Below are 1,116,863 nucleotides of genomic sequence, written 5' to 3' on the forward strand. Positions count from 1 at the left end.
GAATCTTTATTCTCCAGTTTCGCTTAGCTTAGCATAATGACTGGAAACAAGCTTCGGTCGTTTAATGGACAGATATGATGGCAAAATATGGAACTTCCAATTTACAAATCTGTAATGTGTGCAATGAATTTGCAATGCCCTTCAAATCTTCAAGAGCCTTATTCTCGGTTTGCTCCTTTTGCCTTTTTCTATTCACCTTTCTCTGCCTTGCACAGGCACATGCATTCCCCTACGCACAAATAAACATACATACACACACATACTCTTACAGCGGGCAGGGGGTGGATACAGGGTCCTTTGGCTTATTGGCTCGACATGCTGCAGCACTGTCCCATTGTTGTTGCTGTGTCCCTCAGGGACTGAACGTCTCAAGAGGTCCGCCCTCAGAGCCTGCTATCCTGATAAAAGACAGAAGAGCAAGAATTCGAAAGGGAGAATCCTGTGCTGCCGAGGCTAAGACTCAGACTAAAACTCAGGCTAAGACTACCATGAGCAAAAGACCAAGTCTATATGTTGACGGAATGATGGCATTTAGGGAGGAAAAGGTGAGAGCTCACAGATTGACGCCCAGGTTTTACTGCAGTAATCCAACCCCGCCCGTAACTCTCTAATGTAACCCCCCCCTACTCACACACACAATCTGTAGCCAGTGCTGGAGGCTGGACGGAACCCCAGAGTTGCAGACACAGAAATGCTGACCTGGTTGCAGCCTCATTCTTGTAACCCAACCGTTTCTCCCCCCTGCCTCACCTTGCTTTGGCTTCACACTTCTTTGTAGCTCTCTCCACCACCACCACCACCACCTCTCTCTTCGGGCCAACACAGCACAGCACAGCCCTGGGGGGTCAAATAATGAGTCAGGAGAAGTTCACAAAAAAAATGCAACACTTCAAATTTGTAGGTACAGAGGGAATAAATCACTGAACACAAGGTCATCATCACCAGGGAAAAACAGTACCTGTCATCAGATTCAGGTGACAAGACACCCACAGCATGATAAATCCTACATAATAATGTGTTCTATTGTAACTTATACAGATTAGCTTTTCAATTGTATCTTCCTTATTTCCCCATGGAACTCGCTTATCAATGTCTACAAGATCCTCCCTGGACTACCAGTTAATACTTTGTAAAGATTAGTCTATTCCTATTTGAAGGTCAAACTGAGTCAATATTTGAGCAGGGCTGAGGAAGTGCATGTCGGGGAGGATGTGGATGAACTAACTGTCTAAGGTCCAGCTCTGTGTACACTTAAAGATTTGACAGTGACAGCAGAGATAGGCAAGTTGTTATTCAAAGCACAGGTCTGTGTTGACAGCTGTCCCTCGCTCAGCACATGATTACACAACCTTTACAGTGGAGGGATCACTAAATGTGCGTCCACACATACACACACACACACACACACACAATCAAAGTCTGTTTCTGTATCCAGCCTTCTGGGACATTTTAGTCATAACTGCCCTCCCCTGACAGTTATAATAACTACTACTGATATTAGGGGTCTTCTTTTAGTGGCCGCTATTGTGCGTTGAAAGTTGCACATGTCTATAGTAATCATAGAGAAGTCATCTTGGTTGTCAGGGTGTAGCTGATGTAACGTCCTGTTGTGCCACAGTCTGTCCAAAGTGTTTATTTCAAAACCTCTTGAGATTGTTGCTCGAGATCGCCCCAGATGTGGTTCTTTGTTTGTACATGAAGATAAAGTGATGACTTCCAAATGTGCACGGCGTTAAGGAACACTTTTGTTTAGTGCAGCACTAATCATGCATCATTTGATGTCACCACTTCAAAGCTCTACCTCAGCTGATAGGTGGCTGACTGGGAATGGGATTCGCAGAGTTTCTTTAAATAGCATTACGGCGACTGCTTGAATCACAACCTAACTGCCTTGTATTGGAGATGATTGCATTAATTCTGCAATGCAGACTCAGTTTACACAGGAGAGCTGGGGGGGTGTCAGGTTGCCAATAAAACAGGAGTCTTAAGTTTCATCCCACTTTATTGGATTGTGCAGTAGCCTTTGCCAATCACAGGGGATAAATTTGTGGCTTAATTTAAAATCAGAGGCTACAGAACGAGAAGCGTCCTCGGTAAGACGGCTCACCATCACTCCCGTGTGGTCCTCGGGGGAAAAGGAATTTAACTTTCTTCAGAATCCGCTTTAAGTGTTCATGAGCTGGATTTCACTGTACCCTCCTGTTTGGCGTCAGATTTTCTTTTTATTTTAACACATCAGGTCACTGATTCTTTTCCTTTCATCCACCTCTGTGTAGATAGAGAGGAGTTTCAATGTGTTGCCACCCACCAGTTCAAAGACACAGACATGGTCATGGTGAAGTGCTGATTTGATAAAGTGTGAATTGATTAGAGCTGAAACCAACAGGGGATGGCTGTACAGGGGAGTCGTCGATAACCTGTCCTGTGCTCAGCATTGATTATTGCTATCTTAGCTAACAGGACAAGAGACCTCTCTCTCTCGTGCACACAACCACGCACACACATCCATTTGTGCCTCATTATCCTTGTAATTATACTCCTCTGTGTGTGGATTAGGGAAGAGGAAAGCGATGCTTTAAGGTCCCTGCCCAACCTAATACCTGTAAAAATCATGGTAGCCTTTCACTGACTGTATTGGATTTTCCCCTCTTCTCCTTCAGAGGACTGGGACTGACAGTAGTAGTGGTCTCGACTCACTGAGTCAGTGACATTGAACTGAGGACAAAGTGCTGTTCACCTCTCATGAGTCTCTCTTCAATCTCCGGTTGAGCGGTTTAAGTAAACTTAATTTTGGCTGCACGCCGACTGCAGCTTCTTTCTAAGAATCTGTCCTCCCAGAGGTCTTGTGTCTCTATGATGGTAACATTGGCAATGCCCTTTCCTTTAATAGTGGCATGCATCTGTTCCACTGTGTGTCTACGCATGTGTGTATGTGTGTGTGCTGATGGTCAGCTTATCGCCCTGGCTGATTATTGGAATTGATACCAGCTGTGCTGCCCCGAGTGGAGACAAGCTGACGCTGTCGCGTCCATCCCCTGAGCTGTTTACACAAACATGTCTGTACACCCACACACACACACCACAAGCCACAAACTGCAATTTCAGTCATTTCTGTCTTGTTAGGGACGTATGACCTCATGACCTTGAAAGCTGGATCAAACATGTGGTGGAGACGGATCTTGTGTTACAGTTTTCTCAAAAATGAAGTGTGATGCCAGAATCATAAACTCGTGCTTGTATTGGACTCAAGCTTTTTGATTAGGAGCACTATGGATGTGATGAAGGCTTTATGGTGTTTTCAATTTCTCCACCCCCATCTTCTCATCTCTTTTATCCTCTCATCAATATTTATAAGCCCCTCTGTAACCATAAGAGTTGGTGGTGGGAGGGTGGGGCCTGTGTGGAAGGACATTTACAGATGTACCTCAAAGGTTTGTTACCTTCCACATGTGTGTTTGCATGGGGAGTATTTGACATTGAAAACATCCTCCTATTTAACCAGGCAGAGACAATCAAGTGTTCCCTCATGGGTATTGGCTCATTAACTTGCATTCCCTCTGAGATGTGTGTGTGTGTGTGTGTGTGTATGGTATTGGTATATTTCCTATTGTATATAGTGTGAAGTTCTTATGAGTTGCTTGAGTGTCTTCTGCTTGTTCCTTTTAATCACACGCCCCCAGCATTGTGTGTTGTGTGTTTCTCTAATATGTGTGACATTACTGTATGTCCTGTCACTTGTCAGCTAGAGCTATCCTGCATATACTTGTTGTATAAGGACACAGTGGTTGAATGCTGCGGGCCGGCTTGGGGTCATGAGCTCTAAACTCAGGTGTGCTATGATTCGCTTGATTAACTACAGCTGTCAGTGAGGGTGGAAGGTCTTTGTCCTTCCAGTCTTTCTACGTGACAGGCAGACGCCCTGGCTCTCTGTGACCTGCCGTTGTCCCCTGTGTCCTCCTGGGTTTCTCACTTTCTCCAGACAGCACAGGGACTTTGCTGCTGTAGGGGTCAAACAGGGCTGACTGTGATGCTGAGCTCTGGGGCTGCGCGGTGCATTGCTGGGGAAGGATCGGTCTTGAGTGAGTAAGAGTGTGAAAAGGTCTATCTCTGTTAGGTCATCTGTAAGATTTTAAGTGGCTAAAATCCACCACAGTTGAATAGTCCATGTGCAAGGACACTTACTTTTACTGCAAATGTGCATTGTTGGATCATTGCCTGTTTATGTAACTGCATATTAGTAATTTTAGAACAAGTGAAAAAATATATAAGCATAATTACGTAAAAATGTGAATATAATGCAGCTCATTCACAATCCTGCATAATCAAAGAACATGTGCTGTTAGATCAGAGAATAAAATGCATGTAGATGTATGTATATGATGTATGGAGATGCATATTCATAATCTATATGCAAACAGCTGTGTAATATATGTAAATTTGCTTGTGTAGGTAGGCGTTTTTCACTTCACTCTGCAATCTGCTGTCCAACAATACCCTTCACCCTTTGCTGTGCCAGTATGTCTTTATAAACTGGGGGAAAAAAATACATGTAAAATGAACATTGATTTAGATGGACTGTATTTCGATTCTGTGTTTAACTGATTAGCTCAACATTGCCAGTAACAGACTTGTGCCGCCGCTGACATATACTCAAGTCATTTGAGCAAAGCCAGCGGTCACAGCACCAGTGCACTAGCTGCTTGATACAGTCAGTTACGGTTGTCATGTTGTAGATGCTCCTGGCTCATCCATCCTCACCTCTGACCTGAGGTTAGCACTGAATTAGCGCTCCGCTCATGTGCAATGACAGCTGATAGATCTGTATGTGCTCCATTTGCATACCTCCCTGGGTTGTTGCGCTGAATGTTAATGCATAGATAATGGAGGACCTGCAGAGGCAGGATGTTTTTCACTGATGTTATTAGTCCACACGGCTGATCCTAAATAATGAAGTTAACCATGCTAAGGTTCATCCCACAAGACGTTCAGTGTCTTTGTACGCTTAAAAGACCTGCAGAAGCTGGGCTGGGTCTCTGGAGAAGGTTGTGCAGAAACATGTCACGGTTCACCACAACTCCGCAGCAAAAATGATTTTAAAAAAAAACACACTTGGCTGCACGGTCACATCAACCCAGCAAGAGACAATGATTGTACTAACAGTAACAGTACAGTGACCAGCAGGCTGCCATTTCGAAACATTACAGTCGTGCTGGTAGGTGGAAACAGATTATATACAGTGAAGTATGTGCGACTTAAGTTTGTTTTTTCTCTGCTTGCACCAAGAGTTTAATTTTCATGTGAAAAAAAGATTATGTACATTATGACAGGAAATATTAGGACCGAATATTGTTTACTATGACCATGTCACCTTGATTTTAGGTGGGATTTACACCTCTGATTGTCCCCTCCCCCTCTCGCTTTTCTTTCTGTCCTGCTCTCTTTGCACTTTGGCCTTTTACTAAAAAAAAAAAAAAAAAAAAAAAAAAAGAATACAGCGTTGCCTCAGTGGAAAGCCTTATCAAAGAACACAAACACAGCAGTCAGACTCTAAATACAACACACACATATACACAATGCAGCCAGATGAATGGCCTGGCCCCAACACAATGGTGCTAAATTAAATCACTGATGTCAGAGTCACCAGAAGCCCTCCCCTACCACATCACTCACTCACTCACACACATGCAAGGATTGACTAATAAGGACTTCTTTGTTTGCCTGTGTAATGTATTCTGGATCAGGCGATTTCAGTTGGGGTTGGAAGGTGCGTATGGTCAATTTCAGTTCATTATGTAAATCAGTATTGCGACAATTGTTCTCAAGCCTCCCTGGTATGATTACTGAATTAATAATTTGCTCCCTGGTCCTCTACATATCTTTTTTTGTGCCCTTTTATTCAAGAGCATCTTCATTTCCTTGATGCATTCTTTACATCAGCTGCGTCTCAACAAAGGACAGCTTAACCACAAACACATACAGACAGGCTCATATAATCAGCATAGATTATTACAACATGCAGACATGGTGGACACAGAAATGCCCTTTTTTGGACTTTCTCCAGTTTAGGTTGGATCAGGTGTTCTTAGCAAGAGCGCAAACGCAGCTATTACTTCCACTGCGGTGCCCCTGTCCCTGCTGCCGGCGGGCACCTGTTAGCAAACAGCCCAAACAGGTGGCACCACCAGTGTCACTCAAGCATGAGCAGCCTCAGCTGAGCTTGTCAAGGCTGGTACTTTGATCTGTGACCTTACCACCATTTACACCTGTACTGAGGTTCGGAACTCAACTCAGCTCATAGGGGGGACGCATAACCGGTGATAAAGTTGCCTAAGTGGTATGTCTTTACAGCAGTTGGTCCAGGTGGACCACAGCCTGTCAGAAAAACTAATAGGGTATCATGAGGGGGGGCATTGAGTTGATGGCATTTGTTTGGAGACACACGTTTGTTTTACTCTTAAAGAGCCCAATTGTGAGGTCTTGTCCTCAGCCCAGTGCCATGGCTGGCGGGGATGTAAGGTGATCATAAATTTAGAGGTCTGCAACTGGACAGAAACAACAGACATTCTAGTACATTAATGACATATTTGAGGTACAGGGAAGTTACCTTGATCATTTGATGATGGTTTATTTATGTGATGGCTCCAATGTGGTCATCCAGCCATCATGTATACTTATGGGTTGAAAAGGGTTGGGAGGAAACCAGAGAAGCCAGAAGGGAAAAAATTAAACTCTGGATTCATACGCACCATGCCGACCTCAAATATTAATTTAAATGTTGGATGAAGAGAATCTACAGACCTTCTTTGACATGTGATGTATTCAGGTTGTGGAACATGCAGTGTCAGCTGGCTGGCTGGTTGGCAGACAGTAGCACCTCATTATGAAGTGTGACTCCCGCATGAAGTCACACTTGCAGCTGTGGAGGGTTCTCCACAATAAGAGGGAGGGTATAAATAACAGGTAAACTGTGGGACTCCACCATGAGCAGGAAAGAGTCGTCACCATGGATACTAACAGATGCATCGCTTGCTCAGTTGTAGGGTTATTTTTTGTGCTGTTTCCCTGCATCTTTAAACAATGAATTGAATCAGCATGTGTGCCGTTGTTGACCTTTTTAAAAACTGAGGCCTGGACATATAGGTCAAACATCAAACGAGTAAATGGATGAAATGGTGCCTTTCTTTCTCCCTTTTTATCTTACATTTGCCTCGTTTCTTTTAATTTCATCTAAACTCACCACGAAAAATACTGTGCAAAGAAAATATACTCCAGTTCTCTTATGTTTGCCTTTATTCCAAACCGTGGGGGGTAGTCTATTTCCACTATTTACTAATGGTTTGCTGTGGCCTTTAATATGGCGAAATTTCCACGCACACAAGCAGAAGCGGAGTGGATAGGGCGAGGGTGTAGTGGAAAGAATGGGACTGAGCCCCGTCTGTCTGCTTGTCTGTCTCCACACAGGCACTCAACACGCTGCAGCATCCCAACATCACCAGCAGCACCAGGTGCAGTGGAGCAAAAACTATGATGTGTGCGTGAGAGAGAGTGGGAGGGGGGGTGTTGTCGCTGGGAGGGGGGCAGATGAAAGGAAAAGAGAGAGAGAAAGAGAGCTGGCAAGGTGGCGGGATTTGTGTCGAAGCCTCTGCTCTGTCAGACATGCGCAAGAGCGTCAGCAGCAGCAGCAGCACCACCACTACCACCGCTGCTTTGCGTTTCCGCCTTGGCTGAGCGGCGCACACAGCCAAGAGGGGAGGGGAGGGACGCAGAGAGGAAGAGCGGAGCCACCAAGACGCAGTGGGGCACAGCACGGACTCCGAGCAAAATTACACCGACTCACGAACATCCCAGCAGCCCGTCTCCAGGTTTTCACGTCAAGTAGCGACCTGAGCAGTGTGCGCCAGAGCCTTCCAGCATGGAGACTGCGCTAAAAAACAAGCACTAAAATGTGAGATTTACAGAGGAAATCAGAAGACAGAGCGAGCGCGTGTGTGTATGTCTGCATGTGTGTGTGTGTGTGAGAGAGAAAGTGGCTATCCCCTGTATCTTTTGCGGGTGATCTCCATTCTGTGCTCTGCAGCCTGAAAATGAAGAAGTTCAACATCAGGAAGGTGCTGGACGGCTTGAAAGAGGTGTCCTCCTCCACCCCGTCTGTCCAAGTGGGGCCACAGGAGAACCATCTGATCCAGGAGACCCTCCAGTCCGAGCATTTCCAGCTCTGCAAGGTGGGTGAGACGGATGATTTTGTTACAAAGCTGAATTCATCACAGACAGCCCCTCCGCGTGTTTGGTTGGTTTGGTTTTATTTATTTATTTATTTTAATTTTTATTGTTCCCAGTTTGTGCTGCACTTATCCCATCTCAGGATACAGCAGGTGCCAGTGAGCTCTCCACATGAAACGAAATTAATGGGCAAAGCGTTTTGCTCTGTAGTCAGCTTCTGAACTACAACCGTTACCGGCTGGTTGAAGGTTTATTTCGCGTTTGGCAAAATTCCCTTTTAGGGAGAGGATCAGTGAAGCGTTCTGTGCTTGTCCAAGGCATGGTACTTAGAATAACATAGCTTCTTACAATGCGCATACAGTATGGCCAGAGCGCTCTGGCGACAGGACAATAAACATCACTAAGTTCCTATTTGGTTGCATGTGCTTTTACTCGGATTTTCTTTCTTTTAAACAGCTCGTTATATTGTGTATGGTAACAGAGGGTATCCTCTGTGCAAATACCATCGTTTGGTGTATGTGTTTTTGGCATGAACTGTCTTATGGAGGGGTTGGGCCAATCTGATCCTCTCTTGCATAATGTGCTGTGTTTGGATTAGCAAAACCGTGGTTTCTGGTTGATGTGTGTGTAAGTGAGTGCGTGTATTCCCCTTTCACATTATCTTTTCCTCACAGCGTCACTCCATCCCTTTCTTCCACCACCTTATTGCTCTCTCCATCCACTCCTTTTTCCCACACACCTTGCATACTCTTTTCTCTCTTGCTCTGTCTCCCTCACACATATACACACTCTACTTTGCCCCCAGATCATTGATCCATTGGGAACTGATGGCGCCTGAAGAGAGTGGGAGCCTGTTTGGGAAAAAAAAAAAAAAAGGCTTGCCCTCCTCCATCTGAATTGGCTACACGGATGGGGTTAATAAACACTCATGCAATTTACATGCTGTGCATTCGACATCTTAACCCATTATAATGTTAAATCAGGATTTCCCTAAGTGTGCCCTAATGGCTTGGTGTGGCCTTTTTTTATTGACACTGCTGTGTGCTTGCTGTTGATTTTTCCACATATTTAGGATTGTAAATATATATTCTTTTGTTTTTTTTTTCAGTTGTAAAATTGCTTATAGCTGTGCCAGATAATTGTAGGTTTTTGAAATACAAGCTTGAGCAGTTGTCTTTCATATGGGTGCTGAAAACACACTTTAGGTCTGGTAGCTGCCACAGTCCATTGCCACTGGTAAGCTTTGTCTTGTGTTACATGAGCCCTTGTGTGCCTCTGGAGGAGTCATATTATTGTTGCTGTTGGCTGTTTTTGACACCACAAACCAAAACTTTTTAAAACTGTAATCATCTTAACAGTGGTCAGAAGTAATAAGTTAGAGTACCTGAAGTAATAACTTGAAACCTAGATAAGATAATCGAGAGTCAAATCAACACACCTTAGGGCTTAGGGGATATTGCAGTTTTAGTGGCTTGGAGGCCCAGCAGAGAGATTACAGGTTTGATTGCCACAGCAGCCTAAATATGTCCGTCAACAGCCAGGCATCTGATTGAAGTCTCTTTGAAGAAGACTCCAGCCTCCCTCCTGCACCTTCACAGTCTGTCTGGACACAAACTCGCTGCAATGTTTCTCTGTGAGAAAGGCAGGTGTCTCTGCTGCACTGAGTGCTTCTTATGTAACGTGCTTTAGCCTTCTGCTGCTAAACAAACAAATCCAACAGCCCACCACCGGCTGACTGAGGCCATAAAACTACAGTCACACTCATATACAGAGGGTGGACATAAAAACAGGAACACCTTGCAATGTAATGCGCTCCTGCAGAAGGCCCCCTGCAACAGATCACAACCAAATGCTCCTCATTGGTATGTTTTCTGTATATTTTATTTCCACACTTCAGTGTAATCACGACTTCATGTGGGAGGCGGTGAGAGAAGCAAAACGAGATAAAAAGAGAGAAATGAGGAAGAAGAAATCTCAAAATAGGTCCATGATTATAAAAGGATCCTAAATAGCAAAGCCAAGTATCAACCTATCACGAAGAACAGAGTACCTATGCATGGAAAGAGCGTTTGTTCCTTTCTTACATTGTCTCTTCTCTGCGCAGCTTCAGGCTTTACATTTTTGTATCTTAACACTTTACACATCCATCTGGATCATTTGTTTATCAAAATCAGGTGTGTGACATCCTCTGACAAAACAACACCCCTGCTGTGAAATGCAAATTGATATTCTCTCTAACACATTTTCTGTTTTTCAATTTTCTCCATATCTCCCAGACTGTCCGTCATGGCTTTCCCTATCAGCCGTCATCTATGGCGTTTGACCCTGTGCAGAAGATACTGGCCATCGGCACCCAGAGTGGAGCTCTCAGATTGTATCCTTTGTGTTGCCATTGAGCTGATATAGGTTAGTGTGGCCTGTGGCAACTCCTTTGGGTAGCTGCGTCCCTGGGAGGCAGCAGCAGCAGCAGGTAAGTGAACAGATGTCTAAGCTGCCATAGTCGGATGCTGATTTAAGTTTGGGTTGGGTTTCAGTGTATTTTTAGAGTGTGCTGAAGAGTTTTCGGTAGCATCCAAGGGTTGACAGTCCCCTGGAGCTGTGTATGTGCCTGTGAGCTTCAGTATCAAGACTAAAATCTTTTGCTCGTCTTAACCTTAAAGTCCAAGATCCAGATGTTGTCACATGATAAGATCATACTTAAACCATAAAGCAGGCACATGCTTACCCCAGTATCCCTTGAATTCCACATTTTAACTGCTTTTACTGATGTTACCACACTGTTGCACACTCGCTCGCACATTTAAAATCGCAGGAAAGGTCATTGAAAAGTCCACATTTAGCCACATAATGAAGTATGCGGCTGAGGTAGCTTGTGTCAGCTTTCTTGCAATAAGAGGACGTTTACACAAACAGGGACAACAGCTTGCGATGAAATGGCACCGCAGGGAGTCGTATAGCTTCAGAGAACGCCGGCGAGCTTGCCTGTGTCAGGCTGCTTTTACAGGTCCTCCATGTGTTCTCCTGCCTGTCCGACAACCTTTGCCAGCTCATTACAGTGTGATGAAGAGCTGTCCGCCTGGCTGTCCCTCGTTCCCACCTGCTGGCATCTATGGCTGTGACTCAGTCTTGTTCACCTGTGCTGGAAAGGTGAGGATACAAATAGAGACTCTCACAGGCAGAGGGGGTTGAGCATTAAATCTACAGAGCCGTGTTTTCCAGACTTATGAAAAGACTTTAGTATGTGTTCTTGTTCTTCTTAAAGGGAGGCTGAGAGGGACAGAGGATATAATGATGTACCGCATTTTCTAGCGATGACTAAATGTTCCTAAAGCTTTACAGATTCAACAGAAACCATGAGTTTCTTCAGCCAAAGCAGAGGAGATTCTGTCAGTGATACACATGTATTAGTAAATATGAGATGAAATCCCTCCTTTGGTAGAAGTACTATGTCAGGGCTGATGCAGGAACTGGTGAATAAGCTTAATGGGGCTTATGTCTTGCTTGCTACTCCTTTGAGCGCAATACTGGGTAAACCCAGTATAGGGAAAAGCTGTACTCATTGAATGAAAGAAGCCCATAACCAAAAACCTTACAGATCAAAATGTATTCTCCCCCTGACTATCCCGAGCATGGGTAAAATGATCTTGTCAGATGGTTCCTATTGGCTGAAGCTGGTCACTTTGAAATTGAATGAACAGAGGAATCTCTCTTGTGTTTGAGTGATGTGGATCAGATAGAGTCTTATCGGAGTCAGGGGACGGTGAGTCGGGAGTCATCCATCTATTCTTTGGTGCTGGTTCTCTTCCCCTGTCATTTGCTGTTCAGTCAGCCCTGTCTTTTTATCTGATGACAACGATACAAGCGTGGCACAGATGAAGGGGGCATAATGGAGAGTTCATGATTCATAGTTTTTGCGTTGCTGTGCTGCAGCTCGTGGGTTTTTATGTGATGTGATTTTGGTAAAGTTTTGGCAGGTTGCATGTTTTGTGAAAGACATCCCGGGGGACTCCTGCACTGATACACATCTATGTCCCGGAGGTCATTATTTCTGCAGTTAGTGGCAACTCACGGCTATCAGTGTCTGTGCGTGTTTGTGGGTATGTGTGCTTGTTTGCCTGGCTGGCCTGCCAGGACATTTGGCTGCACCCCTCTCCCATGGAGGATTACAGGAAGTGGCAGATCAAGGGCCTCAGCCTGGCAGCGTGGCAGAGGACTGAGAATTACAGCAGGAGCAGGAGGTGTGTGTGGATGTGTACATGTGTGCGCGAGTGAATGTGTGCGTACATGTCTGTGTGTGCGTGCGTGAATCCTCTGTGGAAACGGCTGATCCCTCTAGCCGTAAAGCCAATCATTTCTGTGATCCCCCCAAAAACTGTCCCGTGTTTGATGCTCGCCACTGACTCTGCTGCTGCCTCCACTGTCCAGCTGGGAAGATGACAATGTCCCTTTGGTGTTGTCTGGAGGAGGGAAAGAGGGGAATAGAGAAAGAGGTTGGCGGGAGAGCCGGCGGAGAGGACAGGCCGATAGACGAGGGAGAGCAGAGAGAGAGGGGGGGATAGATAGGAAAGAGTGAGGGAGGCCCTGCTTCAAGATCTAATGGCCAAGAATAGAATCCTTATTGATTTGTGTGTGGTAATGCACTGAGACAGATATGCCCAAGTGCGCACACACACACACACACACACACACTGACTCTCAGTTGTTTTCTACACAAAATCTCAGCAGCAAAAAGACGTCGTGAGCATTTAGAAAACAGGTTTTGCTGTGCAAGCAGTCCATGCATATTAGCTACCCACTGGATTAGCAGTGTAATTTCAGAAATAAGCAGAAATGCTGTGTTCTAAAATGTGGAATGAACAAAGCTGTTTTGGTTTTCAGTGTTAAGACAAAGTGTTTGTGATAAGAGGTAGGGAGCAGGAAAGAAGTCGAAGATCTATATTCTGTATGTCCTTTATTTCTTGACCAGACAGAACAAACCTCTTTGTACTGACGCCACTTATCACCCAACACATGACTCTTTGGCCTTAAGTTTAGCCATGGCACAACATACGATGTTAAACATCAACTGCAGGTTGTTGACACAGAGTGGTAGTTTCATAAAGCCAGTGACAACAGACACAAGAACATAACACAATTAGCCACGTCCATGTATCAGTCATATAATGTGATGATATTATGAGCCTTCATCAGATGGTGATGTTAACTGAGATCCGCCAGTCTGAAAATGAAAAAACTTAATTAACCAAAGCGTGTAGCCTAATCTGAGGGGAAACACTCTCGCCAATATTTTTGTAAGATTAAAATAAGTCTAAGCTACACCTTTAGATTTAAATATTATACATCCTGTCTAATATTTGAGTCTGAATTACATTGTAGATTATTATACTTCTGTATGTAGGCGGCAAGAAATGCATTTTTTATACAGCAGGTTAAAGTGTTCAGTAACCTGTGGGGAGGGTTATGGAACGTCATTAGTTTTTGGTCAGATACTTGCTGTTCTTAGTCAGTTAATTTTGGCCCATATTATATTTAGACAAAGTTGTTTGCGGCTTGTGTTAAACGACACACACTGTGTGACATATGTTGTTAAATAACAAACATGTTTACATTTCTCAAACAACAGCAAGATATCTATATTGACTCTGGTTTTGAAACAACCAGCAATGACCCGTAACCTACTGGTTCATTATGTGTGTTCAAGTTGAGCGTAATACGGGTGGAAATGAGCTGTTTTTCCAGAGCACCATGGAACGTACAGCGCAGTGCTAACAGCAGAGTTTGTCTCTGCCTGGGAGAAAACATGGCGCTGCAGTTGTTATCAGCCGAATTTGGCAGCAAATCTTTATTAAACCATAGGCATTTGTACGTGCATGCATTTGTGTGTGTGTATGTGTGTGTCTATTTCCTGGGTGTTCTGCTGCTGTGTGTGTAACAATGTGGCGGCTCACCTCTCCGGAGAGACGGCTCTTTACTGGTGGTGGCCACGAGAGATGGCAGCACTATAACTCAGAGACTCCCTGTGAGCCAGCAAGACGCAGATCAATAGATCAAATTGTCACTCCATGCTCTGCCAGATTATCTCATCGGCAGGCGCAGGACATCATTGGACTCACACATACCAATGTGGGCGTGCACGCACACACACACACACACACACACACACACACACACACACACACACACACACACACACACACACACACACACACACACACACACACACACACACACACACACACACACACACACACAGACAGAGTTATTATTTCAGGATAGACAGTTGGATATGGCAGAGGTAACACACACATTTCTGCATTCACACTTATGCATACACACACTCATGCACCTGATGGTAGACGACTTATATACCAGTGTAAGTGGATGTTCACACACAGACATACGCAGAATGGCAAACGTTTGCACATGTAGGTGGACACGGGTGCACACATGTTTGCAGAGACAACTTTGACCACACACATTTACACACACACACACACACAGGCTCTGCAGTAAGTGCTGTGACTGGCAGTAGCCTTGTGCAGCTTTTCATAGCACAGACTGACTATGACATATCTTCACCATTAATCTTCCTTCTGATTCACTCAGTGACTGTGCTACCCTTCAAGCTTTGTCTACAGTCACAGGAGAACCTTACTGAGCCATGACTGCTTGGACTGGACTACTGAATGAGAAAGATATTGAAAGTACTGAAATAGCAGTTTTAGCTCAGCATTAGATGTTGAGGGTTTCGTTGGTACAGTGCATACAAATGAAATGAAAGTGTTAAATTGTAGCTTATTAGCACCAGAGAGCTTCACAGATTATTTGTATGCATATTTCTCTTTGTGAGCAAACTTTGTTGGGAATTTCAGTGTATTTCAATGTTTGTGAGAAATTCCTGGGGGATTCTAATGTGAAATAAGCTTTTTGTTTCATAGAATAGTTCACAGACGGATCAAACAGCAGACTGACTGTATATAATTTATATGTCTGTGATGATGGTAATCGATTTTGATTGTCATTAGGGATAACAGCGATTTTCTGGTTTCGTTTTATTGGCATGTCTTCTGTATCGTCAGAGACAATAACGTCAGAGACTTCTTTGCTCTCTCCTCAGTGGGGTTGCTAGTTGCAAGCTAACTCTTCTAGATGGCACTCTACAGTGCAGACCAGGCCTGGGGTTGTGTGTTTGTGTCTGTGTTCAGTTATGCAATGTGCCAAGACGAGGCTGACTGAGACAGCAACGGCCTCATCAAAGCCGTTAAGCTGCAGCTGTCGTCACTGTGTTGTGCACCGTACGCTGTATGTGTGGATGATTTAAATTTGCACATGTGTGATCGATACATGCACCTCTCCTCGTTTACCATATACAACAACAATGTTGTGTCTGCACTCCTGTAATGATATCTAGGAAAATTCTGTGTCAGTGGTTAGCGGGTTAGCTAGCAGTAGCATATGGGGGATGAAGGATTGGGAAAGAATAGAGGTATCACACAAAATCAAGAGAGATGAGTATCTCATCCCGGTTGACCTCATTTTACTTCTCACACAAGTGGGACAAGGATTGGGGAAGAGAAAGAAGAGAGAATAGCTTGAAATTAAGTCATCTTATTGCATCTGATGTGAGAGTTTAATGGTGTGTGCGTATGTGTAAAGAGCTGCTGATGGAGTTGGAGGAGTCGGATTGTGTCTGCCGGATGATATTTAAAAAAAAAAAAAAAAAACGGTTAAAAGTAGAGTCCATGGTGAGGTCACCGGAGAGCTGCCGAGATGTGGCTTTCACGTCAGTTCAGTGCACATCAACTTTACACCATTACTGGAACAAAGGATGTGTGCGTGACTGTGAATGTTTGTGTGCATGTACCTGTGCACTGTAGTGAAGTACACTTAATCAAAGACCCCTTGTGTACCAGGTTTCATCTTTCATTCTTTTTAAAAAGCATTCAGCATCCTCTGTTCTATCGGTTCTTAGAAATGGAAAATGTTGCTGCATCAGTTACCACAACAATGTAGTTGCTGCTTCACTCTGTCCAATGCCCTGATAGTGTGTCCTGCTTAAGTCCTTCAGCCTTGACAAGCACCAAACAGGATCAGGGTTTAGGATGATTAAAGTTGTCCTGCCATGTTGCTTCTCTTCAATAATTCAGTGTACATTTAACTCCAGCTTTTACTCCCCTTGCTCCCTGTCTCCTATCTCTGCTGGCTCCTGACTTGCCAGAAGTGATAGTCCCACGTGTGTGTGTGTGTGTGTGTCCGCATGTTCAAGTGAAGAGACATGACTGTGAAGGAAAGTTGTGTTTTACCGGTTCACTAATGGCACAGTGCACACGCACAAAAAAAGTTCATCCAAGCACAAACACATAACAGCCTCTCTTCCTCCAGTGAGTCATCCCAATTTAGGAAGCAGTGTGATATTTCTGTTCGCTAGAAAGCAATGTTATTGGAGGACAAGAAATCTCGAGGACCTGGGGAAAGGTTAACAGCTAGGGCTGCTGTTGGGGAGGAATGCTAAGTAAGTGTTGTTTGAAACCGTGCGTGTTTTTGTCATGAAGGCCTTTTTTTTTAAAATCAGGATCTTCTAACCAGAGATAAACACATCATTCACTGAAGCAGGAAATACCTCATGTTTAAAAATCCCTCTGTTGTTTGATTTTCCCACATATCTCATCAGCTTATACACAAAAATAATAAGAAAGCAAACTGTAGAGTAGTGCGTGTGTGTGTGTGAGACGGAGCAGCAGCGCCTGAGAGGTCACCAACCGGTGCACTAATTATTCCCAACAGACGGCAGGCAACGCTTGAGTGGCTCATCGTAAATACACGGTGTCATGTGGGTTGGAGAGAATAAACGGGCTCAGATTTGTGCACGTACACTCAGAGGGCGTACCTACTGCACTGGTTGATGGTTGGCTCTATTCTGACTGCTCGTGGACGGTTGAAGCCACCGTGTTTTGATCAGACAAATTATATAGTGTTTGCTGCTGTGGGATTGCTTGTCATAATGTTTTGAAGTGCTAATTAGATAGCATTAATTGAGAGTAAACACAAAATAACGAAAAGTACTTTCAGACTTGACATGAGACTTGAAGATGGATTCTGCAGATCTGTAGGCAGCGTTTTACAGACATGCTATCTTTGCAGTTAGAAAATCATTGAAAGCTGTGAGACTTTGAATAGTGGTAATTAACTTGGCGGCGGAAGTGAGGGAGCGTGCATATCGGAGCTGCTTGTGACAGCTGATGGTGAACATAAGAAGCTGTGAGCGATGGACGAACTTAGCCGAGTTTCCATGGTCACACCATGGGAAATGTCTCAGGAGTGACGTTCACATTCAGTTTTGAGATATTTGAGCTCCATCATAACCATAGTGGGTGCAGCATTCTCGGAACCGGACTCGCTGCGCCCCTCGGCCTTGCAGAGAGTGACAACCAGGGACACACAATGCTGTCAGCCTGTTGTGATTTATGACAGGATTTACTTCAAACAACTGCTTTTTCAGCATAGCTGGGGCCACTTGTGAGGGCCGTGTTCCCACTGTATTGATTTGTGCTCATATTAGTCCTGGTCAATATGCTCCTCTACTGTAACAGTGCTCTCATGACCAGGGGGTTTAACCACTGTCCAGTCCCCATACCACAGAGATCCCTCATCATCAGGAGTCAAGTTTCCAATGTAAATGAGCCTGTGAACTCTATTGGATTTGTTTGGTGTCATTGTGCACAGTGTGTGAATCAGAAGTTGTGGTTTGTGTACACAGCATGTGGTAACACTATGCCTCCTATTGATTACAAATTGTGGTTCATTTGTAAGTCTGGGGCTTTGGTTATCGTGATGCTTCCTTAAATTCCCTGAAGGTTAAATGTTAGTACTTCTCGTTGCATATACCCGGCAATTTCTTTAACAACTGTCAAAGCTAAAACATTTGATCCAAGTTGCCCTTTGTCTATAAATAAGGCCGAGTTGAGCAGATCGCTACGTACAAGTTGTTGCTACTTGCCCTGAGCAGATTATGGCGTGCACTGATAGCTCTTGCCTGTCCAGTGATATAAATATCACCTCATCATACGTGCTCTAAATCTCAGTGGAATGTCACTGTCATGTATCAAATCTTACATGACAGCGACAGAGACCTACCCGTATGAGATCAATTTAAATGTGTTTTTGAGGTTGAATAAGAACGTGATGTCTTTCAATTACCTTCAGTACACACAGCGTGTGCTTGGGGGTTGTTGAGAAGTGACATCTGGTCTGTAAGCATGAGCTCGTCCACAGGTCTACGTCTGAAGCTTTCTATGCACCCTGCTGTCCAGGGAAAGAACTGAAACACAAAGTGTGTCATACCTGAGTTACTGTTTCTGTTTATTCTCAAGGTGACCTGACTGAATGAAAAGGCTTTTCCTTGACTGAAAGAAAATACTGCATTTCATGAGATAAAAATAAGACAAATATGAAAGAAAGTCTTTTCAGGTGTTTGTTTGAATAAAACATTTGTGTCAATGGCTGACACTCGGTGGTTTTGCTCGACATTGTCGTCGAGGTGTGGAAGTGTGGCACGGCTGAGTCTAACTTATGCTGTCAGGTTGGCACTGTCCCTGTGGTGCTTGTAAGGGGGACTGGCTTACTGAATGCTGTGAAGCACAAAGATTTTGTCATCTCGCTTTTTCTCCCTGCCCTTCATGTGACCTCTAGGTCTCCACAGGGCTGCACCGCTGAAATAACTGTGAAGTCTTTTCTCTCTCTTTTATTCTTTCTCTTATTTCATCTCCTGTTGTACCGCATGCTGCTTTTTTTTTCTATAATTCACGTTCGCAGGGATATAATTGTTTAGTTCTTGTAGGATTGTAGGATTTTTCTAATGGGATTTACTGATTTTCTGTGCTCCTGGTCCCCCTGCTGATTCTCTGCAGCTCATTATTTTTGTCTGGCTACTGTAGGTAATCTTCCACTCTCTCTCGGGGGTCTCTGCTCCTTTCCGATTTTGATGTTTCATATGTTTTCTTATCATTTCTCATTGTAAGCCTTCCTCTGCCAAGTGCCATATCCAAGGATACTGAGACTTATGTGACAAGAGATTATGTGTATTTAATGTTCACTGCTTGCACTTACTTATATTTATGCAGTGAGGTATGCCAATATCTAATCAGATCATCTACCCTACACATAAAGGGATACTTGTAATGTAACTTTTAATATAACTTTTAATGTTTTATCATGATGATGTGATGTCCGGCAAACTTTGTACCAAACATGGTCAGGTGTAAAAAGGTTAAAATACTGAAAAATGAGCATAACGATTTCTTCAGTTGCATCTTTTAACTCACACATATGAGATGTAAGGAAATCAGCAAATCCTCACAAACTGACACCAGTAAATGTCTGGCCTTTTTCCTTGATAAATGACTTGAAATATTAATCAGTTGAATTGTTGTTGCTTCATTGTCAGTTTATTGACTAATAGATTAATTAACTAATTGTTTCTGCACTCATTTTAACTAATTAGTGAAAGATCTGCTTAGTCTGCCAGTCTGTGTCATTGCCTTAGGACTGTGATATCTGGCACTGCAATTCTTTTCTGCTTGTCATTTTCACTGTTGTTTGATGTGATACTTCATGCTGCTTGATATTGAGTCAGTGAGGTATACACTTGCTTACTTGGACAGGATTGTACTGCTGCAACAGCCCTTTCCTGAGCTGCTGTGTGTCTGTAGTAGAACAGGTGTGTTAAGAGACAGAGACGGTTCTGGTTTGAAGGTGTGCAGGCGACAAGCCGTGAGCACCTAATGGCCATGGGCTGTGTAAATGGTTGGTTATGACCTTACTAAAATCTAGACACTCTGTCTCTGTCTGCAAGGTCCTCTACACACACACACACACGCACACGCATACATACATACACACAGCTCAGGACACACAGGCACACACAAAGAAGAGGTTCCCAAGGTACCAGACCTTGAGGAATTGCCTGTCACTGCGTTTGTGTGTGCTGAGATGTGGGTGTATGTGTGTGCCAAGGCTCCTGCAGACAGAGACAGAGCTGTATGTGACTCCAGCTGCATACATACAGTGGCCGTGTGTCCTTTCCCATGATTCTGTATTTATGTGTAGTTAGCCTCAGCAAGGCCTTAACATCCAGCAGAACCAGCATCCAGGTGAACCATCTGTTACAGCAGCAGACACACGCGCACACACTATTACCATAGTTTTACTGCTATAAAGCTTAGGTCCCAGACGTAGTGTTACACAATTTGAGTCCGACTGTTCTATTTCATGCTTTTTTACCTTCTTTGCTAAAGGCTAATTTCCACATACTCAACTAAACCAACTCCAGCTGGAGAATATTAGTGTCTCTGTCTGCTGTAGCTAACAAGCCTAGACTGCCAGTGAGGCCATGTGGGTAATGTTGCTTTTAGGCATATTATGGAATACATATTATAACTACATATTTCACTTGCTACTGTTTTAACTGCACTAAATCCCCTCAAGCAGAGAGAAAGACTGCCCTGCTTTCAGCACGCACTCCTTGTTGCACAATAAATGTTAACTGGTGTTTACATTTGTATGCCTGCCCAACAAAGTGCTTATGACATTTACCTTAAGATAATATTTGGCACAGTCATTTGTTCAACTCATGACTATGTTCTCCCAACAAAAATATTTCTCACCGAGGTGGAAGGACTAATTTAAGAGTAGTCAAACACTGCCCTTCAACTGGTCCCTGCCCTCTACACTTATTTGAAAATTAACCAAAGTGAGGTTGGGGAGAGGCACGTTTTCCCCTTTAGGTCAAACTACCTAGAAACCTTTGGTATGATGCCATCAAACTGGTTGGAGTTAAACCAGGTGAGGGCCTTTAGAGTTTTAATTTGACATTTATACTTTTGGTACAGGTCTCTATTTATGGCTTTTATGAATGTGTTAACTACTCTTATAAAGCTATTATAAAGGATATATTAGGGCTGTTTTTATGATTTGTTTCTGCTGCCCCCCTAATGGCCAAAAAATCTGTTAGTGCAGGTTTAAACAATGTACATTTCAAATTCTCCAAATTCATCCAGTTGCACTTGTGGAGGAAACAGTGATTCATTGTGTGAGGTTGTTACATAATTTAATTTATCTGAGAAATCTTTGATGTGTCGGAAAACAAACTGGCACTGGCACATCACGATCCTTGAAGCAGCTTCACCCACAGTGCTTGTTGAGGACGAAGTGATGTGTGTGCTGAGTTGAACCAAAAAATGATCATTTTTGGTGCGAATACAGCTGAACTCAGTTTGATCACAGCTTTGGGATCTGCCATTTATTTTGTCTTCCTTGACTGACAGCCCATCACAGGCCCGCAGTGTTTCTCTACTTCCCTCTCTTGCTGACAGTAGCATCGCAAACAAATGTTGGAAATTTTCTGCAGCTCAAGAGAGAGGGCTCTGAATATCCGCTCAGCGACTTAAGCCTCACTGCTGCTAGCCTAAATAGATGGCATTTTAGTAATGGACTTTGCTGGAGTAAAGCCGTTGTCCTAGACCAACTTTAGCTGACAGAGGCTGTGATTCTGCCCAGGACTTGGCTCAGCCTTTGCCTGTCAATAAGAGCTACGCAAATCTTGACGTTTGTCTTCCTCCGCCCTGCTGGTAGCAGCGATGATATTTACCCCCCTGTTGCTCCTCTGTAGGCCGCCCTTCAGTATGCCGTCATGCTGAGTGCCAGTGGGGAAAACACACACACATGTGTTGCATGACGTGATGACTCAGGCTTTAATGCCCTGCCACATGGCTGTCATGCACGCAGCCCCCCCCCCCTCAGCTCTCAGCCTGCTGTGTGTGTGATATAGGCTTATATTTAAGCGTGGATGAGGCTGTTTATGTCCAGCGTGTGTTTGTGTGTGGAATGTGACTGGCCGAGGGGCTGTTTGTGCTTTTCCGTATGATTGAATCAGAATGTGGATTATGTTGTGATGTGAAATGTGGGAACGGCGGGGGAGGGGCAAAAGGGTTGAGACAGACATCTCAAGACTCGAGGGGACGTATGGAGGGGACGAAGGGAGGGTGGGGGAGAATAAGACTGTAGTTCCACTTATGTTTGTCCAGAGACAAAGCACTGTAGTACACTGTGTCTGTTTGCTTCAGCATCATCCAGAGAGAGAGGGAGTTGGCGGGCTCGATGAGCAGGGATGTATTCTGTGATTTATTTTATTTTTTTTTACAACACCTCAGATTCCTGAAGTAGCATCAACATGGTGCAAAGCTGTAAAAATACAGATACCTAAAAGTGCTGCAGATGTGTCCTTGGTTTGTCATTCAGTGCAGCACAAACTAGGCCTGAACCCCTGCAGCAAGAGGAGACTGGAGCAAAAGCAACAGGAAGAGTGGAGGGATGAAATCACTGCAGACTGACGAAGTTGCATCTAAGTTTAGAAAAGTGAAGAGGAGGAAGAGAAATTAGAAGGAGATAAAGTGCACTGTGGGAGTGTCTGCATATGGAGTGGAGCCAGAATGGTCGCAGCCATTCAGCTCTGTGACTCAGAGCCCTGGTGTTGTGTGGGTGGGGTTTGCAGAGATTGGAAGGGCAACAATTGGCTCCTGACCCAACTGTAATCAGACCGCTGTCCAAGCAGAAGCCACCACACGTTGTTTTTTTTTTTTGCCCACTGTATGAGCAGAAAGAAGTGTCAGACCCCGAGGAGGTGGGAGACGCCCACAGTTTCTCACCCAGCACACAGAGCACTGCAGATCCCCCTGTCTCCACCAAGCCGTCTGCAGAGCATCCTTTCTTTATGCATTTTGCTTCTTTGATTCATAACAAGCACAGCCTGTGAAGGAAAGGACAACCTTGCAGCTTGTGCATCACTGCTTTCATTTCAGTGATGAAGCAGCTAATTTGTTTGATAAGCCAGAAGCCCTTGCCATCTCCCAGACACCAGCGGGAGTGAATGATGAACAGGCTGTGCAAGAGGTCTCAGCTAGCTGCACCACTAGGCCCCCATTAAGCCTCGATTGGGGTCTATTGGCCTGATTTCTCTTCCTGTCCGGTGCTTGGCAACGCTTTTGCTTTCACATTAGATGCGGGTGTCGATGATTGCTGATAACACGATGAAGGAGGACAACGGTGAGCGTATTAACCCTCGCTGCCACTGCCGCAGACCTGACAATATTAGCATTCAGCCAGATAACACGTGTTGTTAACCCTTTTTCTGACCGTTAAGTCACAGACAATGAAGCTTCAGTGTTATTGGCTAAACTGTATATTTTACAGTAAGTAAAGTAAGTTTTTATTGTCTGATACTGAGATGACATTGTGGGAGTGATTTCACATTCCATCCTGCTCTCTGTAGGCAGTTCTCAGCGTACCGATCAGCAGCTGGCCCTGGTGCTCAATTTTAGAAACTGTTGCTGCAGTGCCATGCATTTTTAATGGCTAAGGCCATTGTAGCAGGCAGTGTTCTGCCTGTGTGTGTGCATTTACTGTGTGTTTGTGTGCGTGCACATGAATGTGCGTTCTATATGTATGAGGTCGCTTGAGCGTCAGAATATAGAGAAGAGCCAGGTAAGAAGCAGCTATGTTCTGTCGTCCATGTACGTTTGTGTTTATGCGTTAGCGAGCGTCTGTCAGTATATGTGTACATTTGTACGTGAGCGTCTGTTTCCATTTGCGCTTGTAAATCGTTTTGTTTGCTAACAGTGATTTGGACGCTAATGTAATGTGACAGTTTTGGGCCTCAGACACACTCCCCGAATAATTTTGAATAAAACCTGTGGGGCTGAGATTCCCAGAGGTCTTTCTATTAATGCTTCCACAGCTCCTGTGAATCTCTGCAAAATTAATTTGACGCTTTACCAAAGCTGAAAAAACTGGGAACTGTCCAAATGAGAATGGAAAACAAAGCATGTGCAACCAAACATTTTACAAGATTATAGACATTTTGTGGTGTTTGTTGTGACAAATATCTTCCACCTTGGTCCTGTGAGACATATATTGATTCTGCAGCTGAAATCCTTCGTTTTCGAATAAATATCATCACTGTGCACCAAAAACAATAGGCTGAAAGAACTTCAGAAATGTGAATGCTTCTTCATCTCTACTGTAAAGAACAAGCAGAAAATTATGTTTTTGCAGCTTTAATTATTCCAGGCTAACAAAATGTTAGCCAGTACATCGTATGATCTTTTAATCCTTTATAACTTTGTTCTTTGACTACAGAGGTCAAATAGATTAGTCGAACTCGTAAGTAGTAATCTTGGATAACTGTGTGTATGACTAGAGACTTGAAACCATGATCAGCATTCATATGACTCTTTTTTTTTCTTCCACATATGATTGGCTGTCACGGCATCACAGCTTAAAGCCATTGCATGTTTGGCTGCAGCTTGGAAAGAAGTAATAATTTAAGACCACAAACAAAATGTGTAATCTAAAAACATATTAACTCTGTGATGCAACTCATGATGAAACATAGCAGAAAAATGTGCATAAATTACATTCATCCTTAAACTCTACAAAGCGGCTCCAGTATTTCATTTTGGTATTATTGTATTTGCCTCAGGTTGAGGTGTGTTTCAGTTGAATGCTAAAATGACTTTAATCAAAAAGACTAATATGGACTAAACCTTTTGACAGTGAGAAGAAATTCTCAAAATACATTTGAGCATAGGCACTTTGTGAATGATGCCAGTACGTTTGAAACACATGACTTCAGTAGTAACTGTGTGGATTGCAATACAACAGCTCTGCAATAGATACGTTTGTTGGATGTCTGTATTTTGTTGTGGTTTTATATTATATTAAATGGTTTTCAGTATTTTGCTCTCCTCATTTAATGTGCATATATGCACATAAATGCAATCTAATACAGCCTATACCTGGTGAAGTTTTGTAAATGCTGTAGAATGACAACAGAAAAACTGGCTGGCTTGTAATTTAATAGCTTTGCGTAGCACTTTTATTAAGTCCATTTACTTTGAAATTCACCTTATATGTACATTTGACGTGACTCCTCTTTCCTGCTCAGTCAGGGCAGACATGGAGAAATAAAACTACTGCCTTGAAAATGTCTTCAGTCCCACTGGGGAATTCTGGGATTGATAACGTCTGGGAAGAGAAGAGAAAACTGATAGATGCTGCAAATAAATCTGTATAGACACAGATGCAAACTCAGACACACACACACAGAGCCATGATCTCTTTTCCTGTTTCAAAGAAAAGTACCAGTGAGGTTGCCAACACATAAGAATACCTTTATTGCAAGTCATGTATTTCCTGTGTCTGAGGCAAACAGCTCAGAAACTGCGGTGTAGTTACATGTGTGTAGTTACGTGTGTGTGTGTGTGTTTGTTGAAAATCAGCCGTCATGGTCGGGTTACCTAGCAGACGTCCTGAAAGAGCGATGGCCAAAAAGGGAGGTGGAAATAAGAAGAGAGAGATCAGAGGGAGAGGCGATGGAGATAAAGACGACAGAGATGGTATGAGCGAGAGAGGCGGGGAGGCGACAGCGGGGATTAGCAGCAGAGCGAGGAAGACTCTCTTTCTTTTTCGTGCTCTCACTCCTTTGCACTTTTTCTCGTCTTCCACGCACTAAAGGCACTTTGCCTGACGCACAGTGATGAAACAGAATACATCCCGGCCTGTGCGCCCTCTGCACTGCACGACACATGTCTATAAACACACACACACACACACACTCACAAACAGGGACAATCCTCTTGACTTATGTAACTGCCTTTGTTGCACTATGCACTCACTCTCTAGACCCCTCCCCCTGAAGGCCTGTATATGGTGTGTGTGATGTGATTATGTGCGTGCCTGTCTCTTCTCCATCCTCTCTCTTCTTTCTTAACCTCTCTGTTATAATCCCTGGCACTACAGAAAGAAGGTAACGCATAAACATGTACTGTGGTATTTGAGCGCGTGTCATGGCCACAGTTTTTTTTTTTTATTATGCACAGATGGACGTGTGAGTCATCAAAGTGCTGTTGTTTAATTAAGTGCATGGTGTGTTTGTCTGTGTGAATGTGTGCTCTTTTTATTAATCCCGTCATTCAGGAAGAATATCTTCCTTTTCCTGCAGCGCCAAATTACTTAATCCAATCTAATGCATCACCTACATTAATCCACAGTAAGTCTGTTTTTCCAGCCAGGTCTTTCTATCCTTTAAAAGTGCTGTAATTTCTCTCATGTACTCTCATATTCGTCTGTTCACCCATTCATTTTTAAGTCACTTGTCTTGGTCAGGGTCAGGATTTTAATACATTTACTGGAGGTATTTTTGATCAGCTGTTGTGCCCTAAAGCTGGATTTTTATTTTTATTTATTTATTTTGGTTCAGCAGGTTGAGGGCAAAAATATTAGACTGCCATTAAAACTAATATAGATATTCATGATCCCCAGACAGTGTTTGTAATGATTTCCATGAAACTTTTGACCTTTGGTCTAGTGGCATAGTCATTCATAGTTGTACATTTAAGTAAGTAACATGAAAATGTAAAGGCTACTCATCAGGTTCCACTGAGCAGAATAGAGGCCTGATATACTCCAAAATGGACATGGACACAGCAGACATTCTCACGGTTCACTTTAAATGTTACACTGCATGCTGACTTTTTGCAAAGTGCTGTATAGACCCATGTTTGTGAGAGGCTTGTTAACTCACAGCTATGTAGACATGTGTGTCTACATAGTGTCCACTCTGTATTTTCATTAGGTTTGCTTAACACCAATATATTTTATTTACTTGTGTATTTTTTCTTGCACATCTTGTCTAAAGTTTGTCTTTCTGAAAACCTATAGATGCATAGGATTCTGCATTTTGCAGAATAGTGGCACAGAGCAGTTAATGATTCAGCTTCTTTCCCAGGAACATTTCAGCAGAAAAGATGGTTACGAACCCAGGGCATCTTGAAGGACATCGTCCCGACTGTCTGTCCCACCCTGCTGCCCTCAGTGTGCGTTTGTGTGTCAAAGATAAGGGTGGAGAGAAAATGCAGATGCTTCACAAAGTGCAGCACAGCAGTGCTTGTATTTCTGTGTGTGTTTATGTGTGTGTGCGTGCGGTAGTTCACTGGCAGCCTCCAGTTCAGTTCTGGGGATACTTGGCCTTCTGTCTCGCATTAATCAAAGAGCAAAGGACAGCTCTCCGATTAATATTTTATATGCTGCATGACACTTTTGGCAAGATGCCCTTCTCCAGCGTGCTATTGGCAAAATGACAGCCATACAATGTACCAACAGTGTGTCTAATTAATCCTAAAGCAGACACAACAGAATGGATGCCAGCAGAGAGAGTGCTGTATAGATAACTCAGTCCATCAGTCATAATACATCTATAGATGCCAGTGTTATAGGTCTTTAAATTCATCGCAGTGCCAGTGTGATGATGTAATTTCTTCTGTTACGCGTACAGAAATCTGCAGTCCCGTATGCTCTTTGTGATTGTAGCGTCTGCTTTCCTCTCCTAGGTGCGTCTGTCTCAAGCTTGCCTTTCATTTGACCTCTCTAACTATGCTGTCATTGCGTCTGACTGTGTGTGTGTGTTTGTGTTTGAGTAACACATGAGGCACAAAATCAGATTAATTCTGTCCTGACCAGTTCTAGAGAGGCACACTCTACCCCACTTCCTCCCTCTTATGCCATCTCTGAGCAATGATTTTAAGTTTAACTGTCGATCTCTAACACACACACACACACACACTAAATACCAGTTTCTGAGATGTGAGTATACAGCCAGTCAAGTGTTACTGCACGGCTGGCAATGCACTGACTCTTGCTGGGTTGGCAGCTTACAGGTACCTGTCCTTGAAAGCAGGGCCTGGCTCTGCGCTGGTTGGCACATTGAAACATATTAGAGGCCAGCAGTGGCTAATCTCCCGCGGTCCTACCTTTGAAAAGATTTGTTTGATATCAGTGCCAGAGGGTGCATGTGTGCGTTTGTGTGGCGGGAGGAGGGAATAAGAGAGAGCAGTGCAGTACAGTACACTTTGATTGCTTTGGGATAGTGTTGGGAATTTGGCGAGGATAGCTCCACGAACAGGGTTAATGGCTGTGTTGGTTTGAACAGTGTTTCCAGCTTTGTAAATGATGTATCATTCATTTTAATGCTCCAGTTATTTAACCATCTACACCTGCTGATGTACAGTACAGTAGAGTCCAGTACCTGGCACTGTTCTAATTTGATTAACGGAAGGCTCCTCAGTTTGGATGCAATTCATTGCATTTGGAGCTTGTATTAGAACAAAGACACATGATCCTAGTGTGAATGTGTTAAAGGTTAATTTGGCATTAACTTACGTTCTTATAAAACATTTTCCTCCCTACCACTTTGAGAGGGTAATACATAAAGCCATCTAAATGCATATGCTGGCTCCCAATCGCCACATCCATTATTCATAGAGACGAGGAAACCCAGTCACAGACTTTTAGTCCCACAGTAGCTGGTGTCTTCCTCACTGTCTCTCTTTCCTTCTTTTTTCTCCCTCTTTTCTCTCTGTGTAAAGCCAAACCATGTTTCTCCTGAAATGATTCTCTCCCTTGTCATTTTAAATGTCCACTTGGGTTTTGTCTTTAAAACTGTTTTATGTGTCTCTCCCTTTTTTTTTTCTCCCTCTCTGGCTTGTGGTGTCTTTTCTCTCAGTCCTTAATTTCTCAGTTGTGTAAAGCAGACAGTGATTGTAACTGGGTGGAGAATGAAAGTCTGTCGAGAAGGAGAGTTTTGTACTCGCTCCTCTCAGTGGCCCTGCTGGCCACAGATACCCTATTCTGTGGACTATCTGATAGCCTCTTTATGAATTGAACACTTTTGTGTTTCTGTTTTCATAGTGAGCATGTCCACTATGTACAGTTCAATGACAACATGGGTGTGAGCTGAGAACTGTATGTGTGCAAAGAAATTACAAGTATCCCTTTGGAGAGCTGGCAGTGATGTGGTTCATATTTCATTTATATCATAGATTTCACTAGTTACATAAGAAATCAGAGCTATATGCACAGATGAAAAGCCATGCCAATCTAAAGCTTTTCATCTTAAGATAAAATATATATTTTATCTTCACCGTGTAGTGTTGAGAGTCACACAGTTGTGAATTATTTTATTAATGAGGTACAGTTTTTGTTGCTTATAAGGAGGCATTTGAAACCATCATGCAGTACAGTGAATAGCATGGTTCATTTTTCCACCTCTGTTTCTACACTGTTCAGACAGTAAAACAGTTGAGCTGATGCTGAAAATCTGAGTAGGCCTACTTTTTTTCCACACAGGGGATTGATCAGGAATCGTTAAGGGATCAATAAAGAATCAGGCCCATAAGCAGAATCGATAATGGCACTGGTATGAAAATCAGTTCCCATCTGTACAGAGGTGATGCCTGATTGACAGTACTATGGTAGTTACAGTAGTTTGGGCTTTACATTTAGACTGATCATTTAATCGTTACTCTTTCTTTGACTTCTCAGTGCTTTTCATGACATATATTACGGATGATGAACATTGGAGAGCAGAGAAAGACAGAAAGCAGGGGAAATAGTTCAGGTGGGATTTAATCAGAGGCCAGCAGGTGAACATGTGGCTGCAGAGGCGACACTGACTCTCCTTCGCGACATGATTGATGATATCTGCTATGCTTCCCAGCACAGTACCAATATGTTTGGGTTGTATTGCCAGCTTGTGAAGCTCTTTCCTCTCCGGCCTGAATGTTACTCACACACTCAGACACATACTCATACCTCATGGAGGTCAGAGTGCTAGTGTGTTACCAACAGATGAAGCTGGTGTCTTTGCACTTGTCCACTGGCCAGGACTCTTAATGCACAATCACATTGCACTCTGCTGATTATCTGCGCTGTGTCAGATATGCACATGGCAAAACCAGTGTAAACTGTACTCGCCCAAATCCCCGCAGATCATTTACTTCAGTTTGGCATTAAATTGTCCACTAGACTAGACATACATTGCAACTTCTAAATGAATAAAATCTTAATCCAGTTCAGGACGGGCCTCAATTACATTAAAGTTGCTTTTTAAGCAGAAACTGCAGCCACTTGTCACTCGCAGAGACATTCTTGTGCCTCTCTGTTGTGTTTAGCAGCATCGCCTGTTGGAACATAATCCTTTAACTGGCTTTGCATTACTATCACAACAGCAGAATTTATGATTTCTGTTAAGCTGCTGTCTGTCACATAAAAGCTTTGACAGCTGCAGTAACATAGGTCAAAATCTTGTCTTTTCTTTCCAAGATTTTCAGGGCATAGAAACATCCAGGTTCGCCATGCAGACTGAGTATTCTTGTATTTCCTTCCCTTTCCATTCATATGGTATCTCTCCCTGTATAGTGAGTTCATTCAGTTCCCTCTATTTCTTCTGCCGCACTCCTTCCCCCTCCTGTCTCTTTCGATTTCACCTCTTCCTCCCATTTTTTTTTCCACATCTCTCATTTTCGCCTCTATGCTATGCATGCGTCTGCAGGAGGGTTTGGCCACAAGCTGTTCTGCTGACTCCACATTTGTTCCCTCATAGTTTACCCCTTTACTCTCCCCCGCTTCCCTTCTATCTCATCTTCGCTCCTTCTCTGCTCAGACCCCTCCCTTTCTCTTTCCTGCCTTCAATCCTTACAGCCAGTGAATTTCCAAACCTCTTTCCTTGCTTTTATTCTGTTCCTTCTCCCTCCTCCCTCCTCCCTTCGCTCTCCCTCTGTCTCATCTCTTTCCAGATATTTGCCGTGGAGTGGCCGTACAGTAGCTCAGTGCTGAGTTGTCCTGCTAAAATTAGATGATGTCCCGGGTTATTAACACCCTACTACTGGGCAGGGCTGGCCATGCTCCAGGAGGCGACAATCCACATTATCCCTACAACATGGGGAGGTTACAATTTTTACTGCGCATCACCACTGTGCCCGCCTCGCCTGTGCTGGCTCTGACCCAGACTAATTCATAAACAATATTTCTTAATGGAGTTGTGACTGTAGTGCAGCTGGCCACATAGTTAGCTAGTTAAGTTCTGTCAAATATTTTTACACTAGTCTAAGAAAGTATTCAAGTTGAAAATGAGCTCAGATTCTAATATTCGTATCTTACACTGTACGGTGTCATTAAAATCACCCATCTCACATTTTATAGGGGAATGGAAACCAGCAGAGGAGATGTCATTTCGCAGAATGCTTCAGCCCCTAATCAGCCCTGAGCCTGCAAACTCTCCGAGCACGCCTCATTTTTTACGTGAATGTGGATTATCACAATGTTGAACTGTGCACCTCAGCAAATGGCCATTGTCAAGAATGTCATCTAGATGAATCTTAGGAGACAGGGGCCTATAACAGATTTATATGTGTGTGTGTATCGCAGTGCTTTCCAAAGTGAGCGCGTGTGGAAGCTGAGGCAGCGACAAATACTCAGCGGCCCCATCGCAGTTTAATTGTTTGCCTGCATAATAAATCAAATGTGTCAAGGGAGATTATTTATACAAGGACTGTGTTAACCAAATGAATCACCAGTTTGCTCAACTCTAGGTTTCTCGCTTTGTTGTGTGTACTATGGATATGTGTTGGTGCCTGCAGGTTGCGCTTGTGTGTTATTTGATTGCTTTTCTGTATGATTGCACGACAGTACTCCTGTGCCTTTTTTTCATGTATGACTCTGATATTCATGAGGGCGCGTGCATCTCATAGCTTCCTTGTGCTCTCGCTGTCAGTGATGTATCTGGTGCTACCTGAAGGCTCTTGCAGAGGGAGGGGAAAGGAAAACAAATTAACACAAACAAGTCACAGGGCCCCTTTAGAGCTACAATGTGAAAATTTCTGAAGCTCAGAGGGTGAAGACCTGTGTCCAGAGAGCTGTTTTAGCTTGCAGCGTGCACCGGCACCTTGGTGGGATGCTAGTCATTGTTCCTGCTGTTGCTAAGCGACAGCTGAAAACCTGTTTAAAGCACATTTTTTTTTGTTCCAAGTTGAGACGTTTTCAAATTTCACTGACCGGTGTGCTGCTTCAGCGGAAAAAATGCCTTGCCCTCTTTGTCCAGAGCATGTTTTTTTTTTTTCCTCATATAAACCAAGAAATCCATGTCAGCATTGTAAAGAGAGGTCCCTGGTGGACACACACGATATGCTTTCATCCCTACACTGCTGTAAAGACAAAAAAAAAACAGTGTTGATCTGATGCAGTAATGCTCCTAGAAATGTGTTGTGATGTAGGTTTTGTGGCGGAACCTGTAAGGAGGAATGGAGGCTGGAAGCACTGATTAATTGACACATTAAAAAGCATTTAGAGCATTATTTTCACATTAAATGATGCACTTCACAAAGCTATTATAAAAATAAATAAATAAATAAATAAATAAATAAATAAACTCCCCATCAAACGTGCCAAGTCAGGGTGGGTGACAACATGCTGACTTAAGAAAGGTAGAGCAAAGCGCCTGGTAATAGCTCAGTGCCGGCCACGGTGCAGGGCTGGATTGTGGCCTGGAGGGATGGGGATGCAGCTCCCTCAGCAGCCTTTAAATGTGATGTAAACAGCTGCAGGCAGCCGGAGGGAGGACGAGAGATGGGTGACATGGGAGCGTTCAGGCAGGTTGAGGTCAAGGTGAGCTGCAGAATTATAGATGATTTGCAGGATATCACCTCCAAATGGGAGCTGAGTTATGTGTGCTGTGATAGGGGGCTTTGCGAGATTGTTGTTTCTCCAGGCTTATTACTGTGTTGCCTCCTCGGTTTATTGTTGTCAAGGCGTTCTTATTTTTCCCCTGTCTTACTTCTATCCTCTTTTTCTTTTTTTGCTCTGCCTTCCCTCTGTTCTCTCTGTTCTTCCTTCCAAATTCCATCGCCTCATTCCTGTCTCTGGGTCCAGTGCAGAGCAGGCTGTGCCCTGAGGCCCCGCCTCACTCTCTGGCAGGGTGATGTATGAGTGGCTAGCTTTGACGTCACTTCAGGCCGAACGTCATAGCAACCCAATGCTCCCAGGCTTGCTCTTTCTGGTGCTTTCTCTCGGTGCCTCTCCCTTCTTCCCTCTCCTCTTTCTCTTCCATTAATCTCCTCTTTCTCTTTTACTATCTCCTCCTCTGTGATATTTCCACATTCATTTCTTCATCTTGTCATTTCTCATCGCTCTGCCTCACATTAAAACGTACTCTTGCCTCTCTTCTTTGTCCACCCTCCGTCTTGTTCTCAACCCCTCTGGAGTTTTCTATTTTTGTCTAAAGCTGCATCCTCTCCTTCGTTTTTCTATTTATTCCACTCACAGACATACAAATACGCAGAGGCATGACATGTTTGAGGTAAGCTGACAAGCAGCAAACCAACCCCTTTTCCCGTGTGAAACACAGGCCCTTTCCTATTCAATTACACTTATCAAGATCAACTCTATTCCTGGACTTCATGGTTTCATAAAACCTGCAGTCTGTCTCCCACTGTACCCAGCCAAATCTCTCTATGACAATTCTGCTTTCACAGACGTCCAGTGACTCACCTTTATTTGACAGGAAAGCTGCCTGTGGCTTTGACTGAAATAAATATATATATATATATAAAAAGCAGCATAAAAGTGAATTATCGGTCAACTCTGACTTCCAGAATAGCTTGGGAAAATTTCATCGGACTCGACAAGACGTGAAGCTGACCCACTTTCTGCTTTCGCCCTCTGTCTTGCTCTGTCTTCCTCTGTCTTCCTGTCTTCTTGTCTCGGTCTTGTCACTACCTGCAGTGAGTCTGTCCACTTTTAGCTCTGGTGCAGTTGTGGTAAGAGGCGCACAGACTGAGATGGAGACCTCGCTTGGTTAAAATGGAATGAGGATCGCTCTTGTCAGCAACTGTGACACATCTCTTGCAGAGCTTGTCCCAAGTGGATCGAGCTGAGGCACTTTGGAGTAACTTTGGGTCATGTTTGTTAAAATACTGGAAAAAATGTGACAATGGCAACTGAGATATCGAGGAACTTGTAATTATAAGATTCACGAAAGGTCATGTACACATTTTATTTTTCTGGCATTTGTAGTGGTGAGAAGACATTGCTTCATCACCTTGATGTGACATGTTAGTCATAGTACAAACAGTAATGTGACTCTTCTGAATCTTTCTGTTCCCATCTTCTTATTTTTGTTCCAAACAGCTGCATAACAGCATTAAATTCATCACTTCTCCTGAATCAAAGGATCATTCCAGGTGTACCAAAATGGTTTCCCCTAAGGAAATATATAACATCCAGTTAATTATATGTAAGTAAAAACAACATGGTGATATTCCTTATAGGCACTCCATGTCCTCCACTGTCTTTCTTTATCTAATCCTGTGAAATATTTTGCTTATGTTCTTTTACCATGTCAAAAGCCAATGATGTGAAAACAACCCACAGAAACTGAAATTATGTTATTTCCCACTCTGGCGTGAAATCGAGTCAAGACACACTGCCAGAGGAAACATGTATTTTATAGGAAACACACTTTGACACAACAGTGGTAAACAGCTAACCAATGCCGGAGGTTTACAAAAACAAATGTAAAAGCTTTCATGCACTGGGTAAAGACTGAATTACCATCAGATATTGAGAGCAGCAGAAGGGGCATTCAAATAAATAACACAGGCACTGTGCTGCGTCTAAGATGGAGTGGTCCTTTTTCTGGAAACACTTTATAATAATGATCATTTTTAAACTTCTCATTAATGATTAATAAAGAGTTTGCTGGTACAACCCAAATCAGTATTATTAATGAATCGTTCGTAAACCTTTAAATAATTGGTTATGTAAATAAAACATTTGCCAGTGACTTGTGCCGTATTTTCTAATAATTAAATTGTAAATCACTTGAATAAATAAAGTTGAATAGTCAGGCTAACTCAGTCATCAGTGTGAAAAGATAAAGGGCCAATAAATGTAATGTACATTTTAACAGAATTTCCAGAAAATCAGCAAAAGAAAATGCAAATTATTGCAAAAATATTGTGTTTCCAGTAGATGCCATTGATCCTGTGCTGTTATCCATTAAAAATGAATAGAGTGTAAAGTGATAATGTGATTACTTTTATTATTATCATTATTATTGACACACCAACTTCAATAAAACAGGTGGATGGTAATGCACTCACAATCGATGGTCTTTAAAGCATTTAGAAATGTTTTAGCAGGATACACATGAGCTTAACAGCCTCCTTATGTGAAGTGTAAACTGGTCTGTCTGTACTAGTGTCTTTTAATTTAGCGCATATAAATAGAAAGACGAAATCAGAGTAGGGCTTTATACAACTGGCCAATTTTTTTGCACACTACCTAATGCACTGAAGCTTAGTCTTCTCACATTGGATTCAGTGTCTTGTTGTGGCCTGCTGCTTTTTTCTGGTAATTATTATGGCAACGTTCACTTGAAACACACGAACAAATCCCAGTGTTTCCGTCTTTGATGGTGTGAATTTATTTTGCCGGATTGTTTTTTTTTTTTTTTTTTTATGATCACGTCTGTGTCAATGTGCATGTGCTCTTCATGATAATATGCTTGTGGGATGGCTGCCTCTCCTCAGAGAGAAGGCAATATGAGCAGTTTAAAAAGCACAACCTTAAATCCTTTCCACTCTCTGTCTGAGGCCCTGCAAGATTTGGTTGCCAGGCAACATTAGGAAAGAGTTTTCAATTAAGTCACTTTGAGTTAGATGGACTGCGCTGTCGCTATTCCCAAACCATCCTGACAAACCCCACACACTGCTGCACGTATGAAGGTTATATATAAAAAGGATGCTTAACAACTTTCTGTGCAGAGATGAAGCTGTGTACACAGGGTGTGTACTCCTCTAAACGCTCTGCCATAGACACACACAGATTTATTTATTGACTGTAACAAGTAACAGTAACACTGCGTTTTTGTTGTCCAAGTTTCTTTCACTCTTTCCTCGATTTAGGGAGCAATGATTAACTTACTGCAGATCAATTTCTCCACCAATAGCCAGCTCTGCTGATTAATGGACAATCAGGGATTCAGTTGACACCTAAAGGTGGTGGACTATTCCTTGTGTTTTGGCAAGCAGCACTGACACAGGTACCACTTCCTCTCTCATTATTTTTTACCTTCTGAGCTCGGGAAAAATTAGGAAAAAAAAAATCACACAATTAAATCTTTTAAACGTACCATACATTATGATCCTCATTAAATGAGCTGATCTAAGCTTGTTCTAACTTACTTGCACAATTTGACCTACATGGACATCCGTGTCCCTGTACAAGTCTGTGGCAGTTTTGCCAGCGGCAGTATCCTGGAGGATGGCGGCCATACTAGGTCAAGTGTAGAGAGAATCGGGGTCCTCTGTCCTCATCCGCTGGCTGTGACAGTGATTTTCTGTGCGCTGATGAGCTTTTCTGCCTCGCTCTTAAAGTCAGAGTAGTTTTTGTTTTTTAATTTCTTCCAGTTTATGAAGCTGTAAACTTTGACTGTTCAGTGACATTCTGTTACTCTTTTCACTTGGAGATACCACTGCTGAGACCTCCAAACATTATCACCTCTAAACTTCTTCTGTAAGGATGTTTATATTTGTGACCTTTACAAAAGACGTGTCCTATGTCTGCAGCTTCAGCTTCATGCTGTTATTTATTATGAGAAACTCGTGTCCTCTGTGTGGTATTTGACAAGTCTGAGGACAAGCTTATGAATGGAGAAAAATACAAATACGAGCTTCGAGCTTTTGCTTTCTCTCTCTCTCTCGGGTCCTAAGTGATATTGAATTTATTTTTGCTTTCTAGGAATTTTCCTAGAAAGTTTCTTTCTTTTTCATCTTTCCTGTTTCTCAAATCCAGCAATGATGACTGTCTATTGACACTGTTATTTTCAAGTGGTCAGCTTGGGTTCATTTGTTCAGGCTTCATTGACCTGTCTGCTTTGGTTACTGTGGTAACACTGAAGGCATACATACACTAGCTGCTGGAGTGCTTTTGAAGTATGGAAGCAAAACAGCAAGCTGCAGGCTAGAGGAGGACTGTGCATCCTTTCAGTGTTCACACTGTAGAAATTTCTAGTTCAGGTTCACAATTCCTCAGTCGAACTTAACAGCATCAGATATGGCCGATGTTGATATATGTACATTTAAGGAGAAACTGAATTGTCCTCTGCTGGTGTCCAGGATACAGCTGTATGTGGAATCAACCATACATGAAATTAAAACCATGTAGAATTTGAGATTTAGTTGTGAGAGGCTGACTGAAGCCTTATGACGCTGCATAGTTGAACATTTGGTACAGAGTTGCTTCCCTTTCCATACAGATTTTGCAACCAGTAAAGGAGCTTTGTTCCAGTAATTCAAAGGTGAAGACACAGGGCTGCCAACTTTCAGGCCAACCGTTTGTTTAAGAGGAGGTTTCATCCCTATCATTTCCAGGGGGTCTGAGGTGGAGTGAGACAGATCTTAAGCTCTTGGGGGTTGGTTGGTGAACATAAGAAGTTTTATGATTTTGAGGCTAAAGCATCCACATGACCATGGCTACTGACGATGTCATATAGAGGAAGATAGTTTGGGTCTTGTGTTAATCCCCCTGGCAGCTTACTGGCTGAAATCCAGTGGTGCTGGTGGATTCTTTCTGGTCAGGGCATCAACGGCTCAGAGCTGTAGTCCTTTAATGGCTCGATCACGAGGGGGAGAGGGGGGAGGGGCGAAGCTTAATCCACCTGAAGAGTTGAGGGGCAGCTTTTCAGGCAGCACAGAGACTACTGTATCATTTTGATCTGATGGAGGAGAACTAGTTTATGTGCTCTGTGAAAGATGGTGGTTTAAGAATGACCCCCCCCCCCCCCCCCCCCCCCCCAGCTCTTTCTGATAAAGCTGATTGGATTGAGGACCATGAGGGACTTGGACTTCTTGGAATTCATCTCTACATATGACCCCTGTTATTTACTCATAGTCGTTTGATCCATTGGTTATATAAAAATATTGATTATATGAGCTTAAAGCACAGCCCTGACCATGCCTTCACACAACACCTTGTTGTCAAGTTGTAGCTATAAATGAAATACAAGCAAAGAAATGAGATTTGACCACATGATTAAACTGTTACAAAAAAATGGATAAAAACACAAGTACAGTGTGTGTTTACTTATAAACATCATTGTGTATTCAGTCTGAGGATAAAATGAATGTACAGAACGAGATGCCCATTTGGCTGCAAAGAAAACATGGTGTGTGGTGCTGGCTCTGTTGATGCGGCGGCTTTATTCATTGGGATGGTCACAACACACCTCAGGAATGATTACATGCATTACAGTTTAATAAATTACACCGCTGCCTGTCTGGGGGCTGAAGGTGCAGTTTGCACTGTGTGAGAGGAGGACTTGATTGTCGGTGTCTGAATTAGATTCTTAGGTGAGCTCTGCTTGTTCTGTTGTTACTGTTGCTGCCATTGTCATTATCAACATGTTAGGGGGTTTCTTCTGCTTAATGGTTAATTAAGGAACATCTCTCTCCCTCCATCTTTCTCCACCATTCTCCCTATAGTTCTCTCTGTATGCAAATGCATGAATGATCCTCTTACGTTGCTTGATCAATCTATATTCATAAGTAGCTGCATGTCTCAAACTGTGTTTTAGTTGGATTGCTCTGCAGGCAATTTACAGTACCTGGTCACATGCAGAAATGTACCACTCCCCCCCCCCCCCCCCCCACACACACACTAATGATGAGCAATAGTGTCATCTCTAGGGTGGTATACCTCTGTGTGCCACCTGTATGAAAAACTGCTACCCCCCACCTTAGTCCTTAGAGTCACGGGAAGAATGAATGGATATAATCAGTAAGCTCACCCATTCACTCTCCCCAGGAAGAGAAACTCGTTATTCTCTGTCAGTCCTTTTCTCCCTTCCCTCTCTCTCTCTTGTTTTCCTGCCTCCATCCTTCCGCCCCTCTCTGCCTGTTTTTTCTCTCTTCTGCATCTTTTATCAGAGTTATCGATCTCTGTTTAACTGTTTCCTCTCTCACTCTCTCCCTCTCTCACTCTCTCCCTCTCTCACTCTCCTCTGTCTAACATGCTACTATTTCTGTATAACAGCAATCATCTACATGGTTTAGTATTTCCAAGTCATTATGAACGCCTGAATTGCATACAGTGTTTGGTAATTGGCCCCTGTGTGCCTTTATTCCAAGAACATATTCTCAAAATGCTTTCTGGTAAAAACCAAGCTCAGTGGTATAAAACTGTAGGGCACATAATGAGGTGTTGCGTAATTACAAGAAAGGAAAGTGATTCACACGTGTGTGGGGAGTCTGAAAAGTTCCAGCCCTGCAATGTGAAGATCTTTCATTGTTGTGGGTGATGAATATGTTCGAGCTCTGTTGGTGGACCATAAAAATGTCACTGTGGATAGTCCATTTTCATGACCTTTGAATGAGGTGTAGCGAGGAGAAAATGACCTTCAAATGCTGAGCTGCTATTGCCTGGCGCCATATTTGAAAATAAATTCACCTCATGCAGCTGCAGCACATAATGTGCTGTATACACAAACAGAAACACACACTGTACTGTACGTTCCTTGACAGAGGACCTCTCAGGTTTGGTCGTCCAGGTGTGGAGTGTTACTGTCAGCACGAGAGCGGATCTGCCGTCATCCAGCTACAGTTCCTCATCAACGAGGTAAGATAAAAACTACTCACACTGCTCAGTAATTCCACTCATGTGTCTGTAGTCACCACTAAAGTTAGTGCTGTCTTACAAAGACAGGTAACTCCATGGGTAATAGTGTTTTTTCAGTCATTTGACCAAAAATGATGTTATTATCCTGCCCCAGTATTCCACTTAAGTCTGTACAAAAAGACTTATTTTACCCCTAAAATGTGCACAAAATGGTTTCTGCCTTGTGCCATTGGAAGTAAAGGTGGATGAATAATTTTACTGATTGTGTGAAATGGCTCACCTCCCTTATCTGCTCATCTCCGAGGCGAGCTGTCCTCTTCCTTGTATTCTGCCAAGAGCAGAATCAGTCATTTGACCAATTTTCCCCAGAATCAGTAGGGCTGGTTAATTATTCTCAATACTTTTTCAGTACTGAATACTACTGAGTTCATAGCATTGAGTATTTAAAACTGTAAAATATTGAATGTTGGCACCAAAAGCCTAGTGTTTGCTAATTTTAGACAATAGATCATTGCTGCTTGTGTTAAAATTTGCTCATTAAATATGGATTCATTTAATTAAATGAAAAAAAACCCCCACAATCAGTATTCCTTAAACCAAGAAACTGAAAAAATGGTACCCAAAACTCCAGGCAAAATTCATATGAATTTGTTTTATACAATCATATACAGTGTGTGGGATTTCTGGGTCCCACACACTGCAACAGAGCTTTTCATTCAATGCATTTGTCAGTAAGATTTGCAAGTACTTAGTTGAATTGTTACATATTGGCAGCAGAATTGAAAATGTCACTTGATTCCGACCAGAGATTTTTAAACAGCGTATCATCAGTCTTTGTCAAAAAAGGACATTGCATAGGGACTACGTTGTACAACTGCTGTAATGGTTGTTTGCATCCATCCTTTTAAAATCACAGAAAATCAGATATGAGTCAACCCACAACTCACCCAGCCCGGGTTAAAAAAAATTGCTCAGCTAAAACAAGCACTTCTGTCCATTTGTCACATTAAGCCACAGGCCACAATAAAAATTTGAAAGCATTCTGCAGAGTGTCGATTGACAAGCTGGAAACAAGTTTTGAATACCTAACGCACTTTCTGATTCATATTGAAAAAAGCACGAGTTTGATTGACTTTGTTTTTATGAGAAATGCAGTCGTTCATGCTCGGTTGTGTGTGTTTCTCTGTGTGTGTCAGCGTCTGTGTGACTGTGACTCAGCAGCTCAAACAAACCCTGAGGGAGATGGAGAAGATTTTTAGTGCCTCCTACACACACACATAGACTCATATACATCTTATGAATCATCATCGTTACCTGGGAGAAAGCTGCCTGATTTAAAATCAGCTTGAGTTCCCAGGGAATGAAGTCTGACTCATGCTTTTCATACTTAAAGACAAAAATGTGCAGTCTATGGACATGTTTATGAAAATCTCTGTAGTTATAAACGACATGGATTTCAATAACGATATCTGTGTTTTGTTTGAAGCCCTTTTAATCTTTGAATATAAGAGGAAATGTCTCCGTCTCCGTTATGACAGGGAGCGCTGGTGAGCGCTCTGGCTGATGACAGTGTCCACCTGTGGAACCTGAGGCAGAAGAGACCCGCCATCCTACACTCCCTCAAGTTCAACAGAGAGAGGTAAGAGGTTCACGTATAAAATTGCAAATGATGTCAAAGTCTGCGAAGCCGACCTTCAAACGCCGTTTGAAGACGTGTCCGTCTTGCTGCCACTCTCTTTTCTCCTTTTGTCTCAGTTTGTCCTCTCCCTCGTCAGCTAGGTCCTCACACTCGCCCTGGTGCAACATGCACAGTGGCTTTTCAAGCAGGGGCAGTGTCACAGTTTGCTGCCCGTGTGAACTGTTAGATTTCGCCGACTGTCATACTGTATGCAAACAGACGGCATTTCGTTTAGCGAATGTGTCCATGCGCCTGCAAAACTCTGCACAGGGCAAAGGAGGTGAGAGAGAGGCTGATGCTGTCTCTCTCTCTCTCTTGCTTTGTTTCTCTCTCTGTTGGCCTCTAACTAAACACTCAGTATTTGGGTCACTTACTCTGCCTTCCTGGCTTTCCCATCACTGGGGCACAGGTGTGAATATACCCAGAATACCTGAGGGTTTACACCAACAGGTTGTTACACACGAACACAAAGAGAGCATAAACATAAATTCACACAAGCAATTAATATACACAGCGGCCCACACTTTTACATAAACATAAATAAACGTACCCACTTTAGGATGGTTATCAAATAATTAGGCTTAATTCCAGAGGAGTCTACACACTTTTTCTTTTTGTTTCGTTTTGCTTTTTACAAGTAATTTTACAAGTAATTTTACGTATTTTCGTTTATTAAGTACAAAACTATATTATTACTAATCCTATTTTAAGGCATATCCTGGTCTTTTTAGATGAATTTCCTTCCTTCCTTTGAAGCGATCAGTGGCTTCTTTTCACTTCAACATGCAGAGACTTCAAAGAAGCAGAAGCAATGATAAATTTCTCATCAGACTGAACTTTGTTACCTTGAATTTTTGTTAGAATTGTGTTATTATCTCATCCTAATATACACTGCACCAGGGACTATTTTCCTCTTGGTGGTATATCAAAGATAGCCCAACATCCAAGAACTGATATTTGGCTCACAAACCAAGATCAAGCAATTCAGGCATTCCAAGTTATTTCACAAACAAATATACATCATTAACAGGAATGAGGATTCTGTCTAAATTCAGTAGACAATTCTCAAATTGTAAAGGTCAAACCGTCCTTGAATGCACCTACTGATAATTTTGCAATAGGTAAATAAAAAATCAAAGGTTCCAAAAGGTTAATCATGATGTGGTTAAATGGAAAAAATAGCTGACTGCTGAAAAAAATAGCTGAAGAAATTTGCAAAACAGCCATTCCTTCCCATAACAGAATAAGATGAGTGAAATGCAGAAGCACCTCACCCCAAGGAAGTGTCCACTGTCTCCTCCAATCACAAATGCAGTGATTACCCATCAGAGCCAATCATATCACCGGCCAGTGACCTGTCACTATGAAAAGTGGTGAACGGGTTAAACATCAGAGCCAATGATCTGAGACAACAGTGATGTGATGGACAGGTGGCCAGCAGCGGCTTTTAGGGCGGGTTGTGTTCTTGTGGAGGCGCTTGACCGCCTTTGACATTTAGAATGCACCGCTGTCCAATGCGACGACCCCGAGACACAGCATCGGAGAGTTACTGCATCTCAAAAGACGTCGAGATGGGAAGGAGAAGCTGCAAAGTCACTTGAGACATTTGGAAGAGGAGGAGGAGACGAAAAAAGTAGACCTGAAGCAGTGGAAGGAGCAGAAAATGAGGCTCATGAGGAGGGATAGATAGAGAATGCAAGAACGAGACAGTAAAGGAAATGATTGAGAAGAGAAAAATGGAGAGTAAAAAAATGAAGAGTAAGAGGAAGGAGAGGGATGAGCAGGAGTAGGGCCACTCTTCATTCCCTGGTTAAAAATTCAAAAGGACAAATTCTGCCTTTCACTCCTCATCCATACATAATATGTAAGGACTGGACGATTAGGGGAGAAAATGCAAATACTTGTGCCTCATGAGTGAGACAGTCTTACTAGTTGAGCGATTTTACCTGAGGGCTTTGCTGTCTCACAGAGTAACTGTGACATAGTTGCTCCTCTCTGCATACAGTATTCACCTAACTGCGTGGAACCCCTCAACACAGTAATGACAATGTTTGCATCTTTTCTATTAGGTTTTCAGTTTCCTCCCACATCCCATAGACATACAGCTCAGGGTAACTGGAACTTAATTTCCTATAATTGTAAATGTATTAAGTGCAATACATACCAGCAGCATTACAAAGTGTTGCATCCTTTGATGGACACAGGACACACTCTGGACAGAAGAAGGTCAAAATACAGTAGCTGGGATTATACAGTGTGATAACATGGCTGTTTGAATGTAGATGCACATTATTGCTGGGAAATAATTTCTCCTGACATGTTGATGGGCTTCAGCCCTTGTTGATGTGCATCTAGACTTGGCTACTTTATGGGCTTATATACAAAACGACTGGTACGGGTGCATTGCTGCATGTCATTCATTATGTTTGTGTTGCCCTTGAGGCTTGTGTTAATGGCAACCTGTCAGCAGTGTTCTTCTGTCTTTTGGCACCACATGCTGGGCTGCTGGGCTTCTCAGGACCATAAAGAGTAATAAGCAGCTATAGATAAATGCATGGAAGACAATGCATTTAGATAGTAACATATATTAACATATATTAACTTTATTATATTTATTATATATACACATTATATTAACTTTATGTGTAACCAATTCACACCTCATGCCATTGCATCTAACAGGTATAGAATTTCTACTACTATCACATCTATCACCTGGCTTGAAACAAGTCACGTGTTTTGCTGTTAATGCAGTTATTTGTGCAGTGACAAATGCTATGGCTTTGCTGATTTACAACAAACCTCAAAGTTTTTACCTCTTTATTTAAGCATAACAGATGAAATTCTTAGTATGAAAGGTAAATGTGTCTTAAATTGGTATGGAATAATGTTCAAGTGTTTCCGGACCAGCACTCCATTTTCCCTGTTTGTGTACTATTGTTATAATTACTGCCATAAAGGAGCTGCATCCAAAGTTAATGGGACCATCAGGGTTTTGTTGGGCCCTCCTGATTTCAACTTTTCTATCACACAGTTTAGCCAAATGTCTTGCCCTCTGATAAGCTTTTAAGATCTCCTCTGGCTAAGAAGACTGCAGAAATCTCTTATCTCTGTTTTGTTTATTTTCATAAAAGGTGCTGGCACCTTTGTTGTTTGGATCAAGGCTTTTTAATATACAGTTGTCAAAGGAACTAACATGAGGTTACATTTCCAAACGGCTTTTAGAAGATCACAGGTAAGAGTGTCATCTGAAGTTAAGAATGGTTGTTGAAGAGAAGCCGAGAAATGGTTCACATGGTTTTTAGACTGACGTGTTGCAGGATCTAATCTGACAGATCTGTAAAACCTGCAAAATTCTTGGTCACCCACTGCCACTCCCAACCCATCTCCAACTTTTTTTTGTTATCTTTGCTCCTTTGTTTTTCCCCTCTCTGACTGTTTGTTCAAAGCTTGACTTTAGCTTGTCAGGATGTAGAGGACAAGGCAGCCATTTCCGCCATCAACAAAAAGGACAGTCACCCAACCAGAACTGCCAAGACAGCCTCCTAACAGGGTGCGCCAGAATACAAAGAAACAACAGCCTGTTACAAACTAAACAAATCATGATGTATTTGTATTCATCTGTACATAAAGGAATAGTTATAGTTTTGGGAAATTTACCTAATCACTGTGTTGCTGTGAGTTGGATGAGAATATAAATTCTACGTTCATGTCTGCGAGTTAAATATGGACCTAGATTCTTGAGGTGATTAGTGTTTAGCATGAAGACTGGAACCGGGGGGGAACAGCTATCATGGTATATCTCCAGTGTTAAAAAAAAAAAAAAAAACAGCTACCAACGCCTCTAAAATGCTAATTAACACGTTACATCTTGATAGTTTAATCTGTACACAAACAAAAATATAAACATGACAATTTGTTATTTTAGAGAGAGTTATGTAGTGCAACAAACAACAATTTATCTGTCCACCATGCACCTCTGTACATCGTCTCTTCACATGGTGACAACAAGAAAGGAGAATTCCATCATACACCTGCATAAAACTAGAAGCAGGAAAGAACATGTGCATTTGTGACCTATACGTTTTCTCCTAAGTTTCCTCCTGTTAAGCAAGGCTAATCACCTCCTAGCTCCAGCTCCATACTTGTGTGCACAGAAATGAGAGTGGTATCGATTTTTCTCATCTAACTTTAGGCAAGAAAGGGATTAAGCGTATTTATTGAAAAATGTTGAACTTTTCCCTTAATGGATAGGTTGGTGTTGGGTGGCATTCACCTGATAGCTCTTTTGCTAACAGCATCTTTCTTTATGACTGCTAGCATCAGAAGATTGGATTAGAAATTAAATTAGAAAATCCCTTTCACTGTTGACAAGGTTATGCACAGAAACTAAAAAATAGGTATGGCTAATGTCAGTGCAGACAAAGAAAAATAAGAAGATTATGTTTGGTTCATTGCCAAAAATCAAAATTGAATGTGTCTTCTCTACTAAGTTTTTTTTTCACACATTTATTTTCTATGTATTATTCACCTCTTGAAATCTATAGGCTACCTATCATCTGAGGGCCCATTCCCATACTCCAAACAGATCCCTCTTTCCCACCTTCCTTCCTTCTTCTTTCCCTCCTTCCCCTGATCAGAATTTGAGTTGATGGGTGAAAGCAGTGTGGCGGAAAGCCCCTCCAGCGTTAGCATCCATTCACATCAGATCACAGGCACTAGGAGAGAGGAGAGAAGGGAGGAGAGGAGGAGTTGAGACAGACTGGGCCTCAGCCAGAGAGCAGTGAGTCAGTCTGTGGGTAGGAGTGTGGGGATGCAGGGAGCGCAAAAGAAATCCTGTCGAGTCATTCTGGCGTAGGATGCTCTCGTCACCTCCTGGCCTCACAGGAATGCACTGCAGATGTGGAAGCTATCGTCAATGCAGGGTGATATGATGGGACATAATAAGAATGAGGGCTTGGGGTCACCACATGTACATGCACACATGCACACACCAGTACACATACAACACAAATGAGACCTGAACTCTGCACTTTGGTGAGATATTTTTTTTTATTTTAAGGAAATTTTGTTATCAGAACCATGACCATTGTATGTTTGATATATTTGGGTTTAGCTGCTCAAATTTTTGCCCCTGGAAACTGATCAGTCACTTCATATTGGTATTTATAAAGCATAAATCTCAGATTTGATCTCAGCAGGAGTCGCAGTTAGTCTGAAACCCTAAAATGTCTAGTAGTTTGTCAGCATTGGCAGTACATCAATTAAATGATTTAAAACGGTTGAAAAAAAATTAAAATTATTCAAATTTAAAAATGTAATTATTCAATCAAACAGAGTTTACGCTCAGATATTTTGCTGGTTAAGTTTATTTCAGGACTGTTGATCTAGATTTATATCCCTCCAGCGAACTTCTGCATTGTTTTAATTATGATAAAGGCTACATACTTGGATTAATTTTTGCAGGTGTCTGTATAGCAGAGAGAGTAAAAGTGCTCGAGAGATGTGTTGTAGAGACAGTTTGTGTTTGTTTGTGTGTGTGTGTGTGTGTGTGTGTGTGTGTGTGTGTGTGTGTGTACTGTCATCACATTAGACCCCTCTCAACTGAGGCCCTGTGGGCAGATTGGGGATAGACTTCTCCATCCAGTCTGGAGCTTTGCCAAATGGATAGTGTTTGCCATCAGCTTTTACATGATTTGTATTTTGTTATTTCACCAGTGATGGGCATTTTTTCTGATGTTTAAAGGGTATTCAACAGTTAATCAATTTTTTTTATTGCCGTTGTTGCTTGATAATCACTGAGTGATCTGCATTGTCTTTGTCTGAATCACCATTTCCAAACAACGCTGGAAGGAATAACTGTACTGTAATTACTGTAAAACTTCTTTGCGTTCTGATCATTTTAGAAGAGAATATTGGCCAGATAAAACAGGATTCCATATGCAGCTTTGATTCTTTTAAAGTATATGGCAAGTATTGAATTTTGAAACATGATCAACCTTCATACTGTCTCTGTCAGCGTCTTCCCCTGGCATTGTTGTGCACACAAGCATAGTTATCTAATTATTATTTTTATACAATTACATTTTTACTGTCAGTGTTATATTATGTCTCTTATTAATATTTTTCTGCAGCAATGACACACTTTCGTTATAGGAACCAAATCATATCCTTTTCTCACCACATTTTTTGTCTCGTCAGCCATTCAGCTGTAAGTGGTCAGTGCTTTGCTGAAGGGCAGTTTAATAAAAGTTGTTCAACAAAAGGAACCTGTAACTAAACCAAACTGATGAATTTCTAGTGACAGGCAGGCTCAGATTACTTTATTTGTAGCAATGATAGTAACAATACAGAAAACCCTGTGTTACAAATGATGATTTTCTGAAGTCTCCCCTCTCCCCAATTCATTTGCAGCGAACCATGCTCTCATTCGTCTAGCCCACAGTGCAGTTAGCCTCAGAGTTGTGTGTGGCAGGCATCTGTCATTTCTGAGGCAGCGTGTTTGGCCCTGAGCCTGCAAGCTGGCAGCTGCCTTTGTGTGTCGTGACCACTTGAAGCTGGAGATTTCACCAAGAGACACGTGCATACACGACAAGTGTGAACACAGTGACACACACATAAGTACACTTGCGCTTGCACAAACACTTGTATTTGCATGCGCACAAACACACGGAAAAACAGGCACACACAAACTGCGAGCAAATTTGTATAATTATGCTCCTGACACTGCCTCTCAGTTGGCCCTCTCGCGCTGGCTCTCTGAACACTTAATCAGTTAGCTTGTATGTGCACACATACACAGATCAAACATATTTATATACAACATACATTTACATACAGTACATATGTAATTACACAAATTTATGCCAGTTGATGAGAAGCATGTACACATGCAAATGTACAGACACAGACACAAACATGTATAGGCACATAAATATGGAGACAAATGGCCATTTTTGTGCACACTGTTTGTAATTTATAAAATCATCTCCACAATAACTAGCACATGTACACATTCCAGCCACCATACACACAGACGAGGCACATCTGTTTGTGCAGATGGAAACGGACATTGAACCCAGTACAGTCTGCCTACTGGATATAAGGGAACCACAAGTTGTCATGGAAAGCCATGTTGCTTTTAGTCATCTTTCCTGGTTAAATGAGTCTTTATGAGTGTGTGTATCTTAGTGGTCAACTGCCCATGCTTCAGTAAGTCATCTCATACTCTAGCAACCCGGTCTGAAAATCATGTTCAAATGTGACTAATTAGCTTGAGCAAAAACATTTTCTTTCTCGATTAAGATTTGGAAAAGACTTTGGCAACTGGGAAAATCCGGGCAGCTTATTTACCAGAGCAAATTAATTGTGTATGATGTATAAACATATTTTGTAGGAAAAAGGATTGCAAGAAAAGCCATGTTGCTCTCGGATGAGATATAAATGGGTGTGTGTATTTGATCCTGCTCTGTGTGAATGTAGGTTAGTGTGTATATGTTTAAATTTTGTTGTGTCTGTTTTTTTTTTTTTGTGTGTCTCTTTGTACACATTTTGGACTGTGGATGAGATTTATGTCAAGTAGCCCAGCTCCCCTGCTCAGAAATATGAATATATTCATGTGTTAGTGCAGAGCACTGGGCCAGAGAGGAAAGGTGTGTGTGTGTGTGTGTGTATGTGTGTGTGTGTGTGTGTGTGTGTGTGTGTGTGTGTGTGTGTGTTAAAGCGGGAGCTTCTACTCTCAGTGCAGCCCTGGAGCAATAGTGTGAGATAGACTCAGAGAAAGAGAGAGAGGGAGAGATACAAGCTCTCTGAGTATTAAACCACTCAGGAAGGGAACTAAAAGTCACTGCAAGGACATGTTTACACCAGTTTGTGTTTTGATGTGTGTTAAGTGTACTATATGTATGTCTATGTAATGTAATATGTTTTACCCTATCGCCTACAAAATACATTTACACCTATGTTCTTTGCCGAACATAAGGGGGGTTATGATCATCTTCATGGGATACTGCATATGGCCTGGTCTTAAATTCATTGCCTGTTTTATTAATTCAACTCTGTCAAGATACCGTTTAATCTGATTGTGGATTGAGGGAAACTCAATGTAATATATTTTGACGCAATATATCTGTTTAATCCGTCTCTGACAGCAGATATTACACTGAAATATTAAAATCATTGTGCTGAGTGATTCCACTGCTAAATATGAGTTTAATCTGCAGAGAAAATACTCCAGTCTGTCGTTCCTGCAACTAATGGACAGAGAAGACAGATAAGGTTTGCAGATTTATTTCCCTTCCCACTCAGGTGGGTTTCCCAGCCGATGACACTTGAGCGGGGTCACTGACAGCCACAGGTGTAGCTCAGGTGTAGCTCAAACGACCATGCTGAATCAAAAGGATCACCGAGGGAGCTGGATGACCTTGAGATATTAGCAAGCTGGATTACCAAGGTTGTACATTAATATTCCACAGACGGATTGGAGGTTGAATCGGAAGATGGATGAAAGAACAGAATGATGAAAAAGGGATGAGGAGATGAATGGATAGCCACAGTTAAGGAGGGAAGGGTTTATAACCTCTCATTAAACTTAAGTCTGATGGATGGATGAAAGGAGGAGGTTAGTGGGGTGATGATGAAAACAGGAGAATTATGGGTCCCTCTTTGCCCTCATGTATCCTGTAGGTCTGGAGAGAAGGGGCTGATTGAATGACTCAAAAATCTCTCTGGTTTGCCACTCTCCTCTCGACTGCTTCGACCTGATGGAGTGGTAAATAATCCTCTCAAAGTTTTGCATAATTTGTCTCTCTTTATAATAGGACGTCAAGTGATTTTTCAAGAAGCTTCTGTCTCTCGGCTGTCTGTGTCTTTCTTCCTGGGTTGTCCATCTTTTCTCTTCCTCCCTCTTCTCATTTCCCACTCCTTCTTTCCTTCTCCTCTAACATGTGTCTCCTTTCCTTCTCTTTGCAGAATAACTTTCTGCCACCTGCCCTTCCAGAGTAAATGGTTGTACATCGGCACGGAACGAGGGAACATCCACATCGTCAACGTGGAGTCCTTTATGCTCTCAGGCTACGTCATCATGTGGAACAAAGCCATTGAACTGTAAGTGTGACTGCCCACGTGTCACCCTCTGATGCTGCTTCCCACACTTTGCCCTCAAAGTTCTTTGCATTTTGCTCTCTTCTTCTTCTTCAAATGCTGCATGATTTAGTGTGCTGTTGTGTAGGTTTTGTGCCACATGAAGGAGGTTCATATCCAAAGTGAGCCGCTGAAACGTAGATCAATATTTGAACTCAGGAATCAAACTCAGATTGCCAGCGCTGCAACACTGATCTCAGGGTCTATTGACTCACCTTGCAGCACTTAAGGGAGGTGAGGGATGCTGTGTAATCAGTATTTTACCTTTTAAAATGTTATTGTAGTTTAAATGTAATGAGATAAGAAAGAATCATTAGTCAGTCTATCATTTCCAGGCACAGTATCGGACTTCAGGTAGTGAGCGACCTGTCTCTTCACTGTTTCAATGGATCTGTCAGTTTGACAGGCTCCATTTTGGTTCCCTGCTGTAGAGACTTAAATTATTCACTGGAGCGTTTTGCTTCGCGCTTTCCCCTCATCCCCTTCTGTGCATTTGTGTGTGTGTGTGTTAAGAGAGGAAAAAGAGGAGGAGGCATGGAGGGGGTGGAACAGGTGTCTGCTGAGATCAGTGTATGGTACACACAGACGTCTCGTCTCGTCGACAGGGCTGCAGGGAAGAAAAGGCGAGAGTGAGTGGTGGGAGAGGGAAGGAGGAGGGAGAATGTATGACAGGGAGGAGACGGGAGTGGAATGGATGAGACAGGGCTTTTGCCTGAGGGAAAGGACACGCACAGAGGAAGAGTGATGGAGGAGAGGAATGGAGTGGTGACAGAGGTATAACTGCAGGTAACAGAGGGCAGAGCAGAAGACGGTCCAGAAGGAAGGAGACGTGCAGATAAGTGAGGGTAGAGAGGTGGTTGGAAAAGGTTTCCAATTAAAGAAAAAAAGGGCAGAAGAGGAAGGTAAGGAGTGATAATGATGAGATAGAGGCTAGATAAGATAGAGAGGTAGATACTGCGGTTCTTCTTGACAAGGACAAGCAATAACTAACTCTTTTACAGTACTTTCCACTCCTTTTCACCTTCATCTAGACGTCAATGTGTTTTTGCCACGGCCAACCACACATTATTCCAGCATATCACTTATGTTCCAAAGCTGTTCACGATAAAATTGCCCTCTAGGAAAAGTTCATGTGTCTCTGAAGTGCTGGAAGTAGTTACTTGATTGAAAAAAGAACTTTAATCATCAGTTTATAAGAACATTGGCTGCATGTACAGCAAGTGGGTTTAATAATTCAATCAACATACATTTGTTTAAATAACGGACCGCATTTTCTCACACGCACACACACACATTTTTATTAATATTTTTCATATTTAAACTTGGCTGTTGTCTTGGCCAGGATGTTGCTAAAAGGTATATTAGTCTTGTTTAAAGCACTGGAGTCTGTGTTAGAATTAGAGATTGAACCTTATGCCTCTTTCACATCAAATGAAAGGTCACACAGCCTGTAAGTGGAACTTCAATATCCCCATCTCGATGCTGCGAATTGCAGAAGCAGTAAACATTCACCATGTTGCTTGTCCAAGATAATAAAAATCTAAACTGCCATTTATATTTGCAATAATACAATTACATGCACTTTCAAATAAGTGATATCACTTGTTGTTTGAAAGTGTAATTTGTCATTTGAAAGTGCATGTCATTGTACTCTTACAGTTTTATGGCTAATTTCAAATTCATAAAACTCATTGACCTGCATATCCTCTCTTCCCCTTTTTCACCCTCTATTTCTGCTGTCTCACAGACACAGTGTACATCACTGCATCTTTGCTCTCATCTGTTTCTGCAGTCCACCCAAACAATAATTACTCTTTTTAGAAACCCTCCCATCATCTTTCTTAATGTTAATGTGCCCTGCCACCTCTAACAGCCTTGTTAAGCCACCAAACTTTCTTTGACATGTTGTGTTGTATCCGTCCAGACTGTAGCTCTGCACAATTACTTTGAGGAAATGAGGTTTCCATATCTTTTAGATCTCAGTTCAGTCTTCAATCACTCACACGGCCATCCTGTGGGACATTATGTCCTGAAGATGGCAACAATGCCAGGAATTGATTCTCGGATTTTCAGTTTGCATATCTGTTTATGAGTGGGTCTCTGTTGCTGTGTGTTTGCTTTGATGAAGATCAGAGAGGTGTGAGGTGATTGTCTTGTTCTCTTGTGTCTCTCTGCCAGCTGTGGGGTTAGGAGGGTTGCCGGGCAGATACAAAAGCTTCTGTACCTCTCTCATTGTTCTCTTCTGACACTGTCATCAGGCAAAGGTAGCACTTGCTCTAAATTAATCGCAGTAAGATCTGTAACGATTAGTGGAGTGGCAGAAAATTAATCAACGAAAAATGTTTATGATTGATGAATTGTTTAAGTCATTTATCAGGCAACGGCCTCTAGTTGCAGTTTCTCAAATGAGAGAATTCTATAGATTAGTCTTATTGTCATCTCTTTCTTTTCACCGCAAGTGAAAGCTTTATTTAAAGACTCTACCTAAAGCCGTGCCTGCTACACCTCTGTTGTGTTGTGATTGTTGTAATGAGGTTAGGATGTGGTGTGCACTGAGGTCATCTTCCCTTGGGCCCTGCTATTTGGAGACAAGCTGCAGTAGCTGTGGCAGTGGCCCCGGGCCTGCCCTGACCCAGTGCTCTGTGTGTTTGTATGACTCACACCTCTGTTCCCAGGCTACTGTACTGAAAAGACTAATAGACAAACACATATCCTACAGGACATAACCAACTACATGGCACCGTAGTTCAGTCAGTGCTACAGGCATTAAGGACATTGCAGTAAGACCACATGTAAATCTGTGTTTGTTCGCATGATGCATAATTTCTCTGCTTGTATGCACTGTACTGTATATGCAAGAATGTTTGTATATGTGTAGCTGGCAGCATTTGTGCGTGTGTGTGTGTTTGATTTGATTCAGTGAGATGGTCACTGGGTCCAGGGAGCTGGGGAGAAGTGGGACAGGAGTGGTAAATTGTTAACAGCTTACTATGACACATAGTTCACGTGAACATGTTAGCCTGAGGCCTCTCCTGTTCCTTCCTCTTTCATTTTGTCCCACTTTCTCACTCAGGACCTTGAAGCTATTGTAAATACATGTTTGAATTTTTCATGGTTCTGCATATGTGTCTCTATGTACTGTGGTTTTAAGCATAAGTGAGGTCCTCAGCTGGTATTGCAGTACATTTGGGAAGAGCCCGAGTATCCCTTCTATGCAGGTATAGACCCGGTATAGTCATCTTCCAAGGGGGACACAGCCTTAATCCAACACCCCATGTATGTAGAGGTGGAAATCACTTTGCTTTTTTTTTCAGTACAAAGATTTGTATCACAGTCTTCAGTTCAGTCTTGGATTTTAAATAAGTTCTCTCTATTGCTTGTTCCATCTGTTTTGTTCAGCACAAAACTAAACCTATTATACTGTGTATTTACCAAAATCGCCAAACTATTGCTTGAATTGCAGATGAGTTATCACATTATGGTTATTTCTATTGCCTTTGCTGTCTTTCAGTAAGGTTTTAACCTGAAAGCGACAGACTGTGTATCATGGTTTAGCTAACAATGGCACTGTCATTCAACGGTAAGATCGGATCTAATGCAAAATGCTGTGACTTGTTCGGTTTGAGGATCTGGTACAAACGTTTTGTTCGTTCATGTAATGAAAATGTCTACATGTGCTCACTGAGGTCAGAGGGATCAGTGCAGCTGGGCCAGCACCATCATCTGGTACATGCTTCTTATGCTGGAATAATCATACATAGCAATCATGTAAAACATGAAAAAATCATATCTAATCATAACAAATTAGGTTCAGCTATGAGCTTTATATAGGTTCCTATGCATTAACGCACACGCAGTCACAGTCTATGGAGGTGACATGAGGCCACATACGACATGGGTGTGCTGCAAACATGGCTTTTCAAGCCATGTTGCCACGGAGACACTGTCATGGTGACTGCGCCTCTGTGGCTTCAGAGAGTGTCACCCATGGTGAGACCAGATGTTCAGGACTTTGCTGTGCATCTGTGTTTCAGTATGCATGTGTGTCTGTGTATGGAGTCAGGCCCTTGAATCGGCATGCTGAATAAATACCTGTGCTTTTATTCACACACACATAAAATCAGAATTTTTTTTTTAGTTCACATACTGAGGGATATTCACTGTGTGTACACTATGTGTGTAAGAAGACATGTGGGTGTGCTTACACTGAAGAGATGTCAGTGAAGTGTTACTCTTCCTATTGCTTAAACATCCCCCGTGTGTCATTGACACACCCAGAAACAATTGCTTTATGTTGCGTATGTGTGTTCACTCAGGTCTTTGTGTGTGTGCTTGCAACGCATACGTACAGTAATGGTCCATTTTCTTTAATGTAGTGAAGGCATCATCGGATGGGGGGATATTTGATATACATTCGGTGCAATAAAGGTTTATAACAGATGACTGTTTGGACTGAAGGAGCCAAAGGCGGAAGAGTTTTAAGATTTGATGACGTACCGAATGAGCGTTATATCTGCCATGGGGCGTTTAGTTTAAAGGTAGCAGTCATATGAGCATGTGCGAGTATGACACACCTTGAATCGGTAGGTGAAGACAAGAATGAAACTGCAAATATTTCAATGAGAATAACAAGCATGCATAGAGAACATGCACTTATAAACAAACACACGTACTCAAATGTTCCTGTCCCTGAAGCCCTTTTTACTCTGTATGCGAAATGCAGAGAGTTATTAGCAGAACACAAGCAGAAATGTGTGGTTACAGGAGCGTGCCGAAGTAGTTAAGCAGGGTTTTTGTGCGTGCGTGTATGTGTGTTTGTGTGGGCGGGTTTGTCTGTTTGTGGCGGAGTATAGATGATTTTTGGGAGCCTGTCTGCGCTCTGCCCATCCTGCCTCTGTTGCCATGGTGATTGCTTTATCTCCAAACCTGAACGTGTATTTGTGGACTTTGTGAATATGTTCATGTCAGATTTATTTACTGTATAATAACAGGTTTTAAGAAAATGGATTTGTTATGGAGTCTCTCAGGGGGAAACACAGAGAACGTTGCGCATTAAATTCTGAAACAAGAGAAAATAAACCATGTGGGACAGGAGAGCAAAGCTTTTATGCGTACAAGTTGCATTTTGTTATTCAGCAAGAGGGTAATTGTTATGGGTGTATGTTTTACAAATGGGATGGTGTGTCTTAATTTTGCCGTCATGCAAATGTGTGTGTGTGTATGTGTGTGTGCAGCTGTGGAGGGCTGTTCGCTGAGAGACAGCCAGTGAAGGGGGATTAGATAAATCAACAGCTCCAGCTGCAGCAGAGCTTAGGTAATAAGGCTCCAGCACTAACAGGCTAAATATAGAGACAACTGACTGACTGCCTGCCTGCCCACTAACTGCTACCTTCTAATACACACACATAGGCACACATACACACACATTGCTGTAGATTCTCCCCACCTTTGGCCCTTTGCTTATACTCATAGATTCATGCAGATATGCGGAGCTAAACTGAACAAACAGGATTAACATGCATCCCCTGCTAATTAATTTCTATCCAAAACATGTTTTTAATGAAATATGGACATGTTTTTTTATAGTTTCATACTCTGATCTGATGTCCTGTCCTTCACTGACAGACTATAAGATGAATAAAAAATTTCTACACTGATAAAGCATGGGCTAAAACAAGGACTTTGCCTTGCCTCCGTTTGCATTACTTAACATTTGGTTGCAGCTCCTTCCTCTCCTTCTCCTTTTCTGGCATCCCTGCCCTTGCTCCCTGGTATTGGGGTTATGTTTCAGGCTCTAACAGTCACTCTTTTTCAGCTGTGACCTTCTCTGGCGCTCCTCAGCCCACATCATATCTTTAAGGCAGGGCAGGTTAGGTGAATTCTGCTGCCACGTGGCACAGAGAGAGGAGATTTGACATAAGGCTGTCTGGAGGGCAAAGCACGGAGAGGAGGGGGGGGGGGGGGGAGGAGGGGGCAGCCCAGCATTTTGTGCTGTCTTCTTCTCTAACATGCAAATGGGCACACACGCCGACACGCACGCACATACACATAGCCATTGGGGACTGCCTGGCCTGACAGAGCCATCCATCACAACCTTCAGTGAGCTTATGTCTTTGAACAGCCTTTTAGAGCCTTGCAGTGATTGGCAGCAGTGTCCTCCCTTGTGGACCTCTTCCTCAGGTTCAAAGACGCTTGCTTCCCACCTTAATCCACTCCATATCACTATGTGATGTGAGTGAACTATATGTATGTCGCCAAGTTTTGACATGCGTTGTGGCTTAAAGAGAAAAACACACTCTATTTGTATCTCCCCTTGTCTTTCTCTGTGCAGGTCCTCCAAGGCTCACCCAGGACCCGTTGTCCATATAAGTGACAACCCAATGGACGAGGGAAAGGTAAACAGTAACTTTAATTCTGCCCACATACTCACATAAAACTTTGCAAATATATATTTGTAAATTGGAGTTAGCACTTGTCAACCTCTCTCCTATATCACTCTCACTTCAAATTCATATGCAGTCTTACATTGTGCACCCTCACAGTGGTTTCAAAAGCATTTTGTCCCATATAAGACACTACAAAGGGTGAGGTATTGTTACTTGGGTGAAGGGCTTTTTGTTGTTGCACCGAGAGCAGAAAACCAAGGATCAACTTTGTTTTTTAGCATAATTTTACTTGATGGTTCAGTGATTTCATCAGCAACCATAAATTTTCAGCGATTATAGGACAATTCTTAGGTCCCCTGTGAGTTTTCTTGAAGTAATGTTGACATTCAGTACTCCACACCAAAACACAATTTCTGTATCTTTGAGGTCATAAACATTTAAGCTTTTGTTTTCTAGAATATTTTAAACCATACCTCAGTTACATCAGTGTTTGTTAGCTTGCAGTCTTCTTTTTCACTGCCTTTGTAGGTGCATTGTCGTGTGTAACTGGCACCAACTGTCGGACAGCAATGTGCATCTGTGTCCTCGTGTGTGTACGCAATACAAACAAACCTGGGGCCCACTCCAAATTGCTCCATAGTGCTACTGATTGTCTGAAACTCCACAGGATACCTTTAATAAAGGAATGAAAAATTTATAAATTCTCTGACCAATAGACATTCGGATCAACTTAAAACACAAAATATTTCGATAATAATGAATAACATATAATAATACTCATAATACTATTAGCATTATCAGTTACCCACGACTGCTCATTGTCTCAGCACATATCGTGTAGAGTTTTAAGTGTGTTATTCCCATCATTGCACAGTTAAAACAGGGCCCATTATGTCCAGCTGATCTGCTTTAGTGACACATTTGAATTTTAAAGTGTTGAGACTAGGTGTTGTTTCTATAAATAAATCTTCAGAATCAAAAAAGCCTTACACTTGTTCTAAAAAGAGATCTCTCTGCATTTTCTGTTACCATCTCCTGTGAACCAGGGTGGGCAGGTTTCTCCCTAAGCCACTGTGGTCTACTTACACCTGACTTCCTTTCATGCTGTGCGTGAATGTCAAATGTATTACTTCTTTTTCTGCCCATCATGGGGTCTATTCTATCTCCTCTCTGTCATCTCTCCTACCTATCTCACTGACTGCCTGTCGCTCTTCCTCTCCAGCTTATAATTGGATTTGAGTCTGGGATCGTGGTCCTGTGGGATCTGAAATCAAAGAAGGCCGACTATCGCTACACTTACGATGAGGTAGGCAAATCTCCCCCTATTTCCTTTCTTCCCTAACAGCTTTCAGACATTCCTCCCGCTTCTTGATCTTCAGAGTATCTTTTCATACAGAAACTGGGAATTAAATCACATATTCATGAGCTGAGCTGTATACTGTTGTGCGTGTGTGTGCATTTTAGAGACTTTATTTCTAGAACAAACCTAGAGTTTCAGATAGTTTACTACAGCTGATAAGGCTTGTGAGGTGAGCGTGTTTATGTAGATCACTTATATGTATATACACACACCTCTGTGGGAGTGAAACTGCTCTCTTATCTGTGTTTTAAAGCTGATGATGGCACAAAAAGAGCCTGCTGACTTGGAAGGAATAGAACTTTCTGCTTCCTGTAAGGTAGAGAGCTGTATTCATAGGAAATCGCAGCTCTAATGTGTTGTTTAATGAAGACAGAGCTAATGTTTTGGTTCGCCAGAGGAGAGTTTCACAGCCAATTTTCAGCGAACTGCCAAACTGAATCAGAGCTATCCAGCTATGAGAGAATGCACAAGCTCATCAAAGTAATTCTTCAACATTAGCTGTGTCTTCAGAAAGTTGCAATTATGAAATATGTGAGTCACTTTGCAAAGTAAAATCTTGAAATCAGTACATTTTGTTTCAGTTCTAAGGAAAAGGCCTTTTTCAAGGTAGCATTGGTTACAAAGAAGAACAGTTTGTGAAATGCATTTTTAAAAATGCTATGATTTATACAGTAGAGTACCATGTGTTCATGTCTCTAGGGTGAGGTTGTAAGGTTGCACAGTGATTTTTCTTGCATATTACGGTTGTAAAAAGGGCAACTTCATTTTGTAAAAGGTCCACCTTTTTAAAGCACTGAGTCATGTGGCTTTATTGGCTTCCCCAGAGGCAATAGTGTGTGTCTATAAATAAAAGAAGACACAACAATAAAACATAGACACAGCGTCAGAGATGCTCAGATTCCCTCTGGACCTGGCATGTCTCAAATCTAGACTGTGTCCTGGTAATTTAGCCAGACTGGGGTATACAGATAAAATCTGTGTTCCATCCATTACAGTTAACATCACCATCCACATACAGTACATCACTGTCCAAGCTGTCTGTTATCTGTCACTTGATGGGTTTGCATTCAACACCTTATTTCCACATATAGTCTTTGGTCTGTTTTAAGATCTATTATAGATGTGATTAGATGTGTGACAGAGCCTGGTTTCTCCATGGTTTTGGAATTGGAATATTCAGAAAATATTGGTCCCAAATTTAGCTGATGTATGTTACTGCTCCTTCTGAGCACAGCCTGACCTTTCACAACCCATGGTTTGGAGTCTTAGTAGGAACTGAATATGACTATGAATAGGAGATCTCATTCATAAACCTGTCATTGAGGCTTAAGCCGATTGAATGCCTGTGGGTACACATGTGCACACTCCAACACGCACACAGTCATCATGTACATGGTCATGCAGTGGTGTCCGTAGTGCTTAGACACAGAGCCAAACCACCTGTATAAGATAATTAGATTATTGTAATGCTCATGCTGGTGCTCACCACATTGGCAGAGCTGTGGTGCTGTAAGCATGCAGAGATAACAAGAGTCACTGAGGACTACACAGACACAAAATTAGAGTATTTTGTATGTTCAGTATGCAAGAAAGACTCTTCCCCCCCCCTCTCTCTCTCTCTTTGCTCTGTCTTCCTCTCTCAGATAAGCTAATATCCTCCCACTGCTCCTAGGGCATTACAGTCTCTAGGATTGAATCTCCCAAGGGAGCTCATCTCTTCTCTCCAAACCCCTACAGTTACACCTCTCCAGAGACTGGGGGTTGAGTGGGTGGGAATTTGGTGGTGGTGATGGGGGTGGGGTTATTCCCCTGGCTAATATATCCAAATGGTTTTCAGATTCAAATATCTTTAAAGTTTAATTTGGCTTCAGACCAGCCTTCAAGGGCATTGAAGACAGTTCTTGTGTTCTGCTGCACTGCATCACATCAGTGGAATGTGGTTATGGTTGCTCCATGACTTTTCTGATAGTACTGGTGTGGACAGTGGAGCAGCCAACACTAATGAAATGGACTAAAGAGTGAGTTCTGTGGGAAATTAACACAGTGGCTTTGTGGGGGTAGGGGTGGGAGGTTAGAAAAAATTTATACAAGTTTATGCTGATTAACTTCATCCTATCGTTCACTTGATTTTTTTTCAGAGGTACGATGCTATGTACCTACTAAATTTATCCTCTTTTACATGCTAATGTCAGCACTAGGAACAAGGAACCACAGGCAAAAGCATACTTCAAGGGCTAGGTGTTGAGTTCTACTGTCTTAGTTGGGAATGAGGATAGAGGCAGTGAAGGCTGAACTAAATGTCCAACATCAAGGTGGTTGCTATGGAAACATTGGTCTAATCAGTGGATTATTTGGTACAATAGATAGTTTGCTGTCATTCACTGACATCATGATCGAGTGCAAACTCCATCTCTGTAAAGCCTCTGCAAACAATACCGTTGGGTGAAATAACTTTTTACAGATATCAAATCCATTGCAAGATGTATTCTTCCTGCTGTGCGCTCTTTTTCCTGCTGTGTGCTTTCATTCAAACACTATTTGCCTAGAAGCTTGCTGCCAAGTATCAAAGTTGTCAACTGAAATGAACAAGGAAGCTTTTCCTCTTCGTCTTTTCAGCAGCAGAATGAGCAGCAGACCATGCAGTGATTCAGGGATTCAGACTTTGGAATAAGTATTTCTTAAAGCATTTTTTAGTTTTGATGAAAATTTGTGGATGTTTAAACAAGTGAAAGGCGGTCTGTGGTCTAGGATTTCAAAGGATAGACATAAATGGTCTTTGTGAGTAATGCTGGCTCCTGTACTCTTGGCTCGTTTGTGACAATTTTTGCAAACTTTCTCACAGAACGTCAGCAAGTAGGGGGCACATAAGGGAAATAAAAAAATTGTTATGACTCAAATGAAGGCAGCTTTTGTTAGTTAGGCGCTGTCAGACTGTAGAAATGTCATCAAATCACGGAACTTAAAGAGGGGCGTATTATGTTCATTTCCAGCTCTTCATTTTTATTTTGGGACTCCAGTAGAGTGGCTTTGCATGAGTTTGTTTTTGTTTTTCGTTTTTTTTTAAAAAAAAGAACCTTATTTATTTCAGACTGCCTGTTATGCAACTCCTCAGCTGAACCTCATACTGAAACAGGCTCTGGGCTCCTTAAGGCCCCCCTCCCTAAAAGTCCACTTTCTTCTGATTGGCCAACTTCCAGAAGCTTGCCAAGGGGCAGCACTCAGTGCCATTGTGTTTGTCAACACCACTTCCTTCTCTTACCAGTTTGGAGGTCCTGAAAGCAAACTGTAAAACTACTAAGTAACATAAGTGATTGGAAATTGCCACTTCTCAAATCCATCTGTACGTGTTTGAGTCTGAATCCAATCCAGAATGAAAGATTACAGCAGGACATCTCTTTTTGGCAATATTACACCCATCACCTGCTTATCATGTGACATAATGGTGAATTTAGTTTTTCAGTCACAGTCCGTATATAAAAATCTTTCTATATATGCTGCTGTTAAATGTGGTGTATGTGTGGGAAATGCGCTAAAATGTTGACAGTTGTGGAAAATATCTGTTTTTACCAAAGGTAACGTTGCAAGTAAAATGTTATTCTGCTTTTGCCAAATGACTGTAGAGTAAACCTGCGCCGTTGGTTATTTGTATGCTGGAGTGCATTAAATGCCTATAATACAACTCAAGTAGATTTGGGAGAACGTGTACATACATTTGCCGAGTATTCTGTCCGCAGTATATGACAGCCAATAAGGAAAAGCATAAGAGGTCCCCTTTAATCTGGTTCCCAGACAACAACAAAGTTTTTGGCAGAGTTCAGACAGTGCAGAGCAAAAAAAAACTTGTGTTTTTAACAAGCTTTCAAAGAGCTGAGAGAGCACACATTCCACTCTGTGTCTTGCAGTGGATTGTCTATTGTTAGCTGTGGATCAGCAGTATGGGTTTCCAGTGAGAGCTACCCAGAGAGCATCCGTCACCCTGACCCTGCTCCACTCTGCTTCATCTGACTCAACACCTTGGTCTGAGTCCGTCCATGATGAATGGCTGATAGCGCAGCCGGAGTGGAGCTTCGACTTCCCTCTTTCCCCTCCTGCTTATCTCCTGGTGGCTATTGCTCACTCAACGAATGCATGGAAGATCTCTTTCATTTTAGTGTCAAAGGCCCATAATTCAAACTAACCAGTTTATTCTACAGTCTGCTCATACAAGTTGCCAAACTTCCCACCCCATCTACTGTCACAGCTCAATCTTGTCCATTTTTTTCTACATTTCATTTCTTCAAAAAAATGTAGTAGCTTGTTGTTTGTCCCTGGAAAAAATGTAGTAGAACAAAAATGTAGTAGGACAAAAACTGTGGTGTAAGATATTGGCTGTTGTTTGTCCCTGGAAAAAGCCACAATTCTCAGAGCTATCACTGAAGGCCAACAGTAACACAGCAAAAAGTGTAAACTAATTCCCACAACCACTAAGCATTAATTACTTAATTTCCAAGCAATTAATTCAAACAGATTTAACAACTTTGCCTGTGGAGGAATTTGTCTTATCAACATACGTTAACATGAAAATTTATAGTAAACAACATCATTTTGAATGCTGGAAGCAGGTTCAGTCCAATTTAAAACAAGCTGTTGTGAACCAATTAGTAGCGCTTTATAAATCTAGTTCCAAATGACTGACGTCGGTATAGGACAGTACATCACCAGAAATGACTGGTCAGTTGACTCTATTTAATAAGTCCTTGTGCCACGAATCACTCCCATCTGTTTGTCTAAGAAGATTAAAAGCACATGCAACAAATTATTTGAGAACTCTTTATGACATGAGTCTGGGTTCACTAGGAAGTGTTTTCTTTCCCCCTAAGACCTGTTAAGAATACAGACATTTATTCTGATGGATCATTTGGCAAGTCTGGCGCAATATCCATTAGTGGAAAGAATATCACTCTTTATATAATGGTTAGTCTCTGTCGGGCTCTATCCATCAGGGTGAACTAGATGTTACTCTAAAAATAAATAAATAAATAAATTCCCACTCTATTCTTGCATTCAAGACATTTGTTGATTATTTCATTATTTTCATAATTCCTCGCAAAAATAAATTGTTCATTTTGTTATATTTGATCTGTAAAGCTGGCAGTTACAGTTTTTAACGATGTCAGTTGATGTCAGTGTTGGTTCAACACTTTGGGTCAGAGTGAACAATCTCAACAACTATTGATGGGCTTGCCATCAAATTTGGCATTAATGGTTTCCATAGGTAGAATTTTAACTTTTTTTAACACTTATTTTTTTTGGCCATGAGACACCAGCTACTCCTAGTAGCTAGATTGTAAAAACGATCAGTAATTACATGCACACCAGTAACTTCAAGCTAAATGCTAATATCAGCACGCAAACATGGTCACAATGACAACATTAACAAGCTGATGTTAAGCAGGTGTGATTTTGATGCAACTTTATTTCACTGTATCATGTCTGCTAATGACTGTAGCACAGGAGTACTTTGGGCTAAATGCAAACATGCTCACAGTGAAAATGTTAACATGTTGATGTTTAACAGGTGCGATGTTCAGTGTTCGCCATTAGTGTGCTTGCAAACTAACATTTGCTCTAAACACAAATTACGGCTGAGGATGATGGGAATATTATTTTGCAGGTATTTAGTCATAAATCAAAGCATAGGGCAAATTAAAATTTTAAGCTCATTATGGTGATAGATAAAAACACAGGGGATTATAAAAGTTAATACAATTCAGTCTGACACTGCCATACCTGGAGCCATGCTGCTAGCTGCTGGATAAAAATTCTTGAAATCTTTAGGTTCATCTTCATTGCGCAGGTCTAAGATTTGTTTTAATTTAAGTAGATTAAAGTGTTAATGACTGAAGGCTTTTCATCAAAAACAACCAATGTGTCAAATGTCCACTTTATGGCAATATATCTCCAAACTAAACAGCAAGAAGTCTGCAGTTGTTCTAAATTAATAACATTGCATTTCTAGCTCCAATCAATCCAATGATGGTACATCATCTTTTTTAATATAGCAAAAGTCTTAATTGGTACATTGAATCTCACAGGGGCTTGTTTCTTTCAGGGCTTATATAATAACCACAACACAAAAATGGAAACAGAATGGATTTCATGTTCCAAAACAAAAAGGGATTGCTCTATGGAAATCACTGCTGACATTCGTGCCCTCAAATGCTTGTTTTTTAGATTAAGCCTTTTTAGGTTGAATATGTTTCTACTTGAACTGAGTTACCATTGTTGTGTGTGTGTGTGTGTGTGTGTGTCACTTCAGGGCTAAGCTGTATTTGTGTCCCAGTGTGACACAATGCTGGCAGAAGCAATTCTAATTAGGGCTGTGATATGCATGTTTACGTTTATGTCTGTTTTCCTTCACCAATCTCAGTTTGTGTGTTTATTTTGTCTTTGCTGTGAATGTGTGTGTGTGTGTGTGTGTGTGTGTGTGTGTGTGACTCTAATAAGTGATGACTGAATTCTCTCCCCCAAAGACCAATCTGTGAAAACTGACCTAATGTAATAAATCATGAAATTAGTCTTTTTAATTGGTATTGTTTGATATGATGAGTACCATGTGTTTCAATTACCCTACTCATTTTCCAATTAAGCACAGTGCATTGTTCCCTCTTGGGAGTGTCACAGTGAACAATGCGCTGATAGATTTCTAGAATGCAGTCTGTCCCTGTCAAGCCATCCCTGAAGGGGTGAATAAGGGCTCATAAAAGTGTGAGAAGTTTTAGCATTTAGCATCTTTAATATCTACATCTTCAACAAAGGAAAACATTAGACCCTTCTCTACTAGTATCCAGACTCATTAAGATCTAATTTTTATTTAAACGTTGATCTGTCTATAAATAAGATTGGAACAAACCTACAGCGTCAAACGCACAATGCCAGTGGGTGGACACAGATCCCCAAGAATACACTCTGTATGTGCCTAATAATAAATATAGCTTACACAGTCTAGGATAATTCACTTCTGGAGTGTGGGATGCTAAAATTTTTACAGTCGGAAATTTATTCACAAAGCATTCAGGACACCTGCGGTAACTATGTCCGCACCACCTGGCACGGCATACTGGTGAATTACCTATGGCTATCTCTCCTTCTTGGCCACTGCATCCCACAGTCCCTGTCACTTTGCTTACAAGGACACACATCCGCCACCAGGCTAAATAAGACACCTCAGCCATTACTCATCATGCCTCTAATTATTTACAAGAAAACAATCATCGTGAACAGGAAAACAGGAATCTCCATAGATAAAGAACACCGGGAAAAGGGATTGATTTAGAACTTTAGTCACGTTTGATTTGTGCGTCTTTGAGGGAGTGGGAGGGAATGAGTCATTAACTGTGTAATGAGCTAACTTGAGTCTGTGTGTCTGTGCACCGTGATGTCACATAACCTTAGCTATGCCTCATCAAGCTCACGGTGACCTGGGGGATATCCCATTGAGAAAACGAGGATAATGAGATCTCTGAAAATCCTCGAAGCTGTGCTTCCAAAAAACATGCACCTCAGGAACCTCTGATTGGTTATTGGTTGGATACAAACTGTTCTCCACAGTATCACTCTATTACTTTCTTGTCTTTGTGAGTTTAAGATGTGGCCAAGCAAGGCTATGTAAAGAATGACATACTTTACCAGCAAGCAATAGATGGGGTTCATTACCCTCTAAAATGTATAAGCATGATACAATTTACTCTGGGACAGATAAAATTAGATTTTTTTTTTGTGGTGAGCGAATCACTGGTGTCTCATGAGCACAAGCCGGCACTGGTTGTCCATTTAGCTGTTTTCTATAAAACTCGGCACATTCAGCGAGGCTGACACGCAGCACCAGTTATGATTAATGGCGCACTGAAGGCGAAATTGATATACACCTAAATAAATAGCAACTGCAATTGGGATAGATTGACTTAACCTGACCGTGTGCTCACATTGGCATTGACAGCGAGGTAATCATTCATTTCAGATGAGCAATGTGAGAGGAGCAGCATTTGGGAGACAAGGTGACAAGGAAAACCAGTGGCTAGTTAACACTTAAGCAATAAGCGGAGCTTTAGCCAGGGGTGCAAAAATATTGACCAGCAACAACTGACTGTCAAAACAGGGGGCTTATACAGGGAGAACATTATATAAGAAAATATGCCCAGTCACTGTCTCTGAAAGAAAGAATACTTTCCCTGACAAAGCACTGGACTTGTGATGGGATACATTACTGATGCCGCAGATGTTCGGGTAAGAGCATGTCCCTGGGTGAAAATTCATGTGACAAGCCCTGTAAAAACTGCTTTGGAAGCGGTTGCGAGCTTCACACAGATTGGGTGCACATCATCATATTTACTTAATGTCAAATCGTTGGCTGGGTTTAATTATGAGCTATGAAAAGGGCATCAATAAGCAAGGTTGCCCTTTACTGGCATACTTTGGTCATGATGTGTTTGTGTTTTCAGTGATTGCTTGTCAGGAGATAAATCATCGTGAGCCGGGCTTACAACAGCAACAGGACTGTTCAGATGACGGGGAGGATGAAAGGGCAGAGAGGGCACCGTCTCTCCAGCTCTCGTCTGTCTTTCCTTGTTTTTCTCTTTGTCTATTAGCTTGTCTATGCATCAGTTTCTCCATTTGGTTCTTAATGTTTTTTCACCTGCGCCTTTGTCTCGGTTTTGTAGACATGACTCAAGGCCCTGTGAGCATTAGTGGCTTTTCCAGTAAATACTGTAGATATTGGACTAATGATTATTTTATATTTCTTCTTTTATATTTGAAATTGATTTTGAACTGCTTTGCGTACTTCTTAAATGCATGTTGCTCAGAAACTCTCAACCTCAAACTCTGATTTGTGATAATCTCTTTTGCTCTTTCTGCCACTTCTCTTCTTTTTGAATATCGAGTGTGTTTCAGTTATACTGAATGTTGAAGATATTTTTTTTTTCTTGAGTGAATAGGTATCTTTATGAAATAGTATTCTTAGATGTGTAACCATGCTAATTAAACCTTCCTCTTGGCATCCCAGAATACAATGACCAGTCCATTACCGCTTATTCCACATCGAGCAAATAGGTCGTGTAAAAGCTTCTTCTAATATATGCATTTACGCCACAGGAAATACCCTGAGGTCATCGGTCAGATTCTTTTTTTTCTCAGTTTCACCATCTGCTCAAGAGTATTTAATCCAGAGTCACAGGCGTTTAGCCCACATATGAACATTATGTACCGTATGGCTGTGGCAGTGCAACAAACCTGTAGCGTGAGGGAGATGGTGGCACATGATGTTTCATCCTGCTGAACCACTGACCCTATCACCCCCACCCCCCAACCCCCACCTTGCTTCCTGTCTGTCGTTTCCTAGGCGATCCACTCAGTTGCCTGGCATCACGAGGGCAAGCAGTTCATTTGCAGTCACTCAGATGGAACTCTGACCATATGGAACATCAGAGGACAGGGCAAGCCCATACAGACAATCACCCCACACGGTAAGGAGGTGGACACACACACACATTAATAATGTGTGTGTGTGTAATACATAATTTCCAACTTCCTCGACCAGATAAACCAGATACTCTGTGCTGTTCAGGTAGAGTCTTCCATGGTGGAACTTTTTCTCTGATTTTTGCTTTTTCTTGGGGATGTATTGAATATTTTTTTTTAGCACTTTAGGTTGATTCTGCCTGGTCTGGTGACCTGGGCAGCCAATAGTGCAGCACAAATTTTACAATACACAATACCAGTGCTTTCAGTCACATAATCCACTCTGTATTCATTGTAGCCATCCCTCAAAAGTGTCCTTACACATGTCTCTCTCATTGTTTCCTCATTTCAGTCAGAGGATTATTGTCAGTTCAATTATGTCCTGCCTCTGTTTGCTCTACTTTGTGTCTTCACACACATACACATTAGTGCTGGTGCTCTGTTTATTTCCTGCAGAAAGCAAGTCTGCTCTTTTGAAGATGTATTTTAATCCACACTCTTCTGCCCCCCCCCCCCGACACACACACACACACACACACAACTACTCATCCCACAGAGCACTTTGACAGTTCACCCAGATGAAGGACCTGGAAGAAATAAACAGAGTGTGTGAGAGCGACAAATGGACAAAGAGAGTCAGAGAGAGGAACAAAGAAGAGAAAAACTTCTAACCAGTTTCTCAAGCTGGTTTTGTGTGTAGGGGACTGCAGAAAGGATTTCACCACACAGGCTTTTTAATTAGTTGTTTCTCCCACTGCTGCATGCATAATTAGTTTGGTATTTAATGGGCAATTATGCAAATTCCTTTGACAGGTTTAAGTAAGGCTTATAAGTCCTCCTTTAATTGTCTTTTTAGATATCTGTTATTTAGATGTAGTTATTAAAAGTAGTTCTTTATTATACAGACCTGCCTTGTATAACCTGCCTTAGGGCTCAGTTGGGCTCTCCGCTAGTAGTTCCGATATATTCAGCCTCGTATTGTGCATTCTGATGCAAAAGTATGCGTAGGTAGGCACACATATGATGGATGTGCAAATTTCCTTCACATGGACCTCCCTTGAGGTTTGAATAGATGGATTCTGTAAATCATCCATGATTGTCAAACCTTCTTTGCATGTCCCTGCACCTGCATTTGTCTTTCACCTCTCTGATGAATAGGGCTTTTATTGTTGTCTTGCTGATCTTCAGAGCTGCATTTTAAGAGGAGCTTCTGGGGGTAAAAAATGAGATCACAGGAGAAACAAGAAGAGAGGAGGTGAAGAGGGAGTGAACGGGCAAACTAAAGTAACTTCTGTTTGTGCTATTTTAGGAAAACAGCCCAAGGACGGGAAGAAGCCAGAGCCTTGTAAACCCATTCTCAAAGTGGAGTACAAAACCACTAGAAATGGGTAGGGTCCCTCATCCTCTCTCACACACATACACTGACATACACTCACACACATGTGCGCATGCTGGGACAAGAATATGCTTAATTATACACACTTGTGGCAAAAGACAAAACTGGGGTATTTGCAGGGATTAAACGCTGCTGCTGAGGCAACGTGAGTTACAAATGTGCATGTGCCTTAGACAAGGACCTACCCACAACTCAGTCTTATGTCAGTCCAGCAGAACCGACAATTTCTTAGCAGCAGGCTTTCTTTATTCTTAGCCATTAGGCTGTTATTTGCGTTGTAAGTGATAATGTACTGTGAGGTGTTCTGATTGAAGGAAGGAAACTCCACTCCCCTTTGCCTGCTTCTTCAGCTCCACCCCTGTTGTTATTTTTGTGAATCAGGACACCTCAGTGTGTACTCTACAATCACTACAGAAGTTAAATCTATTACAGTCATCAGTATTTTTTAAAGTTTACATGTAGTCAGATGAACTCATTGTTTCTGGTAACTGGTAATACAGCTCGAGGCAAATCCATAATGTCACTATGGTTACCTGCTGTTTAATGTATCTTCTTAAGTAAAAAGCCAGTGTATGAAAAGTCCTCAGTATAAAAAATCTGTAATTTGTTATTTCAGTGTTTGTGTGTGTGTGTGTGTGTTCCAGGGAACCCTTCATAATCCTGTCTGGTGGCCTGTCCTACGACACGGTGGGCCGGCGGCCTTGTCTGACGGTAATGCATGGGAAGAGTACCGCTGTGCTGGAGATGGACTATCCCATAGTAGATTTCCTCACACTCTGTGAGACACCATACCCTAATGGTAGGTGTGTGCATGTTTGAGAATGATATTTGTATGGGAATTGTTATCATATCCTCTTTTCTGTGAATGCATTAGGCTCACACACACACGCACACACCTTTCTGTTTTTTAATTATGTTGGATTGCTTGCCCTTGTGTTTGTGTGTTCCTGTAATAAATATGAAATTTCCCAAGGGGAAGGCTCCTATTTCAGTTTCATTATCCGACACACAGAGTATTACATTTTCATTTCATCTTTTTGTACACAGTAGCCTTCCATCTAAATTAAATTATTATCTTATTTCCTGTATTGAGGAGTCAACAGCTAAAACAAGTCAGAATGGAGATGAATGGTATAGAATCCTGTGCGTATGTAAACTCTGGTGCAGCGTTATCCGGCACAAGCACAGCTACAGGAAGGATTAGTGAGTTATGTAACAATGGTGACTTCATTATGTCACTGGCAACCTGATGTCACCACCCACTGATTTCATCTGGTAATGGACATTACTGGGTCTTTGGATTACACAATATATGTCTGGCTGATTGTGTGTGTGTGTGTGCGTGCGTGCGTGCGTGCGTGCGTGTGTGTGTGTGCTCATGCTTAAACTGGTGTTAGTGTGTAGAGGAGACTGATAATCCATGATAATGTGGCTGCCACTACCAGTATGTTTCATGTGTGAAAACAAACAGTATGGTAAAGTGGTACAGTATTCAGACAAAGACTAAAATGTTAGGTGCAACTCATAAAAAAAATGGTTTCTCACAGGAAACTAAATTTAACTCACAGTATATGCAGAGCTGTCAGACCAAATACTAGATTATGCTAGATTTCCTGCCTTGTTAGAAATAAAGATTAGTTGCTTTCATTCTGTATGTTTAATCCTTAAAGTTGCTATAATCAGTGTTTTGTTTGTTTGCAATGGATCACATAACTACTTTTATATGAACGTTGTCACTCGTAGAAACAAATCCACAGGGAATTATCAGTCAACTCTGCAGTTTCCCTCAGTGCTACAAAGCTTTATGTCGTCTTTTAACTCATTGTTTTGGTTTTCCAGCCGTCAGCTTTACAGTTTTTGTTCAGTCTCACTGCTCTCGTTAGTGTAATTTTTAGCCACAGCAGACAGAGTTTTTTTTAACTGCAGCAGCTCTGCCGTTTTTTCATTTTTCTCATCACAGAAGAAAAAACTTTGATTAGCTGATTTGCAGCTTGCTTGTATCTTTATCTAAATCAGCAGTGAAAGGGGCCATAACCATAGTTGCTATTCCCAGTTCCCTATTCCCAAAACCTGACAGACATGGCCACAGTGATCTGAGGTTGCATAATGAATCCCAATAGAATGTGAATCACTTGTAGACCAGCTCCAGGGAGGAAAAAGGAGCAAGACAGTGCGATGTGTAGTGACAACAGTTGTCAGAGTGTTTTAACCTTGGTGTACTCTGACAGTCTGAGACCTGCTGCTCTAAACAACAGATTGTTCTCTAAAAACCCTCTTACCCCCACACACACTCTCAAATAGTACATATCTGAATAGTAGGGTGTGTGATGCTATTTCCAAATCAAATACCCAAAAGGGGAATAGTAACTACCGTCTATACATAATGCAAAGAGCTGTGCTTTATTACTGCAGTGAACCCAGACGAAGCTTGAGGGCGGCAGGTGATTTGAGGTTAGAAAGGCAGTCTTCAGTTTCTCCCCTTTCCCATAAATTTTCTCAGGGTGCCCTTCAGCAAGGTGTTTAACCCTCAGCTGCTCCACTAAAGCGGCTGTCAGCTGAAAACAGTTCTTCAACTTTCTACTTGGCATGTGATCAGTATAAATCTGTGAAAGTGGAGCAATCTTTGCATACATTCAATAAAACATGTTCTGAAGATGTCTGTTAGATCCGTATTGCTGAATGTATTGCCTTTGTTAGTATTTACCTCCAAGACAACCATACCCTGAGTCTTAACATTTTTATAATGCTGGAGTCGAAAGGAGATATATGCATGTAGTTTATTGAGCAGCATGGCTCAATCTGTACTGGCTCCACTGTGGTGCACTGTTGTGTAGTTGATTCTGTCATAAGTTATATATTATTAATCCATTCATTATAACAATTTAAAGTCTATTATGAGGGAGGCTCATCATAAGGTGACACATAACGTATAAATCACACAGATCATAAAATATGATAATATTTGCCATGTAAAGTAGGAGAAATTCTTCCCTTGTGGTTTGCAGTTTTCAAGGGAGTTCTCTCAAGGAATTGCAAGACTATTAAAAGTGTTACATGATGAACGACGTGTGTTTCTCTGTGCAGATTTTCAGGAACCTTACGCTGTGGTGGTCCTTCTGGAGAAGGATTTAGTGGTGATCGACCTTGCACAAAATGGGTGAGCCTGACTCTTTATTAAATAACTGCTCATCTTCAAATATCACAGTCAACTATGAGTGCTTGTTATCTTTATTATATATCACCTCTGCTTTATATCATGGTATAACTTACTCTAGTAAATCTTATTCCTTAGTTTGCATGGGATACTACATAAGACTAATGCACTGATCCTTAGTAGACAAGTTAATTAAGAGCGACTTTGTCTGATCTCTCTTGTTAACAGTTACCCCATATTTGAGAACCCCTATCCTCTGACTATCCACGAGTCTCCCGTGACCTGCTGCGAGTACTTTGCCGACTGCCCTGTGGACCTCATACCTGCACTTTACTCTGTTGGCTCGCGGCAGAAACGACAGGGCTACAGCAAAAAGGTATTCTATAGGAAACCCCTACTACCTCCATGAGTGTCATGGACATAAAAACATCCATATAATCAGTAAAACCACAAAAGGCTTTGTCCTTATTTGCCTTGGATCAAGGATCAAGGATCAAGGAACTTTATTGTCATACCAGGACATTTACATGTTATGGTACGAAATTAGTACTCAGGTCCCAGTTTGGACAAATAAAATATGTTTTTTTACAGACCTGTAAAAGAAAAAGTGAAACTATGCTGCCACAGAAATCGCTAACTGCTCCTTGTCATCACTGAATGCAACTATTTAAGCAACGTTCCCAAGCAGAAGCAGACAGGACAGGTTTTTATTTTCAAAATAAAATAAATTACAACTCCTTCATCACAAAATAACTCTTTGAACACACCTCTCATCACAGATTAATGATGTATAAAATGTAATTGTATCCCGAGGGTGGAATATTCTTTCGTGTCGCTCTGGATAGCAGTGCCATAAAAGAGCTAAATGCATAAATTAGATATGTAAATGCCCCACGTTACACCCTCTAACCATCCTGCCATACACCAAGAACAACAAGGTTACAGGATAAAGGACATCATTAATATATCACTTCACATTCTATATTAATTTGTATTAGTGGTACTAAAGTATATTTCTCAATGTTTCCGTGAAGCTAAATGGATTATATAATGGTGTCATATTACCTAACGATCCTCCATTCCCTCTGTACACCTCTTCTCTCCTCTCATTCTCTTCTCTTATCCCTGTATCATCTAAGACAGACCCCCTGCTCTTTCAGCCATTATGTATGCCTATGTTCTTTTCCCTGTCGCCTTGTTCTAGCGTGCTGTCGGAAATGTCAGCATGTACTGACCCAAACTGGCTGCCTAACTGCTGCTTTTCCTTTATTTTTTGTTAAGCGAAGGCCTGGCTGAGCTGCAGGAGGGCATTCTCACATAAAGATCACCATGAGTCATCCTGGTGACCTTTTGTATGTGTCAATGTGTTCAAAGCCAAACCCCCCACTAACATGCACACACACAGACACACACACAGGCACGCACACACTCTCAGATGGCGACACACATTGTGCACTCATTGAGGTGCATAATCTATAATTGCAAGACACGCTGAGAAACATACACGAAGGATTCTTGCCTCTTTTTCACCCTGTGCACTCACACATTTGCAGTTTTATCATGTCATCTATTTCTAAAATCAATGTTTCTATTGACACTGTTTATTGACAAAGCTGAACTCCTTCCTGTACTCTGTCATTTTCTCTAATGCAAAGCATGTGTCTGTTGTCTATCCAGGAATGGCCTATTAGTGGTGGAAACTGGGGTCAAGGCACACAAAGCTACCCAGAGATCATCATCACTGGGTAAGGCAATACTGATTTCATTAGCATTATCATTATCATCTTGCTGCAACTCGATTATTTTCACCTCTACTGCACTGTCAGGTCAACACAGCAGAGGAGCCTGTCTTAAATTATTTTCTGTAGGCTTTCATATACTCCAATCATGTGCACTTTGCTCCATTTTGATGTTTATTATCGCACACTAAGCTGTCAACAAGGGGAGATGGGGCGTTTTTAACTGAGCACACACACCGAAGAAGTGACATTGAGGTATGGGCTTGGCAGTAGGAGGCTCTCGCTCCTCTCCTTCCTCGCTCTCTCCCCACTCTTACATGTTGTATTACTATTCTGTCCAGGTTTCTCTCTCCCTCTCTCAGAGAGTGCCACAGCCTGCAAAATATTTCACTCTCAGTTCACTCAGCTGAATTGGCAATAACAACATTGAGGAGCAAAGAAAAAAAGTGACAACCAAAATACATGTTATTTTCTTTTCTGCAACACTAAATGGAGAAGCTGTCATGCTTCACCTGCTGATGAGCGTAATCCTGTGTACGCTCATTACACTTGTGTTCAGTTCATTTTTAGGTGATTATCAATATGTGGATAACAAAGTGAATTTACACTAAATGGCCAAAAAAAAAAAAGTGTTGACGTATGAAAATTTTGCTCACTTGTGATTGTCAAACACGTCAAGCTAAAACCATGGGTGCTAATGTGTTACCATAACAGCTTCCATTCTTCTGGGAAGAATGATTTTGGAACCTGTTCTGCAGGGATTTGCTCCCATTCAGTCACAAGAGCTTTAGTGAGGTCAGGCACTGATGTCGGGCGATAAGGCCTGGGTCAGGTGTCAGGTTGGGTTCAAGTCATGGCTCTTTGCAGGCCGGTCAAATTCTTCTACACCAAACATGGGAAACCTTTTTTTACGGACCTCATTTGTGTGCATTGAGGCACTGTCATACTGAAACAAGAGGAGCTTACTTAAAATGCTTACTTACTGGGAAGCACACTATCTAAAATATCAAGATTTCCTGTAATTGAAACTAAGGGATCTAAACCATTAAAAATATCCCCAGCAAAGTAATACAAAATGTTTTTGTAACAGCGAAGTGTCTGTAATTGATATTCTAGAGATGTTTTAAAGCTCCAAGTCATACAAACTGTATTTTTAACTTTTAGCTCTGAAATTGTTAGACAGCAGGCCACAGATTTAAATTCATCTCACCCTGTGTCTCTCTTCTTCTTCCCTCTCCTCTCTCTCTTCCCAGGCATGCTGATGGAACTGTGAAGTTCTGGGATGCCTCTGCAAGTGAGTTCTCTCAAGGGCTAAGCTTTATTTATGCTTTACAAAATTATAATTATTGTCTGGAATTTTTTTAGACAAAACAGCAGACAACAGAGGACATTTTGAGCTTCAGTTAAAATGTGAAAGATAAAGGGTAGATAAGGGAAAGGAAACAACTTCAAAAACTGAAATTTAAAATGATAATATTTTTTTAAACTGATCTAAATATAAACACATGGAAAAATAAAAACCAAACTAGTGTTGTTTATATTGAGCCTTATACTAATTATATATGATAATTAATTATTTCAAGTTCAAAGCTGCGCATAGCAGGAGCCAGATTCTGTATTTATGTCTGATTACTGTGGATTGTATCTGATACTTTCTCTACTCTACTTTTTTTCTAGTAATGCTCCAGGTGCTCTATAAGCTCAAAACAGCCAAGGTATTTGACAGAAACCGGTCCAAGGAAGACAAGGGCAGCACGGACGTGTCAGATGAAGACCCCTTTGCCATTCAGATTATGGCTTGGTGCCCTGAGAGCCGGATGCTGTGTGTGGCTGGGGTGTCAGCCAACGTTATCATCTACCGCTTCAGCAAGCTGGAAGTAACTACTGAGGTGGTACAGGTGGGTTTTTTTTTTTACTGAAAAAAATTACAAATACAGGACATAATTCCGTAGTTCCCCATCAAGAATACGTTTTCCTCGTTATTATCTGCCCTCAGTGCTGTTTTAAGATGTTGTGAGACATACGCACAAACACACACACACTCAAAGATCTGCCGAGTCAAAGGCAGTATGGTTTCCATGCCAACAGACGGAGCAGTGAACAAACCAGGCTAGACCGTCATTATAATCTGCCTTGATTGCGACATAAGTGCTTATGGGGGTGTGATGGGAGCTAGTGTTTAATGACATAAAGAGAAATGCTGTTTAATCTGTGAGTGCAGGCTCATGGCTCCTATATTATAAGTGAGACGGATGTGAGCGTATATATGCTTAGTTTCTACTGTGGAAGCAGTGGAGTGTTAAATTGGTAACCAGCAAGATACTTTATTTATTTATAATTTTGGCAAGATTTTTCTTGCTAGGCAGTCATTTCTGTGTTGCCGTTGCTCTAGACTTCACAGAGATCACTTGTCAATCAAAGTGATGTCCGTGGGCTGTGCTGTGATGTGTTTTTCTGTGCAGGTCTGTTAATGACTTTTGTTTTTTTTTTATATATTTATTTTTTTTAGCTGGTGCCCTTTGTGTTCAGCACAGATTGTCCTAAATATCCAAATCTATATTCCAAACAAAGCGAGCTTACAGCCAGAGGTTTTCATGAATCCGTAGACTTCTGTGTTTTGCTTAAGAGCACCTTGGCAGAAGTTGTTGAAGGAGATGTATTTGAATATCAGCCACGTTCCTGTTAGAAGCCTAGCAGTTTTTTCTGTGGGTGACTGCCAGTGCTGATGCATGTGTCAGAAAAATATCAGCCACTTTTTCCTACGCTCCGAGAGTGTGACTGGGATGTGCATCAGAAGTAGATACGCAGTGGTAGCGAGCTGTAATTAGGAGAACAGCCTCCCTTTGCACAAGGTCAAACACCTCTCTATAACCTTGCAGAAATGAAGGTAGAGGAGGACGGAGACAGGCGGGAGTGAGAATCTGAAGAAGGGTAACTGATCGCTCTTCACTCCCACATGTCGGTGGAGCTAATGAGACACATAGAATGCAAAAAGAGAGGAGCTTATGATTATTGTGTATGTGTGTGTGTATATGCGTGAGTTCAGATGATGTGTGAGTCTGTGCGAAGGTGGAGGTTGCAGGGAAGTAGCCTGAAGGAGGACGTGCAAGGAATGGAATATTTCAGTATTGAAGGACCTTTTTGACTCTCACCCCCATCGCACACACACTCACATGCACACACACACACACTCACACGCACACACATCAAAAAAATCTCTATCATCAAAGTAACTCTTTGAATGTATGTGGATGTCATTCACGGCCGAATGGCTATTTCCCCCCAGGGATCGTTGTTTAAGAGTTTTGTTAAAGTAATCTCTTCTGCCTATGTTTTTGTGTGCACCTATGTGTGTGTGTGTTGTCTTATACAGCTACTAGAGGTGCGAATGCAGTACGAGCTGAACGACATAGAGTCTCCAGATGGCGGGGGTGGAGGGGGGGAACAGACATCGGCGCATCCAACACCCGGTGCCTCCCCTCAGACAAGCGGCCCACCTTCACACCCCTCCACCAGCAGCAACAACTCTGACGGAGGCAACATTCCCTGCCTCAAGTATGAAACACACACACACACACACACACACACACACACACAGAAGCACTTACATAAACTCCCATAAGCACCAGGAACGCTTACACACAGATACTCATACACATGAATCTTGCCTTTTGCCTCAAGCACACTTGCACAGACTTAGACAGCGCCTGAAGCATTCTCAGGCTCAGCCTCCCCATCATCCCCTTGCAACCACTCATGCCAGACCCTCAACACACAACTGCTTCAGAACTGCAGCTGCACCACTTGTCATTCTCTTTGTGAAATCTTTTTTTCTGTTGTTGTCTCTCTCCCTTTCATTGGGCTTTCTTTTTTCCTCGCCTTTCTGTTTTTCTTGCTGTCCCTGTTCCCCTCCACTCGACTCTGTCTTCTTCTCTCCAGAGTGCGCAGTACTCCTCTGAAGCAGTCTGCAGGATACCAGGTAGATTTGGTGGTCCAGTTAGTGTGGGTGAGTGGAGAGCCTCCACAGCAGATCACAAGTCTGGCGCTCAATTCCTCCTACGGCTTGTAAGTACATACACAGTAACATCCTTGTCAAAACTAGAATCAAATGGATGTTTTCTGGATAAGATATCAAGTTTTTTTTATCCCCACCATCCTGAAGTTAACAAATAAAATTACTGAAATCTATAAAGTGTCTTATAAGGACAAAATATGCTCCTCCTGTTAATTCCACTTCCTCCCCAACTCTTTCACCCCTCCCCAGAGTGGTGTTTGGCAACAGTAATGGTCTGGCAGTGGTGGACTACATCCAGAAGACAGTAGTACTTAACTTGGGGACGGTCGAGCTTTACGGCTCCAATGACCCCTACCAGAGACAGCCCCGGTCGCCAAGAAAGACACGACAGCCGTCTGGAGGTAATAAGGGACAAGAAGGAGAAAAGAAAGAAAAGAAAAAAACCTTCTAAACTTTTCTGAGCACACACAGCAGTAGACGTTTTTTTTTTTCCTTTCTGTTACAGAAAAACACAAGATATAACTCACTATTGTTTCATGTCCACAGCTCACTAATCACATATCAATCCATTTTTCTTTATCCCAAATTCAAAAGCTAACTGGCTGCACACCAGAATTTCAAGTAACTCTGAGATAAACAACAGATTCTTTATTCCTTTACTCTCAGCATCCAGGCTCATTAACTCAAGTCCTTATATTTGTGCACACACACACAGATATAGGACCAAATGGCTCTTGAATTTATTGTGCCGTCATTAAGTTTGCAGAAGCACAATACTTTCTCTGTATGTAAACTGAATCGGAATAAGCAAGATGCTCATTGCCAGTGAACACAGTGGTGGCCATTTTATAAAATATTTAAATTTTTTTATTCTGGACTTTCCACTTTTTATTGTATTAATGCTTCCTATTTGTTTATGTCCAGCTACTTAAGCCATTCGTCTTATGTGACCCTGCTTATCTGTTCTGTCAGTATGAACAAGCTCAGATTTATGAAGTTTGCAATTGGGGGACTGGGACTGATTCTTTATCTTATTTCCCTGTAGATTTCTTTGAATGTTGTCATCTGCATCTCACTAAATTTAACCATGATTTTCAAACTCCTGTCATCTTAAAGGCAAAGGAAACAATCTGGGAAAATTGCACACAACATCAAATACCACTTGTCAGCTGTCCAACACACAGCACAGTGAAGCTCATAGGAACTACATTCAACTTTGGTTTTTGCTTCCTGTCCTCTCTCCCGGTTATTTCCTGATTTTGGTTACACCTGAATAAACAGGTTTAGTATTCAAATATTCACTGTGTATTTTCATGGCAGGTTTGGGTAAGAATGATAATCAGTTTCATTGAACATTATGTCTTGTTTTTGCCACTGGAGCTTACTAATAATGATTACTTAGACTCCAGTAACCCCACAGGTTATATATATATAATATCCCTGAGCTTATCTGTAAACGAATCTTGTTATCCTGACCTCGTAAGGTTGACACACGATGGATCACTTTGACAACACAAATGCGAACTCTTTCTCTGGGCTTTGGTTGACTTTCTCATTTTTGTCCATCTGCCTCTCCCTGTCTCTGTCCCTCTCCTTCTTCATTCTCACACACACAGGCACACAAACACACTCTCTCACAGCCCATCCCTTTTACACACATCGCCACTGCAGCTTCATAGTACCACTGATAGATAAGAGGATGCTTTCAGTATGGACACACTGCCACCATGTGTGAGACAATGGCAGTGCAGCTCTGTAGGTGATGCTGCAGTGTCATGATGATGCACTGCCCATGCTTAAGCAAGAGTTGATGCCTGAATTAGTAAGCTGTGTGTGTGTGTGTGTGTGTGTGTGTGTGTGTGTGTGTGTGTGTGTGTGTGCTGAGGGATTTCTTTTTCATTTTTATGATAGTTTATGCACAAATATGCAACGCAAATATATGCATACACACACACACACACACACACACACAGGCACACACACAAATGCTCACATCTCAAGGAAGCGTGCATGTAAGTACACACAGAGCATCTGGTGTCACTGACTGGTGAGCAGTGTCCTGGCACCTGTCAGAGCTTGGCGAGTGTGAGCAGTAATCAGGCATCCAGCTGTGTTTCTCTGCCAGCAGGGACTGCTTTCTGCTTGGCTTTCTGCCTCACAGGACAATGACACACACACACACACACGTGCACACTCACACACAAACATGCAAGCGGCAAAGGGAGGAATTAGACATACAAAAGGACGAGGAAACAAAGTTTCACTAAATCTTTCTGACATATAATGTATAAATGAAATATGGTTGTTGATGAGTTGATTAGTTTGTTGATCAGTTTACTTGTTAAATGAAGAGAACATGATACATGGAAATCATCCATTTGTACATACGGTCTCCCAGTCTCCCAAAAACATAATCTGAAGTTCCCTCTGGATTGACTGTGTGTGACACGGTAAAAAAGGGGTAGCATTGCAGCATATGCAGACAGAATATAAACTTCAGTGGTTCTTTTTTGCTTTGCTCTATTTTGTATTTAATGGGTTAAATTGTATGATCTCTGCTGCAGGTCTATGCGACATCAACGAGGGTTCAGCCACATCAGAGGACCGCTGCAAGTCCCCTACTTCAGGTAACATGTCCTTCAGGGTCTTATTGAGAGAGAAATGGGGAAAATAGAACAGAGATTTTGTGCTTTCTAGATGCAAAACCCAAACAGTGAACCAGTCAAACATATATCTCTAATACCATGTATTTAAATGCAAGAGGAGCATTGGTTAGGGAAGAAGATTAATGTTTCAAAAGAGCCTCGACTTTTAATACAGTTTTATTGAAATTGTAGCTCATCAAACTGGAGCTGTACTGAAGGGTTTTTTGTTGAACCATAAAATTGTCTGGCTGTCAATTTCATTCTACCTCAGTCTTTAGAAATGCACTGTTTGAGTTTAATACCATACGTTTATGGGTTTTTGAGAATATCTTCCCATTTGTGCATGCATTCTTACCACTTTGCAGAGTTCAATAGACAGGAATAAATTTGTTTTAATCTCTGGTTGTATCCTGGAAAACTGGGTTATAGGCTGTAAATGGATCCGATCTCTCTGATCCTAATTCAGTGTGACAGCTAAGAATTATAAATTGAATGAAACTGTTAAACAAAACTCTGCATTCTGGTAGAGAAACCCATTAATTTACATTAATCAGAGTATTAGTTTAAAAGAAAATGTTCAAACTAAAGGGCCTTGGGTATTTTCACATTCAGTAACTGCATAATTGCAGATCTGTGAAAAAAAAAATTAACAGTTAAACATATCACTTGCAAAGATGATGTGAATTAACTTCTGACTTGGATTTTGAGCAGGGATCATCTTTCAGTTAAACATTTAAATGTGTCTGGGTGTGCGGTTTTGAAGCTGATTCTTCCTAATCCATTATCATAATAAGCAATTTTCATATCAGTGAATATGACCAGATGAAAGCAAACAAAATAGATTGTACTATAGAAAAAAAAATACCAATTTTCAATGTCAACCTTATGTCACTTACCACATTATGCACCACCTCCAAGTGCAAATAGTTATCCCTTTGATGATCGTGTTGAGGTGCATTGTGTTTTGCAGCAGTAAGATGCTCTGCTGCTCTTTTACTTGCCTTCTTCTAAATCTGCATTATTAGCATTTCAGCAGAAGGTGCTTGAAGAGAAAACAGCCCAGATCCATCTCATTAGGTGTAACTTGGCATTAGCACGCTGAAAATAAGGAGCTTTTTAAAAAGGTCAGACAGAAAACAAATCTCAAAGTCTGGAGTCCTGCCACTTTTTCCAGGTATGATGGCTGTCCCAGCCCCCATGTCTGGTGCCACTAGACTGTGGTCTGATACATCTGTCTGCTCTGCATTATTCATAGGACGGAGAGAGATAAGGTGCCTTCCTGCAAAAAAAGTCTGCCTTAAAAAGTCATTTACTCTAGGGCTGAGTGTTTTTTTTTTTTTTTTTTTAGTAAGTGATAGAATCTGCTGCCAATCGAGAAAAAATAATTTGAACTTCTGTGCATGCAGTTTCACCAGTTTTGCCTTGAAATAGGCTGCGGTATGATGAATTAAGATTCCTTTAGTGCCAGGATAGTGTAACTTTAGCCAAGAAAATTCTTGGAATAGTTTGATTTGGTTTTAAAACAACTGAAAATATGACAGTACCTCTTACGAGTGTCAATGCTGAGCTGCTTACAGTGTTAAGACGGACGGAAGAAGTTTTTCTCCCCCACAGACCTCTTTTTCTTTTATTTTGTTTTTTGCACACTGAGATGTTAGGTTGTTGTTTTTTTTTTTAAAGATAAAATATTAAAAACCACAGTTGTTATGATGTCCAGGTGATTTTATTTATAAAAAAGTAGGTAGTTGTAATATTTTACCATATTCTCTCGGTGGTGAATCAGAAAACTTTTTTTTGTTTCTAACTGCACATTTACTGTACTTTACTTTCCCCCTTACACCCCTAAAGTGTTGACGTCAAACAGCAATCTACAGCAATTCTACAATGGAGGTGGTAGAGGAGGTAAGATTGGCCAAAGATTTTCATAAGAGGCTTTGTAGGCAGGACAAACATGCTCCAAATTTGTCCCCCCCTGTTTTTTTATTTTTCTTTGTCGTAGAGAAAGTGTCTCTGTCGTTCATGTCATAGTCACCACAGAGGGAAGAAATAGACTAGAGCCAAAGTCTGAATCCACTTCCGGGGTTTGCTTCTGTTCCACTATCTTTTGGTTCTCACTGTATTTGAGCATAAACAACTGTAGTCCTTTGGGATAAAATGACATGGTGCTCATATTTTACTGTCAATCACAGCAGTATATGGACAGAAAACTATACATGGACAACAGAAAGCTCTTGGAGCAGAGGTTAACCTGGAAGCAGGGTGGGACTACAGCTGTCTACAGACACCATAGTTGCCTTATATACATATTGCATGCTACATGTATGTAGCACGAGTGTCGAATTGTAAATGTGCCTGCGTTTGATATCTGTCCATAGTACAGTACAGTATGATGACACGTCAGAGCGGAGAGCAACTCATCTGTCCTACTGTGTCTTTGTGTATCTCCAGTGTGTGTTGATGAAACAGATAATTACATGTCCACTGTTTAAGTAAAAGAAACATTTTTTTCCTGTTCAACTAAGGTACTCGGAGTACCTCCCTCTTTCAGATCCAAGTGATATTGAGTAGGTATCTAAAATGGCTGTTACATAAGAGACTGGAATTGCCAAGACCTGACCATACTGACCATACTGTGGATTCTTATTAACTTGCTCAAGCATTAACCCTGTTAAGACCTGCTAATTCACAAGATGTACAAAATCCTCACTTGAAAAGTCCAGCTCACTTTAGAGGCCCTATACTCTCTTGGTACACTCATGCAAGTGTTTTCACTAATTTTGCCACATAAGACTAACCTTCTAACCTCAGACTTAAATCACATTTCCCCATCCCCCTTTTAGCTTTGTTGTTGTACCTGTGAGGATGGAGACATTATGACTTTTTATTGGTTCATGGAGCTCAGTGACCTCATGTCATTTCCAGCATAGCTCCACCCAGCTCAAGAATAAGTGAAAACACCTATGTGGGTGTCCGAAGCCTTTATATTCTAAGGTTTTATATTCTAATTAAGGATAGGGGCTATAAAACAGTAAGCTTTGAATAAAGAATATATTCAAAGGGTGGGAATCAAAATGAAAACAAAAATGTATTCAGGCTGCTTTATGGGTATTCTTATGGATTTTTTTTTTTCATTTGCTAAGGTTGGTTTTTATCACATAATGATAATGGAAATTCTTTTTCTTCTTTTTCCTATAGACAGAGAAATAAATGTATGAAAAAATGAGTGATTCAGATCTAAATATCCAATGCAGTTTGCTTTATATGAAATAATATGGATTTAGATGGGGGTGGAGAAGTGGTGTGAGGTGATCCCGGTGGGAGTTATTAGCAGACAGCAAGTTTATTTAGTGGTTGATGAGATATTTTTGGGTGATTACAAATGAGAGAAGCAAGTTGTGAAGCTGTAAACCAAGTTCACTTAGCCTACAATAACTAGTAGACTTCCATAGTAACTTTTGACCATCTTTTCCACTGTCTTCTTCCATCTCCAGTTTTCTGTTTCCTGTTACCTTCTTGTTCTTGGTGCATGCTCCTGTGGCATGAGGGTCCTGAATGGCTGTGCAGTTTTGATGTATCTTTACCAGTCCTCTCTTCCAGGGCATTGTGCAAGCAGAGGTCACCTCCTTTGTTTTGTCTGTCACAGCATGCCTCTGTGAATTACAGGTCCTTACGCAGTGTCTTGCTCTTGCAGTTGCTCTTGCAGTCAGTGAGACAATCCACAGGCACTTGTTCCACAGCCTTTTGTCGTTTTTGTGTATTTAAGCTTTATGCACAGTCCTACCCCAATGCTAGTTATCTAGCTTTGCATGGCATCGTGTGTTAGCTTAGACGTGTGTTTGTAAAGAGGGATGTTCTCTTTTTTCCAGCAAAGATGTCACGGAAATTAAGCTTGCCTACTGAGCTAAAGCCAGACTTGGGTAAGCCCTGACTTCGTGTCTCCAAACAATTTGTATGATATGCAATATAGCTCTCTCACTCCAACTGGACTCCATCACATTTCATTAGTCCAGTATTATCTGGTTATTAGCTTCAAATTTGGCAAGCTATGCAGATGTTCTTCTAAGTTTGCATGAGACGAAAGTAGCACTGATCTGATCTGAATTGAAACTAATTGAACCAAATATTTTTGGAATAAATTCACGGTGAAATTCTCTGCAGTACTCCCTCCTTTTGACCATGGTGGGGGTCTTATTAGAGGTCAGTGGTGCTAAGCTAAACTTTGCACACTCCATCTCACTGTAAAGCTTTCTGTAACTCTTGCAGCTTTCTCTTTCTCCTCTATGTTCTTCATGTCTTTTCTTTCTCTGTCTGATTGGTTCCTTTAAAATGTCTCCAATGGAAATATAGTCACTTAAAAAAAAAAAGAAAAAGACATTTTCTTCTTCAGGGTGTACAACTTTCTTCCATGGATGGAACATTTGGTTTGTAAGGGGTCAAATTAAAATGTGCAAGTACCAAGACGTTTACCTGTATGCTTGTTTAGGAGTCCGAGTGTACACCTGTAACCAAAGTGCCTGACTGGTTATTTTACACTAATAAAACCACTGATTGGGGATGAAACATTTTTAAAATGTGGATTGGTTTGAGAAAATGTGCAAATGCATATTTGCGTTGGACTTATTTATATTGTACAGTAGACTGTATGACAGCTGTAATATTGTAAATCGCCGTCAGTTAGGTTTTAGGTGTTGCTTCTCTACTGACCAGATAATAGTTAGAGTCATATGATCTGTCTGTCCTAAAGATATATGAACACCAGTCTTTGATGCATTTATCAGCTGTTAAGAGTGTAAACCTCTGCCCTCTCTCCCAGTTTCTCAAATCAACATCGTCATTTCCAGTAAAATTTCAATCCAAACACATTTGTCTTCTAAAGTGTTTAATTAACTGTGAACTGTGAAATCTGATCACTTATTATTTATCATTTTTATTTGTTATATACAGCACAGTGTCCACATTTGTCTTGTCTGTGTGGTGCAGTCATTGCTTTGCGGGTGCTTTACCTCTCTGTTTTCTCCTTACTGTCCTCCTGTCTGTATGCCCGCCGCGGGGTGCCAACCCATTAGACCACCGGGACAATTCTTTCAGCCGCTCTCGCTCCTCCAGCGTCACCAGCATCGACAAGGAAGCCAGAGAGGCCATCAGTTCCTTTCATTTCTGTGAGACCTATGCCCGGAAGGGGGACAGCACTTTGACACCCTGCTTGTATGTGGGCACCTCCCTGGGAACTGTGCTCGTTCTGGCTCTCACATTGCCTCCTGCTGGGGAGCAACGGCAGCTGCAGCCGGTTATCATTTCACCTACGGGTGGGTATTGGGAACAGCTTTTAACAGTATAATGGCCATAGAAAACTGTCCGTTTAAAATTATGGTTAAAGTGTTTTCACAAAGCAGCAGCCCCAGTGACAAGTCGTTTCCTTCCTTTCACCAGGCATGTTGGTACGGCTGAAGGGCAGTATCTTGCGGATGGCGGTCCTGGACTCCACAGGGTCCCAGCTTCCCCCTGCGTATGAGCCTTGGTATGAACCTAACGTGACAGCAGATGGTGAAGAAAGAGAGAAGGTCCGTAAGCGCCGGCCCGTCTCCGTATCCCCTTCCACCTCCCAGGACCTCAACGAGAACCAGTACGCCGTGGTGTGTTCAGAGAAACAGGCCAAAGTCATTTCCCTCCCCTCCCAGACCTGCATCTATAAACACAGCATCACAGAGACCTCCTTCATCTTACGGGCAGATGTGGTGCAGATGAGCCAAGGCGTGTGTGTGGCTTGTTTCTGTGCCAACGGCCACATCATGACCCTCAGGTGAGAAACGTCAGTCTGCATCAAAGATCAGGCAGAAATAGTGGATTATTAATAAAATGTATCAGTCAAAGTCAGTTGGAATAAATCACGTTCATATTGTTTGATGTAATTAGATGTGACCCACCTTCAGTTTTGCATGGTATGCTTTATCCTTTTCACAGAGAGCAGTATCACACTGGAGTTTGTGTTTTTAAAAACAAAAGATGCTGGAGGGGGAGTACTTTTCCTAGTATTGGTTAGTCAAAAAAGGAAGTCAAGTCAGCCAATGAGAGAGGATAGATCGGTCCTGACCAATAGAGGAGCAGGAGGCGGGCACATGTGCCTTCTTATGTATCAGTTTCATACATGAGGATGAAATTAGAAGTTGTGTATTAAGCCATATTCTGGCAACAAAATAAATAATTGGATCATTCTGAGCATGCAGATGGATGGAGAAGAAGTGAATTAGGCTACAGAAGTAGTTTGAGAAATTTATTTGGAAACTTTTATCAGTGTGAAACGCGCCATCATTGGAATCTGAGTTGACCAGAGCCTTAACTCTCTGTCATGGTCTGCTTTAATACGATGATGGAATCATTCTTGATACAGGGTTCTCAGTACTAGCCTTGTTTTGTGTCATTTATTCAAACGTTTAACAGCTGATGTTTGTTGAAGTTCCTGTTAGGTATAACAATATTATCAGGGCAACAGACTGTCTGAACTTTTAAATGGCAGAAATAAATGCTGTCGCCACAGAAGCAGACAGAATCAGCATATTATGTCCTCAATTAAACTTTTCCTTTTGCTTAAGTTGTCATTCAAAGTCAGACACAGACTTTTGTCCTGATGCACACCCATAACATACACACCCACATACATCCTCAGACTTCTGGCCTTATGAGGACCTACCATGGATTATATTCTTTCTTTAATTCCAGTGTAAACTGAACCCTCAGTGTTTCCTTAGCTTAAATTTAACATTACAATTAAAACCAACGTCACAAGGTTAGGAACAGCTGACAGGCATGCACATACACACAAACACACACACACACATGCAGGAATATACCAGGTTGATTTTCATGCAGTGTGTGGAAGGGTGTAAGTGAAGTCTGTCGCTAATCCTCATTAATCTTCACTTCCCTAGAGGAGACAGACAGAGACAGAGCAGCCTTCCATATGGGTGTCTGACAGAGCAAGGATGCCCAGCTGTCTGCCTGTCTCTTTGTGTGTGCTGTGTTAGTGTGTTTGCCTCTGAAGAGTGCATGAACAAGGTCATTAGTGTCTCAGTGGTCTGAAATATTCTAAATACGGTGTTGAAAGGTGTTATTAGTTAAAAAGTTAAAAGTGTTATTATATTCCTTAGATCTGAAATCACTTGAAAGATTTCTGTGTCCCCTGTCTAGTTTGCCGGGACTGAGACCTCTCATGGATGTAAACTACCTGCCTTTGACAGACATGCGGATAGCCAGGACATTTTGTTTCACCAACCTAGGTCAGGCAATGTACCTTTGCTCCCCCACTGAGGTCCAGAGGATCACTTACAGCCAGGACACCTGTGAAAACCTGCAAGTCAGTAAACACTTTATATATGTATGTGGGCTGAATGGGAAGATTTGAAAATGTTTAAAAATGTATGTAGCAGTGTAATGCGTTGGTGTGTTGACGTTTCAGGAGATGCTGGGTGAACTTTTTACACCAGTGGAGACCCCAGAGGCACCCAACAGAGGGTTCTTCAAAGGTCTCTTTGGGGGAGGAGCACAGTCACTGGACAGAGAGGAGCTATGTATGGCAAACCTACACATACCCAGATATACTGCGGTTCATTCCCTTGTTGATTCAAAATTTCATTCACACACGTCTTCCTGTTTTTCTCTCCTTTCCTCCTTCCCTCAGTTGGCGAGTTAGCAGCTGGAAAGGCATCTCGAAGCCTGGCCCAGCACATCCCAGGCCCGGGTGGCATCGAGGGCATGAAGGGGGCAGCCTCTGGTGTGGTTGGAGATCTGGCACGTGCCCGAATAGCACTGGATGAAAGAGGCCAGAAACTGGGCGAGCTGGAGGAGAGGACAGCTGCCATGATGGCCAGCGCAGATTCCTTTTCCAAACACGCGCATGAGGTAAATGAAAATGCTTACGAGTTCAAAATCTAGAGAGAGCACTTTCTGTTTACACAGGAAACCCCATGTGTCACAGCAAGGACGCCATAGCTGCTCATGCAGACCTACTGCCTAACTGAGTGGAAAAAGCTGATGAAATTTTTGGAAATAGTTCACTGAGGAATAGTCTTGTATTGGCAGGAGACATTAGAAATGCAATGTAATAGTAATTTGGTTTACTGGAAACAATTTTAGTTCTGATTTGACCATTAAAATAGTTGAGAAATCTTTTGCAAACATGTAGATCTATTGAGCACATATGGGGGAAAACCCTGAATGACTGCAAAATGTGTTTTTATTACAGAATAATAAAATAATATTTGCAATGGGTGCCCTGTCTTGTGAGAAGTATTTCTGAAACACTTCTCACTTATACTATTTACCCACTAGAGGGCAGTATATACCCGTGGAAGGTTCACAGTGCTGTGGATTGGGAATGTAGATATGAGATCTCCATTTTTGTGCAATATTTATAATCTGACCGACCATATGAGTCAAAAGCTCAAAAAATGTCATCATTGTATGACATAAATCGAACTTCAGGATTAGACATTAACAACTCACCAGCTTGGTAAATCTTCCTCATATTTGCTCTCACTCCAACATTTCCTCTGTTTTCAGATGATGCTGAAGTGCAAAGACAAAAAATGGTACCAGTTCTGATCAGTGCCGGGGGAGGAGCAGAGCTCCATGGACAAGGCTTTCACGTTCCATTGGCTCATTTTGGACTCACCGTGACCGACCCCCAACTTATCCACCTGTCCATTCATCCATTCCTCCAAGCCTTCTTCACTGAGACACTTGGGATTTTCTTCCCTAGCACAATGTTGAATACTGTACTTACCTCAGTCTTAAGGTGGAACTGAGGGGTAGACAGGGGAGAAGGACAACCTCAGAGGGAGCAAATAAATGGTGTCTTTTTTTTATGTTCTTGTCTTTGTTTGTTTATCTCTGTTCGGCCTCTCCTCCGAGGTAGCCAACTGGCCCACGCACCTGGAGATTCTTCATTCTCATTTGCCAAAAAGGTCCTTTACTGTTTTCTCCACTCGGAGCCCATTGTGGGCAGTATTCAAATCGATGAACACAGCTGAAAAAAGACAAATACCCGATGAAGAAACACAGACTAGAAAAAATTCTTAAAATGTAAAAAGAAGGAAAAAGAATCTAAATACATCATTATATATACATAAATCTAATAAATGTGCAACGCTGTATCCACTTCCAAGTGACAAGTACAAAAGAAAGGGATAACTCATTGAGGAGACAGAAGCAGGGTGGGAGGCCGAAGGAGGCAGCGTTGGAGATCCACAGGAAGTGCTGCGACGCCTCCTCTATGCAGAGAGTCACAGGGATAAAAACAGCTTATTCTGATGTACACTGGATATCTTGTCATCTCACTCAACCTCTAGACTCTCCTCGGTATCTTACAGACTTTCATATCGTTACCAACAGTGTGTGTGTGTGTGTGCGTGTGTTAATTTCTATTTTCTTGCCATCCCTCTATTTGTTATTTGTTGGGTTTTTTGCTCCGTCTGTATTATTGGAAAATCTCTTATTTTTCTATTGTTGTGAAAGTGGATGATATTTGATTTGTTGAAAAAATATGTTTTGTGGCTTTTGTCTAACAACTCAAATTAATTTCTCCTTATGAAAAGGGCTGGAATCTAAAAGGAGGGCAAGGATATAAAAGGCATATATTGTTTAGTACTCACTCACAAGGCAAACACGTATGACCTGCTCACATTTATTGTGTACCTGAGGATTTCAAATTATTTACTCATCTGATGTCATGTTAACGGCCTCCCTCGCCCTCTAATGTCATAAGCTTCCGCAGTTTGGCTTAGTCTGTGAGTGCGAGTGTACAAATGCTGGTGAGATCAGTATTAAATACACTAATAGTCTAGCCAGATTTGTTGGATTCCAAATTCTGGACTACACCGCAGTATGGAGATTACATACACATGAGTAGAAACCCTACTTATGTGTATTCATATATGCAGGATAACAGAAACACGGATGTGTAATCCTTTAAAAGTATACGTTTTGAAACATATTTCAGATGTCTTTTGCTGACAGTTGTCTATATGAGAAAGTTGTCTGTGTGATTCCTTTGTTAATATTTATTTATTGAGGTGCAAGAGACAGTTGTGTTTGGTGTCAGAAACTTTCACCCTCATTAATATCTTGTTTCTATTTCCATGTTTGCAGTAAAGCTCAAATGTGGTGTATCTCTCTGTCTACCAGGCTTTTAACCTTTATTTGTATATAAGTAAATAGTTTGACAATCTAAGACCAACAGGAAAGTAAATGTCAAGGTTGCTCAAGCAACATAAGAGGAGAGAGGCCATATTTTTTCTGACGCCAAAGAGTTGCTTTAGCTTTTCCATTGCATTATCATTTGGCTCGGCACCCCATGAGTCTTGACACCGGATGTTATACATTAATATGTGTAATTCTGCATGGCTTCACTCATGGAGTGCAGACCCTATTTAGGAATATTATCATCCTCATCACCTTTCAGGGTTCAAGAAATGGAGCAAGTTGCAATGGAACTCAGCCATTTATAATAATATTATATCATAATATGTCATAAAATGTAACATTTGGACAAATGTTTAATGTTTAAAGTGGCCTAACTGTTGGTTGATAAGGCTATTTCCCTAAAACAAAAACCTGAACCATTCCACTACAGCTCAGACACAACAATATTTATGGTATTCATCTGTGTGTGTGTGTGTGTGTGTGTGTGTGTGTGTGTGTGTGTGTGTGTGAATGGTGTGTTTGTACTTATTTCTGTCTGTCTGTCTGTGTGTTAGGATGTGTTCATGTAAATTAAGTGATATAATTTAAGAGATTATGTTTTGGTTGTTTAATAATTGATGGTGATGTCCTAGTCTCTCATCAGTCAGCAGTCTGTGTCCAGTTGAGTGTCTGTTACACTAACTAAAGCCAACAATGATGATAAAAAAGATAATAGCATAGTCAGCATTAGAGGATGACCTCTGAATTCTGGTTTAATTTAACTGCGGCATGTTCAGTCTCATGCGCTCATGCTTCAACTCTCCTTCATTTTTCAGTTTTAGCCTTTGTCCTCTGACGTCTCTCTTCCTCCAGGCTGACTCCATTGGCTCCACAGCTACAGATCTGGCCTTCTGTGTTTAGTAAGCGTTGTAGTGTGGATGTTGGTAGGTAGCTCTGTCTTTTACCCCATGGCGAAGAAGAGTTAAAAAAAAAAGTAATTCAGGAAAAATAGCTAGGCTTATCTAGAGGTCATCCCTGAAAACCTGTTCAGTGTCTTTCCCTCCAAGCCAACTCTTATGTGTGTTTTCTTATTTTATCTGTTTTTTTTTTCAATGTTAAATTTGTTTTTTCATCTTTGAGTGATTTGTTTGTCCATACACTACAGTATACAGTATTCTATTCTACCCAACACAATCCCCACACTTAAACAACGAAAAGAGGGAGTCCTGTCGATCTGCCATATGCCATCTTCTGTCCTGGATTCAACAGTTATCAGTGGGTTGCAGTATTTTTCTCATTGTAGCCAATTTTCTTGTACAGTTTTATGCAACTTTCACATGGATGTTTATGACTTTATCTGCTGCCACAAAAATTTAGAAATTCTGTAGATAGAGATTACTGTGCAATGGAAAATAAAAAGTGGAAAATGTATTTCTGTCTTAAAGCATCTTTTAAAAAATCTTACTTCAAGTACAAGTTCAAATATAAAGATAAAGATTTTACTGTTTACATGAAAAAAGCCCATATGTTTATGCTTTGTAATATTAGGGATGATTACAAGGGATATAGAATATTGACAAGTGTAATGGTGTGCATAGTGTAGATATTTATGTCCAATACTCTACATGAAAATGAGGCTGAGTGGGAAAAGTGCCATATTTGTATCTGTACACTAGATGGCAGCAGACACATTCTACATGCATCTAGACTGAGCAGACAACACGTACCATGGTCAACAAAAAACAATGCAATCTTATAGGCCTACGAGTTGTCCTCAGGTGGTCTGGTCAGGAAATATTTTACTTGTCTAAATTTATGGATAAAACAGAAATCGGTCACAGAATTTGACAATAAAGTGAGAAGCAGATTTGTTCAATTTTTCAGTTAGAGGTGTAATATAATGTATTTTCAAATAGCCACTGTAATAGATTGCTTTGTGAGCTTATGGTCTGCTGTTTGCTTATACTGTATCAGCCCCCTTTCTTAGAGCAACACAATCCTGTATTGATCACACTAAGTGACTTCCAAATGTGCTCTCTGGTTTCTCTGGAATTCATCACACAGGTGACTAAGTGTTCGGTGCAGCACTTGAAGGTCACCTTTTCTTAGAAATAAGAGTTTTGCTTTGCTCTTGGTTGGTTTTCCAGGCTGTTTATACTTAAATGGTTGACAACTGCAAAGTACCATTAAGTGACTTTGATCATGACTCTGGGAAAATGTTGTGTCTGCCACTATAAACATAGTAATTATCTTACAATGAGAGGCTTCCTCTAGTATTTTTGCACTTATCTGCCTTACAATAGACGACTAATATAAGGAATAGACCCCTTGAATCAGAGATAGAATTGTCCTAATCTCAGTGAAGCTGCTCACTGGGGTCAGTAACCAGGGGCCTTCTGGTGTGGATCAATTACTACTAAAACCAGAGAGGCTTCCAGCTTGGTTGACGATTTCCTGTAGAAAGAAAGATTTACAGACTGTAACCGTACGTTGTCTTAGTGCTTTGTGCTTCCCGACTTCATGTGTGACTCATGCTTGGTGACTTGTAGGTAGAATTCAGTGTGAGCTCACCAGTTAAGGCATGAAGCCAGACAAAGCAATTTATTTGAAGAATAAAATGCAGTAATAGATTTTTTAAGTAAGCTTTTTGGTTTATAAGCTAACACACAAATAAAACTGCTGGTTTGAGGAGTGAAGTAGAGCATGACTGAATGTCTTTTCTGTATCTGTTTAATGATCAGTGTAACTAAAAGAGGATATACTATAGGCCCATAGATTGATCGTCACTGTAAGGCCGCTTTGTTTTCTAACCGAGTCTGTAAAATTGGTCTGCTAATCTTTCAGGAGAGATTGGGCAAACCAGAGTTGTTCTGTCTTATAATACCAACAAATTAAGAAGCAACAGTGTTCTTCCTCTTTTTCTAAACATGAGTATGTTAAATTATTTTAACTTTCTATTTGCATAGAAGATTTATATGCAAAATCCATATGTAAAATCCTCTATACAGGAAATTGTTATGACTCCCCTCCTCCTTCCCTTGTACTCTCTCTTTCCATATAATGAATAGGGGTTATGGCCCTGTGGCTTATCACCAACCATTCTTTACATAAACAAAACTATCAGACAAAGTGGTCTCATAATTTTATTAGGAGGAGTGCATGTGTTTTTCATCAAAGATAAGCTTCTGTGGCTATTAAAGGCTGAAGGGTACGTTAAGGGGAAAGTGGGAGATGGAGACAGCGGAAGGGAGATTGGAGATTGGGTAGGTGAGGAAAAAAACATCATGTTGATTTGTTCGATTTGACTGAAGCCATGAAGAGAAGGTCACTGGGGAGAAATGTTTGTTGATGTATACTGTTTGAAACACTGACCTCGTTAGAGCACGCACAAACACACACAGACATAAGGTTAGGGAGTCCAGAGCTGCACACGCTGCTCAGCAAATGACACGTCAGTGTGACTGTTGCTGTGGTGACTGGAAACATGAATGACCTGAGCCATGTCTGCACAGCAGGAATCAGTGTGACACCTGGGAGAGACAGGAGGAGAATGAGCTGTCCATGTCTATTTTAGCTTGATTTAAACCATCCCTATGGTCATAAATATAAAACGTGTTATGTTTTTTTCCCTCCTCACAGTATAATATTCAAGAAGATAAGCCATGAAGTGAATTATAACAAGCAATGACAGGTTTTGTTTATAATATGTCTAGAAATTTTAAGAAACAAACCTGATGTTTATTATTAAAGACAGCTGTATCTGCCGTCTACAATGATGTGGTTTACTGGGCAAAAGACCAAAAACGATCCAGTTTTATGGCATCAGTCATTTTGTTAAGGAAGCATTACATTTTCCAGTTGATAGATATTCAGGGGCATAAGCTGTTTAATTTTAAGCTTAAAGATCCAGTGGTATTTTTAATACCGGATCCTCCCTACAGTATTCCCAGGGATATGTTGAGTGAAGATAAACAGAAAAAGTAGTTGTTTAGATTTGCTTTTATTTAGCAGATCAATTGTATGGGTGTATTTGTATTTGTTCTGTTAAACCTCCTGATCAGATCCTTTTGAACTTATTCCACACACCAAATTTTGTATTTAAGCACAAAAAGTATTTGTATTTAAGTACAAAAGACTTTCAGTGGTGACTTATTTGTTTCATAGCACATTCAAGCACCGGTTTTATGTCTCACAAATGGAGGCTCAGGCGGACAGCTTCACACATGACAGACTCCACTGCTACATAAATCCAACGCACCTTTGACTCTGTTGGCCTGCTGTTCAAAATGGCTGCTCGCCCTCCCTCTTAACATGTAGCATCTTAAATGCAAGCTACCTGCCAACAGTCCCATCATGTGGCTGTAAGAGAGCTTTAATTATTCAAGAATGATTTGCTAGACCTTGTTTTCATGGCAGACATTTTGACATGTTAGCAGGAAAGGCTCAGGTGTAATTAATAACATTTATTATGGCTGCATTCTCTCAAGCTGAGCCCAGGCTTGGTGCTCTGCTGTTATGGCGGCTAACAGGAGCTGCTTTCAGGGACAAGTATTGGCACCATCATTAAGTAAATTAGTTACACCTGTGCTTTTCCTGCTGCTGCAATTAAGTAAAAAATGTCTGCTGTGAGAAAGGTCGATTAGCTACTCTGGTAGTCTGTTGTCTGTTGTTGTTTCTTGCTGTAACTTAGCAAGACTTAATTCAAGCCGGAAGTTGGAGTTGGCTGTTAAAGGACGTCGAATTCCCTCTGTACTTACAGGCCTGAGATGTTGTCTCCACAGCTCCAAGGTAAGCATTAGCTAGCTGCTTGTGCTAACGTGTGTGTATGGAAAGGTGTGTCATGGCTGTAGAGTTGGTGATTCTGTACTTTGCAATACTAGTAGTCTGTTGCAGCTGCCTTATTTTTAACTGAACTACTGCGTGTGAGGTTTGTGTTAAGATGAGACAAGATAAACCTTTATTAGTCCTGCAATGGGGAAATTATATCCGTTACAGCAGCAGAGGAAGATACAGTAAGGAAATTTTACAAGGAAATTTGTTTGTTGGCTGCTTGTTTTGTTCTGTTGTTACTTAAGTGGTTTTGGTGGCAAACTGGCATAAACCATATGGCGCCCCACTGGTGCCTACTCACTAGTGATGGGAATTCCTGCTCTTTTAAGAGAGCCGGTTCTTATGGCTCGGCTCACTGAAAAGAGACGGCTCTGTGTTCTGTGATGTGTAAAATGAATTACTAATGTACAAAAAATACATCATATCAAATGTTTATTATTTATATGGCTTATTGTGTATACTGTGTATACTGTGCAGGTTATTTATAGAGCCTGCTTGATATGAGATTTTAACCTTAAATACTCGACACTCTGCCTTTGTATTATCGATGTAGTTGAAATGCACCCAAATTTTACTGTTTCTTGCGTCACTCATTTTCTCACCTTTCCAGCCTGTTGTCTCTGTAGGCTGCTCTCTCTCTCGCTCGCTCGCTCCTCCCCCTCCTGCTCAGTGCGGACACACCTCACATCAGGACCAATCATGTGAACAGAAAAAAAAACACAAAACGGCTCCGGCTTCCAGACAGGAGTCGGCACCCATCGTTCACTTCAAAGAGCCGGCTCTAAGAGCCATTTCGTTCGCGACCGACACATCACTACGACTCACATAGTGGTGCGATGGGAATACTAGCTATAGTGTTATCGGCTGAATTGGTTTTGCACATATTTCCTCCTAGGTGTTCTGCTGTTTTGTTGAGAACCTTGTTGGTTGGTGCTTTTGTCACGCATTCACATTTTCCACAAGCATTTCTGATTTAGTTAAGCTTCAGAACATATTTCATTCAAAAGCAAAGGTTTTTCTTGTGTCAACTTGCTTTGCTCTTTATATCCTAAGTGCATTTGACTGCCACGCTCCTCCTTCAGCTTTTCATGAAAAAACATATTGTGTGCTCTAACAATTTTTTTTGGGGTGTGTGTGTGTGTGCGTGTTTGAGAGAGTGTGTAATTACTGGCTGCACGAAGTGTGTTAGCCTGCTGCACTTCAAGTGCATGTCTGGTTTTAGTCTCTACGTCAGTTGCTTGTTCTTTGTTGGGAACTGTCCTCACAGCAGTTGGTGCCTGACCCACAAGCAGAAGGTGCTAACTACAGTAGACAATCTCATTGTAGTCTAAGGTGGACTCATGTTGGCCTATACAAAGTAGAGGAAACTAGAAGTTTATTTGCTGCTGTCTGTGCGGCTTGAATGATTTTGTTTTTGTATTGGGGTTCATTGTTTAGTGGATGAGTTCACTTTAAACTGATTCAGTTGAAATTAGAATTGTAAATAATGATTGAACAAATATGTAAATTTGCATGATAATGACTTCACAAGTCTCTTAATGAAAATGGTATATAAATGGAAATCTCATGACTTATATTTATGTCATCAGATTTCTATGTATATTTTAAACTAAGAAAAAATTACACCCTGACGTAGTTTTGAAATTTGGACATAAATCAATCAATATGAAGAGTCCCTGATCTAACCCTGATCTGTGTGATCATATCAAGTGTGATCAAGGGCACACCTCACACTTACAGTATTAACATGTGGAATTATTAGAGTTTGGGTTTGGTTAAAACTGGATTATCTGTAATACAGTGAATGTTTCTGTCTCCACAGCAGTTGCTCCATTCAGTTATAAAATACTGTAGGGATGATCAAGTTTGGAAACATAATGAGTATTTTGACTTACTGCGACCATGCTTCTATAGGCTGAGGCCAAAAGGATGACTTCATGTTCACTGTGTCTCTACAAGCTAATGGGCAACACTACTCAATGTTGCCTCTGGATACTGTTTCATCTCTAGTTCTGTCAGAAAAATGTGCATCATATTTCTTTATCTATCTTTATCTGTTGAACCATTTTTAAGTTTCAGCTGCAGAAGTGTGTCTTGCTCTCATAATAAAGAGGCAGAACTTGAGCTTTCAGTCAAGGTTAATTTAAATACATATGTTTCTGTTTGGTTTAACTGTACCCTGTTAACATACAACCCGCACATAACAGGGAAACGTGTTAGAAGGATCATTTGCTCCAATCTGTCATGCTGAGAAACATCTGTTTTGGAAATGAGAGGATGATCATCATCTTTTATGCTGGTTTTATCCTTCTTCCCATATTTGTGTGTGTGTGTGGATAGGGAGAGAAGGGGTGTCTAAAACAGACATGGGTGTGGTTGAAAGTCTGACCTTGTAATTTTAAAATGGCTTCAACTTGTTTCCTCGCTCCCTGGTGGAGTCTAAAGCCCCGGTGATGGAGCTGTGACCTGCTGGCCTCTGGTCAGTCACATGCTCTACCATGTGCCTTTTGAGAAAAGATATTGTTGTGATTGGGCTATGAGACATTTCTGCTATGCAAAGAAAGTAAAATAAAATACAAACTTTATACCGCTTTTAGTGCTTCTGCAGAGAGGGAATGGGCATGCATGCAAAAGACGTCATGGAATGCATACGAAAACAAAATGGCCGCCATCCAAACCCTCAGCCTGTGCTACCAATTTCAATTTGCTGTAATATGTGGTTTTGAAATACCACAGCACTAATAAACACAAATTGAGGTCTTGTGTGTGTGTGTGTATAATTACAACAGGCACTGAAGTGGAGTTTAATCACTTTGGTTCTGTGAGCCATGACTAAGGGGTAGAAGACTTGCTCCTAGAGAGAGGAGATGGTGGAAAACCGGTCAAGTCTTGCCTTCTCTGAATGTTGCTGTCATGTCATAGCCGGCTTGTTTTAACACTGTATAATCTCTTCTTTATCAAATTACAATCTCCTTACGATCATTATATCACATTTGTTTGAGGCTTCATTTTTCACAATAATTGAGAGCTGTATTATTCCAAGTACTATTTGCTGGTTCTACACTGGCCGTTTATATCAAAATAAATCCAGTGTGGAATTTTAACGTTCCATGAAGATGAGTGGTTTTGATGCATTTGAGCTGTCGGGCCCTACTGCTTCTGTGATGACAAAATGAACTATATTTTTAAAGGAGAGAGGGCACTTTAAAAAACAAACAAACAAACAAAAAAAAACAAACAAACAAACAAACAAACAAACAAACAAAAAAAACCAGATGGGCCATCTTGGCCCATCTGTGCAAGGATTTGATTTGTTGTGTCTGTAAAATCCTCGGAACATTTCACTTGTCAAAATATTTAATGCTGTTAGGAAAGAGTGGCTTATCCTCTCCTGGAGAGGGACCATTTCAAGAGTTGGCAAAGTTTCTTAATCATGCATGTGTAGTTAATTTTTTACTGCTTCCTTTTTAATGACTGCTTTGATGTTATCTTACAATTTAATGTGTATTAATATGAAAAGGAACGCATTTTCCAAAGAGCGCACTGCTTTTTAAAAAGTCTTTCTTTCCCCTGAAAAACTGATGGGCACACAGGTGCAATCCCTTCCACACTGGAACATCTGGCAACCACTTTCATGTGTCCTGGTTACCATAACAAATTTATCTAGGATGTACTGTCTGCCATAATGTGTATTTGATCATACCAGGAGATCTAATGTAGTTGTTGGACCTCATCAATAATTAACAATCTCAGCAAGGTATTTGTTTATATTTCCTGTGTGGCAACAAGAGACTTTCCGTAATACTGAGATTAGCATGTAGATGACATTGTTTGTTGCTGCACAGAAGTGCTTACTGTGCCATTGAGCACCATTTTGTGTGAAAAATAGTATGTCTTATCTACAGAGGTGTGTAGAGTAACAAATACCCAGGCCTCTTCTCAAATATTTGTTCAATATACCCAGGAGACACATAAACCAAAGGTTCAGTCCAAGAGCTCTTGTGGGACTAATAAATACCCATGATCCTTATCTAGGCCACACAGATCCCCCTGTCTTAGGAAGAGAGAGGTTATCATTTCTTTTAGATTAGACACAGCACTCATCTGTCCAGACTGTAAATGCCTATTATTTCCCAACTGGGAACAATGGGGAGTTTAAGAGCCTTCGCCTTGTGCGGGCTGCTGCAGCATGCACCATTTATGACAATTGCATCCCGGAACATGCATATAGCTATTTATCCTCAGTTTTTCATTGACTAAGGACCATTTGCAGAACCTCTGTAAAAGAGACCAATTTCTGTAAAGTGGGAGACATGATTTAATTAACAATAGGTGTCCAGGTATGTCGGAAATGTTCTTGGATAATTATGGCATAATGGGGAACTGTTAAAAATAGACCATAACCTGCTCTGTCTGAGGTGCCCTTTTATCAAAATTCCATGAAGCCAGTCACCAACTGGGAGGGAACCCATTCATTGTCCTAATTTGTCTGCCCAAGGACAGGCTGTTCCAAATCTGGATGGTAACTTGCTGTTTGGGCAACCTGTGGTCTTTGAGGTCAGGAAGAGCTGCAGTTGGTGCAGCCTTTGCTTTTCTTTGGTAGCATAGTGTAAGCAATAATTTGGAGGAGTATGACTTGTTCCTTCACTGTGTTGTGGTGACACGCTTGTCTTTCCAGAGGTGTGGTCTTGAGACAACCAGGCAGCTGTCTGTGTAATTTACTTGACAAATTGTTTGACATGGAATTGTGAAAGATAACTTGTTCATTTTGTTTTCTTTCCTAGTTAAGTCACAGAGATAACGCAGCTGTTTGGGGGGGAAAAAAAAGCAGCTGGTGACTTTCAAAGAGACAGCAGATCGAAAAGCAGCATTTGTCCCATTTTACCACAAATCTTGCATTCTACAAATGGTTTTGCACCAGTGTAAAGCGATTCTAGCATTACACTAACTTTTTTTTTTTTAAACCTTCAAGTATTCTCTTGCAGTTCCTTGGTTATATTCTCTCGGACAGTAATGAAAGTTGGTTGGGGACACTAACCAACCCTGGTGTAACCCTGAGTGATGGACTGGCTAGGGCATTTAATTAAATGGACTTTTAGGCTTTACAGGATAAAATTTTGAAAGAGGCAAACTGTGATTCAGGAGTGACCTTCTGCGTTTATAGCGCACAATACAGGGGAGTTAACTGAAGAGATTTGCTGGCCTTCAGGACATGTAGCAGTCTGAGTAATACAAGGTTACAGAAGGGCAAAACTGTAGGTGTGAATAGCCAAAGCTGGTCAGTGTGTTTCCTACGCCAAACCTTGATAATGAACCAAGCGAGCTGAAACACAGGCTTGGAGAGGATGGAAAAATTATAGTCAGAGGTGGAAGAGCTGGTATGTTAATGGAGGTTTACTCTGGCTTTACAGAATATAGTAACATCTTCTAAATGTATTACTGTAAAGTAACTTTTGTTATGATACATTATTATTTATTTTTTTTTTATTTTTATTTTTTTGAAGGATGAATGAAGGAATGATTTGTTTACGGTGATTTGCTGGTGGTTGGTGTCAATTGGAAGTACGCACCCTGAGTCCTGTCTGTGGTTAGGTTTAGACTACAACAGCACTCTGAGATCACCTGACTTTTTTTTTCTTTAATCCTTGATATTATATTGACTATCAGTGAACATTAGCACCTGATAGATTATGTGAGCATAGTATACCTAAGTTTTTGTGGAGTGATGTTTTAAAAGTCTACTCCATTAACAATACAGTAGTTGTTAATTTCAGTTTAGTCCTCTAATGTGAGTGTAAAACAAATAGAAATTTGAACATTTGCAGTTCTGTGATAAACGAACACCTGCTGATGAAGATCATGTAATCAAAAGCTCAAGAACAGCTACTAAATAGACCTTGTGGTGCGAGTTTTCTCAACAGTGTATTAATTTCATCTTTAACAGACACAGACTGTTGCCTCTTAATGTAGGATCATAAGTATTTGTACACAGTGGGACTTTATTCTTCTCCTATCTGCTTGAATAGCACACAGGGTTTAATTAACATGTCTGGCCAGTAAATTGCCCTGGTCTCCTGCAACAGCCGTTTGGGTGCTGTGTTCATAAAAAAAAAACAAAAAAAAACAAACAAAAAACCCCTAGAATGAACAAAGTCAGCTGCTTAGCATAGTGCCTGCACAAACAGAGAAGATGGCCTGCAGTATATAAGCACGCCATAAAACATGAACCACTAAGTACACAGCTTAGCTGTGCTTCCTCATTCAATTTTCCTTTGTGTCATTTCAGATCACGCAAGATAATTGCTTAATGCACCGTTTCACAACATGAGGTGCTGCAGAAAACAAATTAACAGTATGTGGCGATGTGTGTTATCCTACTACTTTGGCCCCATGTGTCTTTGGCAGAGGATATTCCACCACTGGAATTCCAGAGATCCAGGCGCTTCATTTTGGAATTTTTAAATGACTGCCTGGCAGCTGCTGGTGTTTCCACGGCAACTGTGTGATTGGGGAAAGGGGATTTGAATGGTAGCTGTCAGCGAGGAAAATTGAGCGCTGCCACAGGGATACATTTTGCCCTGTGAGAGTTTGCATTAAATGTGGGTCAATCATAAGCTTCTATTAAGTCTTCACCCTGGTGAGGCATATTAATTTGCATTTTGCTTGACTTGTATTCCATTAAGAGTGGTAGGCTGCTCACTGGTTTTTGGTGCTGCAGTATAATGTGTGATGAATGTTTGACAGTATGAAGCGGGGGGTAAATAAAGAGAACTTCCAGTGCTTGCAGCCTAATGGAGGCAGATGTCATCCTGCACTTTGCTTGCCTTTTGATCACTTTTTTTTTTTTTTTTTTGATCAGGCAGCTCATTTAATGGACAATTTGATATGTGCAGGAAATGAACAGCAGTAAGTAGGTTTGCATTAACTGGCACTTTCTTAACATGCGAAAAAAGAATTTTATTGCAATTTGTTGATTAATGCTGCCATTATCGCTCCATTGTATTTAGTCTGCCCTGACAATCCAGTCACAATCAGTGTGATCATGTTTCGGCTGCAAGTAAATATCATAGGTTCCAAAATTAAGCCATAATAAGTCACCATTACACTGCCAGGGTGTCTGTATAATGTAAAAAAGATTGCAGTACAGACTCATTAACAGTAAAAATAACATTTCTGTAACTAAAAGCTTTCTGTTTAATGTAATTTACTTGTGCTCGGTCAGAGCTACTGATTTAACGTATGCAATCATGAAAGAACTGACATCACATCATAAAAGACTAGTATAGAATCTCCCAGAATTTAAACTGAGTCAAGTGCAGACAGGTTCTCAGTCTTAATGACACTGATCTGTTAAAATGTCACTTATGACAGTGTGCCTGTGAAGTTGTGAATATTTTATGTATGTGCCATATGTAAAGGCTTCTTTCAAACCAGCACCTAATGGATGCTTTGCGAGGGCATTACCAAGGAGGCAAAGAAGAACATCTGCATATCAGGTTATAAATCATATGATTGCAGATGTTTTATAGTTGTGCTATTATTAGCCAGTTTGTGTCAAGCAATACCATCTGAATACCACAGCAGATATAATTCATCCCATCTACTTTAAGAAATGTAAACATCAAGTTGTTGGAAATAGAATGATTGCAAAAGGGATGTAGTTATAGTGCAGCATTGTCGCTGTTTTTCAGAGGTGACTCTCACAAGACAGAGAGGTGGACAGATATGATACTTGTTCATGTTTAGTTGGAAAAGAATTGAGGTTGTCATGTCACTTGATTGTCATGGCAATCTTTTGGAGCAGTTCTCTTCTTGTTCTTCTATTTTTGGCCAATCTGCTGTGATGCTGACCACACTCGAGTGCCACAGGGGAGCCCCCACCCCCCACCGATCAAGGCAGAGCACTTCGCTATCCCACTGCCAGGCAGAGATTTGCCTGTATATATATACACAGACAAGCTGTAGATACACACCCGAAAACACAAACACATACACACACAAATCCCAAAAGCATCAATGCTTTTGGTAATGAATAGCTATGTTACTCTAAACGGCGTCTCCAGAGAAGTGGTTGTTATGAATGATGGGGTTGTGTGCATGTGTGTGTCCCAGCATGAGCTCTTCACACAGACTAAAAACTTCTCCCCAGTGGATATGGAGCAGTGAAGAGCCTGTCTGCTTACCTCAGCACTAACCCAGAAAGAAAGCAGGGACGAGCCATAGTGAGCTACCGATCCTCTGCTGCTATTCAGGGAAAGGGCAGGATCAGATTTCCGGTACTAAAGGGCCTCTAATCCTTTCTACAGCAGAGTTTTTCATCTCTTTCACCATCAGGAGCCCATGAATTGACCTAAGAAACAAAAATACACAATCGAAATTTGACTTGCATTTGAATTTGAAAGTTGTAGTTGTGTCAGCTTTATAAAAAGCAAGTCCAAATGTTTCACTACACAGACCAGTGAAAGACTTTAAAAGCAGAATATAAATGTGACCTAGTGACTGCAGAGACGTTTGTTCAACCAGACGATGCAGGTACAATCCTGCATGTCAACGCAGGTGCTTTTTCAAGGGTGATTCAACAGGCAAATTAACCGAAAAGATGCTTGTACTGTGGCTTGCAGTGTTATAGTGAACAAAGAATTCCTTTCACGTTTGCCAAACCCCTATCTCACCACTAAATTACTGTCACAGATTTTTAAACACTACAAACACATCTTTCACCCGAGGCAAACCAACACTCAGTGAAGCTGAAGCCATTAGTGAAGTAGAAAGGAGGCTTGAACACAAGTGTAAACGTGCAAACATCATCAGTGGTTAAAGGCTACAGAGAAACTTAAATGTTTGCTATACAAATTTTTTTTCACTCTTTCATAATTCAAATTGCTTCTGCTGATCCCTGCTCTCTCTCTCTCTCTCTCTCTCTCTCTCTCTCTCTCTCCCTCTCCCCCTCTCCCCCTCTCCCTCTCCCTTTCTCCCTTTCACACTCCGAACACGTTCAGCTAGAGATGGACAGGCACATTTTGTTCAAGTCATGTTAAGAATACATTCCAGATAAAGCAAATGGTGGCAACCAAAACCTAGAAGCAGCCATTTACTAAGTAAAAGTAAAACTAAGTAAAACTTGTGACATGTTGTTTTAGAATTTAGGCTTTTCATTTTGCATTTACACATTGTTCGACCAGTGTGGTATGGTCTGAGGGTTGATGTCAAATCTTATGTGTGTATCTTTGTTTTTGTTTTTTTCCAAACAATAAAACATGAGCTTTAAATCAACATTTGAAAGTGCATTAAAATGCCACTAGAAAAAATGGTTTTGGAATTCTTGAAATTTGTAAGAATTACTGTAAAAATGTATTTTACAACTGGGCAATTGCGGACATACTTTGTAAAACAGCAGTTGGATTTCTTGAAACCCTCATAGCCTTGGAGCGGCTGACAGCTTTATACCCAATGCATGATTCACAACCAAGGTAATTATAAGTCTATGTGTGGTAGCTGCTGTTCTTCTACATATCTAATTAAATCATGCAAATTAGACATTTGTGTGCTGCTGTAGTGTGCAAACACTTTGCCCAACAGACGCATGCAGTTTTATGAAATATGACCTTGTGCCACACAACGGAGATGGCTTCAGTTTCACAATGAATTGAAGCACAGCAATGCAAAATTTGTAAGGGTAATGATGAGGACTGCTGTTATTGTGTGGTAATTGGTTGAGAATGTGGAAAGGGAAGAAATGAAGGAGAAACTACACGGAGAGTCACTATCAAGGCTTTCATTTGTGTCCTCTTCTACCAAGTAAGAACGTGTCATTGTCATAATTTAGAATCCAGCCTAATACGTATTATAATAGTCCTCTTGCTTTACTGATACTGAACGCATTTTATCTCGGGGGAGATTGCTATTCGCTGTTGTCTGGTAAAATTAAAGCAATTAAAACGTCACAGGCTTTCTAAGACTTGAATTAAAAACTAAGATTATTCAGAAGATTGGCACTGTCACAAATAAATCCAATTTTGTATTAACTACCCCTGATTGACATAATTAAAATTAGTTTTTGTGAATATGGGAATGCTTTTCTTTGTAGGGATGAAGAGCTCTTTAGGTGAAAAAGCTACTGGAATTTGAAAAATGAAGTACGATTTCACTGGTGAATAATCTGTAAGTGAAATGTCTGTAGTCTGTAGTTAGTCTAAATGAAGCATGGTGGTATGGATCCTCCAGATGGTTTATAGGAAGAATGGTGTGACCGAGGTTACGAGCCGAGGAGGATTTCATCTGTGTAATTGGCCACAATGGCTTTTAAAACCACTGCTACCTTTGAGAACCACTTTAGGAAATTTGATGTTTGTATTTTGAAGTGTGTGTATTGTGTGTGCATTTGTGTGTTCAGTATGCCAGTGATATTTACTGATTACTCGTAAACATTTTACTGGCACAGATGTCTGTCATACACATCATACACATGTACAGATACATGCATGCAGACCCCTGTGCAGCATGAGCAGGAACATCAAATCCTTGTTCAACACATGCTAACATGACGGTCTCTACAGGGAGTGAGTGTCAGACGTGGAAGAGCATGTCTCACTTTGTGATTGCAGCTGTGTTCAATTTGGGCCGGAAATGGGACATTGTCTCCTCCACACTCTTTTCCCATTTTAATTAAATGGCCTTCTATTCCAGAAAACGGGTTGGATACTAGAACTGCCTGTTAAACGATAGGAGGACAAATTAATAAGATTTCTCCTATGTTTGAAGTTCTATTTAGAGATAGAATAGGAAATATTTTCACACCACTCAAAATGGCATTGTGTTCTGGCACATGAGCTATTCACTGTTGATCTGTTTGAACAGAAGAAGCTCCGTGGGATGTTGGGAATCCAGTGGGCTGGTTGATGTGGCAACAATTATTAAAAGTGTCTCATCTGGTCTTTTTTTTAATGGTGAGAAATGGTCACACAGATTCGAGCTGACAGAAATTGATCGTGCTAATACCTCAAAATGTAATCCCTCGACCTCAGGGGATATGACCTCATGATAAAGTCAAATACTGTCCTGTTTAAAAAGTGTGTCATGACAAAACTTGTGCCCTTGTGAGTTGTGTAGCTGTCTGCATCAGGCCTGCAGTGATTATAATTTGTAATAAATTGCACATTCATGCGTTCAGGAGCTATAGCCGCTTACCCTTTGCAGGGTTACAGGGCTAGCCAATAATTTCTCCATACATTTTTGATAAATGTTCACTGAAAAGTATTGACAAAAGGGCAGTTCACATCCATTTTATCATGAGAGGAGAGAAGTGATAAAAGTGTTTGTATGTTTTGTGATTAAGAACAAGTGAGGTCAGGTGAAATGTTAGTAGTAGGTGCCAGGTGAGGAAGGAGAATGTGGCTTAGATTGATTAAAGATTAGATTGAGGTGTAGAAATTGTAGTAGGTAGTAGTGGTGGTAGTTTTAGGCACTATGAAGTTTATTGAATTATCAAAACCATTTTTTATCAGTCATCGCAAAGAGGCAATAACTGAGAAGGGCAATCACTGTAATGTACTGTAATGCCCACCCCTTTCTACCTGTGACACTGAATAAGTGAATAAGTTAGGTAATTAAAAAGGCTAAAATCTACATTGTACTAAATCTAAACATTAGTGAGTCCAAACTGTTTATGTATCATAAAACCTGTGACAACTCCTGTTGTAATCATGTAATTCTGTCTTAAAATGTTTAACAAAAACATGAACATGATTCATGGGTTTTGACAGGTGTGTCTAAACCCATGGTGGTGGTGAAATTTTTTAGGGTGTGTTTTTTTTTTTTTTTTCCCCCGTCAAAGCCTGTCAAACAACTGAAGTTCTTTGGCAGCCTTTGCTGCAAATCGATCTGAATCTGATGAAAATGTTTGGTAAAGAAAAGTGTCTGGCATAAAAATACTAAAACAGAACACACCCTGAAAAACAGTAGTGGGCAACCACTCACTTGCAGACGCACACAGTGTATACTCAACAGCTCCAAGGTACATTGTGCATTGTCATGTCTGTATTGAAAGTTTGACAGTCTGCATGTCAGGCTTCTCTCTGGGGTATAGAGCAGCAGCGGATCAGTCAGTTACAGAAAGTCCTTTAAAAGAAAATCACTCTCACTTGGAACAATATTCACTGTTAGTCTGAAATGAGCACACTGACACATGTCATATCTGTAAACCCTCCTAGAAAAAGGCACTTGGATATTTGAATGCACAAAGGAGATTAGAAGCTAAATTCATCTTCAGAAATGTGGCTTTGCTAAATATTATTGGAACTGTAAAATCTGATTAAAGGATAAATCATTTTTATAATTGTGTTGGGTTTTTTTTTTGGCACTATAGCCTACTGATTTTTGGCTAAATGGATTCTTTTTGTCATATGTTCTTTGCAGATAATAAAATCCTTTTACAATTAATTTTCCAGGTTTGCTTTCCTTTTGTCTCTCATTTACATATGTCTTATCTGTCTTTCATTATGATGTTTTTTTTTTTTTTTTCTTTTTGAGCATTGATGTGATTTGAGGGCCTGTCCTGTCATTCCTGCAACTCCATCCAACCCCTTCTGAAAACATTGAGCCACTTTGGCAGGATTGGTGCACGTCACATGACCTCTTCTCAAAGTCACCCTGCTTCCCTGTAAAGACATCATGCACGATGCACTTGGTACAAAACAAATTCTCTATTTGTGAAGTGTTTCTGAGAGACAGGTGCCATCTGCCATCTCTCTATCTTTCAGTTGCCTTATCACTATGGGTCTTGGCGTGTGTTTTCTGTATATAAATAGAGTGGTGGCCCTTTGTCAGCTCTTTCCTGCTGTCAGCACAATGTGCTGTTTGGCCCCACTGTTGATGTTTGCAGCCGCTGGATTCTGCCTGTTCTGTCATTGCTCTGGGTGAATTTAATAGAGTGAATAACATACACTCGCGCGCACACACACATCTCTGGACTGGCATCACACAATGGGTTAGGGTGCTGATCGGTGTCTGTCTTCAACTAAGCACAAAAGCTGGTTTTGTGTCTGGCTGTGATAGAGGGAAGCCGGAGCATGTTCCTCATTGATAACACTGTATGGTGTAATGGAATCATTCGTGGTGGATTTGATGCCCAAATGTTTCACCAGCTGTTATTATTGTCACATTGCAATGTATCGTAATGATTCCATTATGATCAAATCAGATAAATGTTATCCGGAATGGTGATATTGTCCTTGACATGTGTTTGCTGTTATCCAAAGGACTGGCCAAAGCCTTATTTAGCCCTGGCAGTCACATTATTGACATGCTGCAGTGGTTTGTTACCACAGTAACAAATAGATGTGGGTCTTTACAGATTTGGTCATGCTTGTATTACATGTAGAGTAGTCTGATTGCTTGATTACCTGCCTGTTGATGATTCGTGGTATCCTCCAGGTACCATATTTCCAATGTAAAATTTTAGGTTTGATGGCCATTTATCAGACATGTAATTATTATTGAGTGGGTTTGGGCTATCCCTTAGTTCAGCTATTACGGCTTGATTTTTGGCATAAAATCACTTTTTTACTACATATCATGGGTAATCTGTTAAACCCAAACCATAAAGTAAGGCTTAGGATTAGTTTGCATTAACCTCTGTAGATGTCCTGCTGTGTGGAGTTGACCTGCTATTGGGTGCAACTGCCGGATAACAACTGTGCTGTTGAGTGTAATTCTTTGTGCTGATTTCTTGTTGGCGTTTTCTCTTATTGCAGGTTTTACTTGATTTAACATCTGACTTGACTGACTTTGCACCTGCCTGACTGGATTAACGCCTGACCTGTTGTGGTGGTTTTGACTTGCCTGGCAGTGAACAGTGAATTCTTCAGCCTCCCATGTTGCCACCATAAGCACTTTCACAATCCCCCGTCATTTAATCTCCTTTCTGCACTTCATTAGCCTGCTATGCTAGCTCAACTGCTCCAACCCCCTGTCCGCCTAAGTGGTTAAAAGTGGTTAAAAGTGGTTAAACTGGCAATCTGTCAATCTGTGGCTTTAAGTATGGAGATGCCTTTCCTTTCCCTTGCGTACCACTCTCACCCGGATTCACATGGCTGCCTGTTTTAGTGTCTTATCAGCACTTCCTGATGTCTGTATTCTGCACCAAAGGAGAGACATTGAATCAATTACTGAAGATATGCGTGAATTCACACCATCCATAAGACAAATGGCTCAGATAGAGACAGAGCCATGTAGACTACTCACGATATTGCTATGTCTGCTTTTCCCATGACCAATTATTCCCTGTTAGTAAGCTTCCAGACTGCACTGGACATAGATTTGTGCTGTATATCTCTGTTACAGATCCTAATTTAATGCGGAATAAAAGTAATTCATGAATCTTGTCAGGTCACTCTATCACTGTGTAGAAATTAATTTTTGTGTTCTCTCATCAAGTCAAAGCATTGTTTATATTCAGTTTTCACTTTTATAGACCAAACAATTTATTGGCTAATGGAAAATGAAAATAATTTAATTGTGCTATTCCCATTTAGACACAATAAACATATTTTAGATTAGCATTTATTTTATATGTCTAATGCCCTTACATATATTTCATTAACTCTCTAGTCTTCTGCTGGCCCCTTATCCTTGCTGTTTTCTAATCCCTTTTTCTTCTCCCTCTCTCCCTGTTGCCCAGTATTCCTCAAGAGTTTAAGTGTAGCTCCACCAGTCGCATAATTTCAACTCTTCACTTTTCTCTTTTCACTTGTACTGACACAGCACATCACTCATCTGTCTCAGCATCTCTGACGGGTATCAGAATGAGCAGCTTTGAGGTATAGGATTAGAGAGAACCACTATGCACCGGCATGACTTCATGCTAATTGTGGTTGTCTCTTAGGATGATGGGTGTGACCGTGTTAGCAATGGATTTATCAGGGGTTGTGGTGATTTAAAGCCTGTGTAAATACCTTGCCATCAGCATGGTGACATCTGCTTAGTCTGTCCGATTAGTGTGACTTTTACTCTCTCAGCCTGGCCTGAGGCCCTTTGGACCAACAGGCCCCTGTAGGTGACAAGTATAAGACAGTGGGAGGGTCATATTACTTTTTTTGTGGGGGGCTGTTCCCAGCTGAAGGTGGCAAATCGTGGATATTATTTAAATGGATACTAGACTGATTTATCTGTAAGGGGTTAAATCTACATGCATGCAAACACATTTGCAAACACAATTTTGGCAAAAAAAAAAAAGTACAGTTAATTTCCCACTATGTGATATTTAACCACTGACACTCATCTCAGAGTCCAGTCAGTACAGATTTGCTGCTGTGATTAGCATCACTGCTTTGCCACAGAGCTCATGCTAATCAGAGCAATTAGGTAACAGCACGCATCTTAATTTATGCGGCTGGGACCAGCACTGAACCCCATTTAGAAATGCAGTACAATGACAGTGATCGTCAATTAGAGATGTGGTATCAGGGATGTGCACTGCCACAGATGGATAACACATCATCATGATCCCTCCTGCTAATTCACAGCCTGATTTGCATGATCCATTTAGGAAGCATTTATGAGAATGGGAAATGGCTGTTGTCAGTGATGAGGAGGCAAGTGGGATAGATAGTTAGAGGTGGATTTTTCTTCTTACAGCTTGTTTATACCTGCTATAATTTGTGCAGATGAATTCTCAGAGTGAACCAGAAAGGATTTAAATAATTAAGTAAAATAAGGGAAAATGCAATTTAGATCATGCCGTTTTGTAACAGGGGGCATGTGGTTTCGCAAGTGTTATCCTCAGTCTTGCATCAGTATTACAGTTAATTATAAGTTATATAATTAGTTTGTGTGGCTGCCTTTTTTAGCTAATGAGGAACCATGAACAGAAAGTAGGGCAGTTCTAATGCCTGAAAACACCAGATTGCATCAGTAACTGTCGGGTCATCCAAAGGTTAACATGAGATACCTTGTAGTACCTGTAGTACTGTAGGTGCACAGAGATAAGATGCAATGAAATATTGTCAACAAAAGGAGGATTAGGCTGTCAGCTCTGATAACTGATGTAGCAGAATGACCTACAGAATGGTAATGATGGGAAGAGCAATGATTTACACCCTAGTTTAAATATACTCACACTGCATAGCCTTTGCAATTGTTGTAATATTTGCCTTAGAAATATGAGTCAAAATAAATCAGTTTAACTTAATTAGTGGACCAGGAAAAAAAAATTGAGTATAGGTTTCTCTCTGCTTTGTGTAAACAAGACAGCTGCCAGGTAGCTGGAGGGTAGCTGTTAACACACTGATGTATATTTAACTTTCTTCCTACTCAGGTGGACCACGCATTGGCAGTCTCAAGTAGTTTCTTCCTCTTCGTCTAAACTCAGCTGCGTTCCTTGTTTGAATAAAGTTGTGCACAGCTAACTGTGCCAAATATGCATCTCCCTTTAAAGCTTGCTTTTTTTTTTTTTTTTTTTTTTTTTTTTTTAAAAAGAGGTCAAAGCTGATACCGTGTGCAAGGAAAAACATGCTGCAATTGCGAAGGAAAATTGAATGTAAGAATGCTGGCATTTCCCTCATGTCAGTCCTTGCCATTTTTTCCCCAAACCACTCAGTTGATCTAATTTGCTCTTTTAAAACACTTATCTCTCGTCTTGATCCAGCATTATTTTCTCTGTGTTCTTGTTATATCCCACTGCCATTATGTTTTTAGACTCTTCCTCTTCATTTTGGCTCCATTCAGTTACAATAATAGTTGAACTGAGCTAGAGTTCACTGATTGTCACATGTCCTCAGGCTATTTCAGGTCTCTCCATGTTAGCAGCAGTGATTGAGATGTAGACTGTGAGTCTCAGTACAACTTTATGGGCAAGGATGCAACCACAAAATCAGCATTTCTGTTGTCAGCAGATCTTGCTTGTGCCACAATGCCAAACCCGCCGTTTGTTTTCGATAGTACTTGAAACTGGCCAAGATGCCGGGCTTGTGTCTGATAACTAAACACTCAAATTGCACCCCTCAAAAATGGATGAGGATTGGTGGAGATTTTGTTGTTCCTGGTTTGGCATCTCTCTGTCTCCACTGTGAACTGAAGGGAGTTAAGTTTTCAAGACCCCATGTGGACTAGGAAGTTGACATTGACATTGATGTGTCCTGAAATAAACTCTGAGCCTGAAGATCTAGTTGAAATCTGGTTGTGATTGGGTATTGGCTGCAGGGAGAGATACTGAGCTTGTGACCTATTTGGTTTGTACTGTTCTGTTATAGACCCGAGCTAAAGTTTAGCTGGTATGTTTGACAGTGACGTTTTTATTTCTTTGCGAATATTTGACAGATTAAATACACTGTTACACAACCTGATTGTCCAGGTGGACTGAAATGAAAATGATTACACACCATGAAATAATTCTTAACCCAGCTGGTAAATTCAACTGGAAGCCAACATTGGAGTCATATAGAGCTAAACCTTAATTATGTTGCTCTGTTTGCTGTTGTTTTATGCTTTGCCATACTGTCTGGAGCAACATATTGTGATAATCCTTCCTGGACAATGGGGATAAGGAAAAAGATCCCTTTAAAGATATGCCTACAGTCTAATCCCTCAATTTGCTTTTCTTGGTATTGTGATTCTTTTTAGCTTTTGTCTGTGGCTTAAGATGCATACAATATACAATTATGCTTTCTGGATGGATGGTCAACATTTTACATGGGTCAAATTATGCATTGTATTGTTGAGAATGTCATATACATACCAGCATGTATCAAAACTGCACATATTCATGTGCAAATTTACGTTGACAATAGGTATCCTATCCAAAACCTGGTGCCTACACCAAATCCAATTTACAATAGATGGCATATGCTCGATTTGGTGAGAAATCTTGATATGATAGCTTACAGCCATCTGTTTTTTACACTTGGTTTTAGCAGCCTATGCAAGTAGAGTCTGGTATGTTTTAGAATACTTCTAAGTCAAATACTATAAATACTGTAAAGATCTACTGTATACAGTATGTCCAATATTCTTTATGTCAGCTTAAACAGGAATGGCAAGTTAAATTGTAAGAATGTAAAAGTAAATACTTGCTGATTTAAAATAAAAAATAAATGTTTTGTAGATCATCACAAAAAATTATTTGATACTTGGAGCACTGTGATAGAAAGTTAGAATGCAGAATAAAAGTTAACATTGCTGACTTCACATTCACATTACTTTGATACAATGATTAAAATCTGTTAAAAATTGTGATTTAAATCTTGGTTGCGTTTTCAGAAACGTAAAGACACATGAACACACACAAACACACATACACACACATTTAGTTACATCAGAGCTGATGTGTGAAGAGGAGCACCTCCTAATGCGATGATTTTTGCACATCTGATGCTATAATAGACCTGTAACAGCACATTCTGTACAGTTACATAACGAGTGTTAATGCAGGTTTTTCTCATGCCGTTTTCACTGTAGGTGTTTATTAATTTTACCCATGGTGCCTGTCATATTAAAGAAGCCTTTGAGCTGAGAGACAACGTCATTCAGTGTAAAGAAAAGCATATATTATAAAACCTGTCCATTTCAGGATTTATTATTTGAATTTGCAGGTTTGTCAGATTAATGTGCTGAAAGTAAATCATACCTGGCCTGCAGACATTATGGGTGTCTTTGAAATTTCTCCTCAGTTGCTGAAGGAGTTTTTGTGTTACGGAGGCTGAACTTTTACTCCATCTTTTCAAAAGTTTATCCAAATACCACAGCCGTTAGAAACCTATGGATGAGGTTTTGACATGTGAGCAGGGGAAACAAACATACAAGGCAAAAATGAGATCCAAGATAAGGATAGACTTTTCTTGCAAGTGTGGTAAAATGCTAACACGCAGAAAACCATACTGCACTGTGGCTGTCCTTTAGCAAGCATCAGTGACAAATTTTGTCTTTTCAGATATGAATGAGAGATAAAATAAAGATGAATGCTGTGCGTTGACAACTCTCTGTCGGTCACCACTGATTAAAAACAACCTTGGCACTACACACAGTGTTTGTCCAAACTTGATGTCTGTGTATGTTTTTCTAAAGTGCTGAGCTTAGACACACCTCTACATCTCTGTCACCCTTACACCTTAGTGCACCTTATGTACCAGTTGGCACCAGTTCTGTTGTCATCAGGATCCCATCCAGTCAGCACTTTTGCTTCTAAGATTAATATTTCCCTGACTTGGGAATTTCAAGGACACAAGGAAGAATAATGACTTGTAAGATGAGAGGGATAAAGAGCTCAAGTTTGAGAATACAAGGAGATGCTGAAAAGAGCAAGAGAAAAGAGACTGGGAGACAAATGAGATAACAGAGGAATGGCCAGAGAAAGGGCATTTTGTTGGATGAGTGCTGGGAAGAGTGAGAGCAAATAGTGTAGGTGTGACTCATAGGGCACATAAAGCTTTTTGCAAGCATTTTGTCATGTGTGGTGTCCGGGGAAAGGAGATCCAGAAAGCTCTTAGGGACCAGAGTGACAAGATGAGCTGTGATCTGACAGCTGTCACATGTCACCTTGAGAGGACAGACGGTGGCAAAAAAAAAAAAAAAAAAAAAGTGACACCTTGCTGATGTTCCTGTGAAGTGGCCCAAAAAGACCACCCTGGACTTGTGAAAAATATGCTGTAATTCCAGCCCTAAAGCAAAACAGTGAAATAGCTTCTGGGGACATGAAGTGAACAATGAACAAAGGGAAAACTGAACTTAAAAAAAGAGCATAAAAAAATCTGGTGCTGTAAAACAAAGTTGGGTAAGTTTACTCAATATTCTACATCCTGATCTGTTCAGTGGTCCATGTCAGTGGAGAGCTTTTAAATAAGACAGTATCCACTCTTAAACAGAGAACCCACTACATTGCCTTTTAGAAGACTCCTCATTATACCAGCTTTGCTTGTTTACGCTGAACCAAACAAAGCAGGCATAATGCTGCCCCAGCGTGTGATTTTTAGATAGCATGCAGGCATTCAGGATCAGAGGCGCGACGCGTAACGCAACAGCGTTGGCATCTTGTCCCATCATGCCAGCTCTCCCTTTTGCAAAGACGTTGATCCAGTGGGTGAAGACAATGTTCAAATAAATCATTTTTAAATAAATCATTTTTAAAACAACTTCTGTTTCAGAGTTCAAACTAGTATATTTACCAGAAAACAGTATGGTTTGAACAAACCCACGCTGAAAAAAATAATTATGCAAAGAATGAACAAGCATTACTGGACAAAGCCTGATATAAAACATCACACAGATAGGGATTCAGTGACCCTCGCTCCTTCTGTTACATAGCCATTCCTCAGCTGCATTAAATGGTGCAAAGAACACATGTCTCCAGACAGCAACAGAAATACATTCTGACCTTCTAAAATAATGACGCTTGCACACACACTGCTTAACTGTGGTTTTGGTAGCACATTTTTTTTTAGTCCACAAATGTGCTGTTAGATGTTATAAAACAATTACAGCGTATCCACATGCATGGATCATATGTTGAATTTGCATTCCAATCCACTCAGTTAAAACCAGCCACATATTCCCCACCAGTCTCTGTTATATACTTACACATGCAGGCAGCCCTGTCCACCTGGGACAGTATCAGTTGGCGCTTAGAGGCTCTTGAGCCGGAATGCTCAGCCATCCATACAATGCTTCAGAGACAAAGAGACAGCTGTAAACACCTGATCTCTTTTCCTCTCTCTTTCTTGTCTGTGCCTCACTGCTTCCACACCAAAGCAACTTGTCACCCATCAGACAGAAATATTGGAGATACCTGACACGGAAAAAGCAAAATGTGTCTAAAACAGCTCAGATCACATTTTCACACTTTCTTTTTATCTCGGGCTGGTAGCAAACCATTCATTGTCTGTGTTTGTTGTTTGAAGAGGCTGCTTTTGGTATTATTTGGACAGGTTGATTATGAGACACTACTCATGACCTTTTGGACTAAGTAAAAATCATGTTGCTTTGACTTAGAGTACATTGTACTGTAATAAATGAGGCCCCAGGCCTGGGGTTGAGTCACCCTCTCCCAGAGGTGTATCTGAACATTGGGAAGTGAGACATTTTGGTATGACGGTGAGTGAGATAAGTCCAACAGACATAGCAAATACAAAGTCATAACCCAAATAAATGAGCTAGTACATCATCCTGGTTCTCATTTCTTCAGGTGTAGCTGGACAGTAGAAGTAATATTTTAGAATTTTATGTTGAGATGGATATGTTAACATCCCCAGTTTTTAGCCTGGTGGTTTTGATAATGGGACACCCAGAGACACACTTGTCCAAATGAGCGTATTGCGTACATACAATGTGTTATGTGCACCTGTAAAGAAAATATGCTCATAGAATTAATAGACTTTTACAGAACAAGGCATGTTCTGTGCAGTGACTGACCTGCAGTAGACCTGATTTGAAAATTGTTGTTTTTCTTATGGACTTGTACATAGGCCATAAATGTCCTTGGCTTTTAAATCATTACAGTACATTTGCACTGTATTACTGTATATATTTATGAGTATCAGAGCACAGCAACTACACACTGGTATAACAAATCTAGTGAATGTGTACATTAATTGGTAATGTGTGTAAAATGCTCTAAACAGCCTTAAATATCTGTATACATTTAACTCATGAAATGTATGTGGTTCGCATTCAGTTATTGCTGCTTCAACCGCCACAGTTCCCCCATTGGATTGTTAAATTTAATCTGATCTTATGATGTGTGTTGCTCCTACATTTTTCAGTGTTGCTTCTACATTTTTCATCTTGAGTTTGTCTGTTTGCTAATCTATCATTAGTCTCACACCAGCAAGGCTAGTGTATTTATATTATACAATCATGGCCTAGATATTCTTTATGGCTTTACCACTACTCATATCAAGTGCACATACACACACCCATATGCACATTCATACACACAGAGCACCAGTCATTGTATCCTTAGGGCATTGCAGTTGCCAGCGACTGTTAAGGTCAAATAATAAGAACCGACTCTGATGCAACTTCTTCAACCGCTCTCATCTAATAACAGAGAATGAGCAAGTAACAACAATTACCCCCACCAATCCAGTTCACTCCAACAATTGCTAACAAGGCATGCTTGCATTATACTGACCCACTGTACTGTAATCGCATTGACTTTCACTACTTCCTCGCTCTGAATACGAGGCGTACGATTCAGGATGTGCTTTCATCTGAGAAGGCTGTTTATGTTGGTCATGTCACTTTCAATTGAGCTGCTTTTTCCTCTGCAATTATCTATGGCTGTGGCCTTTGTTTCTGTGTTTAATTCCTCCATTCATTTGAATCAGGTCCCCGTCTGTTGCTTTCCGTGGAGTCCTTATGGGAGCAAATGAATGGATTGCAGGTTTTAATTAGAATAGAACAGAGCTTGGATTAGGTCAGCCACCATTAGTCTCCTCCTCCCTCTGTCTCTCTCTTACTTTTTATAGCCACTGTAAAGCACAGACACTAACCGGCAGACCATTTTTCATACTGGTTTGTATAACTGGATCATCTGGAAGAGAGGAGCAATTTGCCATATTAAGACTTCCTGAGGTCTGGAGTTTATTAAGCAGATAATTTCTAATCACTGTTCACTTTTTCTGATGTCAGAAGATTTTCTTGGATGAAATGCTTAAAGAACTGAAGAAGACCACCTGTAAATTCTTATTTATAACTATGCATTTTTCCAATTTTAACATTTTGAATGGGTCTCATGGGTCTCCACTGTCATGAAACACCATTTTTACTGAAGGCAACATAAGTCTCCAAGACCACACACAATGAAAGTTATGGGATTTTCCAAAGCAGATGTGACTTAAATGATTGAACTCTATTACTGGATGCCAAAAGGAGCTCACTTTAGTCAATAAAAGTTGCTTGCCGTAACCAGACGGGCAGTGTTTTGATTCATTATGACAACATGATGGTGATTAAGTAACTTCTGTTGACAGCATGAGCACGGTTGTGGTTCTTTAAATACTTATCCTCAGCTGAACCGAGGTTGGTGGTTATGTGATATGGCATTTACGATATCAGTGAAACTGTTGTTGATTTCGAATCAATTGGCTTTTATATACTGAGAGCATGAAACATTGTGTCCAGTGAGTATGCATATGAGTTAAGAGGCTGTTTATCTCTTATTGATTTTCGTTTTTAAAATCACTAATAAGGCGAATTAAACATTTGCACACTTTCTGTCATCCCATCCCTTCCCCCTCCGTTTCTGTGTGCTGTCACTTTAATGACTACACTTCCTTGAGGACTGTCTCTTAGGGTTTCTTTTCATTAGGTATTTGAGTTTATGTATTTTTTTCCATTTTGCTTTCATTTTGCGTCTCTGCTGAGACTCAGGGCGACATGTTGATGACATTTGCTTGTTTTGCAGGGTGGTGGAGATGTTTGGGGTCAGGGTGGTGGGCCAGCCCCTCCTCTCACATCCTACAAACATTATCCAGATAACCCCTGACCTCTTGTCCAAAGCTTTTAGTGTCACTTCCCAACAATATATCTGTTGCAAGTTACTGATACGCACAAACTACCAGGATCATAGGTTTATTTGAGCACCAGACAGATGCTGAGGTTGAAAAGTTCAGCTGAAATAAATCTAAAGACACAGCTGTCAACAACACTATTTTTTTTTTAAAAAGGATCTACAGCAGAGCATGACTTTATATTGGAGTCTGGAAAGGAGCCAAACAATAACCAGAGAAAATGTCTATAGCTCCTCTACATGTAACTGTGGTGTATAACATCACCAAAAATGGACTGATAACACTGTCCTAACATAAGACAGTCTGTTAGCATTGATGGCTAATATACAGCATGGGTTCTGTGTTTATAAAATACTATTTTCAGTAAACTTTTCATGTGTAGTGCTGCGGATGGAGTAAGTAAAACTTGACCACAAGCCAGAAGGTATTTCATTGTTGTTACTGTGGGTCTTTTCTGTATTTTTTTGCCTACTCTGTGTTTAGAAGGGAGCTAGACAGCAGATTTACATTCCAGCTTGATTCACTGAAGGCAGTTTAGGTCAAAATCTGTTATGTGGAGTACAGAATTTGTTAAGTCATCTCAGCTGGGTTTTTACATGGAATATTTGACACATTCATTCTGAAATTAATGTAAATGTATTTTTTTTCTCCTCAATTTTCTTTAAAAATCAAACTATTCAATTGCCAGCCTCTTTATTCAAGAAAAAATAAAACAAGAAATAGCTGTTCCAGTGTGTTTGTGAGGACTGAAGTGCGAGTGAACATCTCTGCCCTTAATTAAACCCCAGTTTATGGGAGTGAGCTGCTGTTCTGTTGCTTCATGTTTCTGATTGTAGCCTTTTAAGCCATGAATGGTTCATTTGTCCATTTAGAATTAAAACGGTGTGTGGCCCTGAAGAGAGCTCTCAACATTCTTATCTGGCAGCTAAGTAAACACAGCAAGATCACTTAGAAAGTTTGTGTGGGTGTGGGGGAAAAAAGTGGGGGGGGGGGGGGGGGGGGGCTTGTTTTCAGTGGTTACAGTTCAGATAGAATTTTAGGACAGGGTTTGTTGGGACGTAGTCTGTCAGTCCTCCAGGCCTCTAACAGAAGCCTAGGCGTCATCTGCCAGCTCATTACGCAGCCTTTAGTGTTCCCTGGAGGGGTTGTTCCCTCTCTTTCCCCTTTGGTGTGTGCTGTTCATGTTTATTTCTTTGTTTGTGTGTCGGGACATTCGCTGACATGGACACGTCTACAGCAGAGTAAAAAGTGATATCTATTCATGAGTACATGGTGAAACCTCTGTCTCACATTTTCAGTTTCTTTTTGAAAAAGGAATTGTTCCTCTTGTTCCTCTCATACTCTGCAGTGCACCATAAGGCTCAGTTCTTGAGCCCTTGTTATTTTTGATACATATCAATAACCTTCCCAATGTCTCAGACAAGCTTTCAAGAAGTTTATATGCAGATTGCACAAGTTTCTTCTGTTCACATAGAGATCCTGACATCATCATTAAAGGGTTAAATGGAGAACTTGGTTTATGTCCAACAAATTATGGCTTGGCATTGGTAATAACAATAACATTCCCATGACTTACGTGTGTTCTATATGATTCCTTTCTGTTCTGCTAGGCGATTCCTTATCCTGGAAACTTCACATCATGTGGAGAGGTCACATGTGTAAACTCTGTTATTTCTCTTAGTCTGTTAATGATTATGGTTTTGTATACTGTCATGTAAAATGTTTATGAGATGTCAAGTGCTATCCCAAACTATGTCTCTGTTTTTTACTGTCTAAACATATATATATATATATATATATATATATATATATATATATATATATATATATATATATATATATATATATATATATATATATATTATATTTATATTTATATTTATATTTATATTCAAATTGTGTATTCTACATTGCTGTAATTATTTCCTGTAATGTGTTGCCTGGAGAATGCCACTCCTTAAGCCCCTGGATGGTTTTTAGGCACTTATCCTTCACATTCACATGCAAATGGTATATTGTATAATTTTAATTTTTAATGTTTAAAGAAACTAAGCAAACATGCAAACCATCCTTATGACACCTCTGCATATTGAAAAGGACAGAGCTGTGTCATAATGACTAATTCAAGTGGATAATTTTTTCTAGTATGCCTAAAGTTCTAAAAGACACAGGACTCTGAATGGTTTTGATAACAGGCTGAACAATGGAGCCGGTCAAGAGAGAGAAGTTAATTATGGCTAAAATAAATGGACAGACAAGCTCAATTACATACTTTAGTAAATGGGCTCATAGAATATCAAGGAAAAGGAGGGGTCATGTTATGTCAGTGATGTTATCAGTTAAATGTTCAGCAGAGCGTGATTGATTGGTCTGGAGGCAGGAAATATTGCTTTAAGGTTCAGTCAGCATCTGGGCCATTGGTCATTTGGCTTCTAACTGTAAGAACTTTGTTGGATGAAAAAACACTTAATAATTATCATCCACAGGCTCAAACATTTAGGAGGGCAATCTGCTGCAGCCCAGAGTTGTTAAGTTTTCCCTGCAATGCTGAAATAAGTGGTCTTAAATGTGTTGAAAATTTCACATTCTGTACTAATTAATAAAAGCTAAGAGACTCGTTTCAGTACTTCTGCAAGTAGATCTACTGAAAGGCAGGGCTGTTAGATGCAATAAAATGATTACATGCAGCATTAAACACTTGCTATGCAGCAACCTGAAAGCCAAACTAAGTCTAGAGGCCTGAGCAGAATGGGTTGGCAGTGAAAATAAGTGAAGTTATGTTTGCTGATTGCACTAGAAGGGAGATACACTAAGTATGTGGCCTGTTATGAACTATAGAGAATAGAGGACACGGATTGGGGCCAAATATACAAGGTCACACAGTCAGTGTTTGACTGTTTGTTGGAGATGACACAGGCTGTCAGGGCGATTTACTTTCCCTACTGGGATGGAGATTGTTGTTCCTAAAGGTTTGTCCTAGCCAAGAATGCATCAAAATGACTAGAATAAAGCTGGTAGGAGTTCTACTTGTTGTCTTCTCAGTACTGTAGCAAATATTATGCAATATACAACCATGCTTGAGTGGTTGAATTTGATATGATAAATCATTCATACTGTAGGTTTGTTTATGCACGTGAATGTGCATGTTTAGATGTCAGCCATTTGTCCTCCCCTGGGTGCTGGCTTATTTACTTCAAGGCCCAAATGTAACATGGCTGCCATAACAGGCATTCTATTAAGTGTGCCTAGATGGGTCTCCCACACATCACTGAGCAGTCATCAGGTCTGTGCTGCTCCTGACTCGAAGTATTAAATCATGCTTACAAAGGCAGTGGCCAACTGAAGCAAGATTTTATATGTAGACCATGATCTTCATGACTGATTTTATTTTTATGCTTTTATTTCTTGGCAAACAGAGGAGTATATCCATTTTACGCAGTGTTACATGAAGATATCATAGTGACCTCAGGCAAACACTTGTCCATATGCATACACAGTGTATGCTTGATTACTTTAGTGCAGGTTGGAGATGAAATGCACTATAATGGACTCCATCCACAAGCACAAATGCTCATATATCTTAGCATTGTCCAGGTGTCACGTCACTTGGCTGGGGCACTTCATGGATCACTCTCCCATCCCCACTGTTTATAACCAGTGTCTACCACACACACAGCAGTGCTTATGCTGACATCCAGGAATCAGGGGCTGCAGACGTCAGACAGGCATCTCTGAGACAGACTGCAAGTTTCCCCTCTGCCACCTGGGTCCTGCAGTACTGAGACATGCTATACTCTGTCTCACTTTTACAAAAAAATTAGAACAATAACAACAGAGGTAAAGAATAAATGTGAAAAACAGATATACCTCATTTATCGTATAACCATTTATTTATATATTTCAGCATATTTTCCATTTTTGTGGTGGTAACCATGCAGGTAATTCCAGGATTAACATATGAATATTATAATATATGATTAGCATAAAACTTATACAAAAAATCTATATGAAAAAAAAGCAAATGAGTGTTACATGGTAGCCACTGAGTTTTAGAAAAATTCTTTGTCTTTTCCATCCCTCTGCCTACATTTGTCTCACCTCATTCTCCCTTTCTGTCTGTTGTGCTCAGTGAAACGCTTTTCTCCACCACGCACGCACACACGCACACACAGAGGAAGGCAGCTGAGCCTCTTTGAGCACCAACAGCTGTAATGGTGTGATAAGGTAGCAAAAACCCAAGGCTGGGGTTTAGTTTTTAGGCACGGTCAGAATCCCAGTGCGGCAGAGGTTTTTGCAGCACAATGGTACATGGGTACTGAGAACCCATGTTTATCTTTCCTTGAACCAAATGAAGACCAGTGACACAAGCTGAAATCTCCTGTACAGCTGCTTTATCAAAGGACATCTGGATAAGAGTGAGGAAGACAGAGAGGGAATGGCAGAGATGGAGAGAAAGAGGGAGGGAGAATATTTCCTGGCAAAACGTCCCCATTGCAAGGCCACCTTCCATTTCCACCATGGTGACAGTGATCTATGTCTCTTAGTGGGCAATATAGTTTGTTTTTCTCCCTCTGTCCTTTAATCTCAGATAGACTATATAGATAGAGAACACATCAGCTCGGGGAATGATGAGGAGACCCCCCAGTAGTGCTTTATCAAGGACATTCCACTGGGAATTTCGGTTTATCATCTCTCACTGAGTCAGTCTGTTTTAGTGGATTCAAAAGAGAAAATGAAGACTAGAGCTCTAGGACAGTTTTATAACACATCTGGTATGTATAACTAAGATGAAAACATACTGTACCAATTTTATGCAGGATTGTGACCCAGCTATCCCACCCATGCATTGGCCAAGAATCATGTGACCACAGTCCCCTGAATGTCACAGCAAACAAGCATGTTCATTGCTAGAGTAAGACAGTTTTTAGAGGTGAAAGCTTAATGTCTCATGCTGACTTCAATCAGAGTAAAGATGTACAGTAAATTATATGTACTGCAGCCTTGTATGGAACAGTTTGATTATTGTGTTGTTCGTTCCTAATCATAAAATGTGCCTTTATTAAAGCCAGGTGGACGTGAATAGTTAACTGAACTGAATGTGAATTTTACTCAAGAAATAGCAGAGCTCTGCCTGTTTTTTTTCCTCTGTAGCACAATAAAGCAAACTGACTGGACATGAAACGGACTGAATCAATAAGAATCAGTGGGATTTTTATGTTTTATTTCTGCAGCCTTTCAGGGCTGTTACTTTCTATTATTAAAAGGCTGACTTTGATGTCCCTTTGAAGATATCACTCAGATGCAGATGAAACACCAGGTGTGTGGGATGATCAAAAGTGTCAGTCTTTTCTAAAACATAAAAATGGGGTGTATTACTTTGTTGTGATGTTCTGAGTGCTGTTTCGACAGCAGCACTTTGTCACAGGTGACATTCTGCAAACTTTCATTTGCTATTTTTATCTCTATTAATTCAATGGCATTAAAAAACAGTTAATTCCAGTCATCTCTTTACAGCGAATCAAATATACTATTCAGGGTAAATCTTAATCACTTAATGTTTCTGAATGTACCGCTATATCCTGAATAGTTGATAAGCTCAAGAGTGTGTTGTTATTTTGTCGGCTTGCCTTTTGAAGTAAGTGTTTTGGAGGTCAGATGCTCTTTTGCAATGCAACGTCAGTCGCCTTTAATATAGCTTATGCTAAACTAGTGCAATAAATGCCCCTTTCCACAATATGTAATTTCCCAGTCTACCTGAGATTACAGGTGTTACCATGTCACCCACACATCAGAAAACGGAGCCTTATGTTAATGATTGAGCATCAGTGCCCTTCAGCATCAGTCTCCCACCCTTTGTTTTTTCATATGTCTGGGCTCTTATTGTGTGTCAGGATACAGTGTCTGTAATTATAAAAAATATTTCACCAGACACATACATATATTCCCACCCACTGACTCAAACACGCACACACATAGATGCACACAAAACCCTGTGCATCCTGACATATTTCAACCCTTCCTGTCTTTATCTCAGGCCTTAATGTTACTCCAATTACCGCCAATTACCGCTCTCTGCACTGGTGGATAGCAAAAAGATTAAGGGTGAAATACCAAAGTCATTGGGCTGCTTATTGAACGTAACACTCCTCTGTCCCAGCGTGCTGTTTCAGTATTGATTTTCAAAAGGCGACGCTGCTGATCCATGAAGGCAACATGGTGGCATATATTAGAGCCATTTGAGCCAATTAGAGTGATGTATGTCTAGGCAGCCGGTGGTAGCGTAGTGTCTGCGACACACTCGGATGGAGACGCGCTTCGTCATTTTTCAGAGTAATTAGAAAAACATCACATGCCATGACAGGCGGGGGTGGGATGAGTGTGCAACCCTTGGCAGAGTGATACTGGCACAGAAGTACAAACAGCAAGAGGGAGAGACAACTAACGGCAAACACTCTTTAACTTTGATTTATGGTGCAGATTTTGCCTTGATACCTCACATCATTTATCTTCATTTAAAAGGGATAGATGTCTTATTTACAAGTCAAATTACAGATTATTTACCTGGCAATATGTAGGGCTGGGTGCACCTCTGCAGCCTCCTGAGTTAGAACACCAAGCTTTACATCTCATCTGTGGGGGATGCTCTGGGGCAACTGGGTCACTTGCAGGTGCGTTGGCGTTAGAGCACAGACTAAAAAGGAGCTTAACTCAGGCAGCCAAGCTTTGTTGGCCTATTTCAAAAAGGATTGGGATGGGTGAGAGTTGTGAGTGTGTGTATGTATGTGTGTGTATGTGTGTTGTGCACACATCCTATTTTTCTCTCCAATGCTCCCATGAACATGATCATTCGTGGCCAGTTAAATCCCTCCCTGCAGAGCCACACACACACAGACAAACAGCAAGCTGGTGCTACATCTCTGTGTTTGTATGCTTGCATGTGGCTGTGTGTGTAGGCACATGTGTATAATGTACAACACTGAGGACCATGTGTGCCACCTGACAACCTGTCTTCTCCCCAGACTTCAAAGCTTGACTGAGGAGGAAAATGAAACATGGCAAACCACCACCCTTCTACTAGACAGCACCTACTGTATGGATGCTTTCCTGAGGGAGACCAAAGCATACACACACATATTCTACAGGGATGATATGAAAGGTACTGTGTGCGTGTGTGTGTCTGTGTGTGAGAGAGTCTGAGAGTGTGACAACAGAGAGATGAGGAAACGTCAGAGAGGGCCCACTCCCTTAAAACTAGGTCTCTTTCAAACTGTCGCCTCATTTTTTTTTGTTTATTTCACAGTTGTACATGAACTGATGGAAGGAGCAGGGGAAGAGGTGGGGGAGGACAGACGCTGTCCACAGTGCACTGCACTGTCTGCCTGCTCCTGCATGACGCACAGCAGACCAAGACAGATGAGACAAGTGGGGTCGAGGGAGAGACAGTTGAATTATAAATGGCTTATTTCCTAAATTTTATGGATCCATTTTGGATCAAAAAACATGAAAATGGAGATGAGCGCCTCTATCAGAACTCAGTTCCTTTATTTACTTGTCTGTAATTCATTCTGTGCTTGTGCACTAGGTCCTTTGTGAGATAACAAACAAGAGCAATCTAACTGGCTGGTGCGTTGTTCATCCACTGTAGAGATTTTTATCAGCAATGCTCTTCCCCTCTTTCCTCCCAATTTGGAGTGACACTGCCTTGTAGTTCTTGCTCACCCTGTTTGCCTGGAGAGGGATACATACAGACATGTTCTACCTTTTTATGACATCTTGCAACACCACTGTGCAGGTGCCCTGACCAACAAGTAGGAGTTGGTTGTGTAACAAGAACAATAGCCGTTGCCAGTTTCCCGCCCACAGCTAGAGCCAAATATGTTTTTCAGAATGCGTGACCTAACTAGAAGTAAGTACTGCAGAAATAATTGTACAGGAGTAAGTCTAAAAAGTTTTGAGTAATTCAAGCATGGCAGAGAGGCTCGTTTTTCATCAGTCACCAGTTCCTACACAGCTTTGTCAACATGAGGTTTTAATGGCGTGATGGTGCTGCTGTGTGCTGTGCTCCATGAATGCAGTGAACGGAATGATAGAATTGTAGAATTTGTGTTTATGTGTGTGTGTGTGTGTATCTTTAAGTAATGGAGATGGTGCAGAGTGAGAATGGCACACACATAAACAGAAGCAGGCTCTTGGGATGATGGGTGTCTCTGTGTTTTCTCTGGATGACATATTAAATCAGAACCGTGTCCCCTGCTCTAATAGAGTAGCTGTGTCCTGTTTTATCTATTTACCACTGAACTATCTGCCTCTGGCTATCTGCAGAGATTAGGGCTACTAAGTAGCAAGGTCCTCAGCTGGTTTAGATCATACCGCTTGATATTAAAAGTCCCATGTAAAGGGATATGGCAAGTATTGTCTGTGTGGCCAAAGCCTGACGTGACCATAGAACCCCACTGTAATCGGAAAGTTAGTAAATACACATGAAACTGAGCCGTAACATTGGACGTTTAGTGACATCTGCCTGACTCTTTTTAAATTCAAAATGAAATAAACTGCTCTGAGTAAAACCCTAACCTTGAACTAAACCACTCAAGCAAAGTTTCTGTGAGGAAGGAGTCACAGGGGATGAAATGAGAACCATGTAATTTGAGCTGTCAAAAAAAAAAAAAAAAAAAGGGCAGTAATGTACTTGAGAAGAATGAGAATTGAAGAAGGCCGTCTCTGGGAGGTCAGTTTTTGACAACACCCCCCCCCCCCCCCCCCCCCCTTCACATCTTTGTTACCTTTTTCACCTCTCATGTTTGTATCCCTGAACATCTCTTTCTTGAAAGTAAGTAAACTGAAACATCCACCTGGGTCCTTACAGCCGTGCTCTTTCTTTCTCTGGGCTCTTCTTAATCTAGACAGATCCCGTTTCTCTTAAAACAGAACACCAAAGGGGGTTTTAATCATTGGTAATTGAAGACCCCGCTGGGAGTAAATGAGCCTTAATCTGACAGCTCAGTGCGTACCATTAGCATGGGGGGCTTAGGCATTTGGATGGCACATTTAGCGCGATGCAGATAGAAGCAGGATTTATAGAGCTAGTAGCTTTGCTACTGGGTTGGAGAGAGTCGTCCCACATCTAAGTTGTGTATATCCTCTGTGGGATCTTCAGCTCATGCTAAAACTATTGAATAAGCTTGTGGGTTAATGCTTTGGAGTTGTTTTTATGCATGCCTGTCCTCAAATACATGCCTGAAACATTTAGCGGTCCAGACTTTAAAACTGACTTTATTCTGTTGTTCTCTTTGGGAGTATTTTCATCATTTCTGATGAAACATGATTTAATTCATTGCTGATAATATCTCATAATTTAGATCCCCTGGTTACTTTACTCTTTCACTCTCACCAGAGAATTTTTTCTTTTATTCAGATAATACATTTTCAATTCAGGGTTTGTGCCTTATCAGCCTTTTTGTATGCGCTGTCTGAGGTGAAACCCTTCTGACTTACTTCCTATTTGACTGATAAGCCCAGAATTTATATTTCTCTTCTCACACGAGTTCTGTGCTGCAGTCAGCTGGCGAAGGAACGGGACTGAAAAAATAAATCTAAAGATAGAGGCCAAGCGCGAATTAAAAGATAAGAGACAAAGTTTTCCAATGTTTACTTCATTTTCATTACATTTTGAAAAGGTTATAATAAAGATAAGCCTGTCATGTCTGGAAATATGGCTGTGGGAACAGATTCAAAAATAATGTCCTTTACAAATACAAAATCCTACAAAAAGCTTTGACTAATGGAAAGACCTCTGGAAATATGGAAAGCCTTGCCAAATATGTAACCAGTAATAATAGTAGGCAACCAATATTCAGTATACACACGTCATAATTAATTAATGTAAACACCTTCCTATATGTCTAAAGTGGGAATGAGAGTGGCAACATCAGGTTCAGTATGTGCTAGTGTGTGCCTGTGTGTGTGTGCATACATGCATGCAAGGCAAAATGTGTGTGTCCTCCAATAGCAGGAGGTGTTTGAGTGTCTGTGCACCTTCCACATGACTGGCTGTGTTGGGCTAAAAGCCTTGCAACCAAAAATGGTCATCTTCACTGTTTCCTAACAACACTTCCACTTGAAAAGCTAAAAACAGCACCTGGAACTAAAAGGTTAACAGGCTCTGCTGGGAAATATAGACTGAAAAGAGAAGACAAGCTGTAGACGATACCACAATAAATTTTGGTGATATTTTCTTACATTTCAGGATAAAGAACGTTTTAATTAGAACAAAAATGTTTGTGAGGCTGTGACTAAGATGCTTTTTACTGTTTGATCTTCTGAAGTAAAAAAATTAATCAGAATAAACACACTAATCTTCTTCATCTGTTCAATCACATCATTGCAGTACATAAGTTCAAATGGATGTGCGTTTCTGAGATACTGTAGCTCAGATGTTCAATATCTGCAGTCGGGGGGTGGAATCAGCCAGTGAACTGATCAGATAAAAGTGGATTTCCTGAACCTGGAGGTGACATTGTCAGGGTCTCCATGGAGATTATGCCTTTTCCCAATATGAGAGGGAGGAAAAAAACAAAAAAGTCTGTTCACACTTGCAGGCAAGAATAACCAAAACGATCTTTTCCACAGATGAGTCAAGCTTAAATAGATAGAGGAAGCTTATTTATTCTAGACAGAATGAACTCAAGCAGCCATCACATTACTTTTCCATCCTACTATTAAAATCCTATCTGCCTGGTTGACATTTTCTCAAAATTAAACCTAAAGCAAGCATTGACACACTACGGTTGTTTTGCTAATATACAGAAAACAAGCTGTGCGTTTCCTCATCAAAGCCGTACAGTGGCAGTAAACCATAATGAGCTACAACATATTGCAATTTACCAGACATTGTGTGTAACTGTGCTAGCAGCATTTGTTGTTAAGGAAAAAGAAAGCAAATAGGAGATGCAAGGAGACTGTGACATGGCTTTCACTAATCCCTGTTGTGATTAACAACACCAGTGCTTTTGTCTGCGTACGTGGCATTTGTTGTGTGTGGGGGTGTGTGTGTTTTCATCTAGGCGCTTCTTCACTGTACCATGTGATGATGCATGTGCACGAACCCTATGGTCATAAATGCTTTGTTTTTGAAGTGTGATAACGACTCAGTTGCCGGTACAGAGAATGTGGAGGAAAAAAACAAATGTTGATAGCTTTGTTTTTTTTTTGTAAGCATTCATCTGTTGTGTTACATTTCTCAGGACTTTTTCATTTGTTCTGTGCATAAAGTCCTCTACCACAAAAGGAGACAGAACATTGAGATGAAAAATGAAATGAAATGTGATCTATGAAAGTAATGAATCTGATGTATTCTTAGCTTTGCTTAGAAAAATTCCATTCTATGAAATATGGTTAAGTAAAGAAAAACAAGGGCTGTTATTCATTTGTATGGTTCTTCTCCTTTTCTTTCTGCTTGCTGTTTGTCTATTGCAGTATACAGTTAACATGCAAACCTAATCTCTCTCATTGGTGGCTTTGTTTTTTGTATATAACGTGACATTGAAACTAATAACTAATATTTTATAATCAAAAACATGCCAAAACAAAGCTTTTGATTGACCCCTCTGCCTTTGGTGTCTCTCTGTGACCTCTGTGGCCCCTTGTAGTGTTGGTGGTTGTGACCTGGTGGTGGATTAGCAGCTTCTCAGACGGCTCGGCTACAGATTGGGATTGACTCAGTACCCTGACCCATCCTCTTACTGCTAATTGGTTAACCCTCAAATCCAGCTGGCGGTCAGCAGTAACACTCTCCAAAGGCAGCTTGGGTATTTGGCTGAAGCTCAGCCTGCTGCGCCAGGAAGCTGCTGCCAAACTGAGTGTCAGTTCATTAACAACAAGTGGTGAGAATACACAGATACTTGGTTGACACATTTGTGTGGGAGGACTGTTGTAAACAGTAAACTTATACTGCAGCACTTGTCAGACTGGCTGAGAGGTGGAGGCATGGAGCCTTTGTAATTACTTTGATGTTTTGCAGTCAGATCAACTATCCAAGCCCTGTGAACATTGTTCACAACAATCATCTCATTTTGCTTTTTGTCACCAGATGTAACACAATAGTGACTGTTATTCTACCCACAGTATTCATAATTCATCTGTCAACAACACTGTTGCTCTTACATGAAATTGATTTTGTTAGGACTCGAATACAAACATCTACACCTGAGCAACCAGAGATCATCACTTTGAGAAATTTCATGGGAAAGTTTCTTTGTGAAGAAGAGAGATGTAGCATGAGGTCTCTGTTTTAAGTCCAGTAACGAATCAATCAGTGAATCCGGGTGTAAGAGGTTTACCATCAGCTGCATGAAACTGCAGAAACTGCTACAGTCCAAACTTTGACAGTCACATTAGAACTGAAACAGAGTTGAAATTGGTTTACACAGAGACCACTGATGCTGAATTGATTAGCTTGATTAGATAATAGAGGTGAAGCAGTGGCCATCTTTGAGCCAAACCTCCCACTGTGAGAAATCACGCAGGACAGGTAATCTGAATGAAGATAAACCCGTACCTCTGGGATCTTAATTGCTTCATACATAATCTCATTGTATTGCCATGTACAGTCTGCCAGTGTTTCAGTTTAAACTAACAGCATTATGCTCAAAGAGAACAAGATGCCATATGTTCAAGTAGGAGCTGTCAACTCCCATTGAGAAGATTTCAGCCACCCTGCATCGTCTTTTCTCTCCATTTGTGTCAGGTATTTCTCCCCAGTGGCAAACTAGAACAAATGTCTAAGCTAATTGATCCAGCTAATGAAATGGCTGTGCCCAAGACTGAGGTCACACACACACACACATCACAGGAATTACAGATGTGCTTATGGTACAAGGCAGGAAATGATGGCTGAATAAGACAGGGATAAATGAGTGGTCAAAGACTAATTAATTGATCTGATGAAGTTTCGTTTGCACTGCTGTGTGTGTATGTGTGTGCTTGCACGCACTTTTGAATGTCGGCCACTAGCCTAAATGTACGTATGATGGGTGATGGGATGGATTAGTCAGAGGGGAAGTTACAGTAAGTGACTCCTTAATGGGCAGCTGTGGCCTCATCTGTCAACTCTGGACCGAATCTTTAACCAAGGCATCAGGCAGTATACACAGATACGCTCACAACCAAGAGCTCACATATACAGAAAGTATTATTTTATATGTAAAACGTCATCTGATAATTGATTGATTTGCTGCTTTTGTTCGATTTGAAAATTATTGTAAGTTGAATAGTTTTGCGTTTTGATCTTTTTGTTACTCACAAAACATCACCTTGGGCTCTGGGAATTTGTTGTACTCATCTGACAAATTTAGAATGGATGAGACCTTATGTACTGTTGATTGCCCCTCTATGTAAAACGTGTGTGAATCAATAATGGAATCTCTAGCGGAGGTGTGGAATTCCTCTGGGATTTGTCTTCTCAAATCCAACGGGCTTTGCATTCCAGAGCTTGTTCCATTACAGTATTGATAATACTTATCCTTTTTTTTTGTGTGTATTTTCTTTCTACACATTCTTTTTTTTCCATCCTTGATGCACTTATGCTCCATCACTCCATCATCTAAAAAGCAGTGCATGGAGTTGCTGTCATCGTTTTCTTGCACTCTTCATAAACATACTAATTTAAGTTAGTACACATAGCAACATCATTCTTGCTGCCATTCTCCATTTAGCTTCAGCTGTGGTGAGTTTATCTCCCTGTGTACCTTTTGGGCACGCTGCTTGAAAACTGTGCAGTTTGACCTATCTTATAATGAAATATTCCATTAAGATGTCAAAGTGTTGTTTTTTTGCCTGTGTCTCTCTTTGTATGTGCATGTGTGTACATTGGGAAGTAGCAGTGAATTGAAATAAAACTGTGCTGATAAATGTGCTTCCTTCAGAGACCCCCCAAGGCTCATTAAAGTGCTACAGTGCCAGGAGACCATTTGTCTCTGAGTGGTAAATACACAGTGGAGGTAGAGGAGTGATGGCACAGCGAGCTGTGTGGTCTCTGCTGGGGATGCAGTGCAGGAGGTGGGAGGGGTGTTTCTTTTATTTTTTTTTTTTTACATGGTGTGTGTCTTTGGCTGGCTGTGTTCATGCTCTCTCTCACACACACACATTCATTCTTTCTAATTTTCTCTGCTGAATAATGTGGTTCATTTGAATCCAAGGTCACACTGCTTCTATTAAAATAGATTCAAATACCTGGAGCCCAGTCAATATTAGCTAGAATTAGAGAAATGCAGATTCCAGGGGGGTGAAATTGATTTCTGACTGTAGCCTATTCTGCATGGACATGGTTTAATGTGGTAAACATGAGTCCTGTGTCAAGTGAGCACATGCTCGCTGTCATACTCTCTCTGGAAGAGTCAGTAAAGCCTCATAACTCCAAATTTAGTGCTTTTTATCTTTATATTTCATGTCAAGTGTCCTATAGTCCTTAATAAATGGAGCAAAAATGGTTCAGAGAAAATTAGATGAAAAGATTAATACCACTCATTCACTCGTGCATTATATAAAGCTCCAGCCAGCAGCCAGTTAACTTTATATAAAGACTGGAAGCAGGCAGTCTGGCAAGAAAAATTAACCTGCCATCATTTTTACAGTTCGTTTTTTTGTACAGATTAAAGAAACAAGAATATGAAGTATTAATTAGTAAACTTTAGTGGCATTGGTAGGCCGGCTTATTTATTTATTTATTTATTTATCTATTTATCTATTTATTTTTGGTTTTGGACAGAACAGACAGATGAGAGTGACATTCCTTTAATGAAAAAGAATATTCTGAGGTTAGGTTTTTTTTGGATGTAATATTAGATGCAGTGTTTTCTGGGACTTATATTTAACATCAATAATGTTACAAAAGCTTGAATGAAATAGAATGACAAAGTAAAGCGAATGAGCAAATGAAAACATCAATCAAAAATCAGATCACTAAACAGATTTGATTAAATAGTCATTTACTCTGATTAAATAATTTATTTGTCAGACCAATAATTTAATATTTATTCACTTTGATTCCCCAAATCCCTTTATAAATAATATTTATACACAGAATCAACACATAGAGGCCCTGCACTGATAGCTGTAAAACCCAGCAAGTAACCTTTAATAATTCATGTCCATCATCTGAGAGGTTTTCTTCTGGTAGCAATTCATCTTTGTTCCTCTGGAAAAGTCTTCTCAAGGCAGGAGTTTGGACAGCCAAGTTCTAATCATTTTCCAATTTTGTGGAGTTACTGCTCTTCTCAAAATCATCACCACATGTCCAGTGATGTATTTTCTAATATACCAAGTCGAGCATGACAGCTGAAGGACACAACATAAGTACAGTGGGTTATCATGGCAAAGAGACGCTGTTCCTCAACATTCTCTGCATGCCTCGTACCACACACACACACACACACACACACACACACACACACACACACACACACACACACACACACACACACACACACACACACACACACATATACACACGCTTCTAATAATAATAGGGTGGGACGCCTGAGGAATGTGTCCAGGCAAGCAAAAACATTCTGCCGCCGGTTTGGCAGAAACTGACTGCCAAGTCTTTTAATTTGCCCTCCTATTTTCTCCCTCTTGTGCAGTCAGGGGTTTGTGTATTTCCATATTTAGCAGGGGGAGACAAGACAACGAGCTGTGCCTATTTATTTACCAGTCGTTTCAGTCAGGGGTTGTTGGTGCGTGACTGGGAGATGTGCTCTGGAGGCAATGCTGACTAAAGCAGACATGGTGTGTGGATTCAGCTCAGCTGCAGCCAGGATTCTGTCAATGGCCAAACCACAATACAGAATGAACCCTTGTTTTCTAATAGCAGTAGAAAAAAAAAAACAGGGAAAAGATTAGATACTCTCCATGCTGCTGCAAAATCACAACAGATCTCAAATACAAGAGTCTGCATGATAGTGCGCTGACACTATCAAAAGTATTTTAAGTATAATACTAAGATTAAATTCATAATGGAATATTTCTGTTTCCCAAAACCAACTCTGAATCTGTATTTAGGAAGTGTTCACAACATGTCATTGTTCCAAGGTCATCTGGTCACCCCTCCCCTAGCCACTACTCTATTGTTAACCCAGCCACACCTTTCCATACCGTACCGTAGAAATGGGTGGAAATGCTTGCGTGCTATGGAAGAATTCAGGTTTGTGTGTAATTCACGTAATTGAATCATTATTTTCCTTTCCTGTCCGAATGAAAGAGGAAATACTTGTGTTTCAGTTGTGTTACACTCCCACATGAAAACATTTCTCGCTTTTCATTTTCCAGCTTGGGTTTGCAAAATTCATTGTCAGTTCAATTCAATGCTTGTGTTATCAAGAGCAGTGCAATTCATGGGGACAAGGCATGCTGCCACAAAATGACAAATTGCCCAAAATATGCTCCAAAATATATTATTACACTGTCAATTTCCTATCCAGTCATTGTGTTTTTGAACCAAGGTGAAAATAGGCCAGGACAGTTTAATTTTTCTGGCCTATTCCTCATCAAACAACAGGCTGCTTTTATGTTGTTGTTGTTGGGTTTGTTTTTTTTTTCTTTTTGATATTTCATAGATGTTTTCAGCACACATCCTTTCTTTGAGATGCACTTTGCTGCACATTTTGATACTTTAAAGCTGCCCTGTATAAAAACAGTTTGTATTGAGCATAGAGGGGCATTGTAAGTGTACCTTGATGACAGCTGTTGAGAGGAGAGACCATTACCTCTCCACTATCACCACCCAGGTTCTTTCCAAAATAGTCTTGGGGATTGAGACCTCTCAACCCTGGAAAGTGTCGCACTGTGGCATGAATCTGTAGACTGTGTTTGTTGTGTTGCTGCTATGCTATAACACATTGTAAGTTTTGCTTTTTGCCCCATAAATATTAAACCAGTGTCTGCTTGTGACCCATCGCATGTCTGTGATTTCTGTGCAGTTCAATCTGATTTTTTTTTTCTCATAATTTCCATTTGAGTTAATTTAGTGGGCTGAAGAGGTAGAACTATACAATATGTCTAATGAAAAATAAACCAACATTTAAAAAAAAAGCCCTTTTATCTTGTAACCCCTTCCTGATCCCCTCTTTGTCTGTTCTGCTTTTTTTTTTTGTTATTGGATAAACAACATGGCTTTCTTTTGACCTGCTATATATTGGATATATGATGTTTGTCCTTGTCTCTTCCTCACAGTAACCTCTGAACTTTTCCTAGAGGGTCAGCAGACGGAAAGTATGTCTTACCTGGTAATCATCTCCACCTGGCTCATTCAGCTTAGTGGGACTTTCTGGCTGGGGACACAAATATCTGCTTAACCTCACATGGCTCACTTTAATCTCAGCCTAGGAAGCATGGTGGCCTTTGCCTGCAAGTCAGTGCTCTCAGCTGAACCACAGAGGTTCCCAGTATTTTCGCTTTGCCAGCCATTTATCATTCAGACACAAACTAATGCTCTGGGCCCTTCCTGTATCTGCTGCACAGAGGAATTATGGGGACTTTTTCCAGCCAACCCTCATGCTCAGCAGGACATGTGCTGACGTTGGCGTGAAGGTAGTTGATTCATTATGATCAATAATCCACTATTAACGTTAATGTACTTATTATAGGCCTCAGGGTAAGACCATGTAACAGAAGAGGAGGGGTGCACAATGGAGCTAGAAAGCATGGGGAGGGCAAATGGTGCTGAGTAGTGGGAGATACAAATATGTGTCCCCAGGTCAGCTATACTGATGATAGTGCAGCTGAAGGTCCACTTAGTATTAAAGAAATACTCCACTGAAAATCTGCCTTTTGAAAATCAAATGGTAGGAAGGAAGGGGTTTTTAGAAATCCATCCTGTAGCATAATCTGCTGTACTTCTCCTCCACTGATTTCTGTCATCATCATGTCCCATACAATTACAATTCTCTACAACATAGCCAAACACACTACTTCCATGTTGCTTGCTCAAAGCTCCAGAGCTCAGCAGTAGCCTGTTGTATGTCACAGTTTATTGGTGAAGGAGGGATTTGATTAATGGTGGTGAAATGTATTTTGCTCCAGGAATGATTTGAGAAGTTTATGTGAATGTTTTGATATGTCTTGGCAGCATTTTTTTGGCATGGCTCTGGGTTAGCATTGGAATCCATTGAAATGGCTGAATCCAGCTGCTAATCTTCATTAAAGAGCAAGCTTACTAGCTGTTCAGTGCTGGTTTTCAGTCCTACAGGCAACGGGCAGAGTATCTGATTTGAGGAAAATTTTTTTTTACCCATGTTCAGTTAATTGTCGCATGGAGTGATAGTCTGTAAAAAGTTATGAGAAGTTGTATATCATATTCTGTAGCTCTAAAGAGAACCGTCTAAAGTCTGATGAGCCTGCTGGTGTCCTCAGGGTTATCTCTTATCTCTCTTTAACAAAGCCAGTGATACAAGCTTGAGACCTGGAGTTTGAAAGATGTGGGCATTTACCAAGCAGACCTCCAAAGTGCAATGCTAAATAAATCGAGTGCTGCTTTTTAAAAAGAGATTAACAGTATTTTTTTTATGAAGCAAAACAGTACATTCAACCGGACCTGTTCTATTTTTGAGCCTTAAAGCCTGTGACCTCAGTTCCTCTGGGATGCTGATGGTACCTTGGAGGATTATAGTTTTTGGTGTTTGGGTGTGTGCCAAGATTTGACCACAGACCAAGGACAGTCATTATCATGTGATCAGCTCTGTGCCCTTGAGAATCATGAGAGGGGCATAAAGCTCATGATGTCTGCTGCCGTTGGCCGTACCCTGTGGTAAACCGCAACTAGGAGGTCCCTGTGTTCTTGGCGTTTTTGTGATCCTCCTTGTGTCTTCCTGACGTCATGCCCAGGCAGAGTAAAGTGCCATCTGTCGTTGTTGCAGAGATGGGAACAACCCCTGGGGTCCCTGGGCTCCACTTTTAGGCAGCATAGGTAAAGAAACAGACGACAGGTCAAGTATCAACAGGTATTCATAGTGCCATCTGGCTGATGTGAGATGATGAATTATTATGATGATTGTTATTATTATGTTAAATGTTAAAGGTGTGTTATAATACAGTGTCTTTTAGTTTCATTTTTCTCATTTCCCTTTTTACTTGGCCATACGCCCTCTCCTCTGTCAGTGAATCAAAAAGGAGACAAAAGAAATCAGAACACTGTCCCTCATTTCTACGCAAGGCCACGTGTAGCTAGTCTCTGTCTCCCCTCCTTCCCCTCTCCCACCTCTGTGCTCTGGAGGAATATTTAATGCTGTTGCCCTTGCTGTCTGTATAGATTGTGAATTCCAGTTATGGCGCGTTAGAATCATTGGTATTCAGAGCGCAGGGCACAAGTAGCGGATGTGCCGGGCGGAATCGACATGTACAGGTTTATTGAAATACTCTCCTCATTCTCTCAGTAATTGCTCTCGCTCTTGCCTCCGCTCTTCTGCTTCCTTCTTTCTCTCCGTCTCCCGACAGTACGTCTCTCAATTTCTCTCATCTCATTGCTTGTTCCTTGTCCTTTTCCTTGTCTGTCTCCCACTATTTAGTACATCACTTGTTTCTCCCTCCACTACCTCTATTTGCCCATCTTTCGTTATCCACTATGTCGAAGCTACCTTCCTCTGCTGCTTCCTTTCTCCATTTTCATCTTCATTATCATTCTCCCCACCCTCACCACAGCGTACCTCTTTTGTCACCTGTAAGATTGGTGTGGAGGATAACTGAGATTCCATCATGGCTCTCATGAATAGGTTATGCAGATGTCACTGACACCACTGCACCTCATAAATACACGGCTTATTACCTGCCTCATCTGCAGCGCACGTATAAGGCCTCACGTTCTTCTCGCCTAACTAGCTGTCTCTTAAAATATATGGAATTCATGCCGCAACACCACAGCGAATATATGCAAAGCACATCTTCGGTTCACCTGTGCTGAATGTCATCTTTGCTCAACTGTTTGTCTTTGAGAGCAGACGGTACGCAACTGCTGCTTCTATCTCCAGTGTGCTGCTTTCAGCTCTGCCTCTCTCACAGCCTCAGCTAAAACAAACATGAGCAGTGTGCTCCATTCACAGCTGGCACTGTGTGAATCGCTTCTCTCATTGCTGTTGTGCTTTTACACGTTTTCCTTGTTCGACTGTGCCTTTTCTATTTGTAATACAGTGTTTGTATAAGGTTCTCTCGGATTCTGACTGACTCTGATTCTGATTGTATTTTCTCAGGCTGTGTGTACCGTATCTCTCTCGCTTTCTGTCTCAACTCTTCAGGCATGTCCCAAAGAGACTAGTACTTGTGTGTAAGTGTAGTTTCAACACAAAATATTTGTACGTAGGTATGCTAATGCACCTGATACCCAGTGTAGTTAGCCTCGCTCTTCTCACTGCTTTATAACAGCAGCAGGGGTGATGCAGAGTTCATTGTAGGATTACATCTCTGCCTGGGATGAGTGTGGGATTGGAGGCAGACCTGGATTGTTAACAAAGACAGAATTATGAACAGGGTTTCCTTGTGCATTCAGGAAGAGGCTGAATATCACCCTCACTAGTTTAACCTCAAAATCAGCTGAAGACTGTGGAGAATCATTCTCTTTATGTCACTATTTTATATGCCATGCTTGAGCCAGAGATAAAGAAAAAACAAGGAGTCGGGGCGAGAGTGAATTTGCTCGCGGGCGACAGTGATTCGTTAACAGTATGTGGCTTTCAGCGGGACAGAAATAAATCTCAGTACATGTTACATTCAATTTGATGCCCGGCAGCAGTGCTGTAGGATAAGAAACCTTGCATCTTATGCAGCAGAGGTCTGACACTATATGCTAGTGGTCATCTCCAGATGGCTGAACGCCGATACACAGTTTGACTTGGCTTTGCTCAATGATGCATGTAAGCCACATTGACCACCAGTGTGATCATCTGACCTTGCATCCCACTGCCCTGTCTGTGTCATTGCCCATATTTAGGGCTTTTCCTGACAGCAGTGTGTGCTTTGTTACTATTTATTTACCTTTATTAATATTCCATATGCTGTTCTTGATGTAAGAACTTTGTTGTTGCTTGCAAAACGTGAATATCACTTCCTTAATTTTCATGTGTCCCGTTAACAAAAAGCTTCAGCACATCTAGTGCTTACAGACATTAAGACCCTGTCTGGAGTCCAATAAAAAAAAAAGATGTTCTTGTTGGAAAGTATTCACAATGTAAATGGGAAGTAATGAGGTGGGAAACAAAGGCTGTGGATGGGTGAACCGAGTGTCATGAGGGTTGGTATCAGTACAAAGGAACGGGGCGAAGTTAAAGGAAGGATGCGAGTGAGTACGATGGTTGATGGGTTGATGAAGAAAGTGTGTAGAGAGGCGTGCAGGGAGAGCAGAGAGGCTCTGTCTGCCTGCTGCCTCTCCCCATAGGAACAGCTGTCTCTCAGACTGCAACAGATGTAGAATCACAGAGGGGGGAAAAGATGGTCTCACAACTCCCTTGGTTTTTCTTCTACTCCACTTTTCTTGCAGAGTAAAGCCTATACATCCCTATCACTTTGCTTTAATTTCAAGTTGTGAAAAAGCTTTAAGATCGGAGTACTTATTTACACTTATTTACTGTTTTCATACTGCCTACCAGCTGTAATTTCTGATATTTACAGAGTTTCTCTCTTTCACACTTCAGTGGGCAATGTTGTAGGCGATATGTTCTCTCTTCTCTGCCGTAGCTTAGCAAATCACTACTGTGTGCTGTCTAAACTGGAAGCTCCTGTAATGAGCAGTTTAAATTTGATCAGTCCAAGGCCTGTCTACTGGAAAGAGATGTTTTCAATTACCGTGTTTCTATTTAACTCCCCAAGGCTTCTAATGGATAATAGATTGAAGTTGGCTGGTAAGAAATCGTCTGGCTGCCTGATTTGTTTTGTTTAAACAGTGGCTACAGAGGAAACAGAATGTAATCAATTGTCTGGGTCTAGAGAATACTACTCTTAAAAGTTGTGTAGTGACTAGTAACATAATAATGCTCTAATGTAATAAACGTGTCCTTTTTAAATGGAATGAAAATGCAACAGAGCTTCAGAGGTGAGACAGATGTTTCAAAAAATGTATTATTATAAAACTGAATGATTATTCTTTTACCACATCTTTTATTTCATTATTATATCATCTAAAATGGGATGCTCCAAAGTAGTGCTAATCAATAGTTTGTTTATAATGGATGTTACATTTCTCAACACAGATATTTCATTATTCAGGAATGTATTACATTAAGATGATTCACTGAAAAGGACAGGTTTGAAAGATGTGAGCATTTACCAGGCGGGGAGGGTCTGTCAAAAGAGGCAGAAGAGGAAAGTTGCATTATGGGAACTGTAGCATGTATGATTTTTCATGGCTTGACCCATATTAGGGACAGGATATCTCACCCACGGCTGATTTCACCACTTTTACTGAAATGCAGTACTAGACCACTGGAGAAATGTTGCTACATGTTGCCATCAGTGCAGAGTAAGTAATTAATTACATTACAACTTTCATTGGTTGTATATTAACCTTCAACCCTACCATACCCTCATGCTGTGCAGAAAAGTTCCAATCCACTGAATCTAGTTTCAAATTTGAGTGACAGTCCCAAGAATTACAAAGAAACCGAATATGTCGGGATGAACTACAGGGAAATCTGGATGAAATGATTCACAATGTGCTCACTGTTTTCTGTTTTCTGTCCCATTTCCCTCAGCATAAGTGTGATGGAGCTTCAGTTAAACATTGTCATGTTATGAGACGGTGTGTTTCATCTTTCTTTGAAGCTACTTAAAGGAAAATCTGACAAATATTAGGAACATTAGGCTTCAAGTGGTTAAATGAAATGCTAAGCTGTCATTTGCTGAAATTCTCATGAACTTATTATCGTCTCTTTCTGCATGCTGAGATCCAAGACCTTTTGTGTTTGAGTGTCAAATCCCACATGTTTCACTGCTGATGTATCTAACCTAGTTTTGGTTTCAACTGCAGAAAGCTCGCTTCACTTTCTGGCCCCATTTTGGGTTCATTTAAAGGATAGTGTGAGTATTTCTGTGTGTGTTATTGTGTGTGTGTGTGTGTGTGTGTGTGTGTGTGTGTGTGTGTGTGTGTGTGTGTGTGTGTGTGTGTGTGTGTCTCGCAAGCGTAGGTGCGTGCTTTCTCCCATTGTAGCAAATTATCTTCTTCATTAATTTTGACACACAAGGAAATTAGCCTGTTCTCTGCTTGAGGCTACATCTAAATTAGAACCATTGGGGTAATCCAGAGATTTCAAGGGCTTGTGAGACTTAAGCCTATTCTAGGCTCAAATAGTCAAATAAAAGACGACTTGACATTTCTAAGTGATTAATCTCGTAGGAGGTTATCACAAGCCTTTCACGGTTGTTCAGCCGACCGGGCACTCACAGTGGGATGTTTCTATTGCCGCTTTTATTTTCATTATCTCGGTATCTCTGTGTCTTATTGATTAGTGTGAGATTCAGGTTGAAAATAGATGAACATAGCACAGTTCATCTTTACATAAATTTGACTCACGTGGGCCAAGCAGTTTGTTCCTGTGTTCAGCCCTGGTCCATCCTTCCTCTCCCTGTCTCCTCCTAAAAAAAAAAAAAAAAAAAAAAAAAAAAAAATCAGTGCGTCTTCTTCATTTCCCCCTCTGTCATCCCGTCCCTTGCTCAGCTTGGCTGCGTTTGCCCGGGGGTCTGTCGTGTGGGATGTGGGTAAGGCAGGCTGACTCTCCAGAGAGCTGGAGGCAGATTCCAAACACAAGACATTTGACTTTGATGTCAGAGGATGTGCGCTCAGGTGCTTGACTGTTTAACTGCCCACCCAGAGGCCCATCTGAGCAGAAGTCAGTCCAGACACAATGGAGCATGGAGAGGAGGAGGAGAGAGGGGGAGAGAGGGAGGAAGAAGAGGAGGAGGCTAACAGCTGAGACAACCATGTACTGTGCTCTATACTGCCCAATGGGAGGTCTATTGAGTGAAAGCTCACCATGCTTCAGTGGTTTGCAGTACAGCTTGGTATTCTGCTGAACACAAGCACTCTGTTGGATGAAGATTAGATTCTCTTTTATTTTATGTAGTTACTTCGTGTGAGGCTCTTGTTCTCTGGCTTCAGAAATACCTCAGTGTTTCTTTTTTTTTTCTTAAAAAGTAATGCAGTCTGTACATGCAAAATTCATACACTCTAATCATCTCAGTTCAGTCCTCACAGCTCGAAGGTCGACAACAGAGCAAATTTCACTGCAGTTTGTCCCGGTTACAAAAACAGGTCTGTTTCCTGGGGTGTCTCTCCACTTCCCTGAGTTATGCCAAATTATGTTTGTTTTGACAGACCAGCTCTCACATGTCATGGGAGTTTGCCATCAAAGCTACTGGGCCAAAAAAAAAAAAAAAAAAGAAAATTACACATGATCATATGCTGGTGACTAGAAGCTTATTTTTAGTTGTGACAAGGAACCCTGCCCCTTGCAATCTGCTGCTTTTAGTCAAAGGTTAATTCATCTGATAATATGTTCCTAATGCACATAGATTCTTCCAAATCCAGTCCAGCACCCCTTATCAGATTTAATTTTAGGCTTTGGACTATCAAATGTCCAAAAAAAGCTAAAAACATGATCCTTTAATGGTGCAACAGATGACATTTAAATAGACGGAGCTCTTTCTACGTGAGACATGGTTGATTTGCTTTAATGGTCAAATTACATGGACATCAACCTGAAGCCCTCATTGAGATGGCATGTGGACAGCCACACCAGCATGAAGCCAATCTTCCTACTCTTACTGACTTATCTCTGCAAAGTTAATCAATAATTAACTATAAGACATGCTGTGATGAGGGCGGTAATGCCCCCCTTAGCAAGATAACACCTCGCACTATCACTCAATTTACCCTTCTAATGGTCGAGATTGCATAGGCACAGCTGGCATGCTTGAACATTTGTATGGCTTTGAGTTTTCTTTTTTTCATTTTATTTTAATGCCTTGACAACCTTCCCAAACCAACCCTGGAAAGTCATAGATCTTCACAACATTAACTTTTCAAGAACTGAGATCAGCCTTGTTTTCCACTTGACTGCAATGTACCATTGATCTTATCTTAGTGGGGTTCTTAGAAATGTTCTCTACCTGTGGGGGAGCGTGTAATTCCTCAAGTGAAGCCAAAGCACGAAAATAACCAGAACTGCAGGTCTTTTTTTTTTTTTTTTTACATAGGAGTCATGTGTATATGTCCCTGCTGTCAGCCCGGTGTAAGTGTGTGCATCTACTGTATGTGTTGGAAAATATTTCACAATATGGATCTTTCTTACTTAGAGAAATGAATCAGCGCTACAGCTGTGGTGCAGCTGACCTTCTGCAGGGAGGCCACAGACATCACACTAAAGTCAAAACTGTGAGAACTTAAAATGTGTGATTCTCACACAAGGCATGTTACTGCTCTGTCTCTTCATTTTTTCATATTGTGCTCACTTCGGTATATCACATACATTAATTTCTTAATAAGTCTTTAGACCCCTCTTTCAATCTCTGATAGAAACAGATTCCTGTGTGTATTTGTGCTGAAGTAAAGGTCAGATCACATGTATCTCTCTCATGATCTGATTCTGTCAGACTCCTGATTTAGATCGCATGAACACAAATAGATTCTCTGTTAGTGGTTGATATAGCTGCACTGTTTCTTCCAGGTACCTCTGAAGTTTAAATCAGTCATAACTAATAGACTTCTGTTGCTAAGTCAGTATAAATTTCAGTTTCAGGAGCCATTCCGATTCTGAACCTGCAGTAGACTGAGCCTTTCAGCTTGAGCTGTAGCAGAGGAGGACAGCTGGATAAAAAGACTGCATCTTGCTGTCATCATCTATCAATAACAAATAGATGTATCTGAGGCTGGTTCTTTGAAATGCTGAGGCAAACTAGCGTGTAAAGAAGTTATGGAAAACAGTCGATGACACAAATCAGCTTATCTTTCCATAACTGATGAACAGTATTTCCCAATGGAGGTCCCTTTTTCTTCTTTGTGTCACTCTCATCTTCTCTCCTGTCTCGTCCCATATCCATAGCGAAATCTAGGTTACATCACTTCACCGAGCATATATTTGCTCTCCGTCTTCACTTTCTTTCCTTTAGTTTATATTATTTAATATTTGGATATTAACTATTAGCGCAACAACACAAAGTCAAGTTAATTTTCTTGAATAAATTCAGGTTTGATTTCTCCTCAGAGAGACTGATGTTAAAGAGGGAATTTGGCAGCCGTCTTTGTTGCCTCTGAAACAGTTCGAGCTAAAAACCATATCTTTGTCACTGACAAACCTTACAGAGCAAAAATCCAAACTAAGCTAAGAAAGTGGTCTAAACAGATACATTATTCATAAAGCTCATAAGACATTCCGCCTTTGCCAAACTCCTTCTCTCCAAAAGAAATCGCTGAGGGATCTGAGTGGGAATCAAAAGATGTAAAGAAACATAGAGCATCTCTTTCATGCGGTCAGTTGTTCTGCAATGCCTTTGGAGTCTAAACTTTGTTATGGTAACGTATGGTAAAGGTACTGCTCACATTCAGAGTTGATGAATTCTTTTAGTTTACCCACACTGTTTTGTCTTGCATGTTTCCAGTAAATGAAATGTTACAACATAAATATTAAATCCAAAGGAAAGAGAAAAAAACAACCAAAGAATTCATGAGTCCTGTCTCTGCTTTCATGGTGAATATTTGTGTCCCTTTCTCTCTCTTTTTCTCTTGCTCTCTCTATCTCTTTTTTTTTTTTTTTTTTTTTTTTTGAGTTTGTCTATGCTGCAAGATATTCCCTGAGCTGCTCATTAGAAATGCCCTTTCGTTCCACTGGTCTTCCAGCGCTCCTAACCCACTGCTGCCATGTTGTTCAAGAACCTCGGCTAACCTCGGCTAACCATCCCACAGGGGGACAAGTGAGGGCCACTCACAGCAGTACCAGTCACACCACCAGCAGCAGGCACATGAAATAATGAGAAAGTTGGACAATGTCTCAGCTAAATCAATTGAGGAATCAATAGCACACAGCTGTATTTGGAGGCTTTTGTAGCAGCACAGGTAATCGTATTAAAAAGCGAACATACCTTGATGGTTTGCTCACATGTATTCAGTTTCTCTTCTAAAGAGAATTGTAAGAAATTATTTCGTAAATTACTGACCATATGAAAGTGTGAGTTCATGAGCTCTTTTTTTTTCTTTTTGCACGTCTGTGTCTGCTTGCGCTGTACGTGTGTGTGTATTTATGGTATCTCTGCTTTTACATCTCAGATGAAGATGAAAGAAAACACTCGCTTGCTGCTTCCCGAAAACACACCCAAAACCTTTCATCTTGCTGGAATTCTGATGCATCCATTGAGTATAAGTATGTTATTTTTAGCGTGTTTTCGGACTAGCCTGTGATCAGAATGATTGGGATTCAAATGAGTTTGGCTCTGCTAACACAAGTCTTTTCGCAGTCTTTTCAATCAGTGCAGCTGCAACTTGAAGTGTGCCCTGAAAATAGCTCAAATAATAGGACAGTATTCATTCCGTGTGTGACTGATTCTTGAACAGATCCCGAAGATAAACAAGTTTAATGTGGTAATTTAGAAACCACGAAACTGTCAGACAGAGTAACAGGATTTGACGAGGCAATGTATTGAATACTCAAGATCTTAAAAATTTGAGGCCATTGTGGGTTTTTTCCCCTCCCTCTTCATCCCTGCGGTTTAAAGGTGCTGCCATCGTATCATTTCAGATGAGCAGCACAAATGGCAATTACAGCAAATGCCAACAGTATCATTTGCATGTAAATTGCCTTTTTTATTTATCCAAGGTCAGTTTTTGACCCAGCCCCAACCCTGAATTTTGTGTTTGGTTTGTTGCTTTTTACGCATGTGCCTTTGTGCGACCAAGAGATATGCTACTTATTTTAAGTTTTAAGTTATTAAACAGTAGTAAAGTGGCAATGTATTTCTTATTTTGGGGTTTTTGGGATAGACAGGGGAGAGAGATGGGACGACATGCATCAAAGGGCCTGGGCCGGATTCAAACCTGGGCCACTATTTGAAGTAAAATTTTATATCCACGTTGACATGGAAAGAACGAGTAATTCTCAGTGATCTTATTTTTGTAAATACTGTATGAATAGTTCCTTGCTGGTACAGGGTACTGTCTTTTCAAATTAACTGCTTCTAATCTTTCATACCCACTGGCACGGCATTACTAAAACAATGAAGTGTGAAAACAGCAATGTGAGTCGGGGGGGGGGGGTGTGTGGAGGTTGCCCTTGTTATTATTTTAGGCTGAGCTGTTTGTTAATTTTTTCGGTAATGTGTGTGTCTTGTGTTTGTTATTCCATTGTTAGATATTAGTTTAATTTTGTCAGTGTTGCTGTTTTTATTTTGGCAGTGACCAAAGAACCAAAATTACCAAAAGAGCCAGAAATAACTGGCAGCAATTGATCCTGGACTAAACCTACAATAAACATATAAAGCGTAAATGTTAACAGATTTCCTTTGCCTTGGACAGTTTTAGTATTCCAGGAATACCAACATGTATTTGTGCTCGGCATTAAGCACATTCCCCCAAATCTGAAGAATACATCTATTTTCTTTCTTTAATCTGCCCTCAAGAGACAAGGATTTTCTCCTGTGTGACTCTGCATATCTTAGCCACCTCCACATAAAGCCAGTTATTTGCTGTAAATAGCCAGCCCTCTCCAGGGACTGGTTTATGGAATGTGACAGTGGGGATGGCTGTTGTACTTTACAGTCTGCTAGTTGTCTTTGCTCCTTTCTATCCGTGTTCCTACAAAATGTTTGTTTGCTCTTCTATGTTCTGCTTTTCAAAATATTAGGTTAAAAGATATTATTTGGGAAATCATGTGGGGGAAAAAAAACACAGTTAAGTATACTTCCTGTTTATCTTTTCTTAACTGTGAGGAAATGCTTTGGGGCTATGGCAATTAATTATGTAAAGCAGAGTAACTGCCCGATGTTAAATGATAAAAATTAATTAAAATATCAAAAAAAAAAACCCTCAATGTAATTTAGAAATGGTGGATACTTTAATTGTATTTTTTGTAACCACTACAACATGTGATGATCTTCCAATAGTAATTAGTACATAATATATAACATCAGTGCTGTGTTATCCAGTTACATCTGTGCTGATTTTCCCTATTTAGAGGAATATTTCATTTTCCCAAGCAATGCTTTATATGGTAAACAATTTATCAGTTGCTACAAAGCGTTTAAATGCTACAGTGATTAAAAGACTGCAAACACAGTCTTGTATCTCCATTTATAGACACTGTGAAGACAATATATGGTAAGGCCAAACAATAAACCATGACACAGAAACAAAGTGCTGTGCACTGTCTTTGGTGACGAAGAGCCGTCACATGACCATAAAGCAGATGTGACATATAACCCCCACCCTGATGCAAGTAAATGACTCACCTGTTTTACTCATGAAAGTATGTAGAAGTACACGCTTTTCGTGACTAAAATTTTATCCTGCTCTGCCCACGTCCACACAGGAATTGACCGTTAAAGCGTTTGCAGCACTTAGCTGTAATTGTACCAAAGATCACAGCTTCACATCGGTGCATAACAAGCCACCAACGCTTGTACTCAGTGTGCTGCTCTCACAAATTTCTGAGGTTTAAACAACCCCTCGCAAAACACAGCCAGCTGTTTCACACAAACACAGCTGCAGGAGCAATAGAAGCAATCCCAGCAGGTAGACAGCTTAGACATGAAACAGGCTTTGGGGATGTGCAGTGCTCCAGGCAATGTTACAGCAACTTTAATGGGACCAATGCTTTGACTTTTTTTTAATGCAAAGGGAAAAACACAACAATGGAGAAAGGCAGAGGAGTATGAAATTGTTTGTGTGAAAACATTTCCTAATACTCTTGACAAGAAAATGAGTTTTCTTATCTGGCATGTGGAAATATGTTGCCCTCAGCAAGTGACCTTGTTTGTGCTTACGACGTTCAGCGTACTGTGTGGACTTGAAGCAAATTAATTTGGAGCTCTTCAACTTTGTGTCCTCTTTCAGACGGGAAAATCTGCTTTTAGTCGAAGCCCTTTTTAAGCTGAAGATCCCTTAAAATATTAACAGCCTTGCCTCTCTACAAAGCACCACACAATAGCTAGTGTTCAAATGTAACCATGAAGAATATCTGCACAGCAATCGGAACACAAACTCCAGGCTCTTATATAAATTTGTGACACCCCTGCAGCAAAGCATTTGTTCATGCATTTAAATAGGAATATTATTATAATGATAGATACATTCTGCTTATAAATTCTGCTGTTCTGCCAGTCTGTTAACTCTTCCACATGCCATTGATCATTAGTCTGTAATTGGTTTGAGGGTGTTGAGGGCTGCATGGAGAAAATGAGCTCAAACATCTGACCCCTTGCTGCTCGCTCTCTGCTGTAGTTCCAGGTGATTCCACAGCTCTGAAGCAGAACAAGGAGCGATACCTTGGAATACCTCTGTGCTGTTTCTCATGGCGCTGAATTTTAGGATGAGAAATCTTGTTGAGAAAAGGCCACTTTTTGGGACCTTTGTCATTTGGTATTGAACAATAGATCTTCTTTAGGGATGGCAATGTCAGTCAGTCCAGTATCTTGATTCTGTCAACTTCTCATTCATCCCTCAGCCATATTGTGATGTTCACTGTGCCATGATTTCACCCACAAGCCACCTCTGACCTGGTCCTTTAGTAATCACTTCACTGGGATTGGTATCTTCTTTCAAATCTCTGTGATCTGTCAGTATCTGTTTAGTTTTGCTCCGATGCCCTCGGGGGATTTAATGTTGCTCCCCACAGAGTATTCAGTGTTCTGTGAGCGTGTATTGGCAATCACAACTGTATAGCCATTGCTAAAATAGTGCAGCGTGGGCTGGAGTAAATGACTTCGGTGTCTACAGAATGTTCTCATCTAACAGGCAAGGTGACAGACAAGCCCAAAATGTGCTTCATTAAATAAAATGAAGTACCTCAGATGCAGCTTCTGATCTGTTCAAACAAGCTTCTGAGAACCAATCGAGAGCAACGTCTTACTGAGATCAAACAGCATCTGTCAGACTATACACAGAAGCCAGACCTCAGTGGATTCGTATAAAAATCTGCCCTTGGAAGTTATGATTGTGTATTTGTGTGTGTGTACAGGCTTGTGTTGGAGTACATGATGCTTTCACTCTTACATGCTCTAAGGTGAGACTTTTGGATCCCGGGGGGTTCTGTGCAGTACGTTAAATGTAGCGGAGCCATTTCTTTGCTTAATTGTGCTGCATGTTTGAAGGAGCTCACTTGAGCAGAAAATTGAATAGAAAACACTTAAGTCATCAGACTCGTACATTATCTTTTAAGAGCAGAGGGGGGTTGGCAACAGGGTGGCTTCTGCAGAGATGAGAGATTACAGAAGAGATTCTTTGAAGGATGTTATAGTATCCTGAACCAGACAAAAGCCATTTTATACTTGGTTATTCTAAATCATTCTAATGTGCACCCTCTAAAAATAGTCCACCACTTTCCTCCCTACTGCGTCTCTAATAAATATGATTACCAGAATATTCACTGTTTAAAAATTTCCTTGCACCTAACCTGTTATGGGCAATAATAACACCACATTGACTGCATGCTGTGAACTTATATATTGTATATTTAGCTTTATCTCAATTCAGTGGTCTTTTTCTTGGATGCAGTTTCCTGTCAATTCAATATTTTTTTTCCCTACCTCGGGAGCTTAAAGGAAAATCTCCTTCAACATTGCCAGAGCTTTTCTTTAAAACAAATATCCTGTGCAAGAGAAGCCAAATATCATCACATACGAAGTCCAGTCTCTGTAGTGTCTGATTTATATAGGAAAATATTCTTTTGTTACGTGGGGGAGACATTGACATTGGAGGGTGGACTCTTCATTCTCAGCGCATGTCTGGTAATCTCATAGTTGATTGTTTTTCACTGAAATGACCCAATATTTTTTTTTTGGTCATTTCTTTTCTTCTTTTAATAGGAAGTAAAATGCTAAGAGTGTACCATAACTGATGAGGTACTCTTCAGGCCAAGCTCATAGTCATAGACATCGAATCTGATTGATTTGTCATTTCCTTGTTGGGAAATCATTGTGAGTTATGATGGAACCCTCATCCACAGCCATCATTGTCACCCATAATGTCCCATAATGAAAAATGGACGTGTATTCTTTCCATCTGTCTTCCTTGTCGCATTGCAGAGATTAATACAGCCATTGAACCATGTGTTCGATAACCCATTTACTTTACCTTTCACTTGTGCAGTGAAGTAAGATGGAAATACACTCAGATGTCTGTGATTTTGGGTAATTATTTTAATTATGCGCATTTTCAGTTCTTTTTATTCAACAATCACCTTTTGTCCACAACTCTGTGGCTTGTTTTTTTTTCTTTCTACCAGTACACCATAGACCATCCCTGTGGATCTGGAGGATAGGTCAAATGCTCAGAGCCCTATTCATTAATATAACATGTTAAACCTGGGCTTGCAGCCATCATCTTCCCATCCATTTGAGTCCAGATTTATTGCAGTGAGACTCTGTGGCCGCTGTGTCTAATTGCTCTTTTGTCTTCAGTCCTCCCGAGGTAAAGACACTGGGGTGGACCCACGGCTTAGTTACAAATCCTTTGACTTTATGCTTAGTGTCTTCTCTAGACTCAACGCACCAATAAATGCTATAATAATAATAATAATAATAATCTAAGTGGAAATTATACATTTACATTTCTGCATTTTATTTAAATTGTAATTGTAAAAAAATGTAAATTTCCAGCAGTCAGTCTGTTATTTTTTCATCCATTTTTTTCTGAGTTTAAAATCCTCTTTACAGAAGTTCATTATTCAATATCTATAGTATGGAGAGCACAATGGAGGTGAGTCTGCTCTGTGAGCTGAGAAATGAAGCTACCTGTAATCATTTATAAAGGAACACAAGTTGTTTTCCTTCTGTGCCATCAGTCGTTTTAAGGAAGTTTCTCAGTTATTTCATTTATCTCATTTTCTCCTTTAGAAAAAAAAACACAGCTTCATATATCTGCATGATGATTCATTCATTTTCATTCACCTTGTTTTAATTAAGAGGGAAAATGAGGTCTGCATAAAAAAAAGAGCTAATCTTTATTAATTTGGCTTTCTGCACTGCTGCTTTGCTGAGGGGATTTGTTATAAAACATTCTCATGATCATTTATCATCAGCTTGAAACCTTCCCTTTAGCGCTTAGAGCGCCACACACACAAATACACACAAGAGACTGTCAAACTGAAATCAGTTCACAAATCCTTTTCTAGTTGGGATGCGACTTCCCATCTCTCCCTTGTCTTTTATTGTCTCTCAGGATTTGATTACAAGTCTGGTGCAGTTCATCCATCCTCTGCACTGAAACGGTCTTCGAGAGATTTCCTGAATGGTCAAATCAACAGTCATGTCCCAGCCAGCTGCCTGGTTTGGCAGTTAAACCTTATACCTCTGGGTGCCATTGTGCTCCTAGGATAGTCGTAGATCACGAGGTGAAGTTTGCTGGCTTGGATTGCCTTCAGTCAATATCTCCTGTCAGAGATCCTCAAGCCTTTCTCTAGCCAGACCCTGACCCCTCTAGATTATCCTTATATCTGTAATTAACGGCAGCACAGGAGAACTGAGGAGAACAAAGGGGATGGTAGGAGGCATCCATATTTCATCAGAGGGCAGACTGACAGACAGACTAATTTACAGCTCTTTTTATCTCCAGCCTTAGATCAACAGGTGTGTTAGGTGTTTTTGAAAGTTGCTGTTAATATGTCTTTGTAAGTGTGTGTGAGAGAGAGAGAGAGAGGGAGAGAAAGGTGTTGTGTGGGAGGGGTTGGTATCAAGCCTAATATATTTGTGCATTTTTAATTAGCCTTAACAAAAACAAGTTAATTTGACTGTCTCTGTCCAAATCCTTGCCAAGGTTTCATAGTACCCAGTTGTGAAAGAAAAATCTGCCACGCATTTATGCATTATATCACCTCTTACAGTTGCATGTCTCAAATTGCCAGTGGCCATGTGTCAAAAATTAGCATATATACATAATCCACTTATGCTGCTGTGCTTGGTTGGTGCATGGCCATCCATACTAATTACATGGACCCTGGTTCACTGTGGTGGCACATCAGCGCAGTTGACTGGGGATTAAATGGCGGCTCCTGTGGGCATGCCGATGCCCTTTGAGCCACCAAATCTCTCCTACAACTACCTCTGCTGCTGCAAACTCAGGTCACAGGTTAGCTGGGTCTTATTAAAGTACTGCCAAAGGCAATAACAGGAGTCATATTGCCCGATAATTCTCTCTTTGGTAAAGCCTGGGTTTCCATGATAACAGCTTAAGACTACAAAGCAGAGCTTGGTTTCTTAGGTTACTTGGTTTATGGGAATTCTGGGATTTGGGCGTTTTTGGGTTTTTTTTTTTTCCCATTTTGCTGTTTTTGACACAGTTCAAAACAAAGAATCTCTGTGTGAGCTCAATATGTGAAGACAGTCTGACCCATTTAAAGAAAATTAATTTGTTACCTGTTATGAAGGCAGTTTCTCTGTAATGACTTCAGCTCATTAGCCTGCTATGTGAGTTTTTAATTCTCGGCACAATAAATACAATTAATTTTAACTGCTGGTTTGTACCACCAGTGATTTTAATTAGCAATGTCTTTATTGTACTGGGTCCCTGCACTTGCAATGCACAAACTTCGTCTCTTTTATGTACCTCGTGTTTTGTTCCTTGGGAAAGGCTTTCAGCTATTAATGTATACTGCTAGCTTATAATCAGGTTACGAGGGGATAAAACAGGATGCCAAAGACTCTCTGTTCTGTGCAGAGTCAATAAACAAAGACGAGATCTGTATCACTATTCCGCAGGAATTTTTTTTTTGTTTCAAATATTCATTGCTACGAGGCTCCTTCCAGTCTTGTTCTGGAGCTGAAAATTTAGTGTGATCCACGTTGCAGGAGCTGGGTTTGATTTGAAAGAAGTCTGCACTCCATCAGCCTGTGTGCTCCACTGAGGTAATCACCTCAGCTGCCTGATCAGAGATCAGAGATCCGTCCATCATCACCCTCTGCTCTTATTGAACCAGACCCTAGGAGAAGTTGAGAAGTTAGCTCCAGAGTAGTGGTTTGATTGATGGCATCACTTCCATTGCTCCAGTGGGAATGCTAACATAGATAACTGACCTGTTGCCTTTACTGACACATTCTGTCTGGTGATTGGCAGGTGTCTGTGGCTGATATGCTTAGACATGCAACCCTTGCATTAACCTCGAGCTGCCACCCTCCTTCTCCCTTGGGGATGTTTAGGCTGATGTTGAGCTGCCGATGGAGTGGCAGCTGGTCCTGACTTGCCTGCTTCACCTCTGGTCTCCGGAGCTTGCAGCCCAGCCAGCCGTTTGTAATTAAAAGTGCATAAAGACAGATCAAGCTCTTTCTTTCTCTCTCCATTGAAGATGCCAGAAGGCTGAAAAGGAATCCACTAGATGCCCTGGACCGCTGACCTCTAGGGAGAGCTCTTTCATTTTTAAGCCTGCAAATATCTTTCAGTTTTTGCCCTTAATTGCATCTCAAGAAAATAAACACTGTGGATTTAGCACTGATTTTTATTCAGGTTCACCACAGAACTACTTGTTGTAATCATTGTCCCCCCACAGTTTTAGTTTTTCTCCTACTCCCCAGTTGGTGCTTGTATGTTTTCTTGTACAATTCTGAGAATTCATTTTCAGGGTAAATTTTTCCCATCAAGACAAACTCATTTTATCCAGGAACACAGGAAAACTCCTCGTGATGAAGCCAGATGTGATATGCAGTAATCACAGGCAATCATTAGCTCACTCCAGGATTGTTTCCTCTAGTTTTGGCTGTTCCTGAAGAATCATCTCCAGCAAACCCCCAAATCTGAAACGGAAAGAGAGGCAGAAAAAAGGTTTAAAGATTTTGAAAAGGCAAAACCACTGTGACCTCTGTCCTCTTTGCAGTTTAAAAACTTAAATGTTTTATTGTTGTTTTATCATATGTTAGCATTAAATAGTGCTTTGTCAACACGAAGAATTGACAGTAAATCTCAGGTTATCTCAGGTGATAAAGTGAAGTGAATTGCAGGGATGGTGGTCAAAAACTGCTGACATGTTTAACCCCATCTTCAACAAGACATTCAATTCAAAGCATGAACCGTTATTTGTTGTTTTCTATATCCACCTTGACTGTGTTGCCAGCAGAAGAGCCTACATATCTATCAGGTGCTGAAAGATAGCCACCCGCAAAAGCCTCGACCTAGAAACCACCACCCATGACCTTCATGGTGCCTCTGCATCTAGGTGGACAGAAGCCATTCTCTGCTTCAAAGGATTTTAAAATTGAGGTCTTGAAAGGTGCAACCTAGACGGCAGAGCCCAAAGAGATCCTAAAATTTCATCCAACAAAAATCCCCACCTTCCAATACCCAAGTCTTCCTTTTCAGAGAGAAACAGAAGCACACAGCGCAGAGTATTAGCATAGAGAAAGGCTGGCTGTCAGCAGTGATGCTATTGTCTGTCTGGCTGTGTCTGTCTTCTCTCACCTTCCAGCTGTGTCTGCTGGAGCTTTCCTTCCCGCAACCTGCCGCAGTCACACTCTTTCAATCAACACAGTCAAAGCAGCCTATACATATTTACTAGCACCAATGCTAATGTGCTTTCTCGCTGCCACATGTTCATATTTACCTGCTCAAAGGCTCTGGGCTCCCTATTTCAGGTTTTATTAAGGGATGGTTATTGAGGCGTTATTGATGTGGCAGCGGTTCTGTGGCTTCAGGGCAGGACTGCTACGTTCTGTGGAAGAGCAATGGGTCTGTCGCCTGAAACGGCCATAGACTCTTTTTTTTAAGTCTACAAAGCAAGGGTACTGTACTAATTCTTATGCAATAATATACTATATCAACACATATGGTGATGCATTTAAGTTATTTCACTGAATCAAAAATCCATCATATGTATAAAAGCTATGTAATACAGAATTTTAGCAATGAAAAATTAGATTGATTAATCATTTATATCATTTGTTTGCAGCTAAATACCAAATATGTTTTGGTTCAAGCCTCTTAAATTTGATATTTTACTGCTCTTCCACCTTTTATTTTATGTTCATATGTTTTATCTTATAGAACTAGGATGTTTTCATAAGGAGTCACAGTTATCAAAGGCAACACCTGCAGTGTGCATTAATTACAAAAACCACAAGCATGTCCAGTTGCTTTCGTATAGAGAGATACGAGAGATAAGAGATATCATGACCTCGATGACTGAGAATCTTCACAGACGTGTCTCAGATGATTTCCTTACAAACAGACTGTCTTGTGTATTTCCATACAGCTTGCGAGACACTTCTGCAAGGTTGCCACCCTTGCCTCCCTCGGCACCCGCTGGTCGCTCACCATGGCCTGGGGCAGCAAAGTGGAAACACAGCAATCCTGGCACTGCCAGTACACAATCTGAGTCCAGCCACCGTAGAGCGCACCAGTCTCCCTGTTCCATCTGTCACTCTCCTCCCATAATCCCTTGCTCCTGTAACCGATCTAATGACATGTTTTTGCCTAGAACAATGGGGAAGGCAGAGCCATGTAAATTTTAGTCCCAGTAATGGTTAATATACAAGACGTTATATAAAAACTGAAATAAGTTGGTGTTCAGAGTAAATGTTAAAGGTTAAGGTCATTTTTAAACGTTTCTGCTAATCGTCGAGGCTGTCCTTCACCTTTACACTGTTTCTGGTTAGTTTGCAGACAGTCATGATGACAATGGACACATTAAAGCTGATTTTCGTGTCTGCATATTCTGATATTGCCAAAATTTCTTTTTTCTTTTTTTGTTGTTTTATTATGGCAGAGCTGCACACAATACCAGCATATGGAAACATTGCTATGCAGATCACACTGTCTATCAACCATACCAACAAACATGATACTTTGGGTTTATTGCCTTATAAAGTCGCTGAATATTCATGATAGATTCTCATGTCAATACAAGTACAAGCTCTGCTGTATCACATCACACTTTGCTCAGGTTAAACCCCTCTCGCTCCTGACAGTCAGACCACTCTATATGAGTGTTTACAGAGGACGAGGGACATTAGAGCATTTCTGAATAATTGCATTGACAGCAGCAGACAGGTAAATCACAGGAAATGTCAGCTAACTCATGTCTGATTGGACTGGGAACATGATGAAGGATGCACACTGGCATGCACCACTTCCACTGACATTCTGACATACATTTTTGGCATGTTTCTGCTGCCCCCCCCCCCCCCACCCCCAAAAGGAGACTGTTTGAAATGCTTCCCCACTCCTCTCTCCGACTGGTGTGTTTGTTCTCCAGCCCTGCCGCATGTCATAATGGGCCGAGGCAAATCACTTCCAGCTTCGAGCCGAGATAGTGATTGTATCAAACTGACCCCTAACAAGCTGTCAGCTCACATTTGATAAAGCATGCATCAGCACCAGGCAGCTTGGCATCCACTTGGACAGAGCGGACAGGTCTTATTCATGCAGTATTAGTCCCCCAGTTCTCACTCTCTCTCTTTTTCTCCTAGACAGTTTGACTTGTCTCATATTAGTGACGATGGCCTCCAGCGGTGCTGCAGTTGATACAAACAGTTGGGCTCCACTTGTTTCCAGTGTTTCCAGGAAAAGAAGAAACAGCATGAAATGTCCGTTCATATAGATAGTGCTTAGACAGATGAAAGATGGATGAGTGGCACATACGTTTCTCCTATTACATCAGCTCCAATGCTGCGAAATCTTCAGTTCCTCAGTTACCACATAGAGGGAGCTCATGCGTGTTGAGAAACCAAACCGTGGAAATGCTGAATGAGTGAGTGAGTGTATGTGTGTGTGTAAGAGCGAGAGAGAGAGAGTGAGAAAGAGCGAGAGAGAGGTGCGGTGGACGAAATCACATCGTAGGGGAGTAATAATGTGACACAAACCAGCGGCAAGAATCTTCATTTGGACTGTGCGGCGGGTTTAACATGCGCTTTCGTTTGGGACCAACTTTGGCCAAGTCGGTGGGAACCTGGTGACCCACTGTAAGCACCGAAGCTGCGTGACAAGTTGGGAGAAGGAAAAAAAAGGGACTTGCATCACTATATTTAAATGGGTACAGTGAGATTTTTTTTGGGGGGGGGCGTGGACGGCAGAGGAGCAGCAGTGAGCATGTTGGATTTTGGCTGCAGTTCCAGCGTAAGTGATGTGCCGGCTGGAAGAACTGGACGACGCGTAGACTGAGAGGTTGGACGCGGAACAGTGCGGTCGCCGTCAATCGTCGGCAGCCGACTTTCTGTCATTTTCGAGCCGCTTTGGTGTTATTTGGATTTATTTCTTCAAACGCGCTGCCGTTTGGCGACACCGAGGACTTAGAGGAAGGAGCACGAGCTGTTGGTTTTTAACACGCAGCAGCTGCCGTGCGTAACAGACAGAAATCCAGTCGAGCAGCTATTTGAATGACAATAGTTTGAGGCAATTGCTTTCATATTTGTTTAAGGAAGCCTAATTACTGGAACTGACTGCGCGTGGTAAGCCGCTGTGGGCGAGTGAAATTGATGTCCAAGTGACATTTGGGATTTGAAAGCTGTCGCAAGTGAAACTGAAGTGATCTTCATTTGTAAATATTGACAGGTGTTACAGTCACAGGGACTGTCAGGCTGAGCCTTTAATTCACTTACGGCTCTTTTGTTATATCTTAAAACATTGCGGACTCATAAGGTTGGAATGGTAACCGAACCTGTAGGATGGATAATCCAGAAATTGCTTAAGAGAAAAAGAGAAGACACACACTGTTATTAACAACCTTTATGATGCGTTTGAAATGGGAAAGTAACCCATCACTTTAGTGTCCTCTTCCCTCCGAGTTGTAGCCGATCTGGCAACAGCCAAAATGACAAGCAACGGACCTGTCATCGTCTACGAGTGGCTGAAGACCCTCCAGCTGGCCCAGTATGTCGAGGCTTTTGTGGATAATGGATATGACGATCTGGAGGTTTGCAAACAGATCGGAGACCCCGACCTGGATGCCATCGGCGTCTACATCCCTCACCACAGGCAAAGGATTCACGACGCGGTGAGAAGGCTAAAGGAGGAAGCCAAAGAGACGGCCAGTGGACTGTACTTCACCTTGGAGCCGATGCCACCCGCGGCCGAGATTTATACCAGTCACATGGTGGACCAGTATGAGTCCAAACTGCGGGGATCCAAGTCTTGGACTGAGCCCAACAGTGACCGGGTTGGGCGCAACGGTGGGTACATGGGCGCGCAGAGGAACCTGACGCTGGGCAACAGGAGGGAGCTGGTGATATACCCCAAGCTGAAGCTGAAGATCATGATCAGGGATAAGCTCATCAGAGATGGCATCAACCTCGCCAAGCCGCCCTATTCTAATAAGGTAAGAGGAACCTGGACAGAAGAGGATCATGACACCATCACCTGCCGAAAGCCATAGCTGACAAACACTGGATAAAAACACGCTATACACAGTGAATCCTGTTTAATATCCATAGACTGTAAAATTGATCCCACTTTCGAGGTTATATAGTCTGATAAAGTTTAAAAATATGCATAGGCCTAAAGCCTCTTTAAACTTTTTTTTTTTTTTAAATCACTTATTTTTAAGTGTTCCACTGTGAATGATTTCCAAAGGTGGTTGTTTTTGCAATGTGCCCGAGGTGTTTATGGCACACTAAAGGGGCTGTCACCTTCTCAGTATCATCCACCATTTGGTTGAAAGCATGCTTTCAGTTAGAGAGAGCGCATCTGGTGTGAAGGGCCTATTCGTTGACGTGTTCAAAATCAAAATAAGGTAAGAATCTGAGCTATAGGTAAATGCCAGTCTGAAGCCTAGACCTTTTCAGCCCCACTTCACTTCACAGAGACGTGAGTGGTTGCTGTCACTGTGAATGATGGGAATGAAGTTGCTGCAGATCAATAAGCAGAGAGGAGATCCTGAGGAGCTTTTACCCAGTCTGTGATTTCCTGTAAGGGAAAAAAGATTTACACTCTTGATTATTAATCTACTCTGACCTCACCTGTCCAGTGCCTTGCCTCAGCATTCAGTGTGGGTGGATCAACCAAGCCCATGAGCATATGAGCCCTGGCTCTTTGCTGTGATGAATGGGCAATGGGCTATCGATTGCAGGGGCAATAAATGAAGAGTGCTCAGCCGGGTAGGCTGTTGCTGTCCTGTGAGGAGCCAGAGTGAGAGGGCCTCTTGTTTTCACAGGACTGAAACTGGAATGACTTTCCTCAGAAGTGTCTGAATCATATGCCTCACCAGCTGAGAGAGCTCTGCTGAATCACTGCTGTTAACATAAAAGGAGGCGTTTGATTGGTGTGTCTGCAGGCCATGGAGGAGGCAGAGGTCATGTCCTATGTATTTTTTTTGCTGGGGATCTACAGCAATATGCTGTTTTGTTTACGGCTGAAAATCAAACCTGACATTTCATGTGCAACTTTCAGTAATAATAACAGTCTAGAGTAACTGCCTGTCAGATGGTCAGCAGAACAGACCCAACCAGTCCTTATCTATAATAGCAGTATGCGCAGGTGGTTTGGAAGCCTGTTTTGGATACTGGAACTTGTATTGCCTTAATTCACAGCTACTTACATTTTTGATAGGTATTATATCCAAGGGAATTATAGACTTGGAAATGAAGTTCTCTCCTTCAGGGCGTAGGGTTTCCTTTTTTGTGAGAGTCAGGTACTTGCACACTTGATTCAACCGATCAAGAGCCTGTTGATTAGTTCAGTAGTTGAGCAAGCCTGAGGAATGAAGGCAGAACTGTACTCTGAAAATGTAAGGTTTGATAACAGAAATCTTCCACTAAATATTTCCACTGAATGGATGATGTAGGATCACGCACACATCTGAATTTCTGAAATCCCAATAATGATCCTGCGTGTCAGTTGGACTGTGTTTGCATATCCATGTTGCGGGCATGTTTGTAACAGCTTTTTAGTTTCACTTTCTGTTCCAACTGACAAAGATCCTGACAATGTTGTGTACATGCAATGATGAAAACATTTAGGATGACTGAATGTGTCTGTATGTATGCATATGTGTTTAACATGACCCAAACATTTTTATATATATATATATATATATATAAATAAATAAAGAGAGAGAGAGAGAGAGAGAGAGAGAGAGAGAGAAAGTTTTGCATGTTTTGCAACCTCTTTTTGTCTGTCTGTGTATTTCTGCCACTTTGGCTGACTCTGAATCCCACAGAGATTTAGGATTTGTGAGGGATTATCTGTCAAACCAGGGCTGAAACAAAGTGTTGGTTCCAGAGGGTTAAACTCTTTCCCTTTGAAGGCTGTGTTTATTTAGAGCCAAAGCTTTGGCATTGAGGCTGTGGAGGGGAATGAGCAGGTCAAGGTCTTTCTCTGTTTCTGTCTCTTGCTCTCTCTCTCTCTTTGTGTGTGTGTGTGTCTGTCTAACCCTGTAGTTTTGAATTGGCAACAGCCCAGTGCTTTTCTCCCCAGGAGGAGTGAGAGGAGTTAAGAGATGGAGCTGTGACCAGCTGATGGAGGTTTGACTAACAGGGCTGTGATTGGTCTGTAGATATCTCCCGTCTCTCTGCCCTTGAGATGAGATGTCACCCCCAGCGGAGGCCGAGACCAGAGAGGCAGACTCAGGGCAATTACAGGACACACAATGTTAGTCTCGAGGGATGTTCATTGTATAGCATAACCAAGATCTCCATCCACATTTAAACTGTCCTCTGTGCTCTCTATAAATGGGGTTTCTCATGGACTGAAACCTGACAGCCCTCTGTTCATCTTTGTGTCACTGGCTTTGTCTCCACTGTTTGTCATTATACCAGACACATAGGCAAATATAAGCACAAAGATTCAGAACGCCTCTGTAGCGGGTGCTGCGTGTCTTTTGAGACAGCCCATTATCAAACAATTCACTGGAAGAGCTCTGATGGGTGTAATAAATACCAATGATCCTTATCAAGGCCGTGGAGACCCCTTGTCTGAGAGAGAGTATTATTTCTTATGATGTAAACAAACACTTGTGCTACGGGTTGCACATTTCTGAACAACTCAAAAGGGGACAGTATAAGCAGAGAAGATGGTGCTGCCTGTCTGCCTGCTGTTGAATGCACTGTAGAGTTAACATTACCTTTGTTCTCAGAAACTGTTGATATATTAAGAGTGAAAATGTTATTGAGGAGACTCTATCAACTCTTGATGATCTGCTTTTTTTTCTTTTTAAGTATTTGTCAAGGTACAGTTAGTCTACCTTTTTTTTCAGAGTCACTGTGTTGTAAATGGCTGATAGAAAGCAGGCTGTATCTCTAAACAACATTGTCATATACATTATACATCACATTGTCATAGCTGGTCGACACCCATCCTTTTTTTGACAAATGAGTATCTGATGTCATTTGAAGGGTTAGGGTTAGGGACTTAATTTCAGAATTGGTCGGTGGTAGAGGTTCTTGTCATACAGTGTTCTTTGTAAGTTGTGTTTTATACGTTTTATCTTATTCATTTTGTTTTATGTTCACATTTCTTGCCTTTTCGGTCTTTCTCCCGGCAACAAGACAACATTTCTCTTGGGTATAGTACAGTTCAAGTTGAAGTTGAAATTGAAGGGTTTTGTAGTTGTCAAAAAAGTGCAGTGAGCCAGCGCGGTTATTCTATTTTTATGTCCAATTCTATTTTCCTCGCTGTTTCCTATTACTTTCTGTGCTCCAGTGATCTCTAGGGATTTTTAACCTTTTTTTTTATTATCTTATCAGAGAAATACCTCTTTTACGTTAAATAACTCTTTAATACTGCTCAGCACCAAATTATGTGAAGATGGTGTTCTCATCCTAGTCTCATCCAGAGCTGGAAACAGCAGACAGTCAGTCATAATAGCGCCTCATTGTTAGTGCTGTGTCGGGAGGAAGTAGAAGCTAAACACTGGGAGATTCTCCATTGTTTGTATGGAAGCTGATGGAGCCACATGTCCTTTCACTACTGGTCTGTTTTGCAATCCCAATTTCCGTCCATTGAAACGGGCTGCGGAGGCAAGTGTCCAGCATTGTGCCGATGGGTGGGTGATAAAAACCTGGGTGTCATGCAGAAAGGGAAAGGGTTGTAAATAGGTGGGCACATTGTTTTTGCTGGCCGGAGAAGGCTTGGTGGGTGTTTGGGTAGAGGACAGTCTGTCAGGTGGTGGAGGAAAGTTAGACGTCCTTTCTCTGACCTCCACAGAGCAGCTGATCAAATGTAGAGGGTGGGAATCATGCGAGGCCTGCAGCTTAACCGGCCTTAAGAATGTAAGCAATGCAATGGACATCCAGAAGTGTTGTGTCTGTCAGGGAGGTAAGCAGAGCGAAAGACAGCTTTTAACTGACTGTATTATTAGCTTCCTACAGCTAAAAAAGAGGAAGTTCACCACCTTACATGCCAAACACTCATCTCACTTCCTCTTTCACTCCTCTTATCTTGATTAATATCCCAGCACTTTGGCCTAACAGGAAATTAGGTTTTTGTTTAAGATGACCCTGTGTTGGCCCGCTGTCGTTGTTGAAGGCCCTGAGGCTTGACTGGACAACTGCCAAGGCTTGGCATGAAAAAAAAAAAAGAGAGCAGATTTATGTTTTAAAATCTTCCTGATCCAAAAAATATGTGTCGTCAAATCTCTTCCCACTGCATCGCCCGCCAAAATCTGTGCATTCACAGGCCAACTGCCAAGTGCATTGAAGCTCACGTAAAGCAACACAGTGACACAGATTTCCAGTCAAGCTGCAGTATTATGTATTTATTACATTCCATTTTCCACTACATGTTATTGGGATTTAGGGGTTATTGGTGTAAATTCAAAAATATGTTCACTGAAAGCCATTATTTCTATTTATTATATGGCTGTTTTTCCTAAACAAAGAGCTTTTTCATTGTGTTAGTAGAATCCAGCAGTGAGCCTTTTTCATGACCTTTTCATTTAACTTATGTTTTTTTTCTTTTTTTTTGTGTGAATATTTTCTTCATTTTGTCCCATGGTATGGGGCTGGCATTTTGCCACGAGGAGCCTTTCACAACAGCCTCAGAGTTTTCCGTCCGTTCTGCTGAAAGCTCTGTTTGCTTAGTCTTTATTAAGGGCTCTTTAAAGGCATAATCAACCAAGGACTCATAAAGGGAAGTCATAAAGAAGTCAAGGACCAGCCCTATTGTCCTGAGAGGACGGAGAAAGTCAATTAACAAAGTGAGCTGCTGTTTAGGTTATAAAAAAGCAGGGTTGTAAGGTGGACTAAAAAGGGATAGATCACATTCCCATCAGATGGAAAAAGGCACATATCCACTCACTTAGTGGCTCTTTTAGTAAACAACCTGTGTTAAAGACCTTTTGAAACCATCTTTGTGGAGCATAAACTACAAGTACTAGAATTACTTCTTCGGAGAGCAGCTGGGAGTGGTGAGGACTGATGGCTATCACAGTGACCTTTGACCCCACAACTTTTGACCCGCTGTGCTAAAACACAGAGCTTTGCTGGTGATCTCACCCCAGACAATGAAATGGAGGTCCTCAGTGGATGCTGGATGTCTAACATTTATACCCAGCTCGTTGTCTCAAGTGCATCTCTTTCCCATCTGTTGAAATTACATCTTTGCTCCTATTATATTAGTCCAAAAACAATAAGTTCAGAAGGAGCCACATCATGTATAAGTGCTATCACTGCAAAGAAATATCCATTCACTGGATGGTTTTCCACTTTTTGAGCTGTGAGTCAGGGAGTTTTTGTCTGTCCCTACGTCAGAAAGACCTGACCACCCATCTCCTGGGAGCATGTGCAAATGTGGGAAAGCGGCATTTACGCCGTATTTGCAGCTGGCCTTCTCATTTCAGCAGGAAGGAGTGAGAGGGGCTCGCTCCTACTGTGCTGTTTCTCACATGATCAACTGGCTTTTGAGCTGCTTTTATTCCCCGGACATGTGAACTTTGTTGGAAAGATGACATTTCACAGAGCTCAAATTTACAATTTAACAAAAACTCTGAGCTTACTCTCCATTCATTAACTGGAGTTGTCAAGCCATGATAATCTCAACATTTAGACGTTTAGCTCATGTTGAAAAATTGAATTTATGCTTGCGGTAGTATAAATGTCACTTCCTCTAGCCTTTGGAGATATATTGTATTTAAATAACATATGCGAGTTACAGTATATGTGTGTCACTTAAAGTTATGCAGTCATGGTAACAGCTTTAAATAAAGCAGGCCAGGGAGGCAGCAGAGCCATTTCATTTTCCACAGCGTGCTGGGGAACAGGTCCTGATGACACACATTCATGACAGATACATTATCAGTGCTATTCTGGTTCAAGGTTTCAGCAGCTTCCAGACAGCCTGTCTGCGTGACCACATAGAATCTGCCTCGGGAATGATTACAGGCTACATTATCAAAACTAAAGTATATCTACCCCCTTCTTTTTTTTTAAAATGTGTTTTCTCATGGGCAAGTCTTTGCTATATATATTCTTCTGCAATCTTGTCAATACTCAGTGTATTTAGTTTGTGTTTTCGGCATCATTACATTTTTGGATGTCCTCACAGAAAAGCCATCCATAGGGATTGTCCAAGTTGAATGGCAGAGGTGAATGTTATTTTCATTTTAAGTTATGTTTAATGTGTAAAAATCTGCTGTAGTATTTTTGAATTCAAGCCTTTAAACTCGGGGCCGTATTTTATGGTTCAGTGCGCAGAAGGCAGATTCCTTGTCAGCAACAGCCAACAGAGAAACTAGATACTCAATTGCTGCTGTAAACATGTTTGTTTTTTACACATTTCCTCACCCACCTCTCACACAGGGCTGGCTAATGCAAACCACACAAACTGCAGCTTGCTTTCACCCAGAGACTGTGCGTAGACACCTAAAGAAATACCGTTATAGTCACAGTACATGTGCACTATGATGACCCAGTGGTCCTCTTTGAACAGCAGAGATGGAGGAGAATGAAGATATCAAGTGCCCCAACAGGATGGAGAGTGACAAGAGAGCAGGCCTGAGCATCTGTCTGTGTCAGGATCCAGATTGCAAACACACTTGCAAATCAACACATCCGCACATGTTTTCTCACTCTCTACGGCTCTGTCTTGCACACAGTTGTTACTACACTTACAGTGATTAATCTGGAGAGGATCATTACACTGTGTCATAAAAAAAAAAAAAAAAAACACAATTTGTTAGAAATATATATTGTATTATACAGCATTGCATACTGTGCAGGCGCTGTATGCAAACTGTCACTCATCTCATGGATTGGTTTTGCTGCATTGCCTTAGGTGGTCATGTGTGACCTACAGTCCAAGAAAGCTAATTACTTTAGACTCCCACGCATCCACAAGCCAAGAGGTCACACACACTAAAGGGGCTTTGTTAGATGTTGCCATGGAGACAAACATAAAGATCTTTAAACATAAAACCATATGTTTTTCCCACAATCTTGCGCTTACAGTGTTTGCTGGTTAAAATGGCAGATGCAAGGTTGGGGTTATTGCATAATGCTGCGTAATGGTCCATATAGTTTAAATATTGTTCAAGCTATTTAGTTCAGCACTTCTCTCATACAGTGCTATTTCTGCAAACTATAATTCATTGTGCAGAGAGGGTCAGCTCAGTCATGAGCAAGAATAATCTGTGAAAGTCAAGCCATATTTTATCAGCTGCTTCTTAAAGGTTAAATGTAATTGTGCATCATCTGCAAGGCTGCAAGTAATGCTCGTTTTCATAATCGATTAATCTCCTATTTTTTTCTCAAGGTATCATCTTAATTTCTTGTTTTGTCAGACCAGCAGTCCCAAAGTTTACAATCACACAAAACAGAGAAAAGCAGAGAATTCTCACATTCGAGAGGCTGAAACCAGCAAATTTCAGTGTTGAATGACAAATGTAAAAGAAAAACTAGACAGTTGTAACCGCCTTTTCATGAGCCCAACTCTGCTGCTCTAAAAACGTGACAAAGCACATTCTAGTCATTTTTCTTGAGCCCTGCTTCCACTTTCTACGCCAGCTGGATGGAATAATCCTCTTTCCTATGAACATTCTGTTAAAAATGAACAATGACGGTGTTCCCTGCAACAACGCATGGGGCTCAGACAAGCACTATAAATCAGAATGATGAGGGAGGAGACGTTATGCTGGTTGCAACTTAGTGGACAATTTCTTTAGGCATCAAGCAGTTTGGGGAGGGCTCAAGCTCTACAGCCTACAACAGAGCTGAACTGTCCTACATGTAGCTACAGTTTGGCTCATGTCAGCCCATATTATCTTGGGCTGTGTTTAAGGGATATAATGTAGGGGTGTAGAGAGATGAGTGAGGCATGATAGCAGTGAGTATGAGTGTTAGAGAGACAGACAGGGAGAGTGTGTATAATTACCTTGTCTGAAGCCGCTGCCAGCTAGGTGTATGGAACGCAGCACAACCAACTCTCCACCCCCCACCCCCACCCCCCTTATACCTAATTGGTCCATTTCCAAGGCATGAGGGCAGGGCTGCGCTGAAAGCTTTGATCACGGAGACCACACCGGTGTCGATATGTCCCTACCTGAGTGCTTTTGTAGTGGCTGCGCCTGGCAGGGGATTAAGCCATACTAAACCCACTGAGTGTCTGTCTGTCTGTCTCTTGCTCTGGCCTCCCCGCGGCTCTACATACCTGAATCTGAGCCCTAATTACCTGGCAGTTACTACATTCCTCAAACACGCCCATGCAAACGCACTCACACAAGAACTGTGGTGTTGTGCATCTTCTTTTATAAAAGCACCGCCGGCGTTTTGTAGGCATGTTTTTGTTTTGTGTGGTTTGCCGCCTTTAATATTCCAAGCACTTACAAAACATTTATGGGTTCCAGCACATTCCAACACAAATTTTAATCTGTGTGGGAAGCTGTGTGTGTGTGTGTGTGTGTATGAGACTGTGAGTGAGTGTGTGTGTGTGTGTTGTGTGCATATATCTCTCTGAAAGCAAAAGTACTATAGCAGTCTAGTCTCCTGAACTAATACTAATTGAGTTTTTAATTGTTGGTAATATGTGCGTACTGTAAGCTGAAAAAGCACTTCACTACAGTGTATACCAACAGACAAGTGAGAGTTGATCGAAGTTAATGGATCATGTATATTTATGCCTGGGATTTGCACATTTACATTTTTTATTCTAGTGCCAACGCATTACATGGCTACAGAAGACAAATATGCCCAATAACAAAGCATACATTTTATTTAAAAGAATGAAAAGGGTTTTATTTACATTAAGTTTTCATCTTCTTCACTGGGTTTTCTGTCCAAGTGGGCTGCTGTCAGTCAAACTCATCATTAGTGGATCATTCTAGACACTCTCAGTATGGAAGTCTAGAGTTCATCACTTTAATTGCTGCTTTTTGACCTCTGTACATGTTAGAGTTAATTGTTCTATTCATTAAATGTAAATTGCTTGCCACACTGCTTCATGCAGGGGTGGATAGTGACTGCTAAGGCTGTCCCAAAACCCTGTTTTGGGCTTTAAATCTGAACCACACATCATTAAAGCTTCAGTAGGGGTTTGGAGTCCTGCGGCTACTGCAAGAAGAAGTCTGGTCAGGTTTGTTTTTGTGTGGGTTAGCCTTGCAACACATTATTCAATTCACCCATTCTAAGCTTACCTAAAATACACAGAGTGAGCGAGCACAAGAAACCGTGATTTATTCTGTGTAAACCTAGTGTTTGTGTGAATAGGTGCACCATTCTGCTTTAAGTTCACCTTAGTATAAGCAAATTTGGAGCCACAAAATAACGGGCAATTTCAAGAAAATGGATGTGTACCTGATAAACACTGTGCTGTGAGTGTGTGCGTATAGCTATACATTTTTATGAATATTCTTGCATTTTGGGACGCTCATGTAGCCATCTAAGGTCACCCTTTGTAAATGTCTGAGATGTGCGCTCTTGGTGCAGCTTCATCTGCTGTGGGTGAACCGCAAAACCACAATTTTCATGTCAGCAGATCTTTCAGCCACTGCTGTGCCAAACCAACCCCTGTTTACTTTAATAGCCCCTGAGAATTCATTCAAAAGGAAAGTCTCTCAGACAAATCTGGAAATGCATAGCGTTTTCTCTGGTCTCACTGTGCTGTTTTTTATTTTTTACACGATGGGGTTTGCCTTCAGGGCCTGGCGCCTGATCGTCCAGTGATCTCAGATCATTCCAACCTCAGTTTAGTCTTCTGGTTCATTTTACACAGTCAACTAAAGTCTTGGCTTGAGTAGAGTGTGTGAACAAAGTCATCAGAAAGCTTGCCTTAATTAAATTTGGTCTCATTCGTACACACGACCATGTCAGTGCTTGTCTTAATTGCAACTGGCCTGGTGTGACTTTTGCTGAAAGGCACCAGTTTATGTAACCAGTCAAGTGACAGATTTCTAATACTCAGCTTTGTTTAAAGAGGATTAGGCTAAGTCCATATTTATTTCGACATAGGGGGCTTCAAGGAAATATTACAATAGAAGCTCATTATGAGCATTTGAATATTCTAGTTCATGTCATGGAGAAATTGTGAACTAACAAGAAGGAGAGCTGTAGGAGAGCACAGGCAGTAGCTCAGGACAGTTCCACATGCTGTGGCTCAACACTTGTCCTTTTGAATTTTTCTGGTTGGCTCTCAGGCCAGAGTCCCCCTGCATAGGAACAGCACACTGATAATCTGCCCCTAACATGCAGTGGTCATGGCCTTTGGTGGCAGGGGAAGTGTCGTTAATCCGGTAAATCACCTCTTCGCTATGAATCCATGCCGTACAGAGCTGATGTCACACACAAAAGCCAAACAATGAACCGTCCGACTGACAGCTCGCAGTCCGAGCCTGAGCAGAGGGGTCACGCATCAGGAATTTTCTCCGCTCCGCCAAACATCCTCACCTCATTCTCACTTACTTACAGACAAGGGAGACAGGCTGAAGTACGGATAGATAGACTGGCAGACCTGTCAAGCCAATAGACGGAAAGAGATAAAGACAGACAGGTAGACAAACAGGCAGTTTTAGACAGGCAGAGAAACTAAAAGAAAGAAAGATGCATCGCCTGATTAAAACCCTTTTTCCCAGGAGGGTAAATGTTGCAGTTTAGGATTATTTTCAGCTCTTGTTTGGCCTTTATTCGACTTGCTCTAAATCTCCGTATGACAGTGTGTGTGATCACTAAGGAAATGTATGCCATGAACATGAGAACAGCATGGGAACGCTTGGCATTGAGCGTCTCTCAGGCCGACTGTATTGTAATATGAGTCTTTGTTATGCCCACTTAGCCTCTTCCGTGGCCTGAAGAAGAAACTGCTTTTTTTTTTTTATGCCCCTCAGATAAGAATACACTGTCAGTCCAGAACAATGGGCTGCAGGACTGGGCTTCTTCTCCCAGCAGCCCCTGCACCTCTCATCCCTGTCCACTCCCATTTATGGAACAGTTGATTGCTAATACCCCCATGTACCCCTCCTCGACTGCTCCCCACCCATCCCCGTAGCAAGCAGTGCCCCCACTTCACCCAGACTTTAGGTCAAAGGCAAATTCCTGAATAGTAGTAGGACATGAGGAGATTCCCTGAAACATGCGCCAGCTTGAACTTTCATCCTCAAGATCCTAAAGTGGAACAGGGAGCTAGATTACCTTGCTAATACTTCCCTGATGATGACACAAGGTCTTAACTGACTCCACTGGCGTCCATACTTAGGTTTGTTTGGGAAGTAGACTACAATGCTGGAGTGGAAGTTGAGGGTAGCGATTATGTGTGGAGACAGTCTTCATTGTCATGCAGGAATCCCACAGCCAGGCTTATGTCAATTGTTATGTAAAGTGGCCATTCATATTGTACAATCTGCTTAGAATGGAGGTTTCTGGTTTGGGCTTTGTGTGGAAATGATATAGAGAAGAGGAGAGGAAGATATGTCTGTAAATATGTTGTGACTGTGTTGCTCATGTCTTTTTTTTTTTTATCTGTCATTGAATACAATACTCTGACACACACACACCAACCATCACTTCCTCTCTTTTCCCGCCATTAGCTGTATATTTTTATAGAACAAAGGAGTCTAGTCCCTCCTTTTAAGCATGTAAATGTAGGGCAGACGCGCCATCTTATTTCTTAAATATGTTTGTCTTGAAATCAAAGCCTCTCGCCGGTTCCGTGATCATCACCCTGCCAAAATCACAACAGAGTACACGAAGCTCAAGTGTTCTCATTGTTGATTAGCACAAGGCTTCTCCTTTAATCCTAATCAGGATATTGATGATGAACCCTCTTCACTTGGGAAGTGGCTGAGGAGGCTTTTGTTATGAAATGGCATTATGTCCTCAGAGGCTTGATGTGACTTTTTATTCCAGTCACACAAGTGATGCTGTTTATACAAACGGAGGGAACAGATTTAGAGAATTTCCCATACTGCCTCACTCTCTGTAATAGTAGCTGTAGTTGTTTTTTAAGTGGTAGCTTGCAAGATGTGCGCCTTGCTGCTTAAACTCAATTAAAGTTCCATCAGGACATTTTTTTCTCTGGCTGCTGCTCTTTTCTTTGTGTCCTGTGTTAAGCCGTGACAGCTACTGCTGCTCATGTTAACTACGGTCAGAAGCAGCAACAGATTGTGTTTGTGGAAGCAAGAGGTACTAAAGTGTGGTAGAAAGAGCAAGGACATTTTTTTCTTAGTAAAATACAGAAACAAGTAAATACAGTAACGTATTCATATAAAGCAGTGTTTGTAATATAGATAATACTGCGTATGCCGTTATAAAAATTCAGTGTGGCAAATATCCAACCCCACATTATATGCATATTTTAGCTGAAAAATTACTGTGTATTCATAAATAGCGTTCAGACCGTACCACATCAAGTCCTGTTAAGACACAGCACTAAGGAGCCATACTCCATAGTGGCAAATAAGTTGTTTATACCATCAGAGGTTCTGCAAAGCATTTTTAAAAGAGCTTTAAAATGCAACACAATGCATTAGGCCCTACAGTAATATGGTTTTCCTTTCAGGTAATGGCACTGCAGGAATAGGCCCATTCATCTGCCCTGTATGCTATAAAAATATAGATAGAGGAGGAAATGGCACCGCAGCCCCACCGTTTAAGTAGCTGCACTTGGCTTATTATTACCACTGGTCAAAAAGCAAGCAGTGGTCACTTAAAATCAATTTAAAGAAATATCACTTCTCCAGTTTAGTGGTTCACAGTGAAGCCTCCAGCAGTAAAATGTCACTTTCTCATGACATCACAGTATCTGCTCACCCTGCAAATGTTTTTTTTTTTTTCATTTAATAATCAACATGGTTACTTGTGAGATTTTCTACAATGTACTGACTTCTGTTTTGAAACCAGCCACTGTTGTTTCAAAATTTCAGAAATGCAAAATGCAGAAGATAGAGATCAGTCAAGCAGAAGATAGATAAAACACACCCACATCTACTTATGAAAAGGTACAAGTTACATCACTTTGTTAGAATAAGGGAGGATCAAAACAGACACTTATGTTCTATCAAAAATTCAGTTAACATTTATACCAAGTTTAAGCGTGTACAAGGCCTTCCCTCATGAATACTATGCTGCTTGTGTGCTCCTCCCCATGGAGGAGGTGGCAAGTTTTTGTTCTAGCTGCTTTGTAATGGCTGTCTCATCACTTCCGTGTCGTGCCTGCTGTGAAACAGGCCTTTAGACTGGATGCGCATCACTGCGACTGCTGCGTGAGAAAGCAAACATGCACCTCAGTACCAGTTAGAATCCCACTCGGCCACAGGGGTCTCTGAAATCAGCTTACATAATCTACGCGATATCTGCAAGGCTCAGGGGTTGTCAGAAAGAGTCTGATGAGACAATGTGGCATGATGTGCATTTTCTCTTTGGGAGTTTGCTGCTCTATTGCAGACTGAAATGGGAGATGAATAGAAAATGAGACGGCATTATTGCCTCGTTTACTTGTCTCTGCCAGTCCCTTAAGTGGTGAAGAAGCATCTTTTCAATAGAGAAAAAAAGATTGGTGAAGGTTGCCTGACCAAAATGCAGCGTATTTAATAAATGGACCCTACTTGGCAACAAAGTGCAGGAGTTCACTTTTTTCTGTATCCCGTTCCGTGTTAAAATACTGGTATTGCTCAGCATCTCAACCTCTCCTCGCCTCTGTATGCCAGTGGCTGATTAAAGGCTGTGCGGACTCTTGCCAAGGACACTTCCTATCGAGTCAGCAATCTGGCCCCCCAGGAGATGAAAACAGCCTTTGGATGTAAAACACAAGCAAGAAGTGTCACAAAGGGTTTTCATTCAGGCCGTGAACTGAGGCTGTGTGTGTGTGTGTGTGTGTGTGTGTGTGTGTGTGTGTGTGTGTGTGCGTGTGCATGTGTGTGTGTGTGTGTGTGAGGGCTCAGTTTGATTTCTTCTACCCCAGAACCGCCCTGAGCCCATATCAGACACCCACACTGCACTTTACCACATTAACACTGCACCTACACTTAACCTCCACTGTAAACAAGTACAATATTTTGATGCTGATAAGCCTCTTCATATTTGGCTGTCCCCTGTGACAACTTCTCTATTGGGTATTCTCTTCCTGTTGAAAGGGAGCATGAAGCCTGGGTATTTCTGTTGACAGTCCCCTCAGCCCTGAGTGAAGCCCCCCACTGAACCCCATTCACAGCCAGTTCATTATGGGATGTCAAGTCTGGCATCCTTCCTCTTGTCCAAGCCATGGAAGTGTGTTTTTTTTTTTGACTGTAATAGGGTTACCAAGGCAACATGTAGGCACACCGCTGAGGGTTTTTGGTGGCGTGCTCTCCTGTGATCCTGTGGACAATACACCCAGTGACAGGCATCACTGACATGACTGCTGCAGAAATCATAATGATGGAGTTTAGGTCTCGTTGCTCGGTTAGGGCTTTCTGGGTGCCATTTATTGACAGGCAGTAGGTGACTTCAACCCAGTGCTATAATTCCCCCAACTGCTTCATTTGCTTTCCATCTTGCATGTCACACCTCAGGACTGGAAAGCCGAGGTGCAAGCCAAAGCTAAAGAAGTAGGTCACTATGCACTGAAAGAGTTAGTGTGTGCGAGCAAAGTGGTAGTATGTTCTATAAGCCCCTGCCCTCAAACGCTTTTCTGCTAAATATCAAGCCCTTGGAGGAATGCATGACTATAGATGAAGACCCACGGTCATTCAATCCTGAAGGGTTGGAGTCAGGCATGTTCTGTAAGAATATCCTGACTCAGCCAAACCCTGGCATGCCCTCAGGCGCTCAGCTGCTAATGTGCTCCTAACTGTGTGTCACGTATCCCCCTACTGAAGGTCAGAGGTCGAGAGGAGTCGTTCATCTGCTCTCCACAGAGGTGGAAACGGCTGCTGCGTAAAGGGAAGCGCGGCTTGCGCTGGGTGACGAGAGCCGCTCAAGCCCGGAGCACGCCAAGCCCCCATTTCCACACACGCAGGAAGTTATCATTAATATGCTGCTTATCCAGAGCGAAGGGAACGGGTGGGAGTGTAGAGGGAATGTTTTTCATACTGTTGCATTTCCTGTCCAGGGAAGTTGGGAGATCCCTGTGAAAGTGTGATTTCATTATTTGTTTGCATTTGAGAGTTGGACAGTCACGTCATGGAAGCTCAAAGCACTTAACACGCACACACACTGCAAAAACATTTTGAGATTTTGAGACTCTAAATCAACAGAAGTACTAGTCTAAATATTTACGACACTTTTGTTCGTGTTATAAAAATTGCATCAAGCCCCAACTTCTGTCCTTATGAATATCCATACTTTATGCTTTTTGATGTTTTCTGCTTTGTCACTTGCTTGTATTTAATGCCACAATGGAAATGACTTAGTAATCTTGGTCTTCTCTTTCTTTTTGTGTGCATACTATGATGGGAATGACATTTACACATAAAGGTAAGCGACTATATTTTATGTTTTCACAGACCTTTCAGTGTTCAAACATCAGCTTTAGGACCAGTATTCTTCTTTGTTTCCTGTTCTGGCTGAGTCAGGGCCAGTACTCCATCAAAACCTCAGATGGCCTCAGTATTGCGGGTGGGTGCCAGCTTTAAGTCTGAAATGATCCTTCCTCTTCTTTTTTTTATCTCCTCTTTTTCAATAAGAACACCACCCGTATGATGAGTTTGACTGGAGCTGCCAAAGACAATGTGCGTCACAAGGAGAGAGCTACACACTCTACAGCAGAGTTTAATACAATGACAGCATTTTAAATCCAATCAAGTGACTTCATAACCGAGTCACTTAGCAGTATTTAACACCCTGGTAAATCCTAAATGTCTAAACCCACTGTAAATGTTGGTTTAAGAAGTATAGTCCCATCTCCAGAGCTGTTGCATCAGATATATAAGTCTGAGCTTTTTGTTTTTGTGTTTAATTGATCTGTTTGTTGATTTTGAAAGAATTGCATCTTCTTCAGTGCAACTAAGAAGGAGCAGAAAAAGCAAGGCTTATTTATTTATCTCTGTTTCCTGGCAAAGCAGCTTCATCTGTTGTGTGTCTGTGTATGTGCTCTGTCTCTGTCTGCTCTCTCTGTTCTCTCTTCCTCTCAACAGAGGAAAACTCGCTGACAGAGGCTCTTTGTTAATGGGGGGAGAGAGAGAGATGAGACTAAGTCATACAGACAGATTAGTGCTCATTGAAATCCTATAGGAAAGGTCATTTACATAGTGGTGCTTAAATCCACTCGTGACCTCAATCTTGAACCCATTCACAGTCCTGACACCCTCTACTCAGGTCCAGCACTGTTTTGTAAACAAATGGGGAGTGTGCTTCTCATATGCTTCTGCTGTGGGGGTCTGGACTGCAGTGTAATGGGCAGATCTGCTTGTGAAGTGGTCGTTTTTCAGCTGACCTGAAGTATCTGAGTGACAGAGTTTCACTTTACTGCGATGTTTGTTTAAAGGAGCTTTGGCTGATCCCAGCACATTTTTTTGAATGAATGCTCAGTTTGTGTTGGGTTCCTCGGACTGCTCAGACTGACAATAGGAGTTTGTCTGTAGATGTTATTTGCCTGAAATGAGGATGAGGATGTGGAAATGACTAATTCCACTGTGATGAGCCTTTGAGAAAGCTTCCTGCTTTTTTTTTTTTTAATCTTTAGTCTTTTAGACAGTAAACAAAAGTACTTAAACTACTTAAATTGCTCTAATACTGTTGGCTGGCACATCTTATTGGAATAATGCAATCAACCTGAACTGCCTACATTTACATACATGTAAGAGTGCAGTCCTAGCTAGATTATATGGAATGAAGCTCCTTAACCATAACAAACATGAGACAGTAGTCTCATGGCTGTACTTTATTTGCTCTGGATTCCACAGTATACACTTCTAGACATTATGTATAGACTCATCCCTAAATTGTCTGTTAAAAGTCTTTTTGTTTAAAAAAAAAAAATAAATAAAAAATAAAACTTAACAAAGCAATGACAGGAAGGCAGTCATTTCCAGCGTTGGTAGAAATGTAACACCAAGGTTTCACTGTGTCCCGTCAGGAGCAAAAGAGGGAAAAAAGGAACCAAAATCCATGATTTGAGAGCCTCAGCTTTACCATGGCAACAATTGTCATTGAAGTGGTTACAGATGTGTCTTTCACACGACACTTCAAAATTCTTCATGTGTTGCTAAATATTGGCCTTCACACTGCTTTCGTTGTCTAGACTGTTTCAATGTTCTGTTGATGTACAAGTGTTAATTGTGCATTATTCCTATATTGTTTCCTTCTGAATGGATAAGTGGGACCAGACTAGATCCTTGATAGGCAGACACTGTTGGCACCTTTGTCAAGGCAAGTAAAGCTCAAGATCAGCTTTCTTTCTCGTGGTTGGGAGGCACCACCAAATAGAGAGAGAGTAAAAGTGAGAAAACAGAAGCAAGTTCACATTTTCTCTTTGTTTCCCTTTGCCCCGATTGCCTTCTGTTTCGCAAATTTAACACCCGTGTGCCTCATCCTTGAAAATCAAACTAAACCACTGCTAAAATGAAGAGCACCTAGCCTTACAGAATATACAAATACAACGGTGTGTTTAAATCTCTGGATTGTCAGACTCATATTATTGGGGAGGCTTTATTCACAGCAGCAGTTTGCTTTGCTGAGGTTCACCATTATCTTCCTCTGGCTTTTCCAGCTTCTGATACATAATGACAACCGTAATCTGATTGGATTTGGAGGAATCTCTCCCTCACAGCTGTAGAGAGTCATTGTAAACAAGACAGCACTGCATGGCATGTCCCTATCACACTGTGACAGATTTTCTCTGTTTGATATCAGTCACATTTGATTTTTCGACAGGAGGAGTGTCTCTGGTTTTGTTGGTCTGGTCTAATTTTGTTTGCTTGCACCGTGATGAATTGGAAATTGTATTAGTTCATGTAGAGGTAACATTCCCTGCTTGCAAAACAGCAGGGTGCAATGTGTCCTGTGGAATTACAGCTACAGTTCTTGCTGTGTAGCATTGCACACCTCAGTATTGATTTACTAAAGCTTGCATCAGGTGCATTAATGCAAATGCATGCATGGAGCACCTGTACAGGATGTCTGTGCTGGAGGAGGTGACAACAGAAGTGTCAAACACTCCCAGAAATCGAGAGGCCAGAGCAGCTTGTACGCTTGTCTTACTCAACCTGTGTCTGTATCACCAACATATAAGAGAGAAGAGATGTGTCATCAGCTTGAGCTACTTTGCAAAGTAACAGCAAAAGAAAAAAAAAACAAAACTGGATGTTTTCATAGGTGTTGTCATGTGACATCAATGATCTAACTATCAGCAAGTTTTTGTGATCAGGCAAGTCAGTAAATGGAACCAGATCTTTCTTCTTCTCAAAATGTAAATGAATGATCAAAGATATAAGTGAATTCTTTGGATTTCTTTTAAGCCATTAAGGTCTATTAAACATAAAAATCGTAGATTATCCTCGCTTTGCACTAGAGATGAATCTAAAGGTGCCTTTAAGGTAATTGTTTATTTTCTTTAATCCACATCTCTTCACATGTGCATTGGTGTACTTGTGTATGTTTTCCCCTGGATGGTGATTCATAAACGCAGCTACGCGGTCTAATGTACAGTTGTAACTGCATTTCCCCACTGTACGCCTGTCTCTATTCATCAAGGTTGCTGAGAGCAGCACCAAGTCAGGCTCTGTTTTGCATGAATGCCCCTTTAATGGGCTGCCTTTTATAATGCCATAATAATTCTTCACTTTGAACAATGCACAGTGTCAGGCTAACTACATTTCTAACTTTGTACAGACAAAGAACTTCACAAACCATTTTGGGCAACATTCAGCAGCTCCTGGTGATTATGACGCAAATGTAGGAAAAGACTGTAAGCTTGCTTCGATTTGCCAAAAATGGTTTGGGAGTATAACAATGTCAGTAAAGAGATACAGCTCTTTTCAAGGATTCTATTAGCCTCACAATGGGCATTATTATTGGACATTTCTATGTACTGTGTAGGCTGTTGGAGTTCCTTCTTATTTTTAAGGCAGCTCCTGCGTGTCCTGAAAAGGAATACCAAAGGGGGTTTTAATCATCAGTAATTGAAAACCCCGCAGAGAGTAAATGAGTCACAATGTGACAACAGAGCTGTGCAAATGCCCTGTAGTATTTCAGCTCTGTGCTTTGTGTCTGCTCCCCTTTTCGCTTCCTGATTGCAAAACACAGACATCCCTAATCCTAAATTCAGATGACAGCATCTCTACATTTACAACACCACTGAGTGACATGATGCACATCAGGCTGCACCAGCAGGGATCAGTCTTGCTGAATATCAAAGTAATTGCAGCTGTTTAAACTTTTGCAGGATGACAGAATAATAAATGTATATTAAATTTTACTGAAAATTCAGTTTATTGCCCTAGGTTGAAGTGAATCACTTAATTTGCATAGTATGCAAGAATAATAGGCACTTAAGCTTCTTTCTTTCTTGTAAAGCATATAATTTTCATTTTCCCTTTACTTATACTAAAACTTTAATTGTTAAAATTTTGATAAAAGCAAAATATTCACAGAAGGCTCAGTGACATGCTAAAATGAAAGCGTGATTATTCTTGAACTGTTTAGTGAAAGAGCCATAGATTGGTCCTGGACTTATAAAGTCAAAAGTCTAAGTCTAAGTTCATCACCGTGCAACCGTTTTAGAACACTTGGCAAAGTGGAGTTGAAGTTGTTAAGCTAAACTTCGGTAAGTTAAGAAAAACTAGAAAATAGTTAGCCAGGTTGATGGTAAATATTCCATACATCCCTTATTTATCTGTAATACCCAATAATTAGCAACACTGAGACTGCAACTGGAACAAACAACTGCAACTGGTGGTATACCATATGTTATACCTTATATATGGTATTATTAAAGAATACTCTATATAACATTGTCTACTGCAAAATGTTAAATCGCTAAAATCTCTGTGTTTACTCACAGCCTCTCCTGTTGCTTCTGCCCTATCTGGCTCTCCCTCAGCAGCATGTTGGCTGCTGTCCTCCTCCTCTCCTACATCGCTCTCTCTTCATTAGCTACAGCTATCCCTTCCTGACCCTCTCTTACTGCTTCAGCTGCCACAGCAGCACTGGAGAGCCTGGAAATATTTGAGACAAATTAATTGGATAGCTAATCACCCTGGCTGGACTGTTCAGCTTTCCCACATGTTTTCTGAAGTTTCTAGGTACTCGGCTATCTCAATACCTCTGGTCCAGACTGTCTTTGCACCTCTGCAGTATGAGCCCTTTTCAGTCTTTGAATATATTTTTCACTGTTCATCTGGATTGTGGGAGCAAACATTCAGCGTCACAGTTAGAGAATTAACATTAAGGTTATCCACTTGCACGAGCAGCCAGTATTGACTAGCAGCTATGTTAGCTGTCTTCTCTGCAGGGAAAAGCCGACAACAAGCCTTCCTCTGGCGCATGATCATGTTTTGATTGAGAGTGTGCACAGAGAGGAGGGGCTGTTCACAGAAGGGTCTGCTGTCAATGTGTTTGTGAGGGAGAGACAGAGTCAGAGGCAAGGAGGGGCTCAGCAAATCAATGTGCTGCGAGCAGCTCTACTGTTAAATAAGATTTTACTCATTTAAAATAGTAAAAAGAATAGAGAATCAATATGTGATGGTCAGTGTTGACACTGGGGTGGCTGGGCTCAACCTTATAGGGTAAGATAGATATATAGGGTAGTAGATAGAGTAAGAAGCTCTGACATCCAGAGGGAGCTTAAGATAAGAATATAAGAAGAATATAGCTTGCCTCCAAAGGAGCCAGTTATTATGATGCCTCCTGGGTGCCTTCCATTGGAGGTCTCCCAGACACGTCCAACTGGTAGGAGCCCCCGGGGTACACCCCAGAACATGCTGGAGAGACTACATATCTCATCTGGCCTGGGAACACCTCGGGGATCCCCCAGGAGGAGCCAGACATCGTTGCTGGGTAGAGGTACATCTGAGCTGCCTTGCCTAATCTGTCGCCACCTCGACATGACCCAGGATAAAGGGCAGAAGATGGATGGATGGGTGTTGATATTGTGATGGGCCACCATAAATAAATCGTTTGGGAAACACTGATAAATAAGCATTCAGTTCATGGATCAATGGGAAATGAATCAGCTCCAACACTGGCAATTGATTAGTTGTTCAATCAATTTATTAGGCAAAAACAAATCAAACATTCACAGTATAATACCATTCACCTATTCACCCATTTAATATAAGTAAACAAATGTCTGGTTTGAATTTGAAGACCTTTTAAAAAATGTAAAATGTTAAAAAAATAGTTTTCACCATTTTCTATAGACAAAACAACTGAATAATAAAGTGTGACCAGGACATTAATCAGTAGTGGAACCAAACATTTGCTGCAGCCCCATTCCAGTTATTTACATTTGATAGTAACATTTTTCATTTGCTCTGTTCATGTGAGTCTTGTACAGGTCAGTCCTGTGTTGGGGGGGTCATGAGCCTGTGTTATAAAAAGGTTAATATATTCCCCTCCTGGGTCACACAAAGGCCATGACATGTTAAAATGGTTTTCTTTAGCCAATAATTGAGCATTGATTGTGATCAATCACCTAGGGACAGACTTGGTTTTTTGGGTTGTCTGTTTAGGCTTTGGGAAGCCTCTGTTGTGTGTGTAATTCTTTCTAGATAAACTCAGAAGCAGCTGCATCAATCTCCTGCCTTGGTAATGGATGGTTTATGATGTGAGTCTCAGCTGATTGGACCAATGGAGTCTTTACTTTGTAGGCCTGTGTGATGAACTCACTGAAGAGTAGAAAGCTGGGATTTCTTGCCTACTCCAGATCATCATAGGTTAAGTAACCATCTGCCAGCATTGCCATGTCTTATTACCACAGAGGAGAGAGGGTTCACTTAATAGAGATGAGCCCAGTCAAGGAAATTAGCCCATAGCTTTCTTGGGGTTGGTCATTTAGTTACTGCGTGTTTGCACAGATGTGGTCATTAACTCGGCAGGGTTGAGTCGCAGGGGCAGCTGAGGTGGTGCTGCTGCTCCAGTGTGAGGCTTGTTAGTCAGATACAGTAAATAACACTCATTGTGAGACAAGGAGCAACGGGAGGCTGATTCCAGAAAACATGATGATTCAGTTACACTGGACTGCTGAGAAGGATTCAAACCAGAGCTGCTGATGCACCGCCTTGCCAGACAAGTTGGCAGAGGTTAAATAACCACAACTGTTGATCTCACCAAACCTGGCCGAGTCACACAGAAGTTTTAATAGGATATTTATGGTAAATACGGTGTAATTATGGACACCGAGAGTTTCAGTGTAGATGTGGGGGTTTTGTGTGGAGAACTGGAACCCAAAATCCTTCAGTGCTCAGGGAGAATGAAAGCAACGTTTTTATTATGTTAACTAAGACCCAGTGTTTTAGTCTTATGGTGGTTTTGAAAGCAAATTTATTCAATAATCGAGCAAAATTAAATCACTTACAAAGGCACTCTAGCTAAAGTAGAAGAATAGTCAACCATCAAACCACCACAAAAGAATTTGCATAGCTCATGAAATTGATTCTCTCTGTCCTTGCTGAGCTGTGAGTCACTGTTTAATATTTGGTCATGGTGTTGAGTTCAGAGAGACTTGTAAATTTCGTGTGGAAAATTTTGACTATGATGTTTTTTACTTATCGTAGGCTCTGGTTTCTTGTACTGAGGGCAAAAGAAGAATGTCCTGCTGATCAGAAACATTTCTGCTAGTCTAGACACATTCCTTGGCCCCTCCACAGTGATTATTAGAAGCGTGTGTGGCAAATACGACATGCAGAGCATCTGGTGGAAGAGCTCTCTCTAATTTTACAAACATTCAGAATAATTTCCGTGTTTAAGCAACCAACAGGACTTGGAGTCAGAAGGTCCATAAGATTGCATGTTATGTTGGATAGCATTTCCTTGAATTGTTTTTATATATATATCTTGATGCTGCATTTAAAAAGAAAAGAAGAAGAAGAATCCCTGACTGGTTGAAGGTGCTATGTTTAAGCTTTTCTGCTGTTTTCCTGCCGGCAGTGAGTGGTGGTGGTGGTGATAATGTTCACTAGCCAAGAACTTCAACCACAACCCCTCGCTATCACAAAAGGGAGACAGGTCGAGCCGGGGCTCACTGGTTAGCATGCTAACCTCAGTAGATGAAAAGAAGTGAGAGAAATAGAAGCTATGGCTATGCAGCAATAGCAAAAACTTACATATAGCACCTTTAGGTAATCAGTTTCTGTACTTTTGGATATAACTGTGCTCATTGTGTCGTTATGCTTGTAAGTTTAATCAGATGGAAAATTTAATATACAATTTGATTTTGCATTCAATGTAAAAATCTGTCAAGTAAAACATCATTATTAAAATTAAAGACCACTGGTGGGTTTAAGTGGAATTATGAGCCCATTTGTATGATAATGTGTCAGATTTAGTCAGCAGGCAAAAAAAAAAAAGAAAGAAAAATGAGCACCCATTATTCTGTCCATTACATTCTGTCCTGTTAGGTGCTGTAGGTGTTATGTGAGTGGCACATGGTTTCTGTTAAAATCAGAGAAGAACCTTTCAGGCAGCCAGACACAAATCTGTAATCCATCCTTCCCTGTCCAGTGAGATGTTTGAAGGGGATTACAGTGTGCTTCATCTCTAATTTAGGCACTAACACAGCAGAAAGCGTGAGAAATGGATTGGGAGACTGCAACAGAGGGAGAATGTGCTCAGCTGCTGTCTTCTGTATTGCACAGAGCCATAATTAGTCTATTACAGTGGGGCAGCAGCAATGGGTTATATGATCTAGTGCTATTAGAGCACTTAAAGTCAGCATGTCTCCCAATCTTTTAGCCCCTGCTGAGCAGTTATGCCGGATGGACTGCATGGACTCTTCACCAGATTCTCTCAGCAGAGCAGATGTGCCAAAAACCACACAAACCACAGTGGTCGAAATACATTGTACATGTTTTTCCCTGTCGTGCTGCACATGCTTCATTTTCCAGTTATGACATAGATATTTATGCTGCTGTTCTGTCACAGAGCTGTTCTTACAGATGGCGCCACCTTTGAAACATCCTCACTTAGTGTCATAAAACTGTTACAGCACAGTAAACTCAGAAATTATTTACATCATGGGCCTTTATATCCTTCTGTCAAGTGCATGGTAAAGCTGATGGAGCTTATTTGTGACCTAGGCAACACCGAATTCCTTCCTCCCAACTGAAAGTTATTTCAGGTGAATTTTGGAGGTGGAAAAACATGACAGACAATCACTTATCAGTGAGCTTGATAGTGTATTTAGATCATAATGATAATTTGTATCTCTGGTAATTCAATCAGCAGTGAGGGCTTATTGCTGTCAGTCAAATGTATGCTAACCCACTAGCTTAGATGATAAATTCTTACTAGCGTCTCTGTTGGCCTTCACTGCAGGAGGGGCCGACAGCTCCAGCTGTATTTCTAAACAGACAGCTCTCTCACAGATTATGTTTGTTACATCTAATCAGAGGAAAAATAAGGGCTGGTTTGCTGCAGTGGCATTCAGGAAGGAGGCAGGATACAGGCGAACACGTGAGGAATCTCTAAGCAGTCTGGGTAATTATTTCTAAATCAATATTGTGACAAGCAAAGCTCTGGAGTGCCAAATCCCAGCCCGTCAGATTTGAGCTGACTTATCCCTGCGGAACGTCCGCAGCTTGAATGCTGCTGCCATGATTGATTCCCACATGATACCTTTCACATGATGGCCATCTGCAATGCTAACATGGTGATCCCAATCGATCAGATTCTTCAGACGTATGCATGTGGGGTTTGGTGTGTGTGTGTGTGTGTGTGTGTGTGTGTGTGTGTGTGTGTGTGTGTGTGTGTGTGTGTGTGTGTGTGTGTGTGTGTGTGTGTGTGTGTGTGTGCGCGTGCCGTTAAAGCTTTATTTTGAATCCTGCTCCGTTTTAATAGCTGTTTGTGTTTAAATAATGTTGTTAATGTTCTAATTATTGGTTAATTGATACTACTACAGGGGCTGGAATAGGTGCACATAGATCATGCATAACCACACACACACATTCACATAAATTGCAAAAATAGAAGCCAGACTTGACAGATGAGGCCATAGGTATTCGTTAATGATCCACTTAACGGCTGTCTTTGCTTTGAACCCTCCTCCACTGTCTGTGCACACAAACTGTACTAGATCAACCTAGTCAAATTGTTGCACACTCATTTATTTCAGCCTTGTTCTGCATATCCCCCCTCAAAGGATGAGTGTTTGGCTGTAACCTGGTCCTCTGAATTTTCAGTGTCCCATGCTGTTCAATATGCAATGTGCAGAAATACAGTATAGGCAACTGGTTTGTTCTCTGGTTGGAACAGGTACAGATTGTAAGTATCTGTTGACTGACTGGATTTGACACCTATGTTTTCATACGTTTTTTTTTTTCCCATAGAAATACGAAAACACATTTTTAACAATTTTAACATCATTTCATAGTTAACATATGAATTCACTTTCATAAACGTTTAAGAGATTGCATTGCTGAAGAGGTCAAATTTAACCACTCAGACAGAAAAAGAGAAGTTTTATTTTTTACTTTTCATGCACTCTTTTACCCAAGGGGGTAATTTCACAGGCTAGTTGCACACAGAGAATCAATCTCTTCCAAGCAGACAATTTTGGCTCCTCTTTTTATTTACGTTTTGTAACCAGCCCTATCTGACAGTTGGCAGATATATATATATATGCTTCTGCTTTCCTAATTGGTCTGCCTCCCCACATCACTTTTTCTTTCCCTCATTTCTTTTCCCTCTACTGCAGTTTCTCTCTTCTCTCTTCTCTCTCTCTCTCTCTTTATATATATATATGTTTATATATTTATATATTTTTATATAACGAGCCAAGGCAAATTTCCTCACACCCATCAGTTCAACCTCACACCTCCTGACAAACTCCAACCCAACCCCCTCCGCACACAGACACTCATCGCAGTGGCTTTCAGAAAATGGACCGGCACTTGACAGCAGGGAAGCCCTTAGTCGGGGATGATGAAATGGCCTGAAAACAAAACCACCTCTGAAACAGTCATGCCTCATGACCAGGAGTGTTATTCAAAAATGAAATTTCCTGTCACAATTTCACCGGGATGTCCTCATGCTTATGATTCATAAAACGAGCCTGCAGCTAGAACATGTTGGCCCATGTAAAGGAAACCTCAAATGTGGATTGTTTTGGTAAAAACTAAAACTTCTACAAATGAACAAAAGCATACATTCTAATTTACAGCATTAGAGAGACATGTCATAATGCCACTGAACAAACGTTCTGGAGACGACAATGATATAAAAACCCAATTTGCTTCTCCCTGCTTTCTCCAGATGCAGGTTTGATTGCGGCAGTGTAAGAACAGCTGCTACCAAGCCGACCGTAAAGAATAAATTGAGCCTTGGGTTTGTATCTAAAATGCACATGGCTGCCTGTTAAGACCTGAGTGTGCCTTCATCAAATCAAACAAGGCCAGCAGAAGGAAAATAGCAGTACGTGACCATGCTTCCTTTAAATCACTCCTTTAACAGGGTCTTAGATTCTTCCTGATAGGAGTATATTTGTGTTTAATTGAGTGTATTTGGGCAAAATGCATTTCGTGACTGCGGTGTGGGAACACCTTGGTGATTTCAGGCCGAGACCAACAACAAAATGGGTTGAGTCTCATTCGAGACAAAAGCATCTAAATGGCAGGACTGTTAATGATATGTGGTTGTGTTTTAAACCTCAAAATAGCCTTGAGATCAAGATGAGCGTGCGAGTGGTGAAGATCATAGAAGTCTGCTCTGGAGACCAAACCTCCTCCCATATGGTGGAGCTGGCATGGTTGGCCAAACTGCTCTAGCTTTGTTTACAATAGAGTGGATGTGCCAAAGGTCTGTGCTGGAGTTAATGTGGCTATTTGTTAATGGAGCCAATTCCACAGGAAAGGCTGTGGCCAGATTTTATACCACCAGATGGACAAGGAGAGGAGACAGAGGAAGTAGGGTGTGATTGAGAAAAGACTAAAGTGGGACTAAGTCGCAATCATATTTCAAATTAACGAATCAAGCTGCAGCTCAGTTCTCATGTCTGCTTCCCCATTTGTCCTCCCCCCATGCTCTCCAATGCTTTAGGGATAACTGATGCCCCAGTGCCTGCTGTTTTCATAGATTGTGTATTCTAGTTGTGTGTCTGCTTAGTTAACATGCAGAACGCATTGAACCAGGTGGTTCTGGGGCACAGCGCTGTAATTTCTCTCACTGGGAGTCAGGTTTAAGAAGAGCCTGAATATGAACAAGTGCCTTGAACGAAGAAGGATGTTTTTAACACAAAGCCGCTTTTCATCATGCAGCTGTATTCAACTTAAATGTGCAGTGTCTTTCTTCCTGTTGGTACTTAAAGTTGAGTTGAGGCTACCTTGAATGCCAACTCACCCTCTGCTTTACAAGACAGCTGAGATGTCTGCTGCCTGAGATTCATAACATTATGCAATTTATAGTTCATAACAGTGCTGCAGTCATGTAAAAACCACTGAACTTTATGATCAGCTCTTTGTAGCATTTGAAATTCCGTAAAATTGGCATCGATAAAGCTCATTACATTGCTTTCACCTCTGTAGAAGAACTCATAGTCATCAAACTGAAAATAAGGCTATAAAGTGTCCTTTTTTTTGGATATAAATTTAAGCCAACCCAGCAGTAATCCCCTGCTGTAGTTTGCAATGCATTATCAATGCTCCAGCACATATTGTTGGCATCTTGGAAGCCGATAGCATATCTTGAACAGGGTTACCATTCCCCCATGGGCTCTTCTTCCAATCCCACAAGATGTCCTTCTCCACAGAAATCCTACGCGTGATTGGCTGAGTGGGCAGTTGGCATACTTTCTTTGACTTCCCTCTAGCGGTACTTTGTTCCCTTTTGGCGGTGTTGGGGGTGATGTAGAGTTCATTTTAGTATTACATCTTAGCTAAAGGGTCTGTAGCACAGCTCAGGTATTAAAAAGGGAATTATGAATCTTTTGAAATCTAGACAGAACGGATGGTGAGGAAACGTATGAACGAATTACCCTGTAGATTGGCAACCCAAACCAGAACAGCACCAAAGCTGCTCCTGTTGTCCTTGCGTTGATTGTTAAGCACTGGGGTGTGTGTGTGTGTGTGTGTATTCAAGCGTATGTGTTTGTCTGTATCGGTTTCTGTGTGGGTGTGCATTCTGACATATGCCTGCAGGTTTGCACCAGACAAAGAGAGAAATGAAAGCTTTTCACAGTGACACCCAATACACGACACGTCCAACTGTGATTTCAGCATCAATACTGAAGCACATATTCAGCTTTAGCAGGGAGGTGCATTCTTTTTTTTTTTTTCTCACCTCAGTCCCCTCGCTGTGGTCAATACAAAATTGACAAACTCAAGTCAGGTTGTCACATCTTTGCTTTGGAGTTTTTACAGGCTTAGCATCAGCCAGCTAGCTCAGATTGCTGGCACACACTTCAGCAAATGTAGCCATGTTTTGTTTTTTCTTTTTTTTTCCAGCACGAGTCAAGTCTAGCCAAAGCCAAGATCTCAATTAACAGTGGCAGATCAGGAGCGTTGCAGGCTGTCCATGACCTCTTGCTGTGTGCGAGCACAGAAACTACAGAGCACAGACACTCTTTAAACCTATTGGTCATTTTGCCAGACGCTATCATTTCTGATGTCTTTGCAGTTTCTGTTTTGAACTGTAAGCAATTTTTTTTGTTTGATAACCTGTTACCTGCATTTAATCTACTGTAAAAATAAGTGAAGCGAGGACATATGATGCTAAAATATGATACATGGTCTTTTAGATTGAAACCACTAATAGTTTTACGTGATTGCATGCATGTGTGTCCTATTGTCGCTCTGTCGTTGATGAGGGGCCCATGATGCTCTTTGACCTTCCCTCCTGACCTTGTGCTGTCTGGTCACCACCTGGTTCCAGGGGGAATGTGGCATGAAAGAGGACACACACAGCCTGCCTCACACATACCTGACCAAGATTAATGGCGCCTCGGATATTCATCATTATTCTCTCTAACAGCAGTCAGATATGGCCCTGGGCCAGTGCTCTGGCACCAAAATCCACTGAGATAAAATATGTGATGTTCACTCCTTAGCAGCAACCTGGCAAGAGTCCCATGGTACTTTAGAGCTCATCCAGCCTTTATTATAAATGGCTAACGGTGCAGCATTACAATTCAAATTGATATTCATCAGGGTAGTTTTCTAGAAGATTTTATGGTTACAAATGTAAACAACTGACCCCCAGTCCACACATTAATGCTCCATCAACCCTGCTTGACAGGCAAGTGGCCTTTATGTGTTTGCTGTCAGTGGGTCCTACGAGCAAGCAGTGGGCCCCCAACCTCTTGTTATCCATCCTAATTGTCTAGAGATGAGGGTCAATGAAGCTCATACAAAGGGCTGCTGCAGGGAGAGGTGGTGGCGAGACAGGGTGTGGGGGATTGTTGCTAGTCGGATAGAGAGGTAATCATATGGGGACTGGGGAGGGGGGAGGTCTATCTGCCTGCTGCCTCTCCTCATAGGAACATCTGCCTCTGAGACTGCAACAGATGCAGAGGCACAGAAGGAAAGATGGAGGGCGATGGTGGTGGTGGGAGTTGATGGGTCCTGCCAGGTTGTTGCAGAGAGATTCACCAGCAGTCAGCTGACCACCGTGGTTTTCAAATATTAGTCGACTCCTCTGCTTTGTTGCTGATATCTATAGTCAGGAAGCAGAGGAGGACACAACCCTAACCATTATTCTTATTTTTTCAAATTGCATCTACACTTTATTAAAATACATAATAGATTAAATCACTAGGTGAAGATAAACATTCACTCCCTAAGAATAAAGGCATGAATAAAAAGGCGAACCACAGAGCAGGTAAGAATGCAGAAAATCACACCTAGTAATTAGAGAGCACTGGGTATGTACTTTTGGCACCTTCTCATGCATCGCAAACCAGATTTCTGTAAATTGTCTATAATAGGCTGGGAATTGTTATTTGTCAAGAGGGCCTATCATTACACACGATACATTTGAATAGAATTCCAATTATTTGATGCCATGTTACCTCAGATTAGCTTCTGAATGGCTCCACACACCATCTGCTGCATAGCCTGCCTAGCATCATTCACACCCTATGGTCCTAATATTTACACTTACAATACACACAAATGCGCGCCTATTCGTCCAATCACTCGGACTGGTGTTTATCTGCGATGCAGTCGCACACCTCAACTGATAGCCTGCTGTTAAATCTCAATGAGCCAATTTTCCTCTACCAATGAGATTCACCTGATTATTGTTCTGTGTATTGGTTTACCGCTGGACAGCTGCTACTGCTGCTGCTGCTGGGAATTAGGTTGTGGTTTGGTAAAGACTGGATCCAGTTCCTACTAGATTTGCTTTAACAACACAGATTTAATTAAATAACCATGAACAGGCTATATATAACGAGTGTCAATATTGTGTACATTAGATATATACTGGTCAAGACCATCGCTGAGATTTTTTGATAGTTTAACAATGTGGAAGAGGCCTTAATGGATTTTTTCTCTGCTGAATCTCTTGCTCTCTTTCTGTTTATGTAGTCCTCTATAGTCTGTGGTTTAGGGACATGTTGGATCTCAGGAGGAGGGCTCATAGGTTCAAACAGAAAATATCTGACTTTGGTGTCAGAGGTTCCTCAGATGCCTGTTATAAGAGAGTCTCACGAAGTTTCAGGAAGCAGCTCCCCGAAGACTTTGCTATAAATACACACAGCACAGGTATCTAAGCCACGCTTGTTCAGTGCGGTGCTGCACAGACAACTCTGTGACATCCATTCAGCAGAGATCAGGTTACAGCACAGAGCGCTGACTTACAGATGTAACTCACGCGATCTTGTCATGTCTCCCTCTGTCACTGCTTTGTATTTGGTCAAAAGAGCAGTTTTTCAGTGACCCTGAGCTCAGCTGATGTCAAGAACATATAGAGTGGATGAGTCAGCTGCTGTTTTAAAACCTAAACACAAGGATTCATCCTGTGATAAATCAGGCTGATAGGATCTGAAAAAAGTCAGTCCATGACTTTGCTTTTTTACATTACTTTTTACTCCTCTGTGTTTTATCATTACTCCCATCTGTTTCACACAAAGGTCTCATAAGGATGTGAGGTCTTATCTGTTGCTGAAGTCTGGTGTGAACAGTGATCTGCCAGCAGACCAATGGGCCTGAAGCAGTGCTTATCAGCCTGCACCGGTGGCACCGACCTGGACTGCTCTTTAGCTCTTATCTGTAATGCCGGATGTACAGCAACACAGACGCTGGCTCAACAGCAGCTAAGCAGGATATCAGGAGCACTGCTTACTAGCCAGCTTACTGTGGAAAAGATATCAGAGAGCATATTAATTGTGTTACACTGGCCGATCGTGTTGGCGCGTGTGTTTTGTTTGTTTGAAAGAGAATTCTGTGCAGGTGTGTATGAAAGATGATTCTGGTTATTTTCGTTCTAGGACTCACAGGTTTTTGGCATCATGTCAGTTGATAGTCAGTCTCAAAAATTCTAAGGTGTTAATCTTACAATAAGCTGCTCAGCTTACAACATGAAGCAGTTTGTGAGTCAAGACTGCAAACAACACCCTAAAAAGAACCAGTACCTGTCTCTCACACATTCTCAACAGAGATGTAATGTAAAAATAATATGAGCCTTATAAAATCCGTATTTGCTGCAGGGTGGTTGGATTGTATTGGATTGCACAGGTGTTCATGATATTTGTGTCCAAAACACTGTCGAGGTTTACCCTTCTCCAGGTGGCAGAGAGCGCTGCAGTCTAATACACGCTCAGCTGGCAGATGACATCTCCACCTGTCAAATCCACAAAGTGATTTAAACATACATTTGACCTGCACTACACTACCTGTATTTTGAAATCTCAGAAAACTTATTTTCAGTGCAGTAAAGTAAATGGCACTTACACAGTTATACTGCTCTGATTTCAGTTTTTCCCTTCTATTTGTGGTGAACACATAATAGATCTGCTCCCAGTGACCTCTAGATATATAAAGCTGTACAGTAAAATAGCTCCACAACAAAATGAATGACACGTTCAAGAGAATCAGCAAGATACGTTTAAACTGGAAAATAAAGGGGAAGTGCGCCTACTTTACACATGAAAGTCTATTATCAGGTCTTGAGGACAGCTCCAGTGTGAGCTGCAGAAAATATGATGGATGTCATAACTTAAGGGAACGTTGGTTGGGGCTGCAGATTACAAGTGTGAAAATGGAAAAACTCTTTGTGTGAAGAGTTTGAAAGAAGCAAGCTTACCATACCTCTGCAGCCCACTCCTCAACTCGCAAGCTTGAGGATAGCAGCTCAAGGTTGCATTAGCGAAGACTGGTAAAACACACCCGAATCTCTGAATGAACTCTTATTATAGTAGCTGTTTTAGTAGCTTTGTGGGTAATGTAGATGTCAGGTTTTGACAAGGAAGAAGAATGCATATATATCTCTGGTTTTTTTGATTGTGATGCTTTTTAAAAACCGTTCATGGTCCAGCTATGTTGCAGAAGTGGAACAAAATAGATCTCTTTTTAAGGCCTATGTTGAAGATAACCAGAACTACTTTCTCATCTAAGGTAGCTAGTAAAGACATGTCCTGAAACAGGATCATAACACTCACCCGGCTCTGCTCTGTGTATTGAGTTCCATTTTTAAAGTACTCCCGATCGCAGCAGCTATACAAGATGTCCCTGTCAACCCCCCATGGGCTTTGCAAAATGTTGACCGCTAAATGTGTTTGTTTTGACAAGCATGATTAACACGTGTCAGTGAGTGAAGGCCATGCCAGGGATTTAAACTAATTCAGGGGAAAATCGGGATGCCAGGGGGAAGAAGGAAGCCCTTGCACACGTCTCACTGAACTAGGTTACATGTTTGAACACACATCTTGCCTCTTCTTGCCTTTGGCATGTAAAAACTCATACCAAATTGCTGTGACTGTGGCATTATTCTCACTAATAGCACGGCGATCCATCTATTTGTGAGGAATGGAAAAAAAAGAAGGTGCATATACTTGAACTGTGTGATAGCATGTAGTCGGACATTTGCAAGCAACCACCAACTGGGTGTGCTTAAACACCCCTGCATAACTCCGTCATTTAATTTATTGACGGGTGACTGGCAACAGGGAGCCTGGGGGCCAGTATGCCCTGTCATTTGACCTTTCTGGTATTGGTGCGAACTTTGATCCATTCTGCACATGACTCATTACAGAACCTGCTACAATTCATGACCTTTTGCAAGATAAATGGGAGGTGCCAAATGTCAGTACCAACCTGCGGCAATGTTGTGTACGGGCTGTGAGATTTCTATGTGCAAAAAGGGCAAAGGCCTTATTTACCCTATTTAACAAGGCAAATAATGACTCGCCACTGTATTACACCTCAGGGAATACACTCTATAACCTTCGTGTACACAGTCCATTCTGCACAGTAACAGTGACTCAGATTGAATCAGAGGTCATGTCACATGCCACAGCTCTGATTTACAAGGGTTGGTATAGAACTTCAGCATTCAGACTCTTTGTAGTGAATCTGTACTCCACCATGAGTTTGCAAAATATTTCTGAGAGTGAGTCCCAACCTCTTCTTTTGGAAAATGCAAGCATAGGTCTTTCAAGGTCCGGTCATCATTAACTGGACGACTTCAGACCTTGAGTCTGTTGTTATTCGGTTATTAATGGGTTTACTGCCCAGAAATGCTGTTGTTTTATTGCCTTTCAGTATGTTTATAGGAAGCTCCATAGGCTAATAGCTGTCCTGCTTTAACCCAGGGCTTATGTTAAGAGCTGGGCTGCTGAATCAGATGCCTGCAAAAAGAAAGTATGCTTTTCCTTTCAGTCAAACCTGGCCAGCCAGCTTCAGAGATTAGCCAAGAATAACATGACCCATCAGTCTGCAACTGAGAATGTTTTCAAGTTCAACTCGTTCTTTCATTCTTCCAAACAGGGTTTGTATTACAAATCCGAGTGTGTTCTCAAAGCCTAACAGAATGGTCATGGATTTAAATGATCAAATCCATCCAGGATCGTCCATTGCACAGTTTCCGATACAGGATTAAATTTAGTGCAGCCTTTCGGGCACAAACGTCTCTGTAAGCCCTTCCGAGTCCCACAAAAACAATATTGCTGATCCTCCAGACCTCACACACCCACACAATGCACCACTGAGCCACAGAGGAAGAGTGCTAGATATAACCGCAGCACTTTTTGCTGTGGGATAGCTTAGTGTACGCACAATTAAAATGGGTCATTCCACCAAGCGCTGCCAGTAAGGTATTTTTATTGTTGGGAGTATCCCATTGGATTAGCCCCCTGTTATACCCTCCCTGCTACATTCTTTTCCTACAGAATGAAAGGCCAGACTGGGTAGGGAATAAAACTCTCACTTTGATGGTGCAGCATTTTAATGGCCTATTAACTTGGCTAATCATGGAAAAATAAAAGCACTTTTGACAGGAACGTGTAGTAGCAGGAGGGTGCTGAGTAAGGCTACTTACTGGTGGTGTGTGGGATTCAGCGTCAAGGATAGACACAGTTTTGCATGTACTCTACGCTGCACTGTGTAGACATGCCCACCTGCACTTATCCACATCTGCCATCATATGTGTGTTAATCAGGGTATAGAGGAGGGAGTCATTACAGCTAATACCTGTAAAAGTCCTACTTATGCCTCCCCTCTGCTCAGAGTGCCCCAATGTGATAAACCCGTGGCTTATCGTCACCTCGAAAACATAAAGCTCTCAGCGCTCTGACAAGGGCTTTTAAAAAGAAACTGAGGGGAGCAGAGGCCTGAATCAAGTCGCTGCACAAATCATCTGTCGCTGGAGGGCTGCTGCTGTCAGTGGCACTCTGTCAGACGGCTGAAGCGAGGGAATGAGTAAGTGAAAGATGGAGAGGAGAGTGGAGGTCTGTGGCTGCCCGTTCCTTAATTCTGCCATTTGAATGCAAAGCTGTCCTTGATCTGATTGCCGGTGTGCAGGTACAGCGCCAAAGTGAGATTCGCTGCCCTCTTGGCTTGGCAAGGAGCGGTGAAGAGAACATAGGGGTTGTTGAGTTCGCGAGTCGACATGCACACACACACTTACCTCCTGAGATAGTTACTGATGTTGTACCATGTGGCTGTGTAGGCCAACCCTGAATCTTTAATGATAAAAACTGAAATGTACAAATGTAGTTCATATTACACCACTGTTTCACAATACAGCATAGTCTCCAGTGGCACCTCCACAGTGCACTCTACTGGTTTGATCCTTTGTCACAGCTACACTACAGAGCTTCAGAGATTATAATCTTTTTATGAATACAAATAGCATCAGTAGTTCTGTGTATTTGACAGTTGCCTGTCAAATAAACAGGAAAACATGTGGAAACAGTAACCAAATCAATACCACTGATTTGGGTTTAACCCTAGCATTTCTATGAAACGGGGGCCGGAATCTCTCTAAAGTTATTCAGGATGGTATAAATAGTTAAAGCACTTGAAAACTGAAAAACATATAGTGTTAAAAAGCAGCTAAGGACTGCTGACATCACTGTGGGTACAGGTGGAAAAGATTTTAAACTTTCAAGGGAGGTCAGTGAAACACAGCTTTTCAACCTGGCCTTGAGTTAGACAAAACATGCCAAATGTAAAATATCAGTATCGTTCCAGCTTTGGCTCATGTGGTGTGTTCCCATACAGAAAGACCAGGGAAAATAAAACAAAATAATTATAATTATAATGGGGCAAGGGGCTGACCTGCCCCAGCTGTCTCCCGCTGGGGCTTCCAGCTGTGTTGCTGGGGGGAGTGCAGACTGGGAGGCCTGTTGCTCATTTTTGCAGTGGCTTGGTCTGCCCTCACTCCACTCTGCTGTACAAGTGCAATATTAATTATTATTATATTATGGTTGCTACTATATTGTATAATATATAATGATTATTATAATATTATTATATTACAATTATATTATTATTATTATTGTAATGCTGCTGTTGTTACATCAAATATATTTATTATAACTATAATATCAACACTGGTTTTTTCCTTCACTCCCCCACACATGCATATTCCTTACTCCACACACTTACCTGACTAAGACCACTGAACACCGATACATATCACTGCCTCTCAGACAATCACCCAACACACACACACGCACATATTACCCATGGATACCCTACTTAATCCAATCTAATCGTAATCCTGGACTCTTATCATCTCATGCATCCTTGTAGCTTCTGTATGTCCTTGTCTGTATGTTTGTCCATTCTGTCTGTTTTATTTATCTTCTATGTCACTCTTTTTTTAGCTGTCAAACCAATCCCCCCCCAAAAAAGACCAGTTCCTTAAAATATGAAGCTGAGTGAGAAAACTGGTTTTTGAGGCATTAAAAATCTGTCTAGGCTAGTTCAAATCAAAATCCTATTATGGAGTAATATTTTGCTTTTCTGGTCTGGACCTGATGTGGTCCTCTTTCACAGTGAGTAAGCCTTTCTCTACTTCACAGACTACATAAAGGTTATCCGTCATGACATCCTGGTCAGAATAGCTGTCTCTCACTGTCAGCGTCTGTCAAGTAGACAGGAGCGCTGTGTTGAGCTTGAAGCTCCTCTGACGGCAAATGCATGTGCGTGTCTACTTCCCTCCTCTGCCTCCTAGCCTAACCAGCCTTTAACTCTTCACATTGAACCAAAGGGTGTGTGTGTGTGTGTGTGTGCGTGTGCGTGTGTGTGTGTGTGTGTGTGAGAGTGTGTGAGAGTATGTACGTGGGCATGTGAGATGGGATACAGACCCCGTTAGACCCCTAATCAGTGGAGGCTGCTGAGTTGGCAAACTGCAGTTATTCGGTAAGCAGACGTGTTGTTGATGCCCCCCCCCCCACTCAAAACAACCTCTGGTCTCTTGCACAAGTCTAGTACCCTTGGGATGGCCAATCCTCTGAGCTCTCACTCTCTCCACTGGTTCTACTGGTTCACAGAACTCCCAATCTGTAGCCTCCGTACTAACTGTCCTGCAGGGAGACAAACATTAGCAGAAAACATTGAAGTAAGCAATACTGCTGTAGCTTATGTACGTGCTGTAATCTGTTCTGTTATCTGTCTTGGTATCATTTCTTATTCAAACTAAATTGAACATCAGGGTATTGTAAAGTTAAACCCTGCCCCTGATGGCATTCAGTTTAATTAAAAACAGCAACACAGCAAATTCTGTTTTGCAGTTTTTCAAATTAAGAAACGCATGATTACAAGCTCCCAAGCTGAATACAAGAACTCTGTCAAGAGGCCAACTACTGTCTGGATGTGGAACTGACCTGTACTCATTTTTTACTGCTTACTAGAACCATGGGAATGCTAGTTATTGCCATCCTTATATTTCAAAGCTCTTTGGCGATAAAATGAGTGTAGCAATGCACTGAGAGTTAAATCTGTGGAGTGCTGAGACTTGGCGTGGAATGTACCGAGGCAGGCAGAGGTGTATTGGTCTGGCGGGCTGCTGACAGACGGATTGATGCAGTGCTCGCTCCTCTGAGAGATGATGAATGACTTTCTGTGTTGTTTAGAGAGCTGCCAGCGCCCCTCCAGCGGGAGAGACTTTGGCCTCAGAGAGTGGAATACGAATACGACGTCTGGTGGCAAAAGCGGAAGAACGGCGGTAGTGAACAAGCTAGCTTTGGAAGTGGTTCAGGTTGCACTTACAGGATGATGAGATTATGAAACCCTCAGCTTAACATAACACTGGAAAATCATCTCATAGAATTTGAGGCACGGAATGGAAACTTTCCTTGTCTTGTGGTCTTGTGTGTCATGCAATCACTGTGTCATGATTCCCAAAAGAGTTCAGTAAATCTGTCCTGTCTCATCTGTTGTTCCAAGTTACGCGAGTTGGCTGAAATGCAACGTCTCCATCATGCAATACACCAACTTACTCATATGCATTGATGATAGACACACCCACATGCAGACTGTGAGCAATTCAGCATCTGTAGTTTAAAACTGGCTACAGTCAAAGTGCCTGAAGAAATGTGTGCTCTGTTCTTTTCTTTATTTTCCTGTTAAATCTGTATAACCTTCTGTATTACCATTATCTTTCTCTTAAACTTGGCAAAGCTCAATTAGCCTGACCAGTCTTTCATATTACACACAGTACTTGTATCCTTCAACTGCTCACAGCATGTCGTCTCTTCACATCACTAATACTGCCATGCAGCATTCTGTTTGGCTTTCTGTGCAACTCAACATTTATCTCTTCACCCATTCCCTGTATGTTTTGATAACCCCGGACCCAAACTCAATGGGTGGTTTTTGATTATCCATGCAGCACTTTTAATATGCAAACATCACATGAAAGCAACTGGAGAGCAGATTATAATTCAAGGGACCTCGCCTCAGACAGATGCCGTGGAACCCTGTGATGTTAGGTTGATTAACGGCTTGGATTGGCGCGCTCCTGCTGTTGGCTATGTAGGTCAGACAAATTAAATCTGGAGTTTTTCACTTAGACATAGTAGCACCTGCACACAGCTTTAACAGCATGTAGCATGTCATCAGTAAAGTGCGTGTCAAGAAGTCATGACATAACTCCATTATGTGACTATGACTGTTTCGTACAGAGTTACAAATGACCATATAAGGAATGTAAGTGCTAACTACTGTCAGCCTGGCTATTTAGAGTCACTTCTGATCTTTCTGGAAGATGAAGTGCCTTTGATGAGGTTCGTAATAGCTGTCAGAGCAATTTGTGCATTTTGCCAGTGGCAATAATCTCATTTTTTTCTTGTCTGAGAGTTTGTTGTGTTCTCTCCGAACATCTTCGGTCTCTTCTTTAGTCGTTGTTGCCTGAGGCCTGTCTGTGCGGCTGGTGTAGAACCAGCACATTAGGACCCTGTGTCATCGAGGAGATGGATGGACAGTGGCTGTTCGGTTGGCTCCGCGATAGCGCTGCAATTTCACAGGCGGCTCTTTCAACAGGGGAGACACGCCAACAGCAGGGAGGATGGATGGAAGGGTTGGATGAAGGGGGAGAGTCTGGATTAATGAGGGGCGTCTGGTGACTGATGGGACGACATCAGTAGATGAATGTTTCAATTTCAGCCTCCCACTCTACATCCTGTCTATGTTATTCATCAGGCATAAGTGCAGAAACTCTTCTGCTCCTCCTCTCAGAGTGCTCATTACTTTTTTTTTCATTGCTTTACTCTTCTCTTGTTTCTTCTCAGTTGTCAGTGAGTGAGTCTTTCTCCCCATGTGGCCTCTTGACCTGTCAGTGGTTAAATTCTTACCTTAACAACCTACAAAGCTCTCTTCATATGTAAAACTACCTTTGTGTTGGTCTTTTCTATTAACCTGTAAGCATGACAGCTGTCTGTTTTTCATCATTGTCAGGCTGAAGTGTAAGTAGACACAAGTGCCTCCCACTCCAGCTAACCAGTCCCGTGATGCCTGCTCGTAAATTGTGGCCTCTGCTTTCTTAGGGTCCCCCCTCATTGTCCTCTCTCTCCTCCGTCATCCTATATAACCTCCTCAGTGGGACCATTATAATCAGTATGATGGTGTGTGTCTGCGTCAGAGCCTGCTACCTCCACACTGTTCTCTGAAGTGGGGGGAGGCTTGGAGAGGAGAAACCTTGAGGAGCAGAAGAGGGGGAGAAGAAGGCTGTAGATGAAAGATGAGAGGGAGAGAGGATCCATGAGGAGAGAGGGAACAAGAGGAGATGTGAGGAGAGGGGGGAGGGACACAAGGAGCACATTAACTATTTATGGTCCTACTCCCATGGCTAATGGGAATTACATCTGTTTTAATTATTGATGGCCTAACCGGCTGTCTTTATAAGCATCTCCTCTGGGGACTGAACTGCCTGACAGATATATTCCATTGTTGTTGTTGTTGTTTATGTATGATATGGAAGCACACGTAGATTGGTCTATGGCATTCCACTAATAGCATTTAGTTGGAAGTGATTGTCTCAAATTTATTTATTTATTTATTTTTAAATTTCTTCCTGATTCATTACCATAATTTTATTTAATTCTGAATTTTATGTGAGAAATTATGGAGAGAGACATAGTAAAAAGAAATATAGCAACAAACTCAGCTTATCTACCATTGGTGCCTTTGTGTGTCTTGCCTGAAGCTTGTATGGAAGGAGAAGTCTTTAAGGTAATCTAACTGTACTGATATTCACAGGCAAAATATGACCATTGACAGATGTTAGAAACTGAAAATAGCGCACCGTCTAAAAGGATAAATCTTTGGAAAGCAAACCAGTGCACCTGCGTCGATATAGAAGAATGTCTAAGTTAGATTTCCCTTAAACAGAAAATCTTTATCTTTCAGGGGAACAGATTTTATGTTAGCTGAAACTTGGCCGGCTTGAGTTTCTGCGTTTTTCTCTTGCCAGTCATCTCTCGAGTCTTGCTGTACTCAGATTTGTTGCCAACTGGCCCTCAGTCAGCTCCATTGTGAGAAGGTATTGGTGTAGCAGATGGCACTGGAAAAGCCTGAGGTATCTTCAGAAAACAGAGGTCCTGGCTTCATTGCAAGTCAGAGTAAGATTATTTTCACTCAAGATGAACTCTGGTGTGTGTATGTATGTGTGTGTGTTTCTCTGTGTAGGGTCTGGATGTGTACATGTGACGCATTCTCGTTTCTGCTACAAATATTGCTCCATATAATCCCTGTATTTATAGATAGAGTGGCTCTGAATGCATTCTTCTAATAGGCCCTCAGAGAGGTGCTACTGAAAGACAGAAGAAGACAGAGACAGACAAACCAGTCTCCGGCAGTTATCAGTCCCTGCCTTCTGCTAGCCATCATTAACATGACTACAACTGCAGTCATTTATCACCTGCCATTGCTGGACTTATATGATCAATGTCTGACTTGGGCAGCCTAATCAGAGACACAAAATTACATTTACAATTTACTCTCTAATCCTGTATGTTGGGATTCCTTCAGCTGTCCAGCTGTGTCCATGTTCAAATGTGCTGATGCATGCGGGCTATGCTAAGGTAGTGCTATAGTCTTAATGCCAAAATGTAGACGTCCTTAAGGATCAGACTCTCCTTGCTGAATTACAGTCTGGCCTTTTCTAGACGAGCCCACTGATTAATGGGCCCTATTAAACCCTGTCTGCTGGACGTGGATTGTGGGAGGAGGTGGAGGAGACAAGTAGCGGGGATGGGGATGGGCAAGGGCTTGTCCTCCCTCTGATGGATGGTCTCAGAAATGGTCCTTACCGCATGTGTCATACAGCATCTGGAAATGTATTGATGTGCTACGGGGGAGGGTTGCCAGCACTGTTACAGCAGGTTGCATCAAGTGAGAGAGGGGCAAGTAGGAACAGGACTGGCAGCCTGTCAAAGTCAAGAAAGGAAAGGAAATTCTGAAATTTAGGTGCACACAAAGGCAGGAGAATAATGGAAGACACAGAGCGACAGTCGGTAAACTCAGCCAGGCAGTGAACAAGTATGTTAATCATCCGGGTGACAAATACTAATAGGATGATGAGTGGATCTAAATGAAGAGAACTGGTCCAGTACCTCTCACTGAGGTGTTATCTTACTAACAGTGTATTATCGTCCTCATTAGAGCATGTCCCATGGTTAATTATTGATCAGCTATGCAGAGATAAGTCACTCACCAAAGGCCTCATGCTGGGCTTTGAGGCTCAGTACTTCTCCCTGCTGGTCACTGACACACACACATACGCCGCATACACAAAATAAAAAAACTGTTAATCACTGTTTACACTCACACCAGAATGTGTTAGTCCCTGTGTTAATGTATATTTCACATGCTTCCTCACTACTGTTTAGTTTAATCAAATGCTAAACTCCAGAGACCATGTGGTTTATTAGCACACTAATGGCTGTTAATGTCAAAATTGTGTTAGAAGTGTTATAATGGAATGATGCTTCCCTTATTAAAAGGGCTAGTTTATGTTTTTGCTAACACTGCTTCATGGCCAATGGTGGAGATGGGAAAATGCATCAGAAGGGAAAAGGAAATTTCCCAGTTCTCTTTGATATGTTTTTTTTAACATCTCACCCTATTGTGTACCTTCTGGGCCCATTAACCATATATCAGCAGACAATAGTTGCTGTTTTCCGATGGCTGTGACTTGTTTTCAGTTCCTTACTTGTGTTTGGTGAATTATCACTGGGATTGTCTACGTCCTGGAATTGTCAGTGTGAAACTCTCCCATGAGCCAATGCATTTTACATCCCAGTGTTGTGAGCTGGTGTGATATCAAAAAGTCTGTCTAGGGGCACTAAGCTCAGAGCATGGGAGTGCTGTTTTTATGCTGAAAACTATGGGATGCACCCATTCCACTTTTTGAACCACAGAATTTTGTAATGGCTCTGACAGGGTGATTCTATTTAATGTGGATTGGTCATGTTTGGCTGAAACAAAATCTGTTTCATAATGTCAGTTTCTGGACTGATACCCTTTCAAAACATGATCCAGCATTGATTGTCTCACAGTCTCAGACCTTGGTAGTACTGGTGTCTGGACATGTGCACATTCAGTAGGTGCTAACAGTCTGACCAGGGCAGCGTCTCTCAGCCCATTAGCTCTTCCCTTTTAGTGGGAGAGACAGCTCACAAACATAATGAATCCAGCTATTCCTGAATTCATTTTATTCTGGCTTTGTTCTCTGTGCTTACATGGGATTGCTGTCATCCTATATTTGACAAATAGACATTCATATCTGGTTATATTGCGTCTTGATTGAAGGAGCAGACTCAAGGTTATATGTGCCTTTCAATGGATCCTTGTCCTTTGTAGTATGTCACGGGCAGAGCCTTTTTATTAGTGCTTGATAAATGCACATAGGTCTCATAAATAAAAAGAATGAGGCTCATTCTTAGCCTTTTGGTTTGGTTTGCATTGTTTTTGTAATAAAGCAGCTTAATAAGTCTCAAAGTGTAAATCTCAATAAGCTTCCGCATACACTGTGAAGATATAAAGTGGTGTTCCATCTCCTGCAGAGGAAACAAAGGGGGAGCACTTGCTTGGTAAGTTGTGATATAATTGAGTGTGCAGTCATTGATTTTCTTGTCTCTCCTCTCTTGCAGGTAAGTGGATGTGTTTTGCCGCGAGGGGTCCAAGGGGCTGTGGGGTGGTAAGTGCAGAATCATTTTGAACATCGAGTCATTTTTCAACCCAGGACACAGTCCCGCTCCTCTTTATACCCAGACATGCTGAATGGACCACTGCCTGCCTACACTCCATAGTTTGGATTTGCTTTACTCTCTCCACTGGCTAACTTCACTCTCCTTTTCCAGCATAACATAAAGAGATAAATATATGTGTAGGTGAAAAAGTGACATATGTAGAATTGATCAAGGGGTGATCACTGATGTCAATCGAAATATGAGCAGCTAATGGATTTAGCGTCTTTTGTCAATATCTCCTATCAGTGCTCCTATCCTTGTTGTTTTCAAATGTTTCACCACTAACAAAGGGGCAGTGGATGGAGTTACTCTGTCAGAGTTTGTGTTGTTGATTGTATTACCAGAGTAAAAGGCAATACGGACGTCTTTTCAGTTTATGATCAATAGCAACGCACCTGTGTCATTTTAAAGACTCCCCTTGGCACGTTAAGGAAGCATCTACTTTATAGAACAATATATAAAGACTTGTGCATATTAAAAATTGACATTTTATATTCAATAAAGTGGCTTCACTGCTCCCCTTCACAATACTTAAAAGACTTCAATTACACTTTCTCTGCTCTGACACTTTCTCTCTTGGGATTAACCTCTGTCCACTAAAAAACACTATTAAAGCCCCAAACCGGAAAGCTGAACAAAGCAAATGACTGTGCAGCCAGCGTCTCTCATTCTGGGAGTGACACGGAGATAAAGCATACCGCAAAGTGAAAGTGAAATAATTGTCTAACAGACAACCTGACAAGCAATACAAAGACAGAAGTGGGCCAAAATAAGACCTCCTCCCTTTGATTATGCAAAGCAGCTCGTCCTCCATCCATTTCACAGTGCATTGTGGGTAAAAGTGTATTACCCCGGCTCCCCGGCTGCCCAAAAGATAGTCGGCTGCCCTCTCCCCACACTGGAAGAACTACACAGTTCTCGCTGTCTGAAAAAAGCGCAGAACATTATAAAGGACACCCACCATTCTGGTCACTTCCTGTTTGAACTATTGCCTTCAGGCAGACGGTACAGGTCAATAAATGCAAGGACAAACAGACTCAAACACAGTTTTTATCCAACTGCAATAACAACCCTCAATACTGCAAAAAAATAATATGCAATACGCTGTTTTTAGGCAATGACTTGGTGTGTATGACTGCGTGTGTATGTCTGTTATGTATGCTGCTAATGTTATTATACGTTTTATTTATTTATTTATTTATTTTTATGCACTGACTGGAGAGCACTTTAAATTTCGTTGTATCTGTGACAATGACAATAAAGATCTATTCTATTCTAGTCATTAGATCAGTCTCAGTGACTGGCCGGAGACATAAGATTTGTCACATTAGATTTGTCCATTCAGCAACCAGCATGTGGGTATCTGTGCCAGGAAAGGTAACAGGAGCATGTTTGTACAGTATATAGCTGACAGCTTCTACTGTACAGCTCCATTTACTCTATGCACAACAATGATTATTGTGCTTTGACCTTATGTCTTAATATAGACTTTGTGAGCCATTGCCTAAACAAGGTGCTCTGTACCACTATGCTGCTTATGAGCTGCAGTTATTTATCTATATTAGTATGTGCAGGCATCATTAGCGGGTGACCAAGGATGTCTGTGCAGCTGTTGTGCAGATCAAAGATCATCTAGAAACAGTAAAATGCAAAGGATGCATGGATAATATGTGTTAATGATCATAAATTGAGCTGAGACTGAGCAGATTTTCTTTGATTACAGCATCAGTCTTTGGGTGAACGCACACAGATTGAACAAAAGTCCGAGAAGTCGTGCCAAACAGGTTGTTTCTTCAGTAGAAACCCACTGCAGTCCTCTCCAGAGACGTAACGGCACAAAATAGACAAAAGGCAAACCACACTGCAGGTGGAAGCAGCGCGGAATGAAAAACACACGTCCTGCAAATTTGAAAAGGTCACGGTGTGGACACATCTCCGCATGTGCGTGGCCCTGCATCTGCTAGGCCCAGCTTGGCTCCACACTGCTCAAGTCCACCATGCAGCAAACACATGAAGACAAAAACAGTACACCTAAATTTTTTAACATTTTAGTACATATTTGATCAAAGACAGCAGGAGACTGCAGAGCCATGGAATTGATTATGTGGCGCAGAATGCTAAGAGAGGAGATTTCCGGGACTTTATTTGAGCCTCTTAGTTCAATATACTTGATTCCTGTGGCTTACCATGACTGCAACTAGGATTGTTTTTCCACATGGGATGGGTGTTACTCCGTGTGCACGAATTGATTCCTGGTCTTCAGCCAAGTCACATGCATGCAAAGGTGATAGGCCATACCAGAGGGGTCACATAATACAGAATTTAAAGAAAGACATAGGTCTTGTGAAAGTCCAGTGGTCAAAATTGCTACAATAACATTCAGAATAGATATTTTTTAAATATATATTTTATTATATTTGAACTAAGCTTCTCTGGTGGAAACAGCAGTCATCAATTATCCAATCATCCAATAAGTTTTGATGTTTGATGTTTAAAAAAAACAAAGCAATCATCTTGGTGTTGTTTTGAACCAGTAATCTGCAGCATATCAAATGTTTTCTAATAAAGGTCAGGATCTCAACTACAAGGAAGTAATGTGGTTTTCCGAAATGAGAATGCAGCTAATTTCAGCAGCACATTAGTATTTCAGTTTGAGCACACAGGGAGCAGCTTCTCATGTTAGTGATTGACCTTTATCAATTGATTTCTTCTCCCGGTTGCACAGGTGTCGTAAATAAGATGTTCAGGGAAACAATTAACCTTCATGCAAAATGATTTACATATTTTAATCTGCTTCATTGATTGAGAAGCACCTTATTTATCATGAGCTGCAAATGCACAGCTAATTTTTCGATCTAATTTTAATTTCTTGTTGAAACAGAAATAAAAAATTTATTTGTTTTCTTATTAATCTTTCGGGTGAGCATATCCGAGTATTGGATTTAATTGTTGTTGCTGTCAAAAATGTCCCATAAATTAATCAACAAAAATTTTGGATGTGAAAGTTATTCCAGAGAAGCGGCACAGATCACCCAAAGTTAAAGTTAGATGTGGGACAGTCAATAAACAGTTTGTGTTCTCCAGAGCCTTAGCCCAGAAATATCCTCACAACAAGTGTGTCTGTGTTTCCTTCTCAAAACATTTGCTCCCAGCCAATCCAGATTTTTAATCACTTGTCAGTGATCCCCTTTCAGTAATCTTGTTAGGTGTAAACACACACACTTTCCCACATGATACGTACACGGTGAGTGGATTGGGAGCCAGTTAGTTCAGTGAGAGCCCCATGTGTCCCAAATTAGACTGCTCAGAGTCAGTGACATTTCAGCTGAAAACTCTCCCTCGAACATCTCGAGCATGTACGCAACATATCAGATGTCTCTGTAAAACCTTTGCAGCGCAAACCTTAACCCTATTAGAGATTATATTCCCACAAACACTGTTTCAAAACAGGTAGATGCTTTTTCCCTTTATCCACATTACGTCAAGGGATCCACTGTGTTGTCTTATTTCTCAGGAAACAATTGCAGTATAAATTAGTGTGTGGTGTGCAAAAGCTGTCGTGAAGAAAAACCTAATCAGGATTCAAAGAGGAGACAAAGCCCCGTGTTTGACAGTAAATCCCTGGAATCTCAAAGCGTGGCAGTGAGGAATGTGTGCCGGAGTGCGCGTGTATCATGTTCAGATGGCCTGTAGCTGACATGACAGTTCGCTAAGCCTCTTAAGCCGACCGTCCACCACAACTGTGTTGTGTTGACATTATCTATTGCAAGAAGCTGCACTGTGACACTATCGGTGTCTGTGCACTAGATTGTTCAGTCACAGTAACACACTTCTCATCCAGTAGCAGTAATGTTGTATTTGTTGCATATGTGGGGTTTTTTTTTTCATTTTTTTGTCTTAAGATCTGTCACCTTTGCGCTTCAGATGGTGTTCAAGGAGAATGCCATGATAACCCTCATGCTCCATCTCTCCTCCAGCTGTAGTACTTTGTCAAGCTCCCACAGGTTCATCCATTTTCTAATACAGTTTTATATTAGTGTAAGGGAAGGGAATGAAAGATGGTAGATGTCTTTGTTTACCTGTGTGAAAGAGATATTAAAGCGTGCCTTGATATCCGTAGAAAGACAGCGATAAAAGAAGTCGGGGGCTGGGAAAGACAAAACATTCATGAGACATACAAACGAGCGTGCACTTGAGGAAAGGATGAAGGGTTGTATTGTGTATTCTCTCATGTTTTAGAGATGACAACGACTCAGATTCGTGTGAGACATGACTTCAGTAGTGATGGTGTGAGACTGTGGGGGGGGCATTGAGGTGTGGTAGATGCAGTGTTTGTCTGGATGCTCTCAGAGCTTTTGTGGTACTGAACACCCCACTTCCAAGTAACTCCCACTTTGCTAATATTTTAGGATGATAACATTTTTTATCTCCATAATATTTCATTTCATCTGGTCATAATGCAAAACAACCAAACAGTGGCTACTTTTATGCTTCTGGGAAGGTTCAGCTGAATAAATGCAGCACTTGATGAAACACAGTAGTGTTTCATCAGATATAGTTTTATAATGCTACATTATGGACTGAAGCTTTTTCTGTAACTGTGCCGTATTTTCATTAGCAGTCACTTCTCATTGTGGCTCTCATTCAGAGAACATCATCAGTGATTCAAGGTGTGCCGTTTTCCTGATAAATCATCCATCTGCTCTGCATTCTCTCTCTCAGTTTCCACATAATTGCAAAGGCACAGGTGTGTGTCTGTGTGCATCTATTTGCATGTGATGCACGTGCACACATCCACTGGCCCATGTCAACACCAAAACCATTGACTCTGGTCACAGATGGCTTGGATTTGCCCTGGCACACAGGGCTGTCTCCCCAGTTTTGCCTTATACTGTGGAATTCAGTTAAACCTCACACAGGGAGACCACAAACAGCAGAAAACCACGGTAGCTGTTGACTGGATGATAATGCAGTGTTTTCCCCATCATGGTTTGGCATATTTGTCAAATCTTTGCAGTGGTGGTGAGCATGGGTTGGCACAGCCTTTTCCCCCACAGACCTGTGGTTAATTGATTCAGTTTTCCTTACTGTGTTAAATATCAACAGTCTGCTTGCTAAAACTTTTCGAATGTAACTAATAAACTCTTTTCTTCTCCCTTTCACACTGCTCAAACACTTAGCCGTAACACAGACTGAGGGCTGACCATTCATGTACAAGCGACAATGTAATGTGGGATACTTGTCATGCAGCGCTGAAAATAGTCATCCCCAGTGGAGGAACATGTTAAGAAGAAAAACATTTGATGTGACTAAAGTGAAACCACCACAGCAACAACAGTATCATTTGCATATCTTACACCTGTCCAAACTGACAAAACTGTCAAGATCAAACGAGGGACAGTGGCGTCGGAATGTAAATATTAAATTAGGGAGGACCTTGAGGCCTTCTTTAGGTGAAGAGGATGACAGAGAAAGAGGTATTTGTGCTGTGATGACAATCTTGCAGATAAACATCCTTTGTTATGGTAATTAGATGACGCGGTGGATGACAGCCATTGGCTGTGGCATTGAAGAGTGCTCTTCAGGAGCCAATAGCTTTTGTTATCACTGGCTGGCAGCTGGAAAACCCATAAAGAAATGGAAGCCTACAAGAGGCACTGGGCCCTGAAACAGATTTTATGTGGGACTCATTTTGCCAGCCAGAGTGAAAGAAGAGAGAGATGCAGTTGTTTGCAAAATGGCCTCAAGAGCACCACTAAATTTCCTGAGGAGAAATTGGAGACATTATTAGTACCTCATTCAGAGTGGGATCATCAGTTTGTGAATGTTATTTTTGGCTTGATCCTGGATTTCTCTGTGTTTAATGCTGCATTTAATGTATTTTATATTAAAGTGGACAAAGTAATGAGGTTTTGCTATATTTAGTGCCTCTTTTCATTGAATGTCAACTGATAAATCTCTGGGGGGATTTGGTGGGCTTATCACTGTGTGTATTCATTTGTCAAATGTAAGTAAGCACTGTGTCACTCCACTGCTGTTTGTATTTACTTAATTATCTCTGTCTGCAAAATGCATTAACTATCACCTTTGCGCAGCTGCTCCACACAGCCTTCAGAGCTTGTCGTACTCTTTACCCAAGTGACCTGTGGAAACCATTTCATGTTTCCAGTTGGGTCTTTTTAACAAATGTGATTTGGTGTAGTGTGTTTGTTACAGATCCTCCAACCTGAACGAACACACAGGTTGTTTGTACCTACCCTCAGGTACAACCCAAAGGAGCATCTTCTTAAATAGCGGCACTACAGCAGCAGGCATACCAGACCTTCGTCGTCATGGTTACAATAATAAACATCCATTGAGCGCAACCTCCTTCTAATACGGACTTTGTCACTTTTTATATTACATCGCCCGACTCCATACCTTTGCTCTCGTCAAAATTACTTAGCTGGCTAGAGGTCACATAACAATAAAATGTAACCGTGGGTCGTAATGGGCAGTCTTGTGTATTAATGTGTGTATATAATTTTTTATATATATATGTATATAAAATCGTAGGTAGCCTATAAATTTAAACTGCAATCACTTTTGTGAAGAACTGTTTTGTTTTGTTTTTTTTTCAGTAATGCTGCCCTGCTATTCACACAGAATGCAAACTGAACACCATCACCACAATATTATATTCATGTGCTGCATTTACAGAGGCCCTTTTCCATTATTATCTGCCTTTAAGTCCATGTAATTCTTTCTCTTTTGTCCTCTTCACCAGAGACAGGGTTCAGGGGGTGGGTGGGGTGTTTCCATCCTGATTCAGTGGGAGGCCAGCATTACTAATAACTTCTGGAATCAACTGCTATTCCTGGCAATCATAGACCCCAAGTCTGATCAATAGGAGAGACAGAGGCAGCAGGCTGCCATCCAGCCCAGTCCTGATAGCTGCTATTAAGAGTCCCCTTAGCCGCTAACACCAGAGCCACATACTATCCCTCTGTGGTCTCTTCCTCCCATATACCACGGACAGATGACTAATAGAGCCCTGATTATGAGCCTCAAATTGAAGTTGTTTATCTCTCAAGAGGGGTTCCAGATTCGGAAGGTTGTTTGTAATCAATCACTCGGGATCACAGAAGTTTTCCCATGAATTTTATGTTTTCCGGCCTGCTTGTTTTTGTGCCAACTTACTCAAATACTCAGATTATGAACAAAATATCCAAACTGCATGCTGCTGCTGCCCACAGCGTTGAGGCAGCTGCCGTTTCCATTGTAATCTATAACATATGCCTCATCTCTGAGGCTAGTACAGTTCAGTCATTTCCACAGGAAGCTCTGCTTACTGAAACCCACTGGCGAACAGATGGAGTGCCAACTGGAAGTGCTTCCTAGTGAAAAAAACGAAGAGATAACTCAATAAAGTTTTACCACATATAACAAAAGTAGCTTGCATTTGACAGCTGAGGCATTTCTTTTAACCTCCCTTACATAATACATGTATGGTTCAGCTGGAATGCCATAAAAGATATCTGTGGGAGAAGGGGTCAGCAATTAGTTAGTATCCATTTTTATACCCCAAGAGCAGTCAAAGAATGGCAGAGGGTGGATTTTTTATGCTCGAGGCGGAGAATAAAATAGGATGCCGGGTAACCTCACATGTGACCTTTTAATGGCTTGAGTGTCCAGCCCATCACTAAGAGATGCAGTGCCCTCTTTGTACACCTTAGAAATGGAATTAAAGCAATACAAATGCTCTGCTGCTTAAACATGCCGGGGGAGGAGAGGCAGTGGATAAATTTATTATCAAGTATAGGCAGAGGTTTTGTTTTTTTTTTCCTTGAGACATATTTTTGCTGCCTTTCTTGATCAGTCTTGGCTTGAATTTTGTATATTGCTTCTTAGGGCTTTGTTAGGCTGTATGTTCTGAACCCTGAAGGCTGGATCAGCAGAGATGATTTGTATCATTGCTGTCCTTCACACAGTCCACCTTCTTTCTCCTCTTAATTCAAGGCTGAACTGCACATCTTAAGAATATAGATTAGATTTAAATTTTTATCCTACTTTTGATTCAGTTACCTAAACACGCAGATTTTATTTGATCAAGCAGACTACAGTAATCCTTTGTTTTATTTCCTCTTTGGAAAAACAACACTGCATTTCACACATAGGCAATGCAGGAATTCCTTCTAACACCTAAATGAATGCTATACATCTCATTACAAAGGGGATTTAGCTCAAGTTTAGTAAAGAGACTTAGATTAAAGCTGAGTGCCTAATCCCTCTCCAGCCCATAGCTGAGCCCTATTGATGGATTGTTCTCTCTCGTGAGGTAGAGGGGATCAATAGGCAAACAGCATCATTGATCCTGACTGCTTTGAAGTCATGTCTCTCCCAGCCAGAGATCCCCATCTCTCAGATCCCCACTGTCACACAAAAACCCCCTCTGTCCTCTGCTGCCTCGTCTGGTTAATGGCTGTCATAAAACAGCAACCCTGTTTGCAGAATACTGTATGTGGCTGTGTAGGGAGTTGGCAATTAATTTTACAGTTTTAATCCATTTTCTATTTTGGTTTATGCTTGTATCAATGCAGCCACAGTAAAGCAAGATGTGCATTTATATCTCTTTCACAAAGGAAATGATAACCTCATTGATGCCAGAATGATGTTTATTGAGCAGAGTATTATGTACATGATTAGTGAAAGGATTGAGGGGAAAGATGAGGCTCAATGGTGAAGTATGAAGTCCTAATATCCTGCATTTTCACCACAGTAACATGTCCCAGATGTGCAGCACAGGGGTTTTGGGAAGGTTTCACAAGTGACATCATCACAGTGGTCCAGACAGACATGGGCATCACTCTGACGAGCAGACCACCATATTATTATGTGGTTCTCTGCAGGGCTTCTATGTCTCTCTTAAAACCATTTGTAACAGAAGAGAGATTCAATTTACCCGAGGTGTGGAAATCCAACTTTTCCAGTCCAGAATACAGATAGTGATCGTTTGACATAGAGAAATGCAACAAAGTGAAGCAAGGCTCTTTTTTTTTTTGTTTGTTTTCCTAAAACCTCTGCCTTCAATTTTCTCAGAGACAAGTTTTTCTTCTTTTTTTTTCTGGAAAACCCTATTCCTCCCTCTGCCACAATGTGCTGACAGAAGCAGTTATCACAGCTCCCAATAATGTGAGCGTTTCCACTGGTGAGCACAATGAAAGGCTTTGGGAAGTCTTGTCAAATCCATTTATTTTACAACAATAGCGTATAATAGAGAAGACGCACTGGGGTTTTTCATTCCCTGGTTCAATTGTAGAATTAATTATTTCTTTGAATTTGGCCCAGTTTTTACAAAAATGTAGTAAATGACAGTCAAGGTTATATCAGCATTTCATATTATGACTATTTGAGAATTTAGTGCATTCACAGGCAGTTTGAACTTCACTAGTATAAAAGTGAAGAAGGTTTTGTGGAGTGGATCTATTCTTAGTTGAGGCTTTCTGTTTGATTTGATTATATGGAGAAATAGGTATAGTGATATATTCTGTCTGTTGGACCACTTCCAGTCGGAGTCAGGTTTCAGCATCATAAAAAAATATTTGGTTTCTTTGCAGTGAAAATCTTACTCTAAAGTTCAGCATTAAATTCAAGAGGCTCATGAATTTCCTGTCAAACCTAAGAAAATAGACCGTAAATTGTGGAAGTTAAATGTCATACTCTAATAAATATGACTTGTTTTATCACCCACCTTAGGAATTAATCCAGTAGTTAATAAAGATAGCTGTAGCTACACCTTGAATTTTTATTAGCATGTATACTGTGTGCCATACATGTAGTTTAACTTTAAATTTTGCTATAACTTAATGTTTACTGTGCCAAACACTAAAACAAAAGCCTGTAAGTTATCCATATCCATGTTGGACTCATACTCCTCAACTCTGGGCATTTTACCAAAGACTTAAATAGGGTCATACTGTAGGCTAGAAGTTTACTGCAGTGACTGTAACAAACATATCGAATGCATCTTTGTGCTGTCATGTGTATTATCTCCAACTGTACATGCTGACACAGAGAGAGAAGCCAAACAGCCCTGAGCTCAGCTCATTAGGGTAGCTGTGTGGTGTGCCCTGTCAGGCTCACTCTGCCAAGGTAAGATGTTCATCTTGTCAGAGACAGGAAGAGACCGCACAGAAGTTTGAGGGTAGTATTTTGATCTGTTTCTGAACGAAGCTTTCAGAAATGGAGCAAGTAACAGATCTGCTATAAAAAGATGAGTTTACATTTCAAAGATCACATTTAATGGGATGTGATCCACGGCACCATTATTCAGTTGGAGGACTAAACTCATGTAACCTCGAGAAAAGCATTTAGCCTTTACAATGGAACTATAAATGTGACTGTAGCTCTGCAGCTCACATTGACCACTGACCTGTAAGAGAGTTTCCATATAGGCAATCAATAAACAATCAAATTACAATACAGCGAATGCTTTAATGCGTAAAATAGGATCCATTATATGAACAACATTGTTGTCTAACATTTTGTAGAATTCCAACATTCTTCATGTAACTTGTTTGATTTCAGCCTGCTCAGTCCTGCAGCACACAGGTCACACTTCTCCACAGCAAAACAGTAAAAGTAATGATCTGCACCATACCTGCCTCTTACAGAGGTATGTCCATGTGACTTTACATTCATATCCATGCATTAGGCTGTGTGACAGCAGGAGGAAAAAACCCAGCAGGAGCATTAATCGTTGCAGACCCCCTTGGCGCCTATTAAAGCACGCACTGTAGTTATAAGCTGACCTTATGACATTTTACATGTAGATGTATTCTGCTTCTGTCTGCTGCTCTGCTCAGCCCTACATAGTATATTGACTGAACCAAAGATCAATGGAGGCCACATCAAGCCAGAGGTAACAGAAAATGATTTTTTTCCTTTTTAAATTCAAGATGAATTGAACTGGGGAAAATAAATTGTTTGGATGTACATTTATGTTTACTGTTTATATAGTAGACATTACACCTTCCTAAACCTTCTACACAAGCATAAAAACCCTTTGTCGCTGCTGTGTCCCTGCTGTAATCCTGCAGCCCATATCCTCTGTTGGTCCCATTAGTTACCCCCAAACTGTGGTCTTTTTCCCACTGACTCCTTCCTAATGAGAATATTCTGAAATTGGGAAAGGTGCCATCTCTGTGACAAAGGGAGGCTGGCCTTCGTGTCCCTGATGTGTCATTACTGTGGTGAAGTCAAATTGTCTTAGATGTGCTGTGTATAATTTTTGATGCATTAGGCCAGTGGCACTGACTTTCATGAAGGCTCATTTGCAGACATTATCTGCTACCCAAAAGGCTTGTACAGTGCTTTCAGCTGTATGTATTGGATTTAAAAATAAATTAGACAGTACACAGAAGTTTTCAAACAAATGAATTATAGATGATAAAACTCCACTGAATGCACCATATTTTAAGGTGAACATGGAAATGCTCTTTTTTTCCCTTCATGTACATTGTGGATATGATATATTGAGTCAACTACCATGTCTTACTCCAGATAAGTATTATGTAATACAGTATGAACAAAACAAACAATAGCATCTCAGTGACAGACTTTTTCATGCGTGCTTTGCATGTTGTTCAATGTGCCTCTTTAATTTAATGTCAGTATAATATTCCCACATCCGTAACTTTTCTGTGGATGCTTATATTTATGTGCAGTAATAAATTGGTTCGGTTTGACACTCTTGCTGTAAAGGCCACTGAAAACCTCACAACAGTAGTGTTAAAATATGGTGGGGAATGCCTTGTTTGCCCGTGATGCTGAGGGCTTGTGTATGCGTGTTCTTCCACTACTGACTGAGCCATGCTTAACCCACAACGATGACCTGTAAACTGAGGCTCTGTACTTAACAAAGCAAACTATAAATGCCCGAACCTTTATGGCCCCAAAAATCAAATTCTCGCATGCAGCAAATCTTGCACAAGTTTATTTCCTCTCTTGTTTGGAATGGAGGTGTGCACATGAATCTGTTTGTTTGTGCAGAGACAGGTGTCTTTGTCTATAACCTTTCACAGTCTGAGCCTGTTTCATGACCCTACCATTCTGCTTGTGGCAGCCAACAGCAGCAATCCCAGCCTGGAGGGAGTTGTTTGTTTGAAGGAGGCGGTCGATGGTACAGATTGCCCAGTGAGGCTGTAATTACACAGAAATCTAAAATGGCAGCACTTGGAAATGGATGAACTGGTCAATAAGTCACATTGCAGCCTTCCAGTGTGAACCCCGTGTTCACACGTGGTAATTTTCACCCCTCAGTGCAATTAATACTCACAGAGAGCAGACAGCAACAATTGATTGTTGTGGTGTTAACTGAAATATAAAGTTGTCTTAGAAATCAATGTAAGGGTTTGTCAGTTTCATGGCAATTACTTCTTATTATTTCCTTGGCTGTTTATTTGAGGAGGGAGTTAATTGTGGATTGAGATTTGAGAAGAACCACATCTCCAGTACCTACGACACCTATGGAACCTGCAGTATTATAAAAAAACAAGAGAGTTGTAATTACAGAGTTGTACTTACTATATTTTATGACAAATAAATAATTTAAACTATCAGTCTATTTCCTTTTACTTTTAATTTTTAGAGGTAGACAGACGTGCTGGATTGTTTGGCCTTGGCGGAGGAATGTGCTCTACTGCTGATTCTAGTTAAATTATTTGTTTTGAGCGACTAATGGTCTAAAAATATGTTCCATTTCAAAAGATATGAAACAGAAAAAGTTGAAAATTCTCACATTTGACAAACTGAGCGGTAGAAATGTTCCTTATGAGTATCCTTAGTATTTTTCCTTGATAAATGACTTAAGTGATTCGAATTGTTGATTTTTGTTGTTGTTGTTTTAGCGCTACACCAATGCACACATAAAATACCTACATAATAAAATTACATAATTTTATTATTAGTTTCATTATTATTATTGTTAGAGGAATCTTGGTTCTTAAGATAAAAAGTCCTCATTGGATTTCCCCTGCAAGTGTAATTCTTCAGAGGGATGCAGGGACACAGACACGCTCTCACAAGTACACAAACATGCACTCAAACAGCCCCTTGATTGGCCTCACGTGGCTTCTCTGAAACACCAATTACTGCCACTCTGCATGACACTGCGTCTGTGTGCAGGACGGTGGAGGCCAGTGAAACCAGGGCACTGACGTCACCACCCAGCACTGGCCTTCCCATTCCCTTCATCTTCACTCCTTCTCCTCCTCCTTTATCTCATCACTAAAGACAACTGGGACAAAATCTGCCTCCCAGATACAAAAGTTGTCTGGAAAGATGAACCTTTCTTTTGCTCCAGTCTTTGGTCTCTCTCTGTCTGTCTTTCCAAATCGCTCTCTCTCTCTGTCTCTTTTGCCTTCCCTCGGTCTGCCCTGTATTCTGAAACACGCATTGTTCTAATTGATGATGAAATTTTATGGAAGCACAGCAGGAGATAGAAGTCTTAATGCCAAGGGGGGTACAAAAATCTAGGACAGAATTTAAGTCTTAACTTTATCTGGGAAAAAAAATCCTCTGAATTGTTTTAAGTTTTATAATCCTACAGCTTATGTGGATATTTTCTTATTAAACTCAGAAGTTTCTTATTTTTATTTTTAGGGGGCACATCAATGTGTCCTCCATCAGAACCCCTTCAAATCCAAATTCATTTTTCAGTATTGTACAGTGGGTCCCATGAGAGCGTGAATGCATGCATTATGATTTTAATGAGTTTAGCAGCCATCCGTGGCATATACAGAGAGTCTCTGTGGCTTGAACCTGTTCATTATTCATGAGGTCTTGGTAATTGTGATTATGCTTTGTTACTGCAGAAATTTGATACTGCAATCACTTAACTGTATGAAACAATGAATTCAGACCCATTGGGTATGTAAAACTGAACCTTTTAGTCACAGTTGTTTAATTAAAAGTTTTTCTGTGCCTCTGCCTAAGACAGCCTTGACTACACCTGGATCTTTACCAAGAGACCATTAAAACGGCCCCTTTTTAGATATCACTTTACTCTCCTCCAGCCTTGACAAAGCGCCTTTCACCCGGGTCGACCTTGTCCTTGTATTTCGGCTACTTAACTGCCACCGGCACATTGTTACAGGAGCACAGATGTCTGTCGAAATGGCTGGAGGGCGAAGCGAGAGAGCATCATAAAATTGAAAGAGTTATTTATTTATTTGCTTGTTTATTTATTTTCTCTGTCACTGCCATGTTGTCTAAGAGTGGGACATGGCAGCGTTTGGCCCCAGGGAGAGGACAAAGATTGGTGAGCAAGGATGCTTGAATGAACTCTGCAGAGTGGAGGCTGCCTCTTGTCTGACCTCTCTGGCACAGGATACAGTATATCTAAAAGAAGCAAAGACCTTTAAGAAAATGACAGTGTTGTCATTTTTACGATGTAACAAGTACAGCTTGCCATGTGAAGGGAATGTGGCAGATTGACAGTGTTAGAATTTAGCATAGCAAGAAGAATAGCAGCAAATCAGAATACATCACACAGGGTGCACTAAAGGAAAAATAAGTTGTAGTTTTTTTTTTTCATATCTTTCCTTTGTCAACTGCCCAATCCACTTCATCTACATATGTAAGGAAGGCTCTGGCAAGGAGGAAGGAGCAGCAGATGGTCCTGTCACCTGGAGTGCATGTGTAATGATAGATGGCCACCTGCGCTGGGTTTGTCTCACAAAACAACTTTGGGCTCTGTATTATGTGTTACATATTGGAACTGTGAGTGAAATTGGCTAAAGCCGCTCCAGTGTGCTCTTTCTAGTTGCTAAGGAGATTACTGAGCCAAATCTAGAAGAGCTGTTGATCAAACGTGCCTGTTGTGAAGAAATACACATACTTAAAAACTGCTTTAATCTGATCGCTAAGGGATAATCCCCATCAAGTGTTGCTACAAACACATGCCCGCATACAAACTTGTATATGGTATAGAAACTTCCAGGTCCGTATTTGTTGTTGTTAGTGCTTATCTTTTCCTTTTCTTGTGGGAGTATCACCATCAGCTTTTTTCTAGTAATCTACAGTGTACAAATAAGCCAGCTAGAGACTGCAAACATGAGAGAAAACATTCAGTAGTCTGCAACTCCAGTCCTGGCAAAACAACATCCTCTCTCAACCTGAAAACTTGCCCAGACATCATTAGAGATGTCAGAACAGGCATAGAACCTAAACATCTCATTACGCACACTTGTTTGAGCTTGATTTAGGATTAAAAAAAAATGGTGGCAGTGGGGGCGGAATGGAGAGGGGACTTGACAAATTATAGGGCAATAGCTTCTCTCATTAATTTAATATGAGAGGTCTTCTCCCTCTCACATATGCTTGGTAGCTCTGCGAGGCTGAAAGCGATGGCAGCTTTGGGAAGATACTGGCATCGTAAAGACTCCTTACAATTTGCTTTAAATGTTATTTCCCCTTTGAAGCTAAGAATCGGTTATCCTGACTGATAGGGATATATAAGCCTCTTCCCAGACAAAAGAGATGGACTAGCTCTGATATGTGGCCTTCAGTTCTCTGTCTTGACAGCTCAAATCAAAACTCTCAGCAAAAGGTGTTGATTGGAACATCTGTAGTGTATGTACATGTGCTGGTGCTTACAGATATTGTATTTCCTAAAAAAAAAAAAAAAAAAAATTAAAGTCCACACTCTCCTCTAAACTCAGCGTTTCCAACATAAGAACCTGCAGATCATATATCCTGCTCTCCCTCCAGCCTCCCTGCATTGTCTCTCGCCAGTAAAGAGGGAGGCTCCTTAGAGAGCTGTCATCTATTGCCATCCATTATCTCTCTGGCTAGATGTGGATGGCTGAGCACCGTCAGCCTGTGGAGCACAGTGGGACTCGGGGTTAGCAGGGCTCCCAGTCAAGACGGCTCACTCGCACACCACTGTAAGCCCCCCCGGGGCCTCCCTGTGGACGGCACCACGCTCGTGAAAAGACGACATCTAGCCCACCTCCTCTGCCACCAGCCACTACCCCACACAGAGCAGTTAACACACTGTGGAGTCGGTCCGTCTCCTCCGTTCATTAAACTGCAGACTTTTGTTAAATTATGGTCCCATTTTGAGTTCATTTCAGTTCACCTGGTTGCAAGATATAATTTTCTCAGAAGCCCTGTTTTATCCGCAGCCAGATTTACGGCACTCCACTGCTGTATGGCTGAACATTGCATTAGCTGGGTTTGTTTTAGCTGATAGGTTCTGAGTTGTATTCTTGTTTCCCAGAGATCACTACCAAATGAATGGAAGCAAGCGTTCTGTTCTCTGTGTACGGATCAGTTGAAATCTAGGTTAGAGGAGTTGTTTCATCATGTTGGATATTACTCGTGCTTAAATGGATTGGAAGACTGTACACAGAGTAGAACAAGAAACAGTCGTTGCTTGTTTGCCTGTTTAGCTTCATTGAGTTTTCATTATCTCGGGGCAATGTTAAGATAATGGCATAGTTTAGCAATCCATTTTTACAGGCACCTATCATTTCACTATTAAATAAACCACTTGTATCTCTATGGTTATTATGCCTCATTGTAATTACTGCACAGCCAAAATTATTTTCCATGGAAAGCCCCTTCAGGATTTTAATGAAGTGAGCGGCACTCCTGGGAGTGAAAGACTGGATGCGGCAAGGAATGCATGATTAATCCTTAAAATGCCTCTGGAATGCACCTCCTTGGTCTCGATCCAGTTTCAGATCAAAGAACCCAAGAAAAAAAGAAAAACAGTGTACTTGTCCCAGCTGTATTATTGCCTTTGATATGATTAATCATTTAATGGATGTGAAACTGCATGTCTCACTGTTCCTCATAAATCATCATGCTTTTGCTGCTCACTTTATATTAAACATAGTTCTTACACTGTTAAGAATCATGTAATCATAGCGTTTTGCTGGAATTTTCAAATTATGGTCATGCAAGGCAAATAAATCCTTAATGGCTGACAAATTGAGTATATCTTGCTTAATATGAAGGCATTGCTAACGGTTAAGAAATTATTCCTATATGTTAATAGTTCAGGACCAGGTTTGGCATCCAATGGAGGCCCTTCAGAGAATATAGTATAAAACATAACAATTTTAAAGCATAACACTATTTTTTTTGCTGCAAAATGCATCCTAGATTTATAGGGTTTAATTTGTCATTCCTCGTAACTTTGTAATCAGACATTCACTTTGTTCAGGGTTTTAATATATTTAACACATTGCCTTTCCTCTTTAGAGGGAACTCTTTAGTCATCAACATCTGCCCCAAAGATCAGAGCTTTGAACTGAGAGGAAAATGTTCTGTAAAAGGAATGGCAGTGAAATATTCATTTGGAGCGCCATGACTCGAGATTAGAAGTTTGGGAATTATGTCAAAAAGCTCTAATGTTAATGAGTCTTACAAGTTTTTCTATCTCACAAGACTCCACTTCTCCACTTCACAGTTTAAGTGGGTTAGCCAGAAAATGCTTGGTGCAGTACTTTAACATTCTATGTTTACACTGCGATCTGGTCATGGTGATTAATGCTTTTATAGCATAGGGAAAAACTGTAAGAAAGAGACAGAGCACATAAATAACCCTTCAGAGTTCTGCATGGTTTTAATTTCTTCCCCTTTCATATTCAGTCAGCTCACATTGTCCCAGGATGCACTTCTCTTCCTGCCATGCAGAGTTTTATAGAAGTCCAATCTAATAACCACCTTGTTTTATGTCAACAAACAGCAGCCGTTCACAAAAAGGGCAAGGTCTTTTGTTGCCCTCTGTAATAATGATATCCAAGCTTTATTGGTATGTCTGTTTGCTCACTCAATCACACAGAAATGCTTTAGTGAGTTGTCCTTTTTCACTCAGTCACAAGCGCTGTAAACCTGTGTTCATACCATAACCAACTTGGTTGATGGTTTACTGTGGATGGTTTGAGAGGCGTGTAGAAGACCAACAAGCGGTTGCATTTAATACTTCCTGTTATATTACATGCAAGCATTTATTAGGAAGTATTCAACAAAAATACAGGCACAAAATCTTAACCACAGTTAACCACTGGCCCCAACAATGGACATAGCTGCCGAATCAGCTTTGTTTATGTGACAGTTCCTCCTGTAGTCTTTCATATAAATGATGTAGAAACCTGGGAAGGTTGGGATTGCCGTTATTGTGTTCTATTTAACATTTATGATTCTGAGCTATTGTTCATGAAACAGCGTTGCATCTGCAGGGTCAAAAGGACACACCAAAGCACCCGTGCTGTACGTCAGCCTGGTTTTCTTGTTAACGTCATTGTACTGAAACTGATGTTAAATGGACTTCTAATCACTTGATCTTTGCACTGTTCACATTGCAAATATAATGTGAAACACATGGTTTATTTCCTATTATCCTGAACTCAGCTTTGAACTATTCTGAGTGTCTTCAGGCGGTTTTATGCTCTGAGTGTACTGTCTTTATAACTTAATATGTGAAACATAGTCGTGCACACATAGACCTCCAGTGTCCAGGTGAATCACAAACCAGGGTCATCTGCTCACCCCTGAAGACAAACACGCTTACACAAGCAGGCTCATAGATTCCAAACACATGCCAATTAATTACTCAACCGAGTCTGTCTAAACTGCTCCAAGATATTGATCCCCCCAGAGTACAGTCTCAGCGTGTTCGTCCACATGTAGCTTATGTGCTCGTGTACAAACATTAGGGGTGTCACATAAATCAAACATCTGTGTGTAATTGCCCTCCTAATGGAACGGGATCATATCAATTTATGAAACTAAGTGGACGTCTCATTTCAGACTGAGCTAAATAGAGTTTTAATGGCTCCCATCATCTGTGGTCCTATTGTGTGCTTCTGAATTGTAATCTTCAGGGCCGTGTAAGGCTACAACAAAGGAACACTGAGCCTGCTGGGACACACACATACATGCCATGGCCAGAGAAGTGTTGCTTTTGTCAACCTCCATGAATAAAACTAGGTTTTTGGGTTGTTGGTTTTTTTTTTTGGATAACAGGTAATATGGCTGTCAACATTTCTTTTTGCATTGCCAAATTCAAATTCAAGCTTGTCAAGCTTATAACATGCAGGAGAAATCCAAGCACAAAAGTTATCCAGAAAAGGCACAGTGCGAGCAAGAAATATTACCAAGTCATTTTAGTCTAAAATTGATTTCTGCAAAGCTTATTTCTTAAAAAAGTGAAAAGCCCAGCAGCCCAGGAAGAATTTTATTTTTTCCTGATTGCAAAAGAAATAACCTTTCTCTAGCATGTTTTTCTTCTGAAACATGAAAAAAATAAGGCAGTTTGCTGCACAAAAATCAAGAAAATGGTGCCCAGTTTTGGAAAATACTTGAAGACTTTCTTTGTAGGATAGAAAAGTTCTTTGTACAAAGGCAGAAAGTTCGGTCTCTGGAGGAAACTATCTATCCATTCTGAAAACCTTCTCATTCAAAATTTTTGGAGATTTTCTCTTGACCTCTTTGAGCTTGACAAGGAATTTGATTGGAGCAAAGTATTGTTTTTGTGCTGCTGAGAATGAGAATGATGAGCAGATAAGGCCATCAAGAGATTTTAGCTCAGAGGACTTGTGTTGACTCCCCCTGTAAACCGCAACCCCTCCTCACTGAGTCATCCACTGCCGTTAATATTTCACATCTCTGCTATCGACTGTAAAGTTGACCTGAAAGGGTTTCGGGGCTGTTGTGGAGGCCGACTCCACTTTCACAGTAGATGACAGGTCTCTGAGCTTGTTCCAGCGGGCACTGAAGAAAGCTAACGCCTCTGACCGCTGCGGTGCATGGAGTTCATCCATTACACTGTGACAGCTTGATGAATGTGTCAGGCAGTTTAATTACAGAGTGTATTTTTAATATTATCTCCTTGTTTGGCGATGGTATTACCTCAGGGTATGATCCTATGTGATTATTCACCGCTTTGATAAGGTGATGTGATGAAATGTTACTTCTCGCACTAGTGCGGTGGGTAACAAGCATTCCCACAAGACACATCATTGATCACGATGTTCACTTTATGACTGAACTCATTCCAGTCAGTTGCGATTCAGAAAAGGCTGCAGGCGCTCTGAGCTGCCAGCCTGTCTGTCACTTGTCCAACGTTCTTGGCCGGTAGAAAAGTGATAGACAGGCAGCTGGTCCCTGACTTGTCAGACATGTTATCATTAGCTTCTTTGTCTGTTTCTCACCAGTATGCTGATGTTACTGGGTTAGAAAAAGCACATTTCATTTCCACTGGTGCATGTGGGCTTGTGTGACAGCAAGGATGTTGTTGCAGTGTGGTGAAAAAAAAGTAGACAAACACCCACTTTATTTGTTTGTTTCTCCAAGACTGATGGCTTATGTTGTCATCCTGACATTTTTGGTTGATCTACACCGCGCTGTGGAGTTTTTTGAGTTTTTAATAAAGTCTTTCTGTTGAAAATGTTACACGCCATGCCCTTTTGTTTTGCTGTAATCAAATTGCACATCATGCTGAAGCTATTTTTAAGACATTTCAAGTGAGTCAGATGAAAACTCACAAATCTAAGGTTTGTTGACAATCGGTCCTGCTATCAAATGGGTATGCTGCCATGAAAATATGTGTGTGTGCGCGTACATGCTGAAGTAAGCTCTCTTTTATTCGCAGGCAGACCGTGTTTGCAGCAAAAATGCTGCCTCCTGGCTGGGGCCACAGATCAGCGCAAATACCGTCTGACAGTGTCTGAGTTTTTTTGGGCTGGCGCCTTTTCTTTGATGTGTCACTGTTACAGGGCTGAACATGATGGGCCTTGTCTTGCTGCACCTCATCTCAAACCACTCTTCATTATCACACAGCCCCATGCTGGGAATGACTGGAAAAAAACAATAACTAATTATCCAGCTACTGGTGTTGAAACAAAGAGGTGATGAGAGAAGCAGTGAGTCTGTGATGTTGTTTTTGTCAGGATGCAGATCCAGTGCAGTAATAAAGGAGATTACTGACTGGTTTTCAGGTCTTTTAGAAAGTGGTAGCACTTTTGAGAATGTGTTCTAGTGGTTATGATAGCGGAGATGTAACCTTGGGATAAATGTAATTGTTTGTTTACGTGGTTGGCATTTTAAACCTGAGCTGGGACACAGTTAAGACCTTGAAGGACAAAAAGCTGTGCTAAAGCCGTAATAGGATAAACCAGCATCCAGACAACATTCTCTTTCATAGACAGCCAACACACTCACATACACGCACACACATGCACACAAACAAGCAAACACGCACACCAAAGTTTCATTTACATTCACGCTAACACTTAGGAACATCCAGAAACACTCGCGTCACACCCTGTTGCCCCTGCAAAGTTCCACACACATCCATCACTTGTCATCACAGAGTGCGTGTGAGATGATGATGGATGGTTAGATGTTTCCGCAGAGCAAACCAGAGGAAGAGCATGTGTGTATGCACATGTATCCAGTGTTGCTGGAAGGGTTAGCTGCTTTTGCCTCAGGTGTTATCTCCGGCCCTAAGGTTAATTGTCAGAGTCAGTCAGCATGAAAAAAAATCATGTAAATGTCAGATGTGTAAACCTTCAGTTATATATGACACCTCAGCTATGTGAGGGAAGACAGTTTTCCCGTAAAATGACAACGTACTGACAGTGGGACTGTAACAAAAGACCATCTTACCTACACAAAAGTAAATGATCTGGATTTACCATGTTTGCAAATTTAGTTTTGATGTCAAGGATGTCTGTTCACATAAAAGGAGGCAAATTAAACTTTATGAGGGAAGGACAGAACTGTTACTGCTGTAAGTGAACTTTGCTTCAAGGGAATCTAGAGGTCACCAGCAATGACTGAACCTTTTTACCACCTCAGCTGCTGCCAAATGACAGGGTGCTGAGGCAGAGCCTTGAAGGGGTTAAGCAACAGCAACAGCCTGCTAGAGGGTGGAGCATGGAGTAGGAAATAAAAATAGAAGTTACTAGATGTAACTCCAGTTCTTTGAGTAGATGTGTAACCCTCTAACTGGAGACACAGCTCCCCTTTTTTGGTATATGTTGCTGAGCTCCAAAGGGAGACAAGTAGTGTATGCACTGGGGTTTTATAGGGAACTGCAGTGTGCAGTTGGGGGGTGCAAATATTAAACCACATACATAATTGCCAGGGTTTCTTGCAACAAGTTTAAGTGGAGGTGGACCTGAAAGACACTACACTCCCCTACAGGGAAAGGGGGTTCAGGCATAGCTTCATAGCTTCTTGTTCTTAATTTTTTCCACACTGTCTCATGAGGTGCAGCAATTGTCTCAGGGTGTTGAGGTGTGAAGGTCACTCTGATAGTGTACCCCCCTCCCTCTGTGCCAGGAACCACAGTAACTTTCCCTTGCCAGTGTAGCCCATAGCATTGCTCTGCAGGTGCCAGCCAGTAGCCACTGTGACCTCAGGTGAGACCATGGTTGGATGCTGCTTGGCACTGGCCTTTTCCCACCTAACACAGACACTGCTTCTGCCGGCGCCGCCATATGTTTTGCCGTCGACTGTCATACATAGAGGGCAAAGGTGAGAGATGCCCAGCGGTATCATCCTGGCAGAGTGCTCCACCCCATCAGGGAATCGCACACGCTGTGACACATTTCCTGGTGGGGTGTTATATTTTGACAGTAGGGTATGTTTAGGCATTTATCTGGGGAAATGCAGATTCACAGCATGAATATTATTTTCTTTTAGCTCCTTAAGCCATATCTTTCTTGTTAAATAGATAAAATAAATCCTTTAGTCATTTCTTATTTTGGCTTTTTTTGTCTGTTCTACATGAAAAAAGCATTTTTCCAGCAGATTTGGCTGAAAGCCTGTCAGTGACTGCTGTGACTGACTCAAGCTTTTTTTCTGTTGTTCTCCTCCCCTTACCCACACATTAATCCGGTGATTAAACAACCTCACACAGTTAGGAGTAACATAGTGCGGCCACAGATATGGAGGCAATATTTCCTGTTGAATTAGCTCTCCTTGGTGCTACAGCTTCCTATTTCCTGTCTGTAGGAGAAAATAGGACAGTACTGTGGTGTCCCACTGAGAGAAAACACAGAAACTAGGTTGAAACCTGGGGAGAAGAGGACTCTTGCCATTGTTCAACACAACACTAAATTATATCTCACTCTCAGCCACAAACACTAGTTTATGGTTCCATTATTTCAAACACTGTGAGGATAAATATACGTGCTGATGGGTGTCCATGACCTTTGACTTCAGTGCTTCTTCCCTGTGGTGTTTTGGGAATTTTAGCTGTTTTTAACATTGCCTTGATCTCCTGGCTTTATGTTGGCATATGCTGTTAAAATGAACAGCTTGTAACAAGAATGCCAGACTGCGTCATAGTGCATTAACAGTGGGTTTTAATCTAACACACATCCTGAAGCTAAGCTTTCCGTTTTGGTTTTTGTATATACTGATGAAAACTCAGTGTAGAAAGATAGGGATGGCAGTAGCAGCTCCGCAGCAGCAACACTCTGGCAGTGTGGACACACACATGCGAGCTGAAGCAGTTTAGTGAAATAGCCGTCACACACAGGTGAGGTAAGCGGTGTGCCGGAGGCGTAATTCTGAGCCTTAGCTGTGTTGTGTTCAAAGGACATAGTCTTACATGGTGTAGTGTACCACTGCAATTGAATAATTAGCCTCCCTCCACATCTGTGTTTTTAAATGACTGACTTTCAGTGTGTGTTGAAAAGCCTCCTAGACCATCACCACTGTGACCTATAAGGAGTCTATGGAGAAAAAAATGATATCTACACATCTGTCCACACTGAAGCCCCACTTCACACAAGGGCCTGTAGCAAAATAGCAGTCCATGCATTTAAATAGGAATATTATTATAATGACAAGCCGTCACATCAAGTGTGTGTATGTGTGTATGTCTGAGTGTGTCGTGCTGGTTTTGGAGAGGGGAGTGCTTTTAGGCCATAAAGCATAGCTACACTCTGACAGGTCTGAGAGTCCTGGTGGAGAGACAAGCCTGAACAGTTGACCTCATGGCTTGATCTTTATGTTAATGCCATAGAATGTATTATCAGCCAGTTTGGGCCTTGGGGCACCAGTACTGACGGAAATGTATAATGACAGAATGAAAGTGGTGATACATTTATTCTTCTCTATTCTGTTTCCGTCAGCAAAAAGGCAGCAGATGAACAGTGATTGAGTGGGACAGACTGTCTTTCAAAGAGGGTTTCTGGAGAAACTTGAGTAGGTGGTGTACTGTAGGTGTGTTTGGGGGGAAAAAAAGGACAGAGAAGTGAGTGTGGGCTCTTTGAGTGTTGCTAGTCAATCATTTCATCTGCTGAGCAGATCAGTGCCAGAGCTGGAAGCCACTGGTTTCCACATCTATGGATGTGGAAGAAACTGAGGAATTGATTTACTAAACATAAAAAGCAAATACTGCTTGGTATGTAACATGTTTTCAATTCAGTGGAGAATTTACTAACATTAATAGTGTATATTGGCTCAGCTGCAGTTGATTTAAATGTGCTATCTTCTGCCAAACTAAAATTAAAATTCCTTTTTGCTAAAAAAAAAAATCAGTATACCAGTAGTACATGTGTACTTTTTGGGTCAAGTTGTAATTACTCTCACATTCTCCCTGACACAGCTCCCAAAGCCTGATACATGATGGAAACAACCTCTAGGATTAAGACTGTAATAGTTTGTCAGTTTTTGGTATTGGCCAAAACGCCAAAAAGTCAAATTCTCTTTAAGCCCATTCAAGAACCCCCCCACAAAATCAATTGTGGTTTAAAAAGAAAAAAAAGAAAGTTGTCAAAATTTGTTTCCTCCTAGAAATAGTTTATAAAACCACGACTGCACGCTACCAGGGACTGAGCCAAGTCCAACTGTAATTCAGTGTAGACCTCCGTGCTCCAGCCAGCAGGCTGCAGAGAACATTTCAGTGGACAGGGAATAATAACTTAGTGTGTTATTGCAAACAGGAGGTCATATTTCTCCTGGTGATCAGTCTTGCTGAGGGCAGCTCCTATAAAGAGTGGCACAGAAAGACTGGGGCAATTAAATGAAAGGTTTTTCTTGAATATGGGCCTACCCACACTGACAGCATGAAATTGTTAGCTGTAACTGAGCAAACGCCTCCAGCAATTTACCTCCGCAGAGTGCATAAGAATGTAATTTATTTTCATTCACTTTGGTGAAGGGATCACAGTAGCTTGTGATGTGTCATTTGGCTGTCTGGGTAGATTCGGTGACATGTGCATGTCTGTAAAACTAAAAACAGCGATACTTCATTAAATATTTGATATTGGCCCACACTCTGTACTGTTTCCACCCTTCATCCGAATCTGTTCCCACCACTTATAAAAAAAAGTGGGGAGTATTTTGCTTGTCAGCTGTCCCAGGGCTGGAGATGGGACCAGAACCAGATGCACAGTAATAGGTTTTCAAAACAGTTATGTTACATTCTGAACTGCAGCTGAACTCCTGTTCAAAATGCAGTTCCTGGTCTGGACTATTGACACACCTGACTTCAGAGTAATTGCTGCAGTTAACTTAAATCAATTAGCAATCCCAAGCATCATTAGCTGCTTATACTTTGCAGCCTCCACCATCACTAATTCAAAACACAGTGTTAATTGTTAATGCTTTGGTAATGATTGTTTAATTGTCTTAATGATACAGTAGGATGTTGATCAAGTGACTTCAAGGATGGGGAATTTTAGAATTTGTACTGAAACATTAATGTTTTTTTTTCTCCTTCTGTTTCTTTCATGCTTTGTCTGCGGATCCTGTGATGTCTCCTGTTCTCCTTTGTGTCCAGGTAAGAATAAATTCCGAAAATCCTCATCACACACCTCTTTAGCTTTTGTCTTACATTCAGAGAGATGTGTAACAGCAGCTGCAGCCAAAATATGGTCATCACTGTTTTTATTATTCCTTTGTTATAACCGTACATGTGCTCTAACACTGAGTGATTGTGTCCTTGTCTGCTGATTCTGTCACAACTAACCTGATTCAGTGCCTTTGGGTGCACAGAGAAAGAAACACAAGGATGTTTCTGCTGAATATCACTGAACAGCTCTGTGACCATGAAACCAAATTGCTTCTTGAAACTTTTTTTTTTCAATTTCATTAGCCTTCCATTTCTCTAATTCAGCACACATTTAGGCAAATAAAGATGAAAGGGTAAATCGATAAAATATCACAGAGACACCAAGTAATGGGATAGACAAAGGCCTACGGAAAGAAGCTCCGCAAGACAATAAAAAAAAAACCAACAAGGTCACCTCATTCCTCCTCGTTCCTATGTTGAGCATCCGTTGAGCAGTTGAGAATGGGGACAGGGGGAGTGTGTGTGAGACAAGATAACACACAAGAATGGCTTAGCGTAATTGAGATATCAATCAAGGAGGTTATTTCAGGGGTAATTGCTGAGGTCTTTTGGTTTGTGTTTGTGAGAGAGAGAAAGAGACACAGAAAAGCAGAGAGAGAGAAGATTGAATGTTAAAAAAAAGTGCACAGTCTTGAGAATCTGTCTTTCATCTTTGTAGAATAGCCATCATATTCATTCCTTTTTTTCTGTGATTTTCTGTCTCTCTCCATGTGCCTCCAAGCCTGAGACACTGTTTTTTGTTTAATAAATAAATAAATAAATCTGATCCATTTCTGCTCCTTACAATAATGGCTTTATATTTAGTTATGGCTGCATCTTCATTTTTTTATTTTTATTTTTTTTTAGATTTTTTTGCTCAGGCACACACTGAGGGCAAAGCTTTTATTTTATTTATTCTTCCACCAGAACTCTATCTGAGGGGTTTCATTTTAAAATTGTATGCAGTTATTTTGGGGTTATATTTAATTTGGCTGTGGAAAAATAAATAAATGATATTCAGCATGGGGTTTTACTTTTCATGCCAGCGGTTGCTTTATAAGACACATACCTTGTTTTTTTTTTCAATCGGCAGATGCCTCATTTTGAAATGGAACTCTTCAGCGACATTCATGCAGTGCTTAATGTTTATGCATGTGGAATGTTTCATTTTATTAAATGCCAATCCGCCTTTATATGTGTATGGATGGCCGTTTGAGACTTTTTGAGAGGCAATGAGCTTTGTTTTAAGGGCAACACAGTACTCATGAATATTCCATTTCCTCATGAGATTACTTCCTGTAATAACGTGGCTCTGCTCCCCAAGGACATGCTGCTACAGACGCTACACACCCTGCCTCATTCACACACACTCGTACACACTTCATCTCACTTCACACATGCCTGCATTTTGGCTTGCACACATTCCCACATACACACACATTCATGTACAAGTCCAGGTAGACTATTTATATATATTAGCATAAGAATGTTCACTTCTAATTTGCCATTTTCTGCCCAAGTGCTCTCAGATACTATACTCCCTGCATGGTTAAGTCAGAGGATAAGCTTTTAATTGTGTGGTGGAAATGAGAATAATGGCCCTGGGTAAACTGGGTAGAGTTTCCTGGCTTTTCTGAACCCATAAGGTCCCATTTCATCCTTTTTTATCATTTACTTTTCCCTCTGCTCCCGTGCTGTCGCTCCACTTTCAGAATAATTCTGTGGAAAATCCTCCATCCGAAGTTTAGAATAGATAAAGTTTGTGACTGGAATTTAAAGGCGTTTGAAATATTTCCTTTCTAGCCAAGAGTTGACCTGAGATGCTTGATAACACTCTCATGTCTGTACAGTAAATATGAAGTTACTAGCAGCTGGTTAGCTCATTTTACCTCTTAGTAAGCAAGAGTTTACCTTTCTCTGTCCGAAGCAAATATTGTTTGCTTTATTGTGAAGACATGATCTTCTCATCTAACTCTTGGCAAGAAGCATTGAGCTGTTCCGCTGTAGCATCGAATCACCAAAATTACAGAAAAAATATACATTTTGTTCAGTGGTATCATGCTGTGGAGAGAGTTTTGGTTTTATTTGCCCAGTTGCCTCCACCACAGTGCAATGGTGGTGAACAGAAGTTTGTGGTGCTCATAGCAGTAAAGGGGTTGGCAGTGTCTTGGTTTTTTTGGATATTTCACAGACCTCACTGTCAATGGTTTTCATCTGAACTACTTTCTACAGAAGAAACTGTCTAGAATGAGCACCGCAAACAAAATTGCATTCTCTTCAGTTTAATTGGTGGTGGAAGAAGAAATCTCAGAGACAAATTTCTCAAAACTTTGACAAATAAATCCAAAACTATGTGTGGCTAGGTATCGCTACAGATAAATGGGGGGGCTAACCCTTTAACACTGGCTACCACAATACCATGTCAAATTTTTGTAAAATGGACAAGAATTGCTCTGTAAAAAAAAATAATGTGGAATGTGAGTGCACCATTTTTATGTTTATTGAATCCTGGATAGGGAAATGTAAGCCCTCAATATATCGGCGGGATATGGAAGTGTGGTTGTGTGTTTTGGACTGAAGACATTAGCAGTGCTGACTTACTACTGGACATCTGGATTGGTCATCATCGCTCACTCTCGTTTTTACAGTTTGAGTGGAGGACATTTTCGGAAAAAAGGAGTTTTTCGTTTTACCGACTTTTTACATCACCACACAGAAAAGACTAGCGAGCAACTCAGCCTCTGACCACTGCCTGTGCTTTTAGATGATGTGTTTATGAAATGGAACTGTGGAAAGAACCATAAAGGAGGAAATGAAGGAAGGAGATGTTATTTCAGGATGGAAGGAGCTGGTTTTGGGGTTTGCTATTCATCATCCTTTTCTTACCCCCTGTTGCGATCTTGCTACTCTTCTTCTTCTTCCTCGTTGCTTTGCAGATGACATCTCTTAACATCCACTTCTCTACCACTGATTTAAAAACCAGGGATGTGATTCTCGTAACACAAAATCAGCACTCCACCGGCCACATTCACCCTTTCAGCTATGATTAACTTGACTGACACATGAAACACCCAGTTGTTGGCTACCGGCAAACAATTATTCACATTATTCACCCAATCGTCATTCAGGCCCGGCGATTAATGATGGCTCCAGCCAACCATGAAGTGGACATGATGGGGACATTAGAACAGCAGTCAGGGGAGGCGATGTGGTGAAATAGGAGGAGGATGTTTGAGCATGTTGTCAACAGGCCTGTGATGTGGATGACAAATGACCAGCGCTGGTTTCTCATCAAGCTGATGTCTGTGTTATTCATGGAGCTGTGTCTGATTGAATAATGTAGTTTCAAAAGAGAGCGGCCGGACTGAAGGCACCTTTCATGTGGAATTAGGGGGCTTCTTTCATAGATTTAAAGCACCTTTGGATCCAGTATTGCTGAAGTTTTCACTCAGGCTGAATTGGCTTATTGATCAGTGGTTGATCAATCAATCTATGAATTGATTTGTCACCTTCAGCTGTCTTGAGCTGTGATTGCTTTCATCCTTGTGCATGGGTCAAGGCTTTATGTGTGCGGCCCAGTTTGTTTTTACTTAGTTTTTTGTCACGCTTTTTATCCTTACCTTTGCAGTGAAGTACCAAAGTTCAGTATTAGCGTCTTCACTGTGGTGATAAGGCTCATTAAAGAAACACTAATCAGTTGATAGAAGAAACATTAACTTTCCTGCACAGCTGGTTATGTTTTAAATAATCTGTCTGGGATTCGGTAGAATAGACTTTAAGATCAAATGTCTTTAATTTTTCTTTCTTCTTTGAACACTTCATTTGTTTTTAATTTAAAATAGTGTCTGTCTTTTCCTTGGTTTTATTAAACTGTGTTCCTGCTTTGAGTTAAAGGTGTTTATGAGCATAATACTTTCTTGTTCATGAATGTCTCTGAGAGGAAGGGGAAACATAAAAAAAAAAAAAATTGTGCTGCTTCAGAAATTGCCGGCTGCTCATGGGACATAAAAAGGACTTTCACTAGTCTGGCTGATGCTGACATAAAAGCTGTCTGGTGCTTTGAAGGCATGAACCTTTTGAGAACTGACATTATGCATCAGCACTTTGTCATTTTCAGAAAGACATAAGTATTTCTCAAAATCCCCATTATTGAATGTCTCCCAAACTGTATTTCAGGTTTCTCTGTAGACCAGTGCATGCTTACATGTAAAAACACAGTGACACATAACATCTGGTGTTGTGGGACTGAAAGAGATTGAGAATATAAGCGTCAGAAACTCAGAGTGTGCTAACTTTGCTCTGAAATGGGATTCTGATTTTTTTAACACAGAGGTAGACGGAGGGATAGGCGGCAGGCAGAAAACAGAGATGGAGACACAGAGGGCAAGAATGAAAGATCACAGGTAGTCATCATTATCTAGCTCCAGTCCTCCCAGTGGTGGAGCAGATCAATACGGTGTACCCAGCATGGCTCTGCAGTGGAACCAGCTCCACACAACCTCTCATTACTGCCTATACTCTCATTACTGCACACACGAGCCCACACACACACACACACACACACTGCTGCCAGCACATGCACTGTTCACACTTGCAGCCATGCCTGTGTGCACATTGTGCATCTTTGTTAGTTGTCAGTTCATGTTGCCCACACATTACACATCTGAACAAACATTTGCTCTGATTTTGTCCATTTGAAATGTTATTGGGTTTGGTTTTTAAAAGAGTAGCAGCCCTAACAGTGGGTTTAAAGCAGTTGAATGGATTCAGAGCAGTGATATTTTTTGTTTAAAGATGGTGCCTCTGGCACAGAGCTACAGCAGGCTGCACAGATTTAGGTAGTCTCCTTCAAATGGGATTTGCAAGGTAAACCTTAAATCTGTTTTTTGCTTTTAACATGTCAGACCTTTCAGCTTCACACACACACACACACACACACACACACACACACACACACACACACACACACACACACACACTTCCAATCATTCCAAATCCCAATCTCAAGGAAATTAGGTCATAATATTTACTGTGTTAACGAGTTTCTATTTTTGAATAATTAACAAGGAGTTGGTGGGATTTGAGGAGGGAATTGGGTCTCAATATAATCCTCCATGCCTCTGGTGAATGCAAATGTATAGTATGTGAGACTGGTTGATCTTGATTATGGACTGGTTGTATGGAAGTTGGATTAGCCTGGTGTTAGACTCCTCAGTTACAAAAAGCTTTTTAAGGAAAATGGAACAAAAGAGAAAAAAAAGAGCTACATTAGGTTTTGGGGTGGTGTTTTACCATTTTATCATTTCTGTTTAAAAAAAAAAAAAGAAAGAGAGGAAAAAAGATTTCATGCATGTCTGCCCTTTTTGGAGTTTTCCCAAAAGCTCTTCAGCTCTGGGGAGCAGCTCAGAGAGTCCTCCAGACCCTCTGATTTGCATTCACCGTAAAGTTCAACAAGCCAAAGGCTGTTGCCACTGAACAGCGACTCAAAGCTGTGGTTGTTTTCTCACTCTTGATCAAGTGAAGGGCAGGCTGTTCGCGTAGCAGTTTGTAGAGTTTCATCATCTTTATTCTCTCTGCGTGGCACTTTATGGTTTTAAAATGAAGTTAGTGATTCTCTCAGGGAGCTGGAGGGGACTTGACAGTCACTCTGGGAGAGTGGAAATCTGATCCAGAAAATACAGCTGTGTGTATCTGTGTGTTTTCTGTCATTTCCTCACATACACACCAACACCCGAAACACCAGATGTTCTTCCGTGTTTTATAGCTAGCTGCCCCAGGAGAGAGGAGGGCCACCTGCTGGAGGAGGTCCCCTGCTCTGCTGCTGGTGCACCATGACCTTGAATACCTACACAAGCTTCCATCTGCTTCCCTTACACACCATCCTGCTGTTACATTAAAGCTACATTACGTATACTAGATGGCACTGTGGCTCAGTGATTACAATTGTCACCTCAGAGATGATGGAAAGCAGAGAAGGATTTTTCTTTGGGAAGGGTTTCCTGCTGTATGTGAAGTGGACTGGAGAGTCTACATGGTGTCCTTAGGTATCAAGTCTTTGATAGTGACAATGCAAAACAATTTAAAATTTTGTAACTGGAATGAAAAGTAGTTTTAGTTTGTTAGACACCAGAAATTCAAGTGTAGATATTAAACTTAATTATACCAGGATTGAGAAAACAAGTTTGTTATCAGTGTTGTGGAGCACAGATTCTGTATTCAAGCCTGTTTCTGAATGTCAGAGTATTTATCTTTACATATACTTCCTAGGATAACAAGTGGCAAGATGTGCTCCCGTTCTCTCTGAATGCGCCACTCTTGAGTGTTAGGGCTCCTGTTGGTCATGCTCACACAGCTCCTCCTGCCCTCCAGTGATTTATATACTCCACTAGGAAAACAAAGTCACATTTGTCTAACCTTTGTCTCTGTAGATGGTGCCAGTCGCCATACTAGGAAAACAAAAAGCATACTGTCAGCTGTCAGTACATGCAACTGCCTCAACACAGTAGGGTCCTACATAGTTACATAAATGACTCATTACTCTGTGAGCCTAGGTGATGGTGTGGTAGTGCTGTGATATCCAGTGTACCTTCTGTCCAGTGAGTCCTGGAGTAGCTCCAGCCAACTTTACTATTATAAGTATTTATTGGATTGTGACATTGAATGAGGAACGTAGTCAAAATCAAGATGATTTAAGGTTAACGTATGAATGAAGACATACAAAAGTGTCAAAAGTGTTATCTCATGTTATCTGAATACTCATGAGTTAGTAATCAGTGCAATAGGCTGTGAAACTGTAGGTGTATTTATTCCATACCAAATGAAATGAATGTATTTAAGCTCCAGTCATCTTACCCTCTCACATACCCAGCCTTTATATTTTGCTGAAGATTGTCATACTCGGGTATCATAGCAACCTATCTGTAAGGATTCAGAGAGCGAGATATGAAGGGACGGAGAAATAGAAGATGGACTGGTTTAGAAAAGCAGAGGCTGAATAAAAAATCGGATGTGAAGAAGCAGAAAGATCAAGAGCACGGAAGAGGAGGGAGGGAATGAAAGAGGGAGATATATAAAGGTGCATGTTTTTCTTTCATTAGGCTTCATATTCTGCCACTAAATTGCCAAATGGCAGATAAAGCTGTAATGCATGAATAACTTCATTTGACTTGAAAATGATACTCAACCCCAGGGGTGTTGTCAGTTGGACATGACCACGTGTCATTATGAAATACTGCCTAAGGGCCAAGGACTGCTATGTGTGTGTGTTGCTTTTATATAGGCCAGAAGACTGAGGACCACTGATAGTGTTTCTGTATTCATATATGGTTGACAAATATTTAGTGAAATGTTGCTGCGGTAAATAAGGCTGCCCTGGTTCATGGAAGTAAATTTTGCATTTTACCTTTCAAATAGAAAAAGCTAACGTAGACCTGCACGAACTATCTGTACACTGTACCTGATTGTGAAATTAATGTACAATATATGTTCCTATAGAGGCTTTATCTCAGTTTTGTTACTAACAATCAGATTTTATTTCTGGGCTCTTCGGTATCCAGGTACCTTTGCCAACCAGAGACATTGCTGTTGACATGCAGTAGGAATTTTAAGTTATCCACTCCAGTGCAGGGTAGGCAGCCAGACCAAAGTAATACTAGCTGACTGGAAACACAGTGGGAAAACATTATAAATTAGTAATCACCCTTTTATTATCACATTGTTTTGTATTGTTGTGGTTTCCGTTAATCACTATATGGTATGGAAATTGAACAGTTGACAAAATAATTTCTCAAAGAGCAGCATGGTGAGCTGTGATGTCAGGTACATGTTATTTGTAGTAAATGGCCGCAAAACAGCTGGTAAGGCCCTTTAAGCTCTGTTACAGTTCTTTTCATTTCAGTGGGAAGGGTGTGTGTCGTTTTATGAGTAACTGACAGATGTGTTTTGCAGACAGTGTTGGTCCAACTCAGTGAATCTTAAGTGAATTCAACTGAACAAAGTAAGTGAATAAAATAACATTTATGTTAATTTCTGCTTTAGTTTAACAAAAGGGAAATTGGAATACCCCCTTGGGCTTTCATTGAATAAGTAGTTTAACTAACCAGAGTGTAGTCTTTCAATAACTGTGGTTGCACTATATCTCAGAAATCACTCTATGTTTTTCCTCTCTTGGATGAAGTAGAAGAAATCTATTACATGAAGCTGGGACAATGGTCCTCAGTGTTGCAATGTGTGTCTGTGTGTGTTTCCCTGCTGTGTAACTCCGCTTTACACAGGAACTAAGTCCTGCTGTGTGATCATGCTTAGTGAAGCCCACCCGACCCCCTGCAGACACACAAACTCACACTCACACATGCACACACACACCACACACACAAGTACATACGCACACGTGTATATGCCTACGCACACACAGTGTGCCGCACACATTCATACAGCCGAAGGAGTAGAGGGTTATAGTAACAGTATTTTCAGTTTTCAACAGTGGTCTCAGCAAAGGAACTGATCTAAGCTGTTTCCCATTGGCATTAAATATGCATTAGTCCCAGCCTTTCATGTGGGCACTGAGCTGTGTTTTGTGTAAGAAGTCCTGGGGATATTTTCTGATACTTGCAGCCCACCAATTTTTTATCTTCATCTTTTAATTAAGAAGGAGAATGAGGTCTGCGAGAAAGAGAGCTAATCTTTATTAAATGGAATTTCTGGGCCACTGGGTTGCTTCAGGCCTGGTTACGAAACATCCCGCCAATGAACGCCACAAAACCCCAGCTCCACGATCCAGTGTTTCTCATCAATTAACCTTGAGAAACCACAGGAAAAGACCACGCTGAAATAATACCAGGCAGAACACGAACATGGGGGTTACACTGTCTAATAATTATTTCAACCACTCACCTGCTATGTCTCATTCTCTTTGAATAATGTCGAGTGAGGGTCTCATCGCTGACAGTATCCCATTGTTCACCCTGTCGGTAAGCCATCTCCAGCTCAGGCGCTGTGCACAGCCCCTGGGCCTCCAGCCTGGTTCCATCTTGTGTAAGGACACGGCAATCAATCATTTTTTGCCGAGTGTCTGTAGGGGTGTGTGGATTGTGCCCACACTGCCCATACTGGTTCACCAAGAAAAGGTGATTCCTAATCCTAGCAATCTGCCGGCTCCTGTGACCAACGCTGGTCGCTGTTATTTCCCCTTTCCTGGCAGGTTGGCCCTCTCCTGTTCTACTATCCCGCGATCTGTAATTAAAGGCAGCCAAGGGGAACTGAGACGGAGCGAGAGAGTAGAAGAGCTCGGGATAGATGTCCATATTTCACACAGAGGATTGCTGACAGCAAAGATCCAAGCCTTTTCATGGCCTGAGGGGTGTGTGTAATTAGACTATTACAATGCAGTTTTGACCAACAAGTCCTCATACCTTAAAGACAAAGTAGGTCATTTGTCAGCGCCCTTCAAAAGAAGGCTTATGAAAATGTTCTGATCTTTTGGGTAACTAAAACCACTTGGTTAAAGGAAACCAACATGGAATGATAGTTAGTGACAGGACATAAACCGTGGTTTCTAGTGTAGAAATCATGCAATTTGTACACACAGCTAAAAACCCAGAATTCTCCCCTGCTTTTCTTTCCCTTCATTATAAGCTGTATCACACTGTTTCTTGCTTTGTCACTGAAAAACGTAGTGCATGTCTGTCTGAACAAACAATCAGTGCCGCCCTGTTTTTTTCTGGAGAATAGTCTCATTTTGTAGCAAGGGAAAATACGCTCTCCTCCAATGAGTGCAGAAACCTGCACCTTAGTCTTCCTGCGTGTAAATAAAGATGATACTCAATAATTCCATCCTGCCAGCACACGCTAGGACTGTAATATCGCACACTGTGAGCACACCCTGTTCACTCTCATAAATCTCTCCCCAGTTCCCTCTGCAAAAGTCCTGAAATGTTTAATGCCAGTGTTTTGTGAGTGTAACCCAATGCCAGGGCTTTGTCTATGGGCCCACGCTGGCTAGAATTGGACAAGATTGGAACCTGTCGCAGTAATGGGGTCTCTGACCCGGCGGGGCTATTACAGGCAGTGTGTGTGTGGGTGGCTAAGGGTGCATATACACAAGTTTGTGCATGTGCAGTGATATATGAGGACACAAACCTTCCAATAGAGCCTCCAGGGCATGGCTTAGCTGCCATAAACAAGCAGCCTTGGTTATCAGTAAGGCGGTAAATATTGATTATTTTAAATGGCTATCACATTACACTCATAAATATACATTGATTACACATCTGTGGGTTGATATCCTTCGATTTGCTTTTGAAAAATGCAAAACCATTATCAGCTCATGAAACAAACTATCATTTATAAAATCTTATTATATATATATCTGCTGAGGCTCCTTTGAGAACAAGCTGTTTCAGAAACAGCTATCCCTGCGTAATGTGTTTTACCCGAATTCATGCAAATTGCTGCCTTTGTTATAAGTGTATCTTTTTATATAACCCCAAACCATACAAAACGAGTAACCTCTAGTTTTCCAGGAACATTTGGAATAATTTCCTGGTAGTTTTATCCATCATTTGTGTTACAGTCCATTGACAGAAAACAAAATGTCAGTCACCCCAGAATAGACCCCAACAACCATCATCTCCACGTTCCACTGCAGCATAAACCACCATACCTTCCAGACCCAAGACTTTACCAATGTACAATCACAGTGTCTACAAAATATACAACACATCATTAACTGTGGTCTACCCCTGGTTATTTAATACACTATTTTTTCTCTCGGTCCATGAACTCCCCTCAGTGGGAAAGCCTTGAGGGTATAGATAGTTCATGTATACCACTGCCAACATTGCAGAAGAATTTTACAACCAAAAGTCAGCATTCGTTCTGTGATGAACTGCATTTTACCTCTTACCTCTTTCCTCTATGAATTCACTCCTCAGCAGTCTGGGCTTCTGCTTCTCCCTATATTTCCTCCAGCCGCTGCCTAGAAGTGTTGATCACTTTGACGTTAGTGTGCCTTGCTCACTGTGGGTGTAAATAATCAGATTTGTGACAAGAAAGCAGCCAGTCAGGGGAGGTGAGAATTGAATTTTTGAACTCATTTTATTGGTCTGATATAAATGCTGTTCAGCTGATGAAACAGCATGCCTCCGCTTATGAAGAGAAACTGAATTACTAATTTGAGACAGAGGCCAAAGATTAAAACAGATTCACTGACTGGTGCAGTCTGCCAAGATACATGGATTCCATCTTTGCCAGATTTGGTGCTCATACTGTATGCGGAGTGAAAGCATCTTCTATCCATCAGAATATATCACAGCCTTTAACAGTGAAAAAGCAATTTTTAAGTTGGCAACCCCAGGGAATAAAAAAAAGGAAATCAACCTGCAGCAACATTTGGATTGATTTTTGCAAGGCAGTTTTACACACCCACCACAAATTGGGAAAATTAAATTGTCACCATGTCAACTAAAACAGTGATTAAGATGTATCCCAAGGTCACAACTGACACAGATGCGTTTGAAAAAAAGTGTTCATGCACATGATAGTCCACAACCTTTCATTTTTGAGCCTTTTGGTTGTCCAGGAGACTGGAAACAACAAAAGGTGAAGGGAAATAGCTGGGTAAGGTGAGAAATTGAGTGATGATTTGTGGACTCGGTGTCCTGACAGGCTCGATTTTGTGCAGCCTACACAGGCACAGTAGTTCAACATGATGAAAAGCAGTGGAACTGAAACGGAAACTGTCAAAAAAAAAAAAAAAGCGAAGAAAAAAGTGAAAGTCTACTGACCAGACTGACTTCCACCCACAACTGCTCAGTGTACTTGTGGCAAGGGTTAGGGTTACCCACTTCCGTTTTTTTTTTTTTTTTAACATACAAACATACATAGAAAAAAAATGAGCTGTTTTTCAAAGATCGTTTGATAGTCCTGTAGATTTTTTTCCATTATCATTCTTATCAAGCTCACGGGTGAAGGTATCGAACATTTCAATAAATGAGATCCCCGGAGCTTGACAGAGCAGGACATGGAGTGGATTCAGCCTCGGGGCAATCTTTTCTAGAAAGAGCGGCAGAGAGCTTGATCTGTCTTTATGCGCTTTTAATTACACACGGCTGGCTGGATTCCAATCCCCAGAGAGCCGAGGTAAAGCACACGTCAGGACCAGCCGCCACTCTGCTGGCAGCTCAGTATTACCCTACCTAAACATCCTCGAGGGAAGAGAAGGAGAAGGAGAGTGAGGGGAGGAAGGATCACAGGCACTCCTGGGGGCAGTACAGGGTTAATTCAGAAGACAAATTTACAAGAGCCACAGGCAGCTGTCGATCATTCTGCAGTATTTTGATTGACACGCAGTGAAAACAACTGTCGAGACAAGGTGCAGGTTACTAGCAAATCACACCCGGGGTACTCACATTACTGGTATATTACACATACCTCACATACAAATGCTTGTATATTTTATTACATACAAGCGGATTTCTCCTAAAGGAAAACACCCTGTCTCAAATTTTTACTTTGTATGTTTAAGGAGCAGTTTGGCCATGTCATGTTGATTGGCTTTCCACGGAATATGATATTTGATGACTGTTATTGGCAGTTTGATCAGCTGACAGTCTGTGTCACTGGGTAATGTGAGAGGACAGACATGGTTCACAGCTACATCTGCTATGACTGATTGATCAGACAGACAACAGTCAGCTGTGTGAGATTAAGCTCAGGCTAGTCCGTGTTTTTGTGTTTGCTGCCAACACTCACTCCATGCTACACCTTTTCTGTAGACTGACCACGCTTATTCATGCGCACATATTGACAAACACACGTGAATCCACACAGATTTGCAGCCCCTCTCTCCGTCTCACACACACACACTCTGTTAGTCTCTCACGTCTTTCATCGACACACATTCCAACAGCTCAGAGCATGTTGAACAGCTAGAGCTAAGAGAATAAGACTCCCTCACACAGCGAGACCTTTTATGTATCAGAATCCCTTGATTCACATGACTCTCGCCTCCTAGAACCATACTTCACCACGAAATGAATGGTGTAACCTCCAGGCAATGTCAAGGTGAAGGAAACGTGTCAGTGCCTCCCTGGTGAGCTTTTCTTCGCTCCAGCTCTCTCCAGTTAATGACTTGAGTGTGGAGAGCGTTACCTGTGCCAGGCCTGGCCAGATGACCCAGAGGAGATGGTCGGTGGGAGGGGAGGATACAGACTGTAATCACAGGCAATCATCAGCTTTCTCAGTGGATTTCTGCTACTCAGGACTGGACTGCTTGGCCCCAAACCTGTGATTTCAGCTGCAAGGTGGAGTGAGACAAAAGAAAAAAGGGGGAGGATGAGGACGACAATGAAGATTTATTACACAGAGTACACAAAAAGGAAAGATTCTAGTCTTTCAGTGTAGGTGAGGATGCCTCAGAATGTCCCTGCTTCTGTTGGTTGAGAGCCGTTGACAGTATGTTTCTTGTACTGTTTAATAGTCAAACAGAGACCTGGCTTGGATGTTGGAAGAAGGAGAATTTGAATGGTCAAGGTTGAGAAGTGGATCCAAAGCCACTGGGTTCAAAGTAGAAGCTGTATCCAGGCACACAGTACGTCCAGCGCAGTTAGTGTGGAATTCGTGGTTTTAGTGTTCACATGTTAACAGTTAGGTTTGGGGGAAATTTGAAGATTTTATTGCATAGTTACCAGTTGAGTGACAAATGTGCCAGTGTTACTTTACTTTGGCTAAAACAACCTAATATTAGACAAGCAAATGTTTACTGCACTCTGTATAACAACATCTTCTAATTTGTATGTTCAAAGAGAAGCCAGTTTCACTTTTAACAACATGCATAAAGAATTCATTTTAGTACACGACTCTTTGTTTACACATGAATTCTAAACAACAATAGGATATTTTTAGGTTTAGTCTACAGACATGCTAGTGGCTATATGAGGCTGTACTTTGGCACAGCAGTGCTAGGGAGCTACTATACTAGCATACTGTTGTTTAGCAGGTACCATGTTTAACATGGTCACCATCTTAGTTTAGCATGTTGGCACTCTAATATTTGCTAATTAGCAGTAAATAGTAAAAAGTACGGCTGAGTTGCTGGAATGATTATATTCCACTCTGAGTAAGCAGGGAAATACAGTATAAAGTAACACTATTATAATGTATCTGCTCCAGTGGTGGTCTAGCATCTGATCCAATTCATATAAACAAGCATTAAGTGAAGTAAATTATATCAGTCTACGTTGAGCCCACAAGAGACTTGACCCTTCGGTAGAGAGGATGCTGCCAGTCTCCACTCTGCATGAAAGAAAAAGTTCCATGAAGTTTGACGTTGTGAGCCCAGGCTTCGTGGTTTCATGACCCTCCAGGCTAAATCTAATGTAGCTGTGCTTCCTCTTGCTTGTCTGCCTCTCTTCATCAACACACAAGCAGCCCCCTCATAGCCCGAAGCACTGATACTAATATGGAATACAGAATGGTTGTTAATTTCATTTTACGGCCAAGCTTGCTGGTGCCACTCAAAGACAACAAGAGCACTTCCTCATAACCACCAGTCCAAGCTACTGGCCTTGATAGGCAAAAAATAACCTCTGTTTTTATAGCCACATACATGTCGGCTCTGACTTTGGAGCTGTAAACTTTTACATTGTGGTGTGTAGTGATACTGTGTGAGAGAAAAGCCTTGGACTGTTTGTCTCTAACTTTCAGTCCTACGTGCTCTGTGGTTGAGTCTGGTTGTCTGCTTTCTACTGTGGTCTTTCATCACGTTCACTCCCCATTCTGGCATGCCTACCAGTATAGTATCTTTGTGTGCGTGTGTGTGTTTGTGTGTGTGTTTGTGTGTGGGTAAGACCAGATCTTTACTGCCATCTAGTGGCAGAATCATATCACTTTCAGTGGGGTTGAGGAGATTACCTCTGAGATCAAGAATAAAAAAAGGAAATACATTAAAAACAGTGCCATGAAGTGTTTTGCAAGCACTGTACATGTACAGGAGTTGTGTGTGTGTTTGTGTCTGTGTATGTTGGTAGCTCATTAATGGGAGTCTATATTAGTGGAGCAGGTCAGTGAAGTCAATGAGAGAGTGCTAATTCTCCCCCAGTCCCTCTGTGCACTGCCACTTTTGCATATAAATTACTTTAAATGTGATGTTGCTGCTAAATTCCTTAACCGCCGCTTGTTTAAAATTCATGAACGCTTTTGAATTTTGTCAGGCACGGTTGGGCTGTCAGAAAATCCTTTGATACATTTAAAAACTCTGGCAGGTGTGCATGTGCGTGTGCATAGGCACTTTGACTGAAATTTTGTGAATTTCTCCCCTGTTTTGTCTCAGAAGAGCTCTGGAGCTTCCCCGGTCCTCTGCCTCTTTCTCTCTCTTTCTTTCTGTGTGTAGACTCATTACCCAGCCTTGGCTAGCAGATGGTGAAGGGAGACCTGTCCCTGTGTGTAAGTGTGTATGAGCATGGCTGTGTGTATATACAGTATATCTAGTTAAAGCCAGTCACAGTGATCAGTACCCTGAAACAGTTTATGGTCACTCTCTAGGGTCTGTCATCCTGCAGTTGCAGGGCAGGGAGTATTTTCAACCTTTTCAACCTGCCTCATTATATAGAAATATACAGTAATAGAATCCATTTCATTACTTTTTCCCATGGTCTTCAGCTGTATTGTAGTTGGTAGCACAGTTAAGCAGCAGAACATATATCAGAGTTCTCATATGCACTCACACACACACACACACACACACACACACACACTCTCTCTCTCTCTCTCTCTCTCTCTCTCTCTCTCTCTCTCTCTCGCCTTGGTGCTACCATCTATTGCTTCTGTGTGATCAGACTTTAGACAAGTACTCTTGTTCAGTGTTAATTTGTGTCTGCTGGTTGATTGTTTGCCTCAGGAGAAACAAGGACAGCGCTTGGTGCTAAAAGTAACTGAATGGCCTTTTTACACTCTGCTAATTGATTCTGAGGGTTTGATTAGATTTTTTTCTTTGTGGCCGTGTGTGTGTGTGTGTCTGTGTCTGCGTAGGAGAGAGAAAAAGAGAACGAGCGATACAGCGCCAGATGCGAGCCAACAAATAGAAGATTTACTAACAATATAGCTTGAAGCATAAAACACTACATTTACAGCAATTATGTAATGGCAGAAGACAACATCCTGAAAAGCTGAAATATTCATCAGTGAATGCTCATGAATGCTTTGAATTACTTTCTGTGTTACTAGAGTGGAAAAAAGTATAATGCTCTTGCCATATTAACTGGAAAATCATAAGTTGTGAAATACAACAGACACACCAGCTTGCAGGTTTACCAAGTTGACTCTAAGCTAGGTTGACCTGCACATTCAGGCAGACACAGTCAGCTCAGCAATAGTGTAGTACCTCAGCCTCCAGCAGCAGTGGAATGTATGGGCCCTTTGATGTTCCTGTACCTGCAAGAACTAGCAACCTCCTTACTGCATAGATGGCTGTAATAAACATTTTATGTGTCTGCCTAAGTGTGTGTGTGTGCATGTGTGTGTGTGTGTGTGTGTGTGTGTTTACATAATTAGCCTTCTTTCGATAATGTGTTAATTTGCATTCTTGTACTCAGTGGCTTCAGCCTTTTAGTTTGTCTGGATGAAAAGGAAAATCCATTGCCTCTTGTTTATACACATTCACATGGAAATGCTTGGAGGGCTTCATTAACTGATCCATAGGCTGGTGTAATTCTAAAAGAGTAATTCAAACATGGTAATGCTGTGATTACAACTGACTGATCCGACCAGATGGTTTAATAGAAAGTATCCAAAATTATTGCCTCACCAGCGACACAGAAACAACTTCATATACAGGAAACATGCTGTAAAACCACTTGAGCAAAGAATCTTGACCGCAATTTTTCTGTGTTCCCTCAGCTCTGTGTGTATACATGCCTGCATACTGCTTGTTTATATATTTTGGCCACACTGCACATCCTCAAGAGTCTCTTTCAGCAATTTTTTGTAATTCCTTTGCTGTGTGTTTACATGAATTGTCGCTCTCTGTTTCCTTCTCTAAATGTTGTGACGGCAGGTCTAAACAGGATGCAGGTCGGCTGTAATATTAGTTTACACAAGAGATATACAGGTTACCCAGAGTGTCACTGGACGGGTGTCACTGTATTTATGCCATTTGTCTTTTATGAGAAGCATGTTGCTACACTGGATGTACAACTAGCCATAACAGTATCTTTCAGTCAAGCATTGTACAACTACAACATTCAAAATAATGAATAATGAATCAGAGTATATGCCTTTACATTAAGGTGTTCTTATAATGATTTTTTAATTTGAATAGGCTTTCCCATAGCACTGCTACAACCAGTGTAATCATGTGCATTCTTAAATTCATTTTGTGAAACAAAGGCATAAAGGTTTGCACTGGAAAGGGCTTTGCTGGTTTGCAAAGTACTGATAATTTAGTGTTTGTCTATTTACTAAAAACTCAAAGTGGTAAGGTTTTGTCTAAGCTCCAACACTTTGTGGGCAATAATTGCAGCAAGGAGAAGGTTTGCCCTGGAAAAGTCTTTGCTACTTTAGAAAATGTACTAAAATGAGGACATTACAGAGTATTTCTTCAGCATGCTTCCTGCTGTCCTGTCTGTCTGAAGTGTCCTGTGTTGGAAACACAGAGGAAAACACAAGCTGACCAGTTGGCGTTCTTGTGGTCTCTCCACTGTGTCTTTGTAGCCTTGACTTATATTTAATTTTTAGATGGTGCTCATCAGCTCCGGTTGTGGCTCCATAGTATTTTTGAGTTTGCACTGCTTTCATTTGTGGTTCTCTATGTCTATGATCTGTTTCCTATTTACCAGTGTGTCAGTGTCAGCTCACTGTCACCCCCGTGTTTGGAAGAGCGGTGTACCCTATGTTATTTGGTTCTGTCAGCAAGTCTGTCTCGGTGAGCCGTGTCCTGGAGGATGGTTTTAGGATGAGGAGGAGATGTTGCTCTGGTAGCTGTCCAAGCCCATGTCTGTCCTCTGCTGCCCCTCCATTCCCCTCTCTTGCTCTCTTTCCTTTTTTTCCACTGTTTCTCCTTCCTCCTCTCCCACGACCTCAGGGAGTCCTCGGGAGGTGCAGTGTTCCAAAATGGGATGATTTTTTTTCCCCCCTCCTTCTTCCCTGGTCGCTCTCTCCCTCTCCCGAATTAACATTGAAAAAAAAACCCCAAACCTCACTTCTGAGTGACTCATTCAAATAATTGTTACTTTTAGCTGTATCAGGTTACTCTTTTCTCTGACTCTCTCCTTGCTTTTCTTCCTTTCCTCCAGTACAGTGTGGTATCTGGGCCACTTGTGAATTAGGGCCTTTGAGTGAAAAGGCAGAAAAAACGAGTGACATCAGAGAGGGAGAGAAAGAGAGGGATCCAAAACCTGAGCAGCCCTGTAATTTTCTGCTCTGTTTCTATGATTGAATGTATGACCATGATGGACAATTGAGTCAATAGGAGATTGTCCTCCCACTTGCTGGGTCACTTTGTATGTGTGCATGTATGAGTAAACATGTCTGCAGTGTGTGTGTGTGTGTATTATTTTAGCATGTCTGCACAACTTAGGTGTGTCTAGGTGGGGCTCGGCATTCTTGACTTTTACAGGAAGACACCTTCAAAGGAGTACGGCAGCCTATTCAGAACCGAATAACAGAGACGACAAAGAGACGCTACATGTGTCCGTTAGTGCTTGTGGGAAAGACAGCAAGAACAAAAGAGACGAGAAGTGAGATAGCAAAGGGGAGTGGACCAAGAGAGGAAGGCCAGACCAAGTCGATTTTGAAACAGACAAGAAAGGCGATACTTGCTGAAACATTTTTGGAGAGAAGGGGGAAAAAGGGCGAGACGTGGAGAGATCCCTCCCCCTGCCAAATCCAAGTTACTGTAGTCTATCCTATAGCTAACCCTTCCTCCCTTCCCCTCCTTTTCCCGTCCCATGTGAGCAGCAGCCTGATGACTGGACCTCTCTGTGTCTCCGCTCTGCTTACGCTTTGCTGCGCCCCGGCAGACATGCATTGTTCTCCACTGTACACTACTTGTTGCCCCTATTCTCAAAGACTTAGTCTGTCTTAGCTCTGCAGCAAGATTGACTGGAAAAGACTTTGGCTGCCTCGCGGTGAGTACTGACATTTTAATTTTAGGCTTTTGTCAAGAGAGGAGAATTGCCTCATTCATTTGTTTGCTGTGACAGAGATTTTGCCCAGTGTTTCCGAGTTTGGTAAACGCCGAGGCGATAATGTGCAGTAGGAGATTTTTAAACAAGACAGTGAAGTTGGCACAGTGTGAAAAGAACGTAGGGAAACTTTTGTAGAGTGTGAGTTGGAGAGAGAAACGCTCCAGTAGTAAGAGCCTTTTTAGCTCCTGTTTCTGACTGACTAGCTCCCTTTTTGCTGACTCACTCTATTAACTTAATACACATGGCTCTGTGCTGTGTGGGTGTGTGTAGTGTACATGTGTTGCCATTGTATTCAGTGTTCTGGAGTAATTCTTTGTGACTATATGTCTGTCCTCTTCTGTCTCGGTGCGCATGTGTGTGTCAGTTAGATTTCATTATTTACTCCCGTGTGCCTGCACGACAATGTAAATGTGCGAATTTAACCGAGACAGGGAGAGAAAAACAGAGAGAAGAAGAAAGAGAGAAGCTGGCATACTGCCGCCTCACTGTTTGTCATCACTCTCTCAGGTCTTTATTGATTTCCTCGTCTCTGCTCGCTGAACGAGAACAATAGCCTCACGCCTGGCCAAGACCCCTAGTAAATAAGCCAGCTAAATATCAACACCAAATCTCCGGCAAGATGTTGTTCATTGATTGGCTTTGTCACCAGATGCACAAACACGGAGACACACACATAACAGCATAACACAATCGGGCCTAGTTGTCTAGAGGGACTCCATTGTTTGCTACGCATAATTGTTTATGTGTATGTGTCTAAAGGCTTGTCCAAAAGGTCTTGGACAATGAAGTCTGTCAGGAGGGGGATGTGGATTTCTATCTCCCTCTCCGTCGCTCTCTCTCCCTCTCCCTCTCCTTTTCCTGTCCAAGTCCCCCTTCACATCTGGATCCCCCCCACCAGCTGACAAGGAACAAGGGAGCGGATGGAGGGAGGAAGGGGGCGTGGATGCAGGGAAGAAAGAAGAGAAAGAGGGATAGAAATGGGAGGAAGGGGAGTTTGCTCAGGCCAGAGCTCCCCTGGTAGACTTCCCCCAATGCAGGAAGAGTGTACCTCACAATGTCATTGTGATTGCCCGACATACGAGAGGAAACACAAATACTTTACACACAGATGGGAAGCTCTCCTTCAAACACACATGCAAGGACACATTTAAACTCACATGTGCGCGTATAATACACACATATATGACTGAGTGTACATAAATACACTTATATTTAAATGTGTACATGTGCACTCACTCAAAACACACACACACTGATGCAGATGCCACTGACAGTTGAGCCATGATTAAGCCCATTGAACTGACTCTCGTGCTCCTGCAGTATTTAGCACAGAGAAGAGCGCACCGGTGCTTCTTTGGAAGGCTTTGGCCTTAGCGTGTGTCAAATTTTCAATAGGAGTTTTTGCTCGAAGGCTTTAGCTGTCAAAGTAAGTCCTGTTCTGTCAGTCTTTTTACCCTCCTACCTTTCAGCTCATCAGTGTGTGTCTGTCCATGGCTGCACTCTGATGAGACTCCCTGAAGCCGAAACCATAATGAAAAGCTCCTCTTTAAAGAGAATCGCTTGGCCTGGATTGGATTTACTTTGCTCTGCTTTTTCATTTTCTCTGCCAGATGAAATTGGACGTGCCAGCTGCTGTTTCAGTGCTCTTCCAGAGCTGGGCAACCACTCCTATGCCTGTTTATACACACAAGGGAAGGGCCAAGTGCCATGCCAACAGGTGTATGTTGACATCATTAGTGTTAAGCAATAGGCGAGGCAGCATGGATGCACCCTTTTTTTTTTTTTTTTTTAAAGGGGTGAAAGTCTCCCTCACATCTGTTTCTGCAGTTTTTTTTTTTTTGTGCAGCACACATGATCTGCACAGTTTGAGGGTGGCAGTGATTGGGACAGTGATAAAACACCAGCCTTCATTTCCTCCACAGCCTCCCAGGAATTGTTTGACTGTGCAGTTTCTGCCATATGTGCATGTGTAATGCAGTCATCTCCTTCTGTCAGTGCAGCTGGTGTGTGTCTGTCTGCACTTCTACTTTTCAGTTTATTTCTGGCTGTTACAGGCTAAGCCTGCGTCTTTGTGTGATTTATAGGTGAGCAGCGATGATGTTACAATGCAGGTGGCATGGGTATGACTGAGGCCACTCCCTGAATAGCCTCTCTGTAACTTGTGATCAGTGTTAATACTGTTACTTCTGTAAAAGTCTTGTACATAATTAGTTTTAGCTTTTCATAGCAGGTATGTCTTTCAGTATTAAATATTTCATAGAGTAATATGATAGGAATGTGTTGAGACAGTGGCCCTGTCATTTTACTGTCATTTTACTGGTCTGACGTCAGCCATGTTAGCGTGTCTTACATTACATCAGTACTGTATGTCACTAGGCAAGCAGAGAACCACAGCCAATGAGGTACTGTCATTTGGCACAAGAAGCACTGCGCTATACAGTGTGAGTGCCAGCAAACAAATCAGAGTGGAGAAGAGTGAAATGTGTTCAACTGGGTCACAAAGCTCGGGTTTGTTTTGGTGACAGTAATAGCATTCAGTCTGCAGTGATGTCCATACACTGTGTCCAACAATGAGATGGAGTGAGACAAAGACCACCACTGATGACAAAGAAACCACTTCAGTAGGACAAAATAGATGTATGAATGAATATAAATAAATTTGGGGAGGAAAACGAAGCATTGTGCACAAACCTGAAGGTCATTTAGACCCTTACAATAAGAAATGTATTCATGTTGGTAGTATGTAAATTATATTTGATAATATTCATACTAATCCAAAGCAAAATGAAAATCAGTAAATAGAAAACAGAAGGAAACAAAGGTTCATATCAATGAATTTTCCTGACATTCAGCCACACAGATGTGTCAAAGTACGCTACGTTGCAGCCATCTGGGGTATTTATTTTTTTTGTCTTTATACTTCTTAGGAGAACAGGTTTTCTCAGCTTTGTGAGATAGATTGAATACGAACTCCAGATGTTTTTTTTTTCTGATTCCCCTCTCTCTTCTTTCGCTTCTCACTTCTCTGATTCATTCAGCCCCTTTTATTTTCGGATGGATGAGTCTTAGAGCCGAACCCTGAGCTTATCTGTCTCTCGTTTTTGATCACCATTATGCCTTTTTATGTTTCTGCTCTTATCTCGGCACGCATGCGTGCTGTCAAAGTCAGTTCACACACTGCAAGACAGATTACAGCACCTGAGATGGGGGTCTGGTCAGTGCTGATGTAACATATACCATAGGCCTACACACAAAGAAGTGTAGGTATGTGATTCATCACATGTCACAAGGTGCACACATTCAATCACATTTAGTACGTTTTAAAGATTTTTGGTGTCTTTGGTGCAATGCTTCATGTCTGCAGGATCATTAATATTCTTGCCTATTCACCATGTGCCATTTCATGAGTTTTTTTGACATCGCCATTCATCGCTGCAGTTGGTTCCAATTACAGAGGCGTTCCCTTATGAAACATTGTAGAGACATGTTAAGATATTATTTATACATAGGGTCCAAGCATGTTTTTTTCCCCATTTTTTTAACATATGACAGTAACATCAGAGTCTAATTTGGGATCCAAGACATTCCATATGTCATGACAGACTGATAGATACGGAAACATGACGTCATTCATAGGCAAATGTTCAAAGAATCTGCTAGGCACAATGTTAGTTTTAAAATTCAAGTGGGGCAAGTTTACATAAAATGGATCTTGTGAGAAAGCTTAAAAATAAAGGCTGCTGCAAGCCGATTATTTGAGAAAAATCTCTTTTTGAGTGATGGTTTTTAGAGCAAAGAATGGTGTTAATTTTTGCAGTGCTGTGTGTGAATTGCGTGGGTGTGCCAGCAGCACCCAAAATATCATTGTCATTGCAAATGATCTGCAGTTTGCTCAAAACCTATTCAGTCTACAGCCTGATTGCTTTTGATGGGTTTGTAACTCGGCTACAATAGTTCATTCTGCACAGAGTCTGTGAAGTAGAGGATTTTCAACATTAAATCACTCTCATCCTGTCTACAGAAGTCACGACTCTCTCTCTATTTTTCCATTTTCGTCCCCTTATATTTCTAAAAAGGTGTGTGTGTTTAAATGAATGATTCCATTAATTTGATATTGATATCAGTAAGTATATGTGTGTATATGATGTGTATGTATTGATTCATGTAGTAGCTGCCTGGAGACATAAGTACACAGATACAGTGTCTTGACAGGTGCATTCTTCATCCTTTGTACATAGTGCTCAGATGCTAACGCATACACCCATTTTGTTCAGGAAGATTATCACTACCCCCCCTGGATGGTTAATATTTATTCTCCTTCTTATACGAGCTCAGACCACAGTGTAATTCTCATTGGTTCTACTGTCACTGTAAAAGCTGGCTTTAAAAGCTCATTAAATCTATTTTCAAACAAGTCAGAGGCCAGGTATGAATCTCCGGCAAAATCCGGAGTTTCGAGCCTGTCACAGGTTACACATCATATTGAGATGAGAGGATTACAGCTATTATTGGTGAAAAAAGAACATTTTCCTGATTATAGCCCGACTGTGTGTGTGGATACAAAGAGCTCTGATTACTGCTGGCACCGCCGCCCCACTTCCCAGGATACCAAGCATTGACTGGCACAGTAGGGGGGACAGGAAACGCTGTAGGCATACACACACATACGTGTATCAACATGCAGACACATATGCAGGCACACATCAAACACAGTGATTAGCATTTTGTGGGTTAATCTCATGCCTTACTGTCAGCCCACATTTTCAGTTTTTTTTTTTTTTTTTTACTTTATTTATTTATTTTTTTAGAATTGCACAATTCATTTATGGAGATCATCTGTATTGAATAAACTGAACACAGACAGCTTTGTGGTACAGAGCTAATATTTAAACAGAATACTTGTATATTTATGGATTATTGCCTTTTTGGATGATGGCGTATCGCATGTCACTCAATACTCAATAAAACCCCAATAAAGTTAATATCAGGCGTGCACTCACACATGCTTTTTCCTGTTTGCGTTGCCCATGGCAATGGCTTGGCGAGGATCAGCGGTGATGTCAGAAGTGATGTACGAGTGTTGGGAGTGTGAGGGGATGACCTCAGCAGAGGGGAAGTCCCAGAGGACTCGTATCAGCTGCAGCCAGCGCTCACCGTCAGGACTTTCTCACGTTCGGTGTCTCTACTAACAACTAAAGCTGCCCCGACCCCCATGAAACTCCACCTTCTGATTCTTCACAGGCATCACAAATCACCAGCACGCAGCAGGACAAAGACCTCTGACATGCAGGCACTCACAGTCTCACACCACACACTGTCTGATCTAACAAAACAAAGGACTGGGAATAATATAGAAGATGATTTTAGACTAAATTAAAGGTCCACAGTGGCGCTTCTGCCTAAGCCTACATCCATTTTTTTTTTCTTACACATTTGAGTGAGACATGCTACTAAAGCTAATTTAGCTCCTACATTTAATGTTCTATGACATTCTGCAAACATTCTGGCCATGTCTATTAAATGAAAGGGGTGAACAACTGATGCTCCTTGGTTTCACACATTTACACATATTGAAAGCTGCCATCAGTATTGTGGGGTAATTGGTGCTGACATGCCAAAAAAAGACTGAAAGAAGACTGAACCGCTAGCTGCTGTTAGTGATGTAGATTTAAAAACATTGAAAAACTGGCTTCACAAATGCTGTAGTAGGTCTGTGTTTGTTTGTCCTGACTTTATGATACACAGAGTGCACTTTGGTGACAAAAACTGAGGGTAAACAATGTTTACATTCATTCGGTGAGTGCACCCTTAAATCCAACAGCTCTGTTATGAAACAGCTTGAAATGGCCAGTTTTGTATGCTGTAATTTAAATAGGGTGCAGTTATAGTATTTCCTGTAAGTAAAGCCAGTGGTTATTCTCATCAGCCTCGGTTTGAGGGTTTTGGCTTCTGGCACATGTGTCCTGTGGCTTTTTTCAGTGGGCAGCATAGGCATCTCTGTTCATGTTATGGTCTGTTGTTGGCATCAGTGTATTTTCGCTGATATTTAAACCCATTAGGTCCAACTTTTTGACACTCTAGTCACGGTGCTGTGGTGACCTTATCTGGCATATGGGAGCACAGCTCATCCATTTTCACTCAGAGAGGTGGCCTCTGTCCAGGTTGGCAGAGTGTTGTCCAGTCCTTTCCTCTGATTCAAGCAACAGTCGATCCATAAATGAATGGTTGCCTCTTCCTAGAACAGCTGTGCTACCAGCCTTGAATGGAAAAATAACCATGAGGGCACCAACCACATCCATGGATACATATCAGGAATGTGTGTACTGTGTGTTCAAGGCACAGGCGAGTGCATGTGTGCGATTGCAAGCACATGTGTGCTCTCGTGTGCCTGAACCTGTTGGTGTGTGAATAAGTTGTGAACTCTTATGAGGTGTTAAGGGATCAAGAGCCAGTAATGAATCACGGAGTGAATTATTTTTCTTCTCTGGATTCGCCCTGCATTAACATCTCACTCCGAGGTGGGTGTTTAATGGATGTTGTAAAAGTAAAGGTTGGTAAACACATAAAAGTGCTGAAGTGAAAACAGAGTATGTTCTGAGCGTGGGAGAGGAGGAGGGGGAAAATGGGAGAGATTAATGTGCAGGTTTCTTCTATGGAAGGGCATAGTCTGTCTTTTACACTAAATTTAATTTCAAATGAATGCAGTTCTTCAAACCCAAATGTATCATAATCAAATTTTCATCCTTTGCTGCTATATTTTTTAGTAAATTAGGATGTTTCTTTGTGCATCTCAGATGGCAGAGCATGACACTGAAACTGCAGATTTCATCTTGCAGTTTGGTCATCCAAGACAAAACATGTATATCGTCTTGGTGCTTGGTGGCAAATGTGAGTCAGATCTAGTGAGGTCTTTTGTATTATCACTGCTTTGCCCCAGGGGGAGCTATTGCTCTAGCTGTGAACTGCAAATCCCTTGTCCTGTCCTGCCCTATCCTGCCCCCTGGACCCATCAAACACGCTCTTGTAACCTCCCTTTGCCTTCTCATACCCTTTTCTCACTTAGTATTCTCCTTCCTGCCTCTATTTCATAGTCTCATTATGTTGCAGTCTAGTCAATAAAATTCACAATATCCAGTCTTTTTCCTACTTTTGATTCACTGACAATCACCATAGTTTACCCAACTTTCATTTTGCCATTACATCATACCAAAAACTCAGACTGTACCACAGCTGTAAACAGGTTCCCACCACATGTCCTTCTGTCTGATGCCAGTCATTTGTGCACATAAACAGACTGAATCAGAAGTCTGGTCGAGGTTATGACTGAGCTAAACCCTGGAACTAGACAGTGTCTAAGCTGGGCTGACTTTATTCTAGCTACAGTAAAAAATTCAGTGTGACTCAGGGCAAAGCGAAGATTCATTGTTGTGCCTCAGCTCTCCCCTACTTTATCCCTGTAGATCTTGTGGAGCTTCGGTGTATGGTGAGTAAATCTTTTCCCTGGTGCACGTTTCACTTGATATTGATATTCATGTCAGGAACAGAGTCAGAGTAGAACATGGCAAGTGTGTGTGTGTGTGTGTGTGTGTGTGTATCTGTAGGGCAGTCATCTGAGGATCAGGGGTTTGACAGATCAGCTTGCCTATGTCTCTGTGCTTTATTTGTATAGTGTAGATTTGTTTTCGCACCAAAATATGTGACTACTTTGTTTTGTTTTTTTGATAATTAAATAACACTACACTGAATAAAAATGTGTTTATTGTAAAGGAAACTATGCGAACTCAAATGTGTGTTCAGAGACAGTAGGAGAGAAAAAAGGAAGTGAAATTGGGACGTTCTGTGACGTACAGGTCAAAGGCAGTGACCATGTTACTGCAACATTCTCAGTTTGAGTGCCATCTTGGTTCAGGGGGAGAGTAAATTTGTTTTTTTCATGTATTATGAAGGTTTTTGGGCAGAGGTGCTACTGAATGACAGCGGCAGTAGATTCATACATGCATTTATGTCATTCTGGTGTTGTAGATGGACAGGTAATGCAGCAGAATAAGAACAATAATCAAAGAGTAGAAAGGTAGATATTACACTGGTTCTGGGCTACATGCCAGCTCTGCACCACAGAATGTGGATATCTTTTCAGCCAGGATGGGCTCAGCACCAAGCCCTGCAGCACAAAACTAATGTACCAACACAGGCCTCCTGTGAGTGTGTATATATGTGTGTTTGTGTGTCCTCCAGGACCCCTGGCTTGTCTACATCCCTCCGACCATCCCTGCCTTTCCAGATCATTTTCTCTATCTGTATCACCATGTGTTGCAGCCTGCCAGATCAATGCAACACAGCTTCTAGTTGTCCTCAAGTTCTAGCCAAGTAGTGCACAGCAGCCCAGTGACACTGATACTTAAAGTAAGGAAAGGAAGTTTGATAAATGATAATCAAAGGAATTTATAGCTCCTTCTACTTACCAAATATCCTTTAACTGCAAAATATGTAATGCATTAAAGACAACTGAAGTGGTGACAGTTTACCCATAGAGACACATATTCATACAGTCTACTTGGTCAAACATGTAATCCACTATTTAGGACTGTGTCCTTGCCTCAGGCAGAGACATCTGTATCCCAAACTCAATTTTACTCAACCTGCTTTTAATCTTGGTGGGCCCGTTAACCTTTATACTGCTTCTGGTCCCGCTGAGTCGTCTTGGCTCCAGAGAAGCTCCACTCTTCCAGAAGGGTGAAGGGGCAGTGGAGCAGGTTCATTACTGGTGCATTGGCTGGCCTCTAACCTAGACTGGAAGGACAGTCATTAAACACACAAAGTTAATGACCGCCAACTGCTCCATTTGTTCCATCTATCAGCATGGATGTGGGGTTGTTTGTTTGTTGTTGTTGTGTGTGTTCTCATGTTGGCACGGGTTACACGCTGATAAAATCTGTGGGGACACGGGTAACAGAGAGCGACAGAGGGACTGAGTCAGAGAGCATGAGTCAGAAAGGTGTGTTAATTGGTTGTGAGTGACCGTCTGGACCAGAGATTTCAGACAGGACTCCCCACCAGCTCGTAATGAGGTCTCATCAGGCTGGAGCAACCATCACCATGGCTTATGCCAAGCATCGGGACGTTGCCATGGCAACCTCTAAGCCCTTTTACCACCTCACAGGCTCCGAGTCAGCCAATCACAACACAAAAACACAACAAGAGTCATCCCTGTGATCAGTGCTCAAGCAGCAGAGGTGACTGCTACTTCTTTTTGTCAAATGAAAAAGGGTGTTTGGAAAAATATATTGTTCTAGTATCTGAACTGAAACTTCTGTAATGTTTTAGCAGGAGTATAGAAAAACATGAATTGATACCCATCCCTAGTTTTTAACTTTATTTTGATGCAAATTAGTTGAATATGGTTGAAGACATCAGGAGCCAAGGCACACTGATTGTTATATCATCATATTTCTCTTTATTGTTTTCAAGGACCCAAATATTTTAATGGACCCTAGGCAATGAAAAAGAGGAAGGTTTCACTCATGGAAATGTCTCTTCTCCCTTCTCTTTGCATGAGCATCAATTTTGTTTGTTTCAGAACAAAATCCACAAGTTTGACCGAAGCCTTGTACATCGCCATGTGAACCTGTTTAAGTAATTAGGAAATTGTACAAGTTTTGTTTTGTTTTGTGTTTTTGTGGCTCAACGCTGCCACTGGGTTCATATTTTACCAATGTAAGCAGGATCCTCTGGGCTAAAATGGGGGGAAATTCCTGTGAAAGTGGAGGGCTACAGTGGTTGAGCTGAGCTAGCATTATGTTTGTGTGTTGTGTGGTTGAGTTTCGTGTAGACAGCCAGACAGACAGAGACAGATTGAGACTGTGCTACATACGCACACACACACAGCGTTCAGAGATTTTTATTTGGAGGATTGAGACACTGGGACAGTGGCTAGTTGGTTGTCTTGTCTCCCAGTTATCTCTTTACAAAGAAATTCCATTAATTGTGCTGCCCAAATATTTTCCAATGTGAACCATATAAATGCATAAAGCTGGTAGTTATGGAACATACTTTCTGTATGTATGTAATGTAATCTTTATGAATTACCACACCAAAATGAGATTTAAAATTGAAACTTAAATTTGCAAACAAGCAGCTGGGATACTCTCACCTAAATGTCAAAAGTCCTTTTTAGATGAGACATCGATCCTTAATATAACAAATGCACAAGGTGAAGCAGTGCAAATGGATGGAGAGAGAGGAAGCACATGTAGAAATAAGCAGAAATGATAAATTATTGGGAAGGAAATGTTAAAGGAGCTGAATGTGCTGTGGTCAAGGTTAAACTTTGGACCAAACTGGCTAATGATGTCAGTAGGGAGGTCTTATATAATGTGCGCTGCCAAAGCCACATACTGCACAGTACATGCTGTCAGACCACAGTTAAATCCGGAGTGTTGAGCCAGTTGTACAGAGCAAGTCAACAATTTATTCTGTGGTACCTGAGGAAGTGCATCAACACTGCCTTTTACAACTTATTCTTTTAAGCATCTGCTGACACTTGAGTTAACCCAGTGAACTCGTGATTTTTTTTTAGCTTCTTTTCATTGAGCAAAATGTAAATGTAATCCAGGGATTTTGTTCAGTTGTTTGGATTCTTAGGCTATGTTTGTATCAGCAGGATATCTGAAAATGGATTTCTAGGCAGCTCAGTGGACAGATAGGCCCTTTGCCAAGGAATTTGTGGCTCTAACAATCCAAACTGAGACTGTATTCCAAATGTTCAGGGAGTGTTTACAGTTGGAATTATTCAGTTTGACTGAAAATTTGTCAATTTCTTAGGTTGTGAGCAACTTAGGTTATGGGGTGGAGGTTTGTACTCTTCATTCTGCGTGGTTATGTTTGTGAAACAGGCAGAAAGTCAGATCAATTTTCCTTTGGCTCTTGAAATTGAATTATAGTATGGGGAAACTATTTAACTCTGGTGCTGGCCCAATACGCTCCAGTATCTTTAACAACAGACTGGTGCAACTCCTCAGAGCACAGAGCATTGGGACTCAGTTGAATAATATGTTAGTGCTGAAAATCCCTCTGCTTTGAGGTTTTGATATTCATCCACTGTTGTGAGTCAAAAGATGATTTTTGTGCATGTCAGCATGTATTTTAACATGACCATTTATTTGCATCTAATGTGCAAATGGCCAAGTATGTGTGACAGATCATGTGTTGCGGGTTGTGTGTGAGATATATGATGGCTGTGTGAATACTGACAGTAATTATAGAAGGCCGTACCACAGAGCAGCCTGGGGCTGGCCGAGGAATAAGTTATTATAACATCTAATACATAACCAAATGTCAGCCATGTCTGCAGCCCTTGCTGCTAGCAGGCTGATATAAATCTACAGGGAAAGTGAAGCTGTAAATGCTAATGATATATAGCTCACTGTGTGATTCTTTTTTTTTTTTTTTTTTTGAATGAAAAGATTACAAATGTGGGTTTGGGGTACTTTTAGATTTGATTTGCAGTTTACAGCTCATAATTCTGTGTCACTGAGTGCATGGCCCCTGAGTGTGAGCTGTATATCTGTGTCTGTTTATGTATGTGTGCCAGGGATAATGTGGCATCTCCAGAGCTGGATTCCCTCTCACACCACACTCTACAAGAGACTCCCTGTCTACCTCTACCTCTGTAGGAACTGAATGTTGGTTGTTCTCTAGTCTTCCCAAATCAAGGCAGCTCCCTAAAAGAGAAAAAGAAACATTCCTAGCTTTTAATTACAATTGTCCAGATTCCAAAGATTCAACTCTTGCACAACAGACATTGCCAGTTAAATACTTTCATGTTGGACCAACATTTTTTTTATCCTTCTTTCTGCAGCGTGTCACTTCTTGCTTGACATTAGCAGAAACAACAGGTGAGAGTGTTTAGAGAGAAGAGAGAAACAAAGCAGAGACAGGCCCATAAAATCTTTATCGAGCAACGAGCCCCACTGGCTACTGTCTTGTTAGCACTGGAACTGTACAGCAAATGCAAATCTACCCAATCTCTGCATGTGTGAGTGTGTAAGCTTGAGTTGGCATGCATGCATTTGTTCCTGAGTGTGTATTTGTGTCCTATAAACCTGAAGTGAGTACTATAAAACTGAGCTTGGGATGAAACTGCAGGGGATAATTATGCAGTATGTTCACAGCCCACATGGTCATTAATAACATCGAGGCCTAGCCTGTTTTTACTGTATCTAGCTCAGAGGCTAACATATGGCAAAGTGGCTGACTTGACATAACAGGATGTGCAAAAGGATTTAATAGACAGTCCTGTGTCCTGCATGGGCAAGGAGGGACTGTGCTCTGTGACTTGTAAGTATATTTGACATCAGCAGGGGGCACCACTATGTCCCATTTTACTGCCCCATTCTCAGACAGAGGGACTTGGAGGAAAAACAGGGGGGGCATGTTTTTTGGAAGAGTTTAGGAAAGTAGAAGAAAAAAGGGCAAAACACAAGCATGGGAAAGCTACTGATAAGCAAGAGGCCAATGACAAAACAATGTTTTTGTGGCAAAAATCGTAATCTAAAACAGCTTGACTACATGTAGTCAGGCTAAGCAGACAATATTTCTTAGTTGTTTTTGAGACTGACAGTGCATTTTAGTAGTTTTTTAAATCACTCACATAAGGACGTACCTTCCTTATTGCTACAGGTTGTATTAAAAATCTACCAGACTTAGCTCCTTACTTTGATTGGAGTAATAATACATAGACTCTAGACCTTGTTGTTTTCAAGGGAACAATGAATTGGGATCCAAACAAACACAAATAGTGTTCTTGGGTAGGACTTTGTACTTTTCTGTCCAGCAGTGAAAAATGGTTGATTGTGGACCACTCACATGCTCTTTCCATATTGTAGAACAGATCCGTCACAGTGCAGAGCTATAGTGCAGAGCTCCATTACACAGTGTGAGCTGACCAGTCGAATGTATGACACACTGGACATTAGCCTGGCACTGCCACCCTGACACCGCCACCCTGACACCAACACAGCTGCCAGCCGAGTCTCATGACGTCCATCCACAGTGAGACCAACACATCTCCATGGTCTGCACCTTTGGATTCACCCATAAAAACAAACATATGCACACTTTATATCCTGTTCTTGTTATTTTCTGGCACACCTGTGAACAGCATTTAATCAAAGGCACAATCTATTCTTCCTCTTTTGCCTGCAACTCAAAAAAAGGAAAACCCAGTTAAAGGACACTGGCTTTTCACACAACAGCTCATACCTTTGGAAGCTCGCTTACATCCAAAACAACATCTGTCCTTTCAGTCGCGCCTGATTAAAACACCCTGAATCTCAGTTCACACACTCACACACACACAATAGTGTAACATAATCACCTACCAAATGGCCACGGAGGCGTACACTGCATGGAGAATCTGGGAATCCAGGGCTTAGCAGAAATATGCTTTGTTTTTAGATTAGTGTTTTTTTCTTGACAAAGCACATGAAAGGGGCCTACAGTTAGCACTACACTAATGAAGGCATGGATTACTACTTGTAAATACTACTCAGAAATGTTTGTGTCTTTGGGAGGTATGATATAATTTACTGTGGGTGGTATGCATATAGAAACTCTGCAGATACATGCCATTGGGCTGGAGGATGCACAGTCAAATCAAAGCGAGCCAACACATACAAAAGTCTTAGAATTAAATGTCAAATTCACTTAAATTCCTAGTGAAGAATGTGAGAAATGAACAACAGAGAGAATTCCAGTGAAAATGTTTTGTCTGAGTTACAGTGATATCAGCAGGTCATGTTGCTACAAACTTTGAGAACCTCCCAAATCTTCCTTAATCCTCAATGAATCTCAATGACACTGATAAATATTATTATTTTCTTCTTTGCCCTGAGCTCACTGTATTACCCCGACCCACATTCGATATTGCACTGTATTCTGTAGATGCTGGCATGCTTTAATTGACATTGACCTCATTTATAGATTATTTTTGCAAACGTGCTGTACGCTGCACAGGCTGTTTGAGAAGTCTTGACAGACAGCGTGAGTTGTGCTACAAACAGTTGGTTGTGAAATGCGCCTCAAACCCTAGTCAAAACTTCATCTCCTTTTCTGTATCCATGTTTTGTTATTGGTCTCAGTTGTTGTTCTCAGTGTTCTCCCCGTTGTCCATTGTGCATATCACTTTTTGAGTTTATCTCACACTCAATTGTTTCCCTCTTTATTTCCCTTCCTCTCTCTCCCTCTAGCCCAGAAGTAATTCCTGCGTTGATATTTGAAGTTCAGATTTCCCCAGCTTTCAAAAGACTCCAGTGTTATGGTTGACCACCCCGTGAAAAGTAATACCTAATGTACACAAACAGCAAGGACCGGGCGTTCATTATTACTCCCTGAAAGCATTGTTTTTGGTGGAAAGACCAGTGTGTTGATTTAATTTAATGACTTGCTTTGCTGGGGGAGGGGGACTAAGGAAACAGTAATTAGTTGTCATGCTAATTGGGCTTGTGTGATAACTCCCACACAAGACTCAGCAGCGTGTGAAGCGCAGTGGGGCTGGCCTGGCCGCCTACTCATCTCACACACACACACACACATTTTCTTACGCATAAACACATACATACATGCACACACAGATAATAAGGGCAACAAATGCTCACATCCAGATTGGTTCAGAGAAAATGCCTGGGGGACTGTCAGGCCTTTGACCCATTGTCTAAGAGGAATTAACGGAATGAAAATCTTGATCCCAATTATTCACAAAGAGAAAGCACACTGAGAACTAAGAGATAAGGGGTTCAGGACATCAATCCAATTAAGGTTTGAGTATAAGCCTATATATGATAATTTGAAAAAAGGAGAAAGACGTATAGAAACGCAGTGTTAAAGAAAGGTGATAAATCAAGATTTGATAATGGAAGCAAAAACAGATCTGACAACACACTTTAGCTTTCAATGTTAGGAGATTATATTGTTGCCTATATGCTTACCTTTTACTTAGTATTCTCTTTAAACCATTACGTATATATATATAACAGTGTAACTGTAAAATCAATCACCTCAAGAAGAGTTCATTTTCAAAATGTTGCATGTCAGTTTTCGAGGGTATAAAAATTCCCACATTTTTACCCGTTGCGGCCTTTAAAACTATTGTATTGCTGTCTACTGCTGCGTGTATACAGGCATGTCAGTGGTGCATGGTCATGTATAGCATTCCTTAAGAGCGTTGGCGGAGCCCTTCATGTCTTTCCACCATGCTGTTAATCACCCCTGCCAGCATCATGTCTCCCCCAGAGGCTATTTTTGAGGCCTGGGGTCACTGACCTCCAGGAAGGGTCACTCTCACTATCAGGGGAGGTCCAGCTTTGCTTTGCTTTAGCACCATCTGCATTCTTTTTCTATCGCTATCTCCATTTTCTCCTCAGACCCATGGTGCCTCTCCACCTCATGCATCTTCTCTCCTAACCACTTAAGTCCTCACCACTCGTGCTTACCAGACCTAAAAGATTGGTGGACTTTGACCTGTAGTTTGTTATTCATTCCGAGGCAAAGAACCTCCAAGAGACACAAAAATCAATTTTTATATTAATTGATCTGAATTTATTTCCCTGTTAACACTATCTTTAAATAACTTTCATCATTTCGATACTAATTAATATGATGTGTAATTTGTAGTTATCTATTTGTAAAGAGTGACTGTTTGCACTCCACTGAGTCACCGATCCACTCCTGCTTTCTAACTCCAGCCAGACCTTTATCCTCCCTCTGCTCCACCTTTCTATTCTCTCATGTTGCATCATCAGTGTGTGTGTGTTTAGACACGCTGTCCTGTTTTGTGATGATCTTCCTGAGTCATCTACAGTAGGAAATTATACACTTTGATACATGTCTTTGCCATAATTTAACCTGTGGATCTGTTTGAGTGGTTAATGAAAAGGATCTCGGTGGGAGATTAGTTGATTCTTTGTATGTATGACTTTGTGTCTGTTCTGATGCCTGCAAGACACATCATGCTCTTCCCTGCTCCTCTTTCTGCTGCTGGGATTAGAAGATGACACTCAGTCTGTCCTGGCCTGTCCTAAGTTATTCTTCTTGTTCCAACCTGGTTATGTACATTTTGGTAATACCAATACTGTGCAGTTCTTCTCCCATCCCTTTAACCCCTGATCCTGATTTAATTCCATGTAAATTTTAGCTTTTGCAGTCCACCTAAACAATAGACAACAAATGGTCAAAATAGGATTTTTTAAACAGATTTATACTGATCAAATAGTCACACACATCATGACCTCAGGCCGATACATGTTGGAAGAATATATCAGTCTTCCTGATATAAATTCTTCCTGTCTCCTGTCCACTCCAGAGGTTTTCCTACTCCATCCCAAACCTGATGACGCAGTGTAATTTTTTCCCCATCCCGGAGGAATCCAGCAGGATCAGCACAGGAGAAGAAGAATGCATGATCAGAAAATGAAACTATTAATAATAGATAGAAAGATAGATAGGAGAAGAGATGAAAGTAAGATGAAAGACAGTGAAAGTGTCAAACCAACTACCAGGCCTGACATCAATCAGGACCTAGTCCATGTGATGAGGCTTTCAAGACAATGTTCAAAGTAACCTATGTGAGAAGTTTATATTCATGACATCATCCTTTTCATGAAAGAACCCCTTATATATTTTGAGAGCCATGAAATAAGTTTAGCTCTCTCATCCTACTTTCAAGGCAAATTTATAGATGCTGTGAATTGGTTGCAGGCGTATCCTCTGCATGTTCATGTTCCCCACATTTTGTCCTAATTTCTGGCCAAATGTTCCTGTGGAGTCTTTTCCAAAAAGCTGATCAAAGGAGACGACCCTCTAACATGTAATAATTTGGCAGTTAGCATCTGGTGAAATAACTACCAAGCGACTTTTGTTTCCTCTTGTCTGGCAACATGACACCTTGATTAGTGGTTAGTGTGAAAAGAGAAGGGGAAAGCTGGCGTCTACTCACACACACACACCAGCAGTGTTTGATGAGTGTGCACTGAGTCAACACGCTTCCTCCTCTCCTCATTAACAGTTTGACCCCTCTGTTTGAGGCGCTCCAGGTGGGGTCACACTGTCTTGTATTTGGGTAAGGGGGGTTTTGGCAGGAAGAGTGTTTGTGCATATAGAGCAGTGAGACTATGTGTGTTTGTATGAGTGCGAATGGGATGACTTTCAACGCCCCTTTTGAGGTGGGGTTAAAGAACACTGATGGACACAGCAGTGATGTCATGGCAGTACAGACACACACACACACACACACAGAGGTACACTAAGAGTCCTACCACTTGCTGCTCTTGTCACCCTGACGTTACAGATGCGAGGTCAGGAGTGCAGACCCCCGCTCTGTCAACTCGCCGGTCAACAAGGCTGCTCTTGTGCGAGCGTGTGTGTTCTGTGTGTTTAGACTGTAAGCAGGATACTGTTGAGCAGCTGCCACTCACCCAAGGCCTGTAAAAGTCATTCTGCACCTACGCACGCTTTGAAGCATGATATTGTGTATAATGTGATGAGCAGTGCCAACAAAGAGGAGTAACCTGCCTAGGAACTATGAATTTCAAAATCCATTTTTAGCCATGCTAGTGGTGCGGCTGCAAACAGTTATTCCACCACTTTGGTTTAGACTGAAATATTTCCATGGATTACCATGAAACTTTGTAGAAACCTTCATGGTCCGTAGAGGATGAATCTTGCTGACTCCCTTTGGTGATCCCCTGATTTTTTAATCTAGTGCCACCACAAAGTTGACCTTTGTGCTCTTTATCTTGAAAATCTTGAAATATCTTGACCTTTTTTTGTGCTGCCATCATTAGGTCAAAATTTCCTCTTGTCCAATACTTCAGTTTATGACCAAGTACCTAGAAAACTAATGACATTCCTATGAGCCTTAGATGTGTTTAGTGCTAATTAACAAATGCTAATTTATTTTCAAAATAAATATCTTTATAATGAACTAATAATGTAGATTTGTACACACATCAGTCATGTAGATTACAAGTAAAATAAAAACACGTCAGTGAAACACGTGTGGGAACCTTTTGCACCCTGCATAGTAATTCACAGGAGGCCTCCTATCACATATCTGCTTGCACTACAGGTGAAACTGTAGCTTTGGGGATTATTGTGTAACTGATCACCTTTTGCATGGTTACAGATTGGAATGTGGCTTTAACACTTTCTTTTTCCTGGTCTCTTCTTTTTTGTGCACTTATGTTACTTTCAGATGCCTTTTCTGATTGTGTGTGAACTGATCTGGCAAGCAGCAGGTGATGAAGCATTTCAGACTGGCTTGCAACCTCAGGGAAGAGAGCTGAATGAGGAGCTGTGATTTAACATGTTCAATTTTACTCTCTCTGTCTGTCTGTCTGTCTCTGGTCCTTCTGGCATCTGTCACAAGACCTGGCAGCTGTTGCCGCACTGAGAAAATGTGCTTCTCACAACAGCAGGGAGAGCTAGAGAAAGTCTCAGGACTTCTTCATTACAATAGAGTGGCTTGCTGGCGGAGCATGACAAATGGCTGATCAGACAAGATAGCTGTGCAATTTCATGCTTGTACATAACGCGTTCCACTTTATCCTACTTGTATTCAAATGAGAGCTGCAGCACAGAGAACATTGCTGTTACATTGTATACCAGCTGTTGTTTGTGTTTCGTGTCTGTGTGTGTGTGTTTTGCAATCCTAAACAAAAGTAACTCAGATTAAGTAGTTACAGCTTCATGGTTTTTTTTGTGTTACTGTCCAGCATTTTGTCCAGATTTATGACAGGCATAGAGCACAGTATGCGTCAGCCCTTTAAAAACATTTTCCCATGCGCTTTTTTGTTTTTCATACAATTGTGTGGAGAATGTGCTTTGTTCACAATCCCCATTCAGCGCTGGCTGGAGAGACCTATTGGTGGAAAGCCATGTCAGCATGAGATAAAAAGTTTTCTGGGCTGTTTTTAAAAAATCCCTTAAATGACCTTTATGTGCTCCTATGATGGCTTTTAGCAGATTTAAAGGTTTCAGCAAAAATATAAACTCATCATCAAATGTTCATAGAAGGCAATAAAGATATTTTTTAAAAAAAATCCCCATTAATTGGGATTTGGTTACAGCAAAGATTTGAAAATTCCCATAAGAATCATATTTAGGGTTAAAACAAACACTGTCCTAAAGTCAGATTATATTAGATTACTCAATTAAGTCTTATCAATAATTTCTTATTGAAATAATAATGATTCGTCTGTGGTGCGAGTTAATTCCTGAACATTGTGCTTCTCACACAGGACAAGTGTTTTTTTTTTCTGCTGTAATGTTTTGTTGGGAGGAGTGTATGAGGGAGAAAGAGAGGGAGAGGGAGAAAGACGGCGGGTGAAAAGAGGGGGGAGGCGCAGTGTTTGGAGGATTTGCTCTGTGCTCCAGGCGTTCTCTCACTCGAAATATTTAATGGAAATAAACTTCTGTGTGTTCGCTCTATTAGTTTAGACAGTTTTCTGTCACTCATCGAGGGATTGAGATAACTTTCCGGAAACTTTTCGCCCACTTCGACGACTTCTCCCCCCGGTGTGGGGGGTTTGGTTTGTGCCCGGGCACGGATTCGTGCAATGCGGACTGTAAAACAGGGAACACCCCGCTAGAAAGTTTTCGGACGAATGACCTGTTGTGGGTCTACACAACTCAAGGCCGCCGTTTTTTCTTTTGGAGTTTTTGTCTGAATTCAACGTACGACTTGTCTTGGAAGTTTCGTAAACATGTCAGGACGCAATTTACGCGCTAAACTTCGGATCGTGGCTAGCAATGCTGGAGCATTTCACCGGTACGTCAAGGGCAACTTTGTTTAGGATCAGCCTTGGCACCCACGACTCATTTACTGCCGGTGATCAGGCCCCTGCCTCTGGGCTTGGATTCAGACTTTTCACCAGACTGGTCTGACTGAACACAAATTATTCTCACATTATGGAAGGTGATCAGGGGGCCGCTGCGACTTCCGATGAGCCCCAGGCAGACAACGCTGCTGCGTCCGACAGTTTTTCCCAACTGTGGACAGACGTTATGGGGATGCTGGTAAGTTTTTTTTTTCGGGGGGGGGTGACACGATCGTAGACTGACATCACAGACTCACAAGTAACCGAGAGTTTTCACCCCCATCCTCAAAGTTGACACTGATTTGCCGATTGAGTAATTGTGTTGCCGACACGTTGGTGCATGTAAATCACGCAGCAGAACAATACTTGGGAGTCCGTCCCTGTAGTCCCACGTTTCAAATCCAGCAGCACTTTCCATGTGTTCTGGGATTTAGGTGGTTGGGTTGTATAGCGCTGGTGAGTCGGTCGGACCTCAATGCAAAATGGAACTGAGTGAGGATATGGTATGTAATGTAATGTACTGAAAGCTTAACCCTTCGTACTGTGTGCTTGTGTGTGTATGCGTCCTGTGCTGTCATGTTCTCTGTAGCGTCTGGAGCTGCTGTACATTTATTATACAACCATACAGCTTTGTTTCCTTTGGGGAGGAGATCACCTAAACTTTACTGGGGGACCAGAGGCCCCTAACCCTAACCCTTTCTCCAAGCCGCATATGATTTAGATGCTGAAGCCTCCATCTGAGGAGATATGTGTGGCGTCTGTGCGACAGACTGGATAGCAATAACAAAAATTAACAATAGAGGTTCTGATTTTTACAGATGTTTTGGACTTCCTGAAGTTCACACTAAGGGCTCTTACATCACTAGATCACAGACATTTGGTGTTTTTGGGGGAAAAATCTCAACATTTAGCTAATTTACACATTAATAATATAAATAATGTGTGATTCCTCATAGTATTTCGGCTTCTCTTGATCATAAAACATTTTGAGTGACACTTTTCTTTGTAAACTGCTGTTATTGCAGTTCAGAGTGAGTCAGATTTACCTTGCATTACATGTGTGATGTGTGATTTCAATGCCTGTGACTTTGGAGATCCTGTATATTGTAACGCCACACATTTCTGCAACATTGCTCTTTTGTTTGGCGACCAAAACAGTCTTGATTTTACAGGCCACTGGATCTGATTGATCTACTGACCAAATGTGTTGCATTCACTTCCAGTCTGCTTAAAGAGCAGAGGTGTTAATTTGGTTTGGTCTGGCACTGAAGATGTGAATGGTTTGTAAATGCGGGAGTGTGTGTGTGTGTGTGTGTGTGTGTGTGTGTGTGTGTGTGTGTGTGTGTGTGTGTGTGTGTGTGTAGGAGGGGGGCGCTGCCCTCTGACACAGGGTGGGAGACCCAGCCAGGCAATTCACCCGGATTTATTGCTCTGGAGGCAAATGTCTGAAAAGCTGTGCTCATCTTTGACGTTTTTCCCCTTGAGCTGAGACACATGCACACACAAGAGAAACAAGTTTTTTGAACTCTCTCAACAAATATGTCACACACACCCATTTCGACTATCTTATAATCAATCACAATCATCCTTAAAACGGTTCAAGATTCCACAGGTCGATAATATAAACAAGGGCATTCTCACATACACAGATACCAAAGTAAAAATTAATAAATGTCCATATAAAGTTTTTTGTTGTTGTTGTTGTTGATATCAGCATTCTTGGAGCTTTGACTAACTAACATTAAGTTGCTGATCATCCTGGCCGTAAAAATCCTGAAACGCTCTCTGAAGTTTTTTTCAAAATCATTAGTCATCCTGCCAGCAGACATGGCGCATTCACACACTATTTCAAAATCACTGACCTCAGCTTTCATTGGAATCGTGTTGCTGTATTGCTTTACAGGTTAATTTCTTTAGTCTTTGGGAAGGCTTGCATATCTGTGACCATCTTATTTTCCCACAAACCTATACAGAAAGATTAGAGGTGCGAAAGTATAGAACTTGATTGGTGTTCTTCAGTATCTTTCAAAAGTTCAACAGGTCAGTTTTTCATACTAGAACTAGCTAGAACTAACTGGTTGACAGCCATGATAATGCATGATTTTCTGTCGGCTGGTTTTCTCTGAAAGTGAATGGACTTCTGCTGATCGGTTGCATGCAGACATTATTTATGTAAATGTAATAGTTTCCCACAGCTTGTCAAATATCACTTCATTTCTTTGCAGTATTTATTTTCTTGTGATTCACACTCCTTTAGGAAGGTGCGTATTTTTGGGTTCTAGTATTGCCTTAAATCATGTAAAGTGACAATAAAAAGTTAAATTTTGCTTTATGATGTATCTAAATGGTGTGTTCAGGCTCCTATCTTCAAGCACCGTGTGAAGTGAATATTCTGAACACAATGAACACCATATCTCCTTTAAAGTAAAATGGATCTGATATATAAACCATTGGTCTTTGACTTTCAGTGGCTTTTGTTTTGCTTGGGAACCTGTATGTGACCTTTTAAATTTTATTTAGCTCCAAGCCTGTTGACCCAGCTTAACTCACTGTAGCAAATGTGTTTGGCCTTGGCTCCCTACACGTGAGAACAGGCCTACATACTTGTACAGATAGACATCTATCCTGATAAAGATCTGGTGAACACGCTTACTATACTCTTCTTCTTCTGTTTGCTACTGATTAGTACACGTTTCAGCAGAAATTCCAGACCCAAGAACTACTCTGAAACCTTAAGTGACAGCGCAGATAAGTGTCAACGCAGCCAACGGCAAGTAGTTGGTCCACATAATGTTATCTGCATTTGCACCTTCAAAATAAGTTTTCATCATGACTGTAAATCAAAGGGCACTTCAGTCTGCAGTATTTTTTCTGTGGGGCCCCTGTCTTTGAGGGAAACCATACACAGCAGCCTGTTGTGGAATGTGTTTAATAAGAATACCTAAGTAAGGCAGTCATTTATTTGTGGTTGAAGCCGAGTAAATAGCCCCTTAGCTAATTAAGAGTCAAAGGCAGTTTGGGACTCTGTGGCACAAGAGCCATAGCTTTTCTAAGTGGTTGGATTTACAGACGCCTGAATGGGGATTTGCTTCCAGTTCCACTCCCACTACTGGAAGCATGAGGGATTCCCCTCAAATTTAAACTTTCTTTATTGAAAGTTACATGAGCCACAGTAAGACAACCTCCTGACTGGAAACAGATAATTTGGTCTAGCGTACAATATTTCTTGAGACATGCATCTGTAAAGACTTTCAGATCTTTGATATAATCCATTCCAGTTCCTATCCATTTCACTTTCCTTGGCAAATGTTTTGTGAGTCTGTGGAGTCCATTTATATTTGGAATAACTCCTGTATTTCTCAGTGCAATATAGTGGAGAGATGCAGTGCAGATTTTCAGACATGCCTTCAACCAGGGCAAGGTTCTAATCGTGCCCCCTCCCAGTCTAGACGATCTGATCACAAACCTGGATAGCTGACAGTCATCCTTTATTCCCTCTGCGTTCCTCTGAAAGAAACCTCTCATCCCGTTTTTGCTTGAAAGGTCAACTTGAGCCAAGGCCTTGTGGAAATATTTTATTTGCCTGCGGGAAATCCTTCTCTGTTTGAAGAGTTTTGTGGTGTTTCTCACAGCGTGGGTGGGAGTTTGTCCATTTGGAAAACACTGATTATGTACTAGATAGTGCTTCATCTCTAAACCTAAGAATTGGATACTGCCTTTGAGACATGGTTATTGATTGTGTCTGGAAAACATATGGTTGGATGAGGTGATCCCTATGTGCTTCCTCCTACATAACACTTCATACAGAGTGGCAGCATATGCTTCAGTTGTTTTCTGCCAAGCCATGGCTAGCCAGGCCACTTTATATCTTTGCCAATAATGTTCTAACACAGTGTATCATAGCCTAATTTTGTCTATTGTTGCCCAGTCCAACTCAGCTCACTTCTCCTTTACTCCCCCCCCCCCCACCACTCTTATTATTGAGGTCACACAGAGATCTGGCAGGTTTCCTCTGCTGGGATGGCAGAGCTCTGTTCTGTTCAAGCCACGGATATCCTCAGGAAGCCCTCTAAAAGGGTTGGGCTGTGGCCCCTGGCCTCACCTTCCTCGACAGTCTTCCCCCGTTGGCTACCAAGGCCAACAGCACATCTTTTAGTCAGACTTTTACTGACTCTATGTTTTGTGGAATTCTCCACTATAGTACCCTTAGTATTTTTCACAATTACTGTAGCCAGATGATTCAACGTGGCACATCCATAGCACCCTCTCATTTTGTTCATCCACCTGTCTTCACTTATCTTTTTCCATATTTCTCAAATGTGAATTCTTTTATCTTTCTCCCTCTGGTCTGTTTTCAATGACTGGTTGGCCGAAAAGTGGCACTACTGTACCAGTCCATGTAAAAAAAAAAATGGGGTTGGTGAAATCTTTACAGCTGGAGGTGCTGGAACTGGGGGGCTGGGTGGGGTAGAGGATCATTTACCTGTAATTACTTTTATGAGTTGTGTGGAGACTATTGGACAGGTGATCTATGACTCAGGGTGAGATCTGGATAATTCAGTTGGTTCACTTCTTGACAAAACAGTAGTACAACACAACATAATACAAGCCAGTCGGTGGCAATTTCATCCTGCTGCTCCCGTCTTGAGGTTGCGTAGCAAGTGAAAGTGATCATACTACTGACATTCTAACATTACATCAGATGCATGGCTCTATTGTAAACTGTTGTCATTGTTCTTTCCCCTGGAGAATGGGTAGTCACAAGGCCAGACCTGTAACAATAGTTAATGCCGTGTACACTGCTATTCAACACGTACGTAACTGAGCCCCAGTATGATGAACAGCACTGTCAGGAATCTGAGTCCAAAGGATAGACCAGAACAAACATGTTAGGCCCAGGGCTAATGGCTTTCAGCCTTTTTGGAATGTCTTTCTGTACAGCTAGAACAAAGAAGCATGTTCTTTTAAAACACTTTGCAACACCTAACATGATGTGGAAAACATGAATTGTGTGTAACTAGATTGAGAGATTAGCTGTGCGCCTTGGCAGTGATTCCCAAGCATGCAAGGAGATCCAAGTTATCGGTGCCCTGCATGCTGGCTCTGGAATTTTTTAATAACTTTACCAGAGATTGTGGTAGTAGTGTGCCATTCAGATATTTTGTTGTATTCTAAATTTTTATTTCATGAAAAAAAAGTGGTCGAATCAAGAAGATGTCTAATATAAAAATGACAGAGCACTGACACAGTAGTTAACAGAACAGTAGATACTTTGGGTTACATTAACTATAATTAGAGATGTACTGTAAAATAAAGATGTAGAGATTTTAACACAGTACACATCCTTGCTTCTTTAATACTGATGGTACTTTATACTTATGTGTGTAGAGACAAACCACACTGCGGTAGTGAGAATGCCAGGAATGCCATGGCTAATTGATTGAGCAAAGGCTGCTGGGCCTTTTTTCATTCTCACGTGTGCAGCCGTACTGCCTCTGGTGAGCATATAGAGCACATACATATTTCATTACTAAAGATGATGGTGTTTGATTTGTGTTCATAAGAGATGAAGAATTAACTATGTTTTTTATGTTTGAATTCTGGCATGGGTGTTAATCATCTCCAGTCCTCTGAGGCAATCTTGGATGAATATTGTGTAAATCACTTGAATGGATTAGTAGCAATCCTATCACACATTACTGAAATAGTCATTCACTGTGGGGCAATACCAGTAATTTGTGTTTTGATGGTGGAACAACACAGCAGCCACTAACTTGCAGTGATGTTTTTTTTTTTTTTTTTTTTTTTTTTTACATGGACTAGCACTTCTCACGAGTGTCTTCCACAGCTTTATCCAATAACATTGTCTGTGGGCCTATTCCCTCTTTTGAGTTGCACAAAGTCTTGGAACAGAAGTAACATGGAACAGAGTTTTCTTCACTGAGGTCTGACACATTTCAGCAGCACATAGGGAGTAGCCATCTTCAGGGAACCGACAGCACCTTGGACTTGGACAGCAAGTGACACATGCACAGGCTTTACTGTAAATACACACTAACTCACTTGCACATTCTTGCCTGGGTGTTGTGTTTTTTGTATGACTATTGTTGCTATTGTTCAAGTCAAAATGGGGAGTTGGCCTCCCTCGTATCCAGGGCGGAGTGACTGTTACATCAGCTGCACCAGTATTAGTTTCTATTTCATACCTCCATGAAACAAGATGTTTATAATTCTGGTTAATCCGTTTGTAAAGTGGATTTAAATGGATATTTTTAGAGTAGGAATTTATTTAAAGGTTATTGATTAGCTTGATATGCTAACACACACCAGATCCATATGTTTGTTAGTGGCAGATTTAATACTCATGCATAGAATCTCTCCTATAGATGAAGGTTTTCTCTTCCCAGACTCCAGATGTTTTATCCTTCTCTCATCCCATAGCTGCCCTAGTCAGTAGCCCACAAATCATCCCTTATCCAGCTTCCACTCCCTCCGCCCTGCCCACATTTCTAAACTGAATGTGTGGACCACTGTCAGATGCTGCACGCTCTTCCACTTTCACTCCCACGTTGACAGATTCTCTCTAAAATGTGGACTAAACACCCACATACCTGTTCACAGTCACACGTTTACCTTTGTTAACCCTTGATTCATTCACTCTTTACGTGTGCTTTCACGTGTTGTCTTACAGTGGACATGCATAACTGAGCATGTGCAGTATCACTTTACATGGTGGTGGTGGAGGTGAGGTATGAGGGTCAGCTGTGGTGACCCCCCCGCCATGAGCTAATGCCGTTGGAGAATTGGAGGAGTCTCAGTTATCTACGCACACACGAATGTTTGCACACACGTAGATGCGTACAGTCACAGATACACATCCGTCTGAAAATAGCAAAGCACGTGTAGCTTTACCTGCCCACAGCTGAGGTTTACATTCAGTGTTCCTCCTGTGACCATGGCCAGGAAAATGTCAAAGCTTGATTGATCCATCCAGCTGCTATGATCCAACTAATCTATCACTGTGAACAGCAGCTGCAGCAGCAATCAAGAGTTGGTGCAACATCAGGACAGGCTTCATTCTTATCTTCTGAATGTTGCCTATATATCAGGACAATTGTGGCGTGTATGGTGATTAAAACATCTCAAGAGTTTTGTAATGAGAGCGTGCTTTCAGTCATGTGAGGAATGAGGGGCAAAGTATGTGTCTGCTCACGGAGTGTTCCCACCGGGAATCTCAGACGTCTCAAAACATATGTCTGGCCAGAGCAGGATTTCTCAAGTAATGAGAGCGGGAGGCTCGATCACGGCCAGCTGAACTGGACTTTTGAGACAGAACATGTGTGTTTGTCAGTGATGTTGTGTTCATCACACAATTGATAATCACCATTTCATAAGTTCGTCAACTGAGCTGGGTTGTGTAGGACTGGCTTGCCTCTGTTTGTTTTGGTCCGATGTTTTTGAAATCTCCTGCATGCATGTGCGTGCATGCTAATGTGTGTTCTCTCTGACTAGACACCCATCTCAGAAGAAGTCCCTATACCCCTGTGTGTATGTGTGTGTACGTGTGTGTGTGTGTGTGTGTGTGTGTGTGTGTGTGTGTGTGTGTGTGTGTGGCACTCGCTCACACTCACAGTGATCCATTCATTTGTGGCCTGGCACTCAGATAGGGAGTCCGGTTGAGAAAGACAGAGACTGAGAGAGACTGTTCGGACCCTGCTCAGTGACTCAATGCTAGCTGTCTGCCTGGCACAGATTAGATCAACACTGATGAATATTCAACAGTTGGCCATCACTGCCAGAATGGCCTACATTTCGACCAAGCCAAGAGATGGAAGTTGGCCCTCTCTCACTTTGCTTTACATCCTACTGAAAGTCTGAAGGGCTTAATTCAAAGACTAAATTAATTTTTCATAGTTTTTTTTTCTTGTCTCATGGCAGAACTGTAAAGTTAGTTGGACACCCACAGTGACTAAAATCTAGATCATTTGTTTACATGTCTGAACAGTCTGATGTAGAGGGTTCTGATCCCCAACCAGCTGAGCATAATCCTGTTTCTTGAGACAGGCGCCATGTGTTGATGGTTTTGTATTCGGTGACTGGTTTCCATAGAACCCAGGTCTGAAGTCATGACACTATTAATGTTTCCAAAAGTAACCTAGAGGCCAGTCTTCAGCATTATATTCAGAGAGAGTTCTGTTAGGTAAGCTCCCTACTGTTTGGAGCACAGCTTCCTCTCTCAATCCTAAACACATGTCTACCAGACAAAGACAGGAACTGTGCTGATCTAAACTACAGCTAGCCGGAAGAGTGTGCTTGGTTTAGAGTTCGGTGAATGTCTGAGGAGGTAAAGGGCATCCTTGATGTGAGTCTCGACAAGGACAAAACCGTGGAACAAACCATAGTTTGCCTAAGAAACTCACTGAATGGAACTGATAAGAATCAATAAATGTCCAGAATACACAGACCTTTTACTGAAGGATATTTTTAGCTTTTTCTGTTTGTGTGCAGTATGTGAGCAGATTGGTGAATACAAACATCACGTGCCTCCAGATATGGGTGTTTTGTTAGTTAGCACTTTAATTTATTGGTTTTTGTAGCAGTGGACACACATAAATTCACAATTATACCTACATTACAAATTTTGCTAAATTTAAAAAAAAAAAAGAATCAGTTTATTTGATCTGTGAGGCAGTGTAGGAAGTGGTGATGTGTGAGTGATTATGTTTGTGTTCCTGTGCCGCTCCAGAAATGCAGGTTTACCCAAATGCATGCCTGTCAGTTCAGTCGGTACCTTCTAAACACCACTAATTGTAAGTGTGTGTGACAGTGGTTTTGTAAAGCTGCGCTTAGGGTAAATGGAGAAAATAGAGTGGCATGTGCTTTTTACAAAGTCTGCTAACTTGATCGGGCTTCATTCTTCCTTGAGTCAGTGGTGGGATGTTCTGCCTTGAAGGAAATTCTAAATATCAGAATTTACTGTACGAGCATATGAAGTTTAGAAACTGAAAAAACATAATTTTTCTTTTGTTTTTAAGTGACGTTTTTAAGCAATTCACTGTTAGAATAACAAGCTGTCCAAATGGAGATTTTGCAAATGCCTTTTTTTTCCCTGTAAAATTAGATTATCAGCTGTCCTTTTTCTCAGGATGTTGTAGTTTCCTGACTAAACCATTCCCTCTCTTCCTCTGTCCAGGATGGTTCTTTGGGCAACATAGATGACCTTGCCCAGGAGTACTCTGAGTACTACAACACCTGCTTCAGTGACGTTAGCGACCGCATGGAGGAGCTACGCAAACGGCGAGTCTCCCAAGAGCTTGACATGGTAAATGCATGCACACACAAACACGAAGAAAAACTTTGCATAGCAACAGAATTTGAACAAAAAACAGCTGTCAGTCACAACATTTTTCACTCTCTACTCAGCTTGAATGCCTACAAATTACTTCAGACAATTGCTTTTTTTTTTTTAAATCCTTTAATAATGACCCTAAAAATCCCCCTCTCACAGTCATGTGGCTTTACAATGTGTAATTTCCACGATCTTAGCCAACAACCTGGCAAAGAAAAACAGAAACAGAAGGAATATCAGTGTGTGCTAAGGTCTTAGACTTTCTGGATGTCAATGCAATGGTGCATTGGAGGTTCATGGGGGAGTTTGGGGGTCCATTTCGCAAGGATGTAGGGTAGTGGGGCACCCCTTTCGTTGCCAAGCTGCAAGCAAATGTATGAAGGAATGTTGCTGGTGCAGCTACAGAGGGCTGAGCTCTGTATAGCACTTTACCCAGTGGGTCCACACTCAAACCAGAGCAAGCGTTGAGGGTTATGCTAACTTCATATGACTTATTCATGGTGAATTTAATTAATTTGAAGCCTTAGAAAATGCAATTTGGGCTCAATATCTAAAACAAAACCAAATAAATGCAACAAGTAGCCTCTTCATTGTGCTTTTTTGACCTAAGCTACAGCTTAGATCTGCTTGAAAGTTAAATGTCCAACTAAAATAGCTTAAGGAAGTTAGGTGTCTGAGTCAAAATAATGACTCAGTTCTTCCCCCACAGATTTTGCTTTCATTGATATCATGTTTCTGCAGCTTTTCTTATTTTAGCTCACTTTCAAATTGTCTCTGCTGCTATATATTTTTGTCTGTCATTACTGGTTTTCCAGTTTAATAGGGGGCCTCTTCTGCTTGAAAGCAGCCATGTGGTTTTGGTTGGGTTGACAGGTATAGCTGGGATGGATAGCTGATTTATTGTGCTCTTTCTTTTAATGACTCTAGGCAGATATCCTGTTCTCACAGCTTTCAGGATGGGGGTAGGAAAGCATAAAAAAAAATCATATCTGTAGATACGTAGATGCATTTCGCATCTGACCAAAGGTTAACTGTTCTCTTTGTGTGGCCACAGACTTAGACCTATCTTTTCCTATCATGTGACCTTCACAGTAATAAGGATTACCTCTGGATGTTTTATAGTTTGGGAAGGTCTCATCCTGAGAAGATAGAACAGGGGAAGAGGAAGCAACCAGGGCAGATTTTGCAGCCTGTGTAGAAGAAGAGAGAAAAAGAGCTGACTGGGCCCTGGGCCTGAAGCCCAGCACAGGAGGAGGAGGAGGATAAGGATGTGAACAGAGGAAGACGAAGGGAGGAGGATGAGGGGAATGAAGAGAAGGAGTGGGGAATGTGAGAGCCTGCAGCTGTCCCGCCACTCTGAAAAGTTTGGCACCAAAAAATAGGAGAAGAGGAGAAAAAAAACATGAAGGAAGGAATATGGGTCAGACAACACCTTATTGAGAGCTCTCAAAAGCGCAGTATCAACCCACGCTATATGGGATGAACTTTGCCTTGCATTTCGGTACAGTCCTGTTCTAAAATTAGGTTTGGGGAATATTCAAGTCTACAGCAGCCTTTTCTCTTCCAAGCTTCCAAGGGTAATAGTAGTTTAAGACAAGATTTTTCCTCTTAGGCAATATTGATGATTTTGTTTTCAGCTTCATTTTTCTGCCAGACTGGACACCTTCATAGTCTCAAAGGCTGTGGAGCAGTATTTGTAAAACTAGAGCAAAAAAAGTGAACTGCATTGTGAAAGTAATACAGAAGAGGAGACGGGGAGAGAGACAGGGAGGGCGCAAGAGACTCAAATGAACTGAGAAGAAGGGCAGACAGCAGAATGGACACCCAGTCAGAAAGAGTGTTGCGAATGGCTATTGTATCTTGTGAAATGTGTCCAGAAATCAGTGGCTGCAAGCCAACGTCATGCAGCCGTCTCCCTTAGGACCAATAGCAAATGGTTTGAGAAGGTCAAAATGTTCAAGAGCCACATTAATGGGGAGACATTTAGCAAGTGGCTCTCCTGAGGGACATGGCCTTTAGGGAAAGACCTGTCACTTGAAAATGTTAAAGGATTGTGGTAAAGCGACCAGGTCTCCACAAGACCTACTCCCTCTCCGGTCATTGTCTTTCTTTGTGTCTTTATAAAAGATTATAGGTCAGTTTTTCTTTTCTATTTTTAACAAGGTAACTTGTTAAAAATAATCCTTTCACATCTCTCATTATGTCTCATAGTGTAATTTTTTGAGACAAAGAAGGTTACTCAGTCAGTCCAGATCAGCTCTGGTCAGTAGGCTTGTGACTTGGAGAGCAAAGGTCACCTTAACTTTGACCTTGCCTTGTCTCGGCACTCAAGAAGGAGGCAAGCACGGTGCCATACAAGTGAACTGTGAGGTTAACTTTTGAAGACTGATTCAAGGAACTCCATATGTGAACTGTCTGCTGATGAGACATTTGGCAATTGGCTTTTGGAAAAGTCCCATGAGGAAGCTGCAGTGTCAATAGTTAAACTGTGGTTAGAATGGTAACACCAAAGAGAAAGAAGAAGGCCTCTTATTTAACTCTCTGTTCTCCAAATTTTCTCAAGTTGACTTTCAGGTTCACAAGTCTACCCATCCGATCTTTGCTTAATGGGGAACACTTTGGTTTCTGTTTGGGTTTGGGTTTTTTTTTTGTGGCTCTGTTATCTTGAGAAATGTTCTTGCGACACTAACACTTTTACAAAAATGTGACTTAACATTTGGTTTTGTTTTCACTTGCACAACATGTCTGCCAGCTCTTAAGGGGCCTCTCAATTAACAAAGTGATGGCTGTCTCTGTTGTGGTTAAATGTGAAGCTTTCCCTATGAGGAGCTGATGATAGAGGCTCTCTTAGAGATGACTATCGATATACCCGCTTCCTGCTTGGTCTCAGCTGCGTTATTTCTATGCATATTCATGTTAGTTTTATGAGTAGCAAAGGACACAAGGGGTTAAATAAACATCCTCCCCTTTGGGAATGTGACCTATGGATTAGTGCTACCACTCACAGTTTCCCAGGGCTTCTATAGACAAGAGTTAGGATGGCTCTCACTGGCATGCTGATTTGGTGATGCATAAGGCTTATTGTTGTAAGTGACAGGAAGTATTGAAATGCAGCAACAAGTTCAGCAACTTAAACAAAACGACTTGTTTCAAGTGACAGGTCAGTGAACGGTCAGGCCAAAGGGCAAGGATTACCTTTTATCCTGAATTTCATAAGATCTATCCTTTAAGGAGATCTGTGTTTTGGATAATTGCTGGTGTAATTGCCGTGAATATGATTTGTATAATTAACTGTATAATCTTTGTTGTGTCTGCCACCTCATTACAAAAAACATCAGGCATGATTCAGGCCATTAGAAGTAACATGGTGCTTATAGGCAAATTAATCTGTTTACTTGTATGTCATTTAATTTCCAAAAATTAATTAAGTTACTCTTATTGTCCTTTTCAGACACTTTCACAGGCTGGAAAGTGGACAGATTTGTTGACTTTTCACCCCCAAGTTCTTTTGTGCTGCCCATGCTCCATGTGGTATTATTAAAAAAAAAAAAAGAAAAATATGAATAGAAATAGATGTATCAGTTTCGGGGGGAGGGATTTTTAAGCTTTCAAATTTGATCTGTAAAGAAATATGAGAATTAAGGACATTAAGTTAACTCCTATGTTAACATGAACAGTACACTGATTTGAAGTTTCAGATCTGCATTTACTTAATATCTTTTTCTTCTTTTCCGTTCCTTTTCAACAGTAGCATTGCTCCATTTCTTTAACCATTGTTACCACAGCCACAGAGTCATGCTGTTTAATGTCTGTCTGAGTGACTGACTTTGCTACTGTAGGTGAAAATATGCCAAATGGACACAGAAGCTACAAAAGGGATCCTATAGACATGCAGAGACTGGTTGAGACTGGGGTGGCTAATTGTGTATAGCCGAGGGAGGAAAACATCATACTAGACGTTAGCATCTCTCTCCAACCACTGTCATTAAGGAGTTGAAATACATTAAATATAGATCAAGATGAATCATTTTGGAATTTGTGGTTGTAAGACGAACCTTTTAACACATTTCTACATGCTGTGAACCATAATGAGAAATTGCAAGAGTATCTTTGGTAATATTCTTCTGAGTAATTTTGAAGTTGTGGTAAACATAGAGGCCATGAAGATTAAATCCTTTGATGCTTTGGCCAAAATCCTTAAGTCATCGGTCTCGCTGTTGACTTCGTAATTGAAACACTTTTGACACAAAAACGCCTCAGCTGGTGTCAGATTGATTTGCTAGCCTCAGGAATGCTCTGTTATGGTTTTCTAGCTTGACAGAGTAGCTTGACAGTTGGGGGGGGGGGGTCAAGACTCAAGCACAGGCTTGTGTTTTGTTTTGCCATGAGGTGAGGAACAGTGCGGTTAATGTGCTAATGGCTGTGTGAAGTTCGTTCGTCAAAGTGGGTCAGTTCAGCTGGGTTAAAACTACAGTGTGGAAGAAAGACAAACTGTTGTGGATTCTGCTGCTTATTTGTCCTTCCTGCCTTCAGGGTTTTGCCTAGAAACGTCGCAAGTCAACATTCTCAAACAGCAGTCTTTGTTGCTATAAGATTACTTTCAAATGATGTTGGCATTGCTCTGTTATTGGCATAACCCTTGTGGAAAGCAAGTGGTATATTTGTAATTTTATTGTATGATTTATTAGTCAGTATTGGGATTGTGACTGTCATTGGAATTTGCAATAACTTAGCTATTTGTCTTGAAATACCAAAACAATGATGATCCACAAGGCTCAGGAATGCTCCGCACGCAGCTCTGTGCTGCAAGTGTGCACGTACACACACATGCACACTCTCTCCAGACTTCTGGAAAGGAAGTGGATGGAAGTGTTACTGAGTCTTGTTGGCCAATGGTTTTCTGTTTCTCATAAATGAAATTCAGCAACTCAGAGGTGGCATGGCAGACTAGCTTGTAGTAGCCCACTGAGAACATTAATTTCCTGCTTTTGTGTGTGAGATTTAAATGGCAGTGCATGCTTGTATGTATGTGTGTGTGTGTGTGCATGTGCTATCAAAAGTGAGTGTAGATCTTTCTGTGGGATGTTCCAAGTGAGCTGGTTCTGCAGGCTTGCACCATGCTATACTGGTCCCACCACTAACGTCTTTTTAGGCCTGCACCAGGCTTTCCAGTTGGTGCCTGTCCCTCCACATGCACAGTCCTACCTAGCAGCCTCATACTCGCCCACCCAGTTTTGTTCAACCATTCCAGTTGGCACACCTCCACTGAACCACCTGGCCTCTAGTTTTGCTTCTCATACGCCTACTTTTGCCTCTGAGGTTGGCATTAACGCCACTGTGGGAACTCATGTCTTTGGTGGGCTGTACAGTCATGTTTGGACTAAACTGCTGCTATTTAACACTCGTCTGTGTTTCTGTCCTTTCCCTCTCATTAACAGAGTCTGGTCCTGCAGCAGCAAAACAGAATTTAGTGGTAGTTTCTGGGTTAATGATGGAAAGCAATGCGGTGCTTGGAATTACAGTCACTTTACAGGATCTTTTGATGCCTGTGTGTGTGTGTCAGTGCTGAGTTGTTTCAGATGCTAGTTTCCCTGTCTGCCCACATCGTGATCCTCATTAGCTGGAGCTCTGTCTCATATGCTCCCTTACTGCCTTCTCTCTCCCTTATTTTAACTCAATTCAGTCACGCTTAAGCAATCAGAATCTTGCGTTTGCATCACACTTGCACATGCACACACACACACACAGAGTGGATTGTGCACAAATAACCTCTTGGACATCTGGAGGGAAAACACATGCACATTCACATGCATTCGTGCCAATTCGGGGTAAGTAGGGCAGTATCTCAAGCTCATGCTGGTAGGTTGATGTAAAGGATAGCATGCTCCCTCTGGGAGTGTGTTGCGAGATCTAAGGTTTGCACACATTCACACTCATGCGCATACACACACATATACAGAAATCCCCTCAAATGTGCATTGATCAGATATTTTCTTTCAGAAACTGTGTCAGTTCTGCTGGAGACTTCTTCACCATTTTGCTTCTCCATTAGTGATGCACAAGTCTGAGAGAAACCCAAGTTTACCTTAGGAAGCTTTTACACAAATTTTCTCTCCACATCCTGTGCTGTGACAAATTCATCTCATAGATCTGCAGTGAAAGGCAAACTGGGGATGTAGGTTTTGTTTGTTTTTCTCTGAGCTTCCCCTCGTCTTTTCGCCCTCTCACTCCATCTTTCCATGTCTGCGATGGCACGCACAGACAGTGAGAAAGGAGAAGCTGAGGAGGAGTAGGAGGAACAGAGAGCTGCTTTGTGTCTCTGTCTCTTAGGGGCTCTATCTGTGGAAGTGGAGGCGAGCTGTGTGTGTGTAGGTGTTCTTTGGTTTGGGTATCTGTCTAGGTTTATGTCTGTGGTAGCATGTATGTAACTATGGTAGGGTCTATGTCTGCCTGTGTGTGTGTCCATGTGTGATGTGCTTTACAAGGCAGTGAGTTAACAGTGCGGCAGTGCGTTTTTAATGATTTTTAGGACCAGTTGGCACAGTGCCCGTATTTATCCACCGGCAAGACTTGCATATCTCTCTTGTCACTGCAGTCCAGAAAAGCCATCAAAGAGGATCTGATAGCAGAGGCAATCTGCCACTACCTTTGTGAAAGTATCGGTGATTGTGCATGTGCATGCACAAATTCTGTTCATAGTGCCTCTCCTTCTTTATGTGTCTTTTTCTGAGTACACCCACATTATTCTGCACAATGCACTTGTTTAAACAGAGCTGTCTGCCAACGTTGTGCTTGTTTAAGGGATAGATGTGTTGTCTCTTTGTCTCACATAAGCTCTGCCTCTGCAAAAAAAAAAAAAAAAGGCATACAGCCCTGTCCCAGATTTTCCTTGTGCACAGCCTGGCAATGTAATGAGATCAAACCCTGTACCTCTGCAGGTCTGGTAGATGAAGGTTTATGACCCTAGACAGGTACCTGCTCTCTGACTTATGGGAATCCCTATATTCCCTGGGATGGACAAATTGTTTTTGGGCTCTTCCGACATTACTTGATTTACTTCCTGAAGAAACGTCCGGACCCGTGCCTCTGCCCACTTGATCACTGTAACAGACAAGTACATAAACAGGCAAATGATCTAGGAGGACTTATAGTGCTAAAGTTAATGTTAAAGATAAGGCAAAGCCAGACTGTCTCGCTAGCATCTTTACGCTCTGCCTTCACTTGATTACAGTTGTGATAAATGTAGGGTTTGGGCTAATTTTGAGGCTTTTAGCTACCTCAGCACTTTAGGTCATCTGCTCACATGACCCGAAGGATACATGTTCTTAAACAGCTATTAAAGAGCTCTTAAAGGAGGTTATGTCACTTCTGACTAAGTCCTTTAAGTATTGCTCATGCTTAGTGGGTGAGGGTGTGGAAGGATTGTACTCCCCTCCCCAAAGCCCAGTCAAAGAAGAAAAAAGGTTAAACTTAAGTTCACTCTGATTAGAAAGCATGAACACATCAAGCAAAGGAAGCATACTACATTCAGCTTCCTGTGACTTATCCTACAATCTAATATTTGGGTGTGGAGATAGAGGATGATGCCCATTTCTCATAAATTACTAATTTCCTATTCCTGCTCTCCTTTTGGGAAACTCCAGATTCATCAGTCTTTCCTTTGTGGCAGCAGCATTGAGTTCCATTTCGTGGCTTTAGGAAGGTAACCTGCTTCCTCAGGCAGTAGTATCCATCCTGCCTTCACTTCATGTCAACTCCTTTATCCAAGCATTGTGATCCTTTGGTAAGATAACTAGTTAAAAATCCCCTCAAGCTTCAGCTGTGACCTTAAGCTGATTTCACATTCGAATAGTATGTGAATAGATAAGACAAGCACATTTTACACGTTTGCCAAAATAGAAATGTAATATCAGCCAATGCATCATGAGACGTTTCCTGCAATTCTTCTGTAGGTGGTAAAATACCAAACAGAAAGTAGAAACAGGAACTTGTCTTTGGTTGTTTTCTATTCTCATTGGGACCCAGTGAACCTCAGCAATACCATGAAACTGGCACTTCCTCAAAATTGTTCCAAAATATATGAAACCAAATGGTCATCACAAAGAGCTGCCCTTAATATGACTAAATCATCTTGTTGACTAACTCATCTAAGCTCATTCCTATGTCCTGGAAATGGATCGTAAAGCCACATATCTCATTGTGTGGAGTGAGCAGAAATATCATCATTAGAAATGGCCAACGCTGACATGATGGTAACCTCAAGATTAGGGATCCAGGCCTGTGAAAATCTGGTCACTTCCCTCAAGTAAAATGCTGACCTCATCTGTTTATGTGGTGCGTAGGAGCCCACAGAATAAAACTGCACAAGCACACAGCGTTAGACAATCTCATCCATGAGAGTTCAAACTCGCACAAGAACACACCACCAAGAAACTATGCAGTCGGCCAATCCCTCAAGGCTGTCCGTTGGCTTTAAATAATCACATGCTGCAGGTTAAAATCGAAGTTGCAGACTTGTTGTGATTCTGTAGTCCCCGCATCTGTGTATAGAAGCATTTGGTTCAAGGCACAGCTGTAGTTGGATATTCCATGATGAGGACACCTGCTTTAGACATATTCAAGCACCAGCCCTGTGTAACAGTGAAAACAGCCCTGACGCAGACACTGAGAGAGAGGTTAAAAATTGTGCTTTTTTTCCACTGTTCATTTGAGTAGTTTGTTCCTTAAATTCACGTCCAAAGCTTTGTTCGCTCTGGATGTCTGTTTTCCATATGAGCCAGTTTGCCTTTGTGTGCTGCCATTTCATTTAGTTGCTGGTGGTATGTTGTATTCTAAAGAGGCGATGCAAACCCAGCAGCTTTCTAACCCTGTGTTTAGGGAGGTGCACAGTAACGTCATTGTAAGCACACCTTGGAATTTATGGAGCCAGTTACGTGGGTGCTTTTGTCATGTCTTGTTTTGCTTGGAAGGCCAAGACCCACTAAGACTGCACCACTGCCTGTTGGTGTTCTACAACAATTAAAACAAGTATTGCAGGTTCTGGTACCTGAAGCAGGACTTGACTTGTTGAGCTGTATATGGATGGGTTAACACACGTGCTCATGTTTGTTTTCCCTGATATGCAGGTGTGTCTACATGAACCTGACCAAAGGCGGTCTTTCCCGCATGAACACAGTTAAACACACCGTCCACTGTTTCTGTAGTCAACTGACCTTTCTGCTCCATATGCAGATCTTGTTTTACCCTTCTAGTCTTCTCTGTTTTGTCCTTGCAATTCATATGTCCCTGTGTAATTAAGTGATTGATCTCTGACACTGCCACCTCACCTTCTTTCTTCTCTTTTTTTTTTTTTTTTTTTTTTTTTTTTTTTAGGATAAACAGGACCCAAGCAGCACCTCTCTGCAGCTCCGTAATGAGATCCAGGTAGGCAGAGACATTATGTTCACAAAACACTTTAAAGCTAAAGTAACATCTGTAGCTTTACTGTGTCAGTTTTACACATTCTTTGGCTTAAAAGTCAATCTGACACCTGTCTCCTTCTCTCTGTCCTCAGGAGTCATTAGGCTTCAGCAGCGAGGTGTCGACTCCAGAAACAGACAGAAAGTATGTATTTTTCTTTTTTCCACTTTATCACTGTAACATGTGACCAGAGCCAGTGTGAAACCATGAAATATGCTTGGATTGAAATGTGTGTGTGTTGCTGTCAGAACAATGTGCAACGCAGCCTGTGTCTGGATCGCATCAAACCGTACATGCCTGCACACAAAATCATGGATCACACTTTGCCTTTCTGCATGTCCACAGCTGAAGATGAAGAAAGGCAAATACACACAACTCCAGATGGGGCTCATGTGATTGATAGATCTCTTATGTGACAGTTTGAACAAAAGGTCGCTCATGGGGTGCTGAGGTCACCTCGTCAGGTGGAAAACTTTAAGTTCATGGATGAGGGTGGTGATGTATGAGTAAGAAATTGACACAGATTCAGCTTTGACTGACCTTGGTCTTAGATATACTTGAACATAAATGAAAGTGCTGATTTCCTCATATACATATGCAGTGGCAAATATAGTTTTGTTTCAGTGTATTGTTACAGTTAATAGCTGAAACAATTAATATTTAAACTGAATAAGGAAGAATTTTCATTAAAAAATAGGCTGAAAAAGATGTTTGGTTTCATTAAGAATCATGTCAACAAGATGCCATTATAGTTAATTGATGAAATGGATCGAACATCACCTAATGAATATAAAGATGAAAGCTTTTCTGTGGCTCTAAAGGAAATCGACCCTCGACATTCATAGATATTGCACATATGACCTGCAGTTGGTCCCCTAAACTCCCTTGGTCACATCCCTGCTGTGGTTAAAGGAAAACCACTGACAGCTTCCTGCGACTGACCTGCTCGGTCCAGCAGCCATTCTCTGTTCTCTGGCCGTCCATACTTCCTTCCTGCCTTTGTGTCCAGCAGGGTTGAGGGGGAGACAGAGAGGGTGATGGCCAAATGATTACAGCAAAGAAGCATGAATGAAAGAGCAGGATGGAGCTGGGCATGGGTGGGGTTCCTTTTCTCTGGTTCCTGTAACACAAATTGTGTGCGTCCATTTTTCACACCGCGGTATGTCCTGTACATGAAATTTCTCCACCATGGCCCACCATGAGATCACTGTTACGCTTTGTTATGCACATTTAAAGCAATCCAAGTTGGTCAGCAAAAGAACTCTCCAAATACCCTGTTGTCAAACAGAATTAAATTTACTGCAGTAACACACATTTGGCCTGGTTTCTGTTAGGCAACACCGAAGGTCAAGCACATATTCAAATGTTTTTGTCTCATTTTTAAAAGAGATTTAGTGAAGACTAGTGGATTGACAGGTGAGTCCAGGAATTGGGAGCCCCAGTCAAACCTAAATGCCACTTTGCCAAGGCCAAATAAATCTCAGTGTGACTCTAAACTTAATCTCCATTTTTCCTAATTTTCTGTATTCGTTCCTGACCATCACCCCTGTTTGACCCCCAGTGGAATTGTCATGTTCACGTGACGACCATGTGCAGCAGAGGAAGTGCATACCACAGACATGATCTCTTCTCCTAAGGCTGTATATGTTGCACAGACAAATGCTGAAGATGATGGGAACCAGATGCCAGATTTCGAATGACGTCTCTCTGCTGTTCGAGAGAAGCCCAGAAAGAGCCTGTAACTCTACTATTCTCTCTGTTCCTCCTGTCAGTCTGTTCTTTCTCTGTCTTCCGTCCCCTTTCTCATAAGTATTCTCACTGTGAGTCTTCAGTTAATCTCTAATGTAACATCTATACATTTACCCCTCTCTTTACCTCTGTCTGTTCTATTTATTTCTCTTCAAAGTTCCAAGCTCTGTTTCTGGTGTGAAAGTTACATATGAGGTGCTTTGTATCACTTTTGTCTAATTAACCTTATTTTTAAATCTTTTATGTTTGAGGACAAAATCTCCCCCATCCCACACCTCAGAACCTTTCTCTTTTTGTAATCCATCCTTCACTGCCAGCCCCTCTCCTCTTCTTCACCCCAGCTCTGCTCTCTATTACATAGCCTATAGTCCACTTTCCACAGTGGTGAATGAGTTTCAGGTAGAGTGATTTATCACGTGCAGGCAGACTGATAGACAAGCCCCCTCCATTCCTCCGACACTTTCCTCACAGCCTCGCAGGGGTCACACATACATGTTCACACGCACAGCCACGGATACCCCCATCATCACCTCTCTGCAGGACAATAGCACCCAGAGGAGATTACCCAGACTTCATCCCGGGGCTGTGCCACCCCTACGTCTGTGTGTCTCCTTGTGGCTTTGTTGGCTGGTGGTGGGCGCAGCTCCCATAATTTCTGGTATGCAAGTGATGATGACAGAGCGTTTTCAGAAGGCAGGAGGGTTCAGACTGGGGGCTTCCTGTTTTGGAAGGTGATTGATTGGTGGGTATTGTTGCAAAGAGGGGACCACAAGCTTATCAGTAAGTTTAACAGCAGAGGTAAATGGATCTTGGTGAAAGCATACATGTGCACAGACACAAGATACAAATTGTCGATTAATGGCTCTGACGAGGTTTAGAAGAGCATATTTAGAGGCTTTTGTGCTACTGGATGTGGAATCCAAGCTTACGCAACTAATAATCAGATGGAAATGTAAGCCATGCCATGTGAAGAGCCTGTTTAGAACAACAGTAGGCTCCCATATTGGAAAACTAAAGTACCTTGTCAGCATTTTTATCACTTGTGGTGGAGTGTTGCTGCCCTCACGGAGCTGTTACTTGCTGCTAAGTGTGGACAGTGTGTGTATGGCAGGAAAATACTCACACACTTCAAATGCACCACAATCAGTTTTTCTCAACTGTGTGCATTTTATCTGTATTTTCTATTTTCCTGCCATATGACCTTCTGTCTTCCCCTACTGTCTTCCACTTCATGTGACCTCGGACCTCTTCCATGACCACTGAAGAGGTCATTCCTCTGCTCTTCCTGTGGACACTGCCACTGTCACACAGGGTCGCTGCCTTTCATTGTCTCTACTAGAACACCGGAGATCACCTAGCTCCAGGTGGCCAGCCTTGTAAATGCTCAGAAACACACAGTCACTATACACGTGTACATGTGTGCAATGCTGCGATTTATGCTGAGTGCAGTAAAAACTGCTGGTAAGAAGCAAAAATGGAGGCGCACAGCTGTGTGTCCAAATCTTGCTACGTGCTGGTTTGTCATCTTTCCTGGACAGCAGCTCAGTCACACAGGATAGGAGTTGTGCAGAACCTGTGATTCATGACAGTTTACGATAGTCTACGAAATCATCACTTATCCATTGACATTCAGCCTAAATTCACTAACACTTGTAGCATGTTAATTTTCACAATGCAGAGGTATCATGGAAAGCAACTTTCACCTATCCTGTATAAGGTCTGCCGAAGTTAAGATACTGTATTTTATAATAGGCCTTGTACAGTACGTTAGCTTCTTATGTTAATGAGATATAAAGCAGTTAGATGTTCCTTTCTCAATGCAAAGAGCAGAATTGAAATAGAAAGGCATGCCAAAGATTTAAGGTTAAACCAATTAAGTTGCCTAGCCACACAATGCCTGGACTGACACACGCTTTGAAAGACATTCATACTCTTCTATAGTGTGTGAGTGCACGGATGTGTGTGAGTGCATGCATGTGTGTGCTGCACGGGAGGTTAATTTATAGAGCATAGAGGAGGGGGGAGCAGCGCTGCCGCTGAAAAGCTTCTATTGAGTGAGTTCTATTAGCATTAGCTTTGGCCCTAGCCTATCTGAGAGGGGGATGAGCAGAGGGGCAAACCACACAGGCCTCCATTCAATTAGCATCTCATTATGTTGCCATGGCAGCCGGGCTTTAAGCCGCGCTGAGATTTCCCATTGCACCGAGAGAGGGCTGCCATGTCTGAACAAACATGTGAACACATATGCACACATATTCACACACACGTGCAGCCACTGGAGAGGGAAGTGACCTGTTCATCTTGTTTTGAACCTGCCGCACACTTTCACATTGCTTCACTGGCAGCCACCTGTCTCAGCTGTATGCCCATGTGCAATTGGCTTTCAAATCATAAAGGGTGTTTGAAAGTGTGCGAGTAAGAGACAGTAAACAGAGAGACGTTTATTCCTTTAGTGGCAAGATTTACTTAATAGATCTCTACGGGGTTCACCTGGACAAATTTGCTGTTCTTATCTCTCCATTCCCCCCCTATGATTAATTTCCTTTTAATTGAAAGGATGGAAAAGCTCACAGTGTACTGCAGCCACCGCCACCACTCACTACTCCCATGCTCACACACACAAAAACACACCTGTAGGGTGTTATACACAGACATAATCCATCCTGATGCTCACTTCCTCTTTACCCACTCACTCAGCCCACTTAGCCCAGTCTAAAAACAGTCTTTCTTTCTGTGAAATTTTCCGCAGCTACTTTGAACATGAACCACTGATCCCCACACCCCCGACCCCCCCTTTTTTTATATATCTATACAAGAAGACAGAAATAGAGGATGTGGTTTCTCATCTCCTGCAGAAGAACAAGGGAGAGTCAGCCACGGCCGAACATGCTGCTAAACTTGCTAGAAAATTGGGTGAGGCTGCTCACACATGACTTACTGATTAGAAGCTGAGTGCAGTTCATGTGTAATAAGGATCTTTCTAGTTGTTATTTTCTCCCCATTTGTCCTGGTTATATGGAAAGGTGTATAGACATGTCAGGGATTTCTTTTTTTCTACTCAGTTATTTTCCATCCCTTCCTCTCCTTTGCCCTCTCTCCCTCTTCTCTCTGTCTTCCTCGTGACTGTCTATCCTGTGGAGGGATGTGGAAACACAAACAGGCTGAGTCTGCCCTGTGGTTTCTCCTCCTCCTCCTTCCCTCTCTCTCTCCCTCTCTCCTTCTGTTCTTCTATTCCTCAGTACCATACTTTCCCCCCTCACTCTACCCTGTTCCCTTTCACGTGATTTCCCACTCTTTTTCTTCATTATGTTGACCATACTCCCCTTCTTTACAGCCTCTTAAACACTTTATATTATCACCGACTTCATCTTAGCCTCTGGTTTTCGCTGCAGGGATGTCATTCTCTCCTCTCCTCCACCTTCTCCCTCTCAAGCCTCTGGAGCCTGGTTTGCTGTCACTAAAGTACCACCACTGACCCCAAGTGGTGAACAGACAAACTCCACTCCACTGTGCTTCAGCACAGTTAATGTTTTCTGAAGGGTTGTGATTGACAGAGACTCTGATAAGGTGTGAGAACAGGAATGGAAATTTGCATTTTTCTAATGCTGATTCTTTCTTTCTTTACTCTTTTTTTTCTAGAATGCCCCTGCACAAGTCCAGCTCTGAAGATGGATCTGGAGGTAAATTGAGAATATTAGCAGAATATGTCACTTATTGCTTTCCTGTGGCTAGAAACAATATTGTATATCATGAATCTCGGTGTGTAGTTGTGTATCAGGTGTGTTTCCCCCCCCATCTGACTGATCCTTTCCTCCCTATAGGAAAATGGGACAACAAGAAGAAAAACAAATCTTTTTGGCAAAACTTCCGCAAGTCTCAGCATAAGCCTGTGGTGCGACAGACATCCAAAGGTTTGTGTGGCACTGTTTTTCACTTCTGCTTTACTGAATAGATGTCGCTTCATGTTTGACCGTCTGCTCTTTGCTCTTTAACACCCCATCAGGAGGAGAGGACATTGGCTACGTGGCCAGTGAGATCACCATGAGCGATGAAGAGCGGATCCAGCTGATGATGATGGTGAAAGAGAAGATGATCACCGTAGAAGAAGCTCTGGCTCGGGTAGGAAGCTCCACAGGCTTCACGTATCATCTGTTGTACCTTTCTTCCACACGCCCACCCCCACTCCTCCCCTTAGGACTGCCTCCCTTCAACCCTCCCAGATCCCCTCACCTCCTCCTGGATTAGTTTTCAGCCTTTCTCCCCTTCTGTTCCATTTTCTCACCATTTATCAGTGGCTTACTAAAATGACTAACTCTTACTAACTCCCTACAAGGCCCCGCATTTTAACCTGGAATATTCCTCTTTACACACACACACACAAACTCCAGATCAGAGGTTCAGGAGTCTGGGGATTTTAGGGTGTGAGCTCATGGAGTGTGTGTGGGTGTGTTGTTCAGTCCATTATTGCGGGGATTATTGACGGTCATAGTAACTCCATAGCCCCATCTGTTGGGGTGATGCACTGGTGCATTGTGGTTTTTCTCTCTAGGTTGACATGGTGGATAATTATTTGGCTTTCCTTTTTCAGTCTCTCTACACTTTCTTTTTGATTGAACTTTCAATCTACTTGCCTATTTCTTCCTTCTTCTCCTCCTTCCTTCTTCATCTTCCCTCCTTCCTTTCTGTTGGTCACCTTTTATAATGCCTTGCTCATGGGTAGCATGACTGTCCAGCAGCATTTCAGCACTGGATTGCTCTCCACAAGGCAGACGTTAATTATCCTTCTACAGTACCTTTGATTTTCTATCAGCCAATGGTTTGATCTCAGCTTCTCTCTCTAGTGAATGACACTCAGTCAAACCAATCAACGATTGGTGGATAGATTTTTTTTTCTTTTTAATTGTTGTTGTGCTTGTGTGTCCTTGTGTGTATCACTGATCAATATCATCATATTGGTTTTTTTTATTGCCAATATAGTGGTATGCAGTATGTGTTCAGGGATGTAGTGGACTATAAACCCAATAAAATTCAATCTGCCTTTCAGTCTTTTTTATGTATGGAGCAAAGATTGACCAAGTAAGAGTTATGTCTGCTCAGAAGGGCAGATGTAAATCTTTGTGGCAAAGATAATACCACACGAAGGCAGTTTACAGGAGTATAGAGACATTTTGAAATACTGAATACATTGCCTAAAATATAATGGACTCTATTTGGATAGTTACTTGCCTAACCAACACCAAACTCTACAGTGAACACTTTATATTTACCACTACATCACTGGCTGAGTCCCTGTCAGTGTGTGTGCCTGCCTGTCTGTGTACATGCGATAGTCTGTTAGTAAATGTAGAGATGCAGCATGCAGGGTGAGAGTGGGTGGCCCCGACCTGTTCCTCTGCCTCTCTAAACTCTTCTTCTCCACGTAGCTGAAGGAGTATGAGCGCAGCAGACAGTCCAGCAGTACTGACACTGCAGAGTGGACTGATGGATCTGCACCCAATCTAAACCAGTCCTCAAACTGCAACGTAAGTACACCCCCACCCCATTACCCCGACACCCCAAAACCCTGACCCTGTCCCCTTTACTCTACCTCTCGTAACACTCTCACCTCGACAGAGCTCACCTATCAGTTTAATTTTTCAGCTGAGGTGGTTGTGAAGCAGGACAGCCATTGTTGGTTCAAATTGTGTGTGTGTGCGCGTGGGTGTGTGTTTGTGTTTATCCAAATGTTAATAACTGTAACCTTAACTAGCTTTCCTAGCTTGATGTCTAGACTTTCAATACAATCCACCTCCAGACTTCCCTTTTAAATATATGTGAAATATTTAAAATTTCGAACAGATAAAGTTCTTTTGCATAAACTACTTTCACTCAGCTTCTATCTTGCCTCCCTTTCTTCCTCCTTCGCTTTATCTCCCCTTCTCTCTTTGCTCATTATTCATTGGCAAAACTACAACATATCTGCCTTTGCACATACATTCTCTCCACCATGTCATGTGCATCGTATTTCTATAGATGTTACCTCTGTGAATTTTGGCCCATGGCCTACCTCAGTTTTCTTAAGCTGCGTTCATGGATTGGCAGTCACACTGAGATATATGCAATTTGTTGTGAGTCCTCATCCATATTTTATTCATCAGGTCAATCCTGTCATGTACATTTCATTTGAAATTTGTCCCAACGGAGTCATAATTGGCTTCTATAGTGACAAGGAAATTGTCTTATGGAATTTTAGGTCAGGTCTGTTTCCATCTGTCCATTGTAGCTCTAACTTGTGGAAAACCAAGTGAAGAGTCAGACAAAACCCAGCCTAAACCTCTTGTGGTATAAATGCTTGTTAGCATTGATTTTGTCAGCTGTGATCCTTGGTGAGAAAGCCTGCAAATCTCCCCCCAGTCACCTTTAAATGAGTCAAGACCTTTGAGGTTACTTCGTGTTGTGAAGTTGATCCCGTAATGGATGCTATGAGTTTTGGAGCTGGAGCTCAGACAATCATGTCCTGTTGGATCTAGTTTAGCGTTTGTTGACAATCAGTCACTTCTTTCAGTTTCTTGTCTGTGTGTATTTGCATATGTTGGTATTTTTTTTCTTCTTTAAATGTAGGCCAGCTTTGATGCCGATTCAGGACTCACAGTGGTCACAGGGGCTTTTGACCATTTCTGTACTGTTTGGCATCAAATGGGAATAGCACACAGGCATACAGTGTCACATACTGACCCACTTCTTTTTTTTTTTTTTTACAGGAAATGGGTTTATCCAAACACAAAAATTCCAAGTACTCTGAAAATAACATCCTGCAGATGTGAATCATTGCTATTTTGAAATGTGCTTCTAATTCCCAGCTAAAAAGCACCGGCATTTTCTAAAAACAGTCTCTTGCATTTACTCTTATCCACTGTTTGCAACTGAATCCATGTGCATTTTGTGTTCTTCTTGTTAAAGTAAATGGGAGCTTGACCCTCCAGCCTTCAGACAGATGTGCTTCAGTCCCAGCCAGGGTTACATTTCCAGAATCAGAGTTTCTTTTAAGCGGATGAACATGCTTTCACAACAGATGTGCTGGACTTGTACACATTCATAGCTGCCCCTGTGCCTCTTCAACTTAATCAACATAATCTGTGGTTTGCATTCATAAAATGCATGAAAAATAGTTTTCTCACATCATCAAGGGTCCATATTCAGTTCTTCCTTTGATCGATTATTTCCTTCCAAATGAAAAATAGGTTAATTATGCCATACTTAACCTCCGCTGAGATTCTGCTGTTCGGCTCTTTGATGTTGGTGTTGTACAATTGTGCATGAGTTTTCTGATCATCTTATCAGTCTATTAACCCTCGCCTTACCCCTCTGCTGCCAGCTGCTCACTTCCTGTGGGAAGAAGATTGATCAATCGGGGAGTTTTACAAACAGGGGAGAGGATGAAAAGTTACTGAAGGAGTATTGTGTTGAGGAACACACAGATTGGCTCTGGAGGCTGTGAGCAAGTGCTGGAGGCAGAGAGGAAACAAGGGAGAGAGAGAGTGTGAAGATAAAGACTTTGCACTAACCCCCAGGGCCAGAAAAGAGGGGGGGTTCTGTATCTCCTCTTGCCCCGAGTTCCAAAATTGGCCACTACAGGAAATATTTCTACTCTACAGGGGCCTCGGTTGGTGTCACATACTGCCCCCTCTCCCCTCTAATGAATGGAATTAGGTCAATTCCAAATTCAAATAGTAACAGTTTTGTGTGCCTCTATTCCATATGCAGACATGTGAATATACAATACATATGTGTAGCCGACATGTTTGCAATATATAATTCTTTGTCTGCTCTGTGCCCTTCTCTGATGCTGTCTTTCTCCGGTCTGTCGTCCCCTGGCGATTGGAGCCCACATTCCTGGGCTGGCCATTAGCGATGTGGGGGCCAAGGAAGGGTCAGAGGGGCTCAAATGCTGGGATTGTTCTCCATGCACAACACGCCTTTTCTCTGCTAGCTGTGCGGCACGGCTCTTCCAAACAGTCCCTCATTCCTTTGAGCTGAATTCACTAACAGGCTGCATCTGTATCTGCCAGCATGTGCACAAAGGCACAGATATAATTTTGGATCATACATGCGTGAGACTGTAGTTGGCACACTTTGGATTTTCTGGACCCGCTCTTGCTAACCTGTTGTCTGTTAACACAGGAAGTGGTACCCTGCTGTTTAAACTGAGGTGGTAAGTTTGACTGCACACTGGTGCACTTAGCTCACTGTATTCGATTTTCTTTTGTGATTGTCCTGTTCAGTTTTTGTGGCACAGGACGAGCGGGAAGATTTTGGTGCGCACCACAAGGATGTTGGTTTATAGTTTTCTAAGTTTAAGTGCATCTCCCAAGTTGTGGGAACGATCCTCAAAGTAATTTGTGTAGTGAAATGGCAATTATGGTGGTGGAATTGTTGCTTTGACCTTGTTTTCAATGGCAGCCTTTCAGCCCTGCTTGATTCATGGCCTCATATGTTTGGGTTTCTTTCTGTGTTCCTCTTTCGTCCTGTTTATGTGACCATTTGCATGGATGGTGTTCCTCAGGCCTGGGTTAGGTCTTATAAGTCATTGTCACCTCTTTACCGTCTCCTGCCCCTTTTTTCCTTCTGTCATCTATTCAATAGAGTTTCAGAAATCATGAGGGTTAACTACCAAATTCCTAAGGCAGTTGTGTTATCCCCACGTATCCGAGTCATTTAACAGAGTGACTTCACGGTTGTTTAGGGGAAGCAAGATCCAGAAGTCGACTCCAATCCAACTTTTGGTGGGCTTACTCATCCTACGGTCTTTCTACTGTCTCTTTTATCTGTCCTCTAGGACTTGTTATTACACGACATTCTTTGAAGCTAATACACTGAAGCACCGTCCAGGGCAAATGGAAATTTAAAGGAATCACCACAGCAGCCAGAACTGTGCGGTTCACTTGAGGGATTGTCAGGGAGAATTGGGCTGAGGGATAGTGGAGTTATGGGTTTTCAGAGCCTATTTCTGTGGTTTGTCAGAGGCCAAATGAATAACTGTACCCCAGCTCTGGTCTGTTGGGCCAATATGACAGAAGACCTACAAGTTGATCACGCACTTCTGGATGTGGTTGAAGGATGGCAAAGTCGTGGGGGGGTCAGTTTCATAGAATGAACTTGCATGATGCTACACTGATTAATAAGTTGTTTTCCTTTCCAACTGGGCAATTATTAGTCATGTTTCATGTAACACTCACATGCCTGCAGGACTCAAAAGGTCATAATGTTGCTTTGGTGATGTGGTGCCATCAAGGATTTGCGGACAATGTCAGATTTGTTTGCTTCAACCAAGCCATAGTTGTTAACATCATCCCTACTATGTGTCAGCATCCTCTGGGCCAGGCCTGTGGTCTAAACAACAGCTAGAAAGTGGTTTCTTGCTTGCTTTAGAGCTGCAGGAGAAGACTGTGTTTTATCACACAGAAAGCTAAGCCCTGCAGGCCTGCTCTGCCCTAGTGTTGTGTACGTAAGCGTGCATCTATGCATGTCTGTCCCTCTGCAAGCGATGCAGTCAACCTCAACCATGGAACTGGCAGTGTGTGACCAGAGAGGTGGTGTTGCTGTGGAAACCAATAGCAAATAGGAACAAATTACGTTGTTCGAGCTCCATGATAATGACAGTGGTTTCTGCCAGACAATCTTGACGCCAAAGCTCAGGTCATCACCATCATCACACTGAGGCTATAGCAAGAATGTGCATACACACATACATCTTGTGGAGTTTCTGTGCATATGTCTGTAGAGTGTCAGTGGGAGTACGGTTTGCATTGTGTGTGTGTGTGTGTGTGTGTGTGTTTGCGTGCATCTATGCGTGAGTGATGAAACTGTTAGTGTCTTCTCTTTTCCACTCCACTACCACTGTGCAGAGAGTTGTGGCCATCAAGTGAAGGAAAAAAAACACCAAGATGCTGACACCCATAACATGCAACCAGTGTCCTTTCATTTCCTCTGGAGTAAACAGTCTCTGAAGGCAACATAACACCAAACAGACCAAGTATTATAATACTGATTCACTGTGCCATTCAGTTATGCCCATTTTTTCAGATTACTGTCATCTGGTTCATTATTTCAGTTTTTCTGTGTTTACTATGAATATAAACTTCACACAATGCAGTGTGCCACCATCCCTCCAATCCTCCATTTCTCACCTCACTAACTTTGGCTCCATTCTAAACAATGCTCCCATCTGTTGCATTATAATAGCGTCCTTGAAATCTCCAAGTGTATTTGTCAAAGTTTGTGTTCTATTTTCTCACTACTTTTATGTTAAATAAATTCTAAAGAAAAGCAAGCTTTTCTGTTATTACTGCTTTCATGAAATGTTACGCTGAACTGGACAGATTTTACCTGCTTTTACGTGATTTTTTTTTTCTTTTTTCGTAGTACAACATTTGACTGTCTGCCCCTTTTATTGTATCATCCCTCCCTCTTTCTTTCTCCCACCAGTCTCGTGAACAGTCAGACGATGAGCAATCGGAGGACTCTGTGAAGTTCAAAAGGCTTCACAAACTGGTTAACTCTACACGCCGGGTCAGGAAAAAACTCATTAAGGTGGAAGAAGGCAAGAAACATGGCTCTGAAGGTTTGTAACTCTTAAATGGTGAATTCCTTTGATTATCTTTCAGTTCAACATAGTTTATATTTGTCAGCATTTGTTTGTATCTGTTAATTAATGTTCATAAGTTGTAGTTTCCAGACATGTTATGTTTATGGTGCATCATACTTGTACTTCTTCTAAGTTAAAGTTCAGTCATAGTAAAAGTTGTTTCCATCTGAGGGTTATTGGAAATTAATAACTCCTGTGTTAGAAGGAAGGTTTTTTTTGCCAAAGTACATTCTTGTCTGTCAAGGGTTTTGCCTGAAACTCAGACATTAAGAATGTGTTTTGAAATGTTTGCTGGCTAGCTGTGGTTTTCCAAACCACAGCTAGGTCATGGGACTGCACAGAATCTGATGTTTAAATCCTCCTGAGTAACAAACCGGCTGATGTTTCTGTCTTGTTTAGACTTTCTGAATCTAGAGTCACCTCCCACATGTGAGGACAACACAGCCCTGTATACAGGGGTCCTGAAGAAGCCCCCTTTGCCCCTGGAGGCTTCTCTGCCTTCCCTCACCCAGGATCAACTCTCTCTCGATGGGGACACAGACAGTCTGACCACCTCCCCTTCCTCCAGCAGCTTGGACACCTGGTCTGGACACAAACTGGTCAAAACCTTCAGTAAGTCTTCCAGTACCCACGGTCTCATCCGGCCCCCCAGGAGAACCCCAGTTGGCTCTGGAGGCCTGGGAGGTTCCATCTCTGGCGTTGGTGGTAGTGGCTCTTCCTTCTCAGAGCTGGACGGCTGTGGATTGGACGACGAGGGGAAACTGTCACGCTCCACGACCGACGGCGAGATGCGGAAGGCGCTGAGCTCCATCTCTCATGGGGTAAGTAACAACGAGGCCCTCTACGCCTACTATGGCCTCACCAAACCTCGTCCCAAACCCCATGCCCAGTCTCGCCTCCTGATCTCCCTGGATGATGGTCCACAAGGCAGCCCCAAACACCAACCTGCCAACCGGCACCATGGCAGCTGGACACACCGGAAACCTGACCCCAACTACGCTTACTCCACCAAGCACCTACTGTACCAGCGCTCGCGCAATGCCAAGACCCCTGTCTCCCCCCTGTCTGTCACTCCCTCCTCCCCTGCTCGCTGTGATGTAGCCAAATCAAAGGGTTTTGGAAGTGGGGTAGGGGGATGGGTGTTCCCATCTCGCAGGCTGCGTGGTCGAACAGCAGTCAGTGAGCTGAACATCACCTATGTGGTAGAACGGAGCCTGTACGGTCACCTCAACTGGGCCCAGCTAGTCCGCCCAGTCACCCTCAGCCGCGCTGAGCGCCGCTGTCTTTTGGAGGAGGACCGCGAGGCGGACAGGAAGTGGGCGGCCAGCGTGGACCGCTGCACCAAGCGTGTGCTCTTGCGCATCCAACAGAAGTCTGTGAGTTTGGACCATGAGGTTTAAATCGACCGCCTCGTGTGAGCAGGACTCGTGTACTTCAAAGTTGCAGAATAGCTCAGGGGTTATACTAGAAGGTGCAGCAAACATACACGACAAAAGACACATATCATGTCAAATGACTTCGACTTATTCATTTCATAATGTCTGTTTAAAGAAAAATAATTCCACATCAAAGTGTTGCAGCTGTGCTCATGGATTGAAAACATCGAGAACCAGCTCATCTATCACAGACCTAACTGCCTTTAGAGGAATGTCATCTTCCTTGACCTTTAAGTGAATGCCTTTGGCTTCAAACCTTTTTATTCCAGCTGAAAATGAAATGATTATGGAATGTGCGGTGCCCTACTTGGGAGGTTAAGTTACAGCAGAGGTATAAAAGGCAGAGTGCCTTTTATAAATGTCAGATCCCTGCGGAACACATGCACTCGCACAGTCGCACTGATCCCTGTGGGCAGAGGAGATGTTGTACAAGCTTACAAGCTGGAAGCAGCTCATCCTTAGAACCACACAGCACATACCCTCAGAGACATATTCACTGAATGGCCTCATTAAATCAACTTCAGTGTTTGATGTGTCTTTACACTTACCAACTTTCAAATTGATCCTGTAAGGCTGAGCATAGGAAATAAAAAAAAGTGGAAACAACAGAACAGTTAAACTAAGTATACTAATACTTCTTACCACATTGAATATAAAAGGCCAACTTTGTTATATTAACAAGCATGAAAAGGTTGTGGTTGCATTTACAAGTACCTTACTTGTTCCCTGCATATAGCTTGTGTGTATCAATCAAAAAGTAGTGACAGCTACTCTAGGTGGTGATACAGAGGAGCTATCCTGCAGCTTTGAGAGTACCTGAATCCTATCGTGTACTAGTGAAATCACTGGAGGTCGTTCTCATCCAAAAACTCTCTAAATCCACTTTTTCTGTTGTTGCTTTTCGTCTTCTTTTTTGGCCCGTGCCTCTATAGTTGCAGATGTGATTTTTTTTTTTTCCTTTTATCTAATTATCTTCGAAAGGCATTTTTTTCTGGGTGCATGTCCATTCCATTGAACATCACCATTACATTCAGAGTTCTTTTTGGACGTCTCTTCAAACATGTTTGTTCTCCAAACTGTGCTTTTCCTGGGAAGTTGTGATGTGGACTGCAGCTGTGGACATCTAATATAGAAACTATGTTTTTTTAAATGTGCAAGTTACTCTCACTTGGAGATTCTTCATCCAGGGTTTGTTGGAGTTTAGTTGAGTAGTTTTTGAAGCAAAGGAGAAATGCCATCAAGTGCCCCACATGAACTGAGTGTGGTTTTTGGCGGATGCTTTATGTGCATGTCTGTGTCTACATGTTTGTGTGTGACCTACTGCAGACCTTGGGAAGGATTCAAAAAGCCAGTTTAGTGATAAGATCCTGGATCCTTTTTTTCCCTCTCATGTCATAGTTCCTCTTTGTGTCTACCCCTTCTTTAACTGTTGACTTCTAAAGTTGAGATAAAAATCTCCATATCTCCCTGTACTCTCAGCAAAAACAATTTGTTCTCTTCGAAAATGTTTTTGATGAGCGTAACATATTGTCGGCTCTAAGCAACCAGCATAAATGTTGTGCATGTTTGCATACTAAGCCCCAGCTTTGCATTTCTCATAATTAACCACAAAAGAAATTGCATCAGGCTGAACTGCCATGGATATACATTCACTTGTAAAAGAACAACTATATATTTTAGCTTGGCCACATCAAAAAAGGTTAATTTTGTCCAATATTTTCTCCAGGGATTCAAGTTTTAAAAGCACATGAGCAACTAATTGGAGCCAACTGTGAGCTCTCCATGGTCAATATAACAGCTCATTTGCTTAGGACCATGCAGTAACTTGCAATTTTAAAGAGGAGCTCATATAACAGTTTGTCTTACATCATGTCTGTTGGCTGTCCACAGTCCCATATGACATCATGCCCCCCATATGTACATATATGAACCATATACCCATTTTCATTTATCAATCTGCTGCCCGTGTCATGCTAAGCATGAATCATTGTGAGCTGACCCTCGGTGGGTGTGGATGGGGAGTTCCCTTAACGTCACCTTCTGAATGTGACTTATTTGATTGTGTTTTGGCTCCCCCACAGAGAACGTGCAGCTTCGGAGGCTTTGACTTGTCCAACCGTTCTCTTCATGTGGTCAACACAGGCTCTGAGGCCAATGTAAGTGCTGGCAGCTTGTAAAATTAGAAGAGGCTGTGAGGAGCCCGAGCTGAACTCTCCTGTCATGCTAAATCCTCTTTTCTCCCATGTTTTTTCCCTTGTTTTCGTGATCCCCCTGCCCTTTGTCCTCTCCTGCTTAATCTCCCCTTATTCATCCCCATCTCTCCTCATCTCTCGCTTTCACTTCTCCCTGTCATCTCCTTCATCTCTGTTCATCCTTTTCCCTCTTGCCTTTCCTTTTTTCAAATCACAGAATAAAGAACAGGAGGCTATATACAGAGAAGTGGTCAAATCCCCAACTACGTCTCGGATCTCACTGGGCAAGAAGGTCAAGTCCGTCAAGGAGACGATGAGGAAACGCATGTCAAAGAAGTACAGCAGCTCCTTGTCTGAGCAGGTTAGACATAAACACTTAGACACAGACAAACACACATAGATGTAGTTTTTGAATGTTTTATTTGAAGAAAGGTCAGGTAACTTGAACACTGCATAGTTTCCCTTGTTTTTGGGATGAATTGTGGTGCCACAATCTACACATTCTGTGTTTAATCCCGAAAGCATGTGAGCCAAGCATAGCTGTAAAGAAGTAAAAACTCCCCATGTTCTGCAAACATTTAGAGGAAGTTTTGCAGTGTAAGCCACATATTCTGTCCACAGGCTGTGAGTGGGAGGGAGTATTTGTGTTAGTTACAGAATAAACACAGAGCACTGAAACACATACATTTGGATTTCTGTCTCTGCTGCGCTCTCCCTGGGCTCAGTGTGTAGGGTGGAGTGTGTGCTTCATGTTGAGCTCATGCAGTGATGCAAGTGTCCCCCAGGCAAACTCTTAGGAAATGGAGACTTACAAGTGTGAGAGTGTATAATGGCTGTCTCATCTGCTCTGGCCTAATTTTTCTGGGCATCCAGTGGCTCAGCCAGTGGCCTCTCAAACCCTGTAGTTTGATGTCGCCAAACGAAATATGTCATTAATGTGTAGTTGAACATCTGTCCGTCATGGTGGTCTCAACGCTGTGACCCACATACCCTGGCATGAGTCATGGAGCCATTGGTTTGGAAAGAAAAATTAATTACCCTGTCACAACGTCTCGGCCATGGTCATTTTGTAGACCACAATGCCATCTAGTGGATCACTGAAACAAATTGAACATTTACAGTAGATGTTGATGTAACATGTTCATGTTGCTTCATTATTAGAGACCTTTATTTATGCAGGACAGTCCATTGGCCCTTGCCAAGTAATATACCACTTTAGAGGTCAGATTAATTGGTATCATTACCTCCATTATTTGATGTAATTCCTGCTGAAGTAAGTTGTTCCCGACAGGATATTATTACAATGGGGGATCTGGCCTGAGTGTAAGCCAATGGGCTTTCAGTTATGGCTGACAGGAATAACGACTTTATTCGTTGGACATTTTTGTTGTCTGTACTTGTGCAGCTTTACTTCACACTTTTTCAAGCGAGTCTTAATACAATACTGACATGTCCAAATGAACAGTGAAAGTGCTATTGTTCATTCTGGCTGTGAATGAATTCCTTCCTTAAGTTACTCCTGTGTAAATGATGGGGAACAAAACCTGCCATTGTCTTGTGTAAAAAATTAGCTTAGCTGAAGTTAATATTATAAGTTAATATGAAGCTTCAGTTTGACATGATAAATCAAGTAATTATCTTCCAACATTCAGTCTTTTTTTTTTTTAGTACAGATTTCCTCTTTTTGTTACTGACCTTGACTCAGTGTGTTTCCACTGTCAGTGGACTGTGGATTTTTTTTATCCATCACTTAAATTTTAATAATGACCCAGAACTGATTCTTTAAGACATACTGTTTCATTCAGGAGGTTTTATGAGGTCTTTAAATGAGAAAAATCAGTCAAGATCTTTGTTCAATAAAAATGTCAAAAAAAAAAAAAAATATCCAAAGTTTTAAGAAGAAAAATCCAAAATGTTTTTCATAATTAGTAACATTCTGATTAATAGCTTAATCACATTCATGCTGAAAACATTTATATATTAATGTATTCATATTTTTACGCATGCATCTTTTTCGGACATCAATAAGGATTAAAAAAAAAAACAAAAAGTACTGACAACCTCCATCACGCCCCCTACTACTTACCCTTTAATTTTTCCACCATCTCCACCTTCATCCTTCTTTGTTTCCCTCATTTGCTCCGTATGTCAACTTCTTAACCGCACTTTCCCATCTCTCACATCTTTTCATCTCTGAACTGCACAAAATTTCCTTTGTGTCTGTCTCCCCTGTGTCCCTTCATGGATACATCTGCATCTCTCCCTCTCTTTTTGTCTTTCAGTCCAGTCCGGATGGAGCCCCTGGTTCCCCTCAGTCCCCTCAGCCTGACACTGACTCTCTGGAGAAGCCGAAGCTTAAGGCTGGAGGCTCTGTGGAAAGTCTGCGTAGTTCACTCAGCGGACAGAGCTCAATGAGTAAGACAAGGACCACTGTTTTAGAGAAAGCACAAAAATTGTTTTTTTTGCTTTCACAAAACCATTATTTCTCTGTTAATTTTCATGTTATACTTTGACCGTTAAGCTCATAATTACGATGCATCGTCATATAGCTCATGTAAACATATTGTATGTAAGTAAAAAAGACAATCTCAGGCAGCCTGTTCTGAGCTATGGATAACACTAGATGGTGCTCGTAACATTTGCTGTTAGCTGTTGTATATTTAAAATGCAGACAGATTATAGAACCTTCTGCTTCTGGCATAACATGTATACCAATTATGATTTTTGTGGAGTGATGGCCATGAATAGCAATTCTCTCTCTTGACAACACCCAGTTCCACCAGCTACCTCATGTGTTGTGATCTCAGAGCGTTTCCAAGTGTGTTTTGATCTCTCAGGTCATCTTATCTAATTACATCTTCTGATTACTTCAGCCTGGTGTTTCCCTCACGTCTCTGTAGATAAATTGCCCTCCATTGTTTAAAGTTCAGAGTGAACTGAAGACTTGGCCGACTTACAGTGATTCAGAGCCATGAACCAACACGCACACAAACATGCAAGCAAACAGGCAAACATACGGTAATCATTAGGTAGGAAGGCTTGCATCTCCAATTCCCACACGTCAACATGATTTTAGCAGCCTTCCCTCAGACACTGAGAAAAATCGCAGCAAACATTCAGCTTCTCCCAGGATATGCAACACAAGTGTTTAAGACCCTGTTAAACTCTTCACTCTCACTGACACAGAAATTGAGAAAAAAAGGAGATAAAATCATTGTTGTCTCTGTAGTGTATCTAGCCTTGTAGAGCTCCTAGAGAAACCTTCAGTGAAAAGTTATTATAACAGCCTTTTTTGGAACATCATTATTTTTTACAGTCATTTCATAGCTTATATAAACATTCATTTGTGTGTCTATGTGTTCAGGTGGTCAGACAGTGAGCACCACCGACTCATCGGCCAGTAACCGAGAAAGCGTGAAGTCAGAGGACGGTGATGACGAGGAGCCACCTTACAGAGGACCATTCTGTGGTCGTGCCCGAGTCCACACCGACTTCACCCCCAGCCCCTACGACACAGACTCCCTCAAACTGAAGGTGAAGCACACTTTGTGACAAGGATGTGATTATTCACAGCTAGTTTATCCTTATTTGTGTGTAAAGTCAATAACTACACCCCTTTAACGCTGGGAGTCCTTACTAACAGCTGTTTTTGACAGGGTCAAAAAGTAAAAGCCAAAGTTGGGTCATTCTTTCTGAATTCTTTTCTTTGTGATCCTCCAGCGTGGTGATGTGATTGACATCATCAGTAAGCCACCTATGGGAACGTGGATGGGCCTGCTCAACAACAAAGTGGGCACCTTCAAGTTCATCTATGTGGATGTGCTGAGTGAAGAAGAGGAGAAACCCAAAAGACCCGTGAGGAGGAGGAGGAAGGGCCGACCACCCAAACCCACCTCTGTGGAGGAGCTGTTGGAACGCATCAACCTCAAGGTAAAATGTCAGACACGTTGGATTTGGTTTTGCCCTGTAATGAATACGAAATACAGTAGGCTGGTGTATTGTCCAAAAATCCCACCCATCTGGCACCTCAGTAGGAGAAATCAAATCTTAAGAAGTAAATGAAAACATTATTTCATCCAAATATGCTGAAAACACATTTGCAGAAAAGCAGAGATATATTTAGTGCAGATTATTACAGGCTTCACGGCTTAGGATGTTTGATCTGACACTGATGCATAAACATTAACACCCACATTCTCACAACCACACCCCAACAAATAACACACATCTTTCATCTAAACCTACACATAGGTGTCATGCCTCCCTAAATAGGGAAAGAGACTTTGTGGGTTGTCTGTTTTATCTCTGGCCAGCCTAATGGCCAAGTCACAGATTAAAGATTAATGTTACAGCACAGGTTTCCTTAGCTGTGAGTCTGGGTGTTACGAATGCATTAGAGCAGTCATGTCCCTTTAGTCACCACCAGAATCCTGGAGTGGGCGAGTTAGACTAAACACTCATAGAACATTGGAGAGTTTCCCGTTTGCAGCCAATGTGCATTCTCTTACCAGGTGTTTTAACTACTCTTTCTTAGCTTTGTGGCCTGCTCATGATGAAAAAGTTCAAATGAATTCCAGTCCCACAGTTTTCTTATCCAAGATAAATGATCCCGTCAAGCGTCATTTGTACTGGATTATTCAACTTGTTTGGACATAAGTGGTCTTTATTTTTCTTAGTTAGATATTCAGCCATTTTTTTTTGCCTTAGCTGACAAGAAACACGTAAAAAAAATGTATTGCATGGTTTATGACACATTGGTTGAGACGTCTACTTAGATAAAACTAAATGACGGCTTATTTCATGAACAAGACCAGTCATGAACTGTAAAATGAAACATAGATAATCGAGTGTTAAGAGTATTTAGCTTGATTTTTCTGAAGCGCTGTTGCTTGAATCAAGTCTGTTTTTTTGCTAGTTTTAAGGTCACATAGAGTTTCACAGTGGATGAAGGGATCTTTTTTTTTTTTTTTTTTTGACAGTGGCAGACTTCTCTAGATGACAGTATTTTAGAGAGGATTCCTTTTTTGCAGCGATGTGTAAATGCCAAGCAAAAGTTTTAGTCTCTCAATTATTTTCTGCAGTGTGTATTTCCTTTTCTCAGGTTTCTGTCTTTTGTCCATGTTCACAGAAAGTGATTGATCTCCATAGGCTATCTAAAAATGATATGAGTTATGATTGAACTGTCATAGATCAAAGGAGTAAGAACACTGTTGTTGTATACTTTTGGAAATTCTAAATAACATTCGTTTAAACTGGCAAGCCACATTTTGAAACACAGCATCAGCAGTTCCTGTCTTTAACCATGAAGTGTAAATCTCCACACCCCTGTAGCTTTTGGCTCGTTGGATTGTCTGCCAAATAATCTTTGGATTTGGAACACGTTTAATTTTTTCGACCGGCTGCAAAAGATGCTGTGACTGAGAGGACCCGGCTGCCTGTGTTTGTGTTAGTTGGTGGTCCTTTGTTTAGTCCTGCATCATCCAGCAGAAATAGAACAGAAACACACAGTTCTCTGCTGTGGACTCCACCATTGTAATTGATGGTCTTGCTGGTGACACACAGTCTACATATTCGTCCAACAAAGTGCGTGGGTCACACAAACGTAGAACCCAGTAATATTCAGAGTGGAAGCAGTTATGAGTGCTTTCAATGATAGTGTCAGCTGACTGTGCACTCACACAGGGCGTATCTAGATTTTAAACTCTTTCTTTGTCTCTCTGCCCTCGTAGATAGCACCGTGGTTTGACTGACTAGCTTTGGTGTGTGTTTGTGTTAGTGTGTAAAACTTTGTCATCTGTGGTAGAAGAGTACTTTGATGCAGTGGTCTCCACCTTCAGTTCCTCATGTTCCCACATTGCTTTGGCGGGTTTCCCTTTCAAGTCCCATCTGCCATTTTGGTCACAGCTAGAATAGCTTGGGATTGGAGCCACACACTCCTCGCTATTACTTGATTGGTACAGCAAACTCACTAATGTTGCTGCAACTCACTTTTATATGCCTGTCAGCTTGACAAAGTTTGTGCCATATTAAAGCTTGTTGACAGCTGAGGCAGCCATAACTGAATTAGTCATGGCTTGATATGATTACATGCCATCTAAAAATCAAAATAGAAGTTTCGATTTGGCTCACCAGTGGTTTAAAAATATTCAATGTGGATAGGAAATTATGAGCAGATGACACATGTCTACCATACAGTTTTTTTTCCCTCCTTACTCTACCTCTTTTTGCACTTTTCAGTGTTTTATGCTTTTTCCTCAAAGTTGCTGTCACTGGTCCCACAACTCAGATCCAAAGTGTATTTTTTCCTCAGTCTTAAAACATCCTCAATCTTAGCTCCACAGAAGAAACTTTAAACTCACTCTGTGTTTCTGTCATCCAGGAGCACATGCCTACTTTCCTCTTCAACGGCTACGAGGACCTAGACACATTCAAGCTGCTTGAAGAGGAGGACCTGGATGAGCTGAACATTAGAGATCCTCAGCACAGAGCTGTATTGCTCACCGCTGTTGAACTGCTACAAGAGTATGACAGTAAGTGTACTTACACACAAATGCACATTTTGGATAAATGCGTGAAAAAAAACACAGGTGATGATTCTAATATACTCAAAGTCCCTGGCTCTTTAAAAGATGCATCACATGTGTATTTTGATTACTGTACCCTGAATTCAGATCCTGGTATTTATTGGGAATTCTCACCAAAACTGGCAGAAATGTATGAGTATGTTTTACTGAGACAAAGACACATCGCGAAACCTCAGTACAGTGATGAATAAGAGTCATAAACAAACAGGATTTAATACTTTTAAAATCAAACCATTCAACCCTAATTTTGATGATTATGATGCTACGCTCTGTGATTCTTTGTATTTTCAGGCAGCAGTGATCCAGAACGCAGCGGCCTGTCTGGCTCCCAGGAGAAGCTGCTGTCTGAGGGTCGGGGCCTGGTGGGAGACTCCCCGCGGGACTCTGGGTGCTACGAGAGCAATGAGAACCTGGAGAACGGTAATGATAGCTTTGCTCAGTCTAGACCATCATTACCCAAGGATCACTGGGAATTAGCCTAGCTAAGGCCTAGCCTGGGATTAGCATAGTCCTAGTGCGACAGTGACTCCTTTGCCTTTTTCCTTGGGTTCCCACCTCTGCTCCATTTCTTTCCTGAGCTTCTGCATTCTAACACCCTGCCCATCTCACTCCTCTGGACCAGTATCTGCCAGTCAAACAGCTCCTCTTTCTGCCACATCTGCGCCAAAACCTCACCTGCACACACCTTTGGTCCTCTAGTTTGGGTGCTTTAGAGAAAGAGTCCCCTGTCACTGCAGACATTCTTATCTTTTACTTTTCTTTCACTCCACTTTCTTCACTACTCTTTCCATTCTGTAGGAATTCTGTTTCATCAGTTCCAAAGTCCACTTGTAACTGAAAGGGAGCCAGGCCCCAGACCACTAAGCCTAGTCCACCCCACATTGCTGGGAGCTCAGAGGGAGAGAACCTCCCCAATGCACAGAACTGTTCTGATGAGAACAAACTCACTGCCCAGTCATGGATTCCCAGCTCTCCCACCTCTGGGTTCAAGGCCGATAGATGGATACGAGGAAGACGATAATGGGCTCAGAGAGTATTTCTGTTAAGTGTTTTTGATATAGGAAAAAAAGAGTTTGCAGAGTAGCATGCCAAAAATGCCTGTTTATTTTGCAGTGGTGATTCTATTCGCTGATAAGAATTTTTAAAAATGTACAAGTCAGGTAAACAATCCACAGCTGCCATTTAAATCTCTTGTCGTCATACTATTTCAAGATGTCACTTTCCTTGTGTTTATAGCGATCATATTACACAGTCATAGAGTATGTGCCTAAAAAAAGATGTGGATGAAAATATTTTCAAATTGTAGTGCATAGATTGTAAGAGAGTTCTGATTATAGAAATTTATTGAGGTCTTATTTGTGAGATTTGTTTTTTGTTTGTTTTTTTAGATTGCTCTATCTCTCTGCATAAGACTGTATGCTTTCTTCTTCCACACAGAACATTCTTTTTAACAGCTCCATAACTCATAAATCACTGCTTTTTCAAAACTTGTCTTCTTTCTTTATCCGTTTGTCTCCAGTGTAACTACTGGATTTCCCCTCTCTCTGTGTGTGTTTATGTGTCATTCAGGTTCAACAGTAAAGTGTGCAGTCTTCCACAGTAGAGATTTAAGTTGTGGAATAAAAACCACTTCTTTAAAAAAAAACAAAAAGACTCTGGTGCTGGTTGCTTGATTTTTATGTTTCGCTTTTTTTTTTCCTTTTTTTTTTTTAAATGTCTGTTTTTCCTTCCATGCCACTAAACACTGTTCACAAACTAGCCGCGTAACATTGAGTAAACATTCTGCATTTCTTCTTGCTCTTTCAGGGTTCCACAGTGCTGCTATAAACACATAGAGGATTTATTAGTATGAGGCATTGGCAAAGGAAGACATTTAATTCTAATTTGAATCTTAGCTGGTAATTGAAAGTAATTACACAGATTTAGTCCTTAAAACATTCTCCTTTGGTAAACAAAATGGCACTGTAGAGCCCTGGATGTATTCTCTTTTAATCAATAGTCTTTGTACGTGTCTGATCGATTTTCCTGTGACTACATGTTGCAATTCTTCCTCATATCATCACACAACCTCTGTAATCTACTTTGACTCATCATGTTTATATGCCTACATAATGTGGTGATATAAGGTGGTTAATGATGATATTCACGAAAAAGTCAGTGATACACAGCTTTAGATTTAAGGTCTTGTTTTATTTATTTTTGTGTATCCTAAATCAGTCTACATAAGTTATTGTATAGTCATATAAACAGTGACTTTATTTTAGAAATTATGTCATCAGTTTGGCACGCTACACACACTACACTGTTCTTGTGATATGTGAGTCAATAACAGTGTAGACAGGATTTTAATGTGCAACTTGCCACTGATGATGTTGAGATACAATCCAATAGCACATCGTCACTGACAAATTGCCAAAAATCACTTTATACTAATAGTCACACTCTCAGCTCATCTTACAGTTTTAATTTTGAAGGAGGTTTCATTGGACAGTCAGCAGACCTCATTCTCCTCTGATTTCATGTCTGAAAACGAACGTTATAATTAAAGTAAATAACGTGTCTCTTGGAACTGTCAAGTAATTTAATTTATGATAATCCCTCATAAATGGCCATAGCAGAAGCACCAATATGCTTCACTTTTTTTTCTGGGAACTGTAGAGACATTTCATGACATTCCATCTATTGAACCTCTTTCTGTCATTCCACCATTTAAAGTCTTTGGCACGCCACTCTATGTGGCACCAACCCATTTCATCCATCCATTTTGCTCTGTAAGCCAAAGGATAGATGGTAAGTGGCTTCAGCCTTTTGTTCCAGTGTTTCTGAAATATCCCATCAAGATCTCTTTATTTGGGATTGCTGCTATGACAACAACAAATCAGCCAGTTTGGACACGAGTCGGAGAGCTTATCTTATCCCAGTGGTGCTCCACCCCTTCTTCATAAACATCTCTCTGCTTTTGACTGTGGCTTACAGATAAGCCTCACACAATTAGAATGTAATTCTTACGTAAGTAGATTTTTTATTTTCAATTCACTTGGCTTTGGCAGACTTGATAAAAATAACTGCTGCTGGGAACATGTTTTCTAATGAAGAAAACATACATTTATAGAGAGTGTTTGTGTCGAAGACATGATTTTCTGCTTTTCACCACATCATGTTTCTCTACTGTTGCCAAAACTGCTGCCAATACAAGAAACACAAAAAGTAAAACATGGGGGATGAAAGGAAGTAAAAAGAAAAATGCAGACTGTTAGTATGAATGAAAATTTTGTTTAAATGAATGATTCACTGTAGCAAGCTGAAGAATTAGGGTTAATTCCTGTATTTTTGTATCTAAGAGGGGGCAAAACCTTATATAAAGCTTTTTTAACCGTAAAGAAATTTGGTTGCACTAGGTTGAGGATGAATATTTTTTTTTTGCAGGTAAGAGCAGGAAAGCCTCCCGTTCCAGTCGTTCTTCAGCAGGCCTCCAGTCTCCAGACTACCCTACCCTGCCCATGACTCTTTCAACAGAGGCTCTGCAACAGAACAGCAAGAACCAGCGCACAAAGTTCCCGAAGAGCTTCTTCATCAAACCTTCCCTGAAGGGCTTCAACCTGCTGGGGCTGCACAAAGCCCAAAGACAGTCCCCTATCCCAGCCAGTCGCAGCTGTGAGGACCTGGATGGACCCCCCCAACCCACTGGACCTTGGAAACGCTCCCACTCTCTGGGCGATCTGCATTTGGAGCAGACCTACGAGCAGAAGAAGGATCTGGGTGTGGAGTTTAAATCCACCAAGGAAAGACCCAAATCAGGCAACAGTAGTCCCACCAAGGTCTGTAGAGATGGGAGTTCTCCAGCTCAGAATGGAACTCCAAGAGTGAGCCCTAAAGGAAGGGCTGAGAGGCCTCCCATACCCTCCCAGTTGCCTCTTCGCCTCCCTGGTTCCACACCCCACTCCCCTGCTCACCCAGAGCCCCTCTCCAGTCCCACTCCAAGTCCCCCTGAGTCTAGTGGGGAGAGGGTCATTCGGACTCATCCCAAAAAGCCTCCAGTCCCTCCTCCCGTTCCTGCCAAAAAGTCCAAGGAAAGACTAGCTAATGGCCTACGCCACCCCCCTCTCTCTCTGCCTTCCTCGCCATCTCCCACTCCTTCCCCTACCCACTCCCTCACCCGTTCTCACCCCAGTAGCCCCATAATCCGAAGCAGCAGCAGCAGCAGCCCCAGTGCCCCCGCTCTACCTGCCAAGACCCCGAGCACCCCCGCCAGCCCCTGTGCCACCTCATCTGCCTCATCCATGGGTGAGGAGTCAGGCACTCCCCCAGCAGTCCAGCCTCCGTGGCTCTCAGATCTCGGGGGAAAGGTTGCTGTTGCAAGAAAAGCTTCCCACGCCAAGATGAGTTGTGATCTGCTCATCCTGCTGGAACAACGGCTGGAAGCCGAGGGAATTGATCTAACAGAGGAACCCTACTCTGACAAGGTTACTAAAGTATCATTCATCTAATCACGAGAAAACAAAAGTACACAATAAGTACAATTTTTATTCAGTTAATACTTCCTTATAAACTTAAAACAGATGCTGGGAAAATCTCATGTTATTGACAGTACAAAAACTTATGAACTTGACTCCTCCAGTAACTTATCCCTCTTCACCTTTTTAACACTTGTGTATGTGTTTTTTTTAGTAGGGTCTAAAGTGTAGAGATGAGGTGAGGAATTCTATTAAAAGCCACATCTTACCTAACACATAACAAAAACATATGAAGTCGAATTTCCATGGTTAATGTGAAAATGGGGCTCCAAGACACCTCGCAGCTATACTTGTCTGGCGTCAGGCTCTTTTGGTTTAGCATCGTAACATGCCTAACTTAACTCAGTCATAATTTGACTGCAGCTTGGCTCCAAATTGCTCTGTGTTTAGGCCAACAACATCAGTGGCTTGCTTTGGAACTCATTTCGTTTAAAAATAGACACTAATAGAATCCAAAGTTTGTGTGTTTCTTTATGTGTGCAGATGCCTTTTTTTTTTGCAAGGGCACTTATTTGTGAGTGAGGGTGTGTGGGTGTGTGTGTATGCACAATAATAAATGCACTGCCTGGAGCTGCGGGGGAAAGACTGTGGGTTGAGTCTCACTATGATGCGGTTGAAACTGTTAAGTTTATGGGCTGGATCTTACTGAAGGCAGACGGGGTTATAAAATCCTCTGCCACTCGCCAGACCCCAGGCTGGGCCCCTTTAACATGGTGGAGGCCCCAACACTGGCAGGCATACAACATACAAACACATTTAGACATCAAGATATGAGGTGAGGAATAGTGTCTTAGACCACAGCATAACTCTGCTGGATTCCTATTAGTCAGAAGTGGATTGTCAATCACATTAGAGGCTCATTGATGCAGTAGTAGCTACATGAAGGAAGTTGATAGTGTCAAAGATCACACAGGTAAAACACACTGAAACTGTTTTGAAACTAATTTCTCCCATTTGCTAATTAAACTTTGCATTTCATTTAAAAATGGGTATTGAACATGAGAACTTTTTGAATATCAACTTAAATCTGTAGCACTGAATATTTAGAATAGTCAGTCATCAAAAATTGGTATTGGATGTCTGATTTAATTTATTTTTAATTATGTTTTCATAAGATATTTGCTGATTATTATTAAGACATTAAATACTGATGCACTGGCAAGTGTGGAACATTGTGGTCCACTGGGGAAAAAGGGGGTGTAAGAAAAACATGTTTATTTTCCTCAAACTAAGCCACATCAAAGAAAGGATTCTTGTGGTGAAGGTACCAAATGAGAGATATCTTATTGGTAAGGCACAGAAGTTATGAAATTTTAAAGAATATCTAGCCTTGGGCATAGAAATGGAGAATAAAATTATGTTATTGTAAACCTGTTCATTGTTGGCGGTCTAAAGATTCAGGCAGCGTGAAGGGTAGGTTTGTATGACCTGCTCTCCATCCCTCTCTTTGGGAGAGATCAGTTCCTCCCCACGCCCACCCTTTCATCCTTAAAAGACGTCCGGTCCAGTTTGGCCAACCAAAACCAGGCCTATCTGGAAACCTGCCATCGCCCCAGGTGTCCACACAAAGAGAATGAGAACAAGCAAACGGTTTTTTTTTTTTTTTTTTTAAAGTTCAGTACAGTCTCCTACTCTGCTTTGTCCGTCACTGTTTAACAAATTTTTACAATCTGTATCTTCCTCTCTTTCCCTGTAAATGAGAGAAATGAAATGTTAATAGCAGAAACATGCATAAAAAAACATAATTTAGCATGTACATTCATTGTCAGTGAAAACAGGGATTAGGTTGTGGGTGATTTTCTGCAGAGGTGGCAGAACAAAATGCGCTGACCTGAGTTTTTTACAAAGTTCAGCTATAGTGTCTACTCTCTAGTGTCTTTGTCTTTATACTTTCCTGAATCCCTTTAGAATTGAGCTCATTACCTTGCCAGAAGATGTTTTCTTCTTTGACCCGTAATTTGACACCATTAGGCTTCATTCATTCATGAACAACCAGATCTCAGGCAGCATAATGACCAGAGGAATCATATAAAGTCAAAATGCTTCTTTATCTCAGTCCAGTTAATATGGCCTATAAGCCTCTCACTGGTGCTTTAATGTCTTCCTTAAAACATAGATTTATGTGATTTAAATATATTTTCATTTCTAAATAGCCACCTTTACTGTCTCTTTCTACTCTTTCCTTCTCCAGCATGGCCGGTGTGGGATCCCCCAGCCGCTGGTGCAGCGTTACTCTGAGGACTTGGAGCAACCTGTGAAGGATGTGGCCTCCACCTTGGACCAGCTTAGAGTCAAAGAGCTCCGTAAACAACACCGTATGGCTGTAAGGCAACAACACTATTTTTTCATAGGTGCTTCATATCAGAGAAGACAATTTGGGAGCATTTTTCTTTAGTTATAGAGCTATAGATACATGCTTGGTGAAGGTTTTCTTAGAAAGTAACAATGCGGGCTTGAAAATAAGCCAGTTGTAACACTAATTTACCTGGACCCAAGGCTGGCACCATCACTGAGGAACAGTGCAAATTGTGCTTAAATATCTAACAGCCCCGCTAAATATGGCGATATACTTTTATACTTAAGTAGCCTAAATTTGACTCAAGACTTAAGAAAGTCTATCTTTACCCCATAACATTATACGATTTGGCAAGAAAGGTTAAGGAACACAGCTTGCACTGCCAAATGTGAAAAGCTCTGCTGTTTTGTCACCACGTCTCTATAAATTCAGTTATGTCTCATCATCAGAGGAGCTACTGTAACTAATGCCATATTATCCAACCCTGTCACTCAGATCCCCTCCGGAGGTTTGACAGAGATGTGCCGAAAGCCTCTGCCCTCAGGTAACATCAGCACAGTCTCAGATTGGCTCATCTCCATTGGGCTGCCCATGTATGCCACATCCTTGGCAGCAGCGGGAATCGACACGCTGAGCCGTGTGGCCTTGTTAACGGAGAGCAGTGTGTGGGAAGCTGGTGTGCGGGATCAAAGACATGCCCGCCGGCTGGTCAGTGAGGCACGATTGGTCAGCGCACACAGAGAGGTGCAGTCCTAACCACGTTGGCGGAATCAGATTGGATAACAGGTATCAACTCACTGGTCGGCACCGTCTCATTTAAACATGGTCAGTAGGTGGCCAAAGGCAAATTGGTCACAGGGCTGAACTACCACGTAGGTGACCGCAACACTGCGGTACTTCCTGTCTCGCACGTGTCAAAAGATGTGAAAGCGAGCCGCCCTGCTTTCTGATTTTGTCTCTATCATTCTGACTTTTCTCAAATGTTTACGGCATTGAGGAGTTTCTCCTAACAGCCAAGACAAGATATCAGATGCCTTTAAAAAAGAACAAAACAAAAGACTGTAGACTCACGCTGTGGGATGGCTTCCAATCTGAAGACACCCTCAAAGTCTTAAAACAAAGACTTGGATCTGCCTTTAAGGAAGATAGCACACTCTTTTATAGGATGGAATTTTTTTTAAATACAGAAAGACAGTTTATTTCCTGCATATCAGAAACTTATTTCATAAGTGCTTCATTTTCATCTCTTGTGGCAAAGCAACATTATCTGACGGTCTTTTTTAAGGAAGTAGTTTGGCCAAAGTGATTTCCTTCGCACTCAGCGTCTCATCCCCACTAATAGGTTCATCATGACTGACAGAATTCACTCAATGTCTGGACTTCTAATCCACTAAACACAGACAGCAAACAAGGAATAATCGGTGGATTTGAGATGGCTTATTTTGTATTATGTTTCTGTATTATAGCATAATGCATATCTTAATTTTAAAATGATTTATATGTTAAAATTTGTGTTTGCCTTTTGAATGTTATAGCCTTATTTTGAGGCCAGCTCGCATTAATTTCTGAGCTGAAACAGCTGACGTCACGCCCTTATATTTCATATTATACTCTATGTCCTGTTTTACTGCATATCTTGTATGCACACCCAGCTCCGATATGAAAGAGTCTTACAGAAAGCTATGTTTTACTCCAATTACCGCATCCAGCTTTCATAGCGACCATACATTCCCTGTGTACATTTTAAGTTGCCTTACCATGATGAATGAATAGCTGGAGGAAATAGAACATATAGCGCTGACTTTACCATGACTGAGACTGAAATGAAGGTGGACACCTTTTGTGCCGAGTGTGTCAACGTCTGAGGAATAATCGAGACAGAGATTTTATGAACACACACATAAATACACACCGGATCATACACATGGATGTGGACCACAGAACACGCTTCTGAGGTATTGTGGTTTTTATTCTTGTGAAGCTCCGATGATAAACCACAAAACCACAGGCACGACACAGACACTGAACATCCCTTCACCCTGTTCAACACATTCACTGTACATGTTCCATGCTGAGGACTGTGGGATAGGGAGAGAGGAGAAAATAAAAATGTTCCAAAGACACAGCTGACATCTGGGCTGTCATATCTGGAATTTATTGGACTGTCTACCCTTTGGTTAGAGCACTGAGAAATTTGATTTATAGCTGGATAATAAGCTGTTTGGGACTTTTTAAACACATTATACTGTAGCTATAATTAAGGCCAGTCTGAAATTCTCGATTGAACATTTGCCAAACACACTGAGGGACGGAGGTAAGAGCAGTTATATCAGGTGAAAAGCTGACATCCAAGGTCAGCATACACTATGACACTTAATATTCTTGAAAATCAGGGAAACATTGAGTCGGGTCAGCTTCTTACAAAAACTTCGGGCCAAAAACAAAACTGAAAACTCTTCGCTCGTTCATTTGCACACAAAATGGATATAACACATATTCCTCATTCGTATTTTTTATTCTTTTTTTCTAACAATAAAATTCTATCTTTCATAGCCAGAACTGAACTGAAGACTTACTCCATGGATTTCAAACTTAAATTTGACCAAGTGTTATTGTTAAATTGATGATTGCTAATTGGCTTTATTTTTTTTTTGCAGTGGGCACTTGATAGATAGAGTTTGATGCCTTTTTTCTCTTCAATCAAAGTGATGCTCTGGGAAAGTGAGGACAGGGGGTCATTGTTAAAAAAGTAAAAGACCCAACAAGTGTTTTGTAAAGAATGAAAATACTGACACTGTAAATGCACTTTAGAGGGTAAATCTAGCTGTTTTATAGGTGAAATTGGCTACATTTTGTTCACAGGTCCATAAATGGACATTTGTTGTCAGGTATTATAAAGGATTTCAGTGGGTAATGCTGGTATTTTAATTTAGTATTGAGTTCCCGATGCCAAGTTTAATAACAGTTCACAAGTTTAACCTGTTCCAATTACTTACTTCCAGTTTGTTTCTGCAGTCTTACAAAAATAAATTCTTAATTACATATATGAAATGCTTAGCAGAAGTTGCACATTCTGTATATGTAATTGATATTTAAATAACTTATTTTTGCTTTTTTCATATCAACTGTAATTAGCTGTACTATATGAATAGCAATACCTTCCTGCATAATGCATATTGCTTTAGCCAGTGAGGAACTACAGTATGTATTGTAAAATATGTGTACAAATTATTTTATTTGGTTTTCATCTACCTAATGATTGTCCATACAGATTTGCTTGTGTATTGAAACAACAAAAGTAATGTCCATAACTATTTGTCATTCTGAAATATAATAAAAAAAAAACAGTTTCTTGCCACACGCCTTTTGATTGTCACTATGCACATACACACAGACATACACAGTAATGGAAAGACGTGGGCATGGCCTCCTGGCTCTTTTCATCATTGTGGTTAACTGTGACACTGCATATTGGCCCGTTGATAACTTTCTTAATTATAGTTTATAGTTAAAAATGAAAAAGCATCTATACACAACAAAAATAATAATCACACCAGACTTGATTAAAACTGGTCTGTCAAACATGTTATTATTTTATTCTTAGCTGCTTTTCTTTTCTTTGTATTGCATCTAATATTAGTTTTCTAGGGTTTGGTCGAAAGGAGAAACATGGGACCATTCTGTGACCTTACTGGAAAGTGTACGCTACAGTATCTCTGCATAACAACTCCTCTCTTGCTGTCAAAGGTTGGTATAGAGCTCTGAAACCAAGGAGCTTAAGAACATTGAATTGTTGTGTCTAGCTTGTAATACCTCATTTAGAAAACTAAACACATGTGCTCTGAACCAAGACAGCGAGTTCCTCTGCTGCCTTATTCCTCAGGTCGACTGGCTGTCTGGCTCTCGTTGCAGTGCAGCTGTTGTCAATGAAAACATGTCGAGGTTTTCTAGACTTACTCATGCCAAGGAGCCCCAAATAGGTATGCACCAGACCATGAACCCCCAATTTGATAAAGATTTGTCCCACAGGCCAGCATCTGAGAAGATTTTACTTGCATATCTTCAATCCCAGCCTGTGTTTGGCAGTCTTCTGACTGGAAACAGACACAGACAAAACCGAACAAGTATTTTTTCCTTCTAGAAGAACCAGGACAATGCATGTTTACTACCTTGGCTTACTTGCTGTTATTCTGAGCCACTTTCCTTTGCTGACTTTTGCATGGTTGCAGTTGCACTTTGTTTCCGTGTTCAGCCTATGATGAGAATTCCCTACCATTCTGTGGGAGAATCGCAATATGTACATGATAGCCCTCCAGCACACCTTGATGTAACTTGGCCATTGCGTACTTCATCATTACAGAGTGTGAACAGTTAGCACATATGTAGTCACAGGAGACTGATAAGTGCACTAATAAACTGTAAAGAATGTGACACTTTTATTTATCCTTCTAGGGAAATACTTTTGCTTCTTGTTCCCCTCAGTGATGTAAGAACTATCTTAAGTAGTTCCTCTAAATGTTTGTGAAAGTGAAATTCCAAAAGTTCACTTTTGTGTAGCTGAATTTGCGGTGCCTCTTAAAACAAGCACAATGGGCCTTGTTCCTAATATAGTACTAATAAGATAATTTGCACTAATATGACTTTACTAGTGTACACGAAACCTAAAGGAAGGTGGACAGACACACTGTTGACTGAATCTGTGTGAAATTTTTAATAAAAAGAGCAAATTCAGAGGACTTTCAGTTGAATTCAGCCCCAGGATATTACTTACTAGCACACAGTCCTGACATCCTGAGGCACTGAGTTATTGATTTAACAGCTAAAGCACGTACCACATATCTGAACTTTTGTTGTGTGTGTTTCTTCCAGGTGCTCCAATTTTCTTCTACAGTCCAAAGATGTTCAACTGTGTTTCACTCTTCTCATCTGTTTTCCCCACAGGCTGGCAAACTCGATGGATTGATGGATGACATACATTAAAAATATATTATACCATCAGAAATGATTTGGTTTAAATCCCACAGCCTGATGTTATGATTAGACTAAACCTGATTTACTGCAGTGACCTTACTGACACCCATGCTGTAGTGCTGGGTAATAAACTCCTGTGCTGCATGGCAGATTGGACTGGCAGGGCTATAAACCTATAATGCATTCACCCTTATTGTGCCTAGCTTGCAATATGCAATATACTGTACTACTTACAATTCCTATACCTGTGAAAAAGCCAAGGCAATGGCCCTCAACAGAACGATTCTGTTCTTCTTTATTACGTTTGGTCTTTGAAGCCAAATTGTTTTTCACAACCACTGTTGCTCCCTCGACTACTGTGACCATCACCAGTGAAAGTACATCAGCCTTTTGGTGAGATACTGTGCTGAATGACTGTTTTCGCCTCCTAAGTGCAGGTGTAGTCTAATGGTGGGTTCTGCCCCTGCTGTGGAAAGATATATGGCTCAGTGTGAGGCCCTTACAGCTGGCCTGAGGGGAAAGAGAAAGTTTGAACCAGTAGATTCAATCCCACCAGCTTCTTTTAAACATGTATCAGACGCCCTGAACCCAAAGTGGTGATAACACTACTTGTTCCACTTTGTTCCACCTTAATAACCACTTTACTCTGAGAATACATCACTGTGATATTTCTATTAAGGATATATGTTTTGTCTGTTGGCATTTTAATGTCAAATGATTTCTCAAAATAATTAAAAAACTATAATTGACCAGTATTATCATCAAATTGTCAGAGATTTAGTAAAGGATAAGGCTTCACACTTGCTGAGATTAAAACTGTAAATTCACAGTAAACTTTAAAGTCTTTCCACAGACCTCCGGTCAGCCTCCGTCTGCGCTGTAACAAATCAAACTCGCTTCAATGAATGGCAACAGCCAGCCTGACAGTCCCTCTTCTCCTAAACGCTGGGTTGCGCTGTTTTACGCGCTGCAACCCATACCAAATCCTCCTGTGTGAGGTGGAAGTTTTTCCTCTTTCCACGTTCAGTAATCTGACACCCAAAGGACTCGGAGCAGAAGGATGGACCTTTAAGTCTGCTGGAAGGACGGAAGGAAGGAACAGTCATCCAACGAGCGCAAACGAGAGGGACCGAGTTAGAGCGAAACGCTGTGCGTTATAAACAACCCCGTGGCTGCGGCAGCGGAGGAGAGCTGGGTGCCTGCGCGTCTCCAAAATAACTGGCTGTCCGTCTCAAATGATCTCAAAGCGACAAGTTTCACTTTCCACAGGCGGATGGGTGACTTTCCACGGCGCTTTGTGAGGAGGAGATGATGAAGAATTTCAGCAGCAGTCCCCTTCACAGCAACAGCCAGACTCCCAACCACATAAGAGAGCGAAACAACAGAAAGTACAGCTTACTCTCTACTATACCGCTGCGATTTTCCCTGCGAGGTTATGGTTTCTGCATGGCTACGCTGTTCCTCTTCTGTTTCGGCTCCCTTTTTTACCAGCTGAACGGAGGACCCCCTAAAATCCTGCTGGACATCCGACAGTATCTCGGTAAGAACTTTTCATTTTCATCTGCTGGCTGTAGCGCGTCATCAAGGAGGTTCTTTTCAGTAAAAGTTGCACTGCATGTTTAGTCGACCCTCTTTGACGGGACGTGTAAAGGAAAGTTTATCTAAAATCAGTAACAGAATCAATGAGGCTCGCACCTCTCACTCACCGCCGCCTCTTTTGTGAAAGCCACCGGAGGCCACAGCTTCCTCATCGACCTCATTCGCCTCAGATGAGTTATCTTCCTGTCCTCACATCATTCATAATCTTTAAACCATCAAACTGGCTAAACGTCAAGTTGCTGTAGACGAATTTAAATCTTCGCGAGTGTGCCTAATTACATTTGTATATGCAAAACAATGCAATTTTAAATATTATATTCCCCCGATAGTTTTCCCCGAATTTAAAATTCAAAAATTTCAAACCAAAACCTGAGGAATGCGCCCTCATTTGCACCGTCTGAATGTGAGTTCTGACTTGTCGGAGCATGATTGAGATCTATTGTGGTAACAAGAACTTAGCAACTGTTAAGACTGATGCTGCATGTAGATGGTGACTGACACCTCCGCTTGTGCAGCTGGTGCGCTCCGGCAGCACAGCGCTCATTACGCACGACTGGCACCGGTGGAACAAGGCGCAGTAGTGTTCTATAGGCTGAGTCCGCGCTGGTGTTTTGAGATATCCACGCTTGTTTCTGTAAATGATATAGTGAAAAGTGTGAGCATTTCTTTTAGAAATGGCTTGGCACTGCGATAATACTGACATTACACTATATTGGATGATAATGAGGAAAGTGGAAAAGACCCATGTGTGGTTATATCTGCATGAGTTTGTCTGTGCTGACTGATCTATAGCCTAAAAAAAGTGTGTGTGTGTGTGTGTGTGTGTGTGTGTGTGTGTGTGTGTGTGTGTGTGTGTGCGCGCTCACGTGTGCTCACGTATGCTCCTGTCTTAAAACCAGCTGATTCTCTACACAGAATCCAATGACGAGTTGATTTCCTATCACTGTGTCTCTCGCTGCTGCGGCTTGAGGTGCAGCAGTGAGAGACAGAGTGTGAGAGATTGTGTTTGTGTGTTGAAAAGAGGTTGTGTTCCTACCTATTTCTTACAGAGGGCTTGAGGCCTTTATGACGTGATAAACATCTGGAACAGAATGAGAGTCACTCACCAAGTCAGCCACTAATCCCCAGGGTCAGATTGGTTTCCTGTAGACACACACATGCTAAAACACAAACACACACTTAAACACGTGCATGTGCACATGCCTGCACGCTTCACCTGCACAATATTGTTGAGAAATTGTTTTGATTTGTTTTAATCTTGTGTTACAAAACATAAACAGACATTGTCACATGTTTTTGCAGAATGTGAAATAATATTTTTTTAAAAACTGGAAGTCAGTTTTTATAGTTCAGTTTGGGAATCATGGAGAGCATTAATGCTTTGCTCTGAAACACAACTTGATTGCCTGAGCAGACTCAGATATACACTGCACACATTCACCCTAATGAAACTTTGCAGCCTAATGTGATTTAGAAATTGAAGCAGTCGATGCTTGTTCATTTTATTTTAGAAGTAATTGCACAAAGCTAATGCGCGCACAGTCAGATAGTCTGTAATGTCTCTTACTTTATCACTAGGCAGCACTCTGCTTCTGAGAAGTGCTCTATAACCGGAGCACACACACATTTAAATTATCAGTTCAATCTTGAATATTTTATCATGCAGGATGGAGCAGATCTGTGTGCTATTACCACAGGCAATGGAAACACACCAGCAAACAGAGCTACATTTTAAAACCCCAACAGGTTGAGACAGACATGTTCAAAAGCCAACCAGCAGTTGTCATGTGTGGACCATGAGTAGTCCCTCTATCAGAAGATGAATGAGTGTCTGGGCCCACCTGCATGACGTGATCTTCACTGCAGCTTTGCACAGAGACCCCGAGGGCCTGAGCCTTGTCAAACACTGACTCCTCTATACTCTGTCGACTTCATTGTGGGTGCGGGGGGGGTTCTTATGTAACAGTGACACAACTAAAGTGTTGCACCTCCATTGGGATCTGGATGAGTAATCTTCTCCGCTCATTACGATCCTGCAGCAAGGAGAAAAAGCTTTGTCTCCGACTGGAAGTAGAGACACTGTCAGAAAGGTAATGTGAAGTTACAAGCAGCAGTTAAATTTTATGTTTCGGATGGTGTTCTGATTCCTGAGCCGTCGTCAAGTAGCAGGATTGTGATAAAAAATGGAGAATTGCAGTGAATTCTGTAAAGGCTGGATGTTTGGAGACGAAAGGAGTAGACAAAGAGGCCTCAGATGTGGTCTGCTCATTGTCCTCATTCTGAATAAACCTGTGGTCTTGAAAACTTGAAGGAGAGACGAGAGAAATCTGGGAGGAAGGAGGGGAGGTGGAAAGCTTGCTGTGCTCAATCGTCTTGTGCTTTGGTGGAAAAGTGGCCTGTGCTGCTGCTTTGAAAGAAAGTTTGGAGGAAAGTAATTTCCGTAAAGAACTTAATTCTCCTTGGTTTCTTCCCTCTGTCACCTTCACCCTTGTCAATTACAGACACACTCTGTCTGTCTCCACCCCATCTCTCTCAGCGTGTGTGTCAGAGATCGATGGGTGAAACAGCTTACCAGGTGAATCAGAAACTGAGTGCGAACTCCAGTGAACGCTGTAGGAGATTTGCTTTCCCAAACAACTGGAATAAATAAGAAAATAAAGAGGAAAGTCAGCATTAATATTCCTCCTCCTTATGCATACTGTATGTGTGGGAGGCTCACAGCCTCTTATGAGCAACCAGTGATTAGTTGATTTATTTACCTTAAGCTGACTTGTGTTACTTTTGGCTGAACTGTGCCAAGATGAAGGTGAGGATTCCTGGTGGGGTAAGTGAATGCGGGTGTGTGTGTGTGGACGAGAATAGTGGGTTGATTTTGCGCAAGTGTGTCTTAAGTGTGTGTGCGCTTCTCTCAGTCACACACAGCGTAGAGGGAACAGACCCTGTTTTGTTTCGGCCAGCGGTGAGTTTGGTGTTTGAAGGTGTCACTCAACGTATAGCTGCAGCAACTAAAACGGCGTGCAGACCTTTAGACCTGGATTTACAGCCTGGCCACCACCGTGTGTGCTCCTTCACTGACTTGCTCTCACACTTTCTCAGTCTCTTTTTCCCTCTTGCACACATACGTACTGATTTTCCCTCAAAGAAGCCTCCATTTGAGTGATGTGTCTGTGTTGTGAAGATGTGTGTGTCTAGATGTCTGAATGCACAATCACACCTGACTGTGTAGCAGTGATTCCCCCAGACGTTTGACTTGGCTGGGCTGGAAGGTGTCTGACTGAAACATGATTCTCATTTTTTTTTTTTAAAGTAAAGTGGACAACTTGTTTCATTGCTGTTGGGCAGCCTGACTGTTCATAAGTCTGAGAAACACCAGTGTGGAGCTAAAACTGTGCTGAATGACAAATTAACTGCGATTAGCAGTCAGTCAGGAATCTTTTTATAGAAGTGACAGCCTCCTTTTGTGGTCAAAACATATAACATAAAACAGAAATATGAGATAAAATATGAAAGGATTCAGCAAAGACTTGATCTTGCCAGAGACTGAAGCCATGAATCCTGTGTTTGGCTCTCTACTCACACGCACTGCACGCCATATATCTCTGCCATGACATTTCAAATGCTAGTTGACTCTCAGTATTGTCATGATCTCAGGGATTTTGAATGCAATGATGGGAAAATGAGCATTGCTGTTCTTCGATATTGCATGCCATCCTCTTGCAGCTCCTTGGAGCCAAGAGAACAAAACAGAGAGGATCTAGAATTTTTTCTGTTCTCTTAAATCTTCCACGCACTGAGCTGGATCCCTCAGGATTAGTCAGCATTCGCAGCACACTGAATTCTCAGACATGGGCATGTCTGTAATAGATTTTTAAGGACACATAAGCACACAGGTGCTCCTCTGTGTTTGTGGATGTGTTGTTACAGCACCAAATCCCCTTACCAGAAATCTTAAACGCTGAATGAACTCAGTGCGACTGTCACTCTCTCACTAAACATTGCTCTGCTTCTCAAAAGAACTCTGTAACCTTAAAACACTCACACACATAAATTTAACTTACCAGAAACTGGCAGGTAAAGTTTGTGAGTTGTAGACTGCAGGGCGGTGTTAGGGATTACACAGGTATGTGTGGACACAGAGGAGGTTCAGGATCTCTCTCCTCCCTCCAGCTTCTGTCTTGTTTACAGCAATGCTGGCCAGGAAGTGGGTGAAAGCAAACTTTTTAAGTGAATTCAAATTAAGTTTAGTTTGGCTGGTGTGAGTCGTACTACCAATAAACTTTTACGTGTATATGAAGAAGAAGAGAGTGAGAATGGGAACAGAAGTGATGTTGAAAGGGAAAGGGAATCATTGCCTGCTGCGAGAAGGCCAGGAAGTGGCTTATGAATTTATAGCTCAATGTGTAGTTACTGCTGTACACGACAGACACAAACATACAGTGAGTGTTAAACTTAGGGTTGATTAACACTGATGTTTTTTAATTTCTCAACACTGCTGGACCCAAAAGTAGGATTGTTATCCCAAATGTGCTTATTGTGCAGGCAAACCTTGTTTGAATACACACTACTTTAAAATTCCTTTCATCACAATAGTAGTGACAAAGGGAGACTGGTATTTATTCACTTTCTCTGTATTTTGTGCAGCATTTTGAACTAGAAACACTTAACTCACAAACCTGTTCCACTAACCTCACGTCTGACCTGCTCCCCTCATTTGCTTCAGTGTCATTAAAACACATTAAAGCATATTTAGTCACGCAAGCATTTTAAATGTGCAAACACAGATCTGCATGCTGTGGTAAGGAAGCTGACAAACAAACTACACATATGCAGAAGAGCTTTTCTGAGCGAGCCAGACATGTAAGTGTGATTTCTGGAGCAAACTCACCGCTCCACTCACACCAGTACGCCCGCTTCCTGTTGAAGGATATTAAAAACAAGGTCTTTATTTCATCCAGTCATATTTTGTTCTTCAAACTGACAGATTTAGAGGCACGGAGTCTCTGACCAAAGTGACAGAGTCCATGCTTTAAAGTGTCAAATAAAATGGAAATCAGACCAGGGCTGGTAGAGCTGTCACTCAACATTTTAAAAAGGAATAACAGGGTTGCCAGGTGTGTACCAGTCTGACTCTGGGGTGAAGCTGGTCATGTGGAAAAATACTTAAACTGCCCATTTACTCCCTTACTCCTTTGCATGTTTTCTTTTTTACTTGTGCAAAGTTTGCACAGAGGTGGCAAACCAAAGCACAAACATACATTTCTATTTAATACTAAAGGCTGCTGCTTTGAGGTAATCTCTTGTTTAAGGGACGAAGATAGAATAATATTTTGCATCCATCCAACACCTCCAGCTGACAAGACTCATTAAGAGGTGAAGGCAGGACAACTTGGCCTACATATTCCTTCCACCTACAGTATGTTAGTCCTCATGGAAGTGTCAGGGAAAGCATTACCTCCGACAAAACCCAAAACAACTCCTAACTGGCGTCATATCCAGCCTAAATGCCAAAACAATCAGACGGCTTGTAAATCCCTCTGGGTTGGTAAAACGAGCAGTCACCCCTGCTGAGTACAGGCGAGCCATGCTCTGTTTATTTACCTGCTTTCTAATGTGCATGCCACCTTGTTAATTGGGTTTAGGGGTCAATAAGGGGAAATAGTTTTACTTCAATGGAAAAGAAAGAAAGAAGGATTCACACTGCTTTGATTTTGTGGGATCTAAAAGAAAACGAGCAGAAATTAGCTCAATATTTCATGATTGTTATAAGTACATGCAGTAAATGGATTAGCATATTTTCTTTTTCATTAGTTATGATAAATGATGATCTTTTGCGTTCCTTATTTTCTGGGTTATTACAATATGAAATCATTTGTGAAGTAGCTTCAAGTTGACCCCGTGATTACATAATAGAAGCAATTAGCATTACCAATTAGCATCTCCATGCCTGAGAGGCTGCCATTGTCCTCTCCAGAGAAACGGGCAAACACTAAAACAACACAGGGTAATTATCCTCCATTAGTGCATTTGTTTTCACCACACAAAAAGAGAGCAGATGTAAAAAAAATTTGCCAGTGCTGTTAAACTGCAACTGCTGTTCAAAGCTTTCCGAGCAATGATGGTATAACCCAAGAGAAATCCCAGATAAATTTTTATATAAAGACATATAAATAGTGTCTAAAAAGGAACCAGATCAATAGAGTTGGGCTAGTTGCTAAGCTAAGCATCTGCTGGCTGTAGCCTTATATATTTAATGGACAGATATGTGAGTGGTATCAGGCTCCTCATCTAACTATTTAGAAAGCAGATAAGTGTATTTCACAAGAACTCGACCTGTTTCTTTAATACGAAGACATGCACATGGTTTTATAGCCAAACTTCACATTGTAAAAGTGAGATGTTCCACACAGCCCTAAGCTTTAGTCTTTATTTCAGCCTTTTGTACTTCATGTAGACAAGAATCTATTACACACCAGCTCAGGAGGGGGTGGTTTTTAGGAACTGTGTGCTGTTTTTAGGGGTTGCCAAGACACTGATGACGGCTGGTTGCGGTGACTTTTATGTCAGCGCCTGTGGTGGTGCATGAATGGGTGGGTGGCTCAGGGCCCACGGCCACTGGGTGGTACCTTGGCTAATGCTTGTAAGAAGGCGACTACGTATATCCCATAATTTAAAAGATCAGTGCCAGGATAAATAGAGGTCCTGTGAGAAAATTAGGTATCCGCTTACAACATGTAAACTGAATGCCCTGCTTTAATCAGCCCCTCTCTGTTCATCCAGAATGACAAGACCTCTAATCCGAATCAGGGTCCTTTCATGCCTGAATTAGAAACAGAATAACTGCAGTCTGCTATGTGAGTGCCGTTGATTTTCGGGTCAGGTTTGCCCTTCCTTATATCTTTTTTGTACCCTGGTGTTGTTAGCATATTTGGGAAGTTTCTTTGTTTATTTTGGCATGTGTTGAAGTGCTCCACATTCCTCTGTTTATTGCCACAGAACACCCAACATGTTGAGTTGTTTCCATTCAACTGGCCACATATACACTTGTCATCAAACAGCAGGTTTGTGTGGTCACTGAAGTCAAGCAATTATTTTCCAATTGGGCTGAACAACTGGATTCTGACTTTCTCCTCTTAGCCAACTAATTGGTTGTTATGGGATTTGTTAAGAGGAAACATGTTGCCCGGTGGTCAGCAACATACCTTGTTCAAGGAACTCTGCCTATCTTTATTCCGAGTGACTTTACCACAACTGTGTCTGTTAGCCTCATTTCATGGCAATGAAAAAATATATAGTGGTTTAAAATAGCAGCGTTAAATATACAGCAAGGCAGATAGACCGGCAATGCCCAGCCCATGTTGTTAAAACCACTACGTGCTGGTTTGGGGAAATGTATTGCTTTGTGCTTTAAAGTTTTATGTGCCCTTTTTGGGTTCAGCTGAGTCGAATGAGAAATCCAGTTTTTCTGTTCTTCTCTACAAACGGAGGACATTGGCAAAAGTTATTTTGTGTGAGTAAATTAAATAGTCTGTAAAGCTGCCCTAATCAATGTTTTTATGTTGACTGTGAATGAAGCTGTAGCATGGTCCACTGATTGCAATAAGGTGTTCACAAAATCTTTTTAGGTGTTGTCCAGCATTTCTTTGGTCATACAACCTAGAAATGTGCCAATGGCTTTTTTTCTTGTTCTGCTATCTTTATTCAAGAAATAATGGCTCCTCCCTAGTTTTCAGAAATCACTTTGCACAGACAATCCCAACAGGTGTTAAATTTTATTTAGCCAGACACCACGACTGAGACCTAAGGGTAATGTCAAGTGTGTGGTTTTCAACGTTGTCAGAAGTTGCTGTTTTTTGTAAAATGATACCAAAGCACAGATTATCATTTTCTATAGCCTTCAGCCTTTACTGTTACAGGGGGTCTTTCATTTGCTTTGCACAGACTTGTTTGCTTCAAAAACTCGCAACATAAAAGTTGATCACATAACTTTGTGTGATTTTGTTTCCAGTTATTTGTGTGCAAGTTCACACATGTATATACAGTTAGGTGCCTTTAAAATATCCGAGTTGGTCCCTGATGAAACAGAACTGGACTCAGATTAAGGAAAGACCATTACATAGTGATAAAACAATATTTCCATGAAGTCAGGAGTACTAGAAGGCTGGGAAACACACACACTCACATACACACACACACAAACACTCACATTCATGCTCTTTCAGCTGCTGCTTAGCTTCCCTAAAAGATCCCAACAGTTTCACTGATAATACGTAACTGTTGCAAGAAATGACATTCATACATTCCATTTTTTATTTCATTGCACGGCAACTTTTTCCTCTGTTTAGTCTAAAAGGTGTTCTCCGCTTTATGCTCCAACTTTACAGCTTCATGCAACAAACACACTCACACTCACACAAGCAAGCAAAAGAATGCATTTATTTTTGTTTAGAGAATGATAATTTTTACAGAGCTCCTCCACATATCTGAAGGCCAAGCTAAATAAAGAAGAAAGATTTCTAGTAACTCCTCCCAGCTCCCATCCAAACAAAGTCTTATGTAATTTCTGCCTGTCACTCAGAAAGTCAAGACTCTGTAACTTAGTAAGTCGTAACTTAGACAAAACAGCCTGAAGTTGACTTGTATACTTGTATACTATACAAATGATGACCAAAGGCTTTGACACCCTTTAGGGGAGATACAGCTGACTTAAAGTTATTATTGCCATTTGACTGCTTGCTGACACCAGAGACAGCTCAGTACTTTAACGCTGACATTGTTGGATGTGAATCTGCAAAGAGCGTGTTCTCTGCTGCCAGTATTCCATAATGCGACACATAATCTCAGTTTTATAGAGCTTTTGTAGTTAAATGTCACATAAATTCGTGCCAAATTTTCCTTTTTCTTTCTTTCTTTTTTTTTAAACAAACTTTTTAGACTGAGGAAACTCCCAACTTTTATTTGATCCCTATAGCATCTTGCACAGCAGTCCACGTCACAATACACGTTCTAATTTAATGCTGTTATCAGCAGTGACTCTTCCTGTCCAAGCGTGCAGCAGTTGGAATACTACAGTAACTATCCTTAGAGACTAAAAATATTTCACTGCTTCAGAGCCTCTTGGCTGGGCCGAGGCAGATTAATGAATTGATGGTAAAAGGAGGGGGTGGACGCTCTGAGGACTGTCTGAAAAGCATTTTTGAAATGTTCAGATGGAATGTGGTCGTCCCCTGTGGAAAACAAACTTCACCTCAGCCAAATCTCACACCTCTGTCTCAAAATGTTCTCCCGTTCTCTGAAACCCACCTTTGTCTCCCACCACTTCTCCCTCTGTCTTTCTTGATCTCCCTCTTTTTTTACGCTTAGACACTTTACTCTCAATGCCTGCCTCTTATCCGAAGACAGGAGTGCAAACTGTGACAGACAGTACATAATACCTGCCAAAAAAGTGAGGGTTAGCGCTAAAATCCACATCCTGCCATTACCTGTCACACTTATGAACTCTTCAGTATCTAGATCTTTTTTTCCTTCATGTTTACCCTCTAAACAACACAAGCCTCAGCTGCTAAAGCCACAGCCGAGGCGTACTGTAGTGGTCAGCTGCAACCATAACCCTGTACAAATGTTCTGGTCTGCAGGAGAAACCACATTTTCCAGATGTTTTGAAGAGACATCTTGAGTGAAAGCAACACAGTCCAAAGTTAACAAGGTCTTTATCCAAAGACACACAAACACCCAGCTTCCAAGAAGTTGTTCTTTTTCCTGTCCGGTCGAGACTGAGGTTGAATCCTTCTTCTCAGGAGGGGTTTGGCTCAGCGGATAAGTCAGCGGGCGTGGTTATTGGTGTTACTTACATGATGTTTGTGTATTTTTGAAAAGGAGAGTGATGAACTGAAATGTACTGTAAACATTTTACCTTAGTTACTCTGCAGCCATCCAGAGAAGTCCAGGAATGTAACTCGCTACAATAAACTAGTATCTCTTGAGGCTTTAACAGGAGGTCAAAGGTCATGTTATAGGACCTTGGATAAACCCAGTTTGAGGTTAAATGGGTAACTTTATAGTTTAGATCTATTACTTACACGCACAGTGTTGTTGCGCCCCTTGAAAAGCCATCAGTTGTTTGGCCTGGTTCACTTGCCCAGATCCTTTTTGTGTAGTGTTTCCAGTGACCTGGTCCAGAACAACCTTTTTGCTGCACCAGTATGGTTTGGACCAGACTGAATTCATGCCAGTTGGACCTGCCTGTCTTGTAAAGCCATCCAATCCTTCTGCAAAAAGCTGTTGTAATTCTTTACATCAAATTCTAACCCCAAGGATTACCATAGTCTCCTCCACTGTTTATCCAGCCTCCCTTTTCTCTCTCTGTCTTTCTCCCTCTTTTTCCATTTCCACCTGGTCCTTTGCCACTTTCTCTCTCCACATCCTCATGCCATGCGTCTCTTCTCTCACCGCTCTGTATTCTTTTTTATCTCCCCCTCCTGTTTCCTCTCCTGGAAGCCTGTGCAAGAAACTTCCACGTAAATTCTTTCCTGGACAGCAAACTCTGGGCGAACAGATGCAGCCTCTGTGTTGTCCTGTGCACTGCAGTGGACGTGTATGACAGGAACACGCGCACACGCACACACACACACAAATGTGCCACTGGGTGCGTTGACTGTGTGGAACTGCCAGCTGGAACGTTTGTGTCTCTAATCACTACATGCAGTTCCATTACATACTCAGCCGCAGGATTTCAAAACCACTGTCTCTCTGAGCTCTTCTGTATCTTCTCCACCCATTTGCATGCCCGTTCATGTGTATGTGTTACTGTTTATCAATGTTTTATCTGAGAGTGTGTGTGCATTTGCATACTGTAAACATGTGTCACCATGTCCATGATTTCGCGATTTGACATTCTTATACTGTGCTGTGCTTGTAGAACTGTACTTGGCATGAAAAGTATGTGTACTGATTGCTGTTTCACTGTCTGAGAGTAAGAAAAGACAAGACACTTTTTTATGTCTTTTAATGAGATCTGCTTTAGGGAACACATAATTGAATGCAACCTACTGAGAAAAAGTTTATAAACAGTAGAGGAAGATATCAAAGGATTCAAAATACAGTAAAAGAAGAGATAAAAGTTGTTGTAATATTGAGATCACAGCCTTTGGGGATTATCGGCAAACATTACTATCCTCTTCCATCAACTGGCTGTTTATTTTCAATTTTCTTTGTCCTTTTTAACTTGTTTCTGCTCTTTATAGTCACTCCAGAAACAAAAAGACAAAGTCTCTTAAGGGAAGCAGGCCACAAAACTTGAGACTATCATCATCCATCCTCCTTATGAAAGTGTTTCAGCGTCTCTGACCCTGACAAATTTTCTTTCTCTTTCTTGCATGTTTCATAGCAGGTTGTTGTGCGTTGGGACTCTAACATGTAGCTCAGTGTCGTCTTGTCTGTAATAAGCCGTTCTGTTCTAATGAGGTGTTCCTGAAGGCTTGAAGCGAACCGCTGACCACTAGCTAGTGTAGCCTAGCCCACATTGCTAAATTAAAGAGAAGCTTGATCTTCAAGGCCTGCACTCACAGACGGCAGCCCAGTGCGCTTTAGTGAGTAGTAAACATACAAAACATTCAGGAAAAAAAATCAGGACAAGTACATTTTGTTTATTTCTGGTGTTATGATACACCATGTTGGAATTATATGGATGGTGTTTCCTGTTAGTGTAGTTAAACAAAGGAATCCAGCACTGAAAATATGCCAGTGAACTGCAGTGACCACAAGTCACTGCATGTGACTGCACGCTGCATATAGCAGCATGTGGACATGATAATGTGAATGTTGTTTTCATCTTAAGAGTCTGTGTATGTGTGTCATCATGGTGAAATGTGGTCCTGGAAACACCTACTGTAGTGGGAACTACCACAGAGACGATTTTGAGTGTTTTGGCAGGTGTTTATATTCCTGTCTGTCTGTGGGCAGATTTCGAGAATTCAGTAGCATCATAAATGTTCAACATTCACTCACAAAACTTCACAGTTAACTCTTTTTGTTATCTACAACAACTTATAATTGGCTCAAAGGATAATTGCATGTTTTGTGAGTAAAGTACTGCCCTCTGAAAGGTTGCAGAGAGTATAAAATAAATTAATACACAAATACTCAACTTGCTTACATGTAAAATTATACTGAAGTACTGTACACAGTACTGTACACAGTTACTCTGTACCACTGATTCTTCCCAGGCTGTTGTAAATCTTCACCCTGTGCCAAGCAGCAATACCCTCATTCATTAGTGCACAGGCACACATTGCTCAGTCACACTTGACAGTAACATATGTCAGTATAGACTGTGGTGTCGAAGTCGTTGCCGGTCTATTTATAAGAGTAAAGGATCCCTGTGGGTTGGACTAAATAAAGGGGTTGAAGGACCAGCAGAAACTGGGGCCTGTGTGGGTTGTTCGTCCCACAAAACAATTCCCAGCTTTCCCGGCTGCATTGCTCCACAGAGATGGAAAGCCACACGGCTTGAACCAGGCTCTCGAGGAGATTGTGTGTTCTGATTAACATCTGTTCTCTGAAATATTAAGTGCTTTTTATGGAAACAGGTGGAAATGTTGAACGTCCTATTCTGCACTCTCTTACCATTAGCCAGATATCCTTTACTTTGTGGCTTCCTTTATCTCTCCTCTCCCTCTTTATCTCTGTCTCTTCTTTTTCTTTAATCCTTTCCAACAATGTCATCTCTCAGACTAGAGTTTACAGAGTGGGGATAGATTCCCTGCTTTATATTTATAGGCAGAGCTAAAAGCATTTGCCCCCACAAAATCTCAAACATGACACATTGATTACAGGCCAGTGCAGACTGTCTGAGTCTGTGAACTGTGACCAGCAGCATATGGACAGAAATGACCATGAGTGACCACAAATGCTGTTGGAAAATGTACGAGCAGTGCTGCTGTGTGGTTTACAGCTGACGTCTCCAGAATGTCAATGGTTCAAATGTAACTTGGATCCAGGCCTTACTAAACCAATAAGTTTAAAACTGGGTGTGGATGCAGCATAGTTTTTATTCTGGCATGTGCTTTTGCCAGTCTTCTTTGGTTTTTACTGTTCAAACCATCTCAATATTTAGAACAGTGCTCATTTTTCACACCTTCTTTTAAAAAAAGAACCAGATTAATGCATGTCAGTCACAGACCATGAATGAATGCTCGCCATTCAAAACCAGACTGCCTGACCGCGATTGAGCGTTAATCATCATAGCTGCCCTCAAATGACAATGAGCTGACCATCAGATGGCGTTTATGAATGAAAGCTAGTTATTTCTTGCCGCAGCTCTCTCTGTGAGCTAGTGTTTGGCCTGAATTTGAAGCCGTGCCCGAGTTTCCAAGAGGCCAGTCAAGGGTGAGAGAGTTTCCCTCACCTTAACACCATGCTGCTCTACCAGCCCGTATTAGCATGAGTCAACAGCGTCGGCGTGTGGATGCTGTTTGTTTGCCTCTGCCTTGCATGAATGTGTACAATAGCTATATGTGTGTGTGAGAGCGAGATAGACCGACTGTGTATGTTGGGCTCAGCAGAGAGCCAGTTGGGAGGGTGAGCACAGCACAGGGTTTCAGTGTGCTGCCTCTGAACAAGATGTGATACACTATGTAACCCTGCCCTAGCACAGCCAGAGAGGCAGATTTAGCACCTTCAGCCCTTTCCAAATGCCTTCCCTCTGCCCTTGATGACAGAAACAGAGAAGGAATACACTTGGCACTCTGCTGGCACTGTAAGGAAACCAACGTTATGAAGAAAATTAGGTTCCTAATGACCCATAATAGGTGTATATTTCTTTATTGCTTCTCCTTTAGAGCTTGTGGTTTGGGTTTTGTTGCCAGAGACGAGACAAAAAAAAAAAAAATGGCAGAATGTAGTCATGCTCAGAAGCTTACTGTGCATGTGTCGACATAGAGGGATTTGCTCATTAACGTGCTTATTAGCTTAATGAATAGCCTCTTTATCGTAACCAGTTAGATTTAGTATATTATGACAGCTTAAGAGCCTGTTGTTTAAATCATCAGTGTTATCGTCTTTCTGCTCTAATTATAAAGTGGTTATTGAAAGAGGCAACAGGGTGAAAAAGACCCACTATTTCCCAGCAGCTGGTGGTGTGATGGCATCTGTGAGGAGATAAGAAACGGTGACTGGAAATGAAGCCTGAGAAGAGACAGGGGCCTGAAAGTTGAAGGATGCTGGTATTTCTTGCTTTCTTTCTTTTGCTGCATTGTCTGTTGACAGACACTCAGTTACATTACTGCCAATGAGGATGAAATGCTTATTTGACAGTGTTATGTGTTGTTGTGTGTCAGTGCCGACAAGTACAAGCCATATATTTGTAGTTACTTGAGGTTTTTGCAGGGGATTAGTCGATCGGCAGAAAATGAATTGGCTGAATGATTCTGATAATCTGTTCTTCATTTTTGTAAATTTCTGTGACATTTTAGTGAATCTAACCATTCCAGCTTCTCAAATGTCAGAATCTTCATCTTACATCATAGTCACTGAAGTGACCATGGGCTCTAGGATATTTTGATTTGGCAGTTTTGCTAATGTCTTATAGACAAAATAAGTTAGCAATTCATTGGTAGATTAGAGTAATTCATAATGAAAACAATTTTGAGTCTTAAAATGATCAAGATCTGAATTTGCTGACATTTATTAATGCCCTTCACAACCCACTGCATCAACCAGGATGTACGTTAAGACAAGAAACACTGTCGTGACAAAAATAGTTCAACTTCCTGTCTAACGGAAGCTGGATCATAGTTCATGCATACATCTCGATGCTGTTATATCACACAATCAGAATGTGGTACAGAATGTGTGAATCATTTGACTGAACGTCAGTTTATGTAGGAAGCTTATATGATGTGTCGGCTTTTATCTTGAACACTGTCTTTGGTAAGTTGCCTTGTTATATGCTGTGTGTCAACACCTACCTAGCTTGGTTCAGCGGGTGGCAGCTTTTAAGTGTCCAGGGTTTTTATAGCTCTAACTATGATACAGCTGCCTTTGATTGCTGTTCACCCTGCACGGGCATGAATCAGTTTAGTAGTTCTAATTTAACAAGACATTCTGTTCTACCTTTACTTCCTCAATCAAGTAACTTCAGATCTTTCATTACAACTAATTCTAACAGCAAGGTTGTTCCATTCCCACTTATCCTGTAGTTATTTTTTATATTTTTGGATGTGATTATTATTGTTGTTGACCGTGGTCAGCGGGACACTCAGACGATGCTTCGTTTTCATGATTAGGCTGAACTGATTTTAAAAGGCCCTGATTGTTACTGCAGTACACAGCCTGTTTCAGCGGCTTCATCTATAAATACTTCTTCGCTGTTCTTGGAAGTGTGAGCTGCCATCTGTTGTTTATTCCTCGGTTGTTGCTCTTTGCTCTCTTTTTTGGCCACTGGTGTCCAGTCAGACGCCAAAAGCCTGTCACTGCATTATCACCAAACTGTTCAGACATTGTCACTCCATTTACATTGTTCACTTCAGTTAAATTAAACATTTTTATCCCCGTATAAAAGATCGGTTCAGTCAGCATGCTTTGTAGAGCAGACAATAAACATGTTTTTGATTATGCAAGCATGACATGTGATACCTCAAGTGTTATTCAGGGGGTTTGTTAAAGTTCTCCTCTTCCTCACTGAGGCAGATCACCATCACGGACATGTGTGCAGCACATGGCAAATGCACTTTATTTGGCACCTGATGAGGGTAGGGAAAAAGTATCGTGTAGGGAAGTGTGTGTATGTGCATGTGTGTGTGTGTGTGCGTATGAGTTTCGGGGGCACTATGATGATGTCATAGGGTACAAGGTGGTCTGCTGCAGACGCACATCCTGTGGCTTCTGGTAACAGGCACTGTAAAATGTCCTTGCACACACACACACATACACACACACACACACACTTCTCTCTTTCATTCTGTTCCTCACATGCACACATGCCATCAAACACACTCAAATCCAAACATTTCTCTCCATTTTTTTCCTTATTTTTTTTCATCAGTAACACTACATGCAATCAAATGTGCACATATCGACACAGATACAAATCTTTCATGCATCACACACACACATGCACACATATCCTGAAAGAACTGAGCACAAAACAAGGGAGTGGCAGCTTCCTGGTCCAGCGGCAGTTTAACCTGGCACTGACCAGAGCTGCACTCCAAGATGGAGCCTGACAGCAGTTTCCGTCAAATGAGTATTTATGTAACAGATGATGCAGGCATGGAGGTCAGGGCTCTGCCACCATCCACTGTGTAATTAGTGAGAGGTTTGGGGTTTCATGGATACTACTTATATATATGAGAGCACACACAAGCACAAAGACTCACATCACATACATTTGATTTGTGCAAGTAATCCATTTTGTGCATGCACAGGTTGTTTTTAAATGCACCAGATTTCATTATGAATTACAGAGACTGTAGAAACACACGTACAGCTATGTACAAGCACCAGCACACTGGGAAATAAACTGCATTTGCACGACACTGCTGTGTATGGAAAACAGTTGAAGGTGGAGAGGGAGAGTCATGGTTTGGAGGAGTTTAATTCCTCCAAAGTAGTAATTAGGTAAGAAAAATATTTCCCAAATATGATTATAATGATGATGTATTAGTTGAATTAAGTAAAGCAATTACCTCATTAAATAAATCAGCTATTGAACATTTGTGGAAAACTCCCTGGCATTTGGGCTCGATGTATCTTTGACTAATGTTGGCCGTATTCCTGGTCTGATTTCCTGTCAGCAGTGGTTAGAAGCATTTTGTTTCTGACTCTGGCACCTGGCTATATTGACTGTTTCTGTCAGTTTATGGTGAATGTGTCTATTTATGAAATTTCCAGTGCTGCAGTTTGGGATTTATTGTGGAGGCAAATTTCCTACTTTATTTTATGTTTTTTTTTCTTCAGTTTTTGCACCGTTGCATATCTATTTTTGCTATCATAGGAGCTGAGTTATACTTAATTTAACCAACTAGTATTTACTATTTCCACAATGAATAGGACTTGGAAATTGTTACCCCCAATTCTGTTTTTGTTATTGGTTCTGGCTCAAATAATTTACTATTTCTGATTTCTTATTCTTAGTTTTTTATGCCACAGCAAATCAAAATATGGGTTCCTTTGATAGCTAGAGAGAGACTTTGGCTTTGACATAGAAAAATATGATTTACTGGAGTTATTTAGCATTTTAACATTCTGGAGCATTTTTATATTTTTTAATACCACTACACATTCTAAGATATAAATACCAGTAGAATTCATTGTTTGCTCTTACGGCTTTTTCACTGCCAGCCACTGATGCTGCCTGACCTTTATGTGTGGCAATAATATACCTTATGCCTAGAATGGATCATCTCTGTGCTGAAATCACAGCTCTCTGTGTCAAACACAACAGTGTAACAGTCCTATAAAGGTCTGTTGTTGGGGTCCATGAGAAAAGTAGTACGCTTCAGTGGCCCATAGTCGCACGTTGTGTGGGGCTCTCGCATTTTCCCCCTTCTGTGGAAATATTTTATGACATAGCCTCAGTTTTGACAAGGCTATCCAAAAAGCTATTACAACTATCTAACTTTTTTTTTCTGGACTGTAAGTCTCTCGTTCCATTCCATCATTTCACAGTGCATCGCTCCTCTGTCTGCCTCTGTCTTTTATTATCCCGCTTTCGCAAACCTTTATATTTCTGTCTGTCTCTTGCCATCTCTTTCTCCATCAGTCGTTCTCTCTCCTCTTTCTCTTCTCTGTCCCTCACACGAGTGTGAGACTTAGCACCACACAGGCTCTCTTTATGCAGTCCGTTTGTTCTGCAGGGCCAAGCTGCAGCGCCGTCCCTGCCGTGCTCACTGGTGAGCAGAGTCTGATGAGGACTGCTGCTGCTGCAGAGACAGACAGATTAGATGTTAGATTTGAGGCTCGGCGCATCAGAATCGATAGCTCTGCTGTGTCTTAATGTTTGACACATACATTTGACACGTAGACACAGAGACACACACATTGTTACAATTAAGATCCTGCCATTGCTTATAACAATTAACAGCTGTATGGATCTCCTGCCATCAGCCATAGGACAACGGTCTTTCTCACAGCTGAATGAGTCCCTGAGCCAACACTTCCTGTCAGGAAGCAATAAAATTCCATCACACTCCTGAATCATCATTTTATGTCAGGAGTTGGTTGGTAATTTTCATGACGTGAATATTTCCTTACATATCACGAGCCAGAGGAATAAGTATTTATTTCATTGCTGTCGTGTGTGTGTTTGTGTGCACCAGGGCATGTATTCCTTTTACAGTAAGCTGCTATGTCCGCGTCTGTGTGTGCATGAATCTGTGCTTCCTGGTGGAATCATTATGGTTCTCTGTGTTGAAGGGATTTCAGGCCATTGAGGAAACTCTGGCTGCCAGATAGTGCAATTCGTCTTCTTCTTCTGCTGAACTCCACAGAGGGCTCACAAACTGATTTGATAACAATTTGTTCCTGTTTTCCTCTCACTGTCTCTCACTCTTCCCCTCCCTGCCCCCCACCCTCCAATCTCTGACTTTATTTCTTTTCATTTCCTCACTGTGCTCTATGTTACAGCAGCTGCTTTTCCTGAATCTGATTCTTGTGTCACATGACGAACCCAGAGGAATTCTGGTTCTCTGTAGGAATTCCCTGGCTCTTTCTGATCCCTCTTTCATATGGTACTTTTTGTCTTCCCCCTGTTGCCACCACCCCCCCCCCCCCCCCCCCCCCCCCCCCCCCAAACTCTTTCCTCTTTTCCCTCCAGAACTTTATCCACGCCCCCACTGACTCCCACAGGGCGCAGGGCAGCAGGTGATTTACGTAGCACACCAGACATTCTGCCTGTGTGCACAGCCATTTTTCTGCAGGCATGCAGGTTGTTTTTCTTGTAATTTAGAGTATGAGAAACCACAAGAAGACAAAGTAGACAACTGATAAATGGAATAGTTTGACATGGTGGGAAATGTACATATTTGCTTTCTTGCCTACTGTTAGATGTGAAGATTTACACTATTCTCATGTTTATATGCTAAATATGATGCTTCAGTCCAGCAGCCGCTTAGCTCAGTAGAGTTTTGTTCATTTGGACAGAACCAGGCTAGCTGTTTACTCCTGTTTACAGTCTGTGCACTAAGCTAAACTTACTGTCTCCTGACTCCAGCTTAACATTTATTGCACAGACACTGACCTTCTCGTCTAACTCTCAACAAGAAAGCCAAGTGCATTTCCCAAAATGTCAAATTATTCCTTCGAGTTCTGATTCGCTAGTCAGTAGCCTCATTCAGGCTCTTCACAGATGTGAGGTTTTTTTTTTTTTTTTAATGACTGTGTGTTTCGTGTGTGTGTGTCTCGGCTGTTGGCTTAAAGCTTGCTGCTCTGTGCAGCAGTGATAGAGCAGAGTGCAGGACGTCCAGATTCCAGTCTTTCTCAGTGGCTACATGCACATTCAAGCATAAAACCTAAAAGCAAGCAGATAACTGACGCTCAGTGTGAAATCACACACAGTGGGAGAAATTCTGCCGGTTTAAGACTCATGAGCCATTTTTGCATTCATGTGGAACAGTTAAAGTTTCTTGGCGTGTAACAGCAGGAGTTTCTCACCCTCAGCGTACATAAAGGCTGCTTTTTTGGTCTGTTCACAGTGGAGGAGGAAAAAGAACCCCTCATGACCAACATCATGACAGGCCAGCAAAAATTCAAAATAGATGTTAAGATTTGGTTCGCCAGCAGCCTAACAATATCTGGCTTGGTGATGATTGTGCAGTTAGCCATGGGTACACACCCAGCTCTTTGTGTTTCTCAAGTTTATCTATAGCATGCCTCATTTGTGACTCAGCAGAATCTACACTTTCCACAACCAGCTGTCGTCTGTTTTCAGTCAACATTGTCATGATGAAAGGAATTGTAACAACACATTGTTTTGGGTTTTTTTTTGTTTGTTTCTTTTTTGTCTTTCCAATTCCTGTGGCCGTGTCTTGCTAATGGTTGCCAGTTAGATCTCAACACATGTAGGAGGTATTTCTTAGGAAATGTTCAGCTTCTGCTGCTGATGAAAAAGATGAAAGTTCATGTTGGATATTTGTGACATTTCACAAGAAAGGCATTTCCTGGTCTGCCCTGCTGCATACACCATGAGGATAACTATTATCAGAGAAGGGAGATATAATGGGAAAAAAAACAGGAACACAAAGATGAACTTGGTCAAAAACTGATTTAGCTTGGTGGAGACTTTGGGCCAAGGGAGCTGAATGGTAAACAAACAATTAAAGCAGGGTGTTTTTTCTCTAGCTTTCACTTTAGGCTGAGCCTTCTGTCCCAATTGCAGTCAAGCCAAGGTGCTGGTAAAAGCACCCTGTCTGGATGCTGGGAAGAAACACTGGTATAAACAACAAAAAAAGTACATGTCTTTAAAGGTAGTTATTTTAATTTATCTTTAATTCAGATGCCAAGAACACTGTAGAACACAAGAACTCTGTAGTAATTAATACATTTACATAAGTTTTCTTTTTTTCTCCATTATTCAGCTATTGTCAGATAATTTGACATTCATTCTTTCTTTCTTTTTTTTATTAAAAGACTTGTCTGAGGCAAAGTGACAGACACAACAATGTGTATTTATGGAACAACAACATCTTGCTGGTGCGAATTGTGCAACATCTCGCAGCAAGAATAATGCTTAATTTACTCTCTAAAACCATGAATTTTCCTTCCATTTCCAGTTGTGTAGGGCACAGATGTCACCAGTGGTGTTTGTGTGTAGCTGCCATTTATGCATGATGCAGTTCCACATCTGGCGGGTTTTGTGAGCTGGTTTAAAGCAACAGTGGCCGAGTAGTCACCCAGTTGTGGTTGCTTTTTAATGGGTTGGCTGCGGAAGTTTAACTGCTGCTGTTGTTGTTGTTGTTGTTGTACATGGGTCTACCATTATTTATATCTTGAAATATTGGGAAAAAACATGGATTTTGGTTCATTTTGGGCTTTGACTCAAAACATATTTTGTATGTTCCTTTGTGCTGCTGACAAGATAATGTACCGTTTTATCCAAAACATAGCAGATGTTGGTTCACCACAGCACCATATTTTGAATGAATGTTATATGCATATAAATAAATAGTTTTGAGGCTTATTTCCTTAGTTATTGTTAGCATCTTTAACTATTTTATGTGTGTGAAATTTCCCCTCCCCACCCCAATGGATATTGTTGTTTTTCATTCAATTTTCTATATCAGTCTAAGAATAAGACTTAAAAGGTCCCCTTCATTTGACTTCTTTTGTAGGGGTTTGTGGGAAAAATCTCTGGTCAATCAAAATGGCCACCGGCAGGCTCTTTATCCATAAGGACAGGCTAGCAAGACAGCTGGTGTCGTGCCCACATGTCCACAAGCAGAAACGAGGTACGTACAAACTGCACAAGCACTCCGGTGCTTTTTTAAGAAGGAAGTGCAGAATTAGCTGACAGAGCATGTAGTTCACCAGAAATCCCTGACAGCATCACATCCTGTGATTAACAATATTTTCTGCTCCTGACGTGTGATTTCTTCACGTTATTGAACCAACACTGACACGGTCGCCCACAGGATACAACATGGAATAGAAGAGCAGTGTTCATCGCATCACTTCCTCCCTAGTTGATGAGTGATTACTTCTTCTGCTTTGACTTTGTGGAGTCAGACATCTATTACGGTTTCAACTGATTGCCCAATTTTCTACTTCATGGCTCATTTCTTCATTTCAAAGCTACCTGATTTCCAGAAGCAGTCAGTGCTCGTGGACTTGCTGAATAGATTAGGGTCACACAAGGTCAAGATTCATGCCTGTTTTTGTGTCAAAATCAGTGCTTAGAAAAAGGTGACGTGATTGTGTACTTAAGAGCAGTGCTATATGTGCTTTATTCATCTAAATTAAATTAATTACACTGCATAAAATCCCTGTAGCATGCATCTGGAGATTACCCCCTCTACTCTGTGCTGTGAAAATTGAGTCTGAAAGTGACTGAATTCCTCCTTTACCATAAAACTTAAAATTCAGGAATCCTGCAGCAACGTGCCCTTGGTGCCTAAAGAAGGTGATGCTATACTGCTCCTCATGTGGTTGCTTTGCATGCTCCAACTGCCTCATTTCATTTGATTTTATCCACTTTGGTTGTCTTCATTCAGTCTCATTGACTCCTCAACTTTTGAGACATCAAATGGCTCAGCAGGAGTCCTGTATATTGATTTACTTCATGAAGTGTGAAATCTACTGATGGTAGTTGATGAAAGTGACTGTTCAAAGTGTGTTATTTGCCGCATCAATTTTGACATGCACTACTGGCTAAATACATAACTGATCAACCGTTATCTAACAAAACTCACTAGATTTGATTCAAATGTGTTCCTTACTTCAAAGTGTGTTGGTTATGAATGTCTATCATGGATGCTATGATTTGTCATTTGGCATCTTTGTCAACCACAGCACTAGATTACCCCTTGACTATTTTGAAAACATAGCAGTACAGGCATTCAAATGGATGATTTCCTCATAAATTAGACGAGTCACTCCTGTTTCCTCTTTTCTTCAGAGAAGCATTGGAAATGATTAAGCGTTTCTTTTTTTTCCGCTAAGTAAGCCTTTTATTTTTGACTTTCTGGGCGTTTGGCTGTGCAGCCACTTGAGTCAACACTGCTTTGCTGAGTCATCAGTTGAGTGGCACGTCCCAGTCGTACAGTATACACGGTGGCAACCACTGGTGTCCACAAATGACACGCTGACAGCCACCCTGATGTCTCCCAACCCTGATACATCTGTATGCATGTGTGTATGTTCTTACAGTCGTCCTGCATTTCAGTAACCAAAATTTTAGGGGAGCAATAAGTCCACAAATTAGTCTCCCTACCAGGTTTGAGTCTTTGGGCACCTGCAATAACACAGCAGAGGCATGACTGTTCTATTTATATCACAAAGCTGTCTGACCATTGTTAATTCTCAAGTGACTGAGGGGTGAGGTGGAGCAAGGCGTAGTGGGTGGAGACCCTGACCCTCAGCTTAACTCCCTTCTGTAATTAGGTAGGTGGGTCAAGCTACGAGTCTTAATGGAGGACCACTCCCACACTCCAAATCAAAGGGTTGGGTGACCACACACACACACATTTCATAGACAAACACACACAGAAAAGCATGTATGTGACCCATGCACACTGACTTTGTTTGCATATGCTCTCGATTATGGTTCAAATGTTTAGTAAGGACTGTAACCATAGACATGTGTCTAAGTTTTAACTGGGTGTGTTTTATACAGCGGGGTCAGGCAGGAGTTATGTAATGCAGACTGTCATGAGATACAGTATCTATCTGCCCAACTTGACATCTATCTATCTAACTTGACATATCTATCCCAACTTCCACACTTTTTCCTTTCACCACTTTGTTTATGTTTAATTTGAAAACTATGCTCTATATTCCTGTAGGAACATGAAGCGAGCACCCACCTTTTATACTCTCATTTTCATCTCTGGTATATACAGAAACTACACCGGGATGTGGTTAAAGATGAGAAAGTTTAGTCTTCACAGGCTGAGAAACCTGTAATCTACTTTCACATACTTGTAGAACATTCCAGGGCTGCAACTCTGTAACCTTCCATCTTTGCTTTGAGTTGTGTCCCACAGCAAAGCGAAAGGCCCCTTAACTTCAACCCTGCTCCTATCCTCTTGGCTTTCCTCTCAACAGCCATTCCTGTGTGGTTTTCCGCTCCCACCTCAGCCTATTCTGGGATGTGTTCTTTCCTAGGCTCTACTTAGCTAGGTCGCCAATTTCACAAAGCAAATGAAATGGTCTATGCTCTAAATACATGTTTATGAAATTCCCAAACTTACTGTAGCATTCCTGAAGCAGGCCAACACCAAGTGGAGAATTCCAGAAGGAGGAATTATTCTGGGCTGGTTTGGTCTGAGTCTGGTGGCTTTTCTCTGGGCACTTCTATTGAAAATGTAAATATTTCTGTACATTACTTACAGACCTATATGAAGAATACAGAATACAGAATATCTGTTCTTTTCAGTGTCACGTTTTTGTTAGCTTTTTCCTTTTCTAGCATGGTTCAAGACTCCTAAATCACTTCTCACATCACAGATTTTTTTCCACTGATTTGGTCTGTTGCTGTTCTCAGTGACGCCCATTTCATTGGTTGCCTTCCTTATCAGAGTGTTTGTGTTCAGTATTACCAGTGGCTCTGTCATCTTCTTGTGCCAGAGCCAGATATATAGCAACGAGCGTGGATGAGACTGACGTAGCTGTACTGGTTGTATTAAACTCTCTCAATCAACAACATCAAATGATTCCGTTTTTCACCTGAAAAAAAAAAAAAACTCGGCTAACGAGGTGACTAATTGATGTAAGTGGTAATTTGCTTTAACAAGTGTGGACAGGGGCAGCGGCCGGTGTGTGTGTGTGTGTTTGTGTGTGTGTGTGTGTGTGTGTGTATGATGGGTCCAACTATAAAGTTTAATTGAATGCTTCCACTTATGTAAATACAGGGTTCATAGTTAGCATCTACATATTAAGCATATGGATGTTTTCTAGTGGTTTGATGTGGTGTGAATTTTAGAGGTTGTTGTCCTAAAACTTGTGGGGGAAAATAGTGAGTTTGTGCCATTAGTTTCCTCACCGGATTTCCAGTAATGAGTTCCTGTTGGGTTTTTGAATCATGCAGAAAATAACAGTTGTGGCAATAATCATCTTCATACGGTTTCACATTTTGTTCTGCTATATAAATCACACTGCTGAAAATCTCAGCTTGAAGATGGACAGTATTATCTTTCAACTTGTATTACTTGCATGTGTTACTCAGAAAAGCATTAAAAGTTTGTTGATTTGTTTGATTTGTGGAGACCTCTTGGTGTGCAGATCATAAGCTTTTTTTTTTTTTTTTTTCTTAATTTAGTGAAGACGAATCTGTTGTGGAAATGATATCCACTTGCAAAAAGGTGTCATTAATACATGTCACAGATTGAACGTGGTTATTTTTTGGTTAATCTGTTTTTTGTTTTTTTCTTTAGACTTCTCTGGTTAATATATAGACTCATTACAACTTAAAAGCACTACTGATTTATGTTGTCCATGTTGCTGTATTGATTAGATAATTGTACTTAGGAATGGTTATGCAGCTGCTCTTAGCCAGAGGGGAGTTCATGGATCTTGTGACACAGTAATCCAATTAACCATTTAGTTACATGCCTATGCATACCCACACTGCAGTTAGTTTCTCCTTCAATCACTCACTGACACACACGTATACACAGACACACACAATACATACGATAAACTTGAGGATGTGTTCAAAGGTGCCGCTGACCTTGATTCAATTTGTGAATTCTTACTTTACCTCTTAAGTGAACCATTTGTCCACTTGACCATTCAAGAGTGTATTTTTAGGGTAAGGTGTTGAGCATCCACAAGCAGCCAGAAAAGCGTCAAAGCTTTATTGGCATTTCTCTAAACCTCTGAAATTCTACTGGCGGGAGAGACGGATTATATTCATTCATTTTGAGTTTTGATAATGGTGGTTGACAGCTCAAAGTTTAATATTTTCCTTCAACTGGTTAAGATCTGATGACTGCTGAGGCCGTAGTATTTGATTTCACAGATGCTGTGGAAGCATCGGCATTTGTTTTGTTTCAACACTCAGTTATTTAGGTTTTCCCTTCGGTTTGTGACTCATCTGTGTGTACATAGTTCAGTGTAAAGAAATGGTTAATGAGTTAAACACAGTGCTGGTTTTGACAGTTATTCATGTGAATTTTTACAGGCAGATGATTTTGAGATTTTGGGATGCAGAGTGAAGTCGGAGTTGCAGCCACAATGTACAGTATGAATTTAAGTGGGCTGTGGGCTTCTCAGTGTAGTTTTGGAATTCAAATATTTCTTAATGCAGCCAAAGAGTCCCATGAAAACCTCATCCTCCTCACTGACTTCTAACAGGGGATCAGAGGACAATGGGGTCGATGAGTACAGTGCACTGTACAGTGGCTCTTTAAGTTCATTTTTCTCTCTCTGTGGGTGGTGGGGGTGGAGGGCAGCTGTCAGCTTTTACGAGCCTCGTGCCCTGGAAAAAATGAGTTCCAATCCTCTATCCAAAACACTAATGAGAAGCACACACGGGAGGTGGGAGGGGGTTGTAGTTCGGCAGGGGACGGGGATTGTTGTCCGTGATGGATGACAGAGGAAGAAACAGAGATGTCTGCCTCTCTGCATCCTCACCCTGCCATGACCTCAAATGCCTCGGAGAAGAGCTGCAAACACGTGCCTCCCTCAGCATTCCTCAGGAAAACTGTGTAAAGTCATGAAAGAGAGACAAAGACAGATGCTAAGATAGAGAGAGTCTAAAAAAACTCCTGAGGTTGGGCACAGTGCAGCTGTGTCAGTATTTATACACCCAGCACCTGATGAATTAATGAGCATGCTCAGGAAGCCAAGCAGGTTCTATACAGCAACTATGGTGTTTGTGTGTGTATGTGTGTGATATACTGTAACAGAGCCAAACCAAGGCAGATTGGATCTTAGTGTAAGAATAATTATTCAGAGCTCACACACCACTATCTGAAGTATAAACAGTACTTACAGTCATACAATACACTGCCAGCACAAGCATAATAACATCTATAAGTGTGTGCCAAGTGGGAAACTTTGGCTGGTTATAAACCTATGTGTGTGTCCAAGCGTCATTTTTTAATATTCTCATCAGTGTGTCGGATCACATTTCAGAAACACAAGGAGAGACTGTTCTCTTATGTAATATTTCCTCTCTTTAAGAGCAGGACTAACGCTTTTCAGTTAGTCTTCCTCTCGTTCTCCTGGACGTACCACCTGAATGTTGTAAATGTGATGGGAAGTGATGTGTCTCTGTTCGTCTGGATGGACAGCCAAAGAAAAGGCTGCTGGCTGAAGCCCCAGGCCTGGATTTGGAGAATGGTCTGAGAGGTGGGCACAGACCCTCAATGTAGGGCAGTCTTGAATGACCTCCATTATTTCCGCAGCAAAGCTCATCACAGTGTTCAATATATATTGTGTAAATCGGCTGCGTCTCTCCTCATGACACCCTCACACTCAATGGAGAAGAGCCATGCTGTTTTCCTTGAGTGACTGTGGCAGAGGATGGGAGGGTGAGGGGGCAGTTGTTGTGTTGAGGTCTGGGTTTTGAAGTGAAGTGCCACCTGCTGTTTCATGCAGTTTCTCAAACCACAGGGTGAGGTGTGCCCCGGGAGGGCGTAGAAGCATTACAGAGGGTGGAGTGAAACTTGATTGAATGAATCTGATTCATGTGGCAACAAAAAACAAACAAAATTCAGGAAAGCAAGATTAATTCAGACAGAAAAGCCTGTAAAGTAGATGATTAGACTATTACTGACAAGAAAGAAAGAAAAATGGTAATACTTTTGTAAATTCCAGTTTATTTCCAAATAATTTTTTAAGTTTCTTAGAAAGAACTATATATTTAGCCAGTAAACAGAGTGTGATCAGTTGGTACACTTTTAGTCATTTCTAAATGATGCACAAATGTGAGACTTTTAGGAAAGCAGGCGAGCAATAATTGTTCTTTGATATACCTTAATGCAAGCTCAGACAGAAACACTCGCTCCCCCTCTTTAGTGTGTGAGGGAGTCAAAAGCAAGAACTCGCTCCACAATTGGGGAAGTAACTGGTCATATGTTGGGTGAAAGTGTGTGTACATGCTGCTTAAAAGAGAGAGTGAAATCAGGTCTCACTGTCCAATCAGCCTGAGACATTGTTGATGGTTGTTTCTGCTGATCTGCGGGTTTATGAATAAAATAAAAAAGGTGTTCTCTTCTCATCTTAGAGTCTTTATTACAGAAACTTCCACCGCATCATCCAGGATTTTCAAACACTCAGCTCGGTTACCTGCTTCTTTATGATAACATTAACTCGTTGGTTTTGAAGAAGCCCATTAATGTTATGACTGATTGTTCCAGTCCTTTTCTTTTTAAGTTGTTGCATAAAAGAGTATTTCGGAATGCTGATGCATGTACTCCTTTGCAGGTGAATCCACATATCTGGATGACCACGGACCCCCTCCTCCAAGAGTGAGTATTTCCCTCAATCTCTCCATGTCAATCTCCATGTCTCTCCATGTCTCTCAATCTCTCCCTCCCTCACCTTGTTTGTCCCGTTTCTCCCTTTTTGTCCTGACCTCTGTGTCTCTGATGTGCTGCCCCTGTGCTTGCAAGCCAGTTCAGTCCAGTCAGGATAAGAGTTAGGTCTGTGTGAAGGAGCTGCATGCAAACTCACTCTAAATACCAACTAGACCCGACTTCAGTGCTACAGTATTGCTCTGAACACAGTCTCTCTCTCTCTCTCTCACACACACACACACAGACACACACATACACAGAGCACTGACACAGGGGCCTTGTATTCATCCAGCTGCATGTCTGCATGACTGTCTTTCCTCAGTGCTCCCTCTTTCTCTCCCTGCCAACTGCTTTCTTCCTCCGTCTGCCCCTTGTTCATTACTTACTTCTTTAATCAATCACCACCTCATTTTCACCTCATTCTTCACCTATTTAATCCATTTCTTCATCATTTTTACTCATTTTCAATTTTGACTAAGTCAAAAAGAGTTATTGTATTTATTTTTTAACATTGGACATAGCATTTAGCCAACCTGAAACCTAATCTAGTGTGGCTACGAGTTTGTTTGTGGCTGACGTGAGCGGCTGTTTGGATTCAGTCAGGTCACATGTGCGCTTTGTTTGAGAGCTATGTGTTTACTTTGAAAAGCCTGTTGTGGCCACTAAGCCAAACCAGGGAACCACAGTGCTTGTTTCATTCAGATAACAGTGAAGTGTTATTTATATGAAACAAACTGTGGAGATGTTGCTGGAATTTGATAACACTTTTATTTTTCTGGGGAAATCATTATCTGAAACAAAACTTTATTTTTCACTCACAGCAGGCTCACAATGCTATTAAGTCTCTAAACTGTATTCTGTAGGTTGCCAAGCTTTTAATATTATAGTCCTTACTAAAATTTAATGGAAATTAAGTCGAATAAATCTAAATTGGTTTCCATTCCCCACTGAAGATAAAGTTGAGAATGCAGCAGCTTGACTGTGTCCTGAGGCAACTGATTCAGAATATTTACATTATTATACAAACACAGAAGCTCTGGAATTCATTTTGACACAGAAAAGTTGGATTTTAATGGATAGGAAAAGTCTCCAATAAGCAGAGCGGTGTGATAAAGATGAATTCTCTTTTTGAATAAAACATGTTCCTATCTAACTGTTCTTCCATAATTAAAGAATGGTACTGTATGTCAAAAGCAGGCGTTAACAAAGAGAGCGTGGATCGTATTAGCAGGGGCTTGCAACAATAAACTTTACGAACAGCAGCAAGTACTGTGTGTGACTCTTTTGCCCCAGATTTTGACTTTTAGGCCACATATAGTTCTGGCTGCTCTACCCTAAGCCCTGTTCAGGGTATTTCAGGTTGAAAAAACAACTTTCACTTCCTCTGCATGATTTAGTTAAAAAGAATGTTTGTTATTATTTACACTAGAAGTGAATATCAATTATAGATAAGAAACTAAGTGTGATTTTAAGATGGGTTAATGAATATATAATACGATAATTTACATACAGTTTCAGCTTTTTTTATTGGACTACCATTATTGTCAAAAGCATGATAACCAATTTCGTTTTGATTTATAAAAATGTGTGGGGAATAGCATTCACACAGTTTAAGATTTAGGTTTTGTTCATTTTTGTTTTTGTTGCTTCATTTTTCTGGTTTAAGACCCCCGATTTAATTTTCCCCAAAGATATAACTGAAACAAACGCTTATTTCTGAAACCGAAAAGTTTCCGAAACGTTTGAAATCGATAAACTATTCTGTCTTTCTCTCTTTTCACTCCGGCCCTATGACATAAAATTTGACAACAGCTGTCATTTGCAACCACAGTAGCTTTACAGGCTTTACTAACTACATACAGCCTCCATTTGCACAGACTAGGCTGACAGTCTGTGACAGTGATTATACATTAGCTGCTTACTCTGATTGATTCCATATCTTTTGTCATCTCATCCGCCAGACAGACGATGCTGATGCCATGTCAGTGGCAAGTGCTACATCAGCCACATCTCTCATTATCTTTTTGTTGACATCCCGCTGCAATGAGATTGATCTACAATTTCAGCAGAGGTTGGTCGCATTACATCATGTGCGTGCAGAAGGCTGGGGTTCTGGTAAATGTAGGGAAAGATTAGAAATTGAGCTAAAAGCTCAACGTAAATGAGAGCGCATGGAAAAACCACGCAGCTCCCAGAATAGAGTTATGATTCTATGCATATGGAAGCATGACAAGAATGTACATGTGTAAAATGTGTTTCTAAATATTATTTTATAGAGCACATTTTCCAACATGTTTTTCCTAATTCCTTGGTGCTTAATTGCAAAACAGAGCAGTTTTCAGCCATCATGGTTATTGTATCTAGTTGTGTTCACACACTAAGGTTCTTAAGGCAGTGCAAGATAATCTGTCAAACTTTGAAATGTATGTTAAAAAAAAACAGATTTTTCTCTGATCTAAAGGGGGGAAAGCAATAATGAAGCTGAATAGTCTTTGAAGAGTCAGTGGCATTAGATAAGTTCTGATGATGTTGTGAGCTAACATTTTCCATATTTTGTGAAATGAGAAGAAAAAAACAAAGACATTTGCACTCTGAAATATTCTGATGCACAAACTAATGTCCATAAAAGTATGACAGTTTATTGATCATTCGACAAAAGAATTTCGATCTCCATTTGGCACACACATTACGTTTCTGCATTTTAACAAGTATAAAACCTTAGTGGCAGTACTGAGGAACTTAAGTCAGTTTCCCATTTCCTCTCAGCCACTGAAAATCAATTCATCTTAATTCACAAGAACATACTTGGATGAAACCTCCATTGTCACAGCTACTTGAGAGCAGCGACTCCTGCCCTCCTTTTCCGGATAGAAGTGAAGATGAATGGCTAGATCATTAATAACAGGAAATGCGGAGAATCTCCACTTAACATGCTGTTCTTCGCTCAGTGTGGGATGAGCAGTTGACAGTAGAGAGCAATGAACCCAGAGCAGGGCTTGAATAAAGAGCAGGGTGCAGGTTAGCGGTGGCGCACTGGTGTGGGTTTCCAGGAACTGTAGCAGGAAGATGGATGAGTGTGTGCACGGTGGTCCTGAAATGTGGCAAACCAGGACATGTTCTCAAACTAGCTGTTGGGTAAAGGAAGGTGGCAGTTAGAAGAATTCAGTTCGCTCTCTGCAGAGATGGGTGGTCAGGCCACGAGACAGAGACGATAATTTATGTCTGTTTTTTGAATTAACGTTGCATCTGAAAATGTCTCAAAACAGCACGAAACCTTTGGAGGATTTTTTTGGTGCAAGTGCGTGTGTGTGCGGGCAGGGTGCTAGAAAAGAGTGTAAGAGGAGAAAAAGTGGAAAAGAGAGCGTGAGAGAGAAGAAAGGTGCAGGACTATTCATCTCCTCAAAGTCTGCTTGAAATTGGCTCGCTAGCATCAGAGCTTTTAATACCACTACAACAGCCTGACTCTTGGGAGTTGGAGCACCCAGATCAGACATGGTGGAAAACAGCAGTGTTATATAAGAATTTTGAGTGTTGATCGACTATTCAGAATCCCTTACTGCCAGACACTGCAAACATTTTTTACAGCGTACATCAGAAACCTAAGCTCTACAGAGTGGGAACGACAATAGCGCAAACTCAAAGGTTGCCTTTTCAGTGCTGTCAATGCCGGCGGGAGATTTGGACTTTTGATGGCATCTCTGATGTTTTTCTATTATACAACACCAGGCTGTTAGAGGTCTGACACAGTCATTTGTCGTCCTATCAGTGGGGAATGGTGTCCTGCAAAACACTGCATGCATTTCATCTGCCTCATTATTGTGATAAGCTGGGAAGTCTGTAGTTACTTGGCAAACATTGAGGAATGTTGGACTGTTGTCCAAGACAACCATCTCCTATCAGCTTCAAATCTTTTCCCAAAACTGAGTGAAATTGCAACAACTGACCATTATTTGTTTGCTTTTGGACACTGCCAAACTCAATTCTGACACATTACTTTGATGTATTAGAAGATGAAACCATAAAAAAAAACAATATGCAAGATAGGTTTAAGGGATGACGACGTTCCAGCAAGTGCCACAAGCTGAAGCATGTCTGTCAACAATACTTGCATAAGCTTGTATAAGCACAGATTTCACCTATGAATCGTTTTTCCAGTACACCCTCCTTCCTCCTGGGGCAAATGTACCCATGCATCTTGTTTTGACTTTGCTTCAGACCAGTTCAAACTCTAATGAAGTCCATTAAAACACTGTGATTCTGGGGGAAAGCAAACAGGAAGTGTGATCGAGCAAAAATGCTGACAGTGATGGCAGACTGATACTCATACCCTTCGCCCCTGCAGTTTGTCTTCCAAGTAGTTCCTCCTCCTCATCTCTCTCTCTCTCTCACACCCTTCTTTGCTCTCCATCCTGTTGTTTCTTTCTCCAGCTTTCCACTTAATGCTGGCAAACATTCAGAGAGGCCTGTTCTTGGGTGGGACTGCTGCTTTTGGAGGAGACAGGACAAAATCAGCCTGTGTGTGTGTGTGTGTGTGTGTGTGTGTGTGTGTGTGTGTGTGTGTGTGTGTGTGTGTGTGTGTGTGTGTGTGTGTGTGTGTGTGTGTGTGTGTGTGTGTGCTTGGCAGCAGCAGAGCTAAAGAGATTAACTAAAGATGAGTAATAATTTCATGTCACAGTCGGGAGAAAAACAAGCAGGTGAAGGCTCAGACTCATCCTGTAAATGTCAATGAGCCAGTCAGTCATCTAGTCACCTATAAAACTATCCAGATTGTTCATCAACTCGCCACCCAGCGAGCCAGTGAAGTTAATTCAGTCAGTCAGACTTGTTTCCAAACACACTGTCTCTCAGATATCCAGAAATCCCTCCTGGGAAAAATACAATCACAAGAATTTATCACTGCCACGTTTTCCCCCATCTGATTTACAGAAAGGCTTCATTTGAAGTGAAGAAGGAACATGTTTTCAAGGTAACAACATAAGTGATCTGTCTTTGTTTTTTTAGGTAGGTTTCTATCACTTTTTAGAGAAATTTTCCAGATGTCTTCTAAGCAATCTGTCTTCCTCACTCTTACTCTTCCTCTAATTCCTTTAGCTGCCCTTCATTTTCTGTCACTCTTGTTCTCACTGGCAAATTCGCTTGGATAGTCTTCATTCTTAAGGGGCCACTTGTGAAAACCTAGTGGGCCCTCAGGGATAATTGCCAAATTAGTGCATTCTTGCTGCCCTTGTGCTAAAATGAGTCTCATGTTGAATACACACATCAGCCTCAACTTCTTCCTTCCTACAAACAGACTTACGGTAATAAATCTGTTTTTACACACTCACTTCCACTTTATTTGAGGGCCTGAATCATGGATGAGCTACTTGTTTAATTGGTGACTCATGAGGTGTGCACACATCCTTAAGCTTGTGTGTGTGTGTGTGTGTGTGTGTGTGTGTGTGTGTGTGTGTGTGTGTGTGTGTGTGTGTGTGTGTGTGTGTGTGTGTGTGTGTGTGTATGACAAGACTAAGAAGTTACATCATTATCACTTTGCAGAGAAGTCAGCAGAGTCTCTGACTCATGGAGCTGAGAGGAGGAAAAAGCAGATGATCAGAGAAGATGAAAGCATGCATGCCTATGCACAGTCTGTGTGTGTGTGTGTGTTTCTTATCTGAAAGGAAATATGTTGCAAGGTCAATTGAGTCCAACCCCAGGGGGAGTAGATGTGAGAAACAAAGGTCAAAGGTCGGAGAAAAAGAGCTTTCTCTAGTTTTGTCCTTGTTTTCTCCTTCCCTGTATCACTTTTCACACTTTGTGTTTTTTTCTTTACCGCCACATTTTGTGTTCAGAAACATGTGATATAACTGCAAGACACATCAGTAAAATTCATATAAAAACATCCTATTATACTTGAAAAACAATGTTCCTTAACATCAGTGACATTAATTCACTGTTTAAAAAAACACTAATATATCAACAGTTTCTTTAATTTTCTCTCCCTTTTTCTTTCTTTTTCTCTTCATCTGTGTGTGTGTGTGTGTGTGTGTGTGCGTGTGTGCGTGCGTGCGTGCGTGTGTGTGTGTTTGTAGGTGCTCCCGTTCCCTAGCCAGGTGGTTTATAACCGTGTGGGCAAGTGCGGCAGCCGGACAGTGGTCATCTTACTGAGGTTACTGGCTGAGAAGCACCAGTTCAACCTGGTCTCCTCTGACATCCACAATAAAACACGCCTCACGAAACATGAACAGGTAAGATAGATGAGATGCTCGTGCAGTGGCTGGATTTAAAGGTTTAATGGAGGTGGGAGTAAGGCTGTTTTTATGATAATCTGTCATTAATCTGTGGTGTGATTGACATGTAAATGGGTAAATTTGCAGTACACTTATGGTTAGTTCCACAGAGAAGTTGACTGGCAAAAGTGCCTTAATTCCTCAGTGACAATGACAGTAACAGAAAAGAGATCTTGATTATTTCTTTGTTTTCATTGCCCACTGTTTCCCCTTTCAGTTTCAGGATAACAACCAGTAAAATCAGAAAATATATTCTTATAGTTGGCAAAACAGTGTCTGCCCAGGTTCATTTAGTAGCTGTTGTGGAGCTTTTGAATTTACGCTATTTTGTTCATCAGATCACAGAGTTTGCCCAGATCAGGGAAATGGAGATGTTCAAAACAGATTAATCTGTTCAAAAAATGTATTATTATCTTGGTCACTGTGATTGCTTCTAAGGACAACAGTTGCCATCATCATCTCTATATAAATATAATAATGTTCAGCCAGGCCTAAATAATTTAACTTCCATTTAAACACTTAGGTTCAAAGCAGCTGACTGTTGTCAAATCCTTAGACAAACAGTGTCCCAGCTGAAGGTAACACTTAGTGTATGTGGAAAAAAAAAACTTAATTGATTTGTATTGTGCACTTAACTATGTGGTCACAGTGAACACAACAGCAGCAGGCGCTCATTCGATGTTTGTCTTTCATTCAGTGTGAAAAAAGAAGCTGAAGGATGGGGAATAGCCTTTTATTATTTCCTGGAATATCTCGAGGACATGAATGTTGGCTTTACAGAGGGAAAACTGCTTTCGTTTAAAAAACCGCAGCCTTTTGAGACGCTAAGAAGCTAAAGCCTGTGCCAGTGGGGATGCCAATGCAAATTCTAATGTGCATAAAACATATCTAGATGGCACTCGTTTTAGCAATTGACACACATATAACCTTACTTTTCTGACTCTTTCCACTAACCCCAGAGATGTGCTTTTTTCATAAAATATACAAATAAATTATGCAAACAAACAGTTTTTCAGCTGCATTACGAAAGGACACATTGGGCATTGTGTAGTTCCAAAACAAGCCCAGTTTTGGCAGGATAGCTGACCATCTGATTTGGGTTCAGGCCCCTGTGAGGGCAACCAGAAACTGTAATGAAGTGTGAAAAATTATTGAAAAACAGTCCAGTAATGGAATGAGTATTCAGGCCTTTTTACTGTCATAAAAGTACAAACACTACAGTGTAAAATACTGTGCTACAAATAAATGTTGTACTTTCCAAATTGACTTGCCTCTAGGTAGATGTTCAAAGGTAATATCAGCAAAATCACTCAAATATTAAAAATACTCATAATGGCCGTTTATACAATAGTATATTGTGTGTGTATATAATACCGTGTGTACCGTGTTAGTCGGGAATTCAAACATTTCTTGAGGGGAGTAGAGGAAACGAGAAATCCCCAGAAATATTTTTGATTCCTCCGAACTAGTTTAAGGCCAGGCTTCCTCATATACACATCTGTCAATAATGTTTCTTTCCCATTTATGCAATGCCTTTTTTAGTCATCTGAGTGAGAAAGTGACTTAACTGTGTGTTTGTGTGGAGTTTTGCAGTGATGACTCAATTCCTCAAATGACGGTATTGACAGCACCCTCTTGGAATAAGCTGCTGCTAATCATTTGTGAATGGTCAGCAGATGCTAAATATGTAGAACCATTACTGACCGGTCTGATGTAAATGTTGAAAGTCAATATTGAAACAGCTACTTGTTTACCCATTCATCAAACCCTGAAATGCTGGCTGCACACACAGTGGCAGAACACCATTAGACTCATTAATTTTCTGGACATAAAACATCTCTGTGAATGGTCTCAAGCAATGCTCGTCAGAAAGAGTGTGTGCATTCCAGCATCCGTGCAAGGGGGGGGTGTCTGTGTAAGAGTGTAAGTCTGTGCATGTGTTTGTGTGTGATTTTTTATTTGCATGTGTAGTTTTGTATGTGTTGACTTATGCAGAGCTAGGCGCGCTTCGCCTAAGTTTAGAGATGCTGGTCTCATCAGTTGTGGTTCTGGCTCAGGAGTGCAGTTTTTGGACCATCTTCCTGCTGGCTCTCCCAGTAGTCCGCTAATGGGTTTGGCCAGGGTTAATGTCTTGCTCATGGGTTGCCAGAAAGTGAAGGTGTCGTATTTGTCTGCAACTTTGCAGAGCTTCTGCAGATTTGAGGCATATAGTATAGTGACCCATCTGTCCCTTTCTGTACCAGGGGAACAGGCTTAGTGGGGGAGAGAGGTTTAAGACATTTCCTGGAAAAAAAATAACTGGAAAAAGACTTTCTTATAAAACCCCCAGAAACAGAAAGACAGCATCTTTATTGTGTGTATGTCTGCGTTAATGTGGGTTCTTGTTTCCACCCTCTTACTGTACCAAAAAATGTTAACCAGCAGACAGATGCTCTACAGCCACGAACCTCGTGTATCTGCATCACTTAGCCACAGATACACAAACACCAAGAAGTGTCTGGCCCCAGTACAAGCAAAGACTGTAAATAGTTACTCCCTAGTAGCATCTCAGCAGCTACACTCAAAGGAACAGTTTGCTTTTGGTCAATTACTGAAAAAGAAGGTGAAAGAAGAAGCTGGAATTTGTTTTGATTTTTTTTTAAGATTGAGGATATTCATTTAGGTATAAAGCTCTCACTTCCTGTGTATAAGGGCTCTTTAGGCAGATACATAAATCATGTATGGGCAGTTGCTGGAATGATCCTCTTCCATGTCTCTCCCACAGGTGTTGATTATTCGGGCTCATTTTAATTTTTGAATGTGAGACGTAGAGACAAATTGAATTGAGTTTGAATGCAGGGCAGCAGTTTAAGCTTTCTTTGGTTTTGGCTCTTCCTCTTTTTCCCTTGATGAGCCCTCTGAGGACGCCACGGGGGCTCAGGAAGGAGGAGGGGGTGGAGGTCGGGGGTTTGCAGGTATGCCTGGAATCTCAGACTGTCCTCCACTTTCCCTCTGTCTCCCTGCAGCTCTCCCTGCTAAATGAGAGGGGTGTCTGGCCAGACAGACCGGAGGGGTGGTTCAGAAAACACACAGGCACTCACACACAAACTCACCAAATGTGCCAAATGGGTTCAGGGTCTGCACATCAACCTGGGGGTGGGGGAGGGGGACATCAGGGGTTAGCTCTGGGCTAATTGGTCTGGACTAATGGTCAAGGGGGGAACAGTTTGCTCAAGACAAACTTGTTTTCAATGCAGAATCGAAATGAATTGATAGAGACAGATTATGTAGAGTTGAGGGGGGACCCAGAGGGGTGAAATAAATTCTACAACGTTAATTGTAAGTTTTATGTAACTTTTTAAAATGTATATTTTATAGCAGGAGACATCCACAGAAAGTGGAAGCAGAGTGAGTGGAAATGTACAGAGTTCATAGAGAAGAGGGAGGGTGTGAAGCCCAAATCTGACTGGGGCCTCAGATTAACTGCCCCGTGTACATAAACAAGTATACATATTACTGTTGCTATCCAAATAGTCTTGCTATGACATAACAGGTGCCTATACATAGTTTGTAAGAGGAGCACATTCAAACAGTTCCTCAGCAGATCAATGCTGTTTGCCTGAGAGGTCTCTATATAAAGAGTGATTCAGTCTAAGACCTTTATAGCAGAATCATGTGTAGAGGAAATTGGTCCAATTTTTTATTTTTCTAGAGAGACTGAAAGTATTAAAGAGTTAAATGTACTTACAGTGGGAATCTTTGATTTGAGAAAATAATTGCACATTGCAGAACCCTGGTATTTTTAAAAATGCAGTCTGCAAATGACCCCCTGAACGTTCTCAAAAAGTCACCAAACTTTGCCCAAAATTGTCCCCCGATGAAAATTCTTGTTTGACACTGTCCGTGCAACTGGGCCGCAGCCAAACGGATTTGCAGCGCCCCCTAGAGTGTTAAGATATTCACCGTAAGACCTACGGACTTGACAATCTCATGCATCACGTTGAGATGAGAAAAAAGCTTCTTGGAGAAAAATTCCAAGATGTACAGGAAGTTGGCCATTTTGGAAATACTGCACCATTTTCACCATGCCTTTCGCATTCACCATACTTTGACGAACTCCTCCTAGGGGAATTGTCCGATTGCTGAATTTTGGTCAGATTGCTCAGAAGGCATTAGGGACAAAAAGTTATCAAATGTTTTGATGTGGGTTACACGATCTGCCCGTGGCGCAGCCACGAAAATGACCCTTCGCCAACACACAGGAAATGGATGTATATTTGCCTGTATCTCACACATACTTCATCCAATGTGGATGAAAAAAATCAGGCAATGATGAGCATGTGATTCTAAACAGATTGATATGCTACTATGATATCGTAACAAGGCCACCTAATGGCAGTGGTTCAATTTTTTTTTAAATTAACTCCTAGGGAAATCATCGGATGGAACTTTTTTTGGCCTATTTTGAAGCCTTACTATACTATGACGTTTTTTATGACATTTTGAGGTCAAAAAAAAATTTTGACTTTTTTTGGCCAATTTTGACGCCTTACTATACTATGACGTTTTTTATGTCATTTTGAGGTCAAAAAAATTTTTGACTTTTTTTGGCCGATTTTGACGCCTTACTATACTATGATGTTTTTTATGGCATGTTGAGGTCGAAAAATTTTTGGACTTTTTTTGCTCGAGAAAAACGCCATACTATACTATGACGTTTTTTATGACATTTTGAGGTCGAAAAAAATTTTGACTTATTTTGCTCGAAAAAAACGCCATACTATACTATGACGTTTTTTATGAAATTTTGAGGTGGAAAAAAATTTTGACTTTTTTTGGTCGATTTTGACGCCATACTATACTATGACGTTTTTTATGACTTTTTGAGGTGGAAAAAAATTTTGACTTTTTTTGGCCGATTTTGACGCCTTACTATACTATGACGTTTTTTATGACTTTTTGAGGTGGAAAAAAATTTTGACTTTTTTTGCTCGAAAAAATCGCCATACTATACTATGACGTTTTTTATGACATTTTGAGGTGGAAAAAATTTTTAACCTTTTTTGGCCGATTTTGACGCCTTACTATACTATGACGTTTTTTATGACATTTTGAGGTGGAAAAAAATTTTGACTTTTTTTGGCCGATTTTGACGCCTTACTATACTATGACGTTTTTTATGACTTTTTGAGGTTGAAAAAAATTTTGACTTTTTTTGCTCGAAAAAATCGCCATACTATACTATGACGTTTTTTATGACATTTTGAGGTCGAAAAAAATTTTAACTTTTTTTGGCCGATTTTGAAGCCTTACTATGCTATGACATTTTGAGGTCGAAAAAATTTTTGACTTTTTTTGCCCAAAAAAAACCAGCATACTATACTATGACGTTTTTTATGACTTTTTGAGGTGGAAAAAAATTTTGACTTTTTTTGCCCGAAAAAAACGCCATACTATACTATGACGTTTTTTATGACTTTTTGAGGTCGAAAAAATTTTTGACTTTTTTTGCCCGAAAAAAACGCCTTACTATACTATGACGTTTTTTATGACTTTTTGAGGTGGAAAAAAATTTTGACTTTTTTTGGCCGATTTTGACGCCTTACTATACTATGACGTTTTTTATGACTTTTTGAGGTGGAAAAAAATGTTGACTTTTTTTGCCCGAAAAAAACGCCTTACTATACTATGACGTTTTTTATGACTTTTTGAGGTGGAAAAAAATTTTGACTTTTTCTGCTCGAAAAAAACGCCTTACTATACTATGACGTTTTTTATGAAATTTTGAGGTCGAAAAAAATTTTGACTTTTTTTGCCCGAAAAAAACGCCATACTATACTATGACGTTTTTATGACATTTTGAGGTCGAAAAAAATGTTGACTTTTTTTGCCCGAAAAAAACGCCTTACTATACTATGATGTTTTTTATGAAATTTTGAGGTCGAAAAAAATTTTGACTTTTTTTGCCCGAAAAAAACGCCATACTATACTATGACGTTTTTTATGAATTTTTGAGGTTGAAAAAAATTTTGACTTTTTTTGCCCGAAAAAAACGCCTTACTATACTATGACGTTTTTTATGACTTTTTGAGGTCGAAAAAAATTTTGACTTTTTTTGCCCGAAAAAAACGCCTTACTATACTATGACGTTTTTTATGACTTTTTGAGGTCGAAAAAAATTTTGACTTTTTTTGCTCGAAAAAAACGCCTTACTATACTATGACGTTTTTTATGACTTTTTGAGGTCGAAAAATATTTTGACTTTTTTTGCCCGAAAAAAACGCCTTACTATACTATGACGTTTTTTATGACTTTTTGAGGTGGAAAAAATTTTTGACTTTTTCTGCCCGAAAAAAACGCCTTACTATACTATGATGTTTTTTATGAAATTTTGAGGTCGAAAAAAATTTTGACTTTTTTTGCCCGAAAAAAACGCCATACTATACTATGACGTTTTTTATGACTTTTTGAGGAGGAAAAAAATTTTGACTTTTTTTGGCCGATTTTGACGCCTTACTATACTATGACGTTTTTTATGACTTTTTGAGGTCGAAAAAAATTTTGACTTTTTTTGCCTGAAAAAAACGCCATACTATACTATGACGTTTTTTATGACTTTTTGAGGTCGAAAAAATTTTTGACTTTTTTTGCCCGAAAAAAACGCCTTACTATACTATGACGTTTTTTATGACTTTTTGAGGTCGAAAAAAATTTTGACTTTTTTTGGCCGATTTTGACGCCTTACTATACTATGACGTTTTTTATGACTTTTTGAGGTCGAAAAAAATTTTGACTTTTTTTGCTCGAAAAAAACGCCTTACTATACTATGACGTTTTTTATGACTTTTTGAGGTCGAAAAAAATTTTGACTTTTTTTGCCCGAAAAAAACGCCTTACTATACTATGACGTTTTTTATGACTTTTTGAGGTGGAAAAAATTTTTGACTTTTTTTGCTCGAAAAAAACGCCTTACTATACTATGACGTTTTTTATGACTTTTTGAGGTCGAAAAATATTTTGACTTTTTTTGCCCGAAAAAAAACGCCTTACTATACTATGACGTTTTTTATGACTTTTTGAGGTGGAACAAAATTTTGACTTTTTCTGCCCGAAAAAAACGCCTTACTATACTATGACGTTTTTTATGAAATTTTGAGGTCGAAAAAAATTTTGACTTTTTTTGCCCGAAAAAAACGCCATACTATACTATGATGTTTTTTATGAAATTTTGAGGTCGAAAAAAATTTTGACTTTTTTTGCCCGAAAAAAACGCCATACTATACTATGACGTTTTTTATGAATTTTTGAGGTCGAAAAAAATTTTGACTTTTTTTGCCCGAAAAAAACGCCTTACTATACTATGACGTTTTTTATGACTTTTTGAGGTCGAAAAAAATTTTGACTTTTTTTGCTCGAAAAAAACGCCATACTATACTATGACGTTTTTTATGACTTTTTGAGGTCGAAAAAAATTGACTTTTTTTGCCCGAAAAAAACGCCTTACTATACTATGACGTTTTTTATGAAATTTTGAGGTCGAAAAAAATTGTGACTTTTTTTGCTCGAAAAAAACGCCTTACTATACTATGCCGTTTTTTATGACTTTTTGAGGTCGAAAAAAATTTTGACTTTTTTTGCCCCAAAAAAACGCCTTACTATACTATGCCGTTTTTTATGAAATTTTGAGGTGGAAAAAAATTTTGACTTTTTTTGCCTGAAAAAAACGCCATACTATACTATGACGTTTTTTATGACTTTTTGAGGTGGAAAAAAATTTTGACTTTTTTTGCCCGAAAAAAACGCCTTACTATACTATGACGTTTTTTATGACTTTTTGAGGTGGAAAAAAATTTTGACTTTTTTTGCTCGAAAAAAACGCCTTACTATACTATGACGTTTTTTATGACTTTTTGAGGTCGAAAAATATTTTGACTTTTTTTGCCCGAAAAAAACGCCTTACTATACTATGACGTTTTTTATGACTTTTTGAGGTGGAAAAAAACTTTGACTTTTTTTGCTCGAAAAAAACGCCTTACTATACTATGACGTTTTTTATGACATTTTGAGGTCGAAAAAAATTTTGACTTTTTTTGCCCCAAAAAAACGCCTTACTATATTATGCCGTTTTTTATGAAATTTTGAGGTCGAAAAAATTTTTGACTTTTTTTGCCTGAAAAAAACGCCTTACTATACTATGACGTTTTTTATGACATTTTGAGGTTGAAAAAAATTTTGACTTTTTTTGGCCGATTTAAACGCCTTACTATACTATGACGTTTTTTATGACTTTTTGAGGTTGAAAAAAATTTTGACTTTTTTTGGCCGATTTTGACGCCTTACTATACTATGATGTTTTTTATGACTTTTTGAGGTCAAAAAAAAATTTGACTTTTTTTACTCTAAAAAAATGCCATACTATACTATGACGTTTTTTATGACATTTTGAGGTCGAAAAAAATTTTGACTTTTTTTGCCCGAAAAAAACGCCATACTATACTATGACGTTTTTTATGAAATTTTGAGGTCGAAAAAAATTTTGACTTTTTTTGCCCGAAAAAAACGCCATACTATACTATGACGTTTTTTATGACTTTTTGAGGTGGAAAAAAATTTTGACTTTTTTTGGCCGATTTTGACGCCTTACTATACTATGACGTTTTTTATGACTTTTTGAGGTCGAAAAATATTTTGACTTTTTTTGCCCGAAAAAAACGCCTTACTATACTATGACGTTTTTTATGAAATTTTGAGGTCGAAAAAAATGTTGACTTTTTTTGCCCGAAAAAAACGCCTTACTATACTATGATGTTTTTTATGAAATTTTGAGGTCGAAAAAAATTTTGACTTTTTTTGCCCGAAAAAAACGCCATACTATACTATGACGTTTTTTATGAATTTTTGAGGTCGAAAAAATTTTGACTTTTTTTGCCCGAAAAAAACGCCTTACTATACTATGACGTTTTTTATGACTTTTTGAGGTGGAAAAAAATTTTGACTTTTTTTGGCCGATTTTGACGCCTTACTATACTATGACGTTTTTTATGACTTTTTGAGGTGGAAAAAAATTTTGACTTTTTTTGCCCGAAAAAAACGCCTTACTATACTATGACGTTTTTTATGACTTTTTGAGGTGGAAAAAAATTTTGACTTTTTTTGCTCGAAAAAAACGCCTTACTATACTATGACGTTTTTTATGACTTTTTGAGGTGGAAAAAAATTTTGACTTTTTTTGCCCGAAAAAAACGCCTTACTATACTATGACGTTTTTTATGACTTTTTGAGGTGGAAAAAAATTTTGACTTTTTCTGCCCGAAAAAAACGCCTTACTATACTATGACGTTTTTTATGAAATTTTGAGGTCGAAAAAAATTTTGACTTTTTTTGCCCGAAAAAAACGCCATACTATACTATGATGTTTTTTATGAAATTTTGAGGTCGAAAAAAATTTTGACTTTTTTTGCCCGAAAAAAACGCCATACTATACTATGACGTTTTTTATGAATTTTTGAGGTCGAAAAAAATTTTGACTTTTTTTGCCCGAAAAAAACGCCTTACTATACTATGACGTTTTTTATGACTTTTTGAGATCGAAAAAAATTTTGACTTTTTTTGGCCGATTTTGACGCCTTACTATACTATGACGTTTTTTATGACTTTTTGAGGTGGAAAAAAATTTTGACTTTTTTTGCTCGAAAAAAACGCCTTACTATACTATGACGTTTTTTATGACTTTTTGAGGTGGAAAAAAATTTTGACTTTTTTTGCCCGAAAAAAACGCCTTACTATACTATGACGTTTTTTATGAAAATTTGAGGTCGAAAAAAATTTTGACTTTTTTTGCCCGAAAAAAACGCCATACTATACTATGACGTTTTTTATGAAATTTTGAGGTCGAAAAAAATTTTGACTTTTTTTGCCCGAAAAAAACGCCTTACTAGACTATGACGTTTTTTATGACTTTTTGAGGTGGAAAAAAACTTTGACTTTTTTTGCTCGAAAAAAACGCCTTACTATACTATGACGTTTTTTATGACATTTTGAGGTCGAAAAAAATTTTGACTTTTTTTGCCCCAAAAAAACGCCTTACTATATTATGCCGTTTTTTATGAAATTTTGAGGTGGAAAAAATTTTTGACTTTTTTTGCCTGAAAAAAACGCCTTACTATACTATGACGTTTTTTATGACATTTTGAGGTTGAAAAAAATTTTGACTTTTTTTGGCCGATTTAAACGCCTTACTATACTATGACGTTTTTTATGACTTTTTGAGGTCAAAAAAAAATTTGACTTTTTTTACTCTAAAAAAATGCCATACTATACTATGACGTTTTTTATGACATTTTGAGGTCGAAAAAAATTTTGACTTTTTTTGCCCGAAAAAAACGCCATACTATACTATGACGTTTTTTATGACTTTTTGAGGTGGAAAAAAATTTTGACTTTTTTTGGCCGATTTTGACGCCTTACTATACTATGACGTTTTTTATGACTTTTTGAGGTCGAAAAAAATTTTGACTTTTTTTGCCCGAAAAAAACGCCATACTATACTATGACGTTTTTTATGACTTTTTGAGGTCGAAAAAAATTTTGACTTTTTTTGGCCGATTTTGACGCCTTACTATACTATGACGTTTTTTATGACTTTTTGAGGTGGAAAAAATTTTTGACTTTTTTTGCCCGAAAAAAACGCCTTACTATACTATGACGTTTTTTATGACTTTTTGAGGTCGAAAAAAATTTTGACTTTTTTTGGCCGATTTTGACGCCTTACTATACTATGACGTTTTTTATGACTTTTTGAGGTGGAAAAAATTTTTGACTTTTTTTGCCCGAAAAAAACGCCTTACTATACTATGACGTTTTTTATGACTTTTTGAGGTCGAAAAATATTTTGACTTTTTTTGCCCGAAAAAAACGCCTTACTATACTATGACGTTTTTTATGACTTTTTGAGGTGGAAAAAAATTTTGACTTTTTCTGCCCGAAAAAAACTCCTTACTATACTATGACGTTTTTTATGAAATTTTGAGGTCGAAAAAAATTTTGACTTTTTTTGCCCGAAAAAAACGCCATACTATACTATGACGTTTTTTATGAAATTTTGAGGTCGAAAAAATTTTTGACTTTTTTTGCCCGAAAAAAACGCCATACTATACTATGACGTTTTTTATGAATTTTTGAGGTCGAAAAAAATTTTGACTTTTTTTGCCCGAAAAAAACGCCTTACTATACTATGACGTTTTTTATGACTTTTTGAGGTCGAAAAAAATTTTGACTTTTTTTGGCCGATTTTGACGCCTTACTATACTATGACGTTTTTTATGACTTTTTGAGGTCGAAAAATATTTTGACTTTTTTTGCTCGAAAAAAACGCCATACTATACTATGATGTTTTTTATGAAATTTTGAGGTCGAAAAAATTTTTGACTTTTTTTGCCCGAAAAAAACGCCTTACTATACTATGACGTTTTTTATGAATTTTTGAGGTCGAAAAAAATTTTGACTTTTTTTGCCCGAAAAAAACGCCTTACTATACTATGACGTTTTTTATGACTTTTTGAGGTCGAAAAAAATTTTGACTTTTTTTGGCCGATTTTGACGCCTTACTATACTATGACGTTTTTTATGACTTTTTGAGGTGGAAAAAAAATTTGACTTTTTTTGGCCGATTTTGACGCCTTACTATACTATGACGTTTTTTATGACTTTTTGAGGTCGAAAAAAATTTTGACTTTTTTTGCTCGAAAAAAACGCCATACTATACTATGACGTTTTTTATGACTTTTTGAGGTCGAAAAAAATTGACTTTTTTTGCCCGAAAAAAACGCCTTACTATACTATGACGTTTTTTATGAAATTTTGAGGTCGAAAAAAATTGTGACTTTTTTTGCTCGAAAAAAACGCCTTACTATACTATGCCGTTTTTTATGACTTTTTGAGGTCGAAAAAAATTTTGACTTTTTTTGCCCCAAAAAAACGCCTTACTATACTATGCCGTTTTTTATGAAATTTTGAGGTGGAAAAAAATTTTGACTTTTTTTGCCTGAAAAAAACGCCATACTATACTATGACGTTTTTTATGACTTTTTGAGGTGGAAAAAAATTTTGACTTTTTTTGCCCGAAAAAAACGCCTTACTATACTATGACGTTTTTTATGACTTTTTGAGGTGGAAAAAAATTTTGACTTTTTTTGCTCGAAAAAAACGCCTTACTATACTATGACGTTTTTTATGACTTTTTGAGGTCGAAAAATATTTTGACTTTTTTTGCCCGAAAAAAACGCCTTACTATACTATGACGTTTTTTATGACTTTTTGAGGTGGAAAAAAACTTTGACTTTTTTTGCTCGAAAAAAACGCCTTACTATACTATGACGTTTTTTATGACATTTTGAGGTCGAAAAAAATTTTGACTTTTTTTGCCCCAAAAAAACGCCTTACTATATTATGCCGTTTTTTATGAAATTTTGAGGTCGAAAAAATTTTTGACTTTTTTTGCCTGAAAAAAACGCCTTACTATACTATGACGTTTTTTATGACATTTTGAGGTTGAAAAAAATTTTGACTTTTTTTGGCCGATTTAAACGCCTTACTATACTATGACGTTTTTTATGACTTTTTGAGGTTGAAAAAAATTTTGACTTTTTTTGGCCGATTTTGACGCCTTACTATACTATGATGTTTTTTATGACTTTTTGAGGTCAAAAAAAAATTTGACTTTTTTTACTCTAAAAAAATGCCATACTATACTATGACGTTTTTTATGACATTTTGAGGTCGAAAAAAATTTTGACTTTTTTTGCCCGAAAAAAACGCCATACTATACTATGACGTTTTTTATGAAATTTTGAGGTCGAAAAAAATTTTGACTTTTTTTGCCCGAAAAAAACGCCATACTATACTATGACGTTTTTTATGACTTTTTGAGGTGGAAAAAAATTTTGACTTTTTTTGGCCGATTTTGACGCCTTACTATACTATGACGTTTTTTATGACTTTTTGAGGTCGAAAAATATTTTGACTTTTTTTGCCCGAAAAAAACGCCTTACTATACTATGACGTTTTTTATGAAATTTTGAGGTCGAAAAAAATGTTGACTTTTTTTGCCCGAAAAAAACGCCTTACTATACTATGATGTTTTTTATGAAATTTTGAGGTCGAAAAAAATTTTGACTTTTTTTGCCCGAAAAAAACGCCATACTATACTATGACGTTTTTTATGAATTTTTGAGGTCGAAAAAAATTTTGACTTTTTTTGCCCGAAAAAAACGCCTTACTATACTATGACGTTTTTTATGACTTTTTGAGGTGGAAAAAAATTTTGACTTTTTTTGGCCGATTTTGACGCCTTACTATACTATGACGTTTTTTATGACTTTTTGAGGTGGAAAAAAATTTTGACTTTTTTTGCCCGAAAAAAACGCCTTACTATACTATGACGTTTTTTATGACTTTTTGAGGTGGAAAAAAATTTTGACTTTTTTTGCTCGAAAAAAACGCCTTACTATACTATGACGTTTTTTATGACTTTTTGAGGTGGAAAAAAATTTTGACTTTTTTTGCCCGAAAAAAACGCCTTACTATACTATGACGTTTTTTATGACTTTTTGAGGTGGAAAAAAATTTTGACTTTTTCTGCCCGAAAAAAACGCCTTACTATACTATGACGTTTTTTATGAAATTTTGAGGTCGAAAAAAATTTTGACTTTTTTTGCCCGAAAAAAACGCCATACTATACTATGATGTTTTTTATGAAATTTTGAGGTCGAAAAAAATTTTGACTTTTTTTGCCCGAAAAAAACGCCATACTATACTATGACGTTTTTTATGAATTTTTGAGGTCGAAAAAAATTTTGACTTTTTTTGCCCGAAAAAAACGCCTTACTATACTATGACGTTTTTTATGACTTTTTGAGATCGAAAAAAATTTTGACTTTTTTTGGCCGATTTTGACGCCTTACTATACTATGACGTTTTTTATGACTTTTTGAGGTGGAAAAAAATTTTGACTTTTTTTGCTCGAAAAAAACGCCTTACTATACTATGACGTTTTTTATGACTTTTTGAGGTGGAAAAAAATTTTGACTTTTTTTGCCCGAAAAAAACGCCTTACTATACTATGACGTTTTTTATGAAAATTTGAGGTCGAAAAAAATTTTGACTTTTTTTGCCCGAAAAAAAACGCCATACTATACTATGACGTTTTTTATGAAATTTTGAGGTCGAAAAAAATTTTGACTTTTTTTGCCCGAAAAAAACGCCTTACTAGACTATGACGTTTTTTATGACTTTTTGAGGTGGAAAAAAACTTTGACTTTTTTTGCTCGAAAAAAACGCCTTACTATACTATGACGTTTTTTATGACATTTTGAGGTCGAAAAAAATTTTGACTTTTTTTGCCCCAAAAAAACGCCTTACTATATTATGCCGTTTTTTATGAAATTTTGAGGTGGAAAAAATTTTTGACTTTTTTTGCCTGAAAAAAACGCCTTACTATACTATGACGTTTTTTATGACATTTTGAGGTTGAAAAAAATTTTGACTTTTTTTGGCCGATTTAAACGCCTTACTATACTATGACGTTTTTTATGACTTTTTGAGGTCAAAAAAAAATTTGACTTTTTTTACTCTAAAAAAATGCCATACTATACTATGACGTTTTTTATGACATTTTGAGGTCGAAAAAAATTTTGACTTTTTTTGCCCGAAAAAAACGCCATACTATACTATGACGTTTTTTATGAAATTTTGAGGTCGAAAAAAATTTTGACTTTTTTTGCCCGAAAAAAACGCCATACTATACTATGACGTTTTTTATGACTTTTTGAGGTGGAAAAAAATTTTGACTTTTTTTGGCCGATTTTGACGCCTTACTATACTATGACGTTTTTTATGACTTTTTGAGGTCGAAAAAAATTTTGACTTTTTTTGCCCGAAAAAAACGCCATACTATACTATGACGTTTTTTATGACTTTTTGAGGTCGAAAAAAATTTTGACTTTTTTTGGCCGATTTTGACGCCTTACTATACTATGACGTTTTTTATGACTTTTTGAGGTGGAAAAAATTTTTGACTTTTTTTGCCCGAAAAAAACGCCTTACTATACTATGACGTTTTTTATGACTTTTTGAGGTCGAAAAAAATTTTGACTTTTTTTGGCCGATTTTGACGCCTTACTATACTATGACGTTTTTTATGACTTTTTGAGGTGGAAAAAATTTTTGACTTTTTTTGCCCGAAAAAAACGCCTTACTATACTATGACGTTTTTTATGACTTTTTGAGGTCGAAAAATATTTTGACTTTTTTTGCCCGAAAAAAACGCCTTACTATACTATGACGTTTTTTATGACTTTTTGAGGTGGAAAAAAATTTTGACTTTTTCTGCCCGAAAAAAACTCCTTACTATACTATGACGTTTTTTATGAAATTTTGAGGTCGAAAAAAATTTTGACTTTTTTTGCCCGAAAAAAACGCCATACTATACTATGACGTTTTTTATGAAATTTTGAGGTCGAAAAAATTTTTGACTTTTTTTGCCCGAAAAAAACGCCATACTATACTATGACGTTTTTTATGAATTTTTGAGGTCGAAAAAAATTTTGACTTTTTTTGCCCGAAAAAAACGCCTTACTATACTATGACGTTTTTTATGACTTTTTGAGGTCGAAAAAAATTTTGACTTTTTTTGGCCGATTTTGACGCCTTACTATACTATGACGTTTTTTATGACTTTTTGAGGTCGAAAAATATTTTGACTTTTTTTGCTCGAAAAAAACGCCATACTATACTATGATGTTTTTTATGAAATTTTGAGGTCGAAAAAATTTTTGACTTTTTTTGCCCGAAAAAAACGCCTTACTATACTATGACGTTTTTTATGAATTTTTGAGGTCGAAAAAAATTTTGACTTTTTTTGCCCGAAAAAAACGCCTTACTATACTATGACGTTTTTTATGACTTTTTGAGGTCGAAAAAAATTTTGACTTTTTTTGGCCGATTTTGACGCCTTACTATACTATGACGTTTTTTATGACTTTTTGAGGTGGAAAAAAAATTTGACTTTTTTTGGCCGATTTTGACGCCTTACTATACTATGACGTTTTTTATGACTTTTTGAGGTGGAAAAAAATTTTGACTTTTTTTGGCCGATTTTGACGCCTTACTATACTATGACGTTTTTTATGACTTTTTGAGGTGGAAAAAAATTTTGACTTTTTTTGCCCGAAAAAAACGCCTTACTATATATACTATGACGTTTTTTATGACTTTTTGTGGTGGAAAAATTTTTTGACTTTTTCTGCCCGAAAAAAACGCCTTACTATACTATGACGTTTTTTATGAAATTTTGAGGTCGAAAAAATTTTTGACTTTTTTTGCCCGAAAAAAACGCCATACTATACTATGACGTTTTTTATGAATTTTTGAGGTCGAAAAAAATTTTGACTTTTTTTGCCCGAAAAAAACGCCTTACTATACTATGACGTTTTTTATGACTTTTTGAGGTCGAAAAAAAATTTGACTTTTTTTGGCCGATTTTGACGCCTTACTATACTATGACGTTTTTTATGACTTTTTGAGGTGGAAAAAAATTTTGACTTTTTTTGGCCGATTTTGACGCCTTACTATACTATGACGTTTTTTATGACTTTTTGAGGTGGAAAAAATTTTTGACTTTTTTTGCCCGAAAAAAACGCCTTACTATACTATGACGTTTTTTATGACTTTTTGAGGTCGAAAAAAATTTTGACTTTTTTTGCCCGAAAAAAACGCCATACTATACTATGACGTTTTTTATGACTTTTTGAGGTCGAAAAAAATTTTGACTTTTTTTGGCCGATTTTGACGCCTTACTATACTATGACGTTTTTTATGACTTTTTGAGGTGGAAAAAATTTTTGACTTTTTTTGCCCGAAAAAAACGCCTTACTATACTATGACGTTTTTTATGACTTTTTGAGGTCGAAAAAAATTTTGACTTTTTTTGGCCGATTTTGACGCCTTACTATACTATGACGTTTTTTATGACTTTTTGAGGTGGAAAAAAATTTTGACTTTTTTTGCCCGAAAAAAACGCCTTACTATACTATGACGTTTTTTATGACTTTTTGAGGTGGAAAAAAATTTGACTTTTTTTGGCCGATTTTGACGCCTTACTATACTATGACGTTTTTTATGACTTTTTGAGGTGGAAAAAAATTTTGACTTTTTTTGCCCGAAAAAAACGCCTTACTAGACTATGACGTTTTTTATGACTTTTTGAGGTGGAAAAAAACTTTGACTTTTTTTGCTCGAAAAAAACGCCTTACTATACTATGACGTTTTTTATGACATTTTGAGGTCGAAAAAAATTTTGACTTTTTTTGCCCCAAAAAAACGCCTTACTATATTATGCCGTTTTTTATGAAATTTTGAGGTGGAAAAAATTTTTGACTTTTTTTGCCTGAAAAAAACGCCTTACTATACTATGACGTTTTTTATGACATTTTGAGGTCGAAAAAAATTTTGACTTTTTTTGGCCGATTTAAACGCCTTACTATACTATGACGTTTTTTATGACTTTTTGAGGTCGAAAAAAATTTTGACTTTTTTTGCCCGAAAAAAACGCCATACTATACTATGACGTTTTTTATGAAATTTTGAGGTCGAAAAAAATTTTGACTTTTTTTGCCCGAAAAAAACGCCATACTATACTATGACGTTTTTTATGAAATTTTGAGGTCGAAAAAAATTTTGACTTTTTTTGCCCGAAAAAAACGCCATACTATACTATGACGTTTTTTATGACTTTTTGAGGTGGAAAAAAATTTTGACTTTTTTTGGCCGATTTTGACGCCTTACTATACTATGACGTTTTTTATGACTTTTTGAGGTCGAAAAAAATTTTGACTTTTTTTGCTCGAAAAAAACGCCTTACTATACTATGACGTTTTTTATGACTTTTTGAGGTGGAAAAAAATTTTGACGCCTTACTATACTATGACGTTTTTTATGACTTTTTGAGGTGGAAAAAAACTTTGACTTTTTTTGCTCGAAAAAAACGCCTTACTATACTATGACGTTTTTTATGACATTTTGAGGTCGAAAAAAAATTTGACTTTTTTTACTCTAAAAAAATGCCATACTATACTATGACGTTTTTTATGACATTTTGAGGTCGAAAAAAATTTTGACTTTTTTTGCCCGAAAAAAACGCCATACTATACTATGACGTTTTTTATGAAATTTTGAGGTCGAAAAAAATTTTGACTTTTTTTGCCCGAAAAAAACGCCATACTATACTATGACGTTTTTTATGACTTTTTGAGGTGGAAAAAAATTTTGACTTTTTTTGGCCGATTTTGACGCCTTACTAAACTATGACGTTTTTTATGACTTTTTGAGGTCGAAAAAAATTTTGACTTTTTTTGCCCGAAAAAAACGCCATACTATACTATGACGTTTTTTATGACTTTTTGAGGTCGAAAAAATTTTTGACTTTTTTTGGCCGATTTTGACGCCTTACTATACTATGACGTTTTTTATGACTTTTTGAGGTGGAAAAAATTTTTGACTTTTTTTGCCCGAAAAAAACGCCTTACTATACTATGACGTTTTTTATGACTTTTTGAGGTCGAAAAAAATTTTGACTTTTTTTGCCCGAAAAAAACGCCATACTATACTATGACGTTTTTTATGACTTTTTGAGGTCGAAAAAAATTTTGACTTTTTTTGGCCGATTTTGACGCCTTACTATACTATGACGTTTTTTATGACTTTTTGAGGTGGAAAAAATTTTTGACTTTTTTTGCCCGAAAAAAACGCCTTACTATACTATGACGTTTTTTATGACTTTTTGAGGTCGAAAAAATTTTGACTTTTTTTGGCCGATTTTGACGCCTTACTATACTATGACGTTTTTTATGACTTTTTGAGGTGGAAAAAAATTTTGACTTTTTTTGCTCGAAAAAAACGCCTTACTATACTATGACGTTTTTTATGACTTTTTGAGGTGGAAAAAAATTTTGACTTTTTTTGCCCGAAAAAAACGCCTTACTATACTATGACGTTTTTTATGACTTTTTGAGGTGGAAAAAAATTTTGACTTTTTTTGCTCGAAAAAAACGCCTTACTATACTATGACGTTTTTTATGACTTTTTGAGGTGGAAAAATATTTTGACTTTTTTTGCCCGAAAAAAACGCCTTACTATACTATGACGTTTTTTATGACTTTTTGAGGTGGAAAAAAATTTTGACTTTTTCTGCCCGAAAAAAACTCCTTACTATACTATGACGTTTTTTATGAAATTTTGAGGTCGAAAAAAATTTTGACTTTTTTTGCCCGAAAAAAACGCCATACTATACTATGACGTTTTTTATGAAATTTTGAGGTCGAAAAAATTTTTGACTTTTTTTGCCCGAAAAAAACGCCATACTATACTATGACGTTTTTTATGAATTTTTGAGGTCGAAAAAAATTTTGACTTTTTTTGCCCGAAAAAAACGCCTTACTATACTATGACGTTTTTTATGACTTTTTGAGGTCGAAAAAAATTTTGACTTTTTTTGGCCGATTTTGACGCCTTACTATACTATGACGTTTTTTATGACTTTTTGAGGTCGAAAAATATTTTGACTTTTTTTGCTCGAAAAAAACGCCATACTATACTATGATGTTTTTTATGACATTTTGAGGTCGAAAAAAATTTTGACTTTTTTTGCCCCAAAAAAACGCCTTACTATATTATGCCGTTTTTTATGAAATTTTGAGGTGGAAAAAATTTTTGACTTTTTTTGCCTGAAAAAAACGCCTTACTATACTATGACGTTTTTTATGACATTTTGAGGTTGAAAAAAATTTTGACTTTTTTTGGCCGATTTAAACGCCTTACTATACTATGACGTTTTTTATGACTTTTTGAGGTCAAAAAAAAATTTGACTTTTTTTACTCTAAAAAAATGCCATACTATACTATGACGTTTTTTATGACATTTTGAGGTCGAAAAAAATTTTGACTTTTTTTGCCCGAAAAAAACGCCATACTATACTATGACGTTTTTTATGAAATTTTGAGGTCGAAAAAAATTTTGACTTTTTTTGCCCGAAAAAAACGCCATACTATACTATGACGTTTTTTATGACTTTTTGAGGTGGAAAAAAATTTTGACTTTTTTTGGCCGATTTTGACGCCTTACTATACTATGACGTTTTTTATGACTTTTTGAGGTCGAAAAAAATTTTGACTTTTTTTGCCCGAAAAAAACGCCATACTATACTATGACGTTTTTTATGACTTTTTGAGGTCGAAAAAAATTTTGACTTTTTTTGGCCGATTTTGACGCCTTACTATACTATGACGTTTTTTATGACTTTTTGAGGTGGAAAAAATTTTTGACTTTTTTTGCCCGAAAAAAACGCCTTACTATACTATGACGTTTTTTATGACTTTTTGAGGTCGAAAAAAATTTTGACTTTTTTTGCCCGAAAAAAACGCCATACTATACTATGACGTTTTTTATGACTTTTTGAGGTCGAAAAAAATTTTGACTTTTTTTGGCCGATTTTGACGCCTTACTATACTATGACGTTTTTTATGACTTTTTGAGGTGGAAAAAATTTTTGACTTTTTTTGCCCGAAAAAAACGCCTTACTATACTATGACGTTTTTTATGACTTTTTGAGGTCGAAAAAAATTTTGACTTTTTTTGGCCGATTTTGACGCCTTACTATACTATGACGTTTTTTATGACTTTTTGAGGTGGAAAAAAATTTTGACTTTTTTTGCTCGAAAAAAACGCCTTACTATACTATGACGTTTTTTATGACTTTTTGAGGTGGAAAAAAATTTTGACTTTTTTTGCCCGAAAAAAACGCCTTACTATACTATGACGTTTTTTATGACTTTTTGAGGTGGAAAAAAATTTTGACTTTTTTTGCTCGAAAAAAACGCCTTACTATACTATGACGTTTTTTATGACTTTTTGAGGTGGAAAAATATTTTGACTTTTTTTGCCCGAAAAAAACGCCTTACTATACTATGACGTTTTTTATGACTTTTTGAGGTGGAAAAAAATTTTGACTTTTTCTGCCCGAAAAAAACTCCTTACTATACTATGACGTTTTTTATGAAATTTTGAGGTCGAAAAAAATTTTGACTTTTTTTGCCCGAAAAAAACGCCATACTATACTATGACGTTTTTTATGAAATTTTGAGGTCGAAAAAATTTTTGACTTTTTTTGCCCGAAAAAAACGCCATACTATACTATGACGTTTTTTATGAATTTTTGAGGTCGAAAAAAATTTTGACTTTTTTTGCCCGAAAAAAACGCCTTACTATACTATGACGTTTTTTATGACTTTTTGAGGTCGAAAAAAATTTTGACTTTTTTTGGCCGATTTTGACGCCTTACTATACTATGACGTTTTTTATGACTTTTTGAGGTCGAAAAATATTTTGACTTTTTTTGCTCGAAAAAAACGCCATACTATACTATGAAGTTTTTTATGAAATTTTGAGGTCGAAAAAATTTTTGACTTTTTTTGCCCGAAAAAAACGCCTTACTATACTATGACGTTTTTTATGAATTTTTGAGGTCGAAAAAAATTTTGACTTTTTTTGCCCGAAAAAAACGCCTTACTATACTATGACGTTTTTTATGACTTTTTGAGGTCGAAAAAAATTTTGACTTTTTTTGGCCGATTTTGACGCCTTACTATACTATGACGTTTTTTATGACTTTTTGAGGTGGAAAAAAAATTTGACTTTTTTTGGCCGATTTTGACGCCTTACTATACTATGACGTTTTTTATGACTTTTTGAGGTGGAAAAAAATTTTGACTTTTTTTGGCCGATTTTGACGCCTTACTATACTATGACGTTTTTTATGACTTTTTGAGGTGGAAAAAAATTTTGACTTTTTTTGCTCGAAAAAAACGCCTTACTATACTATGACGTTTTTTATGACTTTTTGAGGTCGAAAAATATTTTGACTTTTTTTGCCCGAAAAAAACGCCTTACTATACTATGACGTTTTTTATGACTTTTTGAGGTGGAAAAAATTTTTGACTTTTTCTGCCCGAAAAAAACGCCTTACTATACTATGACGTTTTTTATGAAATTTTGAGGTCGAAAAAAATTTTGACTTTTTTTGCCCGAAAAAAACGCCATACTATACTATGATGTTTTTTATGAAATTTTGAGGTCGAAAAAAATTTTGACTTTTTTTGCCCGAAAAAAACGCCATACTATACTATGACGTTTTTTATGACTTTTTGAGGTGGAAAAAATTTTTGACTTTTTTTGCTCGAAAAAACGCCTTACTATACTATGACGTTTTTTATGACTTTTTGAGGTCGAAAAATATTTTGACTTTTTTTGCCCGAAAAAAACGCCTTACTATACTATGACGTTTTTTATGACTTTTTGTGGTGGAAAATTTTTTTGACTTTTTCTGCCCGAAAAAAACGCCTTACTATACTATGACGTTTTTTATGAAATTTTGAGGTGGAAAAAATTTTTGACTTTTTTTGCCCGAAAAAAACGCCATACTATACTATGATGTTTTTTATGAAATTTTGAGGTCGAAAAAAATTTTGACTTTTTTTGCCCGAAAAAAACGCCATACTATACTATGACGTTTTTTATGACTTTTTGAGGTGGAAAAAAATTTTGACTTTTTTTGCCCGAAAAAAACGCCTTACTATATATACTATGACGTTTTTTATGACTTTTTGTGGTGGAAAAATTTTTTGACTTTTTCTGCCCGAAAAAAACGCCTTACTATACTATGACGTTTTTTATGAAATTTTGAGGTCGAAAAAATTTTTGACTTTTTTTGCCCGAAAAAAACGCCATACTATACTATGACGTTTTTTATGAAATTTTGAGGTGGAAAAAAATTTTGACTTTTTTTGCCCGAAAAAAACGCCATACTATACTATGACGTTTTTTATGAATTTTTGAGGTCGAAAAAAATTTTGACTTTTTTTGCCCGAAAAAAACGCCATACTATACTATGACGTTTTTTATGAAATTTTGAGGTCGAAAAAAATGTTGACTTTTTTTGCCCGAAAAAAACGCCTTACTATACTATGATGTTTTTTATGAAATTTTGAGGTCGAAAAAAATTTTGACTTTTTTTGCCCGAAAAAAACGCCATACTATACTATGACGTTTTTTATGAATTTTTGAGGTTGAAAAAAATTTTGACTTTTTTTGCCCGAAAAAAACGCCATACTATACTATGACGTTTTTTATGAATTTTTGAGGTCGAAAAAAATTTTGACTTTTTTTGCCCGAAAAAAACGCCTTACTATACTATGACGTTTTTTATGACTTTTTGAGGTCGAAAAAAATTTTGACTTTTTTTGGCCGATTTTGACGCCTTACTATACTATGACGTTTTTTATGACTTTTTGAGGTGGAAAAAAAATTTGACTTTTTTTGGCCGATTTTGACGCCTTACTATACTATGACGTTTTTTATGACTTTTTGAGGTGGAAAAAAATTTTGACTTTTTTTGGCCGATTTTGACGCCTTACTATACTATGACGTTTTTTATGACTTTTTGAGGTGGAAAAAAATTTTGACTTTTTTTGCTCGAAAAAAACGCCTTACTATACTATGACGTTTTTTATGACTTTTTGAGGTCGAAAAATATTTTGACTTTTTTTGCCCGAAAAAAACGCCTTACTATACTATGACGTTTTTTATGACTTTTTGAGGTGGAAAAAATTTTTGACTTTTTCTGCCCGAAAAAAACGCCATACTATACTATGATGTTTTTTATGAAATTTTGAGGTCGAAAAAAATTTTGACTTTTTTTGCCCGAAAAAAACGCCTTACTATACTATGACGTTTTTTATGACTTTTTGAGGTGGAAAAAAATTTTGACTTTTTTTGGCCGATTTTGACGCCTTACTATACTATGACGTTTTTTATGACTTTTTGAGGTCGAAAAAAATTTTGACTTTTTTTGGCCGATTTTGACGCCTTACTATACTATGACGTTTTTTATGACTTTTTGAGGTGGAAAAAATTTTTGACTTTTTTTGCCCGAAAAAAACGCCTTACTATACTATGACGTTTTTTATGACTTTTTGAGGTCGAAAAAAATTTTGACTTTTTTTGGCCGATTTTGACGCCTTACTATACTATGACGTTTTTTATGACTTTTTGAGGTGGAAAAAAATTTTGACTTTTTTTGCCCGAAAAAAACGCCTTACTATACTATGACGTTTTTTATGAAAATTTGAGGTCGAAAAAAATTTTGACTTTTTTTGCCCGAAAAAAACGCCATACTATACTATGACGTTTTTTATGAAATTTTGAGGTCGAAAAAAATTTTGACTTTTTTTGCCCGAAAAAAACGCCTTACTAGACTATGACGTTTTTTATGACTTTTTGAGGTGGAAAAAAACTTTGACTTTTTTTGCTCGAAAAAAACGCCTTACTATACTATGACGTTTTTTATGACATTTTGAGGTCGAAAAAAATTTTGACTTTTTTTGCCCCAAAAAAACGCCTTACTATATTATGCCGTTTTTTATGAAATTTTGAGGTGGAAAAAATTTTTGACTTTTTTTGCCTGAAAAAAACGCCATACTATACTATGACGTTTTTTATGACATTTTGAGGTTGAAAAAAATTTTGACTTTTTTTGGCCGATTTAAACGCCTTACTATACTATGACGTTTTTTATGACTTTTTGAGGTTGAAAAAAATTTTGACTTTTTTTGGCCGATTTTGACGCCTTACTATACTATGACGTTTTTTATGACTTTTTGAGGTTGAAAAAAAATTTGACTTTTTTTACTCTAAAAAAATGCCATACTATACTATGACGTTTTTTATGACATTTTGAGGTCGAAAAAAATTTTGACTTTTTTTGCCCGAAAAAAACGCCATACTATACTATGACGTTTTTTATGACTTTTTGAGGTCGAAAAAAATTTTGACTTTTTTTGGCCGATTTTGACGCCTTACTATACTATGACGTTTTTTATGACTTTTTGAGGTGGAAAAAAATTTTGACTTTTTTTGCCCGAAAAAAACGCCATACTATACTATGACGTTTTTTATGACTTTTTGAGGTCGAAAAAAATTTTGACTTTTTTTGGCCGATTTTGACGCCTTACTATACTATGACGTTTTTTATGACTTTTTGAGGTGGAAAAAATTTTTGACTTTTTTTGCCCGAAAAAAACGCCTTACTATACTATGACGTTTTTTATGACTTTTTGAGGTGGAAAAAAATTTTGACTTTTTTTGGCCGATTTTGACGCCTTACTATACTATGACGTTTTTTATGACTTTTTGAGGTGGAAAAAAATTTTGACTTTTTTTGCTCAAAAAAACGCCTTACTATACTATGACGTTTTTTATGACTTTTTGAGGTCGAAAAATATTTTGACTTTTTTTGCCCGAAAAAAACGCCTTACTATACTATGATGTTTTTTATGAAATTTTGAGGTGGAAAAAAATTTTGACTTTTTTTGCCCGAAAAAAACGCCATACTATACTATGACGTTTTTTATGAATTTTTGAGGTCGAAAAAATTTTGACTTTTTTTGCCCGAAAAAAACGCCTTACTATACTATGACGTTTTTTATGACTTTTTGAGGTCAAAAAAAAATTTGACTTTTTTTACTCTAAAAAAATGCCATACTATACTATGACGTTTTTTATGACATTTTGAGGTCGAAAAAAATTTTGACTTTTTTTGCCCGAAAAAAAAACGCCATACTATACTATGACGTTTTTTATGAATTTTTGAGGTCGAAAAAATTTTGACTTTTTTTGCCCGAAAAAAACGCCTTACTATACTATGACGTTTTTATGACTTTTTGAGGTGGAAAAAAATTTTGACTTTTTTTGGCCGATTTTGACGCCTTACTATACTATGACGTTTTTTATGACTTTTTGAAGTCGAAAAAAATTTTGACTTTTTTTGCCCGAAAAAAACGCCATACTATACTATGACGCTTTTTATGACTTTTTGAGGTCGAAAAAAATTTTGACTTTTTTTGCCCGATTTTGACGCCTTACTATACTATGACGTTTTTTATGACTTTTTGAGGTGGAAAAAATTTTTGACTTTTTTTGCCCGAAAAAAACGCCTTACTATACTATGACGTTTTTTATGACTTTTTGAGGTCGAAAAAAATTTTGACTTTTTTTGGCCGATTTTGACGCCTTACTATACTATGACGTTTTTTATGACTTTTTGAGGTGGAAAAAATTTTTGACTTTTTTTGCTCGAAAAAAACGCCTTACTATACTATGACGTTTTTTATGACTTTTTGAGGTGGAAAAAAATTTTGACTTTTTTTGCCCGAAAAAAACGCCTTACTATACTATGACGTTTTTTATGACTTTTTGAGGTGGAAAAAAATTTTGACTTTTTTTGCTCGAAAAAAACGCCTTACTATACTATGACGTTTTTTATGACTTTTTGAGGTCGAAAAATATTTTGACTTTTTTTGCCCGAAAAAAACGCCTTACTATACTATGACGTTTTTTATGACTTTTTGAGGTGGAAAAAAATTTTGACTTTTTCTGCCCGAAAAAAACGCCTTACTATACTATGACGTTTTTTATGAAATTTTGAGGTCGAAAAAAATTTTGACTTTTTTTGCCCGAAAAAAACGCCATACTATACTATGACGTTTTTTATGAAATTTTGAGGTCGAAAAAAATTTTGACTTTTTTTGCCCGAAAAAAACGCCATACTATACTATGACGTTTTTTATGAATTTTTGAGGTCGAAAAAAATTTTGACTTTTTTTGCCCGAAAAAAACGCCTTACTATACTATGACGTTTTTTATGACTTTTTGAGGTCGAAAAAATTTTTGACTTTTTTTGGCCGATTTTGACGCCTTACTATACTATGACGTTTTTTATGACTTTTTGAGGTCGAAAAAAATTTTGACTTTTTTTGCCCGAAAAAAACGCCATACTATACTATGACGTTTTTTATGAAATTTTGAGGTCGAAAAAAATTTTGACTTTTTTTGCCCGAAAAAAACGCCATACTATACTATGACGTTTTTTATGACTTTTTGAGGTCGAAAAAAATTTTGACTTTTTTTGGCCGATTTTGACGCCTTACTATACTATGACGTTTTTTATGACTTTTTGAGGTCGAAAAAAATTTTGACTTTTTTTGCCCGAAAAAAACGCCATACTATACTATGACGTTTTTTATGACTTTTTGAGGTCGAAAAAAATTTTGACTTTTTTTGGCCGATTTTGACGCCTTACTATACTATGACGTTTTTTATGACTTTTTGAGGTGGAAAAAATTTTTGACTTTTTTTGCCCGAAAAAAACGCCTTACTATACTATGACGTTTTTTATGACTTTTTGAGGTGGAAAAATTTTTTGACTTTTTCTGCCCGAAAAAAACGCCTTACTATACTATGACGTTTTTTATGACTTTTTGAGGTGGAAAAAAATTTTGACTTTTTTTGCTCGAAAAAAACGCCTTACTATACTATGACGTTTTTTATGACTTTTTGAGGTGGAAAAAAATTTTGACTTTTTTTGCCCGAAAAAAACGCCTTACTATACTATGACGTTTTTTATGACTTTTTGAGGTGGAAAAAAATTTTGACTTTTTTTGCTCGAAAAAAACGCCTTACTATACTATGACGTTTTTTATGACTTTTTGAGGTCGAAAAATATTTTGACTTTTTTTGCCCGAAAAAAACGCCTTACTATACTATGACGTTTTTTATGACTTTTTGAGGTGGAAAAAAATTTTGACTTTTTTTGCCCGAAAAAAACGCCTTACTATACTATGACGTTTTTTATGACTTTTTGAGGTCGAAAAAATTTTTGACTTTTTTTGGCCGATTTTGACGCCTTACTATACTATGACGTTTTTTATGACTTTTTGAGGTCGAAAAATATTTTGACTTTTTTTGCTCGAAAAAAACGGCATACTATACTATGATGTTTTTTATGAAATTTTGAGGTCGAAAAAATTTTTGACTTTTTTTGCCCGAAAAAAACGCCTTACTATACTATGACGTTTTTTATGAATTTTTGAGGTCGAAAAAAATTTTGACTTTTTTTGCCTGAAAAAAACGCCTTACTATACTATGACGTTTTTTATGACTTTTTGAGGTCGAAAAAAATTTTGACTTTTTTTGGCCGATTTTGACGCCTTACTATACTATGACGTTTTTTATGACTTTTTGAGGTGGAAAAAAAATTTGACTTTTTTTGGCCGATTTTGACGCCTTACTATACTATGACGTTTTTTATGACTTTTTGAGGTGGAAAAAAATTTTGACTTTTTTTGGCCGATTTTGACGCCTTACTATACTATGACGTTTTTTATGACTTTTTGAGGTGGAAAAAAATTTTGACTTTTTTTGCTCGAAAAAAACGCCTTACTATACTATGACGTTTTTTATGACTTTTTGAGGTCGAAAAATATTTTGACTTTTTTTGCCCGAAAAAAACGCCTTACTATACTATGACGTTTTTTATGACTTTTTGAGGTGGAAAAATTTTTTGACTTTTTCTGCCCGAAAAAAACGCCTTACTATACTATGACGTTTTTTATGAAATTTTGAGGTCGAAAAAAATTTTGACTTTTTTTGCCCGAAAAAAACGCCATACTATACTATGATGTTTTTTATGAAATTTTGAGGTCGAAAAAAATTTTGACTTTTTTTGCCCGAAAAAAACGCCATACTATACTATGACGTTTTTTATGACTTTTTGAGGTGGAAAAAATTTTTGACTTTTTTTGCTCGAAAAAACGCCTTACTATACTATGACGTTTTTTATGACTTTTTGAGGTCGAAAAATATTTTGACTTTTTTTGCCCGAAAAAAACGCCTTACTATACTATGACGTTTTTTATGACTTTTTGTGGTGGAAAATTTTTTTGACTTTTTCTGCCCGAAAAAAACGCCTTACTATACTATGACGTTTTTTATGAAATTTTGAGGTCGAAAAAAATTTTGACTTTTTTTGCCCGAAAAAAACGCCATACTATACTATGACATTTTTTATGAAATTTTGAGGTCGAAAAAAATTTTGACTTTTTTTGCCCGAAAAAAACGCCATACTATACTATGACGTTTTTTATGACTTTTTGAGGTGGAAAAAAATTTTGACTTTTTTTGCTCGAAAAAACGCCTTACTATACTATGACGTTTTTTATGACTTTTTGAGGTCGAAAAATATTTTGACTTTTTTTGCCCGAAAAAAACGCCTTACTATATATACTATGACGTTTTTTATGACTTTTTGTGGTGGAAAAATTTTTTGACTTTTCTGCCCGAAAAAAACGCCTTACTATACTATGACGTTTTTTATGAATTTTTGAGGTTGAAAAAAATTTTGACTTTTTTTGCCCGAAAAAAACGCCTTACTATACTATGACGTTTTTTATGACTTTTTGAGGAGGAAAAAAATTTTGACTTTTTTTGGCCGATTTTGACGCCTTACTATACTATGACGTTTTTTATGACTTTTTGAGGTCGAAAAAAATTTTGACTTTTTTTGCCCGAAAAAAACGCCATACTATACTATGACGTTTTTTATGACTTTTTGAGGTCGAAAAAATTTTTGACTTTTTTTGCCCGAAAAAAACGCCTTACTATACTATGACGTTTTTCATGACTTTTTGAGGTCGAAAAAAATTTTGACTTTTTTTGCCCGAAAAAAACGCCATACTATACTATGACGTTTTTTATGAATTTTTGAGGTCGAAAAAATTTTGACTTTTTTTGCCCGAAAAAAACGCCTTACTATACTATGACGTTTTTTATGACTTTTTGAGGTGGAAAAAAATTTTGACTTTTTTTGGCCGATTTTGACGCCTTACTATACTATGACGTTTTTTATGAATTTTTGAGGTCGAAAAAAATTTTGACTTTTTTTGCCCGAAAAAAACGCCATACTATACTATGACGTTTTTTATGACTTTTTGAGGTCGAAAAAAATTTTGACTTTTTTTGGCCGATTTTGACGCCTTACTATACTATGACGTTTTTTATGACTTTTTGAGGTGGAAAAAATTTTTGACTTTTTTTGCCCGAAAAAAACGCCTTACTATACTATGACGTTTTTTATGACTTTTTGAGGTCGAAAAAAATTTTGACTTTTTTTGGCCGATTTTGACGCCTTACTATACTATGACGTTTTTTATGACTTTTTGAGGTGGAAAAAAATTTTGACTTTTTTTGCCCGAAAAAAACGCCTTACTATACTATGACGTTTTTTGTGAAAATTTGAGGTCGAAAAAAATTTTGACTTTTTTTGCCCGAAAAAAACGCCATACTATACTATGACGTTTTTTATGAAATTTTGAGGTCGAAAAAAATTTTGACTTTTTTTGCCCGAAAAAAACGCCTTACTAGACTATGACGTTTTTTATGACTTTTTGAGGTGGAAAAAAACTTTGACTTTTTTTGCCCGAAAAAAACGCCTTACTATATATACTATGACGTTTTTTATGACTTTTTGTGGTGGAAAAATTTTTTGACTTTTCTGCCCGAAAAAAACGCCTTACTATACTATGACGTTTTTTATGAATTTTTGAGGTTGAAAAAAATTTTGACTTTTTTTGCCCGAAAAAAACGCCTTACTATACTATGACGTTTTTTATGACTTTTTGAGGAGGAAAAAAATTTTGACTTTTTTTGGCCGATTTTGACGCCTTACTATACTATGACGTTTTTTATGACTTTTTGAGGTCGAAAAAAATTTTGACTTTTTTTGCCCGAAAAAAACGCCATACTATACTATGACGTTTTTTATGACTTTTTGAGGTCGAAAAAATTTTTGACTTTTTTTGCCCGAAAAAAACGCCTTACTATACTATGACGTTTTTCATGACTTTTTGAGGTCGAAAAAAATTTTGACTTTTTTTGCCCGAAAAAAACGCCATACTATACTATGACGTTTTTTATGAATTTTTGAGGTCGAAAAAATTTTGACTTTTTTTGCCCGAAAAAAACGCCTTACTATACTATGACGTTTTTTATGACTTTTTGAGGTGGAAAAAAATTTTGACTTTTTTTGGCCGATTTTGACGCCTTACTATACTATGACGTTTTTTATGAATTTTTGAGGTCGAAAAAAATTTTGACTTTTTTTGCCCGAAAAAAACGCCATACTATACTATGACGTTTTTTATGACTTTTTGAGGTCGAAAAAAATTTTGACTTTTTTTGGCCGATTTTGACGCCTTACTATACTATGACGTTTTTTATGACTTTTTGAGGTGGAAAAAATTTTTGACTTTTTTTGCCCGAAAAAAACGCCTTACTATACTATGACGTTTTTTATGACTTTTTGAGGTCGAAAAAAATTTTGACTTTTTTTGGCCGATTTTGACGCCTTACTATACTATGACGTTTTTTATGACTTTTTGAGGTGGAAAAAAATTTTGACTTTTTTTGCCCGAAAAAAACGCCTTACTATACTATGACGTTTTTTGTGAAAATTTGAGGTCGAAAAAAATTTTGACTTTTTTTGCCCGAAAAAAACGCCATACTATACTATGACGTTTTTTATGAAATTTTGAGGTCGAAAAAAATTTTGACTTTTTTTGCCCGAAAAAAACGCCTTACTAGACTATGACGTTTTTTATGACTTTTTGAGGTGGAAAAAAACTTTGACTTTTTTTGCTCGAAAAAAACGCCTTACTATACTATGACGTTTTTTATGACATTTTGAGGTCGAAAAAAATTTTGACTTTTTTTGCCCCAAAAAAACGCCTTACTATATTATGCGGTTTTTTGTGAAATTTTGAGGTGGAAAAAATTTTTGACTTTTTTTGCCTGAAAAAAACGCCTTACTATACTATGACGTTTTTTATGACATTTTGAGGTTGAAAAAAATTTTGACTTTTTTTGGCCGATTTAAACGCCTTACTATACTATGACGTTTTTTATGACTTTTTGAGGTTGAAAAAAATTTTGACTTTTTTTGGCCGATTTTGACGCCTTACTATACTATGACGTTTTTTATGACTTTTTGAGGTCAAAAAAAAATTTGACTTTTTTTACTCTAAAAAAATGCCATACTATACTATGACGTTTTTTATGACATTTTGAGGTGGAAAAAAATTTTGACTTTTTTTGCCCGAAAAAAACGCCTTACTATACTATGACGTTTTTTATGACTTTTTGAGGTCGAAAAAATTTTTGACTTTTTTTGGCCGATTTTGACGCCTTACTATACTATGACGTTTTTTATGACTTTTTGAGGTCGAAAAATATTTTGACTTTTTTTGCTCTAAAAAAACGCCATACTATACTATGATGTTTTTTATGAAATTTTGAGGTCGAAAAAATTTTTGACTTTTTTTGCCCGAAAAAAACGCCTTACTATACTATGACGTTTTTTATGAATTTTTGAGGTCGAAAAAAATTTTGACTTTTTTTGCCCGAAAAAAACGCCTTACTATACTATGACGTTTTTTATGACTTTTTGAGGTCGAAAAAAATTTTGACTTTTTTTGGCCGATTTTGACGCCTTACTATACTATGACGTTTTTTATGACTTTTTGAGGTGGAAAAAAAATTTGACTTTTTTTGGCCGATTTTGACGCCTTACTATATATACTATGACGTTTTTTATGACTTTTTGTGGTGGAAAAATTTTTTGACTTTTTCTGCCCGAAAAAAACGCCTTACTATACTATGACGTTTTTTATGAAATTTTGAGGTCGAAAAAAATTTTGACTTTTTTTGCCCGAAAAAAACGCCATACTATACTATGATGTTTTTTATGAAATTTTGAGGTGGAAAAAAATTTTGACTTTTTTTGCCCGAAAAAAACGCCATACTATACTATGACGTTTTTTATGAATTTTTGAGGTCGAAAAAAATTTTGACTTTTTTTGCCCGAAAAAAACGCCATACTATACTATGACGTTTTTTATGAAATTTTGAGGTGGAAAAAAATGTTGACTTTTTTTGCCCGAAAAAAACGCCTTACTATACTATGATGTTTTTTATGAAATTTTGAGGTCGAAAAAAATTTTGACTTTTTTTGCCCGAAAAAAACGCCATACTATACTATGACGTTTTTTATGAATTTTTGAGGTTGAAAAAAATTTTGACTTTTTTTGCCCGAAAAAAACGCCTTACTATACTATGACGTTTTTTATGACTTTTTGAGGAGGAAAAAAATTTTGACTTTTTTTGGCCGATTTTGACGCCTTACTATACTATGACGTTTTTTATGACTTTTTGAGGTCGAAAAAAATTTTGACTTTTTTTGCCCGAAAAAAACGCCATACTATACTATGACGTTTTTTATGACTTTTTGAGGTCGAAAAAATTTTTGACTTTTTTTGCCCGAAAAAAACGCCTTACTATACTATGACGTTTTTCATGACTTTTTGAGGTCGAAAAAAATTTTGACTTTTTTTGCCCGAAAAAAACGCCATACTATACTATGACGTTTTTTATGAATTTTTGAGGTCGAAAAAATTTTGACTTTTTTTGCCCGAAAAAAACGCCTTACTATACTATGACGTTTTTTATGACTTTTTGAGGTGGAAAAAAATTTTGACTTTTTTTGGCCGATTTTGACGCCTTACTATACTATGACGTTTTTTATGACTTTTTGAGGTCGAAAAAAATTTTGACTTTTTTTGCCCGAAAAAAACGCCATACTATACTATGACGTTTTTTATGACTTTTTGAGGTCGAAAAAAATTTTGACTTTTTTTGGCCGATTTTGACGCCTTACTATACTATGACGTTTTTTATGACTTTTTGAGGTGGAAAAAATTTTTGACTTTTTTTGCCCGAAAAAAACGCCTTACTATACTATGACGTTTTTTATGACTTTTTGAGGTCGAAAAAAATTTTGACTTTTTTTGGCCGATTTTGACGCCTTACTATACTATGACGTTTTTTATGACTTTTTGAGGTGGAAAAAAATTTTGACTTTTTTTGCCCGAAAAAAACGCCTTACTATACTATGACGTTTTTTGTGAAAATTTGAGGTCGAAAAAAATTTTGACTTTTTTTGCCCGAAAAAAACGCCATACTATACTATGACGTTTTTTATGAAATTTTGAGGTCGAAAAAAATTTTGACTTTTTTTGCCCGAAAAAAACGCCTTACTAGACTATGACGTTTTTTATGACTTTTTGAGGTGGAAAAAAACTTTGACTTTTTTTGCTCGAAAAAAACGCCTTACTATACTATGACGTTTTTTATGACATTTTGAGGTCGAAAAAAATTTTGACTTTTTTTGCCCCAAAAAAACGCCTTACTATATTATGCCGTTTTTTATGAAATTTTGAGGTGGAAAAAATTTTTGACTTTTTTTGCCTGAAAAAAACGCCTTACTATACTATGACGTTTTTTATGACATTTTGAGGTTGAAAAAAATTTTGACTTTTTTTGGCCGATTTAAACGCCTTACTATACTATGACGTTTTTTATGACTTTTTGAGGTTGAAAAAAATTTTGACTTTTTTTGGCCGATTTTGACGCCTTACTATACTATGACGTTTTTTATGACTTTTTGAGGTCAAAAAAAAATTTGACTTTTTTTACTCTAAAAAAATGCCATACTATACTATGACGTTTTTTATGACATTTTGAGGTGGAAAAAAATTTTGACTTTTTTTGCCCGAAAAAAACGCCATACTATACTATGACGTTTTTTATGAAATTTTGAGGTCGAAAAAAATTTTGACTTTTTTTGCCCGAAAAAAACGCCATACTATACTATGACGTTTTTTATGACTTTTTGAGGTCGAAAAAAATTTTGACTTTTTTTGGCCGATTTTGACGCCTTACTATACTATGACGTTTTTTATGACTTTTTGAGGTCGAAAAAAATTTTGACTTTTTTTGCCCGAAAAAAACGCCATACTATACTATGACGTTTTTTATGACTTTTTGAGGTCGAAAAAAATTTTTGACTTTTTTTGGCCGATTTTGACGCCTTACTATACTATGACGTTTTTTATGACTTTTTGAGGTGGAAAAAATTTTTGACTTTTTTTGCCCGAAAAAAACGCCATACTATACTATGACGTTTTTTATGAATTTTTGAGGTCGAAAAAATTTTGACTTTTTTTGCCCGAAAAAAACGCCTTACTATACTATGACGTTTTTTATGACTTTTTGAGGTGGAAAAAAATTTTGACTTTTTTTGGCCGATTTTGACGCCTTACTATACTATGACGTTTTTTATGACTTTCTGAGGTGGAAAAAAATTTTGACTTTTTTTGGCCGATTTTGACGCCTTACTATACTATGACGTTTTTTATGACTTTTTGAGGTGGAAAAAAATTTTGACTTTTTTTGCTCGAAAAAAACGCCTTACTATACTATGACGTTTTTTATGACTTTTTGAGGTGGAAAAAAATTTTGACTTTTTTTGCCCGAAAAAAACGCCTTACTATACTATGACGTTTTTTATGACTTTTTGAGGTGGAAAAAAATTTTGACTTTTTTTGCTCGAAAAAAACGCCTTACTATACTATGACGTTTTTTATGACTTTTTGAGGTCGAAAAATATTTTGACTTTTTTTGCCCGAAAAAAACGCCTTACTATACTATGACGTTTTTTATGACTTTTTGAGGTGGAAAAAAATTTTGACTTTTTTTGCTCGAAAAAAACGCCTTACTATACTATGCCGTTTTTTATGAAATTTTGAGGTCGAAAAAAATTTTGACTTTTTTTGCCTGAAAAAAACGCCATACTATACTATGACGTTTTTTATGACTTTTTGAGGTTGAAAAAAATTTTGACTTTTTTTGGCCGATTTTGACGCCTTACTATACTATGACGTTTTTTATGACTTTTTGAGGTTGAAAAAAATGTTGACTTTTTTTGCTCGAAAAAAACGCCTTACTATACTATGACGTTTTTTATGACTTTTTGAGGTCGAAAAATATTTTGACTTTTTTTGCCCCAAAAAAACGCCTTACTATACTATGAGGTTTTTTATGACTTTTTGAGGTGGAAAAAAATGTTGACTTTTTCTGCCCGAAAAAAACGCCTTACTATACTATGACGTTTTTTATGAAATTTTGAGGTCGAAAAAAATTTTGACTTTTTTTGCCCGAAAAAAACGCCTTACTATACTATGACGTTTTTTATGACTTTTTGAGGTGGAAAAAATTTTTGACTTTTTCTGCCCGAAAAAAACGCCTTACTATACTATGACGTTTTTTATGAAATTTTGAGGTCGAAAAAAATTTTGACTTTTTTTGCCCGAAAAAAACGCCATACTATACTATGATGTTTTTTATGAAATTTTGAGGTCGAAAAAAATGTTGACTTTTTTTGCCCGAAAAAAACGCCTTACTATACTATGATGTTTTTTATGAAATTTTGAGGTCGAAAAAAATTTTGACTTTTTTTGCCCGAAAAAAACACCATACTATACTATGACGTTTTTTATGAATTTTTGAGGTCGAAAAAATTTTGACTTTTTTTGCCCAAAAAAAACGCCTTACTATACTATGACGTTTTTTATGACTTTTTGAGGTCGAAAAAAATTTTGACTTTTTTTGGCCGATTTTGACGCCTTACTATACTATGACGTTTTTTATGACTTTTTGAGGTCAAAAAAAATTTTGACTTTTTTTGCCCGAAAAAAACGCCATACTATACTATGATGTTTTTTATGAAATTTTGAGGTCGAAAAAATTTTTGACTTTTTTTGCCCGAAAAAAACGCCTTACTATACTATGACGTTTTTTATGACTTTTTGAGGTCGAAAAAAAATTTGACTTTTTTTGGCCGATTTTGACGCCTTACTATACTATGACGTTTTTTATGACTTTTTGAGGTGGAAAAAAATTTTGACTTTTTTTGCTCGAAAAAAACGCCTTACTATACTATGACGTTTTTTATGACTTTTTGAGGTCGAAAAATATTTTTGACTTTTTTTGCCCGAAAAAAACGCCTTACTATACTATGACGTTTTTTATGACTTTTTGAGGTGGAAAAAATTTTTGACTTTTTCTGCCCGAAAAAAACGCCTTACTATACTATGACGTTTTTTATGAATTTTTGAGGTGGAAAAAAATTTTGACTTTTTTTGCCCGAAAAAAACGCCATACTATACTATGACGTTTTTTATGACATTTTGAGGTCGAAAAAAATGTTGACTTTTTTTGCCCGAAAAAAACGCCTTACTATACTATGATGTTTTTTATGAAATTTTGAGGTCGAAAAAATTTTTGACTTTTTTTGCCCGAAAAAAACGCCATACTATACTATGACGTTTTTTATGAATTTTTGAGGTTGAAAAAAATTTTGACTTTTTTTGCCCGAAAAAAACGCCTTACTATACTATGACGTTTTTTATGACTTTTTGAGGAGGAAAAAAATTTTGACTTTTTTTGGCCGATTTTGACGCCTTACTATACTATGACGTTTTTTATGACTTTTTGAGGTCGAAAAAAATTTTGACTTTTTTTGCCCGAAAAAAACGCCATACTATACTATGATGTTTTTTATGAAATTTTGAGGTCGAAAAAATTTTTGACTTTTTTTGCCCGAAAAAAACGCCTTACTATACTATGACGTTTTTTATGAATTTTTCAGGTCGAAAAAAATTTTGACTTTTTTTGCCCGAAAAAAACGCCATACTATACTATGACGTTTTTTATGAAATTTTGAAGTCGAAAAAAATGTTGACTTTTTTTGCCCGAAAAAAACGCCTTACTATACTATGATGTTTTTTATGAAATTTTGAGGTCGAAAAAAATTTTGACTTTTTTTGCCCGAAAAAAACGCCATACTATACTATGACGTTTTTTATGAATTTTTGAGGTCGAAAAAAATTTTGACTTTTTTTGCCCGAAAAAAACGCCATACTATACTATGATGTTTTTTATGAAATTTTGAGGTTGAAAAAAATTTTGACTTTTTTTGCCCGAAAAAAACGCCTTACTATACTATGACGTTTTTTATGACTTTTTGAGGAGGAAAAAAATTTTGACTTTTTTTGGCCGATTTTGACGCCTTACTATACTATGACGTTTTTTATGACTTTTTGAGGTCGAAAAAAATTTTGACTTTTTTTGCCCGAAAAAAACGCCATACTATACTATGATGTTTTTTATGAAATTTTGAGGTCGAAAAAATTTTTGACTTTTTTTGCCCGAAAAAAACGCCTTACTATACTATGACGTTTTTTATGAATTTTTCAGGTCGAAAAAAATTTTGACTTTTTTTGCCCGAAAAAAACGCCATACTATACTATGACGTTTTTTATGAAATTTTGAAGTCGAAAAAAATGTTGACTTTTTTTGCCCGAAAAAAACGCCTTACTATACTATGATGTTTTTTATGAAATTTTGAGGTCGAAAAAAATTTTGACTTTTTTTGCCCGAAAAAAACGCCATACTATACTATGACGTTTTTTATGAATTTTTGAGGTCGAAAAAAATTTTGACTTTTTTTGCCCGAAAAAAACGCCTTACTATACTATGACGTTTTTTATGACTTTTTGAGGTGGAAAAAAATTTTGACTTTTTTTGGCCGATTTTGACGCCTTACTATACTATGACGTTTTTTATGACTTTTTGAGGTCAAAAAAAATTTTGACTTTTTTTGCCCGAAAAAAACGCCATACTATACTATGATGTTTTTTATGAAATTTTGAGGTCGAAAAAATTTTTGACTTTTTTTGCCCGAAAAAAACGCCTTACTATACTATGACGTTTTTTATGAATTTTTGAGGTCGAAAAAAATTTTGACTTTTTTTGCCCGAAAAAAACGCCTTACTATACTATGACGTTTTTTATGACTTTTTGAGGTCGAAAAAAATTTTGACTTTTTTTGGCCGATTTTGACGCCTTACTATACTATGACGTTTTTTATGACTTTTTGAGGTGGAAAAAAATTTTGACTTTTTTTGCTCGAAAAAAACGCCTTACTATACTATGACGTTTTTTATGACTTTTTGAGGTCGAAAAATATTTTGACTTTTTTTGCCCGAAAAAAACGCCATACTATACTATGACGTTTTTTATGAAATTTTGAAGTCGAAAAAAATGTTGACTTTTTTTGCCCGAAAAAAACGCCTTACTATACTATGATGTTTTTTATGAAATTTTGAGGTGGAAAAAAATTTTGACTTTTTTTGCCCGAAAAAAACGCCATATTATACTATGACGTTTTTTATGAATTTTTGAGGTCGAAAAAATTTTTGACTTTTCTTGCCCGAAAAAAACGCCTTACTATACTATGACGTTTTTTATGACTTTTTGAGGTCCAAAAAAATTTTGACTTTTTTTGGCCGATTTTGACGCCTTACTATACTATGACGTTTTTTATGACTTTTTGAGGTCAAAAAAAATTTTGACTTTTTTTGCCCGAAAAAAACGGCATACTATACTATGATGTTTTTTATGAAATTTTGAGGTCGAAAAAATTTTTGACTTTTTTTGCCCGAAAAAAACGCCTTACTATACTATGACGTTTTTTATGAATTTTTGAGGTCGAAAAAAATTTTGACTTTTTTTGCCCAAAAAAAACGCCTTACTATACTATGACGTTTTTTATGACTTTTTGAGGTCGAAAAAAATTTTGACTTTTTTTGGCCGATTTTGACGCCTTACTATACTATGACGTTTTTTATGACTTTTTGAGGTGGAAAAAAATTTTGACTTTTTTTGCTCGAAAAAAACGCCTTACTATACTATGACGTTTTTTATGACTTTTTGAGGTCGAAAAATATTTTGACTTTTTTTGCCCGAAAAAAACGCCTTACTATACTATGACGTTTTTTATGACTTTTTGAGGTCGAAAAAATTTTTGACTTTTTCTGCCCGAAAAAAACGCCTTACTATACTATGACGTTTTTTATGAAATTTTGAGGTGGAAAAAAATTTTGACTTTTTTTGCCCGAAAAAAACGCCATACTATACTATGATGTTTTTTATGAAATTTTGAGGTCGAAAAAAAATTTTGACTTTTTTTGCCCGAAAAAAACGCCATACTATACTATGACGTTTTTTCTGAATTTTTGAGGTCGAAAAAAATTTTGACTTTTTTTTCCCGAAAAAAACGCCATACTATACTATGACGTTTTTTATGAAATTTTGAGGTCGAAAAAAATGTTGACTTTTTTTGCCCGAAAAAAACGCCTTACTATACTATGATGTTTTTTATGAAATTTTGAGGTCGAAAAAAATTTTGACTTTTTTTGCCCGAAAAAAACGCCATACTATACTATGACGTTTTTTATGAATTTTTGAGGTTGAAAAAAATTTTGACTTTTTTTGCCCGAAAAAAACGCCTTACTATACTATGACGTTTTTTATGACTTTTTGAGGAGGAAAAAAATTTTGACTTTTTTTGGCCGATTTTGACGCCTTACTATACTATGACGTTTTTTATGACTTTTTGAGGTCGAAAAAAATTTTGACTTTTTTTGCCCGAAAAAAACGCCATACTATACTATGACGTTTTTTATGACTTTTTGAGGTCGAAAAAAATTTTGACTTTTTTTGGCCGATTTTGACGCCTTCCTATACTATGACGTTTTTTATGAAATTTTGAGGTGGAAAAAAATTTTGACTTTTTTTGCCTGAAAAAAACGCCATACTATACTATGACGTTTTTTATGACATTTTGAGGTTGAAAAAAATTTTGACTTTTTTTGGCCGATTTTGACGCCTTACTATACTATGACGTTTTTTATGACTTTTTGAGGTTGAAAAAAATTTTGACTTTTTTTGGCCGATTTTGACGCCTTACTATACTATGACGTTTTTTATGACTTTTTGAGGTTGAAAAAAAATTTGACTTTTTTTACTCTAAAAAAACGCCATACTATACTATGACGTTTTTTATGACATTTTGAGGTGGAAAAAATTTTTGACTTTTTTTGGCCAATTTTGACGCCTTACTATACTATGACATTTTTTATGACTTTTTGAGGTCGAAAAAAATTTTGACTTTTTTTACTCTAAAAAAACCCCATACAATACTATGATGTTTTTTATGAAATTTTGAGGTGGAAAAAAATGTTGACTTTTTTTCTCGAAAAAAAACGCCATACTATACTATGACGTTTTTATGACTTTTTGAGGTCGAAAAATTTTTTGACTTTTTTTGCTCGAAAAAAACGCCTTACTATACTATGACGTTTTTTATGACATTTTGAGGTCGAAAAAAATTTTGACTTTTTTTGGCCGATTTTGACGCCTTACTATACTATGACGTTTTTTTATGACATTTTGAGGTCGAAAAAAATTTTGACTTTTTTTGCCCGAAAAAAACGCCTTACTATACTATGACGTTTTTTATGAAATTTTGATTTCAAAAACAATTTTGACTTTTTTTGCCCGAAAAAAACGCCTTACTATACTATGACGTTTATTATGAAATTTTGAGGTCGAAAAAAATTTTGACTTTTTTTGCCCGAAAAAAACGCCTTACTATACTATGATGTTTTTTATGACTTTTTGAGGTCGAAAAAAATTTTGACTTTTTTGGCCCGAAAAAAACGCCATACTATACTATGACGTTTTTTATGACATTTTGAGGTGGAAAAAAATTTTGACTTTTTTTGGCCGATTTTGACGCCTTACTATACTATGACGTTTTTTATGACATTTTGAGGTCGAAAAAAAATTTTGACTTTTTTTGCCCGAAAAAAACGCCTTACTATACTATGACGTTTTTTATGAAATTTTGATTTCAAAAACAATTTTGACTTTTTTTGCCCGAAAAAAACGCCTTACTATACTATGACGTTTATTATGAAATTTTGAGGTCGAAAAAATTTTTGACTTTTTTTGCCCGAAAAAAACGCCATACTATACTATGTTTTTTATGAAATTTTGAGGTCGAAAAAAATTTTGACTTTTTTTGCCCGAAAGAAACGCCATACTATACTATGACGTTTTTTATGACATTTTGAGGTCGAAAAAATTTTTGACTTTTTTTGGCCGATTTTGACGCCTTACTATACTATGACGCTTTTTATGACATTTTGAGGTCGAAAAAAATTTGACTTTTTTTGGCCGATTTTGACGCCTTACTATACTATGACGTTTTTTATGACTTTTTGAGGTCCAAAAAAATTTTGACTTTTTTTGGCCGAAAAAAACGCCTTACTATACTATGACGTTTTTTATGACATTTTGAGGTCGAAAAAAATTTTGACATTTTTTGGCCGATTTTGACACCTTACTATACTATGACGCTTTTTATGACATTTTGAGGTCGAAAAAAAATTTGACTTTTTTTGGCCGATTTTGACGCCTTACTATACTATGACGTTTTTTATGACATTTTGAGGTCAAAAACAATTTTGAAGTCTTCCTATGCTGCAAAGCGTGCAAGGCCCTGAACTTACTAATTTGACACCCTGAACTTGCTCAAAAACTCACCAAACTTTGCCCAAAATTTTCCTCCATCAAAAATTCTTTTTTCACACTTTCCGTGCAACCAAGTGCGGCCAAACAGCTCTTTAGCGCCCCACTAGAAACTTGAAATTCGGTACACAGATTCATCATGTCCATACGAGAAAAAAAGTCTCTTGGAGGAAAGTTCTACGATGTTCAGGAAGTCCGCCATTTTGGAAAAATACCGCCATTCTACGTTTCGCACAGCTTGTACTTTAACGAACTCGTCCTAGGAGAATGGTCTGATCATGCTGAAAATTGCTCTGTTTGCTCGTAAGGTCTTCTTGACTAAAAGTTTTGAAACGCTTTGGTCTATGTTACACGGTCTGGCCATGGCGCCGCCACGAAATTGACCCTTCGCCAACACACAGGAAATGGATGTATTTGTGCCTTTATCTCCCACATACTTCATCCAATGTGGATCAAACTTTACAGTCATGTTGATCATGTGATTCAGAACAGATTGATGTACTGATATCACGATACACAAATAGGGCCAACTACTGGGAATAGGAAATATGTGTATTTTTCATGTAGTTCACTGGAAAGCAGACCAGATGAAGAGGGAGAAACTGATCAGCATACAAAAGAGAACACAGTGACATACTTATATTATGCTACACACATACAGCACCTACTGGGGGAGAAGACGTCTTTTGTACATGTGTATGTCTCTGTATATCTGGAGAGCAGATGAGATTAGGGCTGTTGGAAAAAAGAGAAGAGAAGATAGTGGAGGCATTGGTGCAGTTGAGCTCCTTTTACTTGGAGCCATAAATGTCTATGTCAGTGTGCCATGTGAACTATATAATGGAAATACATACATTCTACATAGATGTGTTAACATGGAGTTGTTATGACAAGTTATGCAGATTTAGGATTTTGTGTGCATCTTACATCATCAGTCTATTAGCAGGGCACTGCAGGCAATTGAACCCCACCCTAGTGTACTAGGTGTACCATAACCAGTGCCTTTTGTTTTTTGAAGTGATGTAAAGGTAAAGCAAAACTTATATTTCAACAGCATTTCTTAAATATTGTGTTATCAACATATCTAGTTGTGATAATGAGATATGCCATTCATGGAAATGCTGTTGTAATGTAGCAAAGAAAACCTTACTTTACCTTTACTGTATATGACATATATGTACAGTAGGTATTACTGCTATAGAATCAAAGCATGGATTTATGACATATAATCTATAATGTGTTTTTGCGTTACATCTGTGGGTAAGTGGTGATGTACATGATTGTATATGATTTGAAATAGTTCTTGTTGAGAAAGTAGAGAAAGCAAAGGATTTGGACATGTAAAGAACAAACAGTAGAAATGTAGAAAATTCACCAGAGCTCTGTTGTGCTCCAGCAATAAAAACACAGTACATATAAAAATATAAGTTCAGAAAAACAGGTAAAAAAGACTGCAACATATCTCTGTTCTGCATCATATCTCAACTACACCAAAGCTAGAACTGTTTAAATGTGTTTTAATAACACCTGTGTACATGAACAAGCCACAACCATTGTAAAATTACTTTTAATCACTAAAACATTCTCAACCTCCATTCACAAACTCTAACCAACACTAAGGTGATTTACAAATAACACACTGTCCATCCAACCAAATTACATGTTTTATCTGCACAGATAATTCATCTTACAATGCAGATCAACATTTGTACTGCCAAAATAAACCCCATCTAACCAAAAACCAACACACTATACAAATTATACAAAGCTTTACCTTATTACCAAATCATCCACATGGCAAAAATGTCTACCTAAACTCACCTTGTTGTTTTATTCACACGTTGGCAGAATTCCCTAAACAAAAGGGGGTGTGGCCACAGACATCATCAATCTTCAAGACACCATTGAACCAAACAACTAGTCCCACTCAACTAAAGTCCCACCTCCCTACATTTAATCATGAAATGTATATGGTTAAAATACAAATTATATAATGCTTGGAAAAACAATGTCTAACTTTTAACAACAGGCTCCAGTAACCTTTACAAATAACACACTGTTCATTAAACCAAATTACATGTTTGCTCTGCACAGATAATCAGGATGACCTTCACACTCTCAACTCATTCATATGCTCATACGATGATACACTCATAGCGACCCCTGCTGGGAGGGGGCTATGTCATTTCTGTTGCTGTATACGGCTGTGCTTCTCTGGGGAGAAGAGCAGGAGAGAGGAGAGGACTCTTGTGCGTGGCTGCGCTGGCTCCGACTCCCGCGGCCCATCGCTGCTTGCAGCTTTAATTTACTTTGTTCTTTGTTTTACTCTTGACATCAATAAAATTGGTTTGAGAAAAGCACAGCCACTTTTACAAACTTTCCAAATGACAGATTAGTTCAGTCAATCCTTCTGTTTTGTCACATTCAGCTTGCTACTGCCTGTCTCCTCTGAAATAACCAGACTTGTTCTCTCTTGGTGCTTGTCAATTCTGTTTCCAAGGAATAATTTATTGATAGTCTTTGGCTAGATAGATCCAGCTGCTCCGTTGGATCTCCGCTAGAAGCCAAGATGGATAGCAGAACTTGTCAGGCACTCACCTAGAAAATGATCCAGTTGCATTTGTCCCTTGTGATGCATAATTCACGTGTAAGTTCATCTGTTATGTTTCCAGTTGTGGAGAATTTGAAAGTGTGCCAAGGTGGTGTCCTCTTCTGCTCTCACAGCTTTGGAGAAGTTTCTCAATTTGGTCAGTCTTCATTTTCAGTACACCAGTCTGAAAGATATTCAACAGAGGTTTTGTGACCACAATTCTTCCCCACACTCTATGGTTGTGCTGCTGATCTACTCACAGGCACTACACTTGATTCACTCAGGCTGTACTGATAAAGCTAGAAACTGAGGAATAGTGAATCTTCTGAATGTTGAAATCCCCTTGTGCAGTGTTCAGCTGTTGTTCATTATTCATTTGTTCTTGCCTATTTAAGTCTACACTTTTTAACTAATCATGTACAAGATTATTTTCATTTTGCGCTGCTTTTCTTCCTGCCTTTTATTTGGTGTGAGGCGTGCAGCAGGGACTAAGCACACACCCATCACTGTTGAGAGTTTTAGTTTGTATTAGCAGTACCTCTGGCTTGAACGTGCATTCTGATTTGCACAATGGGTGTTGCTTGTTGATGGGAAGCCAGTGAGGACTGATGCTTTTGTATTGGTTGGGGTGCTCGCAACGTGGAGCTTAGGATGCTGGGGAACAGGACTGGACCGTTGCATACTCCTACTGACAGTAGAAAAGATGCAGCTGGCAGCAACAGGAGTCATGGCGAAAGCAGCGGCATGTGGCTGTCCACACCCTCCCCAGTGGTTGAGTTAGCTTGGACAAGGCTTGCAGTAGAGTGGAATAAGTCATTCTAAATTTGGGGCGATAAAAATGAGAAAAAAAAATTAGCATAACACGAAAAAAGACAAATGAGTCTCACAAGATCTACAAACATAGGGAAAACTTGGTCTGCTAGTTAAACTGTTGATGAACTCATTCACGAAAGACCTGAGATGTCTGACACTTCTGACGCTTGGCCTATATCTTTCAAGTCTTAATTTGTATAGTCTGGCCGAAACACTTTTTCAGCTGAACAAGTCAGTTTTGTAAATTTCAAAATTAAGAGTAAATTGATCCAGTGCAGATTTTCTTTTTCATAATCAGTGACAGTATTTATATTATAGTAAATCCCAGTATACAACTTGAGAAGAGTTCTTCTACCATTACATAAACAAAACATAAAGTCATTATTCTGTGTTTTTGTTATTTTCAAATTGGGCACATTGTATGCTCTGCTGGTGCAGAGACAGGACTCGCATAGCAACTAATTTCTTACTGTGTCTCTCACATACAGAATTACTCCATTATGGAACTATCCATGTCAGGAATAACTATGAATTAGGTTTAATTTGCATGGCCTTCAGTCAAACAGCTCATGCGAAGGACCTGCACTGAGCTGTATATGGAACTACTGTGTCTGTGTATCACATGTTTGTTTTGGCTGCTGTTAGCCTGACTCTCCATGCAGCCCTGGAAAGCCTTTGGCAAGTTTTTTTTTTTCTGCAGAGGAAGAAGAAACTTAAGAAGAGCTTTAGAAATGTTGGCATTCCTGTCAATGACATGACTGAGGGGAAACTAGAGCTATGGTGATGAATACTGTCAGATGAACAAAACAACTTTATCAAGTTGTGCAGTCAAGGCAGAGTTTGAAACTGTGGTGCAGACAGTGTGCAATGGGGAATTATTCAAATTAAATTAAGGCAGACCTACAGCCAAATAAATCTAAAGCCAAAGAACATTTTATCCATGCTTATGTGCTCATTGCAAATATTCAACTACTTTCTTGTTTCAAGATGCTGTTTTAATTTTTCTTTGTATTTGATTCATTAGAAAGCCTTAATCAAGGGCTAGGTACACCTGGTTATATTTTAGCTTTTTGTTTATGGCAGACACTGTGTTTTACACACATTAATTCTGTGAGTTAAATTGACTGTGTGTGTGTGTGTTTGTTTTTAGGTGGATCTCATGAAGAACATCAGTAATATCCCTCAGCCATTCCTATACACACGGCATGTTCACTTCCTTAACTTTACCAGGTAAAGTAAAAACTTTAATCCTTAGTGCTTGCTTCATTCCACATGTTGGTTCAGCTGGGCAGAGAGCGTTTTAAGTTACATTTTTATTATATGTCTTTTTCAGGTTCAGGATAGAACAGCCTGTCTATATAAACATTATCCGGGATCCCATCAACCGGTTCCTCTCCAACTACTTCTTCCGTCGTTTTGGTGACTGGAGGGGCGAGCAGAACCACCTCATCCGCACACCAGGGATGAAAGATGATGAGAGATACCTGGTGAGATCTTTGTTTTCAGGCAACAGTTGAATGTTGTTTCTGTTTTTTGCAAAAAGAAGCAATTTGCTAAAGCATAAATTCAAGATTTATATGCTTCAAGTTTTGTGGAGTAAAACAGTAAGTCAGTGATTTTGCAGAGTAGATTCTTTTCTCATTTAAGAAAAATTATGCATAGATACAGATGAGATTTTGTGCCACACAAAAATATTTGATAGAAATATTTGATGGTGTGGCTTTGAGCTTGCTGTCTTGACATTTTTAGTGGTCTGGGAATTAACACTTGCTACAAGTTTCCATTGAAATGTGTCTGCATCATGCATATATAAAAATGTGAAGTGCACCACTTTTCATTAAGGCAAAGTATCTTTGCCAGAATCTCACGCAAAGCGTAGCCACACACTGTGCTTGTTGATTGATTAGCTGTAGTTCTGTGGCCAAAGCTTGGCATCTTCCTTGAAGTTTGGAAAGGGCTTAGATTTGGAGGAAATCATTATTAGTAGGTGTGGTTTGAGCTTCCATCAATCATAGCCAATCAAGTCACCTTTCTTCTTTCCATTTAAAGCTGTTCATCCTTCGCCATGAAATTGTCTTAATTTTGTGAAAAAGAGAACTGACAAGATCCCACCCCACCATGTTGTTGTGATCCCAAGAGAGCCTATGCAAGACACTTTATGACAATATTAAGTAAAGAGTCAAGCAAATACTGAATCTTTTAGCCTTCTTCCCCTTTATCTGTGTTTCATCTCAGCCCCAGTGCCCACAAGCGCATTTACTCTCATATGGGCATTAGCTAAATCAATGCCACAGATGTTTATGCTTTGAAATACTAATGCGTTTGCAGTATTTGACAGTGCTGCAGTTACTTTATGACTGAGTCAGTGACTTGCCAATAACAGCGCTTTATATTTGTATCTGTTTTGGCTCCCGGCCATCTGGTTTCATAACCTGAAGCTCAGTTGAGACTTGAATTGAAATGTTCTACACTAATTTCATATTCTGCTATCACCTTGCTATACATTATAATCATGGAGACACGTATGCTAAGGAGTAGTTGTAGTACAGAGAAACAGTCATATACTGGCTTCTGCACTATGATCCTCCACAAACGATTGTAACAAGAAAGTAATCTTGTGTTTTCCTCAACTATTTATTCACTGAGTAACTTATAAATAGCATATCCTGTCAGCCAGATCATCATGTTTCATATGTTTGAGATTTCTGTATCTGTTTGTTGTTATCCTGAGACAAACACTAACTTCCGAAACGCTAATATAGAAGTAACAGAACATTTCTTCAATACAGAAATATATTAAAACCACATTCTACTCTCTTTGAAGATGTTCTACACGTGGTGTTGCTGGAGGGAGAAAGGCAAATTGTAAGGCCACGGCAGCCTGATGCTAACCCAATATTTAAATCTGATTATGATTCCAATTAGAGACCTGATTTAGTATAACCACATCAGAAACTTGGTATCCTACATCTGCCTTGCAGAGTTGTTTACCCCTGTAGCACTATACTGAAGGCAATGTATCTCAAATTTAACAGTACATGCCATTTGGAGGCATACTTTAATTTCCGAGTTGCCATGTTTTGATCTCTGTGTGAGTTTTACACTGTGGAGGAGCTACTTAAATACAGCTTCAGTATAAGGTCATACAGTTAGCAGGGAAGTGATGTGTCTAGGGACTGGAATTCCCCTTAAGTAAGACAAACAGCTACATGTGGGACTAGGAGAAAGTAGACAGAATCATAAAATATTGTACCAATAAAACAAGGTCAAAACAATGATTCTATTAATACATGGCAAATCAATATCCAGACTCAAACACAGCCAGAGACCCTGAGAGCTCAGGAGGCTATATCTACATCCATACTCAGAGGCTAACAGAAGGAGTGAATGTCATTCTGGCTTGAGTCTGACTGGGTGTAATTAAGTATTGCACTGCTTTCCCTGGACCATGTGAGTTGAGTTATTAAAGTATGCAGACCACGGGGGCCCCTTGCTACAGTTAAAGGGGAGGGGGAGGCTATGTTGCTGTAGACTTGCTTACCTGTGTGTGTCTGACTGAAAGCTTCCAAAGTATTGACATTTTGTTGATACTCACATCTTTATTTGACGTTAGTTTAGGGAGTTATGAAACAGGATGTGATATTTTCAGACGTCATGTTACTGTACCATCATAGTGTCTCTCAGAAGGCACCATATTCGCGAAGACACATTTTCAGAAGTTCTTGATTTGCTTTCTTTTCTTACTGCTTTATATTGCTGTTGTTGGTATTATTTCTTTGCGCTGACTGTGCTCAATAGCAGTGACAACAACCTAGCTTACCTAATCAGCAAAAACAACTTGCAGTTATGTGTTAAATCATATCTAGAAACAGCGGCTGCAAGCATATGCCACACTAGCATTTGTGTAGTAGTGCAGCTGCTTGAAACTGCATACACCTAAAAATGGGCTGAACATCACTGAAAAACCAATTACTGGCTAAAGAATGAATTTTGGAATCAGCATATAGAGTCGCAAACAGACAGGCTAATGTGAAGAGTCAATATTCAGGAGTTTGAATATGTGCATATTATACATTTAAAATGGAAGCAAGCTTAGGTTTAAGGGTTAAAGATTAAGCTTTAAGTGTAAAGAGTGAACAGAGTCGAGCCCTCAGCTTCTGTGAACTTGTGTACTGGAAGCAGCTGTCTGCATAGATCCATAAGTTGGAGAGACTGCAGCACTGATTCTCAGCAACAGTTTCACATAATAGGGAATTACTTGGTTCACCATTTATATCCAGAATAAGGCTAAATATAGATTTAAATTTCAGTGTCTTCAATGTAGACTTTAGGTTCACATTTTAGGTCGGGAGATGAATGTCCTCACAAGTATAGCACTTCAGATACATGTGTGAGTATCAGCATGAGTGCCCTACTATGTCAACACTCAGAGTTCAGACTAGTCTTAGTTATATCCCCTGCCTGGTGTGCATTAGGCCTGCCTGCCCGGCGCTGGGTGGATATGAGAGGTGTCAATGAAAGAACACTGTCAGTTTGCTAGCCAGGGCCGAGGGAACCTGATGCACGTGTTACTGAGACATTCCTGTGGTCGGCTTGGATTTTCCGTCAGTCCCCACACCCCTTTTTACACATACACACATACACTACACTATACAAAGGCATGCACTGGACACTTGAACAGAGTACACTAAGTATACACACACAAGGGACTAAGCATGGGCTGTCGCTAAAGACTTAAATAATTTTTTGTGTTTGGATTGAAGTGGGTTTTAAATTTAAGCCAACTTACTTGTTTTGGTCAGATTATTTTAGCTACTGTATAGAATTACGTGTGTGTTTGTTTGCCTTACCACAAAGTACAATGTGTGTGTGTGTGTGTGTGTGTGTGTGTGTGCTTTCATACACATGTAAATATGCATGTAAACACATGCAGAAAATCTATGAAGTAATTCAGTGCCTCACCTGAACTCGGACTGAACACAGATTATTTCTCACGATTTGAAAGTAACAGGTACTGGTTCGTTCAGGTGAGAGTCCCACGGCAAGTGAAAATCATCTGCTCTCAGCTAATCTGACATTTACAAGGACACATAAATGCAATCAACAAATAAGTGCACACAAAATATGGGAGGCTTTACTGGCATCAGCCATGCCCTAGCATGCCTTAACATTAGAAACAGTAAGGTGGTGTATTTTTCACATAGTGGATTGCCTAAGGTGCAACTGACACAAGACTCACAAGACTCATGTGTTGGCATGGTAGTATCATGTTCAATTGAAACAAATGCTAAGAATTATTAGTTTAAAGGGGCTATGATTTGTGTTTTTATATTAACAGAGGATCATGTCACACCCTACTTTGCAGTTCCTCACAGCTCCACAAAGTTCTTTCAGCGTCTTTCAGCTCATTGTTTTGGTTATATGGCACCAAATAGCACGTGTAAAGGAGCATTTTAGCAGCTAAAGAGCCAGAAGGTCTGCACAGGAGTTGGTGGACACAAAAAACAGAGCTAAAAGGACAGGGAATGTTAGATTTGCTTTCAACATATGTTCACAAACACAACTCCAAATGAATGATCATTTTGCTCTGTTGCCACTGGATGTGTATCTGTTTGCTAACATGTTCAAAAGATCAACTTAAAAAGTGAAAATATGTCAGTGTTGTATTTATTTTCTTATTTATCATGTATGTTTTTGTTTTCCGCTGCCTTTAAGTAGCAAAGAACATTGCTATTGGAGGTTTAAATGTGATTTGACCCAGGTCTGCTACTCCCATGCTCCCTGATGGAAACTGAGGTAGAAGTGTCCCATGGGAAAAGTTTACATCATCAATTACTCCCGATTTAATTTATGCATACAATCCATTCAGTGAAACGGGAGGCCGTCGTAGAGATTAGGACCTATTGCTACAGTTTCTGTGACTGCTCAGTTGGCCTAATCCATAGTGAGAATAGGAACAATGAGCATGAGTGTGCACACAGGAGCTCTCTTCGAAATACTAATGGGCCTTTCTAAAGAGGGTGTGTATTGTTTGTCCGTGTGTGTGTGCGTATTTGATTGGGCGTAGTTGTATATGAATGAGTTGTGGCTGGATTCCCAGAGGTCCCCTAAATGTTGAGGCATGAGGGCCCTGCATCAAGTGTCGAAGCAAAGTGGAGGAGGGACTTCCTGGCAGTGGGCCATGTGTGCTGGAGAATAGCATCACACGTGTCACTTCCTGTCCGCCTTTCTCTGTTTCTTTGACTCTGGCTGTCACTTGTTTTTTCACACTTTTTCTGTTTCTAATTTGGCTCGTAATGATTTTCTTGGGAGCTTGTGGGCTTTGCTGCATTAGGTAGAAAAAGGCTTTTCTGAGTCCATTCTCGGTGTCTGTTAATTTGCATGGCGGGTGCAGTGAGTTTGCGTGTGTGATTTGTACTGTAACTGTTGTATTTGAGTTCAAGTATGAAATATAATTTGAGTTTCTTTTGAAATCTCTGCATGCGGTTTATAGTTTATAGCCTCACATCAAATTTTTTGCCAAAAATCTTTTTTATCGTATCTTCTGAGAAAATGTTACACTGATCACAGATGGGAGACTGTAAACTGCAGGACAAGGACATGATCTGATAATTGATAATTGGATGGACTGACACTGCCATTCTTTGAATAACGAAACACAGGAAGAACAGCAAATTGCTCTTGAAATTATGAATCAAAGAAAAGCAGGGCAAACTTATCACAAGTCCAGACACGACCCGTACACTAACAATAGGACAATGCTGAACTGTTTTCTAAAGGTTCCCCTGGGGTTTTGTTGTGGTTTCTTTGAAGAGCTTTCCAGTGGTTTGCTTCACTGATCACCAATAAGTCCTGTTCCCCTTGCATAGTGCAGCTCAGAGTATTCGGTCATAAAGTTCAAACAAACCCTGCAGCTCGGCTCGGTGAATCAGAGACACAATTGTACCACAGTGTTCAGCTGCAGGGAAAAAATAACTGACCAACTGCATAATTTATGTTATCCCAGCTTATGTATATAGACTTCTGTGCAGGCCCTCATGCTCATCCTGTCGTTGCTGCCTCAGTAGAAGCTTGAGAAAAATCAAGATGTACGGCCATCTAGTTTGTGCATCAATATTTGTCGCGAACTGTCTCATACAACAAAAATGGTGTCAAAATAATCATTATGCTATTGCTAACATGCAGCCAACAGAACAAACTGATCAAAGGCAAACTGTAACTTTTTTTTTTAAAATTCAAGCTAATACATGCTCATATACACGTGATTTCTTGTCTTTAATCCATGTCTACACCCCTGTCAGTGAGGTGTTTTTCACAGCTCAGTCAGCTGGTTCCCAGTGTTCACCCACAGGCCCCTCTCATCTCACCCTCAAATCCAGTCTGCGTCCTCTGGGAAGGTCTGCGCCTCTGGTCCTGTCTGACTCAACCTAATCTCTGTGATGGACCATGTTGCCCTTTGTTGGCTTTGACAAATCACTCTGTTTAAATCAGCCGTTGCCAGCTTATCAGGGCATAAATCTAAAGGGCAAGCTCTGATATAATCATTACACTGTCAATTTGCTTCTGCTTTTAGATCCTGGTAACTGTCATACAGAGGCCTGTCGACACCTTTTTCCTCATGCATGTAGCCTGGTGCTACCAAAAGTCTGTGTATATGAGCACAAGCATGTGGCGTATCTGTGTGAGTCATGCTTCGTGTTTTGTTGCTCAGGACTTGTTGCCGTCCATAAGGCTTACGTCACCTGACATGGATTTGACTGCTGGTTCCACAGCACTAAGATGGCTGGCCAACTTCACTCCTGCATGTGTGTTTTTAATCTTTCCTCTGTGTGTTTTTTCCCCCCTTTCATTATTTAATGGTTACCACATTCAGACTAAGTTCACAACTCTGATGTAATCACTGTAGTTTTCCCCTTAACAGTGTTATTTTCCATTTGAAAATGAATCCATACATTACTTTATGTTTTCTTATTTGGCATCTCAGCCTCTGAGAGCAGCTGAGATGAAGGGGCAGAGCTTATCTTTGTGCTCACCATGTTGTGAGGCAAAGCACTTTGGCTGCTTAGATGATACAGCTTGAGTTCACAGCAGTGCTAGTGAAGAGCTCCCTCTAGTGGCAGAGAAACATCATTACAGTTCTCTTTAAGATTTCTTTGTGATTTGAAAGGAAGCTCTAAAGAAAGGCATAATTTACAATTTAATGGATTTTTATGTTTATCTGCTTTCAGGACATCAATGTGTGCATTCTAGAGAATTACCCTGAATGCTCCAACCCCAGAGTTTTCTACATCATTCCCTACTTCTGTGGACAACATCCTCAATGCAGGTACCTACTGACAGATACATATCTACTACTACGCTGATGTCTGTTTATATTCCTGTCTTTATTTTTCTGTTTCTCATTCCCATTTTGTCTTCCAGGGAGCCAGGAGTGTGGGCTTTGGAGAGGGCCAAACAGAATGTGCTAGAGAACTACCTCCTTGTGGGTATCCTTGAGGAACTGGAGGATGTTCTGCTTCTGTTGGAGAGGCTCTTACCTCATTATTTTACTGGAGTACTTAACATTTACAAGAGCCCCGGTATGCTCATGTTCCAAAATGCCTTTTTGTTGAAGTTTTGGCAACTCTATTTTTCTTTAAAATGCTGTATTTTTTTGTCTGATTCTTTGACTGGATTCCTGTCAAGTTGCATGCAACTGACTTGGCCTTCTTTTCATCTTCTTCCTGCAGACTACAGGAAGATGGGAAACATGACAGGCACTGTGCGTAAACACACACCCACTCTGGAGGCCCTGCAGGTGCTGTACCATCGCATGCGCTACGAGTATGAGTTCTACAACTTCATCCGTGACCAGTTCCACCTCATGAAGAAAAAAATTGGCCTCAAGTCTGTCTCCCAACCGCCTGCCTACTCACCCGCTTTCCTGCGAGAGCTGGCCCTCAGAACACCAGAGCCTCTGGGTGAGGATGAGGAGCTAGACACAGACACAGACCTGGAGGATGCCAACAGCTGGCTGGTCCATCCCTAAAAAGGCTGTTCGATCAACAGTGGATGTAGCCAAAAAAAAGCAGATTGGCTAGAATTGGCTGGAGATAGCTGGAGGCAGCCTGAAGGCAAAGGGCAGCGTTCCCTGTCTTTCAGCAATCCCGAGAAAAGTGAGGTGTGTTTAGGGATGTGCAGATCCTGACACTCGTGTTTTTACGAGCCCTGTTCTCCATCTGCAGTAGACTCCCTATCTTGACAGACTCAGCACTGAGGACTATAGGGAGTTATTGGAAGTACAAAATACTCTATTTAAAAATTGACCAAGGACAATGGGAAATAATGTTAAACTCATTTTGCTCATTTTGACTCAGATATGTTTTAATTTGAGCTTGTTGTGGGGTTTGTTTATGTAATTAAAAAAAAAAAGTAATCGCTGTAATCTCCAGGAGAGATTAGCGCAAGATGTGGACAGCTAAATGTGTTGGGAAATATTCTAAATGTTGGTTGCTGGGATGTTTACTGTATGAGTAGACTTCAGAGACATTGCCCAAGAGAGAGGATCATACTTTATTAAGGGATTAACGTCCTAAAACCTGGAATGGAAATAGTATCTATGAATAAAAAAGTGCCAAAAGTCTTGTATGTATATTGGACTGTTGTAAGTGCCAAACCTCGCTAAGAGTTCCAGTAACTGTGACAGAGGACCCTCTGTGCACAGCTGATGCAGTTGTGTGACACAGTCAAGTCGGTTGGTACAGTATTGGTTTATAACATTTTGTTTAATTTGTAAAATATTATTAGGTAAAAATGAGGGTTAAACAGTATGCACTCAATTATGAATTCAAAGAATTCCAACTACGTGTGCATGAACAATTGAGTTTGACCAAACCAGCATTGTATTTTAGCATAGATTTATTACTTGGGACAGGTTATTAGTTGAGAATATAGACTAATATAACACTAAAAGGCATTTATGGAGCGTAATTAGTTAAATCCAAAGTTTAAAAGATTGAGCTTGCCAAATACCAGTGTTTCTACTGCGATGCATTACAAAGCTGTATGAATATACTGCACTTTTTCTGAGGTAATTTTTCATGAAATTCTGCAGCAAAAGGAGGGTAGGTCACAAAACTGGATACTAATTTGCCTTCAAATGGGATTATGTTACTGTTTAAGCATTCCTTTTGGTCTGTTTTCTTTCTCAAAATATTATCATGAAAGTGTATGAAGTGTTACGATCCAGCTAACACAAATTTCTAATTCTCTAGCAGCTATTCCGAGAGCATGTTTTTGATCACTCATGTAAAAAAAAAAAAAAAAAAATCATGCGGAGAACAGTAACCATAAGCTAATATGTGACTGTCGTCTACGTATTTCATTCTGCTATCCTAATCTCCATTCTCTGTATCTTTTCATTGTCCAGGTTTGTGTTCAGTGTTTCCTTTTTTGCCAGTTTAATTTATTATTTTGTATTCATTTTGCATTCCAGATAAGATTCTCAGGAAGGAAAAAAAAAGTTTAATAACACGACGATTTGTACCTTTGGTTTCTGGCGGCTATGAACCTATTCTTGGCATTTTAAGGGGGTCTAGGATGGGTTTATATCAACAGCTAAGAACTGGTTAACGACAACTAATTCAGTCCATCATTTTACAGTCTTCAAAATAAATGTCCTCTAACTATTGTGGCTAATGTCCCTGCTTTGCTTGGAGATGGTTTGTTTCTGAAAAATGTGTTAGGCTATTTGTGCCTGCAGCCTCATCTTCAACCTTCTGACAATCTCCCATGTTGCTACACAAATCAGAGTGATAGTCAACTGCTAACAGGACAGCCAGCAGACCATGATCTGGCACCCCTCTCTGCTTTTTCCACAGGTCTAGCTCTCTCGTCTGTGCAGCAGCAACCTCAACTTATCTTCCTTCTGGTTCCCCACTTGTTAAGTTACTTCCCCAAGTCCAGTCTGGACAACACTACCCGTCCTGATACAAAATACATAGTGTTATTTTCAGGAAACACATCATGTTACATCTTAGTGTAATTTTGGACATACCATAGTATTCGCCTCAGTCGCCTCAGTCTGGGAAAGCCTTGCTTTAGGTTTCTTGTATTCCTGGTAACATAAGAATTACCCGTCTGCTTCTTCTTCACCCTCCACATCTTACTCTGGATAAAAAACAAGGACAAGATGCCAGACATGTAAAAAATGTATCACCAACAAATTCTAACCACAGAAAATTGCTGTGAAAAAAAAGGTTACTTACCAATTGCAACAAAAAAAGCAGGAGTTGGACGTTGTATACGTGTGTTTATGTGTCTGTCCATTCATTGGTTGAGGTCACAGGGATTCATTTAAAAAAAAATACTGTATATAATGGTCCACAATTTACTGCCATTTGTTTTGTAACCCTTGTTCCAGCCTTTCCCGTGTGTTTTTATTACAGTGGAAGTACTGCTAGTACATTTGTAATCATATACTTGTCAGGACCCTGATTGGCAATTGTGTACTTCTCCTAGCCTTTAACCCTAAAAGCAAGTCGTAACCTTCAAACAGCTATCTGAGGAAGGGATCTCTCTTTGCAAAAACCAAATCCTCTTAATCGAAGTCTTAAGCTTAATTTGGTCCTCATAAGGATACAATTACAACACACACACTGAAAGGGGATTTCCAACACAGTTTTCACTCCATAGTGTCCAACAACAACCACACACTATTTGGGGTATCAGTATCATGACAAAACTGGAAGTTCACATTAGCAGGCTGGTTGCTAAGGTTCAAGTGAAGTGCATTACTCTGGCTTTTCCATCCACACAAACTAGTCATGCATCTGCAGAGTTTTCTACTCCAAAATTGAACACAGAGGGTTTGTTCATGTGCTGGGTGGTACAGAGGGAGCTGGCAGTGTGGCAGTGGGACCTCCTCTCCACTGACGAATAGGAACCTGTCAGTGTCAGTGGGCTGTTCCAAGACCTGCTCTGTATTCCTAGTATGATAAAAATAGATTCGCTACTTTTCCAGTATCAGGTTGAACCATCCAATTCCCCATGTGAATAGGCAGAGAGAGAGAGAGAAAGGGTAGTTTTAAAGAGGCCAACAACCTTGGTGTTAGCCATCTTTAATTATTTTTCCACAATGAAATAAAAATAATACTAACAAGACAACTTTATATACATTTAAAAAAAGATCTTACTGTTGATTGTAAAACTGTTCAGAACTTAATGCTGAACCTGAGTACTTTCATCGCCTGGTGATCAAATGTCATCACTGTTAGGAAACCAGTTGATTGTCATAACTTTTTTTGTTCTTCAGATAAAAACACAACACAATGATTTGATATAAAACAGAAACATGCTAGAAGTGTACTAACAAAAAAAGCAGGTTAATACAACTCCACAATGTTGTGCTTCATTCCTGTCTTTGGTCCAAACATCTGAAGATCACACCTTGACTTTTGAACCTGACGTAATGCAGTATTACTTTATATACTTCTCCTTCTGTAAGCCCAGCTTCTAGATTTCATACCTGGTATAAGAATGAAAAAATCTAGGACACCAACCTACACACATGCACAGACATACACTCACATTATATAACAAAGTTAAAGCTCAGCAACGGCACCTTAAATGAGATGGAATTGAGGATAATATCAAGCAGAGTGTAAAATTAAAATACCTTCAAAATGATAGTTTCACAGTGACAACAGAAAGTGGATGCCCTGAGAAAAAATAGAAAAAAATAGTTGAAAAAATTAAAAGGTGACTTAAAAAAAAAAAATCAAAGGCACTTCTTTGATGTTAGACTAACACATCGTGTTGTTTGGATGGTGGTAATATATGAGATGCATTTCAATGTGTGTGTAAAACAAAGACAACACAGCCATGATCTGCACCTATTAGGACCACTGGTTTAAACCAAATCAGACTGAGGCATTTGACGTAATCATGATGACTTCTTTGGTTTACATGAAGTCTTATTTTTGCAGTTTTGGTCCTATCAGTAATATTAACACTGTACTCCAGTAGGCTGAAATCGGGGAACACTGAAACATTGCTAAAAAGGAGTCCTATGATGAAAGAAACACGAGCAGCCACATGATCAGACAGTTTTTAAACAAAACAACACTTTAGCTATACTTAAAGCTTGACTCCCTGTTTCTTTCAAGATAAAGATGGTGTTGGTAGAGCAGAATTTTATCATAACTAATAGAAATATTGGGCAAAACTACAAAAATAAGACTTGTTATCATAAACTGAAATGATCCTTTACTTTCCTTCATGTTTCCAAGGACACAAAAGTTATGCATGCACACACACACTCCACACGCACAGCACGTGATTTTTTTGATCATTGAACTCACGGGCTATTCTGATTGCACTGTATCTGTGACGAATCGTTTCATTACTGATATCTGTGTGAGGGCAAAATGGTTTAAACTGGTGGTCACTTTGCTGGACAAAATGTCAACAAGAGCGTCATTTCAAGAGTTCTGATAAAATCTTGTTCTTCTTTTCCATTTTTTCCAGCAATCCAATAAAACAATGATGTTACTGTTTCAGTTTCTGCAGCCATCATCTCTTCTCTCTTTCTTCCATTCTGTTTTTCCATTCTGTCCAATTCTCTCCGTATGTCTGTCTCTCCGATTTTCCAGCAGTGCACAGCTTAGGCTTTGGCTTCGTGTTGATTCATCTCCAACCCATCTTTTTTTTTGCGTCCCAGAGCTTCTGCCTCCTCCAAGGTGGTTGTTAAAGGTTTGCCCAAGGTCTCAGGCAACAGCAATGTCAGCACTCCAATAATGAAGGCCAGGATTCCCACGATGAGCTGCTCAGAGGTCATGATGAAAGAAAAATAGTATTTATTATATATTTTTTCTTACCCTTGTAGATAAACTATGATAAATAGGACCAGGCCACTGAGGTGACAAAATGGACAAGGTGAAAACAGTTCTGAGAGAAACAGCCAAAAGAGAACATGTATACCTGAGGTAGGTAGATCCAGACATCAGCCAGGTACACACAGAAGGGGGCTACCACACTGCCAACACGGCACATCATACTGCCACTACCTACTGCCAGAGACCTGGAGAGAGATCATGCACGGGGTCAACAACATTAGACAGGACAAATTTAGTGACATCAGGTTACAGATATAAGACCTCCCACCACCAAAATAAAGAAAAATAATTACTGTTAACACTGTAAAAACACACATTTGTCTTTCCTTAAATGGTAAAACACTGTTAGTACTCAGCCATTTAAATGCTTAGAAACTGCAAAGGGCTGTGAAGAATGTAAACAAAAACACATTTTTAAAAAAGATCAAATAATGCTGTGGTCTGTCTTGGCATGAATTTTATGTTAAAGCTTTGGGAAACAAGTTAACTATTCTTCATGCTACTAAGTTATAGACCAAATAATGCACCCATCCACCCGATTTCTAAAATACTGCTCCAGTTTTAACAAACACACTACTACTACTAGTTTTTACCTGATGATGGTTGGATAAAGCTCACAAGTGTACAGATAGATGAGACCAAAGGCAATGGCGATGGCAAACTTCCCTATCATGCTAAGAGCGATGGCCAGTGCTTGGATATCCTGTGGAAAAGGGGTGGGAAGTAAAGAAGTGAGCTGGTCAGTCACGAACATAGTTCTGTTTTGAAGGGCAAAATGTAATTTTATGGCTGATGTCATCATAACCTTGACCTTTTCATTCAGACTTTTCATCAGGCCACCAACTCTAGTCAGGCTTTAAACAAGAGCAAAGTTCATGCTAACTCAAATCACATTTTCTAATACACTGATCTAATAAACCGATGTGATCCCTCAGTCACTCACTTTTCATTTGCTTCACTATTATGCTCTGTGGCATGGGAATCTCTTAAACAAAATTATTTCTAACCCTAACCCTAACCCTAGAAGGGTTTCATATGTGAATGTGAATTTTTCATGTGTGTCAACAGCAATACAGTTAGAGTGAAGTCCTTGCAAGGCCTGTTATACAACATATACGTATCTTTGAATGGGACAGCTTCACAGTGTGAGTGTATATGACAGGAAGGTTTTCATAGAAAAAGAAACGCTTTCCTGTCTCTTCTGAATCTGAACACTGGTAATCTTGTCCAGATTTTCACAGTGTGCAATGCTTCGTAAAACTTACTGTGGTTATATTTGGACAGAATACAGATAAGGAATAGGTAAAGCCAATGAAATAAGCATAAATGTTAGGCTTTAGAGAGCTATTAATGTAACTCCCTTACTAATACAGTGTAGTGTAGGTAGCCATGAGTCAGAGTAGCCATTATAAAAAAGGAGTTTCCATACCACCTAGGAAATCTGAGACAGAGTGGAGATTTCACTGCTAGAGTTAGAAACACTAGCATTACAAATCTTCAGAACTTAAAAGAAAACCTAAATAAAACCCAAGCCACAAGAGTTTGGTGACAACCTTGAGAAGAGACACGTAAGCTTGGTTTTGTTTTTCCAGACATAATATGCTCATAGAGGTGAAGGTAAGTGGATTCTGTTACCTTTGGACAGAGCCAAGCTGTTTCACAGTGTTTCTGGTCTTTATGCTAAGCTAAACGTGGTTGCTGGTTGTTTATATATTTACCATACAGACTTGAGATTGTATTGTACTGCTCTGTGACTAAGGAAACTGTCACTAAAACAAAATCATGTGCAGTCTTCTTCTTAGTCATTAAAGCGAATCTGAACAGTATGAAACTCTTCTCTCGTATTTAGTCATGTTAGAGACTGTGGCATGTTTACCAAGTTAAGATGTATTTGTCCATGTCGTTTACATGGACATACACTCTGGTATATGGAAATCTGCAGAGAAAGGTTCATTAGACTGTGTCTTCCTGTGGAGGCCTGCAGAAGTTCAATTCACTTCTGTGACACAAAGAAAGGAGAAGGAAAATAGAGATACCGCCTCGACTGTTTCCTTTCTGCATGCCGCTGTTTTTGACGTCATGCTTGTTGAACGTTCTCTGTTCAGAATGGCTTTCAAGGTCAAAGGCCATATTTACTTGGACATTAAGTACCAGCAGTTAGTCAATCCACCCCTAAGCAGTACTAATTGGGTCATAGCTGAAAACACATACATACACACACTGGGAACTGCATGTGTTATTTATCAGAGCTCAACAGTAAAAGTAGTCCTGTGGCCAAGGGGGCAATATTAGGACAATACACTCAAGAGCTAACGGTCCAGACAGATTGTGCCCGAGCAGAAAATACTTTAAAAATATTACAGTAATCCTGTTTCTGTTTCTGGCTTGGCCCTGACAGATGACTCCCCATAATTCATGGACACCTTCGGTTGACAGCAGAGTCACATGTGTAAGGCTCCAGATACAGTTAGACATCAGGATTTGACAAAAAATGCATGTGATAACATTTAAAGGATAATTTGCCTGCACCGATCGTGACGCAATGATTTGTGTGTCCAGCAGCACTGCTCGAAATTTGGGGTCAAATTAGTGCAAAAATAACACTGTTCATTATACATCTGAGGATGCAACAAAGGTGGACAACATGAACTATAATACTTTAAGATTTGAGAATACCAACATTTGACTTTCTTAAACATATACGCACACTGTCTCTCTCACACGCACACACGCTCTTTGTATACGTACACCAGGAACCACTATGATGAGCATACAAGCAACTCCAGCCAGGAGCAGAGCTGGGGCACAAGTCTTCTTCCTTCCAATCCGGTCCATTGCAAAACAGCCAACCAGATAAGAGGGGAACTCCACTGCACCTGGAAACAGCCATTCACAGCAGTTCTCAATCAGAGGTTATCACAGCACTGACACATTGACACTGCGATATTCTATCTAGGGGACCTAAATAACATGCATTTGAAATGCTGGCTTCATTAATGTGCTCTGTGGTATGTCTCCACAGGAAATAAGTGGGATCATAAATGCTCCCTCTGGATGTTAAAGGAAGCACATTAAATCAACATTTACAAAGAGGGAAAAAGAAAAGGAAACTTAATGCAAACACTGACATTAATAGTACCAAACATAGCATTTGTGATATATATTCATGGAATATAATGTTTGTTTAACAGAAGATGCTTCCAGTACAAATCCTACTTTATTTATTAGATAAAAAGCAACAGCAAAACTATTTAGCTGGCAGACAGCAAGCTTTAGTTGTGGTTTGTTGTTTGCAGCGTAATTTCACCCTCTGTGTTCCCAAAAACAGAGCAGTAAAACAAAGTCATAGCAGAGAACAGCAAACGTTCTTACTATCCTCTCAATGACAAAATATTCTCCACATAAGATACGACCCCAGAGATGAACATGATATTTGAGAGAATAAAGCACAAACATACACAGAGCGCAGATTTATGGCGGAGATTCTCCAGACATGTTTGAATACTATTCTGCCCATTTAGAAAAACAGGGCTGGATTAAGCTCAGAGCTAATGGCCCTATTTGTTTACATGGGAAAAGGCAGATCTGTTATGAGATTAAACAGGCTACCTGAAAGAATATCCTGCAAACACTGAAATGTGTGTAAAGAGGTACAGCGCTTGTCAACAGTTGCCTAACCCATTTACAAACACAAAAGTATCAACATTTGGATGACCCAAGCAGGATGTTGTTGTATAGTTTTGCAATAGTTTTACCACTATTTTCCTCCTCATTATCCACTCACTTACCAGCTAGGAAGAGGTTAATGTATTGGTTTCCTCCCAGGTTGACTGAGCCTAAAGAGAAGACGTAGTAGCCCAAGCTGCCGATGAACCAGATTGCCCACACTGTGCATGTACGACCCGCCATCCTCCAGCTTCCAAACAGATCCAGGATGGACAGCTTCTTTTCAGTCTGCGATGGACGCTCCTCTCCCTCCTGCTCCAGCAGAGCTCTGCCATTCTCTCTCTCCTCTGGCTCTAGGAGCTCCTCTGCTTTCAGCCTGCATTCAAGGCCGTTGAAGCGGGCTATCGCATCCAGCAGGGTCTGAGTTTCCTTGTAGCGGCCCTTGGCCATCAAGTAAAAGGGCGTCTCAGGGAACTTCCAGCAGAAGAGCAGGAAGGGCGAGGTGCATATGGAGAGGATGATCTGGTAGATCCACCAGACCCGCACCAAGTAACCAGTCAGAGCTACCACCATGATTCCGACCGCAAAAGCTGCGTGCACGTGCATGGAGGTCCATGTGCGTACCTTGATGCCAGTGAATTCTGTAACATAGACGAACACCACCACGAGGTAGCCACTGGACACCTGCAAAGATCAAAGATGAAAAAGAGGAAAGGACAATATGAATATAGATGCTTGTGATGTTAAGCTAACAGTGAGCTAGTAATCTAACTGTATTTATGGGCGCTTTGTGTCAGTATTGTTACCACAGAATGCACGGTGTCTGGTTGTGTTAAGTATTAAAGGATTTTAAACAGAGTTTCTCATTGTTTTTAGCCACATATTCAGCACTTGTAACTTTTACTGAACAGCAGCCACAGTGGCCACAAGAATGTAAGAGTGGCACAAGAAGAAAAGAAACATAAAATCAACAAACGGTTACACAGAGACTTTTATATATCTAAAGTTTGCTAACATGAGCCACCATAAGCTGCTGGTCATATCAAACCAAGTCAGACTGCAGCAGTGAAACTCCTGCGTGTACTGAAGTGAGCAAGGGTGAATTTTATCAACTTATATATTCTTTTGTTAAAGAAACAGTGTGGCCTTTTGTCTTTTCAAACATAGTCTGGCTTTAAAGTTGAAAAGGGGCATTATTGCTTTCTCCATTTGCTATTCACGTAACCAGCTCCCCGTCATTTCTATGTATACACACCACCATTAAAAAAAAAAATCACAGGAAGATTTATATGGACAATTACATGTTGATATATCTGCAACTTAAAGTTAAACATGTTTAATGCTGTTTATTTTACCAGATCTCCTTTAAAAGAGGAATCTTTACATGAGAGTGTAATAAATATGGTGGTACTCAGGCTTTAAATCCCTGCTTATAAGACAGAATATGCCCCATGTAAAGAGTGGCTCTGTAGTATGAGCCTACATGGTCTGAGAGTCTGACTCTATGTGAAAAACAACAGCTGTAGCTGAGGAGGACTGGAGGGGGATGGTAGAAGACGTAGAGCAGTGGAACAGTGGACATACTGTAGGGTCTCTTTCTGCACAACTTTACTGCCACGCGGGCTTGTAACTGTAGCGACTCTCTTCCTTCGCCTTGTAAACATGTTCTTTTATGCACATATCATGTATTACTCTGTACATAAAATCACCTACATTTAACTATACAAAGACACACAGAAGTCTCTATTGCTTTCTTTGCTCTACTGCTATGTATCCCTTAAATTCCTTATGATCGTTTATGTATAATTTGGTGGTCAAGTTTCTTTTTTATACGGTTGCACCGACTGACCTTTACCGGAAAAGAGGTTCTGGTAATGTAATGTGTTTTTGTGACTGTGAAAAATGTGAGCAATTCTGGTTTAATGTCTGTTTCTTGAATTTCTTGTTATGAATGAACGTAAATGATTTCTCAAATCTTTTACAATATCATAAAACTGTTGTTATTCTACCTTACTTGTTTTTCAGGTAAAAACTTTGAAACTAATGCAACCTAAATATAACAACTTAGGCCCCAGCCAGAAGAGGGCAGAAATACAGTACATATTCATTTGTAGTTACACATTTATAGTTAGTGACATACTTATTATAAACAGAGGGAGCAAACATCTTGCTTTGGCTTGCATCCATTTAGGAGGTGCCTCCTAATATATTCGTCGAGAAACTGGCTGGGAGATTGTTCTGTAGAGCAACATTCAGAAATTGGTCACACAGTGAACCTAAGGACACGTGTTTGTTTACAAGCAGAAAGAGGAAAATAAGGCACCTCCCTTATCCCATGTGAGCTTTTGCAACAGTTCAGAATGCATGCGTTCATAACGGAGACTTCTTTCAAAATTTATAGACTAATATTGGTGTTTTGAAAAATGTATGCAAAATGTACCTTCACACTGGATTGCCCTCATCGGCTAAAGTCCCTGTAACTGCATTGAATTTCATACTGCCATTCCCTCAGTGGCACCATCCGTGGCATACAAGTAAATACACACACAAAAATACACAACCATACACAGTGCAGAAGTACACATACACATATACACACGGTGAACTCACCATGGCAAGGAGGAAGCGGAGCACCACAAAAAAATAGTAGTTTCCAGAGAAGGCTACAGCCACTCCGAGCCCAAACTGACAGAGGCTGGTGAACATCAGAATCCTCACACGACCAACTCTGGAAAAGATAAAAACATGTACAGGTTGAGAGGAAGAAAGAGGAAAAACAGGGAAAGAAAGAGACAAATAGAAAAAAAGGGACATAGAAATGTAGTATATTACATGTTTGAATAAAGCTGCAGTTACAAAAAGGACTTAAGTTCTAAGACTTGAAAAGTTCTGCATCAAAATACATTAGCTGTGGGGCTGCAAGTGATGATTATTTTCATTATCAGTCAATCTACCAGTTATTTTCTCAATCAATGGATTCATTTTTTGACCTAAAACTCAGTAGACTGTGAAAATGTCCCATTACACCATGAAATGTCTTGTTTTGCTTGACCAACATGGTTAAAATATTCAATTTACAGCTATGTAAGACCAAAAAAAGCAGTGAGTTCACTCATTTAAAAACATGAAACAAATCAAATGTTTTTGCTTGAAAAAGACTTCAACAATTAACCAGTTCTGTATGAACCATAAGTGTGCGATTACACTTTGCTTTTAACATGGGAGGGATGCTCCACACCCCCTTTGGGTGCTCACTGTAACTCATTGGTAAGCAGTCTGTGAAGATTCTCAGTCATCCAAGAAAGGTTGAATGAAAGGTGACTGAACTTGGCTGTAGACCAACTTTTCTTGGATCGCTGACAAGCAAAACCTGACCTCACAATGTGAGCCATGGGGACCAAGGCTTTGTCAATGCCCACCCCAGTAAAATCAATTCATAGATAAAAATGCATAAAACATAAGGACAGATACAGTGAGGTGCAGTAATGATGAACTCATCCATAATAACTACTGCCATCAGCACTTAATCCTACCCTCCTCTATCTAAACTGTTAGTGGGATCTATGAGAAGAGATGGTTGGGCGGACATCAAAGCAAGTGTACCCTCAGCTCTGACTAGAGTCCTACTTCTAAATACCGACCACTTCAGTTTTGGCTGAGCAGCTGGCTGCTGATGGGCCAGGTCACCTGATCTGCCCCATTCTATTGTTCTATTGCACCACTTCTTCCTCACTTTCTTTCTCCGATGTATCATACTTCAGTTCCATCATCCACACCTAACATCCACTTTTCCTTTCACTCGTCACCTCCATGCTTACCATGGGTGTGCAATCAATGTCACATTTGATGCTGATGCAGAAGCGCAACATGTCTCCCAAAGTTATGACTACTTGTGTATAGGATTATAAAGGCAGTAGCAGCACATGTGAAAAGACATTCCTTATATGGTGAAACTCTGCTTCATGCATGATTTACCCCCCCCCCCCCCCCCCCCCCATGTGAGTTCCCTCTTCAGCCTCCATCATCCTGCAGCCCTTGCTTACCTGTCAGCAACGTCGCCAAACACCAGCGCTCCGATCAGCACCCCAAGCATGAAGGTGGGCTGGCACAGCTTGGCCAGCCACTCTTTTTCACATACCAAGTCCCAGTCCGTCACAATACTTTGGTGAACTTCGGTTTTGTCGTAAACAAAGTTCCCACCACAGGCTTTCACTGTTTTGTTGCCATCAAAGTCATAGGTAAAGTCTGTTGGGTTGATGCGCAGGGCGCAGCGACATCGACTGAGCTCCCACTGTTCTCCTTCAGCCGTCCTCACCACCAAGGGCCCAGTCGCTGATTTGAAGACCGGCAGGATTTCTTCCAGACTGGATCCCGTCAGATTACCGTACAGGACATCAGTGATGTTGCCGGGCACACTGCATACAAAATTTGGAGCCTCCACCAGGAAAACAGAGGCTAGGTAGTGGATCCCACAAGCTATGGCCTGGAAGACCGCTGCAAAATACAGACATGCCTGAAATCTGGAGAGAAAGAAAATACATTTAAAATACGTTGACACAAGAGCTGGAGATAACTCCAAAAACATAACATTAACTGCTCATCTTCTAACGAGTCTTAAAAGGCTTTCATAATACACATATTATAGCCTTGTAGTATGAATATTTATGAGAGACAGCCTTTGGACTGTAATGAATACAACAACCTATTCAAAAAACAAGATAAGATTAGATATCAGGTGATTCAAGTTGGACTGTTCTGTGATCATGTGAAATGATCTCATCCCTTCATATTTAAAATACATGTACTTGCACAGAAATGTAAATGTAAAATGGCACATAAAACATTAATTTAACATGTGCTTTCATGAGTCATTGTGAGGAAACATGATTAAGAGAGAAATTAAAAGAATCCAAAACTTTTTATTACTTTAAAGTGAAAAATTAAAATGTTTGGCAGGCAAGCCCAAAAGAACTTGACCTATATTCTGGCATTTTTAACTTTTCAGAAGACTTCAAATGTGAGAAAATTATATTTGTCAAAAAGATATATACTTCTACAGCAGTTATTTTTCAAAAATCTACAAAGATGACGCACTGAGCGTGGACTCACAAGTGATACAGCAAAAAAAATAAGTGTCCTAAAGTAAGTAACAAAAAATGTAAATGGTACGAGAACTCAAGTTGTTCGTGCTGACTGTTTTCGAAATCGCATTTGTAACGTGGAATAAAAATAACGCGGAATAAAAATAAAAAAACTCGTAGAGAGGTTCTTGTTCCAAAGTTACACCAACTGGTTCTTGGTGATACCACAAAAAATACCCCCAAACCCCTTCACAGAACAAAGGAAGTGTGCCAACATCGTGCGTCTGGAGAAGAGTAGAAATGCTCTCGATACCTGTTGAAATGCCCGAGCTCGTCGAATACTCTCTCTACGGTCATTTTCTGACGGTGGATTCGTGCGTCGAGGCTCCCGGTGCGTCTCTCTCCCCGGCGGCCAGCGGATTCTGAGCGCTTCAGCACCAACTACCAACAAACTGTGGCTTTCACGGAGAGGAGTGAGGGTAGGAGGGGCGCACACACACGCACACACACAAACACTTGTACAGACTCACATACTCACACACAAACACTTTCAACTGCAAAATGAGCGGGGAAAAAACTTTGATTATATTTTATAGCCTCTCAGATCTCTCTGGCCTGAGTGCTATCTGACAGGAACTGGCCCTGCCGATCATAATGAATGGGCCCTTGATTAGGCTTTATCACTATATTGATTATATCATTATATTTTTCTCATACAATGGAGTAATCATGTAAATTGGCTCCTCATGAATGTCAGGCTGGTATGACTAAGCACTTTTGAAAATACCTGATTGCTTTTCTTACACCTCACAGTTACGGACACATTTTTTGATAAACTCTCACCTCAGCTAATCACAGCCTGCAGATCTCCTAAGTGATGAAGACAGGAATAGTCTGGGAGCAGGGCTGTTTATTCTTTTGTAAATAGACTGTCTTTGCATAACATCCACCCCTGTAACACTAGGCCTCAGTCATCATGGCGCAATATTTCCTCTGAAGTGATACCCCTGTCAGGATCAATTTCTTCCAAAGCAAGGGAGACAAACGGCGACTGTAAATACGCCTGGCGTTTACAACTTAAGCGTAGTGGTAATGAGCTGCTGAGTTCATAACTGTCACAAGGTCATGGACAACCTCTGAACCAGCGACATGCTGCATCCTCACTTCCATCCGCTCACTCTCCAAACCAGGGCTGCAACTATTGATTATTTTCAGTATCAATTAATCAGAAGAGGAGGGGAAATGAAAAAAGCTCTTCTTCTTTATACTTTTAGCTGTCAAACCTCTGAACTATGAAGAATATGAAACATACTGTAAAGTAGTGGCTCAGTGTTATTATGCATTTGCTACACTTTTCATCAGTACTGGTTTCCAATAACCTTACACGGGGTGTGTGTACAATTACACCCCTCCAGTTATTAGTAATTCTGCTCTCTGCTTTCTTAATTAAGTGATTACTCATTTGACATTCAACTTTGTTTTAAATTTGGTTCTCAGAATTCCGAAGCTGCAGCCATGAAATATTTGGAAGTTTTAATTAATAGTTAAATGATTGATAGTTGTCGATTACTTTTCTGTTGATCAACTAATCAATGAATTGATTAATCATTTTCTTGATGAGCATGGACAAATTAATCTTCCAGGGTAAATCAGAACTTTTCTGAGCCTTAGGGCCACACAAGGTTAGCTGACATGTACAGTAAAGCCACTGACCTGTCAGACTGCATTTGAATCGATGTAAGAGTCATTTGCATTTAGTTTAAATGAGCCATGATACATTTTGGTGCCATTGTTATTTCCCATGCTAGTGCTATAATGACATTTTAGATTACGCTCTTGTTAATGCATCAAAGATCAGACAAAGTGTTTCCCAAAAACACTTGAGAATTCCTAATACGAAATCCAATGTGTCCATGTCTCTGTTTCAGCAAGAGCTTCTATTGGAGTCTTTGATTAATAATTGATAACGTGCAGCAGCTGTGGCTGTATTGACTTACTGCACCTTGCCTTGGTCGGATTCAGCAGGACTACTACTACAAACTATGACAATGTTTGCTTTTGCCATCACACTGACTTGCCATCTGCTCCACTTCCTCAGATGGGAAATAAAGAGCAGAAGTATAACTGAAATAGGTACTTCCTCCACACTGCCGCTTACATTTTGGGCCACAAGGCTGGATTTCACAAGAAATGCATTGGAATGCTTTATATGTAGAGACAGATATTGATATTGATATAGAAATAAATTAATATATACACAGTATATATATATATGCTGTATATATACACACCATACAGCAACAACATTAAAACCAGTAATGTTGTTGCTGATTGGTCCATAGTACAAGCTACTTCTGATGATATATAGGCTATAGCAGCAATTTTAGCTATAGCTAAATACAGTGTATGTTATTGACACTGGGTTCATGACCTCTGGCTGGAGTTTGATCCATTTCTTTGAAGAGCTGTGTTGCTGACTCTAACCTCTTTTTCCCTCCTCCTCCCACTGACCTGTCAGCTTTTATTTACTGTCCACCTCCTTACTTGGTTTTAAAGATATTGAGAGGGAGCTGATAAAACATGTGGTCATTGTGGTTGTGCTGTGAATGGTTGTTTTTACACATGTCCTGTTCTGTTCTGTTGTTTGTTGAAGGTTTGAAACAAAGACGTTAGAGCAGATTTGGTTTTTTTTGGACAGACACTCTTATTAAGTTTGGAGTTACAGAATTAGTCTGTGACCTGGTGTATTGATTTTTTTTTTTTTGATCTGACTACAGTGACAGTGAACAAAGGTTTGAATATGGATTATTCTGGGTCTGAGTGTGGCCCCAGCCAAAAGCAAACACATTCTAACCTTCACCTGCTCCTGTCACAACTGGCTGCTTCCCACCAAGCAAGACTTTGATAAGTTTGCCTGAGTTTCTGTGTTTTCTCCAGCCAAAAAAAGCCTTTATTTTACTTAGCAGGCTAACCTATTTCAGTCCAGCTTAGTCCAGTTTTACCTGCTCTGTTGTGAAACCTGCATACACCACAACATATATCAGAGGACCTGCTATTTGTTGATAGCATCAAGTTCATCCCACCTGAAAGTAACCTGCATCTTAAATTTCTAACGCTAATAAGGAATTTTCTAGTCTGTAAACCTCACCTCACACCTTTTTATAGCCTATAATCACACATGTACCTACTCTTCGTGTGAGCCAAAGCTGGGTTTACACTTTTCCTCTTGTAGTTGAGATGTTCATTGTTCCTCTGTCCTCCACTCCTTATTCCTAGGAGTCTCAGTTTACATTTTCTACTTAGCTTCTAACACCTTTACTTAGTGCTTAGTATTTGTTTAAACAAGTGATCGATCTATCTACTGGATATAAAAAAAATAATGTATCTAATCTGTTAGGGGTTTGAAAAAGTTTGAATTATGTAACTGAATTCTTTCAGACGTGTCACAGTAAAGATTTTACTATGAAAATTTTTTGCCATCAAAATTCAACAGTTAGCTTCCAGTGCCCTCAATGGTATTTATCTGCAGAGTAAACAGTGAGCCTCTGCGTGACCTCTGTTTGACCTTTGCACTGACTTCTTTGCGCTGCTAAATCAGGAGGATGCGGATCAAGTTCACTTGACCTCTGCCCTCTGGACCTTATTTTGGCAGGGAAGACAAGGAGAGGAGAAGAGAGGAGAGGAGAGGAGAGGAGACAGACTTGCACAAATGCATTACATGTGGCAGCAGCTTCTGGCCAGATCCCGACAAATCATTGCAACATGTTGTAATGCCATCTACAGAGAGAAAAAATGTCTCCTGTGTGCAGTCTGAAAAACCCACAACAAAGACTTTCTGAAACTTTGCTCCGAAACATGTGGAGCCCCTTAGCTGTTTTGCTCTTTGTCAGGATGTAATCAAAGGCACATAACAATCACAAGTAACTAGTCACATTAACCTCCAATCGCATATTGTCACACAACATACATGTGTATAAATACATAGCACCTGAGCTTTGCATTATTCTCAAATGTATCAGGCCTCACTTTATTCACTTTATGTAATAATTTCAACAGGAATCTACTCTCAGTTTAATAGCGGTGCATTCTTTCCTCATTCTCTCATTGCTTCCAGTGCGATTACCAGTAAAATTACCACTTGACCTACATCACTTCAGGCATTCACAGACTGAGAATCAGTTCTAATCCAATCCATATGGTAATTAGTGTTCATGACAGACCACTCGGTGGCAGTAGAGACTGTCAGTGGGATATCTCTTCACTGGCATCTGTTTCCCAAACCTGACTTTTTTCTGTTCTTTCTTCATTCATTCGTCATTTTCTTACTAAACTAGATTTATGGTCACTACATAGCCAACGCCAGAATTACCAGATGTTTACTTATCAGTGGCTGGAAATGTTGCAAGTTTAGCATCAAATTTTATTCCTTTACTCACTTAGAGCTGTCTCCAGCGATACCAAGAACATGTATATGACACCTGTAAATGATTTTCCACACTTACTGTTGTTTTAACTATTCCACTCCACAAATCCAGCTTCTGACAAGAGAATTAATATACTGATAATAATTACTAATATAAATAAATAATGATTGGTAGGTAGGCAACTTCTGATGCAAACTTCTCTCATAGTCTTTTCTCATTACCATAGAAACAAGCCTTCCAGTAATCTGGGACTTAGAAAAACTATTGAGCATATTGCTGTAATAAATCCATCTGAACCAATAACACTGCACTTATCAAGTTTTTATTCCAATTTCTGCTTTCATTTACCACCATATTGTTCTTTCGGTGTCTTTTGTGTGTATTTTAACACAGTACATGCAAACAAAACAAAACCAGCATGTGGCAGGTTGTGCTCTGCTGACCATAAAGTTCAGCTTGGCACTATATATCTCTCAAACTAACACTTACTTTCACAGATGTGTGTTTTGATGTGTGTTAATTGTCCTCAGAAACCAAACTCACTGTGAAACTGATCGGAAAATACAACACAAGCATAAGAAAGAAGCAATCAAAATCCAATGCATAAATCCCTGTGCTCTCATCAATAGTGTTTTTACTCCAAAGGGGGCAGTAGAGAGCTACTTATAAGCTGATATCCAAACACAAATATTTGTCATTGATTCCAAACAAATGAAAGAAGGCAGCATTATCCTTATCCTGTGTTTTCTTAAGATTTAGCTGTGAGAGAACCCTCTGTGAAGTCAGGCACATCCTAATTTCCATCCGAGTGAAACTGTTGTGAGCGGCGCTTCTCTCTGTCCGAAATTAATCTGCTTTGGCAGTCCTGATAAATGATGATAAAAATCAGTAACATATTTAATAAATGGTTGCACAAGAAGGGGCTCTAATTATTAATTTGTTCATAAACAACAGCAGATTTAATGGTCTTTGGAGGGAAATCAATGACAAAGCTAATGAAGTGACTTGAGAAGACAGTTAGGGCAGAGTTGGCTTACAAATACATTTGTTGAAAGTTACTGGCACGAAAAATTAACGCACAGAAGTTAGTTTCAGCAAGTTGCCTCAAGATTTCAAGGCCAGACTGAATAGTGCGGAGTGCCAAGCAAAAACTAATTTAGAGCCTTCTATAATACTGGAGGATACACGTAAGCACTAAGTATAGTGCCGCTTCTTAGGTATAGTAGAGTAGAACTGCTCCCAAATACAGTGTAACGTGATTAAAAACTGATCCAAAAGATCCTTGAAATAAAATGTAAGTGTGAAAAAAGCAGCAATTCAAACTGAGAGCTGCTGTCCATTGAAGTTTCCCCAGAAGTTCTCCTGTATGTCCGAGAAATGAAACAAATTTTTCACATCCCCTTTTATCTGTGCACATTTATGCACTTTTAATATCTAACTTTCATATATTTTGCAACAAAACAAAAATGTAATTTAAAAATGAATGTAAGTTAATATTATCCGCTCCACTATTTTAGGCTGAGCAGTCTATGAGAGAGACTCTGGGAGAGAGTTGACTGTACGCAGATGCTGACTGAGAACTGCACGGGCCCCTGGTGGAGCAGCAAGGCCCTGCCCATATCTAGAGTTACACAGTAACCCGAGAATCTGTGGGGCGGGAGAGGCAACTCGAGGGAGGGGGCAAAGCAACAGAGGGGTGTGTGTGTGTGGTGTGTGTGTGTGGTGTGTGTGTATGTGTGTGATGTGAGTCATCTAGAGAGAAAAAGAAAGCAAATTAAAGGGGCGTGTGTGTTTGGGGAAAAGGGGGGGACTTGAGAGCGTGAGGAGGGAGTTCCCAAAGGTTTCAAAGGGGGCGGCACACATCGTACTTCTAAATGTGTTTGCAGAGCTTCATGACACACACACTAACATGCGCACAATCGTTCAGGTTAAGATGCAGTAACGCACACGTGTGTTGGTTTATGAGCAGAGGTGTTTCTTGACATGTTCGTGTTAACTCTCTTGGTCTAATGGTGGACTTTGGACCTGGAGGGAACGAGAAGCTGGTTGAGAAGAGAAGAAAAAGACAACTCTTTGACAAGCATGTGTAGAATGGGATAGAAAAAGCAATGAGCAGACCAAAACTTGCAGTTGAGGAGATGGACTGAGGCGAGCCAGAGGGACAGAGAGGACAAAACAGTGAAAGGACATGGGCAGAGAGCGACTCACCTTGGGACTGCTGCTGCGTTTGGGTATTCTGCTCACTGCTGTGTGTTTGTGCATTCATGTTTACCTGGAGACAGGTCGGTGGGGAGCACCTGCTCCTCTGGCTTTGGGACATCCCATCCAGCCTATCCAGAACTTGGGCCAACAGAGCAGAACCAAAAGGGTCCCTGCAGAGGGAGGGGAGCAAGACAGGAGTATTAAAAGGAGAATCTCCTACGTTCGAACAATGAAGAAGGACAGTCCATCTAAGAAGAGGGATGTTGACAGAGAGGTCTCCTCACCTCCATGCTGCCCACCTTTCCGCCTGCACAGAAAGGTAAGTTTAATATCCCATCAACTTCTGAGTGCTTAATTGCTTCGATTAAGATTCTTCTAAGGTTATCTGATCCGAAATCAGTGTAGTAGAAGACAGGGCAGCTCAATAAGGAGCTTTCACTCCATCTCTGTGAGTCACTGGCTTAAATCTCAGTAATCCCAGGAGGGTGATGAAGGAAGAACAGGCAGCAGAATCAATGTATGTTGAATGAGTGCCTCTGAAACGCTTTGAAGTTGAAAAACAGTTTGTCACCAGCGTTTCCAGCTGTGCAAAGCTGCATTTATTTATATTTATTTTTTGGATAAATGTTTAAACTTTAAACAGGTGTAATTTGAATATAAACTTCAAATCAAACACACAAACACTCGTTGTTTTGTATCAGCTGCAAATCAATACAAAGTCAGCTTTAACAAAGAACCATTCAGAGACAATGTCGTTTGGAGCAAACTCAGCTATTCACATACATGCACTCCAGGGGCTTGACCCTTGACCTGTGAAGGGTGTGTTAAAGCACCAGTTTAACAAAACTCCCACTTCCCTCTCTGTTACTGTCTCTTTGTGCTCTTTCATTTTTTTCATCACTGCTCTTTTCCTTTATTTTGTTATTTGATCTCCGTGTCCATCCATCTCCCTTTTGTTCCCTTTCACTGCCAGTTTCCATAGACAACACCCCCCCCCACCACCACCATCAATATATACCCACAACAAATCTGCTTTTCCTTAATCTCGCCTTCTTATCTGTTGCGCCCCCCTCGTTACACTTCCTGCTCCTGTTACTTTGTGTTGAGAAATGCTTGTTCGCGTTTGCCTTTAAATCTTTAATGACTAAAACAAACTGAGTTTTAAATGCCATGGAAATCACTGCAGGGCTATTATGCCACATGGAGAGATGGGCACTTGTGCACCATCAATAATACATACCACCATATGCTCACTATCCCTGCTTCTTAACACAAAATTTGTCACATAAGATGCCCTGGAGGGGCCCTTAACAAAATTTCTGTGTCACGCGCTGCTGCCATTTAACTCTGTCTGTTTCTCTCTGCCTACACTTCTTCTCGCTTTTTCTCCCTTTAGGCTCTCATCTCCAAGATCAGTGTTGCTCTTTCGTTCTGTCATGTTACCTTGTTCCTGTTCTTCGTGCTCTCATCCTTACTCTTGCTTTTTCATCTCTCCTGTCTGTCTCAATTTAAAACTTCAGTCTCGCCTCCCACTTCTAACCCATATTTCTCTTAGTTTCTCTCCCTTCCTTCAACTTCTCTCTCTCTTTCTCTCTCTCTCTTCTTTCCCGCTCGCTGACTGGCTCCCTGCTCTCTCCTCTCGGCACATATTCATGCATAGCAGATAAAATAATGGGCTGGAAAGCAGGACCGCTGCTCTGTGAGGAAGATGACAAGGACGCCTCCAGTGACCTTGATGAATAGCAAAGAAGGGACTTCAGAGGACATTCCTATAGAATCTCAGTTACTGGTTGGCCAGAGGGAAAAGGCGAAAATTGGTTTTTAGAAGAAGAAAAATTGAGTTTTTATTTGAGGTGAAGCTTTATAAAATGCTTATGTTATTGAGTAATCACTAATTTTATAATTTCTGGATTTAATCATTCGGTTTGTTTAGAGAAGCCTGTGTTAGCATTTAGTGAGTTGCAGTGTACTACTATAAAAATAAGAGTCTGCCGGCCTTCCCTCAGTCCAGGTGTTTGGCATGCAATGAATTACATCAGTTTGGGCCAAAAGCGATCACACGATTTGGAACATAACATTTAGGGGTATTTTAAACTGCGAGATGCACCTCACAGTTATCTATTTATGAGCGGCTGTTTCTAACAGTCATAACTACACCTACAGTTCAATCAACTTCGAGAGACGTTGCATCCTCACTGTATTTAAAATATTATGTTTATTGATTTGAGTTCTACTGATTTTGCATATAAATCAACAGGTCATCAGCAGCGCGACTTTGAGGCTGTCTGAGCAGCAAAATGAAGCAAGAAATCATTCAGAGAGGCAAAGCTCTTTTCAAAACCCACAGAAGTGCAGAGAGGTGACAAGGCAGACTGTTGCTGACAGATTCTGTCTTCCTTTATAAACCGTGTTTATGTGTGAGTGTGGCCTAAGGGTCTGTTTTAGTAATAACCAGTATAAAGGAAATTTTATCTGTTAGCTGTCAAGCATCCACATAAATGTACTCACACACATCCTCTCCAGTCATTTACCTCTCTTTATTCCCCACTTGGAAAAGAGGAGAAGTATGAGCTGGTAAAGTACAGACAGACATAAAATGTGTTTGGCCAAACAACAGCAGCGGAGAAAGAGGGAGAGAGACACAGGCAGAAAGAGACAGAGAAGAGCGGACGTGGCATTCACCGATGACTCAGCCCGCTGACTTTAACACAGAAATAAACAGACTGCTGCCCTTACGTCACACTGACACACACACACACCCCAATACATTTATTTAGCTGAAAGCTATGGACAGGACTAGACTAGACACAGTCGACCCATGGTTACTCAGTACTCATGGGTCAGCCCACGCCCATTTTCCAACTCAGCCTTCATTTTGATACTACACACCTGTAAAGTCTCGTGACTGTATCTTGCATGGCTGTGATGCTATCACGGCAGCAAAATCTGTCCTGAATAATTTCTACAAATAACCATCCAAAATAAAAAAAAAACCTTATAACAAAGTCTACAGTGTACACATCCAGCTTTGTGAGGTGTATTAAGGCGCAGTGGTACTTAGAGCTTAAAGTGTAATGTGGATATGATGTTTACCATGTCCACCATCTCAATTTAGCACTAGTAAATGGCAACATTGCAGTTTTGTACAGCATGCCAGATGAAAAGTTAGAGGTTACAGTTTATTCTGAGGTGGGCATCACCGTACCAAATTTCATGGCAGTTGAGTCAGAAGTTGTCAAGAAGGACCAGACTTGCCATCCCTAAAGCCAGACTGCTAGCGTAACTAAAAATAAGACCATTAATATTCTAGGCAGTCTGTCACCCTATACTGTTTTTGCAGGTGCTCGTCTTTTACCCCATATCCTTCTGTATGCTCATGGTATTGTGGTCCTACTATTCCTGTGAAACAGGTACTTGAGTTTTATTTTTGCATCTTACAGCTCATCAGCACTGCCAATGAGATCTGTATTCACAATAATACAGTTTCAATCCACAATGGACAACACTTTATTTCTGTCTACTCTGTACATACTGTACGGCAACTAATACATGTCTGTCCAGCTGGGAAGAGAAAGCTTCCTCCTTCCTGAGGTTTCTCCCACTTTCCTCTTCCTGCCAAAGGGTGTTTTTGTGCTGATTTTGTCTTTATCTGAACAAAGTGTCCTAGAATAAAAGGTGTCATAGTTGTAGAGACGGGAATGGCCCCTGAGACTAACTGATGGAAGATTTGGGGTTATACAAAAAAAAAGACTTGACTTTTCCCCAGAATCTGTTATTTTAACGTTAGGCAACTTCCCACATCCCATCTCTAAGTATTTAATTAGCTGAGATGTGCAGCTGTAATAATAATGTTACACCAACAAATTGAGGTCTTCAGTCTTATCAGACATATTTACTTTTAACTATGTTTTATGTGTAGTTCTCAAAACAAGGTTTGCACTCAACAATTTAAGCAGCAGTTAACAGGAAGTATCTTGACCCAGCAGTGAACTGCAACAATTGCCTTATTGCTTTGTACAGTCAACTTTGAAGTGAACAATTTTCCTACAGTGTGGAGTGAAGATACAGTCCTGGAAGTAGTGCTAAAAGCGACAATTTAGACAGGACCTTTCTTAAGTTTGAGACTTATGTTCTCATAAGTCCCGTCAAAAAAGAGGTTATTGATAGTCACTGCTGCTTTTACTCCTCAGTATTTCTTTTCTCTTACTTCTCTGATGACAATATCTTCAGTTCGCAGCTTGGAAGTGATTTTATTCTTGCTTCCTCTTAAGCCACTCCTCACATTCCTACCAAGAAAGAAGCCAAACACAAACATCCCCTAGTTAATGTAGACATGAATTATTAATGTTGAACTGTTACACATATAGCCCTCTCACTGCAAATCCAGCTTATCAGTTGTCCTTACCCTCACTCCACATTGTCTCCATTTCACAGCAAAGGTATTGTGAGTGTGCGAGCACCACAGAGATTTTACAGGAACTCTTTCCCAGAGTCAGAGATTTCTCTCTGATAGGCCAGCTGTCATTCACATGTCAAGCACACTCAACCTCAAAGCCCATAGGCAGGCAGCAGAGAAGAAAAAGTGGTGGATCCCTTCACACAGGCCTTGCAGATTCAGAAGTTTTGTTTAAAAAAAACATGAAACACTGAGAGAGCCAGGCTGAAATGATCATCCAGTGATGTCGAGATGACAAAAAGGCAATCTGTGCAACTCCATGCAATAACTGATCTTTTTATCTTGTTTTTCACAGCCATACCAGGGGAGATGGCAACTATTAGTAGGGACTATCAGTTTTCTTTATTATCCTGTTGATGTTGGCAACAATGATAGACTGCCAGAAACACAAACTGGATGTTTCTACTTGCTCACTGACAGCCTAGACAAAGAAAAAGTGAGAGGAGTCCAGCAGAGAGGGGTTAAACAAACACTGTAATGACCCTCTGAGTTAAATTTAATTCACTCTGTTTCAGTGGAGCAGAATACTTTTGATTCCATTAATTGATTCCAACCAAAAAACAGTAATAACTCAGAGCAGCCTGCACTTTAATTTAAATGATTTCTTTTAATTAGATGGGACACGAGTTCATTTATCTGTGAGGCAAGTATTAATTACTTTTGTTCAAATAAGCATCAGTGTGATTCCAAATGAATGCTTTGCTCCTGAGCGTTGATTAGTTCAGAGCTGGGATAAAGAAAGAACAAAAAAGGCCAGTTTGTGTTGTCTGAGCCAACCACTACCAGCCAGTATTGGGCCCCCAATGGAATTTCTAATGCAGAAACCCAGTGACCTTGGTCATGTCTTGGAAAGCTGAAAGACCTTGGCTTGAGAGAGAGAGAGAGAGAGAGAGAGAGAGAGAGAGAGAGAGAGAGAGAGGCTGTTAGAAAAGAATGAGAGAGTTTGACTTCTGTAATCCCAAAGGTGTGACTGGAGTCAGTTCTCAGGAATCTCTAACCTCTAGCTGGGGAATCTGGGGAATCGGCGAGTCACAAGAAATCATCGGCTGGGAAACTGACATGTCACCTGGGTCGCACTCCACTCCTTGTTCTTGAGCTAAAAATTTCATCCGTTACAAACAGTGCCTAGTGCAGTTGCCCTCCCTAGCTTGGATTATTTATACGTTTATATTGACTGATTCTACAAAAGCGGCCCCCTAAACAAATAGAATTCATGGCATTTTGAAGTGACATTTGTTTAAGCAGAAATGTACGTGCCTGTTCACCACATAGTCAGCAGTGCTTATTTTGTCAGTGAAGCGTGTCTTGAGTCTTGAGACATTAAGCTAGAGTGTTAAGGGTAAAACTGAAATGCAAATACGGACAAAAAGGTTGCAGCAACATGTTACTTCTTGTTTTTCAATACGTACAAAAACAGAGAAACAGAAGAAATCAGAGCAGGGAAATAAACATGTTAAGACACATGAACCCTTTGATGTCCTGCACCTTCGGAACACATCACCACACTGACATCGTATCACTCCTCATGCACACACCTAGCCACCCTGGAGAAGCAAACAGTGGTACACAGGCACACAGCTCTGCTTGCACAAAGTGAGATTAGTATCCAAGTCAAACCAAAAGAAAACAGGCCGACCTGGAATCTCTGCCAAGTTAGGGGGGCAAGTAGCACAAAGAGACCTTTCAGATAATCAATCACCCGCTGTGCAAAGTCTTAAGAAATATGATTATTTAATTGCAAGGGTTTACACAATGTGCTGTACGTAGGAACATTAGAGATCCCAAAACAAACTCCAGTTTTCAAAACTGTGACTGTTAAAGCTGAGATTGAGCTGACACCCGAAAGCTTGTGATCCCAGCCTTTAGAATGCAGCTCTATACAAACCCTTCCTAAAACAAGATGATCAAAACCATATGTTGCAGATGTAGAAACAGAAGCCAGTCAATGCACTTAAAGTTTCTGACTGAATAAACAGTGGTGCTGTTGTGTGTGCTAACAGCTATCAGACAAAGACACCCACTGGAGGGGGGAAAAGTCAGTGTCAAACTGTCAAGTCCAGAGTCTCGATCGCACAATACTCCCCTCAGACAAGGACGCCTTGTCTGGAACATTCCAGAAAGTTCTCAGCCTCCCTCCCAGCTGATATGAATGAGTGCATTGACCTCTGAAATGGGAAGCCCTCACTCTCATCTTTGCCACTCACCTAAACTGTCCAATCCATGTACACATGCACTCACACAGACCATGAATACCTGCTTCTAGCAAATGGCACTTTGTGTGTCGCTGAAAAGCCTAAGGTTTGTTTGTGTAGCTGAAATCCATTTCAGTAGTATTTGACATGCACCTTAGCTACCTGTGTCTGGTTTACTGGTGTGCAAAGCAGTCTCTTTTCAGTGTCCTGAATCACTAGAATCAGTTTATTTAAAAAATTTTGTTCAAACGATTTGTTCACTGAGTCCTTCAGTGCTTGACTGGAGCTTGGACTGTGGAGTCTGACACACTGAACTGAAACATGGCCTAACAGTGGGTTTCCCTCATGATCCCTGGCTTCTGGAAGTGTTGTCTCTTGGACAAACATTTCTTGGCATTTTAATAGTTTCCTCTCTGAATTTCGGAGATGAACGCTGGTTTTTAAGACTTTTAAGTCTTTTTAACTGATCTACAGTTCGGCATTACTTGCGAACCTTGCAGGGACTGATTCTGGCAGTCTGAGCCATTGATGCTCTCATCACAGCTGCAGCAGCTCCAGTGAGTCTCTATATTCTCCTCTCATACAGGTGAACCTAATATTTTATGGCTGTGTTTATCGTGGAAGTCTGTTAAAACAACGGGGTGTGCATATACACTGCAAACAAATCAATGACTTGAATGAGCGCATCCCTGCACATTGGCTCACAACTGACTGAGAGCTCAACTGAACTGAGAAATGAACGGATTATTTCAGGAAGTGATTCAGTTCAGCTCATTCACCCAAAAGATTCATTCTTTTGAACGAATCGTTGGCAAACAACACAACACTAGTCTGGTTACAAAGACAACAGACACACAGCCGCCACCACTTAGCTCCAAAAGCAACAGAGAAGGCCAGTGAACTTCAAACAATCACTTAAAGAGCTTGTAGTTGCTCTAAGCCTTCTTTAAAACACTTTGCCACTTCATCTCTGGTAAGGATATTTCTGCCTCTGTGTCTCACTCTTGCTCTATATTTGTGGTATTTATTTGATAGCTGATGCTGAGTGATAATGAGAATGGAAAACATATGGAGAGGAAGACACAGAGTAGGGAGATGAAATTAGAAACATTCACAGAAGCTGAGTGCTGGTGGAGACAGTGCTGAGTGTTGGCAGTCCAGTGATCTCACAAAACAACCATGGACATTGTCATTCATGCGATGATGAGGCTAGATATATACATCCCCCCTGCCATTCTGTTCTGTTTTTATGTTCAGTAATCATTAATGTAAGACACAGACAAATTGGCAAAAAAGTAAAATAATGAGCTGAGAAAGAAAATTACCACCTCCCTTTGTTTATCTTGCTGTCACTCTCTCTGTTTTTCTCTCTAGATCTCAGGAAGTAAGCATCATATGGCACTCAGCATGCTCCCACTGCTCTTCCCAATTAGACATCAAACACAGATCTCATATCTGGGATATTGTCCAGGAAGACACTTGCGCAGATAAATTCATACACTCAGACACACACATACAGGTTTTAACTGCAAGCCTGCTAACAATAAGACCCCATCTGTCTTTTCAGAGCACTAGCCAAGAGGGCCAAATTCAAACGCAATATGATCAAATCAGGTGACAATATGTCTTTGGCAGTGTCAATCATTTTTTATATCCAAGCTGTATCTCCTACGCAACCATTTCAGTCCATGATGTGGCATATAGAAGCATCTGTTTATGCCTCCATGCATTTATGAATGCACGCATGAGTGAAGTTACCATGATATGACTGGAAGGGGAATGTGTTTCCACGGCAACGGGCAGTTCTACGTTCTACAGAGATTTAAGTTGATGGCATGTGCCAGGACATGTCAAAAGACTCCAGCGAACACACTCACTTTAACGTGCATGCGCGTTCGCAGACGTGCATGTGAGGGCGCATTTGTGCGTGTGTATGTGAAAGCGGGAGAAAGGTTATATATTTTCTGATAAGAGCAGCTGTTAGTTATGCTGCAAATTAACTGGAGACCACAAAATGACTATAGGAATCAATCAAACCAAGTCACACACAGCTGCTTTTTCTTTTTAAAAGCACATCAGTGTGTGTGAGCAGCGTTTGGTATATTTTATAAGGCCATTAACAACCATGGTTTCCCACTGTGGCTTTGTAACAGATCAGGTTAAATAGCAAAGCAATACAAATATATATGTCCATGTGGTTCTATCAGTTACTGAAGTATGCATTCCATGTACTTGTAAAATGACAAGTGCTATCTGCACAACCTGGTTATTTAATGTCTTCAGTCACACACTCTTGAGTCTCTACTCCCCGTGAAATTCAAGTTCTAGGTCATTTGTCCAACTCAAAAGGGCGTTTCCTCAGTTAACATCTCTATCAGCTGCAGGATAAGTTGCAGACATATTAGAGACATGTTAGAGATGGCACAAATTACTGAGTGAGAATGGGCATGCACTGGTCTTCGATCCTCTTTGATTTATGGCACATGGGCAGATAATGCTACTGCCAAGTAGTCTGCAGAATGGGAGTGTGTGTGCTGTAACACAATGAGTGGAGCAAGACTGCAAAGCCTCAGTGCCGAATAATATTCAGAGGTTAATACAACTCCACCATGGTACAATAAACAATTCTAGGATCGTTTTCCAACTTTCTTTCTGTCTCTCTCTCTCTCTCACTCACTCACTCACACACACACTCACACACACACACACACACACACACACACACACACACACACACACACACACACACACACACACATACAGTGCTTCTATTACAATAAATGCATACCACATGCGGGTTTGTTAGATTTCTCCTTTGATCGAGAAGCAGCACCAAGTGGAGAAAGAGAACAATCTCTTCATCCTCCATCCACACCATCTGTGCCTCAGCCTCCAATTTCTTTCTTTCTTTCTTTCTCTCACAAACACTTCACTCCCCAACCCCCCCCCTGCACATGAATCCCTCCACTCCTTCACAGACTTCTTCCACAGCATCACTCTGCCTTTGAGACTGAGGCTAAACTCTTCAGAGATTACTGCCTTTATTAAAAAAGATCAGCGTAATCCTCCACTTTAATTCTGTTATACCCTCTCTGTCTCTCACTGTACTCTGGTGGTGAGCTGGGATTGGCCGATGAGCCAGGCCTGCCAAGGGAATATAGATGACTGTAGAAAGTGGAGACAGCTGGGTCTGGTCCGACTGCAGTTCTCCCCATCTCCCAGATTAGTCAGAACGATAGAGATTAGCAAGGCTGATTCTTTGTGATTATCGTGTGTATCATACCATCATGCTACACTAGAAGCCTACATATCCTTTTATTTTACACTTTTTATTATGCTTTAAATATAATAATTCTCAATTTTTGGCTTTGTCCATTAGCAACTGATATAACACAACATGCAAGTCATGTACACCTATGAAAGCTTTTACTTTTGCAGTTCTAAACAGCCAGTATGCATAATTTGGATTAACAGGTCTGATCTGACCATTAAATCAAACCCATCTAATATTAATTTGGAGGTCTACACTGCTAATCTATTAAATCACTGTATGCAGCATCTCCAAAAAAAAAAGGCTGGTGATATTCTATATTTGTCCTTATTGCCAACAAATCCCATGAAAAGATCAAAACCTTCAGTGAACCGATCTGAAATAGATAGGTTATTCCTCTGTTGGCCATTGTTGTCCAAAAACATTTAAAAACATATCAGTGAGCCACACCAATACACTGGGTGACACATGTTCCTTCAAAATGATGGACATTGTCACTGTTGTTGATCTTAAGTCAACATACTCTATCCATGTGTGTATTAATCCGCCAATAAAAATAGTACCCAACAAACACACCTGTTATTCCTGCTTGAATAACACAAAAATATCCAAAACTACAGGGCCCAGCTGTTTGATTGATGTAAAGTTTTCCTTACAAAACTTTACAGTAACCTTTGTCCCCTGGCAGTAGACAACAACGAGTGTCCATTCACACAAAAACCTAATTGTCTGTCTTTTTTGTACAATCATCTGTCACTTGAATAATCCACAGTAAACATCACCACCACCTGCCAAAGCTGTGATCAGCTACAATGACAACGACAATCAAATGGACATCAGATTTAGAACCTAATAATCCTCTCAAATGACAATAATTGGGAGACAGAGGGAGGTAAAAAGAACTGAAAGCAAGATTAATTATTTCTGGCAGGCAAAGCAATTACTATAGCTTAATCAACACGAGTGTTACATACCGGTGTGTGTGATCCTGGCCCCATGGTTACACCAATCAACCCCATGCTCCTGTCATTATAATGATACACACAATCCAGCTATTTCATATTCCATTGCAAAAACATTATGATGTAGCATTTAAAAATAATGTCCTTTACGTGAGCACATTTAGCTGCAACTACATTTTCCAAGTGAAATATCTCATGATTGTACACCTGTCTGCCACTTCAGGTATGTGAGAATAAAAAAAAAATACTGGAAATTTGCTTTTATATTTAATGTAATGATGATGTAATCATGCTGCATTGCACCAAAGTTTCCAGTATTGTTGATAAAATATAGCATAGCAGCTTTTTGTTTTTTTTCTCTAAATCACATTAGCACAGGCCACTGGTCCATAAGTCCCTGATATGGTTTCTCTCACCTGGCTTCTCCACCTACTTCAAATCAGGGGGAGGTTAATGTGAATCAGTCACCTGCTGTTTCATTAAGCCACAACTTCTCTTTCTGCCCACTTGTCCATTTCATGTTTTGACCTTCACTTGGCGCACAGCTACCTTTTTACCTAATCTGTCAGAAATATATAGCCTGCCAAAGTACATATCCTGACGTCAAGACACTCCATAGAGTTAAAAACAAAACAAAACAAAACAAAAAAAAAAAAAAAAAATATATATATATATATATATATATATATATATATTCCACTCACTGTTTAACTGAAAGCTTTGACCTCTTGACTGCACAGCTTGGTGGTATTTTTCTGAAGCGTCTGGACTCTGGTGAGAGCAATCGCAAAAAATGAGCAGCAGGTTTGACACTCAGGTGCCCTGTTACTTTACCAACAGATGGGGCTGACTTGGCAGCTCTCCTTCTGTCGCCTTATGGTTTCCAAATGGGCAGACACAGCTCACCTGTGGCTGGCTCCTCCATGACATTTGATACATTGGTGACAATTTGTTTACTGGAGCACTGATTGTGCTGTTTCCTCTCGGATGCTCTGACCACGCTGTCATCGATTTTTATGTATCGACTTCGTTTATTCTTGGTGTAAATCCATATACAGGTGCTGAACTCGTCTTCCTTCACAGTGAGGTGCAAGTCCTCCTCTGTCTGCGTGTTTGTCCTTTTTTTAACTCCACCTCCCCCTCCACCACCATCTTCCTCTCACCCGCCTTCATTGCTCTGGCAGACAGTCTTCTCTTGTTTTATCCAGTCATCCCTTGTTCACCCATCCATCTTCTTTTCCCTGAGGGATTACTCATGCTTGGCCTGGCAGCTCACACCTCTCTCACACCCAGGCTGAGAGGCACAGATTCACTAACACACCCAGCTCCATCAGGACATGCAGACCATGTAGAAAGGTCCCATAACAAAGCGATCAAACGGGGGAACAGGAAAAAATAAACATCCTTTTTATATCCCTGCAAAATAAATTAAAATAAAGGCAGTAATGTGTCAGGACAAGAGAATAGTAAAATAAAATTCAATTAAATTACCCCTGGCGTAAAATTTGTTCAATCAACTTTCTCCTAAAATGAATTAAATTAATTATCTCCTATTCTTCTCCTGAGAGTTCTTCTGCTTTCACTGATCACACTTCAGCTGACATTTTTAACCATTTCAGGTCTCAGATCTTCACCTTTGAAAAAAAAAAAAACCTAAACACTTTTTCAACTCTTCTAACTTCCACTGTTAATACACTATGTGCTTCAACTGCTTTTGGTGCTAACACTTAAACTGAGGCATTCTGAGGTTTTTTTTAATTTCCAATTACTTGGACTTTACTTATTTCCAATGTCATTGTACTAACTTGAAGCAATGGCTAATATCATGACATTAAGGTCCAAATGGCTGAGGTTCGTCAGTTCTGACTTACGTTGAGTTTGTTTGTTACGAACGCTGCTTACCTCTGCTGTCCCTGAGGTGCTGATGTCCTATTGTTGCTTGACTGAACATGGGGCTTAACACTAATCTCATCACAGCTCAGTGATGATTCAGCAGTTAGTAACAGCTCATAGGCATGTATAGTATAATGCGTGCACGCACACACACACACACACGCACGCACGCACGCACGCACGCACGCACACACGCACACACACACACACACACACACACACACACACGCGTGCGCACATACACACACAATCTCGCGCATTAAGAGAGGAGTATTGCACAAAAGTTGTCTTAGATGTTGGGTTCTTGAATAATTTTGTTTTTTCACCAAATAAATTCACATGAAGAGAAAAATAATTACAGCCCACAAGGACAACAGATGGGTTGTAAAGCTTGAGTTGTACAGGTCAGTCTGACAACTCCACAGCAGTGTTTCTTTCCAGTCAAAATACAAACGCTTGAAACTAAAAACTTTGGATGCACACCTTCTCCCTTAGTAAAATCTACCAATAATTTAATGTCTCCTGTCCCATAAAGTTCAGGTAGTATATATGTGTTTGTGTGTGCCTTCGACCCTCACTCTATCCTTTGCTTCTCCACTTTTTCCTCCTCCGTTCCTATTCAGTTCCACTTAATGCACCGTAACCTCCCAGTGAGTCCATTGTCCCAGATATCTGCCCTCTGATCAGCAATCCTGTCCCAACCTGTACCAGGCTGATGTATGGGGTCTGACAGCTGAGCTTTGCAGGAAGGACTCGGTAAGGAGATGAAAAGGGCAGCGTGGAGACAGAGAGCTCTGGGAGCTTTCAGAGTCCCTGCCATGCAGAAACGTAGATGTTATTTGTCTACGTGTAAATAACAGACTCCCAGACTGACATGCAGTCTTTCTGTCTCTATGAAATTCTCCTGGTCTCACCAGTCTCCTGCTGCATTTTTAAAGCAATTTTGATTGGAATTGGTGTTTCTGTTATTTTTTTTTTCTCTTTGTCAGGGACTGTTGTGTCAGATTGTGGGGTTTGCCAAAAAGATTTCTGTTGTGTGGTCTGAATCAAAATTTTATGGAAGAATTGAAAAACAAACAGTCCTTGTGGAGGCTGAGAGAGAGGTAAAAATCTGAAGACATCGCTCTTAATATTGATCCAGTAACCACTGTTTTTGTTATTTAAAAAAAAAAGCACAGAATCTTCACTGGTCTGTCATACATTAATGATGAGGATATAAAATTAAATATCTATACCTTTATTTGACTGACCTCGTGGCCGTGTGGCTATGTAGTTTTTCAGCTAAATCACCACCACAGCTTGCAATGGACAAATGCAATGTTTATTGCTGGTTACTGCATTTTTGGTTTTGGAAATGAATTCTTTATAGCCTATAAAATGGAAATGCTAACTTGCAGCCTTTCCTGCTATTACTCCAAGGAACTGACCTCATTGTATAAACTGGTCCAACATGCTGAAAAATCCAAGCTACCCCTTTCTGAACACTGCACTGTAACCACTCTAACTGTATTATGTACAGTATTTATAGCGATGACTAACCATGTTAGTTGCGTGATGCAAGATGAAAAGGATAGATTTTCCAGTAATGAGGAGATTAGTACATCCAATGTAAAATACTTTTTCCCAGCTTCCCCACCATCCACTAGCCACTATGTCCTCTTAAAATTGATCACTTCATGTGTCTCTTTAAGCAGTCTTCATAGCCAAGGTGAAAGAAACAGCATGAATGAGTGGTGCCTGTGTGTGTGTGTGTATGCTGTTTATGTAACAGGCAAATCAAGAAAATCAAACTGCAGAAAATAAAAGCTATGGTCCCACACATATAACCTTCATCATCTTCTTTGTCCTGCATGGTAATTATGTTGATCATGCATCATGGGTGCAACCACTTTAAATTGAGACACTGAAGAGAAAGTGAAAGAGAGAGAGAGAGACAATGGCAATAGACAGAGGAGAGGAAAGGAAATAGAAACAGAGGGATGACACGAGGCAGAGAGAGAGAGGTGAGAGAGAGCTGAAGCACGACAAGCATTCAGATGTTTTGACACGCGGCAAATCGATTAAAGGCTGAATGCCAAACACTGAATAGTGTTACGTGGATCCAGATCTGCAGCCATTAAAGGGACAGCTGATTCTCTGTGTTGGAAGGTCCAGGATCAGCGTCACTGGAGGAGGAAAAGACACACATGGTGGTGTCTCAGATAATGTATTAGCAGAGTGCTGAAAGTGTGTATGTATGTCCATATATAGTAACATATATAATGTTTGCATACATATGTGTACTCTGTATGTTTTATATTCTCTAATGTTATGTGTATATATATGTTTTGAGTGTAAAAGTGTACACGTCTGTGTAGAAAAGATATTTTGGCAGCACTTTTTCTCAATTTTATCTGCATGAAAATTGAGAAAAAGTGCTGCCAAAATATCTTTTCTACACAGACGTGTACACTTTCACTGAATTGAATTATACTGTATGTAAATATGTGTCTGTGAGTATTTGTATGTGGTTGAGCTAACAAATACTATCCACTGGCTTGTTACACAAATGAAAATATGACAGATTTGCCCTATACACTATCTAGAAGACTATCAAAGACCCCAACCAGTTTCACAGCATATCACACTAAACCTCTTTTGTTGAACTCAACAATGAAAGCATCTAAACAATGAAGCAAAATTGTGTTGTGCCTGCAATCTCAAAGCTAAACTGGAGGGCATAACTGCGAGAAGAGACACAAAGAAAAAAACCATGGAAACATGAATGAATTCCAACACAAGGTTATTTTCCTAAACAGACCTGATGTCACCATAGCATCCTTTACAGATTATTCACCAGATGTGCCCACAGCATCAAACAAACCCAAACATGATCTTGTTAGCTAAGCCAAACATGATCTGTGCACAGCTATGGAAAATGTGAAAATAAACTACAGTCATCATAAAACACTGATGAAGGCAGGAGCGTCCTTGTGAAATTTATACCAGCGCTGCTGCTAATGAACACTTGGCCGTGGCGTTAGTGCAGAGAAATTATTGTGCAAGCAACAAATGCATCATCGCAGCTCTCTCCTGTTCGCTCTCCATCTCATGGCCTCTCCTATAATCATAAACAGACACATTCCTGCAGAAATGAAGCAGTCTGTAAGGCAGAGCTCCGCCAGGTTTCAGGAATGTGATCACACAGCGGTGCTTTGCAAGGCTCTGCTGCACTGAGCTGCTCCAGCCAGCCTGCTGATGGTGAAGTCTTACTTTTCCACTGTCAAACACAACTGGACTTTTTTTCTTTTTTTATCTGTACCTGGCAGTACAGGATGCCTGAGAATAAATAGCAGCCCCCGTTTTACTAAAATAAGAGTGGAAATGAACTTTAGCACTTTATTTGTCACCTGACACACAGGTGGGAAAAATCCTCCACTGAGCACATTGTGACCTAGTTCCATCAGTGGCTATGCACAAGTGGGTTATAATACCTGAAAGAATAAAGCTCCCTTTGTTGTTGTCCTTGCACTGGATTTCTTTTTGGTGGCCTAGTTTGATGTTAGTTAATTGTCAATTTTCATGTTCTTTTTATTGTTAATGATCACGTACATATGTGTGTGTGCGTGTGTGGTCCACTGCAGACTCCTCGGTGGCACATAGACCTGGAGCCCTGGGCCAGTGAGAGCCATTCTCTGGAGGAAGAAGCTAAAAGGTTCCTCACCTACATCACAACGCCACAAGTGAGTCGTAATCCTTTGAATTCTCACTGGCTTGTTGTTGTTTGTTCTATTGTAAGGGACCATGTATAACATTAAAATTAAATGTTGTATTTGGTAACAGCTTAGTGTATATACTCAAATACTAACAAGTCTGAGCTTCCTTTACTTTACCTGAGCATTTCCATTTCATGCTACTTTATTCTTCTACTACTCCACAGCTCAGAGGAAAATACTGAACTTCATACTCCTCTACATTTACTAACAGATGTGCTAGTTATGTTAAAATTAAGATTTTATATACAAAGCCAGATGGGAGTATAAAATATGATGTATTCTAATATATTAAATCACCCAACAGTATAACATAACATTAAGCAAACATAACATGACATTTAATGTTCTTCTATACTTTTTATTTGTGATTGTGGCTGTACATGATTCTCTGCTGCAACATAGGCCTATGCCCCAGCTCAAATTAACAAAATATTGCAAACAGATGCATAAATATACCATTGAGACAGTGGGTTAAAGAGAGTCAATTGGAGTGGTTGTTGCTGCTGAAGGCCAAAAAGTGTATTATTTTGACAGGTCTTTGTTATGTATATCAGAATGAGCCTGTATCTGTCAGCCTATGACTGAGATACACTGGCGCCTCTTTCACATTCAGCTCAGCCAACATTATTTGTCTTGCTCGACAGCACACACATAATTCATTACTCTATTGATTACCATACAGATGGAACTCACAGCCCCTCTATTCATGCTTAATCAATGAGACGTTGTGGTTTGTTTGTTGGTCTATGTCAGTATTAAATTACTGCAAATCGATTAAGATGTTAAGAATCATAATTTGAAAAATATCGAGGGATTTAGAAAGCCTGGAATTTCTTATCCCTATTGTGTAGGTAATGCAATGACACAGATTCGTCTTTACTGTCCAAAACATAGACGGACATATTTTGGATGACGTGTGCTGCGGTTTTTATTGTGATTAAATTGACTTGGGGATAAATCAGCAACTTATCTATTTCCCTCACACAGCAAAGCCAGAACACAGAGTATTCCTCTCCAAATTACTAAGCACTCGTTCTGTATCTTTCACAAAGCAGACATTCAGCTCATAATGAATTAGCCCCAGGATGTGTGTGTGCAGCCACTTGTATGTGTATTTGTGTTGGTGAAAGGAAGGGACAAGGACAAGAACAGAGAGAAAGAGATTGTCTAAGCGGGAGAGTGTGTGTCAGTGTGTGTTTGTGGGAATCTGTTGAAGGGAACTGTCCGTCATAGACAGTGACAGACGAGGGTGGAGGGAGCTGGTCATAGCAGCATCCTCAGCTGTAATGCTGACTGACACAGTGCCTGGTGGAGCTGTTACTCAGGGAGATGACTTGCGACACAAATGTCCAATCAATAGCAGTCAGTGTATCTTACAGCCATACACCAGGACACACACAGATAATAAGAAGTGTTTCTATAAAAGTATTTTTAACAACCTGAAATGTACTGTAGATAATTTTCTCTGATTAACTTAACAACAACAAGTAGTTACTGTTCATCCATTATAATGAAATGTTTTCTCAATGAAAACATTCTTTGGGGCCAATTTTTACAGCTGAGCCTTCGGTGTAACAGCGTTCAGCAGTCAGCAGTTCAACGCCAACAATAAGTCTGCAGATGTGAATTGGCAAAATAATCAAGAGTGATTTTGCATTTCATTGCACAGTGTGCATTGTGTGCTGATGAATGCTTTCAGCCGGAACTCATTAACAATGACGGGCATAATGGAGCGTGTTCCAAATTCATTTAAATACATTACAGCACCACCCACATGTACAATGCAGTTCTTGTGCTCTTTACAACAAAGACACACATCAGGTGACTTTTATTCCCTGTCAAACTGTGCCACTGCTTTTGACTCAGCTGCTCCCATCCTGCCTGACCTGTCACTGAAAGCTCTGATTAGAGGAAGACGGTCATTTGAAGGGCCACAGCAAAGGAACAAAGAGATTCTTCTGAAGCTGGAAAAATCTAACCCACTCTGGTGTTTTCCTGAGAATGTAAACAAACATAATGAACAGTTTCAAATGGAAAAATGTCAATTTTTAGTGAACAATAGATGGGTTTATAAGAGGCTGGGATACAGTGCTCATCGTTCCCTGACAACGGAATATTTTTGGAAAGCACTAATCATTTCTCTATTTCACATTTACAGAGCTATAACACACACATATTTATACATGCTATCTTGTTCACACTTGAATGGTGTACAGTAGTGCCACAGACAGATTTATGTTGCGTATAATCATGTCTAAGCCAATATTGTTCCTTTCTCAGCAAACTGAATCTCTGCAGCAGATGGAGCTTGAAGGGACCAGACAGCAAACATTTGAGCAGCAGTTCCACTGCTAAAGCTTAGTCACTTGTAAAACTGCAGATGTACAACACAAAACCAACACGCTGACATGTACACACATGTTTACTGCATGTATGTACGCAGTTTATGCAGGTACATGCTTCATACAAACATACGGAAACTCACATAATCACTACGCATGTTGGTCCATGAATTATAGTTAACTGAGAACCACCCTCCCAAAGACTGGTAGAGTTTTACATAAGGATACTGTATACAGGATACAGGTCCTCAAAAAGTTCAACTGAACTGAAAAAAAAACCTGCCAATCTACACTCACAGGATTTTTCAGCGTATAAAGTACCTAAAGAAGGAATACTTCCATTTTCTCCTTGTTTATCATCTGTCTTTCATTTTCCTGTTCCTTCACTCTGTTGTTAATAGGGAGACTTGGCAATACTGCTGATGCATCAGCCCCAGCTGCATATGATGATGAATAGTATGCACGTTGCAGATCATCCCTTAGGCCCAAACACACGCCAGTCCAGGGTCAAATTCAGTAGCAGTTTCCAGTGATTTATGGCATTTATGTTAAGATATCTGGAGAAAAAGATGTTCACAACATCAGGACAGTGTTGCAGCCAAGCTAACACTCTTGACTTTAAAATGTTGGGGTGATTGTTTAAACTACTTGGCACTCAAACAGTTTTTGGGGCCACAGAACAAAAGTTGTCTGAGGGATAAGAGCACAAATGCAAACCATGTCTGCTTCAGCTTCATATACACTTTGCACTGTGTGGAGTATAAAGTCATATATAAACACACTAAATTATTCACATATTCCACATCATTCACACAGGCCACGTTTATGGTCATATGAACTGTATATAGTTACACATGGTTGAGATACATTTCCTTAAGCTATATCTGTTTTCTGTGCGTCACTCAGCTCTATCCTTATAGTTTAAAGCAAGAGGTTAGATACTCTTTAGCTCTTTGAGAACACAAGTATCGTGTTAACACTGGAGGAACTCTAAAGTCAATAAAACTCATATAATATGTGCATGTTTTTCTGTGTCCAGGTGTTGTGTTCATCATTGGCTGGTAAAGAAGCTGCTCAGGAGGGGCCCAAGCGTTCCTGGGCTGTGTGCCTGGACCCTCAGTACAGCCTGACCCACAGGATACAAAGCAAACACTGCAGGATCTACTCTTTTGGGTGCGTATAGACACACACAAACACTCACATACATGCATGCTCATGTTTTACTAGATTTGTGTGGCACAGCTACAAAATCAGCCCTGGGTGTATAGAATATAAATCTAGTCCTAATCGTAATCACTCATACAACAAAATCTACAGTCTGTGCATTAGCTATGAGACAGGCTGCGACGTACAGCCTCCGAACAAGTAACAGGAATGTTCACAACATTAACTTTCACACAGTCAGTGAGTTATCTGCAGACGCCACAGTTATTCAGACCATCTGGTTCTGTGACAGGATGTGATATATCCAGTCATAATTGCTGCTTTTGTCACTTCACCTGTGACAATTTAGATTTTTTTTTTCTTTGTCCCTCACTGTTTCATGAAAAATGATTATTATCAAAAGTCCACACAATAGAGGGAGGAGGTGTATCTTTGTCTAAGCTCCCTGTTAGTCTTGTCTTTTCATGTTCATTGGTCACTGAGCCTGTATTCATTCTGTTTTTCTCTGACAGAGAGGAGATATTCAGCTGACTTTTTCAAGCCAGGTAGCAGTTAGGTTTCTTTGTTCCTTGTCTTAATATTTTGGACTAGGCTTTTTAAATTGTTGTGAAACACTGTAATGAGAGTAAAGATAATCCTCTCTAAGCATTAACTCTTACTCACCTGGAACATCACATCCACTCCACTTCTGCTTCCTCTCACTGAGTGGCAAGTAATCTTGAGTCAAATCAGCCAGGCCACCAAGGTATTTGACCTTCTTAAGATTGCAGAGTCAATCACTCCCAGTTGTGTCGTGGATCAGCTCAGCCGGGTCCTGCCCCGCTGGGTCTCCGCTGAGCTGAGGGGCTGCAAAGGTCTGAAGGGATTTGGCTGCAGGAGAGAGGGAGCTTATTAATTTGACTGTTGAGAGACAACACAGGTGTGCTGGCATCAATGCAGGCAAGGCTCAGATACTGATGCGGGAGGGGGTGCAGGGTTACTGCTGTTTCTGGCTTTTTGCCTTGCTATGGAGAAGGGGTCCGGGGTCAAAAGGAGAGATTGGCAGTCCTTTGGCTGACTGATGGAAAGTCACTCATGCAGACTCATGCAGACAAGCTACATGGACACGCACCAAAAATAAAAGGAATGTTATAATGAGTCCTCTCTGTGATTTATGCAAACATTTTAACATTTGACCTGAATATCCACTTGGGAAAATGTGACTCACAGCTCTGATTTTTCAAGTCAATGAAAGCCGCATTTTTCCACCTATCTAACTGATCCCTTAAGACCTCTGGAATGAATTCAATTTATGCTAAGTCGGCCCTCAACTCTCGCTAATGCAATAACAGTGAGCCGACCTAAAAAATGAAATCCTATGAAAAACAGAAACTTCACGAGTAACAAAAGAACTATCCGAAGACCCAAATGGAACAGTTAATCAAGTCAAACTGCCCTCCCAAGTTCCACTCTTCTAGATACGCAAAGTGATTCTCTCCTCCCCGTGTCCCCTATCTGACCTAGATTCATGGTGTACACACACACACACACACACACACACACACACACACACACACACACACACACACACACACACACACACACACACACACACACACACACACACACACACACACACACACACACACACACACACACACACACACACACACACACACACACACTTCTTGGTCATACTGTTGAATCTCTGCCAGGTATGCTGAACATCCTACTCTCAGGAGGGTTCTGCTTTGCTGTACAAGAGACTTAGAAAACCTTCAACTCCAGCCCACTGCTGCACATTAGACTGGATTTAAAAGAAATGTGAAATACTTCTACTTGTGTATGTGTGCAGTACATTACTGAATATATACACTTGAGCATGTACACTTGTGTGATTCTGTGCCTGTGTGTACAGCGGATACGTCTCATTTACATGCTGTTTAACGAGCCGTGGACGGATGTGCCTGGGCAGGATGAGCAGCTGTTCTCTGATTGGCCTGTCACATGGTGGGGGGTGGAGGGTGGAGGGGATGGAGTTGGGGGGGAGGTTGCAGGATGTTTTTCCACATGAAAGACCAATTATCCACCTTTCACCTCTCCTACTCAAACTTCCTTCTCTCATCCTCCTCCATCCTCCTCCTCTCATAGTTTCAGTCTGTCTTTGTGATCATAATTATTATTTTCCCCTCATTCGCTCAAGCATACGAACAATATGTGCATGTTGAGGATGAGTCATCCCTTGCTATAAAAACACAGCCCACATTCCGGCCAATCAAGGCGGGCATTGAAACTTGTGCTGTACTTTTACCATAAGCATGTGTGATGCTGTCACTACAACAACAATGGGAATATCCACAGTATAGCTGGTGGCAGAAGTGGCTCCTGCTACTGCCCTTTTCCCTTGTGTGGCTAAAGTGCCAATCTAAGTCAAATTAAGATATTATAATAATTATTACAGCATTGTTGTTCTTGCCACTGTGCCTGCTGTTTTTAATAACTGTATTGTCAGAAAGCTTGCCAATCCGAATCTTAACAGTTAAAGTAGGAGTCAGATGAGGAATACCTATTCTCTCCTAAACGAAGGCAGAAAACCTTATCATTGACTCCCTTCTTAAAACAAGGAGGGGAGATTGATTTCCATTCTCTTAAAATAACCTATATAATTATAAGGTAAAAGTAAAGTTTTAGCTGGGTCTCACAGCATTTGTTCCTTTCAGTGTAGTTGAGGTGATTTATTCAAGAATTAATGTGGCTGGGTTGTATGTTTGACATCTTTTTTTTATGTATGTCATCTCAAGAACCATTCAGGCTTATCTTGACCCAACAAGAGCTGAAAAGAGTTTTGTACCTTGGGTTTGAAAGAGATTCACTCATCACAACGTTCCTGTAGACTGCAGGTCATGTAGCAGTCGTTCAAATTTAGAGCACTTATATAGGCTAAAGCGCAGCATGAGAATTAAAAATACCTGCACTTCATCACTCATTGGTCATGCTATGCTAATGTGATCCATTGTGAGATAGAGGACGGGGAGAAGTAGAACAGTGGAGAAAGGCAGAGAGTGAGGACGGAGGTGGAGAGACAGAACTGTTTTGAGAACACCATGGTACTTGAAAAGAAAGGGAATGAAAATAAGAAAAGATGTAGCGGCAAATATATACGAGTATAAAGGAGAATCTGGAAGGAAAACAGACTGCCAGTCAGCAAACAGTTTCCTGGCCCACCCAACGTTTGTTAACCAGTCTCGCCTCCAAGACAGGCTGTTGACATAACAGTTCAGTGCACGGACAGGCGGATTCAAGGCTCTGTTTATCAGATTTACACACACAGGCATGCACGCACATTTCTACATCTGCTTGCCATGACATCTAGTCAACAGGGATCTCTTAACAACCCTTATAACCCACATGTTGGAAGTAGATGTTCCTCATGCATACACATCTACATATCCATTCATCCAGAGTGTTACCGGTCCTGCACTCTGTGGTCTCATGAGAGAGGATATTACAGCTAGTACAGACCCTACTTTATCAGCATTGTCATCCACAAGAGCTTCTGATGCACTGTGTCTGCCCCCCTTAGCCCCCGCAGTTCCATGAGTAATCCCCGATCCCTGTCATCGAAAGTGTCACTGTAGTGATTCCCGGCCAAAAACACCTCACCACAGAATGGGAAACTCTCAATGAAATATTTAGTGAGGTAAAAAGAGACGTCTAGTTGCATCTCAATCTCTCCGATACACTTATCTCTCATCTCCCTGCTAGTGGGATGCATTCTGGGACCCGATGCCTCATCTGTAAAAGATGTGTACTGTGAAATGTACTCCCTCTGCCGCAATTACAGAATACAGCCGCAGCACAAACAAGACACAGGGGAACACGGAGACAGCGACCGAGAAGGGAAGAAAAGGAGAAAATTGCAGAATTAGAGGAGGGAGGGGTGGGATCATGAGAGAACAGCAGTGAGAGACGGAGTGGAAAAGTGAGGCAGGAGCATGAAAGAGGCAGAAAAACAGAGGAATGTGTCCGTCTGTTTTCATGTACACACATATTTCAAAATGGGGAAAGAAAGGGTAGAGGAGGAGAACAAAAGCAAGAAACATTAAACAAAAGAGACATAAGAGAGAAACAGAAACAAGACGTATCTGCTGGCCAAAAGCGTCTGTTCTCTCTGTGTTTTTGGATTACTGATTTTTTTTTGGCTGTGGGAAGGTCGCGTCAGGGTCACACACTGACTGTAAGATGTTTGGTATGTAGCCTGTCAGTAACATTTTACTGAGAATTCACAATTGCATTTGACATTTGCGACAACTGGTGCTGATGTTGTTTCTTGTCACAAACAGGATCTTCTGGTCTTTAAAATGCATGCCACTTGTAAAGTTTTAGCTCAGGTCGCTCTGGAATAAAACAGGAAGCCTTCATCCTGTTTTGTGCTCATAAGCAATTGCCCTTGGTACTATCAAATGACAGCATGATGGGAAAGTGGATGGTTTTATTTTGAGCTGACACGCCATTCATTAGATTTCCCATGAAATCCAACCCACTCCCATTCAGTAAAATGCAGCAGATCTCATTTGAAGCTGTAGGAATGTCTCTCAGTGAATGTGGTAATGTGTTGAAATTATAAAGCTACATTCATGCATCCATCCCCCTCTGTCTAGGGCTCAGTACTGTCTGAGGTGATATGATACCCAATTTTCTGTACCAGTACCAAATCTTGATTTCCTGCAAACCATGCTTGTAGTCTATGGATAGCAAAGTCAGTCTGTAGGTCCTAAAACCCACCATGAGGTTGACATTTATGTTTTGGGTGAAATGTCTCATCAACTATTGGGTGTATTCCCATGAAATCTGCAAGAACTTTGTCTAAATATAATTTAGTAATAATCAAAACAGCTAAATTTGGATTTAAATCTTATATATATACCTGATTATGTTTCTCCTGTGTGGGCTGCAGGTTGGGGGTGGATGATCGGTCCCTGGAGCTTTTCCTCGCCCGGTCAGGATGTGAGGTCCACTGCTTCGATCCAAGCCTGAAGCAGCCTCACCTGCAGCAGGGTGAGATGTGGCTCCATCGGCTCTCTGTAGACTGGAGGGATCCAAACCCCGCCATCGTCGCTCAGCGTCAGTACGCCAACACAAAGAAACTGGCCACCATCCTTAATGACTTTGGACACAGACAGGTAAGAATTAATATGGTTGATCATACATGCAAACATAGGCCTGTGCATCCCAGCATAGCACAATCCATCATGATTCATTCCTCTTTTGTCTCGGGCATCAGGTGATTAAACTCCCATATATCATCTTGTTATTCCTTCTTTAAATATTATCATGCCGAATGCTCTTCAAAGACCCCCAGGGTTTGATAGGGATCTGCATATGAGATCAAACATGTAAACACACCAAGCCCACTGATAACATGCATACTAATAAACACAGTTATAGATCCAGTGAACACAGCTGTTTAAGAACAGGCTGAATGATAATTCAACATCAAAGAAGCCAAGATTCTCTTACACAGGTAGTCAAATCACAGCTGAAAGCTCTTGTCTCTTCTTATCTCTTCCTCATTACACGGAGACTTAGCATTAGTGGTTCCATATAGATTAATGGCAGAGCTTTCATAGTTTGATAAATGTTGTAGAGCATTAAAGCTTCCATATCTTGTTTTTTAAGTGATTAAGGAGTCCTGCTGATTATTCTTACGGTTTGTGGAAAAATTAGACGAATAAAAAAATGAAGTAGTGTTGTTTGGGAGATCGTTCTGCATCACTATCTCAAACAGTATCTTTTTTTTTTTTCATTTTTTTGTTTGTTGAGGGGCTGCTCCTTTGTCTTCGAGGGGCTGACCTCTGTCCCTCTGTTTTAAAAACTTATTCTGGTTGACAAATTAGCTGAACCTATTTATTCATTATTACCTATTATTTACCTATCTATTTATAGATAAGAAGATGTCAGTGTGTGACAAGATTTGAGCAAATAAATGTTGGCATGTGTATATGAACGTGGTGGTGGATTTATACACCATACTGTTTTAAATGCAGAGCCACACACGCATCCTTGTAATGAGGTTTTAATGTGAGTACATAGTGTGCCGGAGGAGCAAGCAGCAGCGGCAGCGGCAGAACAGTTTCTTCTCAAAGTCTCTTGCCCAGCCTCTGTGACAGGAAAAGCAGCAATCAAGAAACAGAGTAATCAGAAAGGTCGAAATATGCAGCATTTCTTATCTGTGTTGGTTTTAATAACCACACCGATGACTCATTCACTGAGCTCTGGTGACCAGCTGGGACAGCAGACCGTGTCACCATAGGGACAAATGTCAGCAGCAGGAAGTCACATGTCATTTACTGAAAGGGACTGCCTATTGAACCATTGATGATGTTGGTATCTGGACAGTACAACAGTATCAGCCCTGCTCAGCCATATTTCCATAGCAAATTAAATTAGGTGCTGCCATATTATAAGTGGGAGGAAAGCAGCACGACGTACAGCACAACAAGCTTTTCATTTCTTCAGAAAAGGGTCATATCCTGCACTTGCACATACAAGCTACAATAGTTATCCAACATAGGTTTATGAATAATTACATAGGAGAATGGATGAGTATGTTTTAATGGTACCTTTCCACACTAACTTGCCTGTGTGTGTCACAACAATAAAACAGTAAAGATAGATTTTTTTTTGTTTCTTAATCTATTTTGACTTAAGGTGGCCAAATATCTGCACTGGAAGTAAGCACAAATCCATCTTAAACAATTTGGAAAAATTACACTGAATACACAGGTGAATATCAAGATGGCTCGTATGTGTGTCTCTGTCAAGATGCCTTTGAGAGGCTCTGCCTCTCAAAGGCATCTTGACAGAGCAGTTGTTGAAGTGCGTCCAAAAGCACAGAATCAGCAAACCTCTCAGATGTGTAATTAAATATCTTTAATTGTGATCAGCTCTCTAGTGGCAGGCTCACTAATTAAAACACATAAAACATGCTAATAAAAAAGGTTAGGGTAAGCTGTGATGTTTGGATCTCTGGTGCACAAGAAAAAATAGCTTATTCTGACAAGACCAATCATGTGGAAAAAAGGAAGAAAATAAATAAAAGTCTTGTTCATAGCTAGGTTTTATCCACCACAAAATAAACACATATCAGGTCACTAAAAAGGACCAGTGTGAAGGATTTAGTGGCATCTAACTGACTGCAACCAACTGAATATAATGAGACGGCATAACATGGTGGACACTGGAAGAGGACCCACTCCCTATGTAGATATGAAAGGCTCATTCTAAGCTCACGAAAACACAACAGTTTAGTTTCAGTGTGACTACACACTAATGAAAACAAAATTTTTAACATTATATTCCATTTCTGCCAGTAGATCCCCCTAAATCCTACACACTGGTTCTTTATCAAAACAAAGTGTGAACTTCCAAGTTATTTTCTCAAATTAGCAGATTTGTTTGTTTACAACTCGTCATCAAAGAAATATCTATAAATTAAAATTCGGCCCAATGTGCTGCCTAATCCTGAGACTGCTTTACAGAAATAATTACCAAGTGTATTTTGATCACATTCTGCATGAGTCACTGGGAGGAGAGGAAATATTTGCCCATTGGATATAAAAAACCATTTGCAGCAATCTCACATTCATTTCCCAGCAGTGGAGGGCAGGGATTTCTGTGGAGTGCAGTCATTTTACATAAAATATTCTATAGAGGGTATGCAGAGAGGCTATTCAGCTCTGATTGTTTTTGAAGTTATCATGAGTTCTTACAGAACTTTAATAATTCAATTACAGTGACAGTCTTCTCTCCGCAGTTAAATGTTGCTGCACATGGAAGATGGTGGAAGTGAAAACTGTTCAGAATGGTTAAAAGGAGAAACTTGTATTTGTGTGTGGTGCCTGTGTGTCTTTATCAAAATAAGAATAAAACCCTCTGCTCTTTATTTTGTCCTTGAAAGCTGCAATTCACTTAAAGCAAAATGCAGTAGACAGAAAAAAAAAAAAAAACTAAATCTAATCAGCGTTTGTTGTGACCACCTTAAAAACAGAAATTCACCTCAGGACACTTACTCAGTTTTTGAAGGTATTTGGCAGGTAGGTTGTCTCAAGCATCTTGAAGAACTTGCCACAGTGATTTCTGTGGATTTAGGCTGTCTCAGTGTCTTCTGTGTCCTCATGTAATCCCGGACTGACTCCATGATGTTGAGATCACGGCTCTGTGGAGGCCGGACCATCTGTTGCAGTACTCCATGTTCTTCTTGTCAATAAAGTTAGTTCTTCATGACTGTGGCTGTACGTTTGGGATCGTTGTCATACTACAGAAAGAATCTGGGGAGTGATCAGCTGCCTCCCTGAGGATATTACATAATGGATGAAAATCATCAATCAAACATCTGAAGTATAACTTTTGTACAGGGATGCATTTCACCCAAATTACTTTAGTTATTGACATAAAATATCTTACTTTGGTCTCCAACCACAAGGAAAATGTTATTACATCTCAATTCCTTCCAGCATAGTTAAGGATCACTTAGCGTGGCTCAGTCTGCACAGCAGTGTAGCAAGTCATCTTTCCAAAGCTGGAGCACCATATGGACATTGCTGAGACCAGACAGGAGTCTTGCCAGAGATAGCAGCGTCTACTGCAGAGAGTTGATATTGGCAGCAATAGATCATGGAACACTGAGACAGACAGAAAGACAATTTATATCAAGAACACTGGAAAAAAAATAAGACTTTGCATCATTCGGACAGAATGAAGCTGTATAAGCTGAACACAAAGCCTCTAAATGACATCAAATCCCGACAAATGCACACAAACAGCATGATGCACACATTTTCACAGACAGAGACACGGTCTCCTTGGAGACCAAGGGAATACATCGCCTCCTGATGATGTCACATCATTTTCCATTACGAGGTTTCTGTCCAATTAAGGAACATATCTCTGCTTGTGGGAGTCCATGGGGAGGACAGAGGACAACATTTGGACTTGTTCTCCACACTCAGGAGTTTTCTTGGAGTTTCTGAGACTTGTTCAGTTCCACTAATGAGGCCTGGGAATTCTGTAGCACCACCAAGGGCATCAATTGGAGAGGAATTTCATGGGCACTTTAATATCTGTGCTGTCATGGCACCAGATGATGTTCTTAATTTAGTTCTAGAAATGTGAACATTTCCCACAAAAACACAAAACTATGAAATTCCTTTTGTTGGTATCTCAAAGGATTAATGAAATAATCCTTGATAATACAATACCCTGGGCCTGTTTCTGATAAATCCTGTAATCTAAATCTCTTCTCAGGTCTTATCACTACTAATTTAGGGGCTACATGGTGTACTAGCTGAGAAACAACTAACTGAGACATTGCTGAGAGTACATGGAATAAAAGCACTGTCGCCGATGAGCCCTTTAAACACATAAAGGTCAGACAGTGGGCATCATTAGCAATCCAGTAGACTTGAGATGAATCCCAAGGATGTGCATTAAACTTTGGGCATGCATGAGTCTCCTTACATGAATATGACCTAAGGGTGCTATTAACATTCATCTTATAAAGCATTTCCTCTCTGCTCCAACACAGCATGCCTTGTCAAGCTGCTCTCTTGCTCAATCCATCATCAGCATCGCTAAAGCATGAACAAAGGCCAAGCTTCACTTACTCCTTTTCATCTTTTAATGGCATTTGCGTTCAATAACTCCACACAGTTTAGTGTCATTCCTGTGCTATAACAGAGCTCATTTATTACCTGAGGAAGAAAAAACTTCTAAAGAGATTTTTTTTTTCTGTTATAGGTGGATGTACTAAAGGCGGATATGGAGAGCGCAGAGTGGAAGATTTTGGAGAATCTGATTCTGGAAGGAGTTCTGGATTCAGTGGGTCAGCTGCTGTTGGAGCTTCACCTGCACTGGGCGGGTTTTGAGGTGGGCGGTGACGACCCGTCTGTGGTGAGGTACTGGTTCAGCCTGCTCAAAGAGCTGGAATACGCCAATTTCCGCCTCTTCCATGTCCACAGCGACCCAGCCAAACCACACCTCTTCCTGCATAAGAATATCCTCAATGCCAGCAGTGCTTACACCTTGAGTTGGGTGAACACACAGTGGAAGCCTTGAGGGATGTCAGATTGATAGAAATCAAATAGGTGTAGCCAAAAAAAAAAAAAAAAGAACTTGGCTGGAACGGCATCTGGATTGAAATGCATAAGTTTGTCAAACATGGAATCTTCAGTGGGAGCACAAATTCTTGCTGGAGCAAGCCTGTTCTCCAACAGACCGTTCTTATCTGGCCTGACCTTTTTCGTAAAGCTAAAATCCCAGCTCCTACTTATCCTCCTGCTCTCCCTCTCCTGGCCTGGAATGACCTCAGTCGTGTAGGGGGGCAGAGCATTTCTCTCCAGAGGCTCTCTGTGTTCTACCTCATAGTGGCTGTGTTGTTGGCTGCGGGTCAGCCTCTGAGTCACACTCACCCATGTCATCATGGTCCTATCTGGACTTGGCCCACAGGCAGACAGTCCTGCCTGATATTAGACAACCTTTCCAGATTATGCTCGTCTACAGAGACCTAGAGACTGCTGCTCCCAAAGTAATACATGAATTAAAAGAAATAGATACATGATGTCAAAGGAGGTAGGCAGAAGTAGAGGTAAAGAGATGGGATCTGCTTGAGAGGCGGAGGAAGATTAACTGTCTGGACGAATAGACGCTTCCCTGCAGCTGAACCTTGTGTGACTGTCTAGAACACAAAACGCATCAATAATGTGAACAACTACAATGTATTGTCTCTAAACTTGTACACGGTGCATTTGTTGGATATTTGAATGACGATGTGTGGGCGAGAGTGAGAGAAAAAGACAAAAAGGAAGGATAAGAAAGAGAACTCCAGTTATTATTTTTTGCATACTGCAGTTTCCTGGGTTGTAATAGAAAACAACAATTCCGATCTACTCAAAGAAGCATTTTGCTTCTTTCAGTAGACCTGTCAGGTCTTTTTATCCTTGTTTTCTTCTTGTATTCAATCTGCCTTACTCCATTAATCTGTGCTGCGCCAGAAAATCGTCAAGTTTCATCTCAAATTGTAGCACTAGGCAAAAAACATTTAAAAATGATCCAACTAACGTAATTTACCAAATCGTTTGATGCAGTTTAATAAAGAAAGGAAACAAAGAATTACCTGGGTTTTCTCTTCATGATTTTGTGTTGAATTATCGATGATAGAAACATTTTTTCCAAGGACACAATGCTTCATTTTCTTAAAGAGGTAAAATTTACTGAATTTTTTATTTCCACAAAGAAATGGCCAGATAATTGAAAACAAAGGATTTTTTAAACCAAGAATTACAAAGGTACACTACACAGGACACTGCCAATGAAAATTAAAACATTTCTTTATAAAAAAAAAAAGCCAAAGTAGCCCTACAATATGCTTTTTGCAGTAGAAACTATGCTTGTGTTCATCTTTATACAGATATTACATGAGTTTATATTCTGAGCTCTCATGACTGGATACAAAAATACACTGCTGTAATAAGACTGGATACCAGCCCTATGGCTTTCACTCAAAAAATGTTCGCAAAATCCACAGAACAAACAAACTCTTCCTGTTTCTTTCGTGAACCAGTTCTGCCCATCCTTTCCCAGATTCTCCATCCCCAGAGACACGCCCCCGAGCAGTTTCTAGTCCCAGAGTTTGATTTGTCCATCCCAACCGCAGGTGATGACCTTGGAGGTTTCGTGTGGATGCCACAAGGCACTGATGCATACCTTATCATGAGCCTTGATCCTGTGGTAAAGCTTGGTGGTCTTCCAATCCCAAATGTTCAGCTTTCCATCAGCATCTCCTGACACCACATAGCTGGCAGAAAGGAAGAGAGAGCGAGGAGGTGAGGATGGAAAGATTAGTACTTTGCTAAAAATTACTTCTGTCTTCACTTCACCTGCCAGAAGGTGGGAGTCTCTGAATTTTTGGTATTTAGTCTAGCCAAGAGTTGCTGTGTTGCCATGGATACTGAAAGGAAGTGAGGGCACCTGTTCACAGACGTGGGTGGTGGTGGGTGAAAAGAAGGGAGAAAACTGGTCTTAATGGGTGTTTTGGCTAAAATTAGGGTGCTGGACTCTCCTAGTTAGCTGTCCTTGTGGAATTTATATAGTAGATAATATGAAGAGGCGGTTTTCCCCAGCTCTTCATCAAGTGAAGGCACTTTCGAGGACAGCATTAGACACAGAGGACAGGAGGTGAGCAGAGGCATCAGTATAATGCTGTCTTATGAGCCTGTTTTATCCCAGTTCTTTTTCATTTACTGGTATAAAATGCTTTCATTTGCCCCGTTCTGCTGTTTTCTTCTTGTTCCATTTATCATTCATTGTTTATCCTTTTGGCTCTCTCCACCGATTAACGCTACAACCAACTTTTCAAAATGAGCAAATTAATCTCCTCTGACCTGTTTTTATTTTTCTGGCATATTTTCATTCCTCAGTGCCAAACAATCCAACATTCGCTAATCAACTATTATAAACTATTAATGAGCTGTGAGAATCTCCCAGTCTGGCTTCTGTCACAGTAATACTGCTCTTCATAAAAAAATGAGTAACAGTAAAAGTTCACCTCATGTCTGGGGAGAAGTCCACTTGGCAAGCATAGCCAGCCACCATGTGGCCCTTGAAGACCTTCTTCTTGTTCAGTCTGAAGCGGTTTTGGGCTCCAAAGATAAGAATCTGGTTGTCCATGGACTGGCAAGCTAGCCATTTACCTGGGGTGAGAAAATGCAAAATGCTTACAAATCAGCAAGAAACAAGATTCTATTCAAGTATCTGAAGTTTTGTTCAAACCTATCTAAGTTTTAAAAAGATTGTCACAGCAAGTTTCAGAGTGTATGTTAGCTTTCTAGCTGGTCTCATTAGCATGGTTCTGTACAGTCAAATGTTTAACAAGCAGCCACTAGTATCTTTGATGTGGTATCATGATGCAGCCTGCTGTTGTTAGTATGCGCCAACCCTGGCAGTGTAACAACTCTGATCTAGCGGGCCATCAAATAGAATCAAGTAGTTTTAACGACAGGTGCATTGTAATAGGTGGAAATATGCCTGAATCTGTGCAAAATTTCGTTATGTTTGCATAATGACAATAAAGATTCTTGATTCAAGGACAAAAATCATACAAAAGCCAAAAATGTGGAAATTTGAGTTTTAGTGGACAGCGCTCTGAAAAGGGCATAAACTCGTCATTCTGCCATCATTAAACTGGAAAGATTGAGGCAATTTAGTGAAAAAGAAAGAGGCTTTTCATCAGTGACTGCTCACATGAGATCTGCTTTACAGAGCGTTTCAACTCCTGACAACGCTGTGGTCTCCAAGTCACTACGCAATGATAAGAGGCAGTGCTTCAGTGTCAGAGCATTACACGACTCAGTACACTTCTTGAAAGGAAACATGATGGAAATTATTAATGTAGTATGAGAAAGAGCTCTAGTGTTGGTGTGTGTGTGTGTCCTCTTCTTACAAAACATAAATGAAAGAGATACTATTGCCCACAAATGTCAGACGTGGCAGGTGCAGGAAAATGAAAACAACTTGACTGATTTCACCAGCAGACTCAGGCTCTGTCAGATTCGTAAAGACGGCAAGAGGAGAGAGGCTGCGTATGTGGTGGTGGGGGTGTGGTGGGAGAGGTTCTGGATGAATTGCCATTGACATGCTGGAACAAATAAGAACGCTGCCCAAAGGAAGGAGGAGAGTAAGGAGAGTACGTGAAAGAGAGAATCAACGTAGGTAGAGAGGGAAGAAACAGATGAGGGCAGAAGAGTTGGGTTTGTTGGTGGTGAACATGTTTTGGATCATCTCTTGGCTGGATGAGGTCTCCGTCTGGCAACTCCATGATGATGAAAGGACTCTTTTTTTTTTTTTTTTAACATTCAGACAGAGCCAGGCTCTTTCCCTCTGCTTCCAGTCTTCATATTAAGCTAAGTTATCCATCTCCTGGCTGTAGTTTTACATATTTACATATTTACCTCTCAGCAAGAATGCAAAAATGTGTCAAACTATTCCTTTACCAAATTACTGTCTTTATCACAGCTTCCTTTCTCATTTTTCCTATAATACTAAATATATTTCCCTACAATGGCTGATATCTGTGAACACAGGAGTGCCTCTCTTCATCTTTAGAATAAAGATTGATACTGACTCTCAGAAATACAGCGAACATCAACCCTTCTCAAAGCATCATGTGGCAGAGAAATATCACTGAAATGAAGAAAAACCAACTGTTTATTGTTTACCCGATGCGGTTCTTGTCATCCCTTGCTGATGCACACTGACATGTTGTTAATTGAAACTGCTGGCTGCTGTGTGCTCTGCAGTTCACTCCCTCGCACCACTGCATTAAGACATGTTATAGTGTTTTAACAGCGCTCAATGGGGTGTTAGTGGCAGCTGGCGGACTCAGAGCAAACAAACAAAGGGCTGCAAAGATTAGGTGATACCTATCTATCTACCTATATATCAGGATCAGGCCTCATCCTGATGACCAGCTCTGGACCTTGCTACTCATAACCTACATTAGCTGCACCGAGCCTTGTTCTTATTCTGCTGAGAAATAGCTAACAACATCAATCTGGAAATATAGGTTTATACTCCCCAGAGTCCTCTGTTCTGTTTGCATGACTGTGTGTTTGTGAGTGTTTTGCCATATTTTGACTACTCACCATTGGGAGAGAGTGTCACAGCTGGCATAGAGTGCATACTGGGCTCAGCGATGTACTTGAAGTCCACAGGGATGTCCCTGGAAAAGGCACAAAGCACTGTGAGTACACTTGAAGATGGGTTAAACACTGGATGAGAGAACAATCTCAGCAGCCCCCTGAAGCAAGAAGAACTCAAATGGAAAACCTTCACAAAGCTGTAGTTTGTTTACTATTGCACCTGCTTATGCCTCTTAGAAAATGCTTGTTACTGAAGAAAAAACAGTTACGGTGAAAAAGCAGGCAGTATCACCATTACAACTACACTATATAAATAATTTCATGCAGTATCAAAGAAGCTTTTGATGCTGCACAGCCGACCGTGCCGGCAACCAGTTATTTAATAATCCTTTGTTCGCCCTTTCAGCCTGCCTCTCATTCTTTAAGAGAAAGGAAACTTGGCTATTGGATGATCTGTGGAAGATCATTCAAATCTACAGTCTGCCAGGACGACAGCATGCCAATTTTCAATTTTCTCCTACTGACCCCTGGAAACTTTCTGCAAACTGAGTGCATGAGAGTGAAGGTATTTCTGCCTTATTCTATATGTGTTCGCATCAAGTAAGTGCTAAGGAGCATTAGCCCTTCTCTGTCTCTTTCCATGAAGAATAACAGCTGGAAGAAAGTGACAGCACCGCATTTGCGTGAACACAAGACCAAATATGGGTTTCGATGAACTAAAGACAAAGAGTAAAATGAAAAATGCAATCCCTTGTGCGCATAAAACAAACATGAATTCAAATGTACACACACACACACACACACTCAGACATTAAAGGGGCCCTTGGGTTTGTCAGAGCCAATGTCTGCAGACAAGCCAAGCTAAACTCTGAAGGGATAAAGCCATCAGATCTCTTCTTCTGAGCTCCAGAAATAACCAGTGCGAATGTTTTGTTGTCTGGAGAGCGATGGGAGAGGAAGAGAAGAAAAAAATGCGACAATCTATACACAAGAGACATTCATGAATAATAGATGATTTATTGTTGTTAGCTGTGTTTCACGTCGATCAAGTTCAGGGACAATGACGCAAACAAAAACATCTTGCATTTGAACTATAGTTCGCCAGGCATAATTTTGGCAATGAGGTTTATGTTAAGGTTTGCAATCAGACGGGAGGAAAAATGTCAGAGAGAAACATGAAAATTCCTGAGCTTCTCTCACTGAGAAGGAAATGAAACAGACCATTTTGTTTGTTATGCAGAACTGATGTGAGATTTCAAAAGAGGATTAAAAAAAAAACATAATTACCATTGACAGCACAGTAAGTTCACTTTCAAATATTTGCCACAATTCGTCTTTGGAACAATCATTACTATAGGTCAAACATGTATATAATGTTTCTCTCAATTTGGCTTTCAGGGTTTTTTGTTAAAAGGCTTGGGACAGTAATGAAAGGCTGTCTGGAATACTGTTCAATATGCGCCTTCTTACCACAGCGTAGTAGCAAGACGGCTACTATGAAAATAAATGAGGATGATCGAGTTCTTGGATGACACAGCGGTTTGCTTTCCATCCTGTGTGATTCCAACAATGTCCTTCACTCTGTGCCCAGCATTTTTTCATCTTTCCCATTACATCATCATCATCATCATCTCAAAAGACCCTGCAAGCCCACAGTTTCATCGCTCCCTCAACGATGTCTTTATGATCAAGAGCTAATTCCACTTGCTGGCACAGCGCAGCACATTTTATATTGATTGTAATCCTCCTCCAACGCGCACACTGACTCTGCGCTCCCTGATGACAAACCTGCTACAGATAAAGTACTCTCCCCGGAAAAATCATGAATATGTGTGTAAGGACGAGGAAAGAATTTTAATCATGTGTGGGTGTTTGCACAGTGATGTGAATGACTTGTAGATCTGCCACCTCACAATCTTTTCAAACCATCCGGCATTCCCTCTAACCCTGCCCCTCTGTGCCAGCCTCCGCTTCTATTCTGGCGATATGAGACTGTTCTGGTGAATTCAGCCTAATGCTGCTATGTAACAGCTCTCACAATGGGGGGGGTTAGTTTCAAGAGGCAAGAGCTGAGAGCCAGGTGGTATCCATGGGAGAGAGAGGGACAGTAAAGCCACTCTTCAGCCCAATATACCACTCGCTCCCACGCTGAATGAAAAAAGCCTGTGGGAGCCCCCCTCCCAAACAAGTGCAGAAAATAGACTCTTGGGATATGCTTCTTTTGCTCCATGTTGTTCTGTCACCATTTTATGGCCTTCAACTATGATTTCCGTGAGAAAAAAGAAACTTTTTTGTAGTCAATTCCCATCTCTCATACTTGTTTGTGGAGGAAAAAGACCTGGGAAGTTCTGACAAGTGAAAAAAAGGTCACCCTTGAATACCGCCCGCCCCGCCCCACCCCTCAAGAATCCACAGGAAGCCTCCTTAATCAGCTGGTCTTTAAATATTTATCATCTCTGAACAACAAATACCAGAATTTGTTTACCACCACAGGACCACTGGCCAATTTGCAAGTTGTTCTTGGTGGTCTCTCTTGTTTGGCCACTGAGACCTTAAGACTGCATTAGGATGTGCAATGACGATTTCTAAAAATAAATGAGCTCATGAAAAACACATATGGATGTGATTTTGTTGATAGCACATCTTGTTTCTGTAATTTCAGTGTCCAAAGAGAAGGACAGAAAGGGAGATTTAAAAAAAGGAAAATTAATTTTAAACTTTATCTGACCTGCCAGTCATCCAAGCACATCTGTCATTCCAATTACATATTTTGTGGAACCATTTCAAAATGCTTAGTAATTAAAATATACTACTGGCAACAGGGGCCAGGCTTACAGGGGTTATTGCTGGAGCCTTGTGAGTGTACAATGTTAACTCCAGGGGGGAAAAAAACAGAAACTCCCAGAATAACAGATGCATGTAAAGCAGGCAAACAGTGGCAGAGGCTATGACTCAGAGCGCATTAGCAGCACAGCTGGGTGAACTGTCCAAGACAGGGTCGTCTGGAGGTTTGTTGATGTCTACTCTTCTTATTAACAACTAATGAAAAGAGTCCAAGACTATGACTTCTTCAGGGAACAGTCCAGGACAGAATACACAATTTGTATTTTAAATGTTTGTCCTCAGTTCTCTTGTTACACAGAAAAGGCAAAATACAAAGACACTTGATGTCACCGAGATGCACCTCGATAATGAAGCTGTTAAATGGTCTCTGCCAGAAGCCTGGCAACCACATATAAAACTAAATGCCCTGCTGGCTGTTTTGGGAATTTGACTCATCATATTTCAACCTTTATTTATCAGGTGCTGGAACAATGAACACAAATTTTCCCTGCTACATACATAATGCTGAGGAATTTCTCCAAGCTCCTGCCAAGTGCAACCGCAGTCTTCCATTATTAACCACTCGGTATTGGGGAGTGGGATTATATACCTTGCTTGGAGGCATGGCAACAAACACTATGAAGCAACACAGTCAAATTTCAAATACTGCATCAGGATTTCAGGTAGGATTTAAGTTGTCTTCACTTACCACTCCCAAACTCGAAGACTCTTGTCGTCTGATGTGCTGACAAACCGACGATTCTCATCAACAAAGGTGATGGTGTTGACGGCTCCCAAGTGGCGGTCGTACTCCTGAACCACCTCACCTGTCCTGACGTCCCACTGTCAGAGGGGCAGAATGAGGAAAAGAGAAGGAAAGAGACAAAGGAGAGGTAAACATCTTTGTCTATATGTTGAAATGACTTTACTGCAGTGGTGTGGTAACAGCTAGACGCTATAAAACAGGCCTCAGTCTTGATCATTAACGTTTCTGGAAAACGGTATGCACACATTAAAATGTAAAGCTGAGACAACCACAAAGAACTGGCCTCCCGGCAACAAATGAATAGGATGCATTTCTGTCCAAACAGATTTTACATCTAATTCTATTTATGCTCTTTTTTTCCAAAATCTTACCCCTCGGCTGCTCACAAGAGCAACCATCTGTTCTCACAACCCAGAAGAGAGACGCACTGTTTCATACTAACCCTGTTATGAGAATGAATACGGTTCGGACATTCAGACAAATTTTCAATTAAAGCTGGCACGGAGAGTAAAATTAAACAAAAGTAAACAGTTCCATCCGTAGCCAGTCACAACTTTTATAATTACAAATTGTGGAAAATAAAAGCATTTTCCCATTTCAGTTAACCACTATTTGTTATCTCAAGCTGTGACTGCCACAGATCCAAACTTTTATTTGTGGAGGTTCAGGGTTACTTGTTCAGAAATCTGCGGAGTTGATAGTATGATATGTAGTTATGGATTTCCAACTTTTGTCATAGATTGTTCTCCTCCACCCTAATGCTGCCTGTGATTAATGACTTGCTCTAGTCCTGTCAGCCTGTGAACCACTTGCCACGCACATGCACATACACACGCACACACACACACAACTACACACTGCAGTGCTGGACGTTGAGATGGGAGTGTATTTCATGCTGCTGTGGGCACAGGGGGTATACACAGAAATTCATGTGTGCATCTGCTCAGTCAACTGGGAAATACATGAGGTGATGGCTAGAGCTGAACTGAATTGCTCGCAATGCAGCAAATGCCAACTTTACCTGAACAATCTTCTTATCTGACATGCCGGCCACAAAAAGGTTCTGTTTGTCCTCGTCTGGGTTGAACTTGACGCAGTACGGTACCTTCCTGTTGGTGAAGTGGGAGATACACTGGCCTGTGGAGGGAGGCAAATTGAAAGTCAGAGCTCCAGAATAATCTACTGTGGCTTTTCAGAAAGGTACACTCGTGTTGTTTAAAATTTTAGGACAGTCTGCAACTTTCAGTGTTCCATCCCTGCAGGCAGCAAAGCTCAGCCATAACACAGAAAATTCAGTGTTTCCTTGTGTTCATTCAGGGGAGGTGAATCACCACAGGACTGATGCTACCACTGTGGCTACAGCTGAGAGAACAGGAAATTAAAATGACTGCAACATCAAGAGGCTTTTTACTAACATAATTTCTGTATTATATCCGGTGCTTTAACTGCAACTGGGACAAATGTGGAACAGAATACTAAAATCACTGCGATGTACAGCTGCAGGAAAGAAACAACTGTTAAAATTTAAATGAAAAAATCTAGAACAACTGATAGGAAACTTAAGGAACCATTTTCATTTAACAGAGTGTAACTGTGTAGGGAATTGACTCTTAACACAAGTATTTTGATGTTATGGCTACAAAGGGGATCCTGTTATCAACAAGTTGGGGGATTTAACTCTTTTCTGCCCTCTGCTGGATTGGCACTCTTGATTTCAGAGGGGTGAATATAAAGATGGTGAAAGCCGGGACCCATACAGTTCACAAAGACACACATACAGGAGATCACTTGTAATCTGGTTTCATTTAAAAGTTCAAAAATTCAATACTATGATACAAACAGGAAAAACAAATAAATTCCTGATAAAAATCTGTCCCTAATACAGATACAGCATTTAAAAAAATTGATTCCACATACAGTGTTATAACATCCTCCTCTTGTATACACAATCTAAGAAAGCAGCTGAGATAGAATATCTCTCGTTCAAATATTTTTTCTTGAGTATTTCACATATACATACTGCACAAGTGAGATAATCACGTGGTGCATGTCTCACTTGAGTCAGTCTTTCTGAAGAACCACAATGAGTGTGTCTGTGAACAGCAAACGTGAGCCTGTTAATGTCAGAGGCACAGCCTACCTGTCTCAGAGTCCCACAGTTTAAGGTAGCGGTCATAGGCAGCGCTGAGGAACTGGGTCCCACTGTTGTTGAAGCAAATGTCTCGTACTGCTTTGCTGTGACCTAACACACAGGGAGGAAATTTACACACACATCACAAACAAAATGTGCTTGAAAAATTCACTTCATACGTTCCCCAGTCTTGTTGCCAAGTCTCACCCAGCTGCCTCCCTTTGATACCCAATTCATCTGAGGAATGTGAAATCTGGTTAAGGGAAATAAGGGGTGTTGGGGAAGAAAGATGAAGTGGGTTGTGAGAGACGAGGGAAATGGAATCTTTAAATGAGCTTGGAGAGAGAAAGAAGCGGAGAAAAAAAAAAATTACATGCTCCATCTGTCTTTTCTACTGTTCTCCACCTTCTCTTATTCTCTTCCTAATCCCAATCTATGCAACCCTTTGGCTTTTTCCTCATCTAACGTAGGTGATGCGAGGTCCCAGTGGGCTCGGTGCACACAGAAGCCTCCCTTGTTAAAGCTGGCTTTTATCAGGGTTACACTGTTTCCACGGCGATAACAGAGCCCACTGAGGCTAAGTGCCTGTCTCTTCTCTTGCTCTAACCCTGCTTGCTGGCAGACCAAAGGCAATGCCGCCGCTGCAGAAAGCCTTGATGGTGTGTGTATATGTGTATGTGTATATATGCAGGAACACAAACACACAAACTACTGAAAGCAGGGCACATGTCATCAAATATACTCTTTGACTCAGACTGCATCCAAACATGAAAATACACACATAATGATATGCATACTCATTCATGCACCCCCGCCCCCAGCCTAATATATTAACTGTTCCTGCTTGTTTGGTGATTCTGACAAGCTACATGCACTGAAAGTACAAAAGTAAAAAAATAAAGGAATATACCAGACAACAGATGATCAAACTGAGACCAGAGTGGTAACAACAAAGTGAGAACCTATTATGTTCTTTACAACACAGCCTTATACTTCTAACACTGCTCTGAAGAAGAAAATAATTAACCGCATCATCTGCATCTCTGCTGATTCTCCTACTCACAACCCCCTCAGCCAGTCACTCTGTCAGTTGATTCACTCCTAAACTGTGTTCTCTCTTCTTGTACACCGGCTCCTCCCTGTGTCTTGTGCTCTCCCTCGCCCCTCGTTCCCCTCAACCCCTGGGCTGCTGAATAATGCATATTCTGTGAAGGAGCTGACAAGTACACCATGGCTGCAAACAATCTCTATTCTGACAGTGTGCTGTCTCTGGGAAGAGTGTAAGAGGGACCTGAATACATTAGCCTAAACACCCCAGACCCCATCTAGTGTACAAAAAACAACCCCCCCCACTTTCTGTCAACGGTCAGCAGACATGTCATTAGTGTTGTTCAGTAATGCTGAGCTCACAGTCTGTCCCTGCTGTGTATTTCCCAAAAGGCATGTTGCACTTAAAACCGAGCATATTTCATATCAGCAAGTTTACTGATGATCCGTTGTTGTATATGAAAGGTTATACTATAAACTGGAGGTGAATTTCACAAAATTGCGTTACCATTTTATACAGCGGATTATCATCATAAAAAAAATGCAGGATATAATTTTGACTGGAGATGTTTAATATGGTCTGTGCTTACTTACCAATAAACGTCCGAAGACACCTCCTCTCACCGTACACTTCCCACAGCTGCGGACAGAAGGAGATAAAACATTACATTAAATTCAGCCAGCAGAAAAAAAAACTAAGCTTTGCATTTAGTCTTGATCACCACGACAAATGCAAGCAAGCCAACCAACACATTAAATAAAATTAAAGGTTAATGCATTAACCTTTCATTTTATTTCATGCGTTATAACAGAACACATCAGGATGACTGCAGAGATTAGTTTTAAACCTTCTCAAAAGCCATCTCACAATCATAAAATGATTTAACAGCATCTTAGAAAATAAAAGAACAAATGTGTTTATATTCATTCATAAACTTTGGTGACTTTTTTTAAAATTCACCTTCCTGTGATTATTTACCTTGATCTTACAGTCCATGGAGCAGGAGAGCAGTAGATGGCCAGAGCTAGGAAACAGTCGGATAGCGCTGACACCCTGAAAAATAAATTGATTCATTCAATCATATTAGTCTCCTTATCATGGCTATACTTGTCACCACTACGGGCCCTATCCCAACAACATTGTACTTTTTTGTACTACATTAAATTTACCACAAAATATTTTTGGCTTGAGTTGAACTAGAAAATGTGTGCTAGAAAACATTTAACTCATATTCAAACATTTGTGAATATATGACAAATATTTTGCTGTATAGGGTTATAATGTCACTGTTTTGAAAAATTTGACATCTAAGGTATCTATGGGTGTTGGACTGTACTAATTGTCTGCTGGCTATAGTTTATACCATCACTAAATTCCACTACTTTTAAAATACTCTATATGTTCAGGCTCTTGAAATTATTTGGACATGGTCAGGGCTACTGGTATTAAAGAAGTTTTGATAGGAGCCAATAATGCAGCATCATAATGCACCATGGCAGATAGAGTGTGTGTGAAGACCACACTGCCTCTATAATAGTCACAGAAATTACGATGACTCTCCTCAAGTTACCAAAGTTTCTCCAAAATATGCCACAAAACTTTGGTGACATCGTATGGTACCAACCCCATCTATTATCTCGACATCAGCACTTCCAGATGCTTATTATCTTTTCAAACCTCTTTGTATTTCAAATTAGACTCTGAAGGCTGTAACTTCCTGCACAAAGCGGATAGGAGCCAATTTAAAACTTGAGTGATTTCTCTCTCCCTGAAGCACACTGGCAGATCTGAAGCTTGAATCAGATCTTTCTTGGAATAACCCAGTGTTTGTCTTTATATTTGAATTATAAAGACTGTGTTTTCAATGAGAGAATAATCTTGGATATGTCAGGGACAAGTGGCTCGTATACGGCTGTGTTATCATATTATTCAGAAGTACCCCGGGGTTTTTTACTGACTGCCTCGGAAAGTCTTACAAGGACTGCATAATGGAATTTTCTCTCTGTGTACACAAAGACACCTATGTGACACAACTCTTCTTTTGCATCTCAGGATTATTTTTAAACATCATTGCAGTATGAGAACTTATCATCAGCAAAGCCTGTGTAGAAAATTCTCACAGCTGCAAGATTTCTAAACTAGTAGATAAGGGACATTCAGATACACAAAGACATACAAATAATCTATGTCCTTTCCCACTGACCTTGGTGTGCCCAGACCAGACATGAATCTGTTTCTTGGGCAAGTAACACTTGTCCGGAGCATCCGCAGAACGCAGGTTGATACCCACATCCTGTGGGACATGGAGGTAGGACCTGCCTTGGTAATCGTACATATCTTTAACTGTGGGAAGAACAAAAAGAGACAAAATGTATGGAAAAAAAATTCCTCACCATTTGGATACACGTTTTTAAAAGGAACATAGGCTGCCCTAAACCTTTTTCCCCACAGGTTTCTTATGTGATCAAACCTTTACCAGCAACGACCAACAGCTCTTAGGCTCCAGGGACAAGTCTTAAACACTGTATCATAACTACAGATATGGATGAGAATTCCTTTAAATGTTCAGAAAAATGACAACTACACAGCAATTCAGCAAACTTATACTGCAGAAGATCTTGTGATGTGATTAAAAGCTCCAGAGCAGCAACTAATGCACCTTGTGGAGTGATGGTTTTTTGCAACTGCAGTTTCCACGGTCTAGAATGAACTTTCAATCTGTTTACATTCTACTCACAATACAAAATATAATTCAAACTTAAAGTAAATAGGTTAGAAATTTCAACTTTTCAGCCATTTAAATGTTTAAATTAGAAAGGGCCACATTACCATGGAGAATGGTCTTCTCCTCTGCAGGAGCCTCTTCCTCGTTCCTTCCCTTCTTCTGCCTCTTGGCCATGATTTCATCCAGCTCTTTCTGCTCTTCCTATAAAGTAAATTTAATCACAACCAAAGTTACCAAACACTTGTCTTCCTGGATGCAGTTATAAGAACAGATAAAGTCCAAACAATATTTTATATTATATATTGAGCAAAAAAACTACCTCAGTTGGTTTAATCTTATCTTTCTCATCTACATATTTCGCCCATGGTCCAAGGAAGTTGTCAATCTCTCCTGCATCGCCACCTTTGACCTTTTTCCTTTTCTCTGACTTCTTATGTCCACTCTCAAACACAGTTAACCCTTGAGGAAGAGTCAAAAGAGATTACAATTCTGATTTTCCCTTAAACAATACTTCATTCTACATATAGTTAGATTTGTGCACTGTGTAAATACACACTTAAGAAATAAATTGTTGTTCATTTTTACCTTTATTTTTCTCAGCCTCATCCACTGCACCAATGTAGCTGTTAGAGTTTACGTGGTGTGTGTCAACAGACGGATCTAAAGCATAACCTATTAGCAGTGAAGACAGTTATAAAAAGGGAATTAAAACTCAAACAAGGTCCATGTACTGACCACATCAACAAAATCCATGACAGAGATCTGAGACAGTCTTACCATAGGTGGAGAAGGTCCTCCTTTGCTGTTCAAACATAAAGTCATTGACATGAGCAGGTTCTGCATAGCCAGACAACATGTTCCTGGGGGCAGCCATCTGCTGGGTTTTAAATGGGTTCACTGGCCCAAACTATGAGAGAGCAACACAAATTAATTAACAATACTAACCTTTTATGGACCCTCACAAGGGACAGCAACTTGCATGGCTCTTCTCTTTGAGTCATATTTAATGAAAGTGACGTCAAAATACATAGACAGATAGAGCTCCTTATTAAACCTAATGGAAAGGGTAGCACATCAGCAAAAACAATAAATCATAAAAAATGACACTCAAGGATGGAGGCAAAGATCAAATACTATAAATCCATAAATAATAAACACCTAATAAGCATGATTTCAATAATAAGAACCACTCTAACTCATGTAACAGAACTTACATTTGAGCTGGTTAATATGGACATTAAACATGTCATTAAATTTTTTTAGCAAATACCTCAGTAATAAAAATATGATGACATCTGGGGATGTTACATTATCAACAAACAAGAAATGTTTGAGTCTGAGATGTAAATTGGTTAATGTGGGTGGGTTGGTCAAGCAGCAAGAGGAATTCAGTATTTTATTTTATTCAGGCAACAGAATCATATAATCCTCCACAACCAAGAAAAGAACAAATTTAAGCTGTATAGACACATTACAACAAACAAAATGGCTTATGGAATCATGTATCGTATGGATATAACATTTATAGTACTAAATATATGAATGAGCTCAAAGTTACATTACCTCTGGTGCAAACATGGTTTCATATGTCGGGTTATAAGTGACTTCTTTCAGGGAAGGGTCCAGGTGTGTGCCAGTCTCAACAGCCTCCTAACAGGAAGATGTACGCATCAGTAAACGGACACTTACTGCTAGACAGGAAAACCCGAATTGGCTGTTTGGTGTAGCAGATGATAAATAGAAAAAATAACATAATAGGAATGCGATATCGATGATGTTATTCTTTCTCAATGATTAGCAAGTTATTCCTTGGCATAACTAAAAACACCCTTCTGCTCGACGCTCAGTTTCCCGCTACTGCTTATATTTGGTTATGGTTAAAACCAACTGTTTAAGCTACACATTTAATAAATACTTAACCAGAATTCGTTTCCCGTTGTTCAATGAAAAGACAGGTCTTATTACCACATTTAAGCCCAGCGCGTCTAAAAAAAATCCAATGTTAACTATCGACACATTAAGCTAACGCTAGCTAGCTCGATTAGCTTACCTTAACTGCGACCTCGGGAGCAGAATTGAGAAGAGCCAGAGACATAGTGTGTCCAGGCTGCAAAGGTTTGAGGTGAGCCGTGGCGTCCGGGTCCACCGGGTCCACTTTTTCGGCACCGGTATTAGATTCCGACTCATTTTCTGAATCTGAATCGCTGCCGTAGGAAACGAGGGAAGTTATGGCGGCAGACATGTTGAATGTTGTGAATTCGACGGAAGCAGAAGGGCGGGACTTCCGCTGTGACAAAAATATAGAAAAAACACAAGAAACGAAAAGAAAAAAGAAAAGAAAGAAAGAAAAGAAAAATGAACAGAAAAGAAAGTTAGGTTTTTATCATTTGGACTTCAGAATTGAACTTTATTAATCTAGGACATGATCATGAATGATAAAATGTTTTAATAACATTTTATTGATGAGTGAAAGCATTCTAGAGTTTTTAAGAATAACTAAAATTTAATATGATACGTAAGTAACGCCGTAGTGAAACAATTTCCCATGACGTTTAAACAAACACTTGTTTCAGATGTTTCTACCAGGAAATTTATCGTTTTAAAGCTCACACAAATTTTCAATACGTTCGTACATTTTATAAACATAATAACTGAACAATTCGCAGCCAAATAATGAAAGCAATCGTCGAACCGTAAACATACATAACAACATATTATAAACAACACCAGAGTCTCTTTGGTCTATGGTTGTCAGTATCTGTGGCCCTTGTAATAGCAAAAGTGTACAACTGTAACCAGTGAAACGATATAGAATTTAGAATGGGAACAAAATGTTAAAAAAGAAAAGAAAAGAAACGATTACAATAATTTGTAGTGTAATTAATATGCTACAATCAATCACTGTGCGCAGGAGATCGATTCCTTTTGTAATGATATGATTTTTATGTACAGTGAGGGATGGAATGAAAATCGACGTCCCTCCCTGTAATCGATTGGACAGCACAACGTGACGGTTTCAGATAACAAGCCAATACAGCAAGAGCGCACGTTATCCGCGAGCCTCCCACGAACACACATCAGTTGCATGGGATGCTTTCTCGCGCCCCAACAATAGAGTGGTACGTACCATTACCACTGATTTTAATGGGGACATTTTCCTGCGAATAAACACCATTTCACAGTCGTTACTTTAGAAAGAACACGTATGTCGCATAGGGGTAAAATTGACAGTTGATTTATTTTGCTACTAATCCCGCTGTTAGCTTGACTGGACCAGGTTTAATGCCAATTTCGCCAAAACCCTGCCAGAGAATCCCTTTGGAAAAAAAGTGCCTGGGTTCTTCTCCGCCGCCGCCTCATCCAGCAGGAGTACATTTGATATCAGAGACAGTACAATCATGGATCTGACCCGGGGATTTAAAGCCGCGGACACGGTGGCATGCTTTGCTGCTCAGTGAGGATGGAAAGAAAATAAAGAGGAATTTAAACAGACGTATCAGGTAATTTTTTTTTTAACACTGTGTACTGTAAGTCATAATTTTTTAACTTGTAAATGTGACTTTAGTAACGTTACCTCAACCTCATTGCATCTTACCACAGCAACAACTAACTGCCCTAAAACCGAGTCACCATGTTGTAACGTTGGACTTAAACCGGAGCTGCTTGACTAATAACGGTCTTCGTAATTCAACACTGCCTTGCCATCACTGTCTACCACATTAACCCAGTACACAGGTGACAAATGTGTCAGTGTTGACAGCGTTAGGACTCCAACGTGGCCAAAACCTTGAAAGTACCAGCAGCAGGTTTATTAATGTGTAAATAATGTACAAATTCGTAACGGGACTGCTTGAAGGGTGTTAAATTGCGAAGCTCCACATCTGCATGAGCTCCCGCAGCAGCGTCTTGACATATTCAGATTGAGGAATATCACGGTGGTGAGAAAGCGAGGAGCAAATATTTGCAATTATCTAACGTGATAGGAAAATGCCACAGATCTTATGTCTTTTGCATTTTATTCGTCCGGGAGTTGTGGAGTTTCAGTTCGGTACAGTATGGTTAGGCGAACCGCTGGCATCGGCAATACGTGATTTAATTTTCCCACTAAGAATGCATCGACTTGCCTCAGAGGGGAGGATAGGGGCTGGGGTCTATTCCAGCCAGCTTGGTTTGCAGTCATGGGGGATGGTAGCCTTCAGCCCAGTGAAAATCATGCTTTGTGAAATTCGAAACCTTCTTTGTACTACTTCAAGTGCAGCAAAGAAAAAAAAAGTGGGCATGAAGAACAGTGTCCTTTAGTCACAGTTGTGCACTGATCACCTTTTATAGTTGCTGGCAGCATGAAGATATTCGTTGCATTACATGATGCCAGCTCATGTGGTGCTGTGTGGTATAGGGCTTACATTAAACTGACCATATTTCCTGCAGCCTGTCCATTTAAACAAAACCAAGAGTGTTGGGGTTCTGCTCTACAGCAAAGCAAGCAAGGGTTTGGCCAAATTTCATGGTTCACCCCTCTAAATACAGTGGTAACATAGGAGCTGCCTGTAAAGGAAATTTACTTTCAGATCAGTGGTCAGTGATGAATGAATTACCTTTAGAAACATCAGCTGCAGAGCCATTGATAAAAGTCTATAGACGCTGCTGTGCCTGCCGCTTTTGACAGCAGATTAGTAGGATCAGCTTGTCGTATTAAAATTACATTAAAATGTAATGATAATACACAACAGAGATTAAAGAATTGCTTACCTTACACCAGTTCAGATCAGATCTTTACTGTCCCAGAAGAGGAATTTTTTAGTCTAGATACCGTGTCAATATAAACAAATACAAAGTGCTGATTCTTAAAACTAAAATTAGCCACACAGCTCTGTACACCTACACTATCTGGACCATATACAATGAAATATATAGAGAACACATTCCTATATTTCATCTGAATCTTAATTTAGAGTTGCAGAGTTTGTACTAAATATGCACACCTTCCAGCAAGTTGTTTGAAGAAATGATTCATGTACAAAATATATAGGGTACTTTATGTGACAGCAGCTCTGACTCCTTGGACAAAATAGAATGAGACCCCTTGCAGCTGTTAAAATTATCAGTCTGCAACAGTGGCATCCAAACTATCACATGACTGAGTGGAAGCTATAGGCTAGCTCAGAGGGATCACATATGTACCTAAAATGTCGGCCGTATTGGCTGAACTTAAATTTGGATTCAAGACGTAATCCAGCATCTCTTCCCAAAAATGACATTTGCAGAACCAGTGATCAAACTCACCCTCGGTCAGCTCTGACAGGATGTGTGCTGAAGTATGTCTATTGTGGCCCTGAGTCCTTGCTGTTGTTTTGTGTAAGGCAAGTTCTTTTCCAAGTGGGTTACCTCCTGTGCTGTTTTTTTTTTTGCGGTATGTGGTGTTTTTTGAGCTTGCAGGAAAACATAAAGTACAGGTGGAAAGGAGAAAAGTTGAAGGGTCTAGTCATAAAACCTGCTCTTTGAAACATAGATCTATATAATAGGTGCACAGTTTTACCCAGTGAATGGCCTTACCTACAGGTGTATTCCCAGAATAGAACAGAACATATTGCCATGGTTTTATCTGACACTGTTTGTGAACTCTTTGCTGCGAGGGATGACATTCCTGCACAGTTTGCAGTTCTCATGTTTTTCTCTGTTTCAGAGGCCCTCCTGATAAAAAAAGCTTTGGCATGCCTCCTGTGGAGGCTTTTGGACCTCTCTTATTTGTTGACATTGCTCTGATCCTCTGCCAGTCTCTGGCTTTCTCATGCTAGCAAGAAGAATATCTTTCTTTCTGTAGCTCTCTTTTGTCTCTCTCCACAGAGGTGGAAAGGGGTGATAGGAGGACACACAGAATGACATGAGGCCATAATGAAAGAGTGTGTAGCCAGTGAAAGAAAAAAAGAGAGTAAAATGAGTGATGGCTGCCTGGCATGAGGAGGAGGTGGGAAGAAGGTGGGCCAGGGATTCTGGGAAAGCAGGGAGAGAAAGTTTATGAGTGTGTGCAGTGTGCAACGCCCCTTTACGTGCCACTTAGTGGAGCCACAGACAGACCTCCTATCTCCCAGCTGTTGGGATGCTCCAGAGGCTCCTGCACACAGGAGCTATTGTTCTTCCTCTTGGCTAGACCCACTGCTCTATAATACTGCTTCTGTCTGTGGTCTGAACTGCCCTGACAGAGGGACACCAGGGCTCAGTTAGCCCATTTGACTAGTGCTCCTTGTGTCTTACTGCCACTGCCTCCACCACCTCCGTCCCCTCTTTGTCCATATATCTGTCCATCCTGGGTTGTGACTTTTTGCTCTCTTTGACAGAGTTTACAGTGACTGTCTTTCTGTATTTCTTTCTGCTTTGCTTTTTTTTTTTTTAACTCATTTTTCAATTCAGGACACTGTCCTCATTGTCACTTTTAATGTTCCAGTACTCTTCTCTACAACCCCAGGAATAGGAGGCTTTATAGTGTCCCTAACCTTATCATAGCACTTCATGTGTTGTGTTACAGCAGATATTAAAACCTGTCTCTTTTTTTTCCACTCTCTAGAGGACAGGTAGGGCAATATTTCTGAAATCAATAACATATAAAAGCTAATTATATTTTTTTAGAGCCCCAAGCACTTTTTAAGCACTATTTATTTTTTTCTGAAATAAACACATAACACCATAATATGAGCTTTAACTTTATAAGTAAATATTTGCCATCAAATCTATATATCTGTACAGTATCATACAGGAGTGTGTTGTATTATCCTTTTTTTTTTTCTCAGTCTTCTTGTAGTTGCCCATCACCTTTTTATCCACCTGATCTTTTTTTTCCTCATCTCTCGTAGTAGTAGTTGCCATTCTGGCTCTTTCAGCCTCTCTGTTTAATTCTCTCACTGTCACCAAAGGGAGGAGAGGGCGTTGACAGGGTCTCTCAATGAGTTGACAGGTTATCTCTGAAATAGACTTGTCTGACTGTGTCTCTGCCACCACAAACAGGGCAAAAAAAAAAAAAACACAGAAGTCCCATCTGAGCTTAGAGCTGCCCTTACTCAGCTGTAGGAACTGAGCCTCATCTCTGTCTCTGCCCTCTGCTACCAGTCTTGTCTCTATCTCAAGTTGAAAGTACCACCAGTAGTTTTTTTTTCAGTCTTCTTCTGCTTCTCTGTCATTTGCTTTGTAGTTTTTTCAGTCTGTTTGCCTGCATACAGCTATAGGCTACAGCAGGTCCTTACTCACTGTGATGTATCCCCTCTGCTGCCAATGTTTTAGACCACAGCTGTTGTGTTTGAGTATGTAAAAGTTCTATCGCTTTAGGATCTAATGAGCTTTACAAAAGATTTGTCTTGCTAGCTGTATTTCATATGTGCCAGTTGCAGCTTTTCAGTTTAAAAATAATTTTATTTGTTTAGACTGAGAGTTTCAGTGTCATAGCAGTCTAAATGTGGTACAGAGCTGATAACACACTGCCAAAACAAAACAGAACAAGAGAAAAAGGTAAAACCCTGTAAGATTGGCATATATATTGTTAAAAGCTTACTCTCCTTTCCTGGGCTCATGACTGTTTGCTGCAATCTGAATAAAGAAGCCCTCATGACTCATCAGTCAGTTAAATCCAAGTATTTGGTAAGTAGAGCACCACGGTGTCCTGTGATTGACCTGGCTTATATTCTCATCTGAAAAATGAGCTACACAACGGCGCAAACTATGGACCACTGAGGCCGCTCACCTGGTGTCATGTGTAAGTTTGTATGGTAAACGTAGTCTGATACCTTCCTTAGTACAATGCAGGCTTGGTCTGCTTCAGGAGTGAAATGGATATGGGGTTGTCCTCAATAAGTGTCAGCCCAAGTACTGCCGGTGGACGTGTGTTCCACGGCTTATGTGTGTAGACAGTGTCCATGGTTTGGGTGTTCTTAGCATTTATGTTAACAAAGCAATTACAATGTAATGTGGCTGCCCTTTTAGGTCACTGTGTATTTCTGTTCTGTGCATAATCTAGCGCTAAATGCTGCCAGTAGACTTCAAAATGATCTCTGCAGCTGCACTCAGAGCATTTGCGTATTTGAATAGATTTGAATATGCAGAGTTAAGCAAAGCTTCACCACGAAGGGTACCACAACATACAGTACAGTCTCTCTCTTTATTCCTGTCTCTCCCTCTCTTTGAATATCTCTGTGCTCTTTTCTTTTTCCTTCCCATTGCTCTGTCTTTCACTGTTCAGTCCCCTCTTTCCTCCCTTTCACTGATGGGTTCCTATTGAGTTGGAACGGCCGATGCCCTGGTCGTCGTGGTGATGTGTGATGATTGATGGAGGCTGGAGAAATGGGAGGCGAGGCACATTTATCCCGTCCGCAGCTTGAATCCCTCTTGTCAGGACTCAGACATCAGTATTCAATTACAGACACACTGAATTTTCATTAGGATTTTCATAGCCATCCATTTTTCTTCTCAGTTCTTCTTGTGCTGGGCAGAAGTACAAGGAATAGCAAGGAAGAGGTAAATGGGGAAAGACAGTGAAGGATTAGCGATAAGAGTGAAGCAGAAAATAAAAGATGCAGTAGGCTTTTGTTTCAAGCACATAATGTGCCACACATTTAATTTTTTAAATGTATATCTAGACTTGTTGGAGTTAACAGCCTAACTCCTATCTTCTTTGTCATGTTTGTCTGACATAAACTGTCTAAAAAATAGAAATGATTAAAAAAAAACATTTTTAAAAGAAGAAAAGAGCAAGGCCATGGCTTGGAAAGAGATGCTGAAGCGAACAGTAGAAAGTGCTGAGAAAAGAGAAGGAGAGCTAAAGGGGAAGTAACCTTTTAGCGTCCTAGTGTGTTTGTCCACAATTTCACAGCAGGGGTGCCTGTGGACACAGACAACTGCTGCCTTCAATTAGAAGCCAATATTTGGCTGTTCATTTAGGGCTCACAGCAAGGATCCACCTCCTCTTTGGATTTGCATGAGGCCTGAGCACAAGGCCCGTCTGATTTGTGCTGGATAGCAGCCCAGCAGAGACTGCGAGTGTACGCTACTCTTCCATCTCAGATGGGAAGATCGGAAGTGGAGGCAAGCTCGCCTTCCTTTTGTCTTTGATGGTGAGCAGGGAATGCCAAATTCATTTAAATCCTTGGCAAGAAAACCTACTCTAAACAGTCTTACTCAGCAATCATTTCATCTGTGTAATAAATGCTTATCTTACAGCAGTGCTGTCAGTTCATCAGGATAAATCATTGCCGCAGAGCAGGGGCCAGTCAGAGGTTAGGAAAGTCTTACTGGTGAAAGACACATCTTCTAAAGATAGGCAGTTTGTGAACGGAGGTGGTGGTTCAGTGCATGACTACATACTGTAGTCTTCCTCTGCCATTCAGTTGTATGCCAGAGGAAATGTAAAGACATGGGGGTGGTAGTTGTTTGTGCTTGTCCACTGTCAAGCTTATCTAAACTACACTATATCAAAATTTGAACTGCATGATATTGAAATCAGAGCCAGTCAAGCTATGGGAAATGGTCTGAGACAATAGCAGTCCCTTACATAACTCTCTTTCATTTATAGACACATGCCCACAGCTTGGTGTGTGTCAAGGCTACTATTATATAAGCGCGCGAATACACGTTGTGTTTTTGCACACATACGTCAGTGATGATAATTTATAGATAGCAATCATTTTCCTATTTTCTGGAGCAATGGTATACCAGTGTGTGCTCATGTGTGTATGCATGAGATTACATGTGCATGCCTCTGCATTTTTTTTTTTTGAGCTAGTGCTGTTGACTGGACCATAAGATGGCGGATGTGTGAGTGTGATTCATTGCCTCGGAGGTCCGAGTGTAGCCGTTCAGCCAGCCAGTGAGCTGTAACCGTGAACCATCATCCTCTTGACACAGCCACTCGCCACTGCACAGTTTTCATGAACCACAGCACTGCTGGCCGTTGACTGGCCCAACACAAAGTTAGCTTAGGCTGAAAAAAAAATTCAAGGAGGACTAAGGTAGGGCTTAGTGCTGTGGCAGAGAGCATGCAGTGCTCACGGTGAATTGACTAGGTACTTAAGGGGGAAAGCTGTCATGTTTCTCTCTGTGGGTGTGTTGCTTTATGGGTTTTTTTCTACATACCTTCAGTTATTGATCCCAAATCTGAAAATCCTGCAGAATTCACCAGCCCCTCCATCACTGCATAAGGACAGGGTGCACTTCACTGGCTAACATGCAGGGTGGGCTTCAGATGACAGGTGCTCTCGCTGATGCACTTATTTTACAAGTAACACAGACATCTCACAGGATCTGAAAGGAGGAGAAAAAGGGTCAGTAAATCGAGCCATGACTGCCTATGTACTACAGAAGTGCCTTGGTCACCCTGAAGCATGGGAAATGAAAAGACACTTTGTAGTGCATAATATTGTTTTTGTTGCAATCTGAAGATTTTCCTCCAAAATTTGGAAGTTTACCAGCCTTCTAACTGACCTATTAATATTCTAATTCAGTAAAAACACAGTGATCAATTATTTAGAAGCAATGACAGAAGTGTGTGTATAAAACACACACTGTCATGCACACACACACCATGGTGAGCTGTTAAAGTAGCGCTGCATGAATCCTGAACAGCAGCAGATGGACTGCAGCAATAACAAGACTGTCGTTTGGCAGGTAATGTTATTAGAGGCTTGTTTAGGTCCTACAGTAAACCAAGATATAAAGAGGAAAGAAGGGCAGGATGACGGGGCAGGGCTGTCTCTGATCTCTAAATTAGGTGAACATTTTCGATTGATCCCAACACTGTTCGTTTGTGAGCTTCATACTAAAGGCAAAATGTCACATGCACCAATGTACTCCATCTTGCAAATGTGTGGGTGTGCGTGTGTGTAAGTGTGTGTGTGTCCCTAGCTGGCTAAATGCCAGACCAGTGTTTGGAGTTAAACTAGCTTGGCGTGAGCTGCCTGGAGGGAAACCATCCTCCTCCAGCTAAACAGTAAAGCAGGAGCCCACATGGGTCCATCCTGTGGTGTAGGATAAGTTCAAAGGTCATTTCACGATTGTGTGTGGTTATATACTGTAAATGTTAGGGACGACTCAAGGCAAGAGCCTGGTTTGTGTTGTTAAGCCTCAGGAGGACAGATAGGTGCTGACAGACAGGCTTGGCCTCACCACTGGGACTACTTTCTCTGCGGCTGCAGAGGCCCTTCTTTTTCCATCTGTCTCATTCTCCGTTATTCTTTACTAGCTTCGTGTGTGTTTATTCTCTCCGTCTCTGTCTTTTCTTCTCTATTTCACTGCCTCCCGTCTCTCCCTCCGTTTCTTATGTGTCTATATGACATACAGTATTTTCCTCTCCTTCCAATGTCCTACTTTACATAAACTGGAGCTGCTTCCAGTGAGGCTAATGATGACTGCCAGTCTTGTGGTCACTATTCTGTCTTAGTTGGGCATCAACTGTGTCTGGGGTTTGACTAGATTTTTGAATGCAGATTTACAGTGAGTTCAAACAAAGGTAACATTACTGTGGAAGAGAGTAGGCAGAAGGAGTGGGGTAGTTGTTCACCAATCCAAATGTTGCCTAGAGCTTCAAATTAAAATTTCCAAATGCAGCATGGATCAAACACAAGAACAGAGAAAATCTTTGCAGGTTCATTTCAGTAAATCATCCCTTTTCATTTCATCCAGATTGCCCAACAGTCACACTGTAGGACACATTACAGATTTGTTTACACATTTCCATTGAATTACTATCAGTGTTCTTATTCTAGAAAAGTAACTGGCTGCCAAATGGTCAAGTCATATGCCACATAAGTGCAATCTCCCCAGTTTGATTCAGTTTGATTGATATATTTGATCAGGCTCTGGAGCTACGTCTGTAGTTATGGGGCGAAGGGCTCTCTTCTGTGGGAAACGTCTTCTGGGGGAAAGAGGTGGACCAGGAGCAGGACAAGGAGGTGTTTATCTAATTGCAACAGGACTCAGAGAACTTTTGGGTCTCGAGCGATGCTACTGCGACTGACTGGCAAGGGCACGATGACTCAGATGCACACACACTCAGGGGTGAGGTGATGAGGCGAATGACAGACAAGCCAAAGTCTGAATGACCAGGATAGATAACAAGGAATCATGTGGGAGCAGCGATAACAGCTGCTGTGGATTCTGTCTCTCTCTTATGCTGTTTCTTGTGCATTTGTACACAAACACACACACCAGGCTCACAAAATACCGAAGAGAATACTGGGGGCTTGAAATATGCCCACTGATAAGAGGAAAAAAATAGAGGCAACCGAGGGGAGAGAATAGGGGAGCGAGGGGCTTTGTACCTGCAGGAAGAATTTGATTTGCTTCCCTTTCAAGATGTGTCGATTGGAGACAAGCAGAGAGCCTCACAATGCCTGGTGATGGCCAAAAGCAAAAGGGAGAAAAGGGACTGAGAAGTGCCTTTGTCTCCACTCTCTCTGTCCCATTGTCACCCATATCACCTTCACCAGAGGCAAGACACAGCACCAGGCTTGATCTAATGATCAAATCTGTATGGACGAGAAGAATATGTCTGTGTGTGGATTGAAGACCCTATTGAGTCTCTTGTCTTGGTTGTGATCCTCTATACTCACATACACAGTACTCAGTCTCCATCTAAATATAGCGAACTGAATCATGCAGACACCTTAAGTAAGAGCCTGCCAAAAATCTAAAAACCCCATCTCGCTCCTTGGAAAAACTGCCTGGCAGGCACAGCGAATCAGTGTCTTTATCATTGTTCTATATAATGGCAGAGTAAGTGGATGGCCAAGGCCTTAATTGAGTCAGCCTTCTATGGTGCTGTTAATACAAGCTTGTTAGACCACATTTTGTCTTCTTTAGCTCCCTTTGCTCCATTGAGATTCATTCTTTCCTCCCACCACAGTTCTCTTTGCATTTGCATGCAGTGGATGTTCACCTACCATTTTGCCTCGCAGTGGCATTTTTAAGCATAGCTGTCAGGACTATGTGTGGGTGCATGGGGTGGAGGGTGGTGTGTGTGTGTGTGGGGGGGGGGGGGGTTGGGATGTCATGACACACAGGTCACATGATGCCTGCAGCTGACCTTTTGACCCCTAATGAGCATGCTCTTTCTATAGATGGAAAGAGGACCCGAGGACAGCTTTACTACACTGCTTTACTACACGTACTTGGATAGGCATACTTGATGCATAATACATAACAAGGAATTGTGGTGCAAAAATGCCAAATATATTTCTGAGGTTAATTTAGTTTCTCCATCACTTAGTTTATCCATCAGACAGTACTGAAAGTTTTATCTGTAAAATGTCCCTTTTTTTGCTCATCAGAAAAGGCTGTAGTTGACTAAGTGTAGCTGAATCAATTAAGACTTGATCAAACCAGAACTTGGTGTCATCCCAGTGGTCAGTCCTGCTGATCTACACCCACTGGCACCGCCTAAGGCCTCCTCACAGCAAGGGCACCTTCACTAACCATCACCACTTTGTTCCCCGAACGGTCTCTCATGCGCAGACACAGACTGTGACACTGCACACAAACTCAAGAGACAGCCTTTAAGAGGTTTGCACAGCTGCCCTGGGCATTGTCTGATTGGTCCAATTTATCCCACAAATCCTCCCTGCGTCCCAGCTTGTCTTTCTTTCTTGCATATCCACCCCTCAGCTGATGCCAAGTCCCTCTCTGTTGTGAATGGGTTGTTGGATCTGTTGTTGGGATATAATTGCCCCTGTTCAATCATGGTACCTAGATTTTGTTTAGATAGTTTCAGCATGTAAAAATGTGGAAAGTTTCAAAATAAGTTTCAAAATGAGATTTATAGCCAAAAAATGTGGCATTATGCTGCTTTAAAGCATTGTGTTGGTAATTAAACATTTTTACAGACTGGATCCTGTGAATTAGGCACCTGTGTAATTTTTTAAATTAAAGACCTCGTTAATTAAATTGAGAGTAAATTACACGTGACAGTGTAAATTTAAAAGAAAAGTTAATTGATAGCAGTCAGTTTCTATAAAGTGATCAGGCTATGGTCAGCACCTTTTCAAGTGAAAGATTTACCAGTTCTTTTTTGCTTGTGTTTACACATTTCCCTCTGTGCAAGAGGCAGTGGTGCATGAGCGACTGAAATACACTTTGCCTCCAAGCCATACCACCAGACTTTAAAACCACTCCTCTTTACATTCTCTCACCATGCTATATTCAGAGATGTAGATCAAAAGGAAATTGACAGAACAATAGGTAAGACAGAGAGAGGTGTGCTAAGGTGATGAAAATGAAAAGGTGAGCGCTTAAAGATGTGAAGAAGTAGAGTACCATATCCTGTGAGTAAGTGTAATTTCCTTTGACATGTTCCCCTTTGGGATATTTACTGCCGTCAGATGAATGTGAAACAGTACATCACAGTACACTGAACAGTATTTAATCACAATACCCACTGTATTGCGATATAGGGAAAAAATTGCAGTATCAATGAGGTATTGGCTGCTACTCCCCAACAGAAAGCCTCTCTCATTCGTTATCTTTCCTCTCTGCCCTGAAACACAGAGACCCTGGTGCGGGCATTGATCTCAATGAGAGAAGATGATCCCTCTCTCTCCCTCTCCCTGGATACCACCCACATTGCTTTTTTGTATATTTTTTTTTCTGTGCCTCAAGCTGTCTCCCTCTCTCTGCTGTACTTTCCCCTCCAAAGCTCTGGACAACCTCCATCTCTGCACAGGAGCTTGGAAACTTTTTTAACTAGCAACAGAAGCTAGAGTTCTTCTTGAGACTTATAACTCTCCTCATTTTCATGCAGAGAGAAAACAGATAAACTGGTGAACATGTATATACACACAGAGCCACCTTTGGTATGAAATAGCTGGAGAGACTGGGCCCGTCTTCTGTGACAAAGCGGTTGTGTGCTCATGAGGGACAACACCCTTCCAATATCTATTGACTACCAAATGAGGGGATGCAATGAATGGAACAGCTCAAGTTTCATTTGGCAGCCATGTCCACTTTATTTAAGTGTTTTAGTCTACTAACAGGCTTGTTGGCTGGCTCGAATAGCACTCGTGTGCCTGCTTTTTGGTGATTTATTTTTATTTTTTATTTTTTTAGCTGCTCCAGCTGACAGAGGTTGCTGCAGTGGTTAGTTTGTGTGTATGTCCTTCACGTCCGTATGAACAGCGAGGGAGTTGGTATAATGAAATTTCCCTCACAGGCCAAACAAGTGCAGCTGCACAGTGCGAGCATGCAGACATTTATTATTGAGCAGCAGGCTTTCATTATTCATACCAGTGGGTTTCTGTGCACTCAGCAGATAAACTTCTTTGAGTCTGTTTGTTCATCAGACACTCCACTCATTGATGTTGGCACACAGACATCCATGAATATTAAGTTGTGCACGTCTACTGTGGAATTAAGCATATTTGTTAATGAATGTCTAAAGCAATCTAATCTTTTGTAACAAATTCAGTGTGTCCAGCTACTCATTCAGTACAAGGTTCACCATCGATCATGCTCAGAATGTAAAGTATGATGAACACAAATCTGCTATTGAGTCACAGTAATTTCTGTTCATACACAGAAAATATTTGATGAATGGTTTGATGACATTTAGATTCCTTGATGTCTTTTTTCCAGAGCGCTGCAGGAAGGAAAAGAGACAACAGCAGCGTGTTTTGTGGCTGCGGAAATTTAGAGACAGATATTTCTAAAGCTGTTTAAGAGAATTGCAATGACAATATAAAATGTGAAACACATGAGCACAGTTTTACTACATAGTTAATTTGCATAAAATAAAGAAAATCTACACCCCAGTTGGTATGTTGCCTGAAGCAACTCCTGAAACTTGTTTACAGCTGCCAGGCAAGATTATAACAGCCAAGATAGTAAGCCAGTCAGTGGATCAGTGCCATCCGAGTACCTGAGTACCATCTCAGTGCCAGCATACCTGGATGCTTACTTTGATCAGCGCTGGCAGTATCAGGACAGGAGGCAGGACGCAGTGCTAAATGGCTTGCTTCACACCTCTGCCCAACTGGGACCACTTACTGCCTAACATGTGCATGACAACTTTGTTTTTGCACAAGTTAGAGAGTATGTCAAAAAGAATATCGAAAGAAATACGGTGCAGTCAAAAATTTAGAGTTGTTGAGGCGAGGAAATAAGTTTATTATATACACCCCTATCCCTTGCCACAAGCATTCTGTGAAGTTTCCCACTACCAGCAAACCTAGTTAGCATAGCTGTCTGAGCCCAACCTGACAGCACTGGTGCTGCAGGTGTATTTTTAGCCCACGAGAGGTCTGTGTGTGTATGTGTATGTTATAGCACCTCACTGGTGAAGGCCTGCAAGGTGTCATCTCACTGCTGAAGGGGTACCGGCTGGTACAGAATTTTAATTGGCAGGAAGACACACTGGCACATGCCATGATACGTTCTGCCAACGTGATATGCTGTGATGGGTTGGGGGAGCGGGGGGGTGAACGGGGATGTTGTAGTCTCAGAAGGTGGGGTTGACGTGTGTGTCAGGTTATTTTAGCGATATTGGCCCACTATTTGCATAGAGCTTTGATGGCTGCTGCCTGAGAACTGCAACATGATCAGCGTATTTGTGCACGGTATTTCGTTCTGCACGTGTGCACCAGGGACCTCTTACTGCCAACTCTACTCTTCTGTCAAATTTGACAGTCTGTTCCCACCAATAGCAGCATGCATTAAGACTAGGGTATGCTCGAAATTAACTAGGTCATACGACCAGGTCTGAAAGCAAAAGAGTTCATGGCTGTTCTGAATGGGCACTTCCAAATGTGGGCCAAAAAGCCACCCTGGAGCGAGGTGAGATATGATAATCAAGTGTCCACACATGTCTGTCCTTAAAGGAATCAGTGGTGTTGCACTGCTTTGCATGTACAAAAAAGTAACTGAAGTTGGTCTGTTAAAAAAATAAATAAAATTTTAAAAAAGTCCTACAGTGCCTACTTTCTAACTTTTTGCACACCTCTCCAATTCTGTTGTAAAGTGGCTGTACTTTTCAGATTGTTGGTTTCACAACCCAATTCTGATGTCAGAAGGGTATCGAGGGAGGGGTTTTGATGCTCTTTGATGCTGTGTTTCTGCACACCCCAGGTGAAGTGGAGGCACTGGAGTGAGGTGGGGCATCTGATAAATCTTGAGCGATCTTGAGTTCAGCATCAGGTCCTCTAACTTTATCTATTTTATCAGAGTAAAAAAAAAATCTCAGTAATTTTTTTTATAACTTCACAAGGACATCTGATTCAGTTATAGCTGCAGGGAGAGAGCAAATTAAAGATTTTATTATCTTGTGATAAAAAGTGTCTGGGCATTTGAGCTGTTTTAAAGGGAATACAGATGTAATTCTAGCCTTATGTGCTAATGAGAGAGAAAATGAAAGAACAAATAGCATTTAAAAATTTATGGCTGCCTCATTAGAAGAACAGAAAGATGATCTAGACATATTATTTTAGCTCTTGAGTCTCTGCATTTGCAAAGAAAAAGTATTTAAACCAGCAAAAGGAAACAGAACTCTGCGTGATCATTTTAGAGTTTGATAATGTACAGTTTTTTCTTCCCTCTTTGTTTTCTTTGGAAAATGAACTGTGGTGGTTGCCCTGCACTGCATATCTGCACCACTGATTTAAACCAGCTGCTGGTAAGCTTTGCCAGTTTGATCTCTTCTCTTTTTGCCATTGGCTTCTGTGGCTATGCCAACTTCCTGCGTTTTTGGGTTTGCAGCTGCTCAAAGTGTAGAAAGAAACCAAGTCCAGGGTTGTAATGTTCCCCAAATCTCTGGACAAAGGACAAAACGTTCAGGCTAATTTTACACAGAGAATGCAACCATCTTCAAGCTGAGTTGGTTCTAGTGAAGTGTTGTAGAGAGAGAACAGCACATTACTGTAAATTTATTTTGTTTTTAGGCTTTCACTGAGTGAGTGTGGTACTAAATAACTCATGGCTCTTGATGGATACATGGAGGTTTTCCAAGATATTGAATTGTTTAACCTTACAGGTTAAAGGATGTCAATAAGTAAAGGACAAACCTCCAGCTCCTGCAATTGCTTTTATGTACATTGTATTTTTGACAGCACTCACAGGGTTTCTGCAGGTCTCAAAAAGTCTAAATAAGTATTGAATTCCATTTCCTCAAAAAAGGCATTGGAAGGTAATAAAAAGTGTTTAAGTTTTTAATTTACAAGTCTTAAATATTTTTGCTTGCTAGCTGTAGGCAGTAATGTTAGTTATATGTTTACGCTTATATGTTTTTTAATCTAATCGTTGGCTGTTGGGAGACACTACACACCTATGAACTGTGTGGAGTTTCAGTCATTACCATCAGACTTAGAGGCTAGGGAGCTCATAATCAGCGAGTGTTGACTTTAAAAAAAACTTTAATGAACATTTTCTGCCATTTATGCAATTTAATTATAATTCATTATAAATATAATTAATTAGTTTTTACCATCTAATTATATCATTTGGAATTATTGCTAAACAGTTCTTAGAAGTACTGAAAAGATGTGAAACAATAACAAATAATTCTAGGCTGTATGATCCCTACTGGCTTTCATTCATACTTTTATTTAAAGTCTTAATTTTAACTTGGTGAATTCTGCAGAAGCTGCAGGGTTCACTCAGTGTGCAAGTCCTTATAGGACCCAGCTCCTAACTTGTGTCTTCTGTTGGATTCCGTTTCATGGTGATCCAGTGAGAAAATCAGCTTGACTAACTGTTCAGACCATGAATTTTACATCACACATTGATGAGATCTCCCTTGTTTGAAAAGGCAGAGGCCATTTCATTTCAATTCCAGCCAGCTCCTTTGTTGGTTTACAGCTAGTTGCTTCCTCTATTACCCCTCTGTTCTTGGGATTTTACAGTTTCACAGGACCAGCAACTGTGAGGGCAAACTGGGGCTACAAGAATTGCATCACTGCTGGATGTTAGTTGTGCTTTCTGGACACATATTGACTATTGGTGTCTGGTGGTTTGCTATTTTTTTTTCTTGCTGTCTGAGCAGAAATAATTCCTTACATAATTTGGAAGCTAAACCTACAGGGAACTCTGATTTCTTCTGTATGGTTATGTGCGTGTGTGTCTAATCTAATGTCTAATCCTAGCTGATGGCGTATCAAGGGTCTGGTGTCTCTTCCGAGCCCTCCAAATAAAAGGCCCTTGACCTCCTCCGTATTGAGGGGTCTGCAGCCATATTGTGTAGTAGTGCGAGTGAGTAAATGCTCCATTAGGATTCATTAGAGCCTCTATTGGACATATTGTCCCAAGTGCAATGAGCCGCACCAGTGGAGGCCCCCTGCTCTCCACCGGCACGTGCCGTCCCTCACCCTGCTTTGTGCTCGCACACAATGGATAAGCGGTCCCCCGATCTCTCTCTCATTCTCTCTTTCATATTGCATTCATCCTTCAGTTGCCACCACTGTTTTGACACATCACCCTGATCTTAGCTCATTCATTCCTCCTGTCACCTGTTCATCCCCCCCCCCCCCCCCCCCCCCAACCCTCTTTGCCTCTGCCTCTCTTGAGATATTATAAAGTGACCAATGACATCCCACTGCAGCCGTTGCCATGGTGATAGGTGACAGTGGGAAGCACCACCCAAGATGAATGAACCGTAAAAGTAGGAGGACAGTGGTATAGGGTGTGCAGAGAGGGAAGAGGCTGCCTAGCCTGGATGGGAAAATAAAAAAAGGGAAAAGAAGGGAAACAGCAGGTATGTGACATATTTCTTTGTGCAGTGACCATCCCTGATCATTTGATACTTGCATGGGCTTCAGTGATGGTCTTTCTCTATTTTACTGGCACAGCACAGTCCAAGGGACAAGAGAAGAAAGAAACCATAGTTCTCATTCAGTTGAACCAGAACAAAACTGAAAATGACAAAGTATAATTTTCTCAGGGTTAGCTCTGTCAGGTCTGTTATCCACGTTATTACTTTCATGGAGCAGCTATTGTGCTGAATAATCAGAATAATCACTAGGAAGTCATAAATGCCTCATACACTTTCAGCCCAATAAACCACTGTGGAGTAACAGCTGGGAACCATAGAGGTCACAGACCAGGACTGACCATTAGCTAAAACTAGCTGTATTTTTAACTCTATTATGGGCTTTAAAGTGAGCACGGTTTACATGGAGAGTTTTGGGAAGTGACGTGTGACCAGAAGTTTGGTAGATTAGCTGTTTAAGTCTAATCAGGCACAGTGAGTGATTACCTTGGCTGCGCAAAATCTGAATTTATTTCTGCTTGATTTAGGCTAATCATTCGGTCCGGACATTCATACTCAGATTCAGTTTGTGCAGTGTCATTTAGTGCATTCAAAGAGCTTCAAGAACGATCACTTTATATGCAAGCTCTGTCTGCAGCGCTCTTAATCCGGGATGATGTGAAAGGCCTCTGGTTTTACAGATATGCAAAAGATAATTCACGGAGCTTGAGTCAAAGGGTATCAGCTTGCCAAAGGGCAACTTTATTAGCTAGGCCGCTATGTGTAACCCGTATCAACATCTCAGTCATAGCAGTAGCTCTTATATGTAATTGGCTGTCAGTTTGATTACCTACGTATAATTAATTCTTCTGCAACACTTAATTTCGGCACTCTGAGAAAAGCCCTGACACGTCAAGAACATGTCTTTATCATTTCCTGTCTTGTGACACTACACCTGCCCACTACAAATCATCTGTTCTGTAGGACTTGCCAAAATGTTTTGGTTTTTTTTGTCTTCCACTTTAAAGTTAAATGTCTCTCCACAGCTCCATGTAGAAGCATTTTTCAGGCAGCTTTTTTAGTGGAACAGCTGAAATGTGCTGAATTCTTGTCTCAGATAGGTTAGTGAAAATTCTTTCATCTTCCACTGGGAAAAAAAGGCCTTGACATTAACTAGTCATGATGACTATCCTGTATTGTCTGGCGGTGGAGCTCTCTTTGTGGAGTAAACCTTTTGTATAGTGATTTCTCATTAAGTGCTTTGTGCTGCTAGAAAGGTGCAAGTGTTGCTTATTAAGCCCCTTCACCTATGCAAGAAGCTGCTAGTGATTCCACCTTGTTCTCTAGCTTGTCCCTCTCACTCTCTCTTTCTTTCTCCGTCTCTTCTGTTTTTTTTTCCTCTCTCTGTCAGAACTAAGGTCACGTGTAAGCGTTTTCTCATGGGAACCCATGAGAAATGCCTGCAATGTTCTCATGGGAACATCATATGTCATCATGTCATAGTATGGAACGGAAACGTCAGCGGACAAATGCAGCAGTGTGTCAGCGCTCGCGTGTGTGTCTGTGTGTAGAGGAAACCTTCCCTCCTGTGGATAGCAGTCTTGAGTTAACTTATGTCCAATCAGCGAAGCAGCAAATGTATGCTGCAGTCATTAATCACACACACATACCCGTATGCGCTGTGGCGAGACAGTCAAAGGAATTCTATGGAAAGCAAGGCGAGTTAACAGTGTTTACTCACTAATGATGTGCCTGCAAATATCAAGAAAATGTAAGTGAGCCTTTTATAATGTAAAGGAAAAAGTTAATGTTTTTCTGATATATTATGCAAAAAAAACAACCTTATAACCCTGTTTTCACAAACTACATCCACCACATGGATCAAAACAGAGATGAAAGTGGAACACAAACTAAAATTACCCCATAGCACAAGTGTAGAGGGAACGGTACTCACTTTGTAACAGAGTGGAAAATTTCTTCACTGACTTCATGATTTTGTGCATGACTCTGAAACACACAACCTCTTAACTGCTAAAGTCTGAGCATAACCTCCGAGCATGGCATTTTTAAATCATTTTTTAATCTATATTTGAGACCAACAGATGTCAACATCTCTGCTATTTGAAAAACCCACCCTGAGGAGCCCAGAATCAATATCATCACTTAACATAGAAATCTATGTGCTTTTATGTTCTGGGGCTTTGAGGGTTTGAGTTAATAACGGTTCTCTTTCATCTACTGCTGGTTTGTTATTGAATACATCATTTTGCCCCGTGTTTCTCTGACGTCCATGAAATATTTGTTTTCTAAAAGTATAAATAAAGGTATTATTCTTTTAGATGTGTAGTCTTTGTCTCCCAACACTGCCTAAAATGGTTGCTTCTCTGCCTGTGTCATCTTTTTTTTTTTCTCCTACTGCCCCCTAAAAGCTTAATTTTCCAACATTTGTTTTTATTTCCCCGTTAGGACAAATCTGTTCACCGTCATCCCCAGAAATAACTCATATGACCCACTAGGTAGGAGGAAAGTTGTTAAAAGGACAAAACATTCTTTTATGAGGAGATGAAGGAAGAGAGAAGCCTTGAAGAGGGAGGGATGAGCACAGGGTGGAGGGGTACAAAAACAGTGTGAGCTTGCCTGGCAGATACATTTGTCATCATCCGTGTGTGTGCATTTGTGTGTGTGTGTGTGTGTGTATCTGTGCATTTGCGTTAAATAAGCTAGCGTACATGCATGGCAGAGAAATAAACAGTTATGATTGACTGATTTAATTTTTGTTTGCCTCCCTATTTATCTTTCTCTAATTTTCTCTGTACACCTGTACCCCAGAGATATGCTGAATGTATAAAATATAGGAACATTTGCTGTTCTCATAAAGCAAACGGATGAGGTGAATAAAGGTAAATAAATGTCATATTGATTTCTGATATTAAATCCACGTTTATCCCAAAGGAGGGGATGTTTTAAAGGGGAACTGGTTTATACTCTGAGAGCTTGTGCAAGGAGAAACGCAACTTAACTTGAAGATTAGATTAATGCTAAAATTTGATTAATTTTTATTGTTTATGTTTTGTACATTAAAGGAAAAGTTTGATTTTGGGAAATACACTTATTTCCTTTGTTGCAGCTGGTAAACTTAGCACAAAGACTGGAAATAGGAAAATGGTTAGCACGGCTCTGTCTAAGGCACTAAAATCCACCTATGAGCTATAGTTACCAACTCCGCTAATGCTCAGTTAGTGAGCATTAGAGAAGTTGGTAACTATGCTGCTCACTAACTGTTGTGTTTTGTTGTTCTTTAAGACAAACACAACAAATTGCTTTTATTTTATGGGACTGTCGCTAGACTATTTCTTGGCTTACCATTTATTAAAGAGGACCTACTTGAACATAGAGTAGATATTACATTAAGCAGTGTTGGGCCTTGTATGTTAAAGGTCAGCACGGTAACAATAGCGTTTACAGCTCCACCTTGGCAAGGTGTTATCTCAGGGGTTAAACTTCTTTTACTAAGACCACCAGAGGCTGTGGAAAATGTCAGTGCACATTGGGTCAAGAAAGGGTCCCAATCAGGAAGAAAGAGAGAGAGTGTGTGCACGTGTGTGGGTGATGGAGAGGCTGTGGGAGAAAATAAAAAAATCTCAAACGAGTAGAGAGAGTGTCTTGTTATTTTAGAGGAGGGCAGGGGGATTTGGAGCTCTGTTTAGGTTTGTGTCACAGTAACATCACTCTCACACCTCAATCAAACCACTTTAACTACGGCTCAGAGAGAGGTGCATGTTCTCATTCTTTCCTTTTATGGCAATTGATGCCCCCATTTAAGTCACTTCCAAGATGAATCACCTCAACAAAGCCTTTTACTGGACTCCTCTCTCTCTCCCTCTAACCATCCATAGCTGGGCCACTTCCTAGAATAGCCTTACTTGCCCTACATTTTTATGGATACGGTCAATAATCATGTTTATTCCACAGTGACGGAAACACTGGTAAGAATACAGCTGGATATTAAAAGAACCAGATGTCAATTAAAGTTTAATCAGTGCTTTAACTAGGCATAATCATTGTCAAGTCCCATTCAATCACTCAGTCCATCTGAGCACCTGATCTCCACATCACTGCACACGTTTCCTCTAATTAAAACAAAGCTAACAGCAGAGAGACGTGGTGGGAGAGGTAGATGGTGTTTTACCCTCCTGATTTATCAATTGTCTTTCGTTTGATCACTGTAACATCTCTGTAACAATACATTGCTTTCATGCTTTTCACATATTCTCATATAAGTTATTACTGGCACATATGTGACATTTAAGGGTTGTGAGTGACATAACAGCTATTGAATGGACTGACATGAAATCTAGCACAGATATTTATGTCCATCTTGTCCACCATTTATTCTATTCACTTTGGTATTCTCTTAACTTCGAGATGGTGAACAGGGTAAACATTATACTTGCTATACACCATCATGTTAGCATCGCCATTGTGAGCAGGTTAGCACTCTGACATTCACAGCCTCACAGAGCAGATAGACTAGTTGTATGCTCTTTAACTGGTTAACAGTTTATTGTGACTTTTTGAGGTATTACGGTGTCGTCTTCTGCGGTTTTTGCGGCCCGTTGCTGTTTTTGCTGCTTGTGTGAATGGAGGAGAATTGGGTCTAAGAAGCCGGCACTGCAGCCTTAATGCCATTAGCATGGCTGAGTGGGCAGACAAAGTGCTGAGGTATGTTAGCCAGGCTATGCATGATGAAATGGAAAAGACAGTGCTAAGTCAGTAAAACAGATGAGGCAACATGGCTGTTAGCAATGTCAAAACATTTCTTCCCTGTTGCATTTTATATTTCTCCAGGACCCTGCTTAACCATCCTCCTCACACTATATTCCCTCTCTGCATGCCCTTTTTGCCCTTCAACCCACATCATTCTCTGTCATCTCTCTCTCCCCTATACTAATAGTTTTCTCAGCCTCCCTCTGTTGTGATAATTCTCTTGTTATTAGCAAACCAAACAGTTAAACAAGCACTTTCTCTATCTCATCTACTGGGTCTGGTGTTGTATTAAGCAGCAAAATCACAAGGTCTGTTACAAGTATTGGTGCACTAAGGAAGTTTTGTCTTCTGTTCCTTCTCCCTCTCTTTCCCCCCTCTGTCCTGTCCCCCTCCATCTGACTCCCGTAGTTAGCGGTGTTGCAGCAGAAGGATGCCGCTGGTGAAGCGCACCATCGAGCCCAGGCACCTGTGCCACACGGTGCTGCCAAGAAACATCAAGAACGAGCTGGAGTGTGTGACAAACATCTCCTTGGCCAACGTCATTCGCCAGCTCAGCAGCCTCAGTCAGTAGCACAAGGACACAGATACACACATATGCTCTCACTACTTAAATAGACACACACAGCACAAATACTGCACATAGACACCACTTCTCCCCATAAGTTGATTAGCTGACCATTCAGCTGTCAGGAAGTGAATCAGCTAATGCCTACTTGCCAGTTTTGATTTTTTTCTGCTTATTTCCTGGAAATATTAAGTACTAGGAAGGACTCTGTTCATTAGAATATTCAGAAAACTGTTCTCAGGATTAGTGTTCATGATTGTATATTTCTCCAAAGGGACATTAAAGCTTGTGAGGAAACTGTATTTTATTTTTATTTAGTAATGAACTGTTTAATAAGCCAGTAAAATTTGCAGTTTTTCTAAAATCCACTCCAGTGGAAAACATTTGTGTAGTATGTACAATTTTTGCTATTTACAGAGCAAATATATAAATATGCTTCCTTTGTTAATGACTTAATTTCTAGGATATTTGGTTGTCATCGTTCAGCTTTTTGCTGGGAAAGCTGAGAAACCACAGTGCGCCATATGGCCATGACTCATGTATTATGACATGACTTCTCTCACATTTATAGAGACTAAAAAGCCTAATTTAGTTCACGGAGGAAGTGGTGGCTGATAATGGAAATCATTTTGCAGGACATGAAAAAAAACCTGTCTGGAATGTTTTACTGTTACAGAAAATTAGAGCAAAACGTCATAGTTTTCCTCTTTAGTTTAATCTGTAACCTTCTTTTTCTTGTAACTCTGGTATCTTACAGCTGTCTTTGATAAAACATCTCCATCAGAGCAGTCAGCCTGGAACAATAGCTTCCCTAGAGAATTACAGTCACTACTGACAGAGTGTTTCTCCAACTCTCAATGTCAGTAATTGCACACTTTTTAAATTATGATGCTTGACACAGAAGAAGAGCAGCACTTCTAGTTTGCTCTTATTGTTTCCAACAAAGGATTTAAGTTTACATTTTCAAAATTTGTCTCACTATTGCTGCACATAGAATTGTTAATGACTGTGAAAAAACTTAACAATTAGTTATTATGGTTGAGTTCTACATAAGCATACAAGATATTTTTTAAAAAAGTATTTTAGTTTACCAGCTTTGTTGTATGTGTGCGCAGGTAAATATGCAGAAGATCTGTTTGGAGAGCTGTTCAACGAGGCCCACTCCTTCTCTTTCCGGGTCAACTCCCTGCAAGAGCGCGTGGACCGTCTCTCCATCAGCGTCACACAGCTGGACCCCAAAGAGGAGGAATGTGAGTATTGTAACCACACACACACACACACACACACATTCTTGTCTTACTATCTCTGTGATATAATGCATTCCTTAGCCCCTTACCCTAACATTAACCATCACAACTAAATCCCTAACCTTAACCCTTACCCTAACACTAACAGAAACCCAATTGTAACCCTAACCCTAAAACCCGGTCCTAACCCTCAAAGAACACTTAAAAGTTGTGTGGACTGACACAAATGTCCTCACAGCGTTACAGTGTCCACACAATAATGGTTTAAAAACTAAATTTGTCCACATAACAATACAAAGACACACACACACACACACACACACACACACACACACATATTCTCACTTAAGTTCACTCTTTCCCTCTTTCTTGTAAACTTTTTCCCTCACTCACACCTAACCTCTCCAATTTCATCCGTGTGCCTGTTACTCTACCAAATTGGATGTGCACTTGTGAATGTGACTCTGTGTGTGTGTGTTTGAGCTGTGTGATGGAGCTCACCTGTCTCCCCCCCCTCCTCCAGTGTTAATGGCTGTTATTAGAGGAACAGGCAGACAGATGGGTGACATTTTTTCACCCCTGAAAACTCCAGCTTCTATTAAAAACATTCAGAGTTTCACTTTGCCTCGATGCTCATTTACCCACTAAAGGCCTTTTCTGTATGAGGAGAAATTGGATCTTTGGGCAGGCTGTACCTGTGGGGAGCAATAAGTAAAAGCAATACGATAATCGGCGGGACTGTCAGGTACGTCAGGTTATCCTGAGAGAGGGAAGGCAGGATGACAGGATAGCGTAGCTAGAGGAGAGTGCAGTGGGTGTGAAGTAAAAAGAAGGAGAATCACAGCAGTGTAATACCATGCTCCAAGGCGCCGTATCGATTTTCTGTGGGCCAGCAATGTGTTTACGGCTTTGCACAATGCAACTCTAACTGCTTCCTTGTCACTGACACAGAGACAGTAAAATGCTCACTGGACTGTAGTTGCTGGTTATGGCTCATATGTGTATGCAAGCATAGGCTGTGGTACCTTTTTACAAGGCAATGAATTGTTGCGTAGTTTTTGCAGAATAATGGGATTTTGTTTTAAACACAGTCGAGAACAGATACTTGCAGGCCAAGATTACTCACAGATTGCTCATCCTAATCTTTCTTTTTGGTCTGTGCTCCATTTTTTTCACCTCAGCCTGTGATGAAATATCCTCTACATTCCTCCTCTGAATTGGTTTGCACCTTTTTTTTTTTCACGTTACCACTCATCTTCCTCCACCTGTCATTCTTCTACTATTTCCCACTTCTTCTTCCTCCTCTTCTCTCCACCACTTCCCCCTCCTCTCTCCACCCTTTCTACTCACCCCATCCAAATACCATAGCCGTTCTAATTGAATAATTGTGTGTGATCTAATTGTGGAAGTCTGTTGTGCAGGGTTTGTCAGCTGGTAAGGGAGTCCATGTTATCGTGCAGAGCTTGAAGGGCAAATACACAGTGACACACTCTCTTTTCCACGCACACAAAGTTCACAACCTACCCCGCAGAGGATGAGATATTAACATTTATCTCATTAGATACACATCTACGGATAAACTATGGGAAATACCCAAGTAACAACAAAGCCAATCTTTTTATCGTTTTGGCAAAAGGCTATTTGTTCATATTCATGTGACGTTTCTGTGTTTGGACAGAGATTGTGAGTGATTCTGTGTGTGTGTGGGAGTGCGTGTGTCTGCATCTGTGCATGTGGTCCCCGGCTTTATCTCCCCTCATAAATAAGCCTGACTTTCCCGCTTTAGCCTAAAGTATTGGCTTGAGAGACAGTGGATAAGGATCAGCTCAGTTGCAGTTTAAGTGTGTGTTGGATGGGGAGTCAGAGTGGAGGAGGAGAGTAAGAAAGATGGAAGGAAAGAGGGATGGGTGCATAATACAGGGCACTGCAGCAAAAGCAGTGGAGTGTAAAAGGATTGTACCGCAGAATTTTCTGGGCCAGGTCAAAATGGCTTCCTTTGCAGGTTACACAGATTTTCCACTCAGTTCCACTCCTCCTCGCACTCATTTATAACCAAATGAAATTGTCTTGTAAATGGAAAAACCCACACACTACTCCACTTTCCTTTCTCGGCCATTATTCATTAAAGATTTGAGAAATCAAGTGACTATATAAGTGAGATAGTCTATTAGTGTGTGTTGCCTACTAAAGAGAGACAAAAAGTCAGATGAATGTGACAGGACAGAAGGACAGCAGTGGGAGAGGTTTACAAACCTAAGGGTTTGTTTCCTGTAAATGCCCCCGTTACCCCCACCCACACCCTTCCTTTGCCCTCACACTCTCAAACACACACCACTGTACACAGCTGTACAAAATGTATGCTTTTAGCACAAGCATATGACTTGTCTTGTAATTGTATGAGTGCATCTGTGGTCGGCATGAGAGGAGGAGTGAAAGCGAGGGGAATGAGTGCAGGGAAGGATGGGACCATAAATCAGGCCTGTAGAAGGATGAAGATGGGAGGATGGGGGTCGGGTAGGATGGAGTGGGGAAAGGACGAGGACACAATAAGAATTTTACAGATACTGTCCTCAAAGCCTCTCACAAGCTCCTTTGAAGCCCTCTAAAACCTTTAATGACCTATTAAAATTTGGGGACCAGCAGACAGATAACACTCTATCCAACTTGCTGGAAAATGTGGATCAAAACATGACATCTTGGAAGCAAATTGCTGCGGAAATTGTTTCTGATCCACAGCCATGTTATGGTTTATATCTGATATTAACATTTTCAGAGCGATGGGGGATGCGTAAGATGAATATTGAAGTAATTATCACAGTCTTACTTTTTATATAATTGTTGACATTTATTAAAACAATCATGGTTGTGGCATCAATTTTAATTTTAGTTTGTGTTACACTGTAATTTATTGGACCGAATATTGAATTTATTTGACGAAGACATGACATGACAAACATAACAAACGTCCCTGAGATTTCCAGCACTATAGAGAATGAATAGTAGAGTTACAGAATTCAAACATGGTGCAGAAAGACACACTAAAGTGAATTATGTTTTGCATGTCTAAAGCATAAGGGCACAGACTGCGAGATGGTGGATGACGTGACAGATGTTTAGCTGAAGGTCAGAGGGATATAAGATGGAGAGATAGCCAGAGTGATGTATGCAGTGTCATTGGTGGAGCAGTGACTGAGGTCAAATGCGCTTCATCACATGAATTTACGCACGTTCAATCTCATACACACACTCGCCTTGCCTGCACCCTACTGACCCTTAGGCCTTTAAAGGGTATCGTTCCTTACTTTGCCCTTTAGACCTCCACTCCCCTTCTCCTCTTCCTCCTCTCCTCTTCTGACCACTAACTGCTCCCCCACACCTCCTCTGTCTTTGTTGTCCTCCCCGGCCCTCTCTCATCTTTCTGATTGATCTCTGTACCCCCTTCATCTTGTGTGGATTCTATTTGTGTGCTGTCAGGCTCTCTTTCCCCTATCACTCTGGCCAGCCAAACTAATGGCCTGTATCCCCTATTTAATGGCAGTGTTATATCACCATACTGGCTGCGGGCCATTATGGAAGGCCGCAAAGCCACCCCGAGTCCCTCTGGGTCTAACTGTTTCTTTATGTACTCCATAGTCTCTCTCTGCCTCTTTCTTTTTTCTATTAGTCCTTCTGGGTCTCCCTGGTGTCTTTCTATTCCATAAGAGATTTCTTTTTATACGTCTATTGCCAATTGCCAAAAAGTTTCTGTGTTCTTTAGCTTTTATCTTTTTATTGCTTGTTAACTCTGCTTGACTCTTATTTTCTCTAGCACTTGTTACATGCTTTGCCTCATCTCCCTCTTCATTGCTCTGTCTTTCTGTCTCCCTGTCTCTCTGTATCAAGGTCTCTTCAAATAAGCTCCACTTGCATAACTGCTAAAAACACTTAACAAACAAATGCATATGTATACAGTATGTATAAAGACATATTATAAAATTACAAAAGGTATAAAAATGTCTAAAGTTTCTTCTTCTCTGTGAAGCGCTTTGTTTGTTATTCAGTATCTGTTTTCCTCTGTGACTGGAAAAACTGGGATGGAATGATGAGTCAATTGCTTAAAGGAATTTAGAATTTCAAATGATCAGGTTTACAGATGTATACACATCCCAGAGATTCCCAGCAGAAATGTATGTTCAAATGAGATTCAGTGTTTCAATGAGCTTTCTTTTTTTCAGTACTTACTGTAGCCTAATTACATACCTTCCCCCTTTTACACACAGGGTTAGGTGAGGGAAGGCTAATTTCAATAAAATGCTCTGTCAGGGTAGAATTTATTGTCATTCTCTACATATACAATGCTCAGTATACAGGGGAACACATTTGTATTCCCTCAGTGCAGTAGTGTATATTATAAAAACAGATGTAATTAAAAAAAACTGAAAACAAGTATAGACACAGTAGCGTAGTATAAAGCTGAGCAATGTGCCATTAATGTAGTAAAATGCTCTAGCAGTTAAAAATGCATACGAAAACATGTTTAGTTATTTGTTTATTTAATAGGGCCCATACAGGGAACCATTGTTACAAACAGATAAGTATCTTCCAGCTGAAGCTAATTTGCAGCCTCTCTCTCTCTGGTCAGGCTATTAAATCAAGGATAAAACATTCATGTTAACATGACATCTCCTGTGAATCTGTGTACGACTTCAAGAAGGAATACAGCATGTAGCTATAAGCTGACAGGTGAATCTAACAATTCGATCAATCTGATCAAAGTTATAAGCCATAGCATGTAAAATTTTCTGAAACCCTATATACCCCAGAAGTTACCTCTTTAATATCTCTGGGCGAATTCACAGGCGGGATCTTTTTATGGCAATATTTGCTTTTATGCCAGTTTTGTGTGAATGTGATAAAATAACTAGACTTTTCAGGTATTTCATTTGTTGGATTACACCCAAAAAGGCATTTCTGTCTTAAAATCTATTTATAAACCATTTCTCAATTGACCTAGTGTAATACAAAATTTGCTTTGTCACAGTGTACAGTATATTGACATCACAATATAGAATTACAGATACCACTAAAGAGGATTTTATCCATATCCCCTGCTCCTGCTCCTGTTTATGCACACGATCAGATGTGTCTTTCTGGCCTGCATCACTATTTGGCAAACAAAGAGGATATGAGATAATGACTAAATTAATGCCGCACAGACTCCAGCAATTACGCGGATGTGGAAAGTATAATTTGTGGTTAGGAAAGTTCAAAAGCATCTACACACTTCTTAGTACACAAAAACTCATAACACATTGGTGGATACTAATACAATGTCCCAATACTAATTACAGATGGTTGGCATAGATGTTATGTATTTTTACTGAAGATGGACAATAAGAAAGCTTATAAGCAAAAGGTCTGGAAAGAGAAGGAGCAAAAACTGATCCAGAGAGAAATAAGAGTGATTCAGAGCTGCAGGAAGAAGTGTGCAGGAGGGGAAATATAGGGCAACATTTGCATTGAAGTACAACAGGAGAGAGAGCCGTGCCTGCATGCTAAAAGACAGCTCAGCCTATGCCTTTTCTTATCTTCAGTGGCCGTGCGTTTGACTGCATCTCTATGAGCAAGGGGATGAAAAGGGGGAAGACCGAAAACATTAATTTCCTGAAACTTCGAGGGAAGCTGTAGGAGTTGGGAGTGTGTGTGTGTGTGTGAGTGACAAGAACTTCTTCACCTCTCTTCGGTTGAGGGTGTTTTAGTGAGATGTTATCTGTCTAAGAGAAAGATATGAGAGGGAGAGATAAACTATCCACCATTCGCTTACTGATAAGGGGCTTCACAGGCTGAGATCAGAGGCTGCTGCTGCTGCACCTGGTGCTGCTCAACCTGACAGAAACACACACACACACACACACACACACACACACTTACAGCCTCTCACTAACTCATTCATTCTATCACAAACACATACACTCACATTTTTCTCATTAGCTAAATGTCTTTACTAAATGGGTGTAATTGGTAGTTCAGCTGAATAAATGACATTTTGTAATTAGGATGTAGAACATCATGTTAAGATATCCATCTGTGTGTGTTTGACCGATCCACTCTCTACATGTGCGTGTGTGTATGTGTGCTCTCGTCTGTTTCTGCCCGCATTGATTAGTGCAGTGTGCTTCTCTCAGCATTGAGTGTTGCTTGGCAGAGGTTTGTAGTCGCCTCACTCTGCATCAAACACATCCTGACACACACTTCTGCATTGCTTCTCTCTTGTTTGTCACTTTTGCACGTACTTGTCACACCATCTGACAGTCCTCTGCTCTCCCTAAATGCACTGAGACAGTGGGGCACTGTTCAACATACAGTACTCAGCATCACCAAATTGACATGCACATCTGTTCTGTGAATGTGCACGGAGTGAGTAGGAGAGCACTTCCCTGTATCTTATCCTGACCTGGACTCTGACCTTCCTTTAGAGAGAGGGCAAAGCAAACAGTAAAAAGCCCTAAAGGATCACTTAACAGTAATTTTAAAAAAAACCCATCATATCTCCTTTCCCATGTCTTTTTTGTCTCTTACCTTCTCTTGCTTGGGAAAAAAAATCTTTTTTTTTAGATCTCACCAGCACTCCTACTTATCCCTGACATTTCTCTCCTCACTGATCACTGTGGGCAGTGTAAGTTCCACTGTGGCTATGGCTTTGATTTTTCCCCTTCTGATCATAAGTCACCTCTTATGTCGCTGATCAAGGAACTTAGGTTTATTCTGTTGCACTCCCTGATATAAGCATAAGGTAGTTCTTAAAGGATAATTCCAGTTTATGACAACTTGGGTCTTATTTTTATAGTCTGGGCCATCATTTCTATTGGTAATAGAAGGATATACTCACAAGATAACTGCGGAGATCTGGGAATGGTGCAGCATTGCTGAAAAACAAGATGAGGCAAGAAACACAAGAAGTTAGACAATAATTTTTTTTTTTTAACCATAGTTGCGTTAATTTTGATAAAGCTGCTTTGAACTACCAGTATCACAGCTGTGGGATGAGGCTGCCAATCATTGTGACCCTCAGCTCAGTTGTTCTTAGAGTCACAGTCAAATGTAGCATTAATATTCAAAAACACTATGAATTGTGGAGGCAGGAGAACACAACAAAATGGAGAAACCATCCCATATTGTGGCTATCTCTGCTATTCTATATTCTATATACACATATGTGTTTGCCTGTGTGTTTTCTGTCTCAGTGGCTGCTTGAGTTTCCCCCTTGTGTTGTCTGTGAAGCCAAATCCGCCCTCTGGCTCTGCTCAGGTTACTGCATTTCTCTCATGGGATGCCTCACTCATGTCTGTCTGTTTTTCTCATAGAAGTAATACTGCATGCTTTTGTGCCGTTTAGCTGTCTCTCTGCACCACCCTGTCCTCTATTTGCATGTTTCTGTTAGTTTTTTTCTCTCCCTCTGCTCTTCAAATGCCCTTCCTTTTCTTGCAATTTCCTCATCTGTATTTCTTCTGAATGTTTCTTTCATGTCAGCTCCTACTCTTTGTTTTATTGTTAGAGCCTCTTCTCTCTGTCTGTTTGTCCCCTGTTTCCATTACCCGTCTTCTGTTGTGTCCATGCAGTTTTATTATCTCCCTCTTGCATTCTCTGGCCTTCTTTCTCTCTCCCAAAGTGTTAGTTACCAAACCATGCCTCTCTGATAGTGTTTGTTAATAATGATACTTCTGTGCCTCAGGTGGCTGGCCCCTACTGTAGTGAGAGTCTGTGGAAGTCATTATCCAGCTGTACTGCTGAAATGTAGAGGATCACATTGCTGGTAGCTGGTCCTTTCTGGGCCTTTTATACAGTAAAATAGCTTTTTTGTCTTATTTCATTAAGGCAAATGTTGTTTTCTTTGCTTGGTTTCAAACGAGATCTACACTGCTGTAGGTTAGAGGTTAGTATTGGATTCTGTGGTGTCGTATTGTATTTGTGTGTGGTAGAAAAGCTAATACAGAGTACTACAACAATACTTTTTCTGTGTGCCACATGACTTTTTTCAGTCTTCCCCTGGGCAGCAGTAAAGTGTATCCATTTGTCACTCCCTCATGTATAATTCAGATCTGGTTGCAACGCTCTGGATTTCTTTCCAAGACTTGCCGTTTTTAACTTGGCCCGACCAGATTGAGGGTTAGCATTAGTCTGGTCGTTTTTCCTCTTCCCCTCAGCAGTTTCTCCAACCTGTTTTTCTGAAAGCTTCAGCTGCTCAGCATTGATTTTCTTCTGTTATTCTTCTGCCCTCCGAAAATGTCAGCTGTTCCTGTATGAAAGAAGGGCAATTAGTCCCACAGCCTATGACAAAAAGGCCTTAGTCTCGCATAGCTTAGCTTAGCTTAGGTTAGCCCAGCTGTCATGTGTTGGTTTGCTTTGGGGTAAATTGAAATCGGCCAATTAGGATAATAATGCAGTGTTAGCCCAAAGGGCGATTAGTGGTTTCTAATAGGTTTAGTGCTCCGTAATGTTGATTGTGACTTGCATACACACTGCACGTCACATATTCCACAGGAAACAAAATAACAACAACTTTTCATCATATCCTCTATCGTCCCTTTCCTCTTCATCCTTCCATCCCTCCCCTCAGTGTCTCTTCAGGACATTACCATGAGGAAGGCTTTCAGGAGTTCCACTATTCAGGACCAGCAGCTGTTCGACCGCAAGTCGCTGCCCATCCCACTGCAGGAGACCTTCCAGACCTGCGAGCAGCCACCACCCCTCAATATCCTCACGCCCTACAGGTATGAATCCAGTCACTAACTTTTAGATACTGAAAAAAACTTTGAATCTGAGGCTGCACAGAACGATGCTCAGAGGTATAGTGGGTTTAAAAAAAAAAAAAGTTTATACTGTAATATGATGATGGCGTGCCATTGTTCTTTTGCTTTAAAGGAATGTCTCATGTCACTGACTCAGACTCACAATCTGAAGAATGGGTGAAAATTAATAATTAGTACTTTATTGATATGCACACAGAGAGAATGCTTGCTCCCCACTGTGTTATCTCAAAAGTACCTATATGACCTTGACTTCAGGCTGTTACTTGACCTGTGTTATATTTCTGTCTGCCACTTTAAAATTGAGAAGATACTGTGAGCTTGGAAACATGTAATATCAAATCAATAGGAAGTTTGATTTGATGTTGAGTTTAGAGTATATGGGCAAATGCCTAAAATTTTATGTGGTTTGTGCATCTCTGAGAGCACCCAGATATATTGGTGTATTATTACAGGCAGGCTTGTGCCTCTTTCACACCAGGCATCTCTCATGTCTCTTGAGGTTGAGCCGGGACAAGCAGAGCGATAGAGGGAGTCATCTGAAGATGAATAATCCATAAAAAGCTTTGCTGGCCAGCTCTCACTCCCCCCGCTTTTATTTCTCTGCTTTCTCACATCGATGCTTTCTCACTTCTTTTTTTTTTATACTCTCACTTCATTTTTTTCCCTCCTCCAGCATCTTACATGACCCTTCTCTGTCTAATACTGTCACCCTGACCAAGCCAGTTGAGGAAGGTTTCAGGCCAAACACAATCTCTTTATTTTCTGTGTGTTTAGACACATATACATACACTGTGAGGAGACAGGTGCAGGTGTAGGTTGTGGTATTTAAATCTGTTGTGGGCGTGTTTTTAACCTCTGGGCCTTGACATAGCCTCAACCAAGCAAAAGGCTAGTGTGGGTGTTTTGTTTTTTTGTTTTTTTTTTCTCGCTGAATTTATTTCCCAACCATACTCTAAATGCCCTGCTTTGTGCTGGCTACACATCAGTTTTTATTTAGACAAGGGGGTTTAAAGCTGCTAGTTGAATTAGACATAAAAAATGTACATTGTACACCTAAAGGTCAGTTCCCAGGCTGGCTGGAATTGCTCTCATCGCTCTTCCAATAACAACTGAGTATCCCTGAGCACACGGTCCAGTAGAGTGGATTAGGTACCTATTATAGACTGTTTCTCTTCTAGTGTCTTCCAAGAGAGAAAGAGGTGTACATAGGGGTATCCTATTAATACCAGGACTCTAACTTACAATTATTATCAGTTAACCTTGCAGCCTTTTCTTAATCAGTTGTTGATTAATCATAATCTGTGAACGCAAGGTCATGCCTTGTGAAAAAAATTAATTTATTACACAAAACCCAAAGATATTCACTTTCCTTCTCTTTAATTAAGAGAAGGAAAAGTGGGGAATCTTCACATTTCAGAAAGTGGAACCAGCACATTTGTGACAATTTTGAAACAATTAAAGAATCATCAAAATTGTTGCAGTTAATTTTCTGACTGTCCATTAATTGATTAAATTGTTCAGCTCTAATTAATGAAGACAGTTGAAGAAGAATATACAAGCACAGCAAATCATCACTGAATGAAGAAAAAGGTCATAATGGGACATATTCTGCTCATTTTGTGTTTCTTCAAGGAATGAATTCATTTTAGTTCCCCTCTCCATTTCAGTTCGGATCCCAGAGCTGACTTGTTCATCAGCACTGAATGGCTGATTGGGGTTATCATGGGTGATGATTTCATTCTTATGATTCATAATTTAAAATACTGTACTTTGATCTTTTCAGTTGCTTTGCTATTCACTTTCTCCCCCATCCCTACATCCTCACACCTTCTTTTGCTTTTACTCCCTATTCTCATTCCGTTCTCCCCATTCCTCTCTTTTCAACTGTATCTTCTCTCTTCTTCAGTTTTTTCTTCCTTTTCCCTCTCTCATAATTTTGTTCTCCTCTCCTCTCCTCTCCTCTCCTCTCCTCTCCTCACAACACACTGGGGTGCTCCCTGGGACACCTCCCCAGGCTCTTATTTCCACCCTGAGCACAGCTGCTGTGTTCCCTCTCTCTCTTTTTGTCTCTCTATCATACACACAAGCAAACACACACCTCAAATATACACAGAGCGACCACCATGCATAATCATTTACGCTTTGTGTGTACCAGCTCAGATGCTGTGGAGTATACACACACACACACACAAACACACACACACACACTACAATGGCTGTCTCTCCACCTTTGCCTTATCCCATTGTTTAATTCTGTTTTCTTCCCTTCACTGTGCTGCGTATCATTAAACTTTCCACTCTCGGCTTTTGAAGCTTTTCGGTTATTGGTGTCATCGTCAAATGATTGCCTCCCAAAGCGTGGCAGACACTGGGTGAAGGCAGTTACACATGAGTTCAGGCTGAGGTTCTGAGTCAAATATTGACCACTGAATGGTTGGTTGGTGGGATGCATCAAATATTCCTTTGTATTATTTTTAAGTTTGAAAGGAGACCTGAAATGCCCTTTTACATGACCTTCAGCAGAGACGGACTTGTGAATAACTGACTGTCTTCAGAGGAGATGCAGTTAAAAGTTATAATAGTTTGCAGAGAAGGAGAATTTAAGGAGAGAGGTCATTTAAATGGGGGAATTAGCATCACCAGCTGTATATCTCAGTGCTCTCAACTGATAATATTGGCTTAACAGTTGCTGGAAACCCATTAATTTGCGTTTTCTTTTGCCAGTTTTCTGGAAATCTTTATCAACTGTTGTGTTTTTTTAGACTCAGCATGTACACTAATCCTGACTTAAAGTGTTTCCACCTTAAGAACTTTCCCATAGGACCAAGAACCATTTGAGAAACATAGGAATTAACCTGCAATTTGAGTAGAGGAACATGAAACTAAATTTGTTTCATATCACAATAGTCCTGAATGCAGTAAATACAGATGCTCAGGACTTAACAGGGCAGAGTTTTTCGGGCTAAACACTGATTGGTCAAACATATCTGGCAGCTTCTGTACAGCTTTATTCACAAGAATAAAGAAATGAGCAAGAATTTAAATGTAATTGAAGATAAATTGCATGCATCGATCCATTGTAAATAATACACATTTGTATGCACAGAGAACAACATCTGAAAGCTGCCGAGAACGAGGAGAAAGCCATCAGCAGGGCTTATACCCATGTTGATATGAAATGACATTTCTGAACAGCATGTGTGGGCATTTGTGTAAGATTATTTCCTTGTCAAGAGGGACCTTCGATGTGATAATTACCTGCATCTTTTTTTAGTTCCCACCCTATCATCATAGCGCTGTTCCCTCCAGTGACCACCAACCATAAAGGCTTCTGTAATGAGAGTGAGGAAGACAGAGAGAGGAGCAGAGTTTAGACAGAGGGAATGATAAAGCAGGACATAGCTATTATTCATGACAAGTGGTAAACAGATATGATTTCTCGAAGGAAAGCAGACTAAGACAGACAAGGGCAGGAGTCAGGAAAAGAAACAAGATTATTATCAAACATGTCGCTTACTCTGCTTTTCAGCTGTCCAGGTTCTGCAACACCTGTCTCATGGAATTTAAGAGACAAAGAGAAAAATATGTATCACAAAGAGGAAAAAATTCCCTTTGCCCATCGATCCTTTATGTAGAGTTGAAAGGATTAGTTGATAAATTGATGAGTCAGTCATCATTTTAATCATTTTTCAAATGAGAATGGTCAAACATGCTCTGGTTGGAGCCTCTCAAATGTGAGAATTTACTGTTTCTTCTTGCGTTTTAATAAAACAAAATATTTTTAAGTTTGGGGCTGTCAGTCAGTCAAAACAAGACATTTGAATATGTCATGTTGGACTCTCTAACAAGCAGATGAATTGATAATGACAATTGTTACTTGCAGCCCTGCCATTTATTTACTGCAAGATATGCTGTATAGCTTTTTGAAATGGAAAAAAAAACCATATACTGTGCATGTTTTTCTAGGAAAAGGAATAAAACATTTAAAATTTGAAGAAAGAGCACTACTTCTGCAGTATTCCAACCTGAATATAATGAGTTTGCCTTTGTCAATCCACAGGGATGATGGGAAGGAGGGTCTGAAGTTCTACACCAATCCATCCTACTTCTTTGACCTGTGGAGAGAGAAGATGCTGCAGGACACAGAAGACAAGAGGAAGGAGAGGCGGAAACAGAAGGTAAGTCTTGAAAAATTACAAGCACAGGGCCTGGGCACCGTACATTTTACTTCTTGTTCTTGCATCAGCTGAAGACGGCGCAGCGATAGATTGAGGTGTTTGTGATGAGCAGCTTTGAGAGCACTGAGGTTAGCGAGTAGGAAGACAAGAAGTGAGAGCAAACAAGAGGCTTCCTGTATTCTCTGTGGATACAGACTGATGTGTCCTGCTTGAATAAACTGACAGGGTGATTCACTGAGATAGATTCACGCGCCTGGCTTCATACCATGTAGTCTAATGCATTAATTAGCCACCACTCATAGATTAATCAACTCTTTCTCTAGTCAGCCCTCTTAGTTATTACTTGTGATCATTACATCTAATTAATGGGAGCATCTGCTGTTCACTTGCCCCCGCACTGTGCGTCATCTCTCTGCCTCTGCACAAACTCTCACTCTCACTCTCACACACACACACACACACGCACACGCACACGCAGTCTGATGAGCATGCGTATAGTTAATTTTGATTAACACAGACACACACCAATTGAATGAAAGAGCTCGTTCACAACCATAAAACGTTCCTCTCCCTCATCAAACGCAGATCTCCGTCCCCCTACTCAAAATGAGAGGGGTTTCCCACCCTCAGCACCAGGAGCTCTAATGAGCACCAGCTTGCATTTTCCTGCGTGGGAAGCAGGGCGTGCTCCACATTTTGCTCCCTCGCAATCAATCAAAGCTTATTACAGTCATGTCAATGAGGAATAAGGAGAGTGATTTTCCGTCGAGGGTTTATGTGAATGAAGAGGATATAATTTGTTGGTTATGAGGTTTTTAATGATTGTGGGAATGATGCAGAGAGGACAGAGGGCGAGTTTAGCCAAGAATTAGTTGGAGGGATGGAGAGAAATTAATGATATTTATATGTTGTTGTGTTGTAGTTTAGTATTCATCGGCTCCATAATAGCATAAGAAACATAGATGGATTCTAGTTTCTAAATGTATAATGAAACACAAAGCTCATTTGCTACAGTAGACAGACCTTATTTACTTCAGCGGGTTAAGTTGATATGACCGCGTGTAGCCGAAGCTCATTTCAGTGATTTCATTCTAATTAAAGCCCCGGGTGGGCTCAGCTTGCAAAGCCTTGTTCATTTCCCTCTTGACCACACTGGCAGTTAGACAGACCCCATGGAAAGGCCTATAAGACATTCACAGGGAGAGCAGGATGGATTAGAGGAATTATGCACACATATTTGCTGGTTTGTGTAACCATCATGGCGGATAAATGGTCTGAATGAGGATCAGGGTAAATACAGTGTTGAGAAGTTATGTGTGTGTGTATGGAAAGCATGCAGAATCAGTCACTGAAAGGGTGTGGAGGGGTAAATAAGTTATACACACACATATACGCACAATCACATATATACATTCAGATGGGTGAAATTTAGTGTGTAAAGCATGGATAGATTTACATTGCATCAGTTAATTCACTGAGGGGCTCAGTCATGGTGCTCTTGAAGTGTGTGCGGGTGTGTGTGTGCCTGTGTGTGTGTTTGTTGCTGTAATTATGTATACCCTTTGTACTCTGTCTTATTATTTCTCCAGTAGATTACAGATATCGATTTCATTCTTTGCTTCTAAACGTCTAAATATTTTTCATAATGACAGTTTTATCGTTGTTAACTTGGACACACACACACACAGCCACTGACATGCACAGACAAATGCTTAAAAACATCCAAATCGACCATGATCTACCATGCAGCTGCAGTGTCAAGGACCTGACAGGCCATGCCACCTGTCAGTCAGTGTGAAGCTGTCTGAGATCGGCTGCCAACACATTTTGTGCCGTGACAGAAAATGTTCCAGCTCTTACTCACTTTCTCTTCTGCCTAATGTCTGTCCTTCAGTCTTCACTCTTACTCTTTCACTCCTGCTCATCTCACTTACTTTAGTTGTGGTTGAGAAATACAGTCAAATTTAATATTACTATCCTAATTCTAACATTTTTTAGATATCATTAAACAAAAACATGGGGAAATAAAGGAATCAAGGCTAAAATACAAATGGTAAACATGCACAGAAGCAGTAGCCTAAAAAATCGAAAGACACTTAATTTTAAGAGTTGCTGGCATGCAATAGAGATCAGCTCTTGTCTGTAGAGAACTGAAGCTGTGTGTAGCTGACTCTTTAAAAGTTTTTCTAAATACATCAGGCCTTGAATCCACTGAACTGGTAAAAGAGGTTTGGATGCCTTCCAGTGAGTATCAGAAGCAGCTGAATTCAGCTGATGCACAGGGAGACACAGTTCATGAGTTCAGGTCAAAGTTTCTTCTTACACCACAGAGGAACGACAACAAATCAAACACTTTAGCTCACGGTGTTGAAGGACCAGACTGAATGACTCACTGAGCAAAGTGGCAGCGAGTGCATTTATGAGAGAGGTATAATTTAGATGGTTTGAACAGCACAAGTAGTTAGATTTGCTGTACCTCTTTTCAACAGTTTTTCAGAGATGCATTCACCAAAAATTTCAGTTCTCAAGAAACTTTATCTCCTTTTGTGAGGTGTCAGAGCTCTGTTACAGAGAATAGAAAAAAAAAATTCAGCATTAGAATTCTGAATAGTCTATGATATGTATTCTGACTGAAGCTTAGGGAAACAAAGTCTTGAAGCAAAACGATATGAAATAGTAAAAATGTTCTTTACAGCATGAAACACCATTTAAAAGCCTGGTTTGAGGAGAAAAAAGGCCGACTCTCATCCAGAGCAGAGTCAAAAAAAAAAGTGGAATCGGAGTGTGGAAGTTGAAAGAAGTGGTTGAAAGTAACAGCAGGGAATCTGGTTGAATTTTGGCCAAAGTGAGACAGTATGGTAATTTAATTCTCCACTACTGAATTTGACATCTTGAAACTGGTACCTAACAAAATGAGGAACAAAGACTGGGACTAGTGAGATTACAATGTACAATATTTCCATTGTCAGTGAGTGTTTGTCAGAAGAAGAGGAATTTCTGCACTTTATCTTCAGCTTCACCCTATTACACCCCCAGACATTTTCTTACTGAGTCATATTGCTAGTAGCTCCTCTAAAACCACATTTACACACACTACATTACAAACAGACACACACAGATTAGCAGCCGGTGATAAATGAAGAGTAGCACAGGGTAGACAGAGGGGAAAAGAAACCCACAGTGTCCTAATCTCATTAGCTCCTGTGTTAGCCTCAGCCTCACTGGATTAGCAGTAGACTATGGACTGAGCCAGTCAGAGGGAGTGAGAGGAAAGTCCCAGGCGCACATGAGAAGAAGAAGTGAAAGAGAGAAAGTTGGCAAGAGAAAGGAAAGCAAGAAACAGAACATTACTTGCTCGCTTTGAGATCAGTGTTTGAGTCCACACTACATTGAGGTTTGTCTCTAGCGTTTGGGTCCCCTGTGGAGAATGCGCTTTGGCTCTTTCTCTCCTATTCCTGACTCTTTATAGCACTCATAGGCATCTTACAGAAAAATACTGACACTTAAATTTCAGCCTGTCTTTCTTATTTAAAGTACTAAAGCAGCAATAAATGTTTTTTTTTAATTTGTCCCAGCTCAGAAGTATCGCTGCCAATCTTCATTAAAATCCATGGACACTTGGACATTGTTGCAGCTTGATTAACTGACAAGGCTGTAATAAAACTTTTTCCTGCATTGTTGCAGGTAACAGGGGGAGAAATGTCCCTGACTTCATTCCAAATGTTAAAGTAGTCAAAAGACTACAAGGGCATACATTTGCTAAATCCGATGAGGAACAGGGAGCTGTAAAAGAACACACCAAGTTGTTTGCTTGGGTCAGTAAAACCAGAATTTTTGTTTACAAGGAGACAATTACGGTCCACACACCAACAAAGACTAAAAGAAAGATGTTAGCCTCCTGAGCATGAAAACAGAAAATAACAAAAGCACTTTGAAAGTTTTTTTTTTTTTCAGTTTTGAAGCCCTTTTTGAGCTCATAAGTGTGAAACAGTCTCTCTTGAGACTGTTTAATTTAGCTACACATGATGGTCATGAGTGTAGTTACAGTTTTAGAAGCATCAGGGAGTGAGGAGGATCTTTTCTTTACCCGCTAGAGCCAAAAGCTGCTGTAAATACCATGAAGTACCAAGAAGACATCTCCCTGCATCCGTACTCCAAACACACAGAGTAGGAGCAAGATGCAAAAAGCATCATGTCTCCATTATCACAGCTTTCTGATACAAATTTACATTTTCCCCTCCCCACGAAAGTCACCCAATCCTTCTACCCCCTTTGCTGCGGTTGCCCTGGCAACCACTCCAGTCCATTCATGAGACTGAGACAGCAGGCTTGGAGCAGTAAGAGGCAGAGATGGACCGAGACTGACACACTGAACGGTGCCCTGCTACGGGCCACAGCAGCTGCACACATCCAAGGCTGCCCTGCTGTCAACACAGACACACTGAGCTTTTTGTGTGTGGCTAGGAACAGTTCACCTCTGGGGAATATTCGGAGTGGGAGAAGATACAGTATTAGCAGAAGGATCTGTGAACTCCAGAAGAAAAAAAAAAAAAAAACTGACTTTTGTTATGGTGCCAGCCATGGCCGTCTGTCCATCTGTCCCATTCTTGTAATGTGATATTCAAATTTGGCACAACACATTCACTTGGACTCAAGGATGAACTAATTGGATTTTGGAAATCAAAGGTTAAGGTCACAATGACCTCACAAAACAGATTTTGATTCAAAAAATCATACGCTAATTATGGAGAAAAACTCTTAATAACTTATATTAAATTCCTTCAAAGTCTAGACAGACATAGATGTAAGCTGCAACTGACTGTGGTGGACACTCAGAGTATTGAAGCTGAATGTGAAGTCACTGTAGCAGATAAATAAATAGTGAAATAAATAGTGAAAAGGATTTCATGTTAAATGTTGATATTTCAACATGATGTTTTGGCAGCATATTGCACCGAGTACATCTTGTTTACAAAAATCATTATCATCCAGCAGCTGAATGTGCCTGTTAAGTATTTCAGCTCGCCTAGTCCACAGCACTGCTACAGCATGTACCAGGGAGCCTTAATGACTCTTTCTGACCAGAGAGGAGCTTTTTAATGACTGTGATTTGAACAGCTGATATTTTGCTTGAACAGCACCTTTTTACACACTTGAGGACTGCGAAATATCCTTAATGTGATTTAGAATATATGCAAACACCTCATTAAAGTAACAATTTGCATGTTAGCAAAGAAAGGTATTCACAAATGAACTTCTCCTGCTCATTACTCGTCTTGTAAAAACAAGACACAAGGTCAGCCAGCTGCACAACAAGGACAAAGATTTTGAGTGAGATAATCTGAATTGGATATGGACACAGTGGGAGGACATGCTCTGTCATGACTTACCAGTAATTTTTACATGTATGCCAAAGGGCCTGCATCATTAGGATGCTTCCCTCCAAGAGACAAGTACGAAGAAGTGATTCAAACCTGATTGCTGTCAAATCAGATTTAGATGGTGCAGCGTGTCGGTTAGTTTCTTATGAAACTAAGAAGGCAGATGAGATGCTACATCTGCACACTTTCGGTGAGGGGTTTTTCAGGCTGTGTGCTAAGATCACGTCCTCCTCGCAGCTTGTTGCAAGCGAGTATAACTCTTGGTTGTCACTGCAGATACAAGAGCAGCTAATCAAAGTGCGGGAGGACAGTATTTTGGAAATGGCTTTTCACAAAGTGATATCCAGGGAGTGCATTTGCAGTATTATTCCCTTTTTCCACCACCTGCATGTGTGAACTCAACTTGTCGATAGAAGAGAATTGATAAAGAAGGAGAGCTCTGTATGTGTTTTACCATTTAGAGCTCGGATTCAGTTTATATGTTAATTAAAGCAAAGAACGCGATGCTGTGACCTATTTTGAGCCCCACAAAGACAACTGAACGCGTGTAATATTTCATAATGTTTCAGTGGTAAATAGGTTAGTGTTAGTGCTGTACAATTGTGTTTCATGGTTGAAGAAATCTGTCAAAACACTGCTTTAGGATCTTTCTTCCTCTGACTTTTTTCCTCTCAACCTTTTCTTCTTTTTTCTGGATTCTGGTCTAACTCTGTCTAACTCTGTGCAGCTGGAAATGCCTTATCTTGTGTGTCCCAAGGGCCTTATAAGCATCCTTTCTGAAACCCCTCCTCCCTTTCTCAGTCCCTCAGAGGTAAGACCCCACCCCACCCCCCCCTTCCATCCAAGCATCTGCTCCTAATGCGGCAGCCTGCAGCCCTCCCTGTCCCCCGTCCATTCACTCCCCCCTTTGGTTTGCTCTGGACAAGTGATCTTCCCACCTCTAACCCGTTACTAACAGCCGTCCAGTATTTACCTGCCCTGGCTGCATCCCAGGTCCACTTTAGGGGTAGAAGCAAAGGAGTAAATTAAAGCTTTTGTCACCAATCTTTCACAAAAAGGGGGAAAAACATGTTACTCAATTTTACACCCCTCTAAATTTAGAAGTTTTTTTTTATCCTAGCCTTAGAACTAGATGTCTGGTTAGTTCTTCAATGCATTTTCACACTCAAAATCTTTTGATGTTCTCAGGTCAAACTGAGACAAGTCGATCATGGTGTGTTTCAGCCATACCTGTCTGCGTGTCTTATTTACAACTTCACATCTATGAGGAAGAATTGCATACAATGAAAATAAGAAATTTGGGACACAGCCACGGAGTAGACACTTCACTAACAAAGCAAAGAGCATTTATCTCAAAAACAGTTCTTTGCCTTGGCATGGGAGACCTCTTCACGAGTTTGAGCAGAACAGCCTTTTCCTCTTTGTCGATTGGATTGTTGTTACAAAACAAAGTTACAGATATGAAATTATAACATCTACACTTGCTCACGCAACATTTTCTAAATTCTTTTTTTTTTTTTTTTTTTTTTAATGTCCAATGATCACTTTATAACTCTCATCAGAAAAGTCAGTGGCTCCAGATAAATACAGTACAAGTATGTACAGAACAAATCCAATAGATCAGCAGCGGCAATAATACGTATATTGTCTGAGGGGTTTGTGTTATTGTCAGCAGCAGGGTGGTCCAGTGGCTGTGCGCCTCTGCGGGCCTCCCTGTGGGGGTTATTTACCCGGTAACATAGATACAGTTCTGCTGAGTCTGTCACACTCAAAATACACACACACACACAAAAACACACACCTACAGGTACACACAGAAACAAAAGCTGCACACACAGTTGCGTATGAATATGGGCACAGGCCGCCACATGAGAATGCATTCTGTATATAACATAAATCTGTAACTGCTGTATTACACACACTCACAGTGCTTACACTTCCTCTGCCAGTACCATGACCATTCAGATGAAGGATGACGACCTAGCAGAGGCACACAGAACCACTGAAATTAGCCACATTTACAACGGCTGTGACACACACACATGCACAAACTCACAAACACACAGTTTCTCATTTTCTCTCATATACAAACACAGTGTACCTCCCTCCCTTGTTTACTCTTGCTTTTTTCCATCAACAAAGACCTTCACACTGCAGTATTAAAACCTTCACTCTGTGACGCTCTGTTAGGCAGATGGTTTTCTGGCAGCCTTGCGAATTTGACTCTGGCTCTTTACCTGTGTTTCTTTGCCCTTTTCTCTGTCTACCACCTGTCCTTCTTGACACTTATTGTACTATCAATAAAGCCAAAATCCCATAATAACAGTTTATAAACCTCTGAGTCGTATTGCGGTATGCTTGCCTTTTTTTTTTTTTTTTTTTTGGGCAGATGGTGCTCATTAATTCTAGTTTAAATATTTCAACGACACGATGCCTGAAAACCTTTCAGGAAGTCAGAGGTTAGTCAGAGTAAAACTAATATTCTAAATTATATGGCAGACTTGTAGCTGAATTTTAGAGGCTCAGCACAGTTTGGAAAATGGCAGAGGACAATAAGTTAAAATATTTGACCTTCTGATGCAGCTCCTTCTGCCTCAGCAGATAGTGTTGTCAGGATGCAGCGCTGCTGCAAGTTTGACAGTTCAAATATATGAATGTGTTGGAGCCGAGAGCAGGAGACATTTAGTTGTCTGAGTGTGTGTGTGTGTGTGTGAGCGCAGAGGCTTCCCCTCAGCCAATGCCTCATCAGGGGTAATGGGCCATGATGAATCAGAACCTAATCAATGTGCATTAACATTAGGATTTATTCCCATGCTCGCTCTCAGCTGCCCGGCCACAGCAGTGGACGGACAAAATCAACATAATTTAGTCAAACCAAACGAGACGCTGTCCACAACCCACGTTGTGTTGAATCAGCCGCCTGTCAGCCAGCATGTTTCATTTGAAGACCAGCATACACACACATAAACACAGACACACACACATGGTGGGGAATAAGCAGGGAAGGCCACCGTGGATCTATGGGATATAAAAGAAATCGATTAGTATTGGTTTTAATGGAGAGTGCCCGTGTCGAAGGCTGGTAATTATGTTTCAGAGGCCTTTTCTTTACTTTACCTAGAAACATATGTGGGGGAATATGATACGCAACAAATCTACACTCGCACAAATAAACAATCTGTTGTTTCTGCTACTAGAAACAGAATTACAATAATTGCCAAAACCAACAGGAGGAAATGTTATGTGTTTGTTGTGTAAAGGCAGTTTGTAGAATAAGTTTTATTTCATCCATACTGTACTACAGCTTGCTTAAGGCCTGATTCTATAATGACCACAAATCTGCCTTTCTAAGCTAATACCCTACCGTTAGAGGGTACGTCTGGCAGTACCGTATATTTTTTTCATATCAACAAATTCCATCAAAAGACCAAATCCAGCCTGATGCAGCTTATTCCTCTCTGTGAAAGACTTCCATTGCTCTCAGTAACGCTTATAAAAACACATAAATTAGCCATGCTGTTACACCAGGTGACATGGTTCATTCATTAACATAAACGTAGAGACTACGTTATTTTAAATCAATCCACCATACACAGTTGTGCTGCAATAAAAGCTCACTAAAGCACACTGACATATGTACAATTTAGTTTTAGAAATCTACAATGCCCACATGGTCTAGAACATTTTAGAGCTTAAAAAAAAAAGAAACTATAAATTTGTGACCTGTTGAAGATTCACTTCTTCAGTATGAACCAGTGGGCCGAGTGCCACAGGCAGGCTGGGGAAGTCAGAAGGTATTTGTTGACATTAAGAAAAATACAGAATAACACCAGCCTTATATTTAAAATATGTACCAATACAGGTTAACAATGTGTTTTCAGTTGAATTGTTTATGTCAGGACTGCAAATTATTTTTTTATATGAATGCATGAGAACTAAACTGACTGATACGTTGTTTTCATGCATATCAGTGTTTAGCTGAACTGTTAAATGCCCCTTCTTAATTTTAGTGTCCTTCTTGTGCTGTGATCTGCTCTGTATTATTTTGAGTCGACTCACGCATGTGTGTGTTTGTTTTGCATGTCATTCTTCAGTACGTGCTGTTGTTGTAGGTCTGAAAGTCTTTTCCATATGTAGAAACACTCCTTTGTAGTTTGTCCTCCCATTCCAGTGAGATCCCTCTCTTTCTACCTGAGTCTTCTTTCTGTTTGCGTTGAAGTTCAGTGTGTGTGTGTGTTTGTGGTGGACTGTGTGTGCCGCTGCCCCCCCCCATCTGCATTGTGACATACCCGGAGCTGTGCACGTTGTCATTTTCTGTTTAACAGCACTTTTCTTTTCCCCTCTTTCCCTTTTGTCCCACATGCTCTCACCGCCCACTCTGCCTTTGTCCCTGTTGACTGTGTGCAGCGGTGTTGCGCTCAATCCTATGCCGTGTTGATTTTTTTTTGAAGCCCCCTCCCCTCACCCCTGGTGCTTCTCTTGTGGTTTTTGTTTTTGTTCTTGTAGTTGCAGGATCCCCGCATGTATGATCAGGTCTATAGGTACTTAGACCTTCCAGGGCAGGTATGTGAAAATACAGCGATTATTTTAAAACACTGTGTGATTTCTGCTACTGCAGTTTGCTGCTCAATTTCTTTACAACCCTGTAAAGCGTGTTAAAAGTCGGTCATGCTGAAGTCTGGGAGGCAGGGAAGTGCTGTTAGATGATGGAGATTATGATTGTTGAAGAAAAGAAAAAAAAATTAATTGTTCCTTTATTGTTTGTGGTACTTTTCTAAGTTCCATGCTTTGATAAATTTACACACATATACAATGATTTGATTTGGTCAGTCACTGAGCACTCCCCTGTTCCCAAGCTTGTATGACTTAATATTTTCTTGTCTGTGAAATGCTTCTCTTGAAAAAAATCTGTGTGATTTGTGTTTTCAGAGAACTACCTTAATACACATTGTAACTGAAAAGTTCACATCATCTAATTTAAGATAGATAGAAATCTCACAAAGACATTTTGACAACAGCTGTCATGTGAAATGAAAGTGAATTGTTTAAGAGGGAGGCTTTGGTATATGGATATTTATGTGGATGTAGCAGCATTTAGTATCAGTAAAGAGTGTAAATGGTCAGAGGGGGCTACTTAGATCCCTGTTTAAATTTGGGATTGTGTTTGGTGTTCTACCTGAACAGTCATAAAATGTTTCTTTTACTCATGTTTCTCCTTTTACTTTTAAATCTGACTCAAATTTCCCTGTTGTCATAGTGTAACAGGCAGTCACTATATGCTTTGTCACATAAAATGACAAATGAAATGTATTTAACAACAGCTAATCTGTTATCTTCTCTCTCCCTTCACTATGTTCTTTCTCTCCATCCCCCAAACTCTCTCTCATGGCTTCATCCTTCATTTGATTCTCACCATCCTCCGCATCTCCTGATCTGCGTCTTACCTCTAACCATCTTGTCCCACGCCATCATCACCGTCAAATTATTCTGTCCTCCCCGTCACCCTCCTCCCCCGAAGCTGAAGGCAATAGACCGTCCGCCGGAGCCGGAGAAGGTACCGCGGGCGCCTCACGATCGTAAAAAGGAGTGGCAGAAACTGGCACTGGGTGCAGAGCTGGCCCAGGACATACCTGAAGACAAACACAGAGAGGCCAACGGATCTGCAGGTTACCACAACAACAGGTATGTGAAGGTGGCTGTCCAGCATTAAAATTCTCACACACATTCAGGTCTATTTTTAGGCACACAATGAGTGTAACAGGTGCCAAATGATGGGGCTAACATGCACATACATCTTGGTAGCCATAGCCATAGAAATACACAATGTATAACTTCTAATTTAGAATATCGAGTTTCAGCAGTACCAATTGGATAAACACTGATTTGTCAGCAGGATGTAATCACTCCATCTATGAAAAAAAATAAAATTTGTGCCTACTCCACTGAGAATGGGTTCCTGCAATTTACACTTCACTGGCACCGAGGAAACACAGCTTCAACAGCAATGATTAGGGTCCCCTCGCAGTTGTGATTGCATTTATTGTGCCTCAAAGCTCCGGTGCCACTTCTATTCAATAATTTCCCAGCCAGTCAATGTGATTAATAAGAAAAGATTTCATGCAGATAGGTAGTTTTCTTGGACTTGCCAGTGCCATGAATAGCTGACATAAAATCTTTTCTCCAAGCATAGATGAGGATGGATTTCAAGCACACTGTCAGCCGATATAGATGGTAATGATTTCATGCTCTTTTATGTGATGACCAAATAGCCAAGGCGCGTATTATGAGAGCAGCCCAGCAGCCCTGCCAGAGCATCATCCAACTTATTTTTGTAGCAAACACACATTTGCATTTTTTCTTATAAATAAAAAATATGTAAAACTGGTGCAAGACACAGCACCAGATCAAACCCAGCTGGTGTAAGGCATTTAAAAAGAAGCAAATTAACTGTAAACTTCGTTTGAGTAACATAATTACTGTAGAGGAATATATTTTAGCCTCGACCTGTGCCAAATTTAGCATGTGATAGCCACAAATGATACTATATTATGTGTTTCATTTCATTTTTCCAGTGTTAAAATATCTAGATAAGATGTTGACTCCACTGACTTGCTAAGAAAAACATGATCTCATCCTTAATTTCTTGTGACAGTGTAAAGTGCTGTCATTCATTCTCAAAAAAACAACACTTCCACAAGCTTCTGTTTCAGTAGCCAAGAACAAATACACCCAGGACCTTGTTTACACATTTTAAGTATTGTTGCTTCCCAACCTGTGGATCTGGACCCCTCCAAGCCACAGTGAGATTAGTTCCAAGATAATGGCGTTGATATAAGAGGATAAAATATGTTTCACTATTATTATTATTCAAACAAAACAATCTGAGGAGGATATGAGAGGAAAAGTATTTCTAAACAATTATTAAGTGTTAAAGACAGGGTTGGATCAGAAACTGTGTCTGTGAAAGAACCAAAAAAAATACTTCTAACACTGAATAAATTTTATCTGAGGAGGAGGAGGACTGAAATACAGTGCATACAAGTGATCAGTGGTGTGCTCAAACTTTGGTTCTTTTACAAGCAGCAGTGAGGTGAAACAGCTGGTAACCATGGGTCTGTTCTTTACCAGACTATTATGATTATTCATTTTTTCTCATGTTTACATTATGACAGAAAAAAAGGATTTGTGCAGGTTACACTGTTGTGATAAGAACACGGCTGAATGTGATAACAAACGTTCAAATCAAAACCAAAATCAGAGGAACAGAACATGAGAAAATGAAAACGTACCTCTCTGCTCAGGGCTCCCTTGTACATGGAGCATTTGGACGGCCCCTTCTCACTGGCAGCGCTGCCCTACAGCCAGATGAACGAGCTGCTGAACCGTACCGGGGACAGAATGTATTCGCGGCCCCACGACCCTCCACCGCCACCTCCTCCCATGCACCCACTGGGAGAGATCAAGCCACCCTCTGTGATCAGGTGGGACAGGAGACCACACACAACACATAACTTCAGTTTCATGACCCCCCCTTGAGAAAACTTTAGTGAATACTTTTTTTATGGTTTTGCATAGCTGGTAAAAGTTTTAATGAAAGCAATAGGTGTTCACCCACGTCTGCATGCCAGAACCTTCCTGCAGCTCTGAGTTTCCAGCTTCCCTGAGGGATAAAATCCTGCTCATGTGGTGTTCCAAGCAGATTCAAGTGTGAACAATTAATTGTAGATATGATTTCACCTTGCCTCTGATTCACAAGCGCACACGCGCATTAAATTGCAATCCTATCCCCATCTCTTTGGTTTGTTTATTCCATTTTATCTCTCATGGATCAATTGGCCATAGTGAGTGACATTCCATTACGTTTCTTTTTGAGCGAGCATTTATTCTGTTTAAGAGGATGAGGATTTTTCGCTCCGTTAGAGCTTAACAGAAAAACACAGGGAAGGAGGGATGAAAGGAACGCTAGATGGATGGATGGAGGGAGGTTTTGCGGACCAAAGACAAAAGGCTCGGAGAAGGGCAGGATCAATAAAGTGTTAAGGCCACTGAGCGTATTACAGGTTGTTTTTCTGCTGCACACTTTTGCCGCATATGTCACTGTTTGAAGGGATGGAGAGATCAGAGGGAATGATTAAAGCTGCAGCACCAGAGAAATATCATTGATTTTTTTTTTTTGCAAAGTCCTTGGAGCTCTCTTCTCTTCTTACTCTCAAACTCTGTCCTTCCCTGTCTTTGTCTGTCCCCTGCTCTTATTTACTTTTACTTTCCAATCCTCTTCTGACCTTTAATTCTGGCGTCTCGCTGTCTCTTCCTTTTATAACTTACTCGCATCATGTTCCATATCTCATATTCTCACTTCAACCCCTCCCCCTTCTCAAATCTTCTCCACATTTAATGTAGCTCATTGTGTAGATATTGGCACAGATACAGCCTCAAGTGTGCTTGGAGGAAATGCTCAACGCATTATTTTCCTCCCTCTTTTCTCTCTCGCTGTGCTTTTTGTCTGCAGCAATTTTCTCCGTAGGAAGGAAATTGATTGTGAACATGTCGGTCTTTGTGTTGCAGTGTCCTGGTTAGTAGCTCGATCCACCCACGCAGCTTCAGCATCAGCAAACGGCCAATACAGATAACATTCTGTCTTTAATGCATGAGTTAGCTGCTCTGGGATTTCAATACTCCCCGCAGATATGCAGTGTCCTTTAACCTCTAATCTAGCCTACTGACGTCCAGGTAGACATTCTTTGGCATGTTAGGATTTCCTGTGTATCATTATTAAGGACAAGTGGCTGAGTTAAGGACCTCACACAGAGCTATCATCACTCATTCCCCACTTCTAAACCCCTCTGGCAACACTGCATTTTCAAACAGCCACTGTACGTATGATTACTTCCACCAGCCTCAGCCCATGTAAACATGGTTGGTGCGGCAGCTGACTCTGATGCACTGCTGCACATTTTTAATTGAAAATAAATAATTTGTCTTTTGAGCTAATGGAGCAGTTAATTTTTGATGTTGTTGAGCAAAACAGAACAAAATAATCTCGATCTTCATGTGCACTCCTTCAGCGACACTTGTGAATTGCCGGTTCACCTGCCCTTAGTCACTGGTCTGAAATATACACTAAATGTTGCTGATGTGCTGAGAGACTGAGGCTGAAGCTACAAAAAGACAGCATACTCACCGGTTGATGATTCGTGTAGAGGCCGTGGAAATAAAGAGGCAGCATTGTTCTGTATGATAAGGAAAAATGTAACATCACACTGTTATTTTAACATTGATTTGAACTTTCTGTCCGACTCTCTCTCCCTCATTATTTCCCATCATGATCTCTTTTTCTCTCTCTCTCTTTTCTTCCCTCCAGCTCCAGTTCAGGTTTTTCCGACAGCAGACCCCAGTCTCCGGCCCGGACAGCAGGCCTCAACTCCAACACTCCTCCTCCACCGCCTCCCCCTCTTCCCCCTCCGCCTCCCCCCTTACCCTCCTCAGGCCTGCGGGGCACCCCTCCTCCTCCCATCCCTCCCCTACCAATCCAGCAGCAGCCCCCGGCCATCCCACCTCCCCCTGCTCCCCTCCAGATCGCCCCAGGGGTGCTCCACCCGGCCCCTCCGCCCGTGGCGCCTCCACTCCACTCTTCCTCCCCGGCCCGTCTCCAGCAGGTCCTGGACAAGGGCCCACCCATGGGCTCTGGGACCCAGTCGGACGGCACCATCCTGCCTCCTCCCCCACCGCCTCCCCCTTTGCCCCTCCCTGGGGCACGGAGCTCCTCACCCTGTCCGTCAGGCCCGCCACCTGTGCCAGCCTTCCCCTCAGCAGGAGCCATGGCCTCCCCACCGCCCCATACTGTCCACGATGTGGGGACAAAGAGGCACCATCCAGCCAATCTGCCGCCCATCAGCGATGCACGCAGCGTCCTGTTGGAGGCTATCAGAAAAGGTGGGTCATGTTGAAATGGTTGAAAATGGTTTCACCAGCCAGCAGTGAAAAGCTGTGGACAGGCAGCACATGCTCACATTTCAGGAGGAAGTTTGATTCCTTATACACCTTTAAGATGCTAAAATTTAATTTATGAAATGCATTTACGAAATTTTTTGAAAATTGATTATTTGTTCATCATTTTTAAACAAAAATGCCAAAAATTCACTGGTTCCAGCGTCTCAGATTTGAGTCATGATATTAGATCATCAGACACAGTCTTTCTCTCCATTTCCCTGCTGCAGGCATACAGCTGCGAAAAGTGGAGGAGCAGCGAGAGCAAGAGGCTAAACACGAGCGAGTTGGCAACGACGTGGCCACCATCCTGTCACGCCGCATCGCTGTGGAGTACTCAGACTCCGAGGACGAGTCCGAGTTTGACGAAGGAGACTGGATGGAGTGATGGTGATCAGGGAGATGGAGAAAAAAAAAAAGCAGGGATGGCAGGAGAGGACAAATATGTTGTCAGGTGACACCCCCCCCCCAAAAAAACCCCCTGCACTCCACACCTCTCCATCAGAAAGTCCTTTCTACTCCGGAAAGAAGAGAAACATTGTTGTTGCCCACTTTTCCTCTGTCAAACTTTTTTTTTTTTTATCTCGTCATATCTCTGTCTCGTTGTGGTTTGTGTTCGGAGGAGAGTCTCCTCGTCTCCCTGGTTCGTCTTTCTAGTGTTTCCAAGAGAAGTTTTTCTGCATTCATTCTTTTCTGCACTACCACACGACCCTGTTTCAGCTGGATTTCTTGTGATGAAATCCCCCATGTTTACTATTGTTATACATGAAAATAACTTTTTTGAAGAACCACTTGTTTTTGTTTCTTATCTGTACATCAATATAAAAAAAAGGAAAAAATGAAGGCATGTTGAATCTATCTTTAGTTCTCCAATACAGTTTTGCCACCTGGTGGCTGAACATGGCATTGAATGAATGCTGTTTTATTTCATTGTCTTTTATTTACCTTATTCTGCTGAAACATCCGTGGTTTTAATAGGCCAGTAGCTGCCAATACGGACCACTACATGAATGGTCACTTGGTGTGAACACCAGCTGGTGTTTTTCTTTAATCTCATTATCAGGACTGACTTTACCACTAAGAACAAGCAAAAGATTGTGTTGGTGTGTCATGTGATGATTGTTGTATGGTTGAAAATGAAGAAGGGGAAGCATACGGCCGGCTTTGGCAACGTGTATGCATATCCATCCACTTACATCTAACCTTTACCCCAGGGAAATGTATGCCAAGAGATTGAGCTTCTGTTTTTTGTCTGTCTGGGCTCTGAGGAGCCACGTATGCTCACGTTGACATCAGATGTCAGAGACGAACACTGAGCCATCGGTTTATAAGTAAAATGAGCTCCCATCCTTTTCTTGTGTTATTTGCCACAGATATGGACACTGGAAGTGATTAGATGCTGTAGATGTACATCAGATTTCCTGCCTCTCTCATTGTCCCTCATGAATATTCAGTGTGCCGAGGAAAAACTTTCAACATTTTGAGAAGGTAACCGTGATGAGGTACAAACCACTCAGCACCACTGAAGGCAGCTTTTCTCTCAGATCCCCCTATACCGCGTACCTGCCCACTAACGAGACGCCTTACCTCGTTTGGTTCTGCAGCAGCAACTGTCGTTCAAAAGAATAAATTCTGCGTGATACTGCCTTTTCAGGCCTAAAACAGGAGGATACATCATGCCTTGTTTTGGCTCATTTCAGAGAAAATGTCTGCCATCCTTTTGTGTTCGTCTGTTCGTTCTTTCTTCTACTTGCCTTATTGTTCGTACAAAACGTATCGTTGAGTTGATGAATGTATTGTGCTGTTACTACTTACTTGCCTGCGCTTGTATGGATTTGCTGTTTCTATGTTTGGGGGGCCAAAGGGATGGGGGGACAGAAACCCTGGTTTAAAAAAAAGAAAAAGATTAGATCAATACTGTATACCATGTAACTTATGTAACTGTTGACTGTAACAGTTTGCTTGAATTAATAAAAATCTAATGTTATGTTTCAGCTCCACATGTTATGGATTGGTTGTTGTTGAGTTTGTCCGTGAAACAACCTGCAAAAGTGCAGGTTTTTTTTTTTACAGTTTTACAGTACAGGATCATGACCAAGACCTGTTCAGGTGAACTGCAGATACAAATGACTCCTCTTAGTCTTAATCACAGAGAACCCCTGGCAGAGAGCTTCACAGCTACAATAATTAGCATTTACATTAGTTAGAACCTCACAACGCTTCCAGTCTAACTGCATTCACTCACAATAACTGACTGTATAACAACCAAGTGTGAACACAGTGAAATCATTATAGAACACAGCCTACGTCCACAAGTCCATTGCCCCAGTGCATATTGGGAGGCTTCCCTACACAACCGTCTCCCAAGTGCAATCGATGATCATCCCCCCAAATGTGTGTGTGTGTGTGTGTGTGTGTGTGAATTGATCACGGTTTTTCTCTCTCTACTCATGGTGACTTTATTTCAAAATAGGAGCACATTTAAATTACATTTAGATTGATATTGTGTATTTTATTATGTACTTCATAGAGTACAGGCATTTAACTCATATTGTGAAAATTAAAATGTAATAATCCCACAAACTGATGATAATGCTTACTCTCCCCTTAAGTCTTGGTAATGAACCAAATGAAATATAAATAAGCCTGTACTTTTTCATGTTTGGGCCTTAGGACATGTTCGTATGAGAGCTGCTCCCAGTAAACATGCATCTTTGAGCCGGAACTGTAGAACTGAAAAAGCCAGATCATCAACAATCAACGGCTAACTCTCTAACTCCAGAAAGGAAGAACAAAGCCTTGGAGTTTATCTGAGGGGTATTCCCAAATAATCCACATCTTGACCTGCTAAGAAGAACCATCCTGTTAGAAATGGTCTCAGATTTTATTTGTCAGATGTAGATTAAAAGGAAAATCAAGGTTAAAATTGCAAGTTCACAATTTCATGTGCTGTCACACTTTCACTTCCTTCGATTCCCATTTTTCTCTCTCGACTTGTTCTCACTCATCTCTCTCCACTTTCTTTCCACCTCTCCTCTTCACCTTCCCTCTCCTCGCCTCTTTCTTCCCTCTCATCTCTCTCTAAACTCATGCTCCTGGAGTTTTCATGTTTATTATCTTGTCACTCTTGTAATAATCTTACTTTTTTGTCCTGTCACTCTTTATCCTCTTAAGCCGGCAGTTTCAAAGGCACTTCAGGCATTTCAGCTTTCAAGTCAGGGTTGGCACGTGACATCTGTGTCTCAAAAACATGTCAGCTTTGGGGACTGCGTGAATTAGAACTTGAACACATTGTGCAGAGCTCTCAACGCAGTTTGCAGTACGCTTGTAGGAGGAGGTTTATTAAAAAGTGAATGTGTGTGTTTGTCTAAGGGGAGCTGATGAAAAAGAGATTTAATTACCAGATACAGTGTGTTATTTTATTCACGCTGGGAAGGTGTCCAACAGTTTCACCTTGGAGGAAATTGCTTGATTTGTTTTCTTCCAAACATTAAACTGTAGTCAACAGACCTGAAATAGCTTTTGCAAATAGCCATCAGCTGGTGTACTGTGGTGTCAGGCTGATGGGTACCGCCACATTGGACAATTGGTTTTACAGCTTCGCACTTAAATTATGCTTCTCCAGAATATTCCACCTGTGTGCTGCTCCTAATAATTTACTGTAAAACAAAAGCTAAAAATAACACTGTGCTGCCCTAAGTGTTTGTATGTGCTCCTCTCTGCTGTAATCTACACAGAGTCAGGCAGCTCTTTGGAATAATTCCCAAAACCAGAAGTAGTTTGTGTAGAAAGCCTTCACTGAGCAATGAACTGTATACGAATTGTTTATTTTAAGGGGACAGCGTACACACAGAGGGACTGCACAATGTATTCAAACAGTTTTTAATTACTGCCGAAAAGTCCCCAGAGCTGGATTTATGGAATGGACTGATACATGAAGACATACATCTCTGCATATCAGCTGTTTATTTCAAAGTAATATTGACACCATTTTCTATTTAGACTACTCTATCAGGGCGTTTGAAAGATTTGTAATATGTAACAAAAGGTGATGGTCACAGATACAGAATACATGAAAATGTGTATAAATACTATGTAAACACCGCTGCACCAAAACACTAAAAAAGAGAAGGCATAGCATGAGCAGTGAGAATTTAAAAGATTTACAGCAAATATAAATAAATAGACTACCTTAGTCAAAAAACCTTTGCTTTACAATACAGCACTATTCACTACAGAATTCATCTGCATACTAATACTGATGTAGATAAAACTTAAAGGGAACTGTGGAAAACAAAGTACTAAATATAGTAATTTCATAGTCAATTAAGTTATTATGTTATTAAAATCCTACCTGTGTGTAATTGTATTGTCATTTAAAGCTATTCAGCCCTCTTACTAACTGCCAGGGTTAATTACACATTAAGAATGTGTATTACAGGGTATTTGCAGTTAGAGGAAGCCTATTATGACATTTAGTGCTACCAAGATCTATTTTAAAAACAGAAATATCGCAACAATGCTGACAAAACCAACATATTTTCTGATTAAAGTTACTACTAAAACCTTCTGTAGAATAAGGAAAATTATTATTATTATCATTGTTATTATTCTTCTTGCAGAGTTTAGGATTTCAGTACAAATGAGTATGCAGCACCAAGTAAACCAGTAATAAATTAAGTCTATTAACTGCAGTTGTTTAAGGCTGTGAACTTTGATTTGACAATCTTTCAGGGGCCCACAGATACAGTCATACAGCTGATCCTCCATAAAATAAAAATTACACATTTGCAGGTTTGCACATTAAACCCTCAAATCTGTTCTCTGCTGCCATGACTGTTAAAGGATAAACGCTGCCACAGCACTTGCAAAGGATGAAATCTTTCTCTGTCTTGTCACTTAACTTTGAGGGTGTTATTCTTCCTTCGAGGTAGCTCCTTCTGGACCTGGCGGGCCCGCGTGCCCAGTCCCAGAGACTGCAGAGACTCAGTGATGAAGCGCTGCGTGGGAGACACGCACAGCATCACCAACAACTTGGCATCGCCACCTGGTGGACAAGTTAAAGAAAGACAAGAGCAACGTTAACTATGAAAACATTGTGTATGATGTATTTAACTCACTTTGGACGTTCTTTTTTTTTCCTCACCCATTTGTGGGTATGGACATATACATTTTTCCACTGCATCTATACCTAGTGTTGGCTCAGGTGTTTTAGTGTGTGGATATGTTAATGTGTGTGTGTGTTTGAGAGTACTGATGTGATGGGAAGACACTGTAGGGTTTAAAAAGACATAAGAAGCATGCATCCTACGCCAAAAGAAGGAAAGTTAGAGAGTGAGTGAGTGAGTCAGTGTGTGTTTGTTCCTCACCTATGGCATCCTGCAGTAGATGAGTCAGTTTGCTGTTCCTGTAGGGGACATGTGGTCTCTGTTCGGCCAGAGCTCCCAGCACGTCAGACAGAGCAGAGAGGCTGCGGTTTATACAGGACACCTCCCACAGAGCGGCACCTGAAACTCCAGACATACCTGACACAAACACAAACACATATATTTTTATACCCTGCAGCAAAGTGATCTGCTCAGTGAACACGAATTGATTCTACTGGGTTCAGTCAACTTTTTTCCTGGAAAAATAAAAAGGTTGAAAAAATAGGCAAGTACAAAGACCTGCAACCACAGCTTTGTATGTACTATAGACCTGTCTGTGCATCATTTATTTTATATTTCCCGGTCCAGACACAAATAGAAAACAGAAACAAGCAGGATTTGAAGAGTTTTAAATCTGCACTAAGTAGCATACTCAGCTCAAAGTAACTCCAAGTAGTAACTGAAAAACTGTTCACGTTTAAATATCAAACCCTCACACAGCAAATTTGTCACATCAATTTGTAGTTTACCAGTATTACCTGTGAGATTTATGATGCTTTATACAAACTAATAAATGTCTATTTTTTGATCAGTCCAGCATGTTTTTAATGGGTCACACTTTAAAATTCAGTTTTTCACTTAAGAACGAACACATCACAGCAGAGACATTTGAGTTTCATTTTTAGCAGCAGCTTATCTACAGCATCTCAATTAGGTGAAATCCCCACTTTGTAATTTGGCATGATAAGGAATTTATTTTCCAGTTGTCTGGTGTATCTTCAAAACACTCAGGGACCAGTATTCCCATGATGTCTACTAATTCAAAGACCATCCACAAGCACTGAGCACCTCTTACCAACACACTCACTCCCTGCCAGGTCCACCAGCTGCAGCTTGGTCCTGAACGGAGTCTGTGAGATACTGTGTCTGGGGGAGGGACATGGGGAATGGGAAGGTGAGGGGCAGGGAGAGGAGGCGGGGCTTGCAAAGAGTTCGTCAGATGAGTAGCGGGCAGCAGGGTTGGCACGGCGACAGCGTGGACTCCACCACTCCTTCTGGGTGGAGCGCTGTATGTCCTTCTTGGCACACTGTAGCCTGCGGGCTGAACAGAAGAGCGGTAAAGTCGAAATGCAGGAATGTGCGGCCAACAGGTGTCATTTACGCTAATGTGAGTGGGTCTGTCAGTGTGTGTATGATTGTGTCTCACCCAGGGCCAGTGCATTGGGGCTCTTAGAGGAAATGGTGAGGGTTACAATGAGGTGAGAGCGTGACGAGTCAGTATGGACAAGGGTGGGACAGTGAGCCCTGAGTTTCAGAACGCTGCTGATGATCTGCATCACCTCAGAGGCGTTACACACAGGCCTGTAAAGACAGAGGCATCATGAGTGTCTCACGGAGACAACGATTAAAAAAAAAAAACGAAACACATAAACCACTACTTGGCATTTCATTTGTTAAATCTGTTGTAATCAGTATTTTTTTAAACATTGGATCAAATTACAAGGTGTATCTGAGACGTATTACTTGCAGTGACAACTACTGAGAAAAACATCAGACTCCTTATCTTGTTAAATGCTCAATAAACTCTGTCTAAGAGCCGTTTGGTGTTGGGCAGGTAGCATGCAGTGGCTTTTTCTGAGCTTTTTTAGCTCTGCCTGCAATGTGGGGTTATGGAGTAGAACCAAAAACAATGAACTAAAAAAAGTTATAAAGCTCCATAGATCTGAGAGTGAGCCCTTTCCCATTGCACATCATTTGATGCATTTTTTATAGAAAAACAGTACAGGCTAGTGGAGCTTTTAAAGAACTGCTTGACCAAAACATATAACTATTTAACGAGACTGGAAGAGTAGCTGCAAAATGTCATGTTTTAGACCCTTCATAATGAAGCCCAAATAAACACCTTCTGCACACAGTCGCCTCAGTTCTGGCACTACTCACTCGTATGTAAGGGAGGTGACCTGGCTGGTACCAGAGGAGGTGGTGATGACGTCCCTGCGTTGGCCGGCGGCATTCCCATGCTCATCCCTGGCCAGCAGGTCGAACACCTCATTGTTGTACACTTCCATCACTGACACCTCCACAGTGTGGCTCTCTTCAGGCTTCTCAGAGATCAGCCTGGGTCACACACACGGGAATAGATGCACATTGAACAGGTAAATAAAAGAAAGGGCCAAAGGTAAAGACAATTAAAGTCTATTTCAGCTCTCAGGGCATGTTACAAATTAATATTTGAGGTTTTTTTTTATGATTGATTAAATAACTATGGCTTTTATCTCTGACACTCAGGAAATTAAAGGCAGTTTTAAGCACACTTTCTTCTTGAATTTAGTCATTACATGCTGCAAATTTAACTAAAAACAAATACATAAACAGTCCATTATCTCTCACCGGAACAGCTCAGCAGCAGCCTTGGGGATAATACCCTGCTGTGCCTCCTGCTGCGTCCTTGAGTGCTCCTCCAGTGGCTGGGATCCAATCATGGTGTGAGTCTTCCCACTGCCTGTCTGTCCGTATGCCATGATACAAACATTATAGCTGCAGGGCAGGGAGAGAGATGACATTCAATTAATGCTGAAGCCCCGCAGTCATATTATGCTGTTTGACATTTATTTCATTCAGTTTGTTCTTCATTTGAAACCCCCCATTCACCCAGGGTGGTGTTAAATGAAAATAGTTGAATACACTTGAAAGACATAGTCTTATTTATATCATCTAATGCTGACCCGTCCAGCAGGGACGTAAGGAGTGGTCTGACTTCCTCAAACACAGCATCCTGGGAATCTTCTGGTCCATGCACCCTGGATAAAACAAAATTGCGACAGTGACTAATTGCAAAAAAAAGAAAAGAAAAATTATAAAGTTTCCAGCAATCATGTCACTATTTTACCTCTCGAACTCAAACATCTTGTTTTGCACTGGCATCCCTGTCTTCAGGCAATTCACCATCACTGTGTCCTGAAAACACAAATCAGGAATAATAAAAAAAAAAAAGTGAGAACACAGAGGCAGGTTAACAGCAAGCAAATCAAATCTAAGAGTCTGTGAAACTCACATCACTGATTGCATAGACCACCTCCTCTGATGAAGCAGGCCTAACAGAGAAAAGGACAAGGACAGCATTGAATTTTCTTTTCTTTCAAGCACAGAACACCTGCTCTCACACATCCTTCAACATACTATGGACACATGATGCACTGTGAGTTGACCCACCCTGATCCGAAGGTTGAGGACTGGACGTGGTCAAAGGGTAGAACTGGTCGCACCCTGCAGTGAACCCTGATGTTACCTCTCATCTCCTGGGACAAAACAAAGAATGACAAAACTGGAAGATTTGCTGCAGTTCTATATATGGTCTGACACCCTAGTGTGTAAGACCTTACTTTTGGCCAATATGGCAATAAAACCTCTGTCCTCACCACCAGTGTGTTGTGAAGTTCTTTCCTCCTCTGCCTCTCTGACCTGCACCTCACCTTCTCCTCTTCCAGAGCTCGCTCCAGAGCTGCAACACGATCCTGCAAGTCTGAAAGGGGAAGACAGAAAGTTAGTGGAAATTTATATATATATATAAATTTATTAAAAAATATGCATCAGACATTGGGTGCCGCCAGCTCAGATTTGGTGGGGAATCTGGTGCAGTGCAGTACAAGACTCAGACTGTCTTAAGGTGGAAAACAGTTCAGTGAATGAAAATCTGTGTCACAATCAATTGCAAAGTAAGGGGCATTTGTTCTCTGGTGTAAATCTTTGAATTCAGGCCAAGTCTTTAATCCTGCAGCGCACATGTACACACACCTGGCACCAAACACCTCCATTCACACAACAGGACAGGCGGAGAGATTTAAGAGTAGGCTGAGCTGAACATAAATAGAAATTTTGCATACAACAGAAATATTTTGTGTTTAATGCAGGTAAGTAGGTACATTTCTACATTCTTCCTCAACTTCATCAACGGACACCAACAATAACAGATCAAGAAAAGCCACTTTGTTTGGAGCAGCTTGCAGTATTCTGCATTGCACAGAATGTGCTCAGGCTATGTGTGCCAAAGCAGTTGACAAGTTGAGTTTCCACCTATCGTCAGAGCCGTGATATCCAGCTGACTTGCAAGGCTGTACAACAGAACAGTCAACCTTGGACAACCTCAAAGGGAGGGGTAAGAGAGAAGAGGGGAAGAACAGTGTGAGAGGATTACCAGTACACACTCCCTAATGGAGATACAGCCAGCACTTAACCTATAAGACACTTCAGAGTGGAGAGAGACACACAATGAGTGAATGACTAAGCAAAAAAGAAAAGTTAGAAGAAATAAGAGGTAGAAAATGTGAGACCAGGAGGAAGGGATAAAAAATGTTTATCCCTTTATCTTAATTCATTGCATTCCATTTGTTTTAATCTAGGTAGACCACCCTGTCTAGCCCAGCAGACACTGAGTAGTACTGTATGGTCAAAGCAAAACATCAAAATGACCTAACACAGAGTCCTATTAAAGCTCTGATCCAATATTTGGCTCCTTTAAATTTGAAAGTACCACATAATACCCAATTTTCTGACTCCAAACAGCTGCAAAGATGGTGCCAAACAGAAAATCTATATCCCAGCTTCACAGCATTCCTTCAGAAACCTAACCTACAGATGATGTGAAAGATGCTACATTTATTTTAACCCTTGGATCCACCCACTCGGATACTTACTCTGAACCTCATCTCCACGGTGACCATTTAGGGAGGAGCTGGCTTGCTTTACCTTCTTCAGTAGCTGTTTGCTCTGCTCCTCCAAATCAGTGGCAAAACTCATATACACTGCACACACCTCACTCAGGTCCTGCTTCACAGCCTGCCACAAACACACAACACAGAGGGAAAAAATGAGGTGTGCATGCTCTGTGCGAGTCTACTCTTGTTGTATATGCCTTTGTGTTTCCATGTTTATCTTGACTCTGGATGCTATTAAGTGACAACATCTCACCAAAACCTGCGATGCGCACAAAAACATTCATCTCAGTGCATTTGTACCTGGACCTCAGTCAGGAGGCTGGCAAGGGCTGTCCGGGTTATATTCTGTGCATCACTCTGGTGCTGATGATGGTTCAGAGCCTTGGTCTCCCCTTCATGGTCCCGACGTAGTTTCCCCAGACACTGAAAAGGATATGTCACCACTCATTCTTACTTTGTGCCATTTCATTCTTACTTTGTGCAAAGCTACACATTATACCCTTGTTGTATCATGCAATGCTTAATTGAAAAACTGAATTTTAACACAATACACAAATTTTTGGGAGGCTGGTTTGTTTGTCAATCATTGAGTAGTTAAGAACATAGAAACCAACACATTTCTCTAATAGATAGTCTGGACAGATGTGCCACACACCACACAAAATGTTGAGATAGTAGCCAGTCAGCCTTATCCCAAAAACTTGTATGGTAAGAGCTCTGATGTTAAATGATCAGTAATTATGTTATTCGGCATCACAGGATCCTGTTTTCAGGGACCAGTTACTTGTTCATCTAAAAATGCTGCACAGTATGTGAATGCATGGCTAGTCACCTAAACTGTTAAAAAAAGAAAAAAAAATCAACACAGATATGTTAATTTTTGTGTATCACAGGACATTACATTTTCCACACACAAAACCCAAAGTCTGCATGTATTTTGATACGTCATAGTACGAAAAGTACAGGTACAACTAATAACATTAATGATGGCTCTGTTCATTTTAATTGGTCCAACAAGTCATGCCAGTGAGACACAATGCACAACACTGGAGCTGGCATTGTTAATTACATACAGCTGTGCTTTTATTGCTGTGTCAAACCGTCCATAGTAAAACAAGCCTATAAAACCCAATGAGACATCTCATTATCTCAACATCCAAATTAGTCTGTGGACAGGTTAATGTCAATTGCATTATCATAACTTAACAGAGACACGCAAAACTTTCAGAGGTGAGGCTACTAAAAGCCTTGCACATGTCTTGGGGAAAACACAGTTAGCAAAGCATGTAGGTGAAATTAATCAACATCTGTTCTTTGCAGGCATCTTTGTCCGACAATGCACCAAGCATCTACCCAGTGCAAGTCTGTGGGTAAACTAAAGGTGGGAGCCAGTGACAAGAACGGAATGGCAGTGAAATGAAGAACACAAGAGCACGGAATATTCATTTGAACCTTTGAACCCATTTCTGTTCACCAAAAAAATTTATTCCCATCCAGCACCAGCGTCATCAAATTTTGTGCTGCCCCATTTCTAAACATATTCAAGTGACGTCAAATCACATCATCCAACTCCCAGAACAGGCAGCCAGGTGTAAAAAAAACCTGTTGAAATTAAGCCAAGTGTCTACAACAAACACACACATATACGCATTTGCCACAAAAAGCCATGCAGATAAAACCCAGTCATTCAAAGAAAGTCTTCTTGAACCATTCAGGAGGTCAAAGAAAAACTATAATAGACATGGCTCATGCATTATAGAACACAATAAGTCTGTAGGTTTAAGCCTGCGCACTAAGAGATGAATGGCAGAAATCTCCTTACCTCTGCAAGTCTTAAATGAAGAATAGCATTCTCTGTCTCCAGCTCCAGTATTCGCTCTTCTTTACTCTGAAAACACAAATAAATATATCTCAAATGTACATTACAAATACTGCGTGTGTTCGATTACTGGATAAAGATGGAAAAAGAAAAAAAAACCTCATACATTAATAACTCATAAAACTTCAATTCAACAGGTACTTACCCTGAGTTTGTGCTCCAGAAGATGTACCTGATGTGCAAATATTTGGTCCCGGTTAATAAACAGAGGCATTTTTTTTCCTAAGAGAAACGAAGCTAGCAGAGAGGAGAACGAGTTAGCCTCGTCTGTTTCCCTTCTCGGCTCAACAAATCGTGTCCTCTCAGGTCAAATAATCCGATTAGGGACAGTCAACAACAAATCTCTCAACTCTGCTCACCTGTCTGCGTTTGAGTGAGGAGGCAGCCTCCAGCCTGAGAGACGGATGAGACGCTCCGGCAGGCCGCAGGATCATTTTTTGTTACTTCTCACAGTGAAATAAAGTCTAATGATCGCCCCCCAAATATTCATAATTCAGAGTGTCAGCTCATCTTGGCTTCTGTAGTCGAAAACCCCGACTATTTTGGTATTTGGGAACTGCAAAATGCACATATCTAGGTGTAAAACAGCACGGCAGTTTGCAGGGTGACGCTGCTTCAGCACACAGGTGATGTTAATTAGCCATTAGCCATTTGTGACTGGCGGGGTCTTTTGTAACAGGCAGAGGGCAGCACAGCCTCTGAGGAGTGATGTGGCAAAAGGAAAAAGTAAACATCGCGAAGAGGAAGAAACACTTCCGCACAGTCACAGTTTACCTCGGCCAACCTGACAGCAGCAGATCCTGTCACAAAATGGCTAAACTGAAAGACAAAAGACGAGAGAAAATCAGCGTCGCCACCGAGGTGAGACGCAGGCGTTTATTTGCCTTTAGCTTGCTAGCAGCTCTTTAGCCGTCACTTTCTAAGTATTGTATCCAGCTCTAAACTCATGTTCAGCTTGTACAGATGCCTTTCATTCATTCGTTTGTTCGTTCGCTGTGCTGTCTGATCGCTCTCTTGGCGAACAGTGTGTTTATCTCATCCAGTTAACCTCATAGCTCACCTGTAAATACTGTATCGCAGATTGACCGTTTGGAGGAGCGCCGGGCGCGTTGCCAGGACAACCTGGAGAGGGCGGAGTTCAGGAGCAGGAAGGAGAAGCTCTCTGATAAGGAGAGGTGAGGAGGAGGATGATGAGGAAGATGGAAATGGACATTGTGGACATGCTTTTCTTTTCTGCTTTCTGAGATGAAACCTAATAAATGACTTTCTCATTTTGTGGCTTATCCAGAGAGTAAAACCCTCTTGTTAGTGCTGTTTGTCTTTGACTCATCCTTTCTGCTCCACAGACAGGAACTGGAGGATGAAATGGGAATCATGAATGAGAGGGTGCAAAAGCTAGGTGAGCCTATATGCTTAAATTTGTTGATGAAACCTTATCAGATTTTACAAAGTGCTGTACATACAAGAACATATATTTTACAGACATGACATAAAGAACATTTAAAATGGAAAGGATTCAGATTGACTGTCAGAGTGCACCAACTTATTTGTGAATAGTGAAGAATTTGGGCCACTATAAACTTGGTCTGCTATACCACCATAAATCACAGTTCCTACATGAGGTTTCACATTTCGCTGCCAATGGCTGCCAGTACCACACATTAATGCCTGCACACTGATCTTGTTTTTCTTATCTAGACAAGGAGCTTCAGACCTTAAGACGAGAGAATCGGAAGAACATGCTTCTGTCAGTGGCTCTGCTTGCTATCAGCGCTCTATTCTACTATGTCTTTTTCTACAGTGAAGAGGACTCATGATACCACACAGAATTGTAAAGTGACCTACTGCTCTTAAAAGAGCAACAACCTCCCGACACATGGAAAAGAGCCAAAGAGCTGTACTGGTGAAATACCTCAATTCTCCCTCCAGATGGCATCATTGCATTTTCTTTATCTCATACAGTCATGAAAATGGTTCTACAGTCCAAAACAACAGTATTGTGGTCAGTTATAGCAGGCTATCAGGTGACATAATTAAATAATTCATTAGTGTGTGACTTGCCTGTTGGTTATTCAATGATAATCCCAGTCCACGTGCTGGACATGCACACTACGGCACGTGCCCAGGATTGTATCACCTGTGAACCATCTCTGATAACGTGTATGAGGTTATATTGACGTTAAGTCAGTGAGCATCTTCTTGCATTCATTCACAATTCCTTTATTTTTATTGCTGTGTAAAAGACCTTACTGTTTATTATGACATTCAACATCATGAAGAATTTAGATACAGTTTGTCACCTAAATAACCAGTAAACTATAAAGTTTGCCTCATGCCACAAATAAACCCATGTAATGTGTTTTATATAATATATTGAAGACAGTTGTAGTGCCAATCAAAACTGCTTTTCAGAGACATATAAATAAAAGTTTACGGCCCACATACTGTACATGTAAATGTCAGACAGTCAAATGGATGGAAATGCTGCAATGAGTAAATAATACATTTGGGTATTTTTCAAATGTGAGCCTTATGCTTTGTTGTGAAGGGTTTTACAAAGGACCTGAAGAATGTATCTTTCATGACACAGTAATGCAGCCATTCACCCATCTATTAGCAAGAGCCTAAAGATGCCAAACAGTGAAAATGATAGTATAAGAATTGTGTTTGTTCTTTGTAATTGTTCTGTTTATCTGTTATTTGGTCTTATATGTGTTTTTTCTTGGACATATTAAAAGCTTTACATCAATTTTGGAAGCACATTGTTTGCTGCTACCTGAAGCTTGTTGGTTCACTGTGTGCGGTGCATTTTTAAAACACAACATTTATGTTATTACTAAAATCTATTTTTGTAGCACAGTTCATTAGATGACTCACAGCTTCAGTAGAGATACAAATTTGTCATAATTGGATGTGTCACTCTGGAATGAAACTCATGGTTCTTTCTAAAAACATCAAACTAAATCATCAAATAATACAACATAAAATTTTATGTTAATGGACAACACAATCTCATGTGATTTCAGTCAGTGTGAAAATGTGTTCTGATCAGATTGTTTAATACTTCACTGGAGACAGTGTGATTAGTGTGACACTAGAGGGCAGTCCAAGGACAGAACTATAATAAGTCTTTTGGCTGTCTTGATTCTGAGAGTACACAAAAATAAAACAATATCCCTGATGGCTTTGTCTATGATGACTCTCTAAAAGACCCGAGACTTAGAATCATTTTAGCCTGTCTCTTATTCATTAACCATGTCCCCATTCTGGACTGTCCCCATTCTGGACTTATGACTATGAGTCAAATAACAGCCTTGTGGCTTTCACCTAGATTTCTCTGGTCAAATTGTATCATGCAACAACGGGCAAAAAGTGTGTCAACTTACTAACTCAGTGACTAGTATCACATTGTCAATGTTGGAACCTAAGGGACATTTTCTTTTCTGCTCCTTCACTTTACCCTTCACCCAGACTCTAAAACAGATCCTGAAATTGCTGAGCATTGCAAACAATTACTAAAACAAGAAGGGTAATGTCAGATGATACTTGTTAGTAGGATCAATTAATCATAAGGTTTTTGTCTTTTATGGGATTTGCTGACAACAACAAAAAAACTATAGAATATTACCAGACTTATACCGCCTTTGCTTCCTTTGCTTGGATGCACAAGGTAGATTTTTTGTTGTGGTAGGAAAATTCAGTCAAATGTATGACAGCCTAGCTCAGCAAATAATTGTTTGTGTGCCCTCCCTCCTACACACACTATTATCACCAACACAGTCCACGTCACGCCTACACACACTCTTTCTCTCATCCCCAGATAAAACGAATGTAAACAAGACCATTATGCAACACTTCTGTGGGATTTAAATGCTGATTACGGACACTGAACACGTTCAAATATTCATTTTCACTTTGTGCTTGATATTATTGTTCAATTCTAACTGTGTAAAAATTAACTTCAAATGTGAAAAGTAACAAATTCGCACATTGGTCTGAATATATACACTGCTGTTTTGTGACTTTGTTTTAATTACAGACTTGGTTTTAATACTTTTTAGGCCACTACTCTTAAATATATTATAAAACTAATAGTCCTTATGCTTGAGGGCATATTCATGCAGATGCTGACCTTGTGTGCAGTTTTGCTTTTCGTGACACAGCGTGTTAAGTGGCCCCAAGTTATGAAAGTACAGGATTCACAAAAAAAAAAAAAGAAAAATTTAGAATAGGTCTGTCTGATCGCCAAAATGCCAGATGTCACTTTGAATTCTTTTATTTCGTAAACAGAAGGATGTTTAAGCTCACCCACAGCAGGTGGAGGTTCAGCGACTGCACTCAGGCCAGACACCATTACGTAAGTTATTCAGGAGCTGTTTGGTTATATCTTCACATATTGAACTTTTCTTGCTGCCCCTTTTTGGTCCAGTTCACTTGAGTCAAATGATATAATGACGTTTTTGTTGTTGTTGTACTTTATTACAATTCACAAAACCACAATGCAGAATAAGATGTGAATATTTGTAGATATTGCTGGGTTTTCTTTAATTTTCTCTTTAAAAATGAAAGGTTTTGTCCTTTTTAACACCTGCTGAGATTTGGCTGAAATTTGCAGTGAAGTTCATAATTATTTAAAACCATGACACATGATTTTCACAGACTACATCTGTATTTATTTATTTATTTAAATCACTCTCTCTGTCATGCTCTTTCTGCACTTTCCACAAGAGTAAAAGTATCTTAAGCTTATTTCTCTGTAAGTGTCAGCATTAAAAACAGATAATAGTAAGGACCTAAGTCATGCCCAGATACTAATGCAAGTCATATTCCTGAGTCCTTAGGCTGGTCAAGGCTGAATTTATCTGCTCCACACCTAATTTTTACATTAGTCATCATCGCTGTAGGCCGAGTGGTGATGAATCTCTTAATAAGAACATTGGGACTTTCTCCTGTAAAAAGATGAGTGCAGAGAGTCAAGAAGAAGGGAGAAATTGGAGAGTGAGAGGTGTAATTCATGGCAAGGTGGTGAGTTAATTTGTTACAGAAGTGGCTGTTAAGAATTGAGTTGTCAGGTTATGAAGGTTACACTACTCTGTACTGTCCTGAGTGGAGCAGGAAGGTTCAGTGAGTGTGTGGGAGAGGAGAGGAGTATCAGACAAGGTGAGCTGATGATAGGTAATGAAGGTGTGAGTAATGGAGAGTCAGGCCAGTGGAAGCACCAGACGGTAAGTGAACTGGCTGCAGCTACATTCGGTCCTGCACCAGAGAAATTATACTTTCGGCTTCAGCAGTTTTATCTGCCTTCTTAACCTTCTTATTATCGTGCAGGTCAAACTGACCTGTTTCACCCAGGAAAGTATTAGAGACATTTCATTTATTGGTTAAAAAAATAAAAAATAAAAATTCAAAGCATAGCTGAGCCTGCGACGTGTTCAAATAATTGAGATAATGTTTTGGCCCATTTCATCTGATTGCAGAAATGGAGGCTAAATAGGCTCAAAAAGACTGAAAATTAAGTGAGGGTGTGTTTAATTTTTAATTTTCCACTTTCTTCTCTTCTGTGATTTCCTTCTAAACATCTTACCACACAAACACAGACATGAAGTTTTCCTGATAACATATAATCTAAAGACAGTGATCTCTTTTAGTTATGAGACATAACAATTACATATGCTTGTTTACTTTCATTCCCTTGCAACACATTACGATGTGGGAAACAATAAAATAGTCATCTGTACTCTGTAAGGACCATTCAGAAGATAATTCACAGAGATACAGTAACCTTTCTCCAATGACCTGCAGTATGATGTCCTACACAGAGCCGGCATGTCTCATGGTATTTTGTTTAAACAAGCCGTCTGATCTTCAAGGCCATTCATCAAGAGTTAGAGATACTCTTTTATTGTTTCTCTATTATGAACTCGAATGAATATGAACAGCAAAAATGCTTCTATAACCTTGAGGACACTGAACAACTATACTTTAGGATATTCTTGCTTGTAAACCAGTTTGGGATTTCTACTTTATTATCAGGGATAAATGAGCACAAGCAAAAGTGACCTTCTGGGGAAAAAAGGCAATTGTAGCTCACTGATAACATGTTCATACTTCAGAAAAAAAAATCTGTTAGCTGTGAGAGACTTACAGTAAGAATACTGAAAGAATTTGATCAAAACATAAAAATTGTTAGACATAATTTGCATCAGCCTAAAAATTTTAATCACTCTGAAATTGGGTTGAAAAGCTGTTTTCTACTTTCTATCAAAATGTCTGGAAGTGTGCTCAGTTAAGAAGGGACATTCTGATCTTTTTATGTGTTGTTTAACTTCTAAAGCAAACATAATTAGGCGGTGCAAAGACAAAGCGAAAACCTTAAACAGTGCGTTGCTGTCCACAACACTTAAGCTCATTGTGCCTTGAAAAATGTCCCTCACCCTGACTCGCCACGTCACATAATGTTTTTCTGAGAAGCCAGAGAGAGGGGGGTTAATGTCCCCTGGGCCAGATTTAGGGTTGGTTTCGCTCTCTCTTTTTCTCCTAAACACGCTTACATACAGGTACACGCGTGCACACATACATGCACACACACACAATAGAGATATTATACAGGCAGTACATGCACACACACCCACAATCTGGTAAGTTAGCCATGACAAATCCTAGTGGGAGCCAGGCTACCAACAAGCACACTCATACAGTAAGGTCCTGTGCCAACACGTGCACACACACACACAAACACACACACACATAGACATAGACATATACATATACACACACTGGTGTTTGAACAGGCCACAGGCAGAGGGACAAAGGCAAATGATGTTAGCTTTTATTGCAAAGCAGATTTTATGCTGCTGATGTTGTCTGTGCTTTTCCAGGAGATAAAGTGTGTGTGTGTGTGTGTGTCTGTGTGTGTGTCTGTGTGTGTGTCTGTGTGTGTCTGTGTCTGTGTCTGTGTGCGTGTGTCTGTGTGTCTGTGTGCATGTGAGTGTGTGTTCATCATGCTAAATCTCAGTGCGTGTAGGTGATTCCAAGGTTTTCCCTGGACATCACTGTGCTCTCCATGGGGAGTCAGATGAGAAATTAATGGCCCTATTGATTTTTTTTTCTCTGTTTTCTGCCATCTGTATCTCAGACATTCCCGTGACATCACTTTCATGTGAATATGAAACAACAACCCAGGGGGGAAGCAAAAACCAGCAATTTGTGTGATTACACAATCAATAACACCAAAGCCTTTTCCATCGAGCTAATGGCTAACTCAGTAATAGTAATGTTCCTATGGAGAGCATTTGCTACACCACTGTAATTAATGTTATTAATGGGGGAATCATTCGACTGTGTACTTTGGTAATTGCCTGGAGAGCCGCGCAGGTCTTCACTGATCAAGCATTACATAATTCAGACACGGCTACCAGCCCTTATTTAGTCTAATGGATGTAATATCAAAGTCTACAGGTGAATTTCGTTGTGGTTAATATTAACCTCTGCAACAATAAGGAGTCCATTTTGGTGCTGAAAAAGGATGACAGATTAATAAATATAATTAAAAACTTTTTCACTATGAAATGAGATGTTATTGTTTGGATAATCTAATATCACATGTGCGTTTTTAGCACTCCTGAAACATAAATCATGGTACTGAAATCAAACTAAAGTAAGGCCAATAGAAACAAACAAAAACATAAATACTATAAAAGTGTAGAGGCTAGAAAAAAAAGTCTTAAGTCAGATCTTTGTTACCTCCGCAGGTGACAGAGGCTCCAATGCCAGCTGCCAGTTGTCACAGAAGTGACTCAACAACTAACAGGTAAAATCCCAAGTGTTAAAGCTGGTCATGCTGACAGCTGTGGGTTGTGTATCAGAGGCTGATGGGAGCACAGTCAAATGATTGTTTGTACGCAGGTTCACACCATAGGTGTTCATTAAGAGTAACTTAGTGAAAGAGTTCTCCAGCAATGTAGAATTACACTTGGATGAGGTTGGTGGACTCAGGAGACAAACTTTACCAGCTCTACTTTTTACCGTTTTGATTACGGAGCAATTAGCTGTTAAAAATCCTAATGTTTTCATCAGGTGTGGGCTGAGAGAGAGAACAGAACTAAAAGAAGAGTGAAAATTGAGCATGCATTTATCAAGAGGCCAGTTGATGTGGCCCTGTATTTGCTGCATTAGTAAATTGGCCACTGCTTGCTACTAAATTTGTCACATCAACTTAAAAGGTGATAGCAAATTAGTGTTGTATTCAAAGCTTGTTTACACTGAAAAATGTGCCATGAAATCAGTTATTGCAGGTATGAGTTGAGATTGTTTAACTGATCGTAGTTTTCACGGTCTAGAATAAACAAACAGCCCAACTTTTCAGTCAGCTTGGACAAGAAGCTTTTAAAATGCCAGGACACCTGGGTAAACTGCAGCTGCTTGTTTTGCAAAAACTGAAACATACAGCTAATGACAGTTAAATCAATAAACCTTACTAATGTACATTAGATATGTGGCATGTAATAAATTTAAGCTTTAAACACTACATACTTTAGCCTTTTGGCAGGAGTTGACTCCTGTGTTCAAAGGTAATGCTTTGGAGGGTGACAGAAAGCAACATCTGTTAAGGTGGAGAAAAAAACAAGGTGAACAAACACATCCAGCTCTCACAGCGGCCAGGCCTCGGCGTGCAGTCCATTAGTAGTCTTCAGCACCCCTCACCTTTCCCCCACTTTGTGATCAGCCTTAAACTGAGCGAAGGCTTCACAGCTTTCAAACTGGAGATTATTACGGCTGACAGGCCAAATGAAGAGCAAGTGCAGCGACCCCTATTTTGCTGTTTTGTGTGAGCTGTTGTTGAGACATGAATGTGACTGAGCTGTCCAACAGAAGCAAAACAAAGAGTTATGAAATAGCGAAGAGTGCCCTTCTGAAGTGCATACACCTGTGACTACCAGCTGAAAAATGAAGAGGTGGACTCAGCATCATTATCTAGTTCTGGACCAAAATCTAATTCAAAGGTCCATAGTGCAGAAACAAATTTGAACAAATACTGTATAAAAGCAGCTTCTTGTTACACTGAAAGAAATAGAAGAAGAAATTCTCTTGCTATGCAACTTCTGTTTTACAGAAACTATATTTCAAAATTACATTACATTCTAGATATTATACAATTCTACCTTAATTGGACCTGCAGAGTGAGTGGCACTACTAGACTCTTTAACTCTGCACAGATGCATTTGCACAGATTCCTACACAATGCTTAAGTCAAGTCATGTACATGACGAAGCATTGTAATACAGTGTATATAATATATATAGCTTTTGAATGTCATTATTTCATTTTCCTGTTCTGCCATGTTTGTTTTCTTAAATAGCTCTATAGCTCTTTATCTGTTTCCTTATCTGTTTCTCTACAGACTGTTTCTTGTGTTACATGTGAATTTCTCATCTTATCTTATCCTCATATTTCCATACTAATGTTTATTAAATATAGTTTAGAGTCTTTTCATTTATAAAACATTCCACCGTAGATGTGAATTTGTCCCGAACACTCAAACCAGTAATTAATTTCCATTAGTTCTTATATCCAGTAATTACATAACCATACTCATGAGGCAATGACAAGCAATCAGTATAGGCAGCTCATGTTCAAAGGAAGATTCACCAAGCTGATACCGTCTGGCATGCAGTAGGTTAAAGCTCAGTGTTGCACTTTGAAATACATTAAAATATGAGCAAGAGGGAATACAAAGTATTGTGTGGGAACATAATTGCAAGGGGATGCAAAACAAGGCAGCGCAAAAGAGAATGCACAAAAAAAAAAACACTACCACTGTGGCCTTGACTTCTGTTACATAAATGTCTGTGCAGACAGTTTACTCTGCGACAGAAACACAAAGAAATCAAAAAACACCTGAACATTGACAAACGTTTATTTTAGTCAACGTAACATGTACAGGTGTTATTAAATTCAATAACAGTAATAACTATTATTCTTAAGCTAAGACATGTATTTAACATCAAAGGAGCAATAACAGCCTGGCATGTAAAAACTTTTACAAGGAGAAGATATCTCTCCATGTATCCAAACACAACTGCAGGTCTCCTGGTCTGCAGCAGTACCCTTGTTCCTGTGTGCCCTCAACTAGTACCTGTTTAAACAGTCTGGCAGATAAACTGCTGTGTTTGTGGCTGCCAGATTCATTCAGACTCTTTACAGCACAGCAGCTGACAAGGAATCAGACAGACTTATTATCACCTCTCTCCTCAGTCCGTCACACACACATACACGTGCCTGCGGCTGCTTTACTCCTGAATCATAACTGCAGATGCTGAGACAAGGGGAGATAAGGCAACTGTCTAAACAACCTTTTTCATTTCCTGCACTTGCACAGTTGAGTGCATCATATCTTATCAATGCAACCATATACCTGGGCCAATATGGAGTTTCAGAGATAGTAAATTTGAAGTAAAAATAAATGCTCATTTGACTTCTGCAGGGTTAATAGTGGGGCGTACATCAGGTTACATTTCACTGCTCATCCTGAGGGGGAGGAAATCAAAGCTGCTAAACACACTTGAGCACATGGCACATGTTTTGACACGTTTGTGGTATATCCCTGTATCTGTCTGTCTCGTTCACTATCTGCTTTTCTCTGTCACACATACACACACACACACACACAAGTCTGAGCAAACAGGATTCAAAAGTGTCTAGGTGTAAATTGAAGCTATTTTCCGGAGCAAAGTACTTGCTTTCTCAATGTGCCATTAGTCTCTTCAAACAGACCCACCTGCACTCCGGAGGAAGAGTCTGGAACGAGGTGAAGAGGATGTAAAAAACAAAAACAAGTCAGGTGTGACACAAGCCGACGCCGTCAAAGAAACGTGCTACAGTAAAGACACGTGACCAAGCCACAGTTGGATTTTATCCCTTTATTCCTCTTGTAGAAAATGTACATCAAAGACAATACAATACAAAATAGAAAAATGGCACACAGTACTCACAAGTTCAAACATTTAAACACGATAAGGGCTATACAATACTGCTTTGGCATTTCAAAAAAACATTGAATAAAGTGCAAGGTTTTCCATTCCTTTTCTCATTTAAGTACATTCACAGGTTTGTTTTGTCTTTTTCACAGAAGTTTCTTGTTCACAGCATTTCCAAAATCTCATCCTAACTCACGTTGAGACATAGTAAAGTGCAGATACAGTATGCATGAGAGACATGTTTCTAGCATCACACCCCCTTTGTGTTTGTAAAGCATTCACTGTCAACTGTAAGCAGATTGTCGATGGTCACGGGATGGTTTGTCTTTTTGCTCTCTTTTCTTCACACACTAACACACACACTTACACACACACACACACACACACACACATACACAAAGAGCCCTAGCACCTTTTTAGACTTCACTTGGTGACCTGGACCGGTAGGCCCCGTTGGTCTGAAAGCAGCCACAGAGAAGCATGTAGATGGAACGCTGGATCTCTGTATTTCTGTAGGCGTAGATGATAGGGTTGATCATGGAGTTGTAGGTGGCTGGCAGCAGTGTAGCGTAGGTGTACACCGATGGATACTCCCTCTCGCCCACCAAGCAGTAGATGGCGAACGGCAACCAGCTGGCACCAAAAGTCCCGAGGATGATAGCAAGAGTGGAGACCCCTTTCTTGGTGGCAACATAATGCGATGTGGCAAAAAAGTGCTGCTGGAGGGCAATCTGGTGGGCGTGGTGGCACACTATCTTGCAGATCTTGAAGTAGAGGGTGAGCATGAGCACAAAGATGGCGAAGAAGGAGGTGGCCAGGAGTGTGACGTTGCTCCGGGTCAAAGGGCGGACAATGCTGCAGGAGGCCGGCTCGTCCAGGCAGTTCCAGCCGAGCACCGGCAGCAGGCCAAGGAACAGAGACACACCCCAAGTCCCCAGTAACATCAGGTGTACATACTGCAGAGTCTTCTCTGAGAAGTATGTCAGGGCGTTGTAGAGGGAGAAGTAACGGTCCACTGTTATGGCTAAGAGGCTGCTGATGGAGGCAGTGAAGGAGGCCACCAAGAAGCCTACAGTGATAAGGCTGATAGTCTCAGAGGAGATCACATACTGGAACACAAAGTTCAGGATTAATCCCATGCCGGCCAGCAGGTCCGCTGTAGCCAGGCTCCCGATCAGCACAAACATGGGAGTCCTTAGTGTTGGTGTGTAGAAGATGATTGCTACCACTATGGCATTTTCACATGCGATGACAGTGCCTGACATACAGAGCATGATGTCCCACGGGTTGATGGGGAAATCTAAAGGGGCAGTGGAGAACTCCAGGCTGCCGTTGTGCTCTGGAGACTCAGCCTCCATCCATGGGAGAGCTTCCCTGGCCACAGGAGTCGCAGAGGAGTCATTCACCACCAGCGACTCATTCATATTTCCACTCTGTTCCTTCGTCCTGTGGACAGAAGAAGAACACATAGGTTGGGTTGTTAATAATAATGTGAAGGAAGAAGTCTCTTTTGACTTTTTTTTTAGGGAGTCAAAAGTCAGGGATGTTACCTGACAGCACCAGTGGAGCTGGTAAAGTTTCTGTGTCTTGGTTAGCATAAACTACATGAAGCACATTTACTTACTCACTTAAATATGTAAGTGCTCAACACAAAATTTCACAGAAAGCAGAATAAACTAGGCATTTTTACATGAGAACAAAGCATTTATAGTTTCATTTGTGGAAAATCTGTTGCAAGAGTCATGCAAAAGTTACAAAGAAAATCCACCTTAAAACAGATTTTTGTAATTCCTTTGGTGTCTACTAAGCAGCTCAGTTTTAATTTGTGAATTTGAGTTGAACAACAAAGAAACAGGCTGTATTGGTGAAGTCCTTTACAAATCCTGAAACTGCTCCATAGTGAGTATGAAGTGAAACAACTCCAAGAACAAATTTTCTAGTAGTATTACACAAATGAAAGCCCTACATTCAACTGGATGGACTATCTCAAAAACATTTTTTTTAAATTCATCTTTTAACGCTCAAATTTCTAGCTTAGAGGAGCAGCTGTCTGTTGCTGGTGTTACCATCTAAAAAAAAAATCCCTGGCACAGCACAGGGTATTTCAGTTTTAGGATGGATTTTCCTTTTAAAAGTTGTTGCCAATAGCGCAACAGCAAAAAGCACAGGAGCTGTCCGTGGTGCTGAAATCACAAACTAAACATCGCTCATATCATTAGCTTCCTTTTCTAATTTCTTTTATAAATAATTTGAATACTCTTACAAGGACTTATAGGGTGATTGTGATTCATTTAAATTAGATCTTTGGCTTCCTACAATTTTATTCCAAGGAGTTCGTTCTTACAACACTGTGCTATTTCGGAGGGACAAACTAAAATAAAAACACTTGCAACCGACATAAATGTTTGCTATTTAGAAGACCATTTCTGATGAGCTTAGAATACGTACCTCCGCGACAAAACGGTATGAGCTGAGATTTGCGCTGAAATCAGAGCTCTTCGTCCAAGGGCAAAATGTGAAAAAACAAAATGAAGAGGATGCAACGGGTGCCCCCTTTCTGTCGCTCCTGTGGACCCTCTCCAGTCAAGCCCTTGATTTGGTTGTGCTTCCCACGCATGGGACAGACACCCAGGGCAGGGGTGGTGTGAAGCATTGGCCGGTGTTCAGCTCGGTGAGGAAGGTGAATGTGAGGAGGAGGAGGAGGACGACGAGATGGAGGGAGCCGACCGAAGACGAGCGAGGAGAGCTTTAAACCCGAGTTACGTCAGGGCAGAGAGGGAGAGAGTGAGCGAGCGTGAGAGAGAGTGCGCGAGCGATAGAGAGCGCCATAGCAACCGCAGAGAGAAGAAACAACAAAACATGAGCTCAAAGCCCTCAACCAAGTGTGGCACAAATTGGGTCAGTGCCTTTTTGCATTAATCCTTCTGAAAAACAAACAAACAAACCAACAAACAGACTTCAACCAAGAACAAAAGGAACTAAACAAGAATTACAAAGATTAATTACAGAATATTTCTGAAGGGCAGAACTTTTTTATTTAAAGAAAAACTAGCCTCATACATCCCTGTAAAAAACATAGCACAGGTTACACAGCTTAGCTCTTTATGTAAAGAAAGTGGAGAACACAGCAATAATTTATCTCAGTTGGAAAAATTTACCCAAAACAGCTAGAACCAGATGGATGGAGTCTAGAAAGTCTGGTGATCCACTGCCCAGAGGACATGACCAGTGAAGCAGGGAGGAAGAAATACAGGAGCAAGCTGCTCGGAGACCACCCTGAGACACTCAGGGCGGACTTTAAAAGAAGAGGTGACAGAGCAGTTCTGTTACCACCCAGAAGCTCAGCATTCCTCTGTCCATGAGAAATAAAACAACCTTAAAATGACTGACAAAAAGATTGACAAAAGACACACTTCTTGTCAATCTGGAGGAAAAGCTGCTTAGGATGGAAGGTACAGAGCAGCACCCTCAAAATCAGACCACAGACACAGGCTCACACACTGGCCCCCTGCACCCAGAAAGTACCACAGGCCAGATGACCTAGCCCCCTAAAAAAAAAAAAAAAACTAAAATATGACTAAGCATGTGGACCTGATGGCATCAGGACAGAGATTCTGAAACACAGCAGCCCTGAGCTGAGACAGGTCCTGCTTCAGTCAGTCTGCTTTCCTGAGATCTGGAGCACCTTGCAGTGCACAGCGCTTTGTGCATGTGTGTTTATGTTTGGTTGTTTCCGGAGTTTCCTTCCAGCCTGCAGAAACAGATCCAGCTCAGTTTGATTGGTTTCTAAACACTGTGTGTTCTGCACACCTGTGACAACTGACAGCATCTCAGACACTCACTAGAGGACTCACTAGGCCGAAGCGTGATTCAGTGTGTCGAGTTAATGATGTTCATCTGGGAACAAACATCATGTTATCCCCCAATAGGTACCGATAGTACTTCTGTTACTCCTAATATCTTTTGCCATAATGATCACTTCTTTTCCTCTGTTTGAAACATTTTGGATCTCTTTTTTTCATTTTCCTTTGATATATTTACTCACTTTTACCACCTTTTCTGACTATTTCATTTGGCAATTGTATACTTCAGTAGCCTACTGAAACCATTATTCTACAGTGAGCCCTGAAAAAGCTGGTGTGAAATAACACAGTGACTGTGAAGCTCAAGTTTAGAGTTTAATTTTGATTTAAACAACAGATAGACCATCATAAAATGGTCTAACTGTTCAGTAATGTGTTGAATATTTGGACTTTGGCTGGTTTCCTTCTACCTTTTCCACCACCTATCTTGATGTTTATGGTGGCCACGTTTGTTGTGCTTATATGTTACACTTCAATAATCAAATGTCAAATAACAATGGATGAAATATAGGGAGACAGAGGGAGGTAGGGGGAGATTCAAAACAGCATAGCAATATGGCAGCCAGTTTTGGTTTCCAGGCAACAAGATTTTTGTCAAACAGCTGTTTGGCCACCTTTTGTCAGAGGACCGGGGGCTGGAGAGAGGGTTGTCTTCATTCATAAGCTAAGCGGTCACATGAAGTGCCTAGTGACTCATGTCAAAGACCTAGGTAGATACCCAACCACATACACGACCAAAAATACATCTCAAAATCATTTTTGATTGTTTTCCATGATGGACTAAACTTAAAGTAATTGAATTTACACAAAAATAGAAGCACTGCACCACTGGCGCCACATACAAACACTCGGTCTTTGTTCTGTTTTTGGTGTGAACTACCACGAACAGATGCCCCAAAAATATCAGTGACTGGATGCATTTATTCATCCATACCCATGTGTGCTGAGAGGTTTCAGTGTAATAAGACACCTGCCATTAGGAACATGAAAACATGAGACAAACAGGGCTGTACATAAAGTAGCCCTTTTCCCTTCAAAACATCCCCTTTCGGGAAACAAACCCTAACCGTTTACAGTCAGCCCGTCCGCAAATACAGACAACAGACTCATTTTCAAGAGTGTGCACATGCTCTCACATGCTGGTACACAAACACACAAAGCTCTGTGACTCACCCCTCAATGTAAGAATAGCTTAATAGAGATATTTACTCTGGATAAACTGTGTAGGTCTCAAATAATTAAATCAAGAAAAGGCTTTAAACGAGGGAGCTGAGATAAAGAAAATTTAAATAATGAAAGATGACAGAGTATGGACGATGGATAGATTTTAGATGAGGATAAATGGTGAACATCTGCTGGTAGGAGACAAATGGAAGTAGGAGGAGAGGTGATGAAATGTTTCTGTGACAGTTGAACGGAGACATTGCACAGACACATTTATTGTAAAGACGTAACACCTCAATTTACTCACAAACTTGACCTACTTCTTACAAGAGAAGTAGTTCCACTCACTCTGAGGGACTTGCACACTTTACACTCATTGTTGCTCCTGGAAAACAAAATGAGTGGACCACTCACAAAAGGATTCACAAAAGAAACGGTCACATAATCTGATAAATGTGTCTGACCCACTGTAGCTTAGCGTACCTGCCTCCCTGCAGATGTCATCATGACCTGGATTTTATGATAATTACATCTGCTAAAAAATTGCTAATGGCCCAAATGAAATGATTTCTAAACACCGTGCTAAGAAATTAAGCACTGCTTGTAAACACAGATAATGAATCTAAAAATGTTTTAAAATGAAAAGAAAAAAACAATCTAATTTGGCTTTGATATCACTGGTAACCGAGCAAAATCTAACATGACACTGTGGTCACATCCTCAGTATTGTTGGAAATTTAGGGATTTTAAAAAGAACAGGTTAAGTTCTACAATTACACGTTGCAGACAGAAGTTTAAGACAGAAAAATAACATAATAGTCCTGTAGACTTATTTTCCCAGGCGTTTATTTATTTGTATAGGTATGTATTCAGAAAATATAACAAGTTAATATAACAGTGGGCTCTGGGTTCTTTTTTTTATCTTGTCTATCCCCATTACTAACTTATTAATAAATATATGTTAGTTAGTCATGTTTTATACACACACACACACACATATATGCAGACAGTGTCCTTGCCTAATACTTACTTTTCGTAATGTAATAAATTTATCTTCTCTATGTCTGAGCAGAATTTTATCATTAGATATGACTTAGTATAGAGTAATAAACCTGTGTATCTCAGGGTGACAGAACACCTTAACATGTATAGTGGAAACAACAGAAATAATAGTTATCCTTATACATGGTGTGAGCAGAACTACAAAAGTATTGATGGTTTTTTTTTCTGGGAATGAACTGTTATGAACTGTCCTCTATGGACAAATGAGCCTTGAAGTTCCTAATACATTCAAAATTCAAGGGACTTGTGTAACACTATTGTGAAGTGAAAAAATCGAATAACTCTGAGCAAATAAATTTCAGAGAAATCCACTTCAACGAAAAGTAGCCTTGCACAAGACCTTGATACTGCAGATATCTTTCTTAGTTTAGTTCCTAGTTATTCTGTTATTGGAATAGTGCTTATTTAATCTTGTTCTGGCCATATTGGCCTCTTACTTATATTTACTTATTGTACTGTACCCCTGCTGTTGCTAAATGCAATTTCCCCACTGAGGGACTAATAAAGGATTTTCTTATCTTGACATTACTATTGAATTTCATATACAAGCATGAAAACTAATATTTGAGGAATTAAGAATCTTCATTTCACTATGGAGCATGTGAAGCATAAGTCACAGAATTGAGACTGGAGGTATTAGGCTGTCATCCAACACAACAGAGATGTCAAGCTGGCATACTTTACATACTTGCTTCCTCTTACACTGCTTCTTTTCAGGAAACATAAATGTGATTATTTCATGAAGCCACAGAAACCAACAAAAGCATCCTGAGTTCAATCAAAAAGAAAGAAGCTGATTTGATACATATTCCTCTCTAGTGGTCACACCAGGCAGCAATAGACAGCAGAAGAGCACAAGAAGCCAGTGTCTGTGTCATTACTATATACAATATCTGCCATTCACTCTTAACGTCTCCCAGGGCTCCAATTAAAATGACAGAGCTACAGGGTTTGAAATAAGGAAGAATATGAATGAAGCATATTTCATACATATTTTAATTTGCGCAGTGAAAAAGTTAGTTTTCTTTAATTCCCCTGCTGTTCTCCATCACATCACATGCTGTAGCACCTTTCCTCTGCCCCCTCCTCCCTCCCCCTCAGGCTCACGAGGCACTGATGCAGAGACAAGTGGTCAGTCAGTACGTTGACTGAACGTCAGGAAAGGCGGTCTTTGTCACATTCACATTTTCTGACATTTGTGGCTGAAAGCTGAGTGCTAAAACAGTGTGAGGAGGGAGAAAAAATAAAGTGTGATAGACAGAACAAAAGTGAACAGGGTGAGAGAAAGAGGAACTGACAGTAGAGAGTGAAAGAGATGAAAGACAATTACAGAGGCCGCATGAAAAGGAACAATATTCAGTTTTTGCATGTGCAAAAGCACAAAGAACAACAATAAAGCTCAGACATAAAAGTAGAGAAACAAACCAGGAAAAAAACATGAGCATGTGGAAAACTGTTTATAGGCAACAGCAATCAAATCTGTCACACTGTTTTAATAAATAAGTGTTTAATTTAGAAGCATAGTACACAATAATTAGCTGACATCTCACAAATGCATTTATACAAAACAAAATCAGTGCACAGTTTTGTAAACTAAGAATGGGGTTGAATAAAACCCACAATTTCAAGGTATCAGTGGTGTGTTTTGATCGCCCAGTGCACTGTTCAAAATACGATCACAACAAGAGACTGTAAAATTACCTGGATGTAAATTTACAGTACATCTATGACTTCCATTATGTAAGACCAAAAAACAAAAACAATTATAACAACAAATTATACTACAAATTATACTTGTCGGGACTTTTTTAAAAAATTGATTTTAAAGACTGAAATGATGTGAAACTGATTTAACAGGATGAATAAAAAAAGAAAATCAAACCTCAAGCACATCTGAGGTGGAATTTAAAGAAGCAGTCATTACAATCTTTGGTCCTATCATCTTATTAATAGTTCCAACATCTAAGATTCAAAATACTTAGTCAAAACAATTTACATTTTTGAAATATACATATAGTTAAATAACCTTTCTTAAAAGAGTAGCAATTAAAAATGTAAGTGATCAGAGCAAATAAAAAGCACCATATAGGCAGAGTGTTAAGGTATGTTTGAATGAATGAAAAGCTGACATAACTGAATAAGAAGACATTAAAACACACAAATAACTTTAATGAAAAAAAAGAAAAATCAAACCATGTAGTTTAGTCCAAATACAGGACATACTGGTCGTTCATAAACCATTGTCGTCATTATGGATGATTTTCTCCAAGCAGAAAGAAAGAAAAAAATCAAGTTGGGCAAATGGATTTGCAAGAAAACATCTCTTGCTCTGGTCTGTAGTAACAAACAAAAATCCTGAAGACAAAAACCCTTCAGAGTCGTAAAGTAGGAATGCTGTGGTGGACTACAGCCAATCACCCTAGACATGCATAATGGTAATGGAGATCCAGTCCGTGCCGACTGTGTCTCACATGTATCTGTTCTTGACGTACTCCCTGTACATCAACATGTCGTCCCTGCACAGTGCCTTCACGTGACCCTGACCCGTCAGCACATGGCTCTCAAACACATCTCGGCTGTCTCTGTCGACCTGCGGAGGAGAAACGGCGTAGATGCTGTCCCCCGCGAAGCAGGACACGTGCTCTCTGAGAGTGAGGTGAGAAGACAGAGGGAGAGAAGAACATTTCAGATGAAGAAGTAATTTTACATAACTCAGCGTGGTGGTGGAAAAAAACAAGCCGTGAAGTTTAATTTTCACATCAGGGTGAAAATACTTCTATAGTTGTCACAAGAAAATCAAAGACTGCACTGCGGACTAGAAAATTGTTTTAATCCAACCAACATCTCCTAAAGCTCTGCTGGAAAGCAAAGGTCATTAAGAGGAACGTTACTGGAAACAATACCAGGATGGCAGAGATGGAGCTTTTACAAGAGAATTACTCATATTTTCGCAGAAGCTACTCTCTAAAGCATGTCTCATCATCCTCAGGCTGCATTATCAACTGCATGCTTGTCCGGTCATCCACTCAGTCAGCCAGTTCAACAGCAGCTGAGGCCCCAGTGAGAAGCTGCTCAGACACATGGCTGCATTACAAATGCACCTCCTTGATGACTGGCACTGCAGAGTCTGTGGTAGATAGAGACAGATTTGAGATGAATTGTGAACTCAGTAAATGTCATCATGGACACAAGGGTTAGGGCCAAGGGTGCGCTGACATGGGGGCTACCCAGAGGCTGAGAGGATCACTGAACAGAGATTAAACATTTAATTTATCAGGCTTGTTTGTAATTTTAGACAGGCTGAACTTTTTGAGTATATTATTTTTGGAGTAAGTTTCCACAAAGGATTTTTTTTTTAAATAACAAATTGAAAATGCGCATATAAACAGGTGGATGGAAGCCCACTTTGACTCCGCCAAGATCTGCTCCAGCCTTTGAGCAGAAGGCAGAGTGTGCTTCTGTGCCAAAACATTTCTCAATTTGCACGTCATACACAATGAGGCACCATTCACGGATTTGTAACACACCTTAGAAACACCTGAACCACACACAGCATGCATCAGTTTATTTCAGTAAGTCATAATGGAGCTCTCAACTAAGGTTCAGTGTAATTAAATCTATGTAGAAAGTAGATGGTGTTAAAAGAAAAAAACAGACCAGTTTTTTCTTGCATGTTGCTAAATCTGAATATTGTACATATAACAATGACTTGGAGTGGACTTTTTTTTTTTTTATGAAATGACTCAACAAAACCAAAGACCATGTCTTTTCCTCATGCTGAGGTGAATTAAAGGCCTGCTGGTGAGCAGCTCATGTCAGTACACACGTGTGGGAGAAAAACGATGCACTGGAATAAAAACATAACAATATATAGAAATGAAGGAACCATTTTAACTATTAACTCTCTTTGTTTTCACTGAAAATGTCACATGTGCATCTAACATTTTCTGAAGCAGTGCTCTATATTTTGGCAAAATGGTCAGTGGGTCATGTCACACTGTCTGATAAACATACAAGTCTTGGTTTGTGTTTGTTGACTTGTTGGCGGTTGCTCACACACAGCTGAGATCTCAGCAGCTCTGACAGATTATCATTACAGCTCCAGATCAGCTGTAGAGCAAAGCTGGGGATTGAAAATATATTAGAAAACTCATTAAAACATGACTCTTGAGGAAACATTCATCTCAAAATTATTTCAGATTTAAAGCTCAATATCTGAAGTAACATCACATTTATATTTTGTTGAATTTACTGCTTAAGTTAAAACGTGCAAATGTGATCATAATTACAATTATATACATTTGATTTCTGTTCGACAGAATGGGGAAAATAGTTTAATTACACACAAATACTTCAAAGAAAGCCACCAATCTTGTTAATTTAGTCATAACTGTCCATTATCTGGACGTGCAATTTAAAAGTTCACTATAATTTAAGGAGGAAACAAATCATCCCATCTCACTAATGCTTCTCAACAGGAACCCGCCACAGTGTTCATATCCTTTCTGCTTTTATCTCCAGCCATTGAGTGAGCTCTGCCTATGCCCGATGGGTCAACAGAGGAACTACACAGAGGGAGGTGACAGACTAAGGGGCTCCTGACAGTGAAAACATGTTTGGGGTGCTGTAACAGCGTCTTAGAATAGCACTGTTGCACAACAACGTACACACCTGCCGGACCCTGTGGACCTCATATGAGGGTGACTGCAATGGATGAATGGACTAATGAATGGCCAGAGCCATGGAGTGATGAGAGGTGAAGATATGGGCAGACAAGGTGAGATTCACACTGAACAAGGACGAAAAGATGTTACGATTCCCTGCTGACTGAGGTTGCTCTTGCACACAAAAGCCAATATCTGTATGTCTGCCACCTTCGGGTGACTTTATAACAACATGTGCTAAATTAAAAACTGTATTTCTTTTCCTTTGAGAGAAACATGCATGTACAAAAAAAGAATTTAGTGTTCAAAGAGAGCAACAAAGGGTCATGTGTTCACTCTAAAAGAGAGAGGCTAAAAAATACAATATAAAATAGACATTACACCCAACATGCTTCTCTTCTCTTCTCCAAAGCCACCAATAATGTCCATCTCATCATCAATAAAAGATGACTTCAAGCAAATCATCGATGCACTGGTCAAGCCTGGTCTGCATCATTGTATTTACTACTACAAGATGGCAGGACAGTCCTAAGAAGGACTAAAAATAAGTTATTAATATGTATCTGTTCTCTTACACACAGACAGCACAGCAGTATTTCACCAATTTTTGGATGGACCTATGGATGATAACGGTTGGTTGGTTGGTCTACTTCTTTGGCTTACACTGGTAATCTACTCCTCCCTATTAAATCATATCTTAATGTGTTGCAAATGAAAACAATCCAGGAACACTTTAAATCGAACATAGACCTTCTATGTAGACCAGGACAGAGCCAGGTTAGCTGAATCTGTCTGTCCAGGAAGACTGTTTTCTGAGTGGTTATCATTTTGTGTCTGCCTCTATCATCCTAGTTTCCATTCTCAGTCTCACTCCTCCTTAGTTCCCTGCCCCCACTGTCTCCGGTGCTGCCTAATTAAGTCCTCTTTTCACTAAATGTAACCTTTTTCTGTCTTCTTCAGTTTCACACAACCTTCTAACCTGTGCTCTCACACAGCAAAGTGCAGCACAAGATAAAGCAGAACACTGCCACGTGGATATATTTTTGTCCTCTCTTTACCATTTTTCCATTCAGCAAAGGAATCATTTCCACAATTTCTGTTTACGTTCCATCTAGTTATGATGCACACAGCTAAATCACACACTCCGTCTGGCGACATGGATGTATTTTTAAAAGCAAAACAATAAAACGACCCCTTCTGTTTCATCTCGTGCCCCTGCTGCCTCTCAGTTCTTTCTATATCAAAGGCCTTCACTTAAGCATCTCTCATCTTGAGTGGAGTCCAGAGGGTTATTTTTCTTGAGTAGGCAGGTTATATTTTTAGGAAGACAAAGTGCAGAGTGATTGGTGCACTATTCTTGTGCAGAATTTCTTTGTTGAAAGAACTGTGAAGAGTAGCACTCCACAAAAATACCAATACCTTTGTTTGTTTGCACTGTGGCCTTTATTGCTATGTAAAAACTGGACAATTGGGAATTTTTTTTTGTCTGCTGGGGAACTTTAAAAATGCCTTTATCCTGATATTCATAAAAATAATTGGGTATTTTCTTGTATTCCCATTAATGTGTGGTAATGTGGTGGGTGGACGAGTCTGCAAAACACTAGATCAGATAATTAGGTCAAGTCTGTGTCTAGTGTCTGTGTGATATGTACTGGGAAATTTGTTTTGTTTTAGAGTTAGATGAGAAGATCAATCACAAAAATCACCACTCTTGTATCTGCCCATTAAATATAAAAGTTTCAGTCAGCAGCTGGTTGTCTTAGCTTAGCATAAAGACTGGAAACTGGAAGGGGGAAAACTGCTAGTCTGGCTCTGTCCAAAGGTAACAAAGTCCTAAACAACAACAGCAGTGTTGTTGTGACCAAACAACAACACTGCTTGATTCGTGTCCTGGTGGTGTTTCAGCATTAGCAAAGCATACATGTACAGCGTGTGTGAGAGGGAGTGAGAAAGAAAGAAAGAAAGAAAGAAAGAAAGAAAGAAAAAAATAAAGTAAGACAAAGAGGGAAACTGCTCAGGCTTCGTTATGGCTGTGTGTATTTATAATCCCACTGCTTTTTGCGTGGCGTAGTCTGACTTTGATTTTGGCTGAGGGAAAAACGCTGTCTATGACTCGATAGGCCGAGGCTGCACAGAAAGGCGCAGGGTGGACTGATTGGGAAATAGGACTGACAAGAATTATAGAAGGAACGTTTGGTTACAAGACATGAAGATTAAGTAGAGCACAGCTAGAAGCCTCCCTGGAGACCACTTAGACCACTCCCCTGTGTTCACTTGTCCCAAGGCCGCTGGAGATGTTGAGTGGTATTTAAAAGCAGTGGGATTATAAATACAAACCAATATTGCTCGACAATACACGTGAGTGAGGATTATTGAGTTTGGGTACATATGTTTGGTTTTTTTTTCTGAGTGTGTGTTTGGGTTGAATGTGTCATGTTTTACTCACAAGCAGACAATGTTTGCCAGGTTTATGTGTTCAGTTCTCTCCACTTTGTGCTGGCTCTCACCCAGATGGGCAAACCTGCAGAAGAAAAAAACACAAAAAATGAAAACCTTTCCAGCAAAATAAGCCAATACTCCGCACGCATTTGTCTCTGCCACTTGCTCCTGCCATTTTCATCATGTGAAGAGCAATTAACAGAAGGTAACTGGCTAACAGCGTCATTAATCTCGAAAGCACCCTGATAAATTTCAGGTTCTTATTGTCAGTTCTTTGATACAAATACACAGAGATGGTCTTAACGTGTCTGGTGAGAACTCTAATGTTCAGAGCACATCATCATCATCAAATCTCAAATTTCCCTGTAGGTCATTTTTCTTCCACAAAGACGCAACAATATGCAATAGATGAGGGTTCCCCTCTGGCTCTTGCTTATGATTTTTAATATTAATGCATTGATTAGCGAAGCTATGGCTGCAGCTAACATCTCTGGAGCTGTTCCAAATTCCAGCCTCAATAATGAATGCAGTTCCATTTTTATTATGTGCTACTGTGGAGGGCATGAACAATACTCTTCACTGCAATTAGGTTTTTTTTTTGTCAACTCCCCTGCTTCAATCACGCCTCAAAACTGTGCCTCCTCTCAGACGAGACACAAATCTTGTTAGTAAAACGCAGTGGTTTTTTTTTTTTTTTGCACTGTAACATGTATTCCTTTGTAGGGACAAACAACCAGTACCAAACAGACATCTCAGGTCAATACAAGTGAATCATTTAAGCTTTTATCTAAAATGCTGCTTTAATAAATTTATTTATTGTTGTTGTTTTGACCTATAACTCTCTTTGAGCTGACACAGATCCACCGGGACAGGGATTCAGTATTTTACTCAAAGACACTTTTAGTGGTTATCAAAACAGCAATTATTGGAGCCCAAAAATGAGTCACAGTATATGTCCTCTAAAAAAAAACAAACAAACAAAAAAAAAAGCAGAATATTTTCACCTCTCCAGGCTGCAGAAGTCTAGAGCAATCCAAGAAAGAAAAATCACTTTGTCACAGATATTAGTAGGGAAACACTAATCTAAATAACTTTAGATGTTACTGATCCTGCTGTGAGTATGAAAACTGCCATTTGCAGTTCCACATAAATGGCCCAGACAGTGAATCATGCCACATTTTATGTAATTTATAAACACTAACATGCATTTACTGAAAGAAAAAGTTCATTTGCTATTCTACAAATGGACTTTAAGGACATGACCAAACTGAAGTAATAGGCTGGACCAGTTATCCTCTGCGGGTTTAGGACAGCTGTGTGTGGGGAAAAAGAGAACTGTTAAATCTTCATCACGTGCATCATACTGTATCAAATGAGCAGTTTGTCGCCAAAGAACAGAGAGTTGTGTTCAGTTGCAGAGGCTGATGAGGGCTATTCACTGTGGCTCATCAACATGGCTGGGAGCATACAGGGAAAAAAGGACAGAATGAAATGGAAAGGACAGAGACAAAATGAAACTCAGGGGTGATGGAAGAGAGAGGTGGACAAAGAGCAGTGAGGTCAGAAGTCTGATGCACACAGCAGGGTAGAGTTGACAATGTCCCTTTTGCAAAATGACCCATATCACCCTGAGGGAGCTGCTGACACTGACTGCTTGTTCCTCCCCTCTCTGTCTTGGGCACTGGGTGCATTGTCAATAACAATAAAAAAAAAAGCATTTTGCTCAGGACCAGGTAAATGGGCAGGGGCAGTCAGAAAATAAGGCCAACATAGCTTGGACTGTATGTCCAAGCTAAGTCTATATTCTGAGAGCTGAAGGCAACACAAACAGAGGCACGCTCCAGTTGGTAGACATGAGGTATAAATATACCCAGAATTTTGTGTGTGTGTCACTTCTTCTGACTTGCAGCATCCATCAATCACTTCTTTCATATATTGTGCAGCCCACATAGTACACTCTACTGCATGAAAATGTAGTGTGGATCTCAACCATTCTAAAGTGTTGTAATGATATATGCATGTGTGTGCCAGATTACCTTTCATAAATGAGCAGGTCTTTTTCAGAAGGAAACTTAGCCAGATTGAGTCCATAGGGCTCCTTAACTGTCTGCTGCTGCTGCTCCTGAAGAGGTGAGAGGGGAAAGGTTAAAAAAAAAAAAAAAAAAAAAAATCTGGCTTTAACAGAAATTTAACCATGACTTCAAAAGGACTGTTAAGATTAATACAAGGTGATACACCTCAGCAGGTAAAGCTTCCTGTTCAGAGCCAACACCTCCAAACAGCAAATCAAGTAGTTGCGACTCAGAATCATACAGACAAGGTCATCAGGTTCAGCTGCTTCTCTACCACTGATTGACTAATTAGCATGGCCCAAGGAGTGTAATTTAAGCAACTTTGAATGTAATGCGATTGTTGGTGTCTGATGAGGTGGTTTCATGTTCAGGGATATTGCCCTCCTGGGGTTTCTGCACACAGTGTCCAGGGTTTGTAGAGATATAACAATCATAATAAACAGGAGATCAGATTAAAAAGGTCAGACCGGTTCAAGCTGACAGATTTGAAAAAAAAAAAAAAAAAAAAACTTGATCTGAGAGGCAAAACGGCATGAAGTTCACAATGTGACACTGAATTAAAATGAAAATAAGCACTTCTAATGAATTAATACCACAAAAGAATACCAATAGAAAACTACACTCTCAAATCATGGAGCAGGAAAAGTTAAAGATTATGTAATTAGAATTTTTTCACTCATTAAAACTAGTAATTTTGAAAATATCAACACAAATAAATCATCAGTCAAAAATAGGCAGTGGCTAAATCAAGTCGGATAATAATGAAATTATAACCAAGGGCACTCTGTCATGAGGATAAGCTATGGTAAAAAGAAACACCCCACTGCATATTATACTAAACATCAATAGGAAATACAATTCACCAATCAGATGAATGTGTCCTAACAATGATCAATCACCTATAACTAAGCAAAAAGGAAATAAAAAATCATTGTCAAGGATAATTCATCATGAGGCTGTGCTATGATCAGAACAGCATGTAAAAAAGAAAAACAATAAATATTTCTAAGGTTATTTCCTCATCAAAACATGAAAACATTTATGTCAAGCTTTTCATTTTCTTAGAAAACAGGTAATTAAGCCGCAAAAAGAACAGTTTATAAAAATTCAGCATTTATTTTTACACAGGAGCGTCTGTGATCTACCAGTGGGAATGTATTTTTTCATTTTTTCTCTCAGTCATCCTTATTGTTGAGCGGTTTCCTATTAAACACAAGGCTGATGATGAGCAAATAACAGCTTAGTACAACAGTCAAGCACAGGAAGACTCAACTTGTCGAGCCTTGAAGCAAACAGTCTACAGTAGCAGAGTAAGGTGAACTGCATTCCTGTAAGCTACGAACAAGACAACAAGGCTACAGTGGACATGTGCTCACCAAAACCAGACAGCTGAATAACTGTGTAAACATTGTCTGGTCTGATGAATCTCAGTTTCTGGGTTCACATGCTGGTGGTAGGGTGGGAATCTCATGTAAACGGTGTAAATCCCTCTTGCCATGTGGCTTGGTGAGAGATTGCAGGAATGGTGTTATATTGTGGTTCTGAGTGTTTTGTTTTGGGGTTTTTTTGGACCATTTCATAACAACTGAGAATGATCTGAATACTCTGGTAATTGTTAAGCTCTTCAGCCCTGCACGTAATGGCTCATAGCTGTAGACTAACCTGACAATGAGTATTTTAACTGAGAGAAAATTATTTCTATCCAGGTAAAATGATTAAATAAAAATGAAAAAATAAAAAAAGATTTCTTTGACAACTTTATGAAACCTGGAGGTGTATTTTATGAGGAAAGAGAGAAGTATGTTATGTAACAGCATGCCCAAGAGTGGTTTTAAAGCAGTCAGCTATGCCATTCTTCTCACTGACTGTATTCTGACATTGAAGCAATATGCTCAACATAATGCATTCAATTTGCACTGTATTTGTATTGATCTGAGCTGCAGGGAGGGAAGAACAAATGAAGGTGTTCCAGGGCCATATCCAAGAAACAGAAGCTGTGAACACACGCACACACAGGATAACAAAAACACCTCATTCAAACCAAGATTACATGCTAACACACACACACACACATATACATTATAGCATGCACACGTTCATGTGCTGTGTGCAGCACAGACAAGTGTGTAAACACATACATACACCCGCACACAATGCAAATCTATCCATGTTCATGCGAGCACACGTACGCCCATATTGAGGAGGAATATGAAATGAGCATGTGTAATTACATGGCAAACGTGGTAATGATCTGATGTTTAAATATTTCAACAGTTTTGTGTTGTGCTGGCACCCTGGCAATCCATTCTCAGGGACAGGCTCGGAGGCAGCAACACGAGACGCATGAGAGCGAGAGTGTGCACCCAACACGTGAGCTAGCTGTCCAGCGCGAAATATTCATGACCAGCTCGTTGCTCAAGCCCCCGAGACGAGAAGAGAAAACCTATGGAAAATAAATCAGAAATCAGAGGAGGAAAGAGATGGATGGAGCAAGAGGGAAGAAGGAATCAAAAATGGTCCGTTTGCAATTTCTCTAGTCCAGATTCTCTTCTCAGTTTAAAGGCAAAATGGGTTTTTGAAAAATTGTAGTGTGGACACAGTTCTGCTGAATTTAGCTACTTTTTTGTATTATTTTATGTATTTGTAATAAGATAAAGCCAATTAGTACTGTCTTCATCAGCCATCTATGAGCTGCAATGTGCCAGCTTTTGGCTGGTAAAACATGTAGTTATAGAGATGGGACCTGAGAAAGGTTCCCATTCCAAACTCAAGATTTGTTGTGGTACCAATAGCAAAACAACAATAGCAAAACAGAACTATTTTTATAATTTACTTTGAGAAATAGAAAAACTATTTTCTACAAGACAGATTTTATTCACTGAAAGGAGTAGTTTGACATTTTGGGAAACTGCATGTTGACTTTCTTGCCCAGAGTTAGAAAAGAAAACTCTCATGTCTTTGTGCTGAATGTAAAGCTGCCTCACATAAAGTAAAAACTGTTAAACAACAGATATATATATATATATGTTGGACCATAGGGCATTTAAGAAGTAGTGCTCCTCACTTATTTCCCATACATTAGCTAATGTGTAGAAATAAAGCAACACACACAACTAATCTAAATCCACTACATAAAAAACAGGAAAGAACAATAAAAATCATAAGCAAGGACGATTCAGGGGAACACACTAACAGACTGTTTATCAAATCAAGGGTAATAAAACTGAGACGTTAAGCTGAAATCAAAACCTTATTAGTTACGTATGAAGCCAAAAAGAGATGACCGAAAATTTGCAGAGACTGTTTGTGTTAAGATCCGCTAATGATGATCACAGGAGAAAATTGGATTTTAAAACTCAGTTTGCATGTACATCATTAAAGTGGATGTGTTTTTCAGTGTGTGGAGTCAAACTGTGAAATTCTCTGGGGAACAATTTTAAATTTTGTTCAACTATTATTCAATTTAAGGAAATTTATGCAGACCAAACAACTGAAGGATATGAGCTTCATGAGCAATATAGGGGATAACCAGGATTCTTCCTCAGGGAACCAAGGATATTTGTACCCAATTTTATGGCAATCCATTCAATTTTTTTTTTTAGATTGTCCAGTCTGGACTGGAAGCCATACTGCTCATGTAGCTAAAAGCTATCCATTTTGATATAGATATAAATTTCACCTCCTCACAGAGATGCCCGTGAAACAATGTCACTGGCATCATTACAGAGGACGAAGTCCCTTCATCAAATCACTGAAGGGAATTTGTGTTTCAGCAGCAGGAGCTGGCTGAGGCTTGAAGTGACGCCAAGCAAAGACTTGACACCGTCTGATGTACAAAGAACTGAACTACCCATGGTAGTACAATGAGTTGGGACTATGGCCAAAACACTCATCTTTTGGAATGTTTCTGAATGAGAGTGAATCAGAGCCATTCTGCATGTATATTAGGCCACATGGGTTAAATACAGGCAGAGGGGGCCACCTCAGAGGATGTCGTTTCCTGGTGCTTTTGATTCATCCAGTTGACACACTGACTTACTACCCATGCTGATTAATGTGCTTGTTCTCCCTGCTGTGGTATTGAATCTGGGTCAACAGGAGATGTAAATGTGCAACCTGTCCACCTGGGGCGTGAAACAGATACCAATATAGTGATGATGGACCCTGGGAAATTTTCACACCTACCCTACACATACCGTCTTTAACTTTAGAGCTGCACTAATACATATTTACACATTAACAGATCAAATAACTATGTGTAATGTGAAAGGTGACGCCTGTAGTGATAAACCTGTGTCCTCCTCAGCTCTATGAAGTGTTTAAACATCTTCTAGCTCATTGTTTTGGTTGTGCAGCCACAGTATTACCACTGTTTTCACTCTCACTGCTCTCATCAACCTAGTATCTAGCCACATAAGGCAAGCAAAACAACTGATCTCTTAAATCCCTTCCTAAAATATGCCTCCTTAACAGACCTGGGCCTTAACACAGACCTTGGAAAGAAATCCAAAGACGACATTAAATGAGCAATTAAAAAATTAAGGCAGGCAAGACACCAGCAGACCACATATCCCCCGATGTCCTAAAAGCAGACAAAATCCCTCTGCACATGTCCTACATACAGGCTTTACTTATACCTGGGCTTTGGAGGAGGAAGCCACAGAAGAACAGACCATTCTGTTATTTCTCACGAAAGTAACACAAGTGCATATGAGAACCAGAATGAGTGATGCTTCTATCAGTTCCCACCAAAATCCTGATCATGCTAGATAAGGGATACAAGGTGTGCTGCATACGATCCTTCAGAAAGGGTAGGCTAATTCCAGGAAAAATGCTGACATTTTAAAGTATTTGTTGAACGATGTCTCCTTCCAATTTTGTACAAAAGCCTTCAAAAGTCAAGACAGAAAGGAAGGATAGAAATCAATGCTTTGAATTAATAAATGATTCCAACCACATATTGATTTTGATCAAACTTATGAATAACTTTCCTAGATATGGAGCAGTGAAACAGAACAAAACATTTTTTAGTTTTAATATTCTACATGAGACAGGTAAATGTAACTGAGGCCAGATCAAGAACTTGACTCACACAGGGACAGATATGAAGTTTTATTCACAATAGAACCAAAATCCTGGACTCCATTCAACTGGCCTGTAAGCAACCATAATTCCTTATCTAACCAAAATTTTGAAGAGTAGCTGATATTAGTGTACTGAAAGGTATGTGCAGGCAGAGGAAACAGAGAAAGGGAGGAATGGCATTGAGCACCTTTTGATTTAGTTTCCCTGAAACAAGGATTAAGACAAAGTCACATCACACAGACCCTCTCCTCTGGTAACCCCGTCACTGAGGCTGATTAAGCTGATGTCTTTTCTTCTGACGCAAACAGAAACACAGAACTAATTTCTTGTGTGGTGCAGGGGACACAACACAAGACGGTGCCATAGTCACAGCCTGTGTGATGACATTTCCCTGAGGTCCTTAGAGAAGATTACATAGCCTTGATTCATAAGAAGAATTTTAAAGGATTTCTGTTTTCCCTCCACATTAAACAATAAGGCTCTGAACTGATACAAATTTTGATTTTGTTACCTGACAGTGTGGCTGGTGTTGTTTTCACCTTGTGAGTCTGTGTGTGCGTGTCATCATAGCAAAATGTGGTCCCCCCCACTTTATGCCCCTGGCCCACATTCATATTAAGTCACAGATCACGGTATCCTAGTTTTAATCATGTCTGTCCACTCGAAGACATTAGGAAAAACTGTCTGTCTATGTCTGTGGACAGATTTTGTCACAGTGATAGTGTCACAACCATGCAAGATACAGTCATGAGACCTCGTGGTGTGTAGTTGACATCAAAATGAAGGCAAAGTTCGAAGATGGATGCTGTCCGAGCCATGCTTACTGAATACTCATGGGTAATTACTCATGGGTACAACTGAGTACGTTTAAGGCATTGCTTAGATGCTTGGTGTTTTCATACCTCTTGTGCACGAGTGCTCTCCCCAGACTCTGTTAGCAGTTTGATCGGGGTGGAGCGCTGGGACACGGATCCATCGTCATCGCGGTCGTCCTCGGAGTCGTCCTCTGATGTGCTGGAGATTGCCTCCTCACTTGGGGGAGGAGGTGCGCTGGCTGCAGTCTTCCTCTGGAGCAGGGTCTCCTCCTTACTGCTCTTGTTGCTGCCAATATCCACACACATGCACACAGATTAACATATGCACAGACACACACTGTTAACTTTGGTTTTGATTTAGTTCATATGTTTAATTCTTAAACTGTACTTAGAATTATATACAGTTGATGTGAAAGCTGATATTATATTAGTGCAAGGCCAAACAAGGTTTATGTACAGGTTAGGTAATGTATCCTCTGTGCTGCCAAGGTATAACCACAGCAGAGACCAAAAGGAACCACAACTTTTGGAAAGCCTGATAGAATCCGGTGATACTCCAGAAGGACTTTAAAGCTGTTCAAGGGAAAATGACCTTTGGTTTTCTCTACTTATCATGTTGCCACAGTAACCTGAACAAGATAGCTGGCTAAGAACATGGATGAACAGAGGGCTGTGTCTGAGCGTGTAAGCACACGTGATGTGGCAGGTTCAGAGCCAGAGAGTCATATCAGCCCTTGAAAGTACTGTATCTTTCAACAGGCAAACAGACAAATACAATAGCAGATGGCTCCCTAAAGAGTTAAGCATTCAAGGAAAACATCGAAGCAGTGTAGAACATTTGAGTAGTCAGGTGTAGAGTACTTGTGGTCGTGCTGTGCTGAAATAACATTGAGACATTTAAAGGCCAAGGAGAAGTTCTGCAGTAACTCATTTTCTAATAATATGTGTGCGCATGAGTGATTATTTTGAAAATATGCACACACACACGTGCGCGCACACACACACACACACACACACACACACACACACACACACACACACACACACACACACACACACACACACACACACAGTCGATCAGTGGTGAATTAAGAGCTGTGTGTTCAAAGCAAAGACAGGAAAATGGACAGAGTGTTGTTTTGGGTTACCTGAGAACACAGTGTCAAATGAAGTTGTGTGTATGAGGGCAAACAAGGTGCGCGTTTGTTTTTTTCCATACAACTGACACAGGCAGAATAAGGGTGAAGGCACACCCACCAACAAAAACAAAACATTGAGTGGTAAATTTGTTTTCTCAGTAAGATTGGAAAAACAAGAAATTGAGCTGCATTTGTGTAAAATAAAAAAAAAAACAACCTGTTTTGTACCTCAAAAACAAACAAAACATAAAAAACACACCTACCAGAACATCACAAATATGGACATGTATATTTGCTTAGATTTACTCACCCCAGCACTGATTTCCCTGTTTCCTCTGGCTTGCGAACTGTGAATGGGCTTGGATCCACTCCAACTGTCTTGGGCATAAATTCCCTTAATGAACAGCGAATAGAAGGAAATCCATTAGCTTACATCCTGCAGTACCATCGCAATAAAAGCTAATGAGTGTTTACTGCTTTCAGTGAGGTGTTAGTCATTTACAAAATGTAGGACAACGTTGCTATTTTGACAGAAACATTTCAGCAGTGTTTCAGAAATAACGTCACTGTAGACAGCTATAAAAACATGTCTCTGCTAGAGGATTACAACCCATTATATTATAACCCATTATTTATTTTTTTTTATATATTTTTTTGTCCCTCAACAAAATCTTTGAAAGAACTTGTGTCTAACGGGTTTTGTATGTGCGTATTCACCTTGCAGAGTTGGTCATGCCGATGCAGAAAGTGTCGTCAAAGGAGGTGAGTTCATAAGGTTTGAAGAATTCTGTGTAGATGTCAATACTCTCATCAAAGCGGTTCGCTCTCCTCACTTTGACTTGCTTCATGTTTTCCTCACAGGTGACTGTATCCACACAGGAACACATATGGTAAACAAGCTTTACAGGGTTTTAATCCACATGCATAAAGTATAAGGCTGGTGATGTTTTGTCCCACGAAAAGCCAAAGCCTGACATGGCTTATTGCTCTGTGCCTCTGAGCTCCACTGTTGTACAAAAAATATTTAGAACACATCAGTGAGCCACACTGCTGCACTGGGTGACAAATACTGTCTGGACTGCCATGAAATTTCTGTTTAGTTTCATGAAGTGCAAATTTTAATTTGTTACAAACAAAAAAATAAAGTAAAATTAAAAATCCTGCATAACTAATGACATTCCCATTCGCTTCAGTTGTATTTTGTTTTGTGCCAATCAGCAAAACATGCTAAGATACTAAGCTAAGATGATGAACTATTAAATATATTTTTAGCATTGACACTGTGCGTGTGCCGGCATGCTGATGTTAGCATTCAGCTTAAAGACTATGCGATTGTTGTTGATGGTTACAATAGACCCCTTAAACTAGATACCTTATTCTTCTTGAAGATTAAAGTCTTCAGTAGTATTCAATGGGCATGGGGCCCAAAGCTTCAGGCTGGGGAAGTTAGAAGGTACTGAGACAGACTAATGTACTGTTGATTTTGCCTTTTTCGTGGGATAGGCTGACAATTACAAAAATAGAGAATATCACTAGCCTTTAAAAACTAATGACTGGCTGCCAGTACATGCCTACAGCCAACAATGCACCTCTATTTAGCAGAGAGTAACTCTGATGTTTTCATTAAATGGATAGAGGCACTAACCTGTAGCAGATATGTCTCTGTTACACATTAGTGATGTTACTGCAGATATTATATAATAAAGAAATACCTTCATCATAAGCAACAGGAAGATAGGACAGGATTCCCTCTGACCACCACAGTGTGTAGCTGGAAACAGACAAGATACACAAATGTATGAAAACCTTCCAGAAAACTTTGTACTGACTAAAGTGTATTCTGCAGTCTGCACTCTCTCTCCTGGGACTTCAAATAACCTAGATATGAAAATTGATTTGGCTGGACCACCTGCTGCACAACTCCTGAATACATCAGCTTTTTATTCAATGTGACCTATTTGAGTGAATGCACTGATTATGGCTTTGTGTGCGATGTGCTACTTAGGAGGGTTTGAGAGCAAAAGCATGGTGTGTGTGGCTGCCAATGTGAATTTCGTTCTGTCCATGCTAATGTCATGGAATAACGGCTGAGCTACCCTGTGGCTGTGTAAACTAGTGGCCTGTATCAGAAAACTGGGTCTGCGTTTATGTAAGCACAGAGACTATGTAAAACAAGCAAGATGAACACTAGTTCGCTCCCACATACATGCACACAATGACAACAGTTACTGTGGGTCAAAAATTATAATGAAATACAAAAGGCAGTATGAATAAGGACAGACCAAAGGCCCTGGGTTTTCTTTGCCCTGGGTTTTGCCTCTTAGGGTACATACAGATTTGGGTACAATACCTCCTGTAACAGGAAGACAGCACTGTATGTCCACCAAGTTAGTTAACAAAATTCAGTGACGATTCTGGATTTTTTTTTCTTCAAACCTCACCTACCTACCTCACCTAATCAGGAGTTTATATCCATGACTAAGGGTAAAAGGAATTATCATCCAGTCTTAGATGCAGTGTAATATAGACACAGTATTGAGCTGAGGTGGTAAGCCATGAAACCTCAGAGCCTCAGAGTGTGACACATAATTATACCTGAAGGCCAAAGCTCTGTGACCCTTGTCCAGTTAATGAGGCTCAATAGAAACCAGTTGAACTGATAAAGGCAATCACGTGAAAATCCACCCATATACTCTCGTAAAAAAAGAAAAAAAAAAAAAAAAGAAAAAGAAAGCCTTGTAAAAAACAGCAGTGCAGGTGGTAATCCTTTGTGAGTGATTTCCCACTGAGCAATTCAATCAGCACAAAAACAAACATTTAGAGCAAATCAAAGAGTTGCTGTGTGTATGTAACTGCATTTATATATTTGTATATAAGTAGGTTGTTATTTAGAGTGGTGCATGCATGTTTTTTTTTTTTTGTGAGTGTATGTGTGTTTACCTGCGTCTGTCTTGGGGGAGGGCCATGGTGCTCTTCTGGTGCAGGTAGAAGTCAGTGGGCAGCTCCCACAGGTGCGGCTTGGACTCTGATGGCTGGTAGACTTGGAGGAACAGGTTGATGGCATCTTGTCGGTCCGCATCTGGAAAAACAAGATGGCCACAATAATGACAAAAAGCACAGTGAAACACAAAGGTATTAAACACAGTGAAGTGAGGGAGTTCATGAAGACATATATTCACACCATTAGATTTAATTTTGAATTCCTTTCTAAAACAATTTGATCAATAAACCATTAATTAAACAAGTGGAACATATTTGTAAATCAAGAGAAAAACTATTTTGATTTAACTTCTCAGTCATTTTTCAAGTTTCCAAATTTCCAGCTCCTCAAGTTGTGATTACTTTCTGTTTCATGTAATATTAAATAAATTGTTTTGTGTTTTACACTGTTGCCCATAAAGTTGGAATAAAATATATTTTACCTCTTGTCATGAAATGATTGTGACAATAGATAAGGTGTATAGATAGATAGTGTATATCTTCTCAAAACTTTATTTATCAATCTCTTCCTATGTGATTACTGATGTGTATAAATAGGAATAAAAAGAGGAATGTGTCTGAAAACAAAATTACTACAACTTTATGGGCAACTGTGTAGAATATTGATAAGACAAAAGCTACTTGGTTTTAGGAAAGTGTAACTAGCATTTTCCTCTATAGTCTGTCAAAAAACTGTCAAAAACAAATCACATCTGCAGCGTGCATAAAACAATTCCTCTTTGACTGACTAACATAAACACATTCTGTTCATCTTCACAGAAGAAAGTACAGGTAGAGTTACACTCATTCAACCATCCTCGTTACGTTGACTGGACACGTACCAGTAAAAACTCTCCTGACCACCTCTCTACAACATGTTTGGCGATGAGAGCGTGCTGAGATAATCTCTGCGAGTGGTTGTGTGCTCAGCATGTGGCACGTGTTTTGCATGTTTCCCAGTTTGGTGCCATTTAATCCATCCTCCAACTGTGAAGCCACGTGCATGCTGCTCCAACAGTCTCATTAGATAATTAGAAACTAAATTGGGTCCTATTAAAGCCTGCTACTGAGCCCTTTCTCTAGGTAATTTTCAGTCTGAGATTCATCCAATACATCACAAAATAAGAGTTATGGATGATCTATGAACATAATATACACACGTGCAACATAAGTCATTGACAAAAAGCCTTGTCTCACAAGAGGCATTATGAATGAAATGCACACAGTAAAAATCTGTGAACAAGAATGTTCAATTTTTCCCCTATTTCCACTGGTCACATCAAAACAGTCATTCAAATTTAACAGTTCAAGAAGACGCAAAACATATTGTAGCGTGTCCAAGCACACAAACATGAAAAAAATAGCTATGACTGAGTAAAAGCAACTTGTCTTTCTAAATGTACCCATTACTCTGAATAATTTACAGAACAAGCAGAACAGTTTGCAAAGGTACTATTTTTTTTCAGGAGAAATCAGACACATTTGTGGCATTTTTGACATTAAAGGATTATGCAATGTAACCAGGGCATTAATATTGTTTTCCTGTTGCTAAAATGGGCCTCCAGCCTCTTTCACTCTATTAAGAAGAAACACTTGAAGCAGGTCTTTGTTTTAATCCAAAGATTAGAGCTCCTTTTTTATGGTTAAACCATCGCAAGAACAACTTAGCAGAGACCTTGAAATTGCACTGACTTCTGCAGAGCAATCTCCAGATTCTGACCATTTCAATTTAGTAACATCACTGTGACTAACGGGAAGTGACGAAGAGTTTTGAATAGCTAGCAAGTCTAGTAGGACAGGAAAATGTAATCATGAGTAAATGTTTGAAAGTGGTTGTGCCCTGGCAGAAGGGCAGCTTGACAGCAGACAGCAGTTGCCCCTCAGATTGCCCCTCTCTGTGTGTTTTCTGCATCATATGAGCCCCTCTCACTTGACATTTCAGTCTGAATAAACAATCTGCTACTTTCTGGGCTCTGCTCTACAACCAGACAGAGATCTCATTTTTAAAAATGAACTGAATGGCAGGAGACAAATGTAAAGACACAGAGAGGAGGTCGACTTAGGAGGTCAAGTAGTACAGCTCCATAATAGACAATACCCAGACTTCTTCATTTCTGGGGACACAAATGCCACTCTTTGATGTGGAAAAATTGCGAGAGTGTTGTGAAAACACTTGTGTACACCCATGCACATTTTTTTAGACACGCTGTTGTCTAAATACAAGCTAGGGTGTCATTTAAAATTATTACAAATCTGAATTGCCAGCATGGCAGAGTCAGTGTCTCAGGCACTGATTGGCCATTAAGGTCCTGGCTGCAAATTGGAAGAGGGACAAAAACATCAGATCAGGAAATTTAAAGATTTCTCCAGATAACAATTTCAGAAATCAAATGTCTGTAAAATATCCCTTTTCATAGTTGTTGACAATAAAATGCTTCTATAACAACACTGCGACTGCTATTGAAATTGCTTTGAATACACTGTTACGATGACTATTTGTTTAGAGGAGCAACCAATAAGCAGTGGAAATATACAGCACTGATGCATCTTATACAACTACACAGAAATGCGTTTATTTGTGAATGTAGTTATAGTATGTGCTTTAAAAGCGTGATATGTAAAAAGCTAACATCCTAAGCCATTGAGCTTACCTTCACGGCTATGCAAAGGTTTTATCTTTGTGTCAGACATTTTCTTGGTCACGTGACATTATTGTGTTGAACTGAAATAAGTTCCATCAGCTCTAATAACGTGCTGACTGCAGAGAAGGGTTAAACAGTTACACAAAGGTAACTACAGTACAAGTTTCAAGGAGTTTTGTGGATGTTTTGTGAAACATTTAATTCAAGACGCCTCAAAATACTGAAAAAAAAACTTTAGAGTGCATTATGAAGAGTGCATTATGAGGCCCTTTTTCATGCAAATGTCTTTTCTGTGTTTATTTCTCTATAGCTTACCTCAATGTACTGTATTTGTATATTCCATATGCGTATGCAAAGCCTGTTTCTATGGTAACTTGGGACCTGAAGATGATTTGTGCATATTTATGTAAGAAAAGCTCACTCAGATAAAAGAGTCTACACGTGTGTGTAACACACACCTGAGAAAGCATTGCTGTAGTAGCGCGACAGCGTCTGCATGATGTCTTTGGAGTGCTGAGTCCAGGGCGCGATCTTGCGGTAGGTCTTGACCCTGTGCACCAGCTGGGAGCCACCGTACTGCAGAGACAGCGTGTCTCCATGGTCCTCATATAACTCCTCAAACAACCTGAAGTAGACACACACACACATTAAAGCACACATTAACACACAAGTAATGGAAAGGCGCAAAGGCATACAATTTTAATGTCCAAGCAGAACTGGACATATGGCACAGAACCACAGATGTATGCTCCAAATACATGGGACCATAGTGGGAACATAGAGCTGCAGCTATGTGGAATTGGATTTTGTGCTGGAAACACTGGGATAAAGGCCTGGGGAAGCTTCGCATTTGCTGCCACTAACGTGGGGATCCTAATAAATAAAAATCCGACATAAATTGGCAAAGGTTTTCACACACATATTCATATATGGCTATAGCGATCTCATTTTACTCTAAGCATGTATATAGCATTTGTTTAGTAATTTATAAGAAAAATTGGAGGAAACAACAAAACCTGAAAAAAAAACACACTGACAAACACATAAAATGTACGATGAAGGAAGGAGCTTTACCTCACACAGTCAGTATCAAACTGCAGCTTGGGCTTGTCGATCATTCCCAGTGCATAAAGCTGATAGGCCAGAGCACACTTCCCCACCATGAACTGGGCAGTATTGGTCCGGTCCAGACAGTCCACACAGTTGGTCCGCAACACACCAGTCTACAATGACAAAGACATTGAAAACCCATAAAACCACCTAATGTCAAGGCACTGGTCTAGTTCTGCAGCTATGTCAGCTGCTGCTGACCAATGTAGCGATAGCACCTTTGAATAAACATTATAGACCAGAGCTGTTTTTCCTTGGCCCAGATATCTCTGTGCCATGAATTAATATATGTTTACCTTCTTCTATAGTAGTCAGTCGACAAACACTGTCTATTTGCTTACTCTGCTCTCTTTTTGTTTACCTTTTTATATATGCAAAAGCTGCAGAGTTCAGAAGAAAAACTGATTTTTCATGGAAATAGAATTATGAGACAAAAGTTATCTCAAAATAGTTTTCTATAGAATACCTGCAGCCGTCCACTGGCTGTGATGTGTCCACCCACATCTCCCCACCTGAAAAAAAAAATGACAGTTTAATTTAACTGACAGTTAATTTAATTCAACTTAAAGGATAGAACACTGGACACAGACAAAACTATTAAAGTGTACCTTTCTGCTCTACTTGCCTCCAGGCACATCTTCTTCTGCTACAAGAGGTGTGGTCACTGTTACAATAACTATTTCTATCCTTAATATATTGGAGTTTAAAAAAAATGCAATGTAGGCACGAATCATGCAACTTTAAAGACTTAGGCTGAAACTGCACCAGCATGTCAGGTTTGCTAGGAGAAAATATCCTGGACTTTGTTTATATCCAAGTTGCTGCTAATGTAAGAGTGCTCATGCTTACCCAAGACTGTGTGGTGTTGGTACTTATTAATATTCAGTTTACGGTTTTTAGTTTTAGTCTGCAATTATTTTATTTTTTGCACCTATTTATTGTTACAATGAAGAAAATCAGGAGCAGGTTGTCTAGCATGTAACCCCCTGTCAATCCAAAAATTACTGTTTTTACACTTTTCTTTTTTTGAAAGAAAAACTTTTCTTTTTCGTTTTTTTTTTCCCAGATTAAACAAAGGAGACAATGTGTTCTGATAAGTGAGCTGTTACCTTCGGACAGAGCCAAGCTGGCTGTTTCCCTCTGTTTCCAATCTTTATGCTCAGCTAATAGGCTGCTCTAGTTTTATAATAATGGGCAGGTATGAGAGTGATATCTCTTCTCATCTAACTCTCGGCAAAAAAAGAAAAGAATAAACAAACAAACATGTAAAATGTCGAACTATTCCTTTAAAATAAAAGCGGGATGAATTTTAGGTTTGAAATTTTGAGGTCCAAGACCAGTCAGATACTGGGCAAGGTCCCCTTCTGGCTATGGGCCTTCGGCCTTTATTAGTCCTTTTTTCCCCCCAATTCAATACACTACTCGCTATTCATCACTTTCTTTTTAAAGTGTTCTCCAAAAAACAGCAATAGGCAAGAAAAAAAATCACACTGTGAAAAGAAACTGCTTCTACATTGCTGAAAGGGGAAGCTCTGAGGACAAAATTTAATAGTTGGTGAAGAGTGGGCTTTAAAACAAAGTGTATCAGTACAGGGCATGAACTCAGTGAACTGACTGAGATCAATGAACGATTGCAGTTAAAGTATCAAGTATGTGTGAGACCAAAAAGGCAGTATGATAAGGACAAGACAATGTTAGCAAATCTCTGATTTTTATTTTTCATGAGCTAATTTATGCACGTGAAGAAGGCTCCAGGCAGCATCCACATAAAAGCTTAGGAGGGTTTGCTTTGTGTGTGTGTACATGGAAGCAGTGGACTGTGTGCATGAGTGTGAAGTGGGAGTTCATTACAAAGAAAGTGAGACTGCGCTGGGTAATGCAAAAGGGAGGGTAATAAATACTGACCATGGCTTGGTCGTGGATTATGTAACAGAATGGTAATGTTGGGTGAAAATGATTAAGACATGCAGACAATGGAAGAGTCGTGCGGTAAGTACATGGACGGCAATCTACTCAGCTCGTTAGCATAAAACTCTCTGCAACACAACTGCCATCAGGCATAATTCCTATTAAGAATTCATATCTGGAGAGTTTCCAAATTAAGTAGCGTCGATAAGTCAAGTCAAATATGCAAATGCAGTAAAGATGGTGGTGTGGTCTCGCACATGGTTCAACAGCTGAGTGAACAAACCTTGAAATGTGGTCTGAAAGTGTGTGCATAGTGAGTGTAAGGTTAGAAAAGGCTCACCTGTCATCTGGTCTGAGGGTATGACAGTAGAAGTTGGATCTATTAATGAAGAAACCTGTTCTCTTGACCACATTCTCCGCTATCATACTCAGACGGTCCAGAACATTGCACAATTTACTGAGAAAGAGAGAAAAAGGGGAACATCAAATTAGTATTTTCTGAAGAAATCAATCCAAATTTGGTGTCTCTGTAGTTGTAGCTGACTTACAATACTGACTTTTGTAATGGTAAATGGACAGCACATATATAGCAGTTTACAAAGTGCTTCACAATTGTGCCTCTCATTCACCCATTCACACACCAATGGCAACAGAGCTGCCATGCAAGGCACTGGCCTGCACATCTCTCATTTTGCAGTCTGGTGTTATACCCAGGACACTGAACCCGAACACTTGGAGGACATACTGCTCTAATTTTTTTTTACCAGGCTGTTTAAAAGTATTAATTTATAAACCCTGAGTTGAACATTGATCCCAAATGGGATACTGACATTGACGGGAGGCGGATGTTATGTCAGCAACAATTTTACCCTACCTCTTGGTGTAGCGGGCCATGTCCCAGGCGATGTAGTCGATGCAGTGATCTGGAGGGAGGAACTGATTTAGGTTGATCACTGCGGGGTAGAGCTCTTCACTCAGAATCTTCTCATGTTTCCTTTTTTCCCGCTTCTGTAGCACAAGAAAGACGTACGCTATGTCACGTGTTTGATGTTGGTTCTTTTACCGAAAAGCAAAAAAAAAAATTCAAGGCGTTAATGTACAGTGATAATAGAATTCCCATGAGTACACAAACATATAGACAGACATGTGACAGATGTTTTCTCCCTCAGAGAAAAACAGAGCTGCAAGAAGCAATTTAAGCTCCATTCAGACTTGGACATATGTAGTAGAAAGCACACAACTGTGGATTGATGTTGCAGACAAATGGGGAATATATGATAAGTGGAGCAGGTGTGTGAGATATTTTTGAAAACTTAATCTTAATCTGCAAAGAGTGGGATTAAGAGCTGGAATAGCTCTTGAATTTGGAATCTAAATACAGTAAATGAAAATGAGTAAGTGCAAACTAGTGGAAGTTTGAAAGCACATAATGATGTATGACTACGGTGACCATCATTCTTTATCATGTCCAAAATATAGGGGGACTGTTCCGTCAAACTGTTAAAGCAATTATCCTGTGAAGGCAAATACAGCACGTAAAGGTGAAATAAGAACATGATGATCATGTATCTAACTGATAAAGACAGGGGCACACATCATGAGGCATTAAGCACACATGTCCCAGAATACTGAGAGCAACCACAGGAGGTAGGAAAGATGCATTTTTTTCATTAAATGATTATGGTCAGGTAAAAAACTAAAGAAAAAAACTAAAGCAAAGGAAAATATATTTTCCCATTTTGTTTAACTGTGAAAAATATTAAATACCAAAAAAGGCTATGGTTCGCATCAGTTTATCCACTGAATGAGTAGAATTTTTTTTTTTTTTTGAGGTCCAGATATTTTTAGTTAAGCAACAGAGGAAAAAAATAATGATAATTAAAGTAAGTGTTTTTTTGTTAATGAAAATAAACACACTCGGTCATAGTCTTTGTCTGTGACCTGTGCTCACACTGCCCATTAAGTCATATCTCCATGTACTCCTCCACCCCTCATTGTGCCCTCTTGACTGATCACCCTGGGTGATAATTGGCTTGGATGCATCATTTAGCAGCTCACATTTCCAGCCACACATCCAGCAGTGGCAAAGCAACATAGCAACCACTCAAATTATTGTTGCATTTCCTCACCCATTCAGCAGAGCCTGTCATTCAGTCTGGCTCATACACATATGCATTCACGCTTTCTAGGCACAGACTACAAATACATTACACGTGCACATACTGTACACTTACAGAAGCACATGTACTGTTCACAGGTATAAACCAGCATACAAATGCCACAGTAATAATCATGGTCATAGATGCAGGTACATATCATGAATACATACACATATGAACACATGCACATGTACATACAGGAAGGGGCTGGGCATGGACATTTTGATGAATAGAAATGAACCCTGTCATTATTTTAATGTATAGTTTTAAACAGTAAAAGGGTGTGTTAAAAAGGTGTGTTTTATACTTTATTCCTCTTCCCTTTCTGTGTGTTGGTTGGGTGGGTGCTGCCGTTTTAGACAAGAGTCTCTCAGAAAAAAAAGACACCATGACTAGAGATCACCCTGATGAAATTAAAGTGAATAAATTAAATATTTTTTAAAGATGTCTCTGTGAGGCGAATAAAAGTTATCGCCCACATTCAGAACAAATGGACTCTAATTAAGTTAGCCGGTTGGAAAAGTGATTCACATGCGTGGCCATGTGCGCCCTCACTCTTCCTCTCTTTCTCTCTTAACATACACACTGAGAAACATGCACTAACCCATGACAAAATCATGCACCCATCCCGGAGCTGACATGGCCACGCCGACCCTAGTCACCACCATGGAGAGATGGACTGTCATGATTTCATGGTGAATTGCCAATTCCTTCCTCCTTCTGTCTGCCTGGGATAAGAGAGAGGGTGTACTGTATAAGCAGGGGGTCCCCTCCCTTACTCCCCACAGTCTGCAAATATCACATGGCTGCGGCTTGTGCGGACCTCTGAGGTCTGTGATTGGTCCCTTGTCTCATGGCTCCCCTTGTGAGTGACAACGTGAGCTTGCAACCCAAGCTACAGACTGTAGGGCTGCGTGTTCAAATGTGCCCATGTGAGTGTATGCAAAAAGGCATTGCAAAAACTACTACTACTAAATGGGAAAATGTCTGTCTAACAGCAGGAGGCAGAAAAGGTGTGTGGGGGACAAACTATGTCTGTGTACAATGATGTGTTACCTTTCATAATAGCTGTGTCTGTTTCTTTGCCAAGGGAGATCAATATTCAAGGGAGCATTTCAACTGCTAGTAATCACCAGCCACCGGGAAGATCTCTCGTGACTGTTAAAGTCAGCACAGCGTCAACTAACCCCCCAACATCAAATTGAGAACTTGGACAATTACACAATCACACCCTTATTTGATATCTACCTGTTGAGTGATTAAACAGGCCTGGTATATTACATCCAAAGTCACTTCAACAATCCATATCAACAAGATCCCCATCTGGAGCTTACATAATCCGCACACTGCGGAGCCGGTCTTTTAAAGAAAACACCGGTATTTTAACATGGATCTTGGTTGATGTACTGCATCTACAGGTTAGAACTCTTGCCCGCCATCTCTCCAGTGACAATGATTACGTTCATATTAAATCCTGATGTATGATGTAAAAATAATATTCCCTGTAATACAACATATTGTTTGCCAGAAAACAACTCCTAAATAAAACTTGTTCTTGTTTTGACATACATTCTTTTCTTTACTGACATTTAAACAAAAATAGACAGTGTCACAGATTCAATTAGACAAGTAGTGAGGTTAAAAAAAAAAAAAAAGATATGAAATCTTCAATAGTGCACCACTTCCACCCGTAATTTTTAGGTTTCCTGAAACGTACAATCCTAAACCACGGTAGACAATTAAACAATTGGTAACAGGTAAACAATTTCAAGTTAATCATGAACATGCCCACTGTGTCTTCAAATTCAAATTAACCAAATAGTGGGATGTCAGTTTTGTTCTCGTTATTCCTGTTGTTCGGGAAAAGGGAAGCATACATGTCATTTGCCACAGTCAAAATAAAGAGTGTAAAAAAGTGTGTGTATGCGTGTTACCTTAACCAGGTTGAGGATGATAATAGGAGAGCCAAACCGCTGCAGCATCTGGTCAAAATGGAGCGCAGCTACATGGGCGTATGGGTCAGCTTGGTCCACTGAAGGAGAGGGCAAACTTGTTTGTTGTTTGACATTTAAGGCATTAAGGTTATCGCATGTTACTAAGTAGCTACAAGTGATACAGTATCTCAACTGGATGTCCCTGCGGAAAATGTCAACAGAATTCATTTATCAGCAAAATTTAAGAAATGATGCACAAAATCTGAAATTCTGAAAGGAAGTTCTGATGAAGTTTTCAATTAATGCAGAAAATTCCTTTTTTTAACTGCATCCGGATTCTTCTCAAAACTCAAGCTTCATTACTAAAATACAGGCAGATGAGGTAACGTGCGTTATTAGGGCCAGGTCTGTTTCATAAGGCCAATAAAAACCGACTAATAATAATAATAATTTTAACTACCACCACACTGAGAAGCAGGGTTACTTCTGACCCCCGCCTCTTTTCCGGCGTATTGTTCCACTGTTTCATGCGTTCACTTCCATTTTCATTCTTCTATTCATTCTTTATTTTAAAATCATGTTTAATGCCTCCATTTGCCACTCATGCGGAGCCCCACACCTGCACACCACCGTCAAATTGGACCGGTGAAGCAGTCAGAAAATAGATTGGAGGAAATAGGTCAGCTCATTCCACCGTTTATCCACCACAGATGCTCACAGGTATCTCAAAACTGACAACTTCACTCCACTACTACTTCATCATCATGTTGTCTACTGCACAGCCGTTCAGGCGGAGGCCTGGAGACGAGAGTTTATGTAAACATAAAGAGATGGCACCCTATAGCATTCTTATGGTACCTTGGGAAGAGAGTATTAACAATGACGATGATGACGAAGAAGAGTAACCCATTAAGGCCATCGCCATCGCAACCAAGATATCTGCCCACTTCAGGCGAGTCATAAAGACGTTATATTTATGTCACAATTAGTCATTGACAGTCATGGCAAAGATAGGCAAGGGGTAATGCATCCTGTGATATGGACAAATGTACACAACAGGCTCACACACTGAGCTCGAACTCTCTCTCAGGCACGTCGCTGACCTACATTCGTCTAATAGATGTCATTCCATGCAGCCCACGTCAAAATCAAATAAATATTACAACTGCATTGAACGTGGGTCGATTATCAGTCTGATTTGAACAGCACCTAGTTTTGCATAGTGGAGGCTTCTTGATATCAGAGTCACAATAGTGAAGAATGGTAAAAACAAGTGAGCAAAAACAGGTGTAAATGTATAATATTAAAGTCCAACTGATTCAAACTACATCAAATGAATCAGTCATTCCTCTCTGCAATCACATATAATTTAAGTTGATTTTCAAACTCATCCTTAATCATTTTTCCATTATGATAACAAAGGGTTGCATTTTTGGTGAAATATCACAAATGTTTCTTTATCTCTGAGCCTATGAGTGGTTTTGTCACTGCGGATCTTTGACAGCGGTGCCCTGGCCAGAGCACAGGCAGACACAATAAGCAAACTTGCACTGAAAACTGTACCTCACAAGATGCTGGCAGATAGTGTTTTGTATGGAGCAGTATGGTGCTGAAAAGTAAGAACCACAGTGGCATCTGAACTAACCGAAATTACATTTATGGGCACGGTTTTAAAGTTATAACAATAATACGTTTATTCCGTTTCTTTCTGAGAATTAGATGAAAAGATCAACGCTGGCAATGGGGAAATAGTTAGTCAGGCAATGGACTTCATGTCTGAGCTTGAGACATGAGAGTGGTATCGATCTTCCAACCTAGCCCTTGACAGAAAACCAAATGCATTTTGCCTGGTTAATGCAAAGAAATGGGAGTTTTTGCATTTTTGTTTTTTTTTTCCTAAAGAAGAGCAGATATGCATGCAGTGGAAGCTTCATATACTATATTGACATGAGAGTGTTCTTGATCGTCTCATCTGACTCTGGGCGAGAAAGCAAATAAACGGATGTGTGCCAATACCAAGGGCAAACGGTGTCAAGCTACATACATACACAAGATGCAAGAATAGGGCAACATTTGGGAAATGTCAGATAAGGACTGTCTTTAAGGATCAAAGTGGGACCAGGATGATGAGGTAAGCTGATACACAGAGGGATCTTAGGGACACGCTCAGTGTCTCTATCTCACACAGGTAAATGTCATCCGAGGATGAATTAAAGGGCAAACTGGGGGGGAAAAAGATTATGATTTAATACAGGCATTGTACACATGCAAGCACCAATGTCTTCCAGTCTATATATACATACACAAAAACACACACACAGCAGTCTCCAGTGTCCTCAGTCTCAGGGACCTGATCACCTCCCTCTGGCCCTGGTTTTGTGTTTTTATCCTGCTCATAATGAGATGGGAGAATGAATACAAAGATGAAAACCAAAGGGGGCTGGGTGTGTGGGTTGTCCTGCCTTCACCTATTTCTTTTCTTCTTTGCCAGTGTTTGAGAGGAATGGCTCTTGTAGAAAGCCACTGTCTGTATTTTAATACAGTTATTTTGATTATGTTCTTCTTCTGTCCTTACAAGATTATTTCTGGTCCTGGGCAGCTGATATAATGAATACACTGAGCATTATAAACATAAATAGGGGCGGCTGTGGAGCAGCAAGTTAAGAGTGCGGCTTTGGACTTTGGACCGCTCAGAGATCAGAGGGTCGCCAGTTCGATTCCTGGACCAAGCACAACAGATATAGGTGGTGGTGAAGGAGACGCGCCCCCCCACCTCTGTGACCATGGCTGTGGTGCCCCTGAGCAAGTCAATATAAAACATTCTGATACTGGACAAGAAAGCGTCTGGAAATGTGCAAAGTAAGACAGATATCAGATGTAAACAGTGATCTTACATCGTATGGGGGGTTTTGGCATCATGGTGGAAATGTCCTGGGACCAGTAGAGCGGGACTGAACCTCGCACCTGGACATATGAAGAGTAACTTCCCGCCGTGAAAGACATAACTGAGGCGTCATGGACAATCTGCTCTGTCTCAACCTCGTTAGCCACATCCCCCTAGAAACAATAGAAAGACACAAAGAAACCTTAAGCAAGGTTGGTAAAAAGAAACTCACCACAAGGTCCATTTAGCCACTGGTCGGGAGCCTGCGATCATTTCACATGATCTTCATTGACAGATGGACAGATCAAGATCAGCATGGATGAGAATTTACAATCCAATGACAACTCATCAAAATCTATATGCTGTTGAAGATCATGCAACATTGTTGAAAGCTCCACAGCAGCTATTAAATGAACCTTACTTTGACATTGGATTTTCAGCTGCTGTTTCCAAGGTCGAGTGAATTTTGAAACACAGCATGGACAAAGTGTTTCATTGAATAAGTCCACTTTTAGCCCACAGGCTTTTTTCACAGCAGACATTCTGACATGACACAGCAGGAAAATTGCTGGTGTAATTAATAATATTAATAAGTGCTGAACTAGTTCCGGGCCCCCTGACATATTCAGGTTCACTGACATGGCTTACTGAAACACTTAAATAGAACAAAGCCATCCTTACACATTACATCTCTGCTGTTTCTGTGATAATGAGTCTAAATGTTGCTTGTGAAAAAAGCTGTGTGCTACAATGAAAAACTTGCAGCTTTGTACAAAAAGACCACTTTATTTGGCAATGCACACAACAGCAGGAAACTGTGAGAATCGTGTCCAGCCTAATCTCAGTGCAGGAGTCCAAACAGAAAGAGGAAATCTGTGTTTGTTCCTAAAGTTCCTCTCACCACTCACCCACACAGACACTCATGCATACTCAAGGAAGAGGCAGCAGGTCAAATTAACCCCCTGTGATCAACCTGAGTCATCTCAATCATCCCAGTGGCTCTAAGCCCTGCCTCCACTATCTATTCCTCCCTGTTGCCTCGGCAACTGCTGTACCTCACAGTTGGCTCCTCTTTTGAGGAAGCGGGTCCCGGCAAATTTGCTGGATCGCCTAGCAATGAGGGTGATGTAAACTGGTCGGCCGTAGATCAGAAGCTCTGTAGTGGTGCGTAAAGGAGGAATAATAATAACAATAATAATAATAATAATATAACATTGAGTGCATTACACCATAATCTGTTGGTGCACATATACAACAGATTCATATGCATCATTGGTCTAATCGACAATATTAAAACTCTCATTTTTGTTTCACCCAAACCACATACTTGTAGAGTGCCTACAAGTATGTGGAAAAAGAACTATACTAACAATTATGAATATTGACAATATCATAATTATTACTGATCAACTCAAAAATACAGCAGATCTAAAATGACAAGCCAAAAAACTTCTGTTGGCTGTTGACGTATAACTGCCAAAGGAAAATGGAAGCCAGTGTTTTTAAGCATCACTCATGTATATTGCAAATTAAATAATACCAATAGAACCAAAAGTTCTGAATATGTAACATTAAGCAAATAACTAATATTTTTTTCTCTTTTTGGTCGAACAAACACTTTTTGAAAACAAAAATTCCTCAGCATCCGTTGTGTTTTGCATACTATACTATAAATGTTCTTATTTAATGTTCTTATTCACAGTAAGACATTTTTGAAAATAACAAAATAATTAATCTTACAAAAGTTTACCACACATACTTAGGAATTTTTTATAAGGCCCAATGTCTCCCTGTTCCTCACCCACATTGTCTTAATGCATAAAAATGTATTTTCTCCTGTATGCTTCAGGGTCTCCTCAGCAGCCACAAATTTCTGTATTTGCCCTCTCTGATGACCACCCTTTGGTCCTCCCCTCCTCTCAGAGAAAAAGCACTGAAAGCCAAACAGTTTCCAGGAATTGTCAAAACTCAAAACACTCATAAAGTGTCTCTATGGTAGCATGCTGACTGATATGGCAGCACGGACTGTGCACCCAAGCTAATCTACCTGCTGTTTTCTAATGCGCACCACAAAGGCATTAGGCAAACGCAAAAACACTGCATTAAATTATTAATTCATTAAATAATAATCACTGATAAAATATGAAACAGCAACTTTTTTTTGACTGAAATGCAAAAAGCCATCAAATTTACACTGCTTAGTGTGATTTATGTAAATGGGACTTGAAAAATGATTGAAATCTTTGGTATAAGTAACCTGAGGCAGACTTTTGCCATCATAAATCAGACTGTTTATTCAGCTCTAGTCTAGCCCAAAGCTCCTCTGCAGCAGTAACCCATGCATCAATACTACAAAGGCTTCTCAAAAAATCCAGTGGAAATTATTAATGTAGAGTCTAATATAAATCCCTGGTACACAGCTTCAAAATAAAAGCTGCTGTAGCACTGAAATAAAACACAAAAAGCAAACAAGTTAATGCATGCACAAAAGCGTTGTCTTCCATCCAAAAAGAAAAGCCTCATCTCATTAAATATGCACAATGTTGCTGCTTTTTCCCTGCAGATAACAGATGGAGAGATTATGCAAGTGCCAGTGTTTACATACTTGATAACCACAGCTTAATTGCCATCATACGTGTTTTGCTAAATCCCTAAAAACAAACACAAATTGAATCTGCAGTTTTGTGGTGAATCACACACTCTTGCTCACAGTGTTTTCCACGTGCTCGGATGGACGCTGAGCACAGATCAACAAGTGATGCTGAGAGATGAGAGGGAGTGTTGACAAAGGATGACATTGTGAGAGATACAGTGGTGTCTATTGCTCGTGTGCTGATGCTGATACATGTTGTCTGGGGCATTCTATATACAGTTATAATGTCACACTCTATTGAAGGGGGATTGAAGGTTTTTTAACTTTTCTTTTACAACCTAAAGCAGCACGCTGGTGAAAAAAAGCACACAGACAAATAAATAAAAGCAACAGCCAAACAATTCTGTAATGTACAAATGAAACTGACTTGACAGTGCTCAAAGGATACTGGACTGGCCACAAAAGCCATGGATTATATACATAAGCCAGTCGTGATGCACTATGTCCTTGACTCGTTCCAGCAGCTTCCCGTTCCAGACGTACTTGTAGTACGGCTCGTTCTGGAGGCCGTGAACAACTGTGGCGGAAGAGTAGGAACACATAAAACCACTGGATTATTTTCCTGAACTGGGATCAGGTGGAATTATCAGATAGAAAGTAAGAAATGGAAAAAATAAGATTAGCTGAGGTGGTGAAGGTCGAGGAACAAGAGCATATTTGGAAACATTAGTAAATTGCTGAAACTAGGATTAAGGCTATATTATTGTATTACAAAACAAGTCATACATTAACACATCAGACAAGCCAGACAGTTTGCCCTAGCTATTATCTCCAACTGAAAAATATCCAGTCTGATTAATTATGTGGAATTAACTGCTATTACACAAATCTAAATGATGCCGTAGCTAAACTCAGTCACAATGGAGACAAAAAAAACTCACTAAACTCCCGGTAAGCATAACTAGCTTAGCAGATCTCAGTAACTGTTTTCTCAGCTTTTCACTCTACAGTGTAATTCATAATTTGGTGAGGTTAGGCTACCTTTATGTCACATCCTTTAAAATAATAAATAATAAATTAATTTTAAATATTAATATCAATATAAATATTAATAGCAGTCAGACAGATAGATGGACCTAGAAAAACAGAGATAGAGTTCAAGCTATAACTAAATATTTTAAGTTTATTTTAACAATTACTAGTTAAATTGGACACGGTTCAGCCAAAAGAATAAATATGACTATACTGTCTGTTGATCAACTTCCACTCACCTTGCGTAGGCAAACCCTCATCTTCAAAGATGTCAAAGCTGTCCTGCCTACTCTGTGTGTGTACCTCTTCCTCAGTGGAGGATGCTGTCGATAACCACAGTTCATAAGGCCTCTGCAGCAAAGTCAGGTTGTACTGCAGCGAGTGGCTCAGGTCATAGCTGTAGCTGCAGGGTACAAGTTCCATAATGATTTTAGGATTTGGCAAAACCACAGAAATAAAACTATTAACAATTTCATCACCTGATATAAAACTATAAACATCAAGTGTATTTCATGTCAGAGGAGACTGAGTTGACACCAAAATGTGGTAGCTTTTGTTAGGCTAAATATGCATGTTCAGTGTGGCACATGCAAAATGACACCTCAAATTATGTTTTTCCTTCCTCGCTGACGTGAGCAAACTACTCATAGTAAAGGTGTGTTATCACTGTGTCATAATCTTTTACCTATTAAGTAGGTGCTTGCTGAAAAATGCAACAAACAACCATAAAGGACATGAAACCTTTCCATTAACGGTCACTGAAATATTCAAAACACTCAGCATTTTCAGACTGTGCACACCCCTTGTGGCTACCAAGTGCACATTTGTAGAGTCCGGAAAACAGGAAAACAAAGGTCAAATAAACTAAATAAACTTCCTTGATTTTATCTGAGATCTGTGCATCATCACGCATGACCAGCCTTGCACTGAGTTTATGACATCTTGAAGAAAGTGCACATAGTATATATACATGCCAAAGACAATCATGTTTGAGATTTTGTTCAATTCAACGTAGCAGTAGTTTCTGTGAAAACAAAAAAAAAACATTCAAAAATGTCCCATATCACAGTTTCAAAAGTCTCTTGTCCCCTGGTACTTTTCCTAACTTTCTACAACATTAACAAAACATTACCTCCTCTGAGAAGTTGAAAACCTGCACAGGGCAGATGTAGAAAGCCCAACTACTTGATGTGATTTAGTGATATATGATGATGTTTTTTTAAAGAGAATTTGGATTAAGAACTTTCTTACCTGAAGTAGAAGTTACTGGAGAGGTCCACGTTCTGAAAGATCCGTACATATCTATAAAAGGAAAACAGTCAAACTCACATCTAAAAACATGAGTTAGAATTGATTCATATGTATTTATCTGTAATTTGCTACTTCAGTGATTAAGAATTCACTCTCTTATCAGTTTTATGACAAACATTAAATAAAAATACTTGGTAGTTTGCATAATTTTTAATGTAGATATGATGTGTTTGATCAGCTATAATACTATATATAGTATAGTTTCCATTCTTTTATGCTATTCCTAAAGTTTTGTGTTCATAAATAACTGATATTCCTTTAAATTGACATGGAATTTTATTTTTCTTGATGAATCCTACTGCACCGGCCAAAAACATTTTACCTTATCATTTTCGATACAGCAGAGACAAGGTTCAGTGGACAAAATGCCACAGCTTCAATTCAGCCAAATTCTCCATCCTTGAAAACTTCAATGTGTGTGTGTTTGAGAACAAATATGCAATTCTCCAAATGGCACCCTTACAAATATAAAGGGAAGGGTGAGGGGGGAAACAAGACAGTACCTTGCTTCATCGGGGTGTGTAACCCTGACCGAGTCATTGGGGATGTAGATCATGCTGGTGTCTTCAATTTTGTAGATGGAGTGGCCACCAATGTCAGCCATCTTTCTGCGCTTGGTGATCAGCACAATGTAGTACCCCTCCAGGAAACGAACAAACCCTGGTAAGAAAACAAAACATTAAAAAAAAAACATACAAATTTGAAATCTTTCAGAACAAACTAATTCTCTTTCAAGTAACTTTTTTTCCCACCTTACCACTGACATGAAAAAAACTCTGAGCAATGTTATTACTAGGTCAACTTTTTTGCTGCCTACAAATCAGCAAACAAGTGGATTACACTGTTTGTGGAGGTGGATCATGAGTGTTTGTGAGTCACATTTCACTATATTACCTATTCACTATAGTCTTACATAATTAAAATGTGACCCAGAAAGTATCATGCAACATGTAATGATTTGCTTTCAGCTTTTGATGAGCTATTTTGTCATTGGTGATGTTCAACATGTAATAGATGGAAGTGGATGATGACTGTGTGTTTGAATATTATTAGCAATATCTAACCCATCAAGGCCAGTCCTTTATATAACTGTGCCTGCTAGACATGCGTCTTCATTATATTACTACTAAGACTAATCTGTGGACAGCTGAACTGTGTGTCACAGATACAATTTTGTAACTCAATAGGAAGTGCCGCTACATTTGGACTATTTACGATCACAGAAGCCCCAGTACCATTATGTTGTAAGCTGACTAGTGAGGATGATGAGGTTCATATTATGTTTCCACACACAAATAATACATACATAATGCTACAAAAGATACAGATACATATCCTGTATAATGTAAATCTGTGTATATTTATGGGTACGCCTCTAATGGACTGCATACTCTCCACTGAAACAAGCAGTTGTTGATTTAACAAAAAAAAAAGAAAAAGTTTAAAAGAAGCACTCCACCAGTTTTACATGTCAAAGTGAACTCAGACACTCAGAGTAGTACAACTGTTTTCACTAACCTGTGAAAACAGTTGTAACTGTCAACTTCCACGTCAGGTGTTTTTCCCTGTGTAATGGTAGTCAACTAAGCATGTGAGCTACAGTCATGTATGAGAGCAAACCATCCTTCTACAGTCCACTTAATATTCTCTCACCGGTGGCTTTGCTGACTTACAATTCCTATGTCAGTTCATTCTGTTTCTTCCTGCCACAGATGGGTCAGACTGACAAAACTGACAGATGAAAGTGAATAAAAATATACTCACAATAATGGTATTCATTACATAGTGTAATAAGAAAGGTGGCAGGCAGAGGGGCTCTCAGGATACACTGTACCCAACATGGCTGTATCACTCTTTTATTCCATATGACTCAGTGACTTTGACAAAAAGCTGCTTGTGAACGAAGATGGCATTAGGGCACAGTGGAAAAAAGCATGTCATTTATTTAAGCAGACGTCAAAGTCAGCATCTGTCTGTGTCAGTGTGACCGACCCATCCCCAGCCTCAACAATGATGCTGAATTTAATCTTAAAAGTATACTATTACAGCAGTCATTTGAACAGGAGCAGGACTGAATCTTATCTTTTATGTGTTGCTCTTATACCCTCAAAGAGCCTCACCAGTATTAAATAACAATTGCTGGTATCTTCCTTAGCCAGAAACTGATATGTATACACACACACAGGTACAGGATGAACTGGAAAGTAGAATGTAAGACCATTGCAACTGTGATGTATTTTTAGCAGCATGGCTCAACTGATGGCAATACAAGTCAGTCAGTCAGTCAGTCAGTCAGTCAGTCAGTCAGTCGGTCAGTCGGTCAGTCGGTCCACCACTTTGGTTCAGACTAAAATATCTGAACAACTACTGGATGGATTGCTGTGAAATTTTGCGCAGACGCTCATGGTGCCCTGAGAATGAGCGGTCATGGCTTTACTGAGCCCCTGCCTTTTTCTCTAGCATCATCATGAACAAGTTATTTTGTGGTTCTGAGTAAAATATCTCTCCAACTATTTAATAACTTTTGTGACCTGGTCCCATCATCAGGTCAAAATTTAAATTTAACGCTAAAGTTAGCATTTACCTCAAAAAACCACTGTGCCAAAGTACATCCTCACAGAGCTGCTAGCAGGGCGGTAGACTCTTAATCATGTTACCACGTTTTCACTTTTATTTGGTCTCATTAAGTCCTGCTGGTACCACTGTGACGTGAAGGATGAAAGTAGACCTTCAGGTCCACTTTGCACAAGCCCATCAAGTCTGTATTTTAATCATTGTCATTAAAAAGATCCCTTACACAAGAGCATGTTTAAAACTAATTCAAGCCCTCTTCTGTCGTGTATAGAGAATGCGTATAACACAAAATGTAGGTCATGATTTCAGGACTGATCATGCAGCACATACACCAAAGTCACAGCTCTGTCACACCAGTTATTTTCCTCACAGCAAGTGGAGTGCAAACACTGTCGAAGGACATGTACAGTGATCAGCCACACATGATCAGTTACACAAACTTCTTATGTAGCAAAACCTTGGCAATGTATATGGAGCAGACAGACAGTACAAGACTGACCTCTGAAAATGAGAGTGACCTGTGTTCCATAACTTGAGTGAACAAAAAGCTGGAAAAGAGACACTGTAAATGCCTTTAATAAACCTTAGAATTATACTAAGTTATAATTGGGATTGTAAGGTAACGTCCAAAGCACAGAGATGAGCGTTTTTCCCTCCATAATGAATTAAGAACAATGTGTAACAATGTATTTTAACAGTCTGCCATTTCACAGAAACTAAAATTAATCAGGGATTTAATGTGGGTTTTTTTTTTACACTGATCAAATGAAAAAGACTTTTTATTTGTTCTCATATATGACAAAGAAAAAGTCACATTTTAGAAGCTGGAACCAGAATATAATTGGTATTTTTGATTAATTTTCCTTCAATGGACTAATCAACTAATTATTGCAGCTCAAGTTTTCTTTTATGTTTATCAATCCCCTGCTCTTAATATATAGAACCAGGTCAATACCTGCTGCTGGAAAACTAATTCTTAGGAGATGAGGTACACGTTCCCATCATTGTGCCCAAAACAGTAGAGGGACCATACTCACCCACAATCCCAAAGGCTGAAACAGCCCTGGACAGACCCGAGGAACCCTTCTGGCCAATTTTGGTGCGGTTGCCCAGGTCCAGGCGGCCCAGCAATTCCCGAACCTCTTGCTGGTTGTACACATGCTACAAACAAACAAACACATGAAGATATAGTATTTACATACCAGGTATGATGTCTTTCTTTCTCTAGAGAAAAGCTGCCATTCATATGTGGCAAATTTTCAACTAATAACTTAATTCACAGCCAGTGAGACTTGTGCAATAAAATTCTTTTCTGTGCAATAACAAGTAAGTGACTAACAGGCCTTGTTTAATCAATGGCTCCAAATGTTCTACAAGAGGGTTTAGATTGATCCTAAGTGAGGCAATTAAGCCCTAAAAATAGATTAACTGCTGTCCAAATTCTTTTGGCAATGCTGTAATGAATAAACAGTAACTGTGCTTTTTATTATTCAGTTCTAAAGATCAAATGCAAACAGGTCAACAACTTTGCAAACTAGTTATCTGCATGGGAACTTTTGCATGTTATAGATTTACCTCCTCTGCACTATGTAACAATGTGTTTGTGTGTGCATTACTGTACATGCTTTCCACAGTAAAATACATTAATCTAGGAGATCCCCACTATCCAGTTATTTAGGTTCTTTAAATCACTGTATATTCTTTATCTCACCAATATAATGAGGTTTTATGGAGCCTTTTATTTAATTGTGTGTGCATCGTATTTCCTTAAAAATGAACTGAAAGAAAGTGAAAGACGAGGCTGTTCCCTACTTTAAACCTGCTCACCTCCATTTCTTCATCATATTCTCAAGCATCCACGCTGTTTATAAAATGCTACACTACAATATCAGCAGGAATGAGAGCGTGGGATGATGGGGATTTAGTCATGGATGCTTCATAATAACAAAGACATCATAATCATTATCACCCGCAACATGAATAAACAAATCAACTCCCAGCTCATAGATCCTGGTAATGAGCAGTGGAGGAGAAAAGGAGGCACACTCAGCACTCGTCAGCTAAGCTGTCGTTCACAATACACTTGGGACAGGCTGAGTGATTGTACACTTTCCCCCCAGGCGTACTGTACAGTATTACATAAGCATATACATTTGCACTGTACCGACTCTGGTGGAAACACAGCACTTACCTTATCGTCAATTATGACCAGGTCTTTGGGTTCTGTGCGGTCAATCTTCAGGACTCTGTGTTTGGTCTGTGCCTGATTGCTCCCCACCAAAAAATACCTCTGGAGAGAAAAATTAAATCATGAATGTACTGTAGGCTGTAATGCATATGGTGGAGATTATCACAAGGGTTTTTGCAATGTATACTACACAGCTGCATCTGGTAATAAGTGAATTCTTTAGATGGTGAAATGACAAATTGTGATTGCATAATATTTTGTGCATCAACACAAGAAGCTTCCTCATGGAGAACATTTAGTTCAGAAGTAGTGTTTACCCACCAATTCTGAGAGAACACAATAGAATAATGTGTTTTGGAGAAGACTATTTATATATATATATTTATATATTTTCAAATTCCACTAGACATGGACAGTCTGTGTTATTACAAGGGCTTTCTAGACTCCCATGGTTGAAGTCTTACTTTCTCCAGGCCTTTTTTCTTATAATGTGCAACGTTTTCTTTCCACAATATGCTGCCCAGGTAGAAACCAATGTATCAGAAACCTGTCAAATGATACATAAAAGGAATTCAAGCCAGATATGTATAATACAAACTGCACAGGACTTTGAATGGAAGTGGAGTTAAGAGTAGCTACAGTCCAGAGTACATGTGGGCACAGCACATATTTGATCACACAGATACATTCTAATATGTTCCTTGTTAAGATCTGTGTCTTCCTTGTATGTCTGTTTTTTCAAGTCATTATTTTTCTCATACTGGGTTGCAAGATGGCTAAAGAGCGTTAAATTGGAACATCATGTATCAGTACAGTCCGCAGCCATTTAGGGCCATTTTGTCCTGTTCCACACTTCCCAGTATCTTATGGAGCTCTCTTTGTCCACAATAGTAAGGCAGTCTGTTTATCTACTGTTCAGTAAAATGGACTGACAGAGGTTCAACAGGAAACTGTGATAAACTGACAAATGTTTTCCTGCCTTATTTTCTAAATGTTTGTGACTAGTGATGACAGCCATAAATCACACCTTCATTTTAACACTGGTGTAATTTTAGTCATTGAAAACATTTTTTAATGCACTGGCAAACATGTAGTTATCTGCATGTAATTTGTAAGGTAGGAAAGAGGGATGCAGGTGCACATATTTATATCCAGTGTGAACAAACCTAATCCAACCTAAACTAATCTTTACAAGTAATCTTGTTTGATGAAAAGTAATCATTCTGACAGTCTAGACAATTGTAATGCAATTCCCTATGACTAGAGGTCATTGTAAGTTAAAGGAGACTGGAGTATCATCACAAACACTCTTTTGCTGCCATCTAGTGTTAGCTCACAAGCATGTGCAATCCTACAGGACTTGTGAATTCCAGCAGTTTGAATACCCAGACTGGCTCTCTGGATGTCTGATGAATATTGTCTCTCCTGAACAACGCACTCATGTTTACTTGCATTAAGACACCCAAAATGCAGCCCGGGTGTGCATTAAACGAGTTATTATGTAATTCATAAACATTTCGTTGGCTTCCTGCACCCTGCAAAGGATAACCGCTGCCCAGACTGACCTAGCGTTTTGGTAGTCATTAAAAATACAGTGATAATAACAGCAAAAAGATTATGTGAAACGTACGGCTCTGGTTTCATACAGAACCATCCTCTGGATCCCACTGATGACAGCCGCCGACTGAGGCATTTTTATTCCTGTTTTCTCCAAACAGCCACAATCCAGCAGAGACAACAGAAGAGCTGCAAAGTCAATGTGAACACAATATGTAAATCCATTATACCACATCACAAAAAAAACGAAATAAAAAAGTTACACATACTGTAGTCAACCTTGATACTCATAGCTACTGTGTGTGTGTGTGTGTGCATCTTTTCCGTTTTGGCCTCCACCTCTTCTAGCTAACTTTACTCACCATTTATTTAGCTAGCTCGCTGCATTAGCCACAAACCGTCTCCAGTGATGATAGCATCCATCTTCACTAGCAGTCAAAACAACTACTCTGAACGTTTTTAGTCAAAACGTTAATATGTCTGTAAACTGCCCGAGTATTTTTGGCTAGCATACATGAGCATGCAGCATGAATTTGTTTTAGTCAGGTGACTGTCATGAACATCCCACGTCAGCTGATACGGTGCCTTGCAGAGTCAAAAAGCTCGAATGACAGAAAATGCGATTATTAAATAGATGCAGTCAGTCCTTGTTTATGACTTTCAGTCTATTCATAAACACATAAAACTACTCTTACTATAAAAATAAAATAAGATAAATAAAACTAACTCTCAAACCAAAAAGTAGCTAGCATTTATTAGCTACAATGTGGAAAGACATAACCCCCTCTCTTTAGTTTGTTAGTTTCTATGGTAACCGTGTTCCGTGACTGTTAACCCTGGATACCTAGGTTTTGTAAAGCTAGGTAGGTAAACGTAGTAAATACTAGTAAAAAAAACAATGATTAAAAAAAATTATACTGGTAAAAATGGAAAAAGGGATACTCAAAAGCAAGTAAACAAACATCTGCTGAAGTGAAAACAGTTACCTGTAGCTAACTAACTTCTATATCGACGCATTCACAGGTCATGTTACCGGCCGCACAGTTAGGTCGTCAGATAGGTTACAGCTGACACACGGATAAGATCTTTCACTGTTCTGTTCATGACTTTTAATTCTTCCAGTGTATTGACATTTAATAAGCTCAAATGGACCGTTTTGTGGACAACCTAATAGAAGATGAAGCCGAGAGAGAGAATCTTCTTGCCAAACCCACCTGCTTCATCATAGTTGGGAGACCGGTAATTTCTCTCTCTTTTACACACGCAACACTGCACAACCAGAAATGGTTTCCAACAGGTAGCACATCTACTAATGCTTCATACCAACACCGCACAATGATGAAAATGTAATGTGGACCACATTTCGGCGACAGATGGTCTTCCTCAAGTGAAGATGTGAACACACATGTATCACATCACCATTTCCGAGCTGGTTAAATATATGCAAGGACAATAGGCCCAGTCCTCACGTCTTAATTTCCCATCAGTTAGAAAAAAAAGAAAGTATTGTTGCTGAAGAAACTGTGAGTGGAGCATGGAGCTATTTTGTCAAAACACAATGAATATCAAAACATGTAATTTCAACTTTGTGCCATTTTTTTCTGGTAGGGTGTTGGAAAATCCACCTTGGCCAAAAAAATTGCAGAGTCCTGGAAGTGCATCTTGATTGATGGTAAGTACTTTTTTTTTTTTTTTGTCTTTGTATCAACATCATGTCTGTGCACATCATTTCAAGATTTCAGATAGCCTATTTATCATCTGCTTTTACAATATTTCAGACACAGATCTGCTCAACTCACACATAAAAAATAAAACAAAGCAAGGCATAGAGGTGAGTTCCATATTCTGGATCATGGTACAGAACAGCAAACTATCCCTTTTGTACATCATGGGTGTTCATGTGTCATTAATGCATTGTCTGACAATTTTAGCTCTTAAAAATCTTATCTGAGGGGAGGAGTATACCAGAAGATGAGGTGCTGGAGCTGATTCTTGCCAGGCTTAACTCACCAGATGTGGAGCACTATGGTAAATCATGTACTTGAAGTATATGTAATCAGGCCCAGTACAGTGATCATGCATGCAAATAAAATGCTGTTTGTGGAGTGTGATCAAGTTTAAAAGAATGGATGTCTAATATAACCCGCAATGACAGCACAGCAAGCTGTCATTCAAAACAGCAGAATGGGAGCTTTGCCACTACTTGTATTTGATGTCTTAGTGCATTGTGAAACAGGATATGTGCTGAGCTGCCTGCCATTCATGTCAGAAGAGCATCTAAAGATTCAGGAGCAGATTGAACTGGTCAGAAACCTCAAGCTAACACCTGATTTCATCATCAATATCAAGGTTAAACTCATATCCTTTGTTCAGAGTAGCGCATTGTATCATTTTTTAGTGTTGCATTGCTTGATGCAGAAATTGATTTAATTAATTTCTTGAAGTCTTAAATTTTTAATGAAATGTGTCATTGTTTAATTACGAACATAACCGTATTCCACTAGTGTGCAGATAAGGACCTGGCACGGAGACTGTCAGGTCTGAAGCAGTATCCAGAGACAGGGCAGTTATACAACAGGGAGCAGTGGAGGCGTGAAGAGGTGTACATCAACAAGAAGAAGAACAAGGAAGAGGAAGTGGAGGATGAAGAGGAGCAGGTATGGCTCAAGGAAACCGCTTCATGCCACTGTATCCAACCTGTTCTGTCTTTAGTGTCAGAGTAATTTAAAGTATATTTTTTGTTTTTTTTTGTTTTTTTTTTGTCATTTGGACACAGTTAATTGTTTGATTTGGGCCTTTCTTAGTTTTAGAGGACTTGTTTGATTCTAATAAAGTTCATCACAACCTTACACTTTAAACCCAAAACAAGAAAGCTGTCAAGCCATGATTTCCTGTCGTACTAACTGGATTTATTTTGCTTGCAGTCTGCTGAAGAGGAACTCCAAAAAGATGTTATTGACCAGATGGTTTGGACACCAGAGAATCTGGCCAGTAATGCTATTAGTAGAATCAACGTGTACAAGGATACCATGCTCGGACCTCTGGAGGTAAGTTACCTGGGAGTGCACAACCTCTGAAAGACTCATTATTTAAGACATTGCATTTACTATGTTTGGTGAAAATGGAGCCTGTGTTTCTGAGTTATTAGAAAGAGTTTACTGTCCACTGTAGAGATGTATCATCTTTTTGTTTTGTCAGAATCCAAATTATGATATCTGAGATATTACTAGTGATGCACAGATGGAGTAACAACAGCCTAATCCAAAAGTTTTTTAGTCACAAACCCAATTTATCATAATAATCTGTTGTAAATAAAATCAGTTGAGGGATAAGAATTAATTGCCGTACTGACAAAAGTAAAAACAGTCATGCTGAAACTTCCACTGAGCAAGTAAAATGTAAATTAACTGATATTTTTTCAGGACTACATGATGGTCCACAACCCCCTCTACCTGTTGGAGCTGGATGGAAACAACACACCTGAAGAGCTACACTCGGTAATGACACTAAGGATCTATGAACCATCTTCAGTATTATAAACTATGTAATAAATAACAAAATTTTGAATGTCATATTGAATTGATTTTGTCACCATAGTAAGCTTTTAATTAGCAGCTAGTATTATTCTGGGGCTGGTTTAAATGTGAGGCAGCAGTGTTGTCTGTGTGAAGCATGCGTGTGAGCATAAATGTGCATGAGCAACTGTATTCTTTGGGTTGATGTTAGTTTGTTAATCGTTTTGTCTGTAGACTGTAATGTCCCGTCTTGGATCCATGGCAATAAAACGTGTCCCCGTTCCCATCCTTCTCCACCAGACTGATGATGAAGAATTGCCAGAAGATGTTGACGCGGTCTGATATTAATGACCATATTTTTATTTTAAACCATATTTTAACACACAGCCAGTTAAGTGAATGCTTAAAAACCACCAGTATTTTAAGCAACATAGGCTTGAGTAATGAACACATAGGTGATACTTAGGTGTGTGTATGCACTGATAGTTCTTCTAACAATCTCCCTCCACTGAAACCTCTTCTAATGTAACCGGAAGTAATTTAATCCTGAGTCCATCTCTTTTCTAGGAGGACCTACTGAGAATTATGTCATCTTCCAGGACAGTGGCCCCTGGCTTTAGGTGGAGAAGGAGCCGCTGGGGCATAACCTGTCCTGTTGCTCTGAAGGAGGGCCAGGTCATTCCTGGCAAGCCTGAATTTTCTGTGGGGTAAGTGTCATGTTGTAGGCTATGGCCTGGTCTACTCAGTACAGTGAGACTGTGCAAAACTGTCATCCAACTCTTATGTCAACTCCTGTACAGCTTCCAGGACAAACTGTACATCCTCTCATCCCAGGAGGCCTACCAGAAGTTTGTCACAAACCCCAGACGGTACTTACTTCCTCCAATGCCCAGACCCCCTTGCAGGGTTTCTATTACTGGGCCACCTCAGGCGGGAAAGAGCACCCTGTGTAAGCTTCTAGCCCAGCACTACAATGCAGTGGTGCTTGACATGGAGGAACTAGTGCAGCCAGTTCTGTCCAAGGCTGAACAGGAAAGGCTTGACAAAATCAAAGAGGAGACTACACAGGTCGCTGTAGAGAAAATCAGGATGAAGCGGGAGCAGGATGGCGGGCAGAATTCTGGCAAGTTGAGCTTTGTATGCTATTATTATATTCACCTGTATATTCATATTGTAGTATTTTATGCAGTACTGTGAACGTGAATTGTTCTGTCATATCTGAGTTAATCTTGTGATATTTTATTTCATCAGATGAAACCAATTCTGTAGAAGGTAAGATCTTAAAATACTCTTTACCATTCGTGTGTCTCTCTGACACAACCACAAATTCAAACATGATTCAAACAATCATGGATAAATGATCCTTTTTTCAGTCTTTTAAATACACTGTAATTGTCATAGAGTAGTCCAATGGTGCCACATTATGTCTCTCTGAATCTCAGATTCTGTAACAAAGCAGGCATTTAGTATTTGATATCAGAGTTTTTGTGTGCTAATGTTATTTTCAGTGACAGAGGATCATCCAGAGGTGAAAGCCATGGTGCTTAGGGCACTGGAGGAAGCCAAACAACTGAGCACATCTCCCTTAGGCCTGTATGCTGAGGTACTGGAGAACCATATAAAAGAGGTATGTCCAAGATCTGAAACATAGCAGCTCCATTTACACAAGCATTTTGTACTTAGTAATATACTTCTTATGTTCAGGATACCCAACCATCTCTTCTGTAACTTTATTTGAGACTGTAATTGTAAAAAACCATTGATTATATTAAACCTAAATGTTGCCATTTGGTGCTAATAAGGTTGATGTTACAGATCGAAGAGGCAGACGCAGATGCAGAAGTCAAGACTGGCTGGGTGCTTGACAACTTTCCCAAGAATTTCTCCCAGATGGATGCCTTACAGCATGGTGAAATTCTGCCAGACATCCTGTTTTGTCTCAAAGATAGTGGTGGTAATCAAGGTAGGAGACACTGAAAGAAGCATCACAACCATTTTAAATATACAGACAGTCAGTGTTCATGCTTCATTAAACAACACAATGTGTTGGACAGTTTTGAAGAGGCTGTATGAGATGAACAAGGAAAGTGTCGACAAAGCAGTGAGGAAGAGGTTGCAGGATGAACAGTCCGAGAAGGAGAAACAGGCCTTGTAAGTGTGGATAAAATAGTGTTAAACATTTTGTTTGTTATATCTGAGCAGCATTGTATGCATGTGTTGTTTTTGTGCTTCATTATTTTCCACATTAGAAACCAAAAGGAGCAAGAATCAGAGATGCATTCAAGTCTTGAGACAGTAGCTGAGGAGACTGATGGTATGCTTTAACATCTGTCTATGAAGCAGCATAAATTCCCATATGCCCTCCATGAGCCTGTAAATTTTTTGTTGCATTCCTTGCAGAAAATCCTGAGCAGTCTGACACCACCAGCCCTATACATCCTGACTTAATGAAAAATAAAGGTGAGACATTTTTATTGAATGCAGATGTTTTTCAGATCAAAATGCAAATTGATCTCAATCAGTTATAAGAGGGGAACACAAATTCTGATTCATCTTACACACTTCTATTCTCTCCTCTTTCTCCTTCTCCCTCTGTTGCTCAAGTTGTGATACTACCTGATCATTTGGAGCTGGGTTATCCAGATGGCCCAGAGATGAATGACTATAAACAGCAGCTGCAACAGTTTGTGTCCGAATGGGAGCAGATGCAGTCCGGTCTAATTGTTTCCTACTCAGTCCTTGAGATCGATGGCAAAAGCCCTGAGGACTTGCTTCAAGAGATGGTCCTTCAGATGGAGAGTGAGTGTAAACTTTCTCAAAGTATCAGTCACAGTCTTGAGTTTTTGCTACATCACAACCCTCGGGTCTTTCAGTTTATGAAAATACACAACAATTAACTGTCATTTAAAATTGTTTTGGTGTTTTTATTATTTCATCTTAATCAAGACCTACTGAGAATTCTAAATAAAATCAGATGAGGGCTTTATAATATATGCCAGACTAACAGTTACATTCATTACTATTCTCTCTGCCAGTGCTTGATTAAAGGAATTAATACGCAGTAAAGGAATTATATTAATGTGAAGTTACATCCAAGTGATGAGGCAAATTTTGGCACATACAGTACTACTTTTTGGCCATGCTGCCTACCTATGACAGATGTTTTTAAATTGATAATAAAATTAATTATCTTTGCAACGATGTGACATTCAACCACACAAAGAAAAAAAATTACACTCAGCCTCTGGTTTACATGTATGATTCTCAGAGCCCTTCAAATATGTGCCATGGGAGCTGTCGGCATTGGACCAGAGTGAGGAGGCAGAGGATTCTGAGGCCTTGGCAGAGCTGGAGAGAGCTGAGGAAGGCAGCAGTGACAATGACACAGCAGAGGAGGAGGAGGAAGTCAGTAAACTGAGAAGATTTTCACTTTCACTGTTAATGAATAATTACTACATAAACAAGCCTTAAACAGCATCTCTTCCCTCTCAACGTAACCAGGGGGACACAACAGCCAAGAGATTAGGTGATACTCATCATTTCTGTCCCGTGGCCTTAAAAAACCATAACGTCCTGTGGCCCTGTACGGACGAAATTGCAGCCAAGTACCGCGAGAAGACCTTCTACTTCTCCAGCCTACAAGCAAGAGACGCCTTCCTTCGAAACCCTACACCATTCGTTGCTAAGACTGAGCCTCTCAAGGTACAAGTTGACATGAGACAGGAAAGAAAAAGTCATAGTAAAATGAACAAAAATTCCTCACATTTCTTATCTTCTTCTGTCCAAGCCTCCTGCCCTGCGGATCTTCTTGCTAGGTACCCATGGGTCAGGCAAGACCTCTCATGGTGAGTGGCTCGCCCAGCAACTTGGCCTCTTCTATATTCAGTTCAGGGAGCAGCTTCAAATGCTCATCATGGCCAAGACAAAGAGGCGGGTGCCCTATGCTGATGAGGTAGAGTCTTCAGAGGAGTCTCCTGAGGACTTGGAGGCCCTGATAAAGGAAGCTATGGGGAAGGACGGAGAGGAGGAAGAGGAAAATACCTCTGCCAACATGAATGAGATGGAGGTCAGCATTAATAAACTCTCTCACTAGAGAAAGTCACCAGAATAACTGGTGAATTATGATGTCTTATGACACTGAATTATTGAGTATTTGCCTTTGTGTGTCTCCAGCAGGAAGTGGTACTGACGGATGAGGAAATGGCCATCAAAGCCTACCTATCTGATGGAGATCCACTGACTCCACAGATCCTGGACATGGTTATCGCACCATACTGGAGACAAGAACCATACAAGTAGCTGTGCAAATATGCTTATTTGCATTTTTGCTGAGTTAGATGCAAAGACTGACAAATTAATTTATTGACCTGCATTCATTATGTATGCATTTTTGTGTATTTGTGTCTATTGCTTTTAAGTAGATATGTATATATATATTTTTTTAATGAATATTTGTTGATCTTAACATTCTGTCTTGTAGGTCCACAGGTTTTATTTTGGAGGGCTTCCCACATCACCCCGATGAAGTGCAGTACATGTTGCAGCAACAGCTTTTCCCTGACGTTGTGGTAATAATGGCGGTGGATGTCACAGATGTTCAGAAAAGATTGTTGCCGACATACCTGGAGAGGTGGCGTGAGCGTCGCAACCGCCGTGAAGCACAGCTGAACCTCCTTCGTGATCTACGTAAGAAAAAACGGGTAAGCCAGTTGGTAATATAATGTTCCTGCCCACATTATTATGACACATTACTGATGCTGCCTGCCCTGAGAACTAGTGTATGTTGTGTGAATATCTGACACAAAAACTTCAATCTATTTGGTACAGGAGAAGAACATTGTCAAGAGAAGGGCTGAACTCATGGCAGAGAAAGGCGCTACAACAGCCAAAACAAAAGTAAGCCATCTCATCATAACACTGGTCATCCCCTTTCCATCACTGGTTAACCATTTCCTCTACTCTTTATCACCTAACTGAGTAGTTTAGGTATCGTGTTGCTGAAGAAAATGATGCAGAGGAAGAGGAAGAAGCTGCAGACAACATAGAGGATGAGATAGAGACCATGCTGGAAGAGGAGTTTCCTTTAGAAGAGGATAATGATGACACAGAGAACGAGGAGACTGAGGATGCAGCTTCTGAGAGGCTGGAGATGGAAATAGAAGAGCGTTTTGTGACTGATGAAAACAACCTTGTTACCCTAACGGTACAAAGACACACATACAAACCCACGAAGGCACTTAACTAACCAAACAATGATTTGGTTGCCACACTCTTATGATTTGCTATATATATATATGCTATTCATGTTTAGGACAAGCTCTACACTGTAAACTAGTTGTACTTTACTGACCCTCCTGTATTCTGCTTTGTGTTTTTCTATAATCAGGAGCTGCTGAGTGAGCAAAACATACCCAACATCTCTATCAGTGCATCTCGCAAGCCCCGAATTGTGCGGCATCAGCTGCTCCAGAAAATGCAACCTCTGCTTACTAACAGGGAGTCACTCTTCCAAAAATGTCAACCCATTTCATACAGCCTCGCACAGAAGCTGCTGCTCTTCTCTTACAAGTTCCACAGTGCCTTTGGCTGCTGGGATCCAATCAAGGTATTGATAATTCAGGAGTGACCTCATCATCACTTGGATGAGGCCTTGATAAAAGCTGTAGAAGTTACTTCTTACTAGCAAAACTCAAATTTCCTGTATGCATTGTAGTGTATTTTAACATATTGTTTATCCACACACATTTCCCTTCCACAGCAATACAAGGACAGAGACTTAATCCAGCCTTTGCAGTGGCCCCTCAATACCACATATCCCCTGATCTTCCATCAGTATATCTACTTCTTTGCATCTAAGGAGAACCGCAACACATTTATGCTCAACCCCTTGAAGTACCTTAGGCAGCCCAAGCCAACCCCATCCCTCCCTGTTAAAATTGCTGTTCTTGGACCACCCAAATCTGGAAAAACCACTGGTAAGATTTGCAACAGCTTCAAAATAATCCACTCAAAGCTTCCACTTTCTCACAGGCTTATCTCTCTTCATTCCTCTTGGTTTGCCTATGTCTCTCCAGTGGCACAGATGTTTGCTCAAAAATACGGCTTGGCACGGCTGTCCATTGGCGATGTTATGCGTATGGTGCTTAATACTCAGGAGCACACTGATCTGGCCTTCCAGATGAAAAAGCATCTCTCCCAGGGCCTCGTTGTGCCTGATGAACTGGCCATTCAGTGCCTGGACGTGGCTCTCATGAGCTCGGTCTGCAGCTCTCGAGGGTGTGTTCCGTTTACAAGCTTATTAAAACTCAAGGCCTGAAAAGATTCAAACCAATGTCTTGACAAAATGACTTTTGAAGACTATATTTACTTATTTGGCATTCCAGGTATGTGTTGGATGGCTTTCCAATGACACTTAAGCAGACAGAGCTCATGAGGTCTCAGAGCATCATCCCCATGGTAGTAGCTGAGCTTGAGCTGGACACAGTGGAAGTGCTGAAGAGAGGCCTTGTGGACAAGATAAAACCCAACAAGTGAGAGAACATTTACACATAATAACAAAAGGAATGAGAAACACAGAAATCTTAAAACCTATTTATTTTCTAAATAGGGACAGTCTAAGGGCTTTTTAAAATCACGTCTTCAAAGTTAATGTAATAAAATGTGTCCTGTTCCCCCCTCTCTCCTCTCGTTAAAGGCCTCACTTGATGAACGACAGCTCTGAGATCCTCCACATTCGTAACTCCTGTTACAAGCAGCAGGTGGAGCAGGTGAGGAAGCACTTCCAGCAACAGTATCAGAACTGGATTCTGCTTGATGGCTTAAAGAGCAAATGGTGGATCTGGAACAGCATTTTAAAGGAAGTCAGTATCAGCATGACATACATCCACAGCTACCTGGAGAGGACATGCAGTGGTAAGTACAAGAAGCCTAACCAGGCATCAGCAGGGCTTTTTACTCCTGAAGCAACTTCTTCAGATGTTTGCAAAAAATTACTTACAAATTCAGGGGCAGCAATTAAACAATAGACAAAAATAGAGAAATTGTAAAAAGAAGCAAGGGCCACCCTCCATGTGCATTTTAATTTTGCAGGTCAAGCAGCCTGCATCAATAGGCTGTGCATCACACCCAAGGAGCTGCACTGTCGGCTTGGAGAGTTTGGTCAGCACTGCCCTGTCTGCCTGGCTCTACATTACCACCTGGTGGACTGCTCAGAAACTGCGGCTTTGACTCATGCAGCTGAGCACAGGGGAAAATATTACAAGATGTGTGGTGAAGACCATTTAGAGGTCAGTGTAGAAGAGCTTAAGGACATAGATATAAACTGTTCAAAGGTGGAAAGTCGTTCTGCTTTTCAGATATTTCAAATTACATTTCTGCTAATACCCAGGGAATTTTATAATTAACATAATACTCTGAAAATGTAAAGGATAAAATTCATGTTGTACAACATTTTATATGATATATTTCTCTCTCAACCACAGAAGTTCCTGTCCACACCAGATCAATTTGTGACTCCTGGCTGCCCACACTCTCTCCCACAACCCCACCTGCTGCCAAGAAAGCTAACTGAGATTCAGGTGAAGAACAGATTCCCACAGCAAGCTGAGATGAAGGGCTTTTGTCCTGTCACTTACCTGGATGGAAAGCAAAGGTACAGTGTTTACCCTTATAAAGTTCAAGTCTAGCTCTAACCAGCTCCACTGAAAAAGTTAATTCTGAAACAAGATGATTAGCCAGTTTTTCTTACCTCTTTTCTAAGACATATCTAGGGCCCAGAACAAAACTTTGGATTTGTTTTTTATTTAGCAGTAGAAACAATTACAAGTTACTTCACCTTAGTAAATTTATAAGTGGTCCGTGGCTCTTTTCACTACACTGAAGAGTGTACATAATGTACATTGCAAGCACACAATTTAAACATAATGTAAATAATAATGACACAAAATAATTAAAAGCATACTTTCAGAAAACTGTCGACAGCAGTCAACAGCATCTGCAACCTACAGAAATTCACACCACATTCCAACACAAATAAAACAAACATGTCAAGGGGACTTAACTAGCATTGGATCTTGACTTATTGCCCTCAACTCTTTAGTTGATAGTTTTTTATTTATGGAAAACTTGTTTGTTCTTAGGTATGAAGCCTTGGTTCGAGGAAAGATGGAATATGCTGTGGAATACAGAGAACGGATCTACATTTTTGAGACAAGGCAGAAGCAGGACAAGTTTTTGAGGTGCAGTCTCTTTGCATATTTCAGAAATGTGTCAGTCACTGCCACTACAATAATGATGACAGGGTAATATTATTTTTGTCTTGTTAAATTTTGTTCTATTAAGTAAAACTTAGTGTTCACACATGATCTGTCTAGGACTCCTGAAACCTACTGGGACCAGAGGCTGCCCAGTAAAGTTCCCCCTCTTTGTGATCCTGTAACCCTCACCTCCCTTCCAACATTGGGATATCTGGAGCAGGTTAAACACACTAAAGAAATACTGCTCTAATCCCATCTGCAAAGATTTTATAATGTCAACATTTGATATGAGTGCATTTCTGAAGTGTTTCTCTGAGATATTTGCTGTATTTTGAGTGAAGTCTGTATTTTTTAGGGTGTGGCAGTAGCAGTCATCAAGGCCATGACAGCTGTTGGGTGTCTCAAACCAAAGTATCCCTTCCTCACCATACAAAGATCAGCGCTTCTCTATGTGGCCTTTTATCTGAAAGGTAAACAAAATTCAAGGTTGGGCCTGGTCGTAATAAAGGATTATATGTGAACTGCCTAAATTAAATTAGAAGGATAGTGATGATGTGAAAGGAGGTTATTGTTATTGTTGCTAATAATTCTTTAGTAACTTTTACTTTGAGTTGTGATACAGTATTTTTCCACATATATTGTTTTTTTTACTTGTGTAATAAATGAAAACTCACATTTTTACAGCTTTCAACCACAAGAGCACAGACTACACTCGCCAGAAGTACAAAAAGAAGCTGGCCTTGTTTGAAGAGAATTGTGCACTCCTTCCCTACCTGAGCTCTACAATGAGAGGGAACTACATGCCTCCCAGTGGGCGCCCCATTGACTTTGAATTCAAACTGAATAAGTTTCTGGCCTTGGAAGACTTGCCAACAGCCAACTGTGTGCTGTAGCTGTGCCTTTTGCACTTTTGACTACAACTGGTTACTGTATTTATATGGTGTGACACCTGTGTGACTAAAAAAGTAATTTTTAGTCTTGAAAAGAGAAGATTCCTTGTTTTGGTCCCTCTGTGAGAATGATCAAGAAAATGTGATGTTGAACAAGAGCAGTGTGTGGGATCTTCGTTTTTCATGACACTTTCCAATTCACCTGCATCTGAGACAGCTGGATGTGCAGATATCTCCCTTGACAAAAAAAAAGGTCATTTGAAAGGTTATATTAAGAGCTCTCTGTAATAAATCATCCTCCATCATTATGGCTGGAAAAAAATATTTTGCTGGGATTGTCACTCTTGTTTCATTGTAGCTTTGCCATACACTCTTGTGAACACTGCACTTTCCTTTTCATGCATTACATTTTACATGAATTTAACGTGAGGCAAGCATGTTTTCTCAAATTACACGTGAAACACAAGATAGTCACGAAAATGAGCTTTATTCTGTCAATATAAGTAACCTTAACTTGAATATTAAGCCACTTAAATGCTGAGTGGATACAGAAGTGTGCACAGTGGAAAAAAAAAAAAAAAAAAAACACGATCTCGTTTATCCACGCGAGATTGCCAGTGGACTTGTGAGCGCGAATTAGATGAGAAGTCCTCTGGTCCTCCCCACCAGCTGTGTTGTGTGCGGCTCCTGTAAGCTAGGTAAGCAGTAGCTCCATGAGCTTTTATACCACTCCTCTCAGTTTCTCACAACGATTTGAACTCCGCCACAAAATACTGACCTGCTATCTGGCTACATAGGAACTTTATATTCTGCACGTAGCGTTAGTCACCCAGCTATGCTAGTTCTGTAACGTGGCTTCGCTGATGTAACTTGCTACTGTTGTCTTGTTTTTGTTTAACTTGGCTTGCGGTCATCATTCTGGAAGTTATTTTTTTTTTAATCACATAATGGTTCCAGAAAGACATAACTCCAGCTTACAAAGCGAAAAAAACACAGTAATCTTTTTAGCCGGAGAATGAGAGTCGCTGATTTAAGTCCGACTAACAGGATGACTTTGTTCTTCTAACTCTGGTGTGGGTTTTCTTTCACTTTCATTTCTCCCGAAAAGTAGGTTGTCTAAAGATGTCTAAAAGGAAGAGCAGCTCTGTCAGTGAAACCCCCAAAACCAAACGGGTAAGACCGTTGCAGGAGGAAGAGGAGGAGGAGGAGGAGGATGAAAATGTTGTTGATGGTGAAACGGATGATCCTCTACTGAGCAGACAGGTAGGTACACTCACTGTCATTCTATAAAACTGTAGTTTTTGTCTCTTCAAAGAAATTATATCTATTTCTTTGCTTCTTTATCATTCTGTTGGTCTTAGTTGATTCTCTGAGGAGAAAAGAAAAAGAACTGCACAGGTTAGCTACATCACAGTGTCATGCTATGTGGTATGCACTGGAGTTAAGTGACAGAAATAACTTGTGTTTAGGTGCAAGGTGCTGGTAAGGTGGTGAGTGATGCAGGGATTGTGGAGAGCATCACGCTGAAGAACTTCATGTGCCACTCACTCCTCGGTCCGTTTGCTTTTGGTTCCAATGTCAACTTTGTTGTTGGCAACAATGGAAGTGAGTGAAATCATTTAACCAGTATGGTATTACTACATCTACGTCTGTGGAAACTCATAAAGTGCTTTTATAGAAAATGTTGGATCTGTGTAATCTGTGCTTTCTACCAACCTAACCTTCTTCCTGGAATACCCTCTGTTCTTTTGCCTGTATTATCTTCCATTTACTTCCTCTGTTTATTACATTGTTTACATAATTTTTTCTGTGCACAAACTGCTTGTGTTACAGGTGGAAAGAGTGCCGTCCTGACTGCTCTTATAGTTGCTTTAGGTGGGAATGCACAGGCCACAAACAGAGGATCATCCCTCAAGGGTTTTGTGAAAGAAGGTGAAAGGTAAATCTTGTACCACATTGTGTAACTGATTTTTTGGAGGTCCCGCAAATTTGAGAAAGCATCAGTTGTCTGTTGTCTTTTCTTGTAGAGCGAGTAGGACTCTCATATCCATCATAAATCTGAAATTGTACGGTCACACACAAAATTAACTTCTTTTTTTTTTTTAAGTTGTATCACTTGACTCAATAGATTTAATCTGTGTTACTGCTTCCTCAGCTCAGCTGATGTATCGATTACCCTGCGTAACAAAGGAAGGGATGCTTACAAAGCTGAGGTGTATGGTTCAGCCATCACTGTAGACCTGAGAATAACACGTGAAGGGTTGAGAACCTATAAGCTGAGAAGCAAATCAGGTAAAGACCATGACGGGTCATGGATTTCTCATTTTCAGTATTCTATTGAGACCGCTACTGTAACTTGGTACAAAAATATACATTGTAATATTTCCACCAAACATATTTAAGCTTGTCCACCGAAAGGTGTTTCCTTTATTTTGATTATTTCACACTAACAAAACACTGCTGAAGAGTAAATGTAAAAGAACAAAGTTTTGCAGTATTAGTGTGTAAATGTAACACTCCCAGTAACTGCCTGAATAATTCTTACTAAGCATTATTCATAAAGGTTTTTTCCTCCTCTAGGTCACATTGTCTCAACCAAAAAGGAAGAGCTCATGTCCATCTTGGACAATTTTAATATTCAGGTATGAGCAACTCAAGTCTTGTACAGTACAGTGTTGTTTTAAACTTTATTAAGTCTAAATGAAATTCTGTGGGATTAACCTGTCTAGCTAAGAAGGAGTCATTATTAACTTGTTTTCCTCTGAAGGTCAACAATCCTGTGTCAGTTCTCACTCAAGAGATGAGCAAATACTTCCTACACTCCAAAGGAGAGGGGGACAAATATAAGGTTTGTCTACAGTAATTATATACAACTACATTTTAAAATTAAAGTTTTTTTTTTTATCTGTTGTTCTTGTGAACTTTGACTGAGACAGATTTTCTTGCTCAGTTTTTTATGAAAGCAACACAACTGGAGCAGATGAGAGAGGACTTCGTCTACATCAAAACCACCAAGCATGTCACAGAGGATAAAGTGGGGCAACATAGTGAAGTAAGAATCAGCCTCACATGTTCATTTTTAACTGCATTGATACAAGACTGTGATATAGTTATTACACTTTTAGGCTTCACGGTGGATCGAATTTGTAATCCTTTAATAATAAGTTCAATAGCATAGCTAATTTTGTATGACCATAGATGTTTATGTGACTGTGACAGTGCTTGAGAGACTTGAAGCGGAAGTACCTGGAGAAAGAGGACCGGTACAAGAGCCTGGCATCGCTTGACGAAATGCACACCAAACTGGAGGAGCTCCAGAAACAAATGGCTTGGGCTTTGGTGAGATATTTTTTTTTTCTCTCAATATGGAATTTCCAACCCTCTTTACCCATTCCTCTGTGTCCCACTGACCCACTGTGCAATAATTACTTAAAAGATCATTTGTCTTAATATTTTACTGTAACTGCATGTGTTAAATTTTTTAGGTGACAGAGATGGAGAAGGAGTTGGAGCCCATGAAGGAGAAGCTGCGGTCAGACAGACATTCCACAGAGAAATATGATGAGAAGGTGGAGGAATGGAAGGTATGATGCTTATGTAGGAGTCACCATAAATCATCACCATGTATTTTTAGTATAACATATAATATACAAATACTGGTAATTAAATACCAGTTTGACAGCTCACACCACAGCTTTGCACTTCTTCATGCCTAACCCTCTTCTGTCCTCTAGCCTTTAACCCTGTACGTCAATGATATGTTATTATATAATCATGCAGAAAAAGATCGAGGAGGCTGAGATGAAGTATAAGCAGATCCAGGAACAGCTGGAGGGGATTACCAAGCAAGTCCAGGAGCTCCAGCCCAAATGTGCTGAGCTCAAGGCCGAGGCCCAGAAGCGCAATACTGTGCTCAAATCTAGTGAGGTCAGGTTTTTACAATTTGTCTATAGTATCTGATATCTGAGTAATGCAGTCCATATTATCCTCATATTTTTGAATGACAATATCTGCAAAAGAAATAGCTGTGTATTTCTTAACTTTTCCATCAAAGCTAACGCACACTCTGATCCACATTCTTTTTTTGTTGTCAGATATAATCTCGGGCAGAACAGTGTAAAGTTACTGTGATCAGTGTGACACTTGCACCTCTGTAAATGGCCAGTGTTTGTTTTGTTTTTTTTTAATGTTTGCACACTAGGTCACTGTCCATCGATGCAAAGCTAACCTGAGGGACCTGGAAAAGGACAAGGTTCAGTTGTCCTCAAAGATAAATGATCTCAAGCTGAGGTACGGTTCCATCTGTGTATTCAAATTGAAATGTATTTTCATTCCCCTTTGCTTTTCATCCTTCTAAGTTTTGCAATCACTTTTTTACAATTTATCTTAAAACCCTCCAGCATCAGTCAGACAACGGGAGTGGAGAGTCAGGCCAGGACAAAGCGTATGGAGCAGATACAGGCCGAGCTGGAGAACCTTAGACACAAGATTCCCACTCTGGGCCAACAGATTGATCAGTATCAGCATGCCCGCAGCCGTGCCAAGGAAGAACAAGCAAAGATGAGGTCTCTTTAACTGATGAAGACTCTCTTGTCTGTAGAATCATTCAAACAGAATTAGCCTCTAACATGATAAAATGCCCACCACCTTCTGTCTTCAGGAGAGAACAGGAAGTGCTGCAGAGGTCCATTGAAGCCAACAGAAGGAACCTGCAGACTATGGAGAGCAGTCGCTCCAATCGGCTGCGGCGGTTTGGAGAGCACATGCCCACACTCCTCACTGCCATCCAGGAAGCTCACAGAAGGGGCCAATTCAAGCACAAACCCCGAGGACCCCTGGGTAAGACTTGGGGTCTTCTGGGTCTAAAACTTAAGACCCATAAGATGGTCACTTTGTCTTTCTCAAAGCGACAAAAAGGCAACTTCTAACTTTCTTTTTATATTTCCTTCCCTTCTACAGGTTACCTTATTAGCCTGAAGGACCCAGAGCTGGCCCTGGCTGTAGAAGTTTGTCTTAAAGGCCAGCTGCACGCCTTCACCTGCGACAACCACGAGGATGAGAGGGTGCTGCAGGGCCTCATGGCCAAAGTGTTCTCAGGAAGCCGCAGACCTGCCATCGTCACCAGCCAGTTCCTACCACACGTTCATGATACAAGAAGGAAGTGAGGAGATGCAAATTATTCACAAGTATTTATAGAAAGCTTGTTCAAGGTTTAGTAGAATACTGAGTACATATTAATTGAAGCTTAAAACAGGTGGGACTGAGTCTGCCATACTTACAGTATACATTTTTGTGTGACATATCACTTTAACTGTGCAAGAATATCTCAAGAGTTATATTTGTTTGTCCTTTGTGTCAGGGCCGTGAATCACCCTGAATACCCCTCCGTGCTTCAGGCTCTAGAGATTGAGGACCCAGTTGTGGCCAACTGCCTGATTGATCAAAGAAGTATAGAGAGCATTCTACTCATTAAGGTAACAACCAATTTCTCGACAAGAAAAGTCTCATTAGCACAAGATACGCTATGTAGCTATGTATTTAAAGCTGATGTGAACTAAAGACAAAGACCAGGCAGGGTAGGATAGGTTGCATTTAAGAGACACACGTAACAACTGTTTTAGTTTTTAGTGTGCTAAAGGTGTGGTGCATAAGCATGGATTTTGTTTTTTGGGTGTGTGTGTGTGTGTCTAGAATCGCACAGAGGCTCGGAGAGTGATGCAGGGCAAAAACCCTCCTCACAACTGTATCCTGGCCTTCACTAGGGAGGGAGACCAGATCTACAATAACCGCAGTTACACTGCCGAGCAGACCCGAGCCAATCACCTCTCAGGAGATGTTGAGGAGGAGATCAGGTGTGTGTCTGTGTGAAGTTAGACATCACTCCTGGGTACTTCTGGTCACCAGAGGCATCTCCTGCTGATTTCTTGTTGTTGTAGTATTTGATGAAAGGAATCTTGTCTATGTCTTGACACAATAAAACAACAACATAGAAGCTGGAATCAATTAGCTTCAGTTATTAAGTTATTCCTTTCTTTCCTCTCAGGCATTTGCAGAGGGAGCTGGAGAACCAGAGAGCTCAGGCAACTCGCTTCCAGCAACAAATGAAAAAGTTAGATGAAGAAATCAAACAGAACGAAGGACTGCTGAGAAGAGCTGACATAGACAAGAAGACTGCCAGTGTAACACCTTTACCTCTTACAAATCAGTGTTCATCTTATTCTGAAATATTTATCTCTTTCTGAAAAATTGAGAATTTGCCCCCCCTGAAGTCTGTGTAATTTGTTTAGGATAAGGCCACGAAACTACAGCTGGAGCTGACAGACCTACAGAATGTGGAGGAGCCTCAGTCAGAGGACCTCAGGCCCCTGGTTTGTACAGAACACATCAATACAGTCCAATACGTAGATGTGAATCACATCATATGCTGCTGTTGAAATGTTACAAAAAAAATACTTGTTTGGTTGTGGCTTGTTGCTGCGACTACTCTGCCACAGGAGGAGGATCTTCAGGAGATCATTACAAAGATCGCGCCCAAGCGTGCTGAGTACGAAGAGGCACGAACTCAGATGGCCGACCTCAGGGTCTCATATGAGAAGGCAGAGCAGGAGTACCAGCAGCACAAAGAGCAGATCAACACCATCACTGAGGACGCTGACCCGGTCAAGGTACTGCTACAACCTTGAGGATTTTCTCGAGGACATCGCTCTCCATTCGTAATTTTTAATCTGAAATATGCTGAATTCTAGAGGTGCTGAAATATAATACATGGACACTGCTTTTCCACAAGCTCAAGGTGACACATCCACCCCCAGGTAAATGAGTGCAGGGCATGTGGTAATTCGTTGTGTGCTTGTCCCACTACAGGAGGAGCTGAGTAAGATTGACCAAGAGGTGATGAAGTGCAAGCATCACAAGAAACACTACGACGAGAAGCGCAGCGCCCATCTCTGCAACATCCAGGCCCTCGAGGCCAACCTGAAAAGCAAGGACCAGGAACTTCAGGTATGCCATATAGAGATGCCTTGTAGTTTTACCTGCATTTCATGTCAGAAATTGATGGTTTGTTTTACTCTGTGGTTCAGACATCTGTGTCCAAGGCTACAGAGATCTGTCCAGAGCGCCTGGAAGTGCGACGGACGGCCAGGAGTCTCGATAGTGAGATAAACCGTCTCAAGGTTAAGATCTCTACCCAGCAGGAACATCAGGGAGACCGGGAGGAGGTTGTGAGGTAAGTTACCTCGACCCCTGCGGTAACTGTAGCCATGTAGTGTCATAACTGGGGCTAATTTCATTGACATTACATGTTTTCTTTTGTCATTAAACTTGGCAGACCACAACACAGACACCACATCAGCTCATCTAAACAAGTAAAACTTCCTCCTCCTTATCTTGGTTTCCTCTCCTAGGCAGTACCATGAGGCTCTGGAGAACTACAAGAACCTTGCACAGCAAATGAAGAACCTCAGCAGCTTCATCAAATGCCTCGACGGCGTTATGAACCACAGACTCCAGGTTTATGCTGAGCTCAGGAGGCAAGTTGGCATCCCCCCCACCCACCCCCTTGCTTATTCTCATTCTTTCTTCATTCTCTTGCCATCCATCTGATCCCTTTTCTCTGCATGTTATGTTGTCTTAGGTTCCTCTCAGCCCGCTGTAAATACTACTTTGACAGCATGCTGGCCCAGAGGGGCTACACTGGAAGTATGAGCTTTGACCACAAGAATGAAACTCTTTCCATCTCAGTAAGAGCAACATTTGATTCATGAGTTTAACATCACTTTAAGCCTCATTTTCCCAAAAATAAAACAGATTTCTCATCTGCTGCTATGTAGGTGCAGCCAGGTCAGGGAAACAAGGCTGACCTGAGCGACATGCGCTCTCTGTCCGGAGGCGAGCGCTCCTTCTCCACTGTTTGCTTTGTGCTCTCTCTTTGGGCCATCACTGAGGCGCCTTTCCGCTGCCTCGACGAGTTTGATGTTTACATGGTAATAAGAGACTGTTTTTATTGGTATTGTTAAGTCCATTAATTAAATGCCTAAACTTTGAAGTGAAATCATTTCTAGTCATATCAGCAAATACTGTAGGAATTAGAGGGGAAGGGCAAGTTGGGAGAAAGTTCATATAGAAGGCGCTCGACAGCTGAAGACCTGCCTCACTGTGTTTAGCCTTATTTATCAAACAATAATGTCAATGCTGGGTTTTGTTCACTTAGGACATGGTGAACAGGAGGATATCAATGGACATGATGCTGAAGGTGGCTGCTGGTCAGCGCTACAGACAGTTCATTTTCCTCACACCACAGAGCATGGGGTAATCACTGATACAACATCCTTTTGTTTATATATTTTTAGATATCAAAGCAGTTTGACCACCCACTTACTGATTTATTGACATAGTTGCTGTATATTAACTTAATGAATTAACTACGATAGACTAATCACTTCAGCAATAAAGACAGTGATTTTTAGTCCACTGCATGGTTTCCGTGGGAAACATCACAAGCCTCTTAACCTCAAACGTACGACCGCATTGTCATCTTTGTTGTTTTTCTTCGCTTTTTTTTTCCAGTACTCTTCCTGAGAGCAAAATCATTCGCATCCTGCAACTGAAAGATCCAGACCGTGGCCAAAACAACACACAAAGAGATCAAGATCAGGACCAGTAGTGTTGCTAGCTCAATTTAACATCAAATGAGACCACTAGCAGGAGTTAAGACCCTCCATGAGTCTAACCCCAGGACAGGCCACACAGCCTGGCAAGTCAGAGTTGTACGCTGATTATTGTTTTTAGGTAAAAGTTGAAGAAATGCCGCTACAAAATGTGCTTCATTCCTCAGAAGGTTTACTTCCAAATAAACAAGAATAATTGTTAAAAATCGTGTTTCAGAGGCAGTGTAAGTTAAATGTTTTGTACAATATAATCGAGTTACATTGAGGGGTTTTTACGGGGGGAGGGGAATTTTTACATCATTTGTCAAAATAACTTAATGGCTTGAAAATTGTTATGTTCATTAAATGTTCATTAAACCAAACAATACGCAAATGCTGTGTTGGTGGGTTTTTTAAAGCATGGAAACATATTTCAGGACAAAACAGGATTGTACCGGACACATAATGTATATAATGTACTTTTAACTTACATTATGTGAGGGTGGGTTGTTAAAGGAATAAATACATGGTAATTTAGGTTCTCTACTATGTCTTTTGTTGTTTATGAAATCAAATAGGTCATAGTTCATGTTCTTGTTCTTTTTGACAATGTGACAGGACACATTAAAAATATAATCCTTGATGTTTTTCCTCAACTCTACCTATTATTCACTGGATAAATGTCATTTTGATTTAGATCTAAATTAAAACGTTCAACCTGAAACTCTGAGACATATAAAAGGTCAGTCTTGTGAGGAGGAAGGATTTGCAGCTTTAAGGACTCTGTGCCAAATCTCCCACACGAGGCGGTCCACTGGTATGCACTTCCACTCATGCACATAACGTCTCTTGACAACATACCTGACCTCCTGAGGGAAGTGGCACTACATTACCTCCCTGAGAACTGCGACAAGCAGATAAGATGAAGCCTAAATCTCTTCCATCACGACTGTTTAACGGAAATTCAACAGCAGCATTGGGTGAGACTCTGAACATAGGAACAGCAAAGTATCAGCGACATGTGGACTGCATGGATACCCCAGAGGGTGTGGAAAACTCTGCCCACAATGACAGCCAGACAGTGGCAGACGACCGGAGACAAAATGAGAAACGCCACAGAGAAATACACTTTGCCTTTCTGCCAGAGAGGTATCAGCCACTGATGGATGATGAGGCACGAGCTAAGGCAAAAGAGGAGAAGAAGAAAAGGAAGAAGGAAAAGTACAAAAAAGTAAAGAAGGTTGGTGGTCCCTCCTCACATTTTTCTTAAAATGTTAATAATAAACATGAAACGCAGTATGTATACTCTGATGGTGTGATATCAATCTTGTAAAGATCCCTCATCTCCTGCCCTTGTGTCTTTTCTTTGTAGCTTCTGTGTGGGTAAGTTAAAATGTGAATCACAGTTGTTTTCAGCATGGCATTAATCAGCCTCAAAATGTCCTAATAGGTTAAGTGTTGGGAAAACAATGTCCTAATAGGTTCTTAAGTGCTGGGAAAACTTAAAAACTCTTAGGTAAATGAATCTACATTTCTGTTCTCTCTTTCATGTCATAAATCATCCTGAAAAATGCAATTTGCACAATGTGTGGGCTGTTTTGGTTATGTGTGTTCTACACTGGGAATGCTCAATCATTCCACTTTTCCCATAAAAACCAGGCTTAGGTTTCTGATTACAGAGGTAATTACTAGTCAAAAAAAATATTTTGATAGCTGAACTGTTAAACAGTTTTAAAGTCCAAACACCACTTAAAGTCATAAACCTAAAATTATACATGCATGATCAACTTTTCTTCCTGTCCATCCCAATCATCATATAAATATTACAGCTGTGTTCTCTTTGGCAACCAGCACCAGCTCATCTTGGACTGCTGGCCCAACTTCTGGGCTCACAATGACCCAACCCGACTAAAGCCAGAGATTACTCTCATTAAAGAGCTTTAAAGCTTCACATGTGTCACCTTTCTGGCCTCTGTCTACTGGTGCATGGCAGAGGAGATGGACGAAAGTCCTGACAAACAATGTCAGGGGGGCAGGACATGCTGTTCAAAGCTGCTGTCTGGTTTCCTGATCTCTCCTCACTCTTTCCAGCACGGATCACTTTGTACTGTACCTGGGAGTGTGTTTGTAATTCAGCTTTACCTGATCACTTCTTGTCTTAATTAAACAGAAATACATTACAGCCTCTTAGAATCCTCTGAGAAATTTAGTGATCTGTTTACTCTTTGCTTTATAACCCACACACACACACGTGATTGATAAGGCAATGGCTGCAAGTGTTTATATCAAACAATAACAGAATCTTTATCAGTTGGGTTTGTCTGTGCTGCTACATGCTGTAAAATGTCACACACAGGTAAACAAATCATAAATCAGTTTTAAGATACTGTTAACTATAACTATATTTTTTACTATTTTATATAATACTTTGGTATTAGACTCAGCTTTCATACTGACACATGTCTACATGGGTGTACAGTGATAATATTCAAGGAAGCAGGATTGTTTTTGAAAAGTGCAACAAAATAAAGAGGGTGGACTGTTTAACATTTATTTGTTTTTAATATTAAGTGAATACAAACTTGCAAATAATGTAAACTTTCAATGGCTTGTCTTGCAGTTCCAGTGTGGGTAAGTTGAAATTTTATGCTGCATTTTCAAAATTTATTTTTTTATTTTAACATGGCATCAATCAGCCTCACTGAAATGATTTGTACACACTGTTAATAATTGCAAAACTGCAAAGCTGCAATTCAAAATAATGGAATCTTTCCAGATGCAAAGTTTCATTGAAAGAAATCAAGTTGAACTGCCAAACTAGCAAGTTAATAATATTTAAAGGATAATTATTGTCAGGAGCAGATGGATCTTTCTGACAACATTTACGGAACAAATTTCTTTATAACCCACACTCACGTGAGATTTACAAGGAACGACTTATGTGACCTCAAAAAACTTTACTACAATAAGTTTATAAGTAACCAGGCACATGTGCTTGTACTGAACATTAACACACTCTCAGTCAGTTGTGACCCACTTAAATATGTGAAAATGTGCTGAAGAAGAATCATAAATGAGCGACAGGCTGCTAATGATACATAAAAGTTCATTCTTGACCATGGGAAGTTTTACAAAAATGTCTTTACTCATGGTCCACTTACTAGCTTTTTTCACAGCTATTATTATGCTATTTCACCCATATGCTGTATTCTGTTTCAAAGTAGCTTTATGGTTGCCTGAATGAGTTTTAAGTTTAAATAGTAAGTTGTTAATCAGTTCAAGTAGTGAGACGAGTCATTTTCACAAACCACATTGTGGAAGTGGGTTTCTTTCTGGAATATTTTTCTATAACATCTGACTTCCTGTATCCGCTTCAGCCGGACAGCCCTTTCCGGCAGAGCGCAGGAGACAATAGAGTTCACGGGACTCCCTATTTACATTTTAGGGTTAAAAACAGACTGTACCTCTCCCCCCACTGTGCTATTGTTCTAAAACTATCACATATGCAGGCTTACATTGAACTCATTTCAACTGTTTCAATCTCAAATCATATCCTGACAAATCATAAAAAAATGTTTATTTAGCATAGTTTTAAAATCACTGGGAAAGCTTTTTAGCCCTATCTATTATGTGAATATTATGTGAAAAAAAATGATGATAATGTGATTGTGTGGGAGTTTTGTGAGCGAAATAATCACATTTGGTGCAAAACACAGTTTGTCACTCAGCCTTGATCTGTGTTAATTTAACTGTGAATCCACTGAATGACTGAACAGATTTGTAATGATTACAGTTCAAATCTACAGAATTAATAATTAATCTATGGATGTTTTTCTTTCAGAATGTTGGCAAAGCACTACGATCCACCTGGAAGTGTGTAATGCTTGGTCTTTACAATTTTGCCCTCGGCTACTCTACTCCGATTACAGTGGCTGCTACTTTTGTCCCTGACTTTCATCCAGGCAGAAACAGGACCTGAGCTGAGCTGTATGAATCTCATCCAGTTTCTTTAGTGTATATACCAGCAATCCAAAGACTCTTATCGAATACTTTTGTGCCTAATATTTGTGTATTTGAAATTACTTTTTTATTTTATTTTCTGCGTATCTACAAGTTTTAATCAAAAATTGATTCATATGTTCATTTTTAGGTAGGAAAATATGTTATAGTTATTTCTTTGTAAAATAGGCCTTGTTCCCAACAGACATTTTGACTTTTCACAGCAGGAGGTGATATTTATCACATCAAGGATGTCTCTGTTCTATTAAACTGTCTGGCCCAAGTGCTCCTTATCGCTAAACCTCACATTGCTCATGCACTTATTAACCTCTTGCTTAGATACTGAAAAACTTATGTGCCTTTTTTTAATTTCGATAATGTTTTTCATTTTTCTTTTTATCAAGCATCTAGCTGATGCCTGCATGTGTGCAGACGGATAATGTGGGAATGTGGCTCCTACAGCATGACAGGAGTGACTGTCGAGGAATATTTACTGTAGCTGCAGATGAAGTGAATCAGGGCAGATACTTCTTAAAGGGATTTACAGGCTGGGAAGACTTAACATGGAAAGCGATCATCAGAGAAGCACCTGCACAGACGAGTAAATCAAGGTTGAGATAAAAACCAGATCAGCCCCCAACTCCTCCTCCCAGAGAGGAGCAACAGGACCACTGATCTCAAGGGTATTTCTCAATTCTCATACTGTCTAAAGCACTGCTGTGAGGTGAATAACAGACTAAGTGACTGTGGGTAATGATGATTATGGCTAAATCGCTGTGAGTGCAAGTGTGAGAGGATTCTCTGTTGTAATGTAAATAATGGTGTTTTTGTACATCTGAGAGCTCGTTCAGTTGTGAGGGTTTTGCAAGTTGCTATTTGTAAGCTGGGTTGTAATGAAAAATGAAAGAAAGAAAGAAAATTTGGAATACTGCAGTTTAATGAAAAAAAAACTTCTTAATTAGGCTTCTGTGTTCTGCCAGCGGTGAATGAGAACGTCTACACAGAATGAATGAATAAAAACAAGATATCAAGCACACACAAGATTAGTCTGCATTTGAAAATTTTAACATTAACATGGGGCACAGGTGTAATTGTTGTGGACTGGAAAAGGAAAGACACACCAACTTATTCTTTCACTATATTTATTCCAGGATGTTTTGGACTGATTTAAAGACCGGCACCTGGGATTCTTCAAAAAAAAAAAAAAAAATGCGAGAAAAATCTATTTGTTGTTTTATTTTTAAAACAATAAAAGAATACTATATGTAATTCATCTCTGTATTTTAGTCGGGACATTGGATGGACAGAGTAAAATGGTCAAATTCTAAGCTTTTTTTTTTGTTTTACATTTTTCTTATGATTTTAAATGAACAGCAGACTGTGTGGAAAATTAGTAAATAAGTAGTAATAAAAGTAAATAAGCATCAGAACTTATGCTAACATTTTAGTTGACTATATTATAGTAGTTTAAGATGTTCATGTACATGTATGTTAGATTGCGCCTTTCTTTAATGAAATAAAATGTAAAGAAATATGACGAGTTGTCTCCTTCCTGACGTATTTCGAGTGCGACAGCGTAGCTTCTTCCGCAGTCTTGTCTTGTTTACATGAGCCGTGATCTGAGGCACAGTCAGTCCAGTGTTTTGTGAAGATGACGGACGTGAAAGCAGAGAATATTAGCTCCATCCCTATCGACGGCTTCAGTCATTTAAGAATCACGTCAATATGGACGTTTCTCATGTCTGTAAGTCGAAAGTTTAATCTTCGATTCGAGCGGCTAGCAAGCGGCGAGAGAAGCGTAGCGTTAGCTCTAACAGCTAGCAGTTTTTAGAGGAGATAGTCGTCTGTAGCGCGTTTATTTCAGTTCACTAAACAGTTCAGCGAAAAACTACCGACAGTGCGTTGTTTGTTTTGTTTGTTTACTAACTTAGTTTTTTTTTTAACTGTTTGTAGGTACAGTGGTCGGAGCCTTGGCTAATCGGGCTGTTGGTGTTTCATGTTATGTGTTTGTGTGTGACGGTGGTGACCTGCAGGTACTACAGAGCTCAGATCTGCCACTTTCTGCTCATGGGTACGTGGAGAAAAAACACACCTGCACTCAGTCTTATCCTTAAAGTAAACTCCTGAATGACAATGACATCAATATACCTCATTAGATGCTGCTTATCAAGTTTCGCATATGCTTTGAGAGCGACTTACTAACAAATCAATGATGACTAACCTGATGACTAAGAGACTTCACAGTCTATATTCACATCCTGATTCCCACTTGGTGTTTTTCTCTGAAATCAGGGAAAATATTCGTAATATCTCACTGGACAACATACAATCAAATTCATATGCAAAATATCCATTAAAATGACAAGAACAGCTGTGCACTGGTGATCTGTCTAAACGTCATTTTGATCTGAAGTAAAAGAAAACTCCATTTTGCACATACATTTTATAAATAGTTTTCTAACTTTGATTTGTTATTTGTGACTATAGATTTTTCCACATATTTGTATCCTGTTCCTGCCCAACTCTGATCCGTTTCTTGTTTCTGGAGTGTGTGCAATCTGACTTCTCAGTGTTCCCAGACTGACATGACTTCTCTCCACAGTTGGGATGGTGTATAGTGCTGAATATCTCAATGAGCTGGCAGCTATGAACTGGAGGTAAGGTCATTGTTCAGCAGAATTTCAGGAAAATCTATTAAATAATGTGTGTATAATAGCTTTGTTCACAAAGGGGACACACTGACAAATGCTTATTAAGCTTTATTACTGTTTGCAGGTCTTTTTCTAATTTCCAGTACTTCGATTCCAAGGGCATGTTCATATCATTGGTTTATTCGATTCCTCTTTTGCTCAATACAGTCATCATTGTGGTAAGTTTTGCTGTATATTTTCCATCTTTTCACATCTAATCAAATGTTAAAAGCACTGTTCAGCAGCAGGTATGCCACAGATAACATCTGTTCATGAACATGTTTGTGTGTATTTCATGAACACAGATGGTGTGGGTGTACAGGACCTTTTCCACTATGACTGAGCTGAAGACACTGCAGCTGAAGCGAAAGGCCCGCAAAGAGAAGAGAGAGAAGAATGACTGATCTCTTCCATTATGTCTGTAAATGGGCTTTACCAAGAGGAGCTCAGAATCCCTCCTTTGCAAATCCTGAATTTTATAGATGGAAGACAGATTCCTCCTGGTGACTGTAAAAAGGATGGTTTGTTGATGTCAGGGCTGGATGTCTGTTTCTGATAATGACTGTTGGATGGTGCTGCCGAATGTGCTGTACACTACGAGATTTACGAGGACCAAAGGACAGTTACTGTTTTGTATTTAATGTTGTTTTAACTTGTGTTAAGATATACAAAAAAGATAAAGCATTTTTGTATTACTTTTATGTGACTGTTGATTTCATGGCATGGGAATGTTGAAATGCTTTAACTAGAATTTAAACTAGACTGTAAAAGTTTAAGAGGGAGGGTAAAAAAGAAAGTAGGTTGCTTTTGAGTCTTGCAGCAACTGCATGAATTCACAATAACAAAATAACATGGAAATGGTACATTTCAAAATTAATATCTGATGCTATGAGGCATTCAATTTATTTAAATCCACAATACTTAACAGGCTAATCTGAACTGCACCTCTCACCAAAATAAAATAGTGCCATGCAAGCCTAACTGGATTTATATGCGAGGATCAGCTTAACTGGTCTAACTGCTCCCCGGGGTTGGGCAGTGGGTGGGAGGAGTGCTACTGGGCTAACCTCTTTGCAAAGCAAGTTGAACCACATCACCTTGCCTAGGAGGACTTTTTCCACAAGAGACATTGGAGCCCTACCCTGTCACAGTCGCAGCTCTCAATGTCACAGAGGAGGCCGAAGAAGGGCTATGGATAATGCTGTGATCATGGATTAATCAATGATTTATTAAATTGGCACAGATTATCAGTTTATTAAATTTGCCATGTTTTGGATCAATAGTCTAAAATATACAACACAGAGATGTATGAGGACCAAAGGACCATTTCTAAAGAATCTAAAGAATATATATATGAAAATATAAAACTTTTTCAATTACTAAAAACACTAAAATACGGTAAAAGGCATAACAAAATTATAATACACAGCAGAAAGAAACACACAAATGCTGCTAAGGAAATACACACAGTTTAAGTGCTACACAGCATGCCTGAAAAAGACAAGTTCAGTCTCCCAGATTTCTATACAGGTCAGTACTATTAAATGTTTAAGAATGAATTTTGTCTGTGGTTTACATAAATATTAGTACACCACTAAAGGGCAGTATGGACTAAATGACCCAGGACAGGTGCTGCTCTCCATAAGATATGCTCTGTGAGAGACGTTTTCTCTATTTCACGCTCACTCCTCATTTGTTTTCCCAGATGGATCAGATATATGTTGGCATGCTTTGCTTACATTCATTTGTCAGGATCCATGAAGTGTGGACATGAGTGACTGGACTGCAGTCATGATTGGAAGCTGGAAGTTGTCTAAGAAGACAGAAAGGAAGAGAAATAAATGTGTGTGTGTGTGTGTGTGTGTGTGTGTGTGGGGTGGGGTGGGTTACTCACTACATTGTTGAAGTACCTTTGGCAACAATCACAGCGTCAAGATGTCTTGGATATGATGCAAAAAGCTCAGGGCACCTGGATTTGAAGATTTTCTGCAATTCTTCCCCACAGGTCCTCTCAAGCTTTGTCAGGTTGGACGGGGTCCATCAGTGGACAGCCATTTTCACATCTTTCCAGAGATGTTTGTATGGGTTCAAGTCAGGGGTTCTGACTGGGTCACTCAAGGACATTCACAGAGTTGTCCCTTAGTGTGCATAGTCCTGTTGGAAGGTGAACCTTCGGCCCAGTCTGAGATCCTGAGCACTCTGGACCAAGTTTTAAGTATAGATATCTCTGTATTTGCAATGCTAGAGCAGTCTTAAGAGAATCAAACTTTAGGCTGAGATGGCAGGCAAACGAGTGAGGTTGCTCTTGGCTGGGTCTGAAGGAAGAGCTAAGGAGGTAAGTCCAATTCCTTCCAAAGACGGCAAAGGACGGTGCAGGGGAGCACGTTTCCAGAAACCAGGTGAGTAGATGTTTGATCTGTCAGGGGAGGCGAATAACTGGAGGTCCTAGGGCACAGGACAAAAACAACGGGCGTGTGTAACCCAAACAAACAAACAAACAAACAAACGTGTTTCAACACGAGTATGTAATTGTACAGTTAGGTTGACCAACACATCTGCTACGAACGAGGTCAGACAAACGCCGAAGAAGCGGCCTTAAACGCCTTAAATACATCCAGGAAGTGGGTGGCGTGGTGACGGGATTCAGGTGAACAGGTGCGCAGGTGCGGGAAACGTGACGTCCCCACGCTGTGTCCTGACAAACACACACACACACACACACACGCACACACCTAAGGACCTAGTCTCAGAAAAAACTGGGGTGTATGTGGTTAATCTTCAGATCCAGCACAGAAGCTGCACATCTGATCATTTGTCTGTTTTTTCAACTGAGATATTGGCAATTTTACAGGCCATATGGTGCATAGAGCTGGTCAAACTCCCTAAAAGTGTCATATTTTCTTTATCATATTGGTCTAGCTAGTTATTTGAAAGTCAAAGGCAAACATCCATATGGTCTATGTCAGTGTGGAAATTTGGAAACAGCCCAACATGTTGTATTCTCATGTAACAAATACAGAAGTGTAAGGCAAAAGTTACTCAGGGAGGCCATCAATTTTAAAAAGCCCAGCACATTTATTTGCTGGGTTTTCTACAACATGAAGACCAATGTCATCCATTTTCTTGGACGGTGCTGACTTCCAATGTTCCATTAAAGTAAAACAGAAATACCACAGAAGTAATTAACCTCATGCTTTCTGCATAATCACTCAAAGAGTTAAATTGCACGTGCATTTGTAATTCATCTCTTTCTACCTTAGGCCACAAACTTATTAATCACTCTTCATATCAGTGGAGAAGTCTTAAAATTCCTTCATTCAACTTGTCTGTCTTTAAAAATATAGAATAAACAGCAAATCCTTGTCTGTGGAGGGCAGCATGACCCTGTACAGTGTGAAGCCTGCTGAAAATTCATTAGAAGAAGAAGAAGAAAAGTGTAGTCCACTGGCAGAAAAAGAAGAAGAAGAAATAGAAAAGGGATTGGGAAAATGATTAGCACTGGCTGGGATACATATTTGAGAATGTTTACAAGGCCAACTGCACCACCTGCCACACAGTTTTCTCCAAGATAAGACAAGACAAGATAATTTGAGCTAAGTGTCACATATTTTAATAATGAAAAGTTCATTGCAAAGAAAATTTTGATGAATCAACAGCAGAGATTTTGTATTTTTGACTGAAAGGTGATAAAATAACTGCAGGGGAAACTCTCTGCAGCTGAAACAAACCAGCATACAGCAGACTGCATTTAAAGCAGAATTACAGCTAGAGGGGCTGAGATTAGAGATGAGCTGCTGACAACCGTAATCACACACATACCTGAGGACCTGCTCACTGTCTCCATATGCGTGCTGTGTATGTGTTCTTTATATGTGTTTCAGGAAAAAAAATTTTTTTGAAAAATGAGTATATGTCAGTGTCAAGATGAATTACATCAAAAGCGTTGTCTGCACTTCTTAAAGAAGTTGTCACATTGTTTTTTGTTTTTTCTTAAGATACAAGTCTTTTGTTCTAAAGAAATTATGTTTAACTGTTGTTTTTCACAGCCCAAAGAAAATTCTTGAATGATAATCTCTTACACACATATTCTTATCACTCAATTATACAAAACTGATCCAATTCAGGTTTGTGTTTTTGCTTGTCTTAATACATAGGCCTATGGTATGGATAGGAGTTCTCACAGCCAAGTGTGTATTTGTTTCAGGTCCACAGTAGTTGTAAGTAACTAAGAAAAGCTGTTATAGTTGATCTACAGATCACTTTTTTCTTTGGTCTTGCACACATTGCACACATCATTTCCCACAGGCCCACCTAAATTAGTATTTCTGGCTACGCTACTGCTATGACAACTAGAAAAACTGATGAACTCTCAAGGGAATAAGCATTAGAGGCTGCACTCTGACCTCTTTTTGCTGAACAAGAGCAGGTGTTACACCCACACACACCCACATACACACACATCTGAATTGATGCAACCAACTCAACATCTCCAGACACATGAGTCATGTCTAAATGAAACATTAATAAAGAGGGCCATTTTCCCCTCCAAATTCAGATAAAGGTCTAAGTGGACACTGTCCTCGGTTTAAATCTTCTGGGCTGACTGGTGGAAAAGTTGCAGCCAAATTCACCAGTTCATGCATCTCAGACATGGCTGCTGTCCTTGGGTTTGTCATGTAGAACAGTATATTGCTCAGAGGTCTGAGAAGATGACCAAAGTGTTCAAGCTGAAAGGTGGGGAACAGCATACATGACAAAAATAATGAGACAACACTGCAAAATGCATCTTAGAGCACACAACCCACAGAACTCCGAGGAAGATGAGGATTTGTATCAACTGATATCAAGCAGATGAAGTTTTAGTGGGCACTTCATTACAAAATTGGGCAAGTGAACAGTGGAAAAACCCGGATTTCTGTTGTGCTCTGACTTATGACAGTGATCCTTGACCTTTGTTAAACACTTCCAGAACCATGCAGAAGGTTAGTTCATTTTAGGTTGAAGTTATTGTCTAATGCAAAACACTTTTTGTCAAATTCAGCAGATTTCTCCTCATGGTCTTTTGGCTGTCCATTCAATGGAAAAAAAAAAATCTAGCGTCTGAACACGAACCTGGCTCTGTAAATGGGAAACAAACAGACTGGCTCGGACTGAGCCACAAAACACCATTCCAGCCAATCAGCAACAGGGGCATTCATGCTCCTACACAGGACAGGTTGCTGGAACCAGCTGCACTCTGACCTCTGCCTCTTCCTCTGCTTCTGCCGACTCTCCCTCCTTCATGCGATCACCCATGAGGAATGGAGCTACACCAGGACAGTCTTAAAACATAAATAACATCAGAGTTATTACCCTGCCAACTTGCCGACTGTTAAATGTTACTCGTCCCACATGCTGTAGTTCTCTTCCGTGAAATTACACCATAGTAAGAAGAAAATCTAACCAACATCAGAGATTTAACCCTGCCATGTTTCTTTAAGAATTGGAAATAAGCATCAGTAGAGTATAACTTACAGTTACTGTTGAAGTTGCTAGTGGTAATGTTGCTGATACAAAGGCTAAGCTACTCCTTGGCTTAGACTTTGGCTTAGATAAGTATTTGGCTTCAACACCTATTTAAATTTTAGCAGGATTATTGTGAAACTTTCGACAGTTTGACAAAAAACATGTGCCACCTGCATTTTCATAGCGACAATAATTGCTTCCTCTTATTGGCCCTAACTTATCCTCAGGCAGCAGATGCTCAGGATTTTGCTGTATTAACATTTGCCTGCTGGTCAGTTAGCTCATTGCCTTGGTTGTTAGTGTCATTGCCTTGGCAATGCGCATCCATGAATTTGGCAGGCGAAGCTTCTAAAGGAACACCGAAGGCAGGGGTGTATTTGCTTTTACTGCTGGGTTCAAATATCAGCAATCTTTCTCCAAACTCACTCCTTTAATTGAAAGCTTAAGAGAGGTCAATAACACTTAATCACTAAAATGCAGTATGCAGTTATAGGAGAAAATATTAACTATTTTCTATAACAGTAGGAATGTTATAACAGCATTTTAAGAAACATTTGGAAACACTTGCCCAGAAACTGACATGAAGATGAATCATGTCAATATATTATGGCATGTGAGCTGAGGCAAAGGCTCACACAGGTGTTGTGCAGTTCTAACTTTACAGATGGGGAACTGAAGCATGCAAAATAGATATACTCTGTGGGTTTGGATATTGGTACAACTCTTAACATCCAATTGTCTTGTTTTATTTTCCCTCAAGTGCCTTTACGTATTCCACTCTATGGCAGTAATACATGTTTATTGTGCATTTGAAGCTATATATCAACCCAAGAATCCATGTTTTTTTTATGCATGCAGCCTTCCATCAAACGGATACTGCGTGCATTATTTTACACCCATTTCTCCTAAATGTAGTCTGACATGTGCTATCTTTCGAAATTTTGGCAACTCCTCTGGAATTTTAACTATAGTTATGTAGGTTTGAGCAATGTTTGGTTGCACAGCACGAGTTTGTGGCCAAATAACAGACCCACTGGTGTGCTGTTGCTTGTCAAGGGGTCATTTCATCCCCAGATGATTTAAGCTCGCATGCTCTGTGATCTCAGATGTTGGTATGCTTTCTCTTGTACTAAATAATCAATCTGAGAATTCCCAGTATGAGAACTGTTTCACAAAATGATTATTTTGAGAGATGATGAATGATCTTATTGAACTGTTGCCCAGTTCTAATGTATTTACAAATCATTTTTCTATTCAACAGACATAAGTTTTATGTAGCCTATGGAAAACATTTAAATTAAATATGACAACTCACAAATGTCTGGCTTGGATCCACAGATCCACCCCTAAGTAAAAAGCGAAGCTTCTCCATCAGGTTCTATCTCAAACTCATAAAAATCCCAGAAATAAACACATGAGCGTTGTTTCTGACTTCTTGTGGATGTTTTCCGTGCATGTCAAGCCAGCTGCCAGCTAATCCTGAAATGCATGATTTTTTTTTAAATTTTGCACTGCACATGAAAGAATGAGAACAAACAGATGTTGTATAGGCTGCAGTGGGTGCTGCGAGTTCACATGTCGAGCAAAGAAAGGAAATGAACTCAAATGATGACAGTGTTTTTGCCGTCTATCACAATGTTCTCTCTCACTGTTTCTATACAGTTTATGTTGGCTCCCGCTGTGGTTCCCAACATCTGTGGTTGTGTAATCTACTGGTAATGATGTTTGGCCAGGACTTAGTGTTTATTACAGTGCTATGCTAATTAAGAGCACTTTTAACCACTTTTCCACAAATCTTGTGCCACTTGTGAACGTACATTCCTGCATGGCAGCAGAACTTAAACAGAGAATAATGTAAAGCAAAGGCTTTTTTTTTTCTTTTACATGAGGTTTGAAGTGAAAATATCAAAACTGAAATATTAAATATGTTAGAGATTACGTCCACATGTGAGATCAGCTCTCTGTCATAATGGGGTCAATACTGTCGTGAGCCTTCTCTGGTGATGACAAACCTGTTGTAGTTGCAGTTCATTTCCAATCTGAACCATTATAAAAGCAATTCTATGTTATACACAGCTTTTTCAGCATTTGGCAATGCTACAGTGTTATCTGCAGAGTTGCTGACAAATACCTTAGCAAACACCTAAAATATCATCATACTAGCTTACTACTAGATTGAAGTATTTATCAGTATTTATCAAGTGCTTACACACTACATATTAAAAACTAAATATTGTGGAGGGGGTTGAAATAAAATTTTACCCTGTAGCTTTGAACACAGTGAAGGCAGGGTACTTTGATCTGGTAGCGGTGTCCTGTAGCAGCAGCAGCAGCATCGCTCAGCTGATTGAGTCACCCTGTGACTGGGCATGCTCTGTAATGCTGTAATGCAATAAAGATGAGAGCGAGAGAGAGAGAGAGAGAGAGAGAGAGAGAGAGAGAGAGAGAGAGAGAGAGAGAGAGAGAGAGAAAGAGAGAGAGAGATAGAGGAAAACCTGGAGTAACTGATATAGAGTGATAGATGACTCACTCAGTGTGTGCTTATGAATGAGTCACTGTGATATACATGATTATATAGATATATTTTACTAGACACATTCTGCATATTGGTGATGTATAAAGCCTGCTACTGTCTTAAAGACTGGAATAAAATCACCTTGAATTACAGTAGGATACACTTTTATTTATGGCATGCTCATAAAAAAAATGAATATGACATATATTAAATAAAATTTATATGAATGTAACTTTTTACTTTAATGTGCTTTAGCAAATGCAATGTGTCTCAAGTATACAGATTTAAAGCCCTCTGTGGCTTTAAATCTGTATCCTGGAGCGCAGTGACTCATGGTCTCACATCCAGTGAGTCACTGATCAACTTGTATGAGTTACTATACGATCCAAATACTGGACGTACAGGACATCATTGTTTGCTTTTAGAGTAGCTACTGAAAATATCAGTGATAATCATTATTTTTTTTCCAGTTGTCTCAACTCTGAAAACAATCGTTTTTAAACATAGTTTGATATTAACTGTGCAGACATACTGAAACTGAAACCTTTCCTGAACCTTTTAGCATTATAAACAGCTTCATCATTTTAATTGAATAATATTCAACAGTCATAATGACAACTGCATTTACATAAGGCCCTTGTAAAACAAGTTACAAAGTGTAATGAAACAAAAATGTGTAAAAAAAAATGTGTGTAAAAAAAACAAAAATCAATAATGTGCAAGGGAAAGAAGAGAAAAGCAAAATAACAAGTAGTTTCAAATCAATCAATCAAGTCAATCTTACTTCAAAGTGGCCAAAAAAAAAAAAAAAAAAGAAAGAAAGATGTGTTTCAAAGATCTGAAAAAGTTCCTGATCCAAGAAGCCGGATGTTATTGTAGGAACAAAATTCAAAAATTACTGACCAGTGTAAGGGTGTATTTAAGTTGTTCAGTTACTAGTTTCAAGAAGTGCTGTGGTATCACTTTATGCAACGACTGTGTCTCAAAACAGATGTTTGCTGTAGTTCAGTCTTTTTCAGAAGTCCAGATGACGAAAAACAGTACATCCAGTTGACATTCTGAGATTTATATTTCAGCTGAGATCATTCCTGACACCATACTCCACAAAGTTCCTTCTTGATTTACTCACCCTTCTCTGTTTTTGCATATACTGGCATTCCCACAGTGACTGGTTGCTCTCTGTTACAGATATCCAGCGCTATTATGGGAAGCTGCAGATCATATTATGTACTCTATGACAAACAAGGTTGCTGCCAAGTCGTCCCCTATGGTCCTTAAAAATTCTTACACCAACATATGCAACACTTCCCACAAGAAATTATTTGGTTTTGTGTTAGTGTCGGCTCACCTGGCGATTTCAGTTGTGACATTTTCACGTTCTCGCCAGTGACGAGAAAAATTGGACTCTGATACTTCATCATGTTTTACCCTGGTTTTAATCTAAGCTTTTATTTTCCTGTCTTACACTAAATTCATCAACCAATGTTGCCCATGTTTGGCGTGAAGACTTAATTTAATGGTCTATCTGGAAAAGGGTCTGGTCTCACAGATGCACCCAGAACTCCAAAACCTTACCATCCTTTGCCAAAAAAACAGGCCACAACAGAAGAGGTGCCGGGGAGGGAAATTTGACCCCGCCAAAAAAGAACCAGAAATGCTGAGGTGATGGAGATGGAGTGACAGAAAGAACTGGAAGAAAGGGAAATGTTGAAATTCAGTGAACACATAAACAAAACATTTCTCTTTTGATAACAGAGGGCATTCTATGAAATGGGGAATTCAAAATGTCAAAGTTTAGATATTAAGTTCACAGAGCAAGACACTACATTCACTCCCAATTTATCAAACAGGCAGATTATTCTTGGATAAAGATAAATATCTTTCCAAAGAGATTCTGCCAAGTGTGTTAGACTCCCAACATAATGTCATAAATCCATGGGTGGACACATACAAACACTCTTGCATAAACACACATCTGAGGTCGTTAACTGTGTGGTATTTATCAAAGGGAAATTAAAGGCGGTCAACTTTGCACGCAGTCCTGCCTAGTCCTGAAGGAGAATAATAGCCGAATGCATAAAAATGGAGCCACGGACGGAGGATCTGCTGAATGAAATAAGCTTATTAATGTCCATTCTCACACATATCCGTCTGTCTGGACAACGTGTACACTCTAGGGACAGTGTCTCCATTGTCACTTATGCCAATTTGGTGCTCTGATCTGAAGTGCATGAATCATAGCCCATTATTGTGATGAATTATAGAACTTTGTCACTCAGAGTGAGATGCCTCATTTCCACTGCAAGGCTGTGGACCGTCCAGTCAGAGAGGAAGCCAAGACAGGTTGAATCCATCACTTTACAACCACCCGCTACCCCTCACAGGCTGCCTTTCCTCCAAAACAGCTTGTTGACAGATGAGAGCAACCACTGTAACTTTCAAATGTAAAGTGAGAAGAGCCACAGTTGGATCCTAGATTTTATTGTCTTGTATATACATGCTTTCAGTTTCATGACCATTTCACTCCCTGTTCATACTGTGACTCATCAGCCCCTATGGAAAGAGGAGGTGGAGTTGTAGGTTGGTGGTGTCATCCAGAGTGTTGCGTGACACTCTGGATGTGTTGCTGAGAGTCACCATGAAGCCCAATGGTAGGGTCCAGTATCCCTGTAGGTGGTCACGCATGTGGGACGCCTTGAGGTGCTGTGTCTTCACAGCAGAGAGACCTATTTACAGTGGCCCCATCCAGTCCATGAATACATTTAATGAGCAATGCTCACAGAATCTCACTAACAGGTTTTATTGTTGTTCTATTATTGATAATTTACATGTTTAGCTAAAGCCAAGAGAGGAGTTAGTGTTAGTTAAACCAAATGGCCTATCAAGATAAAAAATATTTGAACATAAAACAATGGGGAGACAGTTACCCTAACTCTGTTCAAAGAGGGTAGCACCTACCATACACGTTTTATTTTGTATAACAGGAAGAGGACACCCCTCTTGTGGCCAAGACATGTCAGCATAAAAAAGTAAGTACAGTATTAAAGTTTTTTGTGTTTTTGGATTGTATGACTTTAGCCCCTTCAATAGCTCAGTTGGTAGAGTGGAGAACTGTAGAGTATAAACATAAGACATCCTTAGGTTGCCGGTTCGAAGGAGGTGACATTTTAGGGGGGGCATTTGAGTTGGCAGCCCTCTGCCCCAGCGTCTCGATTTCAAAGTGGGTTGGATAGCATGCCAGTGTTACATAGGAGGTTTTATTGATATTTCAGTAATTCAAATTAATTGAAAACTGTTTCACCAGGCCAATGAGTCAGAATACCTGTGTGGACCAATCACAAAGATTTCATGAGGAACCTAATTCTCATGATGAAGTTGATGAAAAACAACAAGTAAAACACAATGCAACAATACTGCCCATGGGCTCATCACCCTCATGATCGTTATATTGTTTTTAAGGGTACAGGACCACAGAGACAGTTATCCTTGCATGATGGAATCATTGATATACAATAAATACATTTGACCCACCAGGTCATTATTTGTTTGTATTAAACCCCATCGTGCTCAGTTCTCGTACAGACGCCTTTCATCATAACAGCAAATCTACCATATTCTCTTTTCTATGTAAGAAAAGTCAGTGATTGACAGGGAAGGTTTGGGGGGGGTGTGTGTGTGTGTGTATGCACACGTATGACTGTACCAATCTCCAAATGTTGTTCCTCCATTGCAAAAGTAGCATTAAATTACAATTTATCTGAAGCAGAAGCCAAAGAACACACTAGCTCTTACCAATGTAAGGTGGCTGGTTTTGTTGTAACGATTAACATCTGGTTGAGGGAGATGGATGATGAAAGAAGAAAGGGTGATGCGGAGGATGACGGTGACGGTGGAGCTGGGGGTCAGAACGTGTCTGATTTTCTATTAAAAAGTAGACATTTTATGATCACAAGCCTTTGTTCTTTGCCTTCCTCTCTGAGAAATGTCCCATGTATCTGTCAAGCCCGATGAGTCATCATCTTCGTCTCCATCACGTGTTCAGGATCCACATGTGTCACATCAGGCAGATCCGAACAGCAAATTCTCACATCTCTTCAGCTCTGTGAATCAGTCCAACATGTTCACCTCTGGCGACATTTATAGATGAACTCTCTATCCCATCAATCCACTTTAGATATAGATGTTGATGTAATGCTTTGGGCTTTTCACCACATGATATTTAAAACACTGTGCCTGTTCTCTTATATTGTGCAAAACCCATTTGTGACTGTGAAGCAAATGTATGGCTGAGGAATGGTTTGGGGGTGGTCACAACCATCATCAGAGTTGGCAGATATACTGCTGTGGTTGATTAACCACAGATGTGTCAGTGTTCTGATATTGCAACAGCTCTGATCAGTAAAATATTTGAAAATGCATTAGTAAAATACTAATGCATTCAAGTTAAATTATGACATTTGTCAGCAGGACAACAGGATTAGTATCCTTTCAATTCTTTGGACCTTTTTAAAACTTTTTTTTGTTTGTCCTCTCTCAAAGTGAGACAGAAAGAAAGAATCACTTATTCTCCCCTTCCAGTTCTGGCCTGTCTTCTGTAGATGGTTGACTAATGGTCTTACACTTGATAATCTCTATGAGAATGGGGGTTCATGTCCTTTGCCAACTCTGCCAACTACATTGTATCTCTGAGAGACACTGTATCTCTGAGAGACACATGGGTGTTGACATCTTCGAGAGCCAGTGAAGCGACATACTCACTCTAGTGCATTGTTCATCTATACGTGCCAGACACATCCTACTGCAATGCGAAGTGCTCCACAGAGTACAGTTCACCACCAAATTGGCAAAATTTTTTCCGGACAGAAGAAATGCCTGTAATAGATTTATGCAGAATTATAATTTGTGTACATACCGTTCAAGTTTTTAGAACTTAAACTGAATAAACTTTCCTGGGCCTGTGGCACAGTGCAAATGAGTCATATGTCCAGGACCAATAAAACTTGGATATGAATTTTGAATATGCCTGATCGGTATCATGTTAGTCTCTGTGTGCATGGCTAAAATAAGCAATGAAAGTGGAATTTCAATCATGTTCAGGCCACTTTGGAGCAGACAAGATGTCTCCAAAGGCGCAACAATTAAATGGTTTAAAAACAGACATAGTGCTTTGATGTAATAAGGATAGAAACTGTGTGACGCATTCATTCTACGCACATATAGATGTATAACAGCGGTTTACAACCGTATCCTGTTCTGTCTCTTCCATCATTTTATCACTGTTTTTGTTTTACTTCCACATTTTACATCGTGTTCTCTCACCGTGATTGGCTGCTCTAAGAAAACACGATCAAGGCAGGATGCTCTATGTCAGCGTGACTCCTCTTCCGCACCGCAGGCAGAGACTGCTGGATGTCTCCTCTTCTCCTCTCTATGAAAGAGTAATGCACAGTGCCTTTCCACTCAGTTCCCTGTCAGTGCTGTCCTCAATCTGCTGAACTAAAGCTGAATGCGCCCCACTGGTCACCATGGATGGCCAACAGGACCTTGTCACAATGTTTGATCTTCACCCACAAATTGGGATGACCCCTCCCAGAGCAGGCAGAAATAGCAGATGTAAACAGGGATGTATGGAAATCCACTGTTTCTTGATCTACTTGATCTACTGAGTTTTGATAAATGGTCACATAACAACAACCATTAAATTGAGACACTGTCTCAACCACCACAAACAATAAGCCGTCAGAGAAGTGTTTTGCAAGGGAAATGTCTCTAGGACAGACAAAGGAATAAGACACTAAAGCAAAGAGAGTAATGAATATGAAATGAGGACAAGCAAGTACAGCAGCAGGAACAGGAAAACATACATAAACCCAAAACATGAAAAATGTTAATAATCAGCCTAGAGCAGAAGAAATTACCACATTTACCACTGATATTATATTCGTTTCATAGGAATATTTGAGAAATACTCTATTTCACTTTCTTACTGGGAGTTAGATGAGAAGATTGATACAACTCTCATATCTGTAGTCTATGGTAAACAGAACTACAGTTGGCACCTGGCTAGTTTAGCTTAGCACAAAAACTGGAAACAGGGCTCTGTCCAAAGGCAACACATTTTGACAACGAGCACCTTTAAAGCTCACTAATTACGCCTTATGTCTGGTTCAGAGTGGTACAGATCTTTTCATCTAACTCTCGCCAAGAAAGCAAATAAGTGCATTTCCAAAATGTCAAACTATTCCTTTAAGTAGTTCTACTTCTCAAAACTATTCCAAGCAGCTGGACTGAAAACAATAAAATAAACTTCAATTTTCCATTTCTATTTGAGCCAGAGGAACAGATAGGAAAAAAAACACTTGGGATCTGAGATTGCTTCCCTTTTAACTTTATCCCATAATGTCTCCCCATCAGTCTCTCCCAATCAGTTGTTCTGTTTATTTTCTCTCCTCTCCGGGTTAACTGGGGTTGGAGCCAGCCTTTGTTCACCAATACTTTAGGCTTACACTTTGGCCAGTTTGCCAGTCCATCACCAAGGAAGAGACAGACTTTACTCACTTTAAGTAGACAATCACACCCACACATGTCTGTGGGATGTCTGGGCACACAGAAGATCACTGTTAAGAGATTCAATTCAGGCCTCTGAGAGGTGACAATAACCACTGGGACACATTTCTTGTATCCCTCTTCCCTCTTTGTCACAAATTCGTAATTGTTCCAATCACTTCAGCTTGAATCTCAAATATTAAATGATGAAGCATCACAGGCTCTGACAAGTCAATCTTTCAGACTTTGGTCTGAAAATAGTCATGAAGCCCTGTCTTTCCCTCCGCTGACGCCCTCCTGCGTCACCAGCCATGTTTGCTGAGGTTTCCGTCTGGGATGAGGAGACTTTCTCTTCCTGACGTTTCCCCTGAAAGGACATTTCTGTCACCGGGGGTAATTTCCCATTACAAGATTTAATGCAAACACCCATAACCCACAACACCTCCTGAAGGCACAAAGGGTGTGCACCGCCTGGAGGTGGAGATCAAAAGAGAGATGAGAGAGGAATGCTGGGACCACAAAGGCCAGACAGGAAACACCAGAATCTTTTTCAAAAGAAAAAACTGTTGCAATATTCAGGGATGAGCAAAGATGAGATACTATCGTCCTCCTCAAAAGAAATCAGCCAAAAACACACACAGACCATGTATACAAGGCTGATGAATGGAATGAAAGCCCCTGCCTGGGGCTCGTACATTGCACCTGATGTTCTTTGTCATCGAGTCACAGAAAAATAATAGTTGTGTGCTTTACCCACCCTGATACTATAATACAATTTCCAAGATAATAGCATTTGTGGGAAAACGGAGACCTTAACTTTCTTTCCAAATTCAAATGAATGAACGCAGCAGGAATGATGTCATTGCTAATGTGATAAGCCAAAGCAGTTGTCTTAATACTGTGAAACCCGTGACGGCATATGATGACTCAGACGGACTAAAACAAAAGGAAGTCATGATCGCAGATCAAAGACACACAACGGCAAAAAACATACATTATACATACATCTCAAATATGTAAAAGTATGGTACTGGCTCTTACCAGGTTACTCTGTCCTCTATTAGAAATGCATTATTGATGAATAAACCAAGCTTGAGAGCTTGCAGCTCATTTAATTTCATTAAACGATTCTCCATACCACAACCTATACACAGCATATGTGCATTTTGTTAACCCGTACTTTAACCTGAACATGAATTATAGATATTGATAAACAGAAGTAATTTCCGCGTTGTAGTCAGTTCAAGCTACAGAAGATTTTGTGCAATGAGATCACAGCCCACATGATCACGTTCTATTAAACAGTATATAAAGTGTGCTGTGTTACCTGAGCAAAATATCATATTTTAGAGTTTGATTTCTCACAGTTTCAATCAATAAGCATGAATCAGCTTGGTAAAATGATGCAGAATAAAATAGAAATGTGTCTGCTGGTTAAAAAAAAGAAACAGTGTCCGCTCATAATCTCTCAACACAGGTTATAAAAATGAAGAAAAAAAAGGAAAAAACATAAACATAAACATAATTTTGTGTGGGACGGTAGGGAAGTGATCAAAAATATGCTGAAATATATATATATATTTCATACTGATATGACGAAAAGCTAATCGAGTTATGTTATAGTGAGTGCCAGTCATATAAAAAGCCTTCCTTTTGTGTGATCACCAGATCATTAAATTGACTTGTTGAAATAAATGTTATCAATTTCTCTGTAAATCAATGAAATGAAGGCAATCTGTGAAATAAAAGTTGTATTATCTGAAAGGTTTTTGGTCCCTCTCTGGTTTTCATTCATCCTGTCACTTCATACTGCTCCTCCACAGCTGATGGTTCAGCTGCTGTCCTTTACTATTTCTCCTCTCACTTCACAAGTCTCCTTCTTATCCCTTCAAGTCTGAAAAATGTGAGCATACTTCTTTAAAGCAAAGTAAATGTTTGTCGTTAAGACTGAAACATTTGCAAGACAGAGACTATCAAGCAACAGGTTGTCAGACAGAAGCTCATCTTTGTTACAAGACTGTCTCTGTCCTCGCTGCCCATAGTCTGCTCTCGCCTGGGCCTCTGATATATGGGCATAAAGTGACTCAGCTTATCTACAGGAAAGGAGGATGTGAAATAGATGTAAAGAATGGACCTGCTTGAAAAGAAAAATGAAGGGGCAAAAGAAGGGAAAGATGAGAAGAACATTTATGAAAAAGGAATACTAAAAGAAAGCTGTGACATCGAAAGAAAGGGGAAAAGACATTTATTTTTGGAAGCTGAATTTGACACTCAATAATGCAGGCAGGTTCTCTTTACCACTGCCTTATGAAAAAGTCTTTTCATGTTGGACAAATGCAAACAAAATTTGTGTGCAGAAAACTAGGAGACATTGTAAATGTTGCCCCAAAGTTCTGCTTTGGATACTTGTTAATATGAACATCATACTTTCATCGCTTCATCATGTTTTACAGTAAACATTTTATCCCAAACTGCATCTGATCATGGGTTGGATCACGAGTCAGTGACCTTTAAAGCAAGACTATGTCACTTGTTAGAATAAACAACACATTCGTCCTCTTTATGACACATAGGTCTTAAAGCTTTTTTTTTTGGTTTTGCTTTGTTTTTTACACAGCATGTGAATCCTAAAACAACGACACACAACACAATGGAGAACTGTATAAAAAAACACTCAGTGATATATTTGTGCTTCAAAGAATGCATTTTTTATTCCTTTCTTGTTGCATTGCATTATTCATCTCCTCCTAACAGTTGCCATTTACCTGACTTCCTGAAGCGAAATTTATGTTTATGTTTCTCCTTTTTTCTCAACCTGTTCATCAATAAGTAATGAGGCATTTCATTGGGCTTTCACTGGTGGGGATTCCATTGCAAACTGCAGTGTGTTTTTTTATAACTTTTCTGAGGTCAAGCAGAAACATGACAGATAATGAGGACAAGGACAAAGAGAATAGAAAACATTATGCGTCTCAATACATTTACATAAAAGCAGATTAAAAGCATAACTTATTATTAATATGAGACCAGAAAACAATCAGATGGCCTTCTGTAGAGCTCACAACTATATCCAAAATTACAAAATCCCTCCCTATTTATTGGCTTTCTATATATTTTTTTCACATTTTATTTAAGCGTCCAAATCCTTAGTGTGAAGTCCTGTAAATTACAGTCATGCAACACCTGTCAGTGATGACAGAAAGTAATGTGATTCATAAGGGAATTGTGAAGGAGTAAACATCGGTTTGGATGCCACACATATCTCACACATTACTAAACAGAAATTATGTTCTACACGTTGGTAAGAGTCAACATTTCTTTCCTGTCTACTTGTTTCATGTCAGATGAACACTACATTTTTTTGTAAGTACCATAGATAGTTGATAAAATCTGAGTTCTGGTCAACCAAATGTTTTTTCATTGCAACAGGGTGATATCACATGATATTTTGTGGTATCACATGAATCTCAGAATTTACAGTATGCTCCATTCTCAGAAACCACCTCCACATCCACACCTCCCGTGGTCACTCAGTGACCAGCCCAATCCCTGCTGACCCCACTGTTACCCCATCAGTAATTTTGCGATATAAATGACAAGCCCACTGAGTTCAGTAATGGGATGAAAACAGCAATAAAACCCATAAACCAAACAAAGAAGATCCCATTTCCTTTGGAACATTTGGTAAATACTACAAACCTGCTGTAAATGCCAAAACTAAGAAAACATTAAAGCTCTTAAAATCCCATCATGCCTGAGTTTCTATCTGCAAATGTTAAGACAAATCTGCTTGCTGATTCTTTTGACTACTATAAACAGCCAAAATAATAGATTGCTGTGATTCTGAAAGAGTGCAGGAGCTTTAATGACAAAGAGTGCTTGAGCTGCTCATGCTTCAAAATTCACTGCAGCTCAGGCCTGCACAATCTGGGAGAGAGGGAAAATGTTAATGTATTTGCGCGCTTCCACAATGACGCCCGTGCATCGATTTATAATGCAGGTACAGACAAGCTGTCTGACTCAATTTGCTGTGAATGTCAGTCTCGACAGGATGAACAGACAGTTTCATTAAATGCAGTCATGAAAACTGGATGTGCAGTATGTATGGAAAGCAAAGCACAAGCAATGGTTTTCATGCCAAAAATTTAAGGCCCAATTTTGGTGAGGGTTTGAGTGTTGCTGTGGTTCCGTGATGATGTCGGGCAGAGTATGAATCTTACGTCTGCGTGTGTCCACACCATTCAGTGGCCCCTTATTTGTCCATGATGCCTTATAAATTTTGACAAGCCTTTAGGCAGAAGTGCTGAAAATATTTTGAGTGAGTGTGTCAGTCAGTATTATTCTTATTTTCACTGGCCAATGTCAAAATAAAATCTATCAGGATCGAAGAGGGTAAAAAAAGCATCAATTTTATTTCATTTTCAAGACAGTTTAAGATCATGCTTGCTTTCCATATGATGCTACAGTGGATTCTGTTGCTCAATGTTTAGTTTGGCTGACGTTTGTTGCAGGTGTTGATGAAAGGCCATTAGCTTGGACAGAGAGAGATGGTGGCTGGCTTGTGTCAGAGGAGGTCAGGACACTTCATGATCTCTGTGTCACAGACTGATAATGATACTCCCTTCATTCACCCGCTGTCCATAGTCACATATCATCAAGAGAGGAGTCACAGTCTCATTTGACCTGAAATAAAAAGTTTAAAGTTACGAGGCCTTTAAAATATGTTTCATTCTGTGATTGTTTCTCATAATGAATGTTTATGGCAGGGATTAAATTCTTCACATAAATATAGGCTATAATTGTGGCCCGCTGTCCATAGTCACATATCATCAAGAGAGGAGTCACAGTCTCATTTGACCTGAAATAAAAAGTTTAAAGCTACAAGGCCATTAAAACATGTTTCATTCTATGATTGTTTCTCATAATGAATGTTTATGGCAGAAAGTAAATTCTTCACATGAATCTAGGCTATAATTGTGTTAATATCACATGTTATTTTTCACATGAGCAACATGGGCTGTAAAAAAGACATCTGGACTGTGTGTTTCACGTCATTGCTGACTTTTTCAATATTTAACCAAGACCATGATCTTTCCCTAACATTAACCAAGTGCTTTTAGTGACTTAATCACGGTTGTTACTGTATGAGTGGATATTGTATTGCAAGACTGCATACTATAAGGAAAAACAAATTAAATGACATTGTCAGTGAACATTTACTATTCATCAGCATTTAGACATTTGATAGATAAGTTAATAAAAAAGCATTTCCTCATTATGTAGATAACATGTAATTTTGCTGGCATTGTGTATCTAAAAACATATTTGATGTTGCAAATTAGTTGTATAAAAATGTAATTTATAAGAGAAAGACTTGCTCAGAGCTGCTGATAATTAAGGCCTGAACGGTTTAGGATCATTTATAGAAAGGCCCCGTAACACAAAGCTATTGATGTGAAACATATCTATCCCTAAAAAATAAATTGAAACCATCCCACTCACTGATTCTCGATCCAAAGAAGAAGATTTCATTTAAATTTCTTAAGTGGTGACTCAGTGATTTGCATTGCTATTGATGACAGGTTTGAAAGATTTAAATTCAGACTGTGCAATACAGTTTTGTGATGTTACATTCATAATATGAGCATCACAAATTACTCTGTGCTGTGCAGTAGACAGCAAAGTTTACATACACAGTGCAAACTGCCATCTCCAACCTTCACTGAGTGTCAGAGAGGGAAGCAAAAAAACAACTTGTACATAACTGCCAGGTTAAATTTCAGTGAAGCTGAGCTAGAATACACACTGGTAGCAAAAAAAAACAACAAAAACAAACAAACAACCTCTGGCCCAAATCTTTTCAGATCATTATGGTAGCAGTTACAGTTACACATGAGCACACCATTTGTGGCTAAATATGAAAACTCTTGAAAATCTGATACAAATCGAATGAAGATGCCCTTGTTTCAGAGCATAATTGAACATCCCTTCCTCTTCAACTAAAGCAAATAAAGACAAAGATTCCTGTTCCTCCCTAAAATTCCTACATGTCATTACACATCTTTGGTCAACTCCCTTGGATAATTATTCTGTCTTAAGTGAGGCTTGGGTCAGCCTTTCAAGTGCAAAGTGGACCACCTACGCCACAGCCATGTCCTCTGATACTGAGGAGGTGACAGGCTGTGAGACAGTGGAAATTTATGATATGACTTGTTTCTTATGAATCTTCTTAAAAGAGAGTAAAGAAACCTCCCACTCTCTACACCCTATGCACCCTCTGCAAGCCTCTCTGTGAGATAACATTCATGTCCACTGAACAGTGTGGGTGTGTGTGTCTGTGTCTGTGTCTGTGTTTTAGCTTTTGAATGAAATGAAATAGGATAGATCAGAGGAGACTGAACAGATCAGTGACTGGAGGACCAGAAGAGTTAAGACTTAAATTTCCACCTCCAAGGCTCTTGAACTGGAATAAAATGGCACAAGAATGGTCATTAACTGGGAAAGGACAACAGAGATAATCAAAACAGCTTATTTCAGTATATTCTTGTAGTGTATAGTTATAAAACTGTAAAATAATTAAGGAGAACAAACCAGGTCACAGCACACAGGGAGCAACACAAGGGACAAATGCTGGAACGCTTGACTCTACAGACAAACACAATCTGGCAGAGAACAAAGGGGAGGCCAAAACTTAAATACACTAGGAGGCGGGAAGACACAGGTGCAACACATTAGGGGCGGGACAGGTGATCACAAAGGCGGGAAACAAAGGAGGACAGGAAGTGAATCTACAAAGGAGACAAGGGGGTTAGTAATTAAAAGTGAAGCAGGAAACTAACTAAACTGGTATCAAGGAAAACAAAAAACGGGACCTGACTCAAGAGCTGGATGTGACAAACAGGAGTGAAATACATGGGAGTCTTAATAAATAGTTCTCATGAATATCATACACACACAAAAAACTAATACAGAATCCAGGCCCTCAAAAGTAATTTAAGGCAAACTGTTGCATACAGGACAGAAAGCTAAATGAACTTTCAAAGTCAATTTATGCGTTGTTTTACTTGATTCTATTTCAAGTTCTTTAAGAGGCAATGACAGCGAAAAAAAAAAACCTCAACGTGGGGATCTCAGGATAGAAGACAGTAAAAACGAAGTATTAAAGTTAAACATGCCTGACTTTATTAAGTCTATAAAAAGTAAATGTACAACTAATCTAAAGGGAACGGGTAAGGAGTTGCTGTGATGGCTATGAGCCCTGAACTAAGAGAGAAGCTGTCTGTACATTGACAGCAGACTATGCCATAAACAAACATTCACTAAACCTTCAGAGAAATCATGTATTTGAGTTGGCATGTGTTTGTGATTCCCAATTTTTTTAAAATCATTTTTTCTTGTCACTTTCCTGTGGTTGGATAATTTATGTATTTATTTAATTGTTTAACTGCATCAACATACCTATATCTTATAGATCAGTTTCAAGTTGTCTGGATTTTTTATAACTTCTACCTCCTACCTTCTTTAGAACTGCTAGTATCTTGCTGTATATGCCGTACAGGGAAGAAATAAGGTGAATTATTAGATAATATAATATAATATATAATCTGGCAGGTGTTTATATGTCTATTTGTCTGTGTGTGGACAGATATTGTCACTGCTGTAGAGTAACAACTGTACAAGATGTAGTCATGAAACTTTACAGCTGTGTAGCTGAGACCAGAATGAAGGCTGTGTTCGAAGAAGTGTGTGATCTGAGGAACGGCAAGGGGCCTGGAAGAAGGGAAAGAGGCCCACATTCATTTTAAGTCATGAATCATTGTATCCCTGTTTCAATCATGTCCACTCCAAGACATTAGGTTTCACTACAGACCGTCGTGTGACAGGATCACATTTTGAATAAATCTTACCCAACTCACTTCTCTCATGGTTCCGTTGAACCATATATACTGATATGGCATGGGGCCAGTGTGATCCCATCGCAAGATGGTCTCTACTTTTTGTTTTTTATAGTTGCAATTTAATAGGAGTTCAATATCTCCTCCCCAGTTCCCTCCTGATTGGAAAGAATCCATAAATGTAAAGTAAATATTTTCCTCCATGGAAAATACACGTTTGTTATTAGAAGCTGGAGTCAAGGAAGGTGAAGTGAGAAAAAAAAGCAACGTTCTTTAACACTTTGTGTTTTCAGACAAACCTATCCTATCTGTTGCATTCCTATGCTTGAGGGCTGATGCTGACCGGGCTGTGAGAGCACCACTGGTCCAATCTCCATCTGGCTGCCAACCGTGTACTCCTTATTTACTGCAACTAGAAAAACACATGGTTTGTGCTGTTGGAGGAGCGATGTACGTCAAGTCCTGCATTCATAACTGTATCTTATTTTAAGCAGCTTATTCAGCAAGTCTCACTTAATCAGGGAAAGAAACATGCAAACCATGTTAAAACATACATAATTAAATCCATACAGTTGACAGTGAACATGGAGTGAGAATGATTGATGAATTTTTAAGTGCATCATGGGAACTATTATTTCCTCTGCATCATAATGGACTAGCTCATTGCTCAGGAATGACACTTTAGCAGTGAGTGTAATTGGGATTTGTGCAGTGCGCAAGGGCTGCAGAGATATTTGGCACAGAGTCACCACTAGTTGTTGGAGCCCTTTTGCTTGATTTGATATTTTTATTGTCTGTTCACAAGGAGAAGGGGGGTCAGCGTTACAGACAGGTGACACATTAAAGGAAGAGCTAACATAAGGTGTCTTAGCAAGGTGTTGGGCCACCACGCGCTGCCAGAATATTTTGATTGGAGTGATGGCTAAAACTAAACAATTACAGTATAAGTATTAAAATTATGTAACTTGGTTTGTCAAAAAAGTTTTTTTTCCCACCAGTATCAGAAAACAAATGAACAATTCAACAATTTTGGTCAGGTTTGTTCTAAATAGCTTTTTTCCCCCTCTCAGCCAGGGTCTTTTCATTCAAGTGCTTTTCACTGATGAGTCTCCAGACAGACTTTTCTGGCTTCTGTAATCACACACAGTTTGGACAGAATAACGCCCTTAGCTGTATTACCTCATTCCTTCCTTCTTTTATCTTGCTTTCTATCAAGGCTCCTTATTTTTACTTTCTCTCTCTTTTTCTTTTCCCATTTGTTGTTTTACGATCTCTGTTCAGATTTCTGTCCACTTAACTTGGCCATTTCTCTGGAAATTTTAAAAAAGCTTTTTAAGAAAAATAAAAGCTTTCTACCTCATTGAAAAATACAGGATTATTAGGAAGATAGAAAGATGTTGCATTTATGTGAAAACTCTTGTTTGCACAATTCTGTTACTATAGAGGGGAGAGTGATGAGTGTGTGTTTTTTGTGTGCAAATATTCTGTGAGTATGCATTATGACACAGATGATATCCTGTTTCATGTGTGAGATCAGGTTATCCTGCCCTGTCGTCAGGACGAGCAGATGTAACGGGAACTCAGCATACCCTGGCCCATGTGACTAGAGAGAATGGTACCCACGAAAAAAAGAGGATGATGGGAATTGTGTATGTGTCTTTCAGTGTTGCATAGCACAACCAGATAATATACTTAGTGTACTTACAGTGTAACTGGTACACCACAAAACTCCATGAATAAACTTTCAAATGAAAAGGATCAGTTACTTCTCAAGAATGAGGGCTTACTGTAAAGTCAGTTTTTCCCAACAGACAGATCAACAAATGAACATGATGTCATGCCTGTGAAGTCAGAATTTGAATGACCAAAAAACTGGCATCTGTCAATCAAGCAATCTCTAATTAAAACGTATATATTTTCCTGATGTATGAACTTCATTAGGTAACTTTCAATCAAACACGAAGCCCTCAGTCCTGCAAAGGGAAATATTTTTGCAATGCACTTTTTTTTTTCAATCTTTTTCACGTTTTCATATTTTTTTCTTTCTTCATTTCTTCAAATCTTGCACTGTACATGTACTGACATGGCTAAGCTGCTGCATCATTCCAAAACCCCAGTTCAACTTTAACCCACTACACTTGACAGTAGCTGTTACACAAACATTTCAACAATATAAAAGACGTGTTCATTTGCAGTTGTTTTTACCTCCTTAAAAGAGATTTAATTGGCCTTTGTTTTAAATTGGTCTGGTTCTTCCTGTGGTTGCGTATGCAGTGCACCCTGATGTGTCAAGCTGATTTCGATAATCTTAGCAAACCGCTGTGATCCATCACAGTGGTTTGTCAGTCAACTTAACTTGCAGCAGAAAAGCCACAGCTGAATTGGTGAACACAATTCCACCATTATCGACAGAAATATGGGGCAGATTTGGAAAAGTATGTCCCTAAAGGCTAAACCACTGAATTTTTCTTTAATAGCCGAGAGCCCACACAGATCTTGACTACCAACGCAGGGTTGAACACACAGTGTGTTAGCCAGTTATAATGCTCAGGCAGGTGAATCACTAAAGGTGAGGAGGGAAGAATTCATTAAAGCTTCTTCAATCAATATTTTTATAACAACAATGGATCAAATAACTGTGTAATGTGAAACTGGTCTTTTGTAGTAAAGAACTGAAAGACAATTATCACTGGACTCTGGATCTTTTTATTGTCTTTTAGCTCATTGTTTTCCAAAACTTTTCCCATAACATTGTGTAACAAAGAACTGTATTACGACTTAAAGGAAATGCATAAAAGACTGACTTACACAAAGTTAATAAAGAGGTCAAATTCTTTTGTGATTCAGCAAAAACTCTTTCTGGAAGTGGCAGGCTACAAATAACTTGCTGCTTTCTGTAATCCCTCCATCAGGGCCACATGGAGGCCTACTGTATAGAGTGACAGAGGATTATTACATCACCATGTTGTGGTGAAAAAAACCCAAAACGTCTGGACTGTTGTATTTTTTGTGAAGTAATGAGTGCATAGTTCAGATGAGAACAAACACTGGCTACTCATCATCAGAGCAAAAAATTGTGGACTGTCTACCTTGATTGGATTTGAATAAAACACTGGTGTATACGTGGAGTACAAATAATGTCATCTAGGAATCGTGCAGTCATAGATAATGGTATGAGCACTACAGTTCTTCCAAGGAACTGGCTCCTAGTCAGCATATGGCTGCAGCTACAGTAACTGATCCATGCCTGAGTGCATTTTCCGTACAGCAATGGTGAGGTCTTTTCTTGAGAATACACTGTTGTCAAGCAGTCTTCTAGGAATTAATTACTATCTCTGATCTAATACCAAATCTAATACTAAATGTATTCCTCAGAGGGTGTTTCAGTTTTTCTTCTGTCTAGAAACTGTTCCTGTACTACTTATCTCTTACATTTTGACTGTCATTTTCCAAGCTCAATATATGGATGCATGCTGACACAGGAAAGCACACTTTCCAGTGTAATCCAATACAAAACCATACCATTTATTCTCCCAGGGGAAATTCCATTTTCAAAGCTCTCACTCTCTCAAACATTTACAAACACTGAGCTGACGCAACCTCATTTCTCTCTCTCACTCCTCATCCCTTTCTCTCTCAAGCTTTTAGATCCCATGTCAGTGATTTTGAGGGATTGGGGCCTGTAAGAAAAGTGTGTTAGTATCAATTGCTCCCTCGGGGAACAACATATGGGAAGAGCTCTTTCTCCTTTAAATGTACAGTGTGAATTCACCAACTGGATCCTGGATGCAAGACAGAAATACAGTATAGCTTTTCAGGCATGCTGCAGCAGAATATAACAGGTCACCTAGTTTTCTTGACCTTCAGGAGTTGTTGGATCAGATGATGAGGCATGACTAATCATGTGTGGATACCAAAGAAGAGAGGGATACTGTATGAGCAGAGAGCTGAGATCAGGAGCTACTGTCAGGATGCTCTCAATGACATGGGATTCATTTCACTTGTAAAGCACTGGGTATTACCTCAGCACTATTTTCTTGTATTTCTGTCATCTCTTCGGCTCTCTAAAATAAGTAAACATGGTAAATCTGCCGTCCCCGGAAATTGGAAATTGGGAGACGCTGGAGAGTCCTGCCTAAACAAACAAATTCCACAGTGTTGTCTCATTTGTTTTGCGAGATTCCGCTATTAAACCAACAAACTATCCACCGCAGCTTTCACTCATCACCCCCTCATTGTCTTGAATCTTCACATTCGATTCTTCACAGATGTGGGAGGCACTTGAAAGTTCACTGAATACAGGGCGCAAAAGTAATCAGCCATTGGTATTAATAGCGTGCTGCAAACATGTGCTCTCCCTCTCAGTGTTAGCCAAAGACAGGATCCCAGTCATGTCTGCAGGCTGGAGGAGAGATCCAGCACCTGATGTTCAGTCCAAGCATCGCACACAGGCACTAAGCGGGATAATAATCTGATAATAGCAAACACACATTAGGAATTATTATGCATAGACAGGCACAAAAAAAAATCGCTGGATGATCAAAAGAAAAAGGCAGCCAACAGAGTGGAGAAACAGAACAGAACTGGCTCAGGGAGAGATTATTTCCTTCTTCCTAATGTTTTTGTTTTGGAGTTGGCTGAGAGAACATGAGATCCAGACCTTTACTCATAAAGCAGTTTATAACAGGAGTGCAACTTTGCTAAATTATTGGTATAATCATTCCCTTGTGACTTAGGGGGCTTTACTGGCCCAGTATGCATAAAACAGTGTGTGTTTGAATCAATGAATTTCCCTGGTGTTTTAAAGAAAAAGAATGTATGCAATATGTTTTATTCCAGTCATGTAAACCTATGCCTGTGAAAATTCTCAGTCATCTAGGTCGTGGTATATCTAAAAGGAGGGTAACTGGACTGGACTTGCCTTCTGCATGTTCAAACAACAAAGATGGTAGATCATGTAGTGAAGCATTTGTTACAGTTTAACATGAAGACATGGCCAAACCAGCATTTACAACTGGGAAATCTTGCTGCCAAATAAATTCATTGCAGTGGACTCGCTGTGTAAAACTGCACAGATGCCTCACAACTAGTGCAGCTTTGGGGAACTTGGCACACGTTGCAGTTCAGATGAGTTGCTGAAATGTCCAGGCCTTTATTGTTGTTTCTGTAAATTGTAATACAGTTTACACATTTCATTTATTTTCTGTTGTCAGCTTATTGATCTCTTGTACTCTTTAAAATTCTCTGCTTTATAATTTTCCCCTTCACAATGATAATCAGCTTCTCGGCCCATGTTTGAAGGTACATGCTCCAAAAAAAAGCACATGCAATTTGGCTTTTTTAACAGAGTGGATAAAGTGGCCAACCCTCTTCTGAGATCCACAAAACAGGCTAATCAGCTGCTGCCAAAATAAATATTTTATTCTTTTGGATGACAGGGATGAGTGTGGTCTCATTTTATTGATGATGGTGATGATATTGTCTCTGCAGGGCCACAACTAAATGGTCACAAATGATTCACAAATCATTTCAGCAATTCACAAAATTGTTTGAGAAGTATGTTTTGCACATTTAAGCACAATTAGGCTTGCAAGTCATGTTTCAAAGCCAGCGCACACACAGACTTTGTTTCTCAACTTTTTGAGAAGCAAAAAGAGCCAAAGAATAACCTGACACACATTATAATATTGGCTCACGTTGTTTTTGTGGTGCTTTGTGCTCATCAAGATGGGCTGATGGGACTTTTCATGACCATCTCACCCACCATGACTATGCTGACGAATGTTGCATGATAACAGCAAGAATAAACTCCAAACTGTTGGCAGTGGATAAGAAATTATCCACGCAATTTACTAAAAGTCATGACTGGATGATCCGGGATCTACTGCAAAAACATAATCAAAATCTTATCTCCACTGTCACCAAAAGTAACACACCAAAGAAGCAACCAGAACATGAATAGATCTGTTAAATCTTCCATATATGACACTGAACAGCGATATCATTTCGCTGATAGAACGTTCTTTGGACCAAGAAGCCCTTTATTCAGCTTTGTGTGAGCAAACTATGCATTTCAGCTCCATCGGTTCAACAGGTTCAAGCCAGAGAGTCAGGTCACATGATGAAATACAGATTATACTTTCAGGAACACTGAGTGCTTCAATACAGACCTACACTGATTGTGGTGATAAGCTCAAAATTTATGTCACATCTAAACATAGATAGATAGATAGATAGATAGATAGATAGATAGATAGATAGATAGATAGACAGACAGACAGACAGACAGACAGATAGACAGATAGACAGACAGACAGACAGATAGATAGATAGATAGATAGACAGATAGACAGACAGACAGACAGATAGACAGACAGATAGATAGACAGACAGACAGACAGATAGATAGATAGATAGATAGATAGATAGATAGATAGACAGACAGATAGATAGACAGACAGATAGATAGATAGATAGATAGACAGATAGACAGACAGACAGACAGACAGACAGACAGATAGACAGATAGATAGATAGATAGATAGATAGATAGATAGATAGATAGATAGATAGATAGATAGATAGATTTAATTGGGCAGATATATTTAGTTTTGTCAGATTTATGCTTAATGCACCAGATGTGAAGACATCTCCAACAAACTCATTCCTTTATGCGGAAGGGCGTAATCACCACTGTCATATAACTAATGCAGAAGATCGAGCTTTGAATTCTAGTGAGTCATTAAGCTAACACACAAGACTGAACCCAAATGACTCAACATCCCCTAATAATATTAATGTGGGGAAACTGAAAGTATGTGTGTGTGAGAGAGAGAAAGTGAAAGATTTGTTTACAAAATGCAGTTATTCAATGATATGTAATTTAGCTTTGGCAGTAATGTAACCTTAACACTCATGCCAATAAGAGAGTGAGCGAGCACTAGAGGAAACTGGATGTATATCACATCTTTATGGTTCTTTGTTCAAGATACTTCCTGAAACAATTTGCTACAGGTGCCTTCCAAACTGAAGTCAATTTCTTGCCTCAAATTAAATCAAGGGTTCAGATTTACATTCACCAAGGGACTGTGGTAAAATGTAATCATTTAGGACAGAGGAGGCGGATGTATTTACACCTTTTCAACAGCTGGATAGAATCCATCTCACCTCCCAAATGGTTTGAGTAATGGGCTCTCGTGGATGCGCTTACTCATGGCTTTTTTTGGTAACTGGTAACTTTTATCTGCCCCTGTTTTTCTCTTTAGTGAACACATATGTCACATGCTTCATGTACATCATGATTAATTTGCTCAGTCTGCTTCCATTGCACTTTGCTGAGTTTTGCTTTTATTGTTACACCAACTTTTCCATCTCAGCCAAGTGTCAAGAGTTTAGATTTTTTTTTTTTTTCCAATTTTCAGCGTTTCCACTCCAGTTTTTTTTAATGCTGAGATTGATTGAATGAATGAACAACAGGATGGAAGCTCACCTTGTGTGGCTGGAGACAGACTATTCCTGCTGACATCTTACTCTCCAAGTTACTTTTCTGTTTTCCTATTTATTTATTTATTTATTTTGTATTACAAAAAAACGTCATTAATACCAACCAGATGAGCAGAGTTTGTGAATGAAACCCCGGCTATCAATGCCCCACTAACAGGCCCGTAATAGCAGGGAGAGCACAAGTGTATTTAATAACATTAATGGTGGCTGCAATTAATGGAACTTAATGGGTGGCAGGACTCACTGGCTTGGTTTAATGAGCCATTGCAATGGAATGAAACCATCATTAATGTTATTATTCACACCTGTGCTTATCCTGCTCTCACAAGGTTGGCCCCCTAGGGTCAGCTGAGGAGAGAAAAAAGAGCCACAGTTGTTTCTGTAAAATCATGCATGGCTGCACCAAAAAGCAACAAAACTGTGCATTTTCTTGTCTTCACAGCAAGAGACTGTCTTACTAAAAGACCAAGTAATAATGACTGCCTCTCCTTGTCAACACACAATAAAAATATAAAATTAACCAAAACTGCCAGCGCCAAAGATCTCTACAGCCCTCGCACACTGCACAAATCCCAAGTACACCGACTGCTAAAGTGCCATTCATTAACAGTGAGCTAGGCCATTATGATACAGAGGCAATAATAATTCCCACGATACACTCATCAATCATGCTCACACCATAGCAGCACGGTGGGGCTGTGGTTAGCACTGTTGCGCAAGTCGCGCAATAGGGTTCTGGTTTCAAAGCTGCCTGCTGGCCATGGTATTTTAGTGTGGAGTGTGCATGTTCTTCCCCTGTCTGTTTGGGTTTCCATAAGGATTTCTGGCTCCCTCCCAAAATCCAAAAAATATCCAGATTAGGTTCATTGGTGCCTCTAAATTGCCCACAAGTGTGAATGTGAGCATGAGTGGTTGTTTATCTCAGTATAAACATCAGCTGTGTGATCTCACCTAATGTCAGCTGGGATTGACTCCAGCAACCCACGCCCCCACAACCCTAACAGGATAAGTGGTATAGATAATGTATGGATGGATGAATGCTCACTCCCCATTACTGTACACTGTGTGGAATTTGACTATTGTTTGGATGTTTTAACATGATTTGACCTGAGTAAACACAACTCACTGAAAGAGCTGTTTAAAAGGAGATACAGCTATGATTGCAAGACTTGACATAAATTGCTTCTCCAACAACACAGACCATGTGTTTTTCTAGCTGCAGCTAATGAGTATATGGTTGGCAGCCAGATGGAGATTGCACCAGTGGTGCTGATCATAGCTCAGTCATTGTCGACCATCAACCATAGACACGCACAGACTGGGTTTGTCTGAAGACCCAAAGTGTTAAAGAAAATAACATTTTCTCACTTCATCTTCCTCGACTCCAACCTCTAATAAAAAACATGTATCTTCCATGGAGGAAAATGTTTTGAGTTATTGAATTCCTTTTGAATTGCAATTACAGAAAAAAACAAAAATAATAAGGGATAGAGTGGATTTGTGCATGCTGAGTTCATTTGTGTTTACCCTATTTTCACTTGGTTGAAAATACTTTTAGATTCCCTGTATGCCATTTACTGTATTTCTTGGTGATAATGACCGTTTGCCACAAAATATTTCATTGTGCAACACAGAAACCACCAGTTCACTCAGGGTTGTGTGTATGAATCTATTGACAGCAGGCTAATATGATTTCAACAACAAAATCTTTGTCAAAGCAGAAACCATAATAACAAGTGGCATTAATAGATGTGCAACTGTTCGGTCGGGTAGTTTCCATGCAGCACAGTATCGTTGTGGCCTGGGGGGAAACAGCATCGGGCCAATTCCTGCCCACTTACAGTAGAAACAGAAGCAGCTCTCTTGGGTTTTAAAAATTACTTCCACAAGACAGTTCATCATGGCAGGCAGCTGTTTTTGGTGAAAAAGCTCTAAAACTCAACCATGTGCTACCTGATCAGCATCAAATGGCAGACACACACACACACAGCTAACAACTAGCAGATGAGCATAACGGAGCATCTGGCAGCTAAAGAGACAGGTATTTTTCAGGTGCATGGGTGGACAAAAACAGAGCTACAAGAAGAGCGAACATTGGATTCATGTTCACAAAATGACCAGAAACCCCACTCTGAATGAAAGCTAATGCCCATCTCTATAGCATCTGTGTTAGTAGGCAACTGTTTGCTAAAGCATCCAAATTGTTTTCCCTACAAAAAAAAAAAAACAGCTTTCATGTGCTGTCCCACATGAAAGCTTGCAAAACTAGTGTCCATAAAAATGAATGTTTACATTTAAAAACATGAAAGTGTCTAAAAATGGATGAGATTCACATGTGTATTTGCAGGATTTTTTGTTTTAATGGCTGCTTCTGTTCTACTGAAGCAGCAATTAAAGTCATCAGGTTACCCATTTATAAGTACTATAGTTCTACTGTAATTAGCCAAATGAGTTAATGTTTTAATGGTAAGCTGGGAAATGCGGTTCCTGTGAGATACCACAACTTTGTTTAAATGTCACATGACAATAAAAAAAAAAATCATAAACATTAGTCATTGCAGTATCACAATCCTGTATATGTAAGTACATTTCTTGTGTATGTAAAATATTAAAGTGTAAGAAGATGGAAGAAGATGTTCTAATGAAATGTTTTGTTTTGTTTTGTTTTGTTTTGTTTTGTTTTGTTTTGTTTTGTAATGCAGGTCATGCAGTCCCAACAAAAGTCTTTCCACCACATCCCTGAACTGTCCACTGCTTTCCACATCAGAGGAAAATGATTTATAATGAGAGTAAAGTTCCCTTCACTTACACTCTCAGATGCATAACATTTGCACAGGCACACCCACACAGAGAAGATTGCACTGCTGAAAAACTCTTTTTCTAAGCTTTGCTTATCCAGGGAGAGCTGACGCTTCAGGCTAGTTTCTCATCTTTTAAGCATTATTCCCCTTCTGGTGTTAAGTGTTTTCCCATTGTCTCCATTCTGCAGCGCTGGATGAACATATTTCTTATTTGGCTCAGCTGTGCCAAATCCACAACCAAAAACCTGCAATTTTGCAATCAGGAAACATGAACTCATTTTTCATCATGACAGCATAACAAAGAGATGCTTTAAAGTTTTTTGAACCTGAGAAAGACTTTGTATAAATTGTATGTTTGACAAGCAGGGTGAAACAATCCAAGTGAAGACAACATTAAGGATGAGGCCAATTTCTTATCAAGTACACTTGTTGGCAGGTGCGTGCAAAATCTGTTCAGAACATCTAGACTTGGCATATGGTTTCACTGTCTACTTTGTTGTACAGTCTTAAAGGTGGTCAAAAATATCAACTAGATGACCCTTGCTGGAGTTCCTATATCCGTCCTATTCATCTCTCTGGGAAATGTCAGGCTGTACATGCCCAGTATGCACATGCCTGCACAGATATGGCAAGAGTTCTGCCATGGTAATTGAAAACACTTGTGTGGAAGTACGAGGCCTTTAATAATTTGTTCCATACTATATTAAATCTCTTCAAAATGGCAGATGAACACACATTTGTATGACTGTACAGGACTTGAGATATCCAAGTTCTAGCTGGTTTTAAGCATTTTAGCTGACTATCACTCAATTCTTGCAGATCTTTGACTACAATTTTAATTGACAACTAAACTGGAAGCGTAACAAGAGAAGCGTAACACTGGCAACAGTCAAAATCAACTGTGAACACAAGACTAGGAGGGAGTCGACAACCAGGAGTGAGGGGGGTGGGTGGAGAAAGGATCGAGGAGGACATTCACATTCAAGGCCAAAGACCGTCTTTAAACAGGGACAGGAATGAAGAATTCCCGACCTGTGTACAGTTCTATCCACTGAGGACGACAGTGTGATATATGTGAGAGCTACTAAATTGTCCCAGTGAAAGCTGCTCACCAAACACATAGACCATGAAAATGTTACAATCACTTCTTTCTTCAGTGCTCATAATCCACAGTTGGTGTCCATCTATAGCCGAGACTGGCGGACGCTTAGTTCACATGAATGAAATGATGACAAAAACGAGTTGTCGTGAGGTTCAGGCAGATACAGAAGCCTTTTTATAGTTGCATGTTTCCAATCACTCGTGTTCATGATCCATTTTATTCATCTAGACCAGGGGTCGGCAACTCGTGGCTCCAGAGCCGCATGTGGTTTTCATCTCTCTGCTGTGGCTCCCTGTGACTTTGGAAAATAAATAATGAGTATTTAATTTAAATGTGTTTTTATTTTAGCTCGTTTGCTTTTTTAAATGTAATTCTAAATTTGAAGATTATGGTGATCTGGTAATATTCAAATAAAACGTTTTTGTCGCTCAAAATATGCGTCACAACCGCCGATGTGCAACAACCGGTGGCAAAATTTTCAGGTTGACAGCTGACTGCACGCTCCAATACACGCGATAAAGTGATGGCGAAACACAGAAGCAGACTGCATTTTTGGTTCGCTGCAGATGGATAAATTAAGATTTTTATTTCATATAACAGACATTGAATATTTTATTTGAAAGTAAGCATTAACCAAGCGTCTTTTTTCAGAGTTCAAAATGTTTTTGTTACATGCAGAAAAAAAATGTGCTCTCTGTAGCAGTTCACTGATTTAATAACTGCAACACACTTTAGTTTTTATACATAGCATACAGGTGAAAAAACAAAAAACGATATATGCAGTGTTATCCCCATTTTAGATGTCAAAAGGGTTTTGTGGCTCTGAGTGTTTTCTTTTCTGTGGGAGACGGTCCAAATGGCTCTTTGAGTATTTAAGGTTGCCGACCCCTGATCTAGGCAGTTATTCATTCTGCTTAGTCCAACACTCAGATCCTCCATGTTCCTGCACTGCCTGCTGCTTGTAATTTACCACCCTCTACTTACACAATCTCCCCCAGGATTATAACATTATGTGTGATTTCAGGACATTTTTCTCTGTGTGCTCTCACAATCATTAAAGAGGAGCTACCAATTTTATACATCTAAGTTTGTTTTTTTACCCCAGAGGAAGCTGTGCAGAGGCTGATAAATTGACTCAAGTGATGTCACTTGAGGCAGCATTGGGTGCCCGCCTCAAGAATACGAGTTCAAGAATGAAAAAAATCTGGGCGTGTGGAGTTAGAAGGAAGTGAAATTACCAGACGTCTCTAGCAGCCCGCTCCTGATTTCTACTTAAGGCTAGCAGCTTGAGGCTACATTAGCTGCTATTAGCAAAACACACCCAAATCTACGACCAAACTTTCAACTGTCGAGTTGCCTTGTGGGAAACGTGTGTGCCAAGTTCTGACAAAGAAAATTGCATGGAATTAAAAAAGGACAACACATCTGATTCAGCTGCATCAGTTTTGATAATTTTTTTGAAAATTGTACAGCGCTAAATTGACAACATGACCTGCAGATTTGACCTGGCTACAAACCTAAGTACAACGCAGCTCTGTCAGAGAGAACTTGATTCTACATACTAATTGGTGAAGGCAATACATAATCTCACCAGCTAGGGGGATTTATTAAGATGTCAAACTCCCTTCCTGTTCTCTGCGGTGGCTTACTAACTACACACATCATGTCACTCCACCACAGCTGTATCCAGCTACAAGTTCTGTTTATTCATGTGTGGCTAAAATGATCGTGTTCAATACATGTGCTGACTGACTCAAGTGCAGGACGATTTACGGTCTTCACTCAGGTCAAGTTAGAGCAACTGCTGAAAGACTGGGAGAAGAGAGAGAGATAAAGAAACCCTGAAAGATAAAACGAGGAGAACAAGAATCTAGAGCATTCAGAATAATCTTTTTTATCTGTTAGGAGGATTTTCTTTAACCAGAAACACATGGGGAGAAGGCCTTGCATGTACACGGCAGGACAGTGATAAGTTATTTTTTGGGTGGGACATGTGTAAGATACTTCATTTCACATCTATGTGTATGAAAAAAAAAGCTGGGAGAAAATACTTTCTAAGTTGAGCCTCTACTGCATGTTAGTCTTGCTCAGTGTTTGTGAAACACCAATTCCTTTCAACAAACGAAAGTACGCATCTCCTGTTTGCACACAATTTGAAATGTGTTGTCTCTTGCCCAGGATTTTATCAGTCAGTTTAAAGACATCAACGGTGTCAACGTATCCGACCCTCACAAATGAAAATATCCTTGATTAAAGAAGAGGGCTGTTTTGCTGTGGCCAAAGAGAAGACCCCGTGCTTGGACAAAGTTGAAACAATGCCCTTGAGTAACACCTTGAGGAAGTGAGATTTTCAACAAGAAATTCAGGAAGAAAGAGTCACGTTCATGGGAAGACAGCCACATCCTCCTCTAATTAATATATTAAAAAGTCTTTCAGAAGAAAACTATCACCAAGAGTTCAGGAGGAAAGGGAGAATGAGATAATCAGAGTGTTGAAACCAGTGACCAACATACCGAATCTGAGGGTTACCACATGTGATTTATTTAAAATCATGTGAACATGACTCACGGACTTACACATAGTGGACGGCATAGCTTCGCATGTGACTGTACCAAAGTTTAGAGAGGTCATACAATCAAATGAGAATAGCAACTGGGTTAAACAGGGTTATAGGGGGTCATAATTTCTGCTATCATCAAAACTGAGTGCATATGGCATACGGACGAGGGTGATGTGCAGAGGCGATTCCCAAAAATTTTCTGCATCAGTCAGAATGAAGTCAACCCAGTGAAGTGAATAGCAAGCAAAGTGCCAAAGCACACAGCTTAACAGCTATTCTTCTGTCTTAAGTCAACTGCTTGCCAGACCATTTACAACAATACTGACAATCATGAACACATCAACCTTCATTTGTCTTTTCAGCCCATTCATAGACTATTATAGACTAAACTAAAAATGTTTAATACTCTTTGTAGCTTTTGACTCCAAACTACAGGAGATTTGACTTTTCTTATACTTTATTTTCACCTAAAATGTTTAATATCTGCTGTAGATTGAGTTAAGAGATCAGATGTGGCCCCTGCATATGATCTGCTCAGCTGACATGGCCCCTTAACTGCATTTTGTGGTGTAAATTGAGTATGTTGTTTTCATTTTTTGGCACTTTGCTTTTCCATCTATATGGAAAGATTTCAAGAGTCACATCAAGCCAAAGTGCTGGCTAAGTGTTTTTTATTGTGGACAAAAGTCAAGTCCAATTAACTCAAATTTTATTTATACAGCCCAGTATCACCAATCACAAATGTCTAATCGAATTGGACAAGGAAAAACGCCCCCAAAAAACCCTTTGATGAGAAAAATGGAGGAAACATCAGGAAGAGCAATGGAGGAGGGGTCCTTCTTTAGGGAGGACAGACAGGCTAAAGATGTGTGTATAGAATAGAGCAACATAGTACATTTACAGTGTGGACAATCATAGACTATAAACATTAATGAAGAATATGATCTGGAAGGACACTGATCCTCCTCCAGGTGCTGCTAACAAACAAGACCTGAGTACCACAACCTCCTCTCCACCATGACCCCTGGAAGGAGGCTGGATTACACAGACAGACAAGAGGCAAAACTAAGCACATCATTCACACATATAGGAGGACACAAACACAGAGTGAGAAAGAGACAAGGAGGACTCTCATGTGATTGAGGGAATAAATAAGAAGTGGGTTAGAGAAATGCAGAGGTTATCAGAAAGGTCACAGTAACCTTGTGGGCAGAACAACAACATGAACTATACTGTCTGTACTAGCTTTGATGGAGTCACTGAGACTGAGACCTGGCAGAAAAATGGTAACAGGTATCAGGCCTGAAGTAGTTAGGAATAAGCCACTAACTGAAAGTTGAGGCATAAAGATGAGTTTTAAGTTTGGATATAAAGGCCTCAGCAGAGTTGGACAGTCTGACATCCGCAGGGACGCTGTTCCAGTGGGGAGGGGGCACAACAGGAAAATGCCGTGCAGCCTGCTGACTTCTTTTTTAACCCTGTGGACATGCAAGAGCCCTCATTCTGAGAGCAAGGAGACAAATATGGACAAGGTTGGGATGATTTTAATGTGCAGAAACCGCAGAATGGCGCCCCCTGCTGAAACTGCAGTCTTTAAATAATTCAAATTTCAAGAAATGTTTATGCATTCTGATACTTATTTGATGATATTATAATGAATGAATGATAATGATGAATACTTGCAGTTTAGATTGAGCAAAAAGAAATAAAATGTTCTTTTCAGAAGAAAATTTATTTCTCAAAATCTAAGATGGTTAAACACACTTCTAATTGTGCTTTAAGTGAAAGTTATTACAAGTTTGACTATGCTAATAACTGCACTGGTTTTCACTCATAAGAGAACAGCAAACACCACAAATCACATGCAATCTGAAGGCACATTTGCTGTGGGGTGTAAATGTAAAGAGCTTTGAACTATAGCTTTTGGATTTGTCATCACACTTCCAAAACAAATTAAGATCCATTCTTACTGATCTACAAAAAACAAGACAGGCTCATCCTGCTGCGAATCACCAGAGAAACCAAATATCGTATAGTTTTTGTCATCATTTTGCTCGATAAAATTAATCATCATAGTGTTCGGACAAAGTAAATCTGTCCGCCATCATACCGGAAGACATTACCACTAAAAGTCTCCTGAGCCAGACACACGGCTCTTCCTGTTCAGAGAAGAGGTCTGGAGCTGTGTGACAGTGCGCGCTGTCCTTTCAGCACCAAGGTTTTACTTTACGCACGGTCACAGGAGTTAGTTTACCCAGTCATGCGGTGAAAACACCAACACCAACAAGTCCAAGTCACTGTGGCAAACAGTCTGCATTGATGAGATAAAGGTAAAGAAAGAAAGAAAGAAAGAAAGAAAGAAATGTATATGTGAGAAATATTTGGACAAATTTCGTGAAGCATCAAAGGGTAAAAACTTTTTGAATCTGCTTTAATTAAATTATGTGTAGATCTCTTTGAGCTGTGAGGCTGCATTAGCTTTATTTTTACAGATCTGAAACACAGGATTGCTCCCCTCACCCTGTCTTCATAACACAATAAACTACTCAAGTCTCTCTAGTCAGTGAGATTTGAGGTGGGGCGCGGGGTGCGGTGGGGTGGGGGGCATGGGATCCAGTTGCACGCCCTGACTTAAAGAAAGCTGCAGCAACCACAGTAAGCTAGTACAGACTAATCTCCAATGAGGAGAAAACCTCGACTATGCTGTGTAGTAGGATGCTCTGACCAGAAGCTATAGAGCAATAAGTTTTAAAACCGAGCGTAATTAATTTTCAAAGAATCATCCTTAAACGGTGCGTAATTGGGTTTCAATTCCCAGGATGGAATTAGAGCGCGCAATGGCTCTAAATGGGGTTATGAGAATCATAAAAAGGATAAGGGAGTATTTCCACTAAGATGCCGGTATCTGCGCTCTGTACTGGGCTGATTGGAAATTTCTGTGGAAGTATTAGTAGGAAAGGAAGGCTTCCTGTAACCGCGTATCACACAGATAAATGGGCAAACGGAAAGGAGGGGGGCGCAGAAAACTTCACACAGCGTTCAAGTGATGGTCAGTCAACTCAAGTGGACTTTCCGCTTCAGGAGTGCCAATAATGCGTCCTATTATTATCACAGACACGGCGGAGTAACCCACCAGGGACAGGTCACCACGTCTGCGAGACAGAATATAAAGTGGGCTTTACTTCAGGGAGACTGATCTGCTACTCCAGCGAGGACGCACACAGGACTTGGAGCGCCGGATCTTTTAGCTGTTGGTCCACTCTCTCCCCACAGTCGGCCGGTGTTCAGAGGATGACCACAGATGCTCGGCGAGTACTCATGTGACTTCAGAAGCTTTGCTTTTTTTTCCCACACAAGAGCAGACTTTAAGAGGACATATTTCGGACCGGACAGAAGCAGGGACCTAAAAGAAAGTTGCGCACAGTTCTTATTTTCCATATTTTCATCACTGTTGGACAGACGGTGGACTTTTGAGGAGCATTTCAAGAGGCTAAAAAGACCTAAAGGTAATAATATTTTTTTATAAACCTGTCATCCATCTCTGAAATATTTCACTTTGATCAGATAAAACTTCATTTGTCTTGCTGCTGAGACCAACTTGCCAACTTGATGTGAACTACAGTAAATTATCTCCAGGTGTCTCTAACAGAAAAGATCTTAAGCTTCATGACATATTTTTCCCAAATTAAACGTAACCAAGTCAACTCACTACCAAACCTGTGCTTGTACTGATGCTGTGGCCAATATGGCTGTAGCCTTAGCTTAATCACAAAGTGGTAAAGCTTTGCATTATCAAGAACGTGATGCGGGTTGTTTGCGGCACAAAGTACGGGAACTGCACTAATTGAGACTCCTTGTTCTGGGCGTGCGCTTTGCCAAATGGGTCCAAAAGTGATGTTTCTAAATCAAAATCGTAAAAAAAAAAGAATCCATCTGTGAAGTTTGGTGGCCCACAATCAAAGTCTGATGTTAGTGTTGAGATCTTAGTGCTGTTTATTCTGACTTTAACAATATCAGTCAGCAGTTACAACACTTCCTCACTGTGTTCTCAGCGGGTGTAATGGGGATCTGGATCAGTTAGAGATGAATAATATGAGAAACACTTTGATTTGACATTTCTTCTCGATCTCTCCTGCAGGTGTGCGCTTTGACTGTTTTTTCTCTCAGAGGTGCTGGATAAGGAGTCCTCTTTTTTTCTTGTTTTCTTTTTCCCCCCTTCTTTTTAAAATTTCTCACTCCATGGGAGCTATGAACGGACTGCGTAAGCACTTCACGATGGGACTGGTGCTACTGATGTGCACGCTTACCGGCCACTGCGGCGAGAGCGCGCCCTCGGCGGCCCCGGCGACGGCGGCAGTCGGCAGGGACGCGCAGCAGAGCTTGAGGCGGATGGTAGAGATCGTGAAACATGTGGAGGAGAGCCGGGGTCGACACAGCGCGAAAACGGAAGCCCCGTTAACATCACACGTGAAGACATCTCCGGTGGAGCCAAAGGATTTACGCAACTTGAAAACAGACAGAGGAGATCAGGCTGTCGGTGAGTGGCGGCTTGTCGTCTGGGCGGGACCCTTATGTTGGACCTCAAGAGGATGCTGAATAACAAGGATGTAGCATACTGGAATATGTTTTACATTCATGTAACAAAGACACTGTAGACTGATGGAAGTTACACGGGATAGATTTAAAGGGCTATTGCACCCAAATAACTAAAAACATTTCCTCACTTGGCCCAAAAGGCATTTCAAAGTCTAGACAAATGGCATCATAACTATCAACATTAATTAGATATTACCAGTTATCTGAGAATTGTTTGTCAAATTTAGGTGAACTGGTCATTTAATGATTTCCTGACAGTAACCTATTCCTTTTTCATCATTAGTTTTTGTGGAGATTTGCCTTCACTTGGATAATAGTTTATCCATGTTTTCATTTACAAAAACATCATCAATGTTAATAGGCTTTGTAATAAAAATGCATGTTGTTCTAAAGGCAGCTGTGGGTTCAAGCTTGCAGAGTTAAACCTGACACTCCTTTCCCTTTTTCTCTCTTTCTTCACAGTTGTATTCCCCAGAGATCTCAGAAAGAAGGAGAAATTCCTAAAACATATAACAGGTAAGGGAGCATCATTGCAAATAGCAGTGTTAAAGGTGCTTAAGTGTCTTTGTGTAAAGTGTGAGAAAGTCAGGGAGAGCCTATGTTTTAGGACAGAGAAAGGAAGTTGTAAGAAACAAGAAAAGTGAAAGACAGTCTAAGAAAATGCCTGTAAAACATATGTTAGCGCAGGTGGCCGCGGAGCTGGAAATGTTCCTAAAGCCTGTTCTCGTTTGTTCTTCCAGGTCCACTCTACTTCAGTCCCAAGTGCAGAAAGCAAGTGTACAGAGTCTACCACCACACCAGAGACTGCACGATACCTGCCTGTAAGCAGAGTATGATGCATGGCTCTTTTTTTTCCCAACACACTGTGGGAAAAGCAACCACTCATACTCTCTCCATTTCATCCTCTCTTCTCAGACTTCAAAAGATGTGCGCGGCTTCTCACGCGGCTAGCTGGCAGCCTGCAGTGCACAGAGGGGTAGCACACACAAGGTACTATAATATATTCGCTTCTAAGTCATACAGGAATGTTTCATGTTGTTGAATTTGAAAGAGAAAATGTGTACACAGGACATACGATCAAAGCGCTGATGTGTTGCGCCAGCTGGACGTAGAAAATAGAGTCTAGCCAAGCCAGCACACATGACATTGTGTGTGCGTAATACATGTGAACTGTTGAATAATTCAAGTTTCAAAGGCATGAGGTAGAAAAAGCATTATTTACTTATGTAAAAGTTATGTAAAAGTTAAAGACAGCTTGACCAGCTACAGCATTAAAAGTTGCTTACATATTAATGCACCAATGATAATAACCTAGTATTATATATAATAACAAAAAACACCAAAAGAAGCCAGTCTACATAATTAGTACTATGTCAGCTCTATTTTGCTGATAACACCCATGAGTATTTTTTTAGTGTGGTATTGCTACTTTTACTTTTACTAAAGATCTAAATACCATGTCCAACTACCACTACTACATCTAACGAATATAAGGAATGAAAGATTAAGAGAGAATCCTCTTAAGTTCACAGAGTAAAGATCATGTTCACAGGGGTGATACGCGTGCTGTGTCGATACACAGAGACCCTAGCAGCAGCAGATCTGTGGCAAATCAATTTTCTTGATTTACTGTGTGCGATTCTTTTTGGGGAGAAATAATTTGTCAGGTGCTGCCAAGTTGGAGAGAGTGCTGAATTTCACTTCCTCTTCATTGCAGGCTGAAGCCAAACACGAGTTCTCCAGAAGAAAAAAAAAACACACTTGGAAAAAAAAAGTGCCTTGGACAGTGAGAGGGAAGCCTAAAATACTTTGACCATCCCCAACTGATATTAGGCACAGTATTGTCCTTCAGTGAGGTCTGCTCTGCTAAGGCGTGGATTACTGGCACCCATCGCTCTGCCTGGACCTCGATGGTTAGCTGTCACCATGAGGGAGCAACCAGGTAATAAAACCAGACCAAGATAAAGACAGTGAAACTGAAGAGTGGAGAAGAAAACGAGAAACAAGTGGCTGAAAGAAACAATCATGGGGACTTTTTTTCCTGCTGGCATCCAAAAAGATGTGGCTAAAACAAAAAAAACAACAACAAAAAAACAAAAAAAGGGATTGCATATTTTTATTTTGCCCATTTCTTTAAGAAAAGAGCAAAATCCAAATGTACTATTTTCAGTATGACTCGCCTTCTGTGATTGGTTTGCTCTGAATGAGTGTTTCAGGTTGAGCCCATCCCTTATACTACTGCACTACCTATTAGACAAACAGCAGACAAAAAGCTTTCACACTCACACACACACACACACACACACACACACACACACACAAACACACACACACTCCCCGGCTGACGGTCACAGCATAGTTTCACCCACTTGTGCTCACACTGAGAAAGTACTGTGATTAAATTATTAATTGCATGAACATTTCTCTGCATCTTTGCGAGACATGTTCAAAAACAAGCGGCGGTTGTTAAGTCACAGCCCTCCTGTGGATCTCGGTAGAACGTGGTACAGTCTACATTTATTTGTATGAGGTGTCACAAGGTTCCACTGTACATAATGTAGGCCATGACCATTTAAACCAGGAGAAACATGTACATACTGTAAGACGAAAGCATAAGAGGAACCCACCTATCTACCATAAATTAAAGTGACTGGCATTTATCAAATGGTTGTTAAATACATACTATATATATATATATATATATTTAAAAATGAAATATATTTAAATAAATTATAAGATTGGTACAAATATGAATGGTCTTTGTTGTCTAGTGCAGTATTTTCTTTAACATTCCTGCCTTGAAACGAGGAATTCTCCTTGAACGACCACATGACTGTGGCAAGTCCTGAGACTACCGATTTAAAAAGGTCAGCTCAGAGAGAGTGAAGTGTTTTTTGTTTAAAATGGAGGTTATTGCAAAATCATTTTTATGTGAATGCTTACCAGAATGTGAGTCAGCATATATCAGTCATAAAAATATTCACACTGGGAAAGAAGTTCCTTTTTTTTTTTTTTTTTTTTTTTTTTTAGGGGTCATTTCACCAGAGACTGTTGACAGCATAGGCTGAGGATTATCCCGACACTGAATACTGGGAAAACTTGGGTCAAATGAAAAGTTGACCTTTGTGATTTGAGTGAAGTGATACATTAACAGTTAAAGTAGAAATAAGAGATGATGGGACATGAGGAGAAAGAAAAGGGATGATATGCAACAAAGGTCCCAAAGGTCAGATTTATGCGGACGGCCCTTGGCGACCAAGATGTCCTCATTTCTAATGTTTTAAAGCCAGTTCAGACACTTTTGCCAGCACGGGACACTGCTCTTGAATGTCTTACTTATCATACTTTTTTATGGGTTGTGAGCACCACAAATGAAATTCCATTCATCGTCACTGTATTGGAGCAGAGGCAGAAACGTCAGTGTGCATCACCAGACCCCTGGGTACAACTGCTCTATAATGAATATTTTATGGAGCAAGTATTTGGTTAGAAACACAATTTGTTTGGGTTAAAAAAAAAACAAGAAAACAGCATTCTGAGAAATATGCTTATTCAATTTTTTTTTGGCGAGTTTGATGCTAAGATTACTTTGCCTTTGTCTCAGTACCAAACAAAGCATAATTGGATCACAACATCTCCAAAAGACTTAAAACCATTTTCTAACTCGCCACGCTTAGAGAAAAAGTGAAAGCTGCATTTTGAAATCAAATTGAGTCAAGCTCTGCCTTATACTTCCTTCACAGTTAAGGCCCTCGTACTAGCACAGATACACAGATGTGGAAACCAACCCGAACACAAAAATTCTTCAACAACTGGAAACCCTCCAGTCACCATTTTTTAGTACCACTGCTTAAGTAACAAGGGGTGATTAGAACAGCAGAATAACTCTATAGGAGTTGTACAGCAAACAACCAAAAGCAGTGGCAAGAAATTAACTTTAGACATCCAACAAAATACCCAAGAAGATTAGCATCTCGGCTTTGACCCCAGTGTCAACCTTTGACCTGTGGATCTCAGATGTCCAGTCACGCATCATCATCTGCAGGATATCTTCATTCATATGAAAAAAATCAGCATATTCAAAAATATAAAGATGAACTAAATTTATTTTTATGAACCACCTGAATTCATAGTCAACAAACTCATCAACAAACACTGAAACAAAGTGCTTTCAGTGACATACACAACAGGGTTATACTGGTGAGTGCTTGTGCGACACGGCCAAAACATTTTTGGTTGATGATTCAGGTTTTTCCAACAGACTCAGGAGGGACCGTTTCAGATTGGACGTTGTTAGGAGTTTGCCTCCAGAAATGCTTGGCAGCAGCGTACACACTGTTCGTACACCTTTTCAAAGTCTTCGTCACTTCCCTAAGAGACAAAACGTGAAGAAAACAAGGGGAAATTAAAATAAAGTTCAGCTAAACACTGCCAAAGAATTGAAATAAACTTATATCCAATATAGCTGTAGACAAGTAGAGCCCATTCCTTGGTGTAGTTTGAAAACAAAAAACTTAATAAAATCTCAGTTTCTTACTCAACTGTTAAATTATTTTTACTCCCCATCTGAGAACAAAATTGTAAAACTGTTCTGAAGGAAACTGATTATAAACTGATGCCAACTGGCTCCAATTTGTTGAGTGTTGAAGCCCACACTCAAATCTGGTAACACATCTTTTCTTAAGGGAGCCATACTGGCTTCTGCCAAAAGCAGCAGGAGTACTTTTGAAATTCTGGTCATGAGGATTCAAAGAGGTGTGTTTTTTTGCTCAAACCTTGATAGATTTATATGGAAAAACCTTTCTAACCATAGAAAAACTTCATAACTTCAAATTCTGTGATTGATTTGATATGAAAAGATATTCATATCTGTCCCAACTTACTGGCTCACAAGTGAACGGAAATGATGATCAAGATTCTTGCATCACCCTGTGTAGTGACAACAACAAAACAACTAAGGCTGCAACTAACAAATATTTCTCCTGGTTATTTTTTCAATTAATACATTCATTGTTAAGACTAATGTAAGAAAACTGTCAAAATGCCAATCCACAATTTCCCAGAGCTCCACTTGTTTTGACCAACTAACAGTCCACAAATCAAAGTTTATTTTCATATAAGAAAACAAAAGGCAGCAAAACCTCACATTACAAAAGCTGTAGGCAGTTTTGACAGGGCTGGAGTTTATGTTACTGCAGAAAAAACAGTGAACACGGTGGAGAAGTTTATAATCGAGTTAACTGATCTGAAGATATTTGAGTGACGGACATGATAAATGACTGAATTCTGTTAAGAAAATTGTTTTTCAGGACCTTTAAAGCTAAACTTAAAACTGTTTAGTGGCAAGTTAAAACTGGTAAAATTGTTCAAAAATGGCAAGCGATGGAAAGGTGCTTCAGTCTCACTATGAGTTCGTCATTATATTCACACTAAACAGACAAGAAAACATTTGTCTCCATCTATTGTGACAGGCTGACAGTGACCGTCTGGCTCCTCATCACTCACTTCTCTGTCATGCCATGTGGTTGCTGGCGAGGGACCACAAGTGTCCAAACCACACTGACTGCAAAGAACATTCACTCCTCCTTTCAGCAAAAAGAGCAACACAAAGACATACCATAAGATCACCACAGAAAGAAACGTGGTGTTCAAAGCCAAAATATGAGACAAATTAATACAAATCACTACTCACATAAGCTGTGGTCGGCCACAACCTCTTCTTCCAGCCACATCACTAATAATTTCATGACTTTTTTTCTTGGCAAATACTCTATTATTAGGCCAACAGAGCTCAACCGCACATTTTCCATCAAGACCGCACAGGAAATGATTAATTTTCAAGCTACATTCCTATTCATTTATGCAACTTATGAAAATATAAAAAAAAATTTGAGCGTCCCTAGGAAGTTATATTTTGTTTAAATGTTCTTTATATTGACAACTTATCATCGCTAATAAAACTTTTAAACCTTCCCCAGCATTTACTCCCTCTGCTTCTCCCACTCCTGCCTTTTCTCACTCATAACCCTCAAGAAGACAAAAAGCAGCCAAGGACCCATGTCCAAATCATCTGGCACAACTTTTAACTGCAGGGAAAGCACATAAGGAACAAAGGGGATGAGTGAGCCATGGAGCGTGAAAAGACAAACCAGTCTGAAACCAGAAAATACATTTTGTACAGTGATGTCAACGTAATTAAATAATAGCTGTGTAAAAGCCACTTATTGTGGTGTTTGTTGGGTTGGAAAGTCTGTATAACAAATTTTTAATGGTTGAACTTGACGCATTTATTTGGCTCAAGAGACCAAGGAGATGACTGTGATGCCATTTTACAGCTACGTTTTGATGCTGTTTATTTCATGAAACGTGCCTGGACATGATCCCATGATCTCCCTGTGGAGAATGAATTCTCTCCAGAACTAGCACATGCACCTGAAGACTGACATGTACTGTCAGAAACTGTGGACTTTAGATAAACTCCAAGTGACTCCGCTGTGTAACATTTCCTGCTCTTTTTCTTGTGTGTAGAAGCTTTCTCATGATATGCAGTACTTTGAACAGGTGCCCAGCCTTTGAAGCAGGAGGACATGACATTTGTCTGTGTTATTTCCCAACATAATTGACAGTTTACATTCACCATGCACCATCAACATTTTTCAAGTTCTAAGTTTTGTGTTTCGTAAACCTGCATTGTCAGTCGGCTTCTAACTGGGAGCAGTGGGTCTGCCATGAACACAACCTTTTCTGCTGGGAAAGTCATAAAAAAATTGTGGCATTTTACATGAGAAGTAAAAAACGTACATAACTCCATGTCAAGTGGCATTTGCACCATCCTGATGAGGAATAACAACTAAGTTTATGAGTGCTTTACTTCTACTTTAACTCATAACAAATAATACCAAAGCATGTTTTCCCCTTTAAATTAAACTCTGATTTGTTGCTTATTTAGTGATTAAATACTTAAAATTTTGAAGAAATACATAAGATGTGAGTTTGAAGTCGTAACTGGGCAGCAGTTATGACTTACCCACCCTGTCCTTATCCCCAAGTCCATGGGGTCATACTGACGACTTTAGCCTTAAAACTCTTTTTTCCTTAAAATAAAGTTGGGCTTTGTAGTTTTTAGCAAAAAATGGCTAAAACAGGAGAAGGTCATGCATTTATAGGGGACTATTTACTGCCACAGATCTCTACACATTTGTTACACTAGTTAGCTTTTACGGCAGCAGAACAGTGACTGAGGGATTAACTCAAAATAAACTACAGTGGTTTGTGGTAATAAAGGAACATGTCAGAGTGTTTGGAACTAGAACTGAGTTCCACTGCTCCACATTGGCATTGGAGTGTACAATGAGCAGAAATAAACTCTGATAATATTAAATTTATAGCCCTGTCTTAAAAACAGCTTGAATTTTGAGTTTCCAAACATATTCAATTTCTTTTGATTGATACCACTGGGCAATGCTGCTGCCCCAACAATATTCATTGCATCCTACAAATGTGGGGATCATTAAGATCAAATACTGAGGAATCATCTTTATTATGTCTAAAAATAGTCAACATGAGAATTTACCTGAATACTTACATAATACGGGTCTCTGATGATCAACTGCTTCTGAGGGTCATATGAACCAAGAAGCTCAATCTTTGCTCTGTGGTCTTTCACAGACTTTGCTTTCCTTGTCAAGTCACTGTGAGGACAAGATAAAGCAAGTAACTCCACAAGAGCAGGAAACAAGGAAACACACAAGGACCTGACACACAATATCTGGACTGAAAAAAAAGAAAAGGTAGGGAACAAATATGATGGCCACTTAGATGAAAAGAACAGCCTCAACCTTATCCCACTTGTTCTGCCATCCATCATGTTTGAAGGACTTCAAATAACTGACCGAATATAACAAATCCTCAACAGTAAAACAATACCATAATATTCATACCAGCAAAGTGACTGATACAGGAGTTAAACCAACTAATAAAACAGTTCTGTTGAAGAAAACTAAACATGGACATGGACTTTTAGCTTTTTGCCTAGGATGAGGTCTCATTTTCTCAGTCTGGTCAGCTCAACATTTGTGGAGGTTAACAAAAAAGAAAAAAAAAATATGTGGGAGAGTAAGAGGAAAAAACTGCCCAAAGAGCACAGCGAGGCATCCAAAGAACTCAGTAAGCTGCTTACAGATCAGATCCGCCATAGGCATGTGATCTCAAAATGATCCCTAACCGTTCAAAGTAGCAAAAAATATCCCTCCCCTTGACCTTTGGAAAGAGCTTAAGAAAGGATATTGCTCATTAAAGAGAGAGAGGCATTCACTTCCACATTAGCTATAGCTCAACATTACCACCATTTTCATGTGTATGTGAGGGAGTAGCACACATCATTGTTGAGACCGCTGGCAGGACAACCTGCCTTGACCCCTTTTCACAGTATATATGTGTTGTGTTCCTTTTTTTTTTTTTTTTTTTAAACCAAGGCAACCATTAATAAGTAAGATGGGATGCTTAACACATGGCACCTGTGTTTTCAGCAACTGTGTGCCCAACTGTGATCCACATTCACAGAGAAAGCAAACACCGCTGCTGCGGACTGAAATACTGTACCTCAAATTGCTCTCGTCCATGCAGAGAATGTACTCAAAGCTCATGAAATCTTCCTTGGTCACCTGGAAGTGGGGGAGAAATGTAGGACAAAACAAATATTAGTTTTGGCTCAATGTGGAAACATAGTATGGCCTGCAAAGCCTCTCTCTGGTTCTTCAGAGAGGGTTGAGTCTCATGCAGTAAATATCAGTCACTTCCAATACAACAATAAAGACATTCTGGTCATTGAAATACACATTTGCAGTTGTTGTCCTTAAGATGTCCATGAAATCAAACCCACTCTTGTAGTATGATGTAGCAGTTTTTTCATGAGTGATTGCACGAGGACGCACAACACACATTGTGAAACTAAAATGTTTTTCGCCATTTCTTCGTCAGTGTATCATTTTCGATTTTACAGGGGAGTAATAAAACAAGAAGGAGTAGCCACAGTGAGCGGTTACATGAAGGGTTGTTATTCCTCAGCAAGGTAGCCAACTACACAGTGCTCTGCTATTGTGTGGAAAACTACTCGAGCCATGTAGAGTGAAATCAGATCGCGGTTGCAATTATTGCGTCTGAACTATTTGTTAAAAACAATGTGAAATTGTTTGGCTGTGCTGTGAACACACATACAGTACATACACCCGTGGCTCCTTTGTTGTATTTCTTAGAACAAAAAAATTGATTAAACCACATTTGCTGTTACCACAGTAAACCATGGGTGTCGCCAAACCAACCAGGACTAAAGTCTTAAGGATAACAACCTTAGCTTCATTCCGGACTCGCAGGGAAACCTGGTTATGAAAGAGATCTAAGCTGCACATCTGTAAGCAGGTGGAGGGGTGCTGTGCAAAGTGTTCACTGTACTCAGTGATGATTTAATGCAGTGGTTTTCATCCTGGGGGATGGGGGTGCACAGAGCCACAGCAGGGGGGACTGTATGACCAGCAGAAAAATATGTGAGTGAAACTAAGTTGAATGAAAATGATTGAGAACCACTGATTTAATGGAACAAGCCTGGGAAAAAAAACCTAGAAGCAGAAGAAGAGTTTTGAAGGCTTTTGAGAGTCAATTTATAGGAATGCCAGGGAGATGGTGAGGGCAGAGAGAGACAAATGAGAAATGAGAGAAACGAAAGAACAAGACGTGAATAAAACTCTCGAAATATTCCAGATGTTGAGATATGGACACATTCAACCACAGAGGCAACTATAGTCACTAAGGTAACAGCAGAGGAGTAAACAGATGTTTGTTCTGACTGTTTTTAATTCATAATAAAGCTATGTCTATATTCCCAGAGTGTTTGGCCGTAGCCACCAGCGTTTGATTATTTTCCATTTGAGCACTCTCACACCATTTCTCTCGCACACAATGGTCATCTCTGGAGATGAAAATCACAGAGGCTGTTGATCTCTCAACTCCTGTCTACCTCGCACTCTCACAGCTGTAACAGTGGTAACCCCCTAACAACAACGCCTCAAGTGAGTTTGATTTCTGACATATCTGGCTGAGAGCAGACCAAGAGACTTTTACTGTGAATAAGGAACAAGCAGGAAGACACACATGGTTTAAGTTCAGCAAGTTCAAAAGACACAAGAAACCTAAATTTTGACAACTACTACTACTACAACTAATAATAATAATAATAACCTTAAAAATAAAATTAATAATAATGAATAGAAAAAAAACAAAAGTCAAATAATTTGTCTCAAATTTGATCAAAGAGGACCAAACTGGATATGATTAAAGGGCGCCAAGCACAGGATAATGTTAGACAAAACCTCCCTGTTGTAGACAACATTCAAAAAAACAGGTGCAAGTATGGTTCTGGTTAGTTTGAATGCAGAAAAAGTGTTTGTGTCAGCTGGGTATTTTTTTATGACGTGCTAAAGAGATCTGGCGTGGATGAAAATGGAGCTTGATGTATTAAAACTATTTATTGTGAGCCTCCGGCTAGGATTAAGGTAAATGGAAACCCATCTGATAGGATTCAGTGGGAGAGAAATTCAAGACAGGGCTGTTGTCTATCTCCTATTCTCCTTGCTTTATATGTTGAACCCCATGTGCAAGCAACAAGACAGAGTGAAGACCTGAAAGTCAATATTTGGGGGGGGGGGGGGGGGGGCATAGAGTTGGACTCGAAACTTGAACCTACTTGAAAAACATGAACGTTACTAGTGTATCAACTGATATACTGACTGACATTAAAAAAAAAAAAAAAACAGTTCTTTTAATCATACTCCATCCCAACAAATCAGAGATGCATTTGGTTTAAAACGGAATACTTTCTAATTTACAATTAAGTGCCTTTTAACGATAACCAAAACAGGTCGGAAACCAGTTTTAAGAAAACTGATGAAAACATCCAAAAAAAATGTGGAAAGGTGCTCTACCCTCCCTAAAAAAAGGCCAAGAATAAAACTTAGAACACTTCAACTTTGGGGACTATGGCGTTACCAAATTTTGGGGAATATTTTTGCACAGCTCAACTCAGACCCCGGGCTTGTTGTTGTAGACCTGACAACAAATCACGATGGAAAGAAGTGGAAAGGGAGATACAAGGTTACCAAACTCAGATCTTGGTGGGAGACCAATATTTGGCAGTGGCTCTGAGACCTGTTGTGGATCAAATAGAAGCATTTACGCTAGAAATATGGAATGCTACATAAAAAAAAAAAAAAAAAAAATTAAAGAGAGGATTCACACACAAAGTTTAAGCCAGGGGTGTATGATCCAATGTTCAAAGAATGGGCATAAAAAGGTATAACGGCAAAATAGTGAATTAATGAGCTTCGAGGATTTAAAGGCAAAGTATGGTCAAGAAAACATTTTTTTTTTAAGAAAGATAATAGAAGAGGAAGAACAGTATCAAATATGTGAGACAGAAAGTACATCCAAAACTTCACGATTATGGAGGGAATTCTGCTGGAAGAAGTTAACTGGCTTTTTCCGAACACCCAAAATAAAAAGCAGGCAACGTGCTGCAAAACAACATTGTTGGAGGCTGACCACTCGCACATTTTCTGGAACCGCTCAAAGATAAGGTTATATTGGGGAAATGCTAAAGCAGTTAAAAAATATTTTGGGGTATGAAATCCCAAACACCTGTCCCGTGGTGTATCTTGGGAACACTGCAGATGTTTTGATGAAAGAAGATCTTTATTTGACTAAGGAGCTACCAGAAAAGGGTTTAATGTAAACACCTAAAACAGGAACAGTCCCTGGAAATTGTCCATGACATTTTTGTTATGGAGAAGTTGATGTACCTTTTGAAAGTCAAAGAGAACAGATTTAAGAAGAACTGGAAAAAAAAAACTAAATACACACACACACACACACACACACACACACACACACACACACACACACACACATATATGAGAGAGATCCTGGGAGAGGACCTCAGGTACAGTACATTTTCACTTCTTTTTGTAATGGTAGTGAGAAAGACCTAGAACTCAGCTTGTATCTGTGCAGCATCAAAACTAAAATGATGACAGGTGAAATGAATATAAGCACAACAGGATAATGGTTTTTTGGCTAACAGTGATGCTCATTCCTCAACTGTTGACTTAATGATAACATACTGACGAGTGTGAAATTAAAATCTCAACTCACTTAAATCTAATGTGTGGTTGACCATTTTTGATAAGGCACTTAACACTCCATTTAATCTGTCAAGGCTCACTTCGGAGCATGTTTGCTTTATTAAAACAAACATTTGTTTATCAGGGGATACCATGGTTTTTAAACAATCTCCCATTTGGCCAGTATGCTTGTATGCTGGCAGCAGCAGAAGTTCAGTGAAGTTCACTGAGCAAGAAACTGGGGGACAGGGAGGAAAAAATAGAGGGTAGGGGCAAAAGCCATTGACAGAAATGAAAAGGGCAACAGAGGAAAAGAGGAAAGAGCAACAGCTTGTCAAAGCTCATTGTGTGGATTTGGCTGTTTTTTAGCCAAGGGTTGAGCCTCCCCTTCCCTCCTTTGAGGAGATTAGATGAGGGTCTGGCTGAACAGGGCTGTGTAGAGACAAACCAACAAGACGGCAGATCAAGCACAGAGTGAAACCTCCGAGTTCTCTCAGGGAAACATAAAAAGAGTGTTTTAAGTCACAGGGGAGGAGGAGTTGCACAGAGGATAAGCCAGCACAGCATAAGGCCTGAAGGCCCTACATGGACAAACATCTTGGTGTAATTTCAGGCCAGTTTCAGGATTTGAAACACATGCTGTGAGGTGATACAATGATTGCTAGATTGGCTTTCATGCACACCACGGGTATCATCATTTTGCACAGCAGTATAGACATAAGCCTGGCCAAGAGGTTTTTTTTTTTATCATTTTTGCAGACAATCAAACACACATACAACACAACACAACATATATAGGAACACTACTATTTCAAAATTCATGTTAGAAAACTTGGAAAATTGGGAAAACTTTCATTTCAATTAGAAAATACAGACAACAGGTTTCGTTACCATGTACTTAGTTTCTAAGTGTATTTAGAAAAATTGTTCCTGAAAAGATTACATATGTTAAAGAAAGAAAAAACATGCCAAAAGACAAAGAAAGTATAAACCCACAGAGAAATAACAGCACATTTTTTAACTGCTTAAAGGGCACATAAATTGGAAGCACATGGACAAAGATGGGACTAAATATACTGAAGACACTTTCCTTCTGTATTCTGTGCAAGCAATAAAAACATTGTAATCTGGCAATTAAGTGTTTTGCTCTGTTTTCTTCCATGAATTTGCTGACTTAACTTTGCGAGCTAAAGCTAAAACTGGACCAAAGCTGCAACATGGAGCTGCGGTTTATATTGTAAGACATAGCTTAAACCTGCGTTGTCTGACACGAGTAATGTGATCTCTTATACCCTAATGTTGTGTCCTGAGAAGCTGAAACCAGATGCTATGTCCTGTAGAGTTCACCTAGCTGTCACAAGAGGTCACTGTGTCTGAGGTTTGGGCTAAACATGCAGTACACACTGAACTTCCCTTCTACTGCTCAAATCATTTTTTAATATATGAGTGTTCAAAGGCAACTCCCAGTTCATTCAAAGAGGACATCTCTCAAGAAACTAGACCATATCCTATTTGAGATTTATGGAGTCTAATGCATTTTTCCTCATTATAAATACAGAAATTTAAATGTAAAACAAGCGCAAAGTGACAGACTGCAGTTCAGTTGAAGCTGCACGTTTTGACAAAGCAATTATATTGCCAAAAGCATTCACTCGTCTGCCTTCACACACATATGAACTTAAGTGACATCCCATTCTTAACCCATGGGGTTTAATATGATGTCAGCCCACCCTTTGCAGCTATAACAGCTTCAATTCTTCTGGGAAGGCTTTCCACAATGTTTATGAGTGTGTTTATGGGAATTTTTGACCATTCTTCCAGAAGCGCATTTGTGAGGTCAGACACTGATGTTGGACAAGAAGGCCTGGCTTGCAGTCTCCGCTCTAATTCATCCCAAAGGTGTTCTATCAGGTTGAGGTCAGAACTCTGTGCAGGCCAGTCAAGTTCTTCCACACCAAACTCGCTCATCCATGTCTTTATGGACCTTGCTTTGTGCACTTGTGCGCAGTTATGTTGGAACAGGAAGGAGTCGTCCCCAAACTGTTCCCACAAAGTTGGCGCTTCTACATTATTATAATACCACTGACAGTTGACTGTGGAATATTTAGCAGCGAGGAAATTTTACGACTGGACTTGTTGCACAGGTGGCATCCTATCATGGTACCACGCTGGAATTTACTGAGCTCCTGAGAGCGACCCACTCTTTCACAAATGTTTGTAAAAGCAGTCTGCGTGCCTAGGTGCTTGATTTTATACACCTGTGGCCATGGAAGTGATTGGAACACCTGAATTCAATGATCTGATAGGTGAGTGAATACTTTTGGCAATATAGCGTATGTTGAACTTGTTAAACTAAGTAAAATAACAATTTGACCGGACCTGTTTTAAACCAAGGGTACAGGGTGCTAGTCACATGCTAAGTGTCAGGGAAGCAGCCTCTGGATGTCGAATAGGCATCATCGTACCAACATTACTCATGCACGCAACAATGAGGTGAGAAGTGCCACGGGACATCTGGTTGTACCTGTCGGGCCCTGTGGCTCGTCTCAATGCCATGTTTCCTGAGGCAGGCCAGACCGCGGGCATCAGGTGAGCTGCCTATATTCCAGTCAGAAGTGGCACCACTGTCTATGACCCACTGCAACAACAGAGAGCAAAAAAGGGGGCGCTAACTACTGCTAAGAAAGGTGTAGGAATGGGTAGTCGTACCTGCCTGGCCACATGCCTCATGGGCACGCTATGCCTCTTCATGCAGGCCTGGCCGCGGTGATCTGGAGGATTTCCTATCTCATAGGTGGAGGTGGCAGCACTGTCTATTCTCCACTAGACAGAGCAGAGCACGGGGAACAATAACACAACAAAAATGACACATATTCTCACATACAGAGAAGTTGTAGCTGGTGCAGTATTTGCAGGATGATGATGTACTCTTGAAGACAAAATTTCTAAGTGAGACTGAACAGCTGGAATGTAGTTCAAATGTTTTGAATGACAGATACACTGCGCTCATTCATCTTTTCAGATGAGCTATTTTACTCCAGTTTAGACATCTTCAATGACTGTACTATATTTACCAATTTAACCACAGCATCACAGTACTTTATGTATGAATACTGACATATTGTCAGTGACCAGGGGTTGAACAAAAACCTCTCTATTTAGTGATGATCACCCAACACAATCACTTTGGACTGAGTTCTGCCACCAATAACCATTCATTTCCCACTATCAGTCAACAGTAATTAAAAGAAATATGCTTTGAAAACAGTTGGCAGTAATGTCTTGTCAATGCAGCTATAAATATAACAAGTAACAAATATAGTAAAACATGCAGAACTGGTTTGGTTTTCTGTTTCTATTGTATGTGCTCAATATTTTATATTCTTACTGGTGCTAATTTGAGAGCTGTACTAAATGGCATACTCCAAGAAAAAAGGCTGCATTTATATGACCACTATAGTACAATACAATGATGAAGTAATGGTGACATTACCTTATCAACAACACCAGTATCCGTTGCCATCTTCCTGAAGACTGCTTCAGCGATGGGTGATCTGCAAATATTCCCTGTTTAAAACCACAAACAAAATGTGATTTTTTTTTTTCTTTTAATTAAATGAGTCACATCAGGTTATATTTTATAATATAATATTTGGGGGGTTTTTTTAAGTTTATACACTCAGTTAAATTACACAGTACACTTGATTACAAAACATGATACAATTAGCACAGTTACAGTATCTGCATCCAAATGCAGGTCAAGTAGTATAAAAAAAAAAAAAAAAGTTTTTTTTATTGTTTCATTGTCAAGGGAACAGTCTTAAACTCATTACCTCATAAGTTAAGCAAAATCAAACTTGATCAACAAAAGGAAACAGCTGTCACAAGATAAAACCAACCAACAGTGATCTGAATGGAAAAACCGTATGTATGGCAAATGTTGCTTACTAACTTTAAGTTACTATTTCAAAGTTATGGGCACATTTTCACGAAGTGCTTATTCTGGCCTAAATATCTCAGGAAGAGTTTGTGAAAATTCCTAAACTGAGAACAGAAAGCCTCTAAGCTGGGTACAAAAAGTGTCTATAAGCTGTGATATCTGCCAAAGGACGGAAGTTAATCAGTACAGACCTAGAAAGGTGCACAAACTTTTGCACACGCCACAATGACAACCACAACGGAGTGGCACTAACTTCCTCCTGACAACAAGCGCTACACACAACCACTTCACAGATCAGAGAGAGTTAAAACCCAGTAGCCTTCCGGGTGGACTCTGACCTGTCATCAGCTCGCCCGAGATCATTTGACAAGACGCTGTCAACAAATCTTTGAAATTAATCAGGATAATGTTACTCAGCGTTTCTAAACAGCCTGCATGAAAAGTTAATATGTTAGTTCACAGAATCGCTCTCATTCATTTAAAGGAGGCAGTTAGCTAAATGAAACACTTCAGCTAGCGCTGTTAGGGAAACCTTGCAACGGTCGTGTGGCTTAACACAACATTATAAATTACTATACTGAATGGTATCTGTTAAATATTTTAAACATGAGCATGTTTTAGATTATACGACATATCTTACCGAGGCAAACGAACAAAACCGACTTCGTATTACTGCCCGCCATGTTGATCTGAGGGGTCCGGTGTGACGCTGCTGCGGCCAACTCTTGCCTGAACAAAAACATTAAAAAAAAAAAAAAAAGCTAGTTGCCATCTGTTTCAGCTCATACTTTTTAAACTTGTATTTAGACTACTCAACTGAATTTTTACTTACCCCACGATATTTCAGCCACACTGAGCCACACTTGTCTCACAGCTGTAGTCACTAATTTGTAAAAAATATTATTTTTCATTTAAAACTAATGATCATTGACATTATTTGTAAAATTTGATGCATTTTTGTAGATTCAACTATAACATCACAAATGGCCAACTACCACATCAAATGGCAAATTACAAACAAATGCATTAGTAGAAGTAATGTGGTGGTATATGTAATAAGATAAAGTGGGACTCAGAAAGGACCTATTCAGCTTAATTAAGTGCATTTTGCTGATATTTGTAAACTGGGCAGTTTCAGTCTTGTTACAGCGACTTGCTCTTACAAGTCAGTCCACTGGTATCTAATTAATTAATTAAATAATCAATTAATTGTTTTGCCAGACAGGAAAGGGCACATTTCTGATGATTTGAAACATACGCAAATCTGGCTCACTAGCCTGAAATAATGACTGTTATTTTAATACTAGAAGAGTCAATACCAGCTTTGAAGTTACAGGGAGAAAAAATAACCCTTTATCATTTTACGAAAGATCCCTCCTCAGTGTAAATTATAGACACAACCTGGCTGTAGTCGATCCATTAGCAAGTGTAAATCAACTGTCATGCTCAATGAAATCCACACTGTTTGCGTTGACATCAGAGTACAACAATGGCAAATCTGTGCTTGAGGTAACTTCAGACTATAAGACACAATGTTCCCTATATATAGTCTTATAAGTAATGCTTTGCTGAGTTTTGGTGTGAAACACACAGGTCATGAGAAAATCCTGGACCTACACAAAGTAAGACATTTTTAACAACAGATTACTGGGTATTGTACAATATTCTCTCCTTATTGTGACGTGAACCTTAATCCTAAATGCCAACTGAAAAAAGGCTGAGGGACTCTTGTTTGATAGTAATGTAAGTTTGGCCTATCCACAGAGTCAGTTTTTTGTCAGTAGTATGAAGAACAATATTACTGTGAGACCAATGCATTTTGGCTTGTGGCCCTCACCAGGCAAGTGTTGACCTCTATCTCTACATCTGTGGGAGCACAGTGTGAGTGTGCATACTTGGAGTTTAAGTTTCAAGACAAAAGTGTCCCTTAATATTACAGAAGCTACTGAGCCTCAAAGGTAAAATGGAACCTGTGATGCCAATGTTATTTTCACAAGAGATACTGGAAATGTAACCTGCACCCGGCTCTTAAAAAAAAACTGAGACCAAACAAGCACTCCTTACATATCACAGTGTGGTTTTAACTTTCAGTTGTCCACTGTCTTACTTTGTAAGTAAGGTCATTTTGGTGTGTGTGATGCCAACACAAATAAAAAGAACATGAAATTTGAAAAGTACTTATGTGTAACTTTAGAGTTACAATCCTTGGGGTGATGTCCATCACGGAGATATGCAACCACATCATCCCAGTGATACTCAGCTATGCAATTGGAGATTACTGGAGGCCAAAATAAAGACAAAATGGAAAGAGTTTTACGAGAACTGTAATGATCAATAACAAGTCCTGGTGACTGAATAAATACAACAGGATGTCCTAAAATCTCGTCCTAAAACCTTAATCCTAGGCTTTCAGTACTGGTAGAAAAACCAGAGAGAAACCAAAGTAGAAACCAAAGAAATAAACCACATGAATTTGAAAAAGCATCTAGTTTACTGCCAGCTTTAAGGCAGTGAGAGCAAGATCTGAAACTGAACAATGTCATGGCTGTTAAGCAGCAGCTGTAGCGTTTGTTTTCTGTAACTAATTAACTCACTTCCCCTGGTGTATTTAGCCTCAGTCCTCTGCTTAACCAGTGCTGGGGACTATTCATTATGAAAACCAAAGAAGAAGAAGAGAAGAAAGGAAGTCTGGAGTGGACAAGCAGACAATATGCTCAAATATGCTCAAAATGCACACAATTTCAAAGGGACTCACAGAGGATTGTAGAGTGATGGGGTATGCATATTCTTTTGTGTGAAATTAGGGTGTATATCCAGATTAGTTACAGGGTAATTCTATCTTCCCTTTGGTTCGCCAAAGCCAGCTGTAAGTTTTCCAGGATCTCTTAGAAAGTTGTATCATGCCTTTACCTATTTACCTCTATATATGTATACTGTATATTCCTTGAAACATTTGAATTTTTGCACCGTATTAGGGAACTTTAATTGCTTGTCCGACTGGGCGAATATACTGTTGGACAATGAAATTGGTCTGCTACAATGTTCAGGAAAGAAGGACAGTATGTAGTAATGTAGTGGAGTATAATGGTTATCAATCCCCCTGGCTCCCTGTTACAAACATACCTTTCAGATGATGCAATCAAATTTGGTGAACTTTACTATTACACCTTGTAGACTGTCAAACACTGTAAAGAACAAAGTTTATTGTTTTCTACAAACATGCTGTCTGAAAAGAGAGCAGCATTATTAAAAAAAGAAGCTGAGCTGTTTTGCAAAGAATGGTTTCATGGTTTTTAATGGCTTTTTTAATGGCTTAACTGCTCTGAGAGCATTAACTTAATCTTGGGAAAATGCTCCAAATCGACAGAGAAAACCATTAAATGGCAGCTTTTCATTACTGGTCATAACCTAGTCTCATTATGAAGTTCATGCTCTCAAAACCTTTTATGCAGTTAGCTCAACAGCGTTATCTGGGCCAAACTGTGAATGTATTTCCTCGAAATGAAACTACATGGAATCAGTAAACACAATGCTGAGAGACACAGAACAAAGTAGCCTTGTTTTCTCCCTCAGTTGAGCTCCACCTTTACTGTACTCACCTACAACACAGTTAAAAACCTCTGCATGCATTTTGTCAAACTGTTAGGTGAAAACCTTACATATGTATAAACTTTAGGTCAAACTGAAATTTCTGTTCTCCTCACTTTTTCTGTTGACATTCTATTTCTCATAAAAGAATAAAAAAGGTTTTCAGACTGGCTGTGTCTGAGAACACTCCCTATTTACTATATAGTGCTCCAAATTCACTGGCCACCAGTTTATTTGAGTGTCCAAATCCAAATTGAGTAAATTTATCCACTATAGACTGCCCTCAAAAACTCCACAATGGAATGAAAAAGTAGGCTGTGTAAAAAATCACTCCTAATGTTCACTCATTCTCTGCTCCTTATATAATAACCACTAAACTCCACTGTGGACAGTCGGTGGACATTACATTCTGGTTTCTGACTCTCACTAATCATTGTCATGTTGCATCACCACTGACAGATATGATCCACAATGGTGTTGAATCAACATGAACACACTGCATTGTGGGATTGTTAGCAGAAAGTATTTCAGTTTTTCAGGGCATTTACACACAAATAAAATGGCAGACAGTAAATTTAGTGCAGTTATTTTACACAGTCATTGTGTTTAAAATCAAAGTGCTTTATTTGAACCAGGTGTTTATAATATTGCATTGTATGTTGTACGTTTAAGTTCCACATTGGGGACTTTTAAATTGAGCGTGAAGAGTTTGTACAATGAAAATCTATACTTGATTAGTGAAAAACACATCAGGCTTCAAAAACACTTGACTTTGACTTTTTTCTTTCCTGTCTTGGACACTTTTTTTGACGATTTGACATGTAGTCAATTACAACCATTCCCCTGTTTGTATAAATCTGACTTGACATCCCACAGTTTGCTTTTCATCTGCTCCACATCAAGAGGCATTCAAGGGATGCATGTTACAGATGTTGGTCTACAGAAAATCCAGCTGGCCATGGGGATGCCTCCATTTGCTTTCACTGGGTTTATATTCACAGGGAATTGTCAGGAATTCTGAGCTATTGTTCATGCAAGGATTTTTCAACATAAGTGGTATGGAATATTGTTATTGTAGTCTGGACAACATGTGACCATGAGTTCCCAGGTAGATAACTGTGGGGGCTAGCTAAGAGAACAGGATGTTTGGGTGTGATCACTTTTGCAGATGTGAATGGAGGCATGGGTTAAAGTGAGATTTGGCAGGAGGTGGAACCTTAAGAGTGGGTGAATGAACACCAGGCTGCATTGGGAAGAAGTGAAAGAAATGCAGAAGTCTGCTGGGACCAGTCCTGGGGAGGGGTGCTCTGTGAGAGCATATGTACAGTGTACACAGGTGCGTGCTCCTGCTGAGTGCATGTCCATGGTGTATATTTACATATACATATGTATGTGTGTGCGTATGCAATAGTTTAAGACTTCAGATATCATATGTATGTGTGTGCGTGTGCGTGTGTGTGTGTGTGTACATATGAATATATATATAGTTATTGGTTTATAGACCAGTTATTGCTTTTAATGTTGTGGCTGATCAATGGGTGTATACTGTATTTGCAAGTACACATGCAGAGCTAGCAATTATGAAATCCAGACCTACATTTCTACATTTTGTGGAACTAATCCAGAAGCTGATTTTCATTGAAGCTCATGTTAACTTTATGATTTAAGATGTAGGATTTCATTTCAGTGCATAATAATTCATCTCGCTTTGTTCCTTCAAGTATGGCTCTCATTACTTTCAAAGTTTGGTTCTGATATTGTAATGTCACTGGTTTTTATGCATGGTGTGTCACAATTTCTCACCGCAGTGAAAGATTTTAATCAATTCAATATGAATATGTCAAAAATGGAATTGGATTGGTTGTATTTCCAAAGAAACTCCACTTGTGTTTATGCTAACTACCCTGTAAAATTTATATATCTATTGATGTGGAATTATCTTGTTTACATTTAAAATCTAAATTTAGATAATGGGCCTGTAAAAAAGGATTATCTAGTGCTGACTACATTCATTTAAATGTCATTTGTTGTCTTAATTATAGATTTCATCTTTGAGGTCATCTTAAAATGCAGCAGTGATGCAGTATACAAACAATGAGCTGTAAGATGAAGCCATGTAAAGCAGAGTTCTGCGCCATCAGGTGATCATTCTCTGTGAGTTCATCACGATGAGTGACTCCCTTTCACATTATATATAGTCATTTGATCCACTGCGAGTATAAAAAAATTGACTGTAGCAGCTTTAAATATCTGCACCTTATGATGTCTGTCTGTGAATAACCCTGATTCTCTTCATGTTGGTTTCTAGCCTCGGACCAAAAGCAAAAAAATAAGTAAAAAGAAAACGGAAATTAAAATATTTGATGTACTTAATATTTGATGCAGTCATAACTCTCCAAACACAGTTGTTTTCAGAAATACAGTAAGATGAGTCTGTGATAAATAGACAATGACTAAATGAGTGGGAGGTGACGGTGACCTTATATTCCTGGAAATTAGCGCTGCATGCATAATTGCCAATTATCAGTTACTTTACATAACACTCAAACAACAACTGCAAGCAAAAGATACCTGCAGCAATTATATCTGATAATTTGCAAGCCATTTTTAATTGAGTCAGCCAGTTTCATTCACGTCTCAAGGATGGATGGTAATTATTGTGAATGACTCAATAAAAACACAATTAGCAGATGATGCAGTCTTGCATTAAAGTGTAGAATATGTTTTTCCAACTAGCAGCATAAGTTCAGAATTAAATAAAAGTGACAGGGCTCATGGGGAAAATGACTAATGGTGTCAGTGTTCATGTTTACTCCCAGAGTCTGCTCCCATTCTCTTTTTCCAATTAAGGAGCAACATATTTCACCAATCAGTCTGACAACATGCTAAATGACTGTAAACAGTGCAGCTGTTTAGACACTTAGATTCATTTCCAGCATTTTGTTTCAAAAGATTTGGCATGGGAGTTTTTGATGTTGTGTGTCCGCAGATCTGAGCCAAAGAACAGGATAAGAAGTGTGTGTGTGCACTATTATACATTCCTTTAAAGGACCTTTAAAAGTAATTTTGGGGTATTTTATGTGTTTATGTTTTATCTTATGTCTTTATCAATGAGTTGATGCTAGAGAGATGACAAGAAATTAGGGGAGCGAGACTGACTCCAACCATGGTCGTTGTGGCTTACGCCACTGTTTCCAGGTAAAGACTTTTAGTTTTAGTGTTAAGATTAAAACTGTGTTTACGAACGTTCAGTGTAGGATAAGTCTTTTGGTTAGAGACTGAGTAGTGCTGGTTCAAGTTAAACCTGTCATAACAAATTTTTGGGGGTACTTTGGGACAGCTGAAACAAGCTATAAACACAACACTGGCATATTATTACCTTTTAATTTGATATGACAAATGCGTTAGCAAACAATATCTTATTTACAGATCCAGCAGACAAAAAGCAGCATAATCATTCACTTGGAGTCATGTTTTGGCCACTCGATGGTCGTAAATCCAATATTCACAATCCTTTAACTTTGTTTTTGGTTTTCACTTACTCCTGAGGGAAATATCTGGCTATTAAGCTGCTAAATGCTTGAGTATTTTCACCAGCTAGTTGCTAACTTTGTCTGTCTGATGTGTGTTGCTGGACAGATAGTGTACAGTTGGTTTTTAAAGCTTTTTGGCTGAAAAACGTTGCCTGCTGTGGCTGAAAATGAAGCTGATGAGAGTGGTGCTAGTGAGTACGGAAGCAGTAAAGTAGTGGGCTGTAAAACCGAAACCATGAGCTAAAAGAGGCTGTAAAGCTCCACAGAGCTGAGAGGAGCAGCAGGAGAGGAGGTGATAATTCTCTGTGAGTTAATCACCTTTTCATATACAAATAGTCATTTCATCCATTGTTAAAAAGTATAAAAAGCTCATGCTTCTCTCTTAAAATATGTATATTTTGATATGCTTATTGGCCACTGGCCATTTTTCACGAGCCAGTATAAACACTGCAGTACAACAATTTGCACAGTACTTCAAAACAATAATTCTATGCAAAGAAATTGCCAAATATCTTTAAAAAAGGACTCTTTCCTGAAATTTTATTTGACAGAATTTATCAACAACATCCATGTCCACCTCATATTTCCAATCCTTACATTCAAACTATCTTTGTGAGAATCATTAATCATAGTGATGCCTCCTGCATGCCTCTGTTTAGCACCAGACTTCAAAATCTGAGAACTTATCTCAAAGAACAGTGATTAATTTGAAGCAGAGATCAAGGATGGATAAAGTACAAGTAAACACTGCTGAATCCCCAAATGAACTGTTCAGTCTGATTTTAGGGAAGCCAATCAAAAGAAATCACATGGCTGAATAAATGCAATCAACACGAAAACCAGATGTGGTATGATAATTATGTACAAACCACAAAAAAATTGAGTCTACTTAAATGATTTGAGAGGAATCAATAAAAAGGCATTTAGGTCACTGGTTTAGCCAGCCCTCATTTAAACTAACGAGTAAAAAGATAACACAGATGTCTTATTTGTTGATGCTGGATGATTGCTGTAACAAATTCAGTATATAGTGTTTCCTCTTAAAACAGAGTACAGAGGTAAGGACTTGAATCTGATTGAGTCTTGTACAGTTATTAAGCCATAGACGATGCAAAGCTTTGCTCTAATGACTGTCACACTGTGTATTCTAGTGCTGCCATCTGCCTTTTGAACAAGTAATCCCGGTGATCTGGTAACTTTATGGTTCAGTTTGTACACACGTTTCAGATTCTAGCTGAGTGACTGTTTCCAATTACACAAGGAAGCAGAGAACAGGCAGTCAGTTGTTATTCCTTAATTTCTGTAATGGGATTTGCAATTTTTCTTTCTTTAATTTCCATCTATTGCATTCAAACCTTGATCTTGCAGCTATTATAAGCCAAGAGGATTTCAACATACATAATGAATGCTGTTGTGCCAGTGTTAATGCTTGAGATTTTCCTCATTTGGAGTATCATAAAAAAATAAATTAATAAATAAAAACATGCAGAAGTTTGCATAAATCCATGCTTATGCTACATTGGGTCTAGTTTGGTTTCAGGGGCAGCATTGCCTCTTAGGGCCAGTACTGAGGATTTTACAGCGGAAAACCCCCAGCTGAACCTGTGATCAGAAAATTGCCAAATGTAATCACTCACTCAGCAACATTTAGTGGAAAGTGTGTAAAAATGCGCTGTTGAGCTGGGCTGAAGTGAAGCGGAAAGTTTTCTCCGTTGCTGCAACACTTTTATTCACTTATGTACATGTTGCACTTCTGTGTGATTACCACTGATTTCCTTCAAAGAACCTCTATTTGATATCACACCTGCAAATGTTTACAATGATCACACATGTACAAAATTAGATGTGTGTAGTCATTATCGCTGGTCATTTTAATGCTTTTTATGAATATTTGTGGGCTTACTAACACTACTTATGTATATGCAGGTGAAAGCCAATTTCTTCTGGTACTACAGAACGCCAAGACATTTCGTGCAAATAGCGCTGTTGGCCTTATAGGAGATTAAAGACCTAGTGATTTGTTAAAATATAATTTAGTTTTTATGGTTTCAGCAGACTGAAGTACATCCAGAAATGGGCTCAACTAAGTTTATCATGACTGGCAAAGCGCATACAGTGTAGATTTTAGTGTGCAGACACTGATGAATGTGAGAGTATACTCTCCCTGTAGAGTCCAACTGCCCATTATACAATACAAAACTATTTCTATTACCCTTGATTGCTCATTATTTTAACAAGCATGCAGGAACACTGGATTCTATAAGGGTTTTTGTCTTTTAACTGTTTGTACTGTTGCCTTAACCCAATTACTATTGGTATGGCTAGGCCATAAAATCTTGATGCAGAAATCTATCGAACGTCTTTGTTTTCGGAAGTACACAATTATGATTTGATGGCTTTGACAAATAATAACTGTAATATACCTGCCTTTAATAATCCCAGTGTGAGACATCATACACTGTGAATGATCTGAGGATGAATAGGCAGGGCTACCATTTATTGCGCAACAAATGCACTGTAATGAGTGCTAAGCCTCTCTTATGAGTCTGATAAATAAGTCGATAAAAGATGACAGAAAGCTAGTAGTAACGACCGAAACCAGTTTTCTCAGAAGGAGAAATCTAAGATTTTGTTTTCTATTGAGCAACAAAGATAAAAGCCCACATCCCCACTAGGACAAGAGGAAAAAAAAATATGCAGCAGTGTCAGCTTTCACTGTTCTCACTTGTGATGGTATCAGGTGTACTTTGAACAGGCTTGGCTTGTGTTTGGTTAAAACTAGTCTTGCACAGGATGGGTGGGGTAATGGGATGTGTGTTTGAACAGACAAGGTGAAATCTGTTGTGATACGTGCTCAGGCAAAGAACGGGCTTGAATGGAATCTTTTACTTCTAACACTTGAGAGGCTGCACGCTGAAGGATTGCCTACTCTTTGGAAATAACTGATTTGAATGTTCATTAAAACCACAATGGAAACAAACAGTGATACCACAAAAATCCTGGAGAAGGGTCCTGAATACCTTCGAAAACAAATGGAACTGGAGAATGAGACGAAAGGACGCATGAGTGCTGTGGAGAGGCTCGCTGCAAGCAAACTGAAATATGTCAAAAGCCAGCATGTGGTCAACTCAACTCAGGAGCCAGTGATAAGTCTTGGATCAGCGTCAGTGAGCAGCACGGGGTCTTCTCACCGGAGCTCAAACCGTGGTGGCAATCTTGTCACGGGGAATAACTCAACAGAGCCTACGGGTGGTGTACACATCTGCTCACCAGGGCAGGTACGTCAATCCAGCTCCAAAAAACGACCAGACTCTCTTTTACTTTACAGACAGAAATGTGAGTTACTGAGAGGTGCGGAAAAAGACCGGAAACACCAAATAACACGTAAGTTGCTGCTTAACTCCGTGAGTAAAAATGTTCCGTTACTTGAGGTGGCAGATAAGGAATGTGGGTCTGCAGGCAGCAAGGAAAAAATCACCACACCTGAGGGAGCAGCAAAGGAATGTGGCTCACATGTACTTGCCTCCCAGTCAGTGAGGAGGGGGAATGGAGTAGCAGAACAACACAACATTAAACGCAGTGATTCAGGGACAACGACTGGTCTGCTAACTGTTCCTGAGTTTGAAAGGAGGTCTGGCAAAGGGGTCAGCCGTTCTCACTCGGATATCAGCTCCAGGTACTCCAAAAACTTTGCAGACTTTGATGCTTTTTTTAAGTACTGCGGGCTTGACGGTGAGGTCATCGAGTCTTTGGGGAGGGAGAACTTCTCAGCTCGCTCAGATGAAATCGCAATAAACATCCGGAGTGTCAGCATCTCTACATCAGACGACGGCTTCTCAAGGAGCAGCGGAGACAGCAATGGCTTACTGGAGGATGAGCTGCAAGAAAAGATACGTCAGGGGACATCAGTTATTGAGCGCAATGCACGTATCATCAAATGGCTGTACAGCTGCAAAAATGCTATAGAAACTGGGAAAAGGTTACGTGACCTTGATTGAGATCACTTCTACAGAATCCTATGCTTACCTAAGACTTGTATAGAGGATGCATTTTATCCATTTATCACATTTTATTGCAGATCATATGTCAAAACACTGAGAAAGATCGAATGTTTGTGTGCTTATCTGTCCAATGACTCACTCAGTCATGTCTCTTTCGAAGCCAGAAGCTAGATGTATTTCCTGGCTTTTGGATGTGGAAAATAATGACTTTTGCCCTTATTTCTCAACAGTACTGTACATGTTCTCAACAGTAGGGCACATGTGCGTGTATGTGTGTGGGCTACATTGTGGGTGCCTAAATGATTGTTTTCCTCTGTCTTTGCGCAAACTATTTGTGTGCCAATTTCAGCTGACGCTACAGAGAGTAAACGAAAAGATTTAGTGTTTGCTTCTGTTCAGACTTGTACACAGCTACCTGACTGCATTCTCTGTCACACTGGGGCCAAGGAAAGTGCACAGAAATGCCCTCATGAAAACACACACTCTTGAAAATGTTGTAGTTTCATCTGTCAAACTGTGCATTCTATACAGTTTTACCACACATTTGCAAGTCAGAATGCAGTTCTGTGTTAAAGGTCAAAGCTTTGTGCATGTGTGCACACTTGAAGATACACACCATTACACAAAATCCAGAAGAGGCCATACATTTCAGCAGCAGTGACATTCAGCTAAAATGAACCACTTGCAAAAAATACTAAAGCACTAATCTGAGTAATCAGCTACAAACTAATTCTAAACCCATTTCAATTAACTTTAACATTTTTTAATTTGTATACTTTATAATTTTGCTTAAATAATTTGGTACCACTTTCTAACTGGAACCCTTAATACACAGATTCTCTGCAAGGAAAAACCAGAAGGTCTTACTAATAGTTTTTACCATTTATAAAGCCATTAGTTGCAACTTATATAAATAAAAGGTAATTTAATAGAAAGGGGCACCAATAATTCTAGATAAAGGCTTAGAGCTCATGTTATGCCATTGAGACTCTTGCCAGAAACATTTCAGGGTGTCTGATGTTCATAAATGATGTTCCTCACCATACCTGAAAGTGGTATGTAACCTGCCTCTTAAGTTAATAATCCAATGAATGCACTCTCTATTTCTCTTCAGGTGAAAAGTGTACATTACATTACATGCAATGTAACTGTATACACACAGACACACACCACAGTTTCATATTTATAAATGTCAAGAAGAGAACTGTGCTCCTTACATGTCATTGTGGTTGAGTGTTTCTTATTGGGAGTAATGAAACTGGTAAAAACCATTCGCTTTAAGTGCAGCCAGACCAAAGAGTTTGAAGAATGTGGTTATTTTTTGGGCAGGGAATCTGAGTCCCATGTGAGAGGAATGTACTTAATAATCTGATGGGCTTATGTCCAGTGACCCGCTGTAACTGTATCTCCACTTCCCACCCTATCTTTGCCTTTGTCTCTTCACCACCTTCTCTCTCTTTCTGTCTCGTTTGCTGATTATAGCTCAGAGGGTGCAGCATGAGTGGGGGAAAAAAGGAAAGGGACAAGCTATTGTTGATTAGTTATATTAACAGAATCACACACTCCGTTTCTCTCTAGCACACGCAGAAAATAAACCATATTTATGTATATGTGATTAAAAACACATTGCTCAGTTGCACTCATGCTGTAGTCTCATAACATAACTCCATAAGTCTTGATGTGAAACGGACTGTTTCACATTAAGGCAAGTCCTGTCCTGTGCCCCCTACTAGTTTGTTGCCAAAACTCAGTGACTTCTTAATATTTAGTTTTAGTTTAGATTCAGTTCCAAAAATGTCACTTAAAACCTGTATCGTGACTGCAGAATATGTAATCAGTGATTGAAAATACACATTGCTTGGATTTCTGTCGGACTGTATTTTTAGTTTTTTTTTTTTTTAATGTAAGTGTTACTCTGCTCTCATACAACTTTACCACAGCCTGAAGTAACAATAATGACTGTAATGTCACCCCACTCTTTACCCAAACCAGGGTCAATCTACCACTTAAGTGCTGCCTGTGTAACACAGTTTTATACTGAGGTACTGCAAAGTTTATAAAACTGCTACACAAATAAAGCTGCTAATGATTTTTCTTACAAGTTAATTGTTGCATCTTTTTTTCATGGTAACAATGTTTAATAGTTTTGTGCGCACCTTGTCCAATATTTAGGGAAGGTGCTGGATAACAGATTTTGAGAGATAAAGATCCAGTAAGCTTGACAATATTGCCTTTTCCCAGTCCAATGAAGTTCTGGTGTCTGTGCAGGCCAATCCATTCAGTGACCCCTTTTGCCCTCTGTATGGGGGCATTGTCATCCTGGAAGAGACCACTCCCATCGGGATTCATCATAGGGCAAAGGTGATCACTCAGAAAAACCTTGGCCTCTAACTCTTTCCCTCTAAGGGGGGCAAGTGGGCCCAAACCATTCCAGCAAAATATCCCCTCACAGCAAAACACAGTCACTGGATCCACTCACTGTAGGGGTCAATAATTCAGGCCTGTATCGTTCTCTTGGCACCACACATGCACTCGCCCACTTGTCAAGAACATGGTGAAGGAAAACTCATCAGACCATATCAGATATTTCTACATTTCTGTAGATCAGTGCATCTGGGTTTTGCACCACTGAACTCTCAAATGTGCATTCATCATTGTAATGAGGGGTTTATGCACTGCAAGCCTTCTATAAAATCTCTCTGTGTAATTGTAAGACTGTTCTCACTGACCCTGATCATGTTTTTGCTTCCATGTTGCAAAAATGCACAAGCATCACAGTCATCAAATCTGCGCTGTCAACTATAATTTACATCCATATGTACTGATGTATTTCCCATGGATCTAAATGCAGATGTCACTGTTACTGTTGAAACACTATACAGTAGATCTGTCTTTGTGGCTGAAATTCCTGCCATCGGCTCCCCAACAATGAACCTTCTTTCAAAGTCACTTAGATCTTTTCCTCTTTCCATCTTGATACAAAATCAGAATCATCTGGGCCTGCTCAGCATTTTTATACCTGCCACAGATGGATGTTAATTGCTTAATTGTACCCTACAGTGCACCTGTGAGGAAGTATCTACATTTGTTATGTTTCTCTACTCATTTATTCAGGTTTTTCCTTTAAATTGTCACCTGTCTGTAGCATATATATGTGCCTCAATAATGCCTACAGTTGATCCCTGTGTGGGTTTTTTTATGTTTTGTTTCATTTGTTTGGAATTTGCTGTATGGAGCCTAAAGGGGGCAGTATCTAACAACAAGACTGAACCTAATTACTGTGTTAAAGTCTAGGAAACTATTGTGTCTGGCCAGTCATACAAAGCCTCTGACTGCAATTAAATCACATTCACTAATACCCAGAAGAACAATTGCTCCACATAAACCAGTCTGGACGGATGCTTGATATGAAGTGCTATTTTTAGTACATCTGAGGAAGACAAAGCAACAGGTTGTGCATTAAGGTTGTTGCCTACAAAGCATAATATTTAATGGCAGCTATTCATGTCACAAATGAATGTGCATAAATAAAAAATTTAATAAACCATGTGAAAATTACATTCGCAATGGACAAATACAGATGTTTCGTCTCTCCCCTTTTTCCCCCTTTTCCCTGCACCATATTTCCCACCCATAACCCAGGCTGCATGTGTAAGCAACTATATGCCTCTTAACATGGTCACTTACAGACAGAGTTTTCAATAAAACTGTTGGATAAAAATGAATATACTCACTTACACAATACTGAATGAGGCTGGATAGACAGAAGGAAAGAAACCAAAACAGAAAACAACAAAGAAATAGACATAGAAATGAAACAACAAAAACTAAAATAATAAGACAAAGATCTGGATTGCATTCTGCTTGATTGCATTATGATTCTTGTGCTCACGCCATGGGGCCAGACCGTTCCCACCACAAATCTTAGCCAGACAAAAGTGGTCAGTATTATAAAGGGGAACCCTGCTAGTTTAGAGCATTGCCAAAACATGTCAGCTAAATCTGCCTTTGCAGTATGACATTGGTTAAATTTTTCAGCAATACTCAAATATGTTTTAGATAGTCTGGGCTTACATAAATGGATACGGTGTAGGACTCTAATAAGCTCAGACATGGACATGCAGATGTGCTGAAACCTAGTCCCCACCCACCCAATCTGCCAGTGTCATGTATCTAAGGGATATAATGAAGGGAATTAAACACTTTTTGATGTAGGGTAATTGCAAATTGGCATCCAACTCTGTCTTGGGTGGCAGATTTGGAAATGTTGGGCTCAGTTTTCAAATGCATTCCTGAATCTGGAAGTAGGAAAACAGGTTTTACGGGGGTATTTCAAACTTACTAGAAAGTGCACTAAAATCTGTAAATGTTCCACTGATATTTATGTCACTGAACATTTGAGGGCTCAGCTTCTTCCAATGTGAAAAGACGGAGTCCATTTTAGCAGGGGGGAAGGAATAACTGTTACATAATGGGCCTTGGATAGAAAAATCAATTTGATGAAAGTTTTGTCTAAATTGAAATAATATTTTTAATGTGGAAGATACAATAGGGCAGGTGCTGTATAGTCAGGGAGAGAGGGCTAGCTTTGCTGTGACTAAGGAGTGTGACTGGGAGTGATGTTGATGGCCAGGAATTTCAAATTGGCACCAGTCTACATTGGGAGAGTGGAACCAATGGACGATTTCATGAATGTTTGCGGCCCAATTGAGATTCCTGAGGTTTGGAAGGTCTTACCCCTCCCCTCCACCCTGCATCGTTGGAGAGGTTCCATGTGTATTCTGGGATGTTTGCCTCCCCATAAGAACGATGAGATCAACTTGTCAACAGAACATTGACAGAAAAATAGGCAAATGTTGAAACGAATTTATATATTTTTATTTGATTCTTTAGTTGGTTCTCCGTGCCAGGGATAAATGGAAGGGACTCCACTGAGGGGTTCTATAGCAACCACAAAGAGAAGGGGGCTAAGAGGGCAGTCCTGTCTTGTAGTCCTTGAGGGCAGGAAAAAAGTGTGAACATTGTTTGTAGTAGTGAAGTTTTTGACCAAATTACTGTAATATTTGTGTGTGGCATGTTTGGATCATTACTGTCTAAAAAGTTAAAGTACTTGTTCTGTATAAGAAATGTCGCTGTGACTGATATATGGATGCATCCCTGCATTTTACTTTTGCAGTTACTGTTGTAGTTGCTCAAGGTTTGGTAGTTATTATTAGTTTAGTGCAGTAGTTCCCAACTCAGGGGTTGGGCCTCTTTGAAGGATCTCAACATAAATAAGAAGGGTCATGAGATGATTAATGGAGAGAGGACAGAAGAAAAACCAAAGCCCTGCTGCGCAAATTTCTATTCTTTTTTTTCCCCTTTGTTTTTTGAGAAAAATTGGATAACTCGACCTCTCTGAGACTTAAACACTTATTTAAATGAAACCATGTGAGAAGTTTTGAGGATACATATTTCTTTCACAGACCTACTGACAACTTATAAGCATCTGAAATGTGATAGGGGGTCTCAACTAAACATTATTTGGAAGGGTCACAAGCCAAAAAGACTAGATAGCACTGATAAAATGCCAGAATTAATATTAATAAGGGTTAAAGTCGAGGCTGCTGGTTGCAAATAAAATGTATTAATTCGGCACTTCAAAACAATGCTTGTATATAGAAATGTTCCTGAATAGCCACATCATCATTCACATAATTGTCCAGTGGTCCAGCTCCCATCCCCCATCTCAAAATCAAAACATAAGTGCATGTGCGCAGTCCTCTGTCACGTGCAGGAGAAAGCCCCAACAAAACAGAAGGGATAAAAAAGAAAATGATTGACGGCAACTGTGAGCCAATGAGCGACGTGACACTGGGTAGCAACAAGATAAATACAGATCTTTCGGCCAATCAGAGAGCAGCGGGGGGCGTGGACGAATTCCAGGGTCCGCACTGTGTTTACTTCCGTCAATATTTCCAGCACGGCAGGCGGAGGAGACGAGAGGCAGAGGCAGAAACAGATCATACAACAAAGGAGTCGCTTGCCTGATAAGGTTTGTTTTGCCGTATTATTTAAACTCCCACTTGTATTACAGTGTAGTTAAAATTTTTTATCGTCTTCCTGTCGAGATTATATGTGCTGAGTCGACTGACAACTTTGCCTTATCCTGATTTTGTTACCGTTAAGCTTTGAAACGACTTGGTTTGCTACACTGTTATTGTGCAGATGCTCAAGGTAAATGCGTCACAGTCTTTGTCAGGTGTGTTTTTTTTTAAAGCAGCTTTTTGCTCATTATGCCATTTAGCATCTCAGTATTTAACCCGTAATAGCGCGTAAACAGGCTCAGTATAGATAACGTTTATAAATCTACTGAGCCTCTTGTTGTCAGACAATAAATATAGTTATAGGGTGCAGGCGTAAGCAATGGAAGCAAAGAAAGGCCATAACAATATGAATATTTTGCTAATTTAAGTGCTGCTGAACAGGTTGAAATTTAGATACTGCTCAATTTATTGCATTGCATTTATTTTACTTTGAAAATCTGAGTTTGTGTGGTTTGAATTCTCAGTTTTTCATGCCAAAAAAGTAATTTCAGCTGGTGCAGTTATAAAAACTTAAAAATAATCTTCAGGTTTTGTTACAGTATTCAACTGTGATTACATTTCTCATTTCTCAATTCAATTATTCACTTGGTTATAGTGTTCTAATTATTGTGGCCCGTGTCTGCTTCCATAGAATCCAGAGCACAAAAATAAATCCCTTTTTGTAATAACATCTTGTTAACTCTGCAGGTGTTTGGAGTGGCAGCGACCCTCTCTGCTCACTGTCCCCCTGCCCTGCTAAAATGCCTTTCTTGGGCAAGGACTGGAGGTCGCCAGGATGGAGCTGGACGAAGACAGAGCATGGCTGGAAGAGGATAGTCCTCTATGGACATGAATTGGAGAACAACAACAGAGAGATAGACTTGAAAGAGTAAGATCATAACTGGTGCACCTTTGTCACCTAAATCTGCCTTTAATGGCATTGTTATGTCAGTACTTTCTGGGTCAAACTCTACACCGATCTGCCACAACATAAAAACCGGTAACTGGTTTTAATGTTGTTGGCAAATAGTGTATAAGTATAATGAGTCAGTGATTTACCAGAGTCATTTGATATGAACATTTATTGACTTTTAGTCATGAGGATAGGAACATAATTTCTCACATTATCTGCTGTCCAAAGTAATGATTAAGTAATGTTCTTTAAAACTTAACAGTGGAGTTTTTGCTCCACTGTGATTACATCATGACTAGTGATGATCTGTGTTGACAATGGATTGTTGTTGTTTGCTACTTGATGCATTTCTTTGAGCTACAGTATGCATTAATACCCGGCTGCAAACCAGATTTCCTTCAGGATACTAACAGAGTTGAAGTTGAACAAGTGCAGACTTGAGTGCCCTGTGTTAGAAATGCTTAACAGACCAGGATGAAAAGAAGGAAGTGGCTGAGAGTTAATAGGTAACAACAATCGTAAATGTCTTGGCCAAATTTCACCAAAAAGGCCATAGCTACTCAACGCAAGAGAGAAATCATGCTGCCAACTCTTATCAGGGCCATTGGCAGAGAGTCTTTGATAAGGTGATTTTAATCCCACAATTGCAGCCTGTTGTTGCCAGAGGGGCGTCATGGCAACACACAGGGTTGAGTACAGGGTTGGTTTGAGAGACTCAAGAGGGTAATTTTATATGAGGCTAACGCATCAGTGTATCCTGAGCGAGAAATGATTCAAAACAATTGAGGTGGATGTTCGCATTATTACCGAGGAAGATGATTTTGTTTCTCTGTATTCAGTTTTTTTATTTACCAAAGTATTTAGGTCAAGTGTTTTTGTCTGTCTGGACTGTGTTGACTTCTATAAACTTTGCCTTTGAATTCTTCTTGTTTATGAACGCACATTCGAAACAAGCCATTCAGCATGGTTGAAAAATATAACCTGTTGTAACGTAGCAACACTGACTTAACCTACAAAGACCTGTGTCATTACTGAAAAATATAGATTCCCTGGTACTGAATAATTGTTAATATTTTGGCTGTATGATGAATCTGACTTCTGATAAAAGTACACAAGGGCAACTTCACATGATGCCTGTTGTGTGCTTTTATGATACCATCCCTTCCAATAGCCTTTAATGGGATGAAAGACTTGAATGGCTGCTGAGTATCTGAACTAAAAACACATTCAGCTATTTCAGTCTTTCTGTTCTGTATTGCATGTGCCCCTGTGGGCAGTCTGGGTTGCCGCCCAGCAGGAGAGCTCGTCGTGTTATCTACAGGAAACATGAACTGGTCTGACACATGCCAACTGGTGATGAGTGGTCACATAAAAGCAGTTGGCTCTTACTCCATATAGCATGTGTGTTGTATTACTTTTTACAGCAACTGTTTGTTTACACAGTACATGCCTCAGCATCTTTGTGCTACCTGCATTTATCTGACTCCCTCTTTTATTAGCTTCAAAAATAGAATGTATTCCACATTTTCCTTTACAGGATAACCAGGGCAATTAGATATGAATTGCATTCAAAATTTTATGATGGACTGTAAATGCAATATGTGTGTATGTGTAACTTTCAGCAACTATGGGTTTACAATAGCATCATAGCCCATAAATAAAATGGGCCAAAACTGAAGAAGCCTTTGCCCTAGGTTTTACTTAAGTCAGGCATATCATCATAGCCAATAAATAACACTCTATACAGCCTCTTCCCTTATATGGAAAATGGGTCACAGTCAGACTTCGATGTGCACATGTTGCTTAGACTGCCACAATAACATGAAAGGAGAAATAACAGTATGATACGTGATAGCTTATTTTGCTTGTAAGGACCAAATCCATTAAATTAGTGATTGATAGGCAGCTACAGTGCTGGTATTGATAGGGTTAAAGGCTGACTCTCAGCACCAGTTGCCGATATCTCCGTCAAGTCGCAGTGTCGCCTTTTCTATTGATCATCCAACTAACAGTACCTCACAGTGTCACATTAGCTTGTCAGCAGTCTTTTTTACAAAAAGGCAAAGGACATGGCAGCAGACAATAACCAGTGACATCAGCTCTTCAAATTGGCTGCTCTCCAAATGTAACCTCACTCAGAAAGGCCTGTGACTTCATGCAGCGGAGGTACGATTGGCAGACCAACACACGTGGGCCAGAGAGAAAGAGCAGCATTATGATGGCTGCTAGCATGGTACATAGTGTTACAGAAGTACTGGTAGTTTAGATGATTGCATGACTTAATGTCAACAAAACTCTTCTCATCTATGCAAGAAGACAAGTGACATAGGTGATGGAGGATTAGCTGAGGATTTGCTGTCCTTTTGTGTGACAGATAATTTATCTGACACGGTTTAAATTGCCTTGGTCACTTAGTCATCTTGCACTTGATAAATTAGGTAATAAATGCCGTGTGAATGTATCTATCCACAGTACAGTGAATAGGAGAAGTGAATCAGCTACTCTATTTGTTTGCTTCCTTCTTCATGTTCTCATCCTTCATAACCCTCTTCCTCTTGGCTCATGTATTTTAGGATATAGTTTAAATATCCACAAATCCTTCTGAACTTTCCTGCTGCTGTGTGATGCCTTTTATTGGCTCGGTGGAGGCTGGTGCTCCGCATGCAACCTGTGTGAAACAGCCAGGCTATTGCATTCCTCACTCGTAATTCACTGTGACAGATTACTGTGCTTGCATGTGTGTTTGTCTGTATGCTTGTGCAATTGGATAAATGGATAGAGACGAGGGATTACTGTAAAGCTCATTCACCCCAATCAGTTTGCTTCGCAGTCAGACAAGCAAGGCCATGTCTTCACTTATGATGCTGAAGAGGAAATTTTGTTTTTCTTAATCCATAAGCGTGTGTGATGAAGTCACCCAGATTGTCGTGGAAGTAATTATTTCCTCCAGCTTCTGAAAGCTCATGAGCAGAGCCCTTGTATTTTTCATTAGAATAAATATCCAGCTTCATGTACTGTGGGGCCTGGTGTGCAGCAAAAAAAAAAGCTCTATGTAGGGAAATTGTAGGGAAATTGTAATGAGGGCCACAGTGAAGGGTAAAAGGCTGAATTTGTGAAAAAAAAGGGGCGCAAAATAAACCCTATTGAGGCTGTAACTGTCAAACTGGGCAGACTTTATATTCTCAAATGGATAATATCTAAACAATCCCTAAAATGAATGAAAACATAATTTTAATGTGATGTAGTACTAATAATATATTTTTAAACTGTACTAGTACAATCAGCTGTTCTCCCTCAGTTGGTTGCCAGTCAGGTGCTCAGTTTCAGCCAATGGATTATTAATGCATGGGGAGCCAATTTTCAGTCTTCTCTAGCCCTTTGATCTGTCAGTTAAAGGTCACCAGAAAATGTCTGTTTACAGAGGAACAGGTCATGGTACCGATCACAGTCTCAGTTTTATTAAATTTGATGTAATTATATTTTATTTGTGTCAGAAGACATATTGAAGTATAGCATTTTTCTCACCTATGCTGCAAAAGGACAGGTTCTCCTTTAACGTACCTTTATATGGGTATGTTTCGGACAGTAATCAAGTATCTTTAGAGACTGCTTTTACAAATTATTTACAATAGGCATATCAACTGCAAGGTGCAAGGGACTGCAGTTTGTTGGCTTTGTACCTGTAGCCTGAAGTACAAAGAGAACAAAGAGGCCCAAGCAACAAACATAGGTGTTTGTATGCATAGTTATTAGGTGCAGGTTACACATCAATTTTCTGATTTGACACATTCGAGAACATCCATCCATCCATTTTCTATACCGCTTAATCCCTCAGGGTCGCGGGGGAGCTGGAGCCTATCCCAGCTGACTATGGGCGAGAGGCAGGGTACACCCTGGACTGGTCGCCAGTCAATCATTCAAGAACATATGTTTACAATAAATGAAAACATGTTTCTTTTGGACTTCAGCCATTTCAAACCTCTCATGTCATCATATGTCAAGTTGAGGTTAGCTGCCAAAGTATTAAGATTTATCTTATCAGAAATAACAAGGATACTTCTCAACCAACAGGCCCAAAAAGGCTGCCAGAAATAACAGGCACAATCACAGCTATGATTCTGTCTCTCAGACTCTGATATATGTCCTCTATCTGCAGTGTTTCCTCCATCATGGCAGACACTGTGAATCATTATAATTTATCATCTTGGCTCTGGTCTGGTCACAGTTTGTACAAAATGCAACATATAGATTGTGAGATGAATCTGTGGGCATTTCCTTTGTTTAGTTTCGTCTCATTGGCTAAATGTGCCATTAGGTATTTACAAAATACATTTGTTGACCCTGCTAACCCTGAAATACTGCTGCACTTCACCTGCCTAGGGACCATCATGTCCTACAACAGAGTGATACACAGCACATCAGTAAAAAGTCACACTGGGCTGTTCCAGGATGCAACAGCAGAGCAGATTCTTTACAGTGGGTTGTAATTACATTGTTTTTTTAGGTATATTAGTCACACTCGCGTGCAATGTTATTAACAAATTCCTCCCATGCTTCCTTTGTCTAAACAGGCTCTGCAGCGACAACAATGACAACCTGTTTGTCGGAGATGTGTGTGAGCTCGCCACAACAAAGAGGAAAAAGGACTTGTACAACAGCAACACCAAATCTCAGTGTGAGTTTCTCGACACATATTCACTGTTTTGGCTGCGTGAAGAGTTTGTGGTGTGAAAATAAAAGGCCCTTTATGCCCCCCCCACAAAAAAAAGCTTTGTTTGACATTTATTGGACTGAAGACTTTGTCACCTAAGATTGTCACACTGAGGTTCACAGTATTATATATGTGATGACTAATCATGAATTTTAGATGTATTGACAAAGTATTACATTTGTAGTATCAACGATCTGTTTTGGAGTGTGTTAACACTACTTAAACATTTGTGTTTCAAAAGCAAGGCGAGTCATTCAGCCATCCTAAGACACAGCCTGTGAGGAATATTGCTCAGGACTGAAATCTTCCATCCATGACTTTTTGTCCATAAATGGAACTCAGCCCCGTTTTTGTACGGATTACAGAAAAATAATCTTCACATCTGAACGTCAACGACACTTAGGGAGATTTGTTCCAACTCACCCAACTTCATATATCTGTGTGTGTGTGTGTGTATATATATATATATATATATATGTGTGTGTGTGTGTGTGTGTGTGTGTGTGTGTGTGTGTGTGTGTGTGTGTGTGTGTGTGTGTGTGTGTGTGTGAGATGATATAATGAACTCCTATCCTGATATCTCTGAACTGAAGTTTCAATACCACCTGAGGCTCATCTCAACATCAGACTAGTCTGACATGTCAAACTTGTTGAAAAACCAATTTGACATCTGTCCATTTACCCCTTCCCCGAATTAGGTCACTTTGTACAGTCTCTGCTGAGTTTTCACATCTAAAGAAATATACATGTTGTGCACCTGGCCAATCACAGTCACAGATCATCATTTGTGATTATCTATAATGTTGCCTTTTGTTCAGTTGTTTTTAATTTGGTTCAAAGAGGACAGGCACAGTAAAACAGGGCAGTTCACCTGCGAGTCCTGAGGCTGCAAAATGTCATACACATGTGGATCAGTCAGTTTCCTAAAATATAGTCCATGTGTCTGTTTCTCGAAAAAAGCTGAACCTTGCAGCTGTGCTACATTAATTTTAATCTGAACAGACAGATGCAGTTTGTAGAGATGGAAGACTATAAACATGCCCTGAATCCTGTAGAAAAAAAGAATCACAGGCTGTTGGCTTAAAAACAAACTCTCCCAACTCACAGCTGTAACGAAACCGAACATGCGTCTATGATCATCTTTACAAATATAGTGTCTGCTGCAAGGGTGTGGGATTGGGTTGTGTTAGATTGCACAACTGCTTGACATTTTTTTGTCCACTTAATATACAGTGTATGCATGTATACTAAACAACTACACTCCAACAAACAATGTGTTTTTTCCTTTCTTTAGTTGTCTTCACGGATAAATGGATCTACGTACAGAAAGGGAGCACAAAAGAAGTGAGTAGTGGAATCTTTACAACAGTTTACAATTTATTTATATACCTATATTTCATTTTATTAAACTGTGTGTGTGTTTCTGTGTTCATTTTTCCTACGTACCTACAGCGACATGGATACTGCACGCTTGGTGAAGCACTCAACCGTCTAGACTTTTCCAGTGCCATTCAGGACCTGAGAAGATTCAATTATGTTGCAAAAGTGAGCGATAATGATTGCGCTTCTTGATTCAGGATCTTTTTGAAACTGTTGTACGACTTCTACAAACGACTTCCTCTTCCTCTAACTGACTTACTCTCTCTCTCTCTCTCTCTGTCTCACCCACAGCTTTTCCAGCTAATAGCCAGGTCTCAGCTGACTTCTTTGAGTGGAGCTGCCCAGAAAAACTATTTCAACATACTGGAGAAGATTGTACGAAAGGGTGAGATCGCCTGAGACAAAGACTTATTGATGACGAAGACTTGATTATTTGTTCTGTTAACAGGCTGTGCAGGCAGATGCCATGTAGGCAGTCCATCCAATGTCAGAGCCTGTAGCTGCACCGTAGACCTGAATTTAGATCAGTTCAGAGGTTCAGTCTGCCACATGTATATGATGAATCTTGTTTTTTCTTTGGATTTAGTAAATGCTCTTACAAATCTACCATGTTTCATGTAATGTTTTCCTTTTCACTTTTGTGTTTCCCTTTTTTTTCTGTTTCTTTATTTTTCAAATTTGGGCTCTAGTTCTAGAGGACCACTACAATCCTCGTCTTGTTAAGGAGCTGCTTCAGGACCTGAGCTCGGCTCTGCACAGTCTGACTCTCCACGTTGGCAGGTGTGTCCTTGTGGGCAACATCAACATATGGTTGTGCCGACTAGAGAACATTCTCAAATGGCAGCAGCAGCTCAACAACCTGCAGATCCCCAAGGTAGAGAAAGTGGATCAGTATATGTGAAGAAAAATTAAATTTTCTTTGTTTTAATTCACTATCCTGTTCTGTCCAGCTCTAATTTTTTTTATTGGTGATTTTTTTTTCCCCAACAGCAAATGTGCACTGGCATGTCATTCAACGATTTGCCACTATACATGCAGAATAAGATCCTGTACAACTTATCTGATGCCTATGACATCATCAACCTGGGACAGGCTACACCTACGCTGCACTTCCTCAGTGAGAACCGAACGCTGTGGAAGAGGCTGTGCCACTTCCACTTTTCAGACAAACAGGTAAGGGAGCATGATATTTAATCATCATCAAGTGGTGTTTCCAGCTGAATCTGGGATTTTGATAAGAACTTTGTAAGGGATATACATAAAACTTACCATAATGAATGTTAAAGTATTTAACGAGGCGGCTACCCCATCAGGCTGCTATGTAGTTTCCCTGTTAACCACTAGAGGGCAGAATTGCTACAGTTTACTCAGTTCACAGTGGTCTATGGCTTTCTTTCTTTCATTCTCTCTCTCCTTCCTTCACGTTCTCTCACTCTCTCTTTCACAAACACACACACACACACACACACACACACATACACACACACTGCACATCGCACATATCACATAAACACCCATTCAGGATTGGTGTTAATGGGAAATTGTCCTTGATTATATTTAATTACCCTTTGTTCCAGTTATAATTACATTCCTGTCCCATGTGTTTTAAATGGTTTCTAACTGAGTGTTTCTTTACACCCATGTGTATGTGCCTGTGTCTGTGTTTGTGTGGCTCCACTACAAAATGTAGTTCTGTAGGGATTTGGTCCTAACCAAGAGTGACAACGTGGACTGGAAGCTGATGTACTTCAACCTGCAGAAACACTACCCCATGAAAGAGCAGTACGGCGACACCTTGCACTTCTGCAAACACTGTAGCATCCTCTTCTGGAAGGTAAGCAAGAAAGATAAAATACACCTGCACATTCATGTCATGTAGGAAAAACCTTAAGACTAAACAGTACTGTTCATCAGGCGGCAAGTACATAATATTAAATTACAAGTTGTACGTTACATTGAAGGTAAACATTAAAAGAAGGTAACAAAGTAACAAAAGGTTCAGTGCAAGTTTAACTGACTAGGTAGACACAGACTGAGAGAGTGTAAAATATATTAAACCTGCACTGTTCAGTGAGTTGTTTCTCACAGACCTGATATCTTTTAAATACATCAGACATGGGAGTCTATCAAATCAACTATCAAGGTCGTACCAGAACGCTTTGTATTTCCTTGGCCAAAGAGACAAAACATTATCATTTGGCACGTTTGGGAAAAGTCCCAGAGACACTTTGGTCCAGTCACACAGCCTCTCTCACACTGATAGCTGTCTTTGGTAGACATTGAGGTATTAAATTGTAGTTGAAATCCATTCTTTATACTTTAAATATGTGGTGTTCTTTGGGAAAAACAATAAAAAAAAATCGGATAATGCCTTTACGCTTTTCTGATTACAGATCAGTTTACTCAGGCCAGCATGGAAAATAGTTTTTTCAAATCAATGTTCTGATTATTCAAAGGGGAACAAACAAGTCACAACAAGTTGATAATGCTATTCGTTGTGGTTCAACCATACGCTGGATGCTGTGAACTCATGTGCTCACATATGTATAAGTAAGAGTCAAACAAATGACTGGTTTGGCCTCAGTGACACATGAAAGTTGATCTCTAACCACGTGTAAGACAAAGATCACATTTTTGAGAGTTCGGGTCAATAACATCTGTGAAAGATTTGCATGAGAGGGAACTTCCAATGCCAGTGTTCCTATAGTATCCAGTCCCTGTTTGTCCTCCTTTTGATTACCTACTACCCACAATCTTGTTATCCTCCTTGACTGGGTCCCTATACTGTTTAACCTCTGCCCTCTCTGCACCCCCCCCTCCTTCCTGCCTCTCTTCCTGGTTCCCCTTTTTCCCCTGATTCCTTAAGGATCGCCACCTGGCTTTGTTATTCAAGGTACTTTCTGTCCCATCATGCCTTTGTTTCTTCAGTTGACAGTTTGTCTCATGATCTGATTTATGACTCATGCTTTTTTTTTCTCCATGTGTTTAGCTTTGTGTTGTACTTTTCTCTGTTTCACTTGATGCCATCATGTTTTGCTCGGGATGTGTTTAGTAAACAGTGTCACTCTTTCTGCTGAATTCCTCTAACCACATTGTTTAAAAAAACAAAACAGGTTTTCTTAGATCATAAACTTCACTGAATGTTGAGTTCTTGTGTCTGAAAGACAACTGTCAGTTGTCATTTAGTTTAACACAAATGTTCTTATGCATACTTATGTCCATGATAGTGTTGCACCAACATCTGTTAAATTTGTGTGTGAAGTCCTTCTTAAGTTCTTAGCGTCTGTTGGCTAGTTTCATACCATTGCTTTACTAAGTTAGGTTTTACCATTAAAACTAAAAGCTAGCACAAATCTTTGTAATGTATATGGTACGGATTGTAAGGAATGGGAAACATCTGTAAATATCGCAAGTTTCTTTATTCTTCTAAGCATATCTTATCAAAATCTGTATAGTTGGTTTATTCAGGTTGTTGTTGACATTCACTGTCATAGCTTGAGAATGAAGCCTATCATTTTTATGATAGTTTGTGTCATTATGACATTTCAGTCAAGTGTCAGGTCAGATATGTTATCCTTATTCCATATTACTGCTTTCTCTTCACTTTAAGCAGGAAATGTATTAGGGTGGCTAAGTTAGCTATGCTACAGTTACACATGGCATTGAGTAGCTGTAATGTTAAAGCAGCTATGTTCAATAACTTTATATTAAAAATATGTCTACTCTGATAGCAAGTTTGCCAAATTAAATTTATATGGAGATGTCAGTGCTGAGTTTACAGCTTGTTTCCACTGTCAGAAATTCAGTTTAAAATAGTCTTTTTGTAACTTGTTTGTGATGCTGTCCACTGAAATTCAGTGGTGCGTGAATCTCTGCTCACTTGCTTATTCGTATCGTAACTACGCCAAGTTTGAATTTACTAACAGCTGACTACCAGCGTCATACGTCATAATGTTTTCTGTGAACTGCTTCTCTGCTTTCGTGGTAACAGTTTGGTTCTCGGCTGTGTTCCAGGACTGTGGCCATCCGTGCACAGCCAACGATCCAGACAGCTGCCTCATGCCTATCTCTCCGCAGCACTTTATCGACCTCTTCAAGTTTTAAACCCTCCACGTTATTCTTCAAGCGAAGAGTCCGTTTACCCTCATTCCCAACCCAAGAGTGTGTACAAGACTTTTTACCCAAATACAAAGGGCTTCAACTGAAAGTAATTACTTTTCTGTCTTCTTGTCTTCATTTCCTAATGCACAGATGTTTCAGTAAGACATGAGATAGATTAAACGTGTATGTTTTTTGATTTTAAGAATGTTGGTAATGGGTGATATAAAAAAGAAACTTTTATGTTTTTCCTTCACAAATGTTTGTCTTCTCAACAAAAAAACACTGCTCCTGTCAGAGAAAAGAAAAAGTAATATGTAATTTTATAATTTAATATGACTATTTTGAAAGGATTTATATAAATGTGGAGTTGTAGCATGTTTATGGTAGGTACGTGATGATAGGTAATGTGTAATGGGGTTTTTTAATGACGAGGTAAAAAAATTTACAGTGTGGCAGAATAAGGTGACGTGTTGATTGTTTAATGAGGTTCATCTATTCTGCTTTTTGCTCTGTTTTGGTGGTATTTCTCTGCAATAACTGAATGCATGTTATGTTTGAGTCTTTGTTTACATACTGTATGTTGTCCTTTGTGAGTTCTTGCTGTGCTGTGTACACTGAAGGCGCTGACACTAAAAGAAAATAATGTAAAACTCCATTAGCCGTACAAGTTTTTACAATCTACTTTTGTCAAAACTGTCAAGTGACGACAGAGGAAATGTAAATTATTTATGGGGGGGAGTTTTGTATCTTTCCTCAATCTTTTGTAATATGCCTTTACCATTCCAATACTCTTCATGGTACGATCATGACTTTTTCTGGACTAGCTGATAATAATAATTAAATATTTCTAAAAATCTGTCTCTGCTCTTCTTTTTGTGTTGGATCAAGGAAATCTTATTTGTTTTACACTGCTGGATATAGGAGTCTCCTCCTTAAAAGTTTAAGTTTCGTGTTCCAGTATTTGGGTTTTTTTTTTTCTAACCCTAGGGAGTTCAATGGGAAGTAAAAATCACTTTGGAAAATGAAATGCAGTAATAAAAACTGGATCATTTTAAATGAAATTCAGAGATTTAGAAATTGAAGCAAAGCCTTATTTTACAGAACAATAACAGTTTACAGTTTTGTCTTACAAGTGACTGGCCAGCTTTAAATGTCTCATGTTAAAGGACTCTGGTCCTTTGAAGGACTGTTTCTGTCCTGGCCACTGTATCAGTGAAAACCATCTGGGGGTTGAAAGTAAAGTTCAGTAAATCAAGCTGTGTGTGTGCTCCAAACTGCAAAGTGTTGAAAGAAGTAGAGCCAGGCAGTCAGACTGGAGCTTTATTCTGCTTTGAGAAAATGTGACCCAGAATTTTAGAGAGTAAATACAGGATGCATGCATCCTTGGAAGTGCATCTGTGTCTGTGTTCACTTCTGGCTGCTATTAAGCAGACTCCAGTATCAAACAAATGCAGGAAACAGATTAAAACAAAGGAAAGAAGAAAAGAGAGAAGCAAAGACCAATGGGATGAATTTTTAAAAGATTCTTATTTACCTATAAGAAAAATCAAATCATTGTAGAAATGAAATTACTCTTCATCGTCTCACTCCGATACAATATACAGATATGTAAAGACAGCGTTAAGGAACTGACCGGTTGGCTGTAAAGCACACAAGCACTGCAGCTCCTCCTACTGGTGAAGCTAATGCTATCCATTACACCTTTACCAGGAAATGTCTCAAAGCTGGTGAAGCACAGGTGTTGTGATAAGCAGGGCAGGTTTGTGCTCAGAGGATGATCTAGTCTAGTTCCAATTTGTGGCAAACGCAAGACGTCATTCTATTGACACAAGGCACTTCATAGTTGCATGGAGTGACGTTTTTTTTTGTTTGTTTTTTTTAATGTTTTGGCTTTTATCTCTTCATCATTACAAGCTTTATAGATATTCAGTATCAGATTTGAACATGTATCCGTCTATGACCCAGGGGGGAAAAGACAGTAGAGATGGGAAAGATTCCCATGCAAAAGACTTGCAAGCGTTCATATCATCATGGTCTCTGAATGATTACAAAGCTTGTCGTTTGTTGATTAAAATTCTTTGAATTGGCAAAATAATTAAAAATGGGTTTAATTACGTTGAATAATGGTCCTTCTCTGATGTGAGGCATTCATATTTGCTTGTTTTTCAGGCACTATTAATGCCATGTTGGATATGTGAGGGCTTTTAGAAAAATCAGATTATCAGTTAAAACTTGGATGTTGCTGCGAGCGTTATTTACAAGTCAGAAACTCATTTTTTCCGATAGCTAATATGACATGAACACAACATTGCCCTCACATACTCCTAATACAACAGCAGATCTCCAAATCTCCTCTGTAACGCCAGCTATTATTCACTAATATAAACATGCATGGCCACCAGCAAATTCACTTACTCCGTGAGACAGAGTCTCAGTCTCTCTCTCCCTTTACCTCACACACACACTAACATTCACACACACTGATATGCCAGGTGTATGAACAAACAGGTGTATAAGCTGTTTCATTATCGCACAGCTGATTATCAATGTACAAGTTAAGGCCTCAAGCTCATATTCTTCACTTCACTTCTATTCTGTAGCTGCATAGACATAAATGAACTGAAAACCATTCTAACATCAGAAAGTCTTCAGTATGAGGTTTGCATATTCTTCATCGATTCTCTACAAATAACAACCACAAAAATCACTTGTCATTTCTTGACAATATCAAATATCTACATGCCAGGCCAGTGACTATCACAGTTAAACTGGTACAGTAGTTTAAGGCTTTCATTTGTTACGATTTATAATTTATTGCCAGTGTTTCAAAAGTGGCAGTGCTGCCAAAAAAGAGCCCACTGATAAAACTGGTATGTTGTCTTCAAGGACTTAAAAACTAAACTACTAAGGACAAACGTCATGTGTTATATTCAGGGATTTACTACAGTACAGCATCTCAATACCAGCTGACAATAACACCGGTTTCGTCCAAAACTAGACTACACAGACAGGCAGATATTTGGTTCAGGTCTTCATCCTCTTTATTGGTGAGGTGGTTTACAGGTGAGGAGGGAGGGAGGGGTATCAAAAGTTATAAATGGCCACTATTTAAACCCCTCCCACGCACCATCTGACACAATCCCTCTGCTCATCCTGCTGATGCCGGCCAGCTTGACTTTGGCGCGGGCCGTCCACCTCACAGCAGCCGTCGAATCCTTGGAGTCCGACAGGTTAGCATAGCGGGAAGAGTCCTCTTCCAGACCCCGGCCCCCCCAGGAGGCCAATTCCAGTGGGAGGCCTAGAGACTCAGAGAGAGATAACGGCGAGTCCCCTTTCTGGCTCTTGTCCCCCGGGGCTTCATCAGTCACAGTCTCTGTTAAGTTCTCCAGGTGTGGCGGCTCCCAGCCCTCCATCTTCTCCAGTTTTTTGGTGGGTGAGATCTGTCTCATCGTCATGGTAACGCTCTCCCAGAAACAGTGGCCCTTCTCTGGCTTGTCCTTCTTTTCCTTCTCCTTCTCATCATCTTTAATTTTCTTGTGAGACCTTCAGAGAAACACAAACTTTAAAGCCGCTGTTGCACAAAATGTCAGCATGAATAACCAGTTCACCACTAACATCTCAACTATAAATAGGACTGACTGGGTGGGGAACGAGTGTGTATCAGACATCTTAACACCAGAGGAACTTTCCCCGTACAGTGAGCCATTATATAGGAATTCCCGGTTGTTTGTCACTGTGAGGTGATTAATTCAAGTTTTCCTCTTCATACGTGTTCCACTTCCCTAAGGGGTCAGAAAGCTAGTACCTGCTGGCAAATGCAGCTCTGTCTTACATATAAACAAATACAAGTGGTTGGACATGACTCCATTATTCCTAGTCAGTTTTGTAAATATTTTTGCTTCACACACTTGACCACTTTGTATGGCTCCACTTACATGATTTGAACTAGGAAAACTAGGAATTGTCTGGTGCGACACTGACATTTATTTGCATAGCTGTGTTTTGTTTTTTAATTGCTCTTGACCTACCTGATGACCACATTTATCCAGGCTGTTAGTGGTCTGTAATTTGCAGGAGATAATTTGCAAAGTAAAGTTACTGTGCAGTGTAACCTCACCCTCTGCGGTCAGCCAGCTTCACTCCTGTCAACAAGAAGTGCTCATCGTCTTTAGAGGAGAACATCTTCCTCTCCCTCCTCTCTTTCTTGGACATGATCTTCTTCACTTTGGCCTCCTGACAGAAACCAGCAGACAAGAGAGCATTTGATTTTGAACTGCAGTGCCGAAATGAATCACCTCATCTGGTGCATGTTAGCTTGTTATCTCTGATGCCTACTTGATAGTGATTTATGCTCCCTGAAGAGGATGATTTCATAAAGTCAGCTTCACAAGAATTTAGAAAAGCAGCCTTATGTTCAGACTGGTGAAAGTGCACTCCCTCCTCAAACCTGAACCTTCAATCCATCCATGCATATGTTTTAAACCTATCTATGTAGCTGCAGCCAACATCCAGTATAAGCTGTGGGAAACTGCCTGCCAAAAGCACCTCTAAAGCTCAACAACATGTGATTCTACATGGAGTTATATGCTATGACTATTTCTTGGCCAGTCACAGAGACTTCCTGGAGTTTTTGGACAGAGTCAGACTGACTGTTTTACCCTAAATATGACACTTGGTTTGTTTCCAGGTACCATACAGACAAGAAAATGGCGCAACAGTTCACTCGGTTATTCATCATTCTCTGTCAGCTTTGTCATCATTCACTAACTGTCTTGTCATATCAGACCTGGCCACTTCCACCTCCTTTCCAGTACCCTGGTTCTCCCATGCACTAACTCACTAGAATTTATACCGACTTCCACTTGATCACTGGCAGACTGTCTATTGTGGCATTGAAGCCACAGCTTGCCAGACCTTTTGTACTCACCTGTTTTTGGACTTTGCTTTTGTCCACGGGGGTTATGTGCTGGACTCCCTCTTGGCCAGAAGTTACTGTAGGTGCTAGTAGGCAGATTCTGTTACCTTTGGATAGAGCTTGGCTATTTGTTTCCTCCTGTTTCCAGCATTTGTGCAAAGCTAAGCTAACCTGCTGCTGGCTGTATGCTTATATTTCCTCTACAGACATAAGAGTGGTATCGAGTGGTATCTCATTTAACTCTTGGTAAGAAAGCAAATCAGAATACATTCTAAAAAATGTCGAGCTATTCCTTTAAGTAAAGTTTATAATGCAACACCCAACTATAGATGAAGAAAATTACTTACTGCTGTTGGACAAAACCTCATACCTACAGATTCAGTTATCGGAAGATAAATAGACAGATAGGGAAGAAAGCAAACACTTGAGTGGCATTGACTTGGCAGTAATGTTTAGCACATTCCAGCAGAAGACCCTTCACTCCCTCTGAAACTCCCCCGGACTCCCCCATCACATCAGAATTCCTCCCTGCCCTTGCTGCTTTCCACCGAGCACAGGTACCGCTTTCCACTGTGATTATGGAACAAACTTAAACTGCTTCTTTTGTTTCTATATTTTACCTGTCCAGGAGGTGCTTAATTCAAAGCGCTGTGTGTGACAGCTGCTACAGCAAGCAAACAACTAACTGGACATGAAAGTAGTCATCTCAAACCAAACAGGAACATTTACAATAAGATCTGTCACCACGTCTGAGGTCAAGCTTCACAATCTCACAGATTAGATGACATGGAGCTCTATGTTTTATCTAACACACACACACACACATGAGAATACTCATGGTCCCACACATGATCTCTTCTCATCCCAAACTATGTGACATTTGATGGATTAGTAAACACTTTACTCAGTCACAACTTCTGAATATCTCATAAGAAGAGAGGCACTTTACTGACCAGAACACTGCCAGTTTCTTGGGAGTTTATTAGCATCAAAAAACATTTACAAAATTTCATGTCAGCTATTTCAACACCCTGTTTTCTACTCTTTCTGCCTCCCTCACTCTCTCTCTCTTCGCTCCCCTCTTGTGTCCTGTGTGCCGTCAAGTGTAAATTGTGGATCAGATTTGCTGTTCTCTGTAGAAACCAGAGATGCCAACAGAGATTGAGTCTCTCTGCGTGTATGTGCGCATGTATTTAAATTCCAGCCCTGTATGTCGATGCATGCATGCATGCACATACAGAGGCCTGTCTATTCACCATTCACTTCAGCATTAACCTCCAGGCCTCTAGATCCAAAGCTGCTCAGTGCCCAGTAATCTCTCCAGCCAAAAAGTAGGTAAACCAAGCGGCTCACTGAGGCTGACTGTGTGGGGGAGCTTTACCTACAGCTCCATGCTTGGCAGAACAATAGAGCTCCTATTGGGACAAATTCTTCCATCCATACCTCTGAGGTGGAAGCTGAGGGAGTAAAGAGGCATTTCATTTTGAAAATATTGTGTCAATTGTAGATTCAGACATAATTCTTTCAAGTTTTTAGAGATGGCCTTTGCTTTTGGGCCCTTAAGTTCAGTATTGGTTGTTCAAATACTCATGGGTTCAGATACATCTACTGTTCCCAGTGCCTCTCTGTTTCATGCTATGTAATTTGAGCTGCATCTAATGATTGTTTTAGCTAGTTACTTGAAGAAATAGCTTGACGTAAAAAAATTAAAAATTATTAAGAATTAAAATTAAGAATGTTTAGCAAGTACTGCTTGATGAAAGTCTTCCTAATTGGAATCAGCCTTTTACAGCTAAAGGTAGACTTCACTACCAGTACTCCATGTCCACTTTCTGTGTCCTAATATGAATAAAACAACCCAGGGTGAAAGACTTGTACCCTTCCACAGCTATTTTCAGCCTTGTTTTTCTTCCACAATGATTGTTCCCATCCAAAAGGCCCAGCTCCTCGAAAGAATGCTGCGTTTCCTTCCCTTCTCTAGCCTAGCCGCCCCTATCCTGACAAACAGGACAGGTCATTAAATACGTCCTGTGAAATAAGTCATCTACAGTAGCTATACATATAGGAGGAGGGCAGCCAGAGTTCAAAGACAATACACTGTGAGCGTTTGAGGCTTGCACTCAAGCCTTACACGCCGAGTTCAGACACGGCCACGCCTCTGAGTAAAGGCTTGTTGTCAGCACAGATCAGGAGATGTTACATATCTCTCATGAACAGAGGCACAGCACATAATCTTATTCACACATTAGGCACAGCTGCAGATGAAGATAAACTTGCCCACATCATAAAACCTTTATTTACAAATACAACGTTTACAGACATGATGACAAAGCTGATCTAGCTGAGAATCTGTGAGATTTTCTCCACTAGTACCACTTTGGCCTTCAGCTTAATTTACAACTTACAGTGCAAACCTCTAAATTTAACTAACCCCAAAGATATACTACTTGGATTGTGTTTTGACACTCATCTGTGTTGAGTTTCAAACAATGAACAGTCAGCTGTTGATGGTTTAGCAAATTCTGGATTGGGTTGCAGCAGCAGTTTTTGTAAATCCATCACCAACATTCTGTGTGAGGCCCTTCCCAGAGTATTACTAGTTTACTGGAAAGTTGCTGAATATTTTTCAAGAACTACAAGCAGAACTGAAAGCGACAACTGGGTGCTGTAACACAGCTGTGAACTTAAAGCATCATTCTGGTTTATTACAACTTGGATCTTTTTTTTTTTTTCATAGTGTGAATTTGGTAATTTCTGTTGGTCATGATAATACTGTGTACTGACAAAGTAATGCTGAGATCAGCGAACACAGAAACACCTCTACAACAAAGTCAAACAAGAGCAGTCAGTTTGTGAACAAGACAACAGTTCTGCTAAATTATCTGAACCATTTTATTTTGAGGCAAAACAAAAAGTGAGGATGCATGGAATGTCTGGAATAATAAACCCTCACCGCACTGGGGAACAATGTTTGTGAAATAATTTTACTGTTTGCCTTTGTTTTTTTTCCAAATAAGTTTTTAAACAAATCTGAGGGGTTGTTTAACACATACATGACCATCTAACTGCTCTTGTGTCTTGCTTCTGACTAACATTCCCAGATCATTGCTAACTTTTATATTATTACAGACAGTAATGATGGTCAAAACTATGAATATAAGACACAAGTTGTAATAAACCAGAATTATGCTTCAAATCATTACCTTAAACTACTGTAATCGTGATTCTAATAGTAACACCAAAAGACCACTGAAGGCCCAAATGAAATGATCTCACTCCACAGATAAGGATAAAGTACACATTCACATGCACCATTACAACAAACACAACGGTTTTCCTGTGATAAGGTTAAGGATAAAGCAGGGGATGATAGCTGAAGGCTGGCCTGTTTACAGATAAACACTGCAGCTTCAGCTGTTCTTTGACCCTCCTGCTTTACCTCAGCTGCACTGTGCAACACTTTTAGTGGTCATGTGACAAGAAGAGACTATGGACGTTTTGGGTGACATAAGACTGACAGTTGTAGGGTCACACAAAAAGGAGTGTGCCATCACAAATGCGAGATTGTGAGTGTTATCAAGTGTGTGTGAGAAGATAAGAATATGTCGGGCAAGTGCATATCTTTATGGAGCCACAGACAGAGGTAAAAGAGTGTAAAATGAGAATAAGTTTAGAAGCAGATCTTGTGTTTGTGTCTGTGTTTCATCCAAATAGCTGTGAGGTTGTGATGTTTACCTTGGATACGCCAGTGGCAGCTTCCTCCTCCTCTTCCTCTCCTTCTGCATCTTTGTCCTGAGGCACACACACACACACACACGTATCAACAGTGAGTTAACACAAATAGCAACCTCCCAACACAAACACACGGGCACACACCATCCACACTTTACAGCAGGCATGTGTGAGTGCGGAGTGTGTGCAGGCTTTCCTGTTAAAGAGAGGGAAACCTTTTTAGAGCTGTAACACAAACACGCTGTGTTTGGAGGACGAGATGGAGGGATGGAGGGAAGATGAAGGGAAGCCAGCGAGCTCAAAGGGCAGATTTAAACAAAAGAGAGAGAAAACAAATCTATGACCTATTGCCTTAACAGTACTATTCAGGTATATAACCAGGGTTATTTTGGTTCCATTGTTCTTCGGTCTCCGGGCCTTTTTTTTTCCATTTTTCATATATCCTTTGTATAATATTTGTGCTACATTTTCATTATTTTTATTATTCTATAAGAAGCACTGTAACATGTAAATAAACAAATGAGCAAGCACATTCAATAGCTACTTAACAAGCTTGGTCAGACTGACATTCTTACAAAACCAGCACAAGTTTTAATGATTATTGTCACCTTTATCTTCTGTCAGATATTAAGAACACAGTCTTGGGGCACAGCATAACATAAACCAATATATTTTTCAAAAACAAAATCAGTCTTTAACAACCTTTAGTAATTGCATTGAGGGTTAGCATAAACCTCATCATGTTGCTCTTCAGATCTATATCCTTGAATCTTAGGTTGTGCTGAAATTTTATGTATTCTGGATTAATATATCCACAATGGTGCCATAAATTTAGTAAATATGATAGCCCACATTTATTACGAATGTTTTTGATCTTCAAAATGCCTTTGACATCGATATTTAACTCTGTCGTAGCCCTGCAGTTTGCCTTTGAGGACTTTTGACTTGACTGGGACTTGCCCCACCAAGACTTAAAAACATTAAATCATTAAAAGGGGGCAGCAACAAGTCATCAGACACGCAGCTGAGCCTGAGATTACTGAAGTGGAGCCAGAATTCCTGTAAAATTATCAAAAGCTTTAAGAACTTCTAACATCTTACGACTCCATGAGAGAGGAGGAGAAATGGTGGTTGGACATGTCTGAGCAAAGTCTGCTGGGTCTCGGCCACCTGAGCTGATCAAAGACACGCTCTCGCACATACTGATTGCTGACTACTGTTAGAGTGTAAACGCATTAACAACTTGGAACAGAGGGAAGAAACTGAAGGAGGGAGGAGATTCAGGGGGAGAGAGAATAGTGTTTTGGAAAAATACTCTCCTACCAACAAAAAGCAAGAGTTCTGCTTTCGTCCCTGAAGGGGGGCATTTCTTCTCTGTCTGTCTCTCTCTCTTTGACTGTGTAAATTTTTTGTCCTCAAAAAAAGTCAGATTACTAGGCAATAAAGATGCACAGTGAATTTCAATACCAAAGCACCAACAGCATTCTCACACCATTCTCCAAACCCAGTGTCTGACAAAGTGTTTGGGCGTGCAGTACTGAAATATTTCACCAAACACTTAACATGTTTAAAAAAAAAAAAAAAAAAAAAAAAAAGCAGAGAGATAGCCTTTCTCATATATGTAAATTGCACATACCTCTTCTTAAAATATCGGATTTTATTTATCTGTTTCTGTTGTTCTTTTCAGCATAAGAAAGATACCCTTGCCGTCAGAAATGTCCTATACTTTCAACTCAGCTGACGAGTTTTTTCCCCACTTGACCGCAGCATAATTAGCATTTGAGCAACAGCAACACTGTCCAAGAGTAAGAAAATCTTCCGTTTAGCATCTCTAAAGCACAATGATTAACACACTACATCTCGTTTGTCATTGCAAAAACAGTAAGTTGTGCTTTTATGAGATGAGATGAGCCTTTGAGCAGAACTAGGCTAATTGTAACCCTGTATATTAAGTCTTTGTGCTAAGCTAAGCTAAGCCAACCATCTCATGGCTGCAGCTTTATATTTCATGTACAGCAGTGGCGGCTACATCAAGTTCATAGTTTATTTCTTGAGCACAATTATTTTGGTTCTACGGTGAAAAACTTCCACTGGGGCCCATCAACAGATACCCTGTCATCTACTAGTTTGACCTCATTTTTACCTCTGAAACTTAAAAAAAAAAGACCTGCTTTACAATTAATCACAACAACCCCATGGTCTTCATCTGACAACATTTTATTTTAGGTGCAGCAGTTGTTTCGATGAATGAAATCAATGTTGGCATAACCTACTATTTACTCTATATATGTCATCTTCACAGTAACCGTGGCAACACACTTAAGAGAATGATTGCATATTGAAAGAAAAAAAAAATCACATTATACTAAAATAAAATCATCACAAACCATATTCAATACATACAGTGATATTCAGCTGGCAAGGTGCAATCAATACAACTCAACAAAACATTTAGAGAGTACAATAACAAGGCCGTTTTAAAGTGCTCCTCAAACACCTCGTCTAGCGACGTCACTAAGTCGACCAGTCCACGAAAAATCCCGGGGTTGCTGGACCCCTCGATTTTATCCTTGCCTCGCAGGGCTAACTCAAACACGCCACAGAATTTGACACAGTCAATAAGGAGGCCTAGCACATGGCGGTTGCTCACCTCATCGTTGTGATGACACACAGCTATCATGTAGCTCTCATACAACAGTGGCGACGTTGACTCTTCCAAAAGACGAAAGTTTCAGGCAGCTGTCCATATGCATCTTCGATGCTTCATGTTTTCTCACCTTCTTCAACAGATGGTGTATGTCGGTGACACCCGTGGCTGTCCATGCGGTGTTTCCATCCCGGTGAATCAGAAGGCAGGGGTAGCAGAATAGCGCGTTAGCTACTTCGCATCTTGCTAGCCACGTTTTCCGCTCATACCAGCTCCGTGAAAATCCGCGGATGTAGGTTTTCCCCGCCTATGAAGACACTTGCTTAATATTTAAATTTGGTCAGGGTGGTCCTAATTCTTTGATAGACAATTTATCTTGATTGTTTCGGCGACGGAACGGTAATTCCCGCAAAGACACGATGGAGTTGCTCTATTTAGCTGCAATGCTAGCCACGTTGATCTTGAACGTGAACGCGACGCGTATGCGTGCTGTGCTTTAGCGTCAGAGGAGCACGTGACTTCATCAGTGCGTATGACGGAAGCACGTTGGGGCAAGCCCTCCCGGAGCCCATAGAAATGCATTGCGGGTTTTACAGTTTGAAAAAAAAAAACTTAACATGTAAGTCTATGAGAGCGCTTTCAGTCAGACTGAAAATCGCCCCAAGGGCCTGCTGGTTGGACAATAATATTCAATAATAATGTGCACATACAATAACGGTATCATATGTAAGAGAGCAAATAATGACTTTGTGCAGTACTAATAACTATCGATTTAAAAGTATAAAAGGCTTCAGTCAAACTCCGTTGTTGGGACATCATGTCATTTGACTTGAACAAACGTTTGATTTCCACGATGTTAACCTGCTCCCCTTCAGCACACGATCCACTCAGCTTTTATCTTTTTTTTCCCCTCTTGTCACCACTAATGATTTAGATGTGAGGCCGTCTGAAGTGCCCCGATCAAATCTGTACTCTCACGATCCCACTTCACAAAGCGGAGCCTCATCATCAGAATCAGAGTGGTGTTACTGAAGTACTCAGGTGTGTTACCACTTTAAGCCATAGACAGTCACTCGCACCTCCCGCGAGCTCACAGCTGCCGCTAACAGCCTATTGATCTTCAAGGGTGAGTGGTGAGAAAGCAAAGCTGCCGCACACGGGCTGCGGTCGCCCTGCAGCGCTACGAAGGGAGGAAAGGTATTGACTTCAAAACCTGCACATTGTTTCCTCCCTTCTCCCCCTTTCTCTCTCTTTACCCCTGCGTGTCTGTGGATGTGTTATCCCTTTTTACTTGTTTGTCTCAACCTGTCTGCCTATTGGTCTCTGATGTGCAGTTTTGACTCACTGTACTTGTAAAACACGTAAATCATCTGTTTTTACAAAGCATACACAGATATAACACTGGGTAAACAAAATGCAAAAGAAAGAGACATCTTGTATCTTGCTATGACTACAGGTATATATTACATTTAGATTAAGAAAATACCACTTTGTACCAAAGTCAGACAAAATAACACTGGTGGCCGTAAGATAAGAAAAACATGACTGTCACCAGAGGGTCACAAGTTCAGTCACTGGACCACCAGGATGAGTGTGGGTGGAGAAAGTGAAAGAGCAGTGCTAAGGCCTTTTTTCCCAAACTGCCTCCATAGTAGCAGATCAGGCTGTGGTTGTTGACACCTAATACGTCTTGCAGTGCACAACACAAAATAAAGCAAAGAGTTGAATCAATATAGGAATAGTTTTTAATTAAAGAGTATGTTGTTATATATTAAAACAAGTCCGGGGTTTCTGTTATTTTCTCTACCTTATATTCATACGGTGTAGATGTGGTACATTTTCCTTACTTTTCCCTTGCCTTGTGGAAGAAACAGATGACTTACCCATGGCTGTATTTTTCCCTGACAAAAAGATTCATTCATTATGCACCAATTAAGACTATTTCTATAAATTACTGCAGAGTAAAGCCCAAATTATTTCTAAAGTGGTAACTTTACACACAAATATGACATTCACTGTTTCCAGTTTCTTAAATGTGAAGATTTGCAACTTCAAATTTCTATTGAGCATTTTTCACTATTTTCTGAGAATCTTACAGACCAAATGATTTGTTGATACGTCAGTATATTAATACATGACCTTATTTTGAAATATGGGTTTCCAGAATTAAGTTAATGTAGCTTTAAAGTTCACTTAACATTTTAACTCGTTTGACCAACCTTGGTGACTTCAGGAGACTAAACCAGTGCTCATGCAATGTGACCATGATGCAAAAATGCCACAGATAATCTTTTCCTCTTTCTACTTCACTCACTGTGTGAGGCAGACCAGACAGTGTAGCTACTGCAATTTGAATAAGGGGAAGGAAAAGACTTCATGTCCAGACTGTGCTATCATAACTTTTTATCCTGCCTTCATCCTGTGTCGCTGCTGGGTTAGAGCAGCCTCTTCACTCTGTTTACGACATTTTATGATCCCACCCCTGACCCCTGGATGTGCTTTACAGCCATAGCAACTCAGGGGCACCTCCCCAATGACTTTCCCAGGATTTCTGAGGAGAAGTTGCTTTCTCTGTTCTCAAATAAGCTCTCATCAACCAAACAATCCCGGTGACTACTGGGAGCATAGTCAGAAACAGATCTCAAAGCAGCTCTTCAGAGGTAAAGGCCACATGCGTTGGTTCCCATGGTGGAAGTTAAGAAAGGCCAGTAAAACCAAGCCAAGGGTCACAGATCTCGACATTATTACAACAACACATGAAAAATGCTGGGAAATGGTGTTCATCCTGTACATCCAGTGTAGATCCAGTGAATGCTGGTAGTGAATAAAATCTGGCATCATCACGGTTTATCACAAGTTCACAATATTTTACCACGAACATGAAACATACTTTTTTCCATCTCTGTCAGAGACTATCAAAGAAGTAATGACTTTTCTGTCTTCTCTGTCTCCTCTTTTATTATCAGCTTATGTGTACGTTTGCAGTTTTAAAGATTCAAGCAATGCAACATGTTCTTTGTCAAGTTAGTAAGCCTCTGAAAGCTTACATATATTGGTTCATGACACACACTCCCTGTGTAAAGAAAAAATAACAATTTCAAAACTCTACCCACAAAACCTTGATACATTGCATAGATGGAAATGGTTTTTATCACACGTACAATAAGCTGATTAGATACCACAAGACTGATGATAGCACATTATTTTCACTGCCTAATCTTATGTCTCTGTTCACTTGAATGTTAGGATTTACAGTAACTGTAAGTCAACACCTGAAACTTCTACAATTCAGTTTTATTGGAAATCTTATTCATGTTGAAATCTGTCTACACTGGAAAGAACTCTACTACAAGAGGCTCAAGAAATGAACATGTCAGCTTGCTATTTCTTATGAGTCAGGACTGCTGGATGCCTTTTGCCTCTTTGTGTGTGTGTGTGTCTTATCATGGATTCTCCCCTGTGCCTCACCCCCCATCCCAACACCTTGACAGAACCCAGCTGCTTGCAAGTGCTGATACAGAGACTCTTAGACCTCACACACACTGCTCCTGCTCACCTGGGAACTGATGTTTTTACACATATGAGCTTTGGTGTGTTTGTGTTTGGATGTCTATCAGTTCTTATCTTTATGGTTTTAATAATGCAAACTGATTCAAAGTTAACAGAGATTTGAGTCTAAGATTATTCCCACTGTACACTGTACCCACTGTAAACTATATATATATATATTACTGTAACATTCTTGTTCCAATGTGGATTTGCTTTGTCAAGTGCTGAATGGCTATAGTGAGTTTGGCACCTTGCTTCCCCTACTATATCACCATTGTATTCTGTAATTTCATATGAAGAACACAACTTACAGTTTCTTATTTCAATATCATATCTAAATACTTTTACAGAATCCATCACTATGTTTCTTCCTTGGGAGAAAATATCTCCTCTGTGACCTCTCAGCATTTTCTGTTACTTTCCTCCTCAGCTGACATGACATGAGTTTGAGTCTGAGAACTTCTCCTCCTCCTCCTTCCTCTGCTACACAATCTCAGTTTGACAGCATGAGGTGTATTTGGTCACTTTTCAGGAAGTTTAGCAGCTTTAATAGAAAAACATTTTAGAAAATAATAAGAACAACTTTAAAACTGTACTGGACTGGCTTTATGCCTAATTTATGATGCTTTATTTACTTGTTTAAGTAACAGTTAGTGTATAGGCCCACTATTATATGTCATGTTTATTTTTTATTGTTTTTAAATTAAATTTTTTCTTTCTCCCAATAAGTGAAAAACTGTCAGACAGTGTTTTTCTTTTTGGCTCAACTTCGCATTTCAGCCCTGTAGCCTCGTTTTCAGATCCTGACACTTGTTTCAAGGGGGAAAAAAAACAAAAAAACACTGAAACAAGTGAAACAATGGGCTGAACGAGCTCAAGAACAATCCATTTCAGTACAGTCACACACGATCATTTTTCCAGCTCTTAACCTTGTTGTTTAAGGAAAAACACACCTGACCGCGGTTGTTAGCGGTAAATAACGTTGTTTCCTTTCCATCTGTCTCATTCTTACCTTGTAGGAGTGATGATAGTGCCAGGACATGTCGTCTTCCTCTGACGCATAATCCACCAGCACTTTACTCTTGCTTTTCTTAAACATATCTCCACTTCTCGCTGAAACAAGCCGTCTCGGTCTATTTGAAAATACTTTGATCAGAACACTCAAATGTTTAGCCAAAACAGTTTGGTCCCGTTTTCTCGGTTTTCTTGTGGAAAGGTCGCAGCGACGCACCACCGAAGCGCGTTCCGCTCTTTTGGTTATTTCTCCAGCAGCAAAATCCTGGAGACTCTCTCTGGAAACAGCTTATTCATTCATAGAGGTGCCAGGAGCTCGAAGGCCAAAGTTTTTTTTTTTTTTTTTAAGGACGCTTACTATTCGTTTCGTAAGTGTTTGGCGTTTGTTTGGTGCGTGTTTACGCAAGCTCGACCACCTGGACCCCAAACTGTCGCTCCTCCCATATCCCACATGCTCCGGTTCCGTGAAGTTACCATGGTAGAAGGAAGACGGGGATCAGACGTCTCATCTCTAGCCAATACAAACATTCAGCAAGGCTTTCGTGCAAAATAACGAAAATCTTTCACAGATTAAGAGAGATATTCTTGACACAAATTTTTTTAAATCACAAATACAGAGAGACACACTGGCACCACACAAAAAAAAAGAAACAATATAAATTTAGGGTCTGAATTTTTTGTTCAGTCATTGTTGAAACAATATGTGGAAGTACTAAGATGTACTATTTTGGTCAAAGGTCTTTTCTCATGACTTTTATCTCCCAAACTTCAAAATAAACCAAATGTTCTGAGATAAATTCTCCAGACAAAATCAGTTCTTCAGTACGTACTTGTCAAATCCTGTGTTTGGGAGAAGGTCTTTTGTTAATCTTATTATTGTTGTTTTTCTTAAAAAAAAAAAAAAGTGGATCTCATATTTACTGTACACAGAGGCTGTTTGTCATATCAAATAAAATCCAGTTCTGTATTTAATGTCCACTAGTGACAGGGTTTTATAACATCTTTCTCTCTCCCTCTCAGACACCTCTGACGCCAGGGGAAACAAATGACTCATTATGCTGGTGGGCTGACCTCTTAAAATAGCCACAGTTTAGCTCCGGTTAAGACCACTCACCTGATTCAAAGGTCCTTAAATTCCTGTTTCAATATCCACATTATACAGTAAGTCAGTTGTTAGATGTGTAAGACATTACAGGGAAAACCAAAAGAAACACACATACTCTGTTTTTGAGAATTTCATGTCTTTTCTGCCCAGGAAAGCAAACATTTTGAGACAGTGGTGTAGCAGTAAGCCAGACTCATAGTGAAAACAGTCACTGGTTTCTTAGCATAGATAAAAGATCCCAAAATAATCTCTTTCAATTTGTATTCATTCCATTCCATTCATTTCATTGTATTTGCTCTGTAACATTCATAAATAATTGCTTTTATGTTGTCTGCTGTCAGCTCTTCATTAGTGCCAGCTGACATAAGCCATGGCTGGCTGTTCGGACATCACCTGTCAATAGGGGGGGTCAGTGACCTTTGACACTGAAGGTCATCAGTGGGTCAACTGATCATTTGAGACCCTTTCTTGGACATGCATTCCCACAGTATCTCTACAGAGGTTATTTACAGTCATGGTGGCCATGGTAGCAAATCTGCATTCTTACATCAAACAATCAATCAGTCCTCTTAATTATCTTTGTCCTTACCGCAACCAGTTTTTACAAATTAGAAACCCTTATTTTATCAGTAGGACAGGCTGACATGTTGTCCTTCATACTGTTTGAGGAGGATGGATCATCCCCAAGATGCATTTACCATAGCCATACCAACTTTGTAAGAGCTCTGTCTGCTATAATGACAAATACCCTTTATACTGTAACAAAAACAGACAGCTGCCTTTGGAAATATATTTTGAGGAGTTTGTATGCTCATTATTTATTACATTTACATCACAGTTAAGTTCTGAGCACTTAGTACGCCTGACCTTACTTAATAAGGCATGTCCTCTTCCACCCAGCCAAAAAGCAAGAAGGAAATTGATAATGTGGGCCTAGTAACTGGAATCTACTGCTCAGTATAACAGTACAGTACAACTAGTAACCGATCACTAACTCATCTGTCATTGGGGGCTCACAGTTCATTTTTGCCATGTTTGTCCTGCTTAGCAACTATAACATGTCAAGGCATTCTGTATGTGTGTCAGTATGCACTGTATGTGTATTGTTGAGGAGCACATAAGTCACTCTTACATCAGCTGTCCTGATCATTGAGACAGCAGGTCAGGTCTGATGGGGTCAAACAGTCATAGTGAGACACAGCTGGGATTATCCGACCTGCTTCAAATGTCTCACACGGACACAGATGTACTGTACAGCTTACACTGCTGATCAAGGGATGAAGAGTGTCAGGATAGTTTTGTGCCTGTGCAGGGTGCTTAACTTCTTAAGCTCTTTTATTAATTGAGGTTCACCAAGATGGTAAAACAGTTATTACAACTACAATCAATATTTACACGAGCATCTTTCAGCTCATTGTTTTTCGTTTCACTGCCTACACCTTTTCTGTTTTGGTTCACTCTCGTCCCTCTCATAGCATCTTTTTCAGCCGCAGCTGCTTTCACTAAAGAAGCACTAAAACTCCACTGTACACCACTTGCTCAGCACCACAATACCGCAAGTCAATAACTAGCTGTCAAACATCTTGTAGCATTTAACAAACAAAAAGTTAAATATTTCCCTCTGAAATTGGTAGCGACCAAAAATAGAGCTAAAATAAAGTGAATATTGGACAGAAACACGACTCCAAATATACGAGACTGTTGCTCCATATTTGCTGGATGTGCACATTGGCAGTTGTTGCTGCTGTTAACTTCCAAATAGCATTTTAAAAGGTGATTTTATCAGTATTTGTCATGTATACAGCTTGTTTCTGCCCCCAAGTGGCAGATTTAATTAAATGCTGCTTAAAAAGTCAGTTAATCTTAAGTTAGTAGACATTTGTGAGGTTGCAGGTTTATTTAAATTCACCTACGAAAGATGAGGTCTTATTGGGTCTCTCTTTTTAACATGTTCCTGCCCATGACAGAAATCTCTAAATCCTGCCGTGGTTACACAGCAAATGGAAGGAGCCAACTGAGATTAACCATGACTCGCCAACTATCTGATGAGATTCAGATTCAGTCACAGGGTTCTCCTGCACAGGCCCACGGGACTGCATCAGAACTTGCTAGCCAAGAACAGAGATTAAAGCTTTAATTATGCTCACAGGCCAGCTCTCAAAGATGTCCCTCAGAGACTCTCTACTGGGTGTAGTGTTAATGAACAGTTGGTACCTGAAGAGTGACTCAAAAGTATAGCACTTTTCTTTTTGCTCTGTGAACATAATTCTGATGTAAAGTTAGATTTACGTTTAACATCAAAAATACATAACCAGGCAAGAAAGGTTAGAGTGATGAAAATATATTCCAGTAAATCATAAAATACATTTTTAGTAGGAAAAAGCAAGTTCCAACAGGAGATAGTTCACTGCAATTACAGATTGTCCTTAAACCTTCAAACATTTTTGCACAGCAATTTAGGGAAATATTAGACACTGCAGCACATAACTCTACAAATACAAGCCAAAGAATCATTATTATGAAGACTTTTCCCTCTCACAGTGCCTCCTGCTCAAAACTTTGTTTTACAAGGCTTTAACTTTTATTTAGTTTATTCACTTAAATTAGTTATGGTTCTGGGTGAATTCAAAAGATGCTCATCTTTTTTTCTTCCCTCCTTTCTTCTCTGTTTGCTTCTTAACAATGGCCCTGCCTGTTTTTAAGAGAAGAATTGTCAATAACAGAGGTAAGAAAAAGACTGCGAGACTAAGTCTTTGCAAAAAAAAAAAATGTCGAAAGTCAAACATAGAAACAGCGAGGACAAGGTAGTGGAAAAAGTAAAACATCTTGGGGGGTCTTAAAGCTGTAGAGCAGGTAGTTTGAGTGTTGGACACCTGTGAATTTCAAGTGCTGAATCATTAGTACAACTTTAGCACAAGAACTAGAGGAAAATGCGTGCTCTTTACCTCATGTAGTTGTGCTTCAAGTAGATATAACTTTTTTTTTCCATTGGTCCCTGAGGCAATTGCACAGAAAACTCAGTATAGCAGACAAAACATTTAGTAACTATAAGGAGCTTAACTTTAGCTTTTAGTTAAACTTGTAAAAAGAATATTTTATAATGTAATTGACTATTTAAGCTCAATATAAGCATCTGTTCACAGCAAGGTAATTTTCAGTCACACCTCATTTGCACAGCAGACTTAAAATAGATTTGTGTTTGGTAACAAGCTGCCAGGTAACATCACACATCCACACAGCTGCTGCTATTTCCCCTGTCAGCCCCTATAAATTAGCCCAGGACACAGCATACAGAAAAGTACATACATACAGTGACTGATATCATGAGTTGAAGTATCATATCTTTTAAACTGTATGCATGTATCTGCTCAAATCTGCATCTGTTTCCTTTGTGTGCGCATGATAGCGTATGTCTGTGTGAGCACGGAAAGGGCTGAAACAGATAATTAGCTCCTGTACACAGGAGGTGTTTTCATGAGCTCAAGGTAGAGAACACATTTAAAACAAGGTTAATCTCTTCCGCTGTTTACGAAGAGCGATTTAAAGGGAGGAAGAATATGCTGCGTCACTGAGGACACAGAAACGAACAGACAAATCCGCCAGGCTAAAAAAGGAAATGTGCTTTATCATGCCAATACATGTGTGTGCAAGTGTGTTTATCTTTCTGCTTGTGTGTATACGTGACAGACAGAACCACAGTCAAAGAAATGTGTTGCGTGTGGTTTTCCCTCTTTTCTCTTTATATTTATCGAGCCCAGTGCTTAAACCATGAATACCAAGTAAGATTACAAATACATTTTTCAAGATTTCTGGCCAAGACAACAACATAATGTAGATGAAATTATAGATAGAAAATAGAAAATAGTTATAGTTTTATAGTTATAGTAAAATAGTTTTGTCAGTCAGAAGACTGACAAAACATTTGGAGCAAACTTTCGACTCTTAAAAGTGATTTGACATCAGGACATATTTGTATGAGCCCTGAGAGAATATCCTCGCTATTTGCTTTCATCTCCTCTATAAGGAGGCCAAAGGTCAAGATATGCAACAAGAGGAGCCACCCCCAAGGGATTCAGTGTCTTGCTGAAGGACACTTTACTGAGGTGTTTACTTGCTACTTGCTAACATAGGAGCTTGAACCTGGGACTCTCCATCCATTAAGAAAGTGTTCACTGACATATGAGAACAATACATGTTTTCCCATGTTAGCCACAGCACGACCTCCTGCTGATCTAAAGCTCTTTGACTTTGGCCATATTGCCTCTACAGCTATGCAGAATGAACTCACTGTCACCTTCTTTACTCCACATGCATTCCTTCTATATTGTTTGGTTCATTTTTTTTAAAACAGATTGTTTAAGGTGTATTTGCGCTCTCAGCTTTTACTTGGCATTTATGGAGTGATTCTTCAGAACTGATTCACCTGAAGTAGCTGTTAACAGAGCCTAACACAGGTGAAGCTGTACATCATGCATAGCTATATCAGGCTACTCTTGGTATTTGCTCTCATTTGACACAGGTATCGTTCTGTAAGATTAGAATGTAAGAGACATAACACTGACAACTCCTCCAGGGACAGATACACTGCCTGAACACACATGAGCACTTGCACATTAACATACACACTCAGGCATTACTGAGCTGAAAATGTCTAAAAGAGCTTGTGGATATGTCCCTCGGTCCTTCTCATCCATCTCTTTGGTAGCAAAGACATTCAGCTCTTTGTTGTTGGCTGTAAGAGACGGTAACAAGAGACTCCTGAGGAGACAGCACTGAAACAGACACACAATGGACCACTGTGTGTGTGTGTGTGTGTGTGCATTTCGAGAGAGTAAAGGAGAGTAAGAAGTCTGTCTCTCCCTGTAACTCCTGACCGCTCTCCCTGAGGCTGGGAACCTGATAAAAAAGGCCAGACAAGCAGGTATGTTTCCCTGCACAAAAGACTTCTGACAACTACGGTGATGTTTGTTATGTTTGTTTGTTTCGTGTCCAACTAGTGGTCAAATCCATGTTCATCACTGTAGGTGTTGGGCACTCCCAGTATATTTCCACACCTTTTCTCCGTAAAGCTCAGCTCTTAAGCTTCCATTAAAATCCAGAGTGGCACAACTGACTGGCTCCTACTGGGACAGATTTGGGTTCGTTCCCAAAGCAGCTTAGATCTATAACTGGGTCAGAACTCTGAGTCTGACCTGTAGAGCAACTTGCTTGAACTGAGTCACAGTGAAGCAGCAAGAAAAACAAACCGTACGTTAGGAAAGCAAATTGATAACAAATCTCAGAAGAAGGAAGGAAAGTGAAAACCTGAAGGGAGTTTTAAAAAGAGTACCTCTTGCTCCTTAAAATATTTGTTTTGTTGATCATACTGCACCGCTTGTGGAGGCTTCAGTCAGGCCATTAGCAGTGGTTACATACAGTAAAGTTTGCCCATTTTTATACACTTATGGATAATGAAGAAGTGTGGGGAAATGGCTGAAATCTATGCTGACATCTAGTGCATGAAGGAGGTATTTCTTCTTTTATTATGTTACAGAAAGGTGTATTATTCTTCACAGTATTTTACAGAAAGTTGCAGGAGTCACATACCAAAGCCCCTGATTTTTTTTTTAATCTTAATTTTTTCTTATATACAGAATCATTCAAACATTAAAAAAAATACTCGTTCAAAGGTGCTTTGTTTCCCATTTAATATGCTTCAGGTCACAAAGGCAAACCTAAAGTATAATGCAATCACAACTCACAATAAAATCCACACGAAATACAAAATTGTAAAGTATCTCAGTACCCTTAGACTGCATAAACACATCTACGCAAGTCATTTATGCAACAAATGATATGAAAGCACCTCTGTGTTTTTGTAAGATCTAATTCACCTGTAATTAAACCACAAAACAAACTGAAGCAAAATAATGTGTATTAACACAATAAGGGCAAATATACTCAAGGTAGATTTTAACACACAAACCCAGATAGGATTCCTCTTTAAAGTAGTATTTGAGACATTTTATGCCTTTGTACCACAGTGATGACTAACAGTAAGACAACATGATACACAAGCTAAGCATGAAAAACTGCTAACATAGCCACAAAATATCGCTATATTGTTAGAAAACTGCTCTTCCATTATCTATATCATCCATCCATCCATCCATTTGTTCAATTGGAATCCCAGTCACAAGGTTGAATGGTATAAATAACCTCACTTCTTGTCATACTCTTACCTGTCTCCATTTCAGGGTGACTGACCCCTCTCATATGTAAGTATAAGCTGGTCTAAAAAAGACCACAGTATCCCAGAGGATCTGTGAGGGATCACTGTATCACTGCACTTGCCTTGTGACCTGTTTACGGGATAATCTTTTCTTATATATTCAAACTGTAGTCATAACCTTTCTTTGCTTAAACCAAGAGCTTATGACACAATCGTCTTTACAATTACTGTTTTAAATACTGATTTTCATTCCTCATTGGTGATACATTCACATGCTGTCAAAGTTATTTTTCCATCATACATCACTGTGCACAACAGATGTACAGCAACAAAAGTCTACCTATGTTAAGAGACCTTAGCGGTCATTCATCTACATTCATCTCGTCTGACAGTGGTGTGCAACTGGGAGAGATCCAGGTGGATTCACGTGTTTATCCAGGTGGTATCCAGGGTGGCTGACCTGGTTCCTTTGCCTGACAACAACACAGCAGCGCTGTGTGTCAATCCAGCTAGATGTCACCCAGTCCAGCTCACAACACAAGCTGGTAGCTATCCATGTCATTTTCTACTAATCTCATTCAGCATCAAAGTGATATGTACATGATTATGTACAAATTCTGTACACAAAAAAGTGCAAAGTAGCATTGTTCACATGACAGAAGTCACACATTTCTTATGTTTCTGTTTGTGGAGTATTTTCTCTGTGCATGCTCAGGAGCTGAGGGCAGCCAAACACATTGAGAGCAGTTCTTTATTTGTTCCTCTGGCGTTTTGTCACACGTACAATGAAGAGAGATATTGTAAAGTAAAAAACTCACGCTGTCAACTCCTGAATCAAAAATGAAATCAGACAAAAATATAAACGGCTTGAGTGTCTGATTTGAAGCTGCTTCTGATGTGATATATCTCTCTCTCTCGTTTCTGTCTTGTGCAATCTGACCAAAGAAATCCAAAAAGAGCAGGTCAAGACATCACAACACTGGCTGTCCTCCGAAAGGACCTGGGAGCTCTGTGTTACATCAGGGAAATTGCCAAAATGCCAGAGGAAAAGTAGTGATGATTAAAAGACTGAGGATTTTGGAAGAGATTTCTTGAGGCTCAGCTCAGCTGCATTTAGCAAAATGTCTTTAAAGACCACTGATGTATTTGAAAAATACTTAAGTTTAATACTTTAGACTGTGAATCAGTTTTTAGGGCCAGTTCTGACTGAATACTCCCATGGTAAGGCACGGGATATGGGGTACAGACTGTGGTTCAAGTGCAATATCAACCAAGTTCAGCCGAAACATCAAAAGCTGCCTTTCTGTGTCACTGCATATTAGTCACATACGAGAAAAACACTGCACTGTGCTTAAATGGAGAGGTAGTTTTCAACAGGGAGATTTTTCTTTTTCTCTTCACTTCACTAACAGAGCCTTAAGGCAATAGTCTTTTCATTTCAATCAATAAAATCATAATAAATCAAGAACAAGGATGACATTGAACTTGAACCACACATAAGGGATTATTAGCAGGGATGCACAGAGAAAAACTAAACAGAAACATGGAGCCTGCTAGTATTTCTTCCCTCAGTTTTTGTGGTCTTTCCGTGTTGCTATTAAACATTTTGGGAAATAATATGACATAATTATATGACAAAGCCTGGAAACAGAAGGGAAAAACTAGCCTGGGTCTGGCTGATAGTAACAAAATCCACCTACCAGCACTTTCACACTTTGCTGCCTGGAAATGACATTTCACCCTTTTATAAGGCCTAATGTGGCTTTTGACCACAAAACCTTGACCACTCTCAGCTCTGCTGGTTCCCTGGGAACCACTCAGGGCCAAAAGTGGTCCGTACAACCCTAACTTTATTTCCCAAAATGTTGAATTTTTGCCTTAAGTAAATGATGTGTGTTTGTGTCTTGAATCCATCTCATCTAAGCAGGTGACTCGACGGCTTGTAGTGCAGTGTGAGTTGGCGGGAGCTGTAGCCAGACATGCCAATCCCCATGAGACCCAGCAGGATGGCCATGCGTGGCATTGCAGGGCCCTCCCGGCTCTGCAGCACAGTCTGGGCTGCTTGAGTCTGAAAGAGAGAGCAGGGGTCACCACCACCACCACCCACGAAGCCCCGACAACCACAACTGGGCACGATCATCGCCAGCGACGATGACGACCAAGGGAAGGGGTCAGCAATGTTCCTCCTGGTTCTGGCTGCAGTGGAGTCCTTAAAAAGGTGACCCTGGTCACACACCTGTCTCATCCCAGCGATGGTCTTACCATAAGGGAAGAGCCGTGCTAGAATCTCCATTTTTATCAAGTGTCAATGTTTATTCAAGCAACTCATACAGTCCTCTGCAGGTTTGGAGACCTCTCAGAGTTTTCAGCCAATCCAAGACATGTCCTAAAGTCAGATATACATTCAGTTATTTTCTGAGCCCATCACCGTTATGTTCACTATCCACTGAAAACTATGGGTTTCCAAATTTGTGATTTGCACAGAAGGTATTACACTTTAAGTTTTGTTTACAGAAATGCTATAATAGCCATTTGTGTAATCCTGACCTATTTTGTCACAGAGTGAGAATTATCCAACATGAACTCTGCTGAGCAGAGACACAGATAATGAGGTTTGACACTGTCCAATTTTAAAACAAACACAAGCCGTACTGTAGGCTTCTAAATCCAGCTGCAGGTCTCTGAAATACCCACCAGGGTGATTGGGAACATGGATCTCATGCTAGTCCTCTGGAGATCCAATTAAAGGGCATTTACCTGACCCTGGGGAGCTAAGGCATCTCTGATTCAAATCCATTCAAAGAGAGGCTATAATAATCCTCCATTCTAAATCCCACCATGAACACACAGACAAGTGGGCACTTGTAAGTGTACAGTGATGAGTCAGTAGTGTTGGTTTAAAATAATCTTTCAAAGATTCAAAGTGATTTTTCAAGACAAATATAATTTATATTAATGTTGACCTTTCCTTCATGTTTGCATGAGATGGTTCAACTAAAACTAATTAAGTCTAATTAAGAGAAATCACACTCAGTTAGTTAAAATGCATCACCAACTTTTTCTAGAGCAGAGGGACATGTGCAGGGCCTGAACTCTAGATCTCAACAGTTGTTTGTTATCAGAGCCTCTAATGGAATTTGCACCACTCTTGTGCCACTGCAGATGTCCCTTGATGTCCAAGACTAATCATTAATCTATTTAAAGAAGAAAATCGCCCTGAAGCATCTTACGCACCTGGAGGTATCTAATATATCCAGGGGTCAGTCGAGGGATGCGAAAAAACATTGTTGTTGTTTTCTCCAGCGCTTCACAGCTGAGACCACAAAACCCCCTCTGCAACCAGCCCTCTGGGCTTTCTGCTAGGCAACTTTATCACTGTGAACCCCTTTGCTCCCTTGCTCGTTGTGTCTCTTTAGCCTCGCCTCTCTCCACCAGGCTGAGTGTGGCAGCAGCAGCAGCAGCAGCTCTCCCCTGTGTCCAAAGACACTCTCCCCACTCCCTCGCTCAGATAAACCAACACACACACCTGCACTGAGATGATCTCCCTTGAGGGAGTCCAGCCCCTAAAGGTAGCATATAAAGCCTTGGCTTCATTGCATAAGCTGGTCACATGGTGTTGGACTGTGTTTGTGTGTCTTTCATGTGTATGTGCATTTGTGTCAGTGGGGGATTAGCAGAGCCACTGGAGTTGTGGTGGATTAATACACCTGTGAGAGAAGTTCCAAGTCTACTGGCCACCAGTTATGTAGGGAAGAAACACATAACCCCATCAACGGATGACAAAGCAACGCTGTAATGACGTCTGCAGGGATCACAGAGGAGCAGTTTAACAATTAGGTACAATTAAAAGGCAAATCGCATTGCAGCAGTAGAACACAGGATTCTGGCACAGCTGTGTATAGTCACAATGGAAGCAAAAACACACACGAGTAGGGAGATATCCTCAGTCTGGAAGAACATATTGACACACTCATAGTCACATTCATATCTATGGACAAGCCACCTGACCTTGGTGTATTGTTGTTATTATTCACTTATTTATTAATGATTTGTTTTACCAGATAACTTTCATATATTCATTCTTTTTTCAAAGATGCATCAAGATTGAATCAATGAAACAACAAGAAGTTCATTTTAAAAGGTAACAAAAATATAATGTGAAATAAAAAATATTTACAGAACAAAACGATGAAGCAAAATAACTCAGTTACTTCCTGAGAGGGTGAAGCCTTCAGACATAACACCTGCCATCTAATACAGATTACAATATTCCAAAATTTAAAAAATTATGGTCAGGAAGCAAAGCTCAGCTGCTTCCTCTGGTTATATATGTGGTGCCACGAAAACAGGGAACACTGTTTCTTCTAAGAAGGATTTCAGACACTCATCAGTGAAGGCATGCAATGTACTGACAGCTTTCAAGCTGCATCACATAAGGAAGAACATTTACTGGAAACTTAATAGCCTTACAGTATCTACTGTACCTTGCTCAGTGCTCTCATTTTGAAAATGCACCATGGAAACTATAAATTAGCCTGTGGGAGCAAAATGATTTTCACCCAATGTGCAAACATTCTGGGGCTACAAATGTTATGCTGACATGTTCCTCAGTGCGCTTCTCTCTCACAGGAGAGCATAGAAACCTATTTTCCTAAACCACTGCAAAGTACCACTGGAAACAACCTAATAATTGTTTTGTCGGACAGCTCAGGATCCCTTAACTCACATGCCAGGAACGGATTAGCCCAATCTAACAGACGTGCAAGACTGATTAAAGGAAAATCTAATCACTTAATCAGTCAAAAAAAAAACAATGCAATTAAAGTTTTATGCAAATTAGTCTCAGTTTAGGTTATTCTTAGGACAAGAAAATACAAGTCCATTGAATGTCCCATTAAAACAAAGGCTTAAAGCTGTCTACACTCTCACACATCAGATTACTGTGTTCATGTCTGTGAGTTGTACTTATCAAGGCTTTTTTGAGCTGTATTTACAGTCTGGTTTATTTTCTTATTATCAGAGTTGTTTATTATTCTAATGGCATTTATTGGGTCAGAGCCGAATATTATACATGTAATACAAGACTTTTAGAATTAATTTTCTGTGTAGCAAAATAATGCTCTTTAAAATTACTTACCTTAAGAAGCAGGGGCCCCAATACCTGTCAGGTGGAGGGAAGATCCCGTGTTGCTGTTTAAGAACACAATTATTTTAGTCTTTTGAAAGTCACTTTTGTAGGACAGTCAAATTATCTACAATAATTATAAGTCATGCTGTTACTCATCCTTCAAACATTTTTTCTCTTTCTATCAACAACATAAAGGCACTGCATCTGCACATGACAATTATAATGCAGATATGAACCAGTGTAACGGGACGTAACCCAAGCTGATAACTTTCCGCAACTTCGATATGCAACGCTACTTTGACAAATTGCGTTCAATACATAAAGTACAACGAAAAAACACACAGGCACTTCTCTAGACAGACTTTACGTCACATGCATCATTACTGCGTGTCGGTAGATATAGGAGGACCCCAGAAAGCTCTAAAAACAGAACGCGGGCTAGTGTAAACTTCGAAAACTGTCAATTGAAAACCAACGCTTCCTTTTAAATAAAAGTCTAACAGGGAAATTTCGACACATATGTGGAATTAACGCTCTGTCGATGCTGTTCCACCACAGAAGAGCGAAGCTGTGCCTCTGAGCTGGTAAAAAACTAGCTGGCTAACACACCAAGCTAACAGCTAAAGCTGCTACAGCTGCGCAGTTTCGTTTCACAAAAAACTCCCAAACTGACTCTGATCAGCCAAGTCTCTTTACTTCACCCCTGTTTTACTACTAAAACATATTTTGGAGAGTGGCATGGGCCGACATTACCAAACTTTGATAGCTGACTGCTGCTAGCTACAAGAAAGTCAAGAGGTAACCGTTTAAATTTGCAGCGAGTTTGTGGGATTGTGAGAGTGTAACGTCTTAATCGTCAAGATGTGGCAACGTGGAGGAACAAGGCATTGCTTGTGAAAACCCTGTTATTTTAACAAGCCATACTTCTTTCATGAAAGTAATGTTAATGAAAATGAAAAGGTTGTAACTGGGGCTGTAGAGGACCAATTAAGGTGTTTGTTTATATGAGTTTACGTGAAGGCCTGTTGATGATATCAGTTTTTGATGACTGTGTTGCTCTACCCTACATTAGATATCATGACAGGGAATAAAAATCTCACACCCAAACATACAGATTCTTAAACTCCTGTTTTCGACCCCCAAAAGACACAAGAGAACGAAGCAAACTAGCATATTCAGTTATTACTTTTACCTGTTGTGTCCCCTCCTCTCCATTTTTCTTGTCTTCGTACATGTTAGTTCAACATTGGGCATTAATGTGCAAGCCACTAGAGCTGCAGCTGGCAGTTATTTTCATTATCAACAATTATTGAAAAACTATTTAAGACCTTATTTTGTTAAGGTCTAACAGCTAAAGCTGCAGTCCCAAAAATGTAAGCTTGAAGCGATGTCGTTAAACACACCAATGCTGCAATAAAATCTGGGAAAGTAAACGACACTTCTCATTTGAATCTTGCAAATGTTTGGTATTTTCACTTGTGGCTCTCTATAACTGGTGGGTAAATTTTCATATTCACTCCATTTACTCATCAGTTAATCGACTAATTCTTTAAGCTTTATAACTATTTGTCACAATGCCTTTGGCTTTCTCTCATACATGCATAATTGTCATGACAATTGCCGTCGTAGTTTAGTTCCCCCTTGTTGTTTGCTTGACTTGTACATGAATGTAGAATCTGCCGTTCTGCTCCATTTCATTTTATTACCTTAAGACTTGGCGGGGTATTTCTGTCACAGTCCTCGGTTTTCTTCCGTGTCCTCTGTGTGCTGTTGCGCCTCATCCATCAGACAGAGTATCTTGTTCTTATTGTCCTCTCTGCTCTGTTTCAGCCATAATGAAGCGAAGAGCCGAAGCAACGTCAGCGCCACCACAGGCGACAAAGAGGCGTCGCGATGACAGCAGCTCAGATGAGTCACAATTATCCAGACAAGGTATAGATATATTCATTTGCCCTCTCTATACAAAGTCTGTGATGATTAAGTAAAATTCACACTCAGGAGGAGTTTGGGCAACGGTGGCTTGATGAGAGGACACACCGTTTTCAGCTCTGCTACCTTTCTGCAAAATTTTAGCAGTACTCATTATGTGGGTATGACTGAAAGCGGTGATGCCTCTTTCGCAAAGGAAACCTGGTATAAACTCAACAAGCTCGTTCAGTCAAAGTTTAGTTCTGATGCTAACTGTGAAGATAGTGGAGCTAAGGCTAGCACACGAGAAGCCATGGCAGAGAAAAAAAAAAACACAGTGAGTCCACTGGTGGGGAAGAGCTGCATTCCTGTATTACATGACTGTATGGACAACCACTATGCAGTACACTAATTACATTGCTAAACCTTGTAATACATGTGAAAACCTGAGACCAATAAGTCTCCTAAAAATGGACTCAAAGATACTTTCTAAAATTTTGGCTCAAAAACTGGAAAGAATATTGCAAGATGTAATTGACAGTGACCAGAATGGATTAGGTAGACAAGGATCCCACACTGTCAGAGGAGTGTTGAATATTCCTCACAATCAAGAGAGAAAAGCAGACACTGTTTTATTTTCACTTTAGAGTTCAGTTGTTTGAACCAGCTTTGTTCCGTGTGAACTCTATCTGAGCTTGGCGTAATTTTAGAACTCAGTTCAGTACAAGATTGTAATGCTGACAAGTGTTTTTAGATGATTATAATGATCCTTGATGTTGTTTTGTGCTGTCCAGACTCTAGCCAAAATGACTCCCTCAGTGACCAGGATGATCACAGACCAGGGTTCTCCATGCCCTCCATATCATCCTTTGATGGCCAAGACACAGACTCCCCCACACAGAGCTCCTCCAAGTTCTCTATGTACAACAGTGTGTCACAGAAGCTCATGGTAATGTATCGAAAACCCCACTAACGCAAGATGTTGCACAGATAACAGTCTCAGAGCCTGTATTGCAGAATTTTTGATTTTATGTGTTGTAAGGTTTTGGTTAGTTTAATTTTTAAAAGTATTTCATAAGAAATACAGAGTCTCCGTCTTTTCCTAACTCCCTTGTCTCTTACCTCTTACATCTTTAGGCCAAGATGGGTTTCCGTGAAGGCGAGGGTCTGGGGAAGTTTGGCCAGGGACGCAAGGAGATTGTGGAGGCCTCTACCCAGCGAGGTAGAAGAGGTCTCGGCCTCACACTACAGGGCTTCCAGGGGGAGCTCAATGTAGATTGGCATGATGAACCAGAGGTACACAGCAGTAAATAACAAACATGTAGTTTTTAGCAGAAGTGTTTTGAACTGATGTTATGATTTTAGGTTTGAAATACCCTGTGGGAATGAAGCAACTGTCAGTTATACCTGTTGACACGATCTTTGTTTCCTTTGTCTCCTTTTTTCGTTGTTTGTCTGTCCAGCCCAGCGCAATAGAGAATGTAGAATGGTTCCCAGAATGCACCACAGAGATTCCAGATGCAGATGAGCTGAGGGACTGGATGGTTCTGGGAGATGTAAATAAATAAAAAACATGGACATATATATATAATAGGTACATAACTCCACACTCTTTTGCTAGATACATATTTTGTTGTTGAATTCTTATTTTCGACTGCTCACAGAGAAAACTTAAGATTGAGGATGAGACAGAGTTTTGCACTGAAGATCTCCTGCACACTCTTCTAAGGTGCAAGGTGAGTTATAACGTAAAACATCTATACATAGAATAACAGAATTTATATTAAGATTCCTCTGCGGTTAATGTTGACGAAAAGATTGATTTCTAATTAAATCATTAAAAATAACTTTAGGTCTACAGTTTAATGGTGAGTGGTAGTAACAAATACATTTTCTCTACATGAAGCTTGGTGAATTACCTTCTATGCTTGATAGACCCAAATCACAATACAGTACTCAAATATTATATAATATTTATATATGTAACCACTGTGTCTGTTTGATCTTCAGACAGTATTTGATAACCTGGAGGGCGAGGAGATGAGGCGAGCTCGGACACGCTCCAACCCTTACGAGACAATCAGAGGAGGTATCTTCCTCAACAGGTCAGTCTTTAGGCAGTTACCACGAGTTGGACAAATGAATAATGTGGATAATATTGTATAAAACATTTGCTATTTTAGAGTTTTATGAAGTTAATTTTCATCTACAGAGAGGCAACAAGAACTATAATGGATTATTGTAGATTATATTGCATATTGTGCGGTTGTTGTTATTCGTAGTAGTTGATGCCAGATAAATAACATGCAGCAGTTCACTTTGAATTTTCACACGGTTTAATGAGTACTCCGTGGAGTACCAGCCCTTTAAATATAATGACAAGCTGTTTTATTTGTTTTCCGTGTTTAGAGCAGCTATGAAAATGGCCAACATCGACTACTGCTTCGACCATATGTTCACCAACCCAAAGGATTCACAAGGGGTGAGTGGGTCAAAGTAATGGCCGATATGTGTTGCGCTGAACTTTGGTTGGATCGGAACACACAGGCCCATATAAACAGATGGTGAGACCAACTGATGTCTCTGCCCACTCTCATTATGTAGAAACCTCTGACAAAGGACCGCGAGGGGGAGCTGCTGTACTTCGGTGACGTCTGTGCGGGGCCTGGAGGCTTTTCAGAGTACATACTGTGGAAGAGACGCTGGCATGCCAAGGGTTTTGGCATGACACTGAAAGGACCCTGTGACTTCAAACTGGAAGATTTCTATGCAGCGCCAAGCGAGCTGTTCGAGCCTTACTACGGTGCGTTAACAAAACCCGCACATCAACAGCCAGGAGATGTCTGATGAATGATTCAGTGAAAGCTTGACCTATGTGTGTCCCAGGTGAGGGAGGGGTGGACGGGGATGGTGACATCACTCGGCCAGAAAACGTGACTGCCTTTCGAAACTTTGTCCTGGAGAGTACAGAAAGAAGAGGGCTTCACTTCCTCATGGCAGATGGGGTGAGACTATTCCACATACTCCACATGTTTTTTTGCTGCCACTACTCTGCTTCAAAACATGCAAAAAATCAAAATTTTATGTATGAAATGGAGGATGAGTTTACAGCTGAAGGTACAATGATGCAGATTCCTGCCATTTGTGGGATAAACTGAGATTTGTAGTTGTCTCTGTTTGTTTATTGAACCAGTTTTGATCTGTCTCTGATAGGGTTTCTCTGTGGAAGGCCAGGAAAACATCCAGGAGATCCTGAGCAAACAGCTGCTGCTCTGTCAGTTCCTCACTGCCCTCTCTACACTCAGGACAGGTATGAGTATGCATGAATTAGTGAGCCATGAAGTCACGCTGCATACCTGTTCATCAGTGGTTCCTATCTGAAACTCTATTCAACTGTCCTGATGTTTCTGAATTCTTTTCCAGGTGGCCATTTTGTCTGTAAGACTTTTGACCTCTTTACTCCCTTCAGCGTGGGTTTGATCTACCTGCTCTACCTCTGCTTCGACAGGATCTGTCTCTTTAAACCCGTCACCAGCAGGCCTGCCAACTCTGAAAGGTGGGACAGTGTCTATGTGGGAATGCATCTTATTTTATTTAAGGACAACCCATCAGAATACTGACATTGTATCTGCATGTCATGTATTTGGTACCAGTCTCAGAGTTTTGTCCTACATGAGGAAAATATTTCTTCATCAGTAACCGTACACAAAGTTATAAATTAATAAAACAGTCTCAATTAGAATCAATAGGACAGTATTCCCTGTTTTGATTTAGACTAATAGAAGAGAATTTGTGCAGAAGACTCCTGCCTCTGTTAATCTCCTTCCACTCACTGCCACCCGCAGGTACATAGTGTGCCGCGGTCTGAAGCCCGGTTCTGAGGCTGTCAGGGAGTACATGTTCAAAGTCAACCTGAAACTGAACCAGCTGAGGAACACAGATAGAGATGTTACAGATGTGGTTCCCCTGGGCATCGTCAAGGACGACACTGATTTCTATCAGTTTATGGTCAACTCCAATGAGAGGTAGAGACTCGCAATATTCAGAAAGGCCCTTATCGTTTCATTTCAAACTGACTGACTGACAGAAATTGAATTATGTCTCACTGCAGCCACTGTGCAGTCCAGATTAAGGCCTTGGCGAAGATCCACGCTTATGTCATGGACCCGTGAGTTAACCTTTCTTTTGCCAATTCATTTATCTCTACCCCAGCAGAGGTGTATGCATGTAATGGTGTTTATGTGTGGAACTAACTGTGTGACACTGCGTTGATGTCTCTAGGAAACTGTCAGAGACGAGGCAAGCCGACATCAGGAAGGAGTGTCTGAAACTCTGGGGTGTGAGTGGAGATATTTCTACTACGCTGAAGTCGGGCTAGAACAGATCCAATATGAATAATAGAGTTTTAGTTTAATAATGCAGTTTCATTCTGCTGCTCCACCCCTAAATACTATTTTTTGGTCTATTTCCAGGTCCCAGACAAGGCCAGGGTGGCTCCTGCTTCCTCAGACCCAAAGTCAAAATTCTATGAGCTGATTAAGGTCAGTTAATAAACTTGGGATTAAAGGAACCCTCACTGGAATTATACGGTGCTGAAAAATGTGCTACCAGGATGTACATCTGAGACCAACTGCATCCTGCAAGCAGATGTCTTGTTCAGTCTGCACTTTGAACTTTTCATACAGACCTATAAATAAATAGATAGATAGATAGAAAAGTACTGTTTAGTTGGGGCTCATTTAAAATGTTGAATTTGTCTCTGCTCTCCATCCCTAATTCTCCCTGTGTCTGCGGCACCACAGAGTTCCGATGTGGAGTCGTTCCAGTGCAAGCTCACGCCTCTCAACTCCAGCACGCTCGAGAAGTTGCGTCACATCCTGGACCACAGGTGCATTGTGGCAGGTGGAGAGCAGATCTTTCTTCTAGCACTAGGGGTGAGTCGGAAGAGATCTTGAACTTGTGTTTGTAAAGTAGTCTCTTTTTCCACACAACTTGCACAGTTCTCTTTAAGTACCAGGAAGGAATAATTTATCTTTTTCACGATTTTCCTCATTTGATGTTTTCTGGCATCCTTTCGCTCTGCTCCCGTCAGTGCGTTATTGTTGTTTCCATTTCGTCTTGAAAAGATTAAACCAAAGAGCCGACAGGCAGATCCACACATCTCTAATGTTCTCTTTTTAGGACGGTTGTGACTGCCAGGGAGGCTTTACTGTTTCTGTGCATGATAACCTGTGTTTGAACCCATTTTCATCTTCTTATCTGCTCTCTCCATTTCCTCTTAACTTGTGTAGAAGTCTCAGCAATACACATGGGATGGGAAGATGCCTGTGCGCTGGAGGAAACTGGAGAATTTCAAGCTAGAGCTGCCAAGAGACACACTTCTGAGTGTGGAGATCGTCCAAGAGCTGAAGGGCGAGGTGAGAGGAAGGAGTGGAGAGTTTAAGGGCTAAGCAGATGAAATATAGGAGCCAGCACGTCAAACTCACTATGATTGGCTCCATCCTGTGAAAAAAATGGAGGTTATTATTTAAGCAATAACAAAATGGAATGTGTGTATATTTGGCCTATAGGGAAAAGCTCAGCGGAGAATCAACGCAGTTCACGTAATGGATGCACTGATAATCAACGGCACTGATGTGAGAGATCAGCACTTCAACCAACGGTAGGACAGTGTCACCTGTGTTCTGCATCAAACCGTTTCAACAGAGACAGAGTTATACTTACAGTTCATTGTACTTACCAGTTTTCCATATTTTCATTTTTCCATTTTCAGGATTCAGATGGCTGAGAAGTTTGTGAAGGCAGTGGCCAAACCAAGCAGACCAGACATGAACCCTATCAGGTATTCATTTAAATGAATTTAAATGATTTCATAAACCACAGATAGTCAACAAGCCGGTATGATGTTAAAATCAAACAGTTACAATTCTGACAGCAGCTGCCAACAAACGCTGCTGTACTAACAGTGTTAAATACAGTAGACAAAGCAAAAATGTGAATTATTTGCTGTTGCATTAAATTGCCATGATATTTAAATTTAACATCTGCCTTTTCCCAAACAGAGTGAAGGAGGTGTACAGGCTGGAGGAAATGGAGAAAATCTTTGTCAGGTAAGAAAACACAGGTCTCTCATTAGCCAGCATCAGTTTCAAATAATTATCTTCTAAATGTTGAGGTATTCCTTCTTTTTTTTTCCAAGAAAAATAAACATTTTAATCTGTCATTTTCTGCTTTTCCTCATCCAGACTAGAGATGAAGATAACAAAGAGTTCAGGAGGAGTCCCGCGTCTTTCCTACACCGGCAGAGATGACCGACACTTCCTTCCCACAGGCCTTTACATCATTAAGACTGTCAATGGTTTGTGTGTGTGCTGCTGCTGCTGCTGCTCAGTGTCAAAAAACAACACTTAAATTTCTCTTGGCTGTTGCAACTACATTTTGTTTCAGCTACATCAAAGTCTCTACAGACCTGTGAATGAAATAGTTTGAGTGACTGTGTGTAAAGCCATGGACTTGTGGTTTTTAATGCTTTTACTAAAAATGTGCTAAATCTGCACCTTTCAGAGCCGTGGACGATGGCGTACAGTAAGAACTCCAAGATGAAGTTCTTTTATAATAAGATAACCAAGGAGTCCACCTATGAAATGCCACCAAACTCTGCTGCTCCCTTCCAGTAAGTACTGCCCTCTCTATTTATATCACATGAACATTTGTATTGACTCACTTATTGTATCAGAAATTGTCTGGTCTGTGGGTGGTAAGTGATGGTGGGAGGATAGTTTATAACATAACCTTTAAATACCTTTCGGTAGTTGCGATGACTGAACGGTGTCCTGTCGTTGTCTTTCAGTGTCTGCCACTCTGAGCGTCTCTTCTGGGCTTGGGTGGACGGGGTCATAGTTCACGATTCCCAGACCCGGATGGATCCTGAAAAGCTTTCGAAAGAAAGTGTGTTGTCCTTCATCCACCAGCATTACACACCCTGAAATACTCACAGGGCCCAGAACTCCACCAGCTGCAACCTGAATACAGAATGCACTAAATCATAGAGGACATAGAGCCTCAGGAAATGTTATAATGCAGCTTATTAATTAATATTTTTCTGCCAGTGAAAGAAGGATTATCAAAAATACTTTACAGCTAATTGATGTTTTAATTAATCCCTGTTAATATCAATTAATAAGCTGCCTGCTGCTAGGTCCTCTAGCTCCTCTGTATTATGTTGCGTAGAGAACTTCTCAGAATTACGCCGGTTGTAACTGGAGCTCTGGAGCAGAAAGTGATGAATTGTTTGCTGCTATCTGCAGCGGTGACATCTGGACACCTTGAAAGCAACAGACATTTGACAAACCACTCTGTCTCTCTGCCTTTTCCACTGCCCTTGGCTCTATGAATTGTAATAAGTGAGACTCACCTCATAGGACAATATGAAGACAGAAAGCTGCTGCCATTGTCTCTACATTGAATTGCATGTCCCTGTAGATCCAGTTTTTATGGTTCCTTAGTCCACGTCGTGCTTGTGTGTTTGCATATGTCACAGTAACAATGATAGATAGGGTTAAACTATGCATCCATATCTGTAAACGCAGTCTTGCTTGCCTCGCTTTACATCTGCTTTAAATGCAGCTGCTCCTCTTTTTGTGTCTGTAGAGACAAACATCTGTTTGCCAGCCTTACACAAAAACAGGCTCCTTGTTCCTGCGCCTGCAGATCTGTACCCGAAGCTTAAATACGTCAGTCATATTCTGAATTATCCTCAGCATCATTTCAACATTCATATCAGTTACAGATGTAGCAGCTTTCTCCCGTTCATACCTGATATATCATGGAGTGTGTTTTGAAAATCAGGAAGTTAGGTTTGTTTCTCCCCTGACACCTCTTTGTGATTGTGCCTAATATTGCCTGGGCTGTGCGTTTCTTAAAAGCTGTAAATGGGTTTTTTTTTTTCTTGTAAAGTTACCTGTCAATCATTTGATGTAAATAGTAGTGTAGTAAATAAATGGGAGATGCTTATCCCAGAACGTGCTCTCTGCTGCCTGGTGTTTATTATAAAGTTTAGATTATTGTTTGAGTAATGATCACCACTGATGGATTAACCTGCTTCCCGCCAAGTACAGTGCAAAGAGCAGCTTCAGATCTACGAACCAACTACTATTGCTGTACTACGGTTTCTGTTAAGTCATTAAATTACAATATTTTACCAATAAAAATCATTTCTGGTCTAACCAGACATTGTTTTTCTCTTCATATATCAATATTTCCTGCATCATTTTATAACATGAGCGAGGGGGAGTTCAAATTCACCCAAAACTGAGTGTAAATGAGGCCACAGCTGAGCTTTTCTACCGCTTTTGTTTACTCTGTGGCGTCAGCGCCCAAGACGGGGACTCTTATTGTGAAATTCAGACTCGCTCAGCCAATCGGATTTCAGCTTTATGTAACAGGAAGCGATGTGACGAAAAAAACATTACAAAAGCGCTCCACTCCCTGATAACTGAGACCCCACGCGCAAATTTACAGGTAATTATGTGTTTTTCTCTATTAATTCCGTAACTTTACAACCTGCAAGATCGCGCATGTGTTTCAACAAATACGTTAAATTTGACGGTGAATAATGACTTCGCCGTATATGAACTATTAACTGAAGGCGAGTAGTTTTCTAAAGATTCGTTGTAGATATAACGCGTCATGTGACTTGACGAGCCAGGTTATACACCTGTGTGAGGGTGTGCATTGCGTAACTCTGCACAGGATGGTTTGCAGCGGTTGGAAAACGCCTGTGAGTCGATGTATTTGTTTTTTGATTTTTGTTTTTTAATTTTAGACATACAGGTTTAACCACTTGCTCACCAGTCATGCTGAAAGCTGTGGGACAAGTTCTTTTCTCGAGTGGACTGCAGAATCCAAAATTCACTGCGGAGGAGAAGAAGGTACAGGTTTTACTAGATTTACCTTGTAAAATTAAAGAACTTTAAACCTTTGGCCTGGTGTGGATTGTTCTGTTTGTCACATTGTCATGAAACAAGTGTTGAGTGGTTTGAGTTAAGAAAAAATGTCAAATTTTGTCTGGTTTCTACGGAGCCCCTCTGGTGACATTGGATAAAAAAAAAATAATGCGTGGCCACGAGATCATAACGCGAGGCCACGAGATCGTAACGCGTGGCCACGAGATAGTAACGCGAGGCCACGAGATAGTAACGCGTGGCCACGAGATATTTAATGCGTGGCCACGAGATAGTAATGCGTGGCCACGAGATAATAACGCTATCTCGTGGCCACGCATTATGATCTCGTGGCCACGAGATATTTAATGCGTTTGTCAATGTTCATTTTTTTTTTTTTAAATCAACAGATTAATTTGTAATAAAAGCAGTCATGATGAGCGTATGTGTGTGAATGTGTGTCTTTTCCAGGGAGATGACTATGAGATCCGTACCTACCATGCCACTAAGTGGGTGAGCACCTCTCTGAGCGGGATGCAGATAGATACGGCCATGAATACTGGCTTCCACAGGCTCTTCAAATACATCCAAGGCAACAATCAGAACAGTGAGTTTAAACGACTGTACATCTAAACCACCACATGTAATATTCTTTATTATGCTTAGAAATAATATTCAGATGTTGCAGAATGAAGTTATGGATAACTTTAGCCCAAGACAAGAAAGTCGATGAATAAATGCAAGAGAAAGTGCACTTTAGTTCTGACTCAGCAGTTTGTAACAGCACCACGGCCTTTGTCTTACTCAGCAGCTCACACCGGCATTATTTATGAGAATATATACAGATTGTGCTGTTGACTAGTGAGGGCTGCAGTGTAAGGAGAGTGTGATCTATAATCACAGCGTTTTAATCTGCTACATCTGCCACACACTGTGGTTGTATGCCAACCATCTGTTCAGGTGTCATTTCATGCTGAAGTTTCGATCTGCCACCTGGCAACTGAGGGTTTGTTTGGAAAATAAATCGTATCTGTGCATCTTACTCAAGCTTGTTACATACCAGACCAATCAGGGACATAATTTTTATAGAGAAACTGATTTTACATGTGTTTTATGTCTGTTAGACTGTTTTTTTTCCTCTAAAGAAAAAAAAAATATATAAAACTATGCATTTGTTACTTTAGAGGTGAAAGTGGAGATGACAGCCCCTGTGACCTGCCGTGTCGTCCCTGGAGCCGGTCCTGCATGTGAATCCCAGTTCACTGTGTCCTTCTACATCCCAGAGGAGCATCATGCCAGTCCACCGGAGCCGAGCGATCCAGAGGTGTTCCTGGAGCACAGGAAAGAGTTCACAGCTTATGTCAGGTAGAGTAAAACCTAATCATTAACGTGTATAGGTGACTGAATCCTAATTCAAGCTGATAATGTTTAAAAGTGTTTGATTTGTCAGAATTAATTTCGCAAGTCCTTTATTATTCTGCTTTTCCTCTTTATTTTTATTTTTTCAATAAATCTTCCAGCTCGTTATAGGTACCTAATAGGTAAAACTTAAATTTATTCCTCCCTCTCTTCCAGGACATATGGGGGTTTCTCCAATGAGAACATGAAGCGTGAACAGCTCCAGAAACTTCTGGAGAGCCTGCAGAGGGACGGCGTCCCATACGTTGACAAGCCGTTCTACTTGGCCGGGTACGACAGCCCCTTCAAACTGACCAACCGCAGGAATGAGGTCTGGGTCCTCAAGAAGGAGGAGGAGCAGTAAGGAGTTGTAAAGGTCACGCAGCACCCGACCCACTACACCTAGTGATAAAGATTTTCACATACGATCATTTCACTTGATAAATTTCACATAGTTCTGACAGCTCTTATCAATTACAATAAAGTACGATTAATTAAGCTTTAAAGGTCAAATTAATGAGCACTGTTAAAATATCTTTTTCTGACTGTCAGTTTTGCTTTGAATACTTAAAAGTTACTGAATTAGACGCAATGTAAGTTTGGATTTAGTGACCAAGCACATGCTAAAGTGAGCTCCAACGTCATTTAACATCAGTAAACCCAGAGGGAAAAGTGGGTGCAGTGGTGCAAGGTTTCCAGCAGAGGGAGCCAACTAGCCAGACAACATTTCCCTCTTTTGGTGCATTTTGTTAGGACAAACAGCACAAGTGCCTCTTCATTTTTATGACTGATTTATCGAAATACACTAATTTTCAGCTTTTGATTTATCCACATTGCTAATTTCTGTTTATTTAGTGACTCTTAAAGGTTGAAACTAACCTTAAAATTTCAATCTTATCTTGTAACTCTACATATTTGTTTACACCTAAACCTTAATGTAACAAGGATAAGTTCACATTTTTTAAAAATTCTTTGAATCTCTTCATGTGAACTATGAGCAGAGGGATTCACTTCTGTGACTTTTAATGCGCATATGTGCCACGTGAGCAACGTTTTGAACATAGACTTGAAAAAACTGTGAACCGCACTCATGTTGGGAAGGTGACTCTGCCTGCCGGCCTGAAGAAATGTTGGTAAATCTCAGTTTACCTGATCGCGCACCTCAGCTGGTGTCGCCTCATCATCTATCACTGTCAATTGCAGCAAATATTCCCCTGATGAATTAACGAGCGTGAAGTTTAAGCTCTGATCTACCAATATTTTTGATGATGCCTTGTGGGTTTAAGATATTTCCAGCTGCAAGTTAACATAAACATTATGCCTTTTTAAACATGAGTTTTTATACATGAAAGCATATTAATCTTAATACTTTTAGCTCCTGAAGTACTAGAAATTATGTTTTGTAATCTTGAAGAAGGGATACTACGTGGCTCTTGATAAGGGAAAAATGACATAAATTCTGCACTGATAAATGAACGATGGGAAATATTACTTACTTACTAAATGATGTTAAAGAATGTTAAATTTAGTATCTCATCAATAATAAATATAACTCATCATCAAATGATTGATGACTGCGATAATTTATTACCGCCATCTTCACTGTGTAATAATGTTTTTGTCGTGACAGGATTTTCTTTCAGAAAGCTTCATCGTGAGTTGTTTATCTGATCCCTAGTGGAAACGGTTCAGACCGTCCTCCACACTCTGATGGTCTGATGACCTTTCATCAGTCAGATGAAATCCTCGCCACAGTTCACATCACCCTCTATCCTCTCTCACCTTCTCCTCTCTCTCTCTCTCTCTCTCTCTCTCTCTCTCTCTCTCTCTCTCTCTCTCTCTCTCTCGCGTTGTCTTTGTCGTCAGGCCCGTGTTTGCTGAGTCATTCGTTTTATTTGTGGCGGAATTGTTCCCAATATCATGTTCGGACACTCAGCAGAAATGTTTTTTTTTTTTTTTTTTTAATCCTCTGCACGTACTCATACTCTCCACCTTCGCCTGTTGTTCACCAGTCAGATCGATCTCATTGGCTGTGCTCAGTGAGGTGAAACATTGCTGCGGAGAGGAAATGTATAATGAGGCTCTACGTTTTATTCCAAACACCACGGTCGCGTATTTTAATTTTATCTTCGCCCTCCAGCCCTGTGGAAACCTTGAGCTGATCTGGAGGACAGCATGTAAAAATACTTCTGTGACAAAACTCATTTTCTGGTGACAAGAGATTAACTTTGGGAAATGAATGTACAGTTGGACATTGTGATGGATTTTTTTAGAGGCCATGTGATTAATAAGTATTTTTACTAATTTTAAGGTTCCAGTTTCTTCCCACTTCCCATATTGCAAATCAGGCAGACTGGAGACTCTTATTTGCCAAATTGGTGGGTGTCAGAGTGTGAGACAGTGGTTGTCTTCTTTGTATGTTAAATTTACATTGTTTGCAACAGTTTTACAAAGCAGGTTTTTCGTATACTGTATTTATTCCATCCAGGCAGGAACAAACGATTGTTTTCTTTATCGGCTTATCTGACTATTAGTTTCTCAATTAATTGACTATATAGTTAACGAAATATCAGAAAGAAGTTACTATATTTAATTTACTGTCATATGAGGCAAAGAAAACCAGCAAATCCTCACCTTTCAGAAGCTTAAATCTGCTGTTTGGTTTTTTGTTTTTTTTTGAAAAATGACTCAAATGATTTAAGCTAGTTAATTCCCTTTTATGAATTAACTGACTTGCTGTTTAAGATTATGCGAGATGAAGTCGCGAGATTTGACACTGAACAAATATATTAATAATACGCCAAATATGTTTTTCTTTGTTAGGGAGCTAAAGCATGCAAAGCTGCTGATACAGCTTTTTAAAAGCCTAAGTGAATTGCTGCTTCTCTGTTTAGAACCACTGTGCCTGAGATGAGTTTAAAAATGTAAATAGAGCATTTTGCTTTTTATGACTGACTAATCGGAGCAGTGCCTATTGATCAGCCTGAGTCATTTGACAAAGACTCTTCAGGCACTAAACACAGCTGAGAACTGTTCTATTCTTGGTGTCTCTACTGTGCTCAAGTCAATACAGTCGATCTGTTTCATTTGTCACTTCGTCTTGTCACGTCTTTGTCTTGTAAGGGTACTGTACATAGGGTCTTGAATATAAGGGTAAAGCACTGGAGAGTCAATGGTGTGCTTATGGCTGGGAGGAGTTTGTATTGATTTCTGTCTGACAGCCAGATGGACACAGTGATGTTTGTGGAGCGTCAAACGGCAGGTGTCTGTGCTGAGTTGGAGAGGTGGAAGGACTTCGTTGACAATACTAAAAGACCGTCATGGTGCAGAGGGGTTGAAATGGTAGAGTGGACCTGCGGGGAATGTCAATAAATACAGTCACAAGACCACGTAATTGTAAGTCAGATAGTCACGACTGCTCAGCGGTGCAGAAGTGGAAAAGTCTATTATGGGCTGAGGTTGTGATTCAGTGTGTGTCCTAACAGGGTGTCCAGAAGGAGACATAAGTGATGACCCTGTGGGGGTGGGGGGGGGGGGGAGTAAACGATGGCTTCTGGAGTTTTCCAGATGATGGACGAGTGTGGATGCCATGGCGATGGCGCTAATGAGGTGCTGATTTGGGGTGTTGGGCTGGCAGATGGCCGTGAATCACTTAGAAGGAGAGAAATGCCACAAAGACCAGCTCTTTAAATATCACCTTGTTTTTTTTTCTTTATTACACAGACATACACAAGAGCGTTAGCAGCCTGCCTTCAGCTCCACTCCCACTATTTCACGTCTACTTCTTCTTCTTCTGTTCTCTCGTCTTTTCACAAGCTCTCTGCAATTGAGACGTTCCCTGTCATGAGACAAGCCCGGGCCCCGAGTGCTCAATCATGGCCAGGCGGGAGCTGGAGGAGGGGGAGACACTTTGGTCACAGGTGATTAAACCACGGGGTGTTATGGCTGTTAGGAGGTTATGAAGTCTCACGCCTGTCACTTCAGTTTATGTCACTAAAAGAGACCACATTTACTCAGCTGTGGCCACCAGTGTGGGATTTGCATGACTCACGATTTAAGGGCAGTAGAAGGCTTAAGCATATATACTGACATTATTGCATTTATGAAGCACCTTTTAAAACGAAAAAAAAAAAAATTAGCCTGGTGGGATCAGCGGAGTAAATGTGGTCCTTGTTCCTTTCAACGTGCCTCCATCACCCTGCTTGTTGACTCTGACCACTTTACCATACTGCAACCCTGCTATGTGAAAATAAATAGTCTACAAAAAAAAAAGGAAATCACTCCCTTTCAGCAAACACAGGGCTCTAAAAATGTACAAATTCATTTGAAAATAAGTCAAAATGTTACTTAAAACTCCTTTTTTTCTATGTATTTACATACATAACAATATAAAACTGCAAAGGGATAAACTTAGCCAAAACGTCAACAGCGTTATGGAAATCTTTTAAGCCCTAAAAAGGTTCTAGTGGGTCTCCGCAAACTTAACAATGGCTAGACCATATGCATGGGGTGTCAGAAAAGCGGTCACACTCTCAGATTGTGTTCACGTCCAGATTAACGAGTGAGCCACACTTTTTTTTTTTCAGTTCTTTGGTAACCAACATGATCGCGAAAACACCCGGACAGTAAAATAAGCTTTTTCGTCTAACGTAATTTCTGACTTTACATTTATAGATTAATTCTTAACTCCCAAACACGAGTCTTGACATCACTTATTTATTAAAACAATCTTTAGACCATAGTTTTTAAGTCACAAACAAAGAAAAGACCTATGCACAGTGCAAAATCTACAAACTAAAAATTAATAGAGGTTTTATGAGCCTTTTTTAACAGAGTGAATTTGCTGTTTTGGTTGAGCCTCTGTACCCCTCAACTGTTGTCCACTTCCTGCCCGTCACTAGGTCGCGGCACTGAGCCCTCTGCACTTTCTATGGACCTCTGAACACGCCCCAGCTCTGCAAACTAAATCACTGAACTGTAAGAGCAGAAAGCAAAAACCTGGCTTAACGGGAGTTGTACCGTGTTGCACCAGGTCCTCGAGCTCTTCCCACGGCATTATGGGCTGTCTGAAGCCAACAATCGCAGGCCACGGTCCTCTCAAACACTTTCCATAGCCAACAGGAGAGAAGCAGAAGCTGAGAAGATTTACAAGGCGAGCGTCTGGCACGCCTTTACATTCCACTCTTTCCAACTGCCTAGCTACGCAGCACCACAGCAGCAAAGTTAAGCAAACGACTTGTGACTTTTCAGTTCCTTCAATTCAACCTTAGTTTGCCACCTGAACCTTGTCCGTCAAAGAAACTAAAGGGTTCCTGCAGGTTAAGAACAGGGTAAAAAAAAAAAAAAAAAAAGGAAGAAAACAGCAAAACAAATAGAAAACAAACTAAGAACACCAGGTGTAAAAGAAACACTATTCTTTTAACACAAAGGGTGAGTCACCAAACAAAGGAGAGAAAGAGAATCATGGGGGTCTTGAAAAGCTGCAGCACAACCAGTTCTCCACTTCAGACTAAGTTCAGCCGGGTCCGTGATGGGGATGACCTCTGACCTCACATCAGGACCCAACATGTCCACTCCCTCAGAGGCAGCGCAGAGGGGTTGGGGCTCAGGAAGGTGTCTCTTGAGGGCCTTCTGTCGGTTCCTCTTCCCGCCCCCTACCTGGTTACGACGAATGAGTTCAGCTCCCTGGATCGAAGGGGCAGTCCTTGCTCTTTAACTTCTGCTCTCTTCAGATAAAGTGCCATTGGAGTCTTTGAGCAAAGGGAGAGTGTGGGCTTCAGGTCCAGACAGACGTTCTGCTGTGTCTCCGTACTCGCTCTCAGCCAACTCCCCCTCGCGCTCGCAGATAACAGTCATTGGGCTGCTGAGTATTCGGCTGCGTGCGTTGTACTTGCTGCTAGCAGCAGAGGGCGGTGTGCGAGAGCGCCCGTATTTTAACCCGCTCATTGGAAACGACGATGAAGTCGGCGAGGACAGAGCCAAGGCCTCGTAGCGGTTCCACTCTTCTGCCGCCCGTTTACCACGGCCGGGGGAGGCGCAGGGGCTGTGTGGTGCCGTTGGGGAGGAGGGCGAAGTAGCAGGGGGGTCTAGCGATGACTCTGAGCGAGTCCGCTGGAAGCGAGGGTCAGTGGAGCGAAGCATCTCAGCAGCAGACATCCTGAAGCTGGTCTCAGAGCGGCTGCCCTTCTTGAGGAGAAGGGCCTTGAAGGTGTCGCTGCTGGTGGAGGACTTGCGGAGGTTGCGCTGGATGGAGCCCGACTGCCGGGGCTGAGAGGACACCATCCCTGGGGACGTGCCTGTGGGGGTGGCGGGAGGAGACTGTGGGTGGCTCCCAGCCCGGGACTTGTCCTCCTCAGACTCCCTGCGACCCAGAACCTTGCGCTTCGACCTAGGGTAAGATGTGGATAACCAGATTAATGACATGCTTGTAGAAATTCTGTAGAGTGAGTAAGTGCAAGCAGGGTTAATTTATTTGGAAAAAGTAAAATAATTTAAGGGCAACTGAATATTGATTTGACAGAGAAGCAAGTAGAAAATTACCTAGAGGAGGAATTGCAAGAGTTGGGGGCAGTTTTGTCAGGACACACGCACATTAAATTCAGTTATTCTAATTAAAATTAGGCTGCAGTGTATGGGATTTGATACATATGAGCAGAAAGCTCAGCCCTGTGGATGCTTCTGTGTCGTCGAGGCTAAACAAAAAAAAAAACCTGCACTCAAAATACTTAACACGCTTCAAATCTTTGTCCCAAATTTGCCATATGTCCACTCTGCCCCCAGCAACCATGTGTCACTGCACAAATGTTTAAACAAAAACAGTCAAACAATAAGAAGCACTGAGTTGCGTGGATGCTCAAAAAAAAAAAGGAAAAGGGAGCGCAATGAGTAGAAGAGTTTTGATTAAAGAAATCCAACGAGTTTTTACAAGAGAAGCTGCAGACGCTGCAACTCTGCAAGAAAGCTCAGACGCCGCACAATGAAATTAATCAAAAAACACAAACTGGGAGAAGTGCCCAAAGCAGTTTTAATCACACAAGGACGATTCAGCCTCCTCTCAGCAGGGGGTATCGGAGTGGTTGACTACACCACTCAGCCTACACTGTCTATAACTCTTGCTCCAAAGCATAGCAATAAAGCTGCGACTGGCAGAATACGGGGGGGATTAGGGCCAGCAGGGAAACAGCCTTATTAATCTGTAGTACAGGGGGTTGCACAGTGGGATTACAGCAGCTAATCCAAAGGTAGCATCAGAGCGATGGCAAAAACAAGGCTTGCTAATTAAAGGGAAGGGGCTACTTGCCACTTCGCACCTCTCTAGAAAGGATGCACCCACCCACTGCATGCCCCCTCTGCACAGGGGAGGAGAGAGGAGGAGAGGGGAGACATGGTTAAAGGCATGAAAAATACAGATCGTGTTGTAAGGGTGAGTGATTTGATGCTAATGGTAAAGAGAGGAGTGAAGGAGAGATTATGACAAAATCCTTAATCCTCAGATTAGATCTTATAGAAGACAAGTAACATGTAGAGAATATACAGGGGGGACTGAAGGGTGTACATGGTTTGTGTGAGAATCTTAAATCTGCCTTCTGATTTAGAGTGCAAAATGTGTCTGTGCCCTAAATTCAACCTCCATCTAGCGTCGTCCCCTGTGAGCTCCCTCGCCACATTAGCCCAACAGCATTACATAAGACTTTTCTCACACACACTCACACGTGCATACGCTCACACACCTGAATTCAAGTCGACCAAGACGGCTCCATACCGAACTTGAACAAAAAAAAAATAATGCAAAAACACACGGCTGTGATACCGGTCTTAGTTACAGAGATAAACAAGGCTGGAATAGAAGACACGGCTCCAAGTATTTGATCGATTTCCTCTTGGCTGTGTTACATTTGGTCTGGAGGATCTCCCTCCAGACAAGTTGTATTTTCTGCTGCAGCTGTGAAGGTATTTCATTCAAGGTTTTCATTATTCTCTGGTTTTCCCAGAGAGAGGGAGGAAGAGAAGACGGGGAGTTTGTGGAAGCGAAATGACAGGGTAAATTGAAAGGTACTGAAAAGGGGAGAGGAAATATGTCAGAGAGGTGAAGAACTGGTGGAAAAAGGAATAGTTAGAAAGCATCTGTGTGAAAAGTCGCTGTCAAACTATTTGAATCTGCATTTCAAAGTGCACCATATCGATGTTTTTGAATTTAATTTCATTACTCAAATAGATTTTAATTTAATACCAGATGTGACTTGAGATCCTGCATTTTGCAAATTGATTCTCTTTCCTTTGCAGTTATTGATTCGTCTCATAATATTAACAGCAGCACCAGGACTCCATCCTCACTTCCCACTTATTAAAAATATGGAAAATTATTCTATGTTCTACACTTGTGAGGTGTGATGAAGGAGCAGCACAGTAAAGCAAGTGCTAAAACAAACACTCTTTGACGGTGAGGTTTATGCACGCGTACTTACACAATCTCCACGTCTAATTAAACTACACAATAAATCGCACTCGCACCCATGACGTGGGCACCATAAATACATAGACAATCTGTTGCCTGCAGAAATAAAATCCCGTGAAATGAAATCCTGTGATGCTCAAGAGAACTCCGTTGGCCGCCGCACGTGACCGTGAAACACAAACTGGCGGGCTGCATGAGAAATTTATGTGTGCCCTCCCTTTGAAGCACGGGAGCACGTATGCAATATATGTCAGATACCGCAGAGCAGAAACGGAGAGAAGAGAGAGAGAAGGAGAAAAAGCACAAGCCGGTCTCGCTGGTCGCCTCTAACCTAGATTAAGACCTGAGGGTGTCGAGTAGTTAAATAATGGATGAAGCAACAGCCTTTACTCCTGCTGAGAATGAGCAACGCTAATGTGACTACACTAACACAGATGCTTCGATAAACATTTGACTACTGACTCATATTGCTTCCAAAATTGTTGCCTCTACGTGGCCTTTCAGTGGCCAGAAACAGGAGAAAAAAAAAACTCTCTTCTCCTGGGCTGGGAGACTCCAGAGACCAGCTATTTGACAGATGCGTGCACTTGCAGATGGGACAGCGCGGGGTAAAGTTATGACTGAGAGGTGGAGGGCAGGAAGAAGAGGAGGAGGAGGAGGAGGAGGAGGAGAGGATGATGAGAGGAGGCGAATGGAGATGGAAGAAGAGAAATCATGGGTTGAAGGATGAAGGGGAGGGGGCTCGGAGTTCAGGGTGATATGTTGCAGTTTATGGGGTGGGGAGGGGGGGGTGATGAGATGCTAACAGAGAAAGGAGGGAGGTAGAGAGAAAAACAAAGCAGAATGACAGAGTAGTAGAAGAAAAAAAACTACCTCAGTGGAATAAATTATGTATCGGGAGTTGGAGAGAGTGAGGAGCAAAGAAGTTGGAGTAGATAAAGGAGTGACAAGAGGCGTAAAAGAGAGAAGTGCATCGTAGTACCTGTGAATGGCGGCAAACAGGTCCTCAGTGGTTCTGGGACGGGTGGGAGTCGGGGTCACCATGCTCTCCTCAGAGGCCCCGTTGGTTGACGGGGCCGGGGACGATTCAGCCGTACTGGAGTCAAACACCTCACCTGAGATAGAGAAACATACAAGTTAAATACAAACACACAAGAAAAAAAAACGTACACACTTTAAGTTGCACACGCTCGTGAATCCACCATCCTGTCGCATTAACCTGGCAGGCTATGAAATCTGAAGTGGTACCGGGGAGGTGCTGGGCTGTCTTCTTACATTCTCTCTCTATCTCTAGATTTCCTCTCCTTTCTTCTCCTCTTGTTCAGCCTCTTTTCTCTTCCTCCTCCTCCTCCTGCTTCTTCTCTCAACATCCGCGCTCACGTCTGCGCTTCGACTGCCTGAGCCGCTGCAGGCAGTCTCACTTTACGCTCTCCCCATCCTCCCCTTCATCCCCTTACCAGATCTGTTCCCCTCCCCTCTGATACGTTAGAGCCCCTCCCCCCCTCTCCCTCCAACCACAAAAAGCATCTCCCCTGGGACACTTGCCCCCTCCCTTACCTCAGAAAGAGAAGGGAGCGGGACAGAAAGACAGAGGGGCTGAGTAGGATGGACCGAGAATGAGAGATTAACAGAGAAGATGAGGAGGGACCGGAGAAAAAGCAATGCAGGAAAAAAAAAACGAAGGGACAGTGGGCGCAAGAGATCTCTGCATATAAAATATAGAAGGATGAGTAAAAGAGAGTGAGCGCAAGAGGATAAATTCAAGAGGCTGCAGCTCTGCTGTCCCAGTGATAAGCTGTCGCTCCCGTGCTATTTTCACAGTTCTCAAACCTTTAAAAGCCTGCAGTTTCAAGTTTGGCTCCTTTGCTTCGGACGGGGAAATGAATTTCACAGCTGCCTGAGGAGCTGGCCACACAGCTAGCAGGCAGCAGCATCACTACTAACCATGTAGGATTATGGTAATGGGCTTAACTAATCAGCAAATGAAGGTCTTGACTGAAAGCTTTGACTTAAAACTAGTGTTTGCTCTTCACAAAGTCTGTACATTTCTTCTTACTTTGGTGAAAAAAAAAGACACTCACCTGCGTCATCCTCCTTGGAGCTGATGGATCCAGTTGTGCTGCTTGTTCCATCTCCCTCCTCGTCTTCGTCTTCATGGGCCTCTCCATTGGTACACAGACCGTGGTCAAGACTTGTCTCCTGGCTCGCAGAAGTAGAGATATGGGACTGGTCCTGAATTTCTGTGAATGCTTCAATGCTCTCTGCTAATGGCCCAGAGCTCTCTGAAATCCCCCCCTCCTCCTGTTGCTCACTTTTCTTTTCCTTCTCCTCTTCCTTTGTTTGTCTCTGCAGAGCGTCTACTTGGTCCTCTATTTGGAACAAGCTGCTTGTATCCTCAAGCTGAGCTGGAACCTGGTCATTGATTAGTTGGGAGTTAAATGGAGGAAGAAAAGAGAGTTTGGGTTTCTTGGAGACTGCTGGGGGCTTCTGTTTGACAGGGGAGCTTTGAGAGCTCTGTGGGGGGCTTGGCAGTGGTTCCTGCCCTTCATCTGCTTCTTTCCCATTTAAGAGAAAGTAACTCTGATCCTCAGCTTTTCCATTTAGGACAGCGCTATCTGGTGTCTCATCTGTGATACTGCAGTCTAGTGACAACTCTTCTAAGAGCTTTGACACGGGTGATGGTGAGGAATTACGTAAATCATCTTCTGGGGAGCTGTAAAACGTGGCTAACACAGTGGGATTCTCCTGGGAGTGACATTTCTCCAGAGTCTGGGGCTTTAGACCCTGAAGGAGGTCCACCCCCGTTTCCTGAGCTTTGGTGTGGTCCGAATCACTGTTAATGTCCTTCTCTGGCCGCTTGACTGAGCGGAGCTGAACACTCTGAAGTGCGAATGGGGTGATGAGGGGCTTAGGTGACTTTGTGGGGCTGTTGGAAATAGCTGGTTTGGGAGCATCCTTCACTGCCTTCACGAGAGATGAGGAGGATGAAGGTGGAACAAAAGCAGGCAGTGGAGGAGGTGGAGGGGGCCCAAAGGAGGGCATGGGAGGGGGAGGAGGAGGGGGAGGGGGAGGGCTGAAGCTCCCATTGAAGGACGAACTTGGGTGGATTAGTGTTTCAGGGGATGGAGGAGGAGGGAATTCTGGGGAGGTGGAGCAAGCAGGGAGGAGGCTCAGAGAAGATCCCTGTGGAGTGGTTGGTAACGGGGGAGCTGGTGGAGGGGTGGGGGAACCTGCGCTCAAACTTGGCGGAAGAGGGGGAGGGAAGGGTGGAGGTGGGCTGAGAGGGGTGTTGGGGGCCGAGGAGGAGGAGAGGGGCAGGGGTGGAGGTGGGGGAGGAGGACCCGAGCTCTTTAGTGAGTCGGAGGTGTTGGAGGAGAGGGAGGTGGAAGAGGAGGACATGGATACAGAGGAGAGGAGAGACGACTTCCTCTCAGGCACTTTGGGCTTAGGCCGGCTGCCTGAGGGAGACATGGACCTGACGAACGAGGGAACTGGGGTTCCAGCTGTGGGAGTGTTGGACTGGCTGGAGTAGCCGCTTGATGGGGAGGTCAGTCTGTGCACCCTGTCCGGAGAGGAAGTTTTGGGCTTCACTGCCACCCCTCCCTCCTGGCCTGGAGCTCCAGGGGCCTGGCTGTTGCTATGTAACTCACCTCCATTCTGTAGTTCTCCTGGGTGAGCCCCAGCTGTTCTGTTGTTTGTGGCCGGAGGGGTCTGCGCCCTCTGATCTCCTTGGTTACGAGGGTAGTCCATGTAATAACCCCATGACTCAGCGTAATCTGAACGCAAGCTACTGGTGTCACTGTGAGCAGGCGTCACATGGCATAGCGAGTATACGTTAGAGACGCCGCCACAGTTTGCGTTAGCTACTAGTGATGCTGCAGAGCTACCTGCACTGATGCTACTCTGACTACGTGGCCGTAGCACCCAAGGGTCATCGTAGTCGCTGCTCGGGCTGTGAGAAGGTGAAGACGGCGAAGCGCCCTTTCCTTTCCCTCCCCTCAACCCCATCTGTAGACTCTGCTGCAAACTGGCAATAAGAGTCTCATTTAGCATGGTGCCATTTGGTTCGTTAGTACCACTGATGGCGCTGACACCTCCAAGGGGCTTTTTCGCAGCAGGCCTGCGTCTAAGAGAGTCTGTACGGGCTGGGGGCAGCGGAGGCTTCTTGGCCTTGCGAAGGGAGATGCTCCGGGACAGAGAGTGATCGCTGTACAAGCTTCCAGAGTCTTCCTGACTGACCATCTCTCGGCATTCGTACATGCTGTGTCTGGTGGCCCGTCCAGCTGCTGCCCCGTGCCCGCTGCCATGGCTGCGAGAGCGCAGGCCAGAGTCCAGGTGCATGGAAGTGTAGTATCCATCATTGTCCTGGGAATAGAGAGAGCTGGAATCAGTAGTGGTCCTGGAGGAGAGGTCCAGGCTGCTATACAACTGGTTGATAGGAGTGGAGCAGCTGGAGGTCAGGGTGCGGTGAGGGAGCACCACGTTTTCTGGCGTGTCATAGATCCACTGCTCCTCCGGCAGACAGGATGGAGGCGTGGGGGCCAAGGTGCTGTGGCTGTGTATGCTGCTGTCTGAGTGCCCTGACTCGCTAGCAGGTGCTGCAATGACCAGACTGCCATCCTGTGGTGTATGGGTGGGGGTAGATGTGGCCAGGGCCGGGCAGGTGGAGCTGTGGGTGAAGGCTGTTGGACTGGAAATCAGAGGGTCAGTGTTGGAGGAGGAGGAAGCCAGACTGATTGGTCGGGCTGAGGGATAAACTGAGGCTGAGGAGTGGGAGAGCTGACCGGAGGTGTTGAGGGTAATGACCTCAGTGGAACTGGACAGGGTGGCATTGGGGATGAGTGAGGTGGAATAGGCGGCATGTGGGGAAACCACACAAGCTGGACCTCCACCCCACTCACTGGACTGTGTCCCTCTCACTTCCTGAGACTTGGGCCTGGGCAGGGTGCCTGTCCTTGGGGCGTTTCTCATGTGCACCACTGTATCGTCAACCTGAAGCTTTCCAATCTGCCTCTGGGGCGTAGTTTGCTCCTCTGACTTGATGGGGGTGCTACTATAGATGGGATCAGCGCTGAGGGACACCCTGGCGCCCTGTCGGGGCAGACTGTGGAAGCGGGAAGGGTCTCCATTAAACTGATGTGGCAGCATCAGGATCCCAGAGCTGTCACTGCTGGAGATGGATATACTTCCTGTTGAGGAGGAAGCAGAAATGCCGGCCATCTGAGCTGCGATTCCCTGTCCTCTCTGTGCCCGAATTCTTCTCATGGACGGGGGTACAACCTTCACTTCTTCTGTCTGGCTGCTCGAGTCTCTGGTCTCTGAACGTCGGAGCGTTGAGTTGACGCTCCCAACTCGGCCCAAAGTAGAGTACTGTCCTGGGATGAACATGGAATGTGGCCGGAGCTCTCCGCCACGTCCTTTTGCTGTCAGAGGAAAGACAGAAAATAAAATCAACACGTGATTGATCAAAGTATCTCCTGGTTTTCTCTTCTTGCTCCACTGCCTTTCTTTTTCCTCTCTATAACTTCTTCAGCCACAATGCCTTCTGCTCTTCAGCTGGACTGTCACATAAACTGTGGTCGCGGGGAAGCTAATTAATTTGATTTGCTGTAACCCTGTCTTATGTGTTAATCACCTCTGGTCTTCTTCATTGAGGAGGAAAGGATATGAGGGGAGACAGAGGGGAGAGAAAGAGACTCCCCACTATGCTATTCTGGCTCTGGCTCAGTCCGACAGAAAAGCAAATAGTCTCCTGGGGTTGAGGACAGGCAGCTGGTAAGACACGAGGCAGCCAGCACACAAGCACATACATGAACACAAAAATACACATACAATGGTACATGTGTACGCACATCCTGTGTTGACATGGCCATGCACAGTCATAGTCATGCAGATATATAGACACACAAATATGCAGGTATATAACAAAGACACACACACACACTGAACATACCGGCTAGTAAACAAACAGTTGAAAGAACGGGCTGTAAAACAGGAGAGTATGTCTAGTGTGTCTCCCATCTGTGGTGGCTCTCCTGTTGATGCTCATATTCCAAAACATTCACACTCTTTGCGTCCTCTCTTCCATGTCTCCCCTTTCTCGCTCTCTCTAAACCACACATACACTCTCTTCCTCCTTTGCTAAAAGCTGGAGTGACAGCTTGGCTGCTGCTGCTGCTGCGATAGATTAAGCTGCAGGTCTACTTCACAGGCAGCTCTAGAGCAAAGAGAGGGAGGGATGAGGCACTGGGACAATTACCCCGGCCCAGTAATCATGACATTCAGATGCTGTCGTCAGCTGGGCACTAACCAGACTTTAAAGCTCTTGCATGCTATCAGGTGATCTTATCGCACAGAGAAATTACATTCTCCTTAAATACTAACTGTCAACCCGCAGCTCAGAGATGTGTAAATAAACATCAGCCATGCGGTGCCGTCAGCACAGCACAGTGTCAGCTTAGTAAGCTTAGTGTTCGCTTAACACCCAGCTCAACTGAGCGACGATGGGTAAAGGACCTCTGAACCTTCATATTTGTAATTTACTCCTCATCTGTTCCGTGGGCTTGAGGATCATATGTTCTGAAGACAACAAGGGCAAAAAGAAGAGTGCTGGGGGGCCTTTAAGTATCCATGATCATGGGCCCATAGTCACATAATCAGTACATCTTGGTAAGTAATACAAACATGGGACACATGCTAAGATTATCAAAATGGCCCTGGGATTAAGGCACACACACACACACACACACAATACACAATTCACTGAAATGAGGGTGCGCAAAGTTGACCCCAAAGGATTATGACACAATGCGTATTTAAGTATCGCAAACCCTGTACTTAACTTCTCCTATGTGACATGATTTTCCAACAGGCAAAGTCTAAAAGGAGATTATAATGTGGCAAAAGTTTCTAGAGGAGGAAAAAGGGGAATATTAAAAACCACAAAACTACTGAAAAGGATTTCATAACTGGTTCCTGGCATTGGATACAATTAAACAGGGTGGAGGAGAGCAAATGAGGGCACTTGGTGTGTATGACTGAAACAGATAAAGACTGAACAGCTGCAGGGCCTTGATCCAACACTGTGGACTTTCACGTGTCTTTCACTCCTTCTCAATATGACATATTTGGGTAGGGTGAGTTAACTGTGCGGTCAATATACAGTTATGTTGAAGAAAGAACCAAAGCAAGATTATAGGAAGTTATGAAAGAAGGAGGGATGCATGTCCAGAGTGTTGGTACAGGTCTGTGGACAGTAGAGGGCTGCATATAGCCCCACAGTGATCCATACCTAGCTCCTGGTTGATGTTGTCAGGCAGCCCTGATATAGTCTTTCTGCGTTTGACCTTCTTGGGCCGGCGGGACACCGTGTCAGTGTTAATGAGGGAGCGCCGGATGCTCGCCTGGCGGTCAAACACTGCCCCTGGTAGCCGGGAGGGCGAGAGCAAGGCAGGCGGACACACAGGCAAACAGCAGACGGTTAGTCGGATAGATCAAACTCAACAACATGCAGAGGGTTTTTTTTTTTTAAACAACATGCAATGTCAAGAGGAAGGAATCCTAAAGGGTCAGTTTTCAACCAAATCACAACAAACATTTTCTCACTTCCATCTAGTGGGATGTAGCCACGCAGATAGTTTTGGTTGTATTTGCTTTTAGCCCAAAGTCAGTCGGAAATCTTGGAGGAAAAATTGTCTAAACATATAAATACAAAATATCTGCAGAGCTAGACACTGTCAGAGGCAAGTGAGAATTTGGGTGAACTGACCCTTTAATTTATTCATCCACCAGCCAAAGAGTTTGAAAACTGCCCAAATTCACCAGGCATTTCTACTTTTTTTTAAAAAACAAATCAAGCCTTAATTTTTAGAACAGTGGTCATAAAGGCTCATAAACATTTTTGGCTGATGGTTCAAATTCCAACCCTGAATAAAAGTGACTGAGGTGAAAACATACATGTAAGATATGTGAGATGTAGAATACATGCTATTATCACATGCACAGGACAGATTTGAGATGAAGCTCACACACACAGACATATACACACACACACACATCTTTCATTCTGCTCAATATCCTTCTCATTCTCTGTCCAACTCCCCTAAAGGAAGAGCAGTATCTCACAATGAACTGCTCTTCTTTCTGCTGTCTGGCTCGCTGGGGACAGCCTGCACACGTTAGGGAAATAGAAACTGATATGAGGGCAGTCGGTGTCTATCACATTTCCCCTCAAAGTGACAGAAAATTCCCTGATCTCTCTCTGTGTCTGTTTCACTCTCCCTTTCTCAGTAATCTTAAGTGACAGCAGATGAAGGTAACCGTGATTTACACGGAGTGGGACCACATTAAGCCCTCATTAGTGTCTGAAGGACAGTGGGATCGCAGTTATATTGGTCTTGACACCTGCAAAAATTCAGATGTTCATACTGAACTGTGATCTTTTGAGTCTTTGCACTGATTTACACCTTATACTCAAATGATACTTGGTATCCCCTGGAAGATGTGAGTTTACATCTTCAGTGAATCATAAGACAAGCTCCAATGTAATATATTAAACAACAGAGCTAGCTGAATGAGATGTAATGTATGTGTGTGTGAGTGAAAGAGAGAGACATGCTAACAAGGGAATTGCATTGACACGTTTTGCTGTCTACGAGTGTTCATCTGTCAAACGCCCCGTGATCTGACATAAAGTCAGTGAAAAGCCTTGACCCTCGGATAAGCTGTCACACAATTTTCGCACACAAACGCTCGCTCACACACGCATAAAGGAAGGTGAAGGTCAGTCTCTGAGAAGCATGGTGGAAAGGGAGAAAATACACAGAGGTACAGCAGCGGAGGCAGACACCCATGACTGACACATACAGTGTTTTTTCCTCTGTGGATGACTGGGTACAGTAATTGATTAGTCTATATCCACTCAGCCACAGAGGGCTGATTAAAGGAACAGTCTGACAATTTTGCTTCTTGTGCTCATTCCCTGTTTTTTTTGCTGCTTTACTGAGAGTCAGAAGGGACAATCAAAGTAATCAAGACACAATATGTTCATAAGACAGTTTTAAAAATAATTAGTATTTTTTTTTACTTTTGTTGGAAGCTAGTTGTCTCCTCTTGTTTTCAGTCTTTGTGCTAAGTTAGGCTGAACATGCCATGGAGCTTTCTCTATGTTAAAAAAGCAGTAAGCTTGTCCACACTGAAATATGCAAGGTCCCAAAAGTATTACTCTTGCAACGTTTTGGGTTTTGCCTGTAACTCGAAACTGAAACGTTGCATAAATAAAACTTTTGGGAGCTTGCAAATTTCAATGTGTGGATAACCTGTACTTTTTCTTTGTTTGGCTGCTTAATTTCCTGCCCCTGTATCCATCTGGGGTTGGATTTACACACTGTGCCTCCTTTTTTAGAATCTCTACAATAAACATGATAATCCAACTCTCAGTGAGACAGACAATCACAACATGTCTGAAAATTCCCTTAAGACAAACAAAACAAAATGTGTAACTGATGGTGAAAAGTTAATGACACACAACAGACGCCATGGATGGATCAGACACCTGATCGAACTCAGTGTAGTTTGATATTTCTACATTTCTATTCAATATGGAACTAGAGGACCAGGACATGTCTTTTCCACTACCAACATTGATGGGGACTAGTCACTAGTGATTGACATATGGACAACATGCATGAGTGCAGTTGTCGGGAGGTGTGCCATACCTGTGACGTTGATGGCAACTATGTCTGTGGGCACGGACTTTGCCACCTGCCTCATCTTCTCCTCTGGGGTGGGGAGGGGTGTGACCTTGTTCCATATGGCCTGTCCATCAACCTCAGACCCCTCCCCTTCTTCGCCCCCTCCCTGCGGGGTCTGGGGCCTCATGGAGAGCTGAGATTTGTCGTCCTCCACTGACGAAGCTGTGGACTGGACAAGAGAGAGAGGGAGAGAGGGTTAATGAGAAGCAAAACATGATGTTAGGGACAGGATTGGTGAAAAGTCAAAGAGAGTGGAAACAGAGAAGGGGAGAGAGAGGAGAGATAATAGAAACAAGGAAGGAAAAAGAGAAAAAAGTGACAGGTAATTCAGATGACATGGGTGGAGGGAGAGAGAAATGCAGAGGGGAAGAAAGAAAGAAGACAAAAAGGACGAGACTTCAGAAAAGTGACAGGTGGGAAAAATGAAACATGATGGGGGGGTAATGAAAGGTAATGGAAAACAAAGGCTTAGTCGCATTGAATTAGAGCACAGAACTGTTGGATAAAGAAAAGTGTCACTGTAAAATGTCAAAAGAAAATAAGAAAAGGTGAGTGGATATAGAATATTATAGAACTTAATTGTCCAAAACCATAACTGACAAAGTACATGGGATATACTGGCCCACATAAACCGACTTTAATATATCACACTGCTGTGACCTTTAGAAGCTTGTGGTGCTGTAAACATGTTTCACGATCAATCAAACCCAAATGGAAACGCACATAAATAGACACTTCAACATACACACACAGACAGCGATCAGAGTAAACGGACAGCATGGCTGGAGATGGCAGGATAAAAGCGAGAGAATCACTCATGCATTAAACTGTGTGCACGCGCTATGAGTTCTCAGTCATAGAGTTTAATTTACAGCAGAGAAGAAACACAAAGCAATGTTTTACTGCAGCATCCAGGCTTGAAATCGAGTCGTTACATCAGCAGCAAAACCTCAGATTAAGTGGGAAAAAAAATGACTAAAATTATTTTAATGTTCAACTTCCTGAAGCCTCCAAATCTTTGTACAAAGTTCAGAGCAAAGTGAACCCAAACAGTCCTGGAGCATTTCTGGTGAAAAATCAGTTTCAGGAGCAAAATCACAGAGTCCTCACTTTCACTGCCTCACCCAAAATTTGTCTGTTTGCATCTGGAACACCTTGAGCTTTTCTGCCATGGGAAAAATAACGACTGGTGGGAAATCTTCAGTGTGATTTTGTCGTTTCAAAAGAGTTTTCCACCTCCATCTCCCGAATCTAACACCAGCAATAAGTCCCTTTTTCTACCACGGTTTATCCTGACAATCCAAACCATCAGACTGGCTAGAAAGGATGGCTATTAGTGCTTTCATACAGACCACGCATGGACAGATGGGTAAATAAGTGGGAGGCAACAGAGGGGGAAGGAGAAGAGAAAATGTTGGGAAAATAGCTCTCAGTGATACAGAGTTTGGAGTCAAGCATGGCTTGTTATTTTGCATCATTGTGGCTCAACCAGGAGCCCTGTTTCTCCTTTTGAAGCTGCTGTCAGGCAAAGTTAGGCTCACTTGCCTCAGGACAACAGGAAGTGATGGGGGAAGAGAGGGGAAGGGGGACAAACAGAGGAATAGAGGAAGGGGGAAGAATGGCAGAGAGGAACAGGATTGGCTGGGGTTGAAGAGAGGGGGTGAGCGTACAGAAAGTACAAACACGGATAACAAGAGATGGGAGTCGACAGCTTAGAAAGACAACAGCATGTTATGGAGGTCACGGGTCGAGGCAGGCGTGAAATGAGGGACTGGCATTGAGGGGCTCTGGGGGGACAAAGGACACCCTGGTAATACCAGTGAAAGACCCCTTGACCCTTTCAGGACCTCAAATATCATGTCTGGATGTTTGTGTGTGAGAAATAAAAATGAGGAAAAAGCAGAGGAGAGGAGGCATATCTGGCTGTCAAAGCATTTACACTTCACCTCACACTAATGGTCTGTCAGAGAAAAGAGCAATAAATTTTCACGTTATTTTCTATCACTGTTTGATTTCTTCATCTCTGCCTCTCTTTCTTTCTCTGCCTCTCTCCATCCATCACCCTCCAATGAAATTACTGTGCTGTGACATTAGACAAACATCAGCCCCACCACGTCTACAGAAAAGACAAGTATAATGGTAAAAACAACTAAAGCCAGCAAGTGTTTTATTCATGCTATATATTTAGCTCTGCCTGAAAAACTATGACAAGGCCAAGAATGAGACAAAATTAAAATGAAGAGAGTGGAACGTTCAATTAAAACCTAACTTCTCATGACAATGCGACTGTTAACTTGGTTCTTAATGTTCCATTGATCCCAATCAAAAGTCCCAAACTCTTAAATGATTATCATGTCAGTCAGAGAAACTGCTATTGCTTTACAAATTAGAGTGTAAAAACAAGAAAAGAGACGTATACATGTGTAATACATTTGTATTTCTGCTCACAGCCACTAGAGGGCAGACTAATACTGTTTAAATGGCTGGAGGTGAGTTGCCATCCTGCTGAATCAGCACTACACAAAGCATGCTGTGCCACTGACAGGACAGTTGGGTCTGTATCTTAAGCATTTATGTGTATTTACGTGTGTTTAAGTTTATATGAGTGCTGTGCATATGGATACCTTCTTGTCATTTTCATCATCCTCATCATCCTGCAGGCTGCTGGTGGACTGAATCGGGTCAGAAAAGGTGGGACCCTGGGAGTAGTACTGGGAGCTCCGGAAGCCATCTTTCCTCAGCTTGTCACATTCTGGAGAAAGAGGGGGAATGAGAAACGTGTTACGGACAAAACAGAGATCTTGATAGCAATAATCTTTAACTCAGATAGGATTGATTAAGTAGGCATTTGATAAGAGACACAGCTTTTGTAGACTGTGATACAGAACAATTTTTACTGTTTGGAGAAACAATGATATTATCAGATGTTCATTAATCATATGACTCACTATGAACTTTCAATTTCCACTATTTAAACACGCCCAATGATCGATACAAAGACTATACTGATCTCAAGGAATGCACTATGCATACTGCAGACACAGGCTAATCACTGCATACACTATTCAGAAGAAATGGGTCAATAACATCACTGTAAAAATGATGTGTGAAATATTTATAAGACTACACTCTGCAGAGTATACCATTGTTTTATATGTGTGTGTGTGTGTGTGTGTCAGCTATGTGAGTGCGGTTCCTGTTGGACGCTGCCAAGCGCTGCTCACACCTACTCTCATCACCACCTGCTGCGATGTGGCTGTGATGTATGCGTGTGTGTGTGTGTGTGTGATAAGAAGAGAGTTTATAAATGAATGTGTGTTTGTGTGTGTGTGTAACCAGAGGAGGGGGTATCAGTTTCAGTCTGTCACACACAGATGGCAGTACTGTCCCCCTCTCCACCATCCCCCCCTTTCTCTCAGGGGGCATTTAGCACATCATCTCTCTCTTTCACTCTCAGCTTGTGTATCTAATACTGCATCCTTTGTCTGCTGTTTTAATAGCTAATTGTATTGAAGTAGTATTGCTTCTAAAGCCTCAACTAAAGCACACAGCAGAGAACTCTCTGTGGTTTTGTCTGTAGCCTGCAGGATAAAACAAATCTAAAACTGTGATGGGAAACCTTACATGTATCTATGTAAATGAAGCAGATGCTCCATCTCGAAAAGTCTAAACATGTCCTTCTCATCTACACTGGTAGCATACAGTGTCAGCCTACAAGCCTGCTTAAATCTTTTTGTGTTTCCTTTTCATACAAATGTAAAAAAAAAAAACACTCATGGCCATTCTTTTATCTTGCATCATGGGTATTCACCAAAGCACATTTACATCGTTTTTAACCTGGCACCTCAAAGATGCTGCTGTTTGATCCCTTTTATGTGCCATCTATCTCCATAGCTAATTACACCCCATCTCAGAGACACACACCAGTGCATGTATAATACTGTCAGTTAATGGATCCTAATGGGGTTGGCAAACATAGCAACTGTAACAACAAGCTGATGTGGCAGCGGTGTGGAAGAAGGGATTCAGAAAGCACGATGATAATGAGGATGATGACGGGGAGCGGAGCTGTTGCGATGATTGGTGTTGCGTGATTGGGGATGGTTGATAAAATAAATAAGCTCTGATGAGCTGAGAGCTGCTTGTTGCTAGGCAGAACTGAAGGGAGGGGTAACTGACACCAGAGGAGACAAGCAGAAAGAATGAAGGGCATTATTTGTATAATGATATGAGCTGGGTATTTGTACCCATATTTTACAAATCATACAAATCCTATTTGCGCATACTAACTGGCCATTGGCAGTGTGGTGCTCTTCCAAATAGGACCCAAATATGAGCATAAGATAGTTACTGAAATGGAGGTGTAATTGGCATTAAACCTGATGCATATCAGTATTTCTTGACCAACTTTTCTATAAGTTACTCAACTTAATTGTCAGTTCTACATACAGTATGAAGCTGAGTGTGGCAGTACAAAAACATATCTTTTACTCAGAGGTTTATTCCAACATAAATAAACAAGGTCACACAAAATAGTGCCCCTGGTGATCAATGAATGACAACAATGATTAAACCCTTACTGGCAATAATCATGACAGTTATGTAACTTCCCTGATGTATTTCGACCTGCTGGCACGTTCTCTGTTCAAAAGCCTCAACGCTGAACACAAGTTAAACCCATGTGAGTGTGTGAGAGAAACAAAGAGAGGATGCACATCTGATGCCATCTGATTGGTTATTGATTATTCTGCTTTGCAGAGCAGAAAGCAGACTCGTGTACCTTGCTGTGGTTACGCTGGTAGCACTGAATGTAGTGACTCATTACATGTGCATGAGAGCAGGAGCGGCACTTGGTTTAACCTCTGGGTGTAACTTTTAAACAATATAATGTCTTGTGAAAAAATATAGTTATAACTAACTATAACTATAACTATTATACATATGCAATTATGGACGTTTCATTGCTATAGAGATAGTAGTATCAACTTCCTGGGAGTGAAGGAGGAATTTAAGAGCCAAAAAACATATCAAGACTCAAATGAACAGCATAGGTGTCCCCACTGAACACCTGTTGGCTTTCAGTTAGGACCCCTGGGGCTGGGTGGTGATGACAGAATGGTGGGATGGTGACAGGATGAAGGGAGAGCTTTAATCCCACCTCCCAGGTGGTGTTTGTGTGTTTGTGTACCTAGCTACATCAATATTGCAGGAAGTAACATGGAATAGCAACAGTACAGGGTTCAAACAATGAGAAAGCCAAAGAAAACCTGTGTGGGTGTATGTGAGATTGTTAGAGCAGGTGACTAAGGCTTTACACACCGTAAGCATCAGATTACATCCGCCTCCTCCCCATTTATCTCTTTCTCTCTTTATCTCGGTGTCTTTTTTATCTGCTGACACACAAGGCCAGCTCAGCCTGTAAACAACAAGCCTTTTACTGTAACACACCAGCCATGTACGCACACATGCCCATATACACACACTTCCGGGTCTTTTCTCACACCTGCCTCTCAAATCTTTATCTGAGAAATGAGTGGAAAACCCAACTTTCCCAGGAGCTCTATGAGAGAAAACAGGTGGCAGTATTTGCTGATATTCCCACTTCCTGTTCTGGGAAAGTTGTGAGAGTATTAAAAAGTCGCCACTCTGTTGTGACTTGACTCCCTGTGTTTGTTTGACAACAAGGCTGTGTCTGTCCTTGTCTAATTGTACTGGACAAACAGGAAGAAGAGGATCTCACAGTGTTGTGTTGTTGGCTAAACACAAATTACAAGATTAGACATTTTTACAGTGCTGTGGACAAACATATGATACAATATGCTTGGGTCTTCACCTTGATGCCATGACTTTGCAAGCAACTTTCCCACGGGTGACATTTGTCGGTGTGTAGATTTTGGTTGAGTTGCCTGATATAGATGTAAACTATTTACTGGAATTGGCTTCACTCCTCATGTTGCTAATAATGATCAAATCTTTGAAAGAATGAACCTGCAACAGTGCGAACGCAGTATCCTGTTTAAGTTTGGTTAGTGGTCCATTTTGAATGACCCTTACCTCGTAGGGCAGTCTTGAGGTTGACTTTGGCCTGACGGTGGAGGTCTTCTACACAGGGCGGCCTGCTGCCTGGTAGGAAGACATTCTCTTGCTGGTGCCACGGAGCTGTGTAATGAACCGTCCACTTGCTCTCCTCATCCAAGTTAGACACCGCTGCAGAGACACACAGAAGAAGTTATGGAAATTAGTTTATCTTATCTTTTAATTTTTTTGATCATAGTGGATCTCCTGAGGGATATTTTTCTACAATGCTCGTCTTCTACTGAACACGATTATTTTTTTTTCTGATCCATAATTTCAAAGGTCTGATCTTTGAATTGGTGAATCAGAAAAAAATTCTCTCCAAGTAGAACTGGCAACAGAAAGGGTTTGTTTTTATTTTCTGAAGAAGAAGAGGAAGGGGAAGCACAGCAAGGTGCTTTGTATCAAGGTGTCAGTCTCCACACCAATGACATGACACTTATCTGAGACATCACACAGCTAGTAGGCCACACACCTCAGAGGGAGAGTATAAACTCACTGGAACAACATGGAGGGAGATACTGATCAGTGAATGTCCAGCTCAACAAAATGTAAACACACTACTGAAAATGTACAAAAGCAAGGTACCTTAAAGCATGATGACAACACTGCTAACAAGAAAGCCAGCTGAGTCAGCTGTATAAGCATTCTATATGCAGTACATTAAATATCTAAATAGCGCTCATTCAATGGGTTTAATACCATTGAAGGTAACACAGCATGAAACACAACATACACAACTAGTTAAGTTTAACAATTTAACGTTAACAATTCCCCCCAAAATTTACCTAACTCATTACAACCTTTGTATTTCTTATCAAGGGCTTCTCTCAGTCAGGTATGATTGATGAAGTATTAGGTACTGGTTTATTCTCATGTGCCATTTGTAAAGCCAATGTAGCTGATAGCTGAAGTGTTAATATATATGTAATAAAACACACACACACTATCCAAAATTTAGGCTTACCAAGAGAGCGAATCCAAGCCAAAGTTGGTGATCGTGGATGCAGTACTATTTCCATTTAAACAGCTAAATGTTAGTCAAGACCACTGTGTGTCCCTGTCCTGACCAAAACAACATGTCCATCTGACTGGGAGAAAGGGAGAAGTCTGGAAGAACTGGGAGGAAGGGGATGGGTCGTGAAAAGGGGCTGGGAGTGTGTGGAGTGTTTTTGTTTGAGGCTTTTTTCACAGGTGCTAATGAGCCAAAGTAAGATGCATGGCAAGAGTGTGTGTGTGTGTGTGTGTGTGTGTGTGTGTGTGTGTGTGTGTGTGTGTGTGTGTGTGTGTGTGTGTGTGTGTGTGTGTGTGTGTGTGTGTGTGTGTGTGTGTGTGTGTCGGGGGAGGACAGAAGGCCTCCGAGGTAGAGGTATAAGGTGGGGGCCTACGACTGCAAATTAGTCGTTGAAGTAAGTGTGAGACAGTGTGTAACTGCTTTGATATACAAATAACTCCTAACAGGCTTCAACAGGCTTCAGTGACCAGTCTCCAACTTTACTTACATGTGACCATAAGAAGTCTGCATCCTAATGAATACAGCAAAGTTGAAGATAGTTTTATGGATGGATTTACAGGGGACAGTGCAGTGCAGTGTGCCATGTCCCGCTGCTGTTGGTAGCTAATAGCACCTTAACGTCTGTCTCTACAGTTCATTGAGGAATGGGCAGCTGTTAATCGCTTCTCCAGCAGAGAAGAGGAGTCCTTGTGTTTGTTCATATTCCCTCTCACTTTGTTACCAAGGGTTATGGTTAGGTGGAAGCTTTTACTTCCATCACCAATTTCTACTCTGTTTTTTTGCTAAATAAATTCCCACTTGTTGTATGTGTAGTCATGTAAGAATGCAAATACCACACGCAGACAGTGAGACTGGGTGACTGTTTGTTAGAAGCTCTAACAACAATATGGTTGAGGCGTATCACCTAAGGCAATTCAAACTGCAGAAATACAGTGTGGTGTATGTTCTGTCACTGACTGGTAGTTGTTTCAGTTGAATCAGCCTCTTTAAGACTGAGGTTAACAATTATTTTCTTTGCTTGAGAAACGACTCAAACTAAGCTCAAAATAAATCAATCACCAAAACAGCTGGTGATTATTTTTCTGTGGATCGACTAACTGATTAATCAACTAATTGTTTCAGCAAATGTTATTTGAAGTGAATGTGACAAAGTGGCAGTTACAGACAGCCACACCACATGCCCGAGGGGCTCACTGAAAACCTACAACACCTCCTGTTTGCTGCATGTGATGATGGGTGCAAGCTGCTAGATAGTGTGATTATGTTAACAGAGTGTCACTGTGTGTGTGTCTCCCCGTGTCGTTACACATGCTGTCTTGCAGCGTGCCAGCACTGGTCAGGACAATCAATCAAATACATCATGAGGCAAAACTCGCCTGACAGCAAGTTTGGACTGGAGAGCTGCACGAGACCGACGCACAAATCCACACAGTTACCACAAATACCCACCCACATGCGGTTAACTTGAAGGGGTAAATGTCAAGGTTGAATCCATGCCAACATAACTGTGACTACATACCTTTGAGCAAGGTACAGCAGGCCCTGCTGTGTATGAACAAGAGCACAACCTTAAATCATCCTGCCTGGTTAAATAAGGACTACAAATACTCAATTTCTTTACTACACAATTTTAAATTTTCTTGCTCTCTCTCTCTCACTCAGCACAGGTAGCCCTCCCCCACCCTCCACTTCTGACTATGGGTGTTTGAATAGACCTCAGTCAGGCTATAGGGAGACCAAGGACATGGGGACTATGGACACAAAGCCTGCATTGTCCCCCTGCATCAGTCTCCACATCAGTCCTTTCAGTGCCACAATACGCTCAAGTCCCTCATCACACACACACACACACACACACACACACACACACACACACACACACACACACACACACACTGGACTGGACTGTGGCGCGAAAGTCTTTCAGAAGTCCACTAATCCCTCTGTCCATTGACATCCCAGCTCTCCCTACGCCCATTAACAAACACAGACTGAGGGCAAACAGGCTACTGAAAACTCTGAAAGACGCAAACAACCCACAAGGTGCATCAGAGCTCAAAATGAGATACATACGGTAATCCCCAGGAAAAAGCACCTGAAGGCACATAGATGAAAGCGAGACATGTTAGCTGTTATGATTAATAACACTGATCAAATTATTTTGACAGGTAATCCTGCTAATCCTGAACCGGGTCCCCGATCGCCCACCAACCAACACTGAGTATTAACTTTCATACATAATACAGCTTTCTATGTTTACTACAGTTCAGCATGGGCTTGGTTCAGGTTAGTTTTTTAAGTATATAACATATATTATTCCTACAAATGTAAAATAATCAATAATTAAGAGTTCATTTAAGGAAATAAGCCTCTTTATAGACTGTCTTGAATGTCCTCATACCCCTAAAAGACTGCTTTTAATCTTAGACGCAAAAAAAGCTTTGACCCCTTGGTGAGATGGACCAAGTGAACCACAGAGACCCTCCAGAGCACCCACTGAAAGTGAGCGATGCTCCGTTAGGCATCTACATCCTCCTGCAAATGAAAAGCACTGGATGTCAGTGGGGTGCCAAGGTGCTCAGCTAAGGAGCAAAGTGCAGGCATGTGCAAGAAGGCAAGATAAGAAGTACAAAAACGCTGAGCTAATGATTAACAATATCACCTCAGCCTTAACTTCAACACACACACACAGACACACACTCACAGGCTATAAATACACCTGAGATTAGATTTTGCACAAGCAGCTTGCCCCCGCACGAACCAGGTCTTTGTCAAACATCCTCACTCGCTTAATACACAGCCACTGATAAAATAATAGCCTTGGAGCATCAACAAATCCTTCTAATCATAATCTTCATGGTACAAAGACCTAGTGTGGCTTCCTTTAATACCAAGCTCACGTTAGCTGAAATATTTATTCCTAAATAAAGTAGCTGTGATTTGAGGTACTTCCAGCTGCCACCTTTTAGTGCATTTAGTCCTAATGGTTGTCAACTCTGTGAAGTCTTGGCCCAGTGGTTACCCGGTAACAGGGTGCAAAGAGGGTTGTGTCTGGGCTCAGCAGAGGCAGCAGAGGAGGCAGTGCAACCACAGGAAACCATTAGTTGTAATAAAATTATTTACAAATGATTAAGGCTGTTATGGGTCCACTTTTGATACAGGAAAACCTTAATATAGGGAAAAAAGGTTATTTTAAAATAGCTGAAACAAAGGGAAAGCTGTAAAAAGCTGGGAAATTCAGCCACTCACATCGATATAATTCCTGTCAAAATTTCAGTGTTAATTCTACTCACTGCTTCTTCATTTGGTCTAGTTTTAATGAGGAAACTAAATTCAAACTACTCAAAACACACATTAGTTATCAGCGCTGGACAGAAGTAAAAATATCTTACCCTTCCTTTTGAAGTATTTAATGACAGATTTTAACGAGGTCCCGATAAACACCATTATTCCCTCTGAGCGTATGTGTCTTTCCTTTGAAAGAAAAAAAAAGTGCCCTAATGAGGCACAAAAAAACTAGACAAATCCAGGGAATAAGAGGGAGAAGACGGGATAACAGAGTGCTGGATTCGGGGTCTCCTCCGCTCACATTCTCACTACACGGACTGAGAGTGTGTGTGAGCGTCTACTACGCTGACAATGAGCCTCTACTCCTATCTCTCTAAACACACACACACGGTCCACCACTCCCCCCCATCACCACCACCACCACTCCTCCCCTCAGGCAGTCCAGTCCTCAGAGACACACACACACATGCACATACATACACACACAGTGGGAGGGGTGTAGGACTGGCCCCTCTGTTCCTCTGTGCTTTGGTTACCAAGGAGTTCTGGCTGCCTCTCCCTTTATTTCTCATCATCAGCCGCTCTCTCTCTCTCTCTCTCGCCGTCTTTCTCTCGCTACACTCTCTTTCTTCTCCGCTGTGCGGGACTATGAGGATATATGGCTGAAAGTTAAACCTGCGTTATTAAAACAAACAGGAGCACTCGTGCTTTTTTTTTTTTGCTGCGAGTGTTCATTCTCGTTTCCTCCCATCACTCTTTCTTGCTTTCTTTTCCTTACTTTCTGCCCTGCTCTTGGAAAAGTAATCCATGCTCTGCCACGACAGACTCACCTGGGGAATATTTATGCATCTAATTAAACTCTCAGCCACCCCTACAGGAGAACCTTGTACATCCTTGGGAAAAAAAAAAAACAGTGTTGAGCTTTTCACAAGGTATTCTCAGGAGGATACAGCTTCCACCTGCATGCAAAGTGTAATGCAAACAGGAAACATCATTGCACACAGCACACCACACTAATGCACAGACATTTATCTTGTTTGATCTCATTTGAGCACCATTTTATGGTTTGTAAAACACGGTTTAAGATTCAGTTCAAGTTTTCAACTATCTAAGGTGACTACAACCACACAAGAAATGGATTATGCTTTTTTTTAATCTTCTTTAATCTCCATTTTCCATTTTCACTGGATGGTTTCAATGAAACCTTCTTCCTCAGTCTGATCTGATCACAGCCTGCTGTGTGTGCACATGGTCACTGAATCTGTGCCACATGAATATAGATCACATCCAGTCCTTCCATTGTCCAATCCACTCACAATCTATCAAACACAGACACACACTCACACACACACACACACTCCACACACCCACCCATTCAAACAGAGGCAAACGCGTACCTACACACAGCCCCTCCTTTTGCGGCCGTATTTCTTTTCAGCCCAAATGGTAGAGGAGCGGGGGGGGGGCTGCAACAAGAGCTTGAATGGGGACTGCAAATGATCCTTGAATTTGTGGGTAAAAAGGATCCACCCCCCATTTTGGTTTAATAACTCCTCATCAGATTTTTCACACACACACACACACACACATTGCTGCTGCACTGTAGACTTATACCAGATGTCAAGGTTCAGAGATTCAACACTGCAACTGCCAAGTTTTTATTTTATAGAATCTCTTTCTTCTTTAGTTCAACCAATTAAAATGTTTATGTATAACCTACAATCTACAGTAGTGTTCAAACATGTCTCAGGTAAAATGTATGGTTTACAGGGCTGTGTATGTTGCCAGCAAAACCTGCTTTAAAGTTGGTGTAACGCTTTAATGATAGCCACACAGTGATCCTTGTGATTGGCCCTTTTCACTGTTGTTTTTGACTACTCTACTCTATACAAGTATCCACAGGTTAACCAATAATTAAATAATCTTTAATTGCAGCACTACTTTAAAGCCAGGTTGGGAGAAATATTGACAGTAAAGGTCTCCATGTCAGTCTGAAACAGTTAAGCCAAAGTCCCTCTCCATGTGTCCAACTTTTTTAAAAATTTCACCATGTTTTATCAGTAGCTTCTGTCGTGGTACTGTTTGGCACGCGTGCAGCATTAGGATAATTTATGCAGACGCGAGCCCAAGCGGCATCACTCATTAAAGAGCCTATTGTTCTCAGGACAGTGTCAACACACATGCACATGCTCGCACGCACACAAACACACAGACAGTGCAACAGACAGGTCAACAACTCAATCCTCTGAAGGAGGGCTTCAAATCTAGGCCACTGCTAGGATTAGGACTATCTATCCATTCAGTCATACATCCATTCATCCTTCCGCTCACTCACTGAGGAGCGGACGCCCCCAGTACACCTCAGCCCAAACAACATCAATTTTTCATCTGTTCATTTTTTAAGCAGCATATGAAGGAAGCATGCAGACTCAGTGGATGAAGCCTGGACCTCAGAGGAAGATCTTATTTAGCATGGCAAAGATTATTATGATAGTGGCTAAAGGGTAATCCCACTGATATTAGGCCTTGGTTATACAGTTAATAAATGCTGATGACCTAAACTGAGATTACATTTGTTTCTTCTCTCTGTTTCTGAACTTAGACATAAACCTCAATGTTACATATGAAAAAACATACATTAAAAATTAATGTTATGTGAAAATATTGTTCTTTAATCCTTGCAAGATGAATTTAAAAGCAATTTCTTGAGACACTTGCAGTGGTTTCATTTGTGTGATTTTCTAATCTGCACCGAAGCTGACGACTCGATCAACCAATCATTTGCATTCAAACGCAAAAATCTTAACACATGTTCATTAGTATTAGACCCTCTGGCAAGACATGCAATTATCTCTGCTTGTAAAACAACCAGCAGTGTGTTCATGAGAGAAAGGGAAAGGGAAAAGGAGAAACTGGGGGACAACGAGAATAATTAGCAAGTCGTTTTTGAATTGGACGTTGTAATTAAGACTCAAGGTGGCAGGGTGATAATAAAAAAAGAGAGAGTGATGAGGGACTCCTGCTCTTCCTCCTGACATTGCGTCGTCTTGACTGTTCTATTTTCACACCTCATTTCGAGCTCCCCATCAACCTGGTACAGGCAGCTACACAATCTCTCTCTCACATACCCTATTTTTTTTTTTTTTTTTTTACCAGACTGCTTAATTTAACTCCTATTCCCTCCATCTCCAGTTCTATCATCCAATCAGGCCCCACAACACACACGCCTCCCCCTTTCGTTCAATATTACAGGCTATCAAACATCCGTTCAAATTCCCAGAGTGTTTGAATCTGGGATCAACACACACACACACCTCCCCCTTCCTCTGACAGGTCTCAGTGAGGTCTCAGCTTTTATTTTCTTAATTGGACTAAAGAAGAGAGAGCTAAGCTGACCCTCTAAAACCCCTCAACTCTACCTCTAATGTCGAATCCCTTCCCCTCTCTTTCCACCTTCTCCTTCCATCCCCAGATGTATTTTCTCTTCCTCTCCTCTCTTTCTTTTAGATATTACCACTTTCATGACTGTCAATATAATCTAGCCTGTATTGATTTTACCCTCCCCTCTTACCCCCTCTCTTTCTTTGTTTTGCCTTCTGATGTTCAGGCTCTGACCTTGCACACCTTCCCCTTGGGATGTACATAACCTGTGTGGTGGAGATAAGCGGGGAAACGTGAGGAGTGGAAATCAGGATCAGGTGTTTGTTTTACATACAAGCGAAGACAAATACTTTGTGTGCAGTGTCGTGGAACGCACAAGTAATTACAAAATTATTAGAACTGAACACGCGAATGGATTTGAACAGAGGCCGCCACTGGAAGGTCAGCTGGTTTGAATTCATGAACTTGAGGTGACTTGTTTGGTCTAACAAGCCAATAATAATGTGAAAAGGGGAAAAGAAGCAGCTCTTCAAATCTACACTTGTACTTTATGTGGCAACAAAAATGTACAAAATAATTATGTATAAAAAAAAAAACAGTTTCACCCAGGAAATGTACTGAACATCCTGGAAAATGAATAAATAAAGACACTACATCATACTTCTCTCTCATCTCTCCCTTCTCCCCTTTTCTGTGAATGGAAATCTATAATTTATTGCATGTAGAACAACATACATTGCTCCCCCCTTTCTCCCACACCTACATCTCTGTGAATGAAACATCAGGGGTCAATGGGAATTCGATCGCTTTGGTCTTCTCCCTGTGATGTAGAACAAGGCATGAATAATCTATCTGTGAAGAGCGAGGGGGAGAGAGAGGAGATGGTATGTGATCAGGTAAGGTAGAGGGGTTAATGATCATAAATGCAGGATTTTCTTTATAATTTGTTCTGTTAAACGTCTGACATTGTGTGATTCTAAAAATAATGCCTGTAAAAACAAATCTGTAATCATTACAGAGAAAGCAGTAGTAGTGTAATATAGTCATGTTCTGTGGGTCAGGATAAGATAAACATGCGTGAGAAGGTGACAGCTCTCTACAGCACTCATAAAAAGGGCAGTTAAAGGCAAAGTTAAACTTCAAGCCTCCTCCTGAACAAACACCAACTCTCTCTCAAACATGACAAACACACAAACACACACCGAAGCCATGGTGACAGAGAGGCTCAGCTGAGCACACAAGCTGTGACAACTGTTTTTCTGGCGCTAATGATTTTAGCATGGGGTAAAGTTCCCGCACATCACACACACACTCACACAAACACACACACTCACAAACACATTAAGTTCAATAAATTCCCGCACTTGCTGTATGACCCTTTTCTGACACCAAACTCATGCTGTCTTCTTCTCAGGCCTCCTGTCTCTCTCTCCTTCTGTCTTTCTTTTGTTACACTTCTGTCTGTTCAGCAGGCAGAGGTTACTGGGTAACTCCAGTACCCCCCCTCCCCCCCGAGTCTTTCCGTCTGACCTACTCCATTGAAGCAGCTGAGATTCCTTCACACACACACACACACACACACACACACAACCTATACAATCACAGACAATCTCACCATCCCACAACTGCTCTTATCTAATCGCAGTGTGCAATTTCATTCAGATAGAAAAAAAGATGCAATAATTGGCCTTCACATAGACACAGGTGAAGGGGATGTCTGTGGATTTCTGGGACAAACGTACAACTGTAATCAGGCTAAGAGATTTTATGAGAATTCAAGTTTGCAATGAAAACCGCTGCATTTTGTGTATGTGTCCGTGTGTAGGCTGGGTTATTCTTCCCAATGAAAAGCAGAGGGGGCCTCCCTCTATAGGCTGCTCCTCCTTTGTGATCCATGAGAAAACCCACCAAGTCCGGGTGACACCCTGCAAGCTACACCCTGAGCATGCACACACCATCACTAACATAATCAGGCTGCTTTCTTTGTATTTGTGTGTGTTTTTTGTTTCACAGGCATATGTATGTGCAGATCCTAGCCTTGATGTGGTGACAACATGTATGTTTGTGTTTTCTGTTCAAACACCACCATAGCTGTTCTCACACAGTTTGATGTGTGTGAATGTGCACAAATCGGAGAACTGTCTTTGAAAAAGGGAGCAGCACAATACTAATGCAGGCTGAGGGAACAAGAGGGAAAAATAGAGATGGTATCAAAAGCAAAACTTTGCACAAAGACTTTCAACAAAAAAAAGGGCAAGAAGAAAGAGACGTGAAGCAAAAGCTTGAAACCACAAAATGATTCTTTGATGTGATGGAGGCACAGCCATTTTGCTGAGTAGCGATGCGAGGGAGGATAGAAAAGGCAGCGTTTAGAGGGACAAAAGAAATGAGAGAGAGGAGAGATAAAGGCAACTGGGAGAGAAAAGTCAGGGGATCAGCAGATGAAGTGAGAATAGAGGGAGAGACAGACGGAGTGTGAATGCAAAACATCCATAGGTAGACAATCAATAAAAACCAATATTATACACAGGAAAACAGACACACAAACATACACAAAGGCCCAGCAGGCTTGGCGGTCATGCCTAATTTTCTCTCTCCTGGCGTCTGACCCGGGCGCTCCCTACTGACCCCCTTTGAAATTCAAGCCAGGATAAAAGAGAAAGAAAGACAGTGAACACAGATAAAGGTTATACTATATACCTCCGTTTGAGCATGTGGACAGACAAGACTGCATTAGCGTCTAGTGTGTACTGGAAAACATTGTTGTGTATGTCATCTCTGAGCCTCAGAATGGCAGTGAAACAAGAACCGGCTAAGAAAAGCTTAAAAACAAAGGCCGGGTCAACTAATAGCAATACCGGCTGAAAGAGCATGAACTGACAGGGAGGCGTGCAACCGTTAAAAAAGTCCTTCCTTTACATTCATTCAACAGAGAAACTTTTATAGGCTAATGTTAGCTTCAGCACAATAAAAGGCGTGTCACTCTTAAAATGTACACGCCTGTTCAGCAGGGAGTTAAACGCTGTTATTTTACGAGCAAGCTGATTTGTACGCCTGAGCTTTTGGTGCCTTCAGAGAGGGTGGCAGTTTTGTTCCTAACTTGAGGCATTTTATGTCCCAGTGAGGATGGATTTGTAGCTAACCGTCCGTTTCCTCCCTGGCAACAGGGCTTTAAATCTAATGCAATATAACCCCAGTGGCTTGTCACCCCCCCCCCTCAAAGTTGGCAAGACAATAAACTGAAACAGGCCCGTTGGAAAGTGGAAACTTTGGAGGTTGGCAGGACAACAATCAGTGCACGTATGTAGGCCTAAGTATGTTTATTCAAGTGGGTAAACACATTTTTTTACCCATGGCATGGCTCTGTGGATGGCAACGGCATTCAGTCGGTCTGTTGGACATTTTATGTTCAAACTATTGTTATTTGTTTGATCAAATATTTCTTGCCCTTGTTTGTCACACTCCATGTTTGTGTCGTGCCACAAGCAGGTGAGTCACTCAGTGTTTACTTTGGCTGAAGTATGACAAAAATAACAATACATTTTCATCAGTTCAGCAGTTTTCTAAGCTATCCATGTTCTAAATTCTGACTAGGCAGCTGTAACACGTCTGACATGCTATTAAAAAATTAATTTCCCAGTGGAAACCTCCATGCAGGCCACTGGTAGTGTAACATAAAGACAGACCCCTGGCAGCCCTGAGACTACATTAGGAGCCATTACCATCTAGCCACACTGTCTCCACTCATATTGACTCCTGGCCCTTCTCACTCTCCAGTGGACCCTCTGAGGACCCGTCACATCAATAACCACAAGGCCTAAGTGTGTTTGTGCGTGTCCTAGGCATGCTGATAAGATGTCTCACTGGTCCCTTGCATTATAATGGCTTACGGCAGGATGACATTATTCTGCATGGATCTGGGTGCACGAGCTGTTGTGCGTGTGTGGATGTGTGCCTGCAGCTGTTTCTACAATCTACCGCATTTGGACAACAGACCTGGTCACATACATTAATCCAGACCATAAAGTAAATAATAAAGGCCTGCAAGAACTGTATTATATCCCTGTAGCCCTTAACTTTTTGCATCTTTGTTTATGCTTTTGACACACACACATGCTCTTGCACATATAGGTTAAGAGATAATACCTGTCCCTATAGTCTATATGCATACAAGCATGTAATCAAACACAACTCATTAAGTACACACACGTACACATATCCACGTAGGGATGCCTGCACACACAACCTTATGTTGTCTGCCACACTGGTTTTCTGACCTATATTTCAACACCAGGCTGTCTGCTGTTCTCTCCTAGGGGCCCAATATGTGTGTGTTTCCTCTCTCCTACTTCATAGCAGCACACAATCATTAATCATTAATTTTATAATTAACTTCACACACAAAATGCCATAAATCTGACACAAATATACAGATACGACACACTGTGGGGTGCTGTGCTTGTAGTAGTCCACTGTGTGTGTGTGCTTTTGCAATACCAGGAGTTTAAAGCCCCACACAAACACCTCACAACTGGCTTAATTAAAAGTGTGATGTGAATAATGTCCCAGCAGGGATACTCAGAGAGATCAATAGGCAGCAGCTGGAATATTACTTCATTTACTTTAACAATATGATTCATTAGGGTCAATATTTTACTGCATATTTTACACTGAAGGCGTTTAGCTTACACTCCAATTAAAAGTGATAACCAAGATGACAGCAGTGTTAGTTTAATTCCCAATCACCAGCAAAACGCACACCTTGAAGTGAATATTCTTCATTTTATACAGCTGTCCACATGAACTTGATTGCTTCTGTTGTCACTGTGACCCTGGTGCCCAGGCTCATGCTGCTGGCGAGATGGGTCTTGTCTGATTTAGGCACAGAAGCACAGAGACAGACTGAGCTAATTTAGGTTAAGTGCCTCCAGTAGCTCAAGGGCACAAAGCAACAAGCCACCTGGGGCTAGCCTGCATCACAGGGAGGAAAGTCGAATGTGTGTGTGTGTGTGTATCGGGCAGACTCTTGGATACTAATGGGAAGTGGGTTAAAGCCATATCAGCTACAACGTGTGCATGCATGGTTATCTGCAGTCTCTCCACCACTGGAGCAAAATTGACACTTTGGTGTTTGACCCATTTCCCACATTGTACCCCACCTCTCATCAGCAACTACAGTAGGTCATTTAGGGAGGGGAGGGGGGTTGCCACACCAAAGCGTCCAATCAACAATCAGAAATACAACCAATTGTCCAATGATGACAAATATAGGAAGTGAACAAAACGATCAGCCTCGAGGTGTTAGTTGGGCTAGATATGAAGTCGGATGCAAGTTCTGGTGGCTGGTATTGATTACTGTTATTAACCAATACAGTTACAACGCATCACTGCATTTGGGTCTGTTCATCAGGCCTGTCACATTGATCCAATTACCTCTCCTCTCTGTTAGTTGGTTCGTTAAAGAACAAACTCCAGACTGTTTTCACACATCTTTGACTTAAGTAAACTCCCTCAGTTGAGATTAACTAGATCCTAAACAACTTTTAAAATGAATATTCTGTTCACCACATCAATAGGATGTGGGATTTTATTGGCATGTGGATTTAGCACAACAACTTACACAATTCAATAGCTGCTAGGAATAATCTGAAATTCTAATAGTTGCTTCGGGGTCTTTCTGCAAGTTACTGTCCAGGTCAACCTCAGTTGTACATGACAGTCAAACATCATCTGCAATTTTGCAGATTACCATTTTTTTGGCCATTCACCCGTTTTTTTTTTTTTTGGTCACAGCACAGCTCAGCAATACCATAGCGTACTCACATTTTGTTATTTTTTTAGGTCCCGTACCATAAATACCAACAACAACACTGCCAAATTTGTTATTTTTTCATCTGCTGGTTTCAAACAGCGGGATTTCAAACTCCACATTGTTAGATTCTTCTTTTGCCTTATATAAGAATTTAGGGCAACAATTATGGTAATAACCAAATACACAATTGTGCACCTCCTCATTAACTTGGCCTTCATCGGGTAAAATTAAGCAATGTCTGTGCAGTAAACATAGTCTGCTGAAAGACAGAATATGTCTCAGGACAGACATAGTGCTCACAGGATGATGTAGATCAGTATCATCTGTAAAACACACACATATGTACACAACACACTGAGACACTGTGATTGGTTGTCTCATCTGACTTCACAAACAGACTCTGGGCTGCATTTTGCAGAGGTGTGTGCATGTGTACACATGCATGTATTAAACCTGGGTTCCTTTATAGATAATCCGATGTTGAGACCTTGTCTGGGAAAGAAACAGGACCCCAAATCCACTTAACCCCTCCCTTCCCTCTCCTCCCCGTTCCCCCGTCCTGCTTTCATAAACCACCCCTTCGCCTCTCTCTCCCTGTCCATCTCTCTATCCCTCCCCCTTCTGTCCCATCAGAGCAATAATGGATGGAAGGATGGAGGCATTAATAGAGAGAGCAGACCTCTCTTGGATGCAGTGAGTGCGCCCTCCTAATGGGCCCCCGGGGAAACGAGACTAGCTCCCTGATTGAATACTCCCAAAATTCAGGACTGCCATTATTCCAAATTAAATTCCTTGTGACACATCATGTGTCTCTTTTTGGTGTAGATAAATGGATGCGTAGTGTCTGATGGCGATTAATTCAATCCTAATTCTATTTGGTAATTACCATAATCCCATCAATATGTTAATTTGGCCCCACACATTAAAAGCATTGTGTGTGCGCTGTAAAGTTTCTATATGATTTAAAATTGATAATTCACAGATGATCAACTTTGACACTGGACTAGAAACACTGCCCTTTCATTCACCGAGTCCCTCTGCTTGTCTGTATTATAATGCCACCTAGTGGTGAAAATGAGCAACAACTGAACAGCTTCAAATGTCATCCTGCATAGCTCTTGAAAAAGGTTAACAACAGTCTAGGAATTTAGTTTCTGCTATAAACAAACAAAATTAGTAGTAAAACTGTCATCGGGGCACGCTCCCCTGTGGTTTTACAAGCAAAGAAAATGGCACTAGCTTCCTTTTTTCTACATTTTCCCTCCCTTTTTTTGTCTTTAACCCTAATCCATCTATGAATGTGGAGTAGAAACGAGACGTTGCCATGGTGAGGACAACTCATTAATGAGACAGATTTAAAGAGGCTCTTAAAATCACTTTCCTCTCCTCTCCTTCCCTTTTCCCTCTCCTTTTATAATCAGTCTCTATGGGGGGACATGAGCTTTTCAGAGCCTCGGCTTTGCTTCATGAGGCTTAATGGAAACTCCAGCTGATTGGGACATAAAGGGGCCTGTGGCTGAAGGAGAGCCAGGAAGAAGGAGACTCGGGCTGGGGTACACAGTGGAGGAGTGAGGGATTTGAGCTTGATAAAGAGTTGGAGAGATAAGACAAGTTAGATGGTAGAGTGAAGTGTAGAAACCAGAGCATTTTAACTTTTACCCTAATTTATAGAATCAATAATTCTTTAAATTATAATTCATTTGTTTTGATTTGGTTTTCTGGACTACATGGCATCAGTATGAACAGTGAAAAGCAATGAAAGCTTATAGGCCATTACTGGATACAGCAATAAATTTAAGAACGTAAAAATTTGAATATTTCTTTTAAATGACAAAAAAAAAAAAAGATTATTTTTAACTGTAAATCACTGAATACATTCATCAGTGTGTTGAAAACGCTATTTGCCTTTATTTAAGCCCACATATGATCAAATACAGCAAAAACAGGCCTCAGTACAACTATTTTCAGGATCAATATCTCTCAATTATTTTTCTGACTGTTGTTAGTGTGTAAAAGAGCCTGGGATGATGTCTTCAAATTGCTTGTTTTGTCAGTCCAAAATCAGTCCCAGCGATAAAGGATAATTATTCTTCTGTTGATTGAGTAATTAATGAACTCGTCATCTTAGTGCATCTTAGCATCATCTAGTTTACCGTACCTTATTAGTAACCAAATAAATCAGAGCCAGCTTTGCTTTCTTGACGTTTTCTTTGAGTTGAGACACTTTTTGTGAACCAGGAATGCAACTGTGTGTGCAGACAGGGAGCAGACTGGTCAGCAGGGCAAACAGGGCCAGAAACCTCAGAGGACCAGACTCAAAGCAGCATGAGGTGGAAAAAAGCTCCTTCTAATAGCAGTGCTCATTAAAGAAATGAGCTGTGACTGAGGCTGGCGCAGCCGTGGAGCACTTAAACGCACTTATCCTGCACTACGGCACAATTAGATTTTTCAATTAGATTGTCTTACTAACGACAAGACCACTGTTGAACTGATTGAGGGTAAAGAAGGGGGCAAAAGCTGTTGCTTTAGCAAACACAGGCTAGATTAAGTCTAAAATAAATCGCATTTGTTTTCACAATCTTCTGGCTTCATGAGAGCGTTAAGACAAACTCCTGCATTCAGTGTGTAACTGTTTTTCCATTGCAGGTGAGTTTTAGCTTATAATGACTTTTTAATTTACATAATGGATGAAGAACTTGCCATGTTTTTGAGAATGTGCATGAAAACATTAGCATTGACAGTCATTGAGTCAGGTCAGAGACGCACTATGAACCAAAAAGATGAGATGAGAGCAGACAAGAAGAGGGAGATCCTGGAGACATGCTAGCTAAAAGATCTGCATGAATCATATCATCAAGATTTGTCTTACTCTTGCTCTTCCAGACTCTGGGTGCCACATGGTGCAGTACACTAAGCTAACCTCCAGGAGGCTCTCTAGGTCAACAGGGACACACTGCCCATACATACAACGAATGGAGGTCCACTGAATGAGGGAAAGATGAAAGAAGAACACTAAGAAACATGTATTAGTACAGCTGTGGTTTTTTTTTTTATTTTATTAATGTAGGCAAGATATTTGTATTATTAAACCACCCACTCGTCTGCTGTCTAAGAGCTCCCTGGGTGTTTGTCCTCTGACACATTTAGTCAATGAGAGGATAAATGTCTCTGTAGATTCCAGTGATTATCTGGCTGTTGTGTCCTGATGTGATAATCAAGCCATTAAGTAAAACTCGATGGTACACATATGGGGCTTTGAGGCTCTATTACACCTGATCCCTCCTGAAATAAACGCTTCTGTCCCCGGCTCACTCCTCTCCTCTCTCCTCCTCCATCGCTTCCAGCCTCCCAAATGAAAAGCCAGCTGCGCCCAGACGCACTCTATTAATCTGACCACATTATCTGCTAAAACAATTTGTCAGGCAAACGACACACTCACGCTGAAAGACAAAACCGCTTCCCTGAAGAACACAAATACATGCTAGCTTCCCAATGATATGACTGCAACAACAAAATTGGGTTCTAACTGATATGATTTATAGTCTATGGGGTAAAAAGGAATCCCTGAGCATCTCTGACTTATGGAAAACCTTTTTAAAAAAGTGAATTGTTGTTTAAAGTATAAGAACTATTGTAATGCACAAATAGTGTTGTAGAAATTAAGCAGCAACAAATTTCATTAACCGATTAATCATTCCAGTCGTCTTTTTAAGTAAAAGTACCAAATATTCTAAGATGTGAGGATTTGCTGTGGGGATAAAAAAACTACAGTCAACTAGGTGGACAACTGATGGGACAAAACCAGCAACTTTACTTTGGACCATGGGAAATTAAAATGGATATAGGCAGCAAATATATAAAACATGTATTATATATGTACTAAAACATGGATCCATGAACACAAAGACTCAGAGATGCACACACACAGACAGCACACAACTCCATGCAACTCGATTACCTCCCGATATTTGACAGTGATGGCTTCATTAGCCATTGGTCACACATGATGGAAGAGCACTTGTTTAGCCAATAACAAGCCAGCCGTTACCTTTTAGGCCTTTAACAAGCTGAGAGGTCTCCGTCTGTTCAACACAGGGATAGCTATTACCCATTAATTACCATTCACCCATGTTATTTTCTATCCAAACTAATGTCTACGGGGATGTAAACAAGAAAGACGTGGACTAGAATGCAGCAGCTTTTATATTTTGAATGGATAGGTGGGGGGGAAAAAACGAGCAGACACGCACTCATTCACACAGACACAAGCCAGGTTAAAGACTTAATCAATGAAAAAAGGGATTAAGAGGGAGACAGAGACAGAGATTGAAGCAGGCAGAGTTGCTTTGAAGGAAAACAGAGCCTTAACCCATTTTACAGTTGAATGGCCCTAACCAACCCCTGACCCCCAGTTCCCGAAAGTGAGTGTGTGTGTGTGTGTGTATGTGTGTGTGTGTGAAATCCTCTTCTTTTCTTCATCTCATTAAGCCGTGTGTCATGCTCTCTACTCCATTGTTCTGCCACCTCCAACTTGCTACTGGTGGGGGTGTCATGCACATTCAGAACTAAGTGTGTGCTTGTCTTTACTCATCTGTGTTTGAGAGTGTGTATGGATGTTAGTGTAAGCCGTGAAGGGCCAACTAACGAATCTCATTGTGTTGCTATGAATGGTGTTTCACCTCACCTAAAATCCCTGAGTCAGAGACGAGACGAGCTGCTTTGACTAAATGTTTTTCTGCATGTGATGAGAAAAATAAGGTTTTGTTCGCAGTCAATAAACAACTAGTCAACTGGCCAGTCTCTCACACAGTTTAAGGCAGTGGGGCACTTGTTCGGACAAACTAGATTAGGTTTAACAGGGGGGAGAGAGAAGAGAAACAGGGGCAACCCTTAAGCTTGTTTCTTCTTTTCTCCTGTCTCAAAACTCTTTGAGGGTGAGAGTGAGAAACAGACAAATGGAGGCTCTTTTCCTCCCCTTTGCTGGCCACTTTCATTTAACATCCTACCTACGGTGCCACGACCGCAGACATATTTAATGCCACATGGCTCCACCTGCAAGTGACCAGATTTCCAATTGGGAAATGCGGGTGTATTTGAGTGAAAAGGAAACAGTAACAAAGAGCTAAGGCTGAGACCAGACCCCCTCCCGTTTCCCACTGCCACAATTGTATTACCCTAACTGATTTTCAGCAGCACTACCCCCATAAATGTGGCCAATCCATTTCATTTAGCCTCATCTAGTTACTCTACAAGCCTGGCCTCCCTCAGGTGCTCTTCCCTCGGGAGCCGTTGGCACTGATTGGTCGATAACCGAACCTGCCTTCCCACTGAAAGATTACGGGGGATCCGTTGAAACAGCTGCTCCACCTCTAAACTCATATAAAATATAGGAGGATGGGGGGGAAGAGGCCAAGGGAAGAAAAAAGGATGCCATTTCCATTCTACTGTAAGAGAATTAAGACTGATGTAGAGAACTGTAGAATAAGGTGGAAAACAGGAAGATAAGAGGGCAAAAACAAATCAAGACAGCAAGAACAGACAGAAACAGCATGCATACAGGAGGATGGAAACAAATACACACAAAGGATGTATTAGCCAAACTCCAATTTGTGCATGTTTGGGGGTCGTCTGTTCAGCAGTGCATGAATACAGAGTGACTGGGAGGTTGATTCAACCTACAGAGTCCAGACAATACTGTACCCATGGCGGCGACATCTTGAGCTGTCACGGCATGTTAGCCAAAGCAGGCGTGAGGGCAGGCCCTGCTCTTCTGGCAGCATATTGTTACGCTAAGCGCACAGGAATAAGGGATTTGATTTTAGATAAGCATACATTCAGAAAGCCATTATAAAGTAGTTAGTAAGTAAGCGGTTGGATAGATAAAGACTAGAAATGGGACAATAACAGAAAACAAAAGTTAGAAAAGCTGTATTACTGGGTAAACCCTGCTTTACCCTGCTTCTCTAGTTACCTTATTTAATATTAAACTGTATCATATTCACAGATCACAGGCAGTTTAAGCAGTCACTAATACGCAGACAGAACTGCGTGATAAAGAAATCCAAACACAGGTCAAAGGCATTTCCTTCAGCACTCTCTCTTATCTCCCTGATGGCTCCTTTATGTAGTGACAGAGGTGAAAGTGGGTCACCTCCGTAACCCCAGAAGTGTCAGCTCCATCACCCCCATACTGTCAGCTCTGTTACACTTCCCTGCAGGCCAGGACCATCACCTCCAGCTGTTAGCTATTGTGTCTTGTTCCCAAGGGTGGCTACCCAAGGGAGCATCCTCTGTTATGATGATCCACTGTCCCAAAAGAGGATAAAGCATGGTCTGGGTGCAGGCATGCACATGGGCACACATTCATACACAAAAGGCTATACCGATGATATATACAACAGTAGATAAATAGCCGCCCATGCACAGTAGGAAAGACTTTAAATATGAATAAAATGTACCATAAATGATATATGGCTGCACAACTACAAGGTAATGCAAATTTCAATCATTGTCAGTAACTAACATTTTGTTTGGCAAGTGATGTATGAGTGACAGTATTCATGAAAACCTTTTTCTGAGGGTCATGCAGTTCCTGCCTGGAGGACTTTCTGCCGCTACACCAAAGGCTAAAGGTCTCTGAGGTCACAAAGCCGCAATCTGCATCGATGCTGCATGAGACGCCCAGCAAAAAAACACATACACACACACACGTAGAAACAGACACACTTGCACACACAAAGACAGACGGCAGAGATCACTCAGTTACAAGGGGGATGGAAATCACCTAATAAGAAGAGACAAAGCCCGGCTTGAGAAAAGCTTCCACCGCATGTGTCGTGACTCTCTGGCACTATGACATACTGAGTATAATTATTTCCCACAAACAGTTCAGGTGACTTAAGCACACTTAGAAGAAGGAGCCTTTTTCCCAGCCAAGACAAATACCACAATGATTACTGTAGCAAAACAGCAATGTGGTGTTGTGTTAAGTCTGCTAAGTCTTACTAAGAGGCTCACTGAGACTGCTATCTGGGTAGTCCAGCTCTAAAGTTGTAAGCCAGAACCCTGTAATCACAGTGTCTATCTACTAAAACATCTACTGTCCTTTAATGAAAGAGAACAGAGCTACTGTCAAATCTTGCCAACAGTCTGGAGTATACAGGAGCTCTAAAGCTGCACAACACTTAAAGTCTCTGAAACTAATAGTTTGCTTATGCAAACATCAAGCTAACAAACCCAATGATAGTGAATATGTTCTGCTCTCTAGTCTGTACCTTTGCTGTCTTGGTAGGTTTGTGTTTTCCCAGGAGAGCCTTTGGTGTTGGGTCCAAGCAGTGGTTTGGGCGTCCAGAGAGAGTCCTGCTTCTGGTGGACCTTTGACACTGAAAGCAGCCGTTTGCGCAGGCAGCCCTCCGGCCTGACGGGCCTCGGGCTGGGGAAGGCCTCGGGCTGGAGGCTGTTCCCCATCTTGTTGGCGGGCTTGAAGGAGCACAGAGTTCGCTTCTCGCTAGGGGGGTCCTCATAGCAGGCCCTGTGCCAGCAGTTGACCACCGGCTCCGAGGAGAGGCAGTGCACGTATGTGATCATCACCGGCTAAGACTTAACCCCCCCACCACCACCCACCACCCACCCTCCCTTGCTCTATCCAGGATCCAAGCCCCCAACTCCTCCTCTTTCTTGAGCAACCCTCTCTTGCTCTCTGTCTCTGGACCCTCCACTCGAGGTGGTGGGATGGAGGGGTGACTGTGAAGGGTGTGTGTGTAGGAGACCTCCCCCCTTGCTCCCAAACCCTCAATAGGCCTCCCCCTCTCTTTCTGGGAAGACAGGACAGAGGTTTGGAGGTTTTTGCAATCCACGGGGGACCCAGTCCCCCTCTGTCTCCTCCTCACTCTCCTCCTACTGTTTTTGTTCTTCCTCTCCCTCTCTCAGGGGATCCTATTGACTTGCATTGATTTGCCTGACAAAGGAAGGCTGTGCACCGCGTTAGATTACAAGATTTAACTCCAGAACAAATATTGCAAAGAACTATTGCAGCATAAGGCTATTATCCTGCATAAAAAATATCCTACATGACTGTCCTCTGGCTGTCTGGTGGACACCCCGGCAGCTTGCAAAAACAGGAATTCTGACCCCCAAGAATGACCACAAGAACTTTCAAGAATACTCCAACAATGCAAAAATAAGGTTTAAAAAACAAAGGGCAGTGCCTTTGTTGAAATACCGGTGGTTAGAACATATTTTTGTCCTTTGCAATGACCCAAATGCATCCACCACAAATTGTGCGAAAGAGGATCCCCAAAAAAAAAAAAGTCAAGAAACCATCCTTTCTTTAAAACCAAGCTCATGTCCAATGATGGTAAGCGCCTTGTTTGGTAAATTAGGGGTGAGGTTAGAAAAATCAGTCCTTCTGAAAGAGTGTTCAGACAAGTTTGCAGCATCTAAGAACATCCCTTTTCCTCTCTCTCCATCCATGTGAGACAGAGCAGAGACATTGTGCAGTGGTGTCCACATGGCCTCTCCTCTCAGCTCCTCCTCCTCCCTCTTTCATCTACTCCTCAACGCTGCTAGTCTAATCTGTAAACCCAGATTATCCAGCCTCCAGCCCCTTGCCTCTGATTGTGACAGACACACACACACCACACAGATGGACACCAGGCTGTAGATAATTAACTACATCACCTCCAGAGCTCAAATGTGTGGAACTTCAAGAAGACTTGGCGTGATGTGTGTCAGCTGGTTAACTTGGATGACGCAAACTAAATTATGAAGAAAGCTGCATGTGGGCCAAATATCAAACCCTTGCCTCGGGTTTAGCCTTTGCCTGATCGGTGTTCTAAAGCACAGATCCAGTTGGAAACATATGCAACGTAATGCTTTGAAGTGGACAAAACACACCAGGAGAAGACAAGTTCCAAAGCTTTGATGAATTTAATTGGAGTTAACGCTGCAGAGGAGCACAGGGTGAGGCACAGATGGACCAAGAGTTAACACCTGACGGTCAAACACAGACAGATGTAAGCGCAGCAGAAACCAGATAAAGAGATAAGAGGCAAACAAAGAGGTACTACAGACTAGCAAACATGATGAGTGTAGTCACAAGTGGTACAAACTTCAGACTAACATGCCAGGTGAGGGTGTGTATGAGTGTATGATACTTAATCAGCTTGGCTGTGTGGGTAGACTGATTTTAATGATATGCTCAGATTAATAGGCTGGAGACCAGTAGAGGATAGGGCAGGACAAAACTCAAGACTGAATAATAATAATAGCTCAGCCTTCAGATGGAAAATCAGATATTTAATTGAATAATAAACAAGAGTAAGAAAAATCCATATGATATTAAAAAGTAAGAATAACTGAATGCTAAAGGCAAATGTCTCCCTCTGGTGGTGGCTAACATCTGCACCACACAACACAGAGAAACACAAGAGTGGGTAATCTATATGTGAACACAAATACTTTAAAAAGTTCTCCCCATAAATCTATTGCAACTTTGAGGGAACAGGGAGAGACTGTGTGCGTGCATGTGTGTTCGTGTGTGTGCTATCTTGCCAAAGCCTGAGCAGATAGCCAGAGGCTGAAACAGCCATTACCGATGGTTATCATTTCCACAGTCTGGTGAGTCAGCCAACACACAAGCTGATTACAAAACCAAAACCACTGCACTCACTGACACACACAGAGCATAATGGACAAACCACTGTATGCATGCACACACACACACACGCCCACACATATAAAGCATTGTGTGGACACACGTAGCCCACTGAGCAAGCCAAAAGATTCTGACTGTGGCCTAAATTGCACTTAACACTGTTGCTGCCCTACATCCATAAATACATAGATACAGTGGGTCATCGAGTTCTCACAAAAAACAACATCAGGGGATGTACAGTCACGCAGACCTATACACATAATAGCATCATAACATGACAACAGGGGGTGTTTTTACAGTGACACAGACAAACATACATTATTGGCATATTACGAGCAGGCACGTTATGTCTGTGGTGGTGACAGTCATGTGTGAATGTCTGCACAAACACATAGAGAACGAATGTGATGTGTGTATCAGTTGGCTGTGAATGTTCAGGTCTTGCCCAGGCCCAGCATGCACGGCGGTCAGACTCTCACAGCCCACTGACCATGAAAAGGGATTATTACTAGTCAGGAGATGTGTGTGTTTGTGTTTGTGTGCGTGCACCCCGTTCTTGAACAATGCAAAAGCCATGCTAGTTCACGTTGGGCCAGTGTTTATTGTGTATGTTGGTACATGTTTATTTACATGCTTATGTGTATATAAACTCTCCTATGTGTCTATGAATACTCACATGTGCACGCTTTGGTTTCTGTGTGTGTGTGTGTTTGTGAGGAGGGGGAAGCTGAAGCGGAAGGCTTTGGGAAGGGAGACAATGGTAACCATGGATATGCATAGGTCTGAATGGAGAAGCACCTGCATGCTGAGTTAGTCCTCTGCCTGGGGAAGTCATCCACTCATCCACAGGGAGTCGGGCCATTGTCTCCTCAAACTTCTCCCAAAACAAAACTTTTCCGGCTTTGTCCCAGGTAACATCACAGCTTAACACTCGCCAACAAAGAAACTTAGGCTTTTAATAAAAAATACAGTTAGACCCCATTACTGACTTCTAGGCATCCCTCTAAACTTACCAAAAAAAGCCACTGTTTTCTAAGCTCTTTTCAGAAAACAAAAGGTTCCCTGGAGCCCTGGCAGAGTCCATTCACAGACGGCTGGAACTTCACCATCTATTGTTTACCTATCAAGACCAGAAATCTCCTTCTCTTTCGGACGAGTCTGACTTGTTTACAGAGGTCAACATCTTGCCCATAGTTCCCTCTTTAAGCATTTCCTTAAATCATGAACCTATATTCTTGAAATCCAAGTGTTGTTGTTGGCAGGTACAGGGAAACTTCAGCATTTCACAAGCATTTATAAAGTGGTTTAATAAGCCAGCTTCTCCACACTGGAAGCACCTCTCTCCTGTCGCTCCTCCCTTCCCCTCCACTGGAGATAAGCAGCCTGCCACATCCAGTGTGAGAACATCCATCAACACCACTACCCACAAGGCCAGAGGGCAGGTAGTGGGTCAGCCTCAGGTCAAGAGGTCACAGTCTCTCCAGACCCACAGCACAGGTGCACTGGTTATTGAAGAACTGTTCTCTTACAAGTTCAAATAGGTTAACAAGGGAGGACTTTAATGCGGTTGCTAAAATAAGATGATGACAACTTTATTTCTGAAAATCAAAAGCAGCAGCAGTGATTTTGATTTGCGCTATTTCTTCCAACTCGATGAAATGTTATTCGCAATTAATCATCAATCAAATACTCACATATATACGACACTTAAAATGTGTAAATGTATACGACTTGAAGCAGCACATGTAAACTGCGGGATATGCACAATTTACTTTCAAGAATTAAAAAAGCTAAAACTAATGAAGTTTAATGATCCAGTTTCACTGCTTTAATAATAGAAATAAATAATTCTGATTAAAAACTGTGATCATAACCACTTATCCATGTTTGTCCATAAGAAAAAGTCCCGTCTGATCTGAGGTGTAGTTGTAGGTGTTAAGAAACCAAAGAGAAATGCCGTGACGGAGCAGAGGGTAAATATAGGTTTAGACATATAGCTATATGGGTCACTGTCCTGCAGGCCAGTTCTAACACAGCTGCCCCAGAGAAAAAAAACCACACCAAGCTCTTACTGCCTTACACACACACACACACACACACACACACACACACACACACACACACACACACACACACACACACACACACACACACACACACACACACACACATACATGCAGGTCTCACGAATGAGGTATACAGATGCAGGCAAATATCTCCATGTGTTCATTATGTCTTGTAATTAAAGAAGAAATATAGATCCTTTGAAACAGACACATTCTTAAAACAAGACCCAGCATGTATCTGTGTAACACGCACACAAGTACATGCCACCACATCAGGCTGGACACTGTGGGACACTGTGTTCTGGACGTTCAGGTATCAGCTTCTCATCTTTTAGCTGAAGCTGAAGGCTGCAGGATTATATCAGCTGTCGCTGATTAACATTACTCCTTCTGATGAAACATTGAGCTCTTGCCTGATTTACATGAGCTTGAAAAGCTATTTAATCTAAATTTAACTTTTCACGCTGCTCATCTTATTTTCAGGATATAGCTACAATTTGAAACTGGAGCCAGTGAATGTTGCAGCATTTTTGCTTGAACAACCATCAAAATTGTTGCAGATTAGTTTTCTGACAGTCAAAAATCAATCACCTCTACTCAGTTCACTCTGTCATGGACTAACTAACAGAATATACTTATCCCATCCATCACAAACAAATGAAGAAAACCATTCAGTCACTGAATGTGCCTTAAAATACTTCCCATCATGACTGAGTTAGACAAATTCAAACTGGATCATCCAATTACACACTCCTTCATTGGAGGATCGACAACATCTGCACCTCCCCCCTCAACTACTGCCCACAACCGAAACATCTAAAGCCACTATAATGCTCACACATCCAAGTGAACTGCAATCAGAGTGGTCAAAACCAAACCAGGGAACACTGGACCAGTGTTCCAAGTTCCACTCAGCCAAAGCCATGTATTTTAGAGATTGGACATGGTCCGAGCTGCCCTTAGCTGACCTTACAACAGTATTTGTGCTTGACAGGGCTTAAATTCACTTGACACTTGAAATGTTGCCTTTCTATATCATTCACACTGCAGGAAACTTCCAATTTGAGTGAGAACAAGGTTTCCAAAAATCGCTCCAACTAATCCCTACTCATTCCCTTCTTATGTCTACTCTCTGGGCGGGAGTGGGGCTCAAGTGCAGAAATAACTTATGTAACATACCAAAAGCCACACCAAGTGGTCTGGCTGGCTCGCAAAAGGGCTTACACTAAAATGTAAGGCTTTGCTCTGGGTCGGGGTTGGGGTGGGGGTGGGGGTCTGAGTGAGTGTGTGGTCAAAACAGATGAGAATCCACTCTGGCCACAGCTGGATGTGAAGGAACATGGACTGAAAATGTGTCACATCTGCCTTAGAGCTGGCAAGCCCAACTTAGGCGGCTTGTTTAAATCATAACATAAGCGGACATTCTGCTGGCAGCCAAAGTGGAGTAATCGACTGGTTGGATCACAGTGTTTAATGTAATGCTCAGTATTTGGGTCAGCTTGTCGTGTCTTTTGAAGCTGGAAGCTCAAACCTGTGCTTTTGTCATTAAGTGCAAGAAAGAATCTATATGTCTATTAAAAAATCTGAAGTATTGATGAGGGAAAAGATCTTCCTGCTGTTATACAGTTGATTGGTTACTCAGGATTAAGCCCAGATAGTCAGACACAAAATATTAAACCTGGCAATCTTGTTTTAAAATGTTACATTACTTAATCTAACAAAACCTTAGATTTTCTCCCCAACACAATTCCCACATCTGTTTCTCTCCATATTCCAAGTCTGACCAGAGTCACATAGTGTGGAAACTGTGTAACTGACAACATAAATTACTGCGTACAGCTGATGAACTGGAACTCTGCCACAAATAGCTGCAGTGTTAACTTTATGTTACCTCATTTCTTGCAGCCATAAATCTGCAGGCTGCAGAAAGAGAAAAGACTCTGCTTTCACAATAAGAACGATTTCCTCATTTTCTGAGATCGGAGGTTTTTTTTTTTTTTTCATTTCACTGTAGTCATAGGACTAGAGCTCTCACATATTTTTCAACTTAGAAATCCACAAGTTTTCCAAATCTTAGGTTACTTCCTGGATTTGATCAATACAGTGTTGGATGACTGCTTCCACTGCAACAGCAAACTAGGCCAAATTACAATATCAGGAGTTATTCTTTAAAACAACTAATACACCAACTCATGGATTGTAGGAATTTGGAACACTTAACAAAGCTTTGACAAAGACTGACATATTATCCATTTTCATCAACTATACATTTAATAATATTCGAAATGTGCACAAGAAACCCTGTAGGTTGCAAGCATGTTCTAAGATAGGTTAAGATGCCAACATGATGTTTTTTCAATCAGTGCATCAAGATGTATACAAAGAAGTGATGAAAGCAAAACACCAGGTTTTTCTGGACAGTTTTATGCTTCCACTCTTCATCTAGTGTTGATGGTGAAGTCAGTGTTTGTTTGTGTGTGTATAAAACAAAGAGGGAAAGGAGAGTTTGAGTCTGAATCATGCACTGTAATACAGCATGGCACTGAACAAAGTGTGTAAAATGAGACAAACAAGCAAAATTGGGCTGACAGCAAAAGAGGAAGCAGTTTCCCCCTTATCGCACTTTAACTGGTCAGTCAAGGAATAGCCAACACATGGCTCCACTCTGCAGGACAGCAGCCAAGCAACTGCTGCTTCGCCAGCTGTTACTGTGGACAACGGTACATCACTCGTCTCTGCTAAGATACACTCCCAAGTTTGATTAACCAAATAACCAAACTCCTTCAAAGCGAGTTGCATTTGAAGGTTTAGTACTTCTTTATGTTTCCCCAAAGTCAAGTCAAGAAGAAGAAGAAGAGTGATTAAAAAGCACATAGAGAGAAAAAAATGAGAGGTAGGATTAAAGTCAGTGAACCTAAATGAGTCAGAGACAGAAAGAACAAAGGAAGAACTGATTAAAGAGCAAAAGAAGGAGGGTTTCCTTCTCTAAAGAAAAACACATGAGGACATATACTGAGTGGAGGAAACTGCTGTGACAGAGATTACTTTCCACACAGAGGGCAGAGATGGAGTTCAACTTTTCTTTGTCTCAGAAAGTCTGGGGGAAAAGTCCACCAAAAACAACACAGACACGCACACACTTACCTTTCAAACAGAACATGGCTTTCCCCTTATTCCCCCATTGATCCACAAGAAACAAACACCGGCTTCTTTCTTCCCTCTCGCTATTTCCCGACTTTCTTCCTCTTTCTTGCCCTCCTTTCCTCTCCCCCTCTCCCTACTCTGCTCGGTCAAAGCGTCCACACACAGACACACAGATCCTGAAACATACACTCCTCTCTCCCACTGCCTCTCTCGCCATCTCCCTCCCTCACAGTCTCCACTCGCACACACATTCACACATACATGCACATGCTCTGAATGGCAGATAGCCAACTTCTACACTGCAGGAAACTGCGACCCCCCCCACCCCCCAACTCTGCTTCCCCGCTCTCTCTCCCTGCATCTCTGAGTATCTCTCTACCACTCTAACACCCCCCACCCTGAGTATCTCCGCCCCATCAGTGTTAAGAAGTAGAGAGCCAGCAGCCCGGCGTCAAACTAAAACTCTCAAAGCTGCTGTCACCCACAAGCCTCTTGCTCGGTCTTCTTAATGCGGATACAAAAGTACACAAAAATGCTTATATTTTAATACATATTTAGTATCTACTTTCATTCAAATAAGACATATGCTCTTATTAGGGCAGGCAAAAATAAAAAAATAACACAAACACACATAGAGGAGCGTGAGCCTTGCAAAGGATTGTGATTGTAGAGAATCTGAGCAGTCAGCAGTTCAGAGTGAGGCAGGGGGCCCCGGCTTGAGGCCGATCCATTGTGCGCTGATCAAATATAATCGCTTTAATCCCCACAATTCAACTGTTTGTTATCAGAAACAGCTACAAGCTCGGTGCATCACCAACCCTCCACGCTGGCCGCTCTGAATGACCAGAAGAGTCGCACGGACGGGAGATAGAAATACTGACTCACTTATAGACTATGGAAACACTGTCAAGTCAAAATACCATTCGCCGTTTAGCTGCTGGTGTTTAGCTGCTGCTTACATCTTACAGAATTATTATGACAAAAAAACTGTAAGAGAAGGAGAGAACAAAAATCACACAGATGAGTGAGTGGGCAGGAAATAAGTACACTAATTAAACAATCTCCAGTGGCAAATCAATACACAATTAGCACTGTAGCATGAGTGCCCTTTAAGCACAATAGGGACTGAATGTCAACATAAAGTATGGCTTACCCCAGATCTAAACAGCTGGGCACAAAATGTTTGTAAAAAAAAAAAAAAAAAAAAACATTTGTAAAAGATTTAATAATCAAGAGTGAGCTGAGTGTGTTTATGTGTGTATGTACAGTACATGTGTATACATGCACACTGGTGTTATGGACATGTTAATCCCACCCTAGATACAGCTTGCAGGCTATGACATGTCTGCCTCGACCAGATGTCACCAATTACAGGCTGATTGGTGAGTGTGTGTGTGTGTGTGTGTGTGTGTGTGTGTGTGTGTGTGTGTGTGTGTGTGTGTGTGTGTGTGTGTGTGTGTGTGTGTGTGTGTGTGTGTGTGTGTCTAAGTGTGATCGCGTGAACGATATGGAGCCACGAGAACACAACCCTGGAAATAATCAGCAATTAAAAACACACACAAATCCCTGAATAAACCCATCACACCAGACAATAAAATCTGACTTCATCAAACCTTCACCTTAATTGGCTGCTGCTTTGCCAAAATTGGCTTTAATGTTAACCTTCATCATAAACTCCCTGGCAGCGAGGAAAACACTTTGAGGTCTGCCAAATCACTGCTCTCGCAAAGTCGAAGTGGTAAAAAAGAGAGGGGGATTTCCTTCCCTGTTCTAAACCAATCACATTAAGACTACTGCCAGCATAAATTATGATATATGATATGGTGTCTCAATCATCTTCTTCTTCATTGAGGGAGAAAATATTTTATGGTCTCTCTTTGTAAAAAATTAATTTAATTTGGCTTGGATTTCCAAAATATTGGGACTTTCTCATTTCTTCACTTGGAAGTCAGGGCATCTCTAAGGGGTCAAAACATAAACCTGTAGGGTTGTGAGATGATTCACAGGATCTTCAAAATCAAGTTCATCATGCTTCTCCTTCTTTTTGTTAAAGCCGTACTGTCCAATGTCACGTCAGCGATGTTAAACGTGGCAGCACTCCTCTGCTTAAATGGCAGCCTCGAAACTGTAACTACAGGATATAAAGACTGTGTTCAGAAGAATTCCAGCTGACCACTGTTGTCATTGTCCAAAACACAGTCTTTGTCTACAGATAAAACACTATCATAAGGGCTGAATCACAACCAGCGCCGCATATTAGACACAAAGACAGCATCTTATCTTAAATGTCAGTCAGTAACCCAGCATGCTGCACATCTTCTATCATATTCAGTGCAGAACAACACACAGCATACTGGCTTTCTGTTTCTGTGTGCAGTGAGCTCTGCGTCAGTGCGAGATAAAACTACATAATACACACAGATAAGAACTAAGCTTGTTGTAGCGAACGTAATAGTTTGGTAATACGAAACAGTTTGACACGCAACGACAAGGAACCTGGAATGGGAAAAATCTGACTCTACCAGGCTTCTTATTTAAAACAGATTTGTCAGTAACCAGCAGTAATAAAGAGAAAATCCGACAATACACACCATATGAGAGAAAAAAAAAAACAGTGACTGACACTGTCACTGAAAAAGATCATTTCCTTTCACTTGACATCATCATGGCTCCTGCATACGTGCAGAGGCAGATTATAAGATCTCACCTCCGGCTTGTGTTGGGACAACATCAGTGCATCCTATCAACATAATCCCCGACCCCCTATCCCCTTACAACCTGAAATGATGTTCACAAACATAATCGCTTGCTTTTTCTCTACCTCCCCTTTTCATCATCAGGGTATTCATGGATTAAATCCCATAATACAAAGGTAATAGGATACATACAATATTATACAGAGGTTGGTGATGCAAGTCAGAGATTAAGTTTTAAGAGGGAAATAAGAGGTAATGCGATTTAATTCAGACTAAAACTGAACTGTGATGTGTGGCAGGCTTTGCGAGGATTTTTAGCATTCAGTAAGTCTGATCTGGGATCAGCTAAGAGAGACATAAAAGGAGGTTATGTGTGTCAGAGGTAAAAAGATGCAACTTACCTGAAGATAACAGCGTGATTGTCAGCACATAGGAGAGAAAAAGAGAAAGAAAGGTGATTAGAAACTGTTTAAGATCATACAAATAGCAAATGTTATATCTCTTTCCTTTAAGGTTAAGTGTGCATGTATGTAATCTGTAAGCATACATTTCTATGTAAAGTAGGACTGTGTGTGCATAACCTAGGCTGTGGGCCACATCACCGGATTTCCCTGTTTGTCTTTTAATGAGGCCTTGCTGGTTTATACATCACATCTTCCCCCTACAGCGAATTATCATCTGCTAATCTGGATTTACACATGAACTACACAATGATGGCGAGTGTGTTTCTCTATGTGAGGAATGTGTGTGGAAATATGTCCACAAAATCCTGCAAAAAGAGAATGTTACGCAAGAGTTCGCTCTCATATGAATCCTCTGAAATTTCACTAAGCATCTCACACAGACTAATATGTCCTAAAATACCCTTTCATACAGTCTGAATTCATAAAGAGCTCATTAACAGCATTTTATAATGTGAGACCCAATTCTGGTTCTGGCTGTCACGACACTGGCCTGCCAAGGTACGGTTAATATTTAGGTCAATATGCCATTGCCCTAAATGTGTGAATGAAAATCATAAAAAAAGGACATCCACAGTGACACACTGTAGACATCAGAAAAACACATCACACACAAAATTCTACTAAATACTAAATCCACCAATCTCCCAACTTGCATGTTAACATAGTGCACTCATTCTTGCCAACAACAAAAATCTAAATAAATCAGAATCAGAGGCACTGAGTTCATTGCACTTAGTGACTTGCTGGACACAACATATAAACATCATGTAAGAAGAAGTACAGTAATCATGTGCAGTCCAGATTTCCAGCTGCCACACAGGCCAGACAGGGATTCAGACCCATTCCCAGTCTGACCAGGGCCCAACTGTTGGATCTTTTTCTTGACATGGCCTTCTAGTGCAGCCATCACGCCCACTTACTGATTGATTCAGACATACAGTCACGTAAGGGGAGATCAATAGGGTCAATTGAGAATTGATCTGTTCTTTCTGTGTCTGTTTGTACACGTGTGTCAGAGAAAGAAAGACAGGAAAAGAGAGAAATGCTCGAGCTCAGATTCTTGATGTAAAAGGCTGAGATAAAACAGCAGAGATAACACAACCATCGCCACCTACAGGCCCAGGCATCTGGGCTTATGATCTGAGCTGTTTCATTCTATGTTATCAGCAAAAAAGATTTGTTCCAATTCTGCAGTAAGTACTAAATCTAAGCAGGTTTTTAAGTATCAGTATCAGTATGGTGTTTGTTGGTACAGGTCTTGGATTATTTTCTGTTAGAGTGAAATGGTTTAATAAACTGAATTCTTGTGTACTAACTGCACAAACAGTTTAATATGGAAATTAGTAAATAGTACATAGTATGGAGTATATAGTATATAGTATGGAACTGGACACTGGGCACTGTTGGCCTGCAGTACAATTCTTAAAACATAAAGTAAAGCAAGAACTTTCCAGAATCTAACTATAAATTTTTAATTTATAGTTAAAGCTCAAACCACTGGCAACTATTTTGTTAATTGATGAACTGTCATTTTTCATTTACAGAGCAAATTGTTAATCTCTAAATTGAGAAAATAATCAGTATTTTTTAACCCCAGTCACAGCTGAATATTGTTAATCAACGTCAAGTCAATTAAAGTTCACCGGGTCTTCACCAGGACAGCAAATAGCAGCTAGTGTACCAGACGGGCTATTGAGGCAATCGCTTACACATGATTGGTTCAGAGTTGTCCCAATAGGAAGGTCAAACTGAACCACACCAGGAAACACTCACTCGCACACCCGTTACCTTGGCAACCAGGGCAAACACCCAACCAGTCAAGCTGGAGTCTGCGTCAAAATTGCAGGTTTTGGAGCCACAGGCACTCATTTTAAGGCTATATTTACACACAGGCACGGTGCGCGGTTGCCCATGTTTCTTGTAATGGGTCCTGGCAGGCGCGTGGAAGCAAGATCCAGATGTTATAAATACTTCAGGTTCATCTGGAGAGGTGCTCTTATGAGACGTTTCCTCTGTGTGGCGTGCATCCATGTACAGTACTGTATGTGTACATGCGTGTGCACGTGTGCGCTCTGGATGGAATAGTTTTATATTGACCCGTCTGTGACACTGTCTCTGGCCTAGAATTACCTATAAAAAGATATAGACTGAGCATATGACAGACAGAGAGAGACAGCGAGAGAAACAGAGGGCGTGTGAGGCAGCAGAAAGCGAGAGAGCATCAGCCTGTGGAAAACACAGACATCATTCCCTCTCTTCTGGCTGTGCGAGCTCTCCATCTCCAAATGTTGTTATCACCCAATCAATAAATACTCCCCCCTTCATTCCTTGGAGATTTTACAAGTAATTGATAAATTATCATACATTTGAACTGACCCGATTTTGATCTGCTTCCTGACTGTACCTACCAAACAATCAATGGAGAATATCAAACCAATCAGACTAATAAATGAAGAGCAATGAATGGCTGCAAGTGAGAGCTGTCAAAAGGTCATGCTACATAAAAGAGCTTTCCTGAGAGTTATGTGAGAGGCAAACATGGACAAAATAAGGTAGGATGATCTTCTTATGTAAGACAGATCAAACAGAGGGATAACACAGAATTTAGTAGGTTCAGATAAAGATTAGGCTTAGATGCAACATTGTCAGTAAATATTATGCAGATGAATTATATTTAAACAATTAAAATACTGCACTATAGTTACATCATCTCATTAGAACTGCTTAAGAAAGTGTATGAAACCTTTTGTTGCAATGTTAGCACAAATTTTTCAACCGTTTTATCTTTGCCTAACCGCAGCTTCTGTCCTCTGACTTTGAGAAGAATGTCAGGACCTCAAACCATTCCAGCCATGTGCAGCCCTGAGCTGTTTTAGGAAGGGGCAGGTTCAGAGGTGACAGAGGGACTAGGAAGGATTGAGACATGCAATAAACGACAACAACAGCAACAAGCTCCACATTACTGTGAGGCACCGAAATGGCATCTTACGCTCAGATTACTCCACAAGTTTTTAAGGACCACTATTTGATTTTTCACAATAGATGCATTAGTAATATGTATTTATTAAATATATATCAAATAAAACTCATTATAAGACTAAGACTGAAGATGTTGCCTGTGTTGAGACTGAGTTATTTTACTCCGTGTAATGCTGGTCACCCTGTCATGAAGACAATCTTTCTCTTGCTACATTAAGCTAAAGAAAGTCTGCATCGTAGGTCACATTATACTCGAAAAGACGTGGTTCAAACAACGTGTTGTCCAACAATGTGTTGCCAAATCTTTTCGCCCATTTGACGCAGCAAGCAGTTTTGATGAAGCACACTTGCAGCTTTAGAATGAGTCAGATCATCGTTATGCTTGCTAAACACAAACAAGAGTCTGAACCTGTTAGACGTAACAACAAAAAGAGACACTTATAAACTTGTGGTGCTGGTTTCCTGTCAAAAATGTAACTAACCTCGCCAACAGTAGCACTGAAATGCTACTGTGCCATGTTTAGACAGTCACAAACTATAATGCTACACAACTGTGCATATGAACATGGACTTATGTAAACATGCTGGTAAGCATGCATGTACCATACATGCACAGCAAGCATCTGCATGATGCTGTACGGTGTTATCTGAATACTGAGAGTAATTTTAATAGGAATAGTAAGCGTGGGTGATGATGATTGATGGATGAACCAGTCGAGAGATGGCCGCAGTGAGGGTCAGAGCTAATGATGCAATGCGTGAGACCATAGACCAGCATCGGTGTCTTTTTCCATTCTCAGGTAAAGGTTAGGATACAGTTACAGCCATAGTCACGACGTATTATTGACACCGCTGACCAAGTACACACACACGCATGTACACGCACACAACTAATGAACCGATCAATAAGTAATGAACCTATTCTAGAAACACAATACCCCTGAGGTACAAAGAGAAGAATAAATGGGGTTCTTACCTAAGCAGGGTGTCATCCAAATATAAACTGAGGTTCATGAAAATTATTATTCTATAGCAGTTTCACTTGGTCTGAGTGATGAACTATCCAAGTGTCCACATACCCACACACACCCACACACACACACACACACACAAATACACCCTCTCTCTGGCACCAAGCCTCACGCTCACATCGGCACCAGCCTGTGACATCACCGTGCCCGTGACATCAGCTGCCTCTGGCCTGACGCATCATTGTTTATCTGTCACACACACAAAGTGCCCTTTGACCCCCCCTAACAGTCCCACTGACGGCGCACAGCTCCCACACGCTCCCTATGGCAACCAGGAAGTGTCAGGAACATTTAGATGGAGAACAAGGGGCCATAAAAAGACAGTGACCCACTTCTTGCTTTGCTTCTGCACGTAAACAAGTCATTCACCAGCTTCCTGATTGAGAACGAGAACAAAAATCCATTCAGCTGAGCTCAGAGCATTGTGTGAAGTTGTGAGCCAAGCCAAACATACTGTGTGCTGTGTTGAGTTTGAGTCTATTGTAACATATTTAACAAACACAATCAATATGCAGTGGTGTAGTTCTTATCATCCTCCCTTTTTGTCCTTCCCTCTCTCCACTCTCACCTATTTTATGTTGCGGATGGTACACCCAGTTGTCATCATCATCATCCTCGTCTCTGTCTGCAGTGTGAAGGTGAGTGTGCGAGTACGTGTGGCGATTGTGGACGGCATGGAGCTCGCTCTGGCTGTGGAAGATGCGTCTGCTCTGGCGGGAGAGGGTGGACACGCTGAGCCAGCTGAGAGCCCGGGACAGGCCCGCTGGTTTCTCCTTTCGAAAGGACGCGGACCTCCTGTCCCCTCTCATCCTCACTCAGATAAGAGCGAGTCCAAGATGGGAGGATGTAGGATCAAAATGTCTTTAAAAACAAGTTTTAATCTGGAATAGTAATCCTCAGAAGTAGATCCTTACACTGGTTGGTAGATATTCACTTAAGTCCAAATCATGAGATTCCAAACATTTCTAAATACAGCATCCAGATCTGCACACATGCGAAAATGCTTCAAATCTGAAGTATTAAATTAGACGCAGGAGGAAGTTCAGCCATAGCCCAGTTTTCTTTCACTATGTTCCATATCATGACTCCAACCCGGACAGTCTCAACTTCCAGCCTCTTTCGTCTTCAATTCATCCCTCTGTCACGCGCCAAAAGCCAGACTAAATCATCTCCTTCCCTTTCTTCTCTTCCTTTGTGCTTAAAGAGTCCGGGCGTGATTCCCAAACCCAAAGGGGTAATTAGGCAATCCAGCAATCTGGAAAATCGCCGCCCCTCCACCGCACACATACACACTCTTGTATACGCACACTCACTGCTGGCTGCAAGACTCCTCGGTGGTGCATGACAGGGTGGAGAGAGGTTTCCAAATTACATTTAGATACCTTTCAATCACAGCAAGTCAGCGGTTGTTGTTTACGACCATGTGTGCCCTTGAGTGCTGTTATCTCCAGTTGTTAGCACACACACCAGCTGACATGAATGCATGTCCCACCACCAGGCCAGACCAGGAGGTGCAGAGGTTTCAGCGTCCCCGGGTCTATTCCCAGCTTGATGAAGTTACATGCACACTCTGGCATAAACACACTCACATATGAAATCCTCCTGCTGCCAGTTCCAAATACTGAGCCTCTACTTTGTGTGTGTAAATGCTCGGTGGCAAAGATGACACCGTGTGTCAGGGTTTCCAAAGAATTTAAATCAGCCTCGGTGTGTCATCGATATTGGTGGTGAAGCACAGGCACTCCAAGTAGGTCAAAGCAATGAAAAAAAAAAAAAAAAAGTCCAGGTGTTGACAGCCGTTTGGACAGAACTCTCAAATCAGCTGATCAGAACAGGTGATAAGGCAGGTATCAGGATGCGAGGCCCACACCTGCTGAACGCACATGCAGCGTGACGCAAAACAAGCCTGATAATAAAATACGCGCTGGTGAGGATTCCCGCTCTCGGTCAGTCCTCACGAGTGTGACTACAGGAGTTGACTGTGTGTGTTGTGAGTATAGGGTTAGGATTACACCCAACCCTTGTAGCCACGGTGCTGAAATACGAGTCAGCCCTTCCCTACTTCCTTCCCTCCCTCCCTCCCTCCCTGTTTCTGTTTTCTGTGATCCCTGATCTCTGCCCCTCCCCTCCATCCGTTTGCCGGCATGGCAACCACTCCTCCCTCCCTCCCTCCTTGGCTCCTTTCTTCCCTCCCTCACACCTTTTTTCCCCCCACTTGCCCTTCTGTTTAATTTCCTCGTTATCCTCATCATCTCAAGTCCATCAGGTGCTTGTTTTTCTGACAAAGAGACGGCGTTTAATCCAGTCCTTCTCAACATTCTGCTGTAGGCTGAATCTGCATGGCATCTTTCACTCAAAACACTTCTTTGAAACCAGTTTGAGTAAAGTAAATGAAGGGAACACCTGAAGTCTAGGAGAGAATGTGATGTAGATCTGCAAGGTCGGAGTGATTTCTCTCTGGACAAACAAGTGCACAAGGAAACCACAGTATTTTAAGGCTGTTTCAGAGGGACTAAGCTCTATATGCAAATACATGTTAAGAATGTTTGAAAAGAGACGCATAGCATTAATGTAGCTGATCTTCTGCCTGAGGTGCTGGAAGCAACTGGTTAAACAACTAACTTAGAGCATGTGAAGACGACGCTGAACATGGAACAACGAGGCCATGAAAACACCCACCCGACAATCCTCATTCAGAATATACACAACAAATAGAGACATATCAGTCAAACATTTAAGTGACTGCACTGAAGTGGTTTTCTGTTTTCTAAACTTTTATGAGAAACATGCAACGAGTGTACATTCTTCCGTAAAATATAATACACAACAAATACTTAACTCCCCAACATATAGTTGAGGAAGGTTTAAATAGCAACAGAGGCCCTGAGGGACAAAAGTAAAGTCTTTATGGGACGCTACAAGTGTGTGACGGAGGTGGAGTTTTCCCACCCAAGTGTAACCGCACAGGGAGTGTGTGACCACCAAGGTGTGAAAATAAATCAGCACTGTGTGTGTGTGTGTGTGTGTATTTGTGTATTGTACACACGTGTCACAGCAACCCCATAACCCTAATCAATTCCTTTCATCTTCTTGTTTCCACTCGCGCAGTTTAGATTAAGCCCGAAGGCAAAAAATTTGAGGATGTGGATTCAGCCCAGGCCCGTATTTGAAGTTACAACTCCATTATCGTGGATTGCCTTTTGTGGATCCATTTCTCTGCTGAAAGCTGATCCCAGATTTGTGGCTTGGTTGAGTGTAAACCTAGACTTAAACCCCCATCGCTCTGTCAGGTCCCCGACCTCATTTTCTTTTTCCCTTTAGAGAGGAAATCTACTATCTCAGCACTTGATGTTTACACAAAGGGACTGGGGACTGGGAAGGAACTGCCAGCTACTGATGTCCCAACTTAACTTACGAGCATGAGCAAATGAGGAACACACACTGTGTCCCATTAACACACACACACACATATATTTATTAAGACCTTTGCCTGCACACATAACGTCATATTCCTTTAGTAATTAACCAGCTCTGCTTTGCAGGTATGAAGGGATCAGTTATAAAGGGAACACATGAAGTTTGAAATGAAAACAAGTGATTAAAACAACACAGGGCAAGAGGTTAACTGGCTTTGATGAAGGAAACGATTAACAATCTAGCAAGTCAACATGGAGGACAGCATAAAATAAATACAGGACAAAAAGTACACAGTCAGGGCCAGTTTAGTCTATTGATTTTCCCTTTTCAGGAAGGAAAAGCTGTATTAGTACCACAACCTCCACAGGGAATTGAAAAGTCAAAGGTCATCATAAGAAGTCAGCATCCTGGTTCAACCCCCACCTCGCTTCTATTTCATAAATCCCCTTGTTTTCATTCCCTTTAAGCTACACACAGAGAAGTGTCAGCAGTGACAACAGTCAATATGTTCAACCAGATATCTGTAGCAGTGTAGGCGACATTTAGAGGCTTTAGTTTGGCTGCTTCTGGAGAATGTCGACGCCAGTCTTTGACAAGTTTCAACTGGCAGCTGTTTGCTTTGCATTTTGACTGTTTCTTAACTGGTTATTATTCAAATTCAGAGAATATTTTACTCCAGTGTTCATCATCAAAGACACAGTTTGCTGCATAAAACATGAAACATGTGTCTGGTTATTATTATACTAACAGACCCGCCTATCAATTTAATAGGGTTCAAAACTTTGAATGAAATTTGGGTTTACATTTAAATATCAGATTTATTCCATTAATAAAGAAATGATACAGTGAGCAATATAAGATAATATTAATAAACAATGACATATTGGTTTAATAGAGAGAATTGATGTATTTTTTTGTATCCCTGATTTTAGAAATGAAACTAAATTATAAAATTACAACACGTAGAGCCAAAGACATGCATGCTTTCAGTTAAATGGTGTCACACTGTCACAGAATGCAAACGTGATTATAACATCACAGGTGTGTGGCGGTGATTGACAGGGAAACAATGCAGACCCTAAATAACCTGCAGTTTAAACAGACTGTGCAGGTCACAAATGTCAGTTTGGGATTTTCCTCTCACATGTGATAAGTAAAGAGACAGGAGGCAAAGTAAATATAAGACCAGGCGATGAAGGACTTAACTTAAACTACTGGGTAATCAAAGCTAAATTACATGAAATCAGATTAAATTAAAGGTTATGAGAAGATAAAGAGGATTCATACAATCCAACATCAAGTAGACACCAAATACAAAGTTAAATAGCAGATATTTATGACTTTGTGACATTTCTCAAAAAGTGAGTTAAAAGTAATATGTAAAAACAGAAACTGCAGCTAAAGGTGGTGTTGACTGATTGATGAGACAGTCCTTTAACACTGCTGACTATTGAGATAACACACCTGAAAAACACTAAATCCTATAATTTTAATCAAAATGAAGGAGAGTTTACTAAACTGACTCAGTGATATCTCCTGCTAAAAAAACATCCCAATGGTGAAAAGTATGAATTTCATTTTGTTGCATACACACACACACACTTGATATGCAGTCAACGATTGCGTGACACAGACAGGAGACTGTGGCATAAGAGTGCCCCGGTTGCCACGTAAACCGATCAGACATCAGAGGCTGGCAACGACATCGATACACACTGACCAGACACAAAAGGTAAATATAGCAGATAAACAAGTCTACCTGGATGCAACACAAGAAAGCACACAGAGCCAACACACACACACACACAGAAAGAAAGTATAATTTAGCGCATCCATGAGTCCACAATTTTTTTTTTTAAACCAAAAGCCTTGGCTGAGTGTCTCTACCAAATTCCAAATCCCAGTAAGTACAGTTTCACAGTTGTGTGTCTCTCAGTGGTAACGCATTCACAGAGCCAGTTAAACACAGGGGTTCAGCTCCGCCACAGAGGAAGGCTTTTATTACTACACAACACCCCACATTTACTGGGACAGTTATATGGGAGTTTGTGTTTGTGTGTGTGTTTCAGTTAGCATTTAGAGTCAAACTGGACCAAACCTGTTGATATGGGGACAGCTTGTCTTTTTGGAAACATAAACTGGTTTCTACTGCAGTTCTGTTATGAACTGGAGTTGGATTACGGTCTGATTTAAGGGTCAGAGTCAGGCTTGTATCAGTTGTAGTTTAAATTAGGGTACACCTCCAGAGACGTAATGTAAGTCAAGGAAGGTATGCTCCACCTCCGGGTTTTTATACGTGTGTGTACATGTGTGTGCGTGTGTGTTTTTACTAGAGGTTCTATATTAGGTGCCTATAGGAGGTGTTGAAATCTTCACCGAAAGAGGAAAGAGGGCCTCTCTTCCTTACATGCACACGTGTCAGATGTACAAATGCATTCATGCACTATATAAACAACACAAACATACTGCATACACTTAAAAACTTTTTATTTGTGCATTTCTGGGGTCTTTTCAATTAAACAGAGTAAACAGGACCTTCCTAATAGTGTGAGATGCCAGCCAAGAGTTCTCAGTTGAACTTGGAGAGAGGTTGGGCTACATACTAGATATTTGAAAAGCACAAATTATAGGCTAAACTGTATATGGTTAGAAAACTGTGGACCAAACTACAGCACCACAATGTGCAAAATTACAAAACAACAAAATATATTTCCTTATTTTCCATACAGATGTTCCAGGTGGAACTTTATCACAGTATGTAAATGAAAGACAAACAAAAGAGCATCCTGAACAAGGAGGGAAGGCCTTCTGCAGGAAATGAAAAGAAAGTCAAAGACTGAGGGCAGTGATTGCTTTGCCCTGATGAAAAGACACTGATTAGGTGTAGAATCACACTATTAAACTGACATCCTGAGTGTGTGCACTTATTCTCTTATTCTTATCATCACACAATGCTAACAGCATTATCTGCTGCTCACCTCCTGACTACTGTTTGACCTGTAACACACTATGAACTCTGAACCCTGACCTCTTTTTGAACCTGGGGGCTCGGCCTCCACCTCCACTGGCAGCGCGTCTGTCTGCCTCATTCATTTATCTCAGTCTTCATCCCATTCCTCACATTTTCTTTCAGTTGTCCTCTAGTTGTCCTTTGCTGTCAGTCAAACAGCAATCATGTACATTAATATTATGAATAAAGAGCACCATTAAATTGTGTTGTGGTAGCTTGAGTGCATGTGGCATGTGGTGTCTTGAATGGGGAAATTATTTTTTACCACGAGTATTTCTGTGCATTGCAGTGTGAATCCATATGTGTGTGTGTGTGTGTGTGTGTGTGTGTGTGTGTGTCTAGTACAACTCACTCAGTTAGCCATCAGAGTCCCAGTAGAATCCATAGGCTAACCTCATACGGCCTGATGCACTTAAACTGACACTGTGAGTGATGGGAGGTTGGGAGGGTGGGGCGAGGCTGACTTTAACATCATCATTGTTTGGTGTCAGGCTTCTCAGCACAATGAGTGAGACATGAACAGGGCATCACTGCATATGAAGAAAGTTCTCTCTTATGTAACTAAACCACAGCCAGGGAGGAAGCAGATGACAGCAAATATAACTAAGCCACATGATAATGGATAAAAAGGATGATGAAAAAGTAAGTTACTCAATATAAAATGTCTGTATCATGTATCATGTTTGCTGACTAGCAATTTCAGACCTCCAGGGGGTGGGGCAGGGTGTGACCAAGCTGGTGCCCAGCAACAGCCCTCTGATGGTTTTGGAAAAAGCCCTTCATTCCCTCTGGAGCTTTGAAGCCTGTCAGATCTGACTTTTTGCAGTTATTCCACATGGGGAAAACTGACACTGTCTGCCATCTCCTGGAGAAAACAAGTACTAAGTTAATTGATAACTGAAACAGATTAAATGTGAAAATAACTGTGGTTCAGTAACTTTTAAGGACCATTAAAATAAAATGCAAAAGCAGTTATAGCAGCGGTAATGTTCCTAGTTGTAGCAGGGGTAGAAGTAGTTACAGCAGAAACTTCGATAAGCTATACAGTATGTGTCTACTGTATACAACTACCTTAGGTACGTGACAACATTACATCTGGTAGATTAACATTATGCAAGACCTGCCTCACATTTTTAAAAATCAGTTATGTTATTATGACAATTATGTTCAATACTGTCCATGAATGCTGATTTTTGTCAGCCTCGTTGAGGTGTAATTACTTTTCCAGCCCACAAGGGGGCGCCATCAGACTGACATTCCTCTGGTCAGTGCAGCCTACGGCCTTCACTGAAAGATTAAATGGGTTGGAAAGAAATGTGCATCCCTGAGTCTGCATGTTTGTAGGCACATGCCTGACACTTCACTATCAGTACAGTCAATAAACAACACTATCTCATGGCCTAGAGGGAATAAAGTGTGTTTGTGTGTGTTTATGGGTGGGTGGGAGTGTGTGTGTGTGAGTGCAAAGATATCAATCTTCAGTTAGGGATAACACAGCTATTTCAAATATCCAAGGCCTAAATTTGGCCTCTGTGGAATGGCCCATTCGAGGACACACACACGCATGCACGCACGCACGCACACACACACGCACACACTGTGTGAGTTCTTAGACAGCAGCTAAGCCGGTCCAAACCCCTGGAGTCAACTTTTGTCAATTCACTCTGGTTAGAAGACAAATCCCCTCATTCCTCTGGCCACGTGCTCCATTATTCCAACATCAGTAGAGAGCACCATGTGTGTGTGTTTGTGTGTGTGTGTGTGTGTGTGTGTGTATGTATGTGTATGTGCGTGTGTTACTTAATTCTATTATTCTCTGATAAAAGCTGCCGGCTTAGTTAGAAGTAGGCACCCCTCCTGTGTGTATGCACTTAAAGAATGTGAGTGTGTCTATGTGTGTGTTTGTGTCCGAGAGTCATGTGTGAATGCAGCTTATCCACAAACAAAAAGAGAGAAGTGAAGCAGGTATTGACCTTTGACCTCTCACCTCTGACCAAAAGCAGCAGCTGACTCCAGGATTAACTATGACTATAAGTCAGGCTGTGTGTGCTGCTTGTGCTAATTCCTGCACGCTCACATATTTAATGAACAAATACACCATCGTCAAGACAAAAGACCAGTAAGCACAGCGTAGGTGTGTGTCTGAGCCACATCTGCGAAACAGCCGAGTCCAGCACGAAAAGCTGGGAAATATATGGCGATGTGTGTACAATTCATATGTAAGACTGTCCCTCTGTTCGTGCTGTAGATTTATGATGTGAGAGACCTTGTCTCTGTTAGTCTTCCTGATCAAAGGCACCGTACACGAGACTAAGAAAAAAGAGAGAGAAGGAAAGAGGAAGACAGCAATGAGGTGAAACTGTAGCACGCAAAGAATAAAAGTTTGAGAAAGGAGTGGCACTATAGCTTACAAGACAAATGAACTCCGGTAATCTGAGCGGGGCTTTCACACACTCAAGCACATACACACACGCCCAGCAGGCCTGCGTCCAGTGGTTGAAGGGGAGAAAGGGTGCGGTCGACTCCGTGCATTCCTGATCAGTCATGCCTGAGTGGTGGAGCTAGTCCAGCAGACCTGAGGCCAGATGTGGTTTGCATATGCGTTGAACTTTTCAAGCAGAGTATGGTATTTATAAAATGATGTACAGATGGTGCATGTCAAAGTACCAGAAAAGGACTGTAGGTGATGTGTGAAAATGTATATTTAGGGTTGCATATCCACTTTAACACCACTGCTGCTTTCTGAATTAGTAATAAACATTTAAACATTCTACAATAACTAATAAAAAATTATTTTCTCAAGGAAACTCTGGTACCTGGCACAAAATAAGTCAAATATTTCATCCTAAGTAAATCAATATACTTGCATATCACTATGAAAATAATATGCTGTGTGTACACAGATGAAAAAAATCCACTGTGCTATTCAAATTCAACATTTAGTCAGGGTGGCTGATCAACATTTTAAGCATTTAGTATCATGATTTATGATGAACTCGGAGAGTCTGGCATGACTGTCCAAAAGGTGTTCCCTGTAATATTTATGAACTGTCAGGCAGCGTGTTTGTGGCTGCAACAGTGACAAACTGTGACTTGCGTAATTCTGACATGTGACCGAACCTGTTCTTAAATCTCACAGGTAGCATGTGTGTGCGAGCACGTGAGTGTCTTTTTTTTTTTTTTTTTTTTTTTTTTTCAACCCTGATTGAGTGGTAACAACAGTTTGACAAGCAGCTGTTTGAGGGGAAGCACCCATCAAGACAGAAGAATGTTCAGTTTTACCGCACGTGCTCATACATGACTCCAAACTCAAATACTGCAAACATGCCAGTGTGGAGGTACTGTACAGGTATGTGCACACACACGCTCCATGAGGTCTTTGACCTTCTCTTTTTTGCTGCAACACTAAACACAAGATTTCCCCTCCTGCAGATCCTTTATGGAGGCACATGTGTATTCTTGTATTGCCTTCCCTGCACATATGACTTCAAGTGTGCTTGTGTGTATAAAAGTGCACGCCTGCAAGCTGGATGATGTGTCACATCTGTGGGTAGCGCTGTAAAAACAGCGAGCTCCATGCTGACAAAACACGTGTGTCGATTCAACACTGACCTCCCTCAGTGATATTCCAGCAGAGTCAGGGCTGAAGAGGATTTCTCAGGAGCTCCTCAGGCACCACCAGACCTGCTGCCAGACCATTTAACGTTTAATGTCCAACTACTACAGTCTGCTACTAGTCTCTCAGCTTCAGTGTAAGTCCATACCTTATGGGGAGTGCATGTAGTCATGCAAAGGAATTGCTTATATTCCAGATGTGGTATATATTTTACCAATTATAATTTATGTATTAAATGTGTATGAATTGTTTTATCACTGCCAGGAGTTATGCTCTTTAAAAAAAAAAAAGGGGGACAGTCTCATTCTTCAGGTCTGGTTGGCTAAGCCATAAATGAAGCATATACTTAAACTCATCCCATTAGCTTAAAAAATACCTAAATAATAAGCCCCACTGAACAACGGACATGGACATTACTGCTTGTCCTCATTACACTGGGACTTTGCAGTCAGTTTGTTATGGTGAAGTACATGAATTACAGTGCAATGTGAGAGAGTTAGATTTATAGTTATAGTTATCCTGAAATTCTGGGGCTATTAAATAGTACACAGTGTTTACTCGCCTCAGGGCTAATGCAGGCATAGGATTCAGTGTCCCTGAAATGAATTAATGGGACTGTTAAAAAGATAATAAGGGTATGGACAGGGGACTAATTTTTCAAATAAAACATTACAAATTTCTTTTTTTTTCTTCTCTTTACTACAACAGTGTACAGCCTCCATTTTAGAAAGACAAATAAACCCTACATGGTCATGGTTCACAGTGGTTTTGGATTAATTCCCTACAAAAATGAAGCTGAACTACCATGAGAGAAACCTGGGAATCTAAAAGAGAGAGGACTGAACACTCAGGCAGAGGCAAAGACAAAGTTCAGGTCATGTGATGACGGCCAATCTGGCAACCCACTATGAGTCCAATCTGGCAACACGCCCATCAAACCCCACTGGGGCCTGCTTACTACAAGTGCCACCGTCCTCTGCTGAAGCCTCTTTGTGTGTGTGTGTGTGCGTGTGTGCATATGCCTGACGAGGAGTGCGAGGGAGAAACAAGGCAAAAATAAAGGAGAGAACCAAATAAAAACAAAAAAAGAGAAGGAGAAAAACATGTAGAACGATGAAAGCAAAGGTGTTTTTTTTTAATCAGTGTGTTTACAGCCTGGGGAAGAGGTGTGAGTATTATACGCCATGTGTTTACGTATATAAAGTCTTTTAACAAGCACACAAGTGGAACACAGTGAGAGGAAAACTCTAATAAAAGCCAGGATGTGTGAAATAACGGTAGCAGCAGCCTCGCAGTGCAGCCATTGGAGTGTGCATGTGTGGCCCTCACCCCTAATTCCTGTGATTGTGTGTGTGTGTGTGTGTGTGTGTGTGTGTGTGTGTGTGTGTGTGTGTGTGTGTGTGTGTGTGTGTGTGTGTGTGTGTGTGTGTGTGTGTGTGTGTGTGTGTGTGTGTGTGTGTGTGTGTGCTCCAGCAGAAACACACTTTCTATCTGCAGTTCTTCCACAAACACTTAGTGCTGGCATTAACACTGACATTAAAGGGGAGGAGGGTGATGTAGAGGGATAAATAGAAGACAGTAAATTAGAAAGTGATAGAGTGCAGAAGTGAGACTATAGAGAGAGAGAAAGCAAGGCAGAGAGAGAGACAAGTGGACAAACAGAGAGATAGAGAGAGGGAGAGTGACTGAGACAGAGAATAAAAGACAGAGAGTGAGACACCGAGAAAATTATGCTGATTAAGCAGACGGCAGGCCAACCGTTACCGTGACAATAGGGGGCTGACTTTGGGTCTGGCATTTTGCCCTGTACAGCTGTGAGCTGTCTGACACACACACACACACACACACACACACACACACACACACACACACACACACGGGGGCAAATCAATCGTTCCTTATTCCGAGCTCATCCCTCTTATCCAGGCTCACAGTACTACATCAACCCAGCACAAACCTCGTTTAAATGCTGGACTCAGACCAGCTTTATTTTACCAACACACACACACACACACACACACACAGGCTCTTGTCAGTAACCTCTTTCCGCCCCGCTGGCTTACTCTCCTTACTCCTGATCCAAGAACAGCTCCCAAAGCGAGTCATCCCGTTAGTGAAGAATTTAAGAGCAGAATCCAGATCAGGAGTTGCTGGCCAGACCAGCTGGCAGCACTGACTTCCAGCCGTTACACACTGGGGTTTCAAGGCATATTACAGACAAACCATGGGTGTAATGGGGAACGCGCGCACGCACACACACACTCACACAATAGATCAACTTAAAATAGAGTGTCTGAGTGGAACACACCCACACCAAGTAATATAAACAGAAAGGGAGTTCATATTCGCTATACTATGATTAACCGTGTAAAGCGACAAGACTGTCAAAACACACATGTACCCAAACACACACACACCAGTCAGAAATAGAGTTCCCCAAAGATATTCCTCCCACGAGCTGTCAAAAGTTTGAGAGCAGAGTTCCATCTGGCCACCCTTCATTTCTCTCCCTCTGTCCTTCTCCCCATCTGTCTTTCTCCATCTCTCCAAGTCCCTTTGTCTCATCTCCCTCTGTCTCGGGCTCATCTTCCCTTTTTTGTTTGTCCATCAGAAATCTCACTGACACATCCCAGAAATCACTGTTTCAACATTCCTCTCCGTGCTTCTCCCCTTCTTATGGACCTCCCTCGTCCTCGTCTTATCATGCCGTCTCTCTTTTCTCAAACACAGCCTTTCTTTGTGTCTCTGCATTGAGGGAGTGGAACACAAACTTTCAGCCCACCTCAGACTCAAAGCCAAAGGCCACCGGTCGTGGCCACCCACCCACAGTGCACAGTAGGGACTTTCCATCTGTGTGTGTGTGTGTGTGTGTCTGCCTATAGCCGGTCATCAAGTCTGTCTTCCCACACACATCAGCGTCTGCTCACAGGTGTGTGTCTATGTCTGTGTACAGGCGTCCGTGTGTCTGGGCGAGCATTTCACAGTGTTTGATTTCTGTGTATGTGTTTGCATACACTTGTCTGTGCAAACACATACTTGTACGAGCACGTGTCCATCTGTGCACACTTTAAATCCAGTCAAGTGACCACCCCCCACAGCAGGCAGATCACAAAGGACTACCAGTCATAAGGTGCAAATCTACACTGATTGGTGAAGTCACACATGTGGTGCTCAAAATCCAAACCCCATCATAAGAACACACATGTATTCAGTTTCTAGCCAAAGAAGAATATTGTTTTTCCAATGAGAGAAAAAGAAGAAAGCATGAAATACAGCCCCATCCAAGACAGGTATTGTGTATTTTTCATTGTATCTCAAGTTCCAGCAGTCTCTTCAGCTCCTCCAGGGCCTCTAACTGTTCTCAAATCGGCTTACGTTTCTGAGGCGTATGGGAAGAACACTTCTATTAGAGCAGGGCTCTGTAATTTTATTTGTTCATGTGTAACCTTTGCAGTGTACGAGGCTTTACAGTGCTGCTCCTCAGGCCAATGTTTGCAGCACATTTGAGCCAGTGTTTAAACAGCTGGAAGTTAGTGGGTAGTCAATGAAGCGAATCATGGCACATCATGGTGCATCCCATGTTTCCTTCTATTTGATGGACTTGTTTTTTTTTTTAATGGTTAAAATCTAAATCAAACAGCAAGCAGATAAATCATGACTTTTAGTGCCTAGTACAGGTCAAGCTCCAAAAACACTGGATCCATCATGCAACTCAGCATCTTTTGTTAGACCTACCCATGTCTTTCAAACCCTGAGTGGAACACACCCACACAAGAGTAATATAAACAAAGAGCCAGTTCATGTTATAATGTCAAAGAAGACATTATAGAGTTGTTTTCACAGTCGTAATGCTCAAGTACTAGTTCTCAATATGAATAAAATCTGCTAGACACATTACCAGTCACTCACATTTAGGACAGAAATGTGTGTTTAATGTGTGACCTGTTAGTTGAGACATCAGTTGTCCAGCACAGAGCAAAAAATAACCACAGATGCGTCACTGTCCAAATATCTATGGACTGTACTGTAAGATGCTTCGTGGATTAAACGTGATGGCAATGTTGAGACATCTCTAGTCTAATCTCCTGAAAAATCCACCACCCTGAGGTTGCAGTTCAGGCTTGGTGAAAGCCAGGGAAAACCCATCAGCATAAAGTCCAAGCTACATGTGACACACTGGCGGCCGAAAACAGTTTGTAAAGGAGAAGATGAACCGTGAGTTCAATGTAGGAGCCAGAGGGAAATGAATGTGTCAGCTGGCAACACATGAAAACTATAGCATACAAACCTAAATCCCTCAAAGCCACTGATAAAAAGTTTAAGAGAAGAAATAACTAAGAAGAAAGCTGTATTTATATTCTTTAGGAAATTGTGGGGATATTCAAAGAGCATCTTTTTCCCAGCAGGAGTCCTCCATTAGAGGAGTCAGACAACTGATGTTTTTAGAGATTCCTGTATAATACAGGACACAGTAGCCCAATAATAGTCCAGTCATAAAGTCAGCAGACCATATACTCTAACACTGACTCACATTTTTAAGTGAAGGGTACAGGCCTGGTTTGGCCAGTGATGTAAATATCGTTATCTGTGGGTGCCATAGACTCTGCCACTGTGTTTCTAGGGGCAATCTCGCCACCTCCCACTCGTCTAGACAACACAGTCACTCCATCATTAAAGCACCAGGCGACAGATGCACACTTCCCCAGATGAAAGACAGTTGCCTCACGACTGGCTTTGCCTCAACGTCAAATAAATACATGGATTAATTACTTTTTTTTCCCGTTTGACACAACAGGCTGACTATCTTTAGTTCATATGTGCTTTAAAAGCACAGAGGTTTACAGGCAAACTAAGCAATGTTAACATCTTTCTCTAACCTTTCTTTATGAAAACACAACTTTCTACCAAATTTAGAAAAGAAAAACACAATGGTAGGTGTGGCTAAACACAATGCAGGATATCAGCAAAATCTAACAACGGTTGTGGGGTTTCTATGTTGCCAGAGAACTCTACTCAAATCTGATCAAATCACATCCACAAAGACCTGATAACATAGACTAGAGATATAAAGATAGGGTTTGCAAGCTTAACTGTAAATAATAATCTAGGATGTGTTTTTCTCAGAGCTTTAGCTTAATGATAAATATATAAAGTTATAGAGAAATACTTTTAAAGCAAATTTTCTGCACCTTTTAGATTTAATAATTTCTATTTTGTGATACACTGATTACTTAAGTTACAAAAAGATTTTCTGTGTTCGAGAGTCAACATGTTAAGTTCTTACGACAGAGGAAAGAAAGAAGGAGGAAGAGCAGTTAGGCTGCCTCTTACCCAAAGGTTGATATAATGAGTTGAGAATAGGAGAGTTAATAACCTGTAGAGACACAGATGAGTCGCTGGGTTGCCTACAGCACTACAACACACACACACACACATGAACACACATACACACGAACACACATACACACATACACACGAACACACAAACACACACACACACACACACTTAACCTCATTTCAGAGAAGCCCAGGAGACTCCATACTGTCCATAACATAGACCCACACCTGAGTACACATCCACATCTGCACACACACCCACACACGCACACGCACTCACACAAACAGATAGAAATCTCTGATAGCATCGCAACCTTTTCCACTGAAAACTGCAGAAAAATATTTGTCATCCAGGTGGCTTCTAAACAGATAACATAAATTAAATTAAATTAAATTAAACTAAACCAAACTAAAGTTCAACTGCCTCAACATTTTTTTTTGCTAATTTGTCATTTAGAATTATTGCTTGATGATCAACTTCTTAGCCATTTCCCCACAGTTCAACTGAGCCAAACTGAAAACTTTAAATGGAGCGAATCTGAATGATGTTTTGACAGAAATCACATACTTGTGAATACAATTCCTACTTTCCATTTCTGAAGGCCACACCTTCCCCAAATTTAAAAACATCTACACTGATTTTTAAAGACTTGGCCCAATGAACAATATGACGCAGTACATAATAATAATATCTGGGGAACATCATCTGTATTATGTAGCTCAAGTTGTTGTTTTAAGAGCTAATTCAATATCTGACAAGACACAAGGGAAGAGAAAGAAAGTATGGCATGCAACAACAGCCCGCAGGTGGAATCAAACAGAAGTGGATGGAAGTTACGGTAATGTGGCATTGTAATCATCCAGCAACCAGGGTGCCGGTATATTTATGATAACAATCAATTTGCATTGTCCCTGTAAAAATTAAAATAAAACAGAGTACCTAAAAAGACTATTTTTTTCAACAATAATTTGAACACAAGATGAATACTCTCAACACCTTTCTGACCTTTTGGGTTCCCAGACCCTTTAACACCCACAAGAGGAGGTTCCTCTTCCTTACAAAAACAGATTTTTTTCCCCCTGTTAAAATAATGGAAATAGTTTGTAAATCTTGGGATCTAAGTGGCCAGCTGGACTGGTTGGACAAGTCTTGTGTAGCTGCAGGCTGCTGGCAAGAGAGAAAGAGGACCAGTGTGAAGAGAAGTGATATGGGTCATAGGGGTGTGAGAGCAGGTCAAAGCACAACAGTGAGAAAACTTCATGGCTGAACTGTAGGAACTGGAGGCTCTGTGGTGGGTGGTTACCAAAGACGCTCTGATAGTGTGTGTGAATTATGCAGAGAGGAAAACAGAACGGCGCCTGTGGGCTCCGCATGGTATAGCACTGACAAAACACTGAGGTTAATGATCTCACACGCATACACCAGGCACTATTTCACTTTCTCTTCCCACGTTAAAGAGGACAACCCCGGGGCCATTTCCACCACCCGAGAAACACGGTGCTACACACAAGCACACACATAAAAAAAAAAAAAAAAAATTTAGCTACTCCAAACACACAACACGGTTCCACTCATTTAACCACATTCCTTAGGGTGCATCTTAAAGCTCCCTGGGTATCACCATAAAACAAATCTATAAATCATCTGTGCTTGGCATCATTCTGAAATGTTCAAGAGATTATGTCCTGGTTCAGCAGCCACTTCAACAGTAACAGGGCACTTTAAAATGTAAATTGCTATAGAGAAATGAAGATGGAAGGAATAAAACGGTGAGAACAGGTGAAGTTTCTAATATTGCAATAACATCTGGAGCCTGCCAAAGACATCTTGACCCTGAGAGGAAGCTGTGCTGTGTTATAAATCAGTGGGAAAAAGTCACACAGGGATACGGGACGTCAAATAAAAGCACTTACCTGTTGAGTTGCACAGGGAGTGTCATGGAGGGGTCGGATAGAAGTTAGGCCATGTGGAGAGAAGAGGAGAGAAACACTACATTAGATTACATTCATTTGGCAGATGTTTCTTTTTTGTTTCCCCAAAGAGACTTACAAAGTGAGTGCATTCAGACATGATAGGAACTGTAGCTATGTGTCATCAAAAATGAAGAGGAAAATGACAACAACTCATAAGTTAGTACAAAGTAAAGAGTCTGAATACTTATGTCAGTGTGATATCTGTATATCTAAAAATAAATAAATAAACAATTTTAGATGATGTGACCAAACGGAAAAGCTCTAGCTTCTGAATGCAGTGTGGCTCTCAGCTCTCACCAGAAGCCAAGTATTTATGATGTTTGTTTAACACAGTTGCATAATAGTGAAATCCTCAGAGAACATAAAGAACATAACAAGCTAAAATATTCCCAGGAGTGTTTTGTATGCATACTGTTCAATGCTTCATCAACTGAAAGCAATGTTAGGACTTGTTTGATAGGAAGCTTTAATAAATGAGTACACATGGATGGAATGCTTATCGAGAAATGTCATGACATTGCAACATAAAGGAGCGACATATGACAAGCACTGAAATAACCTGTGATTAACGTCTCTGGAGAAAGAGGAAATGTTTGTTTGCTGGTAGTGAGGCGCAAGATGTTAATGTGCCAATAACAGTGTGTGTTTCTTCCTGTTGAGGTTTGCCTACTGTGGTCTTTAAATATCTGCAATGATTTCTGACACTTTTCAGGATAAGAATGAAGACAGATTTCACACCTCAGCTCCGATCAAACGAGAATGATCAAGACAGAGAGCGAAGAAGAAGAAGAAGAGGTATTCTGCCTTCTGTTCACGACTATAGTTTATGACTCAGTGCTCAGCGAGACCACTAAGACTGATGGTGAGGAGGAGGAACTGAGAGCGAGGCTGAGGGAGGGCATGAGGGGACAGTGGGAGGGAGACAAAAGAGCTACACACAAGAGATGACTGACAAATACATGGAAGATAATGTATGTGACTTAACACAAATTAATGTGATTATTTAATGAAAAACAAAAACAAATTTTCTCTTTTCTCAGTCCAGAATGATCTGAGAGACAATCCAGTGACACCGGAGAGTGAACAAATCCAATGTGTTCCCAGTTTTCACTTCAGTCAGTGAAAGGTTTTGGTTGTAGACTCTAATGTTGATGATCAATCAATTAAACTTCCAGCTACAGACAAAGACTCTCTCTGTGGACATGGTCTCATGTTTTTAGTGCATACTTTTCAACAGGCTACTATACTGAACTAGTGGTTAGTTAAACGTATCGAGGAAAAGAACAAAATCTAGTATTAGTAGTAGCAGCACATGTTCTTGGTAGGTTTGAATCAAGAAGCTCAATTTGATTTGAGAAAGCAATCATTTAAAATGATAGATAAATCGAATGAATTTGAAAAAATTCAGGATCACAAACTGAGATAGAAATTAGATAATGGAAGGAACTGCAGAGCAGAAAGGGATTTTGAAATGTTTTGAAATGTGTTGATAGAAAATTAAATATCGTGTGATAAAATAAAACCACACTGAGGGAAAGGGAAAAGGTAATAAATGCATAGCAACTACTAATGTGGTTTAAAATTTAAAAAAAAACTGAGGAGAGTGTGATGAGTGTAAGAGAGGGTGAGAGAGAAACGTGTTGATGAATACTATTGCAGCACAGCTAATAATCAAAGTCACACCTTGGATATGTGGTTAGTGCTGTGCTGATGTGTGGCATGGTGAGTGTTTGTTGTGTGTGTGTGTATGTGTGAGTATGTGTGTTTGTTCGTGTTAGCAGAAAATAGAAAGGGGGGGGGGGGGGGTCTGCTGAGTGATCCAGATCAGTAAAACCTCCTCTCCTCCTGCTAAGGATGGATGGAAGGTTTTCCTAAAATAGTTCCATCAAATACTGAACATTAAAATCTTCATGAAGGAGGATTTATTGCAGGACTGCTGGATTAAGCTGCATTAGTTTTAGTTGGATGTACCTAATAAAGTGGCAATTCTTTTTGCATTCTACACAATTAAAAGGAGGATTTTAACGACACAAAAAAAACAGACTTGACAGTTTATGTTTAAGCACTAACTGTAGCTAAATCTAATCAAATCCAATACAAAACCTCCACAAGACATCAGACATCACATTGTTTCTGCTCTGTACTGTAGATCAAAGAAAGACACCTTTCAATATAATGCAATAAAATTTAACGCCACCGCAAACGACAGCCTCCAAAATGACCACAGAATTCAATCAACACCTCTCTGACAGTGCCAACAAAAACTGAATATGATAAGCTTTACAAGGATTGGAAATTTTTCTTGCTTAAACGCAAAAAAAACCTCTCCATGACTTGAGTGTTTCAACTTTTTTCATACTGGAGGCAGGTGTAGTATGTCATGTGTTTCCAAAGATGAAACCCCTAATTAATAATGCAATAATTCAGGTTAAATTATTCAAATGGTGGTTTATGTGTATGTCACTGTAACAGTATTGTGCACTGGCACTTGTCCTGTCCAGACAGCACTGAAGGCTACACCCTCAGTCCTGCTGAAGACTGTGAGACTAAAAAAGAAACATCCACCGAGAGTTAATCTTGACCTTGGATGTCCAGCTTATCTAACCCAATTATAAAACAATGCATCCTACTTTACAGTGCACATACTGAATGATAAATAGTCAGCTAGACCAGTCTTAAAATATGTGTGCTGTCAACAATAAAACAATTCCTTAGATCACAGGAGAAAAGTCATTCCACTTGTTTTGTTATTAAGTAAATGAGAGCTTAAAAAAAAAAAAAAAGCATCACCTGCGGTGGCCAGTCCATCTATCTCGCCATCAGTTTCCATTCATTCGCTCTCTCCACCATTCAACGCAGCCTCAGAATCTAGACTCCTGCAGCTCTTTACCATGTCATCCCAGCAAACCAAGAGCCTGAACAAAGCAAGCTCCCAGCCTACACGGCACTATTTACTGATTACCACCAGCTTTGCATCTCTATCGCACCCTCCTCTCATGTTTCCAATTCACACTGTTCACACATTTATCTTCCCATTTTAGCTTCCCGTCTCAGCATCAGCTGTTTCATTCCTCCACTGAGATCACACCATCTTCTTGCAATCTTTGTAGATGTGATTTTTTTTCTTTTTTCGAACCATTAAACTCTGCCAGGACTGGTTTATCTGCTGGAGCTGTAAAGTTGTTAACAAGTGTGGGTGTGCGCAAGTCATTTGCCTAGACACACATTACCACCAAAAACACACATGCATACAAGCAAACACAAACACGCCTACCTGCATAGGGGTTCTTCCTTTGCTTTCGGCTCCAAATCCTGATCCCTTTAACAGGCATGGTGTTATCTAATCACAACACTGCTACAAACATGCCGCAAAGTTTGGCCCAAAAGCAGCACCAAACATACCATGGCACTCCTAACATCAGTTTAAAGACTACACACACAGACACACACACACACCCACTCACAGTCACACTCAACAACCTCTGCACCGCTTCGCTGCACGCGTGCAGAGCCCACACACACGTTGGCCAATCAAAAACCTGTCACAAAGAGGGGTGTGAGGGAAGAGGGAGTGGTGCATTCGAGGGGCCCCTAACCAGTGACCCCCCAACCCTGAGGTTGCTACGGTGAGGCGGTCGCTATCTGCCAGAGGCTGCTGTTGCCGGGGCGATGCAGCATGGACCGTACTGTCTTCTAACGGGTCCTCGGGCCCCTTTCATTTATCAAATTGTGGGTCATCGGCACATACACAGGCAAGCACACACTCACAAAAACTTCTGAAACAGGTTCTTTGTGGAGCTAAGCTGCTGAGCAATCGAGTCTAAAGAAAGGCCAGGTTTAATTTGATGTGAGTCAGTTCGGTGAAAGAGGACGTGGCCTGTATTGGGCTGCTATTTCCATACAGGTGCTTGAAAAAGTCGCAAGCACACAAATGAGATTTTGTGTAAAAGTTAAAGGTCCACTCACCTTTGAATCTTGAGTCTCATATGCACACTTTTCATGTCTTTCAGTCCTGTATTAGAAGTGTTTTTCTCCACCTCAACAACACCCCACAACTGCAGCTTTCTTCCCCTCTTCAATTCTCTGTCTTCACATCAACCCTCTGCTCCTCTGCTTCAAGCCTCCCATCATCCTTTCACTATCATCGTTCTGTGCTTCTTGGCCCTTTTCAGCGCTCTTTAACTTTCTTTGCTGTCCTCTCACAATGAATTTCTTTTCTCTCCATCATCTCCTCCCCAGTACTCAAACAGACAAAGAGGTCTCTCTGTCTAATGCGATTATTCGGGGGCTTTCACATTTCACAACCACTCACACTCATAAAGCAACGTTCATCGCCGTTTTACTAAAACAGGCTTGATCAGTGAGATGGACTAAAATGCGGTTTGTTTCTCACAATGAAATACAATCCGGGAAGTCGGGTTGGAGGAAGTGTTTGAAAGCTTATTAGATACCAAAACATAACACAGTGGTTTGTCCTACTCACAGACAGGATTTTACAGTTCTGCATAATTATCATGGCGGCAATTGTTTTACCTTTCATTGAGACGGTGTTGAGGCAAAGAGCAGAAAAGAAAGTGTTCATGTAACAAAGCAACCCACCAGGACTGCATTCCTGCTTGAATGTGACTGGCAAAAGGCAGCGCCGGATGATGTTATGATGCACTGCCCCTGCGCACCTCTCCAGTTTGAATGAATGAAAAGGGCTGCATTTTTTCACAAAGAGTGAAAGTCTGACTGAACACGGCCTTAGCCTCTGAATAAGTTCAACCCTGACCTATGTTTAGAGCCAGTGAAAAGGGTAATTATGTGTGTGAACAACTCTCAGCACCGGTGCTTACATTGTTTGCCTTAATCATAACTTGCAAAGCGTCCGGAAACCTTTTGACTATCCCTTTTCCGCAGACCGGTCCATCACTCTTGTTCTACTTTTCCAGTCCAGCAGGAAACAGCGGTGAGAGACGTGTCACATCCTGTGGCTGGTGACGCTGCTGTGGGTGAGCAAACAATCGGGGGGAACAATCTGAGGTAGGTGACTGAATGAGGCAGCTGTCCGATAGAAAGCATTTTTCCTCTGAGGTCTGAGTGTATGGTCAAGGGTCTACGGTGCAGGGAGGATGGCGACAGGGACAGGAAATGGAACAGGATATAGTTGACAGCACCATCTCCCACAGGATGCTGGGAAATGCATGTCTGACAAAGGGTTAGTTCATGGTTTATGGTCTCAAGAGTGGATAGGGAGAAGAGGGTAACCTAAATACCAAGACAAGCTACCAGAAAGAGAGGAGGGAAAGTGACATGGATTCATTAAAAGAACAGAACCAAAAAAAAAAAAAAAACTTTACACTACTCTTCATTTCCTTCACAACCCTTTTTTTTCTTAGCTCTGTTCATTTTTGAATGGATCGTTTTCTCTCACGTCATCTCAGCCTTTTTTCTGTCTGCCAGAGTGTACATGTCAACAATCTGGTACGTGTGAAAAATCACAGAGCGGCTGCCACAACTGCGAGCAGCTGAGCAGTCACAAAAACACACACACACACACACATTTCCACAAAGTAAGGATTTCCTCCTTTTCATCGTCCATGCATTTCCTTTCCTCCTTCCTCTCTTCATTTCCCATGTCTCACTTACACTCCTACCTAAAAAAAAAAAAAAAAAAAATCCCTGGTGAGAAAAAAATAGCACAAACACACACAAACCAAAAGAGAAACACTGAAATGAACACAGCGGAGAAAAAGAACAAACAGCAAAATTAAAAAGAATAGAGTCAAGGAGTAAACAACACAAAAACCTCAAGAAATTCTGAACAGGCCAACTACTGTTAAGGATGTGTTTTGAATATGAACAAGTACACGCAAACATGCAAACACACATACACACACAGTGAATCCGTCCTGCTGTGGTTGAAAGGGTTTGGTTTGAACTGACACGCGGGAGTGAAAAGACTGCCACATGGGCTGCCTTGCATTTTAACTCTGTGCCTCAACACTGAGGGGGTGTGTGTGTGTTTGTGTGCAACCAGACCTTTTCTCACACTCCGCAGCATTTGATGCCAAATTCGCAGTCATTAGCAGCATGAGAAAAGTCGACAAGGCCTTCAATCAAACACACTGCGTACAGAGAGAAACAGACTCAGACACGGAGAGGACAAGCTCTGCTGTCTGGCACCAGTTAGACCACAGGATGAAGCAATTAAGACGTTTGATTGAGCTGAGAAGCATTTGATCATTCGAACACAGAAAAATGACAAAAACAAATAACAATTTGTCTAATATCTGACACTAGTTCTAACAAGAGTGTGCGTGCAAACTTGTGTCTGCCTGTGTGTCTGGACAGTATCAGAGGAGGGCTGCAGCAGAGAAAAGACAGCGAGAGGGTACTATCTGTAAATGTCACCACCTCACAGTAGTAGGGCACACTGACCACGCAGCATCTGTGTCATCTCTCAGGGGGCCAGCTCTTTGAAAATGCTACATGCAAGTCTTGAAAACACAATGAGAGAGAGCAATGACGGTTTGTGTGTGTGTGTGTCCATGAATAAATGGAGCCACGTCTTTACGACTGGGTCCCCGTTTCGTTTGTATGTCTGTTAAGCATGCCCATGGTTTCACACTATTCCACTGACTGACAGCTGGCTGGCAACAAGCCAAGAATCATAGCAGTGCACCAACAAAGGTAATGCAGAAGAAGACGCACATGGATGTGAACAATCCACAATCAAAAACACTTAAAAATATCCGCTTAAAAATATCAGCTTTGCAAATGTTTTACAGGGAAAGAAACCAACCATAAGAAAACACACAACTCCACAAGGAATATTTAATTGTACTAATCACTTCGGAAGAAAATGTGGAGGAAATGATTGTGACTGTGTCACAGCAGGAACATCGTCAAAGCAAGAGCTGAGACCAGGATTCTCACACGCTGCATCACTTCCTGTTACAAAGGGGATGTCGTTCTCTCATTTCCACCACTCGTGATTAGTTCCTCGTGGATTAGTTTTTGCCTTTTACTTTCATCAAGATGGCAGAAATTTGGGGGGGGGGGGGTCTTTGTTCCAGCAGGCTTTAATTTATTTATTCTGCCATGTGTTTTTGTAAGATTTAGCTAAGCTGTGCTGGAGGACCAGTACACTCTTCTTGTTTGGTGCAACAAAGCAATCAATCACACACAACAGATTATGGCCACAAGCCTAACTAACACGAAGCCCTGCTGGTCTTCAGTCAGTGATTTATTGCTGCTAATCAGCTCCATGTAGCGCCTTTACAATGTTTACACAATATGCAAAAAAAAAAAAATTAAATGACTTCCCAAAAACTCTGAGACTTGTGACTGTGTGTGTTATTAATGCTGACCACATAATGTAGCTGTTTACTGTTATTATCTGGGTCATCTTAGCTGTAACTATCAAAAAAAAAAAAAATTTAAAAAGATGGAGGATAAACAAACTCATAAAATGAAATGAAAGGAGCAGCCAGATTTGCTGGAGGGTGACACAAGATCCAGAGACAAACACAGACACACACCTGAGGGAGAGGGATGATCCTTGGACAGAAACCAGATGTGATATTCATATCAAGGATAGCGTGTGCATGTGTCCTTACGTGCAAAACAGGGAAAGCAAAATTTGGAAATCTAACACTACATCTGTTACAATGATACTAAAGTCTACATTCATCTCTCTCCATGGGTATATGGAAATGTGACCTGATTCCATTTACAGTGTCCCAGTGACCCAGAAGGAAAACCCAGTCACTGAGAGCAAACTGGTGCATGTGCGGATGTGTGTGTACGTGTGACTTATGGTGTTACTACGTTTCAAGCTGTCTGGGCTGTGCTGAGAGTGGCTGGTAGACGTGAGCTCATACAATGGGCTTCTGTGTGAGACCGGCTGATGGCGAGCAGAGAGAGAGGGAGAGGCTGAAATTGGCAGGGCAGCACCACATGTGAAACTGGACTTTGTAGTTCAACACAATTCAGAACACAGTAGGCGAGTTAGGCTTTATTCTTTGCAAAAGCTACTTTTCTTGGGCTATGTTCAATTTTTAGATGTATTTATAATGTATTTAGAAGTTACATGACTTCTATCCAACTGTATCACATCGCTGTTTTGTGTGAGTGGGCAAAAACGCCTGTCAGAGAGTATCGGGGTGCGACCTTTAATTGCTTAACCGCACATGTGGCAGAACTTAGTCAACTACACCCAAAGAACTCCGCCCAAACATTTGCAGAGAGCTGGGAATTATTGGGGTTGAACCCAAGCCACAAAACAATGTGTTGCTTCGAAACCCTAAAGGAAAAAAATATGAACCCCAACTTGTGCAAGAAACAAAGGGATGAGGCGAGGAGGAGAGAAAGAGGAGAACTGCTTAGACCTCGTGTGTCACCTCCCTGCTCCTGAAATTGCCTCCCCTCCCAATCCCTTCACCCAGCCCACAACAACCACTTGAAAGGCCTACTGGGTTGGGTTCCCATATGGTGAGGAGACAAGAGGGAGTGTATGTGTGTGTGCGTGTGTCTGTGTTTAGACGGCTTAGCTGGTTAAGGGGGCTCCCTCCGAACTAGTGCCCCCAGCCTTAAGAAGCCACGCGGACAGCTGTTTTCCTGAAGAGCCCCCCACCCCCCGCCCAATTAGGACTCCAGTTATGTTGTTAGTGGCTGTTTACCATAAACTCCCCTCTGCTTTCTTCCCTCTCTCCCTTCATCCTGCCCCTTCCCCTCCTGACCTATTCACTTTTCTTTCTTCTGGCTCGTCTTTAAATTTCCTCAGCCCACCCCCACTAACTCATCTGCAATGTCATACTCATGAATATATATTTTTTAAGCTATTTTAAGCATAATGTGAAACATCAGGGGGGAGGTTCAGATGTTGCATATGTCGTATTGGGACTCATTTAGTGTTTTTCCAAACACAGTAAATCACAAACTTGACCGTAAAATTACAGCATTCGCATATATTTCCAGACTTTTCAGACTGGTAGGAACCCTGTCTTATTTGGGGAATACTTTTTAAGCAACATTCGTCTAAATCATACTCACTGATTGCATATACAGTTGAGATCTCACAGTTGAAGTCTCACAGGCTTGTTAATCCTCAATACAATGCACAGAAGCAGCCAAGTGTCCAGCTCTGTTTTATGGTTGTAACAGTTTGTTTTGCTCTTGTTTAGCCTGCTTATCTTCCTTGTCTTTTATCCAGATGTCTCTGACACTTCTATTCTTATGTTTTTTTTATCCTCTCACCTTCTCAGCTCCTCCACCTTATCCTCTCATTTCCGCTCCCTCCCTCTCTTGACTCCCTCTCTTTCTATTGAGCCACTGAGTTGTGACTGTTGCAGAGTGGTCAGCGTGCTGGGAGGGCTCAAGTCTGGCCAAGAATCTGTGTGTGATTTTAAGCATTCAACTGTGCTGCTCTGCCAGAGGGAATTAACCGCCACTTTCCTTTCTCCCTGTTGTGCATACTTCACACAGGCCAAAAAAAAAAAGATTTCAAAAAAGACAGATAGAAAGAGGGAGGATAAGGAAGGGGAGGATGAAGGGTGGAGGAGAGGGGAGGGGCAGAGGAGATGCAGTGAGCTAAATACCAGAGTCAGATTGACTGAGGTTTGGAAGATGAGTCAAGGAATGAAAATGAACAAAAGGCGGTGAAGAAAACATTACAGTGAACTGAACCTCTATGTATTCTGTGTGAAAACTGTAAAGGAACTTCATTTATTTATTTTGAGTCTTAAGTTTGCATGTTTCCAAAAGCCCTCGAGCTTCCACATAAATTCATTTTCTCTTGAAATGTAAATTTTAATAACCAATACATTACTCATAGGTTTTGTTCCACAGCTGTGTGTAGGAGTGAAAATGATCTATGACAGGTGGAGGTTGCAGACAGGTTTGTTCAGCTGCACTGCTGTGGAGTCTCAGTGATGTGTTTCCTTGTTTTTACTTATAAGAGAAGCAATCGAAGAGACAGTGGGGAAAAACAAAGAAAGACTGAGTGAAGAGATAAGATAAAGGACAAAATGGCAAAACGGGTGAGCAGAGAGCAGGATGCAGCACAAAGACCACGCTCATTCATAAATGATTGATAAAAGAGAAAGATTGATGGATTTCTCTTTTCCTCCCAGCCCTGGGGGATCTGACATTTCCATCCAGACCACTCATCACTGCCCCTGTCTTCCCACAACAAAGACACTCAGTCTCATCTCCAGACCTCCAGGGTTTCAGGGGCCCAGAGGACCTCTGCTCCGCAAAGACCAAGAGCCCTTACTGGGCTTATTGACCTGCCTCACTACCCCATCTTCTTCCAGGACCTTTGGGCCTTTAGACCAAGTTTTTCCAACAGTCCCAGGAGGTTGGGGGTGGGGTGAGGTGAGGCCCTGACAGTTAGAGACCCAGCTGATGGGGTGAATTAATCTCCATTCTAACAGACAGTAGGGGCACATTGTTGGACTTGAGGGCGTTTAATTGAAAGGAGGGGGCGGGTTTCTTTTATGTGGTGCTTCCCTGTTAGCTGCTGTTGGCCTCATTGAGGTTAACGGATCAAACGAAGGAGGAATGTGTGTGTGTGTGCGTGTGTGTGTGGGTCTGTAAGAGACAAAAGGAATTAAGAATGGCTTAGTGCAGAAAAAAAGAAATTTCCCTTTATCTGGCAAAAAAAAAAACAACTGCAAACAGAAACCATAACTTCGGTCAAGTGAAGCAAAACAAGCGAAGAGTTACTAAAATTACACCCTAAAAACCACAACTCCGTACAATTACAGTAAAAACAGTGCAACCTGAAACGCACAAACCTGAAACGCACAAATCTGAAACAAAATATCAGTCGCTCTGAGGTAGGAACCAGATCCTTCACAAACAGCTGTGAATCCAGGAGGAGTGAAACTGCCCCATGATGTTAGTCCAGATGACACCACTGACAGGTGAACAATAACAGTTACATGATACACTAGTATCACAAGATTGCTTCATATCCGTCAGGCAGGAACAATTCTTTTAGATCCTTTCAGTATGATAATCAGTAAACATTTATAGGTCCACATGCAACGAGTTACTTTCTGGTATGAAAGTATCGAAGCCTAAATATCAGATTTACAACATCCTATATTTACGTACAATCTGTTGACAAATACTGTTAATTTCAGAGCTGAAACAAGTAATGGTAGTCGATAATCAGTGAATAAAGACAAATAAGGTTGTTTTAAAAAAAGATATCCTGAGTTCCAGTTTCTCAACAGTGCAGATTTGCTGTTTAGCCTTATGTGTGAGTGATTTAAAAATGTTTTCAGCTGCCTGTTAATCACGAAAAAGACTATTTGAGGACAACAGACATGGCATGCCCATGGATAGTGCATTATTAAGCCATTTACTGAGTTATTTTAAAATGGAAACAAGAATTAAACTTTCCTACATTTTCGTATTGAGAAAACGTGTACATGAGTGACCAGCGCCTGGACTGTGGAAGCTTTGTTGAACCTACAACACCAGGCAGCTGAAACCCTTTGTGATAAAAAAATAATCACCTGGAGCTAGGGAACACACTTAATCAAACAGCTATAATGGTAATAATCTGCCTCGCTCACTCACAAACACACACACACACACACACACACACACACACACACACACACACACACACACACACACACACACACACACACACACACACACACACAGTCTCTTTCAACAGAGAGAGAGAGAGAGAGAGAGAGAGAGAAGGTCAAAAACACAGCTGAGTCAATATGCCACGACAGAAACCAGCAGTAGCCTTAAGATCAGACACACAGGTTTGTGACCAAAATGTCTGACCATTCAAATCCCAGCTCCTTTACTCCATCAACTGCAGTGGCTGAAATACCCTTGGGCAAGGCACTTTTATTCCAGAAGAGTCAAATTTGTCTTAGAAATGTTTTTAGGCAGGTTTATATTTATAATCTGACCCTGATCTGATCTGCAGACCAGCACAAACCTCAGCATCTGGGACAGAACAGGCCAACGACAACAACAGCTAAAAGGCGCAATGTGGCCATAATACATGAGCGGCACTCGCTTACAACACTTGACTGAAAATGGATTAAAATGACTTATTTTATATTACAAAACAAGATCAAACATTTGAAAAAGGCAAATAACTTGTAATTACTGGGATCCATCATCATCCAAGTCTACACACCCATCTTATTTATAAACCAACAGGTAAGACACATGTCCAGACAAACACGCAGGTTGTTTCCCATCGTTCGTTGTTGCCTGTTGAGCTTCATGTTCCCCTGCAGCCTCCATCATGGGGCAGTAACAGGAATGGGCGTGCAGACTCGAGCTGGGCTTAAGGAGATTAACCACTCTGTAGCCGTATGAAATAATATTCCTCATAATCCCCATCACTGACTCCGAAAATCCCCTCTCACTGTGTGGCATGGGAGGGTCTCTCTAAATGTGCTCTTTTGTTCTTTTGAACATACATACGCACGCAGACGCACACATCTGGACAAAACAGCCGGACCTTGAGAATAGCACTCTAACATACAGATGTGTAGGATTATAAAGTGATGTATGTGTGTAAACTCTGAGGTGAACACAATTCAATAGCTGATACACACAAATAAGGGTGGGACAAATAAAAAAAGAATATTAACAATAAGAAATTTGTTTTCATAATGTTGTTATAAGAGGACACACACACACACACCAGTTTTCCCATATACAGCCCTAGAAGGCTTCATGTGGCTGTACCAACATGGCAGCACATCTCAGGCCAAACATACGCAGACGTCACACGACACTACAACTGCCACAGACAGGAATAGGCCATGTAAACAGTGCTTGAATAGTAGCAGTCTGCCTATCAGGGGAAATACTGATGCAAGGGTGGGATTAACTGCACACATGTAAGTGCACATACACACAAAAACACACACAATGAGGTCTCTGTGGAAGAGGCAGGCAGCTAGAGCTGCTACAGAGGAAGATTCAGTAGTCAATAGGGAGTCCTGTGCGGAGTATGTCATATTTCACAGTGACAGAAGCTTTCTCAGACACACACACAGACACACATGCACACACGCCATGCAGTGTTCTAGGGAGACACAATGAGACAGATGATGAGCCAAGAATCTGCTTCAGGCAAGAGAAGGAGAGACAAAAGCATCACATTATGGCCTATTTGTTTTGAGTAATTAATTAAAAAACAAAAATTAGTCAAATAAATAAACCAACACAAATCCTTGGTGTGGGTGTGTCGGTTGTACTCAGAAACTGAGTACAACCCTGAAACCCTGAGTTAAAGGGGACAGGGAGAATTTACAGAGAATCATCCAAACAAAATTGAACATATGTCAATCTGTTCTATTGTCTCTGCAATGTCTTCTCCTAAAAAAAAAAAAAAAAAGTTCTATTGAACCAAACTGAATCAAGAGTAACATGACAAAAGAGAGAGAAAGAGAGAGCAAGACAGTGAGGGAAGGAGAGGGAGGAGACACTCTACTGAAACAACACAGCTGACAGAGGCAGACAGAGAGGACAATCACTCTTTTATTTTTAGTCCTGTAAGTTTTAAATGACTCCCCAGAAGATAGAAAGACAGACACAGAGAGACAAGCGGGTCTGATGAATGAGCAGGTTGTTGAAATCGAGCCAATGAAAATGTTAGAAACCTGTCAGAAAGAACTTGGACATTTAGGTTGTTGTTGAATCAAGACAGTCCAAGCGATTCATTCTAAGCCAGACAAAGTCAGGATTTTTAGGATGGTAGAGTGCAGCCTTAGCAATATTCAGGAGACATATTTTGCACAGAGAAATTAGAAATATTTGAATGCCTTTCACCAGAAAATGGGCACAAATACATGTAGGTATCCATGTTTTCTTTAGGCTTAAGACACCACGAACATGTCCTCTCAGTCAATGCTAATCAGCAGAGGCTCCAAAAGATCAGAAAAAGCTTGAGAGAATGGGAAAGTTCTGTAATGTAGCTTCAAAGTCCAACTCAGCAAACTTTGTGGGATATTTGTTATGTCCAGTTATAAACTTGTTGCAGACAATCATGTCTCCAAATATCATGCAGTAGGGGGTGGGGCATGTATATGCAGTACATATAATAACCTAGGTCAACATGTTGACAATGGACCCTTTAACCGTTGGTGGGACAACAGATTGTGTTGCCATTCGCTGACACAAACACATGTAGGGCAGGGGGGTGACTAAGACAGGAAATAAAGTGTTTACCTGATGGATTTCAAACTTCACAAATGTTCTTCATTAAGGGTGATGTTCTTACGTACTACCTGACGCTGCTGGAAGAACAGAATCGTACATTTTCGCCAGCATTTGTGTGATTCGGCTGGTAATTTCCCATTCTAGTGACCACTCTGTCTCCCTGGGGCAGTAATAAAATACAACTCACCCATAACAGTGGCATAATACCCTGCCTTACACAACCACAATCTCGACTAACACTGCTGGTAGCAGATACATTTGTCCTACTGACTCAAATCTGGGACTTTCCCCTCTGAGAACTGGGGAAACCTATCTGCCTAAATCCCAACTAAATTAACCTACTTTTCAATTGCTGTTTAGTTTAGAAATTCGCTTTGACGTTTTTTTTAAACAGAGAGACTTGAAAGAAGCCTATTGATATGCTGCCAATACTACAAGCAACCAAAGATGAGCTCAATTTGCAGAATTGTGCAAAGCACATGATAGAGTAAACAAATTCCACAATGTCCCTCAAATGTTAAACATTATGTCTGCTCGCCTAAGACAAAACTTTAATCACCCGCTTGTTACTAAGCTTGTTTATTCAGCTGAGGAAATTCAAATTGTCTAATGTCACCAATGTTTACGAGACTAAAAATATGCCAGAAAAGAGCTGAATGAACAGCTGCCTCTAAGGACTTATCTGCCTGCCCAAATACAGCTGAAACTCCACCTCAACTCCATCTTCCCATGGCTAGTTTTAAAGTGCACATATTCTGCTTCATGCCTAATTCAACTGTTGCTAGTCTAATTTAACCTACACAACAGAGCATAAAACGTCTGGTAACTGTGGTCTTTACTCTGCAGGTCTACACTGATACTGTCAGAGAGACTTGCTGCTTACTGGGATGAGACGCCCACTACATTTCCACAGCTTCTAATGGGAATCATGGGGATGGCTGCAGGACTGACCACTGAATCTGTGTGCATGGGCGTGTGTGCGCCTGTGTGTTTCCATGTGTGCCATGAGTTAAGTGGCACAAGTGACAGATGTGGCGGAAAATCCCTGTTTATTTTTCCTGAGGTGGTCATAAAGTGTATGCATGTGTGTGTGTGTGTGTGTGTGTGTGTGTGTGTGTGTGTGTGTGTGTGTGTGTGTGTGTACAGCGCGTTTCCAGGCCTTGAGTGCAGTAAAGTGCAGATGCAGGATAACAATAGACTTTATGTTCCTGAAAGATGAGCTCCCACCTGCTGCAGTACTATATACTGTATGGATGTGTGTTTGCTTGTCTGTCTCCCTCTCTACTGTACACATCACTGCTAAACCATAACATTAAACAGGATGCAGTAAATCCTGTGCTGTTGCCATCAAAAGTGGCTGCTGTGTCAATTTCTTTTTTTTTTATTCTGTCCCATATGAAAAATTGAAAAATATGAAAAATATGAGAAATCTGGAGTTAAACATCTACTAAAGAAGACTTGTATAGTAACTCTGATAGCCACCCATGTTCAGTCTGTCAAGTCCTTATCAAGAACAGGGTCACATAGCTTGGTCAGAAATCCTGTGCAGAAGCCATTAATACTACTGACAAGGGCTTTTCCTAAGATGTTGTTTTGTGAGAAAGGGGCATAACGCATGCAACTATACAGTAGCTGTCATTGTGTTGGAAGTTCAATGGGTAGGGAAATGAGAAAAACTTAACAAAGAAGGCTTATAAGTTTAAAAGAGCTCGTAGAGAGTCTCAGATGGTAACAAAAACGAATAATAAAAAGCCCAACACTGCATCACATCCATGCAGACGCAAACAATCTCTATGGCAGAGACCAAAGAAAAAAGCTGCTTGAAACAGCTGGGAAAATAAACAGCTGTGTATCTCGATGATGGTGTGGCCTGATTTAGACAGCCATCTCAGACTGGCTGTAAAGAGGCAGCTGTGTGAACATCAGTCAATCATTGGGTCACATTATCACGTAAATGCGAAAAACAGTTACAGGAAATGATTATCACATTGCTGTAAACATGCAATGAGGCTACAACAGCACATGCTGCATCACTTGAAAGCTTTTATTTTGCAACCATCTTAACAGCAATCAATTTACCAAGCATCATAGCAACAAGACAGAAACGAGATCATGCAACCCTTGGTCTTAATCTATGGAAATGAGCTGTGTGTGTAAATTTCTATGGATTTGAACACAAATATATTATTCATATTTGGTAGGCTATTATATAATCTCTCTTTGTTATACTACACTGCTTTATCTGCATGCAGATGCAGACTACAGCTGCCCTACTGAGCCCCCCAGGCTTCCCTGTAATTCAGGCAATGACATCAAAAAACAAGTGACACCAACAACATCCCTGCAGTTTCCCTCACTTAGAACAGGGTCTAACTGGATATCTGACAGGTTAGGCCAAATTCCTCAAAACTTTCACCAAATTTGACTTGGGAAATCGGGGTACTATGAACCATGAATTTGAGTATTACCTCGACCTGCTTATTCACACTCATCAGGTTAGGATGGATGGTTTCAATCCTCAGAGCATCTTAACGCGCTACTGTAATTAAATGGTCTGTAGGTAAAAGCGACACCTGACAAATCACAAATATCAAACACATTCAAAAAAGAGAACATGATTAAAAATGCATAGACAGTGGAGGAGTAAAAGGCAACAAAAGAGAGATGTATAGAGCAAGACAAAAAAAGAGATTAGAAGGGAGACAGAGCGAGAGAAAGATCAAGGGCAAGCAGGGCCCTTGTCTTTGTTGTGGTCAGCGTGGCAGTATGAGGGCTGACATCAAAGTGCAGAGAATGGACAGAGAGGAGAGAGGAAAGGTCTGGAAGCCATATGAAACAACAGGAAGAGAGAAAGGGAGACAGATATAGGACAGGGAGCAAGAGAGAGGGGAGCGAGGAAGAGACTTTAAAACAGAGGAAGGAGGGAGGGAAAGCTGAGGCAAAAAGGGAGAGTGAATGACAATGGAATATGCTAAAACACCATGTCACATCTGTGAGCAGACTCTCACCCAAACACATTTAACGCACACATTGTGGAAATGTGCTTTCACATGTTGCATAAAAGTAAACAATCTCTCCAAAGGCATATTTGTTCATCTTCGATTCGCCTGATCAAAAGATGGGGCAACAAAGCCTCGATGACACTCTTACCGCAGGCTCATCTGTTCAGAACAGATTTCACCCGAGCTCTGCTGTCAGAGTTCAGCTCTTGTTCGGCTCTCCGGAGGAAACACAATCAGACCCGAACATCTGGCTATTTGTGATACTTTTCCTACAAAACAATGGTTATTTAAAATCTGGCCCACGGCCTGAAGTTGAACTCTTCAACTGCACCTTTCAAATGCACAAGTCTGCAATATTTACCATGACAGAGTAAACAGGCTGTAATAAAATCTAATAGCACCTACAAACAGATGTACAGTATATGCAGTGCATTACATATCCCCTATTTCAGCACAGTATGTAGAAATGTAGAAGCAAATTGCTAATTAAATTCTGAGGTATTTCAGATTTCAAAGAGAATGCAAACAAGACAATTAGGTTTTGCTGGAGTCAGATAAAGTCTGAAAGACAGTAGAAGAAGTAAGTAAGATAATATTTATGTATATATGTACATCTATAAATACATGGGAACATCAAGACAAAAAAATACTTAAGAAAAAAATATTAAGGAGCTGAAGAAGTGTCCCATTCCATCAATGGATCCTCCTCCAGGCAGAGGTCACTACAGTGAGTATTAAATCTTGCTCATCTCACTGCTCGCTGGTTAAACCCTGGATTACACCGCAGCACCCACAACTGCCAAAATGCGAGTCCTGCATCTGGCTTCTCTCAGTGTGTGAACACAGGCACAAGTGTTTGTGGACAGCCATGGTTAAATCTTGACTTTATGTCCATGTACCAGTTACTATAGAGGAAGTTTTGGAATGAGGAGGTAGAGTTACAGAGCAAACAAGGACACCTGATTCTCTATGATATTTTCATCACTTTCTGTAGGAAACATCATCTAATCCTGGCAAGAAATGAGTGATAAACAAATCCCTCTAGTACACAGTAGAGCGATCTGGTGTTCACTAGCAGTTCGCACAGGCTTAACACCACTGCCCAAATCAGGACTTACACAGTCAGGCCTGCACACGCACACACCCACACACAACTCTAAATTTAGCCATTTTCTTATTAACTTTAATGTCTCATACCATCAACAGCAAATCAGTCTCTGACAGATTTCGTTTTAAGTGGGGGACAGTGCAGAGTAGAAGCAGCTGGATTAAGGACATTACATGTGATGATCAACAAGTAATTTATGGTAACACTGACGGGCCGCTGAAGGAAATGCATGTGCATATACACACACAAAGGCAAACACACAAGAGAGCTTCAAGAACAACAACTGCATTCATCAGCAATGTCTCCTTCTTTCACTCCCCAACAGTCTTCTGTGCCCTCGCAAGGGCTGCGTCTACATCCTGGGCGGTCTGCACAGAGGCGTGAGAGAGGGCTGCTGCATGTACGTACACACAAACACACACACTCTCACAGTCCAAGTCAGATGCAGTTCAATGGCAATCTCACTCTACTTCTTGGAATTCTACGGCTCTTTCCCACTCTTTTCCCCGATTTTCTCTTATTATTCTTTGAATCCCTCTCTCTCTCTGCCCGTCCCAACCTTTCTCCTTTTGTCTCTCATGGGACCAGGTCGACCTCTAGAACCAGGCCAGGCTCCTTTCGTTGGAACGAGCACTGTGGGAACTGACTTGTGGATTCTGGCTGCGTAATGACTACTCTCCATTGATGAATGGTAGGGACCACGGCCGGCCTGAGTGAATAGTGACTAGGGGGAATTGAGGTCGGACAAACAGGGGTGTATATGTATGTGTGGAAAACTGGGAAGAAGGTGGTTTAAATACCATAAACAGAATTAAGTTTATCCAGGCGTGACTATGCATTGTTGTTCATTGTCACAACTTGGATCTAATACTCTGAGCAGCACCGTTTATGCACAAACACTCATGGCCAGTTGTGCCAGCTTGAGCCACAAACGTCCATCAACAGACAAGTCAAGTGTGTATGTGCTCTCTCACACACACAGGTCCTTGAGAAGCACTTGGACGTAGTAAGATAGCAAGCTACAGATGAAAGATCATCAGGCAAAGACATACATCTATAAATACCACAGGGATAGGGGAAGGAATGCACAGGCAGTTACCATGTGTGTCTATGAGAGAAAAATGGACTGTGGGCATTAGCAGGTCAGCTGGAAACATGTGTCCGCTCCAGATTGTCTTTTTTTTGCGGTGTGTGTGTGTGTGTGTGTGTGTACATGTGTGCGAGTCTATTTCAAAGCCCAACAGCAGGAGGTAGCTAGTGGCCATCAAGATTTCTGACAGGGAGGCCCTAAGACTCTCCTAACTCCAATTAACCTTCACTTGTTCGACCTACTTTCGACATTAAAATAGCAAACTCCCTATTCAACCCAGTGTTATATTTAGCAAAGGATGCTCGGTGTTTAACGTATAGTTAAAGGCACACTTCACTTAAAACTTAAAGTTTAGCCAGTTTATCTTCTTAGGAAAGGCCAAGGAAGTCTAGAGTTAAAACAACTGATCATTGAATCGATTAACTGGCCGGCAGAAAATTCACCATTTTGAATATTTGTGATTTTTTTTAAATAAAAGAACTTAGAGAACGTAGTGATTTTTTTCACTTTTTTTGGTACTTGCAGATTAAGAAAATGATCAACAGATTGATCATTAAACAATGCGGCACCATTTCACCCTTATAGACACAATATCAAGGTCATCCTGAGTTTACATGAAACCTATTTCACTTCAGCATGAGTCACATTACACTCGATAACATCCATTTCTACAAGTTCTGTCTATTTCTGCATGAGCTCCTTCGGAGCTGCAAATGTTCAAAAACTCCCACAATCCTCTTGTCATATTTGCAAATAGCATGTTGCTGCTATGGATGCACCTGGGGACTGTACACACTGTCTCTTCTTGTTATTACTTCCAGTGTCTGTGTCTCCTTTCAGAGTCCCATTGCTCTTAATGTCATTAGTATATCAGGGTGTGGCAGCAGCGATACATTAGCAAGCTGTTGCTGAATGACCCTTGTTGGCCTGCAGCAGTAACCCACGCAAGCTCAACTAGACTTTGTTTAAACTCTTGACTCTGGAGTGTCAGGTGTTCCCCTCTGAGGGTGGAAAGAATGAACTCTGACCTTTGCCCTGTATACTAGTACTCCAGCGCAAATGGATGAACGGCGGCATGAGACAATCAAAATACACACGGAGAGGAAATCCCATTTGCCTATCATGTCCCTGTTCAAACTGCCCCTGATGAATTCTTTGAGTGCATGAGCCCAGAAATGGGGAGGCACTACACACACTCACTCCCTACGCCCTTCTCTCAATGTCAGTCCCGCAGCATATAGGGGTAACTCTTGTTGCCCCGCACCAGTAACATGATCCATCTCTGAGCTGACGTTAGAGTAGGAATCCTGAGACACAGTAGCTGAAGACAACAGAGTGACCAGTAATAGTTAAATGTTTAGCATGCATGCTATGAGCTTGTGTAATACATTCTTTGGCAAAAACACGTTGCTGCGGCTGTAAAATGCTGCAATATGTCCATGGATGTATTGTTTCATAAAGTCTTTTGCGTCACATATTAACTTTCATTCAAATATCCATTCAAAACAACTCCACCAGCTGCTCTATATCCTCACATATTCAAATCCAGCACACCCTTCCTGTAGTAATGCTGGAGGATGATTTAAAAGGCTTTTTATAGAGACAGGTGTGTGTTTGTATGGAAAAAGTCACAGTCAAGCTAACATGTGTTGTAATGAATCTAAAGTCAGTGCTTCTGTACGCCCAGTGTTAGCCTTGGGGCTATGAGGGAGCTGGCAACTGCAGACTGCTACGTAACTCACCGCATTCCGGTCTACTCTCTCACACCTTGTCTTTAGCTGCTAGCTTCCACTAAGTGACGGCGTGAATGACTTAAATGGATTGACCCTTTAAAAGAAGAAACTCCCAACCTCGCCCAGGAGTGCATCAAAACTTCAACAGGTCCAGATAAAAAGGAGCAGCTGAGTCATGCAACACAATAACAAGGGGATCGGTTAAATGTCTGGTAGCTGTCCCCCACCTACAAACAGCTTGATGGACTATCTGTGTGTGTGTGTGTGTGTGTGTGTGTGTGTGCGTGCGTGCGTGCGTATCTTCAATCCATTGCTCATCCTACATCACATTCGCTTGTGTCTGGGAACTGTCTGCTCATCTTATCATTTCCCTGCAACCAGTTTTGAATTTATGCGTGTGTGTGTGTGTGTGTAACAGAGTGAGTCACAGTCAGACACAAGACTGGGTGAATAGATAGGAAGAAGGACAGTAGAAAAAGAAACAAAAGGCACATTAGTCAGGACTTTAATGTTCCTCCACCAATGTTCAGAGGAATCTGGGCTCGTCTTCTGAATCCTACTTTGCAACATATTTCAGAGGCAAATTAGATAAACAAAGGCGCTATGCAGGGAATCAATGGGAAACATGAACCCTTAACTACTATGTTCATAAACATCACCACATAACAACCTATTAAATAGGAAGCCATGGTAAAAAAAAGAAGCAGATGCCAAGCAAAATGACAAGCAAAATGACAAGTCTATCGCTAAATCTTTATGTAGCAGTTGCTATAGCATGAGTCAAAGTCTGAGTTAATATATAACTCCTGTGTGTAACTTCAGGAGATAGCTTTACAAGGGCAAGCAAAACAAATCACAGAATAACAAAAGTCACCACAGGCCACAGCAAAGGAAATTGATTTTCCATTTATCTTTGTGTTGATTAACTCTGTTTACATACATAAAACAGCAAAAAGAAAAGGGGGGGAAAGGGGTTGTGAGGCAGTCTGTGATCACCGTGTCCTGTGAAGACCTAAACACAGATGGTCAGTGCGTTGAGAGGAGATCCATCATTTCTGACAGGACTCAACGCCCTTATTAACATAAGTCCAAATCAAGACAAACAAAGCCATGTGTTCAGGAGAGACCGGTCACTCCACCCTGTTTCTTTCATTTGGAAAAATGTGACAGTCACCTTGGACTTGATCAGCATCTATCCACACCAGTGACTATAATATTATAACAGAACAGCAAAGATCCAAAAGGAAGATGCACCTGCCATACATATATGTTTACAGTAACAGCTCCTCTTAGTAATGTCTAAATCATATTTCTGTCTGGAATTAGTTAATATCAGCCTTTAATAACAATTCATGGTACATATAGATATACCCCTTACATATCTGAGGGCTTCAGTTAGAAGTTTTTTGTGACTCCTCTTGTTTTACAATAAAAGTATTTCTCACAGTTCACTTCAGTCTCTCACTGCAACCAACAAGTGACCAACACTACAAACTTACGGATTTTGATTTTCTTGGGATCAAACTTGCGGACTTCACCCTGCAGAATCTGCAGCCGCCCCTGAATCCTGCAGGATCTTCTGAACACCATCCCTGCCTCCACCTCGATGCCCAGAAAGATCTCGCTGGCATGTCGAGAAAGGTCGGAAAGTTGGTGAATTATGTTGGTCAAGGTATGACAGCTAACCTCATCCAAAGACGAGAACAAAACGGGTTTCCGCAGTTTGCGTTTCCCGGTTTCGTCCCCCTGGATCCAGCCATCCCTCGCCGATAACCTACTCACGCGCCGCGGCTCAATACTCCTCTGATGAAAGGGCATATTTTTATTTCATGCCAATAACTCCAGCGGGGACCGAAAACTGTTCACGCAAAAAAAAAAAACCCTCACAGCTTTAAAACAAACCCAAGACGCACTGCCGTCCTGCAGCTCGTAATATCTGATAGGCAGTATAATCCTTCAATCCCGCCATATTTTTGTTTTTCAAAGCATGGGACTTTGTGCTGCTGTACACTGGAGACGTTGCCTCCCAAAGTCTTTTCAAATTCAACCAGACAGAGTGCAGGCTGGAGAGAAAGGACAAAAAAAAAAATCACAAGGAAAAGTAGGGGGGAAAGTGCAAATAAAAACCCGGAAAATACTACAACCACCTGTAGCTGCTGGAACCGGAGCCAGATATACGGAGGATAGTTACCTGCCTCCCCCCTCGGAGTCAACGGAGCGGACTGACGGAAAACCAGGACCGGATTCTTCAAAAACAAATGCACCGGGAGTCACACCGCCAGCAACCTGAAAAGTTTGACAACGCAGCGTAAGAATAATTATCACAATTAAAATCACAACTTTTTTTCATTTTCTGTCAACCATTACGTCTCAACATAACATTTACATTAACTAATCAGCTTGAAATTAGGGGAAAGGAAACAGAAAGACACCTTAAGATAACCATTAATTTCCTTAATTTCGTTTTAAAGAAAGAACCGAGTTAAATTAAGAGCAATTTAATGTAATGGATCGAGTTTAGTTAATTGACTTTGGGTGGTTTTAATAGATGTTTTCTCATTAAATAGCCAAGTAACTTCACGCAAAGCGTAACTTAACGCGTAAGTAACTTCACGCAAAGCACATGGTGGTTTCCCATAGCTAACCTAGCCCTCAGTGTTGTTTTGTAGCGTTAGCCTACAATTTGTCGTTGCTGCATTAATGTTAAACAAAGGGGCATCGTCCCGCAGTCACTACAGGGAGAACACGCTAACAGTGTATTTTAGCTGTTTGCTCATACCTTTCAGAATAACCCCTTGGACAACACATTCTCTGGACACTTGTCTCTTGATTTATCTCCTCCGTGTGTGTGCACAGTGCATGTTTGTCCACGGCCTGTGTCCAGTCCACCGCCTCACATTTCCCACAGTTGCTCTTTAAATTCCAAAGAGCAAACGCTCATCATCAATAGCATGCCATTTACCCGTCTCAGTTTCAACACACACTCAGGCCACAAGTTCAGAGCAGAGCTCTTCTCCAAAGTCTGGAAAACCATGTCCAGTTGGAGAAAGGTGTGTGTAGTATTTAATGTGCCCCCTGGTGTCCTGGTGTGGACACAACAGCTTCAAAACTGCCCCTGTGTGACATTAAATCCAGGCCAGTGTTTCCACTATCACTTTTCTCACTACTTAAATAACTGGAAATCTTCAGATTCCTCCCCATCTGGTGTGTACTCTGTGGCAAGAGTTTAACGAGTTACTCAATATTTGAGTGCAAAAGGCTGATACAGCTGTGTCCTCTGGGGCGCTGGCTGCTTCTCTAAACACTGTGACATCCCATGTGCATCATGGAAAACACTGAAGGCGAAGTGTATCCTCCCGGTACACATTAGTAACATCCGCGTTTGTCCTTCCCTCAGCACAAAATGTTTTTGACAGGAAAGCAGCTTGAGGATGACACATTCACCGCTGGCGGAAAAAGGAACAAGCCCCAATGGTGTCTTGTTGTTCAAAGGCCATTTTTGGTGTACTTGCATTCCCAGCATTGCCTCCCTTTTCTGTTCTGAAATGTAATCTTGTGAAACTGAAATAAGTTTTCTGCTTAGTTGTTCAAAGACAAGGCAAGGAGCCCAGTGTTTGACATGCCAGAGCAGAAATAAATACACGTGTATGATTAAGGCTGCATTTCTGGCTTATTAGATGTTTCTTGTGAAAAAAAAAAAATCAATTGGGAAAAACCACAGTAATTCTCTTTTACCGGACTCAAGACAGCAAATCTACTAAAAGATTTAAGGAACCAAAGCTTTAAGACACAAAGTATTAAAACCTGATAATAAAATCAAAATAATAAAAATAGAAAGGTAAGCACACTGTCCAGTTTCTAGAGATGAACATAAGTTTAATCAAGATTAAATATATGCCCAAAAAGATCTTGCAACTCAAAAGAGATCCAAACAAGTGAAAACAATACAAAAAGATGAGCTTCTCTGTCTGACATGTCGATAGAGTCTTACAGTTTTACACTTCCTACAAATTTTGGACTTTCATTCGGGGTAAAATGTATACATATATCTCATTCACCATATTTTACAGTGCATTGATTCTCAAAACCATAGCCTTCTTCCACATTTAAAAACCCATACATAAACTTATTTGTAGAATTATTTACATACAAGGCTTGAACAAGAAACCATTTGGTGAAATATAAGAAACTTAAGAAAAACAAACATCACACATCAGAAGATATGGGAACTTGCTTGAACGATATGGCCTGGTGAAGCCATAGGTAGTGACATTTTGTTACACAAATCACTGAATGGACAGAAGGCAGGAGCAGCCTCTAATTAAATAATATGACAAACTGACACTCAGCAAGGACACTGGAGGAGTACTCATCTTGCAAGATATTCTGCCTCTGTCTTTAAAGTTTGGTTGCATACAGACATAGAAATGTACAAATACGGCTCAACGAGCGTGATAAAGTGAAACCAAATGTCTCTGATGCCCCCTGACGACACTCCCCGTTCAACCACCATCATTCAGATTCAGACAGGGTACAGCTGATACAGCACTGCTCATTATGCACCTGGGTGGTAGGTACACAAAACATGCATATTCAGTGTGAAACTGAACAACAGAATGAATCTAAATTGTGGTAACATTAAAAAAAAACAAAAAAAAACAAAGGTTAAATACATTTAGATGTCACAACTGAGTTAGTCAGCAACCACATCACCCAAGACACAATTATAAGTCTCTTATCATCTCAGTTTATTCACGACACGATGTTTGAAGTGACAAACTGAGTCGATTCATACCAGGAAGAAAAAACAGAACACCAGCACTGCGTTTTGTGTTGTGGTATTTTGAGCACAGGCGAGATGTAACAATGTGTCATGACCTCCAAAACAAAGGAATTATTATTGTTAGATGTTACTTGTGTGAAAGGACGGAGTACAGCAACTCCAAACAACACAAAAACCTCCCAGCTAATATTAATATAACATCTGTCTTAATACTATGTCCTGCTTGAAGGTGCAACAAACTAAAACAGCTTCACACAGAAAAAAATATCAGCAGGAGAAAGAGGGAACAAATATTTATTCAGTAATTTTTTTATCTCTTGTTCTGTATCAGACACTGTGAGCCTATGAGGCAAGAAGGCCCACAGCCATACTCTACCATGTGCATGTTGTTTTGTATTCATTCACTTAACACCCATGACTTCATCTGGAGTTTACCCTTAAAAATGGATTGACATCTTTCTCCCGTCCTTCATAAATTTGCCAGTAAACTGTAAACTAAAAAACCTAATCCTGGTACGCTGTGTTAATCAGGTTGTATCAAGATCAAGAAGTAAAAAGTGAAAAAGAAATTTCCTGCTTGGGAATAAGCAAATAAGAGCTCTGCTTCCACTAAATACCCTCTCAGGTCTTCATATATGCATGGTGGCTAGAGAAGAGAATGACTGACTACTGTTTTACAACAAAAAAGGATGATGATGTTTGTGTACACTGGTGTTTTTAATGTATGAGTGAGACTTGGCAAAGACCAGAAGCTGTCTGTGGAACAAAGGTATAGTGTTATGAAGTACATTTGCATCATAATTTGATTTTCAACACCGTCTGTTGGATAAACAACCACTATCACCACCAAACAGGAAACGTTTGGCTCATAGAGCGCTGGAGTCGCCTGGTTTCCATTCGTGGTTATGAAAGAATCACTCAGGGCAGAAGCAGCCACAAGGCCACGCTAGACAGTGTTGGGCTCGGGTGGTGACAGAGGAGGAGCCCAGAGTGAGAAGTGGTAAAATATAATATGAGAGCGAAGTCCTACAGTTTGGTCTATGTGAGCGCAGCAAGGACAGGCGGTGAATTACACAACAGGAATATACACTCCTCTTCCATGGGCTCGATGACAGGATCTAGCATGAGTGTATCTTCACGGGACACGCATACACATACAGTACATACATATTAGTCCAATCTCCAGACTAGGGCTCCAGATGTGTCTCTTTGTCACCCCCTGGTGGTTTTGTCCAGAATACATCTGGCATCACTTTCTCCTTCACATGCACACACATACATACAGGCTTTCTATCGCACAAATCTCCACCTGCACACACACACACATATATATGAACATACACACTCCTTGGCTCCCCTTGTCTGTATTCAGGCTTATCTGGTGTAGTAGACTCTGTAGTAAACACTCTTGGAGCGCCAGAGTGAATACGAGTTGTCAAACTTGAGCAGGTAGACTCCACGGCCGGGGTACTGGTGGCTGCCGGCGTACACCTCCTCATGACAGTCTCGCCGGTACACCGGCACAATCTCGTCCACCTGGGGCTTCCCTGCCTCCTTCTTTGCCTTCTCCTCCTCACTGGGAGGATCACCTGCAGGGACAAGAACATTCATTTTTTTTAAGAAACAAAATTATCAGAATTATCACAAGATTAATTTACTTGAATAAACAATAATGAAGTCTGTGTTCAATCATTTTCCTTTGCCCAAAATTTCCCATTGCTTAAACATTGCACAATACAATTCGATCTAACCATGGGCATGGCTTACACCACTGCAAACCCCTTCAGGTATCAGGGTAAAAGATTGCACAAAATACCAAACTGTATTATGCAAAACACACAGTGTGACAGAGCATTTCAGAAGTGAAGTTCAGAAGTTCTGGCTTATCTCCTAAAGGCTGGTGTGCTCAGATAATTTAACCAATAAAACCAAGCTAATTCTGCAGCACAACACTGCCTCATATCTTATCAACATATTGACAGCATTTGTTTGTATTCACACCACTGTCCTGGATTCCATCATAAAGCAGAAGCAGGACCTCCTCTGCCCCGGGGAGAACCAGTGTATGTTTAACCATGGCGTAAGCAAGTTGTGAGCACGAGATAAGAAGAAAATATTCTCTTTAAAGCTGGTTAGTTATTCATCTCTTTGTAGGCCGATAAGTGAACAAACAGAAATAAATGCAGGTGCCTTTTCAAATCAAATGCTTTGAATAGAATGACTTGACATGTCATTTAATAGAAGAGTATGTGGTATTTAGTATCCATAGCAAATGGCTGTGAACCTAAGATCATAAAGGCAATCCTGACCCATCTATATTATTTATTTTCAACAGTAAAACTAAGGGAACAGCAAGAAAAGTTCCCTTTTGGAAGGAGAGCCGACACCTATGCGCAACATAACTGTAAGTAAACCTGACTCTTCAAGCCAGTTATCACCAGAAGCAATTTTTTTAAACCAGGACCTCCACAGCTATTGATATGAGACACACTGCAGGGTTATTTCACCCATCCTTCCCACCACCACCTCACCTTCATCATCCTCATCCTCGTCACTGGACTCCGACACGTGCACACTGACTGAAGCAGAGGCAGCATCCGTCCACTCGAAGAGGACCCCAAAGCCGATGTCATAATAGTCTGTGGCAAACTCCCAAAACAGGTAGGAGCCCTCCTCGTGGGTGGGTACACGCACTGTCACCACCTCGCCGCGCCCTACCGTGATCACACTGTCTGCGTCCTGCCGGATTTTCTCCTTGAAGTCCTTGATCTGTGGCCGCGTCCACATGGAGGGAGCAGCTATGACCGGTGGGGAGTCAGCTGTGATCAAAGGACAAGAAACTATATATATATTTATATATTTTTTTTTTACAACCCATCCATCTATCTTTTCGATAAACCTGATTTTGCGAGCGAGCAGCCAGCCACAATGGATTCATTTATCTCAGAATGCGTGTTTTGGAATAAAACTAAGGCCTTGTTCATTTCAGGTGTGTGTGCTTACTCTTCTGCAAGCAGAATGTGTAGTTGGATGATACCTAAACCAGCAGACTATCGTGTATCACTTGTTCTAGCTCTTCTCTTCTATGCCCTCCAGGTCACATCAACAAGGACACAGCAGATAAGAATCAGGTTTCAAGTTTGGTATAAAGCTTTGTTTGTTTGACAGAGAGACAACCCCCCTTGCCCCACAGCCATTAGCTACACAATAAGGAAAAAATGTAGATTCTCTCTAGATAAAGTCAACTCCAGTAAGTATGTTTGTTGTTTCTTCTATGCATTAAAAACACAGCCACAGCCCACCAACCTAATAAAGGTCCATTCTCTGAGACCTCCTCAGCCGGCTCAGGCTCTGGTTCTCGGTCCATGCTCTCTGAGTAAGAGTCTGACTGGCCTCCATTGACTGTGGGGGCTTCCTCACCACCAGGTGGTGAAGCTGCACACAATGGTCCTGCTGCTGAGGCAGGGACAGGTCCACCACTGCTGAAGTTGCTAGATTCCAGGGTCCCCTGAACCACTGAATCAGCCTGCTGCTGCTGCTTCTGTAAGGCCGCCTTGGACGAGAGAGAGAAACAACACTGAGATAAGATTTTTGGAAATCCGTACATAGGGACATAAGCCAAAAATTTTATATTCCTAAAGTGGAGTTGGAAGGAGCACAGACTGAAATTATTATCCTCATCAGTTTATGCAATTCTGAGCTTTTCATTATTCAATTTACTTGAGAAGCTTAACATTACTCTGCATCTTTTGTCAACATTTTGAGCTGTCGCTTTTGGCTCTTTTTGGTAAACATCTCAAAATGTTACCATACAGTTTCTGACTAACCAATTCTGACTTATTTACCGACTAGAGTTTTTTCAAACTTGGCTGACAGCTACGGACAAAAATGTTGCCAATACTTCAACTAAACACTTCAATATTAACGGCAAAATCTAACAAATAATAAAATTAACCAGAGGAAGTCTAATACATCCTACCTGTTGCTGGGCCAGCTGGACCTGGTAGAGCTGCTGCATGTACTGTTGGTAGTGCTGCTCCTGGAGCTGGCGGATGAGGCTCATCTGTTGCTCTGGGCTGTTGGGGTACTGCTGGGCAGCATACTGTTGAAACTGCACCGCTGTCTGGGCATTCAGCGCTGCCATTATCTGTTGTCTGGGTAAAACAGCAGAATAGTAAATTTAGTCAGGAGGGAAATAGGGGAAATGGACTAGAGACAGTGGTGGACAACAGAAAATTGCAGTGTTTTAACATAGACAGAAGACAGAAGAGAGGAGTTATGGTGAATAGGGAGTCTGTCCTCTTTGGACCAGGTCTCAGCAAAGCACTGACCCTGGTGAAGTACCCTTCTGTCACAACTCCAGAGCTGAAAAGACAATACCCTTGTAGATATCAGTGTCAGGGGACTGTGATGATCTTGCAGAAGTCATGGTGGAGTCAAATCAATATATAGTAAGCCCACACACATTATGCAAACACACACACAGTGACACAGACACACATACTTCTGCTGCTCAACCCGTAGCCTCTCCTCTTCTGCCTGCCTCCTTTCCTCTTCCTCTCTCCTCAGCCTTTCCTCCTCCTCAAGCCTCCGTCTCTCCTCCTCCTGTCTTTGTCGCTCCCTCTCTTCCTCTTCCCTCCTCTGACGCTCCTCCTCCTCTTTCCTGGGGAAGAGCACAGACATGATGGGTATTATAAATGATGCAAATGGTCACATTCATGACACATCATGGGTTAACAAATGTCCGATGTTTCCCCTGTTGATTCCCAGTTTTTCTAGCTGCATATGGGACAAACTGAACCTGAGCATCTGTATTTAGACACTGCAGCAGAAGGAGCTCCCTGATGGAATCTGCAGCTGAACACCTCACCTTCTCCTCTCCTGCTCCTCCCTTTCTATCTTGTGAGATGTGACGTAGGGAGCAAAGAGGTTACAGCACTTGTTAAGCAGCTTGACAAACTCCACCATGGCCTCCTCCTTTTCCATGTTACCCAGGGAGGCCCACTCTTTCCTGCACACAGAGTCAGACGGAGGTAAAGAAAAGAGACAGCATTGGACTCAGCATTTAAGAATATATTGACTTCTTTTTAGATTGCAGGTTGTTTTACAGTAACAAAACAAAGAAAATTTACATTTGTAGCATTTGTTGCAACCATTTTTTCCTCAAAACATAACAGAAAATCAATAACTATTTTTTAAATTAAAAAACATTTTGCAATTTAATTGTAAATATTTAACTGTGCTGCAGTAAAACAGACTAACTTCCCTCCAAGGTTTCACTAAACTCATAAAGACATAAGAAGCAACCATCAAGAGTTAAATGGACTGTGTCCACTGTTTAAAAAAGCTAAATTGCTGGAATGTCTACTATAGTTCAAAGGTCACATGCACAGACATGCATGTACTGTCTGTTGGGGTTACCTGCGGTCGTTGCCTAGGACATCAAAGAAGCCAACCTCCGGTGAAGCATCGGGATTATATGGACCCAGTAACACCTGTTTGTGCAGAGCCACCAGTCGAAGCTTCTCCTCATAGGTCGGGTGGAAAGCTTTGCCATCTTTATCTGAGAGCAGCAATGTGGAAATAAGAAGTTTGCATTTTTTGTTTTTTATCTCCTGCTATGACAAGCATTTGTTAATTCTACAATATGCCAAAACACCTTCCTGTTTCAAGGCTATAGAGCAGAATACTGAACACCTGCACTGTCGATTGTGCAAATCTAAGCAGTATATATAGCTTACATTTGTTAAGGAAATCACCTGTCGAGACCACATTACAATTTTTGTTATAACTAAGGTGAAGCAAGAAGATGTATGCATTCAAGTTAAGCAATTAAACCTAACCCTAACTGACTAAAAAACACAAAGCACAGATTACTATCACACAAAGTGGCAACCAGGCCCAAACCTGTTTGCACAGTCATCACAAGTATACCGCTCTAATAAAAACACTACAAATGCCCAGTATTCAAAAGGGCTTACACATGTTCAGGATGTTTGCAAAGTAACCACTGACTAATCCTTGTCTTAAATCACTTAAAGTGAATCAGAGGGCAAAATATATGGTATATTGATTTGATACATTTTTTCAAAGAGTAACAGGTTAGATCTGAAAGACTAGTGCGGCTTGAATACAGTGTACTGGTTTGACTGGTTTGACCATTTCTGGACAAATTTGACTCAGTGACATGGATGAAACTCAAATGAAGCTTTCACCGTCAAACTTAAAATAGATGTCTTGGGTCACAGATGTTTATATGCTGCAATAATATTTTTCAACCTGTCTTTTGACCACAGAACTGACAGTATAAATGATCTCAGTTGATGCTGTTAATTGTGACTGTCCAATTAAAATGGCCTTGCTGTTTGAACACGTGCAAAGCACAAATACAAGTAATTTACTAGCACGTTCAGCTGTATAACAGGATAGTGGTCATACAACCCAGTGAGCTGAAAACGTAGCTTTAAGCAGCACTGTGAACTGGTTTTAAAGACACAAGCCCAAGACTATGGACCGGTTTTATCCACATAATACAATACTAATACACAGCGGGTACCTGTCAGGGTCTAGATTTTGAGAGAAATGTCTGTGCAAACAACTGTCCATCAGGCTCCATTCAGCCGCAGCAGTGGCGGGACAGGGCTTTAACCTCCCAAACATAGTATAATGAACCACCGTTCAGTTTAGATGGTTAGCGTCTTACCTTACTACTCTTATATTAGCTAGGTCACGGAGAAGTCTTAAGACAAGTCGGACTACACTGACGAAACCCAAAGAAATGCACACAAAAAGACGGCGACATCGATCTAACAGCAAGCTGAAAATGTTCTAAGGAAACACGCAAATGCAAACGGACTTCTAGGGAGTGCCGTGCTTGTTTTAGCCTCTAACAGCCGGCTAACAGCTTGTTAGCCACTCGTTAGCTACGGAGCTAATGTAACGTTGCGGCTGACAGCAGCAGCCCCGGCGGTGACAGCTAGCAGCTAACGTTAGCAACCTGCTAAACTCTTCGTCTCACAGTTTAATGGTCGGTTCCAATTCAAGTCATTTTTCTGCGTTACAGCTGCGAGATTATAACAAATGTAAAATACCTTTGAAGAATTTAAGCGCCATTCCGTACAGCTCTTGTAGAGGAAAGCCCCATTTCCTCTCTGTCGCAGATTTGGCAGTCTCTCCATCTTCGCCCCCAGCAGCTCCCGGCGTATCTGTCTCGGGTTCCGCGGGTTTGGGGTCCGGCTGTTCGACCTGGCCCTGTTCACCCTCCGGATCGGGACTCAGGGTGAGGCCATCGATGGAAACTTCGAGCCGGCTGGAGGTAGCACTGTCGAGGTCGCCGCTCTGAACCTCTGTCGCCATCATGTAGACTGTCAGCTGAAGCAGCCACGTACCTACTTCCGTTTAGACTTGGCGGAAGTTCCGGGAGAATTTTTTTTTCCTGGTGTAAATAATGACGAGGCTCTAAACGATTAGATGGATATTTATATAAATATTTTTTTTTTAAATTAATTTATTTATTTTACCCTTGGGACTGTTATAAAACTAAATGTTTTCCACATTCCGTTGCATTTTCATTATAACACGGTAGATACGACAGTGCTAATTTGATTATTAATTTCACTGGGGAAATAACGTTTTTCATTTTTATGATAAAATGTTACACCACTATATGTAAAAATAATAGTGATCATTTTAATATGGTTGTCATGAAAGACATATATCAGCAACATCTTTACTTCTGCTGAACACTACTGGATTTATAGGGCCAATTCCAACACTTAAAAGTTTTAAAGATATGATGGCAGATCAGCTCATTCTTATGCCAGTTTATCTGCCAAAAGCTTATACTGATTCTCAGTATATCGACCTGGACAGTTTATTTGTCCAGCCACAGTCTGAATACAGTTAACTGCAATAGCTTTCACAATTCTGTGCTCAGAGGATGTTTACATAATAACACAATAACAACATTCATCACACTCCTCTACTGCTTGCGATAATATCTATGTCCCTTGTCAGTGAGCACACATGTCTATTAGGAAACAATAAACGTGCTATAGCTTCCTTAAAGCATCTCTCAAATACACAAAGACTGAACTCCTTACAAAGGCACATTAGACATCTGACATTTTAACATATCCCTGCAAACTTGTGAGGATAATTTACCTGTCTGTCTGCAGGTTAAATGTATAGTGGTCAAGTCAAACTGTGGGTTAAATAGTGGTCAGTCTTTAAAGGTGTGAATCTGCTTTTGTTTGTGTCTACAGAGGCAGCTGCCTACTGGAAATGGCCAGTAGAAATCCCAGAGTGTTTTTTCTGTTTGATGTTTGAGAGTGCTGCCTGTTAACTACAATATGCCAACATCGATCAACTTAGAACTGGGTTCTTTTAATCTAATTAAAATGTCATTTCTGACATGGGCTGCCAAACTGAAAATTATGACTACATTCAAACAATAAAAGTAAAAGTGCATCACACTTTTCCTGTTCTTGCATTGCTAAATTCATATTTTTCATAAGCCATGACTGGAGTGCTTGTGGCCACAAGTGTAGAGTATACTGTCTATTTCGTGATTTGCTGGTAACTCTCAGAAAACCTGTCACTGATCATTACAAAGGATCAGGAACTTCAACAGCCTGATTTTAGCATAGCAATCTGGCCTGTGCACACAGGCAACACCCAATTAGGGTCCTCAGACAAAGGAACTTGTGAACTGTGAATGCGTTTACCAACAATCACATTCTACCTGAACAGCAGTATGTGTCAAAGGGCAGAGATCGATAAGTGCTGCAGTGGATGTGAAACGACAAAATGGCTATCAAGTCATTTTCCCACAGAGATCAACAAGAAAATTACTGTACAAAATCGTTGCTGCTCTATGCTACAGGCCTGATTAAGTGCTGTCTAAGACTCATTAACCAAAAATGCAATATGTTCCCCAATGACTTAATCCAGTAACAGCTGGATCCAATAAATCCTATGAACTGGGATGCGGTAAAGAGTCTGGCAGTCATTTATATTTTCAGTTTATATTGCAGCAATCATGTCAACCCACACCCAGAGCAATTAAATATGAGGCACAAAATGTAACGTGATTAACCAAGTATGAACAACAATCACTCAAAAAAGAATAATAATCTTGGATCATTAATAAAAGAATCTGTGACCATAAAAGTTAACTACTGCAAATTCTTGTCCAAATATATGGGAGCAAATTAGTCTGTCTGTGATGCTATCTGAACTCTTAACTTGACCCCCCTCTGAACCAAATCAAAGTGACCCATTCAATGACAAGTGACCGCTCCTGAGTACTTTTGAACTGAGGTTTGTGTATTGAGATTAACTTTGTTGCCACTCAAAGGGGACAGGAAGCATCATTTCCTATATAGGCCTACTGTAGATCAGTGTTGAGGGCCAAGTCTCAGAAGACTTGCACCTTTTATAAAACATAATGTATATACTTTGACATCTAAACAGACAGAAAAAAAAAATTGCAACCATGTAAGAATATGTCTAGCTGCAAAATCAGCTTGTATTTCAGGTTGCAAGAACACATTTTGCATTACATACTGTACCTTTGTTTTATTTTTGCAAAATATCTATTGTGTATTTTCTGTCATACTAATAAAGTATAAAATATAAAATATTTCCTTATGTACACAAATATCTAGATGTGTAGAGCCTGAAGCCACGTAGTGTGTAGCTCAGTGGAATGGTTCCAGTTGATTACATATATGGAAATATGTTTATTTTTTTCTTTTAATGAAAAACAATAATTACTATATATATTGCTGAAAATTCTTTTAATTTCTGTTATCATCGAGCAACACACCGCAGAAGTTGTGATCCTCTAACCTGTTGAGGAAATGGCAGTTTCCGACTGTCCCGCTTTGAAGGTTACAGGTCCATTATTGCTTCGTCCATTCCAAAGCGGATAAATGTTTTCTCTGCCGATGTGTATTGCGCATGCAGATTCCATTAAAAACCCTTTAAAGAGACCTGCGGCCGCTCCACCGTCCCAGGTGTGATGGCTTCACACCTCCGCCGGCCTGCAGACGTCTGAAGTTGCTGCACGGCCGCTGCAGTGCCAGCCGGCGCTGATGGCTTCCCCATTCACACATTCAGACAGCATCACCTTTGATCACGGGGGGATTTAACCCCGGCGAGAGCACAGGTCTCAAACTCAGTCAGTCGCTGGTGATAAGACGTACAGGATCATGTCTGCAGTTCATGGGAATATGCGCGTTGGAGATCTGAATCATTTCCAGATGTATCACGAAGGGCCTCTGCAGATGAACAGCATGGTGAACTCAGGTCGGTGGCGAACATTTTCATTGCTTTCACTTGGTATGACACAGCGTACGAAAGAATAAGTAGCTTTCGAGACAGATGTCACACCGAAAATAAGAGTCAGTGCTGATTCTGTGCGTAATTTACGCACAAGTCCAGTTCCACTCTCTTTGACTCCTTCTTACTTTGATAACTAAACGTATTGTTTGTTTGTTCATTTTTCAGAATATGGAGCCTCAGATGTGACAAACTACTTCAACTCTGCAAACTCTGTACCAAGGGCGGATAAATGCGTGGCCATACTCACCCACAGGAGAAAGAGGACCAACTTCACCCAGCAGCAAATTGAGGTGCTGGAGAAAGTTTACTCAGATACAAAGTACCCTGACATCTACCTACGAGAGAGACTGGAGGCTCTGACCGGGCTACCGGAGTCCAGAATTCAGGTACAGTGCCTCATTTTGACTGACTTTAACTATCAAAGAGTCACTTAATATCATGGGATCTTAATAACCTTTCTTTAGATGTCAGATTTATGGAATTGTAAAATATGACCAAATGGGGTCAAATGTCCTTATGTTAATTTTTTTTTTTCGCCAACCAATTCCAGGTGTGGTTTCAGAACAGAAGGGCCAAGTCTCGTCGCCAAGTTGGCTCATCAGTGTCCATGAAGGTCGCCAATCCACCAGCAGCTGGACCCTTCAGCCAACTCCAGAGCAGGATGGGCCCAGAGAAAGGTAATTATTAGTGATGCTAAGACTCTTATTTTCAGTTATTTTATATTTTTTTACACAAAAATTACATTAACTTCTCCCCCTGGAGAATATCGTAGTTTGTTACTGAACTATCCTTAATGTATTTTATACTAAGTTTCAATTCACCTAAGTTTACATAATAAGTTTCTTCGGAAACTACCAACTACCAGAGCGAATAGAGAATAAATGTTGTCTCAGAACCAACTGCTTCATTCTCTTTTTGCTTCATCTTTTAGTTTATGACAACAACCATGGCGCAGAGCCACACAGGATAGGAGGTTTTGGATTAGAGGACAGTTTCAGACCTACAATGCACCAAAACGCTGAGGATTCACACCGGACCAGTCTATCCACCAAACCCAGCAGCTATGAACACACATCGGTCTCCTGCATCTATGAGAAGGAGGGAACCAGAGTGAAGCCCGAGCAGATGCAGCGACACGAGCTGAGCGTTGATGTGCCATGCTGTAACGTCCATCTGTATCCCAAGGACATTGAGGCCAACATGACAGGACACCAGGGTCCAAAAGTTCTGGTGGAATATGACAATTTCCCACCCAACAAAACCATTGGCCCAGAGATGAAAGTTGTGATCCCTCCCATCCCAACCCAAAATAACTTCAACAGGTCATCACCAAAGGATAATGGATGCCAAATCCAGTATCCACAGGTGAGGGCCACAGGTGACAGGTTCAGTCACTTTTCCCCAATCCACGCCACTGAGGCACAGGACTTTACTGATTCAGACTCTGACTGGGAAAACGAGGCTATGGCTGGCTTTGGTGGCTTTATGTGATCTATTATAAGAGCTGATATAAAGACAGCTACATGTATCATAAGATCTGATATTAAGGACAATACTTGTATCATAAGAGGTGTGGTATTCAATTGTTTGTTTGCATAAAAGGAAAATTTGTATTTATTGTAAAATAGTAATAAATCTGGATTGTAAAAAAACTCATTTGTTTCATGTGTTAATAAAAGACTAAAAAGTAAAAAACAAATACTGCTTTGCAATATTATGTTTAATATAAAAAGACGGAAACATTTATATACAATTGCCCTGAGGCTCTCTCATATACAACTTTACAAAACTGAAAAAGGAGATTCTCTAGGAAAAAACTGCTGACTTCAATTTTCATGGTTACATCGGTGATGCAGGCTTAGTGTGGAGGTTGCAGCAACAGCCATGCCAAATGTGGAAATGCTAAGATCATCTTAGGGAGTAAAAGGCATCAAAACCCCAGAGTTCTCCTTTATAAAAATACCAAAATCTCTTTTCAGTGCACACAAAATTACAAAAGTCATTTCTGAATACACAGCAGAAATGTTGACAATAGTCCTAATAATTAGAGATATTGTACAATTATCTACAATAAACAATTTTATAAAACATTCTTTAGCCTCCCCTGTGCTTATCATCAGTGGAGCAACAGAACACAACACATACAGGGGGAAACTTTAGAGATAGCAAAATATTGTTTCATAACCATACACACCTACTCAAAAATAAATAAATATGGACTATAAAAACTGTAAGAATTCAATGTTTGGCACGTGAAACCAATAAATAACCATTGAGAGTTTGGAGAAGTGGATTTGTGGCAATAGCATAGTGATAGACTCGGGTTTGTGTTCAATTGGGTGCACAAACATTTTCATACAATAAAATGGGTGGGTAAAATACTTAAGACATCCTCCCTCCATTCAAGACAATGCTTCAGGAACCTGGGCAGAGTTGTTTCACTGGGACATCCAAATTCAGATTGTGTAGAGGTGGTCCACAACATCCACGCAGGCTTTTGTTCACAGTCTACTGACAGTTCAGGGGAAAGCACCATCTCAAAAGACAGAATGAATGGACCACACCTGTGTGTGCATGCACCTGTGTGTGGTGAGGACGATGCAGGTTACTCAGACTGCATTGGTGTTGTTGGCAGCAAATGCATGCAGATTGCCCAGCTGACTAAGGCCGCTCTGGATGTGTGCCACGTGGATCTCAACATTATTCTGGAAACAACTGTGAAAGACAAGAGAGACGGTAAGTTTAGTGGGGATTAACAGTGAACCGGACTTACAGGGCACCAAAAAAGGAAAAAAAAAAAACATTGCTTGTGCATATTATTTAAACACATGAAATTATGGCTCTTGCCATCCAATAACACGTACAGCAGTGTAGGTGGAAACACTGTAGGGTCACTTGCCTGTGGTTGGAGGGATCAATCGATGCCTTAATGTCATTAAGGGAGTCTGTTAGAGATTTGAACTCAAACGAATTCAAGTCTCCTCCATCTGCCAGACACTGAAACAAGCCAGAAGAACAGATAATTTATGACATGATGCTTCAAAATAAATCCACTATTTTCATCACAGAAACACAAAGGAATAAATTTAAACCAGAATTCGACCCACTGAGCATGTCCGGTGTCATCCTGACATATGTTTAGAAATGTGTGTGCAGGAATGAAAGCAGAGAGCAGCAGTGTGTTTACATGTCCTCTACCTTGATCTGCAGGAGCAGAGCAGTGAGGTGGGAGATGAGGTGTGTGAGACTGGGGTTTGTCACACTATGCTGTCCGTCCTTCAGGGAGTTACTCAGCTGCACCATCTGCTGGGCCTCTTCTTCACAGCGCCTCCGCAGCTCTGTGGGATGGTCAGCTGGAACCATGCCCTGATCCGGAGCGAGCTGGACAGACACACATTGTTGATTCCCATCTTTAAAAAGACCCTACTAGTTCATTTCTTCCAGACTGGTCAAGACTGAGCAGGGCATGAAATATTACGTTCTTGTACTTAGCTTCAGGGGCCAATGATTAGTGATGGTACTGAAGTGTATGTGCTGACTTACCTCACAGCAAAACTGCTGAACCTCATGCAGCACCTTGTTGAGATCTTTATTGAGCTGCTCCAGCTCAAGAACTGTGGTAGCATATCGCTTCTGGAAGTCTAGGTCAATAGGCATCGAGTACGACTTCTGAACACAAAAACACAAACACAGTTTGCGTGGGCCTGAGGCATGCATCTCAGACACATTTAATATGAATTGAAGAAACTTTAAAAAAAAGAAAAATAAAGATTGTACCAGTTTTTCTGCCTCCGTGTTCATTTCCTTCAAGTGCTTGATGTGCTCTTTCTTGATCATGAGGATTTTGGACAGCCTTGTCTAATCATGGGGAAAAAAAAAGGATTTGTTAAAACAATTTGTTAAAACATTTTAGGAGGTCACCTTGTAGCTCTCAGTTTTACATTATTTACCACTTGGACCAGGAACTTGACAGGAAATCCTCCCAGAGTATCTCCCTCAGCACCGGGCAATTTGTTCCTCCATGGTGACTGATTGATAAGAGGGTCATTGTCCTGTTGTAAAAAAATTTTTTGCACAATGGAGTCATTCATCGTCATAAGCAATCTAGAGGAAGAGATCTGACATTTTTCGGAAGACTTGCTGCAGTATGATCCACACTTGTTCTGTTCTCTGATCAGTTTATTTTCATTTACTCTCTCATTCACAGAAACCATGTTGCTGATAACACAAAATCAGGTTCACTTTTAGATTAGAACGAACTTTTTGCTGAAAACTTCAAGTCCTTCAATTCAATCTTTTTATTTTTTTCTGTGATGACTTGATTAAATATGATACTGCCGGAATAAATACACTTCTGCATGCATTTATTTACAGTCTTCTTGGACTAGATATGTTAAACATAACCTCAGAATAACTGGATGACTGCCCAAATGTTAGGTGTAGATTCATATTACCATGAGGACAGGAGTAGTAGCGGACGGGTAGGGTCCCCTAGGTGGAGTCATGAGGTTTTGGGTGTAGCGTGATGCCCGGTGCTTCTGGGCAAAGGCTGAAATGGGCATGGTCTCATTGGGTTCATTGCTCTGGAAAATACAAACATCACTGGATGCATAAGAATGAATCAAGAAATTATTTTAGTACAGCTACTGTACAGTTTTATATCTTGATTATTTCTTGTTTTCCAATTTTTAATTACACTCCACCATTATTTGTATGAGTGGCAAAAACAAAGGCAGACAAACTAAGGTTGCTGCATGCATCACCTCAAACACTCAGCGGAGCTGTTAGCAAGCCCACAAGCCAATCTTACCAGGACTTCATAGTCAGGCACAGTGTGTGTTCCCAGGCCACTGCGGTCAAAGGTGACACGATAGGTGGCAGCACTGGTGTCCACTGCATCAATCTGCCCTGTGAACAGCCCATCATGGACACCTCGGAGTCGAGCTGTTAAAGAAATAAACAGAATTGGTGTATCGCACAGATCTGTGTGGGACATCCTTAGTTTCACTATGAGGTTTGGATTTCCATATGAGCCAATCCCCGCATTCAACGCTTCAGTCACTGTAATTAGGACTTGGGTTCTTGGTTCTACATTTCAGGCATCTTACCAGTGACTTTGGTTCCAATGATCAGAGGCAGGGGAATTTCATCAGGAAGGTCTTTGCAGTTTGACACATCAGACAGTTTCCTTTGCTGCAGCAGGCGCATCTTCTGCCTCTTCTGTCTCAGCGCTGTTCGCTCTTCAGCAAAAAATGCTGACGAACACCTGGATAGAACAGAAGAGCATAGAGTTGTAACACTGTTTCTCTTTACAGAGTAAGTCTTTGAGGAAACAGTGGTACGGAAAATACAGTTTCAAACACAGTATCAGACAAAAACTGGGGGAAAAAAACAATGAATGAAAATGGCATGTAGAAGCTTTAAGTGTAAAGATCACAGCATACCGTCGAGGTTTTCCCATCAGTCTCCTGATTGTTCCCCACTCAACTCTTGTCAGTTTTCTTGTTTTCAGGTTGGGGAAAGACTCCTTGAGGCACAAGCAGAATTCATTGTCACCTTCAAAAAGAGGTCTGGAAGAAAAGATAAAAGTGAAAAAACATTTTAGAGAAAAATGTATTGACAAAACTTGTAGCTTAAAAGTAGTCAAGTACAGCTAATCAAAAAGTTTATTAGGCTTCTGGAAATCTAAGTATATTGTTAAGAAATTATAACAATATTAAAGCTATAATGACTGAGTTAGTTCAGCGATGTGAATAATTAGTTTAATTTGAAAGTACATGTGATTGGGGTCTTGAATTTAACACTTGCTTTATACAGAGAGGATAAATTGTATGATGTATCAGCTTTGTGCTGAGCTCTTTACACTCACTCTGCACCAAATGAAGAGACAAGCAGAGGTCACTTATGCACTTATGTGCAGGCAGCCTAATTTCTTCTGTCTTGTATCTGTGTGTACCTGTTTAACATTACTGTCTCCTCAAGGTGAAAGTGAGACTTTACCTGTCAATATTGGAATAGAACCACTCATAGATGCACCATTTGTGAGCTTTGGGTAGCTTTAGGAGGTTTCTTAGTCTCAGCCCTATTTTCTGGGATGCCTTTTTATCAGGTGTCACCACATTAGAAAACTTCTGTAAAGAAAAACATTAAAACAAGAGTCATTCTATATGCAGCTCTCTACTAACAAATCACAGGAAGACACAGAACACAGCATGCTAAGGATTTGCATTTGTATCCAAATAATTTTCAACGACAAGCAGCAAATCTGGTGTCTGCTGCCTTATGATACATGGTTAAGTTAATTTAACTGTCAACAATGTTTTGGCACACACTCCATGTGACCCCTGCACTCTGATCAATCACTGCCTCTCTCTTGTTTTGCTCACTCAGACGGTGTGTAGGTTTTACCTGTGGTGTGGTGGTGACCCTCTGGCTCCTCCGAGGGGATCTGGAGGGGAGACGCTGCTGAGGCTGCTCATCTTCCTCCCGAAACAAACGGCTCCTCTTTGAGCTCCTTGTGGGCTGGAAGGACGAATGTGGACAGAAGTTTGTGAAAAGAGTCAATACTTCTGAAAGAATGAAAGATTTTTCATACCAGGCAGAAATATCTGTGTGTATTATTCATGTGTAATTTCAAAGAAATGTATTTAATGTGCAGTAGAAAAAAAACTGAAACTGAAACTGCCTTTTGTATGCAGAAATTTTTTACTACTTGCGTTACAAAGAATTTTCTGGTGAGGTGAAAATATCGTCCTCAATCACATTGCCACATATTCCTCTGGGCTTATGGGGACTAGACTGCAGTTTTTACTACACTGCCTCCTGACATGTGGGACAGCTGTTTCCAGAACAGTCCACAACTGTGCCACTGACATTCAGAAATTTGCACTAGACCAGGTACATACCAGCTGGACGTGGAATGGATATTCCTTCCTAATCTATATTTTGACATCACACTAGTGTGAAAAGATTTGATGAAGCAATAAAAACAAGCAGGTATGAACCAAGAAATTTTGATGAATCTGAGTTTTGTGTTTGTGTTGTACTTTATTACACCATAAGAACTAACTTGTTATTTAATAGTTAAAGTGTAGCTTTCATTTAACAGCATGTAACAGAAGCTGCCCTACTGCTTCCTTTTCATAAGTTTACCTGGCATAACTGACTAACACTATTTCTCTTACCGTGTCCATTGTGAGGGAGGAGTGTCGTCCCCTGGTGTTGTGAGCTCTAGGGAAGCTGTTCTTTTCATTCAGAGTGTTGGACAAACTGCCCTCTGTAATAAAACCAATGCATTTGTTCAAAATAGTGCAAGGACTACAAGCTGTTCTCAAATCACATTCAAATCCAAATGTTTCATTTACAAATGAAACAGATCATGTTCTTACAAACATTTATCTTTGCAGATCTAGGGACAAAACTGCAATGGAAACCATTATAGCACAACTATTTCCACTGTATTCAGGAATGCATAATCTTAAGGTAGCATCAGTTGTCAATGTAAGTTTGTTGTTGCGGCAGATCCAATGAAAGAGTTAAGATTCCTCATAACACTCAAACACCAAACCTATAGCGTGTGTTAGCGAATACACATACAGACAACATAAAATCGGATTCACCTTCACTGAAAAAGTATGTCTCATCATATACAGATTTACACTCAGTTTCCAGTATCACCCAGTGCACTTTCACACAGTGCCAAGAACAAATGTAGAGAATGACAGATACAGAAAGTGCCCACATACCTTTTAGACTGACAAGTGCCTCTGCTGAAGAGCCTGGGGAAGAGGACAAATTGGGCTACATCAATCTACAGTATCACACTAACAGCATTAGAAAACACATACACTCAGTTGTCAGTTTATTAGGAACACCTACCAAAAACTAATGCTATAGTCTTGCAATAAATCCTACCAATAAGGATTGTAATGTTCAGTTTTTGTTGAGACTGTTAAAGAGGTGCTGATTCAACTTTATGATCATTTTGCAGAATGTAGTCTGTGGTGCTGTTTAATTGTATTGTATTACACGAAAAGGTAGATTTGTTGTTTAGCCTGACCTAATTGTTTTGAATGGGGTGGAGAAAATAATAGGACACCAGTTAACATAATTTTTTTTATGTATTAGACTGCATTATTTTTTACCTAGATATCCCTAATAAACGGACAACTAAGAGTATTACACTAAATATAAAATGCTGCACATTTTTTTTATTAATCATGTCACTGTGATGAGAAAGATCATTAAGGCCATGCTCTCTAGTTTTAAGTTAATATGATTCGTGTATTTTGGCTATCAAAGAGAACGAATGTAAATTACTGACGTCTACGAGACTATCCTTTAAACACTGACAGCAGCCAGCTGGGTTAAACTGAAGTTAGATATAGAGAAAGCTAGCGCAGTCAGTTAGGCCTTTACCCCCAATATGAGCTGTCAAGTACGGGTAAAACATCAGCTGGCCAGACCACATCAAGGAAATGAGCTGGACAAGCTAACGTTATACTAAGTTATAATCTAGAGATAATATTCAGAAACCTTAACTACATTCACATCGACTAACACGACTATTTCAGGTGATAACTAGCCAAGTAACGTAGCTAGTTTCCCCTCACCAGCTTGTCAAAATGAAATTCAACGCGTTACCATGCAACCTTAACCAGCGCTAACTACCGTTAAATATAAGGAAGGTGTCACGGAAGACTAAAGAAACTATACCCAGAAAAACACGTAGCTAGCAGCTAGCGTGTGTACTTTGCAAAGATAGACGTTTTAGCAGTCCTTTTGTTATTACTGCGTACGATGTAGGGTTAGCAGACGTTAGCTCGTAGCTAAGCTAACGTTATTTGTTTACCCAGTTGGGCTAAAGTAACTTGCTCAACTCCTACATTAGCTATGGTTAGCCTATCCTGCTAACAAGCGTTAGCTGACCTGGGCAGACCGGTATCTCTCTTCGTCTAAAAATGACTTTACGAACTCTGCCCAAAACTTACGATATTCTTTATATGGACAACGATAGCATTTAATCACTAAATACGTATTTTATCACCACGCGACCGTTGTGTGTTTACACTGCAAAACTCCTTGAATTTGTGTTGTTACTCACTCTCGTCTAACAGCTGGTCCATCTCCGCCATCTTGAATTAGCCGCGCCGCTTTTTCAAAGACCTTGTCAAAATGCATTCTGGGTCGGGACGCTGTCTGGAGGGCGATTTGAGAAATAAAAATTGCATAATTTTCACAAACCGATGGTTGGACTATCACTTTGTATAATATATTCACATACACTGTCACTTGCACTTTATATCAATCCAAGTTTTCGTATAAGATGTTACAGAAAATGCTTAGAAAACCGTTTCAAATGAAAAACTGTAATCAGCACGAGCACACAGAATCAGCCCTTCATTGTTTCATATAACACCCTAATTTCTTTAACAAATTTCATACACATTCCTTGCTGACCCTGACCTTTGACTTACCCAATGTAGAAAGAAGAGAAAGCCCTAAAGTCCTATCCCATTAGTTTGAAAAACGTACAGATTTATATTCATGTCCCCACTCAAATCAAATCCAAATAGGATACACAATAGGATCTAACACGGAGTAGCCTACAAGAAAATAAAACAATTTACAAACATGCATGAAATTTTCTCTCAATCTTTTATTTTGTTTGAGGTAAGCAAGAAAAAAAAAAAACACTAAGAAAAAGTGTACCACATATCATGGCAGCTGCTTCTGTCACAGAATACTTTGCATAAACATGAACTACATTGTTTATTGGTTTATTTTTGATTACTTTCGGCAAGGAAGACAACTTCAGAGACAAACAGCAAAACATATATACCGCTCAAACCTTGTACAGTATCTTTTAACACAACAGTCTACAAAATGTTCATCTTAGTGGCTATTTTGCTGGGGAACCTTTGCAAAATATAATCACTGGCCTGGGTATGTCTGCAGACTGGCTGTTCACAACTCCAAACTATTTAAGTACTATGCCTTATTAACTACAGTTTTTTTTAAGAATGAACAAATAAGATCATTCTCAAATTCAAGATAAACAGACAGAAAACTAACATTTCTGATGTCCATCTCTAAACCAAAACCTTTTATGTTGTATACACAAGATGGTGTTGTATGCAACTACTGTATTGAGCTGTGATCTGCAGTCTTATGTGCCAGAAGTAGGTATTTAAGTACGTAATGCAACACTAAGGAAGGCTGCCAGCTAGTAAACCTGATGGAAAAAGCAATAAAGTGACTAGAGATTTCCAAAGACAATTGCGAAGTAGGGTATAGCATCACTCCTTTGCCAAACATCTTCTGTTGCAGAGAATGTAGCCCAAGCGTTTGGAGGCAACAGTGGTCTTTGTTTTCACTGAAGAAGGTTCGGACACAGTCGCTCTCACCACAGGGACGTCTGGTAGTTAAACTTGATCTTCAGGAGATACTTCATGTTTACCTGCGCTACATCATACACAATGTACCTGGAGGAGCAGTGATTAAGGAAAATGGAGACAGACTATACATATGACGTGGCCAACACACAAATTCCAGACATGAGAGGTGAACAGAAATAGGGTTAGAGATCATTAATAATTATATTATTTTTTCATGTCTTGTCTTAAAACTCGACATTTAGTGGCTGCCAATTCAGGTAAACCTTTTATGTCAAAATAGCTAATTTCATCCAGGTATGAAAAAATATTGGTGCCTCAGAGTGGTGTACATCATGATTAGGAGGTTAGAAAAGAAGATCAATTTAATTTTGAAATCACAGCAGCAACATCATACTCAGACTGAAAATCAAGCTGTGAGATCTTAGCAAAAGAGTAAAACTGAAAATGAAAACTCAACCTTTAATTTAATGGTCACACACTCAACTTGAGTCAGTTCATTCAAAGTCAAAAACAATATGTACTGATTGGAATTAATTATATAGAAAAATGTAGGACCTTTTGACAAAAATGTTATACACATTATAAACCAGGAGATAAATATTAAAGGATACTCGTTGTACAGTAGACTTGTGTCATCGATGTTGGTGTGGACTCCTTTTCCCAGAGGCACTTGCACCCCATCTAAACTGGTAGCAGCACTTGGATCAGGAGCAGTTCTACCCAAACCTGAAAAGAAAAAGAAATGTTAGAGTAAAAGGTCTATGAAGAGGCACTTAAGTTAATGTCCAATCAATGACAGTACATTATACACACATTATTATTAATATATTATTAGCATTCTGCAATTGCATTACTTTCAGAAGTACAGATTTCTTCATTATTATTCACATTACTGTAGCTAGGTGCCACAATTACACTGATCTACTATTTATATAATGTGTTGTATAAACACTTAACATCACTGTCCTTGAATTATTAACTAATAATTCACCATTAAATAACTATGTTCACAATAATTTGCATTAACACACTGTTATAGCTTTCTCACCTTTAACACTGTGTTTGCCCTTAGGTAATTTTGTAATGTGGGAGGCCTTCTTCAGTTCATGCCTGCAGTGAAAAAAACAGCATGACACTTTATTTAATTTAAATCCCCATTACAGACATATTTAAGAAGACTCTCGAGAAATAAAGGATGATATATAGGCATTTTTTTGAGGAATTTAACACTGTCACTCACATGTTGCCAAGGGCAACCTCAGCCAGCAGTATGAGGCCTACAGGGTCCGACTGGGAGGTGTGGCAGTAGTTTGCACTCTTGGACACCATGTCAGCAAAGTACACACCTTTGCCAAACATGTAACCGGTCTAGAGAAGAAGAAGCCGAATAGCAGTGATATACATGTGCAAATCAACAAAAAACATTACAAAACACAGGTGATTATTAATGGGGAAGGTGATTTGTTATAATCAATATTCAGAACAAATAGCAGTGCATCTTTTGGTTCCCCCACAGACTTGAAGTCAGTCTAATAACAAACACCACGCACCACTGGGGCCTCTGGAGGGGCAATACGAAGGCCCTGAGACAAGATACCAGCGTAGTTGGTCGTGCGAGAACCGTGCCACAGCAGCTGGCGGTTGTGTAACTCCTCGAAGGGACGGTACCGCTGGCGCTCTCCCTCACGAACAATTTTGAAGATCTGAAAGGAGATAAGTTGATAATTTATCACCTACAACAAACACTTACGCTTACAACATGACATTCAAAGCAGAAATTTGTCTTGTTTAAACTGTTTTTTTCCCCCAATAATTACTTACTTCTTGCACTTCCAGTGTGTAGGTGTTGTGTGTAGCAGCGTGCGTGTTCTTAACATATTGCAAAATGATCTCAGCCTCATTTGTGTTCTTGTCAACAACCTGTGAAATAAACATATCACACACCAATGAGTCTTTCCATTCATAATCTCTTTCTAGAGTGACCAAGCTGAACATTATTCTCTTTAGAGAGAAAAGGAAAAATGAACGATGTTGCGCACAGTCCATAATTATGAAAGACTAAAACATGGAGTTCCACTACTCACCTCAATCTTGGTTTTGAGTTTCTCATAGTTGATGTCGATGGGATCATTCTCATTATCCTGGGCCCCGCCTCTTAGGAGACTGTATGCCACTTCAATATCCAACAGGTTGTCCAACATCTGTACTTTAGCCTGGACAATGACGTATGCAGATGTATTTATCCATCCGCATTTTTAAATTCTGGGACACTGGGCTTTTCAATGAAATGACAAAATGAGAAATTTGTGCAGTATGATGCAACATGTGTGCCCTTACCTGAATGTAGTCTAGGTTGTTGAGCAGTGGGGGTTTCTTCATGCCAAAGTCGTGAGGTATCAGGGTGTAGAAGCGATTGGACAGATCCAGTATCTGTGCCTCTGGAACACAATCTGACACAGCCTGTCATGAAAAAGGAAAAATATACTTCATGTTATTGTTAAAAGACTGAGAACATTTTCTACAGATGTATGGTCCAATGACTGATATAGAAGGACTTGTTGTAATGTCAGAAATGTGTCACAGGTGTCTTTTTGAATTACACATAACAAATAGGTGAAAACTGGGATGGCTCCCCAGGAGAAGCTGTTGGTTACTGACCTGCTGTACGTCAGTGAGCAGAGCATAGGCACTCTGGATCTGCCTCTTACTCAGCTTTCCAAGGGGCATCTTCTGTAGGTCGATCTGAAAACAGGAAAGAAGACAGAAGTTCACATAAGCTTTCAGTTAAGTATAGACATGACATGACAAGACAAGACTAATGATGCTGCCATTGGTAATGAACACACACAAGAGTGCAAAGTCCCATGTACCATCATATTTCAGCCCATGGTGTTAAACAGAAGGTCTCAGTAAATTCTAGTTTCTCAACAGCGGGAAAACATACAGGATCTGTCGAATGTAGTTTCTCTCCCACATGTAGACAGTTCTTTGAAGAAATTTAAAAAGTCTTACCTCAAACTCCACCATGGCCTTCTTCATGCTCTCCACATCAAAGATCATCTTGATCAGCTCCTGGACAGGTTTGGTCAGCTTGGACTTGGTGCCAGCTGTTGCTGTCAGCCTCTTCACCGCCTCCTCATCCTGCCCAGTAACATGAAAGATTACACATAAAAATAACACTAGTAAGTACAATAAATACACTGTAGGATAACTGTGTCCTACTTTTTGTGTGTGTTTGTGCGTACCTGTCCATAGTCAATCTCCAGTGGGTAGAACTTATTGGGATATTTGGTGAAGTTGGAGGAGCCCCAGTCGTTGCCCGTCTTCTCTTTGTACACGCCCAGGAAGTTATCCAGGGCAGAGTTCTTGTCATGAAACTTGTCCAGCTTGTTGCCTCCAATGGTGGTGCCCACTCTGCCCCATGACCTGAACACCCAGTACCTGCACACAGATGACAGGTGGGCAGCGTAAGAGACAAGTCAAGTTAGTCTTTGGATAGATATGCTACTACAAGTCAGGTCTGTGTCTGTTGTCTCCCTTTCTGACATGAATGTTCCTTTTAATAGCCTCTGCACTATGACCAAAAGAGGTGAAATTACCTTTTCTGTACATCATCCTCCAGCAGCTGCAGTTTATAGTAGGAGTTAGTTCCTCTGACAATGTCCACAAGACCCAGTGTGGCACTGTACATCTTTCCATTTTGCTCCAGGACATGAGCGCTGTTCTCCAGACCTACAAAAAAAATCAATCAATAAATAAATCACCAAAATCACCAATCAAATTCAGAAGACAGACCAAAAAAAAAAAGGACAGAGAGAAAATTTATTCAATACAGAGAACTTGTGAATACCTGAATCTGGATCCACAGCAGCTCCTCCTTTAACTGTGAGTTTCATCTTCTTGGCTTTGCTGCCACCTGTAACAGTGTGGATGCAAATTTTTATACAAATATACATGAATATCCACAAAGAGCAAAACAGTCAAGTGCTGTAACTGTAAGTATATATGAGGCAACCCTCTAAAGCAGGAGCTAACATTTAGTGAAACAACTATTAGCACATGCAGTAACAACAGCAACAAATATGCTTTACCTTCCTCCTCCTTGACTCTCCCTGTGCTCTTGGTAGCCAGCGCTCCAGACTTGGAGGCCACGGACGGAGCCTGAGCCTCGACTTTGACCTCTGCGCCCCAGGGTGAGATGGCGTGCAGAGAGACCAGTTCCTGGAGAGCTTTACCCGACGACTTGATGTCTGTGAGGAAATCCTCGGAGACCACGCGCACGCCAGCGTCCCTCACTTCCTCCATCTTCTTACTCATCTTCTCCACCTCCTCTGTGAAAACACCAGGACAAAGAATATGTCAGAAGTTGAAAATGTTGCATTACACATTATGTTCTCAGTGTGGATAAATACACCACTGAGGGGACTTTGTTAATTCTCCCTTTATTGAATCATTACTCACTCTTGGTGCTGAGGCAGAGAGAGGCTTTACTGGCTGTGCCCGTGATCTTTCCACCCAACTCCTCTACAGCAGCCTTCAAATCGTCCTTGTTCTTGCTCAGCTTACCCACAGCCAACAGTTTCATACCCGTCAGTGGTTTGTCTACAGAATAACCAAAATATATATAAGTCCTTTGTTGATATACAACATTGCATTGATGTATTTAGAAGATTTAGGCCTTAGCAGTTTACCTTATAATCTTAAACTTAAGATCAAAGTAAAGAAACCATAGCATTTAATTGCATTTTCATATAGTAACATACTCCTTCAAGCCTCTTCTCTCACCTGAAGGGGCTCCCTCTGGCAGTATCTCGGTCGGGGCACTGGATGCACTCGGCAGGGGTTTGGCTTTGGCTGCTGTCAGGGTTTGGTTGGGAGCCTCCTTGGGGTAAACCCTGTCCTGTCGCTTGAACTTGAACTTTTTCAGGAAAGGAACCTCGTTGAATTCCTGAAATGATAAACACAGGAGAGTTAGTTAGAAGCTGTTAAATATAACTGGAAAAATTCTTAATTTTTGTATAAATATCCTCCTAATATCAGCTGCTCTCCAAAGGGTGGTCAAATCACACTGCACCCATTGAAAGGATACTTCCTCTCTGAATGCTGCTCATGGGCTATGACTAGCAATTGAAGCAGGTAAAGGGGCCTCTAAAAAAAGGACCAAAGCGAATCCTGAAACGAGGTGACCTACCTTGGGGATGACCCAGTCCTTGCGTAAGGGTGTTGCCGTTTTGAACACACACTTTGTCCAAGCTGAAATGTCGCCTGTACAGTAATAAGCATCACCCTTGAACACCAGCTGGCCCATGCACTCCTTACAGGCCTCCAAAGCACCAAAGGCCATGCCGTCGGCCAGGCAGTCGACCACCTGTCGATTAAAACAACACTCATCACAAAACACAATAATTGTAACTGCATGTGGAATAACAAGGACCCTGGTTACAACAGTCATTTAAATAAAGTGTTAAATGTACAACTTAAACAGAAGATTGAATAATAGAAGTTTGTTTTGCTCTAATTCACGAGTAACTAATACAAAAGTAGGCTCAATACTACAATGTTTTTCCACATATTATGAAATTGTAGTGCACACATTAATTTAAATTCGACACAAGACATTCATTTACAGCTCTAATATGAAGATACAATGATTTGATCTCATAAAACCCAATGTTTAAACTCAGATTTGGAAAAATCTGTTGAAATGAAGCTTTTCCCAACAGTAGTTATTTTAATAAGTCTATTGGGATTTTTAATATTCAGAACACAGTGAGGGTTTAGATCCACAGAAAATGAAATGAGGTTCTCTTACATTGGACTCTCCAGAGGGAACCTCCTGGCCATTTGCAATCAGCAGCTCCTTCATGTCGTTCACTGAACAAAACTTCCTCAGCTTGTCCTTGATTCCCCAAATCAGTTGGCTTTGGTTCTGTGCATGGATGCAAACAACACACACAAAAACACAGCAGCATCTTAAGTATGTCGCAGTCTCCAAATACAATGTGATGCTTATTACAAAATATAAAATCAAAAGGGCATATTATAAATACAGGTACCTTTAACTGCTCTTCCAGCTTTTTCTTCTGATCCTCTTCCTCCTTCTTTTGTTTCTTTGATACTCCATCCACCTCATCAGTTTTACGTTTTCTGCAAGAGCAAACAGAAGTTCAAAATAGTTTCCTTCCAACTTTTGTTGTTTTGTTTTTTTTCCCCTAATTATTCAGCTGGGACAAAAGAACAAAAAAAAAAAAAACCCCATCCAAATTAACTTCCTAAGGTCAAAAAGGAAGACAGGACGATCGCTAAGATTAGGAACAAACAAGCCAGAATCTGACACCTTCATTCATTAACCAAATTCATCAGGGCCCCATCAGTTAATGGACACACACAAACACAAGCTGGTACACGTCCCTAAAATCCCAGACGTCAAACGCTGATATCATCCACCCTGCCCTGACAAGAAAAACGTATTAGCTCCCCATGAGATCAGTCGCACACTAACACGCACGTTTTAGTTAATGACCACCCAGTGGCAGTCCGTCTCTGTCTGATCCTTTGGAGTGCAAAAAAAAAAAAAACACGACAAACATCCCTTATCTGACAACAAATGACACCATGAGGGAGGAAGGGATTTCTATAAAATATTGTTTTCCAGCCTGGGTCAAACAGAAGTGTCCATGTGATCTTTAATGTGAGGACAGGCGTACTAAATCAGGATCCCTGCTGTCAGAACAGCGACGATGGAGTCCTTGGTTTCTTGAGCAACAACACTTACTACACAAGCTCGTACGGCTGTGGATTGGTGAGTAATTCTACTGATTTCATGCATTTCATCACCATTCTGTGCAGTTAAGTTTGACTTCTAACTTGAATCTTATCTCTCTCCTTAGGACAACTATGGAAAACACCAGTGCACTGTTGACCCTCTATACATTTCAGCAAACTATACACTCGTCCCATCTGTCTCCCCCTTTCCTGCGACCTTTGCAGAACTCTTCAACTGCTCCTGTCACCTCCTCTTCCTCACCTTCGCCTGCTGAGTCTGTGATTTCCCCTAATGTCGCCTACACGGCGGCTGAGCTCGCCATCGCCTTTCTCTCCACAGTCGGGAATTTATTGGTTTGTATCGCTGTGGGCCTAAACCGCAAGCTACGCACCGTCACCAACTACTTTCTGGTCTCGCTCGCAGTCGCTGACATCTGTGTGGGCACGATCGCCATTCCCTGTGCCATCCTGACCGGTGTCGGTTTACCACGTCACAGTCTCTACCTGTGTCTTCTCATGCTGAGTGTTTTGATAATGTTCACCCAGAGCTCCATCTTCAGCCTGCTGGCAGTGGCTGTGGAGCGCTACGTGGCCATCTTCATGCCGTTCCGTTACCAGGTCCTGATGACGTCTCGCAACGCAGTGCTGGTCATCCTTGCCACGTGGCTCCTGGCCTTTCTCATCGGGCTCGTGCCTCTGATGGGCTGGCACAAGACACCGCCTGACTCGGGCTACTGTTTCTTTGTCTTAGTGGTTGACATGACCTACATGGTCTATTTCAATTTCTTCGCCTGTGTGTTGACACCTCTAGTGATTATGTTTCTCATCTACGCCCGAATCTTCGTCATGGTCAAGCAGCAGGTGAGACGCATCGCATCCGAGCAAGGTGGCAGAGGGGAGAAACAAGCGAGGGCTGCGGCAAGCATGCGCCGTGAGATGAAGACGGCTACTTCGCTTTTCCTGGTTCTTTTCCTCTTCACAATCTGCTGGATCCCGCTCCACATAATCAACTGCTTCCTGCTCCTCTGCCCGAACTGTCCCGTGCCGCTAGAGCTGCTGCTCACTGCCATCATCCTGTCACATGCCAACTCTGCTGTCAACCCTTTCCTGTACGCGTACACAATGACGGCTTTCAGGGACACCTTTAAAGCAATTTTCTTGTGCTGCAGAACAGTGGGAGACAGAGAGGCTTCAAACAGGGCTGGTGGCGAGGATGGAGAGGGTGCAGCTGTCCAAAACACACACCAGACCTGACCAGGCTTGTGATCCCAAACACTGAACACTGTCAATACTCAGTGTCAAAATGCAAACATTTTTTCATAATCTTAAAAATACCCAACCTGCACAACAGAATACGCTCCTTCCTTTTTTGTCTCACCCTTCAGATTTGACCGCAGGAAGCCTCTTCTTAAGCTCTTCCTTGTCTTCAGCCCGTAGTGCATTGAAACCCTTCAGCTGGGGAGCGCTGTATTCAGGTTTGAAGGCCAGATCCTCCCTGCGGCTCACGAAACACGCCGTGTGGTACCAGCGGTCGATCAGACCCAGCTGGGGCTTCTCTGGATCCACAGTTTTCTTGGACACACGAATCTGATCCTAAAGGAGAGACCAGAGGATCACAGGCTTCAGCAAAGCAATTTCATAGGATACAGCTTACAAAGCACAACATCTACTAGTCACAGCATAAAGATTAAATTGATAGTATTTATTTATTCTTATAGTCAAACAGTTTACAAAAGTGGCTGCAAACCTTTTCTATTTTCTGATCACAGCCTTTGCATGTGCTGCGGTTCGACTTGGCATATTCCACCGCAAAGTCATTCAGAGTCTTCTCCCCTTTGGCGCCACTCTTCTGGTCCCCCTTTCCTACGAGAAGAAAGTAATGCAATTTTCACTTTCAAGTCATCCAGTGTAATCAACTAAGGAAAACACTAGAATACAGAAGTCAGCAAGATGGTGGTGGTCACCAGGAAGCAAATTTATTTCAGACCCAGAGACGTCAAATTGATTTTTTTATGTTTGTTTTTACTGATTAAAAATAAATAAATAACTGCTATAAATGTTCACACCTGAGCTGACAACAGTTTCCTGCTCAAATCTTAGTGATTTTTACAAAGAAATAGGACTTGCTGTTGCACCACACTGATGTATGGTGATGTTCATCTCAACACCTGTTTAATAGGAGCCATTTCTCTAGGACAGCTAGACAGCAACTAGGACAGTAAAGGAATCTGTACATGTCACTGTGTGGAGCATTATGTTATTTTATTAACACTTTAAAATGCAAGTCCAGTCCATAACTAAGGTTGAGTACTGACCTCCTGTAGCTCCACCGCTTTCAATGGCCTTCTTGACCTTCTCCTGGTCTTCCCAGCGGAGGTCAGAGTACCCAGCGATGTCAGCAGTGGACTGAGCTGATGCTCGCTGCCAGAAGCAAGAGAAGTGGTGCCAGTGTGGGACCTTCCCGTCAAACATGGGGGACTGGAGGACAAAGAGCAATCACAAAAGATTTAATTTATACAGTATGTTTACAGTGAGCCGGTGGTGATATGGGACATTTATATATCTGTGTTGAACCCTATGAGAAGAAGAATTTACTGATAGTCAACAATCTAGATATACAGTAGAAGCTGGTGTTTTAATGACTGTTTAGTTTCATTCTCATTATGTTATAAGGCCTCTTCTTCTCTAATAACGTCCAGAGATATAAAAACAGTAAGCTGTGTTTAAGAAGGGAACCATTTCGTAGCAGATTTACTTGTAGAGACTAGGACAGTTGATGTGAGGTTATGTGTTATTAGTTGTCTTTTGCTGATAAATGTTGTTTCTTATACTTCAATGTGAGTTGGGTACCACAGATAACACCTACTATCACTTTGAGAAAGAATGTGGAGCACTTTTGATGCAAGAGACATATCATGTAAACAGATTCATTTTCTTCTTCAGCAGAAAAATAAATTATCTGTCAACTGGACAAAAATGGTTTATTAAAATATGGCCATTCATTAAGATGTTATAAACAATAAAGTGAAGACACTGTCCTGTGCCAGTGCTGACTTCTGTTAAACACACAGACTCAGTCTGACTCAGGTTCAGTGACTGAAAACCTGGAGCTGCTCCACGGGCCATGAATAAGGAGGCTGACTTCGAAGGTTACTTAACATTAGCTTATTGGTTAATTAATTCCCTGTAGGTATTTGCTATTGTTGCTGTTGTGATTTTGTCTTTCCGAGGCGGATGCACATATTGTAAACAGCTCCACACTTTAGGAATAACCTCAAGATGCATCACAAACGTCTCAGTAAACATCACATTTGTGAAAAGCAGGATGCATCACTGCGACAATCCCACCTCAAGAAAGGCTCAGTGTCTCTTTGTGAACAAAACTCAATAGACAATGTCAGCCATTTAAATGCTAACGAGGGCCTAACCTACTGAACTGAAACCACACTATAAACTACGCATTCTCCTTCTCCAGTTAGCGGACTAATGCTCACTATGTCCACGGAATAAACCACCTAATATTCGTGGCAGCATCGTGGCAGTGAGGCAGCTAACAGAGCAGGTTTCTTCAGATAAAGTGAGTCCACACGTCGCTACGTTACCTGCACCATGATGGCCATTCTCAGCGAGTCTTTAGCTATGTTTTCTTTGCATTTCTTGCACGATGCACGGCCGCTTTTGGCATATTCCGCCCTGTACAGCTTGTCCTCTTGGGAATCTGCCATAGTTCCTCAAAATTAAAGGGAAAATAAAAAACGAATCGACTGTGAGGGCGAACTTTCTCGGGATGAGGAGGAGATACAACAATCAATGCACGGGTAAGAGGAGGCGAAACCCGCGTGCCTGCAGGCATCAGTGAAGAGGTCTCACTCAGTCGAGGTTTCCTGACACCAGCAGGTCGCAACACAACTTTTTCCAATGTTCTAATGAGCATCTGTGCAAGGTGAAGGTGTAGGCCTGCTCCTTGGCATCCTATCAACGGGTAGCAGTGATTGAGGGTCTCAGATCTGGTATCCTGAGAAGTTAAAAAAAACAAAACAAAACAAAAAAATCAATAAAAATCCAAAGTTTGGGTATGGGGAAAGATGGGGAAGACAGGAACAAGCATTTTTTTGGGCCAATGCTTGATGGTTGAAAGGTTTTGGTTATGTAAAAACACTAACTATAACAGACTACAAAACATCTTTGGCATCATCAGTGGTCTGAAATTTCAATCAATAAGACGTGACCTAACCTGGACCAGACCTCAGTGGATGGGATTTTACTAGGTGTTGTCACAACAGGCAACTGATAGAGACTTAAAACATCCACAGGACATGAACTACCAATCTACATGAACAACATTCAGCTTTTAAGTGAACAAAGCTGTTTTTGAAGGCCAAGAAAATAATTTACTTACTAACTTAAAAGAAAATATAGTTAGTAGATTTCTCACCCTACATACAACTATATTGTGTTAGTACTGAAACACAAACACAGCATTTAGACAGACAAACTTTACAAAGCTGAGCAAGTTTCCTTTTTTCTTTTGTTTTTTGTGCCAAGCTGAATACTTTTTTTCAGCTTGGCATGCTGTTTTTTCAGATTTACAAGCTCAGTATTTCTAAAATTCTGGCTACGGTCCTTGAGGTGGAAAAAAATATTATTAAATCTATATATCAGTTTCAAGTTCTTTAAAGTTGGCTCGTTGTTTAAGGACCAGACGAGCTGATTCGTGCAGTGTTCATGTTTATTATTCTGTATCTGCCTCTGAAAAATCTACCAAAACCAATTTTTACCGTGTGATACATCTTTCACAATAGACGATCCGTAGAACACCCGCGCTACTCGCAGGAAGAACTAATCGAGTTAAGAAAACTCGCCCAGACCGTGGTCTGGTCTAGACTCTTATAAGGGGGGAAAAAAAAAACTTCCTCCATAATCTGTTTAGTCCTCTAAAGCCTTGCCATCCATATTTATCCGTCAAAGAAAAAACATATTCCTTTCACACTTGCCACTTTGCCTTTTTTTCTGTACATATATAGCTACATGGTCTGTGTATTTGTTTTTCATGTGGCTGGATATGTTAGACTTTCATTGAAGCAAACAACCTTCAGGCTTCCATGCTTGGTTGTGCCTTTGCTGCTTCACTCAGCTGGAATCTGAAGAAGCCATGCAGGCTGCAGGAAATGCAGTCGACCTGCTTGACTGCTCTGGAAATATCAGTTGGTAAAGCTGTACAAATCCTCCTGATGGGAAAATTACTTTACTTGACAGTGATTAGCAGAGACACTAACAAATAAAGAACTTAAGCCCTTACTTTATATTGGGCACAAAGCATCAAAATGAATCAGGTGCACAATTAAAATGAAATAATACCACTCGATTTTATAGTGGTTACTGGTTTTATTAGCAGAAATTGAACACTATTACACTTTTTTGTATAAATGATTAAAAAATAAACATAACATCTCGGAAAAATGAATAATAATCTGAGGTATAATACATACATTGATAAAGACCTTTGGTTCCTTTTCTTTACATGTAGATGGGCTCATGGATTTACAACCATACCCTTTCGGTTTATCTAACTTTGAAAAAGTCTGATGGCTCCAGTAACTGAGTAAATCTCTGCAAATCCCCTAGAGTTTAAAGAAACTCCATTCAGATTCATATGGTTTTCATATAAGTGCATCAATATACATCAGGCCTACAATAAAAAAAAAAGTATTATTACATCAAGAAAATGTGACCAGGGATGTGTTTTTGGCATTAATGTTGGTTCACCAAGCCACGCTGAAAATAAAACTGTAGTAAACTGACTGAAGTGAGAGCACTCATAGTGTACTGAGGCAAAACTGAATTGGCTGTGGTGTGATTGGTCACATTCATGTGTTTGACAAAAAAAAAAAAAAAAAAATCAGTATTACTGACAGCGACTGAATGAAAATTGATGAAAAGTACCACCTCACCGGGAGCTATGAAGAGTAGTCACAGAAAATGAGAGTATGAAACCAAGCTGCAATCAAGACTTCTGTTTGCTGTTGCATTATTGTATGTTTATAGAAATAAAGTAGCTTTTAAACATACATTTAACAACACTAGTAGTACAAATAATGCATCAACTCACAATATGAAATATACTAAAAAATTGTAAAAATAATGCGATATAAGACAGTAAAAACACTAATCAGTATTATATAGGCCATCGGTCTTCTATGAGAGGTTGAACTGTTTTGAGGTATTCTGTGTTTTGGCTTAGAGGTCAGAGTATCATCACAGCAAAACAAAAAAAAACAAACCAAACTGAAAACAGGGCTTATAATGTGTAGATATGGCAATAAAAAAAACAGAAAGCAGTGCTTTCAAGATACTTATAAAAAGGAGGCCGGTAGCACAATTAGGTCCTTTCTAAGCAAAGTTCAGAACACACCACTCTATCATTCATTCAAAGGTTAAAGGTCAGCCTCAGAACTCAAGAAATCTGACCATGGATGAAGGAAGAGGACACTGTCATGAGGGAAAACTGGATCCTGTGACCAGTGTGCAGCTAAATTTGTTATGGCAAGAACAACAAAACTGTAAACCAGCAGAAACAATATGGCTGGACTGTGTCCTCCTCTATCTGCAGTCATCAGATCCTAACAGTCCCCTCAGCACTGCAGGGTGCGGGGACTAAGACCGAACCCCCCATTGGTCTCTCTCATCTTCTCCTTGTGTCTTGCCTGGACGAGACCAAACACCACTCCTGCCAGCGTCATGCGTCCCGCTGTCCGCCCCCTGACGTGGCCATCTGTTCCTGTGTTCGCTCTCTTGCTGCGCATGGTGCTGATGAAATAGGTGCGGACTTTCCCCTGGCACTCGCTCACCTACAATGACAACAGTGGTCGCGCAATTTGTTAATCCTTTCTCAGATATATAACACTCCTTCCTGAACAGATATGCAAGGAGGCGACATGTTATACTTTGTTTGATCTGTCTGTTGTCTCTTTTCACCAGTAGATGTCCCCCTTGTTTCAGTTGCTTCCTAATGCCAAGTAGGCTTTATTTCTACACTTGTGCTGATTAGTAATTGCCTTTACTTGTGTCTAGGTCTATTTTAAGCTGTCCACTCCTGACCCAGCACAGGTTTTCACCTTCTTGGACTGGAAAAACCTTTTCAGTCTCTGGTCGTACAATCACTTTTAAAGTGATTGTTTCTCATGTTACTGTGGCAGTTAGAGCCTCGTGCTCTACCTTCGTTTCAGAACTTACTGAACTTACTCAACATTGCACCTTTTCAGTAACACACTTTCATTCTGCATTTCTTACCGAGTAGGGATATAACCACTGCTAACAACAGCACGTACAGAATCAGCCTCCATCTTTCTGCTACTCACCCCCTTGACAAATATTTCTCCACGTAGCTCCAGGATAAAGCCCCATTCTGCCAGGATCCTGCGCGTGGCCTCGGGTACCTGGATGCGTCCGCTAACACCTGTGCTGTCCATGCGGCTGGCCAGGTTCACTGTTGACCCCCAGATATCATACTGCGGCTTTGTGGCACCAATCACACCTGCGACCACTGGACCGTGGGCAATGCCTGTTGGAGTCCAACAAAGAAAAGGATTTACTTTAGACAAAAGAGATGGGTCTATGACACTAGGTGTCTTAGAGAATTGTGCATTATCAGCAATAGTTTGTTTATGTGAGTGTGAGTGTGGGAGGTCGGCCATTTAGCCACTTACCCACACGCAGCTGAAAGTTTTTGGCAGAGTTCCTGTTAATCTCTTTCAAGGTCTCTTGCATAGCCAGTGCAAACAAAACCAGCTCGCTCAGGTGATTCCATTCATCCATGGACGCCTGAGAGGGAGAGAGAGAGACAGAGATTAATGGCGATGGAAGGGTAGGCAAAAAAAAATGCAGGCAAAACAAAATAATGGAGACTATCTACAAGAAGATCTCCCACCTGTTTGTCTGGAGCTAAACCTGAGGCTGCCATGTAGCAGCTCCCAATGGTCTTAATCTTCTCCACGTAGTGGAAGTAAGACTCCTCCAACAACTTATAAGAAGAAGCATTTAGAGATAAAGATACAAAATTACACTCCAGTCTCCTATAAAGGAGTTAAGTTATGCAATGAGAAGAAATCCCATTTGTCAACAGCAAGACCTGGATTGAATGACACCGTCTGTGCCTTACTCATTCTTATCAGCTGAAGAGGAAGGTAAATGCTGTTTCTGTTTCAATTGCTCTGATTAAGTACCAGGAAATATACTGTATATCTGTTCTATACTATTTTAACAAGTCATCCGTTGCCCCACAATATAGTTAAGCACATAGTTACATAAATAATCTGAAACTGCTATATAGAGCACAGTTTAATTTTCAGTCTTATAGTTACCTCATCAAAGCCAGCAATGATCTCATTCAGCAGTCGGAGGCAGTCCACTCCTTCATGTTTGATCTCTTTCTCCTCAAAGTACTCATTGAACCCATCAATGGAGGCAAACATAACACCCACTTCATCATAGGACTGGGCGTAAAGCTCCTGAAATGAAAATTGTGTCATACACAGCAATCTTGACAGGAGGAAATCTTAAAAGCCAGCCCACTGAAATATCTGATATGAAAATCAGGTTGCACATTTCCTATCCCATATATTTATTACATTTATTACCTAACATTTTCACATAGACATTCATTCATCTATTCCAATATTCAAAGAAAGTCAAAAACAGTAGTATCCGTTAGTATTTCCCAAACATTATTTTACAATAATTTTTTATTATTATCATGTATTTCTGTTCTACCTTGATAAGGGAACTTCAAAGCCATGGGAAGAGTTGTGTGAACTCATTGTCAGAGTCAGAGGTGAGGTCAAATGTGTCAGGAAATTTTCAGTACCTCATCGTTCTTGCTCCGGTCCAGGAAATGTCGTGCTACGTGCACAGGCAGAATGTTGTGTAACAAACACTCGTTGTGTTCCTGCAACTCTCTCATATCCTCCACTTCCTGTTGGGCCTGCAAACGCCACAGGAAGTCCAATCTGGCAGTGGCCTCCCACTGGAGCATAAAGGGAAGATACAGCATCTATCAGAGATCACCTGCTTTTATGCGACACACTCATTTACCCATCTTCCCAACAGTCTTGGTCTCAATAATGCAGACTAGAAAAAACGATTTCATGATCACTGACTAAAATGAATATCCAAACTGCAATATAAAACACAACAAGCTAACTAAAGGAAATAGCAGCAGCAAGGCTTAAACCAGGGAAAACTTCACTGAGTTTAACAGTACCTGCCGTCCATTGTAGAAGACAGCAACGATAAACATCACCATGAGAAGGATGGAGATTCCTTTTCTCCTGATATAGTGAGACCTGCACAGACGTTAATGAAGAGAAGTGGAATAACTAAAGAGATGTTCGGCCTAATAGTAGTACAGAAGGAGAAAATGCATGTTACCGTGTTTTGCACTGACCTGTGCAGCATATCATGGCGCGTGAGTGTGAGGAAGGCCAGGTGGATGAGGTAGGAGTATACAGCCACCGCCAGCAGCAAAACCGCCAGCTTTAGCAGAGAGTTGAGACGCAGAAACACGGCACAAGTCACCATGGCGATCACACCACTCAACACAAAGACCTGAAGAACCAGCAAAGTAGAGAATTTAAAGGGGCTGAAGATGAATACGATTTAATGACCAGATGTTTGTGACGACAAGTATTGTTTGTGAAATTGGGATGAACTAACAGGAAGTCATATAAAATCTCTTCAGGTAACATATTGTGAAATTAAAAATATAAACTACCCCTGTCCTCACCTCAGGGTAACTGCAGACAGTGAGAGGACGTGAGTTAGTTCTGTCCATTACATCAGCCTCTGCTGTGTTTGAGAGAATGCACCATACCTGCACCCAGGCAAACAACACACAAAATACATATCACATCAAACCTCTGACAACTAACAAAAGGCAGAAAAAAGGAGTATCACAACAAAACAGACACACATTTCTTATTTAGACAGATTAAGGATTGGAACAGGTCTTTGTATTAATGAACTTCTCCTTTGGACTGGTGTTATTGAAAAAAATAAAAGCACAGCAAATAATTTTTTACTAACTGAACAAATCTCCATTGTAAGCACAGAAAACCAAGTGACTTTGTGCCTCATTTTCAACACTTTTTGTGTTAGTAGTACTGTGCTATTTATCAAGCAGGCCTGGGAGCACAGTTTCATGTCAGGTGTACTGTGAGCGTCAGCAGGGAGGTGAGACTTCTTCTATATGCAAATGCATTTTAGAAGGGTTCATGCAAATAATGGGAGGACATGATAAGTGTGTCTGACTGCTCTTTCATCTAGATTTACTAATGTTTGTGCAATTTATGAGGGCCAGTTTTATGTGGAACAGAACATTTAATGAACGTCTTCAACTATGTAAACCTGGCCCCGTGTTTGTTTTGGTCCCTCACCATGTCAGCAGAGGCCAAGCCAAAGTTGATGATGATGGCAGTGAGAGTGAGAAGGTTGCGGGCACTGTTGTTTTCATGGATCCAGCAGCACAAGTGTTGCAGTGCTGTAGGAGCCCATTTAAACTCTTCAGCCAGAGCCAGCACCAGCAGCAGCATGTAGACAAGCAGAAAGACTGAAAACTGGAGGACGGCTGGGAACAACCTGCAGGAAAAGAACACAGGAGGAGGACAAGAGGAAGAAGAAGGGTGTGAGTAAAGGTACAAAAATGCGAATCCATGGTAGAATTAGGAAACAAGAAAGTCTGTGACACATTTCAGTCTTGAAACCACCTGCAGAAAAAGTTAAGATAAATAACAAAATATTAGATATGATGGTTTTAAGATGACAAAGCATCTGGTGTAATGATTTTATCACTTGTTGTTGTTGATTTACAGGGAAAATGTCGACAACCAACAAGGCAATATTAATGGAAAAATATGATTGAACTTTAACATATTAATTAAGAGTTTAAGTTTAAATAAATGGGCATATAGGAACCATTCACACCTATAAACTAAAGTCAGCTGACTGATCAGGGTTGGTATTTTCCTACCTGGGAGCAGGGATGAGGGTCTGAGCAGCCAAGAGAAAGAGAAGCATGATGAAGGAGCAGACCAAGTTGGAGTTGAACATTTCGTCTCTCATCTGGGAAAACTAGGCCAACCAAAAGAGATCAAAGAGAAATCAACATCATTGGCTTTGTGGCACTTGAGGCACTGGCACATGAACATGCTTTTTGTCCATAAAGTACACGACTTTCCTAACTTACTTTCCCCATACCAACAACTTTCCTAACCCGCCTCTAGACCTGCATACCTTGTCCTCAATGTGTGTGTCCTTGAACACCAGGGTCAGTGGAGTAATGTGCTCCTTGTGCATACGCTCACTGCTTCGGACTTCTATAGCGTGTTTGATGCGTTTGTTGATTTCCTTGGAGGTGGACTGCCATATGTTGGGCAGCGAACCATTTGTAAAGGAGGCCAGGATCTACAGTACAAAGAAGGAATATGAATAGTGTGAAACAGATTTTTTACTGTGTAACAATAGGCACACAAGACCATGACAATAATATTTTCCTATGTCGTATCCCTGCACCTACACTGTTCATGTCAATGATGCTCCCAAAAGGCATCTCTGGGATCCAGGTTCGATTTGTTTTCTGGACTTTGGGGGGCTGAGCCTGGTCAGCTATGTTCCTTTCCTCCTCAGGGCAGATGAGGAAAGTGTCTATATTGTGTTTCCTCAGAAACTCGTTCCTGTCACGGCCATGACCATCCTCTGTCTTGTAGGTGCCCTCTAGACAGTCCAGAGTCGCCCTTGAGATGTGGATGCGTCTGGATGGTGGCGAAGAGAAGCAGAAAAAATTATTGGTGATGTACAAAGAAACACTCCCCAGTCATAAAAAAAGAGGAAATTAATTACTCTGCTGTTACCAGCAGAGACCCTCACCCTGGTATTCCCCCTGCTTCCAGCATGTTGGCAATGCCCACGTCCCAGGACCAGACGTCAAACTGCCATTTCTGCAGCCCGAGCACCCCACATAGGACAGAGCCTGTGTGGATCCCGATCCTCATGTCCATGTCAAAGTTCAACTGCTTCCGTACACACCTGGTGTTGGAGAGAAGTCAATGCAATATCCGTCTTGTATGAATGTCTGTTGTTTTGTGATAGATAACCCCTCTACTGAGTTAAGACTAACCGTATTGTGTTGATCATAGCCAGGCCCATCTCAACGCAGTAACGGGCATGGGCACGCTGTGGCTCAGGGACCCCTGACACACAGTAATAACAGTCCCCCAGTATCTTTATTCGCAGGCAGTGGTGCTCCTGTCATGAAAGAAGACACCAGGGGAGTTAGATGAAGAGTGACATTGGAATAGAAGTTGTGTCGAAATTATATTTCTTATCTAAAAATAAAGCAAAAATAGATGAATAGAAAGTGCTCAGGTTTTCACCTCTGCCAATCGGTCAAAACGTCCAAAGAGCTCATTGAGGGTTCGAACGAGATCCTGGGCCGACAGGTTCATGGACAACAGGGTGAAGCCCTTGATGTCTGCAAAAAGGATGCTGCAGAGAGGAGAGACAGAGAAAGAACAGTGAAAGAAAGAATTGTAATCCATGACACGTTCAAACTATTTTCAAGTTCCCTGTTGAACTGTTCTGTCACAGTCAACACACGCTGGACTATTTATAACTCAAACTGTTTGCCATTTGAAAAAGACCATACCTATGAGAACCTTTTTTTCCTGAAATCCTCTAATATAAAAAGCTGATAATCAGATTTAATTTGCTATTTTACCTTATATTTGACAATTCCAATTCAGAGATGTGAATATAAGCCTTGTAAATACTGTTGTGTGCGTATGTGTGTACCTGACGTCTTTGTATTGGTGGATGTAGATCTTGTGAAACTCCTGAGGATTGAGTTCATCCTCCAAAGAGCTCATGTCAGCTATCATCTCCAAGGCAACAAAGCGAGGCAGGATTGACAGCACCAGACGCTCCTGTGTGCCAACAGAATAAACCCAAACTGACTGTGTGTTATAACCAGCATATTTACACACAGTTTACAAGAGAATTTAGGATGTCTTTCTATCCTTCCATCTACAAAATGATAAAAACAGTCTGCAGTCATCATAATATTGTACATCCCTTTCCACATATTCCTCCAAGTCTAACCTATTGCACAATGGCAGCCTTCATACTACCTGTCTCTGGTTCTCTTGCTCTAGTTTGAGGCGACCCTCGATACAGCGCCGTGTCTCCAGGAAAACCTGTCTCTGGGTGTGGTCTGTCAGGTAATGGATGAACAAGCCAGCTGTGTTCATACCCAGGTACAGAAGGCCTTTGGCAAACACCTACATCCACGGGAAAATTTACATTCATTCACTTACATTTAAGCAGGAACACCCAAAACACATGGGCTAAAAGCAATAGATTAAAAATAGCAAGTGGACTCTATCTGGACATAAGAGGCAGAGCAGGCAGAGGGGAGACGGATAAAGAGGTTAATTGGAAGAATATCACAAACAGAGCCTCAGTGGGCTTTACTGTCCGCATTTGCCAACCTTAACTCTTTAAGTCCAATAATTGGCTTGTAGTAATTCCGGTATTAAATCCAATTCATGGCTGAACCATGTCTTGATCTGCATGATAAGCAGGTTCATTTCAAAAGAATGTTTACACTTTGAAAAATGGGAAATGCATTGAGGATTAGAGACAGCCAAAAAGGAAAATTTGCATTCTTAGCCGATGTTTTATACAATCTTAGGACACTGTCCAACCATGCACAGCAGGAAGAGAGAGAGAATGGAAACTTAGCTTCAACATCAGTGATAAAAAAATTTATAGTATAGTTTTGCACTATTGTAATATCTTGAAGGATTGTATCCATTAAAGGAACATAGGTTTGATACCGAGTAATAAAAAGAAATTTCAGACGTAACATTTTGTCAGCTCTGTCACTCTGAGGACTGGGGGTGAATATTGTTAAGTTTAATATATCAGCATTTATCAGTCCAGTTAGTGAGCTGATTTCCTCACCTTTCTCAAAAGCACCGCATCATTGTAGTAGTGCACTATCTCCACCAGAAGGTGCAGCATTGAGGTAAAGGAGCCAGCGCACATGGCCCACAGCAGAGGTAATGGCAGCAGTGTGTATGTGGCGAACAACGTGAACAAAACGTACCACGATGGGTCTTTTTCTAGTCCATAAACCAGTCCTCCCAGCACCTGTGTGGTCTGTGAAAGCCAGCTAGCTAGGCCAGCATAGTGGAGCCACTGTGGGGACATGGAGTCTTTGCAGGTTAACACCACGACGCACAGTGCTACAGCTAACATCATGAAAATGCATGTCAGGCAGCCACGCAGAGTGTCCGTGACTGCCTCTGGGGCCAACACTAGGTAAAGAACCAACACGTGCAGCTTGGCCACAACATCGATCACATTTGTGATAGCCAGAGAGTTGCGTCTTTGGTGAGAAGAGTGTTGCTGGTAAAGTTTTTCCAGGTCACGGGACTTGAAGATGTGCCTCAGGGTGGGTATGTAGACACCACGAATAGAGTGACCCCAGTGCACAAAGAAGTCAGCATCACTGGCATAGTCGTTATAGGAACCTCCAACACTACTGTGTGTGCTGGTGGAGCCGCGGGCCTGGGAAGGGTGGACTCTGAATGTGGAGGAGCGGCGTTTTGTGAGCCCACGTGAAGCCTTGTTGCGGATTTGTCTGTTGATCTCCTCCATGTAGGTGTCTGTTACAAAGATTTTGCGTGCTGGTTCCACACCAACCTATAATAATGCAAAAGAAAACCAGATGTGTTTACCATAACAAGCCCTGTTCCCATTCTTTTAGCCGAAATTACCATTACCACTCCTTTAACAAGGGACCATTTTAACAGTATGTTAATGGGTTTATAGTGGAAAGCTAACTAATTATGGCAATTTCAAAAGTATCTTCTTATCTATGTGGAATACTGTTCTTTCATCACAAACATGAACTCCTGGACACTGATCTATGAGCAGTGCAACCACAGACCCTTTAAAGGGTTGGCTCAACAGAATTACAACAAACTTGCATCATTTTCTCAGTTACCCCTCGTTTTATCCATGCAGATAATTTTAGTGTTACTTGGTCGGGTTTTGTGATATCTATACCTATCTATTTGTCTGTGATTTTGGCTACCACCTCAACACAGTTGAAGTGAATGGAATTTAATTTGTGGTGCTCACAGCATCAACACATTTTATTTGTAACTGTGTGAAAACCAAAAATCCCAAACTACCTACAGGGTGAAGCACCATAGGTGACAAAATAGATTTTTAGTTATCTGGGTGTAGTGACCCTTTAAATAAACTTACATTGAATTATAAGATGTGATTACTGCATGTACAGGCTAGACTGCTGTGGCCTTATAATTCATGATCACATTAAACATGAGTTTTAGTTCAGTTTTCCTTAGTTTGTGTAACATGAGTCAGAGCTGTAGATGATACCATGTCTGTTTCAGGACGCACAGTCCTCATAATATTTTAGGGAAATATGTACAAAACAATAGAAAACACAACAGTACAAACAACTCTTCCATCTGGATGCAACAAATCTACTGATGACTGTGGGATAATCAGTCACCTGGGCGCTGAGTTCCTGTTGGATGATGATGTGTTTTACAGCATTCTGCCACAGCATCTTTTTCCGCCGCAACCCAGGAGACAGGGTCGCGGTCAGGCAGGGCGGCTCACACAGCCCCACGGGGGAGACCTCTGTCGTGTCAGCGAAGGTCACCATAGTGATGACCTTAGCTGACCCTAGCTGCTGGTCTCAGATCAGGAGGAGGCGGAACCCTGCAAGAGCGGGAACAATGACATTGCAGGAGGTGAAAGAAGAGGAAAAGGAGGTGGTTAGTGAAGATGTCTTCACTGATATTTTGATTAAAAAAAAAACACATCACTAAGAGGTTTTAGATCTTCTTAGCCTATTTAATATCTTACTGTTCATAAAAGTCAAAGCCACATCAACATGACAAAAACTAGAGCTGAAATGATTAGTCTATCAGCCCAGCTAAATCCTCATTTTAGCCTGATGTAAATCTATACATCTTTAATGGCCACACAGTGTCTGTGTGAATTTGTTTTCAGTGCTGCATGAGCAAATATTGTCAGCAGCACAAAATTTTAAATGATTAATGTAATTCATAGTAATGGACAAAAACTTGCTTCACTTTGATAATTGTTCCATTTCTGCTGACCGTGGCATGGAGGTCACAGTTTACCCACTTTCTAACATCTTCATTACAGTTTCCACTTTGTGCTGCAACAGCCTCAGAATTTGAATTTGAACTTACTTTTAAAAACAATGATTTAGGCGGACAGACCTGACAATGCTGCACAGGTTCAGTATGTTGGAAAGAGCCACCTGGTAGGCTCCACGTGCTGACACAGTGTGTGCCAGAAGTAAGGCAGCTTTCCAGCAAATTATCTGGTGGCCAGATTTAGACTTGAGCTGGTTAATGCCCGGAGTTAAACTCCTCCAGGTCGTCCTGGCTCTAGATGCTGCTGTCCCACCCACTCACAGTCCACTGTCACCAGTCTGATTCTCACCAAGATCATGTATCCAGACTGCACAGACTGGATATTATAAAACACTTCATATTAATTTTTAATTAAGGCTGTCACCATGGCAGCTGACAAATATTCCCCCCGTGAGTGAATGGTATATTATGGCAATCTCTCTATCAACTTTTTAACCACACACCAAGCCCTGAGACTTTCTCTGCTGTGGAAGGATCATTTGTAATTCGGCTGTGACAGGCATACTGCCAATTATAGCACTCTACAAAGTAAAATGCAGTCTTATTTACTGCATTTTAATGCATGCACTTTTTGAATTTATTCTCCCTACATGCTATAGTCTACACCTAACAAAATAAAACTGACCTGTATTGTTTCACATGTCGTGTACCCACTCCTCATGTCCAGCTTTTGCCATAGGACATATTTGGTCAGCTCGCCATAGTCCACATTTTCTGATTCCATTGCACAGGATCTGTATACGAATCTGACAATAAAGGCATAATCCTTAAATGGGAAAATGAAACTTCAAGTATTCCCCACTGAATCCAAAACTGATGAGGAGAGGACGATAAATGGCCAGCCAAGATGTGTGGTGTCGTTCTGGCAGGATTGTGGGTCACCACCTGGACTGTTTTGAAATGAAGTCAACAACTGCCACGAAGCAGAGCTGCAGCAGTGAGGAGTGCAAAGAGGATTAGTTAGTCAGCAGCCACTCTCACTTGCTTACAAAGCTGAGGTCACTGGCACCAAGGCAACACCAAGGTAAATGCAATCAGGCTATATTCATATGATCTCTCTTTCATCCAATCTATATTTTTCTTTTTTCATTCACTCTAACCCCATTCTGATGTCATGGTGTACCCAGACAGCAGACCCATTGACTGACTGACTGACTGACTGATCAACTGGCTGAAAGTTTCACATAAATTTTCTCTACATGTTCTCATTACAAACACTGATACAGTGATATAATCCTTTGTGTCTTTTGTGCTAATTAACATGATGTATCATAGAACTGTCCTGATTCGCTGGCACACCGGGTTTCTGGTGCATACTAATGTTGTTTTCACAAGTAATTCTTCAAAAGATGAGCTGGATTAAATATCTGCCTGCTGTAGTAAAGAATTTGCCCACAGTACACTTTTTTTTTTTTAAGTTTAAAACATGAACTTTGTGCAACGTCAAGATAAACTGTACAGTTCATCAACAAGGTAAAGAAACAGCAGAAGGATTTAATGACTCAGAGGGAAACTCAAACACAGGCCCACAAAAGAAAATAACAGCTAGAACAACAGATGTAGTGAAGCAGACCTCAGTATGGATGATGATGAGACCTTACCAGGCTGACAGCATCAGCAAGAGTGTGGTCCCTATTGTTGTAAGCTGTTTAAAGTTTTTGAGACTTGCTTTGCTAATTGTATCCAGGCAACGCACAAAGCCCCTAAGGCTGATCTAATGAGTTCCCATCTGTCCCACCATGATTGTGAGGCTCAGACCTTTCTTGCTGATTAGTGTACATCTAAAAATAGCCACCAGGTCTAAGACAATTAGCTCTACTATAACTGCTACTGCATCAGATAGATCTCTGACACTTGGCAAGCACGCAATAAAGTCCCTTTTAATATGTTAAATTAGCTGTCACTGTTACTAGAATCAGCAAGGGAGACTGAGCAAATCAGCGTAGATCCTTTTGGAAGAACGCTGCATTATTGTTCATTATTAGCACTTGAAGTATATGCTTGTCTGTCTACTGTACACATTCAATCTTTTTTTATTTAGTGACTCTATTTGGAGCACCTGTGAACTTGTGTGCCTGAGGGAGGAGTTAGAATGGGTTAGTCTACTAAAGACAAAACCCCAGAAGCTAATTAGTATTAAGGATAACTGCTTCGGCTGCCCACTAATCACCTGATTCTCATATGAGCTCAAGTCAAACCAGCAACAGAACTGACCCTATGGTCTACGAGCTTGCCAAAAATTTTACTTACGCAGGACACAGAGATCTGTTTGTCTTCTGTTGGTGTGTATCACAAATGCGCTGTGCAAGCGTGTGGGTGTGGCGTAAGCCTACAGTTGGACAGTGAAGGCAGGCTAGAGTTCGTTGGCAGTTGTATCTCTTGTTAGTTACAACATGGACCGGTCAGTTAGGGTGAGAGATAAGATGCATAACAAAATAGAGACTGTTGGAAAACACTTTTATAATGAGGCAGCTATTTCCCATCAGTCAAAACAATATGTTGCATCAAAACAATTTTACAAATTTTCAACTAACCACTGACAGATTATGAGATGTTGGACTGTTTACAGTCCTTTGTCCTACCAAACAGCCCCCACCAAAGATGATAGAAAGAAGCACTAGGTCAAAAGATCCTTATTCTCCTGCTGCAATAAATGTTTCTTTTGAAGGTGTAAGGCTGGCTTTATTGGCTTTAATGTTGTTATATCTTCAGTGCAGTATTAAATCGGATTCTGATGGCGCTCTTAGCCTGTCTGACAAGAAATATCAAAACCATAGGCCCTGGCTTGGGGGCCCCCCAGACCCCATAGGCCTGTGCCCAGTAGACCTGTTTGGTAATCCATCCATGCAATGACCCTGAAATACTTGGCAGCTTATATGAGGGTCGCATTTTCTGCAAAATTCTTCAAATGGATTTCTTCTTTTGCACTAAAATACAATAACCACTAGCAGTTACAAGTGTATCTTGAAACAACAACCTCCCAAACTTCTGTTTTGAGCTTCAGCTTAGGCATCATTAGCTCAACTTAACTCTCCTACTGTAGATGCTATCCCATTCAAAATGTGTCACACACCAAGAACTGTCTAATGAACACTTAAAGACATGCCAGCAGCACGAGGCATGGGAGGAAAAAGTACAGCTAGATGAAAGAGTCGTGGATCCCATGGCTTAGTGGAGTTAAGAGACCCTGGGAAGTAAATGCCTTAACATGCTATATGGTCCACTGAGAAGAACGAAGTTTAGACTTAAAAAAAAAGGGGGGGCAGATAAAGTGATGCAACATGCCCAGCAAGTCCGATCCACGGAGCAAATGCTCAGGTTTCAGCTATGAGAAACTTAGAACAAACCTGTTTTTAGATAAGATCATAATCTCTAGAATTTGATTTTATGGCTTAAAAAAAGACTTCAATTAGATTTCTTCTGACTCACTGCTGTCGCCGACTGTTTAAAAAGAAGACTTGTTGCAAAAGCAGGATGCCCTATTTTTATCTGTAGATCTATACAGTCTACAGAGTGCAAATTCTTTTTATTTTTAATTATTATTCATAAATTATTGTAGTCTACTAATCATAGTGGTTTGACATTTAGTTTTACACACGCATTTTCATTCATATATCATTTATTTGGTCGAACATCTTACCTCTCAGTTACGTAAATTTTGTTTGCTGCCCAATATTTATCAATTAAACAAAAGACAGAAAACCGGTACTGTGTGTGTGTGTGTGTGTGTGCGCTCGGCATGTGTTAAAACATTACTAAAGCTACTGTCCAGTGGTGGGCTGTCACATATGTACAGCTAGCCAGTAACAGCTGGTAGCTGGAGGAATAGTAACTAAATGAATGGTTTCCTGCTATAGCTGAACTTTACTCACGGCGGTTGACGTCAACTGCCCGTATGCTACACACTTCAAGGACTTTAATTTTGTTCACTTCATGGTAAGTAAAGGGTGTTGACAGTGATTAACGCTGTTCATATGAGCGCAGCCACAGGCTTCTCGTTAAGGGCAAGTCAAGCAGTTAGCTAACGTTAGCATACTAGTAGCATGGGCGAATGCTAGCTTAACCTAATACTATAATGTCTACATTTGAATAATAAGTTAGCCGTGTTTCATTTGGTTAAGCGCAAGCTTGTGTCTAAACCTCAAAATCGAAATCAGGGGAAAACCTTATCAGGAGAAGACAAAGTTAAATGAAAACATAAACTGACGGCTAGCAGTGCTAGCGTTATTTTAATTTACTGGCAGCTGTCTTGATTTGGAATTTATATCCGGATGTGATAAGATGATAAATTTCACAATTTGCTTGTCACTGGCCGGACAAACTTTAACACGTGGTATTTCCCGTAATGTGATAGGCTCAAAATATCACAAATTTGTGTTAGCCATGAGCTAACTTGGGCATACTAACTTCCACAGGCCAAAGACAATCCAGCGGTTTTCCTGATTTTCGAAGCGCCGGTGGAGACTCATTTTTGGGCTGAAGTGCCGATCTTTTCCCTGCCACTGTGAACCTGGAAGAACAACGCCACCTTGTGACTAGCATCCAACATGACAGGTGAGTAACACCCAAGTGTCAACACACCTGCTGCACCAGCACATGAAGACATAATAACATAATAACTGAGGCAGTGCAGGAAAGTTGTTGAGCACGTCAAAACTAGTTAAATGAGCTGCCTAATCCTAATCCTAAATAAACCATTGCTGATTGTGAAAAAGTTTTTTGCAAGAAACTTTGCGTGAATGTTCCAGGTGTGTATGTACATGCAAATGATGTACCTGTTGTGCAGCAAGTGTGTGAATTTGCACAGAAATCACTCACCAGACATTTTGCCTGTGTTGGTATTCGCTGATGGGTACAATCCTTGAACCTCAAGCCCACTGACTGAATGGCTGTCCCACGGTTCCCCTCTTTCCCTGCTTTTCTCCACCCTCCTCTCTCTGTGTCTCCCTGTGTCTCTCGCCCAGTGAGAGACTTCTGGTGGATAGTGAGGCCCATTGTGTCAGTGAGATGTTTATTAATGAGAGAGGCACACACAGAGAGCAGAGCTGCTATTGAAGGACTAATCGCTAATCTCTTCGTTAATACGGTCAACCTGCCGATGTACTAACATAAATTACTAAGAAGCCTGAAGACAGGGATATACGAGTTGGTTTTCAACAGGGACTCTGAGAGAATTTGTTTTGGGGTGTCAAACTTTTCACAGACGTTGGATCTGCCTTTTGTGTTCAGGCTTCATCAAGGACAAGTGTATGCATATGTGTTTTATTGCAGTCAGACTGGACAGTTGTGAATTCATGTGGGTGAGAACAGCTTTGCATTTAGCTTATCTGTTAAGCAGTTGTGGATCTGAAGGTTGTTGGTTTTGTAAGTACTGGTAGGCAAGGATTAGTTTTCAAAAACTTTTAAAAATTTTAACTGAACAAGTAAGGTTTTTTTTTAGTCTGTTGCCGTACATGTTCATTTTTGGCTCAGTTCTTCTGTGTTTATGAAAGGAGCAGTGTGTGTCTGAGTGTGCGTGCGTGCTTGTGGGCTGTTGTGTGTTTGTTTGCCTGCCATGCCCTTGCCTGCGCCTGATGTCCCAGCCTCTCAGAGGCTGGCACTGGACTGTCGTACCCTTCTGGACCATCGCATTGGCAAGGGTAAGTGACAACACCGCGTCCTCTGTTCTCTCTCAGGCTCCTTCTCTGTTTTATTTCACTTAAAAGTTGCTTTGTTCTATATGGTTCCATGATGTCCGACAAAAATATATCATGCTGGAAATGGAAACTACTGTTTGTGTTCTGACTCGTTGCGAACTGCCTCCACTCTTATTATAAGCCAGAGTTGATTGAGCTCATTTAATAGTTGGTTGAGGATTCTTGAGCACTTGAGTCATTGAAAAACCATTGAGAGCAACTCTGGCAGTTATTGCTTTTTAGCACAGGTTGCTGTTGAAGAGTTTCCACTAATTAAATGGCAGTTTCATTTATTTTCACTCTGGGTCACATTTATTTGCCTTCAGCGAGAATCTTGATAGATTCCTAAAATCTTACATTAATAAAATGGTCCCTGTGGCATGTACTGTGGCTCTACTGGGAATATTGGTTCAGAACTGCTGGCATCTAAGAACAAGGGAAACAAAGCTTGATTGTGCATGATGCCAGTTATTCAAGCAAAGCAACCCCGTATGTCAACCCAAGTGAAAAATAAAACAAATTAATGGTTATTGTAAAGATAAATTTCTCCTGGAAAAGTTTATTAAAGTGTCTTAACTAAACCTGATCCAAGGTTTGACAAAATGCAGTGGACAGAAGTGTCATTCTGTACAAGGCTGCAGCCTAAACACCAGCAGCTATGCCTGCTTTTATTAGCTGCCTAAGTGAGAGAAATTTACCACCATCTTTAATTTTATTGAACCAGTCCTGATGTAACCCCGTCTGTACTCCTTGTTCAGTCACTGACAACTGAGCACTTCTGGTAATTGCAAAATCAAGCTTTAGAGAGGATCTCAGCTTTCTCACACCGGGTACACTGGTACTGTCTTTGATTGCACTGATTGTGCTGATGGTCAGTGTTGAAAATTCGTGCCATGCTATCTTTAAACTGGTGTTTGGAGTAATGAAAAACTGTGAACCAAAAAAGGTTGAGTAGGCATATAATTATATTTCAAGTACTGGTTCATGGCTGACTAGGGTGCTGCAGCATCGTGAGGTTTCTGGTGTCATTGCAAATTCATGCATTAGAGCCAATTATGTGAACATCATACCTGTTTTTATGTTTGTCATAGTTATGTCTGTGTGATGATGTACATAAACACATAAATTGATTTGAAGCTCTACCGTCTGAGAGATTTGAGCCAGTTGCTGAACAGCGCTGTGTTTATGCTCTGTGGTTTTAGAAAATGAAACCTGGAAGAGAATGAGTAAACACTGTCATCTTTAAAAGGATAGTATTTCACAGTTGTGCAGTTCTACAGCTTTGATGAGATGCAAATACCAGGAAACGTGGTTATGTAATCAGGCATTTTCTGCAATTTATCTGCATTAAATGGGCGACTGATTTAAAAAATGAAAGGCTTGTGTGTTTGAGGTTTCCACCAGCCACCGTGGCTAATAGAGCAAAAAGTTTATTTCCGGTCCTGACCAAATGAAGAAAAGACAGACATTTTGATGGCAGGATAGAAGATGGATTGAAATGTAGCAGAAAGTTGCATAAGCATAGAAGGAAAAATTGAAAGTAAGTAAAGCAGGATGCATGGGAAGATTAATGATAGAGAGGAGGGAGAGAGTGATGCTGGCAGGGGGTGGAGAGAGGGAGAAAGGAGATTGCGTGGGTGGGAGGTCTTCTCCCTCTCTACCTCTGTGGTGCACATTTCTCTCTCATTCTCTCTCTCTCTTCCCCTCCATTCTCCGTTTCTTTCCTTGCAGCTGAGAGAAATGATTAGAAATGAGGTGGGTGTGTTTGTATGTGCGACTGCATGTGAAATCTGCACTACCCCCTTGAGAAGCAGCGCTGTTGCAGAAGACAAACAGGAAAATCCAAGGTCATCACGGCACGCTTCTCTCTGACGTTGCCTCTCAGCCCCCTTTTCTGCGCGTGTGTACATGCCTGTGTGTGTATGCCCGGCAGGGAGAGTGTGTGTGTATTTCATTGCATCGAGCCAGGCTCTGCACCAATCACGGTGCGCATTCATATGCCTTTTAGCTCCAAGCACATGTGCAGGCATTTATCCCAGAGTAAGCGTTGTGTGTGTGTGCGCGCGTTTTCAGTGCCTCTTGGCACAGCAGCGTGTCTGTAAGAGCGACTGAAGCTGCATTAAGGAAACATAGGCGTCTGCACTGAGAGACTCCAACATCACGACTGATGTACGGTAAGAAAACAGTCTTTCCTTCGTTGTGAATTTGTTTGCATGTTTGTGGCTTTGAAAGCATGTGAGTAATGTGAAGCATCCAGCGTTTAGCCAGTTTTCCCACATTCTGCAAACACGTTTCCTCTTAGCTTTCATGTGATAGACTGCAGCTGTCACTACTGTATAATGTCTCCTAAACGCGTGTTAAAGGAACTTGGTCTCTTATGAGGATACTCTGTGAAATTATAGTATTAACTTACAAGGAGACGCCGCCTTCAAGATGTTTATATTCGGTAACAGACACTTTTTACCTTTGTTTCCTTCTGTTATATTTGAGGTGGCAACATTGGCTTCTCTGCACTCAGCTAACTCAGCTTGTAGTTCTGTGTGAGACATTGTCAAGCTTAGAGTATCATTCAATGGTTTTCATATTTCTTTAATATTTTAGGTAGCATGATAAATTCATGCTTCTTTGAATGCAGGAAAAGTACTAAATGTGCTGTTAAAAGTTAAAGCTTGGGATACTTTTCTTTCTGATTTTCAGATCATGAGATAATGCCTTCGGTGGAATGTTAACGTTTGCTGTCGCTCTGGTGTTACTGGGACAAGTTGAAATATGGTTCATTGATTAGCGCTAATTAAAAATGTAGGCAGCTTTGCTTTGAGTTTGCCGACTATTGATGGGCAAAGGCTTTAGTTAGTAGGCTAATGAATTATCAACACAGACACTACACACTGGAAGATCAAGCTCAATTTGGCTTCAGTGTGCACTGCTCTAGCGAGCTACTGTATGGAAATGCTGCTCTGGACTCGAGACTCTCATAGCCCAGTTTCAGTGCCTGATAGACTGTGATTCATAGTGTGTCGGATCGGCCTTGTGTCACGAGGATTGGTTGGCAGCTGGGTCTGTACATCAGAGTGTTGGTCGCATTATACCAGCCATGTTCGCCGCCACCCACACTGGATCGAATGTGTGCTTTGAATCTGACTCAATGTACAGCAATGTGGATTGATGGCTGGAAAAAAAAATGTATATACTATACATATGCCTCTGCAAAGTGTGTGCACATTGTGTCAGCAGCCCGAAGATGTGTTTTCCATAGATAGGACTCGTCGTGACAGAGAGAAGGGAGGATAAATTGACGTTGAGGCTATACAGTATTCAGTGCACTGAGTTTGAATAGCTGTCATCCCCTGCATGCCTTAGTGACAGCATTTCACATTTCTTCTTAAAGCTATCAGCTTCTTCTCTGTGATGCTCACCTTCCCTCCTCATCTGCTCTACAGCTCCCAAACTCACTGAACGACAGCTTGTGTGCATATTAGTTGGCTGTTGAACCAGCCTTGCTCATTATTTGTTATTTGCTTACACTCTCCTCGCCTGTCTTCCACTCTTTGTGTTTGTATATTGAATTGTGTGCTCACATTTTGCTGTGTGAATCCACAGTTTAAAGATGTTTTGTCCCTCCTTGTTTGCTCGATGTAAAAATAGCAGGACTTGATCTGTCTCCCCCCCTCCCGCTTATGTAATAACACCCCTGAAGGGCAACATGCTTCGTAACCATCATGAGAAGTGTCATATATTTTGCACAGGTATACGTATACAGCTTACAAAGTGTATGCCGTTTGCTTGTTTGTGTTTGTCTATGGGCCTGCGAGTGTGGCCTGTAAAACCAGTGCTTTGCATGACCCCAGGTGAGGGTGAGGTCTAAATGTGTATTAACAGCTCTTTCCCTTTCTCTCTCTCTCACAAACATTTACACACACAAACACCTAAGATCCAAACTGTGTTTAATATTCTTGCAGGGCGTCAGGACTAAATTTATTCTCTCCTGTTAGCCACGTGACTTTGGGTACAACAGAGCAGCTTTGGGACAGCAGGTGCAGATATGATACTGCAAGATGCGCTGGGCTACTTATCACACTCCTACCTTGTGTGTGTGTTTGTGTGTTTTAAATTAGTTTGAATATTCTAGTCTTGTAGATAAATTTGTTTTGTTTCAGATGTTGATGCAACCTCGTCTCGTGTTGAGGTTGGACCTTTTAATTTGTGGTGTGCTAGTGTTCAGTGCTGACTTGTGTGACCTACAGTCCAGTGGCCCTATTAATACTTGACAATGTTTGCATAATGTGCGTGGTTGATTTAAAAAAATAAATATTATCATACACAAACATGTCTTTTAGAGCTATGTATTTTTATGTTTTATGCCCCTATTTTTCTCACTTCAACATGCAATTTTTTTCTCCCATCTCTCCATCACTCTCTCACCCTAATGTGGGAACGTTAAGCTGACATCCTGGGGGAAATGGAGAGTGTAATCTGTTAATGTACCAGCCCATTGTTACAGGGATAAAAATAGCATTGTGATTGGCTGGCTCCTTGCTGTGGTGATTTGAGGTGTGGAGACCCCTGACATGTGTATACATATGCATATTTAAACTCATTCAGTGAACAAGTGCTCCCCAACTCTGGAGCACCAGGTTGCAAAAATGTCCTCTTTTTCTTTATCTTGCTCAAACGACAACCAGCAATTCATTGTTCCTCAGTTTCATTCTTCTCAAAGTGTGTGTGAGTGTTTGTGTGTGGGTTTATGTGCGAGTGCGTTTGGAAGCGCAGAGGAGCTCAGTGTCCAGCCCCTAAATGTGTTGTCAGCGTGCCATGCAGAGTGGGCGGATGTCGTGAGACCCCCTGCTATGTGTGCTTTTCACCGCTGTCTTCCAAATTCCTGTCCACCCACCGTGTTGCTCTCTCTTAGATTTTTTCACAGTAACCCACTATTACCAACACCAGAGACACAAAACAACTCTGCAATTTTTTCTTTTTCCTTTTTTTTTTCATGAACTGAATACAACTCTGAAGCTACACAGGGAATTTCTAGATTTTGAAGTTACAGGCGTGTTGGAAGCAGAACATGTAGTTCTATTCAGTGTTCTAGTGACCAGTAGGTTGATGTGCCACCTTGAGCTGCCTTTGCAAAAAAACAACTGTTCAGATGTATTGTGTGGTTGGTCTACCTCTGGGCAAACAATGGCAGCAACTTCAAGGTCACAAGAAAAAATATAGGACTTTACCTACAAAAATAACTTGCTTATAACTAGATGCAGTGGAAGTGCATATGCTTGCAGTGCACCACAGGACCGTGAAATAATATGTAAATTGCTACACCTACAGAGCTGTTAAAAATTATTGAAGATATTTGGACCAATAGCATTACAAAGTTTCCCCTGTAGCAACTTTCCCCACCCTACCTCTCTGCTGCGCTCCAAAATATCTTTCCACTGCTGCTGACAGAGAGGACAGGACAGATTTGTGCTGGACAGAGAAGATGCAATAAGTAGCACTAATCTGTGACTCATTCAATCCACCTCCCCCATCATACTTCCATCTTTGTCTCTGTCTTCTCCACTTTCCCTGTCTGCGCCGCTGTGACTCTTTCTTTATCCTCCACCCTTTCCTCCCTACACTTGGGACCCGCTGCATTTTCATTAATTCAGTGGCAACTCCTACACTCAGGCCCTGGGTCAATACAGCGAGGATGAGTGAAGGTGGTAGAGGGAGGTTGGGTGGGTAACGAGGAAGGGAGGAAGGGGAGGAGGGTGAGAGCAGTGCAGAGGCTTCATTAGTGTTTGAAGTGATGGAGGAGAGAGGAGCTCCGCTATGAATAGACATACAGCTCTCAGAGATAAGCCTGAGCACCAGCAGAGCTCCTGCTGCGGAGTTCAGCAGAACTTTTAAAAAGCAGACAGAAGCCTTGAAACAGAGGCACCTTTAAGTAGTTAAGACTGTAAAGATGCCTTTTATTCTATTAAAAGGCTTTTCAAGGACATCCTGTCTGCATTGACTACCCTCCTCCCAGGTGTAGGTCACTGATATTGTACCACAAGGCTAGTCAATGTAGGGAACAGATCCCAGAAGACAGAATTTTACTGCTTTTGGACCCTCGTGTTTAGAGGATGATCTACATACCTACAGTACTAAAAATGCCTGACCAATACTGTGTTAGGACCACATTCTCCTCATTTGAATGTATAACATAGACTATGTTCTTTTCATAACATTCACATAGTTAATATTCCCAAACATATTGAGTGTGAATTTCCTCATTTAAACAAATTAGTTTAGTAACTCTGAAGATATAATCTTGGGCTCTGGGGAAGTGGGATGATTTCTATTCTGACATTTTAAAGATTTAATCATTTTTTTATCCAAATATTGAATTAGTAATGAAAATAATTGCAGCCCTAGTATAATGTTTTGAGGTTTTTTTTTTTCTACCACAAGTCCCTGAAAATGCATGTGTGTGTGTGCTGCTTTCATTCTTTCAAGTGGTCTGTGTTCAGATTTGTTTCTGTTTTTGTTTATTCATTATAGTTCTATATCTCTGGGAAATCAAATATATTGCACAGGAAACCTGGTTGTTGCTTGTCGTGTGCTGTGATGCTATAGCAGGACTCAACCTGTCAATGCACATTGGTGAGTCAGGCATGTGCTTGCTGATTGCCTCCATCATCTGTGTGAAATGTGCACATTTTATATTGTGAACATAATTTTGTGATTTTTTTTGGGGGGGGGTGTATTACCAGTCGACAGCTGGTTTGAATATTCTAGCCTCTGTAGGAGGCTGGGTGTCTCATAGTGTGAACAGTATGTTGGTCACGAGGCACAAGGCTTGTCGCAGGCTGTGTTGGTTGGTTTCTTATATAATATTATACATTTCTTATACATTTCTGGTAGTGCGTTAAAAAGATTAAACTTACTGTCTTGATGTCATGAGTCAAGAATCTACTGTGCGTCGGATGTAGTGTATTGTGAGACAGGAGTGACTGGCAATCTTGTTAATGTCTGGTCAGTGAAGTTTTAGTGCCACATCAGCGAACAAGGCTTCAATCTGTGTGAGAGGAAACTAAAATAATGAATAATGAAACATTTTTCCTTTGGCAGAATAGAAGGAAGGAAAATGACGTTGGGAGTGAGGAAGGAAGGAAGGAAGGAAGGAAGGAAGGAAGGACAGAAGAAAAGCTATTTCTTTGGAGATTGTTTTGCTTTTGTCTACCACACACTAAATTTGTCCTGTCTCTGTTTGAAGTGTCAAGACTAGTGCGGACTAGAAAGACCGATGCATAGGAACTGATGAAGCCCCTTGGATAAGAGGCGAAACGTCTTCCCAGACAAACACAAGTCCAGTTGCCTTCGATTCAATTTGAGAGTGAGAGAACAATGACCTGGATGAATAAGATTCACAGACAAGTGTCGAGCTATCACACATCATTCATTTAACTTGACTGCATTGCTGACAGCATAATGACCTACTTTCTCTCACTACTGTTTATGACTCCTAAACTCGTATATCCTTATTTGACTAATGCAGACACATAATTACTGTTATGGAGAGGAGTGTGAAGGGTCAAAGGATTCATTTGTTTCCTTGTTTGTTTGGTTTTTTAAATTTTATTTTGTAGGTTATCCCTTTTTTCCTTGTTCTCCCAGGGACCCCTTATGACTCACCACTGCTGAATTCCTTCAACCAATCAGAATCCAGCTCTTGCTGGCTGCCTAGCTTGCTGTCTCCTCAATGCAAAGTCAGAAAAATCACTCTTCAGTGTGTTGCACTTTTCTCTCCAAGGCTGTCTTAATTGCACTGAGAGAAAGAGAGACTGTGTGTGTGTGCGTGTGTGCGTGCGTGTGTGTGCGTGCATCTGTGCCTTTGAGTTTTTGTGTGTGTTATCATCTGAGTGGCATTGTTGTGACTGCAGTGGTCGTGTGACCACATTCTTTCCATATCTGGCCTTCCAAATGTCTTTTCACTGGATTACTTTTGCTTAGCATGGGTTTGTGTGGGGGAATAAAGGCTGTTATTGTACAGCAATGCAGGTACAAACTGTGGAGGTGCTGACTAAGCTTCTGAATCCCCACAAACATAAACATATCTTATCGCATATCGTTTTTAAATCTTGGACTCAACGTTGTTTGATTGATGCCAGTACCGACATTGATGGCCGGCATTTGGCAGCTCTGTTCTTGAAGGGTATTTGACTGTGGAGTTATGTGGAAGCTTGCTATGCTTTTTGTCCCAATACAATTAAAGTTATGGGTGGAGCCCTTTCAGTCTGTCTTGTCTTTCCATATTCAGCTGCTCCCCGATGATCATTTCTATCTGTCACATCAGTCTAGACACAGCTGCACCTAATAAAATGAATGATGTGTACATTTATATTTAAGTGTGCCACTTAAAAAGGGCCGTCACAATAACAGTAACAAGACTACTGTTAATTGCAGCTTGATAGCTTACACTGTATTATTTTATCTGCTACAGCTGTGTTTTCCTTGCTGACAAGTCAGTTTAATTTAAAAAACTTACTTCTTTTCAACACTACTTTTCCACCACGGCCTCTGTGTAGATATGTTGTGAAAACAAAGACGTGATTAGTTGCTGTCTTTAAGTACTGTAAATCACAAGTTATTGACTGATTTGTGTTCCAGTGTTCACTGAATGTGTAATAAGTATAAAAATTACCACTATCTACATAGTGATTTTAACCCCACCTGCAGTATGTAGTGTCTCTAACCCTACCTTTGGAACACATGGCATAGTATAAAACATACCTTGTTACTTTGGTATTGTTTTCTTTCATTTACACAGACTTACACCGAACAGAAAAATATTGCTACCACAGTGAAGGGAAGAGAAAAGAAGACGTGTTTACTTGTTTTTCTTTCTTTTTGTTTTTATTGCATTTCTGTCAGTCATATTTTACAAGACTAATTGACCATCTCTCTCTCCCTCTCTCCCTTGTTGTTTTTCTCCCTCCTCCCTCCCTGTCTGTCATCTTCCTCAGGGGTTTGTGGTTGTTGCGGGGCACTCAGGCCTCGGTACAAGAGACTGGTAGACAACATCTTCCCAGAAGACCCAGAGGTGAGAAGCTCAAATGACTCTGTTTCTTTAGTAATTACTGGTCTTGCTGTCTTTGATAACCATTCTCCTGTCTTTTACATGATTATGTATAGAAATCATGCACTCGCTGAATTGTGGGTAAAAGCTGCTGTTATCTCAACAGATTACTGTCTTCATCAAGATTAGTGTATTTAATTGTTAAGTTAAATTTAGAAAAGGCAGAGCACATCAGAACATCTCAAAAATGTGAGAAATTAGCACTGTGCCAGATTTAGGTTTCCATCTGTAGTCCCTACGCAGGTAAATATAAACACAGCGTTGTGATAACATCTTAGATTTAGGAAAAGCGAGGTAGAGGTGATAAGAAAACTTTGCACCGCCTCCATACAGAACTTTCTTCTTCAAAGCTGTTGATATCAAACCACAGACCTCAACTTTGCCACTGCTTCTTCTGATTAACTGAGATCTGATGCAGATGACTCATAAAGAGAACTGATTTGGCTGAAGAAGAAGGAGCTGATTTGTTGCAGAGGAAGCTTTTCATGAGTGCCTCTGTCCTGATGCAGTAACCCACTTTACCTGTCAGATCTGTGGCCAGAACTGCAATACGAGCAACATAGCAGTAGGCTCAGGCCAGATCTTCTTTCCCTGTTTTGTGAGTGTGTGTGTGTGTGTGTGTGTGCACACCTGCATATTGTGCTCCCAAAAAAAGGTTTCTAAGTTGGGCTCTGAGCCGCTGTGGCTGAGACTGTAACTAACGCTGTCCCAGTAGTTTGGTAGTAATGAAGCCGTCTGATAACATTAACTCAAAATTGTGTCACACTGTGCGCACATGTGGGTGTGTGTATGTACACTTTTACTGTATTTCACTGTCTCTCCCAGATAATTGATGGTAAGCTTTTTAAATAAAGGTTGTATTTGCTGCTTGCGCCTCCTGTACTGCACTGTACAAAATGTCACTACAGTACAGTACATCTGTAGTTTGAAATTTTATTCCTGGGGTTTGCCAGCAAAGAAGAGACTACAAAGAATCAGACGTTCCTTGGTTTACTGTGTTTACATCCTACAGAAAGCTGTACAGTCTGCAGGACTACAAAAGGACTCACTATATTTAACAAAACTCCAAAATCAGCTTTTCAGCCTTAGGGTGTTGTTTCATTGTCAGCCGCCTTATTCTTGCTGTGTGATCGATTATGGATTTCAGCCACAGGATGTTTTGGAAAGGCAGACCAAAGCAGAGCCAGCCTTTCACCAATGTCTAAAACAACCCTCTGATAAGAGGAGTAGGTCTTTTTCACTGAAGACATTTTTATACAGGAGTGTATGACTAAGACATTCTACCAGTCTTCCGTCATAACTTTGTCATAACTGTATGTCTTACCAATGTGTTTTAACTTGACTTTCTATTTATCTTTGAGAGTGCTACTTCATTGACAGCACGTTTTGGCTCTTGCCGGAATGTAAAGGGATCTCAATGGACTATAGATGTTTTTAGCTCTCTCCTCCCCCTGACCAGACTGAAGAGCAGTGAAGTAGGTCAAGGGGGAAAGCAGGAGGTGAAACTTTGTGATCTAGTTATACTCTTATGATCTGGGTTTTGAGGAGAATTACACACTGCAGTATGCACATGAATGCATTAGCTCAGAGACGTGTATTAGAAAATTACATGAGTGACAGCCTAAAACTTTTTTATTTTCTGTGTCTTGTTTTCCTCCTTTCTTTCTTTCTTTCTTCCACTCCCTCTGCCACCCTCTTAGGATGGGCTGGTGAAAGCCAACATGGAGAAGCTGACATTCTACGCCCTGTCAGCTCCAGAGAAGCTCGACCGTATCGGAGCCTACCTGTCTGAGAGACTGTCCAGGGATGTGGCCCGACACAGATACGGGTGAGCATCACCAGTCAATCGCTGTTCAAAGTAGCCTCTAGAAAAACATTTCAGCTGGTAAATCTCTGCCGTGACGAATAATGCTTGTTTATTGTTTGTATTATTTATTCTTCCATGCATTAACTGATTTAAATTTAGCACACTTAAAGGTAGTACATTCAAGTTCTGGGGGGAATTTGAGGTTGTCTTGCTTTTCTTGAAGTAATGGGAAACATGTTGCTTGTAATTTTATAGGTATTTACACTGACAGCCCTCCTTCTTTATAATCAGTAATTATTTATTGGGCTCTCCATGCAAAGTACTGTAGAGTAGGCAGGGAGGCAGTCTGGTCTGTTCTTAAGAAAAACAACATGGCTGGAGTGGGATTATCACTGGTGATGTTTCTGTACAGTCTGCCGTTACTTTTCTAATGTGCCACATAAGTTGTTGTCTTCCGTGACTCTCGACTGTTACGCCCTGTGATGATTCTTGCCATTGGAAATAGCCTGTGGAGATTACATTTACATTTGGCAGAGTCCCTGAAATCTGTGCAATACGTGAGTCTCTGGAGTTTGTCTGGCAGAGCTTATCACATTTTGATTTCTGTTGCTGTATGAAGTTACCCATTAAGAAAATATCCATTTATTTTATTATCCATGTAAGATACAAACGGCGCAGATTATATTTCCCTACAGGGTCAGTGGTCTAATTTAGATGTCCCCCGTGTCTCACTTCTCGTCTTCAGGTATGTGTGCATAGCCATGGAAGCCCTGGACCAGCTGCTGATGGCCTGCCACTGTCAGAGCATCAACCTGTTTGTGGAGAGCTTTCTTAAGATGGTGCGCAAGCTGCTAGAGTCAGACAAACCCAGCCTACAGATCCTGGGAACCAACTCGGTGAGTTTCCAGGATGAGATGACTAGTTTAAAGAGTTCATCGCATGTTCTGTAGTTTTGCAAATAAGAAAGAAAATCATGCACATATTTAGCTACTGTTCAAGTGTTACATTACGTTTCTTTTATCTAAGTACAGAAGGTGTCTACCACAAAATGACACCATTGTGATAGCTGACAACTGTAGTAAAATTCATAGTAAACATTAAAATAATCAAACCAAGTGGCAGCTTCACTTCGTAAGTCTTGGGCATTAGTTGTTGCATTCAGGGAGAGAGCAAATGCACTAACCAAGCTGATGTCTGTGTGACTTGATTTAAGGTAGTTTTTGGAAGGATTTACAGTTGCAATTTACTGTAGAAGCTCAACAGAAACAATTTTGTGCTATACATGTAATTTCATAAGCAAAAAAACTTGCCTGGTCACAAATTTTTGGTTACTAGAATCATTTAAAAGCTGACAGATTGTTTTGCTGATATAAATTTAGATAAATACCCTCTTCCTCGAACTGTTGGTCACTAATGTGTTTAATGTGCCTTAGTTTCTAAGCTTTTCTGACGCATCAAATTCTGCCCATTTCAGTGGATTTAGAGGTATTATCCAATCAAAAGTTGACAGGGTGCATTTACTTTACTGATGTGATGGCATAAAGGAAAAGATGTCAACCTTGAGAGGAATACTGTGTTAGCATTTGAGAAAGATGGGAGCTCAAAAAGAGAGTGGTGGGCAGAGGGAGTGGGAGTGATGAGCATCCTCTGATGTGGGAAGCAGCTATCAGCGCTGTCGGCCCGGTCAGCAGAGGACACACAAAGGAAATCAGATTAGCTGCAGACCACACTGGCAGAGCTCTGCAGTCATCTACACAGATTGACGAGACACGCCAACCTCTCCCTCATAATCTTCCTGCTATCAGTCTCTCTCGCACACACGCTCATGGGTGTGTATTTAGGACAAATGCAAGGCCATACACTGATGCCTCGGTGCTGCATAATTAATTGAGCATCACAGTGCTGTTTACCGCAATCAATAATAGAGGGGTTTTTGCCATATCTGCTAATTTTAAGCTGTGCATTCAGAGTGCTTGTTGTTGACCATTGTGAGGATATTGATTGAGATTAGTTTCACTGTTCGGTCCCAACGCACACCCAGGGCAGACAAAACCCTGAACATCCTCTCACATAGAGCTATTAATATACTATAATTTTCAGTTCAGACAAATGCTGTATGTTCGCGTGGCAACTACCACATGGCGTCTTTCCATTGTAGTGTGCGCTGTATGGCCCAGTGCAAATGGCCCAAGATGCAAAGGAGTGTCAGGGAGAGGTGAAAGGAGAGGATTAGAGAGTTTATCACCACAGGAATCAAGCCCAACCAGGTTTTCTCACACTCCATTTCACTGACCTAAAACCTTGTACTGCAGAGCCCTTTCTAACACATCAGTTCCTGAGGTAGTGTTTCTGTCAACATGCTGTTATTTGTATGGGTGGCTCTCTTTCTCCTGGTGTAGCCTTTGGTTGCAACAAGAATGGTTATAATCTCAGCTCTCTGTTGCCTGTGGTTTCCTATTCTGAAAGCTTTAAATCACATAGTCTGTTTCTGCAGACACAGAGTTGATGCATGCTGCCCGGTATTACTGGCAGTGATGCTGGGCAGCTTCCGGATATCATCTGCTTCAGCAGCTTACTGCTGCAGCAGATGAGCAGCATCCCTGGAGCAGTTCTAGGTTCACTTCATTAAATTTGCTCAAGGGTACTTCATTTAATTTCAGATCCACTCCAAGCAGTCATTTCATGCACAGGAAATAGATTCACCAGAGACGTCTTTAGATGCTCATTTTCTACATAAATTCTTTTTATCCTTACATTTGGGTTTCTGCACTAATCCTGCTTTTATTTTTGAATGGGGAATATATTTACTGTAAGTAGTTACCATCTGCTTTACTGAACATTCACCGTAGAATTCTTGTTACAGGTAGTATAATCTCCAACTTGAATCCAATTCATAATTTATTAATTGTAGGGTGTGTGGAGCTAAATGTCAGTGTGTTTAAATGGTGACATTTTCTGGCCCAGTGGGAGAGCCCCCCTCTGCCCTGTGCTTTTCACTCTTAATGAGATGTTATGGTGCTACAGCTTGACTTAAATTTGGAAGATACTCACTTAGAGGATTTAGGTTTTTTTCATTAAAAAGTTTGTAATTAAATAAACTCTTAATAAACTCGTGCAAATCTGAACTGATTGACTTAAATTGACTTAAAAATCTCATTTTCTTTTCCTCCTCTCAGTTTGTGAAGTTTGCCAACATAGAAGAGGATACGCCATCATATCACCGCAGCTATGACTTCTTCGTGTCGCGCTTCAGTGAGATGTGCCACTCCAGCTATGAGGACCCTGACATCCGCACCAAGTGAGTGGACAGATGCTTGATTGCGCCAGAGGCAGAATTATTAAGTAACTGCTGTTTTTAGGCTACATTAGGAAGTCTTTTTTTAGACTGCCGCTACCCATGGATGTTTTTTAAAATATCTTCTCAAAGTGAAATCCTTTGAAAGTGATAATGTTGTCATCTTTGTCTTCTACTGAAAATAGACAAAGGGACATCTTTGAACAGTTAAATATAGCCTTGAAAAAATAACAGCCAAACACAGACAGATACTTAAATAGAAAAAAATAGACAAAAATAGGATTTCCTAAATAGAATCATCCATTTATAGATCTGTTATGCAATTTCTTCTGTCTGTGTCTGTGATTGTTGCCTCCAGAATCCGCATGGCAGGTATCAAGGGCCTGCAGGGTGTGGTGAGGAAGACTGTGAATGATGAGCTACAGGCTAACATCTGGGACCCTCAGCACATGGACAAGATTGTCCCCTCTCTGCTTTTCAACCTGCAGAGTGGAGAGCGTACAGAAAGGTGAGTGGCCCCTGTGTTGGTACGTCTACGACTGTTACTAAACAGACCAGGCTGTGCCAATATGTGGCGAGAAAGTTGATGACCCAAAATGGGTCAGAGTTGACCCACCATGCCTCCGTCACACAGTCCACATCCATTGTTCTGTAGCCTACTGCTACTGTTTGTGTTATGTTAGGCCATATTTGTCCTGGCAGTCTAGCCAGCCATCACCCGCGTCATTCATCATCATTGTCATCACTGAGTGAGCCCACTGACAGCTCTGCTCGCCTTATGGGCATCTGTTTGCCCACCTGCAGCATCCAAGGACAAAGACACCAGGAGATGGGGAGAAAAATTGGAAGGAGAAAGGGGGAGATTATGAAAGGGGGCAAAGTATGAACAGAAATAGTGCAATGGGTGGAAAATAAAAGCAAAACAAAGGCTGAGGGCTAGACCATGCCAGTGAGAGAGATGCACAGTCTGGAGCCTCCCTTTCTTGGCAGTTTTCCACATTCTGAAATTCACTTTGACGTCAATGCCGAGATCTGAGGTTAGGGAGCAAAGGGGGAGGGCAGTGAGCAGCACACTGAAAGACTGGGTGGAGGGTGGATGATATGAAACAGAGTGATGAAAATGGGAAGGTTACTGAAAGAAAGGGGCAGATGGACAGAAAGAGACAGTCAGACACAATCCTTCAGAGAGACACATTCCCCTCTGAGCTTCCCTCCGCTCTCTCTCTGGGCTATGAGGCTTGCCCCTGTTGTGCATCCTCCATTCCTCTTCACACTGAGTTTAGCCAGTCATTACCAGGCATAAAACCCACAGCAGTCAGTACACAGTCTAATTAAACTCACAGATGGTGCATTTTTCTCTACATTAATCCCCATGCACATGTACAAGTTCATTTAAAGATCAACTTCAGGCAGGTTTTAGCTTCTGATGGTTCAGACTAATTTCTGTAGAGAGTTTATTTCTGGAGATTCTAAAAGCTTTCTCTGGGGCTCTGTTTTGTGCTTTATATCTCAAGAAGTACCGGCATGGTTGATTTTTATTCAAATGTCAGGTGTAGTTTTCTGCAAAGACTTTATGTTCCCCAAACAATTTTCCTCCAGACGTTGCCTCAGCAGATTTTAACTCAAATGATCCTCACCTTTAAACATACATTTTACACTCTGCTGATTCAAAAACAGCCTCTGTGTATTGTTTGATGAAAGCAGATATGAGGTCAAATTACAGTAGTAAAATAAGCTTTTAGATGCTATTAGTGCTGATTTCTGCTCGTGCCAAATGCTTTCTTTTGACTTTCCAAGTCATTAGACAGAACTGTGCGGTGAGAGTGCAGAATCAGTCTCCTGTGGGTGTTTGAAATGCCCTTTTAAATTGGACAGGGGTCAGAGAGAGCAGCTGTGTAAGCATTATTTGTTACTGCTGAACAGATGCGAAACCTTTCAACAGCAGCTCAGAACTCACCTGGGTTTTCTGCATTAGCGGCTGAAAGACTTAAAAAATGGCTCCATTTAAGTTTGTGCCCTTAAAGTTAAACTGATGTATTACTTACAGTGTTTTTCTTAGTTTTTCTGTTTTCCATTGCAGCTCAAATTCCAGTTTCTTTCAGCAGCAGAGCCAAGAAAGATGAAAGAGTTAGGCTGTTAATAAATAATGTCATCATTGGCGGGCGACCCGAGGCTAGTCATGACCAAGATAGAGTTATGGCGAAGGTTTTAACTATGCATGAGAGCAAAGAAAGGCTGGACCATCTGAGGGTGTCCACACACACGCACACACATAACACAAACTTAGAGATGGACATGTCTTCAGTAGTGATAACAGATGAGCAATACACAAATGCGTACACACAAGAAACACAGCCACTTATTTTTTACTGCAGAAGGGTAAACTCACGTCAGCAGTGAAGGCTGCAGTGACACAGCATTTCAAAGAGTGTTTCTGTGGAAGAAAAAAATCAAGCCTGTGTGTAAATGTTGGCGTTATTGAATCAAATTGATTCCAAACTCTTCTCTCCGTTTTTTCTCTCTTCCACTGCCCGCACCTCTCTGCCCCCTCCCAACTCGACTTCCCCTCCCTCCCTCTCCTCGCCTCCTCCCCGCTCTTTCCTCTCCTTCTCCGTCCTTTCTGCTTTCTCACCTGCATCACTCCCTACCAGCCGCTCCCCCTCTCCGCTGCAGGCATCGGAGAAGGAGAAGGAAAGCCCGGTGGAGCTGACAGAGCGCTGCTTCAGGGAGCTGCTGGGACGAGCCGCCTATGGCAACATCAAGAATGCCATCACACCCGTGCTGATGTGAGACAGCCCTGCAAGCTCTTTCATTTACAAGTTCTATCCTTTCGTTGTGATTAGTTCCTTTACGCAGTTGTTTGTTTTTTTGACGTATTGACTCAGTTTGAAGGAAGGATGCATCTCAGGGCACTACTGCGGCATTTTTAGCTTTACCCCGATTTGCCCAAGGGGGCACAAGGTCAATGCAAGGTTACACAGTTGTTCCTGACTTGATGTGAGTGCACGATTTGCCTTGCAAGGTTCTGATTTTATTGCTGTTATAGTTCTTTTCTGATAAGACATTGTCGGCCTGCTTTGTCACAGCTTTATTGTGCCTCAGATGTCACCTTCTAGGATGTTTATATGTAACTTTCAGTGTCTCTGAGCCTGGTCCTGTGTGAGATGAGCTTTTTTTGTTTTAGTCGTTTGTCTCTCCATCTTTTGCTTCCTCCACCCCTCTCTTGTTTGAATCAGTTCAGCTCTACCGTTCCTCCTGGAATGAAGTGTTTTATTTTTCTCATCCTTTTCCCTTCACTGCATGTGCCTGCATCTCTCTGAGCCCTAGACATTAATGCTTATCCCTTTTTGTATTGTGCTTATTGTGTACTTTTTTCATCTGTTGTAAATCTATCTATTCTTTGTCCCACTTGGCTTCATTCCCAGCATCTCAGCTAGTATTTGTTATCATTCCTGCTTTACAGTGTATTTCCTTGAAGGTGTGGTTGGAGTAGCAAGCCAGCTTTAATATTAATTTCTCGTTTAAAAAATTAAGGCGTCATGAGCTCAGGTGTCTGCAGAAAAGTACAGTAGATAAATTCTGTCGACCAGCACTTTAACATTTATAATGTGCTTGCAAGGATACAGCTGAATCTGCTAGTCTGCAGAAAATACGCTGGTCGATCTGGCTAACACAATAAAAAGCCTGCAGAAATACAAAGTAGCACATGTAAAATGCGTTTATTTAGGTGGTTATTTTTGTACTCCAGAATTTCTCTGAATGCAACTCTGGTTATTAATTTATTTTTCTTTGAGCACTCTTGATCTATTTTCAGTTTGCTCTCTATTTACCCTTCAATTCATCTCACTTGTCAAGTGCTGTGCGAGACCAGTTCTTGTCCATCCATCACTGTCTTCATGCTTTAGTGCTTAATGTCCCCGCCTCTCTGTCTCTGCATACATGAATACTCTGCAGTTCGACCAACTGTTCGGTTGTGATTCCTTGATCATGATTGATGGATGTTGTGATCCTGATCATTTTTTTGTCGTTTTGCATTTTCCTGTTTATAGACGTGTGCAGCATACAAACACAGATGTAAAAAAATACAAATGGAGTCTCGATGGCGGGGCTTTTTGGAGAGCTATAATTTTACTCTCCATCACTCTTGGTGCTGTATAATTACATCTTCTGTGTCCTCCCCGTCCCCGTCCTCCTTTCTCTGTTCCTCCAGGCACTTAGATAACCACTCTCTATGGGAGGGGAAGACCTTTGCGGTGCGTTGCTTCAAAATCATCATGTACTCCATCCAGGTGAGTGATACAGTGCCTACATATCCCTAAAGACCTCTTTCACCCCTCACCCCCTTTCTTTCTTATATCCAAGTCCAGATGGAATCCTGAAACATTTTGTGTGTTACACCCAAAAATGGCTTGGAAAATAAGGGATGTTTGCTGATTCCATTTGGGCATCAACTCTTCTCCTCACAGCTGTGATTCATTATGGACCTGAATGAGAAATGCAAGAAATGCAGCTTTTAGCATGCCACCTGGTTGAATTATTATGCTGCAACTTACCAGTTTTCTACTGCTTCTACTGCACTTTTCTCTCTCTTTCTTCTTGTATTTTTTTTTCCACTGTGGTTTCTCTCATTCATTCCTTCTCGGCTTCTTTTTCAGTCCCAGCACTCTCACTTGGTAATCCAGCAGCTTCTCGGTCACCTGGATGCCAACAGCAAGAACTCGGCCACAGTGCGAGCTGGGATTGTGGAAGTTTTGCTGGAGGCAGCCGCCATTGCGGCCAGCGGCTCTGTAGGTGAGTTATATGTACACACACACATGCACATAAACACACTAAGGTGGTGGCTGGTGTGTTGTGAATTGATTCAAACATTATAAATCCGATGCTGATTTTCATTTTGGCGTGAGCACGTCTTTTGATTATTCACTGTTTGCAGGCCCGACAGTTTTGGAGGTCTTCAACACCCTGCTGCGGCAGCTTCGTCTCAGTGTGGACTACGAGTTGACCGGCTCCTACGACGGCAGCACCAACATCGGCACCAAGATCATCAAAGCTCATGAGGAGAGGCAACTGCAGGAGGCTGTCATCAGGACCATCGGTGAGTCTGTGGGTGGTGCGTCTGTGTGCTTTGGTTTGTGTGTGAGAGAAAGAGGGAGTGTGGGAGGCTTTAGAAGACAGGTTCCTGGAATGGATCAGATTGCATGTGGTGCTTATGTTTACCTTATGTCTGTGTTTATGTCTCTGTGTGTAGATGTGTGAGTTTTCTTCTGACTGGTATTAATTTCTTTTTTTCTCCTTGTCTCCAGATCTTCCTCTTATCCATTTGATGTTTATCTGTCTGTTTCTTTCTCTTTCAGGTTCATTTGCCAACACACTACCAACATACCAGCGGTCAGAGGTCATGCTCTTCATTATGGGCAAGATCCCTGTCCCTGGGGTTCACCTAGCTCTGCCGTCCACAGGCTCTGGGTAAATTATTCTTACGTCTCAAACAACGCACTCACGTTTACTTTTCCACCCTCCCTCTTCCTGTCTTTCAGTCAACAATGCTTTGTAAACAAATCAGTTTAAGGCTATTTGTGAGGAAATTTTTAATTGTATTTGCTCTTTCATCCCCAGGCCTGAGGGCACCAGGATGATTCAGGTGATGTTACTTAAGTCCTTGGTCCAGGTAAGTCCTGATTCTTACATTATCATCTCAAAAATGTGGTTCTTTATTAAGTTCTAAAGCAGAAGATGAAAACTCGGATGATGATGATGGCTGGTTTTATTTTTACATTGATGTGAAATCAAGAGAAATAGAAGAAGATTATAGATGGGAAATAGAGTAGAGAACAAAAATGGAAGGAACGGAGAGGCACATCAGAGGTGACACTGAGAAAAGAGAGTGGCAGGATCCATCAGTGCCTCTCCAGGCTGAGATAATTGTGCTACTAGCTGTGTTTATCACAGTGCTATCAGTGTAGACAAGAAGTAAATTCAGGTCAATCAATCGAGGCGACACTTCACTTCTCAATAGCAGTACTCTGTCTTTTGAGAAAATAGTTTTCTACAACCCATGTGTGTTTTGGCTGTAATCTTGATGTCTTGATGGACTTGAATTTTCATCATGTGTGGGAAGATTGTAAACACAAAATGTGCTTATCCTTCTCTTAGGTGACAGCGGGTTTCCAGACCACCAACATGCTGACAGCACTGCCCAGCTCTTTCCTGGAGCCGCTGCTATCCTTCTCTCTAACTGAGGATCCAGAGGTTCGACTGCTGGTGCTCCAAATCCTTCTCAGTCTCATCGACCGGCACGACAACAGGCCCAAGTTTTCCAACATTAGGTATGTGGGTGCGTCTGTAGGAACATGGTGGCTTTGCGTCTGTGCATAATGTAGAGCCCTAAGTTGTACTGCTTTAGGGCTTAATTGGACCAATCTGTGCTTCGGTTACACTTTGTGTGTTTTTGTTTTTTCTTTTGTCTCTGCAGCAGCATCTCGGACATCTCTGTGCTCAAGCTCAAAGTTGACAAGTGTTCCAGGCAGGACAACTTATTCATGAAAAAGGTAAATCTTATGTCCTCTACATGTGGCTAGGCTATCACTGGAATTAAATATGAATACCAGTTTATAAAACATTTTCCAGTTTTTCAAGTTATTTTTCATTTTCCAGTACCTTTCAAATTTAAGCCTTTGAATTGAATTTCATGTCCCAGCAGAAAACTTTGTCATTATTTTTCTGCTTTTCCTATCTTAGTTTATGTTCTCATAATTTTGCACATAAATACATGGATAATTTCTCACTAAACAACATCTGACTTGCTAATGCAAAGTACTTTGCATTAGCAAATAATGCAAATTCATATAGACACCAAATGTTTTTGAACAGGTGGAAAATTGACATTTGCATTATAACTTCTGAAAAACTGGAGTACTTTAAGTCTAGAGTACTCTCTCTGCCTGTCTTTCTCTTGACTCATCTTTCTCTCTGTGCATCCTCCACTCACAGCACGGCCAGCAGCTGTACCGACACATCTACTTGGGCTGCAAGGAGCAGAGCAGTGGTCGGCAACACTACGAGGCCCTTTTTGCTCTGCTGGGCCTTCTCAGCGTGGAGCTGGCAAATGAAGAGGTGGTGGTGGACCTCATTCGCCTGGCAGTCGCGTTGCAGGTACCAGTGCACATGCATGCTATCAAGTAATATTTTATTTTATTATAATCACTTTGATCTGTTTTGTTTAGGACAAAATTTATTGCTCCGAACTACAGTTATCTGGTAACACCACTGTGCTTCATTGATCAGTGTTTAGTTTTACAGTGCTGGTGTGTCTTTGTGTCCTGTGCAGGACCTGGCTCTGTCCACCGACGAGGCTCTGCCTGTTTATAACCGCTGTGCTGTTCATGCCCTCGCCGCCGCCTACCTCAACCTCATCTGCCAGCTCACCACCGTCCCAGCCTTCTGCCAGCACATACACGAGGTCTGGCCTTTTTTTGTGTTTCTATGTGTGTCTATGTTTCTCAATACCACAAAAAATCTATGTGTTAATAAACTGCCTTTGTCATCTGCCCTTCAGGTAATTGAGGTCAGACAGAAAGAAAGCCCCTACCTTTTGCCCGAGGATGTCTTTGTTGATAACCCCAAGTATGTACCACCTACATTCAGTTCTCCTTTCTCTCAAACCATACCAGTATTGAATCTGTTGTTATTTTCTACTCTGTAATAAAAAAACATTCACCACTCCCTCTTTCTTCCTAGGCTGCCTTCCTCACTGGAGAAGGTAGAAGGGGATGTGTTGTTCCTGCAGTCAAAGATCACTGAGGTGCTTGGAGGTAGTGGTTACAACACAGAGAGACTGGCTACGCCTTATGTCCCGCAGTATACAGGTAAAGACACTTCCGTTGTGTTATGTGTTTAAAATGAAAAAGAGTTCAAAAGTCACCTGTGGCAAAGTGGAGGAATTCGTAAGATGAGTAATGTGCCTTTCGCTTCAAGTAAATAATAATAAATGATGATAATGTTTGTTGGCTTGCCAGTGTGGTACAAGTTCGTCTGAGCACTTTATTGATTCCTGAATGGAAATTCAAAGCTGAACTACTCCCCCGGAGCTAGTGAAGATTTAGTGTTTTGTTAAAGGACACTTCATCAGTGCACAGACCCTTTTCCAGCTCTAGGGTGTGAACCAGGATGATCGAGTTTGAGGACAGTCTCTCTTGGGTGCCTGTTCATTTTTATATTAATCTGTCAGCCTGTCAAAGTCTCACACTCTCCGTTTTTCTGTTTGGGTTTACTTAGCTTTTATCTATTGAATAAATGCATCAGAATTTGCAGTTTGAGGATATATGTTTTGAATCATTTGTTGGGAGTTTTCTGTTTTAAATGTGCACTGTCTTTCCAGATGAAGACCGTTTGTCCAAGAGAAAGAGCATTGGTGAGACCATCTCGCTCCAGGTGGAGGTGGAGTCCCGAAACAGTCCAGAGAAAGAAGAGGTGAAGGCACAAAAGCAATTTACAACTGTTTTATGGTCTAGAACTCGAACATGGTCCAGATAGAGATGTTTAGCATTTGTGAAAACATTTTCAGCATCAAGTTTTTCACCTCTTATATATATATGAGACATAAATCTCCTCATCACTGTACTTTTCTTCTGTTCTGCAGAGGACTCCAGCAGAGGAGATCACATTTGAAACCCTGAAAAATGCCATTGGTACGTCCACTCACTCTGGCTTTAAAGTATTTATGAAATTACACACCTGTCAACACACGATCACCACGCTGTTGTGCTTGTTACGTTCAACTTTCTGTTGATTCTATTGATGGATCACCAGTGTTTGTATAAACCAAAGAAAATAACATTCTAAACATTTTAGTTTAGGTAACTTTTTTTGTCCTGTTCATAAGCTATAATTAAAATAATGGAACAGAAACAGTGGAAATAAGCTGCCAAAGCATGAGTGCAGAAGAATAGTGGTGACTTCCCTGATGAATTATTGAAATTTAAATTTTGTAATGCCTCCCTCTAGTGGACAGTGTGGGTATGGAGGAGCAGGAGAGGGAGCGGAGGAGACAAGTGGTGGAGAAGTTTCAGAAGGCCCCCTTCGAGGAAATAGCTGCCCACTGCGGTGCCAGGGTCTGTCAAAAACACTTTACTTTTATGTATACATAATATATTTTTTATATATTTTTTTCTTGTTTCAGCTTCTAGATTTTGCCTAATAGAATTTGTTTTGTCCTGTCTAGGCCACTCTACTGCAGAGCAAACTAAATCAGATCTTTGAGATTACAATCAGGTAAAAAGCAGCGCTTTTTAATCCATATTGTATTTGTTTAATCATTTTTTAAAGGGCAATAATGACATTGATAGCTGTGATACTGACTAAGTGGGTGGTGAGGATGATGATGCTGTTGACTCATGATGACGATGACGACTGTGGCTTGTTTCCTCTTCACATTCAGACCCCCACCCAGCCCATCTGGAACCATTTCATCAGGTTACGGCCAAACTCAGAGTCGATCTGTACCCATCTACGAGATGAAGTTTCCTGACCTTTGTGTGTACTAAACCAGGAAGGTGCAGAACTGTTGAAGGCAAAAGGCGTTTGGGAGATGCAAACCGATCCTCACTGTAAGCGCATCTTGACCCCGGGATCGAACAACCGCAGTTGTTTGAAGCCAATTAAAGAACAAGCCACCTGCTGATTAACTTAGCTGTCTGAAATGACAATTCCTTTGCCCTGTGATTGCAGCCAAAACAAGCAGGCTAATGTCAATAAATGCAGAAGTAAAACAAACTTTTATTTAATTAATTCCCTTCGGTTCTACTTAAATGACTGTAAAAGAAATTAAATAAAATAAAATTCCACAGGTTGGATTTTTAAGTTAGACATTTTCAAGAACTGTGAGGAAGAAAATGTGACAGACTGAAAGTTATTTAATTGTCTTTAGAATGAATTAACCCGTTGCATGCCCTGTAACTGGAAATTTTTGATAGCACTGCTAATTCCTAACAGTCTTTTGTCCCTTACAGGGTGCCATACTACCCTTGGTAACAAAATCAGATTGACCAATCGTGCTTATTTTCTCATGACACTTTATGTTTTATTCGTTTTTAAATTATTTTTGGGGGGGGGCAGGAAGAGAGTATGTGAATGAGATGCATTTTAATTTTATTGACAGTGAAATGTTGTGTATGTTTGACTGAAATGTGGATAGATATATACAAATATGAAGCTGTTACTCCCAATCTCCCATGTTACTCAGCTCATCTGTCTTTAGTGTTTTAACGCTTTACTGCTTTTTTTTAGTGTTAGCCAAAAGTGCTTTTTCTTTTGTTATGGGCATTTATTTCCTGCACCTACTTTTTATTCTAATAATTTTTTATGTTTATGCTGTGGTTGAAATGAAAGATAACTGCTGATCTGTGTGCTATTCTCCAAAGTGAGTGTGCCTTACAGGTGACTCAAGTTAAAACACACAATGCGCCACAGTCATGATGACCACACTAAACCTCTGTGTTTACCACGATGTTTACCAGATCAAACACTAGAAAAAGAACTAAGGATCCTTTATTTTTCTCCTTCCCATATAAATGTGTATATACAGAGAAATATATAAATCTTTAAGCTGATGTACAAAGTAGGGATGTTCTTGTCTGTGTACATACACTGTATATTCTAATTTTAGACTGCCACTGCACTGTTTAGTGTCGATAGATGGGGGAGAAAGCTCCTTAGTTAGTATTCAGATACTTTTTGTTAAAATCTCAATAAGCAACCAGCAACACATGAAATCAGAACGTTTATTGACGAGGGTCTGAACAGCCCACCGTGCAAATCTGCATCATCTCGAGGCCAGTGGATCACACTAGTGAAGTATTAACGAGCCCATCTGATAAACTGTCACAAGAAAAACTAGTTTAAAAGTTACTGTCAATTTCGTTACTAGCCACAGTTTTTGAGACAGGTTTTAGCACCTTCATCCTGATCTGTGTTGTTGCCATTACATCCTGAGTCCTGCTGGAATGAGTTTGCACTCTGTCGTTGCATCCGACTGCTGCTGTGGCAGCCTCGGAGCAGTGCATCTTTTTCATAGAGCGAGATTTAAGTGAGTCAAAAAGCCATTTTGTGTGTTCACAAACACACACGCTCACAGGAATAAAAACAAAGTATAATGGCAATAATTTGGCACTAGCCTGGCTAATGCAGCCCAACTGTAGGTAGCTGATCCTTTTGTGTAATTTAAATAGTATCTTCTGTTGTTGTTGTTGGTGTGGTGCTGTGATGGTTCAGTTTTGTGATGCTTTAAGAGACCGCCCGTCCTCCTGCTCCTGTGCTTCTGTGAATTAACGGCATCGCTGGGCGTGGCACGTGTTGCAACCATCTTGTTTAATGTGGACGACAGTCTCTCGTTTGTTCCTGATCGTCACTTGCTACAGTCCAGATTTCTATTTGTTTTAGTATTTTTTTTCCGTAGTGTCCCCCTATATGTATATTTATGTCCACACATGCCAGTGTAGCAGATTGTCTGTTCGTGTTTACCCTTTCGTCCGTGCAAGTGTGTGTGTGAGTGAGTGTATATGGTTTCATGTCTCTCTTTGAACATTCATGCAGATGTGCGTCTTTTATCGTCATTACCCAAGACCAAACTCTTCAGACACAGTTTACAGTTTTTGTCCAGCGACTCTTTCCACCACGTTAATAAAGAACAAGCTCATAGCAACGTGCAGCTGTCTGAACCTTCCAGTGACACCTAGTAAAACTGTCTTTTCAGCATCTTGCAACTTTGCAGTGAAGACCTGTAAATCTATCAGTCTGCTTGTTGTCATTGCATAGTGTAATATTAACTGATGGTAATCCGATCTTACTTTTGTCATTACATGTCTGGTTAATAGATCTGTTTACAATGTAGTGCTGTAGGTCAAATCTATTCATTCTGTGAACTTTGCACTTTAAAAACTGGATTACCTAGTGACAAAGGCAGCTTTTACATGGAGAAAATGCCTTATGAGTGTCATACCTGACTTTTGCATGCTAGTGATGTTGCTGTGTTGTACAATAAATTTCTCTGTAACCATAAAAGGTCTGATCTGGTTCAGATTCTTTAAAAAAAATTACTATTATTGTTGATAAAAGTGAAATCCTGACAAAGAAGAATGTTATTTTCTGATGTGAAATACCTGAGATACAGGAGGCTGTGGAAAATTCATCATTCCGGGAATTTAAAAAAAAACTTGTTTACTCAAAGAGACTTGACTGCAAACTCAGATGACGGTTAACCTTGAGTCTTCAGTCAGCTGCTAGTGTTCAGCACAGAATTGAGCGGATATTTCCTCAACAGTGCTTATTCTCTCTGCCTTTAATGGACAATGTTTAGCTTCTGATGTACAACTGTACTGTACTAACTCCAGTGCTTGTATTGTGTTTTTGCCAATTGTGTGTCGTCATCTGATTGGATAGTTCACCAGAATCAAATTCATCACATGTATCTCAGCTGTGTCTTTTCTCCTAGTGTTTTCAACAGAACATGATATCCAAAAACTATGGACAGGAGAACTAATTAGCCTAAAAACCAAACTTCAAATGTCAAATAATATTCATAATACTTAAAAAAAAAGGAGTATAAGAATTTTTGATTTTTGCTGTCAGCTGAGAAGTTTTGTAAGATTTGTTAACGTAGAGACAGATGCAAAAACCGTCAGTGATGAGTCAGCCAGTTTGGAGGAGATAGATTACTTTATATGTTGTACAATGTTGTTTTGTGCTTTGTGCTTCATAAAGATGGCAGCTCAGACTTGACCCTTTGCTTCCTACTAAAGTTCTTGGTGTCAGAAGTGTGGTGCCTTAGCCACAGAGGACCTGGAGAACCAGGATGGGCTGGCAGTGGAAGACTCCACCAGAGGAAACAGGTGAGGAACACAAGGACATTGTCACATATGTTGTCATGGTGCTCAAGTTGGAATGGGAAAACCTGGAGAGAAGAGAAGGGTGGGGGTTTCTCCAACCCCTTGGACAAGTTAAACATTACCTGAAGAGGAGGAGAAAGATAAGAGGCTTTTAACTGGACTCATCTTTTTGTCTCTTGAATAACAACAAAAAAACCCTAAAAAAGAAAATGTCCATTGAGTATCTCTCATGTTATGGTTGTGATCATGTGAAAAGGACTTTCCTATCATATACCTGTTGATAGTTTAGACTGCTGACTGCAATCCTGTGTCGATGTCATGTGTGTGTTACTGGCCTGTGAGTGTTTGCCTTGATTTAATGAATCATTTTCCTGACGGCTGCATGGAGACTTATTGTTTGTCCCTCAAAAAAAGCTTCCAATATAACTTAACTCACATTTTCAGTGTCTGTAAACCTAAACTCATATATAAACAGGTGTTTATATTATTTTTTCTATCCCTTCTATATCCATCTTCTGTCATAAGCCTTTTCCATCAGTCACCAGAACATTGTTCTAATACATCATTTTGTATGTCATGCTTCATCACTAACATTTTTAATGTGCTCTAAACTCGAGTATTTGCTTTATAAATGAAATCAGTCAGACAATTATTGTTATTGTTTGCAACAAACAGAATGATCTTTAATATTATATTAATTTACAAAAAAATAAGATACCACTGTAAATAAACTGCTATGCTTTTTAAAATACTGTCCTTCATACCCACCTCTTGCCCTGGAATTGCATTCTCCGTTTAGTTTTTTTTTTTTTTTTTAATACATTTGAGTCAGCAATGACAATTCCCACAAAAACAAACAAAACAATAAATGAGTAACTTCCAAGTCAAGGCCAAGAAGGTCAAGGCAGTCGGATCATTGCTTTTATTCAACACAAAACTACCTTGTTTCTCATCTTTTGTTAATGTTTTAATGAGACAAACCTTTGGCCCTGAAAAGACATTCAACAACATGCCAATGATAATGAAAAGTTTCTGTAATTTAAAATGAAACCCTGTGAGCACTAACATGCATTGGCTAATAGACTTGTTCAACCACCCCCCTCCCATTCTCCTCCATGGATCCCATTATCCTCTGCACATCCTTGACTATAATGTTCCTGAAGAGCTTAGCCAGCTGCCCCTGAGGTTTCTCCTCCCACGGCTTCATAAAGCTGCCATTGCGTTTAGAGGCAGGTGGGTTCCCCCATCTGAAGTGACTCATTCGATAGGTCCCATCTTTCCTATCCTGGGGGTTTAACAGGACATGTGACTTGGAGCTGACCCTCGCCTTCGGGAATCCCTCTTTCCGATGACTTTCTTGATTCAGGTCCCCCTTTGCTTCGTCCTCATTACTGCTCAACTGCCTGCGAGCCCGAGGGGGAAAACTGCCTTCAGAGGAGACGCCTCCCTCCAGCGACGAGGCAAAGACTTTAATGGGCCGGCGTTTACGACCGGAGGGTTTCCCCCAGCGGAAATGCTCCATTGAGTAGGAGCGTCTTTCATCACTGTGGGCCCTCAGCTTTGGCTCTGGTATTTTGTCTCCAGAGGGCTTCCCCCAGCGGAAATGCTCCATTGAATAGGAGCGTCTCTCGTCGCTGTGGGCTTTCAGATCCGAGTCTGATATCTTGTCTTCAGACGAGGCCAGGTTAGCCAGAATGATGCTGAGTAAGAGGTCATCACTGGCATCATTACTCTTGAGATCCAATGCTTTGAAGTCTGTAAGTTCAGTCTGGATCACAGACATGCAGAGGTGAATACAGTCCTGTGTGGAAGAAATCACAGAGGCAACAGTGACATTTTAAACCAGACTGTTAAGTGATTTGCAGGAAGTAGATGTGATGATGATACAATGATAAGTATTTTATCTTTCTGATGCTGATTCATTTCACACCAAACAACAAAGATTATGATCAGAATTATGCCGATGACCTTAAAATTTGCATATCTGAATCACCAAATGACTGACTGTGTCTACTGAGAAAATCAATTTTAAAAGTTGCATAGAAATAAAACTGAAACTGAGAAAAGACTCTGGCACTGAGCATGAAAAGCAAACATTCTGCTGATTTATTACTTGACTATTTTCAGCTTCAACTGCTCCTCATCTGTACATCACTAAAAATGGTTTACGACCAAAACAAATCACTCATTCCAGGCAACAGTGTCAACACTGCACAGCACCAAAGTGGGTCAAAGCCGGACTGGTGCTTGTTCTCATATTTTAAACCAAACATGGGAAAGCTGCTTTCATACTGCTGACTCTTAGACTTAAATGACAATTTTTTTAGATTTGCCATTGCTTTTCATTAAACATGGAGTGATTTTTGTATCTGCACAATACATCCCTTTATTGACAAAACACCTCAGTGTCGGTGTAGCAGCTGTGTTTAGAGTTTGTCCTGTTGTCACGGAAATGTAGATGCTTAAATTTCCATTTTTTTTTGAAGACTTCTTGTCTACGTTGACTTAAACGTTGAGCTTAAAAAGATTCAGAAAGGAGAAGGTTGTGTGATACGATCGAAAGCTCCAGAACAGGTTTTAATGGACCTTGAGGTGTGATTGCTTCATTAACAGCTTTTTCTACAATTAATAATGAAGCTCAAAATTTCTTTTGTTACTTCTTATGCTCTTTTATTTTTACTTGACATTTTCTCTGTTCTTCTTTAGTCTGTTGTTTTATCCACGTCTCATGCGAAGCTCTTTAAACTATGAATGTGCTTCACAAATAAAGTTTCCTTGCCTGGTGATGGCAATAACAGAGAAGAAATAGAAAGAAATCAGCGATGACATTATGAAGAAGACAGTTTGACCTACCAGTATCCTTCCCTTGTTGCTCAGGTCTTTGCAGATGGAGCTGTTCCAACACACCGACCCAAACCCGGGGACGCAGGCATATGTCATCACCACCAGCAACCAACACAGACTCACCATCTTCTGCCTGGAGAGGAGAACAGAAACACAAGTGAGGCTTTGAGCTGAATAGAAAGCAATGTGACAGAAAGGAAATTCTCCACAGAATACAGGAAAGCCTTTGATAAAATGACAGTCCCAACAGGCTCACGTATTCACTTAATCATTCCTAAACTGGAAGACACTGCTACGTATGTGAAGAAATACAGTAGGTGTCTCTTGATCTCTTGCATAACGCTTTCCTCCCTTCCTTATATAACGTGACATGTTTCAACACTATCTTATGAGATAAATGGTAGATTTGTAGCTGTGAGTGTGTCACAGTTAAATAACTGTGAGCTCAAATACCAATTATCAACATTCCTCATCTAGCCAACATCACACATATTGTAACAGATGGTCTTGTTTACCAGACACAGGCACATTAATCTTATTTAAAACTGGTTGATAATTAAAGGGCTCAAAAATGTGACACTGTTTATGTGGAGCCTCCTCTGTTGGAGTTCCCAAAAGAGGCTCCATTAGGGTTTGCAGCTTTTAAGGGACTGTGTGAAAGTTATTAGCTGGGTCTACTGTAAAATCTACTGTAAAACAAAAAACAACCAAACAAAAAAAAGCCACATGCAGATAGCAACAATTACTGAATGTCTCTGTGCTGGTATTTTATTTGACATGTCACAGTTAACTTGAAGCAAGTAGAACCGTAAACCATAACATTGTTTTTGTGGAAATAGTAGATCTGGAGCTTAACAGTCAGTAGGGACTGAACATTATCTGTCTGAGGAGCATGCCAATTTTTCACTAGCCAACAGCTGCCTTCACTTTGCATTGTAACAAAACTACAGTGAAGTAACTATGCACATAATCCTCACAATTTTCACGAGTTCAGACCCAGTTTTGAACGATTTGTGGTCAACGTCTTTTCTGCAATGGCCATTCAATGTTTTAACATTCATTAATTACCTTACTATATAGTAGTTTTCATTTTTCATGTTAGGGGGGTCCGCCATTTTCGGCCTGGATCCAAGTAGCTTTCACAAGTCATGCATGCATTCCTGCGGAATTTTATCTCATCGATGTCAACCTCACTGTTGCAGCCGTTTCACATGAAAATTCAACTGGCGAAACACACGATGGTTTTAACTGCTGGTTACTGCCTTTTTTTTTTAACACTAAAAGAGAGATCTACGGTCAAGAGCTGAAAGGTCAGGGAAGTGAAATGACTATTAAAGGCTCTTTGTGGGATAAGTGGTGGGCAGATGTTACCTTTTGTTCCACCTCAAGGAAAGCAATCAGTGCACATTCATGGAAATATACAAGCAAACATAAAGGAGGCTGCATTCGTATAGGTCCCACACATTTCAGAATCTATATATTCATTCTTAAGTGACGAGGAAGCTGTACAAACAAATTCTTTCAGTAGACGACAGCACTCAATGACCTCCTTTTTGACGCATCTTCACCAGGAAAACGCCTCGTCTCATCTCTTTGTTGCTATGTTTATCATTTCTTTGCTTCCTGTTGTCTTTTCTCTCTCCCCATCTTAAACATTTATATAGAGATAAAATCTTTAGGGGGGTTATTTTTTTAGGAGCTAGTAAACAGAGAGAAACTAAACTCAACTTCTGGGTACTTTTGGGTTTAGCACTGTCCAACTGATTCTCATGGGATAATCGGTCAAATCTTATATTATGCGAGTCATCTCGTTTCACTAATATCACAGATATTAACATTTTAAAACTGATTTAGAAAATCCCACAGGCCCTCTTTAAAAAAAACTTTTCATCCTGGTTCATTGAATGGCTTGCAGGGGGTGTTGATGGGAAATTGCATTTTGTTCTTTCTCCCTTCCTTCTCTATTATTCTGATGAGTGACTCCTTGGTGGGCCATCGTCTTTGTAACTCTGGCAGAGACTCGACTACACTCGTCCTACAGTATGACTCACTCAGCTGAGCTCCGCTCTCCACACACATACTCCATTAAATTAAGCTCAAGAGCTGCAGTTAAAACAGATTGAAACCTTATTAATGATATGCAAAGTTAATTATAGGTTTTCTAAGTTAGATTAGTGTTTATACTGGCACATATATAAATGGGCAGCCTTTCAAATTTCACCTAAACGAACCATGCGTACTCTTCAATAAGCTGAAGTGTAATCTTTATGAAGTGTGGATCCACTTGAATGCAGCTGCACACGAAAATATCAGAAAAGTCTACATCAATCACTCAGCGAGTGTAATAGTGCATCAGTGCCTAGTCATTCAGGAAAACAAGAAGCTACCAGCAATCAGATGAGACAACAAGGATGCACAAACAATTAAAGCAAACAAGTTTTTTTTCTTTTTACCTTTTCCAACTGCTTTCCTTTCCTCTCTTCCTGTTTTTCTCCCTCCGTTTGTCCACAGATCTCCCAGAGTGGCGACTCTGTAACTGTGATCCCTCTCCTCCTCTCCTGCTCTCTCTCTCTGCTCAGTTAAGAAATGCTCGCTAGGAGAGGGTCTGCCGCTGCTTCCTTAGAGAAGAATAGCTCTTTTTATAGACACATGAAGTACGCCTGGCATCTCAAGGCCTCAGGGTGTGATTGAGGTAAGGGGTCTCCTGCTCCTTTCTGGATAGGGAGGGGTGTGTGTTTGTGTGTATGCCAGGTATAAAGGCCACCCACACATTTTTAATCAATGGCACAGCTCACGTCACCAGACAATAGGTGAAGCATTAGTGAACTAGCTGTTAACTTGCTTCTGTCCTCTTCCTCCTCCTGCTTCTTCCCGTGGTTGGGATGCAATCTTGAAACCTTTCAGTGTCCTGAATGACTGATTACAGAGATGCTTCAGTGCTCCCAGGAAAAAAATCTTGAATGCATGTGTAAATAATCATACATGGATAAAAACAATTGCAGCGCATTAGGGAAACCCTATCAATCCCTGCTTTAAATCCCTCAAAGGTCAGTCCTAATCACTGACATCTTAATGTCAGAGCATCATCATTTTCACAAAGGATGAAGAGCTGCAGTGAAGTGTGCAAATCAATTTGACTGATTGGATCAGTCGTCAATTTCTTCGGTTCTCGTTCAGAAAGGTGTGCATGCATCCCTGCGTGGAAACTTCATTTGGAAGCCCTGACTCACTGGTCTGACGTCATGACTTCACTTCGAATGGAGAAGATGCACACAAACACACATGGGGTTTTATGAAAGGGTTGGTGAAAAGAAATCGGTGATTGAAGACAACATGTGCCTGCTTGAAGAGACACTGATTAATCGGTTTCTTTTCAAATACACAGTCTGTTTTTTCATTTGTGCCTTTTTTATTAAAAAGAAAAAACAACAATAATGAATAAGACTTGCAGTAAATGCGCAACACGTGGAATAATGAGCAGTAAAGTACTGAGATGGCTTCGGCTAACTGCTGGCTTCCTACACACCTGTAAACTAATGCAAATGAGCACAGTCACCATCTCAGTGATAAATATTTTAAATATGCATCATGATTCATGCTGCAATTATTTTCAGTTTACTTTGTCACTTAATATACATACAATGTATGTATACATGCATATTTGACGACATTGTCAATTAATGTTTTAGCATGTGTCCACAATACAAATAACAAAAACTTGTTAAAGCTGCTAAAAATCCAGGTTCTTTCCTTGTTTTCTTCTTCCTGCAAGTCATATATTTTCCTTTTGGTCAAGTCTTGAAACAACAATAACACTGAATCGTGAAATACCCCTGTGCTCATTCTGAGAAACAAGCAAGAAAATTCGCGTGCAGCTTTACGTGGATCATTTATGGCAAAAGTAATCTCAAAATCATGGATCAAGGCAGATCATCCACGTGTCGTTTAGCCATAACACTTTGATACTGCAGATCTGCAACAAGAAACAGTTGAGCAACAGGCACAGCAAATCTTAAAGAGTGATTTAAGATTCTCCGGTTGAAGTCATGAAGACACGCCTTCTTCACAACATTCCATCTGTTGTGTATCATAACTTACACCAGTTTATCAACGACACAGCGAGGCTGAATTTGAAGTCTGGTCCACGTTTCAGTGTTCCGCGGTCTGACCTCGCAAAATATACTGTTTTTATATGAAAGCGAAGGGACTGAGGCCAGGAAAAGAGAGGTGACGATAATATTTGTTTTCAGTGTAAATGGTGTGCCATCCAAAGTAAAGAAAGTGTGAAGAAAACATCATAAATTACTGCTCTGCTATAATAAACATCCCATTGAACACTCTGAGTACTCCTTCAAACTGGGGAATTTGTCCTCCTGGTCAAATCTCTAGGTGACCACATGTTGCTCAAGTATGCATAAATAAAACCTCCAATGACCCATCACACTGTTTTGAATGACCTTACTCCTCCACCCTTCCTATAGACACATAAAACTGTCTTTCCTCACGAAACTGATACCCCACTGATTTACACCTCGGAGCAGTCCCTCGCTGTTTCTCAACCGGCTGTAATGTTCGTTTTATGGGAGGTTTGCAGGATTACTTGTGTGTTGTCTTTTTGTTATGCATTTCATAGAGTAAAATACTGAATTGGATTTCTGTTGCGTTTTATTATGTTTGGTTTGCATGAATAACATAAAACACAGAGAAAGATTTCAGGTTTTTATTTACAGTTCTAATCTTTAACAGCTAAATATGTCCTCTACACTGAAATTTTAACTTGCAGCTTCTTGCAGTGGTGATATCTGTGGTACAAAAGGTGCTGCTGCAAACCCACATGAAGAAGGAAAGGGTAAGACATAAAGAATAAAATACATTTTGATATCTTTGTTATGGTTTGAAAAAGATCTCTGGGCTTTGGGCACATCACATAATTAACATAAAAAAAATACAGTGTTTTAGAGTTCAATTGCTGAGGATTAAAGGTGGTTAAAATGTTCACAGTAAATAAGATTTAAAACCTGATTGTGGAGAGTCTGAAGTGGGACTAATTCTCTCTTCTCTCTCAGAAACAAGTACTAAAGCCCCTACAGATTTAACCCACTCAACCTCCAAGTGGCCTTCCACTTCAGGTGGTGTTTGTTCCGGATGGCTCCTGCTTGTCAATTTGAGTCATTACTGGAAGCGAACATCAAAAACAAAAAAAGAGCATGCACACTAAGCCACCTCTTCAACGGATTAAAAAAAAAAAAAAGAAAAAGAAATGTTCAGAACAAACGGAGATGATGCATTCCAATGGCACTTAGGAGATGTTGGACTCATCTCCCTGTTGATGTTGCTTAATTCCATCTCTTAATAATAATGCAGCCCCCAGAAAAGGCTGTGTGAATCACTACCTAATAAAGACTCTGCCATTTAACCAGCTGTCATTTATACAAGTATCATCATCACATCAATCTGCAGAGGTTTTACAGACTGTGGAAAGAGAAGGACACAAATTATGAAACCATTATAACCTTAGGTTTACCTAATAGACTGGTAACTGAGTGCATATCTGTTTATACATAGCCTGGGTGGGATGTAAACATGACATATGTCCTTATTTGGTATAATAACAATGCTCATTTCTGTATTCTAGTCTCTGGTCTTGATTTTACAATCATTAGTAGCATTTGTTCTCACACAGCATCTGAGTCTGTGAAACCCCAAACAATGACGAACCAAAGCAAAACACAAGGGTTAAACTTGATATCTAAATGATTTTATCCAATTATGAAGACTTATTTCCTCACTATTTTTCCAAGAATGAAACCATTTTTGTTGGACGTCAGCACCGTTTGGTATTTACACAAAATATGTTTCCCAGTAGGTTAAATAAGTTCAAAGAAAGTGTTGGATACTACTTCAAAGACATTAGAAACAACAACCAAATTCCTCTTGGATATTTGTGTAAGAGGAACTCCCTCACGTTCTGAGAAGCCTACTGTCTGACTGGTGCTCATATGACCAGTGCTCGGTACAAAGACCCCTCACAGCCACAAATTAGAGAATAACATGTGAGCCCTGACTATGTGGTCTCCACTCTGCCCCCCTGGAGACAGCAGATGTCTGAGATGACAGACTGAAGCCAGCTCACTATATTTTGATGTGAACAACATCTACGGCAGCTGTTGTCATGTCCCAGTGAACTAAATGCCTCAGTTTTGGTGGAAGCATTCAGATCCTTTACTTCTGTAAAAGTACGAATAGCAAATAGTAAAAATACTTAATTCCCTGTGAAAGTACTGCATTAATGTTATTCTTTCTTTCTCTTAAATTGATTAATTGATAATGTTTGGTTTGTAAAAAAACAACAACAAAAAACTGAAAATAGTGAAAAATGCCCATCACAATTAGTCCAAAGTGACACCTTCATGCTATTTTATTAAAATTGTTCAAATAATTACAAGGAAAAAGCAACAAATACTCATATTTGAGACACCATGTCATGTTTGGCATGTTGCATGAAAAATGACTTAAATTACTAATGAAATAGTTGCTAGCTAATTTTGAGCCAAGTGACTGAAGTGACTAGCTGGGTATATTGTTGTGAAGCTTAATCTGCAAAGCCTAACATTTTAAAAGCTCTTCATGTGTTTTGTATGTAAAATCTTAATTTGTAAATTGTGAAAGTAAATTAGCAAGAAGCATGAAAGTTTATCATGCATTGGTTTTTTTTATGTGTTTTTGTTGCTTTTTATATTTCTTTAAAAATACCACATGCTGAATGTTCAGACATCGCCAGTGCATTCAAGAGATGATGTGATTTGTTGCTAGGGTCTCTTGAGATCACCATAAAGGGCGATGCTTATTATTATTATTTATTAGTGTAATGAATATAGCATACAGTGAGGAATTATTTATTAGTTTAAAATGAGGTCCTGTCCACCCTAATGTGGATTAATCTCTGGTGGGGGACTCTTCTGTACACTCTATTTCATGTACACAACAGTACCACAGGCACTCTCGTTCATTTGCTTCTTATCATGAAGTGCATCCCACATTTGGGCTCGGTGTGTCATCACATTACTCAGATGCTGTGTACGTGCTATGACAACAAACCCTGCCTACAAATTTAGGTTGAAGAAAAGACAGGGAGGGGAGACTGTGTCCAAACCAACCCTTCCCTGACTCCCTTTGTTACAGTTTATCTTGACAGGCACAGGTTGACATTCTTGACCTTGGAAAAAGCTTTTGAGAGAACTAAGAAAACTCAAGCATGGAGCTGGTTTTATCAACTGTTGACTTCAACAGCCTGTTGCACAACTTGACAGTAATGGCTAACGTAACAGTAACATAATTCTTGCACTGATGTCTTACACCCTGTTGCCATCCAATGGGATACTTTCCAATTAGGTTTTGAATTGAGTAATAATGCTTTCACATCCTCTTGCTCCTCTCCTGGAAATCAATTAAGCTCTGTCCCATGAGCTTCTCTCTGATTATGACTCCTGTGGCAAATTTTGTGAATCCCCCTCCCTCGTTTGCTCTGCTGCCCCCGACCCATAGATTGATCAGCATATGTCACCACTGCAAAATTCAAATTCATCTTAGAGGAGATGAGGACACTTTCAGGTCCAATCCAAGTGCATTGGGCCTCCATTCCCAAGAAGTTTGATGTGAGTGACGGAGGTCTGTCCATTTACAGTTCATTTTCTTTTGCTTCCTTTTTTGGTACACTTCATGCCATCGATGCAAAGCCATAGACACTGAATACAAACAAACAAAAAACACAAACAAATCAAAAGTGTTAATTGCTTTAATTGCCTGGAAATAGTGCAAGCTGAACTTTGCAGACACACATTCCTGAAGAGTTGTAACTGAAGGCAGCATGTGGTCACTTTGGCTCATTTTAGAGCCCCATCATGTATTATAGAATAGAATAGAATAGAATAGAGTTTTATTTGCCATTTGCACAGATACACTGCAGTACATGTGCATAGGAATTCTTGTGCATCCCTCCCCAGAGTCAAGCTTAAGGTTTAAATAATACAGTAAAATAAGAAATAAAATAAAACAACCAAGAAATAAATAATACAAAAGAGGAGCAAGATAGTGCACTTAGAATACTGGAAGATTCTTAAGAAAATTAAGAATATTAGGTGCCTAATATAGGCACACTGTCACTTCCTGTATGTGATGTTTCACATGGTTTCACATATTATACATGCTGGGGCTCTAAACTGAACTGTTCTGAACTGTATGTGAGAACAGAATAAACCTTGATGTGGTCACATTTAAAAATCCCATTTATGTGTCAGATGGTGCCACTTCCCATTTGGTTCCATTACAGAGTCAGAAATATAATGTGGTGTGTGTGATTTATATAATAAATGAATCATGAAAATGCCATACCACCTTTTCACTGTTCAGTCATTAGTCAGCCAGGCCTCTTCTATTTGTGATGTCCCCTGTGTCTTTCCAAGTGCATCTTCAGCTCAGTCACAGTGAGAGGGAGAGACCAATTATTTCCCCCAAAGCTGCAGAGTAGGCGATTACATAGACTATTTAGGCTGTTAGTCCTTTACCTTTAATAGGTCACCTAAGCTTGGAAAAGCATAGGCTTATAGTCCCTGTAACCTTTTGCAAACCAATTACAGACTTCATGTGAACTACCTGAAGCTTTTCTCGTTATCCAGAGCAACCCATTACAAGCTCAGTGTCAGGTTATACAACTGTGCATTATGAATAGGCTGACATCTCTTCAAAATATTGCTTGAGTGAGGAGGAATGTCCCATTTGGCTGAGACTCAAGTAAAGGAAGTGAGGAGGCACGTTGACATGCTGAGAAAGGTTGTAAAATGCCAGATTTTCTGAAAAGCTCCATTTTCTCTGACTGTTCTGTTGCACGAGGCAGGTGTTTTTAAAGTTATCACCTTGGAAAAGCTTTTTAGGAGAGGTGAGTTTTTGTGGGTGGAAAACTCTGGCTTAGTGTGGATAAAAGAGTAAAACAAGAAGAGAGAGAGAGACGTGTTTCAAAAGTATCCATTTACTCTGGCCATGGCCTCAGCCAGCAGACAGAATCTGCTTCTTGTCATGTTTTAGGGCACGTGTGCATGTGCTTCAGACAAAAGACCGGTGTTCTGGCTTTAAGCCAGGCACGAGGGCGCCTCAGGCCTGTGGTAGTTGCATATGTTGCATAGCTGGTGATCCAGCTTTGGCAGCTGCTGGAGCCATCCAGGTGGACACTTAAACAGTTGATATCAAAGATGTTAATCAGTGAAACCACCTGCTTAAGTGTGAGTGGGTGAAAACCCAGTAACACACAGCTTTTACACAGGAAAAACAATGAATGAGAACCCAGTGTGGTTTACAGATCTTACTCTACAGTCTTGATTTTCTTTGATTCTGCAGAAGCAACTTAATGTTTTATATTTATCAGCAGTAGAAAGTAAATTCCTACATTAATTCAAATAATATTTACTTCAGCACAGTTTTGGGGTATTACATTTCAGAGGTAGACATCGTATGATTCACTCCACCGCAGTTATTGGATGGCTGTAGTTATTTTTAATGTCTTTGTTGATCAAACTCTGCTCACAAGGTTTTGTGTGAGGTCATTATGATGTGTGTAGTAATAAAAAAAAAGAACATGTTGCAAACATATCTGTTGTCCAAGGCACGTACCAAGTGTTTGTTGTTGCAGCTGTTTCTTTGTAACAAATAAATACTCATGGGATTCAGATGGAAACTGTTCCTTTGGACCACGACACAATCAGCAACCTCTCTTGCTCCTTTCTCAGTGGTATCACACAATTCTCCACATGTGAGTTAACTTTATTAAAAAGATAATTGCAGTGAAAGTAATGAACTGCTCACATGGTCTGTAATGGGAACTATGCCACTGGGCTAAGACGACACAATTTGTGGTTTTAGTTTTTATATTTTATGTCATACTTTTAGAGAGTTTCCCACCTTAAACGTCGTCTTTATAATACTTTAATTTACAAGTTTTTTTATGTAGTTTCTAACCAAGAAAACAGTACTGACATTTGAACCAATTCTGACTGACTGACTGGTTTTTGAAGTTTGAAAAGTTGTGTGTGGTTTGGTGCCCTCTCTCTTAGCCTCATTCATGTCACCTCTTCATCATAAATATATGTAGTACATCAGAGTCTTCCCTCAAATGTGCAATAACTGACACACAAAACGATAAAATGAACAATACCTTTTGTGTAACAGTGAGCTGGGTATATGGTTGTAGATTTGACATGAGCAAATTACCATCAATCAAACACAATAGAGGACATGATGTCACCAAACCGGACACTCTCCAGACTTTGTTTGTTATGAATCCATGAATTTCTCAGACATGAGGGAGAACCACTTGTGTCCCAGTGGGAATCTGAAACCCACCATAATAATGTCAGTGAAGCAGAGCATGATTCACACTGGACATAAGAAAGCGAAAGTCTCAAAACAGCTACGCCAGTGTTTTACACTCCCACAGCATCTCCCACAGGACGTCTCAGGAAGCGCAGTCCCAGGCCTTTGTCCAAACTACTGAAATAGAAAATAAAAAACACATTGTTTGTCTTGGATCTGACTCTCAGCCCCTGGACACAGTTTATGGCTGAGACACATCCTGCTGTTTCATTTTTAAATTTATGCTAGAAACACTTAGGCACTCCTACACTTGTGTATAATAATGCTTTCTGATGTTTATTTTATGATTTTATTTTCCCCAGGTGTTGCATAGTGTTGGAGTGTGCTATTTTTCCTTTTTATTGTGTCCACCTTTCTTACACTTGAACCAGCTCATGCTCAGTTAGGGATTTCCCAGAAGGCCTTTCACCAACCAGAGTTTCTCTGATTTTCAGGTGGAGATTTGAGGACGTGGACACAGTCAGCAGCAACAGGTAACACTTTTTTTTTTTTTTTTTTTTAAATGTGTGTGTTTTAACCTATAAATAGTCTGTAAACACACTTGTTTAAGTGCTACCCTGTGATAATGACTGTGCTTATTGCTGTTCTTGTAAATTGCATGTTAGCCACAAGAGGCTGCAATTTGGTCACAAATAAAACACCCCTGTCAATACTCTGCAGAGAGTTGAATTGATTTTCGTTTTCACTTCATGCTTAGTCCTTTACATTTAGGTTGTCATGTAAATCAATCAGGAATGAAAAAAAATAGCAGAAAGTATGTTAGCTACTGAGCATGTGTCGTTTTCACAATGCACAAAACGTGTTAAGAATTTGTCAAACTGAATGAGAGCTGAACTTTAACAGAATCACAACAATCTGCTGCATTGCTAATTATATATGTCCCTTTATTTTTATTCTCATTGAACCCACACTCATCTCTAACAGGAGATCACTGTAATAAACCTATTTAATGAACCTGTAAGGGCTCTTGAGATAGTTCTTCCCTTTTTGTGCTTTTTACTCTCCTGAGGTGTCATTAAATGTCACTGTGATATCCTTGTAGGATGTGGTGAATAATAATTTGGTGTGATATTTAAAAGTGTATAATGAGATCACTGTGGACCTTATTCACAAAGGCACAGCATTACAGCAAGTGAGTTTAATGCAGCAACAATGAGATAAAATATATGGTTTAAGGTGTTTTAAAGTGGTGGAATGGAACATGAAAAACAAAACAAAAAAAAAAACAAAAAAAACAAAAGGGAACAAATGATCACAAAAGATACATAAGACCTCATATACAAAATGTTAATGTTAAATAATAATAGTGCCACCATTGTCACTATACCAAAGACAAAACCACCACTGACGACATAGAGGTCATGTCTTTGGTATTTTCTCTGGGAGCCTGGGGATTTAAAAAAAATGAAATGTTATTTTTATGTATTTTTTAAAATTAATTTTAAATAGCACTTTTCTTAATCGGACATATTATCACACACTATCATTATGTGTTTCAGAATCCACAGTAAGTTAACATTTAATGCAACACTTTTTTACGTTAAGCATTTTTTTTTAAACATGATAAATAAGCCTTTGGATAAGCTCATATATTACCTCACATATTACATATTATGCTCACATATTATGTGAGCTAATATAATATCCACATTTTCTTATACATAGTCTGAAGTCTACATGTTGTAAAAATGTAGGTTATGCAAATAAACTGCCCCCCCGACGCTGTAACTCATCCACGGCCAAAAGGCAAAAAGGGTGGGACATAAATATATGAGATGACCTTCTTTGTTCGACGTTTAGTCACCTCTGTGGCCCCTGGAAAACCATTAAACGAGGAGGACTTCTCCCAGGAGCCCGGCATTCCTCAGATTCCTCCGGTCTGATGTCAGAGCAGAGGGGACGGCGCTCCAGAGGCATCTGGACCCGCTGCCGCCTTCAAGGTCCCAGCCGAAGCTGCGACCTCTGAAATCTGCTCTCGTGTTCAGGCTTAAATTCAAACTAATTTATATACTAACCAGTAAACATATCTCCTTTGTTGGTCATATGTTTTGTATATGATTTTTTTAATAAAAAAAATGTAGTGGAGTAACAAAGTACAATATGTCCCCTGAAATGTAGTAGAACTGAAGTATTATGAAATGTATGGTGATAATACTCAAGTAAAATATAAGTTGCACCCAATTGCACCCTTCTGAAGTACTGTATTTAAATTAGTCATTTTCTACACTTGTTTTGCATGAATCATTTTAGAGGTAACATTATCTGGTAATTCAGAAAAAAAACAAAAACAAAAAAACCCAGATTAGAATAGTATGAAAAACATAATTTGGTGTAGATTTTTTTTTTTTTACTTTACAATCCTTTAATCATCTCATGACCCTTTAAATTTTGTCTTGGGACCTTGTGTGAACAGCTGCTTTCCACTTCCCTGTTCGGGCGTTCAACGTGAAAACTCGCGTTTCCAACGTTTTCTGCGGCCATTGAATGCATCATATGCTCCTCTCTCCCCCCTGAGTCCTGAACTCCTCCATTGGACTAGAGGGACCACTACTACAAACATACCAGGAGTCCCAGCGAGAGAAGAAGACCACGTCGCTGTTGTCCACGGCCAAGTTGTTAAACTTTAGTGACTGATTCTTCTGTTTTTCTGCTCCTGAAAAACAGATAAAAACCTGGCGCTGAAGCAGATTCGGGACTGACTTTGCGACTGCATTTGCGACTTTTTCCTTTTTTTGTTCTTCCTTTTTTTTGTTGTTCTAAAGTTTACTCTCATATGATTCAAGAGACTCTCGAGATTTCTGTTCTCCGTGCAGGATTTTAAAGTTAGTGCAAAGACCGCATGAGGAATATCTGTTTGCTGTGAGCTTCAACACCGTCGAGCGAAGAAGTTTTCTCCGGCGAGGAGCAGAAAACGGCATGTAGCGCAGGATCAAGGGTAAGTTTGTCTTCCACAAAAAAAAAAAGAAAAAAAAACTTAATCAGGAGACTTTCATTGTGGTCTTGACTGTTTCCAACACACTAAGACATTCGTCTGCTGGAGTAAAACACGTTTCAAGTCTGAATGAGTGGAGCTAAAATGTAGGCCAAATGGTTTTGGCCACGTAGGGGCAAGCAGGGGATCCCAAACATTTTCATGCCAAACCCACCAGTCCCCCCCTCCTCCTCCAGCACATAAACATAAATTAAAATACAGACAGAGTCCCAGATCCTAGATCCTCCACTGCATTTGATAAAATGTGGGCTAGTATTGGGTGTGATTTCATTCGAGAACTGGAGATCTTATTAACCTGTATGTTGCTGGATAGCAGTAGGAAGAGTTGCATCTCTAATCAGAGCAGGCTGTAAAGTTTATAAGGAAAATAAGGGAATAGTCATTTTATATTTCTTATATATATACTTGGCTCAGGGCCCACATGGGGCCCTCTGTGGGAACCCTGAAGGATGAAGTTCAGGCCTCCTTCTAGGAGCAAATTGAGCATGTGCCAGGTAAAGTCCACAGCACCTGGACTGTTTAGATCCTCCTCTGTTATTACACCGAGAGGTGACACTTTTACACTGAAAACAACCTGTAATGCGTGTTGTTGTTGCACTGAGCCAGTGGAAGATGTGTGAAGGTCAAAAAACAAAAACAAAAAAAAAGACTGGGGTTAGAGCTGCACATGCTCTCATCTCCAAAGTGATTACAGTTTTACATGATGGGTTAAAGACATTTTGGACGAGCTGGTGTGTGTTTGCGTTAACCTGGTGATGATGACAGGATCACTTTGTTGCCAAACTGTTTGTCCTACTCTCACACCCTGCGTGCACATTGTGTGTACATGTTCGTGTGAGAGTATGTAAAAGATGTGTTTGGACATGCACCCTGGACTAGCACGGCTACAGTTAAAAAAAAAAAGGAGAGAGCTCTGTAAAGGCAAATATAGCATAGCTGCAGGAGGCGTAGGCCATACACACACACGCACACACACACACACACATACACATCTGGCTGTCTTTATAAGCTCAAAGGCATGCTGTGTAAATTATATGGTGCCAGAGCAAGTGGCTTGGGAGTACACAGCCGTTTTAAAGCACTGGTGGAGAATTTAAAGGACCAAAAGTCAGAGCAGTATCTTTATAGCCATGCTCATCATCACCTTAAGGTCAGGCCTGTTTCAGAGTGGACACACAAGGGCGGGCGGTTAAATATCTAGTATCTGTTTCTGTTTCCATAGAGTCAGTGCCATTTTTGTCCCTCTGTATCCTGCTAACATCTTTGAAAGCAAAAGGAAAGTTGCTGAAAGTCCCCAAAGGCATGTTTTGTTTAAGGTCAGCATGGTAAGAATATAATAGGTGTTTACTACATAATGGGAGCCTGCATGTAAAAGGAAAAGTGGCTATTGTTTGTGCAGCCAGTGGTCATTTGAGTCTAAAGGCCATTTGATTGCTATGTGGGGCAAACATACCTGTAATTTTGGTCAAGTGTTCATGCTGTAGCACAGGAAGAGAGGGAGGGAGAAAAAAAAATAGGCAGCAGCAGTTATTGTTGTTATCGTTGTAGCTGTTTAAGTGAAGGCCAAGACGTGCAGAATTTCTTCAAACTCAGCTTGTGGTTCTCTTGTTGTTCTGCCAACGCAAAGGGGCACGAGGCTGTGACCTCCTTCTCCTTCTTAAAATTTAAACGCGTTTCCTATAAAGTGACATTATCAAGTTGTTGTGGTGAAAAATAAAGCTGTCGAAATGAAAGATTAAAGGAAGCTTTTAGTTAAATCTGCTCTGAAGGTGAGAGAGGGCACAAATAATAATTAAATAAAAGTATTATTATAGATTTATTGTAGTTGATTTCATGGGAGATGTGCTTCAGTGTTTAGTCAGTTAACCAGTTAGTCCACAGAAAAACAATTAACAGCAATTTTGAGAATCATCATCAGTCGGTGGCAAAAAAGTGTCAAGGGTTCCAGCTCCTCAAATATGATGATTTCCTGCTTTTCTCTGTCTTATACTTTTGTAAATTAAACATCTTTTGTTTTTGGACTTTTTGCTGGACAAAAGAACCAATTTGAAGTTGTCTCCTCTGGCTCTGAGACATTTTAAGAGGGGAATTTTGTTACTGTCTTCTGATATTTTATTGACCGAAAAAAATTAAGATTGATAATGAAAATAATTCTTAGTTGCATCTTAAATATTCTTCATGACCGTCATATTAGTTTGAGCTGAGCGTGTTACTCAGTTCTAATCATAAAACAAATGCCCAGTAATGTAAATAAAGCATCCGAGTTTTAGGAAGCCTGTTGTTGAAATGCCATGCGGCTGTAAGCTGTAGTGTACTCAGACTTGCAGAGATGCTTTTGTCATAGTATCTCTGAGTTGTGTAAGTGCTGTGCTCTCTCGCAGCCCGGTAGACAACAACAGAGCAGAGGGCATGCTGCGACCTGTCCAACTCTCCCACACTCCACCTTAGACACCTTCCGGGATGAGCTGTCAGTCACTTCTAGCCCCCTCCCCTTTTTGACAGGTCAGACCCCCACCTCTCCCTCTCGTCAACTCTAAACTTCAAAACATTTGACTTTTTCCGTGACATGGTCCTCATATGGGCTTAACTGTACACATATTTTCATGGTACTTTGTGAGGAAGTGCGCATTTGATCCTAACAGAGCATCAAGTGGAGAAAATTTCCATTTGATGTCAAGTTTAAAATGTGTGAATTTTCCTTTCCTCCATTATGTGTGTTAGATACAGCCGGATGTAAACAGTAGCAAACCCAAAGTGTTGCTGCTTTAATTGGCCTGTAAACTCAGTGCTATTGAAGTCCCTGTTAGTGCCTGAGGGTTCAGCTGTGAGAAAACACTCAGTGGCTTTTTGGTGATTGAGAGTGTGTGTGTGTGGAGTTGTATTTGCGTGTATGGTTGTGTGAGTGTGGTTCCCAGGAGGAGGGTGGTGGTGGGGGGGGGGCATGGAAAATGTGAACAGCACCATTGCTTGGAACAGGCGCAGTGGCCGACCGTCGATGGTCCCATCATGTTTCTGTTGTTGAGGTGGAGAGCTGATGCTATCAGTCTCACCGTCCATGTTTACTCACTCCTTCCCTCCATCCTCCCCTTATTCTCACCCAGCCCCCCCCCTTCTCCTGACCAACTGTACCAACATGATAAGAGCCTGAGAAACAACGGTGTCACATCTTCTTTTCTCTTTCTTCTCTGTTCTCCATATCCTCGTTTATCTAGAGCCTTTTTTTCCCCCTCACGTTGACATCGCCCACGCCTTGTATGCATTTAGAAGACACACATTAACACACGAATAGACACGCTACACCTCCCACTATTCCTCTCAATCATATCTCCAACTCTCCTTGCCCCCATGACATCATTCGCCAGATTTCACTGCCGCAGGATGAGTCGGCAGAGCTGCGTCAGTGTTGGTTTGAAAGACCAGTCTCTGGTTAGTGTTAAGCTGTATCCCTCTTTGATCCTCCCCCTCTTCATGTTCTAGTGACAGTGTTTAGATGGCTATGCCAGCCTGAAACACTGGGCATTCCCTATTTATTACTGGCAACTGTGGCAGAGTTCTGCAGCCTGTGAGCATGCATTTCTGCAGTTTTTCTGTAGTTTCTATGGTTTTATGATATTTAAGTCCACACCTGTGCAGTTGGACATAATCTATGAATAATGTGATGCTGGAAAAACTAACTTTTTTTTACCTTGTTATGCAGAGAAAGTGGAGTTTGTCATTTTGCACAACACTCCAACATTCATAACCTGCTAAGAAAATGTATTCTGGATTCTATCTAATAGCGGCATCTTTGCAGATTTGTAGATTTTTAGAGATTTTTGTTCTGGTGTGCCACTTGTCTTTGCACGCTGTCATGTCTCCTACTCCAGTCTAAAGTAGCATCTCAGTCCAAACAATAGCTACACAACAGCAGAGGTTGGGGAAAAAAAACCCTGGGAGTTTCAAGTATGTTTACCTGAAGCTTGAAAAGATAAAGCAGACACTAAGAACTGTTTGCAAAAACAATATTTGTGCTCAGTCAGGTAGAAGAATTTGGGCAGATACATGTTATTGCATTGGATGCTACAATTTTATATCTTACAAAGCATCTGAGCATCGGGACTTTCGGTGATATTAGTGGTAGATATAGTAGATCTTTTCAGACTAATCCCAAATCCCTAATCCCTAATCCCAAATGAATGCAATATTTAAGTAGGACCTGATGTTGCATTGGCTGATAGTAGCAGTCATCACATAACTACAGAATTTTCATACTAAAGTCAGATACTGTGTCCTGTCTTTCTTTACCACATACAACATACACACAACAGAAGCAGGAGCCTGTTTTCAATTATGTGTTTTTCAGTTTCTGCTTCTACCTTCAAGTTGAACCCCTGGGTCTATGTAAAAGTGTGTGTGTGTGTGTGTGTGTGTCTGATAGAGATAGAGGGTGAGATTGAAAGAGAGAGAGAGAGAGTGTGTGTGTGATTGTGTAAAGTTACAGACAAGGCTCCATCGCTGTCTGGATATCACCTCTGTGTGAACACTCTGCTCTATGTGTCTGTCACTGTCACTGTGTTCTCATATAATAGAGAGAATGTGCGTGTGTGAAAGTGTGTGTCTTTGTGTCAGAGATGGAGAGAGAGAGAGAGAGAGAGAAAACGAGCTGGAAAGTGAAAAAGCAGATGCGCTTGTTAGAAACACACTGTCTGGCCGCCTGGCTCCACCATCTGTTGCAGCTGTGTTTGTGTGTGACAGACAGTATGTTTGTGTGTGTATATATGTGTGTGAAGGAGGTGTGTGTCTGTGCCTGTATGCAACCAAATGTATGTGTACAGCACATGTTGTGGAGTGAATGCTGATGTTCATTCTTTTAAAGCGAGGAAAGGGAGGCATTTTTTTAAAGCATGAAAGTACACACACACACACACTCCTCTGGGTCAGACAGAGACACACATGGCCAGAGTGTCCGATAACAAAGAGGGTGTGTCCTGCTGTCCCATAGGCATGCTGGGAGAAAAGTTTCTGTGTAATGTGCATGTAAAATGCGTGTGCATGAACCTTTATTGCATGTTCTTTTTTTTCCAAATACCAAACACTAAAGTTTGTGTTTTACTGCCCAGTGAATAGGACCGTCTAATCCAGGGTCAGCTCCTGAGAGCTGCTGTTGCTCAGATAGACTTTGGCTGTATGTGTCCAGGAATGTGTGTGGACTTCAGAGCCGTGTTTCCCCAAAACATCTCACTTCTGAGCTCCACGGTGAGCCAGTGGGGCACAAGAGGATCAAAGTCCTAAGAAGATTTTGGAAATATCAGACCAGATCTGGCTGTTTTGGTGCACACATCGGTGTAATAGTATTTGCAAAATCTTTAGTCTTAGTTGCCAGATAGGACAATAAAGCAAGTGACAAAGTTCTTAGACACATACAATAGAAAAATAATTGAAGTCAGCTTATCTGTCTTTGTGTGACTGCAGACTGTCTGAATTGACACCATTAGTCATTTAAGTGATAAACCAACAAAAATTTAGATTGTGGATTTATCTTAAAGGTCATTTATTAAGCAAAAATAACATTTTCTGGATCCTGCTTGTTAAAACATGACTATCCAGTATTCTATCCAGGCCTGGTTTAGATTTGGATACCAAATTGTAAAAAGCTGGAGGAAGAGGCAGTTACAAGCTGCGAAGCACTTAACCCGTTTGTTTTTCCTCAGTGTTCATGTGCAACAGGAGGGGAGGGGGGAGGGGGGGGGGGAGGGGGACGGGGTTGGGTGGGGGGGCTCGGTCGGGGTTTGTTGGTATTTCAGACAGACAAGCAGCAGAGATTAGATTGATTGAGTTACACACGCTACACTTGCGTCCTCAGCTCTCGGCGGCCTAATGGTCTTAGCAGTAGGCGACAAAGTGCTGTTTTGTTCCTGCCATTGTGTGGACGTGAATGGAGTAAAGCGACGGACGGGCTGCGCTGAGACAGAGCACACACAGCAACCCAGATCAGCAACTGTGCTCTTGAGCAGCTGCTTGGGAGTAGTTCTGTTTACAACTTGTCGTCTTGGCAAACCTATTAGGTGCTGAATGCTGTAGTAGCTTTTTGATTAACTTAAATATAATTAAACATTTCAGGTGTGATTTTCTGTGGTGTTTGCTCTGCAGGTGAGCAACTAAATGCAACAGTTTGGTTGTGTTTTCGTTGTATATTGCTACCTGGATGGCTGTGGTGTTTGTCACAGTTGGGTTTGGTTATAATTCTCAGGTGTCCCCTTTGTGTCCTTTACACACCTGAATTGATGGAGAGGTCACTGCAGCAAAACATCCAACACCCTGAGGGGGAAACCTGTGTCAACATTTTTTATTTATTTTTTTACTTTATTACTTTATATCCTTCTTTTATCTGCTGTTAACACATTACATTACTTAATTTCGGAGTGAAGTGGTCAAAAGCTGGCTTTCTCATTTCATTTCTTGTATGTGCTTGTATGTGCTTCATGAAAGGCTGAAAAAAAAAAAAACACCCCTCAGACTCTTTAAACGATGCCATGCACACTGCTTTGGCATGTGGGGAGGGGTTTTAACGAATGGTCAGTTTCTCGGATGATTCACTTCCCTTTGTTTCAGGTCAACAACTACACAAATCACACCATGCTGGGAAGAATCAGTCAGACGTGTTTGTTTAAATTTGTCATGTTGACATTTTCTGACGCACAGACACAAAATATGCTTGATAAAAATGTGTTTGACGCCAGGCTGACAGGGAATGCATTACTGTTTGTTTAAGAGCATATGAGAGCACACACACACACAGCTGTATCAATGTGTTAATTTAAAGGTATGCAGGGCCATGAGGTCGGACTAATCTCATCTAATTTGCTCTGTTTCCACCTTTTATGACTTGACGTGGCAACTCCCACACACGTCTCTCTTATCTTGAATGATTTATTAAAAAACTTCATGTCATCACACAATACATCTGCAGACAGAGCTGAAAAAATGATGTACTTGGGTTAATGTGTTTAAAGATCACACAGAAAAAAGGTCTTCTCTTTTATTCTTTTCACCTTTTTGCCCCTCGCTGACGTCGCACCAGTTTTGGGGGAGAATGAAATAAAAAAACAAAACACAACAAAAGATGGGAATGGTTTTGTATATATTTAGCCATAGCTCACTACCCTGAAAAAGAAAAACAACCCTCATCCCTCAGTTTTCCCTCTCGTTTTCTCCGCGCCACAAAATTACAACGTGCAAATTCATAAACGTATATGCTGTTTTTGCACGCTGGAAATAAACACGACGGTCAGGAGAGAATGTTGCTGCAGAGCTGTAGCAGCACTGAAGCAGTGTTTTTTTTTTTTTTTTTTCGCATCCAGGAGTGGGATTGGTCCCAAGCTATTGTCTGTCTGTCTGTCTGGTTTTACTCAACCACACACTCCCAAACCATGCTACTGATTACTAGTTTAGAGTTGCACTAACTGCTGTCTGGTCCTTTGGCTAACCTCTGAAGAACCTGGTGTGTGCGTGATCTTCTGTATGTGTTGGTGTGTTTGTGGTGTGCCCTGTTCATGCATGTCTATGTTTGTACACTACACAGTGAAAGTATGCGTCTTTATTTGTGTCTTTGTGTGTTTATCTGTGTCTGTATACTTGTTGACAGTGATCTTGCAGGCCTGCGAGCTTGGGAACATTTCTTGAGGCATTTTGGGGGGAGGTTTTACCGTCAGTCTGTGATGTCACTTCCTTTAAGCCTGAGCCAGAGGGGGGAGGGTCAGAGGGTCTGCGGTTCAGGTCAGGTGACGGCTGGGGTCACGGTGGCCACGTATTCCAAAGCAAAGCTGATTTACTCACCCATTGTAGCCTAATTATTCACTTTTCTGTGGTTATCTTGCTCTGTGTGTGTGTGTGTGTGTGTGTTACCATGAACGCCCAATAAAAAAAACACACACACACAAACAAGATGATGCCGCATTACGGTGAGCTGTCCTAGATGGATTCACGATTAAGGAATGTGTTACGGCTTCTGAAGGGGCACGGCGAGTGTGATTCAGATCGTAGAAAACAACACGGCTGTCAGCATTTTGTAGCCTCTTACCCTCTTTCATTCAGGACTCACTCAGCCCTGTCACACACACACACACACACACACTTTCCTTCCTTGTGGTGCATACTTGTGTCAGGTGTGCTCTGTTTTTCCAGTCAGGGAAGAGGAATCTGGGCCGGGGTCCAAGCTGACTATCAACAGCACATTGCCAGAGCCCAGGACAAGAAGCAACACATCCACTCCGTCTTTACTCCTCCTCCTTCTCCCTTTCCACCCTGCCGCCACCCCCCCACTTTCCTCCTCTCCTGATCACCGGAGCATTGTCAGGCCATATTTCGGTCTTTTTCCTGTGCAGTCTTTGTGTTTTCTCTCACTTACTTACATCAGTTTTCTTTATTTTTGATGCATATTCCTGTTTTGTCTCTCTATTTTCACACACTGCCCCTTTCTATCTTTTTTAACCCCCAAAATTCTCGCACTGTTTCTGTACGGAGGAGACGTTTCTCTTTCTTTCTCCTGCTTAAGGGTTGTGGAGGCTCGTTTTTGGCTTTGTGATGTAGTTCCTGTCTAATGAGGCCTCAAACTGGCCACCACCCTCAACATGACACTTGAATGACTTGCCATTGGCATTGCCAGCATTATTAGAAATCCCTTGGTGAGTAATGGATAAATCACTCAGATTTTAAAGCTCATATATTTTAGGTTTGCCTCTCAGTGGTGTGTAAATATGGTAGGTGTGAATATATACCTGTCTGTGTGTGTGTGTGTGTGTGTGTGTGTCATGCCCTACTTCAAAGCTCTGTCCTCATCACAGACATGAAAGCTAAGAACTGATGACTAACCCAGAGATGTGTTCAAAGTGTTTCCCAAAGACCCGTCTCAACCTTAAAACCGCAGTGTGTGTGTGTGTGTGTTGGCTTGTCCTCCTCATGATGTTGCGCTCATCAGCAGTTTTATGACTTTCTCTCTGACAACACAAGCTTTGATTTTCTGTTTTATGACACTGGCTTACAAAACATTTGTATGTGGAAGCACATGTGCCACCACTTCATGTGTGTGATCTTACATGCTACTATACACTGTACGTTACAATGTCTGGCACTGTGCTGCTGTTGGCCAGAGAGAGGGGGAGAGGGGAGATAAAAAGGAAAAGGAAAGGCCTCCCACACAAGCAGATATGAGACTTAGAAGCTCCATTAGTTCCTCAAAGCCAGCTGCCGGGTTCAGATGGATGTCTGCGCTCCGCTGTTTGATGTCTATTCATCCGTAGCCTTACATCTCTGCCTCTGTCTCCCAGCTTTGCCCGACGCTGGGCCTCATGGGGCTGGAGTGAGTGCAGCTGCCATAACTATAGGATAAAGCTGTCTGCTACCGTGCCATTCCTGCCTCTGCTAACGCAGTAGCACCACTACTGCGGCTATCGCTTGTGATTCTGCTGGCCCCGTCTGTTTTCTGTTTCTCCTTGTTTATGGGAGGTAGGAAGGATGATAATACAGGGAATTATGATGTGGGAGGGTTTGATAAGAAGAATGTTTTCTGATTAGCGCACCATGTAGTTTTTACATTCCTGTGGGCCTCAAATGTGAAAGGAAAGATTGAAGAGAATCAAGCTTTATCTACAGATAGCTTTGTGGATGTAGAAGAGTTCTATGTTACGAACTAATCCTTTTCATCTTGTTCCCTTATAGCACCCATTCTTCCTCCTTCACCTCATCGTCCTCCTCCTCCTCTCCGGGCATCTTTGGGAATGGGCCAGCGCCTTGCCAGGGTGCATCTCTCCGCCCGGTGGTGTGGCTGGCGTCGTGCGAGAGTGAGGAGGGCAGCGGCCAGGTCATAGAGCCTGCCCACCCCTCTCTCTCCGCTTGCTTGCTCCCAAGTGACTTTTGACCTTTTGACTCAGGCGTGACCCTGCCGTGACTTCCGGCCAGCCATGCCCTTCCGGCTGAAGCTGCGGCGCACGCGGCGATACAACGTCCTGAGCAAGAACTACTTTGTGACACGGATTCGCCTGCTGGACAGCAATGTGATTGAATGCACTCTGTCAGTGGAGAGTACGGGACAGGAATGTCTGGAGGCGGTGGCCCAAAGGCTGGAGTTACGGGAGGTGAGTTTATTATGTGACAGTGGTACATGCTAGTATTTGACAATATGCCACATGACATTTGGCTTTTTGGAAATATCTGTCAGGAGCATTCTCACTGACCAAAGTAGAAGTTATCTGTACAATACTTTTTTTAAGGGAGGGGTGATATCTGAAGGTCCCTGATCAGATTCGAACCAGGGATGTTTTATTTACGTGGTTGGCCAACATGACGCCTCAGTGTCTGTGCTTAAGGTCTAAATGACATTAGGGTGACATGAAATATCAACTGTTGTCATCCTCAGTACATAACTATGATTAGACATTAACACCAAGAAGAACATTCTTAGTGTTAATGTATGTGTGTGTGTGTGAGATCGCCACGTGTCTGTCCCCTCGCCCTGTGTTTGTGTCTCCCTGCCCTCTCGTGTCTCTCTCCTGCAGGGTCCTTGTCTGTCTCTAACGAAGCGTGGCTACCTCTGTCCTCTTTTGACTCCAGAAGAAAGAGATATTGCTCATCCCCCCGTCCCACTCCACCCCTCCTGTCCATTCAGTCTGTGTTTTCTCTCGCTCTCGTCTTCTGTTCACCATCTTTCTCTGCGTTTCCTGTTTTCTTTCATTGAGGTTAAACCACTGCCTTGCACTGTACTCACACAAATAGACACCAGGGAGGGAATTTTCTTATTTTTCTTTTATAATTGATAATATCTCTCCTCTTTCCTCTAACCCTCTGTCCTTTGCTGTCTGTCATTACTTTTAACATAAACTAAATGTGCATATTTGTGGGGTTTCTTGTTTGTATGTGGAGCTGTTTTGTGTGTGAAAGGTAGTTTGTTCACACATCAGAGGAAGAATGTGTGTGTCTGGCTGAAGATTGATTGTCTTTGATGAATACATGTGCTCAAGTGTGTGTCTGCACCTGCTGGGGCTGCTTACAAAGTGAGAGAGAGGGGCGGTGTAGTTGTGCGTACTCACATAGTGTTGTGGTATTTGCCAGGTGTCAGTGATGTTATAAATAAGGGGGTGTGACGCCTCGGCTTCGGCCGCCGCCTGCCCCGTGCACGCAAGCTGTCTCACCACTCTTTATGTGTTTGTGTGTGTGAGTCCATCTGAATTTGTTGTTTTCATCTTTATTACTGTACCTGAGGCCCCGAGTGTGTGTCTGTGTCTGTTTGCCTGTGAAGAAGAATGTATGCATATGTGTTTGTGCCTGTCCTTGCAGCTGTGGCTTGCAGCTTTACGACTTTCATTACAGTAGAGTCAAACCACACAGACGAAACAGGTGTGCTTACCTCTTACCTCTTCTTAATACCAGTGACACACACGCACACACGCACACACACACACACAAAATCAATTAAACATTATGCAAAGCCAATTAAACATCACTGTACTTTTCTAAATTACAGTTAGCCATCTGTACTGTGTAAATTAAATTTTTTTTTTTAACAGAGTGAGATCTTTATTTAGAAGACAAACTCTGATGGAGGTCAGGGGCTCGTTTCACTAACTCCATTTGAAATTAATACTTACACACAGATCACAAACAGTAGCAGCACCATGTTTCGTAACTCACTGTTGACAGCTTACATGGTGTTTGTTTTGATTTGATTGAAATATGTAATTATTAATGTGACAGGAAATTATCCCACGTTACAGATCATAGCATGTTGACACCTGCCACAGATCCGTGTTTACAGGCTTCAGTACGCCTCAAGGACATTAGCTGATCAGAAACATGAAATTTCAAGATAACATCCCAAGCAAATCTTTCTGTTCTCAGTCAAAGTTGGAATAATCGCATGGTTCTTGGACTGTAAACTGTTTACAGCTCCTCTGCTGAACTATTCGATCTCGTTTTGTAATGAATACAGCATGTTTTACACAAACCATTTCCTGAGGAGTTCTAAATTTGAATAGCTCGATCATATCGCGTCTTTCTCTGTCCATTCGGCTGAATTGTGTTGCATTTCCACTTAGTATGTCAAATCCCCAGATGAAATAACAGGCAAGACACTTGGTTTACATTTTGATAGAGTGAGATAGGATCACTGCCTATTTCTTTTCTCCCAGGATAATCTTACTGGTAATGATTCTGGTCTTATTTATATTTAATAGAGTTATGCTGCTGACGTCAAAGATTTGATCAGATGTGCTTGTTGTATATCATCTGCGATTAATCTCCTCACTGTTTGCATCACTTGTTCTCAGTCAATTTCTCAACTCATTCCCCTTTTCTCCTGAACCCACTTCTCTCCATCGGATTTCAAATCCCAAAGCTTTACTGCCGTTTCCCCTGTTTTATTCCTGTTAATTTCTCCTGCCTGTGTATTTCTCACTCCGTCATGCTTACATAACTCATCCTTGACCTTGTGCACCACACTGACCCTTCCTCCATCTCTCTCTCCCTGCTTCCAGACCCATTTCTTCGGGCTGTGGTTCCATGGAAAGACCCAGGCCCCGGCACACCGCTGGGTAGAGCTGGAAAAACCCCTCAAGAAGCAGCTGGACAAGTTTGGCAATGAGCCTCTGCTCTTCTTTGGAGTCATGTTCTACGTGCCCAGTGTTTCCCGGCTGGAGCAAGAGGCCACAAGGTAAAGAATCTCCAGACAGCCCTAGCAAAACCAAAAAGTCATCATAGCAGGTGTGCCTCAGGCTGTTACTGTGTATTAGAGCCACAATGGCTGACACTTACCATTAGTGCTTTCTCATTTCACTTGTAGTGTGTCAGATACCTGCATATTGCAAATCATTGCCTGTACTTCCATGTGACTCACACCAGAAGTCGTTAAAATCGTGTCACAGAATAAAACAGAAAATGCCTTTACTGCCCATGGAGGTGGAAATTTTCCTTTGGCTCCTTAAACACAGTCAACACCTTGTGTACAAGTATAGGAGGTTTCAGGTGTGTGATGAGTAGTGTGCGAGTAAACAAAACAATATCTTATCGGTGCCGTACTGTTTGCCATGGTACCAGTGTTACTGTATACGTAACACGCACTTTTACATCATCATCAGCAGGTTCTCTGTCCTAATACCACTGCGAGTGTCCGTATACTTACATGTCCGTGAGCATGTGTGAGAAAGAGTGTGAATGGGCACATTAGCTATCTGCGAAAAGGGCATCCAGGGGTCAGTGTGTGGTGGACAGTCTGCTATCTCAGATTCCTTCTCATCCTCATACAAACACACACACTCACACAGAGTCACATTCTGCAGGTCTGCCTCGCACTGAGCTGGTGAATTTGCGGTTTCTGCCTCACTGGATGTGGGAAAGGTCGACTGCAGGTCACAGCTTGACGTTTGATGCAGGGTTGTGTGTTTTAAGGTGTGTGTGTGTGTGGGTGTGTGTTAACTATTTATGCTGTTGAATTTCCTCAGTATTTTTGAGATGCATGACCAGATGTGTTATTTTTGTGCTCACACTGAAAATAATATCAGTGACTGGCTGGAGAGGGACTACAGAGTGTGTGTCTGCAGGTTTGTTATGCCGAAGCCAGGATCTGCTCTGGTAAAGGGATGGTATTCCAGGAATCCCCTGCGGGCTTTTATGGTGTGTGTGTGTGTGTGTATGTGTGTGTGTGTGTGTGTGTGTGTGTATGTGTGTATGGGGGTTATGGGGTTGAAGGGGTTATGATGGGGCCTTAAGGGCAATTTAGGGAACAATGGTTGCCTCTTTTTCTCAAGCCCCCTCTCTTTCTCTTACAATCCCTGTACATAGTGTCACTCCTACTCCTTTTTATCAAGAGCAGATCTCCACATCACTCTAGTCCCACATTTTCACTCTCTTCCTCCCCGTCCCCTCATCCTCCTTTTCTTTTTCTCTCCCTCTTTCTCTTCTTATGTTAGTCAGGAATGTTGGCACAGCCGTCCAGCGTAGGAGGCGGACCACACATTCCTCCCAGCAAAAGTGCTGGGGGTAAAGGGGGTGGGGGATGTCTGGTTTACAAAACACACACACACACATACGCACTCACTTACACTCGCTCACTTCACACACCTCGCACACTCCCCAAAGAATCCTCTCACAAGCCAGCTGCAGCCCTGTCAGAAGAGTTAGTCACAATACACCACATTGTAAGAACATACACGCTCCCCGAGGCAAGCTTTTCTGAAAGCCCCTTTGCTTTTTCTCTCTGCATCAGGTTGAAAACAATTTTCACAACTTGTTTGATGAAGTTCAAAACATTTTTGTTACCAATGTGTTAGGTAATGAAGGGTTTTACTAAATCCAAATATCTTTAAAATGCTCTAATGCTCTCTGTAGAAAAGAACATGGACAACCCCCTTCTTAAAATTTATTGACTTAAGGTTGATTTGGGTCAGATCCAATGAAACGGATCTTTGTCATTGTTTTTTCTACACACCTGGTCTGATGAAGGGGGTGAAGGGCAGGATTTGAAGAAGGAATGACAGCGGCAAAGAGGAAGACAAGTGGGGACAGAGAAAGTAAAAAGTTTGGCAGCAAGACTTTGCTTTGGGTTTGTACCTTGTTATTTATGTGGTTTGAGCTCGCTGCCCGCATGTGTTTTTACTGGAATGTATACATATTTATATGTCCGCACAGAAAAGTCTGTTTATGCTTGTCTGTAAAAACAGAGTGGGAGTGAGTGGATTCGGTTTTTGGGACTTTGTCGTTTGGTTTCACAAAGCCCATGTTGAGTAAAGTAACTTTTATTGTTATGTTACATCCTGCCCTGTTACTTACCTCAGAATGTATGTAGTTAAATATGTTATAGATTTAATGCATTTCAACATTGCTCAGTGTTTTTTATACAGTAAATCTTATTTATCCAGTTGAATCTATTTTGACTGCATAGGAGTTATATTATTTCTGTTTTTTTCTATTTAATTAACAAACATTATATAATCTGAAAAGAAAAAAAAGACATTCTATTAGGTAATAGGTTTTAGAAGCAAATGCATTCAAACCCTATTTCCAGAAACCAGAAAGACAGTTAAGTCTGTCTCTTCTGAGTAAATGAGATTTACTGTGAAAGTAATGTGAGTTTTATAATGTGGCCGGGTCTTTTGAAGTTCAGTGTTTGACCGATGTGTAACCTGATACTGGATCTCCCTCTCTTCCCGTCCATCCATTCATCTGTTTCTCCTTCCCTCTCTTCCTCCCTGCATGCAGCTGTGAAAATTACCCAGAGCCGGGGGGGTTTCAAATCTCTGTGTCTGTCGGCACCTAAATACATAAATGCTGCTCATACATTGATGTATGTCTAAGATATTTCACTGTTTTCTGCATTTCTTTATTTTCAGACGTTCTTGAAGCTACATACAATCTTCCTAAACTTTAAGCAACACAAGGCGATTAACTTCCTGTCGATCAATAAATTTACTAAACACTTAAGCTGGAATCAAGGAATGTGTTTTTCTCTGGGATGAGACCTTTTTACATTCTCCACAGTGTTTATGTAAAAGCTAAGACTTGGAAATGTTCATACCAAGATGGTCACAAGGATATGGCAGCATAAGGTCAAACTTGAAGTTTAATTATGGAGGGAACTCTTTGGCATTGCAACATAATCAGAAGGAGACATTTTTAGCCAGAATTTTCCTTTAGACCGCCCACGTAAACATATAAATCAGAGTAATGCCTTACTCAGAGTAGCGGTTATAATGAAAGTGTTTTGTTGTGGGTGACAAACTCAATTTATTTGTCTTGAGACAGAATGGCTGCTTGTTGTGTATGTGTAGCTGAGTGTGTGCCGTCCAGAGTCAGCTGCACAGTGATTGACCCCTGAACTGCTTCTTGTGCTAATCCCAGACTACCTCCTATTTACCTCCTCACTTGTTACCAGATATCCTGTTCTGCCTCTTTGTTTTTTTTTTTTTCTCTCTGGAAATCACCTCTTTGGATTTTACCCATTTTACCACACATGCATCTTGCAGAAGGTGAAGTACAGTGTGTGTGTGTGTGTGGTTGAAACTTTCTGTTCCTTCTGTCTCACTGATATGAAGGAAGGGCAAAGTGGCCAAGAGAGAGAAAGTGAGGAACCTACCGTAAACAGAGAGCTGTTGACCAGAGCGAGGCCAGCTGGCCTCAACAGCCCCTAAGGCTAACAGCACCAACAGCCTTGAAATCCTAGCTTTGTTCTGCTATTTATCACTAACACACACACACACACACACACACACACACACACACACACACACACACACACACACACACACACACAGCTGTACTCTGTTGTTGCCCCTTGCTGATTCAACACATTTCAAAGTGAAATCCTCCTGCCTCCCACACAAGCCGTCTGGACCCATCCCGGGGCTGATGGGGTGGTCAGGGTCATACCACTGCAGAGATGGCAGGGATGGAGGAGGGGCTGAAACATATGTATACACACATGCACACATTCATGCATGCATGCACATATGCTCGCAGGATTGTTGTCCAGGCCACTTGGACATCTGGCAGCATGTCTTGAGCGAGGCTTGAACATGCGTGGGCATATAAAGGCCTCTTTGTGCCTGTGTGGCTGCCTGGAGTGCCAGCAGAGCACTCTGCCATGGTGCAAGTCACAAGTAACTCTGAGTAAGGAAAGCTGTACCTCATGTCTGTGTATGTACATTCACCTGTTATTACAGCATGGTGATGTAATTCTGACATACGTGCCAGGTGTGTGCTGCTATAAGGGTGTCTTTGTGGACAACTGTGTGTAGGCTAAATGAGTAGTAGTTTATGTGACAACGCATAATTAAAATAAAAATAAAAACAAGTTTGTAATGTAAGGTAATAGCTGTCACTTTGCTAGCTTCAAAATATTATCATATTTGAGGACAGGATTGTCTTTATTTTTGAAATATTGATACATGAGCTTCAAGCGAGTGGTTTCTCTCCCTGTAGAATACTTCAGCATGTGGATTTCATATGTGGGTATGATAATTTCATACACCAACATTTTCCATTTTCCCGTCTATGTTGATCTTAAGCCGAATACATTCTCCAACACCCATGTGGCTTTAGATTTTAGTTGACCAAACTTAAATTTGTACTTGTTGCACACATTCACCAATAACCAGTAATATCTAACCTGAAGTTCAGCCAATCTATCATCCAATAGCTCTTTATCAGAAGTGGTCAAACTGTAATTAATCAGGAGAAATATATCACCAGTGAGCCAATACAATACAGGAAATCCTGCAAAATAAATCAATACACAAGTCTGACATACATACAAAAAAACATACATCTAATCACAAAATCTGGTTCAGTTTTTCAGACTCTCTTCTAACTTTTATTGTGAAGGCGAAGACAACTTGTGTTCTGGGGTCGCAAGTAGACACAGGTTTGTTTTGAGGGTGAAAAGCCAAAATAGTTGGGAACCACTGTTCTATAAAATGTTTTGTGGCTGTTTTGTGTAATTTAGCCTCTCCCATGAGGCACACGATGAAACTTCTTTTTTTCTGCCTTTCACTGTCACTTGTTCATAGTTATTTCAACAGTTCACCGTCCGCCTCTTTGCCGCTGCCCTCACATATGTATAAACACCATCATGTTGTTACCATTGAACCTCAGAAAGAGAACCAACCACTGTTAACCTCAACATTTCCCCAGACCCCATACGGAGAGCGCTGGGAAAACATGGAGAGTTTGTAAAAACAAAGTCCACAATCATTTGAAGGGTTTTGTGTCCCGCGAGGCTCCTCCCCTCCCGACCGCATCAGGCCCCGCCCCCCACTGCAGCCGCGGTGGTTGGGGTTGGCTAATTAGAGGGTTGCCACGGGAACGGAATGGCAACTTAGCCAACGGGTGTAATGACAGGGTGAGGGAGGAGGGCGGGGTCAGATTATAGGCCCGGGAGTACGCTGAGAGGAGCTCAAAAAAGAAAGGAAGAAGAAGAAGTGGGGGTGAGGGGGAGAAAATGTGCGAGAGTATGAAACATGAAAGATGTGAGAAGATAAATCAGGGCAAGACACTCTGCAACTATGAGTGTAAATTAAAAGCACGAAGGGAGCAGAATAGTAGAAGATAGGTGAGAGCAAGCTTTAATAAAGAGATCGAAAGAGAGGAAAAAAAATGAGGCATCAAAATTGTGTGTTTTTGAGGAAGACGAGTGAATGACGAAGCATGTATAGTTCAGTGGTTTCCACATAGGAGGTTGTGTACTCTGGCACGGACTGTCCCATGCACTTCACTTGGGACTCTTTATGACTCTGTGTGTGTGTGAGTGCATGTGGATGTCAGGAAAGGTGTCTCACAACCCACACTGGAAAGAATCAGGCTGTGGTCACCATGGCAACAAACAGGAAACGGTGCACAAGTTTTTATGCAGCTGAGCCCGGTCACCCTGACAGTTCTCTCTTTCCTCCTGTGTGGCCGCTCCATTCTTCAAAAGACAAACATCCAGCTGGACCATGGCTAAAAGTGGACAAAAGGAGCTCAGAAACTTAAGGAGAGTGGTGTATTTCAGCCTCTCGGTTTTGGGACGTGTACCGCATTTTGTGAAGGCTGCAAGTGGGCTCAGTCTGAGCAGTGTCATCATATCAGCTTACACTTGGCAAAACCACCTCTACCCAAAACCACTGGGCTCTGAGTCCCAGTTTGCCTCACATTCACAATTATAATTCTTTTCTTTTGTCCAGCTGGTGTTGGTCCTACCTAAGATTAAGCTCAGCCCTTGTTAACGCCAGCTCCATGTACATGCTTGCTTTTAGCTGAAAATTTACAGACCTATAAAATCGTTTTGTTTAGCCTCTACTAGTATACATTTGGCATTCCTCTCAAGTCAAAAATGAGTCACTGGTATTTCAAATAGAGGTGATTCACTCATTCCTCACTTGGATTCTGCAACAGGCTTCTCTGGCATTGTTTTTACCGGCTAATGCTGTTGCCAATACTGTCTTGACGCATACTTTCTGTTGCACAAACCAGAAGCAGAAGAATACTTCTCCCTGTGCTGTCTCAGTAGCTGTTTGCAATCCTTCAGCTGCTAATGTGAGCACAGCTCTTCTTACTTTCTTTGGAGAAATGTGTTGAACTGAGATCCATCATGTTTTCCAGCTCGATTTTACATAAGTGGTGTTCAGAGACAGTTGGAAAAATAACATTGACCGCCAGCCTAATTCTGGTGAGTTCCTGTAAGCCAGTGAGCGCCTGTTCTACCACCCACTTGGTCAGACGTTTTGCACAGTTTAACTTGTAGAAAGGCTGTTTATTGGAGTGTGATATGTAAAAACAAAACTTAAGCACAGCAGAGCTTAGAGATAAATGTTAACATCAGTGTGCTAACATGCCCGCTATTACAATGCGAATATGCTGAAGTTTTGCAGGTATGTTCGCCATCTTAGCCTGTTAGCACGCTGACATTTGCTACTTTCCATTAAACGCAAAGTGCAGCAAAGGCTGATGGGAATATCACAAGTTGTGCAGATGTTAAAACAACGTTGTGGAAAAAATACAATTTTGACCTGATGATGTTGTGAGAGGAAACATCAGGGAATGACCAGAGTCTTGGATTCATCATCTGGGGAGCATTTAAACAACACAACACTGGTGTCATACTTAAAGAAGACTGTCCAGCATCTCATCTGATTAATACTGTCTTTCTTTTCTTCCTCTCTGTCTTTCTTCTTTCCTTCTTCTTTTCTTTCTTTCTGTCTAGGTATCAGTATTACCTGCAGGTGAAGAAGGAGGTGCTGGATGGACGTCTCCACTGCTCAGTAGAGCAGGGGATCAGACTAGCAGGCCTAGCAGTACAAGGTAACACACACCCACCCACACAAACACACACATGCGTGAACAAACATCTCATGTGAATAATCTACCAGAGGGAGACAGACAGCACAAGAGAGAGAGAGTGAGCACAAACTCACACTTTCTCAGGTCATCTTGACTTCACTACCTAATATGGCTGCATACCATTGGGAGAGCCCAGTCCACTTGAGTTCCTATGGTATCAGTCTTAACACACACAAACCTCACTCCATCTTCTCGGTCCTGTTCCTGGGTGCTGTCTGTGTCTCAGGGGGAATGTAAACAGACAGTTAGCTTATCTCTAGCGCCAAGGTTAGCCTCTGTAGCATCAGGAAGACTCTTATCTGTCGGGAGGCAAGAATCCTCCGCTGCACCTCCTTTGGTCCGACAAACAGCAGAACAGTACTTAGGATGCACTTACAGGCCCTAGCTGGAAGCCTGAGCATGTTATGGAGATGGTGTTTTATTTGCAATATAATAAGATTAATTAGCTAGTTAAGCTACTGGTGGAGACATACCCATGAAAATGGGCTGATGTTTTTTGTCTAAAATATTATTAATATATATATATATGTCTGTGTGTGTGTTTGTGTTTATTAGCTGACTTTGGAGACTTCACTCAGTTCTTGTCTCAGGACTTCCTCAGGGAGTACGTGCTCTTCCCAGTGGTGAGTCCTCAAACCTTCACTGTTCAAATATAAGTTGTGTGTCTGTGTGTGTGCGTGTTTCTGTTGCCTGAAGGCACACATTCTTGTGTCACCTGTGTACCTCCTCCCTCTGTGTACCTGATTGACAGTCAGAAAATGAGCACGAATGTGAGTGTATGGAGATAAAGATCTTGTTGATACCAAATGTGTTATGTTAATGAGACACTATTTTATTACTGACACTATTAGACAGTTTTTATTTTATCACACTCCTGATTACACTTGAGCTACAAAACAGTTGACAGGGTTTTGGAGAACGAGAGTAAGTGATGTGTTAGGACATAACACCTTACTTTTTCTATCTCGTTCTGCCTCCTAATGTTTTACTTACTTCTCTTTTCTCTCAGAACTGGCTTAATGGAGAGGAGGTGCTGGAGGAGTGGACCCAGAAAGTCGCTGAGGAGCACAAGAGTCACTGGTACCGTTGGCGTCATTTGTTCAGTGTTTGAACATGTGTACACGTGGAAAATGACTTAGAGACAGTGACATTCCTGGTACCTATATTTGTACGTCTGTATTTTCCAGTCGAATGCAGGCCGCTGAAGCAGAGCTGCTGTACATCAAGGAGGTGGAGAAACTGGATGGTTTTGGCCAGGAGAGCTTTGCTGCTAAGGTGGATAAATTACATATCAAGCCTCCTACACAGACACACACACACACTCAGGTCTACAGAGTAGCCGGTTTCTTTGATAGTGAGAGGACTTAAATGTTTGTTTGTGATTTTCATTCTTCTTTCACAGGACAACTACACCAACGATATTTTCATTGGTGTCTCCTTCATCGGTGTGTTTGTCAAACACAGAAATGGCAGATCCATCATGCTCCACAAGTAAGTTGCCTTTTTGTATTTTCTTTCTATTGTTGTCGCCTAAATGTAGTTTGATCCCATTTGTGAGCATGAGATAGTAGTGATAATACAAATCAATGAATATGCAAGAAGATATCAGACATTTTGTGTGGGAAAATTCAATCCTTGTGTGTGCATTTTTGTGTATGTGTGTGTTGCTGTGTGTGTGTGTGTGACAGGTGGAAGGACATTGGTACCATAGCGCACAACAAGTCAGCCATCACAGTGGAGATAACAAGCAGAGACGACACCATCGCTTTTCACATGGTGAGTGTTGTGTCTGAAAGTGGTCTCAGCACATACAGACACACATGCTTTGTTCAAGGTTCCTAGTGGGAAGCGCAACAAAAAAAAAAAACGCACAAACACATTCCTAGATATCCCTGCACAGAGATAAAAACGGGGGCAAATTTGTTCTTGTTCTTCCTATAAATACAACTGTTGTGTTAACTTTAAATATCAATGTTTTTCCTTCTGTGTTTGTACATGCAGGAGGATATGGAAATGGCCAAGTACATCGCCCGTCTTTTCACGGCCAGACACAAATTCTACAAACAAAACAAGATCTGCGCAGAGTGAGTCTCAAGGCCACACAGAGAAACCGGCTGAAGGCCATTAGAACGTTTAAATCCTGTATTATCTGTCATTTAATTTTCCCAATCGAGTTCGACAACCTTTTGAAGGTTATGTAAAAAATGCAATACTAAAACAAATTGTATAACAATACAGAGATCGCAGTGCTTTTAGTTTGTGAATCATCTTCTGTGTTGTCACTTGATGCCTCTCTTTCTCTGTAGGCCCACTCACTCACCTGCACCAATCAGGAGGAGGCCCACCTGGCCCCACCGCCTCTCTCTGGTACCGTCAGAAGCATTTGCTCTCTTTGATATGATTTGATATCTCTGGTTGTTGCTCAGTGGTTGGACACAGTCTTGTTTATTATTGCCTCTGGCCTGTATAAATGAGATCAGAAGCCAGGAGACAGAGGGAGAATTTGGGAGGGAAAAAAAGAAACTGACGTGGTTAGAGATTTGACCCTGCTCTCCCACTCAGGGCAGCTCTTAATTGTGCCATGGAGCCTTGGTTTTAACATGCGTTGCTGGTGTGGTGGGTGTTGTTGGAAAGTTTGCAAGGGTGTTGCTTGGTCTGATTTCCGGTGCGACAATGAAGGCAGTGATTTGTGCGTCCCCCTCCCTGCTGGCCAGACAATGGCTCGGCTAAATGTGGCACAATAGCTGTTCAGTCAGTCCACTCGAGTGCTCAGATGTCTGTCTGAAGAACCACAGGCATTGGCGGTTGACAGCTCCACGGCCCTAGAGTATGCCTGAGTCAGTCACGGTCACCTGTTGTGTAGATGTGTTAAAATAGAAACAAACAGAAACACAAAGTGAAGAAATGGTTTTACCATTTACCATTACAGCCCATGTCATGTCAAGAAAATTAAACTCGCTGAAAATCATTTTTGCTCAGGAAAGTTTGTGACATTATAAGGTTTATTTGGAGGCATAAAAATTAATTACATCTTCTTAACTCTGTGGCATTAAATGTGTTTCTTCCTTCAGTCACGTCCCCAGTCCTGTAACTTTCAGTCAATGCAGTATGGAGAGCATTATCAGGACACACAGAGCTCCCAAGGTACGTGTAAAACACAGACACACACAGACAAACACAAACACATTTTGAGTAAGTCTCAGCCCCTCCAGCTCACTGCTTTAGCCGCAGTGTGATTTAAGATTTCTGTCTCCCTCATAATAACTGAGGCATTTGAATGGAGCTAATTGTGTCTTTCCCATCCGGCGTGTGACTCACAGCCCAATTGTATTTTAACAGTCTCCCAGCCAATTAGAGCCCAACGTTAGGGGTGCAGAGCAGTGACCTCATTTGTGCTTCACTCTTTCATTGACTTGTTCACACACTCAGTCTGCCTTATAATCCAAAGAGCTTCAGTCATGTCGGCGTGACAGTAAAACAGAGCATGTGGAAAAACATTCTGGGTGTGCTACTATGCGTGGGTGTGAAATCATTCTGGAGCGTGACCTCAGGCATCACACTCCGTTTGTGTGGACACAGATTATGTGTATCTGCCAGCTTGTGGGCTTGAGATAGTTTCACACGAGATGAGAGAATGTTCTATTTGTCAAACAAAGAGCAATAACATGGATACCACTGTCCTCTTTATTATGGTGGGAAGAAAAAGATTCCAAATCTGTACTGTTCTATGCTGGTTAACAACTGGGAGAAAAATTTTCACAGTTTTTCTAAGTTGGTTGGGACTGTAACCAGAAAAAACTGTCCTTATGTCCTTATTATTTTGTCCTTATTAATTTATTCTTCCTTACTCTTTTGCTTTTTAGACAGCATCTTCCATGATGACCCCTACTACAAGTCAGAAACCAGTCTGGACCGCTGCCCGGTGGAATTCCCTTTCAGAAATGGTACTGTGCCCAATGGCAGCATGTACAGCAGCCCCAGCATGAGCTCCCTCAATCATTCTCAGACATTCGTCCCGCCTTCGCCCATATCCTCCAACCTCAGCATCCCCGGCAGTGAGCTCATGCGCCCTGACTACATCCCTAGCCACCGTCACAGCGCCATTATTGCTCCGTCCTACCGGCCCACACCTGAGTACGATGCTGTCATGCGGCAGAAGCGGCGCATGCTCCCCGCTCACCATGATCTCCACAGCCAATCGCTGCGCAGTCTGAACATCAGTAATGCCTGTGCTTATCGCCAGCCTGAAGCTTTGGTGTACAGCCAGCCAGAGATGAGGGAGAGGGGCCCTTATCATGGACTGGGGCCCAGCCCTGGCCCTTACACGCCTCAGGTGGAGTTGGATTCTTTGAATATTGTACTACTTTTGTTTTTTAGCTTCTTGCTCTTTTCTTTTATATATGTATTTATTTCTATTTTTCGTGACTTTGCAGATCAGCTACAGTAAGCCAGTGTCCCACAGCCCTCATCAGGGAGGACCAGCCAGCAGCCAGGGCCCATGTCATTCACCCTGTGTAAATGGTGGCGGTGGCAGCAGTGGAGGAGGAGGTGTAGGAAGCTCCATCTCTCACACTGTCAGCACACCTGAGTTGGCGAATACCAAACAGCAGGGGACCAATGCGGGAAGCTACGCAGCTACAGCCAACATGCTGAGAAACCACATGCTGCGCCCTCCTCCACCTTACCCTTCCAGCTCCTTCCGCCCAGCCACCAGTACCCCTGACTTGGCCAGCCACCGTCACCGCTGCATCGGGGGCAGCAGTCCCGAGCTGGTTACCCGCATGGTGCAGCTGTCGGTTAAGACCTTCCAGCCGGACAGCTCAGCTGTTGTGCACCAGTCCCTGCAGGAAGTAAGTGAACCGTTAACTGCAGCTGCTAAGCACCGCTCCACTCTGGGCAAGAGACACAGTATGGAGGTGATCAGCAGCATGAGAGGAGGAGGGTTGGAGGGCATGGTGATGAAGGGCATGAATGCTCCGCTTCATCGGAGGAACACTCTCAGAGAGCATGTGATGCCGCCTCAGCCTCAGTCCATTCCTCAGCCCCAAGCCCCTCAGTCACAACCGCCGCAGCCCCAGCCTCCACCTCAGCAGCCAAAGGAGTTGCCCATGCAGGTGCCTGCCCAGAAAGCACCTGAGACTTCTGCAGCGCCACCTGCAGCGGTGGCCTACCAGCATCAAAAGACTCTTTCTAATGCTACCATGCTCATACACAGTAGTGAAAGTGAAGAAGAAGAGGAGGAGGAAGAGGAGAGACCTGAGCTGGATGTTCAAATCCCGGGTCTCAACGAGGACATCAGCATCAGCGCTCAGCTCCAGGCTGCTCTGGCAAAACTGCCCAATAAACCACCTCCAGAGTACCCTGGTCCTCCTAGACCTCCCAGCAATGCTCAGATCCGCAACCACACCCACAATCACAACCTCACTCATCACCACAACCACAATCAAGGACCACAGAGCAACCAGGGACCAATGGACCCAAACCAAGCCCAGGGCCGAGCTCTCAAAACTGGGCAGAGCCAGGGTGGTGGCGGGCCTGGAGGAGGTTGTGGTGCAGGTGCTGGTGGGACGCTGACCCGAGGGGACCAGGGTGGGGTGAATGGAGCAGTTTTGGGTCCATCCATCTCAGAACCGGACCTGACCAGTGTGAAGGAGAGGGTGAGGAAGGAGCCGGTCAAAGAGAGGCCTGTGTCAGAGATGTTCTCTTTGGAAGACAGCATAGTGGAGAGAGAAATTGCTCAAAGGGTAAGATAATCATTCAGTAATTCAACTACTTATGTCTTGACACCCCTTAATTCATTGTTTAATTTATGCCGGTGTCAACATATTTTTTTAATAATACATGTTATTTATTAGTGCTGAAATGATCAGTTGGCTAATCAGTTAGTCAATCAACAGAAAATGATTTAACAAAAATATTTACAGTCCGACTTTTCAAATGTGAGAATTTTCTACTTTTCTTTGAGTCAGATGATTGTAGATTGTATATATTTGTAATCTATATAGAATATCTTTGAGTTTTGGACTGAATTTGAAGATGTCAGCTTGGGCTCTGATACATTTTGATAAACCAACCGACTGAATTTAAACTGATCTGTAAAAGTAATTCAGCAGAAATGTCAGAACACCAGCCTGTTCTGGATAAAATTGTCCTCCATCCTGGTACAGTTTTAAATGTTACAGTCTGTTGTTTTGCTTGCTAGTTTCATTGCTACTGATTAGCAGTAATCCAGCAATCCACCTGAGAGGGTAGCACTAGTCTCTGAGTCTCCCCATGCAGCTAATACCCTTATAAATCCCTCAGATTATTCTTTGGGTAGCTTGTGTAGCTCGACTCTTTGTTAAGGCGCAAACATTTGACACAGCGCCATTAGTCCAGGTATAAATTAAATCATATAATCGCCTCGCTTGGTTGTGATAAAACCTCTCTGTTCAAGGTTGACCAGGTGTGGACGGCTGTTTATAGTGTGATTGGAGCTCATAAAATTCCACAAAACGTTTTTTGAATTGCGACCATCCAAAACTCCCAAGCTAATATCTCTCATTCGTACCAGGTGGTTTATCTCATACATAGAAGGTACCCCCGGTGACCCCCAAGCTGTTGTTTTGGCTGTCCCACAGGGAATAAGGGGAGTTGGAGAGGGGAAGGGTGGAGCTGTCCTGGAGGTTTAATAGCATCAGAGATTAGGAGAGGTAATCCTTGGAGGAAGGAGGGACCGTGCAATGTGGGTCAGAGTTTGGTAGACCGAAAAGGAGTCAGGGTGACAGAGAGAGTGTGTGTTCTGCAAAGAATAGGAGGCTGGAGAGGAAGGTGGGAATAAACAAAGGGATGAAAGAATGAAAAATATGTGAGAAAGGACAAAACAAGGATGAAAGGAAAAGTTGAAGGCAACAAGTAGATAAGAAGGTACAAGTCTGCTCTTAATAGGCTTTATATACGAGGCTTGTTAGTTCACACCTTTGGACGGAACACAAGGGGACTGGTACGGCCAAGTTTGCCCTACAAACAGGACATACACACACACATGCACGTGCACGTCAGATTCCCCCCGCCCACTTTCTCCATACGCACACGTGTGCGCACACTGTACTCAGGCCAAGGCAGGTCAGTCAGTCTTGCAATGCTGCCGGTACCTGTGACCATGACACCGGGATTTTCCTCTCTCTTGAAGACGCTGGAAAGACAGAAGATGTCTGTGGACTCCATGAAGAGACCGCTGATGATGGCCGCCCTCAATGGCCTCTACGTGGCCCGAGTGCCTGTCCCCAAGAGTTCGGCAGAGGAAGGCGCCAAGGCTTCTACTGACGAACGAGTAAGATGCTCCCTCATGCTCTAGATACGTTGTGTCGAGTTGTTTGAGTCTGTGAGAGTTTCTGACTTTAACTGTGGATTATGAAAATCATAGATTTCCTTTTTTGCTTGTTTTTCAGTTAGACTATGAACTATCGATTGATGGGTAAAAAATGACAGTTGGAATCATTTCAAGCCCTTTATAATAATGTGAAAATTGTAGGTTTAGTCAAATAAATTCTTTTAATTTTATGATATTGTAGATATAACACAAGCTTTTTTAGAGCTTCTTTTCTGCTCACAATTGCTCTAAAAATGTAAAGAAATTCAGAAAGAAAATATAATCGCACCAGATTTATATAGCTTCTTCTAATCTGGATTAAGAGTCCTTTCATTTAATAAGAAGAATTTCAAAACTTTCAAGCCCAAATTTTACTTGTACAAAATGTATTTGCATGATTTTGGAAGATCAAGATTATTGCAGGACCTTTTAAACAGTTTGTCTTATAGTTGTCACGATAAAACTCAAAAACGGTCTCTGCTAATCACATTAATTTAATGAATTACATTTCCCCTGTACTGTCTGTTTGTTCCCTTTTGAGTGCAGAGATGTGAAGCCCGGCCTTTGTCCCTACTGTTGCTAAGCTAACGGGGGCAAGCCCTAAGTGGGCTGTGGAACGCGTGGCATGGTGGTGCTTATCGCCTCTGGGCCCGCTGGTATGTTAAGAATGTGACCCGAGAGAGAGTGAGCGAGCCGCAGAGACAGAGGGATAGAAAGAGAGAGAGAGAGAGACAGAGATGCTGCTCTCTCAAACATGACGGGCCTAATAAACACGTACCCCCACCAGGATGAATACCACCGCTGCATACCCTGCTCTTTTTACAGCTGTGTTGATGCATTAAACATGCTTTGAGTGCTTGAAGTCAGTATTCAGTTGTGAGTTAAGAAATGTGGACGTATATTATAATGAGATTTCTGGATTCTCCCAGTCTGAATAGTCTCTTAGGTATGGTGGAATGTAAACGGATAAAAGCCTTTTTGGGGGACTGAAAGAGAAACCTCTGAATGATGTGTTGCTTGGTATTCAAAGACTAACACCCCCTCCTCTCTTCCTTCCTTTCTTTCTCTCTGTCTCTCCAGTGTAAGACCTTGGAGTTGAAGCTGGAAGAGGAGCGGGTCTTCACTGAGTATGAGCAGGTGCCCAAGAAGAGGGCAAATTGTGTTCTCACCACAGCAACTCTGCCCGAAAACACAGAGCGCAACCGTTTCCGTGACGTTGTTCCTTACGAAGAGAACCGGGTCGAGCTTGTGCCCAACAAGGAGAACAACACAGGCTACATTAATGCCTCGCATATCAAGGTGTGCACCAGGGATCCAATGTGTAAAAGTTTTAAAAAGGAATTATGGGATAATTTTTATGATCAAGACTTTCATGTAACTAATTTGATACCCTTTCTACATTTCGCATACAGTATACAATCCTGTGAAAACTATGTATCTCCAGAATATTATCACTGTGAACATAGAGCATGCTGAATTTAAAATCAGACTTTGTCAGTTTTCAGTGTGAATGTATATACAGAAGAATAATGATATAGACTGGGGAAAAAAAAAGTCAAACTTGGAGATAAAATATTTCACAAAGTGCTTTATAAGATTCAAGCTTATGTGTATGGCTCTTAATCATAGTAACGGTCTCAGAGTGCTTTGCAAAGAGCGAATCATACAACTTAAATTAAAACAAAGGGTATAAACTTGATACATTCAGCTCTCTGCTAGTCTTTGTTGTGGTCATTTCTAAGCAGGGAATGGCTCGGAGGAAAAGGATGAAAGGCAGCTATTGAAGGCTGTTTGGGCCTTTAAGCTCACAGAGCTTGTGGAATTCCCAAAGAATGTGGTCCAAACTCCAAACCCTCTTAAGTCAACCTGAGCTGCTCTCACTAGCCCTCTATTCATGCTTAGTTGCAAACAGTGTGTGCGTACAAGCTTGTGTGTATGCATGAGTTTGCATTTTGTGTGTATGCCTAATTGTGGTCCGGTGCGAAACTGCGATCACCACACTGAATCGCTGCCTATCACGGTGTAACCCTCTTACCCCCCGCTCCCCCATCACTTAAGGTAGCTGCCGCAGAACAAAAGGCCTTGTTTATTCCCCATCCATCTCCTAATGCTGTGTTTACAGTCACAAGGTGGCCTGAGGAATCAGCTGGGACATGCTCATTATGTAATGGCACTATGAAGTCTCTGTGGTTGCCGTGTATCGGAGATGGGAAGTGTTTCAGTGCTGTGTGGCCTTCTGAGTTTTAATGAGGGAAAGCACACCAAAGTTAGACGAGAGGTGCTGATAGTTTTATAAATGAGAGAAAACAGGTCCCACAGTAGACACACATTAAAAAGGTGTTTATACTGCCCCCCTGTGGTGGATGAGATTATTGTCTTTGTCTTCAATGAGCTGCAAATGCATTTATTTTAAAATATAAAAAAAATCTTTGGGCTAAAATGGGGCTTTTGATTTGTATTTGGCTTAGATTTAGTTTTAGTTTTTTTAGTGTGACTGTGTTTACAGGCTGATTCGTGTTTGCACTGCAGTCACTATGATCTGCCTGTGCGCTAATTGATTGTTTATGTATGTATGTGTGCGTTTTCCCAGGTGATGATCAGGGGGGAGGAGTGGCACTACATTGCCACCCAGGGCCCGCTAGCCAACACCTGTGCCGACTTCTGGCAGATGGTCTGGGAGCAAGGGGTCAGCGTTATCGCCATGGTTACTGCAGAGGAGGTATACGCACACACACATATATATATGCACACACGGCACACGGAAACATGGATATTTTTCAGTGAGCAGTCGACAGCTGGCTTTTGTCTGTGTGTGTGTGTGAAATAAGATGGCAATGAGGGCGTGTGTGTCACTGTGTCATTGTGTTTGTGTGTACACATAAACGCCATTGTGTACGTCTATTTTCCCGCATCCCCTTCTTCTCTTTTCCCTCCCTTCCAATCACCAATCAATCTTCATCCTCCTCTCTTCCATCCAGGAGGGTGGCCGGTCCAAGAGTCACCGCTACTGGCCTAAACTGGGTTCCAAACACAACTCGGCCACTCACGGCAAGTTCAAGGTGACCACCAAATTCCGCACCGACTCAGGCTGCTACGCCACCACGGGGTTAAAGGTCAAACACCTGCTGTCTGGCCAGGAGAGGACGGTCTGGCACTTACAGTACACTGACTGGCCTGAGCAGGGCTGTCCTGAATATGTTGTGGGATTCATCTGTGAGTGTGACTTTGTCATTATTATCATAACAAGAAATGATTAAACAATTACTCTGCCTTCACTATTTAATATCTAATTAAAGGAATAACATTTTTTTTTAGTTGCAGAGAGACTTTCTTGCAGAGAAACAGTCACCAAATAAATTTTTTTTCAGTTGTTTAAATCATGCAAAACTCTCTGCAAGAAAGCAAATAAGTGCAATTCTCATTTCTTTTAAAGAAGCATCCACTCCCTAAAAATATGTTATTATACAACTAGTGTAAACAACAGTTAAACCACATTCAGCAAATTCTTTCCTCAGCCTGGCAGACACATTGCCCACATCTTACTTTTGTCTCCTTTTTCTCTCTTGCAGCCTACTTAGAGGAGATCCAGTCTGTGAGGAGACACACTAACTCCATGCTTGACACCTCAAAGAGCCTCAATCCTCCTGTGGTGGTACACTGTAGCGCTGGGGTGGGTCGTACCGGCGTGGTCATTCTCACTGAGCTCATGATCAGCTGCCTGGAGCACAATGAGGTGGGTGGACGAGGGGGTGTAAAATTAGGAGTCTGATAGGGCTCTAGTTAAGTTTAACTCAAGGTGAGATCATTTTTAGGATCATGCCTTTTCTTTTTTTAACATGATGTGTATCACAAGACTCATTTGAATTCAAACACAGTTTATTATGATGGATGTAAAACATGCACATAAGACTTTTATTGTGTAAATCAAGAGTTTGCCTTTGTGAAGTCAGTTAATCAGCGTATATGAGGATGCAACTTAAGATCAGATTAAAACGGATGAATAAAAAATAGTGAAAGCAGAGTTGTTTGAAAAGATACACAACATTTGCACCACATTATAAACACTTTCTAACTCAAATATGCAGACCAGGTAAATCCAGGTCAGATCCACTTTTAATTTCTCTTAGTGAATCCTCTGTTTTTTCTTGCCAACATACATACTTTTAGCTTTGTCACTGCACTGAGTAATGCAGATCAGCAGAACACATTTTACATTTTTAAATCCCCTTGTTCTTGTCACCTTGTTTTCTTTGTCTCTCTGTCTCTTCTTTCCTTCTCCTCAGCCAATGGAGGTTCCCACCATGTTGTCTGAGCTGAGGCAGCAGAGGATGCTAATGGTGCAGACCATCTCCCAGTACAAGTTTGTCTACCAGGTCCTCATTCAGTTCCTCAAGAGTTCCCGCCTCATCTGAGGGCAGGCTCATGACCTTTGACCTTACACGACGTGGCAGAATGGCAGCAGATGGCGACAGAGGTACTTAATCTATGCTTGAGGACTGATACAGCAGATATAACTGATAGCGTCAGTTGGCAGCAGATGCATTTAGAAGCAACTCTGCTTTGAGTGGAGCTGAGTTTTCTGCGCTGCAGTTTATGGTGATGGAAATTTATAGATGTGCATACAAACTCACCTCATGGGAGAAAAGGATTTGTGTAGGCCTGTATCAAAACCGATAACAATTTCTCCTAGTCAGTGTGTTCACACTTCATTCTTTTATTCCCTGGGATTTAATCTTAGACCTGATCTTTGTGTGTGGAGAATGCACGTTTGTGCGTTTTTTCCATGCAGGTCAGGTGAATAAGCAGCTTATCTTTCCTGCAGGCATGAATGTGTATGTCTGTCTACGTGCCCAGTGCACTCTTGAGATTTCTTAAGAAATGTTGTGAGAAATCAAGTTTGGATGGATTGCCTGCCTGATACTTTTCTCACTCATTATTTAGCCATTATTAGAAATGGCATTATGCTGCATGAACAGTAGGTGGCAGCAGTATTATTACTAAACTCTGTACTCTGAAAGAGTTTGCCAAACAAAAATATTCTTTCAATCACTGAACTAAAATGTTCTTTTATTTTTAACAGAGTATTGATTAATACAGCAAATATTTACTTCAACATCGTAACAAATCTTTTTATTTATTTCTATCAAGTTTGAGGTCACCTTTGGCATTGAACAGAGCATTGACAAGCTTTTATTCTTAATCTTTACTATATTTTTTGGTAAGCCTTCCTTGTGAATGTCAAAAGGATTCCTCCCGTTTTCCTGCTGACGTTTCCTCAGTTTAAACATTTCTGAGATCCCAGTGTTACACACAAACACACATACAGTACATTTCGACAATTATTTGTTTTTTGGAATCACAGCTCCTTGCGATCAAATGTGTCTTGTCACATTTTTTTTTGCCTCAAAGCATTTCAAAACTTTGTCCAATGAATTAATTTATACATATAATTTCACTGTTTGCGTATGCAGTTGATAGAGAACTGTGTCCTTATATACAGCAGATACTGAGTATACTGTATTATTATGCCTTATTGAAAAAGCTGCCTGGTTGATCCTTGTTGTGGGGTCCTGGATGGGTTTGGTAAACTAAATTCCTTTTTTTTTGTTTTACCTCCAAAGATGAAATCTTTAAATCAGTATTTTATAGTTTGCATTTTGATATAAAAACAACTTTAACATTTCAAATCATTTACCTAACTCTCAGGTAAAGATTTTGCAGTCAGAGAATGCTGATGTCTTGGTTTATTTCTGAAGGATAGTAGTTTAGTGACACAACTGTCTTTGCCAGAAAAAAGGCAGCTGTTTCTACTAATCTGATCCAAACCCAGTAGATTACTGTGTTGCCAAGTATCTGAATCCTGTTTATAAAATCACCTTCTGAAGAATTTCCTTTTTCATGTTGCATTAAATATAATTTTTTTTTTTAATTGTAATGCAAAGCCAAGCGTGTCCAAAATAACTTTGTACATAATGGGCATGTGAGACAAAAGATTTGTTTTATATAGTTCCTTTTTTTGACTTGGTACCCTAAAAATACCGCAACATAATAAACTATGCATGCATTTTTATATTTCATTGTATATATTCTCAGATAAGTATAAGCTTTATGCTCTCTTGACATATAAGTGTTTTGTTGCACTTCAGTTCTCTTTGTGACAGTATTTTCTCACACGGCATTCCACTGTTTGTTTATATTTAATTTTTTCCCCTTGATTTTTCTTTTTTGGCAAAACTCCCAAATACGTGTGTACATATGTTTTGTATATCCGTTTTCAGTGCATCAAGTCTTTGGTTTTTCTCTCCCCAGACATGTATGAAGCTGTCGTACTTGCTTATTATGCAATAAAGCCTTATTTTCTTTAAGAGGATGGCCACAAACTAATTTATTTTGGAATTTTTGAATAATTTTCTTTTACCTAGCAATACTGTGTGTGTTTCTCGCAGTACTGGAGACATTAATTAGCACAGAGCAGTCACAGAAGGTGTTAATACAAACACAGTCCTCCATCCCAGCCCTCCATAATGGCTTGAGCACATTCTGGAGCTTTAATAGGCCCCTTGTGGTGAGGCAGCTGTCCTGACTGCCTGACAAGGATTTTGTACCACTGACCCCCTACACATAAACGCAAACATCTTGACTCTGTTGGACGACAGGGTCCAGCTGACGAGTCAGTCAGAAGGCTAAACAAATAAGAAATCCCTGACAGTTAACAGGAAAAGAACTTCTCAAAGCCCTTATGATCTAAAAAGCAAACTTCACAGTCAGCTTTTCACCCTGGCATCAACAAGGTAGAAAAGTACTCTGCTTACAACTAAAGTTGCTGTGTACAACACAAAAATTAAATTACCAAAAATCCATAAGACTTTCCATAAAGATATGAATGCTCTCCATCTTTGCTCCTGTACAAAAAGCAGCAGAAAGTGCCTACAGTTCCGTGAAGCTCCTAATGAAAGGAGTGTATGCAGTCCATAGGGATCAGTCACATTCCATCATTTCTTTCCTTTCTCTTCATTTTCGTGCGATTGCTTCACGCAGCTCTGTCAAGTATTGGTGATCTTTCCCGTGAGCCACCTCCATTATGGCCATTGCCTGTGGTCGCACAATGATAACAAATAATTTTACAACATTTTACAGCACGGAAATATGTACATTATTTCTAAATTTGGTGAGTATGTGGCTGCACTTCTTTATTGGTACCAGCCGAAATGTGTTTGTAGCATTAAGTATTGAAAACTATTCCTGATTGTCCTGGCACTAGTTTCATAATACAATGTCAAATGATACCCAGGTCTGTAGCGACTATATGTGGCCTGAGAAGCTGGTATAAAATGTGAGAACATCACATTACCTTCTTGAAAGCGTTAATGCCCGCTGAGTGCCTCTCCATCCCCATGTACAGTCTGCCCAACTTCAGGTACATGGAGGACACATTCAGGGAGTAGGGAGGGTACAGCTGGCTGCATGGGGCAGAGATCATAAGTAGTTCTTTTACTCAAACACAAATAATTGATCTCAAAAGTATTGATAAGACAATATAAAAGACATATTTGCAAGGAATCTCGTAGAGCAGATGTGACAAGACATTGTATTATCATATTCATATTGTATGTTCACTGGCATAAGGAATATAGAAGTTGAAACTCGTTCTCTATTGTACAGCTGGAACAAAAACTTGGGTCAACTTATCAGTTTTTCAAATTGACACATATTTTTAGGCTAGGGGAGAGAAGAGTACTAGAATGTCCAACTCATGTAAAATTACTTGAGTAGAAAATGGCTTAACAATACTCCAATGATTTATTATTGCACTTCTGTGAAACTGAAGGACTCGCAAGAGAGATTAAAAAGAAATAAAATTGAATCAGCTGAGGCTGAGCTATACTGACTGTTAGTTCTTATCATGGGTCAAACTCTATTCTCTGTAATTACTACCTTTCCTGAGGGAAATGACAAGATAATTTAATCAAAAATGGACTTAAATGAAATAATTATCCAATTTAGAAAATGATAAAAACAATGCAGGCACACAAAATACCCTACTCATTTAGACGGTCAGGGTCTGACCTGCAGGTTATCATGAACGGTTAGGAAGTGTGTGGAAAGATGTGTGTTTTTGTGGGTTTCCTAGTACTTGTAAGGTTTGAGGATCTTCTCGCCGTAGCTGATAGCTGTGTCTATATCTTCCATGTAGAGACAAATCCCCATGGCCTGGTACATCATGTGGAGCATGTAGACATTGGAGTCATCAAAGACGGCTCCCATCTCCTCCAGGCTCTGTTCACACATCTCCAGCAACTCACTAGGGGGTGCCACAGAGTCAAGGCTGCGTCAACACAAGCTGAAGTTGAACTGACAAGTGAAAGGGCCTCTGATCGTACAGTCAGATGTTTTAGAGCCTGCTAAACTACTATGATGAAGAATGAAGTCTACCATGAGAAAGTCAGTGAGTAAATCCTAACTTTACAGCAAATAATTAGAAAATGTGGAGAAATCTCTACTGTCATCACACAAATTATTTACCAAATCAGTCAATTAGTTAAAAACTGAGTTCAAGCAAGGGAAAGTGAAGTTTGACTATTGAGCTATTAGGCTTAATTAGCTTAATAAAAGCTTAATAAATAATGAACTTCATGATGGTACAAAATTTTGTACTTCATATTTCCCGCAGTTGTTCTCAATAAAAAACAGAACAGTGCAAACACAAGTATTATTTAATGACATAAAAAAAGGATATTTTTTATGTGTTTGAAGGCTCTGAACTCCTTGATGGTTTTCCTGGCATAGCGCACCATGTTGTTGATGACCTCTGGCTCGATGGGGTCACTCCGCTTACGTACTTTCAACTTTACCTTGTCCTGTGGGTGAAGGCAGAGCCTGAGAATGACAGTCAACCAACCCAGCTTGTAGGATACACAGCATCTCTCACTTAGAGCCCACAAGTGCTGGTCAAACCAAAATATTGCATATCGTGTTATTTAGTCTTTTTTAACTCAGCAATCATTTTTTACTGGGTCTTACTTTGGACTTTGTTTTACATTCCTGGCAGTCACAGGTGAAGTAATAGGACTCTCTCAGCCTGTTGTTGCGGTCATCTGTTGGATAAAGGAGGTCTATGTAGCTGATGAGAACCTAGAGAGGGAAATAACACACGAAAACACAGCACATGAGAATCACAAATAATGCTCACTCTCTCAGTGTCATTTAACATAAAACATGATTTACATGTATGTATGAACTGATCGTTTGAAGTAATTGAGCAGATCTTTTTGCCATAGTCTGAGTGGAAGCCGATGCACTTATTCAAGTTGAATTGAGCGCACAGACAGACAGACAGACAGTAATATAATTAGCAAATGTTTCACACACTCCACCCTCTTGTAAGAAGCATGGCGCCCTCCTCCACTCATACACATGCTTGAGAGAGAGAGAAAAAAAAAGAGAACAGGACGCAACCCCCTCTAATGGCAGCTGTCCCCTTTCCTCACTTCATCTCCAGGCTTCATGTCCTGCACAGCCCGAACTTCAGCTGACGTCCCGTTATATGTGACTATGACGCTGGGGAGACAGCTGTGGTTCATCAGTGCCACACTGTGAGAAGAGACAGACAAATACCAAGAGAGAGGTTAGAATAAAAATACCACTCTCTGCTTTCCCTTTCTCACAAAGGATGTAGGAGCAGTGAGACTTATTATTGCTCATAGCAATGACATAACACTGACATAACCACTTTATTTTTAAATGGTATTAGCATTGTGCTACAACTGTGCCTACAGAGAGGTCTTGAGTGTCCCTGAAATATGTTACCGACTCTGCTATTACCTGGATGGCAGGCTGGAAATAGCTCAACAAGGAGCTGAGAGGGCAAATTCCCTCTCACACAGCCCATTTTAAAACTTAGCAGCCTCAGCCACAGCAGGGAGCCGAGTTCAACTGGAGAAGTCGTCTTGTCGGGCCTCTTTAGACATCTGTTACTTGCTTCGAGTTGTTTCGAATACTGAGTTTTAAATCATACACAAACTAGTTAGCATTTACAAGCAGATTTCCACATAGATTTCCACTGATTAAGTATAAAGCTAACCTGTGCAGTTACATACAAATAAACTACAAAATCTCACAAAACCTTGAAATTAATCTGAAGTCAACTAGAAAAAGAAAAGAAAACCACAACACAACAGAGGCTGTGTGAGGAGGGAAGAACATACTGAGATATATTACACCTTTACATGTGTTGTTGAAACAGTACTGAGTGAAAATGTAATCGTATGTATGCGTGAGAGTTCTCCTTCTTACTCTGGGTAGATCGCAGTACCCATGTGGGATAGTTCGGCATCTTCTATTGTGAACCCATTACAGGCAACCTGTTGAATGAAGGACACCGGGCAGAAAAAGAAATAATGCTTATACACATGAATCATTCTTTGCCTGTTTTACAGTGAATTATAAATATCTTCTTTCTTCTTTAACTCAGGTGGGTGTGTGCGGTACCTGGGAGAACAGCGTGAGCAGGTCTTTGTGGTCGGGCAACTCCAAGTGTTTGGAGTAAAAACGATGCAATCCCGCAATGTCTGCCTCGTTCATCTCTCTTTTCTCATTATCTACGTCCTGCACGTCTGTTACAGGAAGAGGGACGTACATTTTTATTTGCTTGTATTAGTCTAACGATTTCTTTTTTCTGATTTGGGTTTCAATTCATAAGAGGGTTTTGAAAAGTTTGGAAAATTATCTGATCAGGAAACTGTGCAGAGAAAATTTCTGATATTCTCTTTCTAAAGAAAATGGGAAGAGCCATAATGACCAATAACGTATGTGGCCTGAAAGGCAAAAAAAAAGTTGTTTTTGCATTACAACTATCAATGTATAGGTTTTCATCTAATCGTGGTTTCTAATATTAAGACTAATCCATCAATTTTGCAGCACACTCCTGTGATGTTCTTGGACTAAGGATGGACAGATTAAAGAAAAAAGATCAAAATTGATGTAACAGAACTAGCAATAATACTTTGACTTTTTATTTTAATGCCACATAAACTAAATACTGTATTTATTTATACCTGCAATATTTTTTAGCATCAGCAAAAATTAGTGTTTTTTTTTTTGCTTGCTTTTTTTGCTTTTTTGCTTTTTTTCTGAGCCTTTTTAATGAATACTCCTAATATGATTTCCTTGATCCAATACCATTTAACTTACAGGCACATATGTAGTGATATGCAGTCAGGTCTGTGTGTTTGTCTAAAGTGCTCCAGCTTCCCATTCAAGCTGTTACACTTGTTATGCTGTCTGATGGCCATTCGACCCTCATCTATAGGTTATATATAGATGTAGTCAAGGGTGTCTCTGTCACTCTAATCTGAATGGGCTGTGCTTTTTGAAGAGGGACATCTGGGGGTACTTAGGGCTTAAGTACAGAGACTCAAAGTTTATGAAGCCAGTACTCACTTTATCCTTAAATTGCCTTCCAGGTTGTTTAATATCACAAAAAATTAACATGCATGCTTTCCTTTGAGTTAACTGATTATTACTCACGTGATTGTACCTCTCCTATTAGCAAGATCTTCTCAGACATAGATCTTTCTTTCTGCAATTTCTGTGGAAAAAAGATGGAAATTACCACAGTGAACAACAACACAGTATCCGCCAGACAACTCTCACACAGGACACTGCGTGTTTTATTAACGCTTCAACCTTTTTGGCGAGGATCCGGGCCACCAGGCGGGACGTCTCTGACGGGCACCAGTTCTCTCCGAATACAGTCATTGCCGAGCACTCCAGCTTGTGCATGGCCCAGTCCCCTTTCTACACACAAACACACATAAATATTATAATGGCACACAAAGGAGCTACCCTGTAGTTTAAAACCAACTGAAATGTGAGTATCCTCAGTGGAGCCAACTATTGTCAGTTTAGGTCCCACCACAACCAGAGGCCTAACAGCTGAAGCAAGTAGTATGGTGGAATTTGACTCCACACTGCGTTAATCTAATGTTACCCTCACCCCTTTACCCCTCCAGTATGCAAAATGACCCCCTCTGCCCCCCTTTCTAATACCTTGGCTTACCTTTTGTCAATGGTTTTAGACATATACAATAAATAACTGCCACTGACTTGATAGTTGACTCATTAGATAGAAAGTCAGGTGATTCATGAGAATTCAACCACTGGAGTCCATGAGTGTCTTGACCAAATTTCATGTCAACCATGTCAACAGGAGTTACTCCTGTAAAGAGTTACTCTTTCGCTTGCCTCAGTGTTTCCTACCTGGCATTTCACATTGCAGTAGAAGGCTTTCTTGCACTTCCCACATCTTGCCAATTTCTCCTTCCTACAAATGACAAAAATAGGGTCAAATGTGTATCTTGGTATAGGTGAGTATCTTGTTGCTTCAGTGCATCAGTGTCTGTATGGACATTTAAACATCCTGCTCTGAAGCGACAGTTGCTGGTGGCCTACCATAACTGATAGCAATGAAGGGGTTTAAAACATTCTGTGGTATTAATAGAGCTGACCTTATGACGGACCAGCTGTCTCTCTACCGCACTGAAAAAGTAAAGCAGTCCAAAAGTCCTCTCATTTCATTTTGAGACACTTACGTCCAAATAAGCTGCTCTGTGTTCAGGGTAAGTGGTGGGAAAACACTTCCTGATGTAAAGTCCAGCTGTAAATCCATTTTTTACCACAGTGATTAATTTAAGCTCTTGATGAGTCGATTCTGGCCTGGACGATGTGTAACAAAATTACTGACTTCGATCTGTTGAAGTGTTGGGTTAAAGCAAGCGGTATGAAAGACACCTGATTTCCATCACTATCAACAAATCTAAAAGTGATCAAACAATCTTTGATTGTGTTAAGAAGAGAGTGGGTCTCCAGAGGTGGATATGTGATGTGTATCTGCAAAATAGAATAGATTACCAGTGTGATGTTATTAGCAATTTATAGCCCCTTCATTAATCTCCACTACAGCTGGAGTTGAAAGAGACTGTGTTATGTAATCGTGTTGCCTTTCAGTTAACAAAGTTTTTTTCTCATGGTCACCGTTGCTGTGCTCACAGAGAGGGTTACGTAGACCTGTGAAATAAGATATACATGAACCACCATTTGGAAAGATGAGCCACACAACTGAAATACATTTTTATGGAGTGACATGCTTATGACAAGGAGGCTATGTGGTGCTACATGTGTGTTTGGTTGGTCAGTACTAAGTGGTTTGGTAAACAGAGAATCTGGTTTGTCTTAACCACATGTTTTCAGACCTGCATAGAAATAAATCACATGCAATGAAGTGTTTGTTGCTGCCACAGGATGTCGGCCATCATCAGCCAAAGTTGCAACAGATAGAGGCAAACATACTCAGATGAGGCTCTTTATGAACTGTGTTAAGTACAGAAAGGAAAAGAAGTGAGTTGTCAAAGCATGAGGGGATAAAAATAACCAATCCTTACCCTGTGAAGCAAAACTCACAGTAGGAGCCTCTCTCTTTCACTGACAGCACGTAAGAGTATGCTGGGCTGGAAAACAGGAGCTCTCCAACTTTAAAGGGCCTGGTAACGCGGAGACCTCGCCCTTTTCCCGGACTGTCAAACCTCTCAATTCCCTCGATGCTGCCCGTCATCATGCCTCCTCTGTGTTGTCTCCCTTATGAATGACTCTCTTGAAGGAGAGAAGTGGGATGTGGCACCCCAGCTCTAAGTGTTGGGGCGTTACCCTCCCCAGTAATAGTTCATAGTGGCATCTGAAGGCACAGAGTGCTCCAGGCTTCAGTTTTATACAGACCAAGAAAACTAGATAAAACTTTTGTTTAGGCACACAACATCTGATTCAGGGAACCCTCTAGAGTAATTTCACAGCAGTTGTATAACATTTGTGAATGTTCTAGGGGGCGGTTAGGTGGGGTTTTAAGGGTGGGGGGCAGTGATCCCATTGCAACAAGACTTGACCCTCTTGCACTTAAAAAAAAAAATCAGCTCGGGTTTGATTCACAAACTACAAGTGTGTTAGTATTAAATACATTTATCACCCATGTTCATTAAATAAATAGTTTGTATTTGTTGTAAATGACGCAGAGAAAATTCAAATAAATTAATTTCATTAATGTCAGTCCAATGACTACCTGTTCCAACGGCTACCTTCAGGGAGGCGGTACCCAGGGCTCTTGCAGTAATAAATGAACACTGAAGGGTATGCCTCTTTTTCACAGACCTGTGCAATAATCCACCTTGTGCAATCAAAAATAAACATTCAATAGTGCAATATCACATGCAGGTATTTCTTTTTTGTAATCTTTTTTCAAGATGTACTGTTTCTTAAACACATAGATATATACATATATTATTATTATATTTGCTTATTATACTAGTTTACTAGAAATTCTCTTTTTTCTTTTAATCTTTGTGCATAGGAAAATGTTTAGATTGCTTCTGGACTGCGTGTGCAATGACAATAAAGATTCTGATTCTGATAACATCAGTACTGAACTGACTGACACTGCTAGTTGTCACAAAGACAGATATGAGAACTGTACAGTCAGTCACTGGCAGTCTTGCTTATAGTTTTTCCTAATTTTTGCATGTAGGAAATGGCCAAAACTGTCTTGTCTGTGGTTCTCTTACATGTTTATTTTTTTCTTTCTTCTTTCAAGGCAGTGGCTCACGGTCCTTTGTGTTGCCACACTTCCACTGTGAATGCCTGCTATGCTCTGTCACGGTTCTGAATGGGACCTGTGGTGTCAGGTTCAAGAAATGATATGATGTTCATGTCCTCACTCTGTCTGAGCCCTGTGGTGTGTTTGCTCTTTATCAGCACACGCTCACTTCACTTTAAACAGACAATGAGCCGTCATGGAGGTGTTGTGACCCTCTCCATCCTATAACAGAAAGCAACACAGTATTCTTTAGACTGTTTAACACTTCATGCAAAATATATAGGATGATCAGGAATTGACGTTTTATACTATGGTTGTACATTTAATGTCTTATTGATGTTGTTGATGTCATTAGGTAAGGAAGGACTGTTTTAAGTATTTTGGGGGCATTTTTTTGCTTCTTTGGAGAGTCAACAGCAGATATATGATGTTTTTCTCAGATCTAGCTTATGTAAAAAACCAAGTAGCAACATACATATATATATACGTATATATAAAATATATAAAATATATAAAATATACTTACGTATATATAAAAAAACCTACAGTCAATTTAGTGTTGAACTTTTTACTGCAGTTCAGTGAGGCCATCTGGTGGTGAAGACTGAGTGTGTCTTTAAAGCTCACCTCTACTCTCTTGTACAGTTGATCGTTTTGCATTCTGGCAAATAAGAGTTTGTGAATTTAAATGTTACTGTAGTGTTCAACTGTAGCAACACCAGCTTCAGTTCCTCTATGTAGTATACAAACAAAACTTTATTCATCATGGAGATCAGACCTAGACAGATTGATATCAGAAGGTCTCAAGTTCCTAACTGGTGTCCACTTTTGTCACATTGTGCCATCATGTGGGTGTTATTTGTAAGTACACCCTCATATCATTAAGAAGCTCGTCCATGACTCATCACACTTCACCAGTCACCTTAGATACAGACAGATTATCTGACAACCAAGTGAGTTCTAGTGGGACGACCGGCACTCCTGATTTTTTTACACAGAGGTAGAGCGAGGGAAAGCTCAGGTCAGGGACTTGATCTTGAGTAAATTGAAATATTTCATAAGCAACCATGCAAACACATTACACACCTGCGCACCTACTCTCTCTCTCTCTCTCTCACACACACACAAACACATACAAGCACAAACCACTGTGAAGATTTGTCCGTCATCTGTATCTGAAGGCTTTATCCAACCTTGCCCCAGTTTCCCCTGATTTATTATAATTCCATTTTTCCAGTCTTTCAATCTAAAGATTTGTTCCTCCTCATTTTTAATAATGTGCAAGCAAGAGAGGCATGTCCCTGGCAGATTAAGTCGTCGTCTTTGGCGTCTCGTCTTGATTACATCAGAGGAACCTGATTTGATTTGGAAGAAACCCCTCTGTTCCAGTACGCGATCTCTTTAGACCTCCCCACTGTGCTGATTTCTTGCTTTGTCAGAGGGGATGATCTTGATGAATATGATCTGAAAGAGAGGGAGGGAGAGGGGGATTAGGTGAAAGGATTATAATTTCCAATGACGAGAAATAATAAGAAACAATAAATCCTAAGTAGATTTAGTTCTCAAGGAAACCCTGTTAGGGGAAATCAACAGAATAAGAGACAGGTCAGAAAAGAGACAGGACAGTGGTATTAAATAGATACAGCAGGCCAGACCTGTTTGGTCTGAGATAAAAGTTGAGGTCTTTTTTTGGCTTGCAAAGTAGAATTGGTTAGATCTCAACATAACATTTATAATGATTCAGAATAAGTTGTTTTAAACAGATTCAATCTAAAATTCATTCGTCACCTACAGTTTGAACATATTGGCTTTTGTTCTTGCAGAGTTTGACTGCTTGTATTCACAGATGGAAGTAAAGCCAAAGAGCTGAAGTGTAATTAGCAACTTTTTTGATAAGAGATTTTTTTTTCTGTTGTTTTTCGAGTGAAAAAGCCAAATATTCTTAGAAAAGAAGCAACTATTTTAACAATCAACAAACTGTTTATGTAATTGTTTTTTTAAAGCTCAAATTCCAAAGTCTTGTTGATTCCAGATACTCAGTTGTTAAAATTAGCTTTTTTTCCTTTGTCATACTTGTTAGTAAACTCAGTGATTTCAGGTTCACTGGTTGAACTAAACAAGGAATTTCAACATGTCTCTTTGGGCTGTAGGGAATTCTGATGGACATTTTTCACTATTTTCTGACCTTTTATAGACCAAGGGATTAATTGATTAATAAGAAAAATAATGAAAATAATCAGCTGCTGAATTGATTGAAATTTTTTTATGAATCACTTTTGAATTTGAGCACATCTTGTGTGTGCTTTCATCCAGAAAAGTTACAAGTTTTCTTTATTGTAGAAATGTGAAAAAGAATTATGCAAGACTTACGATGACTTCTTGAGATGCTAAATGACAACTTTATGGAAAGTTGACTCTTACTCTTCAGACCTTGTGGCTTTTGAGAAAAACACCAGAGCATTTGCAAATGAAATTGTATGTAAAAAGTTATTGTTGGTATAACGTAGTGATATTTCCTCGTCATCCAAGTGATCTGGACAAAAGTGAACTGAGAATAGAACAATGAATTTTCAGCCCTTGTATTAAAAGCTCTGAAAAGTGAATAAAAAGGTCTTAAATACAGTAAATGTCACTGTTGACAAAAGCAGACATGGGACCATAGTAGTTCAACAGGGGGCACCACACTTTACAGATCAAGCCATTAAGTCATAGACAATAGGGTACACTGCTTTTAAGCTTTGCTTAGATCAGAGTTGGTGTTTGGGTTAACTGTTAATGTAAGACAGTGAGTGGAAACATGTAATGGTTTTATAGTTCCAGTATTCTTCTCTGCGTATTTTTATCAATGAGCTATCTAAGGGAGGGCACATGATGTTCAGTGGTTTGGGTTACATGAAAAAAGCAAAAGGCTTACTACTAATCTACATTTTTACTGTCTTTATAATTTATCTGCACATTGTCAGAACTCTCTTCCCTTTGCGGCTCTTCAAGGATCAGGCCACATAATCTCTGTGGCTGTTTTTACACCCTTAGAAGACGCTAGATGTATAACTTGTGGCCATGCTGTTGATGGATATATGCAGTAGATTGTCACATTGGGTACCTCGTAAAATAGCAGCTGCTAATGCCTCTCTGCCACGAGGTCGTGGACAAGGGTTGTGTGTGAAATCCAGTGCGGTTAAAGACCTTTGCTACTTTCGGTCTTGTAGCAGTGGTGGACAGAGGCCTCCTCACCTCATACTCATGATCTTGTCATCGCAGGCCATTCCCAGGCTGCTGTGCTAACTTGGGGTCATCAGCAGGGCACGGCTTGAGAGATGGATGTTGCTGTGTGATTGCATCTAGTCGAGAGAGTGGGGACAGGGTAATTGATAATTCTGGGCTGTCCTTTAGGAGGGGTGCATGCCAAGACCATATGTAACTGTCCCTATATACCCCTGAGCCGAGCCAAGGCAATACACAGTAAATCCACATTCTTTCTGATGAACTCACTGACTTGATTGAGATAATGTCTACCATCCTGCCTTGTCCCTTGTCAGCCAGTTAGGGAGCCAAGCCTTATGCCTTAACCCCCCTTGTCTCCACTCCTGGCTGGGGGGGAGAATGTGACGCCTGCCTGCCCGCTCGCCTGTTCGGCTGTCTTAGCCCTGTGGGCTTTGCAGGCGCGGAGCCTCATCTCCCAATGTTTATCCATGTGTCTTTGCTTTGGCTCAGGCCCTACGCTGTAGGCCACTGTGGGCTGAGTGGGGTCCACTGCCCTGTGTCACCCACCTAAGCTCTGCTTTCACTGGAGGGCTTAGCGCCTCACCCTCCAGCCGCTTTATGAGCAGACAGCTGGGCTAATCTGTCTCCCTCTTCCCTCCTCTCTCTCCCTCTTTCTTTCTCCTTCGGTCTTGCCTCATTGCTTCTTTTGGCTCCTTTGGCCCTGTGTTTGTAGTCTAGTTTGCTCTCATGCCTTTCAAACACTGATACTGCTGTTTCTGTTTCCTCAGTACACAAACACACACACACGCATACACCATTTGTATGTCTCTGGTATAGCAGAGCTTGAGAATAGAAGAGTTGCAGGAGAGGTGTTCAAGCTGGGACTGGTCCAAAGATCATCAGAACACATATGGCTCCAGCTCTCAAGTTGGCAACTTGCACCCAAGTTGCACCCGAGCCACAACTACGTCCACTTAACACATGACTTGCAATTCATATATATTGACTTTTAATGATGTAGTTTGGACACTGTGTATCACACTGTGTGCCTACGGGCTGACAGACTTGTGGCTGGTGGATTTAATTGTTCTCAGAGTGGCTTCCATGGGATCCATCCAATAAGCTGTAATCTTTGGATTCAGCAGCTTCTAAGACCTTGAACTACTAAGACCTTGAACTAAAAATAATAAAAGGTGTTAAACAGGAGCTGTGAGACAGGTTATGAGAGAGACAGTTTGCTTGGTCAAAACATGTATTATTACTGCTATTTATTGGCCAGCTGAAAAATAGTTTTCTAATCATTAAAGCTGTTGATTCAATTTATCACTTTTTGTTCTTGTGTCATGCCATATTTGCAGCTTATATACGCCCTTGTAATAAGAATCAGTCTACAGTGTAAACCTGAACTTGGCCTGAGACTTGAGTTGGGCTTGCTCATAGAATTGAGTCTTGACTCAATCTTGGAAACAGCTGAGCAGAGCTGAAACAATTAATCAATCAATAAAACAGTCGACAGAAATTTCCTCTGGGAAATTATCATGCAAACGTTTTTAAAATATTTTTTGATGTTCTATGTTTCAAACACTGAAATGAAAAAAATAATTATCAGGTTAAATGATAATGAATAATAATTGTTAACTGCAGCTCTACTCTCGAGACTTGTTTATGTGTTGTGAACATCTCTGGGTTACAAAGACTGACGTCACAACTCTAAACCAACTTTGCTCCATAATTTTAATCTCATCCATTCCCTTCTTCCCCCCCGTGCATTCTTTCCATCTTCCTCCTGCCTTCATTTTATCCTCCACCCATCATCATCCCCTCTTCCTCACACCACCTCTCCCTGTTCACCCTCCCGCTGCTCTCCATCTTCCTCTTCCCCTCCTCCTCCGCTTGACTTCCCTCCTCCTTCTTTTCGCTGTCCTCTTCAGCCATCTAGCTAAACTTAGAAGTGACAACAGTTGCAGGGTGACACCAAAGGCTAAATAAGACCAGAACAATAGCTTCCTCCCCTCCTTTCCTCCTCTCACCCCCTCATCTCCCCCTTTAATAGACTGCCATTGTTCTCTCCCTCCACTGTTGCTCTTTCAGGGAGTTTGTTAGCTATGCTAATGAAGGTTGGGCTTGTGTGGGTTTAGCGAGTGGGGATTTGATGCTCTTTAACTGGGCACTTTTAGAAAAGAAAGGCGATCATAAGTGTGGCCGGGCGGCTATTTACCACCAGTCAAATGTCATGGGCATGTGGACGTGATACAGCAGTGGAAGTACATAAGAGATCTGTTACATTTCCCGAGCACTTGCTTCTATTTGATATCTGTGCTCTGAAACTGTCAGCAAAATGTATAAAAGAAGGTATTATGCAAGAATATGTACCAATGGGCCTCTAATGCACAATGTACTGTATGTGTCAGCATGTCAGAGTCCTTGCAGAAAAAAAAGAGTCAAGTAAGACAAGATGCCGAGACTACAGTAAGTATAGTGCAGTCAGTCATCCAATCAGTCAGTAAGTCTGTAAATAGCCTGGCCGATGGCTCCTTTGAGCTTTCCTCTAAGAGGAATTCTCTTTCTCCTTGGTGTATTAATAGTGCCTGTGCATTGTTTCCTACAGCAGCACTGCTGCAATCAAAGGAAGTTGGCCTGCCAAGTATACAAATATTTTCCTTTGTCCCTATGTTTAGCAGGCATGTAAGAGTCAGATATGTGTGTGTGTGTGACTGTGCGTGGATGTGGGCGAATGTCTGTGTGGTTGTACGAGCAAGTGTGTGCATACTCATCGGTATTATGTCAGGTTGTGTGTTTATTTATGTGTGTAATCGTATACGTATAGTGATACATCCTTTAATTGTGTTTGTGTGTGTGTGTGTGTGCGCCAGTGTAAGCGTGTCTGTCACAGACAGTGTGACCTTTTATTTGAGAGGTCATGTGCTTGGCTGGTTGTTGGTGTGTTGGTATGCTGTTTGGTGGAACACATGTTAATCTGTTGTATGTAGGCTACCGTTGTGTTCACAGTACAGTCTCCAGGTATGTGATGTAGTGTCTTTGTCTTTAATGTGTAACAGTAACCTCTTACTATCACGGTAATTCTTTTTTTCTCTTCCATTTATCGAACAAAGACATTATAATCAGATTTGTCTGATTGCTTTATAAATGCTTTGAATTTGAGTCCACCTTTCAATAAAGTAATTAGCTCAGTTTAAATGGAAACCATTACATGTTACTGCTCTCTGCGGCCCGATACTTTCTCTCTAATTGATGGTGCCCAGCCAAAATATGATTGCCTGACATTTTAAATGTCACAAGGACTGATTCAGTAGTTTTGGAAATATATCCAAAGCCTTGACCTGTCGGCCTCTGTTGTCAAATTCCCCCGAATTTGGTATTCAGAGACCTTGGTCGATGCGTTGCACTATACCATAATCTCTCTCATGCTCAAACACTCTCACAGACACAGACATGCGCGCACACACACACACACACACACACACACACACACACACACACACACACACACACACACACACACACACACAGTGTGAAGCATGCTGATATGTACTCATGCACGCACTCACATACTCCTACATTAAAATACACAGGTTAGTCATATCTAACACACACACACACACTTCTCACACACACCGTTGCATCCTTAGGGAAGCAGGTTGCTTGCACAGTGGCCAAGTGGTGGCGTTGAGGCATCATCGGTCACTTGGAGTCTGCCAGTGACTCACCAAGGGCACAATGGAATTAGTGAGATTCTCTGCAATGTGACAGCTTGCTCTGGCTAAATGGTGTAATAATCTACCCCTCCTCTCACAAACCTCCAGCAGCACACACACACACACACACACACACACACGCGTACACACTCATTCACTCCCCTCCCTAACACCCACCCCATACCAACTGGCACAGATAACATTGTCTTAAGCTATAAAAAAAGATTTTTTCCCCTCCCTCCATTGCGGTAATTATTGAATTAATGCAGATGGAGAGAGACATCTGCATGTTAAAGTGTTGGCCTCTCTCTTATGCACAGCAGATGTTCCCCTGTCATTTACTCAAATTACGCTGCTTAGATACACGGAGGGAGAGAGAGCGAGAGAGAGAGAGAGAAAGTTACTTGCCAAGGCGACATTGTCTTACAGCCCTCTGAGTGTCAGCTACCAAATTCTGCATCTGTCCTTCAAGCAAACCCCTACTTTTTTCCCTTGAGGTGTCCCTCAATCACAATTACATTCTTTTATTTCTTTTATGGTTATTATCAAATTGTTTTATTATAAATGCAAAGCAAGTGAATTTAAACCTTTCAAATATGGAGGCCATCCAAAGGGCTTTAAATAAGGCATTAGAAGAACATTTAAAAACATAATAAAGAGAAAAATATCAGCAGTTAAAATAGAATAAAATTAAATATGATGTAATCCAAATGGCAGAAATAACAGACATAAGCAATTGCAAAAGAAAAAAAGAAGCTCTGAATTTCATAAAGGAAAAAAATGTGTGGTAGAAAAATTAATCATTCAAAGGGAGGCTATGAGGAAACAGGGATCAAAGTGGTAAAGTTGGCACATATTTAAGATTAATTGGCAGATGGTTCCATCTTTGTGCAGCTAAATGCAGCTTCATTGTGTTTGATTACTATTTAAAATTACTGCTTCCTAAACATCTGATTGACTCATTTAATTTTTTGGTTTATTTTTAAATTGTGAAGAAAAAGCACCAAATGGGTCAAAGGTCAGCCTTAGTCAAGAACAGGATCTTACCTGGCAAACAACCTAATCATATAGTATGATGTCAGAAATGTCATATTAATGTAAATATTTACAAGCTGACCTCCCATTGATAGCTTAACCCTGAAGCTGACCTCTCGACCCTTACTGCTGGTGGGGACGTTACAGTAAAGATGAGACTGAAGGGACAACATCCCCTTGAAGATTATCTGTTGATTATTAGAACCGAGGGCGAGACATCGAAAGAGTGTGGATGAGTGTTTCTCCCTCAGAGTGTGTGTGTGTGTATGCCAGATAACCAGGGGACCTTCTCCTTGGGATTATATTCCAGGTTGGTTCAGCCTCATCTCTCCGGATTACGTTGATAAAAACATTCTTGTATTATATTTTCTGTGCTTATTGTATTAATACTCTCAGGCAGTTCCCAGAAAAAGCTCCGTCCCATGCCTGCTTTAAGGTAATCTTCTTCCACTTGAGCTTTTAAAATGTTTTTTTTGGGGGGGGCGGGGTTGGCTGTCTTTGTAATACCTATTCTCTCCCACTCTTGAAGTTATATTTGACCTCTTGTCTTTGACTTGGTTGCTCTATCATATCATTCTACACAGTAAATTGTATATCTTTATTAAATATATAGATGCGGGTGATGCCTGAGTGGACTTCACTCAGTGTACCCACTACAGGTTTAGACTGTTGAAGGCTCATGGCTGCCCCAGAGGTATGATTTATTCCACTGTGAGGAGAAAATTACATTGCTTTAGATCCAAATGTGTCTTCAGGATGTCTTATAATTGTGCTGTAATAAGCTAGGTGCGCTAAGACCTTTATTGCAACAATTTAAAGTATTCTCACATACTTAAAAGTCTATTTTGTGTCTTCCTTTCACCAAAATAGTGCCCTATTGTTTCAACAGTCTGTTCATGAAAGCTTGAGTCTGGTAAAAAGGCTGCAACCAACATTTTGTTTTCATGACTGAGAAATCTGCTGATTACTTACCCAGTTATTTAATTAATTGACTAATTGTTTTGTTTATAGAATGTCAGGAATTAGTGAAAAATGCACATCCAATCACAAGGTGATTTCTTTCACAGTCCTTGACTGAGAAAGAAAAGCAACAAATCCTCAAAAGAGGAGGCTGAAATTAGAGAAGGTGTGGCATTTCTGTCAGTCCACAGAAAATTAACTTGCAGCTATTTTGATAATTGATAAATCATTTAAGATATTTATCAAGAACCTTTGTGAAACATTTGCTGGTTTGAGTTTCTCAGATGTGAGGATTTACTGTCTTTCTCTTTTAAATCATTAAATCATTATAAATCAACCGTCTTTGGTTTTGTAACAAAATGTCATCTTGGGCTCTGGGAATTTGTAATTTTTTTCCCACTATTTTCTGAAATGTCATAGTTTAAACAATTAATCAATTAAAACAACAACAACACAGACACAACAAAAATCAATAACTGACTAATCGACAGTGAAAATAATCTTAGCTGCAGTCCTAGAAGGTGTGTTTTGCAAGTTCAGTCTCGGTCACATTAGTCTTTTTTGATCTGCTTGAGCATTAGCAGGGGACTGCGCTCTCTCTCACACGTCCTGATGCAAGTTGTACTCCATTTTCCTAAGAAGCGTTCTATGAATCAGCCCATCCACACACATTTACCCACACACAAACACACACACACACGCTACCCTACCTCTCTACAAAACCCAACAGTCCAGCGGAATCTGTGTAACTTCCTTCTGTTCTCAAACCAAAAGCCTTAAAGCCAACAGATGCTTTCACGTTATCATTGCCAGTTATCACTCTTAGCTCCCTCTGATAAGACTTTACTTTCTGACCCAGATGTTAAGGAGTTCAATTTATCAGATGCACCAGAAGAGCGGACAGGGAGGTGGAGGGATGAGTGAGCATCGAAAATACCCACAGGCTTGAGAGATGAGACGTAATATGCCTTTTTTATTTATTTATTTTTTCAGCTCGGTGTTGTTTCTGAAGCGGCGTTAGTGCAGTAAGGAGCTCAGCATCTAAAGAGGCTTTGGTATAGGGGGAAAGATGGGCCATATTACAGCGAGGCCAGAAGCCTGCTTGATTAATGGGCCAGGATAATCACCTCATCAAATCACTCTCACTTATTAAATCTTGTTTAATATCGTAATGAGGGCCCTCCTGAGCTGCTTTGGTAAATTCCCCCTCTCTCCCGAGCTCTCCATGGCTCTCGTTTTCCCTCTTCTGCCTTTCCGCTTTAACAGGAAGACTGATGATGGCAAGATCCTCTCTGTCCTCGTCTGTCTCTCTTCTTGTCGCTATCTCTTCTGTCATCTTTCTCTTCTCTGTCTCTTGCCTTTGCTTGTTGTTTAACTTTCAGGAAAAAAAACTGAGACATGCTTCTTGTATATTCTAAACAATTTATGTCTCAGTGTTAAGACTACACAGTGGCTCAACAGTATACATAATTCCTGGGGGTGGAATTGCTGTATTCACAGCCTCAGTCTATTCATTCACTCTCCCTTATTTATGATGGATGATGAGCTAGATTGTATCATCATAAATCACTGTGTGTGTGGGTCACGACCTGCTTGAAGAGTGATACCACTTCCCAAGGCTTTGGTACACTGGAGTTTATGGAAACACTTCAGGTGAGGTAATATCTTTCCTGTCTCCTTCTGCATGATTTGTGATCTCTATCTGTAGTACCACAACATACCCAGTGTTACTTCTGCACGTGTGTGTGTATGCATGTGCGTGTGTGAGGTTTTCCGGGATGGGTTTGCATCTCCTTCACTTGACCTCCAGGCTACTACACAATGTGTCGCAGAATAAAACAACATGCCATTGTCTTATTTATGGTCTTCCATGTGTCACTCTGTACCATCTTGGTAGCACAGCCGTGACTGCGTGCTTCTTCCAAGGAAGGAAAAAATATTTCTCCTGCCCCCTTTTGCCCTGCGTTACTCTCTCTATTTCAATTGTGAATTAAAGCTGCAAGCAGCGATGGGCGGGCCCTTGCACCCCTTGCGAGCCGCGGGAGTTGCAGCCAGCACAGCCACGCACAAAAGTCCTCCTACGTCCTCTCCTCTCTCCTGCGCTTCTCCCCAGAGAAGCACAGCAGTATACAGCAACAGAAAAGACATAGCCTCCTCCCAGCAGGGGGCGCTATGAGTGTATCACCATATGAGCATATAAATGAGTTGAGAGTGTGAAGGTCATCCTGATTATCTGTGCAGAGCAAACGTATAATTTGGTTTAATGGACAGTGTGTTATTTGTAAATTACTTCAGTGTTGTTTAGAGTTTGTGTAGACATTTCAATGGTGTTATTTTCAGCCATATATGTTAAGAATACCAGGATGTCCTTGGTTAAGTATATCCTGGTATTTGTGTATATATATATGAAAAAGTTAACTTTAATGGACATTTGTACTTTAAGTACACATTTAACAGTTCTAGCTTTGGTGTAGTTGAGATATGATGCAGAACAGAGATATGTTGCAGTCTTTTTTACCTGTTTTTCTGAACTTATATTTTTATATGTATTGTGTTTTTATTGCTGGAGCACAACAGAGCTCTGGTGCATTTTCTACATTTCTACTGTGTTTGTTTGCTCTTTACATGTCCAAATCCTTTGCTTTCTCGTCATTAAGAACTATTTCAAATCGTATACAATCATGTACATCACCACTTACCCACAGATGTAACGCAAAAATACACAACACATTATAGATTATATGTCATAAATCCATGCTTTGATTCTATAACAGTAATACCTACTGTACATATGTCATATACATTATTCAAAGTAAGGTTTTCTTTGCTACATTACAACAGCATTTCCATGAATGCCATAGCTCATTATAGCAACTAGATATGTTGATAACACAATAATTAAGAAATGTTGTTGAAATATAGGTTTTGCTTTACCTTTACATCACTTCAAAAAGCAAAAGGCACTGGTTATGGTACACCTAGTACACTAGGGTGGGGTTCAATTCCCTGCAGTGCCGTGCTAATAGATTGATGATGTAAGATCAACAAAAAATCCCAAATCTACACAGCTTGTCATGACAACTCCATGTTAACACATGTTAACACACATCTATGTAGAATGTATGTATTTCCATTATATAGCTAACATAACACACTGACATAAACAGACATTTATGGCACCAAGTAAAAGGAGCTCAGCTGCACCAATACCCCCACTATCTTCTCTTCTCGTCATAAAAAACGTCATAGTATAGTAAGGTGTCAAAATCGGTCAAAAAAAGTCAAAAATTTTTTTGACCTCAAAATGTGCCAAAAAACGTCATAGTATAGTAAGGCATCAAAATCGGCCGAAAAAAGTCAAAAATTTATTTGACCTCAAAATGTCATAAAAAACGTCATAGTATAGTATGGCGTCAAAATCGGACAAAAAAAGTCAAAAATTTTTTTGACCTCAAAATGTGCCAAAAAACGTCATAGTATACTAAGGTGTCAAAATCGGCCAAAAAAAGGAAAACATTTTTTGACCTCAAAATGTCATAAAAAACGTCATAGTATACTAAGGTGTCAAAATCGGCCAAAAAAAGGAAAACATTTTTTGACCTCAAAATGTCATAAAAAACGTCGTAGTATAGTAAGGCGTCAAAATCGGCCGAAAAAAGTCAAAATTTTTTTTGACCTCAAAATGTCATAAAAACGTCATAGTATAGTAACTCGTCAAAAACGGCCGAAAAAAGTCAAAAAATTTTTTGACCTCAAGATATGCCAAAAAACGTCATAGTATAGTAAGGCGTCAAAATCGGCCAAAAAAAGTCAAAAATTTTTTCGGCCTCAAAATTTCATAAAAAACGTCATAGTATAGTAAGACGTTTTTTTCTGGCAAAAAAAGTCAAATTTTTTTTCGACCTCAAAATTTCATAAAAAACGTCATAGTATAGTATGGCGTTTTTTTCGATCAAAAAAAGTCAAAAAATTTTTCGACCTCAAAGTTTCATAAAAAACGTCATAGTATAGTATGGCGTTTTTTTTGAGCAAAAAAAGTCAAAATTTTTTTCGACCTCAAAAAGTCATAAAAAACGTCATAGTATAGTAAGGCGTCAAAATCGGCCAAAAAAAGTCAAAATTTTTTTCGACCTCAAAATTTCATAAAAAACGTCATAGTATAGTAAGGCGTCAAAATCGGCCAAAAAAAGTCAAAATTTTTTTCGACCTCAAAATTTCATAAAAAACGTCATAGTATAGTATGCCGTTTTTTTCGAGCAAAGAAAGTCAAAATTTTTTTCGACCTCAAAATGTCATAAAAAACGTCATAGTATAGTATGGAGTTTTTTTCGAGCAAAAAAAGTCAACATTTTTTTCGACCTCAAAATTTCATAAAAAACGTCATAGTATAGTAAGGCGTTTTTTTCGGACTAAAAAAGTCAAAAAAATTTTCGACCTCAAAAAGTCATAAAAAACGTCATAGTATAGTAAGGCGTTTTTTTCGAGCAAAAAAAGTCAAAATTTTTTTCGACCTCAAAATTTCATAAAAAACGTCATAGTATAGTATGGCGTTTTTTTCGAGCAAAAAAAGTCAACATTTTTTTCGACCTCAAAATGTCATAAAAAACGTCATAGTATAGTAAGGCGTCAAAATTGGCCAAAAAAAGTCAAAATTTTTTTCGACCTCAAAATTTCATAAAAAACGCCATAGTATAGTAAGGCGTCAAAATCGGCCAAAAAAAGTCAAAATTTTTTTCGACCTCAAAATTTCATAAAAAATGTCATAGTATAGTATGGCGTTTTTTTTTAACAAAAAAAGTCAAAATTTTTTTCGACCTCAAAAAGTCATAAAAAACGTCATAGTATAGTAAGGCGTTTTTTTCGAGCAAAAAAAGTCAAAATTTTTTTCGACCTCAAAATGTCATAAAAAACGTCATAGTATAGTAAGGCGTCAAAATCGGCCAAAAAAAGTCAAAATTTTTTTCGACCTCAAAATTTCATAAAAAACGTCATAGTATAGTAAGGCTTTTTTTTCGGGCAAAAAAAGTCAAAATTTTTTTCGACCTCAAAATTTCATAAAAAACGTCATAGTATAGTAAGGCTTTTTTTTCGGGCAAAAAAAGTCAAAATTTTTTTCGACCTCAAAATTTCATAAAAAATGTCATAGTATAGTATGGCGTTTTTTTTTAACAAAAAAAGTCAAAATTTTTTTCGAGCAAAAAAAGTCAAATTTTTTTTCGACCTCAAAATGTCATAAAAAACGTCATAGTATAGTATGCCGTTTTTTTCGAGCAAAAAAAGTCACATTTTTTTTCGACCTCAAAATTTCATAAAAAACGTCATAGTATAGTATGCCGTTTTTTTCGAGCAAAAAAAGTCAAATTTTTTTTCGACCTCAAAATTTCATAAAAAACGTCATAGTATAGTAAGACGTTTTTTTCTGGCAAAAAAAGTCAAAAATTTTTTCGACCTCAAAATTTCATAAAAAACGTCATAGTATAGTATGGCGTTTTTTTCGGGCAAAAAAAGTCAAAATTTTTTTCGACCTCAAAAAGTCATAAAAAACGTCATAGTATAGTAAGGCGTCAAAATCGGCCAAAAAAAGTCAAAATTTTTTTCGACCTCAAAATTTCATAAAAAACGTCATAGTATAGTATGGCGTTTTTTTCGAGCAAAAAAAGTCAACATTTTTTTCGACCTCAAAAAGTCATAAAAAACGTCATAGTATAGTAAGGCGTCAAAATCGGCCAAAAAAAGTCAAAATTTTTTTCGACCTCAAAATTTCATAAAAAACGTCATAGTATAGTAAGGCTTTTTTTTCGGGCAAAAAAAGTCAAAATTTTTTTCGACCTCAAAATTTCATAAAAAATGTCATAGTATAGTATGGCGTTTTTTTTTAACAAAAAAAGTCAAAATTTTTTTCGAGCAAAAAAAGTCAAAATTTTTTTCGACCTCAAAATGTCATAAAAAACGTCATAGTATAGTATGCCGTTTTTTTCGAGCAAAAAAAGTCACATTTTTTTTCGACCTCAAAATTTCATAAAAAACGTCATAGTATAGTATGCCGTTTTTTTCGAGCAAAAAAAGTCAAATTTTTTTTCGACCTCAAAATTTCATAAAAAACGTCATAGTATAGTAAGACGTTTTTTTCTGGCAAAAAAAGTCAAAAATTTTTTCGACCTCAAAATTTCATAAAAAACGTCATAGTATAGTATGGCGTTTTTTTCGGGCAAAAAAAGTCAAAATTTTTTTCGACCTCAAAAAGTCAAAAAAAACGTCATAGTATAGTAAGGCGTCAAAATCGGCCAAAAAAAGTCAAAATTTTTTTCGACCTCAAAATTTCATAAAAAACGTCATAGTATAGTATGCCGTTTTTTTCGAGCAAAAAAAGTCAAATTTTTTTTCGACCTCAAAGTTTCATAAAAAACGTCATAGTATAGTATGGCGTTTTTTTAGAGCAAAAAAAGTCAAAATTTTTTTCGACCTCAAACTTTCATAAAAAACGTCATAGTATAGTATGGCGTTTTTTTCGGGCAAAAAAATTCAAAATTTTTTCCGACCTCAAAAAGTCATAAAAAACGTCATAGTATAGTAAGGCGTCAAAATCGGCCAAAAAAAGTCAAAATTTTTTTCGACCTCAAAATTTCATAAAAAACGTCATAGTATAGTAAGGCGTCAAAATCGGCCAAAAAAAGTCAAAATTTTTTTCGACCTCAAAATTTCATAAAAAATGTCATAGTATAGTATGGCGTTTTTTCTGAGCAAAAAAAGTCAAATTTTTTTTCGACCTCAAAATTTCATAAAAAACGTCATAGTATAGTAAGGCGTTTTTTTCGGACTAAAAAAGTCAAAAAAAATTTCGACCTCAAAAAGTCATAAAAAACGTCATAGTATAGCAAGGCGTTTTTTTCGAGCAAAAAAAGTCAAAATTTTTTTCGACCTCAAAATTTCATAAAAAACGTCATAGTATAGTATGGCGTTTTTTTCGGGCAAAAAAAGTCAAAATTTTTTTCGACCTCAAAAAGTCATAAAAAACGTCATAGTATAGTAAGGCGTCAAAATCGGCCAAAAAAAGTCAAAATTTTTTTCGACCTCAAAATTTCATAAAAAACGTCATAGTATAGTATGGCGTTTTTTTCGGGCAAAAAAAGTCAAAATTTTTTTCGACCTCAAAATTTCATAAAAAATGTCATAGTATAGTATGGCGTTTTTTTTTAACAAAAAAAGTCAAAATTTTTTTCGAGCAAAAAAAGTCAAAATTTTTTTCGACCTCAAAATGTCATAAAAAACGTCATAGTATAGTATGCCGTTTTTTTCGAGCAAAAAAAGTCATTTTTTTTCGACCTCAAAATTTCATAAAAAACGTCATAGTATAGTATGCCGTTTTTTTCATGCAAAAAAAGTCAAAAATTTTTTCGACCTCAAAATTTCATAAAAAACGTCATAGTATAGTATGGCGTTTTTTTCGGGCAAAAAAAGTCAAAATTTTTTTCGACCTCAAAAAGTCATAAAAAACGTCATAGTATAGTAAGGCGTCAAAATCGGCCAAAAAAAGTCAAAATTTTTTTCGACCTCAAAATTTCATAAAAAACGTCATAGTATAGTATGGCGTTTTTTTCGAGCAAAAAAAGTCAAATTTTTTTCCGACCTCAAAGTTTCATAAAAAATGTCATAGTATAGTATGGCGTTTTTTTAGAGCAAAAAAAGTCAAAATTTTTTTCGACCTCAAACTTTCATAAAAAACGTCATAGTATAGTATGCCGTCTTTTTCGAGCAAAAAAAGTCAAAATTTTTTTCGACCTCAAAATTTCATAAAAAACGTCATAGTATAGTATGGCGTTTTTTTCGGGCAAAAAAATTCAAAATTTTTTCCGACCTCAAAAAGTCATAAAAAACGTCATAGTATAGTAAGGCGTCAAAATCGGCCAAAAAAAGTCAAAATTTTTTTCGACCTCAAAATTTCATAAAAAACGTCATAGTATAGTAAGGCGTCAAAATCGGCCAAAAAAAGTCAAAATTTTTTTCGACCTCAAAATTTCATAAAAAATGTCATAGTATAGTATGGCGTTTTTTTTGAGCAAAAAAAGTCAAATTTTTTTTCGACCTCAAAATTTCATAAAAAACGTCATAGTATAGTATGCCGTTTTTTTCGAGCAAAAAAAGTCAAATTTTTTTTTCGACCTCAAAATTTCATAAAAAACGTCATAGTATAGTATGGAGTTTTTTTCGAGCAAAAAAAGTCAAAATTTTTTTCGACCTCAAAATTTCATAAAAAACGTCATAGTATAGTAAGGCGTTTTTTTCGGACTAAAAAAGTCAAAAAAAATTTCGACCTCAAAAAGTCATAAAAAACGTCATAGTATAGCAAGGCGTTTTTTTCGAGCAAAAAAAGTCAAAATTTTTTCGACCTCAAAATTTCATAAAAAACGTCATAGTATAGTATGCCGTTTTTTTCGAGCAAAAAAAGTCAAAATTTTTTTCGACCTCAAAATTTCATAAAAAACGTCATAGTATAGTATGGCGTTTTTTTTTAACAAAAAAAGTCAAACTTTTTTCCGACCTCAAAAAGTCATAAAAAACGTCATAGTATAGTAAGGCGTTTTTTTCGAGCAAAAAAAGTCAAAAAATTTTTCGACCTCAAAGTTTCATAAAAAACGTCATAGTATAGTATGGCGTTTTTTTTTGAGCAAAAAAAGTCAAAATTTTTTTCGACCTCAAAATGTCATAAAAAACGTCATAGTATAGTAAGGCTTTTTTTTTCGGGCAAAAAAAGTCAAAATTTTTTTCGACCTCAAAATTTCATAAAAAACGTCATAGTATAGTAAGGCTTTTTTTTCGATCAAAAAAAGTCAAAAAATTTTTCGACCTCAAAGTTTCATAAAAAACGTCATAGTATAGTATGGCGTTTTTTTTTAGCAAAAAAAGTCAAAATTTTTTTCGACCTCAAAATTTCATAAAAAACGTCATAGTATAGTAAGGCGTTTTTTTCGGGCAAAAAAAGTCAAAATTTTTTTCGACCTCAAAAAGTCATAAAAAACGTCATAGTATAGTAAGGCGTCAAAATCGGCCAAAAAAAGTCAAAATTTTTTTCGACCTCAAAAAGTCATAAAAAACGTCATAGTATAGTAAAGCGTCAAAATCGGCCAAAAAAAGTCAAAATTTTTTTCGACCTCAAAATTTCATAAAAAACGTCATAGTATAGTATGGCGTTTTTTTCGAGCAAAAAAAGTCAAATTTTTTTTCGACCTCAAAGTTTCATAAAAAACGTCATAGTATAGTATGGCGTTTTTTTTGAGCAAAAAAAGTCAAAATTTTTTTCGACCTCAAAATTTCATAAAAAACGTCATAGTATAGTAAGGCGTCAAAATCGGCCAAAAAAAGTCAAAATTTTTTTCGACCTCAAAATTTCATAAAAAACGTCATAGTATAGTAAGGCGTCAAAATCGGCCAAAAAAAGTCAAAATTTTTTTCGACCTCAAAATTTCATAAAAAACGTCATAGTATAGTAAGGCGTCAAAATCGGCCAAAAAAGTCAAAATTTTTTTCGACCTCAAAATTTCATAAAAAATGTCATAGTATAGTATGGCGTTTTTTTTGAGCAAAAAAAGTCAAATTTTTTTTCGACCTCAAAGTTTCATAAAAAACGTCATAGTATAGTATGGCGTTTTTTTTGAGCAAAAAAAGTCAAAATTTTTTTCGACCTCAAAATTTCATAAAAAACGTCATAGTATAGTAAGGCTTTTTTTTCGATCAAAAAAAGTCAAAAAATTTTTCGACCTCAAAGTTTCATAAAAAACGTCATAGTATAGTATGGCGTTTTTTTTTAGCAAAAAAAGTCAAAATTTTTTTCGACCTCAAAATTTCATAAAAAACGTCATAGTATAGTAAGGCGTTTTTTTCGGGCAAAAAAAGTCAAAATTTTTTTCGACCTCAAAAAGTCATAAAAAACGTCATAGTATAGTAAGGCGTCAAAATCGGCCAAAAAAAGTCAAAATTTTTTTCGACCTCAAAAAGTCATAAAAAACGTCATAGTATAGTAAAGCGTCAAAATCGGCCAAAAAAAGTCAAAATTTTTTTCGACCTCAAAATTTCATAAAAAACGTCATAGTATAGTATGCCGTTTTTTTCGAGCAAAAAAAGTCAAATTTTTTTTCGACCTCAAGATTTCATAAAAAACGTCATAGTATAGTAAGACGTTTTTTTCTGGCAAAAAAAGTCAAAATTTTTTTCGACCTCAAAATTTCATAAAGAACGTCATAGTATAGTAAGGCGTCAAAATCGGCCAAAAAAGTCAAAATTTTTTTCGACCTCAAAATTTCATAAAAAATGTCATAGTATAGTATGGCGTTTTTTTTGAGCAAAAAAAGTCAAAAAATTTTTCGACCTCAAAGTTTCATAAAAAACGTCATAGTATAGTATGGCGTTTTTTTTTAGCAAAAAAAGTCAAAATTTTTTTCGACCTCAAAATTTCATAAAAAACGTCATAGTATAGTAAGGCGTTTTTTTCGGGCAAAAAAAGTCAAAATTTTTTTCGACCTCAAAAAGTCATAAAAAACGTCATAGTATAGTAAGGCGTCAAAATCGGCCAAAAAAAGTCAAAATTTTTTTCGACCTCAAAAAGTCATAAAAAACGTCATAGTATAGTAAAGCGTCAAAATCGGCCAAAAAAAGTCAAAATTTTTTTCGACCTCAAAATTTCATAAAAAACGTCATAGTATAGTATGGCGTTTTTTTCGGGCAAAAAAAGTCAAAATTTTTTTCGACCTCAAAAAGTCATAAAAAACGTCATAGTATAGTAAGGCGTCAAAATCGGCCAAAAAAAGTCAAAATTTTTTTCGACCTCAAAATTTCATAAAAAACGTCATAGTATAGTAAGGCGTCAAAATCGGCCAAAAAAAGTCAAAATTTTTTTCGACCTCAAAATTTCATAAAAAACGTCATAGTATAGTATGGCGTTTTTTTCGAGCAAAAAAAGTCAAATTTTTTTTCGACCTCAAAGTTTCATAAAAAACGTCATAGTATAGTAAGGCGTCAAAATCGGCCAAAAAAAGTCAAAATTTTTTTCGACCTCAAAATTTCATAAAAAACGTCATAGTATAGTATGCCATTTTTTCCGGGCAAAAACAGTCAAAAATTTTTTCGGCCTCAAAATTTCACAAAAAACGTCATAGTATAGTAAGACGTTTTTTTCTGGCAAAAAAAGTCAAAATTTTTTTCGACCTGAAAATTTCATAAAAAACGTCATAGTATAGTATGGCGTTTTTTTCGATCAAAAAAAGTCAAAAATTATTTCGACCTCAAAGTTTCATAAAAAACGTCATAGTATAGTATGGCGTTTTTTTTGAGCAAAAAAAGTCAAAATTTTTTTCGACCTCAAAATTTCATAAAAAACGTCATAGTATAGTAAGGCTTTTTTTTCGGGCAAAAAAAGTCAAAATTTTTTTCGACCTCAAAAAGTCATAAAAAACGTCATAGTATAGTAAAGCGTCAAAATCGGCCAAAAAAAGTCAAAATTTTTTTCGACCTCAAAATTTCATAAAAAACGTCATAGTATAGTATGCCGTTTTTTTCGAGCAAAAAAAGTCAAATTTTTTTCGACCTCAAAATTTCATAAAAAACGACATAGTATAGTATGGCGTTTTTTTCGAGCAAAAAAAGTCAAAATTTTTTTCGACCTCAAAAAGTCATAAAAAACGTCATAGTATAGTAAGGCGTCAAAATCGGCCAAAAAAAGTCAAAATTTTTTTCGACCTCAAAATTTCATAAAAAACGTCATAGTATAGTAAGGCGTCAAAATCGGCCAAAAAAAGTCAAAATTTTTTTCAACCTCAAAAAGTCATAAAAAACGTCATAGTATAGTAAGGCGTCAAAATCGGCCAAAAAAAGTCAAAATTTTTTTCGACCTCAAAATTTCATAAAAAACGTCATAGTATAGTAAGGCGTCAAAATCGGCCAAAAAAAGTCAAAATTTTTTTCGACCTCAAAATTTCATAAAAAACGTCATAGTATAGTATGCCATTTTTTCCGGGCAAAAACAGTCAAAAATTTTTTCGGCCTCAAAATTTCACAAAAAACGTCATAGTATAGTAAGACGTTTTTTTCTGGCAAAAAAAGTCAAAATTTTTTTCGACCTGAAAATTTCATAAAAAACGTCATAGTATAGTATGGCGTTTTTTTCGATCAAAAAAAGTCAAAAAATATTTCGACCTCAAAGTTTCATAAAAAACGTCATAGTATAGTATGGCGTTTTTTTTGAGCAAAAAAAGTCAAAATTTTTTTCGACCTCAAAATTTCATAAAAAACGTCATAGTATAGTAAGGCTTTTTTTTCGGGCAAAAAAAGTCAAAATTTTTTTCGACCTCAAAATTTCATAAAAAACGTCATAGTATAGTAAGGCGTCAAAATCGGCCAAAAAAAGTCTAAATTTTTTTCGACCTCAAAATTTCATAAAAAACGTCATAGTATAGTAAGGCGTTTTTTTCGGACTAAAAAAGTCAAAAAAATTTTCGACCTCAAAAAGTCATAAAAAACGTCATAGTATAGCAAGGCGTTTTTTTCGAGCAAAAAAAGTCAAAATTTTTTTCGACCTCAAAATTTCATAAAAAACATCATAGTATAGTATGCCGTTTTTTTCGAGCAAAAAAAGTCAAAATTTTTTTCGACCTCAAAATGTCATAAAAAACGTCATAGTATAGTATGGCGTTTTTTTTTTAACAAAAAAAGTCAAAATTTTTTTCGACCTCAAAATTTCATAAAAAACGTCATAGTATAGTAAGGCGTCAAAATCGGCCAAAAAAAGTCAAAATTTTTTTCGACCTCAAAGTTTCATAAAAAACGTCATAGTATAGTATGGCGTTTTTTTTGAGCAAAAAAAGTCAAAATTTTTTTCGACCTCAAAATTTCATAAAAAACGTCATAGTATAGTAAGGCGTCAAAATCGGCCAAAAAAAGTCAAAATTTTTTTCGACCTCAAAATTTCATAAAAAACGTCATAGTATAGTAAGGCGTCAAAATCGGCCAAAAAAAGTCAAAATTTTTTTCGACCTCAAAATTTCATAAAAAACGTCATAGTATAGTAAGGCGTCAAAATCGGCCAAAAAAAGTCAAAATTTTTTTCGACCTCAAAATTTCATAAAAAATGTCATAGTATAGTATGGCGTTTTTTTTGAGCAAAAAAAGTCAAATTTTTTTCGACCTCAAAGTTTCATAAAAAACATCATAGTATAGTATGGCGTTTTTTTTGAGCAAAAAAAGTCAAAATTTTTTCGACCTCAAAATTTCATAAAAAACGTCATAGTATAGTAAGGCGTTTTTTTCGGGCAAAAAAAGTCAAAATTTTTTTCGACCTCAAAAAGTCATAAAAAACGTCATAGTATAGTAAGGCGTCAAAATCGGCCAAAAAAAGTCAAAATTTTTTTCGACCTCAAAAAGTCATAAAAAACGTCATAGTATAGTAAAGCGTCAAAATCGGCCAAAAAAAGTCAAAATTTTTTTCGACCTCAAAATTTCATAAAAAACGTCATAGTATAGTATGGCGTTTTTTTCGAGCAAAAAAAGTCAAATTTTTTTCGACCTCAAAATTTCATAAAAAACGACATAGTATAGTATGGCGTTTTTTTCGAGCAAAAAAAGTCAAAATTTTTTTCGACCTCAAAATTTCATAAAAAATGTCATAGTATAGTATGGCGTTTTTTTTAACAAAAAAAGTCAAAATTTTTTTCGACCTCAAAAAGTCATAAAAACGTCATAGTATAGTAAGGCGTCAAAATCGGCCAAAAAAAGTCAAAATTTTTTTCGACCTCAAAATTTCATAAAAAACGTCATAGTATAGTAAGGCGTCAAAATCGGCCAAAAAAAGTCAAAATTTTTTTCAACCTCAAAAAGTCATAAAAAACGTCATAGTATAGTAAGGCGTCAAAATCGGCCAAAAAAAGTCAAAATTTTTTTCGACCTCAAAATTTCATAAAAAACGTCATAGTATAGTAAGGCGTCAAAATCGGCCAAAAAAAGTCAAAATTTTTTTCGACCTCAAAATTTCATAAAAAACGTCATAGTATAGTATGCCGTTTTTTCCGGGCAAAAACAGTCAAAAATTTTTTCGGCCTCAAAATTTCATAAAAAACGTCATAGTATAGTAAGGCGTCAAAATCGGCCAAAAAAAGTCAAAATTTTTTTCGACCTCAAAATTTCATAAAAAACGTCATAGTATAGTATGCCGTTTTTTTCAAGCAAAAAAAGTCAAATTTTTGTTCGACCTCAAAATTTCATAAAAAACGTCATAGTATAGTAAGGCGTTTTTTTCGAGCAAAAAAAGTCAAAATTTTTTTCGACCTCAAAATGTCATAAAAAACGTCATAGTATAGTAAGGCGTCAAAATTGGCCAAAAAAAGTCAAAATTTTTTTCGACCTCAAAATTTCATAAAAAACGTCATAGTATAGTAAGGCGTCAAAATCGGCCAAAAAAAGTCAAAATTTTTTTCGACCTCAAAATTTCATAAAAAACGTCATAGTATAGTATGCCGTTTTTTTCAAGCAAAAAAAGTCAAATTTTTGTTCGACCTCAAAATTTCATAAAAAACGTCATAGTATAGTATGCCGTTTTTTTCGAGCAAAAAAAGTCAAATTTTTTTTCGACCTCAAAATTTCATAAAAAACGTCATAGTATAGTATGGAGTTTTTTTCGAGCAAAAAAAGTCAAAATTTTTTTCGACCTCAAAATTTCATAAAAAACGTCATAGTATAGTAAGGCGTTTTTTTCGGACTAAAAAAGTCAAAAAAATTTTCGACCTCAAAAAGTCATAAAAAACGTCATAGTATAGCAAGGCGTTTTTTTCGAGCAAAAAAAGTCAAAATTTTTTTCGACCTCAAAATTTCATAAAAAACATCATAGTATAGTATGCCGTTTTTTTCGAGCAAAAAAAGTCAAAATTTTTTTCGACCTCAAAATTTCATAAAAAACGTCATAGTATAGTATGGCGTTTTTTTTTAACAAAAAAAGTCAAAATTTTTTTCGACCTCAAAAAGTCATAAAAAATGTCATAGTATAGTAAGGCGTTTTTTTCGAGCAAAAAAAGTCAAAATTTTTTTCGACCTCAAAATTTCATAAAAAACGTCATAGTATTGTATGGCGTTTTTTTCGAGCAAAAAAAGTCAACATTTTTTTCGACCTCAAAATGTCATAAAAAACGTCATAGTATAGTAAGGCGTCAAAATCGGCCAAAAAAAGTCAAAATTTTTTTCGACCTCAAAATTTCATAAAAAACGTCATAGTATAGTATGGCGTTTTTTTCGAGCAAAAAAAGTCAAATTTTTTTTCGACCTCAAAATTTCATAAAAAACGTCATAGTATAGTATGGAGTTTTTTTCGAGCAAAAAAAGTCAAAATTTTTTTCGACCTCAAAATTTCATAAAAAACGTCATAGTATAGTATGGCGTTTTTTTCGAGCAAAAAAAGTCAAATTTTTTTTTCGACCTCAAAATTTCATAAAAAACGTCATAGTATAGTAAGACGTCAAAATCGGCCAAAAAATGTCAAACATGTTTTCGACCTCAAAATTTCATAAAAAACGTCATAGTATAGTATGGTGTTTTTTTCGAGCAAAAAAAGTCAAAATTTTTTTCGACCTCAAAATTTCATAAAAAATGTCATAGTATAGTAAGGCGTTTTTTTCGGGCTAAAAAAGTCAAAAGTTTTTTCGACCTCAAAAACTCATAAAAAACGTCATAGTATAGTATGGCGTTTTTTTCGAGCAAAAAAAGTCAACATTTTTTTCGACCTCAAAATGTCATAAAAAACGTCATAGTATAGTAAGGCGTCAAAATTGGCCAAAAAAAAGTCAAAATTTTTTTCGACCTCAAAATTTCATAAAAAACGTCATAGTATAGTATGCCGTTTTTTTCAAGCAAAAAAAGTCAAATTTTTGTTCGACCTCAAAATTTCATAAAAAAAGTCATAGTATAGTAAGGCGTTTTTTTCGAGCAAAAAAAGTCAAAATTTTTTTCGACCTCAAAATGTCATAAAAAACGTCATAGTATAGTAAGGCGTCAAAATTGGCCAAAAAAAGTCAAAATTTTTTTCGACCTCAAAATTTCATAAAAAACGTCATAGTATAGTAAGGCGTCAAAATCGGCCAAAAAAAGTCAAAATTTTTTTCGACCTCAAAATTTCATAAAAAACGTCATAGTATAGTATGCCGTTTTTTTCAAGCAAAAAAAGTCAAATTTTTGTTCGACCTCAAAATTTCATAAAAAACGTCATAGTATAGTATGCCGTTTTTTTCGAGCAAAAAAAGTCAAATTTTTTTTCGACCTCAAAATTTCATAAAAAACGTCATAGTATAGTATGGAGTTTTTTTCGAGCAAAAAAAGTCAAAATTTTTTTCGACCTCAAAATTTCATAAAAAACGTCATAGTATAGTAAGGCGTTTTTTTCGGACTAAAAAAGTCAAAAAAATTTTCGACCTCAAAAAGTCATAAAAAACGTCATAGTATAGCAAGGCGTTTTTTTCGAGCAAAAAAAGTCAAAATTTTTTTCGACCTCAAAATTTCATAAAAAACATCATAGTATAGTATGCCGTTTTTTTCGAGCAAAAAAAGTCAAAATTTTTTTCGACCTCAAAATTTCATAAAAAACGTCATAGTATAGTATGGCGTTTTTTTTTAACAAAAAAAGTCAAAATTTTTTTCGACCTCAAAAAGTCATAAAAAACGTCATAGTATAGTAAGGCGTTTTTTTCGAGCAAAAAAAGTCAAAATTTTTTTCGACCTCAAAATTTCATAAAAAACGTCATAGTATTGTATGGCGTTTTTTTTCGAGCAAAAAAAGTCAACATTTTTTTCGACCTCAAAATGTCATAAAAAACGTCATAGTATAGTAAGGCGTCAAAATCGGCCAAAAAAAGTCAAAATTTTTTTCGACCTCAAAATTTCATAAAAAACGTCATAGTATAGTATGGTGTTTTTTTCGAGCAAAAAAAGTCAAAATTTTTTTCGACCTCAAAATTTCATAAAAAATGTCATAGTATAGTAAGGCGTTTTTTTCGGGCTAAAAAAGTCAAAAGTTTTTTCGACCTCAAAAACTCATAAAAAACGTCATAGTATAGTATGGCGTTTTTTTCGAGCAAAAAAAGTCAACATTTTTTTCGACCTCAAAATGTCATAAAAAACGTCATAGTATAGTAAGGCGTCAAAATTGGCCAAAAAAAAGTCAAAATTTTTTTCGACCTCAAAATTTCATAAAAAACGTCATAGTATAGTATGCCGTTTTTTTCGAGCAAAAAAAGTCAAAATTTTTTTCGACCTCAAAATTTCATAAAAAACGTCATAGTATAGCAAGGCGTTTTTTTCGGGCAAAAAAAGTCAAAATTTATTTCGACCTCAAAATTTCATCAAAAACGTCATAGTATAGCAAGGCGTTTTTTTCTGGCAAAAAAAGTCAAAATTTTTTTCGACCTCAAAAAGTCATAAAAAACGTCATAGTATAGTAAGACGTTTTTTTCGGGCAAAAAAAGTCAAAATTTTTTTCGACCTCAAAATGTCATAGTATAGTAAGGCGTCAAAATCGGCAAAAAAAAGTCAAAATTTTTTTCGACCTCAAAATGTCATACTATAGTATGGCGTCAAAATCGGCCAAAAAAAGTCAAAATTTTTTTCGACCTCAAAATGTCATACTATAGTATGGCGTCAACATCGGCCAAAAAAAGTCAAAATTTTTTTCGACCTCAAAATGTCATAAAAAACGTCATAGTATAGTATGGCGTTTTTTGCGGACATAAAAAGTCAAAATTTTTGTCGGCCTCAAAATGTCATAAAAAACGTCATAGTATAATAAGGCGTCAAAATCGGCCAAAAAAAGTCAAAATTTTTTTCGACCTCAAAATTTCATAAAAAACGTCATAGTATAGTATGCCGTTTTTTTCGAGCAAAAAAAGTCAAATTTTTTTCGACCTCAAAATTTCATAAAAAACGTCATAGTATAGTATGGCGTTTTTTTCGAGCAAAAAAAGTCAATTTTTTTTCGACCTCAAAATTTCATAAAAAACGTCATAGTATAGTAAGGCGTTTTTTTCGAGCAAAAAAAGTCAAAAATTTTTTCGATCTCAAAATTTCATAAAAAATGTCATAGTATAGTATGGCGTTTTTTTCGAGTAAAAAAAGTCAAATTTTTTTTCGACCTCAAAATTTCATAAAAAACGTCATAGTATAGTATGCCGTTTTTTTCGAGCAAAAAAAGTCAAATTTTTTTCGACCTCAAAATTTCATAAAAAACGTCATAGTATAGTATGGCGTCAAAATCGGTCGAAAAAAGTCAAAAAATTTTTCGACCTCATAAAGTCATAAAAAACGTCATAGTATCGTATAGCGTTTTTTCGGACAAAAAAAGTCAAAATTTTTTTCGACCTCAAAATTTCATAAAAAACATCATAGTATAGTAAGGCGTCAAAATCGGCCAAAAAAAGTCAAAAAATTTTTCGGCCTCAAAATGTCATAAAAAATGTCATAGTATAGTATGGCGTTTTTTTCGGCCAAAAAAAGTCAAAATTTTTTTCGGCCTCAAAATGTCATAAAAAACGTCATAGTATAGTAAGGCGTCAAAATCGGCCAAAAAAAGTCACAATTTTTTTCGGCCTCATAAAGTCATAAAAAACGTCATAGTATAGTAAGGCGTTTTTTTCGGGCAAAAAATGTCAAAATTTTTTCCAACTCAAAATGTCATAAAAAACGTCATAGTATAGTAAGGCGTCAAAATCGGCCAAAAAAAGTCACAATTTTTTTCGGCCTCAAAATGTCATAAAAAAGGTCATAGTATAGTATGGCGTTTTTTTTCGGTCAAAAAAAGTCAAAATTTTTTTCGGCCTCAAAATGTCATAAAAAACGTCATAGTATAGTAAGGCGTCAAAATCGGCCAAAAAAAGTCACAATTTTTTTCGGCCTCAAAATGTCATAAAAAATGTCATAGTATAGTATGGCATTTTTTTTCGGACAAAAAAAGTCAAATTTTTTATCGACCTCAAAATGTCAGAAAAAACGTCATAGTATAGTATGGCGTTTTTTTCGGCCAAAAAAAGTCAAAATTTTTTTCAGCCTCAAAATGTCATAAAAAACGTCATAGTATAGTAAGGCGTCAAAATCGGCCAAAAAAAGTCAAAAATTTTTTCGGCCTCAAAATGTCATAAAAAACGTCATAGTATAGTATGGCGTCAAAATCGGCCAAAAAAAGTCAACATTTTTTTCGGCCTCAAAATGTCATAAAAAACGTCATAGTATAGTAAGGCGTCAAAATCGGCCAAAAAAAGTCACAATTTTTTTCGGCCTCAAAATGTCATAAAAAACGTCATAGTAAAATATGGCGGTTTTTTTTTCGGGCAAAAAAATATCAAAATTTTTTTCAGCCTCAAAATGTCATAAAAAACGTCATAGTACACTGTGGCGTTTTTTTCGGGCAAAAAAAGTCAAAAACTTTTTCGGCCTCAAAATGTCATAGTATAGTAAGGCGTCAAAATCGGCCAACAAAAGTCAAAAATTTTTTCGGCCTCAAAATGTCATAAAAAACGTCATAGTATAGTAAAGGGTCAAAATCGGCTGAAAAAAGTCAAAAAAATTTTTGACCTTAAAATGTGCCAAAAAACGTCTTAGTATAGTAAGGCGTTAAAACGTCATACGGCGGTATGACGTCAAAATATGCTAAAAAAAGTCATACTTTAGTAAGGCCTCAAAATGTCATAAAAAACGTCATAATAAGGCGTTATGACGTCAAAATATGCCAAAAAAAGTCATACTTTAGTAAGGCCTCAAAATGTCATAAAAAACGTCATAGTATAGTAAGGCGTCAAAATTGGCCAAAAAAAAGTCAAAATTTTTTTCGACCTCAAAATTTCATAAAAAACGTCATAGTATAGTATGCCGTTTTTTTCGAGCAAAAAAAGTCAAAATTTTTTTCGACCTCAAAATTTCATAAAAAACGTCATAGTATAGCAAGGCGTTTTTTTCGGGCAAAAAAAGTCAAAATTTATTTCGACCTCAAAATTTCATCAAAAACGTCATAGTATAGCAAGGCGTTTTTTTCTGGCAAAAAAAGTCAAAATTTTTTTCGACCTCAAAAAGTCATAAAAAACGTCATAGTATAGTAAGACGTTTTTTTCGGGCAAAAAAAGTCAAAATTTTTTTCGACCTCAAAATGTCATAGTATAGTAAGGCGTCAAAATCGGCAAAAAAAAGTCAAAATTTTTTTCGACCTCAAAATGTCATACTATAGTATGGCGTCAAAATCGGCCAAAAAAAGTCAAAATTTTTTTCGACCTCAAAATGTCATACTATAGTATGGCGTCAACATCGGCCAAAAAAAGTCAAAATTTTTTTCGACCTCAAAATGTCATAAAAAACGTCATAGTATAGTATGGCGTTTTTTGCGGACATAAAAAGTCAAAATTTTTGTCGGCCTCAAAATGTCATAAAAAACGTCATAGTATAATAAGGCGTCAAAATCGGCCAAAAAAAGTCAAAATTTTTTTCGACCTCAAAATTTCATAAAAAACGTCATAGTATAGTATGCCGTTTTTTTCGAGCAAAAAAAGTCAAATTTTTTTCAACCTCAAAATTTCATAAAAAACGTCATAGTATAGTATGGCGTTTTTTTCGAGCAAAAAAAGTCAATTTTTTTTCGACCTCAAAATTTCATAAAAAACGTCATAGTATAGTAAGGCGTTTTTTTCGAGCAAAAAAAGTCAAAAATTTTTTCGATCTCAAAATTTCATAAAAAATGTCATAGTATAGTATGGCGTTTTTTTCGAGTAAAAAAAGTCAAATTTTTTTTCGACCTCAAAATTTCATAAAAAACGTCATAGTATAGTATGCCGTTTTTTTCGAGCAAAAAAAGTCAAATTTTTTTCGACCTCAAAATTTCATAAAAAACGTCATAGTATAGTATGGCGTCAAAATCGGTCGAAAAAAGTCAAAAAATTTTTCGACCTCATAAAGTCATAAAAAACGTCATAGTATCGTATAGCGTTTTTTCGGACAAAAAAAGTCAAAATTTTTTTCGACCTCAAAATTTCATAAAAAACATCATAGTATAGTAAGGCGTCAAAATCGGCCAAAAAAAGTCAAAAAATTTTTCGGCCTCAAAATGTCATAAAAAATGTCATAGTATAGTATGGCGTTTTTTTCGGCCAAAAAAAGTCAAAATTTTTTTCGGCCTCAAAATGTCATAAAAAACGTCATAGTATAGTAAGGCGTCAAAATCGGCCAAAAAAAGTCACAATTTTTTTCGGCCTCATAAAGTCATAAAAAACGTCATAGTATAGTAAGGCGTTTTTTTCGGGCAAAAAATGTCAAAATTTTTTCCAACTCAAAATGTCATAAAAAACGTCATAGTATAGTAAGGCGTCAAAATCGGCCAAAAAAAGTCACAATTTTTTTCGGCCTCAAAATGTCATAAAAAAGGTCATAGTATAGTATGGCGTTTTTTTTTCGGTCAAAAAAAGTCAAAATTTTTTTCGGCCTCAAAATGTCATAAAAAACGTCATAGTATAGTAAGGCGTCAAAATCGGCCAAAAAAAGTCACAATTTTTTTCGGCCTCAAAATGTCATAAAAAATGTCATAGTATAGTATGGCATTTTTTTTCGGACAAAAAAAGTCAAATTTTTTATCGACCTCAAAATGTCAGAAAAAACGTCATAGTATAGTATGGCGTTTTTTTCGGCCAAAAAAAGTCAAAATTTTTTTCAGCCTCAAAATGTCATAAAAAACGTCATAGTATAGTAAGGCGTCAAAATCGGCCAAAAAAAGTCAAAAATTTTTTCGGCCTCAAAATGTCATAAAAAACGTCATAGTATAGTATGGCGTCAAAATCGGCCAAAAAAAGTCAACATTTTTTTCGGCCTCAAAATGTCATAAAAAACGTCATAGTATAGTAAGGCGTCAAAATCGGCCAAAAAAAGTCACAATTTTTTTCGGCCTCAAAATGTCATAAAAAACGTCATAGTAAAATATGGCGGTTTTTTTTTTCGGGCAAAAAAATATCAAAATTTTTTTCAGCCTCAAAATGTCATAAAAAACGTCATAGTACACTGTGGCGTTTTTTTCGGGCAAAAAAAGTCAAAAACTTTTTCGGCCTCAAAATGTCATAGTATAGTAAGGCGTCAAAATCGGCCAACAAAAGTCAAAAATTTTTTCGGCCTCAAAATGTCATAAAAAACGTCATAGTATAGTAAAGGGTCAAAATCGGCTGAAAAAAGTCAAAAAAAATTTTGACCTTAAAATGTGCCAAAAAACGTCTTAGTATAGTAAGGCGTTAAAACGTCATACGGCGGTATGACGTCAAAATATGCTAAAAAAAGTCATACTTTAGTAAGGCCTCAAAATGTCATAAAAAACGTCATAATAAGGCGTTATGACGTCAAAATATGCCAAAAAAAGTCATACTTTAGTAAGGCCTCAAAATGTCATAAAAAATGTCACACGGCGGTATGATGTCAAAATATGCAAAAAAAAGTCATATTTTAGTAAGGCCTCAAAATGTCATAAAAAATGTCATAGTATAGTAAGGCGTCAAAATAATCCAAAAAGTCGGAATTTAGAATGCCCTCAAAACTACATAAAACACTTCATACGACCGTAAGGTTTCAAAATATACAAAAAAAAGTCGGCTGTTAGTATGACCTCAAAATGTCATAAAACATATTCCAAAAACATCATCAGTATAGTAAGGCTTCAACATCGGCCAAAAAACTTATACTTCAGAGTGGCCTCAAAAGATGCCAAAAAAACCATCAAAGTATAGTATAGCTTCAAAATCAGTCAAAAAAAGTCATAGTTTAGAATGGCCTCAAAATGTCATAAAAAATGTCACAATGTAGGAAGGCTTCAAAATCCACCAAAAAAAGTAATACTTTAGTAAGGCCTCAAAGTGTCTTAAAAACATCATAATGTAGTAAGGCTTCAAAATCAGCCAAAAAAGTCATACTTTAATGATACCGATTTTCAAGTCTGTAGGTCTTACGGTGAATATTTTCACATTCTAGGGGGCGCCGCAGAACCGTTTGGCCATACCCGGTCGCACGGACAGTGTCAAACAAGAATTTTTGTCAATGGACAATTTTTGGTAAAGTGTGGTGACTTTTTGAGCATGATCAGCAGGTTAAATTTGCAGACAAAGTGGCGGAAAAAAATAAAAGAGGAGAATAATAATAATCCCTTCAGTTACAATAGGGTTTCGCACCAATTTTGTGCTCGGGCCCTAATAATTATAGGTATCTTTCAATAGCCACCCCGTCCACCTCCCTCATCCCAAAGTTGGACCCAATCCTTTGTCGTCTCTGAAGGCAGGCAGGCAGGGAACAACTGGCTCAAGGTGACCAGTTCAGGCTTGAGAGGGAGGTTAGAGCTGCATCTTCCCCCTGAGTGCCTCCCATTTTTTGCTTTTATTGTTGGGGAGCAGCTGTTGTGTACCTGGACCCTATGAGTGGCGCCTATGCTGGGTATCTTGGCAGCCAGGCTCCCTAGGCTTTGGATACCAGAGTGAATCAATTCTTAAAGATGACTGTCTGCGTGCCGTGTCACATGGACAGGCCCAAAGTGAAGGGCTTAGGGGGCTCTGGAGCTGGAATGCTCTTTGATGGAGGGGCTGCAGAATGGGGAGGGAGGGGAGGAAAGGAAAATACGGGGAGTGGAGATGGTCCTATTGTTGTGCCAAGGAATGCCCTTGACGGAGATAGAGGGGTATTGTTTTTGTGCCCATGAACTCTGTTGGACTTGGAGATTCATGGTGGAGTTACGATGGTGATGAACATCTTAGCGTCTTTACTGTTTTCATAAATGCCATAAGAAGCACGGCTGTATGTTGTCAGTTCCTCCTTTTTGCTGTTAACTACTTGTTGAAAGTTGCTCTAAGACATGGCATGTGAGAGCAGCTTAGCATCGAGCGGCCATGCAAATGTGTAAAGGTTGGCCAATTATTAGGTGGCTGATATAGCCAAACTCATTCTCAGCAGAGATTGACAACAGCTGAGCAGGATGTTGATGACCTACCTGGCTCACAGGCCTAACCTGCCTAATGTCCACTGAGAAACCTGAGAAAGTGAAGATCATAAAGGATGACAAAAACAGATTGGCACGTAAGCCAACCTCCCTCCCTCCCACACTCCTTCTCTTTTTCTTTCTTCTTACAGCCCTTCAGAAAACAATACCCTTCGGACCACCCCCTCCCTACCTCTCTCTCTACCTTGGAAAAAGCATGTTTATTAATAGTTCAGAGCAGGGTGCTTGGGGCAAGCTGCACAAGAAGGTTAAGGATGAGGGGAGTTAGCAATCTGGGCTCAGCAACCAGCAGCCACAGAAGTAGCAGTAGCAGTGTCTTTTTTGGAGAAAGAGCCTCATGGTCATCCCGTGTCCGTATCCATTTCATGACAAATGAAATACCACAGGCCCTAGCCAGAAACAATGGCTTGTTTGGCTGGCTGGAGGCAGCGTGGGAGGTGGTGGTGGTGGTGGAAGGGGGTTGGTGGAAGGGGGTTGGTGGGGTGGGGTGGGATGGGGAGGCTAAGACTGGCTTCCAGCCCCTGCAGCTGTCCCGGTTGTCACTCCTTGTCTTAAGGCTCACTCCTGGCTCAACGCTCCAGCCCGTGGATCAAGAGGATGTGTGTTGGCCCATGTGTGTTCGTGTGTATGTGCGTGCATCCCGAGCCCCGAGAGATACTGCGAGTCAATTCTCCGTACACAGCAGCGTCTGAAAAACGGCCCCAGACACAAAAGGCAAGTTGAACGGTGTTAAGACCCCTCCGGTATGGCGCAGACCCCAGGCATGAGGTCATCAGCCTTGGTTTAGCAGCCTTTGTCCTACAGCCTGATTGACAGGAAGGGTGGTTATCAAAGACAATTGTGGGATGGGTTACAGCCATGGATGTCACTCAAGATATAGCAGGTCAAATGAAAATACTTGTAATAATAATTCACAAAATTTAACCCAGAAATATAGATTTTTTTCAAACCAGAACATGTGGGATAAGACCAAGTCTGATGCAAATGTAAATTACATACCAACACACAAGTGACATCTCAGCTTGGTAATCGTTTTGCACTTCCACTCTGTGGGCCTCACCTTAATATGAATAATAAAGTCTGTGAATCTTTTAATCTGTGTTGATAACAGGTGATGAACTTTAATACGCTGCTAATATTCCACGAGTAAGCCTGTGTGTGTGTTGCAAAGGAAAAAGACAAATCTCTTCCTGCCTCTCTCTCTCTCTCTCTGTCTCTCTCCCTTATGTCTCAGAGATTAGCCCTTGCTCAAACACCTCCTGTTCATCTAAGTAATTAAAACATTAGAATTACGGGATTATAAACTGCTTTCGATTTAATCCGGCACTCGATGCTCCCACCATCTTGCCAAATGGGTCAATAGGAAATATAATGGGCCTCTGTGATTTCTGATTCAGGGATCTGGAAGAGGCAAAGGATGCCAATAATGGCTATTAAAAGAGATGTGTGTGTGTGTGTGTGTGTGTGAGAGAGAGAGAGAGAGAGAGAGAGAGAGAGAGAGAGAGAGAGAGAGAGCCCAGCTTTGCCCTGAGTGCCATCTGTCTTGGACCTACTAGACCCAGTTTAGACTGGAAGAAGCCAAACCAGTTGAGTTTCTAGCTCTACCCCCAATGCATGGCTATGCACAACACACACACACACACACACACACACACACACACACACACATATATATATAGGAACATACACAAATACTTCCCATGACCACTTCCTGTCTCAAAATGAGTATAAAATGTATTTTGGGGTCAAAAACATGTAAGAGGCACCTGCAGTTCTTTGATCTTTCTTTGAGAAATTTAAAGACAGGCTGCTGTGTGCGTGTGTGTTTGTGTGTGTGCGTCATAAGACCATTTAACAGGTGTTTGCCCCTGGGGCTCTCCACTGCACCGTAAAGGCCGTGTATCAATGGGTGTTGTGATATAATTTATGTATCATTTATCCCTCCATTGTCTGCTTCCCACACATGTCCTCACATGTGCACAAGCTCACAAACTTTCATTTATATTCACTTTTAAGGGAAGTTCCTCCCTCTAAACTTTGTTGCCACACAAAGTGAGGAAAAGGGAGGTGTGTAGCAGGGGATTCACAGCTGCTGTCTTTTCACCTATACCATTATTAAGAGTTTCAGTGCTTGGCATGATTTGTATGTGCTTGTGCATGTGAGTTTACATATTCTACACTTGTGCGGCCTTTTTTGCAGGAAAGCGTGTGTGAGCAGTATCCTCTGCAGCATGCTTCTGTCTGTGTGTATGTTTTGTGTGTGTGTTCATTATGGTTTGTCTTACTTGCAACAAGGGGTCCAAGTTGACACAGTGACAGTTCCTCGCAGAGCAACAGAGGGGCCCTGCCATCCAACAACAGGGGCTTTGTCGCACTGCTCCTCTTGGCTTGTTATGGACTTCCTTCTCTCTCTTTCTCTCCCTTTTTTAGTGAGCCCATTTTCTTGTCTGAAGTCTTAATTTGGGGCGCTGGCCAGTGGGGAGAGGGAAGAGAGGCGAGGGGACCAAGGGAGGGAAGAACGGGGGGGAGAGGAGAGGAGGTGCGGAGTGGTGATGGCTGCAGATGGACGGCCCTTTGTTCCTCCTTTCCCAGGCTCCTCTCTTGAGCCTCCTAGGCTCCAGTTGCGTTGAAGCCTTCCAGAGAGAGAGAGAGGGAGAGGGAGAGAGAGACGGGTTGGGGGGGTGGCTGGGAGGAAAAAGGGGGCACAGTGATCTGTCCAACTGGAATCTACCAGTTCCACAAAACAAATACACACACACATACACATGCAAGAGATGTGGAGATGCAAAGAAGGGAGGGGGTAGAAAAAGAAAGAACAGGCTAATGATTAAATGGATAAAAAAAAGAATAAAGAACAAATTGCACAAAAACAGTAAGAACAAAGAAAAGGATAAGGATGGGATGAGGAAGACATCAAAAACAGACTCTGAGTGAGTTTAAGCTGCACATACTGACCACTAGGTGTCCCCATCACTGATGCCAAATGTGGGCAACCCTAAGTTCATCCTGGACTGTGCCAGTGGCTCTGGAGTAGGCAATGTGTTGCTCCATCCACAACAGATGAAATCCAGTGTTTAATTACTAACACATGCAGAATGAATCCATCAATCTGTGCAATGTGGAAATCTGTTTTCATGGTTTTTGATTGAAACTGGAATCCTTTTTTGTGTGTAAAACGTTTAATTGTAGGTGCAGTAATAAAAAGAAATGCACTCTTAAGCAAATGAAATAATACATGCCTACATACAGATTGACCAGCCTCTGTGAATAAAACTTCAGTGATATTCAGCTGTTTTAGTTTCAAGCCCACATTTTGGACGAGTAGGTGTCAAAATGGTTCAAAACGGTGGACAGCTCATTTTGGTCGCTGGTAGGAGGATTGCAGGAGAAGAAATCGAAATGAGGTCCTCAGTCCTTGTGTTTCTTTGTCACAAAGGTTCCCCAGCATGGGCAGTTACATCAGTTTTGTTGTTGGGTTGTTGGCATGCTGCATATCCCCCACCGCCGCCAAATTGTAAAACACACTTTTAAATCTTTACAGCTGAAAAAAAAACACCAAATGGAAAATGTTCTTGAACCTGAGTGTGTGATAACAAGCAGCCACGAAGGGAGGAGGGACCTGGAGAGGGACCTTGGGGACCGTGTCAACGTTTTCTGTGCCGGAGCAGGGACAAACATTGGGCAAACATTGGGAAAGGCTGGCAGCCTTTGAGATAGTGGGCCGTTGATCTAAGACTGAGGAGCTAAAGTCTACTATCTCCTGTCTGATACAGCAGCCAAGGTCTTGCTGACACACAGAGCCACAGAACAAACATGGATACCTGAAGACAATGACCTTTGAACCCCCAGCAGGAGAGGTGGACAAAACAGGAAGTGGTGAAAGTGACTCCAGTGACTTCCTACCTGCAGGCCAAGAATGAATCAGGTGAAATGATTGTAAGTACACGGGTCACTGTACATAAAAAAACGCACACAGACACACACACATACACATACACACATTGTTCAGGAATGGAAAGCACAGATGTGGTGTGTGTGTGTGCATGTGTGTGCCTACATGTGTGTGTGTGTGATGGAGGAAGCGAGAGAGTGAGTCTTCAGATGTAGCGACAGATGGTATTTGATTACAGAGCAGACGGTCGGTGTTGTACAAAGATGCTGTCTCAGCCCAACCTAAGGAGCTGTAGCCTCCGGTTAAGGCAAGCGAGGGGAGGCAGGCGGAGGACGAGAGGGAAAAGGAACATGGGAGAGAGAGAGAAAAAAAAAGAATAAAAGCAAGCAAGCAAGAAAGACACAAAAGAAGCAACTCCAAAAATGAGCATCAAAGCAAAAAGAGTGAAAAGCAGTCAGGCAAGAACAAAAGGAAGAAAAGCAGTGCAACGGGGCAGGCGTGGTGGAAAGTACAACAGAGGTCATGATAAGAAAACAGCAAAATGACGCAGAGAGAACACACGGAGCCTTTTAAAATAGTCTTGTATTTTTCTTCAAAGACTCCCAAACTCATCAGCAAATAAAACCCACACTCACAAAACATAAAAACATGTGGGAATGTGTCGAGTATTTTCTCTTTGAAAGAAATGTAAGGGAAATCAAAACAACAAAACAAAACTGAATTTGTACATTTTATATCGTAACATTTCATAAGTTTGAACAACCACACACAAGACTCACATTTTACATTATATAGACAACATGATTAACTGAGAAAATAACTGATCAAGTGATAATAAAAATAATTGTTAGTTGTAGCTCTAGTTAGAACAATCCAAATTCCCACAGCATTTGTCTTTCTGCTATTTTCTCAAACTTTTATCTATTAACTTGCCTTCATCCTCAAAATCTTTCAAAACACCATGTGCTTAATTTCTACGACCTTTGTAGATGCTTTTTTAATCAGTTCCAGTGCTGTAGGTTGAGGCAATGATTTCATTGTGTGTATTTGTGTGTGTGTGCATGTGTGTGTGTGTTTTTCTGGGTATAGCGATTGTTGCATTTAGCCTGATGAGGCGGCATCTGTGGAGCCTGTGGAGAAAACTAGGCTGGGAGGCTGGCGCTCCGTAGTCAAACCCCTCATTAGCGCATTGAATGACTGAGGGAGCAAAGCAGCACTGATTCACTCGAGAACGATACAGTATCTGTACAGTGAATATATAAACTGTGACTGGTGATGCAGTGGTCAGTGAAAAAGTTGATAAGCAAAACAGGAGATATCAAGGTAATACCATCTCTTTATATAACGTAAATGTATTCTTTCTGTTCACGATATCTCCCCACACATCTTGCACGCACACACACTCACACAAACATTTTTTTATTTTGCATATACCTTGTGGAAGATGATCTGACTAAAGAACAAACAGCAGACATTTTCTGCTCTGTTTTTCATTTTTATTTCCATTTTTTATTCATTTTGCACAAGCTTGCATATATACTGCACATACATTCAGTTCATAGAGGGTGAAGGCACGAAAGGCAATTTGACTACTGGTTGTTTTTGGGCTGGGCCAAAGTAATACAGGGGAAAAAATCTCAAGAGAAAATACAAAACTGCTTCAAACTAGTTTCAGCTTTCTAGCTCACCCTCAGCCCCTGTCCAGGAACAAAATATAACAATCTTATTTTTTTTCTTTTAACTGTCCAGGTCCATTTAGCTGCCAAAATCTTCATTTAATAATTTCTGTCAATTGAATGAGCACGCTAGAACACTAATCTTTTGAATTCACTTTTAGGTAGCTAAGGATTAAAATCTTTTAAGTTGGTTCTACTTAATGAAATGCAGTACAGCCTTCCCTGTTTGAAAAATAAAAGAAAACAACATTAAATAAATTAGGATAAATTAAACCAATAAATTACACAAAATCTGCAAGACAAATAGACACCAATAAAAGAAAAAAAAAGCAGCCATGTCGTGAGTTTTATTTTACAACCTGTGTGTAATTATTCAGACTGTATTTGAAACATGGCTGTTCCAGTTGGAATTACTGCACTAGAATCAAATAATAATAATGTCATACAAAAAGCATCAACAAAACACTATTTACATAACATATTGCTAAGTTATACAAAGGCAGTATTTATCACTTTATGTCCACATCATTGATATTTACAAAAAAGAGGAGCGATGTAATAATAATAAAAAAAGAATTACTACCGAAAGCATAGAGAAACAAAAACCCCTTTCAAACAGGTCAGAGAACAGATCAGAGGAAATTATCACAACACACACACACACGCACGCACACACACACACACACGCACGCACACACACACACACACACACACGCCCACCAAACACACGTTGCCAACGCTTAATGAGAATCATTTACATGTCAGGATGGTACTCCCAGGGGTGGGGGAGGGGCCACAGTGTTGAGAATTGTGTCACTCACTGGTTCACAGGTTCTCATAATCGGTCTTTTCTCTCACACAGACACACACTCATATACATCCACACACACACACACAAACACACACACACACACACATACACACAATGCACAGCGTACAGAAATTCCATAAAAGTCCAAACTTTTCCCAACTGTTTGAACCCGGTAAAAAAGGGTATGGATCACTTTTTTCCTGTTTGCAGTCTCTCTCTCTTTTTCTTTTTTTTAACTGTTACTGTACTGCACTTAACATGTGCCCCTTCCATGACACGAGTCTTCTGATGACAATGAGTTCCTGTCTCTCTCCCGGGTCAAATCTAGAGCTACGTCGGTGGCAGTCTGCCCTTGTTTTTGGACAAGACCGGGTCCACAGACTGCCAACGGGACGCTCCGTGACATCATCATTGCCCGACTGCTAGCCTAATGCATTGTTCTGTCAGCAAAAATTAAAGAAACGGATGCTGGTGCAACTTCAAGGGCACTGCCGACGGGAAACAGAACCCCGTTAAAGGCATGGCAGGGAAAAAAAAGAACCAAAACAAAAAAACTCTCCTCAGTGGGTTTTTTTTGGAAGAGTGGTTATGAGTCCAGTTGGAGAGAACGGGTCATCTCTCTCTTTTTTTTTCACCCTCCTTTTTTTAACCACTCTCACCCTTCTCTAGCACTCTGGGTGATCATAGAAAAAACTGTACAGCTATTCTTTGTTTCATCCTGACAATATTTACAGCAGCAACAACAATATTTCATACTCTGAAAACGGATTCCAAGTTTATTTTTCTGATCTCAAGAAGACAGCCATTCAGCACAATACAAAAAGGTAAAGAAACCAAAAGGAAAACTGGTCACAAAACCTGCAAAAAACCTACAACTATTGCTCCTAATCTACCAACAACTCACTTATTCAGAATACAGATTTAAACAAAGCCGTCACTAAAAATACCCTCGAGATTTCTTTTATGAAACAATTGCTAACAGTGCCTTTCAAAGAACCTCCACTACAGTATATATTTTTTTCATAGATTTATATTTTACATTTCTTAAAAAAGGCTATATATGTTTTTCAATAATGTCCTAAAAATCAAATGACGCCAGAAAAGGAAAACTTGGCAAAAATATTTTCAACGCGGTATTAAGGTCTTGCTAATCCTTTTTATTTTTGCACATAAGTCTTCATTATCCTGAAGTAATCTTTTTAGGCGCAGGAACTCTTTAACTTTAGGGTGGGGTTGCAGGAAGGGGGAGGATGGGGAGCGATAATAATCTGTGCATCAGATAAAAGTGTCCTTTCCCTTCTCCTTTGTCTGTGGCGCTTTAGAGCCCTTGGCTGGTGCTTTGAGACTCTGAGACATGAAGGGCCTAGCCCATCCTTCAGTGAGAAAAGTGTCCGGCTCGCTCTCTCAGGGATCCGGATCTTAAGAAGAACACTGTCTGGGGAGGAGGAGGAGAGGGGAGGGTGACATAATGAAGGGAGTAGCTCTCTGTCTTTCTCTGCCTCCTTTTGTCAAGCGCTTTGTCTCACTTAGACAAGTCAGCAGGTTAAGCAACCTGCCCCTTTTGATCTTTTGATCACACACACAGACACACTGCAAGCTAATGTCGCCAAGGTGAGATCAACAGCTAGCTCGCACGCACTTTTAGAAAGCATTCAAGTCCTCTCATTGCTTCAAACTTACCTCATCAAAAGGCCAGCTAACACTAACTGCTTCTTAAAAACCTTAAAAGCCTGAGAGGGTGGATGAAAGTAATAAAACACTAGATTTACATGTACAACTCAAGTGGAAAATCTGGGATTAGTATCTCAGGTAAAAGTGAAAGGAATGGCGTTTAACAAACTGGGCACAGTGGCTTCAACAGAATCATACTTTGGGTCTTAAAAGCTGCCAGCGTGGGACGGTGAGACAGCAGAGCGGAGGGTTTCAGGTGCGTGTCGCTCCTCGCTCTGTGCCTTTGTCCGCGCTCTTTGTAGTGCTGAGAGCTTCTCCATCTACCCCTGGGGTGAGTGCTCACCTTCGACCTAGCATTGTTGTATTGAGAGAGGAGCTAGATCACTCAAAGGCAGGTGAACACAGAGGGAAGGAGCAGTGTGTGAGTGCGTGTGTGTGTGTGTGCGTTGTTTGTGGGGTTAGTTCCACTTGAAGCAGAATTAATGAACGCCTGTTTTTCAGCTTATATTCACCTCTCTCTTTGCCCTCCTTGAATTATCTTCCTGTCTATGATATTTCTATTTGTATGCATTCAATTATTTATTGTTTCGGCAACAACATACTTTAGATTGCCACAGTATTCTGATATATTCAAGTATCAACTCCTTTTGAAATAACTTCATAATGTAATTTACACCTTATATAGGCTAATCACATTAAAAACCTGCCATATAAACAGGCTGACTTCATCTCACACATGAGCTAATTACTGGACAGTTCTATAAAAAGGCAAAAAAACAAAACTATGCAGTCATTACTTTGTATGTTCACCAATCCTGAACAGATCATTAGATGAATAAGATGCATTTGATAGCTGAACAAATGGCTGTTTTAGTGGCAGCGGTAAAGTTATCAAAGCTGGTGTGGCTATGGAAATTTAGCCTTTTAAAAGACAGCACGTCACACACCAAAAGGCCACTTCTGCACCATTTACTTCATACGTTTCCGCAGATTAATTCCGTTTCCAGTATTGTTGCCAGACTGGTCTTGTGCAGGATAGGCTAGTCACTACAGGCATGTAGAGAAGCCCACTCTCACGGCCCTTGATAAAAACCCAAATTGAAACACATTCTGGGCAAGTTGCCCCAGCCAAAAATGAAATAAACAAAAGCAAAGTCCACTTCTGAGATGGACAAACTAAAACAAGTGTAAGAAGGATGGGAAATGGGGTCAAAATATTTCAGAATCTAAACTCTTGTGGAATAATATTAATAGCAATAATTTATTTATTTTTTTCTGCAACGGCATCAAGGGACAAACAAATCTCTACGTGCCAATCTTCAGCAAGCAGTGATGACAAATAATAATCATAAACAACAACAACAATAATAATAATAATAATAATAAAAATAATAATGTACACCCAATAAACACAATGCCCTACTTGTGGGGAAACACACTTCAAAACATGGTAGAGCTCAGTAGCTATTTGAAACCAGTCCAAGTCCCACAGACCAGTACAGACCAGTACCACAAGTCCAGTCTTAGTCCAGTCAATAACCTCACTAGGCCTTGTTTTTGTGTGCATGTGTGTGTATGACTGTCCTGTTAGGGACACCTTCAGTAGCACAGTCTGTTGGGCACCCACTTCACTCTTTGCGGGGACAGTTCGCATGCACACCCACTGGATTAGAGGGACACCCCTGGGTGCCATTGAATTAAGTCTTTAAGGAACCCAGCCTATGTTCTTAGTAGTGTAAATGGGAACTCAGGAACTCCTTCCACACACTGAGGACTTAGTTAGTGTTGATCATATAACAGGCCAAAACAGATGAGGGATCACACAGTCCAGAAAACACCCAGTAAGATTAGAGTCTCTTCAGTTCATCAGAATCTTAGAAAAACAAAACAAATAATAACCATCATGATAATTATCATATAAGAACAACAACACAATAGCTAGGTCATTTAGGAACTGCCACAGAGGCTTTAGATTGGGAATGCTACTTCATAACTTTCATACGTTCAAAAAAAAAAATAAAAAAATAAAAAACAGAAAATCAAACGTAGAGTTGGGGAAAAAGAAATTAAAACAAAAGATAATATCATTCTGAAATGCTATGAAATCAGGGGAAATAAAAAAAAAAAGCGCAAAGCGTTGAGCGAGGAATAGGAGGAGGAGAAATTTACTCATGTAGAAGCTCTTGGAGACAGTTGGGGGACTTGAAGATCTCGGGGACCTCGCTATCCAGTTTGCAGATGACCTTGTAGATGGCCTTCTTCCAGGACGGGTCCACGTCTTTGCCGGCCACGATGGCATTGAAGAACTCTCTCAGTGTGATTTCGGCCACCTCCAGGAAGCGATCAGGCACCTTTAAAGACACAGGAAGAAAAGAATTGGTTAATCATCCGGACGTTTGATCACTATCAAACGATGAAAGATTTGTGGTAGAAAATATGAAGAAAACACAGTTTTAAACTATTTAAAACTGCATCACGCTTCTACAATGCATAACTTCAGCTTCCACTGGACGTTAGCAATGCACACAACAGATGTTTTAGCTAAGTGATTTCACTTTTGTAAATGAAATGGTCCTTGGAAGCTGCATTTATGACTTTCATTATGATTTTATGCACACAGGTACGTACCTTTGACTTCAAAGAACCAGGCATTTTCTACCACATCATCTTTTACCGATGATTCAGCTAAGTGCTCCAGCTGTCAATCACCCAACACTGTCAAACAATTTTTCTTCCAGAACCCTGAACACCTGAAGTAACTCCTGTCACTTCACAGCTCTTTTTTATTTTCCAGTCTGCAGTAGTTTTTTTTTTTTTTTTGCATTATCTTCAACACTGTCAACTTCTCAGTTGTAGAATATGTTCATGTTTTCACAGTGGATGTAAAACTATAAATCTTCCATCTCTTGAGTATTTACTTCCTTAAAAGCTGACTCAGGCGTCGCCCTGAGAAAAGTCCCTTCTTGTGAATTCTCAGGTTTCTCACACCCCACACTTCCCTCCCTGCAACATGGTGAGCGTGACATCTTTATGAGTCCCACTGTAAATCTGTGACCAAACAAGAAAGCGGAGCTGAGTGAAGAGCGGCAGAGAGGTGCTGGCGAAAGAGGAAGTACTAAATGCTTTGGGAACGGGGAGACACGCTGCCTCTTTAGTGTCCCTGACAGCAGCGCTCACCGACACCATGGAGATGATTAGTCTGGCAAAGATCTGTGACACCTTCCCCCAAGCCAACACTCTGTCACACATACACACGCTCATGCAGGCGTGAGCACACACACCAGCGCACACACCTCCTTGTGCCAAGGAGATGACACATCCTGTACTGTGACAGAGCTCTACATAATGCTTGCTATACACACACGCACACACACACTAGCTATCCCGGTGTGTTTGGCTGAGTCTCTTTCCTCGACTCAAAGCTCCAGGGCGACGCAGCCTTCAGGGGTCACCTGCTTGGATAATGCTGACTGTCTCCCTGCCCACCTCCCTTGATGCTCGTGCACACACAAAAACACACAGTCGCATACACACCACATATACAGCAGCAGCAGCTTGCCCAAATGCCTGACAGTGCGCGCTCCACGCCGCTCCTCTCCTCCAGTGTCCTGCAGATACTCATCAGGAGTGTCAGGACACAGCAAGGTTAGTGGCCACTGGAACACACACACATAGACGGACATGTGCACACACAGTCAAACACACAGACAGGCCTCTTTTACACGCACACATACACACTTATACACACATGGGACAGCCACCCGCCCCCCTCGGGGTGATGAATGGAGGCTAAGATGCCCGTGTGTCTGGTGTGTGTATGTGCATATCTCTGTCCACTGCTCGAGTGAAAAGGTGAGTCGTGAATAAGGAGCTTGTGGGCTCTATGTGTGTGTGTGTGTTTGACAGTGAGAAGAGGGAAAGCACAAGCTAACCCAATTCCCCAAATATTGAATTCCCTCTGGTGGAAGTGGTGACTGATAGAAATGGATATAATTCATTGTTTGGGCTCCTGTCGTCTCTGAAATACTGGCACAATGACCCCGGTTTGAGGGTAACTTTGTGTGTATGCATTGTACAGTAAGAGTGTGTGTAGGCATGCGCACGCTTTTCCCAAAAGACTTTGCTAATGGGCCGGTGCAGCGCAGCGCCCTAGCCGTTGGACGCAGGGAGTGCCGCATTACTAAGAATATTCCTGCATGGAATTTCTCCTGACGTTTTGACTATAAAAGGACAGCAAAACGCTGACTGCAAGGAGAAAGCAATGTCAAGGAGAAAAGGGTATTGGTATTTCAGATCCTCTTGACTGAGAGAGTGAGGGAGTGAGAATGGGGGGGGAGGGTGAGAGAGAGAGAGAGAGAGATGGTGAGAGAAGGAGGGGCTGAGAAGAGTCTAAGGAGAGAGAGAACAGAGGTTATTCCTGTCCCGCAAGCCTTTGTTTTGTGAGTACGTGTGAGTTGTGTATGTGAGCTAGCTACCTCCTGACCAGCAGTGAGTCTTAACTGTTTGCAACCCCTCCCTTGTCCCACTCTAACCCCTCTCACTCCCCCCTCTTCATCTCTCTCTCTCTCTCGGGTCAGCTGTTGGGCCTTTGTTCCAGAGGCATTGTGGGGGATTATCCAGTGTGGCCGTTCATTCGCTGGGCTGTCCGGTAAATGGGGCCAATCGCGTGGCTCACAATCCTTCATACATATTTCATAGGGCTTTTTAACAACTTCTCAGCAGAGCCCAAAATTAAAGGACAGATGTACAAAGAGAGAGCAGAGAGGGAGGGAGGGAGGGAGAGGCAAGAAAAAAAGAGTGGAGGGATGGAGAGTTGCGTGTCTGTGTGAGGACTGATGTCTGGAAAAGGCAAAACAGGGGGGGCCGAGCGTGCGTCCACACTATGCCAGCCAAATCTGAAAACACACCTTTTTCTCTCACATTATGCCAGTGAGAAGAGAAGTTTTCAGAAACAATCTCCAGAGTGGATGAATCTGAAAGTGCCGGTGTTATGTTTAAGTGTGGACGAGGAAAATGGATCCTTTGGAAAATGATGACAAGCCTGCTCAGTGCCATGGCCAGTGCCTAAATTTAAGAAGACAACTTTCTGACACCTTTTACTGTCTCTGCGATTACTAATTTTAAATGCCAACATGTTTCTTTTTTGCTAGAAAATAAAAACTAAATTAAGAGTTTGACTGTATTAGCTTATGGTGAAGAGCAGGAGCTGCACTGTCTCTCCTGCTTCTTAGCAGATGCTGGCTGTGCTGCAGAGTTTTGTTGTCCATCAACTGAAAGCAGAAGAAGAAGAGAGGAAAAGGGGACTAACATGACTGTGGCTGACTTCATGTGTCACACACAGACAGTGTTGACAAAGTTGTGTTTTTTTAAGAGAAGGTGCAAGACAGACAGAGACAGAGAGGATGGAAGTGTGTGTGTGTGTGTGTAGCAGGGGGTCCAAAAAAACAAAAGCTTTCATGAAAAGGGATATTATTGCTGCTCTACCCCTGTGTAACACAATATGAAAGGAGGACGATGGGGAGGGAAAAAGGGAGAAAAGAATCAGCAAAGGTGATAAAGCTGGTCTGTAATAGACACACACTCTTCATGCACTCCCTTAACTTTGCATCGTGCTGCGTGTTGGGTAAATAGCAATCAGGAAGAAAGAAAGAGAAAAGAAGAAAGAATGAGGGACTTCTGACAGCAATGAGGCAGTTAATCACTCTCATTCACTGACTCCCCCCTCTCCCCGATTCTCTCCACCTCTCTCCATCTCCCTCTCTCATGACAGGTTGCTTTGAGACAGAAGGATAAGCTCTTTTTCAGAGAGAGGGAATCGGATTTCCTGCTTTTTGATGAGATAATAAAATATGACGGAGGACAATAGGAGCCTGTGGACGGCTTGCTGGGAGCTATTCACTCCAGCAGCGGCCCCTGTCTTAAGACTGCTTAGACAAACGTTTAAAAAGGTAGCCAGAGGCCCAAGCCCTCACATAAAGGCTACTGTTACACATACAGCGTGCAAGTGCATGTGTGTGTGAGTGTTTTCGCATGTGTTTCGGTAAAGCCTGAGAAATCTCTTCTCTCTTGGTGACTCAGGGTTGGCTGTTTGTTTGGCCAACGTGTTTCTCCCCCTTGCTTTTGGGAACTGTCAGGAGATGTATTGCACCTTCTATTTGCACAGCGTTGGCCAAACAAGACAAGACCCTGGAAGATAAGGCTATGTGTGTAAGTGAGTGTGTGCGCTAGCGAGCTGTAGCCTTGAAGGATGAAATGCAGGGACGCAACATTAGCCCCCGCTGCCAGCCAGGTTAATTCCTAACCCTGACTCAGCCTGGGAATACCAGGACTTCCCATGACTTTTTGGTCACTGTATTTATGTGTAAGTGTGTGCGAAACAGGTAATTTAAAGACTTGGTAACACGGCACATCTGGAACTGATGTCTAATGTCTCTTTGAAGTGACTGCAAGAATATTCTCACTTCTGCTGACAGTGAAACATCAGTTTAAAAACAAGAGTTGAAACTGAAGCAGGCCTGTGACATTTCAGTGAGTCAAGCCAGAGCTTCCCGAACCTCGAACACACACACACTCACACGTAGGCCCCCGTGCCTCGCATATCTACTCCGATCAATAATCTACAAAGGCCTTGATAAGCCCTTGGCCCACACTGTCACTTTGGGCAAACACAACCCATGTCCCCTTTCTTCCTGCCCCTCACTGTGCTTGCCCCCAGCCCCCTCTCCCACTGATAAGACTGTGCCACGGCTGAAGAGTCCAACCAACTTGGAAAAGATTGAGCAGTCGCAGTGGATTCTTTGTTCAGCCATTTTTTTTTCTTCTCAAACGCTTGATTTTCTTCATTTTCACAACCTTCTCAGTTCATCAGATCGCTCATTTGTGAAGAGTGGATCAGTGCTTAGAAGACTACTGGGATGGGAAACGGGCCTCAAAGCTGAGCAAACACCAGCCACCCTCACTTCACTGATAGCCTTGAGAACATGGAGCCTTGAGGGACTGTTGTGTATACATGTATGTGTATGTGTGTGTGTGTTTGTGTGTATGTATGTGAGCGTGAGCACTAGCGTCACATGGGCTCCTCTCAAGGTGCACCTCCGCTGGGGAGTCAAGGACAGGACAGGGTCAAAGAAACTGATGAAGTCGCTCTCCTATCCCATCTTCCTCGCTTCCTCCTCCTCCTCACAGTCACACACACACAGGCTGAGAATTCATATCATATCTTGGCCTCTCCTGACACCCCCCACCCCCCTTTCTGTTCCTTCTCTTTCCCTCAATTTCTAGACATTGGTGGTTGTTGGGAGGATGCTGGCTTTATATCAAGCCAAGCAACAGACAGAGACAGCAGACGGAAAAATAATCTGTACTCAGAAGAATTGCAAACAGCAGAGGAAGCCAGAAATCACAGTTCAGCCCTTGTTTAGAGACTTAAAAATTAATTGTCTGAGCTTGTATGGCTGACACAGGCTGAGAGAAAGCACTCTAAATGAGGGAGAGGGGAGGTGTGTGTATGTGTGTGTGTGTGGGGGGGGTCATGCAGCGCTGTAACTGGGGCCTCTGGAGGTCAGGAAGTCAGCTCAGCTCAGAGAGACTGAGAGAGCAGGAGGCAGAAAGGAAAGAAAGGAGCAAGGGAGTCTGGAAGATAGGAACAGGACATCTGGAGAGGAGGAGAACAGAGGGAGGGAGGGAGAGGAAGAATAGGAGGAAGGAGGGTGTGGGTGGGCGGGCAAACAATAAAGGATGGAAAGCAAGGAGCTGCAGCGAAGGAGGGAGGATGGAAGATAGATGGGTGGATGGAAGGAGATAGGATGGAAGGGCAAGTGAGGGAACAAGATGGCAGGAGAAGAAAGAAAAATAATAAACTGCAGATTGGATTGAAGGAGGCAGAGTTTGGCATCCATAGGGGAAATGGGAAGTGTGTGTGTGTGTGTGTGTGTGTGTGTGTGTGAATGGGGGAGTTGCTTTGACACATCTGCAGCTCTGATGCACGCCCTGGTCATTTTGGCATGAGTCCCTTTGCCACGCTTCATTAGTCTCACACACACACACACGCACACGCACACACGCAGTGAGACCAAAATGGTCCAGAAATAATGACATAATCAGCAGCTGTGCCACAGAGCAGGCTGCCCCTCACAAGGTGACCAGGGACAGAAGGAGGAGGGGAAGAAGGAGGGAGGAGAGGGGAGAAGAAGCGAGGAGGAGGGGGAGGAGGAGGAGGAGGAGGAAGGGGGAGAAGTGGTGGAAAAGCAGGGACGAGGGAGAATCAAATGTTGGGCGAGCGCAGTGAGAGGATTTGTTTGTGTGTGCGTGTGAGAGCAGGTGAGAAAAGGAGAGAGGGGATCATGTAGTTCTTTATGTTTAAGTGATTCCTTGCTACCCCTGGTGCCCCAGGCTTTACACACAGCTCTGGTCATTTAATCAGTGCACAGAATAAAGTGGCTTATTCCCACATACACACACGCACATCTGCGCATTCACACACACACACACACAAAAGACCTGTCAGGCTACGTCAAACGGGGGCCCTCAATAGCCCCCGGCTATTCACTGAGAAGCAGATGATCCCGCTCTCTGTTCTCTTCTTTCCCTAACTCTTCTCACTAAGAGAATTAAAAAGCCATAAGACAAGTTGGAGATGATGCTCGTGACACAGTGAAGGTCCCAGGTAATATCTGAAGACAATCTTTTGCAGATATATTTGCCACTGCCAATGGATACCAAGAGACCAACTAGGTCTCTCGTTTAAGAGTTTGCTCTTAAAAAAAACAAAAAACAAAACAAAAAAACAACAACAACATCAACAAAAAAAACACCTTTTCTCTCTTGTCTTTAGCGGGATCTTGCCTTTCAGATCGTCGTGGTTTTATTTGCTCTCGTTTTCCTCCAAAGACTCACTGTCAACAGTTTTCATCAGAACTGTTTCTTCAACTGCTGACACTGTGTACTGTGGATTATCTGGAGGAACAGGGACCCCCTTTCTTGAGAGATGTTGCGTTTAAGTTTTTTTTTAAATGTAATTTTTCAATCCTCCATTGTAATGAGCTCAGAGTCAGATATCCCCAAACCTGTGCAAGTAAAAATTACTACACGTTTTGCGTGAGGTTCGGTAAAAAGAAAGCTTTTTCTTTAAAAAATTAATACCTTTCTTTAATAATTTTCACAGTGCCTAACTGTTAGTTTGTATCTATGATCATCTGTGAAATCTGTGAATCAGTTCATGTTGAAAATAGCCATTAAACAAAAGCAGGTGGGAAAAGCAGGTGTAAACACACATACACAGACACACACACGGTTGCATGTAAACAAGGACAACAAGAACTCCACTTATCATATTTTGGTGTATATGACAGCATCCTGTACAGCTGTAATAGGCAAGAGATAAACGCACATGTACAATAGGAATGTTTGGTGCATTGAAATCTTTTCTCAATGGAAGTGAAGGAGACCAGGGGAATGACAGGAGATACTGTAGATTTGAGGGGGAAGACGAGGGTGAGGGGAGGCGCGCTGTTGACATAAACCCACTGGCAAATTGTATCGGTTGTATTTTTGGCAGCTCAGAACCTAAATCTATACGACCAGCTTTTCATCTCTCTTCTTCTATCTCCTACCTCTTTTTGTCTTCAATCGCTCTTCAAAGAGAACCCTAGAGACTTTCAGAGGAAACACCAAAACTCGTGTGTGTTTTTAGGTACTTCTGTTGTGTTTCTGCATGTTTGAATCTGTATCTGTGTCTCATCGCCTGTGCATCCAGTGCAACAGCCGTGACCTTTTCACCTCAAATTCCCCGAGGTCGAACCCCGGTCAAACAACCCGCACACACACACAGAGACACGCACACAAACACACACACACACACAGACACACACACACACTATGCCCTATGTGGTGAGAAACCACCCCCCTCCCAAAAAAAGGAAAAAAAGGCAAAGACCAGGAATTAAGGAGTGCAAGATAGGAAGGGGAAAAGCAGCAGCAGCAGGAAGAGGAGGAGAAAACAGACATTAGCCTCTCTGGGTGGAGAACAAATGGAGCCCCGAGAGGGACGTGAAGAGGAGGAACGAGGGAGAGAGGGGGGAAGGAGAGGTGAAGCACACAATGCTATGGGGCACGGCGGTTGGACAGACAGCATCTGCTCTCAGCTCTCTGTGGCTCTGGTAATGGATGGAGTTGCAGAGACACTGAGAGAGCGGGAAGGTGGGAGACGGAGGGACATTGAGATGAAATGAAAGAAAGTAAGAGGGAGGAAGTGAGGAAGATAGAGGGAAAAGGCAAAGGGAGGAGGAGAGGAAAGAAAGACTTGGAAAAGACAATGTGGAAGTCCAAACTTCAGAAAGTTTTTGGCCATTATTTGGTCACTTTTGGTGAAAAAAAAAACAAAACAAATAAAAGCACAGTGGATAGGTGCGTGTCTGCAGGAGGGTGCTATCATTTCACATAGAGGGATGACAGACGGATGGATAGACAAAAGAGGAAGAGGGACAAACGGCGTGACACATCTTTCCAAAAGGAGAAAGAGCAGCTGATAAGGGAGGACACACGATACCTGCGTGTGTGTGTGGGGACGAAGGCTTCTCACCACTTTTGCTGGTACCACCCTCTCACATAGAGATCATAGGGACTTCCTCCTTTAAAAGCCACGGTGTGTGCATGTATGCGTGAGTGTGTGTCCTCTGTGGGAGGAGTGGTCACTGACAGAGGAAACTTGGCCTAGTCTGTCTTATGGAAATCTGAGAGTTTCCCAGAGCCATCATAAAACTGCCTCTTTATCAGACCCCACCTCTCTCCCTCTCTCCCTTGCTGTCTCTAACCCGTTACCAGGTCACACACATTCCTGTCTTATGAAAGATGATGTGTGTTGTCATTGGGGGTTCAAAGACAGACAGAGGGGGCCGCGGAGTAAAAAGAAAAGGAAACTAAGCGAGAATTTTCACTTGAGTCCTCACATGAAAGCGCTGCTCGCTCAAAGTCAAGGCTTTGGGAGGCCGGGTGTGTTTCGGAAGACTTTGATGGTGATGGACAGAGCGAATGAGAAGTGGAGAAGAAAGAGAAGAAGAGAGGGGATCAGGAGGGGGGCCGAGAAAAGAGGAAAGTAGAGCCAGGGTCTAGGTAATTAACGGCAAGCTCTTTAATTACCGCTGGTGTTCATTGTGCCAGAAGGAATGTGACAATTATGCCATTAAAACTTCCTAATGGGGGGAAAAAGCGAGGGAGAGGAGGGAGGGGGGAGATAACGGAAGACATGCAAAAGAGGAGGATGAAAGAATGAAAGGAGAGAGGCAACAGAAGGAAGAGAGAACGACGAGAGGGAGTGAGGGAGGAGGGATATGAAAGGAAAAGGGGAAACAATCGCGACAAAAGAGGAGCTGGGAGGGAGATGGGGAGCGTATTAGGCCAGCACAGTGACAGAGCAGATTAGCATCAAACAAGAAAGGCCACAGACGTGTGTGTGTGTGTGTGTCTATGTGTGTGTGTGTGTTTGTGCGTGTGTGTGATCAGTGAAACAGAGGACATATTCATTCCAAAGACGCCACCAAGGTGGATGGAACTTTGATGATGCAGAAGCTGGCAAAGGGAAAACTCAGTGTGTGTGTGTGTGTGTGTGCGTGCGTGCGTGTGTGTGTGTGTGTGCTTGCTGAATCTGCGTAGGCTCCTGTTTCAAGTGGTGGTGCAGGCAGGTAGGGAAGGAAGAGGAGGAGGAGGAGGAGGAGGAGGAGGTGGAGGAGAAAGGGGAGAGATCCACAGAAAAGGGCCTTGGGGGCATCCTGATACACATCCAGTACATTTCCATCTCCACATTACCTCTATGACTCACACACACACACACACTCACACACTCACACATACATATAAGACGGAGAAACATAACAAATGTGTCCGTGCACATATATAAGACACACAAACACATCATTCCCACACAAACATCAAACAGCCAAAAACACACAACCCACGCACCCACACTCACAAACACACATGGTCACACACACAAATAACACCCACACACACCCAAAAAGCCACACACAAACACTTCCACACAGAGTCTTCGTGCTCACCAAGGCGGTTGGTTTGTCAGGGGGGTTAGAATTTGCATGGCTGGGCAAATTTTCCTTGTGTTAAACTCTAATCAGCTCCTGTATCTCTCAGACACCTGCCCAGCAAAAAAAAACCTTAATATGCAAAACACCCTCCCTCCCTCCTCCACCCTCGTTCCCCCACTACTGCAGCTCCTCGGCCAACAGAAGACTTATTCACCTGGCCTCTCTCTTTTCCTCTCTGTCTGTCTTCTTGCAAATTTTCACATTTATGTATGCAAATAGGCTGTTCCCCTTAAGCCTTTTTCAACAGTAGCTTCCTGGTGCCAGGAGAAGAATGATAGTCTTGTCTGAGGTGTGACAGGAAATACATGCTTCAGAAAGAAGGGGTTTGTCAGGGGCAAAAGATGGCACGTTACTACGGTTGGGACAGGCGCGGCATATTCGTTGGCACCTGAATGTAAACTTTTTTTTTTTTTAAATTTGCAATTCTGTAGTTTCTGTGGTCGGCTACATGAATCATGCAAAACTGTCCAAGGATCTTTTGTATTTTTAAGTTTCAATCATTGAAAGATATTTACTTTTAAGTTATGTCAACATCCAGTTTACATTTGGTCCAGCTGTTCTGCAACACAGGCTTCACACAGTTAGGTTTCTAACATTTACTTATTTCTGAGGCATGTTTGAGCGTCACTGTGCACAGCGATGTATGTGCACAGTTTGACACTAGTAGACTTACATTAATCTTCTGAAGGGGAAAAGTAGGAGACATCTTGTGTCCAGGTGATAAATGTTTGAAATGAAAAAAAAATTTGTATATTCACAGGTTCTTGAAGAAAAAAAAATGGATTAGAGGATCAGGAAAACAAAACCTAAATGATTAGAAAAGACTCAGATGCAAGGGTCAATCTTGTTTTGATTTAAAGTTATTTTCCTGTCACTAAACAAATAATTTCTGCACTAGTCACGAGCAGCTGAGCGGGGGGAATGGTGTCATTTTTCTTTGTGCTTTACTCTGATGGACTTTGGGGCTTATTGAGACCTCATATACACAAGTGCTTCCGCCTGCCAGAGTCTTTCAAAGCCTCCCTTAAGAGGGCAGAAGATGGATGTAGGGAAGTGTGTGTGTGTGTATGTGTGTGTGTTTGGGTGCACACAGAGGAGCCCCAGTGGACAAATAACGGACAGAGAGAGACAGACAAAAACAGAGAGAAAGAGAGTGAAGCATTTTAAATGTGAGAGCTTGCAAAACTCCCACTGCTCGCAAGGGCACTTCGCTCCTCCACGTCATCTCTCTTTCCCCCCTCTCTCCTTCTATCCTTCTTTCTCCCCTTTCCATTCCCCCTTGGTTCCCCTTCTCCCTCCCTTCATTGCTTTCTCCTTTGTCTCTGAGCTCTCACCCTCTATCCCCTATCTATCCATCTCCCTCTTCCCCCTCTCCCCCTCTTTCTCTCCCCTTCCTCTCACTAAAACAGTAGGACGCTTAACCTTGATAACAGTGAGATTTTTCCCCCTCAAAGTGACACACACACACACGCCCACACACACGCACTGGAGAAGTGCTTTGCCAGCATGCCAGGCCGGTCCAAGGGACGGCTGTACCCTTCGAGGTGAACAGGACACTGGGAAATGCAGCAACAACAAAACACTCACACACATACACGAACGCACATTGACTCAATCTCTCTCCAACAAATACACACACACACACAAGGCCAAATCACTCCAGGTTCTTCTTAACACAAACCTTTTAAAGGTCTATTGTCAGCTGACATTGAGAGAGAACAGGCGATCCTGAAACGTTTCACACACACACATGAAGGTGGCAAAAGGAGAAGTATGAAAAATGAAACATATTAAAGGTGAAGTTGCCTGCTGAGAATTTATGATTACACTCCACTGGAAGACAGTCACACACACATAAACATCTCATCACCACATGAGGACAGGGAAGTAAAATGCGGTTTCTCAAAAACTCACACACACACACACACACACAGCCACAGATACACACACACACACAAACACAGACTAAGAACCACCAAGGGGAAATAAACAGTGAGGAAGAGGCAAAACAAGCGAGGTATCAGTAAGGTTTCTTCCTCATTGGATAAGAGTTCCTTACATGGCTCTATGGCTGGAGCCCGTGATGCACACTTCAGAAAAAAATACTTTCTCCATTTTCAGGAACACACAAAATTCTTCTACTTCTGAAAAAAATCCATTGGTGTCTCTGAGAAAATACATAACACAAAACTGAAACCTCTGCTATTTTGGAAATGGTTTTCGCAGCAAGAGCGACAATATTCATTATTATAGCAGTGTGCAGAGTGCGGCAGGATGTATAAGAGACTTGAACTCAGCATTGACAGCAGTCGCAGAAAGGCGGTGTCACAGAGGACACACTGAGACGGTGTCACACTACCCGTCTGCATCATGAGGCAATCAGGTGAAATTCAACTTTTTTTTTTTTTATGGACAGCATTAAGCTCTCAGCTCCTGGTCTCACTGAGTACATTGAGCATTTATTCACTGAAGGTGCTGGTGTTTACCTCAAAATCATTGGCCTTGTTGTAGTGCATGTTTAGGGCGCGGAAGAGTTCGCAGTCGCGGCTGACGCTCAACTCCTCGGCTCCAGTGACTCCGTCATTGATGGCCTGGCGGGCAAACTTCTCCATCTGGATGTAGTAGAACTCCCTGAAGTTGCTGAACCATTTGATCAGCTGGGAAGTTATGCAGCGGTTAAACTGGAACGAGAGACGAGGGGGAGTTAGCACTGTTAAGGATGTCAGACTGTCCTTTTATTCTCAATCATCACTTAAAATCTCAAGACATTCTGAGTGGAAGTACATGGGATCTGCTTGTAGAGGGAAGACTACTGTGTCTAAACCTTATTAAGCCCCTGGATTTGAGCATGAAGGGAAGAGAAGGAGTGTAAGGATAACAGCACGTCATTTCACATCAGGGAGCTGAGACGTGAGGTGATGACTTAAAAGAGTGTGAAGAAACCAAAAGTGAGAGATAAAAGACGAGAATAAGAGAGAACACAGGTCGTGGAGCGTCGTGGAGCGAGAGAAGATAATAGAGACATTAAGTAAGACAGGGAGGGGGGGCAAGAGAGAGTGTGTGTGGTTCATCTTCCCCACTGGGAACAGACCTCCCCCCTATCATAACCCTGAGAGTGGCGGGAGAGGTGGGAAGTCGCGCGGGGGGAGGGAGGGGGGGGCATGACCGCAAACACATAATTGACCAGAAAAACGATTAAGTCATCATCTGAAGCGCCCTGGCCCGCGGGGGGCTCAAACATGTACTTAACCCCGTTCACCAATTACACCCTGATTCTCCTCCCCTCTCCGCACCTCCCAGGCAGGAAGAAAGGAGAAGAAAAAAGAGCAAAAAAAGAAAAAGAAAAAGAAAGAGAGAAAGAAAGACAGAGACAATAAGCGCTGCAGAGGAGGCTGTGGCTATCTGATCTGTGCCGCTCGGCTTGATTCAATAGGGCGAGGTAAACCTATTAAAGACCCTCGGCTTGGTCCCGGCTCTTTTTCCGCCTGGTCTCAGCAGTGAAAACACACTGTCTAAATAGCCAAACCACTAGATAAGGACCTCAGGGGCTCAGGATCCTTCCTCACCCAGTCAGCTCAGACTGAACCGCTAAACACACATACAAATAACACCTTTACTTCACCTCAGTGACTCCCTGTAATTACATCTACCAAATTCAAAATTCTGGCCTCTGAAAAGTTGATACCCTTAACCATCACCCATGCCCTTCATTCACACACACACACACAAACACACACACAGGCCTTCACTCCTCCCTCCCCTCTGCTCTTTTTGTGGTGCTGGAAGAATGGGGGGACAAAACGCTACTAAACGCTGAGCGGACTGCTCGCTGGAGAGGCAGAGCGGTTTTGACATGGAGATTAGGCTCTGGCTATTGTTCGACAACACACAGACACACACAAACACGCACGCACACTCTTCGCAATCTGGGATGGCAGTCAAACACACGCAAGCACATGTAGACGGGAGAGCGAGGCAACAGAACAGAAAGACAGGCAGAAAAGTTGGCGAATTAGAAGAGGCGAGATAGTTGGACCAAGGTGGGACGGGGCTAAAGAAGAGGGCCGTGCCTTTCTGGAATGATGACATAATGGCGGAGTGGAAAAGAATAAGTCCGCTTGACATTGTTTGGCAGGGGTTTGGGAGGGTGTGTGAAGGGGGAGAGGAGGGGTAGCATGGTGGCTGTCCTAAAGTGCAGGGTGAGCATAAATGGGGAAATGAGGGAGGGAGGGAGGAGAGGAGGACGGGTGCAGGTCAGCGCTGTCGGACAATGGCGTTTTGCTTGTGGGGGGGGGGGGGGGGGCAGAGGGTCGGAACGTGAGCAGTCAGCAAGCTGGGGTCGTGACATCGGAGTGTCAAACAAACAAACTACTGACACTTACAAATACATCGGCTGCACGGGGCTATTCTTAAACACACACAATGCATCAGACAGTCGGAGGGTGACAGAGCACAAACACACTGTTACACTCAAGCTGTCAGTGTGGTATTAACCATCCTTGTGTGTAAGATCTGAACAAGTCTTACTGGGTGTGAATCTGAGGCATAAGTGAATTGGTGTTGATCTATGCAAGCACGCGTGCGCATACTGAGACATACTGAGATTAAAGTCAGTGAAAGAGTTACCATCGCTCATGCAGGAGACCTTTAGTGTCACTGCAGCTGAGTGACGGATAGATTTGTCACTTTGGACAAGGATTACTTTATTATACCGACAACGCGGGAGAAGATGTATTAGGGTCTGCACAACTGAACTGAACTGTGGCCAAATCACAGCACAGAGTGCACAGAGCACACAAAACATACAATATTACATACAGTACATGCAGGCAAATACGCTAAATTACATTATATCTACTGCACTCAACACACTCAGGGACTCCATTTTGGCAAGTCACCCTACAGCTTCCAGCAGTCTTGGTTCATTAAGTTGCTGGTGGGGGGACAGAGACCCCCTGATAGCAGCTAAGGACGAGTGTGTTCAGTATAAAAGGAGGGAATCGGTTCAAAGAAGCACATCACTGCAGCTCCTTAATCAGAGCTGGCAGGGGTCAGCCAGCACAGACATGAGATGCAGCGAGGAAAATGTGTGTCTGTGTGTGCGTTTGAGTCGACGCGCTGCATCTGAGCACAGTGTATAAGGGAGTGTGTGTGTGTATGTTGGTGTGTGTGTGCCTGGCTGAGAGGCAGATGAGAGAGAGACAGTGAGAGCGTGTTTCTCACACTCACACTCAAGAGCCTGTGAAAGGTCAGCGCTTAGTGCTAACAGCACAAGATAGAAAGTGGCGTGCACACACACACAGACACACACACACACGCACGTACACACACACATGCACACACACATTCTGCTCATGCACAGAAACATACTTAAATCCAGAATAGGAAAACACTCAAGTATCCTTGGTCTAAACTATATTAGTCGCCTGCCAAAAATATTCAGGCGCTTTGACTCTCAATGCCAAACTTCCACACACATATCAATTAATTTATTAATATATAGACTACAACTGATTTTACAGTTTTGCAATTTGGTTCGTTTAGGATAAAAAATGTTTAGCTGAGAAGCATTTGGATGAAAAGCCAAAGTGTGTCTCTCGCCAACACTTTCTGTGACACAGTGGTCAACAATGGAGCAGAAAGCACACAGATGACCTCAGAATGCTAAACTACATCCAGAACAACCGGAGAGGAGAGCAAAAAGACAGAGAAGCCTGTACGGGCCTCCCTCTCTCTCTCTCTCTCTCTCTCTCTCTTTCTCTTTCTCCCTCTCTCTTTCTCTTTCTCCCTCTCTCTCTCTCGTAAGCCCCTTCACAGTCATCAGGGCTTTCCAACGTTTCCTGTTTTCGCAGGGGTGAATTGTGGGAGATAATCTCCGGCTGCCTATTGGCTGACTGCACACAAAAAGCGGCCCTGGAAAGCAGGCTTTTGTTACTGCAGCGACTCAAAATCCAGCCGCTGGCTTTTCTTTCTCCCCGGCACCGCCGAGGCACACATACCATGCCACACCATCAGCGAAAAAAAAGAAAAGAGAAGGAATGACATATAGAAAAGGGAAAACCCTCCTGACCTCCGCTACTCCACAGCACATGACTGGCCCAAATACTGAGGCTTGTCGCTAAAAGAGCCACAGAGAAATGGACAAAGAATGCAGGGTGCATGTGAGTGTGTTAGGCTGTGTTTGCTTAAAAATAAAAGAAAATTGTGTATCTATAATACACCAAGGTGCAAACATCCTATTACTGATATGCAGTTGATCCACATACTGTATCTCTATATAAAAACATTTTCTATGATGATGATTTTCAATTCAGATTTTTTTTTAAGTTTTTGATGAACACTAGGGCAAAGGTAATGGGTTACAATAAAAGTTAAAGGTTTAAGCTCTCAACTGGTTTTTATTTCACATTTCTATTTGCTTCAGAGAAATAAAGGTTTTAGCGAATGTTGAAAATTCTGTCAAGTTTTTCAGAAAACCCTCAGGAGGTTGTTTTCAAACAGTGCTTAGGTTTTAGAATGCTTTTTCAGAAGGTGCCTCAGGTCTTAATGCGTTAATTGACTGAATATCTTTATCTTTATATTTAATCTGTTCATTAATCTGTTATAATTATTCACCCTTCGTCAAAACAATATCTGCAATAATAATGACTTAAAGCTGTTAGTCTTAGTCTTAAAGCTGGTGGGATGATAGCATAGGCCATCATTAGCAGCTCCAACAATGGTATTATGACACATCTGTCACAACATTTCAAAAACACCAAAAGTCAAGAAAAGTCACAATCGCCTTGAAAGGAGCTTAATCAAGGGGGAAAACAGCTACAGCGTCCCCCGGTTGTTAGGGCAACCCACTTCCCACGTTCATTGGGTTCTCAACAGTCAAGACCCGATTAGTCGAGACCTGATTAGCCTTCAAGACTTTTGTCTGAGGACAGGCATTCGATAAGAGGCCGCGCAGGCTGAATCTAATTAGATAGTCTCATTCCCATACATGTCTACTAACTTACAGCTTGAGTTCATTGTTCTCCACTGAAAACAAAAACAAACCAATGTGACTCATAATCCCCTAAACTAGCTTGACCTTGTTTAAGTATCTGATGAGGCCATTCATGAAGAGGCCACCTCCTTGGGAATGGTTAGTCAGGGAAATAAAGTGGGTGAAGCCTTTAATAGTAACTGTTGCTGCAATGTTTCAACAACAAAAAATGTCAAATCTGTGGGTTGCCGTGATACTGAAGAGTTTTGTAATGAATGACCATTTACAGGTGCCATCCGGCTTTACCAACATGTGCCCTGTTTACAACCTAACCAATGAAATCCTCAGAAAGCCACGTGAGCTGCGAGTCATGGTTGGTGGTGATGGCATCCAAGAGGGGGCAGCTGGGAGAAAAGGGAACCTTTATCTTCTGATTTGAATAAGATGGCCTGGATCTGTCACAGTGTTTACCCCTCCGTATGGTCCGAGAGGGGCACACACACAAAACAACAACAATCTCAGCCGTGCATACTACAACGGCCATTGTGCTGTTGTTCTTGTTTTTTTTTGTGCAGCTTACATATTATGCTTTGTTTCCCAAATTTCCTTCATTAAACTCCCAGCGGAGCCAATGCTCATCCTTGCCATGTTCCCTAAACCGACTCTTTCTCCTCTCCCCTCCCTCTATCAAACCATCCTCCCTACACCTGCTCCGCTAACCACTCCTCCATCTCTAAGCTCCATCCTCCTCTCTGCCCTCTCCACCCCTCCATTACTCATCCTGCTCTTTATCTTTAGAATACTCATAGGCTCTTCAGCTCCCTCACGTAAACCCATTCAACTTCCTCTTCTTTCATCTTTTGCATAAAACCATAATTTTGTGACGTAAAAGGGCTTCATTTTAAGACAGACAAGCATACACTATACATGGCAACTGAAGCCCGTAAAATCACAATTAATTAATCAAACTTCCTCTTTTCAAGCCGGTGCTTTGACAAATGTACAAGGTAGAAATGTGGCAAAAGACGGAAAAGAAACAAAAGAGGTGAAAGAGTGCTGTCTACAAGAGCAGTCGCCATTTCAAGGAAATAAAGGTACAACAAGTAAGTTTGAAAATAGCTAACCAGAGAGAGACACAGTAATGACTACCTAAATTAAAAAGGAAAATATTGGAAAAAGTTTGGCAAAATTTCTGGCAAAGTTTGTTAAGTAGAAAAAACATAAATAGGCAAGACCATGCTTGGACTCACCTTGACATCAGAGAAGAACATCTTGAGCATATTAGAGCTTGGGTAGCGGGTGTAGAAAAACATGAGCTTGGCCTTCTTCAGATGATTGGGAGAGAGACCCTCCTGGATCTGTAAACAGCTGCCATTAAGGACATTAACAATTCTTGGGAGGAAAAACAGCTTATGGCACGCAGAACAGAATTACAATATGTATTTCCTAATAATTGGCAGTAAGTTTGGCAAGAAATGATCATTTGGATGGTGGGTAACCAAATTTCCTTTCAGGCATGGATGCAGGGTTGCTGAAGGGTGAGGGTGGGGATGCTGAAGACAGTGCACCAAAGCAAAACCATTTGCTTGCAATTAGCATCGTCCGTATCAGGTGTGAGAGCGTCACGGTAAATAAAACGCTGGCCAGCACTACAGCCGATGCTTTTACATAAGGAGGCTCATTTCACAGTCAAAGTAAGGAAACGCCTTTGCCTACACCCTGTGCTAACCTCCACCCAAAAAAAAGGAAGAAGAAAAAAGACATTTGCATATCACAGACAAAGACAGCAGTTAACGCCAGTGACGGGCAAGAAGGCCTAATGGCTTGGCGGCAACACATGCCAAACCTGAATATGACTGTCTGATGTTGGCTTCATATCAGTGACAAAACAAGGTCTCGGAGATAGTCCCAAACATTGGCCCAAGCAACATGAAAAACCTTCTCACACTCACATAGGCCATATTCAAATACATGTCAGAGGCCTTGTCCTCCTAATGGATCGCCTGGATTGAACAGCAGAGAGGATGGAGATGGGCTGGTGGGGGCACCTTGAGGGATAGTGTGGTTCCAACCTTCAATTACATCCCCCTCCTCCTCCCTCTGCTCCACCCCTACCCCCCAGCCTCTCTGCCGCTGCCAAACCCTTGGAGGAGCAAAAGAAGGAGGAGGAGAAGGAGAAGAGGGGCTCTGAGGCTTTGGACTCAGCCAGTGATGGGGGGGACTGAAACACATCTGCGCCACCGAACGGCCCAAGCCATTTCCATGGTGAATTAACGGCCGTATAATGCATCTGATAATATCAATCTGGAGGATAAGACATTGAAAAGGGAATGGGGATGGGGGTGGGCTGCATGTTAAAACCTCAGGCTGTTTCAACAAGGGTTTTCATCAAGCAGAAGCAAGACAGGGCTTTAAATTACACGGAAGATACAGCCCCTAAGTTTTCATGAAGACTATTTACACTTGAGTGGACAAAATACATTGCTTGACATTATTTATGATCTACAGGGGTGGCTGGGATCGTTAAAGTCAGTCAAGTGTCCAGATGTAGCTGTAACTATAGACTGGGAAGAAGGCATCAGCTGCTAGATTGGATTGCCCTTGGCCTTGGGGTTACACAGCAAAGCCAGCAAATGCTGAACCACGCTGGGTTGGCTCCTTAAAGACCCTATCTACTTTGTCTGATTCAGTGAGAGAGAGGGAGAGAGAGAGCGTTAGTTGTATACGCAGCGAGGGTCTTGTGGGGGAAACCCTGGCAAACTGGTGTTACTCTGTCAGGCCTGGCCAAAAGAGCAGCACTTCACTCTCCACACCACACCATCTGCTCCAAGTGGAGGGGATACAATGGATCCTCAGACAGAGAGAGGGAGAGACAGAGAAAAAGAGAGCTCTTTTTCACTAAGGCAAGGTGGGATTTGTTTGTTGTGAAAGCTGTGCACTTACACTTAGATTAATTTGTTTTTGCTTTTTCAATTAGGATTAAAGTCCCTTTCCTCTTATCATTGAAATTAAAAATTATTTTAAAACAAAGACGTCGAGGTTTTACCTCTCCAGCCATAAACGCAATATCATCTCCCTTCAGACGACAATTAAGAAGCTTCATATCTCCTGATGAGGCATTTTCATCTCCAATTCACTCACAGCTTGCAAATGTAATTGTGATTGGACTTAGGGGTGGCGTGCAAGGCTATTATTTTGTCATGATGGTGCACTCATACCAGCTGGCTTACTGTTTGCCTGCCACATCTGACAAGACATCATCATTCTCACAACACTTCCCCAAAGCCCAAAGTCATGAGAGGAAAATAGCTGCTCCACTTCCTAATTCCAGGTGTAAGGACAAGAAAATTTGGAGTCGGACTGAGAACAAATGAGGAAATTGATAGCAGCCATCTGCTCCACAACGCTGCCGAGAGCTGGTGAACTTGAACACACCTCGCAAAATGTCTGACAAGCTGTCTCTGACTTCAGAGGCAAGGGAAAAAAAAATAAAAGCAACAGAAATGTCAAAAATTCTACATCAATAGAAACAGCTATAAAAAAAAATTACAAATACAAATAAACTGATTCATAAATGTCATACTAATTATAATAAACACATGTGGAAAACTATATCTTGTAAATGCCAAACTTTGTTCCTGAACCTGTGGAATAAGTTCTGGGAATCAAAAATAAAAGATGAAAAAAAAAGGAAAAACAACACATGTGGACATGTTGTTCTGCCGTCTTTCCATTTAGGGGTGTACATCTGTTAATGCCCTGAATTTATAAATGCTACAATGAAAGCCACAGCATCTGGCATATGTGGTTATTGTTTGATTGTTTTCTACTTTCTCTCAGTCTCTGTATGTCTCTCTCTCCCTTTTCTCTTTTCATCCCTCCATCGGGAGCCCATAGAAGCAAAGGATTATGGATCTCTGGAAAGCGTTCACCCTTGGGTCAGAAGACAAGACAAGGCGAGGTAATGAAAGATAAACAGCTCGCTGCAAACACCTGTTAACGTCCGCTTCAAAGAAAAGACAGGGAGGAGGGGGGGTTTGCAGGGAGGGAAAACAAAAAAAGAAGTATTTGGCTGCCAAGCAACAGCCGAAGGGCCCCCCGGGCTGTTGACAGATCTTTATGAAATGAAAAAAAGAGAAAAGAAACGACAATGATTGTGGGCTTTTTACAACAGCGATGGATGATAAGAGGAACACAAGAGAAAACACAAGCAATCATAAATATACATCTTTACTGAGTCCTCAGGCGAACCTTTTGTGACATGCACACACAAAAAGACACACACACACACACACACACACACACACACAAAAAAAAAAAAAGCCTAGGCACTCAGGTGTGCACCATAGCAAAAACAAGGTATCCAAAGTGTTAAATATACATATTCACTTAACTAATACATCCACAACAGGTAAAAAGCTCTAGGATTATTTTCGTGGAATGAATGTTAATGACTTGAAGACAAGGCTTTCTAAGGACAGCTGGTGTGACACGAATCAAACTTTCATAAGGGTTAAGGGGTGTAGAATACTTTGGTACTAAGGAGGTATAGGGTAAACAGAGGAGGGACTGAATGTATCTGTTTAAGCTATTAGTCCTGAACCTCCAGGGGATTCAATTTGAGACTCCCATAGGGGATAGCCTCTTTATCCGCAGGGCATGATTGGGGCACACTGGGGTTAAACTATAAGGGAGGCTATATAACACCATTGTGTGCCAAGTTTCAGGACGCTATCTGCCTCCTTGTTCTTTCAGGCCATTTTTTATAAAAAGGAATTGGGGCAGTAAATGTCGTGGGGACCTAATCTTCGTGAGTAAGTGATATGTGACAAGAGAGCTTTTAAAGCACTCAGGACTGAAGATGGAAGAAAAGGCTGTACGGTGCTGTAAGAAGGAAGAGGTATGAGTATAAAAATAAACAGAACAATGCAGTACAATGGAGAAGAGAACAGCAGTGGGAGGAAAAGTGATTCATCAACAATTTTTCAGTTTCTTAGGCTAGTTTCAAACAGGCTCAAAAAGATTTGATTTTTAACTCTTTGCGGTTCAGATGTAATGTTTCGCACCTGTCTCTGTAGGGAATTACCACCTGAAATCTGATTTTTCCTTGCTTACACAGGCATAAGCTGGTCTGAGCCGAACCACGTAGAGTTAAAACATCTGTCACACACACGTTCACTTATTATCGCATGTCAGCCCCCTCAAAACACACAGTTTCTCACACACCCAATCAGCATCCTTTTTTTTTTTAAAGGATACATTGCTGCCTGAGTAAGGTGAGATGTCAGCCATGTCCTGGAGATCACTGCACTCAGACTTGATGAGGGACAGGGAAAGCCCCTCTGCGGTGCTTCCAGGGTGTGCTGGTGAACAAGAGCGATGGTGGTGCCCCAGGTGGTGACCTGATGCCATCTTGGTTCTCAGGCTGGTGGTCTCCCGGGACAGGTCCATGGAGTCTGGAGAGGAACGGTCTTTGCCTGTGTAGCCACCTGCAGGTGCACCGAGGGGACTCTGGAAAGGGTAGCCCATGAGAGGCAGTGGAAACGGGTGTCTAAAGGATGGGGGGCTAAAGCCCATGGAGGCAGAGAGAGAGGAAGGGTGAAGGGCGGGGTGGTGGTGACCGCCGTGAGCACCCACAGCTGAGGACTGGTGGTGGTGCTCACTGGGTGTCTTCCTCACGACTAAGGGCAGTGCCTCGGTTTGGTCATTGGTGGTGCCTGGCATCCCGGGCATGCTGGCAAAGGAGTCTAGTGGATTGGGAATGATGACATCACCGAAGCACTGCAGCCTCTGGTTGGTGGTGTGGAAATTAGGGTTGTCACCATTAACAGCGGTGGGAAATCTTTCAGGAGGTATGGAAAGTGGGGGGAAGGCCTGCTGGGGTGTAGGGCGTGGAGGTTTGGCAAACACCTTTACCACTGTGTCCACCACCTGGGTCATGGCTGAATTGAGTTCCTGCTTCAGAGTTTCTGCCAGCTGCTTGCCTTCAGCGTGCATGGAGGAGCCTGGACCTCCCTGTCCTTTGCTTCGGCTGAGCCCCTCTCTTCTTGGCTTCTCTCCGTCAGCCAGCAGGGCCTGCTCCTGAAGCAATGCCCGCGCCCTGTCTAGGAAATGGCCCGGGTCCATGTCAGACATCTCATTGTCAGAGCGCAAGTCATCTCCACCCCGGTCATCGCCGCCGGCATCCGACCTGGCTGGGCTGTCCTCAGACATGTTTCCTATGTCGTTGTGGAGGTCATTGTGGAGGTCGTTGTGTTCTGAGTCGTCGGTTGAGTCATAGATCTGAAAGAACTTCTCCTGTAGCTGACGTAGCTGTTTCTGCATGTCCTCCAGCTGCAGCTTCAATTGCCGTCGCTCCTCCTGCTTTTGTTCCTTCCTCTGGCACACCAGCTGGGTGAAGCTCTGCTGTTGCTGCTGAGGCAGGCGCTGCTTACGCTTGTTCTCTCGGCTGCTACTACTACTGCTGCACACCTCGCCTCCCCGTGGGCTGCTGGGGGCCTGCTGCTGAGACTGAGGAGGTGGGCAGTCTAGCTCCATCTCTCGCTCTCCATCCATCTCATGGTCACGTTCATGACGGGAAGCAGCCGGTACCACCACACTGGGTGAATGGCTCATACCACGTATAATGTTCTCTACACGGGCTCGCTTGGCACGCAGGTGTTCATCATTGAGACGCTCGATGTCAAAGGTAGCCAGGCCAGGAGGACGGCCAAATGGTGACAAGCACTCTTGAGGGGTGCTGTCCTGGGAGGAGTTACTGCAGGCATCCTCCTGGGGAGCATCTGAGCTTGCATTGGAGAGCCCTGATCCAGGGAAGCCTGATTCCCCTCTATCACCCCTGTCCACTCTTTCTCCCCTCTCAGGTCCTCCTCCATTTTTAGCCATGTTATTCTTGAGAAGCTGAGAGATAATGGTAGTGCCAGGAAAGGGCATCATGGTGTCCTCGTATGAGTTGGCTCTCTTCAGTAGCTTTCGGAGTACATTGGACTTGGACTCACTGTCGCTGGCTGTAACAACGCCAGGCCCACCATGTGGCTGCACTACAGAGCACTCCATGGAGTCGGTGTCTGATCCGTGGTGAGAGTGGGAGCTCAGAGAGTTCATGGCACTGAAAATGGCTGCTTTGGCGCGGGCAATGTTATCAGTGGTTGCTGTTGTGGCTGCTGCTGTGGAGGAGGCTGCGCTGCCCACGGTCCTCTTAACACCAATGTCCACACGTCTTCGCTTCGTCTGTCTGTTCAGGAGGGAGTCGCTGTCATGGTCCGGCATCACGGGCTGCTGCTATTGGGCCATATCCCACAAACCCAGTCCTCTTGGATCAAAGCCTCTGAGTACCTGTGGGCAAAAATTCACAGATGCATGACTCACAAAAGTGATCAAATATTTTCAGAAACAAAGTCACTCACTCACTCAGGCAGTGTCCTAAACCACCTCAATTTCAAAACTTAATCTACATTAAACAGAAAAGCTTGAAAGTTTCTGATTGACTGAAAGAATCAAAATGTATCATTCTCTAGAAAACTGCATATTCGATATTATGGACACAAACTGAAGAGTTTTGTCTCAAGTCAGCAGACAAATGTTTCTACGAGGACAGGGACATCTATGATTACATTTAGGCAGTAAGGACCAATGACAGAGGGGTAAAGGGAACAGGCGAGATGGGGTCAGAATTAGGCCTTGGCTCGACATTCCAGGGCAAAGTCCTACATTTTATCCTGTCCCCTGTTACACGCCGCGCGACACTGAACCAGTTCCCACGGAACACAAAGCTGCATAAAATTATGATAATTACTTAAGTACTTGTCCTCATTTCCATGTTTGTGTGGTGTGAGCCAACATAGGAGCTATTAACTCACAAAATAAAAAAAGAAAAAAAATAGGGTTAAGATTATCTAAAAAAAATACTGTATTCAAGGGGAGGCAATACACGTTGTACATGTCGCTACATACAATTCACTAAATCCTGTTCAGTAAGTGAGCCATCATTTGGTTGGTTCAATTAAATAGTCTCACTTTAAATCATGTTTAGATATTGTGCAATTTTAAAATGCACGTCCTCTGTTCACATTAATCAATATGGCCATCATATTTTAAGCAATGGGGAGAGTGACATATAAAAGAAACACAAAATAGGCCTATTGATTTTGGTGCCAGCATGAGCTCACTTCTGTGTTTTTTGTTTGTCTTTTCATCTGGCAAGGGCAGTTAATTCTGCTCAAATGAATAGGTCACAGGGGTCAACTCTGGCAAGGAGCAACTTAAAGCGCTCTTACAAAAACCCTAATGCCCCTCTGAAAGCAAAACGTTTTGTCAGTACAGGCCCGCATCAATAATGCTATGTAAGCAGCGGTGGCAGTGTCTTAGTCAGAGCCATATCAGATGCATCCAATCTCGAATGTAATGATATTATCAGAAACTATTTCATCTGAATGCCTCCCTTTAAAAATTTAAATATTTCCAAGGTTATTAAATTTATAAATGTGGCAATGTTCTTTTTTTTCAACAGCGTAAAAGTGGCAAAAGTGGTGGAAGAATTTACATTTTTTCTTTTTACACTCTTCATGAAAACACCAGCCCAGACCACCAGAACACTCACAGAGACTCAGTCAAAAATAATAAAATATGAAAAAATACAAATACAAAAAGGCAAAACTTAAATTTTACAGGATGCACATATTCTTAAATGTTGCTCTGGTTCAGGTTTACATTGAGAATGAGCTGCAAAGAAGCTATAAAAATTCTGAATTTTAAACACGTACAAAAATGTCATGAGTGATTCAGATCTGTTTCATTTCGATATAATATTCGAAGACAAAAATCTTTAAGATACATTTGTGTTATAGGCTCAGGTTCAGTGATAAGTGAGGGCAAACAGCAGGGAAAATTGAACTCTGGTGAGATTTAACAACATTCTCCTTAAATGATTATTTACTCGCTCCAACTAAAAGAAATAGTATTACCTTCATGTTTTCACTGCATTTTTTTTTTTAATCAAAAAGCTTCTTTCTTTGCCTCATATTCACATTCACACTGTATACACACAAGCGCACACAACTTTGCTGTTGGCTTTGTTAGAAACTATCCAGTGTGATGCACCACGCAAGTGACATGGATTGGCAGATTTTTCACAAAAACATAGTGGAAACTGACAATTTGTAGAATGAGAATTAAAAATTGTACAAGTCGAAATTTGCGGTAAAGGCACCGGTTGGACTGAATGTTTTCTCGTTGAAGTAACACCAGGATTCTAAAATAAAACCCTTTGATAAATGTCTTTGGCCCAAGTCTTGACAGCCATATCCAGCAGTTCAGACAAGAGGTGATACATCTCCAAGAAAAAAAAAACCTTGACTTGATTGCCTCAGGATCTTAACAATGAGCTTGAAATAGTCACCAACACCTGTCTTTCCCGACCGCGCACCTGTCTTCCATTGCCCATGCGCACTCTCTCTCTCTGCACTAAAAAAACCTTTCAACAATTTCAAGCAACTATGACCAACACATCTACACCGAGCTACAGATCGGCATTCCAACTTTTACACCCCATCATTTGAACCCGTTTCTTCCTCTTATTTTAAACCCTTAACCAAACATTCAGCTGAGAACACAACAACAAAAAAAAAAAACTTGAAACTTGGCCTGGATTAAAATAACATACAGCTGCTGTAACTTTCTGGGGTTAAACTAAAAGTCCAACAACATTTGCTCTATGGGACAGTAAAAGCGAGTGTAACTGACTGTCTGTTAGGACAAGTGGTTGCCAATAGACAGACTAAGATATCAAACCTATGAGAGACAGACTTGCGTACATTTACAATATACCGGCACCGTTTTCTCACAACTGTCCAGAAGTGGTGCAGAAGACAGACACCAAATTCACAAATCAGGAGAACTGACAAGCTCCGGTAACTGAATGGGAAAAAGGATTCTGCGTAAACAAAAAGAAAAGGCATGTGTCAGGTTTTAAGGTGAGATTTAACCCACAGGATAGAGACTGTGTGAGTTTAAGAGCAAACTCACGGTTCTCAACACTCACACGAGAGAGCGAATACAAGTGAATTAAGTTTCCGTCCAAAATCAGCACGTTTTAAATCACGTTTCCCGTTGACAAAAAAGAAAAAGGAAAAAAAAAGAACACGCTTCTCAAACTTACTTCGCAAAGTTGCAAATCAACTTGATCTCCGCTTTGATGAGGAAGGTTGGGCTACCGTCCGCAAATCATCCTCGCAAAAAACACGGGCTGCTCACGCAACTCTTACCACATATCAAGACGAGGGGAACGAAACAGAGCAAATAATGTCGTATAGATATGATTAGCTGTTGATCACCAGAATAAATTTCCCCGTTAATGATGTTTGATTTGTTTGTTTTGTTTTTCCGCCCACCGCGCGCAGGCGAGGCTGAACAAGAACAAGAGAGGGAGGTATCCGAGGACAAGGTTACTTACCCTTTAGATGAAGAGGGGGACAACCTGAACTCCTACGGCACAAAAAAGAGAGAATATACGCAGAGCACGGCGGATTTCTGGATGCTGGGATGTAACACTTTCTCAGAGACGGAAGAGCTGGAATAAAGTCAGCGACGCGAGCGAAAGCAACAAAATAGGAAAAATATAGAAGATGAAAAGAGCTCTTGCGCGTCGGTCTCTCCCTCTATCCTCTGCTGTGACTGAAAGAGTGAGAGACATAGAGAGAGTGCGAGAGAGAGAGAGAGAGAGAGAGAGAGAGCGACTGTGTGTGTGTGTGCGTCTCCGAGGCGCACTGGATGCAGAGGACTGGATGCTGGAGCGCTCCTCCGCCACTAAGATTCACTTTAAGACACGGCTGAAGGAAACAGGAAGACGTGCGCGTCATGAGCGGCGTGATGTAACTGTCGCAACCTACCAATAAGAGGCGTCCGTCCGGTCGGGAGAACAACGCACTGAACTTGACCAGAGAATGGGACTTGAGCATGCAACTAAAGAGAGAAAGAGGAGAAAAAAAGGAAATACTACTCTTACTAATCTCTTTCTTCTCAAATCACCGACTGCGCGAGTAAGAATCGTTAGTCACTTTGACATTACACCTCCTAATCCACAATAAAAACGCATAGACGATACATTATAGTGAAAATTAAAGTCTTAAATTGGAAAGTTTCTATTATACATGCGGCAATGTGCAAAGTGTCAGGTCTGCTTGATTCAAGGAGATTTCAAATAGAGTGCAAATTAAAAGTCAGAATAAGAATTATTTCACGATAATAACTGTTATGTAAATTATTTCAAACAAGTGGATTTGTTTAATAAACAGCGAGAATGTGTTTTCCTGTTATAGATTTATTCATTACATTTAATTTTTTAAAAAAAGAAACAGGATTTTAATATGAATGCGACATCACATAAATTGTTCAGGCTGGTAGTTTTGCACCGTTCTTTGTAGCAGTAAAATTTCAAATTTAAAGTCTATTTTACAACACAGACGACTTTTTTCTACGTCTGTGTTAATGCAGGTTTCGATTGTGTTTATGAGAGTCCATTCAAATATATTAGCATTCATTCAATCCCCAGTCAAGTTTAATGATTACCAACTTTGTAATGCGATCATTTTATATTTCTAAATAACGATGCATAGAACACTTGTATTTTTAACATGAATATATGTTACATTTTTTTTCTGCAAAGACAGTTGGTTTACATTTAGACGACCGTTTCTCAAAGGGACAAACAGTAGTGGGTCACTTGGGTATTGAAGGCTCAAAGTGGCATGTAGGGATATTTTGCGTGCAGAGTTTTCTCATTGGTTGCAGCAAAGTCTGATTTATGAACAAGTAAAGCAGCGCAGAGGCTCTCAGCTTTGCTTTGGAATTCAGATTATCCAGAGAAGCCAATATCTGAGGAGAGCTGAGCGTCCCTTTGTGAAATGCTCAGTTAAGAGCCGAATATCATCATGAAACGTCTGTCACTGGGATCTACAACCTGCTGCCACTAACATATCCCCCCGTGCGTAAAGACTGCACTGTCATCAGAAATGGTTACTAAATGGACACAAAAAATCCAAGTTTATTTTTACAAATCCAAAGTTGTTGTTGTTTTTTTTAAATAGGATTTTTTTTCCCTTTGAAAACTTCCCCACCTGTAACGCTGAACCCTGCGGACACCGACATCTGATCCTTTTCACATATAAACCTGTTTGACGCGTCTGATTTATGAAATGATGACGGCTGCTCGCCCTCATCCCTCCTGCGCCCTGACAAATTAGATACTTGTAATTACACTGCAGTTTTTGCGCTCTACAACAGGTGTATCCACAAATTGTTTGGTAATATTCATAGGAAATAATCGAATTCTTTCGTGTGTGCCTCTGAAATTAATCTTTACGCAGGAGAATTATTTTTTATTTCATCGGGTGTCACCATATTTCTGCATAATCGAGGTTACATTCATCTATATTTCGACTCAGCCTGCGTGCCGGCAATCAGAGAAACCGTAAGCTTGGCATAAAACACATGTAAGACATTACATGTAAATGTATTTATTATGGAACGCATAAAAAACATTTATTAATATTACTGTTACTATTATTATTAGTAGTAATAGTATTATCGGTGAATCTAATTACGTTTATTCTTGTGAGCCAATTTGGTGAATCCAGAGAAGAAACAGTTTTTTATGCACTGTAGATTTCAGATGGGTGTGCTTTTGCCCTTATTCTCCAGCTTTTTTTTTTTTTTTTACACTGGATTCATTTGTTGCACGTAGAATCTTCTTTTTTTATCCTCTACACAAACAGGATCCTAAAGCACTTAACGAGAAATCTTATTTTCCATATGCCCCTCTGTCAGGTGCCAAAAAGGAAAAGGCGAGTCTCTTTTCCATGTCGCAAGCAAGTGTTTTTTAGGACAAACGAATTGCAACGAAGTCAGCAAAGTTTAGTGTCTAGAGTGTCTTTTCCAAAGCAGGTGTCCCGGCCCCTTGCTCCCCTCACTGGCCTGTGGCTGATTTGGCCTCGGCTCCCCTGGGTGCCGTCGGTGCGCACACAGGCTGGAAAAACAGGCCGGGACATTAAAGAAACGCGTGTTTGGAAAAGGAAGACTCGGATGAGGTGTAGAGGAAACGTGCTGGTTAACACTGGCTGCTCTTATCGCGGCCCATTCCAGGTGGATCAACGCGTGTATTTATTTGAACCCCCCCCCCCCCCCCCCCCCTTTCTCTTTTGGGTCGAGTGCGACACACCTCGATGCCCAAGACTGATAATGTGCTCTGGCACTGCGCACTGATGGCTGAATTTATTGACATATTTATTAGATTTGGACCCAAATGCTGAAGGAGGGAGGCAATGAAAACAATATTTATGCCAGAGGTGTTATAAAGGTACGTTTTTATCACATTCACACCACGAATAAGTGACAGTAAGTGCGCACACGCGGTGACGGTATGTGGAGAAGAGGCAGTGGCCTATTTTTCCTATCCTATTTTTTGAATTTGGATCAACAATGTTATTATTATTATTATTATTATTATTATTATTATTATTATTATTATTATTATTATTATTATTATTTCCACCACAGTATTCCATAGAAGGATGTTGTTTACTGTTTTGGTCTCACTGTTTTTGGAGCGAAATGAACGCAGAAAACAACAAATACACCCAAGTTGTCCTGAATTTAAGTTGCTTGAATTACGGTTGAAAGAATGAATATTATCTCTTGAGCAGCAGCGGTTATAAAAATGGCCTTAATCAGATAATGACTTGATGAGCTCCTACAACAGTTCCATTTCTTTTCACAGACACAGTTTTTTAGAGAAATGAGAGAGAGAGAGAGAGAGAGAGAGAGAGAGAGAGAGAGAGAGAGAGAGAGAGAGAATGAGAGTGAGAGTGAGAGAGAGAGCTATTTGCGAAAACACAAGCAGAGAGAGATGGTAGCGCTAAAAGCTGTTTTGTTCCGGAGAGGTCTCCGGGTCCCTGAATTAAAAGGTTTAGGAGACAGGACAGAGGAGAGGAGAGGAGAGGAGAGGAGGATACAGGATTTGCCCGAGTGTAATAAGTGAGTAGGCGTCTGACTCCCATATCCTCTAAGTCCTTGTTGGGCCCTGTGTGCAGGACTTGATGTATTCAGCTTTCACCATGACAAAGATGAGGATGCTGCAGGAAAATGTGCACTTGTTTCTGTTGTCAAGGCAAAACCCATTTCAGTAAAGGAGTCTGTGCGACCTGAACATGATATAAGAAAACGTCTATTAGGTCTAAGTGCTGTAGTAAAATAACAGCAATTTGCGTAGATGTGATTATTAGTGATATTACTTCTTGGTTGCCAGGGCTGTGATAGCTGGCACAGTGTTACCCCCGATGACCCACATCCCTCTTTCTAGGTTACAAGTAGTGGTGATTATGGAGATGATTGTGTGTGTGTGTGTGTGTGTGTGTGTGTGTGTGTGTGTGTGTGTGTGTGTGTGTGTGTGTGTGAAAGAGAGAGAGAGAGAAAGAGAGAGAGAGAGGCTGGTCATACTCTTTGGCTTGTTTTAGCAAGCCATTCAATGAGACAACAACATGCTATACAAACACACACTCGCACTCAAATTCAAATGTGAATTATTTGCATGAATGGCTATTGGCCATTGTTGCAGAAGCAAATGTATGACACAGTATAAATACAACACAACAGCGAAATACGAACCAGGCACCGAGTGACCCGATGATGAAAAATAAATAATAACAACGCGTGAAATGGAAAAAAAAATATGCCATATACAAAAGAATTTCTAAACTCTCATATACAAGAATTTGCATTTACACACACACTCACTCTAGACCGCATCTACTTTTCCTCACAGACACACACTTGGTGCTTATAGTCTGGGTGATAAAATGCAGTATTGCAGCATCTTTCTACATATGAACAGACCCTTTTTTCAGTATTTAGATGAAAAAACCCGTTTGCTCTGACATTATAACCCCCCCCCCCCCCCCCCCCCACCGCATGTTTGGCCAATGTAGAAGTAGTAAGTAGTAATGGGCAATTAAAAGAATGCTGCTCAGTGATGCTGACAGGAACATGGTTGCAGTCAAACTCATTAAAACCACATATATTCTGAGTAAAGCCCACGAAAATATCTAGATATTTGATATTTCTTTGGCAGAGAATAACGCAACGATTTCCGCAAAGTCTGAGTTAATTTGATTTATCTAACAAGCAACCTTGAAAGTATACAAATGTCTAAAATCACTGCCTATGACAGGAGTTAGGCTAAAGTCAACAGGAATGAAAACACACACACACACACACACACACACACACACACACAGAGCGCCTTGGAGGTGCTTGGGCGGACAGACATGCTGGGAAATCGCCTGGAACTGTATTAAGCCTGACGTCCTTAAAACAAACAATGGCACCATGAAATAAGGGCTTATGCGCTCAAAGTCAAAGAGCCCCCTCAGCAACTCTCCCTGTTTATCTCTCCCTCTGTCTGACACACACACACACACACACTCACACTCACCATTTCTTGGGGGTTACACACTGAGGCTCACAGCTCCATTGGGAGGGGACCAACTTTGCTCCTATGAACTCTCACCTGTCAACATGGAGCAGAGGACTTTACTTGGTAAACACGAAAGGACTTTAGCTGTTTACTTCTGGCGGTGACTTAGCCTATTTTATTCACTGCAAGGCCGCGGTCACAGCTGGTTCTCCGGGTGCTTTGAGTGCATTTAGAGGCGAGGTTAAATCCACGCCAAACTACGCTCAGTAATGTGACAATTTTAATTCGGTCGCTCTTAGACTGCACATTTTCTAAAACGTGACTTGAGTTATTTTCTGAGAGTGTGTGCCTCGCCAATAGGCTCCATCCGGCATGCATCCAAGTTGGCTTGATTTGATCAAACTGACTTGTGGATCAATTTTTTGGTCAACGCTGCTCTCTACCGCCACACGGTGTAGGGTATTTTTGATGGGCTCTTGAGGGAACAAGGGGTTTAACTGTTACAAAAAGTTGTAATTTAATTAAACTGCATGCTTTTTCGTACATTGAATGATTGCCGAATCAGAAAGTGGCTTTCAATGATTCTCATGTTGTCTTGTTGTTTTTTTCTCTGGTATATGCAGTTGTGTTTATAAACAAGGCATAATGAATTTGCACATTTTTCAATGGAGTATCGCACGTAGATATTAAGCGGCGATCAATGCGCTTTTCCTTTTTAGATTTCCACAGCCATTATCCCCTACTGCGACTATACTGGTTAAAAAAAAAAAACACGAGCCGTGGTAGATAAGCGGCGGTCTGTTTTCGCTCCTCTGATCAGCAGTAATTATATTTGTTGGCGTGGAGGTAAGTGGTCCTCCCCGGGGGGCGTATTGTACTCGACTCTCTCCATGTCATAAAATAAAATTACAAGGAAAGGAGAAGATATCCTACAATAACAGAGGCGAGTCGTAAAATCAAAGAGTAGCTAAATTAAATCTGCAGGAAAAAAAAAAACCCTCACGGAAAATACATTAAGGCTATGATGGACGGGGGCAGGGAGGCTTCAAATAAAACGCAGGTTAATGACATTTTAATAGCTTCTACGACTGTATGGTTGGTTAACAGGAGCACACACACTCTTTTATACACAGAGCTTTCTCTAGCTGGCTGAGGCAATTAAGAGTAATTAGTGATCAGTTACCTGTGCTCCAGCCTTTCTGCACTTCCCCAAATACTATAAAGAGAGGCGTCTATAGGGTATGAAGTGACATGTACAAGGCTTAAGTAGCTTTAAAGTGCCTCTCTCACCACACACATTAGTCTCTGGTTATAAGTTTAGCTCTCTGCAACAGTCTGCTCTCCTGTTACAGCAGTGGACATTCACACGTCTTGTACCTGTTGGCACCCTCTTGTCAGGTTTATGTATCTGTGTAACCTCTGACCCCCAGTGTGGAAGTTTGGCCTGGCACCCAGCAGGGCCTCCCCAGCAGTGTGGGCTTTCTCTGGTGACCTCTCTTGACCTCTCGCTGACCTTTCACACCAGTGGAGATTCGGCTGCCTTAGGGGAGGTCAGGAGGAGGGTAACGCTGTTATAATTGGCCTGTAAACACACACAGACACAGACAAACACACACACATACACAGACTGAGTAGAGTGCTGTTTTCCTGGTTACATGTTGATTGAAAACGAAATCTCCAGCTCAGTCAAACTGAAGTCAACATATATCCAGTTGTTGAAGGTTCTGTAGTACATTTACTCAAATACTGTACATATTCTTTATTTGAGCATTTTCATTTTACACTATTTTATACTTATATTATGCCACATGTTAGGGGAAGATTGTGTACTTTTTACTCCACTACATTTATCAGACAATCTGATGAAGATTTTACGTAAACGACGTTGATTTGTTTATAAGATTTGATCCAGATTAAACTACACAACAGTATAAAAATAATAAAAACTAACTCTACATTTCCCAGCTACAGCATTGAAATGATGCTTGTACATTAATGCATCAGTAATAATAATATAACACTGATAGGGACTATTCTGCATAATAAGTACTTTATTTTTTTATTTCAGCAAAGCATCTGAAAACTTCTTGCACCAGTGTGTATTTCATTTTGAAATTAGTGCCACACCCTGTATGCTGTACATTGCCTTTAAGACTGAGCTATTTTTCTGTAGTCTATGTGTGTAGCTTGTTAATTAATCAGTGTGGCTTGACCATCTATCCTCTGTTGGGCCACGCATGAACATGCTTCAACCACAGGTTAAAAAACCAGCAGCCAATAAAGTGCTCATGTGCAAGTACACAAATGAGTGAATACACATTAACACACATAGAACTGCTGCACACAGTTGAAAGCATGCACCCTCATGTACGTACCATGCATATACGCAAGCCTATATTTACGCAAATGCACACACTCCGCACACACATAGACACACACACACTCCCAGCATTTTCAAAGACTTCCCCGTGGACAGAGGTGTCTGCCAGTGCTGCTATAAATCACACTGAAGCTGGTGCTGAGGGCAAGGCACACCTTGTCCACGTCGCCCCCACTCCTGGGCTGAATAAACCATAACATCCTGCCTCTCGTGCTGCCCGACGCCCTCCGAGCACGACCCTAGAGAAGACCCCCCCCGCCCCCCCTCAAAAATCACCACCATGCCCCAATCCCCACCCCCCTCCTCCTTTCCTCCATCTCATCTCTCACTCCATCCCTGCTAATGTCCCTCTTCCATCCCTGCTAACTTACCTATCTATAATTTCAGCAGCTGCAGTGGACTGGTTGGGCAGGGCCCTGCTTGTTTGGAACAACGCACAAATCCCCACCACCGCCCCCATCGTCTTTTAACACTTTTTTCCCATTCCAATGACTTCCTGCTTGGAGAGTAGGATGAGACAAAGAGAGAGAGAGAAAGAAAAAAGGGGAGAAAGAGAGAACAGCAAAACAGCAGGAAGCAAACGTTTAACAGGAGGATGCCGACACCCTCATCCTGTCGTGTGCCAGCTTGGTTCAGGTGCTCTGGGTCCAGTCGGCTCCCTCCTTTCCATTTACCTCAGGGTGTGCCGCATTTGGCTGAGAAGGTGTGCTTTTCCTTCATGACCCTCTCTGGAGGAAGTATAATGTTTCTGGAAAGAAAAGGAGATGATTTTACTTCCCAGCCAGAGGAGCCAAGCGTACAGGCTCATTATAGGGCACTAAACCCCCACCAACACCACCCAACAGACATAAAAGCGAACAAAGAATAAAGTATGCGTGAAGCACTGGGTTATCTGCTGATTATTTCCCTTGATTTTTACTGCTGCAGAGGGAGAAGCTAAGCAAACAATCCACACAGCGGTTGGTTCTTGGCATTCCACTTGAAGGTCTTATTATAGACAAAACCGGAAGAAACCCACATTGGAAAAAAAAAACTCTCCTGTATACTGTTTGGCATGCAACCACACAAATGATTACTTCCCCTAAAATGTAATTTCTAAGTAAAAGCCTCAGAATTGCCAATAAATTCACTGATATGCAACAGTGTGTTTTAATTTGAAAAGTTATTTTGTTAGAGAAAGGAGACGCATGTTTTAGATATTGGAAATCTGATTTTAGAGGAAAACTGCTCCTTTAGTCACCTACAAAACACAAGTACATACATGCATGAGCACACAAATATAAATGTTTGCATGTGGGTGTGCACAAGTACACAATCACACTCACACATACACAAGTCCAAATCTCTCTCTGACCCCTTGTGCGCCTGGGTCAATCCACCAGAACACCAGAGGAGCCTTGAGAGGATAAGAATAGCGAGGCATGTGCCTATTTGTGGCATCATTGTCATTGAGATAAAAGATCTCACACACACACACATGCACATGCATGAGCAACCATGCACCACATTCATTACCATAAAATACAGTCAAAGGGAAATATTTACTGATCCACACTGGTCAGGACCATAAGGTACAACTACTAAAAACTAAAATGTCCACACGTATATGCACAGAAACACACACTCTTTCTCTCTTTCTCTCTCTCTCTCTCTCTCTCTCTCACACACACACACACACACACACACACACACACACACACACACACACACACATTGTGCAAGCATTTGCCAACAGACTTACAGATGCACAGATGCACTGGACAGTTCCTAGAAGAGGCAGTAGAGTAATCTCCTCTTTATACACACATAAGCAGCTTCTTTCACTCTTTCACAGCTGCATGCAGTGCGTGTACAGTATGAGTGTGTGTGTGTGTGTGTGTGTGCGTTTGTGAATGTCACACCACAGTTCCATGCCTTCACCATTGACTAACCTGACTATAAATGAGCAGCAGTGGCACCTGTGCTGGTACAGATCCAGTGTTAGGGACAGAGGAGAGTCCCATAATAGGACGCTGTCTCTTTTGTTCTTTTGATATGAATAGCGGTTCTAAGAATAATGTCCCCTCCTCCGCCCTGAAACAGTTCTGAGATGGACTTGTGTATGTCTCAAGGTGCAGCTTGTGTTTTGCACAGCAGGGAAAATACCTGTGGGATCGGTATGATGAAGGAAAAATCCAGTGTAGATCTCTCACACTCAACAATAGATTGAAAGTATGAAGCTTCACGTTTCTGTATAAACTATAAACCATTTTTAAACAGAGATAAATATAGGTGAGAAGAAATTTCATTTTCAAATGGCATAATGATGGTTGATGGTTTACTCACCCCCAACCACAACTTCCCTCACACACACTAGTACACACACACACATACCGCTGTTTTCAGTGTCTTTAGCTAAGCCAGAGGACAAGTGATGCCTGGGGCCGTTCCTGATCCTCCTGGCCTTTTCCTTGCAGGAATCTCCTCTTCCTGTACGGAAGTTTATCGTGGTCAGCCTGCCTGTCACTGACGCCTCCCAGAGGAAAGTGACAGCGGCTTTATTCACCCATTGACCTGTAAAGAGGACAGAGGAAGAAAAAAAAAACAACAGACAAGTGTGTGTGTGTGTGTAACCTGACTAAGGGCTTCTTTTCTCTCCAGTAAGGAGGCACGATGAATCTTGTGTATTCAGCACAACCTCTGAATATGTGTGTGTGCCAAGTGTGTATGCATCCAGAGTAGTGTCCTTTAACCGACCCCCACCAACATAAATGCATCTTTCTTTCCTCTTTTCAGCCTCTTATGTGTGTCCAGATAGAAAAAAAAAAAAAAAATCCCCATATCAGCCAAGTGATGAGCTTTTATCTGAGCTCTAAACAAACAGATCAGTTCTTATTTTTTTTTATTTTGTTGTCTTTTAATCTCAAAGTTGAGGCCATGCAGCCTTGAAGGGAGAGAGTAAGATAGACAGATATATAAGGGTGGAGAGATGATGTCCATCTGTTCTGATGATCTCTCTCCAACTTTGTCTGGCATCAGCCTTTTCCTCCATCCCACTCTGGTCCCATCAGACCCAGAGGAACCAGGCACTAGCTTTGTCTTGACCCAGTTTAGGGCTTCCATTCTGGGCTTTCTGATCCATCCACTCTCCGCCTCTGTGTGGGGGTTCAACCGAGAGTCCTGAGATTATCGGATGGTCACTTAAGAGGGAACGAGAGAGAGCGAAGTGCTGTCCACTTAGCTGAAGATTATCCTTTAAAAGGAAGGGATGGTGGTGGAGATGGAGGAGAGAAGGAGAAAAAAGGATGTGCTTAAGAGATGAATAGAGGGGGTGGATGGAGGGAGAGATTGCGAGGACAGTCAGAGAGATAGACAGAGGGCAAATGAATCATATGGAGATAAAGTGTGTGTGGGAGAGGGTTAACAAAAAAGCGAGGAGAGAAATACGGCATCGAGGGAAACATCTAAATGAATAGCTGAGATGGAGGTGAGGTGACAGAGCGAGAGAGAGAAAAAGAGCGGAGGAAGGTCGACAAAGAGAGGCAGAGATGGAGCGATAAAGAGTGGGGGAAGCAGGAAGGATGAGGACAAGAGCTGGATTAAGCAGTAAAAACAGTGATTATGAAGTGTTCACCACCCAAACTGAAGAACTTTTCCTGTGCTTTTTTGGGGGGTAATGGGGTGTAATGTGTCAACTTTTATTTATCAAACATTAGCAGTGCAAGTAGAAACCTAGAGTAGGATCTGATTCATAGCTTAGTTACAGAAAGAATAATAGGGGAATATTTATTCTTCTTAACTAACTTCACTAAATCGCTGAGATTTGGGAACATGGCAACATTTGCTACAACAAAGTCTGATGGGGCAAGAAACCAGTAGTCTGATGATAAGACAAGGTGTTCTAAAACACTGGACCTAGAAGTTTGTTAAATGTGTTTCAATCTGATAACAAAAATCTAAAAAAAAACCTCTAAATTAGGGGAAATAATTGTTTGTGTGTCTTTTTCCAGTTTCACCTGTGACAGGTACATCAAATTGTTTCCTTCACAGAGTGATAGAGTAGAAATGGGCTGGGTTTCAGAGTAAATGTAAAATGCTTCCAAACCCCGACACATTCAAGCTCCACCCATTCATGAATTTATGTGTGAGTGAATGAACTGGGAGAGTGTGTGCACATTTGTGGTATTTTTTTTTTTTTTTTTTAGGAGGGATGACTGAGCGATAGAGAAAAAGAGAGAGATCATTCCCCATCATCTGATTGGATCAGTGGTGCTGCCAGTGTCCAATTATTGTATTCCCCTGGTAGGCAGAAGTGTGTGCATGTGAACAAACACCCACCCACAAACCCACACACTCATAATGAAGCGGACCCTGTCTAAACCCACCCCCCCCCCCCCCCCCCCCCCATAAAAAAAACTGAAGACCAAAAGCTTGTCAGTCCTCTATACCTGCCATAAACTCTCTAAATCACTCTCTCTCACCCTGAGCACAGGACACTCTCAGTTAAGGAAGTAATAGGGGGTCAAGGATGAGAGGGAGTTGGGGGCGGGGGGGGGGGGGGTTTGGTGCCCCCCTCCCTTCACATGTTAATCTCCTCATTTTCATTTCTCTTACCATGTGGGATTAGAATGATTTTATTTAAAGTGTCAGCTTGAGCTACCGGATTGAGAAATCTGGATTTCACAGGGATTATTATTACAGAAAAAATGCGCCCACACACACACACACACACACACACACACACACACACACACACACACACACACACACACACACACAGATTTTTCTCTTCTCTTCTCTGTCACTAATGACCTGCTTGACCAACAAATGGTATTTATCCTCAAATTCAGTGCTGGGGAGCTGAACAGACATTGTGATACACTGAAAAGTGTGCGTCAGAAAATGCGTCTGTGCATGTGTGTTACATGCACAGTGCCATCTCAGGAAATAACACTTTTTAGGAAGCCAATGCAGGAATGAGATGTATAAGAGTTTAGAGTCATATTGCTCAGGCATGATTCTGTCTTCTTTTGCTTTTAATGTTTATTAGAACATCATAAAATCTCCCGTCACCCTTGGCCAGGCCAAGGGAAATGAGGTGAACAGACTCTAACTAAAGCTTCACCCTTCTGTGTGTCAGATTTAACATCTAATCTACATTAGGATAAGGCTTTCACCGCTCAGGGAAAAAAAGAGAAGACTAAAAAAACGCCATCACCTTTTCATCCTAGGGCCAAGCCTTTTTTTTCCCTCCTCTTCTCATTACATTAAAGGATGAGGGAGGCCGTACAGTGGCTGAGCGGTATTTAAAGACACCATCCCCTTCATCTGTTTAATTTCTCTTTATTTAAGAGACTCCCTCCTCCCTTTGCCACTCCCTCCCTCTGTTTAATTTCTCTTTATCTAAAGACTCCCTCCCTTCATCTGACTGATTGATCTTTGTCTCACTGCAAATGACATGGAAGAGTTAGTTACTGCAAGGTCCCTAATCCAACCTTTGTGACGGGGATGCTGTGTCTGAACGGAGACGGGGCGACTTTGGCTTTACAGATCTAAGCTCTCAAAAAAAAAAAAAAAAGGTTTCACATGGCGCAATCTGCTTTACTGCTGACAAAACTTTTAGAAAATGTCTTTACGTTAATTATTTCCAGTCATTCTGATCATTCTCTTGTCTGAGATTAATCATTTGGTCTATAAAATGCCAGAAAGTCCTAGCACCCAATGCGACCTCTTCAAATTTCTTGTTTTGCCTCACCAACACAGGCTAAAAACCAAAGATATTGAATTTACTATCACAATAGACACAGAAAAGCAGCACAGTTAAGAATCTGGAAGCAGCTTCATCAATTAATCAGCCATCAAAAAAGCTACTGATTCATTTTCTGTCAACTGAACAATCAACTGGTTGTTTCAGCTCTCAACATGATCATCATCTGACAAAGCCACCAAAAAATAAACATGTGATCCACTGTGAAACCTCAGGCTCACAAACCCTGATGTAAGGCACCATTTAGCTCATAGAAAACCTCCCTTTTTCTTTTTGTAAGAAGTCATCAAGAACATTTACAACCCAGAGGTCAGTGAGAAAAGCTAATTTCCATATTACTCCGTCCTGTGATGTCTGTCAGAGTGAAAGATCTCATGATTTCAAAGTGAAGAAGGGGCATTTGCAGGCGTCCAGACAAGTGCTGAGACTATCCCGATGAATGAACACACATATACAAACACACGCACGTATACACACACACACACACACACACACACACACACACACATTTTAAGAGCAAGGTCTTGGGAAGTAGGTTAAGCAGGCCGGGATCACCTCTCACTGCTCTCTCCCAGCTTAGAAGCACTGCGAGAGTCGGGTGGGAGGGATGGGTGACAGAGGTGGAGAGGGAGTTGATGTGATGTGGGGGTGGGTTGGGGGGGGGGGGCGGTTTGGGGGAGAGGGGTGATAGAGAAATCTTCCAGAGGACATCTGTCACAGTGAGCAACTTGTGAGCTGGTTTTTTCCAGCCCACTCTGTGACCCATAGATTCTCTTGCATGACTGACCAAGAACTATGAGAGTTTTAGAAGGGGGTCTTAGCCCCTGATCATGGCCTGGGAGACCCCATGCGGACACGGTAAAGTAAAATCTCCATCATATGGAGCAGACATGGAGGATAATACTGAATCATTTGTCAGTGTGTTTCTAGGATGTGCCAGTAGGAATATTTAAGTCACGAGAAAATTACACACTGACAGGAAACTGTAACAACTTTCAGCTCTTTCCTGTCACAAATCATTTTTATTAAAATGCCATATGACACTTCCGTTGCTGTTTTGTGAGCACATGTCCACATCTGAGGATGCCGTTGGTGCTGAATAGAGAGTAGCACACTGCAAAAGTGCATGCATGAGAAGTGCATCCCCCTCTCGCAGGTGTTTAAGCTGTACAGTAAACAATAACGATTTACACACATAAATACACACACAGTTGCAAACACACAGACACAAAAGGCTCATTGTGTGTTGCTGTGTGTCCCTAACCCATCCCTTTTAATCTGGGATTATGGTATTCCCATCGTGATGGCAAGTGAGAAAACAATGCTTCATTTCATGGGCGGAAATGTGCAATAATGATGTTAACACCTCAATCTGCCTTATTTAACCATTACATACGCTCTCTCTCTCCCATACACTCATAGACAGACACAGACAGACAGACAGACAGACAGAGACACACACACACACACAGATACAGTTTTAGTATTTGTCCTCCCTCTTTTGCAAAGCAAATCTCTTTAGAAATTAAATCCAATCTGAATTTTATAAATAATATTCCAATTTTTTTTAGCAACTAAAATATTTCTGTGTGCATGCATGCGTGTGTGAGAGAGAGAGAGCGACAAAGTGCCTTTGAGCCTTATTGTGAGCATACACTATACAGTATAGCTGCTCCCATGGGGTGTAATCCGACTCTAAAATGTCCATTAACACACTATCAAAGCTATTCTTCTCCGTTGTGTCACACTTCCATGAGCCATTTGTGGCTTTAGTGCTTTGGCTATCCAGCCTCTTTAATGTAGTTCACAGTGCATAGTAATAGGATGCCTTTTTTTATGGATTAAGAGTTTTTCAAATCCTTGGCCCTGGGGCCAAAACACTGACTGTGTGAGTTTAGATTTGAGTTTAGATTTTGGTCCATACCAGAACAGAACATTGGAGTTTAAGCAAAGTCAGATTCTTTATTTGTTGATGTAGAAAAGTCCTGTTTTACTACCAGTAAAAATTAGATCAGATGCTGTTTGAATTTGGAGATCAGGGCCAATGGATCATACCAAGCGCTGTTGTGTTTGAGAGGTAACGGTGTGCTGGTCTGTGAATAAGACCTCTGATGATGGCTGTATTTTTATTGCGAGGCCCCAGGTGCTGCCAGTGTCACACATGGACACTCATGGCACCGGTGTCCTGGCACTCACCAACCAACCAGAGAGGGGCCAAGACGTGGTGTATGCGTGTGTGTGTGGCTGAAGTGTGTTAGAGCGTGTGTAGATGTAAATGTGGGTGCAGGATACAAAGCTAAAACAAGTCCTAGTGGTGTGTGTCTCTGTGTGTGTGAGACTCCTCTGCCTAAGAGATGAACACAATGATGATACCTCCATGCTAATGCTAATCCAGCTCTTTATATTACATATCTAATCTTTGTCCTATATCATATACTCCTGCAGGGCTTTTGTATAGGGCTTATTTAGGTCATGCTGTTCATTTAATGCCTGTTAAAATAAGTAAATGATTGCTAGCACAAGAAAAATTGATTTTACCAGCATTACTATGCAAAGAGATAACGCTAGAGCTTCTTAAAGTCTCATACAATTACTTTTCATTGTTTGTTTCTGACCATTTACATTAGGATGTTTTCATTTCAGGAGCATTTAATTACGGTAATACCACAGTTGTAAGTACATGTGCACGTGTGTATGTATTTGTGTGTTTCCACATATGTATGCACGCAGGCATATCTGTGGATGTGTATGTGTGTGTGTGTGTGTGTGAGTGTGCACCAGCTGTCTGATCAGTAATCAGTTAGCAGTGGGCTAATGCAGCCTCCTTAACCCAGGGGCCTCATAAGACCGCCTCTGGCCCAGCCCCTCTCTCTGCCAGGGACAAATCCATTACCCAAAACAAGGACATCAAATGTCAACAAACACACGCACACACACGCACACACACACACACATGCACGCACACACACACACGCACGCACGCACACACACACACTCATACAGACTGAATATACTTGCTCCAAAGCATATATGATTGATATCATGAAAGGAAAGTGTCTCTATGAAATGCTACGATTACTGTGGCTATAATTACTGACACGCCTTTGTGATGAGCTTTTATTCTAATGCCTGTTTTAATGCCTGAGGAAAGCGGGCGGTGTTACCTATCCTTACAGCATGGGTGACTGACTGGCAAGTTTTCAGGGGTGTCTTCGAGCTTGCCACAATTCCCCTGTTACTCTTAAATGAAATCTTAATTTAAACCTAATTTTTAGGAATACAAATTGGAAAAGAATAAAAATATCTTCTTTTTTACAAACAAGGGAAGCAGCCTTTAAAGAAAATTAAAACTTCTCCAAAGGGATCCTGGGCATTTTGTCAAGGGCTCTGTGACCAAACCGCCGTTCTACAAAGGCTAACATAAATAGCACATAAACTGCACTGAAAACAGCCCCTCAGAAGTGGCACAAAGACTGTGGTGGCTCCCCAAGGGCCTGATGGTAAGCAGCAGCGTTTACATATCAGTGGCCCTTGTAGCATGTACAGTGATCTGGCAGGTTGGAGAGCTTTGATGCTCCGTCACCCAGCAGGTCGAGTGTATCGATCCCCAGGGCAGTGCTGCTTTCTGGGCTGGCCTGCCTGGGTGACAGCCCCCCCCCCCCCCGGAAACCTCCCTGGTGCCCGTACCCAGCAGATGGCCTCAAAGAGGGACCAGAGACACAGGGCCAACATCCAGCTCTCAAACAGAGGAGCAGAGGAGCAAATGGCTTGTTAATATTTCATACAAACACTCTCACTCATCTCCGAGTGAGGAAACGGACAGGACTGAGGGCGCAGCGTGAGTGAATGTGTATGAGTGTGTGAAGGGACTAGTGTGTGTATGTGTGTCTGGGAGAAATCAAAGACATTTTGATGAAATATGAATAGTTTTCCCACTCAGAGGTGTTAGACTCCTTGTGCATAGTAATGAGTATGCACACATTTGTTTGTCAAAGGTGAGAATTTGGCCAGAGATCCTGGAAGAAATGCAAAGGTAGAAAAGAGACGAAATAACCAAAAACGGCTATTTTAATAAGACTTAAAAATGTCCCTCCTCCTTATCAATGCACACAGACACACACACATACGCACACCTCCCCAATTACTCTTAGCACCAGATCCTTCCTTAAGCCTCTGCTGTATCTTGTGAGCGTAACCTGCGTGCTAATAGCCCATAACCCCTGTACAGATCAGTGGAGGTTATGCTGTTTGCTGGTCGGTAATTGCCCTCTTCATCAGTACTCTGTCTGCGCATGCAGCAACGCGGCCAGCCCCGAGGTCTTCCTGATGTCATTAATGTGTGATTAGGGCCGGTGGGGAGCAGCAGTTAGGAGGTTAAAAAGCCCCTGACAGCCCTCATCATCGACGAGGAAACCCTGAGACTGATGCAGGGGCCGCGCAGATGGGCGAGAGTGGGCGGCTGCCAAAGCCCTAACTTGTTATTCCTCCTCACCTCCAAAAATCACGCCACGCTAATAAATGGCACTGACATGGGCATGCACGTGTACAGCTACACTGACACAGGTACACATAAATCCAGATATATGCAAAAAATATAGACTTCACTGTAACAATGTCTTCAACCTTTCCTGACTGATGAAGAAAGAATATTATTTGAATGAGAGCTATTATTTAGGGAAAGACTGGGAAAGCGGCCAAAATGTTCATTAGAGTTTAATACACATAAATGCACAAAGTTTTTCCATTCTTTTAAACTTGATGACACTGATTGGACTTGAAATGATGAGCTGGTCTTGGGAATAGAAACCTGACAAGTTAAACTTGACACGAGCAATCTAAACTACAACCAAAAGTGTCTGCCTAAGTGCTCAATCATGTCAGCGGCTTTAGGATTCCTTTAAGTTGTCATCTTTAATACATGAGACAATTTCCACACCGACTGCGCAACAAAGTCATTAGACTGGGAGGAAAGATGAAATATAAATCAAGCGTCCCTCTCTGCCCCCTCCCCAGTGAACAGGTGGCTGAGTTGAATGAGAGGGTGCGCTAACTTGGCTGTCACTGTGTTTTCCAACAGAACCGCTGCCTTCTAAAGCCAAACCACCGTGAATTATACATCTATGGCAGTAATTCTCTCAGAGGAGAGAGAGAGAGAGAAAAAGTGAGAAGGGGGGCTAAGAGAGTTAGAGAGATTAATGGCTGAAGCGGTTGTTTTTGACGTAGCGATCCTTGGCTCCGCTTCCCGCCCGCCGCTTATTGGCTTTTCAGAGCACATTTATTTATTTCGTTAACAAGAGAGAGCAGCCACGTTGCTGTCACTTTTTTGGCTCGCTCAGTGCCACAACAGACTTGTCATCTCCTACACCGTGGCGTGCGCCTTTGAACCCTGCCACGGACTACAGAGCGAGAATATTAATAGTGCAACAAACAAGACTTTAAAAATAGCGGGGTTCTGTCAGAGGCCGAGTGTCACTGACACTTTTTGTCTAGTAGACTGACCGGTACGAGAAAAAAAGTGTTGAGGGAAAATGCATGTTGTGACATGTTTTATGACAGCTTTTCAAGGACTTCAGAAGTTTGCAATCAAAAATCATTATCCCACGTAAACATCTCAACAAATCTACCTTTTATTGCCACATGAAGTGTAAATTATGTTTCTTTTTTTTTTTTAATTTATCTCTTAAATGGTTTCCAACAGATGCTTGCAGGCGTCTTTTAATTGCAGGAGGTGCCACAGGTCATAAATAAGACACAATAACTCTAACAGGAAACAACGCATTCAGCACAACAGAGAATAAATACATTCTCATGTCAGTGAAAATGCATTATTACTTAGAACTACTTAATTTAACCAGAAAATTTTTCATAGTTTCACTTTGAAAGGTGATAATTAAAAGCATGTACACAATGTGTTACTGATAAAATCTGAATGCACAATGGTGAATCATGTCTCTTACTTCAACAAATCTCAACTGAAAGAGAAAAATACCTTCAAGGGTGCCACTTTAAATATGATATTGATAGATCAGAATGAAATTTTCAGCAAACGGGATTTGGAATCATGCGATCTTCTGATGTTAGAAGAAGAAGGTAAAGTGAAGAATTCCTCAAGGTAAAGTGAAGACAGTGAGCGGTGTGGCGGTAAAGCTCCGTCTGGGTACAATCTGATATGAATAGTCAATCCATGGACTAATCTGTATTCAGCCTCCCAAGGGAGTCCTCACAAAGGGCCGTTACCAGCTTAGCCAATAAACTTATTCAAGTCGGTTTCAACACGATGCGGCATGTTCCAGCATAATCTGTCCAGGAGGTCATGACCTCCACATCCCCTGCCCGTGGAATAAAGAGGACCTCAGGCCGGGATGACAGGAGAAGTCTTCCAAGGAGTTCATGTTACCACATGTCATAATAACAAGAAGCTACTGTTCCCCCGCCAGGCTCCTTCCCCCTTTGTCTTGGAGGGGCTCTGGACAGGGGCAGACAGGACGCGCTGGCAGAGCTGAAACTGAATATTATCATTGGGGGGAATCTTGTTTCATGTTACTGAGCGGCTGGGCCAGCTAGCTGGGTGCACTGTCACTTTACCTGACAGGAGCAGTTCACTTTCAGACACTCAGAGACAAGGTTTATGTACAGCCACAAGCACCTAATCAAATAAATCTACACTTTCCAGTTTCCTTCCTTTGACCTATAGTCTTATTTATAGGCTCTGCACACCTTCACAGACGCATGCTGTACATTCACACACAACTGTTGATCGCTTAACTCCCCCCGCTCACCCTCCGATGGCGATTGAGAGGTCAATATCTCACTTTACAGCCAGCTACACTTTCCTCTGTCACTCACAGCTCCCACTCCATTCAAACAGCAGGTTAGCCCAACAAAGGAGACCGCAGGGGAGCTGCCCGAGCCTTCCGCTTACACAAACACACACACACAGGCTTACATGCACACAAACACACACATAACGTGGACAGTGCGAGCTGCGGCGCTGCTCGGAGCTTGACGGGTGCTTTGTGCTCATCCGTCAGCCGGCCCCTGGGTCCTGAAGATACCTTCAGTCAGCAAGAGCGGCTTCCTGAAAGGAGGGATTCACACAGCTCTGAAATATTGATGCCAGGAGGGCACCTGGAGCACGCCGACCTTTTGACCTCTCCTTTACATTCTTAGAGGAGGAGGAGGAGGCCGGAAGTGCCAGGTGTGGCCAGGTAGAAAAGCCAGTCAACTCTTGGGGAAATTTGTTTTGCTAATGATGTGAAAAATCACAAATACTCCAAATTATTTCAACAGCCATCACGCATGAATTTAGTTTGACAGAAGGTTTATACGTGAACTTTTAGAATTATTACCTCCATTTAGCAAAAAATCTCAAAAACACTCAATAGAGGACAGATAGCACAGCGTTAGCCTTTGACTCTAGGACAGGGAAATGGAGTGATGAGAGAGAAAGATGGAGAGGGAGGGAGAGGGGAGAGGGGAACGGGTCGGAAGTTTGACATTCCTGTGGGCGATGTGTGTCTCGTCAGTGAACGCGTTTGGATTCTTTTAACGGGAGTCGATACCCCCTTCCGCTTCCCAAGCACTCACTGTGAGCTGAGCCGGGGTAATGCCATTGAACAGGGACAATGGGGCCTCTTAAAAGGCAGCTTTTAACTGGGCGTGTGCACGTGGATATCAATACAGCCGATAGTTTTCCATGTAAGAAGATCAAACGCAGAGACACTGGGTGAATGCTCAGTGAAGAAGCAGACAGATAAATAAATGGAATGACTACGGGGAGTTTGTTTTAAAGAAAGAAAAGTGTTTCTGTTTTGCTGTTGTACGACATACTGGCGTTCACTTTCTGTCCCCCTCCTTTCATTTCTTTTTTCTCTCTGTCCCCGTTCTTTCTTTTTGCTCAGACACACATGCTCCAGCGTGAGCTCTTCAAGTTTAAAGCATGCATTTCAAAGGCGCTTGGGTGCCTGTATCACTGCTTTAGACAAAAGGGCCAGCTCTTAGGAGATAGAGGGGACATCTGAGGCAGGGAGAGGGAGGGAGACAGGAGCAGAGAGAATGAAAGAGAAAGCACGAGGAGGGAGAGCAGGGTTAGAGAGACAGAGGGTGAGAAGGGGGAGACAGAAAAGGAGAGAGTAAGGGAGACAAGGGAAGAAGAGAAGGAGGGGACGTGATTGCACGCTTTCAACTGCCTTTTGTGAGCCTCTCTGCAGATGTCACCAGCTGTTCCCCTGCACGGAGGGTTCCAGAGCGTGGAACATCGCCTCCGGCCCCGTTCTCGGCCACCTTTCAAGTGTCAATCAGACAGGAGGGGATAAGGGCGGGGGGGCCGTGACTGAGGGGTGGAAGACCGGTTGAGGGAGGTAGGAGAAAGGGGGGAGTTTGGTGGAAGGGAGGCAAAGGGGGCCAACAGACTGGGCTTCGGTCACTGTCCTGAGAACAGTGCCAGCGATTCGCCATTGATTTTGTGCCCCCCCCCCCCCCCCCCCCCCACAACACGCTCAATAACAGAGAGAGGATGGAGCCAGCCGTGTGCGGTGTGCAGACAAAAGAGGCCCGTGGGCAAGGTTAGCTGGAGATCACACGGCTGCTAGGCTACTGCTTCCACAGCACTACCGTTAGCCATAGTGTTAGTGATTAGTAATAGCCAATGCCCCCAACCCAAACCAGCCCCCCCACACCTCCTGTCCCCGCCAGTACTCCTTGGTTCAACACATGCAGGGCCGTGAGGGTGACCTACGATTAGATATGTGTGTTGCAGTGGGGAGGAGGACGGGGCACAGTGGTGGGAGCAAGAAAAGTTGTCATTGCGAGTGAACAAGCAAACATAAAAGAGGCTGACATATGGCGTGATTGACACTGAGACAAACAGTGTCTAACGAGGAGGAGAAGGTGTGCTTAACACCGCTTAACCTTGGAGCGTCTAGTCGGCTGACATAACTCCAAGACACTTTTATTGACGACATCAATATCTACTGTACGCTGCTGTGTGTATAACCTTCTGATCCAGCCAGGGATGATGGCGCTGAAACCTAGAGCCATTTAATCACTCAGACAGGGTCAGTCATAGAAACCCACAGACAGGAACCCAAACAATTCTTCCACGGTTTATATTGGCAGACAAGTCTGCATCGAAAAAATGGTGCCGGCGCTGTCACACTGATGTGATATAATTCAAAGCCTGAAAAAACACCCTGATTCCCTCGTTTTATTGACAGCCTAAAGTGAGAGTCGTGGACTCTCAATGCATCTTATCGGGCAGTGTAAGTAGGTCCATTATACACACTGTTGCTGCTGCCCCACTGATAACCTCTGTGCTGAGGCTGTAAAACAAAAGCCTTTGAAGAGGAGAGGAACCGGTGTATTTCATGTGATGTATGTCTTATAAAAACAAAATGGCTGAGCAGAGGTCCCAGACCATGGCTGACCTTAGTGTTTCCTGTCATCTCCTTGTGTGTCTGTGTGTATGCCGCTCTGCAGAGGATAAGTACGCCAAAACATGCACATACTACAAAAACATGAAGGACTGGACACAATTTACATTTGTCCTGAAGAGTTAACTCAGGCTAGACTAGCAAAGGTGTGAAAGAAGGGTATAAGTTTAAAAAGGCACAGCTCTGCTTAAGCTGTGCCACCACATACAAAGATGCAGTTTATAGCTATCAGAATAAGACAAGAAATCCCAAGATCTGATTCATTGTTTGTATTTAGAGACTCCAGACTGACTGTCTAGCCCAGAGAGCTGCAGTGTGAATGGGAGGAAACTGTTTATATATAGAAAACAGTTTATATTTAGTTGTGTGTTGGGCATTTATTGTAATTTCAATGACTTGTGCAAATCTTAAGGAACAAGCTGTCACATGTATCACTAGTTTTTGGAGAGGTTAAGGTTGTTGTGTAATTTCTTTTTAATAGCAAATTCACTGCCGATCTCATGTTTAGCTCTGATAATTTAATGTTAATTAGTCTAACCAGTTTACTCCTCATGGTTTATACTCATTATATATTTATCCCTAAGATATTTCCTGACTTGTGAACAAGAGATGACCCCTCTTCACAGTGTCGTCCCAAAACAAAAGGAGGCCAAATCGCTCCTGCCTGTCAGACATGTAGCAAAACACAACTTCAGTCAAGGGGCCAGCACTTTTTCCAAGGGGTAATATCCTTGGGCATTAATCACCCCAGTCATAAATCAAAAAGAGCGTGACCACCCCTCCACTTCAACACCCCACTGCATCCCTCCTTCACTTCCCACCCCCCCCCCCCCTTCCCTTTCCCTCCCCTGCCGTGCATACACTCTGCAGTCTCCACAGTTAGCAAAAGTTGAAAAATCATAAATCAAAAGAACGACCTCGGCTATCCTGCCACACGCCATCGCCCGCTCCCCTCCCCTCCTCACTGTCCCCCTTCTGCCACACCGTCACCCACTCATCCTCCTCGACCTTCTACCCATCAGAGTTCATCAAACGCGTCAGAAATCAAGAGTGGCTTCCTCAATATTTCCTCATCATCCACCACCCCCTCCACATCACCCGGATTTGTAGCCACCACTGACTGAACCCTACGCCCACCTCCAGACTGAGGTGAGGGGGTCACAGAGAGGTCTTGTGGCTGACCAGCTAAATGTGTCTTTGTCTCACCAGGTCCGAAGCTCTGCTAACTTTGGGAGCCTGCTCGCTTGCTTGCGGAGGTGGCCCCGTGGTCATCGAGTCCCATGTTTTTCTGATCCCCTCCTGCAGAAGTGAAAAATAGCAGGAAACGTATATCTGTCATTGTCCATTCAGGAGATCACCTGTAAGGAAACGAAGCGGCCAGCAAGTGCTGACACAATCATCCCTGCGCCTAGCAACACATCCTGGTTCCGGCCCAGACGCGAGGGACCGTACAGTATGTCTGAGCTGCTCCGCTTCCTGTCCCACAAGGCAAAGGGAGGGAGGGTGGGGGGGTGGGGATGGATGACAGGTTATCACAGGCTGAAGGGGGAATTCTGAAGAGAAAAAATAAAGACTTTTGTGCTCTGGGCTTGGATGAAGGATTGAAAATAAGGTCAGACACACTGAATCAGATCATATCTAAATGGGCTTCACTGCGGCTGCTGCAAGAGAAATAAACACCAAAACAAGACATGGTGTATAATGAAAATAAAAAGTCACAGGAAATGTTACACACACCAGATATGGACCAAAAAAAGAACCAGTAAACTTATAAACAAGTTGTTTCAAATAGAAAGTGACCTCGTGAGACACTTTGCATGCTTTGCTACCTTTTGAAAGCCCGATACGTTTGCCACCCATTGCTGGTGATTTACCTCCATCAGTCACGCATGTTTTTGAGTCGACAGGAGGTTTTTCTTGACCCTGACTCAGCGAACAACCGCTGTTTGATCTTTTCTGCTGTTGTGATGTCGTGTTCCTCCCGTTACAAAGAGTACCAGGAAATGGTGGCCCCTGGAGGGATGAGAAAGAGACCCTGTTTATCCTGAGCAGAACCCATACTCGTGATTACAACCCAGCCCTGCACCTGGCCCCAGTGACATGCCAAGCACACACACTGTGGTACCCTCCCCAACCAGACACGCACACACACATACACACAAACTTGTTCAACTGACACAAGGATGGGACATAAAATACACAATGTGTGCTCCAAACTGGTGGATTGTGAGAAAGTATGAACAAGAATCTTAAAGCAGCAATTACTACAAGTAGCCATTAACAACACAGTTGTAGTTAGTTGTTATCTCTACCCAGAAAGAGACAGAGCAAATTTGACTCTGTAAGCAAAGTCAAATTTGCCTACAGCCAATACTAAATTTAAAATGAATGGATATTTACCTAGGTTTAAATGGGGTATTTTGTTCAAGGAAATCCCTGTTTTCTCTGTAATTAGTATCAAATTACTCTGTTCTTTTCAGGAAACTTCCCAGGAAATTATTCTGAAATTATAGACCCATAAAAATAAAATTTTACCACAGTTTGTTACACAAATGAAGGCCATTGTCCTCAAAGAAACAAAATGAAAACTAGAAATATTAGCCAGAATGCAGACCTATCTACACCTGCTGTGATTTTGGCTTTTGGCTTTGGACAGAAATAAAACTCAACAGCTGGTGGTGAATACACCAGAATAAGAGAAGGCAAGTAGGGTCAAAGGTCAAAACAAGCACCATCTCTGAAGGTGTTGAATTTTTAAAAATAAGCGAGGAATTCTTTAAACACATCTATCATCCTTAGAATATGTTAAAATGCTTACTAACCTGTGTGGGAGTCCAAATCTGTCACACACAAACACAATGAATGAACCAGTGCATGGGCAATGCTTTCTAAGAATTTTGGGGGGGTTGAGGTTTGTGTATATGCCAGAGATGAACTTTATTCAGAAACAGGCTACAGGCCAGAGGGAGCTTTTTATTTGTATATGCTCTCACCCAGGAAACATACATTACACTCTTACTAAAAATACCCTGCCAGAAACCACGAAACATGTTGAATCGGAGCCATAGAATCCAATTTGGCAGCAAGGGTTTGTATTGTGTGGCCGGTGCAAAAAACAGAAGTGCTCTGACATCTAGTCTTTGTGCTCGTGAGGAGTCACATTGCAAACTGGTGGAATCAAAGGCTCGCTGAAAACTTTCAACAGTCTTTTTAGTCTCCTTTTGAGCTGAAAGAGCTGTGAGCAGGGTGTAGCTCCACATCTTTCATACTCTTTCTTTTTTTTTTATTTACCTCTCCTTTTCTCTGCGGCACTCAAGTTCACTTACTCAGTCTCCATTTCTCGTTGCTACAGTATCTCACCTTCCTTGCTTTTTTCAAACCACTTATTCTCACCTTTGAATTTAAGCTAAAACTTGGGTGAAAGAATAGATTTGGAAAGTCTCTCTTTTGCGTCTACTCACAATTACAAAAGCCTCTTCTTTTTGTCTCTCTCTCTGTGGTGTGCCTGCTGCCAGCTCTGGAGGAGCTCTATTGTCTCTTGGACCAGCACCTGTCACCACAGTGTTAAAATGTAGAGGAGAGGGGCCGTATGGAGTAGGACGCCCTCAGCAGGCCACTGGATATGTGTGTAAATGCTTCAATTTGCATGCACACCCTCACAAACAAACACACACGCACACTCACAAGTTATTCCTTGTTAAACTGGGGACGGGTGTATTGAAGGTGTCGTTGAGGTCACTGAAGATGTGTGTGCATGTATGTGTATGTTTGTGTGTGTGTGTATGTGTGTGATTAATCCACTGAGCAAAGACAGTTTGAGCTGTTAAACAGCTGAGTGTCAAAGGGCTTTTATCAGGGAGAGTGGCGCCTGGACTGGCACACACACACACATTTTTCACACCACTCACACTTTCATGTACCATATCAATGCATCAAATTAGACTGCAGCTGCACATACACACACTCACACATGCGCCATATAGGCATGTAAAGATATCATTATCATTAAAATGCAGTTTCACACTCAAGGACACACACACACACTTCCAGGTCCGTCTTGCCAGTCCAGACGCAGTGGTGAACCCAGCTGTTGCTACTTCTCACTTTCAGAGTACATGACAAGAGCATGTGACGAGGACATGCAACAGCAGTGTATGTGTGTGTGTGTTTCATCTTGAAGCCTTACTATGAACTGTCCCACTTACTTTTAAACTCACAATAACGAGGTTTATATTGCGTAAACCTGGTTGTTATATTTAAATTATTAGTACTATTACATAATTCTCATTCTTACTTGTTTCATTTATGTTTGCCTGACAAATATGCATAGCAGTCTATGTTAAAAATGAGTAATCCAAATAGATGGAAATCGTATTTTCGGTTGAAATACACAAATCTTAAATGTAAGCCAAAATTATTATTTTGAGTGCATGAAATAACTGATTAAAATGTTCTTACAGCATGCAAGATCATGATCACAGTGTCCTGTTAAATATTAAGTTCCTTTTGAAATTGTGACAGCTACAGTACGTTGCATCTTTCAGAAGAGAAGTTACTAGTGCTGCTGTTTTCATGAACTGGTGGAGACTTTGTAAAATAGGAACTTTTTAGCACAAGTAGAGAAGTCATAAAGTTTGCAAACTGACTTAGTGATGTCTGTCACAATGCTCTTTGCAGACTCTTTGCAAACATTAGCTAAAATTAGCCACCAAAAGCTCCTGATCATACCAGGCCAAGTGAGGTGGAGAAAACCCCTGAGAGTACTGAACTGAGCAAGAGTGTGTTTTATTGCGAATGACTTTTAATTTTTAAGAGAAAGACTGTGCTGTTTCCTCTTTCAGAAGTTACATAGTCATGCTTTAATCCTGATTTTGAGCCACACTGAGGGCACAACTCAGTCACTTTCATAAATGTTGAATGGTGAAACAGTGTGTAATGCAGACAGGCTGTAATAGCCCTGCATAAGCTGCTTAGCATTCAGACTTGCTATGTTGTGACTGAATGTCCATGCATCCATGGGCAAGTGCTCCTTGGATCATTATACATTTCTCATGTCTGAAGTGTGCACACACACCCGTGCATGTGGAAACATAATCATATGCATTTGTACAGTTGCACACACTCCTGCACACAGACACTTGCACAGCACCCCCCCCCCCCCCCCCCCCCCCCCCCACCACCACCAGTATAACCTACATCTTTATCTAAATAAAGGCATGTTTCAGATTATCATGCTAATGCAGAGGCATTGTTTACCAAACCACTTTCCTCTGGCCTCCTAGACCCTCCTCCTCCCTCCTTCTTTCCCTCCTGTCCCTCCCTTCCCACCCCCATCTCCGTGCGGACCTCCTGATTGTGCATTTGCAGCCCCCAAGTCCTCCATCCAGCCATTATCTCCTCTTATCTCTTTCTAAGTCCCCGTCGCCCCTGCCCAGAAAATGGCCTCATATTGTTGCTCAGGAGGAGTTAAGACGCTCTTGGCTGCACTGAAATGCTCCCAGCAGATGTTTCACCATTTGAGCGTTTTTTATTGCCTGGGCTTTCTTCCTTTGAGGGGTGGAGGGAGGGAAAAAGAATAGGATAGTTGGAGGGGAGCAGGGATGGATGGATGGAAAGAAGGAGGTTTTAAACATTAGAAGGCCAACAGCTGGTTGCTTCTCCCTCCCTGGGTGCATTAACCTCTTTGGCCCTCTTGCAGCAGTGCCAGTACAAGGAGCCTCTCAGCATCTGGAGCTTAAGTAGGGCGAAAAACATCCCTGTCGCCACGGTGAGGGGACAGCAAATCCTGGAAACAGGCTGCAAGATGGAAGAGCGGGTCATGGCACCACAAATGTAAAAGACACAGCAGGTTGATGAGTATCTTAAGCAGCATACGATTACATGCTAAGCCTTTAAAAACTAACTTCACTACAAAATGGTGAAACATCAGTCTTCTCTCCACACTCTCCACTATTCTGCAGCCTTTTTTTTTTTTTTTTTTTTTTTTTACAAACATCAGCATCTTTATGGAATGTGTTTCCCATGTGCTTATAAGAGTGAAGACTAGTAAATCTGGTGATAATGAATATTTTGACTTTTGTCAATCCCATTGACAAAGGATTTTAGCGGTCAACAAATTCACTACTCATCTAGTCTCTTGGCACGCACATTGAAGGCTAGCTAAATGGTGACACAAGCCATCAAACTTCTCCACAAGTAACCACAAACCTAAATTCGAGTGATGAATCCACAGAGAAATGACGTGACACAAAATCAAGCAGGAAGCCCTAAAGAAGTAATAGCAGACTGTGTAAGATGGACCTGAAGGCACTCCCGCTGCATATACACACTTCACACATACACGCAAGTTAGTCGCCATTCAGCAGCCATCACTTTGAACATCCAAAGTGTACCTTTTCTTGAGTAAACAGGCTGATTGTCTGTGCCCCTCGGCAGCTGCTTCTCCTTAAGCCACTGCCATTGCAGTCATCATGACCATCATCATCATTATAATCATCAACCAGCTTAAACACAAGACAACAAAGGTAGAGACACACAATGGGCCTCACTGGCTTTGAGGAACATATCAAGGCTTAGTGAGAGAAAAGACAGAGGGTTTACCGTCTTTATTTGATTAGGCGGCCTTTGCCTCACGCAGGGCTTGGCCCCTTTCTTCATCTTTACTCAGTATTGGGTGTTGTGTGCTCAAGGGAAAGGTGTGTGAGTGTGGGTGGGTGAGAGCATGACAATGGAGGCAGGTGCTCCCGAGTTTACCTTCATACAGTTTGTTAGCTCAGGGAACAGACACACAAACACACAATGCTCAAGGAGAAGCGTTCTGTCTCTGACACTTGCACACTCGTCTATCATCAATGTCATCATGATCACTTCCTTTTGAAATGAATGTGTATCATATCACTCGCGTCTGAAAGTGACAGTGCTTTGCCACTGGCACAAGCAGATGACAAGCATCCCCCTTCCTGTGTTGACAACACACATGACAACTGTCCTCCCTGTTGTTTAAATCAGGTTATTTAATTTGTTTAAAGGGGCACTCCACTGTTTTTTAATTTTACATACTGAAGTAAATTCACTCGTTAACAGGGAGCACTACTTTCAAAAATAGTTGTATAATTTCCTCTGCGGGAAAAGTTTCTGATCCACTGATGTGAATCAAAGTTGCAAGAGTTGAATTCAGTAAACCAAAAATGACACACATCCTTCACACTGAGCACGTTTACGAATCATTAAACCTAATTATTGTGCACAATTTATCTCTCTTCCTTTCAGTTTTTTTTTCACTGGCCTTGTTTACCTCTCCTTCTTGAAATGCAAGGAGCATTGAGTCATTTTCTGGCAGCCGCAGGAGACGAGGGCTGAAATTGCAGGAGCAGACACTTCCAGGGCCAAGTCTCATACGGCAGCACAGCTAGAAATTAATTAAAACAGGGGATGAGAGTGAGAGAGAGCAAGAGAGAAAGCGAGGGGGGCGAGAGAGAAAGGGACAGAGAGGGACAGACGGAAAGGGATCACAAGGAAAATACATACAAGCAGAGTAAAAGGATGTTATGCAAAAGCATTGTTACGTGTGTGCGTCTGCGTGCTGGCTCGCATGTGAACACCAGTTGTCCTCTCTTGACTAGACAGACGAAGGGAACAGTGCAATCCTGACACAAATCCTTGGTAAGGGTCCTTTTTCTGCCCTCCCTCCCTTGCCCTTTTCTCTTTGCCATCAGTAAATCCGGGTTTCACTACAACTTAAGCACTTAGCTGTAATCCCCATGAAGAGGCGATAGCCCTACACAAGTCACTTTTCGACCATTAAAGGCATACAATAGAGGCGTGTTAGGGACTCACTTAAATGGATTGAGCACAAAGCCTGTGCTTGATAAGTTTTTAGCCGGGAAGAATCCGCCGTTTACACCCCTCCTTTTGTGCATTCTCTTAGATGTACTTGTCTCAACAGTCTAAGCCGATTTTATCCCTTTTTTGCGATTGTTTAATTCCTGCAACACAGAAAGGCTTTAGAATATGTCCTACTTCTTTCTTTCTCCCTATCCCTTTTTTTTTTTCAAACAAATGTCACAGTGAAAGATTTACAATGGAGGATATCTCTATCCACTTCCTGCAAACTAAACACAGGGGATGATGGCCCCTTCTTGATATTTCCAAAGCTGTCCCTTCAAATTAAGCCACTGTTTCTAATCTTTTAGCATAGCGCATCAGCCGGACTGAGGGGAAGTATTTTGATACGCTTGTCTCCCTTGGACGAAGGCTGTGGAGGAAGTGGACTCCAGACTCTTCAGAAAACACTAATACCCATCATCCTGTGGGGGCAAGGAAGAATGTGTTCCGATACTGCTTATCAAAGCAAGAACACTGAAACACAAGCAGCCAAGAAAAGAGGCCAGGGATAAAACAGGCATTGTCACTGCTCGTCTTTTGCACGCTGGTCATATAGGAACATTTCGGAAAGACAATCCACAGTTGTCGCATGTGAAATCAATTAAGGATAGAGCCCGTGGAAAAACCAGGATAGAGGATCACTCTGAGGGGTAGTCACTGTGTGATGGCCATAAACAAGTTCCAAATTTCTAGAGAGAGGGAATTGTATACGTTCAAGGGCATGGGAGTATTTGTTTGTAGTTGTTGGGAAACATGGAGGTTCTTACTTAGCACAAGTTGTCCAATGCAATATCCCAGAATACCTGCACATCCCAGTCCCTGCAATTTAGCAGAACTAGTTCACTGTTCCTTTTTCTACTAAGCTGTTAAAAAGTTTATGAACACATTGTAAAGTAAGTTGGGTTTTTCTTGTTAACAATAACCCCTCACAGATCTGTGACAGAGTCCAATGCCGTGCTTGTGCTTACATGTGTGCTACTCAATTGCAGTTGTTTGCTTGCATTTACTCTAAGACTCTTTTAAAAGGCCTTTAAAGAAAGTGCTTTTAGTCGGCACACAGATAAAGCCTGATATGGAGCAGAGAGAGAAGAGAAAGCGAGAGGGACGCCGCTAAGTCGTTGAGAGCTGATCTAATCCAGAGGTTTGAGTGTTTGCCACTGCCACCATGTCTTAAAGCAGATCTCAGTAGGAGGTGGTGAGATGCTCCTCAGGGCTCAGGACTCTAATGGTTTGATTAAGCTCATCCAACCAGGCCTGCACTGCGGAGAATAAACCTCCATTTAAGGACCAGACAAAGACAGGACCACAGGGACGGATAAGAGTATTAAATCTGACTGCCAGGCTGACAAACACACAGGCATAGCTCGCATAGAACATACACACATACACAGCCAGTGATGAGACAAAGTGTATATGTGGAACACACAGAGCAGCAGTGGATCTTTATGTATAATGGATGCTTAACTACAACGTTGGCTACTTTTTAGCTTTACTTTACTTTAAAATCATCAAATTTGTGCTGCCAAAAAGTCAAGTCAAGTCTTGTACTATAGAGACCAGTCCAATTATTTTACTAAAAGACAAAGTTAAACAACACTCATAATACCCACAATACCTTCAGAGATCATAGTATACACAATGCAGCAACACAAACACATAAATCCAAAGAAAAACTAAAAGATTTGTGTTTGCATGCCTATGAATTAACCATGCACCAAAACACTCATATGAGGTATTAGTGAATAAAGCAATACTGACAAGACACATCAGCATGCATAATAATGCTACACACACACACACACACATCCATGTTCAGCATTGTTTTGGAGAATTAAGGGTTAAGTCCGCCAGCTCACTCTCCCTGACTTTGCTGGCTGGGCTGTAAAGCTACTAAGTAGCAGCTGTCCACCTGGCGAAGGAAGGCCCTTCCACTGACACACACACAGAGACAGTTCACAGACACATACACCCAAACACAAACACACAAACATAGACATACACATATATGCCCTCTTGAGGAGAAACTGCTCTCAAACTCTCGCTCACACATGCCTGTCTGAGGGTGCACACACGCACAAACATACACACACACACACACACACTTACACCAACACGATGGAGGAGAGGCCCAGATGGTCAGGGAGGGGAGCAGTGCCCAGTGTCAGTGAGAGAGAAAGAGAGAAATGGAAAGAGAGAGAGAGAAGAGAAAAAGTGAGATAGGGAGAGAGTGAGATAGCTGGAGAGAGAGAGATGAGGGATGGGAGCCAGACACAAGTGGAGGAGCTGAAACAGGAAGACAACATCACACCAGTTCTGCCAGCCAGAGCTGCAGACAGACAGAAAAAGGGGCCATCTCTGTTACCAAACACACACAATCTGTAATCACATGCCTGCACTGAACTGCAACATTCACCAGCACTTCAAAGTCTTAATGACACCGAGTGAATGATTTAAAGGGATAGTTTGACTTTTAGGGAAATGCCCTTATTCGTCTTCTTTCTTAGACTCAGGTGAGAGGTTGGTACCACTGGTTAAGCACGGACCCAGGAGGTGATTAGCTTAGCTTAGCTTAGCTTAGCAGAAATACTTAGAACCGGGGGAAACGGCTAGCTCACTAGACTGTCATTTACAGTTTCAGAAGGAGTTACATAAGCTGTTTTCACGTATGCAATCTGGACAGTGTCTGGAGAATTAGGTCCTGACATTGTCCGGAGTTGTCCTTTCACACATGCATTATACAACCGGAGATTGTCAGCGTGAGATGCGTTCGCACCTACTGGAAATACTCTGTTTGGTTTAGGCAAGGGGTGGCGCTTGGGATGAGCGTGCAGGAGGTAGGATAGAAACGTCATCAACACACCCACTCGCTGTGAATTCTCCGGACAATGACCTGCTCTATTCACACATCAGTTCAATCAGACACTATACGGACTTTGTTCTAGGGAGCTGGTAGAGTAATGTCCTGTTCCACAGATTCAGTAATTTGCGTTCTCACGTATATCTCATCTGGGTAATGTCTAGATGAGTTCAGGGTTGTGGGATCGTTGACAACAGTTTATCCTGCTTCCAGTTTTAATGTGATGCTAGCCTAAATGCCTTTAGGCTTTAGCGCTCTATTTAATGCACAGATATGTAATTGGTATCAATCTTCTGATGTTAATCTAGGAAAGAAAAAATATTATATTTGACAAAATGGGAGTGCAGAGCTTGGCTCTGTTCAAAAATACACCTACTAATACATTTGAAGCTCACTTGTTAACATGTTGTATTTCATTAGTTTTACCAGTACATTAAAAGAAATAGAAAAACTTCAATTTGTGATTTTGTGCTATAGATGGAGACACTCCAACACCTTACGCCTTCAACAGCCACATATTGTGACATTTTATTTACATTGATGTCTATGTATAAATTAAACAAATTAGACACATTATGTAAATAAGTCTTTAGACATTATTATGTATTAATGCTCTTCACTTATCACACAGACTTGAGAATTGATATCAATCTTCTCAACTCTCTCTATCAAAGAAAGCAAAAAAAAAAAAAATCTTTTGAAGATCAACTGTTAACAGCTCAAATTACACCAAAATTTCTTTGATTCGTAAATAACAACAGGCAGTAAAGCAAGCTCAAATAATGAGACAAATAAATACAAGCAATTGTTAAATCTAGTTCAGCCTACATACTGTAGAACTATTCATTTGAAAAGCAGAAACACAAAAAAGGCAGGCATCCGAGCAACGAGTTGTTCAGGGATGTGAAACCCTTCGTCCAGATGGCGATATTTTTTTCCAGCTTTAATTCATTTATTTCATGTCACAGTTGTGCTTTGATCGCTGCTCTCTAATAATTAATGTGGTTTTGCTGTGCGCTGCTCTTGAAGTCATTGTTCCAGTCTCCGCTGCACCAACACGAGCTGGCTTTGACTTCTACACCTGATGGGAAAAGCCCCCCCTTTCTCTCTGTCTACTTTTCTATCTCTCCATTACTTTTTCTCTCTCTCTTTGAGCTTTGAATTGTCTCGAAGGGGTCTCACAAATTTGTACTTACATTCGCACGCATGCACGCACACACATATACACACACACGCACACAGACACACACAGAGACATTGGACTGTCTAGTGTCTCTCCAGAGCGGCTGGGATACAGTGGTTGGCATGTGTCACTTATCCATTATTGATCAGATCCAGCTGCCATCATCTACTACAGATCACTTAGAGATACACCATTGTCTCTGTCACACACACACACACGCACGCACACACACACACACACACACACACACACACAAGCAAACTTGCTTCTTTACTCATCTATGTACATATTTAAACTCTCGTTCTAACTGGATTACTTGACATTTTTTTCCACGAGAAATGGAATGAATTCTCCCAAAAATACAAAAGTTGAAAAGCAACATCTTAATACACATAAAAAAAACCAAAACATATAATATCTATATATAACATAATATATAGATATTATAGTGACACTTCATATTGAGGTATGCTTTATGACTATAATTAAAACTTAATTGTTAATTGATTATTTACTAATACTTTATACTGTATGTAAGTTAAATGTCATTTGGGTTGCCATGTTGTGAAGTCCTTTGGCTTTTTTTTTTTTTAATCTACCCCAGTGTGTTTCTGATGCTTTAATTCATCTTAGCCCAAATCTTAACTTACATGTCTGGTTTTTAGATACAAACAAAACAAAATGATTATCAGGCTAGGAAAAACCCTTCAAAGAACCATTTGACCATTTACCTTCTTAAAAAGATATAGAAAGTCTGGGCAACAATCCATTTATTAACAATTAACTGACATTTGCAGCTGCAGACTTGGTTTATTTTAAGGAAACTTTATCAGTGACTTATCACTTGTATCCAGCGTCAAGCAGCATGAAGAGGATAAACATATTTGCATTAATTGTACGTATTCAATAAAATTAATAAAACAAGTAAAGAGGTAACAAAAATACTACCGAGAAACATATGTACTGTTCAAATCCAAGTAGTGTTTTCTCAATTGTTTTTTTTTTTTGTGTGTGTGTGCGCTCTACTCTGCTGTTTTCACTTGCCCCTGAGAGAGAGAGAGGGGGGGGGGGGGGGGGGGACAGGGAGAGAGAGAGAGAGAGAGAGAGAGAGAGAGAGAGAGAGAGAGAGAGAGAGAGAGAGAGAGAGAGGGGATGCACTTGTTGGTTGAAGGTTTAGGGGGTAAGAAGAGGGGGTCTGAGGGAGGAGGGTGATTTTGCCCTCTGCAACATATCCACTCAACCATGTCTGTTCTCAGCTCCCCCTCTCACTCCTCTCTGATTCTATTCCTTTTTTTTTTCTTTTTTTCCAAATGCAAGTCACCGTGAAAAATGTGCTGGTCCAATATTTGCACAGAAGTGGTGCTGGGACAGGCAGATAACCTATCAGTATTTGAGTTTGGCTTCCCATGCTCCAAATAGCCATCCTCCGCCTGTTTAGCTTATTGATTGGCTTGGCAAGAAACTAGGTCCCCACAGCAGTGACCAAGGTCATACAACACATGGACTCAGTGCCACCCATCCACCCCCCAACACTATCACCACCACCACCACCCCTTCAGCACCCACCACAATCTCTTCCTGCTCCTCATTTCTCTCTCTCTCTCTCTCTCTCTCACGCACACACCCACACACGACTTCCATGTGTGCATGTATGAGTCGTGTGGATGCATTCACTCTATCAGACATACTTGCACAAAGGGAAAGGCATTAACAATGTAATGAAGTCCTAAGTGTGGGAGCTATAGAAATGAGTCAGATTAGCGCTCAGCATGAAAAACACTCTGAGGGCTCAGAGACTTTCAGGGGTGGTTCTGTGAATGGTTGGAAATAAGAGATAATGTTTCTTTTTCTGGTGTAAAACATTTTCAGTCAGTTTGATTTAATACATTGATTTTATTTTGAAAAATATGAGTAAAAACTTCCTTCTTTTATGCGGAATTTCCACATTTCACTTCTATGAGGAAAAGCTCAAAATGTATGAATTTAAGTCCCTTTACTGTACTACATCTATGTGTATGTTTGTGTGTGTGTGCATGTGTATGTGCACGTGTGTGTGTATAATGACTCAGGGTATGGACCAGAGGCAGCGTCCTCCACTCCTCTGTGGGAATCAATGAGATTGAATTCTGAAGGTTTTCTCAGGGGCATCAGCCCTGCTTGTCAATACTGCTCTGTGTCACAAATGCATTTTGTACACACTCACGGACACACACTCAAACACACTTCCAGTTCACTGTCCCAAGCCAGACCTCTCCCTCGCCCCTCCTCTTCTCAACATACCCCCCACTACATCTCCAGTCCTCAGTTAAACTTAAACCTGATTTTCCCCTTTCTACATTCCTCCTTAGATTCCTCCCTCTGTTTCCCTTTAGTTTTATTTTTTAAATTCAGTCCTTTTCTTTACTTTCTCACCTTCCAACTTTCTACTTCGTCCCCTGTCTTGTTTTATTTCATTAACAAACAAGTAACTAAAGTTTCCTTGTCTTAAAACAAACATCTTTCCTTCCAACTGTAATTTGCTATATGGCACATAAAAAAGTTTATTGTGCAAAAGTTTATTCTTGAACTTGGAAAATTCCTCTGCACTGAGGAAGACAGCAAAACATAGTTGAAAAGTCCAGAAGAAGCTACTGAGTGAACCCTGAATTAAGAATTTCTGGACTGACTGGTTTGACAGATCTGGTTTGAGGAGGGAAGAAAATAAGACAATTTCCAACTCAGCCATTAAGTGGTTGTCAGTCCTTTGTTCACCAGAAAATAATGAGATAAGGAGAAACTCTATTTTTTTAAAAGTTTTTGTATTTTTCTACCTGTCTTGTTCTTGTCATTGTGGCCTTTCTAACGATGGGTCCTGCTCACTTTGACCAAAATAAACTTCAGTTTTACATAAATCCTTTTAAATGCTTCTTTTGAATCAGACCAACAGTAAACACAGACGTTTGCCCTCTGGATCAGCGATTAGGAAACTACAGGGCGACTTTCTAGCTAACCAAACCAAAAACACTGGAATTTTCCTTTAAAACTCTCTTTGTTTTTACTTTTTCTTCTCTTTTTTTTTTAACTCGCCTGCATGAAAGTCAAAGATCAGTTACAGAACAGTAAATCTGAAACATCTCTGACAGGGATCATTTGGACAGTTGAGCAGAGCAGATATTTGTTACTTAATCCTGGTTGCTGCAATTTATGATGTTCTGTTCCTTTCTATCCTATTGTACTCGATTTGTTATTCAGTGAAACTCAGTAACCTGTGGCCGCCGGATGATGAGCAGAACAAGCTGTGTGATTTATGACTGCTGCTGTGATGTTCTGCCGTGTTCCACTGTGACAGATATTCCTGATATTCCCAGAGTCCTTGCTCGGAAACCCACCAGGCTCCGAGGGGAATCGGCTAATCCCCCCCTCCCATTTCTAATTTGAAAGGGCCCTTGGATGCCTCCTGGCTGCAGGCTAAAGCTCACACACAAACACACATTTACAGTTTATACACACACACACATAATCACTTACTGTTGCACTTAAATATGGCCCTGGGGAGTTTGAGTGTCATTCTCCGGGAGGAGTGAAGGCCCCTGGGCCACAGCTGTGTGTGTCTGAGTCCGATCTGGTATCCTGCCACACGGAGGGAGGCCTTGGAGCCCGAGGCTTGCCCAGAGGCTACAGGCGGGCCTTGAAGGACATGAGACATGGATAGGAGATGCTGTCTCTCTCCTGCACCAAGGCAACAGATCCTGACAGAAAATAGAAACTAAATTTAAGGCAACTTAGAAATAAGAAAGTTTTTCTTTCACATCCTTTACTTCTCTCTTCTATAAATACACAAGCAGAAGCACAGTGCAGCCCCCTCCACATATGCGTCCCCTGTCCCCTACACCCTCCACACACACACGCACAGATGCACACACACACACATGCACACTGAGAGTGTTAGCCCCCGTCGCTAAACAGCTGTCTGAGATGTGGTGGTGCGGTGCACCCATGCTTCATCATTGTCATCTCCCCATCACCTGCATTCCTTCTCCTCCTTCGCCTTCTCCTCTCCATCCCTCCATCCATCAGCATTTTCAGACACAGGGCTCTGACAAGGGCACATCCATCCCCTGGCCATACATCACCTTTATAGGGGGATGGTGAAGGTGGGAGGTGGAGGGGGTGGGGGAACGTGGTGCTGTCCCAAACTCCTTCACAAGCTGGGACACAGCCAAGTTTCTGTTTGTCCCTTCCTCTTTTTCCTTTGTGTCTGAGGAGTGGGTTTCTTTGTTCAGAGACACCCTGGGGTTTTCTGCTCATTTTCTCCATCTGAAACAGAAGTTACAGACGTATTAACATTTTAAGAATAAAGCTATTCACTCTTGTAAGTTTGAAGATAGTGCAGCAGCCGTGCTTGGCATTAATTCAAATGGAATCACAGCAAGATTCACTCACGTGGATGAAGTAAATCCATACAATTCTTTTTTGTGTTGTCTTCAACTTTGACCTGTGGATTTAAGTAAATGAATGAAGCCGCCTTGACAGTGTTGAACTGAGGTCACGGCGAGCTGGAAAATCCGAAATGGAAGAAGCCATCATAGCTTATTAACTGCGTCGCACCATTTTATTCATCCCTCCTCCATCAGAGTGTGAAGTGCTCCACAAAAGAGGAATGGACTGCAGACAGTTGTGAGACAGAAGTCCATGGTGCAAGTGCATCTTTTCTCACTCTGTTAAATAAAACGTTTCACTGAACGACATGATAAACAAACCTGACAACAAAATTGCCAGCAGGGAGTAAACAGCTCAAAACAGAGAAAGTAGAAAGATGCTTGTTGAGGTATTGTGACAGAATAGGACTAGCATGTATAGCCTATAGATTGCTTTTTTTAATTTTTACTTATATTATCTCTCTCTGCTCAACCTGTGCCTTGTATTTGTTGTTAGATTGATTTTATAAATATTTCCACCTGTAAAGTATTTTGTGAAACTGTAAACATGTTACATAAATTGTTTTTATTTTTAATGTGAAAAAAAAACATCAATATTTCTCTACATCTACTTGGGTTTATCTCTTTGTATTTCTTCTTTTGCCATCTGATGCAAAGCCTTAACTTGGAGGACATCTCCCGCTGACCCTGCCTTGCTCACCCTTCTGTGTTCTCCTCTATCCCGTCCTCTCCATCCCTGTCTCCCTCACCTGTTTCTTCACTTTTCACACCTGGACGCTATTCTTGGCTTTTTGTTTACTGCTTCTGTTTTCCAAAGTCCTGTCCTCCATCTCTTCCTGTATTCCCCCTCTCCCGCTGCACCATCTATCACTCACTCCCTCCTTCTCACCTCTCCCTCTCCCTGCTACCTTCTCTCTGTCTGTCCTTGCTCTGTTTCTCCTTTGGCTCACCTCTCATTAAGCCCCTGTGCCTACTGCCACCATGCCCAGTGTCCACCCACACGTCTCACACCTCTGTTTCTCGCTTTTTGTCTCTTATCTCCGTCCTTCTTTCTCTTTCCATATTTCTATCACACCCTTACGAATCCTTCCTCATAGTCAAGTTTGATCTCCTTACATTTTGTATGGTTTCTTTATAAGGGAAATGAAATGATATCTCATATACTGTTGTTTACATTAACAGTAAGAATACAAATTGGTTCAAACTACCGTTTGCTTGTAATTAGTTTAATCCATGGTTAGGAACATTTAACCAGTGAGAACTGGCTGATGATTTAGCACAAAGCACAGCTGCTATGGTTACCTGTTTTCAGTAACAGACCTCATGCACAGCTGTCAAACAGTGGAGAAACTTGTGCAAGGAACTATGTTTTGAGGTATTCTGTTACATGATTTTAACAGACAACGGCCAGCTAGTCAGAAACGAGTATTATCCACAGCTGTGTTATGATCAGCCTTTATGCTTGCATCACACATCAGTATCTCAGGCACAGCACCCTCCCTGTCCCACCCACGTACGTATGTGTTTAGATCACCCAGCAGCCTTACCTTGACCGTACGGCTCCTCCATTGATTACTGCCTATACTTCTTCGCTCAAAAACACAATGCATCACAAAGACCAAACTGTCCGTGAAGGGCTAAAATAATTGTTTATAATAGACCCTCCACTTGCAATGACAAGAGTGCTATGATGTATTTTAGGGTGTAGACAAGAGCTCCCGCTTTGTGCTCAGGTAATTTTCTTTCCAGGCGTAAGTGGTGAAGGTCTGGCGTTTTTAAACGCATGTGAGTGATGTGGTGTGGGGGAACCGTATTGTTTCAGGAGATGTGCCAATGTCCATTTGGAGAGCAGCAACACTCGTCTCCCCACTTGAGGAACAATGGAATACACTTCAGAGATGCTGTCTATGAAGTATGTTTATGAGTGCGCTTGGACAATGGGGGACGGTGTTACACAACACAAGAAATGGGTTTGGCTCAGAGAGAAATGAGGTGGACCCAGCAGACATCCTTGACATTCACTGATAATTAAAACCCGTTGACATGGTGAGAAAAAGACTGATTCACTGGCTGTGTTTACAGTAGCATATGATTGCAGAAAGGGCTGCGGCTACTTTGAGTGCAGGAGAAAGAGTCACTTGGGGGTGGGGAATTGTTGAGGTACAGTGAGAGAGAACACATTGTGTTGGTGTTTTGTTTGACATAAAAGGCTGCTAACAGCTACTGTAAACCAGGAGCTCTGCCAAGGCTCACAGGTGTCATCAGGGATCTGGCTACGTGCCACAGAGGGAGAAGACCCAAAGGCCCCGAGGCTCGCCTGGAGGTGTCACCCTGTGGCAAGGTTCTCCAAAACATCAAGGGGAGAGGTCAGGAGAGGATGGAGATAAGGAGGGAGATAACATGTTAAAGTGACCAAGTGTGTAAGCAGGAAAATGAGATCAGACGCTGAGTAGATACTACTGGACTGGATGTATCTGGATTTAAAGTTATTAGTGACTCTGTTGTGTCTAACGCTTAAAGAGGTGAAAGTAATATGGAAAGGAATTTTTCACCCTAATTTGCAGGGTGATATAATGATATGTTAATGATCCCAGCATCTGGCCATTCCATCAAAGGTGTGTATTTATACTGAGAAGAAGAGAGTAAAAAAAAATACAGCATGCAGAACAAATGCCTTTGGTTAGGTCAGAGTGTCTTCTAATGACCTCATTTACCAACAACAAACCCTGCAACCAAGCAGGCAAACACACAGCACAGCAAGACCTCTCCTTTATCCCTGCGTGACAGTGGACGGCAGGAAGGAAAGATGGAGGGAGAGAGAGGAAGAGAAGGCCAAGAAGGGAAAAGGAAACATGGAGAGAAAGGAGAGAAAAAAGAGAGAGAGAGGTGGCGAGAGCGGTAGATAAGACAGAATAAGAGAAAGAGGAAGATGAAAGATGAGAAAGGAGAGATGGAGGCGGAAAGGTAAGAGAGCCTAAAGGAGCAATGCAATCAAACAGCAGTAACACACTCTCTCCGTGTGACTGCTCAACCTTGCCAAAGAAAATAGGTTACCTCTGTTTCTCCGGGTGCCCAGGGGAGGCTCGGACTGGCAAGACTTGTGCCCCTGTGTCACCCTGTAAACATATAACCACCAAAACTGCCCCGCAACAGTACTGACAGCACTCCCCATCCGCCTCCCTCGTAACACAATGGGACGAGTGACGCGTAATGTAAAATTGTGGTTTATGTGCACAGAAAGGCAAACAATTTTAGTCTAATGCAAACTCTAAAAATATTTTTTTAAAACCATTTTTTGGTTTAAAATAATTAAAGCACATGATGGATGGATTATGGGTGGAAAAATATCAGTTGACAATCTTTTTTTCATGATCAAAATTAGACTAAAATTAGATGGAACGGATGAAATGTATTACAGCTTTTTTTTGTCTATGAATGAAACTATACTCTAAAATGAAACATGAATGAATGGACAAACACTGTCAAGATCTTATTCAGCTACCTGCATGCATCTGTGGAATTACACACTCTGTCCTTCTGATTAGTAAAAATATCCTTGTAGCTTGACACCAGTGTGCATTTTAGCAATGTTTGTCTCTGCCAGTGATTATAACTAACATTACCAGTTCTCGGAAGGAAAAAGAAACAGATTTATGGATTAAATTCATCCGCAGTCCCACTGGAAATTAGACAGGAAGTGGCAACAAACAGCAGGGACAAACCATGGGAACTTACAGGCCAGCAATCACACAGACATTTAAAATAAAGTAAGATAACGGTACCGTAGGGCTGTGGATGTAATGTTAACCTTATCATAACAAGAGCAACAATCAAATCAAATAATTCAAACATGACAAAACTAATACACATCATGGTTAAAAATACTTATTTCAAATCAAATACAGGTGCCAAAACTAACACTGGCTGGATGGAATTTACTAAAATGAAAACAAGGAGCAGGTTCAGCTGCACAGGGTCACTTTGCTTGACTGTGAGTGTAAGCGCACCCAGCCGTTCCTCCATCCCGCTCTCCTTCCTTCCATCTGAGCATCACTAAAGCCCATCTTAATCTCCCTCTTCCACAATCACGGAACAAAGAGCAGAGTGCTGGCAGATCCTTGTTTTTCTAATGTCGATTACATATTTGATAAACATGCATTTGCATTAGCATTAGCCGAGGTCAGGATTAGCAGCGTTCATCCTCAAACTGTTCTGTCTCTATGCTTCGCCTGTTTGTTGATCTTTTTTCTGGCGGTGCCTTTTTTTTTTTTCTCCTGTTGTTTGTGGCCATCTCAAATCCTAAAGGACACGACTCCACACAAGTGACGGCACAAATATTTGAAAGGGTGATTAAAAATCGTTTGGGAAAACAGATTATTGACTGTTTTTCTGTTTTTTTTTTTTTTAATCAATCTGTAAACACAAACAGGCTGCTTTAAGGAGTCAAAAGGGGTCAGAAACAGTTAACATTTTATCTGTTAATTTAGATTTCACCTCACTTTAGAAGTTTTGTGAATAATAATGTCATCAACTCGTGTTCTGTATCTTTAGATTTACTTGATCCCTCAGTTTCATGGACCCTCATCTTTTGATATGTAACATTTTTGCAGTAAAATATTTCAACAAGTGCAAAGGCACAAAAAAAGCTTTGTAAGTATTTCATAAATGTCCTTCTTTGGTCTTTTCCTCATCTCTGTACAAAAGAAATGAAAAGGAAGAATTAGCTCCAGACAGCTGGGACTCACAAAAAGTTTCAAGTGCCTCTGTTGACCGCACACAAAGACACTGATCAGCTTAGCAGGCTTAAAACTCTCCCTCTCCCTCTGTCCTTTCTTTCTTTCTTATGTCAGTCTCTTCCTAAAACCCTTCTCATACCCCCCATACACACCACACACACGCACACACACACTCTGAGATGCCTCAAACACCGCGGCTCAGATCGCTAGTCCTGAATGAGGATCTTAAAGACCTCTCCCGACCACCTATTAAACAGCTTAGAGGCATATAATTGTCAACCAGACGCTTCTCTCCAAAATGGGTTTTTAAAAGCCACATTGTTCCTCTTCGCCACCAAAGGTTGAGTAATCCCGAGGCTTAAGCAGCCGAGAAATGGTCCATCTCATTCTGTTTTTCTCCTGCTAATAAGATCCTTCCCTTTATGAATACTCCTGCTTTAATTGTTTGACATTAATGCTAATCAAGCTTTTGTTTTTCTTTGTAACTTCTCTGCCCGACTTACAAGTATTTCTTTCACATTTCCCCTTTGTTCTGCTTGATAATTTTTCCTTGCTTTTTTTTTTTAAACTTTGTTTACACAAAAATATTTCTCAGGAAAAAGGAGGACAATAATAATTGGTGGTAATTATAGAACATTTAGTAAAGAATATTAAAAAAGCAAACTAATGCCACAGTGATAAAATGAGGAGCTACATTAGTATCCAGAGTTGAACCTAATTAGATTTGTGGAAAACAATATCGGACAAGAATCAATCAAGTAGTCCTGTGGCCGCTGCTAATCAGATTTTATTAGTGTCCTTATTGCTCGCTCATGGATCACAAACGTAAAAAAGAAATTAGCCAGCGACTTCCTCCGACGGTCCGCTTGTTTTTAATTGGAGAGATGACAAAACAACTGCTCTGGAAGTCTCAATATCTGCAAGATGATTTAAGGGCCAGAGTACAAACAAAGTGAGGAGATGAAAAAGGCCACTCTCTCCTTAATTAAAATTTTTTGGTCTCCTTCCTCTCTGACCAGACAATTACCATATTAGGGACCTATTAGTCTTATCAACGCAGGCAGAAAGACCCAGAAGATTCTGCCTCTAATAAAGCTGAATTGTGAGACGGCACTCAAACGAAGACATTTGGTTGATTAAACTACGTCGATGCAACCATGAACACTCTTTTTCTGCGTCTTGGTTAGTGAACTCAGTAGTCTGTGTGCTAAATGCAACAACACAGAGCTTTCTGTGGACACATTATTTATAAATTTATTCGATGTCAGAACTATTTTTTTTTCACAGTTTAATTCATGCCATTTGGTTCAAGAGCTAAAGCAACTTGTCTGTTTCTATTCCTCGTGTCTTCCTAAGAATCGAAGCAGTCTGTTAGTTCTGGACGACTCAACAATGATCTCCACAGAAAGAGATTTTTTTCTTACATTTCCATAAAGACAAGTGCACCTCCAACACTGTTATTTCTGTCACCGAGAACTTAAACCAAATAAAACGATTTGAGAGATTAGAATTGTTCAATTAGCTTTCATTGAAGCCAAGTGATTGGTGGAAATGAAATCTCAGCTCTCCTGCTGGATCTCCGGGTCCCAGGGTCGAGGATTTGTGGAGAACGTGATTGGTTGCTCGTCTCTCCGAGAGTCGTCCAATTGCTGGTCCATATGGACCCCTCTGACCCCTCCAGCCTCCTCATCCTCCCAACTCCATGGCTCCATTTAGCAAACAGAAGCTGCTAAAGGACTGCTAAGTTGTACTTCAGCGGTCCTCCAGTCCAATCACTCATTTACCTGAAGTGATTTTATCACTCTCCAGAGATAATCATGGAGAGTCCGACACAAAGTGCTGGGTTATTGAACTGACAACGAACAATTAACAAAGTTACAAACCTTGTCAATGTTCCGGCTGTGTATGAGAAGCATCTTAATAAGGTATTACTGGGGTTAGTTTGGGGCATAAAATGTGCTTTATTTAGATGCTATGATGTAAATAAACTCTGCTGAGTTAAAACTAGACATTAGTCTCTAAGTAATGGACAGTGGATATCCACTCCAGATGGATTTCTCTCTGTCAAGTAGCTCTAAAAGGTTTTGGGATTTGTGGAGTGGGCATGGCCACTGGTTTTTGCATTCTGGGTCCTGCACTCGCAGTGGTTGGTCTGAGGGGAGATTTTAAGAGAGGAATTATCTGGAATGGAGAGGGTGGATTTGTGTGGTGATTTGTGTGTATCTTTGTGTGTGAGTGTGTATGAGAGTGAGAGAGTGAGAGATGATGCTTCAGTGGTCCCTTTGGTCAGTGTGCAAAAAAAAAAAAAAAAAAAACACAGAGGGGCCTGAACGCTTGGGCCATTTTTGAGAAGGCTGCCTGCATCAGCTTTGCTCAGATCTCCCCTAATCCTTCCCACTTGAACCTTAGTCCACCACAATCTGCATGCCAACAGATTAACACAATACGCAAAGATAATTCAGTCGGCCCAGGACTGACAGTGATCTCACAAATCTCTTAACGGCCAAGGGAAGATACCTCCCCAAAACCCAGATTAAGTCCACAGATCTGAAGCCTTAGACCCTCTTATGGCATATATTAGCATTACTGCTGAATGCTTTATTTATATATTTATCTGATTTTAAAAACAGATAATGCCGCCTGGTCAGCTTGAGTGTCACAAAATCTGCCTTGGGTGGATGGGTTGGGATGGAGGGATGAGACCGTATCCCAGATTGAGGGAGCAAGAGTAAGAGTGGGAGGTGGAGAGAGAAAGAGGCAGAGAGCTCTGTAATCCATATTATATGCTGCCGAGAGCAAGGGAATTATTTAAGAAGCTCTTTGTTTTACTCTTTTGGAAGTGTCATTTGGGGACGGGATGAGGGCAGCCGCTTCTATTCTGTGGCAGATTATGTGATTTCAATTAAGAGGCTGAAGATTGAAGATTGGAGAATTATGATTTCTGTTTTCAAAGGATGTAAGATTGTGAGCGATTTGGATAGGGAAGACAAAGAGAATGACAAAAAGAGGAAGACAAGAGAGAAAACAATTAGATGTAGGAGAGGGTTAGATATATTAAAATCTTGATACATTACACAAATGCCTTATTCACTTTAAGAGTTAATGGTCACTATGCTTCAACATGGAGTTTGTCAGATCAAGCCATTTTAGTGCAAATTTCCCTCTTTGTGCTTTGTTTTCTTTTCTTTCTTTGCCATGGTAAAAGGATTCATTCTGGTAGTTTACCAGGATGTAGATATTTGGCCAACTCAAACTGCTGAAGCTTCATTGTAGTTTTGCAGTGTTTCTTTTAAACAGAATAGGATGGTGGATTCTGTCTCTGATCTGTAACAGTTAAAAGCATTGCACAGGCCGGTATGGACAAAAGGAATACATTATTGCATTGACCAGTCACACTATCAAAGAACATTAGGTATGTGAGTAATCAGTGCTGTCAAGGACATTGGTATTGGACAATTCTTCAAAACACTGGACTATGTTCAGTGATGCTTATTACTTCTAATGCCAATATTTTTCATGTTCATCTTTCCTACAATATATGTGCATGCCAACTACAGTAACCCTAAAGCTAGGAAATGATCATTGTCATAGTCAGTTGCAGGTCCTTGAAAAGAATCACAAAGTTGCATTCAGACTAACTTTAACTGTGTGAATCATTTGAATGAGGCCAATCCAGCGACACATCCTTTAAATATCTGGCAAAAAGGTTAAGCTCAACTTTTGCCTCGCCTGTATATTGCCTGTATATTCAAACTGGATTATATTTAATGTCTCCCCTATATCTGACACAAAATGCTCCCGCAACCACAGCGACTTACATTATTACAGGCTGACACACAAGTCACCTATCCACAACACCTGATGCTTACTGTCTGCTTTCCAGCAAAAAAGCGCACACAATTTCCCGCACTGGCATTGAATGTTGTGATCACTGAAGGTGGACGTAAAAGCAAGGACGCTGGGACAAAGTATTGTATGAGGACAGACGTGGAACAATTCCTGCCTCTCTTTCAAAGAAATGCAAAAGTATGCCTGGGGTTTATTCGCACAAACAAACACACACAGAAACACACATTAGCTAAATAGACAACATCCAATTTGATCAGTCCCTAATTTGCATCTCCACTCCCTCAACTCATAACTTTTTTTTTTCTTTTTTTGGGAGAGGGTGGGGGGGTGCGAAGTTGCCAAACTCCTTCCCCATTGTATTTTTCCCAGTACTGTGCTGGGATAGTTTGGAGAGCTTGCTGTGTTCCCGCGGCGACAGACTGCAGCCCCTCTCTGCCGCGCTCAAGGGCCCTTGAGGCGGCCATTATCTGGACGCCCGCCTCGCCGAGGCATATGGGTAATTACTGAGCTAATAGAGTGATGGAGGGAGAGGCAGAGGCAGGAGCCTAGGCCAATTAGATGATGCATTAGTGCTCTGTCTTTTGTAAGCACCTAATGTGTGGGGAAAGGATGGGGTAGATAGAGAAAACGTGTCATTTCTGAAGGGTCAGGATCCTTGAGCAAATGCAAACAGTCTCTCTCCCTCTCTCTCACACATACACACACACACTTATGGGACTCAGTAGCTGCGCACACATCCACACAAGCGTGAGCGCGCAAGCGCATGTAGACACCGAGACCACATTTGCACAATTGCACTTAGAATGTACCAAACCACACGCACACACACACACGTACACACACTGATTACTGCTCTTTGTTTTGCTCTTTTCTCTAAGTGTCTGAAGAGTGTGAAGTCGTAATTATTGCACACTCTGGCTCTACCTCATGCCTGCATGTGCACATACACACATAAACACATAAACACACACACACACACACACACAGACCAAATGCAGATGAGTCCAAATAAACGAGGAGACCCTGCCCAGTCTATTGAGGTCTGCTATGAGAATCCACTCCATCAATTACATTAAAGAGGCTGCCCAATGATGGCCACAGCTGTAATCACGCTCAGCTGAAGCATTTTACACCCCACTTCTTTGTTTTCACCTATTATCATCCATTCCACAAAGGAGAGAAATGCTATCTCAAGCATCGGCACAGTGTTTTGAGTTAAGAATGAACTTTTTGTCATCATCCAGTTTTGTCAGATTGTGAATCAGTGTTTTGGCAGTTGCAGCTGGAGTCATTGAAGTTGGCAGGCAGCAGGAGCAGCGGAAAGTTGTAAATTTGTTGCAGAGTTTTCGTCTTTCAGTTTTTTCACTCACACAGATTGCAGCGTAAAAAAAGACAACTGGTCACGATTCAACTTTAAAAGGGTATTCAGCGTGGATTTACTGTCCCAATCTTTCTTATATAGTCTGTGCTAAAACTTTGAGATTCCCTTAATGTCCCATTTGTAAGATTTACGCTATAATTACCACAGTGAATTGTGATCTCAACCTCCCCAACTTTTGTAAACAGTGACGACTGAGTCGGTCATTACAAGTGCCAGTCTTTCCCAGCACAACAAACATGTTCTCTTAAATCACATGCAAAGAGCTCCATGTCATTAACTTAATTATTATTCCACTGTACAATTAGCATAAAAACAGTCTCATCAAAGGGCGAACACAGCCAGGACTTTATTGCTGGACGAAAGCGTATGATTAACACTCCAAATCGACTTCATTGTTACACCCGTAACAATAACTCCAAGGACCTTTGCTTTCCTCTCCATGTTGCCTGACCGAGGTGGCCGGCCACTTCAGTATCAACCCCACAATTACAGACCTACAGAATGTGTGTGTTTTAGTGTGACGCTGAATATTGCACAAAGCATTGTTCTTCATACAATCCCAACAGATGAAACTGTAATAGCCATGTATTATTATTCCCCATCAGAAATAGCAGCTCTCATTATCAAACAAAGGACTCTATTACTGATATCATTATCAAAAAGGGAAATGGAAGAGGGGATCTATAGCTTTCAGTGTATAAATTACTTTGTTTTACAGCCCCTTAGTGGGATTTTACTGTTGTCATGATTGGCATGTACGTTTTTTAAAAAGCAGGTCAGCTTCACATCTTTGACCTTGTTGCTGTGGAGTGACAATGTGTGAAGTTAGTGGGCGATTATTGGTGATGGTGAAGCCACGGCTCCCCTATCATTTTATGGTGGCTGTGGAAATAAATTAATTGCACCTAATTCAAGCCCATCTTTGATGATGGGGGGGTTCAGACACATTGATCTTTTGTACAGTCAGGAGTAGCTTTGGGGAGATTCAAAGACTTTCCCAGAATGAATCACCTTGAGGAACTTGCTTCGGGCGGTCTTAGCACCGCTGACTTGCTAATGAAAGCGACTCACGGATGGTAGCTGGCATGAAAATATGTTTGAGAGACCCTTTCAAAGAAATTGTGGCCACTCAACACACCCTCACTAAGACATGTTTCATTCATGTAAATATATTTAAGTATTAAGAATTTTGATTGAGGGTAACATGGAAATGTTAAGGTTAATTTTGAAAAACGTAGTTGGCCAGTGTGAGCAACATTTTAGCAATATTGTGTTATTCCTTGTGTTATTCCTTATTGTGTTATTCCTTGTGTGTTCGCAGGCCTCAGCAATTACTTTGGTGAATTATCATAACAGAAATTATGACTAAAACTACAGAAATAAGACCAAAGTTGTAATAAAAAAGGGGCCTACATATATTTCAATGCATTTTGACTGTGTTTATAAATCATGGAATCACACGTGACAGATTATCTATGAACTTCATAAACTTTCAAAATAATTTTGTTTAGAGCAAAATGATGCCATTAAAGTCTCCATTTAATCTAGTTTCTATAGTACTGCAATTTTTAAACAATTTCTCATTTCATCATTTTCTTCTTTAATTACCATTCAATGAATTTACCTTATGTTAATATCTCTCTATATAAAAGTGCTGCTGGAGTCTGTCATTCCTGCACTGGATCCATAAGGCCTGTCAGAACACAAAAGAATCAGAGGACATGATCTAGCGCAATTCAAATGATTTTTGTCTCTGTTAACAGAGACAAAGTTTAACATCACACATTATATGTATAGGTACCAGTGGGGAAGCAACACTTTACCAGACGCCTGTCTGCGTACTATGGATGTGTGTTAGAAAGATTTACATACTTTACATAAGCCAAACACGCTGTGCAAATACTGCACAGCAAACAAGACGGTGGCTTTACCCTCCTCTCCATCCCTCTGGTTGTTAGTGATACAACTGAGTAACGGACTCTGGGACAACCGAGCCGAAAACAAAACACATGCTAATGTGTGACCTGGCTCTCGAGTCTCACCTCCTGCGATAGAGAACCATAGTTCTCAAGTACAGCAAACCTGGTCCTTAATCTATCAATGGGAGGCCCTCTTCTCCCAGCATGCAGACACATAACCATCCTTCCATCCTCCAGACAGAGAGCCCTCTCCTCTCCTCCTGTGCCACCCTCCTCCCACCACAGTGGCCCCTGCCCTGGGTAAGACCAGTCCCCATCTGCTCTGGACTGAAGGGCCCTTCAGACGTCTACTGAGAAAGAGCAGAGGGGTGGGAAAGAGAAGGAGAGGAGACGAGCAAAGAACAGAAAAGACTGGAGAGAGGGGAGAAAACGCAAAGAAAAAAGAAATGACAGAGAGATGTGAAAAGAGAAAAATTGAAGGAGGAGGTAGAGGAGATGCATATTGCATCGGGCCCCTGAGGGTTATGGCTATAGATCATGTTGTATATTAATGTGTGAAGGGCTAGTATTCTCTGTCATGCTAATCTCACTGTGTTTCTTTGTTGTGTTGGCTGGTGTCTGCTTGTGTCACATTCACTCATCTCTCCTCTCTTCCTTTGCTTTCTTCTCTTTATGTACTCCCCTTTTGGAGTGGACGATCAGAGGGAGTAATAGAGGGTAAACAGTGCTGTTGTCTAAAAGGATCACATTTGAATAACTAATACATTGTTAGCATTAGCATACATTAATTATTCAGCCCTGCAAAGGTGCTTGCCAT

General features: G+C 40.7%; 34 protein-coding genes and 2 long non-coding RNA genes across 62 annotated transcripts; 20 read left to right on the forward strand and 16 right to left on the reverse strand.

Moving 5' to 3' along the window:
* Positions 1-7,939: 7,939 nt before the first annotated feature.
* Positions 7,940-92,326, forward strand: stxbp5a (syntaxin binding protein 5a (tomosyn)). Of its 4 annotated transcripts, none has more exons than XM_041064291.1 (27): positions 7,940-8,222; positions 10,497-10,594; positions 39,699-39,780; positions 41,319-41,419; positions 50,429-50,563; positions 56,931-56,994; positions 58,208-58,291; positions 67,725-67,848; positions 69,153-69,231; positions 69,884-70,038; positions 72,324-72,396; positions 72,622-72,769; positions 74,071-74,138; positions 75,386-75,426; positions 75,810-76,030; positions 77,506-77,687; positions 78,072-78,197; positions 78,397-78,553; positions 80,711-80,774; positions 82,641-82,694; positions 84,659-84,708; positions 85,816-86,098; positions 86,223-86,592; positions 87,978-88,143; positions 88,246-88,357; positions 88,468-88,688; positions 89,349-92,326. In XM_041064291.1, the coding sequence occupies exons 1-27, from the start codon at positions 8,085-8,087 to the stop codon at positions 89,388-89,390; spliced, it is 3,438 nt and encodes a 1,145-aa protein (XP_040920225.1). In that variant the 5' UTR covers positions 7,940-8,084; the 3' UTR covers positions 89,391-92,326. The 4 variants fall into 4 exon arrangements, with proteins under 4 accessions (XP_040920225.1, XP_040920226.1, XP_040920223.1 ...); XM_041064292.1 differs by having other exon boundaries at positions 78,397-78,548; positions 80,712-80,774; positions 84,659-84,709; positions 85,859-86,098; XM_041064289.1 differs by having other exon boundaries at positions 78,397-78,548; positions 80,712-80,774.
* Positions 92,327-158,375: 66,049 nt separating this feature from the next.
* Positions 158,376-319,519, forward strand: sash1a (SAM and SH3 domain containing 1a). Of its 7 annotated transcripts, none has more exons than XM_041064017.1 (20): positions 158,381-159,765; positions 277,155-277,283; positions 286,683-286,733; positions 286,864-286,913; positions 292,158-292,198; positions 292,340-292,429; positions 292,522-292,637; positions 293,942-294,040; positions 298,983-299,118; positions 299,542-299,963; positions 302,660-302,734; positions 302,988-303,131; positions 305,053-305,185; positions 306,135-306,304; positions 306,491-306,700; positions 309,150-309,300; positions 309,646-309,774; positions 312,781-313,817; positions 316,060-316,191; positions 316,660-319,519. In XM_041064017.1, exons 1-20 carry the CDS (start codon positions 159,262-159,264, stop codon positions 316,918-316,920), a joined length of 4,080 nt encoding a protein of 1,359 aa, XP_040919951.1. In that variant the 5' UTR covers positions 158,381-159,261; the 3' UTR covers positions 316,921-319,519. The 7 variants fall into 7 exon arrangements, with proteins under 7 accessions (XP_040919958.1, XP_040919954.1, XP_040919951.1 ...); XM_041064023.1 differs by lacking the exon at positions 158,381-159,765 and adding an exon at positions 247,932-248,030; XM_041064021.1 differs by lacking the exon at positions 158,381-159,765 and adding an exon at positions 267,487-268,160.
* Positions 319,520-322,192: 2,673 nt separating this feature from the next.
* On the forward strand, positions 322,193-413,255 carry usta (uronyl 2-sulfotransferase a). 2 transcript variants are annotated; one of them, XM_041065225.1, is made up of 9 exons: positions 322,193-322,675; positions 344,058-344,174; positions 350,815-350,858; positions 356,975-357,130; positions 404,033-404,112; positions 404,216-404,369; positions 411,111-411,208; positions 411,304-411,461; positions 411,612-413,255. In XM_041065225.1, exons 1-9 carry the CDS (start codon positions 322,444-322,446, stop codon positions 411,908-411,910), a joined length of 1,338 nt encoding a protein of 445 aa, XP_040921159.1. In that variant the 5' UTR covers positions 322,193-322,443; the 3' UTR covers positions 411,911-413,255. The 2 variants fall into 2 exon arrangements, with proteins under 2 accessions (XP_040921159.1, XP_040921160.1); XM_041065226.1 differs by lacking the exon at positions 344,058-344,174 and having other exon boundaries at positions 322,197-322,675.
* Positions 413,256-414,987: 1,732 nt separating this feature from the next.
* On the reverse strand, positions 414,988-426,078 carry slc22a16 (solute carrier family 22 member 16). Its single transcript, XM_041064918.1, has 8 exons — positions 425,817-426,078; positions 424,466-424,942; positions 423,033-423,150; positions 420,545-421,106; positions 419,505-419,632; positions 417,350-417,459; positions 416,842-416,941; positions 414,988-416,683 (listed from the first exon to the last, which is right to left on the reverse strand). The coding sequence occupies exons 1-8, from the start codon at positions 425,858-425,860 to the stop codon at positions 416,525-416,527; spliced, it is 1,698 nt and encodes a 565-aa protein (XP_040920852.1). The 5' UTR covers positions 425,861-426,078; the 3' UTR covers positions 414,988-416,524.
* A 5,737-nt stretch (positions 426,079-431,815) lies between these two features.
* LOC121199459 lies at positions 431,816-452,955 on the reverse strand. The gene is made up of 3 exons (XR_005896450.1): positions 452,828-452,955; positions 432,200-432,299; positions 431,816-431,952 (listed from the first exon to the last, which is right to left on the reverse strand). It is a non-coding gene; the product is annotated as an uncharacterized LOC121199459 (long non-coding RNA).
* On the forward strand, positions 431,824-463,303 carry mettl24 (methyltransferase like 24). Its single transcript, XM_041064158.1, has 5 exons — positions 431,824-432,448; positions 448,527-448,625; positions 452,040-452,173; positions 457,101-457,326; positions 461,942-463,303. The coding sequence occupies exons 1-5, from the start codon at positions 432,116-432,118 to the stop codon at positions 462,257-462,259; spliced, it is 1,110 nt and encodes a 369-aa protein (XP_040920092.1). The 5' UTR covers positions 431,824-432,115; the 3' UTR covers positions 462,260-463,303.
* Positions 463,304-463,443: 140 nt separating this feature from the next.
* cdc40 (cell division cycle 40 homolog (S. cerevisiae)) lies at positions 463,444-478,606 on the reverse strand. Its single transcript, XM_041064157.1, has 15 exons — positions 478,383-478,606; positions 477,896-477,982; positions 477,110-477,239; positions 476,918-477,004; positions 476,652-476,791; positions 476,437-476,533; positions 475,811-475,950; positions 474,586-474,660; positions 474,201-474,246; positions 472,569-472,670; positions 471,450-471,565; positions 470,372-470,505; positions 466,843-466,919; positions 464,748-464,892; positions 463,444-463,997 (listed from the first exon to the last, which is right to left on the reverse strand). Exons 1-15 carry the CDS (start codon positions 478,572-478,574, stop codon positions 463,820-463,822), a joined length of 1,746 nt encoding a protein of 581 aa, XP_040920091.1. The 5' UTR covers positions 478,575-478,606; the 3' UTR covers positions 463,444-463,819.
* Positions 478,607-479,617: 1,011 nt separating this feature from the next.
* On the forward strand, positions 479,618-532,935 carry wasf1 (WASP family member 1). 2 transcript variants are annotated; one of them, XM_041064155.1, is made up of 11 exons: positions 479,618-479,832; positions 501,207-501,361; positions 502,479-502,613; positions 511,207-511,360; positions 515,460-515,577; positions 521,686-521,769; positions 525,465-525,521; positions 526,477-526,640; positions 528,260-528,439; positions 530,320-530,891; positions 531,176-532,935. In XM_041064155.1, the coding sequence occupies exons 2-11, from the start codon at positions 501,229-501,231 to the stop codon at positions 531,331-531,333; spliced, it is 1,755 nt and encodes a 584-aa protein (XP_040920089.1). In that variant the 5' UTR covers positions 479,618-479,832; positions 501,207-501,228; the 3' UTR covers positions 531,334-532,935. The 2 variants fall into 2 exon arrangements, with proteins under 2 accessions (XP_040920089.1, XP_040920090.1); XM_041064156.1 differs by lacking the exon at positions 521,686-521,769.
* Positions 532,936-534,577: 1,642 nt separating this feature from the next.
* On the reverse strand, positions 534,578-543,463 carry kif25 (kinesin family member 25). The gene is made up of 16 exons (XM_041064598.1): positions 543,265-543,463; positions 543,051-543,142; positions 542,849-542,914; positions 541,327-541,449; positions 541,006-541,147; positions 539,731-539,834; positions 539,525-539,610; positions 539,367-539,406; positions 539,202-539,269; positions 539,038-539,112; positions 538,703-538,849; positions 538,253-538,429; positions 537,519-537,673; positions 537,168-537,413; positions 536,315-536,470; positions 534,578-535,992 (listed from the first exon to the last, which is right to left on the reverse strand). The coding sequence occupies exons 2-16, from the start codon at positions 543,117-543,119 to the stop codon at positions 535,841-535,843; spliced, it is 1,806 nt and encodes a 601-aa protein (XP_040920532.1). The 5' UTR covers positions 543,120-543,142; positions 543,265-543,463; the 3' UTR covers positions 534,578-535,840.
* Positions 543,464-543,673: 210 nt separating this feature from the next.
* On the forward strand, positions 543,674-545,654 carry ccdc167 (coiled-coil domain containing 167). Its single transcript, XM_041064543.1, has 4 exons — positions 543,674-543,766; positions 543,986-544,080; positions 544,252-544,304; positions 544,604-545,654. Exons 1-4 carry the CDS (start codon positions 543,716-543,718, stop codon positions 544,720-544,722), a joined length of 318 nt encoding a protein of 105 aa, XP_040920477.1. The 5' UTR covers positions 543,674-543,715; the 3' UTR covers positions 544,723-545,654.
* Positions 545,655-554,241: 8,587 nt separating this feature from the next.
* On the reverse strand, positions 554,242-560,580 carry LOC121199963 (G-protein coupled receptor 6). Its single transcript, XM_041064987.1, has 3 exons — positions 560,517-560,580; positions 556,942-556,945; positions 554,242-555,327 (listed from the first exon to the last, which is right to left on the reverse strand). Exons 1-3 carry the CDS (start codon positions 560,578-560,580, stop codon positions 554,298-554,300), a joined length of 1,098 nt encoding a protein of 365 aa, XP_040920921.1. The 3' UTR covers positions 554,242-554,297.
* Positions 560,581-561,781: 1,201 nt separating this feature from the next.
* fig4a (FIG4 phosphoinositide 5-phosphatase a) lies at positions 561,782-603,592 on the reverse strand. 2 transcript variants are annotated; one of them, XM_041064550.1, is made up of 24 exons: positions 603,418-603,592; positions 603,129-603,244; positions 601,502-601,600; positions 600,348-600,471; positions 597,240-597,396; positions 596,677-596,727; positions 595,665-595,828; positions 594,842-594,970; positions 592,856-592,956; positions 591,811-591,973; positions 588,917-589,014; positions 585,698-585,831; positions 585,164-585,280; positions 583,382-583,427; positions 582,880-583,028; positions 582,264-582,430; positions 579,125-579,263; positions 577,897-577,955; positions 576,902-577,049; positions 576,495-576,578; positions 575,133-575,331; positions 569,110-569,195; positions 567,081-567,155; positions 561,782-562,615 (listed from the first exon to the last, which is right to left on the reverse strand). In XM_041064550.1, exons 2-24 carry the CDS (start codon positions 603,189-603,191, stop codon positions 562,438-562,440), a joined length of 2,730 nt encoding a protein of 909 aa, XP_040920484.1. In that variant the 5' UTR covers positions 603,192-603,244; positions 603,418-603,592; the 3' UTR covers positions 561,782-562,437. The 2 variants fall into 2 exon arrangements, with proteins under 2 accessions (XP_040920484.1, XP_040920485.1); XM_041064551.1 differs by having other exon boundaries at positions 562,477-563,097.
* Positions 603,593-604,201: 609 nt separating this feature from the next.
* On the forward strand, positions 604,202-615,718 carry ak9 (adenylate kinase 9). The gene is made up of 36 exons (XM_041064988.1): positions 604,202-604,294; positions 604,664-604,727; positions 604,834-604,886; positions 604,987-605,083; positions 605,292-605,404; positions 605,560-605,712; positions 605,980-606,102; positions 606,478-606,552; positions 606,805-606,906; positions 607,138-607,277; positions 607,371-607,693; positions 607,822-607,842; positions 608,085-608,197; positions 608,386-608,533; positions 608,625-608,721; positions 608,820-608,884; positions 608,971-609,030; positions 609,175-609,369; positions 609,839-609,975; positions 610,072-610,272; positions 610,358-610,636; positions 610,744-610,865; positions 611,051-611,270; positions 611,398-611,466; positions 611,552-611,773; positions 611,957-612,175; positions 612,329-612,545; positions 612,645-612,846; positions 612,954-613,100; positions 613,265-613,482; positions 613,660-613,856; positions 614,052-614,221; positions 614,709-614,807; positions 614,943-615,045; positions 615,181-615,295; positions 615,510-615,718. Exons 1-36 carry the CDS (start codon positions 604,202-604,204, stop codon positions 615,716-615,718), a joined length of 5,181 nt encoding a protein of 1,726 aa, XP_040920922.1.
* A 627-nt stretch (positions 615,719-616,345) lies between these two features.
* si:dkey-119f1.1 (uncharacterized protein LOC557127 homolog) lies at positions 616,346-624,842 on the forward strand. Of its 2 annotated transcripts, none has more exons than XM_041065092.1 (27): positions 616,346-616,413; positions 616,827-616,978; positions 617,185-617,320; positions 617,549-617,654; positions 617,871-618,007; positions 618,296-618,357; positions 618,483-618,563; positions 618,666-618,767; positions 618,935-619,054; positions 619,201-619,299; positions 619,496-619,642; positions 619,917-620,005; positions 620,116-620,280; positions 620,376-620,554; positions 620,675-620,876; positions 621,075-621,189; positions 621,407-621,567; positions 621,759-621,894; positions 622,003-622,083; positions 622,210-622,380; positions 622,580-622,717; positions 622,798-622,943; positions 623,122-623,247; positions 623,352-623,457; positions 623,548-623,700; positions 623,928-624,025; positions 624,284-624,842. In XM_041065092.1, the coding sequence occupies exons 1-27, from the start codon at positions 616,356-616,358 to the stop codon at positions 624,378-624,380; spliced, it is 3,363 nt and encodes a 1,120-aa protein (XP_040921026.1). In that variant the 5' UTR covers positions 616,346-616,355; the 3' UTR covers positions 624,381-624,842. The 2 variants fall into 2 exon arrangements, with proteins under 2 accessions (XP_040921026.1, XP_040921027.1); XM_041065093.1 differs by having other exon boundaries at positions 616,363-616,413; positions 616,824-616,978.
* A 381-nt stretch (positions 624,843-625,223) lies between these two features.
* Positions 625,224-629,616, forward strand: LOC121199911 (uncharacterized protein C1orf115-like). Of its 2 annotated transcripts, XM_041064914.1 has the most exons (3): positions 625,224-625,603; positions 626,984-626,994; positions 628,205-628,265. In XM_041064914.1, the coding sequence occupies exons 1-3, from the start codon at positions 625,286-625,288 to the stop codon at positions 628,242-628,244; spliced, it is 369 nt and encodes a 122-aa protein (XP_040920848.1). In that variant the 5' UTR covers positions 625,224-625,285; the 3' UTR covers positions 628,245-628,265. The 2 variants fall into 2 exon arrangements, with proteins under 2 accessions (XP_040920848.1, XP_040920846.1); XM_041064912.1 differs by lacking the exon at positions 626,984-626,994 and having other exon boundaries at positions 628,205-629,616.
* Positions 629,617-629,944: 328 nt separating this feature from the next.
* tmem18 (transmembrane protein 18) lies at positions 629,945-631,747 on the forward strand. The gene is made up of 5 exons (XM_041064911.1): positions 629,945-630,106; positions 630,316-630,433; positions 630,965-631,019; positions 631,138-631,231; positions 631,358-631,747. The coding sequence occupies exons 1-5, from the start codon at positions 630,014-630,016 to the stop codon at positions 631,454-631,456; spliced, it is 459 nt and encodes a 152-aa protein (XP_040920845.1). The 5' UTR covers positions 629,945-630,013; the 3' UTR covers positions 631,457-631,747.
* Positions 631,748-666,984: 35,237 nt separating this feature from the next.
* Positions 666,985-675,791, forward strand: LOC121199595. Its single transcript, XR_005896456.1, has 3 exons — positions 666,985-666,995; positions 674,953-674,957; positions 675,659-675,791. It is a non-coding gene; the product is annotated as an uncharacterized LOC121199595 (long non-coding RNA).
* LOC121199593 (ALK and LTK ligand 2-like) lies at positions 671,698-674,724 on the forward strand. Its single transcript, XM_041064431.1, has 5 exons — positions 671,698-672,016; positions 672,538-672,591; positions 672,816-672,896; positions 672,991-673,065; positions 673,793-674,724. The coding sequence occupies exons 1-4, from the start codon at positions 671,719-671,721 to the stop codon at positions 673,053-673,055; spliced, it is 498 nt and encodes a 165-aa protein (XP_040920365.1). The 5' UTR covers positions 671,698-671,718; the 3' UTR covers positions 673,056-673,065; positions 673,793-674,724.
* Positions 675,792-676,163: 372 nt separating the features above from the next.
* acp1 (acid phosphatase 1) lies at positions 676,164-688,908 on the reverse strand. 2 transcript variants are annotated; one of them, XM_041064433.1, is made up of 6 exons: positions 688,826-688,908; positions 687,739-687,812; positions 686,770-686,883; positions 680,677-680,738; positions 679,661-679,766; positions 676,164-676,446 (listed from the first exon to the last, which is right to left on the reverse strand). In XM_041064433.1, exons 1-6 carry the CDS (start codon positions 688,866-688,868, stop codon positions 676,369-676,371), a joined length of 477 nt encoding a protein of 158 aa, XP_040920367.1. In that variant the 5' UTR covers positions 688,869-688,908; the 3' UTR covers positions 676,164-676,368. The 2 variants fall into 2 exon arrangements, with proteins under 2 accessions (XP_040920367.1, XP_040920366.1); XM_041064432.1 differs by lacking the exon at positions 686,770-686,883 and adding an exon at positions 686,955-687,068.
* Positions 688,909-698,108: 9,200 nt separating this feature from the next.
* On the forward strand, positions 698,109-701,405 carry fam110c (family with sequence similarity 110 member C). Its single transcript, XM_041065143.1, has 2 exons — positions 698,109-701,075; positions 701,194-701,405. Exon 1 carries the CDS (start codon positions 698,258-698,260, stop codon positions 699,302-699,304), a length of 1,047 nt encoding a protein of 348 aa, XP_040921077.1. The 5' UTR covers positions 698,109-698,257; the 3' UTR covers positions 699,305-701,075; positions 701,194-701,405.
* Positions 701,406-705,244: 3,839 nt separating this feature from the next.
* fbxo25 (F-box protein 25) lies at positions 705,245-717,335 on the forward strand. 2 transcript variants are annotated; one of them, XM_041064886.1, is made up of 11 exons: positions 705,245-705,341; positions 706,081-706,261; positions 710,857-710,960; positions 712,291-712,340; positions 712,449-712,541; positions 712,668-712,761; positions 713,066-713,250; positions 713,367-713,549; positions 714,067-714,210; positions 715,243-715,269; positions 716,391-717,335. In XM_041064886.1, the coding sequence occupies exons 2-11, from the start codon at positions 706,134-706,136 to the stop codon at positions 716,478-716,480; spliced, it is 1,098 nt and encodes a 365-aa protein (XP_040920820.1). In that variant the 5' UTR covers positions 705,245-705,341; positions 706,081-706,133; the 3' UTR covers positions 716,481-717,335. The 2 variants fall into 2 exon arrangements, with proteins under 2 accessions (XP_040920820.1, XP_040920822.1); XM_041064888.1 differs by lacking the exon at positions 715,243-715,269.
* Positions 717,336-718,345: 1,010 nt separating this feature from the next.
* si:ch211-225h24.2 lies at positions 718,346-732,837 on the reverse strand. 2 transcript variants are annotated; one of them, XM_041064047.1, is made up of 4 exons: positions 732,333-732,837; positions 725,128-725,184; positions 720,595-720,710; positions 718,346-720,020 (listed from the first exon to the last, which is right to left on the reverse strand). In XM_041064047.1, exons 1-4 carry the CDS (start codon positions 732,417-732,419, stop codon positions 719,582-719,584), a joined length of 699 nt encoding a protein of 232 aa, XP_040919981.1. In that variant the 5' UTR covers positions 732,420-732,837; the 3' UTR covers positions 718,346-719,581. The 2 variants fall into 2 exon arrangements, with proteins under 2 accessions (XP_040919981.1, XP_040919982.1); XM_041064048.1 differs by lacking the exons at positions 725,128-725,184; positions 732,333-732,837 and adding an exon at positions 720,813-723,554.
* Positions 732,838-745,185: 12,348 nt separating this feature from the next.
* cmtr1 (cap methyltransferase 1) lies at positions 745,186-754,847 on the forward strand. 2 transcript variants are annotated; one of them, XM_041064044.1, is made up of 24 exons: positions 745,186-745,576; positions 746,609-746,710; positions 747,481-747,635; positions 747,824-747,982; positions 748,150-748,242; positions 748,351-748,422; positions 748,697-748,791; positions 749,096-749,168; positions 749,291-749,489; positions 749,573-749,691; positions 749,900-749,996; positions 750,110-750,242; positions 750,532-750,711; positions 750,798-750,854; positions 750,968-751,025; positions 751,159-751,227; positions 751,489-751,620; positions 751,978-752,103; positions 752,257-752,348; positions 752,460-752,528; positions 752,749-752,796; positions 752,932-753,044; positions 753,251-753,359; positions 753,537-754,847. In XM_041064044.1, exons 2-24 carry the CDS (start codon positions 746,614-746,616, stop codon positions 753,670-753,672), a joined length of 2,481 nt encoding a protein of 826 aa, XP_040919978.1. In that variant the 5' UTR covers positions 745,186-745,576; positions 746,609-746,613; the 3' UTR covers positions 753,673-754,847. The 2 variants fall into 2 exon arrangements, with proteins under 2 accessions (XP_040919978.1, XP_040919979.1); XM_041064045.1 differs by having other exon boundaries at positions 745,186-745,362.
* A 282-nt stretch (positions 754,848-755,129) lies between these two features.
* Positions 755,130-758,596, forward strand: hebp2 (heme binding protein 2). The gene is made up of 5 exons (XM_041065205.1): positions 755,130-755,206; positions 755,511-755,616; positions 756,100-756,235; positions 756,813-756,993; positions 757,204-758,596. The coding sequence occupies exons 2-5, from the start codon at positions 755,542-755,544 to the stop codon at positions 757,388-757,390; spliced, it is 579 nt and encodes a 192-aa protein (XP_040921139.1). The 5' UTR covers positions 755,130-755,206; positions 755,511-755,541; the 3' UTR covers positions 757,391-758,596.
* A 2,111-nt stretch (positions 758,597-760,707) lies between these two features.
* On the reverse strand, positions 760,708-857,146 carry nhsl1b (NHS-like 1b). 5 transcript variants are annotated; one of them, XM_041064497.1, is made up of 9 exons: positions 856,828-857,146; positions 781,288-781,440; positions 777,858-777,985; positions 775,198-775,402; positions 772,773-772,904; positions 767,563-770,904; positions 766,464-766,596; positions 764,337-764,375; positions 760,708-763,414 (listed from the first exon to the last, which is right to left on the reverse strand). In XM_041064497.1, exons 1-9 carry the CDS (start codon positions 857,144-857,146, stop codon positions 762,739-762,741), a joined length of 5,127 nt encoding a protein of 1,708 aa, XP_040920431.1. In that variant the 3' UTR covers positions 760,708-762,738. The 5 variants fall into 5 exon arrangements, with proteins under 5 accessions (XP_040920431.1, XP_040920434.1, XP_040920433.1 ...); XM_041064500.1 differs by lacking the exon at positions 856,828-857,146 and adding an exon at positions 785,716-785,777; XM_041064499.1 differs by lacking the exon at positions 764,337-764,375.
* Positions 857,147-859,183: 2,037 nt separating this feature from the next.
* acbd3 (acyl-Coenzyme A binding domain containing 3) lies at positions 859,184-867,494 on the reverse strand. Its single transcript, XM_041064568.1, has 8 exons — positions 867,203-867,494; positions 865,533-865,674; positions 864,982-865,122; positions 864,616-864,774; positions 864,091-864,265; positions 863,418-863,664; positions 862,643-862,930; positions 859,184-861,700 (listed from the first exon to the last, which is right to left on the reverse strand). Exons 1-8 carry the CDS (start codon positions 867,468-867,470, stop codon positions 861,486-861,488), a joined length of 1,635 nt encoding a protein of 544 aa, XP_040920502.1. The 5' UTR covers positions 867,471-867,494; the 3' UTR covers positions 859,184-861,485.
* Positions 867,495-870,325: 2,831 nt separating this feature from the next.
* mixl1 (Mix paired-like homeobox) lies at positions 870,326-871,949 on the forward strand. Its single transcript, XM_041064820.1, has 4 exons — positions 870,326-870,422; positions 870,624-870,844; positions 871,009-871,135; positions 871,390-871,949. Exons 1-4 carry the CDS (start codon positions 870,326-870,328, stop codon positions 871,947-871,949), a joined length of 1,005 nt encoding a protein of 334 aa, XP_040920754.1.
* A 217-nt stretch (positions 871,950-872,166) lies between these two features.
* Positions 872,167-879,613, reverse strand: lin9 (lin-9 DREAM MuvB core complex component). The gene is made up of 15 exons (XM_041065179.1): positions 879,562-879,613; positions 878,204-878,236; positions 877,643-877,734; positions 876,867-876,980; positions 876,459-876,589; positions 875,903-876,028; positions 875,567-875,724; positions 875,269-875,402; positions 874,913-875,041; positions 874,409-874,510; positions 874,236-874,316; positions 874,002-874,127; positions 873,657-873,839; positions 873,358-873,455; positions 872,167-873,173 (listed from the first exon to the last, which is right to left on the reverse strand). The coding sequence occupies exons 1-15, from the start codon at positions 879,590-879,592 to the stop codon at positions 873,068-873,070; spliced, it is 1,644 nt and encodes a 547-aa protein (XP_040921113.1). The 5' UTR covers positions 879,593-879,613; the 3' UTR covers positions 872,167-873,067.
* A 483-nt stretch (positions 879,614-880,096) lies between these two features.
* On the reverse strand, positions 880,097-891,445 carry parp1 (poly (ADP-ribose) polymerase 1). The gene is made up of 23 exons (XM_041065036.1): positions 891,223-891,445; positions 889,936-890,098; positions 889,368-889,483; positions 888,999-889,213; positions 886,912-887,002; positions 886,668-886,784; positions 886,047-886,223; positions 885,641-885,803; positions 885,317-885,457; positions 884,947-885,186; positions 884,706-884,771; positions 884,455-884,587; positions 884,101-884,296; positions 883,868-883,996; positions 883,514-883,597; positions 883,193-883,315; positions 882,940-883,068; positions 882,677-882,775; positions 882,406-882,558; positions 882,096-882,223; positions 881,904-881,965; positions 881,467-881,581; positions 880,097-880,942 (listed from the first exon to the last, which is right to left on the reverse strand). The coding sequence occupies exons 1-23, from the start codon at positions 891,343-891,345 to the stop codon at positions 880,861-880,863; spliced, it is 3,045 nt and encodes a 1,014-aa protein (XP_040920970.1). The 5' UTR covers positions 891,346-891,445; the 3' UTR covers positions 880,097-880,860.
* LOC121199461 (adenosine receptor A1-like) lies at positions 887,753-888,874 on the forward strand. Its single transcript, XM_041064161.1, has one exon. It carries the CDS (start codon positions 887,753-887,755, stop codon positions 888,872-888,874), a length of 1,122 nt encoding a protein of 373 aa, XP_040920095.1.
* Positions 891,446-894,252: 2,807 nt separating the features above from the next.
* si:dkey-206f10.1 (adenylate cyclase type 8) lies at positions 894,253-903,386 on the reverse strand. Its single transcript, XM_041064305.1, has 20 exons — positions 903,219-903,386; positions 901,634-902,377; positions 900,799-900,948; positions 900,464-900,594; positions 900,046-900,157; positions 899,790-899,917; positions 899,540-899,698; positions 899,190-899,424; positions 898,907-899,077; positions 898,644-898,744; positions 898,051-898,252; positions 897,402-897,488; positions 897,063-897,223; positions 896,880-896,961; positions 896,484-896,642; positions 895,981-896,127; positions 895,548-895,640; positions 895,327-895,441; positions 894,979-895,181; positions 894,253-894,468 (listed from the first exon to the last, which is right to left on the reverse strand). Exons 1-20 carry the CDS (start codon positions 903,372-903,374, stop codon positions 894,253-894,255), a joined length of 3,552 nt encoding a protein of 1,183 aa, XP_040920239.1. The 5' UTR covers positions 903,375-903,386.
* Positions 903,387-907,684: 4,298 nt separating this feature from the next.
* On the forward strand, positions 907,685-935,821 carry LOC121199545 (protein EFR3 homolog B). 3 transcript variants are annotated; one of them, XM_041064331.1, is made up of 24 exons: positions 907,685-907,833; positions 908,313-908,451; positions 918,563-918,639; positions 920,376-920,503; positions 921,228-921,378; positions 923,659-923,780; positions 924,136-924,285; positions 926,429-926,563; positions 927,988-928,066; positions 928,433-928,568; positions 928,711-928,872; positions 929,132-929,243; positions 929,394-929,445; positions 929,931-930,103; positions 930,250-930,325; positions 930,768-930,929; positions 931,105-931,236; positions 931,333-931,400; positions 931,515-931,642; positions 932,155-932,246; positions 932,416-932,464; positions 932,781-932,887; positions 932,998-933,047; positions 933,214-935,821. In XM_041064331.1, the coding sequence occupies exons 2-24, from the start codon at positions 908,445-908,447 to the stop codon at positions 933,317-933,319; spliced, it is 2,454 nt and encodes an 817-aa protein (XP_040920265.1). In that variant the 5' UTR covers positions 907,685-907,833; positions 908,313-908,444; the 3' UTR covers positions 933,320-935,821. The 3 variants fall into 3 exon arrangements, with proteins under 3 accessions (XP_040920265.1, XP_040920266.1, XP_040920264.1); XM_041064332.1 differs by lacking the exons at positions 907,685-907,833; positions 908,313-908,451 and adding an exon at positions 909,436-909,536; XM_041064330.1 differs by lacking the exons at positions 907,685-907,833; positions 908,313-908,451 and adding an exon at positions 912,001-912,018.
* Positions 935,822-937,313: 1,492 nt separating this feature from the next.
* On the reverse strand, positions 937,314-942,095 carry LOC121199547 (pro-opiomelanocortin-like). The gene is made up of 3 exons (XM_041064333.1): positions 941,956-942,095; positions 939,512-939,635; positions 937,314-938,459 (listed from the first exon to the last, which is right to left on the reverse strand). Exons 2-3 carry the CDS (start codon positions 939,626-939,628, stop codon positions 937,734-937,736), a joined length of 843 nt encoding a protein of 280 aa, XP_040920267.1. The 5' UTR covers positions 939,629-939,635; positions 941,956-942,095; the 3' UTR covers positions 937,314-937,733.
* Positions 942,096-952,477: 10,382 nt separating this feature from the next.
* On the forward strand, positions 952,478-985,167 carry LOC121199395 (tyrosine-protein phosphatase non-receptor type 14-like). Its single transcript, XM_041064039.1, has 20 exons — positions 952,478-952,859; positions 962,613-963,028; positions 965,423-965,598; positions 972,619-972,716; positions 973,311-973,378; positions 973,765-973,835; positions 973,943-974,030; positions 974,158-974,246; positions 974,444-974,531; positions 974,757-974,839; positions 975,062-975,122; positions 975,827-975,899; positions 976,619-977,088; positions 977,189-978,499; positions 979,927-980,067; positions 981,187-981,405; positions 982,697-982,825; positions 983,085-983,319; positions 983,676-983,839; positions 984,390-985,167. The coding sequence occupies exons 2-20, from the start codon at positions 962,855-962,857 to the stop codon at positions 984,516-984,518; spliced, it is 3,867 nt and encodes a 1,288-aa protein (XP_040919973.1). The 5' UTR covers positions 952,478-952,859; positions 962,613-962,854; the 3' UTR covers positions 984,519-985,167.
* A 1,301-nt stretch (positions 985,168-986,468) lies between these two features.
* Positions 986,469-993,861, reverse strand: smyd2b (SET and MYND domain containing 2b). The gene is made up of 12 exons (XM_041064040.1): positions 993,546-993,861; positions 992,365-992,428; positions 991,792-991,902; positions 991,633-991,693; positions 990,595-990,719; positions 990,400-990,467; positions 989,595-989,697; positions 989,128-989,238; positions 988,844-988,964; positions 988,241-988,415; positions 987,458-987,566; positions 986,469-987,198 (listed from the first exon to the last, which is right to left on the reverse strand). Exons 1-12 carry the CDS (start codon positions 993,716-993,718, stop codon positions 987,118-987,120), a joined length of 1,302 nt encoding a protein of 433 aa, XP_040919974.1. The 5' UTR covers positions 993,719-993,861; the 3' UTR covers positions 986,469-987,117.
* A 39,188-nt stretch (positions 993,862-1,033,049) lies between these two features.
* Positions 1,033,050-1,065,626, reverse strand: LOC121199485 (prospero homeobox protein 1-like). Of its 3 annotated transcripts, none has more exons than XM_041064215.1 (6): positions 1,065,247-1,065,626; positions 1,060,056-1,062,131; positions 1,056,047-1,056,154; positions 1,050,310-1,050,504; positions 1,037,895-1,038,076; positions 1,033,050-1,037,598 (listed from the first exon to the last, which is right to left on the reverse strand). In XM_041064215.1, exons 2-6 carry the CDS (start codon positions 1,062,063-1,062,065, stop codon positions 1,037,592-1,037,594), a joined length of 2,502 nt encoding a protein of 833 aa, XP_040920149.1. In that variant the 5' UTR covers positions 1,062,066-1,062,131; positions 1,065,247-1,065,626; the 3' UTR covers positions 1,033,050-1,037,591. The 3 variants fall into 3 exon arrangements, with proteins under 3 accessions (XP_040920149.1, XP_040920150.1, XP_040920151.1); XM_041064216.1 differs by lacking the exon at positions 1,065,247-1,065,626 and adding an exon at positions 1,064,953-1,065,183; XM_041064217.1 differs by having other exon boundaries at positions 1,033,050-1,038,076.
* Positions 1,065,627-1,116,863: the final 51,237 nt, after the last annotated feature.

This window comes from Toxotes jaculatrix, chromosome 19, assembly GCF_017976425.1.
Source record: "Toxotes jaculatrix isolate fToxJac2 chromosome 19, fToxJac2.pri, whole genome shotgun sequence".
Taxonomy (NCBI): Eukaryota; Metazoa; Chordata; class Actinopteri; family Toxotidae; genus Toxotes; species Toxotes jaculatrix.

Coding starts and splice junctions, on each gene's coding strand:
- stxbp5a (XM_041064291.1), top strand. CDS start 8,085: ATGAAGAAGTTCAACATCAGGAAGGTGCTGGACGGCTTGAAAGAGGTG. Junction 50,564..56,930: donor TGGAACAAAGCCATTGAACT/GTAAGTGTGACT, acceptor TTCTCTGTGCAG/GTCCTCCAAGGCTCACCCAG. Junction 69,232..69,883: donor TACAAAACCACTAGAAATGG/GTAGGGTCCCTC, acceptor TGTGTGTTCCAG/GGAACCCTTCATAATCCTGT.
- sash1a (XM_041064017.1), top strand. CDS start 159,262: ATGACAAGCAACGGACCTGTCATCGTCTACGAGTGGCTGAAGACCCTC. Junction 286,734..286,863: donor AGCTCCGTAATGAGATCCAG/GTAGGCAGAGAC, acceptor CTCTGTCCTCAG/GAGTCATTAGGCTTCAGCAG. Junction 306,305..306,490: donor CAGACTCCCTCAAACTGAAG/GTGAAGCACACT, acceptor GTGATCCTCCAG/CGTGGTGATGTGATTGACAT.
- usta (XM_041065225.1), top strand. CDS start 322,444: ATGATGAAGAATTTCAGCAGCAGTCCCCTTCACAGCAACAGCCAGACT. Junction 344,175..350,814: donor TGTCCACAAGCAGAAACGAG/GTACGTACAAAC, acceptor ACTCCTTTGCAG/GTGAATCCACATATCTGGAT. Junction 350,859..356,974: donor ACGGACCCCCTCCTCCAAGA/GTGAGTATTTCC, acceptor GTGTGTTTGTAG/GTGCTCCCGTTCCCTAGCCA.
- slc22a16 (XM_041064918.1), bottom strand. CDS start 425,860: ATGACCGTAGAGAGAGTATTCGACGAGCTCGGGCATTTCAACAG. Junction 424,943..425,816: donor GAGCTCGGGCATTTCAACAG/GTATCGAGAGCA, acceptor CTTTCTCTCCAG/ATTTCAGGCATGTCTGTATT. Junction 416,942..417,349: donor CTTTATCCAACCATCATCAG/GTAAAAACTAGT, acceptor ATCTCTCTCCAG/GTCTCTGGCAGTAGGTAGTG.
- mettl24 (XM_041064158.1), top strand. CDS start 432,116: ATGGGCAGAGAGCGACTCACCTTGGGACTGCTGCTGCGTTTGGGTATT. Junction 448,626..452,039: donor CCTACATCACAACGCCACAA/GTGAGTCGTAAT, acceptor TTCTGTGTCCAG/GTGTTGTGTTCATCATTGGC. Junction 452,174..457,100: donor TGCAGGATCTACTCTTTTGG/GTGCGTATAGAC, acceptor TGTGGGCTGCAG/GTTGGGGGTGGATGATCGGT.
- cdc40 (XM_041064157.1), bottom strand. CDS start 478,574: ATGTCTGCCGCCATAACTTCCCTCGTTTCCTACGGCAGCGATTCAGAT. Junction 477,240..477,895: donor AAACCATGTTTGCACCAGAG/GTAATGTAACTT, acceptor GCTCTCTCATAG/TTTGGGCCAGTGAACCCATT. Junction 476,534..476,651: donor ATAAGATTAAACCAACTGAG/GTAGTTTTTTTG, acceptor TTTACTTTATAG/GAAGAGCAGAAAGAGCTGGA.
- wasf1 (XM_041064155.1), top strand. CDS start 501,229: ATGCCGCTGGTGAAGCGCACCATCGAGCCCAGGCACCTGTGCCACACG. Junction 501,362..502,478: donor TCGCCAGCTCAGCAGCCTCA/GTCAGTAGCACA, acceptor ATGTGTGCGCAG/GTAAATATGCAGAAGATCTG. Junction 502,614..511,206: donor GGACCCCAAAGAGGAGGAAT/GTGAGTATTGTA, acceptor CCCTCCCCTCAG/TGTCTCTTCAGGACATTACC.
- kif25 (XM_041064598.1), bottom strand. CDS start 543,119: ATGCCTCTGTTTATTAACCGGGACCAAATATTTGCACATCAGGTACAT. Junction 537,414..537,518: donor CCCCAATGCACTGGCCCTGG/GTGAGACACAAT, acceptor TCTTCTGTTCAG/CCCGCAGGCTACAGTGTGCC. Junction 535,993..536,314: donor TCTACTGCAGGATGCCATAG/GTGAGGAACAAA, acceptor CTTGTCCACCAG/GTGGCGATGCCAAGTTGTTG.
- ccdc167 (XM_041064543.1), top strand. CDS start 543,716: ATGGCTAAACTGAAAGACAAAAGACGAGAGAAAATCAGCGTCGCCACC. Junction 543,767..543,985: donor AAATCAGCGTCGCCACCGAG/GTGAGACGCAGG, acceptor ACTGTATCGCAG/ATTGACCGTTTGGAGGAGCG. Junction 544,081..544,251: donor AAGCTCTCTGATAAGGAGAG/GTGAGGAGGAGG, acceptor TCTGCTCCACAG/ACAGGAACTGGAGGATGAAA.
- LOC121199963 (XM_041064987.1), bottom strand. CDS start 560,580: ATGCTTCACATGCTCCATAGTGAAATGAAGATTCTTAATTCCTCAAAT.
- fig4a (XM_041064550.1), bottom strand. CDS start 603,191: ATGCCTCAGTCGGCGGCTGTCATCAGTGGGATCCAGAGGATGGTTCTG. Junction 592,957..594,841: donor TGGCTTTTGTGGCCAGTCCA/GTATCCTTTGAG, acceptor GCACCACTACAG/AGCTTCTGATCTACGGCCGA. Junction 562,616..567,080: donor CTGGCAAACATTGTCTGCTT/GTGAGTAAAACA, acceptor CCTCACTCTCAG/AGAGCACGTGTCCTGCTTCG.
- ak9 (XM_041064988.1), top strand. CDS start 604,202: ATGGACCGTTTTGTGGACAACCTAATAGAAGATGAAGCCGAGAGAGAG. Junction 604,295..604,663: donor TCATCATAGTTGGGAGACCG/GTAATTTCTCTC, acceptor TTTTTCTGGTAG/GGTGTTGGAAAATCCACCTT. Junction 611,271..611,397: donor ATCTACGTAAGAAAAAACGG/GTAAGCCAGTTG, acceptor TATTTGGTACAG/GAGAAGAACATTGTCAAGAG.
- si:dkey-119f1.1 (XM_041065092.1), top strand. CDS start 616,356: ATGAGAAGTCCTCTGGTCCTCCCCACCAGCTGTGTTGTGTGCGGCTCC. Junction 616,414..616,826: donor GTGCGGCTCCTGTAAGCTAG/GTAAGCAGTAGC, acceptor CCCGAAAAGTAG/GTTGTCTAAAGATGTCTAAA. Junction 619,300..619,495: donor AGAAGGTGGAGGAATGGAAG/GTATGATGCTTA, acceptor ATAATCATGCAG/AAAAAGATCGAGGAGGCTGA.
- LOC121199911 (XM_041064912.1), top strand. CDS start 625,286: ATGAAGCCTAAATCTCTTCCATCACGACTGTTTAACGGAAATTCAACA. Junction 625,604..628,204: donor AGTACAAAAAAGTAAAGAAG/GTTGGTGGTCCC, acceptor TTTTTCTTTCAG/AATGTTGGCAAAGCACTACG.
- tmem18 (XM_041064911.1), top strand. CDS start 630,014: ATGACGGACGTGAAAGCAGAGAATATTAGCTCCATCCCTATCGACGGC. Junction 630,107..630,315: donor TATGGACGTTTCTCATGTCT/GTAAGTCGAAAG, acceptor AACTGTTTGTAG/GTACAGTGGTCGGAGCCTTG. Junction 630,434..630,964: donor CTGCCACTTTCTGCTCATGG/GTACGTGGAGAA, acceptor TTCTCTCCACAG/TTGGGATGGTGTATAGTGCT.
- LOC121199593 (XM_041064431.1), top strand. CDS start 671,719: ATGGGAGCTATGAACGGACTGCGTAAGCACTTCACGATGGGACTGGTG. Junction 672,017..672,537: donor CAGAGGAGATCAGGCTGTCG/GTGAGTGGCGGC, acceptor CTTTCTTCACAG/TTGTATTCCCCAGAGATCTC. Junction 672,592..672,815: donor ATTCCTAAAACATATAACAG/GTAAGGGAGCAT, acceptor TTGTTCTTCCAG/GTCCACTCTACTTCAGTCCC.
- acp1 (XM_041064433.1), bottom strand. CDS start 688,868: ATGGCGGGCAGTAATACGAAGTCGGTTTTGTTCGTTTGCCTCG. Junction 680,739..686,769: donor CGAGCCACAGGGCCCGACAG/GTACAACCAGAT, acceptor CCCCACTTCCAG/GTGACCAAGGAAGATTTCAT. Junction 676,447..679,660: donor TCATCAGAGACCCGTATTAT/GTAAGTATTCAG, acceptor TTTGTCTCTTAG/GGAAGTGACGAAGACTTTGA.
- fam110c (XM_041065143.1), top strand. CDS start 698,258: ATGTTCATTAAAACCACAATGGAAACAAACAGTGATACCACAAAAATC.
- fbxo25 (XM_041064886.1), top strand. CDS start 706,134: ATGCCTTTCTTGGGCAAGGACTGGAGGTCGCCAGGATGGAGCTGGACG. Junction 712,341..712,448: donor AGAAAGGGAGCACAAAAGAA/GTGAGTAGTGGA, acceptor ACGTACCTACAG/CGACATGGATACTGCACGCT. Junction 712,542..712,667: donor GATTCAATTATGTTGCAAAA/GTGAGCGATAAT, acceptor TCTCACCCACAG/CTTTTCCAGCTAATAGCCAG.
- si:ch211-225h24.2 (XM_041064047.1), bottom strand. CDS start 732,419: ATGTTTAAGAAAAGCAAGAGTAAAGTGCTGGTGGATTATGCGTCAGAG. Junction 725,185..732,332: donor ACTATCATCACTCCTACAAG/GTAAGAATGAGA, acceptor TGTGTGCCTCAG/GACAAAGATGCAGAAGGAGA. Junction 720,021..720,594: donor AAGCTGGCTGACCGCAGAGG/GTGAGGTTACAC, acceptor GTTTCTCTGAAG/GTCTCACAAGAAAATTAAAG.
- cmtr1 (XM_041064044.1), top strand. CDS start 746,614: ATGAAGCGAAGAGCCGAAGCAACGTCAGCGCCACCACAGGCGACAAAG. Junction 752,349..752,459: donor GATCAGCACTTCAACCAACG/GTAGGACAGTGT, acceptor TTCCATTTTCAG/GATTCAGATGGCTGAGAAGT. Junction 753,045..753,250: donor CATCATTAAGACTGTCAATG/GTTTGTGTGTGT, acceptor TGCACCTTTCAG/AGCCGTGGACGATGGCGTAC.
- hebp2 (XM_041065205.1), top strand. CDS start 755,542: ATGCTGAAAGCTGTGGGACAAGTTCTTTTCTCGAGTGGACTGCAGAAT. Junction 755,617..756,099: donor TCACTGCGGAGGAGAAGAAG/GTACAGGTTTTA, acceptor TGTCTTTTCCAG/GGAGATGACTATGAGATCCG. Junction 756,994..757,203: donor GAGTTCACAGCTTATGTCAG/GTAGAGTAAAAC, acceptor CCTCTCTTCCAG/GACATATGGGGGTTTCTCCA.
- nhsl1b (XM_041064497.1), bottom strand. CDS start 857,146: ATGCCCTTTCATCAGAGGAGTATTGAGCCGCGGCGCGTGAGTAGGTTA. Junction 766,597..767,562: donor CTCCAAGGAGGATGACGCAG/GTGAGTGTCTTT, acceptor TCTCTATCTCAG/GTGAGGTGTTTGACTCCAGT. Junction 763,415..764,336: donor GGTGCATCCTTTCTAGAGAG/GTGCGAAGTGGC, acceptor ATCTTACCCTAG/GTCGAAGCGCAAGGTTCTGG.
- acbd3 (XM_041064568.1), bottom strand. CDS start 867,470: ATGATGGCGACAGAGGTTCAGAGCGGCGACCTCGACAGTGCTACCTCC. Junction 864,266..864,615: donor CTACGGGTTGAGCAGCAGAA/GTATGTGTGTCT, acceptor TGTTTTACCCAG/ACAACAGATAATGGCAGCGC. Junction 863,665..864,090: donor TCCAGCTGGCCCAGCAACAG/GTAGGATGTATT, acceptor CTCTCGTCCAAG/GCGGCCTTACAGAAGCAGCA.
- mixl1 (XM_041064820.1), top strand. CDS start 870,326: ATGTCTGCAGTTCATGGGAATATGCGCGTTGGAGATCTGAATCATTTC. Junction 870,423..870,623: donor GAACAGCATGGTGAACTCAG/GTCGGTGGCGAA, acceptor TTCATTTTTCAG/AATATGGAGCCTCAGATGTG. Junction 871,136..871,389: donor CAGGATGGGCCCAGAGAAAG/GTAATTATTAGT, acceptor TTCATCTTTTAG/TTTATGACAACAACCATGGC.
- lin9 (XM_041065179.1), bottom strand. CDS start 879,592: ATGGCGGAGATGGACCAGCTGTTAGACGAGA. Junction 878,237..879,561: donor GGACCAGCTGTTAGACGAGA/GTGAGTAACAAC, acceptor CCTCTTCCCCAG/GCTCTTCAGCAGAGGCACTT. Junction 874,511..874,912: donor CTACTACTCCTGTCCTCATG/GTAATATGAATC, acceptor TTTTTACAACAG/GACAATGACCCTCTTATCAA.
- LOC121199461 (XM_041064161.1), top strand. CDS start 887,753: ATGGAAAACACCAGTGCACTGTTGACCCTCTATACATTTCAGCAAACT.
- parp1 (XM_041065036.1), bottom strand. CDS start 891,345: ATGGCAGATTCCCAAGAGGACAAGCTGTACAGGGCGGAATATGCCAAA. Junction 886,785..886,911: donor AGCTGGAAGAGCAGTTAAAG/GTACCTGTATTT, acceptor ATCCATGCACAG/AACCAAAGCCAACTGATTTG. Junction 883,069..883,192: donor ACAACCTAGACTACATTCAG/GTAAGGGCACAC, acceptor GTCATTGTCCAG/GCTAAAGTACAGATGTTGGA.
- si:dkey-206f10.1 (XM_041064305.1), bottom strand. CDS start 903,374: ATGGTGACCTTCGCTGACACGACAGAGGTCTCCCCCGTGGGGCTGTGT. Junction 898,253..898,643: donor ACCCTCATCCCTGCTCCCAG/GTAGGAAAATAC, acceptor CTTTTCCTGCAG/GTTGTTCCCAGCCGTCCTCC. Junction 895,641..895,980: donor TCATTGCTGGCTTTGATGAG/GTAACTATAAGA, acceptor TCTTCTTATAAG/TTGTTGGAGGAGTCTTACTT.
- LOC121199545 (XM_041064332.1), top strand. CDS start 909,452: ATGCCCTTGCCTGCGCCTGATGTCCCAGCCTCTCAGAGGCTGGCACTG. Junction 930,930..931,104: donor GCCTGGCAGTCGCGTTGCAG/GTACCAGTGCAC, acceptor TGTCCTGTGCAG/GACCTGGCTCTGTCCACCGA. Junction 931,643..932,154: donor TTATGTCCCGCAGTATACAG/GTAAAGACACTT, acceptor CTGTCTTTCCAG/ATGAAGACCGTTTGTCCAAG.
- LOC121199547 (XM_041064333.1), bottom strand. CDS start 939,628: ATGGTGAGTCTGTGTTGGTTGCTGGTGGTGATGACATATGCCTGCGTC. Junction 938,460..939,511: donor GCAACAAGGGAAGGATACTG/GTAGGTCAAACT, acceptor TCTTCCACACAG/GACTGTATTCACCTCTGCAT.
- LOC121199395 (XM_041064039.1), top strand. CDS start 962,855: ATGCCCTTCCGGCTGAAGCTGCGGCGCACGCGGCGATACAACGTCCTG. Junction 977,089..977,188: donor CTGGCCCTTACACGCCTCAG/GTGGAGTTGGAT, acceptor GTGACTTTGCAG/ATCAGCTACAGTAAGCCAGT. Junction 983,320..983,675: donor ATATGTTGTGGGATTCATCT/GTGAGTGTGACT, acceptor TCTCTCTTGCAG/CCTACTTAGAGGAGATCCAG.
- smyd2b (XM_041064040.1), bottom strand. CDS start 993,718: ATGATGACGGGCAGCATCGAGGGAATTGAGAGGTTTGACAGTCCGGGA. Junction 992,429..993,545: donor TGTGAGTTTTGCTTCACAGG/GTAAGGATTGGT, acceptor TGTCATTTGTAG/GAAGGAGAAATTGGCAAGAT. Junction 988,965..989,127: donor AATGTAAAACAAAGTCCAAA/GTAAGACCCAGT, acceptor CTTCACCCACAG/GACAAGGTAAAGTTGAAAGT.
- LOC121199485 (XM_041064215.1), bottom strand. CDS start 1,062,065: ATGCCGGACCATGACAGCGACTCCCTCCTGAACAGACAGACGAAGCGA. Junction 1,056,155..1,060,055: donor CACCTTACTCAGGCAGCAAT/GTATCCTTTAAA, acceptor AGCTGTTTACAG/ATCCAGGAGGGTCTCTCTCC. Junction 1,038,077..1,050,309: donor ACAAGGCCAATGATTTTGAG/GTAAACACCAGC, acceptor GTGTCTTTAAAG/GTGCCTGATCGCTTCCTGGA.